General features: G+C 36.0%; 4 protein-coding genes across 10 annotated transcripts; 2 read left to right on the top strand and 2 right to left on the bottom strand.

The window, feature by feature from the left end:
* Positions 1 to 102,606: 102,606 nt before the first annotated feature.
* Positions 102,607 to 158,626, bottom strand: LGSN (lengsin, lens protein with glutamine synthetase domain). 2 transcript variants are annotated; one of them, XM_009094398.4, is made up of 5 exons: positions 132,470 to 132,554; positions 122,617 to 122,685; positions 114,791 to 115,787; positions 105,563 to 105,741; positions 102,607 to 103,971 (listed from the first exon to the last, which is right to left on the bottom strand). In XM_009094398.4, the coding sequence occupies exons 2-5, from the start codon at positions 122,644 to 122,646 to the stop codon at positions 102,772 to 102,774; spliced, it is 2,406 nt and encodes an 801-aa protein (XP_009092646.1). In that variant the 5' UTR covers positions 122,647 to 122,685; positions 132,470 to 132,554; the 3' UTR covers positions 102,607 to 102,771. The 2 variants fall into 2 exon arrangements, with proteins under 2 accessions (XP_009092646.1, XP_030092177.1); XM_030236317.2 differs by lacking the exons at positions 122,617 to 122,685; positions 132,470 to 132,554 and adding an exon at positions 158,513 to 158,626.
* Positions 158,627 to 191,140: 32,514 nt separating this feature from the next.
* On the top strand, positions 191,141 to 205,121 carry PTP4A1 (protein tyrosine phosphatase 4A1). Of its 2 annotated transcripts, none has more exons than XM_018919481.3 (6): positions 191,141 to 191,352; positions 197,981 to 198,527; positions 200,122 to 200,214; positions 200,586 to 200,716; positions 202,322 to 202,396; positions 203,510 to 205,121. In XM_018919481.3, exons 2-6 carry the CDS (start codon positions 198,423 to 198,425, stop codon positions 203,625 to 203,627), a joined length of 522 nt encoding a protein of 173 aa, XP_018775026.1. In that variant the 5' UTR covers positions 191,141 to 191,352; positions 197,981 to 198,422; the 3' UTR covers positions 203,628 to 205,121. The 2 variants fall into 2 exon arrangements, with proteins under 2 accessions (XP_018775026.1, XP_009092634.1); XM_009094386.3 differs by having other exon boundaries at positions 197,978 to 198,527.
* Positions 205,122 to 212,963: 7,842 nt separating this feature from the next.
* Positions 212,964 to 263,640, top strand: PHF3 (PHD finger protein 3). Of its 5 annotated transcripts, none has more exons than XM_050973124.1 (16): positions 212,964 to 213,177; positions 231,947 to 232,022; positions 232,281 to 232,442; positions 233,556 to 235,371; positions 246,002 to 246,323; positions 247,358 to 247,535; positions 249,071 to 249,221; positions 249,348 to 249,504; positions 250,539 to 250,655; positions 252,602 to 252,733; positions 253,158 to 253,290; positions 253,777 to 253,969; positions 255,532 to 255,679; positions 256,690 to 256,779; positions 257,968 to 258,163; positions 259,321 to 263,640. In XM_050973124.1, the coding sequence occupies exons 3-16, from the start codon at positions 232,301 to 232,303 to the stop codon at positions 261,492 to 261,494; spliced, it is 5,949 nt and encodes a 1,982-aa protein (XP_050829081.1). In that variant the 5' UTR covers positions 212,964 to 213,177; positions 231,947 to 232,022; positions 232,281 to 232,300; the 3' UTR covers positions 261,495 to 263,640. The 5 variants fall into 5 exon arrangements, with proteins under 5 accessions (XP_050829081.1, XP_030091134.2, XP_030091135.2 ...); XM_030235274.2 differs by lacking the exon at positions 231,947 to 232,022 and adding an exon at positions 222,651 to 222,919; XM_030235276.2 differs by lacking the exon at positions 212,964 to 213,177 and adding an exon at positions 222,796 to 222,919.
* Positions 263,641 to 265,457: 1,817 nt separating this feature from the next.
* EYS (eyes shut homolog) lies at positions 265,458 to 965,788 on the bottom strand. Its single transcript, XM_050973021.1, has 48 exons — positions 965,035 to 965,788; positions 962,779 to 962,892; positions 926,360 to 926,553; positions 924,392 to 924,519; positions 919,124 to 919,238; positions 904,492 to 904,651; positions 890,157 to 890,261; positions 889,756 to 889,895; positions 882,803 to 882,969; positions 875,691 to 875,944; positions 864,846 to 864,950; positions 792,268 to 792,381; positions 789,930 to 790,052; positions 779,634 to 779,738; positions 764,529 to 764,651; positions 763,301 to 763,414; positions 762,027 to 762,140; positions 761,443 to 761,556; positions 745,170 to 745,367; positions 742,724 to 742,845; positions 715,686 to 715,807; positions 696,919 to 697,178; positions 689,263 to 689,359; positions 688,026 to 688,133; positions 687,306 to 687,451; positions 677,503 to 677,674; positions 676,902 to 676,980; positions 663,968 to 664,167; positions 607,073 to 607,197; positions 603,376 to 603,500; positions 599,853 to 600,096; positions 528,967 to 529,157; positions 527,158 to 527,249; positions 511,504 to 511,654; positions 482,409 to 482,521; positions 459,687 to 459,916; positions 414,083 to 414,247; positions 406,607 to 406,760; positions 375,896 to 376,004; positions 372,903 to 373,123; positions 319,156 to 319,328; positions 307,438 to 307,620; positions 301,516 to 301,682; positions 301,178 to 301,322; positions 294,903 to 295,077; positions 287,307 to 287,479; positions 276,434 to 276,595; positions 265,458 to 266,699 (listed from the first exon to the last, which is right to left on the bottom strand). The coding sequence occupies exons 1-48, from the start codon at positions 965,786 to 965,788 to the stop codon at positions 265,501 to 265,503; spliced, it is 8,844 nt and encodes a 2,947-aa protein (XP_050828978.1). The 3' UTR covers positions 265,458 to 265,500.
* Positions 965,789 to 1,153,433: the final 187,645 nt, after the last annotated feature.

The raw sequence follows: 1,153,433 nt of genomic DNA, 5'->3' as shown, positions 1-1,153,433 counted from the left end.
GCTTCCTAAGGCCTAAATTTTACTTCCAGAACCATCTGATTTCTACTTCTAGTTGTTTGAATTTAAATGAAAAGAAAGAAAAAACATTGGAAGTAGGACTCTTATAGAATGCTTTAATTTAGAGGCAATTTTTGTGACCATTTTCATTGTCTATAAGAACCCATGCTACATTTAGACTATGAGCAGTTTGCATTTCACATACAGCTAATGTACTATACTTCGAAGGCATAACTTTTTGTTATGTTAAATGTATAAACATTTTGATATGCATAAAAACTACTGAAAAATTTATCTGTGCTATGATATTTTTATAATGTCTTCACCTGTCAATAATGTATACACACATATGTTTCAACCGTGTATTTTCACTACACATACTCTATTTCTGTAAAGTGAGCAGTAAAGTGAGTATTTTATAGGAATATGTATTACAAGCAACAGAATTCAGTCATCTACCTATTGTCTACCTATAGTGATGCAAGATGAAATATATTTAGCACAGCCCTTACACATCTGTTCATGTCTTCCTATTATCCAGCAGGTTTAAGCAAATTGAAAGTGGATTCTATTTTTCAAAAACTACAAAGTAAACTTAAACACACACACAAGAAAGAGTCAAATCTTGCAATCATCTGGCATTTTACAATTGACTATTTTTAGGTTTTATATAGATTTTTTTTTAAAAAAAAGCAAATGTATTTACAAAATAACTTGATAATTTCCTGTGAAATTACAATGATTTTTCTAAGTGACTTTCCACATTTAAGGCAAATTTGGGAGGAAAAACCTCTAAAAGTGTTCCTCTAGAAAGCAGATTCAAGTGGCCCCTCCCACAACTGGTTCAGGAAAAGATTTCCTTGGAGAAAAGTGGGAAAACCCTGTTTATTTAACAGGCAAAGCATTCACCAGCACAAAAAGAGAGCAATATTAAGCAATAAAACCTCTTGCTGCTCCGAAGAGATGACAAACTCAGCAAGTCTCCTTGGTGGGCTGTAGCTCAGCTCACCCAGTCTGTTTTCCATCCCTCTGGTGCTGGAAATGCCACAGCCCAGGCACGGCCCAGTGGGACACAGGTGAGAGCTGCTGGTGCTTCTCTGGTGGTCAGTCCAGAGCAGGTTCAACAGTCCAAGAAGAAGGAAAGACCATAGTCCAGGGAACTTCTCAGCCTCAGCTAGCTAAAACTAAGTAAAAGCAAAGGAGAGCTATGTCCTGCTGTCTGTCCATGCTGCAGACACCAGAGTCCAGGAGCAGGATGTGGGGAAATGAGTGCAGTTTCTGATAACAAACTCCATGCTTCTTCTCTCCCCCTTCCCCTCTTGGAACAAGTCTTAAATGAGAAAAAACTTATTTCTGGGCTGAAGAGATGAATGGGAATACAAGCATCATAAAGTCACCCCAGGACAGTGACAAAGCATTCATTGTAAGGCAAGTTGAATTATCACTAATACTTCTGGCAATGTTTAATAATTTCAAAGATGTTTTCATCACAAATGTTTTGACCACTCTGATGCAATGGCCTGGAAATACAAAGACCAGATCTATGTGACAGTTTTCAGGAAACTGCTTGATGAAAAATATTACTTATATTAATCTTTAATAGCTTATAAACTATGAACATCTAGAAAAGCTCTTTACACTCTTCAGCATAAATTGAAGCTATGCATAATGTCTGGATGGCAAGAAAACAGATGATCTGTGATAACAGTTCAATCAAAATTGCATAAAGTCTAATGGTGCTCTTGAAATACCATGTGGTTCTCCTAATGGCAGTTCCACCCCTGGTGGGAATTTTGGATAGATTAGCTTTCTGAGTGGAAACAATTGAATTCTTGAAACTAAATCTCAGAATTCAAAATTATTCTTAGTAAACAATCCACAGTCAGCTACAGGCTATGGAACGCTTGTGTTCACAGCCCATTAGTTCACTCTAGCTATCACTTACTGTGTCAGAAATTCAGGTGACAAAGTACTTACTCTCATTTCAGTTGAGACTCTCAGAGGCTTTGAGGTTTCTTAATCCTTAGAGAGCTCCTTCTGCTTATATGAGATAAAGTAATGATCCCTCAGGACCATCAACTTTGCCTCTTTGTCCATCTCTGTAAGAAGATTCACACATTTTCCTCTTATGAAAAATTCCTGGCACTATTTCTATAAGGTCCATTTAAACTGTCTTAGCCATAAAACAAAGATTGTTGTTCTGGCAACAAATTTTATTTCAGAGAATGAAATTAACAACAAGATTGATCTTTTTTAGCTAACACATGGAACAGGAATATAAATTGTCCCTCCACCTTTGGTGACCTGACAGTAAAGTTTGACAGTGGCAGCAGGATTTTTACTTTAGGATCAGCTGGTCATACAATTTAATTCTGAAGTTTAGGTGATTTCATGGCAGAATAAAGGCAGGACTGGAGCAAGTTTGAATATTTTCAATTCACTTCCCCCATTAACACAAGCTTGTGTCATCTCACCATCACTCCTTAGTATGCATTTTGTCACACTGCTCTACATGGATTCCTACATCCTTCAGGTGTTCAGATGAGATTCAGAACGTGATGGAGAGCTATTAAATGCCACTGACATGAGCAACAAGACTGTCTGATCTGACTGCTCATGACTATACCCTGAGTGCTCTTTCTCACAACCTGTGCAAATAACAGTGAATTGAATTTCCTCTGCATGCTCACCTTTTGGAATGGTTAATGATCTTAGAAAGAACAATTTTCCTGGTAAACCATCAGCCATTAGTTATGACTAAAGAAAGCTCATGTTTCCAGCTGTAGAGAAATTTTGTCCCCAGAATACCTCAGCAGTGGGAGCAGAGAAAATTTTCAGGAAACCACAGATGCACAGGGAAGCCTTCAGAAAATAAAAGAGACATCTTTTTGACAAGAAGAGTGGAATTTTGAAGACAAATTAAAATGTGAAAAGTGCCTTTCAGGGAGCAACAAGAACAGAAGTTATGAGTATGTAGTTCTGTTATGATCACAAGTTAATGGCTCAAGCTCTTCAGAGTGTAACATTACCTAAAATATTGAGTGGGCAAGACCTCCATGTAAGTAATGATAATAAGTACAGTGAAGATGACAAAGGAGTTAAGAAAACAGACAGCAAACCTAAAAATGCTAATGTTTTAAGATGTACATGTACTGCACATCATGGCAATCATTGACCACCAAGGTTAGCAGTCCCACTCATGTAATTCAGCCATAAATGAAACAGCCATGTGTTTTCCTAAGTGAAAGGTAAAGAAAAAAGCCTAAAAGCACAGCCAGATATTAGTCTTATATGACAGTAATTAAGAGACACACAATTCTGTTTCTAAAACCAATGAATGATGATTTGGTTAACAGAAATACAGGTTATATCTCAGATGAAAATATTAATATATTAACTCTGGTCCTGCTTCAAGGCTAAAGAGAGAATTCCCATCTCTTTGGCTGCTTCTTGTGGCTAATAAAATCAGAAGGAAAAAGCCTTTAGGGAAAATGCACTGGAGTATTTCAGCTCATTGTCCTTCTTATAATCTCTTTCTACACCCTTTTCCTGCTGTTAAGAGTGACTATTGAAGGAAAAAAATAGTTTTACTGTTGTAAAAATGCTTCCTAGGAAAAGAGGGAAAGGTAGATAAATGCAACTTGAAAGACATTTGGCAAATGCATTTCTGTTTCTAATATTAGCCTGACATTAAAAAGGATAATGGAATATGTCCAAAGTGTCTCTTCTCTCTTTTTGATAACATAACTCTGGACAAGCTGGCAAATAATGAAGACTTAAGACCTTCCAAAGTAACTTCTTCTGTGAATGCCTCTGAACACCTTTTACATATTCCTAAAAATGCAAGGGAGAACCACCTGGTTCAAAGACAGATATCTATGCCTACCAATATTGCAGACATTCAGCCAGACATATTTGGGAATTAGAGTTTTCTAACTAACTAAAAAAAAAAATTAGAATATAAAAAATATCATGAAATGTTAATTAAATATTATTTTCTTGCATAAAAAAGATAAAGCCTTGAAAATAGTCTTAAGGAGTCATACATTTGATTGGAAACATAAATACATACCTTCCTTTCTAAAATAGCCACTAGTTGAGGATCTTGTTTATTTGATCTTTCTCTAAGACTATTTGCATTTCATTTTTTCTCCCAAGTGTTAGTGGCAATAGGGGTTTCAATCTGATGTTGAAATTAAAATATTTCTTACTTAGTGCTACATGTCATATTTTAAGTAGCAGGTCTCAATGGAATATTGCATATAAGGCAAACTAAATCCTATTCTATGAAAATCAGTAACAATTTAATAATTAATTTCAATATTGCTAGCATTTTTTCTATTAAACATACATTCATATGCAATCAGAAAGCCAAGAATTTGCAATCGTGTCTTAATAAGCACATACTAAAAGTTATGTGGAATATAATTGAGCAATAAATAGCACATTGTATTTATGGCCAAGGCTTTTTATATTAAGTTAAATCATTAATATAAATGTGAAACACAACTTGGAATAATCTGCTGAGAAGAATCAATATGTATAATTGCAAAAAACATTTAATAGTATCCATTAAATAGAATCAAAAATTGTTCTTAGTAAGTTGCAATGTAGTTAATAGACATTGATAAAAATATTCATATTTCTATAAATTTTTATCATGAAAATACATTGTTTCTAAATACTTTGACAATTCTTTAAACAGCCCATATCCCAATCATTCTCATTGATACTAGTGATAATAGTTTAAAAGTAGCCTCAAAACTTTTAAAAGCTCACTGGAGCTTTTATTCTGAGTTCACAGCTCTAAAAAATAAATGAGAAATCTCTTCTGACCATTTCTCTGTAAAGTTCTGAGAAAAGAATTTTCCATTCCATTTTCCAGAGTGTGATGTTTTCTCTACTGATGTTCAAAGTAATCTCTGGATTAGATATAAATAAAAGGCACAAAACATTTAGCTGTGCAAAGAGATCAAAAGATTAGATCAGACAAGATGGCTATGAAGAAACTGATGTGAAAAGAACTAAAAGTAAATGGTCAGTCATTGATCTCTGAGTTCTGTTAGACCTCTACATGGACCTGTCATCACAGTGCTCTTACCTAATGCTCCACTTTTTTTGGGGAATGATGTGTATCATTAATGTGTGACAGAAAAGTTAGGGGGCTGTGATTCCCTCACCTCTTCACCCTTCAAAGTCATTGAAACTCTGTCTCCCTGCATCAAGGGTACCTAAGTGTCCTCTCACTTGAAATTCAGGCTGAGAAAAATTTAAAACAGCCAAAGACAAGTCAAGTCATTTTTTTCAGTGTAAGTTCAGGGTTCACTGAAGCTTTCACAGGCTGGATGCCACACTCTGGACTTCCTCAGAAAAAGAAATCTCCTTTAAACCTCAACAGGCCCAGTTTACATGAGGAGCATGCTAGCATATTTTATCTACTCCACAATCAAGGCACCACTGCAGACACTTTGAACACAGAAGAGAAACCAAATTAAACCATAAATATACCCACAAACCAGGGAGCATATGCTCTAACACACAATGATAGGCCCACTGATGGGCATATTAAACAGGTAGTAGTGCTCCTGTAATATCAGCAACTGAACACTCCAGATCTCAGTGCACAGCTAATCTCCTAATCTTTCCAAAATGCAGATGGAAAGAAAGAAAATGTACTAACCCATTGTTTTCTGATTTGTAGAGAAGTCGGTTTTCCTAGATCTTCAGATGCCTATGGGAATAAAGGCTGAGTACTTGATTTGCTTTGAGGACTTAAACACATTCCTGCTGCATCCAGCTGTTTTCTATATCTACAGACTCACTCCTATTAGCCTTATCTTGTTCAAGTACTTCTTATGGTCTAAAGTCACTGCAGCCCTTATTTTCACATGCCCTTTACAATAGTCTGCAATCTCCACAAATGCAATCGTGTTCCACATTACCTTTACCTGGAAGATAGAGGCTCTGTAAAGATCTCTGCAGTGGCATCTCTTTCTTCAAATTTACAAACAAGGCAATTACCACCAGAAGATACTGCCTTGTTTCTTAGGAAAGCTAGAAATGAAAGGAAGAATGCTGAAGCCTGCAAGTCACTATCCTCTCACTTAAACAACTAGAGCAAACAAATTTAGTATTCTTATGTTGTGTAACCTTGCCACCCCAGGTTGATTATGTAGACGAAGCTACAAAGACTCATAGCCAGTTCAAAACTAAATCAATCAAAATGGTTCTGTAAAATTGTCACTGTAACTCAGACACACCATATGCTGTGAAACTCTATTTAGTATGGAATACCTGTTTACTATTGATATTATTGTCTCTAAATATTATGATTACTCAATACTAAACATTTATTTGCCAGAATTGTAAATTCTGGAAAACTGTCTTTTTTCCTTCTCTTAGAAGACTCTTATGTGAGTTTGAGCTGGCACAAAAAGGGTTGATATTTTGTAATTTATAGTAGATAAATTCTCTGGGATGTCATAAAGAAAATGTAATTGAAGATATCCCCTAGCTATATTGCTTTACCTTGTGTTATTGACATGCTTGCAGCCTATTCAATGTTCTTTCATCTAACAGTGTTAATTTTAAAAGCAAATTGAATCTTTTTAAAATTCTGTTTGAGTAGCCAATTAGATGCAGAAATTTTGCTTACGGCTTCGGCAAGAATCTTTATGAGGTGTCCCTATGTTAATACCTTCCCACATTGATTGCATAATGCAATATGACATTTTGTGTTAATAGGCTTTTATTAAGCTGGATTCAGAGGTTGCATTTCTTGGAGATTAAAAAAGTTGTATAATGAAGTTTCCCCAGTTTGTTGGTGTTAGAAAGAATATGGTGATCTAGTTGTGAAAAAGGATGGCTTTCACCCATTCCTCAGTAGGCAGTTATTTTTCATAATTTTTAACTGTTTTCAGACCCAAAGCAAACACATATGTTTCAATAAAATCAGAAGCCTATCTTTAGTTGCTATTTCAGTAGCCAATGAAAGTCTTCATTCCATTGATGACAAATGCTTTCTTCTATTCATTAAAAGCCAGCCATAAAATTAACTCACATATTAACTGCAGTATTTAACATAACGTACATTTAGAAATTCACTAAACACCGTTCAAATCAACCTTATAATTCACATTTCCAATGCATAACTGTTCTAAACTATATCCAGTGGATTACTTTTGGCTTCAGCATAAGAGTCTTAGCTATGGTACACAGATAAAAAACTTAATTTCCCATGGCAGCAAGTGGAACTTTGCGCTGGACATCTAAGAACAAAGTGTTCCATGCAGAGTAGAAGGAAAATACTTACAAACCAGTCAGACAAGTACAACTGAAGGGCAATTCATTGGTCCAGTTCAATGTCCAGTTTATTTTTTGGAGGTATCCAACTCAGGAAAGAGTTGGGTTCCTCAAAAAAATAAGCTCCCTGATACTCTGAATTAATATCGCATAAGGAGCTTTAAATAGCTGGACAAGAAATTAACAGAATCTTAAAAATCATTCTTCAAGGTTTAGAACTACACAGAGATGGTTTTAGTTATAATTGCTACACAGCCTAGGAGCTCCTCCCAAGGAGCTGTTATTTGATGGACATCAAACAATAATTTATCAGCTAGCACATGTTAACTGGCAGGCTTCACACCTTGTCAAATCCAAATCCATACATTCAATGACCAAGTGTATCTGGCAATAAGAACTTTACCTCCAAAATCCTAATTATAAGAAACTTTAGAGAATGGAAGAAAACAGGAAAATATTACATGTACCTTTCCTACTCTTCCTCTGATTTTTCTCTGGGGTGATAAGGTACGATTAATGATTTATTAGAAAATTTGTTTTTTTCTCTCACTAAAATTTACATCTAAAATTTACATCTAAAATTTACATCTAAAATTTTCTATACAGGAAGTAGTTAGTGGAACAACCTAAATATTTGGGTAAATGTATTCTGTTGCATGCTAAAGAGGGTTTTTCAAAACAAGACTACTCAAGTTTCTTGATAACCACGGGGATGTGTCGGTAGAATAAAAATTAATTTCAAAATTTTTATTTCTAGAAGTTGGGTCCTGAGCCCTTTGCCTTCCTGCCCCATCTGGTATATTTAAAACTATTTAGGCCTATGAGAATTAAACTGTTTATAGCTCAGTCGTGTCTGTTTTCATAACTAGCACCAGAGAATTATGTGATCATTTATAATAAATGAAGAAATGTAGTAATTACAAGATAATAATGAAGTTTGTGAAATTTAACAATTCATTAAAGTTAACCATCAGCTTCAACCATTACTACCACTTATGTCAACAAAAGGCACTTCTGCTGTTTTCTCTGAAGTAAGGCAAGATTTGTGTGGAGGAATAATACATATTCAGGCAATAGACTGTCTAAATGTTGCTTATGAAAAAGCAAATAAGTTGGCTAAAGCACAAACCCTTATTCGGGCATGAGAAAAATTAACATCTTTCCAAACTAAATAGAGGCTGCAAAAATTGAGTCCAACACTTCCTGGAAGAAAAGTTGGCTGTTATTTGACAGAATATTAGCTGAGGGATAGTTGATAAGCTGGTCCTTTGTGAGCCAGAAATGTTGGTAGTTTATTGCTTGTGGAGCAAGAAGGGGCTAACCTGGAAGGCAGAGAAAACTACAGCTTGTCATAAAGCCATTGTGTTTTGCATCCAGTACTGTGTAGCTAATCTTAGGTATTCAGCACTGTTTTCTCTCCCTGAATCCCTTTACATCTCTGCCTAAGGAACTTCAGTCTTTTATTTCCCTGGAAACTTATTTCCTTCGACTTTCATGTCCCACACTGCCATGCTTACCTAGGATGCACACATTTTTTATTCTGTTTTAGCTAGTTAAAGCTGTGTTCCTGCACAGACAGATACCACGGTGTGGCTGTTCTTAACTAGTTGTTTTAAAAAGCATCTTTTTTTTTATACTCTATATACACTGAATGTACTACCTAATTTTACTTAATGTAAAATATAAATGCAATTCTTGTATCTGTATGTATTTTACAGTGATGATTTCTGTCTTTAGCAGTGATTACCATGCTGTGTTCTGTATCAGCAAAGACATTCTCAGTGAGTTTCCAATTTACATTTTTAGGTAAGCTGTTTAGGTATTAGCCTGGGAAGGAGAAAGATATCCTTTCCTGTCAAGAGCAGCTCAGAAGAGTTTGGGAATGCAAATGTTATGCCCACATGCTGAGATAAGTAGGAGCAGATTTTGACTGAATAAACATAGCCACATTCATACTTAACCCAGCTACCTGAATCCTCTTAAGCAAATTTCTCCTTCAACATATTCCTCAGCATGCTCACACCCATGCCCCAGGCCATAGTTTTTTATTTAGGTTTAACTCATCTACATCCACACTAACACTCAATGCACTACAGCAGAAATGGTGTTGTAAAGCAAAATGGTGTGTCCAGACATCCTTAATGTGTACATTTTATCAAGACTCTTTCTGAAAATATTTTGGCCCTATTGATAGAAGGCCTGTTGGCTGGAGTTCATTAGATGTGCTGTTGATGTGGCTCAGTTTCATTTCAGAGAAGCCAAATTTGCATGCTCTGGTATTGGTGTAAAGCAAAGCCTGATCTATAAGAATGATTGGAGATTTACATCTGAAGTGTAATTATGATCTTATCTGGAACAGTAAGAGAGGTAAAAGTGTTATGTAAATATTCTACTCTAGCTAACTGGACTTAGAACAGTAAACAGGTGATAATGAAGAGAAAATTGAATTTATGGTGATACTAAAGGTGACACTCTGTCATTTGACAGTAATTTTAGTGATTTGGGAGTCATCAGTTTCTTGGCTAATGAAGAACTAGAAGAATCATTATATATTTACCCTGTTTGCTTCCAAGAAGTGGCCTAATCATGAAATTTCATTTTTTTATATAGCAATCTTATTTTATCCTTTATTTTGAAATTAAATTAACCAATTTCATCCATTTCCAAATAATTTTGAAAGTATTGTATCTTAAACCCAGTGGAAATAAACAGTATAAAAATTAGATGTTATTTATTTTTGAAAGGACTTTAAAGCTGTGATGGCTATATTTAACAAAATTCTCTTGTGCTGTTTGTCACACTGCCATAACTAAGGTAAGTAGAGACCCAAATGCTGGATGTCCCTAGATGAGCAAATATGCTGTGAGAAGATCCCTGTAAAGAGGGGAAGGGGTGGTAAGGCAGAAGAAGTTACTAAAGAAAAGGGAAGTTCCTAAAGAAAAGGGAAGTGTGTCTTAACCCACTTCAAGAGGGTTAAGAATATATATGGACATTGAGGTGTGTAGAAGGAAAAGGTATGGACAATATGGAAAGACAGGGGCACTCAGGGTAGAAGCAGCTGAGGGACAGCTAAGAACTGCAAGCAAATTTCTTGCTACACTCATGGCACTGTAAGACTAGTTGGCATTCATCTCAGCTTGTCTCTTCTAGTGGATTAAGGAATGGTTTTGGTCAGGAAATACAGTTGTTCTGAACACCAGCTTACATACAGCTGTGATAGTGTGGTTAAAGACCAATTCTGTACTTGTTTCTGCTTAGTACTGAGTGTGGGTGCTTAGGCTATTTGAATTTGCTTTAATTTCTTTAGCAGTGAGACCCATGATGGGTACATTAGTTCTTTCAGCCTTCAAGCAAAAACTCAGGCTACTGTGACAACATGAAATTTCTCTGCCAAAAGGAAGTGGCCACCAGCTCACAACAATTTCTGTCCAGTGCCAACTTGTCTCCCTCTTACCCCTGCTGCAACTATATATGCGATATACTGCCAAGATATAGTCTGGATGTGTTTTTCTCTGATGGTGCCAGTCTCACTTTGTAATATAAAATCTTGGAACCTGAGTTCACTACAGAAGAGCTTTCAATGTAGAGAATAAAAATTATTTTGGATGTAGTACCCAATCGATATCCCTCAGTTTGATTTACTTAGAGATTTTCCTATCCATATCATCACATTTTTATTAGAGAAAAAAAAAAGAACAAAGAAACAAACAAAAGAAATATCTCCCCAGTATGATCTCCATGTATTTCAATAGCTATTTTTACCTTTGCTGTCCTTTTTGTGTGCATCTCTGGGAATCAAAGGTAGCATTAGAATGGAAAACAGCTAACAACTGCTACATGGTGACAGAATTGAAAAAAAATAATGTTATTCAGAAAAGTCAATACTGAATAATTCTATTTTGAAAGCTAAAATAACTTTAAAAAGATATATAAAAACTATGACCCAAACCAAAGCAAAACAGCTCTCCAAACACGTCAGAAAAGTTTTTACAAAAAGTCCAAGTTGCTTGTTTTAATGATTAGAGGGGAAGATTTCACTAACAAAATTCACATTTAACTACCAATATTTCAAATGGTATGATGCTCAAGATACAAAACTATTAAAACTCATTAGTAGGGTAAAGCTGTTTTATGTACTTTTAAACTGTAGCCAAAATTGATTGTGCCTTTTTGTATATAAACCAGCTGTCCATTCCTTATTAAGGCATCTGTCCATTCTTCATAGACAAAGATAATAAAAATGACTGCAGAAGAGCTTCTAACTAAGAACCTTGCAAACACATTACCTTAGAGGAATATAAAAGAAGAAAATAAAATGTAAATCAAACTATGAAAATGGGAAACACACAATCTACATTAAATTTAATCTGGTTTATAGCAACTAATTTTATCAGCTTTCAAATGACTCATTAATCTCAGTATACATTGTTTTACTTATGAAAATATTTTCTTCTACCTTTGTTTCATAGCAATAAGGATGACACTGTGAAAATAATAACCCCTCACTCTCCAGGAGGAATTTAAAATTTTAATTATAATGTGTTACTTCAATTTTGGTATTAGCCCTGAAAACAAGGCCTTGAACCTCTCAACCTTCATTAAAAAGGATTAGTGGTATATTATTAGGACACTCTTTCCCCCAGATTCCAAGTTAAGAAAATGAATCTGGTTTTGGTTCTCTCAGTAATCAAAACTAATTGCAGATGTGCAAGTATGGTTCAATTAATTCATGCTTCTGGTTCATGAAACTGCAAGCAGGAGACAAGGCTTTAGTTTTTAGGCAAGAACATAATTGTAATCTCATGAAATCTCTCTCTGCTCTTCCTTTACTGACAAGGAGAAATGATTGTGGTGTGACCCAATTTAGATGTGAAAACTAAGTGAAAAATTCCAAGCAGTTGTTTGCCAAACTATCATTTTGTGCTGGTTAAGTGATGGGTGCCTGCTGAATAATTTAACACTTCAATAAGAAATACTTTTGTGAGCCTCAGGTCCATCCATTCTGCTCTGGAGCAACGCCTTGACAAGAGGCAAGGTTCTATCCACGGGGTCAGGGACCACACAGCCCAGTCATGCTTTGGCTCTGAAAGGTTCACTGCTGCTTGCTCCAGTCACCCAAAACCTCTCTATCAGTTGAGAAATACCCAAGATGAAACTGGGTGAAGGAATGGCGGCAGGAGCAGTAGCTACAAGACCTGAGCTCCTCTGTTGTGGAAGGCACATGCTGGGGCCATGGGATCTGCGCCAGGCCTGATCCTGACCCACATTCATGGGTGGGAATGCATGCAAATCCCAGATGGGTCTTGGTGCTGCTCTGGTCCAAACCAAAATGCTGATACACACACCCACCCCCTCCCTCTGGATTAGGGAAAATGAAGATCTGCCATGAGAATGGGGGTTGTAGTCACAACAGTTCCAGTGGTACTTCAAAGACCTGTTTTGCATTGAGTGCACACACCTCAGTTCCTCCTCATTTAGTCTCTTGGAGAAAAAAGCTGTAAATTCTGTTGCCCAATGTACTTCAGAACTGTGCTGAAAAAATCCAAACTAATGCATTGTACACTAGAGAATGAGTCCAATGAAAACACACTACACTTTGTGAGCAACATTGAAAGAATAAGGAGCTATAAAAAGCATAATAGGTCTTTCTCATGTATCATTTCTGCAATTATATTTACCAAAATGTCTTTTAATTAAAAAAAAAGAAAAACAAGCGTTCTAAGGTGAAATTAAAAAATGTTCATACTGTACTGAAAATTCATATTGAGAAAATTGCCAGCAAAGGCTGATAACTACTGTCTGTGGATTGCTGAAAGGTAAAGAGAAATGCATTGTTATACCCCTAGGATATAAGAAAGAAGAAAGAAAAAGACTATTTCTGTTACGTTTATGTTGACAGTTTCATTAAGTTTTTGAACTGAATGCTCACATTTTGATTTAAGTTTGTATTGAGCAGGAATTTTAATTTGCCTATATTGGCTTCTCTGATTAATAAAAAAGTCCTTAAGAAAGAACTCATTGTGTTCTTTCATTTCACATCTTTGGTTAGGTTTGCTGAGTTCTGGTATCTACATTGTAAGCGTATGAATAGAAAAGTTTAAAGCAAATCGAAATCACCACTTATCTTTCCTCATTCCATTTCCTTAGAAGTGAAATTGTGCTATTTTTACTTGAAAACGTGTGGCGTTTCCATTCCCAGTTAATCCTCTCAAACAACTCTACCTTAAATTAAAATCATACTCTCACAATTAATTGAATATGTATTTTCATTGCCACTTGTTCATGCATAATTAATGAAAAAATAATGCAATTTTCATACAATGGATTTACAAAGCTGAATAAAACAGGAAGCATAAAACCAGCCAGGTCCAAGTTTTATATTCTTCACTGATTTTGGTTCATGTTTACTGATATGTCATATTGCAAACTTCAAGATATACCTCTTAAGAAGAAGAGAAGTTGGGAAAAGAGCAGCCATCTGAATTATTTATCACACAGCATTATCTTGCAAGGTTCATCATTGAGGGACCCCAGGGATTTCTTTAGCAGGGAGAGGGGCTAATTTAAAATATTAATGAGTAAATGTCATTTCTTAATTTCAAGACTGAAAGAAAGTGCTGAATGCTTTTATTATCTATAGGTTTTAGGTTAAATTAGGTTTGGGGTTTTCTGAGTCTTACTATTTTCCAATGGGACTTGAAAATTCAATGAGACTTGAATTTTGTCAGTCCTACTCTGTCTGTAGCTGGGAAGCACAACTCAATATCAATGAGATGACACCTCCACTGGGAAAGAGACAATAGTTCCATTTCTTATACTAAAATACTGTTCCAGACTCAACAATGCTTTAAAAATGCATTTTAAAAATACATTTTTATTTAGTATCGAGGATTGTAATCCAACAACTTTTATTCTCTGTATAATTGATTGAAAACCTGCTCAAGTCAATGGTTAATTTAAGCTTGAAGCAAGACAGGACCTGACTCTTCAACACATGGATCTGATATTCCTCTTCCTTACTCTGTGGTAAATCAAGACTTAATCCTGCCTTTTGCTAACCATGAGCAAGCAGTGGATCAAATGTGGCAAATAAGTAAACCAATTGTATTGTAAGATATATATACTTCAACTTGAAGCTTGAAAAAAAATTAAATCTGAATGCCAATCTATTATACATAAACATTTTAAAAGACTGTTTCCCTGTTGGGGGGGCTCAAATAAATTGTTCAAATATAGTACAATGCAAAAGTTTTGTAAACTTCACATTGAAAAGAAGTATGATTTTATATGCTGTTCTATCAAACCAGATTAAGAGATCAAGAGAGATTAAAGGGCACTGAAGTTCACTTAAGATGCTCCTGGACAGTTAATGCCATTGCCCCAAGAATTTTTTATTTTTTATAAGGGCTGTCGTATATAATGTGTGTTGGAGCTAAGATCTGCAGGTATTCTCTCTTTCCAAAACTGTGCCTGAACTCAAAGGCTGAACAGAATTTTTCTGTACACATCTTCGTTTCTTTTTCACTGTCCTGGGTCCTGACTAGAGAAAGGCTGCAGAGGTGCAGTATCCCTTAAACTCATTTGCATTTATTATGCAGTGTTTGTATTGTGACAGTGGCAGCTCAATAGTTGTCTTTTCATTGGTGACCTCCCTCTTCTCTGAGCCATGCCATGCAGGAGGGAGGTGCCTTCTCTCCCAAGAAGTGCCTTGTGCTTAGTGTGGGACAGTTCTGGGCCATTCCCTGTGTGCACACTGTCTGCCCATGGCCGAGAGACTCAACTGTGTGACATCCCACTGAGCAGAAGCTGCAACCCTATTGGTAAGATAGGATGCTTTTACCACCTCCAGTCTGAGGAGAGGAAAAACAAATTTCTACTGTGTAGCATGTCAGGAATTGAAGTAGGTGAAGGGATAGCTCAGGTCCCAGGTCTCTCTGTTCTTCCAATCCCTAACACAGGACATAAAGCTTAACAGTTCTTTGGGACAAACTGCCACTAATCTCCTGAGATCCTAGGGAAAGAAGCATAGATAAAGTCCAGTGAAGGCCAGATTATCTGGAATGCCAAGGGTGAATATATTTTTAATATTACAATGTTACTGTCTTTTATAGTAACAATCTTGTATTTTTATTACTCCTTCTCTGTCAGGGGAAAAATGGCAAGACAATTATCTAATTGTTTAATAACAGAAATTTGCCCTGTTTTATGGTTATATCCATCTGCTAGGACTGCTTTGACTGATGAAATATATTTTAGGCTGTAACAGAAAAAAATAATTTACACTGTGGGGGTATTTTTGTCTCTTCAGATCATCTTCCATTACTTTCTGGAAAACTAAAAATTTTGCCATATTTTCCAAGTGAAATCCTTCTTAGGGAAGACAGTTCAAAGTTCATTTCAGTAACTTGTCTATGGGCTGATGATATAAGTTTTAGAACTGAGCAGATAATGCACATTTTCATTGTTTTTCTTAAGATCTAGTTTATTTCCTATAATAGAGGCACCATGCATTTTATCGTGAAGAAAAATCTAATGAGGAATTAGACACCCATCCTTGTTTGGTGTTGAATCCTCTGTGTCTCTTTTGACTGAATTGAACAACTCTTGTGTTTTAGCACTCAAACTCACAATATTTTGTTGCTGGTATTATAAAACCATGTTTCAGTTACTTTTATTGATCTGTTAACAAATAAATCTGGACTTTTTGCTGAAACAGAATCTTCCAATTTTTATTTGAAATCATAGCACACTATGCAGTGGTAATAAAACATTTTTAAACAATGTCAAAAGATTTAAGAATTGAAAAATAATCATATGGATACCCAAGAAAGACCCAAAGCTCTAAATTCCTCATAGGAAGAAATTAAAAATGTTTCTTATTTAGCCAGGTGAATCTTAATTCCATTTGACCTTGTAGGTTATTTCTCAGTTACATTCCTGTGCATAATTTTGCTGATGTAGGAGACCATGTCAGTTAAGTAGAGGGCTGTGCAAAAAAAAAAGGGTTAATGCCATGCAAAGGTCTGGAAATTCCACAAAATCATGCAAATCATCACTTTCTACACAGTTTAGTTATTCTAAAACATGTGGTGAATGCAAATAAGGAGCAAATTATCTGTTGCCTAAAAAACATTTTCCGAGATATTTTTAATTTTTTCTTGTCAAATGAAATATAATGGACAAGAATTTGTTAATGTAATGTTCTTAAAAAAAAAAAAAATTAGTGTGCCTGTTTCTTCAGTTTAAAGTAATTGAGACAATTTTTACCTGAATGTGAATTATGAAGTTAAATATTTTTCATTTACTACAGTATAGCTACAAAGGAGTCACTCAAAACAGGCAAGTATCTTGGAAAAAAGGAAAAGAGCTCTAAAAAGGATAATGTTCTTTCAATGTAAATACATAAGAATAAAATGTCAGCCACAATTCCTCTATTGTGCTCTGGGTTTGGGATACCAGAATCAACTATTGCAAACAGAGAATTAGAGTGGAAATAGGGTAGTCAAGGGTCCTTGTCCCTATTATTTAGCATAATTTTTTTTCTCCTTTAACAGGAGATCAGCAGTGTCTGTAAGAATCTCCTTGCATTTCCCAGAGATCATTGTATAGACTAATATTAATTTGTCCCTTTTCAAATTTTATTGGTAGCACAATGCACAGCTGATCATTCCAACAAATCTTTTGCCTGTTTTTTTCCAGCCATTTGTTGTGATCTTGATATTTGGGGAAAGCATATTTCACTTGTTTTCTCTTACAAAGTATTGCTCTCGTTTGTTTCTTTTATCTTTCCAAGTGTTTTTATGAGAAACATTGTTGATCACATCTGTTTAAAGCCCATTTATGCCACTCAGAATGTTGACTGGGAATTTGCATTTCCAGAAAATCTTCTGATATAGTGGCTTTTTACAGAATATGTCAGTCCATCAACACCAAAATGTTCTGGGAGAAAGAGACAGTGCCAGCAGTGGTCTGAGGAGCTTTCTCCTCTGCCAGGAGGGGTTTTGGCTGGTTCAGGGTCCAGCTGCTGCCTAATGTGATGCTGAGAAGCTCTTCTCTGTTGGAAATTAGTTCTGATCAGTGTCCTGACTGATCTGCTTGCCAAGATCCTGGGATCCCAAGGACCTCATTGTCAGAGTCTGTCTAAATTTGAAAGGTGGATCATTATGGAGCTGGGATTTGAAAACCAGGAATTTAAAAACTTTCTTCCTTAGGTAAGAGGGACAAAAGGAACTGGAAAGCAATTATCTCATTCTCAGTGATACATTCTCAGTAATGAGAAACTTGGCAGGCATTCTGCTTTGTGACACTGTTCATGGAGAAAGCTCCAGATCTCCAGAGTTTCCCCTTGCAATCTAATTTTGATAATATTTCCTTTTTTTTTTTTTTTTTTACATTATGTAAGTGTTGGATAGTTAAAAATTTCTATAGCACATCAAATAAGTTAAAAATACAGTCATACTATTTTTGATAGTTTTTCAGAAGTCTGATATTTGATCATTTTTTCATCCTTTTAAATTACTTATGAATTTCTTCTCTTGCTATCTCATTAGAAGCAGTCAGATTCTTGTTCTCAAAATGCATTAAGATATTAAGTAGCACTGTAATATTTCCTTTCTTTCATGCTCTCCTTTTTTTAAAAAAATGCTATGTCATCCATCTATTTATATTTTACAGTCCTGAGAAGTCACTTTGTCCTTTCTGGGCTCTTTGCATGTTTCATACCAGTCTCTAAATTCTGGGAATGGTTGATGAATTAACTATGCTGCTTTCATATGAGGAGAATTTCTCTTTGTTGGTGATTGAAGGATGATCTTCAGCTTACTCATCAATTTTTTCTCCTTTGCAGAACTGTTTGCCTTTTTTTTTTTCCCTGGGCAGCTCTGTGCTTCTGTTCCATACTTTTTATATCTCAAGCATTGCACTGCTCTGTGATCAAGAGATTAGTGCATAAAACACAAATATCCAACTTTCAGGCTTATCAGTAATGCATTATGTAAAATAGAGATTAGACTTCTGCCTCTGAGTATCTGTGCTTTGTAGTAGAGGGTGGAAGCCTAAAAGATGAAACTGACCTTAGGGACAGCTGGGTGTATATAAAACAATCTGACCCTCTGACTCTTTGAAGCTTGAAACTTTTGATGCCAAAAATCAGACCAGCTCCAGAGAAAGAAGGGAAGTTAACAAGAAATTGGAGAAAGCAAATTTAGGATTTAAAGATGAAGACATGCCTTTGAACTGAAAATAAAGTATTTGTGTCAGTTTCATATTATTAAAAATAGATTCTGTTAGAGAATACTTACAAGATTTATAGAATTGATTGGTTGTTTTTACTGTTCTTTTATAGCCAAGCCAAAAAGCACCAAGGTACATGTTTACAAATCCAGGAGAGCAGAGATAGTGCAGACTTATTTTCAGTATTTTAGAGAGTGGGGAAAGCTCGAGCAAATGAAACTCTGAAAGGTCTTTTGTTCATCTTCTTTTATGGAAATATTCTTCTTTTTTACCTTTTTATAAGGAGCAGGCTGTGAAACATACTTCTTTAGGAACCTCCTCTCCTTGTTAAAAAAGATGTTTTCTGCTGCTGCTTCTTGCAATTTTCCAACAGGGAAGGGAAAGTGTTAGAAGGAATGGGTCAAGAGAAGAGCAATGGCAATGTGGAATATAAAACACTGAAGTGACCTTGCAGCTGGGAATAATTCTTGCTAGGCCTGTGTGAGCAGTAGGCCAGTGATCTTCTAGCTTGGACTGAGTTAAATTGGTTAGAAATCTAATAGCAACAAGTTTACTCTTTGAGTTCTAGCAATGAGGTTAATAATTATTTTTCTTGGGTAAAAACATAAGGATGCTAACACATAAATTTACTTCTAGATAGAGCCTTTCAATCACTATTACCACCAAGAATTACAAGACTTTTTTCCTACTCGACGCAATCAAATAGAGATAATGGTGTCCTCTGCTTTTTCTTAGCTCCTAAATGCTGGGTTCAAGAGCTGCAGGGCTGAGAGGAGCTGTGTAAGCCAGAGCAGTGGCTGGGGTAGTGTTCTGGTGTGGTGAATGAGACCCCTTACATAAGTAAATGACAGAGATGAGATAATAATAGTGGATCAAGTCACACCCTCTAACATGCAGCTGCACATTTGATCCAAGGCATCCTAGAAGCTGCTGTAGGTTCAACAGACACCCTGGCTTTTTCACTAATGAAACACACCTGGGCTAAAGGGGTGCTGAGACATTTCCAAGACAGGCTCATGTTGCACTTCTCACACATGTAGCACAGAGTACCAGAACAGCAGCTAAATTCTGTGCCCAGTAATGTGATTGTAGCTGATTGAAGAATCTACACAGAATTTATGACCCTTAAGACCTTACAGGGGAGTCTCTATCAGCTTATAAATCTACCTGTGGCAGAAAGACTGTAAGTCCCAAACAGCATGTCTGCAGTGTCTTTGTATTGCCTCCCAAATTAATTATTCTGTAGGGATGAGAAAGAAAAGATTCCCTGACTGCAGCTTCCCTGCAATGGCAGAGGCCTTGGCTGGCACAGGTGAAACAAGACTGCAAAAGAGGTGATTTGTATTTATTACAAGGTTTGTGCAGACTCTTGTCTCCCTGGAACAAGAAAGAGACTGAGAAAGGTTTTTACTTTCTCTTCTAGCTTGTCTTTAATGGAGAAGATCTATCATTCTTTACTCGTGCTGAAATTCAAGTCAGCTCTTTGCTGCACTGGTAGGTACTAAAGATAATGATAACTAATGATCATCAGTGCATTCACTTTATTCTTGAAAGTGGAAGGGATTATATGCTTGTGATTGTCCATTGTAGCCTTTAAAGTTCCAAGAAAAACAAAATAAAGCTATTATCACCAATGACAATGATGGTAAATCAAACAGAAAGTTTATTATTTTTTCAAGTTCACATTAACTAAGGGATGATTAAAATTTTACAGTATCTAGAATTTAGAACAATTAAATTACCTGGAATAAAAAGAATTTTTAATCCCTTGAATTTTAAGCATAAGTATATAAAAATATAATACTTCCTGCTTTACCAAGCTAGGCAGTCCACAACAATCCTTATATGCTTCAGGAGAAAAATGTTTTTTTAAAGTCCCATCTTCCAGGCTCCAGGTCAGAGTTATATTCAGTTATTCCAGGGTTTGACCCTCAGCTGCATTTTCCTGATGCAGTGTCCCAAACACTATCTCAGCTTGAGGTGGAGAGACCATTACAAAAATCATTTGTCCATGACAAACAGGAAGTGGAACAACCAATGTTGTAACACAGATCAAGTCATTGAGCCTTGCTCCTGACACAACTACATCCAAGGGGGTTCTACAGTGGGTCAAGTGAAAAGGAATAAAGGGAAATATCTTGTCTGTCCCTGGGGTTCAAGAGAAATGTTACCTTGTATTAGATTTCATGTTGTGATTCTCTTTGTTAATTATTAGTCTTTTTTGCAAAGATTCTTTCGTTATAAAACTGAGAATTAAACTAGAGTTTTGTAAAATATTGTGTTGCAAGAAAGGTAAACAGATAATTATTTTCACATATAAATCCTTTCAATGGAGGTATAAAACTAGAGCAAGAACTCAGCATGGAAAAACCAGCACTGCATAGAATTCTCCCTTGCTTACTACGAGCTAGCCTCCAGTGTTGAGAAACACAGGAAATAACATTTAAAAGTCAGTAGCCATTCTGATAACTGTGACATCAAAGACTAAAGCAGTATGCTGAAATGAATGTCAAGAGCTTCAGTGATTCTGATAGAACTGCAGACTTCTCAACAAACTTACGTTTAGCACCTCAGCACCAACATTTACATTGCTCTGCTGTGTCATTACATGGAGTGCTCCCAACAGGAATTTAGCAATAGCCTTATGGACAGTCTGAAGCCTCCTTGCTCTCAGACCTCCTCATTCCATTTTCTATCTCATGCTCTGAGTGCCAGGAGGTAATATCAGCATTTACTAGCCCTATTTCATGTCTGGTTGTGGTTTTCCTTTCTAAGCCTAAGCATTTGCTTCTGCACTACAAAATGCCAGGAGGTGAGTTCTGCCTGGCAAAGTCCAGAGCAGGGTGCTGAGACTGACAGGGTATTAAATCCAGACCTGCATGTTTTGCTCTATCACTAAGCAGAGCTAGCAGTACCTCAGCTTGAGGGAGTGCTTTGTTGTTGGATTTAATGAAGACAGGACTTCAATCCCAACCCACTGTCCTCCCACAGTTTATAATGGTCCCAAAGAGGAAGGGCTCAAACTTATCCCTACCCTGTCCTTTCAATCTCTATTCAGCAGAATAATGTAGTGCCAAGTGTAACACTGGATTGGGATGGTAAGGACTGACATCCAGTTACTTCTCCTAGTCCTGTCTGACCATCTATACCAAAATTTCTTCAAAAGGTCAGGACACTCCTAAGTAGAGATAAATGGCTAAAGTCAAGAACCAAGAGGCATCTTAAATAAGTAATTCTACTAGACACCATCAACTGCTCTACTACCTTGGTATAATCAAAACTAATAGATTCTGCTCAGAAATCTTCTTCCTCCCTTATGAGAAGAGTGGGAGAGATGAGATGTAAGGAAGAAACAAGGATGAGACCTTCATCCTTCAGCAAAGCAAATAATCTGATCAGGTCAGCTGCTCAGACAACTGCAGACCTAGAAACAATTGAAGGTCCTTTTCTAGGGAAAGCTTTAAGGAAATTGTCTTTAAATATGTCCTTCTGTAATGCAAGCTATTTTACCCACCTCTTTGTTTAAGATTATCAATATGTATATAAGTGTGAATATATACATGTATGTAAACCTATATACACCTCTCAATAAATAATTTCATTTACCTCACTGCCCATGAATACCTAGCTGGTGTTGGCATGACCTTAGAAATACTTTATAGAAATCTTTAATAACAAAACAGCTAAACCTCATGGATTTGGGAAGTATTAAAATATGCTGACTGTCTCTGACCAGCTAAGACTTCTTCAGCTATTCTAAACACCTTCTAGTCCAGTAACTTACTTAGTTGCCTTCCCCCATTATTGTCTTAAAAAACAGGAAGACAAGAGATTTCTACAGAAGACAATAGATTTCTAGTTTTGTCTCTGTTAAGCCAAAGATTCAAAGAGTAATGAGGGTGGGCAGTTTTGGTTTTTGGTTGATTTTTTTTTTTAGAAAAGCTGAAATGCAGAAATAACATTATTAAGGGCATTGATCATTGGAAAAGTTGTGAAAAGTGCATTCTAGTTTTAGCTGTGTTCTGTAAATATTCTGCTTCATCACAGACCAGTTTGTCAATTACTGTAAATTTATACAGACCTATTCAAACCATTTTTTGTTCCCCAAGAATCTGTTCCAAAAAATGTTTCTAAGAATTAGTGCAATTCAAATACATGGCCTGTCATCAGCACAAACATTTATGGAAAGTATTTTTTCAAGACACTTGTTAAAGTTCTTCTTTTATCCTAGAAAGACAACCTACACTTAAATCTTCAAATTAAACAGCTGCTCTTATTTAAATTAATCTAACAAACAAAAATAAAGTGCTATTTGCAAGTACAAGAGAATGAACAAAATTGAAGAAATATCTGTTAATTGGTTTTGTGAATTCAAAGACTGTGTTCTTTGTATTTGAAGGAGAAGCAGAAAATTGCAAACATTGATTTCAAAATAGGAGCTATTCCCTTTATTGCCTTGAGAGTACCCATCAGAGAACAATAAATTTCACTCACGGCAGTCTCTTGGTATTCATGCCAAAAGCAGCCCAAACCCCCACCAAAAAACCTAATCAGAAAATAGACTTATTTTCTGTGCCTGTATTTTCTCCAGTTTTGAGGCTTCCTATATGTTTTCTGAATACAAAAAGTAGTAGTAGTAGTAGCAGCAGTAGTAGTAGTAGTAGTAGTAGTAGTAGTAGTAGTAGTGGTGGTAAATGCTAAACACCCACAATTATATAGATACACTGTTGAAAGTCCAGAAACTATGAAAATGGGTCTGTAAAACTGTCAGAATATTCTGGGGGATGTCATCAATTAGGACGTTGATTAATTTTCCCTTTGCAATCATTATCTTTAGGTAAAGAAATTTGGAACTTAATGAGCTCTTTAAACAAGAACTTTGTACCCAGTTAATTTCTGTTAACTTCAATGGTGGTGCCTGATCATGGGGATCAGCCTGTGTTTGCTGGATTATCTGTTTAGAGCTGCATGATGTTGGCAAAATTCAAAATTATCTATCATAATAGAACAATCTAGAACAGAAACACTTCTGTATCTGATCTGCTCTATATTTAGAATGGCAGTCTTCTCCATGCAGGGCTCTGACCACTTAGCAAGTTTTCCCAGACCAGAAAGTATTGAAAGTACACATCAAACGCTTTATTGCCTGGTCATTCACATCCAGAAACTCATAGAACCCTAGAATACTTTAGGTTGGAAACAGCTTCTGACACTGAACCCAATGCTCAAAACAAACTTCAAAGGTACATTAGGTTGCCAAGGGCTCTCAGTCAAGTGCTGAATATATTCCAGGGTAAAAGTTTTACAGACTCTCTGAGCAATCTCACTCAGTGTGAAAAGTGCTCTTCTGGAATTAAATCAGAATTTCCCTTCCCACAGCAATCTCTTCTCTGCCCCTTTCCAGGAAGAGTCTGCCATCTCTAAAATTGTTATAAACTTGCAGACAGCAATTAGATTCCCCCTCAGCCTGTTCTTAAGTTGCACAAACCCAGCTCTTTCAGTCTCTTCTCACATTCTGCACACCAGTCTTACAGTCACTGTAGTTTTCTCTTGTCTGGTTTTATAAGCTTTTCTTGCACCAGTAAGATGTTTGCATGCAGCAAACATCATAACATAAAATGCTTCACCTATAAAATTATGAGAAATGAAACATTCCACCCATTGCACTCACTCAAATTGCCTGTGGAAGCAAGTTCCCTTAAAACAGTGTTCAATGAGGTAATTTCCAGAGTTCATCATAGAATCCTCAAACAGCTCACTTTGGAAAGGACCTCAAAGATCATCTGGCCCACCCTTCCATGGGAAAAGGAGTCTAGATGATATTATCCAGCATCCTGTCCACTCACTTCTTGAGTTCAGAGTCTCACCTCTGCTAACCCTTGAAAATTAAACTAGACCAGGACAAAACTGGCCTTTCACACTCAGGAGCAGGTGCCAGTTTTAGTGAGATTTCACTAACAAAGATGCAAACTGCCACAGGCTGTGACCTGGAGTCACTGATGAATTTAGCTATGCAGCACAGATGTGCTAAAACTTCTTACATTCACAGTGTTCTTACATTCCCAGCATTGAAGCTACATATGCAGTAAAGTAAGTGATCGTAATCTTTTAAATAAATCCATGAGGATTCACAGAAAAAAGTGGAACACTTCATCTGTCAGCTTTATCAGACTAAAGGGGTAAAAGTGATCTCTTAGCAGCCTCCCAGTATTGTCTCACTTGAGATTTCTGTTGGGAGTGCTCTGAAGTATATGTGAAACGCAAAAAAGTGAAGTGAAAATTAATTTAGGTACATGGTTAGCGGGTAGCTGTAAGTTATCATCATTTTAAAGGAACAATATTAATTGAAATATCATCAGCTTTCTGCTTTCAACTTCCATAAGGAGTTCCATAATCATCCTGTTCCCATTCCATGTTCACAGATGATAAGTAAAATGTTTTAATTTTAACCTGGGAAGACAACTTGCAGAAATGTGATTTGATTGAACTCTGCTGTGACTGAAGATTTCTTTTGAAGATCCATCACCTTACTGAGAATATTGAACTCAAGTGAATAAATAAAATACGAACATCAATAAGAATGAGAAAACTCAAAGTTAAATAAGATGTTATAAAAGACCACAGGGTATTTAAATGTGTAGCACAGACTTTATAGTGGAAGAAAAAAGGGAATATAATTAATTTGTAACCACAGAAGCTCTAGATTATTGCAAGAGGCAAAAGAAAAATTAGTTGGCTGTTTTAAAAAAGTTTTGTGGCCATGACAACAGATAGGATAAAATGGTGCTGTGCTACAGCTGTCATTCTGATTTGCATGACAGGAAGATCTGCTGCAATCTTTTGTAATGCTCACAATGTATATGCTAAAGAATTACATTTGACTGTACATCAAGAGGCAAACTGAAAGGCAACATTGTTTGTTAGGTTGCTCAGTGTAGCTGGAAAAAAATGGCCTTGCTTTCAGGTCCATGAAATCATCTTCAGGCTTTTTGAGGAAGTCATGTCCCATCATGCTTGCATATGGAATTACAAGAGATTCAGCCAAGACATGCTTCTGGGTTAGAATAAGGACATATTTTGGGTAGGATTGCTGCCCATGTCCGTGTGAAGCACAGGGCTTGCTTTCCTCCTTATCTCATTTGTTTTGTCATATGCAACATGAGTTTCTGTTGCTCTTTACAGGATAAATCTGTGCAAATGACAAATTTTTGCAGCTGGATCTATGCTTCTGTTGCCTTATAAGCACTTCAGAAATCAGATATGTTTCATTTTCCAGTGTACAAATTTTTATTTGCAGTATATTGATAAAAAACATAAAATATGAACCTGAAAATATATCTTGATATGAGAAATATGAAGATACTTCTACTCATCAATAAATTATGGCCCCAATCCCCCTGGATCAATGACACAAGCTGTTTTCTGTGCCTCACAGGGAATACATGGAGAAAGAAGTAGATTATAACCACAGCTGACTAACATTTTTTTCTTTTGATAATTCAATTTATTCTGAAATACAGAGCAGTGACCATCACTGATATTTTGTCATTGTCATCATGGCTGAGGAGTTGGGGTTTTTTAAATCCATCTAGTCATTCCAATAAATGTAAAAATATTTACGGCTGTCTTCCCCATTCTTGGAATGAACAATCCCTGATGACACTGACATTTTGAGGTAAGATTTTTGGTATCTTCCTTTGCAGTTAATTATGTGCAAAGTCCCCAAAACAGTTGGTAGATAGAAAGGCTGCAATTGAGACAATGAAACAATGACTTGCAAAAGATACCTAACACCCTACTTACATTATAAGCACCTTTAGTAGCAGAGAGTAGATTTATGACCATAACACAGATGCTAGACAGGAGTTTTGATCCTAGAACAATAAAATGTTCTAAGAGAAAAAAATAATATTGAAGTTAAATGCACCTCTATCATCATACCAAATACTTTAACACTTTATCATAATACAGCCACAAATATAGTCTGAAATGTCAGGTTTCATCTGCCTACATAGATATACTCATCCATGAGCTCCAGAGACCTTTTGGCTGCATTTCACACAGCACTTGTTTCAATGTACATGAAGTTTCTAAAAATTGCCTTGAGATAGCTGACCTAGGTTAGAGAATCATTTTGACACAAAAGTGTTGCTCAAACACAATGACAAGCCAGGGATATGGCAGAAACTGGAAGCATGTCTGAATTGCATAGCACAGCACTTGGCTAAGGATCAGCTTGGGGGCAAACCTTTGTAGACTGTCTGAGGTGCTGTCAATCCTCAGAGTGCTCTGAACTTAAACCAAGGACCAGGCAAGCCTGAAGTGCAATGAGAGGATCCAATGAGGACTTTTGCATTGATAACTTTAACACCAAGGTAAATTTTCTAAGATGGGATTCTCCCCTCCTCTAATACTTGACTGTGAACAGTCTCCAGAGGGAATTTAGAAATCCTAAGCGACACAGTCACCCGAACCTCCTTGGGTTTAACAATACAGTACCCAAATTACACCTCAATTCAGATAGGGGGAATGCTCACTAAGTTCCTTTCCTTTTCATTTCTTCTCAGAGTTAAAAAGAATGAGTAATGCTCTAATATTGCTTGTTGGGGTTGGGGAGGAGGTTTAAAAAGTAAACTGAATTTCTTTCCTTTTTTCTCACCACTCATATTCCACCTCCCCCCTCTTAATTCCCAAGATTTTTAACCATACTCATGCCTTATGGAAAAAAAAAAAATTGTACTGATTCTCCTTTTTGCCTTTGTTGGTAAAACTGGGTCTGTATTTTTACACTAGAGTAAAACCCCATGGCATACAGAAGTTAACCTGATAAAAGTAGCCTCAGGTACTACTAACAGAGGCTTTACAAAAGACATTGCAGAAGTTTTTTGCTTTCACAGCTTTTTGCAAACAAGTCCTAACAAATCTCTTGAGAACAAAACCAGGCTAACACTGATCTTTTCAGTCAGTTCTTGCTGTAACAACAAATGAACCTTACCTTGACATTCTATGCATTGTTCTAGTTATTCTCAGTTGTTGCTATTACCACCTGTTTTACAGTATCATGCTGAACACAGATTCAATTTCTAAAGCACCTGAAGGTACTGTCAGTATTGAAGAAGCATGCTCAACTTGCTCTCAGGTAGACTGCAGAAGGAGATGATACAGACATCAAATCTGTAAATAAGAAATAAAGTATTTTGAAAGATGTTTGATGGGTTGTAAAGCAGCTGTTGGGTCTTACCCAGAGTAAAGCCAACTGTAGCAATCCCAGTGAGCACAGAGACCAAGAAAGCACATTCTGATTGTGTTCACAGACTAGATTTTTCAATGCAAAATGTTGATTCATTCCTGGAAAATATTTAGTTTTTCATTTCATGAACACTGCCACAAGAAACAGTCAAGTGATCAGTCTGGGGCCCACTTGAAGGATCTTTGTGCCTTAAGAAGGTTAATTTAAATTATACATCCCCTATCCTTGGAATGTCAGTGTTTTCCTCCATAATGTTTGTTATTTAATGAAAAAGTGTGATATTTAATCAATTTTGTACTGAAAATATTAAACTCTTACTAATCAAATTTTCATGAATTAACAAAATCCTTAGCAATCACTGAAGGATTTCAATTCAATTTAATCCTAGTGTGGATATCCAATATAACTTCTTTACCTTCTTGGGCTTGCATGGATTAAGTATAAAAAAAATTAAGGTGTATACATATGATTTTTTATTTTGTAAAGGCTTATTTGGTGAGGACTTGGCAAGAAAGAATTACAGAGATCTGTTACCCTCATGTTCATTATTGTTTCTATTAAGGAATCTCAGAGGCAGCAAGCAGACAAGGGGGTCTTCATGAGTATTTGAATGGTATGCATATACTTCTGTGTTCTTTAGTTAAAAAGGTTATCTGGCATTGGAAAAGGGCTGTTTTTTGGTGTTGATTGCTGAGTACATTTGTAATCTCTAGAAATAAATAATTATATTAGCCAAGGCCATTGCAATTCTTTTTTCTTAATGCAACTCCAATGACCTTATAATTGCTGTCTGACTCATGGGAGGCTATTACCTCTTAGTTAAGCTACTCAGTTTCTAATAGTGAACAATCACTAATAAGGAAAAAAAAAGAAAGGAAAAAAAACCCTAGTGTATAGAAAAGTAATAAAAATAGCTGCTTCATAGATAGCATTTGCAGGTTTGTCACTGAAGTCTTTTTTACAGACACCACCATTTTCAGATTAAGTTTACCTTATTCTGGGCACAGTCTTTTAAATAACTCAAAAATCAATTAACCTTTTTTATTTTTCCTTTTCCATTTTTTCTGATGTTTTTCTGGATCTGTGCTATGAAGTGAGGGAGGGAAATGTAAGGCATGCTAAAGTGAGGCAGCAGTGAGGTGGAACAATTGTAACCAAACTATACTTAGGAATACTCTTTCCATACATCCAGATAAAGTTTTTCTTTATAGTGTCAACAAACAACTCACAGGTTCAGTCTGAGCTACTGCATTAAACAGAGTTTAAAAGAAATACAAGACATCGTTTTCTTGTTTAATATCCCCAGTGGACTGACTCTTTCTTGTTTTGGAGTCACTCATAATTCTCTTAGAAATGAGGGAATGTTGGTGCTGGGAATACCTGATAGACCAAAACCCAGGCTGCCTCCTAACTTGCATCTGTTTACAGTAAACTGAAATAATAAATAATAAACTGGAAAGTCAAAATCAGAGCTGATAGACTTGGAAATTGCCTTTTTGCAGAATAAAATTTACCTTAGCAGGAAAATAGGTCCAACTCTTGATACTCTTTATGCTTTTATAGAAGCAATAATTTTTCTTCTTAGTTGTTGGTTTATTTTTTTTAACAGTCTTGTAATCTTCTTTCAACAAAAATATCCATATACTGCAACATCTTGTTAAAATCTGTATATATAGAAAACACCCACATTTCTGTGATAGAGCACTGTTTCATATGTTTCATATAGATTCACTTCATCTCTGTTGGAAAATTTCAAACTTTCCGTCTATTTCCAACTTGCTGTTGGAAAATACATTGATTTTACAAACCATGAAAGTGTAGGAATGATAATTCAGGATTCTTTTTGGTGCCAACAGGATACCTTGATACTTCAACAAATCTATTCTGCCTCCTGCTGATCCCTGCATTTTGCTCTGAGTTGCTAAATGAAAGCCTTTTCCTCAGTGACCAAAATGACCACTTTGTATAGTGCATGAGTGATGCTTTTTAATTTCTCTGTTACTTTGGACATGTATTAGAAAACAAATGGTTATCATTTTACACTTATGGAAGCATAAATAAGTGTGCCACTTACACCAGGAACATCCACAGTGCAGAGCATTCACTAAATTCAGCAGAGGTTTTTGGTCTTGGAAGCAAGTACTGCCCTTTGTAAGATAATACACGGGAAGCAATTTCAAAAGAAAACATATTTCCAGCTCTTCAAGAGCAAAAAGTCAATCTATTCAAAAGCTGCTTTTGTTTTGTATTGGTTTTCTTTGTCTTGTTCTCCTGCACAAGTAAAAAATACACATCTATCAAAAATATGTGTGCAATAAGGAAAGGTGTAAGAATTATGGCTTTGTTTTCCTACCTTGACTCCAACAAAGACTGACATGCTGTCTTTGTTAAAGATTATTATTTGTATCCAATTGCAAACATAAAATGCTATTATTTTTATTAGGTTTATAAAATTCTATAGGTTAAATGGAAGATAAAAGTGTCTCAGCAACTCCAACATATTTTCTTGGGAAGAGTACCAGTTATGCACCAGAAAGAAAGAGCCAAAAATACTCCTTCAGTTGTACATGCTGCTCCAGGACTGAATATACTGCTTGTGTTTCATAAGTTTTTCTAACTGTCTTGGTGTGCGTGGAAAACACGTGGTATGAAAAATGAAGCTGTATTTTAATATATTTGACTAAATTCTATGTCAAATACTTTCATCAGAGAGCTATATCTCACTGTTAGGTTTGATGAAGACAGATTTTGGATCATTATGCTGAGAACTGCTGCTTTTGGTGTCTCACTTGCAGCCCTGACAGGTAAGTAAAAAACATTAGGGACAACAAATTCAAATTTTTTGGGATCTGTGGCCTACCGAAATGGGTAGAAAATTTATTAACTAAAGTCTGGAGGAATAAACAAAAGAGTAATATTTTATATGATAGGTATTACTATACAGTACAACCACAGTATGCTAAAAATGATGAGTAGATAATTCCATTTTTTTACTATATAATTTTCTGTTCACTTTCCCCCCACACACTATTTTTAAGGAAAGATTGCTGGTTACCACCATGTTTCAGTGCATCCAGGTACACATGAAATTAAGTGGAGTTGTCAACATGTGTTACCAGGAAATTGCACCAAGTTTTTCTTCATTTTCAAGTTATGTGCCAAAGGTGGAAAGACAAATGTTGGCACAATAGAAACAGAGGAAAGCAGCAGAACTGTTTTATGAATTTTATCACCAGAAGGAAGAGCAGCTGTTTCTATGTTATAGCTCTGCCTTTAAATGCTTTATCACGCTTTTCTTTATGTGGTAGGATATTTACTGTACCCACACTGGATATCACCATGAAATGAATGTTTTGAGCACATCAAATGTCACTGCAATCTATGAATGTGCAGCAAAATACAAAAAAGATTTTTACAGATGCCATGAAGATAAACACTTAAATTGTAATCATTCTATTTTCTTATTTTGCAGTTTTGTCTTCTGCTTTTTAATTCCATATTTCTTTGTTTCTCTAACTAATGTATTAAAGAGATTAGACTCGATGTACAAAATAATGCATAATAATCCTTTTTCTTTGCACTTGTGTGTTCTATTTTTTCCTTTTTCCCCTTGTATAACCTCAATATATTTTTAATACATGTCCTATTCATATAGCTATATATATCTAATTTGAAAGACTGCTGAGAAAATTTTGATTTTTAAGTTGGTTAACTGGATTGAATTCTGTTTCCCTAAACCAGTTGTACAGGTAGACTGTGTAAGTGGAACTGTATCACATTTCAAAAAATAATAAATCCAACTGCAATTGTATAACATATTTAGCTATTTATTTTGGAGTTAATATATACCTATCCATGAACTGGAAACTACAATATATGAAGTTCACCAGTGTCTTCAATGAAAAAGCAGATTGTCTATTAATTCCTCATTCCGGTTTTGTTGTAAGCCATGCTCTGTTCCACTCCAGTTGTTAAAATTTCAAATTGTTATTGCAAACAGAAGAAAAAGCTATGGAAAAGTGCCACAGAGTTAGGGATTTTAAACTGAAAATATTCAATTATTTGACATACTTCCAAGCAGTGCTACAGAAAAATGAAGAAGGTTAATTGTAAATTTTAATTGTGACAACAATTTTTTGGAAATGCATCTAGTCTAATTCAATTTGATTTAATATTGTTATTCAGTGTGATTTGGCCAAAAAACCCAACACTGTATATGTTTACAGTCTGATTTGTGTTAAGCAATGTGACTTGCTAAGAGATCACATTTCATTTTTAAAAATGAAATGTGCAATACTGCACATATATCAATCATGTATCAATTATATATGTATTAAATATCATATATATATGTCATATATCACATAAATCAATTTACTGCAATATATCATTAGAGCATGGTTTCAGCACTTTATGGAAAGCAGAGTGACTAACTGGATCTCAAAAATCATTACTTCATGAAAAATTATCAAAGAATTTCCCATTAGGAAAAATTAAAGTTTTCCAAAAGAATCCTCATTTTTTCAGCATTGTTGAACATTTTCCATTTGAGAGAGCAGTGTCTCTTCCTCAAAGGCTGACTGTCTTTCAGGTCTGAGCCAGCTGACATAAGGGAGAACCTCGAGACAATTGTCCTTTTTCCAGGAACATGCATCCCCATGAATGAGGATCTAGGACCAGTCCTCAGCTCCTCCTGCTACTCCTTGTACCCACAGTGTAAAATGTAAGCTGCATAAATGTCTCCTATTTTCTTCCTCTTTTCCCTCCATCATCCCAACTTCCTTGAATTGTTTCAAATGTTGGACAAAACTGTTTGAGAAGTCTCCTGACATTATTATTTAATATTTTAAAGAATATTTCTCTGGGTAAATTCTGAAGTCTCTGACCACTGAAAGAAAGAGGTTCCTCAGTCTCTCTGTCAATATTTCAGTAAAAATAATCTTACTTAAGAGAGATATTTTAGCTTGGTAAATAGTATTATATTTCTTAGATTTTCTCTCTCTGGTCAATAATCTTTCCAGGAGTCCTTTGGTGTATGTTAGGCTTCTGAAACAGGATGACACTGAGGAGAGATTTAGCTGCTTAACAGACTTCTGAGGGTCTGGGAGTGTAATCCAACCATAATCCAACCACCTTTCTGCATTTTAATGCATTGTACAGTGACTGCTCACTGTTCTTAGCATTGCTGCCAATAAAGTGCATCTCACAATTTCCAAGGAAGAGTGGCAAAGGTGTAAATGGATTTCAGCACTTTTGTACTCTGTCCAGTATGCATTGCCAGCTTGTCCATAAAGTGAGGATTTATTTGAGCACAATCCATCACACATGAGTATCATCTTTCTCTTAACAAATAAAAGTAGAAGATTTGAAGATTTTTACTTAAGTACTTAAGTACTTTCAAACTAAGAAGTAGGTATAATATATGCTTTATTGACTGAAACACATAATATTTCCTATTGAGAAAAATGTGATGGCAAATCTACCCACCCAAATATCAAAATTTACATCAACAAAAGGGATTTCCTCATATAGACTAAAACTTTGTGGTGATTCTGATCTGTGCTTTTCTTACTGCTGTTACTGCTGCCAGTAAAATATCATTCACCAATAGATTCTGTAGCAGATGACAAGAACAAAATTATTGTAAAATTTACTTTTTTTTCATTAGCAATACTCTTACACAATTGCTTCCCACAACAATAAGAAAAAATTAAAGAAACAGTATTTTGGTGGTTATTTGAGAAATGACTTAGCACTTTAATAGAATTTCACTGATTTTATGACTTCATCTAGTCAATGGAAAAATACACAAAATGATTGGATTCTGTTACAGGCTGAAATCACCTAGTCTGTTCTCCAACACAACACAGGCTAGGAAAACCCTTTAATTAATTCCTGTTTTGGCTTAAGCATATGGTTTAATATAATATCCAGTATAGATTTATGAATATTCTCCAGAGATGGAGAATCCATTAGCTGGATGCTTACTACAGACAATTACTTTCCCTCTTTGCTAGTTCTCTGTTAATAGATTTCTATTCACAGGAAATTATTTATTGATTATGCTTGGGTCACCCCCACAGACTTGTCTTTTATTAGACAAACTGTTTGAGCTATATATCACTGTGGTAGCCACGTATTTCCATCCCTTCATCATTCTCTCAAGGTTTTTCCCTGAACCTGCTCCAATTTCAACATCCTTCCTGTACTGTAAATACCACAGTATTACAGCAGAAATCACTCTAATCTCAATATGAAATACATTCACTTGACATTTCCTCAAAATGTTTCTTCATTTGTATCCAAAAGGGGTTTTACCTCAAGCTTGTTAAGTATCTCAAATACATTCTTCCAGTCTACTGACAAAAAAAAAAAAAAAAAGGGCAAATTAGCCAAGAACCCATTCTTCTAGGTCCATTCTCCATGTGAAGTACATGTAGAAGTAGATATTTTTACCTGCCTTGCAGAGGTGTAAGATACATTCAGCAATCCTATTATTTGTTTTCAGCCAATTTGTAAATAATTGGAAGGGTTTTTTCAGTATAATACTTATTTTTCCTTATTTTCCTGTTAATCAGTGTTTATTTCATTATCTTACTTTGAATGTTAATCAATGAAACCCCAGCTCAGCTCAGACTTAATGCCATGTCAACCCAGTTTACAACTAGCATGGTAATATTTTCCTTCCCTTTTGAGTACTGTGAAAATATTGCTTTTCTTTTATTTTTGTGGAACTTTCCCAAAACTTTTCAAAGTCAGTTACAAAGTTCCAAGGGGTTCCTTTTGGGGGGGTTCCTTTCCAATGGTGGTATCTTTCAATTTTGTATTTCTCCCGTTAATCAGGTTTGGAGAGTATTCTCCAAATCACATCAACTCACTTTTGAGAGGGCTGAACCAACAGCACCTGCTGGGTGGATGGCTATAGACCATTCAAACAGATGAATTAGAGGTGTTAGGTTTCAGATGGAAGCTATGAAAGATTCACAATGTGGGTAGTTGCTTAAACCAGACTGAGCTCCTTCTTCAAGTTTTCCTGCTCTTACTCAGGCTGCTGAAAAAGACACAAGAAGTGAGTAGAAAATGAGTGAGTTTACAGCCTTTTTATGTATGTTCTACTTTTTGCTAATAGCAATGGATTCCCATAATTTGAAGCATCAGTTAAACCAGTCATCTGTGGTACTGAGACTTAATTTCCAGTATTTCCTATGTCAGTCACTTTAAAACACTTTTTATTATAGAGATACCTTACACATGCTTCATTTTTACCATCTTAAAACTATATCCACTCTCAAGTCTTGTGAGTTCATTGCAAGAGGCTGAAACTCGACCTGGGTACAAATTCTGCTATCAGATACTGAGAGAGCTCACCTTAATTCCTAGTAATCATATGTAAAGACAAAGCTCTGAAACATTAAGGTTCACATCAAAATTCCAGCCTCTGTCACTGTCATAGGCTTGTCCATCCCATTCAGTATTTCACATCCAAACCTGAAGAATGTTTTGGCCAGAAAAAGTCCAAGAGAGGTAAATGAGGCACTTTGTTTGCTTTCTTGAAAAGGCCAATCTTCTGTCTGTCTCAAATATCTGCCCAACAGCATTATATCTAATCACACAGGCTATAATATTAGACAGAAATATTGATGGAGTCAGGCATGGAACTCATCCTGCCTTCCATGTGCATTCCTTGGCCAGTGGTGAATAGCTGCATCAGGAATTCATGCAGCTCTTTTACCCCAGGGCTGTGTTTGCAATGTGTGCCTCGAGCCAAGAGGATGGAGCTTTATTTCTCCTCAGAAATAAAAGCTGTTCTTTACCTACCAGGGACTGCTTTATCCATGGAACTACTGCGCAGACGAGAGGGAATGGGACCGCTTGACCTGCTATAAAAATGAGTCTCTGGGACTGAATTATACCACCACACATAACAAAACCTTACTAGATCTCTTTTTAGAGCACTGTAAACTTGAGACTGCCATGCCACTGTTGGTTGAAGTGCCCTGCAAAAGGTGGTACTTGCTAAAAAAGCTCCTAATTTATTTAAGTTTCTTCTGTGAAAACAATTTTGTGACTTCCCTTGGAAGAAATTTTAACAAGGAGAATTTCATATTAGCAGTAAAAGAGAATTTTTAATTAAACATTCTACCTGCTCAGATGGCAATATAATCTTTCTGTGTTTAGACATTTCTGGACATAGCAAAAACATAACCTTTTCTGAATCTAATTACATCTACAAAGATGGTAACTGAACCTAAGTCTTGGGTGCATTTTTCATCATTATGGATATTAAAAATCATCCTATACTTTCAAAGATTTTTTAAGACCACTAAAAGCAGTCCAGACCTTTTTATATCCACTCTTAATAATCTTAAGGATTTTTATAATTTTTTATTCTATTTCTTTTCTTTTCTCCAGACTCGCTTAACTCTATTTGGCAGTTGTGGAAGAATATTTTTCTGCTAGGGACAATTTCTAGCTGTACATGTATCCATCAAATTATCTTTTATATATATGTATGCATATGAATATGTATATGTTTATATATATTAAAAAGTTGAACTGAATAGCTGGCTTGGCTAGCATCCACTGTCTTTCTGAAGACCCAGATGAGGATAGCTGCCAGCACTTTGTATTACAGCTGAGGCTTTTCATGTTTCACTTTACTTCCAAAATTAGGAGGTATAGGATGCCTAATGAAGGAAGTGACAGACGCAAAAGCCTGGCCAGATATCTCTCAAAAGCCTGACTGGACTGGAAAACATATTGTTTAGAGATGCTGCTCTTCTCTCTCTACTACCAACAAGTTTTGTGAATCCAGTGGAGAAAATGCATTTGCCCACTCTCCAGTGAGGTCTCCTTGTAACACAGAGATCCAGCATGGTCTGCACTCATTCCATGGTCTCATCTGGCAGAAGTTCTTTCCATTGGGCAAATCTGTAATTTGTGGTGGAAATGTGCAGAGGTTTGTATGGTTCACATGGAGGGAGATCTACCTAACCCACTCCAATGGGCTCTGCCACAGGGCACAGCTGAGCTCCCTGGGTAAGATAAGGCCACCTCAAACCTATGGAAAAGCATTTATAAGTGATGGAAAAACACTTCCTGGCAGAGAGGAGTGAGGTTAAATAGTGTGAGAGTAGAGGGAGGGGACAAGGTGCCTCAGGTGTGGGTGCAGATGTTCCCCTGCAGCCTGGGAAGAGAACTCAGGGCACAGCATGTCATGGCCCACAACCAGTGAGAAGGACCTAGACCAGAGCAGGGGCAAAGTGTGAGGAGGGAGGAGCAGCACAGAGGAGCTTTTGTGGTCTCTCCACAACCCCCATTCCCCATTCCCTGTGCTGCTTGCCATGGGAACAGGGAGGAGTCAGAAGTGAGGGAGTTAACTTCCTCCCGGGCAAGGGGGTGGGGGGAATCAGAAAGAATTTATTTTAATTTCTGTCCTTGTTTGTCTCTGTTTATATATATTTTTACTTGCCAGTAGATTAAGCTAGTTTTCCCCAAGTCAAGCTTGTTTTGCCCATAATGCTCACTGGTAAGTGGTCTCCTTGTCTTCCTCAGCTCTTGAGTTTTTTTGTCTTATTATCTGCCCCCTGTTCTTCTGAGGAGGGAATTGGCAGAGTAGTTGGGTCTAACCATCTGGCCCTATTGCTAAATGAAGCTGAGGGATGTTCATCAGTTGGAAAGATGAAGAAAATGGTTAATTGTTACCTCAGTGAGCTAAGATGCAGTGATGAGAAATCACTATGAAAACAAATAGATTAGGATTGTGATTTTGGGTAAATACAGAAGGACAGTATTAAAATTGTGCAAACAATCATCATTCTTGCTTGTAACATTTTTTTAAATAAAGGTGGTTTTAGCATACTTTTTAGGCTATCTTATGATCATCTTGCTCTCTTACTATATGTATACTATGTACATATGTATCTAGATATATTATATATATGTTTACTAAGATATCTGTTCATAATTCTGTTATTCTTAAATATTTATGTGCTGTTCACATCCTTAATTTACTACTATGCCAGAGAAAATGTATTAGAGGATTTTTGCAGTAAATTCTCCATTTTTGTAATGGAACAAATACTTCTTTGACAGCATAATTATTAAAAGAGAGCTTTATCTGTTTACAACATTTCAGATATTTGGAATGTAAATGCATGTCCTGCAGACAGCTAATGAGATTGTCAAATGTAATTTAACATGTCTTTGATTCTCAGAGATAGCTTCACCATGTTACTGCTATGCCTGTATATTGGAGCAGAATTTATCTGTTTGAAAGTGATCAGCTAAGTATGACTCTGAGCCATCAAGATATCCTTGCAGTAAGAATGCTTCTGAAATTCAGGCCTAGCACTTCAGAGGTTTATCTTCTAATCTTATTCTTTGGCAAAAGGAGTCTTTCTGCAGTAATTAATTTTAACACTTTGACCAATCAGTTCTGAAGTGACTGTCACTCCAGGCACTTCTGCTCCCAGCTACACTGGATACCTTGCAGCTAATCATCATCACCTCTTTCACCAGTCTGTCATTTAGCTCCAAGTTCCTATTTTTTTTTCTCACACTCTGGATCTGGGTGTTTCTTTTTTTTTTTTTTTTTTTTTTTTTTTTTTTTTTTTTTTTTTAACTAGACTGGAATAAATCTGCTTCTTAAGAGCAGAGGGGTTGATTTACCTCATTTTCACTGGTACATCTGCAGTACAACAGGATAGGCAATGCTTTCCTTTAGCGGTAAAAGAACAAAAGAATCAAAGTCACAGTCAGTAGAAGTAAGTCACCATTTCTCAAAATCAAGCATTATTAGCATGATATTATTATAATAATCATTATATTTTTGCAGCAGATTCAGAGTCAGCTATTTGCAGCAGCATGCTGTGTAGTGTCAGAGCTTAAATGAATGCACTGCATGAGTATGAATGCAGTCAGTCACATGGTTATCAGGTGTAAAACCATTTTTGGAATTACAAAAAATGCTTTTTCCAGGCATGTCAAGAGAGGCCTTTAGGCAGTCTTGGGGTTCACACACAAAGCTCTCAATTCCTTACTAATCTATGCAAAATCATTTGAGTACTAAATTCAGTGATTCTATTTAAAACCTATGTCTGTCTGATATCACACATTTTAATTCCCTGCATCTCTGTCTGCGAAAGGTTAGCCACCTCTGCCAAAAGAAGCATGTCCTCTCAAGCATGACAGAAGAAAAACAGTAAAACCTAATCAAAAAAATGATAATTTATAAGACTTCTTTGTTTCTGCTAAATGAAAGTTTGAGAATTAAAATTTAGTCTTCACTTATCTAAATAATATTAATATCTTGAATAATTGTTTTATGGTATGTCCTAAATCTGTAGAAGGCTGTAACAGATTTTTATGAGCAAATACATATATAAATTAAAGGAGTGATAAGAACTGACTACTATAATTGTGAAGTGAGCAGGCACTTGAAGCTAAAATGCAATTCACGAACAGTAACTTCTTCCAGCCTATCATTCAGTATTTGTCAGATATGATTCATTCCCCTAATAGAAAGCTTAATTTTCCCAATGAGACCTGACAGTTTTCTTGAACTAGTTTCACAGATGATATATCTGCCAGGAGTATAGATTGATGTCTCTCAGGTGGCATTACAGAGACCATTTTCTGTTGATCTGAGAAGGGAAGAGAGAAACAAGATCACAACTTTATGAAATGTTCATAGATTTTTTTTGGCAGAAAATGAAAGAAATTTCAAAGTGACCTTTGACGTGAAAGGAGACAACACTTCAGAGCGTCTAGCCCAGTAAACAAACTGACACTTTTGCAATAATACACACACTGTGCAGATTGAAAGACTGCTTGATGTTTAAATTGATCATCTGACAATAATATGTCAAGATGTTGTTCATAAGTTCAGTCTGTCCAAGAATTTTATGAAGAATATTTCAGAATTTTTAGAATAAAATTGGGAATGGGTAGATGCCTGAATATCAGTACACCATTGGGCTGCTGCACATGCAAGTAACTGATCTCCATTTAGAGATCAGATGTGAGTTGCTGAAGTAATTAAAAATTCTGAAAAAAGAAAAAGCGTAATCATGTTATTATTAAAATTATTATTAAGAAAAAATTATTCCATTTCTCTTGTGTTGAATATGCTTGCTACATATGTCAATATGTTTTTTTCCCAGCACAAAATGTAAAGCAAGCACATATTACAAAGTAAGACATGTTGGATATAGATGAAGGAAAAAAGAAAATATTGTCACGCAATCACTAATGTTTTAACAGATCTAGTTCTTTGCTAGGTTTTTTTTGCACTCAGAATCTGCCATTTGCAATGCTGGGCATCTAACTAAGCCTTGTGCTAAAACAATTATCTCAAAGATTTCTTTGAATGAGATCTTTTTAAATTTATTTCCTTACAAACAGGGAAATATATTACCAATCTATAAGATGAAAGATAATATAGATATTATGCAGACATAAATCATCAGACTTTCATATGCAAAATTTAGGTCAGAAACTCCAGTTCTATACAATTCAGTCCTACAGCTGAATAAGTTCCATTGTAGTGTTGGGGTTGAAACTATTCAAAATATTTTAATTACAGATGATGCATGGCTTACATTTATCAAAAAAACATGCTTAGTCTTTGAAAAAAAAAGCAATGCTTGGCTTCTCCTGTAAATCAAGCTGCTCTTGGCCTTAGCACTCTTCAGATACATAAATTCAAAACAATAAAATATTATATAATGATCACCTTGTCTTTGCAGGGCCTGTAAGCTGAAATGGTAGTTTACCTCAATGTATACTTTAGCTGCAGAGAGTCTTGTGTAAAAATGTGCTTTGCCTTTCTACCATATTTCTTTTCTGCATTCATCATGAAAGCCAGATTTTAAATCAGACATTGTCAAACAACAGAAGAGTTAGATGACAGCAATAACAATTACTAAAACCTTGCAAGCTGCAACCTATGGAGCAGGACTGTTTGATCTGTTAAAAAAATGGATGGAGACAGAACTCTACAGTTGCATAAGGTGATATAATGAAGCAAGGCAGGATCAATTATCTCTCTAGTCAATGTGGAAAGATAAAAATAAGAATGGACCTAATTGATAGAAGGGGCAACTGGGGTAAATAAAAATTTTGATCAAGTATGGCAACTGAAAATAACTTCCAGGAAAAAGTGCAGTTTCACCATTCCTACAGATTTCAGGTCTAGGTAAATTGTTATTCTTTTAAGGTTTGTTTAGCAACACCTAAACTAATCCTACCAAGTGTCGCTCCCTACCAGGGAGTTAAAGAGTGGTTCTGCAACCCAAACCAATTTGTGACAGCTGAATTGTAAACTACATTATAGCTGAAACAACTCCTACATGTTAATATCATCTCTGTTTCATGAAATCTGATAACTTTGTGACTGAATGCATAAAGGTACTCATTAATTTTACTGATATATGTACAAATTGCGACCTTTTCTTTTCTGGAACAGATGCACCCTATTTGACTTTTATAGCTTAAAAATACTTACGTGTATCTCTAACATGCCACGTTTTTATAGCTGCCAACAGGACACTAAAATGTATTAACTTGGCTAGTTTTTCAATCAGATTTGACCTCTTTATCTTACTATTCATGCATTTCTAAAGTGTGCTCAGGAAACATTAATTATCTTATCCACCTGAGATTTATGTACTTTAGATAAAGCCTTTAATTTCCTGTGAGAAAACAGAAGCAAAATCAATAACTATTTCTAGTTCCTGTGCTTACCTGGAAAGAACCATTACTTAATAAGCAGAAAAGATAGCCCAGCATTTTGTCCTGTGATAAAATAAGTCTGTGTCGTATATCTTTCTGAGACTTTCACATCTTTGAAGGAAACTAATGTAAATTCACTGCTAGGACAGCAAAAGTAAAGTTTGAGACCAAACAGACTTAGCATTTTGAGAGTTATACATGCATACAAGATTTTGCTGTTCTCTTTTCATTTAGCTATACAACATTTTATGCTAATTGCCAAAAATTTCTATGATTTTAAATTTGTATCATTAGGTATGATCTCATTGCTTTTTGGATGTCATTAAAGTATTCTGATTTTCTATGCTTTGTCTAAGAACAAGCTTAATAGCAAATGAGATTTAAAAAAATAATAAATATTGCACTGTTTTAACCTGCATTTATTTCACAAAAACCTATAGATTGTATTTCTTTTATGTTGGATATTTTTTGTGTTTATGACTTTTCTATACTTAAGATGATTAATTTTAAATATGATTGTCTACATTTATCCTTTTAAATAATTTCTAATAGACAATAAAGAGCATTAAGCATTCTGAATATAATCCCCATTTTCCTATCCAAAAAAGTTACCAGAATTTGGTGGAGACTCAAGATCACTAAAATTCTTATTTTTTTCTTTTGCTATTGCCAAATATCACACTAGAACATACTGTTGGATTCTTTAAAGCTGTCGCAATCAGAGATGCACAAGTTTTCATGGTGCAGACAATAGAAAGGTCTTTTTGGACTTATGATGGGAAATACAACCATGAGGTTCTGAAAGATTTACACACTATGTCAGTATTTCCCTTGAAAATGAATTTTAATGTCTGGAATTCTCCTTAATTTTGTGTGGAGCAATTTGAATTATAAATGTTACACCACCACTGCTACTTACTGGTATTGTATATTCTGGATTGTCCAATCCATGGTCCAGATACACTTTTGTTACATTTCTTTCTGTCACTTTATTGTAGAGTGAACTCCAGGGCTATGGCTTAATCAGTATGAAAAAGCCACTAATAATTTTGTGTGTCAGTGATGTGTATTACAATTTTTGTGGCTTAGTAAAATGAGTGACAAAGGTGTGTGAGGGCACACCAGCCATAAAAGGGAAAGAAAAATAAAAACAGAGATTAAAGGAAGTCCTTAGAAGCCTTTGGAGAGATTATTTGTACTAGTGACACTTGAAAGAGATTATTTAATTTATGAAACTAAAAGAATGATCAATGACTGGAACCCATTTCTTACAAGAATGCATACTACCTGACATGGCACTAGCTTGGTTCTGATTAAACAGAAATACTGTTTGAAGTCAAGACCTGCCTTAATGAGAACTCCAAAAATCAAATAGTAAAATACTAAACTAACAGCTCGAAAACACTTGTGTCATAAATAAAGAAATAAAAAGACAGGAAATGAAAGCAATGTGCTAGCCTGTCTAGAATCTCTGATATAGCAGAAACTTGACATTTATAAAAATATTCTCTTCAGGTATTACACTTCTAAGAACTCTGTTTTGAAAAGTGTATATTAAAAGAGTTTTTTTATGTTTATTGAATTCACTGTACACAGCTCTGTAAAGATTCAGCTAATTCAACACTCCTTTTGTTTATACTTTAGGCTGTCATTATAATAATGGCAGGTTTTATTGGAAGGTAACAAAGTACCCCACACAGACATTTGCACTTCCAAAAGTTTTTCAAGCTTGTATTATGAATGACAGCCTCAGCTCAGAAGTGCTATTAATTTAGGGTGTGTTTAACTCACTGAAACCTCCAACTTTGAGTTTAATCAGACTTTGCAGCAAAAGCTGACTAGACACATGCTTCTCCGAGTTCTCTTGGAAAATACTTATCTAACATGTTAGAGCAGGAAAATACAGTAGTACAGGATTTGTGAGATAAGCTGTACATTAATGAAATAATGAAGATGTTTTTCTATTCATTCCAAGCAGCTGTTCAGTGGAAGCTTAAAGATAAACCCATCCAGTGGTGTCCCTGTTCAAGATACAAACATAACTATGGAGACTGGATTACTTGAGCATGCAGGTAGATCAGTGCTTGCTACTTCACCTGTGCAAGATGATGAACAAACTACAGAAGCTCAGCAAAATATGCATGTGGTGTCATGGGACATACCTGAATTGAATAACCAGATAAGTCATGTCCTTCATTCAAAATGAAAATTCACCTAGATATGTAAATTCAGTCCCTTCTTTACTGGCTAATTATTTGTGAATTCAATTGATAAACTATTTAAGACTGATCCTTTCCCATTTAACTTAGTCCCACCAACATGTATGTTTCTGCATTTTTTCTAACAAGATCACATATTTGTCCAGGGATGGGTACTGAAATGTTGAAAAGCAGGTGAGCTCAATGCACTATATTTGTAGAATACTTTGTTAACATTCATTTTGAAAGATGTGGAAAACTGACATCACAGAACATGAATTTTGGCCTAATATTAATTAGCTCTATTTTGCTAATAAAATAATATTAGCTAAAATTTTTTTAGTCTAATATTTATATATTAGGCAAAGTATGCTGATCCATTGTCCGGGCAAACAGGAAAAAAAGCAAAAAACAAAGAGAAAAGTGGTAAAGTGACAAGGAACTCAAATGTAATCTTTCAACCACCTATTTTCTGAAATAGAAGGAATAGCTGGACAGCTGAGTAGGAAACAAAAAGTGAATATTTTTACTTGAAAATACTTAACACTTTTTGTAAAAAGAAAAAAAAAAAAGCCAAAAAACCACCTCAGGAAAGCCTAGTGAACCATAGGGACAAATCCTTCCTCAGACTAGAGCTTTCATTGGAGCCTGTTGTCTATTTTAAATATGTACTTTATAAACTCCTCTACCTAGTGCACTAGTGCAGTGTATTTATTTACTGACACTTGTGTATCAATTCTCAGAATCTGAGATAATATTGCATTTTTGTGGCATTACACAGAATTCACTAGAAGTAAAAGTAGATCCAACCTTAATGACAAGACTGAAAAATTAATTTTTCAAGAAAATAAAGGTTTTTACTAGTAGAAAAGGGACATGTTTAAGTCCTCTGTGTAGAAACAAACTAACAAAGAAATAGAGCTGGGAAATGACTTTGTGAGTGCTTAAGCTTGTGCTAAAAATGAGCATCATTTGTGTTAGGAAGCAGCGTGGTGTTGATGTGTCCAGCCTCAGTCCCTGTGTGCTGCCACTCATGACACTCACACTGTTGAGGGCAACAGAACTGAGCTGGCACCACAGCTGTGGGGGCTGCAAAGAGATGAGCCATTCCTTTTGACTGCTGCATGAAAATTCAGCCCTCATCCTTAGGGATCTGTAGCTTGTTACCCGTGATCTCTTTTCTTGCCTTTGTTGGGAAATTGACTTATTCCCTTTGCTTTATGAAAGAAGCTGATTCACATTCACAGAGTGCAAACAATTTGCATGGTATGTCACTATGTTAGATTGAGGGATAAAAATATCAACAACTCTATGGATTTTTTTTTTCAAACCTGCAATTCCCACTGGGTTTCACACAACAGAAACTTTCCCTGAAAACTCAGAAGTTTTATGGGTTCCAAGGACAAAATTTTACCATTAGATTAACACTGAATCTAATTAACACCAGTTAAATCTGCTGCAGCTGTACAGAGATTGCCTCCTAATGTGCTGAGCAACTCAGTAATGTCACATAGCTTTGTACCTGATCTATGCCAAAGCAGTCAATATCCAGCAAGAGTTACTCCTAATCTTGGGAGTGGGGGGGAAGGGCAAGCACTTTCAAAAAATGCAATGGCCAAACCATGAAAAGTGCAAAGTGGTAAAACTTCTGGCTTTCAGGTGCAATGCATTCCAAGCAGTGTGTAAACAAGATGGTTATCTGAGGTGTCTGCAGCTCAGCAATGTGTATGCTGCCCAGAGAAACCACCTGGCAGCGCCTCATTTTAGAGGAAATTTGTTACTCACCTTCTTCTTCCTAATCTGTCTTGATTACTGCCTTCAGTATCCTGCTGGTATTTATAAAAAGGGAAATAGTCACACACACCCCATGTGGGAAAGCCATGTACCTCCAAAGGCCCCAGCACTGACCCCCCTGTGGTTCTGTGGTCACCCTGCCCTTCAGCACAGAGCAGGAGGTCACTGACAGCAAGATGGAAATAACAATGTCTCCTTCTCCTTGGAGTCTGTGGGACCCTGTCAAGGACAGGCTACATGGTCAGGCAGGACTGAAAAGGGAAAGGGAGATGTTTTAAGGTCCCATCCAACACAAACCATTCTGTGATTCTCTGACTGTGTATATTAGATTGTGTCAGAAAGCCTATGAGAACACAGCTCTTTGCTGATGTTGATGAAGCACTGAGGTAATTCCTCATGCTTTCTTTTCTGTAAAGTTGCCCTGGAATTGTAGGACACATAAAACAACTGCCTACAGATCCTTTTAAGAAACTGCTGAAATAATTCTGTTTAATAGAATATGTTAGGAAAAGGGTAGAAGATTGAAGGCATGTTTTTGTAGGCTTAGGAGAAAGAAACAGCTTGAACCTTTCACTCACAGACTTCATTGTGGGAAACCATCAATGTTTGAAACACAAGATCTTCTACCCTATGTCCCCTCTGGACATTTAAGATCCATCACTGGGAAGTTTCTTGTCAGAATGACAGATTTATAATGCAGGGAGTGGTAGCCTTCTCTTCAGGCAAAGGTGGCAAAACCTAACTAGACTGGATGTCAATGCACTCATTCAAGTGTTCATGAAACACCCAGTTTCTGTAAAGAAAAAAAAAAAGAGAGATCTGCTTGTCTGCTTCTCACTGTGAAAAAAGGAGCACTGAATGTTTAATCCTGTTGGAAAGAGTTCTAGTGAAAACTTAGTTGATTTCTGTCTGGGAAACACAAATTATTGCTAGGAAATGTGTATCATGTTAATGAGTGAAATTCCTATCTAATTAGGATTATCCAACTCAAAAAGAAAATAGTAATTATACCAATTTTGTGAACTTCCTTTGGTATCTATAATAATAAATGGTAGGTAGAGGAAAAGAGAGAAAGAAAAATCCAAGAGACAGTACTACATGACAGAGTAAAATGTATAAAGGGAGGAAAAATAATATAACTACAGTGAAGTAAGTAGTGTGATAGACAAGTAGTCAGCCTAAGTGTTTCATTTTAAATTTTTCTTTATATAGTGATAGTTATTACAAATGCTTAAAGATGGAAAACTTGTCAGTAGGTCATATAGAGCACCATCGCTGATGTCAAAGAAGTCTCTCTATGTGTGTCAATGCATGCATTCCAAAAATGTAACTTGTTAAATTTATCAAATGAGAAATCTTTAAAATCAATGAGGAAAAAAGAACTCTGAGTTTAAAGAGATTAAGGGAAAAAAAAAATGCTCCGTAGTTAAAGGGAAATGAAAGATTCTGAGAAGACTTTTCTCTTGTCTCTATGACTGCAGATTTTTCATGTTAATCAACACACAGCCTGGAACATTTTATTTTTCAGACCAAATTTCTTCCTTTGTCAGATCACTGAAGGACCAGTGACTGAACCTAGTAGATCTTTGTTTGTATCATTACAGTTTAGTATCAACAACTCAAATAAATGCAACAAAAACATCACTGCAAATTTATGTGCTAGTGTGGCACATTTAAAAAATTAAAAATATTTCTAATATTTTTCATATAAAGAGAGTAAAACTGAAGAGAGGGAGCTTGTTAGTTGATCCATGCTTAGGTCTGTTAGGCCAACATCCCACCTGACTCCTACAAAAACTAAGGCATCCTCTTGATAAACCCAGAGCCACAGTCCAAAGAACAAATGCATGAGTTGCAGGTGCAAAGTAAGGGCAACAACAAAAAGCAAAATACTCTAGTTATTTTGTTACACATTTTATTTTCTGCTGTGAATTAGCTTGGGTTCTTCACTTATCTGGAAAACACAGTTTGGTTTATCTCATTGTTTGGAGTTCTAATTGTGAAGAAATAACTATTTCCTTCAGTCTGAATATATCCAAAGTTATGCTATTCTATATGTGTATTAGAATCTATTTGCCTTAAACTACTGTATACTATTTCTTTCTTTCTTTCTTTCTCTTTCTTTCTTTCTTTCTTTCTTTCTTTCTTTCTTTCTTTCTTTCTTTCTTTCTTTCTTTTCTTTCTTTCTCACATGTGACAGGAAAAGCTGCGAAATTCTCATCCTTGCTTTTTGTGGGTAGAATACTGTAAATAAATGCATGTGAGAAAATAAAGGCTAGAGAAATATTTTAATTATCAGGGTCATTGCAGAGGCATTGCTCCCCAGGAAAGTGGTTAAAGTACCGAGAAATCTGTTTTATTTTGATATCCTAATGTCAAAGACACTTAAATATAGTTGATATGATGTTAACATTATCCTTTAGAAACAAACAAGAAAAACAAACCCCCAAAAAGCAATGTTTAGCACAAAAAGGGTGGGGAATAAACTCTCAGGAAGTATCAATCATGTTATAAAAATCTTTCTTATCTTGCAACCAGAACCTTGGTCAACAGAGCTGTTAAAAAGTTGTACATACAAAACAAATTACATTTGAGTTTATTAAATAAAATGTTAAGTCACAACATTGCATGCAATTGGAGTGATCTGGGATGTCACCCTCAGTGTAACTAGTGATCCTAATGTTATTGAGCTAGATGTGTAAACAATAAGAAGAAAGTCTTTGACTCAAAGAAGTTAAATCTACATTTTAAAAAGTAGGAAACAAGCTGATGGAGCATGAAAATACAGATTTAATGAGGCAAAGAAGAGACTACTACATGACCTAACATGTGCGAAATAAACCCACTCCCCAGGAATGAGGAATAACTTCTTGATGCTGATTGCTCACATAACTATTGTCCAACATATACAAGAGCACACAAACTGTCCACAAGTGCCCATTATTTTCCATAACTGGGCAATAAGGCTCTCCACTGTCTTACCCACAAAGTATTTAAGCAGAACTGACAAAGCTGAAACCAAAAGAAAGATGTTGTATTGGTTAGAGTAAAATAAAGGAATATTTCTAATGAGCAGTCTCTTTCACTGCTCGCAGTAAATGCAAATACTCCTAATGATATCATTTGGAGGTTCAGGAAGGGAGGCCAAGGGTGGGCACAAAGGAGCACTGGAGTTTGTATGAACTGCAGTACTGAGCCTGTCATTTTGTGAGAGGTTTGCTGGGGCCAGAACAATTGGTTGTTTCCCATTGTCCCACATGGGGAGCTGCTTGTTTACTGAGCAAAAAGCTATAGGAAAGCCTGGTCCATGGTGTTGCCTCTAAATGTGAAATCCCAATTACTCCTCTTTAAAAGATACAGAAACTGAACTGTTTCAATAGAGTGTCTCAGGATTTTCTGTTGAGGAAACGAGCTTTGAAAGCATGGAAATCAAGAGAGTCCCAGTTAGATGCCAGGCAAACATTTTCCAGGCCCCTGACCACAGACATGGCAGTCACAGGGACTACATCATACTGAGTCAGTTGATAATGTGAAGGGAACCAAGGAAGTGAAATTTTTAATCTCACTCATAAAAGTTTTGAGACTTTTTTTTTTGCCTCAACTTCTTGTAGTAATTTCTTCATTGCACACTTTTGTACAAGTTATTTTGCTGTGACTTAATTCACAATTACTAATACATCAATTAAATTTTCTTTTTAGAACATTTTCTTTCAGTGAGCTGCCCTAGAAATAAGACTTCTCTGATGTCCAATCATGTATGCACAGTGTTCATTTCTATCATAAAATACACGAGATCTCTAATTTCAGCTTTGATGCATGACTGTAAAAGTGCTAAGATTTAACTGCCTTGAGGTGATGTTGAGTTCATTATAAGAAGCTGGCAGCACTTCTTCCACCAGATAAAAGAAATTTAATTACTGTCATCTACAGGAGACAGTTGTGTTCACTTTGAATGCTCTGATTTCTTTTATAATCTAGCTATTTATAATTTCTTTGCTGTGCATTTTCCCTGAATGACTCTGGTACTTCAGACAAGATTTTCAGCAAGAAATCATCATAATAAGAATATCTTTCCTTTATTTTCTTCTCAGAAGAACCAACATTAATAGGATGGTTTAAAGGTTTCTGAAGCCTAATGGCAGAATTTCAAAGGTCTTCTTATTTATTTGAGATTTTTCAGCCAAATTCTTGATGTGCCCCCTCTTTCCTGACTTTTTACTGATGCAGAGGAAAATCCCCAGCTGTATAAAATATTGTTTATTCAATATATAAAACACGTAGCATTTTTCATCACAGTGAGGTTGCATCATAAATGGGTTGTAAAATTTTGGGGTGACATATTCAATAAATTTTTAAACAGACTTTCCTTGGTTATGTCTAAGAAGAATGCTGTAGTTTATCTACTTCTCTCAAGGAAAGATGAATAATATACACAAGGTCTGGATGGCTTTGTTGAGCATATTTTTAACTACTGAGTCTCAGGAATATCCCAGCTATTGAAAACTCAACTGAAGAACATTTTCAAGTGCTGGTATTGATAAAAAAGAACTGTATCATAATTTTCTCACAAGCCAGAGAGTAGGGAAAAGAACTTAAGTGCTCATTTGGGGAAGTGTGTATATATTTATTTGCTTAATGTAGCATTTTTGGGTATCTTAAAGCATTGTTTGGCCTCAGTTCAACACAGGCTGCATATATTTTGGATTGAAATGGATATAAGTAGTTCCTTGGTTTTAAATATGCTGCTTTTCTGAAATGGGCCTTTCTGAGCATAAGGTGAATAATGATCAGACTAAAGTTATCTCTAATCCCTAGATGAAATTTCTGTCTCTAACAATATAGGTGGAATTTTAACAAAATCATTGCTCTCCAATGGGAATGGCATGCATACCACCAGTCTTCCAAGCCTGCTGGTAGCTCTGTGCCTGGTCTGGGTTGAAAGTTTGAAGGAAGTGAACTTGGAGCATGGTACACAGGAATTTTTGAAAGACTGCTGTTTTGGGATATTCCTTGAACTTTTGAAAAGTCTTTAATGTGGTGTCATTGCCTGAAATGTGTTAACATTTGATCTGTGCCAGAGCATTTGGAGACAGAATAAAACTAGACAGTAATATGAAATGGAGAAACAGATGTTGGAAGAGTAAGATGATGGAAGAGGAAGAAAAAAAAGAACAAATACCCTGGAATAGGTGATGAAAGAATTGAATGCAGAATGTGAACCAAGAGAGTTACCAGATGCAATAAACTTATGGGTGGAGAAGCAAATCCACTTTTGCATGAAGTTCAGTAAAAGAGATACTTAGTGTAAGGGCTGGGATAAGATCAGGAAGACTAGATTAGATTAGACTAGACTAGACTAGACTAGACTAGACTAGAATAGAATAGAATAGAATAGAATAGAATAGAATAGAATAGAATAGAATAGAATAGAATAGAATAGAATAGAATATTAAAGTTGGAAGGGACCTGCAATCATCAAGTCCAACTGCCTGACCACTCCACGGATAACCAGAAGTAAAAATACACGACTCTTAAACAGTAACAGGCTTGAGACATTGATTACCTCTTGCAACAAAATCCTGTTGATATAGAAATAAATCCTAAGACCTTGTCTAAACACCCCCCAGTGCAGCTTTGAACCATTCCCATGAATCCTGACACTGGATACCAGGGAGAAGAGATGAGCACCTCCCTTTCCATATCCCCTCCCTAGGAAGCCATAGAGGTCAGACCTCAGACCTCAAACACTGAGGTCAGACCTCAGACTACTTTTCTTCAACCCAGACAAGCACCTAGACAAAATGGTCTAGGGCAATTCAGCTTAGAAACAGACAACCAGGAGGCAATATTGTAAAGGAATATAATATCATTAAGTTCATGGATAAATTACTAGGAAAATATTTTCACTAAACATGACTCAAGATTTAAAGAAGAGAGAGTAAATTTACAATATAAAAAAGAATTGGTTTGTATACTAAATGCCTTTATTATGAAATTCAATGCTACAAATGTTACTGATGAAAGGATAAAATTAATTTGTCAATTTCTATTAAACAAAAAATGTGTAGATGTAACCTCTGACTCCAGAATCCCTACACTCAGAGACCAGAATCAGAGACAAAAAATCAGAGAAAACAGAAATCAGAGGCTGGCTCTGTGCTTTAATTTTCCCCCATCAAAATGTCAAGTGTCTGTTGTAGAAGACAAGATATTGGGATAACTCAATTATAGTCAGATGCAAATTTTCAAGATCCTGAAAAAAATCTTTGAATCCTGAAACAAAATCTATGAGAACTGAGGAAGTGTTTGATGTTAGTGTGAATTGGAATAGTCTTGAAGTGAAACTATAATCATTATTAGGACAGCCAGACAGTACATACAGGTAGAACATTGAAAACCTTATCTCAAAAAAGGAAAATGAATTATGTGCACCATTCAAATGAAATGAATACAAAGCAGAGGATTTCCATCATTCTCTATGTCCCATTACATTTCTTTTGAGTTCCAAGTACATTATATTCTGTCCTTTTGTCACTTGTTACGTCTTTATCTGTAATTGTTTTTGTGTTTCAGGGGATTTGTAGAGTTTTTAATCCATCAAACAATTGTATTACACGTGACTGCATTTTTAAGTTGGATCTGAAATATTTTTATCTCATTTTAGCTCATGTAGATGCAGTCACCTTTGCCCTGTAATTTGACTAATTTGCTTCCTGACAAATATTATAAGAGATCTATTCTTCTTATCTTGCTGTGTTTGGGCTTTTTTCTCAAGTCCACCATTTACTTTTTGGAATAATTAGGGATGAAAATGTTCTAAGTATATGGATTACTATGCAAAAAAAAAAAAACAACAACTTATATTTACACTTAGATTTTTCAAAAATATAATTTTGTACCCACAGATTCTTGCTACGCTGGTTTAATTTTATGGGTTATTTACCCTATAATTGTATTCAAGAGGATTAAATCTAGACTGCTATTTTTTCTGTAGAAATGGGGTTTGACAGCTCCTTTTGGAGAGGAGTAGGAAAGAAAATGAAGTAGTGCTAGGTGTGAATAGTTTTGCTCTAACTATTCCCCAAGGTAAAACAGAAACAACTGAGCTTGCATAAAAAAGCTCAGAGTAAGCCTCTGAATCTCAAAATGATTGATAAACTTTAGATGTATTTGTCTTAGGAAAGGAAGGAGAATACATTTGTGAATTACTGCAGTGAAGTTCATTTTTTTGGTGTTTGTTCCAAAGACTCTAGAACATGCACTGTGCACTGCTGAAATCTCATACCTAGCTAATGAGTAAGATTACACCAACGACTTCTTTTATTCCTCAAGTAGATGGACACAAAAGGTTTATCCACCAATTTCATAATAAATAGTAATAACAAAGAAAGAGCCTTATGGCCTCTAAGCTATGAGATAATAATCAAAGAGGGTGTGACTGCACAGAACTAAAAATCAGAGTTCAATTTATCATGAGAATTAGCCCGAAAATCAGTAGGGTGATTCCAGATTTTCAAAGAAGTGTACAAATTTTCCATGGAATAGGTTTAGCCTGGTCTAGTGATTGCAGGTTCCTTAGCTGGGGAACAGAATGGTGGTCATCACTTGTGATTAAAACTTAGTGTTTACTTTGATTCAAAAAGTCTTTTGCATCTGTGTAACACAATGCTTGCATTTGCAGTTGTAACAGCTGGATGCCCTAAGGAGGTCATATTGTGCTTGACTTTTTTTTTTATATGCTGCAGGTGAAACAGAGAATTAACAATTTAAATATTTTTATTTTAAATAAAAATGATCGTGGAGTAAAGTGACAAATTCCTACCAAGAAGTACTTTTTATGTGCTATCCCAATATTTAAGCAACAAAACCAATTATCAGCCACTCACATAAAAGTGATCCTGGATCTTGGTATCTCAGCAGAGAGCAGAAGATGTAATGATAAAATGACAAAGGCAGGCTTAGATTGTGTGAACCTTTAGAAAGAGGAATATTCGGGAAATCTGGATCAGTAACATCTGTTAAGCTGCTCAGGATTGCTACAGAACTGAGAGTTCCCAAATTCAGGAGAATTCAAAGTGAATTATCTGCATATTGAGTTGTTGAGAAGAGTGTGGGAAATCTAAGGCACCACTTCCAAGTACTTTCCATATGTTGATTTTAAAACAATATTATCTTACCCAGTCTCATAAGGCTGTCTCAGAATACAGTAAGCAAGTACTAGTAGTTAACTTGAAATTGACCAACCCTTGTGTTTTTGGTTTTTTTCTGTCCTGAATAAGCAAACCTCAGTCCTTAGCAGACAGAAATCAATCCAGGTCTATCACAGTGTTTTGGAAAATCTTATTTCCAGAGAGTGCTATAGCAGAGAAGTCAATATGAAATGACACAAATAATAAAGAAAGAGCATTGACACAGATATTTCAATATCTTAGTGACAGATGAGGAAGAACTCCTAACAGGGGAATACTCCAGGATACAGGTGATAAAGATTATTCTACCAAGAAGGTTCTGAGGCTCAATAGTAAAGTTGATAAGGACAGAGAGTCTGAAGGTTCATCATGAATCCATGGAAATCCTTGGAAAGAAGCAGCATTGTCAAAAAAATCCATCTTTTCCAGAAAAAGAATAGATTATTTATTCTGTCAAAATTTATCAATCAGGAAGAGAAAATATGCATATATATATCTCTATATGTTCATATCCTATAAATTTTGAGCTGAATAAAAATGTTTTCTCCTGAAGATGACAGTTTTTAATGCTTTAATCAGACATTGATAATACCCAGAAGGAGAAAGATGCAGGTGCCAAATTAAATTAATCATGTTAACCTGTCTGAAAGTATCATTACACCTTTGAGAAAGGAGCAACTTGGCCTTGAGCTGTTGAGTTTGAACTGAATCTGAGTGATGCAAAGAATTCAGGAGAATCTTACAGCTCATGCTTACTCCATAATATGGTATTGCTTCCTGCTCCATCCCAGACCAGAACAGTCCTTTTGATTTTTTTGTTAGGTGTGATGTAATTATTGGATTCATTTTGGGAGTCCTGAGCTATTTGTCTTTGTTCTGCCTGTAGAAGAGAGCATTTCTAGTTCTAGTTTTGGGGATTTGCAGCAGAAGCTTAAATGTGGTATGAAATAGAAATACTGGACAAAACCCTGGAATATATGAACAAACTTTATGCAGAATGGTCAGAAAAATTCAAAAAGTGATGCCTTAGTGTAACAATATGAAATCTTTTCCATCACTATAAAACTGGTCCAGCTCTCTGAAAATCCCTTGAGTTTAAAGATAATTTTTTGTACTGAGTCTGTTTGCCTATTACTAGTTATAAAACTAAAAACCATATTATCAAGCGTGAAACTATATAATTAGTTTCTTTATGGACCTGCACTTTTTGCTAGATAAAATAAAAACTGCCACCAAATGCAGACGCCATTACGAATATGACAGGTCATTTATGGAAAGAAGGTTGTGTAGAATAACATTTGATAATTTGTTGGAAACATTAGCATATAGATGGCTATGGAATGTGTGAAATATTATCAGAAGAATTCTAATCTAAATTGCTGCAATGTCCAAATAAGATTTAGTGTTTTGTAACTCTAATGCTCATAGCAATTCCGACTTAAACAATTTATAGCCATAGCATTCAGCTGTGAATAGAACCATGCCTTCTTTCTCTGTGTTAAAATATTGAAAGCTGTTGAGTTGAGAGCATAGATTATTGTTATTATACAAAGATATGTGATCAAATGTTCAGAAGTGAGTAATAACCCTGAGGAAAAATTATTATTTTTTTTCTCCAATACATTTGTATAGCTGAGGAAACTTTTTTCTAGTGTTATTTTCTAATCATGTTTGACTAAAACTAGTAGGAGTGCTTTTGCAGTGCCAGCATGCAGAAGATTAAGTCAATATTTCCTGAAAAGGATGAATTTTTCTGTAACTATGCACCATTAGGGATTATATTGGGAAAAAAAAAACCCAAGCCCTACTTATTCACAGAGCTACTCTCTGTGAGTGGAACAGAAAAAACAAGGGATACAATTACATGTGTAAATTCAATGGTTTTTGGCAGAATACCCTGACCTATGTATAAAAGTGATCAATTGAAATGGAGACCAGAAATTTCCCAAGCCTGAAATCCAAGATTACTCACAACCCAATAAAGTAAAGGATCAGTAAAAAGTTGGAATTCTCTTCCTGACTGCTCAGGGAACATGCTACTGACCATCCTTTCTGTCCTCCACTGTTTGCATGGGCTGTGCAGTTCTTCTCAACTGTGAAATGAGTGCTAGGAGTCTTTTGTCAGAGATAAACACCAATTTTTCACAAAGACACTTGACATTCTTTCTAAGGACTTCCACGAGAGCATTTGTAACAAAATCAATACTATTAAAAACTGTATAAAGTAATTTATATCTTTATTCAAACACCATAGTAATTTATATCTTTATTCATCTTTATATATGTATGTAGTAATTTAATATCTTTATTCAAACACCCAGCATGGGAATGTAAATTCCCATGGGAATGTAAACTCCTTTACCCAAATGCAAATGTTTTTCACCAAGTAGTAAACTTGAAAAATCCCATAGTACATGGCACTATAAAATTTATCAACTTCACTTCTGCCTGGTAAATAGGTTGCTCTATCTCCTCCAAGTTTATGATTTCTAATTGGAATTTCTCTCAATTAGTTTGTTTGGGTTCTGTATATTACTATTCAATCCTAATGTACTTGTACTTCTTGAGTTTCAAGGACTTTTTTTATTCTTTCTAATGTCTGCAGAGATATAGGGAATATAATTTTTCTGCAGTTAAGCACATCTTAAAAGAGCAGCAGACTAAATATGAAGATAGCAGATTCCTTCCAGTTTATTTAAAAGGAACCCCTATTTAATCATGCCTCTCAGTAATGGGAAATAAGGATTAATTCCTCAGTAAATGAAGTAATTTTACATATTTTTGTATGTAAGTGGGTCAGAAAACACATGTAACTTCTATGATGGGCAGCATCTAGTTCTGAGATGATCTGGGGGGAAAATTGAGCTTTTAATTATTAATGTAACTTACTGTAACAAAATGTAATATCAATTTCTGATTTTTTTTTCTAGGTGGAAAGTTAATAAAACAGTGCAAGTTTTTTCTATTACTTTCCTTATTTATGATAGGGAAATCATTTTATGGAAGAAAGAGTAATGAAGGATACATGCTTTTTAGATTTCTTTGTTAAGATTTTTTGTTTTTAAGAAGGTGGTTAATTATTGAATTAGGTCTTGCAAAAATAAAAAAAAATCATAATCAAACTTCAAGGCATGCATCTCAATTGCAATTGGTATTTGTGTTCCTGAAAAAACACCTACATAGATTACAGCTGGAAGAGCTTTCCATTCAATAAAAATCAAAAATTATTAAGGACACTTCTATAATTAATTAGGACCCCAAAACTGCTCATTCTGAAAATACTAGGCCACACTTTCTGTTCTAAATGCATGGGTCTGTTTTTCTGACTGCAGTTTATTAATATCTCAAACAAAGCAAAACTGTGTGGTTTTGGGAAAGCAAGAACCTTCTCTAGGATTTCTGTTGTCTTTTCTGTAGCAGCTGTAATGTCTTAAATTCTGTGTCCTTTCCTATGAGAGAACCTAAAGGAACACAAGATGATAAAGCTGCTATAATTTGGATAGTATTGCAGGCTCTCCAAATTCCAGACATCTCATGGTGAATCTGTACTATATTGGGAATAGAGGATAAAGATAGCTAAATATAAGGAATTGTGAAGATGAACCAAGACACTGTTGCATGTTCTGTCCTCAAAGCAAGCATAAAAATATAAAATGAAACCAGTTCATTCCTCTCTGAATAGGTCAACTAATTGCACTGGTAAACTATTAAAATGAATGCTAAATGACTTCTTTTTCAAATTTTCTACTGCAAGAGTAACACAGTCATTTGACTTGATTATCTGCTGTATTAATTGATGTTTTGAGCATTTGAATGTGTTGATTTATTGAATCAATCTAAATTGTGACTTTGATTATCACAGATACAGACATCACCCTCTGCCACTTTTAATTAATGCTCTAAAACTGGAGTGTATCTGATTGAGAATGTGTTTGCTTAGTTCTAGTAGAAGGATGAATAAGGAAATATAATAACCATAAAAGCCATGAGTTTGTATTTTCTTCCTCAAATTGACACATGGGTCATGTACTCAAGGGCAAAGCAACATTAATGGACTTGCAAGCTGCTTAATTCACTTTCTAAATTCATATTAAGTCACTCATATTTTGACTTGGTCAATAGAAATGTGAGTGGAGTATCTTTCTTTAAAGATTAGATTATGCATATGAAATATTAGATGATCAGATATTTTATGATGTGTTCTTTTACTATTTTAAAGAACTCTAGTTTTGGATAAAAGTTGTTTTGGGTTTTTTTTTTTAATTAAATTAGCACTTGAATAAATTTTCTTTTTTCTGATCAACAAACATGAAGTTATTTTGGGTAAAGACTCTGAAATCTCTCTAAAAGTTGCAGAAATATTGGCACCAGATTTGATAATCACCACTTTGATAACTTGAGCTTCTCTCAGAAAATAATTCACTGTATTCAGTGATGTAATCAATCTCAGGAAACAGAAGCTGACTTTCAGGCCTGCTCAAAGCATTATTTTAATGTATTAACATTGCTCTTGTTCTTTGGCCTCATTGTTATTAACAAGGACATTAAGTCCTCATTGCATCTTCACAGATCATGGCCCTGATCCTCAGGGAAGGATCTAAGTTCACTCAAATTATTGCCAGTAATAAAAGAATCTTTCTAACTAGGATATGACTGTGAGTGAACTAGGTATAGCTGAGAGTAATCTCCTGGCTTTAGATGCCAGAGGTGAGCTGGGGAGGATCTGCTCTGTGTCCTTCCCCTGTTGGTTTTCTGAGACATGAGGGTCGTGTGAGGAACAAGAAACCAAGACCTCAGAGTGCCTGCTGGGTTTGCATCCTGATCTCATGCAAGAGCACACTAAGCACAACTCAGCAGACACCTTTATCTTTTTTCATTTACTCAAATATTAATTTAAAACTCAGCTGCAACAGATAAAACAGCACATCCTATTTCAAAACATCTCAGTGCTCTTCAACACCACCATTAATGACCTGGATGCAGGATCTGAAAAGATACTAGGTGGGGTCAGACAGTACAAAACTGGGAGAAGCTGTTGACTCCCTTAAGAACAGGGAGGCCCTGCAAAGAGACCTAGACAAGTTGGAGGATTGGGAAAACATCAACCACATGAAAATCACCAAGGGAAAATTCCAGATTCTGCACCTGGGATGGGGCAAGCCTGGATGTACGGACAGACTGGGGAATGAGATTGGGAACCCTCATTGCAGTTACAACTTGCTTGTGAGGGGAAGAGGAGGGGCAGACACTGATCTCTGTGGTGGCCAGTAACAGGATCTGAGGGAATGTCCTGAAGTTGTGGAGGTTTAGGTTTGATATCATAAAAAGGTTTTTCACCCCGAGGGTGGTTGGGCACTGGAACAGCTCACCAGGGAAGTGGTCACAGCACCAGCCTGACAGAGTTCAGGAAGTGTTTGGACAATACTCCCAGGCACATGGTGGGATTCTTGAGGATGGTGCTGTACAGAGATGAGAGTTGGACTCCGTGATTCTTGTGGATCCTTTCCAACTCAGCATATTCTGTGATTCTCCTTTCTTTCTATTCATTTATATTATTGTATTGTGCAGTGCTAAAGCACCAATTAACTCACAGAAAACTTCCAGGTTCTCATGATTATTAATCTCTGCTTTTCAATGAGCTAACTGAGTTACTGTTGTGTAAACCCAGAACATTATTCATGAGGCTCCGACTGAAATGGCATTTCTTTCAGTTTTCAACAAGATCAGCTACATCCTTAATGAACAGGAGCAAATGGGAAATAAATCCAGCAGAGGATTTTTATACTGAATCTGAAAATACTACAGTCTATCAGTCTTGGCAAGAAAATTGCATAAAGAGAGAGAAATAGCATTTGAATTATGCATGTTGAAAAGAAAGAAGGAAATGTGTCCTGGTTGCATGAGAACATTAGGAATATTGCAGTGCTCAACATTTCTGCACAAACCTCACAAATATCACTAGGTACACCATTCCTACTTTATAGCATATCACATCAGATAAGTGTAACTGATTATTATGACTACAAAACACTTTAAATTTCCATGAAGCCTTGCTTTGTATCCTCAAATAAAATGTCATTGATTTTTTTTCATTTTCCCTTGGATCCTTTAGTATGTTTAGAACATTATGCTGCAAATCTGAGAAAAAAAATGAAAATAAAATAATTTCCTTCATTTTAAAAGATATATTTTTTTTATTACATTCTTTCTATTAAGCCAGTCTTTTCTGTGGGGTGGTGAAATTCATGATGTAGTAGGAAAATCTTCTTTTTTCTCAAATTCCTTTTTATAGTAAAAGTGAATCTGCCTCCATGATGACCATTTTTCCAGTGGATGCACCATCTCTTAACACTGGATTTATTCACTGCTGTTAGCACTCACCAGTAAAAAGACAGCAGGTTTTTGCATCAAGAAGCATCCAGGCTGTGAGGGCCAATGGCATTCAGTGTCAAATCCTTGCCACCGAGGTAAGATGTTCAGAGGAAAGTTGGGGAGGGAGCTGGTGCCCCTGCAGGGCTGCAGCAGAGGTTTCTGACCCCTTCACTGGGGCAAACAGGGGCTCCTTCTGGAGACCTGAAGCTTCCACAGCTTCCACAGTCTCTGCACTGGCTGAATTGTATTTTTCTGTGCCTCCAGGAAAACCTCACCACTAAGCATCTGTTCTTTCAGCAGAAATAGAGAAATCTTGACCTGATCCTTTAGTTCCTTGCATGCTATTTTTACCCTACTTGTAGTCAGCAGCAGCTGGCTACTTTACCCTCCACCCAGAATGCATTAATACCTCAATCACTTCTTTCTGTTGATCACTTTTTCTCTGTACTACAGCAATCCCAGTCCCTTTCTGTTAGTCACTGTGTATTTTCTTCAGGCCTATTTACTTGAAAGATCTTGCCACCCAAGCATAAAATCAGAAATGGATACAAAGAAGATGGTAGAGTCCTGAGGAAACAATGAAATTATTATAAGGAAGGAAAAACACTTATGTCAAAACCAGCCATTAACCTGACCAGCTAATGTGAAGGCTGCAAACATAAAACCAGCACATGAGGGGGGATCACACCTTCAAGATTCTGCATGCTGGTTTGTCTTAGAGTATGTTGTTAAAACTATATTCCCATCCCTAGATGCAAATTTTTTTAAAACTAATTAGGTTTTCATAATTTTGAAGATATTAAAGAGGCTGAAGAAGGTAAAACACTTAGAAAGCACTTCAGTCAGTTGTTGCTGTTTCTGCACCTTTCATAGAAAAATAAATTTGGGGCCAAAAATTTCATTCTGTTGGCTGAGTTACTCTGGCCATGGACATGACCACAAAAGTCATTCTTGCATGTCACGTGGATTTGTCATCTAGAGCACAATAATCATATCTGATTTGCCAAACCACTAATGAAGGTTTATTCTCTGAGATGTGCAGTGACTTATATAAAACAAATAATTAAATAGATGTGAACTTAAACCAGGAGATGACAAAGTTGCAGAACTCTCACCTACTAGATTCACTCTGTTTTGTTCACAGCTTCCTAAGAGGTTTGTTTTTTAATGGTCTTTGTCTCTATGCCTAGGTAGACTGTGTTGCTAAGACACTCTGATAACTGAAAGAAAAAGAAAACTTCTGTGTTGGGGGGATTTTAGTCCCAGCTAATTTATGTAATATTGCTACATCATTTGTACCCAATTCAATGACAAGCTCATAAAGGGACTTTATTACACTCTGTGCCTGCAACCAATTAAGGGAAAAAAGAGCCTTTGTTCAGCTAATCATCTGAGTGTTATCAAAATAATCCTTCTGGGCCCCATTTAAAAGTCTAAATACCTCTGGCAGTTGAAGTGTAGTGCATGTAAATAATTGAAATTATAAATATCTCTAAACAAAAGAAATTCCTAGTGATCTGGTAGCTTGCCAATAAAGTCTTGCTCAGTGAATTCACTGAGTTGAGAACAACAAAGGAGATGTTGTAATCGGACAGCATATGGCAAAGTTATTTTTAAAGTTTCCAAGTAGTGTTTTGTTTACTGACTTCTTTTTAAATGGTGTTCTAAGGAAACAGAGGGTATATAATTCAGCTTATGGTAGAGAACAGATGTCCCGGGCAGCAAGAAAATAAAGGAATATTCTCCAGGTGTCTGAATGAAAAAAAAATGCTTTTCTTTGCATTTTTTGTACCCCCAAAATAATACCTCAGGTGTTGAATGTAGGACTTTCAGAAATTTACTGAAAGAAGTAATTTTATATTCTTTAAGAGATCACAGCTCCTCTTTAAAATAATCCAAGGAACCTAATGAATTAAACATTTTGCAGCTGTAGACTCTCAATTTTTGTTTACTTGTACTATAAGTAGTAATAATATCTTTATATGCAGTAATATTTGGTGTACAAATATATCTCTTTATTTATTAATCAGAAATAGCCAGAGATGAATTAAAACCAAACAGTCGAGGAAAGTACAATATTTATGAGATTATGGTTTGGTCTGAGTGATAGCTTGCAGGTCCAAATATTTTTTTTCTGTGCACCATTTGCAAACATCTGCAGATTTTTGTATTCAAAGATGTGAAAATTCACTTCCACTTCAAAGGCTTTGCATTTCAGGTACTTCAGCAAGACCTTAACTAATTAATTTATTTTTAAATTTAAATGAAATTTTTTCAAAAATTTTTTCAATGAAATTTAAATAAACACACTATTACTCTCAGAGGATAAAGAAAACCTGAGCACATTCACCTATCACTTCCTTTTTGTGCATCTCTGATTAGAAATAGTGCTTGCATATAAGCAATAAGATTTACAATGTTACATCAAATCCTGGACAAATGACTGTACTGGATGAGAAAAATGACCTACCATGTTCCTATCCCCAGCTGTAGCATTGAAAATGGTCTAGGGAGAGGAAAAACAGAGCACACATTTTTCCTATCTCCCACTCAGCCTTTGCCTGTTTTATCCTGAGAGGTATTCACAAGACTGATGTTGGATTGTCATTTAGTGATGACATTGTTCACAGGGGTCTTAGGATGAAAGAAGAGATGAGAATCTTAACTGTGGGAACTCAGCACATCACTCCTGATGTCCAGAGCTACCTAGAGAACCCTTGGGGGACTGGGGAGTCTTGGAATGTTGCCAAAAGCACTTGGTGGCTTGATTTTGATCCATCTAGGGATGTGCCACCTGTGTATGGAGAGATGAAACCTGTGAGAATCACTCGGGTGTGAATGGTGAAGGGAAGACATAATTATAGGGTAAATCACAGATTTTGGGGTTATGGTACAGGAGGGTTGTGGAGACAAGATGGAGGAATCAGGGCGTGTCACAAGACTCTTCTTTCTTGTTCTTGTCATCCATCTTCTGTTGTGGTGCTGGTACTTGTGGATTGGTCTGGGGTGAGGGTGTACTTTGTGACGAGGGTGATAGGTATTGGGGATAAAAAGTAAATATGATATACGTAGTTTTTGTTATAAAAGACGTGACTGCCTTGGGGGTGGTCAAAGTGCCTTTGGCTGCCGTGCTGGTCAGATCCAGATCAGGCAGAGAAGGGACTTTGTAGATAAGAAACAATAAACAATTATGAAGATCGAAAAAACCTAGAGTCCAGACTCATCTTTTGAGGCCCAGCTTGCAAAGAACCATCCTAAGCGTGTGTGGGACCAGAGACAGACAGCCGAACCCCATTCTTGACTCCATGTTTCAGAAGGCTTGGTTTATTATTTTATGATATATATTATATTAAAAACTATACTAAAAGAATAGAGGAAAGGATTTCATCAGAAGGCTTAGCTAAGAATAGCAAAGGAATGAATAACAAAGGTTTGTCTCTGACTGAGACAGTCTGGACAGCTGGACTGTGATTGGCCATTAATTAGAAACAACCAGATGAGACCAATCACAGATCCACCTGGTGCATTCCACAACAGCAGATAATCATTGTTTACAGTTTGTTCCTGAGGCCTCTCAGCAACTCAGGAGGAAAAAATCCTAAGGAAAGGATTTTTCATAGAACATGTCAATGACAATTTAGTTCTCCTTATCTGATCTCTCTTCCAAGAACTTTAAAGTATCCTGTGAATTTTCTTCCTCAAAATCCTCTGGAAAGAATTTCCATGGGAGCAATACTCTCTGCAATGCCCTGGCTCTTCTACTGACGGAGATAATGAACATCTTCTAACCCTGCTCTCTGTGTCTCATAATTCCACTGATCTCTCTCATGTCCCCTCTACATCAGCTCAGCAGTGAGTCCTGCTTCACACAGAAACTGTTTCCTACTTTTGATCATTCCCATCAGCTTTCTACGAACCTCTTAATGTGTCTTTTGTCAGGATGAGGGGATCAAAATGGGCAGGATGGGATGGAGGAATAAATGAATTTATTCCTATGTCAGGAATGATTTGCTTTTTTCCAGAAACTAGGACAGAACCTCAAATGTCCATCAAAAGTGCTAACAGCACATTTCTACTGTATATTGCATAAAACAGATTTCTACCTCTGATTTGACTACCTAATAATAATAGTTCATGAAGTCTTTTGTAATTCTTCACAACCTGCCCTGATCTCATTAACCTGAATAATTACAAATTATCAACATACTTTCTTCCCTCACTTCACACCCTGTTTTATAGATCATTACAATGCAACATTTTCCCAGACTTCCTCTTCCCAATGTGATATGAACAGCACAGAACAGGTTCCCAGACCAGTACTTTTCCAGATCATTTCCTAGCAATACCCTCTGCCATCACCATTTGCTGCCTGTCCTCCTAGTTATTCTTGTTTGTTTCTGGATGAAGTCAGCACATGACAAGGAAATATATTTAGCAGACTGATTGAGAGGAACCTTCATCCTGGGCTATAGTGATGAATGACTTTCCAATTGTAAATTCTTGCAAAGTTTGATACATAATGTATTTGATACACTATGGTGACGTTTACAAGTCTGAGAATCTTGGGGAAAATTAATGAAATCAAATAAAAATCTGCCTTTAAAATTTCAGTAAGACAATTGTGATTCCTTTCATTGTAGAAATGGTAATGAGTTACATTACATCTTTTAATCTTTGGTCCAATTTTGGTGCCATCAATTGAGACAAAGTAGTATTTCCTGCAAACCTCTAAAAGAGCATGTGCTGGAAGAGCTGTTGTTCACCACTATTAACTGCCTGTCCTATTTTAATCTGGCCAACATTCATATTTATTTCTTTGCTTCACAGGAGTCTTCAGATGGCTGATTAGGTTATTTTTCTTGTCTCTTTTGGTGTCAGTATGACCAGGTGTTATTTCTGTTTGCTTATTTTGTGCTACTTTTATTAAGTGAATTGTTCTCTGTCTTGTCTGTTGGTTTTGACAAACACTGCCATCAGTATAAGGGCCAAATTCAGTAATTTTTTTTTTAATGGATACTCTCATAGCTATTTAGAGCTCTATGTATGATAGAGTTAGGCAAAATTTTCATCAAACTGCAATTAAAATAGAAACACTGGGAAAAAAATCTGAGGTAAAGAGGTCTATAAATGTAACCTTTCAAAGGGACTTTGCAGGGATTCTGACTTTGGTTCTGCTACTGTTCTTACTGTTGCAATGTTATGATGCATGTTACCCAATGATTTTTTTTATTTACATTGTAAATACATAATATTCAAATTATCAGGAATATGATGAGGAAAGAGCCTCCTATTAAAAAAAAATTGGGGAAATAATTCCTTCTCGACATTTTGACTCAGGAGGAGGACACTAGTTTTATGTGCCATGAAATAATAACTGCAGAGGTCACTTCAGATGTGACAGAATATAAAAGAATTCAATGACTTATTCATCTCATTCCTTCAGAAGTTGAACAAATCCAGAGGTCTAGTTCTGATACATATATCTATATATATATGTATGCTGAATAAAGGTCTTGGACCTTGTGTCCTAGCTCCAAAATCCCACAAAGAGTTCCTGAACTGAGGCAGAGAGGTTCCAAGCAGACCACACACAGAAGTGAAGTCTCACTGACCTGCTTTTCAGAAGATTATTGGTTCAGAAGCTCCCACTGAAACTCACAGGGCCTGCTGAAAGCTTGGCACTTCTGACAGTACCACTTTCTGTGAGTCCAGCAACAAGTCAGGACTTGCATGAAAGATCTGATAACGCATTCCCTGTTTGCAAAGAGAGGATGTGGGACTTGCTGATTGCATTTAAAACATCTTTACAGATGTTTCAGAATTACTCGTCCATACTGCATACAATTTTCACTTAGTGTCTTAACTCTTAAAACTAGATTCCTCTCTTCATTTCTGACAAACAGTATTTTCATTCTCCTAATCTAAATTGAACTGTATGATGCTGCAAACTACATTTCCTTAATGATAACTCCAGACTTACATAATTTTCTCACATCCCAAAGTCTAATGTGAAGGATACAGTATGAAGCACATAGATGGGAAAGCAAAATTAAGATTAAAATGTCATTACTTTACTTCTGGGGGAATTGTAATTGTTAGGTTTGAAACTAATTTGAATATTATTTGAGAAACTAGATGGCTGTGTGCAGAGCTCTGCAGGACATGACAAATATACTTGCAACCCTCTTCCCTTGAAAAGGTCAAAGGAGCTGGCCTTAAAGTGAAAGGCATCTGGGGTTCATTTACATTATGTTTACATGGTTCTCCACCTGACCATGTCAACAATAACTGTTTTTTTTCCCTGGAAAAAATACTTTAATTTAAATTTCATAGGAAAAGAAAGTTTTAATAATGATGTTCAAGTCAAAATTAGCAGGAATTTAAGTAGCCAAGGGCTAGAAAGCTTCAAGAAGCAGGGTTCTGCACTGGGTTCAGAGACAGTACTGACCTACTTGTTTAGACAATAAATCCTTATTAAGCTGCCATGACTACGGTCTCAAAAAAGAATCAAAACTGATCTTGTATGTACATCCCTGTGAAAAATGGAAGTAATTTCTCCATATTAAACAAGTAAGGAACTTGATAAAATGGCCTTCCCAAGGTCATACAGGGAATCTGAATAGGGACTTTCTCATGGCTCTTCTGCTTTTTACTGTTTAGGCTAAAGTCTATTTGGATTAGGATCTGAGGATTATTTTGTAAATCATACATATGGCCTAACCTCATGTGACCTTAGTCCATGTCTGCACTATGTACACTTCTGCTCAATGTGAAAAAGGTGAAATCCTAAATAATGTAATTCATCAGAAAATGAGAGCAAAAGAAGTATTGTACGGAAAACTAGAAGTCTTGATTTAATTTTAAATGTTTCTCCTTTTAATTACCCAAGAGAAAAAATCAATTTAGACCATTCCACACTTCATTTGCTTTGAAGCATGTAATTTTAAATGCTTGGTTTTGTACTTTGTCTCACTTTTTTTACTACTTATAAGTAATAGAAGTATAGAACATAAGTTAGAAAAATATGAAAACTACTTAAACTTACTTTGTATTGTTCAAAATTTTTTCATGGAAACAAAAGAACAAATGTGAAGTCTATTTTTCTCTTTAGCTATAGGTTTCCCAGACTTTATAGTAGGAAAAATGAAGAAAAGGGAAATTTGAACATACTAGGAATAAAAGTACCCATTTATTTTTAGTAACATATGCCTTCTGAATTCCTCCATCAGATATGAAACTCTTACAGCCCATTGTAGGGACTCCACTCACAGTCTGCTTCTTCAGAGGGCAGTTTGATGAACTTGTTCGAGGAAATGCAACATTTTGGAGTCAATTTAGAAAGAGTGACAACTCTCCTAGATGTCCCCTCTTTTGCTGAGTATGTTATCCACTCCTCTAACTGCTAGAACCTTTGAAGGAGTCAGGCTAATCACTTTAAGGAATAATGCATGTTACTGATAATAGAAAACTGACAGAGTAAGGTTCAGTTGTTGCCATTGACAGTGACTGACTGCAAAAGTGAATTTAGCACAAAATACAGATAAGCTCTAATCACCGATGAGTTAGCTCAGGTAATCATTTGTGGTGCAGAGAGTTATGTTCTTATTCATTAGGTGTCCCTGTTAGGCTGTGAGAGATGGCTGAGGCAGGGTAGAAATCCGGTTCAAGCTGTCAACCAAACCCAGAAGATATGATGGATTTTTCCTTAACTTCTCCTCATTTCTAGATTACTTTTTTACTGTTTCTTTACACATAGGTGGAACCTGAGTAACTCTGGTCTTACATGCCTTTGTTACTGATTGTTGTAAAACTGTCTCACTTTGATCGTAAGATCAAGTCAAGAAAATATGGAATGCATGCTCAGGAAGGAGTGGTCATACCTTGCAAGTGGATAGCTTTGGGATCGAGCTGTGTGTCAGTATCTAAAATTAGATTTAAATGAACCAAGTTCGCCTGAGAGGAGCAATTTCACCACCTGGTTCAGCAGCAGGATGTCCCCTATCTCCCTTGGCTGATGGATACTTTGTGGTTTATTGGCTACCTGGAAACACCAAGTTCTCCCCTGCAAGGATTAAACAGAGCCTGGCTGTGGTGTTTCCACTCTGCTCCACCCTCCATCCCATCCTTCTCAGCAGCTGCCTAAAGTTGCAGTGTGTGTTGGGTGGGGAATCATGGTTGAATAGACTTTGTGCATGCCAACGGCATTCCATCCAGGAAGCAGCAGCTACCTTTCACTATATGCATCTGTACTGTTATAACATCTGCTAGAAAGTGAGTATAACTGCCCAGTTTTCTATAATTTTACCCTCAGTCATTTCCCCACAACATGAGACCATCATAACATTAGGCATGGTACACACACATGGAAACAGAGTTCTTCTCAGAGCACAATCCTAACATTCTGTTTCATCTTAGCCTAGCAAACATGTTGAATACTTGTTTCCCAAGATGTATTTGCATCCAGAAAATAATTCATTGATCTAAAAACAAATAAATTATTCTGCCAAAATGACCTATGAAAGGAAAGCCAGGAGAAAAAAAAAATCAAAACAAGAAGTGGTCCCAGATTTTAAACACCTTTGAATTGCCAAATAGTCCAATGAACATAATGTAAGAGCACACACCATCTGCAAATTTCATATTTCCTATAGACTGATTGTTGTAGAGAGAGGATAGTTGGTTTCAGACCATGTGTGAATGGCTGCAGATTTTCTCTACAATATATTTAACAAAAACCACACTGACATTTTATAGCATTATCATGTCAGCACATGACATTAAGAATAAAGATTAAAAAACATTTAAGGCATTTAACTGACTTAATTCCAGCAAATGACCTTTGCTGACATTACTTACATGCTGTTTTGCTGTGAAACGAAAAATTAGGTTCAATTGTTTACAGCCTGTCAACATTTTAAATTACTTGAGGAACAAATCTGATTTTTCAGAAAATTGGCATTTTTCCCAATGGCCTGGATAGTGAGCTCTTGAACAACCTCAGGCAGTGAAGCAGATAAAGGAGACAGTGATAATGTTTTGGGAACACCTTTACCAGAATGGTTTTTCTCCACAGGCTGACTGATCTGCTGTCCTCTAGCTAAGCTGAAACTTCAACATGGCACTACATTTTTTTGACAGAGACCTAACTATATCTCCAGGTTTTTTTTCAATTATTTTTGGTCTAATACCACCACTTGACATTTCCAGGTGTTTGTCTTGAACTATGTAAAAACAGCAGAGTGAACTGTAAGAGCCTAAATGAGAGATGTGGGACTCCAGGCAGCTCTCCAAAAACCTCTTTTATTCCATCCAAGAGGTTACAGCAGTCCAGGGTCATGGGTGACAGAGCCTGTGCCTACAGCTGCCAGCCCCAGCTGCAGGCAGGCCTGGGGACCCTTTGGTTTTGGTTACATTGCATTATATACTTTTCTTTGCTGAGCATCTTAATACAGTAGAACCAATCTATTCCTTCTCTATTATCTACAGCCTATCATAACTGCTATAATTACCATATTCATGTTACTATTCTCCAATCACTCACAGTCAGTACATTACAGTTTAAGCTAGAAGTTGTTTTTCGGTTTTCTTGCAGTGGAAAATTCTGAGACCTTTCTTCTACTTGCCACATTGGCAGCCTTGTTTGCCTGTGCTACCCTTCTGCTTGGTAAAAATATCTTTTTGTTTGAGGTGGATTTATCCTTTGCTCTAAGTCATAAAACCCCTTCTAACTAACACACACTTTGCCTCCTTGGTTAATGAGTAAGACTGGCTCAGCAATTCTTTTCTTCTATATCAAAACTTGCTTCCATCTCTATTCCTTCCTCAGACTCTACATTTAAAAATCTTTCTGCTAAGCATACATATCTGTGAGATTTTCTCGTCAAACATTCATCCTTCCCAACAGTGAAACTTCTGGGCTCCTTCTCCTGCAGTATCCTACCAAAAAGAACAGTTGTTTCCATGTTCTTACATGGAATGTCCCACTTAGCATAACTACTTTTGTTTCTTTATTTTCTCATGTTTTGAGCCATCATGAATAAATACCAGTCCAGTTTCTCCTGTCATCCTTTTGCTCCTTTCATTTCTGGCCAATTGAACTTGAAAGAGCCCTTTAAGCAGTTCATAAATCTTCATTTTCTTCTCACAAATACTTAAAATTTGTTGTTAAGCTTTAAGTCCTATATGTTTTCCTTTCAGACTTACATTAGAATTTCTGTGCCTTTAGTCTCATTGACAACTAATATTTTTCTAAACTTGAATCTTTTTGTCTTCAAGGATCAATCAGCTTGACTCACACAGTATCAGCCTGCATTTCTAATACCTGCACAGGTCATTACACATCCTTTTTAATCCCTAATGATAATGATTTAATGTGCATGATCTTCTTTCTCATTATCCTTGTCCATCTCCATAAACAGTTCTATCTTGCTAGAGAACTGCCATCTTCAGTTAATTTTTTTATATAAAACTAAAGAGAATTTTATTTATCATACTTTTTTAATAAAAGGATTTGGGCATCCAGAAGGATGTAACTTTTCCAATGAAAATTAAACGCAGTTAAAGGCATTATGATGTGCCATCTCCCTGTCAGTCTTTTGCTACGTACAAAACCAGTTTTCAGCTAAATCAACACTAGAAGCATGGAAAGTCTAACATATCATCATAACTTTAGAGGGGTTTATTTAGGCTTTCTCTATTTTCTTTAAAATTTAATTTGGAAGTTAGAGTCTGCCAATTTTAAAAAAATATCATTTCAATAAGAGCCCTCATTTTTATTTTAAATGAGAGCCCTGCTCTATGGATCTGTATCAACAAAACAGAAGTCCCTTTGTACTGATAACAAGCAGATGAAAATGCAGAGGGCTGGTTACTGATGTTTGTATGTTTTAGGACTGGTAAATGCTGCACAGCAGCTTGGCATTAATAGCTGTGCTGCCTGGGAGCTTTGTCTTTGTTAGCTCAAGTTAATGTTAAACGGAGGGATTTTTCAACTCCCTGGCAATTTGAAGTGAGTTAGTACCAGGACATGGATCCTTTTTTGAAATCTGTATGGGATCTCTCTCTACCTGCTGTGCCTAATTTCAAAGCCCAGTGCTATCATTAGGAAAAAAGTGTTGTTTTCTCTTTTGTCTGTGTGCTCTACTTCACGTCAATCAAAATCATCAAAAACCTCTCATGACTCTTGCTGTAAATTGATCCTGTGTAGCCCTGACTGACATTCAGACCTCACAAAGTTGAATTTTTTCAAAGTTTAAAACCTTTCTTTGGGACAGATCAAACAGCCTGGGACACATTTGGACGTTAATTCCATTGACAATATTTCATTTCCATAAGGAATGAATTTTTAACCAAGCAGAGCATTTTTCAGCAGTTAGTACAGCCCTGCTCTCTCCTGTATTGTACAGGGTGTAATCTGCTTTTATCCACTGGCTGAAAAGAAAGAAGGAAAAAAAAAAGAAAGTAATTCCAGGCCTCACCTGGTAGTTGCTGCAAAGGCAAAAGTACTTTATTTGAGAGTTCTTCAGGTGGCTGACTTTGAAGATTTACTGGATTTGCTTAGGCATCATAGCTGTATACAGCCTGCACTAAGTTATATCCTGGAATCCACCTTGCTCTTCAGTTTATCTTCTTCTGCAATTTATACTTTCATATTTTAGTGCAAACATCTGTTTATAATACCTGCTCCTACAATAGATACTTTTTATATATTTTTCCTAATGCATCCTTTCTTTAGACTTCTAATTGTAAAGGCTGTTACTTGGTACAGATGTTCATCAGTTTTTTGTTTATAGAGACAAAAAAGAAAGGGCTTTTTGATCACTCCCTACTTGTGTTTGATAATCAGTATTCTTAGGTACATTTCTGTATTTCAACTCAACACAAAATTGGGATATTTCCAATCCTAAAAACTGGGTTTGGGCTTCACCTGTTGCTATGAGAAAGTTATTTTTAAAATAAAATAAATACTATCAAGTAGTGGTCTTGCACAACATTGTTTTTAGAATATATTGTTATCAGATACTAAATATGCTGGTAGGCAAAAGCAGAGCAAGAAAGGGGCAGAACAGAAAAGAGAGGGCTCTTGAATCCCAGCACAGGCACACTAGCTTCTACAGCTCCACTTCATGGGACACCAGCTGCTTCTGTAATGCTAGAAAGCAGTGATTTTTATCAGTGTTCTTCTAATACCTCCTGTGAGCACAGCATTCCTGGGAGAAGAGAGAAAATGCAGTCTCTAAGGCACTCTAAAAAAAAAACCTTACCCTGTCTGCATAAAAAGAAGGAACATTTTTTGTCTGATTCTAAAATGTTTCTGAGTAGCTCTAATTTGTTGTTATTGTTATTGTTACTGTTATGGTTATTATTACTAATTGTTTAGGATTAATTAATTGTTTATTATTATTATCCCACACAAAAATTATGTCTGAAAATCTGTCATTTGTAGGAACTGCATTTTTAAAAAGACTCTTAAAATAAAACCCTTGAGCTTCTTCAGATGGCTGTGTTTGTATTTTAGGGGTTACAGTCAGACAAATACTATTAACTTCATTAGTCTGCTTCTTTCACCACTCTCTACAGGCCTGACTAGATGGGATTTCAGTGGCAATTTCTCTGGAACTGGAATGCCTGGGTCATGCTGACTTTCTGTGCAAAGATTACTAGAAACGTGCATTCACATGCCAGTGGATCCATGAATATTTGCTCTTGTATTTGCTCTGAGAACGCCACAGTAGCACAGAGAGTGCAGTTAGGAGCTTGGCCTTGGTAAGTTGTACCTGCCTTTATGTCCTTACAACATAATGGCCTTTTTATTTCTTGTAATACATTTTCAGCTGGTGGAAAAGTACTTGCTCTTTGCATTGGGGTCCTTCTCTGGCAGCAGACTATGTCTCCAGAGGAATATAGGGTCACTTTTTATTTACTGGTGCTAATGGGACCACATGACTTTTACTGTCAGATGGAAAATGAGGCCACTGCCGGATGTGTGAAACAAAATTGCATTTTGTACTCAAATGCTTTTTCTCAGTGAACTCAAAGGAAGCCTGCACAGACAAATGTTCTGGCTAGTAATGACAATCTACCTTTTTAAATTAAAATAGAACATGTGTTTTATGAAGGAGTTAAGGAAAATAAATGATAAAATGTGCTAAGTGCTGCAGCTAAATTAAAACTCTTTTTTTTCCAGGTGAAGCACTTTGATTTATTTCCCTAGACTACAAGGACTTTTTCACTGCCTTCTGCTATCAGCTAAGAAAAAGGAGCTTTTTATTTTCACAGTGGCACTCCAGGCTTTCTCAGATCTCTGGAATGAGTGATCCAGATGTTAAAGGACACAGCAGGACTCAATGGGGATTTGGTTAAGACTGGCAAGCAGATAAGGTCATAGCTTAAAGAGCAAGGATGTGTCTGTCTAAATTTGAGAAGACTTACAAGTTTCTACAACTGGAAGAAACTTTTTCAGCCCCTGGATAACTTGTGAATGCACCCTTTATCCAGGGGAAACACTTAGATATGGTGCAACCACTGGAAGTAAATATTATAGAAATCCAGCTGAAATTTCCTTTCAATAAGGTAACTAATAAATAATCAGATTCCCTTTGTGTAGTTTCTTTTTCCCAACTCAAACAATTTTATTTTGTCAATCAAAAGACATTTCTAATCACATCTCAGCCCTCCAAAAAATTCAGAGAAGTATTAATTATGGTCTATTAAAATGTAAAATGTAAATTAGGGTTAAAATACCAATCAGAAGGATCATATGCATGAATTTTAACACACCTTGCACTTTTAATTTAGCAATTTAGCAATTAGTTAAATTTAGCTGATATTTCAGACTGAATTAATCACAAAGATCTCCCCTCCAAAAGTTTTTATATTGCTTGAAGATTATACAGGAAAAAACATACAAGACAATTTCCATTTTGCACAATAATGCAGCATGTGTTCCAATTTGTACTCAAGTGTTTCATCTCTCCAACACATTCAAATGTGGGGGTTATAGCAATGGATAATAGGAAAAAGTCATTTAAAATGCAGAGAAAAGAAAGTGTCTCATGTCCAACTGGTAGCAAAGTTAGACATGGAAAACATAAAAACCTCCATTCTTCCTTTTTTCTTTTATACCTGCCTCCAAAACACACAAACAGACCATCAGTTTATCTCCTCCTGGTTCTCAGATCAGCTGAGAGTTCCTTCAAGATCAGTTCAATGCTTTTTGTAGTTTACCTTGCGCCCTAATATTTTTTCATAGGAGTACTATGTCTATTAATTGCTTCTTGGAATCATCATTCATAAAACACACTGCACAAGGAAGTCCAAATCCACAGAAAATTAAATATATATCAAGTTACAGGCTCAAGTATAAAGGCACAAGGGAAGAATATCCAGGCTTCACCTCTTAAATGAAAAATTTTGTAAACCACCCTTATAAAAATGCATTTTCTATGTGTGTGTGCATGATATTCATGCATGATACCTTCATATTGGGACATATAATTTGTCAAGGGTTTATGAATGATAAATTAGCCAATTAGCCTGTCCAGGGAAGTGGACATCAGTATTTTTCCCCACAATGTGAACTTCAAATGTATTTGTTTTTTGCAAAATAGAAAAGAATTTTTTAAAATAGCTAAAACATAGAGGTCATAAATGGCCATGCATGTCATAAATAAAGACATCTAATATGTTGTTGGATATACAAGTGGCTAAAACACTCCCCCTCCTTGACAGGGTGAGAAAGTGAGATGAAAAGGCTCCTTGGGGAGGTAAGGTCAGGGCTGCCATTAACCAGCCCCCTACTCCCAACACCTTGACAACTACACCAAGTACAGGCTGGGAGTGTGGAACAATGTGTGTGAAGGGGCAGACCAACCCCTCTGAGAGAGCCTTTCCTTCAAACTGATAATGCTATGGATAAACTCCAGGGCAACCACTCATCACATTGAACAGCAGCTACATAACCAGAGACAGGTTACTGAAACTGTCTGAAAAGCAGTGGGACAGAAATGGAAACTCCTATAAGCTGTTGGTAGGGGCCTTGGAGCAGAAAAACCCTGGTGGCACTGCCATCCCCCCAAGACATCCCCATGGCTGGACTGGGCTCAGCAGGTCCCTGTGGGGTGCAGGAACACCTGCAGCTGGCAGTGACCCCAGTGAGGGGGAGTGGGGGCAGCCCTGCTCTGCAGGCACACAAGGACCCCTGGGTCACCTGTCCCTGCCACCACACAGGGGACCTACAGCCACCCAGAGGGGAGGGTGGCACTGCCTGTGCTGCCAGACAGTGTGAGAGTGCATGGAAGTACAGGGGGGCATTACCTACAGAAGGAAGTTTGGAAATGGGCTGGTTTCATGTTTTTCAGGCACCTGGGACTGTGGTTTACCTGTTGTGTCACCAACATTGATCCTGAATGTATTGCCAGTTCACTGACTGCCAGTTAACTCTGTCATTAATAAATCAACAAACCTTTAATCCTTATTTGATTTAAACCACATGAGGTGAGTAGTTTTTCCCCATGACACAGATGATGTATCTCTACACTGATTCAGAGGCCTGAGACCCACAGAGGAGGATACAGGACCATGCTTGTGTCCATAAATAAACAAAAGTCCTTAGCTGAAATGGTCCAATAGTGGCAAGGTTAAATATAGTGGAATATGCAGGATATTATGCTCTAGAAAACAGAACTTATAAGTCCATTACTAGGGAGAGCAATTTGAGAAAATTATACAGTATGTTTTGCAAACAGCAAGACTCCTTATGTTTAGTAGTTATTATTTTTTCAGTTTTTTGAAATACCACAATTTCCACCTTCTATTCACTGTTGATTTACAAAGGAGCTAAAAGGTTTGTGACTATTCCTGCAAGCACAGAATGGGTTTCTCCTGATAGTTTTGAATGTCAGTACATTGTTGCTGATTGTGATTTCAAACTGGCAAGCTTGGTTATCCACTGCTATATGGAGATGCAATTGTAACCACCATGTAGAGCAGAAAGGTTCAGCTGTAGAGAGAGTATTTAGAGCAAAATCTTCAGCTTTCCCTAGGAAAAACACATTCCTGCAAAAGGGCACAGAGTCAGCCCAACAGAGACATTGCTGAGAAGGAAAATCTAAACCATAATGCTCACTCAGAAATCAAATGTTCATGAAGAATTTTCTGAATATTTATCAGACAGAAGAATCAAAAAGCTGCGAAGGATAACTAAATTTTAAAAAACCCTAAAAAGGATCAAAATTCACATGGAAAACTTCTGCCCTGAATCATCCTTAATGCATCAAAATTTCATGTGAATAAAGTTTTCCAGTCCTTCCAGAACACAGAAACAAAGAGATCACTGTTGACATTCCAGATACTAAATAAAGATTGGGGGGACATTCAGTAGTTATTGAAAAATTAGACCTTGTCTCTTAAAACATTTTTCATAAATTTAGTCTTTAATAAATGCAAAACAAACATTCAAACTGGAGAAGTTTTTTAAGCAATAACATTTCTACTAAGCAATTAACAAGAATATTAATATTAATATTTGCCTTTGTTTTGGACACAAAACAAAAAAAACCAGTCTGGTTTTGACAGTTTTCATAGGGAAAAACATATCTGTAATTAATTTTTTTTCTTACCAGTTTAGTTCTGCAGCACTTCAGCCCTAGATAAAAAAGCTATTCATTGCCTGATGTGCTGAAAAATCTCTTATAAACTTATGTACTTATAAACACCATCCTTCCTTACAATTGAAAATACTATAATTAATTAGTTAACATTAAAGCAAGATAAAAAGGTTTGGCATTCTGCTTGCATTCAGATGTGAAAAGAGTTGGGTGTTTCATTATACTTTGATTTGTAAAACCAAAAAATTGGAAAATGCTCCACTGGACAAAATTCTCTTGTAAAGGGGCTTCTGGAAGCAATTGTACTTCTGGCTAAGGTAAATGACAAGTTTCATTGGATTTTGACATCTGGATTCTGCATAGTACCTCCTACAGAGTGAGAATTGTAGAATTGCTTATGTGTTCATACTCATGAGAGATATTCATCATTTCACCCCTCCATCTGAGATTTGTATTCTGATTAAAATAGGAAAAAAAAGGCAGAAGGATAAAATTAAATTTGAAGGCCAAATTTATTGTTATTCTTTATGTGCATGACAACTGCTGATGAACCTGGATAGAGTTGCCCCTGACAGAAAGCTGAATAAACTGCTTTTGGAACTATGGGCAGTATTATCTGTGGCATGTCTGGTAAATTCAGTACCAAAATGGTGCAAACTAATTCAGCAATTTTGTAGCAACAAAAAGGTGAAAATAAAATGTCAGACTAAAAATGAAGAACTATGCCTAACATAGTTCTTCATTTTTAGTCCGAACATAGTTCTTCCCTATCTTAAAGTTGGCTGTTCTGCAGAGAGCTTAAACTGGTTGGAGCCAACTTAATCTCACTTTACTCCTGTCCACAAGTTCACAGTCTTTTCCTTGTGTCTGTACAAGGCTTTATGCAATCAGGCACATGGCTACATCCTACTGGCCCTACTGAAAGAAATATTTTTCTGCATTAGTTTTTAGCAGAATGAACTGTCTGAGTTGGCTGACTGGAAAGCTAATGTGAGTCATGCTGGCAGAAGTGCACAGCAGAAACACACTATGGCTGAGAAGAGTCCACTCTGAAATCCCAGCCAAGCAGATCAACTGGAACCAAGCCTGCTTTTCAGATTGGCTCTGCTCTGCACTATGGAGACTATTTTATCATTCATGTCACGCGGCTCCTGTGATATTGTGATAAATAATATGAACAAGTAGAATAAATGTATTATCCTCTGTCATGATCTGCATAAGAACTGAACAGTATGTGCAGTATAAAAATAGATCTGGGAAGACAGAGGGGTTATTTGTGTTGTAAAAACAGTTGCCTTTGAAAAGAGTTGTTGATGAGTATGCTAAAACAGCTGAAATTAGGGCAGACCTTGTTAAGAAAAGAAGTTTGCAACAGGCTGAAATGCTGCATTTTTATTTTTTGGTGTCACTGACATATGCATCTGCTTCTTATGGAGCACGGGGTGGAAAGACCTCTCCTTAACTGTCTCGTTCACTTCCTCGTCATGGCAAACATCAATGCTACATAGCTGCTTTAAGTGTTTATCAAGATCAATTTTTTAAGAAATTTGTTACACTTCTTATCTCTAGTACTTCTATGAGGAGAGTTTGAACCCAGCTTTCAGTGATAACTAACAGTAGAAAAAACAACTGAATATCTTCACTGGGTTCTCAAGTATAATTTTTAAACATCAGAAAAAGAAACCTCATTTCCTTTTCCAAATCACAGTAAAGTCTCTCATGCTGACATTCTTATTCTTCCCTAAAGGTTCTGTAGTTAAAAATGTCTCTTTTGTATTTCTCTTTCTTGAACAAGTTATATTTTTTCATATATTCTTTTAGATCTTCCAGAATCTCAACTTTAGTGATTTTTTTTCAAAAATCAAACTGGAATTTATGAAATATGTAATGTTCATAGCACATACTGATGATCCCATCAAATTAGAATGTGGCATAAGGGTATCACGGGGATATTCAAAAAAGGTTTTTCAAATTGGAGTTTTAAAAGCTATTTCAGAAGATTTTCAAAGAAATATTTTCTTACTTTTCTCAGATAAAAATGTGTATATCAATATCAGAAAAATAAAGAGTTGTGCAAATGCCTTTTCTTGAAGCCAGCAGGAGGCATAGCTTAATCAAAATTCATTATCATTTTGATTAACCTTGCACTGATTGTATTTCCGTATCAACAGAAATAGTAGTATATAATACTAAATAATTGAATCTCTTTTGCAATTTAATAAATCATAGAATCAATTATTCAAATCAAACATATCAATTTCTTCTCCAAAACATTTAAACTGCTTGAAAGGTCTGCAGAGAAATGGTTACAAAAAATTTAAAAGGAAACTAAGGAAATTCATGTATGCTATACACAGCCATATGCATGCAAAATGCTTCAAGTTGTTTGTATAGCTCATGTTTGAGCAACAAAATCCACTTCTCCCTAGAATTACCAATGCAGCAAATAAAAGAAAAATACACAATGGTAAAAAAAAAAAAAACAACTACCAAAAATATAGCTATTTACCTGATTTTAATACAACTGAAATTATTTTAAAATCAAATTTTACTTTAATAAGTTATGAGTGGCATTAATACTGCTACCTTGACATGAAATGCTTCTTGTTATGAAATGCTTCTAAAGTGTACATCCAGAAACTAGTGTTCCAGAATTACTCAGGAATAAAAACTATAAAATATACACACGGAAAGAGAAATAGTCCTGGTCAGAAGAAAAAGTGGAAATTAATCTTGCTGAATCCTACATCTCTCTCTTCTATCTGCACTCCAGCCAGCCACTAAAGTTAGTTCTTTTAAGGCTTTTGGTTCATAATTTGTAGCAACTGCTATTGTTGGCTCACAGGGAATGTGAAAAGAAAAAAAATACTTTCATGGCGTTTTAGAAGAATAAGTTGTGTGCACTTCCTTCTTATGCACAGTCCATGGGAGGATTTTCAGCAAGTTCCGCAGTCCTGAGCTACTTTGCACTTCCACTTTTTGGGAGCAGAGCATCACAGCTTTGGAAGATGTCAATTCCAAAACACTTTCTTTTTGTCTTAATAGATGTGGACAGTTAATTTACTGTCCATTTTATGGCAATGATATTCCAACACTTGAAAAGCATAATTCATAGAGCAGAGATTGCCCTCAGCCTGCCCTCTGCGTCATTTACCTTCCTCATCCTTGCGCCACCCAGGCACAACAGAATGCCAAGCTGTAAAAGTTCCCTTGTTTGAGTTAAAAAATTGAAATTAATCTTGACAGAACAAATAAAACATATTATCTCTATGATGTGTACCTTTCAGCCACCTTAAAAAAAAATAAGACCTTCAAAAGTTGTAATGAATATTTCATATGTGTGAGAGGCACATTGCACTCAGGCCTCATGGGTGAAATTGCACATTTATACTGATTCATTAAGACATACTCAGGTGTTCTGGAATGACAGGGTTAACTGGACTACTTTTCCCCAAGCACTTAAGAGAAAACAGAGCTGAGTTTGTTCTCAACTCTAGGAATTAATAATTTTAACTAGGAATTCAAAACCTGTACTTCAGTGGTGTTATGAGCACCTTGACTTTAATTAGGGAAGTGCTAATGGTGGCTCACACACAGAGGGACTACTCGGATACCTCTGCTGGGTTTTGTTTTAAAGAAAAAAATGGTTGAATTCCATATTCTGTTCTGGCAGTTTGCTTCATGTGCTAGACATCTCAAAGTTAATATAGATCTTTAAATTTGTGTTTATCAGCATGTTAAGTATTAAGAAAAATCAAAAGAAAGTGTGGTGGAAGAAAAAAACTTCTTTTCATTTTTTATACACAATAAATTTTTCACTTCATGTAAAAGCAGAAATATATTTATTTTTCATGAACTACCGCAGAAAAGAGACACATAAGCAAATAAAAGTGCATGTTAATGAAGATTAAGCATTTTTATGATGCTGCAAATTGTTATAAATATTAATAATAAGCTTCTGGACAAAGACTAATAAAGAAAAGTACCCTGGAGTGCCTTTTCTAGCTGAAAATTTGAGTATTTGAAAACCAGGGTGATTTTGAGGCTTATTATCTTGTTAATGTCTCATCTGAAATTTTTCCAGCAACACTCAGTAAAGGATAATTGAATAGAACATGTGTAATCTAAAAGGAAACACACTTTTTATTTGAATTGCCATTATTGATCCAAATATCAGCTCTCCAGTCTGAATACATTTGGCTTCATAAGGAAAGCTACAGTATCTTACATGTGTACTGGATAATTCAGTAATGAACAAGTGCTAAACAGAGTTTGCTGGAAGTGAAATAGTACTGACAGAGTTTTTACATATTGGTTTCAGGAATGGAGTGTAACAGTATTATTCTTGTCACATAGATAAGACATAAAATATACAGGTAGATTAGACTAGCAGGATTAATCTTTGCAAATGAAGCTGTCTACAGTGTGAATGTCTGAATTTGATCCAGACCTTGTGAGATCTCTTTATTGTGAATGGAGAGAAAATAAGTACACTGGAGTACAATTGACTTAATGCTAAACCTAAAGTCAGCATGTTCAGAACAGGTCAGATGCATGAAAACCAAGAAGGACTAGGAACCAGGACAACTGTGTTAGAGGTAGACACGTGCTTTGTACATTTGATGTAAACTGAGATTATTGATACAGGAAGGATCTTCTCACAGGAAGGACCAAGACTGACAGAGTCCAGCCACATGCCTCAATTTCAGTGATGTTAATGTCCAGCAGAATTAGTTCAAGGGGAAAAAGAAATTACTCAAAACAGCTCAGTCTGAATTCTGGGACTTACTGATTCCCATACAGTTGGGCTTTTTAAGAGAATTCAAAATTAATTTAAACTTAAAGGAAAGTAGTACTAAACAGGAGAAGAAACATAGAGGTGAAAAAATATTACTCAGCTTGAGAAAATACCTTGGCAAAATAAAATATGTTATATGTAAAATTAATAATCTATCCATTGTTGCTTTCTTCCAAAGGTACACTAGAATGTCCTCTGAGTCACACAATTAATTAAACTGTGGTTATACTGATCCCCAAACCAAAAAACTGGGAAAATATGAAAAAATATCTGAAGGCATATTGGCATGTCTATGAAAGAAAATAGAAGTCCAATTTCCAGTGTGTCTATATAATGGTAAGCCTGACAGGACATAGAACCCACTTTTCTTATGCAGAACTATGAGCAAAGTCTGGCTAAACATGGAGAAATTGGGACTAGAAGAAAAAGCTTGTATGTTCAGCAATCTCACTGAAGATGGATAGCATCAGGTTCTGGACAAAGCCTGTGAAAAAGATGGATGAAAATGATAGAAATAAATACTGAGCACATTCACTGAAAAGAGCATCTCCATCTCAGCCACCAAGGAGGGGAATGACTGTCTTTGATCTTGGCAGTAGCAGTTCTGTCTGCAGTTAGTATGTTCATGAAATACTGAGAACCAAAACACAGATAAGTACACACTGGCTCCTAGAAGGGTTTATGATGTTAGTAGATTAACATGGGAAACTATTGCTCCTACCAAATGAGAAATATATGTGTTAGCAGAAGATCTGATGTAAATTACCTTAGGCAGAGACTCTGCACCACTGTTTTACCTGCTAACCTAAAGGTTAAACACTTAGCCCTATAGTTGACTACTCTACTTTTGGTTCAAGCAATTTCTGTGATGTGTCAGAAGTTAATCTGTGTGTGTGTGTGGGTGTGGGTGTGTGTGTGTGTGTGTATGTGTGTGTGTGTGTGTTTGTACACGGGTTTTTTTCAAGAGAAAGATTTTGCTAAAAAAGTTGTAAAGGGAATTTATGCTGACAAACCCTCGGGAGGAATAGGGAGAAAAATATTTATCTAATGTTAACATTAGTTCCATTCCTGTTTGTGGGTGTATTTCAGTGGAATAGGGAGAAAAATATTTATATAATATTAACATTAGTTCCATTCCTGTTTGTGGGTGTATTTCAGTGGGTAAAGACACTGATAAAGTGGTAGGAAAATTCCCTGGATTGAAGGCATAATGTGCTATCATGAGGAACAGAAACACGTTTGAGATTCAACTCCTCTGACACACTCATTGGTGTGATTCTTGCAAAAAATTGTGTATGAGAGACCCTGACCTAAGAATAAAAACTTTAATGGCTATTTGCCATTATCTTGCTCTATCTCCAAGTTAACCAGAGGCAAGGAGTGAGACTGTACTTGAAAACACCTGGAAAATGTCTGTGATTTTAGGGAAAAACACAGCTCTCTCCTTTTATTGGCAAGAGACCAGAATTCTACTGCATAGCAGGAATATAGTTTTTCTTTTAGGATCGCCAAAAATAGTGTACAATGTACAGAACCTACCATGAGAAATATGAATTGTTCATTCCTCTTTTTCAATGAAGAGATTAGAAAGAGATGGAAATCCATCCTAATTTAGAATCTGCTCTTGTCATCCTCAACATTTTGCACTCCATGTGCTGTAACTCCTGCTTTAAAGCCTGTCAAGTTTGTTTACAGAAGCATCATCCCTGGAGCAAGCAAGATAACCAAAGTAACCTGGTCAAAAGACAAAGAAGAAAAAACGTCAAATACAGGATGATGGGACTCTGCAGAGGTAACTTGGATTTCTAAATCACTCAGTATTGTTTCTCAGGAGAAAGTTTCCCATCTATCCATTTCCCCCCCCCTTCTTAAAAAGAAAGGGTGTAGCTCCCTTGCCTTTACATGCCTACCCTTTCCATTCTTCCCCACTCAGGCATTTGAATGAATGCCATTTTTCTGTAAAACACAAGCAATATGTTTAAAGGAGGGGGAAAAGCCCCGATTGCTATAGCTACACAGGAATATTCCATTTTCCCCAACATTCTACTGATTATTCTCCCTCAAACATCCACTTTTTGTTCTGTCTCTAGTTGCTCTCGTGGCCTTGTTGAAAGCTTTCTAATTTGGAGCCAAGGAAGAGGCCAGTTGGCTGCAGGCAGGGCCTCACCTCAATCTGCCTCCTGCAGCCTCAGCCCTCTCTGAGAGAGATGGATTACTTAATTGCAATTTTATTGGGCCAGCGTTTGCCTTTGCAAGTGTAGCAACTTTTGGGAAAGCACTTTTCAAATATAAGAGGCAAGTACAATTTCAAAATAGAGTAGTTTGAACCATTCTATTTAATTCAGTTAAATGTAATGGCAAATGGTATTTTTAAAAAACCCAACTTCTTAAGATGGCATGAAAAAAATCAATGAAAATCTATTTCCCTAGCTCCGGTTTCATCATTAGAGAAGCTACACATTTTGGATTCCATATCTGTAGGGCTTTGCTCATTTGATCCCAATTCAATCTTATGCTAGTCTTCTCTAAGAGAATAGAAGAAAACTGACTAGGAAAAACAAAAAAATAACAAACAAGAAACCAAACCTGAGACACCAAACCCCACAAAAACTCAGAATATAATGTTTCATTTCACATGTTTGAAAAATATTTGCTTACTGATGAGGCAATAAGGTCCAGAAATGATAGACATTAAATTTCAAAATATGTGGTTTTCAATGGTTAAATTACCTCTTTTCTAGGTTGTTTTTTTTTTTCAGGTAATGCAGAAAAGTATGTCTGATGTAAGATTTGATGCTGTAATACCTCTACTAATATGAAGAAAGGTAACTTACATAAACTGTACCGTCCAAACAAGAACAGTTAAAAAGATAAAAGAAGGAAAATACTACTTTTTATTTCACTGCCCCCAACATGTCATTCAAAATGAGCTTTCAAACAGAGAAACCTAACCAGGTCTGTGAATGTGTTAGATTGCTTTTCCAGAGCCGTGCAGGGGAGCACCAGGCCTCCAGGCAGAAGGCACAGGTGTGCCATGCCAAGCCTTGCACTGACACTCAAAGTCCCCTAGCTCTATCTAGTGGATGGAAAGGAGATTCTGCTTGCCATGCAAAAGCTGCTTAGTGCTTTTGCTGCACATTTGCATGCAACAAACACCTTCTCTTTTCACTTTTAGTGTAGCTGTGTCGTCTATAAATTGGTTCATGCAACAGCAAGACTGGCTGTATTATTTTATAATGCTTCTGTTTCACTCCTCTTGCACAAAAACTTGGAGGTGGGGTTATAGAGAGATAATATTTTATTAGGCGGTCGCTATTGTTGGACTAAAGCAAAAGTCACACAGGTTTTTCTCTGGAGTTAAAAAGGAAATTTTGTGTTATGGGCCAAACTAGGTCTTCACCAAAAAGTGTTATTTTCCTCTTTTTTTCCCTATTTTTTCTTGCATTATGAGTTTTTGGTTGTGAATACTTTGCTTACAAAGATACTGTTTATCTCCTCTTTATACAGTCTTGCATAAAAATCATAAAGACTATAGCACCAATATAAGTAATATTTTTTTAACTTCTCTTGAGGCAATTAATTATGGCATTTTTGTCTTAAACTTTATATATTATACCTATTTAGACAAAAAGAAAGACAACACAAGATGAAAATGTTTACACATCTATTAGCTAATAACAGTGTTCCCTCTTGAAACTTAGATGTAAATCCAGCCCAGGCTTCCACCTACTCCTTCCTGCAAAACCTTGTGCAAGGAGGAAGGTCTGCATGGGGTTTGCCAAGTTGGGAATACAGCACAGCCCTTGCCGTGGACTCAGTGGATGCCCAAAGGCCTGGCATGAGGTGGGGGAGAAAAACTTTTGAGGGGATCTCTTATAACCACCAGGTAAAAATCACCTTTTTCATTCAATTTGAGGATGGAGTTAAAACTAATTGTCAGGTCCACTCACAAAATCAAGGGGAGGTCAATGTGATTCCATGGGAGTCACTGAGCAAGTGTGCTCACTCATTTCTTAACAAGGTATTTGCCAGACCAAAGGGTGTGAAAGCTCCATTACATTTTTTCTTTATCATCACACATTGCACAAATTTGTGTATATTTAGGGTCTCCCAAATGAACTGGTGAGATGTCTGCCATACAAGGTGTTTTTTAAGGCCTACAGGAAATTTATGCTTGTGCTGAATGTAGCTGCCAACTTGCTTACTGGAGTGAGAAATGTGTCTTTCTCTTCCAAGGACTCTAGTTTAACTCTGAACAATGTTTGGCTTTTCCTTTTGATCAGTAAATCCCTCTCTAGTTGAAACTTTCTTCACTGCCAGAGCATTGATCTGTTGAAACATTTTAACTACCTGTAACTTTTGCACAGAAACTCTTTCAATCTAGATATATCTTGATAAATTGCAATTTCAGCAAAGGACCAATGTTGTAAAAGTCTCAGAAGCAGAACTGCAATAAAAATTACACAAATCTAAATAAATCAGGACAATGTCAGGAAAAAAAAGAGAAATTAAAAAAAAAATGAAGGATCATTGGCTTGGTTAGATTAGAGAAATATATTTTGTAAGAAGAGACAATCCTAAGTTAAACACACCTCAGGCAATGTAACAATGTCCATATCCATATAACATATGGACATGTAACATGTCCTTCACTCCAACCAACTAAAATGAACTGGGAAAAATCTTTCTTTCCCAAGTGTAATTGTGTTTACATGGAGATTTACAATAAGAAATATAGAAAACTGTACTGCTAAGTGTTGTGACTATTTTAGTTAATGCAGTTATTTTTTTTAGATGAACTGACACAGCTTTATAAAAATAGACAAGTTTTATTTATTGAGAATCTCTGTCATTATTTTTAACACAGAAGTATTTATAACAGATACTCCTCCTCCCCTGAGAACCTGCAGCTAGTATCACCACAACACAAAAAGACTCTAGCATGAACCTACCTGTAAATCAACACTTTCAAAAATATTTTTCCTAGCATTTTTCAAAGTATAGACACTTACAAAGGTCTTCTAGTAGAGATAATGATTCCTGTGAAGCAAATTTCACCTTTATGTCCTTAATTAGCTTTAGCAGACCTTTGTTTGGACCAAAGATCTTGAGAGTCCCCTGGAAGTGCAGATTTTAATTGAGTTAATCTATTTTTAAACAGTAGATGTACATATCATAATTTTCTTAACATGTAATTTTACCTACAACCAGTCTGAATAATTGCTGAAGATCAGAGAGCAGGCAACTGGCAGAGACGAGAAGAGGCAGTCTTGTTTAGTGCTTAGCTGTACAACACAAGTCCTAACATTAATTACTGTTTTTGCCTGAAGCTGAGGAAAATGCCAGAGGAAATCTGGTCAGAGCACAGACTGTCTTGGGAGGAGGGGATGCTCAGAAAAGAATGTACAACATTTGAGATATTATTATGCTGAGACTGGGAACATTTCTGGGTTTTTTTTGTGTAAGATGGTGATCCACTGAATCATATTGTGGTCTCTTAGAATGACATCGCAATATCATTCTAAGATTGTGATATTTGTAATAAATACTAATATTTATCTGTCCGTTAATATTTTACATGTATTCAGATCTTGTTGATTTAGCTTGTTTCCTAAATCTAAAAGCATACACCCATTTACACAGCTGATATTACATATGCAATTAGCTAAATTAAAAGCTGGAATGAAAATAGGAATATTATCACCATTTTACAATTCAATGATTTCACAGTCAAAACTCTACCACAGGAGGAAGGATTGTACAACTGGGCACCTTAATGTACTTGGATGAAAATTTTCAAAATTCCTAAGACTTTTTTTGTCCCTTGGTGAGGTTTTGCAGAAAAACTGAAATGTCTAAATATAAGTATATAACAGTAATTTATTCTACATAGACTGCCACTTAATTGAATTGTAACTGCATCATGAGAACCTTGTGAAAATGAGGAATGAACACCTCTGATTATTTCTTCTTGATTAGGAAAATAAAATAATTGTAAAACCTCTACCATTCCTGTGTCCTTTTGTTGACAGCATGAAATAGGTATGCACAATGCTCAGATACTTATTAGGCATTTATCTGATATACTGAAACACTGCTATGTAAATGTTTGCAATGCATCAGCCTCCTAAATAGTGGTTCAAGCTATGATGTGTAAAATATTAACAGACAGATATAGGCTCATTTTATTTGCACATTTTGAAAATACTCACTAGAAAACTCCCAGGGAGGTAAAATGCCTCTGGTCTTTGGATGAAGCATTTTCAACATTTATTTCTTGGACCTTTATATGACTATTCATTGTATTGCTGAAGGGATATCATTTCACCCCCACCTTTTAAAACTGTATAAATAGCTACATAGATTGTAACCCATATATTCCTGCCTCCAAGTGCTATCTCTATTGCACTTTGCCTATTAGGATTCAGTCATTACTAGAGACCATGGGCTTCACTCCCAAATTATTTGTTATTGCAACTTCTCTTCTTGCTTGCCTCCAGACACACAACTGCAAATACAGTAAAAAATAACTGCATTTCTTACAACACTCCCTTATATCTCTTACTATCACTCTGCTTCCAGTTGTAATTCCTGATTTGTAGACTACTGCTGCAGGCAGTCCTGCAACACAAGTAATGAGTCATGCAGAGCAGTACAAAGTGCCCAGGCAAACAGGGGAAATCAGTTACACGCTCAGGAGTGCTGCAGCCAGCGAGGCAATATGTAGAATTTAGACAGTGGCAATATATCTAGGGCACAGCTGAAGATATAAGCCCTTCCTCTTTCACCTAGTCAGAGCACAGCTGGGGAAGATGGAATTCATGTTTGGAGCCTGGGCCGTCCCAAGAGGGCAGTAACAACAAATCAGCAAGAACAGCCTGCCAAAGGGAGACAAGGCAAGTGGTCCCTGTCTGAAATATGCTAAATGAAGGGGATGAGCACATGGTAGGGACTGAATCCCTTGCATTGAACAAGGAACAACTCAGCAGCAAGAAAGAGGAAAGGAGAGAAACTCTCTTTTTAAGGCTCAGTATACTTGTGGAAGTTGATAAATTGTATTGGCACACTTCCGAGTTGCAATATATATGGAAAAACTAGCAAACCTGATTCCACTCTCTCTCTAAGACAGATGGTTATGCTAGTGGAGGAACAGCTGTCAGTGTGCCTCAGGCACAGATGTATCTTCAGGATATGTCTAAACTGCTAATTGCAAGAGATCTCTGGGCTGCTGGGACCTAGGCACACCCTGTGTTGTCCTTTACTGGGATGAATGCTGATCACAGACTGGTTTGGGTGGGAATAGACCTTTAAAGGACATCTGGTCCCACACCCCTCAATGAACAGGGACATCTTCAACTAGATTGGGTTTCTCAGAGCCCTGCCCAACATGACTTTGAATTTTTCTGGAGACAGGACACCTACAACTTCTCTTGGCACCTGTTCCAATGGTGCACCACCTTCATTGTAAAAAACTTCTTCCTTAGTCTAATCCAAATTGACTCATCTTCAGTTCTAAATCATTACCTCTAAAATGATGCACACCAGCTTCCCTACATCCTGCTTCACCTCACTTTGTGTGAAGGGATGGAAACCTGGGCATCCACTGCCAGTAAGGATACAAAACATGTTACACTGTTTTCTCATTCTGGATGACTAGGGTCCACAGACTCTCATTAATTCTTGCAAACACAACAGATAAATGAGTCATGGCTTATATTATATTATCCTTAATGGGAAAAATGTAATTACTCTGCTTAGCAAGCACAAAAATCACTCTTCATCACACCTCTGACAACATCACTGTAGCAGTAACACTTTCTTAGACTTCAGATGGCATTTCTTCAATGCTGGTTTTGAAGACCCCAGGCTTCCCCTCAAAGGTGTAAGAGCATAAAAGATGAATGCATATGCCAAAGTCTGTTCTTCCTTAGAGCCATCACTTGCAGTAGGCTACTCTGATTGTAGTAGATATCTTCAGGTTGTTGTTTGGAAGAAAACATCTAAGTAGACCACACATGAGGATCAAATTAAGGGCTGAACTGTTGAGTTAAACTCTGTCATCAACATGGTGTAAGTTGAGAGAAGCTGTACTCATGTTGGTGGATTTAAACTGATATAAAATGAGGGTAAGTAAAACAAGGGGCAAGACTCCACCTACTAGGTACTTCTTCCCAGTCCTTGGGGTAGTGTTATGCAAAATTAAGGCATTCAAGAGAGGATTTTGAAAGAAAATGCTCTGAAGAAATATTGCCCTTGCGTTATCACAGTATAAGCTCTGATATGCGAAGAGCTGAGACTGCACCCTGCTATGTCAGGAATTGTGTTTAAAATGTCAGATGAGCTGGAATAAATCTTCTTAAAGCTAATAATTCTTTTCATTGTTATTATTTACTCATCAAAATGATGTATTGATTTTGAAAAAGCAGAGTGGGTGGGATTTTTCCACTTCTATCCTTAAAAATGTAAAATCATACAAGGCAACAGACAAGAGTTCAAACAGGTTAAAAGACCTCAAGGACCTGAAGGTTGTGATTATTTGGAGTCTTTGCACTAATATAATAAGAATCCATGTATCTCACTGGAAGTGAGATTTGTTTTCTGTAAGAATATTACTTTTTTTTCTTAATCATAGTGTCAGTGCAAACTGGTTTTAGAATTAAATACACATAGATGGTGTATACACTATGACAGGTGAAAGAAATGTGGTTTTCTTGAAACAAAACATTTGTGTCAGTGAGAACTAAAAGATATCTCTGTGTGCTTTAGAGAGGAATGGCTATGCAGTAACTCAGGAAAAATCCTGAACAAAGATAAAAAATGTCAGTTATTATGCACTTAGTTGGCAGAACAGCTCTGAACAGCAGAAATTACCCACAAGAGTGATGAAAAGAGGATATTTAAAAACCTTTTATTTTACATAATCTGTAACAGTATAATTAGTTATAATTGTGATAATTAATAGCACTGATTTTGATTGGTATTGGAGAATATCTAAATATTAAAAAGTTCTATTTTTGCATAGGAGGAAAAAAATGTTTAAGGTGCAGCAATCCATAGACAGAAGACTAAGAAAATTCCTTTTATTTTTCTACTTTGCAAGACCAGGGTCCAGCAAAACAGAAGGAAATTAATGAGAATAAAAATATTCTTGAAGTTCTTTCCTGTCTCAGTAGGTGGAAATTACATTTTACTATTTTTTAAGCTTAGTACTATGCTGCTTAATAATCCATTTCTTCATGTTCCCATCTCCACTTGTAACACAGTTGTAGAAAAAAATATTTTCATGATTCTGTTCCACACAGTCTCACTTGAATAATTTGGTCTTGCTAAATAAAAGGCATCAGCAATACTTTAAGTTCTGCAAATCAACAAGAAACACTGCAGAGTTAAACCCAAGACTAATTTTTTTTGCTATTACTCAAGAATCTTTAAAATAAAAGCCTCTTCCATGTTCATGACTCTTGGAAGTATACTTGTAGCCGACAGAAAACTAAGCTGGTTACAAGTGTGAATTCCATCAAATATGTGAGTCTGCTCCCTCAGACACTGAAATCTAGTCAGTAAAACCAGCAAATTACCCAACTGTATTTCCATTAGATCCCTCACCTAAGAAATAAATTTCATTGGATCTTTTGGGAAATGCTTTTTTTGCTTCAGGAAGAGTGTGCATTATTCTGAAATTTGCTGGATTGACATGGTGGCAGTTTGCACAGAACTGCTGGGATAGTCATCTAGTTAGACAAAATTAAGGTGGTGCCAATATTTGACTGTCTACTTGGATATGTGCTGTTTGGAGTTTCCAAATTTAAATTTGATGATCTACATATTTCTTGCCCTTTAAAAAAGATGTGATGTGACAGAAACATGCTATATGGACTTTTCCTCTACTTATTTTGCTCTGAATTTATGGGCATCTATCCTGTCTATGCCTCTGTAAGAAGAATCTGTCTAACCCCACTTTTAAAACAAATTATGTTTATGATGTGTGGGTAAACTGCACTGTGCTGGATCCAGAGGCCCAAGAGAGGCTGAGCAGACACACCCAGTAGGCACACAGACACAGAACACACATGTACACCTCTTACAGACTCCTGGAACAGCCCTGAGAGGGACCCAGGGGGAGTGTCCCTTCCTCTGAGCCCTTATTTTGTGTTCCCATGTGCCACAGGCCTCCCTGCTCCTCTGGGATGGTGACTGCTCGTGATGAGCTGATGAATCCTGGACAGTCCTCAGAGGACCCAGAGCAAGGTATTATTTGGATTTCCCTCCATGTACCATTTCTTCTCTGTGTTTATGTGTACACAGAAGAGCTTTTGGGACAAAACACATAGATGCTGGTGCTCACACAAACAAATTTTATGTCTAGTCTTTGATCAGCAGGAAGTGCCACAATGAGGATGTGTGGAAAACCAGAAAATGTTAGAAGAATTTGCCTTTGGAAGCATCTTTGAAAAAGCCAATATTTCAACACCTCTTTCACTGTAATTTTCATAAGATCATGATTTTATGAAGCAACAGGTTTCCAGCTCACACAGTGCACCCAGAGTGATACATCCTCTGCTGTCAGAGAACAATGATTGACACTTGTCTTTTTCCAAGATTTGTGGTTATAAATAGCAGGTAAAATGTGATAAAGACGCTGTGTGTGATTAATCAACTGGTTTCAACAAGATGAAACAGGTTTTGTTTTGCAAGCTGTCATTTGTGAAGGTGCATAATGCAGTACATAAATGGAGAGTGCATCTCACACAAGCAGTATGAGCTGCATGGTTGGTTCTGACAGGATCAGTGGAAATATCTGTCCCCCTGCTATCAGGATCACAGGCAGTATAACATCCATTTTTGTTCATCAAAGCAGCAAGATGGTTAGTGCAGACTTTTCAACCACGCATTTTACTCTGAGCAAGTAACCCAGACCCACAAAAGTGACCCACTGATACTCTGTGGCATCTCAAGAATTAATTAAAATTATACCAGATGACACTGGCATTTCCCTTGTCATTCCGCACAGCTCTTCTGAAATCAGCACTGAGCATTTGGTTTTAATGGTACAACAAGCAAAATGACAGCACAGAGATATTGCTGCTGTCCAAAATTCTTGCTATGACAAAGGCTACCCAGGAGCTCTGAGAAATGGCCTGTACAGTTTCTAGATTTTAGAAATATACTAATGCCTTTTATTCCTTCAAAAGAAAGCAATAAACAATGTATAGGATACTAAAAGTGACTTTGTCTGAGCCCTGATGCAAATGATACGTTACATTTTGATGTCTGGAGTCAAGCACAGAGGCAAGGGGATGACAGCAGTATTCAAAATGTAACACTCATGGGACAGAGCAAGGATCTTCAGCCTTCTCAGATCCAACAGTACTGAGCTGAAGCATCAGCTGAACAGATGGAAAGCTGCTATCTGCTGGATGCCATTGTAGTACCAGTCCTTTTTGGCTCTTTGATGTGTTAGGAGAAATCACATATAAGTCCTGTAGCATGCAGTGACTGCTCCAGAGCTTAGAGCACTTGGAACCAGATCCTCTTTAAAATGTCAGAGTAACTCATTGCTTAAATGTACAGCAACTCCAGAGAAGTCCACAACTAACTGAGTAACCAGTGGTGTCTATGTGGTTTCTTTAATATTTCATGTCTCAGTGCAATGACATTACTTGACACTGTTGGTCATGCGTACTTCAAGGTCAAAGTCATGCTCTGAGTGGGGAATTTCCAGCACATCAACATACTAACCGTGATACATTAGTAGATAACAAAGCAGCTTTGTTAGCTATCTCTAAAATAACTTTCACTTGGGAACTGCCTCTAGAGGCATCCTTCACAACCACTTTGTTGATGGGTCATGTGCCAAGTATATATTGGATGAAGGATGAAGCCTTTTGCCTGAAGCAGCCGTATGATCTCTGTTTTCTCTTGCCTTTCCAAAATCAGCATAAGTTTTTCTTTCTCATTCTTATGGATTTATTGATGCCTCTACATCTGCGTGAATGTTCCCTTTACCCTTTCAACCCTCAGTACACCAAAATTAGAGTGAAAACAATTCTGTATGCATACATCCTAACTCTTTAGTTTTTATTTTTTTATCCTAACTTTTTAGTTTCATTGCCCTAAGTTTTCAGTGAAAATATTAGAAAATGTTAGTCACAAGAAAATGTGACTGATCTGAAGCTATTCACCAACACAAAACTAAAGTAAGTTTTAAGTGATGTTTTGCAGAGATTCCTGTGAATGTTGTTTTCCCAGTGTCTAGTGAAGTATCCCCAAAGGAGAACTGAAATTTACTTTCAACTCTTTATTTAATGAATGCATATGCTGTTAAGGCAACCAACAGAACCCTGGGATAAGTTCATCCTCCCTGTCGAGCAAGGTCAGCAGGTCTGCAGTGGTGGAGAAGTGTGCAGAATAGGCCTGTGCTAAAGAGGCCACCTCACTGCCCTTTGATGTTTAAAATTATTTTCCTAGTATGTCCCTGTGTGTTGCAAAGCTACCCCATTTCTAAGCAGAATTGTGAGCATCCCAAAGGAAGCACAAATTTGATGCAGTAGTAGGTGGCCAAATTCCATGTGCATCCTCAAAGTCAAACTGATTTACTATTTTCCTTAACTCTACCTGTCAGTGACAGATACCCCCATATCACTACAGCAGTAATAATAATAGCCCAAATAAAGCAAGGTGCTTGCTGGGCCTTGCTGTAACTTAGTGATTTATTGTATATTACATGGGAGCTTAAAGGTGAACCTTATAGTGAATCTCCTTGATTTAGCACATATTCCAGAGATGCTTAGCATGTAATTCCATTGTAAATTTATATTGATTTGCTGTACAATATATAGAAGCTTGTGGTGTAGCTTCATTGGGGGGTTCTTGCTCACTTCCAGTGTCATGCACTGTGACGGGGGCACAGATGATTTCACTGTGCAACTCTTTTGTGACCCTCTAATGATATCCTCACTGAGTCCTGCTGGAGCATAGTTTGAACTTAAACAACCCACTGAGGCTAACATGTGGCCAAGTATCTGCAGCCAATGAACTATTTAAATATAAAAAAAAGCTTTCAGAACACAGACTCTGGATTAAAGCACATTTGCTTCTAATCCAGAAACTAATAAGGTGTCACGAAACGTACTTGTTCACCTTTTCCACAAAAATCCTAATATCACCAATACCACGCATCAATTACACCCATTTCCAAAAACTCCACAATTTTTAGCTTATATAGTGTTTTCACCTAGGATTGTCTTAGGGTCACAAATTTCCAAGCAACAGTTTATGGCAGTGACCCACTCAGCAACTAAGCACCCCCACAGCCACTCACTCACCCACCCTCCCATCAGGATGGTGGAGAGAAATGAAAGAGCAAACACAAGAAGAACTTGTGAGTAAAGACAATTTAACATGTGAAGGAACAAGAAGAAAAAAAACGCAAGTGACACAAAGACAATTACTCATCACCTCCCACAAGCAGATAAGTGTGCAGCCAGTCTCCAAGCCATGGCTGCTTTGAAAAAACTTCTCCCAGATTTATTGCTGGCGCATTATATTGTATATGAGTGATATCACCCTTGTCAGTTTGGGTCAGCTGTTGCAGCTCTGTACCCTCCCAATTTCTTGGCAACCCCAGTCTATTTGCTGGTGATGCAGAGTGAGAAACAGAGGAAACCTTGCTGCTGTGTAATTAGCTGCTCAGCAGTGGCTAAAACATTGTCTTACCAACACTGTTTTACCCACAAATCCAGAACACAGCACCTTTGTTGTGGGCTCCTTTGAAGGAAATCTACTCCATCCCAACCAGACCCAGTACACTGTTGTACAATATCTATGAAATCAGATTTCAGTAGTGTTCGGTCCTCAGCCCTAATTTTGAGAATTAAACAATACAGTATAGAAAATAATGTAAATTTTTTTTCTCTGTGGTAATTTCTATCAGTTTCAATAAACAAGCAGAGGTGCATGGGAAATAAGCTCCTAACTGAAGTGTGCTAATAAAGTGCCTAAAATTCTCAGGGGTGAGTTTGAGCCCAATAGCTTTGAATTCAATTCAGTATTCTACATAAAGTCTATATAGAGTGTGAATGGAAGAGACACAAAATGGTGTCAGTAGTAGCTGCAATTCTCTAAGTGGTGACAGCAAAACAAAAAACTCAAAATGAAACAGCAAGAGCAAAAAAACAAGGACATAACATTACCAGGTTGGAGCATCATAGTCAGTGGGAGATGGTAGAAGGCTCTGTTTGTGGAGATTGTTGTGATGAGAGCTTACTGTCAGCAAAGAAATTAAAAGGCACTACAAAATTACAGATTAAATTGAACAATTGTTATTGTATACCTTCAATCAAAAAAAAATTGCTCTGTATTTTCAAACTCATCCAAGTGATTTCTCACTTTCAACCAGTCATTCTTCATCCAAGAGCTGGTCTTTTTTTCTTGGGTGATGAATTAGAGCTTGCACAAAGCACTCTCACTTGCTCAGTCCTCTTCACATCTTTCTCCCATTGCTCAAACCTAACACTTTTAGTGGAGTTTCTTGCAAAAAGTTCCTCTCCTCTTTACTTCCTTTACTGCCATGCCCTGGAACTGCATTGGTGTGCTTTCCACAGATGGTGCACTCAAATGTGTTAAAGCAGCAGATTTTCAGAGCAGCTAAATTAATGCTCTGCAACAACCTTGCAGTATCAACTTTTATTTTGAGCATTTGAAGAATTTTAAACATAATTGAACTCTTTAATTAAAAAGAACAAAACAAACTAAACCAAAAAGTCATGAAGGTGTTGCAAAGAAAGTGTTGGAGGAAAAGGATTGCTAAGAATTAAATACTGCAACTTTGTGAAGAAATTCAATATCAAAAAATGAAAGCTGTGGTAGCAGACTTGCAGAGCAAAGCCATATGGCTTTATGTAGTCAGAACCACTTAAAAAATGGCTATCCCACATGCTGAAAGACATCTAGAATGTGTATCTAAACTTCAATAATTCAGATTCTGGGTATAGCTGTGTTTCTGCTCAGAAATAGAAAGGTGGCTGGAATAGGTATTTCTAGGGTGTGTTTATTCACTATGCATTTATGATTTTCTTCCAGCAAATGGGAAAAAAAACGACTCAACAGTATAGGTAAAATGCAAGTCCCCATAGGCAAGCAGACCTCCCAAAGTATTTAGGTGAGATGGAAACATGAAATAAATTCTACTAATGGCCTGCAATAAATTACAAATGTGGAATACTGCCATTGAATGGTTCCTACTTTTGTTGCAATGTTATTAAGGATGATACCCCTGAAGATCAAATGCACACACACACAAACACATGAATATAGATACAAGCCTTTTACTAGACTAAGATTTAAATGCTATTATCAAGATTGAAAACAATATTTTTGATCTATGCTCCTTTACCGAAAAGGCCATGCAAATTCAACAGATAATTAAGCTTAGCTAAACCAATGAAAAAGATATGCATTAGCTTTCAGCTGCCACACTATCTTTTTTAAAAAAATATTTTAAGTACATATATAAAACATATGGGTATATTTTAATGGGTGTTTTTCAGCGCAGCATGCCAGCTTGAGATCCCAGAGGAACACTGCACAGTGCACTGCTGCCCTCTGGCTGAAGCCTGAAAGAATAAAATTTGAATATATACTTGGGTGCATGACATCATCACCTTCACTAGCTGGAGACAGGTTAGCAAATGAATTCAATTCTCTTCTCATATCTCATGAAACCTGAAGCCTGGTTAGAAGAATGGCATTTCCAAATAGAAAATAAGCTACTGTATGAAGGGGTGTGTAGCTTTTGCATTATTTTTTGGATCCTACATCACAAAAGAAATCAAGTCATGATGTGTATGAGGGGTATGAGGTACCTCCATTTCTCATTGCATACATTCAACATAAAATTTACCTGAGCAATAACATATAGTGTTATTGTTGTCATGGTTTGAGCCTGGCACAATGCCAGTGCCCCTATGAAAATGCTTCCTCCCTGGTGTCTGCTGTGAGATGTGATCAGAAATAGAGCAAAGCAGGCTCCAGCTTAGGAGTGAAAGGGAAAAACTTTATTAACCTAAAAATATAAAAGAAACACACAGAACTCAGGATGAAAACCTTCCAAAAACATTCCTCTTACCCCCACCAAATTTCCAATACATTCACCCCTCAGATCACCCACTCTCAGTTCAGCGCCACCCTTCAGATTATCAATTCTCAGTTCATCAAGGAGAGAGGAGTCCCTCTTGCACCATAGGCTTCTTCAGGATACACAGTTGAAACCTCTTGTGTTTTCATGTCACACATGGCACTGCCCGGAGATCATTTTGCCATCGTGACATCTTCCCTCCATGTCCAGTGCTCTGACCACTGTGCATGAACCAGAGCTGCTTCTAGGGTTTTCCATTTAAAGGGTGATTTGGCCAGTTCCAAAAAGAGCACAGTCTCTCATTTTTGGGACACCTGTCCCCCTCACATTTCACCCCCTGGGGCCAATGGATCTTGAGAACAGAGATCATCTTCCTCTTCTTCCCTGGAGATGGAGGGCACCACCACCACCCTTCTCACCCGTAGTCTCTGTTCACATCACATCACCGCACTCTCCTGGCTCCAAGCCATTGCCTCCCCCCTAACTGCAGACTCTGTGTCACAGGAATAAATGGTTCTGTCCATGGCCATACAAGAAAAGTCCAGCCAAAGGCCATTCCATCACCTCCTCCCACCCAAGATTCTTTTCAGCTTTTCTCGTGGCCCACTTCTTCTTATCTCGTCTCTGTCTCTCTTCTCATTCAGCTCCAGGAGGAATCAGCATTTGCAAGGTTTCCAGCATTTAAGGAAAGAGTTAAAAGTCTCAGGCTCTGCCTGTCCAGAACTCCCAGAGCTGCCCAGCCGGGCACCTCACCACAACCCCTCCCCCTCCTTCACGCCGGCCGTGCTATCGAATTTCAAGGTGGCACAGGCACAGACACCAGCTCACTCTCTCTCTATCTCTTTCTCTCTCTTTTTCTCTCTCTCTCTCTCTCTCTCTGTCCTGTGGGGGCTGCCTGAAGCCTCTCAGGCTTCCTCTACTCTTTTATCTTGCAGGGGCCTTCACCTCCCTTCTCTGTCCCAGGCCTACCTCAGTCAGGCCTAGTGGTTTCTCCTCCCCCGCCCAGCTCGGAGCCAGGCAGGGGAGAAGTGATGTCACCTTAAGGGATGTAACCCAAAAGAGAGCTTCTCCCTGGGCGTTCTCAGCTTTTAACCCCTCTGTGTTCTCAGAGGCGTATCCATGTCCTCAGTGGCCACACCAGGTGCCAATATTCAAATCTGAGCACCAACTGGTTTGACCACAGCATCCCAAAAATCTCACTTCCTCTCAAACCACAAAAATAGTGTTTCACTACATTTTCACTGTGTTTCATTCCATGTCTAGTGTAATGAAACATTACCCTAGTGTTTCATTACATGTCTAACTGTAGCTGTACACCAGTTTTTCTGACTGTTTTGCTACTCCATATCTTCTGGTATGTTTTCTTCTGCATAGGCTCATCACGGATAGGTTTTTCCCATTAAAAATAATTTGAAAAAATAAATTATAAAAAATAAAAATAATGATTAAAATATTATTATTTTAAATATATCATTATTAAAAATAAGGATTAAAAAATTATCTCCTAAAAGAGATGGTCTAGCAGACTGTTCAATGATCAGCATGGGATCTGGCAAACAATGAAAATGAGCCATCCTTTTATACCTGTATATATTAAGATACCATGCATCAGGATATACAATCTTAGTGCATCATAAATTACGTTGTGGAGTCCCTTATCCAAACACTGCCACTTTCCACAGACATCTACCTGGTTCCAGTTTCATTCTCTTTAACAGTCTGACATAGTCCAGACAGTCTAATCTAAATCTCTCTTGATGAAAACCTGCTGCTATGTTCTAACTGCAACAGATAGGAAGAAAAGATAATATTCTTCTCCTTAACTACATCTTCTACATGCCTGAAAACCATTAGTAAAACCTATACTCTGTCTCCACTTTCTGAGCTACACAGAACAATTCAGTTATTCCTAGTGAATAAGTCCTTCCTAGATGTGTTCACTTACTTTGCTCCCTGGGTTTTCTCCAATAAATCTGCATGTGTCACACTGACACATAATAAGTGACACATTGAAGTGTGTCATCTTATTATCAAATCCTGAGAAGAATTTAAATGAGCAAAATGATCAAGTTTTTTTTTCTTGCAAGCTATACCCTTGTTAATATTTCCTGATCTGCCTCTTCTATGCGACTGCTGAGCTGGTGAAATGAACACAGCTGAGATTCCTCTCTGGAAAAGTACAAACTGAATCTCTTCACATCTTTGTCTCAGTGCAGTATCCTGCATTTACTCTTATTCAAGTACATATTTCTTCCTTGAGGCCCCACCCTGGAAGTGTTCCAGTCCAGGTTGAGTGGGGCTCCAAGAAAACCTGTTCTAGTGGAAAGTGTCCCTGCCCATGACAAGGGGTTTGGAACTAGATGACTGTTAAGATTCCTTTTAACTCAAACCATTCTACATTTCTATGATTTTATGACCCTGAAAAATCATCAGGAGCATATGCAAAATTACAGATGCCTTTTTTAAATTTATTTTATAACACTGCACATATTTATATTTTCTAACTAATAATGCTCTAGACATTGACCTCAGACCTGTAGAAGAACGAAGAGTATTTTCAGGCAACACTTGAAGATGAAATGTTAATGATACAACAGTCAAAAATAATTACTTTCAGCTGAGCAGAGTGAAGTAATTAACTTTTTCTTGTCTTTCTAAGGAATATGCATGGAAACTTAGTTGGGGATACATGCAAATTTCAAATTCATAACTGCTTATGTTGAAATAAATGCTTTTATGCTTTCCCACAGAGTTGGAGCTACTTTATTTTTATTATAAAGAATGTATCAAGGAAAAGTGTTGAAAAATACTGATCCAAATTTGGGACCCATTAGCTTCAGGCTCCATCTGTGGACTTTCTAGTTAAAAAAAAGCATTCATTTGCCAGAAACATGAAATGTTTCCATTTAATCATATGTCAATGTCTTTTCAGAACATGAGTTATTGAGGAGTATGAGTCACTACTTAGAAAATACCTGTAGGTTTATTTTACTGGTTTACCTGATCTTGTTATAATTGATTATAACTTGTAGAACATCAGTTCTAGGCACCTGAGGTTTTTTGGTTTAGAAATAATGGCTTTCTGTCAGTCTAATCAGGTAGTTGGACATATAGAGCAAGAGGTTTAGTTATGATGTTATTTTGTCAATGTTGTGATAAGAAGAGATATGGATAATATATGTAGTATATATCATAAACTTCATGTTTATTAAATTCAGTTATAGAAGTCCATTATATATATATATTTTTTTTTTTTTTTTTAAGTGAAGGTATACAGTGGCATATAATTAAAAATCAAAGACAAAGGAGAAAATGTCTTATAAACCCACACCAGCAAATAACTATTAATCTGTGTGACTGCTGGGACTAAATATTAAGTATGGTAAGTAAGCTCTCTGAGCAAGTAAATAGTTTTTATATGTGTCTTCTGCCAAGAGCTTGTGAAAATGTTAAGTAACCAGAAAGGGAAGAGAGAAGATTTCCAGAGCCCCTGAGGAAGTGCTTGGGTAGCAAAAGAGATTTGCTTTTCAGAATGGGAAGTTCTGCTTAAATGCAAGGCTATGCAAATATATGCCCAATGCAAATTAGCCTCTAGCAAAGAAAAATAGTCCCCTACATGCCCAAAAATTGGGCATTCAAAAATGTATCATGAGAGTAAGAGAGAGAATCAAGTCCACCCACCAATCACAGACATGGGAATTCATCGTGTTTCTTTAGATTATTTATTTCTTCTTGCTACCTGAGTATAAAATGAGTTCTTTGGAACCACACAAAAAGCTTTAGCACACCAGGTGCTACATTTCAAGTACAATACTTTGTAGGGGAAGAATGGAAGATCCATCAGTAGGCAAGTAGCACGTTCCTGTTCACACCTTCCTAATTCTGCAAGTTGACAGAGGCAGTGACTGAATCTTGGTTTTACTCCACTGATGACCAAACTTTCAGTCACAAATTCCTACACATAGATCAAAATATTGTGACAAGATAAAGAACACCAGAAATCATTTTTAATGCAGAGGTGGTATAAGAAACAAATATTATCTTTAATAATAAGGGATAACAGCAGCAACAAGAACAAAGAGCAAATCTAAACCCCACCTCCTGCTATTCCTAAAACTTATTTTTCTTTACACCAGCTGCCATTTCTAATTTTAGGATTGGATCTTCTGTCCCTCTATTTTTAACCATGACTTTTCAGTCTATGAATTTGCATCTTCAGTCTTTCTTTCTTGTTCCAACTTACTCTTTCTGCTTCTCTCCTTAGTCATCTTCAGCATGATTGATAAAATCAAGTTTCCCAATTAAGTACAGTTTAAGCTCTAAGTTCTCTGGCTTTTTTGCCCTTTTTTTTCCTCATTTGTCGTTTAAATCTGAATTAACCCATTAACCATCAAAACAGATATAAAACCAGCTCATTTATTATTGCACAGTGGCCTGACACTACTGCCTTTTTATGTATTATTCCCTCTTCAAGTCACCATTTGATTTCCTTTAGTAACTTTATTAACTATAATTCTTGAAAACCCCATTCAGTAGCAGAATTCATGATGTACAGATTATTGTATAATCCATCCTGTCTTTTTTATTTATGTCCATTAAGATGCTGACTCCTGCCTCTCACGTTCTACAGCCTCAGTCCTTTGCCCCTCTTTCTACAATGTTCATTGTTCTAGTTTATGTTTTAAATCAAACTCATGTTCTTTTGCTTTGGCAACTCATCAGTTACTGAATAGGCTGGAACAAATCCCATAACCATGCTGAAAACAAAATTCCCCGCTTTCCCCTGTTCTAAACCCCACTCCTCATCACTGTCCCCATTACTCCCATTTTTCTGCATGTTATACAGTCCTGTTAGAGTTGTGCAGTTGCTCTTCTTCTCCATTTCACCTTCTCTTTTCTTCTTTTCACCAGCAGGCTTGTCCAAAAAAAACCTCCAAAAAACCATTTTTTTAAGAGCTTGTTAATGTTATTTCATTAATATAACAGCTTTGTGCTGCCATGAATATATATGGAAAATTAAGTGTAATTACCATGTACTATGCAAAGAAGGGGGGCAAATCCCAACACATTAAAACATTTTAAAATATATTTAAAACTAATTTAAAGAATCTGAGCCATTCACTGTATGCTTTTACACAGCACCACTACAGAAGAGTGCTCTGTCTAAATAAAATATCCCAGGCATTTATTCCTTTCACTATCCATTTCTTCAGTTTCTAACTCATAATGTTTCATGGCAACAAAGTATCTGATAAAAGTTTCGCCTAATGCTTCCTTAATGCACGAATCTTTCTCCAGTGCAACCAGAGCATCTTCTAGTTTCAGAGGGATAGACGAGTGTTTCAGATCACCGGTGTGATTTTCCTCTTCAAGCATATCATCATACCTGAGTCCTCTCTTCACTCCATCCAGACCTGCAGCAATAGTAGCAGCAAGGACCAGGTATGGGTTTGCTGCAGCAGAACTTAATTTATTCTCTATGTAAGTGCCTTTTCCACCATGGCATTTGACATTAAAGGCACAGCTGTTATCATTATATGCCCATTTTGCATTTACAGTCTCTTTTGATTCTTTACTGTACTTAGAATAAGACTTGCGGCAGCTGGTGGTAGGAGCCATCAAGCAGCTGATAGCTGCCGTGTGTGCCAAGAGACCTGACAACCAGTTTTTTCCAAGCTCTGAGAGCTCCTCAACTCCATAACCAGCAGAAAACAAATTCTTCTGGCCATTCAGATCCCACAGGCTGTGTGATAGAGCCCCTGAATTGTAGAATCCTGATTCTGAGAAAAAGCTAGCCACATAGTTATACTTCTTAGCCACCTCTTTAAGGCCCGTTCTAAATGTGAAGGCACTGTCAGCTGCATCTAGGCCAAACGCTGGATGAAAAGTGATCTCCATTTGCCCAGGCCCACTGGAAGAAGAAAAGCTTTCAATGTTGGCACCAGCATAATACATTCCTTCAATGAGCTCCTGAATAAAAGTCTGGTCATGGTTATTTAGTATCGTGGCTGCAGGAAAGGATATTGTTTTTGAATTTACAACCTCAGTAATGCCATAAATACAAAATTCATAAGTGAATGCAGAGTGCAAAGAAAAGCCATTGTCCTGAAGCTGGCTCAGCTGTTTCTTGGCAATATGCCTTGGAGAGGTCATTAGTGGGGTGCCCAGCACAGTGAAGGAATCACATATCACTCTTGCAGTCTGCTCAGTCCAGGGTAGAATTCGAAATGTTGATAAATCAGGGTTCAGAATTATGTCACAATTGAAATTGGTTGCATTTATGTAATCTAATTCATTATCTTTAGGATTCAGCGTCAGTTCAAGGTAACTTCTGGGCATGGCAATACCATGAATTGCTTTCTCCTAAACACGGAGCAGAATGACATATTACCAAACCAGAAAACAGCTCAACGGTATTTTTATGTATGTAAAAGACATAAAATTCAAATTCTCAGGTACAATGGTATTTTTGTAAAAGAACACTAAAATGCAGTGATCACTGATGAGAAGGGTAAGAGCCAGTTGCTGTGTCTTTATAAAGCAGAACAACTTTCTGCAAGACTGGTATGAAAACTGTGACATCAATGATCATTTTTTAAATTTCCATAAAGGACAAAAAAAATTGTTCAACACTTTTCTTGCATAGTGCTTATATAATTATGGGTATCACCAGTTAGGTGCACACTTTTCAAGTCAGACTTTAGTCTATTTAGCTACCATTTTTTTTCATAGACCCAAGTGACCACACGAGACTGATATCAATTCAATTCAGGCTGTAACTTCTCTTTAAATACTGTTTTTCAGATGCAACATTTAACAGAAAAATCTCACTTTCTAGACTTGAAATGCTTGGGGCAAAACACAGGGAACCACTTGCAGGTGAGAAAGTATAATTATGAATTTTTCTTCTCCATTTGAACAGAAAGTTTCAACTGATGAAAATGAAATGCAGGTAAGATCCCTAGGAAGGATCATCTACCTTCAATCAAGCACCTTTACAACTTCCCTTATGATCAAATATTTTTCTGATGGAAGCTGCAATTAGGTCAAGTTCTAACATGTGAAATTTGGCTCATATTTACATCTTACCTTTATTCTTCTAAGGGAAAAAATTGCCATTTGTGTGAGCAGAGGAGACAGAACAAACCCAGAAAGGGGAAAGCTCAGAACTGAAAATAGCCAATTCTGCATTTTCATTTGGAAACTGCATATGGTGGCTTCTCTTAATATGAATGAATGAATGAATGAATGAATGAATGAATGAATGAATGAATGAATGAATGAATGAATGGATTCTTCTTTTAAACAGGTGGCAGTCAACAGTATCAATGTGTGACACCCATAACCAAAGCTGCAGACTCAGATGAACCCTGCTCCAAGATGTCTAAGCTATCCCTTCGGCACTGAAAAAGGTGTCAAAGGTGACTGCCCCATAGTAGTACTTCTCCCTCCTGGAACACTGCTACCTAATTAGATTTTTATTTCCTGAATCATTACTATGGCAAATATTTCACTTAAATCATTATGCAACTCAGTGATATTTTCCTATCTTATTGATAATTATGATATTTCTCATAACTAAAATTATTTTATTTTTAGTCATTTTATTTCTTTCAGTGTTTACTCCTTTCTTTTTTGCAATTTAGAAATGTTTGGCAAACTAAAATTATTATAATGTGTTGAATCTGAAAAGATATTTCTGAGGGAAGAGATAATTAGAACTTCAAAGAACTGAAATTATTGGCCTTATCTAATTAGATTACTATTTGGAGGAAAAGATGAATAAATGATTGCAGTGATGAAAGAAGTCTAGATCCTTTGGGAACATGAGCAAGGGGAGGGTACAGATAATTTGTTCTAAGTTGGAGTTGCTGCCTGCAGTATGAAAAAAAATATAATTAAAGGATGGGGGCATGAAAACACATAAAGGTACAACTAGAAACCAAAAACTTACTTGAAAAAATCGAGAAGGAACATTCTTTGATCTTGAAACACCGTGGAGGTCTATTGATTCAAATCTGACAAACTGCACGTTGTCCCTGGCCATCTGCTGCTTAATAAATTCAATATGAGAGAACAGGTAAAGGAGAGTTGGGTTTCCAAAGCCGTTTACGTCAGGGTCTCTGTTGAATGCTAGAAATGAACAGGAGTGGTCACGTCAAACAAAATAATGAATGCAGGAATAAGGCTCTCCTAAAAAGTGCAACAGTAGGAAATTGTGGCATGGGATGTAAAAACAGAAATGACAAAAAAGATATGGATCATGAAAGAGTTTTGCAAATAAACACACATATTTTTTCCTGACATGCTGTATAAAATCCCTTGATTTTTGGAATGGTCTGTAATTTAAGCTCTTTTTCAAGTTAAGAAGAGAACATGTGGTAAAACCAGGAATTTATTAAGTTTGTTGAGGGTTTTTAGGAGCAAAAGCAGTAACTGGATACCTATTTCCCACTGAAAACTGACAAAATATAGGTGCTGTTTCTTCAATGGCTTTGTAAAGTGTGTTGACACAGGAACATAAAAAAGGCACTTGTCTTCTACTGAACCTTTCTCGAGGCCTCTTGAGGAGGATTGCTTTCTTCTCCAGCACAGGCAGTGACTTTTAAGGGAAGTTGGGCATTTATACATTTGCTGTTATGGAGTCATCAACTGTATTGCAGAAGCTGTAGGGCACTGTAAACTTCTTGACATGAAGGCTGAGTATAACTTCTGTAGTGGAGCAGAGAGATGGGCACAGTAACTTCCTTTCTCCAACCTCAGTCTCTCAGCCTGCTTTTCTTTGGAGTATCTATGCGTTGTTTTTATTCAAGTTAAACTACGTAAGGCATTAACTTCCACTTGGTACAATAAACTAAAACAACTAAGAGTAAAATTTTATATTAACAGGCAAAAAATTGGGCAAAATATATTTCTTTTCACATTTCTGGGAGAAAAGTTTTCCGTTCCTCCTGAGGATGTATGCAGATGAATTTTTGCCAAAATTTCAAATCCACACTGAAAGATCAGTGATAGAAAGCATTCACCACCAACCTTCAGGTGGAAGTTTAAAGCTTCATGCTGAGGCACTCTTAAGGTTGGTGGGAGCAATCCTAATCTCTCCAGGAGCAAAGTACCCAAACTAGAGCAGACCTCTAGCAGGAGCCAGCAGGCACAAACACAGCTTTTTGATCTCTCCTTTGGGGCAAGTAGGACAGTCAGTTGCAAGGCTTTAAGGAGGCTCACCAGCTGGCCTAGCACAAGGCTGTCAGATTATTCCCTGAGAAGGCCACAATTTCATCTGTAGTCACAGACTTCTCAGAATCTTTGAGTATTACTGGAGCACCCTCCAGCTTAGATGGCAAGGAGGATACTTTAGGTCAGACAAGTAAGAAAAAGTTAAGCAATAACAGCTTCCTGAGGAAAGACAGGTGAAAGCACAGAACAAAATATAAATAAATATGAGAACAGAGAAAAAATTGAACAGAAAGAAAATAATCTTGTCACATTCACTTCTCTTCATGACTTCTTTCTCTTTGGCCTGTTTCAGCTCTAAATTCCTTATGGAAATAGCTTTTTTCATCCCCCCGCAATGTCTTCTCTAAGCACTGGGGCAATTTGCCCTTTAAAAGATGAATATTAAACAATGAAGTCCTGTTTAAATGTTTTGTGCAACACTCACTCTGTTGCAGTTGCTGCCAAAACAAAAGAGCAAGCAGGGAGGACTACCCTTGCCTTCTCTATGCCACCAAGTTTTTTGAATATCACTTCAGTCATCCTGTCACATTGTTTTACAACATATGGGTTTACTGGCATTTACCAGATTTGACATTTTATGAACATGACCAATATTCAGATATTTATTAAGAGGTATAAACTGTGGCTGCTTAATAGTTAAACAGAACTTTAAAAGATTATTAAAATTTTCTTAAAGTTTATATCAAGAGAAGTTTTTTTTTTTTACTCCAGGGACAGAAATCTGAGGCTTTTACTTTTAAAGCAGTGCTCAATGCCTTATTTTTTACTTTTAATTTCCTTGGCAAAGATGGTAAACATTTCCTGTCAACCACCTGTCACACTGAGATTTTTATGTCTTTGCATTGTTCAAAGTAAGGACTGGCTGACAGCCCTTGACATCAGTCAACTTTTAATGTAAATTTTGCAAGTATTTCTTAAAATGTCCTGAAATGTTGTCTGTTAAATTTTCATCTACTGAATAAATATTTTTAAGGTAAAAATATAGAAATCATGAGAAAAAAGCAAGTGTAATTCTGATCCAATTAATTCTTTTAAACAGTATTCCTGAGAGATATATATTCTACAAATCAGTATCTGAGAAAATATGTCATATTATTGATGCATAAATTCATTTTTAAAGTACAGCTACATATATACTTAATTTAAACATCTGCCAATGGTGGATGATTTTCCAAATTTTATATATCTGTGTCTGCAAGCTAAAGTTATTTAAATAAATACATAATTCCATATGTGAACAAACGTTAGCAGGAAACTCATAAACATATAATCTTTCTAAAGAGCACTAAGGAAGAAAAAATTAATTACTAAAGAAGCAAGAATTTGTCCTCTCCAGTTAGACTTTTACAATCAAATATATATATTTTTAAATTATGAAAATAAATTGTATATATTGGTCTAGTATTAGTCTAGAATTAATCTACATACCCATGTAAACACCCCGCTAGTCAAAAGACACTTATTCATCTACAAGAGCTTTTTCCAAAATCTCTTAGAATCAACAGAAACAGTCATGCAACCTTCACACACTTTTTAGAGTTCATCTTTTACATCATTTTAAGTTAGCTTTCTCATTGAAATAATGTTTCTGTAAATTGTAAGATAGATAAAAATTTTACCTCTGGTGGATTTTGGAAATATGTCAGGAGATTTTTTTCTTAAGTAATAATTAGTGAATAACTACTAGCTGCTCACTTTTCTACTGCATAGGACTCAAAATATATTTTCTTGGTAGACACTAAATAAATCACTGTCAAACTACATCCATGATTCTAACAATGATTAAAGTTTGGAAAAGTATAGTAGGGAACTGAGTGCTCTGTCTTTACACAGTTCATACAGTCATTATCCAGAGCATTAGCTACGAGAGGTAAAGTAGCTAAAACATATTTGACAGGCCTAGCTGATTTAGAATCACAGTCTAAAAATTTACATTCTACTAAGGGAGTATTCTGCACACAAGTGTAACTTTTTCTCTAGGTTTCTGAGTGCCTAGAAATAAGGGCATTTCCTTTTTGTTTCAGAAAATCTTGTAAAGAAACATGTAAATTCAATGAGATGCTCAAATTTTGTTCATCTTTTCATTTTAAAAATCAAATTAAAATATCCAAACTGGCCATCTTTCTTTAAGCAAATCATTAAATATCTACGTCAGTTTGGGAGGACACAGGAAAGAACAAAATGTCTGCTTGTTTATGGTTCTCTCTGCATTTCCCATTTAAGTTACCACTCAGAAACAATTGGTAATGTTCCTATTTCTACCATAATTAGTACTAAATATCTACAATTACAAACTATCTTCGCATATTTAAAACATATTAGTTGCACAAAATTTAAAATATTACTAATATTATTATTAATAACAATATTAGCAGAAGAGGGGTGCCATTCTTAGATTATTAATATTTAAATAATCCAGTTTGCTACGAGCAGCTAGGGAAAATAGTTGACATCAGCTTTCCTTTCTCAGCAACAAAAAAATGCCAAAACAGAAGACATTGATCTGCAACGTGCACTCTCTCATTTTCAACTTGTTAAAGGGCATTAAACCACACTACAACTCAAGTAAAGAGTTTCTCAGTTCTAGAAGAGGCTACTATGTTAGAAATCTAACACAGGATGCTCTGAAGATCTACATTTGACCCTCTTTACAAAAGCAGACACCTTGTGTTGACAGTACTCACTAGAAATGACTCCCACTGGGTAATCACACAATTACACTCTTCCAAATCCTATGGAAATTACTGTCAGAACCAGTTTAAACTTATCTGCTCTTCCTTAGAGTGCACTGGTTTGTATAGTTAAGAACAGCCAGTTTACTTTTTTTACACAGCATGGTATTTACTGTTCTCACTTTTGCCTTCAAACATTACCTACCTTTATTTCTCAAACCTTATATGACAGCTTTTCCTTCAGCTGATATAGTTCTTATTGCTACTTTTCTATTCCCATCTGTTTTTTTGACATGGTAAGTAGACATGAGTTGCATTTGAATGCTCTATTGGTGTAAACAGGGATCAGAAGCATGTTAGTTTGAAAAAATACACAATTTCCATTTCTTTCTCACCTAAAAAAAGTTTCACCAAAACCATTTACTGATTTGATTTCTGCAGTAAAGCACATAAAAAGTTGTTTCCTACTTTGTATTTTAACTCCCCTATGAGACTGTTAACAGGGGAATAAATATGCAAGCCGATTAGAAACTCTCAAAGGACACGAGACAGTAAAAATATTCCCCCATCTATTTGACAGTGAAACTTTAAACTCATTTTTTCCCATTCTATTTTTAGTGTGCTTTCTTTTTTAAACTTAATTGAAAAGCAGGCCTTTTACTGGCATGACCATGGAGAAGCTCAGCTTTTCCTTGAGTTCTATAGCTAATTTAGAGACTGACATATAGCTTCAATCAGCCTCAAATCATTCTTTCTGAACTGTATGGCAACAAGCCAGCCTCTCAGAGAAAATGCATCTTCAAGAGTCAAATGCAAAGTATATTTTTATCTCTCAATAATTCAAAGATGAAAAAAATACCCTATATTTTTCTACATTCCAATATATTTTATATAATATGTGCAGTGAGTAAGAAAATCATAACAGTTGTGTACAAAATTTAGAAGATTTGCAAACAATATGTGCAGGTGTCTGAAAGAAATTAAAGTTATGTAATACCCAACAGAATTACCTAACTGATAATCCTAAAGAAGATTAAACTACACTGGCCTATCTTTCTTCAAAATCAAAAAGCAAATTTAGATTTATGGAAGAATCATTGAGCAAAGTAGCATGAACCAAGGCATACACTGTTGCAAACTGGGAAGTCCCTACTGGTCTAAAAATATTTGTCCTAATTTAAAAAAAATCAGGAGAATCATAGAACAGTTTGGGTTGAAAGAAGCCTTAGAGATCATCTAGTTCCAGTGCCTATGCCGCAGGCAAGGACACCTTCCACTAGACCAGGTTATTAAAATCTCCATCCAGCCAGGCCTTGAACACTTTCAGGATGAGAGAGAGCACTATGCTCAATGGAAAGAGGAGTTAATTAGGGAAGAGACTTTGTACAGTATTGAAGGTAAGGACTAAACTTTTCATGAACATGTTGTAGAAGGAGAGGCAGCCATAACCAGCAAAGAATGCATTTCCCTTACATAAGGTCCAATCTAACAATTTTTGCAACTTTTAACTATTACTGTGAAGAAAGCAAGCATCTCCACTGGGTGGGAAGGGTTACTGTCAGAATACACCTCCTTCTCACACCGAGTCATGCCATGACTAGCTTACAACGAATGCCAGAGACAGATGAGTTGACTCTCAGCTGAAAGAGGACAAGATAGATCAGAAAGACTGGGTGGAAGTCCGGTCTGAGCATTTTTCTTTTATATAGATTAAGAGGAAAAATGGGAAATCATGCAGAGTCATAGAGGAGGAAGATTTCATCTAGTAGTATGGAAGATAAAGGACTAAAGATTTTTTGGTAGTTTTGCTTTGTTCTTAGAGGTTTTAGGTAAAAAAGAAATGGTCAGTTGTATACAGCTTAGTTCATAAAGAAAAGGAAAGAAAAAGACAACAATTTTTTTTTTTTTCAACAGAAAAGAAGGGCGACCAAGAGGGTTTAGAAAGGAGCTGAACTTCAGCCTTGCTATACTCCAAGTCAGTTCAAAACATAGAAAAAGAGAGAAAAATGTTGTTGAACCACAGGTAAGGCGTGAGGAAAGAACATGAAGGAACAGTATATCTTTGGTTCTTCACTTTAGGAGAGCTGCAAGAATGGCGCAGTTTGTGTAAAATACAAAGTGGAAAAGGGCACCAAGTGAAAAAGACAGTCCTAAGTCCCAAAGTAAGACATTGCTATGCTGCAGGAATTACAGCAGAGGCAGTGACTATGAAGTGGCCACTTATATCCCCTGATTGTCCACCTACAGCTCCCAAAGAGTCTCCATTTCTATTTCCTTGTGTCTGACTGGATTTACTAAGCAGAATCAGTGGGGGCAGGCACATCTCCACCAGGTGAGCACAGAGGACAGTGAAACCACATGGGGAGTTGAAATTTGGTTCAGACTGTATGAGCAAAGTTTTCTATGTCAATGGAGAGAAAAGCCTAGGCTATTTCTTTGCTGAAGGATTCATAATTCTGTCCCTAAATATCAGATAGCATCATTTGTTAGCGCCTCATTATTAAAAAGAAGAGCTTTGAACGAGTCAAGAGTAAGAAATTAGGGTATTGTTGTAGTAGAAAGCAAGATTTCTTGTAGGATTGATGAAATCCACTTCTAAGTATGGAAGCCTGCTAATATCTTCTTGATGTGATTTTCTTTAAAAAGCTAAGCTAACAAAGGAACTTAGTGTTTGGGATCAGCAGGTGATTCTTGAAACATTCAGACCGTCTTGTGCACTTGAAATTTCAACAGTCTCTAGGTAGCCACTGGTGCCTGCAGCCATAGCTGAAACATATTTTCTTTCTTCAGTTTCCTCTCAAGCTGTTCTTGATCTCATGTTGGCCATATTTACATGGCCATATACTTGGCAAATTCTCAAGAATATGAGTCCTGGTGAGAGGACCTGCTTCGGGAGCTGTTCTGGATGCCCAGCTACATGTTTTACCCTTTCTACTGCTGATCTCTAGAGACTGACCCATAACTCTGTCCTTTTATAACAATAAAGTATATTCCTGTTTTGACCATATCTCAGCACTGATTAGATCTGTAATATAACTTCTTGTAATTTTTCCAAACATTTGGGATGAAGTCTTCTGATTTGAGCAAGTTCAAATATTTGAAAACTTGCAAATGATTGGAGATTGTATTTCAGATCTACTCAAAGTCAAGGTATCTTTAGATCCAAGACTTCAGGCACTTTGGTAACTGAAATATTTAATATAATGTTTTAGTCCAAAAAATGAAAATATTTAGGATTTGATCTTATCAATCAATAAATTACCACAGGCAACAATGAAATACTGTTTATGCAAAGGCTTATTAAACAGTGCAGAAATTTATCTAGAACTTTCTCTTCTTCAGTTAAGTTACTGAATGTATTCAATGAAAATTAAATTGTGAACGCATACAGTTCTTATTAAGTAGAAACTATTTCTGTGCATTCCATTAACTAGTTGAAATGCACAGCGAGGCCTACAACTTGTTTGGTCAAAGCCAAATGGAATCCAAACCTCATGAAATTCCAAAATGTTTGATATTGAATACTTTTCTGAGGAGACAAAACAGTTTTCTCCCAGCTCCCCTCATAGTTACTTCTCACCTGTAGGTCTCCTACAGCCATCACTACCACGAGTCATACAGGGCAGGATCAATCCCAGGTAGCTTTAGGCATCCCAGAGTCAGACAAATGACCTAAACTAATCATCATGGGCTTCTTCCCCACCAAGTGAGAATATATGCCCACCTTCAGAGATCAATTTTTCATCCACCTCTAATACCTCTCTGCAGACAAAATGCCTCTTTTTACTGACTAGGTAATAAACTTGGATTAGCTACTTCATGTTGAGTGGTTACAACTGGGTTGAAATCTCCCTGTGGAATCTACAATTAATGTCATCAGTTCCCTCTGCCTTGTAAGTGGTGTTATGACAAAGAATAATTAGTCCTATGTTTTAAAATACACATGCTGGTTTTGCAGACAATGAGAATACAGTAGTGTTAAAATTTTGATAATGAATTTTGCTAGCCTTTAACAATGTGCAAAACAACGTAGTCTGGAAAGGGAATAGCATCAAGCATAGGCTGAGAAATAATCTTCTAAACTTTTTATTCTAATGGACATGAATAGAGAGTGGTTCTAGTGTGAAGTATTTTTTCAAAGCTTTGTATTTCTCATGCAGTGCCTTGAGTGAACACTGATACTGTTCATGGCTTTCTTTTTCAGACTTGTTCAAACTGGGTAATACAAAATGTCTGCCAAGAAATCCTGCTGCAGCTAATAACAACTGACATGTTCAAATTGTCTGTTTTCACGGTATCCATAGCAGGGTTTCTATCTGTCTGTCAGGAGGCTTGAAAAAAGCAGAATAAATATTATTTTAAATATTTAATCGCTATTATATTTTCTTATGTAGTTAATGATGGATAAAGTATTTTATCAATAAAGAGATTCATATTTCTTGTATTAGCAAGAAAAGTCAAAAGGCAAGATATCTGTCCTGGAAAGCTGATCATGTGATCTGGGACTGATGCTCATGGAAATGTATTAATCTCATATTCATACAACTGACAAACTGGTGTTTTTGTTCTTCCTGGAAACAGAACAACAAACTGTTCAAGCCCATTACACTATCACAGCTAATAATAGTTTTCAGTTTGTTGATCCAGCTAGCCCAGAAGCTTTTACAAAGAAATCAAAGCCTATTAGTAGCAATTAATTGTCTCTACAAACACTTCCAAAATGGACTTAGGAACAGCATGAAAATAAGTGGAAGTTCTCTCTGCCTCATTTGCTTTTTTTCCCCTATAATTTGCAAGAGATGTTTTTGTGTTCCAGTCCTCTCACAAGACAAATAATTGAAAACACCATTCCTATATGGGAACAATTTCTACTGCTGGATATGTTTTTTAAAAAAATAAACTTTAAGAAATGCAGATGCCATCAGAGCTTTGCAGTATGTAGCAGAATTTTGGGAAATGCTGCCTGCACTCAGTTTAAATGAGGAAATATTTTAGTTTTAGCGAAAAAGGCATGACCACTTGCATGTGAAAGATTTTGGCAGGCAGTTGGGCTTTATAAATGCCTTGCTTTAAAAAAAAAAAAAAAAGAAAAAAATTAAAAATCAGCATAGATGTAGAGCACAATATCCAATCCATCCGGATCACACAGAAACCACAGGTGTCACTTCTCTCATGCACTGGCTCTGACTTAAATTTGCAGCTTAGCAAAGCACCACAGAACAACAGGAGCATTTTCTTTAAGGGGAGAGCAGGTGATGTTTAAGCACCCTTACCGTCGAGGCCTGGGGAGGAGTCAAACTGCACCTCAGGAGCTGTGCTGTCTGCAGGTGTAGGAGCTGCTGGAAGTCCCAGAATAAGATGACCCAGATCGCTTCCCGCTGGTTGCTGCTGATCAGAGCCAGCAGAGCTGAGGACCAGGACGGTTTTGCTCTGTTGCCCCATTCCCTCCTTGTGGAAGCTGAGATACTTTTGCTTTTCCTCTCCAAAATGGGGACTAAAAGTCTGAAAGGGCCGGCTCTGCTTGTCAGCAGCTTTCTCCCAGGGTTTCAAATTTTTCTGAGCAAAAGTGACGCCTGCCTTGCCACAGAAATTGGGCCCATGAGAAGGCAGATGACCTTCACTTAGCAGGTTTTTCAACTCTTGTAGACTTTGTTTAGAAATGCCAGGTGCCCCCTTGAAGGACTCGCCAGTTTGGCTCCCTGGCATGGATGTAGCACTTCCCAGGGAGCCCATCTTTGTCACATGAAGCTTGACAATGCTCTCTTCCATCCCACCCCGTTCTTCTGGCTTACTCCCTGCCTGCTTACTGTGCTGCTCCCTCTGCACTGCCTCTGTGCAGCCACGTTTCTCTGCAGCCCTCACAGGCTGAACACTCGTGGGCAGCTTCATCTGAGCTGCTGTGTCTGTTTCCTCATGCATTTTTCCTAATATGCTTTTCCCAGTATCAGCATATTCCTGGGTTTCTCGTGCTTCTCCACACCTGTCTTCTTTACCATCGCTGCCAGAGTTGGAATTGTCGTGACCTCCTCTGTCCTTTTGTACTGCAGGAAAGGTAGTGGGGTTTTGGAGAGCCTGCTCTGATGGCAGCTCTGAGCAACCAGTGGTTCCTTTAAAGGCACAAGGGTCTGGGACTTTTGAGGTATGGGACAGTTCCATCTTCTCATATTCTAAAGGAGGAACATACTTTGTAGGACCTTTGATTCCCTTTTTCTTTCTGAAACCACATATATTGTTGCCATCAACTTCATCATTGTCACTTTCTGATGTGTTCTGTAACCAGCAATAAAATATACAACCAAATAACATGCATGAGTGACACAAACAAGGCAATGGAGCACTACCACCTGCTGCATTCACCTTGTAGTACTTCCACTACTTCTTGATGATGGAAGTCTCAGAAGTAAACACTTTTTTTGATCTTTAAAATATATCACAGAATTCTTTTTCTTATGTTTTAGAATAAAATTTGAGAGAACACCTTCATAATACTGCTCCTAGGCAGATTTAGTAGATTATAATACAAGACATACTTCATTGTGTTACATCATTTACCAAACGTGCCCTTCAAAGTTGAAAAAATGAATTTATATATATTCATGGTCATATTTATATATATTCATGGTCATATTTAAAGTATTTGTATTTATAAAGGAAATTTATTGCCCTGGAACAGAGAACACTGGCAATTCTTATGAGTGTGAGGATTGAAACTGGAAAATAAGCAGCTTTTAAATTAATTTCAGAACATAATTTGGACAAATAACTCAACTTTCAGAAGTGTTCAAAATGAAAAAAATCATATTTGGATGTTTAAACAGGAAAGAACCTCATATTTACCTTTATATATGACACTGATTTAGCTTATATTGTAGTGGTGGGAGCAGATTTTAAATGGATGTAAACCTGTGGAAACAGTGGAAAAAGGAGCTACAAAAAGTAATGTGCTTGCATTATCCCCAAATATATCATGTCTGGATCACTATCTCTCCTAAGTATCCTGATCCTACCTCAAGTGTGATTAATTTGATGGTGACAGGGAAAGGGACAGGAAATCAAAACCAGACACTTTCAAATTTAAAAAAATAGCACAGATTTCAATATTGTGAGTGATTGTCAAGATAGTGATTGAATTCTTCATCTCACAATGTCTTATAAAAGAGTTCCTAACTTAGTTTAACCAAAATCACTGCATAGCCAGTCACAAATTGTTATGTTACTAATGAATACCTACTCAAGTATGTGTTTAAGAGATATGAACACTCTTTGGCTGGCTTGGATTGGGCTCGAATTAGTATCTGTAAAAACACTGGGAAATCATGGGATATCCTCTGAATGAAACCATTTTTTACGTTTTCCACAAAGGAATAATGTGCACTCTCTCCAATTTATGGATTTCCAGAAGAAGGGATCTGCACAAAAGCACAGTGAAAAGTGCAAAGGCAAAAGTGATTTCTGTTGACAGACAAAAGCACATAGAAGGAAAGCCAGAAGCATCCAATGTGCATATGGAATGAAGCAGCTACATGGCCTATATAAGGTTCATTAATAACTCCCCTTTTTCACCGTACTGTTTTCCATCATTTTGTAATCAAAGGAGGTTCACGGCTTCTCTCCTAGTTGAATGCACAGGAATGTTTCCTCCCTCTCTCCCACCTGTCCCAAATTTCCACGACAGGCTGTACGTACAGCTGCTTTGGAGCTCACTGGGACCCTGCTGTTGGCGTGGCAGGCAGGTGGCCAGGAGCTCTGTGGGGAGGACCAACCCCTGACTCCCACTCACATATCCTGACAGGGACATGCCCGTGATGCCCACTTGCAATCTAACGCAGTGACTGGTGCATTCACAACAGAAGTCTTTTCCTAGCCCAGTTTTAGCACTCTGTGTTTAATGAACCCATTTCTTCATCCAAGGGCTTTGGTTTATTCCCATAACAGCCCACAAAATAGTTGTGTGTGTTGCTGATACCACTTCACATTCACCCATGAAGAATAGACCTAATTCTTACAGTTCTGTATCATTATGGAATAGAAACACAATAAAAAAAACTTTTTTGAAAAGAAAAGTGGACAAAACCAGATTGTAATTCAGAATTATAATTTTAATACTTTCCTTAGTAATACAAAAAGGGAATGAAGCTGGGGGAGAAACAGTAGGGGTGAAGGAACCAGGGTCTGCCAAATGGAAAAACAGAGGTCTTAAAATAAAACATTCATCATATTAAATTTGTAAAGAGGTAATATTTGCTTTTTGACAGAAAATAGAGAAGAGTTCCAGCTATGAAAGCTATAGTCACTAAAAAAAAAATCTATTATCATTAATTATCATTAATTTATGACAAATATTTGCTTTAATATCTTTTGTGGCAGAGGCTACCATCATCAAATTATCTTGATTTACAATTTATGGGGTTTTCAAAATTCTTTTGTTTCCTTGGAGTAACTCAAAACCAGTAACACAATCATAACACTATATGCATTTCTGCTTTATAGTGTATGCCGATAGCTATTGAAAATTTTAAAATTAGACAGAATTTTTCCCTGTTATCCATATTGTAGATCTCTGAAAAATATTCAGCAAAATGACTAAAGGAAAGTTGAGCTCATCTTTTGTTGTAACACCTCTACTTAAGTCAGGAAAAGGATTGTATGGATGTCAAAAGCAAAATGTCAGAAAGTTACTTCATATAACTAGCCATTCTAAAGGATTTCATGAACACAAGATACTATTCCCATACTATAATCCTTACCAAAACAAATTCTTTCTGAATAGGCATGAGCAGGATAAGGGTTGATCACTTGTATGTTTGTAAATGGAACTATTCTTTTGCAACAGACCATTAATAACTGATGTGTCTATAGCAGTTTGCAAAGAGTTTCTTTTCCATTATGAACTAGGATATGGTACTGCAGTTTGATTTTAGACCCGAAAGATATACTGTACTCATTACTCTTAAACAAAAACACTCATCATTTTTACTTTCAAATAAAGAAAACTCTTATAATTATACAGAGAATAACCTATTAACTACTTTAGGTCCTCAGCACATTGTGAATTTTTGCAGAGAAATGACTCTTAATTTCTAAATAAACTCAGACATTGTTGACTTTCACTTAGAAAATTTAATTTGTCATTTTAATTTAATTGCATTTCATTCACAGTATTTTCTGCAATGAAATGAACATTTCTATATTAGTTGCAAGGTACCACTACAGCATCTCTTCATATTAAAGACAGTCAAATGCGTGAGATATAACACAGACTTAGACTTATTTGTCTAGTAGTTCATGTGGTGTTTCCCATCAGAAAAGGTTTAGTACATGAGTACAGAGGGGAGACCACCCAGGAATAGGACTTATTAATAAAATAGTCTGTTTAACTTTTTATTTCTTGAAAGGATTTTTTTTTTCTACAGAAGACAGGGATGGTTAAGTGAAATAGTGCCGTGAAAGAGATACAGTGAGCTAGCTATAAATCATTACTTAATTTAATTGAACCATGTGTCATGCTGTGCTGAGAGGAAAGCAAAACAGTTATGGTATTAATATAGTGAAAATTCTGACTACTTTTAACTTCCTTCCTGAGTGTTCCCACATTTTTTGTTGCTCTGCATCAACAGTACTAGGAAATAAGCTACTTTAAAGTTCTTTTACCCAACATTTGTTTCAGCATGAATCAATTTTTGTTTGCTGATTTTCAAAATTTTGCTTGCACCTTAAGTCAGAAGTCTTGGCAGTTCTGAAATTTACTTCTCTGTCTTAGCAAGTGAACACTTTGGCAATGATTCAAATATTCCTGCCTGAAGAATCAGCTCCAAAATACAAACAGTGTGGGCCACATTGTGTGACAGATCTGAGGCTTAGATTCTTTCCGAAGTTTTATCTGATGTTATTTTTCATTGTTATTTATTAGCTTGCCCAAGCTCTGATTTCTGTTAGGTCTACTTGTACCAGTGCTGCAATTTGTGCTGATACAGCAATCCCCTCTGCCCTGGAGTTTGCACCTGGCAAGGCTTCAGGTAGAGGACCAGCGCAAGTCCTACAAGAGGCAGGAAGAGTAGGCTGGATCAGTCTTCATTTCTCTTTATGGATAATCTCAACTCATAATAAAAACCAGCTTTACTCATCTTCACTTTGTGCCAGCTGTACACAAGAGTCTGGATGTCTCTGACTATCAACAGATAAGGGCTACACTTCAGCTTGAGAGCAGCATGTTAAGGCACCGTGCAGGTAGGAAGGGGAGAGAACAGAGGACAGTAACAGCAGGCAACTATTTCAGCAGATGAAATTGCTTGCTCTACTTAACCAGACAAGTGCTACTTCTGGCATCCAACCAGGATTCTTCATCTGAGGGACATTCTATAACTTGTGGTAACACAGAAAATATAAATCTAAAGCAATTTTTCTTGATCGGTTTGTGTCCATTTTTTGGCTTTTTACAGCTCTGAATTGAAGCATTAACTATATCATGAAATACAGCACTGCCAAAAGGCAGTTCAACTGTAAACCTGCCAAGCTGAGAGCATTGGAAATGTAAAGTGTTGCCTTTGGGAGGAATAACAAATACTGAGTTTTGTGGTTAATGAAACAGGTGAAAATCCAGGGCAATTCTTGGACTTTAGCCTTAAAATGTTATTATAGGTGACTGAAAATTTATCTGTAGTGTTCTGTGTGGAAAATTCAGATGCTACAGAGGGAACCTTCCATTTTTCTTCTACTTTTTGTTTGTGTAGGCATCAGTGTCATGACTTCAGGCAAGACAGCAAACCCTACTGTATTTTATAAAACTCTCTCAAAAACATATTGACAAAAAGAAACATGGAAATGAGAAAAAATTTCAGTAAAACATTTGAAATGGTGGAAAAAAAGAGAGAAATGGAGTTAGTTTAAAAGGAGCTCTGAATAACTCTAGATGAAGAGCTACAGAAGGATTTCTATCAAAAGAAAAGATGAAAGAGACAAAGTGCAACTCTAGCAGGAGCTTTAGTATACCTAATCAACAAAATAATTCAATGTTCCTGCTACTGATTACGTAAAAAAGTGATGCAAGCATTCAAGAAAAGAAATAAGAACTAAGTCACATTCTCATTTTTTTATTTCATATCGTTAACTGATTGTTAAGAGGTCAAATTGTGATGATATTTTTGACTTGGTGCTATAGATTTTTCAAGAATGAAAGATTATTTTTGCAAAGGACATATAAATGTCAAAATCCGTTAAGCCTAAGAAGTAGAGAAACGTGGGAAACTAAAATAAAAGTAAAAAATACATAGGGTTTGGTTGCATGAATTTTTTAATATATGAAAAGTTAATTGCTACACTTAGGTTATATTTTTTTTATCATATAAAATACTGTTGAGAAACTGAAATTAAATATTTCCAATTTAAAAAACATAAAAGTGTTGTTCAGGTCATGCTGACATGGGACATAATTCTCATTGTTTGAACTTTTTTCTGGTTCTAATTCAAATGCCAGTTTTTCTGTGTTTTCAAATACTGTCATATTCCAAATGCTGAGGAACTTTTTCTGTCCCACTCTGTTTTGAGAGTACCCTTTACAATTCTCCCAGGTTGGTACATCAAATTTATTTAATCTTTTTGTGTACTAATGAATTTCAAATACTTGAAGTCAAGTCAGCAGGAGGTGCTGCTTCAGGCCTCACACAACAGTAGCAATAAAGCAAGTAGTTCTGTGTCCAAGTGATTTCCCTGCCCCTTTCCTTGGCAGGAGGAAAGCACTGCCCTGCTGCTTCCCCAGCAACCAGGCAGCGAAGGAGCAGAGGATGCAAGAACAAATTATCTACTGCTGGGAATTAATGAAGCTTCACTGGAGTCACTGGAGCTACAAAGATTTGATCCAGGACAGAATCTGGGCACGGAGTTGTACCGAGGATAGCACAGATATTTCTAGGGTGTATCTCCAAGCCCAGAGAGGGGGTTTGGCTCTTGGGTGCAGTGCTAAAACAAGGCGTGCGAGAGACAATAAACAGACACTGATTGTTTGTAAGCAACAAACATGAGGATCACATACTTTGTCAAGATACTGCTGTGACTAATTTCTCCCCCAGCGACCTTGCTTGATAAAGTGGCTCTTTGAGAGTGATTTACTGCTGCAAAAACCTTGTTGTGAAGGATGTAAAAGTAGCATAAGTGTTAGGTACATCTCATTATTTTGCAGTTTGAGAAGCTGAAGCACAAACTTGCCATAGGTCAAGGGAGATGTGTGGCAATGTGAGGAGCAGAAGAAATTTCCTTCCTTCTTTGAAACTTTTAAATATTCTCAAGATTATTAATATCCTTCATGTGAAAATTAATGGAGTGAGGTTAGCTTACAATATTGTGCTACTTATTTTCACATCTAACATCATGTATTGTCTGTTACACCCATTCAAAGCCTTCATACTACATACACAATTACCAGAAAAGCTTCTCAAGGTCGTTGATTATCTTGCTGCTTCAAAGCAACAGAGTTGTCCTTGCAACAAGATTATTCACAATTACTCTCTCTTGACTATGTTACCTGCACTGTGTTAAAAAAAAAAAAATACCTAAATAAGGAAGAGTCTCAAAATGAATAAGCTCAAAATGAATAATGGTCTTTCTTTGGGACCACAGAAGTATGAATTCAGGACCAGAATCTGCTTAAAAATGCAATTATATAGAAACTAAGCATTTCCATTTGGGTCAGTAGCCTGACTCAAGAGTGTCACTTTCTAATCCAGGTCAGATCCCGATCCACAGATTGTAGTGCTTCCATTTAGGTTAATGAAGTCAAAGCCAATATGTTTCTCCAATAATATTAGTAGGATCAGATTTAAGACATCTATTTCGGTTACTTTTGATAAAGCTATAAATGAAATTAATAGAAAGTCAAAATCTATTGGACTTGCTTCCTAAAGGAAATGGAGTCAGCTTAAACAAGAAGCCTGTCTTAAACAAGAAACCTCCATTTCCTTCAGAATCAAACCATGCTCAACATGCATGCATGAAGAGCCTTGCACATAATTCACAAGGAGCAATGCACTCACTTGAAACCTTGAGGTAGATGCAAGAAGTATTTTATATCAGTATATCTGGAAATCATTTCTGATCAATCTCTTACCTGCTGACTAAGATCTTCTTTTTTGTTCATGTCCACTTCATTCTAGTTCAGGTCACCATTAGAAATGGCCTAGTGAAAGTAGGGCATGGGTAGTAAGACATCCCATATTTATAGGCACGGACACAATGAAGGTTAGTTGAAACAGAATTGCTGTAAAGTTCTTTTCCCAGAAGGCCAGGCAGATGATGAACCATGGAGAGCAACCCCAACGAGTCATGGCCAGGAGCACTGCTCTCTGGAACAGCACAGAAGTAGTAAACTGACAAACACACATTATTAAGCTGCCTGCCTGGAAACAAAGACAACTGAGCATAAAACTGGTTTGCTCAACTTTTCTCCTCACAAAAGGCTTTTGTCCTGTAACAAGCCATTTCTGTTCTGGAATGGAAGCTATTGTTAGGCTCCTTAGAGGTAAAACCTATACTGGGCATAACAACAGCAGTATGTTTTTGAGGCACATGAACAGGGATTTGAAAGGCACAGAACACTGCAAGAACAACATGCAGCACCAGCCAGTTATTCTGGCTTGCATGTTGTAAACTAAAAGTGAATGCATCTGGTTGTATTAGAACTTGAGAGGGGTCTTTTTTGCATTAGATATCTAAAAATATTTCAAGATTAGATAGTTAAGCTAGTCTTTCTTATTTTTCTTTTCATTTTTCAGGTTTAATAGGTATTCAAATGACTGGTTTTAACTGACATTTCATTCACTCAAATTACTTTGGATGACATAAAATTAAAGGATGGCCATATTGTTGTGCTTACAGGAGCCCTACCTGACAACCCATCACTCAATATATTCAAGTAAACATGATGTTCACATTGACATTTAAGTGTGTGAAAACACAGGTTTGGCATTTTTTTATACTAAAAAAAAAAATGTTTGTTACCCAAAATAATGACTATGCATTTAGAGCTATAATTCACAAAAAATATTGGGCATCACCAGTCCAATGCATAAATATAAGTGCTCAAGTCCCAAACTGGGATTCTGAAAATTGTTCCTTTTCTTGTAGGCCAGAGATCCCACATTTGTGACTCCATCTATGCAATTTCTGTAACTGCCCACTTGTCACAGACCAAAGCAGGCGACAACTGGAAGAACAACCACTATTCAAGAAATGGGATTATTTATAAGTCTTGACTGTTTCTCAACAGACATTAAAAACAAAATCAACACCCAGACCATTCAATAGGACCAGGCTCCTACAGAACAGATAGCATGGAAGTCAGCATTTTGCTTTCAGAATAGTTCTTTCAAAAATGTTTGCCTCAGACTTCATCATGCAACAGCAGGCACAATTGCACAGTTCCTTCTCTAGGCAATGCACAGCTGTCATAGACCTACATTCTGCCAAGGCAGAGATGCTTGTGAGCCTGCTAGGATAAGCTATGTAAAAAGGATACATCTGAGCAGGACTACCCACACCAAACTGTCTGAGAGGCAGAGGCCAGGCAGCAACAATTCTTCTGGCTTCCCATTTTTATAATTTTGAATGCAAGCAGAAACAACCTCAGTTCTTAATTTAAAAAAGACATACTTCAAGTTAAAAATCTAATTTTTCAGAGCAAGAAAAATATTCTTCACTAAAACAGTGGTCAAACACTGGCACAGGTTGCCGGACAGCTGTGGGATATCCATCTTTGGAGGTATTCAGAATTTGAGTGTAAAATGCCCTGAATAAACTGAGACAAGTTCAAAGTTGGCTCTGATTTAAGTGGCAGATCAAGCCTGATAACTAGCACACGTACTATCCAGAATAAATTATTATATGATTGTACATCTGATTAATTTATACATATTTTTAATTAACTTCATTACATTCTTGCAAGTACAAAACATCTCTGGCACATTTAACATTCTGTTCTATTCTGTTCTACTAAACAGATCCTAAAGACAAGAAAGAAACCTTCGCTTTAAGCAGTGTAGTTGAGGTACCAATCTTGTGAACATCATTAGCAAGAAACAATCTTTTCATTAATGTTAAAAGAATCAACTATTTCCATCTCAAGTATTTACTAGGTCCTCTTAAAAAAAAAGTGTTGTTTTGTTATGTGGATAGAGTGAAGGAGGAGAGGGAGGGAGTTCTCTGCCCAGATCTGCCTGCAAGATGCTGCTGGTTTGAGAAATCTGTGCTGGTTGGAGAAGTTGAGAATCAGACCCAGAAACTGATGGAAGCTTATTTCAGATCTGCCACAACATACATACACAACAGATTACTGCAAAGAGCATTGTTTGGTCAGTAACACTCATCATCTTCCCATCTTTGGAGAATAAGATAAATCAAGACAAATCACTGTATCTTATAAGAAGAATCCAGGGGTTTATAAAAAAATGGCTTTTATATACACATACAGAAAGGCAATTTCTGTAACTAAGCTTTTGTAAAAACCTGCTTCCAAATGGATATGGGAGTATTCTTCCGAAGACAAACCTCCCTACAGTCTTTCCAAAACAATAAAACAAACAAAAACAAACAAACAAAAAACCTACAGGGAAAGGCATCCTCAGAGGGAGAAGTATTCTGACAATAGAGAAAAGAGAAAATAAAGTTAATGGAATCATGCTTATTTTACATTTATCATTGAATTCTGCATAAGAGACATTATAAGTAGTGAATTCCAAACTCCTGAAAATCCAGTTTAGCATTGGCCACAATAAGAAAGGGCAAAAAAGTAAGGAGCAATGTAAATATTGATTGATCAGGAACACAACTGTGAGAAACAGCCACGCCATGCTCATCCACCCCTTGTTTCCTGGCAGACAAATAAGATGGGTTGGAGCAGACCTGCCTCTTAGGCTTGTCCTAAAATGCTTGTCCCATCTTTCACCCTCTCCTCCTTTTCTAATTCATTAAAGAACCTTCTCCAGTCCTTGAATCCTCCAGGTAGGTGTGAGAGGCCATTGAGAAGATGGTTTCAATTTGGCATTAGCATAAATGTGCTAAAAATGTTCTTTTTTCAGCTAGACTGGCTACAAAACAGTTTTTTACATCATTAAGAGTAAACCAAATTTCTCAAGGGCAAGTATGGTGCAGACTAATATTTTCATATTCATATATATTTTTTGTGGCATCACAGGAAAGAGAGTCAGAAGAACAGCTCAATAAGGTGTTTTCTGCAGGAGAAACAAAGATTTACACAAAATGATCCCTTCATTTTAGAATGTAGAACTGATACCGTGAGTTTGCATAATTGTTTAATTTAAATATACAGGGCTTCAACCACAGTTTATCAAATACCAATATAAAAATCCAGACACTTCAGAAATATGATGCAGAACAAATGTCACCAGAGTGGTTACTTAGTACTTTAACTACAGATACTTTGTACGCACTGTCTATGATGAATAAGTGCTAATGAGAGTGCAAACTGCTCATTATCCCATTAGTAGCTCTTCTGCAGCTGAAAAAAGAGAACCAGCTTCTCTGGTGACAGCTACTGTGGTAAACAACTGCCAACTCAGGGGAACGATCTGCTGGTGAGATGACAGGAGCCTTCAGACAACTTCAAACTACTTCTGATTACAGCTACTTACAAAAGGGTGGGGATTTTTAATGTATTTTCAAAAAAAATAGTTAAAATTGTCACTGCTTGTACTCTCCTTCCATTCAATTTGGTTCTCCAAGGGGGAAAATTTCTATATGCTTTTAATTAGCATCATTTTAAACAGCAAAGAATCAGGCTTTGGAGCATACATGAGGAAAATTTTTTTCTCCTAACTAGTGCAGGTTACATTCAATTGCTAAAAAATGTTTTCTCCCATTTCAGAAACCTTTAGAATAAAAAGCCTTTTAAAGGTGTTTAGCATTATAATGTGAGATTTCCAGACTGGTGCCAATACTACACAGTACTGTATGGATATACAGGTTACATTGTATTTTGGCAGACCTATTGCAGGAGTTTTTTATAAAAAAAGACTCTTGAACTCCCTAGTTCCAAGGCTGGAAAAAGGAGGTGTTTACTAAGTCTCTCCCACATCATCATAAACTTATTAATTTCTATGCTAATATATAAGGGCTATTATTACAAAGCCAAATGCAGAATTTGAACATTGAAATCCCTTCAAGTAAAACTAACCTAATGTGTTCCTTCACCAACAGGATACATCTCTTCTTTTACCTCTAACCCTGTGCCTTGCCATCATTACTAAACAACACTGTAGCTTCTATTCACAGTGCCTTTTTCTTTGCATTTTTTACAGCTGATATATTATTCAGCATCAAGATTTACAAAATATTTCACCTAATTAAATTCCACATTGCCATCTAGTAAAACAGGTTGTTAGGGCTTAGATTTGCAATCTCAATTGCTGTAGCTATGTTTCTTCTAGGTCCTCTTAATTTCTCCTCATATTTTTTTCTCTTCCTGCATTCTCAAAAGGCAGGCACAAATGGTGCTCACATTGAATTGGAACCAAAACAAGACCATGACTAGAAGAATTCCTGTGCCCCGAGTTCTACCCAATACACTTTCCTTCTCCCCCTTCACCTCTCTGGTGGCAATATGCCCTCACCTCCCTGGCAGTCATGCTTTGCCACAGTGCAGCTGCTGGACTGGGGGAGCAGCCATAGAGCCATGTTAGAGAATCGTGTCCTATTTCCTCTACATGCCTCTTCCAGCACAGTACCACATGGGAAGGCTGCCTTGCAGTGTGGCCCTGTCACTTGTGCGCCAGGGTCAGAGCAGGAACAGACGAGAGGAAGGATTGTAGAAAAGGCGAAGAAGGCTTTATTCAAAAGAACCACGTGGTTTTTATAGAGTGGTACCATAGATTCTATTCTATTGGCTAACAAACAGAAACATCTTTCTCACACACTGTCCTTGAGAGGAACAGAAAAATAAAGTAGAAAAACAGCACCTGCAAATTGTTTATAGTCAACAGGTTATCACATCTTTCCAGCTCCCTAAAACTTCTCACAAGCTGCTGTGAGAAACACTTGCCCTTTCTGTCTCATGGCATCTACATGGCCCTACTCAGAGCTTGACACCCCATGGGGAAGCATGACCTGTGAGGAGATCTGGAGAGGTGCTCGGGCAAGCAGACACCCCTTCCAGTGAGTCTTGTGGCTGCACCTGGCCCTGTGGACTGTAATTAGCAATTAATGGATTACAGGAAATCCAGGTAGCTTGACATTCTAATCCTGCAAAACACATCAAGTGAGCATTAGTACCCGTATTGCAGTTTTACAGATACCCCTGTAATTCTGTCTCACTGTGACATGCTCCCTGAGTTGAACTGGAAGATGCTGCACAGAAGAAACAGCATAACAGAAGCCCTGACACCATCTGTGCCAGCTGGGATTTTCCACCTTGATATACCATGCAAATTCTTGGCAGATGTAACGGACCTTACTTGACACAGCAACACAGAAGTGTCACTGGCTGAGGTTCTGTAACTAGATCTTTGAACTCTGTGTAAAATCTTCACTATTTAATCTGGACCCACACTAGGGAGGCCATGAATCCATGCTGGAAGAAGGTTAGATAATTACTGTTAGTTGTCAGCATGGACCATGACCTGTGCTTCATCGTGTGACTCTTGTTGCCTCTCGATACTTGCCACCACCCTCCACAGATTTCTTTTTCCATATACAGTCAGTCTTCAAGAGCCTTTTGACATTACTCCTACCAACCCCATTTTAGCAGTAGGTTGGAGAAAATTCATGGCATCTCATGGCCTTTGTTCATGTGTCTTTCACGCCCTCCAGGTAAACACAGCACAATGTCCATCACGCCTCAATCACATCCATTTTTCCAGGATTACCCCTGCTTGCTGGAAAAAGAGGAAAAAAATGTCACTTAATAGACTTGGCCTTCTACTTGGACTTGAGATGGGAGTTCAGAGGTGCCTCTACACAGCTTCCAAATTGTCCCACTTTAGAGCAGATGGCCAGCTGCCATTAAAGTGCATTGACACTACAGTGAGAGGTGCTCCATAGCAAGGCATGGACTTAGGCATGGATATCCAGTGTCTCTAGGTGGTGTCCCAAAACAAATAGAAATAAGTAAGTACATTTACTATCTCTTGAGGGAAATAAAAATTAAAAACAAACCCTCTTTCATATATTCTTGAACATATTTCTGCTAAATGTTTTCTCTTTGATGTATTTCAGCCCTTTGTAACAGTGTTCCAGGTGGCTGTAGTCATTTTCCATGCTGTTAACTTGCCATCACAGTTGAAAATCTCATTAGAATGAAAAAGTAAAGGGAGAAACATCCCTGAAGTACAGCAGGATCAGACTGACCCAAGCTCTCTGCAGTGTGCAAACATAGCCTGCATGGTAGATGATTTGGCAAGTATTTTTCCTGAGGAACCATCAGTGGTTTCTTAGCACACAACTATGCAAATCACTGGAAGCACTATGTGAAAATGATATGCACTCTGACTATACTAACAATATTCAATGCCATTCATTCTACAATCCCAAATTTTCCAGTTATATGTCAAAAAGTACATATTTGTATGTATCAGATAAAGTAATAGCATCTGCTACCTTAATTTGCACTTATAAATTGGCAAAATCAAAGAAAGCAAACCAAAAAATGCATGTTTACACACATAATATACCTGCTGGTAAAAAACTCTTTATATCCACTAACTTTAGGGTCTTTCTCAGGTAACATCTGGAATCTCAAAACAAGTCTAGAGGAAATTATCTTCAGGGTTTTCGTTGAAATAATTTTTGCCATTCTATAGCTGAAGAGGAATTCTGCACTGGGTGTTATGCTTATTTTAAACTTTGGCACTTCTGATGATTAAAACTTGGCACAAGAATTATTAGCCTAATTACCTAGATGTTTTGAAGCATTTGTGCTATGACACCATAGTTCCAGTATCCTTTATTTTGATTTCTTCAGTAAATCTGTTCACTCTGAAAGTAAATTCTCCTTTATGCCATCTGCATGTGCAGAACATTCTGGCTTACTTGTATTCATATTCCTTTTTCCTTGGTAGATTATTTGTGTTCACACATAGAGCATATACTCCTTTTTGCATGCAATAAAGTGCAGTTATCTAGGGTACAATAGATATGGTTTGAAATTAACTTATAGATATGGTTTGAAATCAACTTATGTCTGAATGGATTTAGGTATGTAATTCTGCCCCCTTTACTGACACCCTTAATAACTATGTTCAATTGCTTAGTGATTCAAATCTGTATTTGATATATATCCAAATATGTGAGGTTCAAACTCAAAAGTAGGAAGCATTTATTTGCCAAGAGGGAATCAAGCACTGAACAGGCTTCCTAGAGATGTGTTTCATGTCCCTAGACTGTCAGTGTTTAAGAGGCATTTGGGCAATGGCCTTGATAATATGCTGCAATCTTTGGTCAGTTCTGAAGTAGTCAGACAGTTGGATTGAACATCACTTCCAGCTAGAACCATTCTATTCTATTCTATTCTATTCTATTCTATTCTATTCTATTCTATTCTATTCTATTCTATTCTATTCTATTCTATTCTATTCTATTCTATTCTATTCTATTCTATTCTATTCTATTCTATTCTATTCTATTCTATTCTATTCTCCTATCCTATCCTATCCTACCCTATCCTACCCTATAGCAACTGCTGTTGCTAAATTAATAGATGACAAAGATTGTCAGGACCCAGGACATCCCTCTGGCTGTCCTGAGCAGCCAAGACCCCTGCCAGGGGTCTCAGAGACCCTGGCACAGAGCCCAGAAAAGCCTGTGGTTTTGATTATGACCCGTGAAGCAAGTTACCAACCTTAGATGAAGATCTGCAAGCCATGACAAATTAAAGTAGAATAACAGTGAAGTTATCACGAGGTGAAAAAGTAGATTTTAGGGTTTTAGATGCAGGTTCAGGGGGCAAGATGGAGGGATCTGGGCGTGTCCAGCCTTCCTCCTTCTTGTTCTGGGCCTCAATCTTCTGTTGTGATGCTGGCACTTTTAGATTGGTTTAGAGTAGAAGCTCATTGTCTAACATAGGTGATAGGTATTGGAAAGTAATTGTAAACATTGTACACATAGTTTTTAGTATAAAGACATAACACCACCCTGGGGCAGGCAGAGTGCCTCTGACTGTCTTGCTGAGCAGACCTCGGCAGGACAGAAGAAAGAATTCTATAGATAAGATACAATAAACAACCTTGAGATCGAGAATTGAAGAACTCTGACTCCTTCTTCAAGTGCCAGGCTGGAAAAAGGACTTTTCGGGGTCACTCTGATAAGATAGAGACCCTGACAAAAGATGTTTAGTCCTCCTTGTTAAAATTGCTCTGCTTGGTGTAAACTGATTAAAAAATCATTGAGTCAGATAAAGAGAAGGAGTACAAACTTAAATCTCTATAACTACTGATTCTTCCAGACAGAGGGAGAAATGGCTTTAATCTCTGTCCTGGTAAAAATTATATATACTTTACGTTTAGGCTCTTTTCTATCCACCTTTTCTGTCAGTCAGGTTTTAAATTCTGTTAGCATAGAATAGATGCAATGGGGTACAATTAAGAATCTCTGCTTTCATTTCAAATATGCATTTCTATCATGTTTTCAAGGAAGCCTTGAAAGCAAGCTAGTGTGAGAGGAAACAGAAGGGAGTACTAAATTCCCAGTCTTTCAATCCTTGCTGGTAATATAAATAGCATCAGACAAAAAGTAGCTGCCATGTTCTCTACTTACATTAGGTGGCACCATCCTCACAGATTTATTGTTTATGTAAAAAAGCTTAAAAACATTAATTCTGAAATTATGTTAATTCAAGTATGAAATACCTTGATAAAGTTGATGCTTGAATTGCAACTCAGAGGAACATCTGACATTATTTAGACAAGAAAGAGTACTCTCTTTTGTGTAAAAGAAATCTCCTTTGCTGAAGAAAAGGTGCAAGGAATAGCTAGCAGGAAAGCAGGAATGCTGATGGATTTACCCATAAACCTTGCTCTGTAACCTCTTATTAACAAGCCCACAATTCACTCTTCATCTTTAAACAGGTTTTTTTTTCCCAGAAAAACAACAGTGAAAACCTCTTTATGATTCAACTTATTTACTTGGGTTATGATAGTTTGCAGGACTTTTTCATTCTTCACTTATCAATGGAGGAATTTCTAAAAAAAGTTGAGAATTACCAATTCCACTTTGCAACATTCATCACTATTTCGTAGTGTGCTTCTCCTTGCATTAAAATGAAGTTAGTACTATTAGAAATGGAATGAAGGAGGGGGTAAGTGTTGAGAACAACCAGCATCAAATTCAATTAAGATCAGCCTCTTCTCAAATCATCTCTGTGTCAGGCTTGGCATGGACTTAGGCATGGATACCCAGTGTCTTTAGGTGGTGTGCCAAAACAAATGGAAATAAGTAATAATATTTACTGTCTCTTCAAGGAAATAAATAAAACCCAAACCCTTTATATTCTTAAACATATTTCTGCTGAATGTTTTCTCTTTGATGTATTTCAGCCCTTTGTAACAGTGTTCCAAGTGTCTGTAGTCCTGTTTTCATGCAGTTAACTTGCCATCACTGTTAAAAATCTCATTAGAAAGAAATTCTTACAAGACTATTCCTACAAGACTTACATGACACTAGGGTTCCTGGTCTTGAGGAAAATTCTTGTAAGAGCTTAACTTTAAAACTCAATGTTTCGTTTTACCGAATTTGGAAAATTACATACAGTCCATCAGATAGAAACAGGTGGGTGTGAACTGCCTAAATATTGTAGGACCTCGAAAGAGAAGTGACTTTCTATTTCCTTGTTCCATCTCTAGGGTAACATACTAGGAACTCATTAAATCAGTTTAACTAATCTCTTTGTCATGGCCTGAGTAGCTAGAATCAAATTCATAAAGGCAAATAGATGCTATTTGAAATGTTCATCCACATACCTCACTGCTCTTATTGCTGATGGTCCTCTGATACCAAATTCCACCCCAGTGCAAACTCGTGCCATTTACTGAGGTTCACAGAGACAGGTGACCCAAACAGCCTGTGATGAATATCCCTCCACCCTGGTTATGTCAATTCAAAAAAGCAATGACAATTTAAAGTTATGACTTTGGGTAGATGATTAAGGTAAAATGAATGCTAAATTACAGAATGTCCTAGATACCTAGCCACCACATTATTATTAAATCTTTCATATATTACTGTATATGTATAATTATCATATTTTATTATTATTAAATCTATGTATAGTACAGTATGTATGTAAGCCTGGATTGATTACAGGATGCACACACTCTGTTTTCTTGCATGTATTGCTTCCTCAGAGATGAATTAAGGATGACTGATCCATTTATTAAAAACAAAACCAAGAACTTGTCTCAAATAACAGTGACAAAAGTTAGAAAATATTGCAAAGTAATTGAGTATGCATTTTCTATTGCTCTAAAAAATATATAGGTGTTACTGTTAAGGTGCTTTCAAAGATGTGCAGCAAAATCTTTCTCAAGACTACTTTCAGAAGTTCTTTTCTAAGTTCCTACTGTTTGTAAGATTGTTTACAGAGGAGAGATAATAGGTCAAATGGACAATGGTAGTGCATAGCTGACTAATGCAATTATACAAGTTACAGGTAATCTGGATATGTTTCCAATAGAGCATGGTAGTCCTAGAAAACAGATTTACTCCCACAATAAGTGTATTTCTTACACACTTATTGGGGTAATAATGCAGTCCATACCTAGGAGGCAGAGGAAAGAACCAGAGGCTTGTTCCATAGGTTATGTTACTGGGACTGTATCTGCAGCTGTAAAAAAGAGGCTTGGCTATAAAAACCAGCCATGTCAGCTAAAAGCAGCCATTACATGCAGCAGCACATACTGCAGTACAGAATATGGTGAGTGTTCCTTCTTGCTGTAATTTTACACATTTACTTGAGCCAGGTAATAGAAGTGGGCTTCACAAATGTCATTTATCATTTGTCCTAGTGCTTCAAGCAAACATCCTAAAGGCTGAGCCTGAATGAAATACTCATTACCTACTGGAGGAAGGAACTGGACAAAGCAAAGTTGTGTGCTGCCTCTGACACCTGCTAATACACACATTTAGTGTTTTTACCCTAACCACTGAAAGACTGCTAGGTCAAGGCTATACAAATAGATTTATATATTGTCATTACTATTTTCAGTCTTTTAAATAAGGATTATTTAAACCGTAACAGGCGTTCCAACAATGGTATGGAAACTTCCGTGAGCATGACAGATGAATGGATTGAAGGCACACCCAAATCAGTTTGGGAGGCCCTCTAGTAGTGCACTCGTGGTCCATCATCCTTCCTTGTCCATAATGGACTGTGTTCTGTACATGCTCATGTGCCAGGTGGCATTCAGGGCTCAGAACAGGCCAGGGATCATTTCTAACAAGTGGTTTAAATATGTCAAACCCATTTTGGAAGGTAGAAGCTATTAGACATAAGACCATGAATGAAGAAGTTCCAATCAACCTGAGGATTCAAGAGCTGTTCTTGGCAGTATTTATGCACTGATTTACATTTAATCCAACAGTCCAGTGTGGGTGAGGAGGAGACAGTGTAGCACATAAAAGGCTCCTATGTGTGGCTCCTATGAGTTCTGCCATGGCTCTTTTAAAGATTTTGGTTGCCAGATCATTTCCTGATGCTCTGATAAGAGCAGTGAGAGACTGGCCCCTCTGTGTCATAGTCCAAAGGTCGTCACTAAGTGCATTTTAAATCTCTGTAAGCTTTTTGTAAAAGCTAAACAAAATTGGCATAGCTTGTTAAATAAAGACATTGTGTAGATGTAATTTCTGACTGATTTTCCTCGTTGCCTTATCAGGCCAGACCTAACATGTCTTTTCTGTTTGGCCAGGTTCATCCGGATTCAGAAAACTGAGAACATACAGAGCTTTTGCTAACCTATCGTGTAGGCACTCCAGGAAGGCTTATTTCTGACATGAGAGCTATCTCTCTGCAAAATTTAAAATACCTGCAGAGTAGTGCTGGAGACCTTTACAGAATAGACCTCAAAGTATTAACATGAACAAAGTGGCACCTTTTTCTTAGGCTCACCAATTGGAGGAGCTGAATTATTTGACTGAAATATTCTGGAATTCAGCCAGAGGCACGGGAAAGATATGAAACATTTTGGCTTAAACTTGGTACTTCAGAAAGGTACAAACAATTAAAATCAGTATTGTATAATGGGAATGAAGGGTGTTTTCAGTGGTGTCTTCAGGGGCTCATAGGGAGTGGTGCTGCTCACACCATGTGCAATGCAGACAGAGCTCGCACCCTGCTGCATCTCTTTCTGCTATTGCAGCAGGGAAAATGATCTTTTGGTAGAAATGCCAGAGTAGTGTAAGTGGTAAGTGTAAGAGGTCATTAATGACCCATTCTATATTATGTTCATTATGCTCCACTTAGCATTCCATTTTAATTAGTAGCTCAAGAAGCAACCAGGAAATAAGATTTATCTGAGGTCACTCCTAACATTATTCTCTAGGACATCTCCAAAGTAGACCACAATCCTCCCAACAGCCTGAGAGACAAGAAAAGATTTGAGAAGTAAGTGGTACATATCAGTCTTTCCTGTATGCCAGCTGAAGCTAACAAGATGTACATGCAGCTATGACTCAGCAACGACAAACCTGCAATTTCCTCAGGCTTTGGGCATTCGACATTAGAATGACTCACTGTCCATATGGAGAGCTGAGGAGTCATTTGTATGACCACACCAGAGCAACTTTGAAAGAGCTTAGAGAAAAAGCTGTAGTTCCAAGGTGTTCTTTTTCTTAGTTTTTTTTTCAGTTATCTCTCTGTGATTGCTTCATCACTGAGATACCGCTGCTGATTGTGGCTACACAACTCTTACAGAACAGAATGGCATATCTTCTTAGAAGTTCTTATGACAGCATCTTTCCACCAAATCTATGATATTTGGCAACACTAAAACAACTAACATGCAAATATGTTAATGTAGGTCATCAGTGAATGGTGGAGAAAGGGAGCTGAGCCATATCCTACAGGCCATGGCACTTTACATGCCTAGGAATCAGAAGCAGATCCCACTGCACCCAAACAACAGCCAGAGCAGCACCAACCTTCCTTGCACAACCATGCAGCAGGCTCAAGAACCTCCCAGCTCCATTAGGAGTTGAAATTAAAAACATGTGCTGAAAAAACCAAATCTATCCACCCATGCTTTGGAAGGTGGCCAAAGCTATACATCCTCAATCAAGAAGTGCCACACAGAGCACAAATTTATTCCAGAGAGGAACCACACTTTTACTCTTTCTCCTTCATCAGAGCATTTAAGCATTAGCACCTGGACTAATATTACCACAAAAAATAACAGACCCTTATTGACCAAAGGTCACCCACATCAGGCTTTGATTCCAGTGACCATATAAACAAGAGGGTTCTAATCCGACTGAGATTCTTAAGTTGTCATGTAACAAAAGATTTCAGTCACCTTTTCAAATCAACAAAGTAACTAATTACGAAACTAAAATGTGAATGTAATATCACTTAGGTTGGAAGTTCTTTTGCTGTAGTTTACTATTTCAGCCATATAACCATGGCACTGCAGCTGGTGTGTGACCATCCACTGGGGAATGTAGGCTGAAGAGCAGAGGTCTGACACTGGATGATAGGAAACATCAGATAAATTATTTCCTGTCAACCTTTATTCTGTTCCTTGTGCAATTGTATTTCTGTACAATCTTTAATTAAATAATCATAGCCTATTCTTCTCCTTATTTTTTTGCCTTAAAGATTTAATGCAGAAAATTAATTCCCATGGTAGTTAGATGAAGGTCTCAGGGGCAACTTTGATTGTGGTGCTCCCTGGCTTCTGTGAAGCATGATCTTTCATCCTCAGCTATATTTTTTGCAAGTTTGGTTTTTATTACATGTGAGTTTTTATGAACAGATAACATCAAAGTTAGGTGAATTTTGAGTGCCTTTTACCACAGCTTTGCTGGTGGCTAGCAGAGGCACTTTTTGCTTTTTGGGCATCCCAGGCTTGAACAATACCCAATGACACGATAAATGTTTCAATATGTTGGTTGGTCTGTTTCCAGACAAAAGCTGTTTCTATTTTTAAACAATTAAATATGAAAATTTTTCATGTGGAATGTTTCATTTGCACTGAAAACTGTAAAAAAAGAAATGTGATACAAGCAACTGAGCTGCACTTCTCACAAGACATAAAAGTAACATTCAACATAAAATCCCCATACTTTTAAACTTAAAAGTTTGAGGTTGAAAATTGATGAGGTCGAGCTCATACCTGAAGCATTCAGTATTTCACTGTAAAGCCAATATATTCCTCAAGGGAACAAAATCAATCCTCCTACTAATTCTGCTTCCAAGTGTCAGCCTTCATTATGTGCAAATGTTACCAGGCAATGGCAAGACAGCAGAGAAAAAATGAAACATTCTCTTCTCAGTGTACTCTAACTTCCATATGAATTTTAAGAGAAGAAACTGTAGTTTTGCTTACTTAGTCTGTATTAGCTCCTTTCTTTACAGTTAAAATGAACATTTTAGAGGTGGAATGACCTCCCTGAAGAATACTACATTTCTGCCCCTGCCAGTCCATGTCTCCAAGTATTGGAAATACGTTTTTTTTCTTTTTTTCTTGGCAAAGGAAGAAAATCTGATATTTGCTGTTTATGTTTAATGCTTACTTAAAAGCATCTTTTCCAACACATCACTGATCACTGATCAAAAAACCTGTACTCTTTTTTGCATTGTCCTGAGGAATCATTCTGCTCTATTCTATGGATGATACAATCCAGACCTCATGTTTGCATTTCATAGAACTCTGTGATTCAGCTGTCACAGCTACATCTATTTTTGTGTGTCCAGACCTTCAGCCTGTGCTTCTGGGTTTGCTGCAGTGTGTGTTTGGATGCATTCAGAGAGAAGCTCTTCATTTTAGCCTCTTTTCAGTCTCATAACTAAGCCTAAAGTGAGAACATAAAAGAAACCAAATACTCCAGGACTGTGTTGAAAAACAAAGCTTTCTTGGATGTCATTAGCCTGTGAAGGTATTTAATCAATTAAGGAGATTCAATGCTACCATACAAAACATGGGAAATATTTGAGACTTACGAAGTGTTATTATGTTACAAACTTTTGTGTAATGGGCTTTTGTATGAAGCTCTTTTACAAATATTTAGGAAATCAGATTTTTCAATGTACAGCCCTGAGATTGTGTTATGGCTTGTACCAGATATCCTGTGCCTGGAGCTAATAAGCAGCTGTGATAGCAAAATTTGAAAGGCAATACTGTAGTTTCTTATGGCAGTCTTCCTTTCCAAAAGCTACTGAAACAGCTTTTTCTCCACTAAAATCAGACATTTCATCAGAAGTGGTTTGATATAGATTGTCTATGCTATCTGATTGCTGTATCAGTTTATAGGACAGGGAACCTACTGCTCACAAGAGACACCCTTAACTAATCTGCTCAAGAAATGGCAATTAATAACTGATTTGCTCATCTTTATCAAATCCACTACTGCGCACTGACTATGACTCTTCCAGACAATCTCTGTTGCTTTGTGGAAGCATTTCTTCAGAAAAACATTCTCTATTTATAGTGTATTTACAAGTATCTTTTCTTTTTATTATGGCTCTCATTTTTATTATTATGAAAATAAACATATGCATGGAAGCAGGTTTTTTATTATTTGAGAATTAATCAAAATGCCACCAGTTATTTTACATTAATGCAATTGTTTTTATGTTTGAAGAGCAATAAAACATCTACTTATCATAATACTATACCACAAATTATTTCTTTTTCCAGGAGCATCATAAAGGTATATGTGATATTGCAGTAGAATTTCATGGAAAATATTATTGTAACACACATGCTTATAATAATTTTACATGAGAAATAACTGTGCCAGGAAGTGAACTTCAACTCTTTCTAATAGACTGAGGAAAAACCAGCAGAGCACAAAACTTACTGACCTTTGCTGCCTTCAGACAATTGCTGCTTCCTGCAGTCCTGCTTTGGAGTTTTAATGTCATGTCTATGTGAATCCAGAGTTCAGGAATGGGATCCTATTTGCAGAAGATACCAAAGGAAAAAAAATTATTTTACTAACATACTTGTCCTCATTTTGTTGCACAAGTTGTTGCAGCCATTGCAAAATTGCCATAAACAAAGAATTTTTAGAAAATAGTTATCTATCAGAATAAATCATATTGTTAGCTTTTAGTGAGCAAAACAACTAAACAAAAATGCTTCCATCATTTTTGTGCCTAATGAAGCTTCAGACAGTTATTAATTTACAGAGGCCTAGCACTGCAATCAAAACCACTACTCCTTTAATCTTCATTTTCTCGTAATCAAGGCCTTGAATCCAGTTTTTAAATTTTCCATTACAGTCTACTTTTTATAAATACAGACTGACTGCTGTCAGTGATGTAAGGGGAAGTACAGACCACATCATGTATCCTTATTATGATGTTTTCCTATTCCTCCATACTGGCATAACTTAATCACCTTTAAAAAGTCCCAGTTATTTCTGCTTGAAATCCCCATGAAAAATGTACCATGTATCACAAATTAGTGCTTTCTTTACATTGATCAGTACATCCTCTTACCTACAGAGAAAGCATTTCATCATTCATGCTCTTTCCCTTTTTTCTACTAAAGCATGATTTCCATGTAAAGAATTTCCACATGATTTAAAGTATATTTTAGACTTCTCAAAAAATTCCTCAAAACCTTGCAGAACTCCATGCCCCCAAACCCAGTTTCATGGATATCAAAGAGGATTTTCTAGTTAGTTCTTCCTTCTCCACAGGAATTCATAGAAGCACTTTGCTTCTGTGTGCTTGAAAAACTGAATTAACTAAAATCATTTTTGAAAAAATCTACAACTTCTTATTTGGCCCTCTGAAATTCACCTGCCTAACAATTTTGCCTGTCAGTTTTGAAGACAGAACAAAAAATTAGTACATAAAAATAATTATTTCTTATGGAAACACCCCTCCCCTCCCTCACCCCCAATTATATTTAGTTCTATGAGAAGGTAAAAAATTTGGAGCACTGAAATGTCTGGTTTTACATGTTTTATTGCTATGTAAATTAGTCTTCTTGGCCTATCTCTGGTCAATGTACCTTCTTTAGAAACTTTGCTGCTGCTGGTGGTTTGCAAAGGTAATTTGCCCACCGAGTTTGCAGGTCATGGCCAAGTCACCAAGTGGTGCTTTCCAGCTGATTAAGCTGTGGGACACGTTCCAGTGAGCAGGTCTGAAAGCACATGCTGGCCCTATCTAAATCTTTAGCCAGATGGAACCTGGGAACACCTCAACTCCACCTGAAGGCAACCTGGGCACCTGGTCCAGAATGTGGTCCCTCTCCACACCAGCAGCACCCCAGCCTTGGCTGTGGGTCCTCACAGGAAATGCTCCTTCCCCCTTGATCAGACATAGCTGAAGCCTATGCACACAGACGAAGGAAGAATTTTGTTTGAACAGCTTTTCATTACAAACACAAGTTCTGCAAAATCTGGAAGGTCAATTGAAAAATTATTTTTCATGAAAAACACTGAAACATGACAATTCCCTTTATCATGAACATAAAGGTTTGCTCCATAATGAATTCTAACTATATCTTCAGGAACCTTGTGATCTAGAAGCTGCTATTCTCCTTTATCTCCTAGGAAGCTTCCTGGACAAATAACAACTTCCATGATTTACTGGAAACAACCTTTCCTATAATGAAGAATGGTGGTTTTTTTATAAGAACACAGATTTCATCTGATGAGGTTTTAATTCTATTCCTCTCTTTCCCCTTATTAGACCATATTTCTGAGGTGGAGGAGTGGGACATCCTGGTCTGAAATTCACTCACACTCCACAAAGTCTTCAGGCACATTTGGGCCTTTAAAAGATATGAGTTGCAAATTGATATACTTTACCTATGGTGAATTCACAGCATCAGTTGAGCACCCTGTCATCTTTAGAGCACCCAAAGTTGTGCCTTCCCCTGAAGACTGGCTATAAAGTAGAAAGCATACAACACATTTGTATTGTCTATGGCTTCGGATTTCAGCATGCCACCCATCAGAAATCCATCAGCCCAGGCACCCACTTGATCACTAAGTTGGAAGAGACCTTCAAGATTATCGAGTCCAACCCATGCCCTAAAAATTCAATTAAATCATGGCACCAGTCTTTTTTTAAACACATCCAGGGATGGTGACTCCACCACTTCTCAGGAGAGATTATTCCAGTACTTTAGCTCTTTTTTGTTAAAAAAACATTTTCCTAATATCCAGCCTATATTTCCCTTGGTGCAGCTTAAGACTGTGTCCTCTCATTCTGTTAGTTGCTGCCTGGACAGACAGACACCAACCCCTACCAGACTACAACCACCTTGCAGGAGGTTGTAGAGGGCTCCTTTCTCTCTTTAGTCAAACTACTGTTAGTTCAGTAATATCCACTAATCTTCTTAATGGATGACTCGCATCCAAGCCTGAATTTCCACATATTTCAGCTTGACTCATCGCTGTTCAATTTGGAATTGTTCTGTCTCACAGTTTTTGCAAATACCCTGTCAGTCTTTACTTACTCATATTAATAACTTTGCCATGGGTTCATGTCTCCCCCCTTGGTACCTTTCCAGCATCTGTGGGCAAAACCCAATGTTTTCTGTCTGATACAGACTGGAAAACTTATTGCCTCCTTCATGAAAGAGGAATCTTTGCTCCTCAGAAAAGCCAGTCACAGCTTTATCACTACTCGCTGCTGGGCATACACTACAGCTGATCTAAAAATGCCTTGGAAGGTGCTTGGGAATTAGAGCTGCTGGCAAGGCAAAGAAGTGGCAGTCACTCCCCGCCGCCTCCAAGAATTCACATTCTGCAAGGGGGATTTTCCTCTCATTTAAGCCTGAAAACATTCCTGAGAGGAACAGTTTGTCCTCAAGTTGGCATAATGTTGCATTAAACATTTGCCACTTACTGTTCTGCAAGCTGTTAAGCTTCCTGTGAAAGCAGTAAGATCCCACAGAAGCACTCTTTTGTAAACAGAGTCCTACATCATTTTATTAAAGAACTGCAGCAATACTTATCTGGGAACAAAACAGGGGGAAGTTACATCACTGTATGGGCTGCAAATGAGGCAAGGGGAATTATTAGCCTAAATTAACACAGAAGAACAAATTATGTTCAGCTGAGAAGTGTTATACAAGGAAGAAGACAAAAGAGGAAGTTGTAGCTTTCTTTATAAGGAAAGATTCAACTTTAATGATAAGTATAAGAGATAGGATATACAGATTAAAAGAAAGGAAGGATGTAATTTGATCTTAGTCCTGAGTTGTAATTAGAATGCAAAATAAAAAGAATACAAATAAAAATTTCAATTCACTCTAAAAAAGGCATAGAAATAAAGGAGAAATGCGCTTACTACAAAGATTCTGGAGGACATTCCAAGTGAGAAAAAAGTCCCTTCTTTTCTAACTGTACAAGGACACCAGCATCATACTTGGCAACATCAGTCCCTTGCTTTGCTAAGGCTATTTCTATCCTTACCCAATAAACCATAGATCTTATTAGGAGTCTTCAATTATAGCCCTAATTGCTATGTGCTTCACAAGCCCCCTACTGCTAACAATCTAATTACAACACAAGAATTGTCAGATAAACACAGATGAACATCATTCTGTGAATCCATGTGGTACCTTCTAGCCTAGAATCACCATAAAAATGGGAAAACATGCTGAAACTTTCTTATTCCCCATGACAGACATTGGTGGAAAAACACCTGCCTCCTAATCACTACCATCTGCACTCTAAATGGGTTTCTTGCAGGTTTCTGTTTTTCTGAGTGGATCTCAGTAAATGTAGCACAATGAGAATCCTGTACTTGTTTATATCTCTGTGAATGTGATCAGGCTGAACCTGCTCAAGAGGTGGCAAGTAAACAGTAATAAACCAGCTAAAGCCCTGCACTACTTTACAGAAGATTAAACATGCCCAGAATTTTTTATACTGAAACTGGCTAGACCAAAATATCCAGAATGTCAGCACTGGTGACCACTTTTTGTCTCCAAAGCACTGTAGATTGCTTTCAAACTGCCTGGAGGGAATAGTGTCCATTCTGTACTAACTCCCAAGTAGTGCCCAAGAACTGCTGGGAGGAGTCTGAGCTGATCCAGCCCAAACCAGGGACAAGGTTAATCATCTAGCACTACAGATGACTGAGTTTATTACTCTGGAAGATTTAGAGTAAGAGACACCTCCCATGGCACTAACCTCAAGGAAGTCATGAGCAAGAATTAATCAGAAAACAATAGTGTTTTCAAGGATTTACTGCAAAAGCACATTCATTAGACTGCACCCCTGAATGTACCAGAGGCCAAAAACAGATCAATAGTCCAGGCAGCAACCTCCTAAAGGAGCTCTTGTTCAGCAGAACACTGCTTGGAAGGGCAAACTCGGGACTGTAAGCTCAGAAAAGATATTCATTGGTAAGTTTCAACAGCAAGGCTGTTGAGTGTTGCAGCAGGGGAGGCTGAGGAGGAAGACAAGGGCATCCCTATTTACAGACAAGACTGCACCAGAAGTATCTGACTTACATAAGCAATTTGTTCTCTTGTTTGTGTAAGCAATTCAGCTAGACCACAAATACCATCCTGAGTACTCAGGTGAAAAGTACTTGCAAGTCATTGTTCTGAAAAAATGCTCTGAAAAGCAGAGCCCAAGGCTGTGACATCAACGGCAGACCTCTGTATACCATGACTGGATGCTGGTGAGTCATGGCATGCATAAACCAGCAGCATTTGAGAAGACCTTCATAACTAGGTCCAGTAAAATTCATTGTTCAAAATTTGCAATTAACTCAATTTAAATTGACATAATTAGGAAAATCTGACTCATAGCCTTTTCATAAGTGTATTTTTGAATCTCATTTATAAGATAAATTCATGTTCTGTTTCTGAAATGACATAAATATAATTTTTTTTATTAATGAAGCTATGCTTCATTTCACCCAGTAAAGGAGCCAAACCCTAGTTTATTAGTACTTGGTCTATGTCTGGCTGAAAAATGAATCAATACCCTTAAATCCTGCCCTAAATGAACTTTTGTGCAAAGTTGTGTCTTACAGCACAACTGAGGATTTACATCAACACAGTGACTCAGATCCTGCCTGGAGCCACAACTGGATTTTTATTGCTGTTAGAGAGACCTGAGTCTTTCATCGGTCCCCTCCCTCTTTCTTTTTTTCATATAAAACCACCAACTCTAATTCTAACCTGGAGTGCAGAGCAACTTCTCCTATGTCAGGGGAGCTGGCCCGGGCTGGCAGCTGGATGGGGCTGCACCGAGCGAGGGAGCGGCAGCGGCAGAGCAGGGCTAGCTCAGCAGCGTAAGGAGGTGTCGCTAGGCAACGAAGGTAACCATGGATACCTGCATCCCCGGCGGCCCGCGGGCTTCTAAGATTAGTCATTCATCTGGAAAAACACTTTAAAAAAATAAATAATAATTAATGTGTTACAATGCAACACTGTCTCTGCATAAATGTTTTTGTAATGACGAGATTCAATTTAATAGAACTTACTTTACTGGGACCTGGTGTGGGCACCACCTGAAGACTCTGAGAACTCTAGGTCATAAAGTCATGGAATCACAGAATAGTTTGGATAAGAAGAGACCCTAAGGGCCATGTAGTTCCATGTCCCCTGCCATGGGCATGGACAACTTCCACTGGACCAGGTTACTCAAAGCTCCATCTAGCCTGGCTTTGAACACTTCCAGTGATGGGGCATGGTCACTCACTTTCAAACATTGTGAGCTGCAGCATTAGTGACAGAACCAGATCTCTGGCCAAGAGTCACATGTTTTTAAATCCTTCATTAGAGAAATACCCTGAAGCTTAAATGCTACAAGAAAAGTAATAGAATTCCTTTACATAGAAATTACCCAGTGAGACTGACCCTTCCCCAGCAGTCTGGCATTGGTGTTTGGTTGGAAGGTATGATTCTGGCTGATTAATATCAAAGTTGCCAGGAATCATGTGCCCACAACTAATGCTCTCCCGTCTTTCACGTGTTGGTTTCCAGTCAGCAAAGGCGGCTCAGAAAGAGCAGCATCCTGGCAGCCACAGCAGCAGGACAAAGAGCAGCCAAGGTCACCAAACACCTTCCTTTCAGCTCTTGCAGGGATGTGATTGTGTAAATACATGTGCACAATTTCAAGCAAAGCCAGAAAACCTCCAAAATCCTTTTCAGTCTGTGGCCACTACACCCTTAGCAAAATTCCCTCTCAGCTCCAAGCCTGGGAACCCGTTCAACCCTGTGCTTATGTGCCTCATTGCACACATCACCCGCGATACTGGTATTACCAGTCTCTCTCCTGCCACTTCTTTCCCCTCATGCTAAATACTTGAGTCAATAAAATCAATCTGCAGTTAGCATAGGCATTTACAGGAGCATGGATTTGTCCTTGCACAAGTGGTGTACTCAAAGTGATCAGCTCAGTCATTCCTGATAGGGTCTTGTCTACAAATTATTGATTCCTGGGTGTTTGAAGGATGTGGATTAGAATTAGAGTTTACAGCAACAGCTTGTCTTACTTCATCAGAAGAAATTGTAAAAAACATATCAAGGAGATCAGCTGCTTAATAAACAATAATCTTTCTTATCTGTGATATGCTGGCTATTTAAAATATTGCTGTAAAGGAATAAGCAAACCAAACAATGATAACACTTGCTATATATATTACCTATCTTGCCTTTATTAAAGTAGTTTACCTTGTTTACTATTGGAATGAGGCAGGCCCCGTGACTTGCTTAAATCTGCTTATTCAACTTCTTTATTAAAATCATGCTTTTCAGCTGTGATCACTAAGCCAAATAATACACACTGTGAGTAAAAAGCTTATGAAAATCTGTATAAACTATTTTGATCAGTCTTAACAAAAAAGTTGAATTTGGCTTCAAACAATGAACCTTTTTTTCTATGAAGCCTTTTAGGAAATCCCACTGCAAAAATTCTCAAGCTTAAATGGTAGCTACTGAGGATACTATTTGATTGCTGGAAACATTGAGAAAATTTGATTTACTGTGCATGGTAGGAAAAACAGAGAAAAGTAGAAAAAAAAATTCCAGATTCAGTTGCATATTTGCAATACTGACACAGTCATAAACTACACTTTGATCAATCACGTGGTTCACCTTCACTGAACGATGTCCTTGGACAAAAGCACTTGTAAGTAGCCCCATAATTTAATAGATTTTTCTTCATGAAGGCTAAATTTATATGCACACCTATGCAATGTCCTTGCACTCTCACACATACTTTCACAGCTAGCAGAGATTCTGATTTAGCAATCAGGAAAAGGCTTTTCCTCAATCAGAGTTGCTAAGAAGTTGAAGCCTGAGCAATGAGCCTTTCATTGTAAATGATGCATCGTGGAGAGCGAAAAGTTTTAGACTAAATAATTAGGATTCATATATTTTATGTTAAGACAACAGCCATCTAAAAACAACCCAAAGAGAGACTGGAACAAGACAAGCTATAATGGATGCATATTATCAAAAGCTATTTGATTTAGTTGCTGGACTATAAATCGCATGATAAATTTATTTTCACATGACTGCCCAGACTTTCTGCTTTAGACTGGCTCAGAAATGCCTTGGCCTTTCTCATAGGGGTACTGAATTTCTTCTCCCCAACCCAGTCAAAAGCAGAGTCACATCAGGAATAAATTATTTACTACATAAAAAAATTATATTCCTGAACATTGAAGCTGAAAAAGCCTCTTTTTCTTATAAATCTGTGCCTTGAACTTGTTTGACTTTGGCCAGACAAGGCACAGGAAACACTGCTTTTTACAAACTGTGCTGCCCAAACGAAGTTTTTCATTCCAGGCTTCAGGCTTCCTTTTCATGCACATTCTAATAGAGTATACATCCCTGTTGCAGACTTTAATTAACAGATTTTGTCTCCTCTAACTGTTAATTTATTTGCATAAATCTTGGAGCTTAATTATTTTTGAAATGTTTACCACTTTGTAAGAGTAGTAGAAATCAGACAGAACTTTCCAGTTATTAGGGAGGATTAAAAAAATTCACCATATAGGGAGAATTACTTCAGCACATGCAGTTGCACAAAGCTCATTTATTTCTGACAAACAAAAAAACCCAAATCTAAAATAATAAATAAATAAATAATTGTGGATTCCAATATTGTTTCATTTTTATTGTAATCTGGTTTTGACTTCTTTGCGCTGTTATCACCTGGGAAGGCTTTGAAGACTGATTCTTGGCTCAGATTCCTCAGTGACAGCTATTAATCTCTTCATATCTAAACTATCTCTTAAAGCATGGAAAGCTTCTTTCTCCCATCTTCTCTTCATTATTACCTATTCACAAGAAGTGTTGGAGTTGGTTCTGAATGCTAAGGAGGACCACCTCAGCTTGCTAATGAGGACAAACACAACATCAGTACAACTGTGACTAGCTTTAGAAGAATTTTCTGAGGTGATAAAACTGCTTCTTTACACAAAAAGGTGCTGAATATTCCCACTGGAGAAAAGCTAGTTTGTGTATTTCTCATACATCTCTGCAATATTTATTTTTGAACACAGTGTTGGAACTTACAGTTCATTCAATGTGATTAAATGAGTGCTTTTACATTTTAAACTGTGTTAAACGGATCCTATTTCATTTGTACTGAGCTTGTGGCTGAGAACAAATTAGATTTTTCCCCAAGAAAATGCTTGGGATTTTCTGTTTTTCTTAATAATTTATTTCACTACTTAACGTCCTTCAATTTAATAGACCAGTATCTGTAATAAACATTATTAACATCTGTTTGTGCAACATTTTCCCCATGGGGTTCAATGAAGCCCAGCACTATGTCACATAGTTTGTGAAACGTAACAGTTCACAGACAAATTCAAGCACTCTAGAGTCAGGGTGGCCAAAACTGATCCCACTCACCTATAATCTGGATTTTGTGCCTGAATGTGCCCGGACCAGAAGTGACTTCTCATGCTCAGATTCCCTCACCTGCAAGCAATATTACAGCTGCTGGACACAAACAAGACCCTCAGGCCTTGTGTAAACCAAGTTTGGCCACATTTGGTGCCTTACAGAGTGCAGCAGCGTGGGAGGGCAAACACAAGGGCCCACACATCTGCAGCAGTGCTTTCCCTGTTCCTGATCTGAGTTCTACAATGAGATAAAAAACACAAACAGTATTGGGAATACACACTTCCTCATTTTCCATGAGTTTTTGTCTTCCTGGGTCCATTAATTTTTTGCAGTCTTTTTGGCATAGTGATCCAACTTCATCTGCACTGTTGATTATCTGCCAGCCTGGTGTTTCCCCAAACTCTGAGACAAGGAAGATGTGGGTTCATCATCTCCCAGAAAAAAGATGATGGCCAAGGTCTTGCATTTCTTGGGCAAGTGCTCGAATTCCCTAGCTGCTGAACAATGGCAAGGATTTCTTCAATTACAACTCAGGGCTGGGAAATTCCAAGGTGATGTTCCTGCCTGCAATGAGCCAATGACAAAGTTTCATTCTCTAAAAAAAGTGTAGGGTAGGCAACCAAGCTGTGCCTAGTGTCCATCCTGCCGATAACAGTTTTTAGATCTCAGGAAAACTCTAACTTTTCTTCAGAGGCATAAAGCAACTCTGGCTCACATAACAAAAATTGCCAGAGCTTGACTCCTCAGTGATGAGTCCACTACAGTGGCAAAGTAACAACCTCCCATCCAAGACATTTAGCAACAGTATGATGTGGCAACAAATCAAGAGAGGTCTTTTCTGTCCATTGTAAAATAGCCTAAATCACCAATCAATTCTCAATTAGACCACAAGGGAAAAAAACTTAGAAAAAATGTGTCGCCTCTGTTGATTGATTAGGATTTTGTAGCTCATTTTTTGAGGCTTTATTTGTGTAGGTTGCTGACCTTGGCAGGAAGGTGACTGGCATCTGATAAGAGTTCCATCTGACTTTAAGGAAGAATTTTTAAGAAATCATTGAATCTTAAAACTATAGAATTGATAAAGTTGGAAAAGGCCAAGATCATCAAGTATGACCTTTGAGCAAACACCATCTTTTCAACTCAACCATAGCACTAAGTGCCTTGTCCAGGTATTTCTTGAACACCCCATGGGATGGTGTCCACCTCCCTGGGCAGCCAGTTTTAACATTTGTGGTCAACTTTGTACTAGTTTGAAAGCAAACCGGTGGGAGATCCCAAGTCAGAAATACAATTTAATAGGAAAATTAAAATAAATGCAATAATATAGAAACACTGACAGAGTATATGCAATTAAAATAAATGCAATAATATAGAAACCTGATACCCTGTTGGTCAGAGTGTTGGTAGCAGTCTGATTAAATGGTGGCTGTAGTCTTCCTGGAGTGACAGATGTGGTTCTGTAGAAACAGTGATCCTCTAGAAGGATTTGATCTTCCTCTAAAGGTCTAGCGGTGGTTATGAAGCTCTTGTACTCTGGGAATTCAGTGGATAAGGCTGCTGTGGTGTTCTAAGTCTCGGATTATATCCAGGTAGGAATGCTTGGCTCCTTCCCCTAGGCAGGACATCTCCCAGTGGGATGATGTAATTTTATCAGCCGTGCAGTGAGACTCAATGGCCCATTAACAGAAGATATCTCCCTGGAGGGAGGATGGGTCATGGAAGAGATAAAGAACACTGCTCCACTTGGTTTTAACAGCTGGCCCATTAATAGAAAATATCTTCCAGAGTTATCAGGGATGAGTTAAGAAGGAGATAGGGAACAATGCCCCACCTGGTTCTAACAGCTTATGAAGATGGTGATAGAATACTTACCTTTGGGTACATCTTACATTGTAACCTAACACAACCCTCAATGAAGAAATTCTTCCTGATGGCCAACCTGAATTCCCCTGGCAGAACTTGGGTCCCTTTTCTCTTGTGCTGTTGCTGGCTGCCTGGGAGAAGAGGCTGACCCTCACCTGGCTATAACCTTCTTTCAGGCAGTTGTAGAGAACAGAAAGGTCTCCCCTGAGCCTCCTCTCCTCCAGGATAAACAACCCAGCTCCCTCAGCTGCTTCTCACAGGACTTGTGCTCCTTTGCTTTTCTCTGGACTTGCTCCAACCCCACACTGTCTTTCTTCCAGTGACTGGACACAGCCCTTGAGGTGTGACCTCACCAGTGCTGGTGCCAAGAACAGAGGGACAGTCTCTTCTCTGGACCTGCTGGCCATTCTATTACTGATACAGGCCAGGATGCCATTGGCCTTTTTGGCCACCTGGGCACACACTGGCTCATGTTCAGCTGCAGTTGACCAGCACCCCAGGGCTTTTCTGCTGGGCAGCTTTCCAGATGCTTTGTCCCCAGCCTGTAGTGCCATCTGGGGTTGTTTTGGCACGAGTGCTGGACCCAGTACTTGGTCTTATTGCACCTCATCCTGTTCATCTTGGTACATCAACCCAGTCTATCCAAATCCTTCTGCAGGTGATAAATCAGATTGTCATTGGTGAAACAATTCTTCATTTTATATTTATCCTGATATTTTATTCTTTAGAAACACATGAGGAACACAATAAAGACAAGTAAGTATTCTAGTTTTGTGTGTAAAAGCATCTGATATGTATTTATACGTATCAAGTATTTATATACAGATAAGGAAAAAGGAGGTAAAAATAGTTGTTCCCCACCTAGCCATCTTAAATTAGGAGTCAGGTTCATACATTTCACAAGAAATGTGATACTGAGAAATCTGGAGGATGAGAAACTGGCAGTTAAAATTTATTTAAATCAAATTGCAAGATAAGCATTGTTTAATATTCTACTTTGATGTAGCCTATTTTTCTGCTTGACACATCTGTTAAGCTGTAAATTCAGAACTGCTCTTAGTGAGAATCTGAATACTCATTACCACCTAATTTGCTAGGGATCACAGGAAATTACATTTGTATTCCACTATGTTACACCACATCTCAAGCATACATATTGTAGTTTAGGTCAAAAAGTACATGACAGTGAAAAGGTAGCATTACAAATTTAACAAATCAGGCAATAGTGATCTTTTGTTAGATGGTTGAAAACATTGTCAATCCCAGGCTGGTCGCCTGTCTGTCAGTCAGTCTGTAGGAGGCTGCTGGTGAAACCTGTGAGCAATTCACATTTGACTTCAGGCAAAGGTGTTTGGACTGGTATCACCTCTGTCATGGACTGTTTTGTCAGTCTTGCCTGAAAGTAGATTAGAAATTGAATGCACAAGTGTTTTGGCAGCCAAGTCATAGAGACCTAAATAGCACATCTGGGGCCATTAATGGCTTCAGCTGACACAGGTCCAGAAGAGACACTTTCCCACAGCCTGATTGATGCCTTTCAAATAATTTAAGTTCCTCATCCAAAGAGTCACAACTTTCTGCAGGCAAAAGATTTGTATTGGAATGTGTTTTGAGTACCTTTCTGAGGTCAATAAAGAAAACTTTTTTTTTTGTTTTTGCTAAACAATCATCTCCCATATCTGAAAGTTTTCTAAATATTTTTTTCTTGGTTTATTAAAGCAAATGGGACCACATATGGTCATATTCATGGGCTGTGACAGGAACTAAATAGTGGTACAAAGGTGGGGTATAGCTTTCTAAATCACCTGCATACACATGACCTCATCAGGCACGGTGCACTCCAGGGTTCATGGCAGAACAAAGCAGCCAGAGTTACTGATGCAGAAACAGATTAGAGAAAAGAACAGTGCTGAAGAAACACCACTATTTCTGGTGGTCAAAGAGATCACTTTAGAGCAGCTTTCCTCATCATCCAGACCTGAATATTGAACTGCTTTTATAAATGCTTCTGCCATAGCCACATCCCTGCACAGCATACACAGAGCACTGCTTGACTCATTTTATCACACTTTTTTATTACTTTTTTTCCTTTCAGGTGGAAATTTATTTTTTTTAATCTAATGTCTCAACATGACAGTATTAGATTATGCAAAGCAAAGAATTAGTCAATAAAAAGTGGCATTTAAGCATTCTGTGAATGAAACATGCCCACTCTTTTTTTTTTTCCTTTTTAACTATGAAAAGACTATAATCTCTGCAGGATTGCTTTTTATTTTATTTTTTTTTTTTTTAATTCTGGCAAAAATTTCCCCTTGAAATTACAAATTCCAGCTAGAAAGAGACCTGAAAGCTGTAGTCCGATGCATAGAGGCACAGCCAGTGCAGAGAGGTCAGCTGGGAGCCCCCAGCACAGGGAGCACCCCATGAGTAGGACACACCCCTGTGGGAGCAGGGACCTCAACAGCCGCAGCAGGAGATGCACCAGGCCCAGGGGGCACCCAGGGTGCTCAGCCAGGAGCATCAGGCTCCATCCAGGACACCAGCCCCCTACAGGAGAGGTCTGAGGTCCATCCAGGAGTCAGGAACACCTGCTCCACAGCTCAGGTTCAGCAGAAATAAAGGGCAGGGGTCCCTGGGGGAAAGAGTGAGCGTGCCAGCGAAGGCTCATCGGAGCCATTAAAGTCAATTCATGCTCTCAGGGCCCTAACATGTCTCACCATGAAGCAGCAGCAACACTTATTACAAGTCTTTTATTATTGCAGTTTTCCTACAAGTAAAAAAGAAATCAGTTCCAGGGCTATACCAGTATCAGTGTTATCAAAAACATCTTACATGTTTGACAGTAGAAAATTTTATCTGATATTACATTTCATCTATCTTGAAAACCTTCTAAATGACTATTCTATATCTTAGCACTAGATCTATTAACACTGGATGTAATTTCTTATCTTGCCATGTACTAAACTATTATTATCTATCCCTTAATAGATGTTACAGTTAAGGTCTATGCTGATGGTGTGGTGCAAGTATAAAATAGAAAGCCATTTTTTACCTCAGCAGAAGTTCTTTAAACATAGCACAAGGCACTATAATAAATACAGTATATTAAATACAGTAAGTTGTGGAGGAGAATGGGGGAAAAGACAAAGGAAGTCAAATTGTATGTTAACAAAAGGCCTCAAAATGAACTTGCATCATTTTGGTTTAATTCTTCAGTTGAGAATCATACCTGGTTGTCAGAAACAGCCTTTGGATGTTTATTTTCAGTGATATTTCTGAAACACTGTTTCTGCTAGGTATAAAATTCAACTTGCACAATTATTGTTTTTTTTCTTTTCCATCCAAAAATTCCAGTAATAAGAATTCCTGGCACTGCATTTAAAACAAAAATATTTTCTTGATTGCTCTAGGATCTGACCTGGCATTACTCAATGTCCCCACTGCTGACTGGCTAAGGCAGTGTCTTGCAATAATAGAAAATGTATACAGGTCTGCTATTTCTGAAGAGAAGCAGCCAAGGAATGTGAGTTTTACAGGAGATACTCTGCTCTTCTGAGATGAACTGGGAACACAGATATCATGGAGATACTCTCAAATTCTACAGATCTGCAAATCTGGGGGAAGAAATTTATATTAGTCACAAACCTTTAGCATTTGCAGAAGATAAAATAAGTATCCTGCCTAAGTATCTGATCACTGGAGTAAATATCTGGTCTGCTAGATAGCCTTAATTTGTAAATAGCCTATAGAAAAAGGTGGAACAAGAGAAAATGAAATCACCCCCAACCCCAATGTATGCTGAAAAGAAATTTTCTGAAGTCAGCCAAAAGGAACCACTTTTTCTTAAAATAAAAGGCAGTCTGGTCTCTTTTTTTCAGATTTGATTCCCTTCTTAAACCATAATTAAGTTCATCTATCCCCAGAGATCAAAAGCTAAGATTTACCCATGGATGGCTTGTTTTTAAAGCCTCATTTAAAAAAAAATAGGCAGTGTGGCTTATACTCAAAACAAATGAAAACTGAGGACACAAATCTATCCTTTAAATTTTATACATTGACATCAATTTGATGCCACATTTCTTTTAGCAAGGTGGAGGTGCAACCTCAGCACTCCCCACTACTTGAGGAAATTTAAGCCCAAATAATTTTGGATTGTACCTTGAGGGCCAGACAATGGACTAACTTGATAAAAATTGTACTTGCCATCGTTCTTGCTCTAGTTGTCATTGTATACAGAAGAACATTTTGTGATTTGGCCACAAAACTCAAATGAAGGAGGGAATATGACAAAGTAGGCATAAACACTATTTGGGCAAACAAAAGAGAGCAACCAGAGCTCTAAGCACTGACTCTTTTCCAGAGGAAAACATAATATATTAAAGCATTATTAAAACATATATGTTTTACATATATTACCTATGATACTCCAGTATCAACATTCATCACAGAAGAACTTAAAAATTCAGGTCACTCTTCTTCCAGTGCACAATCTAATTATCACTCTGTGGTATCAAGATCTCTATTGTCTTCAGTCTTCACAGCCCAGTGAAATGGTCTTCATTCTCCAAATGCTTTATTTCCAGAAAAGGAATGTGCAGAGTAATTTGTTCCTCATACCACTGTCCACAGTGTGCTGAAAGCAGACTGCTGCAGAGCAGACAGAAATTATCCTTTCCTGGGATTTGCACATCTTTTAGACATAGTGTAGCATCAGCCCTACAATAACTTAAAAGATAACAATTATTATAAAGAATATGAATAAAATATTTAATAATTATAAATTCCCTTAAATCTGAAATGGAAAAATTCTGACTACTTTTGTTGGGACCTTTGCTTACTTTTTTTCTTGTGCTCCTATGTGTGTTGGCCCTATTCTCACAAATCATCCACAGGCAAAGTGGGTCTCATCTATCCATAGCATCTGTACCTGACTGAAGGGCAGGGAGCTTACAGCACTGCTTCTCACAGCAGGAGGAAAATTCCAGGCAAATTAGGGCTTTTGGACTCTTTAATACCTTAGGCTCTATTATAGTTACTTTTGGCAAGTGTAGTTTAAATCTTGGGATTTACTGGTCCCAGAAATAAATATAAGGAGGTCAAAAGCATAGCTCTAGAGAGTCCAGGCCAGCACAGTCATGGATGTCAGATGATATTTAAGAAAACAGGTATCCCTAAAGTCAGTTTGTATACTCCAAAAATATCAGTAACAAGTACAAGGGCAAAAGTTTCTTAGTTTTAGATTCAAACTATTGCAGACTGACTGCTGAGATGCTTATGAATGTAACTGGGTTAGAAAATATTCCACTGCAAAAACTTCTGGAATTCTGGATGCTTTTCTGAGAGAACAATATATGTGAGTACTTACAGGTCTCCAAAATTTTTTTCCTGGTGTGAATCAAGCATGCTGGTTTTGCACAGTGAAGACAAGACACACCTGGTACCTATTTCCTGCAGTTTATGTGCAGAAAATATACATTCACAGTTTGTGTCATCTCTCCTTGTCTGTTATCCCAAATGGGCACTTTTATCAATGTGTCCCAGTATGTCTACCCCATAAGGTAAAGAGCAATAAAAGAGATCAAGGGAGGCCTACAGCAGGAAAAAAGGGATCTCTGTTGGGTAAACACAGTAGGTTGTGAAGCCAAAAATATAAAATACAGAAACTGGGGATCTGGTGCCCAAGAAAATGGGAAGAGGTCAATCAGACTAGCTTCCCATAAGCTTGAAGAGCCCTTTTTTAGGGTAGCTTTCTATGAAGCTGATCAATCTTAGGAAACTTCTGCTAATAATCAAGACAGTTGCAGTGATGCACATACTGACATTTATCTCTGGTTACAGGGTTATCCAAGCCCTCAAAATTGGTAGTTACTCTAAAACTCTAGACATTTCCTATCTGAATAATGATTTCCAAAAATACATTTCCCATCTTTCATCCTCCCATGTTGATCACCTACAGCATTGCTTAGCCCACTGAGCCATGGACAGGCAATCAGCTGAATACATTGCTTAGAGATACTAAAAAACCAACTTTCTGCTTCTTCCTTAAGCTTTTCTCCAAGACAGATTAGAGTCTGGCTGGTTTCAACTCAGGACTTTTCAGAAGTGTAAGCATGTCTGAATTCTACCCCCAGTCTAGAACAATAAATTATTTCTATTATCATAAACAATAATTATCTCAGTTAATCAATATTTAATCTCCTCAACAAATTTAGATTTTCCAGGAAGATTTTCAAAAGATTATATCACAAAGGCTTTTTTGGAAAAGTTCAGTGTCAAGAGAGGAAGAGGGAAATTCCTCTCATGGTAACTGGTCAAAGAACAATCAACTAATACTAGAAAGAAATGGCAGATTTTTCATAGAGAAGGAAAGTGCCAGAAGAGTCCCTCAGGTATCTGTGTTTAGACATGTGATATTAAACATATTCTTAAATTATCTGGTTAAGAAATAAAATGTGAGAGAAAAAAAATCTCCAAATGGAACAAAATTACAAGAATCAGCATTGGAAATGACAAGGACAAGTTTCAGAATGGTCTTATATGCTCCCATATATGTGATAGAGGGGCAAATACAATTCATCATTCATGAAAGCAAATCCATACCTACCATTGTAAAGGAGAACAAACCATAAAGTTACAAACTTTAACTTATAAATACTAGACTTCAAATGACCATGAGAAAGGTGATCCTGGAAATAGATCTTATGTAAAGTTCTCTGAAAACATATTTTCAATGTTAAAAAATGATCAAAGCAAAACATAGAATATCAAGAACCATGATGAAACCAGTAAAGAATCAAATGGAAACAAGGTTCTGTGATCCTACCCAAAGAGACATGGTAAAATCAGAAAATAAGTATAATTGGAGATTTGGAATTAAATAAACAAAGATTTAAGGGAAAAATAGGGAAATTTGAGAGAGTTATGAAAGAAAAAAATTACGAAATTAGAGAGAAGCATACAGAAATGGTTAAAGGCATAGAGAGAGTGAATAGGGAATATCTATTTATTGCTTCCCATAACATAAAGACAAGGTGGAACACAATGAAATTACCAGGCAGCTGGTTCAGAGCAAAAGGAAGTATCTTTTCATGTGACACATAATAAAACTGTAATATTCATTGCTACAGGATGTTGTGGATGCCAGAAATATAAATAGGCTCAAAAAGCAATTAGTAAAAATTAGTAGATGAATTAATGCAAGATCTCCATTCTGAAAGTCCTAAAGCTTCAGACTGGTGAAACTTATGGGAAAAATTAATTATGCCCTTGTCTTTCTCAAAACATTCTTCAACACAAGAATTCAACTCTTTTTCTGTTGGAAGTATGATCTTCACTCATATTCTGAAATGAGAATTTTTTTTTTTTAAGTTAGACTTTATAAAATTAGACTTTATATTAGTGGTTAGGTAGTGATTGGATAGTGGTTGCAAGCTAGTGGTGAAATTGCTGGTTTGATGTCTCAATTCTGGCACTGAGTAGAAGCTTTTGTCTTTTGATGGCTGATTTGTATGATGGGGTCAGATTCCCAGAAAGGAGATGATTCCAGCCAAAAACCATACTCACAAAAAAACTCAGAGTGAAAAGCCCATTAGTTCAGTATACTTCAGCCCTCTTCATCAGCAAGTCGTGGATGGGGGTACATCACAAGGCCTGCACTGACAACCTTGTGTGTAAGGTTGGCTCTGGCTATCTTGTATGCAAGATCTTAGGAGGAGCTTCTGCAAACCCTCAGTTATGTAGCAGAAGAGTAATTTTCCAAAAATTATTGATATTATTCAGGATTATCCCCTACACCTAACCAGTCTTTAGGACTGGGGCCCTTGTCTAATTTTAAGTAGTGTAGGGAATGAAAATTTCAGACCATTTCTCCTTTCCATGGAAGAGCTCTGATCTAGAGCATAGCAAGTGACAAGTAGGTATTAGTGGAGGGAATATGAATGGAGCCCATGTTAGTAGACTTCATTACTTTGAGTGGTGAGGCTGAACTAGAGTTTTGCCTATTCTTTTAGTGTGTGATTTCCTAATAGATAAGAAAGCATTGTGCTGTTGAATATCTAAGGGAAGGTGATAGGGTAGGCAGGAAAAGGAAAAAGAAGCAGAGATTCTTTCCCATTTTTATTACTGATGCTTAGTTTATAGTATGCCTCCTAAAACATAGTGAAGGGCTTAGAAACTATTGAAAACCAATCATAGAATCACAGAATATGAGAAGAAGAGACCCACAAGGATCACTGAGTCCAACTCCTGTCCCTGCAGAGCACCATCCCCAAGACTCACCCCATGTACCTGGGAGCATTGTCCAAACACTTCTTGAACTGTCAGGCTGGTGCTGTGACCACTGCCCTGGGGAGCTGTTCCTGTGCCCAACCACCCTCTGGGTGAAGAACCTTTTTCTAGTATCTGATTTAAATCTTTGATTTTAATCTGACACTACTTCAGGCCATTCCCTCAGGTCCTGTCACAGGTCACCACCTTTGGATGCTCTAATAGTTTAACAACTTTCTTATACTGCAGCAGCCAAAACTGATCACAGTACTCAAGGTGAGAGTTCAGAAAAGACACTACTACTGAGACTTCTTGCTAACAATCAACAATTTATTTTTCCATGCTGTGTAACTCCTTTTTATTTTTCTGCATTGCTTTCATTAGAGTGTGCTTTCTCCTTGACTATTGTGAGAAATTTCAGTATGGTAATAATTATTTTGTGGAATATAATTGTTTTTCATCAATGTTGTTAAATAGTCTTGCTTGGAAGACAGGCAGATTGCAGGACATGTTCTGCTTCTGTTCTGCAGAAACCATCATTGGCTGTTCAGATATCACAGATGATAAACCAGATACAGACACAGAAGGGATTTTAAATAGATCAAGTTTAGATGGTTTCAACACTGACAAATCCATACCTACAAGATTCCATGAGAATAGAATAATATAATAAAATAAGGCTGTTTAATAATAGTTCAGCAAGTTTTTATTGCTAAATATATTGGGAAGAGACAATCTCTGGATACTTGTTAAATTCCAGAGAGTCTGAGACGTGACTGGGATTCTTTCTGCCCCTTTGCACTTACTGCACAGCATCGTTGTAATTCAGGCACCAGATCATTGTAAATTTGGCATCAATGTCAAATTTTCACTTACTGCTGAAATGGGGCTATGAAATCTGAGGTCCAGGAGAATAGGCAGCAGTGGGAGGAGGGCAGGAACTGCTTGCACAGACCTGGTATGGGGGTTAGATTTCATGGTGATCAGCATTTGAAAGACAGCAGCAAGCAGCTAATTGTCTATAAATGACTGTATTCACCAGTTCCACAGGGCAAATTCAAAGTTAATGATACTTAAATTCAATAGCCTGCTACACAATCAGACAGACTACAAATTAAATCTTTTAAAATTACAGCTTTCTCACAACAAAAGCAAACAAATAGATGAGACTAAATAATGTTTTCATTTGTAGTGTTTGCACATTGATAGATTTATGAGGTTTAGATTGAGTCAAATGCCACTTAACACTTCTGCACTGAAAGAAATGGATTAATTTAGTTGAAATATTTTAAGAGGTTTTCACTCCAGCTATCCATTTCTGCCCTCTCAGGAGATAACTGCTTACTTTGCACAAAGTTGCATGACCAGCATCCCACTAAATGTTTTGAACATATTTTCTTAATTCAGTTGTTTTTCTAGTTTTGCTATTACTTGTTACTTAAAACTGAAGTGCATCTGTAAAAGGCATTAATTTTGCTATGCAAATTTTTAGTAGGCTGATGCATCTATAAAATAGAAAATAATATATTTCCATCCTATTTCTTATTCTCTCTGAGGATATGAACACATCACTTTCCATGATACTTTGCTCTTGAACCTTCCCCATTGGTCTGAAATAAGTTTGTTCATCAGTTTTATATTTCTATCTTACTGTGTCTTCTATGCCTTGAGAGGCACACAAATGAACCATTTAATCCTGTATATACCATGGAGGTGTTTCTGCTTGTACTTTGGCTACACTTTATTGTCTTTGCCATGTAAGAATTGCTTATGCAAATGCTTTGAAACCATTTTTCCCATACTCTAAGCAAAGGAGTAAGGCAACCATCCTGCCTCCCATTTTTTTTTACTGCTAGGTTTTTAACACTGAGTTTTTTGCAATCACAACCTGTTGGAAACGTCAGTTTATTAGACATGAAATACTTCACTGGCAAAGTAGGTCTACACCAAATATTTTGACAAACTGCTAATAAATGCATTATGATAAATGTAACCTTACATCCTGAGTAGCTAGTTAATACAGCAAGATATAACTGCATGTTGGTGTCTTTCAGATGCTGATACCTCACCTGAAAAATTTTCCTCTAAACCAGTTCTTTGCCTAGGGACTACTGGATCAGGCAAACCACAACAGCTGCCTGAGAGCTGAATAGCATAAACTCTGAGATACAGGGCCAGTCTAATGGAATGGTACACTTCTGCTGGTGCCTTTTATCTGCATCCCCTGTGAGATATTAGAGCTGTATTCAGGCTAGTAACTCAGTGCTCTTAAGTCTGACACCTTGAGTGCAGAGGAGGATTAAATGAATGTTTGAAGCTGTTACTGACTTAAGATGTTTGCCTCACACTTTCTTTGAAGGGCCACCATGGACACCTCATGACATCAGGAAAGAAAGGGCATTTTAAAGGTTTGCAGCAAATCCAATCAAATCTTCCAGATGATATGAAAATGCCTTCATCCTTTCTGGGGATGGTGACCTTGTTCCTGTGTTCTTTTAATGGCTTTTCTGAAGAGCACACAACCATCCTCTAATGTGTAAGGCTATTTGCTACAGCTGAAACCAAGGAAAATTAACTTCAGTGTCAATAGGGAGCTCTACAGCCAGCCCAGATGAGCAGTACTATTGTTTCTCCTCCATGAGTATCCAAGGGTCTCAGTCTGTATGTGCTTTAGCTGACTTTTTCCATTTTATGGGCACACAACTGGGCTCTGGATGTTCTGAAACAGGGACATCATGGGTTGGATTTAAAATCCAGTCTGCCTCAAGAGACATAATTATGAAGAAATCATTATGAAGTCCTGCCCAGAATCCTACCCCAGGTCCCATTTTGTCTCTGGAACTGTGGCCTGTCTGTACAAAGACCACATATACCACATTTATCAATGTTCCTGTCACATTAAAATAACTCAATGACTGATTTCACAGATTGAACACAGTCTTTTCTTCATGTGCAGGCACCAAGCTTGTTCAAACAGTCACTTCACTAGTCCTATCATTCTCTGCAAATTTTTCTCCCCAGGTAGAATCAGTCAATCTCCAGGGAATAATAACCCCCTCTTGCAGAAGGACATCTAGCTGAAAGAAACCTATTACCAATCATAGCAGTACACTTTGCAAAACTTTGCTTTTCCAGTGACACCATATTCCAGATGATACTATTTCTTTTCTGGATGCTTGCCTGTCCTTGCAGTATCATGTTTTGATACACTATTAGACAAATTAATCTAGTCTTTTCTTGGGTTAAGCAAATGGGTGTTTTCATACTCTTACCAGGCCACTTGCCTCCCTTGCTGTGCTAGGGTTCACCATGGCCTCAGGTACTCCAGGATACCAAGGAGAAAGACACTCCTGAGCTCACAGCAGAGCATGGCAGGAAATTAAACCAATTTTCCAACACCTAACAGAGGCTCAGGTAAAAAATTCTAGCAGTCATTCTTTCTTCCTTAGCATGTGATACATGGGAATGTCACTATCCTCTTTTAAAACTTCTGCATCAACTCACAGTCATTACAGCACAACTAACACCCAGTTTTCTCTTTAAAAACTCAGAAATTGAGTGGAATGAGGACGGGACCAACACAGGTGGTGATAAATGCCCCAGCCAGCCAGTAGGTCTGGACTGCACAATTTCCTTGGTCTAAGTGTCCCACTGAGCTCAGAAGTGATTCAGAGGCTGGGCACACATCAGTACTTACCTGCAAAAGCCTTTCCAGTGCAGTGTTTATGCTCTCACCCAGCCCAGGTGGGAAGTCAGACAAAAGCAGTTGCTGCATCTGGTAGACTTGGCTTCCAGGGCAGCTGCCTTGTGGGGCAGCAGCTGAGCTCTGAAGCAAAAAGCATATGAGAGAAGCGCTGAACACCACAGATTTGTGGAAAGTGAATAGAAGATTCGTGTGTTGGTTTTGACTGGGACAGAGTTAGACACAAGACAAGAATGATCACATGAAATACACAAAATAAACTAGCACAAAATCATAATACATGATTTTTCCAATGCAAACAGTGAGCATTCATGACCTGACCTTGCAAGTACATATTGAATAGGTTCTAATCTGCTCTACCAGATAATCTGGCTCTGCACAGTAAAGTATAACTGCTCTTATCATTAAACTTTAATTCTAAAATCAAATAAACCCTATGTTCTCAAACCTGTTTTATAAATTCATATTCAAATTCCACCTGACAGAAAACACAGACTTCCTTGTGCTAATAGAACACAAGATTAATTTTTATTACCACTTCCTGAAAAGTACAATCTGAGAAAGAACTTTTGCTTTTATATCTATTTTAATACACCAGCTTGAGAGATTTTCTCTGACTAACAAGCTGTGTTGCCCAGAGAGGTGGCCAACGCCATGTTCAGAGCCCCATCCAATCTGCTCTCGAATACTTCCCCATCCCTGGAATTGTTCAAGGGCAGATTGGACGAGGCTCTGAGCAACCTGACCTAGTTGAAAATGTCCTTGTGGGGGGTTGGACTAGATAGCCTTGAAAGGTCCCTTCAAACTCAAACTATTCTATCGTTCCATAAGAAACAATAAAGCAAGAGCTAAAAGAATGTCTTGTGTTGATGGCAAAGGAAAAACTGACAGCAACCAAACTGAGAATGACTGAGGAATGTGGTTTTGCCAAGATCAGAAGGTCTGTGGTCTGATAACAGAAGAATGACAATAAAGATAATATCTTGTTTTGTTATTCCTGTTATTCTACAAGCAAGGCAGACTGTAAGCCTAAAGATACCTCAAATGAGGAAACCTCATTGTCTAAGAATTATGAAAAGAGAAATTGAATTCTGAAACAGAAGTATCACCTTGAAATAATGTTTGATTTAGAAATGATATTGAGCAGCAGTCCAAAAGCCTATTTGATATCACCAGTAAGTAAGAAAGCAAGGGAGGCAGTGAGGAGTCAGCAGCCATATCCTTTCCCATTGCTGCAAACCACAGATGATCCTTAAGAGACCGCTTAGACAAACACATTTGTGCTTTTATGTGGGTATGAGTGAGTGAGTGAAAATCTAGGGTTGACTGAAGTCAGGGGGCTTTAAATAATTTTCTCTTAGTTCTCACAAGTTGTTTTCTCCATAATTTTCTCACAAAGCTGAGAAGAAGAAGCATGTGACTGTACTACGACATCAAACACCTACATTTTGCTATTAAAGGATTCTAAACAGTGGAATTGTTTTATTTGCTAAGTAAGGTCATAGCCTTAATGTCAGCTCTGAGGTGAACTAAATTGCTCTTCTGACTCCAACTGTGTTGATTAGGTTTCCATTGACAATAATGGGGCCATAGGCATGTCTTCATGCATCTAAATATGAAAAATCTAAGTTGAAGGATCTTTATATCTAGCCCAGTATCACTGCCTTGTTCTAGCTATCATCTTTCTTTGCATGTGTTTCTAAATCACAATTTGGCAATGTTTTTTTAATTCATGTCCCTCTATTTTACAGTGTAGACAACATTTTTAATGTGAACAATTGGTATTTTTATTACTTTGTTCAAGTAACAGCATTAAATATCTTTAATTTTCGCTAAATTATGTATTTCTTGAATTCATGTTTCATTTTGTGCAGTAGAATTTTTTCACACATTTAAAAATTGACATATTCAAAACTGCTCTAGTTCTTTGGTGTTATTTATGCTTAGCACAAGAGGGTTAATGTAGCCTAGGTTAATACTTCCTGAAAGATTAACAATGTGCAGAATATGTGAGGTGAAATAACAGCAATTATTTGCTGTTTAGCTCATATAAATTTTCCATTTTTCAGAGATAACATGCCATGGAAAAATGTTCTGTTATTTCCATTGAAAGAGATCAGATTGCATTTTACTTTTTACAGTGAGAGTAAACTCCTGTTCTTGAAAGTCCTGACAACCATGATATCTGAAATCTTTTGTTTAGGCACAAAGCAACATTCATATTTAATGACAAAGTAAATTCATCTGCACTTGGCTGCTGATAGTTTAAGTGCTGAATGAAATACTCCCATTTTCAAAAGAATGTGATTAAATCTCCTCTTTCTTTCATGCCATTCTTGCTTGTAAGCTCACTATGACTCTATAGTTGTGAGAGTACATGTAGAAATCAAGACACTGGGGTTTTATTAGCCAGTTTTTGCTCTACCTGTGCTGTGCCTTAACTTACATTTCTGTGTCTCTTTGTGCATGGAGTTTATTGCACAGTCCAAAATCTCATCTAGTTCAATATGTAGCCAAATTCTAACAAGTCTTGTAGTTTGCACAATGTGGCTTTTTAAATCTTATTTACCTATCTTAAAAAAGAGTTGATTTTAGAATGAATCCAAAATCACAGAATGGGTCAGGTCAGAAGGGACCACAGTGGATTATCTGGTTCAACCTCCCTGCTCAGGAAGGGTCATCCTAGAGCACATGGCACAGAACTGCATCCAAACAGACCCTGTGCCACTGATTACAACACTCAGGGACCTGACATTCAGCCAGTTCTCAAGTTCTGATTATTCTTGCTGTTACAGACAAGGACCCTTCAAAATTTCATTTTGATTGTATTTATGTTTGCCTTGATCTGGGTCACTCCAGAGAGCTTCAGGAAGAGCTCTCTGCTTTGCTCCCTCACAGTGGCTGTGGTATGAAGCCAAGGAAAGAGTGCTGCACTGGCAGTGCAGGAGGAATGGGAGTGCTTCCTCCTGAAGAGGCTCCTCCTTTCATCCCTTTCGCTGGAGCTGGAACCTGCGGAGTTTTCCAAAAAGCTTGGAATCCTTCCATCCACACACCTTTGACAAAGCTGAACATGGATGCAGCTCTGAGCAATCTAATCTGGCTAAAGATGTCCCTGCTCACTGAAGAAGGGTTGGAACTAGATGATTTTATAGGTCCCTTCTAACCCCAACCATTCTATGATTCTATACCTTCTTTGCTGATTATAGTGCTATAGTCTTGGGTATTTCTGCACAATTTTAATAAAGATTTATTTCTTTTCATTTACAGCCACAAAGCAGATGTCTAAGTACAAGGGAAACGTGCTCTAAAGGTGATACAGAAAGAGTTCCCCTAGTCCACATATATCCTGACCACGGTGTAATGCACACAGAAATTTTGATAAAAATTGTTTTTTTCATGTTTGTCAGGAGCGGTATGATGTAAAAAACATCTATGGAAAATGAAAAATGAGTGGCAGAATATGAAACTCTTTTCTTTCTTGGATTTGGCTTACCCTGTTGCCATTTAATTTTGCCAAAAATGCCAGAAGTCACTATGTAAATTATCCTCAAGAAGAATTTTCCTTACCTAAAGTTTGAAGGGATTGTTTCTCTGTTTTGATACATCAGTATCTATTAATGCAAAGTATCTGCCTAATGTGATTTTTGAAATAGATTTTTTTTTAATTGTAGCTTTTATCTTCCATAAACTGATTTTACTGGTTTGTTCCATTTTTCCAAGCTCAGAGTCTTATTTTCCAAATTGAGAAATATTAAATATAAAATACACTAAAATGGAAATCTAAACCTAGCTCCCTTATAATCCAGTTTAAAACTGCTCTGTTGTATTTTCTTTTTCAACAAATAAATAATTATTTGACAACCTGAAACTGTTCCAGTGTGTCTTTTTCTCTTCTAACCCTAACCCAATTTCTGTTGATTAAGGCGGTCTCACAGAAAAGGGGAAAACTGCTCCAAATCCTGATATATTAGAATTTTTTTTTTTTTTTTTGCCTCCCACATAAGTGGGAAAAACCCCAACATTATTTTTATGAGGGAATTAAAATATCCACTACCCCATACTGTAAAAGTCTTTGTATCATCCATTGGAAATGGTATAAAAGCATCCTCTAAACTGGTCCCCTAAGAAAAGACAACTGAAAAGATGCCTGGTTTGGCAATCCTGCAGGAGATTGTTTTCAGTGCAGGTGAAAGCTCTGCAGTGTTATCCATTTATCCAGTCCCTGCAAAGTGGCAGAAGCAGGTCAGTGGCAGAAGTTCACACAGTACATGAATTGCTGGATTATGTCTCTGCAAAGCTGAAGAAGTTGCTTCTACCTGAGTGAAAGATTTTTACATTCAGCACCTTTGGTATCAGACATTACTGCCTCAGGTGATGGAGAGGACCATTATCTGCCCACCTTGCAGGGACTGTGGGGAAAATCCATGCCTTAAAAATTGCAGGGCTCTGAGTCCAACACATAGTTTCTTGCCTCACTTTCTAGGATAACACACTGAGTTCAGGACCTATGAGAAGATGCTAAGTCTAAACAGACGGACAATACAAAATAAGAGGGTGGAAAATTTACAGATGGCACAGAAATGTTCTGAGGAAGGAAGCCAACATTTTCAAGTGTAAATTCTCAGACACCATGACACAGTAAAAAAAGCATCTTCTTTGAAGGAAGCTGCTCAGAAGTATTAACTCCACCAGTGCAGACTGCCCCTGATTATTTATTTCAGATTTAATTTTAGTTTCAGGACTTAAGTGAGCATTCTAGCTTGAAAATGTTTGTCTGTTGCTCACTTTAATGCTCCCAACTAGGAGTAAGGTTGGTCAAGGCAGTCATGCCATGACTATGAGTCAATCAGCCTGACTCCCAGGTTACAAGATCATTTTCAATATCTAAAGAAGAATTAGAGCACCCAGCACTTGTTACTCATGGGCATCAACTCATCATTTTGGACAAAAAATTTTTTCCAGGAAAACAACAAACATGACAGTCTGTGTTGATTTAGAAAACACTTTGCTGCAAGATTCTCTTTCCCTTTTAGTTTGCTTATTTTGCTCTACTTAGTTTATCTTTTCCAATTTACTCATTCTATTTTTTATCTCATTTAACCTCCTTCTGAAATTGTATTCCTAAATAAGACTCCTATTTTTCTAATCCTCACTCAGTAACTCCTACAATGGTGTAAATAAGGCTTTGGAATCAGGGTACTGAAATTCTTCTGTGATTGACAAGTGAATGGATAAAGTGCATTCAGATTTCTGAAGGTGGTATTTCCTACCTCTGACTGACAGAATGAGTTCAGGACAGATGATTTTAACTTCCCCTCATTTTTATTTTTTTCTTCTTTTAACCTAGCCCAGATCTTTATTTTTACTCAATGCCTTAAAGGAGTAAAATTTCTCATTTCTCTTCTTTTCCTCCTCCTGTTCTCTTTCCCAGTGATGTCTTCAAAACCTAATCTTTTAGCTTTCCTTTTTTTTCCTCTTTAAGAAAAAATATCAATTTAACTTACACTATTTCTTTATGTTTTTTATTCATATTCAAGAAACAAAGCACTCTGATGGTGCAAGGAAGGACTTTTTAAAGTTGAATAGTGTCATACAATTTTAAAATTGGTGACAAAGAATCACACAGTATTTTACTTGGTTTAGGTAGTTCACAAAACAATGTTATGCATTTCAGAATATCTATCAAAGCATCTGGTTACATGTACAGAATGAATGGACATATACCCATACAGAAGGATGGGCATGTATGCATATCTGTGGATATATATTATAATTTCAAAAGCAAGACTATAAATATAAAATGGAAATCTGTCATAAAAACACTTAAAGGACCCAAATGACTGAACTTTTACTTTCCAAAAAGCAGATGGTTTTTTATTAATTGCTGCATTTTGTTCCAATATAATAGAATGGTTATTAATCTCTACTAGTAATTCAATGTCTTTGAGTCTTCTTTTTCTGTACAGGTCAAATGGCAGTGCATTATTTTTTCAAAAGAAGATAAAGGTATGAATATCAAGAAGATGTCAATATTTTACCAAATTTGGAACAGTTTTGCTATTGCTGAGGGTAAATTCCACATACTTTCAGTAGAAATTGTCCTGCAGAGTTATGGATTCATTCCCAGTATTTCCAGTGTCTCACCATGACAGACAGAGGATAGTGAACTTGTAAATATAGCCATCTAAATAAACCCAAGGCATTTCTTAAATCATAGCATATTTGAAGGACACTTAATTTTCTATGCCAAAGCATTATAAACACATGATCCTTGAAATGAATTCCCAAAGTAAATTTGGAGGCAGACAATCATATCTTTCTGTGGAAAGAACAAATTTTTTCTAAATGCTGTATCTTCTATTTTAAAGCCTTTGACAGCATGTTCAGAATAACTACATGTCCGACAGTTATTTAAAGGAGAATGAGAAATTAGCAGTGTGTAATTCAGAAAGGAACCAGAATACCACTGAGTTTGGAAATCCAGAGAAGAAAGCCCCTCTTCCCAACTAATCTTTGCCTCATTCATGATTGCTACACAGCAGCAGTACTCCTTCTCCTGGGCAGTAAAACAGATTTTTATGGAACAGTTGGTTGAAATGGCATTTTTACCTTTCCCTAACTTATGATGAAGAAAGAACAGTTTATTGAAATTACTTGTGGAACACTTTGAAAAACGTCCTGGGTTGTTTTTCTCAGTCCTATGTGGGTTTTGGGCAAATTGGAGGAGGCTTTAGAAAATGCCAGTATGGCACAGACAGAACATGCATTCTCTTGATGGAAGAATCCCAAGAGGAACAGCAGAGCTGACATGTGAAACACATTGGCTGTTAAACAACACCTCAGGGAGTGAAACAGAAGTGGATTTCCCAGCCATGCCTCAGCTAATAAAGATGAGCTGCAACACCTACTGTACTTAGTAACTCTCCTGAAAAGTTAATTATTGAGATGATATGCAAAACAATCCCATTTGCTGATAGCTTTTGAGATCACTTTCCCTTTCATGCAGAGTGAAAAAAAAGGTAGAATTTTTCCCCCAATGAAATTCTGTTGAAAGAACCCTTTAAATATCAAGAACTCAAGTGTGATCATGAGTAATAATTAGAGAGCCCTGCCAGAGATTCATCATACTATTAAATTCTGCTGAATATTTCTGAAAACCCACACATCTAAGAAGTATTTCAGCCATAGTAAACTGGATATTTGAACATCTTTTCATTTTAATGAAAGGAGTTCTTGTTATAATGTAGAAAAATAACGTGAATGCTACCACTCCTCTCCTGCAGCAGTGCAACTGCTTCAGTAACATGAATCCTATTTTGCAATTTCTCTCAGAAATCAGTTAAAATGAATAGGACAAAAATGCAATGGAGAACAGAGATATTTTGTGATCCTCATTCTTCATGGGTTAATTCAGATCTCTTGTTTTCAGAAATTATAAAAAAAATTATTTGTCATTACATTTATTATTTGCTATCACTTTTGCGCTGGTGTTCTTTTGCAGAAATGAAAATTTTTTGGACTTGTACTGATGTAGTTTGAGGCAGAATGAAGCCCTAGAATTAGAGGGAGGGCAAGTAGCTGAGATAACCATGGCCAATACTTCCCATTAGAAGTTGGATCAGATAATTTTAACTTGCCAGTTAAAATGTGTTTAAATAACACCAGTTGTTTAGGATGACAGTTTCCATTCTAAAAATCTGGCTGAGTCTGAAAACTTTTAGAAAAAAATAGCAATAATACTTTGTTATTTGCAAGAAGGAAATCCAGATTGTTTTCTTCATAATGAAATAAAAATCTGAGGTCTTTTCTTGCCAATATTTTAGCCCCATCTCACTCTTTCTGTCTTCCTCTCTTCCTTACTTTATGACATGGTTTTGAACTTGAGCAAGATATGGACATTTAAAGGCTGAACCTGTCATTGTCCCTGTGAAATACCATCTTAAATGGCTGCATTATAAACTTTAAAGGACCACTGACACATACCCAGAGAGACCTGAGAAAGTGAAGTCAAAATTGTTAGAAATTATCTACTCACTGAACACATTTAAGCTATACAAGACTTGTAGTGATGAGTAACCTGTTCCTATACCATACTCACAAAGTGAATGATTTAACACACACACATTTAGATTTTTTTTCATTTTCCTGGCTGTCTCAGCTGTTCTGCCTGCGGCAAGAAGTGAAAACTGCAACCATATAACCTGGTTTTTTTAAGTGTTAAGCACTCATGCTGTAACACTGGTTAGAAGAACCTCTGCTCTGGACACATGGCTTACTAAAAATACTACCTTATTTGAAAAATGAGGCCTCAGTTTTCTTGGTTAGATCCATGAAATTAATGGATCCCTTTAACCTCAACCTCTCCACATTTCAGCTTTCCTCACATCAGATAAGGATAAAATATTCCATCATTTCACATGGCATAAAGTAATAAATCAATGCATTTTGTGGTGCTTCCAGATGCAAGTGATACATCTCATAGAAAAATCTGTGAGAAAGGCAATGATTCAGAGAAGAATTTCAATAGTATGCACTGTCAGCTGTAATGAATTAGGTAATATTTTAAATATGTGCTTCTGTGTCATAATACATAAGCATTGCAATGCCAAATAAAGACTGTAGATGCATTTTTCATTTTGGCACTTACAAACTTTTTAGTGCTTGGTTTCTCAGCCTTACTCATATTTTTATGTTTGTGCATATGCCTGTAGTCTTTAGAACAGTGGGTTTTGCTTGTGCAGCACTATAAGTCTGTAGTTAATGTCAAGTTCTACAGACCCTGGGTAGAAAAGGACTTAGAATTTCTGAGTGCCAAAATTGTTTTTCCTTGTAATTGCTATTAATAACTACTGAGAGTATTTTGCATTGACAGTTTTTCACACTGTATGAGCTGCCTTACATGTTTGCAACTCCTGTGTGAGCTAAAGAGATATTGAAGAGATAATGTCCCTTACTGTTCTGCAACCTAATCTTTCAGTTGCTGACCATCAGGAAAAATGAATTAGCAATACACTAGTGGAGAAAGGACTCACTCTCACTACAGGCTATGAAATCACATAAATGAAAAGCAGAACACATAACAATTCATCATTTCTTGCCATTTCACCTCTAAAGGACATTTTTATTGCCTGATTTGTTTTAGCATCACTCGACTTTGAACGTTAACAATTTTACAACTTTTTCCTGTGCTACATGGCCTCAGACTTTATAGCATTTTTAACTGTTGCCAGCTAAAATCAGCCATAAAAATATGTCCTTGATGCTAAATCCAGAGATGTGAATGGAGTTAGAAGGAATGTCAATGGAAGTAGCAGGAATGTATTTTCAACTTTGTTTTGTCAATGGTTTACTTGTACAAGGGCTCTCAATTAATAAAGGAATAGATTAATCTCATAAGAAAGTGCCATATTTACAAAAACAGTGTCCAAGGTAAGTCACATCTTGATGCTTCAACTAGAATTGGAAGACACTAGAAACTGCAGCATTCAATATCTTAGAGTTGATAGAAAAATATATATTCACTTCAATACCAGAGCTAAAGCCAACACAGAAACACACCAAAAGTAATGGATGCTCTTGCAAATTTTGCACATTGTCAGAAGAAGAACTGTTGTTTTATTTGTATGCTGTTCAAGCAGGCAGATTTCTAGAAACAACCTTTTAAAAAGAGCATAGCCAAAAAGACAGAGTCTCAACATAATGAGAGCAAGTAGGTCACCAAGAAAACACAACAAAAATAAAACAGAAATAATCCTGAAGAGGAAACCTACACAAAAAAAAAAAAAAAAAAAACAAACAAACAAACAAAATAAAAAAGCCCACTCAGGGATCTAGCTGAAATAATCATTTAAATCCTAATGAAAAAGAAAAAAAACAGGTTAGACAAAATCATTTCTCTAAGAGAGGTCAGTATAAATCCAGATCAAGAAAGATTAAAATAGAAACAGGAGAAGTTCACCATAGCAAATCACTTTTACAAAGCAAAAGTCCTTATCTCAGTGTTAAATTAGAGACAAACTAAAAGCATGCAGAGAAAATAATATAAAAAAATAACTTCAACCTTTGGTGTAATATATGAAAGCGAAGCCTGGAATACTATCTGTATTTTAGCAAATGTAAAGATCAAACACATGAAGAGAAGATAAAACTTTTGATGAATCCATACATTAGAAATATCCCAAAATCCCAGACAGAAACAGAGTCCTGGGTACAAAGAAACTATTCTAAGCAATGCATTATGAGCAAGATACTGACCTAACTAGTTTTATCCACTGGAACTTTTCCACGACAAAAATGATAGGGGTTTTCAATAGATTTATTTTTCTGCTACAGACTTATCCATAATGAAGGTCACACAAATTATGGATGTTATGATAGCATACAAATACATGTGTGTGTGCATTAACTAGATGTAGTAAGCTTCCAAGGAACAAATCAAGCACCACAAGAGAACAGCTTTTAAACATTACATCCTAAACTTGCAAGAAGTTAAAATTCATTCGACTGCGCACAGCATGGTGGTTCCCATCTTATATCAATAATTCCAATGTTTGAATCTTTCCTACAAAATACAGAGAAACCAATTGCAGTAGAGTTAGAAAAAAGAGTTTGCATCACACATTTCAAACACCAAAACAGAAATGTTCTATTTTGTCTCCTTCATTCAGAACTGCACTGAATTTTCTAAATGCTTCATCAGAATTTACAAAAGACAAAAGGAGCTTTAAAAATACATTGAAAGATAACAGAACCATGCCATCAGCATTGCTCCCTATAAATTCCCTGCAAATACCAACCAGTCAAATGTGCTATTCCAGATCTGACTTGATCACATTTCTAATCTGCCTGTCCTTTTCCAAACCTTCCTCCAGAGATACAAACGGTTTCATTTTGTCAGAATATTATCCAAAAACTGTTCCTCCTTTAAATTTTTCTATTTGATATCTAAATAAGACAATGATCATGATTCCATCAAGTAAGCATAAAAATGTTTGCAAGTCTAATTAGCTGCCATCTTATGACTTTAGTTAATGAGAAGGTCCCTTAATATGGTACAGAATTAACAGAAGGTGTGTAAGCGATAACGAATGTAAACAGCACTGGACCAACTCAGCTCATGGCATAACAAATACTTGTAGTATGTACCTCAGACATGAACTTCAGAAACGGACTCCCTAAGAGGTTTCTGCTCCATTCTTCTCCATTCTTTTCCTTTTTTTTTTTTTTTTTTTTTAATAATTTTCTATTTATATCCTACTGACTGAAATTCCAAAGCCCTTTCTCAGTAAGCTCTGACCTCAGGAGAAAACCTTCACTGCAGAAAGCTTCCCTTGATTCTTCAAAATTAATTCAGGGACATAGCATGGATAGTCTACTCTTTCAGTTACTCAATGATGTATTAAAATTATGCTGGTCTTAAAATACATCAGTATTTTCTTCTCCCTCAGCTTACAAATGATTCAGCCTTATCTAGGGGCATGGAGACCTTACTTAGGAATAAGGAAGAGGAATGCAATACATATACAAGCACTGGTATGTGAAAGATAACTTTAAGCTAACTTGGGCAACTTCATAAGCTGTCAGTACTTCACTGTCCCAAAGGCCAGGACTAAGACTTCCATTTGATTATGGACATTAGGTTGAAAGAGCAGTTATAGTTGGATTCTAGGTTTTCCAGCCACTAACAAAGGTTTAGGAGGTCTTTGCTACAGATTGCTCACCTACATTAGCATTTAAGCAGGTAAAAAATATAAATACATGCAAAAAATTACTGGGCTTATAGAATACTCTCTGCTTTTGTGGCTTTAGAATATTAAACAGGTGACTTGATTTCCTTTTACCAAAGAAGAAATGTTAGTTTCAACACGACATTTTTACACACCTAAACAGCTGCTTCTTCTTCGACAATCTCATGGATTAAAAAATTCTCAATAAGGAAGTTTGCTAAATTACTAATTAATCTAGCCTGTTCCTCTATTAATGCAAAATTAGCAATATTAATAAATAAAATATTTATTTTAATTTGTATTTAAGCAAAACCAGCTCTATGTGAATATCAATATTTGTTAATTTGTATAATTTACTTGCAATTAGCAGATAGCAACATCATTGGCTTGTTTTGTAATTATATGGGAGCACAAATTTACTTAATCCTCGTGGATATCAAAAAGGAAAATCAACCCACTTTTTTTTTTAACTTCATGTTTTTCTGTTACTTTTCCATTATTTCCCTTGACAATCTGCACAGCTGAATTGAATTTCTCTTTGCCTTTCTCATCTCAGGTCTCCAAATCACTAGACAGTGACAAAAGGTGATTGTCAATTATTAATAGGGAGCTGTCTGTACTTGTTTGACATTTTACAAGTGCTGCATAAATTGCATTAATCTTAAATGGCATTTTGTAGAAATTGAGAAACTATCATTTTCTTAACTATATTTTCCCAGTCATAACCATGGAAGAGTTAAAAACAGTAATTAGTCTGGTGCTAACTCACTCCTCATTGCTTCTGAAGACACTTGTGTTAAATAAGTATAAACATAGGTTTAAATGGTATTTTAATCATGAACTGAGCAGTAATGCATTAATTTTAATTCCAGTCCAAAAAGTTTGCAAATCAAAACTGCAATCACCTTTTTCCATAATTTTAAGAAGGGAAAAAATAAGGTTGTAATGTTATTTTGTTGATATGTTCAAATGAGAGAAAGTATCTTGCCAAATGTGAAGAGTTTTCACTGAATCAAAAAGCTTTTTCTGTAAAAAACATAAAATTATATCTTTTAAATACTGTTCTGCAACATCTCTTTAGCAAAGTGGGTTGCAGTTGTCTGTTCTAGTAATAGGATCTAATAGCTTGGTACGAGCTCAAATTGGTGCTAAGTCAATCTGCTTCTGTCAACTATTTCTACAGCATTTTATCCCAGTTCATCAGCAGTTGGAAAACACAAGAAAAAAAAGTTTTTTTTTTTCCCTCTTCTTCTTCTTTCAAGTCAGTATTCGCCAGGAAATAATTCCAGGCCAAATTGCTCCAAGCCAAACACCAAAGCTCTAAGTGGCAAACAGGCTAGAGAAGATTTTTCTAAGAATTTCCTTCTATGAAGTTTTGGAATGGTATCTCCCTTTGCAAAGAGCAAATAAGACTGGAAAATTTAGGTTCTCCACTCCTTTGTGCAATGTCTTTTTTTAACCTACAACAAAAGAAAGGAGAAACAGAAAAATAATATCTGAGATGGTCATCTGCAAGCACATGCAGACCTGCTAGAACTGCACTGAATTTTCTACCAGTGCAAGATTTTTGGAAGACCTGTTTTTCTTCCCCTTAATGAATCTAACCATCTCACCCATGTCTCTACCCTCTTCTTAAAATAACTCAGTATTGTAACAACCACCTTCTGGCTCTGCTTGGTAAATGACCAATCAACTAATTTCATAGAGTTAAAATTAGAGGCCAAAAAGTTTTACTCATCTTGGCAAAAAATAAAAAAAGGCAAAAAAAAGAAAAAAAAAAGCACAGCTTCACAGCTTTTCAACATAACTTTGTTTATTTTTATATGTAAGAAGACATAAATTACATGAAGCAGAGCCTGTGTCTGTGAGACTTCAATCCCCAAAATACCAGCAGCATTACAATCTTAGAAACAGGAGTCTGTAGAGGCCATCCCAATTTAGCTGAAGTATTGCTCTGCTGACACTGTCATCCCATAAACACAAAGATCTTCCTATTCTCAGCTCCCACTTGCAGTTTATAAATAGCTGTGGTGCGTTGTGCAAAAACAGGTTGCAAACAACATGAAAGGAGCCAGCAGTTGGAAAGAACCTACTTTTTCCTGGGGTCTAATTGCTGTTTGTACTGCTGCAATAACCAGAGTCAAAGCACTTCAGTGTCCTGTGTGCTTTTAAATGAACTATGTCCTTTCCCTCTTCTACAGAATTTTGTGTCATTAAATTGGTGGCCATTAATATAAGTTGATCACAGAGCAGTTGAAATGAAAAATAATTTTCTTTATTTTTTCTCCATACTACCACTCCTTCATGATTCTTCAGACAACATTTCTGAGTGGCACAGAGACAGGAAGTGAACATTTGGTGGGATGAAGGCAAAGGAGTGCATATTGTCACAACAGCCATCAGGAGGTACCCAATGGCCCCAGTGGCAGCAGGAGTACAAAGAGGAGCTACAGTTACAGGCACTGGCACACAGCCCATGTCGTCTGGGCTGCCTGAGGAAGGGTGGTATCAAATTGGACTTTGTCTGGCCAAGACTTGTGGGACAAAGAGCAATTTGTGTAGGAAGCAATGATATTAAAAAATCCCAATAGAGAAATGCTGGACTTCTGCCAGTCAGTGTATTCAGAGCTTTGGGAACTTTTAAAATGGTAAGTTTGCCCTCCCAAGGGAACTGCCCTACACATGTACTCCTTGGCTTTTATTTTTTCACAGAGATGCTATTGACCTTGCAAAAGTCCAGTAAGCCTCTAGTCAGACAGTTCCTCCCCCAGAAGTTCAACCAGGTCTGCTCTTAAGACTGTTAAGCAATAGCACCTGTTTTTCCAAGAGTTGGCTCCTGTGCCCTCCCCATCCCTGGTATTTTCAAGTGGACACCCTTAGCCTAAAACCACACTGCATCCTCTATTTAAAGAAGATTTGAAAAGAGAACCAATAAAATATTCAAACAGCTGGTCCCAGGAGCAGCTTTCAAAACAGGGTTTGGCAACCACGTGACATATATAGCACACAGCAGTATGTAAGTGACTAAGAATGTCAACACAATATGATATCCTGCTGCCTAGACCATAAAAAATCCTAGGATAGTGACATGTCTGAAATCCATCCTGTCCATAAATGCTGTGTGTCATGCCAGACAACGTGCCAGACAGGCACTCCTGCCCCTTCATGATCCACAGCCATCAATCCTTGCTTGACAGTAGGCTGGAGCTGTATTTATTCCTTTCCTTCTACACTCCAGTGACATGGCTACTGCATAACTGCCTTGATGTTAACATTCTGCTAAAGGAGGGAATGTCCTAGGTTTACTGTCTGCCTTCAGACTCATATATATATTCTCTATTTTCTGGAGAATTTCCTTATTGATGTGCTAATTGTGGATGGTAAATAAGGCTCCAGAAAGAATTCTTAGAATTCTAATAAGGTTCCAGAAAGAATATCTAAATATTAAAAAGGAGATGAGAGGTAATTAGGAATTTACAAACTAGTCAGCCAACTGCAGAAAAATATTGCAATAAACAAGCAAACAATACGAATGCCTTTAAGAGATAGCCTAAAAGATTTTTAGAGAATGTAGGGCTTTAATCCAATCTCCTTCTAAACCAGGCAAAGATCATACATATTAACTTACAAAACGTTTTTTGATACTTCCATATGACTTCATTAAAAGCAATAATGTAAAAATATCTTGATGAAACTAAAGGAAAATGGGAGCAAAAACATTTGGGAAAGCATTTCAACTATTTATTTTTTAATTAAAATTAATCGTTCATTGTCCTAAGGGAGAGATTATTGAGTAGAGAAACACAGATATTTTCTTTATACCAGATTCTACTCGGTAATGCGAATAAGTACATTATCAAATAAAAAAGTAATTTATTAAAGTCATACTTTAAATTATGCTTTGGAGAGTATACAAGCAGATTAAAAAGGCCAAATCAGAATTTGGATGCTTGAATAAATTGAAGGTCAAGAGAAAAAAAAAGAAAAAGAAGCAGACAAATGTAAAGCATTACTCTGTTTAAGGTTTACTAAAAATGCAACTGCAAGATGACTTGGCAAAATTTCCTCAAAAAAAGAACCTGCAATTCACTGGAGTTCATCAACCAAAGTTAATGAATCAACACTGAAGAAGTGTTGATTCATCCAACCAAAGAATTAACACTGCCTTACCATTGTGAAAAAATAAGACATACTGACATGCATAAATAACAGTATTGCAGATACTATATTAATAATATTTAACTAAATTAGTAAATGCATATTAAAAGATCCATTTTAGCCTCTATAAGTTAGGGAAATATTTACTGGAAACCAAGACATTTATGCTGCATGACTCTGTTTTTTAACTAGATGACTAACTGCTACCAACAGGAAGCTGGGCATTAGCAAAGTCTTCCTTTATACTCTTAAGTTTAGAAGAAAAACTTTGACAAAAAGTAAATAAAAACAATTACTTAATTATTAGTAGTCAATTTACTTTTAAAAACCTGTACTATTTACAAAGGCCTTAATACAAAGATCTGAAATTATCACATATTTAGTCCAGTGAGCAGAAACCTGTTTACTTACATCAAGTAAACTTAATTTTGGATTACAGGACTTCCCTCCCAAATTACAGGGCGATGCCAGACTTTGATAATCAACAAACATAATTTATAACAGGCATAAAAATGTGGAAAATAGTGCTTCCTAAGGTCTGTATTTCACATTAAAAGGCCTGAAAAATGTAAACCCTTTGTCCAAAATTATACCTGAATTCTTTCATTTCAACACTGTGTATGGTTGAAATAATTTTTAAAGGCATGTTTAAGGACTGTGCTATTGAACCTCTTAGATAAGCAGAGGAAAAAAAAGATTCAATCTGGCTGAATGCCTCCAATAGAAGGCAGTAAACAGAATCCAAATTCCTTTTTGTTTCACACTAACTAACATTATGTCTATAGTTCAAGTCAAGTAAATTCACAGCACAGAACTTCATTAACCCTGCAGTTGAGGGGTTTGTCCCTTCTAAATTGATATTCCTTTGATTGCTAGCCTTTTAGGGTTCAGTCTTATACCAGATTGTTTAAAATATGTTTGAAATATATTAGACCTCCTTGTCTTTTAAAATCCAGATATTAGAAATAAATTAGTTATTAATGCACTTTTCCTGCAATGTTTGAGACTTCTGTTTAAATCATTATCCATAAACAAACTGATGCGACTTCCTACTCAGGATAAGAAGACTGGCTACTAGAATTCAGAGCAGAATTTGTGATGGGGAATTTGGTGTACTGGACCACTGATGATACTGCCCCATTACAATTATAAAACACAAATAATCAGAGAGCCAAAGACCAAAAGTGTAGAAAGGTAGACAATTCACTAACAGGTTGGCATGTGTGTTTCAGCAAAGAGTTTTACATTTGGCTGGAGAACCTCTAGTCACTCATTATGTACTGAAGGTATGGTGCAGTCTGAGAATTAAGGGAGTCTTCTGAGAGATGCAGTCTCAAATCCCTGAAGAAGGATGAGAGGATCCAACTTAAAGTCTTGCACTCCTATCAAGTGTGCTGAACCTGCAGTTTTAGGCCAATACAGGGACATAGTTGCATTTGGAAACCATGTGAGGCCCTTTGGTTTGTTTTTTTTTTTTTTTTTTTTTTTTTTTTTTTTTTTTTTTTTTTTTTTTGTTAGAAGCACATAAATAATTTTCGGTCAAAAAAAAACTTTTAATGTTGCAAAAAATGAAATGAACTTATGGTGGATTCTGTTCTTTGTGGTTTCTAAATCTTCTCAAGGAAAGGATAACAAAAAAATTAACATATGACATAGGACAATTCAAAACATCAGTCCGAGTGTGGGAACAGATACTGCTCAGAACTGAGCTAGACACACAGCATGGCTTTAGACACTGATGGGGTACTTTTTATGGATAGGTGATATATTAGAGCCATTGGTAAGGAGAATTCATGCCACTCTAGACTGGTAAGATTCAGGTTACTTCATGTGACCAGTTTGAAATATAGGTGCTTACTCTCATTGCTCATTCTTTTTCTACAGTCATGATAAATGCTGCTGAAAAACAATTTACCCCATCTTCAAGACTTATGCCAGAACAGGACTTATCAGCCTCTAGAAGGACTTCTCTTGCTCTCTGAACTACAGGAAAAGCCTGGACCACTCTCTCAGATTTGACACCTAACTCATTGTAGCAAGAAGAAGCTGGATGTCTCCTACCATGGTAGGTTTCTACATGGTGCAGTCCAACACTAGCTAGTCTGTTTTTCCCCTTGAAGGGAAATTACTTTTATGTAGCTGTAGTTAAATGTCTGAATCTGTCTAAATACCATTTAATAAATTTACTTCTGATTAGGATATTTTATTATTTGGTTTCCTGATTTGCATTGTAATTTATATTATGGAGATTAATGAGTTTCCCCGTAAGTCTCTCAAGGCAATGACAGTTACTTTGAAGACATTTTACACCATTTTTTCCTAAAAATAATATGACAGAAGAGAGACCATAAGGATACAAATATGCAAACTGGAAAGGACAAGTCAGGTCAGGAGAATTTTGTAAAAACGGTATATGGGAAATATAGAGCATAAGGGAGAAGATTCCTAAGACTAAATGTAAAACTGTAGTTCTGATAATTCAGCAAGGGGAAATAGAGAAATACATTTTCTGAGGCTGAAGTCTGCAATCCTTGAAGAATATTCCAAAGAAGACTGAGGTATCTGGGTGCACAAGACACAGGCTTGAGATGACAGGAATAAATATAAAATAAATATGCAGTCTTGGGGCAAAGAAGATAAATAAAACAACATTGCTGGTACCTCTACTTATGCCAGGTACAAAAAGCAGAAGGAAGGTTACCAAACACAAAGAAAGCAAAAATCCTTAAAAATACAGAACTTTTACTGCAAGTAGAGAAAGCAGTACACAAAAGCAGTTAAGATAATTCCTAATTGTATCAGTGAAGAATGCATGCTGCTTTAGTTTCTAGAGAATGAATGGATTTGAGTGAAGTAGTGTGTGAACAAGAACATTGTAAGCAGGAACCTTTAGGACCCTTTTTTCCATGACTTTGATTGATAAATAGATAATTTTAAAGACTAATTTTGTTAAAGCACTGCTATCTTCATAGTGTTAGGCTGAGGAGTGTTTATCAACTGACAGGAGCTGTTGTTTACTTTGCTGATAATTTTTTTTACCTGCAGGCTGTATTGATATCTCTTCCCTTTTTGTGTAACTACTCAGTATTTTTTAAAATATTTTCTTAGAAACCACAGTATCTTTTAAAATGTCTTTTCTTTAAAAATATATTATTTTGTAGTTATATTCAAGAATTTTATCCCCATGTTTGCCAACTTTTTTCCTTCCTTTTGACTGCAGCCTGGCTAAAGAAAGTCAGCTTCATCCTCTAAGAGTTGGCCAAGCTAATTCAAGTTTTATTTCTCTCCGCTATGGTTTTTGTCTGTTGTATTTTTCAGCGAGCCATGCTGACTCCTACTAAATCCATTTTTAGTTTCCTAGTCCTTCTCATGTTTTGAACAGGAATATGTAATGTGTAATTAAGGGTGTGAATTCCCTTATGCTGGAACTGTCTAAAGCTGAGCATCCCCAAGCAATTATTCCCTAGGAAAACATGACTTTTGCTCTAAAATAATATAGATAATTTTAAAAAGTAATCTTTTAAACTAAAGGGCAACTTCCAAAGGCAAAATATACTTTTTGTTTGATCAGAGATGAAGTCAGTTATTTGTTTCCAAAATTACATTGCTCCTGAATAAAGCAGAGTAAAATCTGACTAAATATTTCAGGCTATTTACTGAAACAAGACTAAATGGGATATTGTTCTTCCCTAAATAAGGATAGTGAAATTACATAGAAATTGGGAAATAGTATAGGAAAAAAGCCAAAAAATGCAAGCAGTGAAAAAGTATTTATGATCATTTTTGTTCATAATGGTACCTTAAGAAAAAACAGTCAAGGTTCCTGCATTACCTTGCAATGTATTTTATTCTGTTTGGAAAGAAATTGGTAGCCCTTATCTTGTACAAGCAGTGCTTGGTTCTGAGAGCTGCTGTTCAAGCCGAGGCTTAGTGGATCAGTAACAGGATGAGAGGTTTCAGAGAATGTATGGATGAGGGCTGCCTTCTGAGCCTCACAACAAAGGCAGCAGAGCATCCCCTGAGCAGCATAATAAGCTTGTTTCCAGAGGTTGTCTCCAAGTTTGTATTGTTAATCTTTAGGAAGAGTGTCTGTAAAGCTCATTGCTTAGACATTTGAAAATATTTCCAGACTGCTTCTTGCTTGATTGAAAATGATAAGTAAAATTATATCTTGAAATTTTATTATGTTTTCAGCAATGGAGTGTATTTAAATACTGGCATTTCTAATAAAATTACAAGCTACAAGAAAGATGCCAGTAAATGTTGGGGTCTGGTTTCTTTTAAAATATATTTTAGGTAGTGAAAATGTGAGAGTCTGCTTCTAAGCACCCTTAGTTATCCTAAAGTACAGCTGAAAAAATTATCAGTTTTACATTAATCTTGTTTGCATCCTAAGAACTTTCTTCTAGTAACTAGGAGGCCTCACATCAAGTTTCTTTTGATATTTGAAATGTTTCCATATGTGACAAAGAGTGTGCAGAAAATAGTCACTACTGGCAGCTTGAAACTTCTTCACTTTTTTCTATCATTGCAAATATTGTTAATCTGAAACACTTGTTAAGGCCTGTTTAGTGAGACGAAGCACTTAGCTCCATATCTGTCTACTCCTTTTTCCTCCCTTCCAAAGGCCAGCTTCAAGGACAAGAGTTTCACTACACACAATTACCCACAGTGGGGTGTGTCACACGACAGAGTATTTTCAGTCTACTCAGGCAACCTTAAAGCAAGTTATTAACAATTATCTCACTTCCATAGACCAAGTACAGCCTGAATACACAATGGTGCACTTGCTTACTCCAATGGTTATGATGAGGTTTCCCAGTTTACATAGCGCCCTTCTGAATGGTGTGTATCTCTAGGAATAAAGCAATCAGATAATCTATTTTTCATTTAGGGCTCTAAGGACAGTGGTTATTTTAGCTTGCCACCACATACACCTGAGGTGCTCCTGGCCCCTACAGCTCTGACTATTCTCCACTTGCATCACAGACACAACAAACATGCTTCCCATTCTGTTTGTGTTATGATGCAGACATCCATATGATGTTCCATGTCTTTTGGACAGAACAGAAATGTGAAATTACCACCATAATATTTTCATGGCAAAATGGGCAGTCATGGAAACTGCTGGAATTGTTACTCTGTCCCCAATATACACTGGTTTTTCAAGCAGGAATCGTGCAATCCTACAATGAGAACATTTAAACAAAGATAGGGAATTATAGCAGAGGCTCCAGAATTTTGTATCTAAGCAGATGTAGGAACAAATGTGACCCACTTTTCTTGGTGTGGAGATGCTAACTCTCATTATTAAAAAGAAAATATCCATGTGGCATCAGAAATATGTTGAAGTAATAGTTCCAGAGAACAGGATTATTGCTGAAATGCATATGCCTGCAAGTGGTATTCCTGAGAGCACATATGAGTATGTGAACTGCAGGAATATTAGACAGGAATATACAGTTTTGGACTTGATGGCAGGTTCAAGAATACTAGCTTGACAATTTTGAAAAGGTGAGTGGCAGAAGGGGGACAAAAGAGGTAGTTCTGCATAAAGAAATTTGCACAAGCAAACTACAGTGTATTCAATTACATTTTCAGTGGGGTACAGCTCCCCACCATTAGTTTGGGATGCATTATTTTGACCAACAGTCTGCTGACCAAAGTAATATTCTGACTGTGCAAGCCCTGGGAAAAAAACACAACGGAATCACAAACATAGCAAAGGCTGGTGCAGAGTTCATCTTGCAGATTGGAAGCAAAATAGCCTGAGACCAGGAGTACCATTGGAATGTCATCTATGTCACAAAAAGTACATGTTTATTGATAGCCTGACAATGTGTACCTGCTCTAAGACAAAACAAAAGTCTTTTTTTATGACAAAGACTTAGCACGTTTTTCATCTGCTGACCAGTTTACTCCAGCAAAAGGCAAAAGAAATTAGGGATCCAGAAGAATTTCAGCACTAGATCACGGAGGCTGACAGTTTGCGGATGCTTTCCTGTTTAAATCCAAATACAAAAGCCACAACAATTTTTTAGGACATTTGGAGAATTACTTATCTTTTCCTTACAGCTTACAGCTTCCATCTTGATTTTTAAACACATGTAATTTTCTTTGTTTAAATTAATACTAGTTAATCTCCCCTGTTTGTGACCTTTAGATCATGAGATTACACATATTTTGGTTTCCAAGTGATTTGCTTTTCCTGTTAAATTGAATACAGGTATATCTCTCTTCTAACACACTGACAATTAATACTATACAAAAGAGAAATGTTCTACAATGAGAACATTTAAACACAGATAGGGAATAGCTGCAGAGGCTACTACTAATCAAAGAAACAACAAAAGGACATATATAGACACCAAGAAAACATATTTTATATTTTCTATGACATGTTCCAAATTTCCTTCTTGTATAATAATGTTGTCATTTAAATGGTAAAAGGTCATATTTGAGCATGGAATAGAATTGCAATAGAGCTTCCACTACCAACTTTAGCTTCTATTTTGCAATCTTTAATTCAATTCTCATTAAAAAAAAGGAAGGCATTGATTTTTAAAAATAATGGGATTCCAAGATGATAAGGTAAACTTTGAGTCTAGTGACAGTCTAGCGACAGCATATCGGCTAACAAAAGAATAGAGTGAGTTATACAAGTGGATGTGCAAAATTTTCCTGTGTCAATAAATTGTTATTTTGCTGCACAAACCAACAACAACAACAAAACCCACAGAAAAATCAATGAGCATTCCTCCCTAGCAACAGAGGGGAAAAAATCAGGAGCAGTGTGAAGAGGATGCTGAACAGGCAGTAAGTGACTGATAGCTGTAGTAATATGAACAGACTGAGGAAAGAGATTGCAGTTTATTTCTGGTTGCAGCACTAATAATGCAAGGCAATAAAATATGTGGTTTACATTTTAGAAACAAAAGCATAAATGAATTTTCACACTTATCCAAAGAAACCTTTTATAAAGGAAAAATTACTAGTCCTTATAATTGCTGTACGCTCCTGTAATTGCCATGAACATATTTTATATCACTATTAAGAGTACCAGTTTAGCAGTTTTCATGGGTAGTATTGTTGAAAAACACACAAAAATGAAGTATTTTAACAGCAGCTGTATAGGATCCTTACACCAAAATGTCATAAAAAGTAATAGTAAATATGGAAAGCACTATTAGCACCTAAGGCCCTGTTTGTCATCCCTGTGGCAGGGCTTCAATTTGCCACTAACATACTTGAGAAAATATTCCCTGGCTGTCAGCTCAAACAGCTTCCTGAGATAAATGCTGTGTTATACCCAGAATGTCAAACCATTGGACTGTTCCAAAAAGAAGAAAATCTAATTAAACCAAAAATGTCCAGTTTTCCTAGTGTAGAGGCTTTTACTTCAATAGGAATAAACTAGCAGATATGTTGTAAAAAAGCCTAACAACAGAAAACTTACCTGTAAGCAATATTGTGCAAATATTTTCTGAAGTTATTCATCTTTATAATTACTCCTGTAATACTTAAGTACAATCTACTCAGATTACATGTTGCCTAAGGGCCAACAATGAATGTTAAACTTGCCAGGTGACTATTACAGCACGTGCCTATAAAAGATCATCATTTCTTCAGTCACGAAAAATTCTTCTTTACCACATCTTCGTTGCTTTATACAAACTGGGTATTAGGGAGACAATTCTTTTATTGAACAGACAGAAGCAATATGAGAAATTCAAAAAATGTTTCCAAAAAACAAGTGAAAAAGGGCTTCACATTGGTTGCATTTGTGAAGTCTCAGTAGAAGTGTTCTAATCCCTCTGACCAGTCTAGGGCCAATGCACATAATCCTGGTTCCAAAAAGAAACTAAAATGGCCTTCTCTTCAAAATACAGAAACCAATTTTGGAGCTGAAAATGGAAAATAATTGTCATTATCACAAAAGCATATAGACAAGATCTAGCCCAAGATCATGAAACCAGAAACCTTTAGCATACCCTACTTTGTATATGAAGTGCTCATTTCCATAAATGGTGAAAAGGTCTGTGTTAAATCCTCATAATGAATTCAGAGTATTTTTTAATAAGGATACTGAACAAATACGAAGAATCCACTGCAAAGTCTTTCAGTTTTGATAGTGTGCTAGAGCATCATAAATAGATTTCCTAGTAAAAATCCTGTATCCCTCTTCTAGCACATCAGCACAGAAATTTCCACAGCAGAAAGGTTCCCCTCTAGCACAGGTCAGTGCCCCCAGTCTCGCAGCAGGACAGTGCTCCTTAGGTGCTATTGGCCAGCAGTAGAGGGCTCCATGTGTGCTGGAGATCATGGAAACAGAACCACACCCCGAGTCAGTGCTATTGACCGAAACTTGGGACATAGGAGAGAAATTAACTAATGTTTAACCGTCATGGGGCTTTACAAAGAACCGAAGAAGAGAAAGAAGCTTGAAAAAAGATTTTGACTGAAGACATCTGTGGAGACAGATGGGCATGCCAGCCCTCTCCCTTGGAGAGGTATCCCTTGAATGGGCTCTGATAAGATCCTCTCAAACTCTTATGGATTGAGAAATCCTCCTTGGTCATGGTGAGTTGCCAGCATGCTTTAGAACCCCATGTAGACTTATTGGGACTGATTGTTTTTTCCCCCTTTGAACCACCCCCACTTTTCCCCACAAACCCCCAGTTTCTGCCCTGTTCAGAAGGGAGCTGCCATCACTGGCATCCTTGGCAGGGTGCTGGAATAAAGGCCACCCCTGCAGAACAGCCACAGGGTGCTCCTGTCTCTTTGTCTCTGAGCTGGCCAGGGTACAGCTCGCAAGGCAGAGCTGAAATGACTAAGAGCTGCAATCACTGCTAAGAGCCGAGCTGCCTGCCCCTGGCTGAGGTTACCCTGTGGCTGGAGCACTGCCTAAGACTCCTAGAAAGTTGCCTCTTGTGGGACCTCTCTCTGGGAAGGTTGTGGCATCCAGGCCAAGCCATCAGACCCCCAACTGGCCACCCCCACAGACATCCATCAAAAAATAAAGAGGAAAACATGCTAGAGGGGAGAATAAATGAGACCAAGCTGCACAAATGAAGCTGACATAGTAAGAAAAGACAACAGCAAGAAACTCGGGATTTGGGGAGTTTTTATACACACAACAGAATTATAATCAATGGGAAATTAAAAAGAAGCACACCAATAAATTATTAATGTTATTAAACCTTAGAAATATTAAATGCAGAATTTCCAGTTAAGACACAAATTATAAGAAATTCTACAGCACCATTGAGATAAAAAATACCATAAAGAGTTTGAACTAACTAAAAAACCTGAAGTAAAGCATTTTTTACTACTAATCTTCTTTTGCTGCTAATTTGCACTTCAAGATGTAAAAATCTGTATTTTACAGTTTATGATCTCCTCTGCATCACAGCATATGAAATTTCACCCAGTAGTTTCTGTACTGAAGCCAGTAACTTGTATTATCACTAACTTCAGACCAAGTGAATTTGTCATACATTTACAAACCATCCACCTTACTCTTCAAATTAAGAAACACTTAGAGGCCTATATTTTCATCTTGTGAGCTATCACTGCATCTACTTTTTGAGTTAAACAGGAAGAGTCCTCTATATGCCTCACTGTTTCCAGTCTTTGAACATTTTCTGCAGATTTGCATTCTCAAAAACATATCACTTTCTCTAATATGACATGGCTGTGGACCTACCACTCTCAAACACAAACTGACACTACTCTGCACTCCCTTCCACTCCATTATCCTGTTCACCAGAAGATCACAGAATCCAAGAGAATCATATGGCACTGAACCTAATCTGAAGAGGGAGGCAAAAAAGGGCTAAGAGGTGGAGCAGGAAGTATAAACAAAGGAGTAGGTAACAGGACACACAAAAAAATGCCACACACAGGCTCCAGATGAATTGGTTGGGATTTTATGTATATCAGAAAATCAAATAAGGTCTGAGGTCAACAGATTTTCACATTCATTAGTATTGATGCTATTAAAAGAAAAAAAATCCTTCTGTTCTTCACAATTTCACTTTAGAATGAGGGGTTCATTTTGACTTGGCCATTATCATCCCTATATTCCTTTAACAGTAACAAAAGTATTCTTGAAAATTTATAAATCTTGCTTGTGTTCCTTGTTCTAGGTGTGTGACTTTGCAAATGTCAGTACTAAACTGCATTTTTGAGTGAATAGAAGTTACTAAACAGCCTAGATTACTCTGAAGAACTATGCTGGCATTGTTGTTACTTGCTATTCATCAGTCTTTGCATCAGTCACACTTGTTTTTAAGACTGATCTTTGATTACACTCCTTTGGTAAAACTGTTTGAAAACATGAACATTTAGTGCTGCAGTTATGCAGTTACTTTTTATGCCAATCTTGTAATCTTATCAAAGCATTAAGTCAGCTTTCTTGGCACTAGCTGTTTCCCCTAGAACTACATTGATTTGCATTACTTACATTCTTTTCCTTTAATTATTTTTTGTTTTAATCTGCTTAGTCATGTATGAGTTTTCTATTAGATGACAGTCTAAGCAAGTGATAGTCAACTCACTTCACATTTTTTACACATTGGCAAGACATAGGCATTAGCAGTACCTTCAGAAACCTCTACACAAAAGGCTACAGTAAATATCAGCAGATCAAAGATCTAACCAGTAGAACCTTAAGTGTATACATTAATTCTATACATATTGACAAGTAATAGACATGACATCAAGAACTATATAAAATCCCCAATTCTACTAAAATTTAATATAGGATTAGTCCATATAGGCACAGTGAAACTATGTCCAACTGAACAAATTCAGATTCTCACATTTCTTTCCAGTAAAAAATTGTTTGTGGGTTTTTGCCCTAATGTCACATTACAGAAGACCCAGACAAACATTAGGAACAACTGACTGATTTTTAGAGGGACTAAAGAAGCTGTTTACAAAAGACAAGTGTATTAATAACCAGTAATTTTATTCAGTCTTTGAGTAATATTTTTATAAGTTGTTATATAAAGATATATATTTCAAATATAAGAGTAATGTTTTAAAGTTTAACTTCCATGAATCCATAGAAGAAGCATTCTCAAAAAAGAACATATATGGTAGCAGTGAATTAAAACCACTTCAAAGTGATACATGGTCTTGGTGTGACTGCATGGTGAAAGGTACTTCCTGTTCTGGTCCCTCTGACTATAAAATAATATAATGGAACTTTTATAACTACAGAAAGTTTGACAAAGATGATCAGAAGTAAAAAAAAACTTTTCCCTAATTATAATAAGATTCCCCTTCTTTACAAAAGTGGCTAGCAAAACATATAAAGCATTTACACTTTTGCACACTATTTTGTGAATAGGGATTTTTTTTCACTATTTCCACTATTCTTAGGAGAAAATAAAGCAATCATAAGGTATATTTGGATTTCTGAAACTTTGCTATTCTTTAAATTGACTGTTTTACTGCACAACTGCCTATTAAAACTTTCAAAAACTCTCGAGAGTAGTCAACAAGGTAAGGACATTCAGTCCATACCCACATTTTGTTTTTCATTCCCATTTCTTCAAAAATATATTCAAGCTTTTTCCTATTGTAGCCTCTTATAAAACTTGTATTAATCTTCCGAATACCATGAGATGGTCATGATCACATCTGTGCTTCTTGTACTGGTAGTATCAGTCTCTTCTGATTATACTCCACAGATTTCTATTTTCAAGCATTTATTTCTTTCTTATATTTAAAGTTTCCTTGCAGTGTCATCTCTTTCTGTTTCCTCAATTCATTTTGTTTCATCAGTTCATTAACTGGCACCTTGTAAGTATCCACTTATCTCTCTCCTACACATACCTCTGATTCTGCCCTATGTTATATGAAATAGGAGACTACTGCAGTCTCCAAATATCTCTTGCCATCTCAGATCATAAAATACAGGAACTGCATAGTAAGTGACAACTAGTATGACATAATTAATCACAACTAGGGGGACCAGAGAGGGTCAATCCTATAAAAATTATTAATATATTTCTTAAATTATCCAGGCATTCTTTACTCAAGAAAAAAAAATCCTTTTAGATAAGAAGTTCTCAGAGCTAAATCCTTTCTTCCTTGGGTATATAATTTCTGAGGAACTGCCAGACTTATTTTCAGTGTAAACTACCGTGTGAGAGCACTCAAAGGATGTTGCAGCAGAAAGTAATTTGATTTTAAGATCCTGATTTGTTTATTGTGCAATGAAGCAGTAAACAAAACCTTGCATTGTTGGAGAAAAAACCCAAACACAGAAACCAAACAGCGTGGATTAAAGCAGGTAAAGAGCTGTTTTAATAACAGACTCTGTGATTCAGAGGAAATTCCTGAAACTTTACTAATGGTAGAAGTGATGTTGACTTTATTTATTCCCAAAAGCTTCCTATCATTGCAACCACCGAAAAGTAAACAATATTCCAAGCACCCATTCACCTTGGGATCTCATTTTATAACATTCTGAGGATGTTTTCAAGAAGTTTTATATGGAGACGTGGAAGCAGCTGCGAGTTCACCAGACATGTGCTCTAAGTCAGTAAATACTAACACAATGTAAATAAATACAGCCCAGATCTATTTATAGCCCGGAGAAGCTAAGTACATTATCCTAGCAGAGACGTGACTCCTGGTTAGATTAGCTCATGGCCTCCTGAAGCCAGGCACAGTGAAAGATAGCATAAACATGCTCTGAATAGCACCTCTCTCACGTGTCAGATACCATGAAAACCTGCTCCGGACAAATCACAGCTTATGCAGGTTCTACAAACCCAGGACATTTGGGCAGAATCACAAAGCAGCCATGCCTTTGTACAGGGCAATAGTAACTTAAGAAGACTCAGATTGGGGCTGTTTATTTCATATATAAGTAAACTCTTGTAATCTGTAAAGCAGCAATAAAATATCATGCAGAAGAAAGACTTAACTAGTTAAATACAACCAGAACAGTTTCAGACGAACCCAACAGGCTAAAAATAGGCTGTCATTTCACAAAGCTGGCAGTGACCCACATCGAGGTGTTTCCCGGACTGGCGGTGTCCAGCCAGGGACTGCCGGTCACGCCGCTATTCCCGAGGCGCGGCAGCGATACCAGCGATACCAGCCCGCCGCCGGCCGCACCTCCGCAAGTCCAAGTCTGCCTTTCGGGAACCCCTGTGCCCCCGGACACGCTTTCCCAGGAGCGAGAGGGAGCACGAGGCTGAGCGAGTCCCGTTGTTCCTCACACCGCTGCTGGCCTGCTGAGCTGAGTTCCCGTCGGCAGCATCAGAACCACGGTTTTCACCTCGACTTAAAAGACACGGGGTAATCTGCGAGCAGAACGCTCTAAGAGCTTCCTGTCGGTATTAAACTCGCCAGAGCGGTTTTGCAGCCCGCGGGCGAAGGGCCCGACGGATTAACCCCACGCGGGGCCGGCGCTGTGCCAGGCCACCCCGCGTCCTACGACCCGCACGGGAGCAGCTCTCCCGCCTCGCCTCGCCCCGGCGGGCACAGGGCTGCGGAGCGCCAGCCGGCCGGCCCGCACGGGCGGCGCGGGGAACAGTCTGGAACTCCCCGTCCCGCGGGAGCCGGAGCTCGTGCCAGGCGCTCCTCGGCGAAGCCGCCGGCACCGGCGCGAGGGGGCGGGGCGGGGCGGGGCGCGCGCGGGGTGTCCCGGCGCGGCCCCGAGGAGCGCTCCCCGCGCCGGCCCCATTCACCAACCGGTTCCCGCCGGCCGCCTCCGCCTCTCGCGCCCGCCCGCCCCGCCTCCGCACCGCCCCCCGCGGCCTCGCGCCCGCCCCAGACGCGCCGATGGCGCCGTTGATTGGGTGGGCGCGACGCTCGTCAGTGACGCGCGCGAGGGGCGGGGCCCGGGGCGCTCGTGCGGGAGGCGGCGCCGAGTGTCTCTCCTGGTGCAGCCGCGTCCGCCCGGCGCCGCCCGCAGAGCCGCCCGCCCGCCGCAGCCGCTGTATGGTCCTTCCCCGCGCCGCCGCCGAACCCCCGCCGGCAGCTCCGCGGCCTCCAGCGCCTCCTCCTCTTCCTCCTCCTGGTTCTGCTCCTCCTGCCCCCGGCGGTGGCGCCCGCACCCCGGCTGTATGATCAGGCTACAGTCTTCAATGAGTAACCATATTCCTGTGAGTGCCGCTCGCCCGCGCCCCCCGCCCTGGCCCCTCGCCCCGCTGGCCTCCCGGCTGCCGCGCCTCTCCCCCTTCTCCTCCATGTTGTCTCTTTGTTCTGTCGCCTGGGCCGACTGCGGGAGGCTTCTCGAAACACCGGGCTGCGGCTCTCGTCGGGCGGGCCGCTGGGGAGCCGAGCTTGCCCGGCTGCGGCATGTCTCGGCCTCCCTCCCCGCCGGCGCCCCCCTCCTGCCCCCGCCTGCTGGCGCCCCTCTTCTCTCCTCCACCGAGAAAGGAGGAGGTAGCGACCTCTCCGCGGCTCCTGGGCGGCCCGGCCCGGGCACAAAGCCGCTTTGTGAGCTCGGCTGCCGCTTGCCCCGCCCGCCGGTCCGGCCTTCTCCCCGCCGGGCTCTGTGCGGCGGAGTCCGCCGGTCCAGGCCGGGCCCCCTCCGGGAAGGGCAGCGTCTCCGCGCCCTGGGCCGCGCCGGGAGCCCCCTGCCGGGGAGAAGCCGAGCCGGGCGGCGGCTCCGGGGGACAAGATGGCTCCGCGTCGGGAGCCTGATCGAGGCGTGATGCGAACCCGTGACCGCCGCAGTCGGGGCGACGGCTCGGCCTGGCCCGTGGGGCGCTGTCACGGCCGGGACGGTGTCTCCGCACCGAGGAGAGATTGGGACAGACCGGTCGGGAGCCCGGCACCCCGCGGCTGCGGGGCGGCCGTAGCCCGGAGCTGTCCGGACAAGCCGGGGCTTGCCCATGGGCGGCTGGTTGCCAGGCTTGGCTGGCGCTCGTCCCCTGCCGCGGCCCCACGTGTGCGGCTGCGGCCGGGGCGAAGGCGGCTGGGCGGCTGCTTTGTCTCAGCCGTGCTCGGGCGGGGAGTCAGTGCCGGCTGCGGGCGAGGACGTGAGTCCTTTCCAGAATGAGCTCTATGCAGTAGCGGTGGGGTATGCCTGAACTCGGGTGTGCAGGCGGCATTGTTCGGCAGGAAAAGTCCGCAGACGAGTTATTAAGTACGTGTTGAAGCGGATGTTTCTGTAACAATCTGCCTGAAGCCTCAAGAGCTCACGAATACCTTAATTTTGACCAAAACTGTTTTCAAGACCTTGCCATCTGTCTTTTGAAGGAAGGCATTTCCTTCTGGAGGTGGATCGCAGTTCAGCTTTGGAAGATTGCGCTTGCCGCTTTTTGGTTTGTTTTCCTTTTTTAACTCACCTAGTAATCTCGGTGCCTGTGCTGCCTAACATCTGTGTCTACAGGGTACAGTGTGTATTTAAGCAGAAAAAAAATCAAACAAGGCACGGCTTGCTGGTGGTACTATGTCCTCCAGAAGCAGGGAAGCAAGAAGGACAAAGAATTAACAAAATCAAGTAGTCTACGACAATAGAAGCAGGATTGTTTGCTCACTGTTAGCCAGCTATGCACATTGCAAGTATTATGAGCTGGCAGTTGTACAGTTTGGGTGGCATGAAGGTCCTGTAATCTGGTGTTTCTTCTGGAGACAGCTTTCCAATATGTCTACCTGCATCTGCTGAGTCTTTCGAAAGCAGTGACTCAGAAGTATGAACCCTGTCTCTTTGTAATCTCATAAAACTGCCAAATCAGGAAACCTGAAGATTGCACCTAAATGTCAGCTCATATTATTCCATTGATGGAACAGCAAAGGGTTTTGAAATTGTCTTAACAGAACAGAGTCATTTCAGGGGGAAAATGTGGAAGAGGTAATACAGAGGTGCTGTTTATTAATTGCACAGCCATGAGAGGAAATATGAGAATGAGAAATTAAAATGTGTGATAGATATAAGAAGATCCAAGGCAACAGGATGTCATTGTCTCGCTGAAAATGTGTCAGTAAGACAGTAAATAAATAGAAGTTAGTCTTATCTAATAACTTCTATTAAGTGAAACTTTCCTGTTCTGACAAAATCCATGCCACATAAGAATGCTGGATCTGTCCCAGCATGTAGGCTGACTGGAAGCAATCACTTGTTTTAAACATTAACCAGAAGACCCAGATAAGGGTATTACTGAACTGGAAGCAACAGATTGTCACCTTCTTCAAAAAATTGAAACTCACTCAATTGGATCAATACAAGAAATATGTGTTAAATGGAAGTCCTTATTACTTTCTTCTCAGTTGCAACTTTTTGCTAGGCATTCATTACTTAATTAAATTTGATGAAATACATGCAGACATTTATTGCTGTATGTGCTGTATTTCTCATGTTATTGCTTAAAACATAATGCTATCATTTTTTGACAGGTTTTATATAGTTTGCTATTGAAGTGATGGTGTTAAGTCATTTGGAGAGTCCTTGCTTTAGAAACTCAGGAGGAAGTGCTAGACAAGGGGATGGATTAGTTTCTGAGATGTCTAATTTTTTCCAATATATGTTAAGGCTTCTTTGCATGTTGTTTTTGTGGTCCAAGCAGAAGAACTTTGAACCAAGTCACATGGCCTTGGTTTCATCATCTCTAAAAGTTGCATTGACTTGTTATGCAGGAAGTTTTGAGATAATTTTTTCTTCCCCCTTCTTGAACCACAAGAATATCCTTCCAGCACAGAGCATGTCACAGCAAATTTATGATAAACCTTTGGATTCTTCCTTCCCACTGGTGAGATGTGAATGTATTTTCATAGGCAATGGGTCACTTTCCATGGTCTAAAATGGACAGTGTTATCACTGGATATCATAAGGACAGGCATTTCTGTGCTCAGTAGATAGGAGGTGCATCTTGTCAAGAGTACCTTATGAAGGTGTGCCTTTACCTTGTGTAATGGCTTCACAGTTTGTACCCTTTACCCTCCTACTCTTCCCTGTCTGCTTTGGCAGTTGCTACTGAAGCATTGAATAGTCAGAAGTTGGAGGTGTTTGTCATTCAGTATCTTTTTGTTGGGTAGCAAGTTAGAACAATGAACTTCCTTGCAGGTGTTCTCAAGTTGTTATGAAACTTAGTTTATTTTAGTTTTCTTGTGTTAGTCCTGTGGTTTCAGTAGGTGAGTGTGTGTAAGGTCTTGATTTAAGAGACTGTGAGGCCACATAGTTGGTTCTGGGTATAAATGTTTTCAGTCTGTGCGCAGGTGGATTGAGTAACCATGAACAATCTGGAATATCTTCTGAAGATAAAGTGTCATGTAACTGTGTTAAGAAGTGCTTTTGTTTGCATGCTTTTCAAGATGATACCAAGTTGTGAACCAGTGTCAACAGCGTGGGGTAACCTTGCATCTCTCTCTCTGCTTTCCCCATATCAATAATTACCTAATATATTACTTTGTAAACCATTTTTGTCAGACAGGAGTGATTGTTTCAAGCCTCACATAAACAGCCATGTGAATCTGCTTGTCAATGGTGACAGATCTGTCCCAGAGAAGGGCATGAATTAAAGCGTTTCTTTTCCAGATGCCTTCCTCCTGTTTGAACAGACTATTCTCTAACTTCTGTCTTGAGTTGTAGTGGATACAACTATGAATACAATCATAATTAATGCAGCTATAATGGACAGGTTACCTTCTCTCAATAGGGCGTACTGGCATAGCAAACCGAGTTTTGTTTGCCAAGTTTATTTTAGTGGCTCTAACAGTCTAAATGTTGGGCTGTCTGTTGGGATGGAAACTTTTTCCAAAAATCCTTCAGTGTTAAATTTCCTCAAGGAAAACTTATATGTAAATTGAAAAGAACATGGTGGTTCAACTTACCCAACTTGATGGTACAAACAATGAGTTGGTGTTACTCTGTTAAATAGCCTTCTGCCTTCAACACTAGGTGTCTGAATTTCACTTATGCAACTTTTTGCTTTCATGCACTGTCTTGACTGTTTTGATAGCTCACTACCAAAACTGTATGAGACAATATAGTAATTTTAAAGCTGTATTTCCAGGTCATTTGAAAACTCATTGCATCATTTGAGTTCCCTCAAAGCCTGAGGTCATCATAATTACTGCAACACTATTTTAAATTGAAGCTGATTTCTTATCTTCCAGGTCTTTTTGCTGAAGCTGGGTGGAGCCTTCTACTCTGGCTTAATGCATAACAGAAACAGCATGCCCATGTAGTACTCATCTTTAAATTTCATTTGACTCCCAGAACAGAACGAAACTAGGTTGGCAAAGCTGTCTTGGGAGAGTACAATGTGTTTCTCCCTAAAGGTTGGTCTGTCTGTGAAACTTTCTGCTAGATTGGTGAGAAGTGATGGCATTCACATCAAAGGAAACTGTGAGCTTTGGTCCTCTGTAGTGTGGCAGCAGTAGTTGCCAAGGCAAACAATGAAGCTTAAGTACATGCTTGGTTAGGTCCTTAGATGTGTGAATTAGTAAAGTTCTGATGTGTCTAATACTGACTGTTAAGTCAGTAATTAACAAAATGAATCCTTTGTAAGGGTTAATAACACAGGGAACTCAAATGTAATGTTGCATAATATACTTGCTTCTGCTTTGTATAAGAATTTGAACTGTGCACTTAGTTTCTAAAATGTCATTAACAATCTGCATTAAAAAGGAGGATTTTTTTACTTAACTAATTGTTTATTGCCTGCCATTTTCTGTGTGTGCTGGTTTGTCTGGTATCTTGAGCACTCCTGGTTGCAGATTAAGGGCAGCCTGCCTAGAAGACTGGATGAAACCTGGTTACTTCTTTCTTCCTACCTGGTTACTTCTTTCTTCCTACCTGCTCAGGTAGGAAGAAAGAAGTAACCTGGCATGGCGACATGTTAAATGTTCTTTTCTCCCCAAAAGATCTGTTTTGAGCTTTTGGGGGAGAAAAGAAAAGGTTTTCACCCAAATGACTCCTTTCTGTGTCCTCAGGCTCACTTGCATGCATTTGTGTTTCTGACAGCCTTCGCTCCCTCATCCTTTTGCAGAGCAAGGGTGTGTCTATGATTCTTCTTAGCAGTCTTAAGAAGAGATTGACAGGAGATCTGCCAGTGTAGTGCAAAAAGAGGCACAAGACCTTGTGCAGCTATATCTGCTTAAAGCTGTCCTGTCCCTTTCTGCCATTCTGCTTCTTAAACTAATTGGAAGTGACTTTAAATAAGTTACCTTCAGTTCTTTTTTTCAGTTGCTATTTTAGCTGTTTCCTAGATCTGGTCCTAGGAGGCTTTTAAATGCACTCCTGCCACCTTGCTAGGGCATGGCTGGTGAGTCAGATGATTCTTGGAGTTCTTCCGAGTCTGAATTCTCCTGGTTCCTGTTACTCTGTTGACCTTTGACTTAAGAGGATCCTTCTTACTCCTTTTCCATGCCTATTACATTTAGAGTTCTTGCTCTCTCTCAAGTTGTTAAAGGTAAATACTGAAGTAGCTTTTTTTACAAGTAGCTGTCGAACTTTATCCTATAGTCTGCATCACTGCCAGGTAATGGTAGTATCTCTGAAGTGGCAGCAAAGTGGATGTGAAATTGTCATCTTAGTTTCTTTCTGTTAACTTCATTTTCGTGTTTGTTAGTGGGTTGGAGTTTTAGTGTGTGTTTCTTTGTTTTGTTTGTGTTTTACAAGTCATGCTTGTGACTTAACACACATGTTAAAACCTTTACCAGGAAGCTGTCTGAAAACATGAAGATAGGTTGACTGATCAACATAAATAACTTTTTCTGCTAAATATTTGTAGGATTGATTGTGTTTCTCTCTAATACCTAAGTATATTTAGTGGACATGTGGTTCAGCTTGTACCTCTCTTTTGGAAAACAGAACTCCCCTCTTCTTCCCTCCTGTGCCCTAGGCAGGTATAAGCAATAATGCTGGTAGAGTAGCTGGGCACTTAACACATCTATCTGCTGTAAGGGTTTTATAGGTGTAAAAAGCACATATGGGTGGTTCATTTGCAACATCTGCAAATAAATACACAGCTTGGAGCAGTTCATTTGCTATCTTAATTCCTGGTTGCTTTTCCCAGTAATTATATATATAAATTCAACCATAGCTAAGCAGCATACCAGTGGACAGGAATGACCTGTTCAAGAAGCTTGCCTGTGTGGGTTGTTAGCTAGAGCATTACTGCTTTCTGTGTATGCCAATGAAGTCATGGTGTAAGAAGACTGTTAAAGTATATGAAGGTTGCCATTGGTCTTTAGCCTTAATATGCGAAATTTTCTTTAGTTAGAAATGTGTGTGCCTCAAAAGCCCACATTGTACTGTTAGGCCACAAAGACTGCATTTGCTTTTAAGGCCTACTGTTTGAGTCAGGTGGATTTATATGCATTTTTTTCTGTAACTTTAGGTACTGTAACTTTAGTAGATGTTGTGATGTCTCTCAGTTCAACGTGGAGAGGGCGGTTATATGGGTATCCAGGAAGAGCTATAATTTTTATAATTACTAGGGTTCTTAAAACTTGTTGCTGTATTTAGCACATCTGAAATTGGTATTTTAATACATTACAGAATTTGGTGTTGCAAAAACCCTACATGGAAGCTTTGTAATAAATCAATGTATTTATTTTCTAGTTTTCTAGATTTCTAATTTTTTAATTCTAATTTATTTTTAATCCATGCTAAAAAAAGTTAACAGGATTCTTGGACAAACCTAATTCTTTGAATAAAAAATAAACCTTGTGAAACTACTTAGTTGCTGTATTTTTATTTTTTCATTTGTTAAAGCTTGATGTCTTAAAACCTTGTTTTACCTGTACTCATTTTGCTTTTCCCCCCTCTCTTTACAGCAGTTCTGTGGTGTTCTTGGTCACACATTTATGGAGTTTCTGAAGGGCAGTGGAGACTACTGCCAGGCACAGCACGACCTCTATGCAGACAAGTGAACTGTAGAAATCCATTACTACTCCACCAAGAAGCCCCCCTAAGAGTGGTTGACCAGGATAAGAAGTGTTGAATTGAAATCGGCAGAGCATTTACCAACGGAATTCAGACCTGGATGGGGTAAACCTCAGTGCACTGCCTTTCTTTTGCCTCAGTATTACTGGATTGAAGAATTGCTGCTTCTTGTTAGGAGGTTCATTTCATTTCCCATTGCTCCCAACGTCATACTTCCAAGCACTGAGAATTTCACGTGGAGTATAGTGAAGTAGACTTCAGTTTCTCTACATCACTTCTGTATTAGAATTTTTTTTAATCCTTTCATAATCTTGTTGCATGTTTAACTAAATCAATATGGCCCGAATGAACCGCCCAGCTCCTGTGGAAATCACCTACAAGAACATGAGATTCCTGATCACACATAATCCAACCAATGCAACCTTAAACAAATTTATAGAGGTAAGGCTGGTACGGAATTCTTACTGATGTATTTTTTTAATCCCTGAACAGCATGCTATATTTATATATGTTTACTAGCTAATAACTGCTGTAAGAGCCATATGAGGAGATACTGAGACTGTATATTGATTTTTCTTTTCAAATACTGGTGCTGTGCTTTGAAGATCTCTAGACAAATCTGCAGATACCTGCAAATCTGCAGACAAATCACATATACTTTGGCCTTCACAAATATAATTCTGAGAGTGAAGTAATAATTATACTGTCTACTATGTGGTACATTAAGTACATTGTTGAGGTCTGAAAACAGGAATTATCTAGCAGAGTTATGTGCAGAACAATACAAACATATCTTAATGGTAGGAGCTCACATTCAGATTGGGCTGAAGTGGTGTAACGTTTCCTTGCTCTTCCTACATAGTGATACATAGTGTGGGTCAGAACAGTAGGAACTAGTAACAGGATTGTAATACCCCTTCGCTGCCTAGCTTCCTTCACTATTAGGATAGGGGATCATGGTTTTAGTGTAGCTGAAGAGGATCCTCTGTGTCATAGCGTCTACATGAGTGAAATTTGTGGCAGTAGGCTTAGTCTGCATTAGGAGCTGCTGAAGCTACTTCAGGTGCTTTGGTGCATGCTACTGACTAAAGCCAGTGGCTTGGCATGTATTGCTAGTACTGAATTTATCAACTAAACCACGTATTTAGCATGTTGGAACTATTAAGTGTGTGGTTGTATAAAGTGTGTGTGTATGCTAATAAATTCCTTGCAGAGCTATTTCATGGGAAGGTCCAAGTTTGCTAAGTCCCTCCTTAGCAAGAATTTAGGTGTACTACACCTCAATTCTGTATTTGGTGCTGCATTATTTACAGGCAACAGAGTGAGATAACATTTGCTTGCCTTTATATTCTCACAAGTAGATCAGGTCTGATTAGGCTATGCTTCAGTCACTGCCCTGCAGTGTGAATGATATTTGAATGATATTTGATGCAGGGAGAATGAAGAGGGATTGCTTTTTTTTTTTTTTTGTTTTGTTTTTTTTTTTTTTTTTTTTTTTTTAATGTAAGGTAATAGTAAAATGGAAAGCTAAATTTTGTCATGGCAGCTCAGGAACTAGAATAATTTTTTGTCCTGTGTTTGTAACTCTTAAGAGTAAGTGATCTAACAAACCTGTTTTAAGCAGAGAGAGTGAGGGGGGGGAAAATTTGAACTTTACTCAGAATGATTTTAGTGAAGTATTTAGCTTTGCAAAGCAGGAAGCTTCATATTTCTTTAGGATGAATGATCATTTGGAGATGGACTACTTGATTAATCAATATTTATAAGGATCTGATTTTTAAGAAAAAAGTCTGATCCTACATAACTAAACTTAGTCTGCTCGTAAGACTATGTTTAGGCTTTTCTGCAAAGTATCTGGCATTAGCACAAAAGTTTTTAGTCATTTCAGCTTTCTGTGTCTTTGCAGGATGACAAGCATTTGCATGAGTTTTGCTTCTGAGAATTTTGGAATGAGTTACTAAGTTAGCTTATCGAGAAAATGTAATGGTTAAGTGAAGCTAGTTTACTCTTAGAGCATTTTTTTTCCACTCCTTAGGAACTTAAGAAATATGGTGTTACCACAGTGGTAAGAGTGTGTGAAGCTACTTACGACACTGCTCCGGTGGAAAAAGAAGGCATTCAGGTTTTGGTAAGTAGTGTAGAAGCAGAGTTCGAAACCAATGCATTTTGTTGTTCACTCTATCCCTTCCCCCAAAAAAAGATTATTTGACACCATTTTATTAACTTTATGAGTGTAGTCCATCAACTGATGGAGGAAAAAGATGTGGAGATACGGCTTCTTGTCAGGAAAAAAAAGTTCAGTTTTGAGCTAAATCATGTGATCAGTGAAAACTGAGAGGAAACTATTTGTAATATTGCTGTAGTTAGACTATTAGAAAATATTAGGTTTGAGTACTTTCCTTAGCTGTCAACTTTGTCCATTGTGTCCCCTCCTTTTTTTTTGCCTGTGCATACAGCTTGCAAGAATTATGTCTTTGTGTTTGTCACCCTGTGTTCCAGGACTGGCCGTTTGATGACGGTGCTCCACCATCCAACCAGATTGTTGATGATTGGCTAAACCTCCTTAAAGTTAAATTCCGTGAAGAACCTGGTTGTTGTATTGCTGTACACTGTGTTGCTGGTCTTGGAAGGTGGGTGAAGTTTTAAAGATTTGTTGAATTGTCATCCCTTGCCAGACTTGTTAAGATCTAGTGCAAAAGTTTACCTGAGACAAATGTAAAATACTCACATATCTAGTATTGGAATGACCTCACGCTTAAAAGTAGTTAAGATGGCAGGAAACTGTTGTATGTATTTATTAAAGAACTTTGTCAAGAGATGATGCTTCGGTCAAAGCTCTCATAAAGTCTACAGAATTAAATTAACAAATATATTCTTGTACCAAATATGTTGATGAGTGCCCCATTGAGACTTTTTGTCTGCTTTTCCCTAATGGATTTGGGATTTTGTGATTTGTCTGCTTTCTCTCCATCTCCATTTCAGCAGTATTGCTGTCTCCTTGAAACAAGGGCATTGTAACCATTAACCACAAACAAGTGGGTGGTTCTGGCACATCATGACCAGCCTTTGTCTACATCCTATCTGGGGGATGAAAAGTGTTTTCTAAAGTCCCAAAGATCTTTGTCTTATTTCTAAGTGACATGAAAATTTTTAGGGATATTGCTAAATATTCTCCTCTTACTCCTGTTCCCTTCTCTCTGCTGCCACTATCTTGAATAGAGTTCTAACTGTTGTGAGAAAGTAATGGTTTTTCTGCAGTTCTAAACTACCTGGGAACTAGATCTGTTCAAAAAGGAGTTGTTATATTCTAGTCATGGATTTCAGCATGTCCAGTATAAAATGGAGGTTTCTTGTTTTGTTGTCCCTAAACCTGGCTTATCCACTGCCTTAAGGGTTCACAAGCAACAAAGTTCACTGTAGATGAATGTTAGTAGCAGATGAATGTTACCAAAACAAGTCCTCTTCTGCTGCTTAGAATAATACCGTTGGTTTTTCCTCGAAATGGGGCAGTTAATTAGTTGAAGACAGTCCTAGCTTTCTATCATGTAAGTTTCCTTTTAAGTCCCTGAACATACAAAACCACTTAAAGTTACTACTATATGCACTAGCCTGTTGCTAGTGTGTGGTATGAGGTTTTGTCTTGTGGGTTTGTGGTGGGGTTTTTTTGAGTGATAAATTGCTAATGTATTTGAGTTTGATTTAAGTCAAGCTTTTGTAACTGAAAATTGATTCTGTCAGAGGAGGAACACCCTGGCAAACAAGTAAATCCTCAGGCGAGTGTAGTAGCCTGTATGGATTGCAACTGTTACCAAAACTTGTGACACTAGTGTAGGATTCGTCACTTCTTACTGAACTTGATCTCTCTTCTGACTTGTTTTGGCATCCTGATTGTTTCTAATGATGATTCATTTTGGAGAATAAAAAACTATATGCAACTCTTCCTTAGAATCAATTGATTTGAAACAAATGTATAAAGATTACTTGCATTTCTGTTGTCCTGTCATGTACTTAAAGTCAGGTGAATGAAGCTAAGGTTGACCAGAGTTAATTTAAACCCCTATTTAATGAGAATGGCTAACTCAAAATCAGGCAATATTATGTCTCAGTGAATGTAGGAATGCCTTTTGCCTTTTCTGCTTTCCCAGTGAAGAAACATCATAATGCAAAAAACAAAGTAAATTGTTTTTCTGAGTATGTTTTGACAAAAGCTAAACTGAATTTTTTTTTTTAACCAGAGCTCCAGTCTTAGTTGCTCTTGCACTGATAGAATGTGGAATGAAGTATGAAGATGCAGTGCAGTTCATAAGACAGTAAGTGTGACACTAACATGTAGCTCTTCCCAAGATTCAGTATGTTGATACATCCTTGGCCCTGAAGGAAATTCTGAATTTTCTTGGATGCCTTTTTTTTTTTTTTTTTTTTTTTTTTTTTTTTTTTTTTTTTTTTTTTTGGTAAGGCATTTAATTTAGTACATCTGAAATTGTAGTGCATACAGGCAGTGCTGTAGGATTTGGATCTGCAGAATGGATATTTTTCTGCTGAAACCGAATCCATACATAATTACTTGAGGAGGTTTCAAAAAAAACCAGAACAACAATCAACAAACCCCCTAATCTTCAGTTAGATTTGCAGAGTTTTCTTTATTTTACATATGAAAGGCAGAATATCTTTGTCTTTTCTAGTGGTCTACTGAAGGCAAATATTTCCTTGGATTTTTTAATCAATTATATGTAAGTCAGAGGAGAGCAGTTTTAGTCTCAATATTTTAATTTCTCAGGTTTCAGCTATATTTAAAAGAAGCTGCATCCATTATAAACAATAACAAAACACTTCTTGTGTAATTGCCAGGACTTCGAGTAATTAAATTCAGCTTGTACTGGTTGTATATGAAATGAGGAATAGGTATCCAGGTGCATAACTCCAGTCAGCCAACATGTAACTTTTTTTCACATACATACAGTTTGAGAAAACAAAGGAAGCTCAATTTCTGTTCAGCATCTTTATTATGGGGATTTTAAATGTTTATGTACTTTCTCACTATTGTCATATTCTTCATAATTGTTTTAAGAGAATGCATAACTTCAGCTTTCAAGAAGACCATCTTGCATCTACTCTATAGCTTCCTTTTGAAGTTTCTTCTAAAGATATTAATGTAAAATCTCTGGCTTTTGCTTATCATAGGCTAGAACACTGTCTAAAATGCTATGTACTCCTTTGAGCATGTGATCCAGTGAGGTATTTGTGAAAGGAAGCTACCACCCTCTTTCCTGGCACTTAACTTCCAATTATCCCTACTTTGGTTACAGCCTTGACTTAAGGGTGTCTTTTTTAAGTGACCTAAAAATATTTTTCTCTGGTTGGTGATATTATTTCACTGGCAGTAGATTAATGTTCTGTTTCAAATCTGGTTTTTTTCCATCTAGGAAGCGGCGTGGAGCTTTCAACAGCAAGCAACTTCTGTACTTGGAGAAATACCGCCCCAAGATGCGTCTGCGCTTTAAAGACTCCAACGGTCACCGAAATAATTGTTGTATTCAGTAAAGCTCAACAGCCTGTAGTACTTCTTTGGAAATAAAGGATGGAAACTAGAATTAAGCAGACTGCATGCCAAAGACATCAGTCTGGTATTCTTTAGTAGTAAAGGAAGCTTCCTTAGGAGTATTTATTAGGCTGAAGGCTCAGTAGAAATGCAACTTGTATGTTTAGATAAATATGTGTCTATTTGGAGACCCAGTAAATGTTTTTGCTGTACCCTGTTTCTAAGCTGTCTCCTTGTTCATTAATTATCAAATCAAATATCCTTTAATCATGCCATTGAGTCTTACTGACCTAGTTTCAACTACTAAAAATTGGGGTACTAAAATAAATCAATCTGTAGAGAGATTAGGTGCCAAAATACCCAGCATATCAGCTTCATGTTTTTCCTTAAAATGGGCATAGTTCTGATGATGTGAGAGCTACCAGCTTATCTGGACCTTACTATCTTTTTTTCTACAGTCATTTCAATATTGAAGAATATGGCCTCTAAAGTAGTCTTGCCTGCTCACGGTATGTTTTGTCTCCCACAATCGCACTAGAATTATCAAGATTTGCACAGTTTGTCTTTTTAATACTATGAATTACAGCAACTTTTTACCCCTGCATCTGTACTTTTCTGTTACCTGAACCTCTCCATATTACAAGTCATTACTCTGGTTATTCATGTAGAAGATCTTTTAAATTGTACAGAAGCACACAAGTCTTTAATGTCTCCAGACAAAAAGCCTTACAGTAAAATTAATGTTGGCACTTCATGTGCAACTTAACAGAGGGCCTGAAAAGGTTGGGAGGGGCTATTTAATATTTCTAGTAAAATGTTGCCTTTGTCTTGTGCAGGAAGTATAGATTATGCCCTTTACTTTAGTAAATATTTTTTTAAAACGTAGAAATGCTTTGTTATTGTAGCTAAAAATTCTTAATCAGAAAATTTCTGAAAAATCTTGTAGTTTTCTTTTACTGTACCTATTGAGAGTTGTTTACCAACTATTGCTTTGTTGAAAGTGTGATCTTTTTATTTTCTTTTCATTTTTTCTCCTTGAGTTTCTGCTATGACTTGGGCAGACCTCTGTAATATTTTGTATGCCTTTCAAGCTGCGTAACTTAATATTTGGATACTTGATAATTTGTTTTATTATATAATTGATAAAATGGTGATGTGTATTAATGTTAGTTCAACCATATATTTATACTGTCTTGGGAATGTGTGGTTATAGTTCTGTGGGAGAAATACTTTTGCCAGTGTTCACCAGCTTGTAAAATCTAGTGCGAGAGCTTAAAACATCTAAATAAAGACTGAAATGCACTTAAGAAGTTTGCTGAAATGCTCATCACTTTCACTTATTTTTGTGTACTATGTCAGTGATCTTGAGGTGCCTAAATTCAGAATCTAGTCAGGCATCTGTTCTCTTCTTTTTTTTTAAATCTGGGCCTGAATGTCCCCTTTGCTGTAATGTTTGCTGTTTGTTTTACTCATAAATAAATGTGGACAAAAATTAATGGTAGAAAGTACAGTATTTTTTTGTGTAGCTTACTTGTGACTTGCTGTCCCCAGTACTAAAACAGCTTACTTACTTAGTGTTCTTGAAGCTGTTTTTGCAGTAAAACAGAAGAGGATATGCATCAGAGAAAAGCTTAGAGAACACTTAAATCATTACCATTAGAATTCAGGTAAAAGTAGTGTGATAGAGTGCTTCATTGTCAAGACTGAAGCTATGTACAAACAAAATGTTCCAAAAAACGTGTGAGGTATGTGAGTTTCCAGAGTGGTGACTAAACTTCCTGATGAGAACTAGAAGGTGCTCTTAGTAGCCAGCTGAGGTGATCAATGCTCATATCTGCTTAGATTTAAACTTTGGTTAATACATCTCTTCCTTTCTAAACAGTGAGGTGGGATCATAGTATCAGTCAATGAGATTCCTGAAGGATTGCTTTATAAAGAGCACTGTATGATTTAAAAATCCCTAAAATAATATATTATAGCACAATCTTTAAAGCTGAAAAATAAACTTTGGATCCTCTTTCTTGTGGAAGCTGAACGTGGTTTAAGAGGTATTTTGTTTAATGGAATACAGCTTCATTTGAAGAAATGTTGCGGAACGACATCCAAAGTCATCAGTGTTTCTGATGTCAAGATGGGCTAGATTATAGGAACCATGGCAAAGACAAAATCTTCATATATTCTGTAACTCATCGTTATGCTGGGCTGATTAATGTAAATACTGGATTAACACAGATTAATGTTCAGTTCAAGTTAAGAATTCTGATTTGGTTGCCCATGAAAATAGGAGAAGTCTGTAAACTACAAGTAAAATGTCAGGAAATTTTACTTAAAATTATTAATGCAATTTCTGTACATTTTACTCTGTCTTTACAGAATTCATCATGGGTAAGGAGGGTTGTGTTTCAGTTAAGAGCTCTAACATGTTAGTGATGGAAGCTTGGTTCATTGAACTCTGAACTTGAGACTGGGCTTGACTTCGGCTGATTTCAGTAAAGAAGAGGAAAAATTTGTGTGAGTGCATGTCTGTTGAAAGTCAACTTCTGATCTCTCCCTGTTTAGACATGACTTAGGAACAGAAGATCTTTTCCTCTTTTGTAACAATGCTGGTAGTTTTCAACAGTAGTTAGGTTATGAATATAGGATAGCAGATGGAGCTACATAAAACAAGTTGAATGAAATTGCATGTGTTTACAAGTTTGTAAATATGTGTTTACATATTTACAAATTCAAGTGAATAAATGCTTAAGCAAAATTACTGTATCTTAAAGCTAAAGCCTGGCATGGAAAACAGGCTTAAATGTAGCATTTGTTTTTGGATGCTTTCAACGTGTAACTGCTTTGCCCCTTCAAGGGGTATGTTGTAGTACATTCCTGTCATCTGCTAGACTGGTTTCTACCATGGACTTCATGGCTTATGTAATGTGGCATGTAAATGGTGGCAGTGTTTGCATCATTCCTTAGTCTGTAGCAGAAATGTTCATGGGAAATGGGCTGAAAGTTTGCAATTAATGCAGCAGAAAACTGATGAATTCCCTGCATTGTTCTGTCATATGATCCCTTAAAAATTCAGAGGAAAGGTAGTAAAACAAGATACTTTGTTACTGATTATCCAAAATTAGATATAAAATTGAATGTGACTTTTTTGAATCTGATTCTTATAAGTGCTGAGCAGTCAGTTTCAACTTAAGTCTGTAAACACTGTACTTAAATATGTATGAAATTATGTAGAACTCAGTTTCTGAATAAGTCCTAAGCCACATCAGACTGTACTCAAAAGTAAATAATACTTCTAATCTCCCTGTCTTCAGTTCTTAGTGTATAAAAATCCATTCCAGTCCTTAAATTAGTGGGGCAGTTCTGGGGATTAGCAGTAAATTCTGAAGTAATCAGCAGATGCTTCATTGCAGAAGAAACAATGGAAAAATGTGTAATTTGGTATTGAGGCTGAATCTAAGGTTAGACTGAAGGTCTTTGGCAGTAAGAAAAGTAGTAGGCTCTGCTCATTTATGTGAGCATTGTTTATCCTTACCAATGAGATGGGGGAAGAAATCTTCTGAGAAGGCCAGACTAGGGGTTCATAGATGACCTTACCTTAATTGTTTTTAGGCTTCTGAGTGCTTGACTGCAGCATTAATAATACTGTTTTTCCTTTTTTTTTTTTTTTTCTTAATATGTGCAACATGATTTAAATAATTACTGAGAGATAGTACTCAAAACAGTATCTTAGATTTGCTGGGATTTTACTGTGTCATTAATAAGCAAGTATTTTCTGTCCGTATTGGGAAAGTTATCAAACCAGAGTTTGTGTTGTTCCAAAAAGATTACTATTATCTTTTGTATGTATTTGTGTAATCCCACTGTTAAAAAAAAAAAAATCAGTTATACTTCACAAGTTGAATTCAGCTCATAAAATCAGGCTGAAATTTGGTAGGGTTTATTAATGGCTAGGAGGGACTTCACTGAAGAAATACAGATTTCTTAGTGAAAGGAATTTTGCTCTTAGGCATACGTCTCAGATCTCCTATGCTAAGAGATACCTAACATAGACTAGATGAAGAGCTCTCTAAAGATGAGAGCATATTCTGTAAAGGGAACATGGGATAGCAAATTCAGTATTGGTATCTACAGGTAAATTAAATAAATTTCACCTAACTTCTTGAAGTGCAATAGTTCAAAGTGTCAGGTAAAGTATTTCCACATACTCTGCTCTTAATATGTAATAACCATTGACAATTATAACCTGATTTTATCTTACTGATATGGGTTTATACTACATGTAACCACAGTAAGTGGCATTAATTTTATCTTGATGGTCACCTGCATGACTGCTGTTAATTTTGATACATACTGTCCTAATGCATTGATAATTATCTCAATAACAACACAAGTTCCCTATCAGTTGAAAGTGTCTTTGTGAGGTAATAGTGTTTAAATAGTGATCTGACAAGAAACGATAGGGACAGTGCCAGAAGATCAAGTTGCCTGCTTCAGTTTCTGATTCAAATGAGAACTCTTGGAAGTGTAGCTGAAGAAAATCAGATACCAGTGTTTAGATACATAGGAATGCTCAAGACAGAAATACTCACATAGTAGAAGGCATTCGGTCTTAATACTACATGCAACCTGTGTCTGTTAAAATACCCAGATGTATAGACTGGGTATTTTCTAGTGGGCTGGAGTCCTAATCTCTCTGGTAGAATAACAGCAGTAGCTGATTCTTATCCTTTATATAAATTTGCACATGCTTTATCATTTATCAACTGATGCTTGTTCTGAAGAGGACAGAACTTGAATTATATTTGGACTTTACAGGAGTGAGAGTTGCAGGTGATGAACTCTTCTTCCCCATTCATAGGAGCATAGTTATGATACAATCTGAACAGGACAGTGCTGCTTAGCATTGTTATGCATGTCCACAGTGCTAGAAGGAAAGCTATACACATCTTGATTTGCCTTCTTCAATTCCCCAGTAAATCTGTGTGTCTTAACGTAGGGCATGCAAACCCTGAACTTGCCTTTAAAATTTCAGTTCAACTCTGACAACTTTCAGTTCATCATACTAAAAGCACATAAATACAAGAGGGCCATAGGAAATGTGCAAAACCATGGAGTTCCCTCATATTGCAAGTACACTCATCCCTTTACAAGGTTTTCAACAGTAAGACGTCCCCTGTCTATCCCAGGGGTGGATTACCCTACTCTTCTCTCCCTGATTTTGTACAGCAGGATTCTTACTTCTCCATGCCTTCCAACTGGGAGTTCCTTGTAGGATACTATGGAGGATGGGTACCTGGCAGGAGCTACATACCCTGATGTTCTCAGATGCTACCTCAGGCCATCCTACATGGAGTGTTTCTTTATCCAAAAGACGGAATATTCAGAATCTTCCCAGATGCAACTTCCCTGTTTCTCACATTTTTTCACTATGACCTCCAAGACACTCTGTCTCTTCCTCTCTACATTCATCTGCCAGGTAACTGACAAAAGGAAATTTGCCTCCCCAGTCTCATAACGAGGGTGAAGAAGGACAATACATTCTATGCTTCAAGCCTCTAATAATCTCGGTGACCCTCTACCAAGGTTCCTTCCTGTTTGTCAATATTTTCATGTACTGGGGAAACGGACAGAGGCTACCATGTGATTGCCTTCATAGAAGAAAAAAATTAAGGTAAATAGTACTGGAGTGAAATCTCAGGTATTCAGAGAATTCACAACAAGTAGTAGTTCCATAAACAACCACTCAAATTAGTTTGGGACATAAGTCTCAAAGGCATATTTTGTGCTGGCTATCAACATTTGTTTTCCTCTTGCATTAAAAACTTCAGGCTTTTTTTTTCCTGTTTTATACCAATTTCTGTATATAACTGCAACTCTGTCTGATTTTCTGGGATAAAATGTCTTTTTTTTAGTCTTAAATCTATGTATTGCATTGGATAATTCTTAATAGCTTGTAGCTTCTACACCTTTTACCTCCCTACAAAAATCTACCCTTAGTCATAAAATCAATGGCTAAACATCCTTTGTCTTCAGAACCTTGCCTTTGTCCACCTAACTGTGTGGGTAATTTTAAAAGCCTCACTCCCTTTCACCTGTGGAACTGAATGTTTTTCTGCTGCTTTCTAGAGTAAGACATGTAACTTCTGTTTGATCCAACAACTGGCAGCTGCTAATGAGTCTTTTTGTGAGGAAAGAGAATGATCATGTCATAAATTTGGTGAAAAGCGGGTAAGGGGACACATGATACTGTTCCTATACTAACTAAAGCAAGGAGGAGGTAGGAAATTAAGGGGGAAATAGTGTCAAATCAGATATTCTTAACTCAAATATGTGGGTTTCCTTTATGCGATTAGAAAATTTTAGATTATTGGTTGTTATTGTTCTGCATTTGAAAAAGTCAATTCTTATAACACAAGAAATAGAAAATATCTGAGGAACTAACAGTTATAAATTTTTCTAAATGTATAATTCACAATAACTTAAAATTGACTTCCAAAGAGCTACTGTGGAGCTTCCTGAATAGTGGTATTAGCAAATCCCAGGTATTGAGAGTGTCTGCTGTTCATCCTGGAAAAAAATCATGGCAGTGAGCTATGAAAAGCAGTTATCTAATTATTAAAGGGTGCCAATGTAGTATTTATGACTCAGAAAACAGTAATCAGGAAAAAAAAAATAAGGTTGTTCAATATTGTAAATTCAGCAGATAAACATAACTGGTGCTGTAGCTGTAGTACCTATCAATTTATTTCAGAAGTGTAACTCTGCTTTGTATAACATTTTAAATTATGCAATTACAAAACAAATGCAGTACTTGGGTTTTAAAATCATTTAAATCAAGTATCTTGCAGACAAAAGAAAGATGTTCCTGTGAGACTTTGTTTGAATATTTAATGGCCTACTGCTGTAACATATCTCAGTTTTTTGGCAGTAGCAAATACTGCCCTACAGCAGGGCACCACCATACCCAATACATTCTTTATCCAGATAAGCACATGGAGCAATCTAACTCCTTTCCACATTTTGACAACCAAAGCATAAGTAATAGTCAAAAGCAAGCCATGTTTAAGACCAGCGTGATCATAATCTGACTGCATAGAGCATATTTTCAAAAAATTCCATTTAGACCCAAAGACATGGAAAGACTACAAGTAATATAATTCACAAATCTCTTGGGAAGAGTTCTGGCTAAATGGAGACTTGGAACTATAAGCAAAGAAACCACCTTCTGCTTTTTCTTGTGTTCAGGGCACTAGGAGACTTAAAATAAATAGGTTGCTTTTCAAGGGAAACAACTTGGAAGATGTGGACTACTACCAAGTAGCTCATGTATAAAGGGATTATGTGATAAAAATATTACTAGGGAAGATAGCAGATGGGACAGTTGTAATTGTGGACACCTGGTGTGTCAGTGTACACAAAGGCCTCTGTAATAACTACAAAATTTGCTATTGGGGTGCTCTTTTTTTTATACTGAACTGCAACACAGGTGCTTCAGATGATCAAGTTCATTACATAAATGGAGGGGCACAGTATGACCATGGCAAAAGAAAAGTGCACATACTCTGTTAAACTGAGATGGGTCACTGGAGTTATGTGACTTTTGACAGTGTAAAGAAAAAACTGAATAGAGCAATGAACAATGATCAGATTACCAGCAATGCTTTGCCTGCTGCTTGTGTCAAAAGAAATGAAATCAAAAGGGCTGGATGCTGGAAAATTTGTGTAATGCAAATTCAGTTTAACTGAATTTTGCTTCAGAAAGTAATTTCATTTCTTTGTATAATATCAACAGTATTTTAGAGGGTTAGCACCTTGTTGAAAGTTCCATGCCTAAAAAACCTTTGAAGAAATTACTGCAACCAACCCAGTAGCTCAGTTCTGCGCCATCATAAGAATTCAGTTTGTTGTTTTTTTTTTAAAGATGCTTGCTTTGGAAAGGAGAGAGACCTTCTGAAACAGGGAAAATACAGGAAGAAAACTGGAGAAAACCAACTTGTGGTAATGTGCATAACTAGTTATGGAAGGGCAGGGAGAAAAAAAATGCTGCATAGGTTAAAAACTGCTCCACTTCAAAACTGTTCTGTTGGAAATACCTTGTGCATTGCCTGTAAATATTGCTGTGTTACCATGCCTTCAGTTTAATGCTTCCTTTCTTAGTGTGATGGCAGCAAGAGAAGCATTCAATGTATTTCAGCCTTCATGGCACCACAGAAAGCCCTAAAGAATACAATCTCAGAGACTCAAAACAGAACCGAGGAAACACAATATTTTTGTCCTTACATCATGTTTGTATTTCATTACAAAATACTAGGAATATGTAAAGGCAGCGTTAATATAATAATTTGGAATAACCTTAATATATAAGATAATTCCAAATTCGATTTTTAGAAATATTAAAAATCAAGTTTCTCTTTTGGAAGTGTTGAATGAAACTTGGTATATACTAGAACCAGCCTGCACTGCACTTCATGCCAGCCATACACAACTGAAAGCAGAGTAACGAATGCTGCATTCAGCTAATGCTGTAACACAAACTAGGAAAGACAGTCCTGCTTTTTGGTAACATTACGTGGAGACCAAATTACTCGAGGTTCTGATTTCCCGACAAACACACACCGCGACAGCCCCCTTAGGTGTCGATCCGTGCGAATGTGCGCCACAGGTCCTGCAAGGCGCGTATACAAACTGCTCCCAGGAAAAGAGGAGAAAATGCGCCTGCACCAACAGGCTGCATGAGACGAGTCTGCCCAGGACCGACCGACTGCGGAGACCTTGCTGTCTAACACGTAGGAACCGAAGAACCTGGCACATCGGGAGCTGCAGGAATCTGCCCGGGGCCGGGAGGGAACAGGACAGATTAACAAGCAGGTTGTATAATGCGGGCTGCACCGAGGGGGGGGGGGGGGGTGCCAGCTACTATCCGAAGACAAAAGGCCACATCATTACACACGCACTAGTCACACCATGTGTGCCCTCAGCCAGGGTCTTACGGGAAAACCGGCGGAGCCGGCCAGCCGCCCTCCATCCGCCCTCCCTGGGCACAGGCAGGCCCGTCAGGCGCAGCCGGGCCCGCAGCTGCCACCGGGCGCCTTGGCTATTGCGGCCCCCGACCCCAGCGAGGGTACCCAGGACACCCCCAGCTCCGCCGCGAGGGCTGGTTCCGCTGAGGGGACCTCTCCGAAGCCTGTCCAGGCCGAGGCCACCGGCGCGGCTCACTCCCGGCCCGGCCCGGGGTCCCGCGGCTCTGCCCCACCCCCGACCTCTCCCGCCCGGCGCCTGCGCAGCGCGCGCGCCCCCGCCCGCCCCATCCCTTCCTTCCAACAGCGCCGTCACGTGAGCAGCCGGGCCCGGCGCGCCGGACGCCGCGGGGGCGCGCACCGGCGGGGCAGCGGGCACGCGGCCACCACCGGGCCGGGCCGAGCCGGGCGCGACCACCAGGGCGGGGGCAGCCCGCGCGCGCCCCCGCGGAGCTGCGCGCGCCGCCCTCCCTTCCTTTGGCGCGGCCGCCGCGTCCCTTCCCCCGCGGCCGCGGGGCAGCGCTGGGCGGCGGAGCGGGTGAGTTATTGCGGGCTGCGGCAGCGACGGGGCAGGCAGGGCGGGCAGGACCGGGGGTGGAGGACCCCGCTGTGCTGCGCGGCCCTCCCCAGCCTTCTCCGTGCCGGGCAGGGCTTGGCCGGGCCTGCGGCGGCAGAGCGGCGGCCTATGCTCGCCAGGCCCAGCCGGGTGGCGAGGGGCGGCCCGGCGGGACGCGGCTGCTACCACTGCGGGGCCGCGGCACGGGCTGTGCGCGGGGGCGGCGCCGCCGCTGGCTCCTGTGCGCAGGCGACCTGCGGTCCGGCCGCCGGCCCCGGGGGCGCTCCCCAGGGGTGTTTCCCGGCCGCCTCGCTCTGCCCGGGTGCGGCCCCGCGGCCCCGGCGCGGTTGTTGCGGAGGTTGCCACCCGCGGGCCCTGGGCCGGCCGGGCCCGGCCGCCTGACATGGCGCTCTGGCCCCGGCCTCGCTGGGGCCGCACGGACATGGGGCGGGAGCGGCCGCCGCAGGCTCCTTGCCCGGAGTCGTGTTGCTGCTGAGACCTCTCCCACACCGCCTTCCCTGCCCTGCGCTTGCTACCTTTCGATCCTTCTACGTTTGTCTCTTCTCATCACCCTTTGAGACGCCGATGCCTTGTTGTCCCATACCAAGGAGAGAAACAATCACCAATTTAGACCCTGCTTTTCTTACTCCTGATCTGACCTGTTACGGGCGCCTTCTCCCGTCTTTTAAACTTAGCACCACGAACAATTTCTGTGTTTGACTCCTGTGTATAGTACCCACTGTAGGAAGTGCGGGAGAAAATGTGGTCATCAGCAGTGCTTTGGGATTCAGTGGCCTGTTGGTACTTCCAGATCCTAATCTAGGATGAGGTGCTGTTTCTGGGACAGTGCGTTTATTGCTTGCTACTGGGGTGCACGTAATAACTCTCAGGCTTTAGAAGAGGCATCGTTCATGTAATTGCAAGTGTTCGTTCTGTGTGGTGTGCACAAGGGAGACCTGTTAGAGCCGTGCGGGGAACGTGTGGATGAAGAGCGCTCTGCGGCATAGTTTAAATTAGTAAAAATAGCCTATCATTTGCTTTTATTAAAATGAATATTAGCATCACTAAACAGTGGAAGTATTTTAGGATTAAATGTAAGGATAGTAAATATATGGCATCTCTTTAGCACCACTAATTCATGGTTTGTTTTGCGTAATAAATTACTCTGTTGTGGTTTGGGACACAATGTAAGGGAGCCTTGAAAACGTGTGTTTTTTATATTTCTTGGAGTAGTTCCACTTCTGTTTACACTTAGTTCATGTCCTTCAATGAAAGTCTTCTTTTTTCTGTAACAAGCAGCTTCTACTTTTAATTTCTATAGTTGGCTTTAAAGATTCTGCCTATATATGTGGAGTTCTGAACACCTATATTTTTCTCAGCTATTGTTGCCTGTTACTTAGTCATTCAGTTTTTATGTGCCTTTTACATTTGCAAACTGAAAGGGCACCTAACTACAAACCATGTTGGCTAGATTTAATTCAATACAGTTAGCTGAGACAGTTAAACACAGTGGTAAGGTGATTTATGGACAACAGAAACTCTGAAAATTCTAACCTACTGTCTTTCTGCAACCTCTGTCTGAAAAAGAGGCTTACCTCTACCACTAGTGTTGTGCTCGGAATTGAGCTGATGAATTTCTTTAGTTGTTATATTAATTTTTTCTGTTAATTTTTCCTAGTCAACCTAAATATTGTTAAATACAAGCTTTAACAGGAGAGCCATATTATATTAGAAGCTCTTTTTATGGTAAGGGCATATTTTTGAAAGGTAATGCTATGAAGTAGCAATGATAAAGTTCACTGAATTGGGGTATGAGAGTTCATTTTATAGAAGTAGATAGTGAAAAATACAGACAGCTTGTCACATTCTCCTGAGTGGTGTCAATGTAGCTATGTGAAGAATGGCATATTTCTGTGAAAAATTCCACAAGGCTTATCCATTAAGCTTTTAACTATTGCTAATAAAAATCCCAACAAACAAACCCTAATTCTAATAGGTGTTTCCAAATGGATCTTTGTGAGAGAGACACTGACACAGGCCAAAGGTATTACAAATGAAAATATTCTCTCTGGTGACTGACAAATAATCAGTAATAAGCAGTAACCTGCTACACAGTTTAGCATTTTTTACTATGTTCCAGCTGAAAATTCTTCAAACAAGTGTTGAGAAACCTGCTGGTGGAAGAGTTCAAGAGAATAGTAGTAGTGGTAGAAATACAATCTCTCTTCATCTTTTTATTTTCAGTGAAATGTCTTTTGGTAGTGAACTTACAAATTCCCAAGGTATATACAGCAATGGAGAGACTCATAAAATTATGTATGGTCTTTGATTATGCCTAATTTTTGTGGTATTCAGGAGTATTCATTGGTGAGATAGCCCAACAAAGGAAAACAGAGTACTTAATGTTTCACAATGTAAAAAGTTTGCATTTTACATTTACATAGTCCACGTTTCACACTGTGAAGGTGTTTTTTGACATAACACAAGTTTTAGTGCAGCACTGTGTGCCTCTTCGAGCTATAAAGTGAGGGTGAGAGAGGTATTTTTTTTAACATAACTGCTAAGATGATTTTCAATGGTACTATTTGATATTTTATGATTAAGAAAAGGTTTCTGTATTCTTTCTGCATTTCTTTGTCTTCTAATTAAATAGTTTTTTTGAAATTTACTTTTCCTTTCTGTTCACTGAGGTACACAGTGATGTACAGTTATGGGTGGTGAATGAGTTATGAACAGGGAAGGTTTAACAAAGCAAGTATATTGAACTGTCTGCTCTCTTAAATACCATGATAGCAAGTAGTAAGATATCTGCTCTGTCATTGAGGAGAGAAGCACATAACTTTAGATTCTAGATCGATTTTGGGAGGTGATTATTATTGTATGTTGAGATTTTAGTAACAAGGCGTTTTAGATGGTGTCTGAAGACTTCAGAGTGAGGTAAACACAGAGATAGTATAGTAGAGCTTCTTAACAATTAACAAAATGCTCAGATTTACATTTCTTGTTTTTTAGTCTTTAGCAGGGTTTTGTTTTGAGGTCACTAGAAGCTAGATCTTCAATTTTAAATGAAGGATTAAATTAATAAATAATAAGTAGGGGATTTACATAAGGGAACAGGTGGTGTATGGATACCTAATGGGTTGATGTTTCAGTGTATAAGTTGATCAGGGAAGTGTACCTGGTCCTCCTTAACAGCAATATTGATGATTCAAGTAAACCTGTATGTGTACATGTTCCTGTTAGGCAGGTTTTTGCCAGTGTCCTTGTTTTTGGGAGATAAGTGAATGAGGAAGGTCAAATCTGATGATGCTTAAAGATTAAAGTTCAGTAAACCATATTCTATATAAGTATTACATCTGCCTTTTTTTGGACAAAGGATGCTGAAATCTTCTTTTAACCCTTCTAAACATGTTTTTGTGGCTAGGTGGCTGTTCATATGCTCATATATCACATGGCTTGTTCTGTCAAAAATATTTTGTTAAATTAATTCTTGCAGACTGCCCCAGATGATGGGATTTGAGCCAAAATCAACCAGAGTAGAAAGCACATTGGTGTGAGAGTTGTAAACTCAGCAAAAAGTTGTCAAGGTGATATCTTCTTACTGAAGCTGCCTCTGATGTACTGTCTGATACTGATTTTTCTCTTTAATCCCGTGATGTGTTTGGACTGTGAACACTATTGGGTAAAATCTCTTGCTGCAGAAGATGTGGGTCTCTGTTCTGGCTAATATCCATGAATATAATACATGCAACTTCTGGTGCTTAAAGCATGGCAGCATGGATACATGGCAACTTAGACTTAATTTTCAATTAGATACTTGGGAGCTTAAACTTTAAAGTTTGTGTAGGAGGAAGGAGGAGGATGGTAGTAAAACATGCATCAGGGCTCTGAAGTAACTTTGTTTGGTGGGTGGGTTTTAAGTGTCAAGGTATCAGTGAGCCCATGGAGTGGTCTGACATCACAGCTCCAGTGAACAAAGGTAGACATTTCATACCTTGAGTGTCCCTTTTGGGTTCCGTAGTTGTCACACAGCATCAGCAAGGGTTTGTTTTGGTTTTTTTTTTTTTTTAAGCTGCTTGTGTTATTACCTAATTGCATGGCAATTAAGATGCAATTTCCCTCTTTTGATGAAAAGTTTTTACTGATTCTTCTGTAACTGTGCTGAGTCAGATTTTCCCATTTGTTTTGTCTACTAAGCTGATAGTCATCCAAATAGCTTGTTCCTTTCGTTTAGTGTCCTTCCAGAGTTTACTACTTGAAGAAATAAATATAATATGGATCTTTTTAACAGAGTCTGTTAGAGTTATTACGAGTGCTTGTTGGTGTTTTGGTGTGCATAAGCACAAGGTCCAGAGACCAAGTCCTGTATTTTGAATGTTGCAATGTCTCCCACATAGTCCAGTTAATAACTGCATGTACAAAAGCTTTTAAAAGCACTAGACAGATTCAGTGAATTGGAAGTGACAGACACTGTTCAGAAAGGTACTTCGGTGAAATGGAAGGAATTGTAGTATTGCTATGCTATCTTCAGCAGTTTCAGGCTCACTTATTCAGGCAGGTCAATAAAGTAGATAGGCTATTCAACATCTAGGATTCTGAATATTCTAAATAAGCAGTGTGAGGTTGGTTTTTTTTTTTCCTTCATTAGGTTTACTCAGGTTTATGCCTATCCTTGATCCCAATTCAGGCAATTCTTTTTTGGTAAAATTTCTTTGTAGAATTTTTTTTTTTTTTTGAAGTCCAACTTCTGAGGACTTTCATAAACCAGATTTATTTTTAAATTGACAATTATTAAACATACAGAAGCTTCTGTTTTATATTACTAACTTTAAAATATGAAAGTCAAGTTTAAAAGGTAAACTGATGTATTAAATTCACCCCCTGGCCAGAGAGGGAAGGAAAGAGAGTAATTACAGTGAAGCCTAACATTAGCTTTGTAAAATAAATGATGTGTGAATACTGTGAAAAAATGAACAAAATGAATGTAAAGGAAAATAAGGAAAAAAAAATAGCAAGACAAATGTAACTAACATGTATCCAAATATGTAGTTTAAAAATTAAATTTTAACATGCTGCTGATTAAGGGAGACTTAGTTTAAAATGCAGTCAAGAGTATGCTTGGCCTGTCCATCAGCTGAAAAACACAAGGAATGCTTCGTGGTAAATACAAATTGTGATCACCCCTGCCTGAGGTGGATTTTAGATAAGATGATAGAAGCATGCAGATGCAGTTGGAGATCTCCACTAAATTATTTTTCTCTGTTGTGATTAAGAAAATAATATAGCAGAAACTGAAGTAATTCTTTGCCTCCTTCATAGACAAACTAAGCAGTGAAAAAGTTTAAAGATGTACAACATCTTTTGTCCAGTTTCTAGTCTTCCTTCCCTTCTAAGTTTAGTTTGGAAGGATATGCTTGTTTGATATCTCAGTTTCTTTTCTAAGCAAGCGATCATTCTGACTATTTAACTTTTAATTTTAAAAAGTCACATAGAACTGTTAAAGTTGTAATGAAAATATGGTACTGTTGGAGAAGATAAAAATCTACTGTGGCAGATTCTACAGTGTGTTTATTTCACACCAGATTTGTTGGGATTTGAGGCAATAGTATGGCATACCTGACTTAATAAACTAATTCTGCAGTGGAAAAAAATATTTTTTTTAAACTGAAAGACTGACTGTAGAAGGAAACAATGTTTAGAGCATGAAGAAATTTCATGGTAAACATAATGTGGGGGAAATTCTAGAGGTTATACTTGACTGTAGTGCTTTCTAACAGGGTTGTTTATAGTGTTGGATCACTTAATGACAGATATTGGTTAGTGAGTTACTTTGTAATTGTTGCAATGTTACTTCTGTGGTCGTTGCTTCTGTTTTTTCAGTGGAGAGACTGATAGAAGCAAATAATTTTTGAAGGTGTAAGAGAAATGTATTTAGTGAACTGAGGAGAGTGATCTCTATGCTTCAAGCTTTTCTTGATGGTGAGTTCTTTTAGCCAGACTCCTTCTCTATGTTGCTGTGCTGTAACAGTTTCAGTAGTGCTCTGATGCTCCAGGAGCCTGTGGGTGGGAGAAGTTTAACTGAGCCAGACTGGGACTTGCTTCTTTGCCTCATTTACGAACACTCCTCACTGGTTCTGTGTGCATAATACTTTTCATATTCTGTTGCTTCTGATTAGCTCCCCAGCGGGAAGGCCCTTGTGAATTGCCGTGTGCTGGGAGCCCGCTGGTATGTGCACATCTGCTGGGAGCCTTGCCGAGGCACCAGCCGCTGGGGTTCAAGGGGAGGACACAGCTGTGTTCCAGTGGAGTAATGCATTCTTCCTTTGAGGGGTTAGGATTATCTTTGGAAATAAGTTAGCATGAAAATCTTAACTGTGATTTTACCTGTACCTCTGGCTATTTTTCCTGATGTTCAAAGTATTTCAAATGCAAAATAAACTGTTCAGAATTTATACACTGAAGGCATTGTGCAGGGGAAGATTTTTTTTTTCTTGCAGCTACTGTTTTTAACAGCAGCTGAAGAAGTTTATCTTTCATCCTCATCCCAGAGATTTTACATTTCTTATGATTGGTAATCTAGTAATGTTAGAAATAACTTATTAAAATAGCTTGGTAGTGTACCAATTATGAAAATAATCACAGAGTGGTTTTTTGAACTAGTTAAAGCAAAATTTTGATTTTATGTATTTTTCTGGCATAAACTTTGTATGTTAAAAATGGTAGAACAAGTTCTTTAAGATTAGATTTTGTGATAGTAGTATTTTTATGCAAGCCCCCTGACTTTTTGATGCAAAATTTGGGTAGAACTTATACTTGGTCATAGGCTAGTGCTCCAGGAATAAAGCTTTCAGTAAAATTCTTCTTGAATTTTCTCTGCTGGCTATTTAGGTCTCATTGAAGGTGTCTGTGGCCACTGCATGTATAGTTCCTTTGGCAGTTACTTCTCAGTGCTTTTAGTGTTCTGAATGGCTGCATGGTAGTCTTAAAAAACTGTAGGTAATCTTTTTCTTCATCACATCACTGAAGACAGGTTAATTTCTGTCAGGGATTTTTATCCTGATTTCTGTCAGGGATTTTTAATCAAGAGTTAATATTCTTAAGCTTTGCTTCTTAACATTGCTTTTTATGAAGTGATCATCACTGCTTTGGGAACAACAATATTTGAGTAACAAATATATAAATGTTCTCCTATCCAGAAAAAAAGCTTGGGATATGTTATTGTGTCTTCAAAGCTTCTGCCACTTTTTAATGTTGAATGCAGAAGGTTTCTTGCATTCTCACAATATGTAGGTGTTCTATTGTAGTGTCACTGACACTTGCTAATGTCAGGGTTCACCATAATTTTATCCTGTGGCTGTTACTCTTGTGTTCATGTAATGGTAATATGAAAAAGTCTGTCATTACAGGAAGGTGCTTTAAAGTACTGTATTGGGGCATTTGTAATTATTTTCTTATTTGGAGCCGCTGCATCTCTTGTAGGTTATCCTGTGTAGTGTCGGATTGTTGTAACTATGTGGTATAATAATAAAAACAGATTATACAGGTAGCATAGTACTTACTCCATTAGTTTGCTACTTCATTTGTTGCCAGATTTGGAACTTCAGAAACCATGTTTGCTTTTATAGGTGCTAGTTGGTGTGGTGTATATGCAGATGCACTGCATTGCTTGATAAAAGAAGTCCATTTTTTTGGTGAGAGTGCTTTCAAATTACAACTTGCTGCTGAAGTCTGTTATCTCTTTACTAAATACATGTGATTTAGCTAAACTTTCCTTCACTCTGGCTGCTTGGTCAGTAGAACCTTGTGTATCAGACTGCTTTGTTGTGTAGAAATTGGAAAGATGACATGCTCTGCAGAGACACAGTTCTATACCTGACCATTGGTTTCTTCTGAGCTGCCCTATGGGAGAAGGAAGAAAGACCGGCATGTTTGAAAATAAAGCCCCAACAACCCAAAACCCAGCAAAACCCCACAAACAAAAAAAGCCCCTAAGAAAGCCCACCCAAACAAAATGAAACATCATTTGTGTTAGACCTGTAGTTTTTGTAAATTTGTGAAATAAAATGCACAAATAGGGTTGAAATGGTAGCAGAGCCCTTATATGCATCTGGCTAGGATATTCCCAGTTGATTGCTAAAACAGAAATGCCCCATTAATGTGTCTAAGGAAGCATACTTAATATTCTATTAAGCATGAGTAAGTACTGGATTTATTTAGTGGCAGGTTGCTGGAATAACCATCTAGAAAGTAACTCAAGAACTGCAAACTCCAGTTCTCACTTGTCATTTTCCTTTAATTAGTGTGTTCATTCTAGAAAAATAATTATTTCACATGGGAGGAGGAGGATGATGAAAGAAGGAGACAGAAGATATTTGTGTCCTTTTGCTGTTTCCAAAAGCTTTAACAGCCTTATGTGCCAAAAACTGGCCTTTTAGACTATCCTATGTGCCAAATTAGGCCAGGCAGTGCTGCACTGCTCCATTTTCCTTACCTGTCTGATCATATTTATTATAGTTATCTTTCTCTACTTTGAGGATATGCTAAAGCAAAACTTACGAAGTGTTTTGCTGACCTTTTTTCCATTCTTAGTTTCCATGTATACTTAATAGTTAAGTCTTTGCTTCAGTACTTGCACTTCTGCTGCATTGCAAAGAAGATCTAGAAAATAAAGAATTGCTTGTAAAATGCAGTTGCCATCTTTGTATATAATTCCTTAGGTAGACTTCTAGAATTTCACCTAAACTTCTTTAAAATTGAAGTTTCAAAAGGCTCCTCCTTTTGATGCCAGCTCAGAATTCTCATGTACTTGATTGAGATCAGATTTTCATATAAAATGTATGTAATTTTATTGACTGTATTGATCAATGAAAAATAATAGCAATAAAACCTTGCTGTTTAAAAATACTAACTTGCTATGAAGTACCTGGTAGTTGCTCTTTGAACAGAAATATAGTTCTTCTCAGTAGTACACCATATTAATAGTATGGCAGGCTCTGGAATCTTCTCAGCTCCATTGATGTTAGTGGAAGCTGACCTCACATTTGTACGTTTAAAAAGAAGAAAGTCATGCTCACAGTGCTGCTGTCTCCAGGTTCGCTTGTTCTTGATATCCTCCTCCTCTGGTGTCCTACCTCTTGGGCTGTCTTAAGATTTAAACAAATTTTAGAAAGAAGCTGTTTAGTTACCTTTGTTATTCATACTCTGTAGAAGTGTCAGCATTTGGATGCTGATAGAGGAGATTAGCATGGAATTTCTTTTAAAAATAATTAGGGAATTGATTTTTAGTTATGCAGTGGGCCATCCTAAGCCATTAGCAGTTTTTTATTTGTTTTTGTAATTCCTGAATACCTTAAGCATTCCTTATAAAACACAAGAGCCAAAAAATTTTCTGGTGTCTTAGGTGTTTTACAATTTGTAGCTTATTTTCTTATGGTATTTTTCTTGTCTTTCTATAGGGCTGAAAGACACACAGGAGTCTTCATGGATATAGTTGATACATTTAACCATTTAATTCCTACTGAACAATTAGATGATGCCCTATTTCTAGAATCCAACCTGGAGAATGAAGTCTGTGAGGATTTTAGTACAAGTCAAAATGTCTTAGAGGATTCGCTGAAGAACATGCTCAGCGATAAGGATCCTATGCTAGGATCTGCAAGTGCCCAGTTCTGTTTGCCTGTTTTGGATAGCAATGACCCCAATTTCCAGATGCCTTGTTCTACAGGTAAATCTTACAATTTTTTAAGATTACAATTTAAAATACAGTTTCACTCTAGTACCAACCCTTTTTCATAATATAGAAATAATAAGTTTGGATTTCTGTTGCCTTGCTGCCCTTTTTCAATGCACTTCATACGTGCCTGGCATGTAAACTATGTGCAGGTCTTGTAAATTTTGTAGTGTAACAATAGAGGAAAGCTCCTTACGTGGATCAGAAGTAGCCTAGGCATTGTCTGTCAGTTACTCCCAATGAAAGTCAAGATTTGTTTAGTGTAGGTACTGGGCCTGATCACTGAAGTCACTGGTTTGTTTAAAAAATGCTGTATTTCTGGATTAGTAGTAGGAACGGGAGAGTTATACAAATTACTGCTCTGACCTCAGGGTTAGTCTGTTAGCGCTAGGCCTTCTGCTAGCTCTTTCTGGATTCTGTGTTTTGCTTTGGTTGGCTTCAAGACCCTATAATAATAATAAAGTTAATTTTTTTACTGTTTGGAATACTTGATTTGGGAACAATTTAGAGCAAAGTTTTCAATGAAAATAATCTCAGAATTTATTGAATAATTTTAGAAGATTGAAAAAAAAAAAAAAAGATGATCCAATCCCTAAAATTATTAATATTTATGAAGAGTTAGAATAATTACACTGAATTTGATGCTAGAGACAAAAAATATACTTTATTCTTAGTAGCGTTCTTTATTTGACTGGAAGTTTAAAAACCATAATTTTTTAGCTTCATTATTAGAAGTGTTGTAGATTAATGCAGTTACATGATTATATTAAGATTTAGATTTTTTTAATACGGTTTATGATCTGTTTCTGAAAATCTTTATCATTTCCTTATATAGTATGTATTTTACTGTAACTAACAGACTAAATGTTCACCTTCACTAAATTAGGTGTCATTACATAATGGAAAACTGTAAATCAAAGATGATATTGATTAAGGCAATGATAAAGTGAGCTATCAAGCCAAAACAAGATAGTTGGCATTTTTTTCCTACTTCAGAAGAACATTTTTCAGGCCATCCTTAATGCTTTGGTGTACTCTTGCAGTAGTCTATTAGTCTCAATAGTATTCCTATGCATTTTTCTCTGTAACCTGCCAAATAAAAATCATAATCTGTCTTAATATACATAAGACCATATAATGTACACAACTAAACCAAATTCCCCATCACTTGCAAATTCTTTTGTGTTAGTTCATCCTGTGCATCCTCCAGCAAACCTGTACTGCATTTAAAATTCTTGAATTAACTCATAGGGTACAGCTGGATATTTTGGAAGGTATGGAGAAACTTTCAGGTGCTTCCTGGCATGTATTTTTCCTGCAAGTGATCGGTACTGCAATAATTAATACTATTACTCCTTAAATAATCAAAATTAATTTTAAGGTCCTTAAAAATACTTTAATGAATGTATTTATTTGGGGGCTACTATTTCAGGCTGTGAGAAGACTAAGGGATTCAAAGCTGATTTGATTTATGAATTTAAAGTTTTGTTTTTAAATCTGAAAGCACCAGTAGAGCCACATTTCAGTAAAGAAATTAAAATGTGTTATTTGGAATTAATGTAGGTATAGAAAAGAACATGAAATGTTCTTGTAGTTGCTTGTTCTTTGTAGGTCTTGATAAGAACTGTCCTTATTGTGACATGGTAGGACTGCAGTATGTGCTTAAAATTTTTAAGTTAGGAATAATGAGTATCAGTTCAAAGTATGGTTTCTTTGCTTGTCTTTTTTCCTTGAAAGTTCATATAGTTGGGATTTATTTGATTTGTCTGACACTGTTGTGATCTAACCCTGCTGATGTAGTCTGCTGGTAAGAATGTGGTTATTCAAGATGGTAGTACCCTTCATATGAATTAAGCCATGCAAAAGCCATTTTTCCCAGTTTAGGTGGAAGCTCATCTGTACACCAGGTTCAATTTTTCTAAAAAGTAAAAAAAGCATAACTCTGCTGACAAAACTTGCTTTAATGTATTCTATATTTTTCATAACCCCTCCCTAGACTATTAAACAGTTTAAAAAAAGGAAAAAAGTGCTCATGGAAATTAATCCACAGGACCAGCAAAAGACAGATTTATCATATTTGATGCTTCTGGTATTGTAGAATTCTGTTTTGTAGAACTTTTAAAGTGGCGCAGATTTCATGCTACGGCTTACTTGACTGCTGTGAGCAAGGAGAAGAGATAAAGATAGTAATAGTTAAACTGAGGACAGGTGTTGTAGCTAAAATGGTAAAGGTAGTAATAGTTAAACTGAGGACAGGTGTTGTAGCTAAAATGGTAATTAGGTCTTCTAGATAATATGGAGGAGCAGAAGGCATGGCTCCCTGATACTTCTTTGAAAGCAGATTTGAGCTGAGTTAAGGAGTAGAAAACCTATGCACAAACAAAATACTATCTTTATATGCCTTTAACCCAACTGCGTAAGTGTGAAATTTCTTATGTGGGTGTGAGTATATGAGAAGGGCTCAATTCAGGCCTACTTTTTACCCACATGCCTACTTTCTCAAGATTGTGACATTTTTTCTACTTTATTTTGGAGATCGTGTATTTTTGTTTTCAAAAGCAAAAACTCTTCTCTCTTGCTCTTAAGTTGGTTTTGAGTGTGGGTTTGCTTCCTGCTCTTTTTCTTACAGCTGCATGGATATGAGTTTTTGTTGGGAGTTTTTACTGGCCTGATCCAAAGTTGTTACTCATCAACATGTTTTGCTGAGATTTAGGGTTTATATTGCACATCATTCATCAAGAACTAAGCTTTTTGTTAATACTAAGCTCTTTTTTTGGTGAGTTACCTCTTACGTGACTGTTTGTGATGGATACTGGTAGCAATTGATTGTATGTCCTTTAGACAGTTCAAGTGCATGCCTATAAGAAATACAGGGACATCTATCCAGAAAACACAGGTTTTGTATGTTGAATTGCAACTACATCTCTTGGGGAGAATAGTAGCATAGAATCATAGAATGTGATGTGGTTTGCAAGGGACAGCTAAAAGTCATCTAGTTCAGCCCCTTTGCAATGGACAGTTGTTCAACTAGATCAGGTTGCTCAGAGCCCTGTTCAACCTGACCCTGAAGGTACCCAGGCACAGGGCATCTACTGCCTCTCTGGACAACCTGTTTCAGTGTTTCACCAGCCGCACAATAGAAAAAGTTCTCCCTTACATCCAATCTGAAGCTGCTCTCTTTTAGTTTAAAACCATTACCCTTGTCCTGTCACTATAGGCCTTACTAAAAAGTCTGTTCTTATAAGCCCCTTTTAAGTATTAAAAGGCTGCAGTGAGGTGTGCACATATTCTCCAGGCCAAACAACCCCAACTCTGCCAGTCTTTCTTCAAAGGACAGGTGCTCCGGCCCTCCAGTCATTTTTGTGGCCTCATCTGGACATGCTTCACCAGGTCCATGCCTTTTTTGTACTGAGCATCTCAGTAGGCAGTACTGGTATATGGCAAATAAAAGGATTGTGACAATGGATGTTTGCTGCCTATCTATTGATAGGAAGAACTATATCAGTACCAATGAAGCAGTCTCATGTTTATCTCTTGGCCTGATTCCAGATTGTGCTGGATTGAGATAGTTTCTTTAGTTAGATGACAAACAAAGTTGGTCAGACAAAGACCAGCAGAAACCAAAGACAGAACAGACCAAACTTGCTGAGCTTGCTCTATAATTGCCATTGAGTAACAGAATGGGGTTAGAGTAATAATATGAGTTTATCTTTTCAGCTTTGATTGAATAATTGCATATTTAGAAAAGAGAAAAGAGAAAAGATTCTTTGTGGTTATAGCTTTGATCAGAGGTAGACATAACTCTGTGACTCTCACAAGCTGAATAGGGTAGAGGTCAAATTATGCTGAAATCTTTTTAGAATGTGTTAGTGAAGGGTGACTGCTAAACTATAAAGATGTAGTTAGGTTGCTGGTTTATGAAGTTCTATTACCACTGTGAATCAAGGTACAAACTATCCAAGTCTTATTCACTGCAGCACTGGAGCTTAGCAATTATGGAGGGCTCTTCTCGTCCTGAAGTAGGTATCAGCAGAAAGACATCATGTCGATAGTAGAAATTGGTATAACTGCTCTCCTTGCCTGTTAAAGGACAGAATTGGACAAAATAAAACTTTTGAGAAATAAATTAAATGCAAATTCTTGAAGCAATCAGAAGTGTCACAAATCATGTTTTATGTGCCTCTCTGCTTCTTTTTGTTGGTTTGATTGGCTGATAGTTCTTACAAGCTGTGCATGACCAGTGTAGAAAATGATATTGTGTAGAACAGCTCTTGGCCATCTTAAATGTTTGAGTGGTGTGAGTGGGTGTGGAATCATGCTTTGGGGTTGTGTTGGTTGTTTACCTTATTGAGCAATTGGTAAGAAGTGGAAACTGAAGTTTAGAATATGACAGAACTCTTGAAAGAACAACACACTTATTTCAACTTTGAATGGTACCCTAGTGATAGGCTTTCTGTTTTGTTCTGTTCTTGCTGGAAGACATGCTAGAAGCTTATCCACCTGTGAACATAGCAGGTCATACTGGTTGCATGCCAGTGAGCTAAATAATTTAGCATTCATACTAAAGTGGTAATTCTTGGTAAATTAAATTGGTAATCACGAACAGTGTAGCTTTTCAGGATGCCATTTAGTAGATGCCATTTCAGGATGCCTGGGGTAGTTTGATTTGTTATAATACAGGGAATGGAATTTTAATTGCATATCATCTGGAGACATTTCTAGATTTCATATTAAGATCAAGCTTTTAACTAATTTAGTTTCTGGGTATGTTTATCAAATTGGGTACTTACCATAAATGATAAAGAAGACTGATCCTGTAAGAATCACAAAATGTACCAAATGTGTTAGGGAGATCTTATTAATTGCCCTTTTTATTCTGTCCCTCTGGGTTGCTGCTGGGAAATTTTTTCCCTAAAGTGCAGTCCGCTTTTTTCTAGTTTTTTCCTGTGTTTTCATGAGTATTGTTAAAAGCAGCATTACCTCTGCTAAAATCATTATTACCTACTGAATCTTCGAAGCCAAACCAATTTTTCTGACTACAAATACTCTTTTCTTTTGCTGTCATGATGTCTGGCTGTGTTAGGCATTTCAGGCTTTTTTCGCTAAAACCAAATGTACATGTATTTTTCCTCCTACATTTGAAGAAATTTTGAATGTAACTTTGAGATTCCAGAATTTGGTTTACAGTTGTTTCTCTCTGTTTTCTTACCTCTTTATGCCTTCCTTTTTCCAAACTGTCCATATGAACAGCTACACAGTGTTTTATGACCAAGGTTGTAACTTTTCTGTATAAAATTTAAATTTATTGTATTGGTGTTGAGAACCTGGAGAATATTTATTTTGTGCCTTTTTCTGTTTGTGGGTGGCAAACTACCTCTATTTCCCAGTGTAGGTCCTTTTGAAGTATTTAGTTATGCCTTTGGATCAGTTTCATGGGTGGAAAGAGGTTGGATCTGTACTAAGATTTGCAAAGCAATTTAGATTAGCTCTTTGATTTTTAAATACATGAAGACTCCCTATTTAATAAAATTAATTAATTTACATTAAAGTGCCTGGTTTGATGTGTTGTTTTTACTTTGTTGAAATTTGTTTTTCTGCTCCTTATTTCCAATGTAACAGGCTTGTGTCACTTAAAAAACCCTATTCAGTAAGCTTGAGCTGTAGCTCCATCTTTTTAATAAAATGGGCATGCAGTCCTCTGTCAAGATGCATGCTGAATTAAGTTTATTTTTCCAAGTTGATTTTCAAATATCTTTATTCTAAAAACTGTAAAATTGCCTCTTAACACCACAGACATTAAAGGAGAGTGGGAACAAGTGTTTAGTTAATAGTTCATGTTACTTACTCTGGTTCTTTTCTTGCACTGGACAGTCAGCTCAAGGTACTTGCCGGCAAATTCTCTGTTCAATGGGCTACAGGCAAACTTTTGTAAAACAGTTTGGGTTTGATGTTTCCTTATGTAAGTTATGCATTCAGTCACTTAATTCCTCTTGAAAATATATCTTCTTTTAACAGAAAGTATTTTTAATCTTGTTTCTTGAACATATGCATCACAAATGTCAATAGAAAAAAGGTTTCTCATAGAAGGTATACCATCCTCATTTATGATCTTGAGACTTACTGACAAAATAGCATTGTCTTTATATGTTTGGTTGTTCACTGGAGTTTATTAGCTCTTCTGAAGGCTTACCTAGACAAGTTCATTACTGCTTTAGACTGTAACTGTTCTTTTCATTGAAGAATTATGTTACATCTCTGTGTTGTTATTCTCATGTAATGCAGAAATTTTACAATGTTCAACCATTTCCATATGATCTGTGATGTTTGTATGGAATCTAGTGTGGATTTGCACATTCCTGCCATTAGTGTGATTCAGCTGGACATAGCGTTTTACAGCAGTGCAAAGCAGAAGCAACAGTGATATTCTGTTCAGTGTGGTTACCTAAGCAAAAGAAATCCAGGGCTAACATCTACAGAGAAGAAATTTATTTCTACACTTGATATTTACCTTGGTCAGTGTGTCAAAAAACTGAGTATTTCTGTCTTAGTTGTGGCTGAAAATAATGGAGGAGAGTCTTATGTTAATAAAAATAAAGATTTATAAACATCATAGTTTTTGATGATGTATTTAGGGGTGTTTCCTTCTCCTTACCTCCTCTTTCACCAGAAAGTAAGGCTTGTTTTCTTAAGTTTTGCATTGCTAAAAAATTAAAAAATGTTTTCCCCATGGTAAAACAATAGCATGAACATTGCTTTAAATTTGCAAGTAGACTGTTTTTACTGAATGTTGTTCTGTTATGGTATAACATATATAAAAGTGAGTCAGTAGTACAGCCCAGCAGTTTGGAAGTAATGGAGAAATTCAAAATAGTAAGGTGAAGGTCAGTGGTGCCTTTTCCAGTATAAATATGTTGAATGTGACTTGTACTTTTCTTATTTGCAATCTGTTCAGTTGTACACTGGTGTACAATTCTGCTATTCAGATAAGTTCTTTCTTTATTCCTTTTTTTTTCCCTATTTTATTTTTTAAATTTCTATACTTGATGCTGAGATAATCTTTAGATATTTGTTACTAAGATCATCTCTGGTTTTTTTGTTCTTTCTGGTTTTGCTTTTGTTGGTTTACCTTTCCTAGGGTTGTTTCTTTACCTCCACTTCTCCTTCATAATTTAGTTTTCTAGTCTTCTTTGTATCTATTGCTGTTCTCTGTCATTTTTCTCTTCCCAGCAGGGTCTGTGTGGAATGCTCCTCATCAGGGGCCTCATGAGACTGTCTTTACTAGCTGAGTTGTAGCTCAGGTGGTTTGAAATTAGCAAGATTCTGTGCTTCAGTTCCTCTGTAAAATTAAAGCTACAGCACAGAGTCTTGTAAGTATGAAAATACTTTAATTCTAATATTTCTCATTGTCTGTCAGTAATGGACTGAATGTGTCTCTTGTTATTAATAAAGGAGGGTGTAGAAGTTCTGTAACTTGAGCGAGAACGTTGTAAAGCCCAAGACTAATGTCAGCCCTTTAATATACTCCAGAGTTATTTCAGAAGCTGTCCTAATAGTTTTTATTTTTCATGCTGTCTTCAATAGTTTAGTAATTTAGTTCTCACAGAAAGAACAGAAGTGGACATGACACTTTTGTCACAGTCTGTTCCCGAAAACCACTTTGTGTTTTGCAGGAACACTATGAAAAAGCAAATACCAAAGTGCAGAGCTGCTGGGAGGATATAATCTTGAGAACACAAGAATGGGCAGCTGGAGTTAGAGCGAGGGTCCATCTCATTCAGGTTTCCAGCTTAGACAATGGCCAGTATTAGATATTTACTGAGAAAATGTCTAATAGGGCAGTTGCAATGTAATTTTTTTGCCAGTGTGTCCAGTATGTAGCTTATAGCAAATTAGTGATTAAGGAACACTCTTGAGTGGAGTAAGACCAAATTTATCAACCTCATGCACCTTGCATGTGTTATCTGTATGTTTGTAAACACACACAGATATAAAGGTGGCTCTGTGGATTGGAGAGTGGAAGTGGACAGTAATTTCCACAAGCACTTTTCCTTGTGACTCATATGTACAATGCAGTAACTAAAAATAATGGTTAAAATAAAATAAATGACCATAAACTGGTCATTCTTAGCTTAAGAAACTCCTAGCTTTCAGCTCCTGGCACCCATCTGATTATAGAGGTTCAGAATGCTGATTGCTTGGTGCCATGATTGGCCTTCCTTCCTTAAGAAGCCAATAAAAAACTTTCTAATATTTCAAATTCTTACATGTTGGTTGGTTACTTTATTTTTTCATTGTTTTTTGGAATTGTGGTAATATCAGACTTGAGAAGGACCAGGAGTTGACAGATTTTCTGAGCTGCTCTAAAAATTCTAACAATTTTTAATTTAACTTCTTGCTTTTTTACTTTTCTGATCGATGTGTTCATTTATATAATTTTTAAGTAATCAATTTTTAGAAATTTTTAGATATATGTGTCATGTGAGTTTATCTTAAAAATGCTTCAAGGTTTGTGTCTTAGTAGTGAAAAACAGGCATACTTGATTGTTTGGAGTTCTCTGTTATATTTGTTAGACTTTCCTACATGTTTTGCAAAGTCACTTGGGTGTTTAGCTTGATCTCACAAATTTTGCATCCCATGGGGACCAGGATTCATTCACACACAGAATCTTTGAGTAGGAGAGGCTACCACTACAAGAACCAAATTTAGAGCAAGTGAGGAGAATGGCTGGTGTAGTGACCTGACTGCCACTTAGGAAACCTGTTTTCAGGAGCAGCATCTGGGACCTTTCTCAGATTAGTGGAGGATAGGAGTTCACCAATGACAACGTTCCCTGTCTCTCCTGAGAGATTAAGTGCTTGCTGGACTTAAAGCTCTTCCAGAAAGACATTACAGGCACAGATATTTGATATGGGTAGGGCTGAGAGTTTTAAAATGGTATCCTCTCAGAAAACTGTGATTTTTACACTCTGCACTTCTGGATCAGCTCTTTCTGCTGTTTACCTTTCTTCACTTTTTCTTAGGTGGGAAGGGACAGTGAGGGGCAGCTGATTCTCTAAGACTGGGGACCTTCCTGTGGCAAAAAAAGCCAATAAAAATGTGAGTCCACAAAAAGCTATGAGGACTATCTACAGAAGTTTTAAGCTGTGGGTGATAGCTTCTTCTACACTGAAACTGCCTCACGTGGGAATTTTCTGTCCTTTATTTCTTCTTTTTTTTTTCTCTTTTGTTTCATTTCAGATGGCCAATTTATTTATTCTTTAATGTCTTCTCCCCTGTCTTGCTCAGCATTATAGTTGCAACACTTTTTGATAATTTTAAGTTTTAGGCTCTTTATTGCTTGTTTGTTTTTTCCAGTTACTGGTCTTGATGATACTATGGATGAAGAAGGAGTTAAAGAGGGTGGTAATGACACCATTGATGACGATGAGCTTGCTTTACCTAATAGGAATTTGAGAAGCCGTGCTGAAGAAGCATCAGTCACATCACCAAGGAAATCACCACGTTTAATGGCACAAGGTGATTATAGATTGTGTTTGAAGTAAATCAAGTCTTTAAAATCCCACCCCCAACATCTATGAATTTAACTTGGTTGTGTGAATTCCAATATAGAAACTTCCTTTTTTCATGCACTGCAGGCAGAAGCTGGCATCCATAGGGTATGAGGCAATTAGAATTCCTCTTTAATAAATAATTAGTGTGTTGCTCATGGTCATTAAGCTAATTTTTGAGATTTTGATCCTTTTACCTACATAATATTAATATTGTGTTTCTTCACCAAAAAAAACATGATGGAGTTGTCCAACAGCATTGGAATATTAGGTTAGCATGTCTCTATTTCCAGTTAAAGTTTTGATTCTATTTTTATTTGCATATTCTCTTTTTACTTTAATAATTGCAGTCAGACAGTCTTTAATCAAAATATCTCAAGATACTTAATATTTTATTAAAATATTTTAATTCTTTGTTAGCTAATTTATCATAGTTATGGGTTTTCTAACTTGTTGAACTGGAGTTATTTACTGCTCTTCTTTTGTCCCCTATAGAGCAAGTTGAGTTAAAAAGATAAAATTATTTAATATGGCGATGAGAATTTAAATAAGAGCCTGTGGTACAAAGCTGGTGATTATGCTGTTTAGAAAGCCACTGGAATGCTTACTTGTTTAGAAAATATAAAAGTTGTCATCAGGTGAGAATGTGACTGGATCTCAGATTTGTAGACTGTTCTCTAAAAGATTTTTAAACTTCAGTTATATTTATAATCACGATATAGCTTGTGCAATTTTTGTTTGAGGTAGAAAAGGTTGAGAGGTAGAAAAGTAGAGTTAGTTTTGATTGCCTTTCTATCATCGCTTGTGTTTTGTATGTACTAAGAAATTCTGTAGCTTTTAGAATAATGGGATTTTACATCCAAACTATGTCAGTGTAAACTTGTAATGCAAGTAATTTAGTTTTGGGGAGGCTTTTAAGTTTAGTAAATAGTTATTTACTAAACTAACTTTACTAAGTCTTAAGTCCTCTTTGTATCCAGTAAGCTAAATTGAGGTAAGTCACTTTTGTTCTAGGCAAATCCTGTATTTGTGAAAAAGAAGGAAGCAAAATAGCTAAGAGATTTTCTTTTTCCCTTCCTAGAAACAGTACGGAGTCTGCGGCAGAGCACGCTAGCCAAGCGTTCGAATGTTGCTCCTCCTCTTAATACCAAGAAATCATCTGTAAAAAGTGGATCTGCTCCAAAAAATGGACAGAAACAAGAGAGAAGTCCAGTTAAAGAGACAGATGTTGCTGCACGCTTGAAAACGGAGCAGCCTAGGGAGGTTAGGCGTAGTACAAGACGATCAGGACAGGTGGAAGGAACAGCAGCAGCAGTAACAGCATCCCAAAGTAATACAAAATGTCTGCCTGGTCCTGAAGATGTGAAAGAAATAAAGTCTGAAACCCCTGAGCAGGCAAAAGTTGAAGAAACATCCCAAGAGTTAAGTTGTGCAAATTTAACAGAACCCTGTTCTCCTTCTCCTCGAGAAACAAAGGAAATAGTAGAGGTTGCAATGAACACTGACTCTGGGAGGGCTGAATCAGTTTGTTCAGTATCTGCAGATACTGAAATGATTCCAGTTAAAAATGAAACAAGTGATGTGATTGATTCAATGGGCTTGGAAAATTCTTCAGAAGAAAGGACTGATAATAAAGCAGAGGAATCAGAGAAAGCAGAAGAACATAATCAAATTGAAATAACTGGAAAAGATAATGATTCATCCAGTGCTTGCTTGAGTACAGATGGAATTTGTGAGACCTTTTCAAATTCATCCAACTCTGTGAAAGATAGGGTTGATTGCAGTTCAGGTTCCCACAATGTGGAAGTTCTTGATGAAAATACATTGTCAGTAAAGGAATGTGTAACAGAAGCTGGAGGTGATGACAAGGGAATGGAGAAAACTGAAGCTCCATCTGAGAAACTATTAGACAGTACAGACTGTGATAATAAAGACTTGAAAAGCAGAGAGTTTACTTCTGCTGACCCAGGAAATAGCATTTTAGAAAGCACTGTTGTTGACCAGTCAAGCCAAAATGTACAGCAGCAGATCAGCAGTACTAAAGTAGAAGGCCCAGAGGCATCAAAATTTCAGGATGATGAGAAACAAACTGGTATTTCAACAAAATGTGAAAAGAACATTAGGCCCCGGCATAGTAAATCTGTAGCACAGAACAAACAAAATCTGACTGCAAGTACTCGGCAGAAATCAGGTTCAGTGCAACAAGAAATGACACAGTCAAGAACAAGAGCTGGTGTTGCTGTTTCTGGCCTTCACAGTCCCTCTTCAGCAAGTCTGAAGCGAAATGCGGATGAGCAAGAGAGTCATCAGCATCCAAATAACCCAGTTAAAATCAGAAAGAAGCAATCTGATCTGGGTTTGAAAGCAAAAAGTAGTGTTTCAGGGGTGACTGTAAAAAAGCAGACCAACACAAAACTCAAGAAAATACCCCGAGTCCAGGCTTCTGGGCAAGCCCAGAAGTTACCAGTTCAAAAAGCAAGTGATAAATCTCCTACTCCTCAAAGCTGTTCTAAAGATACCCACCACTCTGTGCATTCATTGTCAGGTCATGTTTCACATCCTGGTCAGAAGCAAGCCAGCAAACACCAACTTGCAACTGGGCTAAAAGCAAATAACTCTGCAAAGGAAGAGGCAGAGACTAAAGATCCCTCTGTTGTAGAACATCTGAAGGAGGATGATAAGGAAAAAAACAAGTCAAAAAGAAATGATAGGAATGTCCAACCTCGCCAGAGAAGAAGTAGCAAAAGTCTTTCACTTGATGAACCTCCGTTATTCATTCCAGATAACATTTCAACTGTTAAAAAGGAAGGCTTGGAACATACCTCTGCTAGTGAAAGCAAACATATTTGGGTGCCCAGCAAGCAGTGTGGCTTTTGCAAAAAGCCACATGGCAACAGGTGTGTGTGGCAGTGTGTTTCAGGAATTAATTACTGGTCTTGGAAGCTATTTTTTTCCCTTCCACCAAATGTTTTACACTGCTCATGCCAAAACAAAGTCCTAGTCTGGGAATACGAGTCTGTATGTCACACAGTCAGTTCATTTCTTTTGCACTCATACACTTTTTTTCAGTCATTTAAACAGAGCATTAGAAACTAGTTTGGCCCAGAAGTTTGAATACAAATGTTTTATTATATGAGTACATATTTTGATGACTGTATAATTCTTCTATGCTGTTTAATTATGCACTTTAAGCTTGGGTTTTTTTCATAGAAAAAAGATTAGGTACCTGTGTTTCAGGTTGTCATTCCTTCTTTCCAGAATCCTCTTAAGTGGAAGGATCACTATAAACCAAAAAAATCAAATAGTTGTTTGCATGTGACTTTTATTTGGTATAGGTCCAATTCTAATAGTAGAGACACAGAGATTTTTTTTTTTCACTTTGTGTAATCAGTGCCCTGAGGTTTCATGTAACTGTAATTAAGTAATTACTAGGGAAGAGAGGAAGAAGAATGTAAAAAAAACTCTCAAAACTTTCCATATCTGAAATTACCTTTAAACTTAATAATGAGGTTGCAGCTGAAGTTGATAATATCCCTCTGTGGCAAAACTTGTTCTGCACAGTAAGTGAGCTGAAAAAGACCATTCGGTTTCACTAATGAGCTGTTAGTCCAAGAATAAGAATTCCTTTATTACACATACTGTGTTTTAATATTGAAGTATTTTTTCTTGCTGTTCTACCTGCTAGGCTAGTTTTTGGTTTTTTAATGTCAAATTGAAGATATTTGTGATTATCTTATGTGAGAGAAAGTTTTAATAGTACTTTATAACGATTGTGCTTTAGAACTCTATACATCACAGAGAAATATGGAACAATTATCTTTGGCACCTGAGGGGTTTTTTTCCATTTGTTTGTATCTAAGAAGCCCTTCTGAGCTTTATTGACTCATTGTATCATATTTAAAAAACAAATACATGAAAATTCATTTACTGTACAGCTGCAGTAACTGCATCATTGTAGACTACTAAGAGAATCAATAAGAGGTTTGCTCTGCTTGGTTGCTGAGGATTACCTGATTGAAGGGATGCTCAAATTTAGTTCCATGTGGTTTTGTGTTTTAAAAAAAAAATCCTTTTATTTTTAAGACTCATATCATCTGTCTTTGTAAGAGTGCTTAAATTTAAGCAGGTTGCATTTCCTTAGTTTTTGTCATCTTAGGCATTACCATGACAGTAAAACTGTATGAGTAGCCTGTATTTCAGTGAATTGTTTACATCCCAAAAGGCTGCTTTCTGGATAAAAAATGCTTCTGTAGATATTTTTAAATTAAAATATGATATTTGGAATTTAATCTACTTGGTAGCTGTTAAGAATGCAGCTTTGACTTGAACTTGTGCTATATTCTTTCTATTTTTGCTACTATTTTAAGCATTCTGTAGTTTGGGTTTTTTTCAATGTCTTGTTAGAGTTCAGAAAGTCTTAATTTTTATTACTAAATGGATCTAACCAGTGTGGGAAGATGTGGCAGTTACTCAGTTAAATCTACTTATTTTAGTTTATAAAGTCAAAGTAGCATTGCAGAAGATACAGGGATACACATCAATATAGGATTGAGTTCAACAAACCCAATTTTGCATTGCCAGTTCTTACTGCTGCCAGAAGAATAATATCGTGTATGAATCACCAGTTGAGGTTGGATTGAGACAGCCCATGAGTTGCCACAGATGGTAATTATGGGTATCATCAGTTTTGTAATGTTAGTCTTCAGTGTTTTAGGGTTTTTGTGTTGGAATTGTGTTACTTTTTGTCTGCATAGCAAAACTGTTGACACAACCAGCACTTTCAGCAGAAGATAACCAGATTTGCTAAGCATAGAGAGATTTTTAGCACATAAACACAGAATTTTTTTAGATAAAAAGAGACTTAGTAGTGCAATAAGGAAACTTGCACTATTGTGCTTCATGCCTAATAACAGAAAATTTAAGACTGTCAGTGCATGACTTTTTTTTTTTTGTTACTAATCTAAATAATAAAGTTTTAATTTCTTCAGATTACTTTACTTGTCTTATGCTACAAATAACTTAAACCTTGCAGGTTCACTTGCTATTATTAAGATACCAGAGGAAGCAAAACTTGTATCTCCAGTGCTTTGGCATTTTGTCCTAATTTAATTATTAGAGCAAGAAAAAGAAAATACTTCTAATACAGTGCTTCTAATAAAAGAGAAGAAGTGTATGATGAATTTGAATTCTGTCTCTTGGAAACCCATCAAAACTATCAACATTTACTGTAATGAAAAGGGAATTTTAGTTAGCTGTTTGGACTACTTTTCAAGGAATTTATTTTTCTCATTTGAAACCACCTAGCTGGTCCCTCTTACCCTTTTTTCTCATTGTATAAGAGAAAATGAGAAAGTGTAAGACACAAATACTGTCAAATGGCTGTATTTTCAAGAAACGTCAAAGGCAGAACTAAGATCTGAAACAACATTTTTGTTTATAGCTCTATGGGAATTTCAGTTTTGGAAATTTTATTCAATGCTGTGGTCAAAATTGCTTTTAGGAAGAGAAGTTAAACTGAAGTTGCAGCCCCAAACTGGGAAGTAATTTGCCAAGAGCTTTGCAGGATGTCATGTTAAAGTAACATTTAAAGTGCAGGATGCAGAGTAGTAGTCACTAGAACCTTTGTGTATTCCCTGTAATAAATGTAAAGCCACTTAATTGTTGTTATTGCAATACCAAGCTTTGGAGAATTGATTCAGGTTGAAGGTAATGTGTGGAAATTGTGGCATCAGCTTTCTTTGTGTACAGAATTCCCGAAGGGTGATGCTTTCATAGGCCTTAACTGACCCAGAGTAATTTTACTCTGCCTGTTAGAACAGGAGTAGAAGAATGGTACTTCAATGTTGCTTTATTTCAGATCAACATATGGCAAATGGAGTAAATTTATACCTTTAGGAATCCATGCAGTAATTTGCTGGCCTCGTGCAAAGTCGAAGTACACTTACCTTGAACTGCAGATACAGTGGGTTTGGGAAAGGAGGACTTCTGTTTTATGAACATGAGATTTGCACGATCAAAAAAGTTTACAAGTTATAACATCTTGCATTGTAAGAGACAATGTTTGCTTGCTTTCTGTTAATAGATCATCATTGTTTGGCACCTGAGCTTTGAACAATGACTTCATGCTCTCTTTTCTATTTCTCTTGAAGTTTATGAGCTGCAACGATCATAGCTGTTTTATATATAATTTTTCATTACTCAGAGAATGGGTTGTCAGTGTTTGGCTTTAGGACTCTCTCAGCCTGTTTGCTTGATGTATTGTGATTTATCTTTGCTACATAACTAAAAAGAATTGCTCTTTCATATGAAAACTAAGCCTTGTATTTCTGCACAAGTCAGATGACTTTTTGTAATTTTCAGCACATCTGAAAGGGTGTATTTTCAGTGCAGAGTTTGATTTGTTGTTACTCGTAGTATTATTTTCAACATGTTTGACATTGCCAGTGTGTTCCTATATTGCCAGCAGATGTTTTCTAATCAGCTAATAACATAAATTATATGCAAAAATTTTCATTTATCTATAGATGAAAAGTGTGTATGTCTATTGATAGGCATATTGCATTGAAAAATTTTAGATTGAAGTTTCTACTCAAATTCCTAATGATGATGCTGAAAATACTAAGCTTTGTCACAAAAAATAGTTACTTTTCCAGAAGAGAGATTAAAGATCATTAAAGATAGTTGAATTTTAAAAATAATAGGTAATTTCTTGGCATAGTGCAAAATGAAGATGGTAGCTCTGCAGACACTGAGAAATCTGCTAATATAAAATTTCTCTGCTTTTCACTGTGGATGTTCAAATTCTCTGCAGCTGGAGGTCTGAACTGGTTTCTTGCTTGTACAAATAGACAAAATCTAACAGGCATTTTTCAAATTGTCTCCCTTGTCTATAGTCTATCTTGTTTAACAAGAAGTTGGATCAATTTTGGATTAATAATTCATAGTATAGAGCTTGAGATACTCTGTTTCTAAGCAGATGTTCTAGAAAACATTACAAAGCAAGTTTGTAACTTTAATTTGGTGACATCTTCTTGATTTCAACAGTTCTAAGAAAGATTTTTTTTTTAATAGACTGCAGGAGTTTGAGGATTCTCTTCTGAGGTTGTTTTGTGGGGTTTTTTTCTGGTTTTGTTTTGTTGTTGCTTGCACTCAAAATCCAGTTTGAGTGGTTAGACACAAACTGGCCTCAGACCTCACAGAAAAATTAAATGATGCAGGAATAGATTTTACTTAGGGTATTCATTCCCCCCACATTTCAACTATGCTTTAATATGGAGGAAAAGTTAGCAATGTTATAAAACGTAGTTAATTGGAAAGTGCTGAAGTTGATTTAGCAAAGGTACAGTATTCTTGATTTCTTGCTTACACATAATTCCTAAAACGTTCCTTTAGAACTGTAGTACAAAAAAGTACTTTGGCTGATGGATGCAAACTGCAAACCATTTTTACCCATACTAAAGATGGGTTAAAAGAGGAGATTTGTAATTAAAAATAGTGCTAAATATGAGTAAATTATAGTGGATCCAGGTTGTCATACAGCTTGCACAGCCAATACAAAAGAGAGTGATTGAGAAAGGAGCTTCAGGCTCCAAACTTACAGCCATCCTTAAATTACATATGCATATTTTTTTAGGGTAGTGATGCCTGGCATCAGTGGATAGCATACAACAAACAATTTGTTGTGAGAACATTCTTCACAAGGAACAGTAATTATTATTATAATAATAATGGTGCCCGAGTTCTAGTAAACATCCATTAGGTAGTATGAGTGTGTTAAAGCAGCAGATTATGCAAGATGTCATCAGTTTACAGTAATGGATGATGCTTTTAAATTTTTTGCCTCTGCTACTGATTTCTTCCTCCATGAAAACCCTTGCAATTTTAAAAGCTATCATGCTTTTCCACCCACAGCTGTAGAAAAACTGAATGACAGTATAAACAAAACAACATTGTAATGTGTAATTAACAAAGGGAAGGCCTCCACTGTGATTTTTATTTATGGTTACATAATTGTATTTGTAGATTTTATATGGATTATGTTACTATATTGGCAGGATTATTATTAATACCAGTGGCAATAAGGAATCAAGCAAATGGATACCATAAGTTGTCTAAAATATTTTTATAAAAGATGAACATAAATACAAAGTTCTTATAAATGCAGTTTATAAAGCATATGATACTTATCCTGCAACATGCAATGTGTGTGGAATCCACTGGTAATGGAGCTTCCCTTAATGATTATATATAATATGTATATATGTGTGTTTATATATGCATAATTTTTTGTGCAGGTTTGTAATTAATATTAGGAAACATACTCTTTTATTTTCTGGGTTTTGGAGAAATTTAGTGGTTTTGGCTTTGTTGTTTGGCATGTTTCATGAATTCATCTTTAATTCAAAAAGCACAGGGTTGTTTATCTTCCTGCCACTTCCTATATGGAGGGGGTTCCTGTACTATAAATAGCAAAGAAAATTATGCCTTTAAGAAAGAGGAGAAACATCGGGCTTATAAGATGGGTAATTGAAATTTAGTACTTAGGCAATAAGTTTGCAGTTTCTTTTTTGTATGCTGCAAATTTCATAAAGAATTCTATAAAGAGATATGGTGCTAGTGATTGAGATAGGTTTATGGGTTTTTTCTAGATCAGTACTTGAAAAATCACGTCACTTGTGTTAGACTTTGTCAGAAAGGAAGCAGGTGGAACTGCTCGTGTCTCTGTGCGTTTACAAGGTAGTGCAGATATTTTTTTGACAGACTGTATTTCATTTGAGCTTCGTATCAAGCCATGCTACTTCACTGATGTGGAACATACACTCTGCTAAAGCTGCCATGCCATGAATGTCTTGTCGCTGCTATAACATTGGCTGGTCTGTAGCATCGGTGCAGCAGAGAAACAGTTGAAATGTTAATGCAAGCTTAGAACAGATCTGTAGAAGATTGGTGAACAGTGCCATTAAGGGACGAAGTGCAGATGGGGGGACTTGCTTTAAATACTGAAATCCTTAAAAAGTGAACAGTGGGTATACTCCTCTTAGGTGAGTTTGGGGCTAGGGTGTTCTTTTGAATAATTTGGTTTGGGTTTTTTGGTTTTTTTTTTTTGAGGTTATTTTTGTTAAGATTTGAGTCCTGTTGTGGTGTTTTTTCCAATTGCTATGTACCACAAACATGAAGGATTAAAGAGAAGCAGTTGTTTTGAGATGAAATAATTTTCTGTGGCAATGCATTATTAATTAATCTTAAAATGCTGATTACTGTCCCACACTGATGAATAACTCTTGACAGCTCCTGATTTTTATTTTGATTTATTCAAGTATAGCTTTACAATGAAAAGCTGTTTTATGAGTAAGGTGGTTTCTGCCCATTTTACAGTAATGATTTTCTCTGGAAGCTTGCTGCTGTTACATAACTTGAATATATGAAGGTAATTTTAAAACATGGACCATATATTTAGAAAATAAATTGTCCTGAGTTTTTCATCTAAGAAATGAATTTAATTTATTACAAATAACACACCAAAGGAAGTATTCTGATCATAAGAGAGATTGTGGCAGGTTTGCATCAATTATTCTATCACTTTTTATGTTTCATCTGTTCCTTTCTGATTTTAAGGTGTTTCTTTTCATGCTGACATGTGGACTACCAGGGGGATTCTTAAAAGGAATGAAACTGTATCATACTCTCTGCAGAAGTCCCAATGAGCTATAGTACTGTGTGCTGTCACCTGTCAGTTTTTTAAAAATTTTTTCTTCCAAAAAAAGATTTTTATATTAAAGTCAAATGAAAGCAAGTCTTTCATTGAATATTGCATGATTTAATTTTTTAAAATATACTTTTCTTTCTCTTTCAGCTTTACATCTTCCAATCCAGCCTTACAACATGGGTAAAAGTCCTGCACTTCAGATTTGAAGCAAACTGCAGTCAGAAACTTTGATGTTTTACTAGTCCAAGATACCAGAACCACTTCAGTCAAAAATAACAACTGTGCAAAAGGACATCTTTGAACCTTCAAACCAGGCTTCAGTTTTTCTTGACTCCTCTATTTAGTTTGAACATTGCCCATTACCTATTTATAATTGCTTCAAATCATAGTTGTTTTGTACGTAGATGAGAGAAACAGGCAGAGATTTAAAAGTGGCCTTATGGTAAAAAGTATTATCTGCATTACTGGTATCAAAATCAGTATGTTCTCTCCCAGCCTCAAAAGTTGCAGTCTTGCATTTTACTAGTGTGGAAAAAAAAGCCCCAGTTAATAGAAATAGTGAATTTTTTAGGCAGGCAGCACCAGTATTTTTATTACCATTTTGTATAACTAGGTTTAAGGAAAACAATTGTAAACAATACATTGTGTTGTATAGAACAGGCATCATGGACGTTTCCTGATTCTTTTTGTAGTTTTGGTTTATGAATCCTGAATTTTGAAGTTTTGTTGTGTGTGTTAAAATACAGTGTAACTGAAACCTTGTTGTGAAGACTGGAATGAAGCCAAATGAATCTTCCATCTTCAGTAGTTTGCTTGAATGACCTCTCTCTCGGTGTGTAGTCTTAGTGAAGAATGATCTTTTCTGAGCTGAATTCATTGTAGGGTTTTTTGACTTTTAAAATTTTTATTATTTATTTGATAGACCTGAAAATAAAGATTTAATACTGGATACCTATCCTGGTGCCTTACTTACACACCATCTCTATTACCCCCCTTAATATGTGTGAGCTAAGCTGAAAAATGACATGTGCTGTCAATTTAAAGTTACAGGTGTGCAGCATCTTGTGTATTTTAGTTGAATCTCTTCAGCAAATACCCATTTTCTCAATACAAATCAAAAGTTTGTTTCGGTTACTTAATGCTGCAATCCGTCTTCCTCGTATAACAAATTGGTCTCCAATGCATGAATTTACAAACTGAGGAAAAAATTACATATATTTTAATAAAAATTTAGTTAATAGCAGTTGTGGCTTCATGATGGTGTATTCTTGGTTTCCTTTTATTTTTGAACTACAGGTAGGACACCAAAACACCCTTTAAGCATGATGCTTTGGCTGTATGGTTTAACTTTATTTCAGCTCTTGCAGAAAATCCCATATGGGGAATTTTTGTAACCAGTTTCATTGTTCCCAGAGCTTTACTAGTATTTTATTGCACTGGTACAAGATGTGTTCTGTGTAAAGCACCCACTGTCAACCCTTGCAGTTATGAAATAGGCACTCACCTTATATTTCCTGCCTGTGCATATTTGGCTCCAGGCTCTCGGAAAGGAGCAGTGATCTTTGTGTAGCAGTCCTGTCACGTCTTTCTTGTTTTTCTGTTGTGTTTATAAATGCTGTGGTATTACTCTGCTGAGACCGTCAGAAGTAATTGTGCCCTAACATTACCTTTCTTGTTTTTGCAATTTGCTAGAACATGAATCTGAAAACATTGAGATACTGACAAAACATGAAGGAGCCTCTGCCTTTCTAATTAAAATTATGAAGTAGATGGGCAGATACTGTTAGCTAATGACCAGTAATACTATTAATATACTTGCAGCTCAGAAAAAGAAAATTCAATATGAGAAAATATTTTTCTTCCCAAACTAGCTTAAAAAACCAGTTTCTTCAAATCTAGCAAATATCATGGACTTTTTCTCAATCTGATGGACCTCTAAAATTTCTCAGACTCATCTTGCATCAAAATAATATTTTCTTCAGCAGAATGTAATCCTAACATATTTTGAGTAGGGAGGGACAGAATATACAGTTATTTCTTCTTTCGTTTTAAATGTCTGCTGTTAATGAGAGCATTCATCTCTGAGCTAACAGTCGTTTTTGAATAAAATACCTGCATCAAGCCACCTGGAACATTGATTTACAGTTCTGGAGAATGAGAGTTGCTCTAAGCACATACTGTAATGTTTATATGGTTCCACCAAGTAGGTAAGTCAGCAGATAGCAGATCCTAGCCTGAGTGGGGACATACCTAAGTTATGTCATTTTGCTTAGAATCACCTTATGGAAGAGATCTGTAAGGTATTAGGTTAAAGAAATAGGGTTTGCAGGTCAGCGTATTTAGCTCTTGAATATGTTGCTGAAATGACCAGGTTTTCATTAATTACTTTTTAAGTCAGATCTGTCTTCTGTGAAATTCAAGACCTAGGCATTCAGTAAATAACTTTTTAGTGTTACCAAAGAACTTCTACTTTTTTTAATACTTACAATCTTTCTGGATTTTCTTCATCCGGACTATATGTTAAAGTACGTATCTTGAATATAGTTTATGTAAGTTTAAAACAAAATGAAAAGAAGAAATAAAAATTGAACAGAAAAACCCCAACAAATGAACAAAAATGCACACAAAAACCAACAAGCAATCCCCCTGCCCCATCAAAAATATGAAAAGGGAAAGAGAATGTAAATGGATATTGCAAGAGATCTTCCTACGTCATTTGAAAGCTGTTCCTTGGTGCTAGGTTCATTATTTGTAAAAAATAATTCCTACCACATAAGTCTCCTGAAGCAGTTGGTTTTTAGCCTGTGAAACTTTGAAATTCCACGTCATTCCCAAATACTTGAACTGGAAATTGTACCTATCAGTGCAATTAGGTGTTTGTGATACCTGATGAAGTTTTCCAAATGCTTCCACAAAATAGTAGAAATTAAGCTTTTATTTTGGACCAGGTGATCTTTACAATGCTTTGAAAGTACTATCTGTATCTAAAGTTGATACTGCTTTTCAAATAATGCAGTTAAGGGAGTTGTGAGTTGAAGGGTGTCCTTTAAACAATAGTCATTTTGATGTTTGAAGCATTTCTTTAAATAACTCAGCTCTGAATAAAATGGCTGAGTAGCGTAAAAGCGAGTACCATGTTTAAAAGAAAACAGTCACTGCAAGCTGGACAGGTGATTTTGGAAGCCAGACTCCTGGCCCCATATTCACCAGTAAAGAGAATGAAAAGCAACTTTCTAGAAATAATTAGGTAGTAATCATCTAAGGAATGAGATGTAAAATGCCAGCTAATTTAGAGTAGATTGATATACCCATTGTGTTTGTCAAAACATATAAAGACCTCATACTGCTGTGGAAGATTGCAGATGCTTGTGTTTCTGTTGATCGATGACAATCATATCAAGGATAATATCTTGCAAGAAAATTTTCAAGTATTTTCAAACAAATTTAGTGTTTCTGAGAATTGCTGGACTTTTGATTTTGTTTTTTAACATTCATAAAAACATTGATAGTAATCAATGTTCTTACGAATGTTAAAAAGAAGCTTGGTAGGATTTGGAAGCAAGTTACACAAACACAGTCAGGTTTGATAGTCTCTTGGACTACTGTAAAAAGTAAAAAGGCAAAAAAAACCCACCTCTTGGGAAGATAATACCGTGTCGTAAGGCTGGAGATGGATGTAAAGCACCAAAGAAAATCACTTACTAGGTAAGAAAAAATAATTGAGATGCACAGATCAAAGCAATTATGATATATCCTGCTGTATCTTCTTTCATAGTCTTCTTTCACAGTTTTCACTGACTTATATTTTACTTTGTTTTCAGGTTTATGGTAGGTTGTGGTAGATGTGATGATTGGTTTCATGGTGATTGTGTTGGATTGAGCCTTTCTCAAGCACAGCAGATGGGTGAAGAAGATAAAGAGTATGTGTGTGTGAAATGCTGTGCTGAAGAAGACAAAAAAATGGAGTGTTTTGATCAAAATGAACCAGATACTCAAGTGAAACTTGAACATAAAGAAGAAAAAGCAGTTGAGTGTGAAAAACTGGGGGTGTCAAAGCAAACACCTACTTGTAATCTAAATACAACTGAAAAAACAAAGCAAGCAGAGGACACTGGGAAGCACAAAGTCAAAATCTTCCGACGGGTGAGTCTTATTTAATGTTTTAATTCTCTTCATTACTGGGGTTAGAAGGTTTCTGCCTGTCCTATTACCAGTTAATAGACCATGTTTCAGACATCTTTGTGAATGTAATTTAAAATATTTGCAAAGTTACATAATTTTCTAGGTGGCTTGACTCTTTCAAGAGGGTATTGCTAAACTCTTTCTTTATTGAGCAGGGATATGTTCATGTCATGTGCAACATGACGTCCTGAGTTGGAAGGGACACATAAATATCATCGAAGTCCTACTCCTGTATGTGTATATAAACCCCTATATACAGGTGTACAAAGAAAGGATGAAGAACCTAGTGCATTTTTCTTCCAGATTTCTAAATGTATTATAGGACATCTGTCAATTTGCTGTGTTTACAAGGTGCAGATAAACAATAGGAAACAATACAACCATAGTATTTTAGTTTTGATTGTTTTTATTTCAGATTGTATGTAGAAAGGAATGCCTAGTGCTTTGATTGGGGTTTTTCTACTTTTTATGTCTAATTTTACTAACCAAAGGATAATTTACAAAGATTATTGAGACAATTCTTCAGTTTGTTAGTATATAATGCCATATTCATGATAACATAATCATCAGTAAGCCTGTCTTATTTCTGAGAAGTAGTATTGAAATTCTGGAATGTAAACTGTTCTTTTTAATTGTACTTTACATATGCTTTCTAAGCATCAGTGACCTTTGTGGCTAAAACTGGTTAGGGGATGTTCATCAGTATCCCTGACTTTTTAAAATAACTGCAAACTTAGTGGTTCTCAACAAAGACCTTAAATGCAAATTGTCTGTGCTGTATCTTGAGCCAATATTTAAAAGAGAATGTTAAGCAATGCTTGGCAGTAATTTGAGATATTGTTCAGTAATTCTTTAGAAAATTATATGGTGACACATACATCCAGGGGATACATTGTACAGTGTAAAAAGGAAAAAATGGGAAAAATGTGTTGTAATTATGTAGAGGTTGATTGTGCATTTAGTAGCATGCTAACATGTGTAAATGTTTCTTTCAGGAATCTGGGGATGGGAAAAATTTACCAGAGTCCAGAGACTCAGATACTAAAAAAGGGCAGCATGTTCCTGCTCGGAAGGGATCACAAACTACTGCAATTCCTCGGCGGTCCCCTGAAGATAAAAATGAAAAAATAAGTAAAGAATCCCTTAGTACAATGGAAAGGTCCACAAAATCAGGTACCAAGGTTTGGGGTTGTCCTCCATGCTGCAATTCACATCTGTGTGTGGTGAAGGATGATACCTTTCTTTATAGCATCCGTTTTTCAAATCATGTTCATAGTGGATGTGATGATGATCTGAAGAGCTGCTTGTTTCCATAATATTTGTGATCTTTATTTCTCATATCTTTTTCAGTTTTATTTAGTAGGTAGATGTGTCCTAGGTACATGTATGTTTCCTGTTTCAATAGTAGAGGATGCTCACATAATCAAAAGTGGTAAAAAAAAGAAAAAGTACATGGACCTCTCTGTATTAAACTTTTTTCAACATTGTATGAGACTTTGAAATACTCTTTCATAAAATAGTATTAAATGCTTTGTATACATAAAACTGGTTTAATTGCTGTATAAATTATATTTTGACTTACTGATGTCTTTTGATAATAATTAACAAATTGGCAATTTTGTCAACTCATTTCAGAGAGGAACATTGTATTACTTGCTGAGTCATCAGATTTTCATCAAAACTTCATTTGAAAGGTTGAAGGGACATATTTACCCTCCCTACAATCTTTGTCCTCCCCCCAGCTCCCTTCCAGGAAGCATTTTTCTTCTAAGGTCATTATAATGTGAAGTTGTTGTTATTTGGGACTGAAATCTCAGCAGCAAAGCTAGTGAGATTTTGTGTGAGAGCTGTGTCTTTACTCTGAAACTCATGCTTTTAATTTTTGTCTAAAATTACATAACTTAGCTCTTCTGGTCATTTGCCGGTGCTGATGCATTCTAGAAACCTTTATCAGTCTTCAATTTGTTCTTTTTTTTCTGACTATAAAATGAAAAAAAATAATATTACTTAGTTCCCATTTCTTCCCTAAATTGAAGGGAGGGTGCTGCTCAAAATTAGTGACACGTTCACATGCTGACACAAATGAGCTTTCAGTTGACTCTCTGAAAATTAGTAATTTTTCTGTAATGATTTTAGTTTGATTAGACTTATCCATTATTTGAATTATTTATTACACAAACCTTATAATGACCTTGAGTGTTACCTGAATCAGAAGATGAGATTATTATAGTTCAAATAATTTTAATGGCTAACAGATTTAGAAAAGTTTAATGAAAAATGGTGTTTTAAAGTAAAGCTTATTTTGCTTAATGTGCTTCATAGTATATTATTTCTTAGTTTATTCATTGAAAAATGAATCTATGCTGTTACCAAAATTTAGAGTTAAAAATCATACTTAAGATCAAGCTAATGCGCACTGGTCATCTTAGTTTGGTGTAGACGAAAATGCTGCAAATCAAAGGGCAAACCCCCTGTTTCTGCTAAGGAAGTTTTTGTTCTGGATTCATCTAAGTAACATAAAATCCAAACCAAAGAAGAAAAAAAACCCAACCAAACTCAAACCATCCTAGGGGGTCCGGTCCTTCTTCTGGAGGATTCAATTCTTAGCAGTTTAAAAATTAAAAATCATTAAAATAATTCCATCAGCAGCAAAGGTTTCCAAATAAACCTACTTGTGTATTTTACAATTTTTAACTGTGTTTTGATAGGTGTGCATGAGAAACAAGAAATTAAGAAAAAGAAAAATGAGAAAGGATCCATTAGTGCAACACACCTGCCAGCTGTGCCAGCTTCCAAGCCTTCTGCTGATCAGATAAGACAAAGCGTTAAACAGTCTCTTAAGGAAATTCTTATGAAAAGGTAAAGATATATTAAGAAATGAAATTATTAATTTGTATTTATAAATATTTTCTTTTGGAAGGCAAAGGAAAAACTGTTAACTATTTGGATGTATTTTGTAATTTTTGCCATTGTGTTCTCTTATAGATTGACAGACTCCAGTTTAAAGATTCCTGAGGAGAGAGCAGCAAAAGTTGCCACAAGGATTGAAAGAGAGCTGTTTTCTTTTTTTCGAGACACTGACGCGAAGTATAAGAACAAATACAGAAGTTTAATGTTCAATCTGAAAGATCCTAAAAATAATGTATGTGTGATTTGTCTGTTGTCCTTTGCAGAAATCCTTGATTTGCTATAGATTAAAGGAGCCATCTTCAATCTAGAAACATTATCAATCCTCCTGCAGTTTAACTGCTTTGGGGGTTTTTTTGGGTTTCCTTGGTTTTTTGATGTTGTTTGTTCCTTGGGCTCTCAGTGTCCTCTGTCTTTTTCTCCATCATCAGTTCTCCAACTCCTTGCTCCCAGTGTACAGTTTTTTTGTTTGGTTTCAAACTGTAGTAGATATAGCTTGCCTAGTCTGTGTTTCTTTTTACCACTGATACATTATTTAAATATTCCTGTCTCCCCCCATAATTCTTTGCTGTTTATTTTACCTACTATTTTTATGTCCAGGTTCTCCTCACTCTGCCTTTTAATACCCAGATTTCTCAAGCTTGGTCTTCACTCTCTATTCTGCTTTCTGTGAGCCCATTATTTAACATCATACCTCCTCAGCTTCTGTCTTTTGTGCTTTATCAGTTATTCTGATCAAGTCACTTTGTTTATAGTATTTTGCCATTACAGTGAGCCAATTGTAAGAACTTCTATCTTGACTTTTATCTAACAGTTAACTTCTGTTTTCTCTTTGCTCATACTGCTAAAGTAGTTGGTTATCATTTTTTACCCTAGGACTTCATTTAGGCAAGAAGCATAGATTTCCTCTTTGATAGCTTCTTCTCTTTGATGTGTAATGCAGAGGATTTGCACTTTTAAAAACAAAAACAGTGAACTGAGTTACTGCTGCAGTGGGCATAGACTCCTTCTCCTTTGAAACAGCAGTTAATTATATATTTAATCATTAAGGGTATGTGTAGATACATTGTTTTGTAGAATAAATGGAGCTTTGGAATTAAGCTTTATGTGTTATAAAATCTAGTACTGCTTCCTGGAGTGGAGGTAATTACAAACCCACACACTCCATTTAGCTGTACAGAGCATGTTGTATGTTACTTCTCTGTTTTATTTCCTGCTGTGGGCTATTTTTGTCTTGACAGCAACAGTTACTATTCTTCTTTCTTCTAGATACTATTTAAGAAAGTACTGAAAGGAGAGGTTACTCCAGATCATCTAATAAAAATGAGCCCAGAAGAACTGGCTTCCAAAGAGCTGGCTGCTTGGAGACAGAGAGAAAACAGACATGTGAGATTTGTCAAGTTATGTTGTTTATTTGACAGCCTAAGCATGTGTAACTTCTGTTTGCAGGTTAAATGTATGCAGAAAGAGCAGAATGGATGTTGCAACCAAGCAGGAGGATCTCTGTAATTAATTTAGTACTCAAAACCCAATGTTGGTAGGACCGAAGTGAAAGGATTGTAGTCAGTTTCTGAGGGGAGGAAACCATGCACTTTCCTTTGCCTTGCAACTTTGTTGCTGCTGGCTTTTTCTTCTTTCCGTCTCACAGAGGGCTTCTTTGTCCTTATTTTCCACATGATTTTAAAGCTGTTGCTGGAGCTTTATAAACACCAGTTTCTTAAAGAGGGAGAAACAGATACTGGACAAACCAAACCAGAGCAAACTGGTGTTGTTTCTAACTTACTGCTGAGGTGTTACAAATCAGTCCCCAAGAAGTAAATCCAGAGCTGAAAACCTGATCTGCCAGTTGGAAAAGCAGCCTAAAAAAAAAAAAAAAAAAAAAAAAAAAAAAAAAAACCCAAAAAAAAACAGGCAGCAACAGAAATCCAAGAAAGTGTAGGAAGTTTACTAGGTTAGTTTAGGCATGACTTCTCAAAGCAGAATGTCACTCTGTGTACTATGCTGAGAATTTAGAAGGAGAAACAGGAATAAGAGGATCTGTATTTTTATAGAAAATTCCTTTTGTTAGACATTGCTCCATTTATTGGGCATTTAGTCTGACGATAACTGCTTAAAATTGGCCATTAAAAATTTTCTAGTTTACAAAATGTGGATTTATGTTGACAGGATCTTTGGTATTTATATTCCACATCATAAAATCTAAAAGCACAATGTTTGGGTAATGTAAATTCGTCTGTGTGCTCAGAATGAATGTTTGGTAATAACTAATTTAGTAGAGTGGGATGCTGTTTTAGAGACTGCAGTGTGCTTTGCAGTAGTAGTTATTCCTGTGTTTTTTCCTTGTCATTGCACATTGTGGCTAGACCTGTTTATGAATCATGATAACTTTTTGCTACTTTCTGTGGAAAAACACTTGCTGATTATCTTGTTTCAAGGGCCTAGAAAGAATGAAAAGTTTATGTATTCTGTACCTATCCAAAATCTTTTGTAGTGGAACTTTTTTACATTTATTTTTATAAACATCAGTGAAATTCTGAATACAGACCATGCAAAATAAAATTCCACTGCTATGAGAGATATCTTCCCCAAAAAAGTGTATGCTGTTCAAAAAATTGCTAAAGCGTCCTAATTATTTCAGAGAAATGCTTCAGAATTTCTGGAAACATGTAAAACATGTAAAACAAATACACTTGACTGTATTTTTCATGTTACTATTTGAGCAAGGCATTGAGACTGCTACTTAATAATTATTTTTTTTTTATTTCCCCAGGATATTCATAAGTATGTTGGTATTTTTCAGACAGATAAAGCAATCATAGAATTCTTGTTTCCTAAGTAAATTAGGCTTGAGACATTTGGCACAGCCAACACAACCTCTTCCTGGTGTAAGAAATGGAAATGTGCTTTAAGAGGAAATATTACAAATAATGGTTTTTATTTTATTTTATTGCAAGAAAGCAAAGCAGCAGTGCTATTCAAGTTAGCATCTCCATTATTTCTAAAAATACCTTTTAAGTTTTTTCTTGAGGTAAAGCATTAGGTTTATGTACTAAAAAACAAAATGTTGAAAAATAACACAAATTTGCATATATTTATATCCTACATTGTCCCTGTTATTATGGGAAAACAATGGATGTATTTTTTTTCTTTAGCTCTTCCATGCTTGCTGCTTCCATGTTTGCTTTATGACACCACTTGACACTTGCAAAATAAGAATGTATTATTTTTCTTCCTAGAGGGTTCCCTAATTGCAATACTGTTAGCTCTTATATTTCTGAATTTCCAAATTTTACTGTATGGGAATAATTACTCATAACTACTTGTTTTCACAGACAATTGAAATGATTGAGAAAGAGCAGAGGGAGGTTGAAAGAAGACCTATCACAAAAATTACTCACAAAGGAGAAATAGAAATTGAAAGTGAGACACCAATGAAAGAACAAGAGGAAGTAATGGAAATTCAGGTAGAAAAGAAAGCATGGCACTACAGTGTGTTTAGTTCATAAGCAATGTGGTTGTGAAGTGTTTTGTTTATGATTATGTTGTTCAAGTCTATGATTATCTGTTAGTTTTTCTTTTATCTTTACTGACTTCTCGGCCTGGTGATTTTGTTGGTTTCTTTTCTTCTATGTTGTATCTGTGACTGTATAATGAATTCTGGCAGTAGTAGAAATTAGAAAATATTCTAAATGGTACCTGGATATATTTGAGAATACCCATTAGTATTGTAATGAATTTGAAGTTTTTTGATAGAATTTTAGGCTGTGCAGCTGAAGGAAGAGCTTTATGTCTAAAGGGAGGAAAACACCATACAACTTTTAAACAATATTAGGAATATTAACAGAGGGATTAAAGAAACCTAACTGAAATGTGTTTGCCTTTTCTTAGGAACCTAATACGAAGTTGTTTGAGAAGTCAGAAGAAGCTGAAAAGGATAAAGAAATAAATGAATCCGCATCTCCGGACACCACAAGTCAACATAAAAATCATCTCTTTGATCTAAACTGCAAAATCTGCATAGGTAATTTGGGAAAGCACATGAAAATAAATAGATGGCAGTTTTCTAATTTTCAGTCATAAATCTCAATATACCTCAAGAATTTTAAAAAATGTGGGTTTTTACTTAGTTTGCTAACAAAGTTGTGGAAGGAATGTTTTATTTCATCATTTACAAAAGAGACTATTAAAGGATAATCTATTGGCATAAACTTGTCTTCTTTTAAAACAACAGCTTCAGAGAGTACAATCCCTATGTGGATGTACATAATACTCTTGATTCCTCATTTCTTTATCCTATGCCATTGCAATGACAAAATTATGTTAAGTACTGTATAAACATATACAATGTAATAACTTATACAGGGTATAAATATGTGTAAAATAAGTATCTTATCCCACTTCACTGGCAATATGTACTGGTTTTGGTGTGTCTTCCTTGTGTTCAGAGGAAGTCATCTTTTTGTTTCCTTACTAAAAAGTGAAACCCCTTGTGCTTCCTTTTCTGCAGGCCGAATGGCACCACCGACTGATGATCTGTCAGGGAAGAAGGTGAAGGTGTCTGTTGGGGTTGCACGGAAGCAGTCCGACAATGAAGCAGAGAGCATTGCGGACGCACTCTCCTCCACCTCAAGTATTTTAGCTTCAGAATTACTGGATGATGATAAGCAAGACTCATCAAAGTCATTCACACCTCTCCCAAAGTAATATAAGCTGTATAAACAGTCTTTTTAAATGAAAGATATTATTAATCTTGTTAACCTATTATGTCTAAAGCTACTTTTATAATGGTGTTTCTTTAATCCATTTGGGTACTTGAAGTCATACACCTTTTTAGAATGGAGTTCTCTGCTGGAGTAAATGCTGTTCATTTATATACATAATACTACATATATTGTTGTGATTGCAAACTTCTAATTACCACACAGTTTACTTTTCCCGGAAAGCCAGTGTGTTCTGGTGCAGCAAGGTTTAAAAAGATTTCATATTACAAAAAACCCCAATATAAATTTCATATTGTCTTTTGCTGTTAAGGCATGTAGTGTATATATAGTGCTGCATTTAAATAAGTGTGTCTTTATATATGTGTATATATAAATTCAGGAAATTTGATATTGCTCTAAACAGAGCACTTACACTGATAAATCAGGCTAGCTTCAAATGCCAAAGTAGTGCTCTTCTAGAAATGGCAGGTAACAGCAGCTTGTTTGATGCTTTGATGTGTTTGCTGTCAGCTGTCTTCATTTTCTTCCACACCCTGCTACTCACTAAAAAGGAAATTGCCGTTTATGAGGCTGTTTCTTTCTGGTGCGAGAAAAACATCCATTCCTAATTATTTAGAATTGACCAGAGTTCATGCTGAAGTTTTGCCTTTATCAGGACAGTGTGATCTTTTACCAAGGATAGTGAACTTTATTTTTTGAATAGCTTACAGCAAGTTCAAGGTAATATCCAGTGTAAACAGACATAAATATTGGTTACAGTGTTACTGTAACAGCACAACACTGGGCAGCTTAAAACTGCTAATAGTATACCTAGAATATTTTGATAGCAGCATGTTGGGAAATGTTGAAATGTGTAGTCTTTTTCATAAGGAAAATCTCAGGTTGAGACACACTCTCCTGTGAAATTATTTAAGTCATCCTATTAATTTTTTCAGCTACTTTGTTGACAAAACTGTGGCTTTTTTTCAAAGGCAGGAAGAACAGTTTTTTACAGGTGGAATTAGGAGGAGACACCGAGCGTGTGGAAGTGATGCATAGATGAGATGACATGAGGAGCCAGCTTGTGGTACAAGGAGAGAGTAGGGTGACACAGGCATTCAGATGGTGGACAGACAGTGGTGGCACAAAATGTAGGAGTTAGGAAAGCAGTATAGGCCAGCAGGCAGTGTGTTGTCATCTTTTACCTGTGGCAGGGGAGCATCTCTCTGGCTCTGCAGCACCTGTATGTGTTTGTGTCCTCTTCAGTATAGCATTTGATAATTCTCAGACTAAGCAACTCCTCTGTTTTTAAAAGATATTGACTAGGAAACTAATGTGCTGCTCATCTGACTTATTCCTGTACCGTAGAGCTACTCTACTGGAAGAAAAGAAATATTGTTGTCTGCTTGTCTTTTTTTGTTGACCCTTCAGTATGCTTAACTGAAAAAGAAAATTCTTGATAATTCTGCATTTCTCTGATAAAAAAATATTAGGATTTACACTGTCTTGCCTGATATGTCATGTTGTAAACTGAGTGAGGGTTTTTTTTGTCCTTTTCTTAGGTCAGAAACGCCTGGTACTGTGGAATGTGAAAGTCTGTTTCTGGCACGCCTGAATTTCATCTGGAAGGGCTTTATCAATATGCCTTCAGTAGCAAAATTTGTCATTAAAGCTTACCCAGTTTCTGGCTCCTTTGAGTATTTAACAGAGGTATTTATATTTATTGAAAAGAATGAACAATTCATTTATTAATTTTACCAACCTATTTATCTTGTATGCTATTATTAGTATAATGATAGACAGTGAGGCATGATCATTGTACTGAATGAAATATTTGTGGGAGGACATTGGTTAAGGTCTATATTTGCAAGTCAAGCATTATTCATTACAGGAACCTCTGGTTCATCTTCCCATCTATAACAGAAACCTGCATAATGGAGTTTTTTGTGACTCAATTGTCCCTGAAAAAAAAGTTTATGTAATGTTCTCTTCTGTGTCTGAGAGACTGGAAAAGCATGTAACTGCTTATAGTAGTTATCTTCATGTTACAAAATAAAGATCAGCGAGCTTATAAGGCACAATTTTCCTTCTTGACATGTACACAGGATGCATCAGCTTTAGGTCTTCTGTTAATAAGATTGTCTTTACTTTGCTGTAGATCTTCAGGGAAGTGCAGGCTAAGGATTGCTATATGAGTATGATACATTTTTCAAAACTCTTCTACTTTATTTCAAAAAAATTATTTTTCTGAAACTCTGTTTATTTTCCTTGGGAACAGTGAACTCAGTAATGTCCAAGAATTTACATCTTTATGTACATACATGGGTAGGTTCTGTTTTCCCCTCATGATGAAGATTCTGAAAGTTTATTATGAACATAGGTGTGGAGCTCTTACTGTGGTATGATGTGATGGATAGCTTGAGGGTTCCCAGAGCACAGTACAGTTATATTTGCAGTTAATGTTACCAGAAAGGGTAGTTTTGGCAATGCATAGATGAGCAGTATTGAATGATAACTAATTTATTACATATCACTTTGTACTGAAAATCTATGTCCAAAATTTAATTTTTTCTTCTGTTGTAACTTCTACTGATATTTTTAAATTACAATTTAAGAAATAAAAGAACTAAGTATGCTTTGATTTTTATGAAACAGATACTGGATGAAAGACATAGTACAAGATTTATTTAGATTCACATTTCTGTTGTCCTTTCTCACAGGATTTACCTGATAGTATTCAAGTAGGTGGCAGGATATCTCCCCACACTGTCTGGGATTATGTAGAAAAAATCAAAGCTTCAGGGACCAAGGTAAGAATTTTATCTGGTAAAGACTTGCTGTTTAATATGCATCTTAGTCATCCTAAAGATCCTTGGGTTTTTTTTCCTCTTTGAAACATTTGCAAAATATGTGAATTTTAGGAATATCTCATGGTTTTGTTGAATGGGATGGGTGGCAGCTGCTGGTATTTGTTTTCTTCCTACTTAACCTTAAACTGTCACCTGCTGTCTGAGAATACCTGTCCTTGTAACAGTAACTTGTCAGGAATGTTTGGATACCACTTCACCTCTCAAGTGTTACCCTTTCATTTTCAGTAGCGTTACATTGTGCACAACCATCTCAGTGGCTCTTTGCTGGACTTATGCCACTGTGTGCCAGTTGTCCTTGTGCTGGCGAGCCCAAAACTTGAAAGTCCTTTCCAGGTGGTGTATCACAAGTGCTGGATAGAAAGAAATAGCCATTTCCCTTGGTGTGCTGACTGCTTTGATTCTGACACCCAGATTGGAGTAGGCTTTCTTGGCATGGATGCATCGCCAGTTCATATACCAGTTCCTGGTTTGTCCATCAGGATCCCCACTTCATTTTATGCCAAGCTGTTTTCCAGCCACTCAGTTCCCCAGCCAGTCCTGGTGCATGGCGTTACTCCAGCTCAAAGTGCAAGATTTTGCATTTTGCCTTTGCTGACATTGACAAAGTTCAGCCTGTTAATTTCAGCCTGCTTAGGTGCCACCTCAGTTTTGTAGAGGCTCTTCTGTCCAATCTTCCAGGCTGTTCAAACAACATCAGCTCCTGAGCTGGGCTTTGGGCATAATTCTGGGATCTGAATACTGGTCTTCCACTATTATTAATGGACATCTTGGACACAACAGACTACAAAACACAGCTTTCTAGCAATGTTAAGGGTAGAGAGTGGAATAATTCATTGGAAGCTGGCAAGCTTCCCTGAAACTTGTTATTTAGCTGGCTGTTAAAATATTGGCTCTTTTGTCATGTACTTCAATTAATTTTTTCATACTAAATGCTTTCTACTTGTTTTATCTAGTTCTGAATTATTTTTGGCCATGTTTCTGCTCCTTCTGTCTCTTCTATTCTCTGCCATTTTGGCATAGCTTTTTCTCCTCAGCACATTTCTTTTAAATAAAGAGCAGTCAGTAAACAAATAACGTTTCACAGAAAAATATTCTTTACCATCTTTTTCCCTCTCATTGTGTAAACAGGAGATCTGCGTGGTTCGCTTTACCCCAGTAACTGAAGAAGATCAGATCTCCTATGCGTTGCTGTTCGCCTATTTCAGCAGTAGAAAACGTTATGGTGTAGCAGCCAATAATATGAAGCAAGTGAAAGATTTGTACCTCATCCCTTTAGGTTCCTCAGATAAAGTCCCTCATCAGCTTGTGCCTTTTGATGGGCCTGGTAAGTACAGCTTGGAATTTGGAATTTTATTATTATAACGCTGCTTAAAGATGTTGGCAGTCAGAGGAGGAAATAAAATTTTAAAATGCTGTTTTATTCAAATATGGAATGAGTTTACCATAGTATTATTATATTACTTTCCTTGAAAATATATTAATTTCCCCTTGCTAGATTATTGTGATACTTCAAAGATGAAAAGATTAGTGTTTACAACCTTGTTTTATGTCAGCTACCTTCTTTCTCTAACACAGGAACTTTTGTAGGTTGCAATGTCAGTAAACTGAGTCACACAAGTGGACTATGGTAGAAGGCATATGTTCCAAATTTATACTCTCAATTTAAAATAGTATTTTTCATTATTTGAATTGTTTTTTATCTTTTTTCTCAAGTACTCCAAAGTTCCTTACAAAAAGTACATTGAAAGTTTAAAACATAGATGGGCAAGGAAGAAAAGCCCTTGAAATGGCACTCATTTTATCTGTGTACACCTAAGTTACTTTTCATCAGTTTATCTTGGTTATAACAATTTCTGGATAATCTTTCTTTTTGAGATAGGCAGGCCCAAAATGAAGAGAGAATGAGCTAGAAGTCTTTTTTTTTTTTACCATTATATGGAACAAAATAGATGGTGAGGAGATGGGTAATAGTATGCCTTGAACACAGCACTTTTCCTAGAATGAGGGAAACATTTCTGAAATTTGCTCCTGGTAAATCTTTGAAGAAGTATGTCTAACACAAATGAATGAGGAGGCTTTTTGTTTGCAGGTGTTCTTTTTACTTTTTTTTTTCCCTATTATACTTTGCTACCACTGTTACCATGTTGTAGCTGGGTTAGACTAACTTGATGTTTAATTTCCATGCTGATTCTGATGAGATTAGATGTCCTGTCTGTCTCATATTCTCTATTTGGAAGTTATAGTGTACTTGAACCAATCTTAAGTTGCAGTGCTTGAAGTCATACTTTTAATACTGGAAATACATATTTTTATTGTTTTAAGTATTGTTAATGTTTAACATGACAAGCAGAACAAATTCAAATGTCATAAGATTAATACTTTTGATAGGATATTGTAAGTATGTGGGGGTTATTTTTGTTAAAATTATTGTCTTAGCCAAAATACAAAGAGGTGATAAATTGCTGTTGCAATTTTGTACAGGGATTGAAATACATCGACCAAATTTATTACTGGGATTGATAATTCGCCAGAAGATGAAGAGGCAGATTACTGCTGTTTCAAGTGTTACCAGTAGTTTTGCAGATGAAGCTGCTGAAAGTACCTTGAGTAGCTTGCCACCAGAGAAGAAAAGCAAGCCAAGCAAACCTGAAGTCTCACATCATGATTTGGCACTAGAAGAAGAAGAGGAAAATAATTTTTTTAATTCCTTCACAACTGTGCTACACAAGCAGAGAAATAAACCACAGCAGTCTAATACAGACGATGCCCCAGCAGTTACTGAACCAATGGTGGAAAGTACCAAACATGAACCACCAAAGCCTCTCAGGTTTCTTCCTGGAGTCCTGGTTGGATGGGAAAATCAGCCTTCTACTCTGGAGCTAGCAAATAAACCGTTGCCAGTGGACGATATTCTTCAAAGCCTGTTGGGTACGACAGGGCAGGTGTATGAGCACAGCAAGTCAGAAGCAGGTCCTAGTGAAGAGATACCATTATTAAATGAACAGGCAACCTTGAAAGAAGAAACCATGGATGTTGCTGATGTAACTGCTGAAGCTGGTGAAGCAAAGACTGGTTTGGATGATCCTCAAGAATCCACTAATGCTGCTGCAACTGTGGATGCAGCAGCTGTAGGGACCTCAAGTTCTGCAAGAAATGCTGGTTCTTTGATAGGGCTGAGTCTTAAGGGAAAACCTCCAGATGTCTCCACAGAAGCATTTTTAGCAAATTTGTCTGCTCAGGCACAGAATAAGGAAACTGAAGAAAGTAAAGAAAATGACCCAAAGCGACAGATACCAGACAAGGATAGTGTTGCACAGGAAGTTAGAAGGAGCACAAATTCCAGCTTTTCTTCCTCATCAAATTCAGGAAAAAAGCCCAGTGAGAACAATGTTAATGTAGGCTCTGCTGAAGGTACTACTGCTAATACCTCTAAATCACCACCATTTATTAATCTTAAAAGAGACCCACGACAGGCAGCTGGACGAAGCCAGCAGACTAATATTTCAGAAAACAAGGATGGAGATGTTAGCAGAAATGAAGACCGACAAAATGCTTCAGGAAATGATCAAGGAGAACCAGAAAATAAACAACTTTCTGGAGAAGGGGTCTTAAACCTGTATCAAAGTGAGGCACAAACCAATGAGACACCATTCAGTTCAGCTGCAGCTAAGGGAGATAACACAGTTGCATCACAAGCAGAAGATACCAAACACTCACAAGAAGATGGATTGATGCAAAACATTGAAACAGTGAACTCATTTAGAAGAGGACCAGCCGCAACTTCATCTCATTTTGAAACTGAAAACTCTTCTCGTTCTGAATTTATTTCCAAAGTCCCAAGCCCTATTGCAAGTGGCAGCTTCCCATCTGTTGGACCTCCACAGCAGAATTTTCAGCATTCTAAATCTAATCCACCTGGATTTCAGTTTCAGGCTCCTGCACCTCATAACTTCCCTCCACAAAACAACCCTATGTTTGGATTTCCTCCTCATTTACCACCTCCACTTCTTCCTCCCCCTGGCTTTGGTTTTCCTCAAAATCCAATGATGCCATGGCCACCAGTAGCTCATTTATCAGGTCAGCCACCACAGTATGCTGGACCCATTGCACAAGGGCTACCAGTGGCTCACAAACAATCAAGATTTTTGGGACCAGAAAATTTTTTTCAGAGTAAAGACAGTAGGAGACCAGAAAGGCGCCACAACGATCCTTGGGGCAGAGAAGAACAGCATTTAGAGAGAGGATTCAGTAGAGGAAAAAATGATCGTCAAAGACTCTACAATGAAACCCATCACCAAAAAAAAGACAGGCATGAAAAAGAGTGGAGCAATGAAAAATACTGGGAGCAAGATTCTGACAGAAACAGGCGCAGAGACAGAAACCAGGAAAAAGAGAGAGAGCGGAAGAGTAGAGAGGAAGGACAGAGAGACAAAGAAAGAGTGCGATCCCCACACAGTGACAGAGCTGCTGATGGAAAAAGTCCCAGAGAGACTAGAAATCCAGAAAAAAAGACAGAGAAGACTAAAAGTGATGAACAGGCTCATGAAAAAGATAAGGAGAGGGAGAAAAACAAAGACAAGCATAGAGAACGAGAAAGTGAAAAGAACAGAGAGAGACATAGGGACCACAGTGACAGAACTAAAAGCAAAAGGTAAAAAGATGCAGGCAGTCTTTTAAAATCCTATTTAAAAAACTGTTAGAGTAATGTCGTAAAACTTTGTATGACAAAAAAAAGAGAGCCTGCTAGGATTGTGCCATCGTTTTTTATTCTGTGTTGGTGTTTTGCAGAAACAAGTCTGTGTTTTGGTACCACTCAATGTACCAATACTCATCCTTTTTTTCATTATACCAACTATCGCTAGAAGTAGGAGTTTAATATTTTAAAAATTTTACATTGCTGTATATTCAAAATTTTAAAGATTTCTTTTTATTAATATGCAATAAAGGCTTAGGAATTTTCTTAGCTGAGGAAGTTGGCTTTAGTCAAGTCTGCAATATAGTTGCTGCCTTTGGTAATTTGTGCTCTCTTCTGTTTTAAGATGCCCTGATAATTTTAAAGGTCGTTTTCATACAATACCCTTGTTTTTAAATTGCACTGTTTTTAAAGACTGCAGCAAAGCCTCAGAATCCACATGTTACAACAAAATGTAATATGCTTGGTGGTGTGAAGAGTTTGGGGTTTTTTTAAATTATTCAGTAGTACAATAAAAACTCAAGTATATTTCGTTATATTATGGTTCAAGTTTTTCCTAAGCATCTGAAGCAGTTTGTGACCAGAAATTGGAAGGCTGAGCTGCTCGAATGTTACTGCTTTAAACTGCACTTGTTTTAATAAGAAAGCATTTCTAACCTAAATTCTTGAAAATTATTTGTAGTAGTAAATTCATTTTTCCCACCATTTTCCATGCTTCAAAAACTTGAATACCTAAGCTTGTACATTACTTTGTGTTTTGCTATCCTTTTTACTGTAAAATGTAAATATTTTAAGGGATATTTTGATTCTAAAATGATAAAACTTTCTCACATATTGTGTGTGTTTGATTTCATAGCTGTGAAACTGTAGGCTAAATGAATATAGAAGGCTAAGTCACAGAATGCCACATTTGTTGTACACTTCATAGCTCGGTTTGTTTTGAGTTTTGGAGAACAAAGAGGGGGGAGAAGGGCAAAAGTGTTTGTACCCTTGGGACTTCTGGTAACTTGGTAATTGTGGACTACCATCCACCCATGCCAAACAACATGCAAATGTGAAAACAAAATCACCTACTCTAATACTTTTTAAAATACACTGGGCCTCTTATTGAGTCTGTCAGAAATGACAAAAATATTCCACCGTATAAAGAAAAACTGAGGTTTATTGTTCTGGTTTTCAGTGTTTTGTTTTTCCACTTTGAGTACACAACCTTACTATGCTGCTGACAGAGCATTTTGCACTTTGCTGTAGAAAAGCCTCTTCTTTCCAGAAAAGTCTTCCCAGTTTAACAAAACCGTAATTGTTAGTTTCAATTATGAATATATTTTAAGGTAAATTTTTACTTAGATACCTTGCAAGTAACTTCATGGTCAAATTGGCTAAAATTAAAAATCTTGCGCTGAATAAAGGAGGTGGTGGACTTTTATTAAGTGATGTTTCTTCAGCTCATTGTTGAGAAGACTAATCAAAAAAAAAATCCTCAGTAGCTAAAAGCAACATTCAAACATCTTTAAAATAAAATTAGTCTTTTCCAAATTAATTCCATGGTCTGTAAAGCAGTAGTGCTATTGAATATATCTGGTAGTAATATACATGTGTTTTGTTGTTTAAATATTTGCACTGAGTTCTGCAGGCACAGAAATGCACCAAATCATTGTTCTCATTTTTGGAGTAAGTTTTAAATTGACAGTTCTGCATAGGAAGATTTTCTTTTGGTCCATTCAAAAGCAGTCTGCTCCAAGGTCACTGCTGATCTGCCTCTCTCATGTGCATCCATCTCTGCTCTGAAAATAAACTGGAAGCAGTGAAAATTGCAACTGCCTATATGGGAGGGATGGGAATGCTTTTTGCCAGAACTGTCAGAAATAATTTGTTTAAAGGAATATGTAAACATTTTTCAAGTTTGCTGAGTGCTTTGCCACCTGCCTTGTGTATGTAAAACCTGCAGAAAGCCTCAGTAAAGCAGCTCTTGAGGGAGAGTTTTGTTAAGTGTTTAAATTAACAAACAGCAAAAGTCTCCAGGATTTGTTCCTAGGATGTGAGTTAGTGTAATGGGAATAAATCCTGCTACTACAGGAATAAAAGATTTTACTTTGCCTTTGCCTTCAGTCACTCTCCTTCCAAGGTTTATGTTAGCTGGAAGTGCTCTCATTACTTGTTCCTTGTTTTACACTGAATCACTGCTCAGATCACACAAGGCAGTGTGGACTGCTGAGGAACTGGCAGTACACCAGAAGCCCCAGAGAGAACAGGATAAACCTTAAATATGCTCCCTTCTCCAGCATCACGTGGCCATAAAAGGCTCTACTTAGAGAAACTGGAAGAGAAGAATCTGGGGACAGCTCAAATGCCAGGTGGGCTTCATGAGCTGCCTTTTGGGAAGAGTTGCAGAAGCTCTGTTGCATCGGGCTGATCACTTGGGGGCTCAGAGCAGCTGAAGAAAATAGAATGAACCTCCCAAAGATGTTTGCAAATGCTTAATGAAACATCTTGGGGTTGCTCCCATGCACTTTAGTTATCTTTAAGTTACCTGTCACTGACTTGACAGTGCTTTCATTGTTACAGGTTAAGTATGGTGATGTGGAAGCAAGTGTGTGTCACCTAGTTTTAGATGCTTATGGCCTTTGCTCCATAACATACACCCCCATCCTCATTTCCCTCTCCATCCCAAAATAGTTACTTTTTTCTGACAGGTGTATGCTGAAGACATGCATTCAGAGAATTTCCATACAAGGAGGTAATGGTTTGTCATGTGCTTTGAGCAATAGTAAATTGAAAAAGGAAAATATACAAATCAATTGCTATTATTTTTATTTAATAATTTTACTAATTTGGTAAGCCAAATGTCAAATGAGAAATGTAGATGCCATTGTACATCATTGGTATAAGCACATTAAGACAGAATTTTAATTTTTTTTAATTGCTTCCTAAAGCAGAATATAACACAACTTTATGAGAAGGAATTGGGTTTTTTTGTATTTATATATGAACAGCTCTATTTACTTTTGAGATTATCAATTAATGAAAAATATATTTGCAGAAATTTGATTTACTATGACCAAAACCTCTGTACTCATAAATTTTTGAAATGTCATTTAGGGGCATATAAGCCAGAAAGGTATGGGTAAAGTAGAACAGTTCTTGGATTTTTTAAGCTGTTAAGAATAAAAATTACTTGTAGGCAGACTGCCACATTCCAGTTATAAATCATTAAAGCCAAAAGTTTTCATGTGCTCAAATAGGGGAGACCTCTGCTGGAGAAAACCAGACCTGTTTTTTCTCTCTCTAAAATTATATGTGTTTTTTGCTCTTAAAATCATTGTTTAAGAGTAGTATTTTAGCAGACTTAAGAGAGGCTTGAATTCTACCCTCTTACCTATAGTACGTACAGGATGGACACAGATAAGGGACGGAGAACAACTCCATTACCTAATTAACATCTTTGTGGACTTAACAAGTACAGCTATTGAATTTTTTAAAATTCTCATTACAATAAATGTGAGTTTTGCCTCAAGCTCACTGTTTCCCCCACCAATTTCAGTTTTTAGACTGGACCTTAACATTATAAAATAAACATTTTAATAATATTCAAGATTTGGAGAAACAGGTAACAGTTTTCTGTTCTCATAAAGCAACAAACAGTACTTGAATGATTGTTGGCTTTATAAGCTAATCACTACCTCTTTGTTTACAAAACTATTTCCAGCACAATAAAGAATAAAAAACCTTCAGACTTTCCCATTATTTTAAAGTAAATGCTAAAGAGTATATATAAATAATTCTATGAGGAAAACAATTTGTCATATTTTATACGTATATGTTATTAATACTCCACATAAATTTGTCCCATACTACTTTTTAAGTGCTTTACTATGTTGGTTGCTGAGTCATACACTGCCAGCTAACACAATAAACAGGAGGAAAAGGAATTTTATCCTTTTTAAAAGAGTCTAGGACAGCTTTTTCAATTAATTTCCAGAATTTCCATCATGAATGTTGTATCCTTCTGCTCTCATTAGCTGAATCTTTTTAGAATCTTGGAAGAGCACAACGTCTTTAATCTTACCAAAGAATTCTTTCTGAAAAAGCCCTGTAGTGACTATATTAACTTTCCTGCCAATTTCAAACCCACCAAAGTAACAAATGCCACCGTAGTTTAAAGCAGTGTATTTCCTTTGTGGGTCAATATCTTCAAAAAGGATTAGTTCCTCATCAAGATAAACCTTAATACAAGTTTGGTTTTGAACTACAGTAGTGAAGTGCCATCTTCCATCAGAACAGGTGAAATATTTGCTATGCATTAGAGGAACAGAGATTCTTTCTCCAAGATTAATCACAACTTTTAAAGTTCCATTGGCAAGACCAATGGCAAGGAAGTCATTATCTTCATCTTCACTTTTTCCCATCCATGCTATTAAGCCTTCAGTTTGATTGGTAGTAAAATTTAAAGAAAGGCGGCTGTACTGGAGGTCTCTTTTTCCATAAAAAGGATCTGTGTATTTAATGTAGGAGTTACCAACAAACTTTGCTATGTAAAATTTGATTTTTTTATCGCAGTACTTACCTGTCCAGCCTAGTGGACATGCACAGGTATATGAAAATGAAGAAGGTTGAGGAATACAAAGCGCATGAGACCCACACATGTTTTCTGAACAGTGAATGGATTGTTCACACTTTGTCCCTGTCCAGTCTTTTGGGCAAGAACAAGAAAAGCCTGACTTTCCAACTTGACATGTTCCATTATTTTTGCACACAGTGTAACCACAATCTGTTCCATCACAGTCACCAATGTTGGCTCCACCCTTGGGGTCAGTCACGGTAAGATTCAGTTCCCTGTTGTTTATAACCATTTCTCGAATACAACCAGTGAAACCTGTGGGCTCATTTTCTATTGCCATTGGATTGACAAGGTTTAAGGAGGATACCCCTCCAACAAAAAAATCTGAGTGTGTGTCTAGTGCGTTCATTCCAGGACTAGCTTTTCGAGTAACGTTGATACCATCCAGGTCCAGGTAGCCTTCATTACCAACTCTTCCTGCATTGAGTAAGTGCCATGTTTTTCCATTTGTGTGGACCTTCTGAAGGGTCTGTAGGATGACTGTTCTGTCTCCAAGGTTGTAGCGTAACTGTGTAAATCCATTTACTAATGATATACATAGAAAGTCACCTGTAAAAAAACAGTATAAAATATTTTTTAGAGGGGTGCACTGAAGAACAACAAATTAATGACTGATGCTTTCATGTCTGCATTTCTTTGTACCATCATTATATCTAAATCACACAAAGGGAAATGTTTCCCGATGAGCTGATTTTAGCCTTTTTTTTTCTTTCTCATTATTGGACAAGAACTCATGTTTGCCTCAAAGTAAAAAGCCCAGCCTTCTGAAATGCTTTGCTTTTGTGCAAAGACTAGATAACTGAGGTAGGAGGAAACAGGATCACTTTGGCATCCAGGAAGTGTGAATCAGTGTTCCCATGCAAAATAAAAAAGTTTTGGCCGAGTTACAAAGGCAGAAATACTCTCAACTTCAGTATGTTGAATAAAGGCTTGATGGATTTGTCAGTTTAATGAACAGTTTTGTCTGCACCAGACATACTCTGCTTTCCCTGAAGACTCCTTTTCACAACAGGGATGTTTTGGGTTTAATAATCTGACAGCTGTAGGAACAGATATGCTTTTTATTGCATTGCTCTTCCAGAGGCCTTCGTGACAGGAGGTATTAGAAGGGAGTTCTCTCTTCTTGTACTATCAGTGTTTCTGGCCTTACGGGCAGAGTAAAAGGAGAGAGAGTACCACTGCAAACTGTACTTCCAAGCATGAAGAAGGAAAACTGGGAAAGGTTAGGAAATGGAAGCTGGAGCAGCAGTAGAGCCTAATAGGGGAAGGTGACGGGGAAGCAGAAGAGGACAGCAGAAAAGTCTGCAAATTAATGTTATGTTCTCAAATTTTTTGAGGTTTGCCTGTGCAATTTAACTTTTATATCTCACTTTTGGAAATTATTGGCCTCAGGTTGTTATCTGGTTGTTAACTGGTAAATATGTTTGTTAAATTTGAATGCAAGCTTTCCTGATAGTTACCAGTTCAGTTTCCTTAAAGATTCAACATTCCTAAGGGTGGACCTAATAGTAGAATGATGAAGTTTGCTTTCATGTGTATTTAATTTTTGAGTATTTCTAATCCTTGGATTACATTGCCTGTAGTGAACTTGAATGGCTTAATTTACTAGAGGCTTGTGAAAGTTGCCAAAATTATACCTCCCTATTCAAGAGATGTTCAGGTTGCCATTTAGGCAGGCTAGAGATGTTTCAGTTGTATTAGTGGCTATAGAGCACATCATGCCTCACCTTCCCTGCTCCAGATACCCATGGGAAGAAGAAAAAAGCTCTTCCTTCTTTCAACTCTGGTAATAGCAGAGCACTCCCTTTTAGCTTACTAGTTCCAGTTGTGATGATCTGGTTTACTTCCCTGTTTTTACTGTTCTTTTCAAGGACCTTCCTTGTTTCTTTTTTTTTCCAGAAAATTAATATAATTTCCTTCACTTGTGATTTCTCCTGCTTAGTGATGTGGCTTTAAGTGTGCTTGATTTCTCAGTGCATAGTTTGAATGCACTCATCTTGCTTTGTTTCAGCAGTGTGTATAACCTGCTTGTGTATGTCTTTTATCAGGCCCTCAATCCTAGGGTAGGAAAGGAGCATGAGGAATAGTTTCTGAGCTACCTCTCTGGCAGCCTTTGATCCACTCTCCTTCCTGGACATGCAGGCTTGCATAAGGACACAAGTACTCATATCTTGCTGTCTAGGAAGGAGGAAAACATCTGACCAGGCTTGCTGTTGCATCTGACCTGTAATCACTACCCAGAGAAACTGGCAGTTCTCCAAAACTTCCTAGCTTGCAGGGGAGGGGTTTGGTGGCTTTGCACATTTGACAATGATCTGGTTTGTAATCTTTTTTAGTCTTATTGCAAGAACAATATATGTTACTGAATCTGCTGCCTGCAGTGTAAAGAGGTTATTACTGAATCTTCTGTTCTGGCACAAATTTGAAGCTTCACTTCAGACTGGAGTAACTTCTGCTACTTTTGAACAAAAAAATTACACTTCCAATTTCACCTCTCCCTGAGGCCTTTCTTATGCTTCTGGTTAGACCCTCACTTTTCACAAATGACTTGCCATTTTAGTTGTTGGCAAGAACAGCAGAGTGTTGAGATAAATTTTAGAATCTGAAAGTTGATCCTAGGGTGCTGTCAGTATTTCTCCATGAAGTTTATCATATCATAGGTACTACTAGGGACAACTGGCTGAAAACATCTTAGGACTGTCATGTAAACTGCTGTGTGTTCACTGTCCAAGAAACTTCCTCTTAAAGTAAAGGGAAATGATGGGTTTATCTTTGATGCTTTTCAATTTAGCAACCAGTAATATTTTTAACAAGGGATCTCCGCCTGCCCTGTCTCTGAGGGCCAGATTGCACAGCTGGAGCCTGCACAGGCAGATGTCATCATAGGAGTTTTATCACCAGTTTGAACAAATGGCATTCTTGCCACTGATCTTCTCTTCTCAGTCTCTGTACAGGAGACCACGAAGCACTAGAGTTTTTACTGTTTCAATTTGATCATTGCTATGACCTGCCTCATTTAACCTGTGAGAGACCTTTCTGAGGAAGTTTACTTTGGTTAAGCATGAGGGAGATGACATCATTCGTTTTTTCAGCATTAGACTGTACAGCTGGTCCCTACTTTCTTGAAAATACAATCTGCGCACAGGACACACAACTTTGCTTCTGGCTTTTTAGATTAGCACCTCCTTTAATATGGGCTGTCCATCTCCATTAGTGGTGTCACAAGAAAACCAGAGAGACTCCTGAGACGAGCACTCACAGTTGTTCTTTTGTTCTGCATGCAAGTCTTTGCCCAACCTGTTGGATGCAAGGAACTGTAAGGCAAACTGTGTCAGTAAGGTTGAATCGTCTTTTTAAGTAGGCTGTTCTAGCTTAGCTGGGCCTTTAAAGTGCAACACGTCAAGACCCTGGAGAGAAAACCGCACTTCTACCTGCAAGTCCTAGTTTGGGGTTTTCACCAAGTGACTGAAGGTCAGAATTGCTCTGCCCCAGAGTAGATTGTCTCTATTTCATAGAAGCCAGAACTCCAAAGCAGGGGTAAATTTTTCTTTGTAACTTTATTTTCACATTTTTCTTAGGTGTACAAGTCTCACCTGCTCCCATACTGGATGTCAGAATTCCCAGAAGGCTAGTCAGCCCTGTGTCTTGAGCAGTCAGTTCCTTGAAGTGGGAGATAATGAAAAGTCTCCTAAAAGTCCATCCAACTGCCTACTGTGAGATCTGGATTATCTGTAGTAGTATCTTCTTATATGACTTATTATGAATTCTGAGTGCATCACAAAATTTTTCAGCTTTCTACTACTATGAATATGTATGTAAATCTCTTCAACAAATTGGTTACAGTCTCACAATCAAATTTTAAATGCTTCCAAATGGTGACAATGCCCTTTCATGTTCAGTGTTTATCTGGACATGCAGATGTGTATACCCCCATTCTAAGATTATGCTCAAGCAGTATCAATTCTCTGTGCTTCTATATTACCATAGGAAACTTATGTACATCATAATTTGTAAAAATTTGGTACAGTTATAAATGCATTCTAGGAAAATTGCACTCTCTTTGGAGATGTCCTATTGAGATCAGAAGCACTGGAATAAAAAATGTGGTAATATTCAATTGACACAGCTGTGTTGGGCAAAGATCTCTGCATTTTCTGCTTACACTACCAAATATGCCTGATACAGATGTATTTCCTAGGAGGGCTGAATAAAGTGTCAGTGTCTCAGGCTGACACATCAGCTCATGCTGAGCTGGGACAGCATCCTGGATGGTATTTTTAACATTTCTGTTTCAAGGTCTGTTCCCCACAGTGACTTCAGTCTATCCTTATGCTCTGGTGTGTGTGTGTAAAGCAAGGCCTTTCTTAACCTGTTAAATGAGTACCTGAGGTTTTTCCTACATTCCACTGAAAATTAAGAAGTATTTCCCACTAGTTTGCATGGCCAAAGGAACTTCCAGAACATACTTTTAAGTCACTTTTGTAGAAGTGGATGCAATCTTGTACTCAGTGGACGTTCACTTTTTTGCTGCTGTTACCATAGTCTCAGTGATACACAGATTCAAGTGTCACTGAAGGCTCCCTGTGTGCTCAAAAGTCACCAACTAGTCCTGGAACTACTGAAGATCTACATTCCTTTAAGCATTTGTTGCTTGTCTTTTGTCTCATCCTGTGTTACTGAGCAGGAGCCTCTATGCTAAGCTGAAGACAGAAGCTTTGATGAGGTCAGTGTTTCAGCAGCTTCTTGCAGCTTAAGCGTCCCAGGAGCCCTACACTGTGGTTTCCTGGTTAATGAACATCTACAGTCTTGGTTCCTTTAGTTGTTTTGGAGCCCTGAGACAGCACCTCTGGGTGTATGTTTGCAGTCTGTGCCTTCTGTTGGTTTTACCTCACCCTGCTGTCCTCTAGCTCAAGCCCAGAGAGCCTGTTTCTATCACTGTGGTACTGAGTAGCACTTCCTCCACTCTCCTTCCACTATTTTTTTGAGAAGCTGTTATTGATCACTGGCACCATCTTGGTGCAGAGCAAACATTGAGCTTTTTATCCTCATAAGCAGCAACATTCATGGGAATCACTCCCAGTTAATGAAACCTCTTACTCTAGGTTCTGCTATGTGCTCATCTTCATTCCAAACTGACCTTGTTAAGCTACCATAATGAACTGCCTGTGTCTCAAGCAGTATTACTGTCTCGTATTGCATGATGCAATCCTGTAACCATCACAGCTCCAAGAGCTATCTGCTCACTGCTCCTTCCTGCCTTGCTGAGCTTTCACATTGCTTTCATTCTTTTTTTTTCATTATTCTGTTCTTCACAGTTTTCCTCTCATCCTGCTCTCCTATATGATTTTCCATGGACCTGAGCCACAATCGCTTACATTGTCACCCCTTACATATTTTTCCAGGAGCAGAACTTTTCTTGTCTAGAAGGGGTTGAAATAGCCCTATCAGCCTACAGCTGAATGGCTACAGTCTGCAGCCAAGGAAGGTGATGCGCTCTGGTGTCTACCTGAGAGGAAACCTAACTGACCAGCAGTTGTCCTTCACATGCCTCCTGAGCATTTCCAGTAGCCAGAATAAGGCCCAAGGCCAAGGAGAGAAAAAAGGGAAGAAAAGAAAGGGCTATAGTGGGGTAAAATGAGGAAAGAAAGAACAGAGAAGTGATGAGCCTTTTTCCCACCCTCTGCAACTTCTGCTGTTAATTGCTAGCTGCTAATAAGTCAACATGGTTGAAACTGCCTTCCCTTAAGTTAACCTTGTCTTTACCTGAGTGTGTGCATGCAGTTAGGTACCAGCTGGCTGACAAGGTAAAGGAGCTTGTTGCAGCTGTTGTAACTTGATCTTTTACCTAAGAGTGACCATAGCCAGTGCCCCTAACACGCACTTAAAGGACTTACCCATGGATATGCTTTCATGGATTATTATAATTTATTCTGCTCCATGTGTGGAGTTCTAGCTCATGCAAGACTGAAAACTGATGTCAAACCATTTCTCAAACCATGTAAAAAATCAGTGTGTCAATAGGTAGAGTCCAGCTTCAGTTTGGAGCACCATCCCATAGCAGGAAGGGCATAGCTGGGATCCAGAGCAACCTTGCAGACAGTGATGCCCATGCATCTACAAAGGCTGGGCACTTATCTATTTGTAGATTAGACTACTCAGCCTCACTTTTCCAAAATGCATTTCTTCTTTGTGAAGAAATGTACTGTGCTTCCTTTAGTCATCACTGTCACCCTGGCACATTTTGGCAGCTGGAAGGAGCCACCTTCCTTGAGCAGCCTCAATTTGCCAAATGTTTTTGGTTTGCTTGCCAGTGTCAAATGGGTAACAATAACACTTCATATGCAACAGATTTTATGACAGTGGGGATATCTGTTCTGTCACACAGCTGGCTGCCAGTTCTGCTTCCTATGCTGCTGATTTAGTCCATACAAATTATTCCAAAATTAGTAACAAAGCAGAAATGATGTCCCTGTCAGCTAAGGAAATATGGCTGCAAAGAGAAAAAGACTTAATCACTCAAATTCTTGTTTTAAAAGTGAGCCAATGATCAGTTTCTTTCTGATTAGGAAAATAATACTCCTACCTTTTAGGTATTTAAAAATTCTGAGTATTTCCAAAAGATTTTTGTCCAGTTCCATGATTCAGTTTTCATCATAAGCAATGTTTTAGAAAATCATGCAGACATCACATACTTGTACTGGCATTCTCTTATTTTCATGTTATAGACTTATAAACTGAAATGCCTTAAATACCAGGAGTTAAAATGTTTGGGTTTTTCAGACCCGGTAGGTGACATAATCTAGAGACAGAGAACTGCTGTTGCAAATGTTGAGTGTTAAATTTAGCATGAGTCATCCCATTCTGTTTATTGACCTGACTTCATTCTTCGTCACCTGGCATGACTGTTCGTTCTCATCTCTTTGGGGAGCAAACCTTTCCATCACCCTTGCCTGAACTCTGGAATAATGCAGGCAGTCTATGGCATATTCCACTTTTGCTAACTAAGGTAAAGCTTCAGTAATGCTGTGACTCAACAAAAAAGCAAAGCTCCTTTTAAACTGCTTTTTACCCAGAGTGCCAAGGCCTCCAAATATATACAGTGGCTGCTGTGTAAATGGACTGATTTATATACCTTGTTCAAGCACTTGGTGGGCATCCAGCAATCCCTGTCTGAATTAAAGGCTGTTTAGTCATTAGGAGTCTCATGCTTTCATTGGTAAAAATAGAATACACTGCCCTTGAGAAAAAGTGACGTGAGCTGGTCTTCTCCAAACACTGTGCTGGACTCCACATGAGTGTGCACAGTGTTTGCAGAGACCATGCCCAGGTGCAGTGCACAGAGCAAGTAGTCAGAGAGGGGAAGAAAGTTCCCTTGTCTTCAAGTTTCCTATCTTCAAGTTTCTGAAGTCAACTCACTTGTTGGGTTGAGTTTTATCCCCAACTTATTAATAATATTGCCAGCCACATAAATTTTGTCAGACTTTGGAAATTTATTTTCTTAGGGTCTGCAGAAATCCATAATACCATACTTAAAGTCAGGATGCACATTCAGAAATAGTTGACAAAGCAACAAAATGGATGACTGGCAATTATAGGAAATTAGGCTAACTGGTTCACAGGATGATTTCCATTTTGTGCCAGTTTGTGAGGTGTTTAAATGTGTGTACTGGAGTAGTGATATTTTTAGAAGCATAGAAACTGGAACCAGCAGATCAACTTCAAAGTAAGGAGATTTGCCTTTTCTAGAAAGTTCTCTCATGTACTTTGGAAAGAAGAAAGCTGGAAGAAAATCTTCAACAGAAGTCTTGTGTTTTTTACTTTACCTGCTAAAGATGTGATTTCATTTTTAATGATGGGACGATTATTTGGTGGTACATGTCCCTGAAGGAAAAGTCCCAGTGTAGTGTTTATGTGAGTGATAAACCAAGCTGATACATAACTGTGCTACTCAGTACCATTGCTAAATTAGCTGTATAGTTAGCTCATTTCTCTAAAAGAATACCAGCATTGCCTAGTGAGGGAAAAAATTAGAATTATTTCCTATTAAAAAGGAATTTTAGAAATAAAATCCTGTGATTTCAGCAATTAATTTATTAACTCTTACATAACAGTCTAGATGAAGAAACTTTATTTGAGTGCTTTCTGAACTAATATTCAACAGAAAGCTCATCTACTGGCAGCTAAGAATACTTCTAGGTCGTTCATCAGTCCAATTCTGGCCTGGATTTGACAGGATTATATGAAGGCAAAAAAATAAAAAGCCAGGTGATTAGCTTTTCCTGAATCTTTCAAAACTAGAGGACGGTGGAAATAAGAAATTTGTAAGTAAATCCCTCCGAGTAAGAGGAATTTTAGGAATTTTATTTTGAAATTGAATTGCTATGATTCTAGAAAATGATTGAAAGAAAATATTATTTCCTGTTCAACGTAAACACTCAAGAATGGCTAGGGAATGAGGGCATGCTCAGGCTACACCGCTCTTGGCCCAAGTTAAACATTCTTAGCACTCTCTTTGATGCTTCCAAACGGTTGTTTAATTTCATTAGGTGCTAGCTGCTTCCATGACCTCTGACTATTCCTTCTGAAAGAGATCCTTTTCTTCTCCTATTTTTCATGGCCCATGTAATGCTTTAGTTTATACAGGAGAGAACAATTCACCAAGAATCTCAGAATTTGGCCTGTAAGTGATAGAATGATAAAAGATTCATTGTGGCAGACAGAGCTCTTTGGTAATACATGTATTTTTATTACAGATGCTCCATGTATTTTTCTTTGGAGCTTCTTCTCTGTATGTGGTTGCAATTAGAATAAGGCAAACAGGAGGTGTCAGCAGTGTTTGATGAATTATCAACCTGCTGAAACATCTGTGTACACAGTAAAGTGCTGGTACATTGGGCATATGTGTGTTTATATGAATTTGTGGCTGTTTATTGAAGAATCTTAGAGCTTTAGACTTTGAACAAAGCAATGTAAAAACACATGATCAACAATTAACTTGATTTGTCATATAAAGCATCATTTTTGCATCACCTACTGCTCAATACAAGTGAAAAATTTGCTCTAAGTTGATGTAATGGATGACACATAATGCTTTTGTTTAAAAATCTGCTATCAAAATTTAAATGCAATTGAGTATGTTAATAAAGTAATTACAAAAAATGTACACCTTAAAGACTACATTTTAGAATGTACTCACACTATCAAAGTATGTTTCCTTGACATGAAGTTTTAGGAATATTAACTTAGTAAAATTTAAAATACTTCTATAAATATTTTATTTAGATTTATTTGTCACACTGCATATCTGGGAAATGCAGAACTTCCATGTTTTACATACTGCACCAGCACCAGCACACTTTTCAACATTATATAATAAAAAGCTACACTTCTGAGGAGCCTCATTCTCACTGTTCACTTTCACTTAACTTGTTTGATGAGTTTTTATATTGCTTTAGTTTTGGTCATTTAAAACACCGGGCCAGCTCACCAAAGTGAGAATCTTAGTGTAGCTTCTAAAAAGCTGGCTGAGGTCACTTTCAGGGGGAAGTGCTTTTCTGAACCATTAAATAAGTTCACTATGTAGTTTCTGGCTTTGGACTACATTAAACTTTGGTTTTGCATAGTTTTTTCTTATGAACTTGATTATTCACAGTTCAAATCAACTGTACAATACAGTTCTGTCCCCAGGGTAAGAAGGACATGGAATTGTTTGAGCTAGTCCAGAGGAAGGACGCAATATTGATAAGAGGACTGTAGAAACTGCCCTACAAGGACAGGCTGAGAAAGTCGGGGCTGTTCAGCCTGGAGAAGAGAAGGCTGCATGGGGACCTCACAGCAACCTGCCAGTATCTGGAGGGAATCAGGAAGCCAGAGAGGGACTATGTCAGGAACTACAGCACAGTGAGTAATGAAAATTTGAAAGTGAGGAAATTTAGGTTAGGTATTAGAAAGACATATTTTACTGTGAGGGTGGTTGGTCACTGGAACAGGTTGCCCAGGGCCTTGTTAATGTCCCATGCCTGGCAGTGTTCAAGGCCAGGTTGGACAAAGCCTTGAGCAACCTGATCTAGTGGAAAATGTCCTTGCCCATGGCAAGGGACTTGGGACTAGATGATGTTTAGGGTCCCTTCCAATCCCCCAACAGTCTATGCTTCTGTGATAAAACCCAGCCACCATGGGCAATGGGTTACAGAGGCTGAATGCCTGAATCACCCCCATGTACTCCCTTTCTTTTTCACAAAAGTACCTGGCTGTGTGATAGCAGCACGCTGGGATCCCCTTACCTGACTGAGTCCCCAGATGCTGTGCAGTGTAGAACAGGATACCATCTGCAGAGAGAGGCTGGAACTGCAGTTTAATATGGGTCTTATGCCGGATATAAAAGGGTGCAAATGACATCCATGATGATTCATTATTTCTGAAGGATGCATCACTAATGGAAATATCTGAAAAATGCAAGAGGAAATGTCTTCTGAAAGATATTTTGAGAGGACTGCATTATTATGGAACCAGTTATTTTGTATAGTACTTAAATGCTGTACATAATACTTCCAATTCTTCCCTTTTCACAGAATAAAAATAACCTAGATGCAAAATAAAACTTAGATAATAGCAAATCAATGTCATTGTCTTTGGGATGCCTTATTTACCCCAACAATCAAGGCTGCAGTTCTAATGCAAAATAAATGTTAGCATTCATTTTCAAATAAATATAAGTGTAAATTTCACATTGTTTAAAAATTGAAATGCAAAACACTGTGGCAGGAGTCAAAATAAACATTCATTTTCTCACCATAGAGATGAAAATCCTAGTGGAGGATTTGTAATGAGCTGCTTTGTGTGTCATGAAAATGTACCTTTTAAGTGGGAAATATTCATTAATTGTTGCTGAAATTTGTTTTTAGGGTAATCATACTGAGATGTTTGATATTCAAACCATCCTATCTTATAGTGAAAGAGAACACTCCCACAATTACAATTAGGATACGATGTACACTTTTGAGCTATTGCAACTTAATCATTCTGTCTTACCTCTTCCCTCAGTGCTGATTGTTCATATACCACTACAAAACCAGGCTGTTTCAGCTGCCTTCAGCCAACTGATAAGTTATTATATTTTTCTATAAGTTTTATGTGACTTCAAACAATTTCCAGTTTTTCCCTCTGTAAAACATTGCATATTTGAGATATAAATATCATAGAATCAAAGAATGACAGAATGGGTTGGCTGGAAGGGACCTTAAAGATCAGCTGAGTCCAACTCCCCTGCTATGGCCAGGGACATCTTTCACTAGATCAGCTTGCTCAGGGCTCCATCCAACCAGGTCTTGGGCATTTTTAGAGATGGGGCATCCACAGCTTCTCTGGGCAGCCTGCTCCAGTGCCTCATCAGTCTCAAAGATTTTTTTCCTTATAATTTCAGCCTACTCTCTTTCAGCTTGAAGCCATTCCCCCTTGTCCTGTAACTGCATGCTCTTGTAAAAAATCTCTCTGATAATGTTAGTTATTAGCTAATTCATGATCATGTTAGTGGTAGTTTCATGTAGATAATGTAGTTGTTAGTTTACTGTATTTGTGGGTTCACTGGAACAAATCAAGCTACTTAGATGTGCAGGGTGTATTTAGACTGTGTGTGATAAACTGTTTTTACTATTTAGTTAAACAGCAGTATTAAATGCCTGAGTTTTAAGTGTTCCCTTCTCACTTCTGCATTTCCCAGCTGAAGATGGGCATTTCCCTTCTGAGAGACCAACATCTTTGTTCATTCTGGTGCTCCCAATTTCATTGTTTTATAGTAACTTACTCTCAGTCACATATACCTTCAGGATGTCCTTGAAGTGCATTCTGAGATACCTTTTGCTATCTTTCCACACTGAAGTTTTCTGCCCAGCATCTGCTGGTGAGCCCACTCACCACCCAGCTGCACCTCGCACTGCCTGTCACAGATGGGCCTCAGTTATTAGGCTGGAATACAGCCAGCATGCTGCAAGCTGCTGTGATTTGTCTATTTGTCACACCAGCTCCTTCAGAATAGGGTTCAAGGTGTCCTTGGTGGAAGTGTCCAGCAGGCAGATGCATCACTGGAGAGGATCCAGATCTCTCACCCGTTGTCAGCATAACCTGACCTGAGGATGCCTCTTGAATGGACAATAACTGCAAAGCTGACCATTTTATTAATTCCCCCTGGTAGATTACAGATAATATTTCTGAGGAAGGTACATGGATTTGATGGCACAAAATCTCAGTAAGTCTAAAAGTAAGATTTAATCACTGGAATATCAATTATAATGGATTTATTAAATGCTTGAATGATCTGAATCAGGCTTTTGATGGGCCGTTGTTCAATCTGTGTATATATGCTCAAATCACTCCCATCCTAAGTATCCCAATAGTGTTATGCATGCTATCAAGGCTAGGCAGTGTCTGTAGTAATATATTACATAATGTCTAAAGCATGAAGTTCCTGGCATCTATATTTAAAAGTTCACAGAAAAAGAAGTATTTAGAATAGCAATTACCCTGGATGATAAATAGTAATAAAGTTTGCTAAACAGATATGGTGCTGTACTTTACATCACTAAAACTTATAAACACTATCAGGTACAAAAGACAGAGTAATACTTATTATTCCATATGGATTTTTTTTTCAGTAGATAAGACAAGGTTCTCCATTAGTAGTTAAAATCCCTATACTGGTGTCTTCATATTTAAAAACCAATCAGTAATAATAATTCATTTTGTATATAGACATTTTCTCTTCGTGCATAATTTGTAACTCAGTCTCCTCTTAGCAGATTTTTTTTAGCACAGTGAGACTTACATGTGCAGGAACTGTGCCACAGGCGTCAATCTTACACGAAAATGTGCTGCTGCCTAAAAGGTTGCCTTAGGCAAAGTGTGTAATGAGGTATCTGAAAGCCTCTATGGCAGATTCAGTTTCACTTTATCAATGTAGTTAATTCTCTGCTGCTTATGGAGGAAGACTGGACAATGACTAGTGTGAGAGCAAAACCAGCAGGATTGAAATGCTACATTGCTTGTCATTGGGAGGGATATGAAAGGAAGATTGCTCTAGTAAAAACCCTTGGAGCAGAGAAAGAGAACAAGGATAAAAGATGATTTTATAGTATCACTCAGAGAAAGAATTATCTCCATGGTTTCATATTTCAGATAGAGTATTAAAAGAATAAGACCCACAGTTTCAGCAACAGATGTCAGAATTCTTTAGTAAGGAGGCATTATCCTGATTTATAGCTATCAAATACAATACTCTATTTAATATACTTCATTCTGGAACTTCTAAGATGCAAATATTTTATTTTCATTATTCATAAAAAGTATGCTTACTCCCAATAAATGTATCTTACAAGTGTCAGAAAGTAAGATATTTTGTCACAATGCAGCAGGAGTAACTATAGGAAGTACTAGAATGAGTTACAATTTTCTGGTAAATGGCCTGTAGATCCTGCAAGTACTGATTGTATGCATGGAAAAAATCTGGCTTGACAGATGCATGGAACCCATACGTGCACACATATCCCAAACCAGAATGCATTCACTCTATCGCAGTGTACAGAGGTGAGCAGTATGAAATTTCATTTTTGCAAAATTGCTTCTTTAGACAGACCAACTTTTAAGGTGAAGAATATGACAATTTAAGCTTTTCAATTTTCTTTTATGGCAGGCATATACAAAACTAACACATCAGAGGCTGAGATACTCTAATGCTGTTTTCTTGGCAGCAAACTTTGTTTTTCACCTAAAATAAGAAAATGAGAAGTTCAGCTAAACTTGCACAAGACAACACCTGTGTTACATATGCTTACTCCTGAGAAACTCTTTGCTAAAACAAATGAGGTAAAAGGATGCTTTTGCTGATCCTATAAGCTAAATTGGTAGGAACTTTGCTGTGTAACTACTGCATTATTCACTAGAACACTTAGCACCATGGGGTGCATTGTGACTACATCAGGCATTTACACAAATACTTCTGTAACTGATTAATGGCTCTGTTTTCTAGGCTGAACACTAGTATCTGATGATGTTACACAGAATCACAGCATGGTTGGAAGGGACCACAGTGGATCACCTGGTCCAACTTCCCTGCTCAAGCAGGGTCATCCCAGAGCCCATGGCACAGGGGCTCTGGGATGTGTCCAGACAGTTCTTGAATATCTCCAGTGACAGAGACCCTGAAGCCTCTCTGTGCAATCTGTTCCATCTTCCAACAAGAAGGGGAAAGGAAATGTGAGTCACTGCTCAAAGGAGTGAGGACCTAATAACAAAAGACATAGAAAAAGCCATGTCTGGCTCATTTTCTCACTTGGTAAAGCCTGATCAAGACTCGCCATGCCTGATAGCTGAGCAAGGGAAGTGAATCATCAGATCATCAGTTCCACAGTCATGAGGCAGGTGTTAAGGTCCAGCCTGCAAATCAGTCTGTGAGTCAGGGGTCCACATGAAGTGGATCTTGATGCTGCTACAGTGTAATTCAGCACAGGATCATGGCGGTATTTAAAGCTGCTCCTGCAGCAATGCAGGAGGGAACTCCTGCTGGGACTCCTCAGCAAAGCTGTCTTTGAGACCTGACACAGCCCCATCCCTATGGGCTGAGAAAAGCTCTCAAAGGTTAAAACTCATAACAGGAACTGATATATTGAACTCACATTTAGACACTTAAATCTAGGTGCTTTGCTTTAAAACCAGTTCCCAACATTAACTAACTACCTACCTAACTCTGAACACCTTCCCAAAGTAAGGTGGCAAGCACATTTCCAACAAATAATTTGAAATCACTAGGGAAGGAGATCTTTCTCCTTTTTAAAGCCAATATTAAAAGTGATCAGCTCAGGTGGGGAGGTCTGATGAGTCACATTCATGCCCCCACAGCTCCCAGGAGTGGCACAGACGAGGAGAAAAAGTGTGGCTTTGCCAACTAGTCCATGGGCAGAGCTGAGGTTTCCGTCCTCATGGGAGCACCAGGGATTCCTTGCTTTCCAGTCTGAGATTTGAGGTGTCTGTCCAGCTGACATCTTAGGCTGTGGTGAGGGGCAAAGAAGGGTCTCAGCATCTCCACAGGCTCTGGATTCTCTTCTTCACATCCAGACATCACTTTGATCTCTTAATTCTGTGTTGGCTCATTGTTTTTAGGGGTTTATTTGCTAAGTTTGGTGGGGTGGCTTTCCCATGGCATGCTGGCTCCGAGGTCATTTGCATGCCCTGTGATGTCCCCTCCTTTCACCTTCGAGGGGGATGCCATTCCCCTGGCAGCAGGCATGGTGGTACTGACAAAAAGGGGAGTTCTTAACAATAGGGAGTTAATGACCGACTCTTAACAGGTGATTACAACATGAAGCTAACAAAGAACTCTCCTCTGCCAGAACTGGCTCAACTTCTAATTCCACAACCTTTAAAAAAAAATGGGCAACCCTTTTTTTACTCATAACATTATTCATGCTCACAGAGGAAGTTGAAGTAATTTCAGAGTCATCTTGCTAAGTGCTAGTTAGCTGGCTGATCTTGTTCTTGCTCAGTTGGGTGAGTGGAGGGAATGGTCAGTAGATGACTGAATTTTTATTGGGACATCACATCCCATGATGACATGGCTGACTTGGCGTAGAGGATATTATCACCTGCTTCATTTTATCATACATGATTTCCACTTGGGTTTATACATAATGTATTTGAGTAGGTAACTCATTTTATTCTACTTGACATTTTAAATTATACAGATAAATATTACAAATGCACATTCACTTGTGTCTGCCATGAATATTAAGTTTACTGGACTGTTAATGATAAACCTGAAAGCTTAGATGGATTTTCAGGTAAAATTTAGACAACGGATTTTATCCTAATGTGACATGAATGTCGAGGCTACTACTTAAATATTTTCTCATGTTGCCACAAATTTTCAAAAAAAGGTCACTGGAAACAAAGTTTGATGGGATTGGCATTGCTTAAATGACTAAAATACAATAGTGACAATAGTCACTGTGACTCAATAACAAATTGCCCTTGTGGTTAAATGTAGAAACAAAAGTGTCCAAATGGTAACTGTGAAACAGACTGTGCAAGTCCAACTGCATTGTCAGGTAAACCAAACAGTAGTGTGCATGACTCTGTTTATAAGGTGTCTTGTCATGTACAAGTTGGGCTAAATCTTACTGTGAATTAATTTATTTTACAATAGTAGTCAAAATATGTCAAGTAACATTCTATACTGTGTAGAAAGTAAAAAATACTTATAGTAAAAATTATTTAAAAAGTAAAGTTTTTTTTTGTCAGTTTATCAGGTATTTTAAAAATTTTGCTGCACTTTTATATCAGGATAATGGAATTTGACATCAAAATTATATGTAGGAAATTGATTTGAGCTGAATAAACACAGCCCAAGGGAGTTGCTTGCCTTTTGTTCATCAAGGAAATGCCTTTATTGCTTGACAAGTATCTCAAGAAACCAAGGACAGAACAATGAAAAATCTTTACATTTTCTTTCAGTTCTTCAAGAGTTGTACATTGACAAGCAACATCAGTAGCTATGGAATTCAGAGACTAATATACAGTTGAAGAAATCTATTTATTAACTTATTTCTTTGTGCAAAAGGCAGTAGCATTCTGTCATCATGCCTTGAAGTCAAGAAAAAGTATCATAATAGATTTTATGAATGTATGTGGCGCAAACTATTCCTACTAAAGAAAACTGCTGAATAATTTAAAAGTCATAGAAATACTGTGATGAAAACCCTGTTTATTTTCACCACTGGCAAGTGTTCTACAATAGTGCCATCTATAGAATCTTTCAAATATTACATTGCTGTGCCCTTAAATAAGAACGTTTTCAGTCTATTTTATTTCACAATTAACTAATCTGAAATTGTAGGTCTTCTTTGTTCCTCCACAAAATTATCTGGGAAATAAATATACTCAGTACTTAGAGAAATTCTATCTTATGTGTAAATATATCTCAATGTGTAATGGAATGTCAGAGGAATTTTATTGACTTAGAATTTATTTTTGTTGAAGTTTTTCATAGCCTTTGGTGATGCTGCTTATGACAAGATTAAAGACTTTATTTAATCCATAAAGATAAATGGCAAGAAAAAAAAAAAGGTAAGCAATAAATGTTTAGATGCTAAAAGAGTGCTTCAGGGAGTTATTTTATATAGTTGCTGTTATAGTATATTATAGTATAGTTATTGTATATAGTGTCAATTTTTTCTCTAAACTTCCATGGTGTGCCACTGCTGGAGACAGGATTACTGGCCTCACATAGGCACACAGCTCTTATGAGAGGAATAAACTGCTAAAATAGAGTTTAGTAGAGATTAGAACATAAATACAGACTGTAATTATGGATAATGTCTGTAATTTTAATGTTCACATATCTTAATAATTACTATTTGTGAAAATAGATACTGTGTTCACATATGTAACAATGTGCTGTATAATTAAACAGCCTGCTGTAAAAGGGTTTTACACTGTTTCTTCTTCCTTAGGAAGAATCATCCTTGACATTTGATCTTGGCCACTTTTTCTCACAGTAATAATCACAGTGAAACCAACAGGTCTATTATACACTTGCAGGGGAACTGAAAAACCAGGGCCTTAGACACTTCTCCCTCTTCAAAAGCCCTTTGAGAGATCTAATTACAAAGGTATTCATTGGCACAAATGGAATAAGCTGGAATTTGTCATCCAAAGCCATGCAGGAAACTCCCCAGACATTTACTGGAAACTCTTGTTAGTTTTGAAGATTGTGTGTTCTTGAAATAACTAAATTATTATGCTGCTGCTGGCTGAATCTTCCCTTCTTAATCAGAAGAAAATTTATAATTCTCTGGTGCTTCAGTAGCAAACTTTAAGTCAAATGACCCAAAGATTTTATTAATATCATGTTTTGGTGTAATGGAAAACATTACAACTTAAAAAAGCCCTAGATAAACTACTTCCCCATATTCCCAATCCTTGTAGTTATGGGAGTGCTAACTAAGAATTAATGCTGGGCCAGACCCTGGCAATGTTTGGTTGCCATTTATGCACCTCAGGAGCTGGGCTGGCTTTGCTGTGTTGCTGTCACAGCTGTGACCTTTTCAAACCAGTGGAACACTATTTGCTGTTTCATGTGTCACAGAATCTTGGAAGTGGTTTGAGTCCAAATGGCAATGTTAGCACCAAGTAAAATAGACTCCTCCATAAATCTTCCATTTCCTTCCCATTTCATTACAATCAGTTTTGTTTCTGGAGGTATAAATGAATAACATTTTTGTTTGTTTACATCAGTGTTACTTTCTAAACCTAACACTCTTGTTTTATGAGTGTTAACGGGTTTGAACAACACAGTGCGCCCAAGAAGTGGAGTTTTAAGCTGCTGAACAAATGGATTACTCTGCCTTGCATGACAAGGCTTTATTTCTTGGGCCCATTCTGATCTAATTTACAACCCTGTCCATCTTTCCTAGTGCTCATTACGGATGCTTGCCTTCCCAAAACTGGTCTTAAATTTCACAGGCATCTTCCTCCCTGTCAGTCACCAGGGTGCTGTCTGCCTGCTGAACCTCTCCATCTTTCTCTGAGAAAAGCAAGTCCTAGAACTTGCTTTGTCAGATTGAAATATACAATGAAATATTTGCTCTCAGCTTCTCAGACCACAAAATATCACTGCACCACTTCTTGAATATGAATTTGTTGTGCACAGCCAACAGGAAATGAAGAGTAATTGAAACTGCTACCCTCACTTTGTCAAGTGGGTTTAGTTCTTTTATTTCCTCTAAAACACATGAAATAATACACATCTTTCTGCAACCTCCTGAGAGAATTGCTCAATTTACATATTGGCAATGGTCACTGTGAGATATTCGAGTAAGTCCTGTGACTCTCAGGCCATAAATGCTATGAAAACTGTGTTCTTTAACTGAACTTTCTCTCCCTGTGCTTAGTCTTTTTCTAACTTAGTTTTCCAACCACTGAACACTTGCTACTGGAGCTCTGACATCTAAAGCTTAACCCTAATGTACCCTATCTCTGTGCTGACAGCCATAGCATCCTTGGCAATGGCTTGGGTTGATGCTCTCAGCAGGACCATCACAGTGAAGAACAGCATCATCCTCATCTGCTCAAATGCTTTCATCTCCCCTCTCTCATGTACATAGTTAATATAGAATCTCAAACATTTTTAGTGTTGGCCAAACAAGTTAATGCTTGTTTATTGATGATTTTTGCCTGAGTACCCTTAATAGTTGTGTTCAGAGTGCTCTTGGTTATTATTGTGGTTCTACCCCTATTGCCCCATTTTCTTGCTTCACCTGACCTGTTCCTGTGCAATCCATACTGTTGTACTGTCTTTACCAGTGGCTATTATCTGGTAAACCCCTGTTCTTACCCTTTGTTAGCCTACTCTATGCTTTTTTTGCCTCATAAATCTCTTTTGTCTCCTTCTCACACTTTTTTGCATCCTTGTGGTACATTCATTAGTCTTCATCCTTTAATTACCCTTTGTTTCTCCCAGTCCCTTGAGCTGTTCATTGCTCTCTGTCTCTTTTTCTTTTGGCTCCAATAGCCACCATTAATCCAGAGATGAGATATTCAATCTTGATAAACAGCTGTTTTTTAGCAATTTGCCATCCACTAAAAGTGCAAACTGCTCTTTGAAAAATCTCATGATAATTCATTATTCTGCCACAGAGTAAGGTGAACTACAGGGCACAGAGTTTGGTCAGGATCCACAGTACCTATTCATAAAAGGACAGCTTTTAAATAAAACAGAGAAGAACCCTCTAATGTGTTTATCAGGTGAAGAACTACTACAAGAAAGACAATATGTAAGAAATACAATTTTCTCTTGCTCCAATATAAGTTTTGTACTGATGATGTGGCCATCATAAGAAGATCCAAATGCATTCTGGAACACAGGAGTGTTTACCTGATTAATTACCTGCTCTGTGTATAGCACATATCTTGATGATCATTGTCCTGAATCCAGATGGCATTGCTTTTGAAAAACTCACTTGAAATGAGAATTCAAAATTGAAAAGTTCATATAAAGAGCCTTGAACAGCTGTTGCAGCAGAGGCAATAAAGCAAGCACATTCTTACATGGAGTAAGGAATTCAACAGTAACTTTCCAGAAGCTATATTCTTTTTCATTTGAGCCTTCCAATTCCATGTGTAATGGGATTTAAGAACTATCCATCTATAGGGTGAGGAGGACTGCAAACCAGGTCAAATGCAGTTCAGCTTGTCAGTTCTGTGCTTCAGACTCACACAACAAGAGAGCTGGACCTTGACAGGCAGTTTGGAAAGGCAGCTATTTAACAGTAACTGGATTTCTCCAAAAGTCTTACAGAAAGATTCTCAACAGGAAAACATAAGCTTGTACAAAATAACCATGAATCTAAGAGCTGTGGAATAGTGGGTGTGGACTGCACCTCCTTACACATAGAGTAGCTTTGGGCAAAGTGACTTTCAGGAAAAGCCCCTGAGCTTGCAGCACCTGTGTATCCACATTGTAGTACATAAATTTGCACAATCTCTCAGAGAAGAAAACAGAGAATGGATTCCTTTACATGAGGGTAAGAAATGCAAAACCTGCAAACTGAAGACATATTTTGGGTGGAATGTTGAAAGAAAGCCAGGGAGAATAATCGTGTGCGGATTTTTATAGTGATATTTGCATCCCTTGCCATCATTATCAGTGCATCCAAACCCAACAGGCTGTGAAGCCAACAGGAACCTCTCCATTAGGAACAGTAGGAACTGGATAAGGTCCCAGATGCTTCCCTCTTCTGTACTGCTACTGTGATCTCAAGGGTATTTCCCATCATACTTCATTATGATGAGTTTGGGAACTGAACTAAGCACTATACCATTGCTCTGCAATGCTTCCTGACCCTTTGGTGTCTGACAAATCATGCTTGTGAATTTGGTTGATTGATTTGAAAAAATTGAAGGAAAAAATGGCATTAAAAATAAGCAAAGTAAGGAAACAATATCTAGCAATTCATTGCTTTAGATTACTTTTTCCAACAGAAAGGAACATCACTTTCTTAAATCTATTTTGTATTTTGTGTCTCTATGTCCCATTTAATGATATATTGCAAAATGCTGTGGTTTTACATCACCTTACTGTGTGTCCAATGTACTGTGCATTTGACATACCTTGTTCACAGTAGGTGCCAGTTGTTCCAAGAGGACAGTGACATGTGTAGCCACTAGGCAGTGGCACACAGGTACTGCCTTGCTGACACAGATGTGGAGGATCGTGCTCAGGATCACACACTGACACAGTTTCTGTGCAAAATGCACCTTTCCATCCAGTGAGGCAGTCACAGCTAGGGAGGGAAAGTGAAGGGAAACAACATAACAGTATTATCAAAAGAAATCAACATATCAGTAGCATTCTAATCAAGAGATTTTCAAGTTTGGATACCTATATTCAGTGTCCTGATTCAAAATGGTTATCAAGAAAAGGGTAGTAACCAAGTTCCTTTAACTATTTGATATGTTAATTATAAAAGAAAAATGTATATTATAGGAAATATTTTATTTTTAATAGTAACATTAAAATATTAGCATCTGTTTAAAAAAAAAAAAAAAAAAGCCTTGTAGCTTTCATATGTTTGTTTTGCTCTATAAATAATTCCAAAAGGCCCTGGCTTCATAAACCAGGAGGAGTTAAAGTGGGCATTAAAAGGGAAAGGTAAGCAGCAAAAAACAGTCATAAAAATAAAATCAGCATAAGGAAATTGCTAACAGTTACAAATTTTAGCTACTAAAGTTTGAGTCTGTCAGCAACTGCCTTTTACTTAGTCATTGGTAATTTTCTAAATTCTTATATCTGGCATATCAGATGTAGGTTTGCTGAAGCTCTTGACAGAGAAGAGGATAGTGGATATGGCCATGAAAGAAGTGGCAATCTGGGTTTCATATATCTGTGTATACCAAAAGTAAATTTTCTAAACTGACTGAATCATTGAACTTGTTATTGTCTGCTACAATTTATGCCTTTCTTTCATCCAGACTGGGGAACAAACCCAAAAAAGTCACACCAACCTATAAATTTAAAATTAGTATGTATTCTGTAGAAATTTTTAAATACAAAATGCACTTGGCATTGTTGTTTAAAATGCCCTCCTTACTAAAGAGTTAAAATTACATATATTAGACCTATTTTTATTCTATCATTTTGTATCACTTTATTAAAAAAAAAAAAATTATTCCCCTGAATAAAAACACATTGATTTTTTCACTGGAAGTTTTCTCTCTCAAGGCTAAGACAGAAAACTCATAATTTGATAGGTCCATGTCTGTTTGGTTTTTGTTTTGTGCAAACTCTTGAATTTTTCTGTGCACTGACTGAATTGTACATCCTCCATTAATCAGCCCACTATTTCTGCATAAAACATAATGAGGAGCTTGTGAAACTGCTGTTTCACCAAACCTTCAGATCAGACAACATGTAAACAAAACACAGCCAACAAACTCTTCAGTGTGATAAACAGACATTTGGAATGAAGGGGAAAAGAGGACAGGACCTTGCAAAAGCAAAAGCACCTCAATTCATCAAAGTCAGCATCAGAATGCTTTGTCTATCTCAGCTATAAATGTTATGCTTTGATGCATGAAAGCTGCTGAGAAGGGGAAGGGGTTGAACTCCCTGAGTGCAAACAGCAGTGCCCCTTCCTCGTGCCTTAAAGGGAGGCTGCTGGAGCTGATGCTGCTGCTCTTGGGCATCATACATGGGGCTTCTTTCCCTTTCCCTGGCTTGTGTCTGCATATGTCTTTAAATTTCTTTTAATTCTTGTCTCTTATGACCTAACAGAACTCAGATTTTTAAATTAATTTAAAATTATCTGCACAGAGCTGAAACTCTGTTTGCTGGCCTACAGGAGCAATGATCTATCAACAAATGAAGCCTATTTAACAGGCCTAAGCAAGATGGGCTGCTGTTAATAAGTTAGATCCAAAATTTCCTAATCTTTACAGACATGAAGGAAGAAGAAGTGTTTTAAATATTTTCCATCATGTGGCCTGCCATGCTGGTCTAGTTTTCTCTATGTCTTCCTGATTTTGGTTGCTTGTTTTTCCAGACCAGGAGAGCCCAATAGCTTACACTAGTGACTTGACTCTCAGGGATTTAAAGACCTATTTAGAATCACAAAATACCTCAAGCTGGAAGGGGCTCATAGGAATCTTTAAGTTCAACTCCCTACTCCTTGCAGAGCTACCTAAATGTAAATTGTATGAGTAAGAGCATCATCCAGATGCTCGTTGTACTTCTTTATGTCTAAAGAGTGAGATTCATTCTGAGACCAAGGCAGTTAATTTTATGTTACATCAGGTGCCCATTTGGCTTCCAGTTGCCCTAGAAGTATATGAGAGAGGCAGCTGCTGGCCAGGGAGTCAGGCTTCTGACAGAGATCTGACAGAATGCTCAAGTTCAGGCAATGGGATCCTCGAGTAGCTGCCTGAGCTCAGCTACTAATCACTGTGTGGTGATGGAGCAGAAGCAGTCACAGGAACTGGAGCACTCCCCATCCCACAAACCAACACATGCATGGCCCTAATGATAAAGACCTGCATTCAGCTGCCTCAACACAGACAAATGGTATTTGTCTTCTGATCCATGGTGTGTCTGAGAGAGGTGTGAGCCAGCAGATAAGACAGAGAAGCTGCAGAAGACTTGTGCTCCTCTGGAGTGATCCTTTTCTGTGCTCCTATGAAGACCAGAAAAGGATTCCAGGACCTGTGCCATTAAAATGCCTGTGTTTAGACAGCTGGAAAGGCCTGGATCTCCACTGACTGTCATAGGATCCTACACATTTAGCTCACCTGGAGACACTCTAAGTTTATGTGTCTTAGGAGACAATGTCCCTGCAAGTTACTTTCCTATCTTCAGGCTTTTTGAAGAACATGGATTAAATTCTGTAAATATCTCTTCTATACTAGAGATACCAGTATATCAAGAGCAACTGCCAAAATGTCTTCTTTTTCTTGTTTTCTAAATCATATTTTTGGGTGGGAAAGGATAGAAAGGCTTTCAAATGCAACTTTGATTTTGTGTCAGAAAACAAACTGTATAATCTTGAATCACCTGGTTTTGCAAAGGAATCTTAATAGGATGCATTTCAGAGTAAGTATGGGACAAAGTTAGGAAGTTCAGTAAGCAAAACAAACTTACTTTAAATTTTGGAAATTCAAATACCTCTTCAAGTTCTGAAATATTTTTATTTAGGAAGCTCAAGGATGATTTAATTTAATGGCATTTTCTTTTTTTGCTTCTTGTAAAATGCTTAAAAGTGTCATGCAGTATTCATATTCAGGTTCAAAGTTCCTTACCAGAAGCCAGAATTAGCTCTCAAACAAATAACACAGTTTCTACATAAGCAAGGATGACAGGTGTATGTCACTGCTGATTATGAACCAAACCCAAAGTTTTTAATCAAAATTCAGGCAACAATAAAAAAAAGTAATGAAAATTAGTCTTACACATAAAATATGTAAGAAGTGTGCCTGTGTGTTACTACACAAAATCCTGATCAAACTTTCTTGAACTTTAAAGTGAAATAAATAAAGATCCTAAAGGATCAGTGAAGAATTGAAATGATTACTTAGATCTGAAATGAAAAAAAAAGTATTCTTCCATTAGATATGGAAAATATGCAATTTAAAATGTTGTTCTCAATGCTAACAAATATGGAATTCCCATAGCTCTGCACATGGGAAGTAATCTTATAGCAGAAAAAGAGGTGTTCAATTCTGCACATTCAGACACCTGAATTTAGGATTTCATATGCAAGATGGGCATATACTCAATGGAGATCAGAAGCTTAATTAATTTATCAAATTAGTTAGACCAATTGAGATTAGGCAGATGTTTAGTGACATCTGAAACTCCCTAGGGTATCTTGTGTGACCTCCAAACAGTTCTCCAGGAGGAATTGAAACATGTCTCAACATCATTTAAGTATCTCAGGTAGTGCAGGACATCTGAAATCCATATAGGCATGTATCAGCCCCATCAGGCTACCCAATCCACTGGAGATTTCTGGATATGGTTCTTGAATTTGTTTTTTAGTAAAAAATTCTAAGTAAGGAAGGAGATTTCTAAATAAGAGTGGTTTCAAATTCACACAGTGGAAAACCAGAGCATTAACAAAAATCAGTCTGTCTTCAGGCTGGAAGGTAAGGATGGAGCCTGAAGAAAATAAGATTGGAAGAGATTCAGCTGTATTTAAACAAGGAGAACCATGGAATGCTGCAAAAGTGTCCTATTAGAAAAGGCAAATTGGATGAAAAATTTTAGGTAGCAAATTCACCCCCCAAAACAGAACCATGTATTGTTTAAAATCATGATTATTAAACAGAGAAATGTCTTTCCCTTACAGAGTATGAAAGTTATGACCTTGTGTTCCATATTGATTCTGTTGTTGCACTGCAAATTTATTTTAATTGAATCTGGCCTAATAATGAGACTACAGAAGCTCCTTTTAGGGGCCACCCCACACATATGGGTTATGATTTAATTTCTTAAATCTGAGTGACTGTTCTCTTTGAAAGCTCTGAAGTACTGAGAAATCCACATGAGGCTTGGAGGTAGGACAGAAAAATTATTCAAGTCCCAAATTCTTCTGAAGCCACAGCTGATGGCCAGACATCTACCTAGGGGTGTCTACAGTGACACTACATGCTCACATTTAGCAGACTGGATCCTCTCCATTGTGTCTGATGTTCTGTTCAAGCAGCACACAAGATACATTCTTTTCTTACTTCATCAACAAGAAGTAGCCATAACACCTCACAGATAATATAATTTTCTATTTTCCATAATTTTGCGTCACAAATAAAATAATAGGGGATATTATTGTCCCTTGAAAATGATATTCTTCATTTTATTATTAATGTAATTCCCCTTTGTTTCGTTAAAACACAGCAGTTGTGCTCTGTTGCTGGCCAGAATGTAAAGATTATTGCTGCCTATTTCTGTTTCTATTTAAATCAAAGCATTATCCCTATAGCAACTGAATCTACAGCTTAACAGCACTGCACGCTTTCTGGCAGGGTGGTGAAAGGAAGACATAAAAATAGCTCAAAACAGCAACCAAAACCTCTGGAGATATCTCATTTCAGCAAAGAACATATTCGAACACAAATCCAGTTCCCTCAAGGACTCTGCTCTTCAAAGGAACACGGATGATTTGAAAATAGAAAGAAGTTCCCTCTGAGGAAATATATTGAGATAATATTGACAGGTACTGCACTTTGACAGAAATGATATGTAAGCTACATCCATGCCTCTCTGGCAATGCTTCACTTTTTCTGTGAGAGGAAAAGGTGGCCACTACTGGTACATGCATGCACATATGCCTGGTGTGTGAAGATCTACTTGTCCTGAGACATGGGGACAGGAATAGAATTCAGTAGTAGGTCACTATAAATTAAATGCAAAAAAAACAAACCACAGAAAAACCATATTATGCCCTCCTTGCCCCATCCCTCCCCCCTTCCCCCAGTGCCCCAGAAATTTTAGAATAATCCCTAAACTAATCTGGAATACAAACTGTAATGATGGAAAAGAACTTTGCCTATAATATCAAGCTTGCTATGTTTTCCTGTCACCAGCTGCCATTCTAGCCTGCCACCTGCTTTCCAAATGTGTTCTGTGTGCTGCTGGTGGTGGTTCACCTTATGGACATGAAGGTGACTTAGCACAGCTGAGTAAATTGCTGAAGCAAGGATTTAGGTGGGTGGATGGGAGTGGGATGTTTCAGCTCACATTCATGCTTCTTTTGTCTGGCAATTTTGGTTTTGTACTGCCTCTAACATGCTCATAAGGAGAAAGACAACCATTATTCTTTCTTGTTCCTCAGAAAGATCAAATGTCAAGGGTTTAACAGATCTGTGAGGATCCTGTGAAGTGCAACAGTTGTGACATGCAACAGTGCAACAATCAGAAAGCAATTCCAAATTATGTTTTTTAAAGCATTTCCTTAATGAATGCACTTAGGAGAATATAAATACACTCATAAGGGGAATGGAGAGCAATCTGTGTGCTAATCTTGGGGTCAATTGTCCAAATATTTTACTAGCTGTAAAACAGGTTTTTGGAAAAATTTTCTTACAGGTGAAGATTTGTATCAGAGGCAGCAAAACCAATTACCATATAATTCTCTCTCCAATACAGAATCAGTAGATGGTTTTTGGTTTGACAGCTATGCAAATGTTTTCCTTCATAGCACACAGTAGGACAGGTTTTTGTTGTTTTAAGAAGCATCATACAGAGGCTCCACAGTGCAAAGCTTTTTTTCTCATTCAAATCTGTCTTGCTGTCTGCAATGTTTTCAGTTAGTATCTTAACAAGTTTTAAATCAGCACTTTTCTCTTTAAAAAAAAATGCAAATACGTGGAAATGAACACATGTGAAAGCACATAAGGGGAAGCAAGCATAATTAATCTTGGCAGATACTTTTAAAATAAAAAATCCTCATCAGCAAAGGTTTTACAGCTGCCTTACAAAGTGAAAACAAAATTTATTACAATGGAAGTGTTGACACTCAACAGCAATTCAAACTGCAAATGTGCAAACTCCCTCCGAGCATACAGCCTGGGCACTCAGCTCCATCTACACTGAGAGACAAGGCATGAAAGACCAGATACTCATCTTTTGGGCAACCTCTCCTGGCTACCCCCTCTCATCCCATAGATCACCCAGGTGAGCAGCTTAGAGATGAACTGACACACTTTGAACAATGTTTGGAGCTCTGACAGATTTAAACTGGCTCAGAACTCTCTGATGTTGGACAGTCAGTGCTTTATTCCACAAGGGGTTTTTTAAATGGAAAATAATTCCCAGGGAACAAAAGTCACCTATTTTTGCCCCATCAGTCACATTTGGACATTAACACAGCCAAGCTCTCCTCTTTATTGCTTTTTCTCTGCTACTCCAGCTGCTCACTAAGTTTTAAAAAAAGGTCACGCATCTATTTCTTCCAATGTATTTCCCAGTAAGTCTGTGACTTTAGTGGAGCAGAACCAGCCCATGGAATTTCTTAAAAATATTCCCCAGAAATGATCTTAAGATTATTTTAATATTTTACTATTAATGTGTTTGTCTAACTGAATGAACTTTCATCCTTCCTTCCTTCCTTCCTTCCTTCCTTCCTTCCTTCCTTCCTTCCTTCCTTCCTTCCTTCCTTCCTTCCTTCCTTCCTTCCTTCCTTCCTTCCTTCCTTCCTTCCTTCCTTCTTCCTTCCTTCCTTCCTTCCTTCCTTCCTTCCTTCCTTCCTTCCTTCCTTCCTTCCTTCCTTCCTTCCTTCCTTCCTTCCTTCCTCTTCCTTCCTTCCTTCCCTTCCTTCCTTTCCTTCTCTCTCCTTCCTTCCTTCCTTCCTTCCTTTCCTTCCTTCCTTCACCTTCCTTCCTTCCTCTCCCTTCTTCCTTCCTCCTTCCTTCCCTTCCTTCCTCCTTCCTTCCTTCCTTCCTTCCTTCCTTTTCCTTTCCTTCCTTCCTTCCTTCCTTCCTCCTTCCTTCCTTCCTTTCGCCTATCCTTCCTCTCCCTTCCTTCCTTCCTTCCTTCCTCCTTCCTCCTTCCTTCCTTCCTTCCTTCCTTCCTTCCTTCCTTCCTTCCTTCCTTCCTTCCTTCTCTGTAATGAACACAATAAATTACCATAGTTATTAGTCCAGGGACAGTCTGTGTTCTCTGTACAAACATATATATATATATATATATATATATATATATATTAATATTATACTTACTAAACAGTAGAGCCACTTTCAATGCACTTGCCACCATTTCTGCATTTTATTAAACTGCATGGGGAATCTTTACATTGTCCAACACTGCGACCAGAATTGGGGTGTCCTTCTGGAGCTCCTGGTGATTTAAACCCTTTATTAAGGCTGGTGCGAACTTGAACATCAAAAATGCAACCTCAAATGTAGAAAGAAAGAAAGAAAGAAATTAAGTTTAAAACAGATAGCAAAAGGCAAAACAAACTGAACAACAGGACAGTGTCAGCCTTCAGTGAATGGGTTCCTCCAGAATATCTTCTGTGAATGGGCAGCCATACCATCTACAGGAGATCAAGGTAGGCCAGCTATTTTCTGTTCAGGCAAGTGAGTGGATGGTCAAAGTCTTTCATTTAATGGTGGGCAAAACAAAATAAATAATTTCTGAAGGAATAGACAGAATATAAATTCAGAGACTAGGTGCAATTTTCTGTTTATACACTCATGATCTTACAGGAATGTGTTGATATCAGATAAAAATAGTCACAAATCTCAAAAGAATATAAAACCCCAAAAAACCAACCAATCAACCAACCAAAGCCCCAAAAACCTAAGAAAAAAAAAGTGAAGAACAGACAGCAAGAAATTTACTTAATATAAAATTTAATGGAATCCAGTTGACATCAAATAATATAATGCAAGTAAGGAATGTGGACTTGAATTTCCATAGGCTGAAAAGGACTCCTCCAGGTAATGACTCAAATTCTTCCCTTCTCAAGTGAATGCTTCAGTCCTTGGTACATGCAGATCATGTCACACGTGACATTTTTAGGTCGAGGTAGACTGCTTCTTCAGGCCCCTAATCTCAGGAAATAATTTTAAAAATTAACATATACTAGTAAGGTAAACACTTCTGGGCCTGTTGCTCGGTCATGTGGCCAAGAGACCTGGCATGGTCACAATTTTATTATCAAACTTTTATTACTTTACAGAAGAGTACAGCTGCATGCAGACTACCACTGGGAAATGATCCAAAGATTGTTCTCAAGTCCCTGAACACACTAAAGAATTGTTTAGGAAAGCAATAATTGTCATAAATATTTGTCAGGGGATATTGTAATAATTGATTTGTAAAGATGTTTTGTAAAGATGATCGAATGCCAGTGCCTGGATCTATGCTCTGATTGTCTTTGAATGTCCATTGGTATTCCAAGTAAAAGGAGGAGTGAAGCAGAGGTGTTCCCTACTCGCTCCTTCCCAGCGGCTCCTGCTTAGCCTGTGAGCTTTCCAGGGACTGCCCCTTTGGAGAGACTTTGCTCTTCCTGGTGGTGTCACGGGATTGTCAGCCTTATGGGTCAGGCTGAAGTCACCAGTACTTCTGGATCCTGTTTATGGCTTTATGTGCTTATTTCTATACTGCAAAGCTGAAGATGATGCCATATAATTATATTATATAATTTTTATTTGAGCAAATCCTAAATAACCTTTCAAAATGTACCCCAAAATCCAAGTGATGTACAGTCACATTTAAAGGTAACCTTAAACATTTTTGAAATGTCATCCAGATCTATACATAAATATATATACAATATCAAACTAAAAATCAGGTTTTAAACCACCTTAGCTAAACTAGTACATAAATGTATTTGAAAATGCTCAGAGCTTTCTAAATGTGATTTATAAAATTTAGTTGAGACATAGGGAATTCCTGCAGTGCCTGAAATCACAAGAAGAGTTGGAATTCAGCAATGCATATCAGAGGCTCTCTGCTTAATTTTAGAAGCAGGGAAAGGATATGATATGGTGATGGCAAGTAACCATTACACTGATTTTAAAAGCATCACTTAACATGAGTTTTTGCATGATTCACTGAAATCACAAAAGAAGTAGTCTTGCATCTGAAAGACCCGATGAATATACAATGTGATTTTTTTTTAGCTGCATAAGTTTTTTGAACAAAAATATAAGCAATATCTACAAGCAAGATAACTTTTTCCACAGTTTCATGATACTGAAAGTAGCTTTCTTAGGCTATTTCCATATTTCACACATTTTGTAGCTCTGTCTATATTGACACACAACTGTTAATTCAGAAACTCTTAATAAGTAATTTAAAAATAACCTAGTGTGATGATAATTTCCAATCTTTGTATTATTGCTTCTTTGCTTTTTACAAGGTTGTTTTTCTAAGCTGCCTTATGCTTGGTAAATCCTAACTAATGTTTCATCTCTTTATCAGTAGCAGATAAAGCATGTTCTGTTCTCCTGGGTCTTGCTGGAGTGCTAAGAAAAAGCAGCCCAGAGCTCTGGTAAACAATGGAAAGCACAGTGGGTCCCCAAGGACTTTAAGGTCATCATGGAAAATAAACTGGCATTTGTGCTGATGACTAGTTTGAATGTACCAACCACAGCTTAACTGTGCCATCTGGGTTAGGAACAGCTCTTGAGCGCTGGTAAACAAAGCATGTAATAGGTACAAGAGTGTTTTGGCCCAGCTAAGTTAAACTGAATCTTTTATTTAATGAGTCAGAGCAGCAATTTGAGCCTGTTGTAGCAAGCACCACACAACCTTCTGCAGAGGGATCAGCTGATGAATGTGCCTTGTTTCTGACCTGAATTTCCTTAGCTCTGCCAGTTCTGGGCCTCTTTTAATGAGAGACTGCCAACTATTCTGAATAATGGAGAGGTTTCCTGACACAGCCAAGTTTGCAAGAGGAACTCGAAGTTCCCGACTTTGTGAGTTAAACTTGGCATGATTCTGAGCATCAGTTTTATGCAAGTAAACAGAAATCAGACACCAAGACTGTACACTCACAGAGGGCATACTACCCTTTTTCTGCAATCCTTTGGATTGTGGCCTCTCACACCACACCTAGGCCTTTCTATTATTGACCTTTTTCACCATCAATTTATTTTACAGCTTCCACCCCAGTCAAGCAGAGCTCATAAACCACTTAAGAACCACTAACAATGGATTAAGTAAAGTTGAGGTATTATCATAAAATATATTATTTCACTGCTCAGCTTTACTTTTTGTTTGTTTTTTCTGATTATCCTTATGGTAAAAAGAATTTTTCCTAGAATTTCTTGCTAGGATCTCTTGCCCTCTTGTAAGCACTGGCTGCTAATTTGACTAAAAAGTACACAAAGCAGGCATTTTCAAGATAGACTAAAAGTGCAACAAGAGAACTGACAGAAATAGATACACTGATAAATATTTTGTGTCTGAATGCAGTACTGAATTTACAGATTTCTTAAATCCTACCTATCCTTAAATGCTTTGCCTTTTCCTGTCTGTCTTTGCTGTTTGTGAGTAATGGGGTGTTGGAGTGCTAGTCTAAAAGGTGGCCCTGAGTGTGACTACTCAGGTCTTCTGTGACCCAAACACCCAGAGGTACCTGCATGAATCACACAGCACTGACTAAAAGCCAGTTCAGAGCTCACTTTCCTTCTGTGACATTGGTGGTGCAGGAACATAAAGATAACAAGTCTTAACCTTGGCAGGCTTGTAATGTATTCTAGCTTATTATGAGCTTAAACTTTGACTGAAAGGCTATATTTGTATCTATTTGGAACTCAGCTGTGTTCTGGGTTTACTCTATTTTTAAAAAGCGACTGTAGTACCTGCAATTTAATTTGCTTTGCAAAATAATTTATGAGAAGAAATGGCTTTTTCAGCATGAAAGAGGTTCTTCAACAGTTCAGCTTTGTGGCAAGAGTTTCTTTAGCCTATTTACTCCTCCTTTTAATAATATTTGCTGTCAAACAACACATTACTTCTATAGCCATGCTTCATCCTGCTTAGGCACAGGACCACAGGAAAAATCAGCTGCTCCTCTTTCTCTGCTCCTCACTTATTTCTAGATGCAAGCCCTGGCTCTCCATCAGTTGGATTGATGGCTAGAGACTGCATCCTGCAGTCATGGTAGCACAGAGCATCAAACACCAGAACTCTCCCTCCTTTGTCCCTGACACCAGATTTCTCTCTGCCTCTTTCAGAGATGGAAGGGCTGGAAATTCAGCTGTAACTTCCAGCTTTTCTCAAATAATTCTCTGTCTCATTTTGTGTAGGTGAGTCATAGTGCTGAGTTGTGCAGACCTTTGAACATGAGTCAGTTGGTTTTATGCTCCCTTTTCAGATTGTCCATTAATGACTAGGCTGAGTCTCTTTGGCCACAAAAACGTCACATTTGAATTTTTACAGCATCTGCAGTGGGCTCAGAAAACTCTCAAGGTCCCTTATTTACACTATTATAGGAAATGAAAAAATGCTGAACACTTAAGTAAACCAATCCATTTACTAAAAGCTCCTGTAAACCTCCAAGGAACCTCAAATTCAGACAAAGTGCAAAGAGCCTCAAAGTCCTCATGAACTTGGCTGCTTCATCTGAGCTCTGCCTTCACCAGTTTCTTCAGCTTGTCATAGGGACCGAATGAAACTTTGCAAATTGCTTACAGTACCATCAAACATCCTTCAGCCTTTCCAAAGAATCTCTAGGTGCTGATTTCCTAAATTAAAAATTCCACAAATTTTGATCATTTAATGACAATTTATTAAAAACATTTGTGTTTAGTTTCCTCCTTCTCTGTGGAAATGTCTTGAACAAGTGCTCAAGGCTTGCAGGTCAGGGTAGGAATGATCTGGAACTGTAGTTGTACAGAGTAAAAATCCTAAATTATTGCACACTGACACTGGGGGACATTTAGTCTGCAGCAGTAAGGCTGGTCTCAATGTTTCTTCATCCTTTTTTTACAAAAGGAGAGGTACACTCTGGTATTAGAAGCAAAATGGTTTTAATAAATCATGTCTTTAAAAGGAGCCAACATCAGGGTTCCAAAACTCTGAGTGGTTTAATCAACTATGTCCTAGGTAAATTTATCTTGGCTGTCACTTCCAGAGTTTCTGTGAGATCCCTACAGCTGCAGTTTGGCAGGAGTAAAATAATTAAAAATTTTCTCCTCTTTTAGTGGTATTGCCATTCCCACTCTGGAAAAAAAAAATCTGTGGAGGTTTATTTTTCATCCTGAAGATCCTGAGAACTGGAATTGAGGAGATTTCTGAGCTAGAGGAACAAATGAGCTGCTGACTACCCAAGAAAACACTGGAGGAAATTGATCATAGGAAGATGTAGATTCCTTGAAAGTCACAGTGCTCTGGAGAACAGAGACAATCTGCTGCTGGGAACAGGAGCATGGAATTAATTGGCAAATATAATAGTCTTAATACTGTAAATGCTAGGGACAAAGAGAACACTTTTTATGTGCTACATGTTTCCCAAAATTTTTCAGTAATGCCTCTTGTTAAAGAGCATGAAAAAAAAAAATCAATAAATAGTATGGTAACTAACAGTACATGAACTTTGTGACTTTTTAAAAATTATTCATATTGAATTTGTACAAATTTGGTCCTTACAATACATTTGGAACATGAGCAACCTGGAAAACTCAAAATATTTGTTCTTGTAATGGCTGGAAAGAAAACAGGTACATGGGCTTAATGGAAATGCAGTGTTTTAGTGCATTAAAGTGAGTTTTGTGGCTATGCTTGACTTTTGTAACATAACCTCAGTTTCATAATTGAAAACTCAAACTCTGTTTTACTATTGGAAAATGTTTTTTTTTTTTATTTGAAAGGCTTTCAAGTGCCTAAAATTAATTGAAATTTTACCTTGTAAATATCAAGAACTTTGTTTCTTTGGAAGTAAAGAACAAAACTAAGGTGTTTTGAACAAGTCCTTTGCTTCATTGCTGATCTGGTAGGAGTTGAAAACAGATTAATAAACCTTCAATATCAGTTTTAATGTAAAAAATTATTGTCTGCTTGATAAACATTTGCAAAAGAAATTAGCTAAGTGCTGTCTTGAGACCTAGATCATAATTCCAGGAAAAAAAAAAAATCAGATTTCTTTTAGAAAGAAGTTTTCAGTGGGAAATCTGTTACCCAAACTAGCACTGCCAGTCACAGTGGGAGCAGAATCTAAACTACTTCAGAGAAAGGAAGTCCTTTCAAAGTGATGTTGTAGAACAGGGACACATAAGAAGAGATTACATGGCAAACATCACAATGGAAAACTTCCATCTTAGCAGAAACAGAAATTATTAAGATTATTTAGCAAAGCCTCTTTTTGCACCACCTTAGTTTCTTAGTTATTATAGTGAAATAATGAAAAAGCCACAGGAAATTCAGCCAAGGAGATTCTAGTTTGATTCCTGATAAGACAGATTGTTTCAGTTGCCTATGAAAGAAAGATATACAATCTGATGCATGTATGAAAAGGAATGGAAAATGTAGCAATCTTTACCTTGAAAGCCATTCTTAAATCTGGGTCCCTTTGGTAGGAGTTCTGGAGTATACTCACGATAGCCTCCTAAATAAAACTGACTGAAGACATTGAGTCCAACCAGCCTCCCAGGAGAAGTGACAGTTTTATTCTTCTGATCATCCACCTTTCAATGAAACATTAATACTTGTTACAACAAAGGGATTTGCCTTTATTTAGGAACTCCTAGTGAAGAAAATCCTCCCAGCTTTATAGGGAAGCCAAAAAAAAAAAAAAATTAAAATTTCCATGTAAAATGTGAAAAAACACAGAGAACACTTTCATCTAAAAGCTATCTTAAGGATATCCTTCTCTTTTACCTTCAGCCAGCCTTTCTGGAGATTTCTGCCAAGATGGATGACGTGAATATTGAGTTTCAGATCAAGTGGTTTGCTAATGATTGTTGCTGTGCCAGAACCTAGATTGTAGCTATATACCACTCTGCCGCTATGGAGGCCTAACTCCAAGAAATCATCTCCATTCAGACCTGAAGAAACAAAAGAAGGGTTATTACTTATTCCAGAATTTAGTGAACATCAGTAGGCAAAATACACTTCAAATCCACTGAAAAATTAGCAGTTTAGCAAAATATTAGCCAGAAAGCTAATGAGTTTACTATATATTTCTAATATTGTCTGTTTAACTTGTAATACTATTTCCAGTATTCTTGTGTATTTAAAATAGACACTGCAGAGATTTTAAACATTTATAGGATTTCTGACAGAAGATTTTTTTTTCATACTACAGTTAAGTGAGTGATGTCCACAAAACCTGTCAACTCTTCAATCTTGGGGGATATAGCAATCATTGCTGTTCCTTCCCCCCCGGAATGTAAATAAATTTTCAACTTCCTCCAAATTCTTGAAAAGAAAAAAAAAATTAAAAAAAAAATTGAAATTTCAAGGTGCAGGTGAGAATAGGTCCTGACTTATTCCTGTTCTAGGCTGCTTTCAGCTTTCATTCATTATAGGTACTTCAAGAGCCTCAGAACCAGAGGACAGCTGCTGCTCTGAGGCAAGGGGAGTAACTGGGACCTGGCTCTGAAGAAGCTCTAGCAGCTTCTATCAAGCTCCTTCAGCTCCCCTTGACTCAACAGCACCTGGAGAATTTATTGCACCTGCCCCTGATTAAGGCAGCTCTAGGATGGTCATTGATGGAATTTCCTTGGTCAGGCAAGTGCTTTAATTCTTTAAGCCTTCTTAACTTTCAGGTTAGAACTGATTGATTTGCCAGTTTGTAGTAAAAAATTCAATTTCTTTACATGGAAGGATTTTAAGTCTGACATAAAGCCCATGAGTAAGAATTCAATTTCTCGACCTGGTCATGCAAAATAAACACATTTTTACACTGTCATCTTTAAAGAGCTTTCATTCTCTCTCCTCATGCAGGCAAGGCAGGAACCACCATTGTTTAGAGAAAACCTGATCAACTTGTTTCTTTTTATCAACCCCAACCTTTCTTTGTTTCTGGTAAAAGAACCAGGATACAAACAATGGTGAAAGTGAAGAATGTTCTCACTTGTCCCTTAGGATGACCTGAATTGAAATTCAAAGCCATCCATTCTTTTTACAACTCTCCTGTGAATTCAAGCAATTCAGTGCTCAATTTCATGCCCATACATGGTATTTTATTTGCTATTTTCTTCTGTTTTCATAAGACTGTATTGTTTTGTATTTGTTTCAGGAAAGGTCTCTTCCTATTTGTTCCTCCAGACTCACATGATGGCCCTCATTTAAAATGTGTGTTTTGATGCCCCTGTATCAAATACATGGCAAATTTTCTTCATTTGCAAAAGATAAAGCAGGCTTTTCCCCAGGAAACAATGCTACTTATATTGTCCTGCCACTGAAGCTCTGCACACAGCTGCTTCACAGCCAAAACTGCCATATTCCCCTTATCTCATATCTTGGAAATTAAACTGGGGTATACTGTGCTTTTTCTATACAGAAATTTGTTTTTTCTATAGAGTTACTATTCTGATGCAATGGGAATCTATAGAAAAAAGAAAAGTGAATCCTTATTCCAAAGAAAATAAATCCACTGCCTCTGTAGAAAGTGTGCAGGTACACTTAGTTGTATGGAACACAAAAACTATTCATTTTTTATTACAATGATTTGTTCATTATTTATTAATAACTGAAAGAAATCCCATTGCTTTCAGTTACACTGGCACATTATCAGTGAAGTGTTGGGGAAGATGAAACAGGAAAGCCTTACAAATATGATTGCCTGGCAAAAGATTGTGTGAATATAGAAACTATAAGCGAGATTGAAATGAAAGCAAGCTTTGACATCCCTTAGTTACTGAACAAAGGGAAAACAATGGTGTGGCCGGCTGAAGGTAATCCCCTCTTGATGAAACAGTACCCTCTGCAAGCAGGCAGGTCCAAGGGTCAGAGCAGACCCTGCCAGCTTGGCAGAAGGGGTCCGAAGAGTAGATTTAGGGTTTAAAATGTACCACAATGTGGTAATGTAGTGATTCTTATAGGCTGTATGTAAATGCTATAGGATTTGTATACTCTACTAGATTGGTTAGCGAGAATCAGAATATTCAACACAGAAGATGATTTATTGTATTGTAACGGGAACTTCGTCCTCTTGCTCTCTTGCTCTCTTGCGCTCTTGCTCTCTTGCTTTTGCTCTTGCTCTTACTTTTCTATGCTCTTAGCTCTTGCCTTTTACGTTCTTACCCTCTCATCCTCTCTCTTCTCTCGGGCCTGCTCCGAGCTGCAGCTGGCAGCTCCCAGCAGGGCCCTGTACCCACGCCCTTTGCAATAAACCGCTAGTTCCACGACTTGGCTTCAGAGATCTCTCGTCTCCGTCTGTCCCAGCCGTGCAACCCCCAGTCTCGCCTACAGTGAAGGACTTCCAAACTGAAAATAACAATTCTTTTTTAAAAACCTTTACTAAAGTTTCTGTTTTCAGCAGTGTCCACAATGTACTTATGTCATTTGACTGGAAAAACTAGGGAAGCACATTAAAGACAAACTGTTATTTAAAAGGCTCTCTGATTTTTTAAAATGCTTTTTCAGAATTACAGTATATTAAAGACATGCAATGTAGCAGTGTCAGTACTTGACAAAACTGACTCAATAGTGAAGTTAATCATAGAATCATAGACTGTTGAGAGGTTGGAAGGGACCCTAAAGATTATCTAGTCCCAAAACCCACTGCCATGGGATACCATTGACTAGATTGAGTTGTTTAACGTCTTGTCCCTGGCCTTGAACTCTGTCAGGGTTGGGGTAGAATAAAATAATGTTAATAGTTTGCACAAATGAGACAGCTTTTAACTTTAGCTATGTATTGGGACAGAATTTTATAGTAACTCACAAGAGGTTAGCTATGAAATTGATGCCTGTGGTTCGGGCAGAGACAACGTTGGAGGGGAATCAGGTAAGGTGCTGCAAGAGAATGTTAACTACAAGAAATGGGATGAAATGGAGAAAGGGGAAAATTCAAATTAAGTATTAAAAAGTGCTTCCTTACTGGAATATCACTGGCTGGGAAAACCCTCATGCTTCTCCTGTTGGGAGTGCTATTGCTAAACATTCAGTAAATTGTTAAAACAGGAGCATCTTCTTTGTGAAGTAAGTGACATTCACTTGGTAAGAAACTGCTTTTGCTGCTAAAATGTGGGGTGCTCAGTCTCCCCAACCATTTAAACTAACGAGAAAATGACAAAATATCAACAGCATTTTACCATCACCTCATTGTTCTGTGTTTTTGAGCCTTGCCCTTGGCAGGTGTGCTGCTGCTCACCCCTTGTTTGACATGGGGATGCAGAAATGCCTGACTGCTGTACCACAGTGCTCACACACACACACAGATGATATGCAAAGTAATAAAAAGCCAGGTTTCTGCCTGGCAACTGCATAACAAGCCCAGAATTCTGTACTCTCGTTAATAAAAATGACACCAGTAAAACTTTTTTTTTAAACTCAGTTCAGCCAAATATGATTCCAAGACCTACATTCCACAATGACTTCTGACATTACAGGGTACACCCTGCAGGCAGGCCTTTTTGAAACAAATTTTAGTGCAATGTATCTTTTATCCTAAGCAAATTTTTTTTCAGTTCTTCTTTGATTATTGTAACAAAAAAAGAATCAGATTATTTCATACCATTGGTGTCCTACATTTTGTATTTGCATTTTCTCCATCCTGAATCAAGACAATGAATTAATTGGTATGATTTTTGTTTGGTTACATTTCCTACAATTAGAAATGTTTCTAACAGGTATTTGAAATTCAGTTCCTAAGGAATCAGAAACATGTCTGAATGTGGTGGTTCATTCTTGTTGTTGAAAAGAACGTTCTAATGATTTCTTTGTGTTCATAACAGAGTTTCTTGTAAAAATGTAATGATGCAAACATTGGCTTTTGAATGCTGTTTTCTGAATGGTTAGATGGAAAGGTTTTAGGTAATTTCAACTCTGTGCACCATTTCTGCTCAGCTACCCAAAAAAGAAAGACAATATTTCATCCATCCACAAAAATTAATAGTAGCAAGTGACAAGAAAAGCTGCCTGTGAGTGAATGGTGATTGTCACAGTATTAAAATGTGGCATGATGAGAGTTCTACCTGGATGCAGTTAAAATAATGTGAATGTAGTTCAGTTAGCAGGATCAACCAGGTTTGACCATGTCTCCTGCTGAAGTTTGGGAAAAAAAATAGCAAATTCTGATTTCCACACAGACAGAAGCAGAGCTAAGTTTTGAGTTTAAATCCATTCAGAGTGGTTAATACCGATCTGTGTTGGGTTAATTGGGGTAATCAACCTGATAAATTAAGTACCAGTGTCTCATGGCACACTAAAGTGCTGCTGAGCTAAATTTGACAGGATGTTGCAAATGAAAAGCAGCAGACTTAATTATATCATAGATAAACTGCTGAGCTGTTCTACACTAACAAGTTTTTGTTTGCATTGCAATACAGTAACAGTCTGACTCTTGCAAGTCTGCCACAGGGAGAAAGGGGAAGAAGCCTCAGAGGGTATAGGAGTTTAAGTAAAGAAATGTAATAGAAAGAAAGACCTAAGAAAATATCAAATGGATTAACATAGCAAATGAGGCATCCCTTGTATCCTACTGATGTGATACACTGCAATTGTTTTGTTAGATATATATGTAACTGCATAATGCCTCCCCAAAATTGATTTTTAATAATGCATTTTGGGAGCTCAGTATCTTAAAACACCAAATTATAATTTGTCCCCTACTTCATCCTTCTGAAGTATTAATTTTCTGATACTGTTCAGTGTAAGTGTAGGGTTCCTGTAGGTCAAAGGCCATATCTGCAAAACTTGTGTGATGTTTCAGGCATGGTAAAATATCTACTGAAGTAGTAGATACTTCTACTATCACACCTAAATCACTCTCCTGCTGTGATAGGTTTAGACATAAGACACATCATCCAACCTCCCTTCTAGGCTTCAATAGTTCCATAGGACAGCCCCAAACCCAAAAGCTAGGTCATGCTCCAGCTGCAGAAATGATTAAGATAAAAAATTAGTTTTGCTTCTTGTGAAGTATCTATGACCTATGACTGCTTTATGTCTGCATCAAATTATATGCACTTTTTCTCAACTTTCATTGGTATTACATCTTCTGTTTGGAGTAATGCTGAGATGGACAGAACACAAGTAGTGTTACCATGCCATGCTGATGCCATGCAGGCTGACACAGAGGGGTGCTGTGGAGCGACACCTTAAGTCTTGTCAAAATCTTAGTACAAATACTCTAAGTAGATTTACATAACCTGCTTCTCAGCTGTGTTAATCAGACCAAATTGAAAGCTTTGCTATACAGACTTCAGCTCAATTTATTCATAGCTAGCTTGGGTTAACTTGCATTGAGAGATCTCAGGGCTGAGGGTTTCCTATTTTATGTGAATAACACAGAGTTCAATGATCAATATGAAATTTATGTTAACAACTAAAAAAAAAGGAACCTTGGCCTTTGGGTTTCTATTTATTTTGTTCAGAAATACACTACCTCAGATTAACTGTTGACTTCAGTTACTGGAAGTAATTATATTTTTCTTTAATAAAAAGAAACATTTCTACAACCTGATAGATTTTTCTGTCTTTACAAAACAATACAGTTTTGAAGAGATCATTTTCCCGCTAATGACATTATATCTTAAATAGAATCAAGAGAAACCTGTGCATATTTTTTATCCTACTTGTTCAATAAGAATTTGACAGCTTTTAAGGATAAGTGACACAAATAAAGCCTACCTTGGCCCTTCTGTCCAGTGAAAAAAATCAGGTTATCTTGTAAAGCTGAGTGGTGGTTTGCCAACTGAAATTTCAAGCGAAATTCATAGTAGAAGGTGATATTTGGGATTGTAGAATAAGCTAGGAATGAGGTATATCCAAAGACATCTGTGCCACTGAAACTTGGTTGAGTAATATTAATAGCTGGATTTAAAAAAAAGAATAAACAGTGTTAGGGCAAAAGGTTCAACAGACTTATTTTAAAAAATGAATTATTGGGAACTACTGCCATCTCCTGGACTCTAGGTAACATTGCTACAAATAACACGAACATTTAATCGGGACTTAGACAGACAAAAGAAATGCAGAAAGAAATTTTCCTGTTACAGGAAATGCCCTCTCTGACAGGAATTTGAGTGAAAGTGAGTTCAAGAATGTGCTGTCGAGGTTATGGAACGATAATTCTTCACAGGTAGAGGTAATAAGAAAAAGAAGCATCATAAAAGTATGGATTTGCAGCACAGGGAACAGGACCTACATGAATTGCAAATCAAATCAAGTCTATACCTGTCTGTACAGAAAACAGAGTGCTGGTGCTGAGTACCCACATGGCTCCTAGGCTGGCACCCAGTAGCCAGACTGCTGTAGTTAGTTCCTGGAGCTGATGCTCAATACATAATCCTTGTATTGACAGCATGGTTCAGTAAAACAGGAGAAAGAGGAATGACAGCTTAATCCTGAAAGGCTGGGTCTGGGACTAGATTTAAAAGATTCAAGCAGTTACCTCCAACCAACCTGTGCACCAAACGTGACTGGACACAGCTTTATTAATGAAGGCAGTGTGAGGGACTGGAGCAGGAAGGAATACAAATCTGCACCATGCACAAACCAGATGGGGAAATGCTGGTAAAGGATTATAATACTTCCCAGGTAAATCTGTATTAGCCTAAGTACATCTAAGCACCTAAATGCTTACAGGGTGAGAGAAACAATAACATGTAATTGTGAAAATGCCATCACCACCTCTAGGATGTGGGATCTGTTTCTAAATTTGCAGTCTGGGAAAGCTGCCATATTGGCACTGATGTGGCAGATATTGCCTTGGTATCTGCATCTGAGAAAAGGTGCAGACACAGGCAGGGCAAACCTTTTCTAGCACAGACTTGGAATTTGCAGCAGTACAGAGTGTACTGTCCCATTTATTGAGCACTACTCCACACATGTGGCACATTATGCCTTGCTCTTGATCTTAGATGGGAACCAGAAAATAGGAAACAGTGGCTTTGTCCTAATTAGCAGGACACTGGAAATGAGTCTGACTGAACAAAACCTCAAACCTCAGACCTCTGTGAGTCATGGACTGAACTGGAGGCACAACACAACTGCCCCATATTTAAATCTCACCTTAGTTTCAATCCACCCATATTCCCTTAGATTACTTGAACATGACTGAAGAGTCTCAAATTCTGTATTTTTGCTAATTCAGGAGAATATGACACACAGACTGCTCCTACGATGTAAAGCTTTCTTCCTTTCCTTTCCTTTCCTTTCCTTTCCTTTCCTTTCCTTTCCTTTCCTTTCCTTTCCTTTCCTTTCCTTGCCTTTCCTTTCCTTTCCTTTCCTTTCCTTTCCTTTCCTTTTCCTTTCCTTTCCTTTCCTTCCTTCCTTTTCCTTTCTTTCCTTTCCTTTCCTTTCCTTTCCTTTCCTTTCCTTTCTTTCCTTTCCTTCCTTTCCTTTCCTTTCCTTTCCTTTTCCTTTCCTTTCCTTTCCTTTCCTTCCTTTCCTTTTCCTTTCCTTTCTCCTTTCCTCCTTTTCCTTTTCCTTTCCTTTTCCTTTCCTTTCCTTTCCTTTCCTTTCCTTTCCTTTCTTTCCCTTTCCTTTCCTTTCCTTTCCTTTCCTTCCTTTCCTTTCCTTTCCTTCCTTTCCTTTCCTTTCCTGTCCTTTTCCTTTCCTTTTTCCTTTCCTTTTCCTTTCCTTTCCTTTCCTTTCCTTGTTCCTTCCTTTCCTTTTCCTTTTCCCTTTTCCTTTCCTTTTCCTTTCCTTTCCTTTCCTTTCTCTTTCCTTCTTGTCTCCCCCCCTTTTTGTAGTGTCTTTATGTTTATTTAATAAACCACAAAATATTTAAGAGACAGGATTTTAAAATAAAGGAGTCCTTTGTGTTTATTGTTTTTTTCTGCTTCAATTTATAATAGGAAAAGCAAATTCTCTCATGTACCTTCACAGAGCCAGGTAGCCAGGTAATTTTCTTTGCTGGAAGAGATCACTGAAGAGTCTATTCCTGAGAAGTTATTCCCAACAGGGGATAATTCTTTATGCCCAGGATGAGATATGCTATTGTCTCAGCTGTTTCCTTGGAGCATTCTAAGTCAGGTGTTATTTTCTTGCCTTCCTACTTGCTCCTTCCAGTATTCTTTATAAAGCTGGATTAAAGGTTGACAAAGGGCCTCCAGTGCAAGAAAGCCACAGACCTGTTGGAACAAGTCCAGAGGAGCCCACTAAGTCGATCACAGGGCTGTAACACCTTTCCTATGAAGACATGGAAGAGTCTGAGAGAGCTGGGGCTGTTCAGCCTGGAGAAGAGGCAGCTCTGGGGAGGCCTTGTAGCATCCTTCCAGTACCTAAAGAAGGCTCACAAGAAAGCTGGAGGATTGCATGAGCACCATATGGAGCTGTACCTCCATCAGACATGTAGTCCTGAAGGGGAATAATACTTTTAAAGGCAGTAGGAGTCCCGTGGGCACTTTTAATGGAAACTGTGACACACTATTTTGGTTTACGTATTCACAGTTTTCTCCATTGTACTGAAGAACTTTCTCACACCTGGTAGAAGTCAGATGCAGTTCCTAATTAACCACCCTATCCTTAGCAAATGTCTGCAAATATGTTTGCAAATAGTCCTCCCTATGCTGGTCTCTGGAGAGTAAAATATATTTAGAAATGTTAATTAGTAATGAGTCAAAAGCTTATATTTCTGGCTAACTCAATCTATCTAGCTTGACAGCTCTGCCATATTTTATCTGTCTCTGAACTGCCACTTATGGATTTTATAGCACATTTTTAATCATGTTTCTTGTCTACACCAAGTATTGTTTGTCAAGAGATCTTTATCCAATCACAGAAAAAAGTGAAAGGTCATCAGTAAATGTGCATCAGTGTTTGAGATTCATTTCATGCAATGACCTTCATTAATTTGATTTTAATGCAGACTAGCATACCATACTCATACATATTTTTAACTTAAAAACTGAAAGAAAAAGTAATAACCCTGTATGAAAAATACAGTGATTGGCAAAATCATGTGAAACAAAACAGTTCCACCTTTCTTTTTATCCTCTACCTTTTCATTATAAAGCTATGGAGCCAAGATTGCAGAAAACTGCATAATCTTTCCCTTGGAACTCAGTCCTTCTAAACAGTATTTGTAAAATGTTTAGGCTGGTTGAATTAGCAGCTCTCTTCATTGGGTTATGTTTCTTTTCCTCTCTGGACATCATCCAAACTGATTTATACTCCTGCTCTTTCAGTGTACAGTCTGAAGTGGTGAAGAACAGAGATGTGTCCCAATGACTTTGATTATGAGCCTTGCTTGCACTCTCCAAACTAACACTGTGACTAAAATACACTTTGCTCTGACAGAATACTCAAGTCTTTTATCAACTTTTTGTCCTTGATCTTGTCCTGTGTCTCTCTGTCAGTTCTGTGTCATTCATCATTCTGCTTTTCTGCATTCTCAGTATTGAACAAGTAATAACACATGATATGTCCCATTGACTCACAAACAAATAATGACAAATTATCCCATTATATAAGTGTATCAATATGGTTGACTACTTACTTCCCTGGTATTGTATATCTCATCAGAGCTGAGTACAGAAAATGGGAGTTAGAAAAAATCAACTATACTTCGAAAAAAATCTTAACAAAGTGAGGAGAATAAAGCGACAAAGAAAAAAGAGAATAAACATTTCATTATCTTTGAATTTTCTCTTACAAGTTAAAATTAATGTTCCTTCTGCATTGACTAGCAATACATCTCAGACCACAGCTTTAAAATGCATTGCAAAAACCAAGATACATTAAAGGGGTAGAAAGAGATAAAGACTTCAGGCTAGAGAACTGCCATCAGATTATACAGGGTTTTTATATTACCACTGACTAACTGTGAACAGTTACCAGCTCGGTGTCTGGCTCCAAGATCAGCAGCCATATACAGTGTGGGATGAATAGAATAGAGTTCTCCTAAAGATCTGCTCATATTTCATAGAATCATAGAATTACAGAATCATCGAGGTTTGAAGAGGCCTTCACGATCATCCAGTCGAGCCAAAAACCTGGCACCACCATAATCATCATATGCACAAGTGTCTCAACACCTCTCAAGTGCTTCCAGAGATGGTGACTCCACCACCTTCCTGCACAGTGTATTCCAATGCCTAACCACTCTTTCAATGATTTTGTTTTGGTAATATCTAATCTGAATTTCCCATAGTGCAATTTCTGGTCATTTCCTCTTGTTCTACCCCTTGAAACATGGCAGAAGAGACTGACCCCCCACCTCATCACTGCAGCCTGCTTTCAGGTGGCTGCAGAGACCAGTGAGGTTCCCCGAGTCCTTTCCAGACTAAACATCCACAGTTCCCTCAGCTGCTCCTCACAGAACCCTTTCAGTAGCTTCATTATCCTTCTTTGGACACATCCCAGACCCTCAAAATCTTCTCTGGTGAGAGGCCCAGAACTGAACAGAGTGTTTGAGGTGTGGCCTCACCAGTGCAGAATACAGGGGGGCAATCACTGCCCTGGCCCTGCTATTGCTGGTACAGGTCAGGATGGCATTGGCATTCTTAGCCACCTGGGCATACCTGGCTCATGTTCAGCTGCTGTTGACCAGCAACTTCAAATTCCTTTCATTTGAGCAGCCCTCGAGGTAGTCTTCCCTAAGTGAAACACAGGGCTGTTGCAAAGATAAATTATTTGCAAAGACAGTATTGAAAAGAGAATTTAAATTACTACTAAGTGTTGAACTTTACAGTCTTCCAAGCTGTGGTGGATTGACCCTGGCTGGACACCAGGTGCCCACCAAAGCAGCTAAGTCACTCCCCTCCTCAGACAGACAGAGAAAATAGAATGAGATTACCTGGCTTGTGATAAGGACAGGAAAGATCACTCACCAGAGCAGCAGGGCATCCCACCCTCTGCTCCCTACTGAGCCCCAAACTTATCTGTTGTTACTCATCCAGTCAGGTCACTCAAGCAGGACAAGCTGTCTTGTAGTGAGTTATTTTGGCACCATGGGGTTAAGGTTGGTCTGGCATCTCCCAGCTGCCAATAAACATCTTAATGTTGAAGTGAGATCCGGGGAGATAAGCCAGATTTCTGACTGACAGACACCTCAATTTACAACCATGTAAGTCACACCAAACTTTCACAAAGCAGAAACCTGTACATTTTCCTGGAACTGTGTGGAGTTTCTCCCATGAGTAGGGTTGCTTCACTGTTACTCCCCAGGAATTAAGTGAAGGAATCTGTGCTCATTATTGTCGTTTCAGTGGTAAGTTACATTTGACTCCTAGTCAATACTATTTATTTTGCTAGTTTTAATATAGCTATATCCCTTGATATAGTGCACTGTTTTATGTTATGCTGCAATCTACTGGTAGTTGTTTAGTTTTATACTGTGTAGTAAGCAATACTGATTAAGATCTTTCATCTCTTTTCTCTTGTCTATTTAATAAACAATTAATTTTTATAAATAGATCTGCTTTACCATCATTAGAACCTGTGGGCCTGAATAATTCCTTAAATTTAAGCTTCCACTGAATTCTGAGGCTAAGGTAGGGCTTGTCTGCTCTCATCCCATGACAACCAGTTACTGTCATGGACAAAACAGGCTTGACTTGGAGAAAAAATGTCAATCAAATGAGAGTAGGGTAATGAGAAATTAAACCAGTTCTTAATATATTTGCCTCCTCCCTCCTTTTCTTCCTGGACTCAACTTCACTTCTGAGTTCTCTACCTCCTCCCCCACGACTGGCAGAGGGTGATGGGGCACAGGGGTTGTGGATGAGGCCTCTTCCACTCCCTCCTCCTCAGTGAAAGAGCTATTCCTACTCTTCCCCCATTCCAGCATGGGGTCCCTCCCATGGGAGACAGTCCTCCATGAACTTCTCCAACATGAGTCCTTTCTATGGACTGCAGTTCTTCCCAGCATGGGTTTCCCACAGGGTCACAAGTCCTGCCATCCCACTGCTCCAGTGTGGGCTCTTCTCTTCATGGGTCCACAGGTCCTGCCAGACCCTGCTGTGGTACAGGCTTCCCACCATGGGGTCACAGCCTGGGATCCTCCATGGCCTGCAGGTGGATCCTCCATGGCTCCACTGGGGGCTCCACAGCTGCCTCACCATGATCTCAACCATGGGCTGCAGGAGAACCTTGCCAGGCAAACCCACTTTTCTTGCTGGAAACTCTGGGAAGTCCAAGGAGGAAAAATAAGGGGTGCTAGATCTGCAGGGTGGTGCAGTGCCAGCTGAGGGTTCAAGGTGGGAGTAAAATACTCCTGATGTCTGTAAGAGTGTTGTATCAAGAGTTAGTGATCCACCTAATGGGTCATTCAGGTATGACTTTCCCTCCCCAATTCCAGGACTTATGGATTCCTTTTATCTGTCTTGTGCCATCAGTAATCATGGAGTCATCAGTTTTATTTGGGAAATGACATTTGAAATAATGAAAGTGACTTCACTGCTCAGAGATGAAACTATGATTCTGAAAACCTGCTAGTACAGCAGTGACATTAATAGTGTGTGAGTGTCCCTATATGTGTTTTTTACAATTTTTATGACATTTGTCACATTGGAGGTGTGGGGGAAATTAGGGCCCAGTGAAAACAAAATAACTGAGAAAATAAATTCTCTTAAACAGTAAGAAGAGCAACCCTGCAGATTTTTTAGCCGAGGAAATTCTCTTTGGGCATCTGCTGCCACCGAACTGCACAACTCAGTCTGCAGACCCAAACAGCTCTGAAGGTGACATTGAGAGCCAAACATAGCTGCACAGACACAATTTGCTTGCAGGCTGATTTTCACTCTACAGAACATGAAGCAAGTGACTATTCCCACTTTAACACTTTGAAATTAATTTTATACGTGGGGGAATACATCCCACAAAAAACCTGCTGGAATTCTTGGGGCTGTGAAACATTACCATAAGTGTTGCTCAGAAATGTTTCAAGAAGAACCTTACAGATTGCTGTGAATGACCCTTTCCAGGGCGTGTTTGCTAAATACAGTGTCACAGTTAGGATTCTGCTTCATGTTGTCACATATGTGAACATATGTGAAACTAAACCACTGAAGTTTGGTCTAAAACACTGCAATGACACAATTATTCATTTTAGCAATGCACACAACTTTGAAATCTTTCTCCCTTTAAATCTGCATTTGTACTTACAAAGTGCTTGCTCTTGATTCTTGGCTCAACAAAAGGCCTCATGTTCTGACCAGCATCTTCCCAAAAGATCCCCATTTCTTGTGCAACATATTATTACAAGTAACACCAGGTGTACATTTCCAGTCCTGGTGAATGAACCATTCCTGCTTCACTTGCATTTAGGAGGCCATTACCATCCCCCAGTACCATGATACACTGATATTTACTGTTTAGGAATTCTGCATCTTATATATCAAAATTTCTTACACTCAGATATTTCAAACATAGTGATCTTATATTTGACAGACTGTATCAATCTCCTGTACAATGCCTCCATTCTGTGCTTAGATGGAAGTGTAAACAAAAATAGGGAAAAAAAAGAAAAAAGAAATAAAGGCTGATTTCAGAGACAGTAGCAATTTAACAACTCTAATCAACTCTGTGATACTAAACACCGGAGGAGATATATAGTGTGCAAAAAACAAAATGCAAGCAACTTTTTGCTGATTTAAATGAGAAAGGAAATTTGTCAGACTAAGGGCTTGAATGCTGGCTGCTCTCACACAAATCTACTGAAAAGCTAGAGCTCAATAACTGGACTCAATTTAAATTATATAGATTCCTTTATCTGCAGCTTAAAGAAGCAAAGTCACTTGGGGGAATTGGTCAATCTGCCCAGGTAGACATGGGCTCTCTAGTCTCATAGTGTCTTTTCCAAAGTGTTGGGTATCAGTGGTGTTCTCCTCTCCTTCTCTTCACTCCAATCCCCCAGCCAAGCTGGAAGTCACAGAAGCATTTAACTCTGCAAATCAATAGTTAAGTCCCACCCCTATCCCAGGAGCCACCAGCCCATCATAGGTCCATCTCCATAATCCCAGAGGAGCATGGAGCACAACAACAGACAGGATCCAAAATAACGATCCAGAGGAAGGAACCCCTTGACCAGATCCCTCCCAGGACTGTCAGGATACCTTCAGCCCTAGTGTCAAGGTGTGACACACCCCATGATGAGTTAATGGTGGATCACCTTTTGGACAGAGGGGTGTAACTACCATTGGGTATGGGACACATTATGAGATGTAGGTGAAGAGCATTTTGGAATAGCAAAGGACTTATGGGGGTCTAAAAGGCACAATTAGGTGATTTGGAGAGGAACAAGTGAGGAAAATAGAGGGATACAGAGACAATAAGGGCCAGGCACATGTAAATAGATCAGAATGCTTGTCTGGCCATGTCCTCTACCTGATCAATGTGTCCTGTACTCTCTTCTGTTTTATATTATCATTCCCCCTCCCCTTGGCCCATTATGCTGTAGATGTGTAGGTTCCTGAGAGACATTTCAATGTATAATGGTTAACTTGCAGTCAAAATAACATGGTCATCTAATGATAAAAGCAAGAAAAATGTGTACTGAGAGATAATGCATCTTGTTATGTATGTTTGGAAAAATGGACATGCTTTTGGAAGCTTTTATTGATGTCTGAAACAAGCATAGCATAACAAATAAACTCAGAGTCATCGTCACCAGCCTGCTTAGACTGCAGTATGCTGCGATTCAGAAATGTAAGAAAAGTCCTTGTTCATCCCAGACCTTGTCTATTTTTCCATATTTATATAGGTTTGTCTAACAGAAGTTACTATCTCTCCTTACATTTTTGCCTGATTTGTCGTATTTAAAATCGTCCTATAATTTTCTTCACTCTTCGAATGTTATGCATTTTGCATAAAATGATGTACTTTGAGCTTGTCACAATTTGGTTTTTCTTAGTTTTTTTCTATTTCTGTTTTTTTTTTCCATTTAATAGTGACAATAGTTTTATTTAACCTAGTCATTCCATGAATTATAACTTTATCTTACATATATTGCTGTTGTTCTTAGCATGATTTTCAACCCTTAACAGAAGGCAGTTGGAGCTCTGATACAGGGAAGATCTGTGTCTGTGGGCTCATTTATGGCTCTGTTCACATCTTTATTTATCTTTACTGTGTCTTTTGCAAATAATATCTATTGGTAGGAGCAGCCAAGCTGGCATGAAATTGCAATTCTATTTGGTACATTAGTTATATTCATTTTATCAAATAATCACTGTGACATCTGCCTTGTTCTGTGTTGATGAAGACCAACTATTATTTGATAAACATTTTGATAAACAGCTTTTCTTCAGTGTTTCAGACACACAATATAAAGCATTAGGTTATAATCTGAATAGTAGAGACAATATTATTGTGTATCTTAAACAAAAGATTATTCATTTAAAAATCTGTGCTTCTATGCCTTAATTTTTTACGGATCATTTCTTTCTATTAAATTAATTATCTGGGACACACATTTTGTCCTAGTAAACAATTAGGTTTGCCTTCTGCTTCTAAAATAGTTTAAATTGTTCTATGATTTTAATTAGGTAATCTATCATTATCTTCAAATATCTCCCAGAAGTATGGCTTTGATGCTGCTGGGGCTATCCATAAGGATGCATCCAGCCTCCACTGCTTTGTGTCTCTCTTTCTCCCTTCTTAGTTTTAGAAAATGTGATAAAGGGACACTTTCAATTCATTTTAAGACTTCTCTCTGTGCTCAGGTTATTTCTACTCCTTCTAAATTGTTAAGACACAGTTCAATAAAATAATTTTTCATATTCCAATAATAGTTTCTTACATTGTCAGCTGATTAACATAGATTTATGTCCTGCAAAGCAGAGTGTTCTTTCCCATTTTGCTTGTTTATAGTGATGGTCCCGACAGTTTTCCCTTTCCACTCATTAAAATGAATTCTTTCTCTGCTTCCAAAGACTCCAGTTTTGTAGCCCAATCAAACTAATGAATTTCTGTACTTCCCCCCTCCATTTAGGCTCTCAATTTTTATGTAGTCTCTCAATTTAGAGACAATTACATACAAAGATCTGCAGAAGAGCCTCATTGAACAGCTACAGGGAAAAACCATTAGATGATACTCAGTGTTGACAGATTTAAATTGGGGCAGATTACAGAAACAGTCTTAGCCTTAAATACTGAACAGTGGGCTCTGACCTCACTATCAGCTTTCAAAGGAAGAGGTATTGGAAATTTTAATAAGCACTTTCATAATAAGCACTTTCAGTGTACTCATAAAAGAAAACAGAATGGGAAACAGAAAGAAAACAGAAATGGGTTAAGTAAGGGCAGAGAGTAAGAGAGAAAAATGTCAGACACCAGTGTGTAAAGCAGTGGCAGTATCAGACCTTGAATACAGCACCTTGAATCAGCTCTGGAGCCTCATTTTAAAGAATGAGGAATTGAGAAAGAAGACAGAAATGCAGCTTGGATGACTAGAGATACAGCAAATGAAGTCCCAGTGTATTGCTGCTGTAAATTAGGAAAGGTTACCAAGAAGTTATCATACATGTTTCATATATTGACTTCTACTATTTGCTATCTAGTATCATGGTTAGATGAAAGCAAATAAAACATAAATGCTCATCTACTGAAAATTTTGGAAATAAAAAATTGAAATAAGACTTAAATATGTATATGATATGACAAAAACCAACCTGATCATTGTTTAACATTTATTTGAAAAGGACCCACTAAATAAACTCAGAACCAGTGATTATTTTCTATATGTACATTTTTCAATCATTACTTCTTGCCGCATTCACTATTAGGGGAAGGAATACCTTGGATGTTAACCCACAGGAATTCCTGACCTAGAACAATCATTATAATGAATGCTGAAGGAATAAAAGTCATTCCTTTGACAATGTTAGCTAAAGTGACCTATTTCCTTTGCTTTATTATTTTCACTTTATCCTGTCTCCTGTTTCACAGCAAAGCACTTAGTAAATTTTAAATTGCCCTTCTTTTTGACCTGAAAAATTAATCGAATTATGGTATATGGTGGTATTTTTACAATCGTAAAAGTATTGTTTTTACTCTGCTTTAATATTCAAAATGTACAAAGTAATGCTTCTGTAAGCAGAAAAATCAAACTACAGGAGAAATCAATTTCTCCAAAGGAGCTCTCACATGAGTCTCAGTTTTCTCCAGGTGATTTACTAAAACATCAGATGCTACCTGGTATTTCCCAGCTTCTCTGACTAAACTCTCAGCTTCTTTGATCCCTCTGTCTACCTTTCTTGGGCTGGAACTGTAATAAAACCACACATGGGAAGGGTGATCAGCTTAGCCATTCTTTGCATGTGACTTGATTTTGGGCTGTGCTTTTAGGTGGGGAGGTCGTGACTTGCAATGTTTTACCTTCAAAACCTCTGACATGTTTCTTATCACAGCTTCTATGAATGACAGAAACTATGGCCAATGCATGAAGAAAATGTTTCTTACCATCACTGCAGAGGATGCCAGACCTTCCATATGGACACAAGCAAACAGCATCTCTCCTGGACTTTGGAAAGCATGTAGCACCGTTTCCACATGGATTTTCGTCACAAGTTGCAAACTGGCAGAGTTTTCCAGTGTAGAGTTTAGGGCATTCACAATACCAATTTTCTTCATCACTGACAAATTTAAATTGCAACAAACAAACAAAAAAGTGTAAGTACCAAAATGCATTTAAAACAAGCAGAATAGGATGTACACTTAGAGAAAATCTGTGACATCTGACTTATGGTTGTAATAGATCTCTGCTTTAGTGTTCCTGGCATTAGACATGCCAGAATGCCTTACTAGGACTTGAGATGACAGCTTCTTTTGGGCTTAATTTTAAGTTTTAATTTTTCTTTCTTTTGCTGGTGAGAGATGTGGCTTTTCTAATGTCTCACTAGTTGTTTGTACTGCTTCTTTCATAGCATAGTCAAAATAACTGCTACAGAGGAACAGGTCTTCTATTATGTCTAAAAAATTGAAAGCATGTGAGAACAAAATATGAAAGTTACTAGTTTATTTTGCAAATGGAAACATCATTTGTATATTCAGGTACTACATACAGTTTGTACGTATACAGTAGGATGCAGAAAATCCTGAAATATGAACAGTTGCAGTAGTGATTATGTTAAACTTGAAACAGAATGAAAAGGTATATCTCTGCTATCATATAACTTATGCTCTCAGTCATAGAAAGATTATTAGAATAGGCAAGGATAAAAATAAGTTGTAACCAGACAAAAGCGACATTTAGAAATGTACATATTCTGGTCACACCAAATTTTTTTTTATAGTACTCAGAGCTAGCACAGTGACAGATATGGTAGGAAAACCAAAGCAGATAGGAAAACAAAAGAGTGCAAGACATTCCCATCTAGGACTTATTATAAATATAATTTCACAAAAAAATCTTATTTGTTTTTTCCCTTATATTATGGCTAAAAATAGATGACAGCTAGATAGGTCAATTCATGTGGATGCTCAGTATTCATGTACATCCTCAGTATTGAACAGAAACATATCTGCTTTTTACTTGAAAAGGTCACATGTGCCCTTGGGTATAAATGCAGAAGACATGGTGCATGCTGTATCAAATCACACTCATTGTGGTTTTTCAATAATAGCATAATCATTAGGATGAGCATTGATAAAATTTCAAATACATGTGATTTCTAAAAATTCATTTTCTGCTTATAATATCCATGCAATCAGGTCAAAGAAAATAATCTGGAGCTGTAAGACCTCCTGTATTTTTTAAAAGAGGGAAATAAGTAAGTCTTGTGACAGTCCTTGCTCATAGCAGTTGATTAGTGTGTTCCTAAACTGACCACCTGCAGAGCTGGGGAGTGAGGATCTCAGCTTGAGAGTCTACCAGAATGAATCTCATGAATAATGCCTCCAGACACCTTTGCAAAAGAAAATTGCTATCAGCTGCAATAATAAATTTCTGTGTGTAGTCTATTCTATTTATAGATCTGCTGCAGACAGCATGAGAGGAATCTAAATGAGCTACTGGATTGCTTTCACTTGTGCAGTACTGAGAATCCTGCTTTCATGAGTTTTAATATCAACATTACATAGTTCAGCTAATTAAAAAAAGCATTAATAAACTGTATTATTCCTGGAAATCTATAATTGTGGGTGATGATTTTTAGTTATCAAATGTATTCAGTTTTTTATAGAAGAAAAGGTGGATCATTGCTGCTTACTGCCATAAGACACAGACTTTAGTCTTCACCTTTAAAGAAAAAATTTGATACATTCTTTTAAGGACCTGTATATGCAAACATTGGCCATTACTTTTTATAGTCGTACTTTTGCTATTCTGGAGAAGATTAAAAATGGCAGGTTTTATAACAAATGGTGAGTAGTTTATGGTTTACAAAATGAGCAATGCTATGACATTTCACTATTGGTGCTGAAAGATTCTAATAACAAAGAAGAGTGATTCCTGATAAGGCAAAGAAAACAGTTTTAAAGAATTTCTACAAAATAATATAAAACTTGAAAGTATAACAGCTAACCACAGAGAAAGAAAATTATCACATCCATTTCACAAGAATTAGTATACAAAGCCCCCAACAACTTGTTCTTTTTCATAGCACGCTGTAACTGTACTAGGTTAGGAGTGGGATGAGATCTCCCATATTCTACTGAATTAATCTCAGATGCAAGAAACACATAATGCTTGAATGGCCAAGAACTTCTCCCAGGAAGATTTTGCAATTTCATGATGGCCTGCTACCCTTTATAAATGCAAGAAGCAAAGGAAAGAGGGCAGAAAATTAGAACAGTAATATCTTTTGCCTATGCTGTACAACTGTGAATGACTCTAAGAAAAACTCTTTGGATAATTACATACCAGAGCTGAAAAAAATGAAAAACAAGGAAAATACCAGATTTTTGAAGCTGCAGAACAAGAAAAAAATTTGGAGTGTTTTGTGGAAATGTGTTATATAGTGTATAGTGTTTGAGTTCAGATCCAGAGTGTGGTTTTGTAGGAAATCTCCTGGTTGTCCCCTGTTAAAATGCCTTCTTCCACACTGTGTTTCTAGAGTACATGAACTGAATTTCTTTCTGATGTACCTGCACCAGAAGATTGTCTTACAGCTCAGATTGCTTCGGCTGTATGGACTTGGCATTCAGACCCAGACCGGGTCTAGTGTGAGTCAAAGCTTCTTGAAACATGAATAATGGGAATGTTGGGTCCTCAGCAATAATTGATTTGACTTGAAAATCTATGCCTATTGTAATGCATTACCTACTAATGTGGATGCAGATTTATAAACCATCAAAAGAAAATCATGCAGCCATGGTATATGTTACACACAAAAAACCCTCCAGATTTTTCACGAGAGCACTGATGAACTCCAGGAGGAAATAGAGAAAAAAAACCCCAAACAACCCCTAACTATTCAGAATCATATGAAGGAAGAAAGACACAGTGAAAACAAATGGGAGAAAAGACAGAAATAATGTTGAAAAGGAGTGAAAGAGACAAGAGGAGTGTTTCTAGAGCACTATCACTGCACGCCTCCAGGATTATGAAGGGACAGGGAAAAAAAGTGTAGGGAAAAAAGTGTAGGGAAAATGAACTCTTGCCTGGTATTCTTAAAGTCCTCTGAAATGGTAAGAGACATATTTTGTACTACCATTTCCCACGTTCCTTTGATCTTTGGTTTAGATATTAGATTGGAAAGAAAGTCACCAAGAAATATTTGCATGATATGACATGATACTGGTAATTCAGCAATACAATTTCTCTCCTTGAATCAATGTTGCATCAGTGACCTGATTTAATGAAATCAAAGTTTTCTATAATATTGACAGCTTTGAGATGCCAACCCAGGTTATGGTAATTTATTTATTTTAAATATTGCACAATACAGGGGAGACTGGATTGTAATACATTAGTAATCCAGTCACAGCTGTATTTAACCAGCTGTTAAAACCTTGCTTTTGACTTAAATCAATTCTGTTTTTTGAAAGAAAATATTATAATCCCTCTTCACAATGTGTCACAGACCTCATCTTTACTCTATTGACAGTGTTGTGTTTGCCCAAAGCAGAGTATAATTTTCTAAATTCCTGAGCTTTTTCCATTTCTAAAGTGGGAGTACAATGAAAGCACATGCCCTTTATGTATTTTTATGCAAGAGGGCTTCCCTGAAAGGAAGCACCCATTAATCATGATTTTAAGGTCCCTTCTAACACAAAGCATTCTATGATTCTATGATTCCACAGTTCTACTGTGTGTCACAATGGGTTCAGTTTTAATGACATAGATTCTTTTAGTGCCTTCATTATATTATCTGTAACAAAGCTATGGAAGTTGGAGGGAACAGCTCCTTCAGTCAATAAGTAGTAGATGTACTTCAGTTCATTTTCAAGTTACTATTATGTTTTGTACCACTCTTTTATTTTAAATTACTGGAAAATGAAAGGACCATCATACCTTTTCAGTTTAAGCTTTAGGTTGAATTATGCTTCATGCAAAGATTCATTAAATTGCTTTCCAGAAAACACCAGCATAATGTAAAGGCAATTACAGTCTCCCTTTGAAAGCTTTGTGTAATAGACAAATCCACAGAAACTCTCTGCAGCCAGAAGGATAACCTTATCACATCAATAATCTTAAAAATATCAAAGGACAATATATAAAGGAGGTGTTTCTTCCTTGTGCACAGCAGGTGTTTTTTAGTATATGATATAACTGCCAATCTTTCCTTCTATTATACAGCTCCCAAAATCAATTCAGCTTTCATGCTGCTTTAGTACTTTTCACTCAGGTTTCCTCAATTATGGTATCTTGTCTAGCTCAGAATGCTTTTGTTATCTTTACTGTTTTGAATCATTTTTTCCACTGTCTGGAAGCATTATTCTGCAAGTTCTGTCAGTTCACTTTAATTTTCTTCGCCTTTCACTGAGAGAATTTTTCCATTGGGTTCGTGTGATCAGGTTTTGATAGTGCAGGGGACCTACAGGGGTGGCTTCTGTGGGAAGCTGCCAGAAGCTTCCCCCATGTCCAACAGAGGCAATGCCAGGTGGCTGTGAGATGGACCTGCCTCACTGGCCAAGGCCAAGTCCATCAGCAACCATTGCAATGCCTCTGGAATAATGCTGTTAAGAAGCAGAAGAAAAGCCCTGGCAGGATGGCAGGAGCCCGTGCTGGATCAGGATCCTGGCAGGGCCATGGCCCTGTGGAGAGAGGAGCCATGCTGAAAGAGCTTTGTTGGCAGGACTTGTGTCCCTGTGCCTCGGGACACACACTGGAGCAGTTCTGAAATACTGCAGCCCATGGGCCTTCCCACACTGCAGAAGTTCATGAAGGACTATTTCCTGAAGTAGGAATCCCTCACTGGAGCAGGAGAAGAGTGAGGAGCCCTCCCATTGAGGAGGGAGGAGCAGCAGAGACTTGAGATGAAACGACTGCAACCCACATTCCCCACTCCCCTGTGCCACTGTGGGGGTGGAGGTAGAGAACTCGGGAATGAAGTTGAGGCCAGAAAAAAAGAAGGAGTGAAGGGAAGGCGATTTAAGATTTGGTTTTATTTCTCTTTGCCCTACTCTGATTAGATTGGCAAGAAATTACTTTTTCCCCAAGTTAAGCCTGTTTTGCCCATGACAGCCTGACCCATATGCCTTACATTATACCTTCTCTTGTTCAGCTAAGGAGGATAGAGCAGCACTGGTGGGCACCTGGTGCCCAGCCAGGCTCAACCCACCACAATTTTCTAAACTGCTTTTCTTTATATGAAGGCTCTCTTTAAACCAAGACCAAATCACTTGTGAATTAAGTTGGTTTAGAAAACTCATAGGGAAAATGTTTTGAGATTAGTTGTGTGCACTCATGGACTAACTATTTGGATTAAAATTTTTTTTGGGGCAGACTTGAAGTTATACTGGTTCTATCACAGACTAAATAGGCCCTCACTTTTAAATAATGCTTCTGAATTATTTCATTTAAATTATTGGAGTGGAAAGGTTAAAATCCCACTTCAAAAGGAGACCATGAGTGACAAAAAGTTCCAACACCTTGCTTGCCTCTTGTCAACACAGGAAAAAAAGACCATTGTGTACAAACTGATTCAACTCCAGCAGCAAAATTATTTATAGGACCTAAATAAAGCTTTATCCATCCCAATCTGACAGAAATGAGCATCTGCTCTTTCTTACCATTAAGCATATGAGTTTCCTTGAGCAAGAACACACTCTTTAAACAATATCTAAACTGTTGAAAGTTTCTTGCAGTTTGATTTAGCTGTGATTTAGGAAGGACAGAATTTGATTTATGGAAATAATGAAGGAAGAGAAACTCTTGCTTATTGGCAGATTATCTATTTCAGACCTTCAAAAATGCCATTATTTTCAGGGGTTAGGATGGTTTTAATTTATTTTGCAGTGTATTAATTGAACTTATTAACACAGTACTAACTTTTCAGGATCATGAAGCCTATTCTGGGGTCTTTTATAAGGACTATTTAGACTCTATTTTCCACTCACTTGGTCAACATGCAGGATTCCATAACCCTCCCATGAAGGATACATATCCAAAATGCATGATGCATGAAAAGTTCTGCCTGGTAACATGTCAGTTATGACCATTCCTGTCACAAGAAGATGCCCAATTGTGGCATCAAGCACTTCTAGACACGTAACACTTAATGACAGATGGCTAAGGATCCCTCAGAAAAAGCACAGCAAGTAATGGTTGGTAAAAACAATCTCTCTGGGCAGAAATCCATTCCCTGGCCACATCTAGGAAGGGAAATAATGATCTGTCAGGGTAGATCCAGTGCAAGAGCTATAATTAGCTCTGACATTATTCCTTTCCACAGTCTCAGTCTTTTCAGTTCTATCTACATTTTGTCCTTCCTCTTGTTTATGCAAAAAATAGTCAATAGATGTTGACATATGATAAATGTATTTATAAAAATGATTTTTTTTAAGTTGAAAGGCTATGATTTTGATAATAAAAAATTTGGACTATGTGAAACATGTCCAGGGAAGCATATAAATATTTTCAGCAGCATAAGGTTGAAGGCAGATTTCTACATCTTACCGAAATCATATGCAGCCTCAATTCTGTTTGTCCTTCAAAAATCTATCATAATTCCTTATGACAGAAGATTTCCAATGGCTCTCAGCAGTCCCTAGGGCCTTAAACAGCCTTTGCTTCAATATCTCCACTATTTGCAGTAGGACTTGGGAGTGCCATACCCAAAGCAGTGACATTGAGCATTGGCCTGCACCATACTGTTTGTTGCACTGCTTTCATTAAACTTGCATTGTATACTATTATTAATTTCTATTAGAAATTTAAAACAATCTTTAAGCACAAAACCACTAATTCAAGTTCAGATGAATTTATAAGTTGCAGAACTACATGGCAATAGTTCCATATTCCAGTATTTTCCAAGATTTCAGCCTCATGACAGACCAGCTGCAGTTTGCTAGAGTAATCATGAGGAGACAGGTAACAAAATTGCAGGGCAAAATCTTTAATCGTTTGTAAAATAGCAGCATTTACTTTAAATACACAACATAATAACTTTGAACTAAGATGGCTATATTCTAAATCCAGAACCATCTACCTTGGAAAGAGAAAAAAAATATGGTGCAAATCTAGGTGTTCATTATGCTTTTCTCTCTTTATCATTTTTTTACTTATTTCTTTTCCTGTTTCTAAAAGAGGTTTTTTATTTATGTATTTATTATTTTGAATTTCCATAGATGAAAACTATTCCATTCTGAATTCAACTTACAGAAAGAAGCTTCCATAACCAATTTTGGATTATGTCATCATTAGCTCTACCAATTTGCAACTCTAATAATCAGTGGCTCAGCACCTCTTTCATGTCTATTTAGCACCTATTACCTTTTCTGTTTTAAAAACATTCTGAATCACAAGGGCTTGATCATCAGCACTTTCTTTTAAGCCTGGTCTATGTACAAGGCTGGAAGACACAAACTTCTTAAGAGTTCACATAAAAGGGTAAATTAAGCTTTGAGTTTGCAGGGCATCATCACCTTCCTATGGTGGATTTTCCCTGTTCAACTAATTTCTCATACCTCCTGGTAATTCAAATTTAGAGCCTTCTCTTCAATCCTAGGTACCTCCTCATGTCCTAGTTTTAACCCAGCCTCTGAGATTTCTGTTTCTAGCTCAACAAAATGGAGATAATTTTTCCATATGCACATAACACAGTGTAATATTTACAGATAAGAACTTATGTTTATAAATATATATAATATATTCTAATCTATGAAAGAAAACAGCAATTACTGAAGGCTCTATGAAGAGTTAACAACATTGCAAGTGACCAGGTAAACCACAGCTGCTTTGAACTGACAAAACCTTTTCCCAAAGTGAGTACTTTGGTTATTTCTTTTTCTAACTATCCTTAAAACACCACAAGAGAGAAATTCTGAAGGAACGAACTTCATGAAGGAAAACCTGAATAGAATCTTTCTTTGATGGTTCATCTTTCCACATTAAATCTTCAACTAATTTTTCTCAGTGAGTGCCAAAAGAACATTTGTACACTGCTTTTTCATTTTTTAATGAAAACACAAAACTGGGCACGTGCCCGGCTTTTTCTCTGAACAGCCAACAGAGCCACGAGGTGGATCAAGAGCCACAACTTAGAAAGAGCAAGTCCCCATGGAGAGTGCTTTGCCATGGATAGAAATGACTATGAGTCATACTTTCACAACAATATTCCAGCCTTAATGAGAAAGTTGTATCTCTCCACTTTGCCTGTAAATCTTTTACATAGCTTTTAGTGTTTAAATTCTATTAGTTGTCCACCCATGGGCTTTAGGAGCTTTTTTTCCCCTCCTGATTCTTTAAGTTAAGGAAGGAGAAGATAATATTCCTCCACATAAATCATACTTCAAACCAGCAGGCATTTGCAGACTAGCATCTGTGTTTGCCCAGAGGCCAGTGAAATGTAACCCTTTTTTTCCTTCTGACTATGCATCACAGAAAATTTGATCCTATAATAACGTATACTAATGTATATTAAAAAATGTACTTGTACGTGTCATGGTAGTTAACATATTGAAATGCACCACTGATCTAATCAGTAAAAATAGCACTGCAGAACCCTGCCTGAAGTTTTGCACATATTTTGAAAGAGTATTTGAGCTAAAAGTCGTTTGTCAACAGAAAATATTTTTTCAAAATATTTATCATATATAATATTTTTTCCAAAACTCTCCTTTTTTCAACCTCAAATTAAATTGATTGCTATCTATGCAGCATACTAAACTACAGCCTCTAAGACATGAAATCCTAGGAATGTTGGAGGCTGAGTTAATTTACATTAATTCCTATTTCTATTATCTAAACCTTATTATATTATATTATGAAGATTGAGATGATGTATGAATGACACAAGCAATTGCATTTGCCATATATTCTGCAGATTTATTGCTTAAAAAAGATGGTAGATTAGCCAAAATTCCTTGGATGGTGCAAACTAGGTAATGTAAGTTTCCTTGCCAATGACGAAGGTGATTTCTTTCCCTCAGAAGGTAATTGAAATCTCTGTGCCTTTTCAATCTGTAGTTTCCTAGACTTTCCAGGGCTTTAACTCTAATACAGATAAGTCCTAGAGTTTTAAATAAGACTCTGGAAATTTTCCAAATAGCTTTTTACCACCTTCAGACTAGCACATCATCAGTTACATGAGTGGCTGAATTGGTAGGTCATGTTTGAAGAACATTGGTTGTCAGGAATCACCTCACATATACTGGCACATAAAGTCTAGAGTTAAACCTTATCTCAGCCCAACAGTGGTGTTCATCACTGCAGGTGAATCTAATTACACTGTAAGCATGGAATGTGTGATGCTGGAATCCAGAGAAGAGAAAAAAAAAAAATCTAAGTACCCTAGATCTTTGTGTAACTTTGAACAAGACTAGTAAAAATTGGCCTGTAACCAGTGCATCAGGCACTGTAACCTGTGCTGAGTGTAGCATAAAGAGTTCCACGAAAACAGAATAGCACTTTTCTTTAGTTCCAAAAAACCCATCTCTTAAAGCTCCTGGGTACCTTACCCCTGTCTGTCTCTTATCTCTTTGAGATTCACTTTCTTCCCTGTGTAGTTCAGGTATTTTCTTCTGCTGTTAGGAACAAAAGAGGAAAAGAAAGCCTCAATGCTGTTTTCTTGTTCATCCTTTCTCTGGAGTACCACCAGCTCTCAAAAGGAGCAAGAAATTCTGCATCACAGAACTTTTTTTTTTACTTTACTTTTACTTTAGCTGAAATGTACAAGGTTAAGGCCAACTTTGTAGATTCCATTTGTCCATGGCTCTAACCAAATTTCCACAATTAATTCAATCTTAGCTATTTCTTTAAATGACATCAAAGGTAGGTCACAAAAACTGAAAATAAAAAGCAGCTAGAAAAGTGTATATGAAGGACCAAACCTTGACTGCTCTGCTTTTACAGAGTAATTGCTTAAGCTTACACAACTAAATGAACATGAGAAGGACAAAAGAAGTACTGAGTACTAGAACTACAAAATATTGTCTGAAGAGAAAAGTTAGCTATCTCAGTGTGCTTTCAATTTTGTTCCAATATGCTTTCTATCAATAGCTTGGGTTGTTCCATCTAGTAGGTTGACCTTTTAGTTTGATTGTTGCCTCAGCTCTGAATTTCACACATTCCTGGATGATGGCTATGACTTATGAAGGATATAAAATGCCCTAGAAACTGTAAAATCAAATACTATAAAACTGAGTGTTGGCATTTTTCAAATGTGCAAGAACTGTAAATGTTACAGTTGTCCCATTGCTGAGAATTTGCATGGTTGGTGACACACCCAGAGAAACTGATCCAAAGTGCAACAGAGGAAGTCTGATTCACAGCTGATCTTCATAAATGTTACAAAAGGCCATTTGTTTACCATTTTATCAAACAGACCTATCTTTACGTTCTATGAGATTAGTCTCTCTCTAGCTTGTACTCAAGAGGTCAGATGAGTCAGATCATCTGCCTTATTTGAAGCAAAAACTAAATCATTATCTTGAAAAACTAAACTACAGGAGAATATACAATAGAGGGAAACAGTTGCATCATGACATCATTAGCAGTACTGTTATTTGCTACCAGATTCTCTTCAGAGAAACAACTCCGTTTCTCTTGATATGATGCTGACCCATTTCTATATATTTATGTAGAAGAATACCTGACAGTTATTCTGACAGTCTGACTCTATTGGCTATCTAACCTTGCAAATTTTTGGGGGATGGAAATGAGCAGTTCTTTTAAATAAGACACTTGAAATTGTAAATCAATAACTGAATCAAAAAAGCAGTTGTGATGATCTGCATTTAATCATAGAGGATTTTAGAGTAGTTTTGTCAATAAAGCAGACAAAAGATTTCATGTTATTTTCTGGATATAGAGTGTCTATGACTAAGATCCACCTGTGACAATATTAACTTTTGAAGGTAAATGATTTTCTTTACACCTTCTGAAAACTGTTTATTTTCCAGTGTGCATCAGTATGATGTCTGTCCATGTAAAACGAAAGTACTGGAGCAATTGCTGGTAACAGTCTGATATTACACTGCCTCATTCTAATGTCTGAATATTTTACAGATACTGCTCTTCACTTTTGGGTGGAGTGAGTGGGGCTTCAACCTCTAATACATGCTGTACTCTTCTGACAAAAACACTTCTGATTCAGTAGCAAGGATGGTGATTTGAAAAGTGTATCCACATTTTTGCCATAAAGTTTCAATGTGTCTGTGTCTAGACAGGAAAATGAAGAGATCATGGAAGTGGAATTGGACATATTTGACTTTATTCTAATTAACACTGCTACCACCTGCAGTGAACACATGTGATGTTTCATTCTGGCTGCTAAGTCTTCAAGGAAAATAATTCTTTTTTCAGTTTATTAGCATGTATATATATTGCTACTTATTCTGTCTTCGTGAAAGCTACCATAGTTGTGTCTTTTCTGCAACCATTATCTCTTTATTTTGCTTTATGGGGATGACCACTATGTATCCATAGAAACAAGCACAGAATGAAATGTGATGCCTTGTGGTCACGTTTGTTTTGAAGTTACCACATAAAGAAAGTAAGAATGCCCTATTAAAAAAAAAGAAAAACACAAAAGAAAATAAAGGATTTAAAAAAAAAGAAGACAGAACTCTAATGCAGCAAGAGGAAAGAATTATTTTTAACCCTTTGTGTTTAATTCCTTAGTCAATTTCTAACAAATACATTGCAAAGGCATATTGGCTGAAATATTAATGAAGGAATTCCTTCCATTCCTTCCTATCCATTGATATATAATCAATGATCCTATAAGTGAAATGCACATTAGAGCTAGTTAGGGCAACTAACACCTCAGTTAGGCTGTGAAAGAAACAATCTGCTTGTGGTTGTAGAATGATTTAATAATTAGAATAGGTGCTTGGAGTTTTCCCAGGCTTTCAGGCTCACTTGACCAAATTATGACAGCACTGTTGAAAACAGGTGATCTTGAAAATCACAGCTTTTCATACACTGTAACACAAATAGGCATAATTAAAATCAGAAATTTAATTTAAATTCTCAGCTGAGAGAAGGTGAACTGGAATTCCATTCTCTACTTCTAGACTGCTTTGCTTTAATATTAAAGATTTATTGACAAAAAGTAACCCCAGAGTACCAAATAAACCTCAGTTTTCCCAATTTCTTCTAAATGCCTCTTCAAAGGTAGGGGCAGATTATACCAATTTTTCTGGTTATGCTGATCATTCCTGGTTCAGAACAACAGACTCTTTCATGCTTCCACTGCTGGCCTCAACATTCTTAGTTTCTAAAGAGAAGGTGAAAAATGTTCCCAGAAATCTTCCAAGAACTTGGGTACTTAAAGGCTGACCTAAAAAAGGGTCTGTAGTCCAAAAGTTAATTCAGATCTGTACCATAAATTTCCCTAGAATCCTGAAAAATTGATAGAATCTCAGGTTATATAGCATTCTTATTTTGCAAGTGTAAAATTTAAAAATACAAGTGTTATCTGTGCTATCCAAAAGAATTACATAACTCAAAAATGAAAACATTTTCTTTGTTAACTGATTCAATTTTCTGATGTGCAGGGGTTTTCTACAGCCTTTTAAAGACATTCAGAACTGGAAGGTAGTTCCTGGAGTCAAGGTACATCTGAATAACTTTCACATCAAAGAATGTTTGTCTTGAAACTCCCACCTGTACCTGTGTTTCCAACACAATATTGTTTAACTTGTGGAAGGGTCAGACCATGGTGTGAATGTTCAGTTGTCTGAACCAGTTGACTGGTTTCATGAGGATCATTATCCTAGCACATGCTTTCATGCAGACAATGATATGACCTCTATGAAACCACTTAGGAACTACAGAATCTGGTAAAGCAGCTGAAGTTTTTGATGCATGTGCTTCTTTTTGCAAAAACAAAAAAAATATCTTGCTTTACTGAAGGTCGTGTAATGCTGAAAAGTTAATATTAAAAAAATACTGTTGAGTGACAAATCAGGATGTGATACAAATCAAAAGACTCCAGAATCAAAATAAGAAATATTAGACTTGTCTGCAGAGTTGATAATTACATTTTTTGTGTATTGGATATTGAAGAAAAGGGTGCTAGAAAGTGGGAAATCCTACTGATGCACAGTTACCATTGAACTGTTTACTCTGCCATAGATAGCTTGGTGGGCATTCAGTGGTAGAAAAGCAGTAAATGAAATATTGTCATCAAAACCAAATATAGTTTATTGTTTGCTTTCTTTTAAAATGCTTTAAATAAATGTGTAAAATCCTAACTTTGTTAACATTCACTTAGAACATTTTATATGCGATCAATGTAGTAGTGGAATATCATAACCACTGATATAAATAGGCCAGTCTGACATTGTATCACCTGTGAGATAAGCTCTTTAAGAGATCTTTGACTAGAACTGATATAAACCATAGTTGATTATAAACACTTATAACACATTATTTTCTGCTGAACTATTTCAAACATAAGATCAACACTGGAGTTAACTACTATCTTCTATTATATAATGAGCAAATTCCTTTAAAATCTCACTTTCCTATTGTACACTACGATTTTTTTAAAGGTGTTAAAGAGAAGAGTAACTGAACCATTTTAAAATATGTTAATATTCCTCATATTTGCATTTGTTGGGCTGAAGTAAAAATTATCTCACAGTGATGTTTGTGGGATGGGGATCTCTGTCAGAGGTTTCTGCTAATGCAGCTGAACAGAGAATATTTCCATTGGGATTGAATCTGCATGATAATTGTGGAGAAAGCAGAGTATGAACAGCTTCTGTTGCAATTGTTGGCCTGAGTCCTCCAAGATTCTACAGTGCACAAAATAATTTCTGGCAGAAATTCCTGTAGCTCATATCGCAACCCTTAAGTTTATTTTCTGTGTGTAATATCATTCTATGTCTTTCAGTATAATCCAAAGCAGTGTTTGTGTGCCAAGGTATCATTTATGTGCTTCCTGTGTTCCAGCACTTTCTGTGAGACTGGAAATTGCAGTACTGGAGGAATGGAGTGATTCACTGTCGTGTGTTTCTATGGAAAGATTTTCTGCTGCTGTAATTGTTCAGCTCCACAGGTGGTAGCTATGGCAGCATCACTTGTGCAGAGAGAAAACCATGCAGCTTCAGATGTTTTAAGGAAGGTTAAGTTTTTATTAATAAAAGCAGTACCTTGCAGCACACTACCTATGTATGGCATTAATTACACTGTTACTGTTAAAGACTACCTCATACACAGTGGAATTATCTGTAATAAATGCTAAAACCAGAAAAAAATAGACATGGAGTGAATGCACTAAACAAAGAATACTTGAAGCTGTACAAATAGAAATTATAAGTGAAAGATATATGAAAAATGGTTGACATGGCTTTAAAAAGTTTATAATATATGCAACAGCAAGAAAGATATCGGTGTATTTGTCCACTTTATCTAAGGGTCACATTTATCTCCACAGTGGTGCAGCTATGCCATAAAGAGGCAACCTAATCCTTTTAACACAGGACTCCATAAATCTCAAATTTTAGGGAAGACAAGAAAGCCAGATTTTTTGAAGCTCCTTTAGCATTCTATTTGCTATTTATCAAATTTTTTTTTTATATATATATAACTATGGCAGTATGATTCAGAGGGATGCAAAGAGCACTAGAACCGTGAATTCATCTATGAATCACGAGCATAAATCACACAGGATCACAAAAAGTACATTAATCACTCCTTCCTCCTACGTCACCACCTGCCAGGGGATGGCCACTAATGTGCACTCTCTCATTCTTAAAGGGTTGCAGGCAGTGCCTGAAATAGTATTATGTCCTATTTTATGAAGGTTAAGTATCCTGGAGAAAAGGCATCATCCTCTTACTACCCAAGCTATTAACAACCTTCATCCCTCATTCATCATAATTTCAACAAATACTTTGCTCTGCAGTCACCGTGCACTCCTGCCTGCCAGGAAATGCAGCCTTGTCTGAAGACAAGAGTGTAACCTCAGCACATTCCTACCACCTGTCATAGTGCAACAGCAGAGCTTTGTGAATGCACACCAGAGACCTGTGAGAAAGCCCCCTAACACAATTTATTGCAGCCAATCTGATGAAAAAAAATATATTAAAAAAAAATCCTTTCCCATTGTCCCAGAAGAAATTAAATCCATGTTCACAGAGGCTCTCAGGATGCACAGCTGTGCTCTGACCTGTCAATGAAAATCAGTGATCTCCCAGCACGAGTTGTGGCTTATGGGGCAGAATCACACATGCTTTGCTTTATGAGATATAAAAAAGAACTGGTGATCTATCTGAGTCATTTTTGACATGTCTTTCCAATTTACCAGAGGAACTCAGAACCCTTCCTTCAGGCAGGCAAAGCTATACTCCCCTTTAGCTTACGTGATATGAATTCCTGAAATGGAATATTTTTACTTCAAAAAATGACCTGTGGCCAAGCACTGTGACACCAGGCTATGTCTTCTCCCCTGAAATAGCACAGGTTAGCAGAAGCACATACCATTTTTCTCTTTTACTACACTTGTAACGTTTCCAATTTTGCAGTATTATGAGCAGCAAAGATAAAAGAGGTGAAAAGAGGTGCAGCAGATCAGAGCATCAGGCTCTCAACATTTATTCCAGCTAGCTGTATTGGAAAGAGTTAACTTACTGCAAAGCAGAAGACCTGTTGCTGTACTGTGGATTTGAAACTGAAACAGTGTTAAGGTGTCAATGTTTATCTACTGCAAGCAGTGCTTGCACAGCGTAAGGTTTTATGTTTCCTCTCTCTGAGCAGGCTGGGAGTGGGCAAGAATTTGGGAAGGGACTCAATCAGGACAGCTGACCTGAACTGGTCCCATAGTCTAAGGGACTGTGCTCAGCAGTGAAACCTGGGAGCTCATCTTTCTAAAGTAGCTGTTGCTTGGACACTGGCTGGGCATTGGTCTGCTGGGGGTAAATGATTGCCTCTGCATAATTTGGTTTCTTCCTTTGTTTCTCTTAATTTATTAAACCGTCTTTATTTCAACACACCAGTTTTCTTGTTTTTGTCTTTCCATTTACCCCCATCACTCTGGAGGTGAGTGAGTAACTCAGCTGGGGGTTACCTGGTGGCCAGGGTGAACCAACCCCACTGAGTAAGTGAAAAATTCCAAATGTGTCTGGGAGCTGCAGTGTCAGGAACTGCAATACAGGCACTCTACAGAAGTTTGCATTTGGCTAGGTACTCAAGGACAAATGATCTGGCCCAAAGACTGGAAAATCTGGACTTTGCAAGGGACATTAACTTCCAGCAATTCTTTTGTGCTTTGATAACAACACACATTTGTCAGAGTGAGTTCACTAGCAGGTAAAGATTTGTGTGACAACCAGGTTGCAACACATTTAATCAAGAAATAGAGAGTAGAAATTATGCCTATCCCTAAAGGTTTTCATACTCTGAATGTGTTGCTGCTGGTCCACAACAGTTCTGTGATGGTAAATGCAGCAAGCCCACTCCCCTGGAATCTGTAAAAATTCCAGGAACATTCCCACAGAGCTGTGAATAAGTCCTGTGAATACAGAAGTGCAACTGAGGGGGTCTGAACCCCCCGGGCTGGAAATCTGTGGAGATGTTTTTCCTTTTCCTGGTGTAGTCCTTGAAATCCAGGAACAAAAAGGACCACAAGGGAGGCAGGCTGCCTGCTATCAAGGGGTGCCATTATCCTGTCTCTGACAGTGGATATCTCACAAGGAAGGATGGTTTTAATGCAACATTAAGTGACATTCATCATCCCATGAGCAGCAGCCAAGGACATCTAGAGTCTGATGTGTTTGACAGTCCTTAACAGATATTCCTACACTAACATGTCTGATCACTTTATAAACCTATGTCAACATCTATACTGTGTTGCATTATTTCACTGCTTATCTATGAAATATTTCTTATCATCTACCTCTGCTCTCTTTGAATTTTTATCTCATTTTTTTACATGATGTACACAAGTTTTTCCATTAGAAGGCAAATAATTAATGTATGTTTGTTTTCTTATATCTCTCATGATGGTGTAGATGTCACTCTTCAAACATCCCTTTTCCACACCAGAAAACTTCAAAGTAATCTGGAAAAATTCCCTTTCTTCCATCATCCTTCTCTCTTCTTTTCAACTCATCACTAGTCTTTTTGAGAATAAAATGACAAAATTAATGAGAAGTAATGGAACTTTATCAATTAATATTTATGCATCATGACATTTTCCCTCTTTACCTTCTAAGGATTTACTCTTTACTTTCATAATTGTTTTTTACTTTCATAATTGGATTTACTGAGCACAGAGCTGGTCTATTTAATTGATTATTCAGAAATTGTTTCAGAGAATATTAGAACCTATAAAGCACCAGAACCTTTTCTGAAGGGCAGCTGCTGGTTGGGAGCCCACCCTTCCATTTGGACAGTTAAGATCTTCCCCTCTTTTAATGTGCTTTACTTCTCAGTATGATTTACTTTTTAATAATTTTCCATACAATTTTATTCATTATATTTATTATCCCCAATGTGGAACCTAGATGAGATCAACCTCTTGCTGCTGTGGGATCCTGCAAGAATCTTTGAATTGGTGAGACTTGTTGACAATGGTACCTATGGGCAGCAGTTTTTCTTCCAGTCAGAGAAGAGAAGGAAATGAGGACACATGAGGGAAAACAATATGGTGGCACCAAGATCAGTGGAAAAAGAAGGAAAGGAGGTGCTGCAAGCATTGGAGCTGAGATTCTTCTGCAAGCCATGGTGAGGACCATGGTGAAACAAACTGTTCCCCTGTAATCCATGAAATCCATGGGGGATGCAGAGATCCACTCACAGCCCATGGGAAAAGTGCTCATGCCAGAGTGGGTGGATGCCAAGGAAAGCTGTGATCCAGGGAGAAACCTGAACAGACAGAGAGTGCCCTTGCTTCCAGAGATAGAGAAAAGGAACCCTTACTTCCAAAACAGAGCAGCCTATCCTTAAAAGACTGCACCCTGTGGAAAAGTGATCAACACCACAGTTGTGATCAACACAGCAGTTTTGAAAAGACTGTTTGCCCATGGGAGGGATGCCATAGCACAGCAGAGAAAAACATCTCTCCCGGAGGGAAGAGAAGAAGATTTTGAGTGAAACTGACCAAAAACCCCATGTCCCGTCTCCCTGAGTTGTTGGTGGGAAGGGAGGAGGAGCTAGGGGGTGAAAAAGGTGTTTTACAGGATTATTTTTCCTCTCATTACTTTTCTTGGACTATGTTAATAATAAATTTACTTTATACCTTTACATTTGAACCTATTTTGGCCTTAGAGTGTTCTTCTTCCTATCTTTGTCTCAGCTCATGAGCCCTTTTTAAATATTTTTCCCTCTCCTCTGCCCAACTATAGCAGAAGAGGTTGAGCAAACAACTTTCATGAGTGACTGGCGTTTGGCCAGTGTGGAACTACGACAGCCATGGGTCAGCCTTTAGAAGTAAAGGATGGGATAATATCAGAAAAATATTACAGTGGACCTTGAGCTGGGCCAAAACCAAAGTGCAGCAGAAAATATTGTATGAATGCCCTACTTACCATGAACTTAAGGAAGATAGCAAACCTCTGTATCTAGTGAACCACATCCTAATTCTTTGGTATAAGTGAACTAAAGGTGGTTGTTTTTTTTTTAATACTTCAAATTCTTGAATATGAAGGAGAACAAGTAAGCAATATTAATGCACCAGACACATGCTTATGCTGGGTTAAATGATGTCTCTGTTATAGGGTGGTTGCAATTTTGTAAGGTCTTAGGGAGCACAGTTGCCTGTCTCAAACACCGTTAGAAGTACTTGCCATGAGATAAGTGCAGAATGGAGCAACAGGATAGTGCCAGCCTCAGGCCTGGCAGAAGCAAGGTCTGCTTAGCACATCCAGACAAAAATTCTCACTGTTGTAAACTGTGAAACTTCTTGCAGGCCTGTCACCAGCCAAAGAAAGATGACCCCAAGTTACGGGGCAGATGGCACCTGTGAGCACCAGTGGCCACTGAAGCCCCCTTGAATAGACCTCTGGAGACCTGGAACTTGGACTGTAAGTGAAAACACCACAGTGGGAACTTGACATCAGATAAAGGTACTGTTGTCTGGATACTATCTCAGATCTAGGGAGAGGTTAGCAAGGCTCGGGGAGAAGAATTTGTCACTGATAATGGACACAAGGAATACAGAATTTAGAGGGTACAAGGAAAGTCAACTCAGGAACTGTGCTGAATCATCTATGATTGGTTATATGGTAATTCCAGTGAGGGGACATCATGGCCACCAACTCATGGCCCAGTGACTCATTAATGAATTAAATCAGGTTAAGAAAAGGCCACTTTCTGTATAATAAAAGCAGTGAAAATTAAGTCGTGCTTATTATGTCATACCCTGCCTGTTTTACAAAGCTGCTAAGTATAATCTAAGATACTTAGAAGTAAATAGTGAATAAAATAATATTAGGTCTGTTTCTGATTGTGTTTCCATTCTAGGCAGATTAAAGCAATTTATCTCAAAGAGCTGTTGTGCAGAGATGATGAGGTTACAAACATACCCTAATTGTAAAGGGCCATTGGATATTTCTGGAATATTAAGGAAGACATTATTTTCAGTTTAGCTTGAAAATGATGATAAGAAAACATGACATTCACCAGGAATTTTGTATATGTACATTTTTATCTATCATGTCTTTTTTTTTTTTTTTTTTCTAGAAATCAGGTAATAGAGCTGCCAAGGCAGACAAAATTGCTAACATTTCACACAGATTTTTTGCTGTCTAGTCTCGAAGTGTCAGTAGCAATACATTCAGTGTTAAAAATTTTCTATAGGCAGAGGAGTCTCTTGTTCTGATGACTGTGATATGTGTCATTCTTTATGGTGGGAAGTTGCCAGTGAAAATTACTTTTGAAAACTGGTAAGAAAGCAAAGAATGAAGCTGCCAAAAGCTGCTGGTCATCTGCCTTTTGAATAAATGTTTCTGAGGTTCATTAATGTTCACTTTCTGATAAGTCCTGCTGTATTGATGCTGAAGATGAAGTAGGATTAGAATGTGCTACAAGCACTGGGAAAAAAGACTTGCTCTTGCCCAGATTTTCAGACCTTGGGCAAATCTCTTAGATGTTTTCACAAAAGAGAATACTCAAGATGGCAATAGCTTCACTACAACATGCCACCTGCAGAGCAACCTGATGAGATCCCTCTGCTATCACTGCCAACTTGAGTTAAGAAAACCCCAAATGAAAATTTTTGGTAGTAAAGGAATTCAAGTTAGAGGCTAAACACAACTTTGAATCTGAATAATTTTTCCCCTAAGGGAAGACACGGTTCTTCTCAATGCTAAGGCTCTTCAGCTGTGAAACCAGTATAATTTTGTTTTTCTGGGTGCATTAGGAAGATCAGCACGTAGCACTGTAGAACTGTGATCCAGATGAGCCCTTACTGAATATTTAAAACAAATTCCATTTTAACAACTTTTGTTTGCTCACAGACCATACAACACTAGTGATTCAGTGGAATGAACAAATATTTCTTCTTCCATTTAGCAACATTTACTTCTTGGCCTTAGTTTCAGAATCTTAGGTGCACTGGCTGGAGAGAAACACTATTTTATTGTCTTTCAGCAGGGAAAGATTTCTGTTTGGAATGAAAAGCTGAAAATTGCTGAATGAAAAATGACCCTTTTTATTCTGAATTAAGAAAATTACTATGATTACTTTCGCATTTGTGTTTAAAGCCAGGCTCATAAATGCAAGCTTTCAGAAGCAAAACCAGTAATATTGTAGCATTCCTAAAGTTTTGTAAGGGAAACTTATTAAAGGTATTTTCATGCAAATGGATGTGTGACTTCCTTTCATTAACTTGCTGAAAATGGCCTTAATGCCAGCCAAACACCAATGGTGTGATAATGGCTTCAGAACATTCTCTACAAGCCTGCCTGAGTTCTAAGCATGTTCCCACACTTCTGGAAAATTTTTCCTAAAAATAGTATTCCTTTCATTGAAGTTCATGCGCAAGCTTTTCTAGCTTTGATGTGTCTGCTTGTTTTGCCACAATAAACTCTTGTTTCAGCAGAAACATACTTTTTTTCCCCTAAAAGAATAGGAACTGGAGTTATTATGAAAAATCTTTTTAAAAAATAATCTTACATAGAACAAGATAGTGCTGCTTACAAAAAACATCAAATGCAACTCCCTAATAGTCTGAGATTTTAAACTTCAAGCCACTGCCGATATCTAGGTCAGAAGAGAAAGGACAAAAAGGACAATAAGTAGTTGACAGGTATCATTATTACAAGCAGACATGCAAGCTTATCAAAAACCCCAGCAGATGAGCATAAGGCTATACATGATGATATACTGGATGTAGCATCTTAGGAAAAGATTCTCATCCACTGCTTTTTGAACAGCTGTCAGTCATTCAAAAAAAAACCCTACAAGGGTAGTTGTTTGACAAATGCCATAATTCCTGAATGCAGATGATAGCAAAACCTCTATAAAAATAACTTGCAAATAAAGCTTGACCACCCAGCCAGTGGAATAAAAATAGACACCTCCTGAGAGGACGCCAGAGTTCATCTTTCAAAAGTCTTAGCTGGGGAAATTCAAAGTAAAAATGCTGCTGGAAGGAATTGGTTTAACAAGTCTGTTTTCAGACTCTCAAAACTGACATAAAAATACATGTGAAAGACTCTAAATTCAGCAAAAATCATTGCAGTTTGTATGGAAATGTCACACTCTAGCTACTTCACTGCAGTTTTTCTGTTGAGTCCACATGAAGACTATTGGTTCCATGTGCATTTAATTCCTTCTGAGAAACCTGTGAGATGGTATGTGCCATAATAGCAAATCCACCTTGTAACGGCCTCTAAAAATTGATAAATATTATCTTTATGCCTTCATTTTCTTTCTCCTTTTCCAGATTAAAAAAAAAACCAGAACAAGCCATGGCTCTTCCCCCCTGAATCTGAAGTGATGTGTCCATGAAAATGTGTTAGCCTTATAGGTTAATAATCACCCAGGTAGTGCCTTGTGATACCATTGAGGATGGGGTCCTGTTATAACAGGTATTTAGCACACAGAAATATTCAGATTGGGCAATCTAATGTCTGAACACCACAGTAATGGCTCTGTTTGAGCAGTTGCTGAATGGTGTGGCTCTCAGTGACATAAACAGGAACCCTGGATATTTCAATAGTTTGTTAGCTTTTACAATTCATGTGTTTTTTTCTCTGTAGTCTGGAAAGATGAAGGGGTTCATATCCCACTCCTCAAATCTGTCTGCAAGCAGGAGTGACGTACCTCACCCACAGATTCCTCAATAGAGTTCATACTGCTGAACATTTTTTTTTTTTTGCATCTGTTCCACATCCCAAAAGGGTTTGTACCTCTAAACCATGACCTGCAACAATAATTCTTGATGCTCAAATGCTTGAAAAGTTAAGTCTGGTAATTTCATTGTAGATACAAATGTGGAATGAATGAATTTAGCAACTGAAAGTCTGCCCAGCATGTTACAAATGCTTTGTGCTTTTGCAATTTGATGTTAGAGTGCAACTGACTGCTTCTGACTTTGGTATCCACAGCAGTAGGCCAAAGTACAAGGCAGCACAATTGAGAGCCTTCATCAGTCAGGTTTCAGGATCATGACAATTTACAACATTTATGATTCTGGCAACTGTCTGTAATGTAAACTCCGTGGTCATCTAAATAAAATAATGCTCTTATGCTAATATGGTAAGGCAAAACTACTGTATAGAATTTATTACATATATTATGATGGCCTTGGTTCGGCATTATCTTAATGTACTTCACTGCAATAAGGCTCTGTACATTTGCAGTAATATACTGCAATTTTATACAGTTACATAAAAGCTTTATTGAAATAATACTGCACAGCTTTTTATGCAATTCCTAAAATAGGAGTCATAATGTAACACCAAAATCATAAGCTATTTAATAATGCATGAGATGTTAAAATTATGCCACTTTTGTATTTTAAACTGTCCATTTTTTCTTCATCTTAGTGTCTCAGATGTTCTCTTCTACACTGTGCTACTTCAGCCTTCTTCTCTGATCTTAATGCAAATAAGCATCATTTTGCAGCATACTATTGTTATGTTTTTTCTGCCAATCTGTAGTACATTATAAGAAGCTGTTAAAGAATAAAGGACTTCCTGTTGCCCCACTTCTCAAATTTTTTGCTTCATTTGCAAACATCCAGAAAAAGCTGGACCAACCACCATGTTTATCTTACTGAATGCCATTTCAGACCTTGTAAAATTAAGGGAAATATTTAGGCATGGTGCTAATATCATACACAGTTTTATTGTCCTTTGGGCACCCTTGGATGTCAAAAGCTGTGTTGGTAGAAATTAGAGAGCCTCTGCAAGTCTAGGAGTCTGTTTTTCAGTCAGCATAAAGATATTGCTGACATCAGTGTTCACACAGTTTACCAGAAAGGAACACCCTTTCCTCTTAACTCCTGGAGTAGTCAGGCATTGTCTTAATGGTAAAATGCATTTATGTCACAAAAGGACCCTAAAGCAATGCAGTCTTTTTACTTGGAAATATCAAGGAAACAAGATTAAAATCAGTTCTCTTCATCCTATTTTCCTTTGCCCCACACTTGTTACTTTTCTGAAATATCCACAGACATTTGTGACTAAGCCATACTAAGCTTATCTCCAGATTTTTTTTTCCTAGGTATGAAAAGGGCATCTTAATGAAATTCTTTAGTAAAAGTATCAACCATTTTCAAATGTTTAAAATTATTAGACTGCTACTAAAACAGAATAATACACTTAACAAAACCAGATTCAGATTCAGATTCCTTAAAAAGTGGGAGAACCAATACTGTACCAGAAGCAGATTTTATTGTTCAAAGATGAGAGAATTGGGGAATGGTTGAGGTTGAAAGGAACCTCCAGAGGTCAGCCAGTCCAACCCCTCTGCTCAGAGTCACCTACAGCCATTTCCCCAGGACCATGTCCAGGAGGCTTTTGTGTTAGCTCCAGGGATGGAGGCTCTAAACCTCCCTGGGCAATGTGTACCAGGACTACCTTAGCTGATAATGTGATACCAAGCAAGTTATAATTTCAGGGTATATTTTATTGCTCATTTCTCACTTTATTAAGATAGCTATAAGGAAAAATCAAGAAGGCTGGCAACTTGACAGACAGTCACTTTAATTTCAAGAAAGATTTTAGCTATTAATGATTACAGCAGGCAAATGGAAGTTGCTTACATAGATGAAATAACATTAGATCAGGCCAAATGGACAGTGAAGGATATTCACTGCATTTTGAGCATTTTCAGTGCTGAAAATGCTTACTTGTTAGTTGGCTAGCTGGCATTGATAATCAAATCTTCAGACTTGCTGTGTCTTGCAAACAAATGCCAAGCGTGATATATTTTTCAGATTCTCTAACACTCAGCTATTAAACTGAATGCTTGTAATTTCAGAATGTTCCATTTCCCCAGCATTTTATGTTTATCAAATAGTTCAAGTTATATTATTTTGTATTCTACAGGAAGATTAAAAGAATATTTATAAATATATACCCAACACCTGAAAGATTTCACAGATCACAGATTGATCTAAGCTGCAAAGTACTGAAAGAAATTCTTTAGATAAGGTGAATGATGCAGGGTCAAAAGAACTGAAAAATGCCCAGTCTATTACTCAGCACATAGAAAGAGCTATGGAAAAAGCAGGGGGGAAGTCCTCACAGTAAGAAAAAATATAGTGTATTTTTTTCTCCATTTTTAATGTTAAATCTCAATGCTTTGAATGGTGAGTCCCCTTTTACAAGCATTTCCAGTTTAGCTCAGCTATAGGCCATAAAATGCACTAGATGGCAGCAAAAAGTAAGAGAACAAATCCATAGTGTGAGGGTAGACAGAGATGTGGTACAGACAGCCTCAATCATTCCGATGCAGAATGAAGGTGAAAGAAATTCCTTCACTCTTTTGCTTGTTCTTTCCATTAAGCAGTGCAATGCCTAAGCCAGCTGTCCATTGCACTATTTATTAACCTAAGTCAAAACTGAGATGTTCACAATTGCCTTTCAAAGGGGGTGAAATGCAGAGTCAGTAGGTGGCTCAGTGCAGAGGAGGTGGGTAGCAAGCTCAGTGGTGCTCATAGGTGCACAAGTGTCTGTGTCATCTCAACACTTTGTGTTGAATGCTTCAGTTAAAATCATACTCCATATTTAAATATAAGAAAATGGCAAGTGCATATTTCAATACAAGATTTTTCTTTTTCGAATTGTGCTGTTGCCTCTTCTTCAATATATTTGAGTTTGTATAATTAAGATTTCAAAATGCAGTCATGCACAAGGTTCTCAGAAGACTTATGGGTTGACCAGCACAATCTGATTAAAAGTGGTTCTCTCCCTAAAAAATCCCAAACAACAGAAACCTACGTAAAGCTGTACCACCTAAACCTTGTCTAAAAGGGTTGCCAGAATATTGGGTATAGTACAGAGGACATTAAAAAGTCTGATGACATTACCCTCTGAAAAGCATTGTGAAGCTGTCATATTGTACTTGCCATGGTTACCTTTAAGGCTGATTGCATACACTTAACTGCTTGCTTGCCTACACAAGAGATGCAAAAAGTTACAGCTATTTAAAAAAAGAATAATATAAGTCTTGCTATTTCTCAAGAGGGAATCCCTTAAAAATGCTTCACTACTAAAGGAAGCAGGAAACCTGCAAACAGATAAAGGTTAAGAAGGAAGCAATAGTAATGTGAATGTGTAAAGCAGAGAACTTGCTATTGACGTGGATCTTTATATTTTATCTCCTCATGTCTTCCCTTCTATCATGGTACTACAGACAATGAACCATTTTCAGTAGCTCACAGTTTACATCCCAGCTTGTTCTCCTGAACACTCTTCTCCCACAGGGATTGCTTTGTATAGGAGTGGAGGAATAGGGAAAAGAAAAACAGAACAGAAGGCTCTGTTTAAAGATCATAAAGTGACTTACTGAATTTCAGTTTCTTCAGTATATACTGTAACAGGCATTAAATAATCTATTGAATAACTCAGGATCAGAGATCATAAATCTTTGTTGCAAGTTTGTATTATTTAGCAAATTCATCATGTATAAAAACACAACAACTATGTTGAAATGTTTTTTTTTTTTCACCACATAAAACCTGAATTACCCACAAACTGTAAATGTAAACTACAGAGCCTGATGATCATTCTGTCAAAAAGTAACAAGACCATAAGAAAATATTTGAGTCCAAGTCTGTGTATAAATTAATAACTGATCTTGCACATAATCTTTAATACTAAATAACAGAAGTTTGAAACTCCCATTGGGCTAATCAGGGTAGATTTTTATATCCAAAGAGGAATTTAACCTGTATTTATTTATTGTAGCATTTTTCATCAACATATTCTGACCCTTAATACTGTGATTATCCATTTTTGTTTTCAGAAAGGTTGATAAAACTTTCCTACAATATAGACAAAACTGTTCTAATTATAGCAGAATCAGATGGCTTCTGGCATCTCTGTTTCCATGCATGTGGATATAGACCTATGTTCTTATCCCTTCCCTGAAGTTCCTATAACCTGTGCCACTGGCAGAGCTTGCTCTTCTCTATTTCCCTTTCCCTGTTTTCTCAGAAGGAATTTCTTGTTGATGCAATTTTTGCTGAACTCAGCAAGTTGAAAGGATATTTCTGTTGAAATAAGTACACACACAAACCCATGACTGTGTTTTTTTCTAAATGGCTTCTAATTAAGATTAATTTTCATTAATTTTGTGCACTACAAACTGGCAGTATTCAATTTATCTTTCTGAAAATCTAGTTTTTCAGTGAGGGCTGAAATCTATATAAGTTTTTACAGAGAATTCCATGTGAAATTTTCTTCTTTTGAAATGGTTGTTATATCTATCTGGATGAAGTTACACTCTCCTCTGGAGAGATGAATATTACCTTTTCTACAAAAGGCTGCAAGGAATTCAGAATCACTAAATACAGCCGATGATGGTAAAGAAATTATTTGAGGATTTTGAAAAAAAAGTTATTTCCTTCAGCTAATGCTCAAAGGAAGATGATCACAGGCAGTTACAAAAAAAAAAAAAAAAGAAAAATAAAAAAGAAAGTTTTTACTACTACCTCTAAAGAGAAGTAACTCTTCAAACACATTCAAGTGGGAAGATTTCAGCAACTTTTACCTAGCTAAGAGGTTTTGCTGTGTTTAGAAAAAATGTTCCAATACAACAAATGACACTTCTCAAAGGTTCTATTTTAACCCTTTTAATTAGTATGCTTAATTTAGAAAAAACCCAACAAACACCAACAAAAACCCCAACTGAATAAACAAACAAAAATTTCACTTTTAAGTGAATTTTACACACTTTGAGATGGGGTTAAAAATTTGATCATAAATTGTATTCTGACTGTATTTGTATAATAAAGTTATTAAGTGCCTTACTAATTTGTGAAGCTCACCATGACTTAAGTTATTGAACACCAAAGCACAATTTTGAAGATAATAAATCAGATTGAAAAAGATCCCTAAAGGATCTATTTCTTTACCAATGAAGGGTGGATTTTTTTTTAGGAAGGAAAACAATAGTGGCTGAATGAGGACTGAATATTTGGACAGGAAATTATAATTAATTTGTGTGTGCAAGAAGAACTGCAACAATCTCTCTTGTTTTTCAGACAGTAGGTTACAGCATGTGTAAATCTACCATATGTATTTTTGGACCTTGCAAAATTATAGCAAATTTCTAAAAGTTTAGAATCTAAGGTAACTAAGACTCATGCCCAAGTTCTCATTCGAAAGAAAATTGCCATGTCCCTTAGTATCAGACAAAGATATTTAACCACAAATGATTTAAGGAGATGAGTGTTCCTTGCTGAATCAACAATGATGATTCTTTGCCACTTGGGTCTTCTGAAGAGGTTTCATATTTGAGCACTAAACCAGCATCACATAGCTTAAGAGTTTTGACAGTTTCCCTGCAAAACACAGTATGCCCACGGAATACCTGCACATCTCATACTCTCCTGCAACCTTTCATTCTAAAAGAAAATTGTTTTTCTGTTCCTCTGCTTTCCCTTTTGAGGTAATTTGGAACTCTTTAAGATCCTTTACTTGTATTGCAAGCCACAATGTCTGTTTGGGTAAACACATTTATAAATGCAGCTTTAAAAATGCAGTGTCAATTTTTTTCCACATATTCCAGAGGCTTCCTTGGAAACAAAGTATACAGACCTGAACTGAAGAAAATTTATTTTTTTAATATAAAAAATAAATTGTAAGGAAGCTGTTAGGAATGATTTTATAATCCTCCTTGAGGCAGAAACCATTTAGAGCCAAACTGGTAGAATTCAGGCTACATAAAAAAATCAACAAGGCATTAAGAATATTTATGATTGTTGCAGCAGAAGTCCAATTTACATTGAGTTAAAGCACGATGGAATTACCAAGTGTGCACATAAGTTGAGCAGGTCAGAACAGGATCAGTGTCACACCTTCAGGTATGTCAGATGTAATGTGTACTAATGTATTATTTAAAGGATTTTAATGAAAACTGAATCAGATTAAGTGAACTGTTTCTAATCTGATTTTCACTGTATCAGGCTCAGCCCTACTCTGAGAAAATAAAGCAAATGAAAAATAAAGAAAAATAAATAAGCAATGAGCAGCAGAGTGTAAAAAACTTCAATCTGCAGGACCAAGAGTCAAGCAATAACTTTCTGTTATTAGTTGATTCCCAGCTTGCCAAAACACTTACACTTTCAAGACAAATTAGCAACTGATGAAAAACGGCCCCTTTTCTCTACCAAGAACTGTCAAGAATTACAACCCCTGGTTCGGATTTCTCAAGCGGAATGCACATTATTATGTTCTTCTCACCATCAAATACTCCCTCAAAACTGGCACTTCTCATCTGTAATTAACAAGCAGAACACAAGGTAAAATGCCACAGCTATCAGTGGTGCAAGTAATGATGTGAAATTGTTTCCACAGGCCCCAGGTCCTTTGAGAGGAATAAAAAGCCTCCACTACAGAACCCTCTCCAGACCATTTCAGACTAATCCTGCTTCCCTCCTACAACACAATCCTCTGGGGCACTGGGAGATTGTGAATTAATAACATTGATTTCTTTTTGCAGTAGCCAGTTGATTCAGAAAACTGCATCAATCAAAATTTGTTTTTTCTATGGTCTGTCAGTAGTTCCACAGACATTTCAAGCAAGTTGCTGTGAAGAAAAAACAGCCTCAAGAATGCAACTACATTATTCAGGGTCTAATAAACTGGCATCTACAAAATAAAAATGTGTTTGCAGCCTGGGGTTAACATTTGGCTACTTTCAGCTGAAATAAAGGAATATTTTGACTTTACTTGACCTAGTGACTTCACAGACTGAACAGTCTAAAAAGATTTTGCTATAACTTATCTCTGACTTTGGCTGGTGAAAAATATATACTGATGGCAATATTCCTTGCAACATTTCATTTACCAGTTCTAAATGTTGAAACCTTTTTTGCTGTAGTTGGTAAAGTCAAGGTAAAAGCGAATAATATAGGTACCTCCAACTCTTAATGCCATGTCTAGTCTTAGGAAGTATATTTAGAATGTTTCTAAATTATGAAGGAAACAAAATATCTTAGTTTCCCAAGGGCTTCCATTTATATTTTACACTAATTAATCATAATTTGTCTTAGACCATTCCTTCTTACCTGTTATGCTGGCTTGTCATATTTCAGCATCTTCTCCCATCAGCCCCAGAGGAGCTGAATCAACCTTCATGTTTTAGCACTACGTTCTTTTAAACGTTGCAGTTGGTAACATGACTTCCAATTATTTTTATGCAAATGCATATGACAACAACCCGCATCTATCTTACCTCTCATTAATTAGACTCTAAGTTTTCAAAAACTTTTTCAGCTTTTAAAATTTTGCAACATGCTTGAGAAAGTATTATTTCTGTAACATTGCTCTTCTTCAAACACTGCCGCTTGGTCTTTCTAATAGTTTCCAGATAATTCCTCCTTGACATTTTTCTGCTGTATGATATGTCTTTCCCTCTGGGCTTTTAAAGGAAAAATATTCTCCACAAGAAGCTCAGGAAGACATTTATTGCATAGCTGCAACTGCCAAAAAATTACTATTCTCATCGTATTGCTGCTTCTACAGAAAGGGTATGGCACTTCTTTCTATAAACTTAGATGTGCCAGTTAAAACCTGAATGTCCAACTTCATTTTTACTTTATTATTTTTTGTTTTATTATCCTTGAGTCCCAAGCTAAAGTTTGACCTTGTTCTACACATTTATAGATGCATACTATATGCAGTGCCATGAATCCTTGATGACTATATATATATAAAAAAATAAATCTCATTAATGTTTCAAAACAATGGCAGAAATTATTTAACATTATATCTATCTTATCCATAGTTTTGAGGAATATTTAGAATATTCTTGGCTCAGAAAAGACAAGAATGTGACCCAAGGTGGCCAGGATGCCTTTACTAAGGGAAAATGGTGCCTGGCCAATTGGGTGTCCTTCCATGGCAGAGTGATAGCAACAGTTGTCAAGGGAAGGCTAACAGATGACTTCTGTTTAGACTTCTGTAAGGTCTTTGAGATCGTCCTTATCTCCAAATTGGAGAGAAATTGATTTGATGCATGAACTGTGCAGCAGGTAGGGACTGGCTAGATGGACACAACCAGAGTCTACGGATGACCTGGCTGACCACACTGGAGCTGTGGTCAGTGGATCTGGGTCAAGGTGGAGGCTGGTGAGGAGCAGTGTCCCTCAGGGCTCTGCTTGGGACTGGAGCTCTTCATTGTCTTCATCAGTGACACAGTAAGAACTGGGAACCTCATGAAGTTCAACCAGGCCAATGCAAGGTGCTGCATTATTATCCCTGGGTGGGGATAAATGCAGACATGAGTACAGCCTGGGAGAAGAGCTGCGTGTGAACAGACCAGTGGAGAAGGACTTGGGGCTTCTCATGGATGAAAAGCTGGACATGAGCCAACAGTGTGCAGTCACAGCCCAGAAGGCCAATGGCATCCTGGGCTGCATCAAAAGAGGGGTGGCCAGCAGGTCAAGGGAGGGGATTCTCCTCCCCTTTGCCCTCAGGAGTCTAGGGTCTTCAACACCTGAAAACACGACCTGTGGATCCAGAGGAGGCCACAAAGATAACCAGAGGAGAATACTTCCCCTACAAAGACGGGCTGAGAGAGTTGACATTGTTCAACCTGGAGAAGAAAAGGCTTTGGGGAGGCCTCACTGTGGCCTTCTGTACATTAAGGGGATCTACAAAAAGGAGGGAAAGGGTCTTTTTATATGGGCAAATAGTGACAAGGACAAGGGGCAATGGTTCTAAACTGAAAGAGGGCAGGTTTAGATTGATGTTAGGAAGAGATTCCTCACTCAGAGAATTGTGAAGCACTAAAATAGGTTGTCCAGTGAGGCTGTGGATACCCAATCCCCAGAAATGTTTAAGGCCAGATTGAATGGGGGTCTGAGCAGCCTGGTCTAGTGAATAGCATTCCTCGTAGGTGTAGAAGAATGGTGTGTGATAACTCACTTGCATGGAATGTGAGAACTGTAGCCTCAGGGCAGGGGAAATTTATCTATAAAAAGCCCTGGTGGCACCCCCTGGACCATGGACACCTTGTTGGCCAGATTGATGCTGGACCTAGGGCCAGTGATATCCTTTACTCTGTCTCTGTCTTTTCCCTTTTTAAGAAATTATTTTATTTCTATTACTACTAGAAGATAAGGGACTAACTTATTCCAATTTCCACAATGTGCATAATTTACTAATAAAACTTAGTAAGGTCTTTTTTTTTTTGACCCTCTGGCATTTGTTGTTCTTCTTCAACTATGGGCATTCACAAATCTTGAGTGGCCGCTTCCTCTCAGGAGTGGAACACCACAAATATGTAGATTGGAACAGTATTTAATTTCATATCTGCTACTCTCCATCTTTCACATTATATGAAAGAATACCAGACCATACTCACATGACACCCTTCTTCACATTTTACATGAAAATGATTAAAAGTTATTGTCAAAAAGGAGGAAAACCAGCAAGCCAGATGCAATATTTCTTAGCAGACACAAAACCTCAGCTTATAAATGCAATGCTGAATTGTATAAACTTAAGTTTGAAAGAAGAATGAAATGTCATGCATCATCAGAAGGTTAAACCCTTGGCTATACCAGCTGCCTTGAGAGAAGAGTGACACTGCTCCATCTCAGGAAAGACAGAGGTACATTAGTGAGTTTCAAGGACTGCAAATATTACCAGTCAATACCTTCTTGCTGCAAATGTGTCAGAAAGCACAAATTATGTTGGAACAGTTAAAAGGACTGAAAGCATTTTATGGGATATGCTATAGCTAAAGCAAAAATAATTATAAAAAAAGCCTTAACAAAAAACTCCACTAAATCTAGCAAAAAACCCCAACAACTAGAAGGGAAGGTAAATTACTGTTCTGCTTCTCTGATCTCTGGCTTTCATGTACTTCATTATCAGTCAAATTGGCCAGGAGTCTCAACCCCTCGGTGTCAGTACCATCCCCTACTGGAGGCAGCACCACCTCAGGACAATCTGTAGGACAGAATGGGTAACCATGGTTCAGTTCCTTCTCTCCACAGCTCAGTACCTTAATACAAATCCACCTGGCTCGCACTAAAATGCCAAACTGGGTGATGAGATGCAGGCATATATTCCTTCATCCAACACAGAAGTGGAACAGACAGCTTGAACAGGCACTGCCAGCAGTATCTGTCAGAGCTTTGAATGAGTTCATCTAGAACTGGAAATTTATACCAGACAAGGGCAAGTTTATGTGACACCTTTCTTTTTGAACTCTCTGTGTGTATCTAATTGGGAAAACAAATATGACAGATACCTTAAATAATAATGCTTATGTAAGTGTATTTGGCTACAGTTTGTCTTAGAAATGTTGAATTATCATTTTCTGCATGCTTTCTGCAGCTCTACATACATAATTTGATATGTCAGACTATGTTTCTCTGGTCCTTCTTGTGGTAGTTTATTGCGCTGTTACGCTACATGTGATTCTACAGAGTTCTTTTTTAAAATCCCCTTCAAAGTTATTTTTAAACAATGGGCTCTGATGATCAGATTTCTTAAAAAAACTTGATCCTGTATATACACATTTTATTGCCCATAAACAATTTTTGCAGCTCCTCTATTGATTGTTAAGTGCAATTATTTTTTGTCTTTTTTTTTTAATAGTTGTCCAATCAGCAAGATAGTACTTCAAAACTAAATCAAATATTACCAAGATGTCTTGCTCCCGATGTTTTGTATGGTGCATGTGACCTGCTAAGACATTGACTCCCTCACTACATCATCAAAAAGGGTGGGAATTCTCTTTTTTTGACTTGAGCGGGCTGTTATCACTCTCTACAACTTCCTGAAAGGTGGCTGTTGTCAGGTGGGGGTTGGTCTCTTTCTCCAGGCAGCAGCTGACAGAACCAGAGGACACAGTCCTAAGCTGTGCCAAGGGAAATATACGTTGGATATCAGGAAAAAGTTTTTTACAGAAAGGGTGATAAAGTTCTGGAATGGTCTTCACAGGGATGTGGTGGAGTCACCATGCCTGGATGTGTTTAAAAAAAGACTGGATGTGGGACTTGGTGGCATGGTTTAGTTGAGGTGTTAGAGCACGAGTTGGACTGGATGATCTTGAAGGTCTCTTCCAACCTTGTGATTCTGTGAAATCTGTGAATTCTGTGAGTTCTGTGAAAGTTACACAGCTAGACCAAGCCAATAATTCACCTATGTTCGACAGTCAAATAGGCAGAAAAGTACTTCCAGAAACGATTTAGAGACATAGAATGACCCGGGTTGGACCTTAAAGTGACCTTTTGCTAGCCAAGGTTGCTTAGAGCGCCATCCAACTTGGGCTTGAATACTTTCAGGAGTGCGACATCCACAACTCTGTTTCAGGGCCTCACCACTCTCACAGTAAAGATTTTTTACTTAATATCTTATCTAAACATACTCTACTGAGGATTAAGGACATTCCCCCTTGTCCTGACATGCTCAGCATCCACATCTCCACAGGAAGGTCTGCATGTGGCAGACCCACACTTCACAGTGTCTGCAAAATCCACACCGCCTGCGAGGGACTGGGTGTGAACACCCTGTGTGTATAAATAACTTACAGAAAGTTTCATGGAAAATTTTAGGTGTTTATTAACATTCTGCAGTGTCTGATATAGTGGTTTGTCAGTGGCATTGCTGATTCTGATCCTGAATTCTTAGTTTACTTATTGTCACTCGTCATTAAAAAAAATCAATAAATACTTTTATCCCAATTTAAACCACATCAATTAAGCAGCTTTCCTCTGGGAAAATTTGAAAGATAGAAAAAGAACTGCCAGTATAGCCTTCATCTTTCTTCTTATACTACATAATTCTGAACATGCACAGATTGTTGGACTTATGCATTTAGGATAATCCATAAGTCAAAATGAAAGTACCAGTTAATTTTATACACTACTTGGAGCTAGGAATCTGTTGAAAGCAAGCAATCTAAATAACTGTCTGAGACAACTTAGAGTTTGCCTAAATTGAGAAAATAGGTGAAGACAGAAAAAATTGCAAATGTTGACATCTGAATAATTATTAATATTGTACCGTGGCAAATTTGCTTCCAGCTGAGTCAAACATAGATGAAAGCACTTAATGGGAGAAAATCTTTGAAGCATTCAGGTGTCTAGAACCAGATGCAAAGGTTCACAGTGACATTCTCTGCAGAATAAAGGAGAGCCCTCCCTTTTTCAGAGACTCCGACTTTTCAGACAGAACTAATTGGTTATTACATAAGATTTCTGTTCTCTGAAAACAATCAAGCCACATTATTTTTTTTTCCTTGAAAAAGAACTGTAGTCAAACCAGAGAAAATCAGGCAAACATAATGCTATTTGCCAGTAGCTATGGTGACTGCTTGTAGGAAAAGGTAAAATGTTCACAGATGAAAAAAAAAACCCTCTCTGTCGCTTCTGTAGGATAAAACTGAGCCAAACAAAACTATTTAATTTGTTAATATATATTTCTTTACCCAAGTAAGCAGAGTGGGAAGGAAATTAGCTTCCTATATTTAAATACTCTAATTGGAAAATTCTTCTAGGAAGAGTGTTGTAATACTTCAGGAATGCTATCATTACATCAACTCTCTGTGCTAAAGATCACTGTAATAGCTGAAAGCTTTGTAGTAATTAACTCCTTCCAGAAACCAGGAAGAAAGCGAGGAGGGAAAAATGTTAATAATTTATGAAAAAAATCAGGATTATTGACACACTATCATAAATAATTGAATCAAGTAAGTCTACTCTCGGTAACACATCCTTGAGGTGCTGGATTCTTGTACATCTTGATGTGGCTCTGGGACATAATATTGATTAAATCATCATTATTAAATTATTAAGTCAGATTGGGAAAACAGGCCAATTTTGTACTCCTCTATGTGTTCATTCTTAAATAGGGAGCCCTGAGAATGTTTATTTGCAATTGTCCTCTTTGCACTGCACTTATTCAGAAGCCATTTTAAGCTGGAGCAAAAAATTGCTGGATTTCTTAAACATGAGCTAGTATGTATTCAGGTAGGTGTGGGCTCTAAGGAGCACATCAAAGCATTGTACTTCAGCAACATTAAATACATGTTAATGTCTAAAATATTGAAAGACAAATATGACAGAAGTGGCTTGGTATTAGTTGACAGCTTACAGCCTATCCCTGCTGTTATTCTTCAGACCTGCATGTGTCCCTTAGCCCCTCTCTAGTAAGGGATGCAGTGGCATCTCATGGTGAAAAGACTTCTTTTTTCCAAAGGATGAATTCTCAGACTTCTCAGCAACACATACATTTAACTATGACTGCCATCACTAGAGGTAAAACAGGTTTTGCCCTTTTCTTTGTTCTGGAAGTGGGAGGCAAGTGGATTTCTCTTTTTCCTGGTTTCACTGAGTCGACATCCGCTGGTGTCACCGACATGTATTATGAAAAATCCTTTCCTTAGGATTTTTTCCTCCTGAGAAACTGAGAGGCCTCAGGAACAAACTGTAAACAATTCTTATCTGCTGCTGTGGAATGCAACAGGTGGGTCTGTGATTGGTCTCATCTGGTTGTTTCTAATTAATGGCCAATCACAGTCCAGCTGTCCAGACTGTCTCAGTCAGAGACAAGCCTTTGTTATTCATTCCTTTTCTATTTTTAGAAAGCCTTCTGATGAAATCCTTTCTTCTGTTCTTTTAGTATAGCTTTTAATATATTATATATCATAAAATAATAAACCAAGACTTCTGAACATGGAGTCAACTTTCTTGTCTCTTCCCTCATCCTAAGACCCCTGCAAACATTGTCACACACTGGTATGACACACATGGTGTTAGCAGCAAGCTAAGGATGCCACAGCAATTTCTGTCCTACAGAGAATTATTCTAGCAGTCAAATATTTTTGTTGTTGTTTTTTAATACCATATTTAATACCAATGACCTTTTTTCCTTCTCTTGCTGTACCAGCCTGTCTCTTACCTTCTAGCTGGCTATACTCTGAAAGGAATAATTAAATTTGGATGCATTTTTAATCAACAGGATGGCAGTGGTTTTGGTAGTATCCCCCTCTACAGCAACTCTTTACCTTCTATCCACAGCAACCACTTTACAAGTTCAAGACATTTTTATTCATGATTCTGACTGCAGGTTCTTCATTGATCTCTAAGGGTGATAAAGCCAAGTATGGCAATGCAAAAAACACCTTAAGAGCTTTTACTAGGTTCTAATTGAGACACTGTTTTTCAGATTTCCCTCCTGCTGTTTTCTCTTCAGTTCTATAATGCAGATCAATACAATCCAAAGCTATTCTGTGTGAACAAAAACTGTTGAATGTATCCAGCTGTGGTGCTTGATTAGATTTTCATTTCAGTAGTATAAATCAGAGTAACTCCACATAAGGCAAGGAAATCTCAGTACTCTCAAATGGTGTAATCTCAGATGTAAAACCAGAACAGAATTCCATTTTTCTACTTTTTCCACTGGCAATGTTACATCCCAATCCTGCATCAGAAGATTAACCTCCTTTATATGTAAACACAAAATTGTACAATTACTAATTATTAACTAATAGAGTATTTTGACAGAGAGGAATATGCTCTTAACATCCTCTGTCAAGAAAGATAATTGGAGATGCTGCCTGAAAGAATATCATCCTCTGTGACTCAGATATCAGTGCATAATTTCTGTTAAAAGAAATATAATTTTTCTCAAGAAATGCTGATTGCAGGCATAAGTTAGCTCAAACAAAAAGCAGGCTGGAGGATGAAGCACAGCTGGAATATGCTGATTTTATTTTTTAAATAACATAATGTGTTCCTGCAGTTTATTCTTATGCCCATTCTACTTTCAGAAATGAAAACCAGGTCTCAAGCCTAATTTTAATATTAGAAATGCAAGATTAAAAAGTCTGTTTTCTGGACTGCAAATGAAAATAAAGCAGCAGCACTGTGCAGGCTCTTGCCTATGTGCTTACACACCTCACTATGAAAGAATACTTCCATGAACACAGCATTTCTCCTAAAGTACATGTTTTGCTACATCTCACTGGGACTATTTGCATAAGAAATCCTTTGTGGGAGTGAAGTAGCCTGATTGGTCCACACAGAGCTCTCTTCGTTGTTGCATAGAAAGTGAAATGAAATCAGGAGACCACAGGGAAAAAGCCCTCAGATACCACAGCAGTAGTGAAAAAACAGGATATACTTGAATGGAAACAAGGAACAATTTCCCATCCTTCCCATACACACAGAGCTTGTCATGCCAATATTTACTAGGTTAAGCAGAACAGAATCATGTTTAGATGGAAGAAACCCTATATTTTCCTTAATGAAAAAAATACTGCAATAAAGCTCAGAACAATGTGTTGGAGCAGTCACAGAAAATGGCACACCACTGGGCTCTATTTATTCCTTCTCTCCTGAGGTCTTAATCTAGAGTTGGATTTTTTCTTTTGTTTTGTTTTGTTTTTCATTTTAACAACTGGAGATATATAAATGCAAGGGGAGGAGGGATGGAAGTTACAGGGGACAACATTCTGAGCATCTTAAAATATTTGCAACACACATATCACAAGTGACTAAATATATCCCAAGAGAGTGTATTTTTTTTTCTTTCTTTCTGGTAAATCTCAGAGCATTTAAAATGCTAACTGACACAAGGTTTGTCAGAAGCTGAGTTTTTTTCTCCTCTCTATGAAATTTATTTCTGCAAGCTACTGCCAGTAGGAAGATGCTTTTATGAGAAGCAAATTGCTGGAATATGCTACTGGGGAATTTACTTTCTCTGTACCCTCAGTTTTATTTCAATGTCATAAAGAGCTGGCTAAACCCAATTACTACCAGCTCTGCAGAGTCTTCCTTCAGCTCAGGTCTGTGATCTCCTGCTTTTTGTCCAGAGGGGCTTTAGTGCTGGGTCTGTTTCTCCGGCAGGGAGCCAGCAACACTCCAGCTGTAGGTGGCAGCAGCCCACAGCTCTTCTCTCTCACAGCCTGGTGAAAGACTAAAACCAGCCTAGAGACACAGAGCAGTGTTTTACTCAAGAGGCAGCAGAACAAAATATGGTAATAAGGATTTTTCACAGCCAAGGATTGTAGGATTTTCCTGGAAAAGAAAAGCAATTTATGAAGCACCCATTTACTTAAGATTTTGTTTGTTGATTTGTTTTTTCTTTTTTTTTTTTTTTTTAAAGTTTTATTTTGGTGTTTTTGGTTTTATTTTTCTGGAGAAAAATGTTATTTTGCCTACATAGGCCGTTGGACAGTGTATAATTGTATAAACAAATGTCTCCAGAGCATAAAGATGAGATTTGACACAAACCCAATGTTTCTCATTTTGTATTCAATTTTATTTTTGTAAGTTGGAGCATTCTGTGGTAAGTGGACTTGTGATGCTCTGGTTTTTTGGGTTTGTGGCTCAGGCTGCAGTGTTCTGGTCCAAGGAAAGCTAATTGCACATGTACCTGGCTTTCCAGTGTAACTTGATGGAATACATACGCGATCATTGTCAAGGATATGAGAAATACATATATATTGCCCAAGTTACTGAAACCACATAATATCAAGTCTAGCTTACAGAAAATGCTTGTCAATTTAAACATCCAGGAATTAGGAACTGCCCAATTCATACTAAAAATCCCACCAAAAAATATGGGCAAAAACATACTGATAAACAACATCAATATATATGCATGTATACCAATTTGCCTATGAATACACCTTATAAATATATTTTCTCCAATGTACATATTAGAAAGATATAATAATACCCAACAGGTTTTGCTACGACTCAAATATTTACCCATTAAAAAATTGATGGTTTAACTATATTAGTAGGCAGATTAAATAAAAAAGATATGTTCATTTCAGTTACCATTTTTTACATATTCAGCAGGTAACAAGATTAGTTCCTAACCACAAATGCCATCTTGTTCATATTAAATCACAGCATTTTACTATCAAAGTACAAAACAAACATCCTCTCATTTTAAAACTGAATGTTATAACTCTACATCTGCTCTTAAATCATCGCCCTAGCTTTAAAAACCTGATTGGACACGAACAAGCAACTGTCCATAAATAAAGTTTCCAGATATTGAATCCTGCTCCATCTCAGTATTGACTCTTGCCTTGCAGTAGCTTCTATGTAAAACATGCTGTCCTACAGATGGAATTCACTCGTCCTTGCTATTAAGTGAAACACAGCAGGACCCAGAGAGCATTTGCTGAAGCTGAAAACCAACATTAGAATTCAGCCTTGAATTTTGAGCTGGCATAACTACAACCTAATAAATCTGGATGCTTGGTTTCAACACTTTTAAAGCTAACAATATAAGCTCCTGATTGCTTTGTCATCTTCATTGCAGTTTAAGCATGCATACTAAAGTTTCATTTCAAAGTTAAAAATGCTTGTCCACTCAAAGAATTTTAATGCCTAACAATTAAATAGGTATCCGTGAAAGTTTGTCTCTTGTTCTTTAAAGCAGGGAAATAGTAATGATACTCAAAGACTGCAGCAGGATTTTAAATGTGAGTGGCTACTTTTAATTTACTGCATGTTTATATATTGCAGTCTTTCTCTATCATCCCTGAAACAGTGACAAAGCAATGAGCTGTTTACTGTGTCCTGTGTCCCACTTCAACTGTGCTTCACTGTTTAAGTGAATCTTAAGTAGGCAAATTTCACCCTGGGGAAGATGAGGGTATAAGAATTGTACTGCCTGAATCAGAAACCTAGAGAAAACATTAGAAAAGGAAATGGTTTGGAACTCTTTTTCTGTGCATTCTCCAAGCTGGGGAGTGGGGGCATTTAGACCTTCTGAACTAATTTACAGGTTTGGTATTAATCACCAGGGAGGATTTGTTGTTGCTGTTGTTGTTCTTGTTGTTGTTGTTTTTTAATACCATCTTTTGGATAATAGGAGAATACATTTGTATTAGGCATGACCTGAGAGGAAAAAGGAATTCATTAAATTAACAGCTCTAAATGTATCATAAAATTTGGAGTGAAACCACCTTATGGACTGTGTGCCTGAAGGAGCAGAGCAGGAGATTCCAACCATTTGGCAAATTTTCACTTTAATTTCTCCATGAAATCCACTTGAGGAAAAGCTGAAAAGAGTGTAAAAAAGGTAATCCCTTTTACAATACACAATTTATTTGTTAATGGTTCTTAACTGCAAATGATTTTCAGTTCAATTTACCCTAGGTTTTTCTAAACAGTTTGTTCTCTCCACTACATTAGTATTTTTTTTCCAGGTAGTGACTCTGATCCTGTAACAATATCCTGAATACTAATGAATGCAAAGAAAAAAAAAATCTGGCTTGCACAAAATGGTAACATGATGAAAATGAGCTTAGTGTGAATTTTGGGATTTAAATCAATCTCTGAATATTTTGGTAAGATATGATGTCCATAATTAATCCCTGAAGGTATCCAGGAAAGTGCTTAAGTCTGGGTTAATGAACTACAGTGCTTAGGCTCCAATCTAGAATTATTATGCAATATTTCTGGAAATGATTTACAGAATGAAAAAATGAAAGAATTATTGGGCATGTCTGAAAACTGAAATACAATCATGCTATAATTATGTCCTACTGCAAAGCAGAATAATTAATGGATATTACCCAGGCTACAGATTGTAGTCTTCAAGTTTTATTTTAAGACTTGAACTCAAAATGCTAACCATTTGTAATTCAAACCCCCTTGCTGTGAAGAATTTGTTTAGATTGAACATCTCTGTTATTGATGATATACCATTCTCTAGCTAAATAAGCTAGAGAATGTATTTTCCTTGTCTTGTGTATTTTCCTTGGTCTTTTCCAGACCCCATGAATAATCTAGAAGAAAAAAAAAAATCAAATTAAAGCTGAGAATAGGAGCCAGCAGTGTGCCCAGGTGGCCAAGAAGGCCAATAGCATCCTGGCCTGTATCAGCAACAGTGTGGCCAGCAGGAGCAGGACAGTGATTGTCTCCCTGTACTGGGCACTGGTGAGGCTGTACCTTGAGAGCTGTGTTCTCTTCTGGGCCCTCCCTCAAGACAAGAAGGACATTGAGGTGCTGGAGTGTGTCCAGAAAAGAACAACCAAGCTGCTGAAGAACTGGTCTAGAGAGTAAATCATAGGAAGAGCAGCTGTGGCAGCTGGGGTTGCTTTCCCTGGAGAAATGGAGTCTCAGGGAGACCTTTTCCCTCCCTTCAACTCCCTGGAAGGAGGCTGCAGTCAGGTGGGGGTCAGGCTCATCTCTCAGGTAGCAAGTGACAGGACAAGAGGAGATGGCCTTAAGCTAATTCAGGAGAGGTTCAAGTCGGACTTCAGGAAGAATTTCTTCACTGGGTAAGAAATTTCTTCAGGAAGATTTCTTCACTGGCGGTTAAACACTGGAATAGACAGCTAGGGAAGTGGTAGAGTCACCACCCCCATCAGTGCTCAGGAAATAACTGAGCACTTAGTTCTATGATCTAGTTGGCAAGGTGGAGATTGGTCAAAGGTTGGACTAGATGATATTGAGACCTTTCCTAACCTTAATTATTTTATGATTCTAATTGCTAAGATTGTTACTGAGAAATTTAGAAAAAAAGTATTTTATTTATAAGACAGCACTCACGCATCTTGAACAAATGCTGTTCATTTATATTTAATTAATAGAATTCACTCCCATGTACTCCAGTTCATGTGTCTATCTGGGATTTTACCTATTTTCTCAGTGTCCTTGTCTTTGCAGTTGGGGTGAGATATGAAATTTTAAAAATTGCCCTTAGCATCCTCACCAAAAACATACTGTAAAACCCAGAAGTATAATGAAGACAGAATGATCAGAATGACAGATTTTGGAGAATGGAACAATACATATAGCACAGCTATAGTCAGCATATAATTTGTTTGAGTGCATACATATCCACGTATGTGTTTATATTCTGTGTTTTCACACAGATATTTATCACACACTTCACAAATTCCTCATGATTACAGCAAGCTCATGACTTGGTGACTCAACAATGAAATTTCACATTCTATTAGTAGCTTCAAAGGCTGTTTGGAAACAGAAAAGTGATCAGAGCTTCTGAAACTGAAGGCTTACACATCCCTCTGCATTCCTGAGACAATTTGCTGGGGAATGTAAAAGAGAACTCTAATGTAAATAACAATCATTGAAGTGATCTGTGATAGTTGTGCTCAAAGTCGATGATGAGTGCTGAACCAGATCTCTTAGTGCACATGAGGGTTCCTGAATGTTCCTGCCAGCAAAGTGAGCCTTGCTGCTGAGCTCCTCCTCAATTCCCAACATCTGGTTGTACTTGGCCAGACACTCAGAAGGTCATGGGGCACCAGTTTTGACCTGACCAGTGCAGAGACCCACTGCTAGATCAGTAAAGAAGGTGTCTGCTGTCTCTCCAGAGTGGTGACTCACCATCACATCCCAGCCATTGGACTGGGCCAGCTTGCCAGTGGAGCCCTTGTGACTGGCAGTTTCCATTTCTATTTAAAACGAAACTTCTGCCTTTGAGTAACTGGTTTCCATCTGGGATTTTTGCCTTGTGGGATTCCTGAGGTGCCCACTCCCACTGGGATTTTTTAGAACCTGATCTCATTTAGTATTACAACCTATTCATGAGTGTGAAAACCTGCTAGGACATATGTGTTTTTTTAGGTACACAGCAAATAAAGTATCCATTAACGTACTCTACATGTTAACATATTTGGGCTTCATGTACAGACATGAGTAGGATGTCCAAAAACTCATATGACTATGTGTCATGGTTTGAGAGGAAATGAAGTTTTTTGTGATGGTGTGGGCAAGCCAATCGGTGTTCAGATTTAATATTGGCACCTGGTTTGTCCACTGAGGGCATGGATACGCCTCTGAGAACACAGGGGGTAAAAAGCTGTGATCTCCCAGGGCAATTTCCTTTTGGGTTCCGGTTTGGAACTGAGCAGACCCCCCTGTCTGGCTCTGAGCTGGGCAGGGGGGGAGGGGAGCCATGTGGCCGGAGAGAGGTAGGCCAGGCTGGGGCCGAAGGGTGGAGGAGAACATTGCAAGGGCTTCGGGCAGCCATTCCCCATTCCCCCCCCTGGAGAGAGGGAGAGAGAGCCGAAGCCTGTGCCTGTGATAGCGCTGCCGGCGTGAAGGAGAAGGGAGGAGTGCCCAGCAGGGCAGCCAGGCGTGGGAGTTCATGAAGCAAACCGGCAGAGCCTGAGACTTTTAACCCTTCTGGGGAGCATGGAAACCTTGCAAATGCTGATTCCTCCTGAAGTTGATGAGATTGAGGAGATGTTGAGAAGAATTCTAGGTGGGAGGAGATGATGGAGTGGCCTTTGGCTGGACTTTTCTTGTATAGCCACAGCAGAACCCCTTGTGTTCCCGTGACACAGAGACTGCATCTAGGGGGAGGCGATGGCTCAGAGCCAGGAGAGTGCAGTGATGTGGAGGTGTGTGAACAGAGACGGGTGAGGAGGGTGGTGGTGGTGCCCTCCGCTTCGAAGAAGAGGAAGAGGAAGATGATCTCTGTTCAAGAGACCCCTCGGCCCCAGGGGGTGAAATTTGGGGGGGACAGGTGTCCCAAAGGAGAGGGACTGTGCTCCCTTTGGAACTGGACAAAGTATCCTTAAAGGGAAAAACCCTAGAAGCAGCTCTGATCCATGTGCAGTGGTGAGAGCACTGGACATGGAAGGAAGAAGTCACGATGGCAAAATGTTCTCCGGGCGGTGCCACACGTGACACGGAAACACGAGAAGTTTTGACTGTTTCCTGGGGAAGTCTGTGGTGCAAGAGGGACTTCTCTCTTCTCGAGGAATTGAGAACTGATTATCTAAAGGGTGGTAATGGAATTGGAAAATTGGTGGGGGGAGGAGGAAGAAATTTGGAAGGTTTTCATCCTGTGTTCTGTGTGTTTTTCTTTGTAGTTTTAGGTTAATAAAGTTTTTTTTCCTTTTAATCTTAAGTTGGAGTCTGCCCTGCTCTGTCTCTGATCACATCTCACAGTGGATGCCAGGGAAAGAGGTATTTTTGTGGGGGCACTGGCATTGTGCCAGGCTCAAACGATGACACTATGACATCATATATATGAAATATATATCCCATATTGTCATCATGGTAATGAAATCAGATTTCAGGGTGCAGTGGTGTAGTGATTTGTATTGTTCCACAGCAATGCCAGATGCCTCCACTAATTATGGGGGGAACGAATGACCCAGGCCTTGTTCTGACCTCTTCTACTGTGAAGTAACCTGAGAGAGGTCCTGGTAAAGGACAAAAGGCTTTTTGTGGTTCTTTTACCTTCATATTTCCAAAGATACAGATTTCAGAAAACCAGTCTTCAAAAGTGACTGTTTCATACATATTTTTTATCCAAGACAGTCTTTCCTGAAGAGCAATGTACTAATTTTCTAGCAGGACACCAGGTAATTCTTAGGTGTCTGGATGTTTTGAGAATAAAATAACATATTGATCTTCTATGTTCCCCTTCACTTCAGAGTAATACACAATTTCTATAAGTCATTCTTAGTTTAAGAAAAAAAAAATCCCTTCTTCACAACATGCAAGAGCTGATATAACTGAAGCCAGTTGTGAGGCAGACAGTACAAACACCTCAGGTATTGGCCCATTCCAGTGGGCTCTGAGAAAAAAGTGGTACTAGTTATCTTTGCCTTTGAATAGTCAGCTGGACACTTATGGATGTTTTGGCAGAATGTCTCCTCTGTTTCTGTCTTTCTGCTTCCTAAAAGCTCTCTTTTAGCTAGGTTTGGCTACTAAAAAGACACCTAATCTAAAATCATTATATGCATACACATGGAGCATGAAATTCTCGTGACTGTAGTGGTACCACTATGTATATTTATCTTTTCAGATGGTCACAAAGTTGGCTAGTTTTATTAAATCAAAAAAAACATGGTTTCCCATTAAAAAACAAACAACACAAAATATTTTTTATATTTCTAAAAGGAAAGCGAAAATAAATGCTTTCTGAGAAAGAAAGTAAAAAACAAAATCTGGTGTCATGATAACTTTCTATATCAAGATGATACTTTATATCCAGACTTCTCGAATTCTGTTGGAATACTAAGAATGTTTCTCAAATCTAACAAGATACCAAAGGCAAAGGAAGCTTCTCTAAAGCATAATCACAACCTGTTCTGTTCTGTGACCTTTGATAAGCCTCGTTGTTTTCTTTCAATGATAGCCTCCCAAACAAGGCTTCAGAACAACGAAGTTCTAACCCATTCAACCTCTATCAACTACACTAGTGGTTCTCCATCTATAATTTTTAGTACTTCAAGTGTAGACATCTATAACTAGTAAGTAGGTCTGCATGTTAGGTCAGCAGCAAAAGAAGAAATGTTCTGACATGTATTACAGATACTGCAGATTATCTGGTGGTTTGATCACTTTCCTGGGCAGTGTGTTCCGATATATAAACATTTTGGTAATTTTTTTCCCTTAATATCCAACCTAAATCTCCCCTGCTGCAACCTGAGGCCATTTCCTCGAGTTCTGCCACCTATTAATTGGGAGAAGAGGGAAACACTCACCTGGTTACAACCTACTTTCAGGTTGTTGTACAGAGCCATAAGATCCCCACTAAGACTAATTTTCTCCAGGCTGGACAGCTCCACCTCCACTGCCCTTCTCTGGACACCCTCCAGCCCCTCAGAGTCTTAGAGGGAGGGTTCAAAACTGCACACAGGATTCAAGGTGTGGCCTCAGCAGTGCTGAGTGCAGGGGGACAATCCCTGCTGGTACAGGCCAGGATGCCACTGGCCCTCTTGGCCACCTGGGCACACTCTGGCTCATGTTCAGCTGCTGTCAACCAGCATGTCCAGGGCTTTTCTTCTGTGCAGTTTTCCAGCCATTCTGTCCCAAGCCTGGAGCTTTGCATGGGGTTGTTGTGGTCCAAGTGTTGGACCTGACTCTTGGTGTTATTGAACCTCACAAAATTGGCCTTGGCCCATGGATCCAGCCTGTCCAGGTGCCTCTGCACAACCTTCCTGACCTCAGCAGGTCAACTCTCCCACCCAACTTGAAACTGTCTTGGAATTTACTGAGGGTGCACGCCATTCCCTCATCCAGATCATCAATACAGGTATTAAACCGGACTGGGCCCAACATTGAGTCTTGGGGAACCTCACTAGTGACTGGCTGACACATGGGTGTACCTGTTCACCACCTCTCTCTGAGCTTGGGTCCTCAGAAAATCTTATACTGAAAGAATTATGGATGTGGAATTTTGGAAAACTATTAGTACAATGAATATGACACACTGGTCAGTTTTCATACATATATTTCATGATATACCTTATACATATATTACATGATATACCTTATAGCAAACAGCCTGAGCTCTGCTATTTGTCAGGATTCACAGTGAAATGAAATTCTTGCTAAGAATATGCTTACTACTTCTCCAATTGTATGAATTTGTATGAATAGTGCTTTGAGTATTTCTACTCATGCTTAAACATCTCACTTGCCTTAGAAAAGTATTCCATTAATTTTGCTGCTTGGTTGTATTTCAAAGCTTTAAACTAGATACCCCTTCAGGAATTAAAACTATCAGAAATGCTGATTTGGTTCTCCAGTAATGCGCAGAAATAATGCTACAGAGAATTTCATTCAGTCAAAACATTCCAAGATAACTGGTATAATAATGGCATTTACTGGTGTTTCAATACCCTCAGTAAAATTTTAGCAATGGCAGCTTCTCTGATTTAAGTAAAATTCAATAGAGATGATATATAACATGATGTGTAAAAATTTTTGTGCACAGCCTGCACATTATCTAAAGAGTCAGGAATTTGAAGCCCTATATATTTTTGATCCTTGATTTTCTTACGTGCACTGTTTTCGGTGTGCCACTTTTCACACTAATCGGATACTAAATCTCTGGATCTGAGAGCATAAAAAATTGATTTTCCCACAAAAATTTTTAACAGAATCACTACAATACCACCTAAATTAGAAGCAGAATGCTTTATGGTTTGAATATCACTTTTTCTAACTTGCTTGTTTGGATTATTTTTCAATTGCCAGAATTTGTTATTAAAACAATATTTCTAAGATAAAATTATGTTCTGAAGCAAACAAATTCTGAAGAGAGTACCTCATTTTAATAACTAGTAAAGAAGTTCCATATTTTAAAAATGCTTATTTGAAAAGAATAACAGTTCAATCCTAGTATATCCAACAAAATTTATGATTTTATATTTTGCTGTGTTCCCATACATTATCATCATAAAATTTCCTGAGGTCTTACAGATGTTTTGTTTAAAATCTAAAACATCATCACTTAATGCTGTCAGCTTAGTGGAATATGGCTTTGATTTCTTTGTCAAATCTTTCCTCCATGGTACTATAATCTGAGGAATACAATGCCCAAGAAATTAAATACGATAAAATGGGAATCTATTTCTGATTCAAAGAGTGAGACACACCTTGTTCAATTAATTCAGTCTTGAAACAGATATCCTAACAAAATTGTAGATTAGAACAATTTACTGTCTAATCTTCAAGGGCTAGAGGGCATTAAATTTTAGTTTTCTGTTCTTATTTAAGGAAAAAATAATGAGGGAGAAATGCAGATTTTATCCAGAAAAACAATGTGCAGAGTTTTTATATGGGACTTAAGCCAAATTAATTCCTTCTACCAGAAAGATCAGCCTAGGTAAATGAATTCTCTACCTCTTAACACTTAGTGTTAGGAAAACTAGAAATGAAATTTTTTCTTTTTCTTATTTAACTTTCTTGTGAGAATATGATGCAACAAGCACACATCCAACAGGATTTTTGGTCATTATGGAATTATCTTTCAGCCTCCTCAATATTATTTTTTTTCCTTAACAAAAATGGCATTAATTTTTCCAAAGATCATGAGAAACCAAAAAGGATGAACAATCTCTCTTCCAGAAAAAGGAAACAGCTTGGAAATAAATTTTAATTAAATACTTTATTCTCCAAAATCAAATTTGAAGTACGTTATAGAAAAAAGCAATAGATTTCCAAATGTGAATCTCTTTCTTAAGTACCAAACTCCCACTATAATATCTAATCTCATAAAAAGAGCAGGACCCCAAAAAATCAAGTCTCCCAACTAGTCTTCCTAAATAATGGTATGTGTAAGCATGAAGCATCATCATCATCATCATCATCACCATTATCATCATCCCAACATCCAATTCTGGAGTTGTAAAATGTGAGCATCTTTGGTATTGAGAGACCTGCCTAAAAATCACCCCTCCAAAAGGAAGCAGGTTATCTTCACATAAATCAGCATGCATAACTGCATTTGTTGCAATTTCTGAAAAGTTTTGAGGGTAAACAACTCCCATCTTGAAATTTTCTTCATTTGAAGATCAACTAGGATGAATTTTAATCCCATTGGTTTATCTTTTTGCAAAACCTGAATACAGTGGAATTTAAAGTATTAATTTTGAACTTAATATGGATGTGAACTAGGATTTAGATTGGTAAAAACCCCCAAAAACTGATGTTCTAGTTAATATATTGGCCTGAGTCTCTTAGTCTACGAAACACATCTATAAAAAGTTTACTGATGTATGATAAATTCTGTTATTTATGACTAGCTGGTACCTTTCTTACCCCAAAACACCTACAACTAAAGCAGTGAGAGAAAATCCATGAGCAATTCTAAAAATTTGACCTGCCATACTCATGCTAGTTTTGGAGAAATGCTTCAGTGTGCCTTAGTTTGAAGGAACCTGCATATTCTAGGGTAACAATTCTATCTTTAGGTCAAAAAACACACAAACCAGATTTTGCAAGCTGGAAGCAGACTGCAGCTCTGTGCTAAAATGTGAGAAAATAATTAATAAAGGCATACAAGCCTATCTTTAGATTAATACTTTCAGCTGAAACCTACCGTAACACACAGTTTTGGCTTATGGGCACAAGCAAGCATAAATGCATTTTTGGCACATGGCTGGAAAAGGATCACCAGGACTAGTGTTTGAAATGAAAAAGGAGATGTAAAAAATTTTGAAAAGAACATTTTAGGGTCTCCAAGGTTTACAGCTGAAGGTCTTTCTTTTTTCTCCTAAAAATTCACATTCATAATTACCCTTTCTACTGTTTAATTAATATTCAGGATATATACTAAAAGGACACCACAAAATTTGTTAAATCACCTAATCTGGTCTCCTCAGCATTTTTTTTTTCTAAAAGACATTCAAAATGTTATCAGATGAACTTTAGAAGAGTTTGGATGAAAAATTTCATTTAGTGATGTGTTCTTAAAGGCTAAAGAGGAATTGCATGATTTCCCAGAATGCAGAAAACAGACAATTTCTGAAATATGCTTTAAAGTATGTATTTCTCTATTTATAGCTAAAAAGGTACTAATCAAATGAGACCTACATATCTAGAAAGGTATCTCTCATATTGTCAGGAGATGAAAATTGAAAATTTAAATTCCTTGTATATTTTTGTTGATTACAGCATACATGGCAGTCAAAATCTGAAGATAAGTGTCTCTCTTTTGAAATTTATTGCTAATTGAGTTTGATTTTTCAGTCTTGGTTAATTGATTAACATTAATGGACCCATCTGCTGCATCAATACATGAGGAATAACAACAGTACGAATAATCACTGTGAGAATAGCTGGAGACACTGCAAACATGATTGTTTGTGGGAGCAATTAACTTTGAGATTGTGTTCTACACTATAAAAGCTGAGCTTGTGTATGTTTACATTTTTTGAGTCTTTATAAAATTTAAAAAAAATGCATTCATCAACTGCTACTAGTGTAGTGGCTGACATAATTGTCAAATCATTGGTGAGGTAATTTTGTGAGTTTATTTCCCACACACAGATGTGTCTTCTTAATTAACACTAAGCTTGGCTTGCAACATCTGGCTCCTATGATCAGGGGGCCACACAGAATATTAAGAGCTTCCTAGGTTAATCTTTCCAGGGCCATTTCAAACACATCCAAATCCAATGAGCTTTGAATTCTGTAGAAATTTGTGGCATCAAACGCTTAAATTTACAGAATAGTTGCCATTTCACCCCCTCTGATATTAATCTGGAATTCTACCTTAGCATAAAGTGCTGTAAAAGAGCTAGGGAACTTGAAAAAGTGCTTTTTAAAGGAGTAGAGCATTTACATAGTTAGACTGATTTGGTTTTTAATCTAATACACAATGACTATGTAAAGAATTAAAAATTTAGATTTCTACTGAAACATTAATCTGATGCAACATCTGTTTAAAAACTTTTAAAACAAATGGTTTTTGTTCTATTGGGCAGGCTTTGGCTGGGATAGAGTTAATATTGTACACAGTAGCTGTCTGGTGTGGGGCTGTGTTTTACATTGGTGCTGAACACTGAGTTGGTAACACAGTCAAGGCCCTTCTGCTCCTCACCCCACCACACCAGTGCAGGGGCTGGGGCAGCACAAGGAATTGGAAGGAGACACAGCCAGGAAAACTGACCCCAACTGACCCAAGTGATATCCCAGACCACACAGCATCATGCTCAGGGTATCAAACAGGGGGTAAGAGAGAGGAAGTGGAGCACATTTGGAGTTACATTGTCTGCCTTCCCAAGTCACCCTTGCACATGCTGAAGCTCTGTTTTTCTGTCAGCATTGCCCTGCCTAGACAATTTAGGGCTGTGTCTGGCCCTGTTTCCCCTTTCTGAGCTTGATCCTGATCCCCTACCAGTGGACTGATGTCCCAGTCCTGCCTCAGCATATCACTATACCTAGAGATATCCCCAATGCCTGGGTCTGTCCTGCTGCCCTGCCTGGTACAAAGTCTTTCCCTGACAAATGCCAGGGGAACACCTGACATAACCAATGACTTGAACACAGGCCACAATATACTCATTTTGCACCCTGAAGTTTTGTGTCTGAAAACTAGGTACATTCTAATCCCTGTCTTCTTCTACTAAAAGGACAAAGATTTTTTTTCCCTTTCAAATAAATTTCTTTTGCATAATCATTGTAATCAATAGGCTGAACACTACAATAGTATTTTTTCTCTAATGATGAGAAAAGGCAAGTAAATATCTTTTCAGAACAACTGTAAAAAATGTTTCTTAAAACCACACCTGTCTATACTCAGCAATATGAGTCAACAAACTCCAGACTTCCTTAAAAAAACATGGCAGAGATATTTGCTATATAGTACTTAATGGTCTTTTAGAAGAAAATCCACTATTTGCCAAGCACCTGAAGAATTAAATGCAATGAAAAATATACTTTTTTTTTTCTTTTTGCCATTAAGCAGTGTAAGTGAAACACCTGGAAAAAATCTTGCTATAATACCAGATAATTCCCTCATCCCTCATGTGTGAATCCCATCAGGTCCCACACATATATGTCCAGTTGATTTAAAAACTCTCTAATTTGATTCTTGTCCACCAAGTGTAAATCTTCCTTTCTTCAGACTGTCTCCTACAGGAGAGGAATAGCATTCCTGGAGCCCAGTTTTGCATAAAGACTAAGGCAAAGAAGGCACTTCAGTCTTTCCTGAATCCTTCGTCACCAGAAATTTTCCCCATTCAGCAGCAACCCTACATTTTCCTAGGTCTTCCTTTTGCTGCTGTTATCCTTGTAGAAGCTTTTGGTCTTGCCCTGCCCATCTCTGCCAGATTAATTTCCAGATGGGCTTTGGCTTTCCAGCTCCATATCTATGGAGCTGGATTTTTTCTCTGTACACTGCCCTGATGACCTTGTCATGTTTCTATCTCTTGTATACTCCTTTTAATGTTTGAGTTTTGCCAGAAGCATCTTATTAATCTGTTCAGGCTTGCTGATAGTTGATTTCCTCCTTATTAGATTGAATAATTCTTAGGTTTGGAGAAGGTGATCCTTGAAAATCAGCTGGCTGTTGTAGAAAATCATGAAAGCTGTGTTACTGCACAGCCACTTATCCCAGGTTTGCACATGCCCAGTCTTTCATGACGCCTCTGGGCAGAAGAGAGGTTTTGTTTTGACCTATTTCAATACAAAAACATTTCTGAAAAGGCCAGCGGCTGGGAAGGAGAAAGTCAGGAAATAAATCCAATCCTCATCAATTATTCAGGACACAAATTCAAATGAAACAGTATTCCATAATGGGAGCTGACTGGACAAGCAGTAGAATGGCAGAGATACAGTAAAAACCAACAGAAAAACCAGATTCACTACTCCAAAGTACACACTCAGTTTCATCAGACTGGTAGGCAAATTGTGTGTTTTCATAGAACTGCCTTGCTTTCATTTGTGCTTTAGTCAAAAAAGACTTAGAGATCAAAGACCTGTTTCATGTTCTTTGTGTGTTCATATCAATCAAGAGGCAGGGAAGTCCCTCAAAAATTTTTTCAAGATCTCCTCAATCTAAGAAACACACAGTGGCCCAGAACACCAAAAGGACTTTAAACTGTTCTGTTCAGCATTTGCCTTGAAGTGAAGTACAATTTTTTAAAAATTTGGCAGCTACTTCACAAATTCTATAATTTCTAAAAATTTTGTTTATGTTTAAATGCTGAGTTCCTTAGATAATGATCAAGTTGCTACAGCTTAAAAAATTACTGTGCTCCTACTGAACCATCATCCTCTGTTCTTTTAACTCATGTCTCTTTCAGACTCCATTTCCTCTTTCAGCATGATGCACCTTAGCTTTCAAAGGTTCTTTGACAATATCTTTTCATACATGCTGAAGGTGAACAAGAAAATCAGTTGTTAGCATTTCCATAGCATGATAATGAACATTTGCACTCAGAAACACACCATGAAGATGTGTGAAGGTACACAACTAAGAAATGGAGTTGTTAGGAAAAAGAATGACCTCTTATGTGCCTTCTGTCCAAACTGTCTATAGAAAGGTTCACATTTAGTCTTGTAGCAGTACTGATCTGGTTGGTTGCAAAGGAATTCTGGCTTCAGCAAAATATATATCCTGTGTGGACAATGTCATTATATTTTATATCACTTTTCATGCAAGCAAATAAGGTGTAATATCTTTCTGGCTGGAATGAAGATGTCACATTTTCTATTTGAAATTATCAGGACAAAAGACTGGTGATTATTTCATTACAGAGAAAATTATAGTAATTTTTCATCAAGAATGAAGGATAAAATGGGTAAAGAAATACCTCTTACCTAGTGCAGGTCCCACCATTGTGGCATGGATGATAATCACATATTGGAACATTGCAGTTCTCAACATTCCTTCCTTCAAGAGCCTCATCTATGATGAACAACTCTTTGTGGTTAACTTGGAAATCCCTAATGCATCCTTTATAGCCATATATCTGCCCAGCACATCGATGGACCTCCTCATGAGCAGGAACCTTTCCAAGGAAGATTGATCCAAAGTTGATCTGCAGAAACAAAACAAGACTTTTCAGAAAAAAAATATGATTTGTGATATTATTATAAATAATTAAAGAATAATAAATACTGATAAGGAAATAATCATTACGTGAAGATGGCAAAAAACTCTGATACTTTCTGAAGTGATTATTTTAAAAAATATATATAAGAGAACATACATCCCTGGAATGCATGTATGTATCCCTGGAATTCTCAGCATTAACCAGTGAACATAGTAAGTTTTTTACATAGATACCCTCATCCTATATGATGAGTTGAACATTCATGGCTGGAGTTTGGTGCAGGAACACAGGAGAAGCTGTAGAGTTGAAGACAATTCCTTTAGGACCTGGGACCTATGGGATCCCAAGATAAGGGGAACACAGAAAAAAAAAAATTTAGTTTTTTTAATGAGTGACAGAAAACAGACTGCTGTACTGAATCCCCTGGGAGAAAAAAAGGGGAATTTTCAAATTTCCAAAAGCCTAGAACATCCTTATAAAGGTGCAAAGAAACAATCACAACTTTTTCACACAGGGTCTGGCCAAATCATATTAGTGCTCTCTATGGTAATTCCTCTGTTGCCTAACCTAGGATTCAAGCCCTTAATCATCACATATAAATGATCTGTGACTCATTTAACACTTTGAATTCCACTCCTCAATCTAATTCCTAAGTTTCTGGAATTTTGACATGGGACTTCGTCATTCCTAAGTTCATTTGTTAAGTGCCTGCCCATTCTTAGGAATTGAAAAAAAACTATACTTGTATCATACAGTGATGCATTTATTTGTACAATACCATTACTCCAGAAAGAGGGTGACACCTAGCCCACTCAAGTCAAGAAGGAGTACATCAATGGAATCAGAAATTATCATAGCATAGCATACGTAAAACATGTGAGGGGGTAACTTTTAGTGAAGAACCACTTCACTATCATATTCAGACACTTGTGAAAAAGTAGAAACAGGAGGAAAATATCCCATCTTTCTATCTGGAATTCACACATCTATATGATTTTTGCTTTGCTGTTTCCAGTATTGCTTTTGTCAGTCCTGGAACAATGTTGTTGACAATTTCAAGTGAAATTTTGTGATACAATAAATGTGAATACAGCCAGATATTCTTCTACTCAGCGTCTTTCATTCTGAAGGGAAAGAGAAAAAAACCTACTTCTTTTAGAGCATGGATAAAATTAAATCAGATTTTTCATAGCAAAGAAATTCAAAGACATTGGCTCTGCACTTGTTGAATTCATTTCAGATCACTTGACTTTATCCTCTTTCAAACAAAGCTATGAAACACAGCAGTGATAGACAAGATTTGTAAGTAGTGTTGGCAAACATTTTCTTCCTGCTTGTGAATCTCTTTTAAGAATTAGGCAAAGCATTGGACTGCATGACAAAGTGTCTGTGATTAAGAGCAGTGTTTTTAACACTCCACTGGCAACACAATCTCCTCTATTATTTTGCTTATTTTACAAAAGCACTAATCTTGGGGGCATATCAAGTGTATCACAGAGCAACTTCAGTAGGCTTTGCTCAGTTTCTAGCACCACTGGATTTTATCATAATGTATTTGATGTTCAGGCTCATGTTACTACACCATAATACACATTCTTTCTATAAAGGTCCCGTTCTGAATTTAACTGAGTTAACCAGAATATATTTTAAGGAGGCACAAAGAAAATTCCTGTAAGTCTTGTTAATAACATCAAAGGTTTAATATAACATTATATCAATAACTTATGTAATACTCATGTTAACTTTCAAATACTAATTTGAAAATAGCCTTCTTCACTTTTAGCCTGAGAGAAGGATTATCTTAGTCAATAATGGGAAGATATTCATTAGACTTCTTAGAGATAAGGAATGTCTTTTTATTCTTTCTTTGATTGTGTACTTTGTAAATAGAGGTTCTGGGAGATTAGGAGCAGGTCTGTACAGTGTAACAGTTACTCATGAGGATTTGACATTCATACTATGAAAGGGAAGAAATTCTGTTACAAACCAGCAGTGCATACTGTGAGATGCACATCAGGATTAGCATCTCTGCAGATAACTGACCTGTCTTCTAGTGAACAAACTTATAAAGCAAGCTGTCAATCACAGATCAAATTCTTGTCTAAAAACATTTAAAAATGTCTCATGCAGAAATAAACTTGTGATGAGAGAATGCATAACAAAGGCAATAAAATGAAGACAAAGAATAACTGAAAAATTCAAGATTTGGGAACCCTGGCCTTGTGTCCATTCAGAATGAGTCTTCTGATACCAGTTTCAAAATGGAGACAGATATTTTTACAATACTATCCAGAAGCCAAGTCCTAGCAAAAATACTGAAACCAAATTAAATCACTGATGATTCATAACTGTCCTCCCCTAGACAGTGTAGCTTGCAACCAAAAAGTAACTAGAATTACTGCTTAGTAATATCTGAATTGTTTCCAATATCTCCCTTGGCCTTAGGTAAATGACACTGCTAATATACTTTCTTTTAACTCTCATAGCATCCATGTCCTTTTTATGAACTTTGTGCAGCAGGAATAGAGGCTTCAGAGTCAAATAAATGAAGAAATTAATGGATATGTTGTCGTTACTGGATGCGAAAAGACCTATTAGAAAGAAAATAAGTTCAGGTAATGATATCTGAAGAGGAATTATATTTCCTCCTTTAGAAGAAGTTAGAATATACCTGTTCTCCTTTGAAAACAACTATAGTGCATATGCTGAAGAAATGTTCAAAGCAAATAGTTATTTTTTGATGTTTGGCAGACTCACCTGAGATGCTTGATGTGAGAAGGAAAGTCGGTGCTGTACAGGGGGGTTTCCATCTGCAGCCACTTCAATCATGCAGTAACCTTCAGGACTGCCCACAGGCAGCATGTAGCTGTAAGGAAACAGAAAATCCCATTGCTGCTTATACTGTTGGTCACGGAGTATTCAAACCTCACACGGCAAAGGTAAGGTGAAAGAGATGTTCATACTTCCATAAAGTATGGAAATCTTTGGACACTACTAATTTCAGTTTCATGGCTATTGAATTACCCAGGAGACAAAAGATGCAAGTTTCATCCACTAACATCCCTCTTCTGTTTGCTTTCTTGCTATTCTTGACTAGTGTTTGAAATATATACAGAGAAAAGAAGAAAAAAAAATCTTTAAATATTTAAGTGGCTATTGATACATTTTAAGTGCTAACTGTGGTTGACACACAGTCTCCCTAGTATAGAGGATTGTTGGACAAGTGACATCGATGTTGAATGATGCTGAATAGCCTGGGTTGAAATTCCTTTTTCCTGACCTACAGAGGGAACAGAAATGGAATAAGAAATGAAAGGCTGCATACCTCTGAGCAGAAAAATTACACTGCGAGGCAGTTATCACTACTTGCAAAGTGTGTTAGTGTAAATTCTGCTATTGAGCCTCAGAGATAAAGAAGAAGGTAAGGTGAGGGGAATTTGTGTAGTAAATACTGCTGAACATTCAATAAAACACTGAGAATTTCAGCCAAGTCACCATAATTAGGATTCTGGGGTATGGCTTCTAAAAAAATGTTACATTTTTATGTAATATCTCACAAAATGCTACACAACCGATTTTAAAAAAGTTTCTGAAAAAAAATTATTTATATGGACGACCAAATTTTCCATTTCCTTTAGCTGAATAAATGGTAAAGGACAATAATAGGAATCTCAGTTTTTTTTTTTTTTTGTGGGATAGATGAATTTTTATGTTATGCCATACACATATGAAAAAGTTAAAATATTTTAAAGCCCATTATTATCTGTGCATTAGAAGCATTACTAATCATAGAAATTACTTCAGCATTGATAAGGACAAATTTACTCATGGAGAAAACACATCAAGATGTACCACAGTCTCAAATGGTACCTTTTTATATATCACCACCTGGCTGGTTGTATGCAGCTGCCATGGCATGATTTATTCCAGGTTATGCCTTGAGTTTTGTGTCTCTGCTTCTGTTTCTAAAGTCTTACTATTTCATCTTTCTCTCTGTAGATTCATTGTGAAATTTAGAGTCTCAGTTTTCACCTCTGAAGTTGCTGGGAACATTGTATTGACATAAATGGATATAGTACTGTATAGTATAGGCCCCAATGAATATTTAGAAAATCACTAAATCACTGCAGTGATTTCTGAGTGGGTAGCACAAAACCAGTGCATTTACTGACTCACCTTATAGCCAGAACATCCACATCAGCAGCTGATGCTTACATATTAATAAATCCCACCTTTCCAATGGTTGTATCACTGCTAGTTCACAGCTGAATCAGTCAATACTAATTCATTGACTTTTCACTGAACTCTGATGCATGGGGTTGAAATGTGCTAAATTATTTCTACCTTTTAAGTATGCAACACATTTCTTATTCTTGAATCTTTCTTTAAAAGTCTGAGATACTTGAATGGCATTTTCTATTGTCACCTTCTGAAATGTGATCTAGACCCCTAGACTACTCAAATGAGTTTGAAAAATATTAATTTTTTATTTATAATTTTAGGTTAAAAAGAGTTGTGTTGTTCAAGTATTTTGAATTGCATTCCTTCTTGAAAAGTCTAAAGTTAGCATAATATTTTGATTTTTAATATAGGGAGATAGAAACAGTTCCTGCAGTTTTGAAGACCACCTGATTTGCACAATTTCATTATAAATATTGAATTCAGTAAAGTGAAGTTTCTCCTTAATAAACAATGGATATATTGACAGATGATTGGTGATTTCCTTTTTAGGTACTTGAAATAAGGACAATTTTGGAGAAAATGTTCCCACTGTTGTGTTTTCCAACCAATTTTTGAAATAGAAAATATTCTTTGAATTTGATTTATTATTCCTACTCATATTTCACTTGCTGGGAATAGTCTCAGTAAGCCAGGGTGTATAAAGATAATTTTCTCAGATAATAGAAAATCATGTCATTTAAGATTCTCTCTTGGGAGAAACAAACTCTTAGCCTTTCCTTGATGTTTTCTACTCTGAGTGGATACTGTAGTAGAGACCTAACACACTCATAGCAAAGCCTACCCTCTGCCCCTGCCTTGCCCCTGCTTTGCAGAAAGATTTCTGAAGTCTGCATGTTTCTTTTTCTAAATAACCTCTTATACCATGTGTTACAATGGTCCAGCCCAAAAAGACCAAAAGTTTAAGTGAAGTGCCAAAATTAACTAATAGGAAATGCTCATCTAATGAAAAATAAAAGAACATTGAGGTCTGTGTCAGTGTGACCATCTTCAAGCAATTAGCCATCCATTCTGCATTGTAAACTTCCATGGGAAATGCCTGGTGTACACACATTCTCACTGCTTTCTACACAGAATTTACATTGTTTTGGTCCTTTACTGTAGGAAAAAGGTGGAAGATTAAACATAGGTGCAACTGAAATAAGCCTTAAAGACTGTTTAATACTGACAAGTTCTTTACTTTAGGAATCTTTATTTAGACAAGCCCAAGTATCATAAATTCATTTAGATAATAACACAGTCATCCCTACTCAGGCATACCTGGTAATCCATTCTATCTTTAAATAAATACGTGAAAAATAAAGGAAAATCCACATAAAACCTTTCAGTATCCATAAACAGCAGCTCAATTTACAGTGATTTTGATCATTAGATTGTAAGTTCACAAAGGACATAGAGGAGTTTTGCTTTTTTTCTAATATGCAGCAATGAAATCTCCAAGAGCAGAACAGATTTGTTTGATGTATGCCAATAGATTTGTGACTGAGTCATGAGAATAAAACCACAGGCTACAAGCAGAAACCTACTGCCCTGTATTCTGGAGTGCATGTTAGGAATGCACTCCATGCATGCTACCACTGTTTTCTTCAGCATTGCTTCTTTTTCTGTAAAGATTTCCAATGAATTAATACTTGGAATTTTTCTCTGTCTTGTCACAGGATGGAAAACCTGTCATTTGAAAAGTGAAAAAAATGGATATTTTTCATGCTTATGTTACCACAAAATTAGGACTGTTTGAATTTGCTAGATTACTTAAATATGCCTACAATAGCTTTTAGAAAGAGACAGAGCATGGAAAATTACAGTCCAAAAGACTGATTTCTTAGAATATTATAAACACATGAAAAAATGGCAATTAAACCACAAATGCTGTCTCAGTCTTTATTATAGCATTTCAATACAGACAGTGCTACAACATGAAAACATGCAAAACATAATAATATTAGTTTTTAAAAACAATGATGAAAAAAAGAAGGGGCTTGAAATATTCTGTCACAGAAATTACCTGAGCTAAAATACCATCAATGTTGCTCTATAACCTGGTTATAGTTTTCTTATAGCTATGTTTAAATCTGTCTTAATCTTGCAATTGAATAAATGCAGCTGTATTATTTCACACACCTCACAGAAGATTGAAATCCATTAGAAAAGAGAAAATGAAACTGATGATTTATTCTCTTGACATTTTTTCTTTATTTTTCTAATTAACCTCATATCATGAGATACTGACCCCACATTAAGAACACCTGAGATGAAAGTGGCTAATCACTGACATCTTTAAATTTTGAAGTATTTTTAGTTCAGTGGTGCTTTTTCACTCCTTTAGATGCTGAAGGCATTTCAGTCCATCTGCCTTGCATCTCAGTGGCATATTCTGGCTGCACTTAAAGCCAGCATATTTTTCCCTCCAGAGACAGTGACAGGAGAGAATGCAACACGATTCCTATTGCAGTATAATTTTGTCAGGCAGCAGAATTGTGATTCCTTCCTATCACACTCATAATGATATAAAAAGGAATCACAGGAAAGTAAAGAATTGGGGATGTGAGGAATAGTTATAGGAAATGTATATATGTGGCGGACATATGGCAAGGTTATGCACAGTAATCTTAACAGGTCTGGGGCCATGTGAAGCCCAGCCTGTTCCTGGAGATGCTGAGATACAGGCCTGATGAATTCAAATATTTATTTTTACAAATTTGAAATGAGAATATGTTCAGCCTTCTTGTTTGCTCTAGGCTTAGAAAATCCTGGTTTTTTTCGTAGTTGTTGTGGATTTTATATAAGGTTAAGAACAAGAATTACAAAGGATTTACTATTTTTTCTACAAAAGACTCATGACCCTCAACAAGTGCAAAATAGTAGCTATAAACTGTGTCATTAATAGTTGCATGTTGATTAATTATGTGCATGAACACTGGATTTCTAACAAAGTGCAACATGTACCTCACACACTCATGAGATAAATGTTGTTAGGTATTGGATTACTCTAGGTCTGGAACTGGTAGTCAAATAAATCCTCTTAAGCTACCTAAGATTGGGGCACCTCTAAATCTGGTATGATCTTGCTCAAGTAAATGTTTTAATTTAAATTATCATAGATTTCTCCAGTTGGAAATAAAATCATGCTTCTTTCCTTTCTGGCTAGTCACCAGGTGGCACTAAAGGAGCACAGTAGAAAGCAGGATTACCAAAACCCTACTAATGTCTCCTAATAATTGGAAGGACTGACTTAAGCTCTAATTGATAGCATGATTGCTTCAGCTTCCAGTTATATCAAGGGAAACATAGTAAAGTGTCTTAAACTGATTACATATTTGACAATACGGATGAGAACAGGTCCAGAGACTGGAACTTCTGGAAGAATTTAACTGCTTTTATGCATTATAACTACACAATGTATTAATGTAAACATGGGGCATTCATGGTTATGTAAGCATGCATTCATATATGCACATAAGCATTCAATGGTGCAATGGTTATGTAAACATATTTAAGAAAGTTTAGTTTATAGCAATTATATTTTCTATATAATGCTGAAGGTGCAGCCATATTTTTAACAGATTAAGGAGAAGTATACCAAAATTAAAGTGTCATATCAGAAGGTATAAATAACCCCAGGCATTTTAAAGAGAACCTTTGTTTTTCTTCAAGCTAAATAATCATGATAAAACTGTTTCTGAACAGACACCTCACACTGCTAGCAGAGCAGGGTTTCTGGTCTTCTGAAAAATTATTAGAAACTAGCTACACCACTGTCCATTTTACAATGTCACAACTGGAGGACTACAATTAGAACTACTTGCTGTTTTTCTCCCTGCAATCTGAAAAATGCTAGCCCAGCTTAACAGTTCAACATAGGAAAAAAATCCCCACAAAAATCCCTTTACTAGAAAAGTATTGATATTAAAGACATAAAATAAAAGGGTCCTGCAAAACACTGAAACAGCAGCTTCTTTTACACCCTTGATTTACCAGAGCAGTTGTCAAGGGAACAACTAACCAACTGTCAAGTATTACAGGTGATTTTTCAAGAATGGTGATTTTACTTTTGACTGAGCATATCCAATTCACAAGCGTGAAAATATGTATTGTGCCTTGCAGTTTCAATAATCTCTTCATACTTTTATAAAATCCTTGCACTTATTACCTTTTATCCCCTTAAAATATATTTCTAAAAATTTCATTGCTTAAAAAACCATACCTTCACTTCCCAAAAATTAACTTTAGCATACTTCTTTCATGGAAATGTTGTCATGTCTCTTTATCATCTTCTATTTCAGTAAGGTCAAATTTGGTATTTCTTACCAACTTCAATTGCAACCCTCAGAAGTGACAATTATAAAAATGAATGCTGCGTTTTATGTCTGACATTTTATTTGAAATCACTGAAACATATTTCATAACCTCCAGCAATTCAGCATCAATTCTCTGGTTTTCTAGCTGCTGCAAAGTGACCAGATAGTAAAAGTGTTCAGAGAGGGAAAGAGAAAAGGAGACCAAGGAGAGGAATTAATGAAAACAAGGTAGATGGAAAACCCCAAATTACTTTGACTCTTGAAGTGTCTCACAGGAGTCCCTTGATGGTCATTTCTTTAGGAAAAATAAAAGAAATCACACACAAAAAGAGGTGGGTGAACTCTGGGAATGTATTAGGGAATGATAAACTTCCAGCTGACCCTGGACTTGTTTGAAATTTGCTGCAGCATCTGTATGAACATAAATCTCTGGGCCCCCATGGGTCTCATCCCAGAGTACTGAAAGATTTAGCCAGTGTCATCCCAGTACCTCTCTTCATTATTTGTCAATGATCTTGGGAGTCTGGAGAAGCCCCAGTTGACTGGAAGCTGGCAAATATTGTTCCAGTTTTCAAGAAGGGAAAGAAGGAAGATGCTGTAAATTACAGGCCTGTAAGTCTCACTTCAGTGACTGATGGAATTATGGAGGATCTTATTCTGGGAATTATTGTTAAACATCTGAAAGACAGCACCCTCACCGGCCACAGATAGCATGGGTTCATGAGGAGAAGGCTTTGCTTATTAACCAACTTAATCTCCTTTTAGCACTAGGTCAGCCACCAAGAAAAGAGAGTAGATGTGGTGCATTTAGATTACAGCAAAGTTTTCAGTACTATTTCCTAGAGTATCCTTCTGGATAAAATGTACAGAGCACAGAGAAATCCATAACACATTGACTGAGCAGTTGGCTCAGAGAGGTATTAAATGTGTTTGCATCAGGCTGGCAGCCAGCTGCCAGTGGGCTCCTCAGGGCTCAGTTTTAGGGCCAGTGTTCTTCAACGTTTTTAGAAAAGATTTGGACACAGAAATTAAACACACATAAAAGTGATTGTGCTGATGACACTAAACTCGGAGGAGCTGTGGACTCCTTCAGGGACACAGAAGCTTTACAGAGAGATCTGCATAGACCAGAGAGCTAGGCAAGCACCAACCCTATGAAATTTAAAAAGAGTAAGTGCCAGAGTCTTCACCTGGAATTGTGGCTGTATGTAAAGACTGGGGGATGAGAGGCTGGAGAACCACTCTGTGTGAGAGAAATCTGAGGGTTTGAGTTCATGGCAAGCCAAATACGAGCCACCAGTGTACTCTGGCAGCCAAAGGGGACAACATGGGGTGCATTAGGCACAGCATTGTGAGCCAGCTGAGGGAAGTGTTTGTCACACTCTACACTGTAGTGGAGCAGACACATCTCAAGTGCTGCATGCAGTTTTGAGGGGTCTCAGTGAAAGAAGGATGTAAAGTGTTACAGTGTGCCCAAAGGACACTGACCCAGATGGTGAATGGCCTCAATGGCAAGACTTTAAAGGGGTGTCTGAGGTTACTTGGTTTGTTCATCTCAGAGAAAAAAAGCTGAGGAGCGACCTCATTCTCAAGGGAAGCAGCATAAGGGGACATCCTGCTCTCTCTCTCTGGTGACCAGCAATAGGACACAAGAAAATGGAATGAGCTGAGCTGCATCAAGGGAAGTTCAGATAGAACATTCAGAAAAGTTACATCACTGAGAGGGTGGTCAGTCACTGGAACAGGTTCCCCAGGAGAGTGGTCATGGCATCAAAGTGTCAGAGTTTAGGGAGCATCTGGAGGATGCTCTTAAGTGTGTAGTTTAATTTTAAGTATTTTTGTAAGGAGCAAGGAGCTGGAATCAATAATCCTTAGGGGTCTTTTCCAATCTGAGAAAGTCAAAAAATATCTTTTTATCATAGAATCACAGAATCATAGATTCATAGATTCATAGATTGAATTGGGTTGGAAGTGACCTTACAGATCATCTAATCCAACCTCACTGCCATGGCCCTTTCAGTAGACCAGGTTGCTCAAAACCCCATTCAACCTGGTCTTGAACACTTCTACAGATGGGACATCCATTAATTGCCTGGGCCCCCTCTTCCTGTGCCTCTCCACAACCACAGTGAAAAATTTTTTCCTTATATCTAATCTACACCTGCCCTCTTTCAGATTGAAGCCATTCCCCCTTGTCCTGTCACTCACTACATGGGTCTCTTTCTCTTTTTGCTATGGGGCTACTAGAAGAATTGAAGAAAACAAGGAAAACAAATACCCTTTACCTTCCCAAATACTACTTACTTTGCACAGAAGATGCAATTTTTTTGCTTAATGTTGGTTTACAGTTTTTTTCCTACATTATACAGAATCTACATAAAAAAACCTCAAGATCAATGTTTTTGTATAAGCATATCAGTAGCTGAAAATGGTAATACCTACATTAGGTGAAACAGATACTGTTTATGTTACGTTCTACTTAGCTTGGTTTATGCTTCATTTACTCCAGCTCTGCTAGTCCAACAGTCAAGTTTATGATCCTTTAGAAGACTGGCTAATGGAACTCTTTCTAATGCATATATTGCCAAGCATACTACAGGCAGCATACACCCAAGGATCATTTATTTCAATGGAATGCTTTTCTTCAACATATATATTTTATGAATCATGACTTTAAAGATATGTGTTCCCAGAAAGGATCTTTCAAGGAAAGTATAAATTCTGCTTTTAATCATATCTTTGAAATTCCATTGACTTCAGGGGGACTTCACTGGTGTAAACACAGTACATCACTGTGCTGTGAGAACCAGCTGATAGACTGTGACACCTCCACTTCACACGTGCAAGAATGGGAATAGCATAAAGATACTGGAATAATTAGTGCTAACATTTAGGCAGACTTTTGAAGTTACAACAAAATTGAACTTTTATTATAATCATTACCATAGTCATTATCGCTGTTCATGATCATGACAATATTGGAAGAACAGATTGTTACAAAATTGATCCTGGCAGAATGCACCAAGTCCTACAAAAGCCTTGTGTTCTAATCTGAGTTTCAGGACAGCAGGTTTGTAGAAGAATACATAAAATATACTGTATTGTATTTATGTCTGTTGGTCTATAATCATGCTTCATAGCACATATTGTAGGCCTTTTTGTCTATTAGATGAATTCATTGAGATTTCACTGCTGATAAATACCCTGTGTTTCTAAACCCAGTAATCCACCTTCAAGACTGAATACAGTTGCTTTCTCCTGCTTTTGCCTGCATTGCCTCAGGCTCATGTACCAACAGGGTATTTGTTGCACCTGAACAAGGCTTAACTTTTGTTATGGCTACCTTTACCTTCTCTTTGAGTCTACATTATAACAAAGAGAAAGACTTCTACTCTTCTATTCTTTGGTGCTACAGAGATGAACACTCCTTAAGGAAGGTGCTTGTGGTCTTTTGCACAGCTCATTCTTACCCTGTAATCTCACTTCTCTAATTCACTGATTTTTATTATAGATATAATTGCATTCAAGCAATTTTATTAAAAAAATATGTAAAGTCACAAAAGAAAGTTGGCCTTCCTCTTTCAGTAAAAAGCCTCCAGCTAAAGCTTATGCAACAGCTAGTACAAAATATGTAAAACATGAAAATTCAACTATAATCTTCACTGAAAGAATATGCTGGTGTGAAAATAGAAAAACCCTTTTTATGAAGAGTCATTAGATAACAAGTTTTTGAAAATTCTTCCCTCAAATGGAGATGAAATAATTTTGGCAAACAAAATGGCTATGCTGACCTATTACCTCAAAAGTAATATGCCTTTGTCTCTGAGAAATGGGAAAAATTGTCTAGGGGTAACAGGTGATACTAGGGAATTAATTTTGAAAAAGCCAAAATAGTCTCCAAGTGCAATGATGCAACATGACACTGACGAAGACTGGAAGAAGTTGGAAGACTGCTGCTAAATAATAAATAAAATTTGATTGCATGGAACATACGAATGCTAATTAAGAGTACACTGAAAAAGTACCAACTCAGAGGTCTTTTAGTCTCAAGTGAAATGTGACCACTATCAAGCATTTCCTCCTCTTTGAGTACATCATTTGTAGGTAGAGTGATTTTGAACACACTGAAAAGGATTGTGTGTTTGGATCATGTTTCTGTTTAAGAAAACATTAATATCTGTAGAAGCAGAATATAATTTCATAAAAGAAATATTCAGTATTACCTCCCAGTGAGCAAATAAACCCTGTTGTAAGCCTGGAAAGATGTGAAAAGAGGTCTTGGTAAAACTTTAAATTTCAAAACCTGTCTGCATTGTTGCTTTGGTATCACATCTTAAAACTATTTTTATGCCATTTGTCTACCTACCAGGTAACTGAGTCTCATGGATATGAATAGACTGTGAAAATAAAGAGAAACAAAATAACAGTTTATGTACATTTAGAAGCAGTGGTCTCATGTGAAGTGGCTATGAGGTACAAAATTTGAAGAAAGTACACATATACAAATGTTTCTGACAACAACCAATGTTTAAAAATTTTTCCTATGTGTACACAACTTATATACGCATAATTTCTGCTTTTGAGAATGGTTAAACCAGAACAAAGAGAAGAATAAATGAAAATAACATATCCAAACCACTGTATTTTGAGGGGGGTAAGTTCCCCTCAAGACATCAAGAAAAAAAATGTAAAATCATACAAATGGTGAGGGTTCAGTTATCCTAACACCTCACTAAGAAAATGACACAAAAAAGCATTGAAAAAGTGCTTGAAGAGAAACATAAATGGCAGTCTCTAAATTATGTCTCCCCTTCCCCAAGGAGGACTATCACTCCCAGAGCAAAGGGACTCTTCTGGAGCTAGCAACAGCTTGGTAGTGCACTGGAGCATAGGAATTAATTCTTATGATTAACCATCTTCAGATAGAGTCTTCCATCTATTGTCTTACATAAGTCTGATCCTATGAATGAAAATTAGGAAGCCGCTTGACATGTGAATAAAGCTCTATCAATGCAGTGCTGTACAGATAATTGCAATACTACAATGATCTATTGAGGAGCTTTTCTTACCTATTACAGACAGAAGAAATACAATGATCAGTAACATATATTACTTCTACCAGTGCTAATTAATTTTCTTTTGCAGACTCTGATGGTCTAAAATTAACTGTTACCTCCCCTTTACGTGGGAAAACTAAGAAAAAAATAGGTTAAGCAACGTGGTTAATGAGAAAGTGATTCTTCAATTTGAGCACCAAGAGAAGGAACAATTTATATACTAGTACAGGAAATCCTGGGTAGACTGGAGAATAAAGACCTTGCATTACCAACTAATGCAAATCCTGAGGTAGTGGCTGATATTAATGCTCAGGACCAAGAGACATCCAGCTCTACTTCAGTTTTACACATATAAGTATCAATTGAAAAAAAATTGTATTTTGCTTTCAGACTCTTTATGGCTCATGCCTTCTATTCCCTGGTAACCTTAAGCCTTTGGACCTTGGAGCCACTGTCACATTCCTCTAATTATGACTTAGGTAAACTTTATGTGCCAGCTTATCACAGTGATATTCAAACAGCCTGTTCTTGGTCCCTTCTGGTGACATTCTCAGAAGCAATCCAGCAGGAAAAAAGAAATAGGCAGACAATCTCTCTTATAAGCCACAACTGCTGAAACAACTGTATCCTTTGCTCAGCTCTCCTATAATGGTCTATGAATGCCTAATTCAGGTGAACCACATTAAGATCAACTGTAGAGATGGCAAGAGAAAGTGAGTCAGGTCATACATAGCTAAAGGTGATTTCTTAAAACAGCACATTTAGTTCTCCACTGTGTTGTTTAAGAATAGAAGGTACAAACATATTATTGCCAAATAAAAGTTTTCTATTTATGACAAGAATTATCACTAACATATCTTTTGTGTTAAGCATTACTTATGCTGTCACAAGCAAAGGTCCATGGAAACTGCAGAGAAGGTTAATGCACCATTTGTAACCCAGATAAAACTGGAAATGAATAACTAATATTTTATATTAATCCAGAACACCATTTAAGAGAGTTACCTCTTCTCCTCCAATCTTCACCAACCTTGTGTCTCTCCCTTTGACACCATCAGTAAGAAAGAAAGTAAGGCTTTGCTATCATAATCCCTTCGGGCCCTCTTCAGTACAGGTAAGAATAACTAATTTTTGGAGAAATGAGAGGCATCATTGCCAAAAGTGCTGGTCATGTTACAAATCTACTTTCACAAAGCATGAACAACTGACCTGAAGTCAATAATACAAGGCAGCAATATTAAATAACACTCCCACTTGCCAGACTTAAGACTTATTGATTTGTGAAGCTTAATGGCCACACAATGTAACCAGTTCATTACATTAAAAAAAAAAAAAATGGTTTTTGACAGATACCTATTGCTTTGAACACACAAAAGAACAGAACAGCGCAGGCTTCTGATTTCAGAATACATTCATAAATACAGAATTGCACAGAACTTGAAGCTTACTGTTGTCATCTAAACTGATTAAAGTGTTGTACTCATCTTTATCTGGACCAGACTCATTAAGTGTTTTATTGCAGTCTGCTTTTGATAACACATATGCTGTATTTTCCCCCATTAGAAAAAAAGTATGAGCTTTAGAACTGCTCTGTCAAATAAATTAAGATTCTCATAATAATTCCATGTGCATTTTGTACTTGAACCTATCTAAATCAAAGCATCCAACACGAACAGCCAGGAACATTTTGCTAAGCTATAACCAACTATTTTTAAAGAAAAAAGAGGCTGCTTTATGGTGGCATGTTTATACACATTTTACCTGCAATCTTAAACATACATGAATGTACAGAATGCTTTTTGTCTATTAGAATATCAAAAGGCATAATAAAGGCATAATATAGTTTATAATGTCATTTGGATGTGCTTCAGCAGAACCTACCTAAATAACCAGATGTATATTTCCTAGCATGTACATTTCCTAGATGTATATTTCCTAGTTTTAGGAATGTCTCTCCTACTTTTTTGTTCACTTTGTTTAGTGATATATTTGAGCTGAAATGTATTATTTGGAAAATAAATGCTGCACAAGATTGGTGAATATAAACTGCAAAAAAGAAAAGCAAGGTAAATATAATACATTTAGTTTGTAGATGTAAATGTGTATTCACAGACCATCTTCTAGGAAGTATTTTGGTTTTTTTTTAAACAAGATAGATTACTTTCATCAGATTGTAGAAACAAAAAGTATGAGGCATTCATGGAAAAAAGCAATCTTCTATGATGTGAAATGGGCCCCATTTCTTCATGGATAGTCAAAATCTTACATATGCCTTTCAACAACATTAAATTTTATGAATGTAAGTCATTAAGGAAATTGTGGAAGTGTAAACAAAAACACCACAATGCCTCTTGCCATGTATGTAAAATCTGGTTTTGCTAACAGATAAGGTTCTCTATTTCTTGATTTTGATATCCAATTTTCCACTTATATATTATAAATGCAGCTACACACACATTGCATTTGGAAATGTTAGAGATTATTTCACTACAAAACTACCCTGTGATTAACTGTTTCATTTCAGAGAGATGCCTGGCTGTATTAACCATGTAGATACTTTAGGTCAAGATTCAAGCACTGAAAAATGCATCAATTTATCAGAATTACCATTTCTAACTGACAAAAATTAACTTTAGAATAAGCTGTCTCTAATTAGTAACAAATTAAATCATGCACAATTGGGGTTTGCCAGTTACCGGGTATAGTCTCTTCTTTATAGTGTTAGCCCTAATGAAAAGCATTTTAAATCAGTATTTGCAGAGTGGGAATCCCTGCAGACTGGGAGAGTCAGTGTTTATTATCCTGAAAGGTAGGGAACTCTACAGTGTGTGATCCAGGCCTGTCTCATACACTCTCCTGCTCCCTACCAGCTTACACTTAATGTTGCAGCTCACCACCTGAGAGGGTTTGGCAGACTCTGCAATCAACAGTAAAAATAAACAAACTGCTGAAGTGGCCTGAATGAGCCTGGACAGACAATTTTTAGGTACTCTAACACCTAAGCGTCCTAACAGAGTGTTAAGAGCAGATTCTCTCCTATGATGGCCACCATGAAGCCAAAGTTAAACCCTGATTTTCACACTTCACATGGAATCTCTGAATGGGCCGGGTTAGAAGGGGCCACTGGAGGTCGTCTGTTCCAACCTCCCTGCTGCAGCAGAGTCCCCCACAGGACTTTTCTTGTGTTTGCATCTGGATAGCTTTTGAGTATCTCCATAAAAAGAGGTAATGCCCATAGTCTCCCTGGGCACTCTGTTCCAGTGCTCAGCAATCCAATCCTCACAGCAAAGAACTCTTCCCCTTGTCAGGTGGAACTTCCCATGTTCCAGGTGCTGACTGCTGCCTCTTGGCTGTCTTCTGTATGTTCGTATTTATGATTATAGCTGGACCCTTCACAGCATTCCCTTACCAAAGGGTATTTTATAGGGTTTGTTTGGGTGTTTGTTTCTTTACTGCAATAGGTAAAAGAGTATTGGACTCTAGAAAAATGGATGACAATAGGATCACATCATAGGTGTCTTTTGGTTCAGCGGATTCAATACTGAACAGTAGCTGAGTTCCATCAAATAGATTGTAAAACAAGAAGTCTTGCTTTAGAATGAAATAAAGACAGTTGTCTTTCATTTCAAGTCACTCTTTAAATCTTCAAATGCCAAAATACCAAGAACAAACCAAGCTTATTAAAAAATTATGAAACTAAATATATTAACATATCCCAGCCTATAGATCAGATACTTGCAAGGTTTGGAGAACAAACTTGTCCTTCAAATTTAAATAGAAAAGGAAAAAGGGAATAATTTAAGAAAATTGTGTATAGCAAAACCATTTCTAGTGTGTTCAGAAGAGCATTCATGGGCAATACTTCAGACATGCCTCTGAGGCAAACCCTAGGAGGTTGTGCTGGAAGATTCTTTTCCTCTGAAGGATCCAATGAGAAACTTCATTATTTCTCTGGCTCACACTGAGCACTAAGGGATGCCAGATAGACAATGCAATGCTCACCAACAAATTTTCTGCCCACGTAGTTGATCTTGATATGAGGGTGTTAGGAGAGCCTTGAAAGGAATGTTCTATGTGAGTGGCAGTGTATTTTAGGAAAGAGCTCTACCTATCCAACATAAGTTATTTTTAGAAATTATTTTAGTCTTCATCTATGTACCTCAGAATCCTGTGATCAATAATGAATTTTATAATAAAAAGATCTCTGTAAATCTTTTATCACAGAGAAAGACCTGAAGGAGATGAACAAATGTGCCCAAGATGTTGTCTGAAGAATGCCAAATACGTAAGGTAATGAGTGCAGGTTCTGTGATTGCCATGCTTTTATTGATCTTATGTGAAGTTGCTAGAAATTAGGATGAATTAATCTAAACAGAAATTGATTTTAAAGAACATACCCATTGCACTTATTAAATTGCAGCAGTAGAATAGTTGCCTGCTTTCAGTCAATATTAAGTGCTTTGCTTAATGATGAACCTGGAAAACTTTGCCTGCTCTGCATCTGCCTCTCATTTGTGTGCCAGAGGTAGACAGCTGGCAGGGTGAGCAGGATTAGGTCAGACAATTTTACCTCTGTTTTCATTAAACAACTATTGCACTGTTTTTCCAAATTAAAAAACAAAATCAAAACCAAAAACCAAAACCAAACCAAAAAATAAAAATGAAATCAGAAAACAGAAACAAAAACCAAACAAAAACAAAAAAGCCAAAACCAAAACAAAACCAAGGAAACAAAGAAACAAAAACCCAAGCCAAACCAAACAAGCAAGTAAACAAACAAAACCCCCAACCAAAATAGGCTACTGTTTGGTCAGGAAGGAAAAAAACAACCCATACACCTATGCCTGACATATGAAAGGCAGGATACCTGCTGATGATTTGACTACAATATGTCCTGCACACAATTAGATGAGAAGAGTAAATTGTGGGGAATATAAATTGTGGGGAATCAGTTATGGCAAATCTACTTTGCAAGTGCTCATTTTTTTTTATTTTCCCTGTTTTCCTTCTATCATCCTTTTTTTATTCAGGAAGGGTTGAGGGAGCAAAGGAAGTTCTGTCTTTTCCTCTATTGTCACTGCTGAATATTGATGCAACGGTTTGGGCAGGTAGGGAAGAAACAGACCTGATTTGACTTGAACCAGATACAAAGTACACTGACATAAAAAGAGAGCAGTATTATTTCTAGAGAGAAAACTGAAAAGGAAAGAGGAAAAAGCTTATTAAGCAAAGTATCGAATCCTCATCTTTGATCAACTGAACATTTTGGAGTCTTCTATCCATGGTAATGATTTAAGGCACGGTATTTTTATAGGAGATGTTCTTTGGAGCCCATAGAAAACCATCCTCAGCTATCTGGGATTAAAATGACAAAGGGTAGTCTCAGCTACTGAAATGTGAAATATTTCAACAACTCAATATGAAGTTTGGAAGAATAAAATATTTGAGATTTTGTCTACTTTTTGTTTAAAGATATGCAATGATAGTTTAAAATTATAGAATATGTACATAAAGTTTCCCCACTTATTAGGCAATGTAATTTATTTCACCATTTGAAGCTGTAGCAGTACTATGCTATGAAAGTTGCAGGTCACAAAACATTTCATGTTTAGTTCAAGAACTTGTGTAAGGTGAGATGAGATATATACTAGCTTCTTGCAGCTCATCTTGAACTTAAACTGAACAATTCTGTGCCACTTCATTTCCCACTCAATGTAGCTGTAAATGTTTTGGCCCCTTGGTTGTCTCAGTACTCAGCCTTTGGTGTACTTAATGTCTTCCTGCTCATGACTGAGAAAAATGGCAGCAGATTTTTAGTAGTTTAAAAAGAAAAAGTACAAAAGGAAAAACCACAAAATATCCTAGCAAGAATTCTAAGTGAGGGCAAAAAGGCCTGTTCAGCATTCACTACTATAACACTCCATGACCAAGGAGATAAAAGCTACCAAAAAATCTCACAACCTTGCTGCCAACCTGTCAGAAAACATGAACAGCTATAATAAAAATTGTATGGACAAATTGCTTAATTACTTTAAATCACAAAGCAATGATAAGAACTAATTCTGACAGTGTTGGACACATTGAATAATGTTTCTCTTTGCATCAACTCCTCAGAGTAAGAATGAGAGGAATTTCCAAGATCTAGGCCTCTTTTTGGATCCAACTGCCACAGCTGCTTGAGTGGAAAATACTTCATAATTAATCTACTGTTAATAAGGGGCAGTATTAGTCAATATGAAAGTACCTTGTGTTGCTACCCGAAAGAATGGTGCCCAATTGAAGAAACTGTTCAGGGAGTGTAACTAGTGATTTGACCTGACTAAAAAAAAAATTAGCAAATCCCTCAAAAGGCAATTTTTTCATCAGATAAGCAGAACTTCTACAGCAGTTCACAACTAATCAAACCAACTTAATCACTCTTCTGTTTAATTGCCTGCTTAGTAAGACTGACATTATCTTCCTGAACAAAGAGGGCTTTAATAAGAGATATTAATTCCAAAAGCTGCAAGATGCTGACCAGTGTAAAACTCACAAGAAAATAAAACATTACAGATGTATATTGCCTGAAAATACCTTATGTGAAATGTAATATATGCAATTATAGAGGGCCATTTACTATTCAATATGGATGAATGTTCTTGTATTGGAAAGAGAGAATACCTTAATACTATAGGATTACTTCTTAGCATTCTGAGACTCTTCGCAATTTTTTATTTGAGACAAAGGAAGTGGCCATACTAGCAGTATTTCTTTATTATTAAATAGAGAATTTCACAATTATTAAATATGGGGGTTTTGTTCTGGAAAAAAAGAAAAGGAAGAAAAAAAACCCCACCAAAAATGAAACCCAAAAACTTTCCTGTTAAATTTGAAGGTTAAAGTGTTTAAAACAAAATGATGAAATTATGTGGGCTTTAGAAAGCATTCATAGTCCCTGGAGAGGAGACTGAGTACTTAGCCAGACCAACAATACCACATCAACCTCAGAATCACCACACTGAGCTCTAAAATTGAAAAATACGGACGTACATTTGGCATAGGCTGATGCTGAGATTATTATCTGCATCAAGGAATCAGCAAACTCCACTCCCATGTTAACTTGAGCCTTTTTTTCCTCACGTATCCCCACCTTAAATTTCCAGTAAAACTGCTTGTGTGCCTGCTTCTCCACATAAGAATTGAAGAAATGTCATATAAAAAGCAATAAAAGTGCCAGATTCACTACCTCCATAAAATACATTAGGAAATCTTGAAAGATTGCAGGTTTAAGTATTTGATTGAAATAAATCCATTAAAACAAATCCATGTGTTCTTCTCTTCTGTTAAAAGTGAAGGAAAAACTCAGTCTTAATAATCAATGCCTTCCTCTTTGGCTAGTTGAGGATGAGTACTCTTCAGCCAAGGAAAAAAATGATCAGAACACACCTTGGCTTACGCCAGGCACAGACTGGTGTTTAGTTTTGTGTTTTTCACAACATTTGCTGTTGAGCAAAACTTATACCTGCCCCAGAAGGCAGGCAAGCATAATCCTGTTATTTTCCAGATGGATGAACAAAAGAGGTTGTAGAAGATTGTTTCTGACAGTGTTGGGAACAAAACCCAGGGGCCAAACCACATGTCAGATTTACATAAAATGTATTCAAATCAAGAGAAAATGTATTTTCTGAAGGCATTTTGAACGGCTGCTGAGTAATTTAGTAGCAGCACAGCAGGCTGCACTGTAGCTCTCACATTCACATCTTTCATTACCGTGGGTCTGCTAGGTGCTGGCAGCTCTGACAAGACAATGTGAACCGTAGGGGGGATAAAACAATTTCTGTGACAATGTATAGGTCCCTAGCTCCTGGTGTTCTCACAAAAACCCCTCAGTGCAGTAGAAGTCACATCCACCATTGCTACAAACAGCAGAGCAGAGCTGCAAATTGCATGGAAGCTGCAGAAGAAAAGCCACAGAGACACAGAGCCTGTATCCCAAGGCACAGGAGTGAGCTGGTGCCATATAAACACCATTTGCCCCAGCAAGGAAATGTACAGCAAACAGGTGATACTGCACTAGAGCAAAGCCCCCAGAAAAGGCAGTCCACAACTGGAATAATTTTTTTTTTTTTTTTAATGTACTCCAAACCTCTAACAGTTACACGTCTGTTTAATACAGTTCATTTGAAGTGTGAGCTCAAAAGCAGATTTGGCATTACATAATGTTTTGTTATTTTGCATCAAAGCACAGAAAACCTGTGAGACAGCTACTTTATCTGGGAATACTCTCTAATGCAGCAGATATTTTTCACACCTCTGGAAAGGCCATAGGACCAGCAGTGTGAGACAATAATTACTCTTCTGTGTCCTCTGCATACTAACACTTACCATGTGACTACAATAATTCTAGAATATACTCATATTTACATTGTGTTGAGCAACAGAATACAGCCTTATCCAACACAAGATGGCAATACTTATAATTCAAATAAACAGAAGAGGTCATGTATCTGTTACAAAATTTTGCCTGCCCAATTGCACATGGAAGGAATGCAGGAAAATCATGTTCAGTATCGCTTCCCTGTTCCTTCTGTGGTGAGCTGACCTCAGTCAGCTGCCAGCTGCTCCCCCAGCTGCTCTCTCTCCCCTCCCTCTCAACATGACAGTGAGTGTGGGGAAGCACGATGATAAAACTCCTGGGCCAAGATAAAGACAGGGAGATCTCTTACCAGTTGTCATCACAGGACTCACATGGGGAAGATTTATTTTATTTACTGGCAATTCAATAGGGTTGGATGGTAAGAAACAATGAGAAAAATTAACCCCTTGCTCCCTAACCCCTTTATTTCCAATCTCAACTTTGCTCCATTCCCAGCTTCTGTATCTCCCCCACAAAATAGGTCAGAATAAGGATGGGGAATAAGGCTCAGTCTGTAAGAGCTCCTCTCTGCTGCTCCTTGCCTCTCACACCTTCCCCCTGGCCCAGTGTGGGATCTCTGTGGGTCCCAGTTCTTTCAGGAAATACCCACCTCCTGCAGCCCCCACTGCCAGCGCCTGGGCACCTGCACTCTGCACATCTCCTTTCTATAAACTCTGTAGCACTTTGCTAAAATATTAAATAATCAAGTAATGGTCAAAAAATGACAAAGCATCTTGGATGAAGCAGATCAGAGATGCAACAGCAGCATCACTAACTCCATAGAAAATAGATCAACAAAGGTAAAGAGCAAGATACAGGAGGTGAGTGGTACAAAATGGTGAGCAAACAGAGAGAAAGTTTCCCAGGCACTTTACAGTCTAAGAAGAAGTCAGGTTAATGTGTGCTTCAAAGAACAGACTAATGATAGTGGCAATCAAAGCAGTGGAGAGATAAATAAAATAACTTCTCACACCTGAATTATTGATACCAAAATATAAATTCCTTATGGAATCAGTGCACCTCAGTTAAAGGAAGAGAAATAATTTCCTTCCTGTGAAGGGTTCCATAAATGAGTTCCCTGCAGACTCTCAGAAGGATGCAGTAGATGTTTCTCTCTCTCTCAGAAAGATGAAGCTGACATCTCTCTCTTTTTTCCTCTCTCTCTTTCACGACTATCAAGAAGGACTATTTAATAAATATGTGTGTAAATTTTACTGAATATTCTCTTTAATCAAGTGACTCAATTTGCACCAAATTTTCTTACTGCTGGTATGCAGAACTAGACCTAAACCAGCTATTCTTCTAACAAAGAGCTGTCTGATGTCCTGTTTTGTTCTTTCTTCTCTGCCTGTGTATTGAACATCTACCTGAAATTTATTTAGAAAGCAAGAATTTTCAAAAAATAAGATAATAGCTATTAAAATTAAATAATAACCCCCTATGTTTCTTTTTTCCCTCAGCCCCCATGAAAAAGAGATGGATTGAATATAGTGAAAAACACAGATCATGCATCAGAAGCTCAATGTCACATTTTTAAAATTCTTTGCCTCAGAAAATTTACACTTTTGAATATGTTTTAGAGATAGGTAAATAGTATTCCCACTTGAGAGTTGTGCAAATTAAGCAACCAGCTAAGATTAACCAAACTTTTTGAAAGCTTATTGAAAGTTTGCTGCTGAGCTTGGAGCTGGTCCCCTAGACCAAGAAGAACTTCTCTCTTCTCAGCAAACAGGAGAAAATCAGTGTAATCCCACAGCAGTCTGGACTGCACGACTTCCCTGCCTGTTTCATTGTTTGTGGAGCTCTGCCTTCTGACTCCTCTGTGGTTGTTGGTGCTCCTGAGATGAATCACAGAGAGCCAAACTGGCTTGTTGAGAGACAGATACATTTTCTTGCCCTTCCCTCTACCGCTGCTTTTTTGGACATTCACACAAAGGCTGGCTGACTACTGGTTTTTATTTCCTACTGATTTTCAATACCTACAGAGCAAATAGCACTTCCTATTGCTCTCAGCTAAAGCAAACCTGAAGAGAATTGCCAATTGCTACAAGCACACTGAACCAATTTTATTTCTGTATTGATCTTCCACGTACAGAACAACAGGTTGGAGGAAGAGAATTAAAAAACTGCTTGCTCTTCACAGTTTTATTTTGTTGTTCAGCTCTTCAGAACTCTCAAATACAACATGTAAACTACCATCTCACTTAGGAAGAAGACAACACAGCTCCTTCATAAGATATTTTGCTCTACACTCTAGTGCTATAGTTCCATGTGCTGTGCCAAACCAACAGAAAGTAAACTGCTGTCTGAAAAGTCCTCTGTGTAAATCATTGGGTGACCAGACATAGATTAGGAATTTTAGAGAATTTATATACATTATAAATAAAAAATAAAATATTGAAATGATAAAAATATTGAACAATATATCATATTACCTTGAATTTTATTATTTTATTATTCCTGTTGTAATCCAGTGACTCCTTATTTTCCTTCATGTTAATGATATCTGCCCTGTTTCATGCATAATGCCTAGTGTCCCTCCAGCAGTACTGAAATCCCTTCATTCTAGCCTGTATGTGAAATAACTGATATTCCTTCCAAGCAGATCAGAAGGGCCATACATCCCACTTCCTCCCTGGAGCAGTAGGAGTAGCCAAATATTTTGAAATCTTTGCTTTTTCACCCAGCCTGACTCAGACACAAGGAGATGGAAAAGGGAATCAAACAAGATCACTGTCTATGTAGAGAAACCCCAGTGAGTAACCAATCACATCAGCAGTACCTGGAATGCAATGCTTATTCAGCACAGAAAAAACAAGACTGTGTACCAGTCTGCACCACTAAAGCAATGCCTCCTTTAATACAGAAAGGGAAAGTTCTAAAGAACTTGGCAAATTTTGGAAATTTAAGTTAAATGAAGTTTAGAATTTCCATGACGTCATAAAAAATCTCTTACATATGATTAATCTCCAACACTGCTGAAAGGCAAATAATACAATTTTCAAAGCAGATGTATCCAGAAAATGGAAATTAGGTTATGCAGACTATTAGAACTGAATTCTTCTTATTTTTTTTCCAGAAACCCAGAGATTCTTTGGATATTAAAACTTTAAAGTTATTAGACGTAGCCAAATCTAAAGCAGAAGATAAAAAAATGTGCATTCATTATGCTTTATATGGTATACTTTAATTCTGGTGAATTCACAACTCACTGTCTTTAGAAGACCTGATAAATTATGGCATAGAGATTCAGTAAAATCTCATAGAGAAATGACTGCTGTAAACAGCAACACTCACTAAGAAAGTAATAAATAATTACTCCAATTGTCAACGGCACATTGAAACTGTTTCTTTAATGTGATTATTAATCTTACAATTTCCTTTGGAAAATGAATTTTTCTGGTTATTCTGAAAATTACACTAGCTATTATTTTGTCATGTTTGATAAGAGGGTCTGATAAACTGTAAGGTTTAAGAATTTTTTGAATTATACAATTCTTTAGTCATGCTTTTGAAAGTTATAGCATGAAAACTTAATAATCTGTTCACATATCTAATTACCAACATATCTGTAATGTGCTTAACAATGAAATACTAAACATACATTGGAGATTGCCATGGTCATTAAACATCTGATTGTGTTTTAAAATGTTAAAATTGATACAACAAGGTTTTTAAGCATTCCTCATTAGTCCTTTTCATTTTACCACTTCTGTAGGCAAAAATACAAAGTAAATATACTGCATCTTGAACCACTTGGTTCAAGTGGACTTTTTTAAAATCACAAACTGGAATCAATGAAATTCAGAGTATGAATATGAAGGGGATTACTGAAGTGTTTGACTTACCCTAGGAAAAAATGGACATAAGAAAAACATTGCTCCAACCCGATAATATCAACCTGCATTATTATTTTCAAGTCTGGTCCTCTACATTAGAGAGGGAGAATGGTGGGAGAACAACATAATAGTTGGGCAGGAATGCACCTTAAACACAGGAAAGATCAACAAAACCTTTCCATTCCACCTCTAGTCCATACAGGCACTCTCACTGGGACAGTCACTATATAAAATATAAAGTTGGACTCATGTCAAGATGACCACTGACATGACAGAGTTTTCTTCAGAACTATGTTTTGCTCTCCATCATAAAACTTTTTTTGTATGTCTTGCAAATTAATGGAAAGTTAAATATTCAAGTGTTTGTGATGAATGGTTTATTATTCTGCATAGCTGTGAGCCAGTTATGCCTATCAGCATCTTTTAGGATGAATTAATTCATCCTACAATGGTAAACACAATCCAAAATAAAATACTGTGAAGGTTAGTGCATTTTTTCTGTGTTGCTTGATTTTGCTTTATTATGCTAAGTTGAACTCACTAATAAATACAAATACCCTTGAGCAACATTGGTAATTAAAATGAAATACGTTATATTTTTAAAACAGATAATATGGCTAAAAATAACAGCTGTCCTTTTTCCTACAGGAAATACAGTCATCTCTAACATCGCTTATTCTATCAATTAAAAAGTTTAAATTCTGGTGGGTACCTTCAGGAATAGAGATTAAATTATGCTCTCTTACTTTTTTCAGGATATTGAAGTGTAAACAGGAATTCACAGTGTCAATTTTAAGTTCATGATTGGAGCACCTATTTGAGCTAAAGTCAGCATTTGCCCCCAGACAGAATTTGATTTAACAGAATGCCTGATTTGGCATAAAATTTAAATACATAAGATTACAAACAAAATTTAATTTTTAAAATTCCATGTTCAACAGATTAGAGGGTGTGCCCTGTTAACAGGACTTTCCAAATTATATTTTCCAGTATTATTTTCTGTGATACTTAAGATATTTACAAAATATATTTCTTTTATCATTATGACTTACAACAACAAAATCTTGAATTTTAAGTAGGTTTGAAGCTGAAGTAACTGCAACAGAAAAAAGGGGTTATCAGTAGGATGAAGGATTGTGAGAAACAAATAAAGAGTATTTTGCAAACCAATTTTTCTACTTTTTCAGCATGTTTACCATTTAGCATTGACCACTTAGGGAGGTAACCTAAAGACAAACTGTGAGTTTCAGCTGACTGTCAAAAATTGCTAGTGAGCAATAAATGTCTGAGTACTGCATTAATTTTTAAATTTTGCCATTAATCCGTGTACTTATACAGACAAACTCCTTTAGATTAATACCTTGCTTGAAAGTAGGTGAGGTTAGATGGAGTAAATTTGACTCACCAGCATTTTTCTCAAATAATGTTAGTAATCAACAGCCTCATATTTTTTCAAAGCTTTATCTTTGAAATATGGTAAACATAAATTGCTTTTCCTTGTTGCTTCTATGGTTCCAGGTAGGTCGTAGCACTCCAGCTGTGACTCAGAGCTCAGTTCAGTATGGAGATCTGGGTGTCTGATGCCACTCTAAATTACTGAACTGCTAATATAGTTCACATTCTAAAATTTATATAGATATGAACAGCTTTGAAAAAGACTGAAGAAAACTCACACCCAGCCAGAGAACCTCATACCTTCTTTAATGCATTGATTTCAGTCAGTAGTTTTAGCTTTTGGAATACACATCCTTGTAGGAGTTCAAATGACATTTAATGCAATTCTGTGACTCTGTCCATAAGAAAAAACAGCAGATATCACTTATTTTGGGACATAGCCTTTTCATCTGAGATAAATGTATAATGATATACTATGAATTGGAAGATGAAAATATATGACATCATATACTGTGAGTTGGTCTGTGGTGAGCTACTTTGCAATAAACCATCCAAAGCCAGTTAATGATTTTTTGTCTATCTCCTTACAGACAGAGTATGAGACACAAAAACAAGCCCTTGACTTACTATAAACATGATTTAGCAACAATCAGAGCATTAATGTGATATTAACCTGACCCTCATACTGAATGCAAAAGACAGCACTATACCAGGTACTGAGAAGAAAACCCTACCCCAGCTGAAGCCAGGACAGCCAGCTTGAGAAGGAATATTGGAATGACCTCTAGAGGTCCTTTCCAGCCTAAAAGAACCACTCAACTCTGTCCTTGTGTGCTCTTGGGTCATTCCTCTAAGGGCCGTTAATGTAAGAAAATCTAGCATAAACACAGAGCATGAAGGGTACAGGAATTCAAACATCTGTTCTTCAAGTCAGCAGCTAATGAGCTTGAACAGCTATAGCAGTTGGTTTGTTGGCTTTGACAGATCACTGATGAAATGTTGCATACTGCTGATGAATGAAGGAAAAAAAAAGTTTCAGAAAGTGGCTTATGTTTCTAAGCACACTGAATGTTCTGCTCATACACAAAAGCTGAAATTGAAAACAACACAAAAGGTAAAATCTTTTGAAAAACTCAGAAACAAAATTCTTTGTGAGAATCCATTTTCTTATTTGTGTTGTTCCAGACAACATGCCACATGGCATGATGGAACCAGCTGATTCCAATGTTCCAAATTTTTATTTGAAATTTTAATTGCACATACAAGAATTTCTATTCATTACCTTGATTTAATGCATCTCTTATGGGACTATTTTTAAGACTAAATGGATGTAGTGATTACTTGTGTAAAACAGTAACAGCTCGATTAAAGAAACTGGGATTAGGGCTTTTAGAGAACAAACTACATAGATGTACAGAGCAAAAGGTTTCTACCTTATAGTGGCAAATGTGATGATTTTATGAAATTTTCAATTGATATAGAAAATTGAGTAAATAGAAATTTATGCAGTTGTATATATGCCCTTCTAGAATAAATCACAAATTTTCTTCAAAATTGATTAAGTATAATTAATATCCTACAGCGTTTCCAGTTCTATGCAACACAGCATGGGTATAATTCATCTACAGGCTGACTTAAAATTTGAAATTAAGGTATAGAGTGTGCAAAACACTCCTTTTTAAAATCACATCTAAATGTGTTTTCCTTGACAATTTTATAAATTAATAAAATAAAATAAAATAAAAGTTCTTAAATCTATTCCAGATTGCTTTCACTGTTAATCTTCAAATAATTTTGAAAAGGTGAGGTGTGATGACAGCAATATTGCATGCAGTTGCCATTTACCAAATCACCTTTCCATTTCTCATTCATCACATAATTGATTATGCTGGAAATCAGAATGGCATGTATGAAAGCGAGGCTGCGCTCTGTACTTGCTGAAATACAAAACCTGCTGCTCAGAGGTTTCCAAATCAATAAAAAAATATCCTATATTTCTAGGTAACTAGTAATGTTGGAAGCAATAGCAAGACATCAGATAATTGAGTTTGGGGTTTTTTTTGGTTTATTGATTTAATGTAATTGTAAGTAATACTTTCACACTATGCAGGATACCCAACACCTTTAAATGACAATAAAATATGTACTAATATGGAAACTTATATATCTCTGAAATAATGAAATGAAATAGACAAACACCATGATTGAAAATGAGACAACATATTGTATGGATTGTGTTTTTTTTGTGTTTTTTAGAAACATATTTTCAGAATGCACATGCATGAAAAAACTTTGTAGAATACTTCAAGCAATGATTTTCTTCTTCTGTAGAAAGGGAGGAAGCAGAAGAGTAGGTAAAATCATGGGCACAGATAATATAATCTTGTAACTAGTATTTAATACATTACACCTTGCCAAAGTTTCCATGTGCAGGTAAAAAACATGCTGAGGACTTTCCCAGAATGTGCCATCTGCTTTTGAAGCTGGAAGACCAAATAATAAACTTCAGCAGGTTCTGTACCATTGCATGGTCTAGGTGATAGCTGGCCAAATTAACTGGATAATGTATTTTAAAAATAAACCCTTTTAAGGACACCTAAAGGTGCCCTTCTCAGCCATGAATAAATGCTCACATCCATACTACTGATTAAAGTGTGACAAAAAACTGGAAACAACTGCTTTCAATATGTTCACTTGGAAGACACATGAAATGTAAATGTACATAATGCCATGATATAGCTCTGTGGGGATGGGCACTATGTTCAAAAAATTCCAGAGAAAAATTATGAAAGTTCTGCAGGTAAATCAGATTGAAGAGTGATGTTGTCACCTACAGGGAAGATTTTAATAAATGCTTGCTTGGAATCTCCTAAACGGAAAAGGACACGCTGTATCACATCACTGTGCAGGACAGACAAAAATATCATTTAGAGACAAAAATCTAAGATGTCTAAAATATATTAGTAGTCATATTCTAAAAGTTACAACCCACCTTACTATCTAGATAAATCAAAGTCCTGATGACCTGACTATTTCAATCTCTTAGTTAAATTTACCTTCCTTCAACTGCTGAACTGAAGAAACATCATTTGCCCCTACGACAGTAATATCACTTTAACCAAAAAGGGAGCAAATTTTACATCAGGCAAATGCATTTCTGAACCTACTCATGGAATGAAATGTGTTTGGATTAATGTTCTTTGAATAACTTTAAAGAACAAATCCATAAAACCAATCCAAACTACATTTCAAGTATGTGCTTAAAGCTTTAACTGAAAAAAAAATACACTCTCAATCATGAAATCACAAAAAATTACACTCAAATGAATGCACATTTTCAAACCAGTAATCAAATCATCCTAAAATAAACAGAAATAGAAACACAAATGAAACTGCACTGAAACAGGTTTCTATTTTCTTTAGGCAAGGCAAAAAAAGTAAGCAATCAGAGCTTTATTGACTTTCTTCTATAAAGCTGCCATTTCACAAGTACCATAAAGACAATGACTGAACATTTAAAACTCATTTAATCTTCATCAGGTTTGAAAAAATGGCCATATCTAAGGAAACTAATCATACAGTTAAAAGAAAGCAATAACTCTAAACTGTGGGAATGTATTAGTTTCTTGCACATGTGGATTAAAAAGAATAAGTTCAAAAAGGAGAAAGTCTGTTTCTATAGATATTGGATGTGTTAATTGTGGTGTTTAACCACTGCAGTCATAGTTGAATCCAAAACCAGAATAAGTGTCAAATATGATCTTCCAAACTAATTCAAAGTCAAATGTAGCAAATGTATTCTTTCCCTGTTGGACAGCTTTGAAACAGTAACAAAAAATTGTCATTTATTCTACTCTTTGATTCTTATCCTGCATTATAAGGAAAAAAAACCCACACATTTTTGCAGGTAAAGCATACAGATAGAATTATCTATCTCCAACAGCCTCTGAGAACACAAATCAACAGTTTGTCATGGATTCATATTTTATATCTTATGATACAAGAGCTTGGGAGGCTACAACTGCCTTGTCAAGTTTGCTTTTTCCTTTGACAGAGGTTAAGGATGACTGCTGAAGGATTACAATTTTATTGCTGCTTGGTGAAGGATATACTGCTCTCTCTACATTTTAGAAGGACTCACAAGAATAATCACAAGTCATTTCAAAGGCCAAGCCCATAAACTCAAATTCATGTAAATCCCTACTAGTCACAGTCTACAGTCACACCTTGCAAGTTATTTAGTATGCCACTGTTTCAAAGATAGCAGTATAAAACTCTAGCAAACAAAGGAAATGTGTAAATTGAACTGACAGTATTTTTTAGTGTATCAACAAGAAGAATGAGGCCATAAATAGAGAGGTGTTAATATTAAGGTAGAAAAAGAAGGAAATAAAACTTTCAGTGTGAACTTGAACTCTATATCTAAAATCAGTTTTTTAATTGTCATTTAGCTGCATTTGTTGCTAGGATATTATTAGGCTTTGAAATTGGTATGGCATTTTAATGGCTTAAATGTATGAAGCAAAAACAATGCTTTCACAGCTGATGCAGTGCAGACAATTTTTTGACCAATGTCTCATACAAGAGAAGCCTCTGGGATTAAAAAAAAAACTTAGAATAGCTTATTAGTATTGAGCTGTATAACTCTATCAAGTATTTTCTGAGAGAAAAAAACCTCTTTATCTGCTAGATCAAAAGGAGGGGAAGTGATATACTTTTCTTTGTAAATTTCATGTGCTTTTTCAATCTGTTCAAAAATCCTAAAATAAATACACTGCCAGATAATAAGATTTGAATGTATGCTATGTAACTTTGTTCCATTAATACTAGATGTTAATACTAAGCATAAAAGGTAAAACATCCCTGCTGAAAATAAATATAAGGAAAACATAGAAAGGAAAAAATAGAAAGGAAACAGTCTCTTAAATGGCAGTTCCTATTAGCCTTCCATATTTAGAAAAGAGGATTTATATTCTAACAAGTTTGTTTTTAAAAGAAGTGGTAAAGCTAATGGGCTAAGCATGCAATCTAACAGAATATGCTGAACATCCTCTTCTCCTCATATCAATCTACTATATATAATGAGATCAACAAACCCCTGTCATTTCAGAATTTATCAACATTTACATCACAGAGAAACAGCTTAGAAGAAAAACACAAAAATATTCAGATTTTGCTTTGATTTTTCTTTTTTGATAGAAAAAGGCAATTTTGAGAAGTCTAACATGCATGTCTCATGGTAACTTTTGCAGCAGTCTCCTTCACAGACCATCCTCTAACAGCAAAAATAGTCCTAGCTAAGGCTTCCTTTAATTTCATAATTTGTGCATTGCATTTCCTCACAGCACAAATGTTTATAGTCCAGGTGCAGCAATTAATACTTAATAATACTTGAATGATGTAAAAACCACTATCTTAATCACAGTAATTTGATATTTTATATGGGTCAGAATTATTTCTAAACATTTCTGAAATAAATATTGAATGCTTTACCATTATTTACCCATACTAATATAAATATAACAAAAAAATCTATATTATTTCTGTTTTGCTTCTTACCTAGCTTGCACATATGAAATTCCATGACTGGAAAATAGTTAATTCATTACCAAAGCATGATACCAATACCCATCTCAAAATGATAAGTGAACCATTTTGAGAACTATCATTTTACAAGATGAAAAATGGCAGTAGTGATTAGCCACTCTTGTATAACCCTGATAGTACAGTGGCAAATGTAGATATGAAAACTTTTAGAATCACAGTTGTTTGGATCAGGCTTTTAGAATGACCAAGTCCACCCTGTAATGTAAGATGTTGTTAGCATGCCCATTTTTAATTCATCCTTAACAATAGACTAGTCTTATATTTAGCACTAAAATGTGATGACAAATCTAATTTGTTCAATAAAATATGAGATCCCCATTTGTAATTTCAAAACTTATGCTTAAACTGTTTCAGTTCTCAAACTGGAATAATCTGTATCTGTAAATGTATCTGGACTTTGAAGACTTTAAATTATTCATAAGCTCTCCAAACGACTGAAGTAATCAGTGTAAACTAAAATGTGTTTTCAATCAAGGAGAATTGAAATTGAATTATATTTTCAACTTTATGAAAAAAGTTTCCAAATTTGCTTTCCAATTTTACTTGCCTCTTCATTGTCCAAAAAATGAAAGAGTTAAATTACACTTTATTGCTCAATATAGATTACTAAAACTCCTTTAGTGTAACCCAGTTCTTACCTTATTGTGATAGGGACGAGCATACCCTTGCTGACAGATTGGTTCAGGGATACAGTCAGAATATTCTGGGAGTTTCCACAGCCCAGTCGAACTGTTGGTCTTCCCTCCACGAGATATAAGTGAAGGAACTGCTCTCCAAAATTTCTTTCACCAGCTTTGAAAACAAAAATGGAGATAGTCACACTTCTGCAGGTGTAGGACCTCACCGAACTAAATTACACTACTGGAGCACCATCATCAGACACGATGCCCATGTGACCTTGGGGACCCTTCTCTCCACATACAGGACTCTTCTTAACTGTGAGGAAAAAAAAAAATCAGACTGGTAATCTCTGTATTTAGCTGATAACAGTTAAAAGCAAAAGCAAATAACTAAAAGACAAAATTTACTTAATACCGCTGCAGTGGCATTGATCTTACAGAGATCTTACATTAGTTGAACTTCTCTCTGCATCCAGCAGTATCATTAAGGCAACAAAGGTGACAATAAAAAAACAAATTCAGGTTAATTCAGCTCTTCAAATAAGTTATAGAAAACAAAAATTATAAGAGGACAGCTCTCACAATAGATTTAATATTATGAAAAACTCACCTTTCTCAGTTAATGATATATTTCAGACTTGTAGAGAAGAAAAATTATTTACAAAACATCAAACATACTGTTACATGAACTCTTAAAAATAAGAATGAAAAATATGCTTAAGTTCACTTCTGCTGTATATTACAATGTATATTATACATTGTAAAAATGACAGCAAAATTTTTACATTTAAGTGATGAATGATACAAGGGTCTTCTAAACAAAAAGGACTGACACAGTTTCAAATGCTATTGGGTGAATTTGCCCTTTGAATTTAACTGTATTTACTTTTCATAAAAGGTATGACAGTTCCTGTTGACAATTTTTATTCACCTTTAATCAAATAGTTAAAACGTTAATCTGTTTTTTCACTGTATTTCCCTATGTTTAACTGAAGTAAAAAAGACTCACTAACAGGGTCACAAAACTGAAAATACTGCATGTATTGTTTGATGTATTACTGCCTCTGACTAGGAGGCCCTGGGTGCTGGCATGGGTGTTAGGCAGGGAGAAATCTCACTCTAGCATTTGGGGGACCCTCAGTTGTGGAGTGCCTGGGTTTGGGTGTGTGAGCCTTGAGTGAGTCTGCCCATGAACCATGAGCAGGAGTCCCCCAGGGTGGGTATGAAGGGCTGGGATCTGGGCTGGGTTTCAGCTGCTGGCTAGGAGCTTCCAGCCCTGCAGCTGCTGGAGGGGGCCACAGGTCAGAACATCCTTTATTGTTTTTATTCAGAAAGGTAAAAAGAATGAGGGCATTCTTGGGACTTAGAAAACATAACAATTTGTAAAATCAAAATAATAAATTTTATTTTGGAGGACAAAACAAAAAGCAAAAAAAGATCTTTTAGGAGACAGAGAGAGACAACAGTGCTTGCAACTGCCTGATCACTTCCTTTTGTACAGTTCCTAACATAAACAGTTCACAAGGTAAACTCTCTCTTTGAGAACAGCTCCTAGTCAACATTGCATTTCTTCAGTCTATTACAAATCCTGATGACCTACTGAAGTCTTTTATGCTTAGACATATTTTGTATTCTGAATACCTAATTAACTCCAAAGCTCTTTTAATTTGACTGGATTTCATGCCTTTAGCTTTTACAATTTCCTTCTACAATAGTCTGATAATGCTCTTTCAAAATATATTGCACTATTACACTGCTTTTGAACCATCATATAACTGATATATGTACATATTGTACTATTTGTTTCCTAGTCTTCTCCCCTCCCTGCACAGGCCATTCCTGGCATTTCCAGTTTCTACCAGTGAGTAGATCTGTAAGTCACATTGATTCAGAGAGAACAAAGTGGATGTATATGTGCACCTATATAACATCTCTTGAAAAAGTGAAGTTACAGATGAACAGCTTGTTTCCTTTCTCTCAGTGACTCTGTCTGTCTATTCACATTGCCCACTAGTAAAAACTTGGAAGAAGGTCCTCATTATTACCAGTAAAGTAAAAAATCTGGGACAGCTCTCTCAAAGGCAGCATTACTTCTTAAAACTTCAGTGAGTGTTGCTGCTTGAACTTCAGTCTAGGGAGCACTTTTAAGTCACACTTACAGGTGACTAACAGCATTCTTCACATTATTTGCTAGGTGGTATGAAATCCTTTGAAAGGACAGTCCTTTAAATCTTTCTACAGTGAACATGAGGAGTCAGAATTTTGTTCTGGCAATGTGAAAGAGCATATACCACCCAGTGCATATGATGGAAGTTACCTTCACAGGAAAAGCTTGAGTCATAAGCAAAACAGACAGGTTCTGGGAAGAGACCAAGATCAGGAAATATCTAAGTTAAAAACCTTGTTGGATATTAGGGGTAAATCATCTTGACCTTAGTAGAGATTATGTGAGGGGTTCCAGCAAAAGAATCTCAGCAATCATCCTTTCACAGAAAACTGGTAGCTGGAAGGTTATTTTTGTACATCAGTATGTCAACAAGCAAATGGCCATTGAGCTTAAATGACTGCATATTTAAAAGAGAGATTTGAAGTCCCATTAAAATATGGCATAAGCTTTATTAAGAAATAAAATATATTTTGACACAGATGAATGATATTGTGAAATGCTCTACTTGAAAATGCCAGCTGAAATAAGAGACAAAGAGACTACAACTGAAATGTCTGAATGGCCTCTATTTAGTTTCTTAAGAGGAACATGGGAAGATCTGGGGAACAGAGCTTCTGAGAGAAAAGGAAATAATTTATGAGCCCAGCTTATGAAAAGGGAGCTGTTGTCCTTAAGAAATGCTATAAACATGGGCTCTGAGATCTGAAATCCAATTGTCAGAAGTTATAGGCTACTATATATAGCAGGAGCTAAACAATCTACCCTTGAACGGATTGTGAGCAGCATTATGCTGACTCTTAAAAGTGAAAATGATGAAGTAAAACTTTACAGCTGTATCAGGTTTTCATGATCACTAGCAATTTATTTTGCTTTGTGGCTAAATATCACAATTTGCTTTGATGAAATTTAATCATGCAAACAAATAAAATAATTAAGGAATAGAATAGAAATTTTATGAATGCATTCTGTAGTCAACAAATAAATCTTCTCAAATGATGGCTAATCTTTCTTGGCACAAATGTAACTGTCACATTCTATCAACAACTTAAACATAATGTAACTGTAAAAATTCCAGACAGTTTTAGTCCATTTCGCTGTTAACATTCTTGAATGTATGTATTTCTTGAATACATACTGAAATAATTAGGGAAAACATCATTATTGAGAACGTAAATACATTTTTCTTTGTATTAAAACAGATACATGTATAGTAATTTTCTATAAACCACACATAGGCTTCTATGATACCCTATCTCTTTCCTCATTTTTTCATCAGAAAACCTACTTTTGGAAGCCTCTATAAGTCCTTAGTACTTGGTAATTTCAACAAACCATTGATAAAATTCTTGCTAATAAAGTCATCAAATAGTAAATTATTTTTTAACAGCATGGTATGATTTACTAAAGTGACATGCCTAGCACATGTAATGATTCTCATATTCTGCCTGTTTGTTAGCCTATAAGCAAGCTTATTTGCTGTATTCTCTATTTTTTAAATTTGTCTTATATATATTTGCATATATATAATTGCTCTAACTGCTAAAAGGTATTAAAATAATGCATTGATATTTTTAGTGTTCTGTTATTTTTATTTTAAGGCATGTTGACAAGAAAAAGTGAAGAAGGCACAGATGTTTTTTGTTCTTCACTGGCTAATTTACTAGGTAAAGATAGGTGCAAGTTTCAATCCTTTTATATTATCCTTATGATTTTGACTTAAATAGTCTTCTTATGCATACTTTCTGATTCAAATTCATTGGTGTATCAACCACATCTTTTCTGAGATTTCTCCCTGTAATTAAATGTCTATTAATTATCTGCCAGAAAAACAGATGTAACCTCACCACCAACTGGTAAAAACAGGTGTGTTTGTAAAATGTGTAATCTGTATGCGGATTCATTTTAAAAAAGTATTCAAAAATGTGTAATAATTTTCTAGTAAAGTACATCCGAAAGAAGCAGATCACTGTAATGATTTTTCTATTTTCAAAAGTTATTTTGACAAATAGAAAGGTTTTTGCTTTATGAATGTGTGAAGCCTATTGAAACAATAATTATTAAACCATTGCTAAAATGCATGAATTAACAGAATCTGAAAATGGTGGGAGCATTAACCCTTAGAAGTGTGTGGTTCTTGTACCTAGTGAGGGCATTAGCCTCAAGCTGGCTTTCTGCTGATAGTTCATCCCTTGGATGTTTGATGGTAACACAACTTCAAAAAAGCAGCAGTAAAGGCAGGAGTTGTATTACTATTAAAAACAGAAGAGCTGACAGCAGCAGCTTCTCTTTTGTAGTAGTTAGAAGTGAAAATGAAAGACAGAGCAGGGAGAAAAAATGGGAATGAAAGAAATACAGAGAAAGCATATGAGGGAACTCACAAAGGATATTTATCTGACAGAAGAGTGTACAGAAATAATTTAAAAATTCTCAATTATCTGAATAGGCACATGGAGTTCATTCATAAAACACTGGAGAGATTTTTATTTACAAATTTATATAATATTTTATTTTACGTTCATGTAAAGCCAAATAAGAATATTGATCTGAACCATTATAGGAAACATTTGTAATATTTGGAAAGGAATCTAATTACCAGGGAGATACAGGACAAAAAAAGAAAGAGTACAAACAAGGAAAAGAAATTGGTGCTATAGAAGAAGGGGCAGAGATACCTGAAGTAGAAATGTAAAGCAAAGATCTATCTAATGTTAAACACAATATCAGAATTCTACAAGAATTCTGATAATAAGACACAGAAAGTAAGGGATGACTTTTCAGAATTCTACAAGAATTCTGTGTCTGTGTTCCACAGCCAGGCAGAGATCCAAAGTTTTCCTTATTTATTTATTTATTTATTTAGCTTAACAGAAATTGAATCTTAATCGAAACCTTACTTGTGACTAAAAGAGCGGAATATTGCAAATCAGTTAAAATTCCATTTTAGGGGTGACACAGGGAATGGGAATGCAAGTATGACATGGTATTGAGAACTGATGAAGAAAAGGTGAGTTTTCACTGAGAAAATATACAAAAATTATCCTGAATTCCTGGAGCTACCCCAGCTCAATTTTAGGGTGAGAACTGAACTTGTAGGCACTACTCCTGACCCACACTGCCTCCTTTTTGGAGGGACAAGAAGTGAGCTGTGACACAGTCCATGGAAGTCTCATATATTGGTAACTGGAAACCAAAAAACTTTGTGGTCCTCCACTAATGTCATTCTATCTTTCCAGAAAGTGGAAACACTTATATTCTAGAGATCATGAATCCCTCAAATACTGCTGAAACAAAATCTCTGCAAACACCTGAAAAATACCACATTAACAATTTTCCATAGTCAGTATGAACTAATAGCTGAACAGGTTAAATTAGGTTTAAAAATCTAATTAGGTTAGATGCAAAATGAGTACATCATCTAGAAAAGAAAATACATAGAGTCACATGAATTGGCCATCTAGTTCACCCCTTGCAGTGAGTAGGGACATCTTTGACCTGATCAGGTTGCTCAGAGTCTTCTCAAACCTGGCTTGGATGACTCCAGGGATGAGGAATCTACCACCTCTCCGGGCAGTCTATTCCAGTACCTTGCTCCTCTCACTGTAAAAAAAAATCTTTAGTCTACATTTACACTCTTTTAGTGTTTTATGGTTCAAAGACACACCTTTTTTATTTTTGGTTTAAAGACATTAGCCCATGTCCTATTGCAACTGGCAACTAAGAAGTTTAGCCCCATATATTTTATAAGCATCCATTTAATACTTAAAGACTGAAATGTGGTGTCTCCAGAGCCTTCTCTTCTTCAGGCTGAACAAACTCAACTCCTTTTCAAAAAACATCACTTCCTCCAGAGTATAGCAGAGAATCTTACTTTTTTTTTTTTTTTTTTTTTTTTTGTTTGGAGTTCTTTGAGATTGTTTTGGTTCACAGAGATGCTTACTCAGGGCTTATGTGTAGATAGCAAGATTTACTATTTACTTTAACTTTGGTTGGAGCCAAATTACTCTGCAGTGATGAAGCAAACAAAATCACTAAATGCCAAATACATTCCAATAACCTTCATTGAATTCTTCTTCAAGGGCAAATAACTCCTCTTGAAATTGAAATACTAACAAGTATAAAACATTTTGATATAAAGAAGTGCCACATCACCACTTATCCACGATTCTTGGCAAATTTTGCAGTACTGTAGCTAAGGCAGCTGCAGCAACAGCCCAGATATAACATACAAGAATTTAAAATACTATTTTGAAAAGAAGTAAACATTAATTTTCAGTTTGAGCTAGAGAGTTTCACAGCTAAAAAAATAATCTAGTACAGATAATAACAAAAGGCAAATTAAATAATGCCACAAAGCTTATATTACTTTTAACCCTGGCTTATAAATATTTACATAGTTCAGGTGAATTCACATATTCTACTACCAGATTAAAATAAATGCAACAGAATTTAATCAGAATTATTTATGCTATATCAACAAGATTTCTTGTGTAGAGAAACCCTAGGAAGCTGAAGTGAACTGAAGATGTTCCTAATGATTTTGTCTTTGTGGAGTAAATCTATCAAATAATCATATTTTTCTAGCTCTTCTTGGGAAGAAATCACCTCACTTTCCATGTTTTCCATTTGCAAGAAATTGCAAGATAAAATATATAATGAAATACTCAACTGGCAGAGAAGTCTATTTTTTCTTGCTGACTAGTGAAAAGTGTACTTCTGTCTCAGAAGTTTATGCCATATATTGAGGAATGAAATATGCAGGCAAGAAGCAACTTTTTATGTAGTATTAACAGGCATACATCCAAGTCTGCACGGAAACTCTCTGGGGATCACAAAAGAATTCTCTGAAGTGTGAAATCACAGTAAGTGCTTCAAAATATGGCAAAACTGCAGAACCTAAGATAGTTCTATAAATCAAGAATTTGGAGCCAAGATCACAATTATAAAAGAGAGACTCAATCCAACTATAGAGAAGTTGTTTCTCTCTCTAAGTTGTTCAAAACTTCTTCGATGTTTGAATTTTAGAGCTGTAAAACTTACAACTAAAGTCATATGCTTACTATGTTCTTTCTTGTCAGGAAGCAGCATTTTCTCTTGTAAGTTATGTTTTGCTCAATGAGTCATAAATTAAAGAACTTTCCAGAGCAACACAAGGAACAATGGTTCAAATTTTATAATGCAGCATGCATTAGAATACCAAAAGGCTTCTACTGCATTTTAATGACTCATTTTGCTGTTGAAGAGGAAATGCCAGCTGATGTACACTAAAGTTAATAAGGACCTGAAGGAGCTAAAACTGATACTTAGCTTCAAGTATCTTTGGTACTCACTGTAAAGAATGGTGCCATTTAGAGCAGTTGTTTTCACTGTCAAGTACAGAGTTGTCAGATTGCTTGTTTCCTGCCCAGATGCAGTCCTGGTTTCAGATACAGATGTCAGAGAAGGTAGCTCCAAATAAGAATTTCCAGTGAAGGATGGAAAAAACAGTGCTATATCTGAAATAAACAACAAAAAGCTAATTTTAATAATTTATTACAAAATAAAGTAATAAAATGCAAGCACTTTAGAAAGATCCATTTTTTATACCTGTGAATAGCATCATCAACTATATTATTTGCTGAGCATTCATATAAAATTCTTTAATTTCAAACATTCAAATCAAATACATAGAAAATGAAATCTGCCTATTACCAGAAGTGAAAAGACCACTATAGGAGGGACTACTGCTAGAAGATGCAAGTTAAAAAGACTATCATAAATTTTCTTCTTTACAGATGTGTCAGTACAGAACTTTTGTCCTGTGACATCTCTGTGAAGTATTTTTCATTTTTATTTCTAGACGGGAAACCCAGTTTTTCTTCATTTTCAGAATACTCAAATTTGTTCAGTTTGAAATTATAAAGAGAATACCATTGGGCAGAATATGCATTTTTCCATTACTCTAGTCTTGACATGAATAATTTTTAAGAGAAAATTTTTAAGTGTGGAGGCTTAACATTTACAATGTTTATTGCATTCATTACTTTAATCATTATGGTTTTTGCAGGTTTTTTTTACCCTTTAGACATGATAATAGTATCATGAATGGAAGAAAAAATAAACTATAACTAACTGAGGTTAGGCAGAATGTCTTCCCAATGCCTTAAGAAACCTATTAAGGAAAATGCCTTGAAGATTTCCCAGACTGATCACCAGGGATATGAATAAGGAGTAAGCATAAAAAAAAATATTTTGAGTTCAGGTAATTTTTTTGCAAAGAAATTTTTAGTTTAATGAACTAAAAATATACAATGGATCTGTGAGTGATGATTACACACAGGCATGACTAGCACTTTTTAAAAAAGTTTGTATTCACTTTATTTTTTGTTTGTTTGTGAATCTGACCACTGTTTATCCTCTGCTGTTTTTATTGGACTTGAAAAAAAAGGACAAAAAGAAAGGCCTAGCTAAATAAGCACATTGGAAGGACAGTCATTAAAAAAGACCACACCCTGACAGCAAAAGAAAACCAGCAGTGACTAGTTATGTTTCTAAATCACAGGTCTGGAAAAGTCAGGATTGTGGGGGAAAGTGGAAAAAGATATGGGATAAAAAAAGGTCAGTGGCATTGCAACTCAGATGCAGACCTCCATGATTATGGGTGTGTTTTGCCTAATTAAATTCATACTTTCAGGAGAAACAGTACTAGGAGATCTAGCAGTGTAGTGCAGGGCCACAAACAGGATTAAGGGCTGGGTTCCCTTTCACATGAGGAAAGGCTGAGAGAGCCAGGACTCCTAAGGCTACAGAAGAAAAAATCTCAGGTGGATCTTAACACCTGTCTGTAAATACATGGGGATGGAGAAGAGGGAGCCAAACTTCTCTCAGCAGTGCCCTTGATAGCAATGGGTACAAATCAAAACCCAAGAAATTACACCTGAGGACATGGAAACTGTTACACTGTGAGGATGGTCAAACATTGGCATAGGTTACCCAGAGGGGTTTGTCAGGTCTCAGTTCTTGGAGATTTTCAAAAACAGACAAAAAATGGTTGTGAGAAACCTTTTCTAGGTGATCCTGCTCTGCTTGAGCAGGGGGACTGGACTGGATGGTCTCAAGATGATGGTCCCTTCCACCCTCAACAAATTGGTGATTCTGTTGTCCTTCACAGGGAGGTTCTGTGCACTCAACCTTAATTATTATTCTTGAAGTGCAGTGCCTTTAGAAATCTCAGGGTAGTTCAGTACTCACAATATAGTGGTATGCTGAGAAACAAAGCTATTAAAGTCTTTTATTAGGTAGTTAAAAAACCCCCAAACTAGTCAACTTGGAGAGTAACTGTCCGCAATTTATATTATAAGTTAAAATTCATCTGTGAAGTTTCTGTCAGCTAGGTGAAGGGAATGGGGAGAAAAATGAGGAGGAGAAGGGATTGTGGTATATCTGGGCAATCTTGAAAGGAAGGACACTCTCATTAGTCCTTTAGGAAGGATAGCTCCTTTCAAAGGAGGGATCTTCTCTAAAGATTTAAAACTTTTCAAGGAGTCCAGCACCTTGCATTCAAAGTCTTTGCAATGATGTATAGGCAAAACTACTGAGCAAAGATGCTATTTCAACAGTCCTGTCTACATCTGCAGTGCCCAGAGCAGCCTCGGCTTCCACCACCAGGGCTGTGAAGTCCTCTCAGAAATCAACAGAAGAGACAGCAAATGCAGCAACTGCATCAGAAACAAATGCACACCTGGCAAAAAAAGCCATCCAGAAATGCCAAGATGCAGAGCACATCCTCTTCCCTATGGTGTGCAGGCTATTAGCCTGCTGATCCTGAACAGTCATTTTCTGCCCTAAAGCTGTACAACAGCTGCAATCTGTTCCAAGTCTACAACATCAGTAAAGGGGTCACTGAGAGCACAGGGATTAGTCTTCTGCTTGGATGAAGGGTCTAAGTGGGAGAAAACAGATTGAGTCTCTGTATTAAGAACCTAAAACCTATGTCTGTGATACAGTACACAGGGAGAACACAATGGGCAAAGCTGCCAGTCTGGAAAAAAATTTTCCACTTCCCTCATTCTAGTAAACTCTTAATTAGTATAAATTAAAGTTCCATGAAGCACTGAACATGGCTGCACACTGGTAGGATCCATGAATCAGATCCAAGGAAGGGCATCTGCTGAACTACAATGAGCTAATTTTCTACCACCTTATGAGAGTATTTTAGTACTGCTTCCTAGCAATATTTACAGATCTTCGTATTTTAAGATGGTTGCTGGCAATAAATAATTTAGTATTTAATATATTTCACAGGACAGGCTAACAGGAAGAAGTAGTTACTTAATTCCACCCTGGATCCACTATCTGACACTGTCACCTCTGTCTGTGATCACAGAGGACTCTCTTCCACTGAGGCAATGGTCTCCAAGTGAGTACATGCAACCTAAGGGGTTCTCAAAACAATTAACTAGGATACAGGAAGAAATAAAAAGTTTCTCACATTTTAAGGATAAAAAAGATTACAAATAATTCAAGAGAAAAAATTTGTCGGAGGGACCACAGAGTTGAGTCTGAATTACCTGACAAATACATATTGCTAAGAATTATACTTTAACAATTTAATGAAAGACTCAAATTTTCTACTGAAATAAATAGATTAGCTGGGATATTATTGATGACAATTTTCACAATAACACAGTACAACAAGAAAAAGTTGAGAAACACCAACAAGTTTCTATTATGTCCCTACTTGATTTTGTCTTAGTCAGAAAACAAAGAGGAGTAAGGGGAAGAATATAGTTTTCTACTGTTACTAACATGAATTCAATCTGTTTCCACTCCTACCTCTAATTTTCCCTTTGCATTCTTCATTTTTTTTTTTTATAACAAGTCTGGCTTATCTTGAATTTGATTAAATTTTGTCGAATTCTTTTTAAAATATATTTTTCACTGCTAAAGAGTCATCAACTGAACCAGCCATCACTAAAAAATCAATAATTTTTTCTCTTTCACAAAATCCTAGAAAGAGAAAAAATGCACTCATCTTCTGGTAGGAAAATCAGACCAAACATCTGACTCAGCTTGTCTACAATCTATGGGGTAGATAACTTCATTGAATGTCCCTGGTCCTCTTTAATAATGAAAGTATATAGGTAATCCTAGGATGTGGTTATCCTTACCCAATCATGACTTAAACCTGCCTGTTTCACTTTATTTGCTATAAAAGGACTTGAGGGTCAATAGTTTAGGTGTAAACATGTCTGCCAGCAATATCTGATGGCAGATGAACAATTCTCATTCTTGTTGCTGATGCATCAGAAATAGGCAACCTGCAGAAGGATTTTCTTGAGGCAAAATCACATTAGTACAGTAGTTTTGAGTTGAAATGTTAAAGATGTGAACTGAATAGGATATCAGAATATTTAGTTAGGGGATTAAACTCCGAATTTGCTGTTTGTATCTTTCAATTACAATGGTAAACATCCTTTGAAATCTATGGACAGATTCTGTGCTGGTTCCTCTTTTCCATCACTCAGAGAATGTAATAGAAGCACAGGTGATAAAAACTTTTATGAGCAGCTGAGCAAACCTTTTCCATATTATCAAGAATGGAGTTTTTCCCAGCAGGCAGAAAGTCAGTTAAGAAGCAATATCAAGGGTCTGATGAATACATGATCTGTTCTATCCATGTCATGCTCACAGAATATCCCAGGCAACCAAATTTAACCACCTCAGAGTAATGCATTCTTTTATCTTATGTTCATGGTGTGAAGAAAATCAAAGTGAAATAAATATGATTCAGAAAATTCCTAGGGATTATGTCTGGTACCTATGAAATCTGACTTGGGAGTTTCATAAAGCATCACATGCACCTACACCAGAACTGAAATACAGCAACCATTTCCTATGATATAATTGATTAGCTGAGTTCAGCTGTTTCAAGACAATAAAATATGAAACAAAATAAATCTTACCCTTGCTGCTTTCATTCATTTTTCTCAATGCACAAAAGCCTCCTGCCTGTTGTAACTGAACTCCAACATAACAAAGCACAAAATCCTTACAAAATAAAATGCACAAGTCTTCCTCTCTCAGGCCAGCCTGGTGTTTTTTTGATAATGCTCTCTGCTGCCAACAGGGAGGTCTGAAATCAGATCACTGACTTAATCTCTTACTTTGCAGACTGCTAGGGCCTTTGAATGGCAGAAAGACAGTACATTTAATTGTGAAGACTCCAGAGAAAAGTGCTGAGGGCAATGGGTCACATAAGCAATGCTTAGAGCAGGACAACAATTCATTTTCATTGAAAGAAACTGCCATACAAGTGGAACAGTAATAGAAGAAAAGACTTAAAAAATTAGGAAAATAAAGCAGAAGATATTCAGCAAGCATGCATCTGCAAAGCTACAATGAAACCCAGAACAGAAGTAGGGATGATCAAAGGGATGGCTTTGCTTCCAGATGGAGAAACAGAACAGGCCTATTCAACATGCAGAGAAAAATGTGGGTAAGAAATGGCAGCTCCATGTCTTGGAACACAGCAGGTAAGGGCATTCAATTACCCAGTTATTGTTACTATCAGGTCACAGGCTTGCAAAACAAAAGGAAATTCTTACTAACTTTTTGCAGAATGTTTGGGGTAATTTATTGCAAAAAGATATTATGTAGGTCAAAATATACAAAAATTAATGAAAAGTTAAGAACAATACAAGAACAAGGGAAACTAATCCACCAGACTAGCAAATACAATGGGACCACAGGTCAGGAAACCTTAGTCTCATTGATTGGTGGAAGCTGAAATAATGCACTTGGGGAAAAAATCTCTGTTGCTCTGTCTTATATATCCTTTTTAAAGAGCGACTGTTTTTTCTTTGAGACAGGATTTTGAGCTAGATGCTCTCCTGGCTTGATCTGGCTTGTGATTTTTGTGTGACTGGTTCTGCTCTGTGTATCACTACTAAGATTGCATGACAGAAACTAAGAGATATGCAGACCATTTAACATTAAGGAAATCAATGATTCCATAGATATCTGAAGCACATAGCAATTGACATCACCTAGTGCCTAGATTTACCCATCTCCTTTGACAGCTGTATTTCAATAAGCAGATCAGCTCAATAAATCTAGTGTTATTAGATTTATTACAAGAAAAAAAATTGTTGATAGTTTAAGCATTCCTTAAGTACAAAGAATTTGAAGAGCTAGCTGCATGTTTGAAAATCCAAGATCATAATAAATCAGTTTGATGTTAACATGCTTTGTGAAAAAGAGAGACACAAAACAAAGAAATAAATCTGTTCATATTCCTGTTTTGTAGCTCACAATATTCCTCTTCCAATCTCACATTTCAGGAAGGAGGAATCATTTAAAAATTTACAGGTTACATAGACAGGTAAAGTCCAGATGTGTCAGCAAGTACAAAAGACTGACATGAAAAAGAAAAAAAGAAAATTATTAATTCATATTCAGCTCAAGATTTTGTGATAACAGAAATGACATCTCCACAGAAAGATAAAAAGTAGTGAAGATGTTTTGTGTTGAAAAAATCCCAAACAATCTAGTTATTGTTAGCCCTAATCCACAAACAGAATTAGCCTCTTACTGCCTGTTTTTTCGTAGTTTTGAAAACAACACAGTGATTTGTCTTTTACTGTTTGATTAGTTTCATCTCCAAAATTTATTACTTTTCTCCTAAGTGCATTGGATTTTGAAGCGGAAAGAATGTTCTTAATTGATACTTGTACCTAATCAGATGTATTTTACCACCTGCATTCAAAATGATGCATAAGTGCTTCTCCTTTCCTGAATTTGACATGGAGGAAATTGGGAAGCTATTATCTAATATTTTTTCAAGCTGAATATATTTGACAGGAAATGATCTTCCTGCAAAAACACCAGAGTTTTATCTATTTTTAAAAAGCACCCCATCTAGGAGGGAAGTGAATGTCCTTTATATCTTAATTTATATATTTCTATCTTTCCCAATTATGAGAAAAAAAATCTAAGACAGACTCTTAACATGAAATCATAATTTAAACTGGAGCTGTCATATTGCACTGCTATATTTGGTGCTGAAATGCTGGTTGCTTTGAAGGTCGCTGTGACACATATTAAGGCAAAATTTAATGAAGCAAGACTTGTAAAAATCTTTTGAAGCTCCCTCAGTAATATATTTGTTCTGTAAAATATCACAGAAGATCTGCTTGAACATGAGCTTTCACAGTTTTGATTCACATCTAATGAACTGGTAAAAGAAGAAAATAAAATATTGGTTTTCAGTAGGAAAAGAAGCAGCTGTCATAATATTTTTGAAAACTCATGCTTTTCATAACAAGTTTATGTACTAGAGATCATCATTGTAATGAGAACTTTTTGGTTCGACAAATGACTGGGTCAAATATCTTAATTTTCTCTTGGTTTGCAGTGAGTCTCAGCTAAATGTGTATGTATTTTATTTGTAAGTTATAATTCTCATGCTTATCAAAATTCCAAGGCCTTTTTTTGTTTTGTTTTGTTTGATGGGGTATCAATGTGTTTTCAGCCACTTCAATTTTATCTCTGCCATCTAAGTTTAATTTTCTTCTCTGCAATGGTGCTTGAACACATAAACAAACATTCCTATCCCAAAGGATCTTAGAAATACTTGAAGAGTAATTGGCTATAAAGGTTTAATTTGGAAAAATATTCAGATTTTTTTCAGTATGTGTCATACTTAGTCAGTTGAAGAAGAATCTTCCATCTGGATAACATTGCAGACTAATTTGTCATATGGTTGCCACCAGATATTAATGATCAATATTAAAAGTGAAATGCAAGATGTAGTTTCAAGAACCCTAAATTTAATGTGCTCATCTAAATAGCACAGATTATGTATTGCTACCTTGTGTATGCAACAGGTTTTTATTACTTTCCTGGGAGATTTTGATAAGACTTTCCTGTTATTATTTAGGTAATATAGGTACATAATTTAAAGAATTGTGTAAATCTAATCCGAGTTTTAATCTGAGCTTGTTTTCACAGGTTCAGTGTGCAAAAAAAAAAATAGGAATGTGAAAGCAATTTTTTCTACATCTCTTAATTATACTAACATCTTTCTTTGTCTTCCTTTGGGAACCATGCAGCTAACTCAAGGGCTTGGTGGGAAGAAAAATCAACAAATAACAGGAAAAGAAGGATACTTAAGGGTTAAAGTCATTAACAAATAAGGTTATTATCAGAGCATGGATCAGAAAAACAGATATTTCACTCTGTTTGCCCTTTCCTTTGAGGATTCAAAACCTGGTAGTTTTCTGCCCCCAGTTTTGCTAATGCAATTTATTTATTTTTAGCCTAAAAGGCAAAAAATATAAAATGGAGACCTATCTATATAGATAAATTGCTTTTTCCTTTCCTTTATTTCCTAACATTTATCACTGTTACATTATTTAGCAATTATAAGGCTAGAAGTATCACTTACATATAATTATCACTTTAAACATTTACACTACAGCAGATGCAATGTTGGTCTTAGAAAAGTATTTTCCAATTGATTTTTAATATATTTTCTGTGTTAGTATTTAACAAAAGTGAAACAATAATAAATCTAATAACAAAGCTGCAGCAACTTTGATTGTTTTCTTGGCAATTATAAAACAGCAATATTTGGGGGAAGCATGTTCATTTACAATTGATGTTTGCATAATCCCAACAGCACTAATTTCAAAGCATTTTAGTTGGGCTCAGCATTGTGGGCACACAAACCAGTTCAGTCACATGAAATTGCTAAAGAATATTACAATCAGTAAGCAAACTTATCTGGAATAAAATAATGAGGTGGCCAATTGAAAAAGAATTAACTTGCATATTTCCTAATTTTTAGAGCCTTATTCAGCCAAGTTGTAATACTCTGACATCTTAGGTTTTATCTTGGCTATAGTCTTTAACTGTAGAATCCTCATTCTCCCACTTCCAAAACATAACTGGCAGAAGTTCCAGATGAGATGGATGTTCAGCATTAAGCCTTTCAGTTTATCTGCCTGCTTTTCTTCCATTGATTTGAAGTGAGAGTGTTAGCAAACCTTTACTGTGGGTGTAGGTGAAACAAGGAGAGAACCTCTTCAATATATCTGTACATTGCATTGTTTGTGCCAACTCTGGCATGGATTTTAGACAGGGCTTTGAGCAACCTGTTCTACTTAAAAATACTCCTGCTCTTTTTAGGGGGAGTTCAACCAGATGGCATATAAAGGACACTTCAATCCACTTGCTTATTCTATGATTTTATTAAAGCAGAAGTGCCTGAGCAGTAGACAAGACAAGCAAACTCCATTTGGAGACAAAAGAAGCCTACAGCATGGCTGTAAACACAGCATTCCCAACACCTATTTTTCCCCCTTTCCATTTTTCTTGACCAAAAATGCATGCCTAAATTGATTCCCAAAGGTAATAAAAGGCCTGTGAAGAAAGGCACCAGTTTTGAACAGATCTTTTCGCAGCCTTTTTTTTCCTTAGGAGAGCAGATCTGACTTTCATCTGCACATGGAGTTACTTAGTGCCTTATGTTCCATGCAGGATAATTTTAGAAAAATATTTTTTTTCATATTTTGGGGTTCTGTCAGAAAGAGCAGCAAAACAGCCCTTTATCTTTACTTGAGGATCTGAAGAATGGTTGCTCCAGTCTTCCCTGAAACTTGATAATGAAAAGGATGGGAGATAAATAATCATTCTTTTATAAAATGTAGGAAATTCTACATATTTTGGAAGGGAGGCCAAAGTAAACTAAGTATGCATTTGAAAAATGGATACCTTCTGCTGCCTTGCCAAAATACTCTTCCTCACAGTAGTACAAATGTCTGTGGATGGTTTGAGAAAAAAGCTATCATAATGTGCACACTGTGCTGCTGGTAAATATAACAGCTGAACTCACAGGATAGAAGCATGTTTTACATAAGAGATGTTTAAGTACTGATGTACACCATTTGAAGAAATTGTGCTCCCAGCTAGGACAACTGACCACCAAAAGAAAAGGAGAAATGACAATTACATTTAAAAATTGACTTTTCAAAAGTCCTCAGACAGGCTTTCACCCCTCACAGCCATCCTAGAAAGTGACCTGCACTGGGCTGTCCTCCTGTTTCCCCAATAACCCAACAGAGAACAGGAATAATTTGGAGTCTGTGCTGTCCACCAGATCAAACTCCTTACTTAGTATCCAGAAATCTGCAAATGCCCTGGTCTCCAGGTTTGAGGAAGGAAACGCTACACTTCTGGACACTCATCAGATCATCCAGGAGTTTACACATTATGGCCTACTTGCTCCGGAGACTAATGAATTTCTGCAAGAATTTAATTGGATATTATTTCTTATTTCTGAAATAAGAAATTATTATTTCTTATTTCTTATTCACCTGTCTCAAGTTTGCAAAAAACTTGGTGAGTTTTTGATGGTAATAATCTCAAAGTACTAGGTCCCAGCAACCATCTCATTTTGGTTTTATTACTCCAAATTGAAATTAGAAGAAAAAAAGCCAAACTCCTAAATTTTTTCCCCACAGTTAAAGAATCTATCCAGCAAAGCTTAAAAACTATCCATGGAACACATTGTGAAAGTGCTTACTTTTTTACTTTAAATTTTTTTTTCTGCTTTATTTATTACTTTGTCACACTGCACATTTTTATATATGCAGCTTCCATCAACCAGAAGCAGATAAAATGGTCTACGTTTTCTTTCATTCTTGTCTTAAAAATGGAAATTTTCAGGCCAAAAGTTTAGATAGGAAATACAAGCATTAATCCATCCAGAACATTCCAGTATTAAAGAGAGAATGGAACGAAGCATAAGAATTTAGAGGAAATATATTGGTCTACTTCCCATATTTAAAGACAAAAATGCTTTAGAAGTTCATAGTTATAAGTTATTTGATTAGGACATCTTTCCACATAGCAGCTTCTCAAGGATATCCTTTATATATCAGAATAAGGAAAAAAATGAAAGTAATGCCTTCCTTTTCAAAGTAAACACTCCTGATTGTCTTCTCTTCCATCCATGATGATTCCAGAACATATATTCTCACCCATTCCAAGACTCAGAGATTAATACTTCACCTCAGGTTTGATATCAGTTTTAGATTTAGCTTTGACAGTCTTTCATCAGCTGCCTACTAAGGCAGACAGAAATACGTGAGGCAAGATGTTCATCAGGATTTCTATGGGGTTCGGCTGTCTGTCTCTGGTCCCACGCACGCTTAGGATGGTTCTTTGCACGCTGGGCCTCAAAAGATGAGTCTGGACTCCAGGGTTTTTTGGTCTTCAGAATTGTTTATTGTTTCTTATCTACAAAGTCCCTTCTCTGCCCAACCGGGATCTGACCAGCACGGCAGCCAAAGGCACTCTGACCACCCCCAAGGCGGGCACATCTTTTATAACAAAAACTACGTATATCATATTTACTTTTTATCCCCAATACCCATCACCCTCGTCACCAAGTACACTCTCAGCCCAGACCAATCCACAAGTGCCAACACCACAGCAGAAGATGGATGACAAGAAGAAGAAAGAAGAGTCTTGTGACAGGCCCTGATTCCTCCATCTTGTCTCCATAACCCCCCTGTACCAAAACCCCAAAATCTGTGATTTACCCTATAATTATGTCTTCCCTTCACCATTCACACCCGAGTGATTCCCACAGGTTCCATCTCCTCATACATCGGTAGCACATCCCTAGATGGATCAAAATCAAGCCACCAAGTGCTTTTGGCAACATTCCAAGGCTCCCGAGCCCCCCCAAGGGTTCTCTAGGTAGCTCTGGACATCAGGAGTGATGTGCTGAGTTCCCACAGATTTCATGAGACCAGAAACCCCAAAGTGTTGGAGCTAGAAAGTCTGCTGCCCTCACTAATGAAAAGCTGAAAACCCTGCCAGGTTCTCAGCTGGCATATTTCTGTTTCTGACCTTAGAGCTGCTGACAAAGGACATTATAGGCAAGAGGGCTGGTCAGCATTTTTTTGACTCGAAACCACTGATGTCTACACTGCAGCAGGAGTCTACTGGCAGAAATGGTCTGAAACTCAAATACTTCTAACTATGTAATATGGTATAACTGGCACTTAGCAAAATAAACCTATAGTCTGATGTACTGATAGCAAAATAACCAGTCTTTTACAGATGGCTATTTTTTACTTTGTTCCATTTCACTGGCCTATGGCTGATACCTATTAAATAGCAGTTTATCTACCATTTGACACTAACTTATTTCCATTACCTAAGACATTGGAGCATACTATCAAAATATAAAGAGAGTAAATTTGCTTTTGTAAAGCTAAAATTAACCAATAATCTACAACAGAATCAATTGTTGAAGAGGCTACTCTTTTGCTGCATTAATTATAATGTCAAGAGCTACTTAATGAAGTTCAGTACTTTTCTTGTTGTTATTACTTATTAAGTTGCTTTTTCAGTTTTAAATCTCAGAGGTTCCACAGTATATTTCAATGACATGACTGCACTGGTTTTAGCTGTGATAGAAGCATAGCTGTGTGGTGCTATATTTTGGTTTTGAGGTGAAAACAGTGTTCCTCACTTCTACCTTCCATTTCTCTTCCCCATCCCAGTGGGATGGAGGAGGGGAGGGAACAATTGTACTGAATTGAGCTGCCTCCTGGGCTCTTTAAACCACAACAGTGTTCTAGTAAAAATACTTTCAGGCTCTCTAGAATGCATTGCAATGCAGGTTGTTCTCATTTCATAGAAACCAACTATCAATAATTCTGAAGAGAAGGTGAAGCTCCTCGCTCAGCCTGGGATACTGAAAATAATAGCTGGGAAGTATACATCTGCCTACAGTAATAAGGCTGAACAGCAAAATTTCAAAGTCTTCATTGACTGGTAAATGCAAGAATTTTTGAAAATGTCTGAAATGTCTGAGGTATCAGAATTCAGAACAAGAATTTCTAGATTAGAATTAACTGAGGTATCACTCTCTTGACAGTCCTCTTTGTATGCCAACTGGTTTTGTCCTCCATCAAAATCTAAAAAGTCATTAAGAGTGACAGGACTGGCAAAATGCAATGTGAGGTACTGAAAAGGAGAAATAAAGGAGGCAGATAATATTTCTAGGAGTCATTATAAAAGAAAATAAACCACACTATTTAAAATGCATCACTGGTGCAACCAAAGAATAGCCAGAGGTTGCACCAAGAATTTACTATAGTCACTTTTTGGTTCACAAGCATAGATCAAGTAACACTTTTAGTTCTTTACCTCCAAAATCTATGGACCTAAGCTGTGCAGAGAGGAGCTTCTCCCAGGCTCTGCTCTTATAAAATAAAGCACAGTTACTAACAATTCCTTTCTGATAGGACATGGTACCTTAGGATGGGAAATCTTATTTAAAGTCATTGGTAGAAGTAGAATTAAGCTTCATTTTGAGAACTACCCGCACTACTGTAATATCCATTTTCTATAATTTTTTCCCAATCTAATAAGCAATTATAAAATAACCTTACTATGTCACAGCTCTGCCACTAATGTCACACAATATCATGGTACTCTGGTACATGAAAAAAAACTACATGAAAGCAGAGAATGAAACAAAACTGCAATCATATTTACTGCTACTTTTAAATACACATTCCCCATCTGCCTTACTAATATCTGCTAGGCTATAAATAGTAATGTAGGAAACTACTTATTGTTCTAATCATAGATGAAAAATTGATATGAGAGGAAGAAACAAGGTTTAAATGAACTATCATTTGGCATAGCTCAGATGCAGCTTAGAACAGTAGCAGTGCTGATTATTCTTTTGGAACAAACACAATCCCAAGACACACTGTAAAGGGTAATAGAATCAAAATATGCTCAGAAGAACATGTCCTAGCATAAGGAACCCCTGCCCTTTCAACTTGTGCTATGTAATTATTAAAAAAACCACATTCTGCATTTTAGTGTGTTTGAGTTTTCATCTTTGAACTATATTTTACGTGTAGTCACACCACAGATATTTTCTCCCTAACAGTCTCAGTGCTGATGGATTTCATCTTGGAAAATGTAATTGCTTTTCTGGATTTTACATTCATTTTGTAACAAACCTACTAAAAAGTACCACAATGGGTGAACTGCAGGTAAATGATCCAACACAGCTTTAATCTAATTTATCTGCTAAATCACTTTAATTAGTTTTTGACTGTCAGCTATTACTTCCAGATTTTTAAAACAGAAAGATGAATGAAAACACTTATTTGAAAAAAAAATATTCCTACGCACTTTCCTCAAGTCAAATAGCCTCCCAAAAAGTAAAAAAATAAGTGGAAAAAACCTCATGACATTAGTATAGCACTTCCATTTTATAATTTGGATATAAGGCACAAAATAACTAACATCTGTCATTTTGTATAATGCTCTTCACCTTTATTATCCAATGTCTAGGGACTCAGACAGTGAGCAGCCTTGTTTAGACTGATTTAAATTCACATTTATTTTATTGTATGCCTATAAAATTTGAAATTTGCCATTTGGCTAGTTTTTCTACTGTGCTTACTTATGTCAGACACAGTAGTATAAATTCAAAATAAAGAGTCTGTAAACCAATGTATGATAGTGACTACTGCCACTAAGTGTGGCAACCATTTTTAACAATATAAAATATCACAAAAATAAACTTATTCTCTTTTTGTATGTTGGACCAAAAGAATGAAAACTTTTTTTTCTCTTTTATACACAGCATGTAAATAAACAATAAATGTTTAAAGCCTCATTATATCGTGCATATTGCTTTGTTTCTGGGCAGCAAATGTTTTGAAAGTAGTTTCATGATGATTATAAAGAACAAATTGTGTGAAATAAGTAGAACACTTTCAAAATTATATCCAAATATAAAATGAATTTTAAAATCATGCTGGCATTGTTAAGAGCACAGAGTAGTGGTCTTGATGAGAGACCATGTTGGGTTTGTTAGACTTGTTTAAAACTGTAGAAAAGGAACAAGAGAGAAAATGATAACATGAACATAGACCAGCACCTTACCCAACCACTTAAGTCTTACAAGCTGACACAACTGCTTTTTAATCTATGGAAAGTTTTCATATATATTAAGAACTTTGTGGCCTCCTTTGGCAATAAATGAATTTATCTGCTACTATGACATAGAACTCTGCCGTGAAACAGAAAGTGTGGTGAATAAACTGAAACTACTGCTGTAAAAATGTACTGCCCGGTCTTCAATTAAATTCTCAAATTTACATAAGGAGTTATCTGGAGCCAAAACCTGTTGATCCTTCTTTGCTTATGTTTATGTGTCAAGGAGACAAAACCCCAAAGTCCTGATCAACAAAATTAATAATTTTTTCTCTTCAGTTAGAGAAGAAATCCTTCTGTTTTCCTATGAGGGGTGGGAATCAGCCACTGCAGATCATAGATTAAAGCTCTGCTAAGAGAAGCATCAGAAATGGGATTTCCAAGTGGAGAATTATGAAGCAGGAATCTTAGTTTTTGTGGCTAGAAATAGCCAAGGTGCAACAGAGGTGAAATCTTGGTGTCACAAGAAGTTGTGCAGACACAGCCTAACTTAGGATTCTTTTTATGAAGGGGCTGAGTGGATGTCACAGAGAAGACAGAAACATGGCAAGTATGCGTTGATTCTTCTGAAAAGTATTCTGACAGCCTTCAATGATTTGCAACTAGTGGACTTTATGAGACAAAGGTTTTGTCTTGGCATTTAATGTCTTCTAAGAAACCTTTATCTCATGAATTTATACATGTTGCTCTTTGAACCTATGCGTAAGGAGTCAGGCATCCACCAAAGCCTCTCTATCACTCCCCTCTGCAGCTGGACAGGGGAGAGAAAATGTAACAGAGGGTTCATGAGTGGAGATAACAACAGAGAGAGACAACACTCAAAATACTGGCATGGGCAAAATAGGCTCTAATTAGAGACATTAATAGAATATTTTAAAAAAATCAAATTAGGATAATCAGAAGTAAAATAAGACCTTAAAAATAACTTCCTAGCTCTAACTCCTCCCCTTACAGTAGCACAGGGGGACAGGGAATGGGGCTTATGGTCAGTTCACCACGAGGTGTTCCTGCCACTGCTCAGGGAGAGGAATTCTTCCCCTGCTCCAATATAGGGTCCCTCCCACAGGCAACAGTCTTCTGCAAACCTCTGCCACATGGGTCGCTCTTCCATGGGGTGCAGTCCCTCCAGGACAGGCTGCTCCAATATGGATACCCCATGGGCTCACAAGTCCCACTAGGAAACCTGCTCCAGCATGAGCTCCTCTCTCCACAGGTCCCTGCCAGGAACCTGCTCCAGCACAGGCCTCCCATGGGGTCACAGCCCCATCTCAGGCATCCACCTGCTTTGATGTGGTCTCCTCCCCAGGCTGCAGGTGGATCTCTGCATCCCCATGGCCCTCCCTGGGCTGCAGGGGCACAGCTGCCTCACCATGGGCTGCACCAGGGGCTGCAGGGGAATCTCAGCTCTGGTACCTGAAGCACCTCCTGCCCCTTCCTCTGCACTGACCTTGGAGTCTGCAGAGCTGTTCCTCTCACATGTTCTCACCCCATTATCCTCTGGCCACAGTAACATCTGAACAATAACCTTTTTTTTTCTTCTTAAATAAGTTATCACAGAGGCACTACCATAATTTCTAATTGGCCAGCCTTTGCCAACAGCTCATCTGTCTTGGCTAGCTGTCATTGCCTCTGCTGGACATAAAGGAAGTTTCTGGCAGCTTCTCACAGAAGCCTCCCCTGTAACCCCCCTTCTGGCTATGCAAACTCTCCAAATTCCACCCATCACTTCTGTGAATCACATATATAAGAATTATCAGTAAAAAGCCACATTCATCAGAGAACCTACACTCACATCAATAAAACTAACCAAACAAAGCAAGAAAAAAATTCCACATACAAAAGCAAAATAACATAATTACAGCACTTGATGAAAATGGAGAATTTACACAAAATCCACCCCTGTTCATTAGGTGCTGTTACTCAGATGCCATGTCATTCACACCATGATGTAACTTCTAATATCTACAATTTCCTACAAATAAAAAACTGCTTAATTGCACTACATGAAGAATACAAGCAGAAGAATTTCAGTCAGGCTGAGGGTTTCCTCTCTGAACACAATGTCTTTGAAATAGCAAAACAACTCAAGCCTGTGAGAAAATATGAATTCCATGAAATAGCTTTTTCTAGCAGACAAGACATTAGTTCCAGAACTGTTTTCTTTCCTGAAAAACTTCATATTTATCTTCAGAATCTGAAAACTCAAAAAACCTATTATAACTTTCAGCACATTTGCTGAACATAATGAGAGAAAGCAAAAAATTCTGCTGCTGCCAAATGCAAATTAAAAAAAAGTCTTGATGACTAAAAAGTATATAGGCATAGCAAAAGTTAATAAACTACCATTTCTACTGTCAAAAGAAATAAAAGACAGTATCATCTGCTATGAAACTAGTTTCTACCAGCATAAATTTACAGTCACAACTTAAAAAAGCCCTGAAGCCTCAGTTATTTCTTCACAGAGTATGAATTCTGGTGTCATGGGAGAAATTCCTGGTCAAAACCCTCATGTTCATCCAGACACATCTACTGTTCCTCTCTCTATCTGTAAATGAAATTTAATTCATGTCCCAATTCATTGCATTTTTATTCTTCTCAATAATATTACCATCTAATGAAAGAATTGAAGTTTAACTAACTAATCTGAAAAAAGAATATCAGAGGACATGCATACGGAGATTAAGAATTTATTAATTTTAAAATGACAGAAGGAAAATCTTTTTCCAAATTAGCTACAATTTTAGAAGTAGTGGAAATGCTGATATTATATCCATGCTCATTTATGAATTAGACGTAGTAGCTTAAAATGTTACTGTTCTTCAACTGCTCATTACTGTGCCCTCAAATAAGATCTAATCATATGAATGATGATTCCTTTTAGTACATTTCAGTGCACAGTAAAACACATTAATTTAAATCATACAAATGAGAGCATTGCAGAAGCAGCTTTTATCACCATGGATTACAATAATACCCTAAATTAGGATAAATCAGGGGAAAAATTAGACAGTAGACTTACAGTTTACCAAGTCTTTGAAAAATATCTAAAAATATGTCATTTACTTCATCCATTCAATTTCGTGCTTCCAAAAGCTAAATAAGCCTTCAATCTTTTAGAAAACAGAAAATTTTGGAGATTTAAAATTTTATACAAATCATTAAATGAATATTGCCTTGGGCAGGCATGTGAAAACCATGGACTTCTAAAGAACCAGACACCCTTGACAGCTCCATTAGCCCCAAATAAGAATAATGATTATAACCCCTAACAGACACTCAGCAGAAGCTTCTATGGTCTTTGAGTCCTGTTCTTACTTAATTTATGCTTTTTCTGCATTAGATTATATTTTATATTATTACAATCCAATGCCTATCATTGCTAAACTTAGTTTTTTAAGGGTTCTTCCTTTCTCATGCATAAGGCATTTTGGAATGATCCTGATCAGAATTTTTCATACAAAAAACCCCAACAAACACTCAAATATGATGAAGTTTGCACTGGTTATATTTCAGATAATCAAAAGGGTACTTTATTTATGTGAGTGTACTGTCACATAAAATAACAGGAATAAATTGCAGCACCTTTTTTCCAGGATTCTGTGTTTTACAAAGAAATGTTAGTAGCATCATTTTGTGTGAGAAAGTTTCTGTCATCGTTACGGGACAGCTGATGTTGCAGTTCAACCTCTACAGGTATAACATTGAATATTGATGCAAATTGACCACTAACATTTGGTATAGTAAATTTTTTACCAGACTGATTCTATTTTGTTACTTCTACCTTACACATAAAGGTGGGATAGATATTGTATCATGATATCATTGAGGCATTATTTCACATTTACTAAAAATACAGTTTCAGTTGTTCAACACTTTGGTAAATGAGAAAAACCTGAACATTTTTACCATGTAAAATCTGACTCATGTCCAAAAGATGTTTCTAGACTGCTAGGATTTAGCTGTAGTGATTTACAGGGAAACCAGGGAATTTACATTAACAGATTAAGTCTGGCTAGACTCAATTGTTTTATTGTTTTATTTCTCAGAAGTGATATCACCATCCACACTTAGAATCGTAAAATGGCTGGGGTTGGAAGGGATGTTTAAGGATCCATCTAGTACAGCATTCATCACTTGGGTGAGAATTTTTGAGGTATGTCCAGACAATTGACATTTCCATGTTGTACATGAGGCAGCTGGGAAGTAGCATGGACAATACCATCCATTCATGCTTCAGGGAGGTAGAGCTCTTGCTGCCACACACTCACAGCACCAGGAGCTGCCCAATCTCAAGCTGCTTATGCTCACCAACTTACCATGTAAAATATGGCACTGGGGACATCACTGAGCTTTCAATTATCTTCATAAAAATAAAGAAAAAATTGTGGTGCTATCTAATTTATGATTCAGTGTCAGTATCACAGCATAACAAGTTGTACTATGAATAATTTTAAATCCATCAATTAGCTTGGAGGCAGATTTGCCATGTGCTAGAGAGAATGCTTTAAATGTTACTGACAGTAATTGACTAGGATGCTAGTATCAATGGTGCACCTGTTAAAAGTGTTCTGTTCACTCACAGAGAAGAAGCAGGGAACTTACAGTTTTGAACATGAAACTTCAATCCTGAAAAACAGCCTGCCATTGCAAAGGAGAAATAAAATTTAAGAAAGATCTTTTTCTTAAATATCATCACATATTCTTTTCTCTCAATTTTTAAAGAAATCCACTTAGAACACTGATTTACTATTAATAGTGAAGCCCAGATTTCTGTCACATAAATATATGGCTGTGACAGAGAAGTAGTAGTTAGGACTGGAATTAGCTCTTTGGCTTGCAGACTGACACTGCCAAAAGCTATTGAAGGGACACTTAAAACTCCTAATAGATTTACTTTTTAATTTTTTGTCTTTCTTCAACCTAGTTGTTTGGTCAACTTGTGTGACAGTTATATTAGGCCAAAGTGTGTCAGCAAAATTAACTGGTTACAGATAGACAGATTCCTATCCAAAGAACAAAACCTGAATTTGTTCCTGAAGAAGAGCATATATTTTTTGTATCTGTACACTCTTCAAATTATTGACAGTTCCTCTGAAAAGAGTACACAAGCAGTAGAAAATGTGTTGATAACCTCAAAGTGTTCATCACTGTAATAAATAAAATACACTTTACCCCACCTAATAAATAAAAATTGCATTATAAGGCAGAACTGATGATACAGAAGACTTAAAACAAGTGGAAATAGACTAGAACAGTACGGAAAAGCAAAAGACAGCATCTAATTCTGTTGTTTTGTCATTCTTTTAAAGGACATATTTAATGGATATTTCATACCTATCACTTTATCATTTTGTAAGTGTTCATGGATAACTCATAGGCCAGATACATAAATAATGAAAACAATATGGCAATTTGTATATGAAATATATGTAAGTGATGACAAACACGGGGGTGCCTTATGGCAGCCTGTAGGTTTTGAGATGCACTTTGCATGGTAGTATTTCTCTCTTGTTCAAGTGAGGGACTTTTCTACATATTAACAGCAGTTGGGGAAGTTTATTTTCTGCAAAGTTTTTATGATTAAGTGTCCCGGTTTGAAAGGAAGTGGTTTTTTTTGGAGACAGTGGTTAGCCCAGTGGGGGCTCAGGTGTGAATATTGGCACCTGTTTGGGCCAATGAGGAGATGGTTCCGCCTCTGAGAACACAGGGTATAAAGGTAGAACTCCCAGGAAGTGACGCTCTCTTGCTTGTCGGTCAGCAAAGGGATCAGGTCAGTTCTCTCTCCCCCTCCGGCTGTAGGCCGGGTGGGGGAGGGGAAAAGGCCACGAGGCGCCGTGAGCTGGGCCGGAGGCCTTGGATCTTGAGAGAGAGAGAGAGAGAGAGACCGGGGGGGGGAAGTGAAAGGATGGAGGGGTGGAAGTAGTGAAAGCACCGAGCAAATTCCCCCCCCCCTCACCCCACTTCCTAGAGAGAGAGAGAGAGAGAAGAGAGAAAAGAGATAAGACGCGCCGGGCAGCTTCTGGAAGTCGGCCAAGAGTGTGAAGAGAGTCCGGCACCTAGAGATGATTTTAACTTTTTTCCTTCACGATGGAAATCTTCCAGACGTTGATCCTCCCGGAGGACAGTAATAAGAACAAGAAGAAATGGACAAGTGAAATGAGAGGTTTGTGTGAGTAGGGAGTAGTGGAGTTAATGAGAAGAATTTACTTGGGAAGAGATAAACGGAGGAGCATTTTTTTTTTTCGGCTGTGGATGGACTAACTTTCTATTGTAACACAGAGACTGCGGTTTTGGGGGGAAAGCAATGGCTCAGACCCAAGAAAGGCAGTGAAGAGTAGTGGTAGTCAGAAATCGGAAATGAGAAGATTTCTGTCGTGAAGCCCTTGCCCCGGGGGAAATGGGGGGGGATTTTGTTATCCCAAAAATGGAGAGACTGTCGTTTTGTGGAACTGACCAAAGTATCCTTAAAAAGAGAAACCCCAAAAGCAGTCTTCTGGTCCATTTCCATGGTGAGAGCATGGAACATGGAAAGGGGTTAGTCAAGAAATGGCACAAGGAGAAGACTCCTTCCTCTTTAATAGAATGTATTGATTGTTAGAAGAAGGATAATGGACTGAGAATTAACACCTGAGAGATGGGGACTGAAGGAAGATTGGAGTTTGTATTGTATGTTGTAATGTGGGTTGAGAGGGGGAGGAGAAATGTGTTTGAAAGATTTCCATTCTGTTCTTTGTGTGTGGTGTGTGTGTGTGTTAATAAAGTTTTTTTCCTTTTATTCCTAAATTGGTGTTTGCTTGCTCTGTTTCTGGTCACATCTCACAGTAGGCACTACGTGGATGTGTTTTCATGGAGGCACTGGCATTGTGCCCAGTCCAAAACCAAGACATTAAGTAATGGCAACAGAAGGCACATCACAAAATCAGTTAGAGCATATTTCATGGTACCTCATTTACTGGGAGATGAGTTTCCTCCTTGAGTGGAAATCTTCTGCGGTGAGGGTTCTACTGGAATAAGTTCTTTTAATAGAAACTCTGTCAAAAAATTATCCACAAAGTGACCAAAGCAAAAGTGCACCAAGTTTTGCATCATAAAAATGGGGCATTTAGTGAGAGATGGTTTAAAAATATTACTGTATTATATTCCCCAAAGAGTTCAAGTGAAAAAATTGCTTCTCAAAGTTCATTTGATGGCCCTGAGTCCTAAAAGAGTCAGCTACAATTTTGTCAGAATCAGCAAATCTTTCATCTGCATGATGGTATAATCTGATAAATCCACATCTTACACTAGAGATCCCTTCATTAGTGATGGACCTACATTTTATTCTTTGACCATCTATTTCCAACTGTTCAGAAACAGAGTGAAAATTTTCTTCAAACCAGCAATATTATAGCCTGTGTTCTTCTTACCTGAAAGAAATTTGGAAATGCTGGTGAGATGATGGATTCCTCTATGAAGTCATGGACAGCTAGCTAACTTTGGCCTATTTGTAAGGTGAAACATCACAGAAACTTTATGAAAAATTAGTGAAAAATGGCACAACCACTGGAAAGAGAACAGTGATCCACAGGGGTTGAAAGACTTGAGTTTTGTTTGGGCTTCACTATCAAGAGAAATTGGCACTGACAGTAAGTCAAAATTTCCCAGCAGCAGCTGCATCACTATGGGATGATCTAAGCCTGCTGTATTTGGCAAGCTAGGCTGGAGTGACAACAAAAGCAAAGGGCAGTGCAATTGGGGAAAGTGATTTTAAAAATAAGGTGACATTTGAGAATCTTGTTATATAAAGTGGTGATAAAGCACTTGTAGATTATCCTTTTTTGATTTTTGCTATAAATTAAAAACTTCAATTTTTATCAGAAATGTAAGAGTTGTCCCTTGCATGACCCTCAAGTATGTTCACACCTTTATTTATCTTTTAATCTTTCTGTACATCTCAAGTCTTTAAAGTGTATCTGACAACAAAAAAATTCTTGTTTTCCTGCATCTTTGCTTCTATTGAGTGTTACATTAAAGTAATAATGAAAAAATTCTGTTGTTTTTGCCTTAGGCTGATGTTGCAGCCTCAATGAAATGAGAGCTCATTATAAAATTTCCTGGTTTACTATTTTTAGTGTTAAAGGAATCCAACTAATGCCAATGTGAAATATATGTAGACCTGGGCTAAACAAAATCCAATGAAATATAACAAATAAGACCCACATGTGAGTTTACCACTTCAGCATCATGAAACAACAGACAATTTACAAATAATCCTCTTAAATAAGAAAAACCTTCCTTATATAGTGGAAAAGCAGTGCCCCTGCTCAAGTGTTTACACTCATGAAGAGCAGTCAGTCCTGCACATCAGGGCAGTCAGGAAAGCTACACTTTCAGCAATGGCCCAATGGCTCAAACATAACACACTACTGTCTGCATAACAATTACAACTCAGTTCTTGGTTTTAGCTTTGAGTTTAACTCTCCATTGGACAGGCTAAATTTTGCTGGCTGTCAAAAAACCCATCTTGTTGCTCAGTGCTAAAGGCAGCTTCATTCTTGTGGAGAATCCTGCAGAGTGAGAGGTGGGGAGCAGCAGCCTGGCACCATCTGCCTGGGGAACCTGGCTCAGTCATAGCCAAGTATTCTCTCTCTTTCTGTGACACAGAGGAGTTCTGGTCTTTGAGGACAAAGAGCTTTGGGACTCTGTCTGGCTGGGAATGCTACCCTGACCTGTCCCACCTCCTTTCCAAACTTTATTGCCCAGACACCACCACCACCACCAGTACTGCTGCCAAGGGGCCAGGGCTTTCTGTGAGGAGCATTTACCCTGGTCTGCCTGGCTCTTCTCTGAGGCTGTCCCATCTCCCCCACCACGGGCAGGGAGGCTGGTCCCTCATTAGTGGTAAGGACAGATCTGCACTAGCAGTGCTCCTGTGCTGTGTCCATTTGGTCTCCACATGTCAGTTCAGTCTCAGACACTTTTATATCCCGATTTACTGGTTGTTTATAGTGCTCCCAAGGAAAGGCTACTAGAAAAGGACCTACTGACAATTATAAAGGGATTGCTTATACTGCACTGATTCTGTTAAATTCTAACATAATTAAGTTCCTTGCAAAGTATGTTTTCAGCTAAGTCCTTGACTAGTGTGGCATCACTACAGATGTTCTGCTTTGGTGCAAAACCAGATTCACACTCAGCTCTCTCCATGGTACAAGCTTGTTGTAGCTTTAATGGACTGCATAGACAAATGCTGTATGTAAAATTGTCAAATGAATTATTTTTACTTAAGGAAGAATAATAATTTAGAATCATATCAATATTTTCAGTGTTTAAGCCTGGTTTTTAAGTCTTGGTTTGAACCTGCATCCCATTCTGTTTCTATAGTTTTCTGTGCAGTTGTCTGACAACTGCCTTCCCTCAGGCTGTTCAGCAGAAGAATGGTTTCAATCACTGAAGACCCTGGTCTAAAATCTTAACAATCGAAATCTAAAATTTTTTGGAGAAGTGTTCAGTGTCCTGAACTGTTACAGCTGAAGTACATTTACAGTTTCTGTTTTTTCACGTTTGAAAAGAGTATGTATAGACAGATGGGTAAATAAATATCTTTACTCACACTTTTTTGAGTTGCAATATCCATGAAAAATAACCCTGTGGTGATTTTAGACTGAGAAACTTCAAATTTCCTAAATTCTTTTAGCATATTAATAATCTTATAAAAATATTTTCAATTTTTTTGTACACTTCTAGGGTGCAAACACAGCTAGTGTTCCTTTCTGCCAGTAGCAAATAAAGACAAAGGTATCCAAGCAGGCAAGCAAGCAAACATGCAAGAGGATATTACGACAGTTACTTCAGAAAACTCCTTAGTTTTAATGATTTTAAAATTGTATTACTTCCCAGATTTGCAATGCCTGCACAACAAAGAATGGGGAAGAGAAGGAAAGAACTGCACTTTCTGCTGTCCCATTTGGATGGGCACTGATCCATTCAGAAAACTGGCTCTGCACCATGCTGCATGAGTCAGAACCACCAAGTTTACAGAGGCTCCAGAACACCTGAGACTGCAGTTTTGGTGATGCAGTGAAATAGGAAGGGCATAATTTATGCGATCAATTTCTGAATATTCTACTAGCAGCTAGGACAGTGGCCTGACAGGCACATAGCAGACTACAGCTGGCTCGGAGTGCAGCATGGTGAATGAAGTACCTATGTAGCAATGCCGAGGTAGGATGGATACACAAAAACACAGTGTACATTCTTAAGTAATTGAAACCCCATCTTTTGACACTGCACCAGCAGTAGGAGTAAAATATATGCAAGCTATCACTCAGTGAGGAGCATATTTTTCATGTATTGGAGGAGCAGAAAACATTGGAAAACTCATGCTATTGTCATAAAAATCCAAGCCATTGAATTTTTAATGGTTCAAGCCATTTGAGTTTTTAATAAAACTCAAGTCATTCTCTTGAAATCTGATAAAAATAGCTAAAATACATCACTAATTCTAATTATCATGAGACTATGAGAAAAAATAATCAGTGCCTGTAGCTGCAACCCCTGCCCTAAACTATCAAAATTAAGCTATTTAATCATGAATCAAATTGAAGGCCTCTCCAGAATTTCAGTTAAGTCTTTTTTTAATTAAGGTAGCAGGCTTACAGGTTTCTATTTGCATTAGTGAAGACCCAGTTTAATGTCACAAATAAAGTCCTAAATATCAGAAAAGCAGAGGATATTCAAGCCTGAGAAACTAAATCTGTGGGACTTCACTGCTGCTTTGAAACTATAAGAATTTTGACATTATTTAAAGCTGCTGGTAGGTTTGAGCTAAGAAGAGAAGAAAATTACCCAGCCTCTAGAGCTCACTTTCACAATTACACCTTTGCACAGAGAGGCTAGATCGAGTAACTGCATATGGTCAATATTTATATATATATTTGTAATAGTCATACCTAAAAGTGAGTTACCATGGCCTATATTCTGTAGTATTATGCTACTGCAGGTTTCTACCTATCATAAAGAAACACAGGTTTTATAGATGTGTCACTGACATGTTCTATGAAAAATCCTTTCCTTAGGATTTTTCCCTCCTGAGAAGTGAGAGGCCTCAAGAACAAATTGTAAACAATTCTTATCTGCTGCTGTGGAATGCAACAGGGGGAATCTGTGATTGGCCTCATCTGGTTGTTTCTAATTAATGGCCAATCACAGTCCAGCTGTCCAGATGGTCTCGGTCAGAGACAAACCTTTGTTATTCATTCCTTTTCTATTCTTAAAAGCCTTCTGATGAAATCCTTTCTTCTATTCTTTTAGTATAGGTTTTAATATATTATATATCATAAAATAATAAATCAAGCCTTCTGATCATGGAGTCAACTTTCTCATCTCTTCCCTCATCCTAAGACCCCTGTGAACATTGCCACAAATGGTGAACCCCGAGGACAGAACTGACATAGATGAACTGATTAGAACTGAAGTGTTTTAAAATATTGTTGTTGCTATTTTATAGACCCCTCTTGAGAAAGCTCAGTGCAATATTTTACAAGAGCCTACTTCAAATGCAGAGCTTTCTGAGGAAAACAAAAGAGCATGCTTAAGAGTGATGCAATTCTTTTAAGGTACATTTTGTCATATTAGAAAGTTCATGGATCTAAGCAAAGTAAGAAAGTATTGTCTGGAACTATAACTAGTGTTTGATTAAATATTATCTTCCAGCAGTTCAGGCTAAGTATTTTTATGACAAATTATATGTTTGATCCAAAAGAAAGAAGCACTTAATTTTTGCACTAATTGAACTAAGAGGTATGTAAAGCTGTCAGTGATTTGAGGACAGGATGTTCATAGGGAGACTGTAAAGGAATGTATGCCTAAAGGTTCAGCAATAATTTGTCACATGCTTAAAAATTTCATCACATGGTTTCTGTAACTGTTTGCTACATCAGTACAGCTATTGACATCTTGTGTCAAAGAAAGATGAAACTAATATAATTGTTATATTAAAGAGATGAAAGTTCATGCATGCTGGGGAAAAGTGATCCAATCCTTTTTAAAATATGTTTTTTCAACCCTCATTAATTATTAGTTTCCTGAATCCTTCACACCTTGAAATACAAAGACTTGAAATATTCTTCTTGCTAAATGAGTCTTATTAGGAAAATGATTAATGTAGGAAAGAAGTTGCAGTACATTGCAAGGTTAGTTTGATCAATTGGTAGAGCAAGCACAGTCTTCTAGCCAATTTTATAGGCTGAAGATACAGAGAGAGACATTTTTCTTTTAAACTTACAGACTACAGTCTCACTGGATAACAGCCACAAGAGATAAGTCATGTGGGCGCTCACAAAATACCTAATCTTAATTAGCAGAAGAGACACCAACACATCTCTTCACTCTATGTTCCCTTGGTTCTAACTTAAAAGCAGTGCAACTCCAGAGCCTGTAAAGATCTTCTCTTTCATATGTAAACAATCTGAAAGACAAATACTTGCTTCTAAAAAGCTAGGAAAATGTGCTGTCTGGTGAAAAGCTAGTCTTCTTCAATTTTGCATTTTTTTTTTAGAAGATAAAGTTTCCTTTGTGTCAGGACACATAGCAATGCACATCAAATAAAAGTATAATTAAAAGGACAGTGGCAGTAGTGACAACTTAGCTACTTACCCTGCTGTCAACTTTTACTTTATCTTCCAACTGCTGTACTTACAAAATTGCTGGAAAAACTGCATTACTTTACCTGCTAGTGAGTAATGTTTGCAGTGTTTTTGTCATCCCATCCTCATGCATCTTTTTTTGCCTGGCACTCTGGTTAAAATAAAGCAACTGCCAATGCAACTTTCCATTTTTACTAGTCTTTTTAAAGGGCATACTCTCTGAGGCAATGGTTTTAAGTGATTTACTTAGTGTTAGACCAGGGGGAAGAAATCCTTGTGTCCCCTAGCGCAGCCACACTTTTAATCAAATACAACTCATAAATCACATTTACAACTTTCAGAAATCAATCAATAAGATAGTTTATAGTCTGTAAAAAAATTATCAGGAAAGTAATAGAAGTACAAGAGGGATGTTACTGAGGGACCACACACATCTAGGCTCCCCACACTGTCTGTCTTTAGGGACTAAACTGCCAATTTTAACAATGACTGATTTGTCCCAAAACTCTAATGCATTTATAAGCAATGCATAGTTGGCTGATAATGAAGCATTCCAGGAGGCCATAATCAATAGCACCAAAGCAGAGTAAGTTTACTGTTCCACTTTGACTGTTATTAATACTTTTCTCATCAAACTTTAGCTAAGGACTTTTGTTCTCTTGGGCAGAAGTTTTCATGGCTTTTCTCTGAAGCAATTTCCAAGTAAGTTACAGAATACCAAGGACTTTCCAATGCTAATTCAGTTACATGTCTTCCTGAAGTTTAATTTGCATATTTAATGTAGCAAATTCTTCATCAAGTGTTTAATTTGTATACATAATACTGAACAGTCTCCTGTAGCAAAAATTACTCTATTACACAGTGCTTCATCTAGGACTGATGCATAAGTCAAAAGCAAGTTCTGTAAATTACTGCTCAAATATCTGCATGACTTCAATTATATAGTAGATAACTTTCTCATAATTTCTGGACCATGCATTAGAAAAAAAAGAAATTAATGATCCCACATTAGATGCTTCAAAATGTGATGCCTGCTTGTATATTCCCCTAATGACTCAAACATAGTGGATATATTTTGTATGAAGATTTATGTGAAATTTTTTTCATGTAAGAGACACCACAAAATTGTTGTACTCTATGCTAAGAGAAAAAGACCCAGAGAAATATTATCTCAACCTTTTGAAGATCTAATGACAGCAGCTTTCATGAGATATAAACAGATGCCTGCAGCTGTTGTATCAATATTCAAATTGAACACATACTCCAGTGATACCAGAGAGTGGTGGCTAAGAGACTTTGAAGTGACAGACTACTCAATAGCAAGTTTTCATTCAGATGGAAATGATCCTATGGACTGAGTTCAGACAGCTTTCCTTTCATTCCTTTTTGAGACATCTGCAGAAAGTACTGGCAAATATCTGGATCGTTTCAGTTTTTGAAGCTAGAACAAAACAGAATATGTGAGAGCTGTTAACAGAATATGTGAGAGCTGTTACCAGCACTTACAATACACAAAAAAAAGAGGAAATAGTACTGATCCATTAAGACTTTGCATTAGAATGTATTTCCATTATTACTTTAAACAGATGGCAATTTTGTGGAAAGATAAATGACAAGAAAAGTGCAATCACAGCTCAGAAATCTATTTTCTAGGCAAACTGCAAGTGACTTTTAGTGTTAGGTCTATGAGAGATTATGTTGAGAGATCACTCACTTAAGACAGTTCCATAGGCTGAAAATGTTAAATTAGGTTCCTAGTAGAGACTGGGTCTTTGATAGGTTTAAATACTTAACCTTTTAAATCTAAACTGCCAATAATCTTACCTTAAGAGAGGATGGGAGAAATTTGTTTGACAAAAAAATTTCACAAACAGTGAAGTTGGTAACAGTAAAATAACCTTTGATCAAATTTAATGCCTAATTGCTCAATTTCGGTTTTAATAAGCTCTCTACAACAGAAGGTACCAAAACCTCACTGGAATCAAAAACATACTGAGATATCTCTATAAATAACATGAAAAGTATCCCTCATACTGCACATCCTATGGCTTTCTGATGGACACAAGTGAACCTTTTGTGATGTTTGTAAAAGATTTTCTATTTTCAGAGCTGCTTTGTTTTGTGATTGATCGGAGATTCAAGTGGAATAGCAGAAGGCTGAGGAGGGGAGCTGAATGCATTTGAACTCTAGAAAACAGCTATTTGAATCCTGCATGGCATCCCTGTTTTAAGAAATAATCAGAGCCTAAATATATCTACACATCTAAAGCTATGTCCAAGTCTTTAAAAGATATGTTGTCATCCAGAGCCTTTGATTTTCCACTGATGGTATGAGGAGAGTATGTCTGCTAAAGTTTTCTACACAGTTTCCTGTAGACCTGATGTGTGAGACAAAGGAAACATGATCTGGTTTGTGGTGGTCACCTTCCAGGCAAAACCTCTCCTCATCCACATGGAGAATATGGCATATAATAAAATTACTGTATTTATTTATATACTATCATAATCAGAGTCCTCTGGCATGAAGTCATATATGAAAATGTTGACAATAACATATTTCTGGTATTCAGCAATCAGTACCACAATTGGATGGACATACAGAGGCCTGTCTGCATGATCTTAGGCAGAAAAATACTGAGTAATTCAATTTCTATTCAAACTTGGCAGGGCATGAATCAGATCTGATCTACAAGGCATGATGCTGCACACAGATGGTAGTAATTCTGCCAAATGTGTGAATTCCTATGCTAATAAAATTACATTATTTATGATTTCTTCACACACTGCTTCAAGACAAGTGATTTTTCAGATAAAGTCAGAGCATGACCATCTGTCACTGATCATAAGGACATGCATAGAATGGAGCAATCATGCAGCATCTGGTCAAAGTATGATTCAAAAGGCTAATGAGGAAATATAATCTGGAATATAATATGAAAAAGTTATTATAAGTAAATTATTGAAAGTATCATAAACCAGAGATATATTATAGCAAGGAAAGTAACACTTATAGTGTGAGATCTGGATTTTCTTTCATTGTAAAAGTCTGAAATCTGTACCAAACCAAATAAACTCTGAATTTAGATTTCTATACTGAGAAATTATATATTAGAGCTTCTACAGGTTTCTTAACATGTTGAAAATATCCTGTGTATCCAACCTGTAAGGTGATGTTTTCTCTTGTGTAAGCCAAGCACCAAGGAAGGATGCACCAAGATAAAGGTTTTTAAAAATTATTTGAGCAATCAATTCCATTGAGACTGGAAGATAGTACATTTATATAATTACTAGACAAGCATACTTTCTATTAATAACAAAAAGGATTTGTTGCCAAGAATGAATTATGGATACTTGATACATATGGAGAGTGCTAATATAGGAAAATTTATATTTAAAAACTGTTCAGTGCAAATGAATCCTAGAGTTACTTTTTCCCATTAATGTATTAAATTTTAAAATCCTCAAGGAAAGAAATCTTCTTCTGGGAAAATAAAGAAGAGAAATAAACCCTGATGACATATATGCATCTGTTCCAGAGAAACAAAACTAATAGCTTGTGTTTTGTGAAAATCAATAATGAATCAGATCCTCTGTGGCTGGTCTTAGGCACTGGGCAGTGGATTTAAAACTGATGATCAGAAGCATCTGTATCCAGATGTATCTGTAGCGAATGTTTCTGTTGACAGGCACTATCAGACTGAGTGTGTCTGTGCTGGTGGTTATGGACAGTTGCTTCAGACTACAAGAACACCGATTCCCTCTGGGTGATCTGCTAATCCTTTCCATAAAAAAATAGATTTGGAATTAACCTTTGTGGAATGTGATCGGTGTCAAATATGTTTTATTTGACAGATTACAGCACCTGTTAGTTCATCGATCTTCCTGCTCTTTATGATATTGTATTAGCTGTCAAAGGCAAGTGATCTGAATTATCAGGCATCCCATGATTAGGAAAGGATGTAAAGAAGGACCTCCTTCAGACAACCCTAGAAATCTGAAAAGCCATCTAGATAAAGAATGGACAAGTGAATTATTAATTAACAAGCAGAATCACATTACCACAATCCCACAAAATAAAACCACCAACAACAACAACAAAAAACCGCCACCAAAAAACCCCCCAAAAAACCAAAAAAACCCAAACAAACAAAACTACAGATAAAATGCAGGAAGAATTGCAGTGAGGGAACAGAATTCCAAGGTCATAGAATGAGTCTGAGGCTAATTCAAGAATACAGGTGAACTTGATTTTAGTCTCCTATGCTATTTAAATGTACAGTTTCTGTGTTATGCACAGTATTTTTCAGACTACAATAGAAAATAGAACACATCCATAACTGGAAAATCAGTTATTACAGAGCATGCATTGAGCTGCTTCTAATGTCCTGATATAGTCTGCCCAAAGTGCTCCTATGGATAGGTTTTTGCCCTATGAAATGATTTTAGGTTTACTTGGAGATAGAGGCAAGGATGCTCTTTTCACTTCTTTATCTGGCTTTTCTTTCTTTCCTCAAATACACTGTGTTGACTGAGAAACAGTTGCATTATTTGATTTGTGACCGTTCATTTTACCTTTCTTTCAGAATATTTGGCTTTGTTATTTCTTCCCTTACACTGAACACTGTCAGTGCAAGTACCCCTTCTACTGTTAATATCAAACACTTGAACAGTTTGCTTCAGGAAGCTAATTCTGCAATGCTACAGGACATCATCTATCTCCAAAATTTATCTCTTTCAAGTCAAACTCTTTCTCATATAATCCAATTTCATGAGGGTATGTTTCTTTGCTACCTTTGATTCAGCTTTATAATCCACTATGTATAGCCAAAGAAAACTATTTTGTGGTCTCTGAGTGATTCAGTTAATCTCAGAACATATGTACTCTTCCTCCTCAAATCCTTTCCCCCTTTCCTTTATCCTCATTGTAGCTCTGATGTGACATGTGCAGAGGGCATCAAGTTGAGTTGGGTGGGGGATTCTATTCTCTGCTGTATCATGTGTGATGGTCGAGTGGTCACAAAAACAAGGAAAATAAGCAACAAGCTCCTGCAGATTTCTAGAGAATAGCTTATGGAACCATCAGAACAACAAAAAGTACAGGCTTTATGGTCAAAGAGAGAATGAATAAAGTGCAAGGATTGCTGGTGTCAAATTGTAACACAAGTATTTGGATATACTTTCTGAAATAATCTGACAGCAGTGACCATATTCAGCTTTTTATTCAAATTCTGCAATTACTTCCTAGCATTGTCTCTAAGTGGTGTATATGTTAACAAAATTTCAACCCCAGATTTTCATGGAATTTTCCCCTTCCCCTTCACCATTTTTCCCATAAAAAAATAGTTTGAAGATCACAATGGCTGCTAATTAAATTGAGCCCCTTGCTTGCTATGATAGTATATTGGCTTTTATAAGCCAATGCTTTGCATGATCAGACATCCCAGGTTCATAAAAGGAAGTAAATAGGGCCTCAAAATTCTACATAGTGAAGTGTCAACTAGAAAACTCCCTTTTTCCAAAAATAACCCTGTTTCTTTTCTACACATGTTGTTCAAACCCATTCATTTTTTCCACAAATAAAGAAAGAAACTCCATAGTTCAGTCTTTATTCAGTGATGATGTTAGGGAAACATTCAAGGACTTTTAAGAAAAATAGTCCAAGTAGGACTTGGAATAATATTACTAGTTCTGAAATTAAACCCAGATTTATACCAGGAAATACTACTAAGAGATAACTGAACTGAGATTTTGTTTAGTAAATATTATCTCATTTTCAAAGTTACTTTCATTATCAGTTATGGATAACGACAGAGAAAACAAATTTTGTGTCAATAGCACACAAAACCAAGAATATTGAAGGAGTATTTAAAGTAAAAGCATTTTGTCTGCTAAGCATTCAGTAACACATCAGTAGCAAAGAATCTCACCTTCGCTTCTAGTGTCACCTACTTTTCCTGCTAAATGGGGTACACAACAATTCTACTGACCTGACTTCCCCACCACAGGGAACACTACAAACACCTGTAGCCACCACCACAGTGAACGCCTTTATCACAGAATGCATCTCCTGCCAACTCATGCACAATGAGCAGGTTAGTTCAGAGAAATGCTCCTCTAGGTGGGTGCTGCATGGCCCACACTGCCTCTGAAAGCCATGTGGCAGCTGGCACATGACCTGCTCACATATGCTTTGCTGCATCTGTAAAATTAACTTAACTTTTTACTAGTTACTCTGACTGGTCTGGACTGGAAATCAGAAATCTTTTCAATGTAGTTGGATTAGAAAAATGGTGATGCAAATTTGTTACAGTGGCCACACACCAGGAAGGAGACTTCTACCTGAGAGGAAGAATCTACAAAAGAAAGAGTGACTCAGCTTTAGTACCTGGACTACTGTGTCTGCTTCTGGGCTCCTCAGTGCAAGAAAGACCAGGAACTACTGGAAAGGGTCCAGGAGAGATCACAGAGATGATTTGGGGCCTGAAGCATCACTCTCTTATGAAGAGAGACTTCAAGAGCTGGGCTTGTTTAGTCCAGAGGAGAAAAGACTGAGAGAGGATCCCATGAATACATATAAATATCTCAAATGCAGGTGTCAGGAGGATGGTGCCAGGCTCTTTACAGTGGTGCTCAGTGGCAGGATGAGAAGAAATGACCATAAACTAAAACACAGGAAGTTTCTTCTCAACATGAGGAAGAACTTTACACTGAGATTGGCAGAGCACTGGAACAGGCTGCCCAGGGAGGTCATGGAATCTCCCTCTCTGGCAACATTCAAAACCCACCTGAGTATGTTCCTGTGTTGGCTGCTCTAGGTGACCTTGCTATGGCAGGAAGGTTGGACTGGATGATCTCCAGATGTTCCTTCAAACCCTAAAGATTCTGTAATTCTGTGATGAAGAAATTTTCAAATAGAAGATGATAAAAATGTCCCTTTCTTTATAATGGGGCTCAAAAAAAAGGAGATGCTGAGTCAGCTTCTTTTATTTCTGCTCACACTGCCCTGGGGAGGTTGGCAAGTCAAAAAGACTGTAAAAGCTACAACAAAAATGAGGGAGAATAAATAAACAATAAATGGTGTCAGAAAATGATACAAAACAATTATTATGAAGTTGCAATATAGAGATTCCTGTGTTTTCTATAAATATACACAATAGCATATAAATAGTTTATGGTTATTTGGGAGAAAAAAGCCAGAAAACATAAAAGGATATAATATGGTATTATGTGGTCTGTAATATAACAGTAAGGAAGAAGAGAAGAAACAGCATTGGTCAGGGTCACTAAGAACCATTTCTGGTTTCAAAAAAGAATCTACTTTAATGACATTTCCCAGTATTCTCATAGATGCTTTCGGCATTTTTCTCCTTCACTTTTTGTTTTTTAGTAGACAGATATTGATTAGAACTTTCTAAAAGACTCATGAATCAAATATTTAGGGGAAAGACACTTTTTGTTAGGGGAGCACCCTTTAGAGCAGAAAATGAAAATAGCCATGCTATGAGCAAAAAATTGTGGCATAGATAAATGAAGATATTCCCAGAACTTATAAAAACCTTAAAGTCATGGAGAGTAGCTAGGTCTTATTGATTATTACAAGTGAGCTTCATCACCCCTCACAGAGTCCTGTATGTTTTTGGCAAGTTTTTCATGTGAAAAATAAGCTACAGCAATATAATAGGAAAGTATTAATCTACTGCTTCTGAAACTGTAACAATGCAGCAGGATTTCAAAGTTCTGCCACTGGAGCCAGAAGAAAGAATGAAGAATGTTGTGGTTCTGAAAATGCAGCAAACATGTGGTGCATTTTTCACAGGCAACAGAAAATGCAAACAGGTGCAGGGGTTGGTAAAGCTCCATTTGAAATCTCCTTTCAGCAACTACAAAGTGGCAGGCATTCCCTGGTCTGAGATCGTTTGATTTACACTGCAAGCTGAAATAGTCTGTGGAAAAGGCAAATATAAAACAGTAATTTTCTTCCTCAGAGGGTTCTGAGCTTTTATAAGCATTCCTATGACAAGAATTTTTTCTTTATCCTTTTAAGAGACCTTCAGGTGGATTAAGTACAATGCCAGTGACTACTTTTCTTTATAAGTGATCATTTTATTTTCCTTTTCTAGACTTGTATTTAAAAAATATTTTCATTGTTCAGCTGCCCAATGACACAACCTCACAAATCTGTCCTTCCTGCTGTTAAGTGCACAGTAGTAATTCCTTTATCCTGTTCCCCACTCCTTTTCTTAAATGTTATCAACATTTTAGCATATCTAACTGGGACCAAAGGCTTAATAACCTTTTTAATGGACCTAAAATCTTAAACAAAGCAAAACAAACAAAGAAGCAAAACCCCAGGATGCCTCTTGAAACAGACACATTTTGAGCCAATATTTTGGATCAAAATGGTCAGTTCTAACAAAATTTATTATTACTGTTCCTTTTAAATCTTTTGCCTCCAAAGCATCTCTGGATAAATTTTAGACCCACAAGCATCAGTGGCTGGATTATTCATGGGAATGTTCAGGCTTTAAATCTGGGCTTACATTCTTTCTCTTATTCTCAATTGCACTCGGGTTGGTCTCCAGAAAGTCATAAAATGGGAGACTGCTTCTGATCATCCAGAAATTAATTTCATATTCTCAATTCCTCTCTTGAGTCTCTCTGAATTCAACTTTAAAGGAGGAAAATTATGCAGTCTGCTGGATCTCAAAGAACAAAGAATGAAAGATCCCTTCATACTCTATTTATTTAATGCATGGAAATTCTTGATTTTCTGCACCTTTTGTCTACATTAATATTTTTTATGAGTGGTTTAAAATGCTTTTATATCAAGGGAAGAATTAATTTAATAGGAGTGTCTGTAAAACTCCTGTATAAGAATCTCTAAACAGAGAAGGCTGTTTAGTGATTCTAAATGCTTTTAGCTAGATATTGGATGAAGTACATATGTATTTAGTAAGAAGACTCCCACCTCTGGTGGTTTTTCTTCCTATTAAAACAACAACTCCATAATTTATACCTTAGACACACCTACAGTGATAAAACTTTTAAATTTTGCAACTGTGCTGCATAAAACCCAAAATTCAGTAGCATGGTCCCATTAATATGAGAAAATGCACTTGAAGACATGGATGTACAACAGGGTCTGGGCTTCTGCCGTCAAACTCTAAAAGGAAATTAAAAACTTGTGGCTGCACACATTGTACACATTTTACCCATAGAAATATTTGATTGATTTTTGCTCTTTATTTTGCTGACATTCACCAGTGCTGAAGCCAACTGTACATACGAGTAAAAAGAAACAGCCATTCATCTACAATTTCCATAAGATAATATTAAGAATAATGCCACATGATGGAAAACAGCTTCAGCAGTCAGATTTCTATAGTTTTCCATTTTGGTTGCTAGAAACTAATAGGGCCCTTGTCTTTTATTTTTCTGAGTTTATTTTTTCATATTTACATATTTTCTATAGTAGTCGATATGCAAGTGTCTTTTACTATTTACTTATAATACTGTAGTTTTATTTTTGTCTTGCAGGGGGCAAAAAAAACCATTAAAGAAAATTCTTGATACCGAGAAATACAATTCACATAGGAAATTTTTTCATTTGTGGAAGTCATTGTTTGAAGTATGAATCTAACAGAGAATCTGTTTGGGCAATGTATCAATCCTTTACTCTGTGTGGTGATATATTCACTATTTTCAGTAATTCCACTAAAAAACAGGGAGACAAGTTTTAAACCTCTCCATGTTCTTCACAGAACTGATTTACATCCGTAGAATCTAAGTATATCACTACATCATGCTACTAGGAAATTCACCTTCTGAATCCTAGATTTCCTAGGTAATGAAAATGCTAAATCATTAAAATGTTTTTGTTGTATAATTACTTGCATATTTTATCACCATAAGTTTTTATAACAAAAAATATAAAGAAAATACAAAGGTAGAAAGAAAACCAAGATTTTGTTTTACATAAAAGAAGTGGGCTCCTCAGAAGGAGGTTGGAGGTTTGAGGAGCCTCACAATGGTAACACCCTAACACCTATGTTATACATTTTCCTCCTCTTTAAACACCAACAGTTTAAGATTTTATGTAAATCCAGGCAGCAGTGTTCCATGAAGATGCATGAAAAAGAGCGTGTCAGGCACTCTTAATTAGAAATAATGTGGGGTTTCATGCTTCAGTCAGAAATTTATGCTTAGGCCAGGCAACAGCAAAGCCATTTCCTCTTTAGTCACATTATGTAAATAGCTAGCATCCTTACAATGCCAGCATCCTGCCACTGGCCTTGGGAGGTGGCGTGAAAGGATGGGCCAGGTGACATGGTCCTGAGCAGCACACTTCACTGAGGTCCCTAGAGAATCCTGATGTCCACTCTCTCAGCTAGCTGAAAGTTCCTGATAATGCTCTAGGAGTAAACCCACAGCTTCACACCCTTGTGAGGGAATGAAAAACCCCTCTGTTTTCAATCACAGCATTCTTGATATCAAAATGTCAAGATGGTAAAGCATACTGCTATCCTAACTCAGTACCACAGATGATTTCTAACTAACTCCTAAATTAACTGTGCTGTAGAAGCACATACAGTCTTCTATGTCTCCTTCTTACGTGTTACATAATAAAGCTCAAAAATATGATTTAATACCTCACCTGCTTTATTACACAGTATCTCCTGGGGAAGAACTCAAATGAGTCAAGCTCAGAAAATTAGCATTGCCAAACTGCCAGAGGAGACACAGGATTTTTGCAGATGACTAGATTATCAGCAAGTTAGCACAACAGAATAAATGGCTTCAACTCAGGAGTAACTGAAAGGTTTTCCCAGAAAATGCTATAAATGGAGAAGTAAAGCAAGAAAAAAACCAGTATTTGTCACTTACATGACAATGATTGCCTTCAAATGAAAAATTACTCAGAGGACTGGGACATTGCAGCCTAATTCGTTGCAAGTTTTAGAAAGAACCAACTTTATATTGACATTTTCAAGTGGAAAATGAAGGGGAGAAAGCTTGTTCCCTGCAAATTGTAAACTCACCATAATTTCATTTTCTGCTATCTGTTGCCCAGAAAAGAGTTTGTTATCAAATTGTTACAATTCTCATAAAAATTATTATGACAAGGAAACATTTATCCACCCACATCAAAGAAATAGTGATTCAAGAGCCAAATGCTAGAAATGGCAAAATTTCACAGGTCTGATCCATGTGATGAGGAGACATAGATTTTTCTACTGCTTTTATCAATTGTTTTTTCCAGAAATGCTCATTAATGCAAATCCTTATAGGAAAATGCTACAGCCATCTCATTTTTAATAAAATCCAAATAAAAATAAGCAACTTTAAACCAAAACTTAAAACCAATACTTACTTTAAATGACTCATGACTGGATGTGAATGGATGTGAATAAAAGACAGAGAACATACTAGCAACCTGACAACTCTATAATTATTAACTTTTTCTACCATAATCTCTCAAAACAACTTATGCCCAACAGGCTCCATAATCTATTTCACAGAACAGACTTGTGAAATATATATTACATCTCTGTTAAAAAAGTGAACCCTATAGCTCTACAGTATAGCATAGAGCCCTATATTATATGCTATAGCAGAAGACTCTACAGCTGTTCTGGGGCTCATTGGTTGTGGGTAAATGGCATCTGCAATCATAAATAACTTTGCAGACACTGGGGCAGCAGTTTTTAAGAGTTTGTTGGTGCTCTTTGGAGATCTTTTCACATCTCAACAAACTCTCTCATTATCATCCCCCTAGGTATAATTAAGGTGTATCTTAAGCTTTCATTGAATCACATATTTAGTCTTAATAATCATGGAAAACTGTCACATTCCTTTACAATTTCATTAAGTCCTCTGGGAGGATTTGAGATGTAGGTTGATTTTAAGTGATCAGCTTATATGAATAACCAAAGAAGTAACAGAATGAAGGGATCCTAAATCAGGGTCTGATGTAGTACAATACCTGCATCCTGAACATAAATCCCATGAATCACAGAACTTCCTTACACTCTTAAAATTAAATACATGTAAAGCTTACATGCTTCACTGAATCTGGGATGTAATATCTGAATTAGATGAAAATGAAATATTAAGTAGTATGAAAGCTCATACTGACACTTGCTTCTGAAGTGGCAAAATTCTACAAAAATGTTCAGGAGAGTGTAAGAAGGATTAGTCTAAAATTGCTTCACCACTTCCACGTGAACTCTGTTTCTTTTCCCGCAAAATTATGTTTTCTTTTGACTTCAAAAACACTTCAGCAAATTAACCCACATAAATAATAAAACTGATAGAACAAGATCAGATTGGAGATATTCCAGAAATCTTGAAAAATTAACTGTGAACTAGGAAGGAAAAAAATCAAGCTAAGACCATAAGCTAAGTCCAGGTGACTGTGAGGCTAATATGATTACTCACAGACACAGGCTATTATAAAGTGTTGACAAGTTACACTTCACAAGGTTTGCATTGTCTGATATCAAAGTGCAAAATTATATCCTCAACTGAAAGTGCAGAGAAGAAAATTGATTTCTATAATACCATTTTGCTTTGCTCACCTAAATAAAATTTCTCTTGAATTTTATTGAATGGAACAGACTGTGGAAATGGCTGGCTATTTCTGATGAAAATTGCTATAATCTCAACTAGGGTATTAAATTCAGCACACAAAGTTAACTACTGGCTAAATCCTTGATTGTTCTTAACTAGCCTACTGTGTTCTTAATTTTCAACCCCATTCCCTAAAAAAGAAAAAAGTCTAAAGGGAAACCTTACTACATTTTTTTAAATCTCGTCCAAAAACTAGAGAGTTTATTTGAAAGGTTTACATAAACAAATACCAATTGTGGGCTATCAATAGGTATCTCACAAATCTGGACATAAACTGAGATTAATGACATCAAATTAATGACTCTGGGAATTTACAGAAATGTCTAAACACATTATTTTTTTCCTGCTCACAGAGTCTTACAAGGTTTGAATCATTTTGAAGGAGGACAAAATGAGTGAATAAACCCGTGAACCCTGGAAAAACAGAGGCTTTGGGGAAACCACATCCCATTTTTTCTTTTTGGGTGCCTCAAACTGAAACCTGAATGTGGAGATGAAAGTGTAATTTTCTTTCCTCAGCCTCTTTATATAATTTACACTGGCTCACTTTTCTTTTTTGATGGAAAATGTCACAGACTTGTTTTAAATCATAGACAGTATAAATGTTATTAAGGAGATAAATAGTGCTACTGGAGACATGAGATTGTTCTAAATATGGCTGAAATAAAATAAATTGGACCAACTACATTTCTTTTCAAAGCCAAAGACATAAAGACAAAGCTCCCCATACTTGTCTGAGAGGAATTATGGTAGTTAATGACACAAGCTAGAAATGTTAAATTAGGAATGACATCTAGAAAAGCATCTGTAAAAGAAACTTCTAATGTTCAGGGTGATATTATCAAGTATTTCTCAATAAATTAGGAATTCAACTAGTGTATCCTGGGAAACAAATGTAGCAAAGTCTTTAGTGTGACTGTTCCAACCTAAGTGCCTGCAACAGCCTTTCATTTTACTGCTATTTTTGCAGCTTTGTCAAAGGAGTTGACCTTTAAGTAATGTACAAAATATACACAGGCAACATATCAAATTCAACAGATTTTCTGGTTTTAACACATGACATTTAAATACACTTTTTATTCAACAATTTATAAAACTTTTACGGAATACTAAAAATTTTGGAGACTTAAAAAATGTTAATCTTATAATTAACAGTCAGGGATATACCATCTTCACACATGCAAGACACTGATATTCCAAACTATTGCTATGAACTTTCCAGTAATACACCACCATCTGCTTTCATGCTAAAGCAGAGCCATAGCAGTTTTTTCCACTCGTGAGGGAATTTCACAATGAAGGAGATAACACAGCCTAGCAAATAAAGAAAGAATGATACATTTATTGTTAATGTAAAAAAGCATATTTATACAGAAAGGAAAAAGAAGAATGGGCAGTCAGAGTGCACTATCTACCCTTCACACCCTATCCATAAAATCCTCTCTTTCTATTGGATGAAAGCAGTCATGTAGCACTCACCACTGAGTAATGAAGATTAATTTTATGTGACAAACATATTTTCTATGCTGCATTTTAATAAAGGTTTAAGGCACACCTCCTACTAACTTCTAATTTCCTATTAACTTTGGTAATTTGTAATTAAAAAAATAGAAAAACAGAAGTACTGAAAGCAGTATTAAAGGGAACAGAGGCCTCAGATGGTTGTCCTTCCATGCTCTAAACTAAATTCTCACTTTGGCCTTGGGTAAATAACCAGTGTTGATAGCTTCAGTCTGAATTTGGCAAATACACTGACTTGTATGTATACTTTTATATTTCCTTAGAAAAATGGAGATGGATTTCCATTTTCCAGACCTGTCATTTACAGATATTTCAGAGGTATCTGTTTAGAGTAAGTATTTAAATAAACTGCTATGGTCTAATATATCCAGAGGGACAATAATGACTTGAATGCATTTCTTGTAAGGGCAGAACAACCTGACAGAACTTACTAGTCAAGGAACAAATGAATAAAAACAAGAAATTGAATTTAATAATACTCATTAATTTAAAATCGGTAACTGATAATGACATTCACTTGCGCTCCCTCTAAAAGGTGCTCTTATACACTGTAATAAAAACAGCAGCCAGCTAAGTGTATCTTACTGTAGCTACTAACTCAACAAATTCACCTATTCTAGTGAAGCCAAGATATCCATGGAGGGTTTGTATGTAAAACCTTGTGGAAGTAAAACCATATGTACTGTTAATATGCCAGGTAAGTGCACAATGAGTATCTTGCTGAAGTTTAGTTAATGGTAGGTAAAAGGCAGATCTCAAAGATGATTAATGAAAATATATTGCTGAAATGTATAGGTTTACATAATAGCATGTTATAAAAGATCACAGATATCATTAAGGAGTCAAGAGAAAATTTCCTTGACTGTCATAAAGTTTCTGTATTACATAACTGACAATTTACTTTCTCCATTGGGAAGTCTATGGTAAATAATCATAAAATTATTGCAGATGCTCTTATCTCCTGTAATTATGAGCTCTCTAGATTTCTTGAAGAAGAGGTCTCTGAATATCAAAAGTTTATAATCATAGCTCAGGTGGTCAAATTCTTGTTTCATTAGATTAAATTATCAATCTCATTGAAAATTTAGGATTAAATAAAATCAGTCTATACCTCAGTTACTTTTCAACTACTAAATACAGGATCTATCATGTCATATTCTGATCTATATAAAGATGCAATGTGACAGCATGAGCTCTGGGATGCAGCTGCCCCAGTGAGCTCCCAGCCAATGAACATGTCAGACACAGCAGCCCAGGCTCACCAACAACAACAGAAGCACTAGCAAAAAGGAGGAGGCTGTTTCCTGTATCGAGCAGGGGGTTTTAGAGGGTAAAAGCAGAGCTTTGTGAAAAGAGAACTTAATTCATCTTCTCTACACAAAAAAAAAAAAAAAAAAAAAAAAAAGAAAGAAAAAGAAATGTTATTATTCCAGTCTTAGAACTATTAGACAACCTATGTGGAAATATTAACCTCTGTTAATATCTCACCATCATGTAAGCTGCAAGAAAGCAAAAGGCATCTATTCCACTTTTAGGAAAACAAAATAGATACATCATGGAAACTGGGTTCTTGACCATTAAAAGGATGATATGGTTGTACAGCCGAGGTTATGTTTTCCAAAGGAGCTGCTTGTTTCAGGGTTTCCTTAAGGCTTCTATTCTGTTTTATTGAATGGAATGGTTACTGCTGTACCTTATGGAGAGTCAGTCCTCACCATCAGAGATTGGTTACAACTGTAACTTAGTGCAAGGGTCCCATGCTTCTAATTTGCTCTAGGGATAGTCATAATTCAGTCATATTTTCACACATGATTTTTGAACCAAAATCACAGAAAGAAAGAGAGAAGAAGTCCCCTTCATTTACACAACTAAGATAAACTTCCTTGGAAGACAAATTTCCATGGAAGTGTAGCTGGCGGTCAACTCTTTCCAATGTATGAACTCTGCTGACCTGCACTGGCTAAGCTTCAAAGGAGGAAACAGCTTAGAATGCTGTAGTTTTGATTGAGCAACATAAAAATACTTTTTTTAGTCAATGGAACAGAAGATACTCTCCCTAAAGTCTATGGCACATGGAAGTACTCAGCCCAGATAATATCATTCAAACACAGATCGTGTCAGTTATCATTAAAAACACCAAACCATAGTGATGCCTAAAGTTTTAGCTTTCATATTTCTCAGATTCTGAGCTGCCTTGGTGTGTAACTCTGAACTTCATATAAAGTGCTAGCAAGTTCTCTTCACAGGGTAGTCAGACAAAACAATCCTTTTCCATCTTGAGAAGGAAGGACAACTGTTACAGCCTCAGGCCCAAAAAGCACAAACAATGGTGAATTGAAGGGAGCAAACTGAGAGGGTGGGACTTCATAAGCTGAGGTGTAATTGACAATTAACCCCAATGCTAATGGACCGAAACTTCTAAAAGTGTGAAACCTCATGACTGGTTGTCCATTTTGTGACCATTTTGGGTCCATCTTGAGTGTAGCCCTGGCCAGGCTCTTGTGCTGCCCAAGATGTATCCTTTAAAGGCTTTTAATAAATACCTACTTAATTTTTTAACTCTGTCTAGTCTCTGTTCTAGGTCAGCCTCTCTAGGCATCAATAGAAGACCCTTGGGGACAGACAGATCAGCTGGAAGGTCAGAAGAAATCAGCAGTCAGGCACTGGTGGAAGGAACCAGTAGAGCCTCACAGAGTGGTTATGCACACATACTGATATGGCCTGTTATCACAGTTTGTCTGTCAAACTCCTGCTTAAATTGAACATTGCCTACTCCTGGCATAACCCTTGCAAAAAGTGAGAAACTGCCCTCGTCCAAAATAGCACAAATGATGCTGATAAGAAGGAGGCCAACTGCATTTTTTGGAACACAGAAGGAAATTCTGGCACATTAAATGTATGTAAATAAATAAAAAACTTTATTGAAATGTTGAAAATACTTCATTGAATCACTAACTATTTCATGTTTTGTAAAAACACCCTTTTTCAGTTTTGTTACTTCATGTTGCACTTTCCACAGCTGCAGATTGTAAGCAAGTGGAAAGAGTATGCCCAGAGACTAAATATGTAGAAAATACTCATGGGATTCAATTTTAACACTGAAAATTTGCAAATATATGATTCATTACAAACTTGAAAAGGCTACATGGTAAAATATTCTTTAATATCTAAGCAACATGACAATTTTTTTTTTTTTGAGCTGACAGTCAGTGACTGCTTTCACATATAGGGAGTGCAATGACCTATTTTTAGACAGTAATATAATGTGATGCTAGTTCACATACACTAGCAGTCTGGCAAGGGCATTCTTAGCTCTAGTTGCTTTTACTTCATTCTGTGGGAAGTTCATTAGGAGGATGATACAATTATATAACCATATTTTAGACATTTTTTTGGTTCTTTTCCTGTACACCAGTAATGCCCTTTAGTGCTATGAGAATTTTCTACTACAAGTCATAAACCACACTACTTTAAAAGATAAAAGAGTTTTTGAAGCCAGCTATGAAATTTACTCTAAAAAGAACTTTCTGAAAAGCAATAATGAAAAGCAATTACAATTACAAAACAGAAATATTGATCAGTTTGCGTTATAGCCTTGATTCATTTTACAAAGAAACCAAAATTGCTAAAAGAACTATTTTTTATTCAAATTCCAATTATGTTTATTTGATTGATCTGTGCTTTATGAGCAACAGTAGTAGAAGTATAAATGAGTTACAGAGAAAAAGAAAAGCCTTTTTCAACAAAGGATCTGACACAGTGATGGAAAAAACCCAGTCTGTAGAAAAGGAAAACATAATCTTTTGGAGAAGTCAACTTACTTCTGTCCCAGAAATAATACACTGAAAAACATACATGAAAACTGTGCACTACAATTTCGCACAAATAATGCAATGTTTTTTTCATCAACTCAAATTGCAACCCTTAGGAGTGTGCCTGACTCATATCACCTAATTTACACAGCAAATAAGTATTATTCGAATTACCTCAATGAATTTGCTCCTCAGTTAACTAAAAGTAACTGGGATGAAAAACAGAGAAATATGACAATCAATACCTCTTTCCCCTTTTCATATCCAAAGCAGAATAAGAGTTTCATCTCCTGACTAATAGAGAAAAAATTAATGAGAATTACCTTTCTCACAGACTCGCCCAGTGAAGTGCAGTGGGCAGTCACACTGGAACGAGGTGGCCCCAGTAGGCAGAGAGAGAGGGTGACAAGTCCCCCCATTGTGGCACAGTCCTTCCTGGCACACAGATGGCAGTGCAGGGGAAATCTGAGAGGGCACACCAGGGTCAGGCAAGTGAGGCAGATCAGAAGAAACCACAGGGAGTGCTGTTGATAGATGTGTGAGTACAGAGGTTCTGAAAGGAGAGAGACAACATATCAAAAACAAAAAAAAACCCTGTGAGATCAAATTCTTGTTACTGTACTTGAGCTTCAATTTATATCAGTTTATTGTTTTTAAATAGAAATTCAGACTATACTTAAGAAAATATGAATACATAAGGAATTCCCAAATCTAGTCCCCATCCAGAAAACTAGCAGAAACACAGTGAAGGTATTTTTTCCTGTGAGGGAGCAAGACTAGCCTTCATGCAAGAAGCACAGTTTTTATGTGCTCTAAAAATTCATTTTTGGTGGATGTCAACAACAGTTAACAAATAAACACAGCCTTCACTTATTAAATAACTCATTGCTTGAAGTTACCAAAACTTGTAAGGCAGTTCTGTAAGAGACTTCCATACAAGTAGATGAAGCATGCATGGTAGAAGGGAAAAAGCTGTAGTACAGAGACACAGTATCTTTTAATTCACAGAAATATTGGGGAGAAAGGGGAAAGGTGACAAAAAAGAGAGACTTTTGTGTTTAATATCACTTGTTTGTCAACTCTGTTTGAAAGAAGCCCATATATTGGCTCCTGTTGTGCTCTTTCCTTTCTCTTTGGCACCTGCTCTTGTATCAGCTAAAACTTTTCCTTCATCATGTTCTAGAATTGTATGTCTTATAAAGAATTAGAATGTGATGACTGCAGAAACAAGGTAGGTGGGGATGCATTCAGTGTGACATTGCATTCAGCACTCCATGCATCTGTCTAGCTTCCAAATTTTTAACATATAAAATTTACATGAAAACTGATTTTAATAATTTACTTTTTAAAATCCAAATTTTAGAAAGTACCAACAAACTTTATAATATTCTGAAAAAACTCTGCCCAACATAACACATCCTAGGCAAGTAAGTTGTCCGTTAATGCCACTATTAAAGATCTGCTTCTCTAAATTATCAATACAGAAAAAAAAAGGATACATGCCCAGAGGCAGCTAAGAAAGAAAAGGAGGTGGACAGAGGAAGGAGATAAATAATTCAGGGCAAAGTAAATATCTAAAGGGACCCAAAGAAAGGCACAGTAACTGAGAAAGGAGTGGAGGTTGGGAAAGAACAAAAGGGACACAGGGCTTATGTGACAGTAAAGAGAAGATGTGCAGAGCCATAATGGTAAGGAAAACATTAGAATGAGACACTTAAGAAGGGATACATACAAAACACAAAATAGCCAAAATATGCACACTGTGGTGCTTAGCAATGAGGATTTCAAGGCAGCTATCTACTTTATATGTGAGAAAAGCATGCAAAAATATGGCAGTCATCAAGGTGGCTGAGAATAAATCCTTAAAATATTTTTGAGGCAGAGCACTTGCTAATAAAAGGCTTGAAACTTTTAGAAATTAAATGACTTACTGTTTATTTCCATTTAGATGAATTGAATAATAACATTTCCATTTACAGAAATACAATGAAAACAACATAATTGCTGGATTTATAACAATACTTTTCTCCTAAGGGAAATAACACTGTTGAGCTTCATGTAGGCTATTCCATTCAGGGCAGCATTAAGGGTGCATTAACATGTGTGATCTTCTACCAGCAAGCACAGCAAATCTTCTATTTGCTAGCACAGCAAATAAAAAATGCCTAGTCACCTGCAGGGATTACAATCTCTGATTAAAAGTAAATAGACCAAAAATCTTGATTTTGTCCCCAAGCATTACCTAAATGTTGTAGAAAGTCTGAACTAATAGCAGTTTTACATAAAGATTTAGACATTTACAGGAGAAATTTATTGGGAGCAATTACTGGTATTTGTTGATTTTTCTGTTACTCCTGAAAAAAAATAGTCCACAAAAACTACATAAACCCTGGGGAATTAACACAGTATAAACTAAGCTCTTACTAGTAGCCATTAGAGAGACCATTTTTCTAATGACAGATGATCCTATTTGACCACTGCAAAATTTTCTCCTCTGAACCTGGTCACAGCTACTGTCAGGGGTAAAATGCTGAACAAGAGGGAGAGCTGTCTGACTGGCAGGTGCATTCTTGTCTCTGCTGAAAGCACTGATTTCCAGCTGTGGAAGTTTCACATCCCCTTTCTGATGGGAAGCTACTGTTTTTCTCTAAAATAGAATCACAGCAGTGCGCTTTAAATGAAATTTTATGAGCGCAAGTAATGCAGCCTTGCTTCATTTTTTGGTTGACATTCTAATCTGCAGAGAAGAAAGGAAAGCTACTTGGTAGGCTGATTTCTCCCCGGTTCATTTGCTAATTTTTCACAGGATGTCAGCCTTTGCAGTGCTGTTCTGGATGTTTTGCTTCTAGATGGTGCCTGACTGTGTTGGTGCCAGCACTGCTTCCAGGCACCCCGCAGTTCCCTGCCTTACCACAAAAGCAGGGAAGAGTTTGCTGGGGCTGGTTAGTGGGGCAAACATCTGCAGCTGAGCTCACAAGCCGTTCAGGCTGCTGCTGTGAATAAGCAATGACCTCGGCTCAATGAATTTTAACTAAAACACTGTTTGAATAAAGAGCTGGGAAGCATTTAAAGTAAAATAGTAATTGAGGTGTTGAAAGTTTTGACAAAGTGTAACAAAAATACATCAAGCAAAACTTGTTTCACTGTTACTCTGCAACAAGGCCACAATTTTATATTTGTTTTTATTCTTTTCGATTTCCCTGCCTGTCACTGCCTCTCAGGTCAACAATGCGCACAAAGATCCTCTAACTTGCTGCAAGCATCAACACATTGTTTTTAATCTTACAATGAGCTCAAAAAGCTGAGTTTTAAAGGCCTGCAAGCTCATGCTTCATAGCTGAGTGCATGTAAACTCAAAATGCTTGTCTGAACATAGACATTAGTGCAATTTGAAGTCTTGTTTATTTTATATTATATTGTTTGCCACTCGTGAGTTGTATGATGAGCTGAATGGCAGGAATGTAGTGCTTAGAGGTCATGTTCACTGTTATGTTATTAAACCAAAAGCACACATACCCAGACCAGCTATGCTTCCCTCTCCCATACACTCTCCTCTATCCAGTTAGAGCTTGACTCTACCAGTGTGTGAAGTTAGAGACACTGCAGCTCAAAAAGCTAACAAAACCTCTGGGATGCCCTGCTCAGCACTGACCTGGCAGTGAGGGGCTCAGCCTCAACAGGGCTGAGCTGTGTGCTGCCAGTTTAGCCCCTGCACCAGGGCCAGGAGAGTTGCTCAGCCTGAAGAAGGGAAGGCTCTAGGGAATCTGGTCAGTTTGTAAAAAATACCTGAGGGAGAAGGGAAGGGAAAGAATAGAAGCAGATGCTTCTTGCTGGCTGCCAAGACACATAGCAATGGACACAAACTGAAATGCAAGAAATTCCACCTAAATTTAAGAAAGATTTTTTTTTTTTTTTTCCTAGAGTGATCTTTTTATATAATGGACTTCAAACTGAGACCTGCAAAGAGAGCAGACTTTTCCCCCCGAGCAATTCATTATCAGGCTGATGGCAGATGTGTCTAAAGAAGCACTCTGACATTTCCCATGAAGCAGGTTGATGAGACAAGCAATGGCACGGGAGTCCCCATGATATGATAACATCTCCACTGCCTGTATCTTCTGGTACTTATGCACTTAACATTTTATTGCTGGAGTAATGGATTTAGCCTTATCTGATATGAGTGGGATAAGGCAGTTTGTATTTTTATCTTGTCAATAAAGTAGTTTGTGCTGGGAAGCAACTGCTTTTACTTGCAGTTTTCTTCAGTGTACATCTGCCATTTTTCTTAGGTTGTGACAGAATATTATTTTAAGTGAATGTTTTAGAATTTGGAGCCAAAAAGAGGATTTTTCAAGAGCATTAGCATGCATGGTATAATATAATTTCAAAGTTTATGAAACTGAAAACAACTGCACTTCATGGAAATGTTGGTTTAAACAGGAATAAATACCTAGTACCTTGAATGCAATTTGGCAGGAATTAATAAAGCCTTTTACAGGCTGTTTATTTCACTGTTCATAACCATGTCAAGCAGAGTACTTTAAATGGCATCTCACTGATTTCAGTGAATCCACAGAGCAGTGTATCTGTGCACTTACCCTCCTGGAGATACCATTTACATCACTCAAAACAGTAATTGGGAAAACAATTCAAGAGCTTACCAGATATGGATTGTTTATATTCTGCAGTTTATATGTGAATCTGATTTCCTCCCTCATGACAATTTTTGTTTTAGTTGGAAGTGCTGGGTGTCAGTTGTCTGAATAGAGATGATATATGCTCATGCTTATCTCTCAAAAAACTAAATTTTCAGTGTATGTTCCAGACTGTATGTTCCAGCCCAGCCCAGAAGGGATGTACCGATGCTGGCCCTGTCATCTACAGTCTCATCTCAACTTCTTCAGGGAATATTTAGGAGATATTGTTCTCTCTGAGACACACCTGTAAAATAGAGGCATTCTCAGATCCTAACAAGTGCAAGGACGACTCTTACGACAATCAAGATGGTTCCAGAAATTAATGGCATGCTGGAAAATCAATGCACCCTATTACATTAGAGATAAAGTGCAGTTTTGAGATTACATACTTTGCTTTTAGAGGACTCACATAAGAAAAGTTTAAGCCTTTAAAAGATTTTTACAGATGAACTGCCTTCTTTCTTTTAGGATTAGTTTCCCCATATGCTGAAAATAGTTCTTACCCTCTTAATAGAAGTAGGGAAGGTCTACATTTGTGATTTTCACTGGGATAGAGTTACAGTAGCAACTGTGGCTCCTGTTTTGGATTCCTACTGAGAACAACGTTGGTAAGATAGAGATGTTTTAGTTGGTGTCACACAGCGTTTGCACAGAGTCAAGGTCTTTCCAGCTCCTCACCCCACCACACCAGTGAGCAGGCTGGCACTGTACAAGGAGTTGAAAGGGCACACAGCCTGATCCTGACTGCCCAAAGGGACACCCCATCACAATCACCTGATTGTCCTGTGTCACAATCAGCATATGAAGCTGGGTGAAGAAGAAGGAACATTTGGAGTGATGGCAGTTGTCTTCCCAAGTCAATGCTGCAAGTGATGGAGCAGTGCTTTCCTGGAGATGGCTGAGCCTCCACCTGCCTGTGGGAAGTGATGATTGAACTCCTGGTTTTGTCCATGGCTTAGCTTTACCTATTGAACTGTCTTTATCTCAACAAGTTTTCTTACTTATACCTTTTGATTTTCTCCCCCATCCTACCAGGGAGGACTGAGCAAGTGGCTGAGGGGGGGTTAGTTCCTGGCTGGGGTTAAACTATGACATTTTATAAATGTTAATTAAGATTCCTGTAGAGAAAGAATTTTTCTATTCAAGGGCTCTGTTACTGGAGAGAAATAAGAATTTTAAAAAGCATTCTGTTTCACACACTATAAAAATTAACATAAAAGGTGTCCTGAAAGCAAGATGAGAATGATATATAGAAATTATTAGTACAGAAAGAGTTAAAAATGCAGAGTACTGTTATGTATCATCTAGTCTTTCTTCCAGAATAAATTTCTAATTATATCTTAATGCTGGAGAATAGCTGACATGCATAAACAAAAACATCATTTATTCATCAGTAATTTGGCATTTAATTAAAATATTGCTGCATTCTCATTGAGTGCATAAGAAAGAGTGCTGTAAATACAACAGGTCAAAAAATCTCTGATATGAAATGAGAAAATAAAAAAATACAGTACTTGAAACATCCTAAATAGAATTTTACAAAGTACTTTACAAAATAAGGAACTAGAATAATAGACTTCATGTAATTTTTTTCTGTGAGGAAGAAATGATTTTACAATCAATAAAGTGCATGACAGCTGAGAGAGTAAACAACAGCCCATAGTTAAACTGGGTATAGGGGTTTACTTAAGAACTGACGAGAATAGAGCTGTTACCCAAGTTGTTTATCTCATGCACTTCCACATGCTCTCAGTTCCCTCATGCCCTGTTATGTTCACTGGGTTTCCACTTTCACTTCTAGCAGGGAGGTTGCTGGTGGTCTGGGAAGCTTGAGTGGAAAGTCACGTTGATTCACATTGAGCTGCTGTCTGTAGTAATTGGGCTTGACTGCTGCCAGCCACAGCCCCTGTGCATTCCCTGGTATTCATCTCCAGGCACCTCTCTTATCTTCAGTATCCTTCCCCACTTCCAGGATCTTTCTTCCAGCCAAGACATTTACCTTCTTTTCTGGCCAGCCTCAAGTTATCTGGGAGCTCAACTTTTAGCCAGAACTGATGATAAATGATGAGAGTGGCTGGTGAGCTCTTCTGTCACCTGCCTCGGGGCCCCTGGGTGAATCCCATCTGGCCCATCAGACTCCAGGGTCTAAGTGGCTCAGCAGGTCACTAATTACTTCCTCCTGGATTACAGGGGGTCTACTCTGCCCCTACCAGCTCAGGCAGCTGGTTGCCCTGAGGATAACTGGTCTTTCTGTTAAAGACTGAGGTAAAGAAGGAGTTAAGTACCTCAGACTTTTTCTAGGTGACAATGTTCCCCTCCAAGGAAATGGAGACTTTTTTTCCTTTTGCTGCTAATGTATTTATGAAAACGCTTTTTATTACCTTTCACAGCAGTAGCCAGATTGAATTCTAGCAGAGCTTTTGCCTCTCTAATTTTCTCCCTGCATCACCTAATGATATCCTTATACTCTGTGTGAGTTGCCTGCCCCTTCTTCCAAAGGTCTTAAACTGTCTTTTTGTCCTAAGGTCCTGTGAATGCTTCCTGTTCAACCAGGCCACCCTTCTCCACTGGCTCATCTCTTGGCACATAAGGTTAACCTCCTCTTTGTTATTAAAGAGGACCACTTTGTTATTAAATACTGTTTTCTGAGGGACTTTCTGAAATAGAGTACTGAAGAGGCACCCAAAGTCCACCCCCTGTGAGTTCAAGGTAGAGGTTTAGTTGATCTCCTACCTTCCTTCACTGGGAATTGAAAACTCTACCATTTCATGGCTGCCCCAGATGGCCTCCGACCACCAACAGTCTCTCTGTGCAGAAATACAGTGTGAGATCAGCCTCCTACATAATGCTTTTATCTCATGTCACTTTATTAACTGCAGGCTTCAGGGTCTGCTACTATTGTTTGGTCCAGATATTGTCAAAGTGTACAGCCATGCATATTGATTGAAGTAGGAGGTTTCTGTTTAAGAATTAAAAAGTTCAGTTTTGGATATTTGTATATGTGTCCTTTTATCTGCTGGCTGCTATTGTTTAAAAATTAATATTTTTTCCCCTACAGCAATATCATATTTTAGCATGTCCCAGAGTAAGATGTAATGCTGGTAGATGACTTTCTCTTCTTGGAGTGACTGTAAGTGTACATTAAACAATATTATAGTCGTACTAGTGGGATTTTCCTAAAAGAACACTGTTCAATGGTGGTATAAGTAATATTTATCTTTCATACAATTGGAAAGCTATTTGAATTTTGCCCCAAATGTGGTTTTGTAACAAACACTCTGACTTTATGTTAGAGTGAACAAATACTGTAACTACAATGTTGAGAGCACCAAGGAGAACCATCAATAACAAAGTAATTAAGAAGTTTGATACATATGACCTCATATTCAATTTCTTTTTGATTCCTAAATCTCCAAGGCATCAAAATATCAACATACTACCCAATATAGTCTTTTTCCCCCTAAATATTTGAAGAAATTTCATCTACAAATAAAACTCTAGGACAGAATTCACTTTGTCAAACATTATCTGCCCAAGAGATTTGAAAGTTGACTGAGAGGACCACCATGGTTCTCCCTACAGAAAATCTATATGCAGAGAAGTATTTCCAGCTCATCACATTCTAATAAAAGTAACCAACTTTTTCCATCGACTAGAGATGATACTAAATAAATCAACTGTGATGAGTGAGGAAAAATTCCTACTTCTGCTCACTGTGTCACACTTAAAATCATTTGTGTTTTGATGATATAGCTGAAAAACATCTCAAACCACATTTACATGTTAAAAACACTTCCTAAAAGCATTTCCCATACATCATATGCCTTTACAGCACAGAATGGAGCTTACCTTACCTTTTCACAACCTAAAGTAATATTTCTAACATTTTAAGCAGCTTAAGTTTGCAACGAGGGACTGAATGTAACAGAATGTGACTCTAACCTAGGAAAATCTTAAAACATGGAGAGATAGTAACAGGCAACATTATCAAGATTGAAAAGTTTCATTTTTAGTGTGAATAACTGGAAGAAAAAAATAACAGTCCACAAAAAAGAAATAAGGAAACTCCAGATGCCTTGTCAGCAGATTTCTGGTTTTCCTTCCAACATGTGAGCAATATTCAAAACTGTACAGGAAATAAGATCAGGTGCAGCAGAAGAACACGCCACTGCTCTGCATTAAACTATTCACTTTCAATTAAGATTATGAATAATTAAGGAACAGTTAAGGAGTTGACTTACATTGATGTGGCTTATTTGACAGAAGAATGTTATAAATGGATTATTCACACCTTCCCATCTTCTTATCAATCCAAAGGTTGTAAAAGGGCAAGATCACAGTGAAGTAGAAAACATAATGAACTAAAACTATGTTATATTGAATATATCAGGTGGTCATGCTGTTCCAGAGTAACATTGGAAATTTTTGATATTTTGCATCCATAGATCCTAACAGGTTTTGTTTATCTTAAACACTATCTGAACCCAATTACCATGTCATTGATGGGTTGGTACCCAGCTATGACTTGGCAATAGGCAACACCACTTGTAAAACTAATTGTTCTTTCCAACTACAAAACAAGCCTCAAAACAAGATTAAGAAAGAAACCTGAGGAAAATCTGGGAGATTATTCTCAATGGCAGAGAATACTTCTCATTTTTACCTTCAAACTGAGCTATATTCTTCAGCCATTCTTTTTTGAGTAACTTTAACTCATAAAGGGTAGCTATATTAAAAGCATTGATATTAGTCATTTAAGTGGGTAATTGTTTCAAAGCAGGTCAGATTTAATAATATCAGCCAAATGCTCATCATTGAATCAACAAAACAACCTGAAGAATGTAATCAGGCAGTCAAAAGATGTAAAATGTATGTTTTGTTTGCTTTCTTAATTTAAAAAAAATTATCCTTGCATTCCTTGTGAAAAATTTAGAAAACTCATTCAGTAATCAAGACTTAAAATATCTAACCTATAGATTTAAATTATGAAAATAAAATGCAGCAAGGCAAGTAGATTGTGCTTCGCCATTTGCAAAGGGCTTAGGAGGGCTTAGGAGGTACAAATATACCTTTTAATGTAAAAAATAGTAATTTTATTCAATTGACCCAACTTGATAAAAATCTCTCAAAGGTTGTAGAGCTATATTCCCAAATTAGAGAATTTACCTTAGTCTGTTTATATTAGAAAGTTATTCTGAGGGGAAAAAATTATTTATTGCAAATAAAACTAATCTCACTTGCAACCAGAACTATCTCACCACTTAAGCATTCTGAATGCTGCCAAATTTTTTCATATACTTTAATTCACTCAAGAATACTTTATATCTTTTGGTTTATGAAATGGATTTTATAATTGATAAATTCTGGAAGCCAGTTACTGATGTCACACTTGTGTTTATAGTGCTCAGAAGAGATTTAATCATTTCCTATCATTTCCATACCATACTAACTCAATTTTATAACACCAGTGAACTATGTTAGACAGTTAGTTCTAAGAAATTAATGCATTTTCAATTGACTAATGTAATTTGGCCTCCAGCCTTCATCCTTAAAGATGAAAAAATTCCCCATTATATCTTGCTATTTAAATAAGGACTTTTTTGGCAGTAAAGGAATGCAAAGTCACTTTTTTTTGTCAAGTAGGATCTTATGTGGGTTCTAGCAGTGCAACATCATCTCCTATCTACCTCTTAATTTTAGCATGGGTATAGAGGGGGAAAAGTGGAGAAATGTGGCTTCAGAAAACTGGTCAGAAGCACATATATCTCAAAAAATTAATGCACTGCACACAGACAGATGTTTTCTTAAAACTGATTTTATTTATGTTTATGGTATTTTTTTGGCACTGTTGGCAATTTTAACAGCTCATGGTTTTATGAGCTGAAAACCTTCCTTCTCCCCATACATAGATAAAGTACCATAGATTGCTGCAACTGTTAACCATTGCTTTATTGAAACTTCAGAGTTTCAAAAGAAATCTGAATACCCATAACTAATACTGTGTCTAGAAATTTGCCAATGACTTTAGAAGTATGTGGGTAGGAGCCGAATGAGAGGAAACAAATCCCAAACTTATCTTTATATTATATAAATAATTTTGAGCAAGTTTTCAAAAATATACATAAAAATGTAAAAAGACCTACAGTTTAGCAAAGATGAAGCAGCATTTCTCTATTCTCTGAACATTCTACACATTACAGAACTTGGTCTTCTGAGAGTCAGAATTTCTTTCTTTTTTATAATATTAAAGTTTACACATATATTCTCAATTTCTTATGCTTCTGATTTCTGCTTTTCATATCCCAGTGTATTTGAATGTAAAACAAATGGACTTTTCATTCTGACAAATATATCAAGGTCTGTCTTGAGTTTTAGACTACATTTCTGAAGAATGTTTTCTTTACCCAAGAGCTGCAATTTCACTTTTAAAGAAGGAAGGAGAAAAAAGGAAAGGATACAACAGGATTTAAAGCTGCCCTTTTTCTGAATAGTTATTTCAACAACGATCAATAGTGGTGGGGGTTTTTTAACTGCTATACTGGTGTTTTAAGGCTGCAGGGGGCACTGATGCACTGTTTATCTACAGTACTGCAGCGCAAGAGTTAGACAGGATATGATTAAACAGTCCTGCAGGTTACAGATTCAGAAAAAAACATATAAACTATTTATAATCAATTTAGGTCTTGAGAAATTAGGCAATTGGAAAATATTTATATGAGTTTTGGAGGGAAATTCATGTTTCTTTTACTGGTTAATATATTTGTTTTTCTGCTGCAATCCATTGGTTGTGGAGATAAGAATGTTTTCTTAACTTTACAACCAAGGTCCTTTGAAGGATGATATATCTTTCTAGTCTTGCATTACTTAATATTACAACCTTAAACAAACAATCCCTGTCCTGCACAGAAAATAAATTTTTAGCATCTCTCCAGAGAAGCCTATTTTTTCACTGCAGGTAATAATTTCCTCAAATATTAATCAGCCAATATATATACTACCTGATTCACAAAGTCACTAAGGTAAGAATTTATTGCAATAAGAAATAATTATATTTGTAAAGATATAATTACCTACTACTTCCATTTATTTAATATTTTATGTTATAGAACCTAGGAGTGAGACCATCTAGGATGCAGAGATTTCTTGGTAATAAGAATGTAGTACAATTTATGACTCAGCAACACACATCAGATATGCATCCATGTCTAATCATGTGTTTTGCATTTATTCTTTACTGCTTATTTATTATTTAATTATTTTCTGCACATAATCACTCTAAATTTTTTTAATGGAAATTATATCAGAGTTCAATCTCTTTTGTTCTTCTCAGGTCTTAGCACTTCCTGCATTTACAACTGTACTAAGTCATAGTTGCTTAGAGAACCTTTTCTAGAAAAACATGAAGTTTAATCTTAACAAAGCAACAGGAAGAAGCCACCATTTCAATTGGTAGCTTGCACCCAATTATCATCATTTATCCCACAGCTATTTTGGGGGGTTATTATCAGTTCAGACCTTCAGTTACAAATGTCAGCCAGGTTCTCAGATGCTGATCTCTGCAGAGCTAAAGAAACCTACTCTGCATCCTTTGCTTCTCTTCATTAAAGAAGGGTGCTACCTTTGTATACACCATAATCCCCACAGTCATACTTCAGCAAAAAACCTGACACACTGATTTACTCAAGTATCTTTCTGCATGCCTTAAAAAAAAAAAAAGTCACCAATTTATTTGAGGGTTTTTGAATTATATCTTTCATCTTTTATGGTTTCTAGGTTCTGCTGCATTGCACATCAGGACACCATGAAATACAGTACAACCAATATCACAATCAATAGTGTACACAGAAAGGAAATTGTTTTCCTCCTTTCTTGCTCACACACAGAAATCACATTTATCATTTTGATCCAGAAGCTTACATTGAGCTGCTTGTCTAATTAACTGAAAGTAACTCTTCAGGACATCTCTCTCCCTTTGCAGTTTGGCCTGCTTAAAGTAATTCAGACATGAAGCTTTGTACAAAAATTATTTTAAAAAGAAGTTACTAATATTGCCCTTTTTCAGGCTTTTCAACTAAATCTGCAATGTTTGAGCAATTTTAGATGAGTTTTATTTTAATTTAAACAACTTTTAATAAGTTAATTGCATATTATTATATAAAATTTTAATTTGTAGGTTCACAATACATATCATTGTAAATAATATATTTTTGATTTCAAAAATATAGGGGACATTTTTAAAAAAAACCCTGTTTTAAAATTTTTGATTCCTGATCATTTTTTGACTTGAAACAAACCATTGTTATCAAAAGCACTCTGCCAAAGAGAAGTTCAAACAGTCTTTTTAATTATGGAAAATATAAAAAATAAAGGAATATTATTTGTGATGGATTTTATTTTCTATAAATTCATACAAGGTTATATAATGATGATTGTTTCACTTTTAGCTTTGTTAAATGAGATTTTTCCAAAGCCACAAATACTTTTTAAGTCACAGAGTTCATGATTGATTCGCCAACACAGTGAAGGACATAGAATGGATACCAGCAGAATGCTGCCAGACAGAATAAAACTGAACTTCCAAACTTTTCTCTTGTCATTCTGGCTGTTAGCAGTTGAAAGTAACTCTGAAGATTTCTTATTACTTCTGTACAAAATTTAAAAGTCAAAGAGAAAGTATTATATACCAATTCAAGTTTGCAGTAGGCAAATTATTTCTTTCAGTGTGACTTTCATTCTCACAGATTCTCTCTAATATGCCTCTCTTCACAATGCAGCCTGGTATAATACCAGGAGCAACTGCAGCTCCATTATGAGGCACTTTCTGCACATAACTCGGAAGTCATGGAAACCTGCTCCAAAGTTTAATTATTTCTGAGCATATAACAAAACACTTCTCCATTTCCAGGTTTCTGTAATTGGAATGACAGCAAATGCTAGCACTAAAGTTAAGTGTGACTGTAATTCAATAGAGAAAGCATGCAAGATAATTTCTTTTTCCATTTGATTGTTTTTAGACAATTCATCATCTTATGTACTTAGCCTGTCTTAACCACTACTTATAGAATATGCAAGACTAGATATATAGGGAAATATTCTTAAAGCAAAATTTTGTCAAACTAAAAATGCACCCATTTTTAAAACCAAGTTGTAAATGGACAGAACAAAACTGAGATTTTTTTTCTATTCTAAGAAAGTAGAAGAAAAGGATTTTATTATTCACATACCTGTCAGGCTAGAAGCCCAAGTAATTATTCCAGGAAGCTACTGAACCCTACCACTTGATGTCTTGTGTCACTAAGATAACTTTTCTTAAGAATCAGGTAAAGTTTTCAAAGAGTACTTCAATGGCTATGACGCATGATATATTAATACTGTGAAAAACATATGTGGCAAAATTTTAAGAACTCTGAAAAATGGCTTTATATTTAGCTTCTGTGAATCTTCCCTTTTATGGGAAAGTTGGTATGTTCTCAACCCTTTTTGTTTTAATTCTTGGAAACACCTATTTTCACATTAATGACATTATTTTGTTTTAGGGGGAAGCTGTGCTGAAATCTTAAATGAAAAAGTTAAAATAATTAATGAAAAATATATTAAAATATATTTAAAGATCATAAATCTTTAAAGTATATTTTCTTGTGCTTTTCAATGCTTTTATGTTTCAAAAGCTCATAATGTTTAAGCACAGTGCTTTTTTGGATGACAGAATTTCCAGGGAAGTATAGAAATTCAAACAATTTGGCAAAAGGAAATGAACACTGTTGATAACCTAGAACAACCCAAATGTTGTAGCAATTTGTAGTGTTTCTGGAACTCTGATCCTTGATGTAAAAACATACACCTTTACTGCAGCTAAAAATAGACAGCTGAAATCCTATACCTCTCCAATCATTAACTAACCACATAATCCACAGGCAAGAAATGCTGAAAGATTGCCATAAGACTTTTAAACTATCTCAGCAGCTTTCTAATTCTGATCAGTCCTGACAGTGAGGAAGTTCCAGATATGGAGGATTCATTCACTGTGCTGTCCTTTGGACTGGAATGCCTCCCAGAATTTCCCCATGCTGGTCCACTGAGCTCTGTCACATCCTTAACTCTCTTACCTCCTGTGTAAGAACTGGTGATGACCCAGTGAACAGACATCTGACAGGCAATCTCTCTCACTTCCATGATTTGGGAATGTGCTTTGTACGGATACAGCAACTATATACACCAAGCACACTCTGCGGGGCTTTGAATCTACCACTCAATGCAAATAGGCCATAGCAGACAAAGACTCTCGCTGTAACAGAAGTCTTTAACTCATATTTTTCCTTCCTAAAGTAGTTAGAATTGGAGTCATAGAAGGATTTGGGTTGGAGGGAATCTTAAAGACCAGCTAGTTCCAGATCTCCACTGTCATTGGCCAGGCCCTCCCACTAGACCAGGCAGCACAAAGTCTGATTAAACCTGGCCCTGAAAAGTTCCAGAGATGGGACATCCACAGGTTCTCTAGGCAACCTGTTCTAGTGCCTCACCACCCTCACAGAAGAGAATTTTTTCCTAACACCTAATCTAAATCTTCATTTTAAAGCCAGTCCCTTTTATCACCATATGCTCTAATTAAAGTCCCTCCCCAGCCTTCTTGAAAGTACCCTTCAGGTACTGGAGGCTCCAATAAGATCTACCCAGAGCCCTTCCTTCTCCAGGCTGAACAGTCCCAACTCTCTCAATCTGTCTTCATAGGACAGTACTCCAGCCCTCTGATAACTCAGTGGCCTCCTCTGGATTCATTCAAATGGGTCCATGTTGTTCTTGTGTTGGGCACCCCAGAGCTGGATGCAGTACTGTGAACAACCTTGGTTCTATACTCTGAGTGTTCTGCTAAAAGTGACCCACTGTGGTCCCTCCCAGCCTCACCCATCCTGTGTTTCTGTGAATGTGTGATTTTGTGACACATGAAGGGGTCAGTTTATATGCAATGGTTTAGCATTTGAAGTGAAAGAAGCTTTATAAATTCCATTAGTAAATTCAGTAGTAAGAATCACCAGCAACTGGAGACATAAATTATTATATAAACGAACAACAATAGATCCAAAGGTGTGACTGGAGTGCAAAAGCACTCCATCAATGGAGCCCTCTTTTTTAGTACTTTAAATCAATACCTGATAAAATAGTGAAGTATACATGAGCAGTAGAGGAAAGACAATTTCATTAAAGAAACAACTGTGAGTCTTATTCCCAAAAATATTTCTTTTTTCACAGCTGTGTCAGAGTGTTTTCCAAAATATTTAACTGAGATATTATTTATTTTTAGTAACGCACTGTCTCAGGCATTGTATGCATGCCTCGACACATATGCTTGCAAATGCCTCCTTGATAAAAGTGAAAGGAAAAAATGATTAATACATGTCTTATTTGTTTCCATGCAAGTACCTGGCAATTTCAGCAGAAATCACAATCTCATTATAATTGTTCATTATAGACACACACTAATGGACAGTAACCGCCTCTGAATTCTGTTGACAGAATTAAGAAACAATTTTCTCTTGGTATAATGCATATGCCTAAACTTACAGAGGGATAATTAAGGTCAAGATAAACATCACCAAGTACTATTAATAATTTAGAAATAGCAAGTTTTTCTAAAGAAGATTAATAATAGTTTTCTGGGATGCTGATGGCTGACAATCTTTTTCAGGAACAAGCAGAGAAACGTAATGTTTACAAACACGCATTATCTCACCTGCATCTATTTGACACATGGGTTTATCTAATATCCATCAGAAACAATTTTCACAGAATACTTCAAAAGATTGAGATAAAGGGCTTCTAGATTTTCAATTTTAAACTGATTTTGAGTATTTATAACAGTAGGAAAGATTACATATGTCACTTCTTTCTTTCTACCTTCCATTTTTTTTAATACTGAAGTCTGTCACTGAAAAGTCATTATCTAAACAGGAATGCCAGAAGAAGAAAAGGTAACAGAAGAATAGAATTCATGTATGCACAGAGAGCAGAAAGGAAATTGTGAAATTGTACAGAGCAGCAAAACTCACAAAGGAAAAGAAAATATTGCGAATGCAAACAAATGCAAAAGATGAAGGAAATCAAGAAGAGCAAATCAAGTAAAGGGATCAAAGCATATGAAAGCAACCCAGGCCCTGGAAAAGGAGTAAGAGACAAACTCAGAAAAGTTATCAGTGAGCAAAAGCAATAGATGAGAGAGGGAAAACGTTAACAAAATAAATTCATAAAGAAGATCAAATTCTTGTCATCACTCTCCATGTTAGAATTGTGCAGAAATGTTATTAATGTAAGCATTATTCATATGGTGAATACAAATGAATGACATTTCTGAAGCTTTAACTTCAGTTCTGTATTTCAGAAACATTTAGTCCAATCTCTATGTTAAGCAGAGAAAACTCATAAAAACTCTTGAATAATAAAACTAAGTAGTGTCAGCATTCTTCATTTAATAATTTTCTTCTATAATGTTGATGGGCACTGTATATTCTTCTTTGTCTTTTTTTTTTTCTGGTGTTTCAGAATTAAGCACATAACTTAAAACTCTTGAGGAGAAGATAAAAATGCAGATAACATAAAAAGTGAGATGTTGGGATGTAAGAATTTAGCTGGTAGTCTTTCACATGTAACAGAGGCTCAATGCTTTTTATAGGATCTTGCATTCATTAATAAACTAAGGTGTAAGTGGACAGAAGACTTAAGCTTGAAACTGTATGATTTCTCTTTTGATTTTGAGGCAGCTTGTAAGTTTGATTGACATTAAATTTTTCAGTTCAGGGGGATTCATATGAAGAAACTCTTCAAGCTGTCCTATGTCTTCTATGGACTCTTACAATGAGCATTAACAGACAGCATGCAACAGCATAACCACTTTCCTTGGAAAGTGGAATGGTAGCAGTAGGGCTTTCACAACTGACTGAAAAATGACTTTCAGCGGATGAACTTTCCCCTTTTTAAAGTATGCAGTTCATTCCAAAGACAGAAGCCAAACACCTTCAGATGACTGGTGTCAGATGCTCTGAGTTGTGATGTTTTATAATATACCGAAAACCAGGAAGTTCCACAGCGGGAAAAATGCTGAGAAATTGCACAGGAGACTGACTTCACAAAGGTGTTGTGGTCTGCAGGGATTTCTGTAAAATATCACAGAAGACTACAGAATGGAAAAGGGAGTAGTCACACATGGGGAAAGGGATTTGGAGCTTGCTGGAAAGTGCATGAGTGAGGGGGAAGTGGAACTGAGGGCTTACTGAAAACATGTAGAGCTCTCCAAAGAGTATTGCATAGCTCCTGAGAAAATTGCCATATATTAGGAAACCCATCAGTCCTCTTGATGGAATGGACCTTGGGTAATGCACTTTCAAGAGCCTCTTTCCAAATGCAAATAACAATCAGAGTTTTTGCTGAAATAAAGCTCAGCTTCAGCCTGGAAACACATATTAGGATAAATGAATAAGAAAACAAAATATTTTTAAAAAATCTACCATACTTCTGTCCAATGGGCAGTAATGAAGAACTTAGCTTATTAGCTCCTCTCTGAGAGTCCAATTCTTTACTGTCCATTTGCATTGATCAGTAAGACCTCTCTTAGGAAAACAGTTAACAGTATTTTTCGGTTTCGTAGATATGATTTTTTTTTTTTAATAAAAAAACAGGGCTTGGATAGGTACAGGCATACATGTATATGTATACATTGTCTGTGTGTGTGTTTGGAACCTTTGAATTTAGAACCTGCAGTAAACTGTTACAGTAAACACTTACAGCAATATATAGCAGTCATAGTTCCCAGACACTAAAACAGAAATGAACTGCAGTAAACACCAGCTTTTAATACTGGGGCTCAAAGCTTCATTTATATCTGTCATCTGAACTCTGTCTGGAAGTGATACTCATTTATCCTGCAAATCTATTCCAGTAGCATTTTCTGAAACACTTGAAGAAGCTTTATATTCATTAACACATCACAAGTACCTTCCTTCAGAAGTAGAAAAAAATAGAGATTTCATTTCTTAAAAATGTTATCAGAGATCCTTTATTTTCAATTGTCCTTCTTCTACTACTACTATTGGTCATTATATAATCTCTTTCAAAATTACCTATATATTCATAACACTGGGACAGGTATAACTTAAAGAGAATCATAACATAAACTTTGACAAGATTTACATAACCATATAGTCTAGCATAATTCTAGAAAACTACCTATTGGAGGATTACCCTTACTAATTGATACGATTCCAGTATGACCTCTCTTGAAAGCCAAAGCTGCATAGCTTAGAGTACTTTATGGCTGCCAGTCTGCTCTCAGAGAATCAAACTCCTCCTGCCTATACCACTATTCTGCCATTTCCTGTTTCACCTTGGTTACATTGAATGGCAGGATGCTCTGATGAGCCCTCAGTGCAGTACATCCTTCCTACCTGCTCTCTGTCCCTGCGGTATCATATAATAATGTACTTATAAACACAATGCTTAAACAATGATGCACGTGAAGAGTAGAAGGATCTGGGCCAGATTAACTGAGCTAAAGCCACATATCTGAAATCTCAGTGCTTCTGAGCATGCACAGAAATCTTGCATTTTATAGAATGATAAGGATTATTGCAAGTATTTGGTCTTTAATCATATCCAATTGCCTGGTGCTGCCTTTATCAATTAATTCTTGAATTTAAGCAGAATTTCACACCTGTTTCCAAAATGACATGAAAGGTAATTTTCATGATGTCTCCATTTCTAATTTAGTTCTACCAAGTTAAAAAATTCTCTCTCTCTTGTGGTGTATGACATTCACATAAAAAGATATGAATTTTAAAAGAAAAAAAATTTCTTCCTATAAATACAGCATTTTAGACTGTAGATAGTCAGATATGTATGCCAAAGAAATTAATGTTATGGTGCAATTTTTTGCATTTCTTAATTCTGAACTTTTCTTAAACAGTAATGTAAATCTCTGAGATAAGGAACATGCAGTATATAATATCCTGTGAAAGGTACCTCCTTGTCCTGATGTTGTGATTTCAATAGTTTTGAGAAGGTAAATAAACTATCTCTAAAATATGTTTTTGAAAGCTCTCTATATTCCTTGCACATATTAGATCATCTTTTTGGTATTTTAAAATACAAATAGATCTACTTAGAAAGATGGCAGAACACACTTGAGTAAATTTCAATCCTATGAAAAAATCATAAGCTTAAAATTTACTCACAAACACATACATTTTAAGTGTCAGTATGACCACAATAATGAAGTAATCCATGCAGCTGGGGCACCAACAAGGACAAAACCCAGCAGGATAATTGAATGCCACTAGAGCATGCTAAATATGTAAAAGCAGGGCATTCAAAAGTATTATAAATCTACAAATAGGTGATGATAAGTAGAAGGTAAATTAAAGAAAAACTATCACAGTAAGAAGAGAAAGAGTGCCTCTGAGTGACAAATATATGGATGTTCTTGCAGAAGAAATTGTATTGCTTTGTCTGCCACACTGCAGAGTTCTCTGCTACTGTTAGGCAGCTCCAACTGTAGCAATACTGCATCTGCAAAATGGTGCAAATTCTGGAAATAAAATATAAATTACACCACGCTTTTAGTAGTCACTGCTACTTGTATTTGCAAAGTATATAATCCATTATTGCCCTATTTAAACAACTTTCTTCAATCACTTTCTCCTTGCTTCTCAAAACAAACCCCTTTTCCCCAGAAGAAGTCTTGCAAAAGGGGAATGACATCTGAGCTTCATAGGTGCTTTTAGGGAAGCAGACTACATTTAAAGGCTGATGATGTCAAGTGGGTTTTGCCTAAAGTGAAAAGCAAACCATGATGTTAGCTGCCAGGTGTGAGCAGCTATGAAATTCGTGCATCACAGGGCAGGACTGAGTAAGAATATCTGTCATGATTCCAAGCAGTCCATTTCTATGGTGTTCCCTCCCCACCAAGGGAAATTCAGAATAATTTTAATTATCTGTTGAAGTTAATCTGAATTTCAACAGACTAAGTACAACAATTTTCATTGTAGAAATTCAGCTTTTCCCAGACAGTAATAACGGTGATTTGGGCTAGGATGGTGCCAGGTCTGTGTGGACTGCATGGGACTGGACACTGTTAGACTCATCTGCAGCATTCTGAAGAAGCAGGGAGGTAAAAGCAACATGTTGCTTAGCATAGAGCATTGAGAAGGCCCAGTATTATTTCAACAATCTTTTATGCACAAGATTATATCCACAGTTCATCTATACAAAATTGTGTCATTTTACTCACCTAGTAAATAACCTATGCACAAGTATTTGCAAGAAACAGTCCTAGTCCTGTAATCTCTGAGTTCTGATTCAAATAAAGCAATCTTTAACATCTGTATTATACAATATAAGCCATATTTGTATGCTAATTAACTATGAAGGGAAGTATCAGAATCAATACAAAATTCAATAAATCTTGGTACACAGTTCTATAGGTTATAATATAACAGATAACACAGCCTTCTATATTAATAAATATTTAGAGGGAACAGAGGTATTTTTATTACAAGCCACCTCTTTCAGGTCTATATCCCTCTCTGTATTACATACTAAGACTGGACAAAGCTGTCCTCATTGCTTTTTTTTTGCTTGTTGAAGGCTATTGACAATAGAATGGTTATATAAAGCGTTCAATAGGAAAAACTATAAAAAAGAATAGTGTCACAAAGCTTAAGGATGTAAGCACTTGTATCAATGAAAGTATTATTAAGGAGAATGAAAGAAAGTAGAAAAGACAGAAACAGTCCTGATTTTTAAGTTATCCTGTTTTTACCTAGTAGTTTAAAAAACAGAACCGCCTCTTACTTATGATTTAGGACATCAAATCTCTGATGCATACGCAAAATAGAGGATAATTCCCTAATCTAGTATCCAGAGGAGACAGCAGAGATGGTTTATGATTTTTGTTTTTCACTATGATTCTTATGAGTTAATACCTGAATGAAAGACATGAAATAGCTTCCTCACTTGCTATCAGCCTATGAATTTCTGTTTTGCACAGAGGCATATTTTCACACACAAGAGTACATGCCCTCATTTGGAAGGACACCATAGTTCTGACTAGGAAAATTTCTGATGAAACACTGTACAGAAAGACAAGAGAGGAGACATTGTTTCTTTGTTATTCAGGGTTTATCACAACAGAGGCCAGGGTTTTCTTTTTTGTACAGGATTTAGACCCACAACCATTTGCTCAATGCACTTAGAGAACATATTCCAAATAAAATGCTTTGGGGAACTTGAAGGGTGTGAAGATTTATTTCTTCATCAAGCTTAGACAAGGAGATGACACTGAGCTGCTGTCCTAAATAAAATGGTGGCAGGTCTCTGCAGGGATAACAAATTGAATTTTGTGTTCAAAGTTTTACTGACGAAAGCTTTGATGCCTGGGACTTGGGGCAGATAATTCATTAGACAGTGGGTTTACTGTTGTACTTTTGTAATTTTGAGTGGGATGTGTGCTCATTGAGGGGCTAGTGGTGGAGGTGAGTGCAGGGTTCAGATCTCATGGATCTTTAATTAATGATCTAGCGGGTTACCACCAGCTTTTGAGGATAGTGTTTAAACAAGCACATGAACATTAATTGATCTATTCTATAAATTCTAGGGAAAAAAGTCATATACAAAGTCCTCCAGGAATCTAGGACATGTAGATCCTATGACTGAAGTAATAGTCTCTCCCGAAAGACTTAATTATCTACAAATGCAATTCACCTTTGTTTTCCTTTGCTTTCCACCTTGCCATTTTAAAACTCTCATATTCCAGAATAGAATCTTAATGTACACCACTGCCCCTGTATGGCTTTTATTTAAATCAATGCCTGACCAACAGCAATGTGAACATACAAAACTGAAATCAATTGAAGTTTTTAAATGTATTCAGAAATAATGCTTTCCAGCATTTTTCACAATCTCTTGTAAATGTGGCACCAGTTCATCCATATTTGTAACAAGATTAATGGAAGTCCCAAAGTCACGAGTAAGACACAACCATCACACCTCCCCACTTCCCAGTCCTGTATTTTCCTGCAGATAATCTTTCTTAGTACACTGTTTGAGCATTCAGAGTGCGACAACTCACTCCAAATAAGCTGTCAGGTTTAATTGAACTACTTTGAAAAAAAGAAAATCTTCCATTAAGAAAAAGCTTTAAAAGCATAAAAAAGCGCAAGATATCTGTCTCTCTATGGATTTTTTTTTTTCTGTAACCACTGTTGAAATTATATAAAGGAAGAAAGCAAAATCCTGTGTAAGGAAGAAAGAAAAATCAGCACAAACAATTCCTTAGGATTTGGAAAGGCATAGAGGGCAGTTTACCTGCAATTGTCAACATTACTTCTTCCCACAGCATTAGAGAAGTTGAAAGGTCCGACGTTATTGATTTCTACGACTTTTATACAGCCAGTGAAATTGTAGACAGGTCGAGAAACCTACAAAGGAAAAAATGCACATAGTTGTTTTGCTTGTTGATATTGTCACCAAGGTATTTATTTTTCTATGGAGGAATACAGGTCATGGGGAATGGTAAACAGGGAAGATTTGAATTTTTTAAGTGTATTACTTCCCTGCTTAAAAGATTTCTAGTGCCCTTAATCATGCTTCAAAAACGCCTAAGGACCTACTAAAAATGGGAATCACTGCAGGGGCACTGAAAACACAGAGAACAGTAAGTTGTTATGCACTGCCAAGGACCCATTTTTAACAATGAAGTCAGGTTTAGATAGTTGCAACAAGAAAAAAAAAATCTTGAAGGACAATTTGCTGAAAGCATAATGGAAAGCATTAAATGCTTTTTAAAGCCCAACAGAAGCATTAAGCCTGCCAGAAAGGCTTCAGGGATAATAGACCATCTAAGTGTAAAGGGAATGTTCAAAGAGACATGGCTCTAGCAGGAAATGTAAGTGACTCACCAAATCAAAATTTAATGAAGAGTAGTTCTGGGAGGTTCCTGTAACTGAACCTCTTTTTAGTTGGGGTACATCAGAGATCTGTCTCAAACTGCATTACTACTAGTAAATGTTTTTAAAAAAAAAACCCAAAAAGTGAAAGGTAGCAAAAAAGGAGAACAATCAAGCAGTGTTTGTCTGGGAAATTACTGTGGTTGTCACTTAAAATGGCATCCAAACCACTGGAAAGGTAGACATGGATTTTTGGGGGAAGGGGAGGTGGGCTTGGGTTTTTGCTTTGTATGATTTTGAAAATGGGGACAAGACTAGGGCATGCAAGGACATACCTCAGACTACAGATCAGAAAGACCCAATTCCATTCAAGACAGTGATTATGAAATACACTGAAGAACAGAACCAACATATTTGTAAATGAATGTAATGTACAAGGGAATAGTTGAGAGGGTTTCAGAAAAGAGAAATTGTAACTCACAGGAGGAACGCTGACTATGAGAAAAAGGATGCCTTGGCACAGAGTCTTTGATTTCCAAAGGACTTTAACAAGTTTCTGTGTTAAAATATTCTAAAGTGACTCAGTCACCCTGGGATAGCAGAAAAGGCCTTCAATAAATTAGAAGAATGGTTAAAACAGAAGCAGAAAAAATGTGAGCAAATGGTGAGGTTTCTCAATATGGAGAGTCCCTAGAAATTCTCTCTGCAAGTCTGTATTAGGGTCTGTGGTCTTCAATGTATATGAGTGGCTGAATGTTTTTTGTACTATTCAGGACAGCAAAACCAAAATCCTGAGAACAGGATTTCGCAATGTGCAAAAGTGTCACAATATGCAAAATTATGAGGCATGTAAGGATGATTATACATATGAGAGTTTCTGAACAGAGTAACTCTACAGACCAGGGACCTCCAGTCAGGAAAACTCACTGTCAATGAGAGACAGAACAGAGCAATGTGCAGAGGAATAAGGAGTTTTCAGTTTCCCAAAATACAGAACCAAAAGGACACGAAACAACATAAATTAGTGCAAAGATGAAAGCAAGGTAAGGGGTTTGCTTTTCATACAACTCAAAATTAAATTGTGGTACTCTGCCACAGCATGTTGTAGATGGTACTAGTGTATATGGGGTTAAAAATCAATCATACTAAAGGGAAGAAGAGCCATCTCCCTCCCTGCAGACAGGCTGGCTGCACAAGTACAATACAGCTGAAGCAAGGAGAATTGCTTTTCTCTGCACTGCTCAACCACTCTGGAACATAACACGCGTGCCATGCCATACACTATGAACAGAATGAATTGGCCTTACAGCCCTTGGTAGGGCTCAAAGAATTCACTAAGATTTTATTGCTTATTTCCTTAGCAGCAAAGGCTTACAGGAAGTTAAGACTTTAAAAAAGATATATTACTACACTGCAAAAATGTGGAAAGTTATGTAACCATCTATAAGGTGGCATTTAAAGTCAACACGGTTCAAATGTAGCAAAGGGAAGATGGTTTCTCTGTGGAATAAACACAATGGAACACTCCTTCACTGCCTCCTTTTCCAGCCACTGTGGCATGGAAATAAGTGTGATGGACTGCCAAGATGGATGTACACTCAGCAGCCTTCTTTTGCTGCCATCATTATAATGAAATGTACCAGGTAATCTTTGAAGATGCCTTGCCCTACTAAGCTTCATGTTTTAATTTTTATTAGAGATGCTTGTTATTTTATTCTCCAGCCTTTTATAAATAGTAAATAATATAGTTTTCAATTTAACAGGATGAAGGATCTGTTATATATTTATTATGAATACAGACAGAAATGGTTACAGGATTCTGAGCTGGAAACTACATGGAACCTGTAACATTGCCCCCCTCAAATGAACAATTGAACAGTGTTTTAATAGAGGCTGCATAAATCAGCTTGTTAAAGCTGTGCCCCTTTTTTCCTCCCTGAGCCTCATATGATTGTCTCAGTCATACCATGATGCATGTGTTTCAACAAAATCCTGTCTTTCTCAGGATAGTAAAAATGAACAAACAAAATAGAAAACAAAAGAAATCAATAAATGCAAAGGGCAGATAGAATACAATTTTATGATGGCTACTGTGCCAAGCTAAGTTCATCCAAGACATTGGTATAGGGAAAATTCACTATGTCAACCTATGGTCCATTTTACACACTGAATAGCAAATTAGGTTGGAAATCAACATTTAGCTGCATATTTCCCCAAACAATCTATTGTGTGAATATTTTAACAACCTGGTTTCCTTCCCTAACTACTGGCTGGCTGCCTAATAAGTTCTCTTAAATTGATATATGTGCATATTTTGAAGGTAATGCACTCCTGTAAATCATCTTAAATCTTAATCTTAAAATTATTGCTTCTTTTTTTTTAACTACAACTACATTATAAACATTTTGGCCAAAAAATTACTTACATTTGTTCTGCTATGCTATCTCTAAAAAAAAATCAATATCTTAGAGATATATAGGAATAAAAGCTATTGATATATATAATCAAAAATAAGTGGCTTTTATTCTTCTACTTTTGAGAACAGATACCTTTTGTGTTTAGCAGAATATTAAAATGTAGACTTCACATGTAGTTGAATTCCCTTCCATTTACAAAAATACATTAATATGCTGACAAACTGTAACACTTAAATTGCCTGAAAAATGTCAGGGCCAGAGCAACACCAGAAATTTAGTTTAATAAAATTCACTATTCACAATCTATTCAGATATGTTTGACATATAGTAACCATGCTCTTTAAACGCCCTTTATACTTGACAAAAATGAGTACCGATACTTACCTGGTAGGAAAAGTTCACACATATATGTCAAATAATTTATGACTAGCCCAAATTAAGCTGCTGCTAGATAGAATTAACCTAGAATGAGTTCCTAATGAAAGGAACTTACATGCTGTCAATTCACTACAGATTCATAAATAATATAATGCATTTTTGGCTTATGATCTGAGCATTTATTTGAAAAGTATGATTAACTGGGAAAAAAAAAAAACATACCACAATCTTTCCTCATTTGTCTCCAGTCAAGATAAATGTTATGTATCTTAAATATTCTCACTATAGATATTACAATTTACCAGAATACACTATTTAGTAATCTTTCACATCTTTGTAATTCCTGAAGTATGTTTGATTTTGGAGTCTGATCAGTAGAAATCTCTTCAATAGACTACAAAACTTTTTAAATGCAATATTTCAAACTTAAATAACTCAGGTATTTGGAATAATCAAATAAAATTTTAACTTGTATTTACTAAAACCATGGTGAACCATTTGGAAATTAATATCTCAAAAAGCACCTCACCTTAATAACAACTCCTTTACTCCAGTTTTGTTTTCTGCTAGTGATTAGAGTCATATGAAACAATCATTATGAACACTGAAATTAAGCAAGCCATAATCTCACTTCAGTATTTACTTTAAATTTGCCATGACAATTTGGCTAACCATCTCAGTTGTAACCTTCTTGAAACCTACTGCAACTGAACTTAAATATCAAGCCCACTAAATAAAAATATGAAAAATAAAAAAAATTAAAAAAAAAACCCAAATCAAACTAAACAAACAAAAAAACCCCAAAAAACCAAAAAATATCCACATCTTATTTCCATGGATTGTGGTGGTAATGTTTCCCTCTAAAGAAGAATTTGGAAATTGTTCTTTAAAGATGTAATTTTAAAACCGATTTTCCTCTCTTTGATACTGAATTACACACAGCACAAAATAGAAATATATAGACTATCAAACTGGCAACAGGACAATCAGAATGGGCTTAATCCCATAGGATATTATTCTGCCTTTATAGTTCACTTACTGAACACTGAAACTTGCCTGCATTCAAGGCAACATGCTATATATGGGATGCGTACTTTCTTCAAGCCCAAAAGTTTTCAAGACTGTTAAAAATCAACATTAGTGACTCAGATATCACCTTGCTGAAAAATGTCTCTTGCTGATTTCAATTTTTTAAATAATCAATTTATAAAAATTAAACCTTATTCATTTTTACTCTGGTAGTTCAAGCAAAATGGACAAGACTTGTCTGGTTAATTTGGGTAGCTACTAATGAGAAAAACATGTACCTCTCTTTGAGAAGTCCTGCTGAAGTAGGCGATGGCAGGGGAGTGTGTGTCTCTGATGTATCTATACTGTGGATTATTTCACTTCCTAATATTTGCTTTTAATAACCCTTTCCATACTCAGTTCAAATTTTAAATCACAAGTATTTTTATTGTTAGATGATGGAGTATAAGCCAAAGAGTTTAATGACATTTCAAAATGTGTAGGAAAATGAAAAGTAGTATTAGCTCTCAAACACAAGTAATAAAAGAAAACACTTAAAATATGGGAGAAGGAATATTGCTTCAGCTTATGTCCTGTTACTAGTGTAGAAATGGGAAGGCAAAATGGGAATATGTACTAGCAAAATTGCCTACATGCTATCATATCAATAAATTGGGTGAAACACAAAGGAACTGAAATCTTCTCCATCCTGACGCATAATTACTATGAAATGAAATACTATATAAACCTATACATAACACTGAAGTTTCATTCAATTCATATTTAAATATAATAGAAGATTTTACACTGATGTGATTCTGAGCCAAGCATCCCAAAATTATTTTAATGAAGTTATACTAGCACAACAAAAAAGGAGCTCAAGTGGTAAGTGAAATCCAGATTTTTTTCACCTACCTTTACTGAATTTTTTAAAGAATTTACAATTATTACCCTGAATCTGCTTTTCGTGTATCTGCCATGGATATAGAATCCTATCACTAGAATTTAAGGAAACAAGAATGGTAAAGCATAATAATATAAGCAGAAGAAAGGGAGAAAATAAATCCCTAAACTGCTTAGTGTGGTAGGAGTGTACATTTCTGCTCCTCATGTCTCACATGTTCTAGCCACTGAAATGAGGGGTTATAAAAGCAGCAACCCTGACAGTTCTGCTATGGGAAACCAGCAAGTCAATAGTCCTTCCAGTCTCCTGTGCTGTAGAGCAGGTAACTGAGGCTATCCTCTCTCATTGGGTCTGAATTGGCAAACCATCTCCTGCACTGCTGTGCTTCACAGTGGAACCCAGATTGGTCATCTGCCTGGTCCCAGACTTGGGGGCAACCCTCTCACCACACAACTGACATTCACATTCCTCTTGTGTCATTTCTTCATCTAAATTGACCAGCAGTCTAAATCTTGGGCATTAGACCTTCACTGTAAATTTTCCATGATCCTGACATTTCTAGCTCAGAATGGTTTATTAAACCACTAAGGATTAAATTAAATTAAAATCAGTAATTAAATTAAATTTAATTAAAATCAGTAAGTCTAAAAGATTCAAAAGTACTGAGAAATTCCCTTACCATTTTTATGAAAGTTCATTCTTGGCCAGGATCCTTATATTTTAAACTTGCTCTTGGCGCTCTAACAAGTGCAATGCTGCATTTCAGAAGGAATATGAAAACTCTGATGTGAGGAAGGATATGCCTAAGCTTTGTGGCTAGCAATGTTGGCCCCTTTTGTAAACAATTTCAGTATTTATGCTTATAAACATAATGCATCTTTCACTTACTCCATTTGTTATTGCAATATTTATTAAATTCAACTGATGTAATTTATCTTTTCTCAGTTCTCTCTTTTGAATGTGGTACAACACCTTGACCCTGAGAAAGATGGAAAATATATTGGCCTGAGAGGACTAGAAGATGTAGAGCGAAATTTGGAAAATGGATTTACCTTTCTTGAACAGTGCAGACTCTATCAAACTGTGGAAATCAGTTCATCTCCCTGCACTTTTCAGAGTGACACTGAAGTCACACATGTTGAACACCATGCTAACACATTACAGTGCTCCAGCACTTAGGGGAAGGTCTTCCGAGTCCACCACCACGAACTAGTTTTCAGTCCATGTCAGTCAGCTTCTCTAGTTCTGGTTCTTGTCCAATCAATAGCCAGTCACTGAAATCTACAAACATTTAACTCAAGTGGTGTTTGTATCGAACATATGTGTTTATATGCTGATGGATTTGGTAGTTCTCGTGGGTCATTTTCAAGTCAGGATATTCTACTTCTAAAGTAAGATTCAGTGTGAAACACTTTGTGAATTATAGATGCTGAGTTATGAAAAGGGAAGAGTTCTAGCAAGAAGCCGTATGTCTGTCTGACTAGAAGAGATGACACCTTATCTAAAACAAAAAGGTGTCTTCAAAATGAAAATATGACCATAAAAATAAAAATTTTCTCATAAAAGAGGCTTTCCTTTAATGTATATATATGGTATATGATATTCAGAAGGGCTTAATTTTGTCAGACTCCTAAGAAAACTGAAGATTCGCTGCTGAAGAAGGGTGAGAGGAGAAAAATTTCTTCATGGTCTGTGCTTTTCTTATATCATGCCAGTACACCTTTTAGAAATATATGCAACTGGTTTGCCTGGTTTTGTACATATTAAATATATTTTTTTCCTAGCACAATTTCTTGAGATAAGAGGTGCTGCACGATACAGTATACCTCACACTGTAGGGAAGGAATATATCCATCAGCTGGCACACTATACCTTTCAACAAATGCCTTCACTTCCCCAAAATACTCCAGAGAATCCAACTAGGTAATCCAACAGAGAATCCATCAGGACCAGGTGAGAAGTAGTGGTTTAGTGTTAGGAGCAAGGTAACAAGGAGAGCTGCCTGACACATAACAAAGATTTTAGGAGCATGTGGGCATTCCAAGGCTACCAAGATGTTAGACACATGTATTTATGTGATCAGAGGTGTATCTGCAGTAGACAGATCACATAAAAACATTAACCATGATGTGCCAAGAAGGTGATGAATCCACAGACTTCCAAAATGCATTTAATTATCTTACTATAGTAAAACAATTTGAATTGTTGTGTTCTAAACCAAATAAACTCTACCAATAACTAAAAAAATTAAAATTTTGTTAATTTTTAATGAAACAATTGACAGGTTACCACTCTTTTTTGTCTGCTCTTTCTTTCAGTTAGGTGTTACTGCTCTTGTGACAGCTGTAATAGAACATGAAAGTGTGCCTATAATTCTTCATATTAACAAAGATTTAGATTAATGGCAGTTTAACTTGGCACAGCTGGGAAGTGGACATATAATCTGGTGCTTTATATCTCTGAGGAAACAAAAGCTTTCAATAAGCAGTTGGATTTGGTGACCTAATTCTTTGGTTTGGCTTGAATTTCCATTTTGAGACATGTAGTCCTGAGCAACTTATGACAATATGTGTTTACCTGGAGCTTTGAACTGTGCTACCTACTCAGTGCCAAAGACTGGTATTGGTTTTTGTGGAGAATTTCCTTTTGCTCTAGCACTAAATTATTTTTCCCCACCTTGACTTGTATACTATTCATATACTTAGCAAAAGAAACACCTAATTCTAAAATCCTCATACTTGGCCTGAGCTTCATGCTCTTAGACTCCTTGCCTAAAGCATTTACAAATTTTGTTTGGAATTGATAGTCCCCAGGAAAACCACAGTAAACAAAAAGATCAGGTTCACATGTAACTACATTACGCACTATGATCTACAGGAGAAATCAGACCATGTTCTAAAACCTGAAAGTTAAAAGAAAGTTCTTCACTTATAAAAAGAAAGCACATATTAAAATAATTAGGTATTCATGGCAGACTCTAAACTGCTCCTTTACATGCTTCCAACACTCAGATTCTGGAAGTGACTTCCCTCCTCTTCCTCCCTGACATTGCTCTAAGCCTCAATGCTCACTTGTTCTACTCTTCTCAAGATGAAATCTCACCTCTTTCATTTTTACTGTCAACATACCTCAGGCTGTTATGCAGGACAAACAGCAGAAGGTCAGCCACTTTCCCTTTCCAGAGATTCAATGCATTTTCAATCCTTTTCAAGTATATTCTTTCTTATGGAAAAAAAACAAAACAACTTTCCAAAAGTCATAACCACTCAATGCTATTAAAACCCCTTTGAAAGAGGTTAAATAACCCCCATGTTCACGAAATATGCATCCTACTAAGATAAAATAATTTAATTTTCTATTCAGTCTTCAGAGACATTACAAGTGTCATTAATAACCGTATGAAGATCTGGTACTCAGAGTACTCAGAATCTTCCTTTCCACTATTCTGTAGCCAATGAGGCTTCTACTGCCACATCACAGTGCATCTGACCATGTGAAATAATTCATGATTCTTCTCCTATCATTCCCTTAGAAACAGAAATATTAGGTGAGGGTAAAGAACCATCTTCAGCTGACACTGAACCTGTATCCTACATCTCCATAGTAGAAACCAACACAGGATGCTAGGAAAAAGAGCAGTATCAGATCACACTATTGCTGAGGTTAGAAGGCACCTCTGGTAGGTTGCCTCATCCAACCCCCTATTGAAGAAGTGTCATCTAGAGCCAATTTCTTGGGATCAAGTCCAGACAGGTTTTGAATATCTCCATGAATGGATACTCCCATACCAATCAGAGAAACTTGTGCCAATGCTCAGACACCCTCACAGTGGAAAAGTTCTGATATTCAGATGACACCTCCTGGGCTTCATCTTGTGCCCATTGCCTCTGGTTCTGTCACTTGGCACTGCTGAAAAGAACCTGCCCTTTTTGCAGCCTTTCTTCAGATGTTTGTAGTACATTTGTGACTTTTCCTCCAGAGCTTTCTCCAGGCTGAACAGTCCTGGCTCTCTCAGCTTTTTCTAACAGGACATATGTTCCTGTCCCCTAACCAACTTTGTGGCCATATGCTGGTGTCTCTCCAGTAGCTCCATGTCTCTTGTACTGAGGAGCCCAGAACTGGACACAGCACTCCAGATGTGGTCTCACCAGGGCTGAGCACAGGATAGAGATGCCCTCCCTCAACATGCCAGCAGTGCTTCTCCTAATGCAGCTCAGGATACCATTAGGTGCATGCTCCCACACACACAGTGACACAGAGGTTTGCATTCATGCACTCATTTATACTGTAAACCAGGAGCCTCTTTAAACATCTTTATAATCAAAATCCCTCTCCTCCAAACCGGTTAAAGGATTCCAAAGTACTCTGCTGTATGGACATACAAGATGGACAGTAGGATTGTAGAATAGAAAAACAATTTTAATTTTCACAAATTAATTGTAAGACAAAATCAGTAGCATTATTTTTCAGATCTGGCTTACCTCTGGGCTCACTAATGCCAAAGATCATTAGTTTATGTGAATAGTCAGTATATTCCTATTATTTCAGGTTTACATTGGCATTTCATCTTATAATTAACTTGTGTTACTTTTTAAATACATTCTATATATGTTCTTTGTTTTAATTTTACCTCTCCTATTTTCTTCCCATATTATTCAGCCCATGCTGTAAACACTTGCCTGTAAAGTAGCATTCTATAACCTGGTATCAGAATCTGAATAATGAGATGTGACACATTCACATATAACCTTTTTCTGTTACTATTATCCACAGAGAAAATGGCTTGCTGTATTTCTATATATGGTTCTCAGAAATTTCTAATCACAAACACAGTAAAGTAAGTAAAATCCAGATAAAGAGAGAGTTTTAAGCCATGGAAGAGAGAGACAGGCATCAATAGAGTAACTTATCTTTACTCATTTTTGCTTTCAAAAAAATTACCATTAATAATAATAAAATTGGAAATTAAAGATTTTGTGCTAATGTTCCCCACAATTCCATTTCATTAAATGATTCTTCCTCCTACTCTATTCTTTCATTTCCAAATCTCATTTATTTAGGTGAAAAAGCACAAAATAATAGTTGCATTTCCAGCATAGAACAGGTGCCAGTTCCTTTGTTCTACTCTTTTTTTATGTCGCACACCAAGAATCACAAATTTACAATGTGATCATCATGTTCTTCTCTTAATAATGACTCTTTATATTACAGCAGCTTTGTCAGCCTCTACCTTCAGAGCAGAGTGCATTTCCTGCTGGCTTGGCAAATGTGTTGTTTGACCACTGCTCAGGCTGAGATGCTGCCTGCATGCCCAATAACTACATTCAGATGCTTAGTTTAGAGTGAAGCCATTAAGCAAACAGCACCGAAGGGCTTATTTGCCAGGGATCAGGAATGGCCTCCATTTACTGCAGTTTTCTATAAAATCTGCCTCTGCTACATTGTTTGCTATTGGGAAAAGGAATGAAACAACACAGCAAAATGTCAAAGCTGTCAAGAAACATAAAGTCAATTTATTGTTACTGAAATAATGGAAACTGCTATGTAGAAGATCAATGAGAATGGGAGATCCTGTACTGAGAATGAATGCAGAGAGAGATTGCTGATATTATTAGAGTAGATTCTAGGCAAAATCACATAACTGTGAGAATAACTTAGCATGCATAACAGGAAACCAAATGCTTCTGAATTTGGTAGTCTCTATTCCTCAACAAAAAATGTTATGTCTTTTTATTCATCAACTAAACACTCAGCCTAAAAAAAAAAAAAAAAACACCCCACAAACCTAACACTGTAGATTGATAAATGTCAAGGACACTACAGAAACACTAATCACCCAGATTAACTCTGGAAGGAGCAAACAGGAATCACCATAATTTAAACAGAGTCTAGACAAACAAAAACTACATCTTCAGTGATGGTTTTCTTTTTTGGAAGGAAAACCACAAAATTAAAGACATCAGATAAAGAACTGAAAACATCAAAGATGGAAGGTGTGAAATTTCCTTAATTAAAATTGCATGAGTGTCTGGCAATCACCTGCTGGAAGAGGGTACTGGGAATAATGAATACACAAAAACCCACACACAAGGAAACAGCAAAGAATATAATATATGTTGGAAGAAGAAAGCATAAAGAATACAATATATGTTGGAAGAAGAAAGCATAAAGAATACAATATATGTTGGAAGAAGAAAGCATAAAGAATATAATTTATGTTGGAAGAAGAAAGCATAAAGAATATAATATATGTTGGAAGTAGAATGTATACTAGATTAAATAAAACTTAATCAAAAACTCAAACTGAGCTGGACCTTACACAAGTTGCAAACACATGGATGAAAGAAGAGTGACAGACTACAAATGAGAAACAGAACCAAGTTACAAATACTGCAGCTGTCACCAAAACCCTTTGTCTTATTAACACTGGAAAAACAGTACTAAAACTTCCAGGGTCAGGGTTTTCCTAGACAGTTGTGTATCAGTGTGATTTTGTAATAGGTTGCATATTTCATTTGCTGCTATTTAAAATTAGCATTATGGTCCCTTAAGCATAAAAATTACACTGTTAGAAGGATAAAATAGGATTGGTTTCCATAATGAACCAAAGAGTGGGCTCTGATTAAAAAATATAAGAAGTTTCTAGGTCACAACCCAGATGGAAGACAATAGGCATCACAGGAAACTAGCAGACTGCAGCTTCAGCAGAGAAACTGAAACCACTCTTAGGAGAAAAGAGCACAGAATCTGGGCTCAGAGATAATGAAGAAGAAAATAGGATCAAAGAAGATGCAAATTCACTAAATTTCACAAAGCAACTGAGAAATTAAAAACCCACCTGCAAGATCATGGTGGGTAGGTGATGCTTGTCTAGTAATTTTCCTTCTACTTTGTCTGACTTCATTCTAAGCTTTTATTATGAAGATGTTAAATGTACTAGTTTCTAGACTATTCTACCTAACCTTGGGATGTTGTTTATTTTGAAGACTTCTGGTCTTTGGTTAAATAAAACCATGCAGAATATACCCAGATAACTTCCTGCAATTTAGGTCAGATCAAGAGGCTACCAACTGTGAGGGTATTTATGCATCCTTGTGTTAAGATTCCAAAAGAAAGTCCCAGATGTCAACATTCATTTCACTCCATGATTAGAAAAGTTATAAAACCTCATATGAATATTTTTATATAAAATATGTAAAGAGGACTTTCTGCTGGCTGTCTTAATACTTCTTTATAAAGAGGCTGTTAGCTCCTTGCAGAAGGAATGGTTCTTACCAGCTAGTTAGGCAGGCCTCTCACTTCTGGAAATACCTTTTGCACAATGAATACTCAGGCTTACAAATTATCAATGGCACCTAACAGAAGTATAAGAGAAAATGCTTTGTGTGATTCTTTGTGAGCATGACACAAATTAGCCACAGACGTCCCTCTGAGGTGGCAGTGCCATTGAAGGAATATAGTGGGTAGAGCCCAGCTGGAAGATCCCTCCACTCTCTTGCTCCCACCCCTCATCTGGATGATAGAGAGAAGAAGGGGAAAAGTGAGCAAACTGGTGAAATGTCATTAAAAAAGTTTAGCAAATGAAGAAAAAAAATTATGCAAAAGAAATCACCACCAGCAGGCAGGTACCCAGCCAGTCCCTGAGCAACAGCTATTTTGGAAAAACTTCCCATTTTATCATTGAGTATGATGTTACATGGTATGGGATATCCTTTTGGTCACCCAGGATCAGCTGTCTCAGCTGTGTCTCTTCCCAGGCTCTTGACCACACCCAGTCTATTCACTGAGGGGTAAGAGCAAGGAACAGAAGGAATTGATGCTGTGTAAACAGTGCTCAGAAACAGCCAAATCATCCCTATATTGGCAATATTGCTTGGATCACCAGTCTAGAACACAGCACCTGTGCTGTGAAGCTGCCGTGAAGAAAATTAGCTGCATCCCAGCCAGATTCAGTAGGGAGAATTAATACATATTGACACATTGCATTTATCATACAAAACTTCACAGATACATTACAAGGTAGTTGATGCAACACTTGTGCATTGCAATGCTGACACAATGCTGTGAGTCATTGCATGAAAACAAAATTGCCACTAAAGAGCTTAGAGAGATGCAAAGTCATCCAAACTTTAGTAAAAAGAAGGTAAGAAATAAAAATTCAAGATACTGTATCAGAATACTGTAAAAAAACTGCTGTGAGAGCAAAGATTTTTTTTTTTATTGGTAGCAATTCAGAAGGCACTACATGGTTATGGAAAATTAAATAAACTACCTTAGTGTACCTCATAGCAACATGGATGTTTTTGGTAACTGAGTTTGTATTTATCAGAAATGGCAACAATTTGCTTCACTTCCCATCCAAAGCACAGAAGTTTAATTGGTAAAAGTAATTTTCAATGGGATTTAGCAGCAAATTTTCTTATTTTTTTTCCTGAAGAAAAACTCACGAATTTGCATTTTAATAGGATGAAGTTATACACCCAAAGCTTCATGTTTGTGGCATAAACCTCTCTGCTGCTGAAAAAAGTTTGAGAAAAACCACATATACAAAAAATAGAAACAGATGAATATTCAGATCAGTTTTTATCTATAAAAATGTGATAAGAATTTTGCATTGCATGCTTTTTTTCTCATATAGAATGAGTATTGTGGTTAGATCACTAGAGCTGATGCCTCAAAATTTACCTTTATCAAAAAACCTACTTAACAGATGAGTAAATTGCGGAGAATGCATAAAGGCAATAGTTGTGCAGCCTCATCAATCACATAAAGAACCAGTTTTCAAGAAATAAACTTACAGTTACCAAATACAGAATGAAAAAGTGGGTGACAAATCTAGGGAACTGTTGGTTGAAAGGGTTGTTTGAGTAATCACTGCATTAGTTGCATGACTAGTACATACATGCTGTCAAACTTATCTCTGCCTTGTCAAATGTCTGGTTTCTACTGAAGCTGAAAGGGTCCTGCCTAAACTACATGGAAGTAACTGCCCTTGCACAAACCCTTTAGTTTACACCAGCAGGTTGTATCACCTACAGAACTACAAAGGATGATTAGAGGCCAAGACCTGGTATCTGCTGGAACACAGCCAACACAACTACCTTTTCCAAGGGGTAAATCCCAGCTCTTCTTAGTTCTTCTTCATTACATATAGGGAGTGTAGTGGCCACTGTTCATGACCCTTGGCTATAATTCTACCTTGAAAAAGAGACTGAAAGGAAGGGATAAACAAGACCAATAAGCCACACAAAATTTATGTTGAAACCCTTTTTTTAGGAAGAAAGTGTGCCTATATACATTTTCAGTGCCAGCAGATAGTCTGCCATCAAGCTTGTTATATAAGATCCCTGAGTACACTTATTCAATGGATGATTCCAGCCTTTCTGCCCAGGAGGTGGGACTCTGCTTGGAAACAGTTCAGTGTTGAAGTCAGTGTATGGAAGGAGCTCAAAGTATTCAGATCACAGATGTCTGGGATGCAAGCACTGAAGACCATTGCTGCATTAAGTCACTTCACCGTAGTTTAAGCTTGCTGGAATGGACTGATACCAAACACATCCTCCAAGGGCTCATGAAAGTTGTCTGCTACCTGCTCAAGCCTTACTTCTTACTTATCATCAACCAGACCCACTGAAACTTTCAAAAAGGATCTCAAAGAGTCACACAGAGAAATTAATGGAATGACAACCTCACAGATTATACCATCTGTTGAGATCCATTTCTTCCTGAAAAACATCAATTATTTCTTTTTGTTCTTTGTATAACATGAGGTCATAAACCTATACCTATAACTCACGAAGGCATACTCATTTTGAATTGCATCAACTTGTAAGACATCAACGTGAAGGCATGGCTCCATCAAACACTACTGATCCTTGAATGTGCTGTCCATCCCATAATGCTACCTGCTGCCAATTTCAAGGTAACAATCATCTTTTTAAAAAGAGCTTCCAGACTGGATATGAATGATAGGTAAGCAAAGGTTAAGTACCTGCCATGCTTCCTGAGAAGGTCTTATGCACATACACACTACCACATTTCCAGGAAAATCAGGAAATTTGGGAACATGAGAAGTTATTGGATAAAAAAGGCTGAACATGCTCAGCAGAAGGAGTCATCCCAAATGTCTATAACTACCCTGGATTTTTCACACTGAATAGGAAGAAGACACAAATAGTTAATGTAATTAAGGGAACAACAGCTATCAAAGAGAGAAAACATCAAAAAGACACTGAGAGAGGATAACTGCCATAGCAGCACACACATCAAGATAAGGTATCAAGGAGATGTCTTGCCAACAAAAATGGGCTGTAGCTATTGCCAGGAACCTGTGGTAATGTGCAGGAACTGTGGAATAATGAAGGGGCAGCATCAACCAAAAACTGAAGACCTTAACATCTGATCAACCTGGCAGCTATGGGAAAACTAAAGTCCTCACAGATGAAAGACAAAAACTGATATTGCAGGCCTGCCAATATCATTCAAAGAAAAATGATCACCTGGATTTGAACTTTCAAATTCATAAAAGCAACTTGCATGCAAGTTCAAAACAATGCTATTTCTTTTTAAAATGTTCTTCAAAATAAGGAAATAATCTCCACAGAAACAGAATAATATCTTTGTATATCATCAAATCATATCTTTACATATCACTGAAACAGCTTCTTTTTTCTGATAAAGTTAAGGTACTTTTGCATAGGGTCCCTGTGAGAGTTGATGAGCAAAAGGCCTGGGATGATATGACAAGAAGGCATAAAAAACCCAAAAGAACTGTCACAGTTCTTCCAGTCTTTTCTTATATGAGAGATGATCCAACCCCTTGACAATATTTCTCTCTACTGGAGATGCCGCAGTAAGTCCAGTTGTTTCTTTTACTGGACAGGTACAGAATGGGTCTCATTAATTCGGATACAAGCTCACCAGCACTGAATAGGAAGGATGAATCCCCACTCACGCACTGTGAGAATGCCTAACTGGCTCATAGACAGCTTGCTGCCCACCAGAAATTCAAGGCTCTCCTTTGCCAAATTGTGCTCCAGTCAGCTGACACCACAATGTGCTTGCACATGGGGTTGTGATTCCTCAGGTGCTGGACTTTGCAATACCCCTTTTTGAACTTCATGAGATTTCTGTCAGCCCATTTCTCCAGTCTGTTGAGGTTCCTCTGGATGGCAGCACAGCCTTCTGGAGAATTAGCCACTTTCCAGTTTTGAATCAATCTTAGAATCTTGCTGAGGGTGCATTCTGTTCCGTCATCCAGGTCACTAACGAAGAGGTTGAATAGTATTTGACCCACTAGTAAGTTCTGGGGCACTTCACTAGTTACTGACCTCCAACCAGACTTTGCATCACTGATCACAACACTCCAGGCTTGGTCATTAAGGCTTTTTTTAAGCCACCTCACTGTGAACTTCTATATACACCGGTACTTTATCAGTTTTTCCTATGATGATGTCTTAGGAGACAGTGTCAAAAATTTTACTGAAGTTGACAGCATCTACTGCTCCCGCTTGTCCACCAAACTAGTTACCCAAGTGCAGAGACTGTGGGGCTGGTAAAGTATGATTTCCTCTTTTAAATCCATGTCAATGACTTCTAGTTACTTTCTTGACCTCCATGTGTTTGGAAATTGTTCCCACAAGGATTTCTGCATCATCTTCCAGTGACTGAGGTAAGGTTGTCTAACTTATAGTTTTGCAGACCTTCCTTCTTGCCATTCTCAAAGATGATGATATTTGCTCTCTCCTGGGCTTCAGGAACCTCTCCTAATTGCCATGATAATTCAAAGATAATTAGCAATGACCTCACAATGGCATCAGACAGTTTTCTCAGCACTCCTGGGTGCAACCCATGAAACCCCAGAGACATACACATGACCAAAGTGTTTAAGGGATCTGTAACCAATCCTTCTCACAGTATCACAAAATTAACTAGGTTGGAAAAGACTTTTGACATCACGTCCAACCTAATGCCACTTTATGAATTAAATCATGGCATTAAGTGCCACATCCAGTCTTTTTTTAAACACCTCCAGGGATGGTGACTCTGGCAGCATTAAGTATTCCTTGCTCCAGAGTTTCCCTCTGGTCTTAGGGAGTTTCCATTCCTAAAGGCTAGTTTTATGGTGTCCTGGTTTCGGCCAGGGCAGGGTTGATTTTTGCAATAGTTGTGGGGGGGCATGGCCAGGATCCTAAAGTTATTCCATACCCACTCACATCATTACCAGGGGAGAGGGAAAGCAACTCTCTCTCACTTCCAGAAGAGTGTTCCTTCAAGTTAAAAAAGCTCGTGGGGTGGAATGCTCTGGGACTTGTTTATTTTCGAGCGTTTCATCTCAGTGCAGTATGAAGTGGTTGCAGACATTCTTGCATTTTAAATGTTGACTGAAAGAAAGAGCTTGAGCAGACTCCCTAAAGGTACTGGAATAGAAAATCTTCTGTTATCACACAGGAATACATGACATGCACTTTTTATCAAACAGATTTTTTTACAGTATATCTATTTATCTGAACATGCTCACCAGTTGCCTTTAGAATTTGAATTATATCATAATATTTGCCTTTAATTTATCTTCTGTGTCACAAACTCTTATTTCCCTTTATAGGAAATACTAGTCAAAAAGAAAAGGAAATGTTTCTTCCATACTAAACAGAAATCCGAATTCAAAATGCCTTATTAAGTTTTCCAGATACAGAGGTTGTTTACATCCCTCTACCCCATATGTTTTCTAGAAATTATCTCAAGAGAACAAGAGTATCAGCCTTTTAATTTGCTGAGGTTGCTACGTGGTTAGCTTCAAGCATTTAGTACACACAAGCCTGAAGTCAGGCACTGAAAAGATGAAATAATTAAAATGCTTTTGAGAAAAATTCTTCCATAAAGCCAAATTTTGAGGGGACTTCAGTGAGATAATGGCACAACCATCATCATTTAAGATCAGCAAAAGATTTGCAATGTTTTTTTTTTTCTTTTCTTTCAGACTCAGAATCTTCAGGAGTTTGATTTTGCCATGCACCCAGAGCCCTGGTTATTTCTAGCTGCATAAAAGAGCTTCCAGAGGACACAGATGAAGCCATGCATATCAAAATCTCATATAAACAAGAAACAGAAATAATCTATTTGGCTCAGCATATAGATTCTGCTGAGAGTTTTGGAGCACAAAATCATTGCTCTTAATGTTCTGATCCAGCGTGGCTGCTCTTAGCCAAGGCCTGTTGCACAGATGGCCCTGGGCCATGAACTTCTTAAAGTTCACGGGCTTCTTTTCTGCAAGAATATAGCGTAGCTATAATACCACCAGTTTGAGTGATTTGTAGATCTGTAATAAGTATAATGATCTTGGCATTTTAGCACTATCTAATGAGAGTGAATTACATTTTTAATCTTGGTTATAGTAGTCAGTTTATATTGTGGACTGCTGATTTCTCTGGAATGCAAATGCTTTTTTTAAATGTAGATATTAATAAGATTTTTGCACTTTTTTGAAGCACAGCCTTGTCAAAGTGATTCAATATTTATAACCTTAAGTGCCCCCTTTAATTTGATGCAGAAGATAATCAGTGAGAAAAAAACCTTGATTTCTCACCAGAAATAATTTATGGTCTGTGGTCTTAACACAGTGAAGGATATTTCTTGCTTTCTCACTTGAATTTATTTTGTTATGGTGTTAGGAGACTTTATTGAAAAGTTTAATACACATTTTATTGATATAATATCAGTATTGGCATTATATAATAATATTAAATACATGCATATGTACATACATGTGTATTGCATAAGTGAAATTCTAACTTTGCTAAAACAACGCTAGTGAAACTTAAAATAGAAGCAGTAAAAATATCACAGCATACAGCTGGTGAAACATACATTTTCACAATCAATAAGTCTGATATTATAAACGTCAAAAATACTTTTCTTAATAGCTTCTTAATAAAATATGAAATGCAGCCTATAACTAATAAAATCACCCAAATTAACATAACGTTTCAATACAGACTTATCAAGAAGCATTCAGGAAATAGTACTGAAAATTTTATACTTAGTTTGTTGTCTCCCATTCTATATTTTTAATATCATAAATTTGGAATTTATTAGGCATACTAGAAACATTAAGTGTACATTTTGATTAATAGTCTAGGTTTAGATTTTACAATAACTAGCAAAATTCAAGATTTCTGTGATCTGTAAAGTTTAAGAATCACACAGTACTAATAATGATCTTCAGCCAGAATTCAAACTTTTTTCAAGTAGATAAATCAGTAATGAATTATCCAAAACACTTACATGAACATACTTATCTATAAGAAAAAGAATTACCAAATCCATAAAATGACTATAGGCATACTGAATAACCTAATTAGAAAAAAAACAAATAAAATATGTCACTCTTCACTACAATGCTCCCTGTGCATGCCTCTTTCCTAGAAGTTAATATCTCAAATGCTGCAGCATCCAAAATCATCATCTGCAGCCTTTTCAACACAGATTGACTTGAAAGGAATAACACAAGCCAGCAATACACCATTACAAGAATGTTTTATCTTTCCCTTGATGGTATCACTTCTCTGTATTGCTTAGCCTTGAAGACCTAACAAGAACACATTTCTAGATGCTAAAGGCTACCAGCATACTAGTAACAAAGAAATCTACAGGGCAGCATTGGATACTTTCAGCAAAATATCTGAAGTCTCATATCTTTTTATTTTTGGATTAATGCTTTAGGCAAGACTGTCTATTACCAATATATAGAAGACATAATTACAGTATATTGAAATAATAATAAAACTGATTTACTAATATAATTCCATTACATTTTTTGCTTTACCTGCAAAAACCTTTCTTAAAAAAATAAAAAATTCACATTCAAAATATACATGACTGAGATAAATATGTTACAGAAATTGTAATATGAACATTTGTGTAAAAACATCTCTCTCTTTGCCAAACCACTTAACCTTTATTTATTTTCAAAAGAAAAGTAAATGCCTATGGAAAAATACCAGACTTCTAAAAAAAGCAGTAAAACAGTAAGAATATGATAAGAATCTTGATGGCAGAAATATAAACACTGGGATATTATGATGCAAGAGTAAAAATCAAGAAAGCTGTAGGCTGCACCAGAAAAAGGCAATATACTAAAAGTAGTCAAACAAATATATGCAAAATCACACAAATCATTTTGCACTAAAATTTCATGCAAAATGAAAAATATTATATTAGAGCTATATTATATATCACCAAGGTGATGATAGTATTTGTTAAATACTATTGCAGGTTAGAAGGAGTAAGGCAGAAAAGACAGTAATAACAGAGTTTAATTACTCCAAGCAGTCTGGTAAGAAATCATGATAAAAATATGCTGAAGAAACTACATTTTTAGATGCAGTAAATAATGGTTTCTTGGAGCCATTAGAGAAACTACGAGAGATATACCTCTAGGGAAATAATATGTTTCAATATTTCAAAATATAATAACTAACCCCCCCAAAAAACATTAAAAATCCCCTGACTATAATATACTCAACCTCTGAGTTCTCTGGGAGGAAATCACACTGAAAAAGCCACCAGAAGGTTTAACTGCATCAGGACAAGGTTATTAAGGATATAAAAAAATAGAAAGCTCAACGGGTGAAATGCTTGCAGGTTACAGAAGAACACCTCTATTGAGTTCAGTAACTGCATATGATCAAGTAGAAAAAAAATAAAGCATGAAAAAAAAAATAAAGCAAAAAGGAGAGATTGATTGTCAAAGTGCCAGAATAAAGAAGACTGTTAGTCAACACTTTTCCAGCCAAAATATGGGTAAAGTTTAAAGGGTAATATCTGGTAAATTAAATCTACTATTATGCACATTTTAAAATGCTCTGAGATTTATTCTAATTTTGGCTCAATAATGTACTTAGGCCCTAAAATCATAAAAAATCCTGGGCTGGAAGGAATCTCATGAGATCATCTGGTCCAACCTTTCATGTGAAAGGGAGTTTAGATGAGATTATCTAACACCCTGTCCAATCTCATATTGAAAACCTCCAGGGACAGAGACTCTGTCATCTTCCTGGGGAGGCTGTTCTATGTTCATCAAAACTTTCTAATATGTGAAAGCTAGGAAGCCTGGAATTGTGCAAAAATGTCATATAACTTTTTCATTAAATTTTGTTTGGTAACAACATAGAGAAAAGTGGCAAATGGCACTGGCATTTCAAAAGGGACTATGAAAGGCCAAAATGATTGAAGATAACTAAAACCCAGCAAATATATATTCAGAAAAAAATCCCTGAGTGTTGTATTGAGGAATGTAAGTAGCAAAAACATAGGATAATATCACATAAAGAATCTAAAATTTGGTTAAGGAAGTTATGCTTCACCAATTATTAATATTCCTTGAACACATCAATAGTCCTATATAAGAGGGTCACCCAAAAACTGAGCCAACCTAATTTGATGTTTTGACATTGTTCCTAAGCAAAATTTCTTCAAGAAAATGAGTAATTGTGGGAAATACAGGTAGGGGGTTTCTTAGGTGGGTGGTGAACAAACTGAATAAAAGAAAAGACAAAAATTACCAATACCAGTTGAGTTTTCACACTGGTTAGATGCAACAAATATTGCCCACTGAGTCTTATGCTGTTAAAAACATTCACAAATTACCTGACAATGTAAGAAGTACCAATGCAAGAAAATGCTCTGATCAAAACAAACTATTCAGAACAGGCAAAACATTTCTCCAGTCAAGACACAGGACCCCTGACTTCAGAGTAATACTTAATTATATAAGAACAGAACCTTACCATGACTTACCAATATAAAGAAGAACAAATACCTGAATATATGATAGTAGCCAATGAAACATTGATATGTAGAAGTATTTTTGATGATGTGACAAATATTTATTTAGTATATAAAAGATAAAGATTTATCTTTTATAAAGCTTTAAAATATCTTGAGTAACAGTAAGTTGTTACTCTTAATTAAGTGACTTAATTAAGATGAGCATTCAGGTGATGCAAAGACAGAGTCAAAGCGTACCCTAAGTAGGACATGAGAAGGTAAATACATGTCAGGATCTAAGGCTGTCATGCCAAGATTCAAAAAGAAGTCAGATTCTCCTCAGGATGAAAAATGCATTTCAGATGAACAAACACCCTGAAAGAGCCTTTCTGAATATTGTAAATCATAAACCTGACAACAGAGCAGACTTAGAAGATGTATAATGTGTGTAGGGAAAGTCAAATTAAAAGGGAGCAGCATAAATATAAGGACAAAATTTTCATCCCAATTTTTGAAAAATACAGATTCTGGAATTGATGCAAACAGAACAACTCACAGTTTCAGAAATGTAGTACTAAAACAACAATGAGATTCTGTATAAAAGAGTCAACACTGTTCATTTTCATTTTCTTACCACAGCAGAATATTAAACTCTACTGCATAGCTACTACAAATTAAACATCTGTATTTCACTCTATCTAGAGGGAAGACTAATGCTTGGCAACTGGCTTCCACTTAGTCTATCATGAGCTAGATCTTAAACTGATGGATCAGATAATTCTTTAAATTACATAAAATATGAAATATTCTTTGGATAATTCCTAGGTAGATTTATGATTTAATAAAAAAAAACAACTCCAAAAACTTATAACCACTCTGCCTAAAAATTGTTCTAAAAAACATATTATTTTTAATAGTTAAATATGGAAATTTCAGATATGCTGTGGAACAACAGAAAATGTATGGACATTCAAGAACTGCCCCTCTAAGGTTTCAAACTCCCCATTTTTGCTTACACCACTATAGCAAACAGTTGCAGCCATGTAACAGTCTAGTATGCCTTGCGATCCTGTGACAGATTGGATGTTCTTTCCTTTGTTGGCTTCCCCAGAATCTTCTCAGGCTGAACACTGCAGCCCAAGGACCATTAATTGGGTCAGGACCACTATAATTTTCACACATCCAATGATTACTGTAGCAGGATGCTAAAGAATCCTGTACATATTATATTATTATAAATTATAGCATGAAAGCTGCTGTCAAAGCCCATGATTTATCAGATAAGGGGAATGCCAGATAATCAAATCTAAAGCACTGTGCACAGATTGTACTAAATTCTCCCACTGCTTTGCAGTACTCTGGCTCAGGAAATGGATCATAAACTGTTTCTAACTAGACAGTTACAGAGGGGTTACTCTGGTGTTAGTCTATGGAAGCACAGCAGCTGTAACACAGAGCAAATTGCTTTTGGATCATTCTAAATTAAGGGTCTGATTCTGTATTTTGTAACACCTGTTTCACATTGTCCATTTCTTCACTCAATGCCATGAATTCTGTGGATGAATTATTAAAAGAGAAAGAACATAATTTTGAATGTTTTAGCAGCTGCTTATTAAAATGTTTAAAACATTTTTATCTACATTTGTATATACCTGAGAATATCTTAAAACTGGGCAGTACATTTGATTGTGATATCACATTATCTCTTTTTCATAGAAAAATGATATGTGTTCTTACATATGCATAGTGCACTTTACACATTTGGATTTGGAGTACAAGCCTGCTAGACTACTATGTCTGAGTCTTCACATGTATAATGATTTCCACCACACCTTCAACATTAACACACTATGATCCTATGTGAGCATATCTCTCAATTATCTGTTGCCATTTCCCCACTGGTAACATACTGATGCCCACATATGTATTTGCACATCTTCCCCTTAATCTTTTATCTTTATTTAGAAGATTGCTCTCCTGGTACAGAAGCTTCCTTTCCTTCTGAAATTTCTCTGTTTTAATACTTGCAAGGTTTAATTATACAGAATGGCTTGAGTTGAAAAGGAATATGAAGATATAATGACATTTCACATTCTCAATACTAAAATACTATTAAGTCAAGAAATATAAATTACTGAAACAATTATAGCAGCAGAAATAACAGTATTACTTCAATCAACTCCTACTGCTGTAGATATTCAAAAACAATATTAAATTTCCCTTTGAGTTTACCAATCTTCACTGCAGAGAAAAAGCTATTGTAAACAATTAACAATACTAAAACTACCATGAAAATAATTATTCTGAAACATGTCTTGAGATTTCAGAAACAATACCTTTTCTCAATTTCTGATCAGAAAGGTTTTTTTTTCTGTGTGTAATTTGGTTTCTCTTCCTTTTCTCTTGATTTTTATGTCTTAAAAAAAAGAGATCATAAACAGCTTTAAAACCCCGATGTTTTAAAAAGATGATGCTATTTAACTGTTCTAATTATTTTGCCATTTACCTGCAGCAAGTCTGAACTATTTCCATCATATTCTTTTTTAAAGAAATAGGATAGAATACAAAAATAAGTAATAAACTAAGCTGGCACAGAACTGAAGAGGATTTTATTCACCGTGGTGAGGCAGCAGGACAAGATGTCTTCCTGCCAGCCATTTAGAGTTTAGCTGTCATTCCGACTGCTCAGCAATGGCTTCCTAGACTGTCAGATGACTCCACTAAACTTTGCAAAGGACAGTTTACAGAGCCATAAAAAGAATTTCTTGCTGTGCATGAAACAGATTACAGTACTCAAAATTGGATGAATTCATTTAAGGTGTTTCAGTGCACGTATCTGTTACCATGATTTCTACCCACACCTTCAGCTCCTCCAGAATTCATACCAAGCCAAATACCTTTTCCATCTTTGGCTTGTGGATAGCTAAGAGAACTGTAGATGTGTAGGAGGAAAAAGTGGCAGAGACAAGCTGTTATGATCTGACTATAACCCCCTTTTCCATCCTTCTGTGCCACTCAGAGGTAGGAGAAAGACTTGGGAGTGAAGCTGTCTAGGACATGAAGTAAGGATTATCCACTCCCTTTCCCCTTGCTCACAGAGCCAGGGAATGCAAGCATGCTAGTCAGGCAGAGTCTCCCTTTAGTAAATCCTTGCTGGTGGTTCCCAAGGACGTGCTTGTCCTTCATTTGTTTCTATATTAGTGTCAGGAGGATCGTGGCGCCATTGACCTGACAGGCTCATGGTTACCCATCTTCCTTTTTGAAGATGAATATAACCTCACATTTTTCTTTTTCTACTGTCATCAGGGGCTTCCTCTGATTGCTCTAGGCTTTCAGAGGGAATGGAAAGTGGCCTAGTGATAACATCAGCCAGGGGTGCATGCTTTTAAGTGTCTCTCTGAATTCATGGTACTTTATATGTCTGGTTTACTTAAGTAGTCCATAACTTTATCTTGCTCTAGTGTTTCTCACCACCAATCACAGGCACTAGGACTGAGATCTGGGATGTTTGAGATCTTCTGAATAGTGAAGAAATCTATTGGGTATTATGGCATTTCTTCTCCAGATGTCACAGATATTCTTTTAAATGCCTCAATGCTTGAGGGTAAGGCTCTGATCTCCTGAAGAGACTGTGGCAGAAATGAGAGAAATCAGTAGAATTGTTGCACCTTGCCTTATAGAGTGCTAAGTGCACTCTGACTCTAAGGAATACCAAATAATAAGCATACAGAAAGCAAGAAGAAATATGTGGAAAGAATGCACGGACATTTCAGAGCTTATTAGGAAAATGTATAGGAAATCATCAGAGGAGACAATATTTTACCCTGAGGGCTTTATAATTCATCTCAAACTTCAATCAAAATGGAAGGTAGAGGAATCTATCCTAGAAATGAATCATTTAGCCTGAGCCAATTTCAGTAATACATGATTCCCATGTCAACAGTTTCTGGTACTGACAGCTAGAAGTTCCTGTTAATCAGAACCTGAAGGAGTCTAGGGTCTGAAGTCACTGTTCTCTGCAACTTCCACAATATTGGAAGGTAGGAGAGCCAGAGTGAACAGCAGAGTGAACTAGTCCTGTGAGAGAAGGAACTAAAACAAGACAATGTATTATTAAGTGAATACTGCAGATATCACAAGGGTCATTATCAAACTTGACTCCAAGAGTGATCAGAGCACTTGTCAGAAAAAGCTGAGTTTCAGCTGGAGCAGAAATCTCCCTTGAAGCAAACTGCAGGATGAAGGTCAGAAACAGACCTGTACTGTTTCAGGGATGAGGAGCATTTTACAATAGAAGCCTGACTGCCTGGGTCTAAACTGATGGAAAAGAAACTTTCTGGAGTGGTTTCCTACTGCTGGGGTTGAAAAGCCCACATAAAGAGTACTTGGACAGGCAGTTCTCCATTCCCTGACAAAAGAGAAAAAAACCCAGCCTCTATAGACTATATTTGTCTTGGACAAATATAGTCTACAGACTTTGACAGGGAAGCCAGGGAAAATTGAACTTCCCTGAAGCTAGAATAACATAAAAAATAAGAAAAATGGGATAGTAATAGCAAAGTGAATACAAAAATAACAAATATGCAAAGAAAATTAAGTGAAAAAAAGGCTGAGGTCATCTCAAACAGAAAGAAAGTTGGAAGAAAGTTCAGTGGAAAACTAGAGAGGCAACTGAGAGCAGAGGATATATTTTTGCCTTTTTGGGGAAGTTATGGGAACATATGCTTTCCAAGTACTAATAGAAGTTAAGTATCAACAGCTTGAGCACTTGTATATGTCCCACATCTATGACCTAATTTAGATAGCAATCATGAGCCACAACATCTCATCTATTAATCCTGCATTAAGAATAGCCTTGGACTGCAACATTCTCAAAGAAGGAAAGCTCATGCTGATATGATAATCCAACACATGCAGGTACAATTTTTAGCAATGCATTACCTTTGAACCATTGTGTTTAATTTCTACTTGAATTTCCCTAATGTAAATTTATTTTTCTGGATTTTATCTGGCCGTTAGCTAGTAAAGAGCTATTTTTAATCTCAAAATTTAATCTCATATACACATTATTAATATATCCCTCCAACAAATTGCCTGCTTATCTGCTCCAAAATACACTACATGAACTGAACTTCTCTAAGCCCTCACTATATATTCTTTGGGGTATCCTCCAAAAATTTCTCTTAGCTTCTAGAAGAAAGGTCATTTAAACATTGAAAATATAATTTTTATATATCTTATCGGTACAGATACATTTTTGAAATAAATAAAATTCTATATACAACTGAGGATAAAATATTCCAGACAAAGGTATAGTTTGTGTATGAACATTTGAATTAAGGGAAAAGTTGTATAACTATGAATACTACTTGATGTGTTCTTTTAATGTCAGTATGAGCTACTTAGACGTACACTTTTTGTGAAATACTTTACAGCCTAAAAAACACTTACTCAGAAGAACTTTTAGGTTGGATTTCAACACTCTTGTCACATCACTGATTACTGTGCAATTTGTTATAACGTGAAAGCAATCCAGAAATGCTACATTACAGTAGAAGTATCAAAAACATGCTGGTGCTTGAAATTACTCTATTTGCCTCATGATAAGATGACTTTCACTTACTGAAGAATGGAACAGAAATAGAAGGTTAAATCAATTGCACAGGGCAATGCCTACCCTAAAGTATGGCTTAAAAAATGAAAACTGGACTACATGCATCCAGTTTTTACAGTGCACTGGAGAAACAAAACCCCTGCAGTCTAACTTTGCTCCAGTTTGCAGGAGAAACCAATCCTAAGATCCCTGTTTTGATAAATGAGACTTGCAGTACACCATCTCAGTGCTAACAGTTTAATTTATTTCCCGACATGGAAAACACAAACACTCAAAGATACTCTTTATTATGTAAAGGTGAACAGTTTTACATTCTGGAAGCACATCTGAGCATGAGACAAGAGAGTTAAATAGCCCAGGGAGCAGCACAGGTTGGCTTTGGATAAACAAAAGTCAGAGACCAACCTGGACCTATGTAACTAGTGAGGTCACCAGCACCTACTGTCAAAAATTTAATGAAACAATTTGTACATAGTCTAACAATAGCCCCTTAGATGCTGAGGTGCACTCCATACTTAGATGCCTGACAAGATGTAGAAGGCTGAAACAGCTGCACTGGGAGCTGTGTTGCACAGGGGCCATGCTGCTGGAAGCTGGCCTAAGTGTGCCCTGGGTGTATGGTGCCTGTCTCAATTAAATTACAGGGCCTGGGGCTTTAATCTGTTTTAGCATGAGTTAGAAGAGTTTCATAAACTGGAATAGAAATTGGTAACTACACTCATCCTGCTTTGGAAAAAAAAGCTGGAAATCACTTAAGTGAAGTGTATCTGTTATTGTGACTACTCTACCCCAAAATTCTCCATAAGAACAAGTGAGTAATGATCTGCTTGTCTCCAGCTCTCTGCATCACCCTGTGGGTATTCCTCTTCCCTAACTCTGTGCAAGCCCCATTGCACATTATGCTTATCCCTGCATATGTGGTTACCTGAGCTGCATACAGACCCCCACAAATTCAAGCTCCTGTGCTGTCTCTCATTCATTAATACAGTTTCACAGGTTAGCTTTCTCTTGCCTGGTCCATTTTTACATACACTTGTCTGAGCCAGCACAGGATGCAAACAGAGCCTCCTCTGTTTTGGAAACCATTGCAGTTATACTTTTCACATCCTCATAGAACTAGCACCTAACGTAACAGGTACCTCCTCTAAATTTGATCATATTTGCTCCTTCAGTCTGCCTACTCAAGACAAACAAGATTTCAGATAATAACTCTAGACCATAATGCCCTTTTTGCTCACTTTCCAAAGTCCCACACATAAAAAATATTCTGCAAGGGACCATATTCATGCCTTAGATATAACTCTCAAAAAGCCGTAATTTTTAATTTTTGCATGGTTTAAATCTCTTCAGTTATATCACATTCAACATGCCACTCCTTAAATAATACAAATTTTAAATAAAAATAAATAATAAAAAAAATAAATACCTGTTTTTCTGCATAAGGATGAGGCAAACCACCAACAAATATGGATCCTGTTTCAAGCCAATAAGAACTGGATGAGAAATTTCTAGTTGTACTTGTATTTGAAGATAACTTCAGGATTGACATTTCTGCTTCACATGGTACCATGCCTTGCCTGCAAAAATTCAGAAATAGGCACATGTTACCACCATATATTGTTTACATTACTGTCTATCTGACAAATTAATTAGGCTGTTACTAAACCAACAAAGAAAGAAAATCAAGTAAATAGCTGTTTTATATTATAGAACTATAAATGTAAAAGAAGCTGTTTAACAAGCTGCAAGTTGACTTGTCTTTGGGGCTTGAAATTCTATTAAAATGAAGCCATATTGTAAATCTGGGCAGTTTAATTGCTAAAAAAGCCAATGCACATAAATGACTGAATAAAAAGAGTTAGAAAATTTTGAATAATAACAAGAAGACTTCTTAATTTGCAAAAAATGCATCAATTGAACTGAAATATTTTAAATATCCCTCTTTCTCATCACACACACACAAATCACAAAAGCAATTTAAAACAAGCTGCATTTTAGAAAGTGCAGAGGTACTATAATAATCTGTATTACTTATCTTCAAAAGCATCATTCCTAAAGCTGAAGCCAGTAATATTAGGCCCTGAAATTAATATATACGTTCCCATTTCCCTCCCTCACTCACATACCCTCTTAAAAATGTTGCTGTTAACAACGTGCATAAATTGGCAACAACAAATAGAAGAGACCAAGCAAACAATTTGGTTTGTTTCCATTTTTTTAAATGATGTAAAGGTCATTTGCATTCCAATAACCATCTGGCAGCAATCATTTTATCTTCATGTAAGAAAGCACAATAAGGAAATATCAGAACAAAACCAGTCTCTCATGGGGGAATGTCTTTTAGCCTATCCTTCTCTCTGTACATGAAACAAATCAGAGTTCTAGAGGCTCTACATTTAAAGCTATCCAAGTGTCTTTGCAATATGGGTTTCACAAAAAATCTATGTGAAAATAGCTCATACAAAAACGCCCTAAAAAACAAAAAACAAAACAAAAAATCAAAAACAAAATCACAAACCAACAATCCACAGCTCTATAAAAGCAATTTGGGTAGGATGCAGTAGGTATTGTATGAATTCAGTTTATTTCTAACAATGCAAAACAAGCTTCTGAAAATTCTTACAAAAAAAAGCATTAAAAACTTTCTTGATTATATTCTGTCATATGGTAATGGATACGGATTCTCACATACCATTTCATAAAGTTCTCTATGTGTTTTTAACAAACATAGTGGGGAGCTAACATTAGTAACATTTGCAAACAGTTCTCTATGTTTTCCATGTAATTCTGTCCTGAGATACTTTCAGAACAATATGCAAACATGGTGATATGTATTTACAGAAAGGCCTATAAATATTTGTGTATGTAAAATGGCTTGTTCAACCTATGGCAAATAATTTCAGGTGAAAAATAAAAAATTTTGGTTTGTTGATAAAATCAAGAATGAAGAAGGGAAATAAATTGGGGTTTTGATTCTACGGACTGAAAACTAGTGTCTTAATGGGTCAATTTAGGGGATTTTTTGTTCTCCCCTCAATTTTTTTTTAACTTGATAATAGCAAACATGAATGCAAAAAAGGAGACAAATATATCTAGAATCAAGGAAAGAAATGTTTTTCCTACTATGTTTTTTTGATATCATACAATGGCTGTATGTCTAAGAACACACACAAGGTTCTGTAACACACAATTTTCATTAATGACTCACAAAGGAAGTTTGCTGATAATGTGTGTAACTGGCACAATCATTCTCTGTAGCTCTATTTGCAATGGCCAAGAAATTTTTACTGCTGTTTGAACTCAGTATGACATCTTGGATATATCATTCTACAGAAAGGAGTGGCAGTGAGACTTGGAAAAAAAAATATCTAAAATGACTTCCCTTCCTGATAAAATGATTTTTTAGTAATGAATAAAAACATAATAACAAGATAGCAATATTTCAGAAATATTTAAAATCAGACTTGTTTTAATGCAGTGTAATTCTTAAGATGGAGTGGAAGAGGGTCAGGGAGGAACTGCCAGGCTTTTCTTTTTAACTATTTGACTAATCTGCTAAGTGAGGCACAGCAGAGCAGTCAAATGTTTTTCTCTTAATTACTATTTTTCTCTTAATTACTATTTCTTCTACAAGTTTTCAGATGTTAACACTGTAACTAGTTGCATGACCATGTACATAGTTCTATCACACATACACCATATTGATGTTGTTCTTTCCACATTAGCTTTAGACATATTTTTAGCTTGTTCTTAATAGCTTATATGACTGATATGTAAAAGTATTTTTGTGGGCATATTTTAAAAGAATATTTTGAAAATAATTCTCAGTATTTGGTTTCAGAAAACAAGTTAATACAATTCAAAGCATGAGCTGCCTTTGCCCTAAGCTTGTTAGAATGTCAGCCATGAACCTCTGATTGTGTTTGATTGAATCTAGCAGGGTCTGGCCAAATTAGAATAATGACTTTAAACCATTGTTTAGCATTTGCTGATGATACAATCACTGGGTCATATATGCACTCTATGAAATTTCCATCAGGCTTTTAAAATACTTTTTCTACAATCAGCACATTGGGTGCTTTAAAGGTCAAGTAAGACGACAGGGCTTTTTGCATAATTATAAATGTGGAAATGCATACAGCAACTCTCAAGCACTTTTGCTGGGTAAGCTACCAGTAATTGTGCCTCAGTCCAAGCCAGCAGTAATAGCTCACAGTTTCCTCATTTGTAATCACACAAATGTAGTGATTAAATCCTGGCCTATTAATTATAACCTGAAGATGGATTCTGTCTAAACAGTACTAAACCCATTGCTCAATGCCTCGCAGGTTAGAACGATGGAAAGGTCAGACAATAATTTGATAACTATTGATATAACAGTCCCTAAACATGGCAATGTCTGCATGAAATCCAAGTCCTTTTACATAATGTCTTTACCTTCTGACATTTTTCAGTGATGATTAAAAGACATTTTTAGAATTATCATAAAATGGTAATAAAGAAACAAAACAAATGGTAGAAGAGGAGGAGGGAAAGGGGGATGTTCAGAAAAAGTATTTTGTCAGTCATGCTGTGCAGCCTTGCTGGGAATAAAAATTCTTTTACTTGTTTATTTGATAGAAAAGGGAAATCTTTTGTTCTAGAAACAAGATTGAAACTTTCACCTGTCTCTAGAAATTTTACTTGAATGTGCCCATGCTAAACATCAATAAATAATTCACTATTAACATTGAATTGTTTAGGTTGTAATATTAGCATTCAATCTATTATATAAAAGCAACAAGATATTTAAAACATCTATATCGAATATGAGTTGGGAACCACCAGAAGTAAAGACGTTTTATTATAATATATCATAAAACAAATAATCCCTAATTTCCCCATTTGTAGTGAAGAAAATTTTTTAATTAAAGCTGAGAACATATTAAACTTTAGTTATATTTAGTTATTATTTATAGATTTATTAGCTTGAAAAAAGAGAACTTGTTTTTCACTTAGTATCTGGAAGTTTACATTTTCTGTTTTCATCCTCAAACTGTTCCTTGCAGTAGAATATTTATTTTTGTAAAATTTTGACAAAATAATAAACTTACTGTTACTACAATAAAGAGAAACTTTTTTTTAAGGCACATTTAAAAGGTCAGGTCAATTTTTACCTAGCACTGTTTTTGAAATCTTTATGGTTTTTCAAAGGTGTTTGAGGCAACTTTAGGAATCGATCATCTGGACCTCTCTACTCAGAAAGTTTTGCAGGTTTCAGTGCTGAAGGTTTAGAAAATCTGACTGAATAAAGCACTGAGCAACCTGCTCTGACCTTGGCTGGCCCTGCTTTGAGCAGGAGGTTGGGCTAAAGACCTCCTGAAGCCCTTTTTGGCTCAAAATACCCTACAATTCTACAATCCTAAGACACCTCCTTCAGCAAAGAAAACCCCAGAAATTCAATACTAATAACAGTGACAGAATAGGGTGGAATCTCTTATTACCTGCAGTAGATTTATCTAGATGGACTATATACCAGTTCACTCAGAGTCATTACATTTTCACTCTGCAGTAAAATGCATAATTTTACAATGCTCTCATCTGTTGTGCTGACTTTGCCCTACTGAGACGCCAGGTAACACACATTTCCATATTGTAGATAAACCCATTAATCAACATCATATTTATTCTCATTTCTCTGATAGCATATTTCCAGAGCCTGAAGCTAATTTCTTGGTCTGGTCTTGCATTTAACTGAGATTTAACTAAACAAATAAGAACAATGAAGCTAATGATGCAAAGTTCTCTAATAATACAAGAAAGGAAGGAAATGAACTTTGTTTCATATTCTAAGTAAATATAGTAACCCCCTTTCTTTTCACAGAAATTACATTTATGCTACTATGCCAAAGGCCACAACTTGAGTTCAAATCCTGACATGGAATCATCCATATTTTATGAAGTCATCATTGTTACAGTTATTATGGAAGTTACACATTATCTTCAATTCTGAAACTTACAAAATTCACTGGTTAGTGCAATTCAGGAATCATTTCAAACTCACATTACCAAAAAATTCTACCACAACATTTTTTATAGACATGACTTGCCAGTTGGTCTCAGTTCAGAGACCAGCCTTCAGATTTGAGTTTAATTTACTACTTTACCTATAGCTAAAGGAAAAACAACTATCTATGCCTCTGGCCCTTTCTGTCTTTGCAGTTTTCTGCTTCTGTTTTTTTTTTTTTGCTGCTCACATCATACCAACCATAGATACTACTTAGAGAAATTAAACTTAGAAAACTGTATGCACTTATTTAAAGTTGAGGCAGATGTAAGTGTCACTTCGGGAGAAGTTTGGCTCAAATGAGAGTACTGTATTTAAGTATTCAGACAGCAGGAAATTTAGAGTTGGATTTAGACTTGGAACACTGTAATTTAAGGTGAATCTTACAGACTTTTTTTAATAAAAAAACAGTTACAATGTGGGAATTCATATTTACATCAGCTCTGCTGGCCAACATTATTTCTGATCTCTATAGCCTATTTGTGTTCTCCTTAGTACAAGTTCTATTCTTTTGACATGTGGCCAAAGCAGACACAGAACACTGAACCCACTTTAAGGATCCATAAGTACCCTCTGATGTTCCATAGAATATAATACAGAACAAAGCCTGATGTATTTGAGATCCAAAGCAAAATAAAGTAGCTATGACAGAACCATTTCTAGCATTTTTTAAAACCAAACATTCTGAGGAAGAAAACTTCACAATACACAAAAGATTTTGTCACTTGCATGATTTTAAATGTTAATGAGTGTCTGCTTTAAGATAGAGTTCTGAGAATATGTAGAATGGAATTTATATCCAAGATGTAGCAGGAGTAAGTAAGCTTTTATCTTAAAGAGGCTGTTAAACAGCAGTTTGTATCAAACTAATTGGTGGTATTAAATCACTATTAACTATTATTAGGATCAATTTAGTATAATTAAATCCATTGCATTCAATGATATTGCAAGGAAAAGGCAGTTGCTTATCTCTGTTGATTCATAAGAAGTTTGTGTAAAATAGCCAGTCTGGAAAATTAAGAAATTTGTGCAACATCTTAAATTTTGATTTCATAATGAGTTTGGATTTCAATTAGGATTTTTTTTAATATTGCATTGATGCAAAATAAAATAGAATTACTTAGCTGAAAAAAGTCCCATAAGTTTTAAACTTTTTTTAAGGGAAGACTTTATCAGTGGAAGGTAGGGTTTTTTTCCTGTACTCAGACAACTATGTAAGCAGAAAGACTACTTTCACTATTCTCAATTTATGGAAACTAAATGCAAGATACAAAAAATATTAATGCCAAGTTTCTCTGACATAATTTCTAGGTTTTATCCATTTCCACTATTCCTTTCTCTGTGGAATCTTAGTTCTTGTTGAATGAATAAAGTAATTGCAGTAGTGACTTTAGAACAGCAAAAGGTGTTCTGCCATGTCTGGCAATGCAGGACCAAGATCTTTCCTACACAGTTCAAAAGGAGTATCTTCCTGTAGCATCAGCAGTATAACCCCATGATTGTTTGCTGACAGAAATCTTTTTTTTTTTGAAACAAAGTTAAATTAATAATTTTAAGAAGGCAAACTTCAAGCTAACATTTTAAAGAAACTCTGAAGTTAGTGGAGGGCTGTGAATATATACAGTAGATATGGTAGAGCCTGGATAATCCCACTGGTATCTTATGTAGTTACAGGTATGTTTTTAATGGCACCTTAGGCAAAAGACCTCATAAGAGCCCTGGAAACATGGGTCAGCAGCCAAACAAAGAAAGAAGAAGAATAAAGTGGTTTAAACGCAGAAAAAACAACCAAGAGTTTTGTGGTCAAAAGTGTCCCTTTAACATTCAGGCATTCTGAATTGTCTCCCTTTTGTTAGAGTAACTTATCCAAAAAAGTCATGAGCTCCCTCTTTAAGGATAGACTTTATTCAGCACATAAGATAACTAGATTCTTAAAAGATTAATTTTTTAATAATGAAAATGTAGCAATAAGTGTGATTAAATAAAATCCTTGAGAGAAAATTTATTCTGTAACTTGAAATAAATTTTCTACACGATATAAATAGTCCTAAACAAAATCTCCTTCTTTTGTCTCTCCTTCGTCTTTTTTTTTTCAGGATTTTCTGTCTGTGCTGTTGCCACAGACTCTCTGCAAGCTCTATCCTGCCCTTCAGGGAAAAAAAAAAGCTTATTTGCTTTCAGAAGAGATGCAGTCTCCCTGCCTCCAGATAACTCTGACTGAAAGGGATTCATGTGGGATAAAGTAGAAAGCCAGCTTCCTTCTTGCTAAGTAGGAGTTACAGTGCACAGAATTCACCCAGCACTGTCTCAGTAGACAAGGCTGCTACACTGCCTGTCCTGCTCTTTGCATATCCCTCCTTATTAAGAGGAGAAAGGGATTGCTTGCATCATCTTGCAAATACTCATGGCTGCCTCACATCTGCTGCAGTACAATTACTTTTAAAAAAAAGTATGTCTTCAAGTTTCTAGATGCAATGTGTAGTGCCTATCAGAATTTTTCTCCCACTACAGAGCCATCTAATTATTTTCATTTCTCCATTTTCTGGACATGTCTCAAATAACAGAGTGGTGAAAGGGTACCTAGCAGACAAAAAGATCTTTGGGGTGAGAGTGAATTACACCTCTTATGTCTGCACTGCTGGCTCAGTCCTGAGCATTATCTCAATACCTGACACAGAGGGTTAGCAGGGTCAGAATGGAATCTCTTCCCAATCTCTTTTATTTTCAGCTTTTTACTGAAGTACTGGCTAGAGTTTGCCAGACAGAATTATCTGTATACATTAACTGCCCACCAATGCTGTGGGTTTAGGAAGAGGTGACTACAGTAAAATGAAACTTAGAAAAATATTTAATAGAGAGTCTTGATTTAAATGAACCCTATGCTTTTCATAGACTTCAAAAATATTGATCATTTAAGATATAGAGGTGGTCAAACCAGTGGTCCCTTGGTGGTCAAATAATGTTACTTTCTGGCCTGAAAATTTAAACCGAAGACATTTTAGAAATTTTAACTTAGCTAAAAATGATAGCTTATCTTACCTTATGCTGCTATGTTTAAGTCATGATATACTTTCATCCAGAGAGAGAAAAAGAAGTTCTATAATTTTTTTTTTAAAACCTACACTGTTTTTTCACCATTAAACTTCCTTTATGATACCTAGTATATTTACTTCTTATTGATATGCATATAATGTATAAAATGCATTGCTATCATATGCAAAAACCTGAGTTCTTAAAATCACTTTGATTACAAAATCGAAGTCCTCAGTGCATTTAAGTGTATAAAAGGAAATACTAGATTGTGTGCATTATATATATTATGTCTGCTTTCCTAAAACCAAAATCCATTCAGAAATTGATACATTAAATTACTTTTTATAAGGAAAAATATTTATAATATATATATATTTATAATGTATTAAAAAGTCAGATGATAGTATTATTACTTTATTTTGAAAAATAGCAATTTGAATTATTCTGGTAAGAAAATGTTGAATCTTCTGTGAAATTAATAATCTGAACAATAGAGTTAAGAACTATTGTATAGACACACGGGATAGAACAGAATTTAAATACTCTTAAACAGACAACCAGTTAAAGACATATCCTGAGGAAAAGCCTCTAGAAAATACATAAATTGTTTAGACAATATCTCTAACAGATATGGCAATTGGTGATATGCAGCAGTCAGTAAGAGAGGCAAGTTGTTTCTTTGCTTTTTGTGATAGAGATGGACAAAGAAAGGCATTTTCCAGTAATGAAAAAACCCCAAATAATTTCTGCATCTAAAATATACTTTTTTTTTCACAATAAAGACACTTCAAAGAACAGTAGAACCATTAGTGTTGTTGTGGTACAGTAGTTCTACTGTTGAAGCATAAGATGTTCTCCTTAAAAAAAAAATTGAGCCTAACTGGTATTTTTAAAATATCTAGGATTAATAGAATATGACTGCAGTGATACACTGTACTTGAAACATATTTCTGGTATTTGTGCACAAAAATGACCTTCAGCTACAGAAATCTATGCTTATTCACAGAGGAAACTGGGTAAATATAAATTCATGGATGGTCTCTTTCCTTAATAATTGTTCAGCAGCAGATATAATAACTGCATTCTCCTATTCAACCTATGTACGGATCAGTTTTCTTATCTGTGTTTTTTAGTGAGATGCTGTTATTTCTCTCTAGCATCTACAGAGTCATTATTTCCACAGTGTTTTAAGTCATTAAAAAGGGAGAACTATCACAGAATAATACAATAATTAAGGTTGGAAAAGACCTCTAAGGTCACCAGTCAAACCATTAACCTAATATTGCAAAGTTCATCACTAAACCATGTCCCTAACTGCAACCTCTAAATTTTTAAAAAATACTTCCAGTGAAGGTCCACTTCTTTGGGCAGCCTTTTCCAATGCTTAACAACCAATACTGTGAGGAAATTTTTCCTAATATCCAACCTGAACTTCCCCTGGTGCAACTTGAGGCCAGTTCATCTTGTCTTACCTGGGAGAAGGTACTGACCACCTGGCTACAACCTCCTTTCAGGTATTTAGAGAGAACAACATGGTGTCTCCTGAACCTCCTTTTCTTTCCTAAACCAAGCCTAAACCCCAGCTTACAAAAAGAAACATACATTAAAGTACACTTAAATTATAAACTATTTATGAGATAAAGTTAAAAAAACAAATAGTCACAGGAGGGAATATTATTGGCTTGGTTCCTCCTCTACTAATCTGGGAAAGGATTAAAATCAAATTAACTCTCTCTAAATGTAGTGTGCACATAAGCAGAATGAACTGGAAAACACATATGTTCTGACTAGAAAGATTTCAAAACTTTTCCTCTATTTAGTGTTTTCTGATTCTTATTTGGCTTCAGTTTCAGAGTTCATAAATCAGAATCTCCTTTGATTCCATCGCTTCAATCCAGTATTACCATTTCTGTGGCACTGTTATGCTCTGCTAGAAGGCAGTGTAAGTGTCACCATGGAACAAAAATTTTCAGCCCCCAGAAATTAGTTGTCCACCTTTTGAGCTACTTGTGCCAATAGTCAACCTATGCTGTTACAAAGTTAGTATCTTTTTCCTTTCACAAGTATTTAATAATACCCTTTTTGGGGATATTGTTCATTTTTCCTGCTCCTCTGTGTGATAGCTACCATATGCATCCAATGCTAAATTTCTTTATCCAAAATCGCCAAACAAAAATAAAAAAAGAATCCTTCCAATTTTCTTCACACTTCATGATCAACTCATTGCTATTTTCCACTTAACAAATCCAGGTCTTGACATCAGTATCAATATTTCCAATGTTTTAATTATTTTCATTCCATATTAAATGAAAATGCCTGTATCTCCAAACTATATTCTCAAACCCACTTGTTTTCAGTGACTTGGCATCTCTGCAATGCATATTGGACATTAAATAGAAGATATAGCCTACTTAGGACTTAACATACAGGGAATTTAAGAAAATAGAAATGTCATTTTATTACCAGTGTTAAGAACTCATAAATAAATTGAACTAAGTATAAAAACCTGTACTTTTTCCAAGTAAGCTTCACTGATCTGGGAAAAGTTTCAGACCATATAAAATTAGAAATTATTAGATAAGTCAACACATGTATTTCATTCAGCCCTAGTTTTACACTAGGCACTTGAGGAGGGACTGAAGAAAAAGACCAACAACAATGTGGCTAAGAAGAATATTTGTGAGGACCCTGTCAAAGGCCAGTTGAGGGGTCCATCAAATTCCTAAATCTTTTGTATTAGTAACAAATACAAAACAAGCTAAACCCTGCTAGATCCAAGTACTTAAACTTCTTGCAGCTGATGCAAGTCCATTGACAGCTTTCCTGGGTGATGAGAAGAAAATAAAAAGACCCTGAAGCTATTTTATATCAAGAATATATTTCTCACTGCATTTTATAAATATTGAATACAGTTCTCTAACTAAACAGCAGCAATTGCTAATAATATCTTTTGACTTTCACTGTTTTTTGAGGATATGGACCATTAAGCATGTTTTCAACAAGTAAAGCATATGACATTTACATGGTACATGAAACAACAGATGAGTGACTTCTTCACCCATATGCTGTCATGATAAAAAACAAGGTCAAAATTCTGCACCTTTGTGATTAAAAAATAGGAATTTACAATAAAAGTGAAATAAAAAGAACCAAAGAAAAACAAAACAGAGAAGCATCTGCAGGATTTGCTGCCCATTTTATCTATCATATGCTTATCTTACCTGCCTAAAAGCCTTAGGGAAAATATAAGATTTGTAGCATGTTGTGAAGGATAATAAATACAGGATACTTTGCATCATATAAATTATCTCAGACCCTCATAAAAATCTGTCAAAACCAAACAAAATAAAAGCTCCTGAATGAGCATATGTTGCATTTTGGCATGATTATAAAAATCTTTTTCTGACTAGAGGAATCAGAAAACTTGTACACCTCAAAAGAAAGACAATCAATCACTGAAAGTCCTTTAGGTTACTAGTGCAAAATTCAAATTTAAAACAATTAGAATTTAAAGAAGAGAAATAAAACACTCTTTGAAAAGCAATTGCCAGATTTTACAGTCAGTTTCCAATGGAGCACAACACCAGATTTCAATCCTAATGACCTCAGACAATTAAAAAATATTCAAGCATGATAGTCTCATATTAAAGAATGAAGTTGTATTCATGACGTCTATTGCATAATCAATTTATAAATGGAAAAATTTGCTAAAGCAATTGACAATATAATCTGAGACCTCAATTATATAAAAATACTTTTTATATAATTGAGGAAACTATTTGTATCTGTACTGGAATGGAGAATACTGGGGCAAGGAAAGGCAGATTTCTAATACCACTGCTGCAGTTTGGTTTGTTTCTGCAATAAATATCATTTGATCAACTTGTTTTGATGACAAAGATTGAAGAAGAAAAATCTTAAAGCAGTTAATGGAGGCAGTTTTATAAAGGCTGGAATGAGAAGACTGTGGTTGAGCATCCCTGCATTGCCAGTAAGAAAACTGTATCTTCACTACAAAGCCATACATGTAAACCCTCCAGTGCTTGAGTCTAACATTTTCTTCTTTTCACAATATCCTACAGTAATCCAATCCCTGTGGGATATTGCCCATATCCATTTTTCACTGTAGCTCACTCCCTCCCCTGGTAACATTCTTAAGAAAACCAAACGAATAGTCAGAAATGTGAGTGAAACAGCTGCAATGAAGTTTCATTGACAGGCTTAGTACACAACCACTGTAGTTTACACATGAAATGGATCTTTCAGGCACTGCTCTAAGGCATACCTTGGCAACATGTTGGTTTTAGCAGCCAATGCCACAAATTAGACTAATCTGATGATTCCTAACCGAAATTATCCACTGTATCCCAGATTGTGAAGCAAATACAGTCCTTATAATACACCAAAATTTATTAAATTATTACAGTTTTTGTAATCACAATATTCCATCATCAGGAAAAATGTACTTCAGCAATGCTGCTACTTTTCTTTCAGCATGAATATCACGGTGAACCATGAGAACTGGATAAAGGACATTGTTTGACAGCAATATGCACATTTATTTGCAAATATGAGATGGCGTGTAATTTATTTTATTCACATAAGGAATTATTTCTGTGTGATAAAGGAAGCAGAAAAATGTTCTCCTGTAAGGAGAAAAGGAAGATATTATCACTATCTAATTTTCACTGTACTTAAATTTGTATTTAACAGCACTCACTACTTTTAAGTCTACTTTCATTTAATGTGATGTTGTAGAGGCATCATGCTCTTTGAAGATGGCTTATCTTCAGTAGCTGAAATGCACTGCTTTTCCTTAATTGAAAAGACAAAATCCTTTCCATCACAGGACTACATCAAAAGAGCTCCAAACAATTAAGATAACATTAAATAATTAAAATTAGCATTTTCTTTCAAAACAATTTTTAATTGGAATTATCCACCACAATGTCTGTTCATAATGCTTAACATATGCACAACAAAGAAAATCCTGTGTGCATACCTGTTATATTACAATAAGCAGTATCTCCTACATTCCCATTTTACTTCACCAGTTTCCCAGATACCATTGTTCAAAACTTAACATATTTATCTCACTGAAAATCAGTTCTGAGAAGATTAAATATTTGCAAGCCTCTAGAAAGTTGGTGAATAAGTTACAGGAATTTTTCACTGAAGTTGTTTTAAGGTTTCTTATGCTGTATTACACTGCAGTTTTTTAAATGAAATGTTAACTTTATAAAACAATTAACTCATATTTCAAGTCTGACTCTATCAAAATTAACTGTCAAGAATATGTATTTAATTGTCAATAAAGGAAAAAATGTAAAGCATATATATACAGGATATATACTTGATAATTAATTCAAACACATGTGAAAATGCATGAGATGACAGTGAGAAGCAACTCCAAATCTTTCTGACATCTACATCACTAATGTTTTGAATCTTAGAATCATAGAATCACAGAGTTGTTTAGGTTGGAAAAGATCTTTAAAGCCCTCAAGTTCAACTGTTAAACCAGCACTGCCAAGTCCATCCAACACTAAACCCTAGCTCTAACTGCCATGTCTACATGATTTTTATATATCTCCAGTGATGGTGACTCAGTCACTTCTCTGTACAGCCTCTTTCAGTGTTTTACAACCTGTTCTGTGAAGATTTTTTTCCAAATATCCAAGAGGCCATTTCCTCTTGTCTGATTTCTTGTTAGTCGGGGGAAGAGACTGACCCTCACCTCACTACAGACTCCTTTCAGGGAGTTTTAGGGGTACCATAAGGTCTCCTTTCAGCCTCTTTTTCTCCCAGCCAAATGGCCCCAGTTCCTCAGCCACTTCCCATAAGCCTCACACAATTGGCCTTGACCCTTTGATCCAGTCTGCCCAGATCCTTCTGCAGAGCTTTCTTGCCCTCCAGTGAACCAACACTGGCACACAACTTGGTGTCATCTGCAGAATGTCTGCAGAATGTCATCTTAAAACAACTATTCCCAGAACTATTTCCACTCTTCTAAAGTGAGTAGAATGATTAATTATTAATTGCTCTGTAACTAGCCTGAATCTCATAAATGGCTTGCATGCCTTCTTTTTCAGCAGGAAAAATAAGTGTGGCCCATTTCCTGAGCTGTCCTTAAATAATTTCCTGAAAATGAAAGGAAATTCCTTTTTTTTATGCTCAAAAGGAAAAGCAAAATATAGAAATTAGGTTGGTTTTCTTTTGTCATGGGCTATTGTTATGGGCTGATTTAGAGACTCAAGCTTTTTTCTGCTTGATGGAGTAGGGGGGAAATGCATAGAATAAGTGTATTCCCATCATAGTAATTAGTGGATCTCGGAGGGATGACAGTGACATCACAGTTTAAATGCTCCAGTGCCAAGGGAAATGAGTTCCACATTACTGAGGGTTCAGGTATTCATACTTTTGCTATTTTCAGGATCATAAATCTTAAAATGAACAACAAAGGAATAACAATTGAATTATAATAGATTTCAACTAACCAGAAACTGTATGTCTCCACTTATCCCCTTTCTGCGTCACTTGGGATTTGTCTTCTTTGGGATCCTCTCTTACTTGTATTTAATGGGCTTGCAGTGTACTTGAGTATTTAGTCTCTATTCATACAGAAGCTGCTTAATGATTTTATCATCTTTATATCTCTTTGCTAAAAACTATTTTCTAATTTAATTTCTCTGTTTTGGTATGGAGAGGGAGTCATACCCAGGGAATAAACAGAACTTTTTATGATATTAGATTTTAGAGAATCTCACTTTTATCAGTGCCTTTGAGATACTGTGTTCTATTTCTTCCTGGTCACAGAGGAGCTTACACTTGCTGTAGCTTCCATTAACATGCCTTGGTTTATGGTGCTCCTTTTTGGGTGATAAGCACAACCGCAGTGGATTACTGGCTTTTGCTCCTTGCATTAATTTACTTATGCTACTGAGCAGTCCTAGTGTGGTTTAACTAGCTGGAAAAAAAATTATGATAGCAATGGTAACTGAAATGCAGAAACAAACTTTGGTTCTCCTCACTGAGTACTCACTGCGAAATCTGAGGCAGCCAGGTACAGTATAATGGATACACACTCCACAATATTTCCCATGGAAGGAAGGGGAGACAGTGTTGCCCTGCAAAAGTTCTTAATTTAACAATGTTTGGACAGATATAGCTATAAAAGGCCTATTCCAGTATAAGGTTTGTGCTCCTTTTGCACTCCTCCACAAACTTTTTAAGGACTAACTTACTCATGAGACACAAGCAGACAGCTAGCTTGCTTTCTTCTTGCTGGACAAGATGACTGGTAACTTAAAGATGACCTATTTTAAGTTACCTAATAGGAACACACTCTCATCCAGAGAGCACACTGGGCACTTAATTTTCCTAAAAAGAGAACCCAAAACTTTCACTTCCAAGGCTGTGGATTCTATGAGTACAGATATTTGGTCATTAGATAAATCTATGTACAAAAACCATGGAAAGCCTACTAACTACCTCATTTTCCTCCCTCATTTTCTTTTCATTTAGTTCTCCTTCAGTTGCACGTATTGTTACTTTTACAGGAATAATATATCCTATTATGAGTTGCAGGTCAGTTACAGCAATGAAAGTCATGGTGCTGTTTCTGCCTATCTATTTATTTTCCAAGATTTTTCTATAAGTCACACTTTCTTTGTTGGAAATTCAACTATTTCCTGGACTGAGTAGCTTGGAGTTACTGCGCAGCATCTTCCCTGACTGAATGTTTATGTATGCTACAGTCAATTATTTCATTAAGAATAAATTTATTTCCACTATGCACATCAGGGATGTGATGATCACTCTCCAACTGTAGTTTTAAACATTCTTTCTAAGGATTTGTTGTGGACCAGACTACCATAAAATGATTTTACAGTACATGTTCAGATATCATAGTTAATCAGATATAATATCTGTAGGTTTTACTAACAGTCCAATCTATGTGATCTTTGAAACAATGATAAAAACTGAAAACAGTAAACTTACCTAATTTGCACACTGTACCAGTGTCCATCATCCACTCTAGCAGTAGTAGTAATGTTTTTGACTTCTGCTGCGTCATCACATAAATACTGGTACTACAGAGTGGGAAAAGGTTTTAATTACATTATTTCTAATAATTAAACAGTTTCAGGCATCCTAAATTTTAAAATGATAAGTGGTTTAAAAAAACACCTGAAGGATGTCATGTGTATCAAGAAAAATTAATGCTTCATTAGAAGTTCTGAATATGGAAGCCTATTGTACCAGAATTATGCAAGTACACATAAATGCTTCCTAACCTGCATGAAAATGCTTTAATCTTTGTGTATTGTACAATCATATATTATAGGTCTGGTTTGCAAAGAAGTCGACCATCTGCAACCCATCTGAAATTAGCACTGGCCGTGGGTGAATTTTACTTAACATTTTATGGCTTCCTTACCCTTCCAAACACGTAATGTAGTGTGCAGGCTTCAGCATTTTGAAGCACCATTTAATTTCCTATACTAATGCGAACAAGCACTTGATTTCATGGTTTGTCTACTTGTAATTGTAGCTTGATTGTGAGCTTAGAACCATTGTTCATTGGGCTTTAAATCCACATTTAATTGACCAGCTTTGTGAATGATTAAGTGAATTCAATTAGTTTTAACATGGCACACTGGGATCTCTGCATAGATTTGTGTCAATTAAAGTACTTTCATATTTTATGGTGCTTATGATATGTTAGAAAAATATTTTTCTGCATCATTACTTTACCATGAATACAAGTATGATGAACTTAAAGTCATCACCATTTTCTAAATGTTGGGTAACTTCCTGGCCATGACTAATCTCACCTTTTTTTTTTTCTGGACAAAGATAGTCACAGTATAATAAAAGACAAAAAAACTATAATATAATAAAGCAAAAGATAATTTTCTTATTTTCTGTTTATCTTCAGTTTATCTGTTTAGTATGGTCATGATCTTTAAACATGAAAGCAAATATAATACAAAATGCTGTTTCTAACAGAGATTTCACAGTTCTGAAAAAAGAATATATTTACAGGTACTTTGGGAAACTTTAAGCAGGAAAATGGGAGGTAAGTTATGAGAAAAGTAACTTTTCTTTTAATACCTTTTTATAGCCTCTTTAGCATCCGCCTACTTCTTAACAAAGCTCTAGTATTACCTCTTTTTCAGAAAAGATGGAATAATTTGTGGAAGGTAAAGATACACCACGATAAACACTTTACTCTTTAAAGTTTATAAGCAAATATATTCCTAGTTATTCTGTCCACAAAAAACAAAAGATTTTTTTTTCCTGACCCTGTGAAACTGAGATTTAAATAGCAGATGAAGTGAAAGATTTCTACTTATAGATACATGGTAAAAAAGATACACACTTTTCCCTAACACGGTAAATTTTCCTAAGACAATCCTCTCAATTTCTGTGTCTATGCGTATGTTATAAGCCTTCCTTATGAAATTTTTTATGAAGTTCCATGTAAGGAATTTAAGGAATTTACTTTCCATGTAAGTTAGTTTAGGTATAAAATACAGTAACTTAATTTGTACCACATGTAAAGATAAAACCTGCATTTTTTGGTTTTAATGTATACTCTTGTGAGTCATATTTACTATATTAGCCAAGAATTGGACAAAACAGAGAGCAAGTTTGACAACTATCTTCCTTAAAATACTGAAGATGTCAAGAATCTCTGTAGCTTTATTTACTATCTTCTACAGTAAGAAAATGAAAAAATATTAAAATTTTTACAGATTCATCTTTTATTTACTTTTCCTTCAGTTGAAGATTTTGATGCCTTACCTGCAAAGTACTATTATTGATGACAACTCGAATTAAAAAACGTTGCATTGTTTCTGGGCTCTGTTCAATATTTAGGAGAAGTCCATGAGGATCATAGGTCTTAAATTCCAGGTGGATGAAATTTTGCATGTTCAAATGTAAGCCTTGAAATTCCAGGTAAGAATTGCCATAGTAGTAAGCAGAACTGAAATCTGTGAATAAATTTTGAGATATGTACAAACATAAAGACATTTTTCCCCTTCACACACTGCTTTCTTATTCTGGTAGTGGTAGCAAAGATATAGGATAATTATTTACATTTTTCATGGATTCATAAATTAATCTGAAAATTATATTGGTTTTCTTCTGCCAAAGGTTATCACTGAGAGTTTATATACTAGACATAAAGGTTTTTGTCAAATTATGTTAAGAAAGCATATAGATCAATCCCTGAAAGTCTAGGCTGCAAAGATGAAAGACTTGGTACATATCTAGTAGCTTTGGCTCAACATTTTCTTCAAAGTTAGGTGTTTTCATCAAACCTAGATGCAAGAAAAAATGGGTTTGAAGTCTTTATAGAAACTACAAAGTATCTAAATGGAGAAAGACATTCTACAACCTAATTATGAATTTGGCATCTTAATAATATATCAAATCTTTTCTGGTGCTAGGTTGAAAGATGAAATTTTCCCTTGGGTCTACATCCATCTTGTCTGATTTATCTATAAACCTCATAGTATTCAGCACCCTTTGAGGTACCTGGCAAGGGCAGATGCAACTCTTATTTAAATAGAAAAGGTATGTGAATACATGGCTACAAGCACACCAGGTCACACTTAGAAGGGGCTTCTTTGTATTTTTTTATTTCTTCCTGTCCCCTTCTTTCTTCTCATCTTTCCTTTCACTGCTCCTTTCCTCTACTTTTTCCCCTTCCCTTCCCTTCCCTTCCCTTCCTGCCTTCACTGCCGTCCCTTCCATTCCCTCCCTTCCCGTCCCTTCCCTTCCCTTCCCTTCACTCCTCTTCCCTTCCGCTTCCCTCCTCTTCCCTTCCTCTTCCTTCCTCTTCCCTTCCTCTTCCCTTCCTCTTCCCTTCCTCTTCCCTTCCTCTTCCCTTCCTCTTTCCCTTCCCTTCCTTTTCTCTCCTCTTCATTCATTGCTCACTTTCCCTCATTTTGCCCCTTCTTTTTCTTTCCCTTATGGTGTGTTTACAAGGGAAGGGACATGCACATAGGTACCTATTCATACACAGCTGCACTCTTGCACTTAGGTTTTTTCACTTGCCAGTATTTATACTGAGATCACTACATTTGTCTGCTTGTAAAGATGAAAAAATATGGGTTCTCTTCCATACTTGTAACATGAGGAGTTCAGTATTTTGATTTTTGTAGAAGCAGGTATATGATTCAGTCTCACAGCACACAATAATTTGTTTAATCAGCTTCATGAGACTGATAAAAAATTATATAAATATTAACAATTCAGCCATCTTGTGAAAAATTTTGTCTCAACAATATCAACCTGTATACAATACACAACACATAAGTGAATTATTCCATTTCACTTTGATAAATTTCACTCAGTCATCTCTACAGGGCTTTAGAGTATCTTTGAAGGTCACAGATCTCTTTTTATTTCCCAGAATAGGTAAAATTTCAATCTCTTATGACTCTCAGCAGAAAATACCTCACTAGATATGATTAAATTCTGTACAAAAATTATACTAGGATAAAAAAAAAAAACAACTGTTGATGATGAACTTTTGTGTATCACTATAAGGGTACACTGAATTTTATCCTTTCATGACTTTGCATAAACCTGTTTACAAAGTCCAAGTCATTGTTGTCAAATCTCAAACAAAGCTCTTAAGAAATTCTTAGAACTATATAAGAATCATCAACATATGCATACATAAAACATAGAGCAAAACAGACCAAAAACTCCAAGCAATAATAATCAATAACCAGTGCTGAAATAAAAGAAACTTTACAATTTTAAGTGTATTTAATCCTTAAAAACTCTTTTTTGAACTATAATCTTGCTGGTGTAAATTTCAGAAAATTAAATTAAAAAGAGAGGCACAGAAAGCCTTTTCCATTTTGTAGACAGGAAAAATTCTCAAATAAAAGGCTTTTGAGAATTATTGCCAATCCCTAACCCTTGTTTTTTTTCCTTCCTGAGCAAGCCACTGAGCTCTAAATCTTTCTCTCATTCTGCTTGACCTGAATTGCCCCTGAACAGATTTTGCTTATCCCAAGGAACCACTCAGCTATCCCCACACTCCTGAAAGTCTGACATCTAACCATCTCTTTTTCTTGATCCATTTAGGAGATCAGCTTGGCTAAAAGACAGCAAAGTGGTACACAACATCCCCTTCCTGCAGTCCTAAATCTTTCTGCTACCTTCCCAATAATTTGGAGGTGGGTTGTTTTTATTGTTGGGTTGTTTTTCTTTCCCACATTGTTCAGTGTATAATAAAGCTGACATGTGAGAACAGGTCAAAACTTATGTCAGCTCTTCAGAGATTTGCTAACACAAGGCATTTGAGACCCTAGGTCTCACAGAAGAGTAAAATCAGTAACCATGAGAAAAAACAAAAACAAAAAGGTAGTTGGGAGAACAGTTTCTTCATGATTCCTTAAACTGCAATTTAACTCTGATAACTGAGGTCAGACTGAATTATCTACTAAAATTCAAGGAAGACCAAACAAGCACAAGCTAGTGGCATCTACCTTTAGCTTTCTATATGTAATTGTAGCAAGTGCACAGAGCACTGCAGACAAAACTTGCTGCTTTATTCTGACCAACATCCACTTCTTTTTATCTTCATATAGCAACACGTGATGATGCCTTGCAAGACAGTACACTCCACTACTCCACTGGATTTGAGGCCAGTTTGGCTTCTACTGGGAAATACATTCATGCTGCTGAACAGAAAACTTCTTAAACAAATCATCTGCAGTACAATTTCTGCAATTACTCTTGTCCACAAATATGGAAAGGGTTCATGAGAGAAAGCACAGAAGAATATTTATCTGGCTCCAGGTTTCTGTAAAATCCCTAAAAATACTACTTCAGTAACAAAGAAGCTACATACCTTCCCACAACAGTTATTAACATAAACTGCTGGTGTGGTTTTACTTATTAAGATTCTCACATTGTTTGTAACAGTACACAATTTCTTTTTATAGAACATAAGCTTTTGCTTATAATCCCTCTACTGCACCTAGATGCAATTTTTTCACTTGACCTCTGGAGTTGGCATCCTAGATTGCTTTTTGTCCTAACAGAGAGGACTCCTCCCCCAAGCTTTAGAACAAAAAAAAAGAAAAATTGAAACCGTATCTTATCTTTACCTCAGAATGCCTAACACTTGCTTTCCTAAGAAACAGACAAGCCCTTTGGTCTAGAAAATCCTCTCAGCTTTAGCTTTCTCACCTGCGTACATCCAGCTCTCCATGGTTTTATGTTTACTAGGCTTCATATTAATGTCTGAATGTTAAAAAATTTGAGATTCAGCTGTAATAGTAAGCAGATTCACAGGCAGGTCTGAAACCCAGATGACAGGCAAGCTTCATTAACTCTTGCCACTCCCTACTGGTTTTTTCCATTCCAATGAGTACCAGCTGCATCAGCTTCAGAATGGAGGAATGCAAATTTAAAAATTTTTGAGAGCTACACAATTTTAAGTCTTTGTTTATAAAGGCAGGTAGAGAGAGATAATAAAAACTTTTTATATGTTCATGAGCATGCACTCCTGGTGATCGAGCTTTTGTCTCCATGTATTTCTACATATAATGTACTCCCTGCAGTTTGCATGGACTCAGGCAAAAAGAGGATTATAATAATGCTCTTCTTTCTTCTGCAATTCTTTTTGTTATGTTACACCTGGGAACAAAATCCTCCTGTTCAAGCTATTGGTCTTCTCTTTCTCATGGACATGTATTTCACATCTTTTTTTATTCTTTTAATTAGAACTGCCTTACAACATTCAAATAGAGGGCATTATTGCCTATGGAATAGACCTGTCATGAAAAATCATAAAAATAATTTTTTTATTTGAATTTTTTTAGTTTTTTTAAGAAGAAACACATTTCTTAATACCATAAAACTGTGGTCATAAAAAACATTTATGTTTGTTTAAAACCGGATAATGACGAAAGAAAAAAAAATAAATAGAAAAGCAAAACAAGTCAGAGCAAGAACTGTTTCGCAGGGTGCTTGCAGAGCCCTTGAGCCCAGCTGATGACTTCCAATGGATGTCTATGCCCCAGGTTTACACAAACAGCATGCAAGGAGCAGTGCCTCCCTGGAACAGCTTGTCAGCTTCCTCCATACAAACTGCCATGGTTTCCTCAGCCAGGGTGTACTCCTAGCATGCCACACTGGGCATCCAGCCCTGCCAGCACCTCCTGTGAGCCTGGCTGGCAGCACCCAGTGCCCTGCCCCTCCCATGGCCACACCAATGGATGGCCTTGCCACTGGCTGCCATACGCTGCAGTTCCCTCCCACTCCTCGCTGCTGCTTGTGGTGAGGTCCCTCTGTGGGCTCTGGTGGCTGCTCTGTGTTGTCTGGGGAGGGACTTGTAGGCACAGAGAAGGCAGCTGCCACCATCAGGTAGAATTTTGCATTAACACATGCAGAGAAGAAGCTGATCCAGATATAGAAAAGGCCAGAGGCCACGACCCCACAGGCAGGGATGGGTGGGCTGTTGAGACAGGAGAGGCTGGAAACTTGTGGTGAAGCAGCAGACATGCAGCTGCTCAGGGCACTGCTGAAGGCAAACAAGGCTCTTCAGGAGAGCCTCAGAGCCGGCTCAGCCCGGAGCTGGTGGAGATTGCTGCCTTGAAACATTTCAGGTACATGTGTGGGGTAAGGGACAAGTCAGGTCTTGCCCTGGCAACAAGTGCTGCCCTGCTCCACACACCCTGCATCCCCAGGGGCTGGATTCCAGCAGTGGGGCCAAACCCTGGCGTGTGGGAGGCAGTGCTCCACACTCCGACCCTGCAGCCCCTAACCCAGCTCCTAATGGCAAAATGACCAGAAGTCCCTCCTAAGGGAAGGGCCCAGGAAAGCTAATGGGTATGTAAGCCAAAGCACACACAGGTCTTGACCCTACATCCTCCTGGAATTTCTCTCAGGTGAACACCACTGGAACCAGAAGTGGTAGCTATATTTGTTCTTTTCTGTATCTCTTTTCTCTTTCTTCTAATTCCTTCTTCTCAAAGTTTGAGTAACTTAAAGTCAGATGGGCTGGAGTTTGCTAAGTGGAATGGGCTTACAGTTTACTAAATTAATGCTTTGTGAAATGCTTTATGTTGATTTAATGTTGCTCTAACATTAAAAAGTTCCCAGATTTTCTGAAGTTTGACGGTAAAGTTTTTATTTGTTTGCCCTCTTGAGAATATCTTGTCAGTGTTTCTCCCTTGCATCTAACTCAAGCTGCAAAAAATAATGTTAAATCCTTTTAAAATACTCATTGAGTGAACTCCGGGGCCTTACACCAATCCAGCCTGATGTCCTCAGAGGCTTGTCTGTCAACTTGACTGTCAAAGCAAGGATCTGGGATTCTATACAGGGACCAGCAGGCTTGCCCAGCTCACAGATGTTTAACCCTTGTTACTCTTCCCTATGGGCACCAATAACACTGCAAGGGTAGCCCAATACACCAAGAGTGACTGCAGAGCTCAGGTGTGGGAGGAAGGCATTGGGGGCTTTAGTCCTCCTGTTGAGCAGAAGTCTTACAAGGATGTTATTGAGCCTCCAGTTAGGCTCTTTGTAGATATTAATGACAGAGGGATAAGAGAAAATATACTCCAATTGAAACAGGTATCTTACCACAGAAGAAACATACTTGCTGTCCTAACTACAAAGAACTCATCTCCCTATTAGTTTTTTTTTTTTTTTTTAGTTCCACAGAATATAAAAGCAGGGTTAATGGATAATATAAATGATGCTTTTTTTTTCTGTTACTACTTTTAGAAATTTCTGTTTCAGGTAGCCTATGCATGTAGGAGTGAGGTTTGGTTATTTTCACTCTCAATGTGCTAAAAGTACCTCAGCTTTCATTCTCCTTACATCTGTTTTCTCTCAAAAAATCGAATTTCTTTGAAGTTTCATATTTAATGAGTCATTTCAATCACTCTCTTTTGCATCTAAAATAAGGTCAATCTTTCCAGCAAGTCCTGAAAAACAGCCACAGCAAAATAATCCATGAGATTTACTCTTTACTCCCTTAAATACAATAATCTACTTCATATTTGCAACCACCATTTAAAAGGCTTTTGTTTATTTTCAAGTTAGTCTCATTTACTTCCATACATTTCATTTAGTCTTTTCAGCTGAAACACCTTAAAGGCAGAGCAGAACAATGTTCTCCAACCATTATTTCTATTTACAGTTGCAAAGCTATTTCACTGCAATGTGCTTCACCTTTGGTTCCACACAACAAACCCACAATTACAGTGAATCCATGTTTTATGCTGTCACAGAAGACTGTGCTGCATGACTAGCAGGGAATTATACTTATGTTTTTCTCTCAAAGTTGAAATGTTCTCTAATGTGGCGTGTTAGACAACAATAAAATGTGGTTAACATCCAGAACGGTTGCCAGTGCAGCCCACAAGTAGCTTTCAAGCAAAGAAAAACAAGTTATGAATAAACGCCCTTTACTGGTACTTTTTCATGCTTACACAGAGCCAGGGATTTGAATAGCTGTTGAAATTCTTCTGAAAGAAAAATGTAACTGTTTTAGATCTCCTATTACTTCACAAGATCTTCACTGCTAGCCTAAACATACACATACACACATGCAGAAACACAGACATAGAATTCAGGTGCCCTATAGGCATGGAACATCAGACCCTAAATCTCAGGAAGCTCCTTCTATTTCCCTGAAGTTATTACAGATCTCTCCTTTCCTCATGCATGTGTCAGCCATGCCTTTTGATCCAAGTTTTGATTCTTAACTCCTACATGTCCAATAGCCAGTCTGTAATGTTTTTGAGTGAGGTCTGTACTCACCTTTGCTACTCACTCCACGAAGGGGACAGTAGGTTGCATTTTCTATTAATTTTCAGTTTTCCCTTCATTCTCTTCAAGAGTTACAGTTAGAAACAACAAGAAAACTGTGCATACAATATTTTCTTACACAGTTAATTTTTCATATTTTTTAAAATAAAAATGCTGACTGCAAAGAACTGAAAATATTCTCCTTGAACTCAGGGAAAAGGGGGGCAGAGTCTTCTAGCAAGAATACATTTCAATTATAGTAGGGATGTGGAATGCAATTAGTGCAGGAAATTGTTTTATTATGGTCAGAAAATTATTAATAATTTCTAAAGCAGGATTCTGTTTCCTCGTGATGTGTAAATTTTAAATTCAAATCTACTGACTATATCTATTAATTGCAGTAAAAGCTTAGTGAGATTAACTGATACTTGCTTGACTTCTGCCTGCTAGTCCCAGTTGGGATTTTTTGTCATGTGGGCTGGCTCATCAACATACAGATAATGGAAAGAGGTGTTACGTTCATGTGTTCATGGCAGTTGGAAGTGAATAAAAGAGATTCTTTCACTGAAGGCATAAAACATATATATATATATATATATATATATGAGAAAATCAGGAAAAACATCAGCAGTGTGTGCTTCAGCTTCAGCTAAAGACTGTGAGTTATTTTCTTTTTTAAATGTACTAGAAGAGACACAGAGAGGATCAAGTAGTATTACAGCAGAAATCAGGAGCAGCTCTTACCTTGGGGATAATTTGGCTTGCTCTCAGCAGAACTTCACAAGCCTTGCTAAAATCTTTCCCCCCTGCTGCTCTTTCTTCCAAAGCACTGGCAGCTGGCACACAGCCAGCACCAAGCCCAGTGCCACTGCCTACATGTTGATAACCCCCATGGCTAGAAAGCATTAGAGCCACCACTGGGAGAAAAGCAGTTTTATTCAAAGGAAACCAAGTTTTTTGCCCTTTACTCATAAACCAACAAGCTCTTTTCAGTCTCTTACAACTAGATTTTGAACAAACAAACTGAACTATTTTTAGCATATAGTAACTGTTTTAAAGATTAAAAAACTTTAATGGTCAAAGTAAGAAGAGTTCATAATGTAAATTTAAGATAACCTTTATAGTGCTATAAGCTATTCCAAAGGGAGTTATCTTCCATTATTTAAAATAAAAACAATTAATGTAAGTAGCAAGATAATCAAGATCTTGCAATGTATTGTGAGAGCTGCACACTTAAAGCAGAACTTTTTAAGCCTAAGATAAAAAAAAAAAAATCCCTTACCTCCAATACCAAGTCCATAATACAAGCAAGATTATTTCCTGACTGGAAAATAAACAAAACCATTGTGAAATCCAGAAAAAACCAGTATTTATATCTGGCCAAATTCACTGGTAGAAGAAATAGATTTTTAAAAATTTGTTTCATGGTATTCTGTTTTTCTATTGAAGTAAAAAAAATCACCATTAGGAAGGTGCACGGACTATCCAACCATGGGTATTGGTTTAAAGTGACATGCACAATAATATTGTCTATTCTGTGCATTTAGTTGAGGAGGTATGCATGGTATCTAGTAGGAGTATAATGGAATTATTCTCTGTGAATAATTTGTTCTTGCTCCAGATCCAAATATTCAGATATCCAACATTTTGATTTAGTAATTCAGCTTGAATTTGCTTAAGATTATGCAGCTATTGGAGAAGTGAAATTCAGGTGATTTGCTGACAAGCATTTTCAGAAGTGTGCTTATTCCTCTTGAAGGTATACATGCTTGTGAAGGCCTTAGATTCAAGTCATGTTTATTGTGAAAACCACCTCTGTCAGTCACTGATGAAATGCTGTAGCAAGATTGTCACAGACATATTTTATGAAAAATCCTTTTGCTAGGATTTTTCTCCTGAGAAGCTGAAAAGCCTCAGAAGAAAAGAAAAAAAATAATTATCTACTGCTGTAGAATGCAACAATAGATCTTTGATTGGTCTCATGTAGTTGTTTTTAATTAATAGCCAACCACAATCCAGCTGTCTCAGACTCTCTAGTCAGTTACAAGATTTTATTATCATTCCACTCCTTTCTATTCCTTGCTAGCCTTCTGATGAAATCCTTTCTTCTATGTTTTTAGTATAGTTTTAATATATAATTTTCTTTTAATATAATATATATCATAAAATAATAAATCAGCCTTCTGAAGGATAAAGTCAAGATTCTCCTCTCTTCTCTCGTCCTGAGACCCCTGTGAACACAACCACACAAGATGGCAATCTAAGGCTTGTGAACTATCTTTGCTTGTTCCTTGTAATTTATAGTAATTACTTATACCTATTAATTGTGCACATGCCCCACTAAATTGACAATGAAGTTTTATCTGTTCTGCATTTGTAAGTAACTGTTGTTGCATTTACCACAGTTGTGACTTTGCATAAGCTCCTAACTGCCTAGTCAGTTGCAGTTAAATCAGTCAAGCACACATTTGGTCTTCAGTATGCATTGTTTTTGTCACACCTGTGTATGACATCTCTCAGGCTGGTGGCAAATGGGCAGGCTAATATCAGCTGCGCAGTTCTGTCTTCATCTTGGGCACATGAAGCCTGAAAACATTCCCAACTGAAGTTGTACTTTCAAGATATATAAACAGTATACACAGTATTACCATATTTTTACAATCTGGGATGACACTCATGACCCTGACAGCAAAGCTATGGTTCTCTGAAATAATACTTCATTCACTCCTTCTGGAGAAGTTGCGACTAATATCTTACATATGTTCAGTATTTCTGTATCCCCCTGCTTTCCTTTCCCCCAGTTAGACAGTGCAAATATGCAGCTGTCCTATGAAAGAAATACCAAAGCCTCAATTAATAGTCTGGTGAGCATTATTTCTGCCTCCTTCATCTTAAATAATGTATTAGAAGCCTGTAGTCTTAAAATGCAGTCTTTTCTTAAGCATTTTCTAATGCATTCTTATTCTAATGCGCTGGTTTTTTACTTAACTTTTTCTAATGAAGACCTGCATGCACAGAAGGCATCAATAAAAACACTCAGCAAATGTTAAAAACGTGAATCATTCACAGTATTAACTTATTCAATGATGTCCAATAAAGAAGGCAAAAGAAACATGCATATGACAGGTTATTTTCTGTTTTACTTTCTGAATCCCAGTGGTCTAGGATCTGCTAACATGTTTGAGAACTATGAAAACAAATGTTGCCATGAATATTAAAGAATACAAATAAGAAGTGAATCATTAATAACATACCACACCAATATTCCATCACATAAAAATCAGTGAATGTTTTGAAGATCACACAAAAAAAAACTTTGATTGAAAACAGGATCAGAAAATCTAGTAGATATAATTTATGACACATAACCTTGCAGAGAAACCCAAACTCAAAACTTCAAAGAGATGGTTTATAAATTATAGATATAACATACAATACTGGCTGTTCCCCCTTTTTGTTTTTTATCTGATTTAGTCCCTTGAAACATGCACACGCAAAATTCTTTTTTGGTATCCTTTTAATAAGGGAACTGACAGTCCAGAGGATGGGGAAGGTTTAGAATAGTAAACTGCTGTTTAGGTAATTTATTTCAAGATATGCATTTGAAGTAGTTTATATGGAGAAAAATTCAACCTTACATTTGGTGTCCTAATGTAAGCCCTGTAGAATAATTTCCCCTGTGTAAAAGAACTTACTGTGTAAAAGAAGGCCTTCACACAAATTTTATATAGCACAGATTCTGCATGAATCATGGCAAGAAAATTAAATGTGCAGACATAGGACATCTTCCAAAATAACTACATGTATGGAATTTGTTGGTGATAATGAAAAATAAGTAGCTTCTTATTGCTTCAGAGCAACTACATGGGTTTGTATAGTGCTTGACTAGTATCTTTGGTTAAATGCAGATTGGACCCTGAAGTAACTACACCATGGTTGAGACAGAGGCTTTCTAAATGAGAATTTGTGCAAAGATCCCCACTTGTTGTCCTAAGGTTAAATTAAGCACAAAACTGACTGCAAACCTAAAATAAGGGATATGGCGGAAAGCTAGATGACTTAAAAATACTGCCTGATAGCAATCAGGGCTGCAAAACAAATAAGTTACCCATATACCTGTATCTGTGATGGAAAAAAAAAAGCAAATAGGTAAAGATGGCTGTTATCAAGATGACACAGACAATTAACGTGGCAAAAACATGATTTTTTGCATTCGAAGAAGCCTTGCAAAATACATAATATTCAACTGTGTTAAGAAGGTGTATACTATACACGAATTTTTCCGGTGCACTCAAAAATTAGGATGACAACAGTAAAAGCTGGAAACATTGATCAAATTTAGAATACATTCAAAGACACATATGGAGCAAAGAAAATGGTGGTAGAAGATAAAAGGCTCCCCTCTGGGTTGTATGCTAGTTGACAAACTAGGAATATATTGTAGAGTGGTTTTGGTTAAACTGGGCAGAAACACCAATTAAGTGTAGTGGTTTTGGTTCACCAATCTGAGTTTCCCAGCCAATGCACCAATTAATGTGGTGGGTCTAGTGCTGGCCAAACGCCAGTGCACCCACTAGAATTATTTACTCATTTTCTGCTGTGAGATAAGGATTAGGGGGAGAGCAAAGCAGGCTCAAACCTTTAAAGGGTAAAAAATAAAACTTTATTAACAGAACTAAAATAAAATTAATAGGAAATCAGAATAAACATTCAGAACACTTCTCTTCTCCCACACTTTTCTTTCTTTTTCCCACTGACAAATTCAAGAGACAAATTTGGTGTTTTCAGTCAGTTTACCACTTTTAAAATAATCTTTCTTCAGTCCACTTAGGAAGAGGAGTCTCTCCTGCCATGCCATGGAGAATTTTCCACAAGAAATAGTTCTCTTGTGGTTCTAATTTTCATGAATAGCAGCTGCCCAGAAATCTGCAATCACGAAGTCCCTCCCACGATTCTGTAGTTTTCCCAAAACTAACACCATGGGTCATTTCAGCTTATTGGAGTACAATTTTAAGGATGAGCTGTTCTAGTATAGAAACAAAACCTTCTTTTATCTATGGGAACAGAGGTTTTCTTGTTTCATCCCTGGGGCAAGGTTTCTCACTTCTCTCATATCTTTCTGTTCAAGCTTCTCACTGGATCACAACTACTTCAACATCTGCTTGCTTCAACATGGGTGCCTCTGCTCATAGCTGTGTTTAGAACACCGCCACATGCCCCCAGTGCATTCCATGAATTACAGGGAAAAAAACCAAAGTCTGATGTATCAATTATATCTTCACCATAGCCTTACAACAGAATTTCAGCCTAAGACTAAGATACCGCCTCATTCTCCTCCCATCTGGGATTTGACTCCTTCTTCACTGACCTTGGTTTCTCTGTGTTTTATTTCTTTACATGTCTTCATCCTTCCCTTTTTTTCTCACTTGAGAGGGGATCGATGTCTGCAAGTTTCATCTGTGCACAGAGAGAGTTAATATCTTGCCTGGGCCTGTGGATGGTTATGTGACCTCTACTGCGCAGCGGCAGCGCCCGCTCTGGCTGCATGGCTGCCTGTGTTCTAGGCCGTGTGATTTTTACACGGCACCAGGATGGCTCGGCGGCTCACGGCCAGAGTGGAGCCTGGCTTGGCTCCACCCAAAGCCGAGTGGAGCTGGCCTGGCCCGCCGGCCATGGTTGGAACTCGGCGGGCTGAGCTGCCCTGGCTGTGCGGGGCAGTGAGCGCAGTCCGGCCAGCGCTGCGGAGCAGGGCCCGGCCCTGCCCTGCCCGGCCACGCAGGCCACCAGAGGGGACGGGGCCTGACCAGGCCAGCATCCAGTTACCTGTTCAAAGGCTGCAAGCAGGAGCGTTTTTCGCAGGGTTTGTTCCTTTTAAGATGTGATTTTAGACTTGTGTTCAGCTTTCTTAACTGGTTTAGCAGGGCGTCAATATTCAGAACTAGCCAGCGGATTGGTTCTGCCCAGCCTGAAGGAAGCTGTCAGGATCCCCACAGGGAACCATTTCTGCAGCTTGTGGACTCCCTCCCAACTAAAAACCAAACTACGTTAAACCTCGACATCTTGTGATTCAGATAAGCAAGTAACAATGAAGAAAACATAGCAAAGGATCCTAGAGAGAAAGTGAAAGAGAGCAGAGAGGAGAAATCAAGAATGAATAGTAATGGAATCAGTCACTAGGATGAGGGGAACGTAAATGTTAAGAGCTTCAGAATAAAGAGGAATATGGATGGCATTTCTGAAACTGTGAAAAAAAAGGGTGGGATTGTGTGTGATCAGAACTCAGGTGGGAGTGCATTCAAAGTGTTTATACTGTCTATCTGCAACAATGGAAGAATTAATTCAGCATGCAGAAGTCCTTGTCAGCTTCATACCTGCACTGCAGTAAGATGAGGCAAGTAGGGGCAGATTTAAATTTCATGTCACACATGCAAAACAGAAGTAACTTTTCTTGCATTGATGATGTGGTGTTGGCTCTTCCACAATGAAGAGGAAACCAAAGGGATCTCTAGAAATCCTAAGAGATAAATGAGAGGTCAAGTATCTAAAAGGATCTTTGTCTTCAAAAGGAACTAAAATTTTCCAAATAATCTTCCTGGTACTATTGTTCAGATGGATGTATTCAGATATCTTCTTCAGATTTAATTCAGAAAGGTCATAACGTAATAGCCAGAATAGAAATTGCTATGCTAAAATTTATAGTTAATTCTGCTTGGTTTGGAATTACTTACTTTAAATGCAACTGGTGCATCTTAGAATCAAGATGGAATTAAGATGATTAAAGTCAATATACTTGATGCTGTTTAAGGCAAAAATTAAAATACACCTTAATTCCTATTTTGCAGTGAATATGATTACTTTTAGGTCCATAATTGAGAAAACCCAAAGCTTTCATAGAATCATAGGACATAGTGGGTTGGAAAAGACCACAGTGGATCATGTGGTCCAACCTCCTTGCTCAGGCAGGATTATCCTAGAGCACATAGCAGCAGATTGTGTCTGGATGGTTCTTGAATATCTCCAGTGATGGAGAAGGAAATTCCTCCTCATATTTAGGTGGGACTTCCTGTGCATAGAGTTTCTGCCCATTTCCTCTTCTTCTATTGCTTGGCCCCACTGAGAAGAGCCTGGAAACATCCTATTGACACCCTCCCTTAAGAGTCTGTTAGCCTTTAATGAAGTCCACTCTCAGTTGTCCCTTCTCGAGGTGGAACAGGCCTAACTTCCTCAGCATTTACTCATACGAGACATGCCCCAGCCCCCTAATCATCCTTGCAGCTGCCACTTTGTTTTATATTTCAGCTCTTACCATTAGAAAAATGTCTTCTTTATACAGACAGTCTATCTTCACATATTAGAAGTCTACAGTCATAGCTACTGCTGTGATGTACATGATTCATTTCTGCTGAGTATTCTATCCAGGAGATGCAACTTCAACTTCTCCACTAAGTTTTCCTAAACATATTTAATTATAAAATACAAATTAATTAAAATTTGAAAAAACCCCCCTGTTTCTCTGCTTAGATTTAGCCCTGACTTTTACCAGAGGTATAGCAAGACTCTGCTGATGTCCTTATTAATCAGAGTAATTCTTTCCCTCTGTTCTAGTATGTGGATTTAGACCACATTGTCATCCTATTGAGTCAATGGAGAATTCTCATTTTACTCAAACCCAAGAAAGCTTTCTAAAAGAAGAGAAGTAAAGTTTTCTAAAAAAATGGAAGGAAAACTGCAAAGCTGCCACTACTAGAATAGTCTAGATCACCATCTTATCTTGTTCACTTGGGAAATGACTTATGTCTGTATGGAAATTGTCTTGCCCTAGTAGAGAACAGGAATTTTTGTTTAGTTCTATAAATCTCTGTGCCTGCAATAGCAACACGACTTCAATGGTGGTCTGCTTTAGGAAGGTCCCCTTACTCTTGTGAAGTTGAAAGGACCAGATCTCTATAACTTTGGGTCATGCATTTCCTAATATGCCTTCATTCTTTAAAGAAAAAATTAGATAACAAGAAGCTGGGTTAAAGAAAAATCGCTGTTTAAAATTTATGTTTCGTAACTTTTATATATATTCAGCGTAGTTTCAAATTTTATCAACTTTTCAAGGACAGTAGCAAAAATGACCTGATATTAAAAATTTGACTGTTGTAAAGGTCTAATGAAGATCAGCTTCTCACTGTACAGGAAATGTGTTAACGCAACTCTAAAACAGCACACTGAGCTTTGTCTGAGGACTTAGAATTGTCTCCCTTATTTAAAGTACAAAGCAGGTTTCTCATCCCTTAGGAGCAAAGTGCTAAGCCCTCTGAAGGAATTAAAAGCATTTCTCTTATAAGTAGCAGGCATATTGAATCCATGACAATTCACAAACATTTACAAGCAAGGCAGAGACATACATATTACAAAACCCCTCTGCCTGGAGAAGTTTAACTTGCAGCTCCCATCTTCCTTAGGCATGTCACGGATCATGTACATGTCTCAATAATGCCATCCTGCAGAAGTGAATGTAAAATCCACTGGGACTGAGAAAAGGAGGGAGATGTGCAAGCCATTCACTATGGCCTAGTGAATAAGGCTGTTGCCTGGCTAGAAACCTAGAATTGTAACAGGATATTGACTACAACTGTACCATCTATGCAGAGAAGTACGGAATTTAGGTCACCTTTAACACTAAGAAAATCTGCGTTATATAAAGAATGCATCATTGTTAGATGTGGGCTGAGAAAACATTTGTAAGAATCAAGAAAAGGAGATATATTTGCAAATGAAGTGTGTGAAAGGCAATGGTCATTTATATCCTTTGCATTATGCCTAGAAAAGCAAAACCAAAAAAATAACATGGCTTTAGTGGCATAGACCTCTTACTTAGTCTGACAAAAAAAGTAAAATCAGATTTACAATGCTACAAATAATCAAAACTAATGTAAAAATACCTAGCTAAAAATTCAGTTTGCTAAATAAAGCATATCCTTTTGTTTCCTTATATAATTCAGGGAGTTACTGATTAAATGCATCTCCTCTAGAGTGATCATGACCAAATCCCTACACTATGTCCTTCTGTCCCTCAAAATGGGATCAAGGAATATGCAGTAATTGTGAAATTAAGCATTTTTAAACAATAAAACAAAACAAAAAGTTCCTTCTGAAAATGAAGCAGGAATCTTTCCAACACCAGATAATAGTAACCAGGGAAGGCCATAGTTGGGATGCTAAACCCTCCTCAGCTGCCAGTATCGGATTAAGGATTGCACGCAGATCTGTCCACCTGGATGCTGAAGGCCAGAATTTTATCCTGGGTGTTGACATGCACAATTGCACTTTCAAAGAACTAAACAGTGTTCATTATTCTCTTTTACAGCAGTTTCACAAAGGTGGTGGTAGTGGCACTGTTCATCTTTTATGCTACAAAGCAATTATTATACTGTTCAGCCAGCAGGAGACCCAGGTTAATTTTTTTTCTAGGTCTGGGACTCAATATCTCTGCCCTCTATGTATTAGCAAATGTCCCAGCTACTGGATAAAAAGCTAGCCCAGAGGGTATTTTGTCCCTCAGAGTGGCAAAATTAATGAAAAATGTAAGTGAGGAGGAAAGTATAGATTTTGTAGCCTTAGGTGAGGTCACTTATCTGAGAGAAGGGAGACACAGGATGACTCAGATTTACTTTATGGTGGATGAGGAGAGAGGAACTTCTCTAACATGATTTACCTGAATAATTTTAGATGCATTTCTTGAGATGAATCACATCTTAAAAGCACCTGGTTCTCTGCATAGAGATTGTCTAGGGTAAGATTCCAGATCCTGCCATAAGCAAATGAGAAAACAGCACTTAACGTGGGGACTAGACATCAGGTGTAATTAATATGGAAATGCTGTATTAACATTAAAATTGTTATGTAATAAAGTTTTCCTGTTATCTGTCCTTTTTCTTAGATGTTATGCTCATCCTTCCTGTGTTCTGCTGGGTCCTATGGTTGACACTTCAGTCTTCCTCAGGAGTGATGGGGGTGAGAGGTTGCAGGGGGTCACAGTCAGCTGTCAACATCCTTACGTCCTCACTAGAAAAAATGTCACATTCCTTTGTCCTCAAGCTTGGTCACTGCTTTAGGTTCTTTTTAAATGTTTCCCAGTGACAGTCCTTTTCCCAGACTGCCAGCTCCAGCCTTACAGTGGCCTGCAGCCCCACACCAGCCCCATGCACACAAAGGGCTGTGCATTGTCAGGCAGCGATGGAGGTAGGGGATGTCACCTGTTCCCCAGTGGGGCCAACACAGGGCTGGAGCTGGAGCAGGGGAGGCAGCAGCCACTGCCCCCAGCACAGGGGTTAAACCAGCAACACCCAGATCAGGCCAGAGTGAGTCTAAGCCCCTGAATTGCCAGGTCAGGGCAGACAGCATATTTACTGCGCAGCACTGGCTACCCTAGATCCCATATGGATAACATCATTAATCTCCAAGGTAAGTTGTGATGATGTCTAAAGTCTTGCTAAGGGCTCTTAATGATCTCTTAAATGATTGAGTGTAAGATGAACAGTATCTCTTCCAAATTTTGTCAGCAAAGTTAACTTTTCTGATTTAACAGTTACCTTAAATGTCCTTGAAAGCCAGGGAGAGTAAAAAAAGGAGCTGCCTTGGCCCTAAAACTATGGTAAAAACCATATAAGTGCAAGGTTCTGAGAAGTATCTATTCACTTGTGCAGAACAAGAGAAGCTCAATTGAATGAAATATTGACCTTCATCTTCCCTCACAGTTCCTCCAAATAAGCTATCTCTCAGAGAAAGAAGCTTCGAATTCAAGAAATGTGAGATGACCTCAAATCTAATGAATTTAAGAATCAAGTACTACAGTTTTCTAGATAAAATAAAGTTGTACTACTGCTAAATAAAGTTGTATTACTCTGGACACTGAAATAAGAATGCAATGCTCTGTTTCTCTCATATATTCATTTAATACATTCCTCCAGATTTTATATCACTGATTCCTGTGGTTATTAATTGTTGTGGTGTTGTTGTAGGTCTCAAGAATGAGGTGAGAGATGAGAATTGACTCCAAGTTCTCAGAGGGCTGATTTATTATATTATGATATATATTATATTGAAAGAAAAGGATATTCTAAAACTACATTAAAAAAAGAGAAAGGAGACATCAGAAGGCTAGACAAGAATGATAATAAAAAACCCATGACTGACCAGAGTCCTGACACAACTGGACTGGGATTGGTCATTCAGTAGAAACAGTTCACATGGAACCAAACAATGATGCACCTGTTGGTAAGCAACCTCCAAACTACATTCCAAGCAATCAGATAATTATTGTTTACATTTCATTTCTGAGGTTTCTCAGCTTCTCAGGAGAAAAATCCTGGCGAAGGAATTTTTCATAAAATATGACAGTGACAGATTCCCTCACCCCATTCTTTGCAGTTCATTTAAAACTCACCTGTAGCACTAAATTGTGTAGTTGAATTTTGATTAGTGAAAATTCTGTTTATTCTGCTCAGATGAATGACAGAAGAGATACCACATCAGGATTTTACTCATCACTGAATTGTTTCTAGTCCTAGTTCCTATGTTAACCTAGAAAGTAATAATATATGGTAAAATTTCATCCACTGGTGATTCCAAACAGAAGCCTCTGACATTACTGAACCAGTAATATTATAATTTCATATTCTATGAAAAATAATCTTTTACAGCCAAGTTCCTTGCACCCTTTCTTCTGCTGAACAAGTCCTTAAAATTTTAGGAAATTAAATGAACCATTTTTTCAAAGCCTTAAAAGACTGTTTAATTTTCAGTCATCAGAATAAAATGGAGTGTTTCAAGAAAATTCACTCTAATAAATATATACATTTCAAAATTGCTAGTAATGCCAAGGTAACAAAAAAGGTCACTTCACTCCTGGAAAATATTTTAGTACATGTTCAGTTTCATCTACATATTATTAAAGAGAAGTTGTTTTAAGGTTGATTCTAAGCTAGCAGAAAACTCAAGAAACCACATATTTCATATTTTAACTACAACAGTTTCAGTGTTGCAAATTGTCCTTGAGTTTTATCAAATCAGTCACAAGAACTCCTCAGAGCTTTGAGTACGACAAGTTCCAAATTTTAGCTGTTTTGATCTCAGACACAATTTCTAGTAGAAACCTAATCTAAATAAAAACACTGTCTGATTTATCAGTGTCTCATTAGTTTGTGTAAGTTAACATATCTACTTTTCTACTATCAAAAGTAGCAGCCTTCAATAACTGTTTAGTGTTGACTTAATATATTTCACATCCTGTAAAGGGGAAGGGTTACATACCAAACTAGCTTTGTTGAATTTTTCTTTATCCTCATCCATTGCTTAGTTTCTGACAGAAAGATTGTGTCTCAAAAATTTCATACACATAATACTTTAACAACATTCAATTTTGTCATAGAGGCCTTTCATTTATGCCTTCTCTTGCTCTTAGGATTTCTTTCACACAGATTGTACAATATGTTATCTTTAAGGCTGAGAAGAACCATAATGAAGAACTGCATTGAAGCTGATGAATTTTCTCACAATTAATTTTAAGACAAGGAAAAAGGAAAGCAGTAGTAGTTCATATTGGATACATGTAACAAAATGGCTGTGGTTGCTTGGCAACCAGGATCAGACTTTTGGGAGAACAATAAATACCTATAGCAAGCTGTAGAGATTTTCCTGTAACATGAAGATGTAGTTGATGTTTCTTGACCGGTTCGTTTCCACACTATGCAAGTTTTGTCTTTGTGTCTTTTAGTGATGAAAAGTTTGTATTTATCTGTTTAGATTAATGACAGTGTTATATTCTCTTCATTTCTTCTTTTCAATCTCTATTGGCAAACAAGCAACTTTCAGGTGAATCTGTTGAGCAGATTTTATGTCCAACTTCCTATATGACTTTAATGTTTTTTGGAGCACTTTCATTTGCTTATTCAAGAAGTAACTAACTTTGAGCCACAGCTGCTGGGGAGATTTTTTCATAATGGTATTTCTTAACCATGGTAATGTAAATGCTTCTGTTAGCTTTTGCAGCACATTTCAGACATTGGTGTGTAAAATATAGCGTAGACCAAATGCCATTGCAAGTTCCAGACTTATAGAGCTGCAGGGAACTATAGGCAAGACCTGCATCATTATTAAACTTAAACCAAGATGCGAACTCACCTTCAGTATGAATGGCTGGGAAACTTCATGTCTGGTCTATGTGGTGCACATTTTTGTATCTTCTGCTCTCCTCAGTATGAAAGAGTCCTGAGCTTGTCTACTGTAGAATTTAATGGGAGTGGTAGACAGTACCTAAGCAATATCTATAGCTGCTCTCCCTGAACAGCAGTATGGCCCTAAAGAGCTGAATCAACAAGAGTACTGTGAACTGAAACTTTTTCCTGAACTAGCACTTCATCATTAACTTGTAAAGTTAACTACTTTAGGGTTTTGGAAAAAGAAAAAAAAAAACCAAAAACTTGTTCTCAGCAAAAAATATAATAAATCCACTTGGAATAACTTCTTTTCACTTGGAATAACTGCAAAGATGCTCCACTGCCTCCGATGTTCCAGATGATGCAGCTAATGTGGTGGTAAAGTATTCTCTTGCCTGAAGTAGCAGTAGATCATTTCATGACAGATTAACCTTGTAGCTACTGTTGGCTTTGTCAGGTGGGATGCAATTGTGCTTACATTTAGAGGTATGAACTTCACTGAACATGTGGAGGGATTTTTGTTAAAGAAAACTAAACTTCTTCTAAACTAAGTTTTCATCATCAGTGCAATGGAAGCTCAACGTATAAAGGTTAAAAAAAAGCAATCACAGTGCAAAATGACCTTTTTTTTGAGGTTCATTTCTGTAATCAAGTGAAGCCAACTCAGAGCCAATGTCTATCATAAAGTCTTCCTTCTGTTTTATCATTATTCAGAGCCAGTAAGGGTGATAAACTTATCATGGTACTGTGGTACCTGTAGGTAAATCCTAACTTTATTTTTCCTTTGTTTACAGAAGACTTCTGTTTCTATAAATGCATTGTTCTCCCACAATTTTCAATGTTCCCTTTCAGCTTTTACTTTAAAGCTACTGTCTAAGGTTCAGATTGTTGTGTTTTCAAGAAAGATCTTTAAAAAGGAATGAGAATATGCCACCACAATCATGAGAAGAGGAAAATTCATTTAAAACCTACAGCTATAACTTTCTTTAAGATAGTTTTTTTCAGCAAGTTAATACTCCCATCCTGTAGACAGATTATCTAATGATAAAGGACAAGAGTTTAAATAACACACAGACTTCTTTCTCTTAGACACTAAGGCAAAACTCAGTAACTTACAAGACTAAAGACTCTTCAAAGGGATTAAAACCAGACACAAAAGTGTAATAGACTGCACAATAAGCAAGAGAGTGTTTTATTAGCTATTTTATTCCCACCTGACTACAGTGGATGAGTAAATCTAAGGTAATATAATTTGATTTAACTGTCTGTGGAGAATAGTATCAAAGTAAAGGAAGCCGTAAAAGAGTAAGCAAAAGTTTAAGTTTTCTAGTTACTCTGACACATACCCATATACCCCACATTTCATTAGTGCATGAATAAGATTCTGGTAGATATGCTGCAACACAGACCTTTCTTTTCGGTTTAGTACTCTTACAGCAAAACTGTTTTCCATTAATGGGCAAATACAGATTGTGAGAAATTCCTTATGGCTGTTTACAAGAATAAAACTATTGATGGGACTGCAAAGGGAAATCCAGAATTAGTTTCTATGTACTAATTCCAAATAATGCACTTAGTTTTTATTATCTCCCTGGAGTTCACTCTACCTTTGGTTCATCATTTAACATGATATTACTGAGCTGTAATACACTTCCACATATGAGAGGTTCAGCAATTTTACTGTTTTAGTGGCCTGAAAGTGATTATACCTATAATGCAGAACTAGAAAAAGCCCTTTGATGCTTAAAACCTATAAACCTGTCGTTGTAGATCACAGAAAATCTATTATAGCAGTGAATACTTTCTGCTTCAAATTGAGATGAGCAGGCAAGCCTTTTATGGCAATTTGAGAGGCATTTAATGGAGTGAATCGCTATTCAGAAGCTTTTTATACATGTATTAAGTCCAATATAACACCTGAGCTTAAGAAGGTGACAAACATTAGTTAATAATTCTGTCACTTCTTAGGTTGTGCCAAGTGTTAAGGGAAATTGCATTGGAAGACTTAGCAGAAAATAAACCCAAATGTACAATAGCTACCACACGTCCTTTTAAAAAATCAGACTTAAATAACATATTATAGAACATTACAGACCATGTCAAAAAAAGCAAGGAGCTGTTTTAAAGGACACTGCTTAACTCTGGATTCACAGAGGTGGCACCTGGCCAGAAGAGCAAGAGCAGATTGACTGGATCTGCTAGATCAACTGGTGAAGGAAAGCTTACAATGACCCCTTTTTACTCATTGCCAGTAGTCTAAGGGGTGCAAGTTCTATTTCACACAATAAATGAGATTAATCCATAGCAAACTCTAATACAATTATACATGTAAATTGCATGTCAGTAACTAAAAGTACACCTGTCAGTTTATCTCTGCCCACTACCTTCAAAATTCACTCTAAATACACCAAATGTATTTTTAAAAAGGTGATAGTTCCCTGCATAGTTTTTAAATGCGTAGTTAGCATAAAATTAACAGTTCTTAGTTAATTTAACAGATCAGCATATCAGGTGTCTATTAATAGTTCTGAAAGACCTGTTAGTTGTCCTGATGTTGCCATGGTTTTTCAAGGCATTGCACTTGGTGGAGGTGCCACTTTGGCTATTACATTTGTTGAAAATGCTCTTTAAAATGGCAGTGACCACTGGGGCTTGAGGTCACCTCACTTGACAGAGCTTTCACAAGCTCTGAGAACATTTTCAAAAGAGATAAGAAATATATGAAGGATAGGCTCCAGTTCAAGATGTAAATGCCTAAATGAAATTACAGACATTCTAAATTCTCACAATGATCAGTATCGTTGTTGATGCTAATAAATAAGGGGTGGGACCATCGTTGGGCTAAGAATGATTTATTGCTCAGATAAACATTAGTCTCAGAGGCTGTGAGATTTTAGAGGAGCAAGCAGTTGGCCATGGCTCAAGAGTAGTCACAAGTTTCTTTGTTACAAGGCAATACATAACTTTCTAACTAAAAAAACCCCACTACAATGTTTATTTTGCTTTTTTGACCTATCACCTTTACTTAATTTTGCTGCACGGTTGATACTTTCATCTAATGGACTTCTGTCCCAGGTCTACACATATTCTTCTATTATAACTTCTAAACTCTTAACTTACTTTATACAGCCACACCCTTACATTATAAACCCTTCACCACCTTATCAATACAGTTTCTCACTTAAGCATATTTTTACTTACAACTATAGAAATATAAGTTTATGAGTTTTCTTTTTTACACATGTGTATTGTATTTTTGCATCAATCTAAGCTTCTTCCAAAGCTACAAATCAAACTCTTCAGTGTCTGTAGAAGTTTCTATTTTTCTATTTCCCACAAAATCAGTACTAAGCACATTTCAGTCATGTGAAACTATTAGCAAGACCCTCATTTACTTTTCAAAATTGAACTGAATCTCAGTCCATGAATGTCAGTCTAAGAAATCTTTCCTTTTATTCCTAGACATCCTATGAAAAATAGCAGAGGCCACTTAGTTTAGACCTTAAGTATAATTAAATACAAAACTGAAACTTATTTTCTATTTGGAATGCCTTGATTAAATGTTGATCGTGCAATATGTGTTCTCTGTTGACATACACAAGGCTACCCTATAAATAGATTTTAGAATGGAGAAATGAAATCCACAAGCATCTCAGTGAAGAGATATCTATGGGAATAGAGAGCTGTCACCCTTCCTAGATATTCTCTAGTAATGCTCAGAGTTGAAATGGAAAACAGATTAAATTTCAGTATAGGAAGTCTACAACTCTCATGCAAATGGATTGGCTATGCACAGTGCATCATGACTATAGTATCAAGAATGTCACTGATGTTTTAGAGCTACACAGGGCACTGAATCATTGTCTCTGCTTATGACTTTCAGCTAAAATTGCAAATCATACAGGGGTCTTGTAAGAACACTTAGGTCTGGGAAACAGAAAATAGAGAAGATATTTAATTTTTGGGACATTCAAATCCAACCTGATATTTATGGTAGAAAATTTTCCAGTTTCCATTTCAAACCCCCTATTTCTGTACCTTTCTAATCAGAAACGTTCTTGAGATAGACACATAATACAGAAAGGCTGAGTTCTACTTGGGAGTCTTCCTTTTCTATACTTAGTTCATCTCAGTGATGATGTACCATTAAAATTCAGCATTTGTAATGATTGACATCTGAGGCTATCAATGTTCCCCCTGGGTGTTTTCCTCACTAACACACCCAAGCTAGGTCTATTATAGTTTCATACAATCTAACCCAGAATGTGTTCAGAATTTTCCACTTACACTGAAGAATGTCAGCAGTGTTCTAAGATATCATAGGCTCATTATCTTGTCTTACTAGATCTCTGACATTCAGGAATAAATTCAGGAATAAATCTGTTCAGTCTATCCACTTTAGTTGTTAGACTACTGTAGTAGTTAAGTATTAGTTGACTACTATTTGCATAAATACATAGAACTAAATCAAACACATAGAACTAAAAATCTAGGCACCATTAGAGCTAAAAAAAATTCTTCAGCTGAAAGAAAACTTCATGAACCTGAGCTACTCACAATTAGGAATGGCATACAGAACTAATATTCAGTCAGCTGTCCTAGTTTCTGCATGGGTCATGTGAATCAGCAATTTCATTTCATTCAGGCACAAACTTGTTCTGTCTTAGTGAACAACTGTTAGCCTTAGCAAATATGTGATCAATATTTAGGGGAAAATAAATGTAACTTCATGGAAGACTGTGTGCAAAACAGCATCAGAGAGATGAAACTACAACCCAGGATGAACATAGCCAGAGAAGAAAACTAACCTCATAAAGGTGTCATTAGTTTTCTGAGTTTTCTGTTCTCAGTGTTAAGTAAGCTGAAGCAGGACTCTGCTATAGAGACAGACACAACAATTAGTCCATGTGTAAAAAGGGATACCCACAACTGATCATTACAATGCAATCCCATAGGCTTGCACTCCCCTTCGCTCATAGAACTCCATCATGATATAGTGTTGAAAACAACAATAAGGCACTGCTGCCAGTAGGCTGTTTACACACCTCTGGTGCCATAAGAAACATGTAAGTGGAGAAGTCTCATAGTTGCAAGCAGTAATATTTCCCTATCCAACCCCTACTGGTAGGGATAAAATTAAATCTAAATTCTCCTTGATTGCCTAAACCATGATGTTTCAATAATCATATTAGTCAGTAAATTGAAATACTTAGAAGCAACAGGTTGAGTTGATTACAATTGTAATAGCAGCAGCTTTCCTTTATTCATCACAGTTTGCATTTTGAATACCAATCTTTTGATAGACACTATCTACATGTATCAGAAAAACTAGAAAAATAAATCATGATTTTTCAGTTGAGCAACAGAATAAAAAATCAGCTGGGCTATCTACTACAATATTAATGACCTGAAAAAAGATTATGTTGCAAAATTATCCTCACATGTCCACAACCTTTATTTGTATTAGACAAAGATGATTTTCTTGTGGAAATTAAGTAATGATTTAAACATGGTCATTATGATCACCATAAGTTGTGAGGAAAAGCATAGTTGTTGCAGTGAAGAAAGATGAGGAAATCAAATTCTGTCATTGATATGCCCATTTTTTTTTGTTGAACTTGAAGGATTTTTGCAAAGAATGATGTGCACATCCACAGGAAGGAAAAAAAAAATCCATTTTACTTTAGTGTAATCGTCCAGCTGAGTAATACCTTGTTCCTGATAACAGCATGCTTTAAAGCCATGCTGCCAAATGTCAGGTTATTTTCATGACCAAGCCACAGAGTGAGGAACTGAAAAACCATACTTGTCTTTGAGAGGCTGAAATGTTGATACTTAATGACTTCAAACTCCATTTGTGGAAGCTGCAGGATGCTTTTGTGAGGCCAGTTTTGCACTCCCCAAGATGAAGAGGTGAATTTTTGGGTGTGTAGCAGCAAGCCTCTGCTCTGCATATGACAGAGGGGTGAACACCCACCACCAAAGGTGACCAGCCAGGCTTTGAGGCAGATAAGCATCAGATCCTGTGAGGTGGGTGGGATAGGGCTTTTTATCATGCCACCTGTTCCCCTCAGAACCCCATTCCCCCTCTTGGGGAAGGTCACATTCACACAGAACATTCACATTCACATGTAAACCTGAATTGTTTATCCCTTGTAATGGGACATAACTGGCTCACCTGAGCTGACCTGAGAGGCAGCTCTCATCTCTTAGAAGGTGTCATAACCCATAAAAGACCCCCAAAGCACCCCCAGACCCATTTCTGAAGCCTTCCACCAGAGGACTTGAAGGTCCTTCCCTCAAGGGTGGTACCTGGGTGTTCCCACCTGAGTCTGAGTATGTATTTACCCCTTGAATTCTATATTTCATGGGCTTCCCCTGCCCTGCACAGGTGAAGACCACAACCTTCACATTGACAAGACTGTGACCATCACTTTTCAATAATCAAGTCTTTTCAGAAATCCATGGGTGGTTGTATTTTTCTACTCTCATCCTTTCTTTCTCTTTTTCCCCTCAAACATTTTCTTAAATGATATTTTTCATGTGTTTTATGCTGCTATCTTATTATAGATAATAATAGCCAAAATGGATACATACCTGATTTCTATTGCAACCAAATTGTTCTAAAATAAACTCTTCACATACATACACATACATACATACATACATACATATATATATATATATATATATATATATACATATATATTTACAAACACAATCATTCAGTGTCCTTTCACTCTAATCTGTCCAAGGGATCTGTTAACAACAGCCTGTGTTACTCTCACCTTCTGGAGCTGATGGTAATCCCATCCTTCTTGGAAATGTCACTTTCCCTTTCTTGTCCTAAGTTTGCTGATCTCTTGTATGTGCTGACACATTTTCTGTCAGCTGTGTGGGAAAATGGACCATGTTTCCATCTGTCTGCAAAATGCCTATCACATTTTTTAAGTTTCCCACTTAAGAAACTGCACAGGTCACAGGAAGAAAAACCAAAACAATCCTGTGTCATGTCAGTTAATTGAGTTGTATCCTTGATGTTTGACACTGTAAGACAGTTGCAGCTGGAAGTAAAGCAAGCACCTAAAGAAGCCAAAATATATAGGAGAGGGATTTAGAAAGAGGAAAAAATGTGTCCTCTTCCACAGTGTATCCTGTGGGAATCCATAAAATCAGAGGGTTTTGGGAAAGCAAAAGGTAGGCCTCAGAGACAGCAGAACTGTGATTAGAGCTGAGCAGTAGCCATGAGATAGGTCAGCAGAAAAAATATGTAAGTGGAAAAGCAAGGACAAATAGAACAATGGTCTGTGTATCATCGATTGTCTAGAATAACTCCCTAAGCTGCAGAAAAGTATATCTGGCAAGATGTTAGGAAGTTCTAAGCTTAATAATGGAGCTCTTTGCATTGTGTTTTAAGGCTTACAAGCAGGTATTGTATTTGAAATAAGCAAGTATTGTTTTACCTGAAGGTACATGTGCTTATAGTGATTGGATAGAACCACTGTCAATATGCTTTTGCTTTGTGTGATTGGTCAAAAAACTTTTAAAGTAAGTTGTAACATTAAGTTCTTTGCCTGGGATGTGAGCTGAAGGCATCTTCCCATTGACAAAACCATGTAATGAGACTGATGCTGGAAAATAAGAGCTCAAGAGATGTTCCTCAGTAGTCCCATCCCGTTTGTGATTTGTACATAGCCCCCAGCTGGCGATATATCCTGTTACAAAGTTTGTTGGGGTTGTTTTCATTTTTTATATAAAAATCCCTACAACCAATCAAACAAACCCCAAATATCTAAACAAACAAGAAAACAAATTTCTGTGGAGATCAGGGTTATAATTTGTCTTTTATTAAGCACTTCATTATGGTATCTCTACTTTTAGCAATTTTTTTTTTTAGCATTATGGTATCTCTGACTCTTAGCAATTTTTGTCTTCTACTTAAACATTCAACACCTCAACATATATAAATCCATTCCCTCAGCTAAATGCTGGAATTGTTGCATCCCCATCTTTCCATGGTTTACAGAAACTCACAAATCACAGCTCTGTCTAGTCTGTCCCCTCACCACCCTATGCAACTGTGTCATGATTACAACACACTGTAAAAATCCCAAAGACCTGCTTAGGAATCCAGTGACCCTTTTATCCAGCCCCTGGATTTCTTACCAAGTTTATAGATTCACCCACCATCTGCAAGTCTTGCAAAATGACAGATTTTTCCAAGTTTGAGTCTGCAAAATTTTCCCACAGAAATTTCTATTCCTATTTTTCCCTGCTAAATGTTTTTTTCTCTTTCCTAAGTCTGACCAGTTCAGTAATTTTTTGCTTGACTGTAGCTGTATCACAGCTTACGACACAATGAGGCAGGAGACATTACAGACACTCATAAATCCTATGATTGTATCCTTGAGGGAAGAAAAGATAGCAATCACATGAGAGGCACTACAACTTATGTCTTTCTTAAATTCAGCAAAACCTGAGGAGGATTTAAACACAGGTAGTTTCAGTATTCTTCATCTAAATTCCAAGTGAAATAATTCTGTAAAGAGGCAATGCTGTATGCTTAAGGAAGCCCCTGAAATCACTGTAACATCAAAAATCTTTGTCTCCCCACAAGCACACCATTTACACATCCTCACTGAGTTAGGCAAGCCTACCTTGGAAAACTCAGGCCATTCTTGACAACGAAGATGAACTGAACTGATGTTAACCTCAGCATCCCGCTTTTTACATTTTATTTATGGCACAAGGTCAGATCACTTGCTTCCCTTGCTTCTGCAAGGTGACAAAAGGTGACTGCTGGGAGAATCTATTCTGCCTGACCAGTCATTGTAACTCACTAATGGATTATAGAAAAGACTGCAAAAAACACAAGAGTATATCAGGGAAATCTGAGTAGGGTTTGTGTGAAGAGAATGAAAATCTGCAAAAAGAACACCATTTGCTTTTTAATCGTGGAGAGAAAACTTAACAAATCACCATGGTTGATGCTTTTTTCAAGGCAAATACAGAAATAATTTGTAGGAGTTCTTGGGAAAAGTTCTGGATTTTTTGGAGGGAATTTTTGTTTTTATTCTCTAGTTTTGAAAGCAAGATCTTATGGGCAAGGTAAGACATAGCCAAATGCATCTTAAAGCCTATTTACATTTAAAATCTATCTACATTTTTAAAAGATGAGTTTCTGTGAATAAATAAGATCAAATCCTTCGTAATGCAAGATGATATTTTAACAGCTAACTTAATCTGGAGATGAAATAAGCATAAGCAGAGAAAAAAATTGTTGCTCAAAGGTTCAGAATTCATATAGTAATCAAGTTACATAAGACAACTGATGGAATCAAATGTAATATATAGACTTAAATAAAAAGAGTGAAGAATGAAGAGTAAGCATGGTTTAGCATTAAGAAAATAGTTAATAAAATGCAACACAATAATGTAAAGCTATTGAAATTCAGACTATAAGCAAAACATGGTTATTCTGGTATCAATTTTTCTGACACAAATAGGACACCTGAAGAGGACATGGAGGTGAATTTACTAGTAAATTGCATATAAAAAGAGTGTACTCGCTAATATATTTTTGAGTGTCTAACCTAAAAGCTTAAGAATGTAATATAATTTAAACTGGTGCTATTTTATCTAGACTAAAAAAAATAATAAAATTATGAATGCAAAATATATAAGTGCATGATACACATATAGTTTAAGATTGCTGAAACAATATACATGTTAAATTTCGTTAATCTGAAAACAGATTTATTAACTCTTCAGTTAATAAACACTTTGCAACAGTGTCATGCTTTCTAATTCTGTCCATACTAATTCTTTCTAAAGAATACACACACACACACATCTATCTCCACTATATCATATCACAGGGTTTATCCAGAGCTGACACGTGCACATAAGTGCCTCTAGTATAACAACAAGCTGATTTTACCTAAAAAGTTTGGAATATGTGTTATTGGTTGTTTTGAATACAAAAGCATGATTTTTCACTTTGCTATTACAAAATTTATTGGATACATAATTAATACTCTCTTTACAGCTGTACAGCTCTGAATGTTTTGGGATTAACATGCTGAATATGTATTATTCCCAAAGAACACCTGGCTGGGAGTATCACAATGTAAAGCACCCTAGTACACATTGCTTCTCTTGGAGCCTGAAAATATTCTAATGTTTTTATAACAGACCAGGAATAATTTCATTCATTGTGAACATTTATTAAATGCTCTAAATAGTTATTAATTTTCATCTGAAAAATAATATCAAAAAAGTGGATATATCATTTTCAGCCTTATTTCAAGCAAAAGGCTTGGGTTTCTTCAAGATATAATATTATGTGCAGCATTATCAGTTTTGAAATGCACATGTTGCTCAGTTTAGTACTCATATGCATAGAAAACTTAATCTCTCCTTCTCCTAAAGCTTATTTCTTTGTTTCAAATTTGGCTCAGATATACTCATTATAAAATACTTATGTGAAATCTCTTTACAGATATACAGAAGGCAACAAAGCATATTCATAGCCTTGCCCTGACCAGGAGTAAAGTGCAAACAGAGGTCAAATTTTGGAACCCTGTTCAAAAGAACACTAGGAAAATGACGAGAGTACAATAAGCCTCAGCATGTGCCGTGGACAACTGTCAGGAAAACAGCAGCAAAAACTACTGGAAAGATGCATGACAACAGTATTCTACAGTGATTTGTTTGATGGGCTGTGCTAAAATCTGTCTATGAAAACACCACATACACCCCTTGCCATCCCAGTGCTTAGAGAGGTAAGCTATAATAAATTCAAAGGTGAGAGGGAAAGATTTTTATGTGTATGCAGAGGACCTGAGGTGCAGCAGTTTTGTGTTTGTTCTGAGCTGCTGGCTAGAGCCCAGTGCTGACAGTGGCCAGAGCTGTGGACTCCTGAGCTCAGTAATGCCTGCTCATCACAGCAGGAGAGATGCATCTCAGTTAATAGTGCATCTGTGTATGTGCACAATATTTTCTTTCTCCTGTCCCCTTACTAAACCCAACATGTAAGTGGCATTCTGTGGTGTCCCCTTATTCTCTCCTTGTGGCAAAGGGGTCCCATGTTTTCCATGTCTCAAAGGTAGGAGAAAAGAACTATTTACCTATGAAGAACCCAAAGGAATTAAGAATAGGAACTGATTTACTTCAGTCCTCTTGTCTGATATAAGCTCCCTCAAAGCAAGAATCATTAAGAATGTGATGTTCTGACAATTTCTGGACATCCTGAAAGTTAGAGACAGAAAAATGTCTCTGTTGTCTGCCTGGAGTAAACAAAGCTCTGGGGAGATTTTGTTGAGGCTTTTCAATGCTTAAAGAGGGCTTCTAAGAAAAAGAGGAACAAATTTTTTGTAGCAATTGGACAAGATGTAATTGTTTTAAACTAAAAGAGGGCAGACTCAGACTAGATACAATGAAGAAATTTTTTTAGGACAGTGGTGAAACAATGTACCATGTTTCCTGGAGAAGTGGTAGATGACCCATCACTGGAAGCACTAAAAATCAAAAAATCAGGTTGAATAGAGATCTAAGTATCCTGATCTAGTGGAAGATGTCCCTGTTTATTGCAAGGAGATTGGACCTTTAAAGAGTACTTCCAAACCAGACCGTCTATTACTGATTCTGTGACTCTATTCTGTTCTGAACCCAGCGCTGTGACTTCAGGAATGGAACCAGGTATCACGTGTATCACAGCCATCAGTACAAGAAATACTGATTTCCTCTACATCTCCTTTGGAACAGTACTTACAAGAATATCAGAAGACGATTTAGAAGATATAAAAGAAGATCAGAAAGGTTTTTTATAGGTAGTGCTTTCCTTCCAAGCACTTTCCTTTGATAAAGAGATATGCAATAACAAGTTACTTTATTGTATGTCTCTACTACCAGATCTCGAAGCCCTTTGCTGGCAAGACCTAATATATTAGGCACATATTCCACAGATGGAGAAATGGACACATGCTAAAATTACTTTTATGAAGTCAACACATCAGAAGCAGGGACTGAAAACAGAAACAAGGCGAAAACTATAGATGTTTTCACTGAGAGATGATTGATATTGTCTTTTCTGAGAGCCCTACTAAGGCAGCTGATATATTGGCTTGTGCACTGTAGGATTTCACTTGACAGTCCTCAGATATCATCATTTGTCTGAGGATCCATTCATCTACTCCTCTTTTCCCTATGAAGCATGACACATCTAAGAGTGCATTCAATCACACCCCTACCCCAGCCACCAGTACAACCCATGAGACCCAGCCCAGAATTTTTTTAAAATTAATCAAATAAAATAAAAAGTCTGTGCTGCCAGACACCATGAATTTATACTTATTACCTGCACAATTTTTGTGGAATAGACTGTATTGCATAGTTTTTCTCTTTTTCTAATGCATCTTTAGTTTAATCTAATTTCTGCATGGGTTATTAAAAATGTCTAGGATAAAATTTATCAATTATTGAAGCATCAATTAAATTTTTTAATTAAAAACAAATACCAAAAAAACCCTTTCCAAACTTTTAAATTTTTTTTCATAAATTATATAAAAATAAAATACCATGAGTGTAATTTTCTCAATTTAGATATTGAATATGCATGAAAAACCTGTAAAAGTAGGACTATTCATGTTTGTAAGTAGGAAGAGGTTTCTGGATAAAATAAATTATTACAGATATTAAAAATATGCAGCTAAATCATAAATAGTGCTTAAAGACAAGCCTAGAAATAAAGTAATGCACATTAATCAGGGGTTAGTGAAAAGAATTAGGAATTGAGTGAATCCTACATGGTCTTACTAATGAATCTGTTGATTACTATTCAGGATCATGAGAAATCTTCTGAATTATTAATGATTTAATTTTTTTTGCCCATAATAAATAGCTAAAACACAGAATTGACCATCAAATGAACTTTAATTTTGTTCTTTTAAGTTTTTTCTTAATATAAACTGCAGCTGAAGGGAGACTGAAGTACTATAAAATAATCAAGAACTAATTAACAATTCCTCTGGTAGGTTTGCTGTGCTACAGGTATCACAAAATTAAAAATAAAGAAAATGTGTTCACAGGTAGGATTTTCCCCTGGCAAATATAATGTGTAACTTATATTCTTGTGGGGTAAAGGTAAATTTGTAAATCTTTGAAGGAAAAAAATGGTTAATAATATTAAATTATTTAACACAGCAACAAATGAGCTTTCTATAACTTATAAGCAAATATTAGTATCTAAAATGAAAGAGGACTGGGGAGGATGGAAGAAGCAAAAACAATAAACAATTTTCTCAAATTACTCAAGTATCTGCCACATTAATTCTTTCATTACTTTAATTCTCAGCTGCTCAAATCCTGCAGCTGAGGTGGACTCTACAGCTGTATTTGCACTCCCCAGGTGGCATATCATGTCCAGTAAACAAAATATAGGAAGATCCTGTGGGCATCTAATAATATCAGCCCTAGAAGCAGCTATTTTGAAGTTGAGATTCTGTCATTATAAGGAAAAGCTCCTGTGCATTTCATATTCTCCTTATCAGTTATTTCTGCTCATACCTTTTAATAATCTGTTCTTTGAATTGTAAATGTCATGAAAATCACAGGCATTTATAGTCTCAAGAAGAAAAAAGTATAAGAATGAGAACACAGACAAAACTAATATCAAATGTCTTAACTGCCAGGCCCCCTTTTTTCCTGAAGGGAAGAAGGAGGGAGAAATCTTAGCATGGGCTAACATCTATATATAGCTTTGGAGTTTTTATTGATGCTTAACAGCAAGCATGAGAAATGAAGCTTTAAATAGGTTGCCAGGAGTCCACAGGCATTGTAATGTATCAGAAATTTGTCATCTGTCATCAAATTTATCAGCTGGCTACTGGAACATCTTTGGACCAGCTATAAAGGGTGCCATGAGTGCCTACTGGTAACATTATTCTCATGGATCCTGGTGTTTCATGGAAGAAAGTTTTGTAGTAGCATTTCATATGTATGAAAACATGCTCAGCATTATTAATTGGTCCTGACACAAGCAGTATTTTTGCTGTATACAACTGAGCAAAAAGCCTTACTCTGTGTAAAGCTTTCATCAAATTATCTACCAGTAAAAGCTGACAAGCTGATTGAAAGCGTCAGTGAAAGGGGGAGGTGATGTATAACAACACAATTTTCATTGCACAAAGCAGTATTTTTAGCCTTTGCAATTTGTACTGAAACTCATTATTCTTCTCCATTATGGGTAAAGGGGAAACTCTGTAAGTGCCCAAGTCTGTGACTTCTCTAATTTTAAATCTAGCTCAAATGACTGTTTTCTGCAGGGAGATGACTAAATGATCTACAGCCACTCACCAGGCATTTGTCTCCTGTTCACATTTAAGGAAAGCTATCAAGAATTAAATTCTGTGCAGCCATTACACTGGTAGGGATATTAAAGTTAGGACTGTGCTACATTAGATGCAATATAATGAAGGATATTGCATAGCAGTCAATCTGGAATTGATGTCACATGACACACGCCTGTGTCTCAAACACAGAGAACTACAGCACCATAATTAGGTGCCTGCACTTAGTTGAACATTTCTTGGCACAACATGACCACCTGCCATCCCTCTGGCCTCCTTTTGGGAATCCAAACAGGCTGGTTTTTTTTGTTTTTGTTTTTGTTTTTTTTTTAATAAAAGCAGGATTTTATTGAACTGCCTGACATACCTGTGCACAAAATGATTTAACAGTACTCATAATATGCACATAGATGAGTAAAATATAAAACTATATTAGCAGCTGATGGGAACATGTGAAGCCATTTGAGAAGCATAAGAATTATTTTCTTTTCTTGTTTTTTTCTTTCTTTTTTTAAATTTTTGTAAGTTAATATAAAGTAGCCGAGTGGTAAATTCAAACCAGTAAAATCAATTCACTCATAGAATCACAGAACATCCTGAGTTGAAAGGAACCCTGCACAGGAGAGCTCTGAGAATCCCACCATGTGCCTGAGTGTGTTGTGCAAATACTTCTTGGGCTCTGTCAAGCTTCGTACTGTGAACACTTCCTTGGGAGTCTGTTCCAGTGCCTAAACACCCTCTGGGTGAAAAACCTGTTTCTAATGTCCAACCCAAACCTCTCCTGACATTATTCCAGACCACTCCCTTGGATCCTGTCACTGGTCACAAGAGAGAAGATATTAATGCCTGCTCCATATGCCTTCCCCTCTAGGCCCTTCCCCATTTTCATATCCTTCATTTGGACACAGACCATTCAGTGACCTTTTTTTAGTTTGAGGGTTGTTTTTACTGATTATTATTGTTATTATCAGTATTATTATTTTAGATCTGTGTGCTAGAAATAAATTCAAATCAAGGAATTTCAAACAAGTGTTTTCATGAAAATATATTTCCCATTTTAGAGGCAGTAAAGCACATATATGAATTTTTATTTAACAAGAAATATCAAGGTATAACATATGCCTTCATGTTAAAATATTTTTTTTTAAATTTAAAAAAAAAATTCAAAACAATTTTAATTAATTCCTTTTTTATTTCAGAGTAACTTTTTTGAATTATTTACATTAAAGCCACATTATAGTAAAACTGTAGTGAAATGAAGACAGTAACAATTTTGACTCTGCAGCACTTTTCAGGGAATAATCCCCTTTAGCCACATGGCCACAGAGGATAAAGAAATATCTAATCCGAGTTTACACAGAAACCAAGTCCTGTACCTGACTCTTAGTTCAGTGAACTCTTTGTTAGACTGTGCATAAAAAAATTTTGCAGGCCTCACTTAGATGCAAGAAATATTAAAGGTCTTCCCCCATAAATACTTCTATGTGTTCCTTCAGCAAAGCCCATATTTCTGTCTCAAGTTCCTCACTCCAATGCAAAGTGAACTGAGATATGTCTGTTATTTAACTGCATAAACAAAAATGTTTTTATGTGAAATGTACTAAGGGAAAAAATAAGCTTGCTACTTTCACTCCTCTAGCTTTTTCTATACTTCAGGATTGAGACAATTCAGAACAAGCATATACAGACCAAGGTTAGTAGCACACACGAAACACATTCAGTAATTACAAGAAAGAAAAAAAAAAACAAACAAAGGTGTAAGTTACACTAGAAGGAAACTGCAAAAAATTCTTTAGAAACCAATAAATTCCCATTAGAAACTAGAAATTGTTTTAGGAAGGAACAGAACCACCTGTCTTCTTTCTCCAGGGTGAGAGCATTAAGATCCGAAATTGTCATTGAAAACTTGCACTTGGTTTGTAAGTATGAATTTGAAAAAATGTGTTTTCCACTGATGATCCAGTCTAGATGGAATCTTTACAGCCCCTTTTTTAACACCTGTTCAATGCTAACAGCGTCATTTGATCATTTCATAGGAATACTGGAACTCAAATGTTTGTCTCCTGGTTTTATACATAGGTAGACCATATATAAATAAAAACTTCCCCAAAATACTTGGGGGAACACTTCTCCTGAATAGCAGGACAAAATCTAAGACTGTGCAACTTCTTATCTTGCAGAGATAGAACTGGAATTCCCTGCATAGGTAGACAGTGGTCACCTAGTCACTGAAGTCCACATAATTGGGACCAGCAACTCTACCTCTGGAATTGCAAGACATAGTTTATATTCTTGCAAGCCAGATATTCACCATGCTTTACTTCTATAAAAAAAAAATTACAAAACACTTAATCATTAAATGGAAATTTTGTTTAGATTATTGTACAGTTCCAGGAAGCAGTTAGTGGGAAAACCCAAATCCCTGCAGGCTTTCTCCCCCTTTTCTCAGTCTATTGGCAACATTAAACTCAAAAGACCTTTGCAACACCTGTAACCCCAGCAGGCACTTGTGGCCCTTAGAACAGCTCTGGCCTCAGTCACAGTGAGGAGTGACTGGAGTAAGGGGTTGTTGGTTGCTTCTATCCCAGTTCTGTGCTCATCCTCAAAACACTGTCAGCTAAATGCAGACATGAAATATTGAAAGCTATTTAAAACTTCATGGAAATTTTATACCATATATGCAAGTTCTCTAGCAGTAGTTTGTGGTCATCTGAAACCTGTAAGTGGACTTGAGTATTATGGCATTACATTAAATATTTGGGTTAAAAATCATCTTAACCCATTCATTGTAACAGAGTGACTTAAATGTAATAGAAGATAAAAAGACTCCAGAACAGTATAAGTTCAAGTTTTTAACAAAATCTACAACACATTTATTATTATTATTATTATTATTATTATTATTATTATTATTATTATTATTATTATTATTATAAATCATTTGCTCAAAGCATTGCCATTTAGAAAAATGTATTATTTTGTTATGCATTTACAAAATTGAGTCTTAAAAATTCTGAGTTGAGCAAGTATGCCTGCTAATATACTAGTATGAGGAGATGGAGAAGCAGCACACGAGATCCACCCATATCAACTTCATTTAGTATTTCCCAGTGTTTTTACCAGCAGAAAGAAAAAAGCCTTTTCAAAATGATGAGAATCAGTGGCAGCACTTAGGTTTTTTTCTTATTTCACAGTGTATGTTATTATTCTAGTCCTGCCTAAAGCATCAATGCAAGTTGTACTTGCTATTTTATTAAGGTTGATTAAAAAGGAAAAAAAAAAAAAAAAACGGAGACAGGGCAGGTATATTTTAAAAACAGATGGCTAAATTATCCTGTAAATTCTGTGCCTGGTGATACACGAGTTTTCAAAGGTTCATAAGAAAATTATTTTCCTGGTGGAAAGAGATCAGGATCGGAAAGTCAACCTGATACCTAATCGGGAAAAAGAACAAAATCACTAGTAACAAGTTTCTTCAGGTCAAGAATTTCCTTGGGCAACTTCTATGGAAGCTGACTATTCCCAAAATAGACTTTAAATTACATCTTTACAATTCTATTATCTTTAGTATGGTAGAATTTGAGGATGCAATTTGATGAGAAATCTGTTTGATAAAAGACCTTGCAAATAAAATGGAGTTCTGATGGCTATAAACAAAATAGTGTTGATTATAAAACATCAGAGACCAATTCATTAAAAGTGTGGCAGTAATGTACATGAGAGCATATAAACAAGTAAACATAAAAGCAAGTTCAATGACTTCTTTTTAATTACAGTCCTTTCAGGACTGAATTATGTATTGAGGGAAAAGAAGGCCTTTGTATTTTCTTTCTCTTGTTTGTCCTTTGCCCCAAGTATTGGGCATATATTGCTCAAAAATATTGTTACTTATCACTCATAGACAGTCTTCTGATTGAGAGCTACAAGCTGCAGACACAGAGGGTTACAATATGGGATTTTTTTTACCATCAGCATTTTTTAATGATAACTGAAGGAGCTTAGTCTTGAAAAAGAGGATAGAACAAATAAAAGAAGGGAATTAGTGCCATTTTCTGATTTCGTGTACCTGCAGATAGAGATGAACATGTAGGAAGAACTGGTAGACAACCAAAAAAACTAAGCCACAGCTAATTAAGATAAAAGAATGAAGTGTGCAAAAATGAAAGACTGCTGCCAAAGAACTGTAGATAAAATGTCTCCCCGTTAATATAAAAAGAAAATGAGACCTGTGATAGGGAAAAAAAAAGTAAGAAGATAAGAAAACAAGTAAGAAAACTAATGTGTGTCTGGAACAAGAAGGAAGTCAGCTGAAAAGATTAACAACACAATGGTGAGAGAGTGTCAAAGACAAACTTTCTAGGGCAAGTGGCAGTTCAGAAGCATTTGTTCTCTGCCTTTGAATCCTCTGGCCGAAATTGCTATGCATCCTTTAAGAGATTTTCCTTCTATCACTGGGTTCATTGAAAAAAGCAGTCAGTATATTGGTTTTGCTATCTCTGTCTCAGGACAGTGTTCTGTTAAGACATTCTCAATGAACTCTCAATGAAAATGACAACTTCAAAAATTGGAAAATACTAATTAACATTAACTTGTGAATTATATTTTCCAATTTTTTTATTTACTATGGGTGTTTTTAGGGACTTGATTGAAAGTACTATATTAAAATTCAGAAATTCCATATAACTCCAAAGACTATTTTGATCATCTCAGTAACTTATTGTTTTGCTTATAGAACTAAACTACGCAATCAAATTTTTATTTTAATCAAATTAAAAATTTGTTTATTCTGTCCAAAACTAAGAAACCGTTTATATATCTATATCTATATCTATCTGTCTGTCTATCTATCTATCTATCTATCTATCTATCTATCTATCTATCTATCTATCTATCTATCTATCTCAAATCATACTAGTAAATGGATAAAGTTAATGGATACATTCAAATTTCCAGGTTGAACAAAATAACCACAAAACAGACCCTGAGCATACAAGATGAAGGTACAAGAGTATAAGGATTGCAAAAGACACTTCTTACAGAGAAAACTGAATAGAAGCTTTAAAAATGAGTCAGATTAAGTATGAAGAACTTCCTTGGATGTTTCTATACGTTGAGCTGAAATTCTCTTAGGCTTAAGGTCTGAGAAGAGGGATCCAATACATGCAAAGAATTTTCTTTATCTTGTGACAGCCCTGTCTTGGTCTGATTTTTTTCTGCTTCATGAAAGCCTTTTTTTTCTTCTGTATTTATGCAGTAACATTACTATGAGCTTCAGTATAAGATGATATCTTTTCCTCTTTTCCTTCTGTGAGAGTTTTGATTAGGATTTTGTTGTCACACTTAATATGTTCACTCTGTTCACTCTTTTTGCTCTCTTCTGATAACACACTGTGTATTTGGTTTTTCCCAAAATAATTTTTATAATCATCTTAAGAGAACAAATTTGTCTCTGCATGTATGAATCTCAGAGGGATAACACATGAAATAGAACATTTTAATATTGAGAAATGCATGCTAGGTTGAAAGAAAAAAGACACCTAAGACACCTGTTTCTGTGTAAGTTTTAAGCAATCCTGCCAGATGTGGGACACTGCCTTGGATTCAGTGTATCTTATAATGAAACTTCAAATTACTCAGAGACAATTTAGAGGTGTTAAAATTAGCAAACAGAGATCTTAGTACCATGTCCACAGCTGTAGACTGTTAAATCTCTCCAGAGTGACTCAGCAGATAACAGCACATTAAAGCAAGAGCAAAGGACACAAGGTAATACAACCTCAGTACTCTGAATTATCAAACCTTAAATTGCTTAAAATTTTGTGTCACTTTGATAAGGACAGGATTTATTTCTTCAGTAAGAGACAGAGGAAGCCATTCTGTTTTACAGAGAATTGAGTACTTTTTGCCAGAACAGTAGAGAAGAATCCAAACAACACAATTTCCTGTTTCACCAGACTGCAGCGATTTCACTGGAGTTTCTTGTCAAATATCTATAGATATAGATCTGTGGGAGTTCATACATTTAGTTTTATTCAATTGAAGATTTTATCCAATCATTTTCCACACATGGATAGCTGCTGATGACTGAAGGAGATTCTGTGACTGTCACTACCTATTTAAAACTTTATGTCTAAGATTAGTTTCTATTATGCACCAAGATACACATTTCATATAGCCTGACAAGCTTCTCAGAGTTGTACAGATGCATGTCTTAGAAATTGTTTTGTTGCTTAAATTTCTTTTACTAATCTTCTGGGTTCTTTCAAAGGACCAGATTCACATAAAGATGCAAACATCTAATCATTTCACATGATGCTGTTGAATGTTTACCTTTCTGGTTCCTGCCACAGAACCCAAATTCTCTTTACAGGTAAATGCTTTACAAGTGCCCAAAGTCAATTAGCAGAAGAATCACAATAGGCACTGAGGAGAATCCATGCCAAATTTATTTCATGTCTCATTTTGTCTGAGTCATGAAGCTGTGATCTGAGATTGAACACTGGAAAATCATTATGGTTATTTTTTTCATTCAGCATTTAAACCTTAACTGAGGTATTTATAACATATTAAAATATAATTATTTTAATCTGTAGAGAAAAAAAGTTCTTAGCAAAATAAATTCAAAATAGAATTTGGAGTAACTGACAGAAAAGGTTCTGGTTTTAAAGCCTTCAATACAACCAGCTGAGATAAGATACTGGAGAACTATTTACCTACTTCCTACTTAATATTTTTTTAATTTTAGAGTTAAATATTAGAGAAGTGTAAGTTCTTGTGAGAGCACAGAAGCACCTAGCTGTATATGGCTGTACTGATGGGGCTTTTACTAGGACTACTTATTTGAAGAAATCCCAGTTTGCCAGCCATCTCCCTTAAAATGAACACTCTCTTGTTCCCAGTGTTTTTTATTCATACTACATTGGAGCATGTTCTCTTTGCCCTTCCTGCAAATTCAAATTGCAAACACCAGTTTCTGTGGCAATTTTACATCTCTCTTGGGTAGATGCAGTTTTGTTCCATACCTATCCCCCACCCCAAGAATATGACTGATAAACAAGTTTAAGAGGAATTGTTCTTGAAAAGTCTGATACAGCTTTTAGGTTGCTGATTGCAGCTGCCTGAAAAGATTTTGCAGCTGGGGTAGAACAGAGAAGCTACTGACATTCAGAGACCAGGAAACTGCAGGAACCAGCAATGACAGATTGTGAGCATGGTGCCATCTCTCATGTAACCAGCTATTGGGAACATATAATTTGAACAGAAAGCTTTCAGTTGATAGGTCACTGTATTTTACAGAATTTCCAAATAACAAAAGCCATTACAGAGAGCTTAAGAATGGTGTATGTGTTGTTTTTTTCTTTTTTGTTTTTTTTACTAGTGTGCATTAGGAAGTCTAAAAAGTAATGGCCAATACATTTATTAATAACCACCACATTCTAAGAGTGCTTTCCTCTCCTAAAACAAAGAGGGAAACACATTTTATTGTCACAGGAGGGTATAAAGCTGTCTATAAGCCACACATCACCAAAACTGTAAGTTATGTACATTGCTTATAGCTCTATCTTTACCTTATACTGTGATTGACTGCTCGTCTCTTTTACCAACACATCTTTTAAAAACATTTCTATTGATCAAACTTTGCTTTCCCTTTCCCTCTTGTAATGAAATGTCAGACGTCTGTTCTTTTCTTTCAATTTCTCTCTGATCACCCTTGTCTCCTGCTACATCACACTTAGGAAATTTCCCCCCCTGTGCTTCTTGTGCATTAAATAGATTTATATTCTATTTGTTCATACAGTGATGGTGCTGTTTTACGGAAATTCAATTCTTTATTGGACCTAGTCTTTAAACAAAGGCCCATGTTTGCACTACAGTTCTTTCCACAAAGCCCATGAGATGTCAGGCATCAAAAAATGTTCTGAAAACTGATGAACTGTAATTGGTAGGCTAACCTGAATGTAGAGGTACTTTTGATTTACTGCTGCTGAAGGTCAATTCTATCTGTCAGATTCCTTCCAGAAGAAAGGGGTCAGTGTCTTCCTCAATGTACTTGGTAGTTATTTTGTTCTTTTCAAGAACAGCAGTGCTAGAGGTACTGTAGCTGCTACCAACTTTTCATATATTGCTCAGAGTTTATGAAAACGTATTTCAATCTTTGTGAACTGAGAAGAACTTCAAAAGCTTGAAGTTATCACCTAGACCTAGAAAGAGAGTAGCCAACTTTGGTGAAGACTCAAATCTTACTGATGTGGGCTAAACTGTGGATGCAAAACTGACTGTACCCAAGAGAGCAGATGAAGAGGAATCCTGGAATCATTATTTTTCTGCAGTGAGATGAGGACTAGCCATGAACTGTGAAAGTGCTCAGTGCCAAATCCCTGGTACAAAAAGAAACCTAATATAAGTTTCTAATCGATTTGAAGAAGAGCAGTACTGAGAAGTGGACCATTTTGAAAAAGCCAAAACTGAAACACTTCTAGGGATGATCCAACATCTGATTCATGACTGGAGGACATATATAAAACAAACAGGGCTCTGATTTAGTATGTTCCTGCTTTAGTATCTTCCAGTGGCTAGACATTGTTCAACACGAGCTGTATTTCTCTCTTTTTCAAAAAAGCTAGAAATGCTATCATTACCTCCCACAGCTTCACTTGTGTTCTGATTTGAACCTTTTCTCTTGGAACTTTGATCTGTGTGGATGTGGAAGAGGGGAAGGAGGCAAGAACATTCTCTCTAGTTTTGTTTTTCAGAGCAAGAAGTCAGTTGCCCTAATTGAAACCTCTCATCCTATTTAAAGGCTGATTTTAATAAAACTCTATGTGCAAATACTTGCATCAATACTGATTATGCCTGTCTTTGTATTCTGAGACCTTAGATTTAAATGTCACTCTTCCTGGGACATTGTTTTGCTCAAAATAAAGAATCTCATGTCTATCCTGCCTCTAATGAAGACCTGGAAATGATGAAGAGAGTCACTGAAAATAATGGTCTGATCATGAGAGCAAAGGTTTCTGAGTCTTGACTGGGAAGAACCTGATCCTGACGAAGAGAGGTTGATAAATTGCATAATGCCTACCTCTGTGTCCTTCTGGAGGCAAGCAAAAAAAAAAAATCATTCCTACCCACGTGCACAAATATTATTTTCCTAGATTTATGGTAGGAATTATGATTAAGGAGAAACTTGATCATAAACAGTGGCATAAAACAGTAAAATCTGGCATAAACCAGTTACTAAATATATTCCTACAGTGAATTGTAATTTATAAAGTGCAGTAAAAGTCACAGTGACAAAAATAACCGTGAACTTTCCCTTTATTCTGTTTTTAAGATCTGATGCCCACTATGACTCTTCAGCCTTCGTGGTAAAAGCTACAATAACTCCCTTAAACCACAGAGCTACATTTACCCCTTCAGTTTTAGCAACAGCTTAAGTTTCTGAGCTGATTACACAAAAAAATGGTGAAAAAAATGTAGAAGGTTTTTTGCAATATTGACTTACAGAACAACAAGACAAGGAAACAGAAAGGTCTCATTGGGCTTATGTACTGGTGATGTCATGAGCTACTACTGTGAATACTCAGTGGTCTAGTCCAGCATCTCATAGATTGGCAGTATAGAACTGGGAAAACAACATAGAAGGATGAATCCCTTTTTAACTAAATAGAATAGGAAGAATGGAAGAATAGTAGGAGAAAGGTCTAGAAAGCTATGGGTGACAGGAAAAATGTTAATAAGGCATTCACCATTTTCCAACAGAAAAAACAGAGGCCTTATTTTAAGTCTATATTTGCTAATCAAGAAAAGCTAGCAGGAAATGCACTGGTTTGTTTTAATTTCTACATGTTTAAATTTTTCTAGTCAATATCTACTGTTCTATTCTCCCAGGATAGGACTTGTTATGGTAGATACTAAAAATTGTCTTTGGGAAGATGAGAAATGAACTTTAAGTTCAGTGTTGAATCTAAATGATTAAGCAGTACTTATTAATTGTCCTGAGTGAATAAAGATGTATACTCATTTTCTCATTTTCTTTTTTTTTAATGCACTTGCAATGTAAAGATTATAAAGTACATTGAAAAGTTGTACAGAGAAAACAATTGTGGAGGGATAGAATGTAAGAAAATAAAGATAGTGCAGAAGGTAATCTCACACCTGAGGAGTTGCAGCTGTACTAATCACCAAAGATTAGGAACAGGCCTGCCCTTAATAGCCCACAGCTGTGTCCAATACGAAGCATGCTACAAGAGAGTGGGTTAGCTGGGTGAGAAGATAGAGAGTTGGAGTTGTTGGCTGTGCAAAAGAAGGAGTCAGTGCTGTGAGGAGCTGCCCATGGGAAATCACTGAGAAGGTATGGAACTTTTGCAATAAAATGACAACAAAAAGTTACCAAATAAATCAGTTTTTCTCACTTGTGCAATTAAGAATCTGTAGCTACTTTCTTCAACAGCAAGACTGCACTTTTCTTCCAGTAATTTTCTTGAAATAGAACCTATGCACTCTTTAAGATAAAGAAATCTTAACCCCCGCTTCATAGAAAAGCCAAAATTCCAAAAGGTGAGAGGAAAAATAACCACTGAAGAAATACTTGGAATCTGCACAGTGGTGGTCACCAGAGCTAAAATATTGTCCTAGGTTGACTATATGATGCTTTTATCCCCAATCGTCTTGTTCTGTTTATGCTGAATAGTAAGTTTTGCACCTTTAAGACTTGCTCCAAGGATTGAGGGGGAGAGAGGAGGCGTGGAGTTTGTTCTCAGACACTGAACTCACTCCTACACGTTCCTGCTCCTGGATTGCGTTGTCTGCAGATGGACAGATGGTGGGACAGGGCTCTCTTTTTTTGCTTTTAGTTAGTTTAGCTAGCTGAGGCAAAGAAGTTCCCTGGACTGTGTTTTTTTTTCCTTCTTTCCCCTTTCTTTGGACCTGTTCACACCTGCTCTGGACTGAACAACCATAAGAGCACCAGCAGCTCGCATCGGTGGCCACCGGGCCGGGCTTGGGCCACGGCATTTCTAGCACCGGAGGGACTGATAAGGGACTGAGTGAGCTGAACTGGAATCTGGGGTGGGGACCTTCTGGGTTTGTCATCTCTTTTGGAGCAGCAAGGGGTTTTATTGTTTAATAGTGTTTAGGTTTTCTTGTTTAATAAACAGTTTTTTTCCACTTTTCTCCACGGAGGTATTTTCTCTTGGACTGGTTGGGGGGAGGGGTGGTAGAATCCGATTTCCTAGAGGAGCCCTTTGGGGGTTCTCTCCCAAATCTGTCCTGAACCAGGACAAATATGTACCTAATATGGTACATATTTTCAACTATGTACCATAGTAGGTACATATTTGAAAATTTTACCTCCAAGGGTGTAGACTTAGTACATGCTTGGATGAGCACCACTCCTTGGGCATCCTTTCTGGTGCATGAGCTTTACCTCAACAGCCATGCAGTTTTTATTAGGAACTGCTCACACTCCTTATGGATTGGTCATGTTGATGATGCTGTTAGCATTGAATAGAACATGTTTTGGTCATGGACAAGTGCTGCCCACTAACTGGTTAAGCTGTGTATGTGAATTTTATTGTGCGTATATATATTTACATATACAATGTACATATTGCTGCTCTCTAATGCAAAACTAAAGATAGAACTGCTAGGTTGAAGAAGGGTGGAGGGTAGGAAATGAGGTGATAGGAATGCCTTTGGAATTTTCTCCCCAAGAATATCCACCAGAATGACATCAGTAGAATCTGCAAGAAGATGGATATGAGAGTGACAGCACAAGAACATGGGAAACATTCCACCACCAGCATGCTGCTGGCAGACATCCAAACATCCCAGCAGAGCTGCAGCCCAGCCTGTTTACCTGTTACAGGCTTTAAAAATAATTTAATTTCACTGTTTCTACTTTACTTATACCAGCACACTAAGTGGACTGGCAGCACTACTTCTTCCTAAGTGTGTGCTTCTTTTGACTTCTGCACAATCTTGTGTTCTAACTCCCTCCTGACTAATCTAGCTACCTCTGTGTAAAACACAGCCAGCTTAATTTACACAGCCCTGCCTTTCTCTGTAATTTTAGTGTTTATAACAAAACCTCCTCAAGTTTAAGTCTTAGCATTACTTGTATGGTTTTGAGTTTGCTTCTCACAACTGAATCCCTTTTTCAAAGATCACTTGGTTTTCTCAGCCTAGAGAGGAGGAGACTGAGGGGAGACCTCATTGTGCTCTTCAACACCTTTGTTAGCAGAAGCAGAGGGGCTGGTAATGTCTCTACTCTTGTGACCAGTGACAAGAGTCAAGGAAACAGCATGGATCTGAGTCAGGGGTTGGAGTTTGGGCTGGATATCAGGAAAGGTTTTTCACCCAGAGGGTGTTTGGGTATTGGAACAGGCTTCCCAGGGAAGTGGTCAGCTACAAGACTGACAGAGTTCAAGAAGTGTTTGGAAAACTCTCAGGCACATGGTATGATTCCTGGGTGTCGTGCACAGGGTCAGAAGCTGGACTTGATGATTCTGATGGGTCCCTTCCATCTCAGCATATTCTCTGACTCTATGATTTCTGGAACTCTAACTTCTGAGACATTCCTGGACATGTAAAACCACCCAGAACTCAAATATTAAGCAGAGTGACCACACTATTTACAACACAAAATTATTCTTTCTTTTATGCTGTACCAACAGTTGTTAAAACCATGTTTTTCACTATGACTACATGTAATACTATCACCTCACTTACAAAATCAGCAGACCTTAGCAACCTCTTTTAATACAGCTTATGCCAGTCTTCTGCATAATATCCCACAGATGCTTAGAGAGCTTATTCTCTGAGAAGAGCACCTCTTTAGTTAACTAGTGAAATCCTGAATAAATATTCTCTACTTGCAGTCAGAATAATGATCTCCTCTGCCACAGGAATGAGGCATAAGAAATTTTAACAATTTGTGTACGTTGATTCCATTTCTACTGTGTACATTTATAACCAGAAGACTGTTGATTGGGCCACTGCAAGTGGAGTTTTTCAGATGTTGTTCAGTATTGCTGTAATGCACCTTTCTGTATGAATGTTCTTTGTTGTAGAAAATGGAAGGTAACTGATGGCTACAAAACATTCAGGACAGTATGTAACATTATATCCTCTGCCTACATGGAACCATATGTAACTTTCCAGAGGTAATCAAAGCCACAGATTCCTCAAACTTCTCTCACCTCTTCCAGGGCCTAAGTGGTAGCATGGCTAATCTTCAATATCTTAAGCTTTAAAATATGTTTTTAAAAGTCTGGTGGTATGTACTCTGAGAAAAAAAAAGGATGAATTGCAATCTAGCGCTCAGATTTACAGAGCTGTAACATGAATGATATGAAACTGATTTCAAGAAGTTTGGACATTTCTCCTAAATACATTTCTACTTGTATTCCTTTGCTAATATTTGTCAACCCAGGACATACTGCTGGAAATAAACATCTCCCCCTGCCCCCCTCCTTTTTTAAAGGCAATAACTAAAGTAAAGAATAAATTAGGTTTCAGAATTTTGAATCTATGAAGCATTCTTACATAGGCATACTAGCAAATTTATGTAGGTTTGAAAATCCTTCTTGTATCAGATGCCATAAATTATTACATATTAGTTGAGGCCTGTTTAGATTGTAAAGATACTGAGATCGACTCGGGCGATGAATATAATCTCATATAGATTGAAAGAACAGTAAGAACTAGAGTTGCTTGAGTATTCCTTTCCTAATCCATTCTTCTATTGTGAAATGGGAAAAAAGAATTGTACTGCTGGCAATCACAATTTCTGCTTTAAACAACCAAGAAATGACAGCATTCTTAGAATGTGATACTGGAGCTATTAGAATGGAGGTTTATTTCTCTCTACCTTTGCAAAAAGTAAGGAAAAAATGTAGTCAGTATATATTAAAGGGTTTTCTGTGTTGTTTTCTATTAAAAAGTAGATGCTACCTGGAAATTAGGTCAAGTTAAAAAATCACAAACAATGAAAATGCCCTTGCAACTTCATGGGTTTTTTTTATAGAATTTTACTGTGTTTGTCAAAAAATACAATTTACTGTCACTTAAGACTGACATACTCTTAATTCTTTTTCATTTCAGTGAGTCTTAAATATGAATAACTAAATCTTTCTGCAAATATGTAAGCAATTGAAATGTAAAAAAAAACCCTAACCTAAGTCACTGGGCAGTGTAATGTAGGTATTGGCAACTGATTGGCTGAACACTTTCATGTCTCTGTTAAATTCAACATTACACAAGTAGCACTCTCAAGATATTATTTAAAAATTGACTGAATTGTTACTGGCCTGTTCAAGTGCAGTCACTATGGTTTTTTTCAAGCACTAAGAATATGAGTGGATTTTTTCATTGTTTACATGTTTGAACAAATAGCAGTTTATCCTTTATATACAAATATACAAACAGAATCTGAATATTTATGCAAATATTCTTTGGTCATATAATATCTACTGAATTTTCCTGAAGCCAATGGATAATAAAAAATAAAATGTGAAGGTGTTTTCTGCTGGATCTCAAGGTTACAGGATAGATATAAATGTTTCATAGCTCTAAAATTAACTGCTGTGTAGGGTTTTTTAGGGTTTTCTTGGCTTTTTTAAAGTTGTTGACAATAACATTTCAATCTCAGTTTTATATGGCACTTTACAAAGAGTTCCACTTTGAAGCATTACTGCACAAAGAAAAGAATGGCACATTCTGATGCTAAAATGTACTTCAAAATGAAACCCAATTCAGCTGACTCTTGAAGGGGGACAACTTGTTTATTTGCAACAGGGGAATAGATTCATCGGTATCAGAAATTACATGATTTTAAGATACTCTATACTGTGAATAAATTGATTAACTTTTGATCAGAAAGTTGTATCAGAAGACAGATTCAAAGAGAGAGACAGAGACAAGGGATAGAAACACTGAATGAATAAGTGAGGAAGGGGGGAGGTCTTAAAAGCCCAGACTACCTTTCCTTTCCAGGCCACCATACCTTTCTTTACCTCCATCGTATCTGCCCCCAAAATCCACTCATTTGCTCAATCTAATTAATGAGTCTGTGAGAGGATAAAGCACTCAATACTTCTTGACTTCAAAAATACTGAGAATTTCCACTTGAGAAAATATATTGGCTCAACTCGTAGCTTGTTATAAGTCAAAACAGTATCTAATTTCTCATAATTTTTTCCCTCTGCAAGATCCCAAGAGTACTTAAATTTCTATATTTTGGAGTGTTTTCTCCAGTGATTGCTTACATGAATAGCTTTTTTTCATTTAAGTCAGTGAACATTTCTCCTATTTCCCTCACACTTTGTCTCCTTTCCCTCTCTACCTTCACAAGGGTTTAACCAAAGTTTACTGTGCTCAAAGACAGGTTGTTTAACCTGAGATTAACTTAGTGGTGACAGAGGTTTTCTCTTCTTTGTTCATAGTTTATCCTTACAGAGGTGACTCCCAGCAGCCAAGAGGAAATACCCATAAGTTTTTGCCCTTCTACTGCACTACTAGTGAGCAGAAACACTGCAAGGAAGGAGGAGAATGGTCCTTCCTTCAAAGTAAACCTGCCCCATTGGGATAAATATTTCTTTTACTATCAGAAAAGAGTTTTACAACAACAAGGAGTGAGAGGTATCTGAGAAGATACCTGTTTTATGTTAAGACATTGTAAGTTTTCCCACATGGTTCTAGTTTGCCCATGAATGTGTTTTTCCACAAATAAAGGCTAAAAAAAGTCAACTCTCTGAAAAAAAATTTACTAAGAATTTGGGCATTCATGCAACATAAAAGATATAACAAATACAGAGTAAAGTAATATTGCAAGCACATAGCTTCATAAGAAGCTTTCAACAACTCCCAGCAAAAACATTTTTTTCTCTTAAAATGTAGTTTTATACAGTGGGTATTCACTGCCATATAAAGGTGCTGCATTCTCAAAGCCTAAACAAGTATTTCTATGTTGAGCAAAATGACCCATGATCTTAGAGGTCTTTGATTCTACATTTCTGTGATTTCACTTAAATTAGAGAAAAATTCAGATTATTTTTTTACCTTTCTGGTAGCAACAAACTTTACTGGAATGTCAAGAAATATAACATAGTGATGATTAGTACTACACTTTTCCCCAGCATACACAAAGCCAATACGATGAACTACTGCTATCTCCTCCCTATGAGAGATTTAGTAATCATCCTCTGTTACTGTGTGGACCTAGAACTATTTACATTCTGAGCATTTTCACATTCACACTTACTTAATGGGTGAAACAGACTAATTATTTTACAGATGTCTCATACATACAGCTAATTACCCATTAGTTGCACTTTAGTCCATTTATAACCTTAAATAATCAAAATCTACTTCTGATGCCTGTTGATCATTAGATTATGAGGATACTACCCACCTGTTCTGTGAAGGATGTGAAACTGCTGTAACACAGAATACACAGTCAACTCCCTTGTCAAGTCAGGCACCACTAAATATTTCAAAGAGTAATGCTCTTTAGAAGTTTACCAAGAAAGATTACAGTTGGTACTACAGTCTGGTGACTAAGTCTAGGGAAGAGAATACAGAGAGGATCTCACTGAAGCGTATAAATATCTCAAAGGCAGGTGCCAAGAAGATGGCGCCAGACTCTTTTTGTGGTGCCTGGAGACAAAATGAGGAGCAACAGCCATAAATTAAAACACAGGAAGTTCCACCTCAACATGGGTAAGGACTTCTTCTCATTGAGGGTGGACCAGTGCTAGAACAGGCTGCCCATTGAGGCATTTCCCTCTGTGGAAACACTCAAAATCCACCTGGATGTGTTCCTTTGTCACCTGCTCCAGGTGACCCTGCCTTGGCAGTGGGACTGAACTATATGATCTCCAGAGATCCCTTCCAGCCCTAAGGATTTTGTGAATCTGTGATTCTGTGACGAGCAGAGACGCATTATGAAATAAACATAAAAGACAAACAGGAAGTCAGTAACTTTTCAAATACGAAATAGACCAAAATCTCCTGGAAGAGTGGGAACACTAGAGTCTTTTTTGTTAGGTGTGGATAGCTGTTTGTTTGTTAGCTGTTTTTAAGAGCCAGATTTCCATTTCATGTTCCAAAGTGATTTCAGTAGAAGTCCTCAAACCCTAAAGAATAGGTTTGTGTTTGACTGAATAAGCCCTTTTCATCTACAGTTCTGTAACCACCCCGAGGGAGTTCAAAATGCTCATAATGATTTATATAACAAGGTTTACTCACCTCAGCTGTCAAGGACAATTCAGAACAAATACTGAAACCGGCATAGCTACTGTAACTTTCAAACCTGACACTGATGATTTTATCTTGTGGCTTATTTTTTTAAAAAAGCCTAATTGGCATATTAAATTTGTGACTTTAACTGAACAAGCAAATCAATATTTTCTGTATGGTGCAATTGTTTCATTAGCCCTGCCTTAGTTAACTCTCTGTAATCCCTTTCCACTAGACAAACCCACTTTGCAGGATTTTTCTGCAGGGAAAGAGAACATAAGCTTTTTTTGACATTAACTGTATCTCAACAGCTGTCAAGACTTGGGACAAGTACTACATTCTTGCTGTCACAAGGAAGCCAAAATTTTAAGCTCTGTTTCTCTAACAAGATCAAATTTTTAGAAAAGGGAAATAAAATAAGTCCCAGGTTTCATGACACACTTTCCAGTTTCTTAATCATTGTGTTGGTTAAGAGCAAGACTCCTGGAACACTTGTTCCAAGTTCCTGCAAAAAAAATCTCTTTCCTGGAAACTTCTGCTCCAGGGGCTGTGGGAGAGAAGAAATCAACTGTGAAACAATAAAGCCATATGCCCTGCCATGTGAAAATCCCCATTTCAGAAGTTATCTCTAGGAATAGACTTCAACTGATTTTATCCTTCTTTGAACTACTCATGGAAATAAAAATAAAGGTAGGGGAGAGTATAATATAATCAATTGTTCACAGCAGTGTTGCAAGGATCTTAAAGGAAGCGAGTAACAGGCTTTCAAACAAGTCTTCTTTAAAGCAGAAGCAAAATTATAAAACTGTTAATGTTACTGCAGAAGGAACAGACTATGGCATGTCAAGGTAAAATAAATCAGCTAATGAATTGCACTTGGACAAGCCTAAAATGGTTTGTTCTTATTTTTTTGTTTAACACTGATTTATGACAACCAACCAAGATTTTTGTCAGAATGAGGATGAAATTCCAAATTTTATTACAAGAAGTGTGACAACTGTTTGGTTTCAGGAGTTTTCTTTCTCCCGAAGTCCTTTAAATGAATGTTTATAGAAAGGCAAGAACAGACCAAACATAGAAATCTGTCTACCAGTCTCCTACTATTCTTCAGCTCTGATACAGCTTTGATGCCTTTTGCACTAATAAATTTGATCTTCTCTGATCAGTCAGTATTCTATTCTATAAAACAGAAACTTCAAGCATTCAATATACAAGCATCTTTACTGTATCTTTGGTGCTATAGAATATTCAATTAATTTTCTTAATGATTTCTAGCACTTGATTTGGGATTTTTTTAATGACTACTCTATGCTGAGTTGACACTTAATACAAATATCAGGCATGAACTCCAAAAACTGCTCCTTAGCCTTTCACTGTAAAAAAAGTCAGAATTTTTTAATCTTCCTTCTGTACCGTTACAAATATTTGTTCAACTTCAGTATGCCATTCAGAGTACAATCCCACAGTATCCTAAGACTCTTTCTACTAATCTAGTTAATTAGTTCTTCAACTGATCAACTTGATTTTCTCAGTGAACTGTTTTTCATTCCACTGATTATTCAATTTTCAAGGCATTACAAATCTTACTGGCTTATAGAGTTTCACTACTGATCTTCAGCTACAATAAACATTTACTGTTTTATTGTTTCCTACCCTCTAGCTGTTCCCTTTCCTTAAAAATCTGTTTTATGGGACTCAGCAGCAGACTTCTGAAAACTTAAAAATCTTCCATCAATCCATTATTCACACAGCAGATAACTCTTCCAAATCTGCCAAGAAGTTTTAGGGTAGAATCTCTCTTAAAAAAAAAAAAAAAACAAACCAGACATATTGATTGTTCCTAACTAGGTAATACTTAGCTGTGTGTTCACCAATTCTATTCTTAAATATTATTTCTCTTGCCTTACCTGATACAGCAGGATATCAGTCTTATGGCTTGCAGCTTCCTGGAGGTATCCTAAAACCTTTTCTGTCATCACAGTTAGTGTCTTGCCTGAAACTGACTTGTCATTGAAGACATAAAAATTTCTAATGCTCATTTTCTCTGTGTATTTAACTATCACTCATATTGTTTATTTTCCAAAAATGGATTTTTTTAACACTCACATGCAACGAAGGAATCCAACTTAAATGTTTCCTCAGTTTCTTATAAGCGAGGACAGAATAAAGTGCAAAAAGATGTAAAGTTTTTCTGCAATGTCCCTGGCTTCTTGATTGTTTTAATCAGCCTTGCTCACTGACACCCTGCTCTTGAAATACAGAGGAAAAATGTGTTAATAGATAAGACACATTGTGCTAGTTGTTCTTAAAAGCTTTTTTGATCTGCCTTATATTTTTGTTTAGACTAACAGTTTCAGAATTTATCATCTTAAAGTTTTTTCATTTAGACAATACTTAGACATACTAGTTTCCTGCAGCACTTTTTGGAGTCCATTTCCAAGTACTCCACAATGACAGCTAATCTCTATCATGGCTGTTTTAGATCTGTAAAAAAAGAGCACTAAATATTCAGAGAGGAGGGCACCCAATTTTCTAGTTCTGTGAATAGAACAGCCAGAACTGACTACTGGTTTCCATTTCTGCTTCCAGAGCTGTTTCCACAAATCATAAACACATTTTAAATGCAAATATGAATGAGATAAGAAGCATGGCCAGACAAGCCTTAGCTGATGAGACTCCATTCTCCTTCCTTCCCCGGCATATTCCAGCATGTTGCACTGCATAGGAGTTCCTAAATGCTTGTATTCTTTTTAAGTGCAAATTTATACCTTGACTGTCTGTGATACTTGATATCTGCTAAGTGAAGTGACAGGAGATTAAATCAACACCGTGAGGCATCACAGTCGGTGTGCCTTATAAACAATAAAACATCAAGCAGGCTTTAGCTAATTTGGAGACTGCGCTTTGATCATACCAAGCAGAAGAAAGTTATAAGGAACGTAACAAATAAGTTATGGATCCTGGCAATAAAAAAAACCCTCTTTCATTAAATCTCTTGCTTTGCAAATACTTGAAAGATTTGTGTGTTTTACTTTAATCTCACAGTTAAGTGCCTTTCTTATATTATTCAATAAATATGCCTTATATTACTCTTAAAGTTTCTTAAACCATAATTTTTTCTGCATTAGAAAACAGAAAGAATGCAAATTAGAAAGTTATCCCAATGACAACTTCAACTGTCAAGGAATTGGTACCACGATTGCAGAACCCCTGGCTAACATTGCACTTTTCAGCTCAGATATTATACACATTTGTTTGCAAACATTTTCAGACTCAGTAAGAATTCAGGAGAAAAGGCAAGGTTTTGTTAATTGGAACTCTAAAAAAATTCGGAGACAGTATTTTTAAATTATGCATTTGTGTCTAGATCATTGTCAGCAATTAAGAAAATCTATACATTGCTACTATTTGTTTTTTTTTTTTTTTTCCTGTTAAATTTAAGTGTTGAAGCATGAAGGATTAGAAATAAATTCAGCAATGAGGGCTGGTATCTCGCCTAGGAAAAACAAAAGTTACTGATGCTTCTTGTTAAGGAAACTGTCTGTCCCTCCAGGAGCCACTCTGTCAGTCCCACTCACACCTGAGCTGGGAGCGAGGTCCCTTTGCAGCTGCATCCCCACACTCACACAGTCACACCAGGCTTTTGAGCTGGCCCAAACCCAGGTTTTCCACAGCAGAGTCTCAGATGAACCATCCTTAAAACAATTTAATCTTGGTTCAATAACTAAATAACACAACTGGTGCCTCTGAGGAGGAACTCTGAGCAAAGGATGCCCTGGGCTTTTATCCTTCCACTGTCCAGGCCCGGGAAAGTCTGGAATCCTTGGCTCCTGCAGTGTCCCTGAGTGCCTGTTCCCCTGGCCAGGCCACAGCTCCCCAAGCCCTTTGTTGGGCAAAGGGTCAGCAATTCCCGACCTCTCACCTCAGGCTCCTTGTCCCAGAGCTCAACCTGTGGCTGCAGCTGCCCACTGAGATACTGGCACTGAATGGATCCCTCAACACTTCATTAGAACATGCTTCCTTTTCTTAAACAAACTCAAAAATGAAAACAGTTCAGAATGAATTATAGTTTGGCTATGTAGCGTTTTTATAATCTGCTTAATAAACTACAATCACATTTTCAGGGGCAATTTCTCTTCTCCTTCTGTTTCATACATTGTCAGAAAAGAGTAACTTTCTAGCTTTGTGCTTGGTGTACTCCGGGAGTTGATATAAAGTCGGGGACATGAAAGGCAAAAGGGCCAAATGAAAAACCAAGAACTCCCAGAAGAACAAGACCATTCTGATAGAAAGAAGTAAGGGTCTTAAAAAGCAATCACAGATACGTGCAATTATCTTGTAGAGATTTAAGTGGGAAAAGCAGAATTTCTAGTTTGATACCGTGACATAATGACATTGTCAACAGGTTTTACTAACTGACACTTAAATCCTTATTCAGCAAAAGCAAAGAAAACTTTAGGATCATCCAGGCAAGAGATGTATATGTGTCTGATAACAATCTAGAGAAATATTTTTCAAAGAATAATACTAAAACCTAATCCAAATTTCACAAAGAACTCCTGGACTACAATATCATTTTTAACTACTGTAACCTATGAAATCTATTGTCTTGCCAAAAACAGAGCTTAAGATTCTAATAAGTATTTCCTTGATGAGCCCATATTTAATTTTTTTTTTTTTTTTTAATGCAAACATTAGGAGACCAAACATTAACATGCAAGAAAAGTAATTACTGATCAGTCCTATCTCTAGACACAGCAATTTTAGAATATGTGGTTGGTGTCACACACAGTGGTCTGTAAGATCAGATGTTTCATTCAATTGTAGACTCAGGTTGTATATTTGGAGTTTAATGGAATGAAGTTTAATATTTTAATTAAAAATAATTTCGCTCATGAATAAAATAAAAGCCAATGTGATTAACTAATGTAAATACTACTGTAACTTTCTGAGAAAGGGCAGGAAAGTTTCTATTTGATTACTACATTGTGGGAGGTCTGTTCACTTTTAATTTTACATTTAGAAGCATGCATTATCTGCCTAAGAAAAGCCTCTTAATCTAATTTCAAGTAAAATGTCAAGACACTAAAAGAAAAAGGAATAGAGGAAAGTCCCACAATATTCAAGGCAGTTTATTCTGAAAAGACACTCAATGTAACTCCTTGTTTTTCTCCATCTAATTTCAAAGAGAAATTCTGACTGGGATCTGATGGTGGAAAAAAATAGTTGAGTTCTGATGAAGAATTTCAGAATCTCTTAGTTTTAAGACCTTTAAAGGCACCACTGCAAACTAAGGCAGTGGGAATGGCTGTACCCACACAGCAACTTTCTGTGTTGGTGAGTAGAACTCTATGCAGTTTGTTACATCAGCAACTATAAATGTCCTTTACAGATAGAACAGGAGCATAATTTCTTGCAAAATCTGACCTTAAAAATAACATTTATGAAAAGTACAAATTATAATGATTGTAAATATAAAGTTACCAGCTGTTCCCAAATGGAAAATGTTATTTAAAAGTTTGGTTAGTATTTATTTCTTTTTAAGTTTGAACCTTACGGATACGCATCTGAATTTCAACAAATCAAAAACTGACAAATATGAAAGTACATTAGAATATTTTTTCTCCTTGAAACACTGTGCTTTTTTTCTTTTGAGCCTGCTGGGACTTTCAATTATGAAATCAAATCTCACTTCATCATCTGTCATCTCCTGGGAAACAAAAACATGTTGACCTTACCTCCCACTGCTTAGAGGGATGAGTCATTTCTTTGCTTCATTTCCACAGATGAAATGCACCTGCGTAAGCAGTTGCTTACATTTTACAGGCCAATGCTGTGTTATGCCTAGCAAATTGCATTCCCAGAGATTACCCTATGCATTAGGTAAACACTTTAGTACTTGAGGAATTGCTATTACTTTTCTTGTCACTCTGTGTTTTTTCCTAACACAAATCTTAATTAAATAGTTACCAGTAATAATCTAATCAAGCTTGTATCACACTTGCATCATAAAGGCATTTTAACGGATTTTGATAAGTGAAAGCTGCACATAATAGTAGCCTTTAGTACTACAAAACCAAAGTAGTTTTTAACATACGGCATTACCTAGAAGCAAAGGTTTAGAAAAAAAATATTCAGAAGTTTTATAATATGTTGATTATGGGAGGATGCTTTGCAATCTCATCAAGGTAATGTTTTATTAGTACAACTAAAATTATTTTACTGCAGTAAATGTTGGTATTGAGATGTTTTCATTTGAAATTAATGAAGAGCAATGATTAACCATTCATTACAAATGTGGTGGATTAAGCTTTAATAGCTCTAAAACATACAGAACAATGTTTATCCTGCTGGAGTTCAGGGAAGTGGTTGTTTAAACAGCTTTTGCAAATTAAGTCTGAGAACATCTGTATCATTTGTATGACCCACACTTGCTTACCCTGCAAACAGGGCATGATACTTTCAACAGTTGCTATAGCAATAACAGTAATAATTTTTTAGTAGCAAAAATGGTCCTTCAGTAAAAATCACTTGAAATAACCTTATCTAATGATAAGTCACTGAAACTTTATTTGCTCCTTTTTCCTAATTAAAAAAAATACATTTTATAAAGGCAATTTTAGTTAAACACACTAGGGCCCTGAAAAAATGTATATAGGAGTGATATATAATATACATAAAGAAAGTATCTACATTTTTAAAAAGAAAACTCATAGACCATACAAATATTTTAAAATTTGTGTAACAAAACATATACAGCTAGCTGAGGCTTAAATTCTGCAACTTGCATACAGTAAAATCAAGTTCATGACAGGAAGTGTTACAAACATTAGCAAATGCTTGTAGGACTGTACACAGAACATGCTGTCCTATGAAATGTACACCTACAGAAACACGGATATTTATAAATATTTATATGTAGTCTTATCATAACACTGAGGAGTAAAAAAATGCCCTGCCTTTCAATGAGAATTCTGCTAATGGCATTGAAGCAGTACCTTATTGTTAACCCTGGAGCTCAAGTGAACATTGCTTATATCTGGTGTTATGGATATGTTCCAGAACAAAACAGGCACAGACAACCAAAACAAAAAACCTAAATATAAAATCAAAAATACCCCAAATTAATAAGAGCAACATCAGCCATATGTGGATGCGCCAATAAGCTTTTTATGCTTGCTGTATGGGAGACTCCCAGGAAAAAAGTCACTCTTGGAATATTATTTATTTACTAGATAGGAACCAGCAAGTTTAAAAGTATATTATAAATAATCAGAACAATTAAAATAAATACTCATTTTTTTTCTTGTATCTTTGATAAACGTTTCATTCATCTACTCAATGGAAGTCTCACTTATGCACACAGTTGTACCATTTATGTTCAAATCTAAGTAAATATTTTAGTGACATCAACTGGTTACAATAAAATATAATTCTAAAATGTATGAGACTATAACATTATTTACAGCTGAGAAAGAGCAGATTATAATATGTACATATTTCTCTCATTTCTGAGCCTTTAGTGACTCTCATGTTAGTAATGATGAAGTAGGTTCAAGCTAGCAGTTACTGACACAAATTTAGAAATTAATATTGTAGCCAGTATTTTTTAGATGTCTGAAATATTTCATAATATGATAAAGAAAGGAAGTTCTAGCTATCTTAAGAAAACATGCAAAGGACCAGAGCTGTTACTGCACTAAAGGCATGGCCCTGTTTACGCTTATTTTATGCTTCCAACATTGATATTACACCACAGCACAAATTAGTGACTCAATGATTTAAGAACCAAAAAAAAAATCTCCAAAATCCAGAAAAAGTATAGAAGATACTCTAACCATAATTATAAAAACTGAGAAGATAAAAAGAACTCTTTTCAGCAGTTGGGATGCTGACATTATCAATGTTTTCTGCTACTTCAAAATTCATAAATGTGTTAAGATGCCCCAAAGCACAAATTCCATCTCAAAAGATGGAAAGCAACAGCATCTCATTTTCTAAAAACCCAGGAATTTCTATGAGTCCCAAGATGTCCAAACAATGTGCTTGTTCAAGTGCTTCCCTGTACTGCTGTGTCAGACATGTTACTATGCTTTGGAAGAGAACAGAAACAGAAAGGCCATGACTTTAAACTAGAAGGGTGTCTACAGCCATTTCTTTCTCATGGTCTCAAAGACCTCTCCTGTGACTCCAGCAGTAATTTGGGGATGTAGGCTGGAGTAGGCAGACAAACATAAACCCAAAGGTGACAAAGCAGACATAAAGGACAGTGTGTTTCATTCTAAACCATAATTCAATGCACAGATTCTACGTCAGTAGTGCCAATTCCTGATCAGCCATACTAGCTCATGGAAGAATAATTGAAACAAATGATTTAACTGATTATCTAATATACACTTTGCCTGTAGAAGCAGCTCAAGTAAAATACAGTGAATTGATACTGAAGTGCTCCAGACTCAGGGTAGGTATAACATTCACTACCTACTGTGGTTGGAGGATTCAGGTGGTTTTTACTCCTTAACCGTGAGTTTGCAATTCTAATACATATAACATGCTGTTAACACAAACAATCTCAATCTTAAACAAAAGCTTGAAGGCTGAATTTCTAACCAACCAATTCTTCTATTTTTATTTATGTGAGCTACTAAGGTTCATCGCCTGGACTACTGACCATACAGGAATGTAAATTCTAAAATTTTGCCAAGTCCTTGTCCTCACATATTGTTTTATACAATTCTTGAAGCTACTATCTTTAAGTGAATGGAAGATAAATAACAGAGTTTAACAGCTCTTTACTTGATCTTGAGAAAGCCTATTCAATATGGAAAAAAATCCAGTGAGGTTACAGTGAAAAAAATCTCCCATAAGTAGGGAATTTTGGATGAGTCAGTATTATAGAACTTGGCTCAGTTTTTCAGTCTTGAACAGGAACCTATCTTTCAATAGAATGGCTGTCCAGTAGTCTTAAATAAAAGCTGTAAGATTTAATGGTTCACAATTTTAGAGGTGGTCAGGATTACAACTTAGCACCAGAGCATCACTGATACTCTATTTCCTTTCTACATTTAAGGTTACAGAAAAAGGTGAAATATAAAGACAAACAACTACTAGAAGAAAAAAATAACATAGATAGAAGAATTAACTTAAAAAATAAGTAGAATAATAGTTCTATCTGCTTCAGTGAATGATATTGAAAAAAAAATTAAATCCCTTCACTTCTTTCTCCCACTGCCTTTTTATATAGACCAATAAAAGAATAAGTATAGTAAATGAAGTCCATTTCTAATCTCGATAATGAAATTCTTAGTTTATATTCTTTAATTTTGAAATTCAAGATTTTTTATTTTAAAGAACTGAAATCAATTCAATACAAAATAAATATTTTTTGGCCAAAAGAACCTGTTTTGTAACCACAGTCACATAATTCTGGTCAGTATGTGAAACTTGTTTACCAGATGTCATATAGCCACAGCTAAAAGCTGCAGTTGAGTGTCTAAACAGGTACTGATTCTCCCTCCTCCAATTATTAAAAGTACTCATGGAGAGATAGGTAGGCTAATCAGATGCAATGCATCTTGGAAGGAATGAAATGCATTTTTGGAGGATGATGGTCTTTCAGATTTAGAAGCCGTATTTTTAAAGGTCTTAAACATACTCTACTTATATGAAAAGGGTTTGCAGAAGCCACAGAAACCACAAACATCAGAATAACTGAAACACCTGGTGCTAAGATTAAATTTCAGAGGAAATACTAGAGCATTACATAATATGAAATTTGAAAAATGCCCTTCAGAATAAGAAATGTGTAGCAGATTGTCCAGTATCAGAGACTTTTCTTCTTTCTTCAAAAGAGAAAAGAATGTATACTGGATAGTTCTTACCCCTCAAATCAAACACAGATACTAACAGTCATGCTGAGGCTAATTCTTAAAAGAATTTTTAGACATCTTTTTTTAATATTGAGGTGTGTGAAAGAAAAAAATTTCTTCCATAGTATTAGTAATTCTGTCTTTTGTTTAAAATTCCGCTTCTCTTTAAAATAGTGCTTCTATTTTAAAGTATTAAAGCAATTAAATTCCTGTCACCAATAAAAAAAATAATTATTTTTACTAATATTTACAAAGATAAACATATTCAAAATATTCCATTAAAACTGATGGTTTTCAAGTGGTCTTTGGAATCCAGAGAGGTCCCAGTTAACTGGAAACTAGAAAATGTTGTCCTGATTTTCAAGGAGGACCCTGGAAACTACAGGCCTGTCAGTTTTACTTCAGTGCCCACTAAAATCATGGAAAATACAATTCTGGGGAGTATTGAAAAACACATGGAGGACAACACAGTCATCAGTCACAGCCAGCAGGGCCTCATGAACAGGGAGTCCTGCTTATCAAACTTGATTTCTTCCTACGACAGGGTAGCTCACCTAGTTATCTAGGGAAGCCGTTAGGTGTAAACTTTTTGGACTTCAGCAAAGTTTTTCGTACTGTCCCTCACTGTGTCCTTCTGGACCAAATGTCCATCATTCAGCTGGATAACAGGATAACAGTGTTGTACTCTGGGTGAGAAATTGACCTCTGGATTTAAAGACACAGCGTTACCTATGATAGAAGCACAGCACTGGAACACAATTGCTGTTCTGTGTAAGGAAAATTTTTCTCTCAGTTCTACTTATATCCTGAAAGACTGGATAGAAACTAATATTTCTAAAGTGACTACTTTCAGTATATTTTATCCCCTGCAAACTTTCCTGACTTAATTATTGAGATACTAAATAAGTTCTGGACAGCAAATAGTTCTAAAAGGTCATTCTCAAATTACTCTTTTAGAGTTAATAGTGTAAAACCTGCTTATGATACACACAATGACTGAACAGCCATATGATTTAGTGTTTGTGACACTTTAAACTGCAGCATTTCTCTGGTATTTGAATATATGACAGTTTGCTAAAAAGCAAATCATGATCTAAGTAAGGATTAACAACCTTGCACTTGCCCAGCTTGGAAGAAAAAAAAGAATGTTTACAATAAATCATGCCAAGATATGCTAAATATTTTTTTCTTTAGCCCACAAAACAGAAAATAGTGACTGAAAAGCTGTAAGATACAAACTTCAGATGGAGAGCAGCCTTTTCCAGCATATAAGAACGATGAAATATTTGGTATATTCTTGATCTATTTAGATATGCAGAATAGGCATAGCCTTTCTCTTCTGCAAACAAGCACTTAGCAACTGCTTAGTTATACATAAATGGACAGTGTTAGGAACAGTCATTTAAAGGTATTTAAGGCATCTCTAATTTCTGAAGCAGAGCTAAGACAACAAAAACTTGAGAGAAATTGCTCCAGCTCCACATTGTGTACTTACTAATAGTGAAAAATGTGTTGTGCCTTTCTTTTCAAGAAGAAGAAAAAAAGAAAAGCTATATATGAAAAATTGCTGGGAGGCCAAGTCAAGTCACAGGGCAGCTTACTGTTAATCAGGCACAATTATCTCAAGAGTATTGAGTAATCAGTTTAATCTTTGTGACACGTTGACCCATGTGACATCAAAAGAAATAGTAGGATTGCCTTATGAAGTCATTTTATGTTTTCCATAACTGCACATAAAGATTTACTGGCCACCTGAAATAACACAAACCCTCTGGTCAAAGGTTTGAGGTGCAGAAGCCACTGTCGCTCACAACTCTACAAGGCTGTTGAGATTTGAGAAAATGAGAAGGTAAAATGGTGAGGCAACTTGACACACTGCAGTAGGGATAAAGCTTTACTTGTGAGTAGGTATTACCTCTTGCTTCCACCAGAGTAAATATAGAAATTTTTAAGACCTATACATTGACAGAAGCTGGGGGGTACCCAGGATGAGTACAGGCACTTTATTTTTCTTCAGGCCAACAATATGTACTATTTCAAGTCTTGTTCCTAAAGGTGTCACCCTGAATATCCTATCCCATGTTACCTCACTGTGTATACATTTGCTTTGTCTTGTCCTAACCCTACAATGTACCCCATCCATCTACATCATACGATTTTTCCTTTTTACCCTCCCCATCCTACAACTTACTTCATTTCAAACACATATCATGGCATTTTGGAAGATTTGTTTTTTTCCTTCTTTTATTTTCCAAAGCACACTAACCTCTTTACATCTGTACACATATGACTGGTCTGAAAACAAAATCAAGACTTATAGATAATGGTGAGCCAACAGTACCTCTGTTTTACTGTAATGTCCATGTAAGCAGAGATCCCAACCAAAGGAAAAGAATTATTTTCCATTTCTTTTATTTTTCTTGGGAAGGAATTCACATTATTTAAACTTCACTACGAGTCAAGTTTGCTAAGATTTTGAACAGTGTTTTTCAATTACAGGAATAGAGATCTTGCACTAGAATCCAGTAGTGCAACCTTCCTGTTGTGCTCCTCTCTTTGGTTCAGATCCCAGTTACTATCAGAATTTACCACTGCCAGTGAGCAGTTACTTGCTCAAGGGAATCATACAGGAACCTTTTTTACTTCCTCAACTAAGATGAAGAAAAAGCTGAACTGACAGTGTTTACACTTCCTGAATGCTGCTAAATCATCCCTAAGGATTACTTAACTCCAGGGAATGCAACAGTACCTCTGAGGAATAATCTGTACATTTGGGATACTTTTCATATTGAACTAAATAATAAGTTTTTCAAATAAATAATCAGAGAAAGATGTACTCAGAGGTTCTCATGACTCTAAAATCCTTTCTTATTTTAAAATGCAGAAGTTGATAATCATGATTTATTTTCAATATATTCAAAATAAGGTTTAAGAGCAAAGCATAATTAATTCAATTACTGCTCTGAAATGTAAAGGCAAAGTGTGAGCTACATGGAACACCTCATATATTTTATTTGCTATTCTTCAAAGAAAAGTAATTGTCTTAGGCTCTTCAGAACCCACTACACAAATGACAGTTTTAGATTTTCAAAACAGTACACTTGCCATGCTGAGGAATGTTAGCCCACATGTTATATAGTTGGGTTGGTTCAAAAATCTACAATATAAATCAATCTTAACATAGAATGCTGATAGTATTCAAAAAATCAAAGAAAATCTTTTGAGTTACAGGAAAAAAAATCTCCCCAACCCAGAAATACTTGTACTAGTCAATGCATTTTTTGTTGTTTTGTGTTTGGTTTTGGCTTTTTTGTTTTTTTCCCAATCATATGGAAGTTAACTATGCCTGTAGGAAGTTTCTTAGGGTAATATTTTTAAAACACAGAAGATGCTATTGAATATTTCCCTGTTCCAGGAGTAGATGGTGCTCGTAGATCTCACCAGCTCTGAAACTCCAAATGACAGGAGATACTGGAGGTACTGAATGGCATAAATACTGTCCTCAAATTACCTCGTACCTGAAACTCAACATCTGCTGTCATTGGCCAAGAGTTTTATTCCCAATATCATGATTGTTTCTGCTTTAAAATAGCTGGGAATATTGAGCACAATGAGCCTCTAAGCAGATAGACAATGCATAGCCTAGAAGATATTTAGGTATTACTAGAACACTTTTGATGATTAGAAAGCAGAATATATTTGTCAGCTCGAAAGGGAATTTAAATTTATTTTGATACAGAAATCTAGAAAATATAAAATTATGTATAGTTTTTAAGTGAAAGTTTAATTTCTTTTTTTTTTTCTTGTTGTGACAGCCATTTACATAGAATTCCTACAGATTTTCCTACATACCTGGCTTGCTTAGAAGTCTGAGCACAAAGCAATCAGAGTGAAAAATTACACTTAAAAGTTGCAGACTATCAAAATGCTTTTGCCTGCAGGGCAGCAGGTTGCACTTAAGTAAAACCAGAAGTAGGCCAGGCTTGTGATTACTCTTCTAGGTCTTCTTTATCAGAACTCTAGGGAAAATGACTGCTTGTGAAAGAGGTCTGGAAATTTACCAAGTTCAAAGCTTCTAGCAGTTACAAATAAAGTGCAAATAATGGATCAGTGTTCAAAGCACTCACTTTGCATGAAATTCCATGCTAACCTACATAGCTAGTAACTTCACTATGTCAGAAGTAATTACCTTCTTGATGTGGCAGATATAATAACATGTGTTTAAAACCAGCATATGATTACAGATACTGAGAACAGGGAAATTGCAATGGAATTAATAGTAATGTCTGGTCGAACTGATGAAAGACAAAGCTTAAAGGAATAATGAGAGTGATGACAAATCCAGTGAATATAACATAAACAATTCAATATGATAAAGACAGATTAGGAGGCAAAGGCATCGTGTAGTTTCAACATTTTTCAGAAACTGAGTATACCCTGCTGTAATTGAATAGAACTTGATTAAGGAGAAAGCTGGAAAAGCATTGCATTATAAAGAAAAGCAGTGTGTAAAATCCAAAACCCTGAAATTTGCTTTGTGCTAGGGGTGTTTAACCAATAATGCAATCAAAATTGGGATTTTTGCAGAGCAAGATTTTAAACAAAAAAATACTGAACATGAAGAGCTTTAAAATAATGTACCAATTTGACTATTAGTGATATGTTCAGAACATATTTAATATTTTAGGCAGTCAAGAGAAATAATGAAATATTGAACACAGGCAGTGAAAGTAGGTGACTCAATAGAGGGGTGAAAATACACGTCAGTAAAGTATTTTTTTAATATATATTTTTCTCCATAATTAATGGAAGTAAATTCAGTTAGCTGCTGTGTAGTAGCAGATGTGTTGTTAACATTCATGTCTGGTTCTGCCGGGTTTTGTCTTTCAAATGTCTTTGTGAGCTCTACGATCCACATACATTACAAAAGCAGAACATTCAAAGCAATATTCAATTCCTTTGCCAAAACCAAAAGTACAAAGAAGCAGAACAATATATATTAAGGAAAGGAGAAAAGTTTGCATCCTATCCCAGAGCAGACATCTAAAGCAGATGGTGTGATTTTTCTTCATTTATTACAGTGATGTGGTTTACACAGATTAATGAATGGATAGCTATAGGTAAGATGAATCCTACTCTTGGTGACTAACTAGATACTTGCATAGAAGTAAATTCTAAGAGTCTTAATAAACAATGTCTGAAAGGCAATTCTATCCTAACCATTACATGGTACCACAGAATCCTAGAATAACTGAGGTTTGAAGGTACTGCTAAAGTTTATCTAATTTAACCTCACCTGCTCACAGGAGGGTCAGCTAGAAGAGGTTTCTCAGGACATTGTCCAGTTTAATTCTAAATATCTCCAAGGATGGAAACGGCAATCTCTCTGAAAAACTTGTTTCAATGCTTGGCTGCCCTAACAGGAAGGAAGGAAGGAAATGGCGGAAGGAAGGAAGTGGCAGAAGGAAGGAAAGGAGTGGCGGAAGGAAGTGGCGGAAGGAAGTGGCGGAAGGAAGTGGCGGAAGTGGCGGAAGTGGCGGAAGTGGCGGAAGTGGCGGAAGTGGCGGAAGTGGCGGAAGGAAGGAAGGAAGGAAGGAAGGAAGGAAGGAAGGAAGGAAGGAAGGAAGGAAGGAAGGAAGGAAGGAAGGAAAAGTTCTCTGCATTCAATTTCTGTCAATTGTTGCTTATTGGGCAATTATTTTCTGACAGAGCATGGGAAACAGAAAAAGTCATACAGAATTTCACAGAGTGCTCACAAACATATGATTAAGAACTTAGGTCATCCCCGCTGGTCACATGAAAGCATTTCTATAACAATAATTTTTTTTTTTTTAAAAAACAAATGTATTTACAAAAACTTATTTGCCACAAGCAATGTCATGGCAGTGGAAAAGCACACCTGGAGACAAGATAAAAAAATATTTTTTTTCTGCCAGATATATCTCATCTCTCATAGCCCTTTTCTAGAGATTCCTGCTATTTTAAGGTATCTTAGAACTTGCTGTAATGTATCTATTGATTGTCATATGAGAATAGCTACTTTAAAATAGATTGAAAGTAGGTGGTACCCATTTTTCAGAGACTGCAGTTATCTGGGTGTGTCATCAGTACTTTTTCTCAAGTTTTAGTAATAAAGATTATTAACAACTACACAAAATCTGTAATTATAGATGAGTACAACAAGTTTAACAGTTTGACATGTTTCTCCAACTATGGATTGTGTATTAAAGGTCTTACTCATCCAAAAGCATTTCTCACTTAGCTTTTTAATAGTCTTATTTCTTCCAATAAAAAAGACATTGATTTGCTTATGCATCAAAGTAAGGGCAGCTATTACTTTTGGAGATGCATTGTTGTTCCTTTTCTATTTTTTCCACAATAAAACCCAATCAAACTTACAAAACTCTCCAAAACAAGAACAACAACAGCAACAAAAAATGCAAATAAAATTCCTTTTAGGTCATATCATGATCAGTTGGAATTCCATAGTGGTATGCTCAGATAACTTGACCTCTTGAGAAAACTTGAGGCAGTTCTGGCAGTATAAATTTGATCTGTGTATTTATGTATGCGTACTGAGAATGAAATCTATTTAGGCAAGCATTCACATGAAAATAACTGTGTTCTATACCCCACAAAAATTGTTTATTTGTCCTTTGGCACCTTTATACATATCTTTCCTGGTCTAGAAATACTTTTTTCCCCCTAAGTGCTTTAAATCAATGATATAAAGTTTTTTTTTCCAACACAAGCCCTCAAGCAAAGAATGAAAAGCAAAAAAAACTCTCCTTGGCTTTATGGATATTCATTCTGTTTTACAAAAGTATAGTATAAAAATGTAGACCAAACGAATCAATATTCCCTAATATTTAATTCCAGAATTCTTAGGTTTTCCTGTGTCCTTTTAATTCCCTGAATTTATTTCTGAAATGTTGCAATTTTCTAGAAGTACTCCCTTTAAAAAATGCAGCCATCATTTGTCTCATTGTGAAACGAGAAGTGGCAAGTTAATTGTACTACATACAAAAAAAATTTAGATATACAATTTTCTCTGCACCTATTTTATATTAAAAATGTTGATTATACTTATATACCATACACTCATATACTATGACCTATACTATAATATTATAACTATATACTCAAGAGGTAGAAATACCTCCTGAGTTTATATATAAGTATGATGAAAGGAACACCTGAAATCCTAAAAAAATTATTATAGTGAGGTGAAGCTTGAGTTGCTGATCTCCTGTCAGCATTTCAGCAGCCTCCAACCTGCTTCTCTACTGCTGAGTAGCCTGTGAAGAAGGTGAGGAAGAGCCACCTGTGTCAGGTACGGCAGCAGGCGCCATATCAGCTGCCAGGTGACAATAAATCTCTTCCAAGCACCTGGAAACTTTGACAGAAACTTTTATCTTTGCTTAAAAACACCCCACCAGCTCACAAAGGTTCTCTGAATAGAAATGAGGAACTCGACAGAACACCAGCTGATAAAGGCCAGAACCTACTCCACTGCAGATGTACGGTGCAGTCCAGGTAACAGGCTGTACTCATGAGTTCTTTACCAGGCAGAGCAGTCATTTGTTTCAGTACAGTATAGCTGATGTACTTGTATAAGGCAAAACTAACTTGAAGTAGCATAATAGGTATGTAAAAATAAATGGTTTGTCATTAAAAATTTTACAAATTTCTGTTTGCACAGATTTGACTTGTGCCAATAAAACCAAGTAGGATATCTCATCATTAGGGGATTCAAACAATGACAACTTTTCAGTATCCATCAGTAACTTTATGCCTGAAGGTTTTGTAGGAAGAAGTTACGCATAAGAGCACTTGATCGGATTGTTTTGAAAATATTTTAAAAGTCTCACTTACTTTTACAAATAAATGTGTTTTGAACTCAGAACTACTGTAACTATGTGAGTGAAAGTAGTTGTTGAGATAAACTACTCAGCCGAATGTTTCAGAAAGTGCCCTGATTTCATGAAGGACAGATCTCCATGTCTGGATCACACAGTTTTGTCTCCAGTATTAGCTGAATTTCCTCTGTTTTGTCTCCAGTATTAGTTGAATTTCCTCTGTTGTCAGCTGTTTAACATTACCTAATCATTTCACCAAGTTTCTGTTTGTCTCTTTAAAGAACATAAGTGATGAAAATGATTATTATAAAGAGATGGTGTTTGAAGGAAAATAGTCAGACATATCAGTCAAAAAATGGAAGATGAGTATGGGATTCTTGCAAAGGAATAGGCAGAACAAGCAGTTCGATCAATCACTCAGTCAATCCCAAGAGAATTCTGTATACCATAACCTAGTATTCTCTATAACTCATTTACCCAAATTTACCAAAAAACAAAACAAAACAACAACAAAAACAACAAACCAAAACAAAAATTAAAAAAAAGACAAAAATACAAACAAACAACCCTCACCAAAACCAACTCAGCCCCCACCAAAAACAGGACTCAGCTTTTTTTATACAAGTAATCACTTTGAAGAGGTATATAAATGAAAAATTCTGAAAAATTCTGAAACTATCTGTAAAGAGAATGCCTGTGTAGTACTATTTTTAGTAAAATGAAGAGGTCACAGTGAAGGTACAATCTTCATAATAAAATGTTGCACTTCAGTTACTTTTGACTTTTTTGCAAATCTTTTAAAAATAATAGGATAGGCAAATTTTGGCTTCCCCAAAACATCTCTACAAACAATTAGAATGGAAGAGACTTTGAGAGGTTTGTCCAATATATTTTTAGTCTAAAAACATCTAGATGCAAAGAAAAAGAAGCACTCAGAGAACATGTGAACTAGGAAAAAAGAATCAATGTCCCCATGGAGTAAGGCAAATTATCTTTCTCTCCTGCTGACTAGCCAAGTAAGAAGGGAAGATTGGCATTAGAATCAGAGATTACTGAACACAATATGAGGCATATGAAATTGTACACTCTGGAAAACTGAAAAGCCAGCTAAAAGAAAGTGGAGTTTTCCTTACTGGATGTGAAATATAGTGGGAAAAATTCTTTTGAGAGAAAAGAGTAATGATGCCGTTAAATATAAATGCAATTAAGAAAGGATGTTGGAGTAAATGCAATAAAAATAGAAGGGAATACATGAAATAAAAAAACCTTTAATAATTAAAATTAATATATATCCAAAATACTTACCATTTTTATCATTCTTACCATATAACAAGGAAAGAAGTTTGATATATGCATTGTTCAGAAGCTCTTTCTACTCACCTTGGGACACTTCTCCTGCATGTAAATCAGGAGAGATCTGTTTAGACCAAAGTTCCATAGACACAGGCAGTGCTGATGGAAGGTCATTGTCCAAAATTTCAGCGGGAAACACTTCACTGAGAATTTTCTTGCTTTGGGCCATAGTAGGTAGACAGGTGATATTGTTTATTCCATCAACACAAAGAAACCCAATGGAGCAGGAGTGTATAAGACAATCATTGTAATTAAGTTCACAGCTTCGTCCCTGAAAGAGAGTTTTCAAAAAAAGGACATTTTTTGAAGGCAATTTGCATTTCATAGTGATGTTCGTTACAAATTATTGCTTTCTTTTGATTCTAAAATATTTTTGCTTATATTAAGCTGTTTACACTTTCAAAAGGAAAAATCATGTGGAAAATATTCCTGAACTTCTATAATAGTATAGTTGAATATTTTAAATTTTAACTGAGTGACATTTTGACTCTGATTATCAAGTAAAATAATTTTTCTACAGACTTATAATTGCAAAGTATCAAAGACAATATTGTTACCAGTAATAAAACTGGTTAAAATAATGATCTTCAGATAGAACGTAGGTTTAAAAAATATTTTTTACAGAGGACTCAACTGTCTAAAAATCTATGGCTTGCAAGCTAATGTTCTTTCCTTTTGTACTCTGCAGCCCATTGTTTGTTGTCTGTTGTTACCAAATCTGCACACAGCTCCTTGTTAATGCCTTGCATTCACAGATAGTGCTTAGAAAAGAAAAACATATAGTGGCAGTCTCAAATTGGACCAGACATTTATTTCCTATTTTTTTATCAAGAGTAACAATTAATGGGAAGTCTGAAATATCCACCCTAGTAATAAAGCAAAAATTATCATATTCAGTGGTCTGTAGAAAAGGCAAGGAATAATTATGTGAATTAAATGCATTCTTGAAGTGTGAAATAAATATATTCTGAAGTCAGGCCTGGGTTCATTTTATTTTCATTTCTGTTGCAATGAACTAATAGGCTACATGAAGAGAGACAGCTAACAGCTATCCTAGAAGGATATGACGTATTTGATAACTATTTAAAATATGCACATTTCATCCCTGAAGAAATACATCTCTTACAACATATTATCATGACATAATTTCTAACTGAATCTTCTCCTGCAACTGGAGCACATGTAAAAAAAAAATCCAAGCATTCTCTAGAGCTCAAGAAGCATGTGTTCATTACAGACTTTCCTTCAGACAAATACTTAAAATCTTTCATGGCTATGTGGCTAACTATTTACACAGAACTTGAAACAACTTATATTTTATGAGATCTTTGTCAACTCTATTATGTTAATTTATGATATCAAGAAACAATAGAAAGGACAAGAGAGAGAGAGGAAGAAATGTAGGCATAAAATTGAAATTACTTTTTTTACAAGTAGTATAAATTATTCGGGGTTTAAAACAGAAGAGGTTAAATTGATGGGTTTTGAGTAATTTTGATACATTCATGTTTGTTTCAATAAACTTCTTAATTTGTTTTGGCAAGCAGACAAGCTATCTGGTAAATTCATGGCATCTTATAAAATCACTCACTGTGCCGGTATTCCAAAGCACAAAGGAAAAACAGCCCAATTAATATGTCAGTTTCCATGCATTTCCTTCTTGCTCTTTTCTAATTCCACACATAGAGCAAATGATCAGTTTGAGCAGGCTCATAATCATTCTTAATCCTATAAAACTTATGTTTCATTCTGACTTTCCTGTGACAGATTAGTACATTTTTATGACTACTACATTTAATGGCAAAGAGCATTTGATTACGATTTTATGACTCATAGAAACAAAGCAGATGTGGATAACCTCCAGTGTGCATGAAGGGTACATTAAGTAGCCATAGATAAATTTGATAGCACTGAAAGTGCCTGTAAATGCTTTAACAGTTTCCATACAGCATGCAGGGGGATGGAATCATTTAGCTTGTGCAGATTTGTATTTAAAAGCAGGTATATGTCTATAGATGTTTCCACTCAAAAAGTAAACACTGATTTCATATACCACTGACTATGCTTTTCTTCTGAAAATTTATGAGAGATTTCACAATCTATGCTTTATGATCCATACTTTGGGTAACAGCACAGACACAGACTACAGAAGATTTACATACACACTGTAGCTGGAGCTCTTTGAATACTTATTTCTCTGTGAGTTTCACTGTTTCCCCTCCACACCTACCCATGCTTAGGAACTAGAACCCATTGGGACCTAACAAATATACCTCTTGAGGTGTTTAGACCATGACTTCTTATCCTCGATTCTGAAGATAGGTATGTTAAAAATGTTCCCCCACCGTGTTTTCTTACTTTTATATTCCTTCCCAAAGCATAGTGGAATTGGAGGGACTGAAGATGGAAAAATGAATAATGGAATAAAAAGCAAAGATGATACATCTTAAATTTCAACTGCTTCAAAGGCTTGTTGCTTTTCCCTCTGCAAGGGCTTGCTTGTTCTGCAACATCCTGTACAATTGATACTCAAACTATGTGCTAAAAGAAAACTTCCCCCATGGGTCAAATATCTATCTAGCTCCATCATCAGTGAGCTATTAATGAATACTTTGGGAAGAAAACAGGAAGAAAACAAGCAGAGCTAGCATCTGATAACTCACCAAATATACCATTCCAACTTTTGGCAACAAGTAAATCAAAGACTCCCTGGGCCAGGGTAACATTCAGAAGAGTAATTTGAATAACAATTAATCTATCCTCCTTCTAGCCCATTTTTGGGTTTATTTGTACTTCTGGTCTCTACTGTGTCACACAACACTGACTTGTACCAATAAATTTTGCACTAATTGAAAAAATAATTTCTATAAACAGATTTGATTATTTCTCTCTGGTGGTTTTATTTAGTTTCAGAAGTTTTTTGGGGGCTTTTTGGTGAGACATAAATGGTAAAAAACATTGTGAACCTGATCTTCTCCATTACAATTCTTCGTGTAATATAAGCATGAATATTTAAGGAAAAAATGAGATTATTGTAGCACAAGGATTGAACTGTTTTCCATATAAAAAGACTATGGCCTTCAAGTGATGTATCCTTCATAAGTACTTGACAATATTTTGAAAGACAATCTGCTTTAGGAGACAAAAAGTCAGCAGTTACCATGCTCTGTGGGAAGTATCAATGTTACCCATACTACTCTGGAAAATCCACCTTTCAAAAATGGTATTGATTTTTATGAAATAGTTTTTTCCTTCTCAGGATAGTTTGTCAGTAAATTTAGTCAGATTATTTGCATTGTTCAGATCCATTTTTACCTACCAAGCCCTTATGGTAAAATACAGACTTTACAAAATTGTAGACAAAGAGTCACAGGAACAGGGAGAAATTGCTGGTGAATTCCTTGAACAAAACATATGTCACTTCTGTGATTCCATTTAGTTCAAGAAGTATATCAACAATTCTGAGCAAGCTCAAAGAGAAAAAGTATTTTCTGTGCAAAGCTGAACAGCCAGGTAAAAGGAAAGAGAAGAAAGAATTTCAGCATCTCACCACAAATCCTGGCTTGCAAAAACAGGAATAACCAAAGCTGGGCTCCTTCTGAACACAGATACCATGTATGCAGGGGTTGGATATGCACTCATCAACATCCAGCTCACAATGGAGGCCTTCCCATCCTGTCAGAAAAAAAAAGCAAAGCAAACCCCAAAGCAAGAGTCATTAAAATCTACATCCATGTGCTGAGTGTCAATGGAACAAAGGTATGGGTAACTATCATCCATTCTCACATATATAGAGATATATATTATGGGATGAATATGAACTTTTTTTGGGCTGGGGTTTCTCAGAGTAGAAAAAATAAAGGAAAAAAATTTAAAAGAGAAAAAGAGAAACTCTGAGATTACTGTACCAGATCAATGAGGAGGACATTTTCTGAGCAAATACTTTGTGTTTGAACACTATGAGATTCCGGTTCATTAGTCAGATTACTGGAAATTCTGTTGATATACATTCCTTACTAAAATCTCCTTTACAAGTACACCATAAAGTAGAGGCTAAATTCTCATCTTGAAGCTGTGTTTTAGATCACGTAATTTAAGCCTGTATCGAACTTGAAGGCTAAACTGAAATGCAATCAGTCCATTTGCTTGGTAAATACAAACCCAGAATTCTGTCAAATATGCCTAGTTACTGAAGAGCACCATTCCTGCCATGATATTCCCACTGCCCATTACAGACTTGTTTTTTCTCCATTTTACTATTTCTAAGCAAACTAACAAAGAAAACCCAACAGCCCCACAGGTCCCCTAGCAGTCCTTGGCTGCTACAAATCTAGTTGCCACTGTTCAGACTTTGCCTCAGCGTATGCATCAAATGGATTCACCTGTTACATTCCAGTTTGGCTTTAGTTGCCCTGGTAGAAGAGCAGTCTGCCCAGTTAAAGACTTCACCATGAGCCTGCTATTAATTCCAACAGCTGCTGTTGTTGCCTTTGAGCTGTCTGAGGTGCTGTTAGAATACAGTTTCCATCTCTCCATGCTGCTTCTGCACCTGAACAGCCTGAAGCTGCAGGCACAGAACCTGAACATGCATCTATTATTCTAAGGGTATGGGGCCTGATACTGGGACAATAGCTGACAAAATTCACGATCCATTGCAAAATGCATTTGTCAGAGCTAAATCCATTCCCTTTTCTGGTATCACATGCTGTCACCACATGCTTCACTTTGTTCTCTGGAGGTTTTTGGAAAGCTGCAATCATCTGCCTTGTTCCTATTTCAGTCTCGGTACTATCCCTTTTCCATTTCATTAAATTACCACAGGGAATGTGTTGAGGGGTATATCAGACTATCTGCCCAGTTGTTTCCCATTGTTGCCTTTATAGACCAAAAAGTCCCCAATCCCAGCTCCATTTTTCTATAGGTGAAGCTAAGAGAAGTATAAGATCTATTATATGTGAACAGTCAAAGCCTGCAAAAAAGGCCAATTTTCTTTTCTAGGTATTTCTACTTTCTGTCTCTGGGTGATATTTTTTTCTTCTAATCCCTTTCTTCAGATGTGCAACTTTGGAAAAAGTTATTTCTCTCAAAGGTTCCCCTGCCTCTCCAAATTCACCCCTTTTCAGAGCCATAACCTTCTCATCTCCTCAGCCATTTTAGAGACTCAAATAACTTTGGAAAATACTGTATTAAATTTAAAAAACCCCTCAAGATATGTAAAAATTATGTATATACTTATTGCATTTGTTTTTTATTCTGTGCTTTTTACCTAATGGAAGAGTGATTTATAGATCTTTCACCCCTACTAGCACATGGTATTGTTAAAAGGAATATAAAATAAAGTCAGCCATGCTTGGGTTGGGAGGTATTTAAAACATGTTAGCTGTAGGAGTGAGTTCCAAAGCCCCAGAGGACTTTCTTCTAGTTATACCAAGACTTTCCATGTTGCACAGAGACAGCAATCACATTTCTTGGCTTGTGACCAATTTTTAAATGCCTATATTAAAATATCTTGGATATATTATTTTAATAAGCTTTAAAAATTAGGAAAAAATGGTCTTGGCAATGTATTCTGTGCGAAGCACTTTAATGACTAAAAAATACATCTTCAAGTTTTTAAGTCATTAATATTGGTGGATATTGCATATGGATATGTCCATGTGCAGTACCTAGTGGATATGTCGTACTGAAGTTAGGTCATGACTCAGATTTTTAAGATCAGAAAGATCTTTATTATCACGAATTCTGTATGAAAAAGTAAAAAAAAATTCATTCATTGGTTCATACATCAGAACTATAGTGTTTTTCTGAATTATCAAGTATCTCTTTGACATTAAATAGTCACTAAAAAATATTAAGCTGTAATCAACATATTCCTGCACATAATTAGCCTTTAGTAAGCCAAAGATATTTAGATTTAAGTGTTACATGTTAGAAACTCATTTCTTATTATCAATTAGCAAATTAACAATCTGCCAAATTGACCCTAATTATACACATGCATGTATTTGCTTCAGTATCTTCCATACTTTTTTGGAATAAGATCTCTTACATATAGTTTTGTAAGCTGCATTAAGACAAATTCAGAATGAAATAAAGAAAGCAAAGTATACTAATATTCAATTCACTATATGCTTTCTTTTAAATGTAGAACAGGAATGAGTAGAAAGACCCTAGAGTAGTGTAATGTGTGTATATATACATATATAAAATATAATGTATATATATATATGTGGTCATTTACCTTCAGGAGAGTTTGCTAGCATGTTTTTGCTTGTAAATTGACACCAACAATGTGAACATATTTTGGCACAAAGTAACTAGATCAGATATATGGAGATAGCATGGGTCAACAGAATATTTATCATCCAGAATATATCTGAATTATCCCTAAAATAACCAGTAAGAAACCTTGTGTCAGTGCTATCACAGAAAACATTCAGCAGCAGAAGAAAGTAAAATAGTAAATAGATTTAAACTGAAGAATTAAAGTTTGAGGAGCCAGTTACTTATTTATTTCTTAATTTAAGAGTAACTTATGGAACACGATGCTACTTATGTCTATGGATTAGAAATCCTATTTATGGTGAGAAAAGGCTTTTTATTAGCAGACATGACAGGAGATTGAAAGTAGTCCTTAACGGATTAAATTTGTGATTGCATGACAATGCAGACTGATTGTGACCTTTGCTTTTGTAAAATTTTAATAAATATTTGTAAAATATTTTCATAAATACTTAATCTCTTACATTTTTATAAGCCACTAGACCTATTTTAGTTGATCTCTGTCAGAATTAGGAAACTGTTCCCACTTTTTAAGAAAGTGCCTTTTTTTCATTCTATTTATAATGTATGAAAAATTTTCTCTTGTTAGTTAAGTTCTCCAGAATTTCTTCTCAGTCAATCTCATTCTATAGGTAGTGAAATTATTTTGCTGTTAAACAGTGACTATTTGACAGCTTGGTCAGTAAGTAACATTAGCAAAGATCATAAACAATAAACCTGGCTCTAGATGATACTTCAGGCTCCCTCAGTGAGCTGGCTTTACTTTGAAGACTTTCATATGCTTACTGGAGTAGTTAATTCTTTTTTGATTTCATTCCAAAATCTTGCCAAAGAGATAGCATTTTTGTACCTTATATTTCATATATAAGAGAGCAGCTTGATATGGATCACCAATTTTTCTCACTAGTAACATTGATAATCCAAAACTATCATTGTTTAAGATTGCTCTGGCATATGGCAGTTACCTTGTTGGCATTTACAAGTGTATCCATTGATATGATCAGCACAGGTTGAGCCATGTAGACAAGGTGATGAATTACACTCATTAACTTCTATTTCACAAAATTGTCCAGAAAATCCAGCAAGACACCTGAAGAAAACAACATTTCAAAGTGTTATACTATGCATAAACATCATGTAAAATAGCCCTTGTGTGGAAACAATGTGTCTAAAATGGGTGCATTAACAAGACATCATATATTACTTTCTGTTTCAAGGTATTTTACTGGAACACTTCAGAGCTTCATGGTGTTATACATGCTGATCTTTTAAGGAGTTTATGATGGCAAAACCCATCCAAATACTTCACACCTAGACCATAATCAAACATATCAGTCTCAAATAGAGTGTACTGGTTCTATTAAGGTGAATACAAACCTTTCTTTATGTACTCTTGGGAGATTATCTACTAAAATAATTTAGCTAAGTAACTGCAGCCTATGTTTGAAGTACTGCTTGCTGACAAATGTGTATTATCAAACATAAACTACAGCACAAAAGCTAAGCTTCAGGGCCCAAGCTTTAATCATTATTGTAGGTATAAAATATAAGTTTTCTTAAAAAAACTCTTCTGTATTTTTGTGGTCATAAATTCTATGTGATAATTGATATCAAAGTAGTTCCATAGTTTAACATACAGCTTACAAGACTTACAAGACCTTTAATGAAGTTAAAAAATCCTACTAATCTCATTATTAAAGCATGCCTTTGCGTATATATACACAGCTTTATGGATATATGAAAATATGTTCTAAAAAACAGGGTCTCATAATGGTATTACTAAAATTTACTCTTTTGAGATGTGTTGTACATTGATATATTTCACATGAGACAATGTTTTCAAAAACCCCTTTCAGTAACTGGGTGGTGCACACCTTGTATGTTGTCTTGGGTCTACTGAAAGGTTTATGCCTCAATTAAGAGGGAGATGAGTACATTAGCAAAGTACCTTTGAGTAAATCCAAGTAGCCATGTCACCTACTCCTCAAGGTGCTACACTGAGAGAATTCAACATGCATAATTAGAATGAGGTACTTGCAGTGCCTATCTTAGCTTTCCACATTGTGAAGCAAAAGAGGAGGATGGACCATGAAACACATGTGTGAGACACCTCCTGAGGGATTATTGCTCTGTGTCTCAGGAATTATACTTTGGTTTATTTTTACTGTGACTATTAGACTATGGTTTTTTCATTTCATATGGAATAAACTCTGGGTAATGGCAATTTGGAATCTACCAAGAAAATAACAACAGAACAGATTTTTCAAAATCTGCATCAACTACAGATGTCAGCTATGGCATACTGCTTGGAAAATAAACAAACTGAAGCACACACTACTATTTTTCAAATATGCAGTCATAATATATGAGATAAAAAGCATGAAAAATACACCTTAGTGAGTGCGCCATAAATCCACTTGTTTTTTGGTTGAAAAACATTTAAAAAAATTCCCTGAGAAGATACAGTTTAGTCTTTTGATCCTATATGTAAATGTCAAAGGAGTTAGAACACGACTTCACATACCCAACATGAATCACCCTAGAATTCTCCTATGCTCAGGGGAATAAGGAATGCAGAGGATGATTCTGCTCACTGAAATCTTAAATAATTTTCTTCATATACCTTTGTTTTCACACTGTCTACAAAGCATATTAGGGAAAAAATTAAAAGACAAAAAACCCCAAAAAACAGCAACAAAAAAACCCCTACCCAAATTGAAGGGAAAAAATTTTCCCAGATATGACAAAGATGGAAAGAATATTCTACTAGGGGAAAAAGGCAACTCAACATAGGGAATCTATGCCAGTTTGAATTCAATTTAAATTCATGCTTTGGTGCAATTATATATATTTTATCTTTACAATAAAAAAGCATTTACAGAATAAACTGGAAAAATGTACAATTATGTGAAATATCTGGACAGAACAACTACATCTATGTGTATCTAATATGTGTGATTGATATTTTAGTATGTAAAAGTCAAATATTGAAGAAAGGCCTTTTTAAGAACTCCTGTTGTCTGCTTTGATTGGGCACATTTTGATATGTGATGTGTGTACTTGCTGAGGAGTAGACACCAGTAAAGACTAGAAAAGTCTTTACTGAGCTCCTGTGGTCATAACTATTTGGAGCAAGAATGATTAGTGAAACAGGTTGCTATAACTCCCATGGAGAATCAATAGTATGGAATCAGCTAGATATTGCAGGTTACATCCTGGATGAACTCTATGTAATTTCCTACTCAGAAAAGCTTGAGACTTCAGAGACTCAAGGCTTTACAAAGTCTTGAAACTTCAGAGATATAAACTATATAACTGTGGGCCTAACTCATACTCTCACTGAGGTAAAAAAATATATATATTTATATATGTGTGTGTGTCCATATAAATGTTTGGCAAAATAACCTATTTTGTACTGTAAGATTTCAATTTATTTATTAAATTTATAATACCATATAAAGTGATTGTGGCACCACCAGAAACAGAAAAGTTTTACAAATAGGACTTTGCTTTCAAATTGAAATTTAGATGGAAGGCTTAAACCCATGAAAGCACCTAGATATCCAGTATATCAAGTCTTACATATATCAATATGTAAAGGGTGCCCTTTTTACAATCATTCAACTTACAGAATACTTTAGAATACTGGAAGAATTTAGCATACTGATGTATTATATTTTTTGGTAAAAACTGAATACACAGTACTCAGTTTGCTTCTGTTCAAAAAGCATGATGCAATATAAAAAAGGCTTCATCACTGCAAAGACAGCCATGGTATTAACTACATTATTCTCAGCAATTATGAAGAAACTAAAAGTAAGATAAAACAACAGCTTAGTATCAGCAGCTTTCACAAATTTCACAAAATTGCAATAATCTTTACACTTTATTAAGAGATTTAATGAAGTTAAATTTTCTTAGGATTTGTCAAGCACCTCAATAATTTCTTAACCTTTTGTTCACTCCCACCTTCCTTCATATCTAGTCCTTTTGTAAAAAAAAAGTATTTTTGTTCTGTCTCTCCACATTCTTACTTCCCTTTTGTTATTTCTCCTAGAACATTGGAAGGGACGTGGAAGAACATTGGAAGAAACAGTGGAATTTAGATACAACTGATTTTAGCAAGTTTAAGTAGATATGGAATACAGGTCTTGCTATAAAGAGAAGTAAACATAACAGAAACACTTTAGAACATATTTCTATGTGTTGTTGGGGATATGAACATTCTGCAAACGAGAAACAGAGGCTTTTAGATAGCTTTCATATAAGGTATGATCACTACAAATCTTGCATGTTGATTACCATCTAATAGAAAACAATTTTATGTCTTTATAAGTAAATGCATACCTAGGTTTATCAGCAAATAATTCTGAGGGCTTATCTAACAAAGTAAGCTAGTGCACTGGGAAGCCTGAGCTTTTAAACTTACAGAAGATCATAAGATCAATAGTTTTGTACTGAAAGACAGCAAAAAATAGTGCTCATTTGCTGTAAGAATAATGCATTCACAATTTATTTATGACCAGTTTCAGGGATGTTGACAAAGATCTTTCTCTTTTCTGTCATTCCCTGCAGATTTTTTTTATCTCATATAAGATGCTGACATACTGTGGTGCAAATATAATCCCTTTTATGTTGTGCCTTTATATCAATCATTATCAGGAGTAATTATCTTAATCTGAGCATATGCCAAAGCAATAGCTGAACAAAAGTCTGAAAAAAGAGAATTAAATGAAGGATTTTGATCTATGACAATTATCGCTACAGTCACAGTAATTTTTTTCCTTTGTTAGTAAACTCTCAGCCTCAGAGAAAATCTACAAGAAACCGAACGTCAGCCACATTTTTCTCTACTTTGATTTATGTCCTCTTGTAACTCACTGCTCTTTGAGTCTGTTTTGTATCTCATTATTTGAGTCCATTTTTTAAACCTGTACCCTTTTCCTTCTCCCTCCCTCTCTTTCTTCATCTGCCTTGTGACCTTTTACAGCTTATGAATAATTTGTGTATCAGTGAGATATGAGGTTCAGAAAAAACATGGTTTCTACAACACAGAGGTTTATTAGGTTTATCTGGAGCAATGATTAACAGCAATTGTACTTAGAAGAGAATGTTTATGCAGTAACCTTTACCTGCTTATGTGACTCAGTCAACCTGGAAAAATCAATGAATTTTCTGGACCAGTCCACACCATGAAATTTTTTGGACATCAGTTTTTCTTTGTGAGTGTTAACCTTGAAGACTTTGTTGATGCTTTGCTAATACCTCCAGGTTAGATAATGAGGATGTTGGGCAGAATAATAGATGAATGTGAAAAGCACATATCCTGAGCAAATGCCTTAGCTAAAATTGTATTTTAAATGTGCAATCTCATTTGACATTAGTCATGATTTTTTTTCCAAATCTGCATTTTCTGTCCAAAATAAATCTAGTTAACTGCTGTACTGTAACAGGCCAGATTTGTCACTGCAAATTTACACTGGGATTGCTATACATTATTAACAAGCTATGAAAAGTCACTGGCTAAATGTCATGGACGCTGAGATATAGCAGCACCTTGGGATTCATATAGCAAACAGTTTAGTTTTAATCATCTTGGATCACAAGGTGCCTTGACATTTGCAAGGCAACTTTTTCCTTTTTAGCTTCCAGTGGAATCACACCTCTATTATCTCAATCATAATTCTTAACTTCGAATGTGATTGAACGTTTTACTGTCTAAATTAAAGAAGTGAAAAATCGATCAAACATGGACCTTATAATTCATTTAATCGATGCTCAGATGCCAGCTTGGAAAGGAAAAAAGGAAGAGCAAGAAAAACCAGATAATTTAACCAGCTTCAGAATTATTAGAGACATTTCATGTGAAATACATGACCCTTATCACTACTGAGGCATGACCTTCATGAGAAAAATTAGCACTACAAACTTCTACAGGACCTTTTTGATTTTAAAGAAAAAATGAGTAAGAGCACTGTTTAATTTCAAATATACCTACTATTATAACATGATTTCTTAAAGCTTTAAATTTTTTAGCAGGGGGCAATTTTTCTAGAGTGCTAAATAAAAAATTCAGTCTTTATCATACTTTACTTTCTAACAGCTAACCTTTTGAATAGTAAATTCCAATTTACTGGAAGCCAATGCATCATTTTTGCCCCTTTAAGCAGGGTTATTCACAGACAAAATATAAAAAAAAAACAAGCATCATTTTTTTAACTGGTTTTTCTCTCTCAAGATATACAAGAACAAACCAAAATCCTGGCCCTATCAACATTAGTTTGAAAAATAAAATGTCTCATTTGATGTTCATAAAGTTTTGAATGTTCAGATCTTTTTATTTCTTTCAAATTTAGTTGCTCTAATTTATGTGTGTTCTTTTTTCTTATCTTACACATCTGCCTGTCTATATTAGCTCAATACATCCATAAAAAATGTTGCCTCATAAATGAATATATATTCATATATATGTGAAGTACTGTCATCAGGTTAAACAATGAATGACCACAACAATCCATTCCTCATTATCCCTAAACCACCTGGGGTAAGGAGAAAGAAGTACAGGAGTTGGGAAAAAGGAGTGAACTTCAGAAAAAATGTTTGATGGAATTGTGGAGCAAAGATGGTTTATTTTTGACTTTTTTTTTTTCTCCTGACCATCCTATTCTATTTGAAATTGGCAATAAATTATATTTTCCCCAAGTCAAGACTTTTAGCCAGTAGTTCCCTGTGTTTATTTAGACCTCTGGGTTTCTCCATCTTATTTTCTCTCCCCATCCTACTGAGAAGAAGTGAAAGAGCAGCTGGGTGGCACCTGGTAGCTAGCCAAGTTTAAGCCACTAGAAGGTTCTGTGCTTTTTCAATGATTTCTACATAATAAGTGAAATTCTCAATTTATTTTCCTACCTCAAGAATTAATCCTGTTTATGGCAATTAAGATAAGGCCTCTTCAGAGCTTGCCAGAACCTTGGTAAGGAGCCTATCTCAGAAAACACTAATATAACATGAATTGATTAATGAACTGATCTGTACTTAAGGCAAATTCTGTAAAAACTGAAAAACGAAACAAAAACCTTAAGGCACAATTATAAAATAAAATTCTCAGGAATTTTTTTTTTTTTTTTTTTTCTCACAGTACTACAGTTGATTATAACATTGAACTTCTTCACATAAAAAATCTATTGGCAGTGAAATCTGTTATAGCATTCTTGTTTTATCAGTCAGGTTACTGAAACATTTGCTGTATTTGTTTCATTAAAAGTGAGATTAATAGCTATAGCATGTTACTGTGAATCTGATAGAATAGTAAGAGAGGAAGTTTCTATAATTATCTAATAATGGCCAAGCTCTTCATTGCTTTAGAATTAACTTTTATAGGCAAGTCACTTCAACTGAGAAACCTTTTTTTCAAACGTTCCACTATTCCAAGCTTTGCATCATGCATTTTAAACAACTTTCATAGTGAGCTTTACCATGGCCTTCAAGGAACACAAAAAATGTGGGTGCTGGACAGGTCACCTAATGAGCTTAGCTTGGCAGTCCCTGTCCCATGCAGGTTTTACTGGCTACAGATTTTGGGCTTTTATCATATTACACTCAGATGCAGGAATTCCCTAAGAAACACTGTAAAAAGGAATCTACATGAAAGTAGATTATCTGCTGTGTGGTCATCCATCTAGTCTGAAGACTTTGGATCCTGCTGATGAAGCAGCAGACAAGCCAATCAATGTGTATGATGTTAAATAAATACATAAATAAATATGTGTTCTACTGCTCTTGGAGTCTGAAAAATTGAGAGGAGAAAAAAAGAGCATTGACTTTTGTGTGCACATGTATGTGAACTCTTAGTGATGTCTGGGATCCTGTGTTGGATCAGCATGGATCTTTTTGGTACTGTGGCTTCACTAATGGGTTAAACTGATTGTCTTCCTAAGACAAATGGCTCTGAGTTCAAAGTAATATGAGTCAGCTCCCTTATCACTAATACTACTGAAAATTTCTTCTCCTGATATACTGTGAAGCATGTTTCTATGGAGAGAACTTGAGAAAGCAGCCACTAAGGAATTTACAGAAATCTCCTCAGAGCTTTTCTCAGATTATTATCTCTAAAACCCTTCTCAAAGGTGATGCTGTGATTGTTAATTTTAGAATACTGACAATGAAGCTTTCCCCAAGCTACAAGTAGAGAATATCATGGTACTTTTTAAAATTTCCTTTTCCTCCTCTGTATTCTCCTTGGTTGTACTGTCTAGAATGAAGCAAGTTTATTTACTCCGATGAAAAAATTCCCATAGAATGAAGTAAAAATACATTATCGATCTCTATGATGGTCGGGAAATATTAGTTTTATTTTAAAGCATATTCAATATTAATCAAAAAGAAAAAATAGTATTAGCACACTTGAGTATGTATTTTGTTTTAAAGGGTATTCCATTTATTTATCTAAAGTTCTGTTCTTTTATCAGAATCAGAGTCCCTATTACAGATCTATAAACTGAAATAACAAGAGACATCCTTTTTTCCTTCTGCTATCTTTCTTAGGCTATGGGAGAAATCATTCAATTATTAATGGAATTTAGAGTGGTATGAAAATAGTTATTAAAAAAATTAATTTGAAAAGAGCAGTACCCCATATAGTCCAAGACTCTCAAGTTCAGATCTTGTAAATTTTCTGGTTCTGATAGTCAGGAACTTCTCCATATTCATCATTAGTTTATACTGAATATCTTTCAAAGGTAAAATGAATTTTAAAAGCTTAATAATTGTGCCATTCTCATGGAGAACTACTTTTAGAACAGGAGCTACAAACCACAAGGTTGGGTCTTTATCCATATGTTAACTTTTAACAGCCCCATATTTTCACTAACAATGAGAACTTATCATAGGCTTACAAGAGTGTCAGACTGGTTTAAGGATATCAGACATTTGATACATAATTATAAATGTATAATTACCTGTGATTTATACTCACAGGGGTAAATTTAAGAAAGAATGAACAGATACATCAATGCTTTGCAAAGAATGAAGAAAACTGAAGAAGTTTATTCTTTATTCCCGTAGAAAGGTGATCCTTTCAGCATATTGAACTGGATATACTATGGTGCAAGGCATCCTTCTTCATACAGGATGAATGTTGCATGTAAAACCCAAAAACAGATTCAGATATTTTAGACAGGATTGGAGTTGGAAGCTTTGCAACTTTTCAGCTTTTTTTTTTTTCAACTTTCTTCATCTTTCTTCTTAACTTGTAAAAGGATTAATAGAACAGAGAACTAATTATGTCTACTGAAAAAAAAATACCATAGAATCATACGACAGTAAGGACTATTTTAAGAGCTTTATTCCTGACTATAATAAGTGCAATGTGGACTATGTAAAACTACTTTTTAACTACTCTAAACACACAGTGTCACCCTAGAAGTTGTTGACACTTTAATTAATTAAATTAATTAATGTATGTCAAATTAGAGTCTTTATTCTCAAGGAATGATTTGGGACAATCACAACACATAGAAAACATTTGCTAATAAAAAGTTCCATTCTTTCTAAGGTCATTCTCATTATAAGAGATGTTAAACTTTCTCAGTCCACTTGGATTCAGTCTTTATTTTCCCTATGAGAAAGGCAGATTTTACTGCCAGTAAAAGCTCCCACTGTGCTTAACATGAACGTTCTTATTAAGTGATAAATTATGTACCTGCTAAATCACAGTTGGTGGGGTGTGACAGCATTAAAGGAAAGGTTAATCTGTGGAATATCAGGCTACAATGAATACAGTAAAATAACCAGAATGGCTAAGCCTTGATGAAAATATATTAGAACTAAGGCACTCCTTTCTTTATTTTATTAACCTACCCAGATGAAACTATATGCATTTCTTCACACAGCAGTAGTGTGGGCAGAATTAAAGGAGGAGCAGGAATGCATGTGTGTGTGTGTGTGGGGGGGGGGTGTGTGTGTCTGAGCTTGTGTCCTTGTAGAACTGATGAAAAGCCACCATTCAGCTGTTTGCTAAAATAATCCATATTTGCAGTGAGATTTCATATAGAGGAAAGCTAACATCTGGTCAATCCTTCCTCAAACAGAATCTCTCTAAGCTTTTCACTAATAGTACTTATACATAAAGGAATAAGTTAAGGTCCTTAGCTGATGTAAACTCCTATATCAATCTTGACATACCTTTCTGCTATCATTCAAAATCCAGGAAAGATTAATATCAGACACTATTTTCCTATTCTTCATTTTCTTGTCCAATGTTCTTGGTTTAAATTAGCTCCTGTGTGTGTGACTGTGTGTACATGACTGTGTTGAGAACCATGCATAAGAAAATGAAAGATTTTAGTTAACCGAGTTTGCATAAGAAAATGAAAGATTTTAGTTAACAGAGTTTACAAAATAAGTTAAGAGCTCACAAAATGCTACAGGAGAACAGGAGAAGGGAGCTGTCAACCCCCTGTAATAAATGTTCTGTACCACTTCAGTTTAATTTTTTAGGTACTATTTAAGACCTCTGCCCTTTCCAACTCTGATAAAACAGATAAAACACTAATAATGCAGAATTGTGAGCACCTCATTAGCAGCCTGCTATTTCTTGTCAAGACCAACCTCCCTACTCCTCATAGTTTATTGCTAGAATCCCCAGGGATCATTTCACAGGGGCTGTCTCTGCTGATTCTTAGTGTTAATCATTTTGGCTATGAATTCTTAAAAAGACAAGTGAAGAGTAACAAATTCCATTTTGGCATATATTTTCAATTTTTAAAAATAATATCAATACCATTTTTCCTGTGTCTCACTTTTGTAGTCCTTTAGTTCAATAAACATGGTCTTACTGAACAAGAAACCACAGGGTTTGTTCTTACACTGCAAGGATGTAGACTGGGGCTTATCAAGCCTGATTTGTCTGGACTTGTCTTACGCTTGCCTGGAGCTTTGTTTTAGCTTTTTTTAGGTCTAGCAGGCTCTTATCTAATTTGTTTGAGTTTTGATTTTCACCGTACAACGGCATGCTGATATGTCTCTTTTTATAATAATTCCAATATAGCTCAAACAGTGATAACAAGTTCTATTTAAGTGACACTTTTCTTTGTGCATACAATAAATTATGGGGTATTGTGGAGCAAAATACTGTATAATAGTTGAGATGATACATTTGAAACTGGGTGAAAATGTCTTTAGGAGTAATAAAAGACAAGCTTCCAACAAAACACCACTTACATAAAAAAATTCAGTTATAACACAAAAAAGCAAAAGAAACACGGTATAGGACATGTTAGAAAATGCATAAAATATCCTCTAGTGTAAGCCCCTCAAGTACAAGAAAGAAGAAGCCCCCTCTGCGTTCCCTTGGCAAAAGATTCAGGATGACAAGGCACCATAACCCCTTCCCCCTGAATGAAACAAATAGAAGTATAAAGTTTGTCAGTAAGTTTCAAGCATTAAACTTTTATTACCATGACTGAACTTCAGTAGTTGAATAACTTGCATGGTAAGTTTTAATGCTTCTGTAACTAGACTAATATTACATTTTGATTCCAATTAGACCTACAGTAAATTTTTCACTTTACATACAAAGCATGTCTCTTGTCCAGTTGAGACACTGAAGTTTTAATATGACATACTAGTAGAGGCAAAAAGACTTAAAATTTAATTGAACCTTTTTTCCCTCAGCTCTTTCTCATATCTGTGGTGCATTCTACACCTATGGGCTCTGCTGGGTGCTTCTAGTATTAAGCACTATGAAATTTGGAAACACTGACAAAAACTAATCCCTTCCTAACACAGACTAACTTACAAAAGTGAAGCAATAGTGTCACCTGGAAAATATACTACTTCACTTAATACCAGGTTGGAAGCAACCTCAAGGATCATCTGATCCAACATTTCTTGGCAGAGCACTGTTTGGACAAGATGCCTCAGCACCCTGTCCAGTTAAATCTTAAAAGTATCCAATATTGTCCAATCCATCACTTCTTTGTCAAAATTATTCTGATGGCTGATTGTTTCCATTGCAAAAAATTGACCTTGTGTGTCCAACAAGAATCTCCTCAGGAGCAGCTTGTGCCCATGAGCTCTCATCTTTTCCATGTGATTCCATGAAAAAAGAGTCTCCACGTTCTTTGTAGCCACCCTTTGGATACTGGAACATGGTAATAAGGCCCTCTAAGCCCCTCATCTCAGCCTTCTTCACTCAAAACTGACCATACTCTGTTCTCTTAGCTTCTCCTCATAAGGCAGGCTTACCAGTCCACGATCATGACTAATAAATAACTGCTACTGTTTCTTTGGCTGATGTGAGAAACACTAAACTAAAAGTTTTCCCATAGTGGTGGTCAGGGGAGAAGGCTGGTGAACTACCACAGCAAGAACAAACTGTGATATATAAAAAATGGCCTTTAATGACTAGGAAAAACTCATTTAAAATGAAACCTGTTCCTTTAGATTTCCCAAAAGCATGATGAGACAACATAGCAATCTGTCCAGATTACTAGCATCCACAGTGATTTCTGTGGTGCAGACATTTCAGGAGAGCATATAGCTTAATTCAATAGTAGCAGAGAACACTGTCAAGTCAGTTTATTTATCAGGGGACACATTTTACTGCCTTCAATGTAGATAAAACTCTTAAAAACAGCATTTCCACAGAAAAAGTCAGAGCATCTTTGCAAAAGAATGGACAAAGCTATAATAGTTCTTGGAGAGCTAAAACCACAATAAAAAGACATTAGTGGGAGAAGAAAGAACTGGGAAGAACCATCTTAGTGCAAACATTCTATTGACTGTGTTATTTGTAAAGTACTTATTCCTTATTCCAGATGACTGATGAAGAATCATGTAGAACAATACTGCATGCTGCTTCTTGAAAAGATTGCACAGGTGTAATGGGGATGAAGTAAGAGGTGATTTTTAACCAAGAGCTCCACATGATAACTAGAACCTTCGTTGATTTCCATCTTATATTGTATAATTGCAAGATCCTGCTTAGAAACAAAAAAATCTCTAGACTTTGTAAATAATGTATACCTTCCATAGCACATGCATGGATGGTAAAGCTCTTGGTAAAATAGATATTAAGGATAAACAAGAACATGTATGGAAACCGTTACACTCAATTTCAAGTGTAGATGAAACAAAAAAGTCACTTCTTCCCTCATTTTTTCAAATCTTTCTTTTTTCTTAGTACAGGATATTCCCCTTCAGGGCAGGCATACCTATTACATATGAGAAGGAAAAATTTGCATCTTACATTGTCTAGTATCTTAAAAATATTAATGACTACCTGTGCTAAGTTACCAATGCTGCTGAAAACAGATCATACCTAGCTACGAAAGCTAAGAATTGGATTCCTCTTCCTATTCCCATTCCCTCACCCTGAAATGGATGGAATGAGCATAATCATAAAGATGGTGTTACATTATGTTCAGTTATAAACTGTATTTCTAAAATTTTTTGTGGAAATAATGTGCTGTCTGTCTTAATCCATCCCTTTTCACTACCATTGACATTTATGTTCTCCTGTCTACTTGAAGCACTCCTATTACAGTGCAACTATTTTCCTATCTTCTTGGACTAAGTTGGAGGTTCTTTTCAAATCCTCATCTGCCTAAGTGCATCTCCTACCTTGATATCTGCCTTATCTACTCAACTTTGTGCTTTCTACTTGTTAAACTCTGTTTAGAACATTTATTCTCACTAAAGGCTTAATTCTTGCCATCTGTGGCATGTAGTGCCTTGGGCTTATTTTTCTTTCCTAGTGTTTGGTTGCTAGCTATAGTGTTACAGGTAGAGTTCAGTCACCTGCACAGAGAAACCTAGGAGCCATTTCAGCAGTCTAATGTATTCCTTCAGGCTTTCTGCTACATTTCCAGAAGTACTCAGCTTTCCCAGAGGTCCTATACCACAGTTACCACCCTCTGTGTGTCTCAGATTAAGAAGGAAAATTACGATTACGCAACACCTACTGTCCTGCAATGAATGTGGTTTGTGCCTTTAACAGTAGCATACAGGCCCTATATTGACCTGGCACTGCAAGGTCTCAAGATTTGTCTCACTTGTTTAGTCTGAACTGGATTTGCTTTGTTGGAGCATCTATGCTATTCTCAGTGACTGCTGCTTTCCCCATTCCAGCTCCAGCCCTGGGGATGCCCCTCTAGGGACAGTGTCATACTCACTCCTCAAGTGACTGCCAGACAAGTCACAGGCTTTTGTGTGAGTGGCTGCATTAAAGAAACCCAAGCCGACCCAAACAATGAGAAGAAAGAAGCCCCTGCCAGCAGCAAGGTGATCTTCCTCACAGAGAAGTCATCAGCATCCTCATGGCTTGTCACAGCCTACATCACATTTTGCATGAGAAAGACTTTAAATGTCAGCCTTTATTGTACAGAGAAACACTGGAAGTGTGAGTACAACACCGAATAAAAAGCCACCTATTAAAAAGAAAAAAAACCCAAGAAATTATACAACAACTGTAATTGCATTTGTTAATGTGTTTTTCGGTATTAACTAGACAATTCAGAGCACCAAAATGATAAAACTAGTTCATGGCTCCACTACATATTTTGTGTTCTTTTTCTAACTCAACACTGATTGCAAACCTTTCTAGACAATGAAATGCTGCCCATAGGACAGTTCCCATGCCTTCAGTCACTTCTATTGCACTCCACAGCTCAACCCACAGTCCGAAATGCAGGGCTATGCCTGACTTTATTTGTTGAGGTGAAAAGCTTGAAGCTACTGTAACACAGTCTCTGCAGAAAGTAATATTGGAAGTTAAGATCTCATGATTAAGTACTCAGGAACAACAATCAGCATTTGCATCCAAAGATTTGATTTAACTGATATCCTGTACTTTTATTCATTCTTTCCTGGCACTCACAGATCAATCATAAATATCTGTTAAGAAAGTTACCCAACACTGCTTTTATTTATTTTATAACTTTTTCAGGCCTTAGTCTCTTGACTCAGCCATGTTCTTGGTCCGCAGTGCTCACAAAGGTGAGCCATTTCTCAGGCACACCATGAGTACACAGAAGGGAGAAAATCATAGGGGTCACTTAGAATTCCCTGATAACATTCAGGAAAATGCTCTTTAAACATGTCATGGCCTTGTGGTAAAATTTATTTTACGAGTAGGAAGTTTGATGTGCATCTGTCCACTATAAAAATTAACTGATGGGAGTGAGTGGGAAGTGACTTGGAAAAGTGGGGAGTGACCTGGAAAAGAGTGGCACCCTCCCCTTCCCCACCAGCTGACCTACCAGGAAGAGCTCAGAAGCAGGATCCCACCTATCAGGTGGAGGTTTGGATAAGCCATTAACCGTGGAAGGCCCTGGAAGCTGCCAGAAGGGATGGATAACCACAGCTTAGACCCATGACATGGCTAACCCAGAGCAAGGAATAACCTGCATCAGCAGTGTTGGAACTCTGCAGGGTAAGGAAAGGCTGCTGGATGAAACAGAAAAATAAAATAAACAAATGAGTCACCCTGGCCCCCAACCTCAGCTCTGAAAAAGAAAAGCACAAAAAGAAGACAAAAAATAAAATAAGTATAGATATCTCCCACAAACAATTTGGGCAGAACACAAGAATTGGAAAAAAAAAAAAAAAAAAAAAAAGGCAAGCAAAAAGTTCTCTGGCATAAATGCTATCTAAATAAAAATTTTCTACAAACTGCCTGAGAATAGGATGTCCACCCTAAAAGCTGTTCTCATAAGAGGGGAAAATTCCTACACAAACCTGACAAAAAAAAAATCTCATTCTGCCCTTCTTGTGCATCTGGAAGCACTACCAGGATATACCACCTGGAGAGTTAATGCCATGTGCTTGCACAAGTAGGGGCTGATGAAGGAGAAAACACCTTCCCAAAGTGGCACTGGAGGTGGAGCACAAATGCTCTGCTGCATCCCCAGAGGAATTTTGACCAGATGTCAACCAGAAATGTCCTGCTTTTTCCTCACTCTCTGCTGAGGCTGAGCTAGGTCAGTAGAGACTGAGGAAAGTTCAGATTCTGTAAAGTTTCCTCTGGGATTACCACAAACATAACCATTTTGGGGAGATGTTTTATCAGAAGAGAACACTAACCTGCTTCATCCTCCTCATGTCAGTGAATCAAATTACTGAAGACCATATGTCCAGCTCTGAACTCAAACCCTTTTTTGCCATCCAAACCCCACACCAAACTTCAGTCTCCCCAAACCTTCTACAGTACAATTTTCAGTTGTGTAAAATAGGCTCCAGAAACGTATTTTATTGTTTTCAATGACTCTGACACTATGCTGAGACATATAGAAAGGCCCAAATTGCTTCAACCTTTACAATGTTTATGCCTACCTTACACTACTGTTCTCTTACTCCAGACAATTAGGAATGCTGGGACCTTGCACAACTAAACTGATCTGCTCATTCTTTTGAAGTCAGTAACTGCTCACTAAATAGAAGCCATAAGTAATATGTTTTTCTTTGTGCCTCTTGCTGACAAGAAAAACATTAATTTAACTTCTTTGGCTGAATGTGAACTAAAGCCTTAAAAAGAAAATGACTTTGCTGCTGTTGTCCTACAACTCTCAAAGAGAAATGAAATACTGCAGGGATTCTAGAACAGTGACTTTCACAGAAGAGAATAATTTCAAATACAATGTGGCAAGCCATAAAAAAATACTAGTTCAGCTTTTATGCATATTATGTCTCCTTTGACCCTGTTCAATTCTTAAAAGGGTACATATATATTTACAGGACTTAACAAACACTTTGTTTCCAGCTGTTTTCTCTCTGGTAAAGAAACCACTATTGAAGTGTTACTTTTATTTCCTATAGACCCAGAATCACACTACTGATAGATTTATTGCTGTCACTGTTATTATCATTTGTATGAATGTAACAGCAAAATAGCCAGTTCACAATCTGTGAGTCTGTACAAATGATAAGAGAAAATGCTAGCAATATAAACAGATGAAGCCAGAGGAATGGGAGCACAGTCAAAGAGAAGTGAGATACTCAAGGTCATGCAAAGTACAAGTGAGAAAGAACTGAGGTTTTATCCCCATAAACATTTCTGAAGCATTCCATATGGTCGCCTCTTTGAAAGTAACATAAACAAGTTGCCAAATTAGAACAATCTAAATTTAGGATGTTTTTCTACATAATGTAATGTAGCTCTAGCTTAATTTTTTCAGTGAATCTGTAGTGACTTGTTAATCTGATTTGATGTAAACACAGAATAATCAGAATTAATAATTAGTATTTCATTAATTCTGATGTTGGTGTATAATGATTTATAATACATTTCATAAAAGTGCCTTATAGAACATTTAGCAGCAATGCAAATGATTAACCAAATTAGAAGAGGGAACATTGTTGTATAAATGAACACCTACCTTTTTTTCAAATTTTCTTTTTTTTTTTACCCATATAGATAATAGCACAATAAACACTAATTCATTACTCAGTATGTTTATTAACATGTGTAATGATTTCAGATTTTTACAACTGCTTTACTCATACTAATTATCGGGAAAAAATTAAGCCATTCCTTGTGTTTTCAGGCTGCCTTTCTTAAAAACATTCCACAGATGGCATTTTTGACTAGTGCTCTGCAGTAATGATTTATAAAAGTTGCATAGAGGCTTATGAACCCCGGTTAATATTTAAAGAATGCTTTCAGTGGCAGCAGGAAATGATCCATCTATGTCAATAGTAGAAAATAGCAGCAACAAAAGTTTCCTTGGGAGGTCTGCCCTTTTGAACACAGGGCAGTTCACATGTCTTGTAGAGAATTGTTCATTGGGTACCCAAGGTGCACACAGTGCACCTCTTTTGTTTAGGTTCTATCCATCACACCTCAGATTTTCCATATATCTTCCTTAAGTGTGATGTGGTTAACCTGTGTGATTGTTTGCAGTGTCCTAACCTAAAGAAGAAATTTCTCTTACTGAACCAACTCCTGATTGTATTTGTATACCTGTTAATCAAGAATAGTTTTGATAATAGCATGGGTCTTTTGCAATTTTAGACAGAGAGTATACATACACATTGAAATTTTTTTGATTGAAGTAAAAACAGAAACTGGGAGTTTGGCTTGACAAATATCTCTGCAATCACTGCTTTACATTTTGGGCTCTTCTAAGTCCAATGTCTCAGTTGAAAAAGAAACAACATTCATTTTTCTACATACAGGTGCCATTCTATATTCCTATATCTATAAAGCAATCATTAAAAATTAAGGTATATATAATATGGGGATAAAGTAAATTTCATGCTACAGTCGAATTCTTCTGTCATTAATAAATGTTGATCTGTTAAAGACAGAAACTGAAAACAAATTTTAAAAGATGGAAGTTTCATATTTTTCAGTGTTCTTTCTCTCTTTGAGGAAATAAATTCTTATTCTTAGGTGTGCACACACATAGGCTTTTAAGGAAGAATAAGTCCCTGCAGGTACGTAGATTTTTCAGATAAACATTCTAAAACAGGAAATTTTTCAAGAGCAATCACTTCCTTTTTTAAAAAAAAACATAAGCATAAATTTTATCTCTTTGTATACATTATTAATTGTCTTTCATTTTTAAATACATATATGCACTTAGATCCATATAAACACCTGCGTGCATATTTAAACTGGCTTATACAAGGAAACTGATTTGCCATTACAAATGTTAACGTTTGCAGATGTCTTTTACAATTTTAGCACTATGTGTCAGAAGAAGTGCATTTGGAAGATTTTATTTTCTGTTTTGACTGTTGACTTCTGAATGAATTACAAGTTATCATTTTCTGCAGATTCTCCAGAAATGATTAAGAAAGATCCCCAAAAATTTTAATACTTGGACATATCCAGACATTAAATCTTCTAAACTCATGAAACATCTTTCTAGGGCAGGCACTTGATTTATGTATGCAAATGTCTGCAACTTGAAAAGTGCATGTGCATGTTTAAGCAATGTATTATTGCTGTGACCAGATGCTTTGATTTAAATTGAATGCTGGATTTCTATTTGCTTCTGAAAGGAGAAGTTGCAGAAAACCAAGCAGCAGTTGTCTAAAAAGGCCAGGTAAAATGCAGCTGAGATATAAATCAGCAGAGATATCAGTCTCAAGCACCTTTGCATGCACAAACAGGAGACACTGCTGTGGTTTTATGACAAAAAAAAAAAAAAAAAAAAAAAATCCATAGACAGTTGTGTTAAATCTAGCAGTTGTCAATTTTAAAGTTGCAGATGTTTCAAAATCTGGTTATGACTGACAGTCCTTTTGGTTTTAGGCCATTTATTTCAAGTGTGTTTAGAGGTTTGCTAGGAAGCACAGTGTGCAAATCTATATAAATAAAAGCGCTTGGAAATTGCTCAGGGTATTAACTGTAATCTCATAATTCAAGAATTTTTTTTTCTGGGAAAACAAAATGTTTGATGTGGCACTCAAGTTTCCTACAAGGCAGGGCTCAGCAAAAAAAAAAAAAAAAAAAAAAATTCTATAGTCTTTTTTAGATGGAAAAATGAAACATATGTATTTTCCATTTATCAAAAATTATTATTTCAGGGTTCTAATCTGCAAAAGCCATGATTGTATGCAAATTAAGAAAATAGTAATGAGAGTGGTGTTATAATGTAAATAGATATATAAGGGTTTGAAAAAGAAAAATGAGATATGGTTTAATTTAGTAATTCACTACTACTTTTGTGTTTCTATAACTTCAGTATCACATTTAATCTTGGTAATGAATAAAATTTGTAAAGTAGTGAGTGTTACAAGTAGTTCTTTGTCAGGGAAGCTGTTTCCAGGTTTCTTTTCTTAAAAAGAATTAATGGGTGAGGAAACAAGCTACTATTTGGATCTGAAGAAATAGTGAACATATGTATAAGAAAAGGCAAAAAGCCAGAACTGTAATCAAAGTATGAAATATGGATGCCCAAAGAAAAAAGTAATTTCAGCCCTCCTTACTAATATTTTGACCTATTAAAGACATTAAATAAATTATTGTCATATTAGGAGCTGAGTATATCTAATTCTATGTTGCAATAGGTTAAAAAATTAATTTCACCATGATTCATAATCCCTATTACATTAGCATTGAACTCTTTTCCTTTCTATCCAACGTTCGCTGTGAGCCCTGCAGACTAATGTATTCCAAGCTCAGAGGGATTGCAGCCGTTCATTTTTTACATTTGTGGAAAAAAACCCAAACCCAAAGCAGATCACAAAACTGCCTCCAACAATTTATTTATTAAGCCTATCAATTTCTGTTAAAACAAATTGTGTACATAAAGCCTCATTTTTTTTAAGTATCATGTGTTGAGTCTACTGTTCTGCGTTCAGCAGCCAGAAAGATCATTACTTCAAGAACCTGATCAAGCCTCACGTTATAGACAACTACATCTGTTAGAAATTTCCTTTTACTTTCAGCTGGTTTTCTTTATCATTTGTAGAATAATGTACACTTAAACATTTTTCTTCCATCTCAAAGAAGAAAAAAATACCATATATTATGTTTTACAAATTATGTAAATTATTATGCATTTTGTTTTACTTGATTACTCATAGACTCTCTTCTGATCATCTAATAATGTATTCTGCTCTGCTCAGATGTTTTATTCTGCAAGTAATGAAGAATCCCAAAGGAAGATGATCATCATTCAAGACTATATCCTCTCCGGAGCAAGGGTTAAGCCTAATTTACTTATTTTGCAGTGCTAATATAAGTAACAGGCAAATAAATTAGTGTTTAAGTATTCAAAGAGGACATATAGCTCTATTTTTAATATTAAACTGTTTGCCACCTAACCTGGGTATAGAAAATACTTCCATTTATTTCCTCTGACCTCGTGGATTTTTTTGTGGGTGTTCAGGGAAGGAGCATTTAGATCATTCATGACTAAGACTAGCAATAGAGGTGGTGATGATGATAGACTATTGAGGAGCTATTGAAATATGCTAAAACTTAGTTTTGCTTCTATTTTCATTGCATGTTCAATTCTGTTATACAGCAAGTACCTCACATCAATATTCAGAGGGAATGACTGAATGACTAGAAAATGTTAGTAAGAAAATCATATGTGGCTACACATGTAAAAATAGGTGTATATTCCTTTCTATACAAACACATACACAAATTATGTATATATATATATATATACACACATACACACATGCACGCATATAGTCTGTATGTATTTACACACAGAAACTGGAAAAGGTTAGCATAACAGAGAAATGTTCCACATATAATTTACTTGGAAGAAATATATAAAAATTTAAAAATAATGTATTAATAGATAAAATCTATTTCACAGTCTGAAAAAAATAAAGATAGGTAGTGTTTTCCAAGCATTTTGTTTTCATTTTGCATTTAAAATCCTCATGTAAAATAATTGCATTCATTGTATGAAATAATGAATCATTCTCCACTACAGTTTGTGAGTGTTGGTCTCTTCTCAAGGAAGAATCAGTGAGAAAAGAGGAAAAGGCATCAACTTTTATTGGGGAGTTTTAAATTGAATATTAGTAAAAGTTTCTTCACTGAAAGGGTGGTCAAGCATTAGAACAGGCTGCCCAGGGAAGTGGTTGAGTCTCTGTCCCTGAACATATTTAAAGACAAGCAGATGTGGCACTTAGGGAGGTGGTTTAATAGGGGGCTTGGCAGTACTGGGTACTCAATGACTAGGAAACATGGCTTGTTGGCTTAGGAGGGGAGAAACTTGTGAAGATTTATCCAGAATGACTTGACCAGCAAGGCTACTGTCATAACCATTGAGTTTAAAAAGCAATGAGTAGTGAAAACAGTGGTCCCTTAGGGGAACATGTTTGCAAACACACAATGCTGCAGTGATGATTGAGCCTGAAATAGAGAGCAGCAGGTAAAGGCCACCCAGCCAGCCAGGACTAGTACCAGGCAGGAATGACTGTCCTGCTGCTCCAGGTCCATGGTCCTGGTCACAGCCACACCAGAGGATCTGGGGCCTTGGTGAATATGAATCTATGTGTGTGTGTGTTTCCATGTGTGCTGTAGAATAGGAACTGCTCTATAGCTGCTATACTCATCCCACAAAGTAAATTAATCTTTTGTGTTATTGAGCAGTGTGGTTCTGTTCTTGCAGCCACACCAGCCTTAATTCCTCTGTTACAATCTGTTTGGGTCAACACTACACCAGCAATCAATACTAATCAAGAATGCAGTTTGCCTCACTGATACAGCTTTAAATCAGTGTGAAACAACGGTGCCTAGTAACAAAAGGTATATGGACACTGGTAATTACCTGTTTTCTAAAGCACAGCCTTATTACTAAACTGAGGAAGAAGTGACAAGTTTTTATAAGGTTCAGTATAGGTCCGAGTATTAATTATAGGATAAAGAGTCTATAGCTCTTAAAGCTGTTAAATTTTTTTCTCAAAAGAGATGATATAAAATTTTTATCTCTAAGATGTCTTCAATGCCTTCACAAATTGAAGTATGCTTAATCCAGTAGGAAGTGTATACTTGGTATTAATATATAAAGCTAGGATCTTAATTTAGCAAACAAATATGTTTGGGTACCTAAGGCTCAAACTGTCGGCAAGACATGTGATCTGATAGGAGAAGAATTGAAGATCAAACCATTTGATTCTGAGGATCTCACATTCTGACTGTATATATTTCATTATTTTCTTCATTTTTTTAAACTTTAAATTAGTCATGATCTAGTCCCATGGGCAAAGCCATTGCATTCAGAGCTGTGGTTTTGGAACACATTTTCTGGTTTGGTTTCATCCAAATGAATCTTATTTGTGTACTTTGAGACAATTTTATGAATCACAGCATAGTAAATAGCCAATGAAAAAGATATTTCAAAAGTGCAATCTACATAAAGCAAAGCATAATGTATGCCCTTTCATATATTGATATCCCATAATATCTGATAAATACCTAACCAGTACAATCGGTGAACCAGTTCAGGGAGACCTACAGTTGACATACATAGGGACTCAAGTCCTTAGGGATATGAGTCAATGACCCACTGCTTTAGAGGCTGAAGACCCAGACTGCTACCACATCTGCCAGAGATCTGTTAGGCTGTTGTGAAAGTTTTGGGTACCCTAGGGCATTTGCAATGGCATTTCTAGGGATGCTGAGGCAACAGAGCCTGAACTAGACACTTGAGCTCCAGGTTTCCAGGGAGGGTTGATTTGCCTTTCCAGCTGCAGTGACTGCACTGACTACAGTACTATTATTTCATTGACTACAGTAGCAGCATAGACAGCTGGCTGGCTGTAAGTTGTTTAGACCTAAACACAGGGGCATGGAAATTTAAATGGATGTGTTTTTTTCTGGGTATAATCACAACAACTGTCTCCATTGCACACAAAAAGATACATTATCAGTAAGAGTGTCTTGCCACTTTCAGTACCAAACCCAACCTCATTAATACAACAAGTTAATTTTTTCTTGTACTCAAATGAGTGGTCTTTGCCAAGAGGAAGAATGTTATTGCTAGAGTGATATGCCAGATTTGTTGTCAGATTTGGTTTGTGTGGATGGGACAGTTTAGTCAGAGAGAGAGAAACAGATACCTTTCCCAGGCATCGTCTTGGGGAAAGCGGTAGGAACGCTCAGAGAAGGAATTAAAACAATTCTTATCTTAAATCTCTGCAGCTGGTGTTTGTGAACATGTGGAATGTGTTATACGTGATGTTATGGAAAGATGGTGTTGTTCCTAATGAACCAATGGTGTGACAGGTGTTATTAAGAACCAGTCAGGTTCTGGGTGAACAATCTTGCCTATAAAAAATGTGTGAAGTTCTAATAAAGTTTGCTCTTCTGCCTTCTGAGCATGGAGTCAAATGGCACTTTCTATCAGCCATCCCTAACTCAATAGCAACAGGTTCGAAATGAAAGAGGCCTTCAAGGTCATCTTGTCCCAACCCTCCCACTGTGGGCAGGAATACCACCCACTAGACTGGGTGGCTCAGGGCACCACATAATTTGGCCTTGAACTCTTCCAGAGATGAGACATCCACACATGCACAGCTTCTCTGGGAAAGCTGTTTCAGTGTCTCATTGCTGTTGCTATGAATTGTTTCTTTCTAATATCTAATCTAAACCTACACTCTTTCAGTTTAGAAAGAGTCACTACATGTCTGTCCTGTCACTACATGCCCTTGTAAAAAGTTCCTCTCCAGCTTTCTTGTAGATATTGGAAGAGTTTCTGTTATCACTGCCTAGTCTATCAAAGCACAAAAAGGCTTTTTCTCCAGAGAAATCTGCCTGACTAAGAAACACCGTATGAATGACAATAGGTTTTACAAAGTAAAGTTTATGGCAGCCACACTCTTAAGTTAATGCAGGGGTCTTACCAAAGCACAGGGCTTCAAATAAGTCTTGTGTGTGTCTGGGGTGGGGGTTGCTGAAAGGCTGTGCTCAGCATCTTATGAGAAACACTTCAGATGGAAAGATGACATAATCGGTTCATAGCACCCATGTTTAATCTCTAGGGGTCTGGGTTCAAACATAGAACATCAGTAATGGAATGAGATGTGATCCTGAGCTAATCTGTAATTGAAATTCACTCACATTTGAAGCACTCACATTATAGAAGCACTTATTATACATCAGTAGAGGTAGAACTTTACTTAAAAGCCCTGCACCCATTAAATAATTGGGAAATAGAGAGTTATGGAATACTACCAAGCATCACAAGAAGTCACATAATATTAATCACTGGGAATGTTGATGTAGACCAGGTGTGGAAAAATGTGTGTATGATATAAAAAACCTATTCGTCTGGATGCTTATTTCTAATAGTCTTCTAATAGTCTTATGTAAAAACTTATGGCAAGAATAATAAAAATAACACAGTTTAAACAGAAGTAAAAAATTCTAAATTATTTGTTTACTTGATAATATTTTTCCTTAATTTTTCATTAAACTGTAATTCTTTCATTAAACTGTATTTTTTCTGTGTATTCTGTTTCTTATATTTATTGTACTTTGTTTCTTTTCCCATCAGGAAGATGTCTCTTCCATGGAGGAATGAATAGCCTCTCAAACAAACAGGAAACTTGTCTGGTCCGATTTTTAATTATTCATTCTGCTATAACTGTTTTTCAGTGTGCAGATGTTTTAATTAATGTTGTAATCCTCTTTCTTGATGTCCTTTGTATTTTAAATACCAAAATATGAGAAAAGAATTGGGTTTGGAATTGACTGAATAGACCATTGAAGAATGTTTAATTTCTAAATAGAAAGTAGAATAAATGAATTTCATGTGACATACCTTGTGTCTAGGATTTGGCAACCAACTTGATATTTCATTGTCAGGATTGTCATGCCATCTGCATGATGCTTAGCAAAATACAACAGGATATTCCATTCAGTTGTCTTGCATTTTAAACCAGACATTATTTTCCTGAAACTGAATGGGCTATTGAAGAAATGTGCCTAAACATTAAAATAATTTCCTAGAAGATTGACCCTTAAGCATAGAATCTGTGTTGTCCAAGGAAAATCAATACGGATTTCAGGTTCTTAAATTAAAAAAACCCAACCTACCAACCAACCTCTGGAAAAAAAAAATAGTACACATATTTTCTGTCATAATCTAGGAACAGTTCTCTGAGTGCATTTGAGTGCACAATATTGTGATAACAGCAGTGACCTAAAACTGCTGAATCATGACTTACATTTAATGTCTGGGTAAAATAATGGAAGCCTTAGTTTCTGTCGTAATTTGACGGGGATATCAAGGGAGAACAAGTAGGAAAAGAAAACTTGTCAATGTGGCCCTTATGCTCAACTGCTTTCCAGACATCATGTTACACTGTACAATTGTTTGCCTTTCAGAGTGTGATCTGAGAAACTGACTGCAAACTGACGTGTAAATCTTCATAGATGAACTCATTTTTGAACCTCCAAATAATGCTCTGAAGACTGTTCTAAGGCTGCCTGGATCTATTTTTGATGGTCTACTTTTGTGAAGCAGGTCTATACCCAAAGAATCATCCTGCAGGGTTTTCCTCAAACATGCAGGTCAGTAACAGGAGCTCTGTGTCACCTCTCTGATTTTGAAAAAAAGTATACTTTTAATCTAGCAAATCCCAGTTTTTAGTCTGTACTGATGACTAAACTATTCTCACAGAATTAACACCACAATCTTGGAAGCCCCAAAATATCCATTACAGGCCAATACAGATTTTGCTTTCATATCCTTAAAGTGGAATTTTCTCAATTTCCCTTATAAGTCACAATCACTCTTTTTTTCTATACTTTTAAGCCACACTTTTTGTTTGTGTATTTTTGTCCACACCCTCTATTTTTCTATTTTACTTTCTTCTTTTCTTTTTTTAAAGGATTGATGGCTTTAGAATTTTTTCTTGAAAGAACATGTGCCAAATGGGGGGTTACTTTTTAGTAAGTATGAAGGGGGCAATCCAGTGTTATCAAATCAGCTGCTCTGAACCACCTCCAGGAAGCACATACTACATGTTGTTATCAACAGTACTGTGTAGTGTCAACATCTCACCATCTCACTCTCCTTAAACAGACATCACTTTAATATGCCAGAAAACTTCTACATGGTGACTGCATTTAGTTTTGTTGCATCATCATTAAAAAAGCCTTCATAGATAAGATACAAAATATTGTTTCTTCTTTGCAAGTCCCACAGCAAAGTATATAAAAAAATCAGTGGAAATATTTAAAAACTTTTCACATAACAGATTGACTCCACCAAAGACAATAACTTAAAATGAAATTTATTATTTTTTTTCTATTTGACTATAAATTGTGCCTGCCTGTGCAACATAAATATCATTCTTTGTACCTCACTCAACCAGTTCAGAAGGATATATGAAATAGAGCTAGGATGGATCAAATTAGAACTATTATTATTCATCAACTCACTAATATAATACATATTTTATCTGTTAATTTCAGTTATATTGGTCTTAAATAGAGTTTAAAAAACAGGTTTGGTTTTCTTCCTGGGCAGCCTATACAAGTAATAGAATATAGCACCAATAAAACACTGTAGAAAATTCTGATAGGAAGAGACAGATAGCAGACCTAATTTGCCAGGTAGCCCATAATCCACAACTGAGCCTTTTTCATGGAAAGACAAATAAAAGTAAAACAATAAAGGACTCAATATCATGGGAAAATAAATCTGTGTTGCCCTACAAAATATATTTTCTAACACAATATATTGTGTCCTGTCAGACAGACTTTTATCAGCCCCTGACTCACCAAACACTCACAAGTGTTTTTACATTTATTCACTGGTTTTAAATGATATGTTTTTTCTTTCCTAGAAAAGGAATAGGAAGACAGGAAAATAATAAAATGTAAATATATAATATGTCATTCTCTTCATACAGTTCCATTTTTTTTACATATAATCCAAATCAAGTTACTTTGTCTTTTCTGAAGTATTTCAAGTTAGCAGCTAAATAGTTCACAGATTTGTGATAACTAGCCTCCTTTTTTTTCTTTTTAAAACTTCATCCTATTTCCAAATTCACCTATTCTCCAAATTTTTTCTTCCCTTCTAAATACAATAATCCAAAAGGAATGGATTTCAATTGCTAGGAATGATTAATCAGGGACCTGCAAAAATACCTCATGGTGGGCCAGAAGAGCACCAAGACAGCTCTCAGCTATCTCAGAATTTTAGAGTCTGAGTATAAATTGAGCTTTTTCTCTATATGTTTTTGTAAAATGCTTTCCAGAGCTTAGACTTTAGTACCATGAGATCAGTAAGATGTAAACTAAATTTTGCAGAAACAGCTGCAGGTAATGGAAATGCAGTATATGTATTATTTGAGAGTATATGTATTATTCCACATGTTCTTGGTGTTTGACCAGGTAGACACCTCAATATGAGCTTTGTGAAAGATCACTGTCTTGGATGTTCTCCAGGGTACACTGGCATCCATTGTCAGCAGGCTGAGAAGCTAAATTCCACAGTCCATTAGTATGCTACATCTGGAGGTCTTTATGTACATTCTACATGGCTGTATTCCTTGCAGTCTACAGATGGGGCTAGAATAAAACAAAAGAGGGAAGACCCTGGTTTTTCAGAATGAAAAAACCAAGGACTAACAACTCACAGCCATCTTTATTTGGGACATAGGTACTGGTAAATATTTTAGCATCATAGAGACCAGGAAGAATTAGTGACTTTTAATTAAAAAACTCCCCCAAAAGGCAAAAAGGCTTAAACCCCCTCAATATATTCAGCAACTTAAAACAGTGTCAAGAACTTGAATAATATATAAAATTGAAAGAACTCTGCTTTAGATTCACTGCTCTGCAGTCAGGTCACTATGTAGGTGCATAGTCTATTTGAATTTCCATGGAAAGCATAAAACCTCCTCCATGTCAGTGCTCGAGCAGATTGTTCCCACTGGCTTGACTGTGTGTACAAACTATTTGAGTCTAGTTTTTTTCCATTGACTAGTGGCAAGTGCCAATGAGCCCAAATATTGAAAAACAACTCCAGGGTAGAGAACCAAGTCTTTTCAAACTTATAGAACACCTAGATGACAAATCTAAATCACTTTCTAAAAAAACAGTTATTTACCTAAACCTTTTAATAAAAAAGTCTTGCCTCAGCAAAAAACAATGCCACCTACTTTTGTTCATACATGGAAAATTTTCCAAAATCTACCCTAATTTTGTTTTTAAACACATAATTGTGAAAACATAATCCAGAAAAGATGCCCTTTTGGTAAAATTATTAATGATATCTCAGGCTGCATTAAGAGAAGCTTTACCAGCATGTCAAGGGAGATGTTTACCCTCTGCTTAGCACTGGTGAGGACAAATTCTGAGTGCTGTTCTGGCCCCTGGTCTAAGAGAGAAATGGACCTACTGGAGAGAATTCAGTAAAGGGCCACAAAGAGGATAAAGGCACCAGAGCATCTCTCCTATGGGAAAAACCTAAGAGACCTGCAGCTGTACAGCCTGGAGAAGAGAGGGCTCAGAAGGGCATCTCATCAATGTCTACAAATACTTCTATGAAGGGCATGTAGAGGACACACCCAGTCTCTTTTCAGCACTGCCCAGTGACAGCCCCAGAGGCAATGGGCCCAAGCTGTACACAGGTTGTTCTGCTTGAACATCGGAAAACACTTTTTCCCTGTGAGAGTGATTGAAAACTGGCACAGTTTACCCAGAGAAGTTGTGGAGTTTCCATGCATGGAGATATTCCAAACACATGTTCATTCTGTTTCTGACAACCAGTTTTACATGACACTGCTTGGAACAAGGCCATTGGACAAGATAACCTCCTTTCAAACAAGATATGCTGTGATTCTGTGAAACCACTATAGAGAAAAAGCTGTGTTCTGTATAGCAAAAATTACAACCCCAGTATACAAGAAATAATACAACTACTTTAGTTATTATAATTAAAAAAAAATCAAAAAAAGTCTCACAAACAAAACCAAACAAAAAATCCCAACAAACTGAACAATTCAGTGCCACTATGTCAATCAAGTTATAGGTAAAATACAAGTGCTACCATTTCAAATTGAACCGAGGGAAGTAAATGTACTGTATGAGGATGAATTTTATTCTTTGAAGGCTCAATTTTTTGAGAGGCTATCATTTAGAGTCTTAATCAGTGTGAATCCATGCTATCCCCATTTTAAGGCATTTTTTCTTGGATAATGTACAAGAAAAAGAGATTCAAACCAATACAGCACTGATGTCATTCATGTTTGTTATGCAGGTATGATAGGCTGAATACCAGTTTAAAGTCTGAAACTGAAACTGACTCAACCAGGATTAACACTAAGTACACAGCTTCACTTGAAACTTGTGCTAAAACAAAAAGTTGTTGAAATAAGTTTCTTTAATGAAAATAGAGACATTCAATAGTAGATTAGAAGTAGATTAGTAGTAGATTAGAAGGAGGCAAATAAAGACTAAAAACTAGAAAGTATTTCAGTTGGTTCAGTGAGGTTATCTAGAAGCTAATCATAAAAAGAATAAAAATTAGAGGATTATCATTTGAATGCTTAGCTTTACAAAGAAACATGCTACTGAGGGCAATAACCAAATGATCATGGGGTTTTTTTCAGTAACTTAATGCATGAAAAAGAATTCCTACAAGATGTTCACTTTATATGCACACTAGAAATTCTTGAAAAATACTGTAAAGCTTTTTTAAAGAGCAACTCAAAAAGTTCAGGATTTTGTAAACGACAGCATGTACTCGAAGTAACTTACAGGTACAGGACTGAAAGCATATTACAAACATGATCAGGAACAAAAATGATCATGGGATAGAGTATCAGAAGTCTCATTCCTACACTGTCTTTTATTAGGCTGAAAGATTTATAGTAAAAACTGTCTATCTCTTTGTGGATATTATGACCTCAGTGCCTTGTAGAATATTTTCTTTGGTTTTGTCTTACCATTTGTTTCCTTTTGTTTCAGTTGCAGTAAAAAGGAAAATAGAGACTGTCTGTAGCAACACTTTTGCTTTGAATTGATATCCATATAGACTGGTAGCTGTCTGATTATTTTATGGAAAATAGACAAAGTTAAAACAATTTTCATGAGGCCTATTGCAAGATATTCTCCCCAAGCAGTAATATGAGAGAATGATTTTTTACATCTGCCACTAGATTTAAGTCTGGTCCTAATCTTACCAGAGAATAATATAAGACAATATGTGAACAAATAACAAGTTGAAAATAACTATGACATACCTAGGGAGAGACTCAACCACTGAGATGCTATGAAAAGACTGAAAAACATATTAAAATAATTAATTTTCAAAAATGTGGCTTGTTCAAAATATGTAGCAGTTATTAGCTATATATTTCATACAAGTAAAATATCAACCTTAAAAATATAATAGTCCTGAGTTCTGCCTCTTGGAAAGGGGAAAAAATAAAACAGGTAAGAACCATGGCAACTGAAAGGGCAGGCTAGCAGTAAACCATTGATTTATTTCTGTATGTAAAATGATCCTGATAGAAAAGATTATCTTTCTATAAAGGTCCTATGCTATACATAAGTAAATTTATCTCTAAAGATTAGACCTTCAAATAGGAAACTTTTTACAGTCACATTTGCAATGAAAGGCTGGTTGACTATGCCCTGCTAAGTGAATGGAAAAGTAAGCACTGACTTGTACAGAAGAAGGATTAAGCTGTAGTACTTGAGGCAATATGTACCATTTCTGTGGGGATAATTCAAGTGGCACATTATTACAGCAGGGGGAAAACAAATTCTTCACTGAGCTTTGCTGTAGGCCTGTGTGGTTCATTTAAATGTAGCTCAGCTCCAGCTTTTATAATATATGTTCCAAAAGTAAAGTAGGGCATCAGTTCAGAGTGAAGCTAAAACGTTTGTCATGTGAATTGTAAACAACAAGCAACAAGAAGAAAAATATAATGGAAGCAAAATCACACATCTCCACACTCCAGTCTTGCTCTAAAAATGTAGTTTAAGCAGAAAAATCACTCACTTTAAACAATGGAGACTACCTAATAGAAACAGCACATATTAATACTGTCAGTGTGACAGATGGTTCTGCAGTACATAATAAAGTAAAAGACATTCTGACGAGAAAGAAGATGTATCTGATAATTTGCAAATCAGAATCCTGGCAGCACAGCAAGGGGAAGACAACTGAGTGCACTTTAGGTTGGTGCATCTTTAATGCTTCACATTTTGAGTCAATAAAGGAATGGAGGTGAATACAAGTACTTGGAGAACTGAAAGGGGAAACAAAAAATATGTTTATCTGCTGCGAACAATATACACTGTAGCAGATTTTGGTTTGAAAAAATAGTTCTACATTTCTAAATAGCTCCATATTATCTGTATGTGGTTATAGGTACACATTGAAAATACTCTAATGAGCAACTTTATTTAAAAAAAAATCATTAAAGTTGATCCATTTCAAAAGTCAAAGGTTCTAAGTTACAACAAGTAAATTTAAAACATGCTTAATGACAAGAATTTCTGTGTCTAACACTGTTTTAGCTTACAATGTATACAGAGATGCTCAAGATTTTTTAATTGGTGTTTTCTCCAAAGGAAATCTCTTCCCCCAAAATACCAGATAGACTTGAATTATATTTTCAGATATCTAGAAAAGGTTACAGTTAATATATATTTTTACTGTATACTATATATCCAGTATATATCTTCCTTCTCCAGTGACAAATTTCAGGGTTTATTTCTTCAAAATATACATCAGCCAGTGAGCTTTTTGAAGAAAAAAAATGCTATGTACAAAAAATTTTGTCTGTGACATATTTCTTGAAGTTATCAATTTGTACTAATATTTAGTAAATTTATGGAGCTCTATTTAACACAATTCTTTACAGACTAATCACTGAGACTCAAGAGAAACAGGCAATAATTTCTTAGCATTCTTGACAACATCTATATTGTTTTGTCTGTAGACCTACACAGGTATTTTGTTATGAACATCTGCGGTGGACATGAATGATGAAAAATGGTTAGATCAATGCATTTGGCTTTTATCCTGAAAAAAAGAGGACAAAAAGGATCAGAGAAGTTCAGTGAAGTTTCCAAAGTTTCTTTTTAAAATTGTGTGCGTATATACATGAATTAAAAGTATTAAATCACTGCTGGCAGTTGTACAACAATACAGAGGTAAAAAATTCATAACCTCCGAAGATGACAGAAACAGCTGCTACTGAGTTTCTGAATGGTGTACAGTGCTCAGAAAGATTTATGTTGACATCTGAGACTGCGAATTTCCATTAGAGTTAGACATAGGGACACAACTCTCATTTACTCTCCATAAAAATGCATGAGTCCTGCTAAAGGCATTTCATGTATCATAAGGATATGGGATAAAGGTGCTCTGAGAATTACTGCTCACTTGACCATTTTATGATTACAAACTAATAGCAATTGTTAGGCTGTAAACTTGTAGTTACATTAAGTAATTTATAAGCTGAACATTATGAAGTGCTGCTCTATCAAGCCTGACAAAAAGGTAGAGATGGTGTATCTCTACCCTTTGCAAAATATCCAAGTGAAAATTTCAAGGAACCTGCACATGAAGTTATGAAGTTAAGCCTCTAGGATCCAAGTCTCTATGCACATATAGACACCAGAGGTGACCCATGGATTTTTTGCAAAGACAAATACTTTTGTTGTAAGTTTCTTGAGAATCACAGAGAAAATTGGATGGTGCTACAATGTGTAATTTAAAATTCTATAGAAATTTATTGGGTTTGTATGGGCAGGTTTTGCTAACCATGGAGGTTACAGGGTTGGCTTCTGGGATTAGCTGCCAGAATCTTCCTCCATGACTGGAAGAGCCAATCCCAGGCAGCTCCAAGACTGCTCTTGGCCAAGGCTGGTCAATTAGAAATTATGGTAATAATTCTGTGAGAACATATTTAATATGGAAAAGAAGTTATTGCTCAGATGTAATTGCAGCCAGAGAAGAGTGGGGTGAGAACATGTCAGAGGAACAGCTCTGCAGACTCCAAGGTCAGTGCAGAAGGAGGGGTACGAGCTGCTACAAGTGCCAGAGCTGAGATTCCCCTGCAGTCCCTGGTGAAGCCCGTGGTGAGGCAGCTGTGCCCCTGCAGCACATGGAGGGTTAGGGGGATGCAGAGATCCACCTGCAGCCCTTGGAGGAGCCCCACACTGGAGCAGATGGGTTCCTGAGAAGAGGCTGTGACCCTGTGAGAGGCCCATACTGGAACAGGGTCTTGGCAGGGACCTGCCGACCTGTGAAGAGAGGAGCCCACACTGGAGTTGCCTGTCCCTGAAGGACTGCACCCCATGGAAGAGTGACCCACACTGAATCAGTTTGTAGAGAACTGTTGCCCATGAGGAGGACTCACATTGGAGAAGTTAATGGAGAGCTGTCCCATGGGAAGGACCCAATACTGGAGCAGGGGAAGAACTCTCCCTGGTCAGCAACAGAAACGACCTGTGATGAACTGACCAGAGCCCCCATTCCCTGTCTCCTGGCACCACCAAGGAAGGTGGATGAGCTGAGAAGGAGGAAGAGGTGCAGAGAAGGTGTTTTTAAGGCTTTATGTTATTTCTAATAATCCTGCTCTGATTTTGTTGGCAATAAATCCAATTAATATCTCTAATTTGAGTCTGGTTTGCCCGTGACAGTATTTGGTGAGTGATCTCTCCTGGTCCCTATCTCAACTTGTGAACCCTTGGTTATATTTTCTCTCCCCAGTCCATTTTTGGAGCGGAGTAATAGAGAGGCTTTGGTAGATATCTGGCATCCAGCCAGAGTCAACACACTACAAGAAAGTACACACTAACTAGATTTAAGTGACTGTGTTTTGAAGATATTCTACTGAGACAAGTCACATAAAGATACAATGAAAAGACAATTTAAAGCAAGAGCCTGCCAATTCCATTTGACAGCATGTAGAAGCTTGGTGGAACTATCTAAATTTAATTAATTTCTTCAAGTTATCTATTTTCAGACATGAGACTTTTCAGAGCTAGGAATTAATACTCTAGGAAGTCAAAAATGCAGTAAAAATGGCTGCATACAGTCAGGTTTAAAACTTTGCTGGAGTCTGTATAGACAGCTGCTGGTTTGGCTTTGTTAATTTACTTCGTAGTGGCTGTTATGGTGCTACATTTTGGATTATTGCTGAGCAGCTTGCATAGCCTCAGGGCCTTTTCTCTTTCTCCAACCACCCCACTAGGGCACAGGCTGGGGATACACAAGTAGTTGGGAGAGGACACAGCTGGGACTGCTGTCCCAAACTGACCAAAGGGACGTCCTGTACCATCTGGCATTGTGTTTAGCAATGACAGCTATGGGAAGAGGAAGAGAAGGATATTTGGAGTGATGGTGTTTGTCTCCCCATGTCATCATTACATGTCACTGATCCCTGCTTTTCTGGATAGGGCTGAATACCCACCTGCCCAAAGGAAGAGGAAAATTAATTTCTTTTGCTTTCTTTGTGTGTGCAGCCTTGTTTTCCCCATTAAACAGTCTTTATCTCAACCCACAAGTTTTCACAATTCTACCTTTCTGTTGTCTCACCATCCCAACCCAGGGTAGTGAGAGCCACTGCATGAAGCTCAGCCCCTTGCTGGAACTAGCAGGCAGAAATGACAACAAAGCATTCTTCTCCAGTAAGCATTAACTCATTTTCAATGGACTGCTTTCTCCTTTAAATTTACTATGACACATAGAGATATTTAAACTATACAGCAGAAAAGCTATCCTTGAAAATGTGTCCACCAGCCTTTAGTAATTTGCACCCCGTTCATGATACTAATTTTTTTTTTTTTTCTTTTTGCTAGTGAATGAGATAAAGACAGTCAGAATCAGTCAGAGATAAATCTAACTGGTCAGCTAACTGATTTTTTTTCAGTTAAATCAGTCCTCAAATTTTACATACTGTATGGTACTAGTTAATGACTGAACATCTGCCTATTGCTGATTACTGTTTCTAAAGAAATAGTCTTTATCATTAATACTTATTCCCATCTGTGGAATAGAACTGTCATTTGATTATCTTTTTTTATGGTATCTCAAATATAAAATTATCTGGATACATTGCTTTTTTTCAGGATTTATTAAAGCTGATGCTGGCATTCTGTATTAAGAATACAATGATCCAGAAATAATCTTACAATAAATGAAATAATCTTTCAAGACAGTGAGGCATGTCAGTCAGTGGGTAACAGCAGTAGCACACCAAAACTCACACAAAGAGGTAAATGTTTTTGCCAAAGAAACCAAACATGAAAAATAGGATTTAAATTTAGATAAAGGCAACATTAGAACCATAAAAATGACATATTTCTAAAGAACTGGTTGGTCTGTGTAGCAAAGTATTTTCCCTCCTAGATGGAAAAGTAAGTTTTGCAGTCCTGTATGACAAGTTTTAATCTTAAATACCAAACATTAATATATGTATTTTAACTCTTTGCATCTTGGACATCAATAAAGAAACCAAATTCGAGTCTGTTACAGTCTAGAGCCCTAATATATGTACTTGATATCTTGATCAACTATACCATACTTATGCTAAAGGAAGAACTTCAAGAAACTAGCTACATGAAGAAAGCATGAGTAAGTAACATCCAGAACTGCAACTCAGAAGACTTAAATTCCAGATTGTGTAGGGAAGATGTTCCAAATATTAAACATAGATTTTTATGTTTCTAAATTATTTAATCTCTACAGAAACAGATATAAAATTTTGATTGTAGTTCTAAATATACTTTAAAGCTTTCTGTTATCATCAATAAAACATCACAAGTAAACACTTGCAAGTCAGTCCCCACTTTCCAACAGAAACACACACACACAATTCAGGGGGAGATTTAATGATGATAGGGTGAAACATAGTTCAATTAAGGGTCAGGAAAGGTATTTAAATGGGCAGTTAGGAGTTAATGAACTGAAAAATTCCACAGATAATGAGCAATTCTGAGAGAAAGATACTCCAAAGTTATCTAATGAGATGGCCTTAACAATGAAAGTGATGGTACTACATATGAGAGACTAAAAAAGATTTCTGCTTAGAAACTGTGGAGAGAAAATAGCGAAAAGACAAGAGAAAAATAGAAAGAAATCAGATTAAACTACTATGGTGGTACTCCTAAGGTAACCTTACATAGAGGAAATAAAGCAAGCTTTTAACATTGGAGATGTTCATATCATTTATATTGTTTGTTAAAAAGCTTGGGCTTAGGGTACACAGCTGAAAATCTAGAGCAAAGACAACAGTACAATTATTCACTTGATCTTCATTAGAGGAGAAAAGACTGCTGATATACATACAAATTTGCTGAAGACCAAGCAAATATAAGTTTTACAGTAATGCAGGAGAAAAACTATAAGGAGATATCTCTCTGATATTCCTCAAGTTAACTGAAAAGATGGGTTGTCACTCAGTTGTAGGCCATGACATGGATGTGTGTTTTGACCTAGAAATATGGTTTGACTACAAGAATATCACCCTACATTTACTATAAGTGGATAGTCAACATTAACTTCAAACAAGAAGTTATGCTATTTCAAAGATTTATGAAGAAAAACATTATTTATTCTGTAATTAATAAAATGTGAATTTTGAAGGAGTGCAACTGTAACCCATATACAGATTAAAGAAAATTATTTTGTCTTCAAATATATGAAGATAATAAAAGCAATCACTAGATTTGTGAAATAAATATGAAATATAAAGTAAAATTAAAATATATTGATTTTGTGTTTTATTTAGCTTTGAATATGAATTTAACATTTAAAACTTAAATTTTAATTTCAGTCTTCCAAGGAATATCTGCTTATAATATATATTAGGGCCAGCATTTTTTCACTTTTAATATTAGACATTAAGCTATTCTTTCAAAAACTTTTACCTGATACAAGAAGGTTGTCAGCAAGGAAATGCAAAAAGACTAACTGACTCATTTAGTCAATGAGAAAGAAAGAATTATTCAAAGACAGAACCTGAAATTAAATGCCTCTGTCCCCTTCCTCATGACACCTGTTTTTCAGAAATTGAAACTAAAAGAATGAAGGTAAGCTGTAATTTTCCTCATTGTTACTTGTATAATTTCTTCAGTGGTGCTGTGTATTATCATATTTGCCACAGCACAATATTTGTAAATATAAAAACAGTGGAAAAATACTCCAGGTACTTCAACAGCTTTTATGACCTTACAGCTAAATCCAGTGTTTCAAAGGTTTCTTTGTACCCGTAAATGCTATCCTTAATAACTAATGGCTTCTTTGGCTTTTATCTTCCTGCAGAGGCAAATGATTTTTATAAGAGCTTAAGTTGGGGAGGAACTGGGACTGAACTAGCTGATCTTTTTTAGTCAACAAAACATAAGAACTAGAGTTCTTTTAGTTGACACTAAAAAATCCCTCACTTTTGGCTTAGGGCAACACTGTATCTTAGGGAAATTTATAATGAAGTGAAATATTTATTATTTAATTTTAAAGAGATATTAACACGTAACAATATGTCTTTAGAAATGGAAAACAGTTTTTTTTCTGTTTCTCTCTTCTACAAATATATTTTGTTTTCTAATGTTACTCTAATATTCCATGGAGTTGGGAAGAAACTAGAGTACAAAACTATTCATTGGCGAGGCCATGAATAGAACAGCTGACAACAAGTTCTCTTGAAAACCACCCTGTGTTACTATAAAGTGAATTACCAGAAGACAAAGAAGGAAATCTCCTCCAGCAACAAGTTGATTATGTACCTACTTATTGCACCATTTTCAAACTGATCAAGAATGTGCACAGTAATGACACCATTATTCATTTTCTGCTCCTGGAAAGAATGCTCCCAATAACAATGAACGTGTTGTTATTTATTAATAAAGCTTTTAGAAATTCAAGGATCTTAATTCTAAAAATATAGTTCAAATGTATATTTTATCTTATTATTTGAAATATGTCATATATCTGCTAATTTACAGAGAAAATTAATGATTTTATCAATCAAAGGTAAATCTTTGGTCAAGTACAGATCCATTTAAATAATTCACAAACAACCTTAGCTCAGGATACAGGTTAGCATCAACACAGGAGGTAAGAGCAGGCAGATACTTACTGTGACAGACATATGCTTAGAACCTATGTGGTTCACTTTTCTTCTAAGAGATTTATTAAATATTTGAACAAAGTACTGTAATGGTTATTTGACCTGAGAAATTAATAACTGAATGATCCTCCAAAGAGTTCCTAGTGAATAGACTTGCTTTTTAAAAATGGAACAGCAAAAGATTTTCTTGAGCATTTGGTGATGCTATTCTGTCTGCTACTGTGACTGCTGGATACTGAAGCAGTATTTGTTTTTTTGGTTGCAGGTTTACCTGATCACCATGTATATTAAAAAGGAGAAGAGCTTAAGTGTTGCTGTGAGTCCTGAAAGAAAAGCTGCATAGTGGTACAAAAAGATGGGGATAACAATGAACATAATTTGAACTGCACAGTCTTTAAAAGTGGAAATAACTTTTGACAAGATAAAATACAGCTGGGCAAAACTCCATATGAATCCACATAGTACAAATGATCTCACAATAATTTTTGATAAAATTGACCATACACTTTGAAGAGAATGTGGAAATCAGCAGTGTTAAAATTTCAGCAACACTTCCTTATTTGTATGTTTCTTTTGCTGCTTCCCTTTTCTTGAAAAAAGTGTTTCATAGTGTTACCAGTGATGATCCATGTCACAGAACATGCCATGGTAGCAGTAACAAGGCCTATTCTAGCGGGAACATTCTTACTGCACTGATGGCTACTTCACACAGAAGGGAACTACTTAAATGTGAATGAATAAACATCAAAGACTAATAACACAGCAGGACTTGTTCGTTACACCACCTTGTGTAGTTAAAAACTGCTATTTCCTTATGCTAATCATTTAAGTCCATCTGTTGAAATCCTGCCAGCCACATGTCTAACATAATGACAGAATTTTTACTTCAAAGTGTCATTCACAAGTCTCCCATGCCTATGAAATTCTTCCCATGGATAATGCTATAATTGTATAAAATAAACTGTAATACATTTCAAAATGGTAGGTGAAACATGTCAATGGAGCAGTTATATCTTTTTAGGAGAAGTGACACAGTATCTTAAAAAAAATAGATAGGCCTGTGCCAGCTCTGCAGACTGCAGACAGTTAGAGCCAGGTGTCTCCTCCCCTCACCAAGTAAAACTGCTCAGGCAACTCCCAAGTACTCCCAGTGCAACATATGCTGCTGCTGCAGGTGCTGCTTTGGCAGCCCTGTGAGCTTAGCTCTTAAAAATGTTCTTACTCAGTTATCATTTTGTCAGATGGCCAACTTTCTTCATGAGGAGAAAGACAAAATGTTTGAGGCTGAACTCCAAATGTTTTGCTAGCATAGATTGAGTGAAAGTGAGGGGAAAAAAAAATCACATTTCCAACCAACACAACTAGGGAGATGAAGAACAGTGTCATTCAAGTAGGCAGTAAGTCTGGTGCAGGAAAAGTTTCTTTTGCAAGCAGGTATCTCTCCAGCAGAGGGCTTTATTGGTATGATTATCCTAAAACTTCTCACAGTCTCTTCAGCCATAGTACATTGGCATTTTGTAAAACAAGAAAAGGCAGCAGATTTGTTCTTGCTTAACATTGAAGGCTAATTCAAATAAATGTTATTAATGTCAGAATAACCTCTAATAACAAAATTGGTCAGTGTAAATGAAGATGTTAGTTTCCTTGATAACTTTATCATGTATGTATATGACCATGTTTACACAGTACACTCTTCCAGATTATCAGTACAGAATGGTACAGATAGCTAATATTCTAAAGAGCAAAATGCCAGCTGCTCTATATCCAAACCAAAGACTTAAAGAGGTGATTTAAACATCATTAAACTTTTTAACACTTTATTTTTTTATTAAAAAAAAGGGAGAGGAATTTTTTTACCTGGGTAGATAGTGATAGGGCAGAGGTTTAGTTTATGTCTTATGAAGAAATGCTTTACTCAGAGGATAGTGAGATCTGGAACAGGTTACCCAGAAAAGTTGTGGATGTCCCATTCCTGGAGGAGTTCAAGGCCAGTTCAGATAGGGCCCTGAGAAACCTGGTCTTGTGGGAGACATTGCTGCCTATGGTGGTGTTAGGGGAGATGGAATAAGATGATCTTTAGGATTTCTTTCAATGTGTCTTTTTTTTTTTTTTAATGATTCTATGTTGTATTGCAAAGGGAGCTAAACTGAGAAAATTTCTTTATGAAGTTTATGATTGCTTCTTGTAAAATTTGCTTAAAATTTCAAAATGAAAGTATGTTTTCTTTCAGATGTGTATGAGGTTGAATGGAACTCTTTTCTTCTCCTCCCTAAATATCTGTATACTCAGGCTCTGCTAGAAGGAACAATTTGTCCCCAAAGTTCAATAATGGGTCCAGTAAAGTTTAGTTTATTCATCAATGACTTGGATGAAGGAACAGAGGCCTCCTCAGCAAGTTCACTAATAACAGAAAACTGGGAGGAGTGGCTGAAACCCCAGAGGGCTGTGCAGACCTTCAGAAGGACCTTGACAAGCTGGAGAGATGGGCAAAGAACTGTCTGAAACTCAACAGAGGCAAATGCAAGGTCCTGCACCTGGGCAGCTCCAGAGAAAAAATTAGGATGAACTCTTTTTTTGTGCAGTTACTGAGCTTTAGAATAAATTGCCCAGAGAGGTTGTGAAGTCTCTCTCTGGAGATATTCAAGAACTATCTGGGCACAATCCTGTGCCATGTGGTCTGTGTTGACATTGCCCGAGCAGTAAGATTGGACCAGATGATCCTGTGTGACCCCCTCCAACCTGAACAATTCTGTGATTCACACCCTTACTTCCATTCTAACCCCCATGATAATAAGCGAGGAGGAGATAGGCAGGAAGGGGTGGAAGATTTGACAATATATCAACTATTACTCCTAAGTCAGGGAGGTGAAAGGATGCAGGCCCCACCTAAAAAAGGATTTGTCCATGACAGGACTCAGGATGCTTTCCTGTGCGAAGCAGAAATAAAATGGATCTGAATGCGTATAATTTATGTGGGCATACTAGCACCATCCCAATATATTTTTCCTTATATGTGCTATCTTCCAAACTCAGATCACAGCTTTGAGATGTATTTCCTATTGCATTTTCTTACTATTTTCACAAGTCTGGATTAATTGCAAGCTTTTGTTTTGCAAGTCTGTGTATATCACATAAGTCTCAATAGATTGATGCTGCTACATTTTAAACAGAGTGCTATATTGTAATTCCCATAGTTTTATTAATTGCTGTGGTTTCACTTTCAGTTCATGTTTGTGAACAAGTGCAAGGTTCAGAGTGTGGCCTATGCTTAATAACTTCAAAGATCTCTAGAAAATTCAGTGAGTAAAAATCTAAGTTAATAAGATGTATAAATAGTAAATGATAGGGTAATGCGTGAGAAATCTGTTGACTGCAGAACAGATCATGGAGACAGTAAATGCTTTCAGAGAAGTACCCAATATTCAATAATGCTTATCTTGGCTGAAATTTAGTCTTTGATACCTTTTACAATAATATGATCGATCAGTGCTTGTAAGCCCTCAAGAAGTCTATTGAAGCGGCTTTGTCCTCTTGATTGGTGCTTTTTTCCTTTGGCTGTTCAGTATATTGTGTGAAGGATACAAAGTCAAACTAACAGGAACTTCTGAAAGAAATACAAGGATCTACTTTGCTTGGGGGAAACATCAATTGAAACTGGAAACAAAGAGGAATGAAAATTATAGCAGAAATTTGCAAACTTTGATTATTATTTAAAAAATGAAATATTGAATGTGTGTCATGTACATTATGATAATGTTAAATTATAACAGTAATGGTGTCAAATAGTTCACATTTAACGTCCTCTTTAATGCCACATACATTGTAGAATCATAGAATCAGAGAATGGCCTGGGTTGGAAGGGACCTCAAAGATTTGCAATCTCCTGCCATGGACTGGGGCACCTTTCATTAGATCAGATTGCTCAGAGCTCCACCCAACCTGGCCTTAAATATTTCTGAGGATGAGGAACCCACAGTGTCTCCAGGCAACCTGTTACAGTGTCTCATGACTCTCACAGTAAAGATTTTTTTCCCTAATATCTACTTTAAATCTACCCTCTTTTCAATTTAAATCAATTTCCCCTTGTTTTGTGACTACATGTTCCTGTAAAAAGCCCCTCTCCAGCTTTCTTGTAGGTTCCCTTCAGGTACTGGGAGGCCACAATTAGTTCACCCCAAAGCCTTCTCTTTTCCAGGCTGAACAATCCCAGCTCTCTAAGCCTTTCCTGATAGGAGGGGTTCTTCATCCCTCTGATCTACTTGGTGGGCTTCTCTGGACTCAGTCCAGCAGTTTCATGTCCCTCCTTTGCTGGGGATCCCAGAGCTGGATGCAGACTCCATCTGGGGTCTCATAAGGGTGGAATTGAGGGGAAGAATAACCACGTCACACTATTTCAAAGTTATTATACATAAAATAAATAGTGACAGTAAATAGTGACATTGACACTATTTACTGTCACTAACATCTGCACTACCTTCAGCTTTTGCTGTTATATTTTAATGCAACTTTTTCAATGCCTACATTTTCAAAAATAAAATTCAGTAGCTCTGTATTGAAGACTATATATATTTTCTGAACAGCATGAAGATTTCTTGTGTACCAAGTCTTCTGCCTGCACATTTATAGTAATGTACAGAAGTTATTAGTCATCATTTGCTTCAGAAACAAAATTTATTTTTTCCATGTAAAGGCACATTATTTTTTTACTTCCAGTGATAAGGTTTAATATAATAATTTAAACATCTATCATAAATTCTGCTTATACAATATTTAGTACTGGAAATGTGGATTATTCATTTATTTCTCTAGATAAACACTATTTTTGTAACAAAGTAGTGTACGTAAATATGCATGTATGTGTATATAAATATATATGTAGTCTTGCTGATGTCAGTTTTCATAATGGGATTTTACTACAGGAATCATGAGAAAAGGAGGTGTCTGAAATAATATAGCAAAAGCAAATGCAGAATTCTTCCACTCCCTGCCAGCTATTGTTGGTCTCCTATTTGAAGGATGGATATAGCTTGGATAGGATTTTCTTTATTGTTTTGAAGCAGCTGGCTCTGAATCTAAAGAAAACATCATGCTGAGCTACCGGGAGCTGCATTCATTCTCATTTGAAAGCAGGTCATGCATTCATCTTTGCTCTCAATTTCTGAATAATCTCAGCAATATGTGCCACACATGCTGCTTCAGCTCTCTGAAAAGACTCATACTGGTAGCATGCCTTCGCACGCTTATTAGTGGTCTGGGCTTGTCTTCCTTTTACTTCAGATTCTAAGTTTGCACACTTTCCACAATGAAGCAAATTCAAGGTCTGCCTATGTCATTAACTGGTTTTTTTTTTTTTTTTGGTAGATACACTCAGCATTTCCTTCAAAACAAAGGGAAAAATAGTATAATCACTGTGAATTCTGTTATTGCTTTTTAAAAGGTATCCACAGATTGAAGCAAAACCAAATGAACTGTCAGCATAATACCCAACACCAGATTTAACAGTGCATTTTCATCTTTAACAGGAGCTTCATTACTGAGAACTCAACCTGGGAAGCTATTTAGATCCTATCCCCAAAGGTGTCTATTGTTCTGTATCAGTCAGTGACATACTCAAATTAGTCCCCAAAAAGCTCTCAAAATAAGAGGCATTGATTTTTTACTTTTAGGTCTTTTGTTTCTGTACTGTACATCAACCAAAGAGGAAAAAGAGAGTTAGTAGCAGCAAATGCTAATTTAGAATTTAGCTACATATGTTTGGTATATTGTACTCTATTCACACAGCTCCAAATAATAAATTCAGGGAAGACAATGTAAATTGGAGGCCACTAAAACATTACACAGACTACTCAATTTTTCCCAATTTGATTGTATAACAATTACAACAGTGATAATAAACTAAGGTGGTATGATGCTATTATTTAATCTCTTCTACTGGTAGCATTTCACTGTGTGTATATTTATGCTTGTGACTGAACTACAAGACAAAGTCCCTGTTACTGATTTTACCACTTTATCCAAGTAAAGCATCTATTCAAATATTTAGAGATGATCAAGATGGGTTTATAGTGTGGGAAATTAAACATTTCTAGAATCTACAATCTCTGCAATGTTAAGCATACTAGCTGTTGGAGACAACCTAGAGAAAACTCAGAAGATGGAAGGAGACAGTAAGACTAAACAAATGCTTCTGGAAGACATAGTTTGGAACAGCGTCTTTCCTAATACATCTATTTACCATTTCACGAAATAAAAATCAGAGAAAAATCAAACAAACAAGCAAACAAAATCAACAAAAAGAAACAGCAACACCAAATTCACATATGAAAACAAAACCACTCAAAACCCAGCAAAATAAGTAGTGGCTGCCAGATTTCAGAATAAAACAATGGATTCTTTTATTGGATCTTATAAGCAGTATTATCCATGAATCCAAAGAAAATAGTAACTGATGAAATACACTTTTCCATTAGGAGGCACTCTACCATGATCATCTGAGTTGCCCTCATTTGCTGTTCACTAACCAATAGGACAAAGGTAGATGAATTGTGCATCTGCTATAAGAGAACAGTTGATATGTCCATGTTAAGGGTTATTGCTACCACGTTTTATAAAGATTGTCATTTTTTAAAATGGGTGTACCTAAAGTTTCCTTACTGCATTAGTGTAAATGAAGGAATCAGCAATGAAAATAGGTACTTCTCCATTGTGCTTTTATCAGCAGTCAGCCCCCTACAGTAAGTTAAGAAAAACAAAGATCATTTGTGAGGAAAATATAATGGCTGGTTTAGCACTTATAACAACATAGAAATTAAAGATGTCAGTGGCCTTGGGTGATTTATTACCTGGAAGAAGATTAATACTATGTTTACCTTTAAGAAGAAAAAGTGTAATGGAAGACTGCACACCATAGGCCAATTATCTTTATCTCTGTCCCTAGAAAGGTCATGGGCAAGACTTCTTGGAACTCATTTCCAAACATGTAAAGGACAGAAAGTTAATCAGGGGCATTTAACAATTATGAGCTTCTCAGCCACTCCTCACTGGACTTACTGTCTAGACCCTTTTTCCAGCTTCTTTGGACATGGTCCAGCACTTCACTGTCTTTTTTATCATCAGGGGCCTAAAACTGAACACAGAATTCAGTGCAACCTCACCAGAGGCAACGACCCCTTCCCTAATCCTGCTGGCCATGCTGCTTCTGACACAAGTCAGGATGCCATTGGCCTTCTGGGCCACCTGGGCACACTGCTGGCTCGTGTTCAGCTGGCCGTCAACCAGCACCTCCAGGTCCTTTTTCTCTGGGCAATTGATTTCTGTAACAACTGCAGTTACTGTTAAAGACTAAGGCAAAGAAGGCATCAAGTACCTCAGCTTTGTGTGCCTCGGTTTCCACTGTTTCCCCCCTCGTGTCCATTAATGTATGAAGATTCTCTTCATCCCTCCTTTTGTTGCTAATGTATTTATAGAAATATTTTTTTATTCTATATTTTTTTATTTCCTGCCACTAGGAAGATTAAGTTTTACTTGAGATTTGGTAGTTCCAATTTTCTACCTGCATAACCTCACGGCACAGAAAATCATAGAATGGCTTGAGTTAAAAGGGAACCTTGAAGATCATTTAGTTCCAACTGCCATGGACAGGGACACTTTTAACTAGACCAGGTAGATATCTTTGTAAGTCTTCCTAAGTTGCCTGTCCCTACTTTGAAGGGTCCCAAAAGGTCACAAACTCTCCTTTTTCTTTTTCTGAGTTCCAACCACAGCTCTCTGTTGATCCAATGTGGTCTTCACCCCGGCATGTTTTTCAGCACATGCACAGTATGAGATGGCATATCCATTTAATTAATATTTTAAATAAAAAAAGGAAAATTTGCATTTCTTCAAAACAAGTAAAAATAATATTTGTTACTAATATTGGCATTCGTAGAATTTCTTCCACTCTCTGATTTTTCCCACTATCTAATTTCCATTTTGTCATTAAACCATATTAAACCAGAAAAATTCTCAACAGTGCCTAATGTACCATGTCTGGTAGCCTTCCCATTGAAAAGAATTTCAGAAAACAAGCCTGTAGATTATTGGGATTACTCACCAGTAAGCTATACATTTAATTTCTCAGTTCAAACCGTTTTTGTTTGCCAAACGTGGTAAGACTTAGAGTGAAAAACAGATGCTTATCATTTTTCTCCAGTGCTTGTAACCTTTCCAGAGAATGTATAACAATGATACAACTAAGGCATTGCACAGGGTTTATAGCATACTGGTTTTTTAAAAGTTTACCATTCTAAGCTAATTTACTGCTTGCATTGCCAATGTAGTGCCTAGAGTGCCATCTTTATTTCTTAATCTGCAGATATTTGAAACTGTTGAGAGATTTACAAAACATAATACAGAACAAATGCTAGTAAGAGTGGGATAGAAAATGGGCTTTCACCTTACAAATGCATCTTTAACCTTTTCTAAACCTTGGATCAAACATCTCTAAAAAGATGGAATAAATGAAAATAGGAGGCAAGTGTTTGCTGGTAAAGAAAATAATCACTCATAGTCAAAGAATTGCTGATGACCGTAGTCTCTTCACTCTTTTTTGGCCCTCTTCATATGTTATTATTTTTAGGTTTTATTACCCTTTCCAAATCAGTTTAATATTTAGAATAAAAAATAAATATTTTCCAACAGACCACTGGCAGTAAAGAATTATTTTTTATGCCCCTTACTTTCATAGCTTTGCAATTACTTACTGTTGGTCCTCTACATTTACTTGGAAAGCAAAGATGGCCGAGTCTGTTTCCTGAAGTCTTTTTGTTCTATTTATGTATTATTTGAGAGAAAACAGCAATTAAATTTCTTACTTTAAGGCCATCACAAGTAGATTGTTGATGAGAAAATGAGAAAAACAATAGGAATACTTAGTAGGAACCAAAGCACCTAGTATCTGGGGAACATATTCTGCAATGCTCACAGAGAACAAGACAGAGCACCTGCAATCATGCAGGAAACAGTGTTTCAGGGACACCTATCCAGAATGACTTATACTCCCTCTGGATAAACTGAATTCTGGAAGAAATCAAAACAAGAAGACGTATAAAGCAATATTCATGACCTACACAACACTGTTGGAGATAAATAGATGAATAATTTTTAATCATAGACTTGTGAGGGAAGTCTTAGAAATGTTTTGAAATTTAGTGGATATAGAAATGTCCATATTTAATGCAAAATGTTTTAAAAAAACCTCCATGAAGGATCTTGAATTTATGCTTCAGCGAAATCACTGCTTCCAACCAGTTAAAGTGAGACCTATAAGTGATGGTAGATGAAGAGTTGGGGAGAAAAATATTTTTCTACTGAATTCCTTAGGCATTCCTCTGAAATCAGTGCAAGATCAAATAGAGAACAAAATGAGGCTGAGGTCTGACACTAAATGGCAGTTCTAATGTTCCATTTTCTCTCCCCTAATTCTCCAACACAGTAATGAGTACAGAGAAACTATGTTTCCATATTAGACAGAAAGTTATTGAAAATTATATCAACAATGAAAGTATTTTACTTCAATGCTCAGACCCTGAGGAAGATTATTTTCCAAGAGTTATTCATCTTGTTTCTAGCATTAGTGTATCCTAAGTTCTGGTTACTTCAGCATGAAGTAATGCAGGTGTACACAGTTGGAGAAAAAAAAAAATCTGTAGCTGGAACTACCTAGTACTATGTACTACATTATTTTCTGAAGAGAAATGATTATTCCCCTGGGTTGAGCTCCCAGGAAAAGCACCTAATTGACCAGTGCAGATGAACAGAATCTGGATGAACACTGATCTTTAGCTGTGTCCTACAGAACTGAAATTGAGATTTTTCAGCATGAAATCTTCAGAAAATAGCAAAGCATTTTGGTTAAATCCATAAAAAGAAAGAATACATTAATATACACAGTTTATAACACTTAAGAGAAATTCTAATAGAATTACATTGTGTCACATTCAGGCATAGAACTCAATGCCTTATATCAATATATATAGATATATAGATACTTAAATTTAAATAAATAGAAATAGTATTTGTAATACTATAAGGTTTTATGGTAAAAGTATCCTTCCAGTATTATTACTCAGTCAGATGAATTATTTATGTTAATTTATAAATATGGAGTAAAATTATAAGGTAGTAACTAATCAAATTAATGCATACTGGCCTATACATTGGTTTTAAAAAATTGTATGCCCCCCCGGAGACTGATTCTGAAATGTCCATTTTAAATGATGAACTTAGATGGAGAAAACATTTTTATTATTACTATGGGTTTTTAAATGACCAATTTACCTTGATAATACCCTCTTTTTTTCCTTTCTCTTTCCCTTCTCTAAGCCTTTGCCCATCTCTACAAAGCATCAATCTATACATCTGAAAGACAATGGGCACTTACTCTTTAAGAGAAGAAAAATTAAAATATGCTCTAATGTTTTTCAAAATCTCATCTTTTTAAATGCAGGCTACAGTAAAATTAAATAGGCATAAGCTAGTCTGTAACATTTTCAATAAATACACTTTAAAAAGCAAAATCAAAGTCAGTCATTCAATCCATCAAATAAAACCTGCAGAAATTCTGTTGTTTTAAGCAGTGACCTAAAATAGACAGGCTTTAAAATTTTTTGTGTTACCAAGGTCAATGGACAAGTTTAGCAGAAGCTTTTTTTATACAGACAAGTTGAAATGTACTTTTATCTTGGTCCTTAATTAAATTAAGGAGTAATATTTTTCTTTTTTATTTTCATATTTCTTGTAACAATTTTTATTGTAAAAAGTCATCATATCTATCCAATTATTAAAAATACCCTCAAGGATTCTACAGTAAACTGTTTTCTTGTAGTCTGAGTTAGAAGACCTCATATGAAGCACAGCCTTTATTTTCCTCCAAATTGAGGGCTGTCACTCAAGATACAAGGTAGTAAATTTCTTATGTTAGCAAATTGCTGGTAGGTTTGAACTCTGCAAAAGAGTAAATAATGGATTTTAAACAATAATATATAAAATTTTTTCAACTGTCACATTATATGACTTGTTAATATAAGATAACAAGTACAGTACAGTAATCTTATTTTTAAGTGATGCAAATTTTGATAGGTTTGTTGTTGCTTTTGTAAACAGTCACTATAAAATGCTCAATCAGTTAACTTTTAGCAGTATATTTGTTATTTTTGTATATGCACTTAGAATATATATCTTATGTTGTGGTGCGCATTCAATTTCCAGTTATGTTATCTTCCCTGTCTGTAATGTTCTCCCCATTTTGTAATCCTAAACCTATTTTGATGGTTCAGCCCTGGTCTCCCCCTCTCCCTGAAATGGTTCCCTCCCATTCTGGGCTTGCTGCCAAGCCCTTGTCTCCTCCCCCGTTTCCTTGACAACCGCCCTTTTGTTATATTCTCCCCTCCTCCTGAGCCCTGTCCATCTCCCGGGGCCCTGCCCATTTCTCTAGAAACTTTTCCCTTCCTCAGAGGGTGATTGGGCAGGTACTCCGGGCCCCTCCCTAGCTTTTATATCATTGGTTCTTGCCTGTGCCAGTTATGTCTGAGTCCCCTACTCAGTTTCCCCCATTGGTTCTTGTACTGTATGTTCCACCCCCTTTATATACTGCTGTTTTTCATTGCTCTGCGCCTTTTCTCGCCTGGATCCCTTGGAGACAATGAAGTCACTGGATTGCACCAGCCGAGTCAAGGTCCTCCTTTCTTTTAAGTTTCTCCACTTTTGCCACTCCTCTCGACATTGCTGCCCTGCCGAAGGCGCTGCCTGACGCCCCGGTGCATCAAGGTAGTGCCCCCCCGCTGCTATCTGCTGCTGTGCTCCCAGCTAGCCGGCACTTCCTCCTCCCCACCGCGTGGGGAGTTGAGACCCCTCGACGCAGCAGCACGGCAATCTTAGAAACAAAAGAATGCCACAAATATCACAAAGTTTTGAAGATTAACAGCAAAAATATCACTAGTGATATGTCTTTGAACCACTTGTGTAACATGCTTTAGTATTTCACATGATTTGCTGAATTAATTAGCAGCATATTATATCGTAAAGCACTGTGAAATTTTAAATCTTTTTCTAGGTCTTGGATTTTACTTAGGCATTCATGTTTTGGGTAAGTTTGGATTAAATATTCACTGTGTATAACTAGAAAAAACTGAAATGTTCTGTTACAGGTACATTCCCACCTACTCAGTCCCTTGTATAATGAGGATGTGAATGTGATTCCTACTAGCTCATTTTATTTGGCTTCCATATCATAAAATCACAAAACAACTTAGGTATAAAAATAAAGCCAAAACCCCAAACCAATACATATATAGGGTAGAGGCATCCTGTGTCTTTTAAGGCACTGAATTTTTAAAAGATTTGCTTAAAAATAGAATATAACAATTGACAACAGCTATTCAGATGCAAGATTTAAAACAGTTTTATTCTGGGACTGGGCAGATGGGTGATTTGTATTAGATTTGTGTTTTGCTTTTGGGTGTGTTTTTATTCCTACTAGATTTTAGTGCCTCATTTCCAGACACTACTGTCTGCATTTCTGTAGACAATGCTAATTCTCTAGCAGATTGCACTTTACTGTTGAATTTTAGAACAGTAAAACGATAAGGAGAGTGGGTAATTTTAACTAGATTAAGTGCTGCCATTGTAAACATCACTAGTAAAAGCTGAAAAAAGAGAGCATGCATTTATTAAAATAAATAAATATATATAATCATGTTTGGGATATGTGTCTTAATGTGTTGCCTTTCTTCACGTTCCACTTTTACAACTTCTACTCATTTTCAATTTTCTATATTTCCCTTTCCTTATTTAAGTAGCTGAATATCACAGTGGGTATTTAAAATTGTTTGATATGTTTGAATATCAAAACATATCAGTAACTTGAGTGACAGAATGAAAATTTCCTCTACCTTTGCCCAAAAGCTCTAGGAGACAGGTATTCCGTTAGGCATATTGTACACATTAAGCATCTTCAGACACATTATTTGTTAGGTCTACATACTTCAAATCCTGTGATCTTGACCTTCTGGTTGATTTGCTAATACAGGCACAACCCCTCTAAAACAGATCTGTTGCCTCCTTATGACTATGGTAGATTCCTTTACCCTTCATGCAACATCATACTAAAAGAGCAACATATAACTTCAATATTCTTCTCAAAAATATTTCTAAAATAATTCCAAACAATAATTCACTTAGAGAACTGCTTTTATTTTATTTGTTTTTTTAATTTCATGTTAACCTTTTTTTGAATATAGTTCTGTTTGTAGTTCAAAGTGTAGGGGCATGTTAATAGTTATTAAATGCAGTTTATTAAAGTTTTTTTTATATTAGCAGCTATCAAATAAAGACTATGATGGACTTGTTCTTTATTCCTTTATATTCTTGCCATGTAAGTAAGAAAAATACAGGATTTGATGTGCATTTTTATTATACTATTTCATTTGATAGTGTTACAGCTGGTATTTTTCACATGAAGACACCAGAGTTTGTCATTATAAAATGGATAAATAACTATTTATTATGATTAAAATAATTTCCTATTCTTATTTATCTGATAGTAAAAATGAGATTTTGATTAAATAAATAAAAAGGTGTGATATAATTAAAAATAATGTATACACATATTTATATGCATTTCATATATATATATATATATATATACACACATATATATAAAATAATGATACAGACAGTATTATAAACACGCATAGCATGCTAACTTTGTCTAACTATTCTCCATAGAAACTAAATTTTAGTGATCAGCCAGCTAATAACACTGAAACAACTGTGTTCCCTTTCCTTACAGCACCAGTGAAAAGTTAGTTGCTGTTGTTATGGGAGGAATAGAAAGGAGAAAAAAACATGCCATTGTATAAATCACAGAGTGGCCCACAGCCTGGATACAGTGTATACTTCTTGTCCTGTTGGGTTAGTAAAGGAAAAATAGTAATTAAAAGGGCAACAAGGATGACTAAAAGTTTGTGATGGCTTCTGAAGGAGGAAGGACTGGGAAAACAAGAAACCTTTACCCTAGAAAAGAGAAGGCATAGAGCAATGTGGCAGTGGCCCAGAAAAACAAGGAAAGCTTGGCTTGGAGTTCTCTTTTTATTCTCCTTTTCCACACTAGATATGCGATAAAGCTGGCAGCAGCAGTAGTTAAAATTTTCCGAAGGGAGATATTTTTCCATGCAACAGAGAAAAATGACTTGTGGGTCTGTTTGCTGTACCATATTGGCACAGAAGAGCTGATATGGGCAGAGATCTGTGGAGATTGCCTAGTCAAAGCCCCTTCCTCAGAGGAAACGTTTATAAGTGTTCAAGGGAAAATGGTGCAAGGAGATACTCACTGACTCTTACTGAACAAATCAAAACAGGCTCAGGAAAACCTCCATTTGAGAGAACATAAGAAAGTACTGGAATACAAATAACATGTGCACATTTCATTATTTTCCTGGCAATCCTCTTATGGCCACTGCTGGAAATAGCACACATGGTTATGTGGTTGATCAACTGAATCCATACACACTTTTGTTTTCATGTAACCTAAAACGTACACACAAAGCAAACACTAAAATATTCATGCGTCACTAAGTGTAAAGAATTAGGCAGTCAATTATGAAATCAGCTAAATCCATCTTGTTATCTACATATAAATGGAGTAGCATCTGTTCTCACAGATGAAACAGGGTACTGCATATATATTCATAGCTCATACAAATGTGAGAACCTATTGTTTTATGACTTGCCAATTTTAAGAGATTCTAATGGTCCAGCAAAGTTGTTTCTTCCATATTAATAAATGACTTGCTTCTTAAATTTACTTCAGTGTGCTGAGGAACTTAGAGGCATAGTGTGGGAGGATGGATTGTAAGAGAATAGAGATAGTGCTGAAGGCAATCTCACCCCTGAGGAGTTGCAGCTGTACTAATTATCAAAGAGTAGGAACAGGCCTGCCTTTAATATGTCACAGCTGTGTCCAGTAAGGATGGGTGTTATAAAAGAGTTGGTTAGATGCTAGAGAGGAGAGAGTGTTGGCTGGGCTTTGAGGTGTAAAAGTTAGGTGGTTGTGCAAGGGACAGAAAGGCATCAGCTAGCTGTGCAGAAGAGAAAAGGAGTCAGTGTTGTGAGAAGCTGACTGTGGGAACTCACAGAGAGAAGGCATGAAAGTTTTATATTAAGATAGTAAACTGATGGTGACAGTCAAATTGGTGCTAAGCACCAACACTAACAATTGGTAGCCTCATTTGGGGATGAGTCCCAACAGCACAGCTCTGTGTAATATGTATTCTGCAACTTAGACAGCTTGCAAGGTCTGACCATTCACCATGTAAATGAAATGAAGCTTTTCAATTAGCAATCTTTCAGCACAAGACTGTGTTTTTTCTGTTACCCAGCATACAAGACCTGAGTGAGCCTCAAAACAAATACTTTAATATTAAGTCACTTTTTGAGTTCATGGGGGCATACGCCTATGTAAATGTTCCCCATGTAAAGCTTTTTGAAATACAGAGGAACTTTTTTGTGTATTTCTTGGAGGTACTGCTGACATGAACAACTCCAAAGAATAGCTCTATTTCCTTTGGGGTAAAAGACTGAATGTTCAGTACTGCTAAATCACATTTCTGCTTAAAAATACTTTAAAAATCCTAAACAAGTTTGATTCTGATTTTTTTTTTTAAATACAGTTTCCTAGGCTGCCTGACAAGACTGCACTTCTTGGGTCCTCTCACAACTTTTTGCTTCATACTGGTAGTATATTGTTTATCTTGTACAAGCTCTAAGACAAACTGTTCTACATTACCATTTCTTATCTTATATGCTATCTGCATACCACAGCCACAGAATAATATGTCTTCCAGGCTCCAGTTTTTTTCTCATACAGCCTCTCCATGCTTGAATTGTTTTGTTCACTTTCCTAGGTCCCTCTAGAGGTCCTAGCTGATTATGAGGACTGCTGCTCCTTGCTCAAACAAATCAAGAAAATTAGAACACATACCTACTCAAAATAGGATGCTCTAAAATCTAAACTCTGCTTTCTTATCAGTCGAATAAAAGAATAGATAGATATCATAATGAACATTTAAAAATAATTGCACTTTATTTGGAGGAAATGTAGAATAACATATTTCTATTTTAGACTTTGTTTTCTAAGATCTCCTGAGCTGAAGGAAAAAAAAAGGCATTTTTTCATCAGTAATTTTGTTGATCAAGTATTCACACTTACTTGTCTTGAGTATAAAACAATCTTGCATAGATGCTGTCAAAAAAGCTTCAGTTATGAAAAAAAAAAGTAGTAAAAAATAATCCAAAAAATAGATTTAAAAAGCACCAGTACTCCTTTGTGAATCAAAAGACAGGGTCAAACTTATTTGTGGTGCTACACATCTCTCAAACTCACAAACAATAAATACATTAAATTATAGCAATAAATTGTGAAAAGAAGATTGTAAAAAACAGAATTACATCAAAGGTTTCCTCATTTTTTCCCAAAAAAACCACATTTACAAACCACGTATGTTCTACAAAATGCCAAAAAAAAATACAATGAAGCTATAATATTCAAGAATATACTCTAAGGCAAGATCTCTCATAGGACTGTTGCCATTATTTTCACCTGATCAGGCTGAAAGCGCTACACAGATTATCCTTCCAAGACACTATGACTTCTGAACCTAATCAGCAGAAAGTACTTGAAATGAACACTTGAAAAAGGCCATGCAAGAATTAGAGGGGAAGGAAGAATATTTTTTCTCATTATGCTTACATTTTGAAATCCCAAGTTAAACTGAATGGTCTGGGACTAAAAGATGCAAAAGTGGAGATGAGCCACCTGTGGATTAAGTACAATGAGAAATTTCAGAGTATTTTATGTAAACAGTTTCTCTTCCCCAGAACACTTGGAATGTTCCATGAAAAGGCTATGGAATTCCTATTACATATTCATTATATCAGTCATATGAATATTGGATTGAATTGTCTTCTGAGAGGCTCCCTGAGCCCAATGTTATATTTATTATTAATTTGCTGATTCATATAGTGTTTGTTGTTGTGGCAGCCAGCACCTTTAATTGAGAAGACTGAAATACAAATGAACATAGGTGGGCATCCTTTCAGATGGCAATCTGTTTCCTGAAGCACTGATTCAGTGGCAATCTGCCCAGCATAGAACTGAATTACAACTCCCAGCATCCCTCTCATTTCCAATAAGTTGTTTTATTTTTAAACAAGGGGTTTGAAGACAGAATGATATTTCAGTTAATACACAATTCAAGAACTATCTCAAAGGGTATTTTTCATATTAATTTCACAAGAAGCCTGTAGGGTTGTTCATGTAATTGATTCACACATAATTCAAGGAAAGTTGAAGTGTTCATGGCACTACTGAGTAAAATATCACATACATCATAGATGAAGCTGGCTATGGAGCTTACAGTTAAGGCAGCCTGACACTTGCCCATTACTGGACCATTTTCATTACTTCCTATTTTTTGATTTCCAAGCTATAAAATTGAAACATCTCAAGACATATCTCCAAAACACGAAGACTAAGCAATACTGGATTAAAGTCTTTTTGCTGCCCATTCCACAGTATGTAACAAGCATTAAGACTCATTATTTATTTGAATGTTTGTGTTTTTTTGCTAGCGTAGGAGATACTTCTCCCTTCCTCTTTTTTCTCAGTTCCACTTTTCTATCCTCCATATAACTCCTATCCTTGCGTTTGTACATGAGCATTATCCAGACTGCTTAAAACATGTGAATGGAAGGGTAAAAGAGGAGTAGGGGTCACAATTTGACATTCACAGCGCAGTAGCAAACCTGACTTTATGATCTTTTTATGTTTCTTACTTCTGTTTGTAGTCATTACTTGGAATTGTAGCACCAGCTGAATGATAAGAAAGGGAATTATGTCTGTTTTCTAAAGTATATCAATATAGGAGAGGAAATCAGCTGAAAAAAGTCCTTTCCCTGGACCCCATCAGAAGAAACTTATGTAAAATATGTTACTTCTTTTTGCAGGATCACAGCTGTGTCTTGCATCAACCCACCATGCTGTAGTATTATAACACTCATGAAAACCTTTGTAATCTTGGCAACACTAAAAATTCTGATTATAATTGCTTTCAAGTTCCCTGAATCTAGTTCCATGAAGTCCATCTGATGGTCAATGCTGGGCTCAGAAGCAAATGCATAATAAATATGCTTACAATGTTTGGTGTAGGCTCCCAAGGAGAAGAGGGGAAAATATAAGCAATTTAATTTAATTCAGAGGATTCATCTGTGAACGATGAAAGGGTGCTGCTGTACTTAAGCTTGAAATAAGGAGTCTAGAGTGAACATGAACTGGGAAAGAAGAAGCAGGAGAATGCACAGGATTGAATTTTCAAACTGGCCATCAAACAATAATGAGTGAAACAGGTTATGAGGCATCTGAGTCACAGCAGAAATCTTAGTGCAGGTAGTAGCCCACTGCAGAATCAGTAGTGTGAATTACTTTAGCATGTATGGGAAGTTCTAAGATAAATGATAATATTTTTTGAGTTGTCATGAGATAAACATTATTTAATATTTTCATCAATGACATAGATAGTGGGATTAAGGGCATGCTCACCCTGTTTGCATATGACACCAAGCTGAGTGCTGCAGTTGATTCCCTGGAGTAAGGTACCCAGAAGAGCCTTGAACACATGATTTTATAGGAGCAGATATTTATGTTTCTCTCTTAATATTGTTTATAAAATAAGTTTTTAGTATTAATATTTCTACAAATGTAGCAATTGAAAAGGGACTTAGATATTAGGATTTGACATAATAATAATGACAGTCTGTAAAGTAGCCTATCTTAAAACTCTTTCACAAGTATATAGGATATAAAATTACATGCTTTTAGGCAGAAGTCTAACAGCTGGAGAATAATGACGATGGATCTTAGGACGTTGTTTTGTATATGTGTATGTGCACATATAGCATGTAAATTACCTGTCATCAAAATTTGATTGCAAGTTCATTTTCCCTTTGAGTATGAAACACATGAGTACATACAAAACAATAACATAATAATTTAAGCTATTTTAAGGTCACGTTATGTTAGACATTTCCACACATGATTCTGAAAAGCACTAGAAAATAGCTTTTCTGATATAAGAGTCTAATGTTAAGCAATAAATGGTTCAATATAATAATCTACTTGACCACTAAATTGAGCACCAAATCCATTTGGGTGCATATAGTGTACATGGTATCAGTATTGCCCTGAAATATTAACTAATCAATTTTAATTTAAGCAATTATATGACAGTATTCATACTAACCTGCAATGAAATGTTCTTCCAGGTCCATCAACACATACACCTCCATTGTAACAAAGAACTGAGTTCAGTGTGGACTCTCTGCAAACATCAACATCAACTTCACAAAACCTGCCAGTGTAGCCACTCAGGCAGACACAAACAAATGCATTGATGGCATCTTGACAAGAACCTCCATTGATGCAGGGAGCTGATTCACATTCCTGAGAAGAAAAATAATAATAATACATTGATTACACACATTAGTTACTCATTCAGCTCAACAAGTGCAAGAGACTGAATATGAAGATTAGGAAAAGTATTGGACTTTTTTATTGTCTGATAAACAAAAGTCTCTAATTTGACTCAATTTTTGTTATATAGAGATCCTTTGATTACAGCTCACACTCACTATACTTGTTCCTACTCATTAATCTTGCAGAGATGCAAACATAGCTTTATATAAGCAGTCTTACAACCAAAAGTATGCAATCCCAATCATGATTAAATTTTTAAAGCATGTTTTTGAGCCACACTCTTACAATTATCCCTTCTAATTTTTTACACTAGGGCCTACTGCTGAAAAAGAAACACATTAGTAAGGCAATTATGGACAGAATAAAAAATTACTTATATAAATGAATGCACACAAGCCTTTTATCAGTATTTCCTGATAAATGTTTTCTCATTATCAATTAATGCCTAATATTGCAAATAGAAACATGTTTATGTGTTCACATAATAACAATTTCCTCTGATAAGGCTAATGTAAAAATCATCAAATTTAAATCATGCAAATTAGCAGCAAGTTAATATTTCCTCAGAATTACAGGAGAATTTAGTTAGTGCAATATACAGTGTGAGAAATATGTGTTTGCCCTTGATCACAGAAACCTAGTTTTTACCTGTATTCCAAAGGACTTCTATTTTGCAGCTGCAACCCAAATAGTCTGGCTAAATCCAGTATTTTAAATTTATTTTCACAGTCCTGTAACTTTAGAAGGTTTATTCTTTAAGGATATCCAAGGGCACTCACATTTCCTGCAGGTAATACAGTAGCTTTGACAGAATGTAAATACAGACATCCATGGGGAATTGTGAGAAAACAACTTATTTTCCTATAAGCTCTCCAGCTGGGTGTATATAGGATGATTTATTAGAGAGCATTATATAAGCTAATTGAATTATATATCCCACAGGAAGATGGAGATAGCCCTACAGACTGCCAAAATTTCTGTGTCTAGGTTCTAGAAGTAATCTTTTGCTATATTAATTACTTTTTTTTTTTTTGGCAGACAATAGTGTTTCTTCTTTGTTAAAAAAATTAATTCTCAGTTCCAACTCTCTGACTTTTTTCTATTATACTAACTTGTCCAATCTTCTTATTTTGTACTCACTTGTATTCCACACTACAAACCCAAAATTTATTTATTCTCATTAGCAGAATAAATTAAATCTACATTAGTTGATGGATCAAATTTTTACTTAATTTTGATTCAAAAGTTAAATTCCAAAAAATACTTAAATCATCAAAGTAACTAAGGATAAATTCAAAGCTCAGCCTAAAGTTCACAGCTTTGGTTCAATGCACTATCACAGTTGTACCAAGTATTGAACAACACAAAACCTTTTAATTTTCTTCTGTGAAATGTATTATTCTTTTAAGATTTTACAGTAAGATAAACATGAGACAGTTTGTAGGAAAGAAATCCCACCTATCGCTTTCTAGTACATTCTGATGTGCTGCAGGTAAAAGTTTGTCATTAGATTTGCAAAAAACCAGAGTACACTATTATCAGAGACATGCTAGTCTGCACTGCTCTTAACTCATGCAAGAAAATTGTGTCAGTGTAAAGGCAGAATTCTGTTAAAAATGTCACAAATACCTTTATCCCAAAGTTTATGAGCTACCACACTACCACTAAATTCTGTAGTTTTTAGTCTAAAGACCAAGAACATGAGATGACAAACTGAAGTTGTAAGAAAATGTTACCAAGTTTTGCTTATCTTAGATGCCACCAGAGACTGATTTTACAGCATGACATTATGGAAAAGCTGGCTCTGCAGAACATTCCCAGCTAACCTGATTATCTGAAGAAAAGTTCATTGAAACACCAATGCTATTTTCATTTTGTATTCCTTTATATAATAGGTGATTGAATCTTAACTATGACCCCTAACCAGACAGGTGCCAAATCGGAGCAACGATAGGGACTCACAATCCTAGAAACACTGCCTCTCTTCTTCAGCACAGTAGGAGAAAAATACTTTCTTGGTCACCTCAGATGCCCAGTTCCCAACTCAATAATATATAATTTTAACCTTTTCTTGCTTAGAAGTGATCAGATAGGGAAAATTGCCCCTGAATAACTAAGAAAAATGAAAACTACTAGAATAATATTCACAAAAATGGGTCTTTTTAGCTTTTCCAAAACACAAATTTGTTGATATATAGGAGTGTCATAATTAACGACTTATTTGTATTTAAATTTATAGGTTCTTATTTTCAGGTGGTCTTTTCAATCTTTACAAAATTTGGAACTTTAATTTGAACGAGAATTTAAAAATGCATAACTTTTAAGCTTCTGAGACAAAATCTTGATCTGACAGCAAACCTCTTAAGAACTTGTGCAACTTCTACCAACAATTTGCTAGCAATAAATGTTTCAGAACAAAAAAAAAAAAGAACCAAAGCTAACACACACACATCAAAAACCCACCCAGAAATCAAAAAACCAACCAACCAAAAATAAGCCACCACAAAGAAAATAATACCAAAATGAAACTCCTCCCAAAAGGCACAAAATTACTTTCAGCTCTGAGTTAGATTTCTCATCAGAATTATTAAATGTAAAAAGCAGAGAACATGCTGAGACCTCCAGGGTCCACTGAGCAGTCATAACACTGAGAGGTCACAGGGCAATAACAGCAACAGCTTTGGCCCCCAACTTGTTTTTTCCCTCAGGACTTTCTTCAAATGTCCAGTACTCCTTTAATTATTATTCTCTAAGATTTCTTCATTTTTTTCAAGCCCTACTTTTATTTTGAGTTTCCTCTGAGAACACTGGAAGTCTCATGTATGGGGCTTTCAGTCTCGTACACCCCCTGGCCTCACCGCCCTGCTGCGCTCTGGCCCTAGCAGCAACACTGCTGCAGGCCTGCCAGACGGCTTCGTTTGACATGACAGATTGAGATAACTCGGGTTAAAAGAGCTGTTAAAGCAGCTACACGTGGCAAGGTTTCACTTGTAGTGGGTGGGGGATCCAGCTGGATCCGGCTGGAATTGGCAGTGTCTGGTTGGAGCAGCCCGGGCCTTCTCTCACAGAGGAGGCCTGGGCTGCTCCAGCCACAGCCAGTTCCAGCTGGATCCAGCCACCCACAGCAGGGTGTGGCTGAGCCCGCAGCCAGAGCAGCGTGGAGCAATGTGTTGACAAAGTGTATAGACATTTGCAGAAAAGCATTGGAGACAGGAGAGAGGAAAATTGTGAAAAAAACCCTTGCAGATTGAAAGGTCAGAGAAGAAGGATGGGGTGGCAGTGTCCACCAGGGATCCCTGGGAAGATCCTCAAGAAGACCATTGTGGAGCAGGTTGGCCCCTTCTAGCGCCTAAGGCCCACATAGGAGCAGGTATCCACACTGCCACGTGTGTGACCACCAGGTAGGTATGCCCTGAAGGAGGTGTGGGCCATGGAAGAGCCCATGCTTGACCATGCTCCTTGAAGGAGCTGCAGTCCATTGAGAGGAGACTCTGCAGAAACGTGTTTTCTGGCAGGTTGGAGGGAAAGTCTTTTAGTTTTTTGTTAACAGTAATTAAAATTATTTTTTCCTGGGCTGAGTCTGTTTTTCTTGTGACAGTAATTGGTAACCATGACCAATCTCCCCGTCCTTATCCTGATCCACAAGATTCTCTTATTTCCTCACACTCTCCTGAGGTGAGGAGGTGGAGTGCAGGAGTGGCTGTGCAGTGTGGATGTGTAGCAGCCAGACAAAGGGAACTCACCACACCTGGGTATTCATAGGTTGTAAAACTTTTTTTTCTGTCCTATCAGGGCAAGTAACCTGTCCAAACAGCTGTGATGCCTAGCTTTCCTGTGGCCATCACTGCCCTTTTTCCCTTTCTGTTTTGTTTGCTCCATTCAAGGGCACCTTCAGTCAAACCAGGGCTACGGCCACACATAGATAAGGAAACCAGGACAGAAAACTGCTCCTAAGGCCTTATCTTCTGCTTGTTCTGAAGGCTTTTTATTGCTTACACCGTCACCAAAATGCCCCAAATGCCCCACCCTTATTGTCTTCAGTTGAGGCGCTCTGCTTATTCCCAAACCTTCCTCACATGCATAAGGGATGCCCAGTACTCACACTTTACAGCACACTAGCGCTCCCCTTCCCAGCTCATCTTTCAAAACATGGATGGCTTTCATAAGCTCCAATGAAAAGAAAAGAAATGATTTAACAAAATAAAAATTATGCAATTGTAATTATTTGTGTAGAGTTTTTAACAACACTTCACTAGTCTGACACACTTTATACTCATCCAAATATCTTTTGAATATTCTTACATCTGACCTCCTAGGAGTAAAGCATGAGGGGGTCCCTTTCAGTAGGCATTTCTTAATCTGAGTTTGTTATTTTTCTGTGAAGCGTGGACTTTCTCCATTTTGACCTAACATGGGATCCTTTGAGTTTATTTGTTGTTAACAGGCAATGAACTTGGAAAAGATTTTAAAATTATAATGGACAAGCTATCAACATGGACTCTCATTGGAATGCTTTATAAAAATTGCTAATTCTGCTCTTAAGTGTTCAGAGAGGGGACCTATGACTTACACTGTGACTAGAGGTGATTATTTCTCTTTTTATGGTTAGTGGAAACTGAGACATTCTGCCAAGTTCTAGAATCTGTTTACTACAAAGCATGTCAAAAAATGTAGACTATAACATCATTTAAGTACTAGCTAAAATACTTCACAGTAAGTTAAATCTAAGAAAAATACCACTTTACAGAATTTTTAGGATAGATTTTTTTTCAAAACAATTATTGTATCATATATATAGTTTTCATATGATACTGCTGAAAACATAGAATATAAGGGTTAAAAATATTAGACAAATTTATGGATTATAGATCTGTTTCTAGCTATTAAAAGCAATAATCAATGTGAGTTCTTTGCTATAAGAATTTCCAGAATTCTTGATGGCTCTATTACATAATCAAAAAAATTGAGAGAGCGATAATGGCAATACACAGTTATTTTCACAAGAACTATTATAAATTGAGTATTCAAGTCCTAGAGATAATCAGTACAAAAATAACCACCGGGATTCCCCAAATCCAGATACATCCAGAAAGAGATAAGGTTTAACTTGACTATTGAGGATCAGTCACTGTAAAACTGCTGAATGTTGAACTTCCACCTCATTATGTTTTAAAATAAAGGCTTGAGGCATCTCTAAAACATTTGCTCCAGGCAAATAAAAGTTAAATGCAAGTATTAATTTCCATGGAGATGTAAGTGAATGGAAAATACATACTTCCAAAAGGAGAACAGAATGGTGATTTTCTGGATTTATTTTTACTAAACTATATTTACAGTAAATGTAAGTCCTTATTGATTTTTCTAGCATAGCAAGGCAATTTAAAAATCAAGGCAAAAAAAGTGAAATATTGAGATTTCTAGTTGTGCAGCTCTTTTAAGGGTAGATTTTATAAAGAAGTCTCAGTTCAAACAATGTCATCCAAGGTCCACTACATTTATTAGAGTGCAATAATTTATTATTTATTCTCTGTATTTCCTGTTCTCTGAATGTCATGGTGCAGTAAATCTAGTTTGTACTAGGAAGAAAATTATTGTCCCTTAAGAGAGTCCACCTTGGCATGGAACAGTTCACTGGTTCTTCTGGCAGGGAATTGTTCTGAAATCTGGACTCTTAACAAGTGACCTAGAAAGGCACTTTGCTCAAGGCATACTACTTCCATATCCAAATCTGTGGGTCCCTACTGACATCTGTCTTTGAAAGTGAAGTTATTCTGTCTAAGAAAGCCCAACTTCCTACATATTTCATTATATTATTTCCAAATTCATAATCCATAGCTTGAAACAGTTCTAAGGAACACAGTGAAAATTTACTATTTTTCGAAAGATTGTGTCTGTTCAACACTGTTTCTTAAAAAAAAATATCTAGAAGGGCATTTTGAAAGTTAGGATTTTTCTTTTGTTTTGTTTTCCATTAGTCTGCCTTGGAAATACTGATTAGAAATACAAACTTATTTCTAGCTAATCTTTCAAGTCTATTTCTATAAAAGAGAGTCAATGCTAAAAATTTTAATTGTAGACTTATTTTTATTTATGTGAAGTTTTGCTTTGTATCCTAAAAGTAATTATAAAGTGGAATAATTCTTAAGAGAACTAGTTCAAATCCGCTGTGGTGATTGCAGGGGGAAGTAAGGAGAGAAAAGAAAGGAATAAGAAAGGAATTTAAAGATATATGTTGCACCACAAAAGAGAGATGCTTTCAAGAGGCATGCTACCATTCACTTAATGATAGGACAACACTATTCTCAGGACAAAATTGAAGGTTTTTTTAATAAGCAAGAGCCATGTGGCTAGGAGCTTGGAATGAAATAAAAAAAAATAAAACATGGAGAGAGTAAAAAAGGCTGTAAATAAAAGCTATAGAAGCTAATTCATGTTTTAAAACTTTTTTTTTTACATATAGAATATAATATGCATATTTTTTTTAATGCTTGCTGAATCCAGATTTTTTAAAAAATAATCTAATTTTACAGTGTATATACTTTGGGCTAAATCTCAATAGTGTTGATGCCATATAAAAGTATGAGATTTATATTGAGACCTTTAGATGACTCATCCAGATATATTTCTATCTGATATTTAACTATAAATAAGGTGTATTTTTCTAATGAGTACATTTATTACGCTATTTTTTGCAGTTAATATAATCATGTATCCATTTTGCTTAATTATTTACTTTCCAAAAATTTTTGACTTTTTCTTTTGGTAGATTGAATCTATATGCAACATCTTGATGACTGAATAGAGGGAAAACTTGGGTCCACCTTTCAGAATGTTGGTTTTATCCAAAATCATTCAAAAGGAGTTCAAAATGAGAAGAATGTTTTGCTTTGAAATTTTGTGTTATGAGCACAAGGAGGGGAGAAAAAACAATAAAAATCAATCTAATTTTGAGATTATAATAGAAAGCAGGGCCATACTGGATCAGAGCAGTGCTCCATCTGCCCCAGTATCCTGTCGATAGCAGTGATGGAGGCAAAGCCTCTTTAGCAAAATCTGTGTCCCATGCATCCTTCCTTCAGCAAGCAGAACCATCTAATCAGACATGATAAACTGTATTTCCCTGATTGATTCAATTATCATTCACTTTTGAACCTGGTGTCTCTGACATGCCTAATTTTTCTTAACCTACTAAGAGATGACCTGACACCCCAGCTTTTGGGGCAGAAAGTTCTAGGTGTTCTCTGCTTCCTCTGAAAGAAAGCAGTTTGGTTTCTTCCAGATATTTCTCTGGTTTTTTAAATCATGTTCCCCCAAGTGACTGTTCCTCACTACAGAATTTGGGGAACTGATTTTCCATTCATCTTCCTCTGCAGCGGTTTTCTATATCTTAATAACATTTCCTTCCAATTTCCCCTCTTTAAAGGGAACAATTTCAGGCCTTTATTTATCTTCTTATATGTAGGCTAGGCAATTCACAAAATATTTGTTACTCTCTGTAGCTTCTCTCTGCTTGTGGTCCTTAAAGTGCAAGGTCCAAAACTATGCACAGTTTCCAAGGTATGAGCCCACCTTGGTTTTAAGTAGCAGGGAAATCATGTCCTCTGTCTTGTTCCTCATACTTTTCCTCATCATGCCCAGCAAGATTTTTTGCTATGCTTTTCTGTGACTGTAGATTGAGACAATGACTTCAGAGAACTGTCAATAATTGTTCCAAATCTCCTTTCCTGAATTTTACCTGACAGTTGAATTTAGTTGTGTGAGGCTATTTCTCCCTAGAATATTACTTTACACTGTAGCTTATCTGCCACTTTTCCCATTTTCCATTCTGTGAGGTCTTTCTGACATTTGTCAAATGCAAAGAATTCACTAAGCTTCTCTCAAACCCTGTTTGAGTGCACATTTTGCACTTTCACCATCAAGCAATCCCACCTATTCCCTGCTTCCAGACTTTGATAGATGTGAATAAAATTTTATAAGTTAGAGTGCTCTTTAAAAGAGACTGTCAAATTTTTGGTTTAGGTTTTTGAAGTTCCTGCAAACGTTTGAATTAATATGTTTTGAAAACTTTTCTATTCTTTCCATATGGGCAAGCTCTCTGTTTATTAAAATGCCATTTTTTTTTTCCTTGTGACAGTCTAAGGTTTTCTTCTTAAGCCAGTCAGGGGCTTTGAACCACTTTGCATTCTTCAGCTATTGCACACATTTTACCAGGGCTTTTAACATTATTTGTTTAATAGCTGTTAATATGCTTGTGGGCCTCATTTTAAAAAAGTTTATTTTCATGAAACTGAATATTATAATTTATATTCCTGGGGTTTAGGATATACTCTGTTCTTAGAGTATCTGTGATGCAAGATCATGCTACGACATCAGTTGATAGAATTTTCTCATGTCATTGATTATAAATATGCCTGTCAGTTGAATGTACTCAGAGGGCTTAGCACTTTGGGGGTGAAACTCCTCTTCAACATTCTTGTAGATCTCACCCATTTCTTTGCTTCACCAATCTATATTATCTATTTTTCCTATTACTTTCCATTTAAAAGACTCTCTATATCAGTCACACTGACTTAAAATAAATTTCCTACATCATGGCCAGATGTCTCTGAAGTATTACACACACTGAAATTGTCCCGTGGGTGTGTAATTACAGATATTGTGTTTTACAGAATAAAGTGGCTATCTCCCTTTCTTCCTACTCTTAGATTTACCTATCTGCATCTTGTGCATAAACCACTTTTTTTTTTTTTTGTGAAATTATTCTTAGTTTAGAAATTACTTACTTTACCAAATGCTTTTAAAACTAGTTAGCAGTAGGTAAAAATACTCAGGAGTGTGAAAACGTCTTAGAGAGACATAAAAATCACCCCCCTTATCTGAGGGTCTTTGTACACCCACCAGTGTTGGCCATATCCATGTCTTTTGTGCAATATGGCTGGTCCTGATGAATGAATATTTACTTGCTTGAAGTAGCCTCTGCATGTGCATAAGCTGTGGTGCTTTTGCATAGAAAATTAGCTGATTTTCCTGATTTACCATTTGTTTCTATATTTTATGAAAATAGAGATAAAAGATCGGTAAAAACATGTAAAATGAAACAAATTTAGGATGCAGTCTGATCACAACTTTCTATCAGACACAAGCCAAAACAACAACAAGCTGAATATTCTCCTGTGTAAATACTCAAAACACTTTTTGCTTCTTTTTTGACAGGATGAGCCATCTTAACTGAGCATGGAAGAAGCGGATATGTCAGTCATGTCTCATCCATCATAGCAAAGAAACAAAAAGCCAAAAAAAGTAAGAAACAATGTCTATTACTAACCATAATTGCTATTACTGCACATAATATTATTCTATGTTTATCAGAGAGGAGAGATCAATTTTCCATTATGTACATTCATTTGATAATTTCAAAAATATGCAAATGTCAAAGGGAATTGTGTGTATTGAAATTGATTCATATAGTGCATATATTTTTACTGTTGCTTGTTTTTGAGTGAATTCCATAAATGAAAAAGCAATGAAAACTATAGTAGATAAGGAAGTTCCAATATACACACTCCATAACTGATATGCAAAACTTATAGGCTATAACTACAAAGATATATAGTGCTTTTTTTGTACCTAAAAGTATTAGACAGAGAAAGTTTTGAAGTATATTTTCTTGAAAACTCCATAACCACATAGGCAAGGATGAAAAAATCCAGAGTAAATAAGAAAAAAATCAGGATAAAAAAAGTAAAGAAAGAAGATGTATGCCTAAGGAAATACATATACACACATAAATATTATTTTTAAACTGGTTATTGAATCATCTTAGTTGCTGACCTTGTAAAGACCACCCAGCCATTCTCTCACTCTCTCTCCTCATTCATGTCAAGGAAAGAAAAGAAGATGACAAAGCTCCTAGATTCATAAGGACAGAGAGATCACTTACCATGTATTGTAACAAATCAGACTTGACATTGGTAAAATAATAATTTACGTTCAACTACAAATAGACCAGTGAGAAACAGAAAGAAAACTAAATCCACACTCCACTTCTTCCCAAGCTCATTTTTACTCCTCTATTTTAAAGTGTTCTACTTCCTTGTTTCACCCTGAAAAGTTTAGACAGGGTAAGGAGAGAGGGATCTTAGTTCACACCAACTCCTCTCTGCTGCTTCTTCTTTCTCCCACTTTTCCCCTGTTTCAGTGTGGGTCATCTTTATGTGCTGCAGGATTAAACTCCTCCTGCATGGGCTTCTCTCCATACATCACAGTTCTTGCCTACAGCTTGCTCCTGTTGGGGCACTCCATGGGCTGCAACACTCTCAGGCCATATTCACACATTGCAGCGTGGGTTCTTATGTGGGCTACAGTGCAGCTGTCTGCTCTGGCATGGTTCTCTCCATGAACCACTGGCAAATACCTGCTCCACCATGATTCTCTTCAGGGGCTACAGCTCCGACAATCTCTGCTGCAGCATTTTGAGCTCCTCTTCCCTCTCCTTCTTCAGTGACCTTGGATACTGCTTGATTGTTTCTCACAATTCTTACCCCCTCACTCCTTTGTCTGGTGAACAGTGTTTTCTGCTCTTAAATATGTTTCTACAAAGGTGCCATCATCTTAAGAGAGAGGCTCAACTCTTCCCTGCAGTTGGTTGGTTGGAGCTGACTCAAATGGGTTGTTTCCACTTTGGTGCAGTCCCTGGCCTGTTCTCACAAAAGCCACTCCTGCAGACCCCCTTCTAAACAGAATCTTGGCTCCTGCACCAAATGAAATTGCATAGCCCTTAATACAAAGAAATGTACCTTCACGTTACGGGAGGGAGGGAGGGAGGGAGGAGCGAGGGAGGAAGGGAGGAAGGGAGGAAGGGAGGAAGGGAGGAAGGGAGGAAGGGAGGAAGGAGGAAGGAAGGAAGGAAGGAAGGAAGGAAGGAAGGAAGGAAGGAAGGAAGGAAGGAAGGAAGGAAGGAAGGAAGGAAGGAAGGAAGGAAGGAAGGAAGGAAGGAAGGAAGGAAGGAAAAAATAGATGGATTGATATTTATCAGATTAAATAATGATTATTTTTTTAGAATGAAGAAGTAGCTGAAGCTGCTCTAGAAAATAAACAATTACAGAGCATAAGCCTACTACGATTATTGTGATGTGCATACCACTACATAGTCAGAAAGCCTCGCTGATCACTTTAAGAGTTGCACAGGTATGATATATGTCTGAGCAGGATGAATGCAATGATAGAATCTTTAAATATGACATTTGCAGCATAGTGTAATCTGGGAATCATACTGCATGCAAATTGAAAGACTATCAGTAAATGAAGTTGTTATTCTGACAGACTTATCTGTCAAAGGTATATGTATATTGTTTCTTCCTATGAGTTTCTAATCTATGCATTTTCAAACATCTCACTATGAAATATTATTATCTTTTGAATATAATTTTATGCTGTTGTCTACAGGTCATTTAATCTCTTGTTCTCTTCAGATGGAGAAAAGTGTAAATCATGCATGTTCAGGAGAAAATATTACCCAAGGGTATTCTGTATTAGCATTTGCAACAGCTGATAAACATACAGATTTGCAATATCATATTATGTCATGATGGGCATTCTGTAGAGCTGGATTACTTATTTTCTGACTTTTTCTTTCTGTAAAAAAAGAAAATTTGGAAGCTAATATACCAGCTAGAATTACACCTTGTGTGAGACTTGGATTTTCAACAGAAAAATTATGGGCCATACTTCCTTTATGTAATATGACACATTTTTAGTTATTTAGTACTTTAGGCTGTAAATAAAAATTATGAAAAGTCCCTGCATTCATACATAAGTTAAAAAGAAGTTTTTGTAACATTTTGGAATGTTTTTTGACAATTCAGTAGCACAATATTAGAAGCCAGATAGCCTGAAGGAAGGTTTATGCCAAACTTTCTCATGCCAGATTTTCTCATGAGACCAAATGCATTTAAAAGGATCATATCCCAAGATCATAATAAACTTTGTTTGGCAGAAAACCTAAAAAATTCTAAATCAATTCAATACTTTCTGCAAAGTGTAGTCAATATTGTAAACTCTGTTCATTGTTCTGCCAGATGTAGTCACCTTTTACAAATTGGCTTGCTGACCATGGCAATCTGCACAGCACAGACTTATATATATGGATCTCTTCTTGACCACAGCCATTCCCTGTGAGAACATAACACTATTAACGAACTTCAGAGGACTAAGTGGGCAGAGTATTTAGTAATCCATGGTTTTATACCATAGAATTTTATTATTGCATGGTCTTTGAAATTTAAAGACAAGTCATGGCAACTTTCAGTGTAGAACGTTGTACCTTGAGGTTTACTATTCAAATATGCAGCTAAACTACAGCTAATTAGACTCAAACACACAAATTAGGTAATTATACCATTCATCCCAAATTGAGGGACCAAGGATAGTCAGGTAATGTCGGCTTAGCTTGCTGTGGCTTCCCAGATTTATCATTCACACTTCACCTTTAAACTTGTTTTGACATTTTTTTAATGGTCTTTTCTAATGCACTGTCATGTAGGCAAAAAGTAATGCACTTTTCAGAATGGATTTTAAACAACTGAATTTCTGTCATACATTTTCAATATACTGGCTTCAGAGGTTAACTAAATAAAAATGAGTTTCACTGACATATTACTCTTTCCCCTATAATTAAAAAAAAAACCATTTTGAAAACATACATTAATATTTATCTCACATCTTGAGCTGGTCCATCCAGGTTCACAAGAGCATTGATACCCATCAATGAGATCTATGCATCTGAAATACAAAAGAGTGTTATTTAGCTCTTTACTTATTTAGTTCCAGATTCAGCACTAGTAGTATCATTCCATGCATTTCAAAATAGTGGTCTCATAAACCTACTGTAATCCATGGTACTTTTTGATGGTTTTATAATGGATTTCAAATGTGCCTTCTGTGGGTGCTGAGGCATTTTGTAAGGATTTTGATTGTCACATTAGAAGACATCTTCTCATTTTAACTGTTGGCATGTTACAGCTAAAGATTTCCTCTTAAGTATATTAAACACTAATTAATCCCCACTTACTGAATACGAGTTATGGTAATGAACAAAAATGCAGGAGAAATTGAGATAATGTCACTATACTACGTTAGATTAGGCAGGCAACATCTGTCATCTTTAAGTGTTCTTGTACTCTTACTTTATGGAAGAACATAATTAAAAGTATATTTATCAAACATCCCATATGATTAAGTCTTGAGTATTGTTAGTTAGGTACATTATCATAGAGATATTAATAGTTAAATAAAAATAGGCACCTTCCATGAAGACAAGGATTTGGCAAGCATTCATTAACATTTATCTCACAGTTTGTGCCGATGAAACCTCTCTTACAGTGACACTTGTAGGAACTGATGCCATCAATGCAACTTCCATTGTTGAGGCAAGGAGAAGACATACATTCATCTATATTTACTTCACACCTATCACCTGTTTAAAAATTCAGAAAATGCAACTAAGTTTTAAATTCTAAACTCAAACCAACCAACACTGTATTTATTAATATCAATATTTCCAGATATATGCTTTTAGTTACATAGATTGTTCATATAGTTAATGATATTCATCAATAAAAATATCCATTTGGAATTGCCTATAGTGTAAATACCAAAAAGATGGTTATATTGACATACATAATGAAAAATGAGAAATAAAAAGTGGAGACATCTGATTGATGTTTGGTATTTGAGTGCTGCTTGAGAAGAATGAAAATTCTAGATACCAGTTTATGAGAATTGAATAGTTTGAAAAGACAAAAAGGAAGAACACAGAATTTTGTGCAGCAATAAAATTAAATATTTTCTACCTGGAAAAGAAAAACAAATGCATGATAAAAAAGCAATTGATTGATGAGGGTATAATCAGAAATGAAAAAGAAAATTAAATTAGCATGCTATATAATTTACACATGATATAGAAAAAAAGAAAAAGAAAGTTGGTCTTTCTACAGCAACTGAAAATTATATATCCTTTTGAAAATAGAAAAAATGAGAGAAAAGGAGACATTTCCTTTCAGAATTTCTCAGCCAGCACCTAGTTCCCTTGTTCAAGTCAATTTTGGTATCAAATATTATAAGACTATTGACAACTACTTGTGAACCATTCCATGAGATTTCATAATAGACAGATGTGAATCAAAAGATCAATTAATAGGTTTATCAATTGTATAACCAATAATGAAGCTATTTATGTATATTACCAAAAAATACATACATAAATTTAAGGAATGAAAATTAACAAATTAAACATGAGCAGAAATACTAAAAACCATATTTCAGAGCATATTCCAGTTACAGAAAGAAAATCAATTATTTGTTAAATAATTTCTTACAAATCTAAACCCAAAAATAGTTAGTGACTGCAAAGAACAAGTACTCATTTTGTCACATTGACATTAATCTTGTGAAAGGCATAACATCCTTTCCACATCATTTTAGCATTGTCTCATTTAGTCTGTTATGAGTGAATTATCTGCTAAGAAAACTTTTCGATGAGCTGGACATGGAAAACTAGGGCTGAAAAGGTCACTGAGCTTGTTTTTGTTGATTTCATCTTAAGTAAGATTTATTATAACTTAGTGACTAATACCAGAGATTTAGATTTTCTATTTCTATTGTAATTTATGTCAGTAATAGACTTCTTTCAGGCAATAATTTCACCTATATCAAGTCAAATTCAATTGGTGCTGATTGGACTGCAGTAAATTTGAAAGGTTGCCACCTATTTTGAAATATCTTTTTCTTTGTTTAGACAAGGTTTGATTTCCACTGCAGAAAACTTTACAAGATAAGATTAGACCACAGGAAACAAAGTAATTAACAAAAAAAAAAAATTCTTGGTTTGAACTTTTGACAACTTTTGTTTTCATTAAATATCAATTATGGACCTGGATACGTATGCATGGCTCTTGAGAACTATATTTTCCCATTTAATTTAAAAGTGAATACAAGAACTAGAGAGATAAAATATAAAAATATCACCTGTACCTTGTACTGTTATTTTGATATTTGAACTTTAGATTGGAGCATGATTTCTTTCTTCTCTTTGTTTGAAGGAACATGATACTGATACTTTCTTTTTCCCCTAGTCTTGGGCTCTGCTTGGATTTCCCTTTATACCTTTCCTGCTCCCAGACTGCCAGCAGTAGCTGGGGAGTGGTGCCCAGACACCTCAGCCCCTCAAAACCCCATGCACACATGGGGTTTTGGTTTGCACACCATGAGGGCCATGGTTTGTCAGGCAGTGACAGGTGGGGGGTGTCACCCCCTCTCTAGTGAGGCCACCCCAGAGCTGAAGCTGGGCAGAGCAGGCAGCAGCCACTGGCCCCAGCCCAGGGGTTTAACCAGTGACTTGATAGGCCATGGCAGGGCTGAGCCTTTGCACTGCTGGATCAGTGCACAGCTGGGGCATCACCCTGCTGAAGGCAGAAATATTTACTGAAATACAAAATGAAGAAATCAAGCCACACCTAAAGACATAGCAGTTAAGAATTAAGATTTAGTTGACGGTTGTATAAACTTACAAGAAGGGATATAGAACAAGATAAACCTGAAACCGTGCAAGTAAGTCTATTAATTCATGTCTGAATATAGGAAACATCATAGGAAAATTAACATAGTTGTCAATATTTCCAGAGGAGGCAATGTCACATTGTTACACTATAGCCAGGCAAGCTGCAAGTATCAATTCAACATCTATGACTTCTCAACTTTGACTTTAGGAAGATAGGATTTAGTGTGATCAATGACTTTGTTAAAATTGGGGAAAACTTTTAAAAATAAAAGATAATTGGAAACTTCTAAGTGAAAGACAAATTTCTAAAAAACAATGAATCTCTCATTTGAACTAATGCAGTTCAATATGGAGAAAAGAATTGTATTGTTATGTTGCACTGAATATAATATGTATATATTTCCTGTATTTCCGATATTAATATAAACACACTCACATATCTTACAGATAAAAAAAAAAATATCCAGTGTAGTCATTGTTTAATATTTTAACATTGTGATATAAAATAACATGTAAAATAAAATTGAAATAAGGGAAATTTGGAGAGCTATACTATGTGTTAAACACATAAAGAAAAAATGTTCTGCCTCCACTTTAAAGCATTGTAAGTATAGTCTTCCGGATACACTAATATTAAAATTATCTATTATTATTATTATTATTATTATTATTATTACTATTATTATTATTATTAATATTACTATTATCATTAGTGGTAGCAGTAGTTGTTTTGATTTTCCTCTCCATTAGGCATATTTTATGTTGTATGTAATGGTCTTTTTAAAAATGGAATCAATTTATGCATTTTTTAGAGTCAAATGACAATAAAAGACAAAGTTTGCTGTTCAGCTAAAAATTCAACTTCTCTTTCTTTTCCTGGGACACAAAAAATCACATTTACTATGAGTAAAGCAATGCATTATTTTCATTACAGTTTAAATATTCAGTCAGATATGAGAACTGTTCTCTGCTTGGAGGTTTTCCAGACACAACTGGGCAAAGAATTGAGCATCCTCATCTGACCCCATAGCTGAAACTGATTTCAGCAAGCAATTGGACTAGAGACCTCAGAAGGACCCTTCCAACTTGATTTATTCTGATTCAAGAATGAAATTTCCCCTGTATTTTGTCATTGACCTAGTAACCTAGTCAATGACAAAATACATAGGATCAGAAGTATGACGTGGATGCAAGGAAGCAAATGAAAATGCAACAAGAACGTAATGATGGTATATGAAAAATTACTTGTGACTAACATGTATTTTATTATACCCTTGTAATTCTCTTACAATTTTTAATAAAAACCGGGTCAAATTCAACCTCTTCTGTATAAATCCAAAAAGTTGTTATCATGGCCATATTTTTTGGGAATAAGAAGCTCATCTTTATAGGAAATGTTTTAACATGTAGCATGTTGTGTTCTGCAAAGTGAAACCATCTCTCAGCATTAATTGCTTTACATATTTATTGCTGTGAGTGACTGAAACATCCACAGGTTCTTAACTGATGAATTGCTTGTTTCTATCTTACTAGTTATATCTGATTAATTTGTTTCTTTCTTTCTAACTAGTTCCCAGTTGTTGTGGGTTAGGAACCATATTCCCCAATTCAGCGCTGCCAATAGAATCGTGCTGCCTCTTCCCCTCCCCCCCTCCAAGTGGAGGCACAAAAGGCAAAGATCAGGAGTTGAGACAAGAAACAGCAATGAGATAAGGAAATTAGCAATAACAAAAGCATCAATTAAAAAAACATTTACATGGAAAGCCCATGAAAATAAACAAATACTGGACAATTTTCCCCACCAGGTTTTCTTGACTGGAAGGACCCCCTTTTTCTCTCTTAATGTATAAATTCTTCTGCTCTCAGTGTATATAAAAGGCTTTCTTATGGCTTTGCACGTTTTCTCTATTCTCAGCTCTAGCTTAGCTTTTCCTTTCCTAATTTCAATTCTGCACACTTGGGCAATGACTTAATATTCCTCCTAAGCAGCCCATGCTTGTTCCTTTCACTGAATGAGTGCTTCTTCTCTGCATCCGAGCTCAGTCAGGTATTTCCTATTCATCCCGTTGGCCATACCTTCTTGAAAACTCTCTTCCATGAACAAGGAGAAGGAGCAATGAAGCAAAGCTGCCACCAGACTAAGACTTAACTGTTTAAAGTATGTCTTAAGCTCTACTCAGTAGGCCATAAGTGACTTTCAGAGGAAAAAGAATGTTTGTGTCCTGACCTTTGTTCCCAGGAGACACAGCTAGAAGTCCTGACTTGTCACTTCAAGCCAAATACTCAATGAGGATACACCTTACAGTTCTAGGTTCTTTCTGGCCTAAGAAATCTTTGCTGAATAGTGTTCAAGCTCAACAAGTCCAGCAAAAGTGCCCCCTCCTTTCCTCACAAATCAGAATATACCAGAGACATTATAGCCCTTCTCAGCAAAATGCATAAAGCAAATTTTTGCCATTCTTATAGTGTGTTCACCAAACCTAAAGTTTCTAAAGTTCCCCAAACTTATGTAAATGTGCTAATATTAAAACTAAAAAAATAGACACCACAAACTCTACATTTAGTACAGAAATGGTCTGTCAGTCTGCATGTTGAATTTGTTCTCAGTGTGCCAGTCAGTTTTGACCTCTTTATATGAAAGCTGCCTCCTGCTTTAACATCTCAAGGCACTGTCATTAGATTCCTCCTATCTCACAAAATAAGTGGTCACTTCAGGTGGTAGTGTAGTCACTCTTCTTCCACTGGATATCAATAGCAAGAAATGCAACAAGGCTTGAGGAGTGCAGATGTAATCACTACCAGAGCTGCCTGGTAGTACAAAGCTGTAAAAGCAGCTGGGAAGGTCAAAAAGACAAAGTAAACTTCTCTGATGAGATTTTGTGGGACTTTTTCGTTAGGTGAACTTATTGTAGGAAAAGTGGAGCAGTTTTCGCTGTCACATAGTTAAGATGAACAGCAGGGTCTGAGGCTGATGGTAAGGAAGACTGGGCCTCAAAACTGACATGAAAGATAAAATACAAGCTGAGTTATTTAAGCCAAGGTTTTGACTTCATGTAACATAACTTAAGTACACACTTAGTCACTTTCAAATGTCATTTTGAACTCGTCTCATAGGGAAGATAAGAAAGAGAGAGCTGTGCTTAACAGAATAACTATTTAAAGCTAAGGAATAATTACTGCTTTGCAAAAATGACTGAAATCAGTGACTTCATGCTATTTATTTATTTTTTGGCATCTTTTGGGTGATAGACAGTAATTGGCCATTTGAATGAGAATTTTGAATTTGTATAGCTCGTTTTAGCCCACATTCTATTTTAGCCACTGAAACCTTACTTTTAATATTGACTGGAGGTGAGAAAGTGTTGATGGAGGAGCTGCAAGGCACCTTCTGTGAGAAGACCAGGGATTGCCTCATGACAGACACAGTTTCCTCTTTTAGTTTATAACCATTCTCCATTGCTCTATCATTATGTGACATTTAAACAGTCCCTCTCTAGCTTCATCGCAGCCCCCCTGTACACACTTGAAGATTGCTATAAGGTCTCCCTGGTGCCTTCTCTTCTCCAGGCTTAACAGCCCCAACCTTTTTGGCCTGTTTTCATGGGAGAGGTGTTCCAATCCTCTCACAATTTTTTTGTGAACCTCCTCTGGACTTATTCCAAAGGGTCTGTGTTGTTCTTGTGCTGGGACACCTGAGCTAGACACAGATGGGGATTCACAGGAGCCAAGCAGAGAGGGAAAATCACCTCCCTCAAGCTGCTGGCCACATTGTTCCTGCTGCAGTCTAGAATATGGGTGGCTTTCTGGGCTGCAAGTGCACATTGCCATGCCATGTTGACCTAAATTCCTTGTCAAACAACAGTTCCAGTTTGGGATTTTCCAGACCCACATGCAAGACTTTGCACTTGGCCTTGTTGAACTTCATGAGGTTCCCACAGGTCCATCTCTCGAGTGTGGCAAGGGCCCTCTGGATGACATCCCTTCCCTCCAGTAAATCAGCTGAACCACACAGCTTGGTGTCATTGGCAAACTTACTGAGAGTGCACTCAATGTTACTTTCTATGTCTCTGACCCATGAGTTTTTTCATATTTACTTTCTTTTCTTATTCTGTTGATAAAAGGGATAGAAAGAACAGCTGGGTGATCAGCTGGCAGCAGGAGAAGTTCAACCCAACACATTTAAAAAAAGCCCCAAACACTTTAGTCTTTAATCAAAGAGATCTTAAAATTGTTTTCTTAACCTCAAATAAAGAAAGCCAAAAAGTAAAGTCTAAGAAATGATTAAGTCTTTCAATGAAGACAGTCACAATTTGGTAATCCTAGATTCCTTTCACATTAAGCAATTAAAAATTAACCAAGTTCTAGAGTAAAAAAACTTGTATTCTTATTAAATCCATTTTACAGCAGAGTTGGTGACCCAGACACCTATAGTTTATACTTGAATATAAAATAATTTTTTCATTAATATGAAAATTATTTCAGTTGAAGCACATCTGAATCATCCTGGTTATATTTTGATATAAGATTATTCAGATGGCAAGATTTAGAAGAAGAGATTAACACCTCAGTCATTATGTGACCTTCAGGGCAAGAGATCACAACACATTGTGTTAAAATACACGTTATACTGAGCATTTGAAGTGAAATAATATCAGTGTTTTTGTTATTTTTTTAATATCAAATTCAGTGAAATGTTGAGATATATATATTTTTTTCAAATTTTATTTGTTACATAATTTTACAGGAGTACACATTCAGAATGTGTCGGACAGCTTTGCATCAATAAAGATATATCTGTACTCCTAGATTATATTTTACTTCTAGGTTTAATTTGCTGATTAAATTCCATTTCATTTATAATTCCACAAACAGTCATGAAAGTTCCACTTGTTTACATTGTATTTTCAGATTCCCTCACAAAGAACCTTGGTAAACTATCAAGCCAAAATAATTGCTACATACCCTTTAATGTCCTTAGATTATCAACAAATTCTCCTGGATTTATAGTAACATTTACAAAATCAAAGGATTCTGGAATCATGTAGAGAAAAGCAGTCCCTGAGTAAGGCATATTTCAAAGGCTATTTTAGTGTAAAGAAGACTTTGGAAGCACAGTGTTTTCTTACCCAAAATATCTATCCTCTATGCACTTTAAGTCTCATTACAAAGCAAAAAGTTTAGTTAGTTTCTTTAGATTTGAAGTATAAATTCAACAGTTACTGTCATAAGCACTAACATTAATTACTCTAGCCAACAAATGGCTGTCTAGACAAAACAGATTTTAGATTCAGTGACCCACAAAGCATCTTCCATTTTGTGTTTTTATATCTAACACTCTGGTAATACCAACTTACAAGCAACAAGCAGTAATAGCTATGATCTTGAGTAAAGAGCTGTTCTACTTCGGACTTTCAGAACTGCTTTATGAAATCACTTTACTTCTTATTCAGCTGTAGGAAATAAACAGTTTCTTACATGCCCAGACCACCAAAGTTTTATTCTCCAAAGTATCTGGTGTAAGGATTTTAATCAGGATATGTTAGTGATATTTATAGCTTAGGAAGATCATTGTTGCTGCCAGTGAAATCATGACAGAATATAACTGTGCATTTTTACTCTGAAAGGTGATCACTTTAAGAGTCTATGAGATATGCAAAGCATTTGATTTTATATTAGCAGTGTGGATAAAAAACTATATTTTAATAGTTTACAAATTATTTAAGTATTTTTCATTAAAAATCTATTTAAAATTAAATAAACTAATGAACAATGTAAAATAAGTCCAAAATAGCATAAATCCATGGAGAACTTAAAATTTTATTTTAAACTTAAATAGCTTAAGAATTTTAAATAAGAGATACATTATATGCCAAAATTTTAGAGGCAACAGTACAGAGATCAGAGTACAGTTTTTAGATCATGTCTAAAAACTGCCTTCTCTAAGACAGCAAATTACATGATAACCAGAAAAAAACATTCAGAATATCTAATAAAAGCTAGTAATTTTAAAATAAGATTTAATAAATGAAATTATATATATTAACATAACTTGGCCTCAACAATTAAATGTATTTTAATTTGTTTCCAGTGTCCATTCATTTATAATAATTTAATATTTTAATAGTTGATGCTTAAAGTTCTCAATATATTAAAACATTTTTTTAAATTCAATTTATCATTGGGAACAATTCATGCTGTCATCTGTCTTTAAAGGGGCCTAGTCTTTGAAAGAAAAGCTCTTCCTAAATTACAGCTAATTGGAAAAAAAGAATCACAAAAAAACCCAGAACAAAAGCCAACATCTTATCCTTGTTGGTTAAATATGTTAGGAAAAAGCACTAAAGTCAAACTGCTTTGTCAATAATGAAAAATCAAGAGAAAAGCACACCTGCAGATTGCTTTTTCCTTTTCAAATTAGAATCTCCTAAGTGCTCATGTGCAGGTGTCTTTTCTTTCATAAATATAGCAGGGAATTCTTACAGAAATATACATAAAGTTTAATACAGCTGTTGTAACATTTATTAGAAAGTACATCTGCAGCACCACTGCCTAATGAACAGAAGTTTCTATGACACCCAAGAAGTGCTATTTAGAACACAGGCCATCAGAAGAAAATATTGCAGGGGGAGGCTTTAAAAGATTTAGGCAGGAAAATGATAGAGATTTTTTCATTTTTTTCTGAAATGTCAAGGATCATTTTGAAGATCAGTGCACAAGTGATATGTGGACTAAGATTTGTGGTGAATGGAAGAAGGATATACAGCTATATAGAAATTCCCAGAACTGTACTTGTTCTTTGTTCTGTGGAGAATTACATTCCTCTCAGTTCAGTGGATGCAAATTGCATCCTTTTTTATCTTGTACTTTATGTGGTGTTCATCACAGGCTGGAATAGATAGGAAAAAACATTCTATGCAGAAAAATATGCGGAAATTACTCAACTTGAGGGAACAACTGTAAATATTTCTGCAGTCATATGATCCCATGTGTTTTCATGTTGCTTAAGATGGATCTATCAAAACATTGTGTATGAACTAGCTCAGCAGCACACTGAACATTTAAATAAAAGTCAACATCATTTAAGGGAAATTTTACTGCATCTCTACCCATTAAGTATTTTGTCACAACTCTGTAAAAATATAAAGCTTAGCACTGAAGGTAATGGTGTCAATCAAATGTGTCAAAAAGTCAAGGTGTTTCTATGGTTCTGTGCAAATTCAAATGACAAGGTAGCATATTATTTTTTGCAAAATTTACTCTGTATCTGTGGTAATAGTTTTTTTCCTGGCTAAATTAAAAAGAATACACAATAATTTTGTTTATACTATACAATAACTCATTTCAATGGAATGTATGGGTGATTAAAGAAATTATAATTCAAGTCGTCTTATAAATAATCTTGAGCTACTTCAAAAGAATTTGATAAAATTATTTTTAAGTTATTATTGATTTGTCCTCCAATAAGGAGATTAAATTTTGTTCTTGCTATAATATTAAAACCATGCAAAACCTGTGAAATAAGCTTCTTGGCTGAAAGAGTAGATCATACCTGTGAATCCAGGCAGACAGAGACACCGATAGCCTCCAAGCCTGTTGATGCAGCTTCCTCCATGTAAACAAGGCAAAGTTTCACATTCATTTACATCCATCTCACACAGAGACCCATAGTATCCAGGTGCACAGTTACAAATGAATCTTTAGAAAAGGAAAAATCAGGTATGTCAATGGAAGTAACAATGGAAGTAACAATCTATTGCAATACTTAAAAGCCATATGAATCTCCTGATGCCAAGCTGGTGTCCCTAATCCTCATCCATAATAAAATGAAAAGAGTTTTCTCATTTCCATGTTTCTGGAGCAAAAATGGTGATTTACTTTTTGTTAAATTAATCGAACAATTTGGCACAGTAATTTTAACTGAAGATATAAGAAATGACTTAAGGGCTAATTTTCTTGCACAAGTCTCTGAATAACTTGTGAAGTGCTGTTGAACAAACATAGGGTTTGTAGCAATCTAAAAAAATCAATTTTCTTCTATTTCAGTCCCAAAATTATTCCCAAATTAAAAAAACCAAAAACGTAAGAAGGAAAAGAACAAGTTTTGCAGAAGACATTTTCCCCTCTATTTTTCTTTAAGGTCACATAAGAAACAAAAAACTGAGTCAGTAGCATTTACTTACTCCATTTTAACTTGTATGGTGAAGGTTCCATCCAAACCCAGAATTAACATAAGGAAATCAGGGAAACTTGTCATTTAGTAGTAACAAACCTATTTATGAGATCCAGGCAAGTTCCATTGTTCTTGCACGGTCTTGATAAGCATTCATTAATCTCCACTTCACATAGGGTCCCAGTAAAGCCATGCTGGCAGGAGCACCTAGCAGAAAGGATGTCACTACATTACTTTTTAGGTCATTGCAAAGATTCTGGAAAAATATGGCAGATGTTGAGAGGTATTAAATGGTACCAAAATCATGTTTGCTTTTTACTGGTAACTGCAAAAGGCAGTACTTCAAAAAGCACCAACAAGTAGAGTGTCTGAAACCCTTTGTTATCATTAGCTGAAGGCCACAGGCTTTGTGCTGACCCCCCAGTGCAAGGGCTTACTTAGAACTTGCCTTGGCCTGAGCTGCTTTTCTCTTGTTTTGACACCTGCCCTGCAGCAGCTGCTTGATGCCTCTCATGCTATAGATTCAGCTCTGGAATAGCATTTATAGTGAGGGTGTGAGACACTGAGATGATCATGGTGTTACAAATAATAGCCTTTAGTGTTCCACTCCTGAAGGATTGGATGACATCCAGAGGGATCTAGACAACCTTGAGAGGTGGGCCCTTAGGAATAACATGAGATTTAATGAGACGAAGTGCAAGGTGCTGCCGCTGGGTCAAAGCAACCCTGATATCAACACAGGCTGGGGAATGAACAGATTGAGAGCAGCCCTGCTGAGAAGGACTTGGGGATGCTGGTGAGTGAGAGGCTCCAAGAAGCCCTGAGACTGAAGATGAGAAAAAACCCACTGTGAATATGAAAGTTCTACTACAAAGACTTCCAGACGCTAGTGACCTGCAATAAGATCGCCAGTTCTCGAAGAAGAACAAGATCACTGATCACAGGATTCACACAGACATTGTGAGGGTAATCAAAGAGACATATTTGCAACATTTCTTATATAACAGCTATAACTATATTCTTCATTTTTTTTTTTTATTTCAACTCAGATTATTTGTACTACTGTAACTGGACAAATAACAGCTCTGCTTATTTAAATTAGATCCTCGTGATTTTAATTAGTCCTACAATAAATTCTTGGGGTCATACTTATGGTGTTTATGTATTACTTTTTGCACACAAGAATATTTAGACTATAATGTAACTGTCAAACACATTACAAACCCCACCTCCCTTCATTGAAGGTCAGCAAACATTAGACATTCAGAGTATGAAAGGAAAAGCTAGATGATAAAAATCCATGTATCACATCTGTCATTGAAGTAATTTTCCTGACCTGTAGTGGTTGACCCCATCCACACAGAGACCTCCATTCTGGCATGGATGGGAGATGCACTCATCACTGTTAACTTCGCAGTAAGTGCCCTCAAATCCTGAAACACAGATTTCATTAATGGTGAATGAATGAACTCAGCTACTTCATGTGAATAAAAGGGTCACAGATTCTCTTGGACTTTTGATTATTTGAGCCCAGGACTAACTCACACAATGAAAGTGGCTGGCCTGGGAAGCCTCAGCTGCACTCAAATCAGTTTAAGAAAAGCCTGAGAGAAGCATCAGCAATGGCTACCTCTTCTCTTTGGGCATTCAAGCCGCAGCTCTTTGCCCTTGGTATCTGACTGAGCTGGGTTGCAGCCATGGCCAATACCTAGCTCTGTAGTATGCTGACTTTGGCCTACAGACAGGTTCCCTGGCTTGACCTTGGATCTGCCCTATTCTCTGTAGCCTTGACTGGCATCCTCTGCTGTTCCTGGACACAGACACCAGTGCTGCCCTACCTGCCTCATTCACTTACTGTCAGACTTGTGGCTGACTGCTGCTTCTGAAGGAGCCAGCCCTTACTGCTCACTGACCTAAAGATCAGAACTACAAGTAGAAGTAACCCTGAAAGAACTTTCTCCAACTATTTTTGTTCCTTAATTTCAGCTAGTTAATTTCCAGGCAGTATATGAAATCTCAACATACTTTAATGAACCAGAGATAACAGATTTGGATAGGGCATCTGGATAAATATACTGGGGAAATGCAACAAATTTTAAAGGACAGAAAAGCTTTCTTGGAGAGTTTGGGACAAAATCAGAAACTAAAAGCTAATTCAGTAATTAATATATTAGAGAGAGTAGTGGAAGTTAGAGTTGCATTTCTGCAAAGCAGTCAGTAGCTGAGAAAAAGACCCAACTGGTTTTATATTTAAATGAAGTAAAAATGTGATTAAGGTCTCATCTGCACAGCACATCACTTGCATAATACATTACATTTGCCTGTGTAAGTGTTCAAGAATATGTACTCAAATGAAATAAGACACTTTTCAGTGATACATGAACTCTATTTTTGCTCTTAGACAGCATACTACATCTTATAACATTTCCCTAAATAGGTGTTCTCCTAAATGCATACTTGTGGTGAAATTCTATACATACCATGGAGAAACTACAGCTACTCAGTTGAATATTGCACAAATTCAATATATTTATTTTCAATTCATGGAGAAATAAAACCATTGCAATGAGCAGACTATTTACATTGTAGGACTTACATGTGAGTGCTGATTGCAGGTTGCTGAAAGACCTTTAATAGAGTTCACCAAAGTAATTTTGAACATCACTGAGATAAAAAAATTAAATTGAAACAACTTTAAATTTATCTATTGAAATTAAGTATATATTGCTATAAAAATTACAAAGTTTCTACTTATTAGAAGATACCTTATTAAAACAATAAGCAAAAATTGTTAACTGTACATTTTTAGATATCCAAATAAGAATAAGATTTTTTTTTGTTATATTTTGTATTTGTGATTTTCAAAGTACTTAATGAAGGTGAGGAAATAATGAAAGACCACTGTTAGAATAGTATGACTTACTTTTATCTAGAGAAAATCTTGACTGGAAGATATAAGTGTCTTGGTCAGAGTTGCAGAGAAGGCTGTAGAAAGAAATCTCTGCTGGTACTCCAATATATGATCTAAACATGAGCTCACATCAAAGCAGTTGGTATTTTCTTCTTATCAGGATTATTTCTGTTCAAAAACTTTTGGGCCTGACTGAATTGAGCTCTTAATATTTTGCTGAAGATTTTACAGCAATGTTACTATAAAGCTGGAAGCTGGAAAAATACAGCCTGGAACATTTTTCAGGCTAGCCTTTCAATTATAGTAATTTATTCTGTTATGATATTTGTAGTTTTTTTGGGTTTTTTCAGAAATTGAGCATGAAAGGATACCCTCATTTATTTTCTATTTGTATGTTTCACAAAATTAAAACCCAACAACAAAAACAAAACCAAATCTAAACAAAAAAGTCCAAAACAAACCAGGAAAAGAAAATAATCCCCTAAAAAACTGTAAAAGAATTGTCATAATAGTGAGGAAAATTCTGTCTCAGTGTACTGTTTTGAAATATATCCCACAGCATAGAAAAAAAATGTATTCTGAATGGTTTAGTTTATTATGTGCAAATGAGCCTGAACTAGGGTGAACCATCCAAATACTTTTCTTATCTGTGGCATGTGTAATCTGCATCTTAATGCTGCTGAATCTTCAGCTACTCCTGCCTGTACTTTGATTAAGGAAAAAAGAAAGATAAAAGAACTGTAAACTAGAGCACCACAGACCAAGTTAAGTACTAGGCCTGTTTGTGTGAGTAGGCAGAAGTCACTGACACACAAAATATTCAATAGATGTTTGATACATGCTTTTCATTGCCACTGAGTAAGAGCAGAAAAGTTGACAGACAACATGTTTCTCTGACTCTGGTTTAATTAAGAAATTTGAGGGCATTGGTGAATGTAAGACACTGGGGCTCATAGGACTATTTGTAGTCAGATTCCTCATCTGTAATTTCTCTTTTATTTGTAATGCTTGAAATTTCTAAAACTAATTTTTGTTACTGAGTGGAAGGCTGTCTATGGGCAGGGAAAATGGAACTTTACTGAAAAGGATGCACTGAAGGTAAACCAATGTAGCATTAAAAAAACCTCACAGATATAAATATATTTTAGCTTTATAATGCTATTTCAATTAGTTTGAAACATTTCTGAATTTATTGAATACATTTCTGAATGTATTGAACATATAGATATATTTGAGGAAGTATCCCAGTAAGGGTAATTTTTGTAGTAACATAACATATTCAAGACTTTCAGAAATTAACAGAGATGGAAAACAACTGCAAGTTATTACAGTTCCTTGTGTTACAAAATAAAGTCTTATTTCTCTCTATTTTTAATTGTTCAGGTGGCATGAAAATTACTTTAATGATATGAGGTCTAGGAACGTCTGGAAAGCTATTACTTAAGATGAGACAGATGCTGTTTTTACTTCCCTTTCTCTGAAATACAGAAAATCCTGCATTTGTCTAATCTGTCTATGGGGCTTCTGGGAGTTGCAAAGTGATGGAATATGCAGTATATAGGAACTAAATATCTGTTGTCACAGTTATGGTAATTTCCATCTCCTTATTCCATTGCAGAGAATTATTACAGAATTGACCTCTGCAGGTAACAGGATTCTAATGGGATTCTTTTGCCCTAATCTCTCTACTGTTTCATTCATCAGAACAGCACCATAGATGTTTCTCTCCTTACCATGAACTATTTATGAACCAATGTTTGCAAACAGCAGAGATATCATAGCAGTCCCATAATCATTAGTTCAGGTACTTAGGTTGTTCAGCATAACATAAGTAGGTACATGAATCAAAATCAGAGGTGTGTAAAATATTAGGCACTGTAAAAAGGCTATTTCACTCTGTAAATTATGCATGTGTATGTCTGAAAAAGAAACTGGTACCAAAGGACTCAGGAAGCTGACAATGGCAAACTCCAATTTAAAACCTTTTTTTTTTTTTTTATCATCTGTTTATTATTTCTGCTCGGTATTATAAATTTTGTACATCATGATAATTTTAACTTAGCCTTGTTCCAGGCATCAGCTGAAAAATATTTTTCCTCAGTTCAGATTTCTAGCTATAAGGTGTTATAGTCTAAATAAAAATGATCACTAGTATCTAGAACAAAGAGTAGGTGTCCTGGGAAAGCTATTGACAGGAAACTGACAAAAGAGGTGAAAAAGTCCATGGAAAATCTCTTTAAAACAAGGACTTAAAAAATTACCTTGAAGCATTAAGAATTTATTGCTTTTAGAAAGGACAAAATAAAAATAGAATGCATAATTCCAGTAAAAACTGTTGCTATTGTTTCTCCTTAGAGATGAGTCCTTTTCATAGATTTCGCTGGAACAATACACGTCATTTCACTACACCCTAAAACTGATGGCTTTAACCTTAAGCCCCATGCATAAACCAGTTTTTCAGCTTCTCAGTTTTTAGCTTTATATCTTTAAATCTGCAATAAGCATAAATAAGATGACAAAGCTTTTGTGCATTTGTGTGCTCCAATGACATATGCTGCTACTCCCTGTTCTTTTTACTCCTCTCTAAATCTATGTGCTTTCAAAAGCTATGAAACTAAACCCCCCCCAAAAAAAATCCCACCAAAACAAACAAACAAACAAACAAAAAAAAAACCCCAAACCAAAACAAAAAAAAAAAACAAAAAACCAGCTTTATAGCAAAACCACAAGAGGCAACTGGTCAAGAATTCAGCCTGCCTACCACCTGAAAGATTTTTCCTAAGCTGCCTAAATAGTCGTCAGAGTGACATAAACATTTTTACAGCATTAGCCATTTCACTTTGTATGTCTGCTTTTGAGTGAAATGAAGTACATCAGAAAATAACACCTCCTTAATGTAATACTGTGGATATCCACAATCCAGACATTTCCAGTTTACTTCTTTCAGCAGTACATACATTATTATATTGGTCCAATCTCCCTGTTACCATAACTCATTAAGGTGTTACTGAGTTAATACAAATGCCAGCCAAATAATCCATATTTCTGAAAAGAGTAGGTACAGCTTTGGTATGAACTCTCTCTATATTTATGCAATACTCAATGTATAATACGTAGCATTTCCTGATAATTTTTCTCTCACTTATCACGTTTATGGAAAAGTGTTTCTATTGTAATAAGAAGGCTGCATGAACATCCTGAGATTATCCTATCCGTACTACTCGGACTAATGAAGGAAGTTCTACATCTAAGTTTAAAGAGATTCCTTCCTACTTTCTAAGAAGCAGGAATTCTAGAAACCATGTTAATTCAGCAATCTTGCCCTTCTCTTCCTCTCTTTATGTCAACTCTATCTGCCTTTCCTAGTAGCTTGCCTTGCTGCTATACTAATATCAAATAATAGTTCTCATAAAAGAATAAATCACATTTTAAAAAAGTCTTATTAGAAAACACTAGATATTTTCTGGCCTGTAGTTTATGGTTGCAAATTATTTTTTCATTTTGTTATGCTCTGCTATATTTATGTGCCTTTAATTACACAGGCTTCACACCTTCTTAAAACTTGAAACTTCCCATTTCATCATTAATTAAACTTGTTCTTCATCAGTTCCAGCCAGAGAGCGGGTCTTGCACTCAGTAGTTGTATGCTCATAGTTTTCCTTGATTCAAAAACATTTTTTAAGTAATTTTTTTTGTCTTGGAACACAATTCTTCTCAGAACGCATCACTATTTTTATCAAACTGTCCTATCTCTCTTTTGGGTTTCCTCGTTTCCTCTAAAAAACAGTTTTGTGCTTGCCATTATCAGGAAGAGCATGGTCTAATGCCTAGACTCTTGTTTATTTACCCTCTATTTTACTTATATATACAGTTGAATTGCTCTTTGTATCTTTCTCATGTAGATCTTTTGGGGAATTTAAGAATAGTGGCCAAGACTCAGCTATGAATATTCCAGCATTATTTAAATTTTATAGTCTTGCTTACATCTCCTGACTTGCTTATCTGTTACACTAAATTTTCAGTTCCATTATTAAGATTAATTCTAAGAATAGAGTTCTCTATTACTGGAAAGGCATGTTGATAAATTAGGCAATAAAAATTCTGCTATTTGCCCTAAGTTTTCTATTGCTCCTGTTTTCTTTGCATTTAGTGTGTATTATTATTTAAGATTCAGTGCTGGCTATATGATTAACATCTCAAACCCATATGTCCTCCCAGTTGTCATGATCAAACCCTTGCTTATCAATTACTGGAAAAGTTTTTAAGTGGGGTTTTCTCTACACCTCTTGGGAAACTTGTTCTACTGCAGTGATTCCTGAGCTTTTGCAATAATGGTCCTCCCTACCACATTTTTGCAATCTTGAATATACCATCATGCAATTGTAGAGATCGAAACTTCTTAAACTGTTTAACCTGCTACTGTGGACAATTTGACTTAAAGTCATGGTCTAACATTGTTTCATGATCTGTGATATGAGAGACCAGTTTTGTTACACAAATATTATAATCTATCTCTTTGAAGGAAGAAAACCTCTGTATCTAGGGCAAACAGCTGAAGAGGAAGTTTTACATTAACAGTATTTATAGAATTTTAGAACTCTTTATAGCAAAATCAGACAGTTCCCCAATGTACCTACAAGAATAAAGATGCAACTTCATTTTATGCTATAGCTAATCATGACTTAATCAACTTCCTACAAATTTGCTGTGGTAATTTTGTACTAAACTATCATCTTACATCAACTTTGATTCTGCCCAATTCATATTCCATCATCTTTTATCTTCTCTGACCTAGCCAACACATATTCTCTTTTTTCTTCTAAATATGTACCACAGTCAGTGATATAATTTATGGTCCCATAAATTTGTATGGGATATTTAATCTGTTGTACCCATCTCAGATATGGTCTTTAAGAGATGGTTGTTAAAATATTGTAAGCACTGCTACATTTTGTGATTCCTATTATATCAGACTCAACCTTTCTAATGACTTGACTGTTAGCTACTGGCAAGCTTAATCCACATGCCATTTACTACTAATTCAAGTATTTTGAAGTAGTCTACCTACGTTTTTGATAAACAGCTTTTCTTAAAGATGCTTCACTAAGCAACTTCCACACCTCCCCAGCAATGTTTGGGATTTTTCCTCAGCAGCTTGCAGTAACATTTACCTTAATAGTAAAAACCCAAGGTATTATGTGCTCCTCATTCCTAGGTATTATATCCATATCTTTGTAGCTTAATAAATGACAAATAATAGTGTAGTCATGTAACACTGCAGATAATTGCTAGCCTTTGTCCCTATGAGACCTTTATAGGCATAACAGTGAAGACTTCAAAATCCAACTCCAATTCCAGTTTCAGTAATTGTACTTCCCTGATACTTAAATTTTCTAACTTTTCAGTACAGTTGTTAATTAGTTAATGCATTCTTCAGTTCCTACATGGAAGTGTATAGCAATGTTCTGCACAGTTAAACTGTTGCTCCGTTCACCTTAGCAGTTCTTGTACATTGAGGGTGAGATTGTCTCTTTAAGCCATGGCCCAGAGAATCTGTCAGCCCCTGCTGTGATTTGGTTTGTTGTGCAAACAGGGAGAAACCCGCTATATCCATTAAGCAAGGGAAGATTACTTCCCTGATGTGCCAGGCCTACCTGACAGCTCGGCAGGAAAAGAAACCATTTCCAACTTGCTCCAATTTTTGTACTTTCACCAATTTCCATACATTTTTCTAAATCTGCCTGTCTGTTTTGTCGATTTAGTTTGTCTTTGCTGGCCAGGTGCATGTCTACCTGTATGTCATTGTAACAGGTGACCGAGAAATACTGATTCTGAGTGCTGAATCTAAGCCACCATAGATTCAATAAGTATTGTAAAATAATAAATTAATAGTAAGAAAACTGACAGCTATCTTTCCAGTCTTTTAGCACAACTGATAGAACTGCTGCAATTCATGATGGTTTTATGTTATTTGAAACATTCTTTTCCATTTACATTAATGTTAGTGACAAATTCAATATATAGTTGCAATTTTCCAGACCACCACAGAAAATGGAAGAAATTAACTATTTCAGTTCTCACCTGTTTTGCAAATGCACATTGGATTTCCATCTACTTGTGCCAAGCAGGTTGAATTGTTTATGCATGGATTGTAAGGCAGCTCACAGGGACTGAAGCGCTGGTGGCAGAAGTCACCAGTATAAAACGGAGGACAAATACATACAAACTGCCCCGGCTTCACAGATTCAAAACAGGTGGCCCCATTCAAGCATGGTTCAGATTCACATTCATTTATATCTTCACTGCAGTCTGGCCCTGTCCACCCTGCTGTACATGTGCATCTGCAGGGTGAAAAAAAAAAAAAAAAGGAAAAAGAGCATTGGCATGGCAGAATAAAAATTAACAGCTCAGCCCAACCACTTCCAAACCTTTTTATTTTAAAAATAACAGAAAAAAATTTAAAACAAAATCAATAATACATTTCTGTGACTAGCTTTTCTTTTCCTGGCAATTGTATCAGAATGCATTATGAATAAAAGTTATATTCAGGTTATTGTCCCAGAATTTATCTGAACAAAAGGAAAAGTACTTATTCTAAGTCACAGTATCACTTGGAGAACCCTCTGGTTTAGGAAATGCGGACAGACAGAATCACATTTTCATAATTTTTAAGATGAAACAAGAACACAAATTATCAAATGTGAAAAGTAAATTTTTTAAATGTTAAGGATTAGAAAGAAATCTTTTTATATGTGTGAAACTAGTAGGTACTCCAATGTTTGGGGTGAAGTGCATCAAGTAGCATGTCCAGTACACTTCAGAAAGTAGGAATCATAAAGGATCCTAATTTCATTGTGCTCTTTCTCTTTTTGAATGCTTTTGTGAAGATCTGTTAGTGATAACACAGAAGAGAAAACTTCAACCAAAATCTAAATTACAGCTGAATGTAAGGAACCTGTTTTCATGAATTAGATAAATATCGTTTTTTATTAATGATATACATATGATGTGGTTCTGTAAATTCAAAGAAAGCAATTTGCTAATGTTTTCAAAGCTTGCAGAGCCAAATTTCTGCACTAACTGCAATAAAAGAGACCTCTATGTACTCTAAAAGTCATACATTCCTGTTACTTTCACTGTAAATAAAATTGAATTTAATTCTATTTTTGCAGCTATTTGGCAGGACAAGAGAAGATATGAAAGACAAACTATTCCAGCTCTTGTCTACTTTGTTCAATATTGATTTCAGGTATTAAAACATTCAAATATATCTTCATAGTTATAATTTGATAAGAAAAATTGTTCTTATATAATAAACAGGTCGTTTAATGGAGAATCTGTTCTGTAAGGCACAGGTATTTCTTGCCCCATGAAAGGCAAATTTTATCCCTTTAAAAAATCTAGTCTTTTCTTTCACATTTTTTTGTATTCTGTGTTATTTAGTTGTGGGATACAGTTACCATGCAAAATGAAAAGAAATGGATATTACGAAGGAATTTTATTTATGCTTTTAAAGGCCTGAGTATTGTAGCAATAAGGTTACAAAAATCAAATTACTGTATTTTTCTCATGTTAAAAATTAATAGTCATTACTATCAAAAAGCATTCAGACATTCTTAAAGTAACTGAAAAAACTCATATTTCAGGGCTCATCATTTACAATACTTAAAACACACTTTTGGAAATATGGTTAAAAATAAATTTTTTTTTTCTGCTTATGCACAACAAACATACCTGCTTTTAATATACATAGCAGAATGCATTTATTATCTAGAAGCAACATCCACAGAATAACACTGCACGCCCAATCAGCGCTTTACTGAATTTTCTCTGAAGTAGTCAATATATAAAAGCATCAGACTCTTACAAATTAAGCATCTTCAAATGTCTCATATTGAACATAGGAGAACACTGACCCAACAGATGTTAATTGTTTTACAGCTGCTCTTTTTTTTGTTGTCTTCTTTTATGAAGTTGTGAATAAATTACTACCGGTGCACTACTACAAATTGGTCTATATCACTTGGCTATGCTCCATTTTTAGCTTAAAAAGCTCATTATGTGGAGAGCCTTTCACTTTGTATTAGGAGAATACAGTTCAGTTCTGACCTGGTCCAACTTTATGGACATAACTGAGGTGCAGAGGAGCAAACATTAAACACATTTCTTTCCCTTTTTTTCCCTAATTAGTTTCATAACTGCCTTTGAGTTATCAAAACTATTCTGTATGACTGCAGGGAACACTAGGTCACTGAAACACAGCAGTTATCTGCACTGCACAACTAGCCACTCCTACCCTGGCTTCATGCCAGCTACTAGCTGAGATGCAACAGTCAATATTAATGCAAAGGAGACAATTAATAATAGAGCTTTTTGTACTCCTTTCTGGATTGTTAAAAAGAGTTACTGGAAGCCTCATTAAATGTGAAAAAAAAATCATAGAAGCATCTATTCTGAGGTCCAGTTTTAATAATCAAGACAAAGTTTTGTGTTAATGAGAACTGTTATTTAAAAAAAGGTAAGGAGGTGTTAGGACTATTAAAAGTGAATTATAAATTATTATAAATTAAGCTATTTTAGCTGTTATTCTTGGAAATTAACTGTTCAAAAGGCAAAAATCCAAGCACTTTTTCAAAATGACTAATTTTTTTCACTTCATTATAAAAATCAAGATGATTTATAGAATTCTCAGGGGAAATAAAAGGCTGACAAATGCTTTTAAGAGTCCTTTTAAAGATAGTCAAAGCTGAATTTATTTCTGTTGTTTTACCAACTTGCCAACGTCAATATTTTTCTTTCCAATAACCAAATCCAAATACCCCCAATGTTATTACAAAACCAAATCATGACTCTTTTATTTAAACTATTAATTTTAATAATATAAGCTCCATTAACTGCCTAGATTGTGACATGTGTAGAGTTCCTCCAACACATATGAATCAGCTTCCATAAGTATTATCTCTTTACTTTCCATACATCTCTCCATAAATTGAAAAGCTTTCTACAGAAAAGCAGCCAAAAGGAGAAGGTAACGAAAATACACAAATTATATTGATGGTTTTCTATTTTACCACCTATATTTAAAAATTGCAAGCTATAGTCATGAAATGTATCCAGAGAAGTAGTGTTAATATAATAAGTTCCTCTGTCTCCATATAATGAGTTAAGTATTAAATTTAGTTCTTGCCTGCTTGAAAACTCCCTTTCTACTTCTCACATTCCAGTGAAATATATAGGTGTCACCTGCCTTATATCCTACATTAAAGATTTTAAGGAATTAAAAAACAGGGAAGAGTTTTAAGAATACCTGAATTGTTGATTTTGGAAAAAAGTTTCTGAGATTCATCTAGACTCCCCTGCTCAAAATAGGTACAACTAGATTTTTCTCAGGTCTGTGTCCAGCCTGATTTTTAGTATCTCAAAGATGGAGACTCCACAGCCTCTCTGGGAAATCTATTCCAGCACCTGACCACCCTCACATTAAAAAAAAGGAGCATCTTTTTATGTTCATGTGGAATTTCATGTAGTTACCTTCTGCCTACTACATATTCTGTCACTGGATACCCCTGAGAAGAGTCTGCCTCCCTTTTTCTTGCTCTTTTTTATCAATTACTTGTACATATTGGCAGGAGCCTCTCTGAGCCAAAGCCATTTTTTCAGCATGGTAACTGCAGAGGCAGTCTCTCCTGAATCTTAAGAGTTCCAAAGTGGCTGTCTATCAATCAGAAAATCATATTGGTGGGTTTCTTCCTACCTAGCTCAGCTAGAAGCTCTGGAAAATGCCAAAGGTTAACAAAAGCTCGTGGTGTGACTCTTGGGGATGGTCCTGTGCAGGCACATGATGATGATCCTTGTTGGTCCCTTCCAACTCAGCATCTTCTGTGATAAGCAGTAATATAGATGAATATTCCAGAGTAGAACAAATCTCAGAAAAGCCCTTTTTTTTCATTTAGACCTCTTTCTTTATAGCAGAAAAAAAAAAAGAAAATGGTCTTTTTAGTCTTCTGTATAGAAAACATTTCAGAAAATATATCAGTCAGACACTTACGTTTGACACAGATAAAGGTGGTTTTGCAGACAAAATTGCAGTATTTAAAAAGTGCCAGAACTGCTTTTTCCTCAGTGGTTCTGTCAAAGCAACAGGAATCCTAAACTGAACCCTCAGCTACAGTGTGCCTATCATTCAACTTCCTCTTTGACAGATTCTTGAAGGGAAATGGCAAGACATTCAGTGAAGTGTAGGTCAGCCTGTTAGCCATACAATACATGCAACAATGGGCCATTCTACAGTAAGGATTTATGCTGTTTAGTGCATTCAATCAAATCAACTAACAGCCTGAGAAACCACAGTGCTCAGTGACAAATTTATTCCTTGTAAGCTAGAGGCTATTGGATCATCTGAAGTAGAGAAATAAGAGCTTGCTTTCAATACATACACAGCTTGAAATTTAGGGCACCAACACACACCACAAAGCTCCAAGGACATACACTTCCAGTCACTACAAAGGCTTCAAACACTCATGTTTCTTTCTCATCTATCCTTCTACAAACATGGTTTTTTTCTTTCATACTCTGAAAGTTTATGTCCTTTGTTTCACAGACAGCTACCAGACCTCTTTCACCAGCTTCAACCTGAAAAAGCTGTCATGAGTTGGTCTCTGAAGTTCTTCTTGTGCTCCTGGTTCTTTACTCTCATATGTCACGCTGAGATAATCTCAGATTTTCTCTTATGTCTCTCCTCCTCTCCCCTACATTCATTTGAGCCTGCCTTTACAATCATTACCAGAATCCATTCTCTTCTTTATTCATAGACGTCTCTATTTGTAACTAATCAAATGTTTTTAACCAATCAATCAATCTATCTGGTTAACTGATTAGAGAAAGCATTAACCTGGGATGCAGTGCTTATGCTCTGATGGAATTAACAATCTTGAGGGATATAGGACAGCAGTGGAGTAGTCAGGACCATGAAGTTTAGGAAAGGAAACTTTCAGTTGATTAGGAGTTTAGATTAGACTTCAGTATTTGGATCCATGGGATCCCTTAGGAAACTGCCTTCAGGAAAAAAGGGATCTGAACAAAGCTGGCAGTTCTTTAGGGACTTTTTTTTTAGAGCACATTGCTTGATTTCTCCCTGTAAGAAATCAGGTTAAGAAGGCAGAAGACCTGCATGCCTCAATAAGTATCTTCAGGGTAAACTGAAGTGCTAGAAGGAAACACACAGGAATAAGGGGCATATACCCTGGAGAGAGTATGGGATGTCATCTCCATATGTAGTAGTGGCATTAGGAAAGCTAAGGCCCATTTGGAGCTTAATTTGGCAAGAAATGCAAAGAATAAGAAGGGATTTACAGCTATGTTTGCCACAAAAGTAAGGTTAAAGAAAATGTACCGCTGCAATAAACAAGACAGGACAGCTGGTGACAACCAACAGAGAGAAGACTGAGATATTCAACATTTTTATTTGCCTCAGTTTCTACTGTTAATCTCACTGAAGCTCATGCTAGGTACTGAGGCACTGAAGTCCTTCCCATCCTAGGAGAAGGTCAGGTTTGAGGAACCTGAATATACCTAAGTACACGGAATTCCATGAGATGCCCCCCAGGGGCCTGAGGGAACTGGCTGGTGCAACTCTCTCCAAAGGATTAATCAGTAAGTAACCAAAGACCAATTTGTCCATCACAGAGTAAATCGATAGGTGAATGTAAATTGCAAAAATTATACACGAAAGAAAGTCTACCTGCCTTTATCCCCTGTTAGCATTAGGATATGAAGCTAGAATTAGGGAATAAAATATTGCTATCTTTGTTATAAACACACATATAGTTTTTTAATTTAACTGAGATGTAGGTACTGGCTTATGGGAACTATATAAACCACCTGCAGACTACAATTGTATCTGAAGTGGTGGCTAAGAAAGTATAAATTAAGTATTTGGGGAATGGTACCAGGAATTAACAGACATAAATGGATATCGACCCCTATAAAAATTATTGGAAGGTATATTGTTGGGAAGAGAGATAAAAAAATGAAGTTTCTGCTACTCCATTAATATTGTCTAAGGGTGTCTTTTGCATGGTTGATGCATACAGAAAGCCTTCAAAGGGCTTATGTAATTTTCATTCCCTTCCAGTTCAATTGCTTCAGACTTTTAATCATTGTTCTTTTTTTTATTTTAAAGATATACTTTATTTGTTCTGTATACTTTCCTCCCTTAATTCTCTACTCATGTTGTTCCCTTTAGTAACAGTAACTAAAATTTATTCCTGATATTCTGTGGACTCAGGAACATTACACTACAAAAAACCCAAACCCAAACAAACATATTTTAGAGAACAGATAAAAAAAGTTTTATTTGTGTGTTTTCCATATATTTCTTCCTTAATTCTCTATTTGAAGCTACAAGTTCACACAATCACAAGGTAACATTCAGCCCAATGAGACAGCAAGCCATATTTCAGCTCCTGCTTTAAGCTCTGTTTCAGCTGCAATGCACACATTTCTGTTTCAGGAAACAGATTTTTACATGCTATAAAGGGTATTTGTACTTTCAACTCCCTTTTTTTTTATTTTTTTCATGCCACTGTTTTCTTTTTGCTGTTTTCCTGAACCAGAGTATAAGATACATCTTATATCAGGCTGGATGCAACTTTCAGACACTGGACCCCAGAGGTGAGGTACACACTCATTTTCTTTTTGGATCAAAATCTTTCCTTATTTATCACAATAAGAGCAATTTGTCCTATCTACAAGGCCAGATGAATTTACATTATTTCCTGTTTCAGTTGGTAAACATTAAAATAATGAAAAATCAGTAGTCAAACTGTCTCATTTGAATGAGTGTTTGTACTTTAAAAGCACAAGTGCTGAATGCTTTGAATACTTTTAACTAAGAAAGAAAACAAAGCAAGTAAAAACTGTAATAAGCAAAACTAAAGATTATTTCTGTCATATGGGAGAATCACTTGGGTCCTATGGCCCTGAACCAGAAAATAAAACATGTTTGGTATCAACAGTTCATTGACCACTACCATGGGGAAAACCATTGCTGAAGTTCTTTCCCATCAGTCTTAACTACTTAAATTCTGATTTCAGAAGCAATAGAAATTAATTTAAAAATATAAAAAAATTACTCTAATGTTTAGGTGCATTTTTTACTCTTGCTTTGCAGTTTTGGTTATTATCTAAAGTATTAGAAAAACTGTTTGCCATGTTCAAGTTTTTAAAAATAAATTATAATATTATTTAAGAATACTGAATCCTCCCTTAAAATGTAGGAACTTCCATGTCCCAAACTTGATGCACAAAAAGGATGTCATAGTAATATGAAAATTTTGGAATGCAGTTTAGCAAATTATCGCACAACAGAGGGTGAAGAGAAAGAAAGGTTTAAAGTTGTGTTCTGTGTGTCAAACAATTTTCTGAGTAGCAGCATTAATTTCTTGAATTACTGCAGACCCCCACAGAGAATGCATTTTGGCATATGAAGATGCTCTTTGAGTAATATCCTCTATTACCTAAACCCACATTAGACTTTGCTCTGTTCCTGAAAAAATGCAAAGGGAAAAGGACATAAATGTCTTCTTATAATCTCTGGTCACTAACACCAAGAACTGCATTCTTTGCCTGTGTACCTTTCATCCCTCACTGGAACAACAATCACTACAGGAGCAACAAGGTAATTCAAGATTTCACTATTCAATCTGAGAGAAAATATATAATTTGCAGCCTTTTTAACAGGCAGCACTTCTCCAAAGATATGTCAAGGGGGAAACCCTTAATTTGTGAAAACCAAGCATCAGTAAATCAATGCTACCATAAACAGTAAATAAATGACCTGCCTCCAATATCTTGGGTGGTACTGATTCACTTTGGTAGAGAAAAAAAGTAGAAGAATTATTTCATTCTTCCAAGAATCAGAGGGAATCAGTTGTCATGTGACTTCCAAGAGTTACAGCAAGTTGATCTGTTAGACTCAGATGTTGAATAAATCATCTATGAGGATGACTCTCCATCTTTCAAGGATTTTGAATAAAAGGCTTCCATCTCCCCAGTTGCCTGTTTGCTTGTGCTCCCCTCTCTTAATTTAATGCTGGTCTTTGATGACAACTGGGTTTATTGCTGCACCGGTGGAAACTGGCGTATTCAGCATTATTTCCCCTTGGAAATCTCTTCCTCCACTCAAGGCTGCTGTGTAAAGACCCTAGTTGTTATGGAAAGCAGCTCAATGCCTTTCCTCAGTTTTTATTGCTCTGATATTTTCTGAGAGTTACAGGTAACTCTTACAGTATTTTAGTATTGATTTTGAGACAAGTCCTCTTTGACCGGAGAAATCTGAAAGGAAGAAAATTGCTGCACTGAAAAAGTAGGAGCTATCACCTGAATGCAGGTAACAGCTCCTCCAGGAAAAACATTTGTTAAATTTGGGAAGTTTAGTAATGCAGCTGTAGTTCTGTCAATTGACCTCAAAGCTCTTCACCCCATATACAGAGATTACACTGATTGCAGAAAAGAAAAAAGGAACTCTTTGGGTATAGTGCTCACAGTGGAAGGGACATTGGCTCAGAGGGAATAAAGGAGATCTGTTCTCGTCTGTTTCTTCCACCACAGGCAATCAAAAAAGGCCAAATAAAGGTGATTACAATTGCAATCTTTATTGGCAATAATTAGCATGGCAACATGAAGTGCTAGATAACATGCTCCAATTCTGAAATTTTATGAAGCATGAACTATACAAATCTAAGTGTGAAGATAGATTACCTTGACATTTGGAGAATTTGATGTGAGAAAAAATTGAACATAATGCACACCAATTCAGAAGTCTGTGCAAATGACCTTGCATAATTATTTGAATGAATGAGCAAAGAAATGTTTGTCTCCTTCATATTTCAATTTTTGAACTCTGCAAATCATTTAAGCAAGTCATCTCTATCAGTTTTGGAGGGGGGAGGGGGGGACAACTGCTTCCAATATCCTACAGAAAATTTTTCAGAATTGTTGATTGATGTTTACCTAGGGTCTACTCAAGTTCTGAGGAAGAGAATCATAGAAGAAAATATCTCTATGGTTCAGTCTGACATCAAAGCACTATCTGATCCAAGAATAGAAGCAAGAGTATAACAAAACATTTGAACAAATGGACTTATCTATTATTTCTGTTGTTTTTTCCTTTTTTCTTTTTATTTATTCCAAACATAGAAGACATTGAATACTTTATGCTTAGAACCAATTAGATGCCTATAAAAAACTGAAAACCAAAGACAGATAGAGCATTTCTTATGGCAGAATATATTAGATCATCATTATATCACTTAACCATATCGTATCTATACTTATATATTTAAAGAGAACTATTGAAACATTTTCAACACTCAGCAGCAGTCATGCTAATTTCAACATTATAACTCAGATTTTCAAAAGAGCCAATAAAAAATAAAACTTTTGGAAAGGCTAGAGAGTGTCATAATACTGGCAGCCTAAAAAATACTTCGTAAATAGGCTAAGAAGCAGATAGGTCTCTGTTTTCATATTTGTAATTAGAATGAGAGAAAGAAAAGAAAAAAAGATTTGCACAAACTGACCTTCATTAATATGCCAAATTATAACCTTTTACCATTGTTCTAATAGTGCAAGAAAAAAATACCAGAGGCAATAACATTTCATCTTTCAAGACTAAATTTACCTAACACAGATCTTGATTAGGTTAGCCAAAGAATATCTATAGCAAAAAAAGGAAAATTTTTTTCAAGAAGTGCTACAATTTCCAAGCATATAAATAGTAAAAATAAAAATAAAAAAAAAATAAGCCTCTTCAAGCAAACAGTACTTCTCAAAGTTATAAAAAACCAGACAAACAAATATATCTGCACTGCTCAAATACTGCAGTCACACGAGGTAGCTATTTCTATACTGCAGACTCTGTTAAAAAAAGCCAAATTTGACTTGTTGTGTCCTGGCAAATAGTATTTAAAAAATAGCTTTGTCCTTATAAAGATTATTGTTCTGATGTAAGCTATAAAAGCAAACTACAAAAATTATTTTCAGTTTCTCTCCAAGAGTCAGTTATGTCTTTATCTACCTTTGATATCTATTGTAATATAAACAATCCAACTTTCTTCTATGGGTGTCTCACTGAGTTATTTCAATAGGGCAAACCTATGAAAATTTTATGACTGTCCCTTCCAGACAGGGAATGAAAAACTCCAAGAGACCTACATATAATAATGCTTATGGATGCTCACAGAGAGCTGTGATTTTTTGTATTTGTAGTCCCTTTTCTCCACCTGTGACCTTCAAAGATAAAGGCTCACTTCTATAACTCTGATTGGTTTTTTTTCATATATCCAAACTGGCATTTAGTAGAAGAAAATATGATGGTTACTGCTTGCTATTGCTGAAGAGTGAGCACTGGTTTATAGAGGACCACTTACAGTGTATAATCTGTAATTGCAGTCTAAATAGACTCCTATGATGTTTCTATTGATCTAACAGAGCACACACGGTGTAAATCCCAGACAAATCCAAAAAGACAATTAACTAAAATTTTATTACCTATAGAAACAAGTGATGGGAAAGCCAATGTTGATTTTCTAACTGTGATATGCGTAGTTAACTTATACTAGAACCACTTAATGTATAATTTTTACATGTGTACATATGTTTCAAATTACACAGTCATGTATAAGCAATTATTTCTAAGATGCAACTGTTTTATCTGAGTTACTCATACTTTTTCAAAATTGCTTTTTCTAAATATACAATAATGTTCTTCTTCAAAACCAGTTTTGTAGTTCCCATCCCATTCTATTTTTTTAAGATATTGTGCCTGTCATGCTCTGAAAATAATTCTCTACTTCAAAAGAAAATGCCTCATAATTGAAGATGAAACCTTGATATTCTTTTGGCTGTGAAGTCATTTCAAGACAAAATAAACACATGTATCGTCTTGACATTAAATTTACATTTAATTTACAAAAATTTTGACCCTTGACCACGTTAAAATTGCTTTAAGGAAAAGGAACTATACCTATGAAACCAATGAAATCTCTTCCAAGAAGTGAAGCATAGATTTTACCAATGACCTCTCAAGTCAAAAGAAAAAGTACAGTTTTTATAGTAATGAGAATGGGATCTACACCCTGTAAGGACTGTGGAACTGTTTATTACTGTTATGTGGAACTGTTTATTACTGATTCTCCATGGTTCAAAAGGATATAATGTCAGCAGCAACGTCCATAATCCTTGAAACACTTTGTTCCTTTGTGCATGTATTAGACATTGCTGATGCATGAAATATCTAATTTGTAGCTAACAAAGACAGATGGTTTTCCCATTCATTTCTAATGAGCCATTTTTAAAGTGTCACCAGCATTTTTTGTTTATTTGCTTGTTTAAACTTCCTATTTTATCAAGGTTTTCCAATTTAAAAACGTGCATGTTCTTTAAGGGAGCAGTTAAATGAAGGGCAAAAGAACAAGCAGGAATGAGTCTATTATGAATCATGTGCAACAGAAGCATTATAAGATTAGGATTAGAAATAATGTGGTAGAGAAATCTGTCTTGAAAACTCTTTTCAGACCTTTTTTGTGCATTGCCTATCTTATTTCTATCCATTCTATTTTTAATTCTCACCATGGACACATCATCACATCCCACGACAAGAACTGTAGCTACAAATGACAAGTCATCGAATTTCAGTTTTAGTGTCAGTGTTACATAATATGATGAGAGGATGAATTATGTTGAATATGGTCTTTGTATCCAGCAATTCAGCATTTTTTTGTCTATGAGGGTGTTACAGTAGCGTCTGAAGTCTTGCTAAGGTCAAGAGAAACAGCATCCATAGTCCTCTCATTATCTGTCAAGCCAGCCATCTCATTAAATGCTATCATCAGGGCACCTTTCCCCTCTGTGAAAACATTCTCCTGAGCACCTTCTTTTCCATCATGTGTGTGGAAACAGTTTCAAGGGTTATTTGCTCCATCATCTTTCCAGGGACCAGGGTAAGGCTAACTCGTCCACAGTTGCCTACATCCTCCTTCTTGCCTTTCTTGAAAGTAGCAGTCATTTTCTCCATTCTTAGCCTTCTTTTTTTCTTCCTTTGTCCATTCCAGTCTCTGACATATTTCTATAGCCTTTCTTCCGATCCTTAAAAAACCTCTCCTTGTCACCAAGATTTTTTAGAAATAATCAAGAGTGGCCTCACAAGGACTTGAGCCATTACCCTCAGGACTCAGGATATCTCCTATCAGGAGCCTGCAGCAGAGAGTCTCCAAGCACTTGCCATCACTCATCCATCCTTCCTCATGACTTAGGTTAAGCTGGATTAGATGCTTCACTGGACAGAGTTTCTAGTTCATCCTCTGGTACCGAGTCACTGTGACTGTTGTAGTGGCAGAGCTCAGACAGGACAGGAACCCTCATCCTGTTGTCAAGCTTACAAGCTTCTAGTCTTCATTGTAACATTGAAGTCTCCATTTCCAAAATCTTATGCAAAGGCTCTTCCTGGTTCTCCTTCACTATGTCTGGGAGTTCAGGTGCTTATAATTGTAGGGTGTTGGAGAGTATGATATTGTCCCCATCTCAGCTTCACAGAGTGCTGACTCCCTCCTAAAGCTCCTTTACTTAGCAACACAGATCCTCCTCCAGGATACAAGTGCTTCCTCCAGGCAAGGACACTATCTTCTGATCCCAGCCTCAGTAAGAGGTTCCAGACATTTCTGTAGCTCCAGGCCTCCAGAACTACATCCTCCCTGAGGAGCTCAGTCTGGTTTGAGGTCTCTGTTGGGCTGATGTAGTTACTCCTGTGGATGGTCAGTGACAGCGCCCTGCAGCACCTCACTACCTAAGTACGCTGTGTCCTCAGCAGAATTTCTGGCCCCTTCTACTCAGTTGGCTGTGCTCTGGACTTTGCAGGTACATACACTCTTTCTAGCATTTGCTGAAAGCATGCTTGGCTGTCCTTAATGTGGAGTCAGCTGGAAACAAAAAGCTTCAAGTCCCCATAAATCAAGGAAAGTTGGCAACAAAGCTTGTGGGACACTGCTGCAGCTTGTTAGCAGTCACAGCCTTCTGTAGCTATCCCTTCTGGGGAGCACCAGGCACCCTGAAGCACTTCAAAGTTTCACAGTAGTCCTCTGATGACCCCAGGAGTTCCCAGGAAGCTTAGCATATCGTAAGCTAGAGCCCATAAACTGCTGTGCAAACTGCTTTGTTTGTTAGCTCTGCTCATGTATTATTAGTACATTATTTGCAATGGAAGTGTTTAACTGCCCTACAGCAATGATAAATTTGGGTAACTTATATTAAATTTCATATGCTCTCAAAGCTATGCTTGTGGTACCTTATTATTTTAGAAATTGGTTTAAACTCCCTCCATTTTACCCATGAGTTCATTGAATGAACATTTTGCATCTCTTTGGGTGTTTGTAAACAAAAGACATTATAAAAGCTTTATTCAAAATATATCACCTAATGATTAAATATATGAGGTGGAACAATGCTACTGTTCAGGAAGAGAAAGTTGATAAGCTAATTTTGAAGCGTGGGGAGGTATTTTCCAGGTACTTACTGTGTTTTGTTTCAAATTTTAATGTTATATTGGGATTTTGAACAAAAATGCTCTTGTTTTTTGAGAGGATTGTTGAATTATGGCTAAAATATGCCCTAAGGAGTGCAGAATGTCATTGACTCTTAGATGATGCTGAGGTGGCACAGCAATATTTTCTTTTATTTGCTAAAGGCAATAGAAACCTTAAAGCTCATTTCACTGCAGTATAACAAGAAGCACGCTACACATTTTGAGTTGTTAGCAGTATTACCAGAGAAGATCTATAAAACACTTGCTATCTGTGGAGGAAACACTTGTTTGTGCATCTTTTCTGATTGTCCATATAAATATTTTAAAGATGGTTTTGACTAAGAAATACGTGCATAACTTGGAACTAGGATGAAGGAAAAAACCCTACAACTCTGAATGAAAGATAAGACAGAAGCGCAGCAGGTGAATGTTTTGGGAAATTTCTCTATAGCAAGAGAGGAGGAGTTGGCCAAGGAACCCTGAAAAAATGATACATAAGAGTTGTTGCTTTCAATAAAATACTTAAGCATTTGGCATCTGGTATCATTGAATACAAAGGTGATACCCATCTATGGGAAAAGTTGCTTCTTGCTTTTGGGGGGGAAAAAATTAAGGAAGGGTATAGCAGTAGTTAAAGGAATGTGAGTTAAAACAGAATGCGCACGGAACACAGAATTAAAATTATAATCATATCGTGACTTCCTTTAGAATTCCATGATAGTTTAAAACTCATTCATTTAGACATGAACATATCTTTAAAATGCACTTTGTAAATAGGCATTCTTTTACTTATAGATCTTTCAGATATTTACACATCCCGAACTTAGGAATCACCTGCTTCCACAACTCGGCACAGAGCAATTCTTGCATGTTTTTGAGAAAAATGCAGTGGTTGATTTTGACTTTGCTTTTCAAAATAAATTCTTTCCAGAAGGGCAGAAAAGAAGCAAAACAGTATGCTAATTTTCTGTAACAGTACTGTAATGTAAGTATGCATGACACTGAATATGTCCTAATGACTTAAAACTGGTCTTTTTTTTTGAGAGCTTAGCACAGGTTACACTAATGAAAAACTATTTTAGTATTCTGAAAAGACGTGGCTTCAAATGTTAAGGAGCAAAGAAGGAAGCAATTGGGCAAGATGTTGTACTTGGAAATTTACTGAGAAAGTAACAACAAGGAGGCAGGATAAGTCTAACTCTGGTTGACAGCATGGTTATCCAAATTGTCAGCTGGCGTAAATCATTACCTATATAAAGACAAAGAAAGATGATCATGGCATGGTTACTAACTGAAGAAACATTGGTTACTAACATAAAGAAGACTAGCACAGTTTGAGATGTGTTCTGAAATCATGCAAAATACCCTCTTCTAAAGGGAGATAGGAAAACTATACCTCCTACAGGATAGGATAAAGTACAGAAGAGTTTAAATGGAGAGAATTTAAATACAGACCACTTTTTTGGACATATTAGCAGTAATTTTTCAGAAGTGCATATTGAACTTGAGCTTGAAATTTTAAGGTGATGTTGGCAGTTACCAACTTTTTTCCTTGCAGAACTTAGTGGGAAGGAGAGCTTTCAGCATTTTATAACACAGCCAGGTTTATGATATCCATAACTGTGAAGGGGTAAATAGAGGCCTGTGATATAGTTGCACAAACAGGATGTAAGAAAACATGCAATAAAGGAAGTATAAAGGAAAAGAATGAGGAGGTAGGAAAAATGTCTGTCTCCAAATCACAACAAACAAAAAAACAAACAAAATAGCAAGGGGTCTTGATTGCAAAAATAAAATATCAAGAGTGGATAAGATAGCATGAAGAATTGGACTTCAGTTTACACTGAGATAATAAAAAGGTGTCTTAGTGGATGGATTCAAGTGCTGACAAAGGATAACATTTCTGCACTCAACTGAGGCAAACACTGAACCTGTCATAAAACATAAAAGATAGATAAATTACAACAGAAAATCTACTTAGGTAGGTCTAATTTCCTGTTTAGTCTGGAGAAGTTTATTTGCACGTCATAAACAGAAAAGCAGCAGCAAGGCACCATTTTTATTCTTTATAAAAAACTCAACAACAAGAATTGACAAAATGAATTTGTGGATGCATGTGAATGTGCAGAAAGAACTGATTGCTTTGAAAAGACACCTGATTAATTCTCCAAGTTCTATTATCATAATGATTATGGACAAGTTCCAAACTATTCTAGATCATTAGAAACTCCAATTTATCCATAAAATAACGTTTCCTGGTTTTTGGCAAGAAGTTGAGCAGATTTTCATTCAAAAGTTGGTAACAGCAAAGGAGACACAGGGCCTTTAATTAGGGTTTAGTGTTAATAGGGGTAAACCTCAGAATTATCAATACAATAGAAAAGAATTAAGGAATTCAGCTGATACTAGCTGAATCTGTCCATAAATGTTCAGAGCCATAGTTTGAGATTTATTGTTATCATGAGAATTAAAATCACATGGCACTGGAAATATATGAATGAATTTTTTCTAAATTAATTTATTTGCCATGTGCCATGAGCCAAACTGAAAACTGAGAAGGAAGACAAAGATATATCTCATTTTATCAGCTGACCATAAATTAAGTCGAATGAAAGGGGACATAATAGAAACTATTCACATCCAACATTTCAAGCTTGACTACTGGTTCAGAATCTTTCTTAGCCAATTTTTAAAAACTAAAAATATACATCTGAGAAAGATTTATTTTCCTTTTTTTCCTATTGAGATGTGATTTACTTTTCTATAATGGAATCCATAAAGAAAGATACTCAGTGTGACAGATTTCTTGATACTTCAGTTTTGCCAGATAGTTTTCATTTTAAGATTCAACAACAAATATCCCCAGATAAAAAAAATCAACTCAAAAGTGAAGTTTTAAATTAATAATTATGTTTTGTATAATTATTGTTCTATTACACATTTGAATTTGGTAGGAAAATGTTTCATTTTTCATTATATTCACATTCTTTCTATAAAAAAATATGGTTTTTAAGCTGTTGGACAATAAATTACTTAGTTTTTAAGTAACTGATGTTGTCAGCTGGACCTGCAAATATTTATGAGAAAATAAACTAATGAAAATTATCAAAGCATAAAAGAAAACTTAATTTATCTATCTCTTGCAGTAATTTAAGTCGTAAGTGGTATTAAGTATCAGTCATGGTGTGGCAAATTTCAAAGAATTTCAGAATATTCTAAGTATTGCTGCCAGCAGCTCAGCTTACAGCAGGAAAATGAACAGTGTCAAAACATGGCCACAGGCAAGAAAACTTCATTGCCTATCTCTGATGCAGTCTCAGATCACTTGCTGGCCTGACTTTGATCCAGAATAATGCCTGTCCAAAACAATGCCTGGGCACAGCTCAAGAACTGCAATGATCTTTTCTTTTAGGCAACTATAATTCAGTTACGTTTTTTTAAAAACTACATTTAAATTTATAGACATGATTGGATTCCTCAGGTTCAGGTACCAATTACTGCCACAGCTTACCTACCATAACACAAACAATTTGTCTTGTTGATGTAGCTTTTAAGAGAAAAGTATAAGTAATGGTAAAAAAAAAAGCCAATACTTTTTTTTTTAATTAAGAGTAATTATGATCTTTTAGCATCTCTGAGTACAAACAAGGACAGCTCCAATGATTGAAATGAAATTGCTTTATAATAGAAAAATAAAACATTGAGCTATACTAATTTTCCTTGGTATTGCCAAGTGTCAGAGTAACTTTCAACTCTAGTTACCTTTGAAGATGTTGTTTTGTTTGGTGTAACCTGCCCCTTTTGTATGATGATTCTATGGTATGTATAATTTTCCTGTTCCGCTATGTCAACTAGGACAAAGAGCTCTGAGAAAAAATATGCCTGGTGCTCACACTTCAAACCAATTTTCTTGTAACTATTTTCTGTAAGAGTTCTGTATTTGCAAAATCAGTAAAAAAGTACTTCTTGAGCATTTTTGTTCTCAATAAAAAATAGGAAGTCCTTGGATTTGTGCATAAGTAGTTGACCCAGCTATGAGTAAAATCAGAAGAAGCCCTATTACCTTCTGCAATACATATAATGCTTTCTAGCTGGAAAAATTGGGAAAATGTAAGGACAGGTAAGGCTTGATGGCTGCAAAATATCCATTCACCTAGTATTGTTCTTGAGGGTGGTAAACTACAAAGAGCTAAAAGCATCAGAAAAATAAGAATCACAAAATTTAAAATATTTAACATGTTTTTTACATTCCAACAGGCTTTAAAAAGTGGAAAAATAACAATTAAAGATACTTTAACAGGTTTTCTCAACATTGCTATACTTTCTGTTATTAGAATAAAAATATTTTAGCAAACTAAGAAGTTTTATACCACATAAAAATATAGCTCTAGGATATCACAAATAATTTTGTTTAAGTTCTGAACATAAAATTATTTTAAAAAAATGTATTATTTTATTTGACTTAGTTATGTTTAGCAATTTGGGAAATCATTTCTCTATTGTCAGCTGTGGTTAGTTTCCTTTCTGATTATTGTCTGTAGCACTAGGAATACAGTCCCTGTACAACAACTAGACCATAACGTGCATTTATGAGACTGAGCTGTATATGCAGCCTCATCAGTGTCTATTAAGAATTTACAGGACTCTTCAAGTGTTGATGTCATAATAAAGACAAACCCTGGCTTCATGGAGCAGAAACAGATTACTGGGCTGTTTATGGAATCTTAATCTTCATGCTACTGAAATAAAATATTTTTAAACCATAAATGCATGTATGAAATAAAGATTGAGGTTTAAGTTAAAAAAAAAATGGGTAGTGTCATTTGTCTCAGCGTATAAAAATTTTAGGTAAATTACTCTTTTGTTGGTATTTTTAGCCACAAGGTGGCAGCAATGATATAAACTCCTCATCCAACTGCTCACTACCACTGTTTTTACTCTTTAAATCATCTCTTGTGTTTATAGGACAAATATGACAGAAAGAAAAACCATATTTTCTTTGACAAAGTACCATTCCAAACTAGGTTACTTCCTAAATGTTTTCTAAATCATACTTTTTTCTTTTGCTTTTTTAAATTTTACATATACCATTTATTATATCTGCTGGCTTCACATGACAGTACAGTGAAGCACTGTGTCCATGGCACAAGTCGTTTGCCCATTTGTGTGATAACATTTCCTTCCCAAGCTGGGAAACACAATAATGTCTGGATGCATAAGCCTAGCCTTCCTGGAACATGATCATATATTGAGGAGGTGCAATGCTTACTGATAGCTGTTGAAAAGGTCCATGCAGGTGCCATTGTTTCTACAAGGCTCTGAATTGCATTCATTTGATTCCTTTTCACAAAATCTTCCTTCCCATCCAGGCAAGCAATCACACTGGTATCTCTGTAATACATTAAGGAAAATAAACAATCTGTTACTCTTCGTATTTTATTGCAATTAAAAAAGTATTATCACTAAAGACAGCAAAACTACTTTAGGAGTTTTTTAAAACCTGAGTACATAAATAAATTGCCACAGCATGATGATGAAATGTGTAATGTTACAGCATTGTGGCATCTACAGGTGTTTAGAGACTGCAAATACCTAGCCTTTTTGTTATTTGGAAACAGACAGAGACAATTATGTTTCAAAGATATATGGGCTATGATCTTCATAGAAAAAGCAAAAGGAATTTTTAAAATTTTCTAATACACCTAAAAAATATAATAAACTAAGAGTCAGAATTCTGAAGGGAGTCCAGATTTAACAGTGGACCTAGACCTTTCTGTAATGATACTCTTTCACTCTCCTGACCAATTAAAAGCTTGAAATATTTTATTGGAGCAAGGATAACAAAAAGAGAAAGGAAAATAACAATTTAAAGTCACACTCAGTATGATTGTCCTGGAGTGTGGAACAGCTCCACTGATACCAGTACTCCAAATGAAGTTATTTATATGTATATTCTATCATATCTGGTCAAATCAATTTTTGTACCAACAAACTTGTACATAGTATATTTGTCATTTATATTTTCTCAGCTGCATTCTGCTTGTTCCGTGCTAACATTGATGAACATCGCTGCTATATTTGCTTGGGACACACCCATGATTTCTGTGACATGGATGTTCTAAATTCACTGAGAAAAACTTTGACAGTCAGGAAATAAAATTGAAGGGTATCTTTCTGAGTTAAGCTAGGGTATGGAACATGGGCAGATGAAACAAAGTTTTGTGGGAATGTTAGTCTGCTGAAGGATAAGGAAGGCTTTTCAGAGGGATCTGGACAAGTTGGATTGATGTGCCAAGACCAGTTGTGTGAGGTTCAATGAGCCGAGTGTTGGTTCCTGCCCTTGAGCCCAACACCCCCCAGGCAGTGCCATGGGCTGGCGTAAGAGTGGCTGGAAAGCTGCCTTATGGAAAAGGCCCTGGGGGGGTTGGTTGTCAGCTGCTGAACATGACCAGTGTGTGCCCAGGTGGCCAAGAAGGCCAGTGGCATCCTGGCCTGTATCCGCAATAGTGTGGCCAGCAGGAGCAGGGCAGGGATTGTCACCCTGTACTTGGCTGTGTACTCAGCTGCACTGTGGCCTCTGTGGTGAGGCCACACCTGGAGTGCTGTATCCAGTTCTGGGCCTCTCACTACATGGAGGATATTGAGGTGCCAGTCTGAATCCAGAGATGGACAACAAAGCTGATGAAGGGTCTGGAAAACGAGTCCTGGAGGGAGTGGATGAAGGAGCGGGGGTTGTTTGGTCTGCAGGAAAGGAGGCACAGGGGAGACCTTATGCATCTCTACCACTACCTGAAAGGAAGTTGTAGCAAGAGGGGGATCAGCCTCTTCTCCCAGCTAAGAAGTGGCTAAACAGGAAGAAATGGCCTGAAGTTGCACCAGGAGAGGTTTAGGTTGTATACTAGGAAAAAACTATTCACTGAAAGAATAGTCAAGCTTTGGAACAGAGTGCTTTGGGTAGTGGTTGAGTTATCACCTTGTAAGTTTTAAAAAAAAACATGTGGATGTGGCACTTGGGGACATGGTTTGGTGGTGAACATGGTGATGCTACACTGACAGTCCGACTTGATGATCTTAGAGTTTTTTCCAATATTAATAACTTTATGATAAGAGATAGAAAGATTTTGTTCTTTTAAAATGTAATACAGAGAGATGAACTTGGAAAGAAAAAAAATTTATGTGAATTGTACCAAAGAAAGAAAAAACCCTACATTTGAGACGAATTACATTACTAGTCCACATGCTGGTGTTTCCTATTACATACTGACCCTGAGATTAGCTCAGTTGTTAAAAGGATGCTGCTGATAACACCAAGGTTCTATTCCCATATGGACTATTCGCTTTGGAGTTGGATTTGATGATCCTTGTATGACCCTTTCAGCTCAGAATATTCTGTGATCTGTGATAATAGCCACACTCAAATATCTCAGTTCTCTGGATATTTATCTGTGTCAAATGGGAAAAAATGGGCACTACTAATCCATACCCATGAGTAAAAATCAGACACTCCTTAAAACTGTTCTATTTTCAGTTTAAGTTTTCATATATGTACTAGGAATGTGAGATAAAAACTTATTTCCAAAAAACTCTTCAAGAAACAGATTACAAAATGAGAAGTAAAAGGAGGCTTGCCAACAGTTTTGTTTAGAAAGCAGCAGTATTTTTCTACTCCTACTAAAATTATCTGTCAATCAAATGCTGGAATTCTGTTTTTTGCAGATTTTTCATTACATGAGGATTGTCACATCAAGCACAAAACCTCACTCACATTTATGTATATCATGCATATGTGCAGAAAAACCAAAAAATTCTTACACAATATTTCATTTCTGTGTAGTTTTACAGTAGTTGAAAGTGCAATGTTGCAATAAACAATATGTAAGCAGATGAAAAGGGTTTTTACAGCTAGAAGTCTTTACAGAGAAGGACCTGGGAGGCCTGGTGGACACCAAGCTGGACAAGAGTCAGCAATATGCCCTTGTGGCAAAGAAGAAGAGCATCGTGGGCTGCACTGGGAGGAATACTGTCAGCAGATCTAGGGAGGTGATCCTTCCCTCTACTCAGCCCTGGGGAGGCCACACCTTAAGTGCTGTGTCAGTTGTGGGCTGCCCAGCACAAGAGAGATATGGAGCTATTGGAAAGAGTCCAGCCAGGAACATTACTAAGAGATTGATGCACCTCTCAGATGAGAAAAGGCTGAGAGAGCTGGGATTGTTAATCAGGACATAGTTTACACCAACAACATAAATGACAAGAAGCAGCATAGAAGGAAGCATGCGGTAGATCAAGCAAGAGGCTGAAGGAATAGAATTTGATACTTATTTATACCTTGTCCCCTTTTATTTACTGTAACTATGTATTACTATCCATTGGAGACAGGTTAAAATAAATGGTACCTTTAAGTTCCTGCAAATTGTCTTTTGTTCGTCCTCTAAAGAAAACAATAAATGCATCAACAACACTATAGTTATTCCTTGTAGATAGCTCTCCTTTGTGCAATATGTAGCACAGTATGCTTAAGAGTGGATTTTACCAGCAAGGGTAAAAAGTTACTGATCCCTTGCATACATACCCTGAACCACATACGCACATGAGCTTGTCTTTATGCATCTAACTTGGTGGTTGTAAGAAAGTGCCATTTAAGAGCAATTGCACGTTTCCCTTCTCCAAATCTGTAAATGAAGAATTATTCATTTCCTTAAGCCCTAGTCAATGTTACTTCACTAAGAAATGGCAGCTGAACATCTGGTAAACAGAAACTGCAATGAAAAATGGTCATCACACACAACAAAGACCTAAACTATGAACAAGTCAAGCCTGACCTGTGTATATCTAGGTTGGTAGATATTTTTATCATACAGATATATACTCCAAATATGTTTTCCATGTCTAAAGAAAAAAAAATGAATCAATTTAATTTTTAAAGATACTCATGGAGTTGGAGAATTTTGGGGGGAATTTCAAAGTTTTTAATTCACAGAAAGAACAAAAAATACCTCACCCAGAAACAGAAACAGAAGCACACAAAAGGAAACAAAGAAACATCTCTTTATTCTGTATGTTCCAAATTCTTCTGCCAGACCTTTCTTTGGGGTGCAGCCCTTTATCCATTAAGGCCAAACAAGATGAACCTATTGTACAACAAATCATTGGCACACAATTGGAGATGTACTCCAGCCTCTATAGAAAACTCGTCACAAAATTCTTGTCTGTAGGACTCAGGGCTTTTGTTCCTACAGAAAACCTTCATGCAACTTCATTTTATTAGTTTTAACAGCAGTTCATTTAACCTTGTGAAATAAATGTGAACATAAAAACGTAAGCATCTATGAAATCATATTTGCAATTGCTCTAAACCATATTGAGATCCTAACCATATTTATGCAGCCTTTTTTTAATTTAGGGTCTTTTCTGAGTTGCTACTTTAGGCCATTACTTTTAGGTTATTATTGATTTAACCATTTGCCTAATCATACGTATTAACTGAAAAAATTAGATTGCCGTTTGTCATTATGGCATTGTTTTCATTGAGTAGGTCTGTTTGCATTTATGCCCTAAATAAGCAAGCTTGTTTAAAAACAAAATAAAATAGAACAAAACAAAACCAGGATATCTGTTCGTCTTCATTTGGTTTAACACATTTTTTTTACTATAGAAGTCTGAGTGAAAACAAGACCTATGCCAAGGGAAGTCCCAGCAAACACACTACTTTTCTGTCTTCTGATAATGAATTATTTACCTTTTCTTCACAGGTTGTAGGAAGAGTGAATGTATTAACCATGCTGCTTCACAAATTAAGGAAATTTGACTTCTGACACAAAGAAAAACTGCAATTAGCTCTGTTGTTGCTACTCTAGAAGACATACATGGGTTGCTCTAATATTAGTTAATAACTTTGTAATAATCGGATTGCTTAACTCACAGCAAAGAAACATCTCTGGGACTGAGTGTCATGAGGTTTGTTATATGGTTATTAATACTGATGTTAATTGGTAGAACGATTATAATAAGTGACATAAAAGAATAAAGTGGAAAAAATGTGAAACATGGATTGAGAAGTGATGAAAAATTACAATTAAAAATATAATTTCTTAACAGTACTACAAGTGATTGGCTCTGATAAGACTCCTATTTAAAAATCACCAAAATTTGTTACTGAATCTTATTATTAGAATCACTAACTGATGAATTTTTATCTATTACTTTATTAAAAAAATAACACTTTATTTTACTCTAGCTAAGTTGCAAAGCCTATGTGGTGTTCTGCATTGAACACCTAACTGTAAAATAGTAGGGTAAATAACTTAATATTAAGTACTAGCTATCTACAGAAGTTGAGGTAGCATTAGGCAACACATTAAATATTTTTTAAGACTTCCAAATTCTCTATTTTTAGTTATATACTTTTTCCTATACAGTTTTATAATAAAGATGCTGAGCAGTATATTTATTTGTTCTTTCAAACCACTTATATCTTTTGCAACCTAAGGTATTCTAAATATATAAACTGAAATAAAGGATAAACCAAGTTGTATTTAATTCAAATGTTAAGCAAGGCTTACAGGACAAACAAAGAACATTTTTAATTTGCTAATCTCTCTAAGATTTTTAATAAATAATAAGTTTAAACAACAAGAAAGCATAGTTAAAACAGCTGGTACAAGTAAAATAAATTATGTTGTAATGTGTTTTTGTTTTACATTATAATAATTATTTTTATTTAAAACAGATATTATGTATATGCAAAAAAATAAGATTTTCATAATATTTGAATAGCACACCATTAGTAAAGAGAATCTTGCATTTTCTTTCAGTGCAAATTCTGGCTTAAAATATGGCTGGCATCTAGACATGCTGTGTACTTATAACTCTAAATGGACTGTACTGTAATTTACAACCACAAAGAAAATTATCTTAAATGGGAACACTTGTTATTTACACTGCAGGTCTCTATACACAACCATTTCATAGAATGGTGCTTTCTTAAAAAATCATAATTACTGCTGCATTTGATACTGATAATTTTAAAATGACACTTCTTGTAAATGTATATTTTGGTGAAAGTTTTGCTCTCTCCAAATTTCATCACAGCTAATGCTAGCAAAAGGTTACTCTTAAAATTATTTTAGATTTCATGTTACATTTAACATGGAAATAAATTCCGGCTTATGCCTTTTAAATTTAGTAAATTGTTCCCATCACTGCTCGGACACAACAGACAGTTCTCAAAGTCCAGTGTAAATCTTGTTGGGGTTGGTTTTCTGTGTGGAGATTCACCCATAACATGATGAGGCTGCAAACATGCAACATGGCTTTTACTAGAATTGACACAGATGTTCCATTTGAGCATGGACGATGTTAAACATTATGCATGTAGTATTTTTGGAGGAAAAAAAAGGAAAAATACTAAATAACAACTCCAAATCTCTGTGAATTTATACTTTTATTAAATTCAAAATGTTATTTTATGAGATGCTACAAGAAATATGAACATTAGAAGACGATGAAAGGTATTTAAGAACAATCATTAATATAAACAAATGTTACAGTCAAAGTGTTTTAAAAGCTGCTGATACGAATAAGGAAATATTTTTCTAAGGAAGGATGAAGGATTTTAAGGAAAAAAAAAGATTTGGTACTGCTCCGATCCAGCAGTAATTTTATGACAACAAAACAAAGTCAGTTGGAGACCTAATTAATAATAGGTGACAAGCCTGTTTTTGTCTCTGCTTCCTGACTGCTGCCATTTATTCTGTTTGTACCTTTCTTTTGTTCCTCTCCTAGAGAGCTTACTAGGAAATGTGCCAATCAAATCATCTTCAGCATGACAGGTGCTGAACAGTGCAGGAAAACTAATGGAAAACAACAGCCTTAGGTTGTTTGTGCAAAATAAACCAAATAACTAATCCAGCTGGTGACAGACATTTGAGTATCAGCCTTTGGTCGGTGTATCTGGGTTGAAGTTTAGCTCAATTGTTCAATGACTAGAGAAAGGTCATGAACACATTCTTGTTAAACTAAAGTACTGACAGGAACTTGACCCCCCTAAAAGCTTGTCCGAAACTTTCAGTTTGCTATTAGATCTCAGGTAAGAGGAGAGCTATGGGAATTAATTGTGATATTCCAAAGGAATAGTCTAGGTACTGACAAACAGAAATAACATCTTGCTTTTGACTTACGAACCTGGTAACTTTTTAAATAAAGTAAGAAAATGCAGAAGATCAACTACTGGTTTCCATAAAACAATATCTTTTCCCTTAACATAACAGCTCACTCAAATCCAGATCTTAAGCATGCAACCTTTATCACAAAATAAATGATAAAATGTCATTTTTGCCAACCTCTGGCTCAAAAGTAGGGGAAAGTTGAAGAAACAGTGCTCCAAAAATACTTCAAACGAAATATCCTTAGAAGTACCCAGAGATTCAAAATAATATTTGATGTCAAGTCTCCTCTTTTAAACTTTCACTCATCCCTACTTTAAATTTATAGAACATTTCATTATAATAAATCACATTACAAAAAAGTAATTTGTAAGAATGAGAACATGTATCCCCACTGACCTGAATTTGCAACTCTTGAGGCTTGGCTCTGCTTGTTTTCATAGATATGCCATCAATCTTTACTTTTTTAATAGAACAATAAGAACAGAAGTTTAAAATATAGTGAAAACTTTCCCATGTATTTACCTCATACTTCTAGACATTTGCTAATGCCCAGGTAATGTGCATGTCTTTGTGAGAAAGTTCAGCACCATTTCTATCAAGAGTTTTTCATTCTGAGCCCAGTGTCACAGCTCCTGGAAGGACATTGGGTACTTGGAATCAGACAGGACAGGTTTCTCAAAACAGAAATTCCAGTGTCCCCAGATTCTGAGGCACTAGACACGGCCCAGTTTTCTAGAATTTACTCTAAGACCAAAGGGAAAAATAGTGTTTCAGATGTTTGATATATGTTCTCTGTATAGGAAACTAAATCTCAGCACTCTTGGTTCATGCACTAAAACTTGGATCAGTCTGTTTATCAGGGTCACCTACTGATAGCTGCATCCACAAATGAAAAATTCATAGCAGTTTCTGATTGCAAGGGAATTTCTGTAATACTTATGGTCTCAGAATGGCTTGTTATAAGAATCAATACTTTCTGGGAAAAACACAAATTGTGTCCAACAGTCTAATTTAGTTGTTGCATAACACAATTTAGAAATAAGTCACCAAAAGTCAAGTACAAACATTCTTTTGAAATCCAAATTATTTAATTGAAAAAAATCAATGAGAGGTTCCTTTTGAGGTTTTTTCATAAAATGATACTTCACTTAAAAAATTTAGAAATAGGTTGTCAGACAAGAAGTAAAAGAGATGTATTTTATTTTGCCAAGGGTTACCACTATTTAAAACATCAAATTTCCTAAAAAGAAGATAGAGAGAGAAAAGGAAACTGTAAAAATAGAAAAAAACTAGATAAACTGAGGGATAAGAGCATTACCAGCCCTCCTCATTTTTATAAAACCATTCTCAGGTTTTCCCTCTCTGCTTTAGAATGTCTTTGTTGCAATTTGTCTTGAAAATCAGAGCATGATTTTAAGAGCACCAGCTCAAGATTTTAGTAATGTGTTTCTCCTTTTCCTGAAAATCACAGGTTAATTATAGATTTTTCATGCTAAAGGACTGTTAAGGAGAGATTTCCATTATGAAACATTTGTACAGATAGGAGAAAAGGGAATAGTATTCTTACAATAAAATCCTGACTTAATACTTCACATTCAAATGTTAAGAACTGTTTCCCCCTCTTTCTCTATTTTCCTAATACAGAGTTAAAATTATTTTTAGTATTATTTTGGATGAGGCAATAAAATATCAATCATTTGTGCAGTAAGTTGACTATACTGTGAGCTTAGAGAATTAATACTTTAAGAAATTATGACTTTAGATTTTATGGTTCAATCTGTATTTGGTATGGTAGAGGTTAACCACTCTTTACCTGTTAGATCGTATTTCATATGAGAGAAGAAAAAGGCTTTTCTCTCTGATAGCAGGAAATTTAAAGACTTTCATTCTAATCTTGTAAGGCTGTAAAAATATTTAATCTTAGCTATAACTTTTTCTGTCTCATTTCCACTCCCTGGGAGAGCTTGATCTTATTAAGGGCAATCTTTTGCAATTTGCATTTTTCTGGCCTTCCTGGAGTTTCCCTCTTATTACTTTAATGAAGTTCTATTTCTGGATATTGAAGGTGCTTGCCTACAAGACTTCAGGAGGCTCAGACTTTTTAATGGTATTGAGAACACTGTACTCACTAGCCCTATTTATTAAATCTATTACAATTTATGATGCTGGTGCAAAGTCAGAGCTTTTCTTCATGCTTTGGATTTCAGCAGCATATTGACGGGATCAGCAACTCATCAATAAACCACATAAAAAGATAATTTGTGACTGAAATTTTTATGCAAATGTGATATATTATTTTTCTTTTCCTATTGGTGTGATTGCAATTGTGTCATTGTTAGACCACTGACCCTCTCTTTCTTTTTCTCTCTTCTCTCTCTTCTCCCCATTCTCTTCTCTCTTTCTCCCTCCTTTTCTGCAACACTAAAGATGTAGCTTGTTCTTCTACTCATGGAATTCTACCAAGGTCTTGGCAGGAACTGGATGAAGGGTAAGATTTGTGCAGCCATTGCAGCTAAGGGGATGAATATGAAGGATATTATAAGCCAAAAGGTTTAAAAAAAACCCCAAAAAACAACACACCCCCCCACCCCCCCAAATGCCAAAAAATGAAAAACAAACCACCAAATTTGAAATGCAGACCTAATAGAAATGTGAGGAAACAGTGGTGGATCCTGGAAGGATAAACTGAATCAAAGAGTACAATAGGTAAGACAGACTGAAAATTGAAGATTCAGAGCAAGAAGAGCACGAAGGGACATTAACTCTGACTAAACAATCTTTATTAGCATTTTTAGATCTTTCTCAAATCTGATTCTGATAGTCTTCTGTTAATGGGTTAAATTAAGAATTGAGGAATGCTGTGAAGAAATGTGTTTCCTGCAGGCTGAAAGAAATAGACGATAAGAGGGCTGTCAGGGCTGGATGTAGATCACCACAGGGTATTTTCTACTGACCATCTCAGGCAGATAAATATATTACCATGGTTTGTCAAGACATATGCAAGATCCCTACTCTTCTGTTTTCACCTACAGTGTCATCTCTTTCTTTTTTTTGTCCTGAGGTACAACAATTCTATGTGAAATAATATTAAAATACTAATAATTGGAAAATCAAAACACATACTTGTATGAAAATATTAGAGAGCCTCCAAAGGAGGGCAAGGAAGATGGTGAAGGACCTTGAGGGGAAGCCTCATGAGGTGTGTCTGAGGTCACTTGATCTGTTCAGCCTGGAGAAGAGGAGACTGAAGGGAGATCTCATCCCAGTTACAACTTCCTCACGAGGAGAAGAGGAGGGACAGACCCTGATCTCTTCTCTGAGGTGACAGTGACAGGATCTGAGGGAAAGGCCTGAAGTTGTGTCCGGGAAGGTTTGGGTTGGACATTGGAAAAAGACTCTTTTCCAGACAGTGGAGAGGCTGGATACTGGCTCCCCAGGGAAGAAGAGACAGCCCTGATCTCACAGATTTCAAAAAGTGTTTGGACAATGCTCTTGAGCGCACAGGGTGTGACTCTTTGGGACTGTGCTCTGCAATGCCAGGAATTGGACTCGATGGTCCTGGTGGATCCCTTTCAACCCAGCATATTCTGTGATTCTGTGATTTACAACTCCATGTGGTTTAATAAAGCAGGAAATTAATTCTCTCAGTGCAGTCTCAAATAAAACTTACCCAAAGAATACATTGCCATTAAATGTTACTCTCACAAATTACTTATTTTTCAGGAATTCCTCAACATTTTTTACCATTTGCAAACATAATAACTGATGCCAGGGTCCTCCTTTTACCTCCTTTGGTATAAAGTGCTTGCTAAAATTCATTCCACTAGTTTGTAACTATATGGTTTCAAAATAATGTTTTGAAATGATGCCTTATGTTTTAGCTTTATTATTTTTCAGATTCTGTGCTGCTTTGGTGTGTACTTCTGAGTTTCATATTAAGGGATGGTAAGCTCTGTGAAGAGCCACAGAGTAGGAAGACAAAACAATTCCTTCTCTAGCTGGGGACTGAGGAAAACCAATCCAAATTTCAAGCCCAAGAGCATAAATAACAGTGGGCTAAAGAGAGAAAAACAAGAAGGATGGAACTTCATGGGCTAAAGCTATAATTGGACAATTAACTCCAGTATGCTAATGGAACAAAACTTATAAAAGTGAGAGACCTCTTGACCAGTTATCCATTTTGTGACTATTTTGGGTTCATCTTGGGTGTAGCCCTGGCGGGCTCTTGTGCTGCCCATGGTATATCCATTTAATAAATACCTTCTTTATTCTTTAACTCCATCTAACCTCTGTTCTAGGCCAGCCTTCAAAAGGCATCAATTTCTGGTGGGAAATCAGGCATCAGAATTAGAGAAAGACATGGGACATCAGGCATCAGAATTGGAGAAATAATGAGACAGAGGGAACCTTTTTGCATGCACAGCTTAACTTTTCTCAAAATATTTTATTAAAGATATTTAGATACAAAAACCCAAAGATTTACTTGCCTTCTAAATAAACAAAATTTAAAATTATTTTTACTTTTTTATATATCCCTCTAAATTATAGGTTTTGACTATTTCACTTTCACCATAAGCCCAGAAGAATGTAAAACTCTAAGTTGATGCAACAGCAAAAATTTTAATTTTTGATATTATTACTATTCCGAGTGTAGGTGATTTTTTTTTTGTTTTTCTTAACTTTAAATGAAAGCTTTATGCAATTTTTAAAGTGTAGTATCAAGGTTAACTTAGTGGAAAAAAATTGGACCAGTTTCTTAGAACCAGTTGATTTTAAAAGGAAGTGCATGGTAGTATATTTGTTAAAATACAAATATAAATATGTTATTTATCTCTGAATAAATGGTTGTTTCTGAAAAGTGTATGAAAATGTAGAAAATATTACTCTTTTAAAACACTGAACATTAGAAGATTCTTTAAAAATGGAATTATTTCAACATTGTAGATGCTTTTTTTTCACTCACATAATATGTGCATGTTGGAAAGGTAATACAGCTGAAGAAAACACAGCAGAGGTCTGTAAAATTCTATACATCCAGAAATCATGAGGTAATTGATAAGAAGTGCACCAGAACATCTTGCTGTTTTGGTATTTCATTAAGCATTCATACTCTGAACAGGAATAAAGAAGATTTGTTTACTGATATATGTGGAAAAAACCAGTACAAGAACCCTTCTGGATTAGCTGCCACAATTGTACTCAATAATAGATGAAGAAGGAGATTTCAATTTTCTAAGACAAACAGGATGGTGCTCATTTAGAATAAAAACCCTTAATTCATAATGAACAGTCCATCTAAAACATGAAGATGAGAAGCCAACTGGGACTTTTATGAAAAAAAAAGAAAAAGAAAAAGAAAAAGAAAAAGAAAAAGAAAAAGAAAAAGAAAAAGAAAAAGAAAAAGAAAAAGAAAAAGAAAAAGAAAAGAAAAGAAAACAAAGAAAGAAAAGAAAAAAAAGAAAAAGAAAAAGGAAAAAGAAAAAAGAAGAAAAAGAAGGTAAGAAAATGTTTGGAATAACCATTCCATTAGAAATAAGAAGTACTTAAGTAATGAAGCCAGTGAAGGGTCTGGAGCACAATTCTCATGAGGAGTGGTTGTTTATCCTGGAGACATAAAGGCTCAGGGGGACCCCATCACCCCCTGGAACTACCTGAAAGCACAGTTAACAATGTGGGAATGGGTGTCTTATCCTAAGTTACACCTGACAGGAAATGAGGATGGGCTCAGGTTACACCTATGGAAGCTTTTGATGGGATTTTAGGAAAAAAAATTGTGGAAAAAGCTGTCCAGGGAGTAGCTGAGTCACCAACCCTGGGGGTACTTTAAAGCTGTGTAGATGTGTCTCTGAGGGACATGGTTTAGTGGAGGACTTGGCACAGCTGGATTAACAGTTGAATTTTAACTTGGAGGTGTTTTCTACTGTAGCTGATTCTATGTCTCTAACCATGGCCTGGAGACATTCCCAATATACAATTTCTCAGCTATAATCATGGAAGCATTGCTGTGACTTTTACATTTCAGGAGAATGATGTATTCTTAGTGTCTTTGTTTGGATGGGGTAGAGTTAATTTTCTTCCTGGTAACTGGTACCGTGCTATGTTTTGGATTTAGGACGAGAGTAAAGTGGATGACATTTTAGCTGTCGCTGAGCAGGGCTGACATTAAGTCAAGAACTTTTCAGCTTCTCACGCTCTACTGCTGCTGAGTAGTAGGCTGGGAGCAACAAGGCAGTAAGAGGACACAGCTGACCCTGATTGACCAAAGGGCAGCTGTGATGCCATGCACAACATACAAAATTGGTGAAAAGCTGGCCAGGGGTGTACTGCTTGGGTTGTAGTGCAGGCCACTGGGCATTGGCTGGTTGGTGCTGAGCAATTGGTTTCATTTTCATCACTTGTCTTCCTTGGATTTAATATCTCTCTCTAATGTTTTAATTTCAAACAATAAACTTTTCTCAGCCCCCAAGTTTTCTTTCTTTTAGGCCTCCAATTCTCTCCCCCATCCCACCAGGATGTGGAGTGAGCAAGCAGCTCTCTGGTTCTTAATTGCTGTCTGGGGTTAAACCTTGACATAGAAATAAAATCTGCAGTGCATTTTTCTCTCAGCTACAGGTTAGAGAGAAAAAGAGATAACAAAGATATTCTGATATACCCTTGCTAAATAAAGGCTGTGTTTGATGTGTGTTCTGCTTATCTGACAGTTTAGAAATTGAAGGAAATTTTGGGGTTGAGAATCAACAGCATCATAAGAAAAAAATAATACATCTGAGTAGCAATGAAATAATTGGGGCAATTCAAAAAAATAAAAGATTTAGACAACTATTGTAAGGAGGAGATATATTCAGTAAAGACGGGAGAAAAGCTGAAGACTGTAACAGTCTGGATTTTCTTAGCATCCATTACATTCAATACACCTCAACTGGATCAAAACTGATATTATATCAAACGACTATTGTGTACTAATTAACCAGTTTTAAAATAAATTTCTGAATATTTTTTTCCTGATATGCATTTATTTGAGCTTTTTTTTGCCTAAACCCAAATTTACTCTAAATTTCTATCGTGCAAAGCAGTTGGGAATGGAGATTCCAGAAACTCCACCTAAACTGGTGGGGTCTTGGAGCACCTCTTGATTCTTCATAATGCTGAAAGACATGATTAATATTAAAATTTCTCTCAACTATTATTGAATTTTTTTTTTTTTTTTTGCAAAGGGATGTTTTTATTGCTATAAGATCACAGGAAAACCTTGCTACTTTTGCGCAGTTCCTTTCTCTCCCTTAGTTACAATTCAGTATTACATAGATTTTTAAAAAAAAAAACTCAGATTTTTTTAATCTCTCTTAATGAAAGGCACACAGGTACTAATAGAGGTAGTATAGATTTTTTTTTTTAATTGGAAAAGGTTTAGTGGAGAAAAACTGAGAGCCTGGAAGGTAGGAAAACAAACTGGGAATACAGCCAAAACCAACAGAATATAAAGCTGGGAACTTGGAAGCTACAGATGTACATAATGAAGGCTGAGGAGAAAGATCTGAGTTTCTACATGGCAGCAGGTACTGTGAGAAGGTGTACTTGGCCTACTGTTCATAACTACAGTTATTAATAAAGTTGACACATTTAAAGCATGTAAAAAACCACTGTCTCAATTATTGTTCATTCCTCAGGCATGAAACAAGTATCACAACCTGACTAAAAGGCATATGTCCACAGCCAGAGGAGACTGGGAATGTTGCCTAGGTAATAAAATGAAAATGCCAGACTCTTTGATATGCCTTTTGTGTCTTTCCCCTGTAGGTACACATGCAGAATGTGCATTTTTGTTCTCTATAGCACTGGGACTTTTGCTTGCAGATGCTTTTCAGTTTTGGACTTATTCAGAAATCATTTAGTGACAGTCATCCCAGATGTATAACTAACCAGCAAGTGGCAACAGAGTAAATCAAAAAGTGTGTTGTGTTTTCCTCTCTGTACAAAATACAATGTTTTTCCTAACAAAAGACAAAAAAAAAACAAACAAACAAAAAAAAAAAAAAAACCAAACACCCTCCCACTCCCCCACCTCCAAATCAGCTCAATATATGAAACTCAGTCTCTTACACTATGTTTGTATTTTAAGACTAAGCTAATTTTAAGAGGAAGTTTGATATTTCTGAGCTGATTTTTAAAAATACTGCATATATTTTATTAGAGTTTGCATACATTAAAATCAGAAATCATCTAATAGTATTAATCTTACATGAGAAATTGCTAACAGTTTTGCTGACCCTAAAATAGTTCTGCAAAATCTGTAAAGTGCAGATACTTGTTACGAAGGACATTTCAGATATAGCCTACACACCATAAACTGAAAGAAGCCAGAACAGTTTGAAAACTTTTGCAATCCTCCACCAGTGGTCTTTTTATTCTTTCTTAATTGTTTCTATGTCTCAGTGATTGCATTTGAGCAAGGTTTTTGAGCACTGCTCAGCACCTCAAGGAACACATATCGAGAAGCAAAACATCTTTGTAGTACTCAGAATTAAGAAACTGAAAATAACTCCTTTAGAGGCTTGTATTTCCTATCTCTAACTAAACTACATCAAGACAGATGTTACACTGAGGTGTAAGTCAAGCTTATCATGTGGTGAAGCTACCTAAAGCACCTAGGCACTCACCTCTCAAAGAAAATGGCATGGTACTTTCTATGGTATCAGTCAGTGCAGTGCTAACAGCTAGCTGGTTCCTTCATGGTTCAGTTCAATTCAATAGTATACCTCTGCCAGCAGGCAGATTGTCAGTAAGAGCAGTCTAAATTTAGTTCCTGACCTCTATTAGGGCTTGGGACAATATGCAGAGTTTTTTCAAAGCACGAATGCTGGGTTTCATTGAAGTGGTATGACCTGCAGTGTTATGGACCAGTAAGAGTTAAACTCTCTCAATTGGCACATTTTGTCTGGCTGTGTTAAATGGATCACTGATTTTCCAGTGGGCACAAAACCAGACAAACATATGGACAACATTTATAGGCAATCAGTACACTTACACTTAATTTGAGCATCTCAGCTGACTAATGAGGGACAGACTTAAAGCCAGAGATTTCCAAGCTGTTGTCCATACTGAGATCACAAACTGCTGCTTCAGAAGACTTGTCCTTTATGAATCTGTTGGCCAAAGAAATTTAAAATCGACCATGTGTTCATATGCTTCTTCTTGTCACGGTTCTTTTGGTTCTGACTCATTAGTGTTTTAGTTTACCCCAGGACTAAGCTTTGGACATGAATTTCTCATTGGTCCTAAATTAATTGTGCTTTGTCATACAGTGGTCTCAGAGCACACAAATCCAATCACTTTTGAAAGAAACTAAAACAGAAAATGTGCCTATCTAATGCTCTCCATAAGTTCAAAAAATAGCAAGCTTCTCCCTCCAAACAGGTATATGGTTGGCAGCCAGTTCTCAATACTCATTTTTTCAGTCTGGGGTTATCTGTGTTACTTGCTAATGTAGTATCACCCTTAATTCAGGTAATACCTTTAATTCAGTAATACCCTTAATTCAGGTATACTATAAAATATGAGTGAAACAGACAGAATTTTTCCTTTTTGAGTTTTGGAATCTGAAATGGATTTGGATTTCTGATGCCTTGTGCTCTGATCAACACATGCAATGTTTACACAGAATGTCCCCACTGTGATTACTTCACACTTTCAGTGAAGTACCTATATAACTAAATTTACAGATCCATTTACAGAACATTTTTTGTTTAAGTAAGAAAGGCATAGAAATGTGACTTTAAGTCACATGTAATCTAGTGACTAGTAAATAAAAGTCTGATTCTATCCTCACACAAGTCAATCTTAAATGTTTTTACTCTAAGATCGTATCAAAAGCACTTGAGCTTCCCACCCTTGTATACTCATTTGCACTCAAGTCAAATGGTTGTTAAATAAACTACTGCTGCATTTTCTAATGGAGATATTTTAGTGCCACTTTCTGCTGATGTAATTTTCTCCACCTAAGTGCTTTCAACAAGTGTGAACCACATTTTGTCAACTTTCAATGTAAAATATTTCTGCAATACAATTCTAGGACTCTTATTTTTGTTTTTTCTCTATACCTGTAAACCATTTCCATAAAAATTTATATCACTGTTGTGAAAGGTATACATTAAACTGTAGGTGTTTTGGTGAGATACAGGTATCAAGTTTCTTTATTAGAAAATCATACAAAAGCAGACACTGGAAGGGACCTCTGGAGGTTGTCCTGTTTCATTGCCATGTTTACAGCAGGGTCAGCTATAGCAGGCTGCTCAGAACCTCATCCAGTTGAGTTTTTGATAAATCCAAGGATGGATACCTCACTTCGAGGAAACCTATTTCAGAGTTACCTTTACAGTAAAAAAGATTTTCTTTGCATTTTAATGCATTTTAATGGCATTATTTCAGTTTGTGGCCTTTTCCTATTTGGCTGGGGACCACTGTGGACTGAGAAAAGTCTGGCCCTGTCTTCTTTACCTGCTGGGGTGCTGCAGGGGTTAATGTACTCCCGCCTCAGATGGGCACACAGTCAGATTAATTTCTCAGAAAAAGTGTGATAGTTTTCTTCATGACTCTGTCCTCTTGGCACCTCCTTATTTTTGTGTACAGAGAGAAGTGGGCCCTCTGCAGTCCTAAGGTGTTTATCAGAAGGTCTCTCTAAATCCCTTGCACCCTTTGCTTGATAACTGAGTCTGTCACTTCACTTGATTTTGGTTGGCCAATCTGTTGTCAAAGATACTTCTGTCCCTTTTGATCGACTCACTCCCACATCTTCCTAGCCTCAATCCTGTGGGAAAGTCCCATGGTCCTGAAAGGTGAAACTCTGTTATCAATATCAGTTATGTAAGCAGTTGTTGACCAACAGGATTTATCCACACTCTCCCAAGTACTTCCTCTCATTGTCAGGATTGTAGAGGAAAACACTGGAGCAACCATGTCCTTTATCGTGTGTCTGGAGACATGGAGTCACCTGTGGTGTGTTCCAGGTCTGCTCTGGCCATATCATTAGTACCTACATGGAAGAGCAGCAAGAGATGATAGTCCCAGGGCTGGACAAGCCTTGTTAGTCTCACCAAGGCATCCCAAATCCAAGCCCTTGGAAAGCAGCAATCCTGCTTAAACAACAGGTAGTATAGGCAGATGGGGGCCTTCATCCCCAGCATGGAGTCCTCCTGTACTGCCACTTGCTGTTCTCTGTTGTGCTGCTGAGTGCTTCAGGCTCAGCTGGTTTGGACACTTTTTTGGCATAACTCCCAGTCCCTCATCTGCTACAAGGACAGTGAACCTGTTCTGCATATTCATTAAATAAAAAATATATAATGAAATTCATAAATTCTTTTCATGTTTTGTTGCTTCTTGGTTTCACCTCAGGGGGAGTTCTGATGAAATTTTCTTATACTTGTTTCTTGGTTTGTTTTTTGGGTTTGGTTGTTTGTTTGCTTTTTTATTATTCCCACTACAGAAGGTCTAGCAATTCCTGAATATAAATTGTGGCATTAACTGGACTTTTCTCAGTTAGGAAAAAATAAGGAAAAAAAAAAAAAGGGGGACAAAACATAGCCGGAGTGAAAAGGATTGCTTCATGTCACCTCTGTATTTCAGTCATTCTTGTTCTCCAGACAGTCAATGGTTTCACTGAGCATGTGTGAATGACTGAAAATCAAACATGAAGTTCAGAATTTTTCCCAAAATTTTCCAAATTGCAGTGGTATTTATACTTCAGACTACATTATATATATTTTTTAAGAAAGTGAGTCTACATTAATGTGGGGAAGCTTTTGCTTAAAGTAATCTGCTTTGCCTATAAAAAGAAACATATTTTTTTACAAATTAAGCTCAAAAAAAGTACTAGATTGAAATACGAGAGATACAGTGTCTGACTAGAACAGATTTAATCTGGATGGAAATACATTTTATTGAGACAGGGGCTGCTGGCTGGTGTTGAAGCTGTACTGAAACAAACATAGTAAAGCATTTATGCAATATATCAAGTCTTTGCCTTAGCATAAAAGTTTCATGAATTATTAAAAAATTTTACGAGAGAACTCTAAATTAGCTTTCTTTTTTTACAAAAGATCCTAAAGGTGATGAAGATGCCTAACTATTTTAGAGCCTTGGCATCATGTCTCAAAGAAGAAAATGCATTTATAATTACTGCTTCAGAAAGCTTCTAGTTAACCACTAGTTTTTATAGGTGGATGTGCAGGTGTGTCCCTGCTTAGGGCTTCAATAGCCCTTGCAAAACGTTTTTGAAGGCAGAACTTGAAGTCATGTGGGAGGGTAATGAAGAAATATTCAAAGTCCTTCATGATTATTTTGAAAGGAAATTTTGGTCAAGAATTTTGATTTCAGTCCAACCACATCTGGCAGAATCTTGCATTTTTGCAATTCCATAATAGACCTGCAGAAATCCATTAATATAATTACTCACTAAATGAATGAAATGTTTTCCCAGTGCTTTCAGAGTCAATTCTCCTGTAAAAGGACAAACTATTAGAATAATCTTGAAAATTACTTTTTCTGGGAAATATCTCAGCATATTTCAGAATTTTGTGCTATGCAGATAAAACATTCTATACAAACACAGTATATCTTTATACAATTTGGCTTTTTTGTTTTTTTTTTTTTTTTTTTTTTCCCTGAAGAAGGTTAGCTAAGCAACAGAAACAAGAGCAACTGGCTCTTTCAACAAGTAAATCAGTGCCTAGTAGTACATGACCTGGTAAATTGTCACAGGTGTTCTTCAACTCTTTTCCATTGTCATAAGCAAAAAAGGATAGGGGTCAAATGATAACAAACAAACAAACAAGTAAATAAATAATACTGCAAGACATGGACACAGGACAGGGTCACCTTCCACCAGATCAGGTAGTTTTCAGGGATGGGGCATCCATAGATTCTCTGAACAAACTGTTCCTGTGACTCATCACACTCACAGTAAAAAAATTTTTAGTCTGAATCCTTGGAACAGAATATTAAAATTTAAAGGAGGACAGATTGGAGAACTCTAAAATAACTAAAAGAAATGGGATAACAAGTCTTTCTCTGGGCTATTTTTCCTTCCAAATGCTACATAATTTTTGCAAGCCTGAAGAGGTTAGCAGCTAAAGAGACCTAATGAAACTAGAAAATGACTTCCTAGTCTTTGGATGACAAATATTTACAAATAACTTGTCAGCTGTACATGTTTTATGTGAATTATTTCACTTTTTTTAATACAAACACAAATAAAAGACTGTTCTTTATTCCTGCAGAACTTATTTTCTTGTGAAAGAGACACCATACTGTAATTCATAATTGATGGACTGGGAGTAACATTCACATTTTCTCTAGAAAAGCAAACAGGTGCAAAGCTATTTAATACACTGTAAGCAAAAGAAAATACCCTTGCTGCTATATGGAGAACTTATTTCATATTTAATTAATTCTTCCAGTTAATTATTGTGTGTTGTGTGGCAAGGACATATAGGTGGGAAGCTTTCAGAGAGTGACTGAGCACCTACGGATTTCACCATTTAGCTTGTTTCAGAATAATTTCCTTGTGGACCCATACCTTTCCATGACCTTCTGCTCTCTAAGTCTGCTAAGTACATACCATTATGTAATTCTCTGCAGCTAAATGTCCTTTTTCAGAAATCCCTTCCTCATGAATCAATAACATTTTTGCAGTTTCAAGTCTCTGTAATACCACTGCCAGTGTTTTAATGCCTTCAAAGGTATAAACTCTTCATTTCCCACCTCAAGCATTATGTTAGTCTCCATAGAGTGCACAAATCAAATTTAGGGTTATGCTTTCCATAAGTAGGCCACAATTCTCCAGCTTCTTCCTTATATTGTGAAGTTCTTCACTTCTTTCCCTGCTGTCGCTGATTTTGTCTGTCCAATCTCCTCACTGTGGGCAAAACTTAAAGCACAACATCTGGGGCTGCCTTCGTGTATCTTTACCACATTGATTTGCCTTCTGTTCACAAGTCTCATTGGAAAGCCAAGTCTCATTGGAAATCTTTAACTTCCTCTTACTCTGCATTTCCTCCATTCTGTTACACTTCTATTCATCCTGTAGGGTATTCAAAATTCAGTTTATGAAAAAGATAATAGAAGGCTTTCACTCCTATGGTATGTAGTGGTATTACTGGTTTAAGTTACAAATTTTTGTATATATCTCCATCTTCTTTCAAAAAGATCAAATTAAAACATGTTAAAATGTCATAAATAAAACAAATAAATGGAAATATGTTACTTGTTTGCCCAAATCATCTTTCAATTAGATGAGTAAAGCATAAATATCATAATCACTCTACCCAAGTAATGTATAATACCACAGATCAATACCAAGGACATTATCCTAAGTCAGTAAATCAATAGTTAATTTTGTGTATTCCAGTGTCTCTGGACTTATTAGAGCATAAAGGAGTACACCCAATAATGACTACATTTTCAGTCTTTTTACTGTTATATTCACTATAGTACAAGGCAGAGGAGGGAGGCATTTCAATAGGTCTTGAAAAAACCTTTTATTGATGGACTATGAAGACACTGTTCCCTTTTTTTTTTTATTTAGCTAAATATAAATGGAAGATGAGATATTTCAGGGATAGTGAGTCAAATCTTCAGGGCAGAGCAGTGAGCTGTATCAGCTGAAAACTTTGCAGAAGAACTGCTGCAGTGGCTAGTTTTTTGGGTGAACTACAGCTGCTGTATAGCTCTTTTATAGGATGTATAATTGGCAATATGAAACCTATTGGTCCTGCATTCACAGTTTCACCACATGGGTACTCTCAATGAGGTCAATACATAAGTTTAAGTCACATAGAAGTCAACTTGAATTTATTTGGCCTGGGAACCATTGAGAGCTTGTCATTTGTCATGTACACTGGACGCCATTCATGGTATGTGGTCTGACTTTTAGATAAGTTGAGGTTTCAGACCAACTTCGGTGGCAGTGCTTGTTTGCTTTGTTTAAAGCGTAGAGAATTTCTACTCCCACAGAAATCTAGAAACTTCATTGATGCAGACCTGTCTAGCCTTTTATTTCCTTTCAAATGTCAGATTGCCTGCTCTCATCACCTAGGAAGATGATCCTCCCGAAGCACTTTGAGTGCTTTTTGATGTTTTAAAATAAGATATAGGCTTTAGAGATCATTATTTTTTTTTTCTGTTTAGCACAAAGTACAAAAAAAAAACTTTTTTACAAGGAACTTAAGTGCAGTGTACCAATTTAAGAAATTGTTTTAGGTTAGTCCAAAGACCTGAATAATTTCTTTTTTGGGTAACTTAAGCTGTTAACAGTTAGCTGCTATGTACTTTAGCCCTCAATGCCAGAGCATATTTTTCACAATTTTTGAAATGAGCTAACCTACTTGTTTTTGAAATTTAAACTATCTGTCCACTCTATTTTTTATGTTATTTAAAAAAAAAAAAAGTAATAATATCTCTCCACCCTTGCCATAAGCCTTCCATGCAACCCAGAACATAAATTCCTAAAAGACCTGAATTACATGATTTCACTTTGTTAAATGTACTTTCTTTAAAAACAGAAACCAAACAAGAACATATTTCTTCTAGTTCAAATTAGCATTATTGTCCATTGTTTTATTGGAAAGCTCATTTCCATAATATTAAATTTTACTGAAGGGGAAATAATTGCCTTTAAAATCAAAAGAATAGAGAGTTAACCACAAGAAGGACATTGGACTGCAATACAAGCATTATCATATAACTATAACTTTACCTACAGTTTATTTTCATGACTTTACTATGTGGTAAGTACAGAGAAATAATAGCTTCCAGTAACAAAGCTCTGAAAGAAACATCTATTATAATTTTCTGCATGGATCTCCACATACACTAAAGTGAAAGGATTTGCATTTTAATTTGACATAGAGAACAACACAAGCAAAAACTGAATTTAGAGCTATTGTGAAGACAGTGTTTTCTTTTCTTTATTTTTTTATTGCAAATACCCCAAAATAATGTTTTATGTTATATAGACTATATCCATGATCTGATCTTATATAAATCATTAGGGACAACATATCTTTGTGTATTGTCCCCCAGCAATACTTTGAATTAACTATTTTTACTTTTTAAAGAAGAATTTGCAAGTCACTCTGGGGAAACTCAACCACAAGGTAGCCATTATTCAAATGCTGGCTAGACATCAGTGTTCCCATGTGAGGTGTGAGAGATTGTCTTTGAATCATGTGATTTGTTTTATTCTTTCTTCCTCCTCTTTCCTTTGCTTTTTAAACTATCTCAACCAACTAGTTTTCTCCTGTTTGCTCTTTTTCTATTGTCTTCACCATCCCATAGAAAGGTCAGAGAGAGTAGGTAGCTGTGTGGTCCTTAGCTAGCAGCTGGATCAACCCATCATGAGTATCATTTCTTGTGCCTGTTCTTTCTGATGTAATGCTAAGATAACACTGTCATGTAATTTCAAGGCTCTATAATATACCACTTTACCAACACCAAAAATGAAGGATACATATTGCAAGTGTCATTCTGACAATGGTAATTCATCCTTACCTTGAAAAAATGCATCAAAGGTATTTGAGCTGCTTGACTGCAGAATGAAGCTTTTATAAGGGTAACTGATTAATTATTCCTAAGCCATCAGAGGGTCTAATATGACTGATAGTGGCTTGTTCTGTCATATAATAACTTGTTGGTATACAACTCTTAGAGAACTGGAATTTTCAGATGCAGTAGAAAATCAGAATCTCCTTATGCTGATGTAGTTGTGGGATTAAACTTTGTATTTCACCTATCCTGGTCTCCCACCAGAGAAGGTTTAGACTGGCTATTAGGAAAAATATCTTCATTAAAATGGTGTCAAGCATTAGAACAGGCTGCCTAGGAAAGAGATTCAGTCACCAATGCCTCAAGGTGTTTACTAGGTGTGTATGTGTAGCATTCAGGGATGTGGCTGAGTGATGAACTTGGCAGCATTAGGCTTGCAGTTAGAGTCAAGGTCTTGAAGATCTTTTTCAAAGTGAATTTTCCTGAGATTTATGCCACAGTCCAGTTGTTTAATGCCACCCCCCACCTGGAAAGCCAAGGTAAATCTGTGAAATATATGTTGTAATTACAGCACATCTTGGAATTCTTTCTCACATTCAGATCTTTGGTCTTTGACTTGTATAATAAGGCTGCTGTAATATAACTTTGAAAGAAAATGGTATTTGGTGCAGAAATTATGAAACTCCTGAGATCTCCATCTGTTTTTAAATCTTCCCTTACTATGCTTCACTTAATTCCTGTCATCCAGTTTTTTACTTTTTACAGGAGGATGAGGAGAGCCTGTATTGTTAAAAACTAATTTTCTAGGAGATTTTTAATTCATTATCTGTTCTTTTACAGCTGCTGAAGAAGAAGAAATGAGTCTTCTCCCATTTTTATGAGTATATGTTGTTTCACTAATCCTCTTTGTGTTGATCACTCAGGAATCTTCATGTATAAACAGATAATATGATTTGGAAAAAATTTGGTACATTTTGATAATGAATACAATAAGAAGAACACAGTATGTGAAATAATATAGTCACATATAAACTGAATAATGCAATCACTTAGTGAACCAGTCTTTTAGGTCCCTTTCTAGAGTCAACTTAAAAGATGATCTACATGAAAGTTATTTCAGAAACATATAAAATAAATATTCGTTTAAGTTAATATACCCTGGAGAAGAATAGAGCAGGAGAAATTTACATATTGAATAGAAATCAATTATTATTACTATAGCAATATAATTCCAGAAATTCCCAATTTCTTTTCAAAATAACTAACTTTCCTACTTAGCAAAACCCATTCTGGTTGCAGTGGAGGATGGGGGGGGAGGGGTGTGGTGAGAATGAAATTTTGTTGCTCTTAAAAATGCCAAAGAACAAGCCTGTAATGAAAAAAAAAAAAAAAACCCTAAAAATTTTAAATTTGTATTAGTCAACATCAAAATGAATCCTTCCACATAAATGCTTGCATAAATACTGACAACATAGGTGAAAAACTGGAAAAAGCCTGAAAAGGATCAAACACAGAGTTTAATATATATGACACCTTGCCATTAAGTTTCTACAGCATTTATTTTCTGTAGATGCTAACTGTATTCACATTGATGTTTTAAATGTCATGCTTTGTCAGAAACAGTAGTTTGGATGGATCTCACTGATTTGCTGTGCTGTGTTCCATTTAAAACTAAATTGCATAGGTCTGTGCTAAACAAGGTGAGAAATATATAGGAATAACAGAACAAAAATAAACACAAATAAATCAAGGGAAAAAATGGATGAAAGACATGTGAAGAAAAAAATTATAACAGTGTTTGAAATTGCAGTAAGCTACTATTCTTTATCATGCTAAATTTTGCCAGATTATTAAATTTTCCTGGATCAGTATTTCAACTCTTTTGGTGAAGCATAGCCAAAATTCTCAAGAGATAAAATAGATTGATTTTATTAAAAATCCTTATTTTTCTCCATTTCCAGCATCTTGTTTTTTTGGGAAGAATGTTGTTTAAACTGCATATAAAACTCTATTTTGTCAGTCTCAATTAAACAATCAGCTGCAGTTAGGAATAGTACCTGTAATGTCAACATATGCAACACATTCTCCTAGAGAATAAGAAAGCACATGAATGGGAGGCAAAAAATTTATTTTGTGGAATGCTCTCTAGCATGACTTTAAGATGGCAATATGTGTCCAGTATGAGATCTTGAAATATTACCTGCACTCTAGTGATAGAAAAATACACATTTACAATAGCATCCAAAGACAATAACAAAAGTGTCACAAATTGTGCTCTCCATATCAAGCATTTGGTTTTGCCCAAGGTGTTGAATAGTTCTTGAAACATGTTAAAAAACTGCCTCCAAAAAATTGTACAACTCATAAAGTGTTCTAACTATTAAAAGAGAAACAGCTATGGAAATCAGAGAATTTGAGAAAATTCTTTTGAAGCAGATGAGTTTGGTTCAAGTTTAGGAAATAGTGACAATTGCAGGTAAACCTCAGGATTTTTCAGAAAAAGGGCAGTTTCTTTATGAATGTACTGAGACAAGCAAGCAAGCAAAAACAAACAACCAACCACAAAAAAAGCAAATCAACCAAAGAAACCAAGCAAGGAAAACCCCCAAACCCCACACCTTGCATACACTTCCCTAAATTGCAAACACTTTCAGCAATAGTGCAGCAGTTAGTGGTACCTACCGTGTTGTTTAGTTCTCCCAAAGTGAAGATTCAAATGGTGGGCAGCTAAACTGTGGATTCTGTTGCTTATGTCCTCAGTAGGTTGGTGATTAGATGTTTAGTTCATTCCATATATAATCACCTATATTCAAGCTTTATAATGTAATTTGAATTCTACATTTATCAGTTTAGTATTCTCACTAATGTGCTGGTAGAAACTAGAATAAGAAAGAAAAAACTGTCCTTTCTTTCACATTTTTGGTTTTTTTAACTGGTAATTTCTCTGACAGCCTGAATGCTTCTTTAGGAAAATATTCTTACTGTATGATCTCAGTGTCTCTGTTGAGTACAATGAAAACAAATTGCTTCTTGACAGATTCCTAGAAGGAGTGACAGAGAACATGGGCCACCTCTGGTGTTGAAGTTTACACCATGTGAATCTCTGTCTTCTTTCCTCTCATGGAGGAATCAGTTGATAGAATGATTTTATTTATGACATGCTATTTTTACCATACTTCATATCTCTGAAACTAATATATCTGTGGAATTTTGAAAATAAATGCTGAGGTACTTGAAGTAAATCAGTTTTCTTGGATGAGATACTTTTTAAGTCCCTTTGAAGCCAGTGCAATTGGTGTAAATGAATATTCCTGTCACTTATAATGAGGTCATAAACACACCTAGTAGAAAATTTCCTGTGCTTTTTGAATTCCCTGTATAACCACATTGACCTCGTAACTGCTTTTAAATTATAAAAACATTCCTCTTTCCCACTGCCTAAAAAATTACAAATGAACAAAAATACCAGTGTCTGGAAAGTAAGATTATAAAGCCCTTGATATGTGGATGTATGGATCAAGAGGAGGTTTAGAACTCAGAAAAAATATTGCTTTTTTAGAATGATAACTTAGCAATCATTTTAATTAAAAAAAAAATTGCTACTAACCAGATGTAGATCAACACATGTGGAATTGTGTTCACAAGCATTGACGATGCAGTCATCAATATCTTGGTCACATTTCAATCCTGCATATCCTGGGTTGCACAAACAATAGAAGCCATCGACAACTGCAATAGAGATCATACTTTACTACAAAGAGTGACAACAACTGAATGGAGTAAATTTACGAAGTTCCAGTTATGAATACTATCTGGAAAAGTAAAACCAGCTTTACTTAGATGGTGTGGACATGTTAAAAAATTACAATAAATTAAATGTGGTCTCAATATACCTTTTAAATATGAAAGCAGATTCATGTACTGAAATATTTGCACAATGGAAATATTTTGATTCTAGACTTTTAAATCAATGAGTTAAAAAGTGATATTATAAGTAATGAGTAATTTTCTATCAGAAAACAGTCACAAAATACATAAGGCTCTATCTTTAAAATGATATCAAAATAGGATATGGCAGGTAAACAATGTTTGGTTTATTGGTTGCTTTTAATGTTGTTATTGTTGTTGTAAGGAATGACTCATATTATACCATTATATTAAGAGAAAACATATTTTATTTGAATTTTTCAATTTCTTAACAAGATAATAATAAGAATCCTGTATCTTTTTCATCATTAGTAATCCAAATGGCAAGGAATCTTTAGAGTGCTCCATCCATACATGGAGTTCATGACAGAAGGAATTGCACTTCTTGCAGGTCTGCATTTATTTTAACCTCAAAGGGGTCCCTGGGTTCTTCATTATCTCTGAGATTTACCGCAGAATTTATTCTACCATCGTGTCTGTACACACAGCTGCTACTGTATTCATTAAATGCTTTTAGTCCTTCAGCACAAGAGCATTATTCATATACTAAAAGCTTCCCAGCTTCCTTAGAATTCCAGCTTTCTGCAGCCAATGCACATAGGGTAGGGAACTCAAAGGTCTGCATGATAAAACTCAAGCCAGAGGCACCACAAGGACAAGCTGTTCCCCCAAAACCTGGCACTTTGTCAGTGTGAAAAACTTTAATACAACTCATCTGAATTCCAGTTCAAAAATATCTCTAAACCAATGTAGACCATGTAGAAAACATCTGTAAATATAATAGGAAATAGTCTTTTCTAGATAAAAGATGAAGTCACTCACCTTATTCCCAGATAGGAAGGACAGAATTTTTTAAGATATTTCATTGAAACAGATTTTTTTTTTTTTATTTTAACAGGAGAAGTTAGAGACAATGATGTATTTAGTAATTTGGGCTCAGTTCTTTAAGATCTCATTTGAAAGCAGTAGGCTGATAGGTCTTCCAAAAATTTTTCTAAAAAAATATGCATTTCATGGATGTTCTTAAATAATCATTCTTTTTTGAAAAAGGATGTGAGGAAATGGGAGAGAGATGTAGAAGACAAACATGGTTACCCAGGCCTTAAAGTGTGGACCCTATGAGGAAAAGTTGAGCAGGGAAGTGTTCATAGTAAGAGGGATATTTAACAATAACTTCAAGGATACTTGCACAAATGACAGAACTGAAATCCCTTAGTAGTGCTAGGAGGTGCTATGAGGGAATGGCCAAAACCTACAGCTCAGGAGATTCAGATGGGACTGGAAGAGTGGGAGAATTGCCAGAGTAGGTAATCGGTGGGTTCCACAGTCCTAAAGAGTTTGTGAAACTTCTGTCCCTCTTTGAAAGCTTTAAAAACTCAGCTAGAAAAATCCCTGACTGACCTGTTCTATCGCTGTTAGTAGTCTAGCTTCATGCAGAGTTGACTACATGACCTTCAGATGTTTTTCAGCTTTCCAGTCAGCATTTTAAGATCCTCTGAAAATTACTACTTCTCCTTTTTTTATTTTTTTAACAAGTATAGAAAGTGTCAGATAGATGTTAAGAGCCCTATAAAACTTTCAGATAAGTACTCCATACTAAACTTGGCCTGCCAATCCAGACAGAATATAGTAGGGTAATTGAGCTGCTTTTAAAACCTTTCAGTACATCTTGCAATGAAAGAGCAAGTTAAACAGTTACTGCATGCAGAAGGTAAACAGGTACACCTTTTTACATTAGTTTGAAATTAAACAGAATTTTTTCACTTATTAGAATTATGACATATAATGCCTAAGTGCTCCGTGAGCTCTTTTTCAGTACCTGAATGTTCTCTCATGATATGCACAATGCAAGATGTTTTTGGTTAATTTAGGTATCAAAGAAGACAGCACAAATCTCATTAAAATTTCTCATTAGCTACAATTCTGACCCCCTGAACACAAAAAACCCCAGTTCCGGGAGTTGAGGCATTTTGGCAAAAATAATCCTTCTGGTACAGGCTGTGAAGCTTCAGACAAGCTAAATTTCAGTAAATTATCCACTGTTCTCCCCAGAGCAGCTCAGCAGCTACAGACACTTCAAGAGAAAGACTACCCTACATTAAAGTGAGTAACATGACTGAACTCACTGTCATAACAGTATCCGTGGAGGCAAGGGTTAGAGCTGCACTCATTGACATTGATCTCACAGCGTGGACCTGCAAAGCCCTTCACACACTGGCAGTGGAAGCCAAGGGGAAAAACATCCAAATTCATTTCTTCTATGCACACAGCTCCATTCTCACAGGGATTGCTGGCCTCACAAGGCCTAAACTCACAGTTCAAACCTGAAAAAGAAAACGGCAAAGCTGTCAGTGTTAAACTAATGAATATATCCCTGCAGCTGCTGTCTATTATGGGCTTTATTTTCTTTATAATCCTGGTTAAAATCGAGTAGGAAGATCTCAGAGGTACATATATGCATATTACCATGCAGAAACATCTATTTGCTTGATATCATTAAAAAAAAAAGACAATTTATATTTTGTTTATATTACTTTATATGATACAATAAATTTTAAAATCTAATAGCTATCTCACAGGTTTTGATAGATAGGTATATATTCCATCTTTTCTCTTAACCCTTGTGCTTTGAACAGCTCAAAAATGAAATGTTTTAAATTGTATTTAAAAACAAGAAATGAATTTTGATGGAAGCTAGCTGCTATTTTGTCTTGATAACCTGTTGCCACAACTACCACGTGAATTGTTCATATATTACCCTATAATAGTGAACATGAATTAAATATATGTAACATTGTATAATAGTTCCATTTACCATCCACGACTGAACGCAAGTTATTTTACTAAAAAAATGTACTTATTTAATCATGGGTGAACGCCTTGTTTATTTATAAAAATTCCATATAATAGAAAATCTCTCACAATCCCACTGTACTCTTTCTCTTGCATAGCAGATTATGTACATTTATCTGGCCTACCCAAGGAACTGTGTGATTGTGGATCTTGGGTCATAAATGCCCTCATCTAAATCTTTAATTTACAATATTTAGATAAAAAAAGATTTAGAGGTCAATCAAGCCTTAATTTGTTAGAACATAACAAAACTGTTTCATGTTTTCCAGTACTGATAATGGAAATGAAGGTGGCAGAGACAACTGAGATCAAATGGGTTTAGGTTTGTAAATCTGCCTGCATTTTCAGTCAGTGCTGCTGGAGGCAAGTCTGTTCTTTCAGGCTTACTTTCAGATAGTGCTTAGTGACTCCCAGGGCTGTAACAAACTGTACACTAGCCCCTCTGAATCCCTTTGAAGCTTTTCCATAACTACTGGAGCTGGGTCTATGCCATGCTTTCTGGTGGAGCTTCCCAGGGCTTGCTGTGCTCTGAGCCTTCTGCACCAGTGCCCTTGCCTCCACTAAGGTTGTCCAGCCATTCCTTTCTGCAGCAGTTTCTCCCTATCCCAAAAACCTCTGTGTTCCTCAGACAGGTGTAACCTTAATCCAGCGATGGGCAATGTGACACTACAAGACAAAACACCTGGGTAGTCATGTGGAAGGTATAATCCACACAGTTACACTAGAGAGGGTTGGTAGCTGACAGATGCCCATCCAGCCACTCTGTCACTCCCCCTCAGCAGGCAGGTGAAAATAATAAGAGAGAAAACCTTGAGGACCATGATAAAAATAGAGGCATTGTTTACAAATTACTCTCATGGACAAAATAGAAAAAACTTGAGGAAAACTGATTGAATTAACTGCCAATTAAAAATAGCACAGGATTGTAAAAAACACAAAGATAAAACCACCTTTTTTCACCCCTATTTTTTTTTCCCAGACTCAACCTCACTCCTTCACTTCAGACTCCTCTATCTCCTCCTTACCCATGAATAGCACAGAGGCATGGGGAATGGGAGCTGGGGTTAGTCCATGACAGCTCTTTGACCCTGACACTTCTGCCCGTGTCAGGGCAGACCTCCACAGGCCACAGCTCCTGCCAGGAGCCTTCCCAATAATGGAACAAACACTCTCCAAAATGCCAGCAGGATTGTAGGTGAGCTGACTGCTTACTGTAAGATGGTCATTTAAGGGCTGAATTCTAAATGTTTTTAATAACAAGTACAACAAGTAGGACCAGAACTGAGGTTAAAAAAATCCAACAACCCTTTGCCCCAGTAATGATGCTGACAAAATAGGAAAAAACAACACAAGTTGTTCCCTGTGTTTATGCCTATGATCTTTCTGATGCAGGATGATCCTGCTAAAGACAGCCATCACTTTCAAATCTGGAATTCATGAAATTGCACAGCAAAAGAAGCCATATGGCTCATTGAGATTTTTGCCCTCAAGTTTCCATATTTATATCACAACAGCTTGACATGAGTGAAAACCCTGCTGATTCCTAAAGTGGAATAACACAAATAAGCTTAACACATGGCTCACAATCCTAAATGGAACTGACAGATGATCCAGTAATGCAGTACTTAATTTTCTTTACCTGGAGAGGCAGCTTTACCTTTGCATCTCCCTTCTGTGCACTTCCTTTTCCCTTTAAGCTCATTCAGGAGCCCATTTATCTGTTTTTCAGCCACACCTGCTTGAGTTCCTGCACATTGGAAAGAACTGTGCTTTGAGAAAATGGTCTTTTAAGATAAATCACTGGGCTCAAGACAAATCCTTTTTCCCTTCAGTGCAATCTCTAATGGGAGTTTGCCAAACAGATTCCTGAGCTAATGAAAGCCAGCTCACTGAAGTTTGGAATCGTTATTGTGCTACTTGAATTTTGCATTTCTCTGAAGATTATGACCTCTATCATCTCACTGCCATTATTTGCAGAGTTGTTTCCTACCTCTACATCCCAAAATTCCTCCTGCTTATTTACAAATATAAAAAACCACATAAATATCTCCCCTAGTTTTCTCACCCTGAAATTGCTTAAAAAATTTTCAATATGATCAATTGTTTGTGTCTTTCCACATTGTCTTTTCAGCAAAAGCCAGTGTGGTAATATCCCAAGGAGAACTAATGTTCCCAAGTATTTTTTCCTGTTTCCTAAAGATGTCTTCATAAACTTTTCTTGATCAAGCTATCTGTAGAAGGCTTCCACCACAATATTTCTTTAAATGGTTGCCATTCCACTCTGCCTGATCTATTTGAGTGATGGATCAATGAAGTTTTGCCTGTGACATTAATCAGATAGTAACCCCCCAGGATGATTATCGTCTTATCAACAGTGCTGGGAAAACTCAATCTGGGCCCCCTCAGTTTTTGCCCCTGCTGCTGGAGTCCCCTAGTCCCCTTTGATTTCCTCTGGGTATCTGCTGGCATCATCATTGGTGCTGTCATGGACAAGCAGCAAAAGCAAGCAAGCTCTGGCAATCAGCCAAACTCTGCTAACCTCTTCCCCACACTGAGATCTTTGACATGCAAATAAACCTCCTCAGAGATGAGGTCAGGTCACCTGGTACCACTCTCTCTCAGAGAAGTGTGTTATCTGTCAACCTTTGCTTGGTTTTAATGGTAGTGATGAGGATGCACGTGTCAGACTCAGACCACTTCTTGGCCTTCCAGATAAAACTTCTCATCCAAGTAATCAGAAGGAATCTTCTTCCAGCCTTCACAGCTGCAGGGTCTCTTTCTCCCCATGCCTGAGTGTATCCTCTGCCTACCCTGATCTTCTCCTCTCTGTCAGAACTCAGGACATGCCTCTGGGAGTCTGGAGTTTCCTGGGACCCTTGCCAGGGGGCTCAGAGACCCTGGCACACAGCCCAGAACACCAGTGGGTTCGAGTACGAACCATGGAACAACTTAACACCTTTACATGAAGAGATAAAAGCCACGGCAGTTTAGATAATATAAAAATAAAATACTCACAAAGTGTAAATGTAGGTTTTAGGATTTTTGGTGTGGGGGTTTCTGGTGACAAGATGAAGGGATTTGGGTGTGTCTAGCCTTTCTTTTTCTTCTTCTCTACCTCCATCTTGTCTGGTGATGTTGGCACTTTTGGATTGGCCTGGAGTGGAGACTCACTGTCTAGCGTAGATGATAGGTATTGGAAAATAACTGTAAATATTGTACACGTAGTTTGTAGTATATAAAGATAACACCGCCCTGGGGGAGGGCGGAGTGCCTCTGACTGTCCTGCTGAAGGGATCTCTGCTGGACAGGGAGAAAGAATTTTATAGATAAGATGCAATAAACAATCTTGAGACCGAAAAAATGAAGAGCCCTGACACCTTCTTCAAGCACCAGGCTGGGAAAAGAAACTTTCGAACTTTTCTCGGGGTCACTCTGACCAGCTAGAGAGAGAGAGACCCCGGCGCTCTCATCCTGCTGCTGTGGATATCAGGCTTTCTCCCTTCAGGGAGCCTAAGAAAAACTTATTCACCTTTCAGTTTGTAATCACTGCTCCTGTGCAGCCTATTCCTATTCACCAGGTCCTTCCCCTGGCCACATGGAAACTAAACCAGGATGCATGGAGAGATCATGCTCCTCCTTCCTCCCATGGTGTTCTGCAAATGGGAGCATGAATCTCGTTCAAGGTAGTTCCCCAGAAGGGTATGAATTACAGTGAAATTTCTGTAGATTTGAAATTAGGCCAAAACTATTTATTGACAAAAAATAGATTTTTCCCCTTTTTAAGCATTTAGGGAAAACAAATAACTCTTTTCATTCTAACTATAGTAAAGTGAAAAAAAAAATAGGGATTTAGGGAAAACAAATAACTCTTTTCATTCTAACTATAGTAAAGTGAAAACAAATAAATTAACCTGACATTTATAAAGAATGGTAAATGAAACTATGGCCATAAAGAAGTTTACCATATGAGGTTAAGCCACATGGAATCAGGGTAGTTGCTATTAATATAATATTTTTAGCTCCTTGTTTCAAACAATATTCACCACTATTTAATTAGATAGTCAATACCCTTTTTCTCTCACCCAGCTTTCATGCATGTCATGGAATGAAAATTTTTTTGTCTGCTACTGTCAGAAATGGCAAAGGTTTTATTCCTATTCTAACTAGAGGATAGGTAAAATAAAATGATAATAAAATAGTAAGACTCTTTTCATCTCATTCAGTTCTTTTCCCTGAATCAATTCATTTTTGACTATCAGTGTTGAGAGTAATAAGTAAAAAGGCTATTCCCTTACTGAGAGAATCACAACTGTTGATATTATCTTAATACATTTTTGTTAAGTAATTAATTATTATTACTAATCAATACAAGAAGCAAGAAAACAAGAAAATAAAACTGGATGAATAAATGTAGAAATATTTTTGAAAAATGCATATTCACATTAAAATGAAGGGTGGATAGGAGTAGGTTGGACAGGAGTAGGCAGTGTTGATTGCATACTTGCAAAACAAGTTCACTTGCTGCTGTTGCTCTGATACCATCATTTTTTTACAAAGCTGTAAAAAGGATTTATGATTAAGGATAAATCAAACAGCAAGCAGGCTATATGTTAATTTTTTACTATAAAAATAGCTTAATCATAAAACAGTTTTTATGTTTTCAACATTTTCTCTCCCTTTAAAATTTTGTTAAAGAATTTCTGTACAAATATTTTAGTACAAATGTCTTACTGTACCTGATTTCAATACATCTATTTTGTGCTAAACATGAAACTTCTCACTTGATCTGAAAAGTTTCTGAAACAGCAGGTCTGTGACTGTTGACAGAAAGGAATGCTGTGACAGGAAAACAGTTTATAAACTGTCTTCTCTCCCTGACAGATCAGAATTTTTAAATTAAGAGTAGAAAGTTAATGTTCACTAAACGGTTAAATGACAAAAAAGAGAATGTCCAACAGATGAAATGTGAAAGAATACATCAAGAAGTTAATTAATAATTATTAAGTTCAGGTCATCTTCACAACAGTGCTTATTTCTTTTAGACAGATTTAGCCTTTCTGCTTGTTTAATTCATGGCTACGTTTTATTGATTGCAATAATTGTTTTTAATGGGCTACCAAAGGCCTCTCTATTAGAATAAACCTGAACAAACCTCAAAAGTATATGCACAAATAATTAAATTAAACAGTCAGCTGAAGGAAAATTTCCTTTAGAGATGCACAATATATTGCAGTAAGTGTTATACATTTTTGTCTACATTCAAGCATATACTAATAGCATATAGTATGCTTCTTTATCAGCACACTATACCTCGAACAATGAATAGTTTATTTGGAAAATATTCTCTTTTTTTTGTTTAGGAGTAAGAAGCATATTGCATGTATAGAAATTTCATTCACCTGATTTTAATGAGTTTCCTTTTGTACTGTATTTGCTTACAACACTTCTAGGGTAGAATTTCTAAATACCATAAATGGACATTGAAAATAGATTTTATTTTGCTGAAACAGACTGTCCTTTAAAGGCCATTACTAAAAGTCAGAAGCCTAATTTATAAAAATGACATAGAAAATAAAATGCCCGATATAAATTTCTATTTCTTTATGTGAAAATATTGATATTTGTTTGTTTTATTTGCTCAGCATAAATGTGTGCATGAAATGTTTTGATGTGTAGTACTGAAGTCTCCTATAATCAAAAGTGACATCTCTTCAACATTGTTATTCTTTAGGAAAATAATGTAATAAATAAAACATTTGCTACTAACATTTTATGGAACGAAATCTGACAACAGTTTTCAAATTTGGCATTTAGTTGTAAAAGCATGGCCTGCAAAATGCATCTTATTTCAGACTGATGCTACCAATATGAAAATATAGTGAAAATAAAATATCTACCAGAAAAATGAGTGTGTGATTTGGATGGCAATTTCCTAAATTATAACAAGAAATCTGGTAATGATGTTAACTACACATTCATGAGGACAAGAAATTTTCAAGAACTAGCAAGCAGGTAGCAGCCCCAGCACTGTGGTTTTGTGATCATAACATCACTGCAATGGCATTATTTCATTCCTTTTTGATTTATCTTTTAACAACAGACCTGAAAGACTCTTCTAACATTGATGTGAATCACTACTCTTTTCCAAGATAAATTAGACAAACTGAATTCTTTACAAGAAAAATGAAAATATATTTAGCTATGGGAAATAACCCAGTGTTCAAAGCCACTATAAAGTTATATAAAAACATTTCTGCCCACTCCCCCAGTCCCTGCCCCCAATCTATATGAAAATTACTGGTTTCCTCAGGATTATCCTTTTGAAATGAGTGGATACAAAAATTGAAATTCAAAAGTTATTTGATCACTTCAGAGAAATATGTGGGGTTTTTTTCATCACCTTTACACAACTCAGTAGATCTTGCTCCCAGAGGCTTTCACAGACTTGCCATAAAATCCCAGGAACACTAATGAGCAAAAAGTTAGATCCCTAAAATCCGAGTTCCTTGCAACTGTAAATATTAAATGCCTTAATCCTAAAGATAAAATTGTCTCCACTAAAAGTTCAAAACTTTGAGAAGCTTAGATGTTCCTCTAAGCTTGCCATTATTTTGAAAAATGCTTGCTTGCCTTGATCTGCTACAGGACATAAGGAAATATTTTCACAATTGAGATGATTAAAGACTAGTAAAAGTAAATAAAAAACCCCCACAAGTACCCTGGAAATGGGTAGGAAATAGAAAAAAAAAAAAAAGTGAAACATGCATATTTTTATATTACTTGAAATTAGGCTGAGTATTATAATATTTTTAAAACTTAACAAGTATTTTCTTATACTTCAAGTTTATAGAAAATCCATTCTTTTCTTTGGAATCCAAAGATTCTACTTCAGACTTTCCATTAAAGGAATTTCTTTGAGACGCTGTGTATAAAGTGAAAAGAAATTTTCTCTGAAATCCATACTAATTGAAAATCATATTTTTTTATTTTTAATAAAAGAATATTTGAAAAAAAATACTTAGCACTTTTCAAGTAAAAATAAATTTTCTTAATTATGCATAATAATGCAGAGCATGCAACAGTGCTAAAAGAGAGTATGAGAAAGACCCACATCACAAATTTTAGAATGAAGACCACACAGAGATGTAAATATCATTGCTCCATACCCGTCTAAATTTCTGTAAAAACAGAAGAAAGCAGAAGTTGAATATATTATTTAGGTGCAGTTTTTTCTCTAAAAATATACAAGTTTATAATGTATAAACAATGAAGATATATCTGTATCCACATTTTCTGAATTTCACATTTCATATAAAAACATGGTTCACTCTTCCTCAGAAACCAAAAGAAGAATTCCATTATGGAAAACAATTGATAAAAATTTATTTAAGACTGAAATATATGGAAATGCTTTTCTTTCCATTCTTTATTTTATCTGCAACAGCATTCAACTGAAATTAATATTAGGTGTGGAAAACTTACAGAATACTTGCATCAAACTTATATTTTCCTTATGGCTTAGGACTTGTGGATGTCAATAATGAACTGCAATAATGGCTGCTATTAGTACTGGTGGTCAAACTCTTCTTTGTTCCAAGATCACACTTTCATTATCTTAAAATCTGAGTGATTAGACAGATATTATTTATAGCATTTGATAGCAAGATTATAACATCATTACTTTTAGGTTTTGTATTGGCAGATGACCCTATGCCATAAATAGGCTCACTATGTAGAAAAATGTAGCTAAAAAATTTTGCATCAGTAGTCAAAAAAACTCCTCTGAAATTCAGTAAACTGATCTTTGAGCACCAGATATGCCTTCATAATTTGCAGAGCAGCCTTAGAAAAAGTAACCATGTTTTAAGTCCTTAAAAATGGTGGTTTGCACATACTTTCTGGAAAAATAAGGGCCAGATTTCTATTTGCAATGAATAGAACTTGTATAATCTCCATAACTTAAATCTGCTTTCTGAATCGAGATCTTGAACCCCATTCTCACAGAATGACTGATGAAATTCAAGCCCCTTATCGGCTGTAGGTGGCTGGATTTACACATGAAGTATTCCCAGATTATTCATGGCTGCAAAGGCTTAGAGAACTTTTCTTGTGGATCAAGATGTGCCCCAAAGTGCAAACTAAAAGCAGAGTTGAAACTGCAGCACTTACCTCTCTGAATCTGTATGGACAGAGTTAGGCAAACACGGTTTTTGGAGATGCCTTTGTGTTCTCAGCCCTGTTCTGAAAGGCCACAGCTCTCCTACAGACCTTGGCATATCTGCCAGACCCTTGTGGATATCTGACATCCCCAAAAGCCCCTAAATAGATACTAGAAATGGCTGGGAAAAAGGCTTTCTCTCTGAATTTTTTCATTTTGGAGACAGAAGCAGATGAGAGTATTCACTTAGATGGCAGCTTTTAGGAACAATACAAAACAGCATAGAAATACAAGAAAAAAAATTCCAAAATCCTGCAGTGACTTCACAAATGAACCAAAAGCAAGTCTCAGATCATACTGATTTTCATTCAGGCATTACATATCCTTTATTGTTCAAAGGCAATGCATGTTTTCTTGGTAATATAGCCCAAATATGGGCACTCTGCTGCTCTTCCCTCAAAAAGCTCCTATGTGATGCAGACTGCCCTTCATACATCTATGCATCAGTTTCATTTTTTCCCCTAATAAAATTTTATTTGGTTGTTCAGTGTCAAGAGAGTGGCAAAATAAGATAAAACCTGATGTTGAACAGAGTATAGTGGTTTATGGTCTAACACACAGTTATGCTAGAAAGAGCCAGAGCTCTTGCAAACCTGCCTGTTTGCACGGGGCTTGGCATGGGAAAGACTGAGGTTTGGCCTATGAGCACTGGAAAAGTAATTGCTCCATTATCTCTACTCCTGCTTTTTGCCTTCATGAGCATTTACATTTCTTACTTATTATCTGTTTTTTAATTAGCTGTTCTCATAATAGAGTGTCCTGTGATGAAATCTCCATTATTACTCTTGTTTTTTGATAGACTTAAGCTTTTTTTAACTTTTTTTTCTGCTGAGTTGCCTTTCTTACTAGTTTACTTTATTTTGCAACGTTTGATGGTCAATTACCATTTTTGCTTTGATTTTAATTGGAACACATTTGGAGACGTGTCATTAAGGCTGCAAGAAATAAGTAGACATTTCCTCAGAACTGAATTTCAATTTTCCTCTACACTTGCGTATATTTGGTGTAAAAGGTCATACCTATTAGCAACATCCAGACAAAATACATACAGTGCAGTTTTTTAAATGAGTCATGTAAATAATTTGGATCAAACAATAAAATTCTTTGCTCCATTTATTAAAAACAATTTACTAAACAACTGGTGTTTTTTCTCTTTTTTAAAAGAAAAAACATAATGCAGACTCTCATAGGACTACCACATATCCAATATACAGTTTCTAATTGAAACTAGAATTTTAATGCTTGCTTCCTTCCTGAGCTTCCTTTAGGACAGAAATGCTGTTAGTTTCACCTTTTCCTTAGATACAAGTGTAAAAAATGGGGAAAATTTGCAGTCCTGGTGTGGGACTGCAAGATCTGTTCTCAGTTATCAATAACACCAAAGAAGAGAAAACCAGCATTTAAGTCTTACTTTATTTTCTGTAAAAATGAGCTGGTCTAGAAATTGTAGTGAGATCATTCACCTTTTACATGATAAGAATGCTGAAAAGCAGCTTGCCTGATACAGGGGCGAACTCACTCTGCTACTTTCTCAGCAAGGACTGTTGTCTAATAGTTGTGAGTAACTTCATTGATGTGGCACAAAAATGTTGGCATTTCAAAGCTCTGAACTTGGCAGTTAAAAGAATATTTGAGTGTCTTAAATGTTCTTGCAAAACACTAAAACCACCAATAAAACAGCATGGATATAAATATAGAGAAAGCTTTAACCTTTATTAATTGCAGTGGTTTTGAATATGTTTGAATTTTTAATGGGACAACTCAGTGTTTTCTGATAGAGCCATGTGAGTTTTCCTTCTACCTTCTGTGTAGTTGTTAGGACCCCTAAATGAGATACAGCCTCATCATATTTCTCATGCCTTCTGCTCTCTGCCCAAGGACTTAACATCAATTCTCTAACTATGATTCTGTTAAAGAAAGACCACAATTTTAGAATCAATATCATAATGCAAAAGTTAGTTTAATTACTTCCCAGCTAGGACAATCTAATGAAATAAAACTCTTTATAAAATTAAGCAAATAAAATATTTTATTTGTCTAGCATCCAAATCAAGTTTATCTTCCTTCCCTCTCCCAGTTACAATTGCTTGTCAGCAGCAAATGCAACAGCTTCTCTCTCTGTTTCTAGAGAATTTCAAAATGTCCACTGATACAAAATGCCTGATATACACAACTGTCACTCAGTTATGATACAAAGCAGATGGAAGTGGAGACATTTCTAAAATGAGTGTTTTCAGGTACTAATATATTACAACCAAGCAGAAGCAACTGTACCAGCCATATTAAGGATAAGTCTCATATGTAAAGAACATCACGCTGCAGTGTGTGCAAGTGACAGCACAGCCACTTTTAAGCATTTCAACTTTAAAGCATGAGGTGTGATAATGACTTGTATTAAAAAGCTTAGTGGCAGAACATGCTGAAAGCCAACAGAAACAAAGAACTGGACTTTTATAAGTGGAATGTCATTTTTGATTAATTAGAACATGTTCACAAACACATACAGTACTTCTGGCATAGATAGGTATTATCAATGGCAAAAGCATCTTATGCACACCTAGATGCTGTATTTTTTTCTCTGTTTAACCTTAGTCACACCACAAGCTAGAAGGTATCAGAAACTTCTAGGATTTCTGTGGTTTTACACGGGAATCTCTTTCTCTTACCAGATTAATACCATTATATGGTATTAATAGCATAATATGGCAGATTTTCTTCTGGTAATCAAATCTTGAGTTCCTCCAAATAAAGGTCAAAAGAATTATGATGTAAAAGTACAGGGAATTTGAAGTTAATTCTTTTGTACCTTAGGACTACAGGTAAAACTCAATAATTTTGGAAAACAGAAAATCAATTTTCAACTCCATGAGGACAAGGAACTTGGCTGAAATAGGACAAAAATACTTCAGCTATCATATTTAGTTATTAAAACATTAATAGACACTGACAATGTTGTTATTTCATATCTGAAAGTCTTATAGGTTCATTCTGTTTTCTCTTGAATTATGCATAGGTGGACTGCTAGTACCCTCAAGCTGTTAGTCTGGATATTTGGAAAGTTAAAGGTAGTAATTTCAGTGGCAAAAATTCCAATGAAATACTATAATTTATAGAAAGACCATGATCTACACTGCATGGGAGAAAATCTACTCTCAGGGGAGCACTGGTAGAGAGGAATGCATTAGTTTTGTTAGGGTTACACCAGCAGCATCAGAAGATATAATTCTCCAATGCTCTCTATTCACATTATGAAAATTGGATTTTCTAAAAAAAGATTTGATGCCCACAGGAGAAGTAAAACTCCATCCACATATCAGACTTGTAGAGTTAAGTCTCACAACCTAGACTAGAGATATTTGAAGAAAAATTTAGCTATATATCACTGCCCAAGCATCAATTTTCATAGAAACCTTGGATGTCTTCCATTATTCAATTCAAACCAATGGAATGAGTTAAAACATTTCTTCTAGACAAATCTGTGCTTTGAAAAAACCAAACAAAGAAACCCACTGCTCCTCCCAAGAAAAATACAAGAAACTATGAGTATACAGTAATACCTAATTAAATTTCTGATGACTTTTCGTATTTATATACAACTATCCTAAAAGTTTTTAAAATATAAAAGCACCAATTCAGGATATTATAAAGTTTGCCACTCATAAAAATGAGTAGCAGAAAGACTTGAAGTTGAAGAAAGCAAAAATTTGCTTAAAAATCATGAATAAATGAAGGGGAAGAAATAAGAAAAAAAATCAAAAATTTCTGGTCATAATCTTCCTTAGTCTCTGTGTCAAAATAAGCAAATAAAAATAGTCAAAGAAATAAAACCAAAAGGAAAATAAATGTATGTAAGCCAGTTTCTATATATAAAATCAATTTCTAGCTTAATCTGACAGACTGTCTTTTGTATGAGTGCACCTGAATGCCCAAATCCTGCTCTGAATTCCTTATTTCCACATTCTATACAGTGGGCATCTGCTATACATCTCCTGATCAACTGGTATATGTTCTTGATAAATGTTCCTAATAGTAGTGCCTGCCCATCAGGTCAGATTTTGTGATGGAGCAATCAAATCATTGCAATGTAGCATGGAAATACATCATCAGATTGCTTTCCAGGTAAATGACAGCACTCATAATGCAGCATTTATTGTTTTCCACAAAGAATATCAGAAGCAAGAAAATCTGTGAAAATACTCAAAACCTAAACAGGTGTTCCTATATAATTTTTTGCCATTAACATCATGCATATACTTTCTTAACTAAGTGATTCTGTAATCTGTAATTAGTGCACACAAAGCTGTTCATTAAAATGCCCTGAATATATCCACACAATTAGAAAACATAGTTTAACTAGCCATTTTGATGGCTTACTGTGAAACTGTTAAAGGCTACATTTACAGCAATTTAGCACTAAATAAACAGATGGTGTGAGACAGAGGTAGTGTTTTCATATAAACCTAATCTACTTTTATTTATACCCATATAAATCTAGACAAAATCAGTATAAGAATTTGATATTGGAAGGTGTTGGATAAAGCTGTAAAGTAAATAGACGGCAACCAGACATCCTGTACCAAAAATATTATCATAAAATGGAGTCATAGAATCATTTAGGTTTGACCTAAATGACCTCCAAGGTCATTGAGTCCAACCTCTGACCAATCACCTTGTCAATTAAACCACTGCACCAAGTGCCATTTCCAGTCTTTTCTTCAATACCTCCTGGGATGGCAATGCTGGTACTTCCCTGCACAGCCTATTCAATGTTTAATCATCCTTTCAGTGAACAAATTCTTCTGGTATTAAACCTGAGCCTTCCCTGGTTCATCTCTTGTTCTGTTGATGCCTGCTTGGGAGCAGGGGCCAACCCCCACCTTGGTACAATCTTTCAGGAATTTGTAGAGAGTGATATGGTCATCCCTGACCCTCCTCCTTACAAGCTGAGCAACCCCTGCTCCCCTTAACCACTCCTGGCATGACTTACACTGCAGAAACTTCACCTGCTCTGTTGCCCTCACCTGCACAAACTCCAGCCTCTCAATGCCTTTCTTGTAGTGGGGGCCCAAGACCTGGACACAGGATTTGAGGTGTGGCCCCACCAGTGCCAAGTACAGAGGGACAATCCCTGCCCTGGTCCTGCTGGCCACACTATTGCTGATACAGGCCAGGATTTCTTGGCCACCTGGGCACACACTGGCTCATGTTCAAACTCTGTCTACCCCAGGTTCTTTTCTGCTGAGCAGCTTTCCAGCCACTCTGCCCACAGCCTGTAGGGATGAATAGGGTTTCTGTGTAGGACCCTTCACTTTGTCTTGTTGAATCTCATAGCACTGACTTATTGAACCTCATAACTCTGACCTTGGCACACTGAACCAGCCTGCCCTGATCCCTCTGCAGAGCCTTCCTAACTTCCAACAGATCAACAATCCCACCCAATTTGGTGTCATCTGCAAACTGATTGAGCGTGCCCTTGGGCTTCACAAAGATCATTGGCAAAGATGATAAACAGGACTGGACCCAATGTTGAGTCCTGGGCAGCCCCACTAGTGACTGGCCATCACACAGATCTGTCTCCATACACCACCACTCTCTGAGAATGGCCTTCCAGCCAGTTCTTAACCCAGTGAAGAGTGCCCTTGTCTTAGCCATGGATTACCAGCTTCTCCAGTATGCTCCTGGAGACATTATCAAAGGCTTTGATGAGTACAGGCAGACGACATTCACAGCCCTCCCATGACTCACCAGGTGGGTCAGCTGGTTGAGAAACATCAGGTTGGTCAAGCAGGACTTGTCTATCCTGAACCCACATGTCTGGGCCTGATCCCCAGTTTGTCCTATATGTGTCATGTGCTCACACTCGAGAGGGTCTGTTCCATAACCTTGCCAGGTACCAAGGCCAGCCTGACAAGCCTGTAGTTCCCTGAACCCTCCTTCCAACCCATCCTGAGAATGAGCATCACGCTGGTCAACCTCCAGTCATTTTTGACCTTCCCAGTTAGCCAGAACTGATGACAAATGATGGACAGTGTCTTGGTGAGCTCTTCTGGCAGCTCCTCAGTGGCCTCAGGTGGATCCCATCTGGCCTTATAGACTTGTGAGTGTCTCAGTGGCACAGCAGGCCATTAACTACTTCCTCCTATAATGTTCTCAGAGGATCTCAGTTACATTTTATGAGTCTTGCCAGCAGGGCTTATGTTTTCCATAAAGCATATGAGACACTGCTAGTCTCTTGAAGGATGACTACAGAAAGGCTGACTTTCTGAATTTTTAATTACTTACTTAAACATCTAAATGAATACCAAAATCTGCTGGTTCCTTTTGCAAGACCTACTCAGGAGACTAGTATTTCTAACTATGTACTGAAAATTACTTTACATCTTCCTGCACAGAGGCAATTCGGAAACTGCAGAAGTCATTTAGTCATTATTGTACTGGATTTTATTCAGTAGAAGATAAATTAAAACAAGCAAAGATGACAAACTAAATTTTGACCATTAATTAAAATAATAAGAACAAACATGAGTGTTTGTCCATGAGCTCATGGAAAATGAATTTTATTCAACCATCTTCCCTATAGGGAAAAAGTCCTGCTGTCTCAACATACCAGGAAAATTGCCTTTTAATGATTGTTCTGGAATCCTAAGTAAGTATCATTATATTGAACTGCTGGAGGAAAAATGTGTTTATATTTAATTTACAAATCAATAGGTGCTTTTAATTGAGACTATCACTTGAACTATAGTTGCTCAAGAACAAAAAATTTGTTTCTTTAAATTATTTTAGCAGTAAGTGCTTAAATTTTAACTGAAAAAATTATTTATATGAAAAATTAATATGAAAAATGCTTATATCGCAATAACCTTTAGGGTTTAAGTGTATTTCTTTTAAAAGCATCAAGAGAAATAATCAAAAAGTTTCTGGATTCCAAGACAGCTATAAATTGCTTTCTAAAAATGATAAAATAATGTAGAGAATGCCAGTAGAATTAGAGAGAAAACTGCGTAGAAAATCAACCAATCTTTGTGATGGCAGCTTAATAAGTACATACCTCCTATTACTTATGTAATAAGTTCTGCTAACAAACTGATTTTAAAGTAACAGTTTTTTTAATAAAGGATCACACTTAGCAGATGTATAAACAATTTGTTCCCTTCACCTTAGTTGAAGCTAAAGGCATATATATGGCTGGTTGCTTTGAAAGATTTTTTTGGGGAAGTGAAGGACTGTTAATGCTGTAGGAACACTGAAATGCATTTAAACAAGTGATAGAAATGCCTTATAAAGTTAATTATGTTTGCTTTCCCCTCTCCCTTGGTGTTCATTACCTTTAAACGGAGCCACACATTGGCAGAAATAATTACCAGGTTGGTCAATGCAGGTGGCTCCATTCTTGCAGGGAAATGAAGCACACTCATCTATATCTGTTTCACATCTGGCACCTTTGAAAAGATGAAAGTTTTGAACACTTACTAAAAAATCAGGTGCTAATTTCTAATTCATTTGCACCACAAAAATCTCAAGCAATTTGTGAAGATAAGCTAACATACATCATGTTTTAAGCTAACATACATCAGCCAAACAACAACCACACTACTAATTTCAACATCCATTTTGTTCTTATAACCACAAATACCTACCAGCTTATTTCTGAGTTGCTAAATGGTAACTAGTCTTCCTTATGTGTGCAAGCTTTGAAGGCCTTGTTAAATGCAGACTAATTTTATCTTGTGCTATGTAGTTTACCGATGCAGTCAGTGTTCCAGTTAGTTGGAATGCAAATTAAACATTAGACCAGGGCAGATAAAGAGAAATGACAATAAACCACAAGCAAATTAGTCAATAATGTCTTAATGGATGCTTTGTGGACTATCTGGCTGTGAAAAAAAAGTCTGCTATGAAAGCAACTCACCAGTAAAACCAGGTAGACAGACACATTTAAAGCTGCCAATAAGGTCTGCACATGATGCATTGTGAAGACATGGAGAAGAGTGACATTCATTTATATTTGCTTCACAAGTTGTACCTATGAATATAGAATCAAGGAAAGGGGAAAGAAGTTATTCCATGGCACCTTTATGTGAAGACCAACATTTATTTTAACTGAATATAACTCACATGTCAAAATCTATTTGACGCCCTTTTAATAGTCAGATCTGGGGTTTTAGGACAGATGTTCATCTTCTAAATGCTTAATTTGTCCACTAATTTTTCAAAATATTAAAAGTACAGTAATCAAACAGTTTACTAAGGCTTAAAGCAGAAAATTTTCTTATTATATAAATATAGAAGAACAGAAACCAAGTTACAGTAGGTATAATAGACAGCATTGCAGTGATGTGAGAGGAAATACTTCTTATCTTCATGATAAGGCAAAAGATGTACTCCTAAAAACTATGAAAAAGAAATCCATTATAGACAAGAAGAAAACTTATTCCAATATAGGCTATAAAAAACCCACAGAACTACTCAAAGTACAAAAAATACTTCATCCCTTATATTTTTCAGTGAACACAATTCTTTATCATTTGAAGAATAATTGAAAAATTGTGTCAATTGCATGACTTGGGAAGTTATAAGCATTTAAAGAAATAAAAGTGCAAGTGATAATTCTTCTGAATAGATGAGTGGAAGAAATGTACTATTTTGCACTGGAAAATTTGAATTATGGATTGATTTGTATTTTAATGATTAAATATCCATGATGTTTAAAAAATGATCCTGTAAAAAGAAAGTGGATGCACTTTAAATTCCTGATCTAAGCTGAAAGCATAGCTGCAGCTATTAATGCACCCACTTATCAAAGCTATTAAATTTTTTATATAAATTGTACAAATATGTCAAAAACAAAACCTTTACCACACAGTTGGATTTTTTCTCAATTCCAGGATATTAAAGCTTCAAAATATTTTGAAAGCTTGCAGGAAAAAAGTATCTTCGATTTGCAGAATTCACTGAACCCTACAGATCCATTTTCAACAGCCAAGAAGCAGAAAACACCTAGTTCTCTGCTATCATGAAAAAAAATGGGTAATTTAGTCAAGATATACTTCTTCTAACTGACTTGTTTATGACTTCAGATGACACCCATATGTGAATACACACATTTAATTTGATATGTTAAAAAAAATGGACTAAAACTCTGAGTAGGGTTGCAAAGTTATCATTCTGTGGACTCTTTTTCACCTTCAAATCCATCCTGACAGATGCAACTGAAGGCATTCAGGTGATCAACACAAGTAGCTCCATTGTGACAAGGGTCACTAAGACACTCATCCACTTCAATCTCACAGTTGTGACCTGGAAACAAGTGCAGGATTCATTTCATTAGAACACACCACTGGTGAATCATCAGCACAGGCAGCAACAACAAAATGAAACAACTGAGCTTAGGTGCAGGGATCTTTTAACAATGAGCCATAAATTGTCTGTGGGAAATTCATTTCTTGTTGATTAAAGGAAAAAAGCAGAATATCATGGTCAACAAAGATTTTATAGAATCCTTACAGATGTACTAAAAAACTTGCATATTTTCATAATTTAAGGGCAAGAAAGCCTTGAGTTTTAGTAAAACATCACAACTGTAAATATGGTTTCCAAGATAAAAAAATAAAATAATGCAATCTTTCTTTATTATATTATCTTTTTCATTAATTTATTAATTTATGGGTTTCTTTTAAAGATCAGAACAGCAAGTTAAAAGGTATGCAGTCTTCAAAAGATCTCAGTTCTTCTGGTTGTCTGTGTCCTCTTTAACTACTGAGGGAGATTTTAGTGTCATCTTATTCCTGCTTTTGGAGTCCTCTCAATGTCCCTGGAGTTAGACAGGATGAATCTGGGTAATTCCTACTGCCCTTAATTATTTCACCATACAGTTGATCAAAAATACCTGCATATGTATCTGGAAAGATTTTTTTTTCTTTTACACTGGCATCTGAAAATACCACATCAGTATAATGACATGGCCAAACTAATTTTAATCTGGTCAGTGTAATGACAATGGCCTGCAGGGTAGATGCAAACATGAGTAGTTAAACCCGCCCAGGATCTTAGATGTATGTTTGGCAGTTGAGACCTTTGTTACTGCAGCCTTATTATTACAGAGAGCACAAAAGAGATAAATTAAGGCCAACTTGCATATGGCTGGGAGTTCAAATCACATCAGTCTAGGACAGACACCATGTCTAAAATAGTATAAAGAATAATTGGAGTGGAAATAGTCCCTTGCAGTCAGTATTTTTTACAGCTGAATACTTTTACTCAGCCAAGAACTTTTGTGTGCCAGGAAAAAAAAGTTGTTTCTGCCTGAATCGGAGGCACACTGTTAAATTATCTATTGCTACTTTTGAACAAACTTCTATTCTCTGGTTTAGGACTGACTGAAACATCTCAAACAGCACTTCTATGAACTTACCTATAAAGCCAGGTGCACAGAAACAGAGATAGCCACCCACAATGTCTTGACAGATGCTGGAGTCCCCACATGGTTGTGATAGGCAGGTGGAAACATTAGACTCACATAACTCACCAGTAAAACCTGTTGAAAAACAGAGTAACAGAAGACTTAGGGAATTTATTACAGTTAATCTGAGAAAACAGACAAGTGATAGACCAATTAAATGTGTACTTTTCTTATGTTTTAAAACCTTATTTAGGCTAGGGTAAAATATTCAAATTTCCTTGAAAGTTTCAGTTTCGTACACAAAACTACTCTAAATGGAACAAAGTCATAATGATAAAGTCAATGATAAAGCTGTACTCACAATTAAAATAAAAACCCTTCCAAATACAATGGGCATCAAGGATATCATAATTTTCATTGATGACAGAGCTTTTATTTTTGAATATACAGAATAAATAGTTGCAAGAAAATATTCTTTGTTTGACTGATTTTTTTAAAAACCACATTAATATACTTAACTAAGTGATATGTAGCAGTTGAAAAATCAGTCCATATGTGTGGAGCTAGTAACCAAATGCTGAATATAAACACAAAGTTTCAAATTTTAGACATTTTGTTTTGGTCATGAAAACTGAGTGAGCAAAAGCATAAGAAGTACAGTTTTCTGATCTCCTATTAGCTGAGTACTTATAATTTTCTAAATATTTTTAGTGCAACAAAGATCAAAACAGACTAGACCAATTTATTATAATTTAACAAGTGCAGCATGAAAAGCCACTAAAGACTTAAACCAGAGATTTGGTTCAGTGAGTTAAATATAATGAATTCCACTGTCTTACAAACTTAGTATCTAAGTCTGGCTGAAGATCTGAACTTCACAGTTAATTTAAAAATATATTTGTAAAACAATGCTGTGCTTCAGCAGCATAGGTATTGCCATGACAGATTCCAGTTGAGGAACAATTGAGGTTCCTCATATCTGACATGGTGTTAGTCAAATTATAAGACAAAGAGGAAGACCCTTTGGTCATATATGTTGAAATAAATTTGCATTCCTACTGTATGCCGTGATAGCTTTCAGAACTAAACATAACCTAGTTTTAATATTGTTTAAGTGCAGTTGACAATAATAAATAATTACAAAATTTCATAAGTTCAGTACTGTGGGGACCTAGTCTTTAACCAAGAGGAAATGGAAACTGTGTTCTTAAGGCATGACTGAAGACCTCCTGATCTGGAAGATTTTTAAACTTTTGAACATCTTGTTACATGAGGCAAGACAGCAGCTTCTGACCATCAGGGTAAATTGCTGGAACATGCTGCACTTACAAATTCTGGCTTGTTGAACAACCCTTTGAGGCATAAATACAAGGCAATGCATATTAAAGCTGCCCTACACATGCAGTCATTTTTGTTTCTAAATCAGTAGATGCAGAAAGGTGACTTTAAGCTATGTTTCAATTCCATCCTAAACACCAGCTGTGCAACATCCTTGCACAGCTGAAGTTTTCCTCCTTGTTGATTGCCATTAAAAATTTAAGTCTCTCATTTTTGCCTTTGTAAATAGCTCTTAACATCTGCATAATGAAGTACTACATAAACCTAATATAAAAAATTATTATAAAGAAATAAAATGAAATGTTGATCAATGATGGTAACAGCTATGCACAGACATATCTATAGCTGTTCCAAGTGTGACTTTCATCAAAATAGAGATAATGAATATAGAAAAGCCAACAGGTTTTTTCCTTGATTAAATAAAAATTATTATTCATAACTTTGAATTTGAAATAAACGGTCTTAACCTATGTGTCCTTTTATTTCTGTGTTTTGAATTAATCATTGAAGTATTACAGCATGGATTATTGGGCTTTGAGCAATCTGATCTACTTAAAAAAGTCACTACACTAAGTTGAAGAACAAAGGGTAGTGGTTTCAGGGATCAATTTTAATATTATCTGATTTTGTATAAGGTTTCTCATCAAAACAGATTCAGTTGGAGTACTTCACAATACTTAACATTTCCTATAAAAAGAATTGAGCTCATTTTGATTTCTTTTTTTTGTCACAGATATCCAAAAGATACTTCACAAATTTAGATAAGGAAAATTTAGCAACAGAATATTTAATTTTTTTTTAAATGCCACATTTAAATTCTTGAGACATTTCTTTTTGACAAACCCAAATGCCTCACGACAAAAGTGATTTTTACTAGTCAGGCTGTGACACTTAAATTCTCCAGGGAGATCCCTGAATTGTGATGCATTCTGACAGAGTCCAGCCACAGAGTGATTTATGGCAATTTCACTACACAGCTCCTCATATTCTGGATGGCAGGTACATCTGAAACTATTAACTGAAACCTCACATTAAGGGTTATTGTCAGAGCCAGCAGGATTTGATGTGCATTCATTCACTCTTATTGAACAAATAGTACTCCTGGGGAAAAAGTTTTATGGTTCCTGTTAAAATTACATCTAAGAAAAGGTTAAACAGAAAGAAAGGAGAGAAAGAAGGAGGGAAAGAAAAGAAAAGAAAGAAAGAAAGAAAGAAAGAAGAAAGAAAGAAGAAAGAAAGAAGAAAGAAAGAAAGAAAGAAAGAAAGAAGAAAGAAAGAAAGAAAGAAAGAAGAAAGAAAGAAAGAAGAAAGAAAGAAAGAAAGAAAGAGAAATTCCAGAATTTAATAATTTCATGTAAAACCTGGACAATATTTTCATTGTCATTAGGATTCTTACATAATGTGTTGCCAATTTATCCTTATTAGTACTGAATGGGATAATAATTATGTATAAAACCATTTCATTCATTTGATTTTGGGGTAGAGTGGTTGCAATTGTTTTTGTAATTCAACACCTATCATAGTGAAATTTTGCTTGTGCTTGGGTCCTCTGGAATTTCAAATACAAAAAGTGTACTTACTAAAAAAAATTATACAAAATGTAAAAATTGTAAGAAATATGCAATTAATAATAACTGTGTTGAACAAAATAAAGGGTAATAAAGAGGAAAAATCATTACCTTGGCATGTGAATTGGGTTTGCTTGGCCAGGTTTTGGTATCAGGGTGGGGGCTTACAGAGTTGGCTTCTCTGAGAAGTTGCCAGAAGCTTCCCCCATGTCTGACAGAGCCAATGCCAGCTGCCTCCAGGACAGACCCCCTGCTGGCCAAGGCCAAAGCCATCAGCAAATGGCAGTAATCCTTCTGTGATCATATTTAAGGAGGAAAAAACTGATTGCACAGAGGTAATTTTGGCCAGGGAAAAATGGGGTAAGAGCGAGAGGAGCAGCTCTGCAGACTCCAAGGTCAGTGCAGAAGGAGGGGTAGGAAGCACTCCGGAGCTGGGATTCCCCTGCAGCCCCTGGTGGAGCCCATGGTGAGGCAGCTGTGCCCCTGCAGCCCATGGAGGTCCATGGTGGGTCATGGTTCCTAGGGACTGTCATATTTTTTTTTGGCTTCAGATGCTTATAAATAGTTCAACTTTACATTTTCTCCAGTATTTTTTCAATAATTCAAGTTAGACCTGACAGTTCTACGTTTCACTTCTGCTCTTTTCTCAGAGCTGTAACTTGGCCTAACCACAAGCTACAGCTCTGAAATTGCTCTGAATCCTTTCTAAATACCACAGTTGAAGCTGTAGCTTCAAACAAACAGATTTTACAGTCATTTGAACACTTTAGTTTCTTCTTTGACTGATAAAATCATGAAGATTATTCGGGGAGTTATAGCAAACCGCCTGAAAAATAGCACAGTATTGGTCATGGCTTCATGAGGGGAAAGTCCTGCTTATCAAACATGATTTCCTTTTTGGATAAGGTAACCCACTGTTGATCAAGTGAAGCCAATTGATGTAATATTTCTGGATTGCTACAGAGCTTTTGATACTGATTCTCACAGAATCCTTCTGGGCAAAATGTCCAGCACATGGCTGGATAAACACATCATGTGGTGGGTGAACCACTGGCTCAAGGGTCAGATGCAAAAGGTTAAAGTGAATCAGGTGACATCAGACTGGTGACCTGCCACTGGTGGGGTTCCACAGGGCTCCATCCTCAGCCCTGTGCTCTTCAACGTCTTCATAAATTACTCGGACACAGGACTTAAAGGAATACTAAGTTTACCAATAATACTAAACTGGGAGGAACTGCTGACTCCCTCAAAGGCAGAGAGTCCCTGCAGAGAGACAGAAAAATTGGGGTGCTGGGCAAGCACCAACCACATGAAATTCAGCCAGGGAAAGTGGTGGATTCTGCATCTGGTTCAGAGCAACCCTGTGTGAATGTGCAGACTGGGGAATGAGACACTGAAGAAAGCTGAGGAAAGCATCACTTTGGAAAGGGTTTTGGTTGACAGAGAGTTGAGCCAGGAGTTCCCTGGCAGCCAGGAGGGTCAAGTCTATCCTGGGGGGCGCATCAGGCACCGCATCACCAGCTGGGCAAGGGAGGGGATTGTCCTGCTCTGCTTTGCACTGGGGCAGCCTCACCTCAGGTTCCATGTGCAGTATTGGGTGACAAAATAGAAGATATTAAAGAGTGTCCAAAGGAGGGCAACAAAGATGGTGAAGGGTCTTGAAGGGCAGTCATCAAAGAAGTGGCTGAAGTCACTTGACCTGTTTGGACTATTGGTTTTTAAAGGTTCTTCATCTATTTTTTAATACAGTGCAAATCAGTAGAACAGAAGTTCTGACCAAACTTCTTTCAAAAAGAGTAAATCTGACTTTTCAGTAACTTTCTCTCTCTTCATTATCCCCCATCTAGAATTTCTTTCTCCCAGTGAGGGCTAGTGAGTGCACCATGTCTCTTTTAGCTCCTTGACTGCAATGACCATTTCTTCTGCTCCTGGACAAGCTGGACCTTAAGCCATACACTTAAATGAAATGTAGAACTGTTGCTCTACAGTGTTTTTCTTTAAAAAAAAAGCCCTTTAGCCTATGCAAAGGGCCACAATGGCTAGATACATTTTCCAATACTGTAAGAATGTTTTTGTCAGTTCCACTAAAAGATAGATTAGAACTAAAGAAAGAGGATTAAGGAAAAACAGAGACATACTCTACATATCTTACAGTAATACACCAGAATACTTACAGCAATTACAACAGAAGTTTGATTACTGTACCCAGCAGGCAGCTGCAGAATCTCTCTTATTTACACTAAGAAAACACAGAATAAGTTTTTATTCTGACTGTGCTTGCTGGCTTGAAATGTATCAGGCTACCTGATAATTTTGTGGTATGATGCATTAAAACATCACCTAATGATGCTTTACACCTGCAGAATAAAATAACAGCAAGAGCAGGGAAAAACACCAAAACTTTATGAAAAAATATCTGTTATCCATTTTCATTTTCCCATGAGGACTGCGAGGTTGTCAATGTCTGCTGCTTCTTTTGTGATCATGTCAAGATCTGCTGAGAAGGTGATATGTATCCTATAACATAATTTGATTGTTATTAGGAATGGGTAATTTATTACCCTTTCCTATTTAACATCTTCCTGTAATTAACATGCAAATCCTGTGGTATTTACAATTCCCTTATGGATAATGAAAAATGAGAGTAAGAAATTGCTTAATTGAAATAGTTTATGCCAGTTAGAATTGGGGTAAAAGCATTGCTGCTAGCAGATCAGAAGGGAAATAAAACCCCAAGAAACAAAAGCAATGACAAAAATATAAGCAACAATAGTAATAATTAATATAAATTATCTAACTTCTGAATTAAACAGATTTTCAGCTTAACATCTCTGAAAAAAATAGATCAGTGAAGTAAAAAGCACCCAAAAAAAAACCAGCACAAGCAGTGGGCAATGTTGCTGTTCTTCCTCAGTTATATCTCAGATGTCTTGCATGCTTTCAGATTTTGTGTGCCGAGAATAAGGAGATAAGAGGATGAGCTGACCCCCCATTGTGTAATACTATAGTGGATTAAATAAAGAGCTCTTTAGTTCAATATTCTTATTTTAGAGATGAATTAATTTGTTACAGAAAGTAAGTCCAATGACTTTTTATTAAAAAGAGAATGGTTTCAAGTGCCTCATAAAGTCAGGTATGTATTTCCTCAGGACTGTAAAAGATTTTAAAGTAGAATTTAGGAAGACAAATATGAAAATAAAAAAAAAACATACATTGGCTTCCTGTTCATGCCATTCATGGAATTAAAATTGGCAGGCAGTAGCAAGCAAAATGTTTTGGTTGAACTGCTACTTAGGATTTGCTGATAAGCAATCTGTTGGACAGAGGCAAATTGCATAGAGATTCCCTGTCATCTATCATATATTTTCTAGTCTGTCTTTTGTAAATTTTAAAGATAATATGAAATCCAAATATGATCCTTCATTTATCATCTGGTTAGAACACCATATGGAAATAGAAAACTGGGGGGGTAAAAAAGGGATTGATTTTAGTAACAGGTAAATAAAGGAAAAAATAAAAGGTGATTAAACCACATAAAGTAACAGCAGTGGACTTTGCTGAAGGTCTGGTAAGGCAGTTCTCTTGCTTGTTGAGAAGTCTTTACAATATTTTTACTCCTTATTTATGCAAGTAGAGACATAGATTATGAAAACTGAACAAATACTAATTATTTTTCAGTACATTGTGGGAACACAAGATTATTTGGAAAGTGAGTTGTCAAAGAAGGAAGTTTTTAGAGAAGGGTAGAAAAGCATGAAGACAGAACAAAAACACAGATAAAGAATTAAATGAGTGGAAATTTAAAAGAGAAAGAATAAATCATATCCAAAATAAAGATTGTTAATATTTCTTTAGAAATGTAGAGTAAAGGCAGTAGAATAAAGGGTGTTTCAGTTTTGGCTGTAAAAATACACTTCTGAAATTTCTTTTTTTTAAAATCTGAGATGGCCAAACAACATAGCAGATCCTAATTTGAAAACCTTTGGATCCTTTATAAGAAATTTGAATGTATTTAGACATGTGGTGGACAAATAACCTATTAATTATCTACTTTGCAGAAAGAGAAGTTTTGGAATAAACAGGACTTAACCATATAAATCAGACATAGAAAAATTATCTTTAGTAGGCGTACCATACTACCATCAGGAAAAGACAATAGTATGATTATTACATTAAGTTCTCCACAAAATTTGAGATTTTAAGCCTATTGACCTAAATTCTAGCAGTTTTCTGGGACATGGTGTCTAAAAACAAATATTGTTTGAATTTCTAGTGTCAGAAATGGAAAAAGGTAGAGAAGAGCCAGAAATTACATAATTGTAAATCTTATTAATTTCTTATTAAAAGTGAAGTGAATGGACTCATTCTATAACCAAGAGGCACTTAACCATGGGAACATATTCCAATAATGTATCAAAGAATGAAAAAAGAAAAATATAGAGATACCAAATATGAGAAGCAGAATATTAAAAAATAGTGACAATTGGCAAATTAAATCCTTTATAAAAGAATGTAACTTTGTTGGATTGTGAAATACAGCTATGATGGTTTTAACAAGTCTTTAAAATAGCTGGTTAGTATCATAATCATTCCTTTCCATCCTGTTACTGCCATTAAAGTACTTTTAGAAATGAATAGACTCAAGCTAAAGGCTGTCATAGAGATATTTCCTGACCTGGGGGATTTGTAATGGGTTATTACAGTGTTCCTCAAGACATCACTCTTTTGTGTCTGCTTTTGGTAGCAGTAACTCAATGTCTTATTAGACAATTTGAAATAAATAGTGTTGTTTTTATTAGAAAAATGTCAAATTTTTAAGTCATCTGCTAGGGTTGGAGGATTGCATTGACATTATAAATGAGCTATTAATCAATTTTCCTCCCTGTATTTTTAGCTTCATAAATGACAGCACATTTTTTTAAAAAAATGAGAGGAAGTTGACAATTTTTTCTTGTTCTATTGCAGGACAATTTCTTTTACCACTGGCATGAGACACTATACAGAAAAATTGGAAAACAGGTAGAAAATTGGAATCATAAAAAAAGAAACTTTCTTTATGAAGCTATTACACCTAATAAGGTATCTTTTTACAATATATCAAGAAATTTCCATGTGGTCCCTTTACCATCATTGCTTTCTATTTCTTCATCACAGGCTGCCTTAACAGCAAAGTCTTATAGGAGACTTTTTAATGAGCTTTTCAAAGTTTGTTGCCCTTCTCATTTGTCCTTTCCTCCTTCCTATTTTTGTAGGAAACTTTTGGATTCCGTCTTTTCCTTCTCCTACACTTAGGTGCAAGTATATATACATAGTGTGTGTTGATGTATAATGATTGTTTTTCAGTGTGAATTTTTTTGTGTGTGAATTTTCTTCTTCCTTCTTCATTTAATTATTTTCATTTTAAAACTGTAATTAAAAGGTATATCTACTTCAAGATTTTTTAAAAATCATTGTATCTTGTTTTATATCTTCTTAATTTACCAGTCTTTTATATATTCCAGTCTTTCAGTGCAAAAACTCAATAAATGCTTATATCGAAAGGAATATTATAATGAAATCTCACTGAAGTAGAAATTGCAGAGCTTTATTTTCTCTTAATACCTTTATGTCCAATTTCTAACAGATAATAAACATTAGGTTTAAAATTTTAAATCTTACTGTGCTTCTGGGAACATTTTGAACAAATAGAAGGCACAGATGCCAGTGTACTACAGAATGCACAGCCAGTATTACATCATAGTGCACACTTTGAATACACAATATCCAAGCCATTACACGTCCACTAGTGGAATGAGATATTAAGCCCTTTTCCAGCAGTATTTTTATTTATATAAATCTCAAAGAATTTTGTCTGCATGAAACATATATATGAAGGTTAGCATTACAATTTCAAACATGCATGGCAAGTTAATCCAAAAGTATGAGAATTGCAAGTGAGGAAACTTAAGACTTTTCTGCACTGTTCTCTTGCTTTTCTGGTGAAAATCATGAGAGTAGAAAAAGGTATGTATATCTTGAAATTTGATTTACATAGAGAATTGGAAAGGAAAATGTGAGAAAACTGGTGAGTCATGATAAGGACAAATTAGTGGGTTACAAAAAAAAGAAAAATACACCAAGTAATGCAAAGGCACTCTTCACCTCCTTCCAATGGCTATATGACCATCTGTCTCTAGAAACTACTTTGGAAAACTCTTTCCAGGATTTTATGACTGACTATATTATTGCAAATGGAACAGAATATCTCCTTGTTCCTTTGGGGTCAGCTGTCCCAGATCTGTACACTCCAATGTGTTTTTCCACTCCAGCCTACTCAGAGATGGCCATGATGCTGTGTAAGCACTGCTCAGCAACAGCCAAGACATTCCCGAGTTAGCAACATGGCTTTGGTCACAAATCTAAAACACAGCACTGTAACTTCTATGAAGAAGATTATTTCTATGTCAACCAGACCTTGCGCATAGATCCAATCAATTCTCAGTTTGGGGGAAATACCCATTAAACATTTATTTTCTTGTGTATTTCCAGTCTTTCTCTTCTGATAATGAGAAGATCATGAGCTTTTTTCCAGAGTGAAAAAGCAAAGAATGGCCTTCGTTGATTTTTTTTTCCCTGCTTCCTTGTGTTGAAAATACTGTAGAATACTTTTGAATTCTTTTTCTTTATAAAATGGAACTCCCACCTTGCACTAATTTTAGAATTGCTGCCTTTTTCAGCTAGGTAATTTATGAATAAATTTTTACACGTAATGTATAAAAAACACTTGAAGCTTAACAAATATTGTATAGGGCTACATGAAAAAATGAAGTAAACAATCCAACTTTCAGTGGCAAAAAAAGGACTAGATATGTTTGGGAATGTCTTTATTAGAAAACTATCTTACTACATTTAGAGTCTTAAAACCACAAAAGAATTACTGGGGTATTAAATAAATTTAACATTTCACAACTATCAGAGAAAAAACTAGTGTATGGATGAGCTATAAATGTAAGGAAAAACTCTTGGGAAGGACCCCTAACAATGTTCCCTGTCACTCACTGTTTCCAGATACTGCTTTTGTGAGAGGCAATAAAAATGGCAGGTCCTGGAGACCCATCGACATAACCTCTGCTTTTTCAACATCTCTGACTTTAGGTGGCCTTAGCCTTCATCCTGGGTTAAGATCCAACACAAATGTCATGGATGAATGCCTACAGAAGTCTCAGTATTAAGACTTTGCAAAAGAGACAACATAACACAAATTTATTGACCTTTGTTCCCCTAGAATATTGACTCCACTAACTACTGCCACAAGCAATTCTGTACTATTTGCTATATGAATACTCAAAGTGCCTTCTGTCTCAGTCTGCTGAATAACATTTCTACAAGTGATTAGATGGACTTGCTTAGAAAGAATTCTATCCCAGTACAAGTTAGGATATTAAGTGGAAAAATAACATGATTTACAAATTGCATAAGTGAATCGTGACTTGGAGCAAGAAATAGAGAATTGAAATTTTGAGCTACGCATCAGGCAGTCTTTTTGGCAAGCAGATCAACAGCTTCATGTGAAAAATGCTGCACTTTCTGATCAAGCAACTTTGAAATCAAAGCAAAAAATATCATTACAAATTCTATGTTAAGGATCATTGTGCAGCAGCAATGTGAAGAATTGAATGATTTTTTAAACTTTTTTCATCTGTAATCTTGATGATTCACTTTATTTTTTGAGTCACAGCATGCAATAGTTTTTCTAAGGTCTCTTCCTGGAATAAAAACTTTAATGTATAAGCATCTACTTCATAACAAGGGTTGCCAGAAAGGTTTGAAAGAAAGTACAGTCTTATTTCATGGTACACTAAACTTTAATAACAGCAACACCTTCTGAAAAGGAAGAATTTGATTTACAATTTATCTGTGTGCATGTTTACTCTTAATCAGAAGTACTGCTTCTTTGATTCAGTGTATTAAGTTGAACACAAATTGATTTTAGGTTGAATCCATCAACTGATAGGATTTTCTGCTTCAAAATCAGTCTCCTTTAGTAATCATGCTAATCATCCAGTAATCCCATTAAAAAAAAAATGTATTCAGTTAAGTATAGTAGGGATAATACATCACTGAGTCACAAATAGGGATGGGAAAGAAAGTGTGTAGTAGCTGTAATGTTTCTTAAAAGAGAAAAATTGTGCATCCAGCCTACAACTGTCTGAGAGCAGAAAAAGGGAGACAATTTAGGGAGAGATTATTAGTTTACAAACTTCTAGCTGTCTGTTCCTTTTGAAACCTCCCAACATTCCAGTGTCTTAAAAGTCAAAGGATTCTTTAGTATTGACTTACAAAAGTCAATTATTTACAAGTTCACAACCAAGATATTTTGGTTGTGAACTTGTCTAATCCTTTACTAAAACTTCCAAATAAATTCTCTAGTTATATCCAATTCTGTGGTAACAAGTAGAGAAATGCAATGTCTACTGTTAAAAGGTTTTTTTATGTTTCTAAGATTCCCTCATGATTGTCTTCTACAAACTTAAAAGCTCTTCATTTTTCCATAAGGAAAAAATAAATTATATAAAAATTTTAGAAAGAGGTTCCTCACTTCTTTCTCAAACTGTGCTTCTCTACTTGATAATTTCAATGCATCATTTCCAGATGACAGACTACTGTTGTCATAAAATATAGACCTTGTTTCTAACTTTTTTCCCCCCTTTTCTAAATTCAATATACATAGGTAACCATTTTGTAGTGGAATATAAAATTAATATTCACAGTGAGTTATTTTGGTGCCTCGGGGTTAATGCTGGTCTGGCATCTCCCAGTTGCCAATGAATATCTTAATGTTGAAGTGAGATCTGGGACAATAGACCAGATTTTTGATCGACCTTTTGATACCTCCTTTTATGACTACAAAAGCAACACGAATCTTTCACAAAGCAGAAACCTGTACATTCTCCTGGAACTGTGTGAAGTTTCTCCCATGAGTAGGGATGCTTCACTGTTACTCCCCAGGGATTGAGTGATAAAATCTGTGCACATTATTGTCATTTCAGTGAGTCACGTTCAACTCCTAATCAATACTATTTCTTTCTCTCTTTAATGTTGGTCTCTTGATATAGTGCTCTGTTTTGTGTTATGCTGTAATCTACTAGTAGTTTTTAGTAATCCTGATTAAGCTCTTTCATCTGTTGTCTCTGTAGACCCTCAGCTCCCGGACTCTGGCTATGCAAACACAGAATGGTTGAAGTCTTTTATGAGGACTAGGGTTTGTGAATGTGAGGCTGCTCCCTTCTCTCTACAGAGGGCCTCAACCACTTGGGCTCCCTGGTGGAAGAGCCTATAACAGACTCTCAATGAAATGTCACTTGTCCCTGTCCTTTCTTCAGTCCTGACTCATAAACTCTTAGTTGATTCCTCATCCATCACCAGGCAAAGCTCCATGCATTCCAGATGGACATTGGCATGGAGTACAAACACTCATAGAGTGCTTCCTCATCTACCTTGCCTGCCCTTCCTAAACTGCCTTTATCCTTCCATTGCAACACTTCAGTCATAGGAGTCATTCTATTGTGTCCCTGTGATGCTAGTAATATCACAGCCATGCAGCCATGCACCCATCTCCAGCTCCTCCTGTATATTCTCCATGCTGCATGAATTTGTAGGGAGCCATTTAAATTGAGTTCCTGATAAAGCAAATTTATTAGCTGAATTTTTTTGTGCTGTCCTTCAGGTGCTATATTGCCTTTCTACAGTCCTAAATACTGTCTAAACCATTGCTTTTCATCCTACATTTTGCAGATGGGTAAATTCTTCACAAAGACTGTACCTAACAAGTGTTAAAAATAGTAATAGAAAATGTTTATAGGCTGAGATTTCATATGTGAACTTCTTCCAGCATTTCATTATTCATTTCATGTATATGATCTCACTTTTAAAGTATAATGGGAAGATGTTTTCATACTTATTGTTGTGCTTGTGATTTCACAGAACCAGCTACGCTGACAAAATGAGATGTGACATTTGGTTTATCCACAGTGGAAGGAATGATGAAATATAGTCACAGTCTTTGCAACTGAAAAAGTAAAGCTAACTTATTACAGCACCATATAAGAATTCAGACTTAAAAAATTAGCCAAAAATAATAATAATAATAATAATAATAATAATAATAATAATAATAATAATAATAATAATAATAATAATAATAATAATAATAAACTTTTAATTTTCTGCATCTTGAAAGTATTGTGAGACTCATGCCTTAAAAGATAGTATGAGTATGTATATGTATGCACACTTAATACACAGATATAAATACTTCTGTATATAATAATATACAAAAATTTTTGTACCTATATTCAAAATATATTCATGCTCTTATACTATTACTAAGTGGCAGTGCTGGCTGTGAGTTCCTGTATTCTACACATCAATAACTTTCAAGGTATTTGTACATAAGACTTGGCATAGCCTGCATACATTTTAAAAACCTATATAGCTCTTATAGGGACATAACAATTTTAAACCACTCTTTTTGCCTATCCACTTGAAGTAAATATTTCAGTCTAAATACAAGCTTGATCATTTTATCCTTACATTGTTAACTTGACGTTGTAGAATAAGGTTTAATGCAATGTAACTGACTTAGGAGTATTTAAAAATTGCAAGTGAAAGAGTGATTTTGCTTCATGTTTTGCTCACTACTTTCCAACTGGCTGACAACCAGTCAGTCCACAAAAAAGAGAGTAGGGGATAAAAAAAGTTAGTCATGTTATGCAAGTGTTGCATATTAAATTAGCTGGTTATAATATAAGAGACTACATTTCAATGTGTAAATTCTTACCCAGAGCAACAATCCACACTGAAAGGCCACACTGTAACATATAGGTTCATATCTCAGATATGTTTATTTGTTGGACTCTATGATCTCAGAGGGGTTTTCCAACCTAACTGATTCTGTGACTAAAATTATGTATGTCACATAAAGACAGAAAAGTTGATTTACTCCTTTTGACAAATTCAGATATTGCTGGCGTCTCTCATCACTGCAAGAAACTGAACTGGGTTTGCACAGCAATATTTCAGTGAGGGCAGGTACAAGGGTGGCTTCTCTGAGGAGCTGCCAGAAACTTCCCCCTGGTCTGATGGAATCAGTGCCAGCCAGCTCCCAGATGATCCACTGCTGGCCAAGGCTGAGCCCATCAGTGACAGTGGTAACACATCTGGGATAACAGTAAAGATGAGAGGGGAAAAAAATGAACTGGGCAACTCCAGACAGAAAAAAAAGTGTGAGGATAGCAAGAGAAACAGCTCTGAAGACACCAAAATCAGTACAAGAGAGGGTGGAGGTCCTGCAGGCACCAGAGCAAGATTCCCCTGCAGCCTGTGGTTTGGCAGCTGTCCCCCTGCAGCCCATGGAGGTCCATGGTGGATCAGAGATCTACCTGCAGCTCACAGGTGACCTTATGACAAAACATCTGGATGTCCAAAGCAAGCTGTGACCCTTCTTGAGGTAAGCCTGAGCTAGAACAAGCTTCTGGCAGTACCTGTGGCCCCGTGGAGAGAGAAGCCCATACTGGAGCAGGTTTCCTGGCAGGAGCTGTGACCCTGGGGGGGACCCACGCTGGAACAGGCAGTTCCTGAAAGACTGCACTCAGTGGAAGGGAACCATGCTGGAGCAGTTTGTAAAGAACTGCAGGCCATGGAAAGTAACTCATATGAGAGAAGTTCTTGGAGGACTCTCTCCCTTGGGAGGCAGCCCACACTGGAGCAGGGGAAGAGCATGAGGAGTCCTCCCCCTGAGGAAGAAGGAGCAACAGAAATGATGTGTGATTAACTGATTGCACCCAGCTCCCAGCCAGGGTCAACCCACCTCAGCAACGCTTATGACAACTACTGTGTAGCTTGTCCACATTTTCTTTCAGAAATTTTAAAAATAACTTTTGCTAGTAGAAAAGATAGAAACAAAATCGTGCTAGTGGCAGAGTTGGTTGATTTTTAAGGCTCACTATTCATAAGTTTGGAAGGCAGGACTTCTAGAATACAAGTTATATTCTGTGAACAAGTTCTGCTGACACCACCTGCATAACAATTGTAGCCTATGCTTAAAGAATACCAGTTCATCCTTCTCTCTTTTCAAGCATAATAAATTACTACTTAGTTGTGTGCTTATGAAAAAACTCTGTTTCTTTTTTGAATGCCACAGAACATTTCTCAACTAAATGTGACTCCTTACCTGGCAAACAGCTACAGTGAAATTCACCAATCAAATCATGGCAATGGCCTCCATTTTTACAGGGCTTGGAGGAACATTCATCAATATCCGTGGAACAGTTTTTGTCTGACAGAAAAGAAAATTAAACATTAAAACTATAAATCATGCTGGGAAAGTAGAAAGCTGCTTCACAGTGCAAGTGACAACTGCATAGTTTAACTTTTCCAGGTTGGAAATACTATTTTATTTCTGCTTGACAGTTTTAAAACTAGAGATATTCATAGATATAGTTGGTAGCTAAGAAATTAAATATTTTAAAGGAATAAATATGAACAGCATTTGCAAAAATTTCCTTTGTATATTCCATCATCACAACTCAATATCATAATTACTAGAGTTATATGCTACTTTGAAAAAATTGTTTTAGAGATTTATTAACCTTAGTAACAATAGCAAGAAAAAATATTTCTCAAGGTTGCATTCATATTTCCAGACAAACGAAGCCATTTCTCAGATCCAAAGAGAAACCCACAAGTTCACTCAGGTGTTTCTTCATTTTTCTGTTTTTAAAAAGATTTTATTGAGCTGTAATTCAGATTAATTCAAATCTGAAACAATATAAATGTAGGTGAATATACAGAAGATACATAGAGGGGAAAATTTAGAAGACAGTGGAATGGTGGCTTATGAAAACAGGTAACTCATTGGACATACCAAATAAAGTAATAAAGTCCAGTCTCTTTTTTCTCAGTTGTGCACTGCATTAATTAAGGGCAATCCCTATCTAGGCTATTATAAATAATACTGGGACTTTTCTGAAAAAAAATTGATCAAAAATAGAAGGGACAAATATTTGGACTAGGAGCTCACATGGATACCAGGAATTAAGCCAATGACAGAGAAGGAAAACTTTAACTATCACTGATGTGAACAAGCAGAACTTTTGTGGGTGTTCTGTGTAGAAATTATGGAAGATTCCTTGCATCACTCAAACCAGATATACCACATAGGTAATGAATCCCAGGAACCTCAGTCAAAGGAGCTGAGTTAAAGAATCATGTGGGGTTTCTGGGGTCCCTCTTGGACAAACAAAGCTTGGACAATTATAGATTCATTACAACAATAAATGCATGGATGGCAGAGGGAGTTTTGTCTTCCTTAACCGTATGATGTACTTTCAGCTAACATGTAAAAATAGAATGTATGCAAAAATCAAATTAAATGGGAAGGAGAAAAAGTGAGGAGAAGACAGAGGAAGGAAAAAAACCCCAACATTAAGAAAAAGGTTTAAGGGGATGGTAGCAGAAGTTCATAGACTAGGATAATTATAGAAACTAGGTAAGACTTTGACATTTTATGGAAAATACTGCACAGTCACATATAATATGCTGTATTTAATGATTAAATACAGATCAAAAATCCAGTAGAATCTGTTTAAAGGAACCTTAAATTTTTTACAGCTTGTGGGTTTTTCTGTTGCTGTTTTGTTTTGTTGTTGTTTTTAAATAGCTAAAAGAACTAGCAGAATCCTTAACACAGGGCTTGGACCCATAGAGTATTTCATTGCAAACCCATATTTTTTGAAAGGAATCATCATTGTAAAATTCAAAGTTATATGAATGTACTATTAGTAATTTTTCATGCCATAGTGAAAAAGGTAACTGCAAGTTACTTGATTCAAAGTTAAAGGGAAAAATACTCTCTGACTATAAGGAAAGAGATGCGAAAAACTTGGCTGAGACCAGTCAATAATCTATGGAAAAGGAGAGGAGGGTGACCAACATAATGAAAATGAATTCAGAAGAACTTCAAAGAATGTAGAGAAGTTCTGATTTGAAACCTGCTAAAGAGAAAACATTTTGCCTTAAAAAGGTAATTAAGAGACCTATTGCTTACAAGGACAAACTTTCTTTTTGCAGGAGAAAGACACTGGATATTAGGAGACCAAGACAGCACTTCCTGGTTTTCAAAGCATGAAAAAAATCCCAACTTATATAAAAGCAGGTCCAGTTGCTAAGGATAAACTAAAATGTACAACATCAATATGCAGGCATGAAATTGGACTAACAAAAGCACATAGCCATTATAGGATGGTCAGGGTAACAAGAAATTGTGTTGCATGTACTTCATATCAAAGATGAAGGAGAGTTGCAGTTTCCCATCCAGGGAAGAAGGATGGGTACTGATAATGATAATCACACAAAATTGTTCAATGCTTCTTCTGCCTCAATCATCAGTAAAAGGACCAGCTGTAAAGCAGGTCATTATCATATTTAATACTTATGATTAAAGGGCAAAATTTCAGTGTTGAATACCGAAGAAAAGCTATAGAATTGTCAGATGAGTTAAATAGTCAGATAGGCTGGTCTGATGAACTATACCCTTGGGTATTAGTGACAAAAACTCAATAGTTTTCTTTGGGAATATGTGAAAAATAGGCAAAGTACCTGAAGACCCACTAAAGTCAGCCTTCAGGAAAATAATAAAAGGCAAAGACATTAAAAATGTATTTTTGAAATTCCTGTTCCTGGAAGAAATATAGGGAAAAGTTTTAAAGTGTTTACTTGCAAGAACTTATAAATAAAAAACAATTCTTTAAAAAATGGGCCTTATATAAGCAAATTTATTCCCTTCTACAATAAATTTACACATTTTGTGGATAACAAAACCCAGTAGCAAATGTCATGCTCCTTTTGTTCACTAATGCTATTTTTTGTGAAATCCCAGTAACTGGTCTACATAGAAACTATAAGAGCATATTATCTGATGAGTAAAATTTTATGGAAAGCCATATTCTTACATTAGCTATCAGTGGTTTTGCTACCAGACTGGATGAATGAATTGCAGAGGTTTTGAAAGAAATCTACTCCCCATTCAATTCCACTAATTTTTTTTCAACAACCTAGATGGTGGTTAGCAAAGAAAGCCCACTGATGGCAACAAAAAAAGGTACACTGAAGAACAGGATTAGAAGTCTTCATGAATTTCAACTCACCGAATACAGAGACTGATATAACAAACGTAATCCAATCAGAAGCTATGATACAGAAAATCAAAAGTAGGAAAAAACACCATAATTTTGTTTTAAAATAAATAGTTTGCTGGCATACATAAAAAAGAACATATCCAGTTAGAAGCTTTACTGGATTAAAGCTGCTTTTGGAGTGCTTTGCATTGTGCAGTGAGGTGCATTTAAGAAAATTTCGAGCCAAATAAGAGTCCGTATGAGCATGTTAGGAATGAAAAAGAGCTCAAAAGCATGACCTTGTAGGATGAACAAAATAAATGGGCCTATAAAGCCTAAAAAAGGAAAATTTGAATAGAAATGTGATGGCAATCATAAAATAAGAAGGTACTCTCAAAAAATTCATCAGTTTGCTGTGTTCATAGTAGACAGGGTGAGAAGCAATGCATTTAAATTGCAGTGAAATATTAGACAATAAGAAAATCCTTGTAGTGGTTAGTAAAACATCACACTGGGAAGATTCCACCAAGAAAATAAGGAATTATTGAATCTTTTTAACAGGATACATAGGTGAGAAAGCAACATAATATAAGTTTTTTGCTGGGATAAGAATGAAACAGATTATAGTTAGTATTTTGTTCTAGTGTTGTGACTATATAATTCACAGAGTATAAATTCTGTTTATTACACTGAAGGATGTCCAAAGACTTATGTTTGTGTAAGGAGTTGGATTATCTGGAAACTTGCTTTGCCTTATGGTAAAGGTCTTTAGCTACTTGGTGTGTGATAACTGTGCTCTGATTTTGGAACCTAGGGCTTCTGTCCAAATCTCTGTATCTACTCTATTTCTCCATCAAAACACATTTCTACATTAGTGGTGTTAAAGAGAGGTGAGCTCAGACTTGCAGCAGACAAGAGAAGTAGGATAAAAGTGCTAACACTAGCAGGAAGAGAAAAACACATTCTTCCTGCACAACATAAATGCCCATGGTTGAAATTACAGAGTGAAAGATACTAAGGCCTACCCTTCCAAAGAAAGCAGTACAGCTTTTGGCACATTCAGTCTGAGTTCGCCCCTCAAATCTTTCTCATGAAAAAGCCATAATGAGGCAAATGAGGCAAATGAGGCAAATGAGGCAAATGAGGCATTTTATACTTCTGTGAGTCTCCTTTTCTGTAGCCAAATGTGAAAGTTCTTACTCTATTATTTCAAGACTGACTTTTAAACAGATACCTCATTTCCACTCTCACTTCCTTTCCTACATCTCCTCTCTACAGGAGACCAAGCCTATGCACCTGTCACCAACGTGTTTTTATGAAAAATCCTTTCCTCAGGATTTTTTCCCTCCTGAGAAGCTGAGAGGCCTCAAGAACAAAATGCAAACAATTCTTATCTGCTGCTGTGGAATGCACCAGGTGGATCTGTGATTGGTCTCATGTTGTTGTTTCTAATTAATGGCCAATCACAGTCCACGTGTCCAGGCTGTCTCGGTCAGAAATAAACCTTTGTTATTCATTCCTTTTCTAGTCTTAGCTAAGCCTTCTGATGAAATCCTTTCTTCTATTCTTTTAGTATAGTTTTTATATATTGTATATCATAAAATAATAAATCAAGCCTTCTGAAACATGGAGTCAACTTTCTCATCTCTTCCCTCATCCTAAGACCCCTGCGAACATCGTCACATGCACCAAATGATATCTTGTGATAATTTTGTTTAGCTAAACAATACATTTTTCAATGTACTGCAGGTCACTTGTAGTTTTTAGATACAAGCACAGAAAAAACCATGCAGATTATAGCTACTAAGCTGTTGCTGAGCTGTATGTGGGGAAAAAAACAAAAGCAATTTGAAAAGGACTGCTGAAGACCTCAGCATATGAGCAGTATTGCAGTGCTGTGAGAAAAAAATCTCAGACGTATTTAAATAAAACAAAAAGGGAACATTGATGTGTAAAGTACCTCTGTATAAAACATTGATTAGAATGTTCCATATTTAAAAATAAGTGGGAAGGATGCAAGAAAACTACACAATTTATTCAACGACTGAAGAAAGCATGCTGTTGGCAATAGCTTAAAGAGCTCCATCTGTTTCATTTAGAAGAAACAAAACCAAAAAGTGACTTGATTACAGTGTGCAAGTATCTTTACAAAGAGAAAATACTTGAGTAGCAAGAGCTTTTTCATTTTGTGTAGAAAAGGTAATGAGATGCAGTAGATCAAAGTTGAAGACAAAAATTGAAATAAAATATTTAATATAAACTTCTAAATATGATGGTGATTACTACTAGAAAAAATTCCAGTGAAATTCTGGCTTCTTTTCATGCATTCAAATCAGGATTGAATGCTTTAGGATTCATTGTGTGCTTTAATCAAAACTAGAGTAATTAGGTTCAGTACAAGGTGGTTAATGGCCAACATTAACTTCCTTCTGGTACACAGACTTAATACAGAACACACAACCAGCAATCTATGGATTGTTAGAAGACTTGCAAAATATATACACTCATCCTGTAGCCCTCTCTGCGTCTTCCCTGGGAAAACATCACAACAACTTAGAGAGACAGGCATATTTCTGTAATAGTAATAGCCCACCCTAAGGCACCCGGGCTCTGTAGCATCACTGTCATCATGTGAAAAGTGTATGTCCTGTAATTGGAGATTTTGGAAGTTACTAGGAAAACTAGGCTCAAGGTGTTACTGTATTGTTACCAGAGGAAATAGCCAATAATATTTCATTTCTTGCCTGGCTACCAATGTGCTAAGGGGAAAAAAAAACCAAAATTATGATAGTTGTTTAAACAGCTCTAAAAAAATCCTCATTCTGCATTTAAGGCATTTCTCCTCCTGCCTCAAGGCTTCTCAGTAATCTCTGGTCACCACTTCAGTGAAGAGAGTCAAGCTGTGGTGTAATGTTCTGGCTATTACCACTGCAGCCCTGGGGCCCAGTACACATGGCACTGGTATTGCTAGCCACTGGTCAGGTATCAAGCTCGAACAAGGCCTCAGGACTTGTCTAGTGGCCAGGTTGATGTTAGATCCATAGAATCATGGCATGGTTTGTTTTCAAAATGACCTTACAGATCACCTAGTACCAACCCCCTGTCATGAGCAGGGACACTTTCCATGAGACCAAGTTGCATAATGCCCTATCCAAACTGGTCCTGAACAGTGCTAAATATGGGGTATCCACAGAAAATAAAGAAAAAAAAATCATGACAAAAGAAGAAAGCCAAAGAGTAAAGAACAAAATGGAGAGAAAACCAGATGGCACCAAATAAGACTCCTATTTAGTATGGTCAAACTAAAACTTGACATTGTCATACTGTTTCTAGTATGGGTCTAGCAAAACAAAGGATGGCAAAAAACAATTGTTTCACTGTCTAAAATGACAACCCAGTGTATACACTGGTAAATATAATTTAGTATCAAAAACTCCAGTATTATGCTAGTTGGTATTGCAGAGGCAGTGTTGAACAACAGAGCTTTTCCAACATCAATGATTTGGGGGATTTTTTTTAGTGGAGGAACTATATACTAGGAAAAAACTAAGCACACCCTAAATATAACCATTTTCTAAAATGCCACTTCTGTTTCTCAAATTCATTAACAAAATGTCTGTAAGGGATGAAAATGTGCACTGGGGAAGTTGCTTGGAGGTTGATTTTTTTATGTCAGGGTTTATTCACTCATTGCTCAGGTCATTACAGAAAATTAATTCCTTACAGGATTCTTGAAGCTGTTGTAACAAAAATTTTGATTGAAATTGTGTCTTGATTGCTATATGTTATTTTTCAGGTGCACTCAGATGTAAAAAGTAAAAGTGATCCTCACGCTGCTGGCATATTACTGTTCATCGTATGATGTCATCAATGACATTAACAGAGGAAAAATGTAGAGTTAAGGAAAAATTAGGTTGATTTTCCACAGTAACTCAGAAAGACCAAAAATTTCAGCCACATGTTCCAGTGTCTTCTCTCTATGAGCTTTTCTAGACATGATTGTTTTTCCTTTTTTTATTTTTTGATAAGAACCTCCTAGCAATCGACAACAGTTTTAAAACTGATGATCAAGCCTATTCATATAAAATTATTATTTTCCAATTTATCTGAAAGTAACTAAGTACATAGTCATGCCCAGAAAGATATTAATGGATGTTCTACATACATTATGCAATGCACAACGGTTGGACTCACTACTAAAAAAACCTATCATTATACCTGAAATAATGGGGATAAACTGGAGTACAAAAATAATCTCATAACTCCTCCAGAAGAGCAAAGATAAAGAAAATTCCATACAAGCTAATTAAAGTTTTGATTGAAGAATTAACTTATCTTTTGTCAGGTGGTTCCAACTATTATTATTCACCCTCTAATTTAAACCAATCATGCTTAGCATTCATTTGCAGATGGAATACTATTGGAGAAATGTGCCATTTGATTTCTCGCATAAAAAAACCAAGCAACTTTGCTTATATTTAGAATGAATGTAAAATTAATTTGCTTTTCTTTCATGCAATTCATTAACTTCTATATATTATTTTATCAAAAGTTTTATATAATATAATTTGCAGCATGATGAAACTTAAACAGATTTTTCTGCACTTTACTGATTTTTTTCCCAAATGTCCTAACCTGAATTTCTTTCCAAGCAAAGCAGGTACACTTACACATGACATGGCAATAAATATTCTCTAATGACTCAGAAGTACATAGTGAATACATTTCCATGAATGCATAAATGTTGTTTGTTTTCCAGCATGTTAAGTTTGCACACCCCACTGTGGGAAGCCTGCCCTCAGCAGCCTGTCTTTTACAGTGTTTGTGCCAACCAGCAGCCCATCTGTGCTGCTCCAGCTGAGCTGGGGAAAGGAAGTCAGCCCTTCACTCCTCCATGGCCTGCTGAGTCAGAGCTCTGCTGGCCAGGAGCCTGGGGAACCATCCCTCTCTTTAGCTGATAGCTTCTGGGTTTTGTTTTGGTTTGAAAACATCAATGCTTTGACTAGTACTCAGACAAAGGCATGTTGTTTAAGTGAACTTGGTCATCAGGGAACATCACAGAAAAGACCTGGCTTTTGAGCTGCTTCTGTGATGGCCATAAGGGCTGATGGACGTGGAACAATTATCTGATGCACGAGATGCAAGCAAGACTGAATTTCTGTGGCTGACTCTAAGGATAAGTGAGCATCCATAGATCTCAGAATCAAATTAGGTTGGAATAGACCTCCAAGATCATCGAGTCCAGCCTTTGACCAATCGATAACATCATGTCAACTTAAACCATAGCACTAAGCATGCCCAGTCATTTCTTGAACATCTCCATTGTTCTTGACTCCACCACTTCCCTGTCCGTTCATTCCAATGCTTGACAGCCCTTTCCATTAAGAAATCCTTCCCAATGTCCAACCTGAACCTCCCCTGATGCAGCTGTGTCCTCTTCTCTGTTACCATCTGTCTGGGAGAACAGGCCAACCCCCACCCTGCAAGACCTTGCTCATCTTTGTATAATTTTGGTTTTCAAATGTTCAGTGTTGCAGTCAGTAGGCTGGCTAATTTTTTTTCTTGTGGGAGATGTCCTGTCTCACAAAGAAAAGCCAATATGAAGTGAGATCAATAGCACATTCATGATGGAAAGTCTCTCACATAGGAGATGCAGGAGAAAATTGAATTTTTTTTCATATTAGCCTATTATGCAGTCATGTGAACTTCTATGACTTCAATATAGGCCTCAAGGTATTCAATAAAATCTACTTATAACTCACTTGTAACTTTTTTAGTGTTGACAGATCCTGAATCCTGCTTGTCTTGGAATGAACAAGGATGTTACTGTCAAACTGTTTGCATCAGTATGCTGCATATATATCCTGAATATAGGATGAAGAGTTCCTCCTGAGGGACACATACTCTGTCCCAGGCTTCCTTAGTGACACTCACACACTAATTTGTAGTTCTGGCTCTATAATGTGAACTCCATCACATCCCAAAATAGTGTTGCAGTATTTTCCAAATGAACAGCTTTCCCTGAATTTCCCAGTTTAAACTGACTGTTATCAACCTACTACAGAAAAGTTAGACATCTTCCATTTTGATTCTAGCAGTACAGGAGAAAGTTGTAAAAGCTTCTTATTTTAAAATTTTTGCATTAAAGTCCTTCTATCTATTGAAACAAATACTTTGTAATCAACTCTGTTATTTTCAAAATTGATGCAAAATAGACATACTATGCAAACTCATGGCAGCAAAGCCTGTTACCAACATAAAAAGGAGAATAAGGTATTACAGGAAATATATCACATCTCAGTTTTGTAATGCTGAATAATATAAGAATAAGTTTGCATGAAAATTCACAGAAGTCGGTGGCAATTGCAAATATTATTACTTCCAGAGATTCTGAATGCCAGTGTATTGTCTTAGATTCCTTTTGTCCCATCTTCCTACTTTTAACCATTGACGAAATATGAATGAAGAATTTCTAAACTGAAAGTCACTGGTGTTACTACTGACCTGAAATGCTCTATTTACAACTAACTTAATTTTGCCTCCTCATCCTTCACTATTCTTACTTTAACTTTTCATTTCTCCTTAAAAATCTCTTACATTTTTTTTTCCTTTCCTCTCCACTGGTCCCCACTCATTTTGAGCTCTTTGGACAAACGTGTTTGGCTTTTTATTATAAGACCCACTAACTGTGTATGATTTCCTAGACTGCCACTGCTTGTTTTCCTGTTACTACTTATGACTTATGCTGCTCCATTTGCATCTCTGAAATCAGCAGCTGAAAATCAGTGTTCAGTGCCTGACATTGTTTTTAGATGGCATATTTTTGAAGACAGTTTTATTGACTTCCCCATGATGCTGTTACTGCTTCTGGCAAAAACTAGAGCCTTGAAGACTCTGCACGATGCAAGAGCTATTTTACTTAAACCTGTTAGACATGCAAATAATTGTGCAACTTACAAGAATTTGTCATAAGGATCTGATGGCACCTTTGTTAAAGAGAACAAAGTATAATCTTTCTAAAATTGTGCTTTTGTTACCATATCAGTCAAGTATGGCTGTTATAAAATCTGAGAAAAATAGCACCAGCTACCTATTCACCTATGTTTCATAGACTAGGTGGTTCTGAACATTTTTTTTCTTCTATGCAAAATACAGTTTTGCTTTCCATACACACACTGCTTTCATTTTTATCATATTAGGAGGGAAATTAAAACGGATTATCAATCCCACAGAACCCTGAGTTGATTTTTTTTTATTAATGCCAAGACACTGAACAAAGTGCAATTAATTTAAAGAAAGAAAATTAATATTTTAACTATTTAACTTCTTTTCCAAGTTAAAAGAAATCTTACCAGTGAATCCTGGAGGACAAGCACAGCTGTAGTCTGCAACCAGGTCTAAACAAGTCGAATTGCTTTTACAGAAACCATAAGTGCACTCATCAAAGTTGATTTCACAGTTCAGGCCTTCAAATCCTTGGAAATAAAACCAAAGAGCTTTGCATTATTCAGTTATATCTGTGCCTTATTTTTCTAAAGCAATGTCTTTAGGTCCCTTGTTTTCAATTTACTCTTGTAAAAAATGATCTTGAATCCTTATGGATTCTCATTCTTAAAGTTTTTTTCTCTCACTAATAGAAAAATGTATTTTTTTCCTGTCAAATACACTTTGAAAGGAGTCAATAAATGAAAGCACAAATTTAAGATTCAGTATGTTCATTAAGACTTGAGAACTTATGAATTATGTATCTGCTGCCATTCTGACAACATTACAGGTGAAGTGAAGCTAGGATTTGGATATCTGCTGTCAAAATAAAAATCAGTTCTTAAAATCTCTCTTAAAATCCGTTCTCAAATAGTTGCTTTTCTACTTTTTTCTTTATTTGTTTTATAGAACCCCAGAATTATCAAGGTTGCAAGAGGCTTTCCAGACCATCCAGTCCAACTGACAGCCCAACCTCCCCTGAACCATCTCCCCAAGTGACACATCCAGACTCCTCTCTCACTCTTCCAGAGATGGCAAGTTCACCATCTCCCTGCCAAATTATTCCAGTGTCTAACCACTCTTTCGTGATTTTTTTCTTAGCTAATAATATCTAATCTGAACCTGCCCTGACACAATTTAGGGCCATTTCCTCTTATTCTTTCACTAGACACGGCAGGAGAGACAGACGTCCTGTCAGGCAGCTGTAGGGAGCAGTGAGGTTCCCCTGAGCCTCCTCTTCTCCAGACTAAACAACCCCAGTTTCTTGTGTCAGAACAACTTTTAGCAAACTCAGAGGTCCAACAATGATTTTTGCAGTTGAAATTGCTAGAAAATCTCCTCTCCAATAGCTGACTTTTCATGCTCTTGTGAATGTATTCTAATTCATGGTCATGCTACAAAATGAGTGTCATTAGTGCTGTCACAGGCCATGGCTGCAGGAAGACCATGACTAATGTTAAGCTATCGCTACCCTCAGTGCAAGCTATATTCCTATAATTTCTCAAACTGACCATGGAACCAATTTCCACTGATCCTTAAGTCATAAAACTTTAGAATTGCCCTTAATTCATTAATAATGTATAAAATAACAGCTCTTATTTGCATTTAAAGTTTAATCAGACCCATGTCTCACAGGTAACTTGTAAGCCACAAAATTAGCAATGTGCATGGAAAGATTTATTTTTTATAAGCTGGTCAGGCAGGCTTAAACAGCAAAATGATCTTTTCCAAGGTTAATTTCCAGCTACCTTCCAATATCTGTTTTGGCTTCTAATTTAAGCTAACTAATGACAGAGAATGTACTTATGAGAATTATTTGGGGCAATTTCATCTCTTGTGATGAGTTTCTGAAGTTATCACCACTGGAATGCCTGTATTAATACATACATGCCTGAAATATGTATTTCAGCTATGAAATCAACTACCTTGAGTCCATATTCAGAAAATAGTAGAATTTGAAGATTAAAATAAAAAAAATAAAACATAGAGTGCATCAGGTAATAAATGAGAACCTTGGCTTTATTTTTAACTAAAGGTACTTTTAAAAATATTTGTAAGGAACCCATTCATAAAACCATTTAAGAAAGAAACTGTAATTTTAGGTGCTTTAAAATATTTTAGTTTTCTTTGACTAATTTTTTACTGCAATCTTTTTTTTCATACAGTACTGATAACAAAGAGCAGTGTGTATTTTTAAAGAAACAGACCACAGGTGATGAAAATCAAATTATTTTTCTCTGTTAAAGTTCTAATAGGTATTTTTAGTGATGGCCTATTAAAGTCATTGTTACCATTGTAGCTTGCCATGATCAGTGAGAAATATGCATATTGTTAATGAATGCAAAAATACTTTTTGAAAGCTTATTGATGATATTTTCCATAGAATTCATGTACTGCTCATTTGTGTTTTCTACACTGCTTCAAACTTTGCTAAAATCATTATGTTCTGTCTGAAAAAAGGTGGCATTTAGGACTACATCTCTCTCCAGTCTTAAATTTTTCTCCAATCTCAATGATCATTATTTTGGTAGACATGCTGACTTGGTGGACAAAGATGCCAAGATGACTTTGGAAAGGAATGAATGACTTTCATAGCAAGGAAGTTTTAATGATGACTTGATGCCTGTCAAGAAGATGTTTTGTAAACTGCAGGCAGTTTTGAGAATTGTCAATGATAAAAAAAATAAATTATTTCGAACAACTTACCTTCAGGGCAAAAGCAATCATAGCTGTTGACATCATTCTGACAAACAGCACCATTCAAGCAAGGAGTTGAATCACACTCATTCATTTCTGTTTCACAGTACTGGCCTGAAAAACCTGCAAATGAAGTAAGATAAGCTTTGATTTTCTTTGTCATTATGCATGCTATTAGCATGAAAAATATATTTCAAATGGTGTTCTTTAACTAAAAGCCGGAGATCTTGAAATTCATGTTCCCCTGGAAAAGGGAAATTTAAGTCAGAGTTTCTGTATTTTATTATTTTATTTGTAAAGAGTTAAATTTTATTCATGTCTTATTCAATGTTACAAATACATCTTTATTGATGAAATAAAGCAATACATGAAGTAGGAAATGCTTTCAGAAGGCAAGAAGACATTCATAGCTTTAAGAAAACAAGGTAGAGATTTTCATGTGCTTTTCTTGCATTAGAGTAATTTTAGTGTTTTTTGATATAATCCCAGAATATTTTGGGTTGGTCTGACATTAAAGATTAACTAGTTTCAAGCTCTCTGCCAGGGGTAGGGGCACTTTCCACTAAACCAGGTTGCTCAATACCTTATTTTGTCACATCAGTGTGAGAAATAGTACATCAATTATATTCTATCCACTGTGTTGTCCTTATTGCTGTGGAGAGTAACAAAAGACAGAGCACAAATATACTGAGGCATAGCAAAGATGTGCTGTGCAAGTCAGGCCTCAGGACATGTAAAATGCACAGCTCAGTTGTGGTACATAAGACTGTTTGGTTTGTTTCTAAAATACAGAAGGTGTACATCCTTAAAACAAAAATCTGAAGAATAATTAAACATGTATAAGGAAAGAGTAGCTCAGTTTTTTTGCACTTTTTACAGGTGCTTTGAGACACTGTACAGGGCACAGGTGCTGCAGCACCAGCAGCTATAGGGGGGTTGCAACTCCTACAAGTTGCAGCATCAGTTGCAAGGGAGTCCTGTCAGGAGAGGAACACAGGGATAGAAATTGTTTCCTTGATCTACAAAGCAAAAAAATATTAAATTAGCTTTCATTGTAGGGGAACAGAGTTACCCACTTTCCCCTAAGTTATATGTGTTAGACGAAGACAAGATAAATTGGTATTTTCTTAAATAGCAGTGAAAGGTGCAAGATTTGATCTTAAGTATGATGAAGAATTATTCTAATGGGAATATAATGAGAATCAAGACCTATAAATTTTAATTTGTTTTGATGATACTCAATATCAAAGAGGCTTTGGGGGGGGGAGGTTAGAAAATTACTGACACCGATGGAATGAGCTCATACTTTTTACGCCTAAAATGTAAAATTCAGAGAAGAAGAAAATATGTATGAGAAGCTGTTTTGCATGTGAGTATATTAAAAAACTACAGGAAACATTCCTTCTACCAGTGGTTCAGAGCTCTGTGACCTTTATGAAAACAAAACTGGTTAGGCATAGCTTACAAGCTACTTTAATTTAGCTGTTACAGATGATTAAGTTTTAACAAGTTTGAATTTTTTTCTAGAAGTAATGTTCTTTTGAAAATGTTAGCTTATAACACCTGTAACTGAGAACTAGCTACCTAGATGGAAATTATTTGAGCTTAGAAACTTAACTATCTGAAATCTAGGCTAAATAGGTTTGTTTTGTTTTTTTTTTTTTTTATTATAAGAAAATTAACAAGTACAGAAGGACAGAGAACAACACAATAATCCTTAATAATAGAAAATATAAACTTTTCCAAGTTGTTCTTTTGTTGTTTTTTTTTTAAGCCTTTATGCCTACTCATAAATTATTTTTTGAAAACAGCACCTGCTAGAGAGCTTCTTAAAGGAGCTACTGGGGAGCGTATTAGGTCATTTTAGAAATAAACACTTAGCAGTTTTATAGGTCTTGCTGATAGTGTTAAAATGTTTTAGGAACCACTGCTGCCACTTCAGGATCAGAAAAATGCTCACATTTAGATCCTAAAATGTGGGATCTAAACAGTATGTGAAACAGTATGAAATCTGAGGGGTGACTCAAGAGCTCCCAGCTCTCAGCAGGTCTGGCAGTGATGCTGCAACAACTCCCTGTGACGAGTCGTGACCAGGTCACCCTTCCTTGGGAGCTGTGGAAATATCCAGCAGCTGCACCTGACATTCTGAGGATTTGTGTTACAGCAGGACTAGCAGGCAAGGGGGAATATCACAGGGGCAAATGCAGAGCTGCAGCTAGCAGAAGCTACTTTATAAAATTTTTCATTTACATAGTTTATTTCATTGCTCTTTTACAAACCTATGGATTGGAAGGGAAGAAAATAAAGGCATAACTGGAATCTGTTTTTAATAGAATTTGGTGCATGCAGTGTGAATTATCCACTCTGAAAGAGCTGAAAGGAAAACATATTGATAGAATTTTATTACTTCTTGTCACATTTTTAACAGAATATGTCCTGCAGACAGAAAACAATTTAAATGTAGTCTGTATTTTTTAAAATTGTTTCTGCTGATATAGAATTATTAAACTATAATATAATACCTATAATAATATCATATCATATCATATCATCATATCATATCATATCATCATATCATATCATATCATATCATATCATATCATGATTAATATACTTTGATGATGTTTATTTCTTGCTGATCAACATACCAACAAATGACACTTCTTTCATAAACATTAAAGAACTCACATAATGGGCTGAAAGAATGTGAAGGAAAATAAGCTTCATTTGTATTATTTTTAAATCAAGAATTAGTTGAGGGATGCTTTTAGCTACATTATAATCCACGTATTCTTACTTCATTACTTGTGATATAACAACATTAGGTTAGACAACAAAATAGAAGAAATTAGTAAATTAAAACATAAATATTTACTCCTTTTTGATATAATACAAGTTAATCAGTTTCATACATTGGAAAATATGAAAGTAAATTTCTCTGTATAAGTGCTCCAAACCTTTGTGCTCTACACTCTGATCTCATAAGATGACTCTGGTAGAGCCATCTCAGTGCTCTATGAACCAGGAAAAATTCTGTTCCTTTATCCATCCAGCATCTCTCTCCATCAGCCAATGAAAAGGGATATCAGAGAGATACCTGCTCCTGAATAAATATTTCCATGCAGTCAAATGAAAAGGAGTGTGTCCCATATATAAATCCTTTCAAACAGTTGAGAAAACATTTATGGGAATTTTTGATGTAAAAATGTATTGATGCAATTTGTCATTTAATCTAGAGTGCCTTTTAAAAAGAATATAAAATTATATAATATGGCTTTACATGTATAGAATAGTACAGTATTTTTTTATCATATCACATCACATCACAAGTAATTTGAAGTTTATAAGTAATAGTGGGCTTATATTAGTATAAAAAGTAGGTAAACAAATTATATTCTCCAAAAATATTTAGTTATTGCCTTCACTGAGTGGCAAATAGCTATCATCAGAGAATATAATAGATGATGCAGCTGTTACACAACTTTCCTACCCTGAAAATGCAAGGGTAAAACACATCTGAAAGATGAATTAGAAGTATTAAATTATCTTGCTTCAATTATTGCAAGGAATGAATTCATAACTCAGAGTTTCTATGGTCAGAACTGGAAACACATATCAAAATTGTTTACTAAGGATATGATTTCATTATTTTTTTGGTCAACTGCAGTAAATATTTTCAGCTCTCAAGCTTTATAGCTCTTTATTTGGACTTCTTCCTCAGATGAGGATGACATCTTTATTCCACTGGCACCTGTCATAGTTTCCCTATCTAATGTAAATGTAAGCTAAAACATAAACAGTCAAGAAAAGTAATAAGATTTACTGTGAAGTAATTTTGTGAAAGCAACATTGTTTGTGGGACTCTTTTACATAAATGAAGTTGTTTCAAAAATAGAGTAATTTTAATAGAGTTGTAGCTATTATATTAAAATATGTATGCAGCAATCTGATTCATAAACATATTTCATATGTAAAAGCCACAATGTTATTTGCTTTCCTGTAGCCTAATATTAAGGAATAAATCATATAAAAGGAAAAAAAAAATTCTGTGTGTCATAAACAATTCTAGAAACTCAAGGTCAAATCTAAAAAATAATTAGTTTCAAAAAAAATATGAAATAAATATGTTTCTAATATTTGATACCTGAGAATTATGATTCCATGTTCTCATTCTTACCAGAAGGTCCTCAATGAATAAAAAGGGAATTTGCATTATGAATATGTCAGAAAAGTTGGACACATCCTCCCTGGATGCTTATATCTACTAGATCTAATCCTTATTCATTAATGGCAAGAAATCTTTACTATTAATTTATTTTTTAATAATACATGTGTTTGTAAAAATGAAACAACTTATGTCTAACCTTTGTATGGCTCTGTTAGCTTCTACTAAATTTTACCAATACAAATGTGGTCTAGGATCATCTAGGGGTTTGAATGCAGACACTACTTCAAAGTAATAATTTTACATATTGGTCAGACTCCTAGACATTTTTCAAGGATGAAAGCATAAAACTGAAAAAAAATTTATGTTGCAGTCTTTAAAGTCTCAACTCTTAAAATGTTAAGTTAAGCCAGTTACTAAAGTAGATTATATGTGAATCTCTTGCACACAGGTTATGCACTAAAAAATAAGGCACATTGGGAAACTGAACTGTCTAAACCTCAAGTAATGATGTGTGAACTCTGCTTGTTGAGATCACATTTTTTTATGTCTTTGTTCTAGAAGAAGGTCATTACTTTATTAAAAACCTTCTCTGAGGTTAAACAGCGTCTCAGTCTCTAGAGCTGGTGGAATTTTAGACAGAAAAATGTCACAGTATTTTCTATTTCAAATGCATATTGGCCAAACAAAAGGAAGGGTCTCATTAGAGAAAAGCACTGCTTTTTCAATAAGATGTAAGGAAGACATATCTTGCAGTGAGAACTTTCTTTCATCCTCCCAAGGGACATGGTAGGTTGACCATCACTGGAGTTTTTCAAGAGACAATTGGACAGGGTGCAAGAAACTCTCACCTAGGCTCCCTTTCTAATCAAATGGGATCCTCTGAGGTCCCTTTCCTACTGGATTGTAGGAAAGCCTGTAAAACTGGCTGGTAGAGTGACCAGGGAAATAGAAAGCCTGTCACAGAACAGAAGACTCAGAAATTCTAGTTTCTCTGGTGTAGCAAAATGTAGGCTGAAAGGAGATACAAGTGTTTCTGTTAACTTTGTCCGTGAGAAAAATCAACAAAAAATGTGAACAGCTATTTAAGTTAAAGAATAAGTGTCACAGGTAAAAAGTGACATTATCACAAACAAATTTAAATTACACAGTAGAAAACCTTATCAACAAAGAGATTCCACCAGTACACACATTCATTAGAGGTTGCTATGCTATATTATCATTCTCACGAGCTTCCTAAATTTGCATTTATGAATTGTGACAGCATTTAAAATTAAAGAGTGGATATAAAATTCCCTGCACAATAATTTTCATAAGATAACATGCCAGCTTTGTATTAAGAACACATATTAGTAGTCTGAATGTGATTAAAAACATTTCTCAAGAAATTAAGATTTATAACTAAACTATCACTGCACCCAATATTATTAATAGGGAAGAAGTGTCTTCAACTGCTATAATCCAGCAAAAAGCAGAGAATGGAGCTATTACCACTTAATCTAAAGTCTTAAATAATCCTCCAAACAGAAGACATGCCCAGTATTCTGGAATTCAACTGACATGTAGGGGTATTGGAGTACATGTATAGAAACAACATAACAACATATCTGTCACCGACATGTTTTATGAAAAATCCTTTCCTCAGGATTTTTCCCCTCCTGAGAAGCTGAGAGGCCTCAGGAACAAACTGTAAACAATTCTTATCTGCTGCTGTGGAATGCAACAGGGGCAATCTGTGATTGGCCTCATCTGGCTGTTTCCAATTAAGGGCCAATCACAGACCACCTGTCTGGATGGTCTCGGGCAGAGACAAGACTTTGTTATTCATTCCTTTTCTATTCTTAGCTTAGCCTTCTGATGAAATCCTTTCCTCTATTCTTTTAGTAAAGTTTTAATATATTATCTATCATAAAATAATAAATCAAGCTTCTGATACATGGAGTCAACTTTCTCGTCTCTTCCCTCATCCTGGGACCCTTGTGGGCAATACCACACATAACATAAGCAAAATGAAATCGTTCAACTTCAGATTATAATGCTTTTACACAGAGAGGAACAGAGATAGTACAGGAAATCACACTGGTAACATTAATTCTGGCTTTTCCATATATTGAAATCCTAATCACTCTTTTAATATGGTTTTTGGGTATATGCATACTAGGTGCATTCAGGTGTTAAGAAGGAAATAATAAAGTGGTGCAAGGGATATAATATAACAAACTGTTATGCTTTTATGAACTTCCACTGACCTAGATTAATCTAGAAGAGTTAAAGAACAAATCTCATCTACCAGATGTTTCAGTGTTCTAAATCTGCATATAGATGATTTGGTTTACATCTGGCCATTCAAGGTTAAGCCATTACTGTCTCCATGGTGTGAAGAAGGGAAGGGGGATAGGGGGATATCCATAATTTAGTTATCTTGTCTTCTGTAAACCACCCTGCATCTATAATAGGGTTTCATCTAACATTTTTATTTTTTGAGTCTTCAGTTGTCTGGGCCTAATATAAAAAAAAAAGCAGAAAAATTCAGAATAAGGAGAGAACAGCCACATTAAAGTTATCTTGTACAACTGTCAGAATTATTTGTATAGGAGATTAAAGCTTTCTTGACAGGCAATTGAAGACTGATGAACAATTTTCAATAGGAATTAAGAAAAAAACATGTAGCAGACTGTAGAGGTGTTCCATTATTTATGAAAACAAAACAAAACAAAACCACACACCTTTATGGTTTGTCCTTGCAGAGAAAAATTAAGACAGACTTGCAGGTGGGAGATGCTAGTCACACAAAACATACAGTGGACCTGAATAGAAAACCATGTCCTTTGACAGAATGATTTTGTAAAAAACTGTGCAAGCTGAGGCTTGCTGATTTTACTTATGCTACAGCAGGAGATCTCCCAAGCTTTTCTTTCAACCTATTCTAATTTTCTAATGACCCATGAAATATTTGTTTAAAGGTGAAAAGCATCAGAGTAGTTTCTTCCATTCCTATAAAAAACTTTTCTTCATTTCCCCCCCTTTTTTTTCTTTTACCATTAGTATCAGTCTTTTTGAGAGGAGGTCATCATGGCAGACAAATTTGTAAAGCCACAACAAAACCAAGGGCAAAGAAACAGCATCTGGATTCCTCCCACAGGTAAAAACTGCCATAAAGGACAAAGAGTTCTATTCCAAGACAAATGTTAAACATACCTGTTACCACAGGAAGCACAGGGACAGCTATTGTTTCATTTCTATCTCTAGGCCTGCGGAATCTCTGCTTACATTTGTGATTTTCAAGACTCACAGCTTGAGTGAAAAGAATAGCGAGATTTATAGCTTAAATATAAGGAAAAATTATGAGTTTGTGGAAGCAGTTGTAAGAAAGCACAACACATTTTTTACAGTCAAAATTTGCCTTGGTGAAAATGCATTAGAGGCAATATAAAAAGGATTTAAGGAAATGTTTGTACTTGTCATTCTTTCATATGGGTTTCTGCTTTTCTTTCTCATAGAGGTTGTTTTGGTTTTTTTGTAGAGATGCCTTACTCTATTTTCCTAACAGATTTTAAACTGACATCAATATGAAATATTCTTGATAAATTCACTGTGAAAGAAATGGAATGGATAAATGGTATTAGAAATAATATTAGTACATTTTGACTCTAATAACCAGATGACCACTTTTCTGTCAAAGAGGCTGAAATTCTCATGCAAGAAACTGTGACATTCTTATTGCCCAGCAGATGCACAACACAGGTGTTATTTTTGTCCCAGATAAGTATCTCAGGGGACATGGAGCATTGTTAATTTCTTTTAAATAATTCAACAGTTCATTAATGAATTCACATATCCTTATATTCCTAAGTCTATTTAAATTTGCTGTCCTTATAAGCAAACTATTCAGGATAAAATTTTATACTTGTAACACCCACACAGAAGTTTACAAATAATGTGAAGATTAACCTTAAATCTAAATGACAAATAGATCATAGCATTTAGGATTGAACTAAGCTGAATGTTAATTTTTGCCTCCTGCTGGCAAATTCTGCATAAATTCTACCATGTAAAGAAATAATGGAAGCTCCCTAATATTTCATAATTTTTAGAGACAAAATTGCTGAATATGAATCCCAGTGAAACTGGTTGGATTGACATCCCTGAAATTTGGTAACCATTCCTCAAAATAGAAATCCTTAGTGTGAGTATCAGAGGGAAGAAAAAAAAAAAGCTTAAATCATAAAGGCTAGCAGACAGCAAATAATTGGGGATTTGGGTGTGGGTAAACATCTCAAGCAAAAGTCTGCAACTTTTTATCTTCACTCATTGCATGGCCTTACTGCAAACTTTGATAACGCCACGCCCAAATAAAGGCTGCCCATTTTGAATCCAGTTAAGATGCCATGAGAGCATCATCCGCTTAATCATGTGTTGAGACTGAGAGAACTGGGGAGGAGAGGGCAGTCTGAGCTTTCAGAGAGAGTTGGTGCTGAACAACAGCAGCTCCTGCAAACAAGAAGTAGCGTTGAAGAGAAGAGGGTTGGAGAGAAAGAAGTTGAAGATCTTGACTGGAAGAAAGATCCTGGAAGTGTGGCAGGAGCCTGGAGATCAGAGACATGTGTGGGGAAAAAAAAACAAAAAAAAGAAGCCAGGGTATGCACAAGGACTGTTCTTGGTAATGCTCAAGACTGATAACTTTGAGCAGCCACTCAGCATGAAGCAGCATGTCTCTCTGCCTGAGCTTCCCACAAAATCAAACCAGTGCAGACAAAGCACTGAAGGGGTGGGTATAAGTGGGATAACCAGCTAAAGTAAGATCTTTTATCTGGATTGTTCTTAAATAAACCCCTTAAATTATCCAGATTCATTGTGGACAGTCATTTGCATTGTTGCCCATGACATTGGCTGGATTGGCACCAAACATGTAATTTTGAATACGCTCCAAAAATTTGGCTTTTCTTGACAGAGAATGTTCATTGCTTACAATGAAAAAGTAGCACACTTGATAATACACTTATCTTTAGCACTCTTAGATGTGTCATTAATATAACAAATTTATTTTGCTTGCTAAGTACTCAAAGTAAGTCCAGCTCATTATCATACATTTCTGGTACAAAAAGTTGCTGCTTTCTAGTTGCATGATTAAAATGGGAGTTTTATTAAATAAAAAAAATTTGACCTTAGAGCCAAAGAATTTGAATCAGTGCAATTTTTTTCTCTTACAAATGCAGGATAATAAATTTCTCTTCCATTTAGGATTTCAGTTAACTGGTAGGCAACTACAGTCAAGATAAAAAGAGAAAAAAAAAGCCATTGGAAAATGAAGATCCAAAAATTTTAAAAAATTAAGTAAGTGTCCTCTGAGGGGAGTAGCTGAGCTGTATTTCAAATGAGAAATTAAATAATCATGAGTAAAAAAAAAATCTATTTAGGGTATATTTTAAATGGTTTTAAAATCAGGGCAAGTTAAATTTGAATAAAAAAAATTTCTTCAAAATTCAGTACTGGAGTTGTAAAATGTTGGTAAGATCAATTAGACACAGCTAAACAAGCAAAGAAAATGGTTAATTGCTACGATCACTTACTATTGAAAAATGTTTTCCCCTCCCATATAAATAAATGAGTAGTCTGGTTTTACAGAGCCACTGACTAAGGGCAATGAAGTCGTTATTTTTCACAGCACTCAAGATGTACTGTCACCATTTCCTGAAACAGAGGATTTGAGCAGTGATGTGACAGTTTAATGCAAGACCATGGAGACCAACTGCTTTCGCTGCTGTTACAAGGTGAGATAACCATGACAAAATGATTTCTGTATGTGTCTATTGGGAGCCCATTATGAGTCTATCATTCTGGCACTACAGTGTGAAATTATGATGAGGAAAAAAAAATCATTCAAATTTGTACTGCATGACAATGATGCTCCAGCACAAGTTAATGATATAGAGCAACCAAAATTCAAGCCTTTTTTTCACTGCATGCTGAATAATACTACTTAACCGCAAGGTTTTTATTTACATCTAGTGCAAGAGAACTGGATATGAAATAAATTATTAGAATTGTTTTCAATTAATCTCTACTAAGTGTAAAAATTATTGTTTTAGCCTGAACCTAGATGTTTCTTTGCAAAGTTACCCACAACAGAAATTCACCTTGTAGAGATAAAAATGCACAAACAGACCCACATAACTAGAAATCAATTATTTCTGTCCCAATAATAAAAAAAAAAAAAAAATAGAGTATAATCTCCTCATTTACTCAAATTTCTATTTGCTTTCTCCAATCCAATTATTCTTACATATTTACGACTTGGAATTCTTTAAATAAAATAATTTTAAATTTGCTCTTTCAGGTATAATAGTATACCTGTTTATGTATGTATTTTCTAGTATATCATTATGTGCCCTTTGTCATCAGTGATTTTCTTTAAAGAACCTTTACTTCCTTTCTCAAAGACTATTATCTTTTTTCTCATAAATGCCTGAATTACTCTAAGTATGTTTAGTCAACATTATAGTAGTTAATTATTTCATAGACATATTTTTCTAGGACTTTCACTTAAAAAAATGCTTCATGCTACTTCTAACTTGTGAATTTTCTTTATCACTCTTCTGTCGTTTTCCATTTTTTCTTGAGTTCATTCTAAATTTCAGCTCTTTTCATAATTCATATTTGGTCAATTTTTTTTCTGCTGTTTTCTCTTTTGTGAAGTACTAGCCTGAATGTCCTTATTTACTGAACAAAAATGAAGAAAATGGTAAGAAGTCTGTCTGTTCAAGATAAATTTACACAGCATGATGACCTCATTTACCATTGTTTCATATCTTTTGTGCCAGGTAACCAAGTAACTTCCTAACATTGTCCGCAAGGATTCTTGTTTCTGCGGTAGGGATGGGAATTTGGCAGAAAGCAATAGAGTTTGAAAAGCCAATACTTCTGAGTTTTCTTAGCTATTTAGTTAGAAATTTTTCATTTAAAAAATGAGCTTAGTGCTGGTAAAAGCATCAAACATTGTCTAAATACATGCACTTAAGTACAATGATATCCCGCAGGTATCCTAAACAATGAGACTCGTTCAGCCTTTGGAGGGACCTGCTTTGAAAATTAAATTTAATTGCATTTTCCAATATATGCTATATTGTATTATTGAAACTACCTAGTGGGAAAGCATGACATAGTAAATTAAGAAGGAAAGCAAAACAAATAGCTCTCTGGGAGAGTACCAGAGAGAAAAGAATGGCTTGAATGTTAATTTAGATTGGGGATGTGATGGATGAAACTTAGCCCATTGTTGTCCACACATATCCTACAACTAATTTTAAGTTTAGCATTCTAAATGAATTTGTAAAAAAATATATAGAGGCCATAATGCAAACAAAAACATTTTCTAATTGTAACTGGTTTTGGCCTATCCAAACTGAACATGGATTTCTATAAATTGCTTAAAGATTTCTGAAATTGCTTAAAGATTTTCTGTATCCTACACAAGTTTTGAATATGATCACACAAATAATATTCAATTTAAGAATTGAAAGTGGGTTGAACCTCATAATAGATCTTAGAAAGACAGTATGTATTTCTTTACAGAAACGTTGCAGGAATCAGCTAATTTCAAAAGCTCTGTAAGTCACAGAAACACATAGCTGTCAGGAACTACTGAAGTCATTGAATCAATCACCATCTCTTTTCTCACTCCTGAAAGCTTCTGATTGTGAAAGAAATGCTTCCTTTGAAAGAATTAACATTTTCTTCATATTTCCTTCAGAAATATTTTCAGTACACTGTCATAAAATTAGTACCTTCCATAAAAAAATCAATTGAAGGGAGAAGGGAGGAGAGCAGAATTTAAAAGTCAATAGGCTGACTAAATTCTTAGATATAGCAACAGCAGAGGATTTATTAGATAAAATGGTGTATGTTACAGACAAAGATTAAAAGTATTTAATTTTTTTAAGAAGAACCTGACACAGAAGAAAAGACAAAGAACCTGACACAGAAGACCTGACACTGTATCTTAAATACAGTAAATAAATTAAAGTACTTAGATATGTGATCTGTGGTGTTACTTTCAGTAAAATCTGGTAGTTCTCCCTGACTTGTAAGGGGGAAATCAGCTGTTTAATTGCAATTAGCAGTCAGTGGAAATCAGGCACTTATGACCTTAAGGTGCTTTGGGAACTATCAACTTGAAGACAGAAAAATTAGAAGATTTCATTGAAGTATTTTTGGTAAGGTAAATTTACATGGTTAGATGCAGCATTAAGGCCATAGGAAAAAAACCACAAGGATTAGCTACCAAGGAGCTAGTGTCTATTATCCACATGCTTTCAAAAAGATTATTTTGAGAATTACCACTAGGGTGTATTTTAAGAGAAATGAAACATTCATAAAGCAAATAAAATCTGAGGTCATGTCAGACCTCGACTAGTCCCGTCCAAAAGTAAGCACAAGAGATCTGCCAGCAGATAATTCATTTATTGAATCTTTTGCACAGGGTTTGGTCTGTATTCAAGTTCACTTCCTATCATTGATCCTTTTAACATCTGTGTGAGAGAGAGTCAGTCTATTATACAAATAAAGTAGAAAAAGCACTTTATGAGATCATGAGATCTGCTTCAGTTCCTTTGTACTTCCATAGTCTAACAGGATGTAAGAATTTAGCTTTGTTTTACAAGAATTTAAACCAAATCCCTTACATCCATTTTGCTGGTTTCCATGAACATTGGTTCAGGCATAAAGCTTATCTTTCTGATTCCTAATTTTTATTCATAGATGGTGTACTTTAACCTACTTTTCAGTAGGTTTTATATATATATATATATATATATATATTTCAATAACTTTTTATTGTGAGTGATGAAATGCTGCCCTGTTACCTGACCTTTATTTCCCATAGCTCTGCTCAAGTGATAATCATCAGTAGCAGTTGTGATGGTTGCACCACACTCATAATGTATGTGAGGGAGACAGATAACAAACAGCACAATAGCCAAGAGCCAATCTGAGGCCCCTCTTGTTACCCAAAAATAACACTGGTCAAGATCTGGCTCAAGCCAAGTGTGATAGAAATTAACTTCTGTGGGCAGCATGAAGGTATGGCTGTATTTCAAATATCTTCCTCTATAAACATTTGAGCTCTCTTGCCTGACAGTCAAGTGCACAGCAGGATGTTCCCCTTAATAGGGGCACCTCTCAAGGTTGCTCCTCAAGCTTTAGACATTCCTTGCTGCAACAGATCCTTAGTAAGTGATTTATGCATACTAAAATTTGAAATTTTAAATTATTCAATTGATTGATTGTGCACCTATAAACCTTTAGACATAAACATTGAACAAGTTTCAGACTAGTAGAGGATCAGTTGCACCCAAATTCCTCTTTGAGAAGAATTGTAGAATTAAAGGGTGTCCTTTCTGAATCAAGGGAGATATCTCCCTGATAATTTTGTCTGACTTTATTTTCTATATAATAATCCAGCATACCTTTGCCATTGAATCTTGTTAAACCACTGCTGGTTTTACTATCAAACTTGGTCAAATTGCTGGTTTACATCAATAAACATATTTTTACTTCTCTCTTATGAGTAAAGCCACTCCATCTGTGACACTGTTATATCAAGTTTTTTATGAAGGGGTTTTTGCACGTACTGAAACAAAACAGGAGACCCTACTATTTTTAGTGAACATTTTTTTCCTCAAAAGCTGTATTTTTTTGTTCAAAGACTAAGTTTATTTCTAGAAAAACAAATCTAGATGCCCATTTCTAAATATTCCTTCCGCAAACTTGAGAGCACTGACTAGAGAGAGAGAGCTGTGACTAGAAATTGCTGCTTTGTCCTTCTCAGTAATCCATTCCATCAACAAGTGCTTACACAGTCACTGACCAAGAATTTAATATGAGCTTAAATTGCTCTTGAACAGGTGTTCAAAATTGTGTTTGAATAGGTGATATTTATTTACTTAGAAATTATCAACACAGATGCTCTCACCCATCGTGCACATTCTTTGTTTTCTGCAGTGATTTAATGGTTTCTTGTACAGAAGTAGTCCACGACAATTAAAAAGCTAATAAATAGTCTCAGTGGAGGGTAAATTGCCTTTCTTGCTTTCAAGAAGCATGTGTGCTGCTATAAGATAAGATGTTGTCTGTCTGTTAAAATCTCAGCATAATCTTTCCTCATCAGACATTTCTAGCAGAGCACACCCCAGTTTACTGGAAGTACTGAAGGTCATTCTTCCACATAGTGTCACGTCTTGAGAGCATAAGCAAAACAGTATTACTTGTGACACTACAAATGCAAGTAATCTTAAAAATCTACTGTTTTAAAATTGACCAATAGATCACTTTTAATTCATCTAAGTTAAATTACAAAAACCTACAACTATGATCAATATTAAATTAGTAGTAAGATATAAGAAAAATAATAAAATACTGGGAGGGAAAATGTTTTAAATATGCTACAAAATGATCTTAAATGCACACAAAGTTTTTTTTCCCTATAATTTTAAAACATTTGTTTAAAATAATGTGAAACTCAAGAGGCAAGACCAATTTTTACTTTTAGCTTAGGGATTGGTCCTATTTATACAGTAATAATTAAATATCGACTATTTCCTTAGTGCTACAGATAACATTAAATGACAAGTATTCAATTTGCTACCTTTTATAGTCCAGGAAGACATGGAATCCTCATTCAAGGTTATGAAAATAATTACCTGAGTCATCCCTGATAATTAATACTGATTATAATAAAACTCAGAATAACACAAAATCTTTAGAAGTTTGAAGGGAAAAGATATACATTTTACTGCTACATTAAAAGTCCCAATAAGAAGGCTCTAGAGAAACTGATATTTTTTATCTTGGCAGTATTTCCAGAAAACAATTAGAGCAAGATTTGGAGAGAACTTAAGAGACACATTGAAGAACAACAATATAATTGAAATGACCTTTTTTTTAGGAAAATAAGCAATATCAAATAAAATTGGCATTTATGGCATCATCACAAGTACAGTTAAGAGAAAGCAGGGTGACACAAAACCATCATAGAGCTATAAATTATCAGTATTGCAAGGGACTGTAGTTCCAACACCCCTGGAATGTACAGGGAATTTTCCAGCAGAAATATGTTTGGATTTTTTGTTTGTTTTTTTTCTTTTTAACCTTGGACTCATAAAATATTCTTGAAAACACTTCAATGCCATCCAAAGTATAGGGCCTCAAGTTTAACTGAAATTAAAATGAAGCTTACTGAGACACAAGTGATTTTGACTGCAGAACTTCTGCACAGCAGAAATCTTAGCCAGATATAGAAGTTTTTTCTTGGTCTAAAGATAATATGTATTTTATTAATAAAAATAAATTGCTATTAGCTACATTTTGCACATGGAAGTAGGCTGGAAGAGAATAGTTATTGATGTGGATGTAGAGGTCAAAAAATTCCAAGAATTTGTAAAATGAGTGTCTGAACAAACAGTTCCAAAATCAAATGCTTTAACTAAGAAAGTAGGCCACACTTTCAGGTAAGGTTTAAAACATCGTTCAAAGACATCTACAAAGAGCTTATGTATAAAAAAAATGGCATTTTGTATGTAGGGTGTCAATGTAAGAAAGAGAGGTTAAATGTGAAAAGGAAGGTACCAGTGAGACAATTATAGCAATCCTCTAACCCAGTTCCCCGGCTGGTATTTTTAAAATTATTTGGGAAGTCTTTGAGTCTTCTGATTTTTTTCCTGCAAAGACAATCTTAAGATCCACAGTCAATCTAATCTGAACAGTTTAAAATATTACATTCAAAGCAAAGATGAAAAAGACAGCCTCTAGCAGCAAACTTCTTATCATGTATACTTTTTGCCCATTCCGGTAGTCAGAATAGCTTTTGATTGTTCCTGATTCTGTTTACTTTTCGCTGTTTATTTCTAAGATGTAAATTTGTAGTTCTGCCTTCAAGCCAAGCAGTTCTTGCTAGGACTCACAAAAGTGGCAGTAACAGTAAGCTGCATAATTTTCTTCAAGTTTAAATGAAATCTGCATAAAATTCCATTATAATTAAATTCATGGGAGTATGAAGGACTCTGTAGAAAAAAATATTAATTAAATATGTCCACATTTGTAATGAAAACGGGCTTCTCAAATTATTTAAAGGGAATCAATAGAAATATTGAATTATAATTTGTTTGTTTATACTTTTTATTAATGTGATCCATTGACTCAGACTAACCTTATAAAATGAGCATGCATCTGAGATGTGATCGTTTTACAGAAATACACTTTTATTGTTACATTTCTCTGAGATACAAAGAGGCACATTTTCTAATGACAGTATTTTGGGCCTGAATCCAAGAAAGCACTTAAGTAAGGGTACAATTTAGGTGTGTGAGGAATGATATTGATTTTAGAGGAGTCACTTATATAATTAGAGTTACTTGGGTGATTAAAAATTCTACTGGACTTGGAGCCCAATGACGAGGCATTCACCTTTATGCAGAAATTCATAGTCAACAGAATGAAAAAAAATCTCATAAATATTTCAAACTAAGGACTCCATTGTGAGCTTAAACTCAAACTTTTCATTTCTAGAGAGAGAACACCAGCCCAGCTGTAAAATAAACCACATAGACAAAGAGGGATGTGGCTGAGTAGCATCTCTTTTTGTTTACAATATCCTGGATTATTTCCCCCACAGTCCTCTTTCAAGCAGGCCACTCCCAGGGTAAATCAAAGAACAGTCTACACCAAGGAACTTTCAGAAGTTTTTTTCTTTTCAGCAGCAGAATGGTCTGGGGCAGGAGCTGTTGTTCAAACCTTGCTCACACTGTGCTTCAGCCTTGTGTAATCAGTTAACCAGCATAATCAGTTCACCATTTCTCCTAATCTAATATTTTGGTTCAAAGTCAGTCATAAAGCTATAGCATAGGCATCATACCAATCTGCTATCATTTGACACTACTGAAAAGATGTGAGGGATGTCTGTGTCTGCAGCCTCTACATCTCTTCATTAAAAGTGTATGCTAAAAAAAGATCAAAAGATTTATACAAACATTATTAGTGGCATTAATTTAGAGTGCTATAGCATTTTAGTACATGCCTTCTTATAGTGCTTCAGTAAACATCTGCAGAATTTACCCAACAAGCTTCTCTCTGAGATTACCAGAAAATCTACATTATTGGGATTTTACCCAATCTGATTCAACCTCAAATCCCCCCACCTTTTTTCTTTTTTTCTGTTTATAGAAACACTTGCAGAATGCTTTATGAAGTCAAACAGTTGCTGAAGCAGTTTGCTACGGCAGACTCATTTAACACTAAAACATGTTTTAAAATTCAGTAATTAAATTGTTCTGATATTTTTGATTCTTGTCATTATAACTAATTTACAAGATTGCATAATTCACTATATGAGAAAATTGATCCACACTACTTCTTTAAACTGTTATTTGACACATCTATAGCTCTAGATTGCAGAAATAACTACACTGGCACTAGACTATATTTACTCTCATCTAGTCTATATGCATTTTTCTTAATGCAATTAAGAGCTGGTCTAGAGCTGAACATAAACATATACAATTACTTTTGGAGTTTAGCCATTTCACACCTTAATTTTGGGATTTTTTTATTTAGTATTTTGCTGTTAGAATGATTATCTGAAATACTTTTCATGAAGTTCCACTCAAAATACATTATCATTAAAGGATTGACTAAAAATCATTCACTCTTCATTGTTCCTTTTTTTTTTTTTGTTTTGCACCATTACTTGTATTTCTGGGGTTTTTTTTTGTTTGTTTGTTTGTTTGTTTTTTTTGATAACTGCCAAAACTGAGGAAGTATTTAGAGAATTCTTACAGGCAGTTTTCACATTCAAAGAAACAATCTTGTTGATGAGAGATATTTAAGTTTTGTGCATATTTAACCTTTCTCTCTCTTACAATATTGTTTTTACATTATTAGTTAATCATGATGCCAATTCCAGTTTGTACAGATGTTTAAATTAATTTTCCTAAATGAAAGGGATATATTAGTAAGAAATTCTTTACTGTGAGGGTGTTGGGGCACTGGAAGACATTGTCCAAAGAAGTTGTGTATGCCCCATATCTGGCAGTGTTCAAGGCCATGTTGAATGGGGCTTTGAACGACCTGGTCTAGTGGAAGGTGTCCCTGCCCATGGCAGGGGGTTGGAATTAAATGGTCTTTAAGATTCCTTCCAACCCAATTATTTAATGATTCTATGGTTCTGTATGTACAGATGGCCCCCACAAATATGGCAATAGTAGTATCTTAAAACTCATACAGGCAAGACAGACAAAGGAGACAAATGGAAACAGGCACAAAAACCAAACCTAATTTCTCGTATCTTAAGAAGATTTGAAAAGTCAGTCCAAGCTTCACCTACAGGATTCATAGTTTTGACAGTGTTAGTTCTTGTTTTTACAAATGAGAAATGAAATGAGAAATGCAGTACAATGGCTTCAGAGAGAAAAGAAGAATCTGAAAGCCAGTAGGTTGCCCTGCAGCTCATTAACCACTGATGAAAATGTTGCAGCTGAATGTCTGTGCAAGATGCATAAACATAACAGAGGAAGAAAAAGCCGTTTGCAATTTCTGTAACCTGAAGATGAATGAGAAATAGTTCAAATATTGTTCTCCATGTCAGAGATTTCAGAAAGGCAGTATTCAATACCTAGCCTTTTACAGCTAGACTCTGGACTAGAGGTGGCTCACAGCTTTATGCAAGTGCCAGTATAAATAGTGCCCAACAAAAATAATTTTTTATCAATGGGTAAAACACCTAGCTGCATAATGTAAAACAATCAGTTTTTATTTGAAGAAAATAAAAAGTGTAGGACATATGTTGCTGTGGCTATATGCTATTACACAAGGAATTAATTCTCTACAGGGACAGATTTTTAAAAGATTTTACAACATGTAAGCATTACAGAGTCTGCAGTCAAACCATGTGATGGATTGTAATGTCGGATTTAGGGAAGAGAGTCCTCAGTCATATCAGAACAGCTATAAAATTAGGATTGTTGTTATTTGGTACCACGTTTTATAAAGATAGATATATTAATCTTGGTCTAATTCCATGAATATCCACAAATAAACAGTCTTTTTCCACACATGACTAGCATACATCTTTCCAGTTATGCTGATAAGTCATTTTAGTTTATTATTACGTCTAAGCAATAAGCAGTTTGATATGACCAGAAGAAATCTATCAAACAAAGACAAAAAGCTGTAAGGTCCAACCATCTGAAGAGTTTAGATAACTGAAAGGAGTTTCTAACCTGAAGCATATAAAACAAGGAAGCAATCCAGCAGGTTTTTGACATATTTGTTTTTATTGTCTGTGCAAGAAAACTGACAAAATTACCCTGTCTGATAATTCCAGTGCCAACTGGCTTGTGAGTGCCAGCTAGATGGTTCTCCAGGAAAACAGCTCCAGCCTGGACAGAAGTGGATGCTGTGGGTAAGCTGGCTGGAATTGGTTTCCTTTAGGCTGCCCTCCAAGGACTTGATCCCATTGAAGCCCACAGGATTTTCTCTTTTGTTTTAAATTGGCTTTGGCTCACACCTTCACTTCCCCAAACCACGGTCTCCATAGTGAAGATGTCACTTGCTATTTTAACAGCCAAAGCTCAGCAAGATGAGACAGTACTTCATTGGGAGGTATTTGTAAAATTTTGGAAAATAAGGACTGTTTTAAACCTAAATTTCTCCACATTATAATTAAAATAGCTATAACTGTGCACAAAATCATCTGTCACACTATCAGATATTTCCATAAATAAATGTTAGAAGATGACTTGTCCAACCGCAACTGCTGGGCTTTTAACATTTTCCACACATTTTCATATTTATGACACTTTCTGTGATAACTCGCCCTAACTCATTAGGCAGAATTAAGTAAAAACTAAAAAAGATATAGGGAAGTTAACGATTAAATTAATAATGACATCAGAATAAAAGGATTTGTTATAGAAAAAACTGGTCTATTCTTTATTTATAAAAGTTGCTGGAAGGATCATTATTTGTGGTTGCATATAAATGCTCAAGAATACTTACACAGATTTAAATTTGTTGGTGTTTGCTGGAATATTAATTATGTGAAGAAAATGACAATTTGACACACTTTTAATGACTATTTTTGCAAGATACATGCCTTAAAAATAAAAATAGAAACAACATAAGGTTTTGTACCATGGCACTACTTCTCTGATATACCTTATAGATATTTTATGTTTAAGCAAATACTTTCTTCACTTTCAGTAGCTCAAGTATGTTAGTCTCTTCTCTATGGGTATCAACAGAAATTCATCTTAATTCCTCCTGACAGCTCAGTAGCAGATAAGTATCTAGAATAATCACAGCTTTTGTGTTTTAAGGCATTGTTTTGTATTCCCTGTTCACATTCCAGTCTATTTAGGTCCCCATTGTGCGATGACAGTAAAAACAGTTAATTAAATACTTTGCCAGAAATTCTTTTTTCCTCATTTAATTTTATTTCTATACTGAATGTGCTTAATCAAGAGTGAAAAGCATTTTGTGAAGAGTTTTATATTAGAAAATACTAAAAATCCAGGAAATTAACTGCAAAGCAGGCTGTCCCAGTTGCAAGTAGGAGTAAAAAGTATGTGCATTTAGAGATAAAAAGGAAAGAAAACAATGAAAAGAAAAATCTATGACTATTTATCTTCAATGGGTACAAGGAGGATGTGTCTGCATTTAATTGTTTGTATGAAGAAAGATAATAGATGATTGCAGCATGGATATGCAGGCTGTCAGATTTGCCAAATACATATAATAAATGCACTGAATCTTTATTTGTGGATTTTGTTGATTTGACACTAAATCAGGTGTTATAATACACTAAATGTTTCTAGTATGCTGCATTTAAAAATTTGTGTGATTAATTACGTAAACCATATGACTAATGGCTTCTCTACTGTAATTATGCAGCACATAAGATACCAGGCTTTCAAATTTTAAATATTTAGGACTAGTAATATTTATTTATTGGCAATAGAACCAAACATTTTTAGCAATTAATAAAAGATAAGTATTCTGGAGAACGCTTCACTGCTAAAAGTCAATGTATCTCCTTTTTTGATAATGTTCTTCTGCCTGTTTCAAACAGATGTCTTTTGATTTGTTTTTAATGCTAATTTTATTTATGTTTTTACATCGTATTAATCAAATTCTTAGCATTGCGCTAATTATCAACATGTATTTTACCTTGATGCTGTTATTATAACTAGAAACTATAAAATAGGTGTATATGGCTTCCACTACTGTGAATGGGAAAATCTACATTTAGGTAACAGACCTGATCTGAAATTAAAGTCAGCTGGGGGTTCTTGTATAATGCCAAATGTCTTTGTACATCTGGATAGGCTCTGCAACAGAACAGAATTTAACAACAGAGATCAGCCATGAACAAATCCCAAGAGAAGGTGTGAGAAGCATCACTAATTTAGGAGGGCTCTTCTGGGGCAAAGGGCTGTCAAGGGTGTAAACAGGTGTAAAAATCATCACGGTGCAAACAGGAACTAATCTGCTGCCATCAAGAAGCAATATAATTGCACCTTTGTCAAAATTATGACAAGTATTAACTGTGGCATAAATTAATTTGACAAATTAAAAACTATGCAAGTTAGATTTATTAGTCATGCTCAGCAATTTAGAGTGGCATGGTGACCTTTTATCCCTGCCCTGATGACATCAATTTGTGCCTAGGTCTCAGGATAGGAACTTGTCTTTGCTCCATTGGATACACTTTCCCTACACAATGCACCTAGATGAGTTACAGTGGCCATTAACATGTCAGCATCTAACTGGAAGAGATGGCTTCAAACATGATGGGCTGAAAAAACCTGCCTGTGCTCACTTACACTGGGATAAATTATCTGGAATTTCACTAATGTCAACCTACAATTCTGTGTGAGAAATATAAGCCTCACTCTTTACAGTTTATGTCTCTGCAGATTGTCCAGATCTGTTTGTGGCTACATAAAGAAAAGATGCATGAGGTAGAAATCAGATCTTCCTTGCTGATCATAACAAAGGGCTCGTAGAAAACATACTGTATTGTCACCAAGACCTGTTATCTTGGGGGAAGAAAAGATAGGACCCCCATATTCTTTGTCCCTCCTTTTGCTGTAAAAAAGGAGTAAAAATAATGAAAATAAAAGAGGAACTATGCAAAAATTCCACTCAACCCTCTTCTCAACTCTTCTGTTTAATTCAGTTCTGTTCCAGCTGTTGGGGTCAGATCCCACCTAAAGTGATGGCTTGGGCTGAGACCATCTCTGTGTTCAGCAGCCCAGGTTGACTGCACAGGGCCATCTGAACTTTCTCCCCTGCTTGTCTACTTCATACTAGAAGGTGAACTGAACAGAGTGAGGAAAAACTTGCATAAAGACAATATTATGGGCAGTCTTTGTACCACCTTAATGTAATACTGATTGAGGCAGCAAGGATCCTTCCTCATGGTTATGGAAGATGATTTTTTTAAAGATTGTTGGTATAATGGGCAAGGTTTTATATTGGGAGGGATGATACTAAGAAAACTCTGAAAAAATTCAAATGAATCACCCAAGATGCTTCATAGGCACTGAAGATTGTAGAGAATCTGCACTGAAAGAAACTGGAAAATTTATAAAGAGAATATAAATCTGGGAAGAAGAAGGGAGGTTTGGGCTTGACACCGATAATGTCAGACCCATAACAGTTGTGGAATTAGGATATATAAGGGAAAATAAAATGGATTGTTTGCACACATTTTGTTTGACCTTGCCCAAATCATTATAATAAAGAGGTAAGTAAATCTAAAAAACCTTATGATACCATCACATGAAGTAGGAAATACATCAAATCTTTTATGTATATTTATTCAAGAAAGATTGAATTTTCATTTTAATCTGAATTGTAAACTGAACTCTGTTTACTATGAAACTAATAGAGCACATTTCTAAAATTTCTAAATTAAACTCTTTTTCACAGGAGTTCTTCATGCTTCAGCTATCAGCACTGCACAAACTGATATTGTCCACAGAGCTGAGCAGAAAGTCCTCCACATCATCACAAAGAGACCCACAACATTATTGGACACAGTCAGTGTCAGGAGTCTTGAATATAAACCCAAGGGAGAATAGCTGGTGCCTTGAAGGCAGCATCTGGTTAGTTGTTTTTTTTAAATGCTTCAAAGCAGGGGCAGACTGAACATAGTCAGGAGCAAGGACTAAGAGGAACCTCAGGACTTCTTTTTTTTGTAGAGGCATGATTCTTATTGGTTTAAAATACATTAAGGAAAAATACTGAAGTTTTCCCCCAGTTAGTGAAAACTGTTCTGCTGATGACATTATTTGTCAATCAATCTTCTCTTGAAGCATGTTCTGATAGACAAACCCCATTTATAGAAATATTTCAGTAGAATTTAATTACTTTCAAAAGAAAGAAAATATATACAGTCCATTACTCCATAAGTTTACTAAATTTTCTTTATATCCATGGGTACTGTATTCAAGACAATGTAAGTCCTTCTTGATTACTTAGATTTAGAATAGAAAAACAGGAAAAGCAAATGTCCAGGTTGCTGGAGACTAGCCATGCCAAACTCATTGAAACCATGCCATCCCGAGTACCACCAAGAGCTATTTATATATCATTTTCCCACATAAATGATCACTGAAAAGCCTTATTCTTACTGTATAAAATCTCAGCCTTTGTTAAAAACTGTTTGAGATGCTTCCTACTATTTTATTCTCTGGATACACACTTTCACCCATTCCAAAATATTCGGTATTCTTTAGTCAGATTCAAGCTAAATATAAACTGGGTGAGGAAATTATGGAAAGAATAAAGAAAGAATTGACACAGAATAAGTGGTTTAAATGATTGACTAGCATCAAATTTTCTTTATATTCTCAGAATTTTAGTTTGAAGGAAAGCCTGTTGGTAGGAACCCATAAGAATAATTCGTTCCTACTCCTAACCCTGCAAAGAACACCCTAAGAATCACAGAAGATGTTGTCTGAGTTCTTCCTGTGTGTTTGTTGCAGAAGGAAGAAATAGCAGTCAATGCTGTGAAGTAACAGAGTCTGCTGGGATGTGAGTGACACAGGTCTTCAGGAAGACACAGCAACAGAACTAAGGCTGAAACTTCTGGACACGTGATCTTAACTCCATGTAAAAATCTAAGTGATATTTTTACAGTGAAACCCTTTACCAAGCTGTTGCTCCATTCCTGTTTTCAGAAGGATCTTCTTGTCGGACTGCTCTGCTGCTCCTTTGCTGAAATGTTTGTGTTTGTTTAGTGAGAGAGGCGAGCTGCAGTGATAATTCTTTTTTCTACAAACTTTGTTTTGGGAAGAGGTGCCAGCCATCCTAGCTGATACAGATTGCTCTGCAAGCTGGAGGGAAGAAGGGTGTCATTGGAATACCCATCCAGACAAATCCACTAATTTCTTGATGACCTCCAAAGGCTGTTCATACTCTCCTGTTCCTCAGCTGACATCAAAACATGGGCAGAAATTTATATGTATATATTTATTTACAGAATATGAAACAGGGAGCACCGATATCCTCTATTGCTGTGCCCACCAAGAAAATCCTGTATACATATTGGTCAGGTTGATCATTGGATTTGTATTTGAGAACAAATTTTTCTCCACTCTACATTGCCAGGGATGTCAAAATTTGTTAATTGTCTTTTACATTAGCTTTTTTTTTTTAATGACACCATATCAATATATTCCTTTTAACATATTTACATCCTTTCAGGAGCTTAAGACTGTTTTATCTATACATTTCCTTTCTGAAAACAGTCCTCTACAACTGTACCAGAGGACTGTGATGTTAAATCTTACTGAGTTTGGAGGAATATGAGAGCTTTTAATATGAAAGTGGAAATTGATATTTTGGTTATACCTTCTGGCATAAAACTCTGTATAGCATTTCTTCTTCACCACTTTATCACACAAAATAAAATAGATCATCATCACGAATATTTGACAGAAACCAATCTCTTAGATCATCACTCCCACTTGAATTATGCTTATCATCTGTTCTAGATAAGTTTATTCTTATTTAAACAACTCTCATGTAAGTGCCTTTATGCACAACTTCCAGACTCCTACTTAAAGCTAAAGTTAACATTTTGAGTCGCTCTGGACATATCTTTGACTATTCCTGTAAAGTTTGTTTTCTTTTTTCTTCTTCTTTTCTTGGTGTTTTGTTTTTGGGTTCTTTTTTTTCTTTTGGTTGGTTGGGGTTTTTTTTTCTGGTTTTTTCTTTTTTTTTTTTTTTTATGTATCCAATACACATACTTTGTGTCTCAACTGTCTGCCTATAGAATTGTAGGATTGGCAAGGTTGGAAACGACCTCAAAGATCAAGTCCAACAATTAATCTGACACTGCCATCTTCACCACTAAACATGTCCCCATGTACCACACCTAGACATTTCTTGAATATTTCCAGAGATAGTTATTCTACCAATTCCCTGAGCAGCCTGTCTCCATGCTTGACCATCCTTTTAGTTAAGAAATTTTTCCTAATATACAATCCATCCAAGACTGATCCCCTTCAAGAGCCATTTGATGTCACTCTAGACAATCTGCTTTGAAACCTTTCACAACATCAAGATCAGACTGGCAGGCCTGTAATTCCCTGCAATTCCCTCCTTCTGGGCATTCTTGTAGATTAGCCTCACATTTTCTCATCTCCAGTCACCTGGGGTCTTCCTGGTTAGCCAGGACTGCTCGTAGATGATTGAAAGTGGCCTGGTTAGCTCTCCCAGCAGCTCTGTCACTACCTTTGGTAGATGCAATCCAGACCCATGGAATTTTGTGCATCTAAGTAGTGTAGCAGGTCACTGAATGTTTCCACTTGGATTATGGGATCCTCATTCTGCTCCCTGTCCCTGTGATAATTTATCTTGAAAAGAAAAATACAGTTACCTTCATTCAAATTCTGCTATTATTGCAGATGTTATTTACATAAATACTCTTCAGAATGATTTAAAGTTGTCATCATCAGGTTTTTTTTTTCATTTCAATATGGGTTAATCTTTATTTCTCACATCTTTGTCCTGAATTCAGAGTCTTGCAAACTTGTTTGCTGCCAAATATACTAGGAAATGTAGCAATTACTATTATGAACAACCTTGCTTTTTCCTCTAACAAAGCTTGAGTGCCCCTTGACAAGGTCTCTGCATTCAAAATGTTATTCAACACAAAGTGAACTTGATTATCTATTACTTAAAAACTTGTAGAGTCACTTCTACTTCTGCCTAGTGTGAATGATGTCCTGAAGTATTTTACATAGTTTTATAGGGAATATATTCACACAGGAAAGAGATTTTACCACAGAAAAAAATATGTTTAGTGCAGACAGTACATTTTTGTGTAAACTCTAAATAATAATAACTGAAATGTAATTGCAATAAGAAGGAAAAAAAAAGCTTGAATGGAAGAAAAATATCTAATAATTGATAACAATAAATTATCAACACACTACTCAGATACTACTAGTATCTGAGAATCGTAGAATGAATTGGCTTGAAAGGGACTTTAAAAGATCTTCTTATCCAAGCCCTCTGCTGTGAAAAGTGTCACTTTTCACTGGACTGGGTTGTTCAAAGCTCCATCCAACCTGGTTTTGAGCACTTCCAGGGATGGGGTATCCTCAGTTTCTCTGGGCAGCCTTTTCTAGTGGCTCACCACATTTATAATAAAAGATTTCTTCCCTTTATCTCATCTAAACTGACAGTTTTCAGTTTAAAATTATCACTTGTCATATTTCTGCAAGCCCATGACAAAAGTATCTCTGTACTTTTTTTATAAACCCTTTTTAAGTACTGAAAGGCCCCAGAAAGGTTTCCCTGGAGCCCTTCTTCCCCCAGTCTCAACAATGCTATCTTTCTCAGCCTGTCTTCACAGGAGATGTGTTTCAGACCCTGTTGATACTCCTGGCCAGCTCCCAACCAGGAGTAACATCATACCAGGTCCATGTCTGCATTGTACTGGGGTCCCCAGAGCTGGGAATACTCCTTATGGGTCCCATCCAACCTTGCTTATTCTATGATGTTGATTATATGATTCTGTGATGTTCCAGGAGAGTACTGCAGGTGGGGTCTCACAAGAGCAGAGCAGAGTGACAGAATCACCTGCTTTGGCCTGGGGACCACTCCTTTTGTTATTCAGTCTAGGATCACAAAATCATAGAATAGTTTGAGTTGGAAAAGACCTGTAAAGTCCAATGTCTCTGCAATGAACAGGGGTATCTTCAACTAGGTCAGATTGCTCAGAGCTCTGTCCAGCCTGACTTTGAATGCCTCCAGGAATGGGTCATCTACCAGCTCTCTGGACAATCTTTTCCAATGTTTCATTACCAAAAAGGATACAATTATCTTTCTGAAATGCAAGTTTCTACAACATTCCCATTTATTCATCCATGATTTTCCTCAGTTCCTTTTCTGCAAGGCTGCCCTCAATCTGTTTGTCATCCACATTGTACCAATACAGATTGAAGACAATAACTTATGTCTCTAAGGAAATCTACAAATTTGAAAAATATTTTTACTGGTAGATACTTGACCTTGAACAAGCTATATTTCAGTATTAACTACTTTGTTTTAAATTTAAGTTTGAACTAATTCATTCATGCAAAATAATTTTGAATTTCAACATACAATCAAATGATTTTAAGAAAATTATTTGGTCTAGCTAAGAAAAGAATATAGGCTGAAACATCCATAGGGAAGTAGTTTTGTATCAAGCAGAAAGACGAAAGAGAAAGAAAGAAAGGATAACAGAATGGATAAAAATACTGATATTCCTTAACATCATCTTATATTGTAGCTTTATTGAAAATTACCATCTATGGTAATTGTAAAAATTTAATGGTATTTATACTTTTACAACTACTTCCACAATGTAGATTTTGGGTTCTTTAAAAGTAAACTCAATACCCTTATTCCTTTTTGATATATGTGAAACTATTTATTGTTGAGTATCATGATATCAGCAAAAGAACCTGACAAATTTTAAACAAAATAAAACACAGAACAAATGCCATGAGGAGATACCATACTTTTTTTCTTTAAAATTAATCCATCTCATTAAGCTGGAACATTAACTGCATCACTGCTGTTGCAGGTTTGATGGTTTGTAAGATTTTTTTTTGTTTTAATTAATATGCATTAACTTATTTTGTTTTTTTTCTAGTGAGTACTGAGTAATCTCAATTTGCTCGAGGCATCCAAAAGGACAAAAAGATCAAGAGAACAATTTGCCAACAAGACACAAGAAAAAGGCTGTTTCTCATTCATGCTGAGAACAAATGTCAGCTGTCAACTTCAATAGTTACAGCCACAAGGCTTGTCAAGCTAGGGTTAGCTGTGAAAATCAGGGAGCACTGAAAAGTCCAAGCTGGATGCAATATTCTGGTGCATTCCCTGACATCTGTAGATTAGCTAATTTTGCATCCAATTTCTAGTTCAGAATTACAAATTCTGATTTACAAATCTGAAGTTTCACATGAGAAGGTCAAATACTGAAAGCACAGTCCTACGAGTCTAGGACAGGCCACAGGGCAAGGCTGATTCCTGCACAGGTGCTGCTTCTGAGCTGTTGGGTGCATTGGAAAAATCCTTCTCAATCTTTTTCTCTGTCCCTTTTTATTTGTCTTCCTTCACATGTAAATCAGTGGCTTCCCAAATACACTTGAGGCTTCTAGCCAGAAGGAAAACTTGTATTAAGGCACAATAACAGCCACAGATATTACTTATATGCTAAAAAAACAACAACAAAAAATAGAAGCAAGTTGCCTGTGCAAAACTTTTGTGTTCTGGAAAAGAAGCTCAAATTCCAGGACACATCTGGTAGGGCAGGACAGGAGGCTTAAGCAGGGAGCAGGTTGACAGCTGATGAGTTAGGTCACACTAGATCATAGATGGTCCTGGAAGATAAATCAATTTTAAAACCTATGGAATAGAAACCTGAAAAAAAACAATTTGGGAAAAAACTGCTCATGATGTTGACAAGATAATATACACTTCTCTTCTGTGAATGTTTTCAAATAAAATTTATAATTTTTTAATTCCAAACTGTTACATTAGATGATACAGCTTTCCACTCAACTGCAAGAGCAAAGGAACTTGGATACTCAGTGAAATGGGATGAGAGATGGGATTTTCCATGGCCATCAGGGCTTTCTGACTTTGGGATTTTTTTTAGGCTCCCACAAATTCAGTTCAAGCTACAGCCATTGAAAGATTCCTATACCAGAAAAGTAGAACTCCAGGAAAATTTCACAATTAGACAAAAGTTTTTTTAATTAAAGATATTTCTATGAAATATTTGACTTCTACAAACCAGAATAGAATACATAAAGAGACCTCTGCCAGGTAATTTCCAGCTAATTCTTATGGTGATTAGGCTCATAAGTTGAGAGCACTTCAGTATCTAATTCTAGTGTCTTTGACTTAAATTGAAAGAAATTCAATTTAATTCAATTAAATTCAAGTTCACCATTCCTTAGATATGGTTCCTTATAAAGTCTATCTAGTAGAAATAAACTTTAAGTTTTATAATCACAACTCCATGGGTTTTTGTTTTTTTGGTTTTTTTTGGTGTTTTTTTTTTTTTTTTTTTGTGTAAATGTTTTTATCTTTCAAATTTCCCTTGGGTTTGCTGTAAAAGTGTGGTAAAAAAAAAAAATTATCAACTTTTCAAGATGCATCATTCTGAACAATCATACAGTGAGAAGTACTCCGTGTCATCATATGGTGCAAATTTCCCTTGAAATTAGCCTTTCCATTTTAATGCTTTAATAAACTTCATGGAGAATGCCCAACTGCCAGTATTTCTCACCACAAAATTCAGATAAAGATTCTAAAAAAATAAGATTAAGTCTCATCTTGACCATTTGCCAAATGAGATCTAAAAACAGAGTGTAAGTCTCTGAAATTCATTAGAATGCCTTTATCAGATTTTTAGTTACATTTTCTTTACTGGAATCTGTTCTAAGTCAGAATTTATCCCCGAGTTTATTCTGTGGGAGACAGCACCGACTAAAAAGCAGCATAGATCTGATTTAGTAAGATTGTCTTCAAACATTAAAACTACAGCCAAGTAGGAATTGAATTACAAACAGAGAAATATTCTAAGTCAATACAAAAATTTTAGAAATTGTATCACTGACATGAAGAGTCATTTAATGCCTCCTGTCCAAACAAACACAAAACCAAAATCAAAACCAAATTATTTTTTCTTGTACAATGGCACAAAAACATAAATATACATCAACTTAACTCAGGATGATACTAAATCACTCAAGACAGATTTCTTTTAATGAGGTTCCTTTTTTTTTTTGCCAAAGATTAATGTGAAAGTCATTATTTCATAAGAGAAGAACAGGTACTTATTCAAAGCTCTCACTGCTTACCAAAAATTGTTGAATCACAGCCACCTTTCAAAATCAGAGCACAGCAGTTAGTTACCACAGAAAAATAAGCATCAGATAATACCTTTACAAATCTATGGCTTTACTTTGAAGGGCATTGGTGTTTGCTCATCCAGTGAAATTTTTGAAGCATTAGCATGTGAGATGCATAATCTGGAAAAGGGTTCACAAAGTAGCCCTACAAGCTTTTTAAAAATACTATTAAAAAAAGGAAACAGTGACTAAATTTTTACTCACACCTTACAAGCTTCATTACACCTAAAATAAGTATTTCGCATTCCATATGAAACTCAAGGGGTGCTGCCAAATATACAGTCATATTAGTACAAGAGCAATAGAATGTAGCTCACTCTGTCTGTAATTTCAGACAAAGTAGAAGTTGCCTCTGATTCTTATCAGGTCAGATACAGTCAGTCCTATATTTCTGTGCAATGCATTACACTGAAATGCCTTTCATTCCATACTTCTGCCGTAGCTACAGTAGATACTTTGGTAGATATGGAAAGCCAAGAGAGCTGCAAACACTCCAGAAAGTCCAGAGATCATCTTAGCAGAGTTTCATCTCTGCAGAAAAGGATGAGGCTCCTATAATTGAGACATGTTTTTTCTAATATATAGACAAAAGAAAAAGAGAAAGGCTACTTGGAAACTAGGAACAATTTCATCATATTCTTGGCTCTACCAATCACACTCTACTGTAAATATGACCAGAAACTTTAAGAAGCAGCAGCTATCTTTTTTTTTATTTTTTCAAAGAAAGCTTCACTGTATGTCTTCCAGCTGCTATTTGGACTTTACATCCACTTCAGGAAAGCTCCAGAGCAACAGGCACTTTAATAGCCCAAAGAACACTGAGTCTACATGTAGGTTGCAGTTACAAAGTCAGTTCAGTTGAGATTCATTGAATCTGAATGGAAAAAACACAATAGGAAATATTATTGGTAGCTAAAACCAGCTGCACAAGATTTAAGTGTAAAGCCAAGAAGTCTATTTGCTCATACTGACTTACAGTATTTTTTCATAAAAATAAAGGGAAAAAATACCCCTAGTTTTCTATGTGGTTAGGACATGACAAAGATAGAGAACAGTCCTCTCTCTCCTCATGAAAAATCCATTTATTTCTTACAGTGCTAATTTGTCAGCCTTTTAGTTTAGCTGTAGGTAGGACCAAGGTACAAATTAAATACCTTCATCTATGAGAATGATGTTTATTTCTCATCATGAGAGCCCAGTTTGACTGGCTCAGTTGGCTACAGAAAGTACTGACAAAATGCTCATCCATTCCTGTCATCCCTCTACCCTAAAATGAAGGCAGCATCTCAATGAAGGAGTGCATAATTCTGGGATGCATGGCAATATGTGAAATTATTCAGGCTGTTCTGAAGTTTGTCTTGGAGGGACTAACAGGACAAGGCTGAGAGCCCCAACTTTGTGTTTTGTTTCTTGTTTTGGATTTTTTTTTTTTCTTGTTTTGGGTTTTGGGGTTTTGTTTTGTTTTGTTTTCATCTATTTGGTTTGGGTTTTTTTATTGGGGCGGGAGCATGTTTTCGTGTTTTTAATGTTTTTGGTTGGGCTTTTTGGGTATACAAAGACTTAAGAAACCCAGCTGGAGAGAAAGCAAAAATTCTTTTGTAGAGTATGACAAAAGCAGACCTCTAAGGGTTTGGAAATTAAGCATTTTAGTACAAAATATATACAACAATATGTGTAAAAATACATTTGTTTTTGTGACACATACACTTGATAATAGTTGATGGGTTTCTTTTATTCTAATTGTAATGTTAACAGGCAATTCAGGAGAGCAGCCCAAAAGTTTGTTTTAAAAATGTATTTAAGCTATAAATTCTGAGAAAAAGGGAAGGATCATTAACTGCCTTCGTTATCATGATTTGTTCATGCTGTGAACATGTGAATGAGTCCTCAAATGTGCTAGTGCTTAAACTGTGTAATTTCCTTTTTGGTCTGCATAATATTCTGTAATTTTCTTTGCTTCAGAAAGTCCATTTTCTAAATGTCTCTTGTTTTGCTTTGACAATATGAAAGATAATGAAAATGATGGAAATACTTTTCACTGTTCAATTACAAAAAGAAAAAACTTTAGGCAACTCTAAGGAGAAAAAAAAAAGAAGAGTGAACATAAATCCCATGAGAATAGTGCTGTCTTCTACAAGATCTGATCATAAATATTAAGCATTCCTGCACACTGCTATATATTTCTTAACTGTTAGAATTAGTTTGCATATATTAAATGTGTTGAGTATGATTGAATATAAAAATATTTTGTAAGTAACTTTTCCAGAAATGAAATACTGGGGCTTGATAATAGCAAATTTCTTAATGGAACAAATAATATTTTTAAAAGATGGAATTGTTTTAAGTACCAGTTGTTCAGTTCTATTTGACAACAGCACCCTGTACCTCATACAGGATAATTAACAAATTGTCTGACGAGGGCTAGAGAGACAGGGGTTGAAGAGAGAGTGAAAGCAATCTACACAAGAGCAGTGTTCTTAATAGCTACAATGTGTAACAATAATAAGGACATTTTGACAGCAAAATGTTTCTTTTTAATGGCTTTATATTTAGTTCCAGGTACTTAATTCATTCAGTAATAGGTAGCAGAGAATTTAGTACTCTTTTCAAAATAAAATTCAATACGAATTTCAAAAACAACACAAGGAGAAGAGATAAAGACAAGATAAAAAGTAATTCAGGAAAAAAAAAATCAAACCAATATAATTTATCTGTTCCAATTTTTACAACTGATGTCCTACAAGCTGAGCCTTGACAAAGTGAATAAAAATGCCTTTCCTCCTGCCCTGACTATGGCATGACTTAGGATCAGGATACTCCTCTGACTCTGAACACTAAAATGTGAAACCACTGTTATTTTCTGAGCTACTTGCCTTCTAGAATATTCCTGAATCCCTTCTGTCTTCTTCCAGAAGTAAATAGCATGAAGCTTTTGGCAGAATAGAAACTGAAAAGCTACAGACACAGCAGCTTTTAGCAGCCTTCAAATCCAATACTCTGATGAACGTCATTGTTTTTACTGATATGGTTTTTTAATTGCTATGCTTTTTGCTTCTTTTCACCTAATAAACATTTAAAGAGAAACAGTGGCACAAGACCCAAAATATCTATTAAATCTTGTAATCTTCATGGTGTTCTAATGTTCATATTCTCATCTACCTCATTTTACTCTCTTTACTTAAAATCTTTTTCTCAGTGTCAGCTAAGGCAGCCAAGGTTCTCATTCCAATTCCTCCAGAGGCTAGGACATGCCCTTGGGAAAACAGGAGAGGGTTACAGATGTCTAGAATTCAGTTCCTGCAGGTTCTTGGTTTGTTGCCTGGCTGTCTCCAGCAGGGTCTCTCTAATCAATACTCAGGTTTAATTGTCGGAGCAATTAATTTCAGGAACTGTTCCCAAAAAAGCAAAACTAATAGAACTGAATCTGTTTGGGCTCTTTCAACCCTACATAGTCCTCTGTAAAAACTCAGAAGACTCTGCTTCAAATGTGGCCTCATGCATTCATATTGTCTTCTGAGTTAGGTAATACACATTTCCAATTTGTTTTCATAGACCCTTTATCTGGATAAATCCCTTTGCATTTAATGATTTTAAAATTTTATTGAGTGTAAACACTCCTACCTCCTAAACTAGCTATTTTGCTTGCATGTCCTAAATTTGTAATGAGAATTTTTGCCTTTTATTTTTTCTAACTTATTATGAGCCATGGATTTGGGAAATATAAACTCTAGAAAACTAGATAAATACAGGTGAGATACATGAAGCTCATAGTACACTGCTGAGTAGAAGTAACAGAAAACCAGTGTTGGTAAAAAGTAATCTAAACATCCTCCTGTGGATGGTTTTTGCATTTTAAATATGCTCTGAGGGACAGAAATAATAATAATTAATGCTTTGCAATTGCACGTGACCTATCATCTGAAGATTTTGAGTATGCACATTATTATCTCATTAAACCTTACAACACCCTTGTGAAGGAAGAAAGTTCTTTATTATGGATACTTTATAGAGGTATTAATTAAGGAAAAAAATGGAAGTGCAGTAGCAATATTAACCCATATTACCACATGAGTTAGAAAGCAAATGCCACAATTTTACCCCTTAAGAAAGAGCAGAAACAAATAAAGAAGTGATTAAAACTATTCTCCTAAAAAGTAGATAGGCCTTCATTTAAATTAGTTTAACAAATTTAAATAGTACTTTGGAAGGACTGTTTAATAAGGTAAAGACAGAGAAAAGGGTTGCCCAGAGAAGTTTGAGATGTTCTATTCTTAGAGATTTTCAGAAATTTATTGCACAAAATTCTGAACAACTTATATGTAGCTCTCTTTTGATCAGAAATGGAAAAAATTATCCCTTAAAGGTTTCTTCAAGCCAAATTGTTTTGTGATTTGTTTATAATCAATAGGACACTTCAGATATTGAACTCTCAACCACATAACATTTTTTGATAAAAATTCATCTATGCTAGCTACTTACCAACTACACAAGAGCAAAGAAATATCACAATTTTCACTCCAAGGAGAGAATAAATAATAGATTTCCTACGGGATAGCAGCCTCCTTGGGGCACATCCACCTGCTCTAGCATGGGCTCTGCTCTCCCTCTCCAGGCTGCAGTGGATCTCTGCCCCCTTGGGCTGCAGGGGCACAGCTGTCTCACCATGGGCTGCACCACGGGCTGCAGGGGTTTGTCTGTGCCAGCACCTGGAGCAACTCCTGCCCCTCCCTCTGCACTGACCTTGGTGTCTGCAGAGTTGTTCCTCTCACTTATTCTCACTCCTCTCTCTTGCTGAAATTGGCCTTGCACAATAACTTTTTCCTCTTGTTAAATCTGTTCTCCCGGAGGCACTACCACTCTCACTGATGGATTCAGCCTTGGCCAGTGGCAGACCTGACTTGGAGCCAGCTGGTTTTGGCTCTGATAGACAGAAAGGAAGCTTCTGCAGCTTCTCAGAGATGCCAGCCTTGTAGCTTCCCCTGTTACAAAAACCTTGCCATACAAATCCCAGGAAATTCTTACAATTTAAATTATTTCATTTAGGCTTAAAATTTTTCTTTTATCCTTATAATTTTTTTATCGTCATAGCAGACAAATTTGTGTTAAACCTTCCATTTACCTACTTACTACCTATATAAAACTTGATATGTGCACTGAACAGTTTGATTTTTTGGGTTTTTTTAGTAAATTTGTAAGGATAATGATAAATAAAGTATACAATGGATAGAGTTTATTGACAGAAGGGACTTCAACCTATCTGTCTCTTCTGTAGGCAGAAGAGCAGTATAGTTCACTTGGTCCTTCTGGAAAAACACAGCCCTATTTACAGATACAAAGATGGAGAATACAGAGGAATTTCTTGTATCTTCATCACTAAAGAAACCACAGCTGCCTGTTTCCTACACAATAGAAGTCTACTGACAAGCTATGACACAGCACTCCATTATTTCTTCCTGATAAACTGGACCGTTACATCTTTCTCTATAAACTGTTTAATCCATTTTAGACACTCAGCACTGTCCACTCCAATTTTTCATCAGACTTTTGAAAATGAGCAGACAGTGTGCTGTCCTAACCATGTCTCGAGTGTAAGGGAATGTCCATACTAAACAGGTTTTAGTTTGTCAATCTTGTCCAGACTAATAATCATACTCCTAGTAGACTGGAGAACTTCATTACAACATGTCTAAGGAATGGAGGCACAATGCAAATAACTTCCTTTAATGATGCTTACTCCACCTTCAGCATTGGCTACTGGCATTATTTAAGTTTTTCTATTATGTGTATTTTTAGCCTATCTTCTTTCATTATAGAGAATATGAGACAAGAAGTTGCCATTGTTTTAAACTTTGTTTTGAAGCCAATGAACCAAGGCTTTTAATAATAGCAGGAGTTATTGCATCTTTTAAAAAAATGAGACCAAAGAGAGCATTAGGTCACACATAAAAAAATTATATCCTAAAGTTAGATTTCTAAAATAGATTTTCCTGGTTAAAACTGAAGCTTGTAAATTGCATAAGTGCTTTTGACAATTGCCTTTTTAAACACCTTGAGATTAATCTGCTTATGAATTATTCATGGTGATAGAGAAGTTTGCCTGTGATAGACTGTTCTCTTAAAATTGCTGTTTGCCCAAGTATTTAGGCCATAACTACACAAATAATAGTCTCCCCACCCTAGAAAAGAATTCATATGGGAATATAGGAAACGAGAAATATCATTAGTTTTGAAGAACTTTGAAGCATCTAAGAAAGCAATTATACCAGGTTTATGTTGTGAGGGTTTTTTCCAGTACTTCTTTTAACAGTGTCAAAGTTTAATGCTGATGTCTCTCCCAAAGTACTAAGAATAAGCTAAGGCAGGTAACAAAGAGAAATATAGAGTAGTGAAATGAATCCAATATTAAAATTCAGGGACTTTATAAATAAGCCAAAAGCTCTCCAAAAAGTATAAAAAAATATTTTCAGGTGCCAAATTTTAAAATGACCAGTCAATTGAAATTGTCTTCTTCTCTTTTTTTTCTTTAATGTGGGTTTATTTTTCCAATTTTCCTCAGGGACAGGTCAAAACTGGTTGTGCAGGTAAGGAGTAAGAACATTTGGCAGACAGAAAACTTTTATTTCAGTAATTTAATATCTAAAGTTTTTTATTTATAAAAAAAATATTTTTAAAAGTGTCACTGACAGAGAATCATACTCCAAGGTTAAATTATTGTGTAGTCCCATATGAAATTCTAGACACCCTTTGCTGACTAAAACTAGATTATACATATTTTTAATATAATTAAGTGATTTTTTTTTTTTTGCCTTGTTTCCATTAAGCTCAGTCCTGAGGCCTTTAAAACAGAGGAACTTACCAAAGATTCATTTAAAAAGAAACACAAAAAGGACAAAAAAATGTGCTTCATGAGGCCTCAAAATATTGAGTAAAAAAGACATTTTACATCTCTACTACTTAGTTTCTGACAGAACAAGTGAATGATATATCTTAAGGAAACTACAATTCTTAAAATAAAACTAGAGTAATGAAGCTGAAACTAGAGTAATATGCAGCTTTAGATTATCTTTCTTACTAATTATCATAAATACTTTAAATTGTATATGGACTATATCTTCTTATAGATAAGCCCAGACTCCAAACTCTAACCACCACCTATGCAAGTTCTGAGATCACCAGTGGATGAGATCAAGGTTTTTTAATAATTCTCTTTGTTCCCACGCTTCTTATTTTTCTTTCTATGACAACATTGTTGAACTGTATAAGAAGGAAGCTAAATTACTTCTACAATAAAACAAACAAACAACAAACCCCTTCCAGTCAACTTTCTTTTAAATGAGTTTTGACACCATAGGAAAGAATAGAAGGAAAGGCTGCTGTGACAGGAGTGTCAGCCTCAAATGTCAGTACATAAAACTTCAGATATATTTAATCTCTGTTTTCAATTACAAATGTTGTATATTGAAACTATTGAATATTTGCATTACTTTTAAAATAGAACGTTATTGAGGTCTAGGGGTTCAACATAGCTTGCTGCTGACCTTGAACAATCAGGGGTTTTTTGGCTAATGATCATATGAATAGAATAGGAAGTAAAAGGTAATATAATTTACCAGTCTTCTTTTTCATTGTTTGCTATACAGTGGAACATTCTTTTCTTCTTATTTTAAAATGAGGTATGGCATGATCTAAACCCTTCTGGAAACAGCCCTTGCTTTAGAACAAAAGGAAAGCAAGCAAAATTCTATTTCATTTAGTAACAATCAAAATAATAGAGGTCATTGTATTCAATTTCAGCTCCCTGTCATGATTGAACAGCGGCTTAGAGACTTAAGGTACTTTCCAGGAAATTATATAGCAAGATGAAATCTAGTATATAGATTTGGCACTACAGGAGATGAAAAAGTTTGGAGATAGATAATGCAGTCTGTTATAAATCTTGGAAGAATCTCCTTCATTTCTGTATAAGTTTGATGTAGCCCCTTGGGTATTAACTGATATTGGCATAGCTGCAGTAATTTTATCACTTTTAGTATGAGATATTTATGCTCCTGTTCTAAACATCTATATCCTAACTTATAAAGATGCTGTGAAATAATGTGAGCAAACAAAATGAAAGTTACTAAAAATTACTAAAAATTACCTTTATAGACAAAATCTCAAGGGGTGTTATTAACAGCTCTTTACTCATACTCAAAAAATTCTTGACTACATAAAATATTCTGCTAAAAATGAAAAAGCTAATTATAGAGGTAGCTCATAACCAAGATTAATAATGACAACCACATAATGGGTTTGTATTAAAAAGAGAAAAAATGTCTTCTGAGCAGTGAGAGCAAAAGGGACAAAGCAATATTGCAAACAGAGATTACACAGAAAAGAGCATTTGACATTTATAAAAACTTCATAGGTTTTAATCCCAAGCAGACTTTGTCCTTTTTCGCATAACACTATGACATTTTGTCTGACCACAGCCTTCTCTTTGCCAGACATCTTTTCTTGACTGCATAGGCACGAAACAGAATTAAGTCCAATATGTATTTAATAAATTTTTGTTGCTGAAGAATTTGAAAAAAATTCTAAATTTCTAAGTCTGAGGCAGTAGCAATTAAAAACTTTTTATGATCTATCATTTTAGCTCATGACTCAAGACTCAATTCTTCCACAATCTATATACAGTCAGATGAGCTTACTAATTAATAAGAAAATAAGTCTGAATTCTGGCGCAAAGACAGTTTCTTAACTCTTGTAAGTTAATGCATTTGAAATGTAAGTTATGCATTTAAAAATATGTTTTATATGCTTTACTTTACAAAAATTGTGCAGCATTTACAATTCAAAGTAATTGCAAAGTATGCAGAATTAAGTGAGAAGATTGCTGTTGCCACTAGTATTTCACGCTTTGTCAATTAAAGTGACACTGTATTTTTTAAGTGAATGGAAACCTTAGTCTTGCTTCTTTTTTTTTTTTTTTCTTTTTACCATTTAAAAATAGAAAAATGCCTTACTATTATTTTAGAATGGAGTAAATGTTTGGGGAGGACAATGGTTGTAATTCTAAATTTTGCAAGACACCACATTCCTCTTGAACTGATAAGTACTCAGTGCAAAAGAGCTCTATTAATATATAGAGTATGGCTTTTTGGAAGTTAAAAAGTCAAACAAAATCAAAAGGCAGATATTTTAAACCCCAATTTAATTTAGAATATTTAATTCTTGAGTTCATAGCTTTTAAATGTCGTTCTCCACTGTAATGAAAGAAAACTGAAAAAGAGGTACTTAACTGCCTGTAATCCAGTTTGGATGCAGTGCGACAATTTTTGCATATCTTCACAATGCTCATGCTTTCTTCATTAAAATGTCTTCAGAAAGTCATCTGTTACACAATCTAATAAATGACCTCAATGTTAAACTCCCAAAGTGAAACATGGGAGTTCTCATAGCAGGGTTTGGGGTGACACTGGTACTGTGAATAGGCAATATCGTATGCCAAATGGGAAATCACCTGGAACTGGAAGATAAAAAGTATCTTCAGAAGGCCATGCCTTGAACCCCTTTCATCCCTAATATCTGCCTCTACCTCCTCAAGAGTAAGGCCTCTAAAGAATCAATACCTCTACTCATCTTTCAGTGTTTTAAGTTGAAGACACAGGAGATTCACTGGCATTGTGGGCACTAATAGATTTTTGTGACCCTGCTCAGCCTCTTTGCTGCTTCCTCTGGTGCTTTGACATGGCTCCATTTAATCCCAGTACCTTGTTGTGGTCATGCCATAGGAGACACCATGTCAGTGGCGTCTCTGTGCAGTCTCCAGGATGAACTTCAGCCCTACAGCATAGGTAGGTTCACCCTTCAGCCCTACTCTGCAGTCTTGTCTGCAGTCTTTCCACTGGCCCTGTGTGCTTCTGGCTGAACTTGGTCAATGAATTCCAGACCTGGTTCATTGCTCACTCTGGATTGTCCTCTGTTACCAGTGCCTTGCACTGACCACAATTTTCAGCCCCTAATTGCATAGCACTGTCTGTGCTGCTCCCTGACAGTGTTCCACTTCCTTTATAGCTTTATAATTTGAATCACCACCAATTACATTAAAGAACATGATTTACAGAGTTTCAGATGCTCAAGTTATTTGCACTGATATAATCTATTACCAGGAGAGTGTCCTAGTCTCAAGGTCATCAGATATCTTGTAAAAGATGCAGCCTTCACTTTTTTCTTCCTCAGTGAAGAAGGAGTACACAAAATAAGATAAAGAAATGTGGAGACAGTCACAAAAATCAATGGATTTTTAGCCTAATGACTAAAAAAATATTAAGAGAGAGAGAGCTCTAATGGTTTTGACAAAACTCATGTCTTTTCAGGAAATCTCTGAAAAACACCTTGCTGGTATGAGTCATCCAACCAAAAGGCTACAAAAGCAGTCCACTTTGGTTCTCAAGTTATGCAATCTCTTTGAAACCCCCTGTTGCAGCTGATGTGCCCTTATTTTGATTGAGTCTTGCTTTAAGATTGTTGCAGAATTTAAACCTAGAGCCAGTTCCTTGTGTTACAGGATCACAGAAAGGTTTGGGTGGGAAGGGATGTCAAATCTGACCCAGTTCCAATTCCCCGGCCATACTTGGCACCTATATCCCAGTGATACAATGGAATTTAAGCAATATAAGAATGGAATTGTAATAAAAGCAGAAGCTGTTTTACATGTTAACTGATACTCAAGGTGGAGCAATTTTAAGACCAAGCCTAAAGGTTCTCACTTCCCTAAAGGCATCTAAAGTTTTCCAGGTTAGCCTCTTACAAGTTTGTATCTACAGTGAGTGTCCCAGATACTACATATCACAGTGAACTTCAGTGTAAGAGGTTAACAAAAACATATTAATATGCAGTGTAAATTACCACCTCTTCTGTCAGGTCAGCCATTACACATTATATACAAGTTTAAAACAGCTTAGAGTATCAAGTCATTTTTATATCAAAAATGGAGGTTCTTAGTACTGTGTTGTTTTCTGTGCACTTAAATGAGAACTATAGTGGTCTGAAAACTCCATATCAATAAACTCACAGAAAGTTGAAAAGATGTACATTACAGACAGAAAGAGTGAAAGGGAGAAAGAGAGCATCAATTTTATAATGCATTTGTTTCAGAGTAGCAAATGTGTTAGTGTTTACTGATGTGCTGATAAGCATGAGGTACTCCAGTTTAGGAACAGAGCAAAATACATCTGTATCTGCTATTCATGCATATACATCCCTATAGGTGCAATCTATTTCTAATGCTTGGGAAATATTAAAGGCTTCTGGAGAAAATGCTCATTTTCTCAAAAAATCCCCTATGAAATTATAAATCATGCAATATTAATATCTGCAGATAGAGAAATGTGGAACAAAAATTACCTAACGCAGACATTAGCTCTAAGCAACATCAGCTAGCAAATCATCCACCTAAGATGCAGTGGTAAGGACATAATTTCAAGCTACATTGAATATTGCATGGTATAATACAAGCCATTTTGAAACAAAATTAGATACATAATTTTCCATACATACTGCATGAGAAGTCCAATCAAACTAAATTTGTTGTTCTACTGACACATTTTTGCTGTCTGTAGTGTCAGTTTCCTGCAATTTTTTTCCTCCCACTGTGTTATTATTTTTGCTGAGGAAGAGTGCCACAGAGTCATGAGGTACATCTTGCAAGAATCAATATATCAGAAAAGTTATGAAATTCATTTACAAAAGAGACTGCATAGCTTGAAGAAGAGAAAGTAGTGGGCAGACCCATAAATTCAAATTTGTAGGACTGCCTCTCACTTTTCTCATTTGCCTTACATATATATTAATTTATAACTAAGGCAGAAATTTTATGAGATACAGATGATTGAGACATTTATAATCCCATATTAGTGATGCCAGAACTGAAAAGGTCATATAAACTCTGCAGTCCTTATGAAATAGAATAACAAAAAATCTTTCTATCAGGCTTTCAATTCCTATGTCTTCAATATCTTTTTATGATAAATTTTATTATAAATTCTGGGGTCAAACTGTAAAAATTATGCCATTCCAATAAAACAACATTGTTTTAAACCAAATCAGTACGCTCTCACAACTGCATGTGCGCTTACATAATTTGAGAAGACATCATTGAAGGTTACTCAAATTATGTTCTTCTTGTTCATGGTGACAAATATGTGTACTTTATACCAAGCATAGTTAATTAATTTCAGTATTCATTATCTTCATAGCTCTCAATAACCACAGTTATAACCACAGTTATAAATTTCATGTAAGTAAGCCTGCATATGTGGACCGAATGCCATTTATCTCTGTGCTCTGTTTTCTTCAAATGATGTTCATTCATTATGTTCTCAAGGGAGTTTTTTTCAGTTGTGGCTTGTTTGTTTGCTTTTCTCCCACAGGTACAACAATAACATTATGTTATTCTTGAGTTTTGCTAGGTTGGGTTTTTGGAGTCTGAACTTCCTCAGTCACACAATGGAACCCACTGCTCAAAGCTGTTTGTTACCCTGTAAGCAGGAATTGGACACCCTGTAGCTTTCAGAGTTCCAGGCAACAAGTTATGACAAGGAGTCAATAGCAAATAAGAAAGTGATTTCACTTCAGATATGAAAGTTCCTGTGTTGAACTGAGATATGCATACCAGAATGAGCACAACAAGAGCTGAAGTTAAAGGAGCAAGGACTCTAGTCCCAAAGGACAAGGACTCCACTCCTTTAAAAGGAAGCATACACTATGTATATGCATTTTACAGTTTTGTAAGAGAGCACCCATGGGGAGAAAGCATCCTGTCTCTTGTCAATTAAACATGTTTAAGCTTGACTGTTGCAGTAGCAAGCCCTGTACAGCAGGGTTACTCTGAGATTCCTCTGCTCAGCTTCATTCTGGGAATGACCAGCAACAAATGCAATATTTGGGAAATAAAAATTGAAAATATGCGCTTGTGTCTGTTGGTTCACACAGGGTTTTTACTATAGCTATTCTAGGTCAAACTTTTCTGAATTGGAGTACAGAAACATTCTTCTGAACAAGAGCTGAACACACCTGAACACATAGTCTCAGCGGGAACACATCAGCACTAGGCTGCTGAAAATTAGGACAAGCTCTCCTGCATGCTTTTCTCACACTTATGAACCCTGAATCCCTCACTGTGCAGTAGTATGGTTGATACAGAAGGGGTTTATACACTTTGCCAACTCATATGCTTGTCTAATAAGTAATGCTTGGCATTGTTCTCAGTAGTGGGAGATGTAGGGTGAGAAGGGAACTGAAACCTTGCATCCTTTTTTTCTGGATGAATGAATGATTGCTTTAGTAAGTAGTGCTGTTACAGAAAAACAAAAACACCAAACCAAACAAAAAACCCCATACTTTTTGCTCTATTCATTATTAAACAACAATGAAAAATATGTACTTTTTCTTTGATTGATGAATGTTTTCAGTCCTCATCCATCAAACCTATATCTTATCTGTGCACTTTCCCAATGTTACTGTCTAATTAATAAATGAACATTACAGCAGTAGAAATGTTAGGCAGGGGCTTGGCTTTGAAATCTTGCTTAGTCTTTCTGATAGGAGCAAGAGTATTTGGAGGTACATGTATCTGTCTAATATGACAAAAACTGTACAAGAATATTTTTGTCAATATTTTTTTTTATTAACTTATTTCTTGGAATTAATTTCTGCATCAACTGGCAACTAATACAAAATACACAAACACATAAAAATCTTGAAAGGAATGAACTTACACCACTAATGGCTTTGGTTTTATACAGTAAATACTGAGAAATACAGTGCAGTGATTCACCCAATAAATCACTAGATGTACCATATTTCAAATTTGGCAGCAGTTGAAGTTTCTTCATTCTTTTTGCCTTTGTTTATGGACTTTGAGTATATGTGTCACATTCCTTTAAGAGATACTTTGCACCAGAGGGAAGCTACTTCTGCTTCATCCGAGGTACTATATGCTACTTTTCTGCTGCGGAATGTGTTAAATTGAAATAACTCACCTAGTAGTGCATTTTCAGTTTCTGTTTCCTAACAATGTCTTAATTATATCCAGCAGATGATGAGCTATACAGTTTGTTTCCTTATCACCAGACACACAGAAGCAAAATATCTTTATATGTACATTGTTCTCTTCTGACACCCCTCACAAATCTGATTTGAAACAGCTCTCTACTGTTTCTCTCTGGGGAGCCTAGAGAGATGATAATATAATTGTTTGCAATTGGAGTAAAAAAAATTACTCATAGGTTCATGGATGCTGCTCATAAAATGACTGCACGTCTCATTACAGGATTCAGCATATATGAATGTGTTCTGACCTAGTTGGATATACTGAGTTTTCAAAGCAAAGACTGTTATATAATGGTACCTTCATTTAGGACCTATGGGTTGAGATATTCAAGAGTGTATAAAACAAATTAAAGAACTCACTACTAGGAAAAGCCTGGAATACCACGGCTACCTTTATGTAAGCTTTAAGATATCAGCTGGGTATCATATGGCTGAACCAAGCATCAGCTGAAGGCACTGTGTGATGGCAGAGCCACTTGCCCCATTTTGTGCCTGGGAATGAATGCCTTTTGAAGAGGCAAAACAGGGGAGATACATTCCCTAAACATCCACCCCAAGAAATAATCTGTATGCAGAATAGAAACCATGAGAATGAACATTCCTTCACCTTACTGCTCTTCTGCTGAATGGCAATTGAAATAAAGGCTCTATTAACTATTATTTACTGGAAGGGGCATTCTGTGAGGTAGCATCTGCATGTGGCCTTAATACATTTATCTTGTCTAAATTTACATGGGTACATAAGTGGATTCATAGGTCTGCCATGGCACAGAGAATCCCCTCCTGCTGCAATCTAAATCACGGCACCAGTATCCAGTCTTGTATACAACAAGATTAAGCATACACAATATTTGATTTCTTCAGCACACCCAAATAAAAATCAAAAGAATTCTGAATAAAGAATATAGGAACATGTTAAAAAATGCAGTAACATGTCTGCAATTTATGTTGCAGCACAGTGAAGCTTTTGCACAGCAGTACTACTACATTTTATTCTAGTACTCCAGGGAGCAGGCAGGCTGTGCCTAGCTCAAGCCAGCCCCCACACAGTCAGATTCATTAGCTCCAGCCATCTCTGATCTGGGTCTAGGGAGAGTATCTATGAGATGAATCCAAGCCTCCTTGGCTCTGTGTGTCTGTGAAACAGTACTATGCTACTGTGCCAAATGAAGAAAAAGTGGTAGATCACCACACAGCACTTCTTTCTTTTACCTAATTTCATGCATATCCCTATTTCATTTTCTATTTCCCCCTTTTGGGTTTATTTTTTACAGAGATGCTTTCTGGGTTCAGTCATGCATGGACAAAATGAAAATGTATTAAGACTACTGGGAGCTCTATACTGATTGAAACAACAGCCATGTAGAACTCTGGCTGCCACTAAAAAAACTGTTGATTTGATTGCCTAATGCTGGCTGAGCAACTCATTATCTTGTAATGACAAGTCTGTGCACCCCCTTCACCAAACTTCTGGATTTGGAACATTTAAAAAATATGTAAATGACAATGGAGGTATATTTCTCTGGTGCATAGATGCCAATAAAGAAACAGTGTAACCTAATGTTTCTACTACACTTTTAATAAAAATTATTCTGATAATATAACTTCAAAGGAAAGAAGAGCCTAGCATTTAATTTTGTGTACAATTACATATGATAAGCACCTTGTAAGAATAAATAAAAAACAGTGTTCTTGAGAAACAAACTTTAAATGAGAGCTCTGTGAGTTCATACCGGGCTTTGTTCAATGTTTATTTCACAAGCCTGATATCCTTGTGACTTTGGTAAGAAACAAGGTGTGGGACATTTTTAGGTGGGAATTCCATTTGCTTCAGAGCATAAACATTGGAGTTTTATGCCTATTTTACTAATCCTTCTATCTGCATGTTTATTAGAATAACTCTAGTGAAATAAAATAGAATTCTAGCAAACTAATCCATCTCTATATTATAATAACAATCTGCCATGGACAGACAATACAGACATACACAGCATTTCCTAAGGAACATCTTCTGTACAGATTTGTACAGACTGTACAGACTTTTTTTAAAGATGAACAATCCTTTCTACCCTTGCCCTTCTTTCCCCTCCCCTCTACTTCCCTCCCTTCCCTTTTCTTTCCCCTCTTCTTCCCCTTCCCTCCCCTTTACTTCCCTGGCCGTTCCCTCCCATTCAGTTACTCTTAAATTTCCAACCACAAGCTTTATTATAAATGAGCCCATATGCCATCTTGAAAATTAAACAAATAATACTAAGACTGTCAGAATTCTTAACCTCTCAGAACTGAAAACACGGATCCTTTAATGTACTTATTCTGAACACACTAAAAAGATTAATCAAAGAGGAATATATTTGTTACTCCCTCCTGTATGAATTCTTTTCTCCTATATAGTTCTACGCTTATTGTGACTGATGGCAATAATTTATTATCACTCTCTAAATTCTGTGAATGGAAAAAGCATGTGTTTCCTGGATTTAATTTACCACCGTCAGATTGAAAAGGTATGTGAGATTATAATAGATGCATCACAGAGTCCCTATTATGTGAATAAAATCCCAGTAAATTAATATTGGTATGATGAATTCATGAATATTTACATTGTCCTTGAAATTGATTACAAGAATAAATAATCATTTGTGCAACATTTATCAAAGCAGACAGGTGCAAAAAGATGATAAAATGCATTTTCATAAATATAGGAATATATTTCAATGCAACATACATTACAAGATACTACTTTATTCTTTTGACTAGAAAGTGAAATTTTCATTTCAGAATATGTTGATAAACCTGGCAACAGTAAATGCCATGCTGAAATGAAAAGCCATTGGATACTGTAGAAGAGATGCTGAAGCACCCAATATGCAGTTATTCTGACATATAGCAAAACAAATATGTGCTGAGTGTTTTAAAATACAACTCAGTGAAGTTTATCAGATACGAAATAACATATTTATAAAGTATATAAATGGTAGCATTGCATGGAAAAAATACAACTATAAAGTGCATTTTAGAAGTTTTTCTAAAAGTCTATTTTTCTTGGAAGAGCCAGAAGTTGAGTATGTAATGACAAAAAAAAACCAGGAGCTTTACGAATTAAAACACTTATTTACCTCTAAGAATTTGGTAAGGTATTGATCTATACACTGTATAAACAGGTAATTAACATATTAAAATGTGACAAGCATATCTAGTTGATGCTTAGACAAGAATTCAGAGGAACTCAAATTCACTTACAGTAGTTAGATTTTAGAAAAATGAAAGTTGCCTAGAGAAATCAGGAATAGATTAATCTGGTACTGGCAGGGGAAACTGGTCATCTACAGATGGGTTTTTTTCAAGAAGCTGGAATCAATACACTTCTTATCACTTTATCATCTATTAATTATTATATCTTCAGTCACCTTCATTTCACAAACAATTCACCTCTTCATATGATGACTTGTGAGTCACACAAATCACATATATATGTACTTTTTCCTTTTGTACTGAAAGGCATAATTTTTTCATATACATGAATCATGTATGAATCTTTTCATATGTGTTCATATTAAAAGTTATGTCACTACAACAGGACATAAAAAGCTTTGGATTTTTTTAAACAAGAGGTAGAAGCATCTAACTGTGCATTTGCATCACAAAACTTATTTCCATTAAAAGAATAGAATTAGTTGACAAATAAAGAGATACAAACTGATTGTGTTTGAAAAGAAATAAGGTTATAAGCCATGAAAGTGATTGAATTTTCATGCTTTTAAATGTAATTTCACTAATGTACTGGGGCATGACCAGGTTTTGGTAGCAGGGGGGCTACAGGGGTGGCTTCTGTGAGAAGGTGCCAGAAGCTTCCTCCATGTCCAACAGAGCCTGTGACACTCAGCTCCAAGAAGGATCAGCCACTGGCCAAGGCTGAGCCCAGCACCAGCGGAGGTAAAGCCTCTGGGTAGTTCAGAGGGGTGGAAAAAACTGCTTCACAATGGCAGCAGAAGAGAGGAGTACGTGAGAGCAGCAATTCTGAAGATACCAGGGTCAGTGAAGGGGAGAACGTGCTCCAGGTGTCAGGAGATTCCCCTGAGGCCCATGGTGCAGACCATGGTGCAGCAGCTGTGCCCCTGCAGCCCATGGAGGGCCCCAGTGGAGCAGGGATCCACCTGCAGTCCATGGAGGGTCCCATATGGGAGTTCCTGAATGCCCAAAATGTCTGGGAAGCCCTGCTGGGGCGAGTGTGCTGGCAGGAGCTGTGTGACCTGCCTGTCCTCCTGTGGGGCATCCATGCTGGAGCAGCCTGTTCCTGACAAACTAAACCCCCTGAAACAGACCTGTGCTGGAGCAGTTCATGAAGAACTGTGGCCCATGATGAGGATTCACACAGGAGAAGTCATAAGAGAGACCCCATGCTGGAGCAATTAATTCATGAATTGTGAAAATGGAGGCAATGATAGAAATTTCCAATTTCATGTTGTGTGCAGACATAAGTAAAAAGGTTGCAAGTATGATTGTGAAAAAATATGTTAGTTTTCAAAAATAGGCTTCTATACGAAATGATACAGCTCATGGGTAGTCCAGGTTAAACTTAATCAGTGATCTGGATTACTCAGAACAAATTTTAAGTGAAGTCATCACTTACTCCAGTCTCTGGAATACTTGCAGAGCTCGCAGTTAATTTCTCTACATTTTCATGACTTGACATTTCCCTTTTTTCACAGACATTTTCTTCTCATTGTCTCTTCTGTCTAGGTTGTTTTTTGAACTGGTAATTCCACAGACTGAACTGGCTGAAGGCAAGCCCAACCCCTTATTTTAAATTAGGCTTTGTTCAAATTTGACCTTAACATCACCACTTCAGCACATGATCTTTGAAGAACAATATCTTTTCAGGTTTCTAGTACTGTCTGACCCTCAGCCAATAATGTCAATATATTTAGACTAAGTATATTCAAAATTTTTAAACAAAATTAGCGTACATGCTTTTGACATATAAGATGCATTTGTAATATGATTTAAAATGGCTGAGTTATAAAGTTCTTGGAAATTAGGGTTAATAAGGAAATCATGGAAAGACACTTGAACACAGCAATAGTACAAAATGACTTCTTGATATATAAAAGAAAATTCATATCCTCTTTTAAAATTCCCAATGATTTTTCATTACGCTTTCTCAGTATCCCTGAAGTACAGCTTCATACCCTTGAACTAATAGAGGCTTCATCCTATCACTATTTGTCATCATTTAGAAGGTGTCTCAGGAAAGAACATATTAAAATGTCTTCACTTCCTCTCACTAGTTCAAACCTTTACAGAAACTCGATTTTACAGAAATTGTATTTAAAAAAATTTATATCTGCAGTGTTACAGCAAACAAGTACTTTACCTCAGCAGGCAGCAAATCCGAATGACTCATATTTACTTACACAAAGGTTTCACTTCAAAGATAAAAGGATAAGGAGTGTTCTTTTATTCTCTTAGCTTCCTTTCAAGGACCTTAAAAAATCCCTTTCTTTTTCCTATTTTAAAAATTGTATCTTTAAATTCCGCAGCAGAAAAGTACTACCATAAACATGTTCCCTGAAGAGATATCAGTACACGTAAATTAATTCTGTATTAAATACATACAAAGGAACTGCTTGTTAACTCTGTCTGGGAAACTGCATGAAACTGCTAGGTTTTCTGCTAATTGTAAGAGGCAGATCCATTATGGAAATAGTTTCAGAAAGAGTTCAGAAAGCTTCACAAGAAGCTCTGAACTTGTGTGTTTACATTCATATTCTAAATAATTCAGTTAAGAAGCTCTTTAAAGTTAAGAAGACAAAAGGATCACAAACAGAAATAAATAATGGATTTTCTTCCAAACTGGTTTAGTGGGTAGTAGGGAGAAGAAATAGTGAGTCAGTTGAATTGTGAAGTAATTTAGGTTAGAAGGAGAGGGGTTGTCTAATTTAAGCCTGCTGCTTAAAGCAGGTTTGCCTTCAAAGGCAGCTAAAGGTGCTTAGGACTGTGTCAGGTTGTATTTGAGAAACTCAAAGGATGTCAATTCTGCAATCTCTTGGGAAGCTTTGCTACAATTTCTGGCTAACAGCCCCTGCCCTTCTGCTGTACATGTCACTGAAAAGTCTGCTCCACCTTCTCTATTGGACTGGAATTAAAGCCTTGACTGCTTGACTTCTCTTCCCTGAGCTAAACAAACAAAGCCTCTCTCCTCTCAGGTTACGTATTTCATCTGTGTAACTACCTTACTGATCTTTGGATGGATTTGCCTTCCTTTATGAACATATTTCTTTCCCTGGGACCAGAAGGAGACATATTACTTCAGCTGTGCCCTCCCCTGTGCAGTTACAGCTCCCCTCAGCCAGCTGGCAATGATCTCACTAATGCAGCTGTGCTGGCTCTGCCTGCCATGGATGTGATTCCATTCATAACATCTCCTAGGGTGCTGTTTTGATTTTCTCACCAAGACAGTGTTAACATACTGGCACGGCTGAGCAGTGCTTTCAGTGTCAAGACCTTTTCTTCTTCCCAGCCTGCCTCCTCAGAGAGGAGGATGGAGGTGCACACAAAGCTGGGAGAGGACACAGCCAGCACAGCTGACCCCGATAGAAAAATGAGATATTTCATGCCACGTGATATTGTGCTTAGAAGTAAAAAAACAGAAAAAGAAGGTAGAAGTGGGACCAGGGCATTTGTGGTGGTTTTTATGGTGTTTGTCTTCCCAACTTATTTGTGCTGAGGCCCTGCTTTCCTGGAAGTAGGTAAACATCTGCCTGTGATGGGACGTGGTGACCTCGTTTCTTATTTTGCCTTGCTTGCACAAAGCAAGCTTTTCTCACTTTTTCCCTTCTGATTCTCTCCCTCATCCCCTTGCAGAGCAGCCAGTATGCACACCTGGGGGAACTTACCAGTGAGGTCAAGCCAACACAGCAGCTTTGTGTGCTTTTAGCCTTTATCACCACAAGAGTGCAGTCCTGGCTCATGCTAATGGGTTCAAGGCACACCAAGGACCTTTTCTTCTGCCCTCTTCCCAGCACATCAGCCTCAGCATAGATGCTGGGGTCCTTTATCAGTGGCTGAACTTCCCATTTGTCTTTGTCGAACTTCCAGAGGCTCTATTGTCTCATTTCTACATTTTTATTAGTTACCATGAATAGCAGCATCTCTCTTCAGTATACCAGCTCTTTACCACAATTTGTGGTCATCCATGAACCTGCTGAGGAAGTCAGATGTGGGTCCCTGAATTACTGGAACAGGTCCCTCAGAGAGGCTGTGACATCTCTACCAAAACTGGAGGTTTTCAGCTCTTTACTGGAAAATCCCCTCAGCAAACTGATTTAACTTTCAAGTTAAATGTTATTCTGACATAGATCACCTCCTAAGGGCCTCCCACAACCTTGAATATTGGTAGAAAGAGAAAATACAGCACAAAGCCTACTTTTTCTCAATTTTATAAGGTTGTATCAGTTCTCTAGTTACAGAAGGAATAATTAACTACTTACAAAAAAAAAAAATCAGATTTTGGCAATCTTTTCATTTCACCTCTGGTAGCTTTTGTTCATGGAGAATTGATTTAAAAGAGATAACACTTGGCAAATCCCTGTTTCCTGAGAGAAAAAAGTGTGTTTTCTAACAGGAAGATAGAAGAAGAAAGACTCCATAATCATTTGATAAAGGGCAGCTATTTCAAATGTTACATGAATTCCATCATATGGCAGTGATGAACACCCCACTGTAAAACAAATTATGTTATTTACATGATGCTGTCAGGAAGCTTTCATTCTTCAGTTTCTTTTTAAGATGATCCTAAAGATTAACATGTACTGGGAATAACTGCCTCTGGTATACCAGAAGTTTTTAAGCCTCTCTGTGTATTCTCATAATGAAAAAAACCTTTCCAATCCAAAATTTCCTTTACAGTTAAAAATCATACCCAAAGGCATTTGTATAACTTCTTGTTCCTCTTTCACTATTCAGAGATGCTAGAGTTATGGTTTTATTCATGAAGGAAGGGTCCTTATACCTCAAAGGATATTCTTTGAAATTCTCTGAGTGGCTCAGAGATTGAGCCATTCTCAACATCTGAATTAATTGGCTAAATTGCACACTGTCTTATCTATGCAGTGCTGTTCCAGCACAATGGAAACCCAGGGCAGTCCAAGCTGAATTATAATTTCATATCTATCACATTCACACAAACACACAGGATGCCTTAGGAGAAAGTTCAGATAGATAGAAGCAGATAAAATTATTTTCTTCCAGACATCTACATTTTCTGAGAAGAAGCTGCTCATGAAGTTTTCAAATGGGATTGATTTAATACAACATAGACATGTAAAAATTAATAAATGAATAATTCTCAAAAAATATCGCTTTTCCCTTGCTTACTAAGCAAATATGTAATTTATTCATGACTGTTTCAGAGGAAGGTAGCTCAAAATAAATTAACACCATCTCTAGCTAAGGAACCCATATTGGGTACTAACAAGATTGTTATTAGAGACTCTCCACATGCTTCCAGTTTCTGATTTTATCTACAAGGTCTGGTGTTCTTTGGGATATTCCACCAGAATGAAAGCCTCATCTTACTGAAGATGTCTGTTCTATTATCATTACCATTTCAAGGAAATCCAGCAGCAGCTAAAACACCTGTTTCTTCTTGAGAGAATCAGGAATACAAACAATTTTGTTTCTAGTATAAAAAGCTATACTAGTTTCTATACTAGATTCCATGGAACTATGCTAGATTATTCACTTTGGATATTCACTTTTAGATATTCACTTTGGATTAAACACATGCTTGCCTAGAATCTGATTAAGGAAAACTGAAAAATTTTTACTCCTAATGTTAAAAAATCCTGCCCTATTTTATATAATGTAAAAAGACTGAAGCTATTAATAGCTCGCACATTTACTAGATTGATGTTAGCATGTCACAGTCAAGTACTTGATAACCTTTATTTTTTTTACCATAATGCTTTAAAGATCAAAGTATTCTTCTCCAGCTCAAAACAAAAATTATTTTATACTCATGTTGCCAGAGAATGAAATTTTCAAGGAGTTAATGTATTGTAATTTACCTCTGAATTGCCTTGGCATAGTTACCAATGAAATTAGGAGCAAGAGCTCAATCATTTGCAGGTTTATGCACAAAACTTTAATTTTTCTTGGCAAGATTAAGAAAGCCATATATTATTATGATAAAACTCTATATCATCTTTTGTTGATGATAGTGCACAAGTTTGGATGCACTGGTTTCTATTTTCTTTTTTTTATAACTCCCAAGACTAGACTCTACGGAAAGAAAAGCTTAGAAGCTCAAGATTCAATGCAAAAAAAAACCCAAACACAAATACACAAAATGCGTCCCCCCCCTTTCAAGCCTGATCTCAAAAAATCCCATGTTCTAAATGACTGGGGTTTTTTTTTCCACATCTGTGAATAGGAGGGGAGTTTGGTTTGATTTGTGGTCTTTGGCTGATTTTCTGTTTCCTGTGGGGGCTGAAGAGTCCCTGCTCATGGTCTAGGCAACGGTACATGATGAGATGTTGGTATGAGAGACACTGTGCAGAGACAACTGGGAGCAGATCCTGGCCTGGCTATACTAGAACTTACTTGCACAAAGAATTCCTAGTGCACGATGCCTTCTTGCTGAGCCCTAGGGCAAAGACTGCAGTATAAATAGTGATAACAGATGTGACCTTCTGGTAGATCACTATAAGAGCTGATCTTGTACATAGAACAAAAACTCATTGTACCTGATTTTTTTCCAGGTCAGTTGTATCATTCCCTTCTTTTCCTCTGTTTATCATTACAAGGAAAAAAAAAATCAACATCAGCATAGCTATTGCACCTAATTTGTTTTGTATTTTCAATTGAGGAGTTATGTTGCATCTTTCCTTAAATAGCCCTTTAGAAAAGGAAGATTGAGGCATAGAGAAGAGGGAGAAACGTCTCTCCTGATGGAAGATTAAAAAAGAGAAAAATGTGCAATTTAACCATTTCTTTTCATATAGGATGTATTTCCTGGCTAATGTAATGAAAAATATTATTACTATATTAGTCTATTTATTGGATATATTTCTTTATTCAAATTTCCATGAAATTTGTGTACTTCCATGCATTGTCTATAATGAACTGTCAGATTATCAGATCCTCTCTAGGAAATGGCTTGACGCAAAATGCACCAAATGATTAATTCACATTGATGATGTTTATCCTTTATGCCCAGTACTCCTCTTCCATCTTTTATCTGTATTGTTGAATTATTGTATAACATTTGTACAGTCTTTAACATGCTTGCTACTAAAAAATTAATGAACTCTTAGAAATTTTTTTAAAAATACAACATACAGGGTATTCTGTAAGAAATTATACCTTGTCTTTAGATTTATTTTTTTTTTTCCACACTGTTTGGCTAGGAATAATGTTTGGAATTTCGTTTAAAATAAATACATGTTTTATGAAATAAGGAGAGCTGAGAAATCACCTCCCTTGATCTGCTCACCATCTGCTAGATGTTGCAGTCCAGGATGTGGTTTCTGGCTCAGGATGTCCATTTCTGAAGTATGAAAGCAAATGAAGCATATGCTGAAGTATGTCCCACAGACTCAAGTGCAGCTTGTGATGCACTCTGGTCCCAGTGCCTTCCCAGCAGAGATATATTCCCATCTGCTTGCAGAGGTAAAGATCCCAGCTCATGCTGCTCTTTGGGGTTATTCCAGTTACTGGACTTTGTATTCAACTGTTGCACTTTTGTGATTCCTGCTGACCCAGCTTTTCACACCTGTCAAAATCTCTCTTTGGGGGGTCTTCCTTCTAACTAAATCACTTCACCCAGGTTAATGTCATGCACAAACTTGGTGATGATGCATTCAGTCCTGTCATCCATATAGTCTAGAAAGATATTGAAAAATATTGGACTCTGAACAAACCCAGTCATGAGTGGGTGCCAGTTCAATTTTATCTACTCTCCTTGTGCTTAACAGTATAGGCCTAATATTACATTTCTCCAATACTGGTCTAGCTGTGCAGTCCATTTCTTCACCAAATTGTCAGAAGAGATGTTGTGGGAGGCTGTGCCAAAGTGATTTACTAAAATCAAAGAAGTAAATTCATAGCTCTCTTATAATCCAGTGAACAAACTGTTTCATCATTGAAAGCAATCAGGTTGGTTAAACCCAATTTACCTTTGTTAAATCTGTGTTGGCTTTTGCCAACAATTCTGCCGCATAAGAATGCAAACCCACACTGCTCAGCCTGTCTACAAACAGCAGTGATGCTTCCAGCAGGGTGAAAGGCTGTGGTTCTCAGTCTGTGTGGACAACAAATATAATTAAAGTGATGGCGGTGGTCTCAAGAATTTTTTCAAAACACCACATAATCAAATATATCATATGATTTTTTAAAATCTAAATTACAGTTTTTTACTTTCACTGAAGTGGGTGGGGAAATAATTTAGCTTTATTCTGTACCTCAATTTCTCTCATACTTCTGAGAATTTTATTGGGGTTCTTGAAAAGTTTCTTTTCTTGTAATATTAACCCTCAAGAAATTAAGGCTTTAGCACTACTTTACAAATATTGCTATTGAACACTACGATCACAATTTGGTATTAATTAAATGATAAAAGTTACTATAAACTTAAAAAAACCAAACTAAGACAGTAAAGAGGATTCACTTAGTTGAAAAGTAGTTAATAAAGCAACTTCATGACATACTTTGCATAGCATTTTAGGACATAACTATATTTTAGACCATTGCTGTATCACTCCATGTCCAGGCCAGCATGTTCTTTGGGAATTAATCTCTTTCTTCTGATGCATATGTCCTTATATCTTTAATTGTGTTCAAATATAATTCATTATGTTCAAATTGAGGTGACCTAATAGATAAGAGTCAGATTTGATCCTACAGTCCCTGTGTGACAGGCAACCAACTCTTTAAGTTACATTCCATGTTTTCAAACAGCAGTTGAATTCTGCGAATATTAATATAATTTATGAGTGATGGACTACTAAACATGGTGGCAATTATACACTGTGATTAAGTAATCATTGAAATTCAGCTAAAAGAAAAAAATTCCCTAATAGCATGAAATAAATTTTAATTGTTATTCTTAGCATTATGAATACATAAACTGTCCTTTCAAAAATGTGAGTTTCACCCAATTGTAAGGAAATACTGGAGCAGTGTGTTATTTTAGCCTTTTTATCATGGCTAGTTAACAGCTTGATCCACCTGTTAACATGCAGGACACCATAAAGCAGATGCAAAATAAATTGATTTTCAAGTCATAAGAATAAGTACCAAAAGATCCAACTAAACCCAGAAATATTTGGAGGAATTTCATGCTTTTCTTCACTGAATTTCTATTTATCTCTGTTTTTCACAGAGCATGCACCTCTATTATAATTTATTGTAATATATTTGTTTAGTTTATAAGCTATATTTATTAAAAATACTATGTGCAATTTATAAATATATATATATATATATATATATGAGGAACAATCACTTGAATGACAATAAAGCTTTTTTTTGTCAGACTCTTCTGTCTACCATTTAGACAAAAATAACATCTATCAGAAAAACTGGCTGAAGAGACAGATCATTTAGAGGGAATCAGAACGGGTATTCTGAGACAAAAAGACTACAGAAATATAAACAGCTCTATCTGCAATATACAAATTATGTAAGATTTAACTGATTTCAAATATTATAATGTCAGTTATCTTTTCTGTTATTACCTAGAAATTTTGACCTGCATCTAGTCAGTGTAGTCACCCACTGAGCATGCTACTTTCCCCTTACTGCAGAGAAACCCTAATACAGCATTGTCTGGCTCACAGTCTTACATTTTTAATAAAAATATTTTGCACTCTATTTTTACTATTTCTTTCCTGCCCTTGAAGGAAGGTATTGTTTTGGCTGCCTAGGTCTATTTCCTTTCCCAGATGAATGTGTTTGCAGTGTTAGCATGCTTTAGCCTGGACATCTCTATCTGCTGATGGCTGTACAGTTCTAGCCATTCTCCAGCTCAGCTCTCTGGTTTTTGAGGCAACTTAACACCACTTCAGCCAGATCCATACCCCAGGCTTTACATGTATTATTCACATTCTTGTTGCTCTCCTCAGACCTCTCCCTTGTTCTGTACTGTTTTTCCAGCCAATTGCTCACTCACATTTTGACAATACACAGTTGCCATTTCCTTCTATCATTTTGTTGAGGCTAGCATTTCAATTTTAGCACTCAATCATTGCAGCCAAACAGCCTAACCAGTTGAGAAAGTTTGACTTCAGATGACTCTGACATGTAGCTGTGAGACTCAGAAGATGCAACATCTCACAAAACATGAAGATTATAATTTAGCATTGAATTACAATCTGAGATAGCAGTTATGAAAGAAATAAAATGAAGCACCACAGCAACACCACTTTTTTTTGTTGCTGTTGTTTGTTTGTTTGTTTTAGTTTTGGTTATATAGCATTTTTCTTCCAAAACAATTTTTTCTATTAGAATATTCTTCTTCATATTCTTCTCAGGAAAATACAGATGAACTGAACCCAGTTTGACAGCCAAGACATTTAAACACTCTGATATTTTTCCAGTGATTCTAAAGCTAGCACTTCATAAAGTATTCTCTTTTTCAAAGCTACATTCATCTTGAAAAATGCATGATTCACTGTAAATAACCAGTAAAATCCATAATGTTTCACCAGAGTCAAGATTTCAACTTGTCTTTCTGAGACCTTTCTAGTAAGATGCCACTTGATAGCTGCACCTAATTGTTGAACAGTTACTGTATTTTTCCAAAATAAGTATTTCAATAAAAGCAGTTCCCTACAATACAAAAAAATCCCAGGACTTGAGAGCATGACTGTGTTAATTGGTCTTCTGTCAGCAAGAAATTCCCTCCTAATATTACTAGGGATTGTTGGTGGGTTTTTTCTGGGGGGGAGGGGGACAGGAAATAGGAAGTAAACACATATTGCAAGGTATTTATGATCTGTATAATTTCCTATGGGCTCTCCTTTTTGTGAAATTCTTTAGAAGGGCAGGCATTTTAATAGGTTTCAACTGTCTCAGAGTATAGAAGTTAAAAGCTGGTCAGACCTTTCTGACATTTGTGATACCAATTTGAAAATTTCCTAAACCTCATAGTATTATAGATACCAAGAAAAAAAACTCTAAACATCAGTTTCAGATTGATGTACATCCTCGAGAAATCTAAATTGCTCACTGTTATTATTTCCACTACTTTTACTTGATTCCTACCTTAAAAGTCGGAATCTCACATGCATTTCATTGAGTAATCAAGTTTGGTTGGTAATGACTGTTATTTTGGTGATCTCAAATACAGTAATTCTTTTGCAGAAAATGAATAATTAGAAGTCATTTATTGTAACTAATTATTCCTCAGGATTTCATTAAGTAGAATAAATAATAATTTAATTCATCACATGCACAGCTAGCAAGTGCAATTATCTGATCAATACACTTTCATAAATGATAGTGACATTATAGACATTGGCACATTTTGCTGATATTCCTTGAGATGTTCTCAAAGCCATCTGCCTTTATAAAAGGCAACATGATGACTGGTGTATTCAACTTAATACAAGTAATGATAGCCTATCTTTTATAACAGGTATAAATCTTTCGAAATTGTATGATTTTTCTATTTTTTTCTTCTAAATTCTAATAAAACTTTCAATGAAATATTGCCTCATTATTTCTTGAAAGTCTTGACTATTAATTTCTCCTTCTTAAGCCAGATAATATTTCATATGCTAGAATATATGCAAAAATCTATTATTTTTAACTTGCTAAAAAGTTCTGTCCTTGTTACGAATTTGCCATATAATTAAAATTAGAAAAGGGAGACTAAGAAATGATACTTTAAGCATTTAAAGAGTTTATTATATTTATCTTATAGCTTTAAAAAATAAACCTTTTGAGTTTAAGTTTATGTAATAAAGCTTTTTGCATGCTAAATCTCATTAAATTCAGTGAATAATTTCAAATTCAAAAAAGTCAAAGGTCTAAAAGTTCTATTTCTTTGTACTCCATGGATGGTAAAGTTGTGTTCTGATGCATCTAATGACTGAAAAGCTCTGTCATTAGCTCTCCTTTTCTATCACAGTGGAGAATTCCCAATAGATTTTTGTCTTAGGGAGGCTAAAATTGAACACGTTACCTTTAATGTAGAAAATTTGAATCTATGATAAGGAAATCACAATACCTAAATATGCAATTGCCACTTTCATTCTTACAGCTCTCAATGATAACTTATCTATCCCAAGTGAAAAAGGGGAAAGAGAAAATTATTCCTAAAATACGTCTTTTCAACATAAGTTCTTGAAGAAACCCAAAAAACAAAAAACTACTAACTCAGAGATATGAGGGAGGAAAAGAAAACTTGGATACGTAACAGCCAATGTTACACAAATGTGATTTGTGTTACCAACCATTACTGTTTACAGCACACATTTACATCATACAGCTGATCTAGTCCTCCTTTGGATCCCTGTGGATGAAAATCTGTACAAGATCCACAGTGTGCATTCACAGCCCAGAAGGCCAACCATAAAAAAAGGCCCATAAACCTTGTAACAAACCCCAAAAGCTGATTCAAAACAGGAATGGACAGCAGGCCAAGGAAGGGTATTCTCCCCCTCTACTCTTGCCTCTTGAGACTCCCACCTGCATTACTGCATCCAAATCTGGGGTGCTCAAGACAAGAAAGACTTGTTAGAATGGGTCCAGAGAAGAGCCATGAAATGACCAGAGCACTTCTCCTATGAAGACAGGCTGAAACAGTTGGGGCTGTTCAGACTGGAGAAGAGAAGGCTCTGGGGACACATCATTGTGACCTTCCAGTGCCTTAAAGGGGCTTATTAAAAGGAGGGAGAAGGATTTTTTTATACAAGAAAATAGCGACAGGACAGGAGACAATGGTTCTAAACTGAAAGGGGCAGGTTTAGATTAGACATTGGGAAGAAATTCTCCACTGCAAGAGTGGTGAAGGACTGGAACAGTTTATTCAGAGAGGTTGTGGCATGTCCCATCCCTGGGAGTGTTCAGTTCCAGACTTGACAGGGAGTTGAGATGGTCGAATGAGAGGTGTCCCTGTCATGGCAGTGGGGTTTTGAACTAGATGATCTTTAAGATCCTTTCCAACCCAAACTGTGATGCATTAAAACAATGCTAAAACAATAAGTTTATGATGCTATGTTCAGTTTACTCAATTGCATTAGAATAAATGGAGAAAAAGGGTTCATAAAAAAAGGTAAGTGTAACCAGTGATGCTAAACTCCCAGTGTTCAGTTCATAGCTATGGCTATATACCTTTACCACAGCAGTGGATAAAGTTAATCCTGCACTTAGAAGAATACTTAGAATTCTTTTATTACAGCAAAAGTCCACAGGAATTAAATGAGTATTCAATCTCATAAAATGGAGAAACTTCAAGAGAGAGATGCATTCTCTCTTGTAGTAGAGTATGTGGGTGGCCTTGGGTGGTCATGGGTGGCCATTGGTGGCAAATTAGATATGAGTTTGCAGTTTAATATGACAGAAAAGTGCAATTCACCAAAGGTAACAAGTCATAGAGGATGAAGGCAGTTGTCATTTTATACAGCTCATGTGGTATAGAATCACCCAAGCACGCCATTCTGCTGCATGCACCTTGACATCAGAGAAGTTGTTGATATACAGCTTGACAAGATAATTTGAAGGACTGTATATTTGAAGTAAGAAAAAAAAAAAGAAAAAAAGATTATCAGAAAGAGGTAGGTGGGCGGACACGAGGATTAATCACTGATAATTTCCTGTATATACCTGAAGAAAGAAAACGACTGGTGAGATTAACTATTTGTTGTGCTACTGGAATGCTACTTCAGCTCTGCAACATCAGAGCTAAATTTATCTCAAAGCCTACCAGAATATGCAACAAATCTATTTCACTAAAATGTCAATATATTAATGCCTTTATTTATTTTTAGAATATAATTGCATCTTATTTCATGGAATGAAAACAAAGAGGAAAAAGATTAACTAATTTGATTAGTTAAGGCTGGTGGGCAGCTGAACCCAGCACAGCTGCTCACTCAATACCCCACATGGGGATGAGAAAGAGAATTGGAGAAACAAAAGTAAGACAAACTCATGGGTTTGGAAAAAGCAGTTTAATAGGGAAAGAAAAACTGTGCATGCAAGCAAAGAAAAACAAGGAGTTTATTCACTGCTTCACACCAGCAGTCAGTTGCTCAGCCATCTTTAGGAAAGCAGAGCTCCATCATGCCCAGCAGTGACTTGGGAAGACAAACCTCCCTCACATCCTTCTTCCCTCATTTTTATATGCTGAGAATGATGTCATATAGTATGGGATGTCCCTGTGGCTAGTTGGGGTCAGCAGTCCAGCTATGGCCTCTCCCAACTCCCTGTGCATACCCAGCCTACTTGCCAGCAGGGCAGCATGAGAAACAGAAAAGTCCTTGCTGTGCAAACACTACTTAGCAAGAAAGATTTACCAATGTATAATATCAACACTTATTTTGTCACAAATCCAAAACACTACATTATATGAGGTGCTATGAGGAACATTAACTCTCTATCAGCCAAAACAAATAGAAAAATTTTTAAAAGTAAAGGTTTGTTTTGGATGAAAAGGAAGTTAATTTCATGAAGAGGAAGCTAAATGAACTTGCTTGAAAAAAAGAAACTTGAATTTGACCAAGAAGTTCAACTAAAGTTTAAATAAATCCCAGTTAGTAAAGCTGAATAATTCTCTCGGAATTATGTGCAATCTGTACCATGCTCTATTACTCTCCTGGTTGATGTACAGACTCCCCATCCAGCTGTCAAAGTATGCTTTTTTATTCTCTGAACATCCAGCTGACACAGTTGGCACAGACTGAGTTACAAGCTTAAGGAAGAAAGCTGCTGAATCCTCTCAGGGAGTACTTGCAGATAGGTTTTGGGCTGGATTCCTGCGTAGAAAGTAGAAAGAGTAACCAGATATTCCATTTCCTGTCTAACCACTGTTTATGCAAAATAGACTGGAGGGAATAATCATGCCTAGTTATGAAGGCAGACTAGAACTTTATCCAGGTCTTCTGCACTGCTAACCACAATGGATTATCATTTCATTGTGTGACAGCACTCATGGGTGATATATTTGTCATTCGAAGTGGGTCTGCAAGGATATCTTTCTTCTACAAGGATAAGTGTCTTTCCCAGCCCTTTTATCAATATCAATTCATAAACAATAAAGAAGTAAAACACATCTGACAAGGCTGCACTAACATATAGGAGTGAAATAAATGGTACTAAAAGAAGGCATAAAAATTATACAGAGTGATGACGTATTCCCATGAAGTACAGCATGGTTTAACAACCACATTCAGGCAAATAAAAATATCTTTCTCACTCAAGTTAAAAAGAAATAAGGAAGACAAAACAAAATCATGCAGAGAGTAAATAAGCAAGTTTACATGGAATTTAGTTAAACAAACATTTTATAAAGTTTCTTGATGAAAAAAATTTATCACATACAGAAAGGATAAAATCAGTCAACTTTCTATTGAAATGCTTCCCTGAGAAAGTACATACAGACCTTTTTCATCAATCTATAATTTTTTTTGTGAAGTCTAATAAATTTCCATCAGCAATTTTGATTACTTGCATGAACAGTCCTAAATATATATTAATAATATGCATCTAGAGAGATATTATATGTATATTTAAGTGGTATTATTATGAGTTTTTGTTTATCTGAAGGTGGTTTTATCAGTGATCTGTAAATTGAATTTCTAGGTATCATAAGAAATCTGCAAAGATGAAACTGAATTTACACATGTAACCAAGAAAGTTTATATTGAACTTATTTTACAAAAAATGTCAGATGCTGTCAATGGCTCAATGTCCAAGTTGAAATCAGTGACAAATAGCATTTCTCAGGGGTCACTATTTGGACCAGCATTGTTTAACATCTTTGTTAGAACTAGGACAATGGAATTTTTTGCCCCCTCGGACAACTTTGCTGACTAAACCAATCTGTGCGGTGCAGTTAAGATGTTGCAGGGTAGAGATGATGTCCAGAGGGACTTTGACAGGTTTGAGAAGTAGTTAAAAAATATAAAATGCAAGAATCCATGCCTGGGACAGGGCAATCCCAAACACAAACACAAGCTGAGCAGAGGTTTGGCAAGGTTTGCAAGAACAGGACAGAAAGGACAGAAAAGGCCTTTGGGGTACAAAGGTACGTAGTGAGAGGACAAAATGGGGATGGATTCTGGTGCCTAAAGGGGGAGTTATAAAAGAAGGACTTTTTCTATGCACAGATAGTGACAAAGACAAGGGGCAACGGTTTAAAACTGAAAGAGGGCAAATTCAGTTTAGATATTAGGGAGAAATTCTTTATTGTAAGGGTGGTGAGGTACTGGAGGAGATTTTCCAGAGAAGTGGTGAATACCTCATCCCTGGAAGTGTTCAAGGCCAGGATGAATCTGGTCCAGTGAATGGTGTCTCTGCAGGAGTGCTGGAACTAAAGGATCTTTAAGATCTCTTCCAATCCAAACTACTCTATGATTCTGTGCAGATACTAGTTTATAAAAATGTCTGCACCAAAGAAAAAAACACATCCCATCACAAGGTGTATAGAAGAACAGCTTGTCTCAAGTGTACAGGCCATATGTAAGAGAAGACATACAGAAGAGTAGCTGACAAAACATTCTAGAATTAGAGAAAATGAAAATATTTTGTTGAAGAATCAATTAACCTTGGAAAGGGATCCCAACTTTACCATGTAGGTCATCATTAAATTTGATCTTAACTAGGATCATGGGTAAAATCTGCTCCTGCATTTGATACATAATGCTGTAGTAAACTCCACTGAGTTGAGCACCTGTTCCTTTCTTAACTTATGCAAAATTGATCATTGGTGGCCCTTTATGTTATTGCTAATTACATCAGCTTTGCTTTATTGTTTTTAAAGTGAATTGTGAATCTGGTCTCAGAATTTTCTGGTTCTGTTTGGACTGAGTACTTGATTTGAGGACTGCCTATGGAGGTTGGGCGCAACAACAGATTTATAGTGTGGGCAGCCTGGACTACAAGGTGGCTGGAGTATTAATGCAATTAATTAATTTAAAATTTCATTTTAAATTGCTGAAGTCATACCATATGCAGAGAGGGTGTCGTTTGTCTCAAACAGTGTGCTTCAATTTGGGCAGCAGCTTCACTATTTCAGTCCTGAGTTTCCTCTAAAAAGGACTGCCAATTATGTTGAACATAATAAAATTGTGTGGTAGCTTTTGTGAGGTTTCATTTTATCGAAATTTTTAATTGTCCCTTATTACAGCTAATTTTCACTGTTTGTACAGGCTGCAATTCTGCCCTTATCATCCTGCTACACATATCGTCCTTCCTGTTATTTTTTTGATGATTCACATTTATTTATGGCACATACGTGTTTTCCATTTGTCCTTTTTAGGTCCAGACTGAGAATTAAAGCATAAAATTGCACTTTATTAAAATAGAGGAAATTTTTTAAGAATCTTAAAAATATAATGAGAAGAATATGGAAGAAAATTATGCAAATTAAAAAAAAACCTCCAAAATTCATTTGTAAATATGAAAAAATGGCATCAGAATACTGCTAAGGAAACCTCTGTCCACTTTTACTGCAGTGTCTTTAGTCACAGAGTAAATCACATCAGCTGGTATTCATCTCGTCTCATCTATCTTCTGCTGGCTAAAACTTGGTTTTCTGGATGCGAGGTCTCCCAGGTAAAACTCTGATACAAAAGACTGGTACCTCTAGCAAAATGTTCATCTCATCTGTATTAATGTTTTCTATACAAGCACAAAATAGGGAAATTAAATTGTGGTTTATCCAACTATTTCCTATTTTGTTTGCAACAACGAGGATTGCCCTTCAAACAAACAATAAAAACAAAACCCATTGAACTCCCTGGATCATATTAACACTGAAAATGGAAACAACATGAAGAAAGCATGACATATAGGTGCTTCTAATATAAATCAGGCATCATGACATTATTGTAATACAAACAGAACAATACTTTTTGTCATGTGTTTCATCCAATATTCTATTGTATAAATGGAAATATTTATCAATTTAAATAACATGCAACAAACATGATGAGCAGCGCAGGAGTAATGCAGAAATGTTTTTTGAAACCTAAGAAGGGAGGTTGTCATGGAAACAGCTAGGTTAGAAATCTTTTTGTTGCCACAATTTTATTCGGCTCTGATGCTTATTCTTTATGTTATTTTAATATATTAATCTTCTAGAAGTCATCAATGAATTTAATTTTTTCAGAACAAGGTATTAGGTTAAGAACTTTTCAGAGGTAAAGAAAAGATTAATGGCATATTCATTTGCACTGAAACACATAAAAATGAAAATTTTCAGTTTACTCCTACTCTCATCTACCTGAAAGAGTATAAGGAAAGAGGAATAAAAGAGTGAGTCATTCCCTCCATAAAAGGTTATCATGACACTACACAATATTTTGCTTCCAGTTAACTAAAGGAAGAAGTAAACCTGTAAAAACAATCTCAACAAATTTGAAATACCTAAAATATTTATCCTACATGACTAAAACAGGTGAACTGAAAAGTTCAACTAAAAGAACTCATCTATAAAAGTAATTTAAAAACAAAAGAAGTTTAAAATAAGTAAAGTAAACAAGTAGCAGGTTAACCAGAAAAACAATACACGTACTCAATGACAAAAAAGGAAAATTCTAGCTAACTAGCCTGTCTGCAAGAAACAGAAATTTAATTAGTCTTTATGAGCATACCTGCAACAAATACAAGTTTCTAAATATTTGTTTTCATAGAGAAAAAAAAGGTGAAATACCAATGGAAGCAGAATGGAAGGGGTAACAAGTGGCACATCTTCATACAACAATCTGAAGGATGCAATATAAAATAAATTTGAAAGCAAACCCAAAGAATTAATAGTGTTTCAATGAGCAGTATAAACAGCCAAAATGAAAAAACCCATCAGGGACTAATAAAAACAAACTGAAGACTGAGCAACATAAAAGAAGAGGAATGTACAAAGAAACTTCAAGGCAATAAAACATACAGGGAATGAATCCATGGGTTTGAAAATGTACATTATTTCTTGGAACAAGAGCTGATCTAAGAGTCTCCATGGATACTTTTTTCCCTGCTGAACATGCTGGTTCATGGATAGGTAAAAAGTTTTCTGGATACATTAATCTTAACAAAGGCTGGAGCACAACACAGGTCCTTTAGGACTTTCTCATCAGTTATCTTCCCTTCAATTTTTTGATAGATTCTGTGGAGAATTACATTCGCTCTATATTAAGCCAACACCATATTAGTTCCAACATCAGATATTAAATCAAGTATCAAATAGTAGCTGCATATATATCATCACTTAAATTTCCTTGGCCATTGCCTCCATCACTGAAGATGGTATTAAGTTGTTCTTCTATTACACTGAATTCAGAATACCTATTAATCAATACTGATCAGTCCTTATGTTTCTAATGATAAAGACCACAAGTGGTGGCAAGAGACAGTGCCTACCATTTTCCACAGTGTTTGGTACTGATTGGAGGTTTTCTCTGCTCCAAGGAAAGGGGCTGGAGTTTCTTCCAATAAAATTGATGAAAAACATCAGATTATACTATTTATTCACACAAGATGCCTTGCTGGGTTGGAACACAGGTTTCAGACTCCTTGGCTTTCCAGTGTCATCTTCCAGACAGAGCTGCTATAGGTGGAGCATTTGGCTTTATCACAGTACTGTGCAGAAGGTATATTTAGGGTCTTTCCATCCTGCTTGTAGGATTTATTGTTACAGTACTTTACTCATATTTCAAGAATCTCATAAAAATTTTCTTATGTTACTTGTATTAATGAATAACCTGAATTTAAATATTTTAGAAATTTCTTCCTACAAACTTCATCCTTTGGTGCACAATAGACTAGAGGATGCTAAAATAATGAAGGTTCACATTTTTACTTTTCTTTTTCTTAAATCTGCTGATTCACAGTCTTGATGCCTGTGGGTGTGTGGTGGATTCATCCTGGATGGCTTCCAGACCTTTACCCAGCTATCTGCTTCCTTACTGCCTCTTGTCAGCAGGACAGGGAGAGAAAATTAGATTAAATATCTCATTGGTTGAAATAAAAACAGTGAAATCACTTACTAGAGAGAATTATGGGGAAAATGAACTCAGCTTGGAGAAAATGTATCTAATTTACTGCAAATTAAACCTAGAGTAGGATAGTGAGGAACAAAGCAAAAGCTTAAACATATTACACTTGACCTGACCTGCCTAAAGCTCAGAAATAATGCCTGTAAAATCTCCTGTACAAGGTCATCAGTATATAGCAGTATCCCATCACCCAAGCTATATTATTATACAATTATTTTCCTGAAAAAATATTTGCAGAAGATATTTATCTGAAAGCCATGCATGACTTTTACTAAGAGAGAAAAGGACTTAGGTAATGATTTCATGCAATATCTAAAGATATTGTCTGATTCTATTTGATCTATCTGTATATTATTCCCTTTTATCTTGAGCTGCAAAAATAAAGATCATGCTCTGTCACAAAAATCAGCAAAAGTAGACCCTGAAGAGTCCATTACTGAAAGTAACCTGTACCTTTTGATGCATGGGCATCAAAAGGGTCTACTTTTTGCTTCTCCTTCCTATGCTGTGTTAATAAAATGAGAATATAGTACAGGGAAATGAGAAAAACAAAACCAAAAGGAAAAAAAAAAAAAACCAAACCAACCAAACAAAAACGACAAACAACCCTCCCCCCACCAAAAAAAAAAAAAAACAACCCAAAATCAAAAACATCAATATCAATCCAAATTGCTTACAAGGAAATTATTTTGTCTAGTTATCTACTTCTAAAATTTGACTCTAGTTATTTCAGGTTTCCAGCAAAGCTGAGATACATTTATGTGAATTAATGATCTGTATGATTAAATGACCTCATTTCATCCTATTTAGTGACAATATCTTATCAACAGCAGGATGGACTACTGGAATAATTTCTAAGAAAGGTCTCAGCTGTATTACAGAGAATTTAATGGATTATTTTTAAAGCTGCTGAAAGGAGATTTTTCATATAAAAACAATGGTTTGAGTATTAAAATTGACCACATATGAAGAAATTGAACTACTTGAAAATAATTAATAAAGCTTAAGATATATTTTCATAAAATGAGCTCACACAATTAAATGCATATATTTTAGATTTTTTAAGTATGCAAATTTCTGATTTATTGACAAGGAAAAACAATTGTGGTTCTCAAGGATGAATGAACCCTATATGTAAATTTTAAAACTTAAACTAAACATTGAAGTTTTGAGGTCATTTTAATGGACTGTGCAGGCTACAGAAGCATTTGGGGTAGATCTGGGTAACTCTCTAGAAGACAAAACTGTCTTGGAAAGTTCATACAGACTTAAATATATTTGATTATTGTCTTAATATAGCACAGGTCAATTTGCACATTCTGTGTGCTTTTCTCACTTTAAGCTCTTATTAAGCTCTATAAAAATAAAATAAAACTGAAGGATCACAAGTCTCAATCAAAAGCAGTTTTATCAGATTATGAATCTTCTCTGACAATTTAATTCTCTTAACTCCCCCCAACAGTATATGCTAGTTGCTCTGCATTTCTTAATCACTCTACTTTATAAAGACACAGGATCTGAAAGATCCCACTTATTATCAGAAGCAGCCTAAGTATTACCATAACATTCTTGTTGAGTTAATGAACCTTGTTTATTAATCAGGCTAATCAGCTTGCTTTCTTCAGATACAACCAAATATCTACAGCACACAGTACTGTGAAGAATTCAGCCTTACATTTTTCATGTATCCTGTGTATAATGTGAGATCATCCATGCTCTCACTGGGCCAGGTATGCATTTTCCAGATGCAACACTGCATACCACAGGTAACCAGATGAGCTCTTAGAAAAATATATATCTTTATAATAAAAAATGCTAGTCTTACATTCACTTTGCATGGAAATTCTATAAGATAAAAGTTAAAAAAAAATCTCTATTTCCTTTCAAAACATATATATTTATTCTATGTTTACTGTTATACAGCATCTCTTCATTATTAAGCCATGTCAAGGTCTTTAGTTGAACTATCACTCATTGCTAATGCAAAACTCCACATCTGTCTTAGCTTAGCATTAATGTTTATGAAAGAAAAACCAAAAAGAAATTAATCCTTTCCTTCTAAATTGTACTTTAAGAGGACTCATGCTTTTTAAAATTCAAATAAATAATACTGCTATGCCATAATTTGAAGAAAAAAAATATTCAATGAATTTTAATGTATTCAACTCCTAACTGTGATTACCTTTTAATGTATGTAGCTTCTAACTGTGGTTACCCCTGAATTTTTAGTAAAGGGTAAAAAACAGTGCTGCTTACTTTTGACATGGCAGAAATGTTGACATATTTCTTGCCCAACTAACTTATTTAAGATGCATCCAGTGAAACAGAGTTACTATTAATCATAAAAAATAACCTAAATAAAATTAGAAACAGAACCTCCAATGAGGAGAGAGGAAAGATTTTTATATTCATTGTTTGTAACATATTTGATATTGAAAGGTCAATTTCAATAAAAATAAGGAGCAGATACTATTTTAGACAACAGAGGCAAAGCAGAAAAGTGCAAAGACAGCAGCTACACACCTAATGAATAAAAATATTATTGGTCTAGGCAGACAGTTATAGATACAAGTTTTTCATTTACAAGAACTTAATCACTAGGGAGTATCCAAATTTTTTTGTGTTCCCTTGTCTATTGCTGTTGAATACATGTGATTTATTACATATTTTTATTTTTTATTTACTCACTATTATTTAGTTGCTGAAAAGTCAACAACTACAGTTTCTCTGAGAAGCAAAACTTATTTTTTTAAAGAAATCCAGGAGCACACTGGCTGTCAATGAGAGTATGGGGGAAAAACTGTAATTTTTCACTTAAAGATTAACTCAAGTCAGCTGTGTTATCTTTTGAAGTGATGCTCTTGTTAAAACTGAGGAAGCAGTAAAAATATCCATTAACATAACGTCTTGTGATTTCAGGCAATTTACAGACATTATTTAATCACAGCAATGTATTTGAAATAGTTACATTTGTTTATCTGCACTTTCACCTAGAGAATATGAGCAGGGATATTAATTAATTTAGCCAAGGGCACAAATAGAATATGTTTCACATTTAGATTAAAATTCTCCTCTTTTTAGCTCATTGTTAGGTATTCACATCAGTACACAATTTTCCCCTTCTCCAATTCAGTTTGCAATCATATTAATAATGTAGCTGCAAATTACAGCAAGTCATAACTCCTTTCAGAAAAAACTGATCATTTCCACAGCTGACCCCTGGTTCACTATGAGGTTTTTATGATCATTTGACTGATTATGATGAAGAACCACTGGTATATACAGTATTTTTAAAGAATCACTAGAATGAAACTCATAATTTTAGTGTATATGTCCATTACATAAACTTCATTGTTCCAGATCCCCCACACACATTGGGAATTATTAGAAAAATTAATTGGGTAAGGAAACCTTATAAAGTGACTGTCTTTTTTTTAAAGAAAGTGACACAGATGATTGCTAATACAATGCCACAATTTTGTTTCCTGTCACTGGCATGCATTTTGCTGTATGAAAGAGTTCTCCTTTTAGATCTGTGCAAAATAGAGGTGCAGCATGCTTCTGTGTAAAATCCACTGTAGATAAAAGTCTTGGTGAATACCAATAAGAGTCAAACACTGATGATAGCAAAGCAGTGTATTGAATGGGATAATCTCCATCTCAGAAGAACAAAGGAGATAATGTTTGTGTTAATATTTTTCTACAGCCTTTATTCAGTGTAACACCTGGCAGGCTTACATTCAAGCAACAAACTTGATAGCATCGCCTTATCTTTAGAGATATAACTCAGTATTGTCTTCAGTTCCCAACTCAGCAGACACCGACCTTAAGGCATTTAAGGATCTTATGTTATTAAATACATTAAAAAGTTGTTCAGTTTGAGAGGGTTCATTGGAGACCTGTGATGTCACTCTGACATTTCCAGGCTTTCCTGATCACCATTAGTTTATCTTCAAAACACCACAGTACTATACGTACTTCTTAGTCCATAACCATATAAAATTTGTTTTCTTTTCTTGACCTTAGTTTCCATAGTAACAACGAGCTTATAAATGTACACATACAAACAAAAACCATTTTTGAAATTATCACTAATTTATCATCCATATTTATGAATGAACTTGCGAGTTGCAAAATCGGTACCCCAGGCTCCTTCAAAGCAATTTCTAAGGTTAGGAGTTTCTAACCCACCCTTTTCTACGTTTTCTTAGTCAACACAAAATAACATAAAAATCTCAAATTAAACAAGATATATATATAATTAGCAAAGCAAAAATTTCAGTATCATATATCTTTCTCCCTAATTTTTATTGGTGTCTTTGTGTTGTTCTTATTTCATTTGCCACCTGGGCTGATGCATTTTGGATGTCCCTTATATCCTCTAGCATATCTTCAAACTTTTTAAAATACCTTGCATACTTCAGGACATTTCAGATACCACAAAGATCAGGCAACCAGACTGAGGTCATACAAACTTTAGAGAAATGTTCAGTTCCTTTGGGAATTAGTAGTTTGGCCAGTAGAATAGGATTTGGAAGATTAGGGGTTTTATGTAAGACTTTATAGCACTTGAGTAACAAGTACTGTGTCATATTGTGCCAAGGTAGGAATTATATAAAAAGTATAAATGCTTACCAAAGGGGCAATTGCATTTGAAGCCACTTATGTCCTCTTGACAGGTTCCTCCATTCCAACAGGGTCTGTCTTGACACTCATTGATGCGAACAGAACATGTTTCTCCTGAAAATTTGAATTAAAAATAAAAAAGGACAAATATGCTGACATATTGAAATCATAGAGATTTATTTGCAATGAAAAAAGTCTATGGGATTGTCACAGTCTACATGGTGACCCCACTGGCCATGGTACACCATACTACTGATAGACCCCCTGTGTGCCATGAATTTTTCTGCTTCACTGGTTACAGGGAAGTCTATTTTGACAGGCAAAGTTGGAGGCATTACAATCAGGAAAATAGAAAGCTTTCCTACTGAGGTTATACAGACTCCCAATGATTTTTTTTTTCCCAGTATACAAATTTACAGCATTCGAGCAATTTTTGTCCAGTTTTGTCAATAATTTTCTATCATTTTGCTCTCTGACATCTTTAAAGCAGAAATGTGAAGTATCACTGCCTATGAAAATCAGGCCAACACTAATCTACAGACATTTATGTGCAATAGAACAGTTCAGCCTATGTTCCACAGCAAGTTGTCAGTACTGTAATATTGGATAAAGGAGGAGTAAGATCAAATCAGTAAAGAACATTTAATAAGGCAAAACGCAGACAAAAGGGGATGAAACAATTAAGAGCAAATCTAGGAAGTATAGTGAAAAGTAGATTTTTAATCTACAAAAGTGATTGCTTTGATATGTAACAGGAAATGCTGTTTCCAATATATTGGGTTTGTGTGGCCTGATTTTGGTAGAAGGAAGAGCACAGGGATGGCTTCTGTGAGAAGGTGCCAGAAGATTCCTTCATGTACAAGAAAGCCAATACCAACCAAGTCCAAGATGGACATGCTGCTGGCTAAGGCTGGCTGGACCAATTAGAGATGGTGGTAACACCTCTACGATAAGACATTTAAGAAGAAAGAAAAAAAGTTCTTGCACATTTGAAACTGCAGCCAGAGAACAGCTGAGTCAGAATATGTCAGGGGAACAGCTCTGCAGACACCAGGGTCAGCAGAGGGGCAGGAGGTGCTCCAGACACCAGAGCTGAGATTCCCCTGCAGCCTGTGGTACAGCCCATGGTGAGGCAGCTGTGCCCCTGCAGCCCTTGGAGGAGATCCATGCCAGAGCAGGTGGTGTCTGAAATGAAGCTGTGAACCCTTGGGAGCTCCATGCTGGAACAGGCTCCTGGCAGGGACCTACAGCCCCTTGGACAGAGGAGGGGCAGGGTTCCTGGCATGACTTGTCACCATGTGTGGGGCCACACTGGAGCAGCCTGTCCTTGAAGGACTGCATGCCATGGGAGAATGACCCATGCTGAAGTAGTTTGTTGAAAGCTATTTCCTGTACAGTGGACTCATGTTGGAAAAATTCATGGAGAACTATTTCCCGTTGGAAGAATCCCATGATGGAGCAGGGAAAGGACTCCTCTTCCTGAGCAGCGGGAGAAACCACAGATGATGAACTGACCATAAATCCATTCCCTGTCTCCCTGTGCTGTTGGCAGGGAGCATGTAGAGCTGGGAAGGAGGAAGGGGTTTTTAAAGGTCTTATTTTACTTCTCATTATCCTGCTCTGATTTTATTAGCAATAAATTCAATTAATAGCTCTAATTCTAGTCTGTTTTGCCTGTGATGGTATTTGGTGAGTGATCTCTCCTTGTCTACACCCATGAACCCTTTGTTATATCTTTCCTCCCCTGTCCAGTTGCAGAGGGGAGTGATAAAGAGGATTTGATGGGTGCCTGGTGTCCAGCCAGGGTTTACCCACTACATCCAGCCATAGGAATATGGAGGTGAATCACCTTCAGTAGTTATAACAAGTCAGCAGTATGGAAAGCATGCTGGGCTTTCTGTGTATCTTACAGCAGAAGATAAAAAGAAACAAATGCTGATATTCTTCTGAATTCTTTCCATGGTGAAAATAATTTGATCTCTTCTCTGCAGCACACCTGCATGCTCTCTCATAGAATCATATGAACCAGGACTCTTGGCTCTCAAAACCTGTATCTACTAGATACAAAATGTCTTCTTGGGAGAAATGAAGCACCAAGATTCTCTTCCACACATAAACTTGTGATAGAAGGGTTCCTACAAGGTTTTTTTTTTGCCTCTAAACATGTTCTGCATTTTCCATAAGATTTGAAGATATATGTATGAAAAGAGGGAGAAAAAGCATAGTCTAGGGAGAGTCCAGGTAACTCAGTAAACTGGAAAGCTTTCTGCTAAGAGCAGCTGCTGAATGCTCTCTAACATATGCCGTGGCACCAGTGAGCATTACAGCAAGGACTGGCCAACATATAAATTAATTTCCAAGTTCTTTAATTTTTTTAAAGAATTTTCTTTGAAGTGCTGATAAGGTAATGGCACTATATGCAACCTTGCTGATCTAATTCTGGTATTTTGCATTCCTTTTTCTTTCCTGTTCAGGTCCCTGATTATGGTGGGATTATTATTTATCTCTTTTGAGAGAGATAAATAAAAATGCATTGGCATCTGTTCCTCTGGATAGGCAGGTGGAGAGTAGCACAAATAGCACAAACAGCATTTCCTGCAGAAGTAAATTGTCTGGCCACAAGCCATGGGCAAGCTGAAGTGTGTACTAGACAAAACTCCTTGAAACAGATTCTTTCACGACCCTTGAATTGTTAAAGGTTAAAGCAAATGCAGTTTCAAGGGAAATAATAGAATGAGAGCATCATCATATACTGATGATATCTAAAATAACATGCAAGGGGGAATTTAGGAAATCATGTTCTCAGAGTACAAAGGTAATATGTGGGCAGTATTTAAAAATATTTCAGAGGGAATCAAAGAATCTATGAAGCTACTGTGAGACCATATTTTATGAGTATTTGAGACATGAAAAAAAGCTGGACAGATGTAGAGAAGCCTTTTTTTATTTTCAGTATGCAGCTCCTCTCAACTATTTGAAATGTATGATGAGAACCTTCTTTGAAAGTCAGATAGAAATTGTTAATTGGCTACAAATCACTTTCATCATCAAAGTATGTTAATATATTTTTTTGCTTATGCTTTTAAGGTTAAAATTAATACAACACATTCCAAACATAATTACTAGTATAACATAATATTTAATTAGCTATTTAATAAATCATAGCTTTAGGTCTAAGATCCTATACATATTAAAGGCATCATATCACCAATTTTGAAGTACAAAGAGAATGCTAAAAATTACTGTGAGCCAACTATACTTCTATTAATGCTATAGAATATTTTATGCTGTACAAAATTGCAGTGTTCTCAAATATATATCAGATAGTTACAGGAAAGTCTGTCACTTGCAAATTTCCTTGCATGATCTTTAACAGCAACATTTTTCTACTGGCACACTGATGATACACAAGACATTATTCTGCAGGAGCACAAAGGTGTTGAGAAGAACACAAGGAGCTGAAAAGGTGAATACTAAAAAATTAGCTAAGATATTTCATCATCCTCAGTGTTACTGATATCACTTATTCTCCTTAAAATAATCATGCTATTTTAGCAAATGGAGGGACTCTGAATTTCTCAGGTAAATATAATTACAGATGAAAGACAACAAAAATAATTAAGTTTCATAAGTCCAATGGATGAACTCTCATTGAATATTCCTTACCTTCAGAAGTGCAACTCAGTAAGATCATTAGATTGAAAGTCTGAACGTTTCAAAATTTGGATGTCTTTTTTCTGCTTAACCTAAAGACATTAACTTTGCACTTTATCTGAACTTATCAAACTATTGTTAGATTTTGTAGAATATCCAAAAAATTGATGGGTTTTTTGATATTGAAATAAGTTCAATTTCAAACCGTTCTCAAATATATTATTCAGAGATTAGAAAAATATCTGAAATTCATTCAGAAATTAGAATAGAACTGAAATAATTTGAGAGCTTATTTTCTTAAGGTAATACACATTATATTTAAAGTATCTCTTATTGAGTGCCACTACCACTATAACATTTCTATCTGAATCACAAAACACATGCAAAAAGATCAAAATACAAAGTTTCTTTTAAATACTGCTTATACCAACTTTTGCTTTAAAGGCAAAATGAAATATAAAGTTTCACAATGCAAAGGCACACAGAACGACCACCATGAAAAAAAGGATGTGTAAGAATATTTTTTTAAGTAAAACTCCTTACATGAGATATTTAAGACATAAAATTAATATTTCTATTCTGAGATCAGATGAAAAGCAAATTATTTAAAATTCTGCTTCATGTAATCTTAATGAAGTGCTATTAAACAAAAAAAAAAAAAAAAAAAAAGAAAAAAAAAAAGAAAAAAAAGCAAAACACAAGGGTTTTATAAAGTTCAAGAAGTAGCCAAAATACTGACCATGTATTTGGGGATTGTTTTCACAACACCCCTGTCTTACTGTCCAGCATTTTATAAGATGTGTATAATTGCAAAGCATTCCAGTCATGTACCTGATAATAAATTGTGAAATTCACTTGCTTGCTTATCAACCTAAGCTATTCTGTTAGATAAGAGATGCATCAAGTTGAGTAATGCTTCTGCTGACTTTGCAGAAAATGCAGTTATGAAAAAGAAAGACAGACGGTCCAGGTAAGGTTTTAGTAAACTTGACTGACATTTCTTTTTCTCAACTTTGTTGTTCTACACACTTGCTCATTTTTAAATTTACTTTGAGGTCTTTTCTGTCTTAGTTGTTGTAGTAGTTAAAAATCCAAAACAAATAAAAATTTTATTTACCTCTCACAGAGTAATCTTTTCTGTGAACACCTATTCCAGATAGAAAATTTATATGATGTGTCGAACAACTCCATCCTCTTAGCTTCCATGCAAGAGTTTTAACTCAGATAAAGTCTGTGACTCTTCAAATGTAAACTGCCCTGAGCCCAGCTCATCTATGTCCATGGGATTACATTCTACATTTGACAGTCTGCTCTGGCACAATGTGCCAGCAATAATAAATCTTCCCTAGCAGAAAAAGCCAGCCAGAGCCCCTGAAAAGGTTGCACTACCCAATGCCCTGAGCTGCAAACCCAGACAAGCCTTGAAATGTGGTGGAAGTGTGGGAGCAGACATGAGCTGTGCTTCTGGGGTGGTCTAGTCCTATCAAGATGTGAACTGTATGAATGGAAATGGAAGCAGGCGTTTAAAATGCAGAATACGTGTGAGAAAAAAATGAACCTGATTGCCTTTCTTTGTCAGCAAAACAAAGGATTTCATGTTTTCCAGATGACCCTGCTTCAGGCAATTCCCCTTAAGCAGCTATCAGAGTGCTGAGAGCACTGACATACCCAAATATTCTGCAGCAGACCCACCCAGGGGCTTCCTACAGACCTGCTTATTGCCAATGAGTTCAGCTGGGGTACTCTGATCTGCCATGCACTATTCTGTAGATGTTTTAATTTCCAATCCTGCTTCCCTCCCAGTCTCAAGAGTGATCTTAAGAGGTTTTGGGTTTTTTTTTTTCTTTTTGGATGGATCACTTATATGCATATTACAGATTTGTTTCTGGTTCTGTCTCCTACTACTTCTAACTTGATCCTGAATCTGATGCATTGCTTGCGCTGTCTGGGGCTTGTCAGGAACCCTGTTATCAGACACTGGTTCTGACTTCTCTGTGTCAATGCTGCAGAACTGTGCTTTGCTTAGTGATGGCAACATTGCACTGAGGTTAAACTTGGTTTCTAGCCTGTGATTCCTCTCGTGGAGCAGCCTTGATCTTGCTGCTCCCTGCAAACAGATTCAATCTTCATAATGTGTAATGGTGTCCATCACCTCTCCTAGACTTGATTTGCATAAGGGATTAGGCTTTAAACTTACTTGTGTCAAAAGGGATTGGCTTTCACATAACTTCAAGTGCTTTCCTTCAAGATTTGTTTTACTTGATGGCATGGAGGATATACAATTACACCTTTTACAGAAGGGGGAAACTATTTAAAAACATCCAATGAATGTAAAGCCAATTAATAATGTACTGAAAATACAAACACTAAAAATTTCGTCAGACTGCAGATATCACATGAACTTCTCCTGTGTATTTGTGGAATAAAATAGTAAAAACAAAGCCCAGAAATTTAAAGTAATGGAATTGTTTCAGAAAGCACACATGCCATTTTTCTCTTCTTGGGCAAAAAGAAGAATGATGAAGAGCATGACATTTAGAATATATGAATGTCAAACTCAAAAAGTCACTGTGAGGCCTACATTAGTAATGAGATTTAATAATGTTATTTATTAATTACACACAGGTGAAGCAATGACAGACTGTATTTTGCTATGTGGGGTACAGTATATATTCAGAATGAAGAGATTTCCCAAATCTTAACTCTACAATCAATATTATATAGATGCAAACCCTCGAGAGAAACCAGTGAGGCAACAGGCAACATTGCCTATCTGCTTAGAATTCTCAGTAACTGCCTTCACATTTTTGTGGGCACCTAAACAGAAAAGGGTTTTAATGAAGGACATGTTTAGATAAATATGGGTTTTGTACAAATAATTCCAAGAAGGGCTTCCTTTAAACCAGAAGTAAACAGAGTGCTATTTATTTAGACATACCAGTCATATGAAAGCTGGAATTATTTGATGCTGAACATTGATGTATTGAGATGCAGTTAACACAAAGATATGGGAGAAAGAACTAAGAATTAATCTGAATTAATTACTCTGAAACATTATGCTACATTAGAAGAACTGAAGCAGATGATGGCAATATAGAGGGTTACCAATGACCAAGAGTTAAGAAAGATTGAAAAGTTATTAACTTAATTTTTAAAATAATTTTTCAACTTCCAAGTTTGACATGTATGAAGTTCTCTTATAGGCAGCAGAGACTACTTTGATATTTCATCTGAAAGTGAATTTACTATTTATGAAGAAAAACTGAATACATCTGGATTAGTAAAAAAGCTAAATTATGGAGAAACAACAGAACAAACACACAAAAACGAGATAAGACTAAATGTGGTGGTTTTAGTTGTACACAGAGATACAAATCACTAATTCATAACATGCAATTATGACTGAACTTAAAATCTCTTTTGTAAGGGAAAATATCCCAGGATCAGAAACCCTCAGAGATTAGGAAAATGTAATTGCCAGGGTAGTGATAACATTTTTATAAGTTTAAACATAATTTTATTAATTCTTTGTGGTTTATACTCTGAAAAATCAGAACATATATTCAGTACATGTGGTAATGACTTATGCCTAATGGGTAATATTATGATATTTCTTTCTTTAAATTTTTTCCTTTTTTAAAATTTACTTCTATGGGAATGCTATTATATAATATCTTGTTGTATGATAAAATAAAGATTATTTTAAAGTGTTTTCCAGTAATATATAATTAAGTCATTTATATAAGCAAGTCCTCACAGTAACAGTTGCAGAATGGCTGAGATTGGAAGTGACCTCTGAAGTAATTTTGTCCAATTCCCCTGTTTAAGCTGGAACACCCTGAGCCAGTTTCAGATAGCTTTTCAGTAACTCCAAGGATGGAGACTCCATAGCCACCCTGTTCAATCTGTGGCAGTGCTCAGTCGCCCACACAGTAATAAAGTATTTTCTGATGTTCAGATAGCAGCATCTGTGTTTCCCTTTGTGCCCATTGCCTCTGGTTCTGTCACTGAGCACTACTGAAAAGAGCCTGGCTCCATCTTCTGTACACCCTCCCTTCAGGTATTTATATACATTGATAAGATCCCTCTCTGAGCCCTTTTTCTTCATGCTGAAGAGTTTCAGCTTCCTCAGCCTTTCCTCACAGAAGCTAAAAAGGACTAGATCCTCGATTGACTACTGGAATACACCACTGGTTACTTCTGAAAATGCTGACTCCATAACAAACATTTCCTCTGGACTTGGCTACTCCTCTGGTTTTCAGTTTACCTCACTCTACTCATCCAGCCTATACTTCATCAGCTTTTTCATGAGGTTCTTGTGAAAGATCATGCAGAAAACTTTGTTAATGTCAAGGCAGACAATACACATTGCTCACCCCTCATCTACAACCTAGTCATTTCACTTTGGAATTTTATCAAGTTGGTCAAGTATGACTAACCCTTTTTGAAACCGTGCTAATTAATTCAGACAATTTTCTTGTTGTTCATGATTTCCAGGATTAACTGCTCCATTACCTTAATAAGGATCAAGGCAACAGTGAGCTGCTTGAAGTTTTCCAGGACTTCATTTTTGTCCTTCTTGAAAAATGACATTTGCTTTCCTCCATTCTTTGAGTGCTTCTGCTAATCGATATGATCTATGAATATTAAATGACAGTGACTTTGCCATGACATCTGCCAGCTCTCACAGAATTACATTTCCAAAGAGAGGCAACAAAACTGGTGAGGCATCTGGAGCACAAGTCATATGAGGTGAAACTGAGGGAGATGGGTTTGTTGAGCTGGAGAAAAGAAGAATGAGGGGGAATCATATTACCCTCTTCAGCTACCTAAGAGGAGGTTGTAGCAAGGCGAGCATCACCCTCTTTTACCAAGTTACAAGTGGCAGAATGAGAGAAAATTGCTTCAAGTTGTGCCAGGGGAGGTTTAGAAGGGGTATGAGGAAAAATAGTCTTCACAAAAAGGGTGGTCATGTATTGGAAGAGGTTGCCCAATGAAGAGGTGAAATTGCCACACCTGGAACTGTTCATAAGGTGTGTGGATGGGGCACATGGGGATATGGTTGAGCAGTGAACATGGTGGTGCTATATTAACACTTGAACAGAGTGGTTTTTCCAAATAATGACTATAAAATTCTATGATGCTATGAATTGTGGGTGCATCCCAACAGGGGCCATGGACATACACATATCCAGCTTGCCCAAGTATTTCCTGACAACTGTCTCACCCATCAAGGGTGTGTCTTACTTGCTTCAGACCTTTTCTCTGGTCTCCAGGATGGTGGATTTTTGAAGGACAATTTTTCCAGTACAGACTGAGACAAAGGCAGTATTTACTGGCCTCAAACTTTTCCATGTCCGGTCTCATTAAGAATGGGACAACATTTTCCTTTCTCTTCCCTTTGTTACCTACATATTCACAGAAACCCTCTTTGATGTCTTCCACATTTCTTGTCATATTCAACTTGATCTTTAACCTTCCTAAACTTTTTGCTGCATGCTCAGATGGTGTCTCTCTGTTTCCTGCCAGATTACCTGTCCTTGCTTCCACCCTCTGTCAGTATACAAATTTTTATTTTTTTTTTTAATTGAATTTGACCAGGAGTTCCTTGATCATCCATACAGGCCTCCTGGTATTTTTTGTCCATTCTTTGAGACAAATAGCTCTTGAGCTTAGTGATAGATTTTTTTTAGGCCCTTCCCTTGAGGGTTTTATCCCATGGGACTCTTCCAAACAGATCTTATACTCCATAGTATTGTCCCTGTAGAAGATATCAGAGTGGTTGAAGTTCCCCATGATGTCCAGTAAAGTACAAAATAAGGCTTGAAGTTTAAGCAGAGAGATGGAAATACATTGTGTTAGATTTTGTACATATTTTCCAAATACTGTGTTCTTCACTTCTATTCAGACATACAGTTCTGATATCAAAATGGAATTTAAGTCTCTTCAGGACAATTCTCAATTCTATTACACATTTATTAATAAATGAGCATGAACAGGAAGTAACATCTTTCATTAAATGTGCAAGCAAATTATCAAGAGATTATATAATCAACTAAAATTGAGGACAACAAATCTGCAAGTGTGTATCACATACATAAATGTGTAAATAAATATATGTAAATGAAATACATAAATTATTGTAAACATATTTAAAGTTAAAAACATTATTTAAACATTAGAAGTATGTGTAGCTACCCAGAATAAAATATAATTAAAATGTAATTGATATATGAGTATAATGATTTTTTTCATATAATGAAAAAATAGTGTTGAAATTAATTTTACTTAGTATTGCAATGATTTAACTGGGACTTAAAAATCTAGTACTACACACACTCTTTGGGCTAGGGCAAAAGCCCTCAGCAACTTGGAAGAAGAAGCTGTAAGTTAATGTTCAGTTAGTACAAATGACACCGTGCTATTTATTTTTGCCTTTGTTAGTGATACCACAGATTGTAAATAGAGAGGCATTTGGAGCATTAATTGCCTGTTCTTGATGATATAGACTAAAGGCTGGAAATGCAACTCTTTGGTATTACTGTATTCAAAATTATTTTCCGTCTCCCACATGTAGTCTGAATATTACTATTATTCATGCAAAAGAGAAATTAGTACCAAAAGAAATCAGAACATCAGGTTCTGTAGAATTTATCTAATACAATGCAAAAATCTACAGCCCATCTCTTCCTAGAAAAGATGTTTAGGACAGACAGATGCCCTATCTCCCTCCACTGTATAGAAGGGAAATCTGAACAACTCACTCAAATATATCTGATTATATGCTACACATGCAAAGAGATGGTACTGCTGATCTCATTCTTCTCAAGCTCACATTTTCATGTTCTGTACCAAAATATTTGTTATCAGCCTGTGTATGACTTGAGCCATAACATATAAGACTGCATAACTGTGAAATTAAAATGATGCAATTAAAATTGTATTTTGGAACGACATTGATTTTTTTTCCCATCAGAATCAAAGCTAATACTCAGAATTGTACATTTAGTGGAGGGAAGGTCAGCTGGGGAGCTGTTAGGAGGGACAACATAAGAATTTCAATGTCAATTAAGTTAAAACTCCACACAAATGTATGCATATTTATATATAATTGTAATTAAACAGTCACATAAATATTGCTTACTTAGAGTGGGACAAACACATCTATAGTACAAGGCATTTCAAAAGGACAAAACTTACCTGTGAACCCAGCAGTACAATGACAAGAAAAGTGGCCACTTAAATCCATACAAGTAGCTCCATTTTTGCAAGGTGAACTTGAGCATTCATTAACTTCAACTTCACAGAAGGGTCCTTCATATCCAGGCACACAGTAACAGCTGTAATTATGCAAGTGGTCCTGGCAGAATCCATATTGAGAGCACTGGTTTCCAATGCAGTTGTCTATATCAAGTTCACAAAATGTGCCAGTGTAACCAAGGGGACATATGCACCTGTTATTGAAATGAGAGGAGAGGAGAGGGAAAAAAATCCAACTAAATCACTAGCCTGGAATATATAGGTCAATTATCACTAAAAATTGTGATTCATTTATGGGTAATGTAAAGGCAGAGTATTGTAAACAATAAAATACTCTGCCTTTACCCACAAATGAATCACAATTATTTTTCAATCTTCTTTCCTTACCTTTAATTAGTCACTAAGTAACTTCATTTCACATGCACTGCTAGTAATAATTAAAAATCTTAGCCATTTACATTGGAAAAACTAAGAGCTATATTCATATTAAGCTTCAGATGAAATCATTGAAAGACAAAACTCTTATAAGTATTTTGCATTTTAATGGCTTTTTTCTGAAAAAAAGTTTAGCTGCTACAGTATCTCTAGGAATAAACAATACTACAACCTGTTTGGATATAAAATCAGTACAAAAGCGCTTTATTGTTGGCAACAAAAGCTACAATTTCTGTCTAACCAAAGAAAAAGTATCTATAGAATACTACAGATATTTTTCAGTATATTTCATAGAAATAGTTCAGAGTATTTTCATCCAAAATTAAGACAGACATGTAAACCCTGTAAGGCTGGAGATGACTTTTTCATGGTTACCCTTTCTACTTTTTTGTTTTCTTTTGCTGTATGAATGAAAACAAATCTGGATTATCTCATAGCTGACCCACATCTCATAAAATTAGAAAATTCCTTGTACTTGGCAATATATTCTTTAATTGATCCTCTCCTTGTCATGTTCAGAGGTGTCCTCACACGTGAGGTAATTTTACTATAATACATATTCTTGACCCACAGAGATGCTATCCAGAAGATGGAAAGAACTAACAAGTTAAAGAAGCCTTGATTATAGAAATTTTCTCTACTGAGCCATCTGGCAGAAAGAGTATTTTTCCCTTGATTTTTAACATAGGTGAATGCTCATGTGGCTCTTTGCTTCTGTCCTTGTTTACAGTGCCTGCATTTTCTATGGCAGACATATGGAAACTAAATCAGGAGCTGTGTGACTTTGAGTACAGCTAATGGACACCAACTGCTAATGGGCTTTTAGTCCATGGACCAAAATAGAGCTTGCTTGAAGTAAGAAGTGAAGTACTTTCACACCTCCATATCTCATTCAGTGTGGTTGTGAGCCCTTCAGCACTACCATTTTTGCTCTACACATCCATTGCTACTGCAGTAATGACTCAAGTATATATAGCTGTTGTATTCTCTCTTCCAGCCTCAGTCACTTCTTAGTAAATGAGAAATCTCTACCTTCTCTTGAGAGCCTCAGCCAATTCTGTTTCTCATTTTTAAGGGAATGGAGTACACAAAAATATCAGACATACTTTACTGTGCTGATTTTGGAAGGTGTAGAGTTAATCTTCACAGTGGCTAGTACTCATCCTCTCGGTTTTAATACACTGTTTTGGATTTATGCTGGAAACAGAGTTGCAAACATAGAGATGTTTTTGTTACTGCTGAGCAGGGCTTACACAGGGCTTACAAAGCCTTTTCTGCGTTTTGCACTGCCAAATTGGCGAGGAAGCTGGGGCTGCATGAGAGGTTGGGAGGAGACACAGCCAGGACAGGTGACCCAAACTGACCTAAGGGATATTCCAGACCATGGGACATCATGCTCAGTATATCAAGTGCAGGGAAGGAGGAAAAATGAGGGACATTTTGACTCATGGCATTTGTCTTCTGAAGTAGCTGTTATGTGTGATGGGGCCCTGCTCTCCTAGAGATGGCTGAACACCTGCCTGCCCATGGGAAGCAGTGAATTCATTCCTTGTTTTGCTTTGCTTGTGTGCATGGCTTTTGCATTTCCAATTAAACTGTCTTTATCTCAACCCATGAGTTTTCTAACTTTTACACTTCCAATTCTCTTCTCCATCCTGCTGGTGCAGGAGTGAGTGAGTGACTGCATTGGGCTTGGCTGCAGGTGGTGTTAGACAATTACATTTATAGCTAAATATAAATTTTGACTTGCATAAAATTTCATTATGCATAAACACTAAAAGCAGGTGTGCTTTTAGCTACCTTTAGTTGCACATTTTCTGAATCTATCTAGAATAATATGGTAAACAACCACTCATATTAACTTTTGTGGTGTAGTTAATCAATTTATTTCCTTTCTTTTTTACAGTAAAAATTAGTGTGTGCACTGTAAAAATGTAACTATTTAATCATTCTTTGAATATGTGGCTAATATCATTAGCATTGAATAGAAAATTTATTTTAGAGCTCTCCTCAACAAAAACACAAGGATGAAGCATTTTCTGTCCTTTCCTGATTCTTACTAGTTGTATAGCTTATCTTCAGAGACCACAGAAGAGCTACACAGAAACAGATGTGATGTAGAATCTTCTAGTTTAGGTTTCATACTTCTGATTCCATACTACAAGCAATGATGTAATAAATACCTTATTTTTCAGTGCTTTGGTGTTTGAAGAAATCAAAACCAGCTAAGAATGAAATGCATTTTGTTTTTCCTGGTGAAATTATACCTGGATGTCTTTTAATTGAGTATGGGTCATCTCCTATACCAGTGTACTTAAGTGCTGTACTATTATTATCATTATTATTGTTAATATTATTATTATTACAAAAATTATTATTATTAATAATAATAATTTTTACTTTTATTATAATTCAGTTTATTTTTATTATCTTCAGTAGTACTAAAATACTGAGCATGATATCAGAAGCTTTGAGGCATGGATTGATTTTCAGTCTTCTTTGCTTTGAAGCATAAATGTTTCTCTACAATAAAAAAGAAATAAAATTGTATACAGACACATACAATTCCAGAATTTCTATTTGCAAGTATATTTCTAGCTCAGGGGACTTATATTTTGTCCTTATCAGAGGGATGACCTGGCTGTGCACTGGCATCTCAGTGGAGGGGCTCAGTCTCTCCATGGCCTGTCTGGGTGTCACTCCCTGTGCTGGAGCCAGTAACTCCTCCCTCTCCTGCTCCATCTTCAGCTCTGGGATGGCCTGTTCAGTATTAATTATCCCTTTTTGCCATTGAAAAGTGAAGTGTATGCACATAAGTGGTCGAAAAGGTTATTTAGTTTCACTTTGACATTTAATATGCATCTCTATTCTCTATGGAAAAGCTGCTGTATAACTTATTACAGAAGTATTCCCTAAGAAATTGTGACATATATCCACCCACCTTCTGGAGTTGTAGAAATGAGGAAACGTATTTCTCCTCTTTCTCTAATGGAAGAAGCCTATTATTGCTGCAGAAAACTGTGTATATCACATTACTAACTTTATATGGCACTGTCAACTAGGTCCTGCAGTCAAATTGCATATATGGTATAGGATAAATCAACTTGTAGAAAGAAAATTAGATACAAAAAATATTCTAATCAAACAGCTCAATTTACCCAGCTGGAAGAAAATGGAAAACGTCAAGGATGAATAAAATAATAGAAACTTTGAATTTTGTGATACTCAAAAATTATCTAAATTATGTTTACTTTTCTCAATCTTGCTGGCATCATGCAAAGAAGTATTTCATATTCTAAAGCCTTTTAAACAACAATTCATCCCTTTACTCTTTTGTGCTGAGATTAGTTAATTATTTAATTGTGTGCACTGAAATTTGAATACTGAATACTGAAGAATGTGTTGGCAATTCAAGTTTTACCATACACCAAACTTAATTTCCTAATGAGACATTTTCCTGCATGGAAAATAATGAAATGCTGATGTCAGAGGTATAGCTATTAAATATAATACATTTTATAAATATATTAGTTCATCATGACTTTTTAAACAGTGGTAAATCCTGCAATTTTCAACATTCAAGCTTGCTGGGCTTTTCTGGGGTTGTGATAAATGTAGGATTTCATCTGAACACACTGGACTGAAGAAATGGGAAACATGACAGGTAATGGAAACTATACCGAGTTTTAAATTGTGTCTTTTCACTCTGTTGTTCCTTTCCACTGAATAGACAATAGTAAAGTACCCACTGTTATTGTCTTATTTCAGTTAGGATCTTGGTTGTCCAAAATGTTATGTTAAAAAGAAAAAAATTTACAAGCATGAAGAAATCAGAGTAATAAATTTCCCCTTGGGTTTCAAAACAGGAGGTTATACTCCTCAAAGATCTCTTTCATTTAAATTATTCATTAAATGCTTCTCATTGAGGCATATTAAATCAGTTCTCTCTCTTCTCCTACACAGGACATAATCAAACAATGCAGGTTCCTTAGAAGAGAAAAATCATTGTTATTTTCTTTTTAATCTAGAAACATTTTCTATTTACTGAGGTAATGAATCTTATCTGTCATTTTTTCTCTCACGTATATGTAACCAAAGGTCAAGAGATTCTTTTGGCATGTGGATGCAATTACTCTATTGTATGGTATCTGCCACATTCATATTGACAGCTACACCATCAACCCAGTGGCAAGAGCAGCAATTCTTTGAAGTTATCATTTTAAACACATGCTGATTGACTTACTCCATGATATCGCAAACAGCACAGACTCAGCTGGCAGTGCAACAATTAATTTGAATTAATTACAGGGTTTGTGTCACTGTGATTGGGGTCACTTTAGTTGTAAGAGAAGGCTCACTAAACCAAAGGAGTAAAATTCTTAAGACTTCTTATTGTAATTATGGGGATCTTAGTATACAACCTTGCTGAGAATTACACTGTATAAAAGTTTAAAACTCCCCCTCCTTCACTTAGAACAATTCCCCAATCTGAACTCAAAGGAGTGCATATACATAAATATACCTCTAGGTGACACTACAGTCTGGAACAGTTTTTCAAAATGGGAAGAGAAAAAGAACGTGCCATGGTAAGGAGACAAAAAGCTAAAAACTTTTCCTTCAGTTGACAGCTATTTTCTTATCTGGGAAAAAAAAAAAAAAGATGGATTGCAAAATGAGATCTGACAGGAGGGGGATGTTCTTGAATCAAATTTGGGTATTTTCTATGATTTCCTAGTGTTAGCATTACTATATCAAGCTACCATTAGAAAAATACATTATGACAAAATTTTAATAATTTAAAATTTAAGATTTCTTAACTAGGAGAAAGGTCTAGAGTTTTATGGTAATTTTATGTAAATAAAATCTAATAAATATAAAATTTTGGCATATCTTTATCTTCTGCACTCAGTTAGAGAGATTTTGAATGGCTGTAATAGTTTTAGAAAATGGATCTCTGTAGAGTTCTTAATGACACTTAAACATTTGATTCTCCATATATTCTACTGACAATTCTCTTATGTCTTCTGAAACTATTTTGCATCAAATACAGCTCTTGGTAAATCCTTTGATAAAAAATTATGCCCATTTTGGGACAGAAATGCAATTACAAGTCTTTAGAAAATGTGCGTGCACTTATGTTCGCATTTCCTCTTGTATTCTTTTGTTTTTAATCATGTAATGGAAAGGGGAAATTGTTTTTGTTTCACTTGCTAACAATAGCTTGGAAACCATCATTATTTTTAGGGCAAGCATAATTTAGGTATTTTAAAAAATGCTTCACTGTCATTGAGAAACAACCATGCTCTCCCAACAGAGCAGATATTATAGAGTAAACATGATACACTTTGTCTTGACAAACTAACCAGTTGTGTTCTTTTGAGGTCCAGTTCTCTACTAACAAAACTGACCATCTGAGATTCAGATCTTAATGGTGTATTTTCCTTCTCCTCAGATAAACAGACTGATTTGTCAATTTAATTTGTCTTTCAATAACTGAAAAAGTAAGAATTAAGTGCTTTCTCTCCGTAAATTGAATCTGGATTAGCAAGTTAAAATCAAAAGTTCTTTATTAGCAGATATCTTCAGAACTACTAATTTCTCAGTAAATGCTAGTGGATTTTGTAAAGTAAACATAGCTTTGTACTTCTATCAGAATTATTTTCCTGATAAGGAAAGGAAAGCCACAGATTTAACAGTTAAATAAGGTGCCAAAATATGGTCCAGTAATTTGATACAAGAGTTGATTGCAAAGTGGAAAAAAGAAAGGATGTTTACTTTGTAAGGATTCTTTGACAAAAACTCCTTTAACTCTGATATACTGAGAATCAATCACTTTTCGCTATTTTTGTGCCTATTTGGTGATTTCAAGTATTTTCACAGAAGATACTTGGAAAACAGAAGTGAAATTGAAGACACCTTTAATTGCTTCTATTTTTATTTTGTGTACAATTGCAATCTTTTCTAAGTAGAAACATTAAAGCATACTAATCACAGTGCTTCTAAGTAGGGCATGGCACAGCACAGAATAATGTCTTTCAAAATACGTTCACAGATATTATGGAGAAGCTTTATTTATTCTGGATTTTGTAGAGGAAAAATAATAATTCAAGTCTGATAAGAACAGCTGAATTCTGTTTATTGAAGAAAACTTTTCCCATTCGTTTTTTCACCATATTTTATAAAATCTTTTTAAAATATCTACAGCATGTTACAGCTCACTAAGGAGAACACATAGTTTATGTTTCTTTTAATAACTGAAATGATAATAAATTATCATTCAAACTTTTATAGGACACTTTATGACAGAGTCCAGGCTCAAAAACTGTTTGCCATTTAAAAAAAATGATTATTTGTTTATGTGAGATTCTGCATAGTTGGTTCAACTTCTTAAACCAGCAAAGAGGAATATTTGTGATTCCTTCCTGCAACACTTCAGAATACACAGTTTTACCAAATGCACATCCTTTATGAAAATTTGTATTCCGTGTCATTTTTTGACATGAAAATTATATTACTGCACTAACAACGCCCTTTGTAATTCTTTCCAAAAGTCAAAATATCTTCATATGGCATAAAACATTTTATGAAGGCTTGCACAGACAGCAACACATTAGTACCTGTATTTGCTAATTCCATCTTCACATGTGGCTCCATGTTGGCACTGGTTTGTCTCACAGTCATTAATATTCTCAAGGCATGTGTTTCCAGTCCATCCAAGAGCACAGACACAGTGAGATCTCTGATTTTCTTCATCATAGAAGCAACTACCTCCATTTGCACACACCTGAAGATAAGAATTACAAATACACTGTGTTAGGTTTGCATGGTCAAGTTCTGATAGTAGAGGGAGTGCTATAGAGCTGTTTTCTCTGAGAAACTGCCAGAAGCTGCTCCCATGCCTAACAGATGCCAGCCAGCTCCAGGATGGACACACTACTGGCCAAGGTCAAGCCCATCAGTGACAGTGGTAGAGCCTAGGGGCAACAGAGTTAGGAAGAAGGAAAACACTTATTTCACAGAAGTTCAGCCAGAGAAGAGCAGAGAGAGAACATGTGAGAGGAGCAGCTCTCCAGACTCCAAGGGCAGTGCAGAGGGAGGGGCAGGAGGTGCTCCAGGTGCCAGAGCTGAGATCCCCTGCAGCCCCTGGTGCAGCCCATGGTGAGGCAGCTGTGCCCCTGCAGCCCTTGGAGATCCATGGGGGATGCAGAGACCCACCTGCAGCCCTGGGAGAAGATCCACACCAGAGCAGGTGGATGCCCAAAAGAAGGTTGTGACCCTATGGGAGACCTGAGAAACCCACGCTGTAACAGATCAGGAAGAACTGTGGCCCTTGTGAAGGGCTCACACTGGGAAAGTTTGTGGAGGACTGTCTCCCATGGGAAGGACCCTACTATGGAAGGAGAAGAACTCCTCTCCCTGAGGAGGAAACAGTGGCAAAACCGACATGTGATGAACTGACCATAACTCCCATTCCTCATATCCCTGCACCACTGTAGGGAAGAGGAGGTAGAAAATTGAGAACAAAATTAAACCCAGGAAGGAGAAAAGAAGGGGGGAGGTTCTTTTAAGATTTGTTTTACTTCTAATTATCCTGCTCTGATTTTGTTAGTAATAAATTCAACTAATTTCCGTAAGTGAAATCTCCTTTGCATGATAATCATTAAGTGACATCTCCCTGCCCTTATCTCAACTTATAATCAATTTTCTCTCCCCTGTCCAGTTGCAGAGGGCACTGATGGAGTGGCTTTGATGGGCACCTGGCATGTAGCCTGGGTCAACCCACCACATACATAAAGAGATTTTTCTTTACATATTGGACTTTTTCCCAAAGTTTAATGGAATAAGCCATTGGTCATAAATATGGTTATTTAATCTTTTTATGTTGTAGTATAAAAAAGATACATCTCCAAGAACCTAGAAAAAAGAGTGTTATTAAATCGATATATCAATTTATTGTTTAGTTGGTAAAATGCATTTATGTTTTAATTTAACAGTACCATTTTTACAACTGCCCTTAAAATGTGCTTGTTTTAGGAGGGACAATAGTGACCTAGACTATTATTTTTTCATTGAAAGAGTAGAGAAATTGTTCCTATGTTGTATAATTTAGCTAAATATGTGTCTATCAGGAAAAGACTGATTTTTTTTCATTTTAATTATAATGCTGATTCAATCTATCCTTGAATGTTTATAAATTACATCTATGCCGTGGGAAAATCAGAAGCTGCTTCATTTTCAATTTGCAGAAAGACTGATAAATTTTTAGACTGGAATAGCTTTTTTCATTTTTGCTTTTAATTCCTAATATTACTTACTAAATCACTATTTCCTGTATTCTTCAAAAATTACAGAAAATTATGAGTCTGAATTAATGCTCCTTTCCTCATTTTACTTTTTAGGTTCCATTTTCATTTCTATGAAAATTTTGCTGAATGAAGACAGATAACTACATATTCATTTCAAAGCAATTAAGACCCCTCCTTCTAATCAATTGGTTTTTAAAGAAAATGGTGTCTAGAAGATGACTTAATGCACTAGTACTTCAGTTTGATTGAGTCTGAATCTCTTTAAAATGTCATAAAGATTTGTAATAATAACAGTCCTTGGCAGAAATATTTTAATATTCATTTGTCTTTGATTAAGTTTTAAATTGACCTTAAAATGAAGAGATTTTTGTTATGCTCCCTGTACTGAATTTTGGACTTACATTGGGATACTTGTTCATTATAACAACATATTTAAGGAAAATGCAGTTCAACATAAATGCAAAAAAAAAAAAAACCCTTCTGTGGTATGGGAATTGTTGTTTTGTTTTGTTGTTTTTTAAATGTGTTTTCTTACTTTTCTATTTATGTTTTTGCTGGATTTTATCCAGATGCATACTATTTTCTCAAAGCTCAAATAAGTCAAATTAGCTCATACTCAAGAAAACCATCCAGAAAACCTTATGCCATTAAGACAAATATTTCAATATTGCCACATTATGCGTAATTTATTCTTATGTCATTTAGATACTTTGTACTGTGAAGAAAGGTGCTATCTTTTAAGATGTTAGCACAATCTAAAGATTTAAATTGAAATGAAAGTCATGGAATTTATTTAAAAACAAATCTTATGTTTCAACAGACCATAAACAGGTCTATTCTTGTCAGTCTGACCACCATACTTCTCTCTTCAGCAAGTACTCGAACACTTTGCCTTTTTATGCAGTCGTGATAAAATGTAAGAATCACTTTCTTCCAAAATCAACCAGTAGACTTTATTTCAGCTAGGAAATGTAATTGGACCTTAGAGGATTTTATTCTTCTCCTATCTTTCCTTTGCAGGAATTGAGGGATATAACTATATGTCTGTTTCTTCTCCAAGTATCACGTGCTGTCAAATGCTCAAGATAAGGCAGCAGTCATTATTTCCAATGTCTCTTTCATCTTACATTTCATGGAATTCTCTTCAGATTGAATGAAACTGCATTTTACATAGCCAAAAAACCACACATATATGTGTATTTTCCCCCAAGCATACCATTTTACTATAGTCTTTTATACTATTTTATTATTAGTTATTGGTTTTTATTATTGCAAAGTCAATTGTCCCCGAGTATTCAAATTTTTCCAGATGTGCAATTTCATTTAATCTGACCTATAGTCTTTCCTGGACTGGTGGTACACTAAGCAAGTAGATAAAATGTTTGTCTTAAAAATATTGAAAACAGAATCTGCCTTACTTTTACAGATGAGGAAACAATAAAATTGCATATAAGGACCAGAACATGGTATTGGCAGCTCCTCTAAACACTAAATATATACTGAGCATATTAGATATTTCCACTGAAAAAGTGGGAACTATGGTCTTGGCTGCAAGTGCAACATGGGATCATGGCTCATAAAAAGAGAACATTTTCAAGTAAAATATGCAAAAGGAGTTCCTTAAATTTCAGTATGATAAAGCTGTGGATAGACACTGAGAGGAACTTCCACATGTGGCTTAATTCCTAAGTCATATGGAAATTATTTTTGACAAACCAAGTTGATGTCTGCTAAGGAGGTCTGTTTACATCTTTAAACTTAAAAGAAAATGAAAAAAAAAAGTAAAGTAGTTTTTAATTCCTATTCCTAATTTCCTTTAAAAAAAACAATAACTATTGGTCAACATCTTGCAGTTCCCATAGTTTATGGTTGCACTTTAGAATTTTTCATTGTAAGAACTGAAGAAAACAATGATTTTTTAAGATTGCTGACAGAATCTTGAAAAATAGGTGTTTTTAGGGAAGCAATAAAATTCTTAACTAAGATGGAGTTGTACCCACTAAAAGTAATCACACATAGAATCATAGAATTGAGGCTGAAAAAGATGTTCAGGATCATTGAATCTGACCCTTGATCAAGCACCACCATGTCAGCTCAAGTGTAACATTAAGTCTCACATCCACTTGTTTCTTAAGCACCTCCAGGGACAGTGAATCCACCACCTCCCTGGGCAGAGGGAGGTGGTGGAGCCCAAAGTTTAACAGCCCTTTCTGTGGAGAAATTCTTCTTGGTAACCAACCTTAACTTCCTCTGGCACAGCTTGAGGCTGTGTCCTGTTGTCCTGTCACTGGTTGCTTGGGAGAAGAGGCCGACCCCTTACAGGGATACAATATAAGAAAAAAAAGGTAATATAGAAAATAATCTTACCCCTAAGGAGTTGCATCTGAGCCAATTATTAGGGATTAGGAACAGGCCTGACTTTAACAGGCAACAGCTGTAGCCAATAAGAAGAGTGTTGTAAAAGAGGGGATTGGTTCATCTAGGGGGAACTGGAGTCAGTTGGCTACTGTGAGAAGAAGGAAGAGTCAATGCTTAGAGGAGTTGCCTATGAAAAGCATCAAAGAGGTACAAAACTCTTGTAATATGGAACCTTTGCAATACAATAACAGCAGCCCCCCACGTGGCTACAACCTCCTTCCATGAAGTTGTAAAGAGTGAGAAGGTTTTCCCTGAGACTCTGCAGCCTAAACAGCTTCAGCTGCCCCACATAAGATTTACTTTTCAGACCCTTCACCAGCTCTGTTGCCTTTTTCTGGACACCCTCTGACAACTCAATATCTTTCTTGAAGTGAGGGGCCCAGAACATCTTAGAAGGCCTCCTCATTTGTGACTATTTGGGTTACAGGTAGACTTAACTGTGTATGTAAACTATTCAGGGATGCGGTGCCTCTTTCACTGGAGGTTTTCAAAATGTGCTTTATAATCTAACCAAGGCTTTCTTTTCCATGCAGTATTAGACTAGATGATCTTATGAGATCCCTTCCAACCTGTGATGTTTTATGGTTCTGTGATTCTGTTACTTAGGCCTACCATATTGCACTACAATTATTTGTTATTATGAGTGATCTCATCAATTTTCTATGAGCTCCCGTTAATAAAAATATTAAAACTTTTAGTATACTTTGAATACTCAAATTGAAAAATGAGATATTTTCTTTATTCCTTTCATGTCTACCTGAGTAGAATACAGGAAAAAAGGCATTGTAACACAAAGTAGTTAAATTTGGTCCCGTTGGAAGTCACTAATTTAAAGATGACAAAAATTTGATTTATTTAGAGTTCTTTTATAATTCTTGGTCCAGAGCAAGCAAGCATTATCTTAATTACAAAGTTAAGATTAGATTTTAAACTTTGAAGGAAGATATCCCCTCTTAATCTGTTCACCTCAATTTTTTTTTTTATTACTTCTTTGAAAAAAAAGAAAGAAAACTGTAGTGTACTTCTTGTTGGGCTGGGAAAGAAAAAAACAAACCCTAATGCATTAATGTAATTATATATTTATACAGAGATAGAAGAGCCCAAATTAATTACATCTTTTTTTGTTCAATAAGAAAATATTACAAATAGTAGCATTCTTTTTAATCTATTTTGCTGAGGACACAGAGGTAAAGCAGTTCAGCATAACAGATACCATTAAAAATGTAAATAAATGAAAGGATTCAAAAATGTATACGTATTTTCTATCCACAACAAATGAATTAGGAATTAAATGCTAAATAATGAAATTTATTGACTAATACTAATCTTTATTTTGAAATTTTTCTTACAGTATTTCAGAAATGTACTAAAATATTTGTTTGAATAATACAGCCTTTTGTTTTTCCCAAGAGGGAAATTATAATCATTTTAATGATCTGTAAGCTAAGAAAATAGGAAAAATTCAGGTATATAAATCCATTATTTTATTTCCTATTCTTTTTCCCATTAGAAAATTTACTAATTATTCACATTATGCCCAAATCAAGCATCTCATACTATGAGTGTATATTGATACATATATATGTATAATTACTTTTCTTCCCATATGACATTTATACTGGTATTTGAAAACTTTGTATGAATAAATTAATATGTCTGAGGGATTTTTAGTGACTATTACAGTAAAATGTTTTACTAGCTCCTGTCAGCATCCTTGGCACACCATCACTTCCCATGCTAACTAGCCATAATGATGATTGCACCATTATGATGTTATGCCATGTACTTGCCAATAAATTTGCACTCAGTATGACATTTTAAATCATAAAAATGTTAAAATTTACCAGATGCTGAACAATTTAAGGATAAACCTTTGGTCCAGTGCATTTTTCAGTGCTATATTTCATGTTCACTGATAAGTGTCTACTCATGACTTCAAGGTGACATAAATATTGATTGTTCTTTGTAAATATGTTGCCTACCATGCATAGTATATTTTTATGGTTAATATATTTCAATATAAAGAATCAATAAAGCCTGTAAAACACTCATTATCATCCTTGTGTACTTGTTTTGTAGATTATATAGCATTATGTACAGAGCTTTTAAAATACCTATCAAAATAAAAAAGTGCAACAGTATTTTGGTTTAACCCATACAAAAATCTCATAGTCCACCCTGATATGAATGAATTCTGACCAAATGTAATTCAAAAGGCCATAAATGATTGTGAGAAGGATACAACAAATACATATCTTCTACAAAACTTTGAAAGTGCAAAAGTAGTTGTCATTCCCATATGTTGTGAGCATTGCAGAGTAACTTGCAAGGCAAATATAAATTTTTTTTCTAGCTGCATTTTCATCTCCCATTGAAGTGTAATTAGCCTGGCCTTTTTGTTGTTGAATATAGTTTATTTTTGTTTGTAATGGAAATGAAACTTCTATAATTATTTCTGTGCATTGCTGTACTATCAGCCTTCTATCTGGTAACGTTTAAACATATCAAAATTTGCAAAGAGATTTTGCCTAAAGTTCTTCAAGTTTGAGAATACAGCAGCAGCAAGTAGGAGACAGAAGGAGACATCAGTGACAAAACCTTTAAAGAACAAGAAAGGCAGAGCTCAGACATTACATGGATTGTTGGATAGTGACCAGACTAGTCAGATCATGCACTTTTGCATGCATATGTTCCACAGGAAAAAGGAAAATTAGCATGAGAATATATCAAAATGAGTACTACATTTAGGAAACCCATGCAAAATGAGACTTCATCAGCTCACTGCTATTAAAATAAGTTGTTTGATTTCCCAAAAAATGCTGGGGGAATATACAGCTTTATCCTACCTTTGTGTTTCCAATACATGGTGATAAACATGTGTAATTAAATCCGTGAGATTTATCCACACACAGTGCTCCTGGGGCACAGCTTATATTGTTGAATAAGCAGGCATCAATATCGAGTTCACATCTTTCACCTTCAAAACCTGCACAACAAAGAGAATGTTTAATCACAGTTCATTCAGAATATTGACATTATGTCTGTTCAGGGTGTTAGCAGTTAACACCACTCTAGTAGAGTTATTTGGCAGTTTTATTTTGTGAACAAGGAGAAAAAGTGCTTTTCTTCATAAAAATGCTCACTGCACTTGTTGACATACAGTGCTATTTTTATGTCACTATTTCTTAACATAAATATTTGGATGAAGTTTTATTTGTTTTGTTTTAAAAAATTACCAATGGCTCACCTATAGGGCAATTGCACTTAAAATGATCTTCATATCCAATACATGTTCCTCCATTTTCACATGAATTGGAACCACAGTTGTCAATTTGCACCTCACAGAATTCTCCTGAAATAGGAAAAAAAAAGTCCTAAAATGATTAGGAATTAATATCACGTTCTTAAGAAAACATAGTAACTTGAATTAGAAATATTGATAGGATAACTTTCTTTAAATAGGATCTCTGGAATATTGGTTAAAGATCTTGTGTACGTTTTCAGACTCTTTTTCACTCCACTAATACATATAAAAAATTAGATTTCAGTGTTTTAAAAAAATAGTGAAACCAAAAATACTTTTTCAGCAGTTGAAAAAATTTAGGATGTATCCAGAAAGGGATACAAAGCTGAAGAGGGGGGATTTTCCTGGAAATAATTAAATGAAACAGATGGAAAGGATATTGCCCTATTACATACGTATATCATTATATATTTCCTGATCTCTCTTTTGGCTAGGAAAAGGTTATTCCACATTTATCTGAGGTAACCTTTAGTGTGATTCACTATAAAACTTGCTCATTTAGCTGAAAACTGCTTTTAGCCCAACAGGAAGAAATAATTAAACTTTTAACTGGACAGTTCTAAAAAAATGTACTGAAGAGAAATGGATCTCATGGAATGTGATATGAATCAAAAAAGGGAGACCATCAGGTTTACCATTAGCCTTCAAAAATAACTAAATTTGAGAAAAACAAAGCACTTTCACTTTTTATTCTTTTCAGTACTGGAAACAATTTCATGAATTTTGTATATACATTCTTGATTTTTTTCTTTGTTAGTTGTTTCATTTTCCTTGATTTTTTTGTTTTTTAATTTGCTATTTTTACAGCCAGAATTTGGAATAGGGGGCAGAGGGGGAGGAGGGGGAGGCAGTTTCCAAATTTAGAAAATAAAAAGAATAGAGAAAAGAGAGAAAAATCTTTACTGCTGAGAAAAGTAGAAGAAGGTGCAGGAGTTCTGAGCTATTTTGAAAACTTCAGAAAATAAAATAAGTATAAATTACTGATTTTTTTACTACCAACTTGTTTGCAATCAGTGTTACTTTGCATTATAGCTTGAGCAGAAAACATAGAAGAGCTGTACAGGAGAAAAATGTTTGGAAGGAATATACAAGAAATGCAGACAATTTCTTAAATCAGATAATATGTCCTGTAAAATTTTGAATCACAAGTTAGTATTTTATTTGAAGTTCTTCATATATCAAAAAAAAAAAAGGAAATAAATATACTTCCAATAATGAAATTGTTTTAAAATTTTTAATCATCTGTCCTTTTGATCTAAAGCCAGAGACATCAGGAAAACACAAACTAATAGGATAAAATTTGGTAAGAATTGACTATGTCTCCCCAGTATTTTCTGCCAATTTCATTCACTTTTAGTATACTGGAATGGAGTTCCAAATTAAGACCTGAAGACTGCTTCTTATGGACTTCTGTAAATTCAAGCAGGAATATGCTGCGATTTTCTGGCCAAAAATCTCTATTTTGGGCCAACAAGTGCTAAACCACAAATGCAATCTCATGTTTTTACATAGAGGTTGACAGGCATCCTTTTAAGGATTTTTAACATTTATTCTGTCCTTTCAGTTCTCAGTTAAAAATCACACACATCTCTCAAATTTTTAACAGCCAAGATTGTATTTTACTCTAATTTATAATGCTTACTGAGTTAATTTTTTTTAATAACATGTATTAATAGAGAACATGGGAAAATAGAAAAATAAATATTTCTTGCTATTTATTATTATTATATGTAATATTCCATGAGAAACTATGGGTAACTTGACCTTCCATATACAAGACTCTCATTTGCTCTGTTCATATTGTCTCTAATGGTAACCCAAAGTATCTGCATTTCTTGGAAGATTTCATCATGATGAATATTTTTAGAAAGCCACTTTTCCTGTAATAGTGGCTGGCAAAAAGGCATGCTAACACATAAATAGAGATTTTCATTCCCAAAGCTACTGGGTGTGCTAAGAAAGTTGTAATCTTGTAAGAATTGTGGGGTTTCATTTGTTTTGTTTTTCTTAATGAGGTTTGGAAGGCAAAATCAGGAGAGAAAAAAAAAGCTGGGAAAAAAATTTCAACTCAATATGTATTTTGGATCAATTTTTTCATGTTTATTCATGAGGATGGGATTGTCTTGTCCAAGAAACCCTTATGAATAAATATTAGTGCAACCCAACACTCCTCAAGAATTATTTTGCTGTAAATCTGAAATTCTTATAGTGGCTGTATCCTTTAAGCAAATTTTATGACTTTTCCCTGCCACAATGAGGTCAAGAAAACCTAATAAATTCAAACTGTTACAGAATTTATTGGAATCTGAATACTGCTGAGAAATGCATAATTTATGGTATTAAAGTCTGATTAAGTGATAAATGGATATCAGGAGAGATCTCCACAGTAATCCACTTAGTTTTTAATGCCTAATTATCACTTCATAGTGAGTAAGGGCTGAGTAATTGAGAAATGCAGTACTTAGAGAACTCAAACAAGATTTTTGTGCACAATTAAGCATGTTATTCTTCTATCAGGAATAGGTTCAGCAGGCCCAAAGAAGAAAGGGGAAAATAAGGAAATTTTAAAACATTAGGAGGAGGGAAAAAAATTTGATTAAAGACTACTTATTAACTACTGTTGAACTATGTTTTTTTTGTAAATGATCTTACACATTATTTATCTAAGGATGTGTTCTTAAAAGTTAAATTGTTTAATTCTTTTCCTTAATTTTCCTTTACTACCAATATATTTAAAGGAAACTTTCTTGTCCTCCTTGATTCTTGCTCTTTTAATTTCCATCTTATATTTAACTTTTTTAACTCCATCCATACACACACACATAATTTCTCCATGTTCCTTTTATGCAGCTTCCAACTTCCACAGTCTGTGTACTGTGGAATGAGACATACAATTGCATTAACACACTAAACCTGAAAGAATATACCTTGCTTCTCATCTGTGTATTTGTTAGCTTAGAATCCATGATTAGCTAAAACAACTGCTTAGCTCTGGGGTTTGTACCAGCCTGCTAAGAAACAGATAATTTAGTGTACTTATGTCTGTACCTGATAATAAACTTGTACACTTATATTGTATATGTATATTTAAATACATAACCACAGATAACCTAATTCAGGTAAAATTCACCAATGAGTTCTAAAAAGACTAAAATGCGACACTGTTGAAAAAACATCAGTAGAGTGAGGAATCTTTTAAATGGACTTTGGGACCAGAAGAAAGAAGGGTGGCAGATTCAATATAAATTCTAAAAGGAATCTGAGGGTTTTTTTCCCCATAGCCCTGCAGAACAACACTGTCTTTTCTAGTAATACACTATGAACTTTGCACTGATTTTGCAAGAACTGAGGGTCATCAGACCTCCTTGCAATGATGTTTTACTTGGCCTAATTGTGACAATAGTGTTTTTCTTCTGATTTGCTTTAGTTTTTTTACCTTTATATGGAATAACCATAGATTTAAATAAATAAGAACAAGTAGATGTTATAAGTTCGATTGCATTTGCTAGTCTAATGCAATAAAAATACACGGCTGGTACCATAACAAGAGACCTTGAGAACAGAGACATAGGATGTAATGTGAGGAACACTGCAGTGATCAGAGATGGGAGACCCTTTCACAGACATGTTTTATGAAAAATCCTTCTTTAGGATTTTTCCCCTCCTGAGAAGCTGAGAGGCCTCAGGAACAAACTGTAAACAATTCTTATCTGCTGCTGTGGAATGCAACAGAGAAAATCTCTGATTGGCCTCCTCATGCTGTTTCCAATTAAGAGCCTATCACAGTTCACCTGTCCAGCCGGTCTCGGTCTGGGAGAAGACATTTGTTTTTACATTCTTTTCTATTCTTAGCTTAGCATGGTAGTGAAATCCTTCTCTCTATTCTTTTAGTATAGTTTTTATATATTATCTATCAGATAATAATAAATCAAGCCTTCTAATACATGGAGTCAACTTTCTCGTCTCTTCTCTCATCCTGGAACCCCTGTGAACGAGGTAACAGAGACCCCATAACAACAGGCAACTCAGCAGTGCCCAGTTAAAGAATGATGACCTCTAGCTGGACAAAACTGATCTGAAGGCTCACAAAAAGCACAGAGAAATTTTATTTAAAATACTCTAGACCCATCATAAAATGTTAATTAAGATCTAAAATAGAACTGCAGTCCAATGGAAAAAAATGTGTAAGTGGACAAATAGAAAGGACACTAAGTGGATCCTGGAGAGGAAGAAGAAACCATCAGAATGAATGTCACATTCCTTCCAGTGAAAGAATATAGATTCTGCAACACTGCCTCCAACAGGAGCCCTATGAAACCACTGACCTTAAGATCTGGAGGAGAAGGGAAAAGGGTGAGAATAATATCATAAAAAGGGACAGAAACTATAAATTATGCTGAAACTGCATTTCCACTCATTTTCTGCAGCATTTTCTGCATTTCCACTCATTTTCTCATTTTCTGGCAAATCCATTTCCTGGATTTGCCAGGAAAATTATATGAATTTTAATATTTCAGTTACATCATCAATACATTTCTGGCTTTACGTGCATATATGGTGTGCTTCTACCCTGCACAAAGCAAAGATTTTCAACAAAACAAAATAATTTAGAGGCTTATGTACAATTAAGTCTGACTTTATGACATATGTCCTTGTCCCTGAGGGTTCTTAAAAAGAATATAACTCACAGTTCCATTCTGCATTGCATAGCACAGTAAAGCCAGCATTTCTAGTATATTTCATTTTTAATTCATCAAAACATTTTAATCTATAAAACAGAATTTGTATTCCCTCCAACTGTGGCTGCTCTTATGATTGATATATTTTTAGTTTTATGATATCTTCTTTTGTCTATTTTTGTAGTCTGCTCTAGTCTATTTTTGTACTTCAACTCTCAATATTCTTCTTTTTTTTTTTTTCAGAAACTATATTAACAACCAGTGTGCTAATAAAGAGTGTATAGAGATGATCTTCAGTAAACATTTTTAATTTCCTATGTTGCATGGTAATAAGTTTATCAAACAAAAAGAATACATGACATAACACTTCTCTTCAGTGCACAAGTACTGGATTGTATCATAATTATTTTTTAATGTTTTTTCTCCAAAGTAATTTTTTGACACTATAACTCAAGACCATTATTTTATATGTTTCTTGGTTCCCTGAATTTGAAGGCAGTTGTAACACCCAATTAGATTTATTGCATTTGTACATGTGTGTGCACATGCAGAAATAATCACAGAACCATTACTTTCAACCATTCAAACCAAGAAGCTAGTAGGAACTTTCAAAAATATCCTCTTTGGCAGAGCATGGGCAGTTAAGGTTCACTCTCTGAAATGTTGGCTTTTACATGCATGCTATTGCATTATAGGTCATGAAAAATTCCACTGCTGTTGTATAATTTGTCTCATCCTGAACTCAGTCCAAAAAGTGTCATATGAGTAGAGACCTCTAAAATTCTCAGCTCTTTCCATGTATCCTAAAGTGATCAAAGAGTGACAAGCCTGGTGCAGACATTGAAAGCCCATAAAACTTACATGTTTTATTCCACTTCCCAGAACTTTACATTTATTTATTTATTTTCAAATACCTTAAATCCACTTACAGTAATATTTATTGGAACCATTTTATAGGTTTCCATGGATTCAGAATGTTTCCTTATTTTCCCTTGGACCTGTGTAGAACTGTGCAGGCAGACAAATCTAGGTATAGTGCTAGATCTTTGTGGTTTTCTAAGTAAAATAAGAATTTATTGGGGTTGGAGATAACAATTCCAAGACTGGAATTCATCGTGAACTAAGTCTGATTACATTTTGATTAGGTGTAAGTGGTTAGGCATATTTACACTATATCATGGGCCAATGCTCTAGAAAACTATTTCCTTTTTTGGGAAAGCAACATAACCTTTCCAACATAAAGACATACATGCCCAATAGGTAAAGCAGCCAAAGTAAAACACCTAGGTTCATTAGGTACTGTCCCAGCTTCATAGACTGAGGGAATACAAACCATAATAGGAAAATTTTCCAGTTCAAGTAAACATTATTATGCTTATTCTGAAAATTTACCAGCTATCATAATTTATTTACATGGAGCTGAATTTAAAGCTTTTTGAAAAGATCAGAAAAATTTCCACAGACCACAGTCAGCTTATGACTTAGTGCCGTTGTCTACTACTGCATGATTTATACACAGTCAAATGTTAAATATGAAGTTAAAATTTTACCTCTCCTGGTTTAGAATGCAACTAATAATTTAAGGACACTTTGGAATAGTCCTTTCTGAAAGTCCTTCTGCAGCTATTGGTTAAGCACAGTCTTTAGTTGAGTTACTTTTAACAGAATGTCTTTAAATTTGTTTGAGATGTATTTTAATAACCTTGGCTCCTAAATGAACTCATTATTCTGGAACATGCAATTAGACTTTTGACTATTTAATAGATTATCTGTCCTTTCCCTTAGCTGCATTTAGGATTTAGATAGAAATATGGTCATAACGATTCATCTCTTGGCAAAGTCTTCTTCAGACCTCTCTTTCAAAGAGTCTCTTATTCTCTTGGGAAGGTTTTGTTTCTTTCTTTGTTTTGTTGTTGGTCAAAGTGCCCTTTATATGTCTCAGTAAAAAATCTGGTTCACATAAAAACTACAGCAGGTTGCTAGGAGAATATGCAAAACAATTTCCATGCCTGGAACATAGAAATTTCATATAGCTTGATCCTTTTTCACTCATCCTAAGTGAAATATGAAATAATACAGAACATTCACAGAGATACCCAGAAGAGAGGGCAGATTACAGAAAGAGCATCCTACCTAGCCTGTATAAAAAATACATACTTGCAGGTCCCTCTGTTCTCTGGAAGACACTTGAACATCACTCTTGGGTTCCAGAGAGGAGGTGGAGCTTTTTTAAGTTTTAGAAAATATTCCTTGGCAAATTTGGTCTAATTATTTAGATACAAGGATTGTGGATTGAGAGTAAGATAGTAGTTTATGAGCCTGGGGTAAAGATAAATGTCAATGCACTGAGGCAACAGTCCAAATTTGGATGGGTGACATAAAGATTGATCACGGGATAATAGAATAGATTGAGTTGGAAGAGACTTTAAAGATCATTTAGTCAAAGCCTCCTGCAATGAGCAGGGACATCTTTAACTCAGGTTGCTCAAACTTGCCCTTGAGTGCTTCCAGAGATGGGACATCCATCACATCTCTGGGTGACCTGGTCCAGTGTTTCACAACTCTCATTCTGAAAAATTCCTTCCTTATATGTAGTGTAAATTTATTGTCCTTCAGTTTAAAGCCATTACCCCTTCTCATTGCTACAGACCCTTGTAAAAAGCTCCCCTTCACTTTTTTTTTTTTTTTTAAGTTGCAGTATTGAAATGCCACAATAAGGTGTTTAGAGATTCTTTTCTGTAAGCTGAACAATCCCAAACTTCTTAGCCTGTTCTCATAGGAGAAATGTTCCAGTCCTCTGTACTGGCTCCGTGTCCTTCCTGTGCTGAGGGCTATAGGACTGGATGCAGCACTCTGATATAAATTCAATATTATTTTATGTTCTTATCTGAATTGTTCTGATCTGAAATGTAAATTAAACCTCCTATACAGAGTTTATACTAAATTGGTGGCAGATGCTAAGGAGAAAGATATAACGAAAAAAAAATCTAAAGAAATATTTTGAAGGAACACATGTGTAATGTGAGATATTTCAGTAAATAGAAATGGAGGCAAGTACATTACAGAAAAAGTAAACCTGAGCAATTCAGAGTCCTAGAGTGAGGACCAAAGTATAGAAGTTGTTGCTGAATGTAATTTTCTGATTTGATTAGGTTAAAAACCCAAATAAGCAAAACAAAAAAAAAGAAAGTTCTTGAAATGCCTAAGTCTGCTTATTTGACAAGACAAATATACATTATAAGAGACAACATTAACACAGCTGAAGGTATGCTTTAAGTCTTTAACAAAGTGGTATTGTATATCATATTTCAACAGAATGCATTTGGGTTGTTTTATTTTTGTTTTAATAGAAGGAACAACTATTGAGCACAAAGGTTGAAATATAGCATCAGAAAGTCTAGATTATTTAGATCATAGATTAATATTATTCCAGCTTCAATGGAGATACAGTAGGCTATGCCAGCTAAAGATGGTGTACCTTGTGTCTGAGAATAAGGAAGCAATATAGGATTTGCCTGATTATCCATACTTTAAAGAGGAAATTTGTTATTCAAACCTAAAAGATGTAAGTCTGAGGTCTTTTAAAGAATTGAAACAGAGCTACAGAGATCACCTTTTTAATAAAAACAGTCACTAGATCTACACTACAGAATTATTCATCTTTCCAATGCATGATATATTTTTAACATACTATAATTACATCTACATTGCCCACCTTATCACGTTTTAAACCCATTAGTGTGATAGGTGATTTATAATGCTGTTGACAGTTTTTGTACCTTGGCAAGATCTGAAATTGTGTACTTGGCTGAGTAAATACAGGTTCAGCTGAGAAGCAGAAAATAATGTCTCTATGGTTATTATAGTAAATTATCTTTTTAAGCACTTCAGCTTGTTCAGAAGACTTTTTTACTGTATTTGCATAAAAGGCCTACATCACTCTTGTTTCCTATTGATGATGTGATGGTTTTTGCAGGGTGATATATAGCTATTTGAAAGTTCACTGTCTATCCAGCATCCTCTCTAAATGTTTAGAGAAAGCTACAGTTTCCCTTCTCACTAACAGCAGATTTATATATTTGGGAATAGGAATGAATAATGCAGTGATGTTCTCAATAAGAGATTTACAAACTATCCACAGAGGGAAAAAACCAAAAAAACTTTTAATTTTTACTCTGAATGAGTAAAAAAGAAGAAGATAGAGATCAATAGCTGTAAACCCAGAAGAGCCAGAGAAAATAAAGCAAATCAGCACAGTCCTAACTCCTTGACAGGTAAATCTTTGAGTGGTATACCTTAATAAAATAAGGCGTGGTAGGTTGGTAGGAGGTGAGAAGCAGGAGAATAAAATTGTAGGCTGTGTAACATGCACCTGGACTTGAGGTCAGACTTTCACAGGAATTTATTGTGAATAGAAAACACTCCTGCTATGTCCCTGAAACTTTGTTACTTTTAAAATATTCAGTCAATTATGTAAAAATCCTCTTTAGTTTAAGTTCTGGGCTAATAGTCCCAGAAAGTCAAGTAGCTTGTAACTTCTCTTAAAAAATACAAAGTTGATAGAGGTGGGTGAAAGTAATTTTTGGAGTACATGAGCAGATGTAGCTCTTGGAAGGATTCCATATGCCAAGTTTAAGGGTGCATGTCTTTTAGTTGAGAACTTCACTAATTATATGCTTTGAAATCCAGACCTTAATACAGCCACATTTCTTAAAAAAACAACGGCATCTTTAAGTTAACCATAGCTATTCTTAATGAACAAAAATTCCATTAAAATTCCTACTTACTCAAATAAGCATAATTCACTGTGCACAACAAATTAAACCAGAAACCTAATATTAGGAAATATGAACATATTCATAAATACCCACTTGCACTGGGAGCATTTTGTTCCATTTTAAAAGCAGGCAGAATTTAAATACTGATATTACATTTCTCCTTGCATTTTCATGCAGAATGTTTTTATAGTCTTTTGTCTTTTCACGCAATTGTTGCATGCCAAAATAATACAAGTATTTCCACACAGAATTTCAATAGCTTTAGTATTTTATGTGGAAATTAAGACCTGAGAAAAAAAAAATTGACTTGAACTACTGTAGATCAGAGTAACTACAAGTATGCTACAACATCAGACATTAGCCCTAGCCCTCATTTATTGCCCAGGAGTTTATCTTCTTGAAATTAAACATTATGCCATAATGTGGTTTTTTTTTTCATTGTTTACTTCTCTGTCTGTTCATTGCATTTAGTACTGTCAAATGCCCTAGATAGACTGAAACTGTTGTGTCTTCATGTAATTCATCTTGCTATCATCTTAGGTGAGACGTCCTAGTACAGATCAGGGTCCTTACAACACACTTTCTGGTGAGGCATCACCTTGAGTCCTGGGTGCAGCTTTTGCTTTGGGCATCACAATTTGAGATAGATATAAAGCTATTGCAGAACATCCAAAGAAGGGCCAAAATAAGGTAAAAGGGCCTAGAAGGGAAACCATATGACAAGCAGCTGAGATTGCTTGGTCTGTTCAGAAGAGACTGAGGGGAGACCTCCATGTGATTTTCAGCATCCACACAAGGGGAAGAGAAGGGCAGGTACCAATTTCTTCTCTGTAGTGACCAGTGATAGGACTCAAGCAAATGAAATGAAGTACAGTTGTGGAAGGTGTAGGTTGAATATCAGTAAAAGGTTCTTCCCCCAAAAGGTGGTTGGGCACTTCAACATGCTCCCCAGGGAACTGGTCACAGCACCAAGCCTCATATCACCCAAGAAGTATTTGTAAAATGTTCTCAGACATGTGCTGAGATTTTTGGTGTGGTCCTGTGCAGAGCCAGAATTTGGGCATGGTGACCTTTGTGGGTGCCTTCGAGTTCAGTACATGTTATCCTTCTGACTTATAGAGTCAGTGTAACTCATGTTTTTTCTTGGAATTTTACTGGCATTGGGAGAGACCTACATTGCGAGCAAATTTTAAATAACAGGCTAGCTAAAAACATTTTTCTTTCACCCTAACTAATGCGATGTGGACAAACCTAAAAGACAATTCTAAAAGCAGGTAAGGTCTCTAGGCATCTGCTGAGGAGGATTAGAATGAGAAGTACTTTGGTTGTTCATATTACTTTATGTCCATTGTCTCTGAAAGTTCTTCTTAAATAAAAACCGAGTCTTCTGACAAGCAACAAGCTGTTCCCTTTTTATTCACCTATGAATGTAAGTATTCTGAGTGAATTCCTGTAGCATTCCTTAACAAGTGGCTGCTTTTATTCCATTATTTCACTACCTGGTCATTGATGTTTGGGATCTATTCCCCCTAACCATTTCTCTTTCAGAAGTGACAACCACAACATGTCAAGTGCAATGAACAAAGCTTAAAGTGGCAGAATCTGTTGCTGAGACAGATACTGATGTATAATTCCAGTATAGTCTTGTGATATCAACACCTCCCATCATGCTTCAAAAATTCCTTTACTTGCTTACCTTTACTATAGGGATTAGAGCTGTGGGAAAAAAAAGTACTACTTTTTTTATCTATTTGAGTTTTGAGACTAGGAGATTGCAACTGTACTTTGACATGAAAAAGAAGCCTTCCCCAAATATTCTAGAAATCGCTGAACTCTTTCCTGCTAACAGCAAGTACAGAATGACTTTCTTTTTTTGCTTCCCCTATGTGAACAGCTTCTTCTTGACCTAATGATTTATCTTCATCTCAAATTTTCTTCCTTTTGTTCTTCTGATTCTTTCCAATACCTCACTGGGGAAGAGTGAACAACCAGATTTTCGATACTAAACTGCTCACCAGGATTAAAATATGTCACCACTGTATCTTTGAGAAGAAAAGAATTTAAAAACGTGCATTTGACCACAGAGAAAGAATTAAAATTAGACCATGTAATTTTTTTGTTCACTAGTATAAACATTGCCTTTACTAGACTTTGAAAGACATAGGAACTCTTATATCCCATATCTCATTCTCTGGGACATTAGTAATTCTGGCACCAGAGACACCCTCTACAGAATACTGTTTCAAGTATCCTCCACAGTTCAAGAGGGCAATCTCCATCAAAGCGTCTTTATATACATTTCCCATACACCTGTAGAAATTAGAAGATCTGTCTTAATAAAACAATGAAAGATAAAAAATAAATTGTGGGTAAATCCATGAACAATCTTAATGAGTGCTATAAAAAGTTTTAAGATAAGGAAAAAGTATGCCATTGAAGTAGTACTTTCAACTTGTTGGTGAGTTTTATTGGGATTCAGTTTTTTTTAGCAGTACTGAGATTATTTTAATTAAAGGGCTTTTCTGTGAAGTGAGAATGAAGTGTCTAACATGCCAAATCAATTCCTGCCAATATGATTGCTCTACACACAAGGAAAGATAGCAATAAATTAGAGGAAGTGTATTCAAGGACAATTGGTCTACCGTGCAGGACGTGAGAAATTGCTGATATGGATCATTTCAATGCCCTAAGACATATTACTTAGAAGCACTGTTGTAGATTCAAAGGTTTTTATCCACTTTCAGAGATGAGAAAAACTAAAATGAAAACAAGAAACTAATGGTAGAAGGAAACTGAAAACACAAAAATAATGATACCTATTCAAAATAAATAACTATATATAATAATCCTTTATTCTATGAGCATATAAACTTAACATTTACTTTCTGAGTAAATTACTCAACATTTTTTTACATATAAACAGAAAAAAATGTACAGTTTAAATTTTCATGTGTACATATCAAGTTTTTACAAGGTTTTGTTAAAGAGTATGGAACCAAACTGAAGTGGGTTTATTACTTTTTGAATCAAAGTTCTGCTTTTCACAGCTGAGAATGTTACATCGTGTCATATTTTGTGTTCCGTAAGATGTTTGTTCCAAACATGATTTGAATGCTAATGCAAAAGCTGCAGCTGTAGTGTGTATAATTTAAAAACACAATTAAGAACCAATAGATGTGAAATTACAGTAGCTTTTCTGGTTGCAGAAACTATTTAATTCAGAGTCCAGTAGATGTACCAAAATTGCTACTACATTTCCCTTCCCTTTCCAAATACATAAATTAAACAGTAAACAGGTGTAAGTTAATTTTTTTATGTATCAAGACTGAAGAAGTAACTGGCTATCAAAAAGAAAAAGTGAAAAAAAAAAATCTATTGCAACATATAGAACCCCTTAGTATAAGAATTCACACAAAAAGGATCTTGGCCTCACAGAAAGATATCCTTGAACAACAAAGTTGTTTCCACTTGAATTCAGCCATGACTCAGAGTTTGGCAATGTTTAATTCTATTAATTGCATATATTTATTGCCATTTGTTATAACCTGCTAAACTTTTGTTTCATGATCATATTGTACACCAGAAACCTTAAATTATCTCAAAAGCTTTGAAGTATTGTACTGAAAAATTACTTTTATTCACAAATTCATAATTATACGTGTCACACTAGTTTAAAAAAGTCAAGCATAGATTGAAAAAATAAAACCCTAAAGGGGATAATGGAGAAGTGAAAAGAAAGGTTAATAAATAAAGTCTGTGTTTTTAAACTAATATTTCTTTTTCAATGGTAGTAGATTTAAAGTCTGTTTTCTCTGTGTATTGCCACCAGTTCTATAGATTAAATTAATTTTAATTCATTGGGTAATAAACATTGTTCTTATATGTCAAATTGTTATTTTTAAAGTTCTCTTAATATTTCTGGCACTTATCTTTAAATTTATGTACATGTGGTTGATGTCTCTTTCCATAATACTATCTAAACCTGCAGTGAATCACATTTGAATCTTCTTTTTCAGTTCCTTCTCTAGACAAAGATTAGGGAAGGATTTTAGAGTCCAACTTCAATGAGATTCTATTTAAAGGATAAAACTGGAGGAAAAAATCAGAAATTATTTTCTTTAACACTTAAAAAACCAAGTGTGTTTAATATAAGCTACATTTTTAGGCTTCTTTGGTATCTAATTAAAGGAGAAACATTGCTGAAGAAATTGTCACTCATTAACAAATATCTGAGACAGTTGTTATAATCCTCCTCTAAAAAACTGATTTACTGAAAATACAGAGAACCTCAAAGACTAGGCTTTAGTTAAGTAAAATGAATCAGTTAATCCCACACCAAATTAAATTTCATAATTGGACCACCAGTGATCCACTAAGGTATTTAAATAGAAGGTGGAATTCAGCTCTCAAAAGCTGAGTAAAGTTATCTGAGTAAATACAGGCTGATAAAAACTAACAAACTTCCTGAATCCCATTTCTCTCATTAATTAAATATCGAGGAACTATAATTAGATATCAGGCATGTAGCTCACATGCAAAACTTTTATATGTAGTCATACACTTAGTCTCTTAAACAGAAGCTAAAACTTATTCTAGGAATATTATTACTGTAACCTTAATTGGAAGATTCAAAAGTAACCTTCAAATTCCATTCAGATTTTATAGGCATCACAGCAGAGGGCAGAAAATGCAGAGAGGAGTGATTACTCTCCAAATACTTCTTTATCCTTTTTTTTTTTAAATCCAGCATACTTCTATTTGAATATTAAAAAGGAAATGAAACTAGATGATTTGTATCTACCTGATTTGTATACGCCTTACCTGTAAAATCACGAGGACACAAACACTGAAACAAAGGTTGTTCTCTCAGTTGACTCATATCAATGCAAGTTGCTCCTTCAGAACAATTATTTGGGTAAATTAAACATGCATTTTCAGCAAACTGGCAAAATTCTCCTGTCCATCCAGGTGCACAGAGGCACTAGACAACATACAAACAAACAAACAAACAAACACACACAGAAAACCCAAAATGAAAATGCAATGTGAAAATTTGTAGAATTTTCTTTGGGTCTTGTATTTTACTACCAAGTAAAAGTGTGGCAGAATGCAGTGTTGCACCCAGCTGAGACTATTCCTCATGCCTGTATTTGCAGAAGATAAAACAGTTAAGAGAGGCAAAACTCATCTACCATGTCTGTTGAAAATTTGGGGGAGAAAAAGGACACATGAGTTGGGAGAAACAAAGAGATAATTACTAGCTGTAAGGGAGAAAAACAGCATCAGGAACAGAAGAACTGAGTGTTCAAAAAGGATTTTAAAGGGACAGACATGAGGGAAAAATTGGGTAGTGAATGATAACAAAGCTTGCAAGACAAACACTGTCACCAACCAGTAATCAGAAAACATAGTCCAGGGTTTCTGTTATACGTGCAGTCTCTACCTGTTAAATAAAATAAATTAAAATTACTTATTCAGAGGAAAAGGGGAGAGCTGAAGCTTATAGTAGCTTCTCAAAAGAGTCCTGTGAAACTCATACAAGGGCTCTGATTAAATATAATTGATAGCTTGCCTTGAATCCCATTGCAAGGACAATAAAAATGTATACCCAACAGTAGCATGCAAGTATTTCAGAACACTAATGGTATAGGAACTAAGGAATGGTTTACCAGATTCACAATATATAAACATTTTACATGAGGAAGTGTACATGTGACCACCTAAGACAGAGAGATGCATTGTAATGACTCATGCAACTGAAAAGAAAGTTGCTAAAGAACAAGATTAGCATAAGGCACAGAAAATAGGCAGTATATATTGCTGACTACAGAAAAAAAATTACTGTAAAAAGCCCCAAGGCAAGTAGTACCAGGAGGAGACCATCATTTTTTGAAGGGTGGGAGAGTGCTTGGGTGGAGATAAAATATTGCAAACCATCAAATCTGTAGAGAAAGGATGGAGACAGAAGACAAGCTCAATTTAGTAATGACTTCTCTCATCAAAGAGCTCATGAGATAGATTACCCTGACCTTTGTTAAGTACCACCAGGGACCACAGCTGTCAGCACTAACTCTTCAACACCAGCTCCACAGCCTCGTGTGATCACAGGGAATTAAGCATGTAGATGTTAGAGAGTAACAATATGTAGGCGTTCTGACAATGCCTAACAATCTTGAAAACTACTAGCATTAAGTATGCTGTTTGTGAATTAATTCATTCAAGTTTGTTTTAAAGTTTAAAACTGGCTGTACCTTGTAGCATCGTGTTTTCAAAGATTTGTTATTATTATTTGTGTTAGTTGTTTTGTGTTAAGAAAATGGTTTGGTCCTTAGTTCCCCCCATGTTCTCCCCTCATGATGGTTTGTCCCAGGTTGTCTGTTACTTTCCTTTCCCGCCACTCGCCTGCCCATCAAACCCAGTGATCCTTCCCTCCTCCCTCCCTGCCCTTATCAGTCCTCTCCCCTCCCAGTGGTGCCACCTACTCCCCTTGTCACTCACTGTAACCACCCCTCTTTTGTTCGAGATTTTTCCATGTCAGTCACCCTTACTGTGCTGTATGATTTGCCCCTGGGGCTTTTCCCCTCCCATGTATGATCTTTATTGGTTCAAATATGTTGTTCGTTCCTCCTTTGAGTCTCCCCCTTCCACGCCCACTCCCTGTATCAGCTCCTCCCCGAGCCTGTCTCCTTTGTCACTTGCCTCTGCAACCATTAAGGAGTAAAGGCTCTTTGACAGCCACCCAAGTGTCCTCTCTTTTTCCTTTGCCTTGGACTCCTCGTGGTCTCCTCCTCGCCTGTGCCACCCACGCCACAGACGGCACCACCACCTGGGGTCCTCTAAGGGAACCTGGGGGTGGCAAATCTTGTGGCTTCCTCCAGCCAAGCTTGGGGAGCTGCTAGCCGGCACTGCTTTGCTCCCGTGGCTGCAGGGAAGAGCCACAGTACCTCTCAGTCTTTTAAACATTCTTTTTACAGTGGTCTCTGATTCCCTATTTGACACATATATTTTGTAAAAATGAACAGGGCTTAGGTGGTCAAGTGAAGGCTTCAAGGGAACTGCACTGATGGGAATCGCTTACTGTGAATTTCTACATTCAATGATAGCAGATAACTAAAGTAGATTGCCATCTCCAAAGTGACCTAGCTGTAAGAGGAGCATGATAACTTACAGAAATTAGCATGACTTGTCTTCCAAGGTCTGGAAGAACACAATGTTCTCCAGCAGCTGTATATTCCTTTGTATTTTCTGCATTTTTATTCCTGCATCACTCTGTTGTGACAATGCCCATATATATCCCTGACATTTCCTGATTTCCTTCCCACGATCTCCTAACACCTTTCAGTGCTATGTACTGTCCTTGTTCTTGATGATGTGTTTGATTAAATATGACACTACTTGGGGAAAGGTAATAAGAGGTAAAAACAAGATGGCATGTTTTAGGTAACTATTGTTTGTTTGTTAGTCAGTTCACAAAGCTTATCCCTGGCAAACTTATAGAAACATGATTTATCCTGTATGTCAATATATTGTACGTTCATAGGACTCCAGAATTATTTAGGTTGAGAGAGGCCTTTGGAGATCATAGAGTCCAACTCCTGCTCAGAATAGTTAAAATTTTAAATGCAAGCTGGTTGCTCAGTATCTTGTCTACTTGAGGTCTGAATATCTCCAAGGATGACAATTCCACAGCCTTTATGGGCAACTTGTTGCAGCACTTAAGTACACTCACACAACGTTATGAAAAATTTCTTTCTACTACCTAGCCATAGTTTCCTTTGTTGCAACTTTTCCCAATTGCCTCTCACTCCAGTGCCATGCACTTCTGAAAAAAAAAAAATTGGCTCCATTTTGTTTATGATCACCCAATAAGGAGCTGAAGAAAAAAATTATGTCCCCATTCAGCTCTCAGTTTTCAAGGCTTAACAAAGATCCTTCAGCCTTGCCTTATATGCTGCAAAGTTTTCACAATGTTGATGGCTCTCTGTTAGACTTGTTACAATTTTGTCAGTCTTATTTTTAGTACGTTGAAGTTCTATACCTCACAGAGTACTCCACAGGTAGCTTAACAAGTGCTGAGCAAAGGGACTGATGACTAAATTTGATCTGCTCTCTATGCTTTTAGTAATGCAAACAAGTATTAGATGAAGTTACCTACACTTTATCATGATTTGGTTACACTGGTCCACTCCCTCATCTTCATGGATGTATCTTGTCAAGCCCTTTGAACATTTATAAATACATTCATTGCCTATGGTCCTGGTTTGGCATTTCTCTTCAGCTAATGGTATTTAATTCCTCTAAATTTTGCCACCTGGCATGGGACTTGGGAAATTTAAAAGCGCGTGTAAGTAAAAACCAGAGCAAAGACACTGAATGTCATCCACCTCAATCAGCAGGGGCATACATTTTCCTTGATCTCATTTTTTCTGCCACTGTACTCATACAGATTTATAAGGTAGTTTCTCTTTTATGAGTATTTTTCATGAGGACCCATTTCAAAATTCTCCTTGACTAGACTCAACCTTTTACCTACCCAGTCGCTAAACATTACCATTTATTGGTAAAAATTCTTTAGCCAGTATTTTCTTTCTTTACATGTCTTAAGTCCATCCTCCAAGAAAGAATTTCAAATAAGTTCACTGAAGTCTAACCCTATTTCTAGTGGATAAACATTAACTTCAAAAAATATGTTCTCAGAGATGGAATTGTGACTGTAGCTGTGAAAACTACATTTTTTTTCCTCTAGAAAAGTGACTTTTCTGCACCTGCAGTGGAAGGTATTGCTGTCAAGACAGCATTCAGGACCTGAACAGCTATTTCCAGACTACGCCTGAATCATTTTGAGGATAATTGAAGGACGAGTCTTAGGGATGCTTAAGCCAGCACTTTCCACATACATTAAGCAAATTTTTTAAGCTTAATTTTAATCATCTCCATGGTGATACTGGTGCCATAACCTTTCTTTTTTCCTGCACAGTTTTCAATTGCATGGTAAGACAGTTTGCAAAATGAAGATGTTCATGGGCTAGACTTCTTTGCCCCTTTTTTAAAGTACATGGAGAAAATTCCTATCAAACCAAAATTAAGCATTAAACTGGGAATGAGTGCTTTCAATTTTTGATTTAACTTACATCACTCTGTTATGTTGTTTATTCCTATGCTCAGATTTTCTTCTTTGTCTACCCCTCCCTGCTACCCCCCAATCCACAAATATAATCTGAATTATGTGTTCATCTTTAGGAGTGTTTCTATTTTCAAATATTTCTACAAGTAATTTTGACAATTTGGAGTGACTGGTTTGTGCCAAAAAGGCTTCAGGAACTCAAACATGCTGTTAAGCTAAACGCTTAAAAATCAATAGCATTTTTATTTTTCTGCACTGATGGGAGCTCTGAAAATTGTTTAAATGAAGAACACAAAATCCTTAGCTTAATTTAAAGAAATTTCTGCTTACATTTTTTTTGTACATAAAGTTCATTCCTTACTGAAATTCTAGAAGTCACTCACACTGGAAAAAATAACTGCAAGAAATACATAGAAATTTAGCTTGCAATCAACAAAAGTGTAGCTTCTTAGTGGATTGAGGGATTCATTTGGGGAGAATATTTACTCACTTCCTCTTTTGAGCCGACAGATCTTAAATCTTTACAATATTGATCATTAACCTACAATACACCAGGGCACATAAGTGACTTTAAACCTTAAAATAGAAAATTAACTGGTCCTAACTTGCTATATCTGTCAAATTTGCAGACAACCCCAAGCTGAGCATTGCAGGTGACACACCTGAAGTATGGGACATCATCCAGGGTCCTGAACGAGCCTGAGATATGGGTTCATGGGAACTCATGCCAAGTTCAACAAGGCCAAATTCAAGGTCCTGCACATTGGCTGGGGACACCCCTGGTACCAACATGGGCTGAGGGGAAAGCGATTGACAACAGCTTAGTAGAGAGGGTTGGAGATGGCAGTGGGTGAAAAGCCAGACATGAACTAGCAATGTGTGCTTGCAGCCCAGAAAGACAGCTGTAGCCTGGGCTGCATAAAAAACAGTGTGACCAACATGTCAAAGGAGATGATTCTGTTCCTCTGCTATGCTCTGATGAGATCCCACCTGGAGTGCTGCATCCAGCTCTGGGATCCTCATTCCAACAAAGCCATTGACCTATACAAGTGGGTAACGAGGGGGGCCACAGAAGGCTGGAGCAGCTTTCCTAAGAAGACAGGCTGAGAGAGTTTGGGTTGTTCAGACTGAAGCAAAAAAGATTCTGGGGTGATCTTCCTGTGACCTTTCATTAAAGAGGACTGTGGAAAGATGACTGGCTGTAAAATTAGAGGAAACTGAGAAGTTATACCAACGTCCCAACTGAAGATAGGTATGGAAACTATAGGGTAAAACACAATCATTGCTCGATAGATAGAATGCAGTTGGCATGTTCAAAGCCTATTCCATGATAATTCCCAGTTCACATGATCTGGAACTACAGGCATCCGCTGAGGGGGGTGGAATTGAGGGTGAAGCAGAGTGGAGACACTGTAGCCAGGTGCTGATGAAACCCTTGCAGGGAGGGGAACTCGGTGATGCTTTGCAGCTGAGAAACTGCACTGAGTACCTGTCAGCCAGGGGAGATATCCTGATGATGAGCCAACAACTCTGGCAAAATCACATTCCGGTGATGAACTTGGTTCATTACAGCCTAATTGTAAGATTAATCCACACCTCCATCCCAAAGTTATCCCCCTCCAGCATATGACCCTTCCCCACAAGGTGTGTGCAGTCTATTTTTTTGACTCTGTCTTTAAAAGTGAAATGAGAAAATTTTATTCCAATCAGTAACAAAGGTATGTATGACTAGAGTTACTCACGGTCCACCTAAACATAGAGAGATAGTAAAAAGTTAGTAGAGAATGGGGGAAAAGTTAGGGAAGACTCTCATAACTGCTGAGATCAGTTGACAGGCTTAATCTGTCTTTTCCCCCCTAGGGTCACTTTTTGGTTAAAAACTGTCCTCTGTCCATGCTGAATGTTTTTATTTGGGATCCTACCTTTTCTGTGTATTGCTTTGAACATGTTTTTGCAGTCAGATACTACCACTGACAATCCTTGAAACTTAACCCTTCACAATTTTATATTAATAAGGAATGTTGTTCTGTGAACTGTTGGTGTGGGTCCTTCACAGGCTCTGGCAGTTGCCAGCAGAAGGCAACATACTCAACACAGTGGAAGAGCCAGAAAGGGATCAGAAGGTGGGAAGACCTACTGAAAGGTGTCCTTCATGCTGTTGGTGTGTGTCCCTGAATGAGTCAGATAAGCCATTCTCTGATCTAGCAGGACTGCTCAGTGAAGGATTCCCATAATGGGGCACCGACAGACAGGCTGGACACAAGGGTCTTGGCTTTCCTGGTGTGCTGACAGACAAATTAAACACTGAGGGCTAAGTAACCTCCCCACACTAAGGGTGGAGGAAATCTCCCATTTTCACATGACAAGGGCTTATAAGAAGTATGGGGACAAACTTTTTAGCCGGTTATATAGAAAGGGAAGGGATAATGTTTGCAAAGTAAAAGAAGGTAGATTCAGTTTAGATAGGAGGAATAAGCTGGAATAAGTTGACCTGAGATGTGGCAGATGCCTCATCTCTGGAAACATTGAAGGTCAGGTTGAATGGGACTCTGAATAATCTGATTTAGTGTAGGACGTCCCTGCTCATAGATGGGGGTTTGTGCTAAATGACCTCTGAAGGTCACTTCAAACCCAAGGCATTCTATGGTACTGTGATCTCTGATATGACATGCTCCTTCATATGAAACCCTGATTCTAGGTAAAACAATTAGGAGTCTCAGAAGAAATATGTCATAACTTGAATTATTTAATTTTAAAAAGATTATATTCTCTCACTTCTTAAGTAAACATATGGGTAAAACAGTAACTAGAATTCTATCTATGTACTTCTCATACGGAAGGTAGGAAGATGAAGTTATGTTTTGTGTTGTTTGAGCAGGTGCCATCTCTTTATATATGATTTCATAAAATAATGAAATTTTATTAGTGTTTAATTATAACTTAAAAAGGCAAATTAAGAATGTGCATTTTTGAGTTTTTGGTAGTAGATGAAAAAAGGGCAAATAGTGAAGAATGAAAAATAATCATCAAGAATCTCAAACTGAAATTTATTGTACAATGTCAGAAACTGCCAAGGACACCAGAAAATTTATACAGCACATGGAGAACGTGTGTCTGATCTTACTGGCATTAGTAAACAGGCAAAAAATGATTATAAGTTATGTGCTTCAGAAATGTATGGTGCTGAGTTGGCTGAGTGAAATTTTATGGACTCTTTCTACAAACATTTTCCTTATCTCAAGGGACCAGCTCCTTATTAGATTAGGAAGTCAGTGAAGAAGAAATTTGGGGAATTTCTGTGCCTTTGAAAAGTGGTTGAAACTTGAGCACAGGCTTGATTTTAACTTCTCAGAGGTTTCATTTAAAAATAAACCAGAACATTTCTGTTGATTATATCTGGTGTGTTTTGCTGTCCTTTTACATTTAATTATATGCTCTTCTACTGTGTACATTCAGATCCTTTGTACAAAAATATCTGAAATTATTAGATGATCAGTTTTAATTAAATATTTTTCATTTAAATTTTCTCTTTAAAAGAAGGACATTTAGTTTATTACATGAAGATTTCTACTCTTTATTAACTTCTGTACAGCTCAGAGATAATTAGCAGCACATATGAAATGCACCTGGGGTGCTTTGATGGTGTTTATTTCAATAGAATAAGAAAAGCAGGAAAATTAATTTTTATAAAGTCCAAATTAAACACTAAAGAAGGAAAAAACTGTTTAGGACATTTTAAAATTTATGTGAACTCTTCTGTAGAATTACTGCTACTGTGTGAAAGAAAATTGACTAATTAACTTGTGTAAAACTAGCCCCTAATGGAAGTATCTGACTTTGAACTACTGCTGTTTTGAACACTCAGCTGGAAGGACAAACACAGGAGAGACATCAATAGAATTAATGATGGTGGCAAAGTGGATTCACAGAGATGAAACTATAATGTTCTCATATGGTCCATGGGGAGAAACAGTAGGAGAGACTGTAGATATTTTTTTAAAAGAAAATGACAATAATCTATTTGATATGTTGTGCATAAGCATAAAATTCCATCTGAGAGCAGTAGACTTTGCAGTGCCAATTTTCATTGCTTCTAGCATTGGTTGTAGATCTCTTCTAAATATTCATAATAATTTTATCACCCTTACCAACTGCTTTAATATATAATATACCAAATATATTAAATGCTTGTTTCTTTATGGCTTTTTCATACTCAGAAAACAAACACTAATAAATGCATTACAGAGGGCTTTAAAAAAGCTCCAGTGCATTTTTCCTAAAGAACTGAATTTTTTAAACAAGGTAATGTTTTCTCTCAGCTATACTGCCTTTTAGTTCTGGGTATGTGACTTAGAAGTTATTTCTCCTCTCAAGCAATAAATACAAATGGCTTCTCTAAGAATAAGCTGGAGGCCTGTCACTACATATGCCACAGCTCGTGCTGCAGTCAAGGCAGCTATCATACATAGAATATCACCATAAATTTCCAGAAAGTTTTAAGCATTTGCCCACACAGAGTAACACCACACCACATCAGAAGACCTCAAGCACCCACCCATACAGTGTAACATGTGAAGGCTGCAAGCAGCTGCTCCTTTTGCTCTTTAGCCCAAGCTTTGATACCCCTCATGTTCATGCACTGCACCTGTGTGCTCTCTGTTCCCTTTGGTAGTTGGTCAGTGCCCCTGGGCACTCCATGGCTCATTGCTGTCAGTGCTGCTCACCTGCTTGGGGGAGTGGGCTTGGTCGCAGCCCCACTCCCAGTTACCACAAGCTGTGTATCTACAGAGACCTTCCTGGGGCTGTGGGATGTAAGCAGCATGACACAGCTCCATTTTGCAGATTATTGCCAATTCTGCATAGAGGTGCTTTGATTCTGGGCCATAAATTCAGCCAGACTTCCAGGGATAAAGCATTATCAAAAAGCATTAGGACTGAGATTGGCTCCTCAAGGAAGAGCTTACCAAGAAGACCTTAGCAGCAGACTTTCCACAAAGGTTTTTCAGGCAAGTCTGCGGGGCTTGGCACTGCTCTTCTGCAAAGAAGCAATTTGATCCCCAGCCATATCTGGCTCATGGGCCTGGTTCTGCACCACAAAGGCACACCTCATCTGGAAGGGATGAAACATGGGCCTCTGTCTGCTTGATTGCAATTTCTGTACAAGTTCTGCTGAATAAGGGCCACACATCAGCTTGATATGGGGAAAAATCACAGGAGAAAGAGATGTTCCCTCCTCTATCCTCCTTGCCACATTGACTCAGAAGGAACATATTAGCTTTGGTGAAGATTGTTTTCTGTGTTAGTTCACAGTCTCTTGCTTTGCTAGAGAGCACAGTAGTCTTTGGGCAGAACATATTTGCTGGTTTTTTTATCTTCAACTACAACATTGTGACCCATGGTGTTACTGACTATTTATGTATATTCATAATTTTACTTTATCAACCATATATTCTCTTGGTGTACAGTTTGTTGTTGAAATATCTCTAGTTCACCATAAAGTTCCAATATAAAAGGTATGGCTCTTATATATGGATGTGAGAAAAAGATCAAAAGAGTATGAACAACCACAGAGCCATCTGCAGGGTAAGATTTTAGATACCAATCTTTTCTATTATATTAATTTTTTTATCCTTTTACAGTGAATCATACTATTAGATAAACATTATTAAATATATGTCCATATAAGAAAGCAAAATTCTGGTGACTGGGGAACAATTTTCTGAAGGGAATTGACAGGAATGAATCTGTTATCATTAATCAGTGTTCTCCAGGCAAATTACTTGTAGAAGTTAAAACCATTGCTCCTTTTTGCTTAGCTTCACTCTCCCTTAAAAGCACAGTCTACTTCCACTGTACTGTATGAACACTAGTTAGAAATCAGCAGCATTTCCTGTTGCTCTTACTGAAGGCACCAGAGCATCCATTGGCAATTTTTCCAACACAAAATTCCACATGCAAGTGTCAGTACAGCTTCTCAGAGAAATTTCAAACATTCTCTTTGAACGGCCAACAGTAAAACCCAGAATGATAACAGAGATTGTTTTCTCTTTCTTTAGTGCTGGCCTGGTGTTCATTTGCTTGCCAGCACTGCTCTGCTGTTCAGACAAATATGCATAATTTGTTCAGACCTTGTCTCGAGTGTAGTGCTGGCAAATGGAAATAGACCTTACAATGACATTGCTTCCTCTTCATCTTTCAGCTTCAGTTTTTGTGTCTACATAACTCAATTTTTTTTGCTGGCTGTAAGCACACAGCTTTACAAGAATCAGTGGTTTGTCAGGATGATGGGAAAAAGGCATATTGACAAAATAGGCTTGGATGCACTAGGCAGACCATATAAGTTGAAAGATAGTTGCTTGTAGCATAGAAAGGAGCAGCTAGGCAAAAAAAAAAAAAAAAATTAAGAAAGCATGAATGAGTATTTTTGCACTCTACAAGAAGTGGAAAGCATTTTTAATTTGCATGCCCTTCCATAGGACGTTTATGGCAGATCACAAATGGGAGAAAGTGTAGTGCTACAGTGGTTACTACACATTCTTGTGCATCAAATGCATTTCTGTAGTAATTGTTGTCATCTTATTGCAAAAGTTCCATAACCCCTTGGTGATTTCTCATGGGCAGCTCCCCACAGTACAGCTAACAAACTCCAATTCTCTCCTCAAACAGCTAACCCACTCTTTTGTAGCACTCGTCTTCTTGGACACAGCTGTGACCTATAAAGGGCAGGCCTATTTCTAATCTTTGGTGATCAGTACAGCTGCAATTCCTCAGGTGTGGGACCACCTTCTGCACTATCTTTATTTTCTTACATTCTATCCCTCCACAGGTAATCATAACGGATCTGTATTTCTGTCATTTTTATGCAATTCAGTGGTTTCTCCCTGGAAAGTAAAGACAGCTAGTATGCCAAAGACTTGACAATTTTCATACCTCGACTTTCCCACTACTGTGTTTTCAAAACTGTGCTCCTTTCCATGCTTGTAAACTCTAGTAAACTAGAGTTCTGTTATCCTCAGAATTTGCACTGGATTAATTTAATATCTTTTTTCAGTATGTTTACTTTGTTTGAGGTTTTTTTTCAGTTTAATACTAATGATTCAGAAAGAAACGGGATCTTAAGGAGAGATTATACTCCTTTCCATGATCTAAACTACTTGCTGTGGATAAATAGATAGTAAGGTACTTGATCCACCCTTGGGACTTAGAGGAAAGCTTTACATCCACAAATTATTTCTTGTTTGTGTTCTCTCTTTATCAGCTTTCACTGCCCAGTCCTGTGCCAGAGGCTTTACTGGAGCCATTCTAAATCACTGGGTGAACCCTGCTCTAACCATTCCATACCCTGAGGTGGTTAGCATCTGGCAGCAGGATGATTAGCATGAAACAAACAACAGCTCTTTTTTCTCTACCACTTGCCTTTTGGGCATTGCTCATATTTTCCCTGTCTTCAGGTAAAGATAAGGCAAACAGATACCTGCAACCATAAATTGTTTAAGACAGTCAGATTTAAAGCAATGAGAAAATACTATCAGCTGCAAAACAAGAACACTGACTTTTCACTTATAAAATCCGTTTAAGAAAAGAAAAGTTGCAATGAGAACAGAAAAATCTATTGAAAAGTGTACCTGTGGGCAGATGTTTAAAAATATTTTTAAAAAGCAGGTTATAGTATTGCCAAAGTAATGTATTTAAATAGTTTTATTGAATAAAAATCTGCTGAAATCTTAAATTGGTTCACACATCAGTAATTGTATAAGTATGATTTATGCTCAAACTGTTTTAATTTATTTCTTTTCTAAAAACAGTGCCCCCTGTCTTCTAAGTAGATGGAGTTATTTATTATAAAATTGACAAACCAGTACATTAATTAAAAACTTTCCTATGGTATGTATATAAAAAAAAGAAATTGCTAGATTATATTTTGTTTAGAATTTTTGCAATTACTATATTTACTTTTATAAGCAGTTCCAACATTGCAGCTGCAAATCAGGAGAAATTCAATAGCAGACTTCTTGCAATAATTGATAAATCGGTAGTAAGTAATAGAATTTTCAGTATCAGTACTTTTGAGAGAGGGAGATCTGTTCATGTTCAAGAATTGTGTTTGTCACCTGTTAAAATTATATGTCCAAATGATCACCATATTTCTCAAACTGAGTCAAAGCCGCAGTGTTGTCTTTTCGTGCTTTAGAAACTAACAAGGTGAACATCATATCTTTGATCTTCTTCAGAGCCCAAAGAAAATGGGGAGATTTATGTTTTTCACCACTCATGGCAACTTTGGAAGATAGAATCCTTTTCCTAACCCTTTAATAACAGTGAAATGTGTGTGCTGCATTGACTACTAGAAGCAATCCACAATAAGGCCTTCAGCTTTCTGTGGGAATTATGGGGTTTGGATTCCACAATAGTAGATCCTCATGAAAATTAATGTCTGTGAAGTTATTCACAAGGACAGGACAGATGTGACCTGGCACTGATCTGATGGGTAACTGCTGAAACACAGCATTGGACCATATTACCTAAAAAGCCTTTGAAAATGCTCCTGCTGTGATCAATAGTACATAGAAAAAGCAGCTGCTCAGAACCATGCACAACACTTTTATTTCTTTGTTGCTAATGTGTCTTCAAAATTTTTGGTACCAACAGTTTAATATTTTAAATACAATTGTCCCTTTATCTTCTGAGAAAAACTGCTAGACCACAGACTGTTTTAAGATTGCAAATCTGTATGTACTTTTGAGAATATAATTTTAAATTGTTTCTTTATTTTATTTCATAAACCTATTTTTTTTATTTCATAAACCTAATGTTTTTCTCATTTGTAAACTTTTAAAACAGTTTAGATGATATAGCAGCCTATGATGACCCTTCACTGACAAAGAAGTATGACTGCTGAAAAATGCTTCTATATATACAAGTGCTTATTTTTGCCAACAGGAATTGCCTTTCTGTCTTCATCAATAGTGTGGTGTCACATTTTAAAATTCACTTCGAGCTAAAAGTTGCCTTATTTTTCCCTGACTATCAAGAATACTCAGTACTGGTTAATTCACATTCTTTTTTCTATGCATACAGCATTGAATTTGCCTCTCATAGAACACATGTTTTCCTAAAGTAGTGCAGTCCACCTGGAAATACTTATCATATTTGTGTATTATTAACTACTCTACCATTCTCTGTGGTCATTCAGATACACAGGATAAGAAGACCCCAGAAACTACAGGCCTGTCAAACAGTGCTTGAAAAACCATGGACAGCATTATTCTGAGAAGTATCTAAAAGCACCTGGAGTGTCTCAGTCATACCTAACAGCCAGCACAATCTTCCTGCCTGTCAAACCTTATTTCCTTCTATGAAAGAAAACCCACTTAGTTTATCCAGGAAAGTGAGTGAATGCAATCTTTCCAGCAATGCTGTCGATACTGCCTCTCCCAGGATCCTCCTGGACAAAATAATAATAGCCAGGTTACATGATGGGTGGCAGCTGGCTCACAGGTCAGGCACAAAGGGTTACGATGAATGGCGTGACACCAGTCTGGTGACCTGTCACTAGTGGGGTTCCACAGGGCTCCATCCCCAGTCCTGTGCTCTTCAGCATCTTCATAAATGACTTGGACAAAGACCATGAAGGAATACAGTAGAAGTTTGCTGGTGACACTAAGCTGGGAGGAGCTTTGAACTCCCTCAAGGACAGAGAGGCCCTACAGAGACACTTCGACAAATAAGAGAGCCAGGCAATCACCAACCATAGGGAATTTAACAAGGACAAGGTCCGGATTCTGTGCCTTGTTTAACATTTTCAGGGGTAATTTAGAGAGTTAAAACAAGCCATTGTAATTTTTTTTTTTCCCAAACTGTCAGTTAAAATTAATGTCACCACACTACAGTTTCATCATCAAAGTTTTAAGCTTGTATTCATTTTAAACATGTTTATGTGTAAATAAGTAATTTGATTCTAGTTAAAATAATGGCAACAGATGCTCTTAATTCAAGCAATGTACTTTTAAAGGCTGCAGCACAGCTGTGATTATCATCTTTGTGGGAAATGACAGTGGACCACAATTAGTTGTATATTCATTTTACTATGAAAATACCCTTCAGTTATCTTTCTTGATATAGTACTAAACGTGATCTCAGTAGAAAAGTAGTAAAAAAAATCCATATTACACAAGTGAATTGCCCTTGTGTTATCGATTAAAGTAAATAAAACCTTTAATATTGTGCCTCTCTCGTCTCTTAGAGTAATGAATGCATTTCGAGTTTGCTTGTCTGAAGCTTTTATACTTTGGAGCACTGAATTAGTTTAACATGTATTAAATTACTTACAGTGAATCCTCCAATTACATTAAGACACAATCCTTCATTCAGACAGTTGATGCTGAGCAGCCTGCAGTAGTCAATTACTTCCTCACAGTTCTTTCCAGTGAATCCTGGCATGCAGCTGCAAATACACCAGTGTATTTTAGAGAACTTACATTTTTAAAGTTAATTGTATTTAATTATGTTCCATAATTCTATTAAAATGTGTTCTTGCAGTAACAAAACAAATCTCTTATGTTATTTAAAATAAACAGAATATGTTTTCAAAAAAATAAAAATCCCTTGCATGATTCTGAATAATTTTTCTTTTTCATAAATAATTTCTTTCATTGATTAAAGTATTTTCACACCAATATTTCATATAATTTTCCAGGAAAAAAAAAATCCAAAATGAGGTAATATTTAATAAATATTTATTGACAAGGTAACTAAATTTTGGAAAACTATTAGAAAGAACAGGTCAATTTAAGCATCAGAGAGATGCTTTAATATAAAAATAAAAATGTGATATGAGTAATAAACTTCAGTCATTGCTAATGAATAAAGAGTGTTATAAATAGTAAATAATGACATGCCTAATTATGTAAATAGCAATCTAGAGACAACAATGCATAGTTGTCTACGTGTTTCTTAATTGTAGTTCAGTATTTTCTTTAAAGAAAAAAACTAGCACTCAATTTTTGTGACTGTTTGTTAGTTCCACGTGATGTCAGTGGAGTGATGGATAACTCATGTATGTAAAAGGAACTGCAGAAATTTCTTCTGCTTCATGTCAGCACTTACTTTCAGTAGGAGAAGATCCTTTCCTGATGTAGCCCTCCCATGTTAAAAAAAAAATCTCATATACACAAATAAAAGAGATGAGCTTCAAATGGATAGTAAAGAAGTCTTATTCAAAATCAATAATGGAACCATGTAGAAAAATATTTGAATACTTATATCTTGATAGATAATCCTTGTAAACATTCTCACTGTGTTCTTACAGACACAGCATGCTCCCCTGTCTAAAGGCCATTTCTGGTATCATGGAAAGAAAAGATTTAAGAAGAGAAAGGAAATGGCCAGGTAGCTGAAAATTGGTGCTTGCAAAAGAATCCAAAAGCAATAGATGGGACTTTCTTTAGCTGTTTCCAAGATGTAGGTTTTTTTCAAATTATTCAGTTCAGAAGTGGAAATAATGAAGATTATACAGAATTGCTTCTGGTTTTCATATTATTTGCTCCTAATAGAGATGAGATCCAGATGTGTTCCTTATGTTTTCTCATTTAGGAAAAAACCTATCCAATTCCTGGTTTCAAAATTCATGAAGCTTCTCACAGTTAGGCAGCGTACTAAAGTAAGGGGTATATTTTCCACAGCAACTTCTTGGGCAGCAGCATTCAATAGAAATCAACTGAGTTAACCACACTTTCTAAATCATTAAAAGATGTATAGCTGTGGGTATGGCTCTGAGTCCAAGGAATGCACAGACACATTTAGCATGTCTGGAGGCTTAAGCCATTTATTAACCTGAGTTAAGTGTTAAACTGGTTAGATTTAATCAGAAATCCCTGGAAACTAACCACAATTCATGCACAGGACTATTTGGGCAGAGGTAAATGGATATGGAAAAACCTTCTATAAATGATTGTATGCTTTGAGGCTGGTATAGACATAACCACATAGGAACATTTTAAGCAAGTTTCAATGCACCACTTAATCCTCACCTTCCTCTTGAAAAAGATGCTACATACGAGCATATTTCTGCCATTTCAAGTACTTCACTTCAAAATTCTTGCAAAGTCTATTCTTAACAAAGTTCTAGTTCATATATAGTAGTTAAAGGGAATTTTTCGTAATAAAGTTTACATATGAAAGGAATGTAAAATAATAATAAAATATTTCATATATTTTACTTGTATTTTTAAATAACATCTAAAACCAAGTCAGAGCAACTCGATTATAATGTTTGTTTTACTGATTTGTTTTTAATCACCTGACGTGAACGAGTTCCTAGATTTTTTTACTTCAATCTATGATTATTTCATTAATTAGATAATCTAAAAAGACAATTTTAGAAGTGGGTTCTTCTAATTTTTATATTTGGTCATTTTTTCTAGTTTTGGGTTATTTATTGTTGTTTTGAAATAAACACACTAATGCCAGGACAGGGAAATGTAAGCTAACAGGAAAAGAAGGTGAAAGCAAAGTTCCAAAGATAGCACCAACTGAACACATTTGCTCAGAACACCCTTTCACATTTTTTGTGACTTTTTATTATCATAAAGTACATGGATAATAGAAGAAGATAGAAATCAAACAATCATAGTTTATTTTGATGGATATGCTCAGTCACTGCCTATTTGAATTTTGACATTTAGGAAAAAAATGCAACTATTAGATTCTTCGCACAAAGTTGCGTGTGATATCAAGACTGAAAGGATGGAATTAGAATACAAGATAGTCATACATCGTAACTGAAGTGGGGAAAATTAAATTGGTCCTGTTTCGTTATATGTTTAGAATGGAAAACAACTGCTTCTCCAAAGAAGGAAGGATATGTTGAGAAGAAGCTGGGATTATGTAGGATATAAGAATGTAGTTTGGGTTTGGGCATAAGGAAAGCAACATAGCACAGTGGGAAGCAAAATAGAAAGTAATGAAGTAAAAAGTTCAATTCAGCTATTATTTTAACTTGTACATGCATCTGACCTAAAACCCATTACATTTATTTATGATCTTAAAATGCTATAGAAGGGGATCATGTTGCAGTATTACATGTAGTATTACACCAAATGTAGTATGAAAAACATGCAGTTTATTTTGGAGTGACTAGACAGAGATATAACATACAGTATTTGACAATGATTACCAAAAATGAATCAAATCTTCACTTAAAATGTTGATGAGCAGCTACAAGTCTCCCAAATTAAAGCAACATAATTAATGGTAGATTTCCTTTGGGTGAAGTGAATTAAAACATGAATCACAAGCAGAACGTGTCCAAGCCTGTGAGTTTAGAAAACTGAAGCAGTCTAATCACTGTTCCTATATTCTCCTGAAATCCTCTGTTAGTCAAGTAGCTAATGCAGGATATGAATTTAAAAAGAAAATTTTGAATTCTTAAAACAGTGAAGCCTGCTTACTGTTGGACTTCATTATCTGTCAACAGCTTCTGTGCATTTCAGCACACTGGCAAGATTGCAGCTCTCACAAATAAAACTACTGAGTGCGATGGCCTTGTGTAAAATATGTAATTCATACTACTTCAAAATGCTTTCTCTCACCTAAATGCCTCCTTTCAAGTACAGAAGCATAAATACTTATATTAACTATTTCAGGTTAAGTGGTGGAAAACTAATTTTATTTAAAAAAAAAATAAAAGAGAACAATATTTTTATTTAATGAAAAATAATCATAAAAAATATTGCAATCAATAATTGAAGCCTTTGGGGACTGAATGGTAAAACTAAAGCAGAATATTGGAGATTTTCAACAAGCAATTGGACAGGATATTAGATAATATCATCTAAACTCCCTTTCCCATGAAAGGCTGGACCAGAAATTACTTCAAGCTCTCTTTCAACTTGGGCTGTTCTATGAGTCTCTGACAGTATTGTATATTTATTATGTTCTAACATTCTGTTACTGTATTGTAACCCTCTACCTTTGGATTAAGAAGACTGTGAACCTGTGTAAGATGTGTCAAGTCACCTGTTCTGCATATTTCTCTGTGTAGGATATGAGTCACTTTCTGGAGTTTTCTTCCTTCATCAAGAATGTCTGGCAGGCAAATTGGTTGCTAGGGTTGACTATGGGGATTGAACACTATTCACAATGTTCTTTCTAGGTTGTCGGTTCCCTTTCTAGAACATTCTTAGTGTTAATGAGCTTATTACCCACCCCAATGTGAAATGGGTTCCTAATTGCCCATTTTTATGTTCTGTTATATTGATCTAAATAATGACTTCCATGCTTATTCTCACATAATATTATCAAAGGAAAGATAATTCAAGCACAATGTTTTCCCATAGACATTTTTATTAAACAATTCCTATGGTACAATGTGATTCCTGGTACAGAGCATTTCTACAAATACTTTGAAGAATTATAAACAATTCAATATCAATACCAGGGCCAGGATAATTTTTATGGCTTCTTTTTGGGTTTGGTTTCTGTTAATAGAGGAAATGTACATCTAGATATTAATTGTCCATGTTATGCATACTTTTGAATGTAGACTTCAACACAGTTTCATCCTAATATACACATATTGTGGGAAAGACTGGCTATATAATAATAATAAATTATTAGCTTATATCCCAGTTTACAGAATTGGAAAATGAATGATCACTCTTGTTCTGTGCTTTACATATCTATATGGGAAGATCTAAAGCCATATGAGCTTGCCTATGTGTGTTTGTATGTATATCTGTATTTAGGAGTGAATAAGAATGAAATTATTTGGATTTTCTTCTTTAGGAAAAGTATAAACATTTCTACTCATATTTTTATTTCAAGTCTTCTCAATTGATTCTCTACTGAGATTCTGTGTTCTGTACTTTTATATTTTTTTGAAGTTTCTAAATTCAATCATAATATGTTGTCAGGCTTTTTTGTATCACAGCTTTCAATTTTCCACTTTTATGAATATCCAAAAATTTGAAAAATGTTTATTTCAGTAATGCTTATCAGAATTTACTCAGATAGCAAGAGAAAAGCCAAACAAAGAGGAACAGGATGAATTGTACTCTTTAATAGCATAGGAAAAAAAAAGTTTAAAAATCTAATTTAAAATGAAATTAAATTATAAATTGGGTCACTTCTGGTACTTTTTAGTGGATAATTTTTAGTTTGGTCTTTCTGAATTGAATAGTTTTTCCACATGCTGCTTGAAGGATCAATTTTAAGTCTACTAATGTGTGTCTGTGAGCTATAAATTAAATGGGTTCCCTTATCTTTTCAGAAACAAAATAAATTTCATGTACCTTGAAAGGGAGTGGCACATGTAGTATAACTGTCTTGGCTGTCATCAGTGTTTCAAAATTCATATATTTTTTAATAGTATTAATAATGAAAAAATTTATAGCCCTTAAATGCTTTAAATCTTTTTGTTTTGCTCTCAGAGTTTGCATTAAGCCTGAGTAAAGCACAAAAGATAATACATATTTTTTTAAACAGAAGTTTATAGTTTTCTGTGTTCTCTGTGAATGATGATGTCTTTTCTTTCTGCAATCTGTTGATATCATCAAGTGAACCAATAAAGTACTGAAATAAATTAATATCCAGTCTTACCGGCAGTTATAGTTTTGCTGTCGAGCTACACAAGTTGCATTATTTAGGCAAGGCAATAATTCACATGGATTCAGTATTCTCTCACAGAACTTGCCAGTAAATATTGGCATACAGATACATGCCACATCCTATAGAAGAAAGGGAAATAAGAAATAATTATTTGTTTTACTCAAGGCAGTACAAAATTTAGTCTTTATGGTGTTTACTTCCATTTCTAGAGAGATCCTAACTAGGACAACTTTCCATTATACAAAGCAGTTTAAAAAACCAGAACAGTTCTAGTCTCAGATAGGTTACAACCTTAATTTAGAACAAATAGAACAGGCCTTCCCAGACAGATTAAACAATACTTGAATTTGCTAGATGGAAATGTACCAGTTTTAAAATTACAGTTTCTCATAACTGAATCAAGAAGCAGTTTTATAATTAATTTGGGGATTTTCCTTATTTCTGATTTTGTATCAATGTAATGTTTGCATCTCTTAAACACTAACAGTACACAAGTGCATCAATAACCAAACCATCACTAGAGGAAAAAAAATTGTGGGTGTCCATTTTCGCCTTCAGTATAAAGCACAGTCTATGCCTCTCTTTAACAGTTAAAGACATTTGTCAGTTACTGCAATCTATAATTTGAACACTAAGAAAAGTTATTTTACAAAGCAAAATATTTCTTAGGGCTGACAGTCCCACCCGTATTTTCCTATGCTCTTCATAGGTTTTTTGAAGTCAGAAAGTAAAGGAAAAAGTTAAGGGTTTTGTTCCCCTAATGAAACTGGAAGTGCTCAGGTGTTTCTTTAGAACCAGTCTTAAAGGTATCATCAGGAAACTTCAACTCCCACTGAGACATTTCTATACATGTGAAACAAACTACTACTACAACTGTTTGCCTTTTGCACAGAAAGGCTTGTGCTAGTATATCTAGCAGACAAAATATTCAGACAGGTTACATAACTTAGAAATCTGTCAATTTATTCAGCAATTTAGATGTCTCTTTTTCCCTCAGTTTATGAATATGTGTCACTGCTATGTGATAACTAAGCTTTTGAACTCTTCTTTCACTGTTTTGATTCTGTACAATCACTGCTATTTGCAATAGACATGCTAGTGAAAGGACATCAACAGTTTATTTTGACATACTACCAGGTTTGATTTATTACTAAAACTTCATGAGTTCTGCATGAATTTATTCTATTTTATGAAAAGAAAAAGGAAAGAAAAGCAAGGAATTTAAAAATTATGCCACATGAAAAGCAAGAACAAGACAATAAAAGATCACATGATTCTTCATGTTTGTGTCAGATGATTTTATTAGGGAGAGGAAAAAAAAATAAAATAACATAGGTAGTTTCTTACATGATTACCACGCAACTGACATAAAATGGGGAGTTTGGGGGTTTTTATCATAAAAATATTATAAACCAGACACATTGAGAAAATGTTTCTTCATGAAGCATGCAAAGCTAGTTTCAAAATTTACATTGGAACTAAATGTTTTGACACTTTCATGGAACAGATCTTCCTTTAAGGTATGTCAAAGCATATGGATACCAGCAAGGTGATTAGAAACAGACAATATGTTTTCACAAAGGGTAAATTATGTCTGACTAATGGTGTCTTTCAATGATCTAGTAACTGCATTGATTGGTAAGGGAAGAGCAACTGAGAACATTTACCTTGACTCCTGTGAGTCCTCTGACATCACCCCACACCTCATCATTTTCACTAAATTAGTGAGATAGGAGGAAAGTTGTAAATGCCCCATCCCTTGAAGTGCTCAAGGACAGGTTGGATGCATCTTCCAGCAACCTGATCTCTAAGAGGTTAGGTAAGAGGTCTCTGCCCACTGCAGAGATGTTGGAAATAGATCATATTTAAATGTTCCTTCTAGCCCAAATCATTCTATCATGCAATGCTGTAATTCTATGATTCTCAGTTCATATAGGGAGCTCTAACATTTATACTTACATTTGGTAAATCGATACATGTGCCTCTGTTCTGACATGGCCTTGAAGAACATTCATTAATGTCAATTTCACAGCTGTGACCAAGAAAACCAGAAGGGCAATTGCAAACATATCCAGACTGGTTATACTGGCATATACCTCCATTCAGGCATGGCTGAGAGGCACAAGGATCACCATGTTCCTCACAAAATGGACCTAAAAGAAATAAACATAAAAAAATACAGTGTTGGAGTGATGCTTGGAATGCTCTTTGACACTACTTTTTTACTATGTCATGATTCTGTATTATTTCTCTTTGTTGTTCTTGTTGTTGTTGTTGAGGGATTGAAAGTCTTTTATTAATTGTGTGTCTCTAAATGTCTTTACACTGTGAAGCTCCAATTACTGCCTGGAACATCTGTAAGCTATCACCATCTAAAAAGCAAAGAATTTAACATAGTCCCAAATGCTTTTTTTGTTTTGGTCAATTAACATGGAATCTCTGGGAGCAACTAATCCCGTCTGTAGCAAAAGAAGGATGTGACTGGAGCCATGGTCCCGTGACATGCTGAACAGTCACTGAACATCTCACTGCAGTTATTATTAATGGAAGCTGAATCCAGCGGATTCCCAGACCAGGAGGGTTCTTCTCATTTCTGTTTACAGATCCAGCCAGTACTGAGCCTGAATGTGCTTTCAGTAAGCAAACACAGAACCACACACATTTACACACTACAAATCTGCAGGCCATGTGAATCACCATGAAGAACAGTGTCTTTTTTCCTTAGAAAAACATGAACAGCAGACAAATGAACATAAGCAGCAATAATGGCTCAAACTTTTTCCTTATCTCTGGCTAGTTAGTATTGAAGCTCAACAACGAACATACACACTCCTTCATTTTCTAAATATAAACCTCTCTAGTGGATGCCTCAAGAATCAGCATAGATTTTAAGTCTGTCTGATTTCCATATCCAGATCCTGAATCTCTTGCTGACTTGCTGGCTCAGAGCATGAGTTGTTCCAGATCTGGATGTCATTCTGGTTTCTGGCTAGTCTAGTTCAAATATCTATCACTCCCCACCATGAGAGGTGTTAACACAGAATTAGTAAAGAAAAGAGATTGTTACTCAGTCTCTGTTGGCCTTGCCAAGAAAATAATCTGTAAAATTTCCCCAAGTTACTTTATTTAGTTATTTGAAATTTCCATGTCTCTCACAAAATTCTCCCTTAAATATCTGTAAAATTCAGTCTTTGTTCATGGTGGTCTGTGCAACATTTGTCAGCTACTTATCCTGTTACTTGTTGAACTCAGCAGTTTCTCATTTTATGTCCGGTAGCTTCCCATGTTCTCTAGGCAGGATTTACTTGATCTGTCTGCATACCTTAACATTTATGAACTGACTAAGTATTTTTGACAATTAACTCTTTTTAATCCTGTGACATCAAAGATAAAAGTGTTATATCATCTAAGAATTCATTTCAGTTTACTTCAGGAAAATTATGTATCAAATATGTTTTTTACATACATTTTACTTTGGTGCACTGATTCAAACCACCTCCCTAATACATACTTAAAAATGACATCAGAAGAATTATTTAGCAATTTGCTGTAGCAATATTACAACTTTGTAATAAATACCTTCTGCAGTAGTAATATGTATTGATTCAACTTTTTGTTAGTAATATGAATTCACTGACTTAAAAATAGATATTCATAAAAGAATAGATTGTACTTCACAAAAAGAGGTATAATTTCAAAATGGTAAACAAAATACATTTGCTCAAATATTAAACTGCAGGATAAACATAAATTATTTATTGCAAACCACCTAATAGATAAGTATATGAACCTCCAATAATTGAATTATGAATAAAATAGCTATCTAAAGCAAATGAAAGTATGTGGAGCAACATTTACTAGAAGACTGAAATATCACACTCTGTCTCCATTATATACCAGAAGAGTTGATGTGACAGGGTCAAAACATTTTCCTTTTTATCATTCAGTTCAGTAGAAATAGTTATTCCAGTAAGGCAAAATGAATTGGATCTATCTTTTATGACAGATTATTCACTCGCCTTTAGCATCAGAGGACACTCAAAGAATCTTTCAAAATTTTTTTGCTATCCCTCATCACCATAGTAACCAAATTACAGTACATTGCAAATTCCAGATGTTAGGGCTTGCTAATAGGGAAAGCTAAGGAGGCTATTCCTCAGAAAAAGGCCATTAATTGGTATTAGTGCACATATAAGAGAACATTTGCAACATGAAGTTAGGGGGATTGGTCAGTTTTCTCTTACTATTCAGTTTACTAGCTGTCCTATTCTACTTCAGTGCAACTTTGTACCCCAGCAGTACTCATCAATGAGGTTATATATCAAGGCTCACCCAATTTTTTCTCCATTTTTAGTTACATTTGACAATCATGGGTGCTCCTGTCCCACCCACAATAATAATCAGAAGAAGAAAATTGAGCAAAACAGTGACCCCATTTGCTCTACCCAAAGGAAAGCCAGAAAGTGAAGTCTCACTAGGTGAATGGAATAATGAGGTTTTCCTGCCATTGTTTATACCCCTGAATGCATTCACTCCTCCATGGTTTTTTTTGCACCACCATTACCAAGCACTTCTTATCCTCTTGGCTCTCAATGGGATTATTAGAACAAGGAAAGACTAAATGAACAAAACAGGACAGAACAATGAAGACCAGTGGGGAAAACCAGATGAAAGAGATGCCTTTGGTAATTTTATGCTCACTTGAAGCAAAACTAGGAAAACAGTATTGTTCTGCCAAAAAAAAAAAAAAAAAAAAAAAAAAAAAGTGAAAGTGCAACATTCTTTTAAAAGAAGACTAAAGTACTAGAAGAGGAATAAAGAAAAGCCTGACAGTGAATAGGGAAATACTGTCAATCACACCATGAGAAATATATAATAAAAAACTGCAGGTTTCAAGGATGGCAAAAAAAAAGGAAAAGATATTTATTAGCTTATTACTCTTTTCCCCTTGACATTTCCTTCCAAAGGGAGCAATTTTTTTTTTTTTTGTTAATTTGGGAAAGTATAGTGCATTTAGTGGAAATTGGTAGCTAATTATCTAACTAGGTGAAGGGGTGCTAATTTAAATGAAGATACTAACCCATGGTCTAAAACACAAATCACATCTACCAATGTTTTTTTACAAAGAATTCAGTCTTGAGCTGGAATTTCTCCTTACTCATTGAAAATAATTATGTCTTTCATATTCCTCTACTTTATAATTTCCTGTATTCAGCATCTTATGTGAAAACAAGAGCAACTTTCTTTCACCTGAACAGCCATGCCTGATGAGTTTGACAAAGTCAATAAATGGAATTTTGGAGAATTAGTTGTTTAAGATTTTTATTCTATCATTCCCAAACCTGATGTAACACTCAATATATTTGCTAAAAAATATTAAAAGGTTACTTGATTACAGCTCTTGGATGGGGAAAATATTAAGCACTAAAGGGATCATTAATTCAGACAGAAGAGTGTAAAAAAAGCAAATGGCTGAAGTAAGAAGCAGAATGATTCGATATGAGAAAAATCTCACACATTTTTACCAGAGATCTCTTTATCTGGCAATGACGAAAGAATTCAATTCTAGATTTGCTGTCTTCACATCAATGTGTTTCAAAAAATACTTTAACTGCATACAAAAGACATCTGTCCAGAAGACAATATATGTAATATAACAAGCTTTGGTCAGAAAAGATGAATGCCTGGTTCTCTAAACTTGCAAATCTGTTTACCTACTTTGACTCAAGATGTATAAAAAGTTATGCAAATCAGAAATGATTTCTAAAATCTTTTACTAAAATGTACACATTTTGTCATTATCAGTGGCCCTTGTTGAAATATGTTTAAATAAATACTAAAATTCATATCCATGTTAACACTTACTGACTTGAATGTTGTGGTTAGAAGCAAGTTAAAGAGGAAATACAAAAATAGATCTTTATAATCTGATGTCAAATGAAAGCCCCAGGAATAGGACAACATTTAAACAATGCAGCTAGGATCAGCACATCAGTCCAACTAGAACATGCATATTTGAAATTTTTGTACATCTTCTGAAGAACTGAGACTAAAACTGAAAAAAAAATAAAAAAGGAAAGGCAAATTTTCTTAAGTACACAGATCTGATACATAACCTTCAATTTTACTTTGATACCAATAAAAGCATAGTATAGGCATAGTATGTGCCCTAGATGCTCTGCATGTCTGTTGCCAACAGTTTCAACAGAAGTAATTTTCCCTCTGTGAGATCCAAAAAGAGAGATTTGCTTTAAAATTCTTTTAAATACAGTATTTGCATCTTCGTATGCATTTCTAATCAAAACTGGTGAATGATACCTTGTTTTTCATGTAGATGAAGTTTCAGTAAAGCATGAATCAAAATGAAATCTACTTTAGGCACTGTAAATCTAGGTCTTTCATGGACTAAAAATCTCTGAAAGATTATAAGGGCTATAATGCTAATTTTAGACCAAAAGGAAGCATCAAAGCTCACTGATGTTCTTTATAGAAAAGGTCCAATCAGCATACTTGAAAATGGACATTTTAGAAGTAAATGAATGAGAGCATTAGCTTCCATCAGAGGTAAGTCTATTAGAGAAAAAATTACAGTACCTCTGGAAAAACTCATCAAGAGTCCCTATAAACTTCTTATCTTGTCTAACCACACTGTTCAGAAACTACTATAAGCAAACAGAACGGGTCTGATCCTTATGCAGATGCCACCCTGGCTGCTGCTAAGGCAGCATGCATAGGCTGTCCTTGCTTCTGGAAGGCTGTTATTCCCTGGGCATAGCAGGGCATCACCCTAGGTGTCATAGGTCATATATCATTCCTCCCCTAAAATCACTTCCTAGTGCCTCAGTCTGTTGCAGAAAGGAGTGTTCAAAATGCTCCTAGGGGCATCAGGATAAGATCTATAGTGTTCAGATTGACAGTTTTGACTTTTGTCAAGAACATCAATGCTGCCCAATCACTAAATGCCCAGATTTAAAATGGTCTTTCTCTTTGCAGCCAGCTGAGGGTGTCCACCACACAGAAGAATATCCAAGTGTGTCCATTAGCAATGAATTCACTTATACTTCATGGGTTTTACTACAGTAAAAATGACATGTTTTCTTTCCAAACATTTTTTGGAAAAGCAGTTTCAAAAATGTAGTGATTAAACATGTTTTCTCTGATTCAAGTTTCTTCAGAAAGTATTAATTCAATTCCTCAACTGCTCATCAAGTTATAAGACCTTGTCAAAACTCCAGTTTAAAGCTTGTTCCTGATGGTTCACATGCTTGTGTGAGAAGTTAAATTTTTTTGAATTCTTAGAAATTGCACCTCTTAGAGATGAGGTCACCTGGGATTCATGGACTTGCATTGTGCATGAGGTTTCTCAACATGGTTTCTAAATGTATGAATGGGAAACACACTTCTGATTAATATCCTAAATGAAAACAGAGTAAGTAAATATGATAAGCATGACAGTCATTTTCTTCATTAAAATTGAAAAGTATATGTGATTCCAAACTAAAATAGATCGATAAATGAAAATTTTAGAAAGTAGGATACATATGTCAACCATATATTTTTAAAAAATTACTGTTGAATCTTTTCTAACAGGTTTACTTTGCATGGTAATTTATTCTGGGTGCCCTCTTGACACACTTTTCTTTGGCAAAGGGATAAAGGCTATTTTTGTTACATTATTCTTAATTCAGGTATGCAAAATGACACATTTCTCTTTTTTTTTGGCTTAATTGTGCTTATTTATGATTTTTCTCAATGGAACCTAACCTAATCTAGGGGAAATCAGAAAAATCCTATAAAACCTGTTGGATGGATCTGGACTTAAGGCATCAGTATTTACATTTGTCAGATTTATCAAATTCCTTGTCTTTCTTTCTTTAGGAATGGAAGTCAGCAGATGAAGAGTAAAATTTAGATATTTGGACACCGAAAGCTTTAGGCTAATACCTATTGAGAGACAAGTAAAGAAAATGACCTGAAATTGAAAGTTCCAAAAAAACCTTTTAAAATTTGGCTGTAAGAAGTCTGTACTATGCACCTCAATATTCTGCAGTCATGATTATGTCATAATAAATGTAAACCTTTAAGAATTCTAATACTATTCAGAGGCTTTTTTTGCTGTTGATGATGATGATGATAATTGCTACAATCCATCCTATTGGCAGTAATATTTTCAAGAATTCTTCTGACACTAGGATAAATTAAAGATGCAATAATTTATACATTAACAGTGGGCAGTTCAGTTAGTCATGTGAATCCAGGAAGAAGAGAATTAAATAAATGGCCACTAGAAAGTTGGTATTCTTTTATTTCTCTGCTAATATACTTTTTAGAACAGATGATAGGTGATTAACTTTCTCCTCTCTCCTCAGTGTTACCCCAGCCAGCTGATTGATGGCAAAAGAGGCATGGGCTGAAAAATCATGAGAATTCCCAAACACTTTATTCCATAACAAATTCTATGATGCATGGTTTGGTCTTTTCTGTTTTTTGCAGTCAAAACTGCGTGAGAAGACAAAAAAAGCTTGTATAAACTTGTGCCAAGCAACTTACAATTTTGTCCATTTTCTCTAAATAAACAATATACATCTAAGGGCAAATGCAGCTCACAGCAATAGCATATTATACACAACTGCAAATACTGAATTTCAAAGTATTGAAACACTTTCACTACTTTCAAATTTTCAGATGACAATATGCAGTTGTTTAAACCCTTTAATTCTGTCAAGCAGCTTGAACCTTTGGAATTCATTAATTTGTATTAATTCTTATTCTCTTAAAATTCTTCTCAAAATCAGTTTGATGGATGTGAATACCTGAAGCCTCTGATTCATTTGTCTTAATAGTTTCACAGCTAATTATTGTTAAAGATTATATATCTTCTTTTTCTAATCTGCAGTAGTGTGGAAGCAGGTATACAATTACTCAAGAAGAAAGAAATTGACATAGGGAATAGTCTTATCAAAAGATAATTGATTTTTCAAGTCTTTGACAAAGGAGTCTATCCAAGATGTATACATTTACTTTTGTTTCATCCTCAAAAATCACGAGTCTAAATGACAAGCTACTTCTGTTACAGTGAAAGAGGATTTTGTCTGAGATGAATTCCAACTAAATTGCTTAACAATATTCAGAAACATGACCGTAGGCTTGAGACAGCTACTAAAGACCTGGGAAATGGATCTTCAGGAGATATAGCCACTTGAAATTCAATAACCAAGGTAAGGGTTGAAAAAGAGATGTCAATTATAGGAATATATTCTGGGAAGGTGTGCCCTTGGGCAACTGCAGAGTCCAGGGACCTGTGCTAGATAAGGGGAAGTCTGAGACAGCACAGGGATTGAATATTTTGCGAGAAGCGGGGCTCACCGTGTGGTATAGAAAGTGAGACCAAAAGAAGGCTTGAATCTCAAGATTAGAGAAGCACATCACAGTAAAACAGAAACAGTAGAATGGGCTGAGTGGTTACCAATTGATCTGTTTTGATTTTTTTTTGTATCCTAGGAGGGAGAGGAAAAAAAAATGTTGAGGATACATGTTTAAATAAAAATAGTTTATAATCTTTATGTTGTTGGCGAGGAGAACAGGCCGATGGTGTTTTATCTTGAGTATTTTGATACTTCTGATTTTTTTTATCCTAGCTACAAAATTTTAAGCAAATCGATTGTCAAAAGGTCTCAAGAGGATTCAGCTGGGTTAATGTCCAAAATGCAGGCTGGTCAAATGGATAAAATATGGGATATGCTGTCTAGTGACCACATCACATCATCTCATAATCCAGATTTATATTCTACAGTATGCATTAATTTATTGTAAATCATTATTCTGGAGAAGAAAAAAAATCCCTAGGAGTACATATGGAAGAAAATCAGAAAAACAAAATAAGCATTATTGAGATTTAACTAAGTTTGTATCTCTGTACATTCTATTAGAATTGTGATGAAAAGGAAAAATGTGCTTATTTTTCAGCTTGTAACATTATTAGGTACCAAGAACCAACTCAGTATTATACTGCTTGCAAGTAAACCAACCTTTGAACATTCAAAACTTCTCAGAACTGTAACTTTTAGTGTCCAAGGATCTTGGGCATATTTCCATTTGGTTATATTTCTCTTTCTTGACATCCATCTGCATTATTTAATGGGACAAATGGGTGAGTTCAAATCCCTACATATGGGGCTGAGTAGTGCATACACCTGCCAGTTTTGGAAGCACTGTAGAGCTGAAATGTGCTCAAAGCTGGAATAAATTCCACAGCACTAGTGTTGAAAGAAGAGTAGAGTCTGAGAGTCTCTCATAAAAAGATTAGTCATTCTCAAAAGCTGGAAAGATCAACATGGGTTTATGGCTCTAACATTGTGATGTAATTTAAAGGAATGGAGGCCTGGTATTGTAAAAGAGGTCTTAAAAATTGCAGACACAGCATGCAGCTTATGGCAGTACAGGTATGGGATATTTCGAGGCAAGGCACACATGAAAGATGAAGACATTGCCAACCATCATTGTACAAATCTCATGTTATATAACTGTAGATTGCTCTTAATAATGCAGATTTGCCATGTGTTTTACTTTTGGGTTTATTTCTGTTGGGAAACTAAAAATGGTTTGTAATATTTTTATTCGCACTTTAAGATAATTTCACCACAGACATCATGGAGTGTAAGCACAGGGACACTAAGAAGTCTTTAGTCCAACCTCATGCTTGAAGCAAAATGAACTATGAAGTCCGGCCAGATTAGTCATGGTTTTATCTTTCCTAGTCTTCTAAGTCACATAAAAGGAATTGTAATCTCTCTGGGAAACCTGTTCCAGTGTAGGATATCCCACTGTTTCCTTCTCAACTCCTTTGGGCACTCCCAGACTCCTTGCTGGTAGGGTGGTGTAAGAAGCAGAAAAGGCCTTGATGCTGTGCAAGCCCTGCTCAGCAGAAACAAAAAACCTTCTGTGTTATCAGCCCTGTTTCCAGCACAAATCCAAAACAAATCCACATACCAGCCACTATGAATAAAATGAACTCCACTCCAGCCCAAATTGGTACATCTGCCTTTTATGCAGAGATAGGCACTAATGGGCCCTGCCATAGAATAAGATTTTGAGACAGGACTCTGAAGTGTTACATTTCAAAGATAAAACTGCAAGAAATATTGAGTCATTTGTAAATGTTAATGGTAAATTCAGATGTGATGTGGAACTGCAAGTCTAACATTAAATAAGTTAATTTGGTTTTTATTTATAATAATAATATCTTGCACTATAACCCTTTATTTTGAGATTTTAAACGTGTTCATCTTTCTATGCCATTCATGAAGAGTAAAGAAATCTGTGCAATGAATTCTAATATCCTTTCTCCATCAATCGTAATTAATCACTACCCTGGAGAGAAAGATTAGTATATTCAATAGTGGTGTTATCAGTCCTGTGACTTTGTGTCTGGAAATATTTCCCAAAGCACAAACTTCTGGTGACATGTCATTATGCAAGGAACTTCAACTTTAATTCTTAGAGAAAGTTTTTATGACAGGTGAAGAGAGTTCCAAGTGAAAATGTTAAGTACTTGTTAGATCATTTTGTTACTAGGTATAAAATGTCAGTATAAGTTAGTATATGTTAAATTATTTTTAAAAGGATGCAAGTGAGCAGCATAAAGGAATGCCATCTGTCTTAATTTTTACTTTTTGTTTTTATCACAAAAATCTTTAAAAAATAACAAAATTAAATATTTGAGAATTTAGAAAACAAAACCAAAATTCTGGTAGCACTAGGAAATGGACATTTCTTCCCAAGTGCTTTGCTTATAGCTGATATGTCTGATATATATCTGATTTTAAAACTACTCAGAGTAATAGTTAAGATTAGACATTAGGATGAAACTCCTTACTGTGAGGATGGTGAGGGTCTGGTATGCAGTGCCCAAAGTAGTCATGATGCTCCATTCCTGGAATTTTCCTAAGCCAGGTTGGATAGGGCTTTGAACAACTTAATCTAGCAGACTGTGTCCCTGCCCATGGCAGGGGGCTTGGAAATATAAGATCTTTCAAGTCCTTTCCAACACAAACCATTCTACAACTCTATGATTCAGACTGAAAAAAATCCAAATGCAATCTGAATTAGTGAATTCAGTCTGATTCAACATGAAGTATTATCAGTCAGGCCAGTTCTGTTGAAGCTGCTCTGTTATTTTTCATTGCATGAATTTTTAGAAATTAACTGAGAACAGTAAAAATTAGCTAAATGAATTTTTGAGCTATTTAGGTGTTACATGATAGTATCACTGTATCTCATGCCACAGGACTAAGGCTACATCTCCAAACACACTGCTCTTGAAAATGGAACAAAAAAAGCAAGAAAGATTCTAAATACTGCTCATTGTCTCACTCGTTATTCAACAACTAATTTTATGCTTTTCTTGGTGTTTAGGCTGAGGATGATCTGGGATATCAAATGATAAAAGTAGTATGGATATAAAACAAAGAACTAAAGGAAGTTTATAGAAGACATTTCTTCCTCCTGTGTCTCAAGTCTAGAATTTATTTTTCCATGTATTTTGTTGTTGTTGCTATTTTTTGGTTTGGTTTATTTTTATTTTACATTATTATTTTTTATTTTTATTTTAAATACATTTTTCTAATCACAGACCACTTTCTTTTCCCAGACTGCCAGCTGAAGCCTTATTCCTCAGGCATGAAGAGCTATTGTTTGCCAGGCAAAGACTGAAGGATGGCCCCTCAGCAGGGGCCATCTCCAGAGATGAAGCTGGAACAGGGGAGGCAACAGTTAGGAAACCCAGCTCAGACCAAGGTGAGTCTGCCCTGCTGGGTCAGTACAGAGCCTGAAGCCTTCTACAGTAAATGGCAAAAATCAAGCTTTACAGTCTCTCACAGGCTGAAGAAACTGCCAGCCAGCTAATCAGTAGTGTATTTACCCTCTAACTGGCAAGATGAAAAGGTAAACTGGTATAAATACACTGAAGAATTTATGGTATCTTCTTTAGAAAGCACTTCAGATTATCCATCAACCTACCGTCTTGTTATCCAAAACTGTGTCTTCTTGATTTTATTAATTTTGCTATCGAAAAATGTTCAGTTGTCATTTTATGCAGAACAGTGATTTACAAGATAAAGACTTGTAAGTTTCATCCATCCTCAAAGCTCGCATGATCTGACAAGCCAAAAAGCCAGAGGGAATAATTCTGACATATTTTGAAATTTGTCATTTGTTCTGTCTTCATGTCCTTGCTTTTTTGCTTATTTATAAATATATTCTGTTTATTTTTAATTCTTATTTTTCCTGGGATAGAGTTATTTTTCTTCATAAACGTATGTATGAGGCTGTGTTAAGGATTTATGCTAAAAACAGCGTAGATAACACACGAAGGTTATGGTTATAGGTAAGCAGTGCTCTCAGTGTCACAGTGCTCACAGCTTTTCAGGCTGTGTAGAGAAATTGTGGCTGTCCCATTCCTGGAAGTGCTCAAAGACAGGCTGGATGGGGCTTTGAGCAATCTGGTCTAATGGGAGTTTTCCCTGCCCATAGAAGGAGGGTTGGAACTAGGTGGTCTTTAAAGTCTCTTCCAACCCAAACCATTTTATGATTCTATGATTCTAGGATTCACACAGTGCCCCACTGTCATACCTAAGTGTCCCTGAAGGGATAATGATTAGCATTGACTCCATGATTCTCAGAAGGTTGATCAATCACTTTATCATACTATATTTATAAAGAAACCCATCGCCCTTACTGACAGTCACAATACAGGTGGACACAATTGGTCCTTCCATCTAAACACCATCACCAATGGCCAATTGAGAAATTACCCTTTGGTAGATAAATCTCCATAACACATTCCACATATTCACAGCTAGTACAGCAAGTGAAGATAAGAATTGTTTCTCATTCTTTTCTCTGATCTTCTCACAGCCTTTCCCCAGGACAATGCCTGGGAAAGTTCTACATTGGTCTCTGTGGCCAGAGAGCTGCTACCACACCCCACCACTGAAAAGGCTGGATGTGCATGAGAAGTTGGGAGGAGACACAGAGGGGACAGCTGACCCCAACCCACCCAAGGGATGTCCCAGACTATATGACACTGCACTCAGCAAGAAGAACTATGGGGAAGAAGATATTAGTGGAGGGACATTTTGACTTTCTGCATTTGTTGTCCCAAGTGACTGTAACATATGATGGAGTCCTGCTTTCCTCAAAACAGCAGAACATCTGTCCACTGATGGCCACTAGTGAATTAATTACTTGTTTGGCTTTTCCTGCATGCATGGCATTTTTATTTTACTACTGACCTGTCTTTATCTCATCCCATGACATTTTTCACTCTTACTCTCTCAATTCTTTCCCTCCTTTTTACTTGAATGCCCTGTTTCTGGGTTTGATTTCTTGGCTAATAGTTCAGCCATCCTAGTTCCTAGAAAGCTCTCTCCAACACCACTGACTCATGTCTACCTGATGCTTACTCCTCTCGAGTAGTCTTTTTCATAAGTTGCTGTACACTGCCTTTTTCTCCTCTTTGCTACACTGCCATGTTAAGGCTTCTACCCCATGTCTGCTCAGCTTTTGACTCTGGAAGAAACAATCTTTCATCTTTTTTTTTTAATAAAAAGGCATGTTAATTGAGATTGAAAAACAAGAATAATTATTTGTTACCCAAATTTTTAAATGCCCTGCTGGATGGGTGCCACTATTACATAGTACTCATTTTGCTAATTTAAAATGATGTTGCTAATGTTGATAACTCTGACTCCTTTATAGTCCACTCTCTCTTCAGCCTGGCCTGGGACTGCCCTGTTGCATAATTTTATTTAAAAATTTGGAATATTTTAATACTTGGAGTGCTACAAAAAGGAAGAAGCTACTGCCAATCTTGCATTTCTCTAGCATGAGATATATTTACAATTAATATTATTTCTATAAATTCACATGGAAGTTTTTTTAAAGAATATTCTGTTTATCTCTCTAAATCTCTTATTCCCAGAAGAGGTGTGTGGGCATTTGTGTAGAGAGGCTGACTTTAGGAGATTCTCGTAACAAAGATATAAAAGTGCTGTAGTTATTGATGCAGTACCACAATCAAATATACAAACAGTGAAATGTATGCATTTACAGGTATTGATTATGGGCTTATAATAGTGAACATTGAATAAATTGTGATTGTTTTGACTAAGTAGATAACATGCTAAAACATTCAGAATGTCAATACACGTAATAGGTTTTGGGCTCTAGGTTCAAAGTTACAGTTGCTTCTTTGTGATTGTGATCAGTCTGCTGGAAGGCTTTCAAGGGATTTACATGCTCAGAACTCTGTCCTATTATGTGTATAAATCATTGTGAAGAAAATAGAACAAGAACTGAACTCTTGGAAATGTGTCAAAATTGCCAGGTTCATTTTCTCCCTGAAGAATGATAAAAAATCTGTATTAATGGCTTGTTCTGAACTAGTGGAATTATTTTGAAGCATAAACTAAATAATCAATCAACAATCATTATCTGCCCTGCATTGAACTTTGTCTGTTTTGCAGGCAAGACCATCAGTGTCCAGCACGGATTCCAAATGAACCATGGGTTAAAAGCCATTTGCAAACTATTCTTTATTTGGGGCTCCTGACTTAAACTACTGTACAAAAGTAAATTGTATAATCATGAATATGTAGACCAATAATTTGTCCACATATTAATCTACAAAGCATTCAATTCTAAATTGAAATAGCATGGTAAAGACCCAAATGTATTACAGTTTTAATTACATTATGCGTCTTAACACCAGGTATTTCTAGAAAAAATAAATGCAGTTCCTTTAATTTCCATTCAATTGCAGGAATGCTGGTCTTTCTAGTTGTATATGAAATTAACTTTTTGAACACATAAACTTCAACCAGTCTTCTGTTCTTTTATAAGGAGGTAAAAAGATATTTTTTTAATGACAGACTGTCTGATATAAAAAGAGAAGTGACTTTGCTTTCAAAAGGCACTATTCTATATTTTCATGACCTTGATTCATTACTATATGGACAAAGTAAAAGAAAAGATAGTGCTGAAAGGTGCACTATCTGTTAACTTCAAAGTGATTAATGACAAGACAAGTTATCAGGTATCTCAGAACTGAGAACCCATTAGCTTGGGAGAAAGCTGAAAAGCCAGGGGGAAGAAATAAGTCATAGTAATAAAATGAGATGAAGAAGGAATGCAGTTCTCTTGACTGTAGATTGATATGGTCTTGTAGCCATACTTAGTGCCAAAAGGAAATTCAAATTACTGCTCATGTTTAATCTGGCCTTACATTCAAACAAACTACCACAAGCTGATCAGTAAGCAGTAAGTGCTTCAGTAAGAGAAAAATAACATATGCTAACAGCAAATCAAAGAAGTTATTCTCTAGAGTGAGTTCATAAAACCAACAAGAAATGTTCAAATATAGGAAAAATTTTATTTAGTAATTTTTCCTCACTAACATAATTACAGAAAGGAACCTAGACTGCATAAAATAGAATTGCTAGTGTACAATATAATTTAAATCAAAAAATAATGTACATAATTCCTTTTTCTTCAGACTCTAGTGTTCTTCAGTCTACTCAATGTACTGTCTTACAACTATTACAAATTTGCCTTTTGCAAGGATATCCATTGAAGAAAAGGAAAGTAATTAGAATGAATTAATCTCAAGAGGAATTGTGTGACATTTACTTTAGATTTCTAACTTCTCTCTATTTTCAATGATCCCCATAGTTAAAAAAAAAAAAATCCATGCAGCACATCAGTTCTCTACAGGAATGAACTGCAGTATGAACTCCATGTATGATTTCTAGTTCTAATAGGCACCCTCTGAAGTTTCTGTATTGTACAATAGTTTAACACAGTATATAAAAGCTTTCTGTGTTTTGAATAAAAATGGTTTCAGGAACAATTCTGTTTATGTTTTCTTGTCATAAAACATTAGCAACAAAAAACCCACTGATATAAGCAAAACATGCTTTAGTTGTCAAGTGTTGATAAAATGGTGCCTACTAAGTGATATTCTACGATATTAATTGAGTAAAGACTACCTGCTGGCTTTAAAGGGCAATAATAACAGTAAGAAACTGTGAAACTGCAGCTTTTTGTACTGAACACTTATTAAGCTCTTTATTCCTGCAGTGAAATAGATTTCTTTTGGACAAATCAAGTGAAGAGTGCATGCCTGTGTTCTACATCAACATGCAGTCGTGGAACACCTAAGGGAGCAGTGATCAGGTCTTTTACATGCAGGTCATGGCAGTGACAAATCCAGGCAGGGAAGACTGTGAGTATGGAGAGAAAGCAGGCACTGCACCCTAGAGCTCATGAAAGCTTCTAGATTGGTGGTAAAACTTTGGAAAATAAGTTATCTCTATCCAAATTGTGATAAAATACTCTCAGAACAAATACCACCTGATCATCAAGGCATCCTCACTCTATAATGATTTTGATATTCTATAATTGTCTAACATACAGTTGACATAATTAGGCTCAAGCCTACCCAGTCTGATGTGTTTGCTGCCTATCTTCAGTGATGTAACTGAGGTAATGGAGTTAAATTATATTTATTCCCTTCTAATCAAAGTAACATACTCCAAGGACCTCAGTTTATATATTTTTTCACACACTACATGCACACCTGCTACAAGCTCAGTGAAGATCCAAGCACAGTGAAGATACAAGAAATGGGAGGCCCTCTAAGCTACCCAGAAGTTTGACAGGCTATAAATGATGAGGGAAAGTCATGCATATCATCAGCCAGAAAGAATTTCACTCCATGAAAAGCAACTGTTTTGGGAAATCACAAATAATTTTATCAAAAGGGAGCTATGCCCACTTATTGTGGAGAAGATCATATTAATTTCACAAAAAACTTACAGCACAATTCATGTATCTTAGGTCATGAGATTTTGCCTTGGTGTTAAAATGTATATATTCAGAGATATCTTTATTTAGAAACACAGTTATAGTGATCAAATACTATTGGTAGATTTGACACATCAGTGAGGAACTCAATTGTTTTAAAAGGACAATGATTAATAAATGTGTATCATTAAATCCACTTTTATTTGTGCCAAATAATGAGTCACAAAGAAAAAAAAACCTACACTGAAAATATGTGTACACAGTGAGTAGATGTGATTTGACTATTTTATTTTTTATTCATAAAACTACATAAATGCTTAAGCCTTTTGTTCCTCTTGTCCAATAAATCCATGTTTATCTTGGAGCTGCAATTCAGTACATTCAAAATGAAATGTATATGTTGCAGTTTAAAATGGGTATTCATTTACAGAATTCTGTTTGACTTGAGGTTTTAAATTTTTTGTAAATGATCACTGAACTAAATCCTTAAAATTATGTTGGTCACACTGGAAAATGGGTCTGATACAAATGAGAGTCTGTAATTACAAATTATTGAAATTTGTTGGGGATAGCTTTTGCTGTGAAAGGGTTTCAAAATACTACAGAAAAATAGGATGTAATCCAGTGAAATGTGCAGAGTCTACATTTAGATAAGAATACTCATCTATGCAATAACTGGCTAAACTGTATTTAGAAATTAGTTCTATGCATTTAGAGCTTAACAATCAAAAATGTGAATCAGTAATTTTTTGTCATTAAAAAAAAATTGTTTAAATGGAAATACTTTCTTTACAAATAAAAAAAGTATATATTTCTGTAACTCATTAAATGCATTCTCCTCTACTGTTTTTCTTTTAGGCATAGATATTAATTTGAGGCCAGCGAATCATAGACTGGTTTAGGTTGGAAGAGACTTTTAAAGATCCTCTTGTCAAACCACCCCTGCAAAGAGCTGGGACACTTTCAATGAGATCAGGTTGATCAGAACCCTGTCCAACATGGCCTTGAATGTTTCTCCCATCTAGCAGCTACCACCTGAATAGATCAGTAAAAGCCACAGATAGGAGGACCAAAATGGTAATAAGCAATTTGATCTTACTATAAACACATAATTTTTCATGTATTTTCTACACTCTTCATTTTTTTCTTGACTATATTAAGTCAAGCAATGCAGAAAAGGAGAAAAAGTAACATGCCTGTCCTGTAGGTAGAGTATAAAGTGTTTGGCCACCTTAACTGAAAGGCTTTGGGTTTCCAAACTGGAGGAAGATAACAAAGAGTACGTGATTACTGACAAATCCATTTTGTACCTAAGGAACTGGTAGGCCAGCTACTCGTTACAGAGAAGCAGCTGGTTATTTTACTGCTATTAAAGGTAATATGCTCACTATGAGGAAAGAAAAAAGGAGGTCAGAAAATTGTATCTTTATAGTGTCACAAAGTTGATGGCATGAAATGGCAAACCCTGAGTTCTTATTTAAAGAAATAACTTAGATAAGCATAGCTCTAAGATAGAAAATAAAAATGGTATACTACTGAGCTTCAGAACACTGGTCATCATGACTGTAATACTTTAATCAGCTGAGAAGGAAAAAATATATCTGCATACATAGTCTAGGCGTAGCAGTTTTCTAGCTAGATTATTGAGATGTCGTTTTAGAAGTTGCAGATGTCAGAATTAGCTATGTAACAGGAAGTTTGAGTGCAGACATGAACCTATAGGGTGCTACAAGTCACAGGATGATTGACAGGTATGACTTAAATACCAATCATAACACATTAAAGGGTTCAGATTCAATTAATCAGAAGAGCAGAGAATAAGAAATCAGTGGAAGTCATTCTTATGGTTTAGCTTTTTAAAAGATCAAATGGAAAATTTCAAGTAATCAAGCTATTTGCAAATACCTGAAAAACAATAAAGATACTATAAAATAGCAAAAATAGACAACAAAAGTTGTAAGCTACAAATCTTGTCAAACCATTCTATGTATATGGAAAAAAACCAAGTATGTTAATGACATTTATATCACATTTATTGTAATATGGCATTTGACATCACAATTCATAAACAGTTGCAGAAAACATATTCTAGTTCTATCTCAGATTACTTGTTCAGTTGAAAAAACAATGTAAAATAGAAAGGGAATCATTACAGAGACTCCTGATTAAAAGAAGAAGTAGCATCAAAATTTAAATGAGCAGGTTTCACAAAGACAATTTGAATAAATTTCAGTTCAATTTAAGGAAAAAAATAGTCTTGGAATAATGTGATGGCAGCTTCCAAATACAAGATTTCATGATTTTCGCTCCAAGAAAATCCTGTGTGTAGCACAAATGACCAGAATCTATAGACTGAGACAGCATGGAGTTCTGCATGGAGTGTTGAGGACTGTTCAATATTACACAATTTGGAATTACCAGAATCTATACAGATAAGATTATGCATATTATTTTATCTTTTTTTGCTATTTTTATAATTTTTCTAGCCATTATAGATATAATTTTAAATTATAGCATAAGACTTTATAGAGCCAGAGTGCCATTCTTCTTGGGGTCCTAACAGACTAGCATCTACTAGAAAATGCTAGGAAGTGCTACCAAAAAACAGTGAGGGACAATGACTAGAAATCATGTAGTGGTTATCTCGTTGCAGTCTAATAAAAGAAAATTTTTTTTTCTAATAGGGACTGTTGTAGGTATCCAGCAGTGGAGAAGAGGGATGAAGTAGATAATACTGGTATTATTTAATATTACATTTCTTTGATTTTTTTTTTCAGTCATCATGGAAGTCAGGCAGCATACACTACCTCAGAGGATTTTCTTTGCTTTGCCAAAGGCAAATGTGAGATATGTTTCAGTTCTTTAAAAAATAATTTCATCAGAACACTCTTAAAGTATAAACGTAAAACAAGGCTAGAGTAAAATGTAAAAACTGGCAAATAAACAAGCTGCTTACCATAAATGCTAAAATGTTTTAAAATGTTAATGAAGTAAAGTATAAATGTCAACAAAATGCAAAATGCTATCACAATAAACATCTTTGCAGTGGCTTCAAATTAAATATGTCCCTGTGATGGTGCTATTGCACAACAATTCAATAGAGACAATCAAATTCTGTCCACTGATGGAAAAGAAATCCTAAATACTGGTGCAAGGTGAACAATTCAGTACCATTAAATCGTTCATCTATCATTTCTGACAAAACGCTAAATGAAACTTAAGCTACCCACCAAGAAGCAGATAGCAGCAGTACCACCTTTGTGTTATGTTTAAAACTACTTAACAGCTGCAATAGAGTCATTCAACAGAAACTTGCAGTATTCCCACCAAAATACAGAAATACAGGAGACATTACTGACTCAGAAAGACTGTGCTTTTGACAAAGTTCATATAAAGAACATTTTTTCACTTGAAAGATAATGTTCATCTCTTCAAATAGAAAAATGACTCCTCAGGCATGATAATGACCATACTAATTCTCTCAGTGATAAAAATATTATTAGGAGAATTATGCTTGACAGTGCTGATCCTAATAAATTTCTAGCTACTCTTTTCACTTTCTGATTTTACTGGTTTTGGCTGGGATCAAGTCAATTTTATTCACAGTAGTTTGTGTGGTGCTGTGTTTTAGATTTGTGATAAAAACTGTCCTGAATACTCAGGCATATTTTAGTTATTGATGACCAGTGCTTACACACAGCATCAGGGGCCTTTTCTGCTCCTTGCCCCACCCTAACAATGTTCAGGCTGTGGTGCAAAAGGAGGTGGGAAGGAACATGGCATGGATAGCTGACCACAACTGACCAAAGTGGTATTCCACATCACATGGCATCATGCTCAGCAACAAAAAGCTGTGAAAAGAAGGAAGAAAAGGAGGATATATGGACTGATGGTGTTTGTCTTCCCAAGTAACAATTACATGAGATGGAGCCCTGCTTTCCTGGTGATGGCTGAACCTGCCCACAGGAAGTGGTGAATGAATTCCTTAATTTGCTGTCCATGTGTGGACTGGTTTGTCTTTACCTATTAATTTTTTTTTTATCTCAACCCACGAGTTTTATCATCTTTACCCTTTTGATTCTCTCCCCCTTCTCACTGGTGGGGAGTGAGCGAGGCTGGGTAGGGCTTTCCTGCTTACTGGTGTTAAACTATAACCTGATCAAAGCTGTTGTGATTTTTACCACAAAGGAAATTTAAAAATAATATGCATCAATACAGAAGACTCAGTACTATCAGCTGTCAGATTCCCTGGAGGCTTCAGGAAAAACCCATTAGACAAGCAAGTTTACAAATATATTTTTAATTCATAATAGATGAGACACATCCTTGTTTAATATAGACTTTATGTCCTTCAGGGATAAAAAGTTACAATGAAATAGCTAGTTTGATTGTAAAACCTGTACATTGTACTTAGGAATCTGTATTTGTCAGCAGAAGGGAATCTGTATTTGTCAGCATACGCAAGAGAGAGACTTCCTGCTAAATCAAAATTTATATAATTGCTGGGCTATAGACTGTTCTTTGCCAATCATTATGTACATATTAGGATGTATGCCATTTATCATCAACTTTTGATCAAAACAAGAAGTGATTAAGCCTTCACATCAACATTGAAGAATTTAAGGACCTCATCCATCTTCACAGTACTGAAGAGCAAGAAGATGCTGAAAAGTAACTTAGATCTGTGCATTGCCACTGAATAACAGAAATCTGTGTGAGAATTCAGACAATATAACTGATAAAATATACATGGATAACAAAGAGATGAATTTGAGCTCTGTTTTGGCACATTAAAAACTCATCATTCATTATTTGAATTCAAGTATGTTCTACTCATTTTTTCAAAAACAGTTTTATGTAATGTGTAGAAGTTAAGAAACTTGCAGTCATCAGAATAAGCATCTGTTTTCTGTATGAGTCTGTATGAATTATTTTGATGATATAAAGTGACAGAATATAATTTTGACTACTGAGAAAAACAACACTGATGGATGTTCTTTTAAGAACAAATACAGTCATCCAGGTATCTCTATGTCAGGTTATAGACTGCTGCAACCTATATTCACTGTCCAGATAGTACATACAAACATGGCTGAAAAGAAGGCTGATGAAGAATAGCATGGGCATGCTGAAGATGAATCTGAAGTGGAATGGCAACTGTACCACCACAATGTATAAACCTAAAGGCTAAGAGTAATATGCTGTGTCAGAGAACTTATGTTCATATTTCTAAGGCCTTCAAGCAAAAATTGATTGAAAGAAGAGACTGCAGTGAAAAGTTCAAAATATTTTTAAGGTATTTCTTTTACTAATTAGCTACAAAATAGCATGATAATCTACAGTGGCTACAAATTATGATGCCTTCAAAAATGGGATTAATTTTTATAAAGAAGCCATAAAACTGAATTTTTCCATATTTAATTAGTAATGGCTCTAAAAACATGTCTAGAAACACAGGAAACAGTTTGAGATTTAGACTATTCTTAAGGAAATCTGGCACTATGGAGCTTTTGAGTGAGAGGGAGCTGAGAAAGAATGAGTAAAACTTAGAGATTAATAGCAGTTGGAGTGGTAGTGATGAGTAGACAAAACTGTCCAATTTTTGTGAAACAAAGTGTTTGTGGACTAGTCCTATTTTTATTTTAGAGATATGTTTTTAAAATATTCTTCTGGAAAAGCCTAGTAACATATAGGCTACAATTAATTTAGCTAAGCAAATATAACTACTACCATTTCCACCTGGATGTTGATGATGTGATTTAAATTTTTTTTTTTTAAGTCTGACCTATTATGTGAAGACAGTCAGCACAATATTAATTTGTGGGGATGAAGCCAAGTGAAATAACACATGTTTACATTAAGAAAATATTTACCTTGTCATCATCTGCTACTCAGCTGTTTTATCTCACATAGATGATAGGTAATTTGGTGTAAAGGCCTTTAACTGCAACTTATGAATTTGACACAGAGTCTCTTCTGCCAGGAAATGCTAATTTATTGATTTTAGTGCTGTGGAGAAGTCAGCAGTGACACCATTGCCTTTTACTTCTTATGGTTACCTTAGCAATTATATTACCATGTTAACCTTCTGTTATTATTCATTTCTTTATTTTATGTTTTACCTAGGGATATTAATTCATTTTGTGCTTCTTTATTAAAGATTATTTACTTCTTAAATAATTCTTAATTTATTGTAAAGCATCACCAAGTTCTTAGAAAATTCTTGGTTTCCTCTACAGCACTCTATTACAGTATTCTTTAGTTGTATAATTTAGACTTCTTTTTCAGTATTGCTTTCTCTCCAGTCATTTTAGCTGCAATTAACACTGCTGCTTCATATCTCATTTTTCCAATTAGTCTGCCTTGAGACTGCTATTGAGTGAGCTGAATTGCAAATACTATATGGTATTAGCAGGAGCACATTATACTATATAAAGCATATAGTTCAGCCTGGGGAGACACTGAGGGGAAACCTCATTGTGATCTTCTCCATCCTCATGTGGGGAAGTGGAATGGCAGGCACTGATCTCTTTATTCTTGTGACCAGTGACAGGACTTGAGGAAATGACATGAAGTTGTGTCAGGGGAGGTGTAGTTTGAACATCAAGGAAAGGTTCCTCATCCAGAGGGTGACTGGGCACTGGAATAGGTTCCCCAAAGCAGTGGTCACAGCACCAAGCCTGACAGAGTTCAAGCAGTGTTTGGACAATGCTCTGAGACACATGGTGTGTCCTCTGCAGGGTCAAGAGTTGGACTCAGTGATCCTGACTTGCAACTTTCAACTCAGAATATTTTATGATTCTATGATCCTGAAAATATAATGCAACTTGGTGGCAAAAATTTGCACTGGACATCTTAAATAAATCAAGCCAGAATGAGTAGTTCTTTTCTGATTGTTTAGTTGCTGCTTGTGCAGGAATGTAACAGCCTTCTATTGATACAAGCAGATTAAATTTGCTCCTAAGGAATATATGAACTGAAAAGCAATACGTGAGCTAAAAGGCTTGAACTGCAGAGCCCCATAACCTCTTGAAAATACTACATTGTATATTCACTTTCATAACAATAAACAAGCTACATTTTGGAAGACATGGGATCCTTTTGAACAGGCAGGGCAAAGGTATTATTTCCAGAATGAGGATTGATTTGGACTTTAAACCAGAAACCAACAGAGGAGAGAGAGGGTTACCAGCAGCCTATAAGGGAGTGACTGACAAGGTTGACTAGAGTCTGAAGTGATGTGAAAGAAAGGGAACACAAAACCAATAGACATGGCTTAAGCAAGACCACCTCCAACATTTGCATGGAAGCAAGGAAGTGCCTATAAAACACTATTATGGAAAAAAAAGATTGGTTTTGAAAATTAGCACACGAAAATGTTTTATTTCAGGTACCTCTGCACACAAAGAATAACATGAGAAACTGGTCATCTTTGTGCTGTTGTGGGACTATAATCTTGTTGGTATCAAAGAGACTTGGTGAAATGGCTTGTTTCATGAATGCTTCAGTGGAGGAACACAGGCTCTTCAGGATCAGCAGGGCAGACAAGGATGAGAAGTTGCTCTCTATGTGAGCAAAAACCAGAAATGTGGAGCTCCACCTGGGTATGGATGATAAGCTGACTAAGAGTTTATGTGTGAGGATGAAAAAGCAGAGCAGTAGAGGTGACAAGTGTCTGGCTGCTATGGACTGGCAGACCAGGAAGAACAAGTGGGTGGTGCCTTCTTTGGAAGGATGGAAGCAGCCTTGTGTTCTTGTGTAGAAGCAGTCTTGAGGACTTTGACCCCGTAGGGAACTTCATCTAGACTGATATCTGCTCAGGCGACAGCGTAGCAGGGCATAAGCAATCCAAGAGTTCCTTAAGGAGTGTTAATGACAACATCCTGACCCAAGTCATAGATGGGCAATGAGATGTTCTGGTTGACTTCATACTCACAAACAAGGATTTGCTAACTGGGGATTTAAGGGCTGAAGGCAGGCAGTCCTCCAAACAGTTCATGGTTTTAAATGATTCTCTTTTTTTTTTAACTCATTACAAGTATAAAATTTAACACATTTATTTCTTTAGTCTTTCAGATCACCGAAGTCTTCCTGCAAAATTTATTTAATTTTCCTTTTTCCTGAAGGAACATTCTAATTGGTATACTTTGCAAATTTCATTACTACCGCTTTAACTTCTTTACTCAAGTTGCAACCATTGTTGTCGTCACTGTTGATCATCTCTCATGCATATTTGCCCACCTCACTTTCCTAATAAGCAGTCTTCTCAATTAGGTGTTAATTTCCAAGTGTAATCACCTTTCTATGTGGGTGTCTGATACAGACCTATAAATTGCAATATTTGAACATGTATAGATGAATATCTTAATTGATTGCTACAGAGTTTTCACCAGAAATTCTTAATATTACACAAGGTGAACCTTATACATTTTCCTATGAAAAGCTGTAGTAAAATCTGTGGATATAGAATAGTTTAACATTGTAACACACATTTTTATAAAAACATAAGCAGTCAGGTACTATGATTTATATTGCTGTGCATAATATTTTTGCTATTTTAGGTCTAATCAATAAACCTTCCTTTTCATGAAATCTGAATTTTATTATTTTCTGTTGCTATGTCCTACATATTATGATACATCAATGGGATGTCTATCACACAACTCATTTATGCACACAAAATTCCAGTGAGGCTACAGTTTTCCAGTGAATAAGCAGGAATTCGTGTCAAAACACCTGAGCTGTATTCTTGTTTCCTATGATGTCCTGATGAGTGACTTAGGAGGTTCAGATATGGTTTCCAGGAATTCAGCTGACATTATTTCAGTCATAAAATCTTTGAAGAACATATATTTTTGCTTGCACAGTGACATACAAAAATGACTGGAGTTGCAGATAGAATTAATGTAAGGGTGATATCTTCTATTTTTTTCAATTTCACAGTATTCTATCTTATTCTATTTTTTACCTTCTCTGTATGAATTTCATAAGCTATTATTGTCAACTCACTGTGAAATAGTAACAGTAAACTTTTATTTTTGCTCATAAACTAGGGATTTTATTTCAAACTCCTTTCTTTTAGAAATTTGTCACTTGCTTAATACTGAGAATTTTAAACAGTCTTCCATTAAAAGTGGCAGTCACTTTATTGCCTATGTCAATTTCATTATTTCCTCCAGAATTTGTGTTCTTTCCAGAATGACTATTATTTCTAATATTTGTTTTGTCAGAGTTTGTGAGATTTCAGTATGCTCTCTCAGCTTTCATATCACCTTGTGGGTTTTATTTTTTTTCCTCTTAGTAAGTGTAATTTATAACTCTGTAAGTGAAATGGCAGCACAGGCAGAACCAAAAAAGAAATATTACATCTCTATTTTTTCATCAATATTAACCCAATATATTGCAATGTATGCTTTGTCTTCACCAATACAATTCTGATTGCTAAATATGAATAACGACCATTAAACCATGAGCAATGTCTGTCGTATTATCTACCTACCTGTCTATTCATCCATCACCCCCCTATCCAATCACTTCCATAAAAATGAATAGTGATATATTTTATGGACTTAATGGAGCCTTTGGCATGTGTCCCATTTCAGGCCCAGCATTGTGCTGAGGTGGAGCTCTTTTGTGCGTGGTATTTGCTGTGGTTTATGGTCAACAAAGAATGCCATATTTCAGCAGCTTTCATTCATCAGCCTCATTGACTACCCTAGATTCCCAGCCATAAGCAGTATTAAGAACACTCACTTTTGCTTGTTTGCAAAGAGTGTTTTTGGTTTTATTTCAACCCCTTCCATTCCTCGTATTTTTCATTACTTTATCTCTTCTTTTGTTTTCAGGTTCTTTTTTTTTTCACTTTGAATATTAATAATGAAACTTAAAATGTCTTTCTCCAAATCCTCATTTCTATTCAGTTTATTAGCTGATACCACCTTCTGAGCCTATCTTCTGTGAAGTATCACAAACACTCAACTCAGTTTTATAGAAACAAATCTCTTTTTCCTTTTTTTATTGCTTTGCTATTCCTCCACTATGTCCTCTTTTGTGGTCTCAAACTATCTTCTTAAATTATACAAAAATTATTAAATGTTGGCTTTAAATGCTTTGAGTTCTACACTGATTAGAGTTACATGAAACAGTCTGGATAATGTATCTGTAAAGGTTTGTTAAGAAAAGAAAATACATGGGTGCTTGTGGCCACATGGAAATGTTCTAGCTGTTTCCTACTGCTTGTCATAATTCATATATATAGATATATAGATTATTAAATAAAGATTATTCTTGTGGTGTGGGTTCAGTTTCCATTTGTATTGTTTTCCCTGTTGGTGTTGTTCTCCCCATCTTATAATGTTCTCCCCATTTTGCATCCCTAAGCCTATGTTGATGGTTCAGTCTTGGTTTCCCCCTCTCCCTGAAATGGTTCCCTCCTAGTCTGGGCATACTGCCAAGCCCTTGTCTCCACCCCCGTTTCCACGGTTACCATCCCTCTTGTTGCTTTTCCCCTCCTCCCGGGCCCTGTCCATCTCCCGGGGCCCTGCCCATTTCTCCAGAATCTTCTCCCTTCCTCACAAGGTGACTGGGCAGGTGCTCCGAGCCCCTCCCTAGCTCTTATATCATTAGTTCTCGCCCGTGTCAGTTATGTCCGATTCCCCGCCTCAGTTTCCCCCATTGGATCTTGTACCTATGTTACACCCCCTTCATATACTGCTGTGGCTCTTTGTTCCTGGCCTTTTCCCACCTGAATCCCCTGGCGATAATGAGACATTAAATCCCTGGATTGCACCAGGCAAGTTAAGACCCTCTTTTCTCTCAAGCTTCTCCGCTTTTGCCGCTCCTCTCGACATTGCTGCCCTGCCGAAGGTGCTGCCTGATGCCCCGGCGCATCAGGGTAGTGCCCCCAGCTGCTAGCTGCTGCTGTGCTCCCAGCTAGCCGGCACCGCCTCCCCCCCGCTCTCAGGGGAGTAAAGTGCACTCGACACAGCAGCGCGGCAGATTATTACTCTGGTGAGTTTTAAAGTTATGTGAGAAGCAACATTCTTTCCCAAAAGAATCTTTTACAGAACTGTCTACTTCATTAATAAATACTATTGGTGATATTCCCTTTCGTGAAGCACCTAGCAGATGTTAAAGCAATAAACTAAAATTAACAATTAGCTAGAATCTATGTCTACACATTTTCTCATTCCCAATTTCCCTATTTATTTACACCATTTGATTAATCCCCTTTTATATGCTAATGAATTGAAATTTTGAGTTTCTCCATCATATCTTAGGCATTTAGCTGAAACATGCAAATTACTATCTTGCTTACTGTGATATCTTTGTTGTTAGTGGAGAAATACACAATTCTAGAGCAGACCAAACAAGATCAAAATTAATGTCTCCACTGACTTCATATTAAGATTTAGCTAAAATCTGAAAAAATCACACTGTTGAAAACATACTGAAAATTTCAATAGTGACTCAGATGCTAAATATAATCAGTTGAGAAAGTGGTACATATGCAGTGATAAGCTTTTAAACATCAGTGCTTTTCATTGCAATCTATTGCAGACTAGACAGGTATGTAAAACTGAATAAGCAGAAGACTTAGGGAAGGGTACTGAACAGTTCAAAGCAGAGGTTTTGAAAACAAATAAGCACATCTGACTGCAGTGTGATGCACACAATTGACCAATTAATGATATAAAATTGTGTAACAAGCTCATGGAGCTGTCCATATCTTACAGCATATCTGGAAGTGTCTTTACAGTACATACAAGACCACATACAAAATAATTGATTCTGCAGGTGTTGTGCTTCAGAACTGCATATGCAGATTGATCACTCTGGTATCCAAAAATGTACCTAAATGTTGTCCTGTTGTCCTTAAGGAGAATTTTATTTAGTATTTGGTCTGAAGCCTTTCTGACTCATTGGTCTCGTTACACATTTCCAATGCCTGTTTAAAATATCAATAAATAATATTTCATATAAGTAGACTCAAAATAATGTAGGTAATTTTACCTTCTTCAAAAAAAATTAGCATCTGGGTTTTTTTCCATCTGTCATTGTCTTTTCTTGATATACTAAAAGTATTAATACACTTGTACTCAGTGCCATTCTGAGTGCTCTTCCCTTTCTTAGGCCTCACTTCACTCCATTCCAGACTGCTACACACCTGCAGGGAAATACCTGCTCCACAACAGCTTTCACCACCAACTGCAAGGGAATATCTGCTCTGGCACCTGCAGCACCTCCTCCCCCTTCCTTTACTGGTCTTTAAAGGTTTCCCACTTTTTTTGACTTTATTCCTCTATATGTGTGCAGCATTTTACCCTTTCTCAAGTACATTTCACCCAAGGTGCCCCTACCCCTGCTGTGGGCTTAGCCATGACCTGTAGTGGTGGGTGGGAGCTGGCTGGAACTGCAGCTTGAACTAGGCACTCTATATGCTGATAAATATGGCTAAGCATCCTAAAAACAAGGGATTGAGTCTAGATTACTTTTGAATATCTTATCCTCTTATATTTTTTTTTTATTTATTTTGCATCCTCTAAAATAATAGTGGTATAAAGTAACAGCCTCTTCTTTTGAGCATATGAAAACTCTTCGTAAAGATGGTGTTTCCTTTTCTCCTGATCAAATGAGACCTTAGAATAATATAATCATAGAATATGCTGAGTTGGACCCATCTGGATCACTGAGTTCAATTCCTGGCCCTGCAAAAGACAGCCCAGGGATCACACTGTGAATCTGAGAGTGAGGTGCAAACATTTCTTGATCTCTGTCAGGCTTGGTGCTGTGACCATGTCTCTGGGGAGCCTGTTCTAGTGTCCAATCTTTGGGTGAAGGGCCTTTTCTTGCTATCCAACCTAAACCTCCTCTGACTCAGGTTCAGGCCACTTCCTCAAGGCCTGTCACTGGACATGAGAGAGAAGAGATACCTGCTCCTCCTCTTATACTCACGAGGAAATTGTAGATTACAATGAGGTCTCCCGTCAGTCTACTCTTCTCCAGGCTGAACAGACTGAGTGACATCAACCCCTCCTCATACAGCTTCCCCTCAAGACTCTTTACCATCCTCACGGCCCTCCTTTGGACAGCTTTTTGTATTCATCTGCACTAAAAGCTGTAGTTGCATCACCTGATGCACTGTTATTCCCACTCTTTTTGCTTTAAAAGGTTTTATAATGTTGATTTCCTGTTTTCTATCATACATGGAATTTGATTCTGATCAGATTAAGAATAGTAATAAAAAATTTAATTAATTATGCCTACATCTGAAATAGCCATCAGTTTTGTGCTCTTTTTACATACTGCTATGTATTTTAGCACTTCACAGGTCCTGTTATTTTCCAAAGTCTAAATTTAAGGTAAACATAATGTAAAGTTTCTTCAGGAAGGTCTGTTTTCCAGAAAACCTTTGTATAACTGTCAATTATATAGTCATAAAGAGTGTTAAGATATTAACCACATCTTTCCAATTCATGCTTTTGAGAACTCACAGTAATATTTGACATAATAAGGCCTTTATCAACAAGCATCTCTTTTAATTCACAGAAATAAAAGTATTTAAAATCACTTATGCAAAAATATAATTTAAATAGGTATTTTAGTCCAAAGCACGTCATCAATGTCAAGTGAAATAATTCTTTCAGCATACCTGATTTATTTCTAAGTTAGAAAAGAAAAAGATGCCTGAATTATCAGAATGAAAAAGAAGACACAAGAAAAACAACATGAAATTTTTAGAGTATTTAAAGTATAAAAGAGTAAATGGGCCTGACCTTATTAGTTAAACTTAATCTATTTAATTTCTTTCATAACATACAGACCTTTTGCATACTTGAATGCATTTGCTATGGAGTAATTTGCAAATTAAATTTAAAGATAGGATATTGACTGTTCAGTTGTATAACTCTGCAAAGTCATAATTAATGAAACTATGATACTGTAGTCATCACCAGTTGATATTTGTGCTGAGATTCTTCAGCGTCTTGTCTGACTGGAACTGTGGGTTTTTAAGAAATAGGAATTCTTCCCAGCAATATCGAGGATTGCAAATGGTACTTCATTATACAGATCTTGGATACAGGTCTTTTTACAGCATGACAAAATGAACAATGTAATGATCTGATGAACAGATGGGTATCATTAGCTTGCAATCAGTTTTGATGCTATAGTGAGGCCTCAGAGATTGCCTAATCTTCCCAACCGTTCTCATTTTCTTCCTTTTCCTTTTCCTTTCCCTTTTCCTTTTCCTTTTCCTTTTCCTTTTCCTTTTCCTTTTCCTTTTTCCTTTTCCTTTTCCTTTTCCTTTTCCTTTTCCTTTTCCTTTCCCTTTTCCTTTCCTTTCCTTCCCCTTCCCCTCGCCTCCTTTTTCTCCCTCCTTCCCTTCTTTCTTTCCCCTCCCAGTCTTCCTTCAGCTGATATAGCTCAACTACCTACTGAATTTATCTCACAGACCCAAAGTCTATAAAACAAGTTAGATGTTGGCGCCTTTAATAACGTCAGTGTCACATTTAACTTTTTGGGGTATCTAGCTGAGAAACAGACTTGTGCTAAATGAGATGAATCTGCCGAGCTTTACAAGCTCAAACCCAATATTTCTGACAACTTTTTGCATGGAAGACCACGATATGGGTTTACAGGCTTAGCCATTCTGCTCAAAGTGTGTGTTAATGATGATGGAATAGTATCTTTGAACAGGCTGACTTTTGCTCATTTAGGGCCTAAGAACACCATGATAAAGTCCTGCCATCCCTACCTAAGTAAGACTAAGGCATTTGCTGTCCTGTGAACAGGAAACACACCTCAGGATTTTATTTTACTCCAGAGTCTTGAGTTGCTCAGTATCGTGTCCCAAGCGTCTTCTCGCAAATGTTATTAGATGTCATTATTTCATTAGAGGATGAATAGCTCTTTCAATCATAAACCATCAGAAATGTGTAAGAACTACAACTCCAACAGCAAGAAGTTGTTTTTTTTCTTTCTTACAACTAGTTACACTTACTATGTTCTGTGTTTCAAATAAGCATAATACTAGCAGATAACTAATCAAGTGGAAAAATGTTAGTGCTTTCTTTAGCTGCCAGAAGGAGAGTGTAGAAAAATAGGAAACTCAGGGGGATGAAATTATTTGGGTATTTCACTACCATAGACATTCATTCCTCAGAGTTTCAGTCACTTTAATATCTTCTGCAGATTATTTTTACTTCTGTGTTTAGTATTATCAGTATTTATTAGCTAATAGCATCTGTAAATATAATACATCTTTTCTCACTGTCTTTTGCAAGATCATGCATAAGCATTACTTTGTTTTTGTTGAAGAACTATAAAAAGAATGTAATAGAAATTTAAGAATAACTTGTGAAAATATCCAGGGAAGGACAGATATCCAAAAACTACTGAGACTTTCTGTCTGTAAGGAAATGCGAAAGATTATCAGTCTGATTTGCAGCCTGATAATACAATCCTATATGCATATATCTTTCATGGGTTAGAATATAAGAACTCCACTTAATATATTGGAGGTGCTGTAACTTTACAAGAAATTCATCCATTTAATCTATGTAGTGTGATTACTCTAATGATTTAATGTAGTTAAGATTCGGCAAGAATTACATTGCTTCTCCATACTAAAATAGCACAATAATTTATTTTAAAAAATAAAATTAATTTAATTGAAATAACCCTCAAAAGTTTATCCAGTTATAATTTCATTGCAAGGTATGATATTAACAATCTTGATGTGAAAAAATTCCTTCCCTGGAAAAGAATATTTCATAAACTTATTCATATGCAGAAAAGTAAGTTACAAGAGTCATGCATACCTGGTGTTTACCCAGAGTAATTATACTCATCAGTTTTAAAGTGCTATCAGATATTCACTCATTACCTTGTTGAGTTTATATAGTCAATAAATATGACAATTACTTATAATTCAATGTAAATCTATTAATAAAAGGGAAAAAAGATTATGAAAAATGGAAAGGTTATCAACATTAGCATGAAGTTTTCAAATATAGACTATGGAAGTGTGTAATGAAATCATGCCACAAGAGTACAGTTGAGAAAACTTTAAACCACTTAGGTCAGACAACTTAATTCACGTCATTGGTGCAGTTTTGACAAAATCCTTTCAGGAATACCTTTGTCACTAGCTAAAATGAATTAATCTGCATCATGTCTGGAAGAGAAAATACTAGTGGTAGAATTATCTAGCACTGAAGTGAAAACATATACATGTAGACTAAGATAACCCCTTGATTGATAGGTGAGAAACTTCCAGTGTGAATGAAATACTCCTCTCAATGAATACTACAAAATGCTGATGACTTGGTGCAATTGTTGTGCCCTCCTGTTGAGGGAGATGAATGGATTTGACCAAGAGGTGCACTGGAAAGCTGAGCATAATACCAAAGTAAAACATAGATAGTAGAAAAGCGTTTTACATAATGTTTTTAAGGGCATTATTAAGAATCCTTCAGGTATTAATTTGGGCAATGAGCATTTGTACTAGACAAATTTAACTATTAGGCTGTTAAAACAGTTATTGTGCAAACAATTCTTTAACAGACCCTTTTAAACTAAAGCACCTTGATGATGGAAGCTCTAGCATAGTGGCTTCAAGCAAAACCACTTCATTCTCATAGTATGTCTGGTCCCTCAAGTGAGGAGGGAGCTCATTATAGTCTGCAAAGAGGTCAATTAGACCATTGGGGAAGGCAGGAAATTCAAGTCTCTAATACAGGAATGCGTGAAAAAAACTCAATCTCAAGTGCTCTACAAAGGTTTGTTTTATAATCAGTCCCATCTTCCCACCTAATGAGCAAAACCCCACACAGATTCAACAAAACATATTCAAATGGAAAACTACTTCTCTTAATCCACTAAATGTTATCTAGGGTAAGCATACTGAGCAGTACCATTATAGAGGTAGCTAAGATGTTGTTTCCTGTGGGTTGTGAATGAGTCCCATTAGAACAGAACAGTAACATCCATCAAAATTGTTGGGACATCCTCTCTGTATAGACACTTGCTCTGGTGGACTCTGGAGCCTGGAGAACCTCCTTCCCAGCTGCTAAATCCCAGTTCAGTCAACCCAAAGACCTGGGGATCCCATCCATACAATGATTGCAACTGCTGCTTTCCTGTTTGCAGGCTCAGCCAGCAGCCAAGGTGAACATGGATGCCAGAGATGCACACATGCAGAGGACACTAATGCAGCCAGCTACATAGACTACCCACAGATAAGGCATTGCCTTTACCAGCATCCACCCAGAACTCACATAAAACATATGTACAAACAGCCAAATTTTAGTCTTTGACTGATAAGGATGGAAGTTTGCTAGTAAAGATACACAGCCCCTTACCCTTTGTTTCAAAAGGACCAACACATTTGTGAATCCATTCAACACACAGCCCCTTATCCTCTGTTTCCCAAAGACCAACATTTTTATGAACCCTTTCAATAGCAGTGTGGGACCTCAGCTCATCTCATATTAATGCCCAGATCCTGTGCCTCCTACTCAACAAACAGTCCTGCTTGAAGGGTGCTAATGAATTGCACAGGCACACAGACACACACGCACATGCACATCTGCACATACACTCAGAGACTAGCTTAGGGGAAAATATAAACATTTTATCTTCCAAGTGGCTCTGTCCAGTGCACACAGGCCCTAGCCCCCTTGCTCCCCTCTTCATTTGCTGATGCTGTGGCTGTCACCTGCTCAATTGACACTAGGCATGTGAGCTACCATCACCCAGAGTCTGATGCCTTTTGCTGGCACAAAATTGACTCTCTTCAGACATACACTCCTACAATCTGTGCTCTCCCTTCAGCTTGCTGATGCTGAGACCCTCCTTTACTCCAAATGCTGGCACCAAAGTTATTAGGACCACTACCACCAGTGGTCTAACTCAAATTGCAGACACCAAATTCAGCAATTTTTTCTTTCCAGTTCTGGCATTGGAACCTTAGAACACATAGTTGGGGAGAGAGTGAGATTATATGGAAAGAGAGTAAAGAAAATATTTAATAAAAAAAATCTGAATCACTACAGTGATTCAGTGCAGGTCTCAGTCAGACAAGAGTACTGTGCAGCAAGTTCTTACACACTACCAGCCTGTTTTTCCCTCCTTCCTCTCTGCACCCACCCTGTCTTTGTTTTAACCATCTTCCCTTCCTCTAAATGCCTCTTAATAATTGTAAGGGTGCAAATTCTGGTATGAATTGGAGTATTCAGTCATAAGAATACTGACAAACTTAATGCAAGCTATTTCCTGTTATGCTAAAACTCGTCCGTCAGTAAAGAGAATTTTGAGAGCTCAGTGAATGAATGAATCACTTAATAAAAAAGAAAAATATATCATTGAACTGAGAATTTACTTTGCTTGTTTAATAGACCCATTCTATCCTTGTGAACATTGTTATGTTCTTGGACGCAGCAATCTTTACTTATTTTGGATAAATGCTTTCAGAGCATTTTTATTTTATTTACTTCCAATCAATATTGAGTAACACATATTTTCATTGAGATCCTGTGAACTAGTTAGTGTCTTGACTCATTTTAGGAAAAAGAGAAAACAAAGTTAACAAAATCTTAAACCTAATGTGCACAATATTGTTTGTTTGTTTTGTTTTCTGTGTGCAAGTTCAATATCAAGACAGAAGAATGTTTTGAATTTTCTGCCAATTTCACACAATAAAAATAGCATTCAAATTGCATGATTGGTAATTACACAACTCACCTTGGCTGAGACTACAATACAGCTGCAATGGAACAACAATAGGAAAATGCCTGTTTTCCTAGAAAAAAATCTTTTTCACATAGTAGTATTCTTTTAGGTAGCTATTTCTAAAATTGCCTTTGTGCTAGCAAACACCTTTATGCAGGACCATAGGAAGACATGTAGACTTAAACCACCACATTTGATTAGTAAATAATTGTAAAATTATACTGTGTGTTAGTCAATCAGTCCTGTTATACTACAGAACCAGAAAAAATTGTTAAAATCCTTCTCCTCCTAAGATACTTATTCTTAGAAACAAGAAATTATTCCCCATTTTCTTTTAGATAAGTGGACAATAAAAAGGCAGCTAGTAACACTCATAGTCTCCTTTTTTCTTTCTCAATCCTTACCAGCTGTTGAAGAGTAGATTGCAGACTATCTTGCCCTCCAGTAGGTCAGAATATTAAACCATTTTCATGTCATTATGGATATGTATTTACTACATCTGGAAAGTTGTTTCTCCTGTCTCATTTCTCCCATCCCTCACTATGTCAAAATTGCAAGGATTAAAAAAGATTTTCGTAGGGAAAATTTCAGAAGTGATGTGCCTACACAATTTGTGTGAAACCACAAAGGTAAGTGTTCTAAAAAGATATGGACCATGAGGAGGTGGAAAACCAGTTCTAGAAAACTTTACTAATGGATTTTTTTTTTTTTAATAAAAAGAGGGAGGTTTTTTATTAGTTTTCACAGAATTAGGCTGACCATGATGCTTCTATAGTAAAAGAAAGGGAAGAAAGGGAGAATAGCAAAGAGACTTACTAGGAATTTAGAATTCAGCAGGTCTATCCCATTTTTTTAAAATATATTTCAATACAGACTTAATTAAAATATCGACAAGAATCTTCAGTCTTTCACTATGAAAATAAAGACTGGCTCTTTGATTCCTCTAACTTCACTATGTTTTGGGGTTTTTTTAAACTCTTCATTTCAATTTAATTATTTCTTTATATTCTGAAATTGACAAGATAAGTGATGCTTCCAAGAAAGAGACATTTTGAAAATGTTACTGTCTTTGGATATTCACGAGCTAGCTTTATACTTAGCTTCTTCTTCAAGAATGTTCTTCTGAGTGCTACTACATTTTTCACACCCATACAATGAACTTCTGTAGTGAAGCACAAGAATAAATCATTTTTCACTGCTATCCTAATCCTCCAAAAAAGTGTTTACAAGAGGATGGTTTTAGATACATTTTTTCAGTCAGCTTTTCTTATGAAAACATCTGATTTGTCCTATATATAATAAATAAACCAATTATATTCTTTCTTTTCATCAAGTTGCACCCGTAAAATATTACATAATTGACTCTTTAGATCATTTCCATCTTATATTTCTAGTACATCTACAAGAGGATATTGAAATTAGGAATATAAATGTATTCAAATTCATCCATCCAGGAAGAGTTCTGATTCTTGATAACTCTGTATTTGAGAACTAGGGAGTCAGTGATTAAGTCTTCCTCTGTTATACTGCCAATAGAAGAAAGATACTTGTGGATGGCATCTGATTATGAAAAGCTTTTATAATTTATATGGTTTTACTTCAGTACATGAGTAATTTGGAAGTCTGACTTCTATATTTTACAAAGACTATTTTTACACAATCTAAGGATATGGCAATCTGTGCAATAATCATCAAAAATAACTTTTCTATTAGAACAAAATTTCATACATTACTATAACAGATAAAATTATTATTGTAAGACAGGAAAAAAAGGTGTTTCCTACCTGTAAAGCCCTTGTCACACTCACAAAGAAAAGTGTTTGGAGTAACGTTGATGCAGTTACCATTGAAACATGTGGATGGCTGGCATTGTCCAACTATTTCTGTGCAATTTTTACCTGTGTCAAAGGAATAATAGGATCATTATTTAGTAAATATTTAGGGAGTTTGGTAAACGTTTTATAAATGTCAAATTTATAGCTACAAAATAGACAGGCAAATGGATAGGAAGGTGTTTGTGTCAACATTGTTCATTAGTTTGCACCAGACTTACTGAACTTCTAAGGCAAGTCAGAAAGATGTTAATCTACTTTTGTGGTCACATACTGTGCTTAACTTCATCTAACAGACAGCTACAAATTCACATATACCTTAAAATGCAGAAGTGCTACTAGAACTGTAGTATTTATTTCTTTTTAACATGAATTTAGCTTACAGTTTCTTTCTGCATTGAGAACAAAAGGTGTTCTTAGGTGGAGTGGAAGTGTGAGAATTTTTTAAACATGCAGCTTTCTGGAAATTACAATTCCAGGTATAAGCTGTTAATGCTATTATAGCATACAGGTCTAAATACAATTTAATTATGCTTACCTCTTGAATTATTACCATGACATTATTCATACGTCAAAAAGAGTTCAAATTTCTAATAGACTTTATGTTATGGGAGGCACTTTTTCCTCCCTCCCTTACTCTTGTGTAACCCTGCCCATAATATATGGTGATTTAGTCTCCTAATTCTTCTTATTTTCATATTTATGAGACCAGTATTGTTAGATGATGGCATAACCTAAAACTTTCTCATATAGGCTAAAAAAATGTTTTAAGCATTTCTTGTTGATAGGATTAAGCATGATGATTGCTTTTAACTGAATTGCTTGCAATTTTTTTCATTAATTTGAGTTCAATTAGTACCAGACACTTTTAGTACTGTTATTTTCACAACATTTTACACAGCCTTCAGTAATGATAAAGAAAATATAAAACATACTGCATATCATCAATGTTTTCCACTATCTTATTACACTGTTCATAATTATAAAAAAAATTTCTCACAACATTGACTTATTCATACCTGCATAATCTTCCATTGGCAAATGCATTAGTAACCAAATTATTATGCACTTTGAAAAGCAATTAAAAATAAATTACAGCAGTCTTTATGCAACATAAGCTTCATTTCTATGAAGTGTATTCTATGAACCTCACTCATTCCTAAGCCATCAGCTGTGCTTCATAGCATAACATCCCTCTTGTGAGATCATAGAAATTCAGTCCCACAGGGGAACATTTCAAGAATTCTGCTCCACAAGCACAGAAAGAGCTACAATGATTCTTTTTTGATGAGAATAAATGTTTCTGGTACTTTCTAAAACATACCCAATCGCTATTGGTCTGAATGCAGGAGCAACATCCCCACAATTTACTTAATCCAATTTTTTTTCCTACATGAAATAAAGGTAATGATTAGATAAGAGCTTAGCCAGTTATGTTGTATTCTCTGTAATTGAAACCCAAATTCAGTTTATCCAATGAGTTTGGGGTAAGTGCTATAATATTTCCTAGGAGGATTACTTTATTTTTGTTTTTTCATTTGTGACATATTTTATTTGATAATAACAGTATGTTTAACAAATTGCCTTTGAAAACAACTTTAAGGGACAGAACAATCTGGAAGAAAGTTCTAAGTATTTTATTTTGCTTGTTCTTCTAAGTTAAGGTTTGACCTTTCAGTTAAACTGAATTTTGATTTAAAAAAAATCACTAATGTAATCTGAAAAGTCTTTAAATGAAAATGGAGGGGAGTTCTGAATGATTGAATGAAATCATTATTCATTTTAACAAAATCACTCTTTTTCACCAGTTTGGTTAACCAGCTATTTGAGGGGGACCTTACTCCAAATGAGGTTGTTTTTCGGTCTCAGAACCTGAACTGCAGAACAAAAAAAGTAAACCAGTTACTTCTATAAGTCAAGAAGCATTTGTTTATATCTCATGCTTAAGCCGGAAAGAAGCATGATAAGAACTTATTCTGTTTTTCCTGACAATGTATTTATGACTGTCTGCAAGTACAATCTGTCTTCAAATGCCTGCACAGTCTCCCATAAGGGACACCATGTAAAAGTGACCCTGCGGGTATGGTAGCAGCCATGGGTAATCAAATGATACAAAAGTCTTTCTAGCGTTGTTCGTATTGTTTTATCATCTGTTAAGAAAAGTGTATGATCTATATAATGTTTACCCTTAGAGGAGAAAAGAAATACCTGAGAACTTTGGAGGACACGTGCATTCGTAAGAATCTCCAGAAAGCTCTGATTTCTCAGTGCAGGAGGCATTGTTGTGGCAAGGTTTAGTGGAGCATACATCAAACTTCTGGCAGAACGTTCCAGAGTAGTGTGAGAAACAATGGCAATTATATGTTTTCTCCCAAAGGTGGCTTAGACATCTTCCATGCCCAGAGCACAGTGGTGCACCCAGAGACTGTTGGCAAAGCTGCTGCTTCACGGTAACATTCAGACGAAGGCCCATGTTGCACAAGAGCGGACCTCTCTTGTGAAGTTCTGCAAAGTAGTGAGTTCCAACACCGAGCCAGTTAGGGTCCACTTGGTGCAGTCCTCTTATCTGGCAAACAAAAATCAACTGGTCTTGAAGAAAGTCAGCTTTAGGGCAGTTAATAAATTCTTCCTTGGAGACATTTACCAGATTCATTCCATAAGACTGAAAGGACGGCTCAGAGGAGATGAAGAGACCATCCCCTAGTTGAAGCTGTAAAGGGCATATCTGAGGGATACTGAGGTTGTGTTCTTCAGAGATTTCACCACTAATACTTTTATTCATATTCCAACATTCAGTGTAAAAGTCTGAACAGACATTTTCCCTTGGTGTCCATTTTATTACAGTAGGTTTGGGTTCTGTTCTCCATTCAGTAATCATTTTTCTCTCACATATTACCTGCCCACTGACAATGCAAAGTTGAAAAAAGCACACTACCATGCAAAATGCTGATTTCGTAGTCATCATTTCACCTGACCAATGAAAGTCTCCTTTCAGATATCCTTCATTACTGAAGATAACTTCAGAACACTTGCTCCTTAAGGTTCACATCTATTTTCCATGGCACCCTAGGAATTCAAACAGAGGTAAATATTTCTGTTTTCACCCCAAATACAGTTGAATATTAAAACCACATTACATAAAAGAAAACGTACAACAAATCAAGTGCAACATCTAATTAGTGATTGGAAATTGGAATAAGTCAAAGGAACCAATCAGAACTCCAACACTGCAAAAAAGGTCAATTTTTTCCTATTTTTATTCTTGCTAAAAATTTGATATTTATTTACTTTCAATCTCTAGTGTACTTGTGTGCACAAGAGATTGAAGGTGTACTCTTCATATTCCTTCCCTCTGATGATAAAATTAATGGTAATAAAATTAAGATATGGAATCTGAGGCAAAACGAGGAACTAAACAGGAACATCTAAGATTTAGTAATAAACTTTAACCATTATTATTTTTCTGATAATCATTTAACAGTTTATTATAAAAGTAGATATTCCAAAGATGTAGGTCTGAGAATATTTGCTTTTTAAAGAAAACATGCAACCACTACTCAACTCTTTTCTTTTCTTATACATTTAACAAAACCCTTCATTAAATCCTTACTTTTCAAAGAATATATTTGAAGATCAAATGCCCTTAATCATATGCTTGAGATTTTTATTTATTTCAGTCAAAGATGATAGATTACAGAGTCCTCCAGGACTATATAATTTATAGACTAGCCTTTTCTGTCCCTTGAATATATCTAGCAAATTTTATTGCATTGAGATGAGTGATTACAAAAATAAGACCAAAATAAGATTATGAAGCTTTTGGCTAGAGTCATAATGAAAATGATGAAAACCCAATATTATGTTAAATACCTTAGAAATGTTCCATAGCTTTGCATCAGTAATACCTTAATTTGTCTTAAATACAAAGCTATTTCTCTCTTTTAGTCTTTTTTCCCTTCAGGATCCTTTTCTGACACTCTCAGATATTTATATTCCCCTTTAAGACAGTGGCCGCTAAACTAATATTTACAAATGAGAAAGTTATTGTAAGGAAAATTTATCTTACAAGGGAAGCCATTCAATGTAAACAAACAATAGCATTTAAAGTTTGAAATTTGTTCCCATTGCTTTCATTTTTGCACAGTGTGTGTAAAAATAACGTAGATGCATATTTTTCTACACCTACACACATGTAGTTTTATTGGGTTTGCAAGGCCTGGTTTTGGTAGTGGGAGAGTTAGAGGGATGGCTTTCTCAATGTCCAGCAGAGCCAATGCCAGCCAGCTCCGAGATGGACATGACAGTGGCCAATGCTGGGCCAATCACAGAAATGGTGGTAAGACCTATGAGATAAAAGTTTTAAGAAGAAGAAGTTATTGTGCTGTTGCAACTGCAGCCAGAGAAGAGCAGAGTGTGAAAATGTGAGAGGAACAGCTCTGCAGACTCCAAGGTCAGTGCAGAGGAAGGGGCAGGAGGTGCTCCAGGTACCAGAGCTGAGATTCCTCTGCAGCCCCTGGTGCAGCCCATGGTGAGGCATCTGTGCCCCTGCAGCCCATGGATGGCCATGGGGACACAGAGATCCACCTGCAGCCCTTGAAAGAGACCCATGTGGAAGCTGGTAGATGCCTGAGAGGAGGCTGTGAACTTGTAGGACATGCAGGACATCCATGCTGGAGCAGGATCCTGGCAGTGATCTGCAGACTAGTGGACGGAGAAGTCCATGCTGGAGCAGGTTGCCTGGTAGAACTTGAGACCCTGGGAGGAGCTCATGCTGCAGCAGCCTATTCCTGAAGGACTGCACCTCATGGAAAAGTATCCCTCACTGCAGCAGTTTGTAGAGAACTGTTGTCTGTTGGATGGACTCACATTAGACAAGTTTGTGGGGAACTGTCTTCCTTGGGAAGCTCCCCATCCTGGAGCAGAGGAAGGACTCCTCTTCTGGAGCAGCAGCAGAATCAGCTTGTGGTGAACTGACCATAATCCTTACTCCCTGTCTCCCTGTGTAATTTTACTTCTCGTTATTCTGCTCTGTTTTTTTTAGTAATAAATTCAATTAATATCTCTAATTCAAATGTTGTGCCCATGACTGTGTCTGGGAAGTGATCACTCTGTCCTTATCTCAAGTCACAAACCCTTCATTATATTTTCTCTCCTCTGTCCACTGTGGAGGGAAGTGATGGAACAGTTTTGGTGGGCTCCTGGCATCTACCCAGGGTCAACACACTGCACCGGTTTATTGCAAAAGGGCATGTGGATTATGATGCAACAGTATGTGATTTCCTTAAATGTCCTCATTTTCCCCAAAGTTCTTCAAGGGTATTTCGGTCCATACTCTGGACTAGGCTGAAAGATCAGAGAACTTTCAAAGGACAAAGAAAAGATACTATTTGTGGAAACCTTTAGTTGAAGAATTTAAAAAAAACAATGATATGACAGCAATTATAGGATAACATTAAAGGGTCATATTCAGTCTCTCCTATTTCTATGTAATTTGGGATGAAAACATCTAAAATGTAGCTATGTCCTATTAGTGATATGCTGAACATGTGAACCTGTCCCAATGACCTTCGTGCAGCAGAGTGGCCAGAACTGTTTAAGATACCAGAAAAGCATGGACTATAACAAACTAATAGTAATGACAGGAGACTTGGAGTTAAGAATATTAAACTCAAAAAGGGTATAAACTATATTTAACCCTTCTATCAGAATAGTTTTGATTTTAATTTAGTTACTGGATCTAAATTTTGCCTTCAAAGAGTTTCAGTACTCTAGCCACATAGAGCCAAATCTAGGCAAGTATGTTAATAGTAATTTCCTCTCTCTGCCTCTGTATTTTCACCCCTGGGAATTAACTCCCCATAGAAAGAAAGAAAGGACACACATCTGCAAAAAACTACTATTCTTGCTGCTGAATACTCATAATATTTCTATTTTGAGACCATTCTGTTATCTTCATAATCTCATGATGTTCAAAGATACCATTAGATAATGGAGTATCAAATGTGCAGTTTGGGTCATTTAGCACTTTTTTTCATTTAAGGTAACAGCCTTGAACTATTATGTTCATTATAACTGCTATTACATCTGTTACTGTTATCAGAAATAGAAGTCTATGGTCTATATTATTGCAAAGATTTATAAATCCTACATTCAGCAGCCCATCTTTTCATACCTATTTCATAATGAGATTTTCTCAGGTGTTACTAAAATAGGCCTTTACCAAAGATTTTTTTTTTCCTTTTAGACACTTCAAAAAGAAAGCTATTCCATATCTAATGCAGAAGAGTTCTTGCCCACTTACATTTTGTCCTTCATTCATGTAATTATTCATCATTCTGGTGTCATATACAAATTTCATTTTTAGTGGTAATGAAAATGTGCTTAATTACAATATTTATATGGGATAAATCTGAACTATTTAAAAATTAGTGGTTTTTACCATTTTTTATTCTTCGCAAAATCATTATTAGCCTTCATGCATAAAAAAAAATTAAAAATTATTTTTAAAAAATTATTAAGGGAGCTCTACAATTAACAATAATAAACAAAAAAAAATTGAATAAACAAAAACATCTTGTAAAAGCAATGAAGAAAACCTGAGGGAGTATAGAAAATAAATACCAAGAGATTGTTTATTTAGCAATAAAATCATGAAGGAAACAAATTATGTGAGTGAGTGAAGAGTAAAAAAATAAAAGCTCTGTATGAAATACAATTAAAATATAGGAAATCAGCAAAGAAAGGAAATAACTGCAAAATGCTGATGTCATCTCATGAGATAAAATGATGTCATGACATGAAATTTGAAAGGGTTTATGAGAACTGCTATACCTTACATCTGCTTTTGGCAAGGATAAAATCTTCCTATTTATAAGCCCAGCTGGCTCTATGTAACTCATGAAGACTAAGCAAATTTCAAAACTGGGATTTGTATGGACACAGAGATACTTGAAGAAAATCTAACTCTTAAACTTATATAGGGCTGGATGAAAAGCAGCACATTGCTCTATTTTGCACTAGAGGAGAATAAAGCAGGTAGATTTTTTCAAAATTTCAACAAAAATTAATCCCAAATGATCTGCATTCTGGTCTAACATTTTAAGGATTATGTGTTCTTTCTATTAATAACTGGTATTACATACCAATAACAAAAAATACAGCACATTATAAGTGAGATTGGAGAAACACCCACAGATGATATTTGACTTTAACAACTTCTCTGGAAAAGAAAATCTCTCAAAAAAAGATAATAAACCAGGAAATTTTTAGTAACATCATGCCATCATGTTTTGGTCAAGAATGAACCTCCTCTTTCCACTTTCCAACGTTACATGACCTCTTTGTTAAATTCCTTCCTGTGCTTGAGCAGCTTTGGTAGGATGGACTTCAACCATGGATCAAAGTGATGTGAATTAACAGAGATGGTGCTGTTAGAGGGATGGAGGTTGTTTTGTAGGTGCCCCCTACCTTCCTCAGGTGCTGCATTTGAGGCCAAGTTCTGATCCTTGATACTCATCTGGGCTATGCTGCAATTGAGTAGGCACTTGTCCTTATATCTTGATTACTTGGGCCTTGACCCGGTCCTAAATATTTGACTTACTCTCTTGAGCTCCTCTCTCCTTGCTGTTTATGTGTCTGAGTACCACTGGACTGTTGGCTGCCTCTGAGCACCATCCCCAGACACTCTTTCCCATATGGATGCTATGGGATGGTGCCTCTTGTCACTTATGTCATGGTCACTTTCCCCTTCCAGCACTCCACCCTTGTATGGCAGCCCATGTTTGCTGCTCCTTGGGACTATGATATTTAGTTCACTTTATTTTGATGTGTATTTAAAAACACCAAATTTAAGCATGATGTATTAGGTATATATAATAAAGGAACAGCCATAAATTACAATGACTGCAAAATTTTACTTCCACTCTCTGAGTTTGCAATATACGCTAATATTCTAAATTATATACCATGCAGTTCTTTGTGCCTTTTTGTTTTTCATCACAAAATTAATAAATCTTAGTAAATTCTGCATTATTTTTGCCAATCCTAATTATTTGCAAATGATTCCTTGTTTACTAGACAACATTTAAAACATATGGCATTTGTTTAGGCAATATTGAACATGCTAGACAGTGAATTTGCCTACACCTCAAAATACACAACCCTTATTTCTTCCTTATAGTTGTACTGTAAATATAGACAGAGTAGTGATGCAGAGAGTATTGAACTTGCTTTTCAGAGTTTCTGGGAGCTAGTCTTTAATGATAGGCATAACAGTATTAAACCAGGGAATTTTACTTTATTCTAGTGTACTGTTAGCTGCCATGGTTTAACCCTGACAACTAAGCCCAACACAGCTGCATGCTTATTTCCCCCTCTTGTGATGGGGGAGAGAGTCAGAAGGGTAAAAATGAGAAAACTTGTGAGTTGCAATAAAAACAGTGTAATAGGTAAAGCAAAAACTGTGCATACAAGCAAAGCAAAACAAGGAATTCACACCTTCTCATGGGCAAGCAGGTGTCCAGCCGTCCCCAGGAGAGCAGAGCACCATCACATATAGCAGTGACTTGGGAAGACTAAGGCTATAACACTAAAAATGCTCCCTGTTTTCCTTCTTCCCCCAGCTTTATCTGCTGAGCACAACACCCTACACTGTATATGGAATGGTATGGAATGTCCCTTTGGTCTCCTGGGGTCAGCTGTCCTAGTTGAGGTCCCTCCCAACTCCTTGTGTACACTCAGACTCCTCACTGTGAGGTGAGGAGCAGAAAAGACCTTGGCTCTGTATAGGCTGTTTGACAATACCTAAAACATGACTGTGTTATCAATACAGTTTTCATCAAAAATCAAAAGCACAGCCCCATACTAACTCCTATGAAGAAAATAAACTCCAATCCTGTCAAAACCAGCTTACCAGCCAGCCTAAAATTCTGTTAAGCAGTTCTGATAGTGAGAAAAAGATCACAGAAACAGCACATAGATAAGCAATCTTTGTGCCCACTCTCAAGTGTCTGGAGTCTGTCCCAATTCCTCCAGGATACACGGAGGAGTTTTTGATGTAGTATTGCCAACAACTCTTTCTGCTGTCCGTGCTTAGTATTTGTGACCCTTGTTTCTACAGTCTTAGGACATTAAGTTGACCTTGGCTAAAGTCTCTGAGGATGTCTGCAACCCCATGTCATAATGTCTCTGCTCCAACCTGTCTCTGGCCTCTATCAGCTACCAGTGCCTTCCACAGGTATCCCTGAAAAGGGCCAGGAGCTCCTCCAGCTTGATGACAGCTTTGCACAGATGGGTTTCCCCACCTAGAGACTTCAGGAAACATCTGTGAGGAGCAGAAGGTCGTTGGTGACCTGATTTCACAAGAACCCTACCACTCAAAACCAGTCCTCTATGCCTGTTATACCCCACATGGCTCTCATTTACTTCACTCACAGTTTTGCATGCCCAACAAAACAGTATAAGGACTAAAAATCTGCCAAAAATGCAGTTGAAGAAGTTATAGAAAAAAACCAGATCCTAGAAAAACTGTTTCAAGTGGCATGGCTTCCCCTAAATAAATCCATAAATACACACTTTTTAACCTGTTTTCTTTATTGTAGTTTTCTTTCTTAGACCATGATGAAGCCCCTATGTGACCATGGATGTGACCTGCAGAGGTCAAAGAGTGAGTAAAGAAAGTAATCTGTAATGGGAGATTGCAGCTTTGATGTACATTAGACAAATAGCATGACACAGTTTAAATAAAGATTAAGTTCTTGTGTAGAATCTATTACTGTTTCATGGAGCAGTAGGTTGAAAAACATAAAAGGCAAAGCAACTTTTGATGTGATTCCAGCTAAGTGTGTCTCTTTAGCAGTTGCCATCATGCACTTGAATTCAAAACGCCTGCAGAAAAAATTAAATTGAAAAAAGGTGGACAGTTGTCCTCAGTTTCTAAAAGAGAAACAATTAACCAGTCAATTTGTTAAAAGAATGCTTAAAATTGGGCAATGCTATTAAGTGCTCATGGGAAAAACAGAAATTATATAAGGATATTGCATTAAAAATATATTTTAAAATTGTGTACCATTGGTCAGGACTTAAAAACAGATAAAAAGGATATCTGAGAGTGGGGGAAGGAAAGAAATAAGCAGACCTTACAATCTGAAATTTCCTGTAAATAAACTAAATAAAAGCATCATAGAACTTTACAGATTGAATGTGAAAAGAGATTCATATGCAAACACTAGAGGGAAAAATTATTCCATGAGCAAGTAATAGCATCAAAATCAACAGCAAATCTCTAAAAAGACAGCAGTAATAGAAATTCCAATAGACCCTCCATAGCCAACAGACATTCTAATGATGAACTTATAGTTCAGTTATGATACAGTGTCATACTAGATCATATTGACACTCAGTGAAAACTGTGGTTGCAGTACAAACTAGAGAAGAAAAAACCAATATCCCATGCTACTCAAAATTACACTCTCTCTTGTGCCACTAATCACTCTGCTGAATTTCACAGCTTTGTTGTATTCATTCATGATGCCTATGGTGCCTGGGGATTAAAAAAAAATGCTAAAAATATTAACAATGGAAATTGTCAAGGAAAATACTGTGTTCCTGTGGTGAAATTTTTTTCTAATTTTTCTTAATCTATGTACTAATTTAAATAGGTCATATTTAGTTTATTGCACTACAGCTGTATTAAAAAGAGAAGGCAGAAGTCGTTTTAAACTTATTTTATCCTTTAACACTGCTGCATTTGACAACACAAGGTCCACAACCATGGACAAGAAACCTTGAGCCCTTATTAGTTATAGCCCAATCACAGAACAAGGTCCTGGAAGTGACCATCAAGGATTATGATAAAGAGCATTGACATTCATTGAAACATGTATGGAGTATTTACTTCAGTTAAATTCCTTCAAGCAGTTTGTCTGACTAGTGTTATATAAAGAATAAAGTGAAAACAGATAGACTTAGAACAGGATACACATTTCTCATATCCATCATCATGTTGCCTTTCATTTGGTTTTTAAACTTTGAAAGTGTTTAGTCATGCCAGGAAAACATGTACACTTGTCTTTAAAGTAAAAACAGGATTTTCAAGGAGAATGCATGAAAATTATGATGGGCAAAGTAAGACTGCAAAAGGTTTCTAAATGCAAAAGAAAAGTTTACTCTATTTTCTTGTTATCTACAAAAGCAATATGTACATTTAAACTGGATTATCACTTTGTTTCCATTTCTTTAAGGTTTTTGAGTTCCTACAGGAGGTATTTCAGAGGTGAATTTACAGTAAACTTTTCATTACAATCAAAAATATGCTTCTGAATCTAACTCAAAATTACCTCCACATAGCATGCTTTAGTTTACTTAAGGCAGCAATCTCAAAACATGTGAATCTTCAAATGGAACAATCCTGAAAGAAACACTTGAAGAATGTACCTGCTACACCCCAGTGAGTATGGATGGTTGACCCATATGTGTAAGGCTACTCAGCAGGAAAACCCCTAAATGAACAATAGGATGGACATAATTTAGTGGTATCAGGTAGCTTCACAGCTTCACTTTAAAAGTCCTCTCTTATCTCTCCATACTGCTTGAAAACGTAGGCAAATCTGTGAGCTGAATGTGAACTAAAAGAGAACTAGTTTCCTATTATATTCAAAGAGTTAAATTTTATTGTATTCAAAATAATTGATCCTTAATTAGAGCAACAGAATTTAACCAATCTCCCTGAAAAATAGCACAAATCTTGAAAGGAAAATTAACTTTTGTCAATTCCAGATAATTTAGGTTAAGTGAATTCCATTCAATACTCTGTTGGAGAAAGTATTAACTTGACTTTTTCATGCTTAAGGAGCCATATTATTCAAGGATGTCTTGACTATTACAGTCCAGTGTCCAACTTGGGTTGAGGCTAGATAGAAAGGAAGAATAAGATAATTCTTGGAGACTCCTAGATGGCATAGAATCAAAGTACACTTTTGATTGGAAGGCATCTTAAGGATCATCTAGTTCCAACCTCCCTGCCATGGGCAGAGACACCTTGCACTTGACCAGGTTGCTCAAAGCCTCAAAGTACACTTTTGATTGGAAGGCATCGTAAGGATCATCTAGTTCCAACCTCCCTGCCATGGGCAGAGACACCTTGCACTTGACCAGGTTGCTCAAAGCCTCATCCAACGTGGCGTCAAACCCTGCAAGGGTTGGGGTACCCACCATTATTGACAATCTGTTCCAGTGCCTCATCACCCTCAAAGTACAGACTTTCTTTCTCACCTAAACCTTCTTCTCTTTGAACCCATTACTCTTTGTCATATCACTACAGTTCCCGATGAAGAGCCCCTCTCCATCTTCCTTATAGGCCCCCTTCAGATACTGGAAGGATATTATGAGGTGTCCATGCAACTCTCTCTGCTTCAGGCTGAACAGCCCCAACCTTGCAGCCTACCATCACAGGAGAGCTGCTCTAGTCTCTTTACCATGTCCTCTGTAGAAGCTCTGAAGACAAGGGGCTAATATGCATGTCTCCAAACCAACAGCCAAATAACTATGGAGGCAAATAGGGATTGTTGGCAACAACATGCTGTGAGAAAGGACTGGATGTGCCTGGAGAAGGAGCCCATACAGAGGCAGGCCAGCACTTTTCTGAGTCAAACTCCTTGTATTGGCTCCTGGAGAAGATCACAGCAGAAGCCGTGGACTGAGAATCAGGCATGGATGATTGACCACAGAATGACCCAGTAGGGATCTCAAGACCACCAAAACCCCTCTAAACACAGCATGATAATGAATTTGAATAGAAAGAGAGAAATTCAGCCCCAGGGTAGGGAAGGCTTAGGGGTAAAAAGGCATCCCTGTGAAACCCAGGTGATGTATCTACATATGGCCTTGTCTGATAAAACGGCCATTCTTAAGACCACGTGGAAACAGAATTGTGGAATCATAGAATCATTTAGGTTGCAAAAGACCTTTAAGACCATCAAATCCAGCCATAAACCTAACAGTGTAAAGTCCAACATTGAGTGCACTCATATACAGGGAATACATACTCACTATAAATAACAATATTTATAATCTATGTTCCCAATAGGCCTCTTGATACAGTAATATATTTGACAGAAGCTTCTGTTTGATAGAATTAATAAACTCATTTCATAATTTAATATATTTTAAATTAAACATACAACAATATCTAGGCAACAAGAGAAATTGAATAACTGGTTTATTGTTGCTAGGATCTTGCAAGTTAGTACTTTCCAAGAATTAAATCATCACCGCTCCTCCGACCACTTTTTTACTTGCACTGACTTGGAGGTCTTGTCACTACTCATGGAGAATTTAGCTAAGGCTTTTTACTGAACTTCTTAGCTGTATTCTTCAAAGAACTGCAAAAATAAAAAAGAAAAAAGAGGTACTTAATGCTGCTTGGTAGAGTTATATATCATTGTCTGTGGTTTTAGTTGCCTCCACCATAACTCTTATAGGAATTCACAAAATAAAGAATATGGGGCAGCTATATTTCAGGGATAATGAAAAATCAGAAAGCTCACAATTTTCACCATTTTTTTTTGAAAAATCTGAGTAAATAGGCAGATGAGTCAATCCTTCTAGGTCTTTGGAAATCACTATTAACAATGAATATCAGGCAAGCCCTGTCAGTAACCTGAGTTCTAGCCATCTGAGTTAAGCTGCAGCAGGTATATGGGGAAAATATTTTTCACATATGGCACAAAAAAACAAAGCAAAACCTAAAGCCAACCCTTCTACTAGTCAAGGTGAGATGAATAGAATTTTTACCTAAATTTTGAAGAAGGTGTCATGTGGCTTGTATAAGAGAATTTCAGTCTTGATGTCAAAATGAAAGAGCTAACAAGTATAATACAGAAATGAACATGAATTCTCCTAAAGCATCAGCAAAAATGACTCTTGGGGAGTAACCAAGACTCTACAATTATCCTCAAAAGAGGATTTTAGCTGATGGTGGAGAAAAAAGCAAACTGTGTATAGGAAGAAAAATTGTATCAACATTATTCTCCAGATTCTCATCAGAAATAATGAACACAATGTGTTATATTTTGCTGCCATAAATGTCTTAGTGCTCCTGAAAGAGTATTCAAATGTGTTACTTGGGAGGAAGCAGGTATCGTCACCTGTTTTGGTTGCAGAAAAGCATTACAGCACAGAGAGTTTTATAAAACTGATGAGGTTCTGCTTGTATTTAATTGCCTGGAAAGATCTGGTTTGGACCTCATGCTGCTTTCATTCCAGTGATGATTTTATTCCACTGCACTTGCATTAGTAGTCAAAGCGGAAATACTTCTTGGCTCAGAGATAATAGGATACTGATGCATCAAAATTAATTTTCATTGGTATCTGAAATTTGAGGGAGGTTCTCTTAAAGCAGCGCTGCTCCAACAGTAGATTTTGGAACAGTAAAATATATTATTTTTCTCAGAATCTCATAATAACCTCAGAAAATTAATTTCTCACACAACTGTGAGAGATTCCTTGCTGTTGTCCTGATTATTCACGAAAAAGGTGGAAGCTTTTAACTCTGAGGGAAGCATGCAGACTGCAATTTTCAGAGCAAATCAGAAAGTGGTTCAATGCTTCCTGCTAAAAGCACTTCATTTTCCCCGTAGGCTTTGGCAAAACTCAGAAGAGCTCAGGGATAAAAATCAAACCAAACCAAACTACAAAAACAAAAGCAACAAAACAAACAAAAACAAAACAGAAATCCAAACAAAAACAAACAAACAACCCCCCACAACTCAGGACATCTGACAAAGATGAAAGCAATTTTTCCTTAAATTGTGAAACCAAAAGCTGACAGATGGCTCCTGACTCTAATCCACTTGCAGCTTTGAAATAGGTACACCACCTTTTCAGGTTTTTTTTTTTCAGGAGTGAAATGGTTTAGAATTTCTAGGATTGCTAGAACAGGATACTTAGAAGTTAAGAGTTAATCAGACAAGAAGAAAATTGTTTTTAAGCTGCAACACTAATACCCTTGTGTAAGTGAGTGGTATACTCCTTTCTGTGATCCAGCAATTTTCAATGGTCTTTTGGAATGAAAAACTACACTATTGTCTCTAGATAAGTAAAAAAAAACAGTCTATATTTCCTGTAGTCACTGAAACATCCTCTCTTTACCTTCCAAGACCTTCCTGGCTCTGTTCATGCTTGGCAGACCATGATACTGAGTTTCTTGCTCACCACCTGCATTGCAAGAGCATCTTCATAGCTCAGAAATGCAATTAAACAACGCAGCATCTTTTCCTCTTCCCGCAGAGATATCTGTATGCATCCATTGGGCAGGAAATGCATATAACTCTATCCTCTGCTGCCCAGCCACACTTAGTTTTGCATATTTTGGGAAAAAAAAAAGGAAAAAAAAGAAAACAGAACACAGGGAAAAAAACCAAAATTTGCATCTACTTTCAGAAGCTGAGGGAGACAGAAGTAGAAACTTGTAAAATCAATTAGTCAAGCTGAGAACTTTGTAAGTCCAAAAAACAAACCAGATGATATATTTTCCACTTCTTGATAAGAATGATTAAAAGAAAACATTTATTTTAAACTGTATAATTTAAGTACTAGGGGAAAATTTTCTGGGTTTTCAAGTTTTATAGTACTTATTTTGGCATGAAAAATGTTATACAACACTTGTAATGAAAACACTGGAATTTTTTTTCCTAAAGTGTAGATTTTTAGCCTTAGTTAGTAAGAGCATTAGTCGTGGTGCTGCCTTTAGCATAGAGAGTTTTTAAGAAGATTTAAAATCAATGTTTAATATAGAGCAAATTTGGAATATTGTATTAACAATTATGCAAATAATATCTAAAATTAATTTAGTTTACAGTAGGAAATATGTTAACCAAATTTTTTCAGAATGTTTCATCAAGATTCTAGAAGCTATGACATATATGTAAGTCACATTAATTGCTTTTCTACAATTATGTAATGAAAAAGGTATTAGTATAATATGTATTGACTAACTCATCAGGAAATTCACCTCACATAATTGGAATTTACAATCTAATTACATTTTATTCTCACTTCTGTGTCTTGTAAGTTTTCTGGTATTTTGTCAGGTTGTTTTGTGCATAAGCACTCTTATTCAAAAGGCAGGATCTGTTTAAAACATTTTGTCTGTTGAATTCCATAACACATTGCAATTCATGAGCTATTCTTGGAAATTTGAATATCCGTTTGAGGCATTTGCAATTACTTTTAGTTTACGTATGATTTAATTCATGATCTTGCATTTTTCAATAGCATTACTCCACTTTTCCATCTGTGAAATTCAATTTTCCCAAATTGTTTTCACTTCTTATAGTCCTTTATCAGAATTAAGCATCACTGTCTCTTAAAAACTGCATATCTGAACAATATTTCTTCTTTGGTGTCTCAAAAAAGTACTGGGTTTCCAAGTTATTTTATATAAAATAAAGCCAATTTTCTGCATTATACAAATAATGCCAGCATATATATTTCTCAAATCTAGAAAATGTGACACTTCAGCACACCTAGTCCAGGAGTTGTCTATTATTTTATAAATCCTTCTTTCCATAATCTATTTTCATGCATCATATGTAAGTGCAGACAGTTTCTGAAGAAAATTTTGATTTTTAATTAGTACATAATTCCTGAGAATATTTGGGAAATTTCATTTTGTGGAATGATGGCTGAATTGTTTTTTTGGCTCCTAGGCCATCTGGAAGACAGAAGTGTTAGAATAGATAGGTTATTTCATTGCAAATTAAGATCTGTAGCCCCTGAGCTTGGCTCCTATGGAAAAGACTAGCTATAAAAATGACACCTAAGATAGGGAATCAAAAATCATAGTTGAAGTATTACAGTCAAGGAGGTGATCCTTGTGTCAACCCACAGCTGTAAGTTGTTGGTAACAGAATATCCAGTTCTAATGACAGAACTGTCATTTCAATTTACAGCTCTATATTTGGCTTTCATGGAATCTCAGAATGGTTTTGAGGACCCCATTAGATCATCCTGTTCAAAACTCCTGCTTAAGAAGGACAGTCATGTTTTGAATATGTGTGCACATGGGGGACTGGCACAGCCTCCCTGGGCAAGTCTCCCAAGTATTTGACCACACTCACAGTAAGAAAAGTGTTTTCTTTTGTTTTTCTAACTTACTATGTGTCTTCTCTGTGTCATTACAACTGTTAATCTGTACTCATTAGTTATGAGGCATATTATTGCTATAGGTGAGTGATATAATGACATTTCAGTCCACTGACTAGCACAAATATAGAAAAAATATCAATTGCCATGAATCTTTAACTCAGATTGTAAATTAAAAAATGTCACAGAAAATATAGCTGAGTCAGAAAGTTACTGACTTTTCTAGAAGGTCATTAAAAATGTATCTTCCTGCAGACCTTCAGTGCCATCCCCCTTCACTCTCCCCCAATATTATTTCTTCATATTTTTTCATGTGGCACATCTTATTCTCAAAAGATTTCTGTATTCTCACCATATAGTGGCTGAAAGCCTCCTAATTTCCTTCCTATGTCTTACTAATTTCCCTCATTTACAGCTGTTCTTTAGTTGTATATTTGCTATTACTCTGTTCTTAGGTCTTGCCCTGGGGATGCACCTTTCAACTTCCTTTGTGGAAACACTTTGCCATTACAAAGGGACACATTTAAAACTCTTGATGGTTTGACTCCTAAAATCATGGAACCAAGACCTGACAGAATTAAGGCTGAAACTCTGGCCTGACACTGGCCTCTTAGTATAAATCCCATCACACAAGTAATCCTCTTAAATAGTTCCTTTTTCCATGATCATACTTGTAGTTGAAATAGAAAATTATTTTAATCCTTTAAGCAGTAGAAGTACATTAAATTCAATTCTTTCAAATTTATAGTGAAATTATGTAGATATACAGGATAAAAGAAGCAAGAGAAACCACCTGATTTATTACAGAGCCACCTCAATTTTTTTTCATAGGTTGACTGCACATAGAATATTTAGAGCAGTACTGATATGCTCTAGAATGAAATGGAAATAAGTGGACTTCTTAGGAAAAAAGTCCAAAAAATTCTGGTAAGTCATGATTAGCAACATACATTCACCTGATTTATTAGCATTATTAAATTTATTAGGGTTGATCCAAAAATATTCAATTTGTTTAGACATTTGGAGGAGAATTTTCCTTAATAAATATTGTTAACTTGCTAGGTTTCTTTGCATAAAATAGGAAAACTTTTGAAATAAATACAAAAAAGTATATATTTAAATATACCATTTCATAGTATTTTATTTTTTCAAATAATTTTTTCTTTTTTTTTTTTTTTTTTGCATTTCTTTGCTCCTTTGTATTTTTTTTCCATTTAAAAGGGGAGAAAGGAGAAAAATATATGAAAAAAATCCTTTTGGTTTTCTGTATATTTTATTTTCATCTGTCAATGAAAAACCAACCCCCCCCCCCCCAAAATAGTATTTTTTATTAATTACAAATCATTACATACTTCTGTCAGTACAATGCATGGATATGTTTTCTGCTAGCTCATTCCCAAAATTGTCTTTGGGTTCTAAGCATCATCTCAGCACCATACAATCAATGTGAAGTTGATTTAATTGAGAAGTGATGTATTTCTACATTTTTCTTTGCAACTCTTAATGCATTTATCAATTCTTTTCCATTCATATTTTTAACTATTTTTTTTCATTATATGGCAAAATTTCCTACTAGGTTTTTGCTTTTTGAATATTTGAGTAGAGAAACAATTCACTTGACTTCTCATTTAATTTTTGCCAGAGTTTACTGTACTTTGCCTTGGCACAATGCACTATCACTGCACATAAGAAAACAGGTAACTGTTTCAGAAGTAAATGAGCTATCCTTACTTTGAAAGGCATGTAAAGTTATTTAATATGGAAATGACACATGAAACAAACCAGCCAACCAAACAGGAGAAAACATAGCAAAACCCCCCAGACCAAAACTAAAAAACCACAGCCAAACAAAAAAAAACCCAAACCAACTAAACAGTCCCCTGTAATCATTCAATTTAGTCACATAGTAAAGAAATTGATGTCCTATATCTCCCGAATCATAACATCTTGCTGACTTCTGTATTAATTAATTCATATTGCCTTGTCTTGTTGCCTTTATTATCCTATCTCTGTTTCAAAAACCAACAGACTTGTGTGAAGTCTTTTGTGTTCTATAACAAATTTTTGCAATGGGTGTTTTTAAAAAGCAACACTATTCTTATGTTCAGTTTTTTTGTTCTTTTCTGTTTATAGTATCATTCCAATATGAGACATTGAGCTTGGTATCTATGAAGCACATTGACTTCAGCCAGGCAGCTTCTCTAAAATAAGCTTTATAGTAGAATTATATGTAGTCATATATTGCATTTGGAAATTCTCTTAAACTGATGCTCGTTATCTTAGACTGAACATTTAATAGACTCAAATAACCCTTTAACTTTTTCATTTGGGCTTACTGAACAGATGTAATTCTGAATGTCATGCCAGAAAGAAGTTTTAACTTGAAAAATAACAGTAATACAAGTGTAGAAATATTTGTGGCAGTTCATATTTTGATGACACATATACAATTTTAATTTCTCCTAGTACTGAAATTCCATGGATGTTTCTTAAATATTAAGTTTCTAAAGTAATGTAGACAGCATATTCTTCAGTGGAAAAAAAACCCCAGAAATTTCTATTTTTCTGCATACATAATTTTAGAATCATAGTTGGCAATCAACAGATCATTAAAAATATCACAGGAAAAAACCAAAAGAATATTAAACAAAAGTGTGCTCCTAGCTAACTGTCAGGATAAAGTACTTCAAAATAGTTATATTTCCTCATAAGGTAGTTCAATTAAACATCTAATTATTTAGACTTATCTGTTTGACAGTAATTTTTGTTACAGGGCAGGTCAGTATATTATATTCTATCTCGCCATACATCTTTCTTGACTGAAATAGCCAAACCTAACCTTACCATCTATTTTAAAGTTCTGATTAATTTATTTGTGGCATGGAGCAGACATTGTGTAAGAGCAATCGCAATAGCTACTTAGAGGCATTTGTTACCATACAGAATCCCTGTCCGTTCTGCACTTAAAGAGAAATTCCAAGAATTAGGAACTTGATATACAGCTAGTAAATTTCTTCAGGAATATACCAGTGTTAGTTTCTCCTACATTTTCTAAAGAGGGCAGCAAACAAAGTCTATGTGAATAAAACTCTCTCAAAGTAAACATGGAGATTTGCAGCACAGAAGATTTTTGTCTGGAGAGGAAAAATCTGTAAACTTAGATATAAAATACATATAAAATTATTAGGAAGAAAAAAATGTTCTTTAAGAAAAATCTTGCTCGGGTAAATGCATTTTTTAATGTGCAATATTTAGGACTATGTGTTTACTGGCCAGGTCTCCCAGTTTACAAGTCTTGTAGCACTAGTGTTGGTCTCTCATCAGCTCAGCATTTAACTGGAAAAAGAGAGAGAGAGAGAGAGAGAGAAAGAGAGAGAGAGACAGACAGAAAGATTTATGCTCTGTTTCAAAACTGTCTATTCCAGCCTTTAGGTGAGTAAACTTCTGGTATAGCAAGCATAATCTTTACAGAATTTACTTTCTTATTAATGTCTGAAGGAGTCCTAATGATACCTCACGCATACAGGAGATCACTGTAAAAGATGAGTTTACAGAGGTAAGTTATAGGCTTTGGGAAAATGAGATTTGATCATTCAAGCATTTCAGGGGTAGATCATGAGAACAGTTAATGAACTTGAAAAAAGGTGTTAACTCTCCTGAGACAAGCTCCTAGTGGCTGGGTGGTAATGATACTTATTTGCAGAAGCAATTGTGATAAGGCATGGCAAAAGAGATTCAGTTATACTAATAGTCAGAAGGGTTCATACTTGTTGCTGTATGATAAATAGCAGAACTTATTACCAAAAAAAATAAGGTTTTATAATTTCTTGTCTTAAAAATGTGTGTCTATTTATAATCTCAAGGTCACGTGTTCAATCCACAGGAGCCGTCCATTTAAGTGTTGGACTCACTGATCCTTGTGGGTCCTTTCAAGTCAGATCATTCATATTACTCTCTAATCTTTTCCCATCCAAGCAAAAAAATCATTGCAGGAGTTTAATTATTTCTGTTAATAGAATACAGGTTTCAATATACCATGATTTCAGCATAATTCTGAATTCTTGAGTAATCCGGGCTCAATGATAAGACTCTTGTGGCTGTTCAAAAATTTCACAGATTTTAATAACTGTTCATTTGTACTTGTGTTTATGGACCTAAACTGCATAAAGAGGATTTTAAACAAACATTTTATTGACTTTCAGTCACAAGGTTTCTGATTCCTATTACCATGGAGCTCATGAAAGTCCAGTGTTAAAAAGAGGGTGTGCTTGAAAGTTTGCTTAACAGAGTAACAAGAAGATAAGGATTTTTGGCAGACAAAAAAGATTGTCTGGCAAAAGAGAGTTCTTTAATACTATATGTGGAAGGGAAAGTGGCCTGAGTAGTCAAAGCAGAATGGCAACTAACAATTATCTGGGATACTAACAGTATCTCAGTCTTGATTACATACAAAGAAGCTTAAACTTGAGAGACACAGCAAGGTTGTTTTGTTTTGTTTTGTTTTTTAATTGATTTCCTGTGTTTCTGGACAAATACACCTTTCTTTTTCCTTCTATGTTAAGCTGGAGTGCCTGGCTATCAGTGAATGTCATTCAGTTAAGTTATATCTTGTCCAGAGACTACCTCTAAATTTCTCATTTTTACGGGGTAACAGGTTGCCTAATATAATCATACATTGCTCCAAAATGAAAAGATGCAGCATTCCCCAACTGTTGCATACTCTGGTTATATCCATACTCTACAGCAAAAACATTTCTAATAGTTGTACTCTCAGTGTACAAGACATTTCTGCCCTTGTAAGTTGGTCAGTACCATGAGGGCATTTACATTGTAATGACAGAGAAGGAGAAATTATGGGGGAAGTTACAGGCTGATCAAACAGGATCAAAAGAAACATAACTTTACTAGACTGCGTGCCTTCAAGCTTACAGAATAAAAGAAATGTCTCCTTGGAAGGCCTGAAACATGATCAGAGTAGGGGCCTTGCAAATCAAGCCACAGGATCAGATGCAATGAAAAAGGAACTGAGTGAGTGAAAGCTAAGGGAGATTCTGTGAGGAGCTGAAAAACAGGCAGCCAAGGGTGACAATCAAGATGGGAGCTCTGTACACATGGCTGAGCAAGAATAAACTTTACAATGAAACAAACATAAACAGACAGAATCTAGAAGTTTTTATACATGTTTTTTATAAATAACGTTGTCATGAAAAGTTATCTAATTAAGTAAATGTTAGGGGAAACTGTGAGTAACTACTTTTGTTTTTCATAGTTCTTAACTACTTGAACCAGAGCAGAATAGGAATTAGTGTTTATTTATTAGTAGTGGTATTATTTGTCTGATTTGATAATACTTGGCTATGCTAATTTTATCTTCTTTATTAGCTTCTTCAGAAAAAAAACACGATGTTAAAGAATGCATGCCATTGGATAATAATTTGAAACAATCTAAACACGTTACACATCTGAGAATAAATTTGCAATCCTTGATTCTGCTTTGAATAATGAAAAGAAAATTATAATTATTTGCTTTTGCAAGCTGGTAACATATTTGGTTTAGTGTTTGGATCTAAGAGCCAAGGCTTGAATTTTTTTTTCCATCTTCATATTATCTTATAAATTATTTGACCTGTAAGCCTCATACATACAGGCCTGGAACACAATATCACTTTGGGATTCTTTTTTTTTTTTTTAAGAAAAAAGGCATTCTCTCATAAAAGTATTTGACAGGAATTCCTGTACAGCTCATTTAGGCTGGGGTATAATAAATTGTCTTTGCAGTGGCTGGCATGGATCTGTGATTTGGAATTGTGCAGAACACAGGGTTGATAACAGAGAAATATTTTTGTTACTATTGAGCAGAGTTTACACTGAGCTAAGGCCTTTTTTGCTTTTTTTCAGTCATGCTGATGAGGAAGCTGGGGGAGCATGGGAGCTTGGGAGGAGACACAGCCAGGACAGGTGGCCCAAACTGACCTGGGGGAAGAAGGAAGAAGGGAATAATTTTAGGTGATGGTGTTTGTCTTCCCATGTAGCTGTTACCTGTTGTGGGGCCCTGGGTACCTGCCTGCCCATGGGCAGCCCTGAATGAATTCCCTGTTTTGCTCTGCTTGTGTGCAAGGCTTTTGTTTTCCCAATTAAACTGACTTTATCTCAACCCACTGGTTTTCTAGTTTTTACCCTTCTGATTCCCCTTCTGACCCCGTTGACTGGGGAGAATGACTGCATGGGGCTTGGTTGCTGGCTGAGGTGAAACCACAACAAAACCAGAAGTCTATATGGGGCATTCCCTAAAGCCAGAAGAGAAAATTACAACTTTTCCATACAGATTGTTAAAACAGATGAAATATTTGAAATTTATATTTTAATAATGTTCACTTTGAAAAAGGCTGAAACTGGAAAAGGAATAGTTTAAACAGAAATGACACTAGGGACCTGAACTTAGTGTAAACTCGTTAGACACTGATTTTCACTTTAGCACCTACTAAGGAAAACCAGCTGCTTCTGCACCTCAAAAATAGCCATTTTCTCTGCTCAGTGTGACAGGTAGAGCAGCTGTTCAAGGGCAGTAGTTTCCTTAGGAGAAATTTGATTACAGAAAAACATATGATCATAAACAGTCCATGACATATAACCAAAACTGTCACTGAAGTGTGATCAACAAAGCCTGCAAAAAAATGAACATGAAATTCTGTGCATTTTTGTGTAATTTTATAGTGTACTTTAGTCAATTATATCATTTAAAGCAATTTTTTATAATTTCCCTTGTCCAGATCCAGCTTTTCACTGTGAAATAAATGTCTGTTTGCACCAAGGACTCATTTATGTTCACTGAAGCATTAGGAGAAAAAACCCCAAACTTGCTATTATATATATTTCTGTGAAAAGCCCATCCTACTATGTCTGATCAGCAGTCTTGAAAAGACAATGTCATTCTGTGGTACCTGTTGAGATTCATCTGAGGGTACTTCAGGAGCTGGCCCATGAAGTCACTAAACCATTATCCATAATTTTTGAAAAATCATGTAAGTCATGTTAAGTTTTCAATGACTGGGAAAGGGAAACATGGCCCCCATTTTAAAAAGGAAATGTGTAAGACACAGGGAATTACACACCAGTCAATTTCACCTCAGTGCCAGGTAAGATCATGGAACAGATTTTCCTGGAAACCTTATGCTGAGACACACGAAAACAAAGAGGGAAATGGTAATAACCAACATGGTTTTACAAAACAGAAATCATGCCTGATGAATTTGGTGCCCTTCTGTGAAGGGGTTACAGCATTGGTGAATAAGGGCAGAGAAACAGCCACTGTCTACTTAGATTTATGCAAAGCATTTGACACTGTCCCACACCACATCCTTGTTACTGAATTGGAGAGACTTGTATGGATGGACCACTTTGTCCATGAAGACAAAGAATAAAGAACTCGTTGGATAGCTGCATGCAAAGAGTTGTGTCCAATAGCTCATTGTCTGCGCAGAGAGCAGTGGTGAGTGGTGTCCAGGGGCTCAGTACTGGGGCTGATACTCTTCAACATCTTTGTTGGCAACATGCACAGTGTGATCAAGGACACCCTCACCAAGTTCACTGACAACACCAGGCTGTGTGGTGCAGGTGACAAGGTGAAGGGAAGGGATGCCATCTAGAGGGACCTTGACATGTTTGAGAGATGGACTGATGCAAACCTCATAAATTTCAACGAAATGAAGTGCAAGGTCCTGTACTTGAGTCACGGTAATCCCAAACACACCCACAGGTTGGGCAGACATGTGGTTGGAAGCAGCCATCAGAGAAAGACTTGGGTGATGGTTGATGAGAAACTCAGCATGAGCCAGCAGTGTGTACCCAGAAAGCCAAACACATCCTGGGCTGTGTCAAAAGGAGCTTGGCCAGCAGGTCAAAGGAGGGGATTCTCCCTGTCTACTCTGCCCCTCCAGGTGAGACCACACCTGGAATACCGTGTACAGTTCTGCTGTCTCCAACAAAAGAAGAACATGGAACTGTTGGAACAAGTTGAGAGGAGGGCCAAGAAGTTGGGAGGTCTACAGCACATTCCCTAAAAGATAGACTGAGAGGATTGGGGCTGTTAAGTCTGGAGAAGAGAAGATTGTATGGACACCTGATAGTAACTAACCTTCCCAGAGGGGGCTACAGGGAAGCTTGAGAGGGACTCTGTTGGAAACTGCAACAATAGGACAGGGAGTATTGGGTACAAATTGAAAGACAGGAAATTTATAGTAGATTTTAGTGAAAAATTCTTTACTGTAAGGCTGGTAAGATACTGGAACAGGTTTCCCAGGGGGGTTGTGGAGGCCCCAGCTCTGGCAGTGTTGTGGGCCAGGTTGGATAAGACCTTGAGCAACCTGATCCAGTAGGAAGTGTCCCTTGCCCATGGCATGGCTCCTGGGACAAGTTGATCTTTAAGGACCTTTCCAACCCTTAGCATGCTATCACTCTATGATTCAGTGTTCTTTGTTAAGACTAATAATCTCCTTACAAACACTGCAAAGTAAAGCTGCACTAATAGGAATTTAAAGATCCATGTTTTTAATCAGAAAAACAAATCAAATATACTCCGTGCCCTGAATATCACAACTACACAGAAGTGAAATGTATTTAACTAGCTCTGCTTGAAGGCATCTATTTGAAGTCAAGTTTTATTTGCCTGTCTTCATGAAACACATCTGTTGATTTAAACTTTTTCCTTGAAAACACTCCAGCTGTTTTCCTATTCTATGCTAATTCATGAAAGTGATCCAGGAAGCAAATGCCAGGAAATAATCCAGCTTCAGTGTTTGTTGACCATGATCTTCCACATTTGATTTCATCGGATTTAGAAGATGATGTCATAATAACCAGATGTGTTTGTGTCATAGTAACCAGATGTGTTTATTCCATTTTACTAGATGTGGTGTATGGGTAGGCCCACTAAATTTATAGGTTGTTCTCCTTTTTCCACAGTGTACACAAAGTAATTGGTGAACTGGGATATGATCATTACTTTCTGGTAAAAGTAATCTTTTATCTGATATCTGATATCAGTCTTTGTATTGACAAAAGAAAATTACTTAGTTGATACTTAGGCCAAGATTACATTATTTTTCACAGTAACTATAAACTGACTCTTGATAAAGATATCATAGACATGAGATATTTGGTTTATAAAATTTTAAATATTTGTTATCATCTTGTCAGCAAGGTGCTCTGCCTTTTAGGTGGGCACTGGACTAAATAAGATAATGAATAATTGTGTGAATGTTAAGAATGTCAACTTGATTTAAATCTCAGGATAAGCAAAGCTGAACAAAGATGATACCAATCACAAACCAATTGTGATAATCAAATAACAACAATGGTGGATCAGGAATGATAACTTCATTTTTACCACACCTCATTGGCTATACAGGTATTTTATTTAGAGTAGAGCAGTATCCACTAGCCCTTGGGTAGACCTGTATAAATTGTTTCTTGACATTTTTAGAAGCCAGTAGTAAAAACTTAGGAAACTCCCAATAAACAGGGCTCTTTTTGTTATCCCAGATTTCAGAGACAATAGTGATAAACTTTGCATCGCACAACTTTCAAGGAATTTCTTGATTTATGAAAGTAATTTTTTAGCTCTTCAAGGTCTTCCTAAAAAGATAGAAACTTTTTTATAGATATATATATATAGATATGAATCTATAATTTTAGAATACTCCTCTGTTTTTTCTTTATAGTTTCAAATGGAGCTATTTCTACATTAAATGTCTCAGGAAAACATAAGAAAGAATATCAATGTGTCAATCAACTAGTGATTTTGGGGTTCAGAACATTTGCATCCCAATATAAAGAACTTCGAAAATAAAGCTCTTTATTTACCAAAGCACAAATACCATCAGAAACTCCATACCTTTAGATACCTAGTTACAGTTGTGTAATTCATATGACTGAAATAGAGCATCTCCTGAGAAAATACCAAAATATAAATATTTAATTTTCTTCTATACAATCTACAGGTTTACACACTGCATTTTAAACTCCATTCTAAATAAGTAAGCATGTAAGTTACTGTACTGCATAAGAAAGCAACTCTGAATTTAAATATGAAAATGGGATGCACAACAGATAGATAGTCTTCAGTTAAAGAAAATGTGACTGAAGACAGGAAAGTAGACTGTCTACTTGTCTGGCACAGACCTTCAAATCCTGCATGAAAACCTTCCTGGTAGAAGACTACATGGAGACCATTGGAGAGTGCTCAGATATGGAAAAACTTATATAAATGGAACAATGTATTCAAGAGGAGAGCCTGCAATAGAAAGGACAAGGATATACAGATGGTAAGAAATTCAAAGCTAAGTCTCAGAAATTATGAAAAGAAATAAGCTTTCATGGGGGTAAATAACCACACATTTTAGGATATAGAGCCTCTAAATAATTTAAAGATTTTTTGGAGAGCAAGAAGGCCAGATTCCAGAAAAGAAAATAATTTTTAGATTTAAAGTTCATCCATTTCACCCAAAGAGATGAGCAATTCACTATTTAAAGTGCCACCATTTCCCCATGTATTGATCTCAGAAATCAGAATGTTATTGCTATATGGTTAAATGTTTAAGGGACACGACACCCAGAATTTGGAGCCGCCTTCTCTGATAGCTTCTTGGAGTTAACTTCTTGGAGTTAACTTCTCTGATGATATTACTTAGGTTGTCAGCATGTGACAACCTGTTGAGGTTGGTCCTATTATAGAATGAGGATTTTGGAGCAGATTTATTTAGGATAACATAGGATTGATGACACAGGATTAATTACATAGTGTAATCCCCTTTGAAAATCTCACATTTACTCAGAAGGTTCTTGGGGGCAGGTGAACTCCACAACTTCAGTTGACTCCATGTGATCCTTGAAGAGGTTGAAACTGAACGTGTTTTCAATTTCCACTAAAAGACCAGAAAAAGTCCCTGTGCTGCCACTGCTAAAACATCTCTTAAGGGGATTCTATGGTACAGTTCTATATGATAAAAATTGTAGTACTTTTAACCTCAAAAGTGAGGTTTGTGGTCTGTTCAGGATTACAAATGTACTACTAAAAACTATCAAAATGTCTACAGAAATATTTTGCCAATTATTGTTCAGGATATTCTGAAAAAGGATGTTAGGAACTTCAAAAATCATATCTGAGATTTACTACTAGCAAGAGCAGAACAAAAACTTTTTCAAATCTTCAGAAGTCTGATCTTCAAATCTTTAAAACATTTTTCTATTTTTCTTTAAAACACTTTTCTCCCCTCTTGCTTTGGAGTTGGAATTCATATTATACACTTAATCTTTGCATGGAAGCAACATTCTTTCTAGTGGTTACATATTCTGTTCTCTCCCTTCAAAAAAAAAAAAAAAAAAAGAAAAAAAAATCTGCATCTACTGGGAAAAAAGAGAAAAAATTCTCTATTGAATAAAGCAGGAAAAATCTGCTCTCAGAGCTAGTTTTGCTACACCTGCTAATTATATCATATTGTTAAAATTCTTACCAAAAGCATATTGGCTGTACATTTATGAATATACCAGCCTAGATTTCCTTGATAATAGGACTTTGGGGGTTAAAAATTGAAACCAAATTCTTATATTTCTTCAGATTTTTATTATCACTTTAAAAAAATTTGCATTATTAGAGATATAAATAAAAATACTATAAGAAAAACAAATTCAAGCTAAAAATGTAAAATTAAACCTATACAACAATTAAATCAGAAACAGGAAAAAAGCACAGAATTTTCTTGATTTTTTCTTTTTGAAAATTAATTTAACGTACACTTACTGAAGAACTGTCACTCACAGATTGTTCCAGTTAACAGACTGTCACACTGAACACTACATGCAGCTCAGCAAAACTGGCACTGCTCCATAATTGAGATGCTGGTTTTTAAACCTTTTTCAATTATATAATCTCCTCAGAGTCAATAATATAAAAGCAGCAGCTTTTCTCATATGGATGAGAACTTTTACCATGTCCTAAATTAAGTAATATGCAACACGCTCTTGCATTTTAAAATCCTCAACAGACAAGTAACTGGATTAACTGTTCTTGAGGCGAGATTAGTGTGGATCAGGTCATAAAAGTAACAAATGGGTTATAGGATATTCTTTGTATGGACAATTTCATTAATTATATATCTCAGATGCAAAAAGCATACCTAACATAATTTTGTTACTCTGTATTTGGGAGATTGTATTGAAGCCTCAAAAATTCTTTGTCTGCACTTTTTTCTCAAGAAATTACATTTAATCAAGAACTATGTTTAGTTAATCCTATTTATATTAAATTGAGATTAAGAAATAAATTACTATATGGAACATGGCAATTCATGATCACAGAAAAACAAAAAATGCCCAATTCAAGGAATAGATTTGCATATACATATCAGATGTCATTGATGAAGCTATTTCACATAAATGATTTATATTACTGTCAAAAATTAAGTGCTCACCCTACTTCTAAATTTAGTGCTCATTCCTCTGATGTTGCTTTTCCCAGTTGTAAGGCACTGGTTATTTTTTTTTTTTAAACTACAGAGATATGATGCAAAGCATTTTACACAGAGCCACACAGCTAATTATTCTGAAGTTGGAGAAGGAGGGCTGCAGTTGTAAGGAGTTTTGCTTCAGACTGAGAATAATAGTATTCAAAGGGAAGCCACCAGGATAAACGCAAATTCTTATCCTAGGGATCTCATTTATAAGAGCAAAAAGGTAGCAAAGTGTTAATAACATTTCCCTAACTGAAAATATGGAAAGCATCATTCATAGAAAGAATGAGAACAGGAAGAACTAACTCTGAGGGAGCAGAAATGGAAATGGAAAATGAACTATATTAGTATAAAGTGCATGATTGCTTATAATGAAAGTTTTTATGCATGGAGATTCTGAGTTGGAAATGGCAAAGGAGGGCAAAATCCTGACTGCATTAATTCAGCAGCTAGCTATATAATGGAGACATGAAAGAGTCATTGAGGCTTGTCAGGCTGATCAGGCCATCTACTTGCAATAGGGAAGAAGTTGGGCCAAAACACAAGGGAAATTTCATCCAAAATATTGGGAAGAATTGCTGTGATTAATTTTAGGTTTTCAGTTTGAATATGATTATTATAAGAAAAGTCTGCCTATGCAATTAACAGAAACAAATAAGCTCCAGACTGTGTCAACAGTACTCTGAATTCTGATTCTAAAGGGCCTGTTTTAAAGTTTTATCACATGAGGAAACTAGCTTAGATTCCTCAAACCAATCATATGGGCAATATTTGCTGTAGACAGTATGGGTCATTGTTTTAATCAGATGCAGAAAAGGAATTATCATAGAAAGAGCTTAATTTAGTAAAAAATACTAAACCAGACTGACTTACTTATCCTAGTGAAACGAAGGCTATTCAGGTTTATAATTTGTCGTAAATACATTACAGAGCTAAAATGAAAAGTTGGCACAAGAACAAATTGATATAAATGCAGCAGAAATAAATTTAGGAGAAAACCAGATATTTTTAACATTCAATCTGCCAATAGTGAAGAGCAGTAAGTCAGTAGACTAAGTGGGACAAAAATATATTGCTAATTTTATTAGAAAGGTGAATCAATTTACAATATGGTTGCTTACAGTATCAGGGGACTGGGTTCAGTGACATGTAGAAATGTACAACTCCTTCCAGAATAAGAGAGGCTTTACCTGTATGACATTGAAGGATTTTCACATTTATTTTGTTAAGAGTAATGAAGAATTGTCTTTTCTAAGTTCATGACATAGTTTTAGCTAATATGATTCCTATAATTTCCCCTTTCGAGTATTTCGAGATAAAAGAATTTGCCAAAGGCTGATTTTTCTTTCCTAGTCCTATATAAATTTCCACAATGCCCTTTGTTATTCCAAGAAGGTAAAATGAAAAATATTATTTTCATCTAATAAAGGGTTGAGATATATAAGAACAGTGTTGTTATTTTTTATTATTTTAGCTATTACTATTATTTAATTGTCTTATTAAAACAGTAATCAGGAGAGTCTTCATGAAAAATCATAGTTTTAATTTACCTTTACAGATGCTGGGAGTTAATCACTACTACCTGTCGACATAAATAGCCCCATTCTTTCAGTCAAAACAGAGATCTATATAAATAAAGGGCCCAGCTTAGCATTCCATCTCAATGTTCTTACTATGTTATAAATAATATATTTTCTCATTCTGAGATTGCCTTCTTCTATTCTTTCAAGGTGTTAGGAGAAATACAGCTTGTACCAGATAATCATGATGTTGCTTGATAGTTTAAACTGCCAAAAAAAGGCTGCAAACCTCAGCTATTCAGAAAAAAGCACTGAAGGCACTTTTAAAGAAAATTGATTTCTTTTACATACACTACTCTAGGAAATGTGTGCTTAGGAGAGCCTAGAAGAAATCAAAGTGAAATTAAAGATTGACTGGTTACAGATCTTATATTATAATGATGCAATTAAGTATAATTTTAAAACTGTAAAGTATATAAAATAAATATATAAAATAGTTTTATGACTGTGTTTCCCCATATTAGCAACATTCATCAAAGTCATATGCTACTATTAAATAGGCATTAGTTATATCAGTATTAGTATTATTTCAGTCATGAAAGTAAGGGATGCAACATTAAAAAATTCTAGGAAAGTAGAACATACTTTTTGATCCTATTTTACATGCCTAAGCTTTCTCTGTAACCAGGTATAAATCTTTGTAAAGCTGGAAACATCGTGGAGAAATATGAAAAAAAGAGAAGCAAGAATAGTTTTCAGACACCAAATATCAGCCAGAGTGTGTATACTGCTCAGTCCTGCTGCAACAAAGCTGTATCAGCCTCAGCAGTCCCTGCTAATTTGCTGGTTTTCATGAGTAAGTACTCAGAAAGTCTAACAACCCCCTGCCAAAACAAGCTTCTCTGCTGCTCACACATTGCTCCAGACCAGGAGTTGTGCTTGAACTGTTTGACAACGTTGTGCAGCTCAGTAGTTCAATATTATTGCACTATTTCACTATCATATACAGCTTATCAACTATTAAACTTGCTCTTTGTGCTTGTGTGTGCGTGTGTTCATGTGTTTATTGGGGTTGTTGACCTTGAGCAGCTGATCTGCTATACAGAAAATTCTCAGATAACTGCTGAACTAGAAAATAAAGTAGGGTTTTGGATGAACCTCTCTTTCATGGGGTTCAGTAAATGTTTAAACGTTTATATGCAATTATACCCACCAGGCTTTGTTCCCCCATGTAATCCAAAATGGGTGTACAAAGTAGTCTTGGAAAGAAAGGTAATTTAAAATAAAAGGTCTACTTTCTTAGTGTGTACTTAGACATATATAATTTAATGGCAGAGCAACCACTAACAGATTTTCAAATCTAGTCTCAATTTGCCTTTGCTTTTTTTGGGCAAGATAACAGTTCTTAACAAATTGAGTCCTCTAAAACAAAAAAAGTTTTTATATTTTCATTTCTATTAAAAACCAGAAACCAAATACTGTTTCTGTCTCATCTGATTTAATCAAAAAGTATCAATTACATGTGCAGATTTGAACTTTACTTGGCTTCCACTACTTTATTTATAGCTCTTTCAGGGAGTAATAGATTGGCCATGCCTAGGATTCTATGAATAAGAAGCACATACATCAATTTTTTGTAGTTGTTGTTAGGAGCTTTCTGTGTACCTAAAAGAAACAGGAGTTACATTTTTATGACTAAGTGTACTGTTTTCACCATCATGATTTCTTAAAACTCAATTATTTAATCTCAAATTCTGTATTCTGCATTTGTAATTATACCATTCGGTTTTGTCACATTACCATTTGTCAAAGTGTTGACTATCAAATTATATACAATTTCTTATACTAAAAGATTCAGTTAAGAAGAATAAGTACTATTCATTGAATTTATTATACTGTTACTGGCTATATTCATTCATCAGTAACGTGCTGTTAATTATCCTATACCAAAGATTATCAATCTGTACATAAACTGCAGTGTTGCAACCTGCTTTTCTAATGTGTATTTGACCAAAATACTGTTAAATACTGTATTTAACAGTATTTTAGACTGAATATCTCATGAGTGAATTCAACTGGTCTTTAACTGACTAATGTGGCTTTCCTGAGCTCCAGTTTAACATGTATCTGCATCCATCTTAAGGACTGAGATTGTGTTAATTTGTGTCCTCTTCAGTCACCTTGATTTCAATTGAATACAGCTTGTCGACTTCAGTAGGAAGGAATTTAGGAAAACACATGTGGACAAGGAGATTTCTCTTTAGCCTCCTGCTCTTTTGTAAATGATGTGAGAACCACTTTTCTTCTGTGAAATAACCTCAGGCTTTTAATGGTACCTGTGTGAAAAAAATCCATTACAGCTGGTAAATACCTGCACACTATGATAAGGGACAGGTTAGTCAAAGAACAATGGAGGAACTCATATTTTAAAAATAGACTAAATAACCGTAGGCTACTCTTCCTTATTTAATGGTTTCCATTTAAATGTTCTGTTAATTGACAATTTAGTTTCCTATTTCCTTACATGCTCTCTGTCACATGTCATCTTTTTAAAAAATATTTGAATTTTTTCCCAGTATTTTATTTTTCTATAATCAAATTTTTACACTAATTGCCTCCATTAGAACTTCATAAACTTCTTTTTTCCTCCACAGTTCAAACAGATATTATTTAATTCCATTTCCTCATTTCTGATATACTGTGTTTTGTTTTGTTTTGAAGATTGTCCAAAACCTACTAAATTTATGACAATTCATTATAACAGAAGACAAACACCACTCAGGTTGATAATATTTGAAACACCACTCAGGTTGATAATATTTGGAGTGCATGAAACATTGCTTGTTTCTTTAGTTATTATTCCATTTAGTAGTCAAAGTACACATGGTTGCTCAATAGGCATATAGAAGTAAAATTCAGAAACAGATAAAGAAAGATATGCTGATGTTTTTTTAAATTACAATTTTTTTAAATTACACTAAAGTTAGGAACATAAAATAAAAATGAAATTGTATTCAAAAGCACTTTAATTGCAAATCAGCCAGCAGATGGCAAGTGGAGTTCAGTAAAGAAAGACAATAAGGTTGGAGATCTTGCTACTACTATGCAAATATTCTATGAATTGAAGATCCAGACAAACCTTTTTCCTCACCTACATAACTGTATACTCTGCTTCTGTTACTAGAGGAAGGAAAAAGACAGTATCTTATGCACCCCAGGATTCTCAAGGGAAAGGCATGGAAGTTGTAAAAGGATTCCTTGAATTTTTATTTTCCTTTGTAGTAGATTTTTATTTTTTGCTGGATTCCCCAGTTGGTAATTTGTTCATATTTTGGAGTATTTAATCCCTATTATTTGCCTGAGGATGCAATGTGAGAAAAGAAGCATCAGAAATGACTGTTAACAAATGCAAAATAATACCTATAAAACATTATCACTTCAGCAAGGAATTAGCAAAGAAAGTAAGCTTAGCTGGAGCATGAAGTAAATGCTACAATAAAAATTACAAGTGACCAGAAAAGTGGTCAAAAACAGTGTAGAACAAATAAGGATGAAAGGCCTTTTTACTTCCTATAATCCAGCAAAATGTATTAAATTTAATGTTGGGATTAGAGACCAGCTTTTGAACATAAAAATATAAATTACTCTAAAAATACAAAATGTTTGATAGCAATGTAGTTGTATCTTTCTTGGTGAATTTTTTTATGCCATATAAAATCACTTTTAAAAAAGGATAATGACTTAAAAAGACAAAAGTCAGTTTTTTCAAAAAATTGCCAGCAGCTTCTACCCTTTGTATGTGACCTAGCACATTGTGACTTATGCTTACACCACACAAAGAAGTTAAGAGAAAGATTTTCACAAATAAAACCATTCCAAACTGTCAGCCAAACAAAGGAAGAATCATCTAGATAAAAGCGTGTTGTATTTTCCTTTGTTCAGAGGAAAATAAAAGTTTTTACCTGACTTCTTCCCACATTTCTCAAAAGTACTAATTGATGGCTCGGTGTATAATGTTCTCTAGGCATTCTCTATAGAATGCTCAACAGCCATCTTTTTTTTTTAAAAAAAAATGCAGTTAATATTTCTTTTTAAACATTGTTTCTAATAGAATATATATTAGAACTGCATAATTATCTACCATTAAATTATATGATTAATTATCTGAATGGATACAAGACAGGAGAACATAGAAAAACAAAATTCTTTTTAATTAATAAAAAATTTTAAATTTTTTCTTTTGTGACAGTAAAACACAAATTCTGATGTGAATACAACAGTAAACTGCATGGAGCAGAGTCAGAAGACTGAAAGTTTGTAGAAACTTGATGTTAATTAGTTTAATAAACCTGTCAAAGCAATTAAAGCAGATGTGGGTGGCTTGAGTATGATGCAGATCTTTCATGGCCCATCAAAATTAACACAATTGCAGACATATTTTGCCTGAGTAGCTCCTGAAGAAACCACCTACACAGGACAGATATTTCAAAAAGCCACTGTTTAAAAGATTGCAGTGAAAAGTGAGTCACAAGAGAATGAAATTTTGAACATTTTTTGGCTTCGAGCATTGGATATAGGATAAAAACTTCAAAACTTTGAGGAAGAAAGAAAAGTCTTTTTTTTATCATGACCAATAATTAAAAAAAAAAAAAAAAAAGAGAACTTCTAATTGACAGATTTTATATATGGTGCTTCAAGATAATAACAAATAAAGTAAAAGCAAGATTTTTTTCATTTATATATTTTTTGAAGTTTACATTTTAGTCATACTACTTCAATTGACTTTGACTGAAAACACACAGTTTGAACTTTGCATTCAAAATTTTAAAACTGTATTCAATTTGTGCAAAGATATCAAAAGCAGAGTTATTAACACTCTTGAATCAAACCACTCTACCAGTAGTTGTAGGAGATGTCAGAATCTATCTCAGCTACTTAAAGAACTTGCCAACATTTGCAATCGCTTCAGTTTCTTTATTCCCACTCTGCTTAAATAATTTAAATGAAAATGTCTTTGCAATTACTTTAAATACTGAAGTGCAAACATTCCATTTAATGTTTCAAAACATTTCTAGCCTTGTACATTGTATTTTTTATTTTTTAGTATCCTGATTTAAAATCCAAATGTATGACCTTTAACATTGTGAGTAGAGAAAAAGGAATTTAGAGTTTGGCTTTTGGGGCATATTTTGTCTTTATCTGTTCCATTAGTCATCCTATTTGAGGGCCAGTAAATCAGGAGAGATTTCAAATAAATGGTCTTCTGAACCCAAGATTTTGAGGGGAGTATTAGCTGTGAGTTAATAGTGCACTCACTTTTATGTTCCTCCTGCATGGTGTATCATAGAACTGTAAAAAATACTTTGAAGTTAGCCTCAAGGTAGCTCTATAGTGAAAAATTTTCTTTGTAATTAAATTTTAGAATATTTAAATTTTCTTTTAATAAAATTAAAACCTCAGCCTTTTTGTCCATCAAATCTAATAATCAAAATAATTGTCCATAAAGAACCTGAGAATTTTTTTTTATCTGTACATATTCCCTGTACAAAGTGTAAAACTCAGATAATTCATCTGAAAACCTAATTTTCCTCAAAATAAAAAGTGGCTAATCTTATTTGTCTGTTTGAACAGAATAAAAACAGAACTATATGCTTAATCTGGACTGGGATCTTTATCATGTTGAAGGTAACATAAACCCTCAGACATCAGAAATTTCTTTAGATGCTTTGGTTTTAATTTAATTTTTTTGACAGAATTTTTCTGTGATTTTTTGGTTTGTTTTTGGCATTTTTTTTTAATGGATTTCACACATGAACTGTATTTTTTATGACATTACATGCCTACAAACAACTCCTTACTTCTCATCCTTAGACTGTGAATTACAGAAATGCACAAAAAAACCCTGGGAGTCATAACAATGAGAAAATTTAGTTGTTGTATACAGTAGAAGTAGATAAAGCTGATATATGCTGCTCAATTATAAGATTATCTATAGAGAAATTATTGAAAGTCCTTTGATCTAGATATTTTGTTTTTGAGGAAGGGTACTGTTCTCTCATGTCAAGTGCATTTGTTTGATAGCTGTTTTTATAGTTGCACATGATTATTTTTTTCTAAATAAGCTTACAAGCCTGTGTGAAAATTGCAATTAGCTTTAATGAAGCACAACAGTTTTAAAGGTACATGGCATTGAACCAGGATTTTTTGAAAAGAGCTGGAGTTCAGTTTTGTCTACCATTAGTAAAGCTTTTACTCTAGTCATAGCCAAAGATTTTACCCTTTTGCTGTCAAAGCAATTTAGCTGCATCTCTATTTCATGAGGCCAGGGATCCTGAAGCAATCTCTAACCTGCTATAGAGAATAAATATAGTCCTATCATTTCACCAGCCTAGCAGTATAAATAATGAAGTTAAATCACACATTTGTTGATATCATGACAACTGGACTAGTTTTTTTATTAACTACTACATTCATTTGAAAGCTTAATTTTTTTCTAATTTAGCTTCTTCACTGACAATGCACCTATGACATCTGCATCTCCAGACTTTACATCATATTCAATCTCCTTTAATTATGAAACGTGTAAATCACAAAGGTTACATATATAAAACTAATCAATCAGTTGAAATATAAAATTTAGAAAATTTAAAATTAATGTATATTGCTAAGATTTTAAAGGCTTTCTATATTTCATTAGAAAAGATAGGCTTCATTGCTAATTTTGGTTTTGTTTTTTACTTTTTATAGATGCAAAAAAATCCACCTGAACCTTTGATGCGAGTGTCATGTAGATTTATGACTTTGTATTTTGAATCTCTTGGTATATGAACACTCATCTACTTATCCTAATAAATTTCCTTTCTTTTACAAAAGATGAGTTAGTTAAAGATAAGTAGGGTAGTATTTTCATGTATTTACTGTTATTTCTGCTACTTAGTCTAGGTACTAAAGACTAGGACTATAGTAGTTATGCAAACTGAGTCTGTCAATCAATAAGTTGCTGTCAGCACTCCAAATTTTTATGGTTCCTAACAAACCTTTCAATACCAATTGTTTGCTACAATTCAGATTTTATATGTTTTTTATGGGAAAGGCAGGAAATACCACAGTTGCTTCTTGCTGACCACAGTTTGAGAACTAATAATTAGGCTCTTGTGACTCTTTTGAGTCTAACAACAATGCATTCTTCAGCAAGGTGGATAACATGAACCTCCTAGATGGCTTCTATGTATACAGTGATCATACCTTTAGAAAAAGTACCATTTTGAATGAATCACCATCTTTATCTTTGCAGGAGTTAAAAAGAGGTATGAAATAACCTCTACCTCTACCAGTATTTAAACATACAAAATTTAAGCTTTGCCTTTTAGGAATACTTAATTTCAACGAGATTGTGTGTTTATTTTTTTTTTCTCTTACACATAAAATGGGGAGTGTTTGAGACTTTTCAAGAACCTTTTTTTTTCATTTCAGTGTTTTAAAACAGTATTATGACTACAAACTTGTCAAAATTCAGCTTTTTATCTTTATATCCTGTACTTTACCTTACCTTACCTTACCTTACCTTACCTTACCTTACCTTACCTTACCTTACCTTACCTTACCTTACCTTACCTTACCTTACCTTACCTTACCTTACCTTAATCTGTTTTAGGTAAGCTAAGCTTGCCTATTTTTTGGTGCAAAAGATGCGGAATGTCACTGCAAAGAGAATTATTTATGAAACCTCAAAGGCTATTTCCTCTGAAATGTGTACTCAAATGCACAGTGGAAAAATAGGTAAGTGGAAGAGGCAGTGTTGTTATTCTGAAACAAAATGAAAAGGGTTAAGTAAAATCTTGGAAATCCAGAACACTTATAAACAAATTTATTCTGCGATTAGTTGGAGAAGTTAACTGTTTTGACGTTTTCTGCAAAGTGATATCAATCATTCCACTATCATTGCTGGTAGTGCATACTACGTGATTATTTTCTGGGGTTTTTGTTTGTTTGGTTGGTTTTTTGGGGTTCTTTATGCACTCAGATGAGAAGCATGATGAGTAAAAATAGACCCGTGTTTCTGGGTAATGGTGGAAGTTTTTAGCTTCAAAAGGAAGAAAATCTATATTGACATAAATATCTTCACATTCTCACAAGCTTTTTCTGACAGGGTTCCAGATTCTATTAGAAATTTCTATGAAATATTTTTCATCAACTTGAAAAGTTCACCATCTCCACTCTGCAGAATGCTTTGCACATGTAGATATTGTTAAGATGTAATCTTTTGTCTTTCTTTTAACATTGCATTGCACCATCTCTGGCAATCATCCAGAGTTATCCAGTAGTAGCTTGATAGATGTGATATTTTAAAATACTGCACATTATTTTTAAGAATCACTGGCCAGTTGATTGCCTACTTCCATTACTGTCCTGGAGGTGAATTTCGAAAGGTAGTTGAGCATGTGGAGACAACTTCCTCAACTTCCTTTTGTTGTAACATCTTGCTTGTTCTTGACAAGATAGAGCTAAACCATTACATCTCCTGGATGAAAATCTGAAGGAATTATTGGTAGGAGAAAAGGAGAAGCATAAATAATAGAAGACAATAGGAACTTTCAGCTAAGATTTTGAATAGATTCATGTAGAGCCTTTCAACAAGTTCTTTTTTTTCCAACTCCTGCTCAAGTATTTTAAGGTGATTGAATACTGTATGATTTTAATAAGGGGAATAAGATTTGTTACTTCAGCACAGGTAGTACTGAATTGGAAAGAGGGTATTGCAATTCAAGTGTCTGATGTCAGCAAAGTCTAAAATTCTTACTTCCCAAAAGAAAATGTATTAACTTTGTAGGCAGTAGACAACAGCAAAAGTTTCTGAAGCGGAAATACAAAACTTCATCTTTTCATATCCAAAAATCTCACTGCTTAGTCCTCTGAACTTCATAAAATGTCTGCTTTCCTAGTACATCAGCCAATACAGAATGGAAAAAAACCACATATCCAAAATACTCTGATTCTGTTTTATTTATGCTCAGATAATGGACTTTTTACCAGCTTCTACTTAAAATGTGTATAGAAGTGAAAAATAAGAACACGTATCAGCTTGTAGAATAAGTCAAACTGATAGTACAAATGAGTAACACAAGTAATCTCTATCAATGGTTCTAATGTTGATGTTAAGGCAAATAAATGAGCAATGGAGTTTGTCATTTAAATCAGGGACTCCTTATTAAAAAAGTTAAAATAAAACCTACCAGTACCCAGATTAAGCTTTTTTATGCCGGAATAAATCAAGTCTCAAAGTCACATCATTTTTCCCCATGTTTAGACAGGCTGAACTACAGAATAATAGGCCTCCAATAGCAGTGCTGACTGTATTTCTAGTTTATCTGAAGCACAAAGGTTTCTCTGGCCCAATACTCACCATTAATCCTTAATGCAGACAGGTCAATACATTTGGTATTTTTCTAAGGGTGAAAAACTTGCTTTATCCTACAGATTACATTTAGACATTGTTACAAATAGTAACAGTAGACACACAAAAGAAGAACCAATATCTTAGAAAAAGCTATTTAAGATATGGGCAAACAGGTTAATCCACTATCTGAAATATTTGTTGAAAAATTCATAATCCTGAAGACTGTTAGTTCCTTCTCATTGTGGAGGTTTTATTAAGGCTTTTGGGATGATGAACTCTGTGTTGTTCAATTTTACTTAGGTTTATGGCTTAGTGACCTCAAATTTTATTTTCATTGTCCATATCTTCATGCTTTAAGCCCTGGTTTCTATTTTTAAAGGGATTAAATTTCTGTGAACTATTTTTCTTTTCCCAAAGTTTTTATTGAGACTAGAAAATGGATTGGAACCAAGACATTCCTGCATTCCCTCCTGTCCATCCTCCTCCCCCTCCTCCTCCTCCTCCCTGAAGCAGTTTCTGTATTCCAACAAATGACACAATTAAAACTTTTTGTGAAATCCTACAGTGGTGATTCACCCTCTGTCACAAGGGCTCTCGGTGGTCGAATTACAGAGGTAACCTATTTTCTTTAATATCTTTTTTATTTCAAAAACTTGGAATGAAGAAAGAAGAAAATTATATGTGCATGGATGTATGGATGTGTGTGTGTGTCTGTATGTATGTATCTATCTATCTATCTATCTATCTATCAACAACAAAATCCCACAAAAGATAGAAAAAATATTAGCAGACATTATTTTAAGGTCTTATTTTGTACTGTAGTCAATTGCAGATGTTTCTTCTCTCAATACTATCATATGTATCTTATGTTCGATAAGTTCTATTGCACCAAGTAACTTAGGGGTTTACCACGAAATTATTCCTATGAATTTCTATTATAAACTAGGGGCTCTAAAAATCTCAGAAGAGAAGGACAAAATAGCCAGATTGGTGTGCCATAGGATGTTTAAGACCCAACTATACAATATGAAGGAAAAAAAAACCAAAAAACCTTCTAATTTTTGGATGTGCAGAGTAGCATCTCCAGAAGAAATGGATAAGTAATAATGTCATTGTGCAAGACCTCAGCTGGCACATTTCCTCAAGAATGAGGAAATAAGTCAGGAAAAGTTAACACAGAATTCACAGCTGAGATCAAGGACATGGAAAATTGAACCATGAATGGAAAATAGAGGCTAGTTTGTTAGTTTTAACTCAGGCAAATAAAAGCTGAAAGGGATATGATAGATATTTTATAAGAATGAAGACAAAAATTAGGCAAATTAAAGCTAATGTTGGAAATAGATATACATGCACTGTAAAAATAATAAAGCAAAATTTTAAAAATGAAAATTAAGAGGACAGCCTTACCAGCAGAAGGAAACTCAACAGGTTTATTGAAAAGTTGAAAACTCAACATAGAGCTGAAATCTTTTTTAGAGTAGAAAATGCATGCAACAGCATGCAGATGGATAAAGTTTCTCCTGATTCTATATTTCTTAGTATTGCTGTCCCATTTTAAGTTCAAGAAACAATCATTGCATCTTATACAACTTCTCATTAATGTTGGAGCTGTATCAGAGGTATAAGAAGAGTAAACAGGTTATTCTTGTCTTCAGTCCTCAAATTCTGGTATGTACAGTGTGCTCCCAACATGGTCTTTTAGGTCACTTTGTATACAGTTTTTTTTAAAGATAAAAATTCTATCATATTCAGGTTTTAATAATGAATCATTTTTGTTAAGAAGTTTTGAAGGAATCTTAACTAGTCTCTTGTATTTGACAGTTTGAATTGATATTTCCTGTAAGTATAGATTTTGCTAAGCAATCACTAGGAAATATGTCAATCCACCAAACTAGTGAAGGATTTCTAATCATTTCAACATTAAAACTTTAGATTAGATTCTAAAAGGAAATGGAAATTTTGCCAGCTTTCTATGTGCAGTTATTGGCCTATTGTTTTCTTTATAGTTCAGTAGCATTTCTTTCATTATATTCATCCAAAAACCTACTTTAAAATCTATTATCTAGGTGAATCTTTTCTGAGTTTCATATTGACCATGAACTTTGAAACTATGCACAGTACCAAACCCATGACAAAAAAACAACAACCAAAAAAAAACCATCACAAAACAAAAACCAGCCAAATCAGAACAAAAAAAAAAACAACCAAGGAATCAAGGAACAAGGATAGCCTGAAAAAGGAAAAGATACAATGCAGGACTGCATTGTAGTTACACTAAAAATACTAAAAATTATCTCAAGAACAATTGTAATGTACTAAACTGTCCTCAACCTAAACCAATCAATAATATATCACTTAAAGACTCAGGAAAAAAATCGAGCTGCCAGGAGGTTTTGAAAGATGGTGCAACAGCCATGAACTCTAATGATGTTTCAGAGATGCAGAGAGGTAAAGTAAGTTTTGTCCATCCCTAAACTAAAAAACCCTGTAATAAGTCCAATACTGCTTTTTGCTTCAGGTGGACTTATTTTATTTCCATTAAGATTGGATCTTCTCTCTATAGATAACTGCATTTTTTTAAACTAATTATCACTTAGAAATAATAATTATTTTAAAAGGCAGGTATCAGACGTTCAGTGAAAACCTCAATTTTCTGCCTGGTATTCACATTAGCTCTTTTAAGACAAGTGCAAATTTCTGAAAGGATAGAAATGTCATGTGGGAGTGGGGTGAGAGGGGAGAAAGAGGAAGAGGAGGTATTTGCACTGATGAGGTTTGTCTTCCCAAGTCACTGTTAGAAGTGATGGAGCCCTGCTTCTGTGGGGACAACTGAACACCTGCCTGCCACCTGGAAGTGGTGATTAATTCCTTCTTTTGCTTCACTTGTGTTCATGGTTGTTGCTTTCCCTATAAAACTGGCTTCATCTTAACTCAGGAATTTTCTCACTTTTACCCTTTCCAGTCTCTTCCCCTTTCTAGCCTCTTCACCATCACCCTGGGGCTTGTAAGCAAGCAGCTCTGTGGGTCAGAGATACTGTACTTTTAGACATTAAAATCAGCCTGAAACTATTAATAACTATTCATCCCTTTGGCTGCATAGAAAGTATGTCCTTCTAGTCTAAAAGACATAATTTATATTTAATTTTATATCCAATATAAAGGATAAACAGTAATGTTGCAGGAAGCAAATTAAAGATGCCTATAACAAGTAGGGTTTAGAATGTCTGAATGTCTTATTAAATTTAATTTCAAATGGGATGTGAAATATAACTGAGCCGGTTAACAAACTCATAGAATTATGAGTGTTTACACTTTTAGAATATTTACAGAATGATCTCAATATCAAAAGGAGGAGCCTATAAAATGTTTTTAAATTACAAAATTCAGAGACTGACATAAGTTTGGTCTGACTTCTTCAAGTCAGTTTGAAGATGCTTCAAAAACCAAAATACTGTGCTAGCAGAATGCATGAATTAGAAGCAGTCAGGAGTCTCATAGCCTCAGTAGTTCTGATATCCCATTACTTTTATAAAAACAAGAAGGGTTTTTGAGAAGGGTTTTTTTATCATGTAATCAAACATGATACCTAGACAAGAAATATTAAAAGTTCGTTCTATTTGATCACAATGAAACATGACTTCAAAGATGAAAAGTGTATATATTTATTTTACTGTATCCAGTTTATGTTTGAAAAATAAATCTATTGTATAAAAGAAGTGTGCTGTGGAGAATGTTTATTGGAATTTTTTTTTTTCCACTGGAATATACTTCCCAGACAAGTTACTTTGAACTGTAGGCTATATAGTAAGGAATTATTTTTCAGTAAATTTTCATTAAAATACCTTTTGATGAGGCTTGTGATGGTAAGACAATATGACACAAGGGAATCCTAAAAAGTTGTGTGAATTTTTTCTTGCTATTGTCACAATACTTTTAAAGGAAAAACATTAAATCATCTTAAAATGGAAACTTAGGGAATAGAGTAATTAAAGTCTATGTTCATGGGAAAGGATATGATTAATTATTATTAATCTGCCCTTGTGCCAATGAAAGTTATTTTAAAAATCTATTTTTTTTCTGCTGTAATTTTCAGGTCTATATTGACATATTATTTTAATGTCTTAGACATGTGACTTTGGGGGTTTTTGTCAAAAGCAACCATATTCTACAGCTACATATATGTATATTTAACTGTTATTATATTCTGTGCAGCCAGCACTATGTACAGATGTATAATGTTTTATAACTTAACTGATAACTGAAATCTTTTACCACACCTTGCTAAATAATGTGGTGTGTTGTTTTCAAATAATAAAGCAGAATCTATAGTATAGATTGATAAATGAATAAGGATAAAAAATTCCTAATTGCTGTTCTCCTAATCCCTGCCAATGTGTTAGTATTTTGTTTGCACTGTGAAGTTTAGGCTTTGTCTTCAATAAAATTTAAATCATTGTCACCTTTACAAACAATGTACTATCTGGATTCCTAAAATGTTTAGAGGACATCAGTGATCTTCAGATTACATGGGTGCAATACAGAGTAACCTAAGAGTGACCAGAAGTTAATTGCTCATTACTTGCAAAAATAAGGACATCAAATATCTTTATGTTTTATTTTGAAAAGAAGAAAAAAAACAAAACTTAATTAATTCTACATATGTATTAAAGTACAACTAAGCACATAAATGTTTGAAGGCCTGCTTGACATTTTCATCATCACTAAAACAGTAAAGTTAGAAGAATTGGATAAAATGTTGTTTATTTAGAACAGATAGGCAACTTCTTGAATAAAAAAGTAGAATATTGAAGTTTAAACTATGATGACTATGTAAGATGGAGTCAAAACTTAAACCAATGTGAAAGGAAATATATTTAAAAATACCAAATTTACAAATAAATAAATGTGAGTATTAAGAGTCTTTCAGAGCTTACATGTCTCATATGCCAGACTTGAAAAAAAAAGTTTTATATATTCAGTTAAAATACTCAAATACTAACAACAGAATTTAGTTTGGAGGTGCATTTGGTCTGGCTGAGAAGGAGTTAATTTTTGCCCCAGCAGCCGTCCCAGTGCAGTGCTCTGCATTGGTGGCTAGAAAGGTGCTGGTAACACACCTTTGGTTGGTGTTTTGGGCACTGCTGAGCAGCCCTGGCACAGCATCAGCCCTCTCTCCATCATTCCACCACCATCAGTGGGCTGTGGGTGGGCAAGATCTTGGCAGGGGACAGGACAGGGACAGCTGACCCAAACTGACCAGAGGGGTATTCCACTGATGTCTGCTCACATTAAAAATCAAAGAAAAGGAGAAGTAAAGGGGGGCATTAATTATTTATAAATTTTGCCTTCCAGAGGAACTGCTACTCACATTGAAGCCCTGCTTTTTGGGAAGTAGCAGAACACTGCTTGCTGATGGGAAGTAGAGAATAAAAACTTCAGCTTTTTTCTTTGCTTTTCTACATTAATTCTTTCTCTTTTGCTTTATTAAACTGCCTTGTCTAAACCCACAAATTGTTTTCCATTTTATTTCCCTTGACCAGCTAAAAAGGGGAAATGATAGAGTGGCCTTGTCAGGCATGTAGAATCTAGCCAAGGTCAACCCACTACAGAAGATTAATTTAATTTGAACCTTTTTAAATGATGTAATGTATATTCTCAACTTATGGAAAATAAGTTTTTTTTTCATTTCATTATGAATCAGAAAAAAAAAAAGTCATTGCCAAAGAAATTTCAGGGAACAGTTTTTATTAAAACTTCCATTTTACTGCAATTTGAAGCATTTTGGAGAACATCAAGCTTTTATCTTGTCATTGGAAGTGACAGAGACATACTAATATTTTTATAATGGCTTGACAAGTTGGAATTACCTCTATATATTTGTTTAGATTACTAATATTTTTTCCATATCATAACATTCCTTAGTCTATGTGGAAACTTAACTGACACTGCAAACTAATTCCAAAATACGTCTGTCACCAACATGTTTTATGAAAAATCCTTCTTTAGGATTTTTCCCCTCCTGAGAAGCTGAGAGGCCTCAGGAACAAACTGTAAACAATTCTTATCTGCTGCTGTGGAATGCAATAGAGAAAATCTCTGATTGGCCTCCTCATGCTGTTTGCAATTAAGAGCCTATCACAGTTCACCTGTCCAGCTGGTCTCGGTCTGAGAAGACTTGTTTTGACATTCTATTCTATTCTTAGCTTAGCTTTGTAGTGAAATCCTTCTCTCTATTCTTTTAGTATAGTTTTTATATATTATCTATCAGATAATAATAAATCAAGCCTTCTGATACATGGAGTCAGCTTTCTCGTCTCTTCCCTCATCCTGAGACCCCTGTGAACGAGGTAACATACATCTATAGACAAAATAACTCCTAGCACAAACTCTTGCAATGCAATAAAATAAGACACTATATTTTTATGTGTTCATACCCATATCAACTGAATTATTGAATTAATCAAATGTAGTTACGGCTTAGTTAATTTTTAATTGATCTTCAATTAATAATTATAGAAAGACAAGGAATTATCTGAAGATAATTTTTAGTTTTCTTTCTATTTTATTTGCCATTACAAAATGACAGTTCAATGTCTGAAGTGCCACAACCTTTAGTCTTTACAAAGTGAATATAGCAGTTTAAAAAAAATACTAGTAAACTCACATAAACACAAACCTCAACCACACAGCAGTATACAAGATTAACAACATCAGCCTCTGCTCCCATCAGTGACCTGTACATGTCTCTTTAAACATCTGAGAAAATAGATAGAATTTGTACAATGCAAAATCAATACACTATTAGTTCCTTATCCTGACCCACTGTTACACCATCAGGACTGATAAACCTTGTCCATGAAAAGAAAATCCTAACCTCTGGACTCTACTTCCACAACAAAATGTTTTTATTTTTAACTTTTCTGAAACCTATTAAAGTTAGATACAACAATATTTTAGACTAATGCAACTACCAGTGCAATCACATCTGCCCCAACTAAAATCTTTCCACTATGACAATGTGTTACTTGTTTAAGAAAAGGGGAAAAGTATTTTCTGCTTCTGCCTACCTGCTGAGCTTTGTTGATGAATTACATTCAATTTTTCTCCCTTCCAGATGAGATCAAGCCTGTTTTATACAGTACAGTGAGGAAGGTTCCACTTTTGCTGGTATGTGCATATTTCAGAATAAAGTGAGTTTTTAGTCTCTGTGGAGTATATTTAGAACACTCCCTGTACAGTCCATTAACTAAAAAGTTGCATCTGTACAAATATTTTAAATAGTAATGTTTCATAGACTGACTTCAAATGCAATGGAAAATTCTGCTAATATACATTGAATGGTGACATGACAATGTGGAAGATGAAGCTTCTGTAAAACTAGATAACAGCATGCAGGAATTAGGATATTGACCTCTGGGAATATTTTTAATAGCATATATCACTGTGTTTTATGCCATGTATTCTCTACTTCTCAAAAGCACTGGAATAAACACACGCAACAATAAATTTCTGCCTATGGAGACTGAAAGTTTTTCCACTTTTTCCCTTTGTTTTTCTCCAAGATGGATTTCAGTTACATGTGGAACTAGAAAGTGTGTTATATTTCCTCACAAAATGTAATTCTTACATAATTTAAGATTTTCAGTGAGTAAACTGGAAATAATAGGTAAATGATGCTATAAATAGCTAGCCTATACTATGCAAATTCAGTGTATTTAATTAAATACCCGGAATAAAATGTTCACATCACATAAAAGATATTGGTATTAAAAAGAATTAGAAGAATAGATGAAGTGTCTACAACATGATTAGCTTGTGCTAATTAAACAGAAAGCCAAATCAAATAAGTATACTTCAAAACAAGAAATGAAGCTGATATTTAAAAATATTGCATTTATAAAATGAATTGACTTTGGAAGTCAAGTCGGAATACAGAAAGAAATCAAAATAATTTTATACAAAATAGTATGGACAGAGACCGAAGTGATTTTCCATTTTTAAGTTTTCATTAATTCTTTTATGACTACAATCTTCAGGTAAAAAAATTCAGGAAAGACTGCAAGTAGAAGAAAAAAGGATACAAAAGCAACAAAGAAAACATATATCACAAGACCTAAATGAATTCAACTATTTCAGTAAGAAAAAAGATCCAAATTAATCATAGTTTTTTCATTCATTTCACCAGAAAAACCAAATAAAACCAAACAAATTATAAATAGCTTCCTAGTTTTAGAGAAAGACCTAAAAATAATCAGTGGCTCTAACTAAATTCAGGTATCTTTACTGAGGAAAACATATATCTAATGGCTAACTGATCCTTTATTAAAGAAGAAATTATTCTATCCACTTTTCCTATAAATGTTACCCAAGGATGTTTGTCCCAGTAAAAAAACCTGAACATATTTAGCCTTATACAAGTGTAAAAAAATCCATTTAATACAAAAATAATTTTCTAGCAACTAGGAACTTAAACTCTCATATGTTCAGAAATATATATATACATACATACATACATACATACATACATATATATATATATATATATATATATTATGGTCAGCACTTCAAATACTACCTGGATCATAATATCACATAGGAACATGTTGATTATGACACACTGCTATCCAACTTAAAGATTAATAAGGGGTTCCAGAAATACACACTTTAGTCACTGGAGGCTTAAATTCAAATCCTCATCAGTTCACAAATTAAATTATTTTACCTGAGCTTGTCATAGTCATTGTGGATCTACATCATTAAAACAATATGTCTCCCTGAAAAATTGGGTTTTGAGAAAAGAATTTGAAATAATGAAAGTGACAGTGTAGTTGTCAAGCTACCTATTCTCTATTGAATAGACTAAAAAAAACTAAACAAAAAACCAAAAATGAAATGTTTCAGGTAATATTTTCCATAGAAAGAGAGATGGAAACTTTGAAAACACTGTCATGTACATCCAGACACTCTCTTGTTACATATTGCTTTGGCATTCTTTTAAAAAGTTACAATGAAAGTTCTGTGTTTTTTTCATTTTATATATATGTGGTCCTTTTTAGCAGTATGACATGACAAAGTCAATTCCCATTTTTACCTAAAGTTATGTTGTCAATTCTTGTTGTAGTAAGTATCCAGCTGTCTTGGAAAACAAAATTAAGATTAATGTGACAGGTGTTTAAAAAGCAGTAGTTTAGTAGAGACTAGAAAACAGATATGGGATTGAGCAATATGAGCTAGAGTCCTAGAGGTAAGAACCTACTTATAACATATAAATTAATTTAATAGGAAAAGAAATATTAAAAAAAATGGCTAAATTTCTGATTATTTATAATATCTATTAAAAGATAGTAACTGAATCAGAGAATCACTTAGTTTGGAAAAGACCTCTGAGATCATCAAGTCAAATCCATGACTGAACACCACCTTGTCAATTAGACCATGGCATTAAGTGCCACATCCACTCTTTCCATCACACCTCTAGGGACAATGACTCTACCACCTCCCTGGGCAGTCCATTCCAATGTCCAAGTACTCCCTCTGTGAAGAAATTCTTCCTAATGAATATCCAGCCCAAACCTCCTCTGATGCAGAATAAGACTGGGTCCTATTGTCCTCTTACTGGTTGCTGGGGAGAAGAGACCGACCCCCACCTGGCCACAGCCTCCTCAGAGGACTTGTTCTCTAGACTCTTCACCAGCCTCTTTGCCCTTCTCTGGACTCATCCCAGCATCTCAATGTCCTTCTTGCAGCTAAGGGCCCAGGAATGATCATAGCACTTGAGATGTGGCCCCACCAGTGACAAATAAAGAGGAAGAATCACTTCCCTAGTCCTCTGGCCCCACTATTTCTGCTACCATCAAGATATTTGGGAAGGAAATCTGCTAAATCAAGAAATCTACATCACGAACTAAAAGATAAGTACTGTCAGGGAACTTAAACTTGATATTAAAACTGCAAGAGAAGGATAAATAGATTCTATTCTATAAGCAAAAGGTTAATGTCTAAGTCTTGGAGATCCTGAAAGAAGACACTGGGACTGGGAATATCAAGAATTTGGATGGGGCTTAATTTTCAAAATTTAATTAAGAGAGATGATCCACCTATTTGTGTTGCAAGGCTGCTCCTAACAGCTGCATCCTTTTTCAGTTATCCTGAATCTGGAACCACTGTGTCCCTTTTACACAGACCAAAGCAAGAAGTAAGAGGCCAAGTATCTGTGGAAATTTTAATGGGAAATGTGTCTCACGTACAAAACATTGACATTGTTTCTCAGAAACATGATTGAACAAGTTTTAATTATTAGATCACCAAGCGTCAGAATTCTGACTTAAAACTTTTAGGAACACCTTGAGATATTATCAAAGTGCTAAGGATTCCAATTGTTTCTAGATAATGTGACAATAACCAACAAACTGTCTACCATGCTTCAAAGAAATGCTTATGCACTAGACTTCAACTCTTCCTTTCAGCATTGAGTGTCAATGAATTTCTCTCAGTAAAATTCTTGAATAGTGATATAATTTGTTTTAAAATGCTGGCTAGGTATTTAGAGGAACTTATATGTAGTGCATTTGTATTATTCTATAGCAGTTTTATATAACATTCTTCTATAATAAATTCATATTATTCTATAGATTTGTGAGAAATGTATTTTTTTATGTTTAATGCACCAATTAACTAAAGAGAAAACTAAGAATTTTACTCATAATTTGGTGATTTGAAGATGTCAGTTAGTTTACAAATCTTATTAGTATTCTTAAAATAAAAATTCTAGAAAGCACAAGCCTCAGGAAAACACCAATTTTTTGATGTCTCTTTCAAGATGTTCTTGCAAATCAGAAATATTTTCTATATACTTTGATATATGTATATACATACATTGAGAAACTAGACCTATTTTTTTAATTTGGAAAATACAAATTTTATTTCCAAAATTTTCATAGTTCTAAATAGACATAATGTCTAGTTAGATATTACTGCCACTGGTCTAAAATATATATCTATCTGAAACACAAAAGTAACTAATTTTAAAATTATCTATTATGTAAATGTTTACATTTAGGAAAATACAAGATCAAGCTTTCTCACTGCATTTCACTTAAATTGTCTAAAATTAGCTTCCCAGGTAAAGCTAGCCCTGCTGGATCTCCACCATTACATAAATAAATGAATATCCACTTCAAGAAGGTGCTAACTTTTATTTTGGATATTTACATCAGAATGAATGAGCAATTCACCTTCTTGAAGTGGATATTCATTTATTAAGTTAGCACCATCTTCTCACTCATTAGAGGTGTCTCCTAGCTATACAACTTTTCCACAAGCTTACTAACTATAAGCAGCTGAGGACAAAAGTCTGATTATACAGACTGATCATGGAATTATAATGAGCTATCAGTGTGGATCAGTGGATGCAAAATAAAGTCCAAGGTACTTCAGCTAAAACTTTCTCCATAAAATACCCCAGTGATTCAGCTTCCATTATATTCCAAAATGCTGAATATGATTCTCTTTCCTCGTGCTCAAGACTGATAGCATCAAACTACAAAAGCTGCTGACAAAAGCAATGACAATGATAAAGTGAGTACAGAGCTAATCTTAGAAGAGGAAATGGAAAAACATGGCTTGCTCAGTCTAGCATAGTATTTCTAATATACTGCCAGGACTCAGAATTCCAGTGTTAGAAGCAGCTTGCTGTAGATATGAAATGCGTGGACTTCCATAAATATTTACATTAGCCAAGGAACTACTATTTTGCTAGAAGCTAGGCAGTGAGGTTCTTTGTATCAGAAGCAATCTAGCAAAAAAGACAGAGAAGGGGTATGATACCTCTTCAAAAACAGATCAAGGTTAGGAGCATCAGTAAATAAAAAAATACTGTTTAAGCCAGAAACCAATACTGACACAGTGGTAGAGATTATGTGTTGGCTGTGGAAACATTTGAATCACAAATTAGAAAAATGTCTACTAGTTATTAAATATGTCTAAGCGGTGCTCTAATACAATTAGGGTTGGCAACAAGAAGAAAGAAGGGGAAAATCCATATAAAGGAAAACCCAACAATTTTAAATCTGGGAGGTGTGAAAGCTGTAATCACACAGGCTTTAGCTCTGGAGCCCAAGAGCTCCTTTAGAGAACTGTTTCTAAATGCGTGCTGGAAAAGCTACTTTGCTGTCACAGGGCTTCTATTTTCCTGAAAAAAAACCCTAAACCAAATAATTTTTTAATTATGCTGAGTTACTCTTGTACTTTGATTGTGTGGTGCAAATGAATTCTCAATCTTTTTAGTAGCAATCTTCTACAGTTCAACTATTTATGAAGACAAAAAAAAAAAAAATAAGAGAACAATTGTAGACAAGAAAAGAAAGTCTTATTAATGAAAGATTTGCAACACATCTCCAGATGCTTTAAGGGTCATTCTCAGTGCACAAACTCTGTGCTAAGACATTGCAGTAAGCACCTGGAGTTATGAATTAAAAAGTGTAATATATTCTCATTTCTTAATTATCAACTGTTGTAATTCATATCAAGTAACTGTTAAGAACGCATTGTTTTACTCTTGGATTATCTTTTTAGTTATAGGTAAGAAAGTGATCATTATGCATAGGAATTGTAAAGAAGAAAGAGAGGTGAGATAGCTGCAAAATAGGCAATAAAACTACTGAATTTCATCTGCTGTCCATGGATCAGTCCCTTTTTACAGAATTTGGATTTCTCCAAATTCAAAGATTTACAAAAATACAACACTGTTCATTAGGACCATCTCTAATACTGTCTCCTATAACAAGTTCTAATTGAATAATTTTATTTGATTAGTTTCTGACTCCGATTTTAAGAAAAGGTCTGATGTTTGCAATATATATTACAATATATTTGCTATATATATTACAAAACTCTATATTTGCTATAGAGTTTTCTATATATATTACAAAACTCTCACCAAACCCCAACCCAAGCCCCAAGTACAGCTACATTAGAAACTGACCATGCTTAGTTTCTAATATCAGACACCAGAAAGCTAAGCCACAAGAGTTCCTCATGGAACCTTAGCCCATCATATCCACCAGAATACACATTAGGATAGCAATTGTTTACCTAATCAGCCTTATTTTGTGTAGCTGCTATTTATGTCTGTTAGCAAAACCACCTAGCATTACTAGAAATGGCTAAATTTTGTGGAAATATATATCCTTTAGCAGATGTGACTTTAGGTTCATGTTATTTTCCCATTAAACACTTTTACCTCAATAATTCAAGTATTGCTAAAATATAACTTCAAAAACCTACTCAAAGCAAAAATGTGTGTAAAAATATTACCATAAGCCATTTCCATTCTGTAATTTTTGAGTTGACCAAATCTGCAAGTTTCCTGAAAAGTTGCTTATAATAGTTGGTATAGATATAAAATTTTTAATTTAAATGAAGGCAAAACAGGAACTCAGTTATTTGAATGTGAGTGAGTGAGAGGACTTTAGAATTATATTATTCTCAGTACATATAACCAATTTGACTATATAAGAAAAACCATAAAGGATACAAATGGGCCTAAAGTATCTGTGAAATGAAAATATATATTATGCTTCTATCTAAACAAATAGCTGAAATAATAATTTAAATGAAGAATGAAATATAAACTATTTCATCATTAATTTCAAATTAATTCTGCACAACTGATATTTAATGTATTCCATACATAACCTGAACTACAAGTACTTAACAGGCCTCATTGTCTTGTGTTTTAAACTCTGTCATAACTATAGTTAGAAGTCACACATGTTATAAAATTAAAATGTGTGTTTGAACCCTGTTCCACTTATGCATAGCATTAATCATTTTTCAGAAATTTTCTGAAAAATAATTGCTGTTAAAAAATTCTAACTGCCTAATTCTGAAAAAATAAGTTTGAAATATGTTATATTTAATCACATTTGGTCACTTGAAAATAGAACTTCGAGGTGCAGAACAGAATGTAGCCCAGACAGATCAAATGTTTCACTTGCTGAAGTGCTTTTGAGAGCTGTAGCCCAGAACATCCAAACCTGTTAGGATTTAAATCTATCAGTTACCAGCTTCGATGATGATCTCTTTTGGGGGAAAAGAGTGAGATAACATTTCTGAAATAATCTTTGCCCACAATTTAAAGTGGTTTTTTTGGTTTTGGGTGGGGTTTTTTGTACTGTAATTTAAATTCAAAATTCTTGGGACGATATTTCAAAATAATCCAAGTCCATTAAAAAATTTCTTTAGATAAACACTTTACAGGTTTTCTTGATACTATATTTCATAGAACAAAAAATGACTGATTAGCCTTTTTTGTGCATGCCATAAAACACAGGTTTTTGAAAACAAAAATAATTATGACCTTAAAGTTTTAGGCTATTACAGCAGAATAGTACTGACTGCTGATATACTGATAGTTAGGGATACATTTGAGGAAGTGAAATTCAAACTTTTCTGGTGATATACAAAAATTACTTAGGAGATAACAGTTTTTTGGAAAAGAAGACAGCAACTAATAGATTTTGTAAAAGAAAAGGAACATAACTTACTAAGCCTGTAAGAAAATGAGAGAATAATGGCAAAGAGTCAGACCCCCATGTGTTTTAGATAGTACAAATGATTTGCTCTTGATAATCTTTCTTCCTCTTTGAATTATATGAGACAATTTTTTACAAATAAATTCTGCACAGGCATAGGTGAAAAGGCAACAAAACAGGCCTAAAGCTATTAAATATTTTCATTTTTTACATTTAAAAATTGGCTGAGATTCTTCATTGTTGTTTCACTATGCTGCAGGTGCATTTTACTGCTAGAGAAAAACAACTTAGTTCAAAGCAGAACTCGGAGGGGCTTCCATTTCTGTTTGGTAACATCTGACATGTGGTCAATGCCATAGAAATACTAAGTACTGCCTAGGGGTTTGCTAAGTGCCTGCCATATCTAAGTCAGTCTGAATTAGCAAACTAGAGCTGGCCCCCAAATTTCTGAAGGAAATTTATTCTTTCCTGCTGTCAGCATGAAATGCTGAAAGAAAAAAAGAGTGAATGATCTTTTAGTATCTTAAAGAATTTGCTTTGTAGTAATCTTGCTATCCTGCTGACTAATGAAAAGTGGGGCCTGTGCTGGGTTTTCAAGGCTCACCTATGGATTCCTGGATAAGAGATGCCCCTAGATGGATCCTGCTGGTATTCACAAGTTCTGTCTCTGCTTGAATCTGAGGATTGGAGGAAATCCTCCTAGGGAGGATCACTGGTGTCAGTATGGTATAGGATAGGATTTCTCGTGCAAGGATCGTCAGATTGAGTCCATCAGCTCGACTTCTCCTCTTTGCTCTAGAACATCTATGGGGCTGGAATGTCTGTTGATCAGTAAACATTCTACTCCAAAGTCTCACGGTATTACAGGCAGATGTAAAAACACATTTATCTAACTAGTTGCTAGATTTTGGGGTTGTTTTGGGGGGTTTTTTTTAGGTTGGTTTGTTTGTTGGTTCTTCATTTGTAGGTTTTTTTTTCTTTTTCCTAATATTTTTTTATTTCTGTAAGGCTTTGATTGCTATTTTCCTTTGTCTTTGTCTAGTCAAGACTTTAATGTTCTATTACTTGGTAAGTACAATTTACACATTAGGTCAAATATTCAGTAATTTGCAGAGATGTTCTTCTTCCCTCTTAATTAACTATTTAACAATTCCATGGAGTCATAGAATAATTTAGGTTGAAGGACAATCTCAGGAAGTCATTTAGTACAACAACCACTGGCTAGGGCAAGGCCATCATTATCAAGCAGAAGTTTATGACTGAATTTCAGAAAAACCTTTTGTAAAAGGGTAATGGGTAGGAACAGTGTCAGGAAAAGGTGCAAGATCACTTTTCAAGTTCCTGGGAAGGAGGATCCTGTGAAATAGAAAAGCTTAAGTTTAAAATATATATATGGGTGTCAATCTAGTTGTTTAAAGACTAGACTAGAAAGATCTCTGGGCCATAAAGTCAATAAATTTTGCATAGTGATACAAAACCTGCTTAAGGCCTCAAGATAGGGTAAATGTAAAGTGATATAGTTCCAAAGTGTTGCAAAAAACATGTCACAGATTCATAATGATAATTATCTGGAATTCTGATTTATATATAGCTAGAATAATTTTCTAATGTTGATAATAGAAATAATATAATAATATTGCTAAAAGAAATAAATAAATTAATAACAATACTATGATATGCTGATGGTTCCAGCTGTAGTCACCTTTTAATGAGAGAAGAATGTGTCTGTGTTTCAGACACATTTCATCTGTCTGAAACACAGATGCATCTTCTTTTTTTCTATCCATCATCTCACATTCTATTTTGCTTTGAAAAAAAAAAGAAAATAGAATTTGACAGAAAAATACAGATAATTTACTATTATCCTTTTGTAATTTCCAATGAACTCCTAAAAGCTATAAAAGTGAGTAACAACTTTGAGATACATTGTAAAGGCAGAAAATGCAAAGATTTCCTTGTCTAAGATATTTGTGGTGTTAAAATAAGGCTGTTAAAATTTCTTGAGTTATGCATAGCAAGAGATTCTGCAAATAAACAGAGAAAATCAAAGTACTGAAGAAAGTTTAGTATGTATGTCAATTCTTGAGGGGCTTAAGTTGTTTGTTTTTCTCATTATTAATTATTTCACAGAATAAATAAAAACCTCCAGGAAAAAGTAAAAAATAATATTCAGCTGAACAGAAAATCTGAAATATTTAAGATACTGAACCAATAATATATGCTGAATTAACAAAAGATGCCTAATGCTTGCCTCTTTTGAAAATCTAAGCAAAAGCTTTCTCAGAATATCTTATTTAATACACTGCAATTTATGAGTAAAAGAGTAGAATTTTTTTAATGGATGTATACTTTTCCTAAAACTATATTTGAAGATCCCTCTGCTTCCTTCTCCCTCACAAATAAAGAAAAATTTTAAATGCATAATTTTTTTTTATGTGACTGAAATACTTTAAGCCACCATTTTTTTTGATAATAACAACATTTATAAATGTCATTAGAAAGTGTGTTTATTTTAGCCTTAAAGTAAAAAAGAATAAAATATAGGGCACTTTACCTTTGGATGCAACACCAATAAGGCTTGGATATTAAAGTAATTTCAAAATAATCTATTTTGCAAAGGAAACCATCTGTATTTTTAAATGTTTGGATAATAAATAATTGTGTTATTGTATGTGCTTGTAATTCAGGCACAATAAATTCCTCACTGGAAAAAGGTCTCTTGGGAAAAATGTCTAATTAATTAAGTAGAGTTATCTCTTGACAAGGAATTAAGGAAGATCTTTCTAGCTCCTGTCATAGCTTTGGTAGATCATATATTCATATATCCTTAATTTGGTGTTTTTTTCTTTTTACAGGTTACCTATCCAGGTATACAGTATAATCCTCAACATTACATCTGTTGGTTAGCAAACGGAAGTTTCTGAAGAAAAACAGCCTGACTTATTCCTCAGAAAAGGAACCAAAATGACAAAATATATTATATTCAACATTTTTATCTTCTTTCTTATTCTGAAGAGATATTTTTCTGGGTCATCTAAAAATACTTGACAAGTTAATCTGTTATGAGTGCTGCAAGCTATGATAATTAAAACTGTCTCATTTTTTGTGTCTTTTTGTAGGTGACAGTGGTCTCTTCCTATATCCTTGGAATTTGGGGCAGCCAGAGTTTTGTTGTTTATGAAAGATAGGTGTACTGAACTATCTAACATGAACTCTGCACAGACACTTGAAGTCTTTTATACTCCAGAATGTGGCTTCTTGACATGCTGTAAACTACATAAACTGCTGAAAATATTTGGTTTTAATAATTGTATTTAAAAGATTCATTTTAGTTCTTTTCTTGCCTGTTAACAGTATAAAAGAATAGTAATAATGTATGACATTGACTGCTTACCTACTTATTTTCAATCAAAATGAAACCATGATTTGGAATATTTTAAAAGACTATGGAAATAACAAATTATGTTCCAATTTGAATATTTTACATGTAGTCATTTGTAAATGGACATCTTCATTTTGAATAAATGACAAATGTTGAGGTAATTTCCTATTGCTTAGTAAACTGCTTTAAATTTATGGTGCATTGTCACTGTCATATTTTCTGGGAAAATCCCTTTGCCCGGGATTTTCTCCTGGGAAGCTGAGAAGCCTCAGAGAAAAATGAAAACAATAATTATCTCATTTGCTTCTCCTGTGTGGTTTGGACATTGTTTACCAAGAGGTGCTTGTTCATTGGTTTCATGTGAATATTTTTTACTTATTGGCCAATTATGGCCCAGATGTGTTGAGGCTCTGGACCGAGTCACAAGTTTTTCATTATTATCTTTTAGCCTTCTGTCTGTGTCCTTTCTCTATTCTTTAGTATAGTTTAGTATAGTTTAGTTTAGTATATAGCATAGCATTCTTGAATAAAATATAGTATCATAAAATAATAAATTAGCCTTCTAAGAACAGGGAGTTAGGTTCATATTTTCCTCCCTACGACAGGAGACCCAGAAAATGCCACAGTACATTTCTCAGATAAGAATATAGGATGATTGAAATCACCTAATTTGGTTCACATATCATATAGAATATCAAGGATTTTATCTTTTGTTTGAAAACCTTATGTTCTACGGCACTGATACCGAACAATTGAATCTCCTGAAATGTGATCTGCACTCTTAATGTTATGAAGTTTTACTTTAGCTCCCACATCATTTTCCTCCTGAGAACAGTGGTGAATAGCACAAACTGGTAGATAAAACCATAACACTTGACATTATAGCTATAAAAAGATAATATTAATTCATGCTGGAATGCAAAAAAGCTTTTGAAAGAAAAGAAGAACAAACACCTCAGTTGTTACACTTTCTTAATCAAAAACAAGGTGTTTCCTGAAAATTATTTTTCCATGGGCAGAGCTCAGAAGAGGACAAGGCATGTAAAACTGCTGTCCCTCAAGAAGTGTGGTGTGAGAGACAGGAGGAGATTGCTGGCCGGTAACATTTCAGCTGCATGTGTGCAGTAGATGGACAAGTTGGACCTTGCCCTGGTGAGGAAATGTCCTTCTCTACACACCCCACTCCCTGTAAAGCCTGTATCTATCCCTCAGTGGCCACCAGCCACTGGGAGGCAATGCTCCACACCCTGACCCTGGAGCCCTCAACCCAGGTCTTGAGTGGCCAACTTAATGGAAGTCTCACCTGAGGGCAGGGCTCAGGAAAGCCAAAGGGTACTTAAGCCAGAGCACAAGGCACACACAGGCCTTGATCCTACCTCTTCTTGGATTTTAGGTCAGCTAAACACCATTGGAATCAGAACTGTAGCTGTTGTTCTTTTTGGTTGTTCTATAGCTGTTTTTTTTTAAATATCTTTTCTCTCATTATCCCTATTCTTCTTCTAAATCCCTCTTCTTAGAATTTCAAGTTACTTAAAAACAGATGAGTTTGAGTTATGTTAAATTGAATGGATTAAGTTAATAATTCCCGAAAAGCTTCATGTTGATTGAATGTTGTTCAAAACTTTTGCCAAAGCTCTCTGATTTTCTGAAGTTTTCCAGCAAAGCTTTTGATGTTTTGACATTATGTATTTAAGAATAATCTTGTCAGTATTTCTACCTTGCATCTAACTCAGGGTACATTAAAAAAAGAACACAAGACCCCTTAAGAGACTCATTGAGTGAGTTCTGCGGTTTTCCTTTGCCCTGATCTCCTGGGTCATGAATTTCTGAGGGCTGGTATTGTCAGTGCAGACTGATGCAAGCAAGGTGTTTAGTAGCTCTTCCTTTTCTGCATCTTGTTTTCCAGGATCTTCCTGCTATTTAGTAGAGTTTCCTTACAGACGTTCCTTAGTTTTCCTTTGGTTATTGATGTATTTGGAGAAGAATTTCTTCTTGTCCTTGACATCCTCAGCCAGATATAATTCCAGATGGACCTTAGCCTTCCTTGTCTCATTTTTACTTATTCTGACCTCTCTATATTTATTCCAAGTGGTTTAACTTGTGTCCATCTCCTGCATATTTCCTGCTTAGACTTCAGTAATGACAGGCATTCTTTATCCATCTACTCTTACCCCTCTGCCTGATTTCTCTGCTTATTGGGATGTATCATTCTTGAGCCTGGTGAAAGTGATTATTGAATATCAAGTGATTGCTTGCTACTAAAAGATAAGTAAATCTTTCTTGATGGAAAAAAAAAAAAAACCAACTTGTAGTACTATTTAAAAATATAGATGGATAGTTTTTTCCAGTCCTCTAGTTTAATTAAAAGAGTCAAGCAAAGACTTGCCTTAAAATGTGATCCAACAGAACTATGCCTCTGTTTCAAGCCAGCCCCAGATTTAAAGTAATGTCTAACTATATATATACAAAGTGAAATAATAAGTAGGAGTTCTTTATAGACAAGATAAATTCAAGCATTAAAATACAAAATACAGTGAGTGTTTTTGTTCATTCTCTTCTTCTTTGTCCCAATAACAATATGGAAATATTCACTGGTTTGGGAAGGAAAAATGAATAAGAAATAGTGAATATTTGAAAATGAAATAAGAACAGTGAAATGTAGAGGCTGAGTTTAGGAAGAAAAACCTGAATAAGTATGAATAACATATTAACTTAAGTTATGTGCTATTTCATTATACAGCCTTAAAAACATTGATGGTAAATATTATGTCCCATTTTGCAAGACAGCTCCCAATTATGGCTTCAGAGAAATTGAAGAAAATTTCAGAAGAAAAGAAGAAAATAATATGAGTCTTCTATCACTTATATTTACTTAACAACATTTTTTTCTATATTCACTGCCTACGACTGTGGGTGTTCAGTCTATAAACAAAAAACTTCATTTTACAAATAGTGCAATATAATGAGACCTTTCCTATAAACTTCCCAGAATTAACTGTAGTGGCAGGGGTTTCCAGCTAATTAGGCTGTGCTAATAGAATGCATATGCACATTTGCAGCAGCTCAGCTGGTGGGCAATAGCTTGTTAAACCACCACCTCACAGTTGCTTTTGTCCTTGTCAGAGCCTTAGGTATAAAAGCATTCATTTCCAAATTTGAGATACAGGACTCTAACATCTGACTCTCATAGAATCATAGTGGTTAGGGTAAGAAGGAACCTTTGAGATAATCTGGTTCCCACTCCACTGCCATGGGCAGGGATACCTTCCATTAGATGAGGTTGCTCAGGGATCCATCCAATATTTCCTGGAACACTTCCAGAGGTGAGGCATCCAGAACTTTTCTAGGTAAATGGTTCTAGTGCCTCAGCATCCTCATAATGAACAATTTCTTCCTTATACCTAATATAAATCTACATTCTTTCAGTTTAAAGACACTACCCTTTGTCCTATCACTACATGCCCTTGTAAAAGTCCCTGTGCAGCTTTCTTTTAGGGCCCCTATAGGCACTGGAAGGCCACTATAAGATTTTTCAGGAGTCCTCTCTTCTCCAGGCTGAAGAGCCCCAACTCTAAGTCTGCATGCTCTAGCCCTCTAACCATCATTTTGGCCCTCATCTGGACTTTCTCCTCATCCTCTTGTGTTTGGAACTCCAGAGCTGAACTCAGCAGTCCAGGTGAGGTCTCAGGAGAGTGGAGTAGAGGAGGAGATTTCACCTCCTTTACCCCACTGGCCACAGTTCTTTTTACTGCAGCCCAGAATATGATTTACTTTCTGGACTGCAAGTACTCATAGCTGAGTCATGTTTATTTTGTCATCCTTCAACAGCTGCAGGTCTTTCTCCTCAGGGCTGCTCTCAGTCCATTCTCTGCCCAGCCTTCACTTCTGCCTGACCCATGTGCAAAACCTTACACTTGACATTGTTGACCTTCATGGGGTTCACATAGGTTCTTCCCTCCAACACGCTGATTACTCCACAGAGCTTTGTGTTGTCTGCAAACTTGCTGAGGCTGCACTTGATCCAGCTGATGATGCCAAGGTAGAACTTTGCCATTAAATGAGCTTAAGCTATTGAACAGTGTGTGATAATATTTTTTCCTTTTGAAAAAGGAATACAGATTAGTTATTTACTGTAAGTCAGTAATAAATCAAGGTATATTGATTTTTGAGGCATCCGGGGATACTGGAAGACAAGGAGAAAGGTCACAAATTTTGGTGTTGGATGCAGGACAAAATAGACTTAAAGTTGATGTGGAAGTCTATATATTGCAACATGAATAATACAGTGAATACTTTTTAAGGTAGGCAAATTAAGCTTTGATACGGTAGGGTTAATTTTTAATTTTCTTTATAAATCAAGGGTTTGCTTAAAAAATTATGCAATCCAGTGGGCTGGGTTGACTCTGGGTGGGTGCCAAGTGCCTACCAAAACTGCTCTCTCAGTCTTCCTCCTCAGGTGCACAGGGGAAGGAATATAACAAAAGGCTCATGGGTCAAGGTAAGGACAGGGCGAGATCACTCACCAATTACTGCCACAGGAAAACTACACCAAATGTGGGGGAAAATTAATTGAATTTATTACCAATCAAATCAAAGTAGGATAATGAGAAACAAAAACCTAAATCTGTTAAAACACCTTCCACTCACCAACCCTTTCTCCCTGGGCTTAACATCATCCCTGAATTCCCTACCTGCTCCCCATAAGCAGCATAGGGGAACAGGAAACAGCGATTGGTGTCAGTTCATTGCACATTGCCTCTTGCCTAACCTTCCTCCTTAGGGAAAGGACCCCTCACACCCTTTCCCTGCTCTAGAAGCCATCACTGCAGGCCCCCCATTACCAAAACCTGGCCATGCAAACCCAATAAATCCAATCAAGACAAGAACTAATTCTTTATACTCAAAGTTTTGGGAAATTTAAATGTAATTTATTCGCAATCATTATAGAGTGATCAGGGCTTTTCAGTTGGGGTTTCTAGAAATGTTTTTTTTGTTTACACATCATTCTGCAGCATGCTTTGAAAGCACCTAAGATGGACATCTATATTAGGAATGTCCATGGAATATGCTCTTATGATACTGTGTACTTGTGGTGTTGCAGTGTGTCTCTCTGCTTGTCAGTTCCTCTCATTGCTCTTGGTATTTCAGAGACCTCTAAAAGCAGAAAGGAGGTCAGAAAGGGGTTGTGCATTTTGAAAACACATATTGAGATTCTTCAGTTTAGTAGGAAGAAACTTTGCATTATTAATCAAAGGTTTTTACATTTTTTTGTACTTAATGGTTCACATCACGTACAGCATAAACATGTTAACCAGTGATTTTAAAGTTCAGAGAAAGAAAAATCTCTAAATAGTAAAACATAATTTCTTATAAGAAGTTTGAACCCTGGATGTCTGAAATTACATCTGCCCTAGCAAAGCAGAACACATAGCCAAAGATTCTGAAAAATTATGTTACAATACTTGTGAATTTCTGGAAACCAGAAGGGCTCTAAAATTAAGATTACATACGGCTCATAAAAAGACAAAAGCAATTTTGAAGCTGAAGTCTTTGGGTTAGAGAACACATAATGTTGTAGAATTTCTAGAAATACAGAAAAGTATGATCTCAGCTATTCCAGGAGGACAAATTTCTTAGGATACACAGAACCAGTTGGTAGTTCTTTGTTTGTTTGTTTGTTTTGTAAATGTCTGACTTTAAAAGAACATTGACAATCCCAGATTTGGGATAAATTTTCTGTTGCTGAAGAAAAGAAATAAGCAGTAGGTGCCATCATCACCGACTTAGTGAGGCTTAGTGCTCAGTGAGGATTACAGTCAGCTGCTGCGGAGAGGATATCAGCAATACTGGAGGCAGTTTTTCCTTTAAGTATGAGTGTTTGGTCTACAGGCACTTTTTTTTTTTCCAAAACAGATGCCAGACTCCTTACACAGAAATGCCTTCAAGTCCCTGGGATTTGGGAAGTGGCTTATCTCCATCATATGTGCCTTACCATAACAAAAATGGTAAGGCACATATGATGGAGATAAGAAGCCAGGCTTACTACCAAGATCCTCTGGCATAATTAAGCCAATGCAAATTGGATGTCTCTTAAAATAGGTCTGCTCTTCCCTATTTCAGGCATAGAAAAGAAATGAAAACATTACTCATGGAAGACTGAAGCTATATTTAGAGAAAGGCACTGCCATAGGAAAAAAAAAGTTTAAAATAAAAAGTTATTAAGAGATCACATAATCAGAACTGATCTGACCTTTCCCTTCCTGCTTCTTAAAATGTGAATGAAAAGGATATTATCCAAAATAAATATAAAATAAAGCAAGTCTTTTGCAGCAGTAATCTAAGTGAAGATAAAGAAGACAGGGAAAAGTGTGAGCACATTTTGAAGAGTTGTGATGCCTACGCCTAGAAGGCAAACATAAAAACTTGAAGGAGACATTTGCTAAAGGGGAAGTCCCCAAAGCTGCATATGTCATAGTAGCTTTATGCACTAAGCAGCTTTTCAAATACTCTATTTATAGATTAAAAGTGTGGAGCATTCAGTCTGTACATTTGCTCTACAGGCTGTCTCCTCATACAATCCAGCAATCCATCATACAACAGTCTGGCCACTACACAATTTCTCAGCAGGAATTGGTAGAACAACAGGCTGTGATAAAGAAGTAGTTATCAGAAATTAGTGTTAAAGGTTAGCTAGTCCTGCTCTAGAAGTCACATTTCATTGCCTTAAAAATGTCAAAGATTACTTGAAAGAAATATTTACCATAGTGATAAGAACATGGGAAATAAATGTAATTCTACTTATTTCCTTCATGTAGTACAAAAGTCCCTTGAAAATTAATATTCAGAAATATGGTGTTGCTGATTTTAGTGAGCTATACAACACTAATTTGCTTTTATTTAATGCTTCCTTAACATATTAGATATATTTTCTTTGTTACCACAGATGTTAATATTTGTTCTAACAAAATTTTCCCACCTAATCAGCATTATGTCTTCTTTTAAAACTAAACCTAAGTTCTTAGACTTTTAGTAAATCTCCATAAATTTAGATTTTATTTATGACCAATCTAAACAAAATGTGCACTGGCAACTTGTTGAATGCATTTTCAGTGTCTCATAGAAAATAACTATTCTTTTCTTTAGTTGTGAAATCTGAGAATTTTAATCTAAATCCATATGAAATTTATTTTTCATTATTAAAAGTTAGCATGCCTATAATTATATATACAGAAATTCTGAAAAATTATTTAAACATTTATGTGATAAAGGTTTTATGTCAAAAAATCCTCCTTTGACAACAAATAGCTTAGTTAGCAACAGTAAAAAAATGCTTGATATTTAGCTAAAATGAAATCTTTAATATTTGACTGTCTTTTTGAAATAACCAGTTATTTATTAATCAGTGTAAGAATACAAAACTGTTGAATCATTTCCAGCAGTGGGCAGAACTAGACCTGGGAAAGATCATTAAAAAAAAAAAAAAAAAAAAAAGCATATGGCTGCATCTTCACAATAATCCCCTAATTCCCACTTCTCTGCAGTCATGAACTTGCTGAAACAGAGACCATAGCAATAGCATAACTGTTATGAACAGCCACTTCTATTCTTAAAGTTTAAGGAGTTGGAAGGCAGAAATTTGCCTGAAACTACTGAGCTTTATTCTGTTTTGCGGGGAAAAAACTTGTGCTGAGGAAATTTTCTTAAACTCAATTCTTTTACCTACTAGGTCTTAATTTAGTCGTAGAGTTTTACTTGTGTAGATATAATCATCTGTTAAAACTGAATCTATAAAAAGAACAGGTGTTTCTAATCTGTTTCAGGTGTTAAAGGTTGTGAACTCTAACCTAACGCCTTAGGAGATAATTGAAGACGGAATTGATCTGAAAGTCCAATTAAATAACAGAGAGAGAAAACGAAGAAAACTATCTCTTCTCCTGAGCTTGCTCATATGTGAAAATAGAATGTGTGCATGTGTAAATACAAAAGCTAATCCACTATCACATTAACTAATTAAAATTTACATGTGTTTGTTTACATATATATATATATATATATAGGCAGATAAAAGTTCCTTTCTTGTTTTGTACATTATGTAACCCCTGGTTATTTAGGTTACTTAATCGCCACTGTAGTAAAATTTCTGGAAAAAAAGACTGCTGAAAAATTAAATTTTCACTGCTACTGTGGGAAAACCTGCAGTTACAGATTTCAGAAACCAAGGTATTTAATTGGGGGTGTTAAAAGACTTCCATGACAGAAATTATTTGAAAATAAATTTTTTATTTTTTTTTTTTTTTTTTTTTTTTTTTTTTTTTTTGTGTAATTGGAGGCATTTTTACTCTGTTTGTCATTCTAGTTTTAAGTTCAGGTGGTCAAGTCAGGAAGACTATGGGCTCCAGACTGGTTTCCCTGGCTTTCTCACCTTTCCTCTCCAGAATTAAGATGAACTGTGGTACAGAGAATTACTGACTGAAGGAAAAATAGAATCCTAACTACACAGTAATGCAATTCTTCCCTGAAGACACTGTCCCTTAGCAGTTTTTCACATGCTTGCAAGTTCTATTTAGTCCCCAGGTATAGGTGAAACTTACTAATTTTCTTAATTTATACAGAACTCTGGCCCCACTATATTTTATATACAAATTAATTTTTGGCAGAATTGTATGTGAGTGTGTATTTTTGATTCTTTTAAATTTTTTTCTCAGAGGAAAGAACCAAAGAGATGTAGATGAAAACCAGAAAGTTCCATCTTTTTTTCTCCCACAAATTTGAGAGACTGAGTGCTTTGATGGAGTTGAGAGGAATTTAACTTGAAAGAATAATTATTAACCTATAGACTTGTGTAGATACACCGATGTGATGATAGTTATATTTTCATGCTGAATATGGGGTTGAAAAAGGAATTTTTTAGTATTTTATGATGTTGGAGATTAGAGCATGACCCTAAAAACAGTGATATAATACAAAGATTTTCCCTGTAATTTCTGTTTTTCCTTTTTCTGTTTTTCAGATAGTTGTTGCTTGGAAATTGTTTTGGCTGGTAAACCACGAATGTCCTGTGAGGATAATGCTTTGTGTACTGCATTAGATTTTAGGGACACAAGTCGCACTAGATTAAAAATGAGCCTTATAAGTAGAAGCCTTGGTCTTCTAACTAATAAAGGAATCTAATACCTCAGTCAATTGGTGCTGTCTCTATTAAACTCCATATTGATTTTTTAGATCAGAGAGCTATTTGAACTACCTTGGGAATTGTTTAAAAAATTCTTGAAGCAAATGGGTAGCCTTTTGTAATTAAGAAGGCAAACCTCGTTAAACCTCTTACTACAACATTCACACTATCTTAAAATCTTTATTTCCAAAATCAATCATTGCATACTAAGAATCTGGTCTAACTTCTAGACTTACTTGAGTACATTTACAGCATGAAACCTCTGAGATTCACATATAATATGTGTATTCATCAGTCTTAATACCAACAATAACAACCATAAAGTTAATGTAAAAGCCATTAGAACAGAAATTGCTTTATTCTAGATTGTTTTTCATCAACTGAACTTGGTTTTAACAGTTAAAGGAAAGAAAAGCACCTGAGTACACACTAGAAAGCTACTTGATACTTGTCCTAATTTCCAACAGAAAACTAAGAACTATGTTGCAGAGATGTTAAAGAATTTTTGTCAAAAAAAGATGTGGTTTTTTTGCAAGAAATAGCTTAATTTTCCATCGATAAATACTGTTACCTGACCCCTTTCTCATGAAGATTATTTTCTCTTACATTTGAATGTCTTTGTGTTGTTGATGACTGGCATCTTCGGAAAGTTACTGGGATCTTATTCTTTCAAATTAAAAGTTTCTTTAAAATTTTCTAATATCCATGCTGATTTAAAGGAAAAACTGATATCAGTGGAAGAATCTTTGAGAACAATAGCGATTTTGCACTTTAAAAGTATATTTTTTTCTGCTTCTTCTTAGAAGAATGATATCGAATGTTTGATACATGTATTTAACTGCTGTACCACAAACAAACATTGTTTGGGAAATCTAGGTACAAATCAAATCCAGAAATCAACTAGGGTATGCAAAAGCACATCTCTTACATGAATATAGCAGTAAGAAAAAAATCTGAAAGTGTTTTTTATTAAAGGTACGCAAGTATAGATATTAAATTATTTAAAAAGTGTGCAAAAAAGGAACAGATACAGTATATGCTTATATTCTGTAATTTGTAATGAAAAGTGAAAAGTAAAGGATCAAAATATACAGATTTCCACTGGTCTTTTCCTCAGTGTTGTGTGTATACTAAAGGAATTTAGTTTTTGCTGTTCAGTCAGAAAACAAACAAACATTCCTTTACAGAACACTGAGTTTTTGATAGGACACTGAACAAGCCATCAATACAAAAATGAAAAATCTCTCTACATTAGGATATTATATTATTAGAAATTATGCTATATCCACTTTACCAGAGAACAGCATAACTTATTAAGTACATAATAAAATTCATTTGTCTAGTCACTGTAAAAATAGTTATTGATTAATAAATAAAAAAATAAACTGAATTATCACACTTTTTAAAAAGTAAGTTACTTTTGAATCATGGTAAAAGTAATTTAAGACTTGTCTCTTGCTAAGAATCAGAAAAGATGCTTTAAAATTGCTTTAAAAAGGGATTTTGGTTTACTGAAATTTAGTTCGACTGAAAAAAAGATAAGTTTCCTCATGGCTCCTCAGGAACAGATTAGTCATTTATGTCACATAGTAACTTTTTCATGCAAGTATTTTAATAACACTAAAAGATGATGTTACTTATGTATATCCTATAATAGCACATAAAATACATGTCAGTCTAGCAAACTCTTTTTTGCAAACCCATATTTAAAAAAAAATTTACAAATACCATTACATTTGCAATTTCTTCTAGAAATTGTGCATTTTTTCATGTCATCTAAGTCACTAATTCTTACATACTGAAAATTGTTAAGGAATATGCTCCTATGGTATGGGATCAAAAATAGTTTATTGTCCAAGACCTTTTTTTAGAATAGTTCTTTGGTACCTATTGAATAAGCTCAACTTACCACTCCTTGTAGGGTTAATGAAGCATTTTCAGCTACTGGGAGAAATATTTATACAGAAAGTACATCTAAACTACTTTGAACATGAGAAACTCTTAACAAAGTGCAACAAAAAAAAAAAAACATTAGATACAAACCACTCAGTACAAACTACTCAGTACTTTTAGAAAGTTCAGAGAAAGAGTAGCAGGACCTATATGGCCATAGTGGGAATCTAGAGCTTAAAGGCAATGAAGAGCTGGCTGAGTCTAGAAGTATAGAAATAGGAGCTCTTCAGAAGGAAAAAGAACATGACTGAAGCAGACTCAGATGATGTAAACTGCAGGAGAAGGACAAGTCCTCTAGTTCCTCTTATAAAACCTGTCTGAGAAACTTAATTTGATTACTGGAGGGCCCAGCTCCTCTTTTTTATTAATACAGCATTTTAAAATTTATATCTATTATAGTATATATAATAAGCATACGTATATTTTTTTAATATTCTCAATTTCAGTATATATTATATCTCACAACTTTGAGAACTGAATCTAAAATATTTAGTTGTGTCTTTAAAACTACCATATATAACTCCTTTTGACAGAAATAAAAAAGCCTATGCTACTTGTGATGCTTTTCTAATACAATAGTTAGCCATGATTTCACCACATTACATTTTAAAAAACAGACAGTTAAAAATCTTATTTGTTTTCCATAAGTTTATATGTACCTCTCTGCATCATATCAAAAAAGTACAAAATCCCTACAGCATGATTACTAACAAGTATATGTCTTTTCTATAACAAGTTTTAACAGATAGCAACTTAAAATAAGAATAATTTATTTTTCAGATACTTTTTTTCTAATATTGTTATTTGGAATACATTACAGTTTTGGGTTTTTTTAAAGAATTACCATGCAATGTAAAAATAAAATTAATTTTGATAAAATATCTCATTTGAAATGTTTAATACTATTAGAAGTTACCTACCTCTATGGGCCTGGATAGATAATATTTTAGTTGCATTAACAGGCTTATTATAACTTAAAAGAATTAACAAGGATATGAAAAAAAAGAAGGAAGAAAGAATATTGCATGGAGAATATATGCACTGAGAAAATGTGAAAGGCTAAAACTCAACTCCAAAGTGAAACAGTATTGTGTCAGAGAGGAAATGCTTTTGTATTTGTATTCATTTTGAGAAGAACATTTTTTTCCCCAAGTTGTTTTTCCACAAATCCTAAATTGTTTTAAATCAAGCTAAGAATTACACAGACTACCCACAAAGAGGTCTCATCTTCCAGAAATAAAAAGATTTGAATAAGATCTTTACCTCATTTATGAGTACAGACAATCTCTAGTAGGCCACAGACCTCATTAGAAATTTTATATTTGTGGATGAAACATTAAGAACTGAAAAATGGAAGAAATTCCATTGTTTGAAGATATTTAAATATTACAGATTTTATGCTTAAATGAACGTTAGTTTCTGTAGTATGCAATCTCTTCTGATAATATTGTTTCATATTTTACATCAGCACAGAATGATTACAATCTATAAAAGAGATGAAAAGTTTGTACCTTTGGTACGTGCAATGAAAATAAAACACAACCAACTATAATTTCAGAGTAAACTTCACTATTATCAAAAGTTCTTTGCTCGTAATGAGACCTTAATCAGGTATTTATAATGTTTCCATAATTACAGTGTATGTTCCATAATTTTAGCAAACAGGTTTATTGGATTAAATATTTTATGAGTAATATATTTGCAATAAAAATTAGTACAATCATTTGTGCACTTACATAATTACTTTAAATAATAAGAAATAAATTCTGTAATCATGATTAACACTGATTGGGCAAAGTTATTGGTATGGTTTGATTATATGGAAAAGTTGAAACAAATTGATTTGATTTTGCAGAACGCAGTCCTCCACGAGTCACAGTATTATTATTATTATTTCTGTTGGGATTTTTTTATTATTATTGTATTAATTCTACTACTACTACTACTATTTTCTGGTTTATATATTTTAGAAGAGAAGATAAATTCTCTTCAAACCAAACCACTATACCCCAACAAAAAAAGTGGTAAAAACAGTCCCCTAGAAAACCCACTACCCTACCCAACATGTGACTCTATCTATAGCTAATAATACAAAAACATCATTGAATTGCCCACGTTCTTTAATGTAATCTTGCCATACATTAGCATTAAATAAACAATTAAATTACACATTAATAATTGCTTATTTATCAGAAATACTGAAAACTTCTGAACACTATATTCACACTGGATAATCCAAGTACATGAGTATTAAAGATGGTAGGGAATTGTAAATTCAATATTCCCCACATAAGAAGTACAAGAATTTAGAATTTTTCTGAAAGAGCTAAAGCTTTGGTTGGGAGTATTTTAGATAAATGCAAATGCTATTGGACGTATACAGCAGATCTGTTTACCCTGTAAAAGTAGTAGAAAATGTCATTTTATCTGCTAATTTTTTCTAACAAGTCCCTAGATTATTTGCAGAGTGGCTACTTATTTCTCTGTCAGTTCTAGTAAGCTTTAGGCATTAGATTTATTTTGTGTATTGTCTACATCCATATTGTCTTACCTACTTTTAAGTCCTTGGATCATAATATTCCAATGCTATAAAAATGAAGTTTCCAAGTTTCATCACTATTTGCAGAAAAAAATTAGTGATGATGACTTTTTTTGCAAAAGCTCTTTGAAATTTGAGTTCTAAAAAATATCAGCAGATGTTTTGCATTAGTAATATAAAAAAAACTTGCGTATATTGGACTTTTTATCTAAAAATAATCTGTTAGAAATGCAATTGTTTGAACTACTCGTATATTTCTCTAAAATATATCCATCTGGCTTTGAAGATGATCAAAAACTATGATAATCTGCATTCTCTCATGTGGTATAGTAACATTGTTTCATGGTAAGAGTAGCAATGTCAATGAAGTTATTAAAGGGGAAAGCCCTGCATCTTGTGTTTATTTTGGAGTTTTTCCTCACATAGCATCAAAATGTGAATGATATTGAATATTTTATTCAAGCACTGCCTTGGAATGTGAAGATATTCCTTTTTTTTTTTTTTTTTTTGTAAATACAGACACTTTTACTACAAAACCTTTCCTTATATTATGATATGAAAACACATAAATGTCATATTGAATAGTCATGTGTGTAATGCAAACAACCTTATTTGACTGCTGTGAGTTTAACATTCTACAAATGGGTCTTTAGCAGTATCAATATGGTATTAATTAGCAAAACATGCATATGCTTTTAGTCATAGGTGAATTTAAATTTAGGAAGATGAGAGATTACTGAATAGTCTAACAGCTGATTTTCACAAAAAAGTGATTTAATCTTTTTTGAAACAATTATCCTTTACAATGAAACCACCCACTTGTGCACATAACATGAGTTATTCTTACCTGTTTAGAAGTTAAATCTTTGTGAAAATAAAAGCCACTATAGTAAAAAACTTACCAATCAGTCACTATATAAATTAAAATCTGTGAACAAAAATTAATAAAGGAAAAGCTGTCATCAGTTTTCTTCTGTACTATACTAACTGACAATTAAACACAAAGCCTGGATTTCTAGGCTTTCTGTTTGTGTAATGAATATAATAATAATTTCATATTAAGAATCCAGGGGTCTGCAAAAAATTAAAAAAGAAAAATTAGGCTGATGACTATGGACAACGGTACTCTAATATGCAAGAGAAAAGGGAAAAAAAATTGTATGAAGCTATATTTTACGCTAAATGAGACGTCATTAAGCTTCTTTTCCATTTCTATTTTTATGCGTATGGAATGCTTTTTAATTAACAGACATTATGAATACAATATATTTAACAGATGTAGTTTCTAGAGAATCAATCAATCTCATATGAAAAGTAAATTCCATCTGAGATAGAAATAGAAACATTCTGTTCCATACAGCAATTTATCTTGAGAGCAGCTGCACCTCTCTAGTCCTTTAGAGAAGAACATTCTTGATGTCATAGAAGCAACCACTGAACCTTCTTTTCAAATCAACATGACCCTAGACAGGTCAAAATAGAATGAGGCAGCCACTCCTTGCATAAGTGAGCATAAAATGCCTCTGGCCTCTGTCCTTCCGTTTTATGGATGTGGCACCAACTATAAATGTTGTCCATGGTAATACTTCAATTCTTAACCAGTAGTCACACAATCAACACTTTGCCTCTTTATATTTTCTGAGATCTTGCAGTCATACAGTCTGATGGAACAAGTCCACAATTCCTAGGAACTTTTTTCTTGGTATTTGTATCATGATAGTTTCTTGAAGCTTCCAGTCATTTACCAGAGTCCCATTAAACCAGCCAAAAAGGAAAAAAGTGAACAGACAGGTAGGCATTTCCACAAAAATCTAGTGACTGAGGGATCATTTGAATGAATCGCATCATTTGAACAAAGGCCTAACTTGAACAAAACTCTTATCACCTACAATATCTACTCATTTTAAAGGAAGACAAAAGAAAATTTGGAAGATGCCTTTCAAGTTGACACAGAAATGTTTTCTCCATTCTTTTCATCACCTGACACAGTCTGTTTCCTTTGACTCAGATTACACAGCAAAGAAGAAATCTGAGCAGGGTGAAAGAGAGGATTTCTGTACAGTGGGCTCTGAGGTCAGATCTCTTTTGCTAAAAGTGTTTCACAAGTTTCAGAAAGGAAGACATTTCTAACACTTTTACAAATGTGATTTGTGTTGGTCCTTAGTATTTTGGGATATGAAGTCAAGGTGAAAGAGCTAGGCAAGAGGGTAAGAGCACCAAGAAGGTTGCAAATACCCAAGAGCTTCAATGAAGCAAAAGTTGAAAGATTAATACCATCTACAGACACTTAGTGCTAAAATCTATGGTAGACATTCTGATTCTATTCAATCAATCTGGCTTTAACAAGTGGGTTCTGTAATTCATTGGCATCTATCTGAGATAGTTTCAATTTTATGTGTTTATTTTTAAATATATAATAATACCTTATGTACAGAAAAAAATGTGTTCACCCTTAAAGAAGTCTAAAACAATAGACTGTTGATAGGTCTAATCCTGGCATCTACATCTGCTTTTCAAATTTAAAAACCCATTTGCACCCAAGTGAAATCTTTCTATTTGATGACTTATCTAATATGTAAATAAGTATTCTCTACATAAACCCCCTTCTCATATAACTTTGGTAAATTAAAATTTTACATTGCATTATCTATACAATATTTTATACAAGAAAGCCACACAACTAACTGGAAGAAATAGATAATAATTTCATGATGTCTATGAAAACATTGAGATCACTCTCAAATATACAGTGAATAAATTATTAGTAGCTTATTTGCCTGTGACAACATCCTCACTTCAGGCACTTTGGAAGCTTTTCAGCTCTTTCCTAGATTTTTTAAAAAATGTGATACATCAGTTTTCTTATTATTACTGGGTTTCTCACTTAAATAATAATTCAATTCTAATAAAAAGTCATAAGTAGACCTATAATGTGATACGCTAAATATATTAAATATTATATTAAATATATCAAAAAGTTGTTTATTAAAGTACAAACAGATATGTTTTCCTATTATAAAAAGAAAACTTTTATTTCCAAAAGAAAAGTCCTACAGAATGTTTTACCAGAATTATCTCTTTCTGAAATTTATTACTTTAAATTAAAAGTGTCTTCCATGTATTTCAGAAGAGAAGTTACCTCTTGATCTTATGGACAATGATGATCCTGCATGGATTTAGTACCACATTTTACTTGGGAAAGAATATGAACTAGTCTTTTTGTAAAGTTGCTCTGTGAATGGCTTATGGTTAGTCAGTCTTGTGACTTCAGTTGATTTTTATCATTTAGTTTGCAAAATTAGAGACCTAACAAGTCTTTTGTATAATTTTCTATATATCCAGTAAAATCTAATAACAAAATATCTAATATCTAACATTCAAGGAGAAATTAGGAAGATGGAAAAGTGACTAAGTATTTATAACCTAGTATTTGGGAGAAGCTCTAATCAGTATAGTGTGTTTGATCAGATGATTACACATGACTTGAGAAAATTACTGATAAAGGGAAAATTCCCTTTTCTGATTATTGTTTGTGCTACCTTGTGTATCTAACTTTTAAATCTTTTTTAATTAATTTAACTTTTAAAACAAATTTACCAAAAGACATTGTAGTAGGGATAAAGGTACAGGAAAAGGTAAAGCATTCAGATGACTTTTAAGGACACTTTTGTTTCTGAACAAAATAGCTACTATGTCTCTCAGAATAATTTGGCTGCTAAATGTCTATAGAGTTTAACAGATTTTTTCCATATTTAGATTCTGGGAAAAGCATTTCCCCTGTGGTAGTGTCACCAACTTGCTATGGTTACCCAATACATCATTTTATTTAATGGTCATGTTCAGTCTTTCTTAGTAAAAGAATAAGGACATTCCTTTACATGGACAAAGAAAGTTTCATACATTTCCACTGCTCTAGTTAAATTAGCATGTTATTTTATTTCTTCTTTGAGGACATAATTTGTAAAGTAAAAAACCATTCAGGTTGTAAGATATATAATTTCAAGGTAGTTATATCAAATCATTACTAAATATGCCATCTATATATCTAATGTGGAACATTAGATATATAGATTAGTTATGTGGAACATAACTAATTAACATTAACATAACTAACATAACATAACTAACATTAGTTATGTGGAACATAACTACATTGTAAAGAGAAAAAAATTTAAAAAATTAATATGCTAGTTCAAAATTATAGTTGAATAGTGTAATGATTTATCACATCCATGAATAAGTTAATATACATACATTAATGATTGTATTTTTCTTGAAGTACTGTCTTTGCCAATTTTTTAAAGTTACACCTATATTTCATTACAATGAAAACCTCCTGGGTTTTAATTTCGGTTGTTATCAATATATTATTACTAATTTTCAAAATTTCACTATTTAACACAATTATCTATGCTATGATTATGAAGGTTTGGCTATATATCCCTACATTTGCTTTCATAGGTAAAACAAGATATTAACCCAATCACTTTCCAACTATTCACTAATGTCCATTGGTATTACGGTTCTGTACTTTTGACTGCTCCTGCTACAACTGACTGCAAAGAAAAAAAAAATCTTCATATTTTTTCGTCTTTCTTGTGCTTTCTGTACTTTACAGTTATTGTATTAGTAAGCACTACCTAGGGTCAAACTATCCCAACCACCAAAACCAGCTTCAAGCCTGCAGGGTTGTAAAAGTTTTACATACTTCTGTGAACCCAGTAGGACATGAAAAATTTGATGCACTTCCTTTTTGACAAAGATTAACAGGAACAGAAGATGGCTTGGCATGAATCCATTTTGTGACAGAAATTGCCATGAGAATACAAAATAGTACAATATTAATTCATTTTCATGAAAATGATGGTAATGAAAATGAGAAATGGCATCGGCAAAATCCATTTTCATTACTCTGTTATGATTGCAATCTTGTAGCTCTCAGCTAGTGGGCTGAGTGAAGAGATCTATATTTTAACCACAATTTTAATGTCTTTGATGAGAATCTCCTTGCCATTATGTACCATTTCTCTCTGTAGTTTGAATCCTTGCTTTAGAAAGATTTTAGATCAGTTTAAGTTATCTAAACATGACAGTATATTTATTAATGATCCTTTAACACAGTTCATAGGAAGCAGTCATGGAGCTCTGAAGAAACTGGCATTTCATGACCTGATTCGGGAAAATGCAGAAACACCCATGTTTGTAATACATTTATGCAAAAAAGCCAAAGCAGAGCATAGGACTGGAAATGCTTAGCTCAAACTGGTTTTCCGTTAAAAAAAAAAAACAGTCTACTGTTTGGGTTTCATAAAATTTAAAAGAATTGTGTTACAAGTTAAAAGATTATTTCTTACCAACAAATTTCCACGTTAATTCACATGGAATTATTTTTAGTTTCTTTATATTTTTTTTTCTGAGTAAGCATAGAAATATTTTCTCATTACTGCAGTATTAAATTTTTCTTGGTGTGAGTTAGGAAGAAATGAGTCAATAAATGACATTGCTAACAATAAATCTATTGTTAAGTTTTTGTATATTAACATAGAAAAATTTATACCATTTATAGAAAATATATACAGTTTAAAATCCAGAAAGATCACTCAAAGAAAGCTCCAAAGAAACACATTCTGATTTTAACTATCCTATTTACTAACTCCTTTTTTTTTTCCCACCAGCTTATTTTGTACAGTAAGATTGCTTTGGCTGTATCAATAGTTTTACTCAAAATTATGTCAGCATTTGGTTTAAGAATATGAAAATAATAATCACGTAGTTATTATTTATAAAAGAAAAATATCCATTTGTACATATGCTCCACTCTTTAATATACTCACATACAACATATTTTTAGCTTTACACTTTTCACGCTTTTTTGCAAAGCTTAAATATCTCTCTCTGCTTCAAATTTCCAAGCACCACAGAACCTGACAGTCTGAGATAAGGATTTACTATATTCTGTAAATACAGCCCAGTGTTTCAACATAAAAAACTGAGTAGCCTAACAGATGCACAGCTGATTTAAGCATTTCAGCTAGAACTTTGACATTCCAGTTTTTTTGGCATTTTGAATGAGCTTCCTTTGTATCCATGGTCTCCCAGATTTCCCCTTCTATCACTGTAGGACAAACTCTGCAAATGAAAAATTCAGGATTTTCAAACGCTTTCTTTGTCATTTTGTTAATAGAGAGGGCGAAGTGCCTGACTATCAAATTGCCTCAGCAAATAAAATCCTTTTTGTGATTATGGCTAAAAAGTATCTTCGAAATACATATGATACTCTCTTTTCACAGTTTTCCCCATAACATCATGAAAATTGGTGACCAGAAACTCTTGATAACGTGATTACAAGAACTTTCTGCCATGGTAGTGTATCACAAGCCTGCCTGAGACCCTGTGACACAAAAATGAGATAGGGCTATCTCAATCTGGCCATCTCCTTCAGCTCCTTTCTGTCTGGCCTGTGGAATGCAAACTGACTGACATGAAATCAACTTAAATAGTAGGACAATAGAAGTCAGCCAAAGAACTGTGTGGAAGGTTTTTCCATCATGCATTAAGCTTGTGAAAACAAACACCTTCAAGTTTTAGAATACAATTTATTTAAAAGAAAATATTTACTGTAGGTGCAGTCTGGATGCATATGCTCTTCTAACATCTGCTTCCATTTTTATAACAATAATTTATGCAAGTTATGTTCTTAAAAGGCAACAGCAGTATAAATCATTGCACTATACATCCATGTCTTTTTCTATGTCTGAATTTATTTTTTTTCTTTGTGATAGTTTTTTGTGAGCTATGGATCATTGTATCAGTCAGATTTTTTATTAACCTAAGCGCTGTTTGCCTTCTCTGCAGGTGAAAGCAGAGGTACATTTGCATCAAAACAATATTTGAAAACCAGGCAAAATGCACAACTTTTAAAGTGATTTCACATAATTTATTGGCTATGCAATTCTTCAGAGTTCTCATGACAAAGCACCTAATAAGAATAAAACCTACCTAATTAATCTACTCATTTCTCAAATACATAATAAGAGTAAAAACAACCTAAGAGTGATTAACATAGTGCAATTTTGAATTAATCTTATAGTCTTGCCTTGTCGCAGACACCTTATCCTACATTAAATCTGACTTTTTATCCTGAAATCCTAATAGTATTCAGAACTGACTCATTATCTTCAAAGTGCAATCACCGTTACTCTTCTTTTTTTTTTGTCCTTGCAATTTCTAAGTTTTAAAGCAAAAGAAAGCAGATAAAGTATATTGATTCAAGAAGGTATTAAGCAATAGTTCTGTTCAGTACTTTATATCATCTGAGGATTTATCTATTTTTCAAAAGAAAGTTGTTCCATCTTCACTTGAAAAGTAGTTTACACATTCAATTGCAGTGACTTACCAAGGAAGACTAGAATTCTAATACACTATATAATGCCCATTTCAAACTTTTATTCAAAAAGACTCTTGAAATACTAGCTGTGTTGGCCTTTGTCTCTTTTCTTACCCATGGAGTCTTTGTGTCATGTCTAGGTATGTATCTGCTAAAGATGTCAGGGTGCTGCCTCATAGGAACCAGCTGATACAGTTCCCCTAATGAACAAAATGATCTCTGCAGGCAATGACATCAGACAGTGTCTTCAAGGTGATTCAGGCTCTCATGAAGAGTTAGTGCTATAAAATTGCATATAACGTTTCTTGAAAGTCATATCTAGGGCAGGTTTTGAAGAGAGCTGTGCCAGTGTAGACAGCAGGGAATACAGCACTCAAATCTCAACATAGTTAAAATAGAACTACCTGAACCAAGCAAAAGCCGACTGGTCTGGACCATCTGAAAATTGGTCCTGAACACCCAGTATCTCTAACTGAACTTCTTTGTGTAGATTCAGTGATTTTTCCAAGGACAGATGCTATATTAAGTTGTAGTGCCCTTCACAAGGTTGCTGTGAATAATACTTGACAAAGTACCATTCTTCTATTTCCACTGTGCATTTTACCACTCAGCTGGTAGCCAGGAGACATGATGGCTCCTGGCTAAAGAATTCACAGGAAACACACAGTCTTACAAAAGTTGTGATGATATGATTGAAAGAGAAGCTTAGAAATTATTCTGTCACTAAATCTAAAGCATTTAGTAATAGATGGATTTAAGTCTGAAACTAAATAAAAACCTAATCCCAAAACAAGAGCCAAATGAACAAAAAGGAAAGAGCAATAAATGTATATTTTTATATATATATATATATATATATATATATATATATATATATATATATATATATATATATATAAATATGTACAAGATTCCAATCAAACTAGAAATGAGATGAACTTTGAGTTTGGAACATATACTCCCTTAATCCTCATTAGGAAAAAAGTATTCTGTATAGAATATGACAGCATTGCACTGAAAAAGAATTACAGGGTATACTAATAACCTCTTACAGCAATGTTTCTTCTTTGGCAGATATTAAAAACTAATTCCCATATCAAACTTTTTTTTTTTTTTTTGCAATTTGGGGAATTAACATATGCTTTTGTGCATTTGTTTAATGATTTCTGATGTAATGAGTTTTTTTTGTTGTTTTCCTGCTCTCTGGTCACCCATATTTTCTTATATCATCTGTTTTTCCATGAGAAAAAGAGGAACTGCTGGTTTTGTATGACTGAATCAGGCTGCATAGGCTTTGCCTCAGTGGAACTGTGAAACAGGTAAAACAGGCAAAGCCACTGGTCTGTAGGAAAGAGAAATGAGTACCTGGGTGTTCACAACAAATGCATGTAAGAGTGTCAAAAATACAAGAATTGAAGAAAAAGGACTTGCTGCTTTTGAGCAAAAACAACTTTCCATTGTCATTCTTGTTGAAAGCAATGGGAATTGGTCAAAGGTTTAAAAAAAGACATCACTCAAAGGGAATCCAAAGAGCCACGTTTCTGTTCACCTTCAATTCTGTAGCAGTGTAAATACCTCTGAATGCAAAGGAAGAGGAAGTGATAGTGATATACATATATATTTGACTATTTTGGTAGCTCTGTAAGTTTCTTGAATTGCCTATGGGTGTATATATACATAAAGATATATACATATAGATACATAGATATATAGATATGTTAGAAAATCCACTGCAAACGTGTTTATACAATACTGTTGCACTATAGCACCAAAAGCTTTAAGCAACATTCTAAGGTAACAAGAAAAATGGCAATGCATGTGTTTTGCTACAGCAAAATTTTGGTAATACTTTTAACTTGGGAATACTGTAGAGTACTGTTTCAGACTGTGTCTGACACAGGTAAAAACTATGCTTTATGTCTGTTTTACAGCAACTGAAAGGACTGTTCTTAAATGTGGCAGGTAAATTATGTCCTGGTACACTGGTGACAAGATCTCAGAGACTTTAGTTGCTCTCTGCCCTGGTTTTCATTACTGAATCTCACAATTTTACTCCTAACTGCAGCAGTGTTAAAAAAACCCTGATGATAAAAAATAGCCTTGTTTTGCTGCTTCTACACAATACAGTGTCTAAATTAGTCTCTGTAAGAATATGGTTTCCACAAGAATACAAAGTAATTCCCATCCTGCTGATGTGATGGGCATAAACAATTTACACCTTGGTCTCAAGTACTTAGAGGTCCAGAGGTACACATATCCTCTTTGAATAGTCTCATGATAGAGATGGACAACAAAAAAAAAACAGATTTCATAAAAGAAAGAAAACAACAACAAAAAAAAGACTTTACCAAGTGGTTGCACAAACACCACTAGTACACTGTGTTCAGTTTTTATCTGATACTGAAATAGACTAACACTGATATATTTTATCAATTTTTGTGTCAACATGAGATGCTGACAGTAACACAGCATATAGGTGCCTTAACACACAGTGTAATGGACTTTCTATATAAAATAAAATCCAATAAAAGAAAATAATTCATTTTCCTGCCTTAAGTATAAGATTTCCTTGTATATTTATTTTTAATAAAGTACTTTTTGTGTGCAATCCTTGTATCACACAGTTTATGACTTAATGTGCAAGGCACTTTACTATTGCATGGTTGTTTTGTCACTCCAGGCAGCCCTCCAGCTGTGGGCCAGCACTTGGTCAGACTGATTTGTGCTTGGCAGGAGGCTAAGAGCACGTAACACTTTCAGCTGTACATCATGACTTTGGGGGTTTGTTGTGGGAAATAGCCAAAAGTGTTTTCTTAATCATTTCAACAGTGTACAGTTTGATCTGCTAATCAGTCATGGCCTCTGCTTTTAGAAAGGGGCAGATTAAAGACAGTTTCAGAAAATGCTGGTGAAGTTTACAGTGATTTGGTGGTCTTTGATCAACTCCATACCAATTCTTATGATTAATTCTTATTCTTGACAATTATTATAATCTAATCAATTCCTTACTCTTATTTTCATGCAATGATTGTAATGAGAAAAGAAAATTGCACATAATTAATCTTTTCTTGTAATAAAGATTACTGCAAGGATTTGACAAGACCAAAAATGAATCCCACCCACTTAATCTTGAAATTGTCTTCTGCTGTCTGATTCAAGTTCCATAAGGGAGGTGCCTTCTTGGACATTATCACAAAAAAAAAAAAAAAAGAAACAAAACAAAACAGGCGTCTGTTTCTTTCAACAGAGAGAATCATCATTCACAGAAAATAAGTAAGTGATAAAGGCTGCTATTATGCAAATTAATAAACAGGCAAGAAATTGTCTTTTAGGTTAGGTAAACAAGAATGGGAGTAGGGATGACCAATTAAACCTTGTCAAATTTTCATGTTTGGTCAAAATTCCTCTTCTTTCATATTGGGTTGAAAATTGTGTAGTAAATCAAAATTAAAGGTGCTTAATTCATCCTGCCAGTCTAAGGTCTAAAAAAGATTTTCTTTTTCCAACAGGTAGCTGCTTTTCATCCTCTTCTCTCACTTGTAATTAAGGCTGCCACCTGTACTATCTTACAAAAGTAGATGTTGTTTGTTTGAATGAAATATGTTGGGAATTAGTGTAAGAGACAATATTTCCTCAAGATAAAGAACATATTAAATTATTACAGTTACTAACATTGTGTGAATAACATACCTTAGTCTTTTGCCAACCTAGAAGATTAAAGTTCTGCAATTAAGAGAAACTTCATGGCACAGAAAGCATCCTCTATGTTGTAGTCATGGGCTTTTAGGCTCTGTAGTATTTGTCAGTGAGCATAATTTAACTCATTTACTCATATTGCTGTACTGATTGATTAGGATTTATTAACGCCAATGGGCTAAATTTACAAAAGTTTCAAGAGGTGGTTCACAACTGAGTTAGCCTGACATTAGCTTGAAATGAGGAAGCTGAAATGAAGAATTGAAGAAGAACTTGACTAAATACACCATTATTTAAATGAATACTCAAGTATTGTTTCAAAAATGGAATCTGGATAGCCTTTCTTTCTTTGCTTATAACAAATGCACATCTCACAGGAATATGGAAAGCTAGACTGATTTTCCTGTACATCACAACCTTTATGTAAGCAGCAGGTAGTTTCTTCATGTTTACATACAGCTAATGGTTTTTAAATGTAATTCATAGTACTTAATATGAAAATCAGTGTGTTCAAGACTATACTGTTGCTGTATTGCACTTGTGGTTATAGAAGGGCAGAGGACATGTACAAGCAAAAGAATAATATAGAGTTTTAGGGCTTTTTTAAAATATATATTTTAAGACTATTGGTGTAAATGAGGCACAATAAGCAACTCAAGAGTTTCAGGGTCCAATTCCAAAAAAATCAGTTGTCTAAGGCTGAATAGCAATATTATCATCTATTTTTGAAGCCAGAGAACCATTCAAGACTTTGACAAGGTCATAATGTCCTAATAATTTTCTCCTTTAGATTATAAATCACTATTTAATTTTCACAACATCGATTCAGCCTGAACAGATGCAAAATCTGACAATGAATGAGAATAAATTATTTCCTGGATGACAAGTGGGGAAAATATGAACACATTGTAACAGAAAGTGATTCATCCATGTAGTTGTACAATGATAAGGACATAAACTTTTAAACAATTAGTTAGCCTAAAGGTGTCTTCCTTCCATGTACATGAGTATAAATAACTACTGTGCTTCCAGCAATGAATAATTTATTTGTAAAGGGAAAAAAAAAAGTGCTGTAAAGCAGCAGGGACAGAAAAGAAATTCTGATCAATAACATTGCAGCAGAGCTACCTTATAGTTTGCAAAATGTCAGGAGTGCCCAATGAGGTTTTCACCTAAAGTGAACAGGGTAATACTGGTAACAGAGAGATTATGAGAAGAGCAGTGGATATCTGTCTATACACCAAGTTTAATCCCCCTTCCATGGACAACAAATAACAAGTTGATGTTAATCTGATGAATATAAGAGATCATTAAAAAAAGCTGATGTTCTTATACAATGACAAGCTCTTTGCTTTAAAAAAAATATTTATCTAGGAAAACTTCCAGGAAGTAATGCCCCAAAATTTGTAAAGATTTTCAAGCTCCTGATTCCTTCAGGATTCATAACCTTTCCCAAGAAAGGGAAACCTGCATTGAATAAACACAACTGAAAAGGATGAAATGACAAAAGAAGGAAATTGCAAAGGTAAGAGGCAGTGTTTTTACACTTACTGATTTTCCTGCCTAGTTTTTTTTTAAATTTGTTTATTTTACAGTTTTCCCAAAATTGTATCCCCGTCGACAAAGCTGCAGGGGGAGGGGGATGTAGTAAAAACAAGGGCAAGTATGTGACTTATGATGTCCACAGCTGTTAACTAGCCACAGGTTCATGGCAAAGAGGGAGAATGGTAACAACTAACAGGCTCCAGAATATCTTTCTGCAGCTCTGCAAATGAAATTTTACAAAAAGAATATAGATCAAACAGAAGGGTGCACTACTCAGTAGAAAGACTGCTTAGCTCCTCATTTTGGTTTTTTGAACACGATTTCAAACACGGTAGTGTATAAAGCAATGGGAAAGTGCAGGGCTAAAGCTGTAGCTAAAGGAGGAGCTGTGCTACATGGTCTTTACTTTTGGATGAGGAATGTGGTTTTTAAGTGAACATCCTGATTGTTCCTCCTTACAGGGCTTCAGATCACATCACACAGCGCATGAATAGCATTCCTTTCCAATGAAAGTAAACCAGAACATGCACTCCCAGTGTGTAACTAATAAATCCAAATGCTAACAGGTAATCATGTCCCCATGTGGAAACAAGAGTTGATCCAAAATAAAAAGTCCCGAACTGCATAATGTGAATACCAAATCTTCCACATTGTTTTGTTGTCAAGAGCCATTTCAACACTTGCTGTGTTGTACTGAAGCTTGCTGGACAATGCTACCAGAGACACAGAAGGGCAGAATGTCTGACATTTGCACACAAATCCCAGCCCTCTTCCAAATTTCTTTTGAACAACAGTTGTTTTCATCTGAAAACCAAATATTCCTCTAAAATTTATGTTTTCCATTAAAGAGCTGAGAGTAGGACCAGACAGAATTTGAGCTGAGACATTCAGAACTCTATTTAATTTCTATTTTTATCTGATAAGCTCTATTGGTAGCACTTCTGTGAATATTCCTTTTTGTGCCTGAGCAATAATTGTAAAGTATGAAACAGATTTTCCTCTTTTAGCTTTGAGTTGTTATCAGTTTACACTGAATATTACTTTACATAATGGGGTAAAGTAATGTTTTCATATTAAAAAATGTCAAAAATATAAAAATTCTGAGGATGTTAATAAAATATAAATCATTATTTCCTTTTCCACTCACAGAAACAACCTTTGCTCTTTGTGTGAGCAAGTTTTTTTAGAAAAGTAGATAATCTTAGCTGATCTCCTGTTATGTTGCTTTACTTTATGTTTCAGTGTGTCCTTAGAGTTGCCAAAGTAATGCTTTGTAGGAAAAAAAAAAAATAAATCCAATCCTGAAGTGCACATCAGGTACTGGAAACTCCATTGCTTCCATTTCTTTTTTCCCATTTTCCATATTCTAGCTTTATATTCAAAGTGATAGAAATATGTCACTTTCTGTGTTATGCATTAACAACAACGTTGAATATATAACTTGAAAAATATTTCATAAATGGGAAATATTTATGTTAAAGATATTTTAAGGCAACCTTACAGTCTTTCATTTGAAAAGCTACATTCACGAGTTCTGTCACATACAGTTATGTTCAAGATTTTTGCCGTTATCATCAACTCCCTTTCCAATGTTCAGCACAAAAGAAATGATATCATTGCTCTCACCAGTGAGAATACTCATCCTTCCAACCTTCTTTCTTTATTTTATTGTTAATTAAGGTGTCCTCTAATTCTATTTAACTCAACATTGAAAAGATTCTATGACATTTATATGATGATCACATTTATTTAAATATGTTTTAAAACAACTACAAGCACTTTCAAAGATAATACTACAAAAATATAAAAATGGAATATATAATAATCTGGCAGTAAAAGCATTGATGTCAAGTTTGCACTTGAGTCCAGTATTATTTGGCAATAGAATGTTGCAAATCATAGACATCTAAGTGTCAAAATGAATTTCACTGACAATCTGCAAAAAAACCCCAAACTTCCTTCTTGATTTAAGAATTTCACAAACATTGTATTAACGACAAATTTAAGCTTCCTGGTAAAATATGTAGTTACACAGGAATGAAAGAGCATTTGTCCAATGTGCTTAACATAGGTCTAAAAGAAGTGGAGAAATGATTTTTTATGAACTAAAAGGAAATAATCACTGACCTTTTATTTAGTTTTCTTTATTTATGTGTATGGTAACAATTTTTTTTCCCCCAAGAGAAACCTGTCAGTGGAATGGGCCAGGACTGGGCAATAAGTTACATAAATTCCATGCATTTACAGAAGGCTGATAATATCTTTAAGAAACCCATACTTTTATACCCTAGTTTGCTCCAGGTGGACCTAATTGGCCCTCCAATCAAAACACCATCACCATTGGATAATTAAGAAACCATCCTTTGGGTAACACATCTCTATAACACATTCTACTTGTTCACAATACCAGGTGCAGCAAATTAAGATGAGCATTGTTGATAATTCTTTTCTCTGATCTTCTCACAGCCTTTCCCAGAGTGATGCTTGGGAGAGTTGTCTGTTTCTCTCTGTGACCAGAGAGCTGTTGGAACAGGAACCCATAATTTTGTCCATTTTAAGACTGAGTATATATATTCTCCTTCAAAATTTGCAAGGTAAATGCTATTTCATGAAGTAAGAAATGTAGCCTTTTAACCTAAGTAGCTCAGGTGTTTTCTAAATTTTTTGCATCCTAGTGAAATTCTTAAATACCAGGATTTGAGGTTTTCTGGGTATTTTGTTGAAGCTAACACAAATTTCATAAAATACATGTGCTCCATTCAGGGAGCAAGAAGAGAAAGGCATAACTGTATAAATTAAAGACTAAGACCCACCTAAAGAAAATTCAAGAAGTAGCTTAGACCTTGCAGGAAGCAAGTTTAATTTCTTAACTATAAAAGAGAAACAGCTCCGCAGTTTCAATATTACTCTCTGTCTTTGAAGAACCTATTATCACTTCTTTCATTTGTCACTTTAAAATCTTCCAGGCCCCTTAAATTCCCTCTTCTGATGGAGACCAAGATGCATAACTCTTGTTTCACACCTAATTTTTGTGGTTTTTTTAAATAGAACCACTTGATTCCTTTTCCTTGGAGTTATAATATGCACTGGCAGTGATCTATCTGCATGCTGTTAGACATGCAAGAAGCATCCTCTCAGTCTGTGAAGCAACTAGTATTTAATGAATGAAAAATAGGGGCCCTACATTACCTACCTTGCAGCCACTTGTGTGAGCAGCTTTCCACAACTACTTTCAACCAGCTTCCAGGCTGCAGAGTGTAATTACCCTGCTTGAGTCCTGTTGCATTGATACATAAAATAACTGTAGCTAGCATCTTCCAAAGGAAGATTTCCAAAAGAACACACTCCTGGGAGTCATACAATAGCAGGAAAACTAGTAAAAGTTTGGGGGATCAGAAGGGTCCTATGAGCACAGCAGTTTCTTAGCAATGTAGAGTATGGCAATGTAAAGTATGGCAATGTAAATTACAACCTTCATCAAACAATATTCTTCACAAAAAAAAAAAAAAAATTAAAATCCTTCTCTCTTTTGATTTAATAAATATTTATTATCACTTATAATTGCTGCAATGATTTGAACAATCCAGAAAGTCAATGTTGAAGATATATTTATAGCTAATAACAGCTTCTTCATTGTGTACCTTGGAAATTTTTATTACCCTAAATATCTTTCACATTTTAGCAAAAATTTTTATGCTACATTCATTTTAGGATGAAGGTGACTTTTACTACAATTCTTGTCTGAGGCATGCTTTGCAATATACACATGGTCATCAGAACTTTGAGTGACAGATTATTATCTAATCTGGCATTCCATTTGCACAGGCAGTTTTCCAGTAGATTTGACATTGATCATCTGTCCATTTGATTTGTTAACTTCATAAAAATGTGTTATTTTACAAAATTACTAAAGTCTTGCAAGTCTTAATAGAAATGCTGTTATTTTATATTTTATTTCATCATAAATTTATTTTCCAGAGAAGTGGCATTGGTTTGTGAAACCAATGGCATTATTTTTCTTTCTCTATCAACTTTCTACAGCTAAATAAACCTCTGGAATTTGGGGTTCAAATGTGATTAACTTGACTGGCACAAGAAAAGCAAAGCAAGACTGACAGGATGGGGAGATAAAAACAAAACGCAGTGGTATGGACATGAAATCCTCATATTACATCATGTATCAAAGTCAGTGTCTGTCAGCATGCTCCCTCTATAATAAATCGAATTTTCTTCTAGATCTTCTTTTATCTACCAAATGTTTATGAAAAAAAAAATCAGAAACCACAAATCAAGACAATTTATAACACTAGAAAGAAAATCAGCTCCCCCAAATGGTTATGGGAACACAAAATGTCTAGGTTTATATTTGTTGAATACATACTATGTAATTTTTAACATTCATCACACAACATTTTCCCAAAGAGAATGTCTTTTTTAAAAAGGTAAATATTACAGCCTGCCTATTTCTTCCCCGTTCTTGCAAAAGCTCACTGCTATTATTTAAGAATGAGCATAAAAGTGGATGGACCTGTGTGCAAATAGCCACACATTTTCTGCAACATAAGTCCATACAGGAAGGATATTATCCCAAATTTGGCAAATGAATTCATAATTTCTTAAAATTTGCTCATAATTATTTTTCAGCTGTCCAAATTAAAAAAAAAATAAAAAAAAAAAAAATAAAACCAAATAACAAGATTAAGATCAATGAGACAGGGAAGATTAAGATCCAGACCAAGCAATGATAAAACGAATAAATTCTGTTTCCATCTAGCCTCAAATACCCAACTGTGTTTCTATGGGCAAAATTATTAGTAAATATTTACATGCTTTTCATGTCATTATCCTCTCTCTCATATCATGCCATTCTTTAGCAAAAGTCAGCTACCACTGATATTAATTGAAAAAGGCCCTTGGAAAATTGACATGATTGTCCTGATTTCTTCAGAAAAGAGGCTTAACCCTGAACTAGAGGAACATCGTATGTTATTGAAACTTCTCAAAGACTTCTTACTAGTCAGCTGAATTATTTAGCAAAATATCTAAAAATTAAACATGAAAATACAGTTATATTTTAAATGGCATTCACAGTTATATAAAGATTAGTCTAATGCATAATGGTATTATTTTAGTACAAAACAAATGTATAAAGAAGTCATGTCTGGAGATACCTCAAAAGAGGTGAAATTAGTGATTCTGTGAAAGTTCTTGATACTTGCTACAGTATCTCTTCATCTCAGATATTTCCCTTCTAAATAAAATATAACTAAAAATATTCTCATATGTGTATAAACAAAAATGCGTAGTATACCTGTGTTGCTTTTTTTCTTCAAATCTTCAGAAGTGTTAAGGCACAGTGTCTTGGTTTAACTTGAGCAATAAAGGCACAGTAGGAGCTGTGTGATTCAACCTATGCCATAGCTTTCATACTTTTGTTCACCAAAAATTACAGTAGTTCATGCTTATTTACAACAATGTTTTAAAAAAAGTATCAACTACATTTTGAATCGATATTGCTTTCATTAAATGGATACTCTAAGTAAAATTCCTTAAAACAATCATGCATATTTTCAAACAAACATTGCAACAAGATTATAAAAAATTAACGGGAAAGAATAGATAATTAGTAAAATGAAACCCAAAACTCCTCTGATATTGGAACTCTTCATGCTAGAGTTCTAGTGGCTTTCAGTAAATTTGTCTGCCTTAGAAATGAAAAAAAAATTTTTGAAAGACACTTTCTTTGGTTTTAGTGAACATAGAAAAGCTTTTATTTAGAATATGCTAATAAGTACAAACATTAAATTTCTAAATTCCCTTCAGAAACATTTTATATTTTTTCTGTAAGAAAGCTATACATTATTTGTGGTCACAGTTTTTAATTAGCATTGCATATTTTGAGTCAAAGACAGTTGTCTGTTCTGTGAGCACTAAATCCTAAACCAAGCAAACTTGATATAACCTGTATATGGTTTGGTATGGTTGGCCTGGATAGGGATAAGAGAGTAACATAAAAACTAACTTTAAACACCTTGGGAATATGTTCATCCTGTCACATCTATAACCAAATCAAAGTAAAGTTTTCAAGATTTGCTATTTTAAATAAGTGCTAAAAGCTATTATGCATTAAAAGTAAATTCTTAAGCTGGTGTGTGGGCCTACATATAGCCCAGACTTTATCTTTCTAATCTGGTGATGAATACAGCAGGCCACCATCTGGTGTGCGTGTCCATCAACAACTACAATACAGCCCCACTATTTAATAATCACAAACTTTAACTGCTACTTACCACTTATTTCCAGCTACAGAAGGTCTCTGATTTAAGTTGTCAAATAAGTGTAGAAAAACAGCATAAGATTAACTGGTTTTGTTCCAGGTTGGGTTCCACATGCAGACAGGGAAGCAGAGAGAGCTCTGCTGTTGCTACGGAAACCTGACGCTGAGGATTTAATGACAGCATCAGATGGTATTGTACTAGAGATTGTCTGCTTGAGGGACTAGACAGCATGCTGCTGATAAGAAATAGGAATGGGTTCCAAATGCTTTCAATTTGCTTTATCAGAGGAATCCTTTCATTGCCTCAAATATATTAATTTGATAGCAAATACAAAGAATTTATATTAATGTTAAAAAAAAAAAAAAAATTGAAATATAATCTGCCTGGAAGCTCTCAGTGCAGGTAAGTAATCTTCCTAAACCCTTATTCAATATGTACATATGTAAAGTTTATAAAATTAATACTGTATTTTAGTCTGATAAATATTTAACTCACACACACACACACATATATATATATATATATATATATATATATATATATATATATATATATATATATATATATATATATATGATTCCTGAAATTATGTCTTTAAACTGAAAACTTATAAAAATGAAAAAAAATTAAGTTCATGTATTTTAAGTTCATTAATTACTATTATAACAGGATCCAAAGAAGAAAGATTTCTAACAAATTCCAGATCCACAGGGTCCTGGAACTATTAAATTTCAGGGATTTATTTCATATTCAGTCATTTAGTTTTTGTAAGTATTTTTATTTTGTGATAAAAGTTTTAAAATACTATTACAACTCAGAAACAGAATTTCTGAACACAGGCAGTATGACTGTAAAGTATCATCTGTCAAAATGCATGTATTTGTCTGGTCAACATTTTCTTCTAAAAAGTTTCTTTCTACTTCACAAATCTTTCTGAACTTCATTGACTTCTGTGGTTAGCTGATTGTTTGTAGATTAACAAATACAATAAAATTTTTCTCTGAAAACAAAACCCATGATTGTTCTATCAAATGCATCTTTTTTTTGGTAGTTCATCTGAACTCCAGGATATTAGTTCATTGGGGAGTTTATAGAAATACACAGAAAAAAATATTTTATATTCAGTTAAAGGTCTTCTATTCCAAGGAATTTTACAAACACTTTTCCCACTACATAATACTGGAAATTCTGGTAATAGTACTTACAAAACCAACTCCTTTCCCTCGAAATACGGTCACTTTACTCTCCAAACAGAGCAGAAAGGACTGCCATTTCAAAGGTCTGAACCAAACATCACACAAGACCATTTGATCAATACGGCTTTGAAGGTTAAAGATTGATTCAGTCCTACTGGGATTTTGGACTGTATCTCCTGGAGCCTTAGGAATTTAAACATGAAGATAACCTCATCAACAGACTTCTCCAATAGCATCAAAGGGAATTTCTGATTATGTCAATAGTAGTGCCACTCCCTCTACCTACTATCCCTAAAAAACCCCAACATAACAAAACTACACTAAAAAGCAAACAAACTGACAACCAAAAATGTCTCTCACCAAATAAACTGGTCAGAGCAAGGAGAAGCCTATGAATTTCCTTATTATGAATTTCCCCATAAGTTTTTCTCTTTGGATCCAAAATAATACTGGAAAAAAAAGTATTTACTGTTTACCCATCGTCAAAACTTCATCACCGATGTTTTCTCTCTATTGGTTTTGAGCAAGACTTAGGAAGTTCAAGATAAAGAGTAGGGTTATTGTCAAAAAAAAAAGTAAAACCAACAACAACATCGGTAATAATAATAGTAATAATAGTAATAATAGTAATAATAATAATAATAATAATAATAATAATAATAATAATAATAATAATAATAATAATAATAATAATAGTTGTTGTTGTTATTATTATTATTATCATTATTTGGGGTAAATATAGGTAATCTTGGCTTAAATGCACTAATGTCTTTTGAATTAAACATTCAAAAACAATCAATATAAACATTTTGGATTATTTTTAAATAAAGAGTGTTTTGAATGGAGAAAAAATTCTTTTTGAATAACCAAAATAAAAGGTGTCAACATTTCACCAATAAACTTTACTTTCAAATTTTTTGGAAAACTCCCCTATATTCTACTCCAAGCTGACCACCAATTTTGATCTGAGTTTTTTGGTTTAGACTGAAACTTTTCCCAAGTTCCTTTTAGGGCATATGTAATACTTGTAAAAGCCAAGAAAACATCCCACATAGTGTTAATTGTGAAAGAGCTTTGAAGACCTCCTAGCAAAACATTCCCACTACAAGATATAATATTAAAAGGGATATATGGTATTTGAACATAAAATACTGCATGTACATTCACCTTTTTCATCTTAAACTTTGAAAGAAGAGCTTTGAAGAGGCTTCAAGAGAAGGGTACAGGAAAACATTAAAGAAAATTATTCTAAATATTTTTGAACTAGGGGAAATTATTAATGGAAGTTACCAAGCAAGACACATGGAAAAAAAAAGTTGACATGACAACACTTAAGACTATGTTGAAATGTAAAATCAATATTTTTAGAGTAATTTCTCTAAAAAATGTGCATCTGTTTTTTGAAATTTCTTTTGGTCCACCATGTGCAAAACACAAATCACAGAGAGGCTGAAATTATTTTATAATAATTTGTGGTTTTAATCTTTGTGACCTGTGGTGTCTTGGTATCTTCTGTTTTTTTTCCTCCTGATTTTCAGAATGCGTGTGTCATAAGAAGTGTTAGAATGTCTTTACCACCTCTGTGAAGACCAAGGGAACTCCCTTCTTGAAAGCAACCAGGTACACTTAGACAATGTTCCAGAGACTACAGGGCTTTGCAAAAAAAGAACATGAAAGAGTCAGAGTGAGAGAGTGGAGGAATGAATTTTAAACAGAGGCTGAAAAACTGCTGAGAAGACTGAGAAGCACAAAGGTCTCCTAGGCCACAAACAGGCCAAGGGAAAATCATGCAGATGTCACTAGAACTCAAAAAGTCACTGAGCAGTTGAAATTAATCTCAGGAAAGAGGAATTCTTAATGATGATATGCACAAGAAGGGGCAGAACTGCTCATAAATACTTACCATTTCTATTCTTTGTCTTTCTGAGTTTGTTTCTTATCCAAAATATTCACCACATCAGAGACCTTTAAATAAAATCTTGCTCTTTTTTGGTCATAGATGTTTGCTGTTGTTTTGTTGTTGGTTGTTGTTGCTGTTGTTCTTGTTTTTTATGGAACTTCTAAAGGAAAGATAAACACATCTATGTCTTCAGTCTTGAACATTAAAGCTTGAAGGATCCTGAAGTAACTATCAGGTAAAATTCAGATCCTAGTCTTTAGAATTTTACCAGCAATGGATGCCATAATGCTTTTCTGAATCTAAGTTAATCACTGCATTCTTGCTTCCATTCTAAAGATGCCATACATAATCATAGTGGGACAGTGAGAAATACGACATTAAAAAATATGTTGGAAAGGGTATGACAATAAAGCATTTTGGTTCTTATTGTGACTATTATGGCTAGATATCATGGCTGGAATGCAAATTGTGCTGCTTTGATGAAACTACTGTTTATTTTAGATGAAAGTCCATTGTGAGAAATATTAAAAATCTCAGAGTATCGCTGAATTAAAATTGCAAAGGATGAAATGGAGTATGGTATGACGGAATTGTTCTCTTTTAAAAGTACTGTACTTTGTAAAAATATGTAAAAGAAAAACTGAAAAACTATGTTAAACATCTTTAAATGTGATTTAATCATATAATGGAAAATCAGAAATGTATCAAATAACCTGATGCAAGTCCAGAGGAAAACCACCAAGCTTATTAGAGGGATGGAGCACTTCTCCAATGAAGAAAGGCTGAGAGACAGTTGGGATTGTTCAGTCTTGAAAAGAGAAGGATTTGGGGCGACCTAATTGCAGCTTTACAGTACCTTAAAAAAGCATGTAAGATGGAGGGAGACTATTTACCAAAGTATATAAGGACAAGGGGGAATGGCTTAAAACTAAGAGACAGTAGATTTAGGTTAGATATTGGGAATAAATTCTTTACTGTGAGGGTGGTGAGATACTGGAACAGGTTGCTCAGAAAAGCTGCAACGTCCCATTCCTGGAAGTGTTCAAGGCCAGGCTGGCTGGGCCTCTGAGCAACCTGGTCTAGTGGAAGGTGTTGGAACTAGAGAATTTCTAGAACTCTGGAGCTAGAGTAGAAGGGTTGGAACTAGAGTATTTCTAAGGTCCCTTCCAACACAAACCACTCTATGGTTCTAGGATCCTTATATTTGGCTCAATTTACCAAGTTAGTTAGCATTCCAAGTTGTATTTTGTCCTCTTAGGAAATTATTTCACTATTAATTCTTATGTGCATCACGTTATGAATTACTATAATTCAAAAACTTTTGATTAACTGAATCATTTCTCATTTAGAAACTCTGGGGAATTCAGAACTACTCCAGCACAGTTATACCAGCTATAGATTAATGTGAAAAATGAAAGTAATAGAGGTATAATCAAACTCTCAGGATAGGCAAGATAATTCAGATACTTCGAGGTTTGAATATGTAGCAGCAGATGATCAGCAGTTTGTGAATAAGACAAGTTTTCTGATCTAGAAATTTAGCTTGATTTTGGTTCATGTGTTTTGGCTCCATGAGCACAGTAAAATACATCAAATGCACTATAGTAGACTGTAGTTTTCTAGTCCTGAAACTCACAGCCAGTGCTATATCTATTATTAATGCAATTTCTACTGTTTTAGACAATTTAGACACTAAAATAGATACTAAATTACATGTTAGCCTGTCAATACATACTACTTAGATATGGTCAGAAAACTGTTAAATATATTACTATTTATACAACAGAATTACAAAAAAATTTTTTATCAATCTACAGGCATAGTGTTATGCCAAATGAAGAGATATATTAAGGGAACATTAAATTCTTTTGGTTGAGTACTGTGCCATGTGGATAAAATGGGGAGATATGTAACATCTAAATATCCTCACATGCATAACCATTTTTCTGAAGTCTACCTCTTTACAGTAAGAAAAGATATATAAGTAAATATATTTTTATATATATATATTTGGTGCTGCCCAACTTTCTGTCATGTATAGTCCTACCCTTGGGTTGTCTCCTGCACTGGGTCCTTATTAAGTGTGACATGCAAATTGTGCCTACTTTTTCCATACATGTGTGCAAACTGTTTGAGGTTTGAGTCACTCTAGTGCCAATGAGACCTGCAGTTTGTTCATACAACAAAGGAAACCATGGTTCTCACAGGGGTCATTGAACGACCAGTGTGTTTCAGGTCTACCATTGATGACCACACAGAACTTTTAGGAAATGAAAAACCATTGTTTCAGCTTCCCACTGAAATGCTGCATAATTCAAAAAGACAGAAACATCCAGTTCAACATAGTTTACAAACTAATATACTCATATGTTATACAGATATACTACAATGATCTCCTATCCTGGTTAAGTCACACTTCTGAATAAATTAGCCTATAGTGTCTACTCTGTTAATTCAAAATTAAAAAATAAAACAAAAACCAGAAAAACCCAAAAATAACAAAAAAACCCCACCCAACATTCTTTTGTTCTGGGGCTCAGTTTTAACAGATCAACAAGAAATATACCAATGTAGATATCATATGAAAAAAAATTCTCCCTGCCCATCCATATTGCAGTCCATATTGTCAGTCCTGTGTTTTGCAACAGATATTATTTCTTCCATACTCTCTCTTTAAGCTCCTTTACTTCTCAAAAAGCCCCACACCTGGACTATTTATAAGTAATTATATTCTCACTTTATTATGCACCATTTCTTTCCGTTTCTTTGTAAATGCTGGTGTTTTTCAGGCAAGGACTATATATTATCTCACTCCACTGCTACATGCATATATTTGATGCTACATAAAAATGGTAAATAATGAAGAATAGAAAGCAATTCAGAACACTCTCTTACCAAAACTTAAATCTGGCAAGATTTCAAGAAAACATTATTGGAAGCAGAGTAGGAACAGATACCAGTGAACTATCAGATTTATCATTTGTAGTAACTTAGAGCAGACAGCTCTTTATCTATAAACATATTACTTCACCTCACCTCATCTCATCTCATCTCTGTCCTTCAGTATATATACTTATATGCAAAGTATAATAAATAAAATAAGCACTTCACAGGACCTTGGTTCATGTTGTCATATCCCATATTGTCATGCCCATAACTCAGATGTTGTGTAATAGATATACATCAAAGTGCTATAGTATTTTATATATGTGGCATAGTGATTGGCATTTTTGTACTCTATTTAGTAAGAAGTTGAAGATCTGACAACAATCAGTTTGGTTATCTTGCAGTAAATAGAGTTGCATCTTTTTCTGTAAAGCCAAGAAAATATTGAATATTTTGCTGCTGGGCATGATTTTTCATCACTGGATTGCAATTTGTTTGGGGTTAGGTTTTTTTTACAAAAACCTCTATGTCATTTAAATTTTACTTTTGTTTCCATTTCCTGCAGAGGGACTTTGACAATTTAGAGAAATGGAAGCATAGGGCATCTTCTTGCAATCTCAGTTTGTAGTACCAGTGTAAGCATGAAAGAAATGAGAATTGTTTTTTTCCAGTCATTCAGATTGACTCAGAACTGGGTTTATTGTTGCTATAGCTTACACCTCTACTTGGCTATGCTATCGAGGGCTAGAGAAATTGAGTTAGAAATCCCATCTCAGAATAGGTGGAGTTTATAGATTTTCCATAAAGCAGGTTTTCTCCATGTTTAGTTCTTTACATAATAGTTATGTTTACATTGTCCAATATTTTAATTTTACAGATGTGGCCATATGTGGATGTGCTACCTCAGAAACAGAAAACAGGATGTGCTATTACTTGATTTTTTAATATATAAGAAACTTTGGTGTTACTTACTCAAAGATAAGTAGATGATCTCTCTGATTTCATCTTGTGGCTTTCTAGGAAGTGGAGTACTACAACTATCAATTAATAACATTTTTAAGATTTTTATTAAAATAAATATGTAGACTTATTGTTTTTTAGTAAAATATCTGAACCATTTCTCCACAGCATGGAGAAATGGCTTATTTCTTCTGAATAATAAACAGTTAAGTCCTCGATAATAAGGAATCAAGAATTCTATGCCAAGGTATGAAAACCTATGCTAATGTGTTTTTCCAAAACTCTTTGCCTAATGCTGGAAAAATAAAGGAACACTGTATTCGTGTAGTAAGTTTATTATGAGGTTGGGGTTTTTTCAGTCACAGATGCTTTTTAGCAAATATGTTCTTTTCTAAATAGTGGCAGAGATTTATACTTTTTCTTATAATAAAAGAATCTAATACTTTTTTCTAATTAAAGGAAGTATGTTGTATGTTTAGTCTCTTATTCCATCTACAAGCGCTCAGAATAGTTTGCCTTCCCCTGTAGGATTCCAGTGCACATTTTCCAGATAAAAGCACAGAAAGAAAGAATATTAAAAATACAAAGAACCTAGGCCTAGATTCCTGAGTGTGTTAAGTGACAGGTTTGAACTGCAGGATACTGAATCTTAGGCAGTCTCAGTCTCCAGAACGGGGGATTGTTTGAACTACACTATGATTTCCTCCCTTACAAGGAAACAAGATTGCACACAGGGGTGATGCATATCTAGCTTTTATCCTGACATAGACCAAGAATATTTTAAGGTGTAGCACTGAGCATGAAAGGCACATCTAAAATGTGGATATCATCAATTTAACCCTGAAAACTTATGTTTTTGTTCTCTATACCTCTTCTGTTTCCCTTGCTAGAAGACAAAACTGCCTGTATGAGAAACACCAGCAACCTGTTTGTGCCATTATTACACCAAAGATCCAACATAATTTACCAAAATAGATTTATTCTAATAATCCTATCTACAAGATCCTCCCTGATGAGCCAGGAGTTCAGTTCTAAAATACAAATCCATTGTCTCCAAGCTGATTTCAGCTCCCAGAATTTTACGGACATTTGAGCTATTCTCAGATAAAAAAAATCTTTCTGACAACTCGCATTACATATCATAATTATTTGTTCTGTTGATTAGTGATAATGTAACAATTTTATATTATGTCATGCCATCAAGAGAAAAATACTGTTTCCTTTTGTTCTTTTTCATCATAGTCATCTAGCACTGTAGAATGTGCTGTAGCTAGATTTTTTATTGGTACAGAACAGGTATTTTGTTAAAATATTTATTTTAACATCATTTTTAAGAGACATAAAAATGCTGTCTTTAAATCTCTTTTAATTTAGGAGAATGCCCTCATCACGTAGGAATTTTTATGAATTGCTCCTCTTTCTTTTTGAGAAAGAACAAGTGTTTATATGTTCCAGGTAATGAATAAAGCCAGCCTATTCTATACTTTTTTTCTAAACTTTTAGCACAGAGAAAAGATTGAAAGTCTTCCGGAGCTGGGAGGTGATATCCAGATAAGATTTTGTACCTTATCCAATGTAATTGGGCAAGTTCACAACAGAATGAATGCAGGCTGAACTTAAAATAAGCATAAGATTTGTCACCATCTTATATCTAAGTTTCACTTGGGATGAATTCAGACAATTACTTGCTCAGCCCCAGTAATTTCAAAACAGAAGAGAAAATATTATTTTCTAAGAGGCTTCATTGTTGTTTTGCACTTCCTCTAGTTCTACAGTATAAAATACAGCTATGTAATAGAATTTACTCCAGTTAGAGTTATATTTTGACAGTTAAGAAAATAAAAAAAACCTGGTTTCTTAGAAAAAAAAAAAGAAAAAATGCAAATGCTCTATTTACTAGATGAAAGAAAGACGTAAAATACAATAAATTGTAAAATGTGATTATTGACATTCATCGAGTACTATTTTAGCAATCCAATTTCATGCAATAAATGCTTGAATAACAACTTGAAAATGTGTGGGTAAAAATGTAATAGAACTCTTTACATATGTATTTGGCACTTAAAAGGAGTGACCCTGATATCTAGAAGATTATTCTCTCTTTTCAAATCAAACCTTAGTTCACCGTTCCAGCTGTGAGGAGACTTGAGTGACTGCCATTAATGATTCAACCTTAAAGAGTAACCCACTGTTTTGGAAGGACAGGTATATTTCTGCCTCATTTTCTCTTTTTATCAGTTTTACCTCTTGGAACTATTGTTCTGGCCAATGGTATTAGGCTACCTGCAAAGAATGCTGAAATATAATAAAGCGTAAAAAAAAAAATCAGGTATATTCAAAGCTTAGAAAAGCAAATATGCAGCTCATGCACTGGTACAAATAGGTATAGTTTTTAATTTAGCTTTTAAGACAGAGGAGAGAGTATATGGTCTCAAGGATATTTATTTGTAAAGAGATATTACATCGTTATAGACAGAAACATCAGACTTTTTTTATTTAATTTCAAATTTGTTAGTAAAACACTAAAAAAAAACCCAAAAAAGAAATTTCATATGTGCTTTCTCATACAACCAATTATACAAAATATATTATTTTAATTTTTTCTAGACATGGTTTTCCTATCTGTACTTTAACTTTTGTTATTTAAAAAAGCACTTCCAAAAGCCATGGTCTGTAATTTTTAAAGTTCAGAATCATAAGATATTCTGTTAAGTTACTGCTTCAATTCTTATCTAACAAGTTTTAATATTTTTAAATGCAGTAGGAACTATATGAGGCTTGTATCTCATTTAACATTACTTCAATCCTTCTTCCAATAGTTCATAATTCTTTTGCTTTCCTATCAGATCTTGTAAATGAAGAGTCTTTTTATATATAGACATTGGTTCCATTAATTTTAATAGTAAATGCACCTATGCAACAAGAGGAGAATGTAAGCTAAATTTTTTTTCACTCTCTAGAATATATCTCTGTAAATTCACAGCATACAAATGTCTGGTTGATGAACCTTTCATTTTAAATGTGAGTGAACTAGTACTATACAAGGATTTTAGACATCCATATAACGGTCACAAGACTGGTAGTTTTTTTTCCAAGGCATCTTCTAGCTAGTGGAAGCCACTTCATGTCTCTTCTGCCTGCATGTTCTTAGATATGCACACATAGCTCCTGAAAAGGGGAGCTAAGATTTCTGTTGAATTTAGAATGTCTAGTAGGAAAAAAACTTCAAACCCCAAAGTATTATATTTGTTGTTGATATTAATATTCAGTAGGGAACATGAATACACTGCTAAACAAAACTTGGAAAGTTGTGGTTTTAGTGACAGATGAAGCAGAAATGGCTATGACAGAAAAATCTAAATAGGTAAACTTGGTCATGCCATGATTCTTGTGCACATTTTCTGGAGCCAATCCTTCATTATTCTCATGTCTGGCTTTGATCACTATGAAAGGACTGAATATAAATGTCTAGTTTGCAATGAAGCCTTATAGCCTTATTTCTCCTTTTTTTGGTTTTTTTTTAGAAGCATCAGCTGAGTAGAGTCTATTTGTTGGCAGCAAATGTCATTTGCATTTTTTCTGTGGGTGTATCTGGAATAATGAGGAAAAACAGGTGTATTCCTCTATAAATTCTCTTCAGCTTCAAGTCTACAAAACCCCAAGAAGCTCTTCCATGTGTTTTACCAGAGAAACAATTTTTTACACATGCAAAAATGTTTACACCATTTTTACATCTTGAAAATGTTTCCTCAGAAGTAGGGGGCAGTGTGTGTGGTTATAGAAATTGGAGTTACTGATTAAATATTTCTTAAAAAAAGAAAAAAACTCTTTCATTTCAGGAACAAGAAAAATGAAAGTAAAAAAAGAATTATTTTTGTCTACAGTTCCTAAATATTTATGTGATACTTTTGCTGTCAAACCTTAGGAGAGTTCTGTACTCAGTGCCTCAGACTGTCATTCTCCTCCATGGATGTGGTTCTCCAGTCTAGTTGTTATCTTATTATCAACTAGATTTAAGAGAGGGAAGTTTCATTTTTCAGTAATAAATTTACTTTATTTTAGTGCAGAAATTTATTGTAGCCTTTCTCCACACAGTTTGCAATTCCTTTCCACAATCAAAAAACACATTTGAACCCTATTTGTATATGCCTTTTGTCGATGGAAATGTTTCTAGTGCTACTATTTAAAATTATCTGATTCACTGCCCATGTAAGCCAAATGAAATCACCTTTCTACAGAGCTAAGAAAGGTGCAATATCTACAGCCAAATAAAAAAACGTTTTTTGGGCAAATTAAAACCTGCCATGTTGTTTTTTTCATTTGTTTCGTTTTTAACGTTTGGTTTCTTTTGGTTTTAGGGGTTTTTTGTATGTGTGATTTTTTGGGTTTTTGTTTGTTTGTTTGTTTTGGGGTATTTTTACAGGTTTTTGTTTGGTTTGGGTTTGTGTTTTTGTTTGTTTATATGATTATTTCTTCTTTTCAAGAAGCATTTATTATCTGTAAAGAAGAAATGTGAAAACTACGTGGATAGGTCAATAATCTACCCCCTTATATGTCCAGTAACAAACACAGATGAAGATGAAGCTGCTAAACCCCATGGTCAGGCTGGATGGGGCATTGAGCAACATGGTCTAGTGTGAGGTGTTCCTTCCCATAGCACTGGAGTTGAAACTAGAAAATCTTCAAGGCCCCTCTCAACTCAGGCCATTCTATAATTCTATAAAACTCTATATTTGCCTTAGAAGGATGGCTTGTCTTCTCCATCCTTCATTCCTTTTTTATCACACAGGTATTTAGTTTAGTGTGACGCAAAATATCTCCAGCCAAAGCAGAGAATAATTTAGAGGTTTTTATTCTCATACAGCTTTTCAGAAATCAGCCCTTACTTGATCCTCTTGCATCTTTGCTGTGAGGTGAAAGGGAATATATTAAAATGACCTTCAAAAACAACAGTCAAAGCAAAACTCTCCCTAAAACCAAAGCCTTTCTGAGCTCCATGTACAGGTCTTTTGTAAGTTGATTTCCCCTCTCCTTCTTTGCTTCTTTGCCATTTCACTCTTGTTATGACTATGGTAGATTTAGAAAAATATATTTGGGAGTGGGAGAGGGTTGGTAGGATGAGGGTTTAATATGTAACATATTAAAAACCTCAAGGAACATTTCTTTATGTTTCTGTCTATACAAAATGCAGAGGATTAGGACTCTGGATCAGTTACTGGGTTACTTACATGACATGAATTAAAAAAAAAACAAACAAAACCAAAAACAGCTTCTTTGGAGAGAGCAAAAACAGGCTTTGAGCTAAAGCTGATCAACCAATATAGAAGTACAGAAGCCTGGACTATTTTATAACTGCCTGTAATTCATTTTACCACATTATTTCAGATGGAGATAAATTTGTAACTTCTTTTCCCAACAAGCAGCAGTTGGGTACTCTGTAGTTTCTCACAGGCTGACTCCGAATGCAATTCAGCCTGTGCAGATGGCCTGCCAGGGATGACACATCACGTAAGTCTCAATTAGCTTCTCACTGCAGAATTTAAATGGGATTACGTGATACATAAAACCTCACTGGCACTGTCTGAAAAGTGGTGATCTACAACCTCTGCAGTTAAAGGCTAAAATGTAATGAACCAGCAATTTAGGTACTCTATCATATTTTTTTTCCCCTAAAATGTAATCATGCTGGAATATAGTCCTTTTTTTTTTTTTGAAACCTTATTGAAAAATATTTTGGTACATTCAGAGAGACAGAATTTTAGTTCTCAAAGTCTGGCAAATGACCAGAAGCATCACATCCCTCCTGATATGCTTCTAATCGGTGTTGTTGGAGAGGCAGGCATTTGTTCTGCAGTTGTAGGCTGCATATTAGTTATGCATATATATTAGTTACCTTTCCTTTTTGTCTGTTATAGAATTTTTAACCCACAAACAGCAAAACTGAAGCCATCAGACTTTGCTCCACCCAGACTAAAGATCAGTAATGCTACTTTTTGTTTCATGTTCTAGTAAGGACATACGTCTCCATCATCAAGGTAGCTGACAGGGACTGCTGTACTTTGACACGTAATAGTTGTAACAAAAGGCAAAGACTAATTAGCAGAAAAGATTTTTTGCATGTTGCATTCATAACACTTTTATTTATGGCAAGAGTTCTACAAAGGCACCAATGAAAAAAGAACATTTCTATTCATTGGAAGTTGGATAATACATTGATTTTTAAATTATCCTCCTTTCTTACAAGATGCTTTACAGATGTATTTTATTGACTGTCTTTTTCCCCGTATAAATAACTTGCCCCTCTATTGAAGTCTACTGAAACAGTGGGATTTACCCTTAAGCTCAAAAAAGAAAATCTTTTAGCATGTTCTTGTGTGGTAGAAATATTTTCTGGAGGAATTTAACTACCTTTAGAATAGATACACCTGTATAACCCTGGCCAACAAAACTTCTGTCTCTGCTTTCTTTGAGCCTGTAATGTTCTCTTACTTTTCTTATAGGTTTATTTTTGGTGAAAAAATCTCTAGTGGCAAACATGTTTTGAAGAAAGTTTCTAAAAGAAAGCTTGTCAAATGCTCTGTGCATCCAGCCTGAATGGGCAATGAGGTTTTGAAGGAGCTTAGGAATAAAAAGAGGATGTATCATCTTTGGAGGCAGAGTCAGGTCTCTCAGGAAGTATTTAAGGGGGTTCCTAAGGCATGTAGGAAAAAAATTAGGGAGGCCAAAGCTCAATTCAAACTCAATTTGGAAACTTTTGTAAAGGATGTTAAAACATGTTTTTGCAAATATATTAATGGCAAAAGGAAGGGTAAGACAAACCTTTGTTCTCTACTGGATGTGGGAGGGAACTTAGCAATTGCAGATGTGGAGAAGGCAGAAGTGCTCAACACCTTCTTTGCCTCTGTCTTTAGTAGGAAGACAGCTTGACCGCAGGACAGCTGTCCTCCCGGGCTGGTAGATGGTGTCAGGGAGCAGAATGGTCCCCCTGTTATCCAGGAGGAGGCAGTCATAGAACTGCTGAGCCACTTGGATATCCATAAATCCATGGGACCAGTTGGGATCCATCCCAGGGTAATGAGAGAGCAGGCAGATGAGCTTGCAAAGCCACTCTCCATCGTTTACCAACAGTCCTGGCTGACTGGTGAGGTTCCAGATGACTGGAAATTGGCCAAAGTGACACCTACTCATAAAAAGGGTGGGAAGGAGGATCCTGGTACTTATAGACCAGTTAGCCTGACCTCAGTACCCAGTAAAGTAATGGAACAGTTTTTATTGAGTGTCATCACATAACACTTACAGGATTGCAAGAGTATCAGACCCAGCCAGCATTGGTTTAGTAGGGGTAGGCTATGTTTGACCAACCTGATCTCCTTTTATGACCAAGTGACATGCCCAATGGATGCAGGAAAGACTGTTGATGTTGTGTACCTGGACTGCAGCAGGGCTTTTGACACTGTCTCCCATGGCATACTCCTGGAAAAGCTGGCAGCCCAGCTTGGACAGGAGCCCTCTTTGCTGGGTTCAGAACTGGCTGGATGGCTGGGCCCAGAGAGTGATGGTGAATGGTGCTGCATCCAGCTGGGGCCAGTCACCAGTCGTGTCCTCAGGGGTCTGAGCTGGGGCCAGTTCTGTTCAATATGTTTACTGACGATATGGATGAAGGTATTGAGTCTTTAATTAGTAAATCTGCAGAAAACACGATGCTGAGAGCATGTGTTGAACTGTTAGAATGTAGGAGGGCTTTGCAGAGAGACTTGGAACAATTGAATGGATGGGTAGAGTCCAATAAGATGAAGCTTAATAAATCCAAGTGCAGAGTCCTGCATTTTGGCCACAATAACCCCCTGCAACATTATAGGCTGGGGACGGTGTGGCTGGACAGTGCCCAGGCAGAAAGGGACCTGGGGGTACTGGTCAACAGCTGGCTGAACACGAGCCAGCAGTGTGCCCTGGTAGCCAAGAAGGCCAATGATCCCCTGGCCTGTATCAGGAATAGTGTGGCCAGCAGGAGCAGGGAGGTCACTCTTCCCCTGTCCTTGGCACTGGTGAGGCCACACCTTGAGTGCTGTGTCCAGTTCTGGGCCCTCAGTTTGGGAAGGATGTTGAGATGCTTGAGCACATCCAGAGGAGGGCAACGAGGCTGGTGAGGGGCTTGGAACACAAGCCCTGTGAGGAATGACTGAGGGAGCTGGGATTGTTTAGCCAGGAGAAAAGGAGACTCAGAGGTGACCTTATCACTCTCTACAACTTCCTGAAAGATGATTGTAGTCTGGTGGGGGCTGGTCTCTTTCTCCAGGTAGCAACTGACAGAACCAGAGGACACAGACTTAACCTGCTCCAAGGAAAATATAGGTTGGATATGAGGGAAATTTTTTTATGGAAAGAGTGCTAAAATGTTGTAATTGTCTGGCCAGGGAGTTGACAGAGTCACCATCCCTGGATGTGTTTAAAAAATGACTGTATGTGGCACTTGGTGGCATGGTTTAGTTGAGGTGATATGGCATGGGTTGGTCTTGATGATCTTGAAAGTCTCTTCCAACCTAGTGATTTGGTGTGATTCCGTGAATTCCTGATGCAGATTATCCCAGCTGGTAAAGCTCTTGGAAGCAGTGTCTTTAGACTTAAAACACTACGCTAGCTTTAATTCCTAGGTTTTTTGGAGATTCTTGCTTTTGGTATGTGAAGAAGAGTGTCACAACACTTCAGGGAAAAAATATCAAGTTGACTCTTCAAATGCTTTTCATTTCAATATAGTCAAACAGACAGTGAAAAGACATTTTTCTGGAAAAGGATTTAAAAGATCATCATGGAAGAACAACTACACAAGGCAGTATCAATAACAAAAGAATAAAGGTATCCTCCATAGAAGCATGAACTGTTAAGCAGGGAAAAAAAAAGAGATTTTACATATGTACTCAGCATTGATAAGATCCCAGTTAGAATTTTATAGTCAGAAATTAATTTTAAGAACTGATTGAGCTTTAGAACAATTTACAAAAGTGATAGAAGAACTAAAATACAGTTTCACAAAAGTTTGGATTCAGCCCTTTCAAGGTGGGTTGCATTGGATGCAAGCTTGTACAATCGATGTGTCTGTAATGTAGATATCAACAAATGAACTCAATTATTAAACTTACTTTATATTCAGTATGTATTTTAGGAATGAATGAATTATCTGTGTGTATTGTCCTCTAGGCATCACTCTAGGTGGTTGTGTCTCTCCTGCATGTCTTGTGTAACATCTGCCATTCCTGCATGGGTATCTCAGATGCTTCAAGGTGTTTAAAATACCATGATATACTTACAATTGTACAACTGGTCTGGGGCTTTGATCAATATACTTGATGCATACAGAGAGACTTTTAGTTTATTCTAAAATAGACACACCTATATGAAGCCTTCACTAGGAGCGTTTGTGTTGATTATACCTCTACAGATTGTGATGAAAGCTCAGACATCTATCAAATCTACACGTAGATACCTACATAACAGATATCTGGGTACCAAGATCTGAGTCTATCTTGGGCGTCTCTGTGGTCTTGGCTGACCCCAGGATGTGTCAGAGAGTCTCTTTTCCCAGCCCAGCAACCAACAAAGCAGTCAGGATTCTTCTGTTCTGGTTTTTAGGGTTATTTATTTTCTGTTATCTATAACATTTTTTTTGCGACCTGCCAAGGTCTGTCTGGCAGGTTGGGTTGAGGCACACTGGCTGCTTTCAGAGATGTTGTTATCTTGTTTATATACTAAAAACTACATGTACATTATTTACAATAATTTCCCAATACCCATCACCTATGCTAGACAGTGTGTTCCCACTCTAAACCAATCCAAAAATGCCAACACCACCCAGAAGATGAAGGCTAAGAAGAAAGAAGAAGGAGAGGACACACCCAAATTCATCCATCTTGGGACCCCAAGCACCCATTCTAAAAACCCCAAAACTCTACTTTTCACCCTGTGACAAACTAACTATAATTCTACTTAAACTTTCATGGCTTGTAAATCCTCATATAAGGTTGGTAATTTTTTCCATGGGTCAAGATCAAAGGCACAGGGGTCTTGGGCTCTGTGCCAAGGTCTCTGAGCCCCTGGCAGGAGCTTGAGCCATCCAGGACAGATAGAGGGATGTCCTAGGTTCCCTAGAGCATGATTTCACTCACAGTTTGAATGGGCATTCAGGAGAGAAGACAAAAAAAATCATAACCAATCTAAAAACACATAGAAGAGGATGCATCTGTGAGAAGACTTCTCAATGCAGAATATATGAGCAATAGCAGGACATGTATAAAGCAAAGTATGCAAAATTAATTTAGACAAAAATGAAACTTGAAATTAGACACATTTTAAGAGCCAAAACAATAACTCTTGAGGCAGATAATAGATGCAGAGTGGAGTGATAGAAGATCTGATGGTCACCAATAGGACAGAGCCAAGAGGGGACATCAAGATTGGAGGCAGCCTGGGCTTTAGTGATCATACATTGGCTGGGTTTGCAGTCCTGAGGAATATGGGTCAAGTAAGGTGTAAAGTTAGGTCCCTCAACTTTAGGAAAGGAAACTTTCACCTCTTCTAGGAGACAGTCAATAGGATGTCTGGGGAGACTTCCAGGGACAATGGAGTGGAATAGAGCTGACAAATCTTTAAGGAAGCCTTCCATAGAGTGAAAGAGCTAGCAATCCCCAGGAGTAGCAATCCCCAATGCACAGGCAGTAGAACAAGAAACCTGGTATGAGGTGAAATTCAGTTGTGTAAGGAGGAGGTGAGAAGCTGGAACTAAAGCTGGCAAGGGATGCAAATAACCAGCTTCTGCTGGTTTGTTAACCAGAAAAGAAAGGTCAAAGAAGGTGAAACAATGCTGGAAAACTGGCAACCAGGAATGAGGAGAAGGCTGAGGTAATCCACAACTTTTTGGCCTCAGTCTTCAGTGGCCAAATCTCTCACCTCACCTCTCGAGTGGATGGAGATTGAGGGATCAAAGGGCTTCTATTGTGAATGAAGATCAAGTTCATCACCACTGAAGAGCTTGAGTGTACATAACTCCATGGGACCTGATGAGACACATCCCAGAGTCCTGATGGAACAGGCAGATGCAGCTGCCAAGCCACTCTTCATGATTTTTGAAAAGTTATGGCAGCCAGGTGAATACACAGTTACTTGAAAAAAGGAAACATTGTACCCATCTTGGAAAATTGTAGAAAGGAAGACCCTTGGAACTATGGACCTGTCAGCCCCACCTCCGTGCTTGGAAAGGCCATGGAACAGATCCTCCTGGAATCTGTGCAGAGGCCCATGGAGAACAAGGAAGAGATTCAAGACAACCATCACAACTTTACCAAGGGCAAGTCCTTGTTTGTGAATTGGAGAGATGGAATCAGTGGGTGGAGTGTTACATGGATAAGAAAATGATTGAATTGTCACATCCAGAGAGTAATGGTCAACAGCTCAGAACCCCCACAAAGATGAGTGACAAGTGGTTTTTCTCCGAGGTTTGTATTGGGACCAGTGTATTTTAATAACTTCATTAATGGCATGGACAAAGGGTTTGAGGGTACTCTCAGCAAATTTGTAGATGACAATGAACTGAGTGGGGTGATTGATACAACTGAAGAATTGGGATTCATCCAGAGGGACCTGTACAAGGACAAGAAGTGGCTCATGGGAATCTCATGTGGTTTAACATCTCCAAATGCAAGGTCCCACAGCTAGGTCTTTAAAGTTCCATTCAACTCAAGCCTATCTATGATTCCATAATTCTATGATTCCATGATTCCATAATTCTATTATTCTATGATTCTGTGAATTAGGAACTCAGCAGTTGAGGCTTTATGGCACTGCCAGTATGGGAAAAAAAACTGAACCAAGATTCACTTGATAATTTTTTGCAGGTCTCAATGCTTTTGTAAGAAATATGTAATACATTGGTAGTAAAAATAATGAATAAAAAATTAATTGCTTGTTGCCCAAAGGCCAGCATTAGGCAAAATGACAGGGTGAATTATCATAACAGGGCTTTTGGCCATAAATTCTATTGCTACATCAATACAAGTTAATAAAGAGAAGCATGAGATTGAGGTCTTGCCCATGACTATCCCTTTCTTTGTTAACATAATGTCTGTCATGGCTTTGCTTCAGGCCAAATAACACTTTCCCAGACAATATGGAGACCCAATTGAGAAAATAACATATGTAAACCCTCTGTTTCAAAGGCACATTTGCATGTATTAAGCATAGACAGTCTAAAATGTCTAATTTATTTTTCCCTGTAGAAGTTAAATAAAAGAACTGTTACTTAGCAGTATTTCACTTTACATATCTTCCTTACCAAGTTATATTTTTTTAACAGCTATTAAACTGTTTTCCTCCAAAATGCAAACTATCCAAAATGCAAACGATCTCCCGGCAGAACTGTAGCACATCTTGTACATGAGATGAAGCAGAAGTAACAGTCTGCAATTATTAACAAGTCATGATCAAACAGCTCTAATGGCCATAACGAAACATGAACTGGTGACCCATGACTGAGGTCATGATAGATGGAAGAAGGCTAAGGCTAAGCAATGAAATTTAATGAATTTCTAACTTCTGGTATTCCCATGTTTTATATGAAAAATATAGAAAGTGATATATTTCTCTTAATTATTAATATAACATACTTTAAGTCCAAGACAACATTTTACTTGAAAATTGTCCACATGGTGGATCTATTATATTATAAAAAGATGCATTATAGCATGCATTTTACATTACGTGTTGCAGTTGCTCTGTAAAATATAAGCATTTCATGCTTTAACAAATGGTTTTCATTACACAGTGTGCATAACTTCTTTATGTGTATCTGCTACATAATGTGATTTGTGATCTTAATGGCATCTATTTTCATACTCTTCCTTTCATAAAATCAAATCAAGTACTATCTGTTTATCTGTATCTGTTTTTTCTCATAAGCAATAATAATTGGAAGATGACATGCAGGTCTGGGAAATCTCAGGCTGTGCTACTCTCACACGTTGCTGCATTTGGATCTCAACATTTTCCATCTCTATATTCCTGTGCTTCCTGAGTTTTGAATGGACAGGAGCAGTGGTTCTTCCTGTAATATTTCTGCCTGTTAATCCTTCTCAGAAGTGAGACTGTGATGTCTCTCTGCTCTTGCACCTCAGATTAACACCTTTGTAGGAAGAGAACATGAGCTTTGGCTCTGCAGTGGTTGAAAATCTGCTGTGTCCCACAGCTGCAGCTGGTGAGGGGAGCACATTGCACCACTTGTCAGATATAAATAAGACAGGGTGGAAGCTGTGAGGAGTAGGAGATGTGGACTCATGTGAGAAGATAAGAGGACTCAAGTGGACTCATATGGGGGAACATATGAAAGGAGAAACAAGCTGAAAGAAGTGAGGAGACACAGCAAGAAAAGCTGTGAGAGGGATGTAGGCAGAAGCACAAAAGAGGACAGCAGAGGAGAACTGTGAAGAGGCAGAGTTTTGGAGAAAATGAAGGAGGAAGCAGAGAGACACAGCGGATATGGAAAGGACACTTCTGGGCTTACAGCTGGATGCACAGTCTTGGAAAGAATTCCATGCCATGAGGGCAAATTCTTCTGAGAGGACTGGAGTAGTGGATTACCCATGCCAGAGCGGGGACACCTCTGAGGGGACTACAGCACATAAAGTAACCCATTACCAGTACAGAGGGGACATAGAAAGCAAGGAACTGTAGACATGTTTGAGTGGTAAGGTTTTGGTAGTGAGGGGAGACCACAGAAGTGGCTTCTGTGAGAGGCTGCAAGAAGCTCCCCGCATGTCCAGCAGACCCAATGGCAGCCAGCTCCAAGGTGGACTTGCCACTGGGCAGCTCAAACCCAAAGGAGACAGCAGTAGTACCTCTGGGCTAATGTATTTAAGATGGGGAATAAAACCTGTGGCACAAAAAACAGCAGTGAGAGAGATGAGAGCAAATGTGTGAAATCAAGGGCTCTGCAGACACCAAGGCCAGTGAAGAAGAAGGGGCAATATGTGCTCCAGACACTGGAGCAGAGATTACCTGGCAGCCTGTGGTGATGCAGATCGCTCCTGTGCAGCCACAGTGGAGCAGATCCACCTGCAGATCACTGAAGATTCCAAGCCAAAGCATGAAGGGAATGTGTGTGAGGAATGTCAGAGAAAATGTGACAACCTCCATCCCCTATCCCCCTGCACTTCTGTAGGGGGAGGGGTAGAGAATTTGGGAGTGAGGGTGAGCCCAGAAAGAAGGAGGGGTGGGAGAAAGGGTTTTAAGATTTAATTTTTGTCTCTTATTATCTTGCTGTGATTTGATTTGGTAAAAAATTAAATTAATTTTTTCCCCAAATCAAGCCTATTTTGCCCATGAGATTAACTTGCAAGTGATCTTTTTATATCCTTACCTCAACCCATGATTTCTTTTATAATTTTTTGCTCCATTACCAGATGAAGAGGGGAGTGATAGAGCAGATCTGGTGGGCACCCACTCCTAGCCAGGATCAACTCACAGGAGGAAAGTAAGTAGGAAGGATTTAACAGAAGAAGGATACAACTAGGTCCAGAGTCCAGCTTCCTGTGCTACCCATCACCCCACTGAAGGTATTGAGGGGCAGAGCATAACACACTTGGACAAGAGATTTATATCAGTTTGGGACAAACATAGTAAGAAAACATGTTAGGAAACAGAGAAAAATGCCACCTTTTATCATTCAGATTTGGGGAGGCAGGGGATAAAAAAAAACAAAACCAAAAAAACCAGCTTTTTTCTACAAAAGGACTTCACTTGGAATAACAAACTATTAAAGATCAATAAATTTGCTACACTAATTCCTGCATTATAGAGTGGTGGGATTTCAATATAAAGTGGGATATAAAGAGCTAGAAGTGGAGTTTCTGGTTCGACTCTGAAAAAACTTTTAAGTCCTCAGTATTACACATAATTTGCAAACTGTACATAGAGGGGCTATGCAGAAGAACATTAATAACTCTTTAAAATTACAGTAACACTTTATTATTTTTTCTCAGAAAGAAAAATATAAGCCAGAGACTGAATCTTCCTCTTAATTTTCATAAACCTGCAGTAAACAAAGCCTGCAACATTTTTTTTACTTATTATCAAATTTTTAATCACTGTACAATCTTTCTTCCAAAATATTCCTGTGTGTATAAGATTTTTTCAGAGTTTTTGATAGCAACTAGTTATATTCCATTCTTTCTATAGAACAAGTTAAAAACAACTCATCTGACTAATTTTCTAATGAACAATGAAGAATTTTTTTTTAATAGAATTGTTTTTATTCAATGTGGATTAAAAATACTTGTGCATAGCTGCAGGGATTTAACTCAAAAACTGTTTTAATCAGGAAGCTGCAAGTGGTCTTTTAGATTCAGAAACACTAGCAGTAATATTTTGAGAGCCATTGTAAAATCCTAAGTTATTTGGTGAGAGTAAATGACTTCAATAAAAAGAAATGCTTGTCAGAGATGAACAACAATTGTGTATCATTGATTCTAATGCCATAAAAGAAAATATGAAGGGAAACAATAAGATGAAATTGCAACAAAGATTTGTGAGTTCTGTATCTTGTCTTCCCCATCACTAACCAAAGGAGGAGAAGAGCCTCATGCCTTAAAGCTACACATAATATTTAAAACTCAGCTTTCTAATAGCTGAAGTACTAAAGCTATTCTTGTTCATCCTATAGTGTTGAGGTTCTTGTTTACTTTATTAGGTTGCTGTTCAATGGTATGCTCCAATGTTCCTCCTTCCTCCAGGTATCTCCTAAAGTTGGTTTGCCCCTAAATTGCACCTATTCCTGAGCTGTCCTTCATTGATTCTCCTGCCCTTTCCTCCACCACCTTCCCTGCCTGTCAACCACGCCTTTTGCTCCCGAACCATCTCTGTCAATCCTTCCTTGGATAAATCCTGGACTGTACCACCCCTTTGGAATTCCCCTATTCCTCAAGGCCCCATTGGACTATGTGACCTACCATCTCATCCCACCTGTTTTAATTTGCCTCAAGGAGGTGACTTAATCTCCTCAATCCTCCCCCAAGGATATCCCATTGGTTAATTGGTTGAATCCACCCATTGATTATTTGGTTGTATACACCCATTGATTTGCAACTGTATTTAATCCCGTGCACTCTGGTGTGCTCAGGGCTTTTTGTTCTTGACCTCTTCAACTGCAATAAACTTCTCTCTGATAGAACCTCAAGACCAGAGAGCCTCCTCCTCTTTTGCTCGATCCCTGACATGGCTGGGGCACACTTCACCACAGAGCAAGCTGCTCTTCAGGTTTGGGTGCGGGTACAATCCAGACCTCTGCTGTTCCCCACTCCTGGTGTGGCACTGGAGTTTCTCCAGGGCTAGCCTGGGCTCTGGTGGCTGCCTCACTATAGCAAAGAACACAAGGTAAAACTGTGAGAAGAATGAGAGTAAATAGGGAATATGTTTGCCATTTTCAAAAGTGAGGTAATGGCATATTTTTGTTAATTTTAAAGACATTTCTCTACATTTTAGAGCATAAATTTGAAAAAAATAATTTACAAGTATAGATATCATTACCATTCAATGAGATTTAAGACAGATTTTCGAGGACACACTTTAATTTCCAGGGTACTTATTTTTTTTGCAATGCAGACAGAACAATATCTAAATTTTTGGAACATTTAATCTTTCATAAACTAGCTATCTGTCTTTTTCATTAGTCACTAGAATAGTGTGCAGTTCATGCAATTTATCTTTGAAAGAAATGGCTTTTTGTTTTTTACTTCAAAAATAGTGAAAATTGGACCAACACAATTATATTAGGTGCCTTGAAAAAACCCAGAGGTAAGGATGAGCTAGATAAGAGAAATTTAAATAAAATCAACATAGCAGGTTTCACTTTCACATTCTGACTTACACATGTTTATAACAGCATTGATTGTAAAGAAGAGGAGAAAGTGATGATCTAAAAATACTTTTTAAGAACACTGAAAAATTTTTATGAAACATTTAATAAGAATTGATTTTCAAAGTTAAAATATCTGTTTAACAATAGCAGAGGGTTAAAATATGTTTTTACATTTGTAATCTTTTGAATCCCACAAAAAGCTGTGCATGCACACATAAAGACATGACAATTTTATAGCTACTTTTGCTCAACACCTGTTAAAACATACCTGTTTGTTTCCATATGATCTTTTGTATTGTCATGTTCTTCATTTATTGTAATCTGCCTTTTCATAGGATAAATTATACCCCATGAAACAAAATTAGCATACATTCAATTTTCAATTCTTAAAACAGATAAGTTTTTCCCAAATTATGTTAATATGGATTAGTTTTCTGATTATACACACTGCTAAAACAGCAACATCAGACAGAGCGTTTTTTTGCCTGGACCTGAGAACTTGTGAGTTCTCTCATAGACAGAGGAAAAGTTCTTAATGCAAAGTAATATTTTTCTTATATTGTTTGCCAGATCTTTTTTCCATTATATAATATGGTTCTTCCTTAGTAAGATTTTAGGGTTGTATCTTAAGTAGAGAGGTCCTATTTACAAAGCTATCATTTCAGATCAGAATTATGCAGGACTGTGACTATATTTGAAATACAGCCTTGAAGGGTTTGCTTTCTTCCTGCTTTCTCCCTATTGATTTTTCTTCTTATACTGATAGTGGTTCTTTGAGTAATGACCTTCAATACCCTATACTTTCAATATTATGTATGCCTAATACCAAGAAAAACAGCCTTTAGTGGATCACAAAGCTTTCTGAAGACCTGACATTTCTTTTTTCTTGCTAATTCAGACCATCGGTAACTGCCCAGAACAGTAAATGCTGTGCTACCCTCAGACTAGAGTGAAAGCAGACTCAAACACAAACACTTTTCAGAGATTAGCATCACCTACTTTATATCAGACATCAAATCAAGCCCCAGCTTCTACCATGTGAAACCATTAAATACCTTGTGGGATTTTTCTGTAACGGTAGGACCTTTAACCACAGTGTCCTGGACAGCTTCCAGCAAAAGTAATTACACTGTGCCAGTAAATCCCCTGCATTTTATTTGGACACTTCATTTCTTTCTCTTCTAGTAAAACATTATGTGAGGTTTGCTGTGCATTGTAAACAGGTGCTGAGTTTTATCTAAAGCGTCTTCACTTCAAGGATGTGTGAAATGATCTCTATAAGATGCAGTAATGGCTCTGCTTATAGATTTTCAATGCAATTTGGTAGCCTCCGCATTAGACATTATATGATGTAGCTTTTTAAATTATTATATTTTTATATTTAAATATGCAGATGAGTGCTAAAGAAACAAGTATCTTAACTGTAAGTAGAATGTATTAAACTGTTCTTCAACAATCATTTTACTGATTTTGAATTGCATTAGGCTGACCATTTTTTTCCTCTGGATAACTTCTCAGTATCTCACCACTATTCCTGTTTTACGGTATAATAAAGACTGCCTGAATGATTTTATTTATAGAAAGTAAGAATGCTTACATGGTAGAGTAACCAGTATCTAAGAGAGAAGATCACTTTTTCATTTCAGAGACTGGCATTCAGTTTTCTGCTTATTTTTAACTAGAGTAAGGGCTTAATCTCTTCTCACTGTATCTCTTAAGCTGCTCAGTTTGTTCAGTTATTTAAGTTCTGGGTATTAGTTGCTCAATTCTAAGTTTAAATCTTCCCCCCTGCAAAAAGCCTTGAGGAGGGGGTAAAATTCTAAGGTATGTTATTTAGGGATATTTTAGGGTTTGGGTTTTTTTTATTTTTCAGTAATCATTTTTATTCTCAATACTGGAATTACTTACCCGTGATAAATATTTTCAGATGCTTTATAACTGTTTTGCAGTGTTAATATGAAAAAATTTCTAACTGTTCTCAGCTTGTATAAATGCAACAAATTAACTGCTCCAAATTTGTTACCAATTAGCTACTGATCCCACAGTGGTTTGAATGTCTAAAATATTTTGGAAATTATAGGCATTTTTGCATAGGACACAGTTCACTGCAGAGATAACAAATGCTTTTACTGTGTGACCTGTGGTCACAATCTTCTGTAACAGCTTTATATTATAATGCAAGAGCAAGAAAGTTTGTATGATTTACAGAGCTACTTCCTGAATGCATTTCACTGTGTCAAAAGTCTTTGAATCATGTAATTCCATTCACTTTGAAAAAGGTAAGTCTAGAATACCAATTGCAAAGAAATTAATCTATAAGTTTACAGTCCCAGAGAATTTTGGTAGGAGGTAGGTGGCAAGGTGTAGATAGTTTAAAATGGGTTTTTTTTGCTATTTTCAGGCATAAGTGATAATGGGAATTTCAGAAATCAATTAAAAATAAATATTTCAGTGAAATTCTGAAAAAAAGCAATTATATTTTGTGAACTGGCTGCTCAGGTGGGCTAAGAAACAAGATCCATCCCTGCTTCCACCTCTTGCTGCTCTGAAGTTCTTTCCTTCCTAGTTGGCTTCATTAAAACCTGGACTGTTTCCAGATGGATGACTCTAGCTGTTTAGTGAGCTGAAACATACAGATTCCTACCCACTGTATACCTGCAAAGGACACTGCTGGGTCTTAATTCCAGCTACATGATGAATTCCAAGACTTTCTAAGTTGAACTAGGATAAATTCTTACGCAGTTTGCTGGTGTGCTCAGTTGTTTCTGAGAAACACCCTATTTCTGCTGCTTTTCCTCCTCAGGGAGGATGCTCCTCACCCTCTTAGCCTGCTCTAGTGTGGGGTCCATCCCATGGGAGATCAGTGTGAGTACCCCTCAGGGTCCCAATTCCTGACAGAAAACCTGCTTCATCACGGGTTCCTCTCTCCATGGGCACACGGGTCATGACAGGAACCTGGTCCAGCTTTTTCTGGGCATCTACCTGCTCCACCACAGGCTTCCATGTGCTGCCTCACCATGGTCTTAGCCATGGACTGTAGAAGAATGTCTGTTCCAGAGTGTGGAATGCCTCCTTACGCTTCTTCTCTGGCCTTTAGGTCTGCAGTTGTTACTCACTCTTGAGAGTCGGAGTTGCATTCTCCTCTCTTGACTGTGACTGCTTTTGCATAGTGCAATTTTCCCAGTTTTTAACTGTGTTATTCCAGAAGTTCTGCCAACATCTCTGATGGACAAGCTGACAGCCAGCAGTTGGTCTGTTCTGGAGTCACTTGGCTCTGTCGAACAAAGGGGAAGCTTCTAGAACTTCTCCCAGAAGCTCCTGCTGTAGCCTCCCCCTGGCCCCTCCCTCTCTTCCCCCCTATCCACCAAATAATCCTTTGTAATATCAATACAAGTTTGAATGCCCTGATATTCCAGCATGGTTGGGGAGGGGCAGTCTTAGCAGTGATGTAGCTCTGGGAGCATTTCTGTGTCTTAAAAATGAAGCAGAACTTTGCACTTTTTGATATAAAAAGGTATTGGCATACTTCAACTTTCTCATTCACCCCATGTTTGAATTAGTTTTGTGACTTCATTTTGGAGTATTTCATGAAAGGGAAGTTTGAAGGTTTCAAGCAATCTCTAAGTCCTTTTTAATTTTATCTTAATTAAAACGAATTTTTAACTAAGGTCATTAGGAAACATTTTCACAGAAATGTGTCGTGGTTTTAAATACATGTTAACTGATCCACAGTCTCTATATTTTCCCGTTTTATACTCTGAAGCATGTGCAAGAGATCCATTTGCTTCTTCTGTTTAATAGTGTGATGTAATTGTTCCTGACCACATTTGTGAAATACTCCTAGATGCATTTTTGTGCATTTGACATCCTGCAGGATGAATGCCTGCAGCAAATACCACATGTCCTGTGCTGTGTTCCCTGTTTGATATGATCCTGAAGTTTGCCCCACTCCTTTCATTGCCTGCTCAGGAAATTGTGATGCTGGAAAATGGATTTTTATCTTCAATGTTTGACTTCTGAGGTACATTTCTTTACACATTTTAGTAAAACTACTACTAAGATTATGACTACAGCTGTGATTACTACCAAACAGAGTTGATTTATGAAAATGCAAGGTATGACTAAATAATTTAGTGTCACACTATGTTGCATTCTTGGAAAATTGTATTGAATTCCAGGTCCTTATCATTTATTATTTATTTTTATTCTGCAGGATCCTAATTCATCTAAACTGTTCAAGAAGACAACATCAGAAAAACAGAATTTCTGCATGTACAAGCAATTATACTTCAAAATATGACTATAGAGAATTGTTTTCCATCAGCTGCAGGAGTGAATTAAAATTCACATTTCAATTATTGAAAATTCAATAATTTTCTTACATGAATGTGAGTTTTAAATCTGTAGAGCTGTCAGTCAAAACAATAAAAAAACATAGACTTAATTTATGCAGTCATAGTACATGAAGAATAAATAACTTGGGGAATTATTTATCAATCAAGGAAAAATATGTCAAGCATAAATAATTGATGCAGATTTTTTATTTCTTCCATACAACAAAAACCAAGTCTTTTCATTAATTAAGTCTATTGTTTGATGTAATCTCCTGCTTTCAAAGGCTGTTTCTCCACCAAGGTGGAATTAAAGACTTTCCAGCAAGTGAAATGCAATAAAAGGGTTCATGCCACTTCTGATGAACTTCTTCAATATCAAAAAGAAAATACTTTTATCATTTTGTTGCTGAGTATAGTTATGCTGCCTAACTTCTTCCACTTAGATGAACTCCTTTATATAAAATATATAAATTACTTAAAAGGTTTTCTATATGTAGCCCAGCCACAAAAATCAAAACGGAACATGAGAGACTCCAGCATGGATGTGGATCCAAGAGCCAGTGTATGAGGTTAGAGAAGTGTAACTCACAAATTTCAATAAACTTATACCAAGCTACACCAGCTGCAATGTTGAAAACCTAGGAATTCTCCCAGTGAAATTTGAAAGCATTCCAAGTAAGCAAAAGTAGCAGAGTATAAGCAGTTATCTAAACATAACCATAGATTTAACTAGCACTTCTTTGAAAGAACAAAGAAGCGCTCAAATATAACTGTAGTACATTGTGTACATTTTATGCTGTGTTTATTACTGTTGATGTGCTCAAAGTGACTCTATATTTTAATGTCTAATACTTTGATCTTAAAATGTTTTCATTGCATATTGAAATCATATAATTTCCTTACGTGATTTTTATTTGTTCTTTTTTATGCTATTTTAAAATGTGTTTTATGTGTCTGATAAAAAGTAATTTTGAAAATATGAGTAGATAATTTCTCTTGATGAGAAATAAAATTTTTCACGATTTAAAATTTGCTTTAAAATAATTGTAGGCTTTTAGCAGTGGGAAAAAATGACCATAATTTTATTTCCATCCGTACTTCAGTTTAATTAATAAGAATTAAGTTAATTTAGTTCAAACACTTAGTAAAACATGACGTAATTGTTAATATCTTATACTCACTTTTCCTAGGTTGTTTAATTAATTTAAATTTTATATTTTTATTCTGTTATTCACAACATGAATGGTAATATGAGAAGAGATACAGTCTAGGATAAATCTTAAAATAGAGTGGTTAATGTAAATAACTTGCTCAGTATACCTTAAGGTGAACCATGAGTGTTACATGTATGGCATGCTGTTGAACTGCATACAAGCTGAGAAAACAATTAATATATTTCTAAGCAAAACAACCTGGGAACGCTTGGGCATGGTGAGAATGTTACCAATTACAAAGCTGAATATTAATCTTGATTTTCAAATAATTGAACTCAGATAACTTTCTTTATGGGAAGAAAATGATAGAATGACATAAGTTTGGGAAGCTCCTTCAGGGGATTTCTGTATCAGAGGCACCCATACAGTAATGAATCGTTATGACAGCATCATAAACAATGACATGCTGAAACTTTGTCGGATTCACTGAAGCATTTGTTACAAATTAAAAAATTTCATAACCATGGGATACAAGAATAAGAAAATCTATGCAAATTGTGCTGTACAAAGCAAAAGATCTGATCACCAAAATTATTGAATAATTTCATCAATTAGGTATGAGGCAAATCAAAGGGAAAAGTTCTGTGGAAACAAAAATGTTAATGTTACCTCATAGAGACCTTAGGCCATTCTCCAAGTCTTATGAAGTACAAAAAGAATTTTGCAATAAATAGCATTTGTTGTGACAACAAATATAAGAGTATGATAAAATGCCAGATTTTAAGCCATTTCATATGGCATGTCTAAAAAACCCTATCATTACATACTAATTCAAAGAAACACTTTTTTTGTGAATCCCAGAAATATTGTAGACAACGTTCTCAAAAGTACACAATTATTTTTTTTTACCATCATTTGTATCCAGTGACATGGTATTTTCCTTTGAGACTGAGTACTTGTATTTTTTTACTAAAGAGCTCAAAGTATATGTTGACTGAAGAATATTCTATTGGAAGTGATAGTACCTTACAAACTCAAATTTAATAACTAAATCTATGTGGAGGAATAGTTCTTAGTTTCGTGTTACACATATTTTACTCCACTGAAAGAGATAAGAAATAAATTTTATTAGTAGTTGTATTATCATGGTCAGTTAAACATAATACAGAATTTAGCAGCATACTTGAGTTATTTGGTGAATGTTTGGATGACTACAACCAAAAGCTTTGATTGTTAAAAGTTATTATTATAATAATTAATGAAAAAAAAACTTTTTGGAAATACTGTTCGCAGGGCTAAATTATTCTCTTGTATAGGCTACTAAAATGCACACAAAAACCAACAGTGGGATTTATTTTGCTATGTGAGCTCGGTGTTTTTGTCACCCTTGCTTATGAAATCAGTTCAGCCTCTGAAATGCTCTTTTCAGTTAATTTTGGAGTATTCGAAACCACATTTAGTTCTCCAAATTGGAATCCCCAATGAAATTCGGCATGTGGTGGAATATGAAGATTTATGTTAGTATAACTCACCAGAAAGTCTTATAAAAACATAAAGAAAGTCTTACGTAGACATAATTGATGTCAAAGTAGCTGCAATTCAAGATTAAATAATATGCAGTCTCAGACTGTCCAGGCTGCATAGCATTTAGGATACAATATTAGAAACTTTGCACAATTAACAATTAATGTATCTCTTTGGTCAGGAAAAAAATATCCAAACAAAAAACAAATGATCGACCCAAATCTGTTTTGCTTCTCAGGGACACTGACTGGCACAATTATCAAGAGACAGGAAAAACAAACTAGAATATTCTGGTTGTTATTTTTTGCTAAATCTCCCTCAAATTCAGCAAACAGCTAAAAGGCTTTTCTGTTGTCATTGCTGATATTCTCTCAGCCCCACAGCCATGTGGTTCTGTAACACAGTAGGGTAGTAACAAGATAATGAGGATAAGGCTTTTCAGAAATCCATGCCAGCATATACTAAAATGGAGACCAGACACTGTAATTTATACTCCTCTGTGTCCTCCTGCATGCACATCAATTTCTTCTATTCCTTTTCCAGTACTGTCTTAGAAAAGTGGTATGATTACCTCAGTATTTTCAGTGTTACAAAACACATAAAATAGATCTGGAAAGGAACTTGAGGTATTATGTAATTGAATTCTGTGCCCTAGGACAGAATCATCTGCAGACAAGGTATTCCTACCTTATTTAATTTATCTGTTTTTAAGAAGATGTCAATTATATGATTCTAAAAGCTCCTTGGACTGTGTATTACAAAGCCTAATTACCCTTAACAATAGATTAAAACTTATCTTTTTCTTACATCTAACTTAAGTATTCCTCCTTGCAAATTAATCCCATTACTTTTGGTCCAATGGAATAAAGAACAATTACTTGTCTTCCTTTTTCCAATAGCTTTTTATTTATGAGAAAGCTGTTACCTTGTTTCAAGGTCTTTAAATTTTCCTGAACACAGAAGTAATATAAGAAAATAGAGCTTTGGGGCACATTAAGAAAACAAGTTGTTGAGCAAGTGGTGAAGATATTTTGGAGTAAGAAGTAAATTTTCTATGCATTCACTGTGCTTAACTAGTTTCTTGGTATGAAGGGTCAGTAGGTTGAAAATCACATATACTCATAGACATGTTGAGGGAGATTCAGTTTTATTTCACTAAGTTATTGAACATATTAAAGAGAACCTATTCTCTGAAAATCTTGTATCAGATTGAGGTAATTTGTGGTGATGAAAGGATACACTGGTTGATTTTATTATCGTTGCATTATTAGTTTATTTCATATAAGGGAGACTTAAGTTTAAGAAAGCTAATGAAGAGACAGCTATATCTTGTAATGAAGAAGGATTTTGTTCTGTTGTTCAGATGACAATAATTCTTAGAACACAAATAAAAGATTTGAGTTTTCCAGTATTAAAATATGTTGCCAGAAACATTCTATTTTTAAAAGCCTTTCAATCTGAGAAAAAAAAAATCTGTTTACAACAAACATTTTTAAATGCTTAAAACATTTTTTATAACATATATTTAAAAAAAAATGGAAAAGCTTCACTTCTTGACTAGCTCTTCAGGAAAGAATTTTTTCCAATTTTTTTTCAAACTCAGCTTTGAAATTGTGAATATCCAAGTAAGTTCACTTTCTCTTTCTGAATCTCCCTGAACAGATCCAGGAACAAAATATTCAAAAAAAGCTTTTAAAAGTCAATTCAGAAAAGCTGAGGCAATCACACAGCTCTGAAAAATTAAGCAAACCAAAGAAATCTAAAATAGAAGAGTTGTAAGAACTCGCCCTTTCTTATCCTGCAATTGTAATGAAAAATAAAAAACACAAAGTTATAATTAGCATTGATATTACAGGAAAAGGTGTGTTTTAATCACCTGACAGAACAGATTTTGATTTGATTATCTTTTCTGTTCTTAAAATTACAAAAGTCAGGGACTGCAACACTCACCAGGTCATTAATATGAAATGGGAAACTTTTTTTTAAATACCCTGAAGCCATGTTTTTACTTTGTGTCATATTCACTGTATTTTAATGTATTTTTGCTTTTATTTTTATTAATAACCAGGATGACTGTAAAATCTTTTCTTCTCACTGATGCCTTCAAGATTTTTCCTACAGAGTTGATCTAAAATCAAACTAAGGACCCATTCCTTTAGAAATTCTTACTTTTTCTGATTGCTCACAACTGAGTTTAGTAGATGTCATTACAAGAAAAAAAAAAAGAGAGAAAATGTAGATGAGAAAAACTTTCATCTGAATAGTAGAAAATTTAGCTCAAAGATAGTAAAAGATCAACATGATGTGAACATTCCTGGGAATACTGTTGTGTGCAGTAGAAGGCATGACTGAGCTTCATTACAGATGGTGGTTTTTGAATTGTTCTTTTCTAGTTTATTTATCTTTTTGTCTGTTTATTCAGTGGAACTTCAGTGCTTACTGACACGTAACTTCATATGAATGCAGAAACAGTGTTTCTGAGCTAAAAATGATGGATCTTTTAAGCAGCTGAACTTCTGCTAAGGACACACAAGTTTCTCTGCTGAAATCACATCTGAGTTTGACCCGAAGACTTTTCATCCATACAAAAAAGGCTTTCATTTGATCTTCAGATTGTTACAACTCCCCATCCTAACAAAGAAGAGCTATGTGTGAGGTACGTGTTAAGACATGAAACTGCAATTCAAAGGAATTCTGAGTATGAATCCCATGGCACTGTGGCAGCACTTAAAAGTTTTCTGTTCTAGAAAGGGGGAAATGGTAGGATTTGTGACTTTCTTTAAACCAAGATCTGAAGCCAAACATGTTGTCTTCTCTCAAGAGGCTTCATTCTCCTACAGTTGGAGGAATTGTTGGTTATAAATAGTCAGTGAGGACAGGAAGTGTGGTCGGAGCACACACATCAGGGATATACAGCGGTGTTTGTATTTCTATTGATAGGAATTGTATTGTATTCCTAGTGATACCGAGTACGAAGTGAAAAAATAATCCATGGGAAGCATTTATTTATTCTGCTGTTCCCAGACTTCATGCATAAATCAGTGAGCATGGCACATCAATATGGGATAGAAATCATTAAAAGGTGTGATTGTAATGAGACAGGGAACAGTGAAAACCCTATGTGGTATTTCATACTGGCTTGCCTTCAAAGGCATCCCTGTCAAGTTTCCTTCCATTTGATGAATCTAGCTGTTGAGCCTGTATTTCTTACTTCCAATTTCAGCTTTCTTAGTTTTCATTCATAATCTGTACACGTTTGGCAGCTGAGTGAAAGATGTGTTACCCATGTACTAACTTCCTCTTCCTCATATGTCTTGCTCTGAAACACAGTCCTTAAAAAAAAAAAGTGTTATATCCCGCAAATTGTGATCAATTAGGCAAAGTCTTTGTTTTGTCATTTAGTACAGGAAGTAATTTATTTAGTCTACTATTGCTTTCTCTTGAGCTTTACACCACAACAGTCTACTCTTCAAACACAACATAATTATTGAACCTGAACAGGTGGAAGGCAAACAAATGCAGGACTAGCGAATTTAAAGAAAAAAAGTATTTTCACCTTTTGCAGCCATTTTTATAGCTTTTAAGTTATTTCAGCTTCTGGTCACCCACAGGCTTACCAGAACCAGGAAAAAAGTATATGGGCTATGAAGTTTGGAAAAGTTGAGTCAAGCATACTATGTGTTTTTTGTTTAGTCTACTTCCAGTGCAATTCAGTGTTATCCCAAGGTGGGGTCTTTCGGAGCAAGGGAGGCAAAAGGAACACAAGTTATGCACGCAGCTGTTTTCCACAGATGGCTGTGAAACTTTGTCATGGCACTTGCCTGGATGGGAAATATCCATGATACATGTTGGACAGCTGCGTGCAAATGCAATAACTGTTCTTCCTTCTGGAGCTGTATGAAGTGCAGGTGTCCCTGTACTGGCTGCAGGGGCTCTGTGAGGGGAGGCTGGGGTGCCCCAGCTGGACACAGCTGGCTCCAGCCAGATCCAGCCACCCACCACAGGGCAGGGCTGAGCCCACGGCCCATGGCTGCCCCAGCTGGACACAGCTGGCTCCTGCCAGATCCAAGCACCCACCACAGGGTAGGGCTGAGCCCATGGCCCAGGGCAGCCCCAGCTGGCTCCAGCCAGATCCAGCCACCAGCGTAGGCTGCGTGTGTAAGAAGGACACATGAAGATAGTAGGGTATGGGGAGTAAAGATGAATCAGAAGCAACAGAGGGAACAGCAAGGTGAGGAAAGAAGGAAAAGGAAGAATGAGTCAGTGGTGGAGAGCTCTGGAGCAGCAAAAGAGAGAAAGAGAAGGAAGGATGGACATGCAGAGGGAAACTTCTGCCTCCTGAGCACAACACACCTTGTGCCTCTGGTTGCCTGTCAGAGAGGCTGAGTGTTACTTGAAGTCATATAAAAGGAGAAAAGGTCCCTGGGGTGATGAGGAGTGTTACAGATACATATTATATTACTGGCTTTTTGCAAATATTAAAATGTTAATCCATATGTTTGGTGTTAAAGTAACTTTGTTATAAAGATGTAGCTTTTATTTCTGTTGTTAATTAAACTTAGACATAGTAGTGAAAGAGCTGATACAGATATTCTTGTGTTAAAATGCCTGCTTGGATGGGATTGTTAGCGCTCAGGAACACAATCATGGAATGATTATAGGCAGGTGCTTTTATTAAAGATCTCTGGTGTCAGGGATACAGACCCAAATCTGAATCTGTCATGGGTTCAGGATGAACATGTATTTATACCCTTATCATTGTATAACTACATGTTAAGTATTAAGTTTATATTTTTCTATCATATACATTGATTTCATCCAAGCGTGGGTTTTGTACTTTCCATCAAACCCCCCAACACAGTTTCTCACGATTCTTGTTACAATTAAACAATAATTATATCCAGTTACCAAACAATCATCCCATCTAACAATCATGTCATTTTTCATAGTCATTAAATGATTATACAGGTGCAGTCTAACAGTTTCCCAGGGCCTACCAGGCCTATCCTTCCTTTCTAACTCCCCTGAATATTCCATGATTTTAGAAAGATTTTATCCCTATACCATCAGGATAACATCCAATGAACATACAATGATGACACCAGCTACAGATATGCCAACTGTCAGCACTCACCATCTGAAGACAGTGTGGGCTGGGGCCCAAAACTGGATGTGATTATAAGAATGGACAAAAACCAAGAAATATGCATGCTCTAAAAAAGGTGGACCCAAGGAGGAGCCATGCTAAACAGTTCTTGGAATAGGGGAATTAGTTTGGGGAAAAGTTTAATATGCATAATTGTTGATGAATATGTGACAGGTTGATGCAAGAGTAGTTGTATATAAAGGGAATTTCCAAAATAGCAGGTGTGCTCTTGGCTGAGTGCCAAGATGCACATGGCCATATATCTCTGCTCTATGGTCTTTGTCTCCTACTGTACTTTGTTAAACTGTCTAAATTTTAATAAATAAAATTTATTTTTCTTTATTGAAGTAAATAGTGTGAGAGAGTGAACCTTGTTTTTCACATGGAGTGTGGGAAAAGGGGAGAAAAGGTGTTTCCTCCAGCTGTGGAATGTTTGGGGTTTTTTTTCTTTTTCTTTGGTTTCAAATACATCAATTGATAATTAAACATTTTTATTAACTAACAATATATGAAGCTAATTCCCCAAAGCTGAATTTGTTCTGTCCATGAGAGTAACTGGCACTTGTCTTTTGTCTTTATTCCAGCTCTTTGCCTCAAACCAGATGGTTTCTTGTTCTTGTTCTCCTGTTTCCTCCCCAGCCTCACAGAACAGAGGAGTGAAAAGCAGCTGGGTGGGAGTTTGGCTGCTAGACAAGGCTTACCCATGACAAGCACAAATTTTGTATCTGTGTATAGCGCCAATAGGAGGCAAGAAAATAAAGTAATTTGTGTGTAAATATTGATATATCTTTATATATATTTACATATCCTGTACATGGTTAAGGAAAAATAAGAATGTTAGTCTCAGTCTGTTTTTCTTAAATCCACAGGCCAGTTTTACAAACACTGCTATATACATTGCAAATAGAAAAAATTTTTTTATGTTTTACTAGAACCAATAGAGGAAAGCAGTAACAAGTATTGGATCTAAGAAATAGATAAATTGCAGTTTTTTGGTTTTTTTTTTTCAGATAGTGTAGTTTAGCTGGTCAAGGCTCATGGTATTAAAGACCTCATGAGACATACCACCTTGCTTGTGTGATGATATCTTCACAGGAAATATTACTTCAGTTTGGATATTTCAAATATTTGCTTCTTTCCTGCTAAAAAGCTATCTTTTATTCCTAGGCCAATATTTATTACTATGAACAAATTCAGAAAAGATACCACTTCTTCAATATAAATTGAATTTATGTTGATTGTGGATGTACTTAAATCCAAAGTTTGTCATAGTACAATCTGTTAGAATACTTGCTAGTAAAGCAAAATATAAACTTTGAAGCAATTGTAAAAGCAAAGGAAAGCTAAACATTTTCTCAATTTGTTTAATGTCATAAGGACATATGCATCATGGAAAGAAATATTTTGCAGAACACTGAAATCTTTTTTGACTACATGTTTAAATTCTAGAGTATATTAAGGTATTTCTTAATTCTTTTTAACTTAATAAAAACCCCAAAAACCAGCAAAAAATCTTTTTCTAGATAAAACTGCCATATATTGCAGGAAGAAAGAAGTCTTCCAAAATACTATTTTTGGCAATTACTTTTTGAATTTAAGTCTTCAATTGCAGAAATTTGCCTGAATACTTTCTTTTTTTTTTTTTTTTTTTTTGCTTTAAGGTTATAGAAAGCAAGATTAGATGGCTCTTCTCAGAAATCCTTTGACAGTTTGAATATGCTGCCTTAGCAGAAGATTATTCAAAGCTTTTGCTTGGATATGTAAAATACCATTTTAGTTTTAATCTGACCTGTTTCATGAATGGTTTTGGTAAGTCAATGCAAAATATAGAAGACACATTTGAAAGATTTTGCAGTCTTCGTATTGTAGTTTCCAAAATCTTCCAACATACAAAATCCATAAAATTAGTACTGCAGTTCCAAATTACTGAATGGAAGATCCACCCCTCTTCAATTGATACTTAAAAAACAAAACCCAGAGATGCCACATTTCATGCATCTCCTTAATACAAAAATCAAAATTTCACCTAGGATGAGAACTGTCTTTTCCTTAAGGGAAAAATATTAGGTTCCACAAAGAAAATGAAAGCCTCAGGAAAAGTTTTGTATCAGTTAAAAATCACCCTGCAGTCAGTCTATGACTATCAGTGTCCTTATTTTATAAAAAATATTTTTAGCAAAATCCTGCAGTTTAATATAAACGTAGCATATAGTCTAATAGTCTACTAAAAGGGTGTCACAATGATAATGATTTTATAAAGTCAAATTCACATCATTTATTTCTAAGAAGATATTAATTTTTATGTTTGAAGATTTTACTCAGTTGTTCATTGATTCAATTTGGCTTTAATTTTATTTTTTTTACTTAGTAAAGCTGGACATCTTTTCATATTTTCCCTGCCTAAACAAAAGTGCAGATGGTGAGATCCAGAGAGAGATTTTATGCAAATTTGTTTTTCCACAGTTTATAACATGGAATAGTAGCTTATTTTCTAGTTTAAAAAAATCATGTTATTGCTTAGGTTATTAACTCTAAAAACATGTGCATTATTTAAGTACTACAACAGCAATTATCATTTTTATGTGAATATTTCTTATTTCATACGAGCTGAAGCAAATTTAATGGTATAAATAAATGTGTGAATTACTGAAAGAGAAGAGACACAAAAATCATGTGCAAATGCAAGTTATTTTAAATATGGAAAGTCGATTTGATCAGAAAGACAGCTGAAGAAGTGGCCATTTCAGGAAGATGTTAAAGGCCAGATACATTACAGAAATGAGTATTACATTTGATCATTGTTTATTGAGTCACTTCACCAGAGCTCAAGTGACTGTAGATTTTAGAAGTGTTAATTAAAAAACACCATCAAATAGTTACAAATAGACCAATCTCTATCAAGCACACTATCAGCCAAGGACTGGAGATTTGTTTCTGAACTTGTTTTGGAGATTTTGATTCTCACAGCAAGAACATTAGCTGGAGTAAAGGCCTGCTTGGAGAAGTGTACTTACCCAGACCATAGGTATTATTTTTCTGAAATGAGTTTGGGTTTTTGTTTACCCACATGCTTCCAATTTAGTACAGACCAAATAAAATCTTGGCATATAATTTTGGGAAAAAAAAAAAAAAAAAAAAAAAAAAAAAATTTTCCTTCGATCTTCATTTCAGTGGGACTCAGACAAGACCTGTCAGGCCTGGCCTGGTCTCTGCCTGCATGAGTTTACATTTAAACATTAAGCATTTCTTGCATCAGTTCAGACTCTGCTGAGAAAGAGTTGTCTTGTTGAGAGTTGTATAGTTACTCTAGAATCTAGGGGACAGTTTTCATGGGATTTCCTGTTACTCTCTAGTAACTTGCTCAATATGAAAACCATTGCATTCTTTCTTCATTTCTTATCTGCAGAAATGCAATTAACAATATTTATTTATTTATTTACCTTGTGAAGCATTTGTGTAGATAATATACTTAAAACTTGCAAAATGGCCCAGATCAATTATAAACCAGAATCTGTTACAGAACCTGAGATAGCTAAATTTTTCTTCCACGAAAAACATGAAATATGCAATTTTCATGGTAGACAGTTAAACAAGTTAGTAGCTAAAAATGAAGGAATAACTTTCTTCAACAGAGGTTAGATTGTGAGACTTATGTAGGGAATGGATAAGCAGTATCAAACCTTACTGCTGATTACTATGTTGAAAGTAGTCACCCTCCTAATACAGGCATAGTCTGTTGGCCTTCTGTTTGCTTTATAATCAAAATAAATTACAAGAGTTATTAATTTTATTCAAGAAAAGAAATAAATGCAAAATCTTGAAAGCTTTTCTAAGGAGAATTTTTTTCTGACTTAGTAGGTTAATGATTATTTTCTAAAATCATAATTGGATATGCACATTACCTTGTAAGAGCAAGTATACCTTCACAAAGGACTGCTCTTGGGATCAGTTAGTCTGTAAACACTTTTGAATTTAGAATGCTGAGTGACCTGAAGCTGAAAAGCACAGAAAAAAAACAAGGAGAAAAAAAAATTGTACTTTAAAAGTAGCACTGGTAGCAAAAAACCTGGAAAAAATACTTCTATGGGACAAGAATATATTCAGAACACTTCAATTTAGATAGGAGACTCTATAAAGGTTAATACAAGTAAAATATAATAGTTCAAATATTGAAATAATGAGATTGTTGTAACTCAGTTTCTGAAAAGTAGGTAAGAATATAGAATATAAATTCCTTTTTATATATACGTAAGATACAGAAGTCTAGATAATCATATGAACCATGTGGGCAAATGGTTGGAGTGTATTTTTAAGTAAAGGACAGTGGAAATAGAGAACAAAATATTTTAAAATAATTAACTACTAAGAGAAAAGTTATTTGAAGCCTGCTTGCTTGACTTGAATTCTGATAATTTCAGAGCCCTGGGAAGTTAAGATTATCTATCTAAACTCTCATTACAAATTACAACACCACAAAATTTTCATTAATTAAACATTAAAAGTTGGGTTTGGTTTTTTGGTTTTGGTTTTATTTCATTGAACACACTAAGTGGTTCTTAATTAAAAATATGTAATTGTTAAAAATATTTGGATCAACTCTCAAGTTACAGGTAAAGCCTCAACATCAGTTCTTTTGCAAGGTCTCTATGACAGTAGTAAATCCCACTAATGTCTGAAGTACTTCAAACAGGGCATTTCTTTAATGATTTCCAGCTCTTCAAAGAATAAGTCTATCCTACGTGAAAGCTCTCACAAAGCTTTCATTTAGTAAAATAGCCAGTTTTTTAGGGAGCCTCTGGCAGCAGAATGTGGTTAAAAGGGGTCACCTTCAAAATATGGAAAAATACAGAATCAGTTTCAGGTGCAAGAAATTATACCAAAAATCCTTTAACTTATTAAATCTATGAGTAGAAATTCATCTCCTTTTCACAGTGATCTGCTCACTCACTCAGAAATAAGGAATATTTACATGGTAATGAGGTAGAAATTGTTTCCACAGGGCATTCTCAACAATATTCCTTAAGCACAGTGAATTTTCAGAAAAAATATTTCTCAGCCAATATAAGCATTGTCCCATATTTATACACCTGACAATTTTTTAAAAATAAAACAGTATCTGGAAATGAATGTTGAAAATCCACACAGATGGCAAAGGAATAAGCCTAATATAATTTAAAAGCATAAATATAAATAAGTTCTACAGTCAAGTTAAATGTCTGGGACTTGCACAATAAAGTTTTCAAGGGTATCTTGGTAAGAAAAAGTAAAATAAATTAGCCTTACATTTTTATTGCTGAAATTATCTAAGAATGCCAGTAATGGAGTGTGTGTAGAAACCCCAATTATGACACAGATTTTCCTGGTAAAGAAGAATTGAGAAAATTAATTTAAAAGTACTAGAAATTTCATTTGCTAGTAAGAATTCTGTTTTCCTTATTATTATGTGCTCTTTTTAATCTTTAGTGAGGCAGTGTCTCAACAACAATAGAAACAAAACAAGAAAAGCCCAGGAGCCTTAAACTCTGTTTGATACCAAGTATACTTAAGGTGTTTTGCCTGTGGCAACTCAAAGTAGATAAACAGCATAAATTAGTTTAAGAGAGGAGAGACAATTGTTTGACAGGTGTGATCCCTGCTCAGGGCTATACAGCAGGTCAGGAGAGAGCCCTGCAGAGAAAAGAATATACAAAATTATTAGTTTGCATTGTTTCAAATCGGGCTAATTTAATTTCCTCTATCATGATTTACAGCAGTGCATATAAGAGAAGAATTAGGACTTCTGTTCTAGGGCAGGAGGGTTGGAACTAGATGAACTGTAAGGTAGCTTCCAACTTTGGCCAGTCTGTGATTTAACACACATTCCCTCTCAGCAATATGGAATCTCCTTTTAACTTTACCTACACATGACACTTTTTCTTGGTAGGTAAACAGGCTTATATTGGTGTCATATATGGGAATGAACCTTGCAAAATTTGAGGACATCTAAGGTATTATTGAACTTTTTCACAGACACTGATGCAATTAAGATCCTCATATGCTGATTTTCAAAGGATTTATTTGCATAAACTGATCATACCTGTAGAATGTGAAAACATAAATTTCCTTTTAAACAAACAAAAAAAAATGTTTAAAACATGGAAACAACTGTTGGGTTGTGTTCCTTTTGGATTGTGTTCCATTGGATTGTGCTCCTACCACACTAAACATGGTATATTATTCTGTGCACTGTGCCCTTTTTAAACCAGAGTGGACTTTCTGAATGATCCTAACTTGTTGAGTGGGATATATGGGTATAAGCAGAAGAGAGATTATGGCTATTACCCCCCAGAGAAATGAGAGAAGAGATTAATTAAAGTGATATTTCTGTTTCCCTTTTGTGCATAGCTTCAGACTTTGGAACAAATCTTCTCTTTCTTTTGACAATAATTAACAACATTAACAAGGACCCCTGGAGTGGGCTTTTCAAATTGAAAAGACCACATTTATGTGAAAAGAAGGTTAGTTTCAGGTTTTTGGTGTTCATTGGTTTGGGGCTTTTTACAAAAGCATACATGTATGGAATTCACCTGGAGAGTCATTCTCTGTATGTGAAATGCAGTACTAAAAATCATGGCATTATTCTTTTAAAATGAATAAAACTATTGTTCATGTTAATTTGGTGACAAAATCAAACATACTGTGTAGCATGGAGTATCTTAAGATAATGATAAATTATGCATGCTGAAGGGTAGAAAGGGGGTATCTGAGGGACAGGTTCTTGGTATAGACCAAATTAAATGATTTCCCAAGCATATTTAAAATACAGATCTATGTGACAGGGTCTCCCTGGAATGATACTGCTTTGGTTCCTAATCAATGGAGACTGTTCCTATCTGATTGATTTACTGATCTCATTTATGTGAAATTGGTTTTAATTCGCTGAGGATTTAATTGCATTTATTGTATGATTAATTGTGGTATGGTGCTTGGAGCTCCGGACAGGCTTTTGCAATAATTTATATCTGATTTAAAGAAATATTAATAATATTTCAGGAACTCAAAACATTTCTTGCACTCTGGGGGAAAGTTACATCTCTGCTCCAAGAAGTCTCCTCCATACAAGAGACATGATGCTCCTAGAGTGATCTATTGGAAGGCGACAAAGATGATTAGGGGACTGGAGCAAATCTCTTATGAGAAGAGGTTGAGAGATTTGGGCCTCTTCAATCTTGAGAAGAAGCAACTGAGAGAGGCCCTCATCCCTGTCTGAGTATCTGAAGGCAGCATGTCAAGAGGGCGTTTCCAGGCTCATCTTAGTGGTGCCACGCAATAGGAAAAGAAGCAATGGGCAGAAACTGATGCACAGGAAGTTCCGCCTGAATATGAGGAAGAACTTCTTTACTTTGCAGTAACTGAGCACTGGAACAGATTGCCCAGGGAGGTTGTGGAGTTTCCCTCACTGGAGTATTCAAAAACAATCTGGACACAGTCCTGTGTCATGTGCTCTAGGATGCCCCTGCTTAAGCAGAGAGGCTGTAACAGATGACCCCCTGTGGTTTTCTGTGGTCTCTTCCACCCTTAGCCATCCTGAGAAGCACATTGTTACAGACATGTTTTTTATTTTATTGTTTTTTAATTCAAATATGGTAGCTAAGTTTGTGTTGAAATATTTGCTGTAGAAAAGCTATTGCTACTTAGCAGTCATTGAATTAGCACATTTTCAGGAGCCTTATATTTTCTTAGCTGTCCTTCTACATATTTATTATTCCCCCAGTACTTTAAATTGTCTTTAAGTGGGGTGACTCTGCCAAACCAAACATGAATTGACAAATATGCATATGGCATCAGAACTGGGATGTGGTTAACACTGCTCAAAGCAGTCTGTGTAGTGCTGTGCTTTGTAGCTGAGATGATGTTGATAACACACTGGTGTTTTAGCAATTGCTGAGTAGAGCTTGTGCAGCGTTTAGGCTGTCACCCACACCTCTACACACAGACACACACACTCACAGGCAAGTAGGTGATGGGGCAAAAGTCTAGGAGAGAACATAACTGGGACAGTTGAGCCAGACTGACTGAAAAGATATCCCATACCTTATTATAACATTTTCAGCAATAAAACCTAAGGGATACAGGTGAGAGGTCACAAAACATTTAGTTACTGAGGTTGTGGTCTTTTGAAGAAACTCCTACATGTAATGAGTACCTGCATACCAGAAAAAGTCTGGATATCTCCTTCTGATGGGAAGTAGATAATAAATTTTATAATTTTGGCTTTGTTTCTTTGGCAGCTTTTGTTTTCTTAGAGTAAGCTGTCTTTATCTTGACCGGTGAGTTTTTAATCTTTTTCTTTTCACTTTCTTCAGCTGAGGGCAGGGAGTGAGAGAGAGGCTTTTAAGGCATTTGGCAGGTTAATCCAACATGTTGGTCAAAAAATCCCAAACTAATATCCACCTTTACTTCCTACATGAAATTCACAGGTTTAGTACGACCCATGATATCAAAACTGGAGCCCTTTGAGGATTAGGGGACACAGACTGTCCACCTACATTGTTCTGTTCACTTAACACATAACCCTTTAAAGCATCAGAAGCAGTCATTTATGGAAATGGAAATCCTCAGAAAACTGTTCAAGATATGAAAATTAAAAATGAGACTAAAATCCCTGCCATTTCTATTCTCTTGTGTCCTGGTTTCATCCAGCAGGCAGCTAAGTACTACACAACCACTCCCTCATTCTTCCATGCTGCTGTGGGATGGGGCGAAAATTGGAAGGAACAGAAAGAAAAACTCCCAGTTTGAGATAAAGATGGCCTCACAGGAGAGAAAATGAAGGGCAAAAATAATTATGAGTATGTAAAACAAATTATGTTCAAATTACATGCAGTTGGGTACTACCCACCAGTTGATGCCCAGCCTGTTCCCAAGCAGTATCTCAGCAGGCCCTGGGTCAGCTTTTGCCCTAGCTTATACACTGAGTGTGATATCATATCCTTTGGAACATCCTTTTGGCCACTTTGGGTCTGCTGCCCTGCTGGTCTCTCCTACCAACTTCTTGTGTACCCCCAGCATCCTCAGTGGTGGTGGGGTGTGAAAAGCTGCAGTTTTCAGTGCAGCTTAGTGCAAGTCCTGCTCAGCAACAGCTGAAATATCACTGTGTTACCAACATCCTTCTCATCCTAAATGTAAAATACAGCAGTTTCCTGTACCAATTACAGGAAAAGAATTAACTCAATCCTAGCTGAAAATAGGACATCTGGCCATACCACAGTTGAAATGTCTTTAGTAAAACCAAATTTGATTGCCAGTATGTTTCTCACCTCCATTCTTTATCTGTGAACCCGGTGTGAAAGCCAGATGAGACTGATTGTGTAATCTCTTTCCCACTTGTATCAAATGAACTAACAAGACTTTTCAGTTATTTAATTATTTTCAGTCTAGTTAAATCACATTTTGAATGAGTGTCATGTCTGCATCAACCCATAGAAAACACAGTTTAAATATTGTTCTTAATTATCCCTTTAAAAAAGTAAATAGTACATACTTAACTTCAGCACAAAAATATAAAGAAAAACCTAAGGGCATTCATAGAAATTCTGACAAGGAAAACAATATTACAATTGTCATGCCATGTAAAGTCTCTGTACTGTTTGATTTTAGGTCTGAGGTACCTACATTTTAATCCCTTGAAGGCTAGAGACAGAATGCACTCAGTACAATAAACATATCCCAAAATTTCTTGTTGTGCACACTCATTTACTCAATTATTCTTCTTGTTAACTTTCCATAACTTTTGACTCACATTCTTTATTATTTTTCTTTTTTAGTGAAAAATTTGCTGTGACACAATGTAAGGCTATAATTTTACCCAGTCTTCCTTTTGTTTGTAAGAGTAGTTTGACGCGTCCCTCCTACAAATCTCTTTGATACGGGTTGCAGATCACACTTGACATTGAAATAATTTTTCCAATGTTCTATCCTAGTGTTATAATATGTATGGGCATCACATGTAGAGTTAAAATAAGGGTAACAAACTTCCTTTTGGTGACATTTCTCTCTTAAATCCCTTTAAAGTGGTCCAGTCTGAAAAAACTGAAAAAAACAACTGACAAAAAAAAAAAAGAATTCCACAAAAATATCAAAACCACAGGACTAAAATGACTTCTATAATAATGATGAAGAAATTAATAAAACAGTAAGTAAAGAATTCAGATTTTTTTTTCTTAAAATAAACACTATCTTCCATCTATCTAATTTTAAAATCTCTTTTATTATAACTTTCTTTGTTCTGGTAACTTTCTATACTGTGGGGTTTTTCTTTACTCAGATTTTATCCTAAAATCTTACTGTATTTTAAAATGGTCCTTTTGCACAGCATTATCATAAGTCTTTAGAAGTGTATTAGTTCATGCTTAGGCTCTTCCCTAGTCTCTAACATCCATATTGTTCAAATTTAGGTGGATTCTTATGCATAATGGCACAATGACATCTTTTCTATGGGTCCATCTCATGAGTTACCTTGTGAATAATTTCTCTTCTTGATCATCTAAAATGTTGTTTCCACTTACACTCATGAACTGCAACCATGCCTTTCTGATAGCCAGCCAAAAACCTAATACAAAGCTTTTTTCCTAGTCTGTCACTTTAATTTTACAACCCATCTTCTATATTGTTCTATTGGCTGTTTTTCTGACAGAGGAATAGAAATTGTCCCAGTCAGGGATCTTAGAGATGGTACCAGCTCCCAACTACTATCCAATATCAAGTGGATGATTCTGGTCTATGACTCGTGGTTTAGTTTAGCTTCATGAATTTAGGAAAAAAAAAAAAAAAGAAAGAAACAATGATAATTATTATGAAAAAGAAGATACAAGAGTTCCAGAAGGAGGTGGGAAATTACTCTAACCTACTTTGCTGGTGTTTTAACAAACGATTCCCATGAGCACCTGCCAACACATCACATAGAGTAACTCAGTAATGAGTTTGACTTTCCTTCTGACTAATTCAGTTTTCATGAAATGGGAATTTAGAGTTAAGAAATATGCCAGCTCTTTGATAGGTAAAAATAGTTTAATCTTCACCTACTTTTAAATCAACTGTACATGACCTGTAAGATACTGTTTGCTGAAAAATGCTTCATTTTCTAAATAGACTCTGTGAAATGGAAACCCTTTCTACTGCCATCATAGAGAACAAAGAATTCCTGGAGGGATTGCTCTAGTTCTCTTTCTTATTCATTATGTCTTTTTTATTAATATTATACACTTAATTACTTATTTAAATAAATTATTTTTCTTTTTTTCCCTTTAAAGAGCTAATGGACTGGCATAAAGTACTAATGTCCTTTATCCATACAGGCAAAGTGCTGGTTTTTGACCGTGATCATGAACTAGAAAATACTGAGGTGCTGCAAGTATTTTCCCCTGGAGATTTAAACTGTCAAAAAAGGATATCATCCGTGTACCAAAAGGAAAAATCAAGTGAAAAAACACACCACCCAAACTTATGTCCCCCAAACTAGCCTGAAATCTTAAGAAAACCCTGCACCACATTTACTAAAAACACAGAATATAGACTTTTATATATAGATAATTTTTCATCATGGTGACTGCACAAATAAGGTAATTTTAACAGAAACAATTCAGCAAAGAGCTACTGTTTAGGGGATATAGTCATGGCATTTAAACACTGAGCAGCAATGGAGGAAGAAAACATTCTTACTGATTTGTCTTAAAAAGAAACAAAAAGCCCTCTGCATTTTTTCTTTATATTTATTTATTTATATTTCTTTCTTTATTTATATTTCTATATATTCTTCATATAATCCTAGAACCACAGAATATCTCAAACTGGAAGGGATCCATAAGGATCATCAAGTTAACTGCCTGTTCCTTGCAGGACACCTGAAACTAAAGCATATGACTAAGACTGTTGTCCGGACACTTATAGAACTCTGACAGGCTTATTGCCATAGCCACATACCTGGGGAGCCTCTTCCAGTGACTGACCACCATCTGTCTCAATGAGGAACCTTTCCTTAATGCCTGAATGTGGATAGAGTAGTTGATACCCTACTTGTGTTAATCTGTAAAAAATATTCTTAGATATTTTTATTTTCTTAACTGGATATTAACTAATGAAGATAGGTTTTATAGCACACAGAACACTTTTTAAACTACTCTATTTGATTTTTAAAGGTTATCACTCCAGGGGCTATTCCACATCTTATCTGACAAATAAGCATCTGACCCCTTTGCAGGAGAAAAAATGTAATTTTCATAACTTTTGGAAAAATACAATTTTTTTCCAGAAATGGTTAGTTTATTAATTACATGTTAATTATTATAAATAATTATGTATTTTAATGCTTTGCTGTAATTGGAACACATTTTTATTAAAATTGAAAAATCCCTTGGAAATGAATACAAATTTCTAGTGATGAAGTGCAATAATAAAGGAGGTACAAAGGGTGTTTGATGGAATTGTCTTTTTTATCAGTCTTTAATATTTAAAATCCTCATAACAATTCAATGTACTGTATTTATTAAGGGAATAATTATAAAATGAAAATTGCATATTTACTTTAACATGAATTCAGAAATTTTCATCAACCTCAACTTTCAGATAATTTGAGCATCAAGAGTTAAGAGTTCATCATTTGTTACACTAATTATTTTTAATAATTATATTCTTGCTGCAGTACTAGAAAGGTATTCAGAGGGAGCTTTTATAACAAAAAAAGAAAATGAGCATAATCCTGTACTGGAAAGTGCTGTTCCACATTTATAATCACTCTCTGAAAATAACTGTGAATCACTGCATTGTTTCTATGTGTGTGAAGTGGCATCTGAGGTATCTGAAGTGCCATAATTTCAATTCAGCTCTTCCATAGTACCTCAGTATTTTCATTACTCTTAGCTAATCAAATTTTTTATGTAATAAGCAGTCATGAGCTTGTGCTGTAAAAAGATATGCTTTGCATTACATCTTGGGTATGTTGTAGAACTGAGACTAAACTGTTTTTTATGGAAGTGTCATGAACTTTGGCATAAGCATTAGATTCACTGACAGCATGTGTACACCACAGAGTGTGGTTTGGTGTCTTTTGTTGTCTAAGGTCAAGGGAGGTAAATGGAATTTTAAAATTCTGCTTTTCATTTGCTAAGTCATCACAATTTTTTGAAACATCAGATTCTTCTGACTCCTAATGAGTAAGTCACTATATTTTATCAGAGTGAAGAGTTGTCATTGTTGAATACCAGCCAGCAGCCAAACCCCACAAGGCCCCACAAAGCCTCACTAGACCAGATTGCTCCAAGCCCCATCCAGCCTGGCCTTGAACACTTCCAGAAAGGGGGCATCCCCAGCTTCCCTGGACAACGTGTTCCAGTGTCTCACAAAAATTTCTTCCTCATATGTAACCTGCATTTAACCTTAAATCTGCCCTTCTGCAGATTTAAGTCACCCCCCTTGTCCTGTCACTAAATGACCTTGTAAAAAGTCCCTCTCCATCTTACTTGTAGGCTCCCTTCAGGTACTGGAGGGCTGTAATTGGTTCACCCCAAAGCCTTCTCTTTTTCAGGCTCTATAGTCCCAATTCTTTCAGCCATTTCTCATATATGAGCGGTACTCCATCTCCTATCACCCAGAACAAAGAAATCCTTGGACTTTTATGCTCTTCTAGTCTATGCACATGTTCTTGGCATGTCTTGAATGCACCCTGCACACACCTCTTGGTCCCATGGTGATTTTTGATCTGGGGTCTTCTCACACTCTGTTGGATCCTTTCTCTGTGTCCATGCAGGCAGGTCATTGGCTGTTCTTTTCTTCTGAAATTACAGCTTCTAGTGATGACTGTAAACTCTTTATCTTCTGGCTTGTACTTGTCCACTAACATAGTCGGCAGCACATGGAAAACTGAAAAGTCCTTGGTGTGGAGTAGACACTATGTAGCAACAGCTGGAGCATCAGTGTGCTATCAGCTTCATTCTCACAACAAGTTTTAATCATGGTACTGAACTAGCAACTAGGAAAGTTGCTAAGAAAATTATCTGTATTCTATCCAAAAGCAACCCTAGGTGAAAGTTCACAACTTCCAGCCTAAGGCCTCAGCAAATCTACATATCGATGCAAAGCAAGTTAAGCTAAGCTCAGAGCATATTAAGCCACAATATTACGACTCTAAGTCACTTATTTGTATTTAAAAATAATTTATTAATCCAAACATCTAATATGTCTCAAAACTTGCCAAACTCTCAGTGTATCACAGTGTTACTCCATAAAGATATGCATTATACCATTAACCTCATTATTGCCATCATTGCCATTTCATCTTTTGCTTTACAGGTGTGAAACCCCCTTTGTCTTTTGTTGTCTAATCAATTGACATTAATGATATTAATAAAGTTTTTTGAGCCATGTTTATAATGGGTTATGTATTTTAACATATGAGTTGTAGCTTAAATATAGGATTGCAATACATATATGAAGATAGTGCACTATATGTGAATATCTAGAATACTCTGTGTGATTACTTCAGATAATTTCTACAACATTGTGGAGTAAAAAGTGAGTTGCTTTAGAGAAAGAGGAAAGCATTACATATTTCTCAAAACTGATCTATGTATAACAGAAGGAATCATGATGGATTGATATTATGTAGAAATAAACAAAAAGTGAAAAGAGGAATTAAAGACAGTAATAACAAAAATTACAAAAGGAGAAATACAGAAGCAGCTTGTTGCAAACCTGTCCCATTTTCTCAAATTCAAAACCTAATCAATTAATGTGGGTTAAAAATACTAAGACAAAAAAGAAAAAAACAACAAGATACTGTAAGATGCAGGGATATTGCTATAATCACATTAAATGACAAAAGAAATGTCTGGACAATGTTTTGCACAAATTGGAGTGTGCAAAATCATTATCAGAACCTAAGAGACAAGCAACAGAATTGTATCAACATTAAGCATTATCAATATCTATAACCACAGAGCTTCCTGATGCTGCAGAAATTATAAAACTTAAATTTGTAATTCTAAAAAAAGCCTGCTACACTAAGTGCAGCAGAATCTGTTCACATCCACTACTTTTTTTTTATTGCATTTTCTGCATTTGCTTCTGCTTTGTTTGACTTGATTGATCTCAGCTCTGTTGTGCTGAGATTTACATTAGCGAAGGAGTTGGACCTGAACATTTTACAGCTGGCATACAGCCGGGAGAGAACACCATAAGATGTAGAAATATGTTTTGTTTTCATTAAATAGCAAAACTGTCACTGTTGGCAACAGTGATCCAGGGCTTTGATCACAGATAAGTTTGCCTTATCAACATTATTTCTGTGAATAAAAATTACCAGCATGTGACATAACAATACCTGTTAATAATCAGTGATACACTACAACGAGTGATTAAAGAATGGCCTTTTTTTTCTCTTCTTCTCATATTGCATTCCCAATCAAAAATAAATATCTTTGAATTTCATAGTTTGTTGGTAAAATGATCTAATTTTTGTAGAATTCTTTTTTCTATCTGTTCTGGAAGTTTCCCTTAGAAACCACAAAGTAAATGTCTGCTGCTCAATTAAGAAATCTACACTTGTATTCTGCAGCCATCAGTTTTGTTTTACTCTCAAATTCCTAATGGAGTTTAAAATTAAAATTAATGTTTCTGTTTACTTTCCAGTATATTCAAAATCCTAATCAATGATGTCAACACATCTCAGTAATAGAGTTTCTCTATTAATGTCTGATATAGGCAGCAAAGGAAGCATGGGGCACTGTTCAGTAGGCCAATCACTGGAGGATATTTTTTATGTTGTCATCTGTGAACCAACTGAGCTGTAATAAATAGTACAATTAGTGGAAATAAAATAGCATGCTGACAAGACTGAAATGATATTGAGCAGGACACTTTGCAAATGCATAATCTTTTACCCAGGATGATTAGAATACAAATAGTAAGGGGAAAACAACAGCCTACCCAGAAATTAAAGACATTCCCATTCTCTCAAACCCATTTTACTTTATGTCTTCTAAAGCTCTTTATCTCACTAACAATGCAGTTTTCTACATTCCTTGTATTTTCCTGAATGCCAGATTTTGATACATTGCAGCACTCACAAATGTTGATCAGTTATCATTTAAATATTTTCTTTAGATAATCTTCCATATGTACTTCTCCTCTGGAAGCTGTCACTCCATCATTTAAACTTGATAGCATTATGTATGGACCATTATGTCTCCTTTCATTGACATTCTTATACAGCAGATCTTTTACAAGAGTCTCTTTTGTTCTCAAGGTCTTTTCTGTTACTAGGACAGATGTCCTAGTTGTACATTTCCTTTCTTGATTTCAGTTTAGTGAATCTGTTTAAATCAGTTGATAATCCAGATTTAAACCTTTGTGATCGACCTAAGACAAATATTTTCCAGGGAAAAAAACAAATAACAAGCACTTAAGCATAAGCCTTCCTTTTAAAATACAATTTAAAATATAATTTATCAAATTATTTCATCTGGAAAAAAGGAAAAAAAAAAAAACACCTTCCCCCTCTTTTTTTCTACTCAAAAAATTTAAATTATGAATTCCTAGAGAATTTGACTATGTAGTATAAGAAACATTGTAAGTTAGATTTTACTTCATTTTGTGAGTTAAGCATTTACATTCTCACCATCTGTAAGTACTACAACTGTACCTGAGACTTCAGATGGATTCCTCTGTTAGTTTTAGGAGTTGTGCATTTTTTCCCATTAACCTAAGGTTTAGAGACCTTTTCATTTACTGATACATGTCTCCTAAAAATTCTGCATGAATTTATACTCCACGTCAGATTCAGTTTGTGGTATCACTTCCTGAGACATATGAATGTTGTGCAACATTCTGAGGACAGTAACAGAATTTACAAGGTCAGAATAGTATTCAGCTGTCATGATGGTTGAGGAAAACAACCCCTATCAATGTAGCCTTTGAAGGTAGTTAAGAGCCAAACAGAGAATTGTATTAATGCAGCGTGCTCTTGACCAATATGCCTGTTGGCCATAAAGCCTTAAATACTGCTACCAGTACATTCATTTTCAACTCTATCAGGGAAGTTTTACAAAAATTTTCTTAAACTTTACTTCAGTGGATTGCAAATAAATATCCAAAACCAATGTGAAACATAGAGATGACTATTTGTCTTTTAATGCTGAAGCACATTGATATTATAACAATAAACAATAATGTAAGCTCACTTAAAGCACAAAACAATAGCATAAAAAATTATGAGAGAAGTAATTACTTCTCTTCAATAATTAATTGATGAAAATTTACATTTTATAGTAAGAAACATTTATAAAAGTATATACAATATTTAAAATATATTCAACCTATATTAAACTAGTATTAAACTGATACCTGCTAGGATTGGATATTTATTCTGAGAGAACATACAAAATAAATCACTGATACTTTTTATCAAGGTATTCAATATAACTGGGTTCTCAGTATAACTCAAATTTGTCCGACCACAGCTGACAGAAGAAAATACCATAGATCTCGAATCACAGAAAAGAAAGTTATGATGTGAATGTTAATAGGAAAATACACAAAGCACTATTGATACTTAGTGAAATTTTATAACCCCATGCATTAAATATTTCCATTTTCCATTTTCAAAATAGACCTCTCCTTGTTTCAGTCAGAACTGAAACACATTAGAGGAGGAGGAAATCAAGATCAATTTGATACTGTGAGTCCCTCTTGCAGGTCCAGTTTCCATCTGTAGCAGTGGGGAAGAAAGTGACATAGACCCCCATATGCATCCAAAGGAGATTCCGTTATTGTCGAAATTGGTGCCTTTTTATACCTTTAATTTTAACCTGACATAACTAAACCCAAACTGAGACCCAACAGAACTTAACAGAAAGAAGGCACGCATTGGCCGGCTCAGCTTCGACGCTGCTGTCCACTTGTCCTGTCATCCAATCAGCTTCCTGCTCATATGCTGTTCATGTGTTCCTTCAGCCAATCAGCTTCCTGCTGATAGCTCTCCATGAGTTTGTCCAGCCAATCACAATCTTCCAGCTGACTCTCCTCTCTCTCAGAACCGCCTTTCACTCCTCATCTGACTTCTGTCCAGCCTGCAGCTGTGCCTTTCCTATGGGGCCTTCTGGGGAGCATAAGCCTTAACCACCCCAATAATTATTGCCCCATATCCTACATCCATCCACATACTTTTATCATCAAGGTCACTTGTTAGATGCAAATTCTAAAATTAGTTTGGTAACAAATTATTAAATCTGGTCTTGTTTTACTTGATTATTGCACAAAATAAGTTCAAGTGCTTTCAATAAACAGAACCATTCCCTTGATTAATGTGCAGTGCCTGTGATTTGTGACATGCTTTACTTGGTAGCCATGTAAGCAGAATTAAACATAACACAAATTACACAAATAAACCCTCTGATTATTACACAAATAAACCCTCTTTCTTTTTTCTGATTTTTTAAGCTATTTTTCTTTTGCATTTGGATTAAATCTATTTCATGTGATCACAAAAAGATTGTTTGTATTGGAAGAATGCTGCATTTTATCAAAACAGAAATGTAACAGGAGAAATAATTCCACCTATGTCTTTGTCACCCAGAGATAAACCAATACATTGATAAACTGGAGATTAGCAGCCAGCTCCCAGCAGTCAGCAGTGATTAGTTGCATAATTGTGACTTCTGTGCCCCAGATTACGTTGCTTACTGTATAAAAACCATTTCTTCATGAAAGAGAGTGCATCTCTCAATACTCTTTTTAGATATGTATTAATTCAGTAACCCTGAGCTCAGCTCATTCCTTTTGTCAATAAAACCTGCCACTCATGTCACAGAAGCTGGGAGCTCAGCACCTTTCTTCATTTTATTTAGATCAAACTAAATCACTCTGGATCTTATGACCAAAGAGAAGAATAGAATGGAAGGGTTTATACTTTACAAATTATTAAAATCTCAGCCAACTTTATGGATCAATTATTGACAAGACTTAGTTAGACAGATTGTCTCTGTCTTACAGAGACAATCCAGGGCCTCATCTCATAAGAGAAGCCAAAATGGAAACCCCAGAGAAATATCCCAAAAGAGTTAAGGGGTGCTCCTCTAGGAATGTGACACAGTCAAGAGTGCCTTCATGCAGCATGGGCAGAAATAGAAAGAATTGGAAGCTACCACCATGCTACTAGAAACCTATGACCTTGTTGCCGTTACTGAAACTTTGATGGAACAAATTCCATGCCTGGAGTGTGACTGTTGAAGGCTACAGGCAATTTAGAAGAGCCAGGGGAGGAAGGAGAGGTGGATGCCCTCTGCATTAAGAGGTGGATTGAGTGTGAAGAGTTGTCTCTGAAGAACAGCCACGAGAAGGTCAAAAGCCTGTGGGTAAGAGTCAGAGACCAAGGCAAGAAAACTTTGTGGTCAGTGTCTACTAAAGGCCCTTGATCAATGGGATCATGGTGATGAAGCCTTCTTGCTGCAGCTACAGGAGGCATCATGCTCATAGGCTCTTGTCTTCCCAGGGCGCTTCAGTCATCCTGACATCTGCTGGAAAAGTTGCACAAAGCTGTAGGCAATCCAGAAGACTTCTGGAAAACACAGAAAACAACTTCCTGACCCAGGTAAGAGACAGCCCGGCCAGAGGGAATGTGATTCGGGGTCTTAAGGTCACCAGTGTAAGAGAGCCAGCTGTGGACACCAAGATTGGAGGCAGCCTGGGCTGCAGTGATCATGCCTTGGCAGGGTTTGCAGTCCTGAGGGGGCCTACAAGAAAGAAGAGAGATTATTTACAAGAGCATTTAGTGATAGAACAAAGGGAAATGGTTTCAGACTGAAAGAAATAGGTTTAGCTTAGATAATCTCTACTGTAGAAATGTTGAGGCAGTGGAACAGGCTGCCCAGAGAAGCTGTGGATGCCCCGTCTCTGGAAACATTCCAGGCAAGCTTTGATAGGGCTCTGCACAGCCTGGTCTAGTGAAGAGTGTCCTTGCCCATGCATTGAGGGTCAGAACTAGATGATATTTAAGGTCCCTTCCAATCCAAACTATTCTATGTTAATGCCAGAAGGTCAGATCCATTTAGGATTACATGTTTTTTTTTATCTTACAGCTCTAGTTGTTAAGGCAGTAATTCTAAGAAATAGCCTTGAAAAAACCTCTTGTCTTGTACACACAGTGCTGTTGATTTACAACAGCAATAAGTTTGAATCTTAAAAAGCCCAGGAAGTTTAAGCTATTAGCACTAAGTTTTCAGGAGAGATAATAAACACTTGCTTTTAAATGCCAGTGAGTGATTTAAAAGTCTCAACACAATAAAATACAAAATACTAAGTTAAGCTATTCATTAAAATCTTTATTGAGGAAAGGCTGAAAACCCACTTCCCATATATGCATGCTTGACAGAGATTTGGGTCTGAGCTAGTGGAAATCTTTTCTAACAGTTCTGAAGGAGATAAAGTTGTCTATAAGGATTTTTCTTTTTTGTTTGTATGAGTTTGAAATAACAGGGCAGTAATCTCCACTGGGTATCAGGAAGATAAATTGGTCTTATTAAAACAAAAAACAAAAAACTCTGGATGTCCAAATAGAGAAATTAATCATGTGAATCCCAGATTGGTTTAAATTTTGATATAAACCATTACTGTTATTATTAATTCTGCAATTGTAATTCTACTTTTCACATATCTTTATGCTTGATATTTCAGAATGATGACTGTTACAAGATTTTTAGAATATCCACTATTGCAAGCTAAGAAAAATACTCACTTTGCATTTGAGAATCATTGCATAAATGCATGATAAGGACAAGTAGCAGTTTCATAGAAATTAGTATGAGGAAATAATCAAGATACACTTAAGTCAAACTTTTATTTACCCCCATAGAAAGACAATCCATTTATTGACAGATATTTTTGAAAAAGTAAAAAAAATGTTACAAGGTATGGAAAGGAAAACTTCTCTACTCTGCATTGCTGGGGTCTGTACTGGGGAACTGCATTCAGATCTGAACACTGTACATTCTGGAAGAGATCAGTTCATGGATTCAAATGAGACTAAAGTAAATTAGCAATAGAATTGAAATGTAGAGAGCAATAGAAATGAAATGTATGAGAACAGGTTTAGAAAGGAGCTTCTTTAATTTCTAAAACTTAAGACTTAGTACAGGAGTGTGATGCTCTTACAATTCATCAAAGACTATTGCTGTGAGAAAGGGAATAAAATGTTCTTTATGTCCATATTTAACTGGGTTACAAACTGAGCAAAGCAGATTCAGGTTACAGTTTAAAAATAGCATTTGGATAGTAACAATAATGAAACAGTGGAATAGTTTGATATAATTAGACTGTGGAGACCTTTAAACAAAGGTTAAGTAAACACCTACAGGTAGGTTCATAGCTAGAGCTAATATTACCTTAGATCTTGAAGGTTAACTAGGTGACATACCAATCCTCTGTCATTCTATGCTAGCCATACAGAAACCTGCATAGAAGAACAGAGGTTTGCCAAAGTGTATTTACAACAAATGGGGTGAGGGGAGAGGGGAGGAACCAAAACCAACCTTCTATATATCATGGCTCACATTGTTTGCTTCTACCAGTGAAAACTGGTAGCATTAGTGACTTGATTGAAATGTAAGACTGTTTATAATATAGTATATATATATATATATATTATATATATATATATATATATATATATACTATATATATATATATATATCATATATCATATATATATATACTATATATATATATATATATATCATATATATATATATATATATATATATATATATATATATAATCATGTGCCTATATTATATTATATAGGCACATATATATATTATATATGTGCCTATATAATATAATATAGGCACATGATGATAAAATAAGACAAATATGTAGGGGTAGGAGCTACAGCAAAGTAAACCAGGTTCCAGGTTCCAGGTTCATTGACAAAAGGATTAATGGTTAGATAATTTTTGCTAGATGTTCATGTATTTACAGAATTTTTTAAAGCACACTATTCCATCTATATATGAAAGAGTCTTTATTTTTCCATAGAAAAGTGTTAGACAACTGCATTTTCCTTTTCCTTTATGCCTTTGAGGATTTGGCCCAATCTGCAAATAACTATAAATCTTTCCTACACAACAGTTAATACAGCTGAAGCACAATTCAGGGTCCATGCGATGGTAACTTTCAGATGTTTCTGAAATGCTTCAGCACTGAGCTAGAGTTTATTTCAGATATAAAATAGATAGAACAGGTGCTATCAAACAGTTTTATTTCCTTTATGACATAAAGCCTCAATCCCATGAATGACAGCCTAGGTCTTTCCAAATAGTAAACTTGATGAGAAATGGATTGAAGAGGTTTGCAGTGATAACCTCAAGGCACAGAGGAGACAGTACTACAGAGAGAAATATGGAAAAATCTAGCCAGACTTAATGTGGAAACAAAATGGGAAAATACTGTATTTTAGATGGGTTTTAGGGAAGAGACATTTCCCTATCATACAATTTTTCCTGGTAATGGTAACTTTAAAAAAACAATAAAGCAAATTTCACATTTAAAAAAACGCAAACATTCTAAATGTTATAATTCAAAACATTTAGAGCAAGGTAAATATTTTTTCTTCAGGAAATTCTGCTTTACTGTTTACTTTGATACACCTTAAGGGAAATGTATAGAATAGGAAATCAGTTCTTGCTGTTATTTTTGATCCTCTCCCTGAGGAAGAAGGAGCAGCATAGACAATGTGTGGTGAACTCCCATTCCCTGTCTCCCTGCTGCCTAGTGGGAAGATGTAGAGAAAAATCAGGAGTAGCATTAGGCCCTGGAAAAAGAGAGGGGTGGGGGAAAAGTGCTTTGGGTTTTTTTTTTTTCTATTTCTAATTATACTACTCTGATTTTATTGGCAATAAATTCAATTCATTTCCCTAGCTGAGTCTGTTTTGTCTGTGCCAGTAACTGCTGAGTGCTCTCTCTCTCTCTTCATATCTGGACCCATGAGTCTTCCATTATATTTTCTCTCTACTGTCCAGAAGTAGAGAGAAAATATAATGGAAGACTCATGGGTCCAGATAGGAAGAGAAGGGGAGATACAGCAGCTTTGGTAGGAATCTGTCATACAGCCAAGTTAAAATCACCATACTAAAATAAGGTAGCTTTGCTTTTGGTGAGGTGCTTTTTGGTTACACGCAATAATTTATTCAACTTAAACAAAATCATCAAGTTTAACAAGGTAAGAGACTACTGTGTCACTCCTCCAAACTATTGAAGCACCTATGGTATTTATTAAATAGCTGGATTTTGATTTTAAAAAGACCCAAAACAACCAAACAAAAATGAACAAAATTAACAAATGAACAGAAAATTTGGGGTTTTTTTCAGTTATAAACATTTATTTCAAGACAAAAAAGTCTAAAAGCTGACAAATCCAGACAACTGTTGCCTTTAAAAACAAGAGAAGCATTCTCTTTCACAATGAGTAAAGATTTTAATGCTGTATTAGATGAAATAGGGAAAAGAAGATAAGTAAGAATCAAATCTGGGAAAAAAAACCCCAAAAACAACCTGAAGAAATATGATTTATCTTCTTGTTTCCAGACAAACAATTGAAATAGTTAAGTAGTGCAAGGCAGGCAAAATAATGAAAATGAATACAGGGATCCATATTCACCCTATCTAATTTTGAGTAAATAAATAGTGTACAAACTTAAGAACTTCTATGTCTAAGTTTCTGTACAAAGTCCATGTAGAAAGATAGACTCCTGTACATGGTGCTTTACTTCATTCCAAATCTTAAAACACTTCATGAAAACCACGTGTCTTGCAAGCTATAGTGAACAACTGGGACAACCAATATTATCTAAGCATAATGAAAAAGAAGGCCTGCATTCAATTCAGTGAAAGCTAAAGAGAAAGGCTAGGAATAAGGTGTTTAGAACATCTTTATCAATAGGGATCAACAGAAGTGATTCCCAAAAAAGGAAAAAAAATAGAATTAAGCTTTACTGAGAAGAACAGATGCCTTTACATGACTTTCAACTGTGAAGGTACACAAGACCTAAGAATGCAGATTTACAGAGGTGTGGCCCTATTGATTGAAGGCAATTAGTCTTTAAGTAATTAGTTTGAGTATTCCGAGATTTTTGAGTTTTATGGGATTTCTTTGAACTGCTTAAAATGTCTCACTCCTCAGTTTATGAATTTTGAAAATGTGGGAAAATATTAGGGTATGGGAAATATGGAAAATATTATCCCAAATAGTAGAAAACACTTGTCAATATTTTACACTCTAAATTTATGTTATAATATAAAACTTATTCATTAATTTATATTCTTTCAGAAAAAATACAAAACCAGAGGTGTGGATATGGAATCCAAATTTTAATCTTCAGCTATTAACTATTTTTTTTTAGGGAATTGTTTATTTTGTAAGGGTTTTTTTATTCCCCACATTTATATTTGATAATAGTACTGGATCTGCTCTTTGATTGTCTTCAGTTTACAGCAGGTCTAGCAGGGTAATTGAACTGTTCAGTAGATAGCTAGGATTCCATAATGTCTTCCCCTTATTCCATTTCTGGCAAAGAGTGATTCGTTTAAAGACTATCTACTGTCATCTCCTGACAGAAGTCTGCAAGAAAGTCTTCATTGCCCTTCCTTTTCCTCTAAAATAAATCACAATTCACTTTTGAAAAGTGAAGAATTTCTCAAGGTGGAAGAATCTTCGACTCCATTTCCTTTGTACTACTGAAATATAAATAATAAAGAACACTTTTATTCTGCTCTTTATTATTTATATTTCAGTAGTACAAAGGACAAATACTGGGGTTGCATGACCAGGTTTTGTGGGGGGAAGAGGGAGGCTACATGGAGTGCTCCTGAGGGAAGCTACTAGAGGCAGCCAGTGCCAGACAAGACTCCCAAACCCTTCCTCCCTGGGCCAGACATTACAGATGTGTGAGAGCTCTTGGCTAACCCTTTTGTTCCTCAATCAGCTTCAAAACAAACCCCTCTTCACTTGTCCATTGTGGAACAAATGGGAAGAAATTAATTTGGGAAATCTAGCCCATAAATGCTTTTCACATTTCTTTTTTTTTATTTTACCTGGTTTCATAAAGAAGAGGACTATTAAGACTATTAAGATAATAAGACTATTCCCAAGGACACAAAATTATGATAAATCATCCCTTACCAGTGAATTTGAACTAAGAAATTAGTTTTTTGTTTGCAGAGATTCCCCCTTTGAAACATTTTCTACCCATACTGACAACTTGACCACTGACTTTTTAGGAGAGTGGGACTTAACTTACATGGCTCCCAATACAATACCACTTTTAAAAGTATGATGATAAGAATTCTTGAAAAACACTCTTACTTTTTATGAAGACACAACTCAGTACTTTGTGTATGCATATTTCAATCAATATTTCATATTAGAAATAGTTAATATTTGTGGTATTTTTACCAGGTGAAGAAAAAAAAGGAATTTTAGGGGAGTATGTGGTAAATGCAGCAAGCACAAGCCAAAGAAGAAATACACTGCTTTGTTTTGATTGTACTGTATTTCTGTATATAAAACAAAAAAGAAAAACAACAACAAAACAAGCTAAACTTTCTTTGATGGCACTGGTGAATATAAGAGACAGAGAACTAAACTTTATTTCTTACATGAGTACAACTGTCACCAGAGTCAATAAAAATCCTGTTTTGTGTGGATATTTGGCCCTTAGTGGCTGTGAGCAAAGTATTGTGAGGCAGTGATGCTCAGCAAGCATGGACATGACAGCTGGAAGATGAATATAAAAATAGATTGGAAGTGACAGTGAGTCTTACTATATGTACAACCTTTTTTGTAGAAATGAGCTAAAAGTAACATCTCAAGTTCTGTCACTTTTCTTGCTACTAGCAGCTATTTTTATGAATCTATAATAATCAAAGTGATCTGTAGGTCAAATGTTTCTATGGAGAATAAAAATGGAATTATTTCCTGAAGCTGAATATGATATCCAATTTACAGTACCAATAACAAAACCATCTGATTTTAATGCAGAATTTTGGGCACCAAGATTCTCAAGGAATAATACTAACACTATCCATCATTTCTTGCTGGCTGTGAGCAGACTCCCAATTTCAGTTTGGGAGAAGAATAAGGAAATACTTCATATATATATATATATATATATATGTATGTGCACATAAGCAGTGGAAGAGAATCAGAATTTAAGTAGCTTTAGACAGTGCTGTTCACATCATTCGGTCGGGAAGTAGAAATGTTTCTAACATTTTTTATTCCAGAAAATGTCTGAAAGGAAACTTATTTAGAGTACTTTAGATATCTTAGTTACTTTTTAGTTAAGGTGTTGTATAAGCTTAAATTAGAACTTCAAATAATGTCTAAATTGTTTTGATTCTGTTTAGATCCACTGTATTGATAGTTAAATTAATTTTCATGTAACTTATGTGGGGTGGTTTTTGTCTTTGTTTTTTTTTTGTTGTTTGTTTTGTTGGTTTTTTGTGTTTTTTGTTTTTGTTTGGTAGTTTGGGGTTTTTTTTTGGTGAAAAGATAATATGATAATTTTGGAAAAAGGATTCCCTCTTTAGAACTTGACTATATGTAGTATACCCATAAGTAGCCTAAGATTCCTAATATTGTTGATCATCTGTATCCTTCATATCAGTTTTACTGCATTTTGCAACTAAGCAAAACTAATTATTGTGAAGAGAATCAGCAATATAAATTTGGATGGGAATAAAAGTCTCAGACTTTTAGTTTCAAGGTCTCACACCTCTAAGGAGACCTATTAAATTAATATTTACCCGGGGCATTTTGAATGCCAGTCATAAATCTTTGAAAGAAGAGACATTACCTACTTCATGGGTAACAAGGGAAGTCTGCTTTGGGAAGGTTAATAGTTCAGAGAGGACCTTTGAGAATGAGTAATTTGAATTTTTTTGTGATTCTTGAGGAGTCAATTCCCCCTTGTAAGTGTATTGAAAGATTAAGATAGATAAAAAGCAATGTGAAACTTGAGTTTCTTGTGGAGAAGATAGGAAATAGGACTTTTCTTCTTCCTAAAAGAGTAGATCCTTAAAGTCTTTTTTAAGACTGATCACAAGGCTAACACTTGATCAATGCTCTTTTTACACAAATTTTCTCAGCATTTAGCATAATTGCAAGAAAATGAAAGGATATGTTAAAAAAATTGTGAAAGCAGTTTTAATAATACACACATAAAAATACATTTCAGTCATACTATCTGAGAGAAGTGAACAGAATTTAGACTGTTAACATCCATTATTAAAACATGAGATAGTAGACAGAAAAACAAATCAAAACCCCCAAAGCAAGCAAGCAACCAACCAACAAAAAATCCAAACCAAATAAACAAAATGCAAAAAAAACTCAACAAAACAAAACTAGGCACTGAGTTTCCAAAGCATTTTTAAGAAATAATCTCAGCCATAAAATAATTTCTTACATTAATTTTGAATGCTGAGTCTCTTTGCTTTTTTAATAAACATTAAAGATTTCTTCAGCTCTTTCCTAAAATGCTGCAGTGTTTGCTCTTTAATAAAAGTGTTCTGGAATAATATTCTAGTTGGCAAATTTAATAAAGCTCTAGGGTGCACTCTGAAATCCTTCCTCCCATATGCAAATAAATGCAAGCTGTTCATAAAATGCTAAAACCCACAAACCTGGAATGACCTGGATTTGGCTGGCTGCTGCTGAAAATACTATTTTACTTTAAAAATATAATTCAATCTGTACAATAGAGAACACTATAATTTCTTATTAGGTAGTAGATTATAATTTTACTTTGTACTATGCCACCTCAGAAAATATATCTGTTTCATTGGCAAAGGTTCCACAAATTCATAAAAATAATAATGTTTTTAGATAATAGATAGATATTAGATAGGTAAATAATAGGTAGATATTAGGTAAAATCATGATATTACAAATTTAACCCAAAAATATAATATTCTTTTTTGGATAACTTGCAAGAATAGTAGAATCATTAAGGTTGGAATAGACCACCAAGATCATTGAGTCCAACATCTGACTGAACACCACCACATTTACAAGATTTTAGCACTAAGTGCCCAGGTCTTCCCGGAGCCTCCTTTTCTACAGGCTGAAGGACCCCAGCTTCCCCAGCCACTCCTGACAGGATTTGCTCTCTAGAACCTTCTCCAGCTTCCCTGCCCTTCTCTGGACACACTCCAGCACCTCAGTGTCATCCTTGGGACCCAGAACTGGAAAGAGAACTAAGGGTGTGGCATGACCAGTGCTGAGGATGGGGGACAGTAACTGCCCTGCTCCTGCTGGCCTCACTATTTTTCATCCAGGCCAGGATGTCACTGGCCTTCTTGGCCACCTGGCACACTGCTGGATCACCTCTATTGGGATGCTGAAAGACACCTCCAGGTTCTTTTTCACCAGGCAGATTTCCTGCCTCTCCTTCCCACCCTCATGCAGCATGTGACACTGCCTGGGGATGTTGTAACCCAAGTGCAGGACCTGGCACTTTGCCTTCTTGAGCCTGATACAATTAGCCTGGGCACATCAACCCAACCTGTCCAGACCCCTCTGCAGAGTCTTCCTACCCTCAAGCAGATCAACAACCCCACCCAAGTCGTTGTTCTCTGCAGACTGAGTGAGGGTGCTGCTCTTGATACAGATATCAAGCAGGGCTGGACTGACTCCACTCACCACCACCTTCTAGGTCCAACCATCCAGCTTTGTAACCCAGCAAAAGTACACCCCTTCCAGTCCGTGGGCTGCCATCATCACAGGCTTTGCTGAAGTCCAGGTAAACTCGCAATTCTATGGGGCTAGACGGGATTCACCTGAGGCACTGAGGCTCTAGAGCTGTTTATGGTTGCTTTGGCAATGCCCTCACCATGTCAGCCTCTCTCCCTGCTGGGTCTTTCTGCTCTCTCCCAGCTTGCCCTGGCTCCAGGAAACCACTGCCTAACTCCTTCAGGTGTTTTGCCCCACAATTTACCATAGTCACTACTGTTGTTGTTGCTGTCACCATGTACCTTTTCCACTTTTAATGAATTTATGCATTTAATGAATGCATTATGACATATTTAATGCATCCTAGCTTTTAAATTATTAATTTACAGGATTTTGATCCTTTTCAATTTACAAATGTTTAATCATTTTAAAAACAGGTCTGTGTTAAAAGCTGGGAAGTTTTCAATTGAACAATATTTTTTATTTAAAATTGAGAGTACATTATTTTTTTTTCCTTTCTGTAACATTGCCTTTTTAGTTCATCTTTGAAAGTTATTATTTATAAGAGGAAAAAATAAAGATATAGTTAAAAAAAAATCCAAACTAAAATAATCTAACTTCCAAGGAAAATTAATTTAAATCAGTTCAACAAAATCTATAAGCCATTTTACTCCATCATATGAGAATTAAAATAGGTGATTTTTAAAATGTCTGTATCACAGTGCAGATTTTTACTGAAGTTTAAAAAAAGAAAAGAAAATATTTTTTAGAAACTCATATTGGTCTCTATGACAGATTTCCAATTGAAAACATAATGTCAGAAAAACAGAAACTTAATATAGATGTCTGCAACCATTCTACTCTCTTGAGACTTCCCTTTTCTTAGGTATCAAGATGCACTTCAAGGATGCAGTTTGTCTAACTTCTTTCAGACATCTGTTTAGGTTGAAATGAATCACATAATAAAATTATTTAATTTGCTCTCTGACTATGAAGTCTATATGTATAAATTCCAGCCATGGGAACCTGAAAGAGAGGTTAGTGTTTTTACTAACATCTACCCTTTAAACAAGTTACTTCCCTGATTTTTGTCTCAGAAAAACATATTTTACAGTTTCTGAATTTAAAGCTAAAATCCCTTTTTTTTTTTAATCAGTCAGAAAAGTTGTATTTAACACAATCTTAGTGAGACTATGTCTAACAGAGAACAGAATTAAACATTACTACATTTATGAAGTACAGAGGAACAGGATAGCACTTTAATTACATTCAAAAGGTACCATTTGTGTACTAATAAAATCTGTTCTAATAATACTTTCTGCTGCATATACAGTCAGAGTTATAAAATTACATTGTGCAATTATCTGTCTTGTGTCAATTAACAACCAGGAAAAACAAGGAGAGCTTTGGAAAGACTTTAGAGTCAAAATGCATGCTTCTAGAAATTACTAACAGAATGAGAACTTAATCTCACCATCACTTTGGGACAACAGTTCAATACTACTATACCTCAATTTTTCAGTGGCAGAAGTTGTGGAATGCATAGAACAGAATGTATTTTAGACAAAGACAGCCAAGTTGCCGTGAGCCATCTCATGTGTTTGGACTACTCTAACACAAAATGATTTGAGGTTACACTTAAATGTGTTAGGAATGCTCAAAGGGTTTCTCTGTTGGCTTTACTGTGGGAGTGGTAAACTCCAGGTTAGTGATGGTCGTCAATAGCTGTCAAGAGTAATGTGTTCCATTACACCTGCAGCATTCATAGGAAGATATGTCCCTTTTGCTGTAAGATCCCTACAAGTTACATTTATTTTCTACCCTTTTTAAAAAGCTTATTATAAGTTGCTACTTGTTATTTCAGTAAAGAAGGGATATGTCATTCTGTGCTAAAACTTAAAATGATTTGACAGCATATTTAGCTCTGTTTTAAATAGAAGTACTTTTCATCAATGCTCTGTGAATAGCAGTTCTGGCAGTAGCACATGACACCCTGGAAAGGTAGCTTGTAGATAAATCCTAGCATAATATATGAAACACTTAATGGTTATTGCAAAATTAAAAAAAGAGTAGCAACCTAACTAGCCATAATTGTTAAGTACATGCTTCTTTGATGTTGGGCACCTTAAAAAAAAACAACCCCAAACTTTTAATAGCTCTAGTAGAGCAATTTAAACAGTAGGGATTAAATCTGGTTTTGCAATGAAACTGTAACAGCCTCAAGTTACAAACAAAGGTAATTCTCATGGCAATTAAAGGAGAAACTACTAAATAATAAAGTTATTAAATAATACAGTTAGTCTTTCTGTTTCCAAGTGTTTGTTCTTATCATCATTTTTAGTAATGCATCATGACTTGGAACTGAGAGGGAATTATCAGGGCAGGGACCCGAAGTTCTGAGGTAAACCCTGAAATCACAATGCAACACCTATAATAATATAATTTATTATAACTTCCACTGTCTGTTTCCCCCCATCTATTTTTATGAATTTGTGAGTTTTGGTGAGCAGGTCAGAAGTGAAAATTGTTCTACAAGCACATAGCACATCCTTGTTTGGTGAAGTATTAAGAACTGTCAGAACTGCATAAGCTATTATGCATATATGTGTGAGTTGATACATATGTCCAGTATCTAGACACAACTGGGATGAGAAATTTTAAACATAGGTGGTTTTTTATTTTCCTAAAATTATTCATTTATATGTTATGCAATTAGCTTACTCTTACAAGATATTAATTATTATTATTGCATTTGAAAAACTTTGTCTTTAGCACTTGTGTCCTAAATAAGCTCTTACAATACAGTGGAGGCACAGCTGTTTAGTTATCATTGATATCTGCAGTCCTTGCTGACTGTTGGTTGTGGGGCCCAGGAGGTTGGTCTGGGGAGCTCTCATTGCTGAAAGGTGTCAGAACTGAAGTGAGCCTGTCCTCTTTCTTCTCTGATTTTCCTGATTTATACCTGAGGTTTCTGTATTGTTGTGCCCTTCACAAACAGTCTGTGAGGAAGTTTTATCTGCTCTGGATACTGCTTTTATAGTTTTTGAATGGAGCAGTATTTTTGAATGCATCTTTCTTGTATATTTTAGTACAGAATATATGCAGAATGCCTTGCTGATTTTTAATCTTTCCTTTTGTTTATCTCATGCTTTTACTGATTTTTATTACTTGAATTTGTTGCCTCCTTGGTGGTCACAGATCAGATCCTTACTCAAAATGTTCCTACATTGTCTTTAGCTATGTCTTTAGCATGTTTAACAAAATGCTTATATACTATTGCTTTTTACACTACTTGATACTATCCTTGTGTTCATCTGTATCCTGGCTAATGTAGTTAAAATTTATAGACCTTTATTTTGTTTATGAACTCTCTCACCTAAAGGAAAATTATAGTAATAATAGAAATGACATAGGCTGAAGCTGCTTCCTATTTACTTCTCATTAGCAAAATTGTGCCACATTTCTGATTATTTTTTGTGAGTATCATTTCGCATTCCTTCACTTTAGAGGCCTGATTCATGAGTTCATTGAGGTTAGTCAATTTTTAAGCTGTTTTTTGACAGTAAGTACCCTATACAAGTTAGTGAGGCTCGTTATAAAGTTAAACCTTTCTTAGGTACTTTGATGCAATGAATTTTGAGGCCACATCTACCCTCTGAAATAGTGCACAGTAGAGGCATTTTTACACCTTTTTGATCTGTCAGACTCCAGGATGAAAATTCACATATTCTCATGAATGTGGATTTTTTCTGATTCAGAATGAAAGCTCTATAGTCAGTGTGAAAAATGAAGTCAATGGTTACACTGAGTTTGAGAGCCTGACTTCAATCTCTGCATAGATTTGAAACAGTTGAATGTGTTTGGTGTCTCAAAGCTGAGATGGAGTAAATTCTTTCTCTTGAATCAGAGAAATAATTTGAAACAATTTTACCTATCTGCTTTATGTTGTTTTTGGTGGAAAAACGCTATTTTTATAATATAAAAGTAAGTAAATGTAAAGCTGCTCTCCAGCACAAAGAAATCCTTGGCTGTGCCAGGATAATTGGTCTGTTCCTGGCCAAGTGGAGGAGTAAAAGCTTCAACAAGCAAGTGTGGTAAAATGGAACACCAGGTTAGATATCTCAAAAAGCTCTCTGAACTGGCTGTGTTTTGGTCAGTTATGATTGTGTCTTTTTTCCCTCAGTTGCAAACTTATCAGCATAAGTTAGCTCTAAAGGATATAAAAATGAGATAGTCTAAAAAATATTATTATTTTATGTTATAACATTTTTTCAGAGTATGGAAGATGGTAGTGTTGTAAGTCTAACTTTACCTAGGAAGCAGTCAGGATTGCAGTACAATTATTCTTGTTAATTACGTCAATATAAAATGTAATCTTGGATCTGAGTGTCACATACTTAGATGCTGCCATAAAATTTACTTGAAAGAAGTACAGATTGCTCATCCATGTTAAATTTTCTACTTGTTCATTGCACAGATTAGCAATGATCATTAAGGACAAGAGAATCAATGAAGTATGAAAATCCCACAGATGATGTATATGGAACACATAGGAATAGTCCTAGCTTTCTATTAAAATCTTTCTGTCTCTTTGGCAATAATTTAAGTCTTTCAAAGGACTAAAATAAACAACAAAAATCTCATCCTCATTTGTTTGTGCATTAAGGTTACTTGTTTAGTAAAGCTGTGTTTTTACTCAGTTGAGAGACTAGATGCTTAGACTTTACACTGTAACAATAAACATTTAAGTATGTGTTTCTCTTGTAGTTCTGGTGTGGGCTAGGGTCCTGAGAATAATGAAGAATGTTGCTATTGTCTGTGAAATTGTAATCTATAAAAAAACCACGCTTACCAAAACATACATTTTCATAGCATTTTACTCCTACAGTAATATCAGTGAAAACTTGAGGAGCTCAATAAGAAACATTCCTTTCTTTGCTTGTTTATTTCCAACAGATAATAAACTGAGAGTGCTGTGGTAAAGGTTGTGCTGATATGTTTTGAAGGCAGTTGTATCTTGCTATGCAATTCTATCAATTCTAGTTTGGATGTTTCTATTTCTCAGAACTGAAGTCTTGATAAAGTTCTAAGAGAGCTAGAGTGACAGATAGAATATCTGCAAGGACAGAATCTAAAAGAAGTGCTACTGGGTATGTAATAGAAAGCAGACTTTCTATACTTCCAGATATAAATATCTCTAAGGGACTGAAGAGTACAAAAATATGGATGAAAAGTAAGTTGAGTAATACTGTCAAATTTTAATTTAAAAATGAATAATTTTTTTAATACACCAAAAATAACTGCAAACTGATAGTGAGAATTTCATGGAAAGTCTGAGATTCTACATTAGTTAAACAGGTATTTAAAGTCAGATTATTTTCTGCTGAAAGATATTTTTGCCCCTTTTTTTCCTCACTCCTGTTTATTGTTCAGTTAAGCAAGAGATTCCTTTTTGTTGTTATTTCAATAACCTATTTGTTAGGTCTTCATTAACATTGTCTTATACCATTCATGTTACAAGTTTATTATTTCTAAGGCTTATTAAGTTGACTTTATTATTGACTTTTAGCACAGAAACATCCTAAGTATCTATACAGCATCATGACTTTGTGCAAAAAAGAATAAATTAATGAAGAATTGTACAGAAATAAATTAAATATTCTTTCACTTAGAGCTACGAAAAGATAGTTGACGAGAAAGATAGTCAAAAGCTTAACAACACTTATACAGCATGAGCTTTAGAAAGTGCACAAAATTTATGTCTATATCTTGTTTTGCTTGATAATTTTTTTATTGAGTACATAAAACCACACTGAACATAAAAAAAAAAGTTAAAAAAATACCATACTTTTAATAGTCTGAGGTAGTGAGGGAAAGCAACAAGAATGAAAGTAATCATAGAAGAGAGAGATAATGGGTAAAGGAGAAAATATACAGTGGTGTTGCTATGATGCAGAGAAGAAATTAAGAAAAGGGAAAACAGAAACCATTAGAAAGTTGCATCCTGAATTATTCAGCTATATATTTATTTATCTGTACCTTATTATTGTGATAGCTATAACAGCTAGAATACAGGAAGTCTGGAATGGATCTGCAAATGGTTGTGATTCTAATAAACTAAAATATTTGGTCACTGCATCATCTAATTTGTTTACCTCATGCTTAGAGTGATTACAAAAAACACAAATCTGACAACCAATCAACAGTGGGAAAAAATAACATAGAATAAAAACTGGAGATTTATTTTGATTTATTTCTTTTTATTGCATCATACATCTGTTGATGCAGGCTTAGGTTCATGCTTAGAAAAGATATAGGTTTAGGTTCATGCTTAAAAAAGCATTTATCCCTTTGGAACACCTTTGGTCCTCAAATGAGTATTTTTATTCCTAAGTTCATATGGTTTAAAAATTTGTTGTTGCCTTCCTGTGTTTTCTGTGCAAAGTTATTGACAAGTACAGAATAAGAGGGAGTCTTTACATTCTGTGTTTGATGAGAGGTAAAAATTAAGGTGTGTGTGAGAGTGCTTTGTTTTATACAAGGTCAGAGACAGTTGTCAGAGGTCTTGTACACAAAGCATATTTGCCAATGTCAGAGCAGAGCATGGGAGGAGATTTGCATCTCAGAATTTATCAGCCATTTGCCTGGAGTTACCTTCTACATCAGAACACATGCCAAGTGGGGCCTAAGAAGAAAATGTTTCTAGCTGAGAAACATTTCTACAAATATATACACACACATACAGAAAAAACCCCAAACAAACATTCAAACCCCCAAAACAAAAAGAAAAAACCAAAAAAAAACCGAACAAAACCAGGGAAGGGGAATGGGAAGGGAAAGGGAAGGAGAAGGGGAAGGGGAAGGGAAACAGAAAAGGAAAGGGAAAAGAAAAGGGAAAAGAAAAGAGAAAAAGAAGTGCTCTTGTGAGTATTCAGTGTCTTTCTCAGCAGCATCCTATGATGAATAGACAAGAAAGAGAATCAGACATGTATAGGATATGGGACAGCTTGCAAACAGCCTAATAAGAAAGAACCATGCCTGCCTTCCTGTTATTAAATACATGCATGTACTTCATTTTGTTTAAATTGAAAAATGTACACAATTCAGAGGTTGGTCATTAATGTGCAGTGATCTCAGTGTCTTGAAAAGGTGTACTTAAAACAGTGACTCCAGATAGAGGAAATGACAAAAACTAGCCACAAGGGTGTTTAATGGTTTTAATATTTTAGTTTGAAAAAACTTTGTTCTTTTGATGCAGTGAGAGGATAGATATGAATGAATAATAACTTAGGTTTAGAAATTCTGCACATAGTAGCACTAGCCTTCATCCAAAACAAGCATGTAAAATAACCTCATGGAAGCTGGAGTCTCTAATGAATTACATCTGCAAATGTAATATAGAGTACCATAAAAAATTATACTCAGATTAATAGGTAGGAAAACATACATCAGAAGCACACTTTCATCTTGGGCTATCACAGCCATGAAAATTACAGGTATGCAAGGAGTACATTATAATTTATGCAGTGGTAAGTACTCTTATGCCTGAAACTTTAAAACCTACCAGGTTTCAGATGAGCATTGCTTCCTGAAGGCATCTGTTAAATATGTGTTTCTTCCTCCAGTGAATGCAATCTACAGCCCTATAATTGAATACTGCTATTGAACTATATTTAGTTCTGCCCAGTTTTATTAATTTTCCTATGTCAAGAAGACTCACCACATAGCAATTTGCCTCTTAAAGAGGAGTTGAAAGAAGTAACTCATGTGCCACTCCTAGAGCAAGAAGGAAATGTACTGTATCATAGATTTACTTTTATACAGTCACCTCTGTATTAACTTGACAGGGATGGAAACTATGCAGGGGGCAACAATAGTCTAATCAAGCTTTCAAACATTAGAAATAAAGTTCTGAAAATCACTTGTTGAATGACATCAACAATCAAAGTCCTAAAAAACTTTATGACATTACCCAACTATATGTCCTCTGATAACTTTTAAAGGATGCATTTATCTTTTTGTTGTTGTTGTTGATTTAGTTTTATTTAACTTCAAATACAGTTTATCAGTGCCTGTAATGAAGACACTGACAAAGTTAGTGTGGAATGTGGTGAAAAAAATCCAGTTATCTTAGCTGCTGAAAGAGCAGCCTGATTAAGCTGGGAAATTCTCCAGTTTTAGCAAGAGATAATAAACAAAAAAAATCAAATTAGTAGCCCCTGATCCCACACCTTTAAAAGAAACATATTGAAAACAGAAATTGATGGACCTTGATAATAATATACACTAACATACTCACTAACATAATTAATCTAACAACAAGCATTTATCTTGAAAAATTAGAAGTTCTGTCATTACACAATAGTTTCCGTGGATCTGGATGACATTATATGATAAGGCAAATCTAAGCATTCTAGCCACAAATAATTTTAGATAGAAGCAAATCCTCAGAAATTAGTTCCTGACTTTTCTAGGAATTCATTTTCAACAGCTATTCAAAAAATCAAGTTTATTTTCTAAGTTACTCTCACAGAGTCAGATAATAATTCTTTTCTAAGTTTGGTTAGTTTTGTTGTTTTTGCTGCACAGAGAGACTTTATATGTAGATATTGACACTGATTGATGAATGACAACAGACATTCACAAACACATACAATGCTGTGTTTACATTTAGTTTTAAGTGCTTGCCTTTGACAGCAATTATGCTCATTAGTGTTGGGACAATATTTTCTAACAGTAGCATTCATGCTGGGTTTGTTCTATACCATCACTGTGCTGTTAAAAAAAAGGTAACAAGAATGATTCTTTAATGTTCATGACTTTTCCTAGACAGCTAAAATACATCAAAAGAAACTTTAGGGAAAAATATCCCCTGTATAGTACTTCATGTACAGAAAAAATCTGTCCCCTTTTCAGTCTTTGTGGAAATTACTGTTTAGTGGCAGGGCTAAAAGTACTTATTTCAATGGAAGAAAAACCTAATGATGTATTACCTCCCTTTATGATTGTTATTTGAAGTTCATTACAAACCTGTCTGTAGAAGTTGGAAACACTGGGCTTTATTTAACTTTTAAAAAGTAAAATGCTAAAAAAATTAGCAGTGCAAGATGAAGTGCGAATTTCAACCAATGTATTTTTATTAATTTGCTCAGGTCTTAATGTTTATAGGTGTGCTGCCATGCCCTGATTATGTACTAATACCTTTAGACTATGTCTTACAAATGGTCTATTTCAACATTACTCAAGGTCATATCCCTAATAATTAAGCCTAATAAATATGCCAGCTCCAATTTTTAAATTTTCCTGTAATTTGACGTTATCAGCTTTTTAGCATCAAATATTTCATACTAGACTACCAGACTAATTCTAAAACAAAGCTGTTGAAATTTTCCCCAGCAATTAGGATAGTAAATTTTTAAATACTATATAATTTTGAAATATCTGTGGAAAAGGAGTGTGCTAAAAGATTTCTTCCTTCAGGCTTTAGAATTAGGCATAGTCCAAAATATTCTGTCTCACAAAGTAATAGTTCTAATAATTTATTTATCGAAGGAACTAAAGCTCTAGCTGGAATACAGCAAATTACTGCCAGTGTTGAATCTGGCTTCAGTGAAATAGAGCATATAATATTTCAGTGTGTTTCAGCAGTAATGTTTTTGAGGAACAAGAAGCTTTTCTGAAATAGTGGGAAATTACTTGGGCATTTGTGGTATTGGTGTGGGAAGTTTCTTATCTCCACATTGTTTGTTGCAGGACTAAATCTTAATACTCATAATATATTTTACTAAAGCTGGTTTGCAATGGCCTTAACAGCCAGCAAGCAGACAGCCATTTCCAAATTTCAGGAGAAATCTTGTGTTCTGAAGTCAAGACAAAGGACTGACTGCAGAGGAATGGGTATCTCATCCAATGTATATATTTCAGGCCATTCTGCTGTATCAGAAACATCCTGAAGTCACAATACCAGGATATCAAATAATTTGGATTGCCATGTGACATGAAGAAAATTGGTAAATATGGAGCATTTCATGCAATGGCAAAGCAATTCTGACTTTTGGTGATGCTATTTATTCATTGCTTGTCATATTATCATGCTTTCATCTCCCCTATGTAATAGTTTCCAGTTATTAATCAGCTAAATACAAAGCATTCAAGTCTTTGACTATTCATTACACTATGCCATTAAAAGCAACTTTTGTCCAGAAAACATAAGATAAATGAAACCATTGATAAAGCAGACTGAGTGATGTTCCCAGTGATTCTTCAGTAGTGTATCTGTTACTTAAACCTAATTTCAGGAAGCCCAAGTGACCACAGACAAGCATCAAGCTCACCAAAAATGCTTATTTTCCACAAAATTAAAAGCATTGGGTAGTTTCAATCTTGCAATGTGGAAAAGCACATCCTGACAGCTGCTGTCCTTTGCTGTACTTGCATCATCCATGTAGCAGCTGATGACACCTGCTCACAGCACCTGCTTTCAGTTACTTTCTTCAGATGATGGTTGGGCAGGTTTCAGTTGTAACTGAATCTTTGGCCAGAAATTATATGTTTTGAGAATTTATTTTTTTTCTTTCTCCTAGAATTGAAAATTCCTTGTTTGCATTGTGAAATATAAATTACCAGTTTTTAATTACCAATATATACTAAAAGTGATTTAATAAAGATGAGGGAAATTCCTGCCCACAGCAAGAGAGTTGGACTAAATGATCTACAAAGGCTAAAATCATTCTAAATTTCTAGGACTTTAACATGATTTGGATATTCAGAACTCTCCCTAATATTTGCATATTTTTCCCAGGGATATTCATACTGCCATTTAACTCTTTATTAAAACATTTAGGTTCATCTTCAAAGGCAGAGGCTTTCTCCCGGGTGAGCTCAGCTCAATGATTTTACAAATTGTTTTTCTTCTTCCTTATGCCACTCCAATGTTACAGTATCCTCAATCAAAAAGAACTTAGTTACTGATGAAGTATTTTTAAGAAACTCTGTACTGGAGACAGAGATGTGACATCAAAATCAGTTGAAAATAGAAGAGCAGCAAAGCAGTATTATGGTCCTTATGAAGAGCAATTTTTCTCTGTACCAGTCTGATTGCAATCTCTTGATAGTGTTTGGAAAATGCAGAAAACCCTACTACTCGGTGGGTAGTATGCCAAATCAAGTGGAGTAAATGCATTCCTACAACTGCCCACTTTATTGTTGGATTTAATGCCTTATTGATTGAAGCACTGTATTTTGACAAACTCTCATGATGGTGTATTTAAAGCAAAGATCTGCCAACTGCTACACACATTTATTTTAGGGCCAACACAATGCAGTTTATTTTTCTGTCCATAGCTGCTGAAATAGGAGAGAAAAAAATATTCAAGTACTCAGGGCTCTTTCTAAATATCACGTGGAGACTGAGGCACTTGCCTAGGACAGGCACAGTAAAATGCAAGTGGACCAAACCCAATTCATTATTTTGCCAAGAAGTGCTATGATTACCACAGGCTCTGAGCACCACAAAAGGAAACATGCATGTGACTTCATGTCCATCTCCAACAGAGCATGTAAGGCAAGTTCAGATACTATGTGATAAAAGCAGATGGCTGAAAATAATTATTCTTTGGGCTGAACTGATTATCAAACTGCTAATTGGATGTAGCTGGACAAGGAACTAAATGGCTCTTCAAGTCAAGAGGTTCAAAAATTCCACATTGTGACCTCAGGAAAGTCACTTAACCTTTGTGAGCCTCCAATTTTCCAATTACTTCTTTCCACTGTCATTTGTTCTGTACATTGAATATAACAGCAAAGGATGATAGCAGTTCAATGAGCACGACAGCCTTTTCAATTATTAATGTTATCAAGCTTTTGAACTCATCAAGGGAGAAAGAGGTCAATCAGTCCTGATCATATAGGTTGATACTCCCAGCACATTGTGAACCCTTGTTTGTTTTTTTTTCCCCTCCTCATAGATGCTAGTGAATGCAACTTTTTATTGGGAAAGTGTATTAATTTAGGGAACCCTGCTGGAAAGGCACCCTTTGCAAACCCCTAGGTTTTAAATGTACACCTGAAAGTTTTACATTGAAATAATTACAAATTTTTTCACTGCATCAGCAACACTCATTCAAGTGTTTAAAAGAATGGCTGGTCTGCATATATATATTCATCTTTTTTTTTTTTTTTTAATAATTGGTTTTTGCTTTGTTTTACTATAATACTATGTTACACACAGAAAAAATTCCAAACACCCTGTGTTAATAGCAAGAGGAACATTATAAAAGAAAGAACAAAACACTTAATACAGTTTGGTAAGTGTATTCATTTAGATTATTTGAAAAATTACCTCTCTGCATTTTGTGTCTAGAGCTTCCTGTTATTTGCACTACGCTTCCTCAGTTTCATCATTCAGAGGGTAAGTTTATGATTTTATACATTACTTAAACATATTTTACCAAGGAAAATATTTGTGTAGCTTCTTATTTACTAAGAGAGTAAATATGAAAGGTATTGAATTAAACTTGATGATCAATTTTGCCTGCTTTTCCAGATGGTTTTGAATGTATTTGAGATTTCAAGAGAAAAGAAACAGGAAAAAAATTGGATACAGTTGTCAAAGGAGAATGTGAAGAAAGCTAATATATTTTTAATTAAACTTTTAGATTATCTAAACTTCTTATTGGGTCTTATCACCATATTCTACAATGAAAACCTTAAACAAAATGAAAGGAAAATAGAAATATAGAACGGAAAAAGAGGAGACAAAAGATAAATTTACCTTTTTTTGCCATTTTCTTTTTATATGGTTATTTCTGTTTCTTCTTTATTTTGGCCTAATGGCCATGTAATTAATGTTACTTTTTAACTAAACCAAAATCTTAATAATCACACAATTTAAGTAAGACGTCTTCAGTAAGTACACTGCTTGTAATATCCCTAATGAAGCTAATAGTCAGCAAGCATCTATATCCTTAAATCCTAGATTATTATATACCATCTGATTCAAAAGAAAGAAAAACCTAAATAATGTAACCTTGGAGGGGTTGTTTTGTTTTATCTAGAAATTAAATCAGTGGATGGTGTGCAACTACATGCAACAGATCAAAGTTAACTCCTATAAACATTTATTGTGTTATTTTGGAATGGATATTAGTCACCCATCATTAAGTCAGATATATTTTTATAGAAAATAATTCTTGCCACTATAATCCTTGAAGTTATAAAAATAGTCAGACATCTCTGCTTTGAGAATGGGAATTTTCCTCTCTGCATTTGAAAGAGGGTGTATATTTAAACAATTGTAAATAACAGAAAATTTAAATAACAAATTTAAATAACAGTAACTACTTAAGAGCTCATACATTATAGACTGAAATTTCTGACACACTTATATTCCCATCAAACTGAATTTTATGGGACTCTTAAGGTTAAAATGTAAATATTATTGCCAAGAAGAATCAGTCAAAAATTTTTGAAATCTTTTGCTAAGTGTCCATCCGGGGCCTAATGCAAGGTAAATGGAAAACACTTATGGATATCAATGGCTCCTTAAAGCAAGTCACACTTCAGTTTGCACTAGTTGCATCAACTTTGCATTGACATTTTTGGAAAAAAAAAAAACAAACAAAAAACAAACATTCAGTAAAAGCAAACAAACATCAGCTGTTACAAAATACATAGTTACAAAATCACTGATGTTACTCAGCCAAGGAAACTGTCTATAAAATACAGGATGCTCCCCAAAAATGGTAATATCCTACTAAAAATAAATTTACTGGAGTTGAAAAATTGCCCTAAAAATAAAAGAAATTGAAATAGCTGACATATATTGGTTAACTTCAACAGTTTTTCCACATTTTGAATAGAAAAAAGGAAAAATAATTGTATGTATTGACCTACACTTCTGTGTATGTGACTCTCATTGGATCTTTCCAACAAGCTTGTGCCTGGGACAAAAAAACACGTTAGTGGAAAAGACCTTTGGTAGAACCATTGGAATGCACAGAAGGGGTAGCATTGGTTTTCCTTCTCCCCAGCTGAGTGGATGACAGCAATGTCTCTCATCTGCTTGAAAACATGTCATAGACAGGTGACTGAGAACATTTCTTAGATCCACTTTTGCTCCATAGGCTGTGGAGGTCTTGCTGCAAATTTCAGTTTATTAGTAATCCCAGTTCTTATTTTATGGTGTGAAATGGGGTAGTTGAGGGATATCAGGTATTCATTAACAGCCAAAGAAGGATTATATAACCCAAGGTGAATGTTTCCAATTGCTTTGGGTGCTTTAAAACAAAGCCACTAATTACTTTGTTGTTATTGTATTTACTGTATCTTATTTATGCTAGTGTAGTTGGTAATTTGCAAACAATTATCTTCTATCAAAGGATATTATTTCTGAATAGGTGAATAATTTTTAAGTAAAATGCTTAGCATGGGAGCTGATCAAACCTAAAAATTCCAAACAAATAATAATTTTTCCATACTTTTTAAAAATATGCTTTTAAAATGTGCTGTCATGCCTTACAGTACTGTAAGCCACTTAGAAGTTCATTATCTTCAGAATGGACAAAAACAACTGGAAAGTGGTTGATAAAACCATTAACCCAATTTTTTCATTTACTTTGAGGATTCAGAAGCAAATGCTGCAACACAAACCCTCATTAAACAACTGTTTGTTTCATTTCCAGTAACAGTATAACCACACTCCTTCATCTCAGAATTGTGTCACTGTTATGCAATTTAGTATAATTTAGGGAATAAATGACCATCTCCTTTGAAAAACTTCTATCTGAATGGGAACACATACTCAATGTGAACATAATACTGGTCAGATTCTAATGTCTTTGCACAGTGAGCTGTTTACAAATTCCAAGTCGGTACCTAGTTATACCGGTGAGGTTGTTTCATCTCTTTTGCTGAAAGTCAGAACTAAAGCATATTTTGATACGTTTTTTTTTTTGTTGAGTATAATTTTTCATCTTCTGTAAGGCATATTACAGCATGTGAAAGGGATGCCCCAAGAAATCCAGACTACAGTATGTTAATGAAAGATATTCTATATTCATTTTAGGGCAGACCTACATTGTTTGTTTTCATTTTTATTTCTCCACTTTTACTACTAATTGTCACCGACATGTTTTATGAAAAATCCTTTCCTTAGGATTTTTCCCCTCCTGAGAAGCTGAGAGGCCTCAGGAACAAACTGTAAACAATTCTTATCTGCTGCTGTGGAATGCAACAGGTGGAATCTGTGATTGGTCTCATCTGGTTGTTTCCAATTAAGGGCCAATCACAGTCCAGCTGTCCAGACGGTCTCGGTCAGAGACAAACCTTTGTTATTCATTCCTTTTCTATTCTTAGCTTAGCCTTCTGATGAAATCCTTTCCTCTATTCTTTTAGTATAGTTTTATTATATTATCAATCATAAAATAATAAATCAAGCCTTCTGATACATGGAGTCAACTTTCTCATCTCTTCCCTCATCCTGAGACCCTTGTGGACAATACCACAACTGATATATTTTTGTTTCAGTGACTCTAGTGGTGAAAAAATCATAAAATTTGCACAACATCATAATAGAATTTTCACTAAAAGAATATTTTATAGCACTGTTTGAAAGAACTGGAGAGCAAGACCAATGCAGGTGTAGTCTGGAGAAACCAAGCAAACAGAAAAACAACAAGTGGAAAGAAATTCCTATTAAGTAATAATAGTTGCAAATAATAATGACAATCAGTAGCTTGTGTCTCACTAGTAGACGATACAAGTATTTACTACTTGTTATTCTTACTACTAGTAACTCTTACTAATACAGATGATGTTCCATTTCTAAAGGCCTCCTGCCTATGTTAGACAGCACCATGATATATTTGCCGATGCTGGCTGTTTAAAATTGCTTTTTGCTTGTCTAAATGCTGAAAGGGGAAAAAGAAAAGTAATAAAATCCTCAGGCAGAAAGAAAAAATTATCATTTATTTTTGTACAAGATATAAATATAAAGCCCATATTGGATTAAATATTTGATCAGACCACAAATAAATATTATACTAGATAGATGATGGATGATTTGCACTCCAGCATTAATCTCCTGCTAATGCACAACCTCTGGGGAACTTCGTTATTATAAAGAATTTTAACCCAACCATTTTTCTACTCTGGAGTTTCTTATTTTCTCCAAGTATGTGTTGACAATATCTAGAAAGATACCAACAACATAATAATGGCCAAAATTATTTCTTTTTTCTTTCTTAGTTTTCAGTTTTATCAGATGGATCACACTAAGAAGCTTGCTATTTGAAAAACAGAGCAAATAATACATAGGAAACTAGGAATTTTTGTTAGTCCAATTAATGTTTTAATAGTTTCATTAAAGTATAGTGAATGATATTGCTGGTCCACTTAGTGACACCCACAGTCATGATCCAAACTACTGCTCCAAGTCTCAAGAACATAAAGATGTTACACCAAAACCAAACCAAACAAAAAAAATCTCTTCCTAGCAGCTACTCATTTCCCCAGATGTGTCATCCCCCAGCCTTCCCCAGCCACGCAGGACTAAGGTTTGCCAGGCAGTGACTGCAGTGGGTGGGGCTATCACCCTTCTGTTACCCCCAGGGATGAAGGAGGCGGGCAGCAGTGCTGTGTGAAAGCAGTGACAGCCAGTTCAGATCATGGAGAGATTCCCTGCACTGCTGGCTCAGCCAGGGGCCACCTAACAGCAAAATCATACCTGTGAAAAAAAAAACAGCACTTCAATGTTTTTATAAAATACTGCATGTAGGACATAGATAAACACCTACCTGACTTGAATAGTTACAGTAATCTGCCTCTCTTCTACAATAAAAATCAGTACCTCTATTACTGATAAATTGCAATTTCATTTCCTCCTAATCTTGCTTTCTGCCAAAGTTTTCATCATTTATACACTATCTGTCTTTTGGCACTTTGGTCTTTAAATTTACCTATGACCCAAACATAACAATAACATGATAAACTGTAACTTTTAGTAATTGAATTAAACTGATGACTATCTGGTGACAATTTCTGCTCTTTTGTTCATAATTTTCTCTAGCTCTAGTTAAAAATACATTGGAAAAGATGTGAGCTTGCTTTTAAAAACATCTGCCATATTCCCATGAGATTGCTGGGAAAGATTTTCATATAAATTTCTTTCTAGGTTACAATTCCTGGGGGGTTGGACCCCCAGGAATTGTAGAAATCTGGAGAAAGGAGTACTATCCACTAAGTATTATGCACAGGTCAGGGCTCACTTAGCCAGAAAGAGAGGCTGTGGAGAAGCAGCCATAAGATATTCATGTGACCCAGTTGTTAGACACCCCACAGAAGACTGTTGGTACAAAATGTTCCTCTGCCATCTCTGCCCAGTTCTGACAGTAAGGGCAGGATGTGTGCTACCTTCTCCCCCAACTCTCCCCACGGCACCTATAACTTGTGAGAGGTCTCTGGGATGTCTGCATTAAACATCAGGCAGTCATTGGCACCCAGCCTATCCATGGTTACTGTGTTTTATGATGCAGGCTTTACATTACTGTGGTGAAAGTGAGTGCTAGTTATCTCTACATTGTTATTGGATCTATTTAGACATAAAGAGATAGCAAAAAAAAAAAAACAAACCACTCCTTGTGTAATAAAGGCCACACCCCATTCTTAGAAGTCAACCTGTGGCTTCATTTTTATTTGCCTAATCTACAAAAGGAAACTATTTAAAGAAAATTTAAACTCCATTCTGATATTCTCATTAAGTAATACTCTTTTTATGCCATCAATAGCTTAGGGTTTCAATCCATGTGTATTTTAGGTTATTATATTATAGCTTTCCTATAAATGGTGACTAAACAGCTAATCTCTATAATTTAATAATCTAACTTTCTGAAAATGAAATTTATATTCAAACACTGTGCATGTCTAAGTGTCTGCTCTACAGGTAACCCAAAAGCCAATGGAATCAGATGTCTTCAGCAGCTAAGACTCAATGCAACCACTTTTCATAACGCCTTTTCTATGCTGGCATGCTAAATGCTAGTAAGAAATTGTTTTCTGCATTCACTGAGAAGAGGCTAACAGTCTTCTGTACTGCAGCTCACAGTTATTAGCAGCACCAAACTCATTTTGCCTAATAACAAGTGTCTCTCATTTATTCCCACACAGCTGGCAATGGTAGTTGACATAAACAGAAATTGCCTCTACTTTAAATGTCAGTTGAATGGGGCCTTAGAAGAACATAGATATCCATTACTTACTAAGAATATCTACAAAAAACATGTATCTGATGCTGCAAAAAAGGCTAATTTTAATTACTGCCTCATGAAGGCAATTAGAATGCCTACTGGGGGAAATGTAGGAAAGCTCCATTTTCTTGTTTCATTTTTTCATGTATTTACCCTTTGTAGAATGATTATGCAAAACATCTGTTGCATTGTGAGACACGCTAGAAAGAAAAGGAAAGTATGCGAGATGGAAATATGAAACAATTCCATTTTTATATTTTTAGTATTACTTAACTTCAAAACTACTTACTAAAAGCTCCATTCTCCCTAATACTTTTACCAATGATCTCTTAATTTGCAAATGTTAGTCAGCCAACAGCAAAAAAGTATTGATGCAAATTTAATGAATGAAATTTCTCAGCCTACAGATCAAAGGAGAGAGGAAAAATGCTCTTCATCCTCTTTTCCCTGGGACATAGTTTATATTCCCTTAATATCTTTGAGCCAGGATTCAGCATGATAGTCAGCACTCTGGGACAAATCTCTTTTAGATATAGATCACCACTAGCTAAGGATCATTTCTGTAGTGTTTTTTGGTTGGGTAAGAGGACTGTAGCATTGACCTGTTCAGTTTATCTCTGTAATACCAAACTTATTAAAAAAGATTATTCAATTTAGTGTAAAAATTCTTGTTAGCCCTTGGAAATAAATCCAAAGAAAAAATTAAGCTTTTCATGGATTTTTAATTGCCTGTGAAACTGCAGCATTAAACTGTAAGCTTTACATGTTGGGGACTTTTGGCCTGATTTTCTAATCTAGTGCATATTTGAACATTTCAAAAAAAATGAAAAACTAAACAGAAAATACTACTGTATTGATTTTGGCAGTCTTTTGCCTTTACTTCCTGCCTATGGAAATGCCTTTATAAAATGAAGGAAATAATAGAGAATCAAGCCTTCTATTTCCTGTGTTCTTTACAGTTTCTAAACCAATTTTTCTTTGGAGGGGATGGGCCAAGAGCTTTCTTGTGCTTTTATGAAGAAATTGCCAAGAAGCAGACAATTCATCTCAACACTACAGAGTTATAACATCACTTGCAGTTCACATACCTCAGACACATTCTTTCAAACTCTTACAGAATTTAATAGAGTTAATGGAGGGCTTTAAAATATAAAACATGCAACATTCAGGAAAAATAGACTGAAAATGGAAACACTGGCTTCTATCAATTAAATGCAAAAGATATAGAAGATATAAATCGATGTAACATTAAGTATTTTTGTGTGTGTATTACATAAATATTTGGGAAAACCTGTTTCGAAAACTGTTAAGATGAATTGACGTAGTAAGGCTAATAAAGAGTAAATTAAAGCAAGCTAAAAATATCAAGCTAAAAATAGAATTATGAAACACCGATTTTAGCCTCAAATGTCTAGGCTCGTATCTTTTTATGTTTTTATACCAAGAGATTCATATACCAGCATTGATTTTTTGAGGGCAGATATTTTCAAAATCATCTAGAACAGGTGGTTTGACTGGAAATAACCATTGAAAAATATGGCTTTTCAGGTTTCACTTTGGCAGTTCTGGCATTTCTAATGAATCAATGGATTCATATAAATTACAAGATCTGTTCTCTAGAAAACTTTTTGAAGGTTCTACCTGAACATTTTTCTAAAATAATAAAAAAACACAAAAAAAAATAGCCTGGCAACATTATGTTTTCATCTGTTTTCACAAAAAACATACCTCAAAATACAATTCTACCTTTCTAAATAAATAAAGTAAACAAGACTTACAAATTCATAGCTCAGAATAATCATGCTGCATTCATCATAAAATTATATTTAAATACTTCACATCTGAAATAAGTATTTTTAAACATTACAATTACTTTTTATTTACCTTCACATTGTATGCTTGACAATGGTATAAGAGTTCTGGTCAGCTGTATTATTTACTTTTAATAACTTTTATCTTCCAACAACTGTTTACTGCTTCTGTTCCAACATCATTTCAAAGGGAGACAGACAAATTGTTTTCCTATTTTATTAGAAAAAAATTACCATTAGACAAAGAAACTTGTTAAAAACCGCAGTTAATGTGAACATATATCTGTTATATAATCTTGTAAGCACATGAAGATACCTTACATAGGGAAAAAAAAGGGCTTGTAGAAGCAAAATTATCTTCAGGCATTGGGTCTAGAAACTTTTGCACCAAACCCTTGGTTTTTAGCCATTTCAATTAAAGCTAAACAAGTAAACGTAAATAGGGTTGGATCATAGAATAATTCAGGGCGGAAAGGACCTCAGGAACCCTTTATTTCAATGTTCTGCTCAAAGCAGGGTCAGATATGAGGTCAGATCAGATTGCTCAAGGCTTTATGCTGCTGGGTCTTGAAAACCAGGAATGGAGACTGCACAACCTCTAAAAACTACCTGCTCTAGTGATGGGCTGACTTCATAGGCTAAAAGCTCCTCTTTACAAGCCAGTCCAAACCTTTCTCCTTTCAATTTATGACCTTTGTCAGTCATTTTCCTTTCAGAGCCTGGCTCTCTTTTTTGATATTGTCAAACATCTCTTTTCCAGGTTAAATGAATTTGCCATCTGAATTGAACCCCAGCAGAGTGGATGTAAAAAATATACACTTTTTTCATTTTATATACATTTATGGTCTGTGCATAGGCATAGGTCCAGGTCTGTATATGTCTTGCCTCCTGAAATAAAACTTCATTTTCTCAGTTAACAAAAAAACAATAAATGGAATCTAGCCATCCTTCCAGCAATAAATGAATATTGTTGAAAAGAAAAGGCACAACAAAAAACCAAACAAAAATACCTAAATATAAAAGTGTAATAAAGCTTAGCACTATTCACTGAAGGATGAAAGACGTATCTGATGTTTTTTTAAATGAGAGTCCATCTCTTTTTAGCAACAGTAAGTCTGTTTCACAGCCTTGGGAAGGAATTATGGCAGCCATGTGGCAGGATTCATCTGTTCTTTCATAGTATTGTACCTTTGATGCTTAGAGTGTAAACATCTACACAGAGGCAAGATTTCTGTGTACTGTTTAAAAAGAAATACATACCTCAGAGGCATAATTCATTCAAGCTGTCTTAGAGATTTACCTTACAGAGGTCAGGTGAATCCTAGCTGGGGAGTATATAACGTAATAGGTGGTATCCACATGTACCATCTACATGCATAAATAGGAGCCTATGACATGATGTATGCAAAGACATATTTCAAGACCAAGTATAAAGTGTACCACATTGTTTTATATCTACTAATATGAATATGGTTACATGAAATATGACAGTGAGCAATATATAGTGCATCTTTCCATTCTGAAAAATTACCTTTAACAGGAAAACTATTTGATTTAATTTGTAATGCAAATTGTCTAGAGATCTGGAATGGGTATCATGCAACAAATTCAGGGGCATTTATTTAATCTCATTTTCTCCTCAAATGTAATTCTCTGTAACTGTTAAATTTTAGAAGATATATTAGTAAGACAGCAAATATAATTACATAGTACATAAACACCTAACAGAACTTGTATTTTTTAAGTTAGTAGTGATTCATATTTCCTTTTTTTTGTCTTTTGGAACCTAACATTTATAATTCACAGGACTGATGCTGCATGCTCATTCGTTCCAGACAAAACATGATTTCCCTATAGAAATATGTGGATATATAAAATATATTTTATTAAAAAATAATGTATTTATTTATGTAAGACTGGGACCACCTGGTTTTCTGATACAGAAGCTGGATCACAGAAAAACACCGAACCTGAATCCAAATGAAAATAACTTATTTTTCTGAATGAAGGAGCCTACCAAAATTTTTTAATATAACTCGGCTTTAGTTTCAGACTAATGTGATGTATTATACACATACTCTTAATATGCCACACATTGCATTAATTTTTCCAAATCTGAGTGTTCTTTGTTCATTATCAGACTGGCAAGTGATCTCCCTGTTTTTATCTTGACCCATGAGCTTTTCCATCTTATCCTCTCAAACATTTCTGCTGAGAAGGGCAAGTGAATGAGTTGCTGGTAGGGGTCTTGCACGCAACCAGGACTGATTATCACACCTTCACAAAGAGGCCAGAACAGCTCCCTTTATTCTCCCAGTCTGGCAGTGGGGGCATCACAGATGCCCCTGAGCCCCATGCACACAGAGGGCCATGGTTTGTCAGGCAGTGACAGGTGGGGGGTGTCACCCCCTCTCTAGTGAGGCCACCCCAGAGCTGAAGCTGGGCAGAGCAGGCAGCAGCCACTGGCCCCAGCACAGGGGTTAAACCAGTAGCTTGTTAGGCCATGGCAAGGCTGAGTCTTTGCACTGCTGGATCAGTGCACAGCTGGGGCATTCCCCAGCTAAGAGCAGAAACTGTATTGACTGGGCTACAGTCTATTTTGTCACACAGACATCATTTCTTTTTTCATAATCCTTGTCTATTTCTCTTTATCTCTTCTATTTCTATTATATCCTTTCTGAGAGGCCATAACAAAAACGATACTTCACACAAAAGATGTGGACTACCACAGAATCAAACCACCCAGTGATACAATGGCACGCTAAGTAGTAATTCCTCTTCCTTTTGTAGTAATTTCTGAATTTCTGCTTACTTTTTTAAAATTATTTGTTACTTTTGACTATGAGAGACCTATTCATAATGGATTGAGGAAATAATGCAGGAATGTTTCTAGGATATTTAGCATATTTTCAGTTCATCATGTATGTATAATTGGATTTTTTTCCCCATATAAATGGTTTTATGCCAATTTTAAATATAATCAGACATTTTATTACCCAGCTATTCACCTGTCATGAGATCATCCTACAACTCTTCATAGCTACCTTAGTTTTTCTACACTGTACAGTTCAGTTGCAAACTTTGCATTTTCTAAATAATTTTCAAATCATGAATGAGAGAATGATAATTTTTCATCACTGAACAACAATTTGTCTATTCAGTCCTCTATACTCCTCTTTAACCAAGTATGAAACTATTCAATGATCTTTCCTTATGGTTATGAAGCCTCTTTAATGAGATGATTTTTCTTTTGTACTTTTAATTACTAAATATTTATTGATCTATACTATAATTTACTTCTTCAAGAACATTGATAGGTTGTTGAAGCATGACTTTTCTTCACCAAAGCTGCATGGATCTTCTCATTATATAATGTGTAACCGTGCATCTACTGATACTGCTCTTTATCATGGTATCATTATCTTGCCTGTTGGAGAGTTAGATTTATTCATCTACATTTCCTAAAATCATTGTTAGAGGCCTTTCTAATAACTGGTGTCAGTTTAAATTTTCAGCTTACATTCCTTTGGTACTGAAACTGATTTAGTGGGGAGTTACAAACCATAGTCAATCTTTCAGCAATTTCATACGTGAGTTTCTCTGCAAGTCCTAGATGAATATCATGTGTCTCTACTGATTTATTGTTTGCCATAACATTTTTTTCTAAAATTTCTTATCTTGACAGTTGAACTTGAGATCATTCCACAATTTATCCACTCAATTTATCTGAACTCACTTCAGCATCTCAATGTCTTTCTTGAAGTGAGGGGACCAGGACTGGACACAGGATTTGTCACACCTCACTTGTGCTGAGTACAGAGGGAAAATCACTGCCTTTATCCTGCTGGCCACACTATTTTCAATACAATCCAGGGTGCCATGGCCCTTGCAGTCACCTGGGCACACACTGGTGCATGTTCAGCAGGCTGTTGACCAGCACACCCAGGTCCTTTTCTGCTGGACCCCTTTCCAGCCGCTCTGTCCCCAGCCTTTAGTGCTGCCTGAGGTTGCTGTAATCCAAATGCAGGACCCAGCACCTGGTCTTGTTGAACATCATGTTGTTGACCTCTGTTTATTGATCCAACTTGTCCAGATCCACAAACTTACTGAAGGTACACTTGATTTCCTCATCCAGATCATCAGTAAAGACATAAAATAGGACTGGCCCCAGTGCTGAGCACTGTGGAACCCCAGTAGTGACTGGCTGCCAACAGAATCCAACACCATTCACCATCACGCTCTGGACCTGGCCATCCAACCAATTTTTAAGCCAGTGAAAGAGTGCACATGTCCAAACTGTGGGCTGCCAGCTTCTCCTGGGGAATTCTGTGGGAGACAGTACCAAAGGCAGCACACAGATATTCCAGAACAAACATGGAGACCAAAACAGGAAACAAACTCTGCTGATTACACTAATTGATGGGTTATCAACAAACTAAAGGCACACTTTGTGGAACATCTACTTTGATTCTGGTCAGGCTGGGAAGCTGGCAATAGCCCGTGCTGGTATGCTCAAGGAGACATGAGCACTGTTTGCTGGAGAGCACAGAAATGGACTGACCAGTGAGAAAGGGAGACATGGGACTGGCAGGAGGGTCTAGGATCCAGGCATGAGTCCCAGATGGACATTGATGCTGTGCTCAAGGCATCCATCAGTGTAGGTGCTTGTGAATGTGGAGTGTTTTGTGTGCACTTCTGTCTCTGCCAGCCCAACAGAAGAAGAGGGAATGGCTGTCTGTGTTTATGAGTTTAGGTGTTACTGAAAACAATGCTATATTTGTGGTAATCTGTGTGACCAGCCACATCAGTGTCCTCTGTGTATGTGCCTCTGGGACTCATGCACATCTTCACAACTGATTGAATCTACACACAGGGAAGAAAAAGCTGCATTCCTCAACATGCTCAGGTTCCCAGAGCATTGTCCTGGGCTGTGTGGCCAGGCAGGAGGGATACCTGGATCAGAGCAGCTGGGAAAGACAGCCATGCTTCTAATATCTGTTAACATTCTTAAGTGACACTACTTCTGCTTTGTGAATTTTGGCAGGTTTCTTGTTTGGTTTCTTTTTGTTTGGCTGGGGTATTTTAGTCTGCTTCCATTGCTCTAGTAGTTATTTGAAAAGAGTGGTTTTTAATTGCAACTGGCAAGTGATGTATTTATTATATCTGGGCCTCTGGTATGGTACTTTTTGATGTCCTATTTTATTATCTAGGCTTAAGAAAACCAGTCAAAAGTGTAGACTTAGGCATAATTAAAAAACTAAAGAGAAACTGCAGTGCACTTTCCTTTGTAAAACACTCCAAAGGTAAATACATTTATTGGAAATGAAAGATCAATACTGGAACTCAGTTTGAGACTAACAGCCACAATTTAGGTGGCTCTTAAGAATGCACTCTTATTTAAATTCCTATTTTAAACAAGGGGATCCTGTGGAGGAAAAAAAAAGCAAACAGTGGCTCAGTTCATTTATTTTAGCATAGCCTTTTGGTGCCATACTGATGATTTAATAGGATAACCTTTTACAAAGGCAGGACTCAAATCTACAGAAGTGGATGGCAGAAGAGGAAATCTAAATCTTTTTCCAAGCCCTGGAGCATTATACTTTATAATCTCTCAAACTGTTGAATTAAAGGGCAAATTCTAGTGGATTTGGAGACTAAAGAAAAACCCAAAACATATATGAGCTAAAACCCTACAGAAAATACAACCTAAACTTTTGTATATTTCAAGGACTATGTAAAAGCATATTTTTTCAGCAAATACCCTGATTTTCCAAAAGATGCCTAATTTCTATTGATCTTCAATTGTGGATCAGTAGTTCTGATTTTTATTCTTACAATTTAAATTTAAAAAACTTTTTATTTTGTTTTGGTTTTTTTTGGTTTTCTTTGTTTTGCCATTATTCCTGTCTTACAGCAAAAGATAAATGATTTTTAATATGCTATAGAAGATGACACTATATTTTCGCAAATTTAATGTGTTCCAATACTAAGTTTTACACAGTCAGAAACCTTCAATAGAATTATTTTTATCAGACAACTTTTGATATTAGGATTATATTTTCAGTATCTCTACAGCATGATGAATTTAAACTCTGTATAGTGTACAGCATGTGGTAAAGAACTTCTTTAGTGGAAGATTACTTTCAGCCCCAAGTACTTACACTACTCAGAGGTTCCCCTAGCCATTATGACAGGAAAACAATACAAAGTGTAGGTTTTTCCAAAGCCAAGACCCATCAAAATGACTTTTTAGCCGGTGGATTAGTTCCTTTTTTAATGATACACTGCGTATCTTTGCCAGTAGCTTCTCTATTTCACACTTAATTTCCTTCACAACCCTCAAATGAATATTATCTGGTTTTAGTGATTTACTACACTTAATTTTTTTAAGTTGCTCTTTAACTTCCTCCTTGGAGGCTATCATTTTGATAAGGCCACAGTATAATTTCCCATGAAAAGTGCCCTTGGAAGAGTGATTTCCCTGTAGTCCCAGACAGTAAAGATGGATGCAAAAAAATTAATTTAACTCCTCATCTATTTTACCATCCTCTCTAATTTCTCCCCTCACTCTTTATTCCAATACATCCAGTGTCCTGTATCTTCCAACTTTTTATGTGCAGCATAAAGTTTTATTATTTATATTGTTACACCTACCAGTGGAACACTGTGTAGTCCATGCCATGGAAAAGCATGTGGAGCAATCTTGATGTTGCTCAGCAGAAAACCTCGTGTGCCTCCTCAGTGACCTTGCATTTGTATTGACAATTAGATCCTTCCAAGGAGGGCAAAACACTTCAAAGTAAAGGTAGCATTTTATAAACTCTGCTGAATTAATGTGAGTAACTGTGTGGAACAAAGCAGGAAACTCTGTTGTTGAACAAAACCCTTGTGGGTATAAAAGTAGAAAAAAAAGCTTGACCATTAAGTATCCTTGTCTGAATGGGAGAAATATGTTTCACAGTTCCTTTTTCCCAAAGCCCTTGCTGACTGACTGACTGCTAAAGGCACCTTCTCTGAAGTGCATTCAGTGGGGACATGGTAAAGCTTTCTTAATGTTTCCTTACTGTCTTACAACATGCTTCCTTAAAGAGTATGGCAGTGTGGAGGGAAGAGAGGATGCTGATGAGAGATGAATGCTGAAGTAATCAACATTCAGTGCTGGTCAATAATCATTCTGTGGTCAAGATTATGATCTCTGGACTGCTGTCTCACAATGAAACATGCAGCCAGAATAAATCTGCCTCTTCACTTGCAATGAGTCCTGCTAAGCAGGACAGATGGTGGAGACTGTAAATATGTATGTTTGTAAATATGATGTCTACTCTTATCAGAGAGATGAAGCTCAGGGTTGGTGGCTGTGTGTGCCACCAGCCCTGAGCTAGGTGTCACTGGTTTAGAGCCTCTGTCAGTGCCAGTGACTGCTGCCTCCTCTGCTCCAGCTTCCTCTCTGGGGTGGCCCAGCTGGGGAGGGGCTGACATCCCCAGACACGGACACTGTCTTCAAACCATAGCCCTTTGTGCCCATGGGGATGGTGGGGAGGGAGGCTGGATAGGGAGAGAACCCAGCACAGAGACCTCACTCCCCTGGCAAAGGAGATAGAGGATGCAGCAGTTATTTTGTGCAACACTTCCTCTCACTTTGTTACTGAGGGTTTTTCTGTGTCAGACAAATAGGACTCTCCAAATACGTTAACAGGACCAATAAGCATCTGTTATTCTTGTCTATCTGGTATGGCCCCTTTGGCCCATAAAATCCCTACCCTAATCAGCTCTGTCTTTTCAACGCTTGAATATGGCTCTGATATCAGGGATAGGAAGATCTGTGCTGGTTGCAGCTATGCCTCAGTTTTTAGCTTTTATATTTTTCACATTCTGTTCTGTTTTAGTGTGTAAGTCTAGGCTTCGTATTAGGGGATAGTGAGCTTTCTTCACAGAATGGGTAGACAAAACAATTCCTTCTCTAGATAGGGACGCAAGGACAGCTGATCCAGATCTCAGGCACAAGAGCAAAAACAACGATGGACCAAAGACTGAAAACAAGAAGGATGGGACTTCATGGGCTAAAGCTGTAATTGGACAATAGGCTCCAATATGCTAATGGACCAAAACTTATAAAAGTGTGAGACCCCGTGACCTGTCATCCATTTTGTGGCCATTTTGGGCTCTGCTGCCCAAGGTGGATCTATGTGAGACCTCTTAATAAATACCTACTTTATTCTTTATCTCTGTCCAGTCTCTGTTCTAAGTCAGCCTTCAGAAGGCATCAGCAGGATAGGAAGGACAGCCTGATGATACATGTACCCTACCAGCTGAAAGGCTAAAATTCACTCTGGAAAAATATCTCTATGAACAGTGTGGCTTCACCATGGATATAAAAACCAGTGGTCATTATGTCATATTTGCTTTATGCAGAGAAACTCTGTCCACTCTTAGGGAAACTGCTTTTAATCATGAAGGAATAGATACGGCATATTAATTTCTGCTGGCTTCATAGTTCTTTTCTTATACATCTCCTTCTTCAGAAGGGAATATTAATTACTTAGTATGAAAATAAAGATCAGATAGGCTCATGACACCGTGAAAAAGTTAATTTCATAGATTACCATGAAATTCTGTTGAAGATGTGAAGTTAATTGAAGTCTGTTGACAGGTTCAAGCTATAAAGAAATTAGAAATTTTGAAAGAGAAAAAGACTGAGAAGATTGAGTCTCATAGATATAACTAATTTTTAAATTAGGAATATATGAAGTAAAAGGTTTTAGATAAATTCTTTAGCTGTTTGCCTCAAAACACAGTTGGACAGGGTCCCAGGCAGTCTGATCTAAGCAGATCCTGCTCTCATTATGGAGTTGGACCAGATAAGCACCAGTAGTCTCCTCAAGTCCATATAGTTTATTGGTTTATGATATTTTTAAAATGCTATTTTTTATTTCTTTGCACCTAAATAATGTTTAGAGAAACAGATGAGATGTTAAAGAATGTGGTTCCATCTGCTAGAAACAAATATTGCTGCTGGTTTTACCAACACCTTTATCTGAAAAAAAACGATAGGCCATTCCAGAAAAATATTTCCCCGTTGTGCAAGCGTTAAATAAAACATCCAATAACAAGAAGAAAAAAACAAAAACAAAAAAACCTTACAAAAATCATACATGACCTGTAAAAATATTCCAGTTAATAGCTTTTTTTGATCAAGGTCTTTTATAATAGACCTATCTAAAATTAAGTTATGACTGATGAGTTGAACAATTTTCTGTAAATGATAATTCTGTAATCTTTATTGCCAACCTAAATCACCCACTGGATATCCCCTTCCTGACATATGAGATTTGAACAGATTCAATTGTGTTTCTGCAATAATTACTATACTATTAACACAATTATAATTTCATTGCTAATATAAAACTTTTATCATTAAAGCCAATCTGGTCCTTCTAAAGACAGTAGGAAGAGGATTGGATTGGATTGTAAATCAGTCATATACACTGGATTTTTTGATTATCATTAATAAATTCCTAAGTGGAATTGAAAAAGTGTTCTTGGCATTCTGTATGACAAATGTAAAGCACAGAATCAGAATCCACTGAGTGCAGTGGTCTTAATCTTTTCTTTAATGGCCACTGTTAACCATAGTGCAATATGTGTTATAATTTATTGTCAATCCAATGCCAAAGAGATAACAGGGCTGTCCTCTGAATGACTAAACAACCAAAGCCTTATGTCGTGACAATTAGTGGAACACTGAGCAGAAATGTCAAAAGACAAGGCAAGGTTTTCAACAATAACTGCTTTCCTACTAGTTTAATGCATGTATGCTTATTAAATTGAAATAAATGAAAAATTATAAGGCAAAACAGGTGGTTTTTTTAAATAACAGAGAACAACTTTAATGTAGATATTCCAGATTACAGCAAAATGAGCTGTATTTCAGGTTTATGAGCTGTATTTCAGATTTCTCCCAGATGAGGGGCAATTGTAGTGTGTCAAAGACCACATGACTTGGAGAAATAGATAAAAATATTGGAGAAGGGCAGGAATCCCATAGCCCACTTTTCCCAAACCCAAACTTTAAATATTTCTTAGGGCTTTTTAAAATACAATTATCAACTTAACAGCGACCACAGAATGGTAGACAAAAATTTGATATCTCTAAGGTCTACATTGAAAAAGTACTTCAGGAGATTATATTTTTCTCTGTATCAGTTCTTAGTAGAGTTGATGATATGTATTACATATATAGCCCAAACTCAATATTTGATCAAGATTTCTGAAGAAAAAAGACACCTTACAGAAAGTATCTAGCTCCAAGAGATATTTGATGTACCTAGTAACTCTGCATATGGGCACTCTGCAGATGTATGGGCAAGTAGGAAATTTCCCTTTAGTAACAAGGGAGAGGAAGTGCCACAAGAAATGCAGTACTATAAAAAGATAGTTACTTTTATATCATTTGAATAATTGTAGTAGCAGTACTAGTCAGTATTCATTGTCTTACTAGCACTGATGTGAGGAAATGCAGGAAAATTTGCCATGCTGGATGAGTCCAAGGGTGTAGTGGAAAAGCATAAATGCTGCATTGAACAGGATTCAGCAATGTTGCTGCCACAATCAAAAGAAGCTCTTCTTCAATACTGGTGGGTAATCCACTAAGTGTGATAAACCTTGAGAAGGATAGAGATGTCTATTCAGATTTACATCCATCTATAGAGAAAAAGAAAATCACAAGGGTAAGTTGTCTTGTATTAGACCTTTGCAAGCATCTCTAAGATTGTGTAACTGAGCACTGTGTATACACAGGCACATGCACATGAGAAGACAAAATCACTGAATATAATGTTACCTCATTATACTTCCTTCCAGCATTTACATTTAGATCTTGTCCAGGCATTTTCAGAGTAGAGCAAAATGTTATGCCTGAATTATTGCAGATCCAGTTTATATATATTCTGGCAAACTCTTATGCTTGTGGGGCTATTTTAATAAAGACTTTAAAATGAAGATTAAATATCCCTTTGGGTAAAATGAAAGATATAGATTAAAACAAAATTATTGATCTAATTTCCCTTACCTTATTCTATTTTGTATAAAAGAGAAATATGAAAGTCTTTATTGAATGTAAGTGTGAAAAAAAATCCCATCTTGAAACATTATCCTACTAAACTATAAGCTGCTAATGTCTAACTTTTCTAATCACAGTTTAATCAAGTCAGTTATCTGTGGGTAAGAGAAAAGGCCATTCAGTTTCTCTCTTACATCATGTTTTCCAGCCTGTTATTTCAAGAGTTACGAAATTTAGATACATTAAAGCATTTATTGGTAGAGGTCTAATATATTCTTTCAAAATGAAACATTTATAGATGTTAATTAGCATCTATTCCACTGCCATACTGGTCCGTATCAAGATCACTTATTAAGGATCACTGAGGCCAGTTCCTGGTCAGGCTCAGATTTGGGGCCAGTCCTAATTAATGTATTTACTGGTGATCTGGATGAAGAGATTTAGTACGTACTCAGAGGCTTCGTGAATGACACTAAATTGGGTAGGAGTGTTGACCTGCTGAAGGGTAGGGAGGTTTTGCACAGGGATCTGGACAGGCTGGATGGATGGACTGAGGCCAAAAGTGTGGGGTTCAACAAGACCAAGTGCCAGGTCCAGCACTTGGGCCACAGCAATCCCATGCAGTGCTACAGGATAGGGACAGAATGTCTGGAAAACTGGCCGGTGGAAAAGGACCTGGGAGTTCTGGCTAACAGCGCCTGGACATGATCCAGAATGTGCCCAGGGGGCCAAGAAGGCAAACTAGGAAGTGATTGTCCCTCTGTACTTGTCACTGGTGAGTTGGCACTTTGAGTCCTGTGCCCAGTTGTGAGCCCCTCACCAAGGAGGACATTGTGGTGCTGGAGCAAGTCCAGAGAAGGGATGAAGCTGGAGAAGTGTCTAGAGAGTAAGACCTATGAAAAGTGGTTGAAGGAGATGGGGTTCTTTAGCCTGGAGAAAAAAAGGGTTCAGGAGAGATGTTATGGCTCAAGTACCTGAAAGCAGGTTGTAGCAATGTGGGGGTCAGTGTCTTATCCTGGACAAGGAAATGGCCTCAAGCTGCACTAGGGGTGGTTCAGGTTTGACATCAGGAAGGATTTCTTCTGTAGCAGGATGGTTAGGAATTGGGATGGACTACCCAGGGAACTGGTGGTGTCACCATCCTGGAAATGTTTAGGAAATGACTGGATAGGTCACTTGGTGTTGCAATTTAGTTGATAAAGTAGTGTTCAGTCAAAGGGTAGGCTTCAAGATTTTTAAGATCTTTACTAATCGTAATGATTGTAAGATTTTTATGATTTTTGTAAATTATATTAAAAAACACATTATATTTTTGGGTCAAATCTGGAGTATAGTGAGAGAATTGAAAAATATTTAGCTTTATATTTTGATGAGAAAAAGGGGGAAATCTTTTGATTTCTGCAGTTTTGTTTGTTGGGATTTTTTTCCTGTTTAGCTTGCTTGTATGTTTTGGGGTTTTTTTTTAATTTTGGTTGGTTGGCTGGTTTTGTTTGTTTAAAGTTAGTTTTGGTTTTGTTTTGCTTCAGTTTTGGGTTTGAGGTATTAGTTTAATAGCTGAATCCAAAAGCTTTATGCATTCATAACTCTTATGTATACACTGTCTTGTCCAGGTGTTGATGGGACTTCCTTTTAATCCCTTCCATACACTGAAGGGCTACGGCTGCCTAATTTTGTCTTTTTTGCCAAATGATTTAAGCACACAACTCATTAGAAAAGTTAGTAGTGATAGACTAATCAGAAAAAAAAAAGTTAGTAGTAATAAAGGAATCAGAAAAAAAAACATATCTACACACCACTGTTTAAATTAAATGATAGATCAGGGCAGATCCTTCTTCTAAATTACTGCTCATTTCTAACTCAATTTGAACTTCGCTTGCTGAAGACCCATATTACAGTGAAAATTGCAACCTTCTAAATGTCTTTCATCAATCACTCTGAAGACAACTATTCAGAATAATGTATGTCCTCTGATGTTTGTGCTTTTGGTACTGACAACAATTTAGAAATCATAATGTTTTTTCCTTGGGTCTCTAAGTGAAAAATTATGTTGTAGTTCTTTTCTCTAATGTGATATTGCCATTGTCAGCTGAAGAAAACACAATTTTGAATTTCATATCAATAATAAGGTACTGCTGAAGGAATAACCACAGCTGGAAATGCTGTAATGACCTCTCACCAGATGTCCATGACATTTCCATTTGAGATAGTCTTCTTACATTCCTAAATCTTGGTTCTTAATTTCTTTCACATCTACTCCTATCTGTGCAATATTTCACATCTATTCCTATCTGTGCAATCTTAATCTCTTTCACATATGCTCCTATCTGTGCAATCTCTATATTTTCGTTTTCTTACCTCAGAGATAGATGTGGTATGCCTCTGGCTTTTGAAGATTATATTGCAGTCTGAATCTTGCTCAGTTTATCCAAAATAATTCCCTGTGGCTAAGCTTTCTCACTGTTTCTGAGTATTGTAAATAAATCAGATATTATTTTGGTCTCAATACTTACAGTAATTTGAACTTCAATTGTCATATAAAGTTCCTAATTTTACATATTAGCCAGTAAAAGTAGTCTCCTCTCCTGAATCCTCACTTAGTTCAGTGGAGCTCTGCATAGACCAAAGCCTTGTTTAATGACGAGATGCTTGCTAGACTGCTTTCAACTGACACATAACTAAAATTTTGTTAGACAAGATCTGATTTGCTTTGAATAGTAAACACTGAAAATTTGAAGTATAAGCTCTAAAAACAAAATTAAGGAACCTGAAATGAAACTTAGAAATTAAAACTCTTAACTCATTCCTCAAAAGTTATTACAAGTGTCTAAATGGTTACGATGCCTCATGTCCCACCAGTAACTACTCCAAATAAAATTTGTTTTTGAACAAAGCTTCTGATTATTTGCAGTATTGAAATAGCAGTGGATTAGAATCAAGGCATTAATTATGGAGGGAAAATGTATCATTAAATTGTCTTAGAGGATATCAGATGATGGAAAGCAAATTAGTTGGCAAAACTTTTAAAGATAAATGATGTAAGAAATTGATGAATTTGATTTAAATCCCATGTGGGAAGATTTAAAGTCTTTTGTCCTTAAATACTTTAGCTACAAATTGATATGCTAGATTGGAAGTTTTAGAAATATCATTAGTAGATTTCATCTTGAAGCTACTTTAACTGTCAAAAATGGCAACTACATGTTTGATGAGACAGGAGAAGTATAAATATAAGTAGCTAATGAGTGCACCTGAATGGTGATGTGCAAATGCATCTACAAAGGCTGTTCATTGTAAGACACATAGAGTGGAAAACCACCAAATAATAAACTTGAGCTGCTTGGGTACACTAGGGCATGGGATATCTGGGAATTTGAGCCTTATCACACACTGCAAAAGCTGTTGAAATTCCATTTCACATCACAAGTGAATGCAATACCTGCAAAAATATTCAGCATATTAGATCAGAAAAGGAGGTTGATCCTTCTGCTTTGTTTCAGACACAATTTCCATTTCATGTGCTTAAAAAAAAAAAAAAAGAAATTGTTTAACTTCAGGAAAAAAATAATACTAGGAATCTAAATTGAAAGGAGATAAAATACTTTTAGATATTGACACAGTGGCTGTCCCTTAGAGTTTAAAACTTTTAAAATATTTGTATAATAGTTGTAATCACAAAGCATATCAAAGA

The sequence above is a fragment of the Serinus canaria genome, chromosome 3 (assembly GCF_022539315.1).
Source record: "Serinus canaria isolate serCan28SL12 chromosome 3, serCan2020, whole genome shotgun sequence".
In the NCBI taxonomy this organism is placed as follows: domain Eukaryota; kingdom Metazoa; phylum Chordata; class Aves; order Passeriformes; family Fringillidae; genus Serinus; species Serinus canaria.
This window is presented reverse-complemented; position numbering and strand designations above follow the sequence as displayed.

Excerpts from the sequence above, each read along its gene's own strand:
- EYS (XM_050973021.1), bottom strand. The coding sequence starts at position 965,788 with ATGACTACGAAATCAGCATTTTGCATGGTAGTGTGCTTTTTTCAACTT. Across the intron at positions 875,945-882,802 it reads GATGGAATTAGCAAATACAG|GTGCATATGTCCCCTTGGTT; the intron begins GTACTAATGTGT and ends TTTCAATAACAG. Across the intron at positions 664,168-676,901 it reads GATGTGAGATAAATATTAAT|GAATGTGAATCAGCTCCCTG; the intron begins GTATGTTTTCAA and ends TTTTCTTCTCAG.
- LGSN (XM_030236317.2), bottom strand. The coding sequence starts at position 158,626 with ATGCTGATCACCATGAAATCTAACCCCCATACCAGGTCTGTGCAAGCA. Across the intron at positions 105,742-114,790 it reads CTCCTCCCCAGGCCTCGACG|CATTCAACAGAGACCCTGAC; the intron begins GTAAGGGTGCTT and ends GTTCATTTCTAG. Across the intron at positions 103,972-105,562 it reads TTCCTTCTCGATTTTTTCAA|GAGAAAGCAATTCATGGTAT; the intron begins GTAAGTTTTTGG and ends CTCCGTGTTTAG.
- PTP4A1 (XM_018919481.3), top strand. The coding sequence starts at position 198,423 with ATGGCCCGAATGAACCGCCCAGCTCCTGTGGAAATCACCTACAAGAAC. Across the intron at positions 200,215-200,585 it reads AAGAAGGCATTCAGGTTTTG|GACTGGCCGTTTGATGACGG; the intron begins GTAAGTAGTGTA and ends CCTGTGTTCCAG. Across the intron at positions 200,717-202,321 it reads TGTGTTGCTGGTCTTGGAAG|AGCTCCAGTCTTAGTTGCTC; the intron begins GTGGGTGAAGTT and ends TTTTTTAACCAG.
- PHF3 (XM_030235274.2), top strand. The coding sequence starts at position 222,676 with ATGGATATAGTTGATACATTTAACCATTTAATTCCTACTGAACAATTA. Across the intron at positions 222,920-232,280 it reads CCAGATGCCTTGTTCTACAG|TTACTGGTCTTGATGATACT; the intron begins GTAAATCTTACA and ends TGTTTTTTCCAG. Across the intron at positions 235,372-246,001 it reads AAAAAGCCACATGGCAACAG|GTTTATGGTAGGTTGTGGTA; the intron begins GTGTGTGTGGCA and ends CTTTGTTTTCAG.